The following is a 1,021,959-nucleotide window of genomic DNA, read 5'->3' as shown; positions in this document are numbered from 1 at the left end:
TCTATGGTCAAATGGCAGCGCGCGTGGGGAAGTTCCACCAAAGGAAGGTGGAACTGTAGGTTTATACCGAGGGTAGATAGTTGGATTAATAGGCGCCATGGGGAAGTTACATTCCACCTGACGCAGGTCCTTTTAGGTCATGGTTGCTTCCGACAGTATCTACACCGTTTCGGGCATGTGGATTCTCCCGAATGCCCAGTGTGCAAAGGTTTAGAGGAAACGGCGGAACACGTTTTGTTCGTGTGCTCGCGTTTTCGCACAATGCGTGACCGCATGCTTGCCACATGCGGGGAGGACACAACTCTGGACAATTTGGTCCAGAGGATGTGTGTGTAGGGATGAGTTTGGCTGGAACGCCGTTTCAACGGCTATCACCCATATCGTCTGGGAGCAACAGAGGAGGTGGTGCGTGGACTCGGAGAATGGCTAGTTTAGATGCAGTACAATAGGTGGTCCAGTGGTTCGGAGTCGGCTTCGTAGGTCATACCGGTGCCCTGCGGTCGAGATCGACCCTTACAGCGATTAAGTGGCCGCGGAGAAGAAGTCCCGGTAACGGTGCTGTCGTGGCGTCGGTCTACTGGGTTGGATCTGAGCCCGCGATTGGAAAGGGGTCCCCTGCAAGGGTCGGGGCAGGTGAGACTCTGCTATCTGCAACCTTCGGGTGCATTTGATAGGGCCTGAAGGGTAGTGATACCCTTCCTTACGGGCCTTGATGTCTGCCAAGCAGTTGGGCGCGGGCGGGGTTGACCCTGCCCAACCTTCCGAAGACAAAGGGAGTGGTGAGGACCACTCGGGACACTGGCTAAGCACCAGCATGCTACCGTGATGGACTCTCCAAAGCGAGTCATCGATGTTCGTTGCTTCAGGCTACGCAGCTAACCTTGAGGGTACGATGTGTACTAGCTCCTCTCTGAAGTAATGCCTTCTTGGTTGTTTCGGAGAGACGAAGGGTTTGGCTACTATAGGGATGTGATTTAGTGGGTCGCGGAGAGAGTAGTCCTGGCTTTTACTATTGTCAATGATCATTTTGTATGGACACATAAAAAAATTTGTATGGACAAATGACCACGCGGGGGGGGGGGGGAGGGTTTGAAAAGTCCCAAAAAAATGACCACGTGGTTTATGGACAGCCCCTTATAGATTAATTCACTTAATGAACATTAATTTCTGGAAATATATTTTAGCTTTAAAGCTGTTCAGTACAACAACTAAAAGACTGTTTCAATCCACTCCATCATCCATCAAACTACGCCAACATACTTTAAAGAATTCTGGACCTGAGTTGGCACCAGAAATTAATCTACCACTGCAGGCACAGTGGAACCTACCAGCTAGCATTCAAAAACCACGTAAGAAATAGAGGATTAGTGATTCACAGTTCGAATTTATCACTGCTTCTTCGGGTTGCTCTAGTCGAGCGACTGCGTCAAAACAAAATTCAGTGCACAGTGGTCCAAATGTGTTGTGAGTGATTTACCGAAGTCTGGTAATCATCTGCCGAAGTATGGCCGCTGATGAAGTCAACATTAACCGCAGTAGGAGAGAAACTCCACGGGATTTATTTGCTTTACAATGGTTGGAATTACAACACTATTTGCGTTTGAAGGAGATCAAAGCGGAAGCGGATTACTATCGACAAAAGTATGAGCTACTGAAGCTAATGGAAAGCGGTAGAAGAAGAATGAGTCGAAGAAGTGCTATCACTGACCAGGAAATACTGGATTCAGGATTGTCAGTGAGTCTCAAATCGGAGTTGGATACACCTACGAATGTTTTCTCATGCACGACGGTAGCGAGCATCTGCAATTCCGATAGTACTTCGTCTCCGTCAGCGGTACCAGTTCTACCAATTATACCACCTGTTTCAGTAAGTAATACTAGCTCTAGTATAGCAGTAGAGTTAACGGCAACAGCAACGTATTTTGCGAAATTACCACCCGTAAAATATATGGGAACCATATCAGTTTTAGTTCAGGCAGGATTCTTTCAATGAATGGCTGTGTATGTGTAGACTAGACTAGACTAGACTAGACTAGGCAGTTACAAATAAAATACAATCTCCCGCGGTATCATCTTTCAAGATCTCCTCAAAGATCAATTACTCACAGCGTACGGTAGAAGGATTTTCAGTATCAGAAATAGTCAAAGCGAAGTTTGAAAAGATTAGAAGTTTAAGGCTCAAAAGATATGTAACAGCAGTAGTATGTAGAGGGCTTCTAATCAATACTCATTACAGATATTGGGATATGTATCAGAAGTTACTTTATTACACTAACGATAATCCGGTTGTTCACGGGGAGGAGGATGTTACCGCAACCACTGTGCAGCGGCAATCGATCTACATATATGGTGGAACAACCTGGGTTTCCTTTGTGTATCGATGCGCCCAACAGATCAATTGTAATCAATATAGACTGTGCAGAAGAGTTAGCTTATAGAAGCACAGTCAGCTCCATTGTTAGCTCCAAGCGAGTTGGCGATGTCGTTATTAAATTTGGCACGTAGTAAGTGCAATAAATATCAGTTTGCGATAGCAATAGTTTCCAAGTCTGTTATCGTAGTTGCGTAGCATATGGAAAAAGACAGAATTGTAAGTACATTATAGATTAATTCACTTAATGAACATTAATTCCTGGAAATATATTTTAGCTTTAAAGCTGTTCAGTACAACAACTAAAAGACTGTTTCAATCCACTCCATCATCCATCAAACTACGCCAACATATCAGTTGGCCAACATCAGTGTTGGCGCAAGTTAAAGAAACACACAGTCTTTTAGTTGCCAAACTGTGCAACTTTAAAGCTGCAATAATATTTTATTATTAATAAATTTCACATGAAAATGGGAGATAAATTTACTTACATTTCTGTGTACTCTTAACTATTTTAACCTAATTATAATTGATTATACTCTATACTACAGAGTATTTTTGTTTACTTGGAGTACATACTACGTACTCAACAAACTCAAGCTGAAAACTAACTGATTGTGTTCAAACTGTCTGTACAATATGTACGTGTGAATAGATTTTACCCGCAGTCTATCAGTATAATGTGTATCGGTGCGTAGGGATGAGTCGGTTGCTTCACACATCGGACTCTTTGCTGCACCGCACAGTGGTTGCGGTAACACTGGTATTGTTCAGAAATCGCAGAACTCCGCGCATCCTGCCTCAGAGCTCGACAGAGGATACAGATAGCTTGCACCGATGAGGGTAGAATGGAGCGAAGTGAGGCCTACAGGGTGGCTAAACTGATACTGAACAAACCCCTTGGGGTGATACCTACAGAGTGGTCATAGCCAAAACGAAGGGCGTGTCAGCGCCCCCTGAAGATCGTGGAAACGTTGTTCCCGCTCCACGACACAAAACCATGGGCCTCCGATCCCTTCGGCCAACCCAGCCAAAGCGAGGTTGCTCTGGTGATGAACGACGAACTTATCGCAATAGAGAAGTCGCTCAAATAAAACAAGGCTTCGGATTAACAAGGTGCGGACGGTATCCCGACAGTAGCCATCAAGCGGCTAGCTATACAAATGTACCTCCTCTCCGGAAGAAAAGGCAAAGATTGGTTCTACTGCCCAAACCCTGAAAGCCACCTGGCAACTCGTCGGCATACAGACCTACCTGTCTTTTGGACACTGCCGGGAAGATGTTGGAACGGATCGTTCTGTCGATTGTATCTCAGGGGTCAATCCTGGGCGTTGGACTATAGAACGCGGATCGCCAGAACATCGTCTATGTTGAAGTGGCAGAGGGAATGGAATTCCTCAAGCAAGGTTTAGATGGGCACACAGGCTCATACCGAGCGTGTCTAAATGGAGCAGGCCCCATGGCGGAGTAAACTTTGACTTGACAAAACTTCTGTCAAACCATTGGTGTTTTAGGTGGTGTCTACACAGATTCGGAAACACAGGCTCATTCGCATGTCCGGAATACGCAGAATGCGACGAAACCGCTTTGAATGCCCCCGCTTTGTGGAGCATAGGTCGAGTATGCAGGAGGTATGCGGTAGAGATATCACTTCGTACAACATTATTGAAAGGATGTGTACGGGGGCGGACAAGTGGTATTCCGTTATTTACTACCACGGTATTCCAAATTGTACTTGAACTTCAACTTAAAGTGATAGCTGGTGAAACGCTAACCAATGAAAAGTACTTCTCGAAGTCATCCCTAAACATCGAAGTCATCGAATCCCTCATAACTTAAGAAACCACCTCTTGAGTATCTGATCAGCAGATTTTCTCATTCCTTAAAAACAAATATCAAAGGATACTCATGGTGAACTGATGCACGGGACGACAATGTCGAGGCTAAACTCTCAGCTGGCGATCTTTGTCATCTATGGACTGTTCTTCATAGACTAAGGCTATATTAAGCGCTGATTCTAGAATAAGTTAAGAACAAGTTTTAAAAACTTTATTATACTAAAAATCTGGCATCCCTGCTCGAAAGATTAAACCTACAACCTGTCTGGTTCCGAACAGAAGAAAAGTGTGACTACGGCCTTGTTATATCCTATTTTCATAAAGTTCTCCACCTTGCCGCGCTTCCCAGACTGAGTGACATCCACAATGCCGACAAAGGCCAAAAGGGCTGAATGTTTTGAATTTTACTTCTCGACGACGACGACACGCTTAGGCACATCCCATATAGGTACCTACATCCAAAGAGACTGACAGTGTACCTTCCAACCCAGCTGTTGGCGGTATGAAAATTTGTCGCCATCTTCGGCTGTCGCCGGCAACGGTTTGGCAGCTGGTGCTGGTCCAAAAATGGATGATTTGCTGAATAAATTTCACACATTTTCGCATCACAGCTGACTGACAGACATGGAGCCCGTTTAAATGAAGACATTGTGACGTACTGCTTGGATGGGATGGTAGTCTACAGTTCTACTTATCTAGTTATAGATATTATGTAGGCTTCTATTTTGTGCTGGATTGAGAGATGAACACATCTGCAGATTTGAAGATGGAAGATACATTTTCAACAGCGATATGAAACTGGAAGTTAATGCATCAGTGAAGATAAATTTGCTAAACCGAGTTACACTCTAATAGTATGTGTATTTTAATTCAATAATCCGTTGAAAAATTATTACTAGGACAGTTGGACCACTAGAACAGATTTTGACATTTGCTCACTTAACTCAGCCAATTTTACATACAAAGCACTGAAAACATTAAAAATCCAATAACGCATCCAATCGAACGAAAATCCCAACAAATTGAAAACATTTGCTTCGAGTCACGTTTCACAAACATATCATATCGCTTTCTGGGCTGCGTGGATGGTGTTGAACCGAATCGTGGTTTTCTTACATCTAAATGGAAAAAGGATTTCTACTCGTTAAAGCATTCTTGCCGTAAGACGATATAAAACATCGTGGAAGTCTTCTAGATACATCCAGCGCTTATCTGTTGAAATATTCTGAAATGGAAGAACACATCTTATGGTTGATGTAACTGATCGCTTTTCTAATGCAGAATAAGCTTCAACGGACACAAAAAAGTGACTCAGAACAACTTCAATTCTGCTTAACTGGAAATTTTAAGTAACGATTCCACAGTAGTCCACATCAACTACACGCGGGTGCGTGCCACGTGATCGACGAGAGATTCATTTGTTTGTCTACGTGCTTATACTACATAGTGCATTAATCAGCTTTGCGGTTCTTTCCATCGCATCGGTTTCCCTGTTTTGGTTCAGTCGGCTTCCACCAAAGAAGCACAACTGTGAAAAACGGACGGTGATATTATCTTGGCGTGATCTTTCAAACAAATCATCGACCGTGTCTGTTCGCGAAAACAAAGCGCCACAAACATAACATACCGCCCATAGTGTTGCTCCTCCACCAACTGCGTCCTTTGCGTTGTTGTACCGCAATCGATCGTCTTTTGGGAAGGGAGCGACACAGTGTGGTGTGCACATCTGGGAAGATGTTTGTTTATTTGTTTGTTTGCAATATTTTTTATCGGCTGCTGCTGAGACGGAGAAGGTGAGGAATGTGTGCAAAAAAGATTAAACGCTTTTTTTATCTTTTTGCATTTGGAAATCCGGTGCAGGAAACCACGTACAGTAGTTACTTTGGAGTGCGGTTGAATTAGTGGTATTAGCGAAGTTACTTCAAGCTAATTTTTCTTCCTACTCTAATATATGAGAGTCCCCTACATATATGTTTTCGTAAAAAAATGTTCCCTTGCAATGTAATTGCAAGAATAGTCACTTTTGTTGATGGGAAGCATCGACTGTATTCTGTGCAACATGGATTTAACGGCTACGCTTCTTCTTCTTTATGGCTCTACGTCCCCACTGGGACTTGGCTTGCCTCGCTTCAACTTAGTGTTCTTTGAGCACTTCCACAGTTATTAATTGAAGGGCTTTCTTTGCCTGCCATTGCGTGAATTTGTATATTGTGTGGCAAGTACAATGATACACTATGCCCAGGGAGTCGAGAAAATTTTTCCGACCGGAACAGGAATCGAACCCGCCGTCTCCGGATTGGCGATCCATAGCCTTAACCACTAGGCTAACTGGAGACCCCAATGGCTACGCAGTCTTGACAAATTAAAACGAGCTGTTATCTAACTCGACGTTTCGACACTTTGGATGGTGTCTTCTTCAGGGAAAAGATACGTTTGTCGTTTTTAGGTTCTTTGTGGTTTTGTCTAACTTTTACTGTGGTGTGGTGAAAATGTGGGTGTATAACTACGGTTTTTGTAACACTGATTATTTTTTAGTGTGGAGAATTGTCTATAAATCCTAGTCTTGTCTGGATAGTGTCTACGCGAAAAATAACAAAAATAACCAGTAGTGTTACTAAAATAGAAGTAATGCATCCAAAATGTTAATGACAGTTTAAGTTAGACAAAACCACACAGAACAAAAACGAAAAACGAATCTTTCTCCTGCAGAAGACACCATCTTAAGTGTCGAAACGTTGGGTTAGATAACAATTAGTTTTGATTTGTCAATACTGCGTAGCCGTTAAACCCGAGTTGCACAGAAAACAGAGGAATTCCACGGAGTCATGTCAGTCGATCCTGAGCGACCATTTCAAAAATATCTGAAACTTTGCACAGTTTTTCAATTTCATCTAAATCGCCATTTTTCGATATCAAATCTTCATATTCACTCACGACTAACTTTTCAAAAGGGTGTATGCGAAAATAGTTCAAAAATATTCTAAAAGCTGTACAGCAAAAAGGGATTGTTCGATTGTTATGAATTTTTCAGCAAAGTTAGATAACTAAATGATGATTCCTTAGAAAATATACACTGTAAAAAATTTCTTTTTTTTACTTTAAAAAAATATGATCTTTGTCACAAAAACTCAAGTATCTCAAAACCCTATCTTTTTACCAACGTCAATTTTTTAGGGAAAATGGCCCATTATATCAGCTATCTACCATAAAATTTTTGTGATGGTAAACTGATAAACAAAAAAGTTATGACATTTCAAACATTTCACAATATTTACATTTAGTAGCAAAACAATTTTTTTTTTCTGTGTAAATTATTTGGAGAATTATATTTTGATGCTGATTTTATTGTAAAGGCTACCGCCTGAATTAAACAAGTTGTTTTCATGATATTTTTGTTTGATAATTCATAATTACTATAGTATCTATTTGAAACTTAGACGCGATCCAGTGTTGTGATCAAAAATATTGAGAGTGTCATACTTTTTATTGTACCTGACTGGTGAAAAAATCCCTTGATAGTGTTGAAAAGCTGTTGATCATAAGAAAAATGGAATTAAACTTATTTTTAGGACGAAAGCTGCATAATAAAAGTTTTATATATACGCGTATACGTCTAGTTGATTTGCAAAAAAAAAAAAATACCTCTTAGAGAACAGACTTTAGGATCGGAAAAATGCGAGTAACTTCAACAACAACAAATGCATGAGAGGTACATACCACAGACAAACAGACGAAACGCCTAGAACAATTTTCTTGAAAATCCATCGCCCAGTTCACATTACCACCACCTGGTGGAAATGTTTCACGAAACACTGCGTTGTGCAATATCGTCATCAGAAGGCGCTAATGTGAAACGTCAAACGCAAAGAAAAACGATGGGCACTCTTCTGGTTATGAAAGCCACAACCAAGATTTACAATGATCGTTAAAGGCGTGGTCAATGAAAATTTCGTCAGTGTTACGTTTGTTTGTCTGTATGCATACCATGACAATGCCCACGAAAAAGCAAAAAAATACTACCGCTATGGATATTAAAAATATTATAATAAATTTTTTCTTCAGCCAAGCAAACATCACCAAACTAGTCAGTTAAAACTAATAAGTGATTTTGTTTATTATAATCTAACGAACAACATGAACAGTCGCTTTCTCAAAGGTCTTCAACTCAACGCTCCGTTTAATGAAAAAAAAAATGTTCAAAAGAGTTACGAAATCTCACCGAAAGCACCATAGATAAACTGAAAGAGACTGGTTATGCCCAAATTGAATACAAATTTACGCATTTGCACGTCCTGCCGTCTAGACTTTGACAAACGAGCCATCTGTATATCATCGGTAAAGCAGGGCGCAGGAAGTTCGAAAACGACAACAACTGAGAAATTGCCAGAAGTGCTAAGTGCAGAGAGTCATGCTACCGTACCATCAGCGACATCTGTTTAAACAATTTAATCACGCCCCTTTTCAAAAATGCTTTGAAATATACTTCAACATCTATACCCATTTCAATATGTTTTACGTTGCAAAACACGCTATCAACATTCGTCTTGAAGGAGAGGGAAAACACTTGTCCTCAAATGTAACAGCAAACTAATGAATAAACGACTAATGCGCGGAGGGCGTGATAAAATCGGAACATTACTGTACAAATATACATAATACATAATAAAAACAGCTTGTTTTACTCACGCAAGGCCATTAACAATAAAATCAGCATCAAACTGCGATTTCCGTCCGAAATAATTTACACTAAAAAAAATTATTACTAAATGTGAAAATTGTGAAATGTTTGAATTGTCATAACTTTTTTGTTTATTAGTTTATCATCACCAAATTTTGTTGGTAGATTGCTAATACAATGGACCGTCTTCCCTAAAAAAAATTACGTTGGTAAAAAGATAGGGTTTTGAGATATTTGAGTTTTTGTGACAAAAATGATATTTTTTAATGTTAAAAAAGATTTTTTTTTCACAGTGTATATTTTCTTAGGAATCACCATTTAGTTATCTAACTTTGCTGAACAACAAAATCAGCATCAAACTGCGATTTCTGACCTTAATAATTTACACAGAAAAAAATATTTACCAAATGTGAAAATTGTGAAATGTTTGAAATGTTATAACTTTTTTTGTTTATTAGTTTACCATCACCAAATTTTTATGGTAGATTGCTAATACAATGGACCGTCTTTCCTAAAAAAATAACGTTGGTAAAAAGATAGGGTTTTGAGATATTTGAGTTTTTGTGACAAAAATGATATTTTTTAATGTTAAAAAAGATTTTTTTTCACAGTGTATATTTTCTTAGGAATCACTATTTAGTTATTTTGGACACGAATGCCAACTTATTTGGTAAAGTGTCTTTAATAAAATATAATAATAATAATAACTATTTAGTTATCTAACTTTGCTGAAAAATTCATAGCAATCGAACGAACCATTTTGGCTGTGCAGATTTTTGAATATTTTTGAACCATTTTTACATACACCCTTTTGAAAAGTTAGTCGTGATTCAAAATAAAAATTTGATATCGGAAAATGGCGCTTTAGATGGAAGTGAAAAAATGTGCAAAGTTCAGTTCAATAGAAAATCATGAATTAAAAAATTTCCTTAATTTTGATGCTGTTGCTTGGAATCGCTCAACAGTCGAATCTTTCCACTTGAAACTACGAGGGGATTTCAATTATTTGGGGGGGGGGGGGAATTGAAGGAAGTTTCAGAGGATTTTCAGAAAGATTTGAGACTATTTCAGGGTTCCCGGTTATAGCTAGGATACATCCCTGGAATATCATGGAACGCCCCTGAAACATTTCGAAACCCTCTGGATCGACTCTGAAACCCTTTGAGGCCTTAAGAGCAGCCCTGGAATGCCCCGGAAGCTCCTTGAAAACTTTGGAACGCTCATTAAACCACTGTAACCCCTTGGAAGACCCCATGCAACGACGCTGAAACAGTCAGAGACCCTTGGAACAACCCTACAATGCCTGTGAGCACCCCTACAAACCCCATAAGCCCCTTTGCAAACCCCTAGAACGGTAAAGAAACCCCTTGAAAGTCCCTGGAATACTCCTGGAAACCCGTGGAACACCACTGGAATCTCCTTAGCTTCCTAGATCACCTATGGAATTCTCAGCTGTTATTATTATTATTATTATCTTTATTAACCTTCCGTAACTCGCGCGGTTGACTACCTGCGTCAGCACTACACTAATGCTGAGTACAAAAAGCGAGATTTTTTCAACGTGTTGTACAAAATATAACAGCGCGATCGCTCGAGGGTTAATGAGATTTTCAGCCCAGGGCTGGTTCATCTCGGTAAAAATATTCACAGCCGTTTCTCAACGTAAGTTAAAGAAACTTTGACAGTGGATCACAAAATCCTTCAAGTTTATGTTACTGGGATCATGGTTCCGGATTTTTCCGTTGTTCCGGATTTATGGCCGGGGGTACTGGGGTAACCTCCTTATCAGATAGAGGTGCAACCTATAATTTGACTTCGAAAGCTAGCTTGCGGCATATCAAACTTCATCCGGAGAAGTGGCCAGTATATCTAAAATTTCTTGAAACATGGTCCAATACTCTTGTTTTGCAAAATCATAAAGTTTGATATGTCGCGCGCTAGGTTTCAGAACCGATCAGTAAGTGGCCACATCCCTGGGGGCTCCAGGTTTCCGGAACATCCGGTGAAGTGGCCAGTACATCCAAAATCTCTATAAACATGGCCCAATACTCTTGATTTGCAAAATCATGAAGTTTGATATGCCGCAAGCTAGTTTTCGAAGGCAAATTATAGGTTGCACCTCTATCTGATAAGGAGGTTACCCCAGTACCCCCGACCATAAATCCGATACAACGGAAAAATCCAGAACCATGATACCGGTTACATAAACTAGAAGGATTTTGTGAACAACTGTCAAAGTTTCATTAACTTTCGTTGAGAAACGGCTGAGAATCATATTTTTGAAGTTTTGAAATTGGGTGCAAAATGAGGCTCAGGCACATAGATGTTAACTGAAATTCAAATTCTGATTGTCATGCTAACAGTTTAGATTGTGCCAGTTGATTTTTTTTTCAATGAGATAACAAAGAAAATGTTATGTTAAACCAGAAGTGTAAAGGGCATCCTTCCCGTTCTCGTAGCTATGGTGAGACTTTGATATTTGATGTTAGTTTGCACGTAAAGCTAATTTCGTAACAGAAATTTCTAAAAATTAATCATAAGAATTGTGCAGTGTTCGCGTCATCAGCGAAACAAAACATTAAATCATTTTTTTAACGGACAATATTTAGAATGGTTTAACCCTTTGGAGCCGGAGGGGTCATATATGACCCCGGTGATGAAACCGACCATAACAGACGTGTTCGAGACCAGCGAGGTTGCGGCAGCAGTGGCGAAACAGTCCGGCTCCAAAGGGTTAAAAAAATTGGTGCAATATCGTGGCTCACATGTAAACACATTTATATCACATGTTTGCATTAAGCAAGAATTACTCAAAATCGATTTATTAATGCAGGGATTTGTCTAAGGATTCTCCCGAAAAATTCTCCAAGGATTCTATTGAATTCTTTTCGATTTCCCTCAGCAATTCTTTCAAAATGCCGTACAGGAATTTATTCGTTAGTTTTCTTTCAGAAATTTCCCTTGGATTGCTTTAGAAACTCCTGGCTGGGATTTGCAAAAAATGTTCTACATGTTTTCTTTTCGAAATTTGTCTGGAGATTGTACCGAAATATCATTAACGGATTCTTTCAGAAAATCAGAAATCCAAAGTTCATTCAAAGTTACTTCAAAAATACCTTTACAATTTCCTCTTTGAATATATTAGAAATTCTTTTATGGATTCCTTTATAAATTATTCCAGGATTTTTCCATACATTCTTCAAAAAAAAAAGATTATAAACTTTCCTAGAGCGGCTACCACCAGGAAGCTTTTTAAGATATTTTTTCCAGAAATTGGTCAAAGGACTCTTTATGAAGTATGACAAAAATCGGGAGCAACATTTGAAAAGGGCATACAAGCATTGGTAAACAATGACTTTACACGTCGCTCCTAAGCCCGCATCAGCTTATTCACACAAACTAAGACCGTTATCAGATAGAGTAAAACATCAAGATTTCGGATAATGGTGTTCATTTGCGTGGGTGGACTGCTGTTAGGCCCTACGGAACGGTTTCGAGAATAAGGCACAAGACCTTTTGAGCCCTTTTCAAATGTTGCTCCAGAAGTGTCTTCCAAGGATTTCTCAAGAATTTTTATAACTAAATTTAGCTTAAGCTTCTGGAATTTTTTTAAGAATTTTCTCTGGGAATTAGTTTAAAATATTTATAAGAATCATTCGAAAATTTTCTCTAAGGATTTCTCCAGGAACTCCTCCTCGTTCTTTTTGTCAGAAGAAATTACTCCAATCTAATCTTCTCAAAATCTTCCAGAAATTGTTTAAAAAGGATCAAAAGGATTTAAAAAGGATTCCTAAAAAAATCCTAGAAAACTCTGACCTGGACTGCCTAAAAAATCCATAAAATTTTCTAAAAATTATTTTATACATTTCTTCAGCAATTCATTCCAAAATTCTTTCTCAAGGAAGTCCTTTGGGACTTTCTTCAGAAATATCTCCAATCATTCATTTCAAAAGTCTCCCAAGAATTTCTTCGATAATTTATTGAAGGATTTCAGTTGAAAAACTTCTATGGATTTCTTTGGAAATTCCTTCAAGGATGACATTAAAAAAAGCATCCAGTGATTCATTCAGAAATTCGTCAAAAGATTGGATTTCAGGAAGTTTCTCAGACATTATTTGTTTGGGAATTTGTTTAAGCAGTCCACTTAGAAATTTCTGCAAGAAATCCATTAGAATAGGGATTCCCAGAGAGTTTCCTCCAGAGACTATTACAGAAAATAATCCCCTAATTCCACTAAAAAACCTACAGGAAATTTTTCATAGACTCATTCAGAACATTTCTCCAGCAAATATTCGAAATTCTTAAGAGAAAACTTTCATGGTTGTTTTAAAAACCATTATAGGGATTTTTCCAGAAATGTCTTGGAAAATTTCTCCAACAATTCCTCAAGGTACCCCGGGGCAAGTGGGACCTAAAAAAATGCTAATTTGCATTTGTCAATCCAAAAAAATCTAAACATAAACAATTTTATAATTCCAATGGATCTAAAAGACATTGTTGATATATTTCTTCTTATTAACGGACATTAAAACTTTTTCAAAATTTTTAAATTCTGTATATTATGCATATAATGGAAAATGGAGCAGATCTTCATTCACACTGTATCACGGGGCAAGTGGGACCTATTCGGATTTTTTGTACAAATGGCTTAATACAGTTGCTGCATATATGTTTAGCAACTTATGATGGAAAAGTTTTGTGGTATCGAGCATAAATTACGTAACACATATAATAACGAATCACTGAGAAAACAAAATTGTTCACCTCTAGCAGCTCGTGCAAAACTAATTGATTTTATTTGTACAAAAAGCGCCCTAAGCTTAAATGCCGAAAGATTTCCAAACTTACTTTTTATATTACGTAGTTGATGAGTCTCGCCAAAAGATTTTTCAAGATTTACAGATGTTATGTTTTCCTTTAAATAATTTTACGATTATTAAATAATGATTTTCAAATCGTGAACTTCAAATAAGTTGTTTTCTAATTTTTTATACTGTATAGCCGGTTCCTTAACATTCAGAAAAACTCATTATGCAGCGAAAAATGAAAAAATAATAGAATTTGCTTGAACGAAAATATGAACAATAGATGATTTCGAAAAAAAATATGTTATTTCAAAACCTTTATCATTTTAAACAATAGTTACTTCATCAGAATAGAAGGAATTAAGTATAATTCAACGATTGATTACTTAAGGCGCCAGTTTTTACTTCACTTTTGTGTAAATTTCGACTTAGGCTGAAGAAAGCGAGATCAAACTATGAAATTGTGTTTGTTTACTCTCATTGGTCTCACTTGCCCCAGATGATGAAATTCACTGGGGCAAGTGAGAGCAGTCAACAAAAGGTAATAAATGATAATAAATTACAGCTTTTTCGCTTAAAATAATTTGCAAGCACTCCAAATATTATCCTGAAACCGAAAAAGATTTACTTTATTTGTTATTCTATTTTTAAACGACGAATGTAGTAGAGTACGTTAATCTCACTTAGTGAATTGAAAATTACATATGAACAACAATATCATATATTGTCTCTTTATGGTGAGAACAATAACAATTTTTGAATTCAAAGTATCCGTTGGTGTGATACCTATGTTTTCTATGTAGAACGTTTGCCTTAAAACTAACAAATAAAAAAATATATAGCTGTAGGTCTCACTTGCCCCGGATTCTCACCTGCCCCGGGGTACCTTAATTATATCTTTTATTGATTTATTTTACAAAAACTTCAGAAATGTCTCCAAAGATCATTTTTGATACGCTTCCATATATTGCTGTCTTCATGAGATTGATCCACAAATTTCTTGATGGATTCCTACAGAAAGATTTCCAAAAATTTCTTCAGAAATAAACGTAACAACAATTTCTCCATCACAAAATCTTCTTTTTGAAATTTTTACTGATATTTCTTCAGAATTTTTTAAGGGATTTCCTAGTAAACGGATTATTTCATCAATTCTTCCCAGGAAGAATTTCTATGGGTTCCGAGGAAATTTTCTACGGCCTACTTCGGAAAATCTTTCGGTCATTCCTTCGGAAAATCAGAAACTAAGAATTCTAACAGAAATTTGTCCAAAAAATCTATTTCTCATAAGTTTTTTTTAAGAAATCCTTTCAGAGATTCCAAAAAAATACTCAAGAGATTTAGTAAAAAATCCTAACACTCTCCAGAAGTTCTTCCAGGAATATCTTCAGAAAATCATTCAAGGATTCCATAATAAATTCTTCTTGGAATTCTTCGGAAATTTCTCGGATTCCAAGAAAATCTGGCTTGCTTCTTATTCTTCTTTTATGGCTCGACGTCTCACAGAGGTCCAATTTTGAGAAAAGCTGGCAGAAACTCAATTTTTGAACATGTCATATATGGGATATAGTATATTGAGCATTCATTTATAATATCAGGAGCACTAACTGGAATTTAAAAAGTTTGACAATATTGATTTTGTATCTTGTTACAGCACTGAATAGCTGCTGATGGAAAAAATGCTGAGTTTTTGATAAAGAACACAAACAAGTTCAACCACTACAAAAGTCTATTGATGTCAGTAATACAATTGCGTTCAAAAGTTTATTTGTAAGTTCTTGTGTATATCAGATATCTGCAATGAAGTAAGAGATTAAAATAACACTTTTGGCTTCAAAATTGACATTACATGTCATAAGTATGAGAAATTTTTACAGTTCGACTTCAAAGTGTCTTACAAATCGCTCCCCGCTACTCCCCGCGGGGAGATTCCGTTGAAATGCTCGTTTATGTATGCAGAATTGGTTAAAGAAAAATGCAACTGCCAAGAGCTGCCAAAATAATAACGCCATGATGATATGTGTTGCGTTGCGTTGCGTTGCGTGGTAACGGAGTAATTCGTAGATTGCATACTGAAAGTTGTCATGTTAAAACTTTAATACTCCTAATCTAATTGCTTATGGAATGCTATTTGGGAAGGAATAGCTATCCAACCAGAGGTTGAAGTAAAAAAGACATGAGAACTTCAATTGCCAGCCACGCCCATCTTCTCCGTTACGAGGATATGAAAGGATGTGATGATATGACACCTACTTTACAAGAGGTCAGCGACTCACCGACACTCCCATAGGTGTCAAGGAGTTGGAAATTTGGAATGGGATGATTTAAGAATCACTATAAGCGAGTGATACGACAATATTCAGATTGTGTAGGTGTATTAGTGTAAATCATGTAGATGTGTTCGAGTGAGTGAAATTGTTTTAGTATATTCAAACACCAACGTTGGGAGTGACATAGCTAAGAAATTTTGTCACTCCATGGGCCTTTTTGAATCCGGGATGGGGCACAGGCATTTACACTGTGCCCTGGCTAACAAGCCTAGGCTTAACCGCCATTGATCGGTCTCTGAAACGATAAGGAAAACGATATGTGGATGGGAAAGGATAGTAGGGAAGGGATAACTATTTATCGAAGTGCCAGCGACTCACCGACGCCCTCAAAAATAGAAAGGAAATGGGATTTTGGTACAGAAATGGTCAGGAATTCAGTATGATTAAGCTGGGCCTTATATTTGTAGCTTGCTATGTTAAAAAGAGTCACTTTAATTGATTGATACTTAAGCAGCGATAAGAGCAGTTTGGAGTAGATTATAATACCTACTTGATAGAGATTGATTGTATTGATAGAGAAGCTCATGTAATGTAATCAATGTAATACTTTTTTCAAAGATATCCACAAATTATTGCGTTGAGTAAGTAATAAAATGTATAAAGGAACGGACTCACCAGATTTTCCAATTATCAGGTCCTTTCTATTGCACACCATGTTGAAAATGTCGTGTTTTCCCTCTTTTGGATTATATGAGATGAACGACTATCAAATAATATGTTTCTACAAAATGCACACACTTGTGTATTCTTGATCACAGCTGACACTTTTCAAATTTTGTTTGGACACCAACGACAAAATGACGTATGACTTCCCAGTAGTAGAAACCGGTCGCGACAGGCTTATCACAAAAGGAAAGGATGGCACCGACAGGAAGTTCCTCCAGATCTCCAGTTTGGTACTATACCATAATTGTTCACAAATTATATCTCAGACAACTTCGGAATCTTCACTTTATATGTTCACAATGGGGCACTGGTCTTCAATGGTTCTTCATTATGTTAACAACTACTTTTCCTGGAAGGCGTAGCGCCACTAGCTAAACCAAATTTCTGCCAGCCAAACAAAGCAAAGGAAACACTCGAGAGCAATACTTCTGCAACGCACGACCGTTCGCCATTACGGCCCGTTTACTTGTCCAGTGGTCAGTGGGAATCGATAAAAATTAAAATTTTCCCTTGTATGGCTTTAATGCAATCTTCCATTAGTTTTCACTTGTTAGGCACTCATAATATAATCATAAGTAACAAAACAGAAAAATACAAAAAAAAAACTAAAAAAAAACTCGGACGCGAGAAAAAAATGACAGCACAAACTTTTAGAACGTCCGCGCGCGCTCACAGACTGCTGCGATCCTCAATAACGCCATGATGATATGTGTATAGTAAAATTGTATGAAATACAACAATTTTGTTCGGATTTTGTTCGATGAAATCGACAAAAAATGAAAATGCCTTTAAAATGAAATTGATCGCATAATCATGTTCCAATACATTCATATAGGCTAAAACTTGCAGACTACTATGATTTGGCAATTTTTGCCAGGTATTTTCAAATCTGGACCACTGTGCGTTTCCACTGGGACTTGGCCTGTCTCGCTTCAACTTAGTTTTCTTTGAGCGCTTCCACAGTTATTAATGGAAGGGCTTTCTTTGCCTGCCATTGCATGAATTTGTATATTGCGAGGCAAGTACAATGATACACTATGCCCATGGAGTCGAGAAAATTTTCCCGACTGGAACGGGCATCGAACTCACCGTCTCCGGATTGGTGATCCATAGCCTTAAGGCGAAACTGGAAGCATTTTCTCATTTTTTTTGGTTTTTGATTTTTTATTAAATAACGAAGCAATATTTTCAAAATCGGTTTTCGTGCACAGCATGGATCAAGTTATCTTCTGATTTTTTTTGAGGTGGAAAATGTTTTCCATTTTGCAGAAACCACTTTTTTGTGAAATTTTGTTCAAAAATGGTTTCTGCACGAAAACCGATTTTGATATTGCTCGTTATATAATAAAAAATCTAAAACCAAAAAGTGAGGAAATGCTTCCAGTTTCGCCTTAACCACTACTTCCAAAACTTATCCATAGTTTATTAGCGAAAAAGAATCTTATAGAGGTCTTTCTGAAAATCTTCCACAAATTCCTTTAGGCAGGCCTCAAAGGATGCCTTCATAAAATCTTCCTAAGATTTTTTTCATAAATTTTAAACTTCACATTTTTTTTTTCATAAATTTTAAACTTCACAAAATCCTTCGATATTCCTTTTAGATTTTTTCAAAACTTTCTATTAGGATTTATTTGGAAAGACTTCACTGGGTTCCTCCAGAAATATACCCCAAGGGAGTCCTTCAGAAACTTTTATAGAGCTTCTTAAAAGAATCAATCAAGAATACCTTCTAAAAATTTCTCCGGAGATTTCTTCAGAAATTCTTCCGTTAATGAAGGTATCAAAAATTGCTTCAGCGGTTTGTTAAGATGGAGTTTCTTCAGGGATTCACACAGGTATGCTATTGCGAACTTCTTCAGTGATTATCCTAGGAATTTTTCCAGAGATTGGACATTTCTGTAGAAAAATTCTTCAGGAATTTCTATACATATTGATGCAGCACAAAAAATCCACATGCATTATAACAGTTTTAAGAAACATTTTTTTACACATGTTTTATTCTTTACAGAATTTGTTCTCCAGGAGATATTTTTCCAAAGATTCCTTCAGTTACATATCCAGGGATACCTCATGGTAATCCTTCAGAAAATCCTCCAGAAATATTGTTAAGGCGAAACTGGAAGCCTTTTCTCATTTTTTTTTTGGTTTTTGATTTTTTATTAAATAACGAAGCAATATTTACAAAATCGGGTTTCGTACACATGTGAAGTATGGATCAAGGTATCTTCTGATTTTTTTGATGGTGGAAAATGTTTTTCATTTTAGCAGAAACCATTGCTTGTTAAATTTTGTTTAAAAATGGTTTTTGCAAAAACGAAAAACATTTTGCCCGAGAAAAAATAAACCTTGGTCCAAACTATACATGGGTGCGAAACACGATTTAGGAAAAAATTGCTTCGCTATTTAAAAAAATAAAAACCAAAAATGAGGAAATGCTTTTTGTTTCGCCTTGAGAAACATCCCCCGAGCAGAAGGGAATAGCAACAGGATAATAAAATGTGTTATTTTGGAAAAATAACTGAGTAGCGGAAAGAGTTATTTTCATGTTATTTACATAACATATCCTGTTATAAACTTGTCTGTCATAAGCGGCAAAATAACAAAAATTATAACAAAAAATGTTCCTTGAAGACCTGTTTCATAACATGTTTTGTTAGTTTCAATAACAACTTAATAATAGCGAATTATTAAAATATTTCAATTACAAATTTTGATATGAATACGTTATTGATAACAATCTGAAAACAAAATTTTCTTTTTTTTTCTGTTGCGGATAGGAACGCCTCCAAAGTCCCATATGCATTCAATGGGATACGCAACAATAGGATCTATTGTTAAATGTTTCATTCACAATTGGGACGCTATTGTTGTCGCAAGCGATTTATTATCAAAAACAGAGAGAAACAATAGTTTTCGTTTATTTTCCATACAACTTACGATAAAAAAAACTACCGTCGTTTTGAAACCCTTTATTAGGTATTGTTTATAAGATTAATTTACATTATTGCCTCATTGATTGACACATGTATCCAAGCGAATCTAAGTGGGCTCGATGCAGTGAAATCAATAGAAATAAAATGTCTAAAAATAATCAATGGAGTTCTTGATGACTTATTTTTAATTTTGTCGAAAATATGTTGTTCGTCGTTGAATTCCACAAGTTGATCCAAAATGTTTCATAAAATAGCTAACACTCTATTACAGTCTCTATTTTCGTATTCATACCTAACTGAAACTGGGACAAAAAAAAAACAGGTATACTTTTCAAAGTGCTTATAAACAAAAGGCTGGTAAGTTGGCACTGTCACAGTTAAAACGTAATGTCAGTAAGAAGAGGATCCGATGGCAACAATATTTTCTCTTACATTTCCTCACGGAATGCTGTGAACAACGAAAATCTCGAATGGTGTAGTTTTGATTGCAAAGCTAGTTATGTTGTAATATTAATGATCAACCATTTGTACATTCTCAATGACACAATAATAACTGAACTTGTTATTGAAATGTAATTTAAAGAAAATATACCAAGAGCACGATCATAACAAAATAAGATTGCCCAACAGAACATGTTATGGAACAGTGATAACTTTATAAGTTAATAATAACAAACCGAGATATAAAAACAGGTTTTGTGATTCCGTTGTTATTATTTTGATATTTTCCTCTGCTCGGGCCCTGGAACACCACTGAAGCCCCCATGAGACCTCCTGGATTACCCTTGAAACGCTCCTGGAACCCACTGTAAACTCATGAAGCCCCATGCAATGCACAAAAAACCTGTTGAAACCTCCTAGAACGCTCTGGAATTCTTGGAAACCTCCATAAAACGTCTCTGAAAACCCATGAGACCCCCTGGGACACCGTCGGAGCCCCTTTAACTTCCCGAAACAGCCCTAGAACGATCTTAAAATTTCTTGGTGCACCTCTGGAACGCTCTTGAAACCACATGTAATACACCTGGGGCATCTTTTTGAAACACCTTGAATCCCCATGGAACGACCTTAAAATCTCCTGGAAAGCCTTCGAAATCCTCTAAATCCCTCTAATAGCTCATGGAACGCTCCTAGAACGTCTCTGAAACCCTCGGGAACACCTCTTGAACGCCTTAGGGACCTTCTGAAACCGACTGAACACTCCTGGTATATCGGAGCCCCATTTAATGCTTCTGAAATCCTAGGAACTGCACTAACCCCCTAAAATCCTCCACAACACTCCTACTACGCCCATGACATCCCTTGAAAACTTTAGTTAGGCTTCTGAAACCCCCTGAAACACCTCTGGAACGCCTCTGAAACCCCGGGTGGTATGAGCTAAGCTAAACCAAGATACTGGTCTTCCGAGCACAAAGTGGACCTTCTGTAATCTTCCACACATTGGATAACTTATAGGGGTAGGCGGGGCAATATGGACACCCGGAGCAGAATGGACATTCTCAATATTTTGAAATATGCGAACTTTTTTGAACTTTTAATGAATGGAGAATATAGTCCATTTGTCTAAAACGTAGTTTCAGGAAAGAAACATTCGAAATTAAAATTATACTTGATTTTACACAAAAATGTTGCGTCCTCCGTTTTTTGTGCATGGAAATTATAATTTTCACACCATCTAAAATAAGATTTAGTGATTAATTTATTGCAGGTAGATTAAAACGTGATATTTCTAGAACACATGCAAGTAGTTTTGCTGTATCTACATGCTTAACATGTTTATATTTTCTTCTTTATTATATCAAAAATCAAGTTTGGAAATATCTTCTGCTGCCGGGGCAAAATGGACACTCACCTTTTTGAAAGAAGCGGCAAGGGGAAACTATAACCTAAATCACAAACCAACCAAATTATTCGATTTCAGTATATTTTCGGTTAAATGTTCACTATAGTAGACATAGGGTGAAACAAATTGGTCAAAAAACGACAGCAGTGGAAAATAGTTGTTCTATGCACAGCAGTACATGCCGACAAAAACGAAGCTTTATCCAAAACAGCCTGAATTTAAATTAACTGAACAAAAATGAACTCATTCGGCGTATTATTCATCCAAAATAGTTGTTTTGTAATGAAATGACTTTATAGGTGTAAATAATGTACGAAATTTGTAAAAGTTTCATGGTGTCCATATTGCCCCATGGGGGTGTCCATTCTGCCCCGTATGCTTGAAGACGGTCATGAAAAACTAACATTTTTCATAACATTTTTTGAAGTGGATAAATCATTTTTCTTCGTGAACATTCTTATGCAATAGATGCTAAATAGACTTTAAAAGGATACATGTATCAAAAAACTAAACTTTTTTGACATCTTGCCAGGTAAAGTTGGCAAAAACCTTAGGGTGTCCATATTGCCCCGCCTACCCCTACTGAGGAAGATTTTTTTTTTATCCCTTATCTGTAGAGCCTTTGAGCCACTGCTTCCATTATGTAGGAATATTGTGGCAAGACCCATGTTTGCTTTAGTGCTTATCAAATATCCTGTCACAATTGAGATGCGATGGACATTGGTTGATGTAGCACTTGACTGAGGAAGATTACAAGTGGCAGCCTATTTAATGCACCCATAGATATTCAAAATGCACCATAGGAAAATAAAAATGCACCATAAATAATTAAGCAATGCACCGATAAAATGCACAGCTTTTTCCATAAATAATTAAAAATGTTCCATAATAAATTAAAAATGTAGCGGTAAACCAAAAAAAATTCTAGTTAAAAATGAAACATTGTATCAATAAAAAATTAAATAAAACACCATAAACAAACAAGTTTGCTCCATAAAAAATAATATAAATACCTATAAAAAATGAACATTTGCTCCATAATTATACCATATTTGCTCCATAAAAAATTGAAAATGTACCATAAATATCATTAAATTGCACCATAAACAAATTGTAAATTTTACCACAAAGAATGCAAAAGCTACATAAATTAAATCCAATTGTACCATTGCTGCAGTGTCCAACGACATATAGTACTTTAAGGATGTGGATTGGATTATGTTAATATGAAAAGTATAAATAAAATAAACAGAAATCATATACCGAAGCACACATCTATGATAGAACGACTTAAAAGAAGGCTAAACTATGAACACAGAGAATCAGACGTAACACATAGAACATATTTCATTGAAAAGCATCGTTACGAAATCGCAACCGCCCAATGCTAATCGTCATGTAGTTGGCCGGACCAGCACTAGGTGGCGGTAGTGAGCAACAAACAAGAGCAAAAACTATACCAGCGTCGCGAGTGGTCAATTGACCAACTACCGAATATTTAAATCAATCGTTAAAAAGGTGTTCGATGGAAGGCGAGTCTCTGTGTTATGAATGCAGTTTACCGGATAATCGCTTGCTGTCCGAATTCGCTAACGCTCGTCGGATAACATCTCTGTTTGCATTATACCAGGAAAATTATTGGATCTGTGGATTGCCTAGAATTAAGGACAGACTTGTTAGAATTCCAAAATGGCCGCCACAATGGCCGACTTTGACACCTACTCACGATTTCGAGCGCACAAATCTCTTCGTAAACAAAACCAGCGCACCTAATCTTCTTATTTGAAGCTTATTACAAGTGAGCAAGAACAGAGTTATAAAATACGCTGTTGTTTGAAACATGCTTCTTGAGATTTGTGCGTCTGCAGATCTGATGCACTGTTGAAGACGTTTGTCCTTAAGTCAACACGGTTACGACGCATCGGCTATCGGTTCTATCTTCAATCCTCTATGTGCCTATGCCGCATGATTCCAATTTGATTAGAAATAAATATAAAAAAGGGCTGTCCATAAACCACGTGGTCATTTTTTGGGACTTTTGAACCCCCCCCCCCCCCCCCCCCCGTGGTAATTTGTACATAAAAAAAATTTAATGTGTCCATACAAAATGACCATTGGCCGACCCCCCCCTTCCCCCCCCCCAATGACCACGTGGTTTATGTACAGCCCCAAAGGGCCAACTCTTGTTTACATCTGTACCGATAAATAAATAACCCATGTTTTGAATAATTATAAATCAAACTAAGCTCCTGATAACAACTGAGGTTTTTTTTATTAATCTCTTCTTAGATTATCATGGCAAAAGAAGCAGAATGTTGCCTTTTAACTTACACATATTAACATATATTTACATATTTCCAATGCTACTAGCCGTTGCAATACTGCCTATGATGCAGAATTTGAATATTTTTTGTAGATTTCCCATTCTTTGAGGTGAAATTTACAATTTGTTTATGGTGCAATTTGATGATATTTATGGTGCAATTTCAATTTTTTATGGAGCAAATATGGTATAATTATGGAGCAAATGTTCATTATTTATGGATATTTCTAATATTTTTTATGGAGCAAACTTGTTTGTTTATGGTGTTTTATTTAATTTTTTATTGATACAATGGTTCATTTTTAACTAGAAATTTTTTTGGTTTACCGCTACATTTTTAATTTATTATGGAACATTTTTAATTATTTATGGAGGAAGCTGTGCATTTTATCGGTACATTGCTTAATTATTTATGGTGCATTTTTATTTTCCTATGGTGCATTTTATAATTATTATGGCCGCAATAACCTTTTACCATTACAAGTGGTAGTCGAAATACGCGCATCTGTCAAAAGATAAGCAAAAGAGGGCGGAGTTCTTCTTCTTCTTCTTTCTGGCTCTACGTCCTCACTGGGACTTGGCCTGCCTCGCTTCAACTTAGTGTTCTTTTGAGCATTTCCACAGTTATTAATTGAAGGGCTTCCTTTGCATGGCTGGAGACCCCTTAAAAGGCGGAGTTAAAAGGTATAATATTGATTACACTCATTCGAAGATTATCGATCCTACTCAGTGCCGGATTTAGGCTTCGGGGGGCCCGGGGCAAACTTTATAGAGTAGGCCCCCAAAAGCAAGATCTTAAAGATGTAAACCATATATATTATTTTTTGTGAATGTTGTGTAATTCGTATTTTTTAAATTTTTATTGTTTTTGTGATTGCGATATTTTACGAATACTCCAAGACTTAGACTGAAAAAAGTTAGGTCTTTAGGGGGCAACTGTAGCAAAAATTCTCGAAAACGTCGGTGAAACCCAAAATATAGATATGTAAAACCACTGCTCCGAGATGTTTTTGGAAGCTAGGTTTCCAAAATTGATCCGAATTTCCTAAGTATCTCCTGGAATAATTATCATATCTTTCCCATAAAAACATCTGTCCTCAACAAACTGAGGCAGAAGCGTATTGAGCAGGTGATTTCAGAATATAATCGTATAATCAACAGAAGCATGCACAATCATTGTCAAGTGATTGAAATGTTAAACTATCAATGTAATGACATTTCTCTGAAAAATGTTATCTTTGGTTTTGTTAAGAAACGTTCTAAATTGTTCTACAGAACTCAATAAAAACTTTCACGAGGTTTTTAAGTAACTCTTGTACACCAAAATTAACAAGAAACATCTTTTTATCCAATTGATGAATATTGTATACTTCTCTGGGAAAAAAGTTGAATCGTTTAGTTATTGTTTCTTTTTTTAGTTTTAATTGGATGGACAAAATTGTTTTGCATTTATGAACAAATAGACAAAATAGTTTTATTGTTTTTGAATGGCAGCTCATATCGAAAAAAATATCCCACAAAAACTTTTAATCCATTTTAAAAATAGTGCCAGTGCACCTAAAATCATGAAGTTTTGGATTTCGATTTATTCACAATTCAAATTTCAGTTTATAAAATAATCTCGATACTTTTGGTAACCCAATTAAACTACTCCAGGACAACTGCATTTTATATAAGTTCGTTGAACAAAAAATATATATAGTTTTTCGGGATTCTTGGGGGCCCCCTCAATCGGGGGGCCCGGGGCACTTGCCCCCATTGCCCCCCCTTAAATCCGGGCCTGATCCTACTCCGTATATCAGAGCGCCGTTGTGCATCACTCTGCACGAAAATGCCTCGAACTGTGCTTCAATGAGGCCGATGATTTTCTCAGAGACACTCTTGCACCTGAGGGCTCCCTACATATTTTCGTTGTAGAGACGGTCGGATCACCCGGCGCGTAATACTGATTACTGCCGTTGGAAAGTTGCGTCAATCTTTTCCTGTATCCGGTTAAGAATCACTTTGCAGACGACCGAGAATGGACGATACACACTAACATGATGCCCCGCCAATTATCTTATACAGTCAGATTACCATTTTTAAGTACTTCCACTAAGACGCCTTGCAACCAGTCGCCGCTTCCCATATGTCGCAGAATAATTGATGCAGCAGTTGTGCGGATACTACGGGGTTTGAGCATCTCGGCCGATATACGATCGACCCCCGGGGCTCTTTTCGATTTCATGCTACGGGTGACTGTCTTTATCTCCTGCAATGATGTAGATTTGGTGTTAACACGGCCAATGCTTTGAACCCTTGGCGAGTTGTTGGTGGTAGCCAGGTGGAAGGAACACTTCGGCGATATCATCATTAATAAAGGTGCATCCGGAATAGTCCATCTAGATGAGGTCAAGATGACGCTTTCGTAACTGACAGAAAGACAACTTTGAACCAAGAGATCCCTGTTGAACGTCTTAAACGCAGAAGCGAGCAGCTTCATTAATCAATCAATCATTTTTTATAACGATATGGAAGGACGAATCAGCTGATTCAGTAATCTCATGTACAGAATCTACAGGAAAGATCACAGACTTTAACACATATTAGTGTGCTCATTACAGAGGGATTGGGATTACCCTTTTCAAGTAGGTGTACCAGATACTGTCACATGTCTTCTTCAACAGACTGAGACCTCTTGGAAAGTCCTTCGTCGGGAAACACCAGGATGATTTTTATGAGGGTCTACTGACAACGGATCGAAATGTTCATCTTGCAGATGATTCTTGACAAATTATACCGCAGGCATCTATTGATGAAGACCTGTAGCCGTTGAGTGTTTTGGCTACCAAGATATTGGAAGCTTTCAACATTCTCCACTGATTGCCCAGCTGCCGTAAAGCTGGAGGTGTTGACCGTGTTTACATCCAACGACTTGGTCTTTTTGACGTTGATGGTGAGACCTATCGCTGAGGAGCGATTGGCAAGATCATCGAGCTTGCTCTGCATATCAGAGCGCCGTTGAGCTAGGAGAGCAACGTCATCAGCCAGTTCGAAAATGCCCTGTACTGTGCTTCAATGAGGCCGATGAGTTTCTCAAGGAGACTCTGGCGCTTGAGGGCTTCCCACATGTTTCCGTGAGTGAGACGGTCGAAATCTTTTTCGTAATCAATGATCACCAAGTAAAGAGACTCTTGGAATTCATTGATTTGCTCCAGAATGATACGGAGCGTGACAATATGATTCACACATGATCGTCCGGCACGGAATCCTGCTTGCTGTCGTCGATGAGTTGCATCAATCTTCTCCTGTATCCGGTTTAGGGGCACTTTGCAGAGGACTTTGAGAACTATATACAGTAACATGATGCCCCGCCAATTATCGCATACAGTCTGGCCACCCTTTTTGGGTGCCTTTCCTAAGACGCCTTACATCCAGTCGGCCGGAAATGTCGCGGTTTTCCAAATGTTGCAGAATAATTGATATAGTAGTTGTGTGGATACAACGGTGTCAGCTTTGAGCATCTCAGCTGATATGCGATCGACCCCTAGGACCCTGTTCGATTTCATGCTACGGATGGCTGTTTCCATCTCCTGCACTGATGGAGCTTCGATGTTGACACGGGTAATGCGTCGAACCCTTGGCGGATCATGCTGAGGTGTTGATGGCGTGGCCGACACTTGAAAAAGGTTTCCAATGTGCTCAAACCAGCGTTTCAACTGGTCAGCCGGGTCGGTCAGTAACTGTCCAGACGTGTCTTTCACGGGCATCGTAGCATTCATCTTGGTCCCACTAAGGCGACGTGAGACATCGTAGAGGAGACGGATGTCGCCGGTGTTTGCGGCTTTCTCGCCTTCGTCGGCTAGAGAGTCCGCCCACGCTCTTTTGTCCCGTCTACATGAGCGTTTTACTTCCTTCTTGAGAGCCGAATATCGCTGACGGGCTACAACGTTGGCTCGTGTTGTCGCTCGCTCTATCGCGGCTTTGGCATTCCTTCACATCTCTATCTTCCTACAGGTATCATCTGCGATCCACTGCTTTCTCCGGGTGCGTAGCTCACCCAAATTATTCTCGCCGGAGGCGATGCAGGCGTTCTTGATGGCGTTCCATTGATCTTCTAAGCTTCCACCTGCTAGAATATCTGTGGCTCCTCGACGAAGGACCTTTTCACCGCAGCGTCTTCCAGTCGGCGTGTGTTGAACCGGTGCCCGATTTTCTCCTCCTGTCGATGAATCCTAGCAATGCGCAGTCGGATCTCGCCGATTAGAAGATAATGGTCGGACGCAATGTCGGCGCTACGTTTGTTCCGCACATCAAGAAGGCTCCGTCTCCATTTTCGGCAAACTCTCCATCTATTCAAAAACAGCGTCCGATTCAGTAAATGGAAATAAGCTCTGGCAAAAAATGTCAAAACGAGAATTTCCGATATAGCTAATTAGGCTGAAAAGTATTCAATTGTTTTGCATACCACGCCAGTACAATAAAATGTTGACGCAACACTAGAATCAAAAAAGCCTTTGAAATGTTCTACAGTAGTGTTTCACTTGTCTCAAAACACCCCTATTCGAAGAACAACCGTGCGCGAGACAATACAATTTTCTTATATTTCCTCACAACGATAACATCCTTTCGGCATTACCTTGGTCTATATTCTTTTAACCATGGCACGCGGCAACCATGACTCAGAAAAGACCCTGTCGTGAAACCGAAGAAGATTTCACATTTTAATGTCCCCTGCTCCGCGTTTTGTGTTCCGCTACCAGAATGTGGTAGGAGGGGTGAACTGTGAGTCTGTGAGCTCGTGCCGCCGTGCCGTGCCGGTCGTGCTCCTGATAAGATGATGATGGTTTCAGAAATTGTGTACTAATAAACCGTCGTCGGTTTGTTTACAGAGTTTGCAAATTTGCGTAAATCAACCCGAGCCAAGCTGGGGAGCATACCGCCCGCCGGGACCCTGCCTGCCTGCCTTCTGGATGGGGCATACTTCAATGGAATGCGATTTCAATCGTTGCCGGTGAAAAAATCTCAGTACAACACGGTAGGACGCGTGGTGGTGTTTGACTCTGTTTACGGTTCATTCATAACGCCGAACGCCGAAAAAACGCATGTGTTTACATTAGCAGCAACTGAACACCGCCAAATCATCATTTTTCATTACGCTGATTCAACTGTTTCTGTTTAAGTCGTTCATTGCTGAAAATATATGAAAATTGTGAAACAAACAACATTTCAATCAAGCATAGATTTTAAACATTTAACGCAGTGTTTCATTTGGCCTTTCTTTATACATTAAAGGCCTTGCTGATTAAAGCTCTCGTCACTATGTCAAGAACATTATCGACAAGTGCAGGAAAAAGCTTCCAAATTACCCTAGAAGCTATGAGATCCTCTGTCCTGAGCTTTCAGGATATTTTAAACTGCGCATGCTCCACATTTTGCCATAAAAATCAAGTACAAAGCTTTTGTGCTTGTATCCCGTGTGTATAATTTGTAACAACTATTATTATCGGTGTTACATATATTACACGTCTACAAAGTCTCTACTAAGCTACTGAGAAATTTAAATAGAAAAAAAAAATGAGAACTTTTCAGGCGTACAATAACAAAAATAATGCGAGCAGAGATTATCGTTTAAGCACGGTAAAGGCTGGGTATGTCGCGCAAATAAGATCCCATTGTGATCCACTAGCCTCTGCCCAGCAACTCCTATCCCTACCTCCTCGCGGTACCGGTCGGAAACTATGAGCATCCTTAGGGAAGATCGGGTAACCAACTCCGGTGGGAACTTTGGTCGTAGGCTGACAGGGAAGGGGGGGGGGGTTTGCTTCGGCAAATCTGAGCGTCTGTTCTTCCGAAGGAGCTGCTCACAACAGCATCTTATCCCCATGTTAGGGGTGGCTGATCTACGTCCGAGTGCCAGGGAAGGACTCTAAGCTCAACTGTGCACTATGGTCCTCCGTAAAGTAGGGGTTTGGTGTCAGGCCCTACGAGCCTGCCGTAAAAAACCATTGTAACGGAAAATCAGCAACAGAATAATACGAACCGAGACAAACGGCAACGACACCAGCGAACAGAAAGGACTTGTGATTGGAAACTCGGTACGTGGAACTGCCGATCTTTCAACTTCATTGGGAGCACCCGCATACTCGCCGATCTACTGAAGGACCGCGGGTTCGACATCGTAGCGCTTCAGGAGAGGTGTTGTACAGGATCCATGGTGCGAACGTTTAGAGGTAATCATACCATCTACCAGAGCTGCGGCAACACACGCGAGTTAGAAGCAGCTTTCATCGTGGTGGGTTATATGCAGAGGCCGATCGACGAAAGAATGCGCAGGTTGAGGATCAAGGGCCGATTCTTCAACTTCAGAATAATAAACATGCACAGCCCACACTCCGGAAGCACTGATGATGACAAGGACGCATTTTACTCGCAGCTCGAACGCGAGTACGATCGCTGCCCAAGCCACGACGTCAAGATCATCATAGGAGATTTAAACGCTCAGGTAAGCCAGGAGGAGGAATTCATACCGCCGATTGGTAAGTTCAGCGCCCACCAGCAGACGAACGAAAACGGCCTACGACTCATTGATTTCACCGCCTCCAAAAATATGGCCATACGTAGCACCTTTTTCCAACACAGCCTCCCTTATCGTTACACCTGGAGATCACCACAGCAGACGGAATCTCAAATCGACCACGTTCTGATTGACGGACGGCACTTCTCCGACATTATCGACGTCAGGACCTATCGTGGCGCCAACATCGACTCCGACCACTATCTGGTGATGGTCAAACTGCGCCCAAAACTCTCCGTCATCAACAATGTACGGTACCGGCGACCGCCACGGTACAACCTGGAGCGACTGAAGCAACCGGATGTCGCATCAGCTTACGCGCAGAATCTCGAGGCCGCGTTGCCAGACGAGGGCGAGCTCGATGAGGCCCCTCTAGAGGACTGCTGGAGTACAGTGAAAGCAGCCATCAACAACGCAGCCGAGAGCACCATCTGGTACGTGGAACGGAATCGACGGAACGAATGGTTCGACGAAGAGTGCAGAACAGTTTCGGAGGAGAAGACCGCAGCGAGGGCGGTAATGCTGCAGCAAGGGACTCGACAGAACGTGGAACGTTACAAACAGAAGCAGAAACAGCAGACCCGTCTCTTTCGGGAGAAAAAGCGCTGCCTGGAAGAAGCGGAGTGTGAAGAAATGGAACTGCTGTGCCGTTCCCAAGAAACACGGAAGTTCTACCAAAAGCTCAACGCATCCCGCAACAGCTTCGTGCCGCGAGCCGAAATGTGCAGGGATAAGGAAGGTGGCCTCTTGACGGACGGACGTGAGGTGATCGAAAGGTGGAAGCAGCACTTCGATCAGCACCTGCATGGCGTGGAGAACGTAGGCACGGGAGCCCACGGCAGCAGAGGAAACGACGACGCCAGTGCTGCGGAGGACGGAAATGAATCAACTCCCACGCTGAGGGAAGTTAAGGATGCCATTCACCAGCTCAAAATCAACAAAGCAGCTGGTAAGGATGGTATCGCAGCTGAACTCATCAAGATGGGCCCAGAAAAGTTGGCCACCTGTCTGCATCGGCTGATAGTCAGGATTTGGGAAACCGAACAGCTACCGGAGGAGTGGAAGGGGTAATCTGCCCCATTCACAAGAAAGGCGACCATTTGGAATGTGAGAACTTCAGGGCGATCACCATTTTGAATGCTGCCTACAAAGTGCTATCCCAGATCATCTTCCGTCGTCTACCTAAAACGAATGAGCTCGTGGGAAATTGTCAAGCCTGCTTCATCGACGGTCAGTCGACAACGGACCAGATCTTTACCGTACAGCACATCCTACAAAAATGCCGTGAATACCAGGTCCGTACGCATCACCTGTTCATCGACTTCAACGCGGCATACGACAATATCGACCGCGCAGAGCTATGGAGAATCATGGACGAAACGGCTTTCCTGGGAAGCTGACTAGACTGATTAACGATGGATTATGTGCAGAACTGCGTTAGGGTTTCGGGTGAACTATCCAGTTCATTCGAATCTCGCCGGGGACTGAGACAAGGTGACGGATTCTCATGCCTACTCTTCAACATCGCTCTGGAAGGTGTGATGCCGACGAGCCGGGCTAAACAGCCGGGGAGCGATTTTCACAAAATTCGGTCAAGTTGTGTGCTTTGCGGACGACATGGACATTATTGCCAGAATATTTGAAACGGTGGCAGAGCTGTACACCCGCCTGAAACGCGAAGCAGCAAGGGTCGGACTGATGGTGAATGCCTCAAAAACAAAGTACATGCTGGTAGGCGGAACCATACACGACCGGATCCGTCTGGGTAGTAATGTTACGATAGACGGGGATACTTTCGAGGTGGTGGAGGAATTCGTCTACCTCGCATCCTTACTGACGGCTGACAACAACGTGAGCCGTGAAATTCGGAGGCACATCATCAGTGGAAGGCGTGCCTACTCCGGGTTCCAGAAGAAGCTGCGGTCCCAAAAGATTCACCCACGCACCAAATGCACTATGTACAAAACGCCAATAAGACCGGTGGCCTTTTACGGACACGAGACATGGACCATGCTCGAGGAGGACCTGCAAGCACTCGGAGTTTGCGAGCGACGCGTGCTAAGAACGATCTTCGGCGGTGTGCAAGAGAACGGTGTGGCGGAGAAGGATGAACCACGAGCTCGCTGCACTTTACGGCGAACCCAGCATCCAGAAGGTGACGAAAGCCAGAAGGATACGGTGGGCAGAGCATGTTGCAAGAATGCCGGACAACAACCCTACAAAGCTGGTGTTTGCAACTGATCCGGTTGGCACAAGAAGGCGTGGAGCGCAGAGAGCATGATGGGCGGACCAGGTGGAGCGTGACCTGGCGAGCATTGGGCGCGACCGAGGATGGAGAGCGGCAGCCACAAATCGAGTATTGTGGCGTACTATTGTTGTTTATGTCTTGTCTTAATGATGTTGAACAAATAAATGTATGGGGAGCGCACCTGGTGTGGTGGTTAGAACAATTGACTATCACGCCGAGGACCTGGAATCGAATCCCACTCCCGACAAACTCACAAAATGTGGGTTCTTTCTTCGGAAGGGAAGTAAAGCGTGGGTCCCGAGATGAACTAGCCTAGGGCTAAAAATCTCGTTAATACAGATATAAAAAAATGTATGTACACTCCCGATCAAAAGTTTGGGGTCACCCCCTCAAAAACATGTCATTTTTTAGGCCCATATCTCTGCCAATTTGCGTCCGGTTTCAAAACCCTAGATTTCATTCAAAAGATAATAAGTCAAAAAAACTTTGAACATGATTTAAAAGAAACTTTTTCAAAAAAAAATTGTATGTAAACTTAACCCAAAGTTGCAAAATTTTCTAAAAAATTAATATAGACTTACGCCAGTGTCGCTGGAAATTGGGTCGACCAAACTTTAAGATGAGAGCGGTAACATAACCCATTTTCTATTAACTTTCAACTGCTTTTTACAGAACTTAGCTAAAATATCTAGAAAAAAGTTATCAAGTAAATTAACTCTTCATGTCATCGACCAAAAGTTTGGGGTCACCCCTCAATATGATGTATCAGCCAAAAGTTTGGGGTCACTTTCGTATAACATGGAAAAGTGATTTGGTGATATCTTCGTCATCTATTGTTCCTCGGGACATCCTTACCTAGTTATACCCACGAGAGCACACGAGTATCCTGGTACTTGACGACGGACGTCAACAATTGGCAAGCACACCACGAGAGGATAATATGGTTAACGTGACGTATTTTCATACAGCTATATATTTTCAACACAGCTCCACGTTTTCGCCTGTGTATTGGTGAGCGCAAATTGTCTCGCTTGGATCTCTCAGTTTCTCCAGCATCCCGAAAAGCAACCGGTGCGGTGTAAATACTGTTGTTCGGATCAAGGGAAAAGACGTAAGAGTAAGCTTTGAACACGTACCAAAACAGATACCAGATGTTTATTGTTGGTGCTGTCAGGATGCTGTCCAGTTGTGGATGTCGCTGGTACTCTGAACAGAAACATAAATGACACTTGGAATGAATCCTGAGTTGAAACCACATTAGCATTATTGTTGAAATTTTCAGCATTTGATCAGATAAATCAAAATAATCAGAAAATTCAGCATTTTTTTTTTATTCTGGAAAATACAAAAGTGGGTTTTATGTGATTATAGGTAAAGGTGGTTTGGATTAGGGAGGATAATATATTACTGCCGGGAATTCCAAGGTGGAAGTGAAGGGTTGGCCAATTTAAATTGAAAAATGATCAAATAGGCCAAGCAGATGTCTCAAGAAGGATAAAGTGGGGCGACATAAAGGGTTTCTGGAAGGCTCTGAGAGGGTAAAATAAAGATTCAAGAAGTCCACGAGGGTAGGATAATTGGAAGACGTTAGCGTTGGTGTTTTCTGTTTTCAATATGAGTTTAAGAACAGGAGTAAAGGGATGTCAAATGAGATTTTAGGGGGATTTGGAGAAAAAGGGTATGGAGGTTTTCGGAAAGGTTTAATGGGAAGAGTTCAATGGGTTCCAAAGCTTGCTGGTTTCTAGGGGTCTGAAAGGAGTGCTGAGGAGGTTTACAGAATGATTTTGAAGTTTGCCCTGTCACCCTTTATTTAGAATTCGTTGAGTGGAGCTCCCTTTGTAACTCCCTGGAACCCTTTCACGCTCCTTCTGTTTCTAAGATCCAGTTAGTCTAGTGGTTAAGGCTATGTATCACTAATCCGGAAACAGCGGGTTCGATTCCCGTTCCATTCGATACTAATTACTCAACTCGCTGGGCATAGCGTATCATTCTGATTGCTTCAGAATATATAATATTCATGCAATGACAGGTAAAGAAAGCCCTTCGAATAATAACTGTAAAAGTGCTCAAAGAACACGAAGTTGACGAGAAGCCAGTCTAGTTTCAGTGAGAACGTAGAGCCATACAAAAGAACAGGATGAAGAAGAAGAAGAAGTCCTCTTAGATCTACCATCTCTCTTTAACCGTTATGTGTCTGACAAACGTTTTTTCGTTTTGCCCTACTCCCCGTTTTTAAATGGGCGCCGGGTACCCGGATACCCTGCCAGGGTTAAACACACAAGGGTTAAATGACCCTTAGTCCTCTAAGAGTTATTATTTCCTTTAACACGCATCTGAGACCGTCATTGGTCACCTCCCCCCTTCCCCCATACACTTTTGAAACTCGTATGAGTCTACAAGTTTTCTCCAGCGGAAAACTTCGCAAGTCACCTCTTGCCCTAACACTCTTTAAGCAAGGTTTATGAAATCTCCCTTTACTACACACTTATAATTTCCTGAAAATTTCCCAAGCCGCTCTTTGAAAACCTCTTGACCTCTCGTCTGTTCCTCTTCTTCTTGGTGTAACATCCATACTGGGACAAAGCCGGTGTCGTGGATTAGAAAGCTAACTAAAAGCTTCAGAATTTGCCAAGTAGCCCATAATGGTCAAGTGCAGTCCGTAGGATGAAGAAGCAACAACTGTGTTTGTTTACCACTCAGACTGCTATTGCCGAAAGATTATCTCGCTCATCAAATGCAGTTCTGTCATGGTAAAATCAGAGCTCAAAGATTTCAAATTGTTGCGCCCTTCTACTGGCACACCTCCATGGAAATAACTTCAATATTGCACCAAATTGAGAATAACCCCAAGAAAACCATTCCATAAATTTATTTATCACGAATTTAATTATCGCGGAAAGGGTAGCAAGAATTCCTCTGAGATTTATTTTAGAATATATTCTTTCTTATTATTTCTTCAGAATTTCCTCCATGAAAACCTCCAAAGACATCGCCAGAAATGACTTCGGGATTCTTTAAGGATTTACCAAATGTTTTCCAGAACTTTGATAGAAAGATGATACGCGCAGAACTTCTAGAACGATTTCAGAAAAAAAATCCTAAAATAATGCTACAGACGTTTGTGTAAGCATTCCTTCATATTTTCTTCAAAAATTTCTTGGAGAATTTTTCCAGGTATATTGTTAGACATTCTGCCGGTGTATTCTTTTGGGATTTCTACAGAAACTCTTCTGGAAATTTCACAAGAAAATCTTCTAGAAATTACTCCAGGTATTTATCCAAGAGATTCCCCAAGAATGTCTTCAGAAATTCATGCTTTATTAGGTTTTGTCGGGGTGTTAATTTTCCTTGTTGGCCAGTCATCGTGTTTTCAGTTCATAACAGTTCCTTAAGAATGTCCGTGGTGAAAGCTGGGTAATAATTGGGGATGTTAGTTTTGAGAAAGCTCACTAAATACGCTGGGATTTAGTGATCCAAATTTGGAACCTACAAGAGAACTTGGTGGTTGAGTTGGATAGGTTGCTTGAAGGCTAAATTTGATCATAGAAAAAGTAGAAGGGTCATTTGTCGAACTTCATCTGGCGACAGAGCGCTTTGGATATCAGTGATGTCATATTGGTTTCGTAGATGTTCAAGTGTTTTACAGTTCGCTATGAAGTGCTCGACCGTGTTTGGCTCCGGACAGACCGTGCATTGAAGTCGAAAGTCTCCCGCTATTGCTAGAGATCTTGTGTGTCCTGTGCGGCGTCTCGATAGGACCACTTCATCCCTCCGAGATGGGAGGTCCGGCCATAGAAGCGGTCTGGGTTTTACCTTCCGGATGAAAGATTGCTGCAACCCTAGGGTATCGTTCAACCATTCTATATTGATGGTGTCTAAGAGAAACTGCTTGCCGAGCCGGGGGAGGTTTCGGAGCATCGGGTAAGCGATATCGATCAAGCCGACTGAATTGCCTTTGGCCTTTCGAAGGGCTTGGATTAGTTCCTCCATCGTGAAAGGAAGATTAAACTTTTGTCCATGATTCGATCTCATGAAGGAATCACTGTACCGATTGATTGATGAAGCTTCACCAAAATGGTCGGCGAGGACGTCGGCAATAGTAATCCGGGTCTCTGGTCGTAATACTGCCTATTTTTAGGCCTAGTCCTTTCTGTCGCCTCTTCCCTTGCAAAGTATTTAGTCGCCCCCAAAGTTCAGATGTAGATTGTTTGTCTCGGATGACTTGTCGACAATTATTGTGGGCCTCGCGCCATTCGTTGACAGTATTCTCTCGATCTACATGTCCAACTGGTAGTCTCTTCAAGCGCCTCAGGGCTTTCCGCCGGGCCTTCACCGAGTTCTTCACCTCGTCTGTCCACCATTGGAGCGCCTTTCGGCCCGAGTTGGGGCTGGTTCACGGTATCGAGTCCATTGCTACCTTGACGAAGAGGGCAGAGAGGTCTATGATGTTTTCCGGAGGGTTACCATCAAGCCGGGCTTCAATCTGCTCTTGGAAGCTGGTCCAGTTCACCTGGTTGAATTTCCATCTGGGCCTCCTGGAGGTATTAGGTATGGTGCTTCCCGCTAGGGCGACCAAGATTGGCCGATGGTCACTTCCATGCAGGTTCGGATCCGCTTCCCAGGTCAATTTTTCGCATATCTGGTTGGATGCTAGTATGATATCTATGACCGATTCTATGATATTATCCTTGTTCCTGCTGTTCGGTCGATAGAACGTGTTTGAGCCGTCGTTCAAAATAGTGAATCCATGTTTGTTGGCAGCGCTGACCAAGATAGAGCCCCGGGGGTTCGATAACCGGCTTCCCCATGCCCGATTACGGCCGTTGATGTCGCCAAGAAGCAGCCTGGGTTCAGGAATATACTCCAGAGCTTCGTCGATCTTTTACGTCAAATCAAACAGTTTCCCGTTCGGCAGATATAATGAAACGACCAATAGAGAGAAAGTACACTCCGCGATAATTGGGACGTCGGTTCCAAGATCTATACTTTCTGAGGACAGCTCCGTGTGGTAGATGTTTTTCTCAAATTTAACATACCATGTGTAGATACCGCGGAGAGTTCGATCCATTTGCTTTGTTGTTGCCCAATGGATCTCCTGCTGGTCTATAACCGTGGGGGTATACGTAGTCTGTAGATTCTTCAAGTCCGGAAAACTATGGAAAAAGCCGTTGATATTCCATTGTAAGGCTAGCACCCTTTGCGGACAACGTGTTGGTAAATGAGTCTTACAGCCCGGGTTAGGGTTCGCGGGATGCCCAAGGTACCTTTATGTATAACTCCATGTATTCAGTTTTTCTCACTGGCATTTATTTAGAAAACGCTGTAAAATTTTTCAAGAAATTCTTCCGGCAGTTTCTCCAGAAGCTTCTTCGGCGATTACTTGGAATATATCTAGACCTTTCTTCAGGGATTCGTTTAGATTTCTTTTTTTTTCGGAAGTTCTCCAAAGATTACCATAGCAATTTCTGCAGAAACTACTTCCCATTCTATTAATTGGCAATTTTTTAAGTATTTATTCAAGAAATTCTTATGTGCATACCTGCAGAGTGTTTTTTAGTTCTAAGTACAAGGTATTCTACAAAAGATTCCCACAAAGAGACATTTTATTCAGAATATTTCTTCAGTGATTCTCTGAAGCATTTCTCCAAGATTTATTTATTTCTGGCGGATTCCCTTCAGAAATTTCGCCAGTACTTCAGAGAATCTGTGAACTAATCCCTTCACAAATTGTTTAAGACATTCTTTCAAGTTATCTCCAGGAAGTCGTTCAAGGAAGTCTTCAAAAAATCCTCCACAGAACCCTCAGAAATTTATTGAGGGATTTCTTCTAGAACTTAACTAGTATCTTTGTCTATACTTTCTGCAGTGATTTCTGTAAATTTTATTTTTCAAAAATTCCTCCACGGGTTTCTCCAGGAATCCCTTCTAATTTTTTTCCATGATTTTTTTTAGGAAATGAGGAGGTAGCTCAAGAAATTCTTCAGATGTTCTCCCAGATATTCATAATGGAATTCATCTTGAGATGACGTCAGAAATTGCTTCAGGAAATTTTGCCCGGTATTCTCCCAGAAAATTTTCAAGAGTATTTGCTGGGAATTTTCAAAAGTAACACGAGGATTTTTTTAAATATTCCTTCAGGGATTTCCTTAAAAATCCCTAAGGATTTTTTTCAAGAATTCTTCCAGTATTTTTGTGCAATTTCTGGTGAAGCTTGCTGGAGGAATATCCAGAACATGTCCTGCAGAAATCTCTGAAGGAATTCCATTTCTAAACATTTCTAACGAAACCGCAGGAGCAATTTATAAAATGGAGTATTGTAAGAATTTCTGTGGGAATTCCCGAAGGAGTTTATAAAGTAATCCTTGGAAGAAACCCTGAAAGAATTTGCGAAAGAATTTATGTGGAGTTTTTAAAGATAGTTTAGAAGAATTTCTGAAAAACTCCATGAAAGAACTATTAATTGAAGAATCGCTTGCTGAACTTCCAAAAGAAATCTGTACAATTTTGAAAAGTTTCTTCAGATACTTTTAAAGCAATTTGAGACGGAAGTTCTGGAGAAATTTCCAAAATAATTTATGTAAAAATCTCAGAAATATTCTTGAATGTCTCTAGTCTCCAGTGGAACAACTGAATGAAGAAGTCCCTGCGAAATATTTGGAGGAAACCCAAAAGGAGTTTCTGAAAATTTCCCGAACAGAATTTTCTTCGGGAGAAAAACTCCTCGAACTCTTGGTGTAATTCCTAGAAAAGTTTATTGAAGAACTAAAAAAAAAATCCTGGAGAAATGCTTTGAATAAAATTTGGATGATTTTCTTTAGGTATTCCTGGGGCGTTCTGTGTACATTTTTCAGACGGGATTCCTGGAGACACTTCTAGATAAGCATCTGTTTAGATCCCTAGAAAAAAAAGCTCTTGAAATATTTCTGAATTAATTTCTCAAAGAATTCGTGGACATATTCTTGGAGCTATCCTTATTTCCTTTAAGAGAGAATTTCTGGGATTAACTGGAGTGACATCTGTATGAAGTCTGGACGGAATCTCTGTATGAACTCATGTAGGAATCTCTAATAGAATGTAGAATTATTATTATTATATTTTATTAAAGACACTTTACCAAATAAGTTGGCATTCGTGTCCAACTAGTTATTGTTAATATACAATTATTATAATAACATAATGGTTTTTCTATCTCTAATACTACAGTCATTCTTAAATTTTTGTAAATAAATTAGAATTTTTAAGAAACTTTACAACTGCATTCTCAGCTCTAGGGTTATATGCAAGTGTATCAGCTATTGAACCGTTAATGCCACATTGTTTTCTATCCTGTTCGTAACCTCTACATTCCGCCAGTAAGTGATCCACCGTGACTCGCACTCCACAGTATGTGCAAGTCGGGGGATCCTCACGAGTTATTAAATACACATGAGTTAGTCTTGTGTGTCCGATCCGTAAACGAGTAAGAACACGCTGCTCCGAGGGGCATTTCCTGTCCGGGTATTTTATAGGTGTTGGTTTGATCATCCGTAAGTGGCATCTGCTTTGATGCCATTCTGATTCCCATTTACTCCAAATACTTCGTTTTATTTCGCGTACAGCATCTTCAGCAGGCACAGCGATGTCTTGAATCGGTTGGTTTCTCCCTAGCTTGGCTATCTCGTCCGCTTTCTCATTTCCAGGGATACCGGAGTGTCCAGGTATCCAAATGAATGTTACATTTTTCCCCACTGTTTCCTTCTCGATACACTGTATCCACGGGTGCTTGGACCGACCTCCGGCTAGAGCTTCAAGACAGCTAGCGGAATCGGTTAGTATGATGGTGTGCGTTTGGTCATGAAGTTCTGATGTAGCTATCATAAGGGCGAATGCTTCCGCAGAGAAAACGCTACAGGCTTCCGGTAGCCGGAAGCTCAAGTTGTTGTTGCTCGTGACTACTCCAGCGCCTATCCTTTCCTTGTCTTTAGACCCGTCGGTGTATATTTTCTCGTATGTAAGGTACCGGTTGTTGATGAGATCCCGGAATCTTTGTGATACTATGCTGTGGTTCGTTCCTGCCCTTACCGTGCTTTTGAGCTTATTATCGATGGTTGGTGTTGGTGCGTACCATGCTCTATCAGACGATCTAAGAGTTGTATGTATGTTTGGAAGTTGCCATCCCGTCGTTTCCAGAAGATATCTCCTTGCCCTTTGCACTACAGGATAGCCAACAGCTTCTTCGTTTTTCTCAGCCAGTCGAACAGCTAAGATACATAGGCGTTGAATCAATGCTAGACGAAAGTTCAGCCATCCAGTTTCAGCCAAAATAGAAGTTGTAGGGCTAGTTTGAAAGGCTCCAGACGCCTGACGAGCTACACCGTTGTATATTGGTTCCAAGGTTTGCAGCATAGCATCGAGGTTTAAACTGATGAGTCCAATTCCGAAGTATATCCTGGATAGTATTAGTGCCGATCCTATATTAAGCAGGCTAGATCGGCTACTTCTTTTCAGGCGGTATCCGAGTATCCGGAGTACGTTCATTCTCTTCTGGCAATTTTGTTTAACAAAGTTAAAATGTTTTAGAAAATTGAGTTTAGAGTCCAACAAAATTCCGAGTATTTTCATGTGTCTGATTTGTGGGATTGGATTATTGTCAATTTTGATAGCTTTGCCACGTTTTCGATGCTTTAGATGACACGCATGCAGTAACTTTGATTTTGCGGGGGCGATAGTAAATCCAACACTAGAAGTCCATTTGACAGCTGCAGCGACCGCTTTTCTAAGTTTGCTACGTATCGTGATATGGTTTTTCCCTTTTACGATGAAAATGACGTCATCTGCATAAAGTAGAATTTCGGTTTCAGCAGGAATTACACTGAAAATTGGTTGCATGGCTACTAGAAACAGTGTCACGGATAGGATTGATCCTTGGGGTACTCCGTTATCCGCTCTTCTTAAGCTTGACAAGGATCCATTTACGGTTACTCGAAAGAATCGGTCGGATAAGAAACTAGATATGATGTTCATCAGTCTCCCTGAAATTCTCCACTTTGTCAAAGTGCGAAGGATTTCTGGTCTATATGTTGTATCATATGCTTTTGATATGTCAAGAGATATGATTTCGACGTGCTCGTCATGTTGGAGACTTATCATAGATTCCAGGTTGGCAAAATGTGAGTCAACCCCTTTCCCAGTACGAAAGGCGTGTTGTCGTGGGTCCAGTTTTCCCGCGGATTCTAATTCTGTCATAAGACGGCGATTTATGATTCTTTCGAATAATTTTCCGAGGCAGCTCAACAGTGTTATCGGCCTGTAGCTTTCTGGTTTACTGCGGTCCGCATCGGGTTTTGGAATTGGGATTACAGTACCTACTTTCCACTGCGCTGGGAAGATACCACTATCCCAAATCCGATTGTACAGCTCCAGGAGGGCAACCTTTCCAGAAAAAGGTAGTCTTTGGAGTAATTTGTAGCTCACGTTGTCGGATCCAGTAGAGCTTCCGCCTCGTCTATCAAGGGCCCACATCAATTCCTCAATGATCAAATCCGCATTATACCGTTTATGCAAATTCGGGCGTTGAGTTTCGTGCCTCGCGCGCTTAACTGTTTTATGCTTCTTCTGGAATTTTTCTGGATAGTTTGCGTTGGACGATTTGTTCTGGTACTCATCCGCAAGGGCGTTTGCAACTTCTTGTCCATTGTTAGTGTGTCCAGTTGGTAAGTTTAGTGATATTGTGTTGCGTTGACGTTTTCCTTGAAGTCGATTGATGTTGCTCCAAACTTGAGTAAGTGGATGGAGTGTCTGGGTTTATGCTTTCCACGAAGGCATCCCAGCTGCGTTGCTTGGCTTCGCCAATCGTCTTTCGACAATGTGACCGAGCTTCTTGGAATTGTTTAAGGGCAAGTATTTTATGTGGGTCGTCATCTTTAAGACGGCGAAGGGCTCGCAGTCGTTTTCGCCTGGACTTTATTGCTAACTCAACTTCTGGGTTCCACCACACAACAGATTTTGAACCCACTTTTCCAGATGTTCTAGGGATGCTCGCTTCAGCTGCAGTAATAACACTGTTCGTGAACTCGTCCACCGGAAGAATGGATCCAGGGTGCAGGGAATCAGTGATCAGCTGTTCGTAAAGTGGCCAGTTGGCTTTCTCGAAGATCCATCTGCGTCGGCATTTTCGGGAACTTTGGTTGGAAGGTGTTTCAAGCAGGATAGGCAGGTGGTCGCTACCGGAGTAGTCTAGAAGTGTTTTCCATGTGAATTTTCCCGCGTGCGAGGTACTGCACAGAGACACATCCAAGGCTTGGGATGCACCTGTTACTGGATCGATCCGAGTGTGTGACCCATTGTTTAGTACTATCATGTCGTGTTGTAGGACTAGTTCTAGGACGGCTTCGCCTCGTTTTTTGGCTCCAAACGACGATTGAGCCAGTCGACTACCCCACGCGGAGTGGTGTGCATTCAGATCACCCAAAACCAGAGCGGGTTTTGGGAGCTCATCCAAGAGTTCTCCAAGCAGTTCTGCAGCATTTTTGTCTTGAGGTGGCAGGTATACTGAAACAACCGTTATCGTTGTTGGCGCGTATAGTTGGACGGCGATTGCCTGGATGTTTGATCGAAACCATATTCTCTGGAAGGGCGTACCATTTCTTATGGCCATTCCAGCACCCTGCCTTCCGTGTGTAGAACCCTGACTAAGAAGAAGTACATATTCTCTTCCTAAGCAGCTACTCGGTATTCTTTGATAGTCCGCGTTTGTTTCCTGTAGGCACACTATCATAGGCTGGTATTTGGCTAACAGAATCTGCAGTTCACTCAGATGAGAGCGAAGCCCGCAGATGTTCCACTGAATGGCAAACGATGGGTTGATTCCTTGTGGTGCCGTAGTGCTAGAATCGGATTTATCCGATGATTGTGACGGCGATCGTAGAACACTGGTACTCTCGGACTCAAGTGGAATCCTTGAGCATGAACAAGTTGGCAGGCAGTCAAGCATGGCACCGTCTGTGGGTTGATGCGCTTACTGCTTCTCCTCTTCGGGGGACATCCGTAGAAGAATAGATGTTATTCTTTTGTACACTGGGGTGTACGTTTCGTCCTGGGTTACTGGAAGGAAAGGCGGCATTGAACTGCTTTGGAGAGATATTATTTGACAAGGTACTTGCCCGGGAGAATGGGCAAACCACGTCGACTGCCGCCAGAGGCTCATCGGATTGCTCCGGGACATCCCTGGTCAGGGTCGACGTGGTAGGCCTCGCGCTTGGCGAATCAAACTGCATAAAGGATCTTGTTTTACGGGAACTTTTGACTGGATGCGAGAGGGATACACGAGATGAGTGGCATTCGTGGCTGGCAACCATTTCACGGATTGGAAGGGGGGAGGTAACTACAAGTTCACCTTCCCCTCGTTGGAATACGCCGGTGTGCATTATGTAGCTGTTTCCCGTCGGTTTGATGGTTTTATTGAAGTCTAGGTTGATGGGAGGAGAAACGAGTTTGGACTGTTTTTCAGGTTCGGAATTTGATAAGATACTTGCCCGGGGTGGTGGGCAAACCACGTCGACTGCCGCCAGAGGCTCGTCGGATTGCTCCGGAACATCCCTGGTCAGGGTCGACGTGGTGAGCCTCGCACTTGGCGAATCAGTTTGCGTGGAATATTTCTTTCTAAATGTTGCAGCAGTGGTGTTGTGCTGATGTAGTGCGGTGGTGAGTCTCGTCTCAACTGGATTCCGGGAGGGTATACGCGATGCAAGGCACTCGTGACAGGCCCCATCAGATGCCCCCCAGACATCCACTTCCCAAATTGGGAGGGGGGAGGTTATTACACACTCTCCCTCCCCTCGTCGAGGTTTGCCGGTAGTCGTTATGCTGACGTCACTTTTTTGTGTGTTTGTAGTTTCAGGATCTAGGTTGGTGAGAGGAGATACGCATTTGGACTGTTTTGTGGATACGAGATATTCATAAATACTTGCCTGGGAGAACGGGCGAACCACGTCGACTGCCGCCAGAGGCTCGTCGGATTGCTCCGGAACATCCCTGGTCAGGGTCGACGTGGTAGGCCTCGCGCTTGGCGAATCGAGTTGAGCAGTGAAGAAGGTTCTGCTCGTTGATGGTTTAATGTTGAGATTGTGGATTCTGTCGTATTCTTCAGATGAAAGAGCAGGAAGGTTGCGGTAATTGCGAGAGTGTACAGTTCGTTTTTCCGTTGGAGTGTCCTTTTCCGTTGCAGGGTAGTCATCATCAAAGATCGTGTGTATATCTTTATCACGTTCCTTAGCCATTGTTGATATTGATGGTGGCGGGTGAATTGGCTGTTCCGGGATGTGCAGAACTACGCTTCCCTGGGTTATGGGATGCTTCGGTGGGCGATGTTTCCATGGGCCTTTTTCCACTTTTACTACGCGTCACAATGCCATAACCATATTTGTTGCTCTTCTGGTTCTCTCGCCGATGGACTGTGGGAGATGATTGATCTTTCCGCGATTGTCGTTCGATTTGCGAAGCGGATCGGGTCGTTTGTTGTACTGTTTTCTGAGTGGATGTTGAGGGCCGTGGGTCTTGCGATGCTGCTGGGTGGCTTTCACTACTTGGTTTAAGCATGTCTTTCAAGCTAGCCAGTTCCTTGGTCAGCAAGGCAACTTGTTTTTGCAGGGCAGCTATGACTAGGTCCTTTGCGGCCAGTTCTTGCTGCATTTGGTCTCGGATAACTCCAGCGTAGGTCTGTCGTTTATATTCTTCAGCACATAGACGTCTAGCTTCAGCAAAAGTGATTCCTTAATCGGTTTTCAGGCGAATGATTTTCTCTTCCTCTTTGAACTTTGGGCAGTCGCGTGACGTGACTTGGTGATCAGCATTGCAGTAGAGACAATTAGCTGCATTTTTACACTGCTCTCCTTCAGGTATGTCATGTGAAGTTGAGCATCGTAAACAGATTGTGGTTTTTTCACAGATCTTTTTTGAGTGACCATAGGCAGCACAATTAAAGCAGAGTAATGGAGAAGGATAGTATACACGCACTTCGACACGCATGAGACCAAAATACACATGATCTGGAAGTATTGTACCACAAAACGAAAGCACAAGTAGCGGAGTGTTTTTCAGCGTACCATTTACTCGTTTTTTGATCCGCCGCACGGCTTGGACCCCTTGGGATTCCAAATGTTCCTGGATCGATTTTTCATCCTTGTTCACGGAATCAGCATCGTACACAATTCCTTGCACTGTATTGAGCATCGGATGGGGAACAATCTCGATTTTTGTGCCGTCTGTTAATTCAGTCATTTTGGTGAGCTTATCGATGACGTTGGTTGAACTCGCGCGTAGTAGGTACCGCGACCCACGCCCTTCGCGAGATGCATTTAGTGCCCTAGCTTCCTTTGTGCCAATAACCAGTTCGATGGAGGTTCCTACAATGAATGTGTCCGGCAGCGGAGCATCGTTGTTCGATTGATTGTCGGAATCCGTATTGTCAGTTTTCCGTCGAAGAACTAACACCATCACTTGGCCCAAGTCGTTTGGACCCAGCATCCATTCAGGTTTATTCCGTCTGAGCTGTAGCCCTGCTGGGCCCCCGTAGGGGCCAGAAGAGCTACCGGACATTAGTCCGGGTTGTAACTCACTGCTCAGATGTCAATTTCGGTGTTCGAAGTGAAAATAAAAACGAATTGCACTACCGATAATGTTTCTGTTTTGGAACAACCGACCGATCGGGTCAGCGCTTTTTGTTATCACTGTCGTGACGATGTGTGTATGGGTGAGACCATAAACAAAGTCGAGCCGCGTGATATTTTCACAGTCAGTATAGCACTAAATTTGTCGCTTTTCCAACTTAATTTACCAGAACTTCACTTCACAGAGGTACGTGTCGAGGTAAACTCCGATGGGATCACCAATTTTGATGATTTCAAGCGATAAATCAAGGACAACTTGATGTTTATTTCGCGAGCGATTTGCACTTATTGAAGTACTATCGTATCCCGAGTACAAGTTGAGAATGTAGAATTCCTACTGCAATTACTGAAGGTATAATTTGCCCGTATTTGCGGATAGCGTTCCTCTTGAAGTCGGCCTTCTTATTGGTAAACCTTTGAGCGAGTTTCTGACTGAATTTATGGAAGAGAAGCGAGATAAGTCTGTAAAGACGTTTCTTGGAGTAGCAGGGGAGTAAAAACCGAAGCGGCAAATTCGCGGGTATTCAGCAAAACCCGGCTAAGGATGACGGGTTCGATTGCCGGTCGGTGCAGAAACTTTCCGTATGAAAATTTCCTCAACTTCCTTGAGTATAGAGTGCCTTCGTATGATATCCTCATGCAAAATGGTCATTGGCAGAGTAAGCTATTTTGATGCTTTTCAAAGGATAATTTCCATCTCTACCTCCCTCCAGCAAGGATACTCCCGGAGCATCTCTCCAGTTGAGAGAATTTCACCCTAAGAGCATCATCCATCTCACCACACGACTGCCAGCAATGAAGCTCCCAAAAAAGCGTGATTCCAGCTGATGTACTTGCGTATCCCAAACGAGACCAACCAGACCATTCATCTGTGGAGAGCACAGCCCCATCAGAGCAGTTATCCTCGCAGAGCCCGAACCAGTTGCCGTCAGGACTCGGTACGATTTGGACGCGTTTTCTCGAGCACCAAACCCGCGGACGGTTTGTCTTGGACTGTGCTAGGTCAGTGCTATCTAGCACAGGAGCAACAATAGCAGCAACAGCAGTAGTGGCAGCAGAATCAGAAGCAGAAGCATCGACAGGCTCATTGAGTTGGCAAGCCAGGCAGCATCCAATAGCCTCTAGCAGCTGTTGTCGAGCTCCATTGAGCATCATCAACCAGTATTGGGGGAGCTGCTTCTGGTGCGGAGTAATGAGTTTTGGTCGGTTGGAGGGGGTACCTTGTTGGGTATCAAATGATCCACCTGCGGGGCCGTCCCCACCCTTCATCCGATGTTGACAAATAGTGGCCAGCTTGTGTAATACAGTGCAGTGCGGGGTGTCTAAAGGTTATACGGAAACGTCTGAAACCTACATTTTCGAATGGATGAATAAGGAAAAAAGGATAATTGTGGCACATTCCGTTGAATGGATGTTGGTGGACTTCCCGGATACTGTTACCCTTGCAGGCCTTCAGCATTCCTCGTGGGATTTGAGAGATGCTGTAGTGTAGATAAGACCGGATCAAAGTGAATCTAGGCGCATCACTAAGGAAAGACGGATACACAAGCAAAAAAGCATTACCATAATTTTAGCTTCAGCTGTCTGTGGGAATTTCTACGTTATTTACTAGTCATACCGAGAGCAGAGTGTTTTGGTTGCGATGGTTAGTTCCTGGGAACGGGTCTGGAATGGCTAACAAGGCCAGCAGGATGTAGCCAACGGCTAGTGTTTCACACAGTGTAGGTATTTGCACGTGTAGCGTGTCTCACAGTGTGTAAAGCAAAACGGAGGCTGGACGGGGTCCATCACCCAACGAAGCTACGAATCCCTAGCGTCCCTGTTTGACTAACCGTGCCAGGTCTAGATGGAGTGCAAATGACGGAGTGACGATAACGCAATTTAGCGCGCCGGGTCGAGTTCGGGTCGGGTTAGGTCGTCGGTAGGACAGGGGGAGACGTCGTTCAGTCGGTGTATCTATGTGCTGTGCAAGTTTCACCAGGAAGGGAAACGGATCCGGAAGCTGGTAAATAAGCGAAGAAGAGCACAGCCCGAAAGCACCGGATAAAGTGTGTGCTTCCCGCGTCGTGTCTCCCGGGTGGGGAATTGACGGGTAAACGTATCTTACTACCAAGCGAAGAAACGAAGTGGTAAAAATGCGCTGATGCTGGTCTGGTTCCTCGCTGGACGACGGCACATGGATTATTTCCCCCGAAACGGGTTGCATCGTAAGTGACACAGAGGGGACGGGGATTGAGTGAAAAGTTGTTTTATAAGAATCATAACAAGACAAGTCGAAGGAACGGGGAAGTGTTTGGATAAATTCGAGAAATTGTGAAAAGTTGTTATGAGTGCAGCTACATTAAGTTGTTTGGAATAATTACATCACCATTGGCTATCGGATGAAGGTAGGTCACCAGAAAATATTAATTATACCTTACACTTTTTGAGTTCTGATTGCATATATAGGTACCATTAATTCTACTACACATTCAATGATACTTAATGAAGGGAAACGCCCATACTCTTTTGCGTCATTTGATTTGCCACTGTCATTTAATTATTCAAATACATTAAAAAATACTTATTTTGATCAAGCCACACGACACACATTACTCACCATCTCTAAAAAAAAATCATACTCTATCAACACTACATCGAACACTGAAACCAAAATGGAATTATTCCTTTGACTCTTTAGAGTAAGGAGCACAAAACATGGTTAGCATGTTTTTAGATGAAATTATTGAGTAAAAATAAAGTATTTGTTGTGTACTGTTACCTATGTAAGAATTTGTATATGATTTTTTCACAAACAGACGAACAAAAAAGGGATGTTCACTACATTTGCATATACCTCGACGTAGCAAGTTTTTTGAAAAGGGAAAGACAGGCATTCTTAGAATAGTTAGAAAGGTTGAGGGTCAGACGGATCGGTAACTAGTTTCACCATTTAGTAACTAAATATTGGATTGCTTGCGGCAACCATATGCACAGTATGGCCAATACAAAAGGTAAAAGTTTTCAAAGACATTGTTGTCTGCTTCTAACCGATAATCATCGCATTCATCTTTTGAATAACACCGTTAGAATACTAATCAAACAATGGCATAAGAACATTAACTATTCGATTCATAAAACTTTGCATGTATAATGTTGAACATATGGATGTCAAAATGTTCACGCGATAGGGACCGCTTTTAAGGTTGCAATTTTCGTTTAATTGCTCTCAGACACATCCAATTAAATTAGATTTCAAGAACAGTACTTGCGTAGAAAAACAAAGAGAATTTCTATCTAGGAAACCTTGTGAATCCGGTGTTTGCTACTTTCAGTAAAAATGAAATGACAAGTTCGCGTGTCATGCCTCGAGCATGTGTGCTTGCCAACAACGCAATTGTTGCTACACTCATCTCTGAACTAACCTCTAGAGATGTATGTGCTGTCACAATCGATATATCTGTTGGAAACCTCAACAGGAAATACGTTTAATCACTTGGCGGATCGACTGAGAAGTTTACTGTAGGAATTAAACGGCTACGCAGTCTTCAAAACGGAAAACGAAGTTTATTGTTTGCCCGACGTTTCGACACTGGGGTTTTGTGTCATCTTCAGGGGTACTAAAATTTAATACATGTACTAGTTCGACGAATGGATACAAAGTTTGGTCTGGTGACTTACACTAATTGTTCGTTTTTGGTCTTATGTTTCGTCTAACTGTAACTGTCTGGTTGTTTTGTTGTTGGTACATGCTGCGAAGTTGTTATAAAAGATTTAAATATTGTCGGCAGGGATGCCAGGTGAAATTTTCGAATGTCTTCGCAAGGCACGCTGAAATGTCTTCACATGTCTTCACGCACCATATTGTGGCTTTGGTATAAAACTTAATGTTAAAAATCAAAATTTATGATATGTTCTCACTGCGCTCTATAGGGGAGACTGAGGAGACTTGATCCCTGGGGAGACTTGTTCCCCCCATATTTTCTCGGAATCAAAAACAGTTTTCTTCTAGCATATTTTTTCCAAAACTACATCTTGACAGACGACAATGTTTTGGTTATAATTGATTTTGATTGTGCATTGCATTATTTTTTAATGGCTGATGGTTTGTTTTCAGTCCTTCGGAAATCTTTTAGGTAATTCCGAAAAATCTCAATAACTTTGTAAAAATTGAACCAAATCGTGTCAAAATTTTACAGCACATAGTGTAAATAAACTACTATGAAACGTATTTATTTAAATAAGGCTGTTATATAAATATTTTAATTAATGCAGCTTGGTATATACAACAGTGACATGGGGAGACTTGATCCCTCGAGGATTACACACACATTATACATGTGAAAAATAAAATTCTATTTGGAAGCCTCTTTTTACTCGGAATTCTAGTATATTCAATGATAAAACGTGTCAGATAATTATTATTTTATTACACACCATAAAAAGAGGGATCAAGTCTCATCATTTTCAAAATACAGCATAGCCCTAACAATTTAAGGAAACCTTATAATTTCAAATTCACCATATTCATCAAAAATACAAGAAAACTTGAAATGAAAATGAATAGGAAGCTTCTGGAGTTATTTTCCCTTTAAATTAATCATGTGCTCAAAAGGGGATCAATTGTGGCCCATTTTTGAAAAATACATCATAAGACATGCCTCCATAAAAACACAGTTTTGAAAACTTTAACAATAATTTAAAGTCCTTCTCTCTCTCTCTTCTTGGCGTAACGTCCTCAATGGGACAAAGCCTGCTTCTCAGCTTAGTGTTCTATGAGCACTTCCACAGTTGTTAACTGAGAGCTTCCTCTGCCAATGACCATTTTGCATGCGTATATCGTGTGGCAGGCACGACGATACTCTATGCCCAAGGAAGTCAAGGAAATTTCCTTTACGAAAAGATCCTGGACCGACCGGGAATCGAACCCGTCACCCTCAGCATGGTCATGCTGAATACCCGTGCGTTTACCGCCTCGGCTAAAGTCCTTCTGTTGCGTATAAACTTACAATAGATGTTGACCTTCCTTTCTGTACGAAAAACGGATCAAGTTTTGTGTTTTTCTTGAAGTTACAGGAAAATTAAGAAAAAGGGATCAAGTCTCCCCAGTCTCCCCTACTAAGTAATAATGCGTGATGACCTTAATGATGACAATTTATATCAAGAAAGGCGTTGTAATTCCTCCAAGAGTGTGAAATCCCTTCAATAGTTTCTTCTGGGGTTCCTCCAGTTTTTTTTTTTTGTGATTCCTGACAAAGCTTCCTAACAATTTGATAAGTTCACCGGAAAGTCTCTTCAGATATTCCTACAGAAGTACCTCGGGAATTACTTTCCAAGTTTCCAGATAAACTTCTCCAGAAGTCTTCGAAAAATTCTCCAGGAGTTTCTCGGGAATTCGTCCATGGCTTCCCCAAGAATACTATGCAATTTCCTTAAGAAGCTTTCGAAGAATTTTTGCAGCATTTAGGGTAGAAATCCTCCAGGATTACCCAAGGAATTTCTCCATGATTTTAATGAAAATAATAACATAAATATTTACTTCGAATTCCCCAAGAAGTCCTCCAGCAATGATGAATGGTTCCTCAGGATTTCCCTCGAATATTTCACAGTTTTTCCCAAAATTCCTCAAGAACTTCCTCGGATTTATTTCTACAAAAATTCCTTCAGAAGATCCTCGCAAATCCATCCAGGAATCCCTTGGAAATTTCTCCAAGAGTTCCTTGGAAATTCCACCATGAGTTGTTTCGAAATTCCTGCAAAAAATTCCAGGCAATTTCTACTGAAGTCCCAGAGAGTGTAGTGTATCTTGGAGCTCCAAGGAAATTCCTTTATGAGTTTTAATTTCTCCACGAGTCCCAGAGAATTTCTCTAGGAATTTCCCGGGAATGCCTCCATGGATTCTACAAGAATATCACGGGAATCCCCTTAGAAGTAACCGAAGTATTGCTGCAGTAGTTGTGGTAGAATCCCTCCAGGATTTCCCAGGGAATTTCCCAACGATTTTTTAAATTAACTACATAAATTATCCGGAAATTCGATCTACAACTTCCACGAAATTTACTTCAGAAGTCTTCCGAAAACTCCTCCAGCAATAATGCATGGTCCCTCGGACTTATTTCCAAGAGTTTCCCAAAAAAAAATCTGTAAATTCTTCCAGAAGATCCTCGGGAATTCATCCTTGAGCTCATAAGGAATTCCTCAAAGAGTTTTTCGGGAATTCTTCCAGAGGATAACTGGGAATTTCTACCGAAGGTTCTTGAAAATTCCTTAAGAAGTTCCTCGGGAATTCCTGCAGAAGTATCTCGGGAATTCTTCAGCAAATTTTCGGGAATTCTTCCATAAGTTCTTCTTGAATTCTTCCAGGAGTTTTACGGGAGCTCTTCCAGAAGTATCTCGGGAATTTCTCCAGGAGATCCGCGGGAATTCTTAGTAGAGATCGTCGGGTATACCTCCAGGAGTTCTTCGGGAATTCCGCCATGAGTTCTTCCGAAAATTTATCCAGAAAATCCATGGAAATTCCTTCTGGAGATCATCGGAAATTCCTCCAGGAGATCCATGGGATTTCCTCTCGAAGATCCTAAGAAATTCCTTCATCAGTTGTTCATGAATTCCTACAGGAGTTTCCATGCAATTTCTATAGAAGTCCTCGAGAGTAAATCTTGAAGCTACCATGAAATTCCTTCAGGAGTTTCATGGAAATTTCTCCAAGAGTCCCCGAGAACTTCTCCAGGAATTTCCCAAGAAATTACCTTCAGAATTCCCATGAAATTTACTTCAGAAGTTCACGAAGAACTCCTCCAGCAATAATGCATGGCTCTCTCCAGGTGCTCCCTATAGTACTTTTCATGGTTTTTCTCGAAAATTCCTATAGAAGTTCCTCGTATTTATTTCCACGAATTCTACAAAGAAATCCGAAAAATCTTCCAGGAGTTCCACGGGTACTCCTTCCGGAATGCCTCGTAAATTCCTCCAGTATATCCTCGGAAATACCTCCAGAAGATCCTCGGGAAATTGTCCTGGAGTTCATCGGGAATTTCTCCAGGAGTTATTCAAGAATTCCTCCAGGGGTTCCTCGAAAATTATTCAAGAAGATCTCCTTCATGAAGATGTTCGGGTAATTCTCTAGAAGATCTTTAGGGATTCCTCCTGGAAATCGTCAGGAGTTCCTCCAGGAGTTCCCCAGAAATTCGTCCAGGAATTCCTCGAGAACTCCACCAAGAGTTCCTCGGGAATTCCTCCATAAGTTTCCAAAAATTGCTCCCGGAATTCCTCAGAAATTTCGTCAGGAGTTCCTGGAGGTATTCATAGGAACATCCAGTTTAACTTCTGATTAACTCCTGAAAATGCTAGAGGGATTCTCGAGGATCTCCTGGATAAATTCCCAAGTAGTTCCTAGAGAAATTCCCAAGGAGCTCTTGGAGAAATTCCTAAGGATCTTCTTTAGGAATTCTCGAGAAACTCCTGGAGGTCTACCCGCGAATCTCCTGGAGAGTTTCCTGAGGAACTCCTGGTAGAAATCGCGAGGAACTCGTGGAGGATTTTCAGTAAAACTCTTGGAAGAATTTCCTAGGTACTCCTGGAGGAATTCCCGAGTATCTCGTAAAGGAGTAGAGGGATTCCCGAGTATCTCGTAAAGGAGATCTTAGAGGAATTCCCAGGTAATCTCTGAAGGAATTCCCGAAGAACTTCTGAAGGCTTTCATAAGTCTTCAAAAGTCTTCACATAATTTGAAATGTCTTCAATATGTCTTCACAAAAATAAATGTCTTCACAGAAGTTCAAATGTCTTCACATTGAAGACATGTCTTCACATCTGGCATCCCTGATTGTCGGGTTTCTTGTCTGGTTATATTTTTGTTTTTGCCTTTCTCGTACACCAAGGTGTACCGAAAGGCTATATGTTCACTCCAAAAATTAAATTTTGATAGAACCCCCGGAGGGCCAAGTCTTATATACCAATCGACTCAGCTCGACGAGTTGAGATGATGTCTGTGTGTGTGTATGTGTGTGTGTATGTATGTGTGTGCGTGTGTATGTGTGTATGTGTACAAAAATGTCACCTCACTTTTGGATAGTAAATATCATCCGATTTCAACGCTTTTGGTTTCAATCGACGTGGAATATTGTCCCATTGTTTCCTATTGAAAATGGGTTGAATCGGTCCAGCCGTTCCGGAGCTATGGCCATTTAGGTGTTCCGGACCGGTACCCCAGGAAGGGGCCAGATATGAAATTGCAACAAACCCATGCATGCGACCCTTCAAACCACGGCATTTTCGATATTCTGATGAACGGTAAGCAGGAAAATAGTCGCAGACTATATCTGAACCGGTAGTGCTCCGGAACCGGTTCTGGGTGTCCTGCCGGAAGTGGCCAAATATGAAAGTGAACCAAGCCCATGCATGCGACACATCAAATCGCAGCTTTTTCTATAACCTGATGAACGGTAAATAGGAAAATAGTCTCAGACCATATCTGATCCGGTAGAGCTCCGGAACTGGTTCCGGGTATCCCGCCGGAAGTGGCCAAATATAAAAGTGAACCAAACCCATGCATGCGACACATCAAATCGCCGCTTTTTCTATAACCTGAGGAACGGTAAGCAGGAAAATAGTCTCAGATCATATCTGAACCGGTAGCATCCCGGAACCAGTTCCTGGTGTCCCGCCGGAAGTGGCCTAATTCATACATGCGACACATCAAATCGTTGCCTTTTCGATTACTTGTACGATCAGCAAGAAAATAAGCTAAGCCCACATGAGAAACTACTGATAGTATTCCGGAATCGATTCGAGGTGTCTCGTGGCCGAATGTAAAAGAGAACCAAAAAAATATTCGCGACACATCAAATGGCTTATAAGGTATCCTGATGAACGGTTACCAAGAAAAAAATATCTCAGATATTTTTTTGTAGTGTCCCGCTATCGGTTCCCGGTGTCCCTCTGGATGTGGTCGAATGTAGAAGAGAACCGAACTCCATGCTTGCGCTTCATCAAATCGCGCTTTTTTCGATAAGCTGATGAAAGGTTTTCAAGAAAATTAGCTCAGATTACGTTAGAGATCACCGATAGTATTCCACAACCGGTTTCAGGTGTCATCACCGAGCACCACAACATCGTATGCCAATCCGACCAACCTGAAACGACAAACGATGAGAAAATTTACAGATCGATACCATACGTACCTGCACTCTCGGAACGCATTACCAAAATACTGGCCACAGACTATCCCAACATAACCATCACGACCAGACAACACCGGACTATCAACCAGCTTCACACCAAAGTAAAATTCCCTATAAGTAAAATAGAAATTAATAACGTAATTTATAAAATCCCATGTAACGACTGCGAGAGCTGTTACATAGGAATGACTAGAAACAACTTAGGTAAAAGACTAACAGGCCATAGAAGCAATGTAAACAAACTAGACAAGATGATGAACGATAGTCAAACACACACTGAAGCAGCCATAACATCACTAATTGAAACTACAACACCCTTAATCCAACACTGTATAGAACACAATCACAGATTCAATCTTGACCAAACTCAAATTATTGACCACAGTTACAAACCGACGACACTACCATTTCTTGAAATGTGTCACATTACAAACTCAGACCACACAATCAACAAACGAACAGACGTAGATAGACTCAGTACCACATACGCAGCTTTGTTGCACAGCATCAAGACGATACATGAACGCGACAAACCGAGCACAACACGACAATCTGACGATGAAGCATAGTTATTAAGATAGGGCATTTCTGCTACCAAAGCTTGTTCAACCATAAGTAGGGGGTTGCTAGAAGTAGATTTGCCCCAACAGCGTACAGTCCGTTGCAAAACTAGACAAACGAAAATTGTGTAAGACAAAAAAAAAATTATAACCAGACAAGAAACCCGACAATATTTAAATCTTTTATAACAACTTCGCAGCATGTACCAACTACAAAACAACCAGACAGTTACAGTTAGACGAAACATAAGACCAAAAACGAACAATTAGTGTAAGTAATCCAGACCAAACTTTGTATCCATTCGTCGAACTAGTACATGTATTAAATTTTAGTACCCCTGAAGATGACACAAAACCCCAGTGTCGAAACGTCGGGCAAACAATAAACTTCGTTTTCCGTTTTGAAGACTGCGTAGCCGTTTAATTCCTACACAATACGTTTAATGTTCAGTTTATTAACCGCATGATGAACCATCCCATACGGATGCTTTCAAGCAAGTCATCGCATACTGCGCTTCAAAAGGCCTTCCGCTAATGTAGGCAGTGGTGCTAATGCTCACCATACAATCTGGGCCAGCTCAGACATCAATTTGAGAGGCTCCAGTTTGATGGAATACTTAAGTAGTACAGATCTTGGATTACTTAACACAGGCAACCGCCCAACCTTCATGGTATCTGCTAGGAAGTGTAGACGTAACGCTATGCCCTAGCAGAAATAGGCACGAGCTGACCAATTGGCATGTGTTCGATGAAGAATCTTTATCTGACCATCGCTATATCTTTTTTGAACATGTGAATGTTACTTCGCAAACTTTACGTTTCAGGAACCCCCGGTCAACCAACTGGGATCACTTTCCCGATTTGGTTGCAGCCAATGGAGCTTTCATGGATACTCGCCATTCCAAGTGATTGAGATGATGCCGTTGATACTACAACAGCCTTCATCATGGAAGCTTTTGAAGAAGCTTGCCCTCTGCGGTCTGTGAAGACCCCAAGAGGAACTCCTTGGTGGAACTCTGATCTGGCGAAGTTCAGGAAACGATGTAAGAAGAGTTGGAGCAAACGACGTTCAGCTGGATCGAAGGTTTTCAGGTCGGCTCGCAAGGGCTACCAAAAAGCAGTTTGAGTGAAGCCCGTCGGTTGAACGAAATCAAGTGAACGAACTTCGTTTGCCAAATGGTGATCTCCTTTCCTCTGATGAGGAAGTTCTGGAATGCTTATTCAGCATGCACTTCCCCGGATGTGTGGATATAACATCTTCGGATGAACCTGATGTCTTTTCTTGTAGTTGGGATTCTTTAGCTTCGGCTCGGAGTATCATAATTTTAGAATCGATTGAATGGGAACTAAAAAGCTTTGCTCCTTTCAAATCTCCTGGGACAGATGGGATTCATCCTGTTTTGCTTCAGAAAGGATTTGATTATTTCAAACATGTTTTGAAAAAACTACTTGCTTGCAGTTTTGCTACAGGGTATATTCCCAAAACCTGGCGGGATATTACTGTAAAGTTTATTCCGAAAGTGGGCCGTGCGTCGAATGAAGAAGCAAAGAGCTTCAGACCTATCAGTTTGACCTCTTTTCTTCTGAAATGCTTAGAACGCATTGTCGATCATCACATCCGTGATGTTCGTCTGGCCAATGCGAACCAACATGCTTACCAATCTGGAAAGTCCACTGTGACTCTTTTACACAAAGTTGTTTCGAGAAGGCATTCGCTAAAGCAATCTTGTTTGGGTGTTTTCTTAGATATCGAGGGTGCCTTTGACAACGTGCCTTTCGATGCCATATTGGAAGCCGCACGGAGTCATGGTATATCTCCAATGATTTCCAATTGGATTCACCAAATGCTCAAAAACCGATATCTCTTCTCGACATTGCGTTTAGCAGGGATTAGTAAATTGAGTGTTTGTGGATGCCCCCAAGGGGGAGTCTTATCACCGCTTTTGTGGAATCTCGTAGCAGATACGCTATTGAGGCAACTCAATAATAGCGGTTTTCCTACTTATGGTTTTGCCGACGACTACCTAACATTGTCAGTTGGTATGTGCATCAGCACCCTTTTCGACCTGATGCAAAACGCCCTTCAGGTAGTTGAGGGTTGGTGTCGCCAATATGGCCTTTCGGTTAATCCGAGTAAAACATCTATAGTACTTTTCACGAAAAGGCGAAACCGTAATGGCGTTCGACCTTTGCGTCTCTTTGATTCTGAAATCGATGTGACTGAACAGGTAAAGTACGTTGGAGTCATTCTTGATTCCAAGCTTTCCTGGACACCTCACATTGAGTTCAGAATCAAGAAAGCTTGTATGGCCTTCGGGCAATGCCGGCGTACTTTTGGTACAACTTGGGGTCTAAAACCCAAGAATATCAAATGGATTTACACAACTGTGGTTCGGCCAATATTGGCTTATGGATGTCTTGTGTGGTGGCAAAAGGGTGAAGTGAGAACGGTCCAATCAAAATTAGGCCATCTCCAAAGGATGTGCTTAATGGCAATGTCTGGAGCGTGCTTCTCAACTCCTACGGCAGCGCTAGAAGTTCTCTTTGACGTTGCCCCACTACACATTCATCTCAAACAAGAAGCCCTTTCTTGCACTTACCGGTTACGGGTACTCGGTCTACTAGAAGAAACTCCTGTGAACCGCACATCAACACACACCTCGTTGTTTCCACTTTTGGTGAATTGGGACAAAATTGTCCTTGCTCCAAGTGATCTTACAATTGCTTGTAATTTTCCATATAGGACATTTTCCACGAAATTCCCATCCCGGGAGGAGTGGACATCTGGTTATCTGGAAAGAAGTATTTCAGACGGCATCGTATGTTACACTGATGGCTCCCTTCTCGAAGGTCGAGCAGGTGCTGGTGTTTATTCTCGTGAGCTAAGGCTGTATCAGTCTTATTCACTTGGTAGATACTGTACCGTTTTTCAGGCCGAAATCTTTGCTCTTATGTGCGGAGTGCAATCAGCACTTCAGCAGCACGTAATGGGCAAAGTAATATACTTCTGTTCAGATAGCCAGGCTGCTATTAAAGCACTTGCTTCGGCCAACTCCAGGTCGAAGATAGTTATCGCTTGTCGAACTCAAATCGAGGAGCTGAATTCAGCAAACGCTGTTCACCTTCTATGGGTACCTGGTCATTCTTCCATCGCTGGAAATGAATTGGCTGATGAGTTAGCTCGCTCTGGAGCATCACATGACTTCATTGGCCCTGAGCCAGCTATTCCGATATCGAAGTGTTGGGTGAAGCTTCAGATTCACACCTGGGCTGTCACTCAACACAGGCAATATTGGAATAGTTTGGAGTCATGTCGTCAAACCAAATTGTATAGTGCTGAGCCAACTCTACGGGTGGCGAAGTATCTAACTAATCTGTCTAAGCAGAATTGCAGCATTCTGGTCAAAGCATTGACTGGCCACTGCCGACTCAGCTATCACATGGCGAATATTCAGCAAGCTGATTCATTTGCCTGTGATAGCTGTGAATCCGATTATGGAACTTCGTATCATTTGATATGCAACTGTCCAATTTTCGCGCAACTGCGTTTCCGAGTATTCGGTAAACACTTATTAAGTGAAACTGACTTCAGAAACCTGAATCTTCAGGATATTCTGTTGTTCTTAACCCGCTGTGGTAAAGAGCTATAGGCTCTCTTTCGCTTTATGCGTTATTACAGTGCCCTTTTCAGGGCGCTGTTTGAACCCATTGTGGTACGCTTGTGCGTTAGTACCCTCTTCCAGGGTATTTTTCCTATTTCCCTACCTGTCCCTATCCCCATCCAAATCCTTTTTCCTTCCTTTTCCCTCAGGTAGATGATGAAATAGGCTGTTATTTTGGCGATGGCACAAATGTCCCAAATGGAGGATAACGTGCCTCTGGAGCCGGCCTTCTGATACCTGATACCTAGATTGCTGTACAAAAAATTTTGCGAATTTAACGATTTTGCGGACACATGAGCTGATTTTGTGAATGTGCAAGGGTTACACATTTTTGGTGTAGTCTGGGAATTATGCACTTTAGTGCTGAGCGGCGTTGGCGTGAATATCTTGTAAATTATTCTAATCTAATCTAATCTAATCTCACACTAACGCAGGCATTATTTGAATGCATTCTGGAAAATGAAGACTTTTCAAGTCTATCATTTTTCTTGTCTAACGGCCAGGCCAACTGCGCAGCATGTATCGCAGAGAAGATTTCAAGGGGTAGAACGATTTCAATGTTAATATTTGAAAACATTCTACACCTTGAAATCGAAGGGAAAGATGGAAGCGTGGACCTCCCGTACCAAACGCTTCCAGATAACGATGTAGATATTTAAACATGTTTGCATATATTAATATGGTGATGTGTACGGTGATTTGCTAAAAAGATTGATTAGGGCGCCCGGATTGTTGGTAAGATTCACTAAAATTCACTGAAAAGAGAATAAAGGATTAAGTGATAAATACTGAAAAGACGTAAGTGATACGCTCGTTACAGTTACTATTTTTCAAAAATGGTATTGTTATACTAGCAAAATTATCTGAATCTCCTGAAACATAAGGTTTATTAGCAGTTAAAACAAAACATAAATTAAAACATAAACATTATAAAAATATATTAAATTTTAATCTAGAATGCTACTACTTTAGGCAGAAAAATAGAAAGATTAAAATTTGATGGAATGTGGTAGATCTCACACCGTAACGCACCGTTCTAAGGTGATCTACCCACGTTACGGGACAAATTCAATGTCTTGTAAATTATTGGACATTTACTAAAAGTTAAGGCGATGGGTATTATCGACAGGTTTGTTCTCTTCGTCATGGGGGGTTTTTGTGGACCGAATTGCCTGAAATTTGGGCATATAACTCAGCTTGGATGGGAAGGATTTGGGGCCAACTCTGAGGCCTACAGGTTTCAAAAAACCCCCCATGACGAAGAGAACAAAACAGCCGAGAATACGATCCCCTATGTGATAAATGAAAATTTTCAGAATATATATTTCCTAAGCTATGTTGCAGACCTTGCAATCAAATCCTCCAAATTTGCAAACATGCATGTACAGGGTGCGGCAGGAAAAAATGCGAAAAGTTCAAGACACTATTACACGCTAAATATGGGGTATATCCCCGATCAGAAAGGCATAACAAAAACATAACATAATTATATCAACGGTTGATATCTATATCAAAGTTTGTTATTTTTAGATATATTTGTTGAAATCGGTACGAAAGCTAGTTTGTATTATTTCAAGGTTCTAACAAAGTCAGTTACAATAAATGAATATGTGATTTGATCATCATTAGGGTGCCTGTACCAGTTATCGCACCAGCTAAGAAAAACTATTTCTACAAAAATAAGAAGAAGACCGACGAATGTAAACAATACGTCAAATGATTTATTAGTTTTCATGTATTACAGGAAAAATATAAAACCGGAGCCAAAACTACTTTTAGTATTTATTACGGCGTGTGACAATGATTGGAACCCTGTACCAGTTATGGACACATTTGTTTATTTGGGTTCCACTTCGCACTATTTACATGCATTCCTTATGGGATTTGCCATTACTGGTACACTATGGCGAAATAGGGTGTAAGGAGGCCGAAAAGTGATTTATTTCTACCATAATTTGAGCAAATTGTGAAGTTTGAATGATTGCAATCATCTTTTGTGATCGTGATCTATTGTTCACGAATTTTTTCTTGTTGATTTGTATCTTTGAAGGTTGAAAATCAGCAATGGCGAATTTGAGGTACTATAGCCATAACTGGTACACTGAGCCTACATCAACATTATAACAAACTCAGTAATAATTTCTAAAATGCAATGTGTAACTAATCAATGTTTTTTGGTAGTGTTTAATGCATAAATTAACTGCTGTATGGCGCCATTGTGTTTAGAAAATACACAATTGTCGATATCCTTTATTATATAAACTACCAAAAAAGCTCATGTCTTCATCAAATTTGTACAGAAAGCTTATGACTTTGGAAGGTGGAAAATGAGGTAAGCAACTCCACCAATACGTGATGATATTGGGAAATTCTAAATGTTGCTTATCATGATCCAAATCACCTGCATAGTTCGTATGTTCAGCAAAGTTGTTCATAAGTTTTGAATTTCCAAATAGTGTAAAATTATATGCACAATTTCACTACTTCGAGCTATTTGATATGTAAAATCTCATTATTTTGCTGTCCTAGGTAGTTCGGATCATCACTCATCAGCGAAGTTGTCGAGAAGTCCTTGGCTCTCAAGTGGAAAATGCTATATGTAATTGAACCGCAGCGTTTACATTTGTTTACAGGATTTTGTTTATGTCTTACAGGTTGTCTGTTTATTATGGATGGCCACGGAGTTCTTTCAGGGAACATTTCTAGAGATATTAAAAGTAGGTCCTCTAGGGAGCTCACTAGAAGTTCTTCCAGAGATCCCTCCGAAAGATTTTTCAACGATTGCTACGTGAATTCTTACTGACGATCCTGCTGTCAAATATTCAAATATTACTCCAAAAGTTCTTAAAGAGATTCTCCCTAGAGTTCCTCTAGAAATTGTGGTTGGAGAATTCTTCAGCAACTTCTCCAAGGATTCCTAAAGAAAGGCTTCCGATAATTCCTACATAAAATTACTCCAAAGATTCCAACGGTAATTCCTCCAAAAAATCCATAAGAAATTTCTCCACGTATTCTTCCGGGTAATCCTCTAAGGAATTCTTCAAAAAATCCTCCATGATTTTTTCCATGACCTCCTCTTTGAATTCTTCAAAGAACTTTGCCCCAAAGCTTTGTTGAAAGATTATTTCATATACAAGTTGGGATCCCAAGTAAACCACTCCTATGAACGTCATTTCTGATCATAGAACACGGGAACACATTCCTATTCACCAATTATATTTCACCAACCAGATCATGACGCCTTAGATCTGTCGGAGCTTTCAACTTAAACTACTAATATGAATTCAATTGTACAGTACACAGATCATTCGTGATAGGGATTTCCCGCAAGGTTTAACTTAAGTTTAAAATCCTACATACATTTCCTCCCTTGAGAATATCTTCAGAGAATCCAAAAGGGAGATTCTTCAAGTCATTCTTAACAAATTACTTCAGCCTATGCATCACAAATTCCTTAAAGGAAAATCCATCAGAAATTCTGAAGGATCTCAGTAATTACTTAAGTTCTAGTTTTAAAGTTAAACTTCCAATCCAATTTTTTCCTAATTTCTTAGTATGTGGTCACTTAGTCTCTGTTGTGAATATCACTACAATTAACTACAGCTTTTTTCCGCAAAGATAATCTGTGTATGCATTGCATATCTGTCGATCGAAATAGTTGTGTACTACCAAATGAAGTGTAGTTGTTTTGTTAGAGTAAATAAAATGTTTAGTTCAACCGCAAAACGAAGTGTTTTGATATCCCTTTAGATTTCGTGAACGTTTTGTGTTCGAAAACCAATTACTTCAAAAGTATTTATCGAAAGGTTTCTTTGCAAATTTGATCGACAATTACACCAACGACTCATTATGGAAATGCTTTTTTCTATCCTTTTAAAAATTCATTCATAAATTCCTCCAAGGGAATATTCCTGCAAGAATGTGCAGTGGATATTCCTACCGAAACATTCACCATTTAAGTGCCATAATACTACTGAACAACTTTACAGAAGGAATATCATTAAATAATAATGAAATAAAACATACCAACAAAACGCTTTAAACATTTAAATAAACGCTGGTGCAACTAGTGCTTAGTTCCACACTTTTCGCTATTTACTATCTGTTCAACTTAGTTAATAACATGAAGATATAATTGTTATCAGCTGTATTAAGAACAGTTTCGTTTGGCGTCCATTCGCGATGTGGACTCCAGCTCCGAAGTAGTGGACGGTGGCTCTAGTGCACAACGAGCGCACACGACATTGAAGCTGAGGGACTAAGTGGGCTGTAGTAACGTGGAAAGTGACGTCATAACTGGGTATGGTGACGTCATACTTTCCCTCTCCGGTATGTTGGATCAGCGAGTCTGTTTATAGAAGAGCTACCAATATAAAAAACCATTTCAGCATATATCGCCCCTCACTTCAAGTGCTGCGATGGCCTCACTGGTAAAAACGACGAGCTCCTGTTCTAGGTTCTAGCCGTCGTAGGTTCGAATCCCTGGGTTTTATGTATACTATGTGGAGAAGTTTTTCGATGCCAGTAACTTTTTACTAAAAATAGAATTTCACTCTAAAAATTGATTACCCAAAAATGAGTTAATTTTTACACTACTTAATTTTTACCCAATATATTTATAACTGCTTTATAACAACATGTGATATAATTTGATTGATTTTTTATATCTCATTTTGTTATAAGCTTGTTATAATTGTATCAAGACCTGTTATAATTATGTTACGACTAGAGCAATTTTAGTTATATTTTTTGTTATTTTAACACCTAACCGGCGAATTTTAAAACTCATTCTGTTATGAAAAATCTTTGAAATAAATAACTTAATGGATTATAATTTTGTTATGCCTTTCTGATCGGGTCTGACTATTTTTTCATGGCAATGCATCAGCCAATGTCCATATTCTAGCACTACAAAACAAAAATGAACATATTTGATGTTTAACATGTGATAATGTAAGCCTAATAAGTGGGTATCAATAAACTGCGCGCCCAATGGTCATAAGACAAAATGGATAAACCAGTAAAAAATAGCTTTAATTCAGAGCGTTCATGATTAACAAAAATTTTAATCATGACTAATCATTGATGATTAAAATTCCAATTTTGGTGATTATTGATTATGATTAATGATTAATTTGATTTCTAGGATGATTAAAGATTATGATTAATGATTAAAATTGGTTTTATCTGTGATTATTGATTATGATTAATGATTAAAAATGGCTCATTGATTAAAAATCATGATTAATCATGATTAATCAATCACAAAAAACTGGAAATGATTAAAACATATTTATTGTTTAACATGTTTTTGAAGTTTCAAAAGCAAAACGTAACTCTGTCCTGGAGATTCTTGTAAAAAGAATCATTAATTATATTATTTAGAACAGCATTTGAACCAATTTAAATTGGATCGTATATTTTATATGATGAATCATTTTTGGTGATGAATGATTAATGATTGATTCATATTTTTTCTTATGATTATGATTACTGATTAATGATTAGATTGCAAAAACAGTGTGATTAAGATTAATGATTAATGATTAAATGAGATTTTTTTTGTGATAATGATTAATGATTTTGATTAATCTTAATCATTAATCATTAATCATGATTAAATTTATGATTAATCATTAACGCTCTGCTTTAATTTAATGAAAAAAAGACCATACTGATCCAAAGCCTTGTAGTTTCACATACTAGATAAAATACGTACATATATATGATGATGTTGTAGAGAAAATTAAAAATTTTGTTTTATCAGATATGAAATTTAGCGAGCTGTGTACTTTTCTGTGGTTTGAAAAATCTGATTGTCTTCAGTTTCAGACACCGTACGTAAAGGTTACGTAAAGGTACGTAAAGGTTAGTGACCAAAATGGGAAATTTTTTTTATTAACTTTTCAGAAAACTAGCCTGTTAGAGATCATGCAACGTTGAAACATGTGGGGCGGACCTGGTGTGATGGTTAGAACACTTGACTATCACGCCGAGGACCTGGGATCGAATCCCACTCCCGACAAACTCACAAAATGTGGGTTCTTCCATCGGGACTTGTGAACAGGGTGGTGTTTTACGGCATTTAGGCTATTTTTGCATATTTTAACGATTGGGTTCTATGCGACAACATAAATCATTGTACCTTTGCTGATATTGGACTTAAAAATTAACTAAACCACTTTAAAATGAGGAAAAAAGCGAAAATCATGCAAACAATATGGTCTGATGGTCTGATGTAAAACTGAACTACACAGATAAAAATAATGAGATTTACACCTCATGTAAACTTCATTTTAGTCATGCAAACTCAGTGTTATGAAGGTTTACATGATATATCATGTAAATTTGTGTTATATGTCATGTAAACTCTCAGAGTCATGCTGAATTACATGACATATAATGGAAGTTTACATGATATTTCATGAACTTTACATGATATGTCATGTAAACTTCTATGATATCCCACGCTCCAATTATGTGCATCATATGTCACAGAATTTTACACTCTTTTTTCGATCTGTGTAGTCGTAATTAAGGTCTATTCGTCCATTATTCGCAAATTTCTACATGTGTGATACCATATTCTAATAATTTACTACTAAAACAAAATATTTAGAAAAGAAAAAAAAATAGTTTTTGTTTTTAATAAAATTTTAGAAGTAACATTAAAACAAACAGAGCTTTGGGGTTCAAACTTTATATATTTTTTACAAGATTATGTTCCAACTCGGTATACTGAAATCTCTAACGTATATCGTTACACAACTAGAGTAAAAAGTTAAGAAAACATATCTTACTTCAACAAAAAAAATTGTTATTAGAAAATCTGCCTGTTTTAGTTCATTTTTTTTTTTCAAATAATTATTTCAGTACATTCCAAACTTTATATAACAAGTTTCTAAAACGTAGCACATACAATTCACATCAAATTTACTAACATGCAGTTGAAAATATCAACATATTTTAAACATGTAAATTAACTTTTAAATATGTGTTCATTTTACCCCCATCGATTGTTCATTTTACCCTCACTGTTTTTTGCTACTCGGTTTTCTAGCATTTTTTGCAATCGAAAAAAAAATAAAGAAAACTGTAGTTTTGAGAATTTTTTCTTCTAGAATTTTTGGAACATAATACCATCTACGATTTAACATGATAAAAAATAAATATTTTAACTTATTTTCAGTGAAAACGGCGCCAAACGCTTAGAGTGTTCATTTTACCCCCCCCCCCCCCCCCCCCCCCATTCCCCTAAATCGTGGGTTCCGAGATGAACTAGCCCAGGGCTAAAAATCTCGTTAATACAGATAAAAAAAAAACGTTGAAACATGGATTGGTTAACGTTAAATGAACGAAAATGAGGTTTTAAATTCAAAAACACTCGCATTTTTTCCTGCCGCATACTGTATGGCTGCGTGGTCCTGAATTCTTGAGACATCATCGCAGTGAATGGCCAAATCAGGAATGTATAACGATGTCATCAGATGAATCCGTGAATTTCATGTAGATTAAAAGGAAGTTACCATAGATTTGCTAACATTTGAAGATTCTCTGATTATTTCATATACTCGTCTAATCAGATCGACGGCGTTCTACTACTAGCATAGCACAGCATAGCACGAATTGAAACGGCTTCCAATAGAACAAGATAGAGACATATAACAATCTCATGGTCAAATAATGAATTGAAATGGTCAGTCGGAGCACGCACGCACGCCTTGCTATCTTGTTCCTGCGCCAATCGTCTGGATGAATGTCAATCAGTTGCAGAAAAGTTTTAGGCATTTTAATATTTCACTCGATCTGTGATGCCGCTTCCTCGATGGTCCTCATGCTAGAGAGTTCGTTCTCCACCACAGCGCCAAGGTTCTCCGTGGCGTCTGATAGTTTGCTCAGTTTTTAGATCAATTTCCTTTACTGCATACTTAGTAAGTACTTAGCTTAGTCTTCAGATCCGTGGTCTTCCCCGGATCGTTGGCAGATTCGCGGGTGTTTTGCAGTGACCAAACCTCCAGGAGAACTCATGGGCTCTAGAAGTTTTCAAGAAATTTCACCAGTAGTTCTCCTGGAATTGCTACAGTAATTTTTTCAGAAACTTCTTCAGGAGTTCTCCAGGAATTCCTTTTCGGGAGTTTTTGCAGGAGTTCGTTGAGTATTTTCTCTAGGGGCTTCATTGGGCATACCTCCTGAAATTCCTCTGGAAAAATGGAATTCCTCGGAATTGTTAGGGAAATCCCGTAGAAATTGCCGAAATATCTTAGAAAAAAAAATCCTGGGGAACTTCTGGAGAAATACCCTGAGTTCCATGGAAGTTCCCTTGTTTTTTTGTCCAAGATATCCCCGGGAATTCCTTCAGAGTTTCTCTGGAACCTCCTAGAAATCCCAGAAGAAATTTTACAATCCCTCATTCCCGAGACATTTCTAAAGGAATCCTGGAGAAATCCTGGAGGGATGCCTGTGGAACTGCTGAAGTAGACATTTTGGAATTCCTAGAAGTATTCCTAAGTAACCCATGGAGAATCGCGGGGAAATCCTGAATAAATGGATCGAAGAACTGTTGCCAGAATTTTCCAACACTCCTGAAAAAAATTCTATCAGGAAAATCCTGGGAAAAATCCCTAGACAATCATGGATGAGAGCCTAGTGAAATCCTGAATAAATTGTACTATATACTGAATTTAAAATTGTAAGACTGCTGTGAAAGCCATTAGTGTCGGTTTGCATTCTTCTTTTGATGTTTTCCGCTGCTTGTGTTTTTTTTAGCCTGGCCCGCAGAGTTTGACATCAGCCCACTACTCGAGCAAGAACGAATAACTGACACATAACTGCAGCATACCAAATTCAGGTATCCTACCAAGACAAGGTATTGGTCGGTTGCCCAGGTATTGAAAATAGCTTATTACGGGATTTTGAAGGTTTTCATAAAATACCTCAACGAGTTATTGGTTTTGAGTTGAGGACTGCTTGATGTATTATTCAATTATGGAATAATCGCTATTTGTATGAAAAAATCACCGATTATTGTTTAGGTTTTGTCATACCTGAGGTTTATTCACGTGTTATGCACCGAATATACACCAGTTACTATTTTAGATATTTTACCTCTTATGCAGGGTTTCTTAATACCTCATTCAGGTTGTAGGTATTCGGTTTTCCATACTTGAGTTTGGTATTCTTCAGTTATTTTCTTCTGCTCGGGTAACCTAGGACATTGAGCTTACCTTCTCTAAACTTACGAGATTTGCATTGATATTTCTTCCAAATACAGTGCCTAATAGCTGGGCTCAAGCACCAGTCAGGTCAAGCCAAGGAGACAATATTTTTCCTGAGCTGTTTTTCCCAATATCCATTATGTACATGCTGTATCTAACACACAAAAAAGACAAATGCCGGGGCCCGTAGCGTAAAGCCTGTATCCGCAATAATCGGGACACAGAAGCATGGCTGTAGCTTTGTAATGAATCGGCAAAATTGACCAAATAATTGACTGAGAACTCGTTGATGTATGTTTATTATTTGTGCAAAAATTCATAAAATCGATGCATTACTTTTAACTGTGGAAGAAAAACAAACAGACGTAGTTTTAAGCATTTTGTACAATCATGACCAATTTTCATTCGCATAATATATGGTTCTTTCACACTACAGTTCAAAGTTTTGTGATGATGATTATGAAATTTCGTAAGCAGTTATGATACTTATAGAGACATTTTTTTTGCAAAATTTCATCAACTTTGATCAATTGGTTTGAAAGCTATTAGTGTTGATAAGGGTGAGTGTTAGTGAATATTTTTCGTGTGTTTCATGTGCGATGTTTGTCTAATCATAACTTTTGAATTTCTCTGCCAATTTTTATGAAATTTTCACAGAAGGTAATTGATTATGTGTATATTATACCTGCAAAATTTGATGAATATTGGTGTAGTACTTCCAATAGTACAATCGAAACAATACAGGGTGTTGACCAATTGCTGTTCGAGGTGCTAAAATCATGTTCAGTTCCAATACATGTTTCGGCTATAAAATTGTTGATAGTGCATCGATTTTTTTGAAATTTTGCCTATTCAACAACTGTAGATTGAAAGGTTTGTGTGTAAAATTTCTGCCATTTCCTTTGCCAAATTCAAAAGTTATAGCGCTGACAAACATTCTACTCTTTCATTGCTACAACAAAAAGTACTACACCGATTCACATGAAATTTTGTAGGTGAAATGAACACATTGGAAGATGTTATTGGATCAAATTTGAGCAATTTTAAAGTATCTATTGCAGAGTTACAGCTGTATTTCTGTGTCCCGATTATTGCGGATACAGGCTTTAGACGTTCACTTCATAAGTGGATGGTCATGGGTTCGATGCCAGCCCCGGCACTTGCAATTTTTCGACGGCAACTTATTATTGGACCCCCAAACGGACTGGAAAAGGAACAAGAGCCGCACATCAACATTCTCGTGCTCATCATTCTACCATGGAGAGGGTAGAAAAGTGACAGCAGCGCAAAGGCAACCAGTTCAATATAGTAGAATAAGAATAGAATACATTTAGGCACTGTACAAAGCGTAAGTGCCAATTGGAACTGCTCACGCAGTGCCCTAGTGGACAAAAGAGCTGTAAATTAGGTTAAGTGATTGAAGAATTAAAAAAATAGAAAGACAGAATCAATGATAGGTGGATTATTTAGAGATTTTTTACTCATCATTTCACTCGTTCTTGCTAAAAAGGCCCCCACAAGAAGCACTGAAACGCTAACCTCCAATCCCATCCTAAATTGACGTCCTTTTTATCGGATCACGTTTATCCGCGATAAGCTTTTTTCCATCATCGGAACTGGACCCGTCATTGAAAAACAATTATGAGCAGCAACCAATTTAAATTTCACCTCACGTACTCCCATTTTGCCAGGAGTTAAACGATGAACCGTTGATTTTTTTTTCAACGTCCTTACGGGGAGCTTTACTTGGAAGCACACTGGCTAGGTGCAATTATGTTCAATCGTTACACACTGTTTGCAGTAGGATGAAATTCGATTGTTGTTCGAATTTCACTTCCAATTGTTATGGGAATACAAGTTCTTATCCTGATTGTATATGCGTATGGCAAATGTTGCTCTTTGTAGAAGCAATGCAAATGAAGTTTTCCATTGTTTAAAGTGCCCAGCATCAAACAATATTCCGTCTTGCACCATGAACAATTTTTCCTCATTCAGAATCAACCACAGTTCATTGACGGGAAAAGTTTACGCTTCGATAATTGAGTTTCCCAGCGCACAGTCAACACACAGTCAGTCCCCCGAAGCAATTCAATCACTCTCAGAATTGCAACCCCGTCCGTCCGTCCGTCGGTCGTGTATGTGAGTATACTGTGTATACTGTTTACAGAAACTAACCTACCACGCCAAATCGAAACCAAAACCCAATTTGCAGCGTCTGCCGCGCGAAAAACCGCCACCCATCAAAGGCTGACATTTTCATCGTGCTAATTAATTATTCATGGGGCCGTTTGGCCGCTGTTAATTTGACCGAAGCACGTTTCCCTGTGTCCGACACGCCCGGCCCGGGCGTTCAATCAGGCGGTGCGCCACGGCGGCGATGCCCGAGTGGTAATGAGTGTTTAAATTATGGTGAATAGCGTCATCCATCCGTCCGAAATTGATTAAGGAAATATTGGGTACTTACGAAATTCTGCCTATGTTAGACATTTTCAACTCTGCACATTCTACTCCCTTGCTATTTTAGTAGAAAACGACCGATTAACTGGGCTTAGCTTAGACTGGCATCAGGTATCAGTAGGTTGGCTCCAGAGGCACGTTCTCGTTCATTTGGGAAATTTGTGCCATCACCATGAACACGAGCCTATACATCATTTACCTGAGGGGAAAGGGAAGGAAAAAAGGATGGGACAGACAAAAGGACAGGTAAGGGAATAGGATTGTCATACATGCATAAGCGTACCACAATGGGTTCAAACAGCACCCTGAAAAGAACACTGTGATAACGCATAAAGCGTAAAGAGAGCCTACAGCTCTTTACCACAGCATCGCCAGCGGGTTAACAACAACAGAACATCCTGAAGATTCAGGATTCTTAAGTCAGTTTCACTTAATAAGTGTTTAACGAGTACTCGGAAACGCAGTTGCGCAAAACTGGACAGTTAAATATTAAATGATAACAAGCAGTCTTGTGCATTATCACCATCATAACACAAAAAAGCCGCAACATTACCCTTCTTCCTCTATCAACGCTACAGCCGACCGTCTCTATTCAGTCTTGTAAACATTCGACACTTTTCACTACTTTCATTTCGGTGCCGCAGTCGGGTGTCAGCTTGCTTTGTTACATTCATGCGCTACCGTTACCTCTTGCACACAACACGAGCAGTAGGACGAAGATCAATAAACATAAACAAGGGTCAAATCAATGTCGTCTGACACGATGACATTTGTCTAATTCTAGGATTTTGCATGAGATCCAGTCAATTCCGGTTATGAATGTTAATATTCGTTTATTCTTGCTTGTTGAATTGAATACGACACACATATGGCCAACACAGCTCTCATTGTGGAAGAAAACAAGAATAACAAAGCCGAAGGCACAATAGTGGTCAACTAAATTCGTTTAACATTTTTGTTTCGTACGGTAGTTTGATTACGTGTGGTGCGAATGTCGAAGACAAAGGTAGCCGAATATCGACGAAAAGGTGTCAATGACTGTGATCTCTAGCAAGACTGGTTTCTATGTTGCTAACGAACACATTCGAGACGAACGCATTGATACGGTGGCTGCCGCCGCCACGCTCTTTCTCAGCAAATCTCCTGAGCAGCCGAACGCTTCTTAACAGTCGTTCCGACGCAAAGCTATGTCATTCACTGCTGGGTGACTTTCATCTGAAAGGGTCAGGATAAAGGTCAATTTGTTAAGTAGTATTGCATGGAGCAGCAAACACAAACATAGCACGCCCTATGAATAGAATGCAAGGCGTAGAACAAAAACTCGCTGCGGTGTTTCATCGTGTGGTTCGAAAACAAGACACGATCGCTGCTGCTGGATGTGGTTGACTCTGCAGTGAACAAGGGTTGGCTTGAGTGGCTTTTGCGTGAATCGATTATGTTTTGATGGACTGCGTTTGTCGTATGAAGTGATGGTTAAAGCGAGTGTCGTTCGACATTTACCATCCTGAGACTGCACAACCCAGATAATAATCGTATTCACATCTGTCACATACATATGAATCAGCTTGCTGAATATTCGCCATGTGATAGCTGAATAGGCAGTGGCCAGTCAATGCTTCGACCAACATGCTGCGATTCTGCTTTGACAGATTTGTTAGATACTTCGCCACCCCTGGAGATGGCTCAGTACAATACAATTTTGTTTGACGACACACGGTGTCAAAATTTTGATTATTATCGAACTAACATGTACCTCGGATTTTTCTTCATAGAATGTTAGAATTTCGGCTATAATTTATAAATGCAAAATTTGAAAATATTCTATCGGGGAAAATTTGAGTTAGATGAGTTTTTAGCTAATTTCCATACTAAAAATCAATAATTACTGTTTTAGCCCAAAAAACGTCCCATACAAAATGTATGGAAAAATTTTCGCCGGCGAAATATTTTCTAGTTTTCCGATTATGAATACATAGCCCAAAGACTAATCATTTTCGAAGAAAAATCCGAGGTACATGAATGTACGATAATAATTGATATTTTGACACCGTGCGACATGACTCCAAACGTCCAAACTATTCTAGTATTGAATGTGTTGAGAGGCAGCCCAGATGTTGATCTGGAGCTTTATTCAACACTTCGATACCGGAACACCTGGCTCAGAGCCAATCAAATCATGTGATGCTCCAGTGCGAGCTAACTCATAGCAGCCTGGCTATCTGAACAGAAGTATATTACTTTGCCCATTACGTGCTGCTGAAGTATCGATTGCACTCCGCACATTATAGACTGTTTCAGAAATTATAAATACACTGACGATTAACTGCCATTTAAATTTGAGCAGAATATCCAAAAAAGTTTCTTCTAGCTCTTATAGTAAACATGCTAACGAAGCAAATAATACCAATTTTGTTGATGTTTCTGGTAAAAGTTGAAAAATAGGGCTCTGTAAACTAGATGATTGAAATTTGAAGTTGCACAAAGTGGTCAAAAAATGTAGCATAGTAGAAAAGAAAAAAATCTCACAGAAAAAATATTTAATTTCCAAACACAATAAAAATTGCTGTATCGATAATAAAATATATTTCTCAATTGGCAAGAGTAATTTTTACTGGAATATTTGATCAAGAACTATCATTATGGGCCTCCTCAATACAAAAATTTTTGTTTCAAATTTCTCAACAACACCAGTAGCAACGAACGTTAAGCAAACGATTGTCTTAATTACTGCTTACTGCATTTGTTTTTATGGTATGACAAGCTTTGCCATCTGAAGGATCGAATGAGCTGAAAAATTAAGTTTGTTTAGATTAAATGCGTTCAAGAAAGCTAAGAAACTGTGCGGTAGTTCTTATGTTCCGTAGAAAACCTTAAAAAATAAGAAACATGATCTCCGTTTATGTAGAAATGCCTTTATCGATTTTTCCCAAATTTCGATCAAGGCATTCCTTAGACAACTTGTTAAGAAAGCGAATGTGATAAAAATTTAGATAAGTTTTGGTATTTAGTGATAAATAATGTTGAATTCATTAAAAACCACCTTTGTGCAAATGCAAATTTGAAAAATTGAGTTATTTGTTAAAGAACTCGACTGTTTTATAAAATATCATGACTATTAAAAGGAAATATAAAAATATGGAGTACAATAAGCTATACGCTGAAAGAAGTTGGTAAAAATCATTAGAAAAGTTCATTTAATTTAATAAACAAAGTGTATTTATAATTTCTGAAACAGTCTATAGAGCAAAGATTGCGGCCTGAAAAACGGTGCAGTTTCTACAAAGTGAGTAAGACTGATACAGCCTTAGCTCACGAGAATAAACACCACCACCTGCTCGACCTTCGAAAAGTGAGCCATCAGTGTTACATACGATGCCGTCTGAAATACTTCTTTCCAGATAACCAGATGTCCACTCTTCCCGGGAAGGGAATTTCGTGGAAAATGTCCTATATGGAAAATTACAAGCAATTGTAAGATCACTTGGAGCAAGAACAATTTTGTCCCTATTCACCAAAAGTGGAAATATCGAAGTGTGTGTTGATATGCGGTTCACAGGAGTTTCCTCTAGTAGACCGGGAACCCGTAGACGGTAAGTGTGGAAGAGAACTTCGAGCGCTGCCGTGGGAGTTGAAGAGAACGCTCCAGACATCGCCATTAAGCACATCCTTTGGAGATGGCCTAACTTTGATTTGATCGTTCTCATTCCGCCCTTTTGCCACCACACATGACTTCGGTAGGTCAATATTAGTCGAACAACAGTTATGTAAATCCATTTGATATACTTTTATATATCCCACGTTTTTCCAAATGTTCGCCGGCATTGCCCGAAGGACATACAAGCTTTCTTGATTCTGAACTCAATATGAGGTGCCCAGGAAAGCTTGGAATCAAGAATTACTCCAACGTACTTTACCTGTTCAGTCACATTGATTTCAGAATCAAAGAGGCGCAGAGATCAAACACCAAAAAGCGGTTCCGCTTTTCCGTGGAAAGAGCTATAGATGTTCCACTCGGATTAACCGAAACGCCATATTGGCGACACCAACCCTCAACTACCTGAAGTGCGTTTTGCATCAGGTCGAAAAGGGTGCTGATGCACATACCGACTAACAACGTTAGGTAGTCGTCGGCAAAACCATAAGTAGGAAAACCGCTATTATTGAGTTGCCTCTTAGCGTATCTGCTACGAGATTCCACAAAAGCGGTGACAAGAGTCCCCCTTGGGGGCATCCACAAACACTCAATTTTCTAATCGCCGCTTGACGCAATGTCGAGAAGAGATGTCGGTTTTTGAGCATTTGGTGAATCCAATTGGAAATTACATCAACATTTCCTTCTTGGGATAGGGCAAGTTACGGTAAAGATGGGCGTGGCCGGGAATAATGACATTTGTGCTTTTGGTATTCTTGCATAAGATTGGAGCAAAGTTAACTCCCCGGCCTTGTTCTGAAAAGCAATCCGAGCAAGATTAGCAAAAGTTACATGAATGTTGTTAGTATCATATCTACGAAGTATACCGTAACTACGCTAAAGATAACGCTAACGCTATTTGGTGAATCCAATTGGAAATCATTGGAGATATACCATGCCTCTGTGCGGCTTCCAATATGGCATCGAAAGGCACGTTGTCAAAGGCACGGTGGGATGCCTACTATTGCCCGGATTTCCACTCTGCGAAACAGCTGGTTACAAAAGTTGGAGACGGCATCCGATCGATGTTTTCCTTCCGACCAGAGCAAAGTTTTTCTCGGCAGGCGGGAGCAGTTTTTTCATCTGGTATTCGGGATACATTCCGTGATTTTTCTGCCACCGATGCCCACATCAAACGCAGCACTGATTGGAAGATTTTATAACGAAATACCGTAATCCGGGGTAACATTGATCAGAATTTTATATCTTTCGTGAATAATTCTCTTGTTAAAGCAAACGTTACATGTTTTATATTTTTAAAAGAAGTACTAGCCCTCTGAGTATGTGTGAAGCTACTCGAAAAAGTATTGTCTAACTTTAAAACATGTTTAAATAGGTTTTTTAATCTAATTTTTGATTATGTTGATTTGGGGTAACATTGATCATGTCAGTGGTCAATGTTCATTTGTGTTGAAAATACCCTTACTTACTAAATTCAGGGTCGCTGATTTCGAATATGTTGTCCAAATTCTTACAAATAATGTAGTTTTTAAGTTATTTTAGGATTAAAATCCTCTAAACCACGAATAACGCCTAAAGGTAGGCAATGGCTTAAGGAATTGATAGCCGACTTCTTATAAATCGTATATTTTACTGAAAAATAGCATTTTCATAAAAGTTTCGTTTATTAAATCCAACTCTAGGATATCATATTGAAGTAATACAGTGATTTCGAACCTCATATTGTATCTAGTATTCACGCCAAGCATGAATGTTTGACAATGTATCTCATTGCGTTACGAAACACAGTTATGGAAAAATCGATTTAATTCAATGTTTATGAAATTCAATTTTCATAAATTGCATGTCATTTAATAGCTAAATGATAGCAGATTACGATATACCATTCCATAGTAGAAACTGATTCAATGTAAAATGCTTGTTTGAACATGTCATGAGGCGGGTCAAGCCGATCAATGTTACCCCGCTGATCAATGATACCCCGGATTACGGTACATTGAAACCTTATAAATGCACATTTTATTTTCCGTATCGGGCCCCACGTCTGGGAACTTAGATACGAAAAACAAAATGGAACATTACAAATGCACAAAACACAAACATGCAACACATGACATAAATTGTGCCCAGTCATCTAAATAGATAACGAAGTCCAATGCCAGGATGACGAGGTTTCATAATTATTCTTGGTCCATCAGTCATCCTAGAATTGTATTTTGTTTGGCAGTTCGCCTTTTAGTTCGCAGCATCTGTCGCGGCATTCATAGCTTGTTTTGGTCTAGGAATTTCTAATCCTAAGGGGCATCCTGATTTGAGCAACAACACAAGACCGTCTACAATTTGATGTCCGTGTTAGGGGACGGCTTGTGTTTTGTACTGGATCACTCCTAAAATGTTTGGAGCACTACAAATGCACATTCAAATTCAGGGACAGATGTACAAACCTTAGTATAAAATGAAAAATCAACTGACAAAATGTTCACAACTATTTACAAACGTAACACACTCCATGCAACAATCGAAGAATTTTCCAAGAATTGCATTGTCCAATTCATGGAAAATTCTTAAAACTACTTTACATACGTCACAACTAATTTACAAACGTAACACAACACCAGCAACAGCGGAAAATTTTTTCAAGAATCGAAATCGCGATTCTTGAAAAATTCTAAAACACTCCTATTTACCATCCTTCCAAGTGGTCGGTTGACGGCAGCGATGATCATTATATTTGGTGTCACCAGACTAACTAAATTACGTAAGCCAAACGCTTACCAGATAACTCCGCGAGTTAAATTGCCACCAGGCTAACCTTAAACTAATTGCCACCAGGCTAACTTAAAACTAATAACGCCAGCGAATCCTGGCAAAGGGTATGATCTAACGCCATTAACCAACAGCCAAAGAACTGCCATCAACCAAGCACTTACCCTTTATCCATCTTTACTGTTGCGGACACTCATATCTGATCCACTCTAAGTTTACGTAACCTAAACCAGATGGATCAACAAAGAAACAATAAACTATAACATGAACGTGGGTTTTTGGTTGGGCGCAAATGTAATGAACAGTACATTGGAACCTTATAAATGCACAACGCCCCACGTTAGGCGCCAATGTAACGGAAATAAATTTGAACATTACAAATGCAATTTTATTTTTCGTATCCGGCCCACGTCTGGGAGCTTAGATACGAAAAACAAAATGGAACATTACAAATGCACAAAACACAAACATGCCAATGCCAGGATGACGAGGTTTCATAATTATTCTTGGTCCATCAGTCATCCTAGAATTGTATTTTGTTTGGCAGTTCGCCTTTTAGTTCGCAGCATCTGTCGCGGCATTCATAGCTTGTTTTGGTCTAGGAATTTCTAATCCTAAGGGGCATCCTGATTTGAGCAACAACACAAGACCGTCTACAATTTGATGTCCGTGTTAGGGGACGGCTTGTGTTTTGTACTGGATCACTCCTAAAATGTTTGGAGCACTACAAATGCACATTCAAATTCAAGGACAGATGTACAAACCTTAGTATAAAATGAAAAATCAACTGACAAAATGTTCACAACTATTTACAAACGTAACAATTTTACCCAGTAAAAACTAGTTTGCGAGGTCATAATTTAATGTTTTTTTTCCGCGACGACGTCTACGCGATACGGAAATTGTAAACGACACTACCGTGATTCGGATTCGCTAGCTGACGGATCATAATAAAATGCCTACATCAAATCATAAAAATGATGAACAGAATCGTTTTCACTTAGGGAAAATTGTCTTCCAGGTTTCATACACACGTTGCTGGAAATATCACAAAGCATTTGTCACCGGTTACGAAGCTTGACTTTAAATTGATTAAAATTCAATCTCATTTCAAGACATGTAAGTTGGCACAGTGGTAGGAAGTCAGACTCTTGATCTCGAGGTTGTGAGTACGAAACCGGATGTTGGGTTTTCTTTTATTTTTTTTATCAAATGGGGCGTCGCATTAAATATCATAGAAAGTCAATCATTATCCTTTTTATTGATAATTTGAAGCATCGTATTACTGATTAAATGGAATCGAAAACAGTCGTCAGAAGTACATATATGGCCTCCACTTAGGTACGCATATAGCTGATTCATGCATCTTATGCGAGTGATTTGGCTCCTATATAGTGATGCACAAAATGTTCACTGGGGTCAAACTAATAGGTCTGAAACTCTTTGCTTCTTCATACGACGCACGACTCACTTTCGGAATAAACTTTAAAGTAATATCCCGGCAGGATTAAGGAATATGCTTTGTAGCAGTAGCAGCAGTAGCTTTGTAGTAGTTTTTTTGAAACATGTTTTAAGTAATCAAACCCCTTCTGAAGCAAAAAAGGATAAGACCCATCTTCTCCAGGAGATTTGAAAGGAGCAAGGCTTTTTAGTGCCCATTCAATCGATTTTACAATTATGATATTTACTCCAAGCCAAAGCTAGAGAGTCATAACTTCAAGAAAAGCCGTCAGGTTAATCCGAAAATGTTGTATCCACACATCCGGGGAAGTGAGTACTGAATAACCATTCCAAAACTTCTTCATCAAAGGAAGTGAAATCACCATTTGGCAAACGAAGTTCGTTCACTCGGAAATCATTAGATTTCTCAAGAGTTCTGTTTAACCGACTGACTTCATTCAAGCTGGAAACATTTGTACAGTGGTTTTTTCCAGCCGAATCGTTCGGCAAACCGGAGGGCTTTCCTATAGGCCTTGCGAGCCGACCTGAAAGCCTCCGAACCAGCCGAACGTCGTCTGTTCCAACTCTTTCTGCATTGTTTCCTGAGTTTCGCCAGATCAGATTTCCATCAAGGGGTTCCTCTTGTGGTCTTCACAGACCGCAGAGGGCAAGCTTCTTCAAAAGCTTTCATGATGAAGGCCGTTGTAGTATCAACGGTATCATCTAAATCACTTGGAGTGTCAATGGATGGTGAGTATCCATGAAATTTAGCCGGAACCAAATCAGTAAAGAGGTCCGAGTTTGTTGAACGGGGATTCCTGAAACGCAAAGTTTGCGAAGTAACATTTAAATGTTCAAAAAAGATATAGCGATGGTCAGATAAAGATTCTTCATCTGACACGTGCCAATTGGTCAGCTCGTGACTAATTCTGCTAGAGCAAAGCGTTATATCTAACACTTCCTCTCTAGTAGATACCATGAAGGTTGGGCAGTTGCCTACGTTAAGTAATGCAAGATCTGTACTACTTAAGTACTCCATCAAACTGGAGCCTCTCAAGTTAATGTCTGAGCTGTCCCAGATGATATGGTGAGCATTAGCATCACTGCCAACAATTAGCGAAAGGCCTTTTAAAGTGCAGTATGCGATGACTTGTTTGAAAGCATCCGTAGGGGATAGTTAATCATGCGGTAAATAAACCGAACAATATACGTATTTCCTGTTGAGGTTTCCAACAGATACATCAATTGTGATATCGCATACATCTCTGGTGGTTAGTTCAGAGATGAGTGTAGCAACTACTGCGTTGTTGACAAGCACACAGGCTCGAGGCATGACACGTGAGTTTGCCATTTCATGTTTACTGAAATTAGCAAACATCGGGTTCACGAGGTTTCCTAGATAGAAATTCCCCTTGCGGAAATAAGGTTCTTGTACCAAGGCCACTTGGGCTGTACCATTTTGCATAAGTCTGCAATGACTGATCGTTACTGTTCTTTTATGCTGAAAAACTAAAACCAAATCGGTATCGATTGGAAAACGCCAAGGGCGAGGATACACAGAATACACTGTGTAAATCGCATAATGCGAAACCATATAGGTGAAAATTTAAACTAATTAAGAACATCTTCATAATCCCGTCCTCATTTAGCCGCAAGTGAGACTAAAGAAGGGCAGCTGATTGTCTCGGAGAAACACAAGGTCCACTGCACCATTGCTCCGGTTAGCGCAGTAAGGGCTACATACTGTGGAGGGCACCCTGGTACTCCACAGGCTCCGTTAGCGGTTAGGTTTTTATTAGACCCCCCTAGCCATTCATTCCTAGGCACGGTAAGCATAAAGCCGCATCACACCATGAATTAGGGGTCACCAGATAAGTGGACTCTTACCACCGGAACAGGCGGTCCGTAGTGTTATTCCTAGCCAGTTTAGGCAACCGCCACCGACAGTACACAGTTATCTAGGCTGATCGAGAAAAGAAGTTAATATTGATGATCAACTTCATACAGGCTCAAACAGCCGACAGGATCATGAAGCCCTAAATCCCAGTTTAGTCCTCCTTAAGGCCCTCTTCTCATGCTAATTAAAATGATCTTCCATTTAATTCGTTTTCCACTCGGGATCAACCATCGACTGGTGTTGTAGTTATGTTATTGTTTTGGTTCCGGTCCCTGGTTTTCAGCGCGCGGATCTGTGTTTGCTTTTTCTTCATTTGATTTTCCCACCGCCGCTTTCTCCATCCGTTTACCATCATCACCATCGTCGTCGTCGTCAATCACCATCATCCGGATGGATCACAACACGATATGCATCATTTTATGCGACTGACTGCTTCGGCGGAAAATTGGAACGGAGCCGTCGTACAACAACGAAACGCCGCACCAAACTCGGGCGGGCGGGACGACTACCGACCGACTGTCAGAATGAGTGGCCTTTATACCTATCTAGATCCATGCTTATGCCGTCGGCCGTTTGCATCGACTGTTGATGCTGCCAGTATTTGGGAAACCAGAAAGTGTAAGTGATGGCCGAATGGTGAGGGGCGGGAGTCATTGCGTAATAATTGAAAATAATTAAATTTGATGTTCGCGGACGCAGACGCGTGCCGTACGGTCGGTATGGACTGTGAACAGTGCCCGTTCTTATGTTCGTGCTGTGCATCAGCGTGGGAAAATTTTGCCAACAGGCTGTTGAGCAATTTTAATGTCATCATTATTGTAATCTAATGTTGTCTTAGGTAATTCAATAAAATTATAACAGCAAGTGATGGTAAAAATATTAATGATCCAACTTTTAACGAAGAGTCGAAGTTTTTGTCAACACATCAATATGACCTTAATTTAATGGAAGTAACTTAAGTTCGAACACATTTTCTCAAGAAGGCAAACATGTCATTATCTTACTCAAAATTTAAAAATGTTGTTATTTATGTAACGAATTGCAAAAAGTTGATTTTTTCATCACAAATCGTACAATTATCCAACGAGGCTTGCCGAGTTGAATGAATACGAAGAGTGCTGATAAAATCGAACTTTGCAACGAGTAACATTCAAAATGTTATGCAATTATTTTTTCATTATGCAACTCATTAGAGTTACAAGTTTCTTAAAAATTTACTTTGTGAATATTCTATTTGTTTGAGCCTATACACGTGTAAAAAAAACCTCATATTATAATTAGAATGTCCACAATCTTCAGGACACCATCTTCAGTCGAGGCTGCTGTACAGACTGAACAGAACTTACACTGGATAAAGGACATGACACATATTACGAGCACCAGTGAATACGAGGAAAAGACATTTCTTGCGAAAAGTTTCTTCACATGTAGCGGGAATCGAACCCTCACAACCACGAAGCTCCTCAAGTGTTTAGAAATCCTTTAGTCATTGCTTCAAACATTCTTTGTGGGATTCCTCCAGAAAATTATCGATGAATTTATTTTAAAGCCATGCATGGATGTCTTGAGAAATTCATCCAAAAATCCTCCAGATGTTTCTTCAGAAATTCCTCCAGGAAATCTTTTCCATGGATTATCAAGAAAATCTGCCAGGAGATTTTTTTGAGAAATCCTTAAAGAATTCTTCTATTGATTCGCCTTCAGCACATTTTTAGCTTCCTTTAAATATTTCGCCGTAGTTTTCTAGAGATAACTTCAGAAAAAAATCCGAAACTCTTAATGGAACATTTGCAGAATTCTATCCAATCTTGCCCCATGGATTCCTTTGGGAAATTCCCCAGGAAATTATTTAGGAAAGTCTTCCACGGATTTCTTTTGAAAGTTTTTACAACATCTTCCATAAATTGCTTAAATCAGAATTTTCTCTAAAATTATCTTCGGAATTTTTAATAGAGGAGCCTCTAAAAGTTTCTTGAAAATTTATCTAGATAAGTTTCCAAAAGTTTTTCCTTAAAAATCATACATGGATTTTCAGGAATCAGTACAGGAATTCTCTTAAAAATCACTCATGGATTCCAAAAATGCTTCTAGCGTTTCTTCAAGCAACACAAAGGTTCCTCCGGAAATATTCCCAAGAATATTTCTCCCTGAACATTTCTACAAAAAATCCTAATGATATTCCTACAAAAATATGTTCAAGGATTCCAAGTCCATGGAAATCTTCTATGGTTTTATTTAAACATTGATCCGTGAATTCCTTCATAATTTACTTTAACCTTTCAAGACACGCGCCATCAAGTAACCGAAACTGCACCGCGCCTGCGCTGTTTACGACGAGCGGGCTTTTTTGGTAGTGTTGTACTTTGTACAACAGCGCGCGTCCTGAAGGGTTAAATCTAAAAAGTTTCGTGTCAGAAACTCTCCGTCGATTGATTTCAGAAATTCTTCCAAGGATTCTTCAAACAATTTCTCTTGGGTTTCCTTCAGATATTTCGCCATTAAATTCTTCAGAAATATATACGGGTATATCTTTATGGAAGCTTTTTAATGGACTCCTTTTGAAACTTCACCAGAAATTACAGATGAAAGTTTTCTTGGAATTCGTTAAAAACTAACATCGGAAATTTCCCTAGGGGTTCCTTCAAAATTTTCCACAGGGATTCGTTAAGAAATTCTTCCAAAGATTCTTCTATAAATTCTTTGAGTGGTTCTTTTTAAAATGCAGCAATTCTTGCATTATTACTTTCACTGATTCAGGCAGGAATTTCTCCAGAGATTTCTACAAGTGTTCATACCGAGATTCCTTCAGGATATCCTCTTAATATTCCTCCATATATAACCTCAGAAATGTTTCCAGAATTTCCTCAAAGGATAACTCCAACAACTTCTCCATGGATTCTTTCAGAAATTTATTCAAAAATAATTAAAAAAATAAACGGAAAATTCTTAAGAAGCCTTTTTTTTTCTAGAAGACCTTGCAGACACGTTTCTCCAGGCCCACAGATTTCTCCAGGAATACTATAAGAGAATCCTCCAAAAATTGTATTGAAATATGCTTGCTGGACTTTTTTTTCTATAAAATCTTAAATATTTTTTAAAACTATACCAAGGGTTTTTTCGATTTTTTAGGGATTCTTTCAGAAATTCATGCTGGCATTCCTTATGAATTTTTTGATGTGATAGTTTGATCTCCAGAAACTTCTTTAGAATATTAGGCTTTTCAGCAAGGGATTTCTTCTAATTTTTTTTCACGGAGTTTTCAGAAATTTAAGAAATTGCTACTGCGGTTCCATCAGAAATATCTCCTGGAATATCTTAAGATATCCCTGCACATTTTTATTCAGATATTCCTCCAGGGGTGTTTGAAATCGTACAAAAATTACTAAAGAATTCTCAAAGGAATGTCTGAAGGATTTTCAAAGAAATCCCTGGAAGATTGTCTCAAGAGTCTCTTAAACAACTTCAGAAAATGTCTTTGGAAACTCCTAGAAGAAAATCTTGGAATTTTTTGGAACGATTCCAGGAAAAAAAAATCTTGAAGCAATATCCGAAGTTAACTCTGAAGCGATTCGTGGATGAATTCTTAGGAAAACACCTAGGATAAAACCTGAAAAAACACATTAAACACATTCTCAGACAATAAATATCACAAAAGATTTTAGCAGGAGTTGTTGGGAATCTTCGGAACAATATTCTGATCAAATTCCTGAAGGAAGTATTGAAAAAATATACAACAATACCTGGATAAATACCTATGAGATACAGTGTCTCCGAAACAATAAGAACCATATGAAATGGCCAAGTTTGACGATGTGATGCTTGGTTTCTAGTGAACCGATTTCGCTGAAATTTTGACAGTCGCCATGGAGTTACGTGAATTTTGATTTGTATTTAATTGATTGAGTTCTGTTCACTACATCAAACGTTACAGATATACGAAACGACAAAATAATAGGACTACTTTCAGATTGCCATTACCAAAGGTTATATGAGAGTATCTGATACTTAATGATTGCTAAACAAGTACTAAAATTAGGGATGCCATTTAAACTTGGCGACATTTCTATTGAATTGGCCACAAATGACCATCATGAAAATCTGGTGTTAGAATTTTGACGCACCGTTTATCTGTAACTTTGGAAGTAGTGAACAAAACTTAATCAATTTAATACAAATAAAAAATCCCGTAATTCCATGTCGACTGTCAAAATTTCAGCTAAATCAGTTTACTAGAAACCGAGTATTATATCGTCAAACTTGGCCATTATGTATGAAATAGGACCGGTGGTCTTATTGTTTTGTCCGACACTGTACTCCGAATCTTTGTGGTGAAAATTCTCCTGAAATTGCATTTTCTGAAGAAAAGTTTTGAGGAATTGTGGAGAAGACAACTGGAAAAAAATCTGACATTATTTTTGAGGAATTCCCGCAGAAATGTTTGAGAAATACGTGTAGGAATGAACAAGCATGGACTTAAATATCAATTCTTGAAAGAATTTCCTATGGAATCCCTTAAGGAATCCCAGGGGATTCAGTTTCAAAATGAATATTCTGAAAAAGTTTTTGGGAAACTCTTGAAGAAGCGTCAAGAAAATTTCCTGGAGAAATTGTGAAAGAATCTCTGATTTTCAAATAAAATCAATGGTCAGGGATGCACTCTGTAGGGATACGAAAGCAATTTTTAGAGAATTTCTGATCAGAAGTTCATTCTTAGAAATCCTGCGAACCTCTTCCTATAAACATTCCAGAATTTGTTTGATAAATCCCTCGGAGGTAGTCCCGAAAAATTTTCTGGAAACTTTAGGAGAGTTCTTGTTAAATCCAATAAAAAAAATCCAGCAAGAATGTACCTCCAGCGATAATAAAGATAAATAATTATGCATATATAATAATTCCTAAGTAGATGTACTAGTGAAGTCATTGTCTTGGACGCGTACCAGTATAGGGGGTCAAAAAATGTGGAAACCTTGAATATCCAGCTCTGATTATACCATGGCAGTACAGGGAACGACCTCCCTACTTTGATTCTGGACCACAAGTTTACTTTTTGATACCAATTCGTCGCGTTCTTCGTGTTCTTCGTGTTAACTGCTATCCGCTTAGCCAACCTTGGTGTATCGGCTTTGATAAATAAAAATATTTATACAAGCAGCTCGTTCCCGCCTTTTTATTGCCAAAATTGATACATAGTACATAGTATATCAGAAATTGGTAGGAACCAGTAATGGTGATTGGTTTGGACGCCACTACATAGTGAGAGTGATCGGTTCTTGATGTTTGGTTTTACTTTCGATAAAATAACATGCCCTGCCACTTTTAAACGACGTTACGCTCCGCCGCAGACCTAAACCTTGGAAAAACAATCAAATTTCCCTTCAGTTCCAGTCCATATTACAGCAAGCAAAAAAAAAAAATAGTTCGTTCCAACACGTCTCCGTTAATTGATATTTGTGTTCCGAGGAGCAGCGCTGGCGCACGTGTTTGGCTCGTAAAATAAATTATTTTTGACGGTTTTGCTCTGCTGGCGTGTGGTTTTCGCACGACGACGACGTGACGACGGTTTTGCATGCACGTTGTAACCGGAACCACCGCACGACCACCACCACAACCACCTGTTGGAGTTCTGTCATCCCGGGCGGGAAGGGTTCCGAGGACCGGGAATATTCGCCGATGGATGATGAATGATTTAGTAAGTAGCCCTCCGTGGCGAACTTTCAACGTGGGTGCACTCAAATGAGGGTTATAATTCGGTTAAAATCCTTGGGTTGAGTTTTCGTTAAATTTTGACCATGTGACCTTCGTGCGTAATGGATATAAAGTGCATCATGGGTGTGTTTGCCTGTGCAAATGAGTAACGGTAGAATATTTATTTGCTCAACGTCGCATTTAAGATCAGACATAATCATCAATAGTACGCCACAATAGCCGGTTTGTGGCTACCGCTCTCCATCCTCGGTTACGCCCAACACGGTTACAGAAGTTACACAGATTTGTGTACTACTAGATCAGCCTCACCGCTGTGTCAAATGTACACAGATACTTTTCCGGCTCCAGCGCTGGCATGAAAACAAAATTAACAATTATTTTTGCATTGATCGATTCCTGATAATGCATGTCATCGTTCAGAGAAAATTAGTTATGAACTTTGCTCCCATACCCGCGCTAGAGCCAGAAAAGTGACTGTGTACATTTGACACAGCGGTGGAGGCTGATCTAGTAGTACACAAATCTGTGTACATTGTACACAAGCCTGTGTACATTGAACACAAGCCTGTGTTGTTTCGTTTTAGGGTGAATGCTCGTCAGGTCACGCTCCACCTAGTGCATCCACCGTGCTCTCTGCGCTCCATTCTTTCTTGTGCCAACCGGATCAGTCGCGGATACCAACTTTGCAGGGTTGTTGTCCGGAATTCTAGAAGCATGCCCTGCCCATCGTATCCTTTAGGCTTTAGCCACTTTCTGGAAGCTTGGTTCTGCGTAAAGTGCAGCGAGCTCTTGGTCCATTCTTCTACGCCACACTCCATTCTCTTGAACACCGCCGAAGATCTTCCTTAGACCACCGGTCTTATCAGCGTCTTGTACGTGGTGCACTTGATGCGTGGGTGAGTCTTTTTGGACCGCAGCTTCTTCTAGAGCCCGTAGTAGGCACGACTTTCACTGATGATGCGCTTTCGTATTTCACGGCTAGCATTGTTGTCAGCCGTCAGTGAGGATTAGAGGTACACCCGAACCTCCATTTAGGTAAAGAGTCGGGACCGCCTAAATAGAATCTTTAACTAAATGGATTCATTACCTAAATGGATTTCAAGGTTGCAAAGAAGTTTGAGAAGGGCAAGTGGATTGCAGATCCAAAGGGGAGGGGATCAAGGCTTTCAGTTGTAAAGTGGGGAGTGTCAGAGGGATTTCAAGGAAGTTTTTAGGTCGAGGCGTTTCAGGGCGTTTCAGAGCATTTTAAGAGGTTTGATGGGCAACGGGAGACTCACCGGGTATTGTCGGGGCGGGGTTCTCTAGACACTTCTAGTTACGGGTCAATTCACAACGGTGATCCACGGAACAGACACTTCAGTAGCTTCGCTTTGAAGCGACGACGAGGGAAACATAGGCGGGAAGTCACGTGGCACTCTTATTTACGTGATTTCGCATATCCTCGGCGGTGACCACCTTAGTAACTGACACTAAATCACACACGGCGCGTCTAATGACCGGAGGGTGGTATTACCGCGGGCAATCGAATGGTTAAAACCACAAAAAATCGATATTTTCGGGATCGGCAATGAAATCAAAATATTTAGCTATCAACAGCAGCAGAAAAACAAAACCCGATCATTGAGGCAGGGATACAATAGATGGATGTAGGTATACATGTGTATCGTACTCTACTAGTAGGCAGCAAGACATATGGGCAAAGTACATTAGACGGGTTTAGAATTGTGGAATGGGTTTGTTGGTCGAGTAAATTAGATTTCAATTAAGTATGATTCTTATCGAGGTTTGAGGAGGTTTAAGGGTGCCTTCAGAGGGTCGAAGGTGAATATGGCAAAGGTTTGGTAGGGGTTTTGGAGGCGCTTCAAAGCGTTTCAAGGCGTTTCAAGGCGTTTCAGGGTTTTTAATGTGTTCCAGGGCGTTTCAGGAGGTTTAAGCGGGGCTTGAGGGGGCTTCAGAGGCTTGCAGTTGAATTTCACGGAGGTTTCAGGGGCGTTTCAAAGCGTTTGAATACGTTTCACAGCATTTCAGAAGATTTCCAATAAATTTCAGGAGGTTCAAGAGACTCGTTGTAAATTTCACGGAGGTTTTATATGGATTTCAGAGGTTGTTCAATACGTTTCAGGGCGTTTCAGGTGCTTTCACAGGAGTTTAAACAGCTTCAGGCTCTCAGGTGACTCTCACGGAGGTTTTAATGGGGTTTTGAAGGCATTTCAAAGCATTTCAGGGCGTTTCAGCAGGTTTAGGAGGCCATAAGGGGGCTTCAGGGGCTCGCAGGTGATTTTTTTTTATCTAGTTCATTTATTTGAGGCTCAATCGCGTATAACGCTTTGCGGAGCCGAAGATCTTTTTTTGTACGTAATAGTATACATTATATGTACAGACTAATAACTTTTTGATGATATCTGTTAGTCATGGGTGGAAGCCAGGGTACTCGTGGCAACTCCAGGTTAGAAGGTCATATCTTGAGGGATTGGGCCAAAGGTTTCACTGCAGCTCATCTAGGGGTGAATCGCATCTTGCTAGCGTATTCGGTGCCTTGTGGTGTTGGTACCAACTTGTTGTGGGACTTGGTCTTCCGGATGGCCAGGAGCAGCTTGGTAATACAAAAAGGACAAAACAGAGAAAAAAAAAGAAAACACAACCGAATTAAACTTTTATACCAGCAGAGCGAAGAAAGTCGAAAATACATCCCATATGTGTGACATCGCGGGCCCCCAACACATCTCTCACAAAAACAAAGGGTTGTCTACCTCGGGCCTCAAGCGTATCCAAAATTAGTGCTCTGGAGGCGTCATTATCCGGGACAGGTGAATTTAACGGAGGTTTTATGCGGGTTTCGGAGGCGTTTCAAAGCGTTTCAAGACATTTCAATGCGTTTCAGGGCATTTCAGAGCATTTCGGGAGGCTTCACAGGGGCTTTAGGGGGCTGCAGATGTTCTCAGGTGAATTTCACGAAGGTTTTATAGGGGATCAAGAGGCGTTTCAAAGCGTTTCAAGGCGTTTCATGGCGTTTTAACGCGTTGCATGGCGTTTTAACGCGTTTCAAGGCATCCCAGGACGTTTCAGGAGACTTTCAGGGGGTTTCAGAGGATCGCAGGCAAATCTCTTGTAGTTTTCATAGGAATTTCTGAATCGTTTCAAAGCGTTTCAGGGTATTTCAAGGGGTTCCCGGCGAGTTTGAGGGGGCTCAAATGGCTCGTAGGTAAATTTCACGGAGTTTAAATGAGGGTTTTATAGACGTTACAAAGTGTTACAAGGCGATTCAATGCGTTTCAGGTCGTTTCACAGTATTTCAGGAGGTTTCACAGGGGTTTTAGGGGGCTTCGGATGCTCGCAGGTGAATTTCACGGAGGTTTTAGAGGGCTTCAAGAGGGGTTTCAAAGCGTTCCAAGACGTTTCAGGGCGTTTTAGCGTTTGGCCTTCGTAGATTCGATGACCTATACTCAAAGGAGTTCTTGGAGATCCTTAAAGATTCTTCGAACTCAAAACTTGAGAGATCATAGTTACCTGAGGTTGTGTGAGTATGAACCTTAGTCGTAAATCTCTTACAGACAACCAAATACATACGTTAGTAGATCTGATGACCTACACTCAAGGAAGTTCTTCGAGATCCTCAAACTGACAACGAACTCACCATTTGACAGCACAAAATTGCATGAGGCTATGCAAGCCTGAATTTCATTCATAATACTCCAATAGATCACTGATTACGCTTGTAGATCAGATAGCCTTAACTCTAGGGAATTCTCGGATATGCTATACAATCATATAACCCACACTTGATAGAACATAGATGTCAGGGGCTGTGTGAGTATAAACCTCATTCTTGATGCTCTTAGATATAACTAGTAGCCCTCGTAGATCCGATGACCTATACTCAAGGAAGTTCTAGGAGATCCTCAAACTGACAACGAACTCACCATTTGACAGCACATAGTTGCATGAGGCTATGCAAGCCTAAATTTCATTCGTAATGCTACAATAGATCACTGAGTACGCTTGTAGATCAGGCGGCCTAAACTTCAGGGAGTTCTCGGATACTCTTAAACTTTTAATCCTTAAACACTCCGTAAACGTCCCTTAACTCTTAATTCTACTTTTATCCGTAAACCATCTTTATCTGTAATCTTGTGCAACGCCTAAATATTCCCACGCCTTCCGATATTCTAAGTCAATTCAACTGTGAAAGAAAAAGATGCATTTCCCCCCCCCCCCCCACACACTCCCGTTAGAGTAGCTGCCTGGGTGTGTTTTTATTTCAATTTACACCAACAGCTACGCTCTAGGTAGGTTCTACCCACCTCACGCGCGGTATATTGGAAGCAACGGGAAACATACCATTCGTTACTGACTTTGTTTTTATGACCCATCATCGCCCGGTGATGGCCGGGTGCGATCGTGTTCAAACACGGGAGTCGAGCCGGTAAATCCACAATATGCTTGGTGGGTCAATGGTCGCTGGGTTTGATTGGCGGCGACCGTTTCAAGGCTCAATTGTAAACCTGTAAAGGTTTTGTTTTTGATCTAAAATGTCGTACTGGACGTTGACCAAAACAACATCCGTACGGTGTCCTGGTTTCGCGGGGCAGCGACCGCGCAGCGATGCGTTTGTTTTGTTTTTCACGATCATACATGTTGGGTCCGGTTGGTTTGGTGCAGCTCTGATTACGCTCGGTGGGCCGTCGATAGGAATGCCATGGAACGGATACCCTATCGATCGCGCTAGAAGGTTGCGAAAATCAAGGCGCCGTATTGGCCGCATATGGCTTTAGGTAGCCAAAATTGTTTTTGTTTTGGAATCAAGGCGCGGTTTCAGGTAGCCTAGATTGTTTTGGTTTTGAAATCGAGGCACTGTATCTGCCGAGAATGGTTTCAGGTAGCCGTGATTGTTTTCACTTGGTTCGATTTTTTGGACCCAGGTGAACCATAAAAGGAATGTTGAAAATCGAAACCGTACTGGCGGCATAGGGGCGCCGGAATTGTTTTGTACTCGATTTTGTTTTGACTTCGAGTAAAAAGAATGTGGGGTATAATTTCAACGAACATCCGCGGCCGGGCCCGGGTAGGGGTCATTGTGCACAAGCAAGGGTACATTTGAATAACAAGGCGGTTGCTTTGTTTTGAAGAATTGGGTGCCAAGTCCGAAAGATGATGGGGCTAAGAATGATGATGATGATGATGATGATAATGATGATGATAATGATGATGATAATGATGATGATAATGACGATGATGTTGACGAAGATGGCAATGATGGGGGTCGACTTTGGATACGCCCAAGTCAGGCGTGGTTTCGGTGATAAGATTTTAATAGGATTGGCTCAAACACGCCAAAGTCAGGCGGGGCTAGGAGATTTGGACTTGGGGATAAGATTTTAATAGGTTTTGCTCAAACACGCCAAAGTCAGGCGTGGCTAGGAGATTTAGACTTGGGAATAAGATTTTCATAGGTTCTGTTCAAACACGCCCAAGTCAGGCGGGGATGGTAATCATGATGAGAACGAGTAAGGTTAGATAGAGTTCTTAACTTTTAGCTTTTTTATTTTTGGCATCGATGGTTTTTGGACACGCCCAAGACGGTTTGGGCAACGTTAGAAATTTTCGTGACTTCTTCGGGTATTGCTAGGAAATTTAGGCTATAAATACTGAGGCTTTGGCTTCAATCGGGGCAGTTGTTGAAGAACAGAGTAATCGAGGAGAGTTCGACGTTAGAGTTGTTGAAGAACGAAGTTGTTGAGTTCAAAGATAGTCAGTGAGACAGTGGGTCAGTTTCAACGCTAGAGTGTTCAATCTTGGTTCAGAAAAGACAGTAGTTGTAAAAGTTCAGTTTTTCAACGTACGAGTAAAAGTCCAGTTCGGTTCAGTTTTTTTTCAACTTCGGTGTAGAAATACAGAAAGGTGATATAAGAAAAAGTGAATCGTTGTAATATAAGTTAAGTGATGGTTTGTGATACTTCAATATAGTTTATTAAAAAATATATCGTCGGACTGTTATGAATTAAAAGATATCACATTCCGTGTAGTGTTTAGTTGAGCCCCTGGACGGTACAGGGCGCTTCACTTGAGTACTCCAACTGCTCTGAACAAAATCAAATTCTATTTAGATAACGTTACCTAAATGGAGGGACCTAAATAGATTTTACCCAAATGGATCCTACCTAAATGGAGGTTTAAGTTTAAAACTCAAAAGTATCCCCGTCTATCGTGACATTACTACCTAGACGGACCCGGTCGTGTTCGGTTCCACCCGTCAGCATGTACTTTGTTTTTTTAAACATTCACCAACAGTCCGACCTTTGCTGTTTCGCGTTTCAAGCGGGTGTACAGTTCTTCCGCCGTTCCAAATGTTATGGCGATAATGTCCATGTCATCCGCAAAGCACACAAATTGACATAATTTTGTGAAAATCGCTCCCCTGCTGTTGAGACCGGCGCATCCGTCCCCATATCGCAGTCCCGAGCGAAATTGGAATGAACTGGATAGTTCACCCGAAACCCTTACGTAGTTTTGCACACTGTCCACCGTTCGTTGCTTTAATCAGTCTACTCAGCTTCCCAGGAAAGCCGTTTTCGTCCATGATTTTCCATAACTCTGTGCGGTCGATTCTGTCGTATGCTGCTTTTGAAGTCGATGTATAGGTGCCAAAGAATGAGGTGAGGATTTGCCGAAGGGTGAAGAAGTGGTCCGTTGTCGACCGGTCGTCGATGAAGCTGGCTTGATAACTTCCCCCAAACTCATTCGTTTTAGGCGACAGAGGCAGCATTCAAAATAGTGATCACTCTAAAAGTCTCACATTACCAATGGTCGCCTTTCTTGTAAATGGGGCAGCACTTCCACTGCATTCCACTCCTCGGGTAGCTGTTGTGGAATGCATCAAGCTGCTGGTAGAACTTGTGTGTTTCTTAGGAATGACACAGCGGATCCGTTTCTTCGTAAACCGCATTTTTCAGGCAGCCCTTTTTCTCATGAAAGTAGCAGGTCGGCTGTTTCCGCTCCTGTTTGTAGTGTTCCACGTTCTGCCGGGTTCCTTGCCATCGTTCAGTCGACTTCTTTTCACGTACCAGCTGGTGTTCCCAGCTGCGTCGTTGATGGCTGCACTTACTGTTCTCCAGCAGTCCTGTAGAAGAGCCACATCGCGGGCAGCGTGGTTCAAAAAATCGTTTTTGCTTCACACCGCTTATTCGATTCGTAACCAGATTGTCTGTCTTCTCCCAAAATTTCAGCTTATTTGGTTGAAAATTGAGAGTGCACAAGCCCTTCAAAGTTTGTATGGGAATTACTATGGGAAAACGATGTTTTTCATTCAATCGAACGTAGCATTTCCTCAAGTGCCCTAGAGGGTTAGTTGACTCTTGGTACTCATAGGTTACTCTATCAGCTACAACTTTGCCGAATACCGCATTCAAATCGGACGTTTAATTAATTAGTTATCGATTTGTATTCAACTGAGGAAACTTTAACAGTGATCCTCTAGCTTCCCAGCAGGCAACATTGCTGCATATGGCGCCAAAGATAGCACACTGAAATCATGGCTACTATGTTTCACCTGCAGAATGCAGTGATGCCCACCGAATAGTTTAATCATCATGAGTAAAGATTGCGATTCTGGATAAATAAAAATTGGTAACTAATTTATAAGGCATGCGATTTAACGACAAGGTATTTGGAGTACATTGCTCAAAATTTCTAGAGCACCGTTTTTTAGAACCGTTGAACGGATTTGGATGAAAATGCATCACGCTAATTGTTCAGTGGTTGTCAACAGCGTGATGCATTTTAATCCAAATCCATTCAACGGTTCTAATAAACGGTGCTCTAGAAATTTTGAGCAATGTACTCCAAATACCTTGTCCTTAAATGCAGTCTTCGACAAAGTTGTAGCTGATAGAGTAATCTAGAAGTACAGGGGATAGACAAAATGATCGGGACAGGCAAAATTTTCACTTTTCAAAAAATGTTCAATTAGCTGTAACTTTTCAAAAAGTGCATAAAATATTCTCAATTTTTTACTGTTAGTTTTTCAACTATAACTTTTTCGCTTGTTAAAAATTTCAAGTTAAGCCAAATGTTTTCCAGAGTTCATTATATAAGTCATGAATGGTCAAAATTTCATTGCAATCGGTTTATTGAATCCGGAGGTATAACAGCTCAAAGTTGGCTATCGGATAATTTTATCTTTTTCAAAAATCTTTATAACTTCGTGAAGAATTGTCCGATCTTTTCCAAATTTTGTCCACTGATACACAACTAGTTGAAGAACTTACAGTAAAAATTTGAGAATATTCGATGCACTTTTCGAAAAGTTACAGCTAGTTGAACATTTTTTGGAAAGTGAAAATTTGGCCTGTCCCGATCATTTTGTCTATCCCCTGTATCTAGGGTCAACTAACGCTCTAGGGCACTTGGGGAAATACTACGATCGAATGAATGAAAAACATCGTCTTCCCATAGTAGTTCCCATACAAACTTTGAAGGGCTTGTGCACTCTCAATTTTCAACCAAATGAGCTGAAATTTTGGGAGAAGGCATACAATCTGGTTACGAATCGAATAAGCAGTGTGGAGCAAAAACGATTTTTTGAACCATGCTAGACTGATTACACACCCGGGGCCGAACCCCCCGCTTGAGAGTGAGCCGCGTAGCCGCCGGCTGAGAATAGCACTACTAACTCCAATTTAAGGTGTCACGCGACTCGAGCTGAGGAATGAGTGATCGAGAGGGTGAAAAAGATGCTCGTTCGTTAACGAAGTCTTAACGGTACCTGGGCATCCCCCACAGTATTTCGTCCGTTACCACGTTAACGCGTTAATGCACGGCTCTGGCGTGGTGGAACTCCTTTCCCTTGCCACTCGTGGATCTAACAATGAGCATAAATAAGGCACATTAAATATCTTGTGGAAGCAGTGCTGAGGCTAACTTTGAGGCTAGGTTTCCGTTAAGGATACGTAAGGAGGCAGGAGTAGGGTTGCTGTGCACGCGGCTCCAGCGTGGGAGCTCCGATCCATTCCTCGGTTAAGGCTCAAGCATCCGTCATCATTTTTCGGAAAACAAAAAGCAGTTTTCTCGCTGCAAATCAAAACAAGGATCATGAAAATATATTCACTGCATTATATTCCTCATGTGGAGTACAGTGAATGTATTTTCATAGCATAAACTTTTGTTTTGAACGAAAAAACTGCTTTCAAATGTTTGATGATGACGATGATTTCAATGACGAAAAGTTCAACGTTAACCTGACTATGGAGATATTGAACGTGGTTGATCGAGCGGAAGAGGAAGAAGAAAAAGCACAAGTCGAGGAAATCAGGGACGCCAAACCAAAAAGGTGTAAAAGAGTAAGTGCCAAGCGCGAGAAAGGTGACGCGCTCGTTATAAAGACCGAACAGTCTAAGTACTCGGACGTATTGAAGACGATGCGAAGCGACGCCAAGCTCGTGGATCTGAGAGCCAACGTGCGCAGTATCAGACGTACTCATACGGGTGAAATGACCCTAGATTTTAAGCGCGACAAGGAACGCAAGGACGCCACCTACAAAAGTTAGGTGGCAGAGATCCTTGGCGAAGGGGTAGAGGTGAGGGCTCTTACACAAGAGGCAACTTAGAAGTTGAAAAACCTAGACGAGGTCACCGAAGCGAAAGAGCTCGTCACGGCACTGTGGCAACAGTGCGACGAGCAGGTGGCCACCACAGCGGTCGGCTACGGCAGGGGTCGGCAGGGACACAGGTAGCCTTGGTTCAGCTACCTGTGGCAGACCTAAAAAATTTCCGTTAAAGTAGGGAGAATCAAGGTAGGCTGGTGCGTATGTCATCTGACCTTCAACGAGCCACCGAAGGTTTGTTTCAGGTGTCTGGAACCAGGACACATGTCATGGGACTGCAAAGGCCCTGACAGAAACAAACTGTGTAGGAGATGCGGCGGCGAAGGTCATGAGGCACAAGGCTGCACGAGTCCATGCATTTGTCTGATTTGTTCCGGAAAATCCGGCCAAAGCGGGGTCGCCCCGGTGACGAACGATAAGCTCATCGCAATTGCGAAGGTCTATACCGAGAAACCTATGACTTTGGCCTCTCGGATAACCAATTCGGCTTCCGGAAGGGTCGATCGACCGTGAACTTTATTAGGGCTGTAACCAAAACGACCGAGATAGCGCTCCTAAAGAAACGAACTGGAATCCGCTATTGTGCGGTCGTCACGCTGGTCGTAAAGAATGCGTTCAACAACTGAGCCGCCATCGAGTGCACCATACATCACCTAGGAGTCCCGATTAGCTTATGCCGGATACGAGAGAGCTACTTTCAGAATAGAGTGCTAATCTTCGACACCGAGGAAGGCGAGAAAATCTACAACATCACCGCGGGGGTATCTCTGGGCTGCATCCTGGGCCCGGTACTATGGAACGTGGCGCTTCCACCGGGCGTAAAGCTGGTCGACTTTGCCGATGACATTACCCTCGTACGGTGAGTCGACAAAGGAAGTGTTACTAACAGCAACGCACCAAATTGGCATAATGGAGGACCGGATGGTCGAGACAGTTGGCACTCGCGCATAACAAAACGGAGGTGGTGGTGGTTAACAAACCGCAAGTCTGAACAACAGGCAGTGGTCACCACAAGCGGGTGCACGATCTAAGTGCTATCTAAAGCAATTTAGGGTCATAATCGATGATAAGCTGAACAGGCTGATAAATGGATGAGCAGGCGAGGTGAACTTTCACTTGACACCATTTCTGTCATACCCTGAATACTTTACGTGGTATCTGCACAGATTTGGACATGAAGGCTCCCCCACTTGTCCAGAATGCACATACTGCGCAGAGACCGCGAAGCATGTGCTCTTTGAATGTCCACGGTTCAAGGAGCAAAAGTCGAGTATGCAGGAAATACTCCGAAGGCAAGGAAAAGAGAGAATGAGTTTCTAGTGGGTCGATCCCCACATAACCTGAGAAACCAACTCTTATGGATTTTCTCACTCAATAATAAAGAGGAAACTCTCAGTTAATATCTGTGGAAGTGTTCATAGAACACTAAGCTGAGAAGCAGGCTTTTACCAGTGAAGAAATTATGCCAAAACAGCAGAAGAACAGAAAATTCTTTCAATTTTTGATACAAAAAAGCATCACAATTGTTTCGACTCCTATCCAAAACATTCGTCACATGCACATACCACATAACATCGATTGTCTCACCGCGAGTCCCAACTGCATCCAAATAGGTGAACCAGAGGTGGAAAAACGTCTGAAGCATGAAAACCAGTAAAATATAACACCTGGGACCTGGGACGTGGACATACTGAGCGAGGGCAAAATAAAATTCGGTAATCGCTTTGGCACCGTACCAAAATAAAATCCAAACCAGACACGCGTTCTCGAGAGTAAGTGGAAGTGCTCGAACGAAAGAAGGCGGACCGACCAGCCAGCAGTGCAGCAGGGTGGGACGACCCAACACTCTATAATCCGGCCACATCCTGGTTTGCTCTGAGTTGCGGTCGGTCGGGAGCAGACACTAATCATTGCACCCGGGGGCAGCTGCCTCGGATACTCTGCTGAAGTAGTCGGGCCTCTCTCGCTCGACGACGACGTGTGCCTTTTTTGACCGGTTGCTGCTGTAGGTATATGTTGGAAAACTCACGTACCCACATCAACTACATAGCTGGTTGGTGAACTTGCTAGGTCATAGGTTTCACTGGCAGGTCGTTTTTGTTTTTCTTTTCCTCTTTTTTTTTGTTCGAGAGGTGTCGGAAGTTTGGATGTCGACTGGCAGCGATTGCGCAGCAAAAAAAATCTTGTGATATCACATCATTTTCACTGCACATCAGTCGCGTCGTAAGAGTGATGTAACAATTACATCCTTTAAACGCAGTAAATTAGCCGCCACAGGTTCAAAGTGGGTCTAACAATCGCTAGAACCGGATCGATAGATGAATCATATATAAGTAAAATATTGGCATGAAATCGTACACTGATCCGTTGATTGAGAGGCGTACCCCTTACCTCTCGGCTGTTTCACCGAGTTAGAAGAATGGTGATAAATATGATACTGCTTCTAAATATCCGCTGGAATGGATTTGTTGACACTTACCCGTGCCAATCAGTGCGTACATGGTGAGTGTGATAATTGTTAGAAAACGATGTATCCGAGTGAGACTACGTTCGAAAATGGATACATCGTCAGAAATTACGCGCCTGGGTATTAAGGTACACCGGGGCAAGTTGAAACACGAAGTTTTGAAACAGATTTCAATATAATTTGTTAATTTATCCTTCGTTAAAAGATTGTTTGAATCGAAAACTATGCGCTATGGCGTTCAAACTGTTTATCTTCATTAGAAAACACCATGATAACCCGCTGTTTCATCTTGCCCCACCCGTTTCAACTTGCCCCGGTGTACCTTACAAAATTATTTGCTGTGTGGATGATTTTCACTTTTTCGACCTTTTTCGAAAGTGACGATGCGCTCCCGCTGCTGCTGGTTATGTACATATATGTGATATGTATGACCGTTCATATCTTCCTTCATTTCATTGACTGTACCAGGAGGTGGTCTAAATGGAACATCGCGTCTAAAATGCTGGGGATACCAGGTTCTATCCCACCATCCTTTCATTGATTTCAAGCCGGAATACAGCAGTATCGGTTCCATGGAACTATGAAAGCTAAGGTCGAGAACGGTGATCTCGGAAGCTGATCAGATGGATGGAAACAACGCGTGGCAAAGATTATGAAATGGATGGTGTCGGCCGCGGTAATTCCTTCCTGGAGCCCTTTGCCATCATGTACTCTGTCTTCGATACATTAATGATTAATCCGATTCGCTTGGCTTCATTCTTTCGTCGGATGTACGTTTCCACCATCGCCTCAAATTTGCGAGGTATAATATCAATATCATTAGCGAAACCAAGCAACTGATTTGATTTCGTGAAAATTATTCCACTCGTGTTTATCTCCTTATCACGCCCTCTAAGCAATGTTAAATAGTAAACACGAAAGGCCATCATCTTGCCGTAACCCTCTGCGAGATTCAAAGGGACTCGAGAGTATCCCTAATTCTCAAAGTACGCACATCACTCGACTCATCGTCGCCTTGATCAATCGTATCAGTTTATCCGGAAATCCGAATTCGTGCATAATCTGCCATAGCTGGTCTCGATCGATTGTATCATTAGACCGATTTGAAATCGATGAACAAGTGATGTGTGGGCACGTTATATTCACGACATTTCTACAACACCTGGCGAATGGCGAACAATTGGTCCGTTGTTAAGCGTTCACCCATGAATCCAGCCTGATATTGCCACACGAACTCTCTTGCAATTGGTGATAGGCGGCGGCATAATATTTGGGAGAGTATCTTGTAGGCAGCGCTCAGTAGTGTGATCGCGCGATAGTTCTCGCAATCCAACTTGTCGCCCTTTTTGTAGATGACACAAGATACCTTCCATCCATTCCTCCGGTAATACTTCCTCCTCTCAAATCTTGGTAATGACACAGTGTAGTGCTTTCACCAGTGCTTCTCCACCGTGTTTTAGTAACTCGCTTGGTAGTTGATCTGCTCCAGCGGCTTTGTTGTTTTTCAACCGGTCAATCTCCTCCGCAATCCCTTGGAGTTAGAGGCCGGAAGTCTTTTGTCCTACGCATGTACTCCTAGGTCTGTTACTACTTACCACTGCTACCTGTTACCACTTCGGTACTTGAAGCGTCGCCATTGGGGTGCTCATCGTCATGCTGCCGCCACCTCTCGACCACCTCACGCTCGTTCGTGAGAAGATTTTCGTGAATGTCTCGGTAAATGTCAGCTTGTGGTACAAAACCTCTGCGCGAGCGGTTCAGCTTCTCATAGATCTTCCGTTTGTATTTACCGCGGTACAGTTCTTTCATCGCTCCGCGATCTCGTTCTTCCTAACAGCGCTTCTTCAGATATTCCTCCATGAATTCCTGTGAAAAATGCTTTAGTTATTTCTTCAGAAATATCTCCAGCGATTCCTCTTGCAAATCTACCAAGAAATTTTAAAGTTTTTCGGACAGGAATATTGTCTTGGATTACTCTGAGAATCCCTTCGGGAATCCTTCCAGGGGCATGAATACATGGTGTTGAAAAGTTGAATACATCTGTTGATATTGCTGATGTCGTAACCATCTAAAATATGATGGATTCACTCAGCTCTACACACCTGGCCAAGTGCTTGCTAAGATTTTCATTTAAAAAATCCTATTATAAAATTAGAAAGAGCCCACCAACCTGAAGCAGCTTTTAATAGATAAGAAGATGTAAAATAGAATTGTATCTAAAGTTCCTTATCCCAGCAATTAATTACGGGCCCCTTCTTAAAACCTTCTTTGGATTCTTTCCAAATTATTCTATGTTTTCCTTTAGAAAATACTCCAGGAATGGATTTCTATTACATGTTTCGTGGGAACAATTTCTTTAGAAAACCTTCCACGTACTCCTTCAGAAATGCATTCAAAAATTCCTTCGGAAATTCTTCCAGGGTTTTTTTTTTAATCATGAATATTTCCTTGGTAATTCTTTGGGATTCCTCCATAAATTTGTCTAAGAATTATTTTATGAAATATATCATGGAATCCTTCCAAAAGTGCTCGCTGGATTCCTTTATATATAACTACAGAAGTTTAGTCTTATAGTCTACAACGGTTTCTTTCAAAAGCTCCTTCAATACAGATCTTCCAAAGAATTTCTAACTAACATTTCTCCAGCGATTTCGTCAGTTATTCCCTCAAAAATTTCTCCAAGAATTCTTTTAGGAAGGTTTCCATTGATTCCTGCTGAAACTCCGATAGCGAACACTTTAGGAAAAGCTTCGGGAATACAATAGAAAATCCTTCGGAGATGTCACCAGGCAGGGATTTACTCAAGATTTGTTTCAGAAATTGTTCCAGTGGTTTCTAAAGAAAATCTTCAAGAATTTCCAAAGGAATGTGTCTAGGATTTTTTTTCAGGGATCCATCCAGAAAGTCCAGGTGGAATTAATCCATGGATTCTTGCACTATTACTTACAGTAATTCAGGTAAAAAAGAAGATTGTGCAGGAGTACATACAAGTGTATACAAGGATTACTTCAGGATTTCGTACAAATCTTCATCCATATATTTCTTCAAAAAAATTTCCAGCATGTTCTCTAAGGATAACTCTATTAATTTTTCAACGGATTCTTTAATGAATTTGTTTGGAAATAGTTTTTTTTTGTTTATATTTATGTGTATTCTAACTTAACCCTTTGGAGCCGGAGGGGTCATATATGATTCCAACTTAGAAACCGCTGTATAAATTCACCCATTCGATAAAACAGTATAGTGATTCGACAAAGTTGCTGCAAATTGAGTCCTCTATTAGGGAAAAATGGGCATATCTGTATTTGGGGCTTCATCGACAACCTAGAACACCCTGGTCACCATGAAATTTGGAAAAAGAAATAATGGAAATACCAGTTGATCTAAAAGCTGAACTTGGATTTGGATTACGTTTCAAGACTTTCAAATCTACAAGGAAAAATATGTATTTTAGCCACAAATAATAGCATTGCATAACCTGCTGTGATCTGTGAAGATCTTGACATCTACAATGTCATTTATAGACGCTATAGGGATATTTCAGGTCAGCCAAACTACCTTGGGGTTCAGAACTTCAGGTCTACACTCGTAACAAGAGCCATATCTGTTATACTGAGTAACGTGGCATAATCAACTGCAGTTACTGGAGCAATCTGAAGTCTACCAGCATATTTCAAACCTTTGGGACATTCAGGATCATCCAAGCTGTTTTATAATAAAGTCCTTCAAATCTACCGGAATAACTGTAGGTATTTTCGCCAGAAATAAAAGTATTGCATAATCTGCTGGGATCCGCGAAGCTCTTGAAATCTCAAATGTTATTTAGAGACTTTAAAGGGATATTCCAGGTCAGTCAGGTAGTTAACCTTGGAGTTCAGGACTTCAAATCTACACTTTATATCGTACACTCGTATCTGCTACCAGAGTTTAAAATTTTCATTTTCAATGAATGAAATTCAACGTGAATTTTAAAAATACTCAACTGCGGGATCAAAATAAAATTCATTTTGGTGAATGAATTTTTTCACATATACATTATTTTTTCTGCCACTGACAATTTTCACTGAGAAATAAAACTGAACCGTAACTCCCGATTATATTTCAAATCACCTCAAAACTTGTGTATAGTAGTTAATTAGAACATTAATTATGTTCTCTATTTGTCCATTAAGTCGGATTGTGCGTCTGTTAACAGAAATTGGACATTTTACGACGTGCGAAAAAATATTCGTGACAGAGAATTGAATGAAAAAAGAGAGGCATTCAGCTGACAATGAATGTGGCCAAACACGAATGAAAAAACGAGAATGTAAATCTTCACTTTCAATCTTCGATTTTTTTATTATCTGTCTGCTACACTGAATAACGTTGCATTTTTACCCGTTGTTACTGGACCAATCTGAAGTCTACTTGTTTATTATAAACCTTTGAGACATTCAGATTCCAAAAACTATGTGTTTTCACCATAAATAATAGCATAGCATAATCTGTTGAGATGTGCGAAGCTCTTGAAATCTCAATTGTCATTTAGAGACCATATGGAAATGTTCCAGGTCAGCCAAACTATCTTGGAGTTGAACTTCAGGTCTACACTCGTAACATCAGCTATATCTGACATACTGAGTAACGTTTCATAATCAATCGCGGTGATTGGACCCACCTGAAGTCTACTATATATTATTAGGAACCTTTGGGACATTGAGGGTCGTCCAAACTATCCTGAAGTTCAGCTCTTGATAGTGTAACGTTTTGACGTTTTTCATCTTTTTAAGTAAAATAAAGTTTGAATTCAGCTCGATAAACTTAGAAATTTTCACAATTAAGAATGACTACTGTCTTCTCACAATGAACTTTAAACTGTAATCCCCCTGGCATATCATGAGTCATTTCAAGACAGTTTTGTGATATTCCAGATCAACAACACTACTCCGGAGACCATCTATCTATATAAAAATAAGTTTGAAGTCCTTTTGAGGCAACAAAACTCATGAACGGGTGAACCGATAAGAATGACTTATGCATGGTTTGATTCGTATTCATGGTGGCTGTGTTTATATGCATAAACAGTTACGACAATTATTTAAAAAGGTATGAAAATTGTGAAAATACTGATTCTTTATGAGCCGGGAACGAATTCAGCATGGTCAAAATTAAATCAATCTAGAGTGCGGTGACGTTATGAGCTTAACAGTTTTCAAACCACCACAGCTTGGCAAGACAACGTTTGCCGGGACAGCTAGTAGTTGATAAAAACAACCACTGTGACATGATATGGTTTCGTTTAAGATAGTGATGTTACACAGCTTTTTTTTTTTGAAAATTTAGCTCGGTCATAGTCTCTGGTTGTATTCTGTGAGCTCCAGTAAGTATAATAGACTATGCAACATAACTCTATGTAGTCAAAACAGAAACTTCAATTGCTGTAGATGCTAGATATTAAACTTCATAATAGTTTGGATGACCCCGGCTGATCTTATGATGTCCATTGAATATTCAGAAGATTTATTGGACATCATAGATTACAAATTGTAGCTTTGTATAATAAAGGAAGCTACCGTTACACCCGTAGACTTTAGGGTGTAATCTCAAGAACGATTTCGATGACCTACACAGATCGAAAAAAGAATGTAAAATTCAGTGACATATAATGCACATGATTGGAGCGTGGTATATCACAGAAGTTTACATGACATATTATTTAAAAGTCATGAAATATCATGTAAACTTCCATTATATGTCATGTAAATCAGCATGACACTGAGAGTTTACATTACATTTAGCACAAATTTACATGATATATCATGTAAACCATCATAACACTAAGTTTACATGACTAAAATGAAGTTTACATGACGTGTAAATGTCATTATTTTTATCTGTGTAGGATATCCCAACACATCTGCTACTATCTATAGAATTTTCAGGAGACTTACTGGACATGATTGATAACAAATCTTAGCTTTGTATAATGAAAGAAATTACCGTTACACCCGTAGACATTAGGATCTAAGCTCAAAAACATTTTGGATGACCTATGATGTCCAGACTAATCTGATACTGTCTATAAACCTTTCAGAAGACTTACTGGACATGACAGATTGCATATCGTAGTCTTGTATAATGAAAGAAGCTACCGTTACACCCGTTGACTTTGGGATCTTAACTCAAGAATAGTTTGGATGACCTAGGATGTTCAGAAAAAAATATTCTGCATGATATTCTACTCTTTTTATGCTATTGAGCACTAAAACAATAGAAAAACGTGGATAAAGTTCCATAATAACGCTTGTGAAAAATCCGGCTACAAAGGGTTAAGCCAATTCTACACTGTTTAGAAATAGGGTAACTTACGTATTTTCGGCCGTTTTGTTCTCTTCGTAATACGAGGTTTTTTTTAAACCAATTGAACTCAAAGAACTCAAAGTTTCAGGAAATTTGGCCAACAAAAAACCCTCATGATGAAGAGAACAAACCTGCCGATAATACCCAAAGTCACCGTATTTCCTAGGATTTTATACATGATATTTTTTTAGAATTACCGTCAAGGCGCCATTCACCGTGGGGGCTCCATTCACCGTGTGCCTTCGAATATTTTTTCATTATTTCCATATTATGATTGAATGATATGACAATTTCCCTTCAATTTCACCAATACAACACTAATGTATTGTTACCAGGTCAAAACGCTCATTAGAAACATTTAAAAGTATCATTTTGACACTAAAGTGTGTTTACATGAAGCGGGTTTCTGCTCGTTCACTGCATTCATAGTGAAAAAAACAAAACTGCGCTAAGTTGATTTAAGCGATAAACTAAATGTAGTAACGTTTTTATTCCACCAAGAAGCAATTAAATTCACATATCAGGTATGTATTTTGCATTACCGAAGTAAGTTTAACAAGAAAGTACGATCATTCGTACTAACAAAAAGGCACGGTAAATGGGTACCCTAAAAATCAATGGTCTCCATTCACCGTGCCCCATATTGTCCTTTAAATCTAGAAATAATTGAAAATTTGAACATTCGTTTTTATAATAAAATCTTGCAAGTTATTACTTGAAATGAATTGAAACGAAGAAAATTCCCTTGGCTGGGTTGTTTTGATCATTTTTAAACAAAATAGAAAAAAAATTCTCATACACGGTGAATGGGTCCCTACCACCACGGTGAATGGTGACCTACCACGGAATCAGGCGACCTTACTACCCTCTACTAATTGTACTATATCACCAAATTTTGTGAAAAATGTTCTACTTCTGTAGATATTGCTTTAATTTTAACCTATAATGAAGGCAATTAAAAGCGGCACTAACAATGTTTATAAGACTGGTGTCAAATGACAGCACTTATTTGCCCCGAATCCTCTTAGACCCACGGTGAATGATACCTTGACGGTATCTCAATAGTTTTTTTTTTTCTATGGTCACAAGCTTATCTACACGTTTCTCCAGGTATTCCTACAGGAATTCCTTCAGAAATACGTTCACAGATTGCTCCATGAATATTTAAAGAAATCCTCAAACAGCTATGTTCAAGGATTTCTTTGGGATTTTTCTAAAAATTGTCAATATCCATCGACTTTTGCACGTGCGGTTAGCAGCATCAACCGTTGCTCAGGTGTATTGTTAGCCAAGGAGTGTGAGTTCGATTCCCACTCCAGGTGGAGAAATCTTTTCGGTAAACGTAAAATTCATTGAGCCACGAGATATCGTATATGTTGTCCGTTATCTAGTGTAAGTTATGTTCAGTATGTACAGCCTCTGCCTGAAGACGGTGAGTAGTGTCTTTTTGAAATCCTCAGTATACTTTTATTTTATTTTAGGTTCAGGGTTACTATCAAACACCAAACATGGGTTTCCCGAGAGGTCTCTTCAGGTAGTTCGTTAGAAATTCTTTCTTTTTTTTTTTTTCTTTATTGGGATTACAACTGAAAAAGTTCTTAAACTGTGCTCAGCTGGTTAAAGAGTGATAATTCTAAGCACTGAGTGTTTGTGTACTTATAATAATGTACTTAATACTAATGCCTAACTTAAGCCCAATTTTGTCAACCACTGCTACCTGCCACCTAAACAATCACATCTTAACAACGGCGACATATGATGGACATCGTTTAAAGTGCAGCAAACTGGTACCATTTCCCCACCTCGCATCTGCTTAGCAGGAGTACCAACAACCTTGTAAGCAGGATAATGATTCCGGTTGGAATCCCGCGCCTACACGCGTTACTTTTGATTTTCCTGAGGCGGCCACACTGAGACTAAGTTTTAGCGCTTAAAAGTATGTTGAGCACCAAACCAATGCTAATCGTACCATCTATGTACAGTACGGGTTCACAGTTGAGAAAGGTACAGGACATACTGAGTAGTTTAAACTGGTTGATCGAACAAGTATGATCGTAGTTTCGATTTGAAGATATTAAAGGAGCGTTCTTCTCTAATATTGTGAGGTAGTGAATTGTATAAATTTATTCCTTTCGCTATAATACTATCCCTAGCAGTGCTAGTTCTTGTAAAAAGAACATGTAAAAGTGAACGCTGACGAGTGTTATGATTATGCATATCTGAAACTGCTATTAGCGCAAAGTTGCATTTAACCCTTTTATGTACAACTTTATAGAAAAACACACAAATTTCATATTTATGAATATTTGAAATTGGTAAAACTCTATTGGAGTATAATTGATTTGTGGGAAATAATCGGGGTAGCTTTTTTATTGTTTTAATGATAGAGTTTTGAATACGTGCTAGAGAATGTATTAAGGGTGATCTAGAGCATCCCCATAGGGAGTTCATGTAAAGAAAGTGGGGATATATATATATATATATATATATCCATAATATATTTTCCATGCTACATCCATAGATACAAATTTTCTAACTCTACGTAAGGCAAAAGCCATGGAGTTAATTTTGTTAGTAATGCTAAGAATATGTTTTTTCCAAGTTAGGCTTTGATCAATCCACAGACCCAGATAATCCAAGAATTCTTTTTGACATATTCTTGAATTATTTAGCATTAAACTAACTTCAGGTGGGGTAGTTCGAAGGGAAAATACTATGAAATTGATTTTATCTATGTTTAACGACAAACCATTTCGCGAAAACCATGTGTTTATAAGATTAAGATCATATTCCATGTCACGTACTAATTGGATGGCATTTCCAGCCTTGTAGGTAATAGCGGCATCGTCGGCGTATAGTTGCAATTCTCCTTTTAGTGGTAACTGGAAAATGTCATTTATAAATATCAGAAACAAAGTTGGTCCCAAAATTGAACCTTGTGGAACTCCGTTTTTAATTTGCTTAAAAGAGGATGTATTCTGGTCAATTCTGACACATTGGAGGCGGTTGTTTCAATAAGACTCAATTAGTCGCACGGCGTCGGGAGTAAAACCGATATGTTCAAGTTTGCGTAGAAGTAAAGCGTGATTTACACAGTCAAAAGCTTTACGTAAGTCAATGAAAAGATTTGACACTAGTGACCCATGATCAACACCATTAATGATTGTATTCATTAAATGGATAGCTGCAATAGATGTACTCGAGTTACGAACAAAGCCGAATTGGTTTTGATGGATTAGCTTATTCTGGTATAGGTAGTCTTCAATTTGTCACGTAGAGCTTTTTCAAAAGGTTTAGACATGGAGTTTAGTACCGATATAGGTCGATAGTTGGATACATTGATTTTATCGCCACTTTTGAAAATGGGTGTTATTTTTGCCATTTTTAGTACATCAGGGAATCTTGCCTGAGTAATACAATTATTAATAAGCTCAGTAAGCTTCGGCAGAAGAAGGTCTTGAGAATATACCTGGGATTTGCTAAGATATTCCTATAAGATATTATTTCAAGAATACTTCTTGATATCAAAACAGATATTCTTCAGGAATTCCTGGCCGGATTACTTCTGAAATAATTTCAAAGATTCCTTCAAAAATATCCAGTGCTGAAAAATTCATTTCGTCATATCTTAATTCAATCACCTACAGCTCATTTTAGAAGCTGAACCTGAGAGTATGGTATATGAAAAACTTGTGCGGCTTAACCAGTTCTGCAAGAAAGTCACGGAAAAACCGCTATTTTTCGAATATTCAAGGTAAATGTCTCGGACTACATTCAAAAAATGCAAATGATATTCACGATGAATATCATTTAGCATTTTTCAAAGATAGTCCGTGACATTTACCTTAAATATTCGAAAAATAGCGGTTTTTCCGTGACTTTCTTGCAGAACTGGTTTAGCCGCACAAGTTTTTCATATAACATATTTTCAGGTTCAGCTTCTAAAATGAGCTGTAGGTGTTTGAATTAAGATATGACGAAATGAAATTTTCAGCACTGAAAATATCTCCAGATGCTTCCTCCGAATTTTAGATAATTCTTCAGGAATATCAGTAAGGGATTTCTTCAAAGTTCTTCCATGTAGTTTTTCAGAAATTCCTCCAAAATTTTCTCTAAGAATCCTTCAGTGTTTCCTTCGGAAATTCTTCCAAGTGATCTTTCGAAACGCCTTGAGGAATTTCTTCAGAGATTCCTGCAAAACAACCTGCAGGGATTATATTATGAAATCGCTCCTGCAGTTACGTCACAAATATCTCCAGGGATATTATCAGAGACTCCTGCAGGAATTGTTTCAGATATTCTTCCAACAATTAAAAAGTTCATTTAAAAATTGTAGAAAAAAATATCGGAAGAATTCTTGAAAGAACCTCTGTAGAAGTTTCCAAAGAAATGCCTGGGAAATTTCTAAAGGTATGCCTTAGAAACTCCAGGTAATACCCGGTGATCTATCTTCTAGGATTTAAAATATTTCTGGAGAAAAATCCTGAAGCAAATTCTGAAGTTTTCTGTGGAGGATTTCCTAGATGAATGTCTAGGAGAATTCCTGCAAAAAAGTCCTTGAGATAGAAAATTTGAATAAATTCTGGAGGAGCTCTGAAAGTATTTCCATGGAGAAACGCTTGAGAATTTTTTTGGAGAAATTCCTGGAAAATCCAGAGAGAAATTCCTGAACGAAGCTCTTAAAAATTGTGAAATCCACGCAGAAGTTGCAGAAAAGGGTACTGGGGGTTTTCTGAATGACCCCGGGAAAGAACTTCTTGAGATATCTCTAGAGGAATTCTTAGAAGAATTTCTTATACAATTTTTGACAAAACCCCTGAAGGTAGAAATTTCTGAAGGAAAATCTGCAGATTAAAAAAATCCTAGATGAATTCTTTGAACAGAAACTGAAGAAATTTAAAAAAAAAGTTTTTTGAAGGAATCTTAGGAAGAGTACCTGAAAGAACTGGAGCATCCTCCGCAGGTTATTGTAGAGAAAATTCGTGAAAAATCCTAATTACAATTCAAATTACAACGGTTAGATTTTGTAGTAAGGTACACCGGGGCAAGTTGAAATGGGTGGGGTAAGATGAGACAGCGGGTTAATATGATGTTATCTAACCAGGAAAAACACTTTGAACGTCATAAAACATAGTTTTTTATTCAGATAATCTTTTGATGAAGGATAATTTTCAAAATTGTAATGAAATCTTATCCAAAATTTCGCGTTTCATCTTGCCCCACCCGTTTCAACTTGCCCCGGTGTACCTTAATTTCTGCAGAAGTTGCTAAGGGGTTCTTCGAAGAAATCCCTGAATCATCATCGGTAGAATTTCTGAAAGAATCTAAGAAAAAAGATTTGAATAAATCTGAACAACCCCTGGTAGATTACCTAATAGAAATCGCTTCATGGCACTGCGGCTAGAGGTGTCAATCATCTAACCGTTTCGTAAGCCTCGAAGTGTGGGTTCGGTTCCCGCTCCAGTCGATGAAAACTTTTCGTCAAATGGAAAATTATCCACTGGACCGCTGGACGTTTCATGTGTTGTCCGTGTCGCATATGTTTGTGATTGTTCAGTCTATGCAATCTCTGGTTGAAGACGGTGTAGTGTCTTTTATAGATTTTTCTAGTTTTCAAGAGAAATTTTCCAAATTAATTAAACATATGGAGTAATACACTGCCGTTGTACGCATAATTGTCCCATGTTATATGGGATTCCCATATAACATGGGACAATCGGGCGTAGAACGGCAGTACATACGGAAATTGACCAGTAAGATTTTCACCAATAAATAATTAAAAAGTTCCTGGAAAAACTATGATTTTCTGAAGTAAAACCTTTGAGGAATCTCTGAAATATTCTCCGAGTCGTTGTAAAAACTGGAACTTCTGAAGAAAAGATAAAAAAAAATCTAAAAATAAATGGAAAAAGGAGCTTTAAGAAGAGTTCCTGAAGAAATGTCCAAGAGATGAGAAGAACATTTTAAAAGAATTCTCGAAGGAATCGATTCCTGAATCTTCAGAAAAACTTGCCAAAAAGGAATTCCTGCACGAATGTCCCTTGCGCGATAATTACAGAATAAATATAGCGGGATTTTTCCATAGATTTCTCCAGAATAATTCTTAATTAGGCACAATATTGATTGACCAGTAAAGGGGGCGCTGTAATTTAAAAGTATCTAGCAACTAGCTCTAATTTTACCATGATAACTTTTTGAACCCTCTTTGAATGAGTGTTATCAGTTTTGTACCTTTTTATTCCGCCCTGTTTTGCTTATCCTTTTACAGATACGCGTGTTTCGACAACCACATGTAATTTTCTTCAGTGTCAGTTATCCACTCACTAGATAATCAAGTCTGAATAAAAATGTTCTTCTTCTTCATGGCTCTACGTCCCAACTGGGACTTGGCCTACCTCACTTCAACTTAGTGTTCTTTGAGCACTTCCACAGTTATTAATTGAAGGGCTTTCTTTGCCTGTCATTGCATTAATTTGTATATTGTGAGGCAAGAACAATGATACGCTATGCCTAGGGAGTGGAGAAAATTTGCCCGACCAGAACGGGAATCGAACCCGCCGTCTCCAGATTGGCGACCCATAGCCTTAACCACTAGGCTAACTGGAGACCCCCGAATAAAAAGGTACAAAGACTGATTAGGTACACTCATTCGAACAATGAAATGAATGAATAACCTTCTTTTGGCAATACTTCCTGAATGCGTGTTTCGAACACCCAAATATTTGAAATAGCTCAAGTTTGTGTAATACAACCGTCGCCCAAGCAAAGTCAATCTAAATTAGACGTCTAGTTCATACAAAAATCGAGTCAAACGGTCGTAAATAGATCTGTCACTGCCTATTTCCCAGATCCATCCGGTTGACATGTTTCACACCCATTGACCGTGAAATGCTCTACATCAAGAGCGCTCTTTAACACGGTATCTTTTACCTCAGCCTGTCATCACTCTCTGGTCTACCGGATGGTCAACACAACGGCGCTACACATCTCACTTAGCGAAGATGGATGACACATCTTACATCACAATCAGAGATCGCCACACGCCACCCAAGACCCCCGGCTTCTTACCCGAAATGCACCGATAAACTAGCGTGTATCTACGTATAATTAATCTTGCCGTCGGGTGTTGCTGCCACTCATAGCCCGCAGAGTCAGTATAGTGCAATGGCAGCTCAAGTTCAAGATTTGTAAACAAATCTCCCCTTTCGGTTTCGGTCTGATGATCGACGTCGTTTCGATGCCATTGCAAAAGCAATGGCGCTGTGTTCAGCATAGACTTGTTGCTCTTGGTGTGTAATCTTGGTATTCGGTTGTGGGTACATATAGCTAGTATACTGCTCTGTTTAGCGGAAAATAATATAATCAACACTAGCTACAGCGGAAAAACGGGAACAAACGAAAGAAAAATCTCGTTTTGAGCTTGAGCCCGGCCGGCGCTCACAATATGGTTTTGTTTGGTGGAACAAACATAGCCAGGCACACCACTTCATAGCGATGTTTCAATCGACTACGACGACGAGCGAAGCTAATTTTCTGGCTGGCATAGTGCCGAGCGTTTTCCTGTTTTAGTTTAAAATTACCACGCCGGGCCGCCAAAGGCATGCTGTCTATTTGGTCTGTTTTTGGAACTTAACTAGACGTGTCTGGCGGAGATACAATTTTCACTCATTATGTATATGGTTGGTAATTAATAACACTGAACTTGAGTTTATTCCATTATCGTCGTTTTTGGGCGAAAATGCATTTTAATTATTACTCCGGTAATCACAACGGACATTTATTTGCGCAACATTAAATAAGAATATCATATAATCAACAAAAGCTAGATCTCCACAATAGTCAATTTGCGGCTGCCGTTCTCCACCCTTTTGTCACGTGTAATTCACGCCAAATCACGCTTCAGGGGTGCATTGTGCGCTCCGCGCCTTCTTATGCCAACTGGATCAGAAGCGAACAACAACTTTGCAGGATTGTTGTTCAGCATTTCTGCAACATGCGCTGGTCACCGTATCCTTCCGGTTTTGGCAATCTTTTGGATGCTGGGTTCGCAGCGAGTTCTGAATTCATTCTTCTCCTGCACACTGTCAAGGGGCTGTTCATAAACCACGTAGACCAAAATTTGGCCATCAAGAAGCTGAAACAGCACCGCACTGGCGCTGTATACGACGAGTGTTGTTCTTTTTACAACGGCGCGCACGCTGAAGGATTAAAAGCCAGGACTATTCTTTCCTCGACCCACTAAACAACATTTCCATAGCCTCCAATCGCCCTTCGTCTCTCCGGAACCACCAAGAAGGCATTGGTTCAAAGAACAACAACGAACATCGATGACTCGCTTTGGGTAGTCCACCAAAGTAGCCTGTTGGCCCCAACCCCCAGCGTGATCTTTGCTTCACACATTCTTTTAATGAGTATGGACCATGGTCTTTTCCCTAAAACCCCCGCTACTAATTCCCATGTTGAACAAGCTTTTTTTTCCAACTAAACATTCAACAGATCATACCTCACCTTGATACCTTGTTGGCTACAAAGCAACTATATATATATATATATATTCCAACGCCGAGCTCTAACTCTAGTGGGCACAAACGCGAGTGTGTTGTCGAATGGCATTTGAGCCGAAAGAGAGATGGGTTTGCGAATAAGGAGTGTTCACAGTGTGGCTTCGGAGTCAGTTTGGCTTTCTCTTCCGCAGAATCATTACCCGTTCTGTAGCTTAGTAAGTTAAAGCGCCAGTCTAGCGGATACGGAGTTGTGGGTTCAAACCCCACCAGAACGCGATTTTTTCACAAACTTTATATTTAAATTTGTCAATTAGAAACATTACGTGCTTTCTAATTAAAAGTTTTTCCAGCAGGGGAATTGTGGGTAAAATGAACAGGGTGGTGTTTTACAGCATTTAGGCTATTTTTGCACGTTTTAACGATTGGGTTCTATGCAACAACATAAATCATTGTACTTCTGCTGAAATTGGACTTGAATATTAACTAAACCACTTTCAAATGAGGAAAATAGCGAAAATCATGCAAACAATATGGTCCGATGTAAAACTGAGCTAATCATAATTAAGGTCAATTCGTCCACCATTCGCAAATTTGTACATGTGTAATACCATATTCTTATAATTGACTCCTAAAACAAAATATTTAGTGAAAAAAAAAGTTTTTCTTTTATTAAAATTTTAGAACTGACTTTAAAACAAACAGAGCTTGGGGGTAAAATGAACAGTTGGTTCAAACTCTATATAATTTTTACAAGATTTTGTTCATACTTGGTATACTGAAATCTCTAACGTATATCGTTACATAACTTAAGTAAAAAGTTAAGAAAACATATCTTACTACATCAATTTAAGAATGTTATTATAAAATCCCTCTGTTTGAGTACATTTTTTTCAAAAATTTATTTCAGTACTTTACAAACTTTAGATAAGAAGTTTCAAAATCTTAGCACATACAATTAACATCAAATTTACTGGCATGCAGTTGAAAATATCGAAATTACATGTTTAAATTAAATTTTAATCATGTGTTCATTTTACCCCCATCGTTTGTTCATTTTACCCTCATTGTTTTTTGCTACTCGGTTTTCTAGCATTTTTTGCAATCGAAAAAATTAAACAAAACTGTAGTTTTGAGCATTTTTTTCTTCTAGAATGTTTAGAACATAATACCATCTACGATGTGACGTGGTAAAAAATAAAGATTTTACCATATTTCCATTGAAAACGACGCCAAACGCTTAGGGTGTTCATTTTACCCCCATTTCCCCTATGTTTCAGACATATCTAGATTGAGTTTAAATAAGGGCGAAAGTGACATGAGAGAGTTCTCTTCATCGACTCTCTCTTTTGCAAATTAAAGTGACAAGATGCAAGCATGGTTGAACTTTTTTATCATAAATCGCTAGGTTGCGATGCAATCTAGCGTCTAACTGTAAAAAAGTTCGATTGAATTGGCAGACAATTAAACGTTCCATAATAAATACAAAATTTCCCATAAAAAATTCGAAAAGTCCCAATGAAGAAACAGGGGTGTAAGCAGTAATAAATAACAAAAGTTCCATAAACAAATATAAAAATGCATAAATAAATCAAAAGTTTCCATAAATAATTGATTTTTGAGCAATTAAAAACGTCAAAAATGCAATGAATAAATCAACTGTTGCAATAAAAAAAGCCAATTTTCCCACCAAATAACTTCGAATTTTCCATAAATAAATCCGATTTTTCCATAATAAATTAGAAAATTCACAATAAAAAAATATCGAAAAAGCAATAAAAAATTCAAAAAATGCAATAAAAAATGACGAAATTACCCATAAAAAACAAATGCAGAAAAGTATGAGACAGTGAAATGCTGAATCGCACTTATATGACTGAATCGACTGAAAAGCTTGCGCAACTATGATTGCAATTTACCGAGCAATTGCTTGCTGTCCGAACTCGCTATCGCTCGTCGGACCTAAAAAAAGGGATAACATCTATGTTTGCATTATACCGGGCAAATTCTTGAATCTGTGGTTTGCCTAGAACCGAATCGATGCAGTTGCGGTGCATCGGATATCGGAAACTTCGGCGGCCTTCTGCCGCCTCAGTTCCTCAATCCTCTATGCGGCTTCGCCGCATGGTCTATGTAATTTTTGGCTCAAAATGCATTTACGTTTATTGCTCGTTTTTCGACATTTATTGATAATTTATTTTTTTATTATTGCACTTTTTGAATTATTTATTGCTTTTTAGATATTTTTTTATTGTGAATATTCTAATTTATGATGATTTTGTTCTACCATCTATTGTAGCAAGGCAGCTGCCTATAGCGCTGGAATAATCTGAAAAGCGATTTGATCAAGATTGTGCTGTTGTTGGTGGTCAGTCATTCTCCTGTATGAAGGGCCAAAAAGGGTTGTGCGGACCCGCAAGCAGAGACACTTCCGCGAAACCCGCGTCAGGGGAAAAGAATCTCCTTCCAAAAGAAAGTTCTCACGAACAACAGCAAAATCAAGCCCTCGATTGACAGAATACTCCCAATAGATGGGGTCGAAGAGCCCGCCCTCAATCCACGAAATGTTAACAACAAGGAGGAGGCAGTTCCAGGCTCCTGTCCAAATCGTTTCAATTGAGTGCCCTGATGGTCCCACCCTACCCGTATATAGTTTTTTATAAGTTTATGAATGAATGTCAATATGGAGAGATCTCACCAATTATCGTAGAGCCTTTGGAAATGGTGCTGTATAACTCGCCGTACTGTTGACTTCCATAGATAATTCCGTGGTATACGCCGTTTAAATGCGTCAATTTTTAGTTATTCCGGCATCTCTGTTATGCTGTTCACGGCATCGATCACGACCATGACGACTCACATCGATCAAAAAGAAAACAAAGCATGACACCAACACCATTTAGCCACCTGACCAAATCCTGCACCAACTTTTCCTCACTTGGATGGTCTAATCCAGGCCGACCACCCTCTTACTCACACATGTTATGCACAAATATTTTCTAACGCACGCGTCATCAGCTGGCCAAAAACTTCCAAACTAACAGGCGGTAGGCGGTTCGCCTGTTGTACTTCTATTCCGCGATCATGTACCCGCTTGTTTATCAAACGCACTGACGTTGCTGACGTTCCTTCCACCCACCCGTTCAGTCCACCAGCTATCTACTAGTGGATGCATCATGTAGTTTGACCGCAATGACAGCTCGGCTAAGCAACAACGCAACAAACCAGTGCAACACATCAAAACGCAACACCGACGAAAACATTACGATGTTGGATGATTACGGATGATGATTTTTTGCAATCATCGATGCGACATAAGGCAACACGCACACACTCTTTGACAATGACGGCGACGACGACGACGGCAACGGCGAACCGAAGGAAAATTATGTCGCGAACTTTGCACCATTAGCCAACTTTCAATAAAGATAAAACAACTTTAAGGAGCGATTTCGATCATTTTCCGGCTATTTCGTATAAAACTAAACACATTCAACACATCGAGAGCACTTTTTATAATTTCGGTCACGAAAAACCCAAAAAATATCAAACTTTTTTCAGTACACTCACGAAAGAAACAACTTCTGGTGGTCAGTGTTCCCAGCAATCTCTTGTGAATTTTCTAATTTATTATGGAAAAATCGGATTTATTTATGGAAAATTCGAAGTTTTTTGGTGGGAAAATTGGGTTTTTTTATTGCAACAGTTGAATTATTCATTGCATTTTTGACGTTTTTAATTGCTCAAAAATCAATTATTTATGGAAACTTTTGATTTATTTATGCATTTTTCTATTTGTTTATGGAAGTTTTGTTATTTATTACTGCTTACACCCCTGTTTCTTCACTGGGACTTTTGGAATTATTTATGACGAATAATCACTTTCTTATGAGTCGTTTATATTTTAGCCGATTGAATTTGCATCTTGTCACTTTAATTTGCAGAAGAGAGAGTCGTGAAGAGAACTCTCTCATGTTACTTTCGCCCTTATTTAAACTCAATCTAGCATTTTCAGCAATATCAGCAAATCTGGTAAGTAAAATGCCAGTAAACGGCAATATGTATCATCGTTCCCCGAACGTCTAGAGATCGCAGATCATCTTCAATCGCGTGAAGCCAGCGCATTCGCGGCCTCCCACAAAGTCGCCCACTTCGGCACTGCGTTGAAGTTAAAAAACGGCACGCTGCGATCAAACATATTTGAACATTGTTCAGTTCAAAATTTGTAACGCACGTGAGCTCGAAAGTGAACGCAACTTGAGGAAGAATTGCACCCGCAGAATGCCAACATGGTACCCTGGTAGGTGGTAAACTGAAATGGTCATGTTTCTACCATTTTTTCACCAATTCTAGCAATCTTGGGCTGATTCGATTCAGAAACTCACCCTCAATTGAGAAGGGTAACCGGTTCGGTCACCGTGGATTACCGGAAAATCCGGATTTCGCTGCAGAATCTTAATGTCCGATGCCAAAATATCCCACTTCATTGTGGCGCATATTTTCGCGCAACGTTTTGTCCTTTCGACGTTTTGTCCCTTTTCGACCTTTTGGCATTCGATGTTTTGGCATTCGACGTTTTGTTTTTCGACGTCTCTAAGCCGTTTCTTTTCCCGTTGGTAAATATGTATTGAAAATATAAACAAGATTTTCGTGAACAAAAGAAGCGTTTCAGTCCACATGGGTTGATAACTGTATGGAACGACAATTTTTGGTCAGTTTTTACCCATTTTTAACATAAAAATAATAAGGTGTGTAAGACTTTTAAAACTTAATTTGACAATTAAAAGTTCCGCTTTTAAAGCACTGTTTAATTTGTACGATTTTTTTTTTGTATGTGCTCGCATAACCAATAATCGTAGTTAACAAAAAAAATGTTAAAAAATCAATTTTCCGGTCTCGAAAATGACGCTCGTCCGCAGCTATCCGCAGCTGGATTAGCATTCCACAGATAGTATAAACCCCCATTTAAACTGTGGTAGCGGTCTCTTGAGACTGCTCGACCCTGCTTGTTGGATATAGACCAACTTAGGCAAAAAATGGTGTTTTCTACTTATTTCAATTAACCGTGTAACCCCCGCAACACACCCATTTTAAAGTTCAGAGAATAACATTTCCAACGGTGGAATAAATTCCAAAAAGAAACCGCTGAAATTTTGGGAATCTAGGTTTGAACTCTCTGGCTATCAAATGATATATAAGACACGTCATTCAAAGCAAGTAAATTTTTCGATTTTTGGCCACCAGTTTCCCAGATGCGAAGATGTGTAAAGCTAGTGTGTAAGGGGGCATCCATAAAGTACGTCACACGGTGTCAAAATTTCGATTATTATCGAACATTCATGTACCTCGGATTTTTCTTCGAAAATGATTAGTTTTTGGGCTATATAGTCATAATCGGACAACTAGAAAATATTTCATCGGCGAAAATTTTTCCATACATTTTGTATGGGACGTTTTTTGGACTAAAATAGTAGTTATTGATTTTTAGTATGGAAAATAGCCAAAAACTCACCTAACTCAAATTTTCCCCGATAGAATATTTTCAAATTTTGCATTTATACATTATAGCCGAAATTCTAACATTCTATGAAGAAAAATCCGAGGTACATGAAAGTTCGATAATAATCAAAATTTTGACACCGTGCGTCACGCTCCTAGGGGGGAGGGGGGGTTTCGGAAAGTGTGACCAGCAATGTATTAAGTATACGAAAAACCCGTACGAAGGGGGGAGGGGGGGTCTAAAATTCCCAAATTTTGCGTGACGTACTAAATGGATGCCCCCTAAGTGACCATTTTGTCGATTTTGATCTGAGCTTATAAAAAAAACTTCAAGTTTCAAGCTTTCTGGAACTTTTTAAGGATTATTTTTATGACGACAAGAAAAACTACACACAATCGGAATAAATTTAGTTGATCTTGAAACTTCATTCATTTTGTATGGGATGAAAAATTGGTGAAAAACTTTAAACCTCATTTACTCGAAAGTGGGCTTTTGTCACTTTCACGGAGTAAGTTACACCTTTTTACTTCTATCCCCCTCAATTATTTTCGATCTTTCATATACCTCGAATTTTCCTTCATAGTATAAGGAATTGTGGCTTTATTGTATAAATGAGAAGTTTAATAAATGAAAAAATATTCTATCGGGAAAATTGGAATTTGGCTATGCTTTTGACTATTTCCTATTCTTCCGATTCCGATTGTTCTTTTCTAGTCTTCCGATTATTAATGTATAGCCCAAATACTAATCATTTTTGAAGAGGTACATGAAAGTGCTAAAGTAAACGAGATTTCGACACCCTGCGCCTAAAAATTATCTTCTTATTATGCCTCTCAAGAAAAATCAGAATTTGGCAATTATCTGCCTCTGGCTTCTGATATTAGCGCGACAGTCACTAATCATAACAGCGTCACCAGATTTAAAAGTATATAATTCCATTATATGGGGTTTTACAGCAAGAACACTCATTCCACTGAGCCACTCTTGCCGTTCGTCACAAATACATTCAAAAACATCTGTCACTTCGCGAAATCCACGTGCTTTTGTTTTTGGCGGGAACACTTTTTCTTTTGTTTTGCCTTGCGACTGTCATGCGGCGGTGTGCCTTGCGACCACCGCAGGACTCTAATAAAAGATAAGCGCGACAATATTAGGTTGCAGAACTAAGGAAGATATGCTGAGATTTGCCTAGGGCTGAAAATCTCTATAAAGTAATAACAACAATAATGCTGAAATTTATTTAGTTTTACACTACCAAACATATTGAAAGTTAGCAAGATAAATCGAAATCCCAACGTAGTTCAGCTCACCACTGGTGGATTACATCCAGTTTTATCTACATATTTAAATAATGCCAGTAATGCTAATTTGGAGGAGGTATACGACTGGGAGGAAATGTTGAACTTTGTGGCTTTCTCAGTCTAAGAGGATTGAAACGGCTAGTTTGGCATAGCCCGACGTTTCGGTCCCGTGTATTGGACCTTTTTCAAGGGATAACTAAAAATGATATGCAACATTAGAACATAGACACATTACAAATATACACTAAACATACGCAGTCAACCGTCTCTCGTTATGCGGTTTTTGAATGCAGTTTGAGAGTTGGAGCTTCTTGTAATGCCCTACTTTGTACAAAGAAATGTTATTAAAAATGCTAAAATTATCAAACTGACTATCTACATGGTAACAATCATCATCGACTCACATTTAACATAAAACACATAAATTTTCCTTGATCTTTTTGGGACAACTTGCACTGCACACTACAGATAACAGCGAGCGACATACATCTATCTAACATTAACTGTAGTTTTGAATCATGGCGGCTATCATTTGATCGGCTATTCGGTATGATTGGTAGTGTCGACTGCTAAATGCTGTGTATTACGGCGGGATTGTTTTCGACCAGTAAGTGTGCTTTTCACTGTGTGTAGAATCCCTGCGTAAGTAGTGTGCAAGCTATCTACATCTGTACGGAAATTTACTGTGTGTGGTGTGTTCTGGATATGACACATTTCTAACATTGGTAAGGCTGTGGATCGGAATGTACGATCGACTATTTTCGTGCCTTCCAAGTTAAAAGTGTGTTGTTCGCAGATGTGGAATCAATCTTGCGTACGAATCCGGATCGAGAAGTACAAGATCGAAACCGATGCTTGGTGGGATCTCGAATACAAAACTACCTAGTACGTCGACAACAGCAAAGAACGCCGCTTGACAGATTTTGTACCAATGCGTCGCGTGCAACCAGTAAGTTTCTTGCTGAAAACCCACAGCTTTGTGTCCTAGAATCTGATAAAGGCAAAAGGATGGTGATAATGCTTGTCCAGGAGTACGATGACAAAATGCTCGCGCTCCTTAACGACTCTGCATACAAGGTTCTACAAAACGATCCCACTGCTAGTCTTCAGAAGAAAACGAACAACATGGCAAAACGGCTGGCCGATCTCAAGCTGATTGACCGATCCACGCTCGGCAGATTGCAAACCCAATCTGCAATCTGCCCCCGCATATATGGACAACCGAAGGCGCATAAACCAAACCTGCCGTTGCGTCCCGCTGTGCCTAACATCACGGCCCCCACGTACCAGTTGTCGAAATTCATCTCTCACATTCTACAAACCACCTTCACCAGCCAATACAACGTCAAGGACAGCTTTAAATTCGCCCAGGAAATCAACGCAATCGCCATACCGTCGGAGCATGCCCTCGTCTCTTTTGACGTGGTCTCCCTATTTACCAACATTCCGAAGAACCTCATCATTCGCAGTATCATTTTTCGATGGACAGATATCAAAGAGGGAACAGATATCAATTTAGATCTGTTTTTAGAAATGATTGAATCATGTCTGGACAACAGCTACTTCAAGTTCAGAGACAAATACTACCAGCATACGTTTGGAACTGCCATGGGTAGTCCCCTGTCGCCGATACTTGCAGACTACGTTATGGAGGATTTGCTCGGGACGGTCATCAATAGAATAGGATTCAGCCCTCCGGTGATAAAGAAGTACGTAGACGACCTGTTCCTCATCCTACACGAATCCCAGGTCGAGCACATCCTGGGAATCTTCAACCAATACGACCCACACCTACAGTTTACCATGAAATTGGAGAAGGAAGGCGCCCTTCCTTTCCTCGACACGCTAGTCATCCACAACACCGATGATCACACGCTCCAAACCAAGTGGTATTCGAAGGCAATTTCGTCTGGTCACCTGCTGAACTATCATTCATACCATCCAACAAACATGAAGCTGAACGTAGCCACCAACTTTATCAAACGTGTAACACAACTGACTACCAGCATGCCCATTGAACAGCAGAAACACATCATCTTCCAGAATCTGCGGCATAATAACTACCCATCTTACCTCATCAACCGATTGATGAATCGTACACGAATTGCAGTAACACCAAACACAGCTAACAGCTCATTTCACGCCGAAGCAGAACCACAACAATCCCCTCAGCCACCTGCCAACCACCACCCAACGCTCGACCGCAACCACCGCCACCGCCTCCAATTCCACCGCCACCAGCCAACATAAACACATCAGAAGTTCCTCCAACCGAAGTCTAAGCAACCGCCACAACATACAAATCGCTTCCAAACATCCCAACACTAACACCGTCGATCATCGGAATCCTGAAAAAAAGATTACTCGTTAGTTAAAATCGCCAGTAAAACAGAAAAGAGTGTCAAATCTCTTCTAAGACCAGTCAAAGACCCAGTCCCTCAGCTAGATCAAAATAACATTGTTTACAGCATTCCCTGTACAGACTGCGAAAGGGCTTATATTGGCATGACCAGCAACCAGCTCAAAAAGCGATTAAGTGGTCATAGATCCAATATAAACAAACTAACACAAACCAACATTGATGTAGAACAAGCAAAAACTGCATTGATCAAACACATGATTGAGGAACAACAGTGTCAACAGTCAACAGGGCCCTACATTTTCAATTTCAATTGAAATTTTCAGGTGAAGTTTGTAAACAATGTTTTCAATCGTCAATGGAAGCAAGGCGCCGTCGTCGTCGCCCAGTCCGACTGTCATCGTCACCGATGAACCGACGGTGCTGCGCCGTCGCAGATGCCGCTTTGTTTCGCACTCACAAGCTCACGCACGCTCGTTCGACATCAAATGAATTTCTCTGTTGTAACTCAATTAGTGAGTGTAACAACCGACAAATCTGTGTAATGTTGATGTATGCTATGCATATTTTACTGAAATAGTCTATTACCCATAAAATAAATTAAGCAAACAAACATTTTAAATAATTTGAAAATTTCAATTGAAGCCCAGTCGGTGTGAAAATGAGCCGCCGCCCGTCGTTGCGTCGAAGAAAGCGACAAAAAGAACGGATGAAGCGAAGCGCTTGGATGTTGTTGTGAATGTTCCCGTCGTCGGCGTCCGTCCGATGCTGATGGGCGCTTGCTTTCAGCGTCATGTTTTGGTTTCGACGATGTAGGCCCCTGAACAACACACTTTTAACTTGGAAGGCACGAAAATAGTCGATCGCACATTCCGATCCACAGCCTTACCAATGTTAGAAATGTGTCATATCCAGAACACACCACACACAGTAAATTTCCGTACAGATGTAGATAGCTTGCACACTACTTACGCAGGGATTCTACACACAGTGAAAAGCACACTTACTGGTCGAAAACAATCCCGCCGTAATACACAGCATTTAGCAGTCGACACTACCAATCATACCGAATAGCCGATCAAATGATAGCCGCGATGATTGTGCGATATTTGCCAGAAAACCGTTCGCCAGAAAACCATTCGCCAGAATGACAAACGCCAGAAAACCATTTGCCAGAATGTACCATTTGCCAGAATACTATTTGCCCGAAAGTACCATTTGCCAGAATGTACCAATCCCCAGAATTTAATATTAAATATTAAATTCTGGGGATTGTACATTCTGGCAAATGGTACTTTCGGGCAAATAGAAATTTTCTCCATTTTCTAAGAATTAATTTCAGTCCATTAACATAAAAAATGTCGTCAGTTTCAATCTTTTACAATAATTTGATATGTTCACTGCTAGGATGATCTCTTGGGTTGTTTCGATAAAGGACGACTAGGGCTAGAACAACAAAAACAACTGGAAATGATTCACCGATAGTTATTAAGCAAAGAGAAAATCGATGAAGAGAAATCGATCATTACAGATACGCCTGTATAATACTAAGCGCGAGACTTCGATGTAACTAGGCTATGAGCCATTATACGAGACGTTTTGGATCAGCTGATCACTCATTTCATGAATGAAAATTTGATAGGAGGTCGCGTCCAAGCCCGTGAGTGTGAATATCAATATCAACACTGTTGTCGTTCCGTAAAACAGACTATAAGTGCATAGGTCTACAAACATCTGGTATGGTGAAAATACAGCTGACCGAAGTACATTAGGCCGATTGGTCAATGGATAGAATAATGATCACGAATCGCTATTCAGTGATTATGGAACAGGAATCGGGACAGTTTCTTAAATTTGTTCGGTTTTCCAATAACTAGCTGATACTTCTACAATATTATTATTTCAGTATTGTTTTACAACAATCAACAATTAATGTCAAAATCTAGTCTTACTAACTAAGAAGAACAGCCTATGTTTAAAAGAAAGCAAAATTCACTAGTTGAACATCAACGGTTTCGAAGCAAAAAACTATTTTTCTACAATTAAACTATTCTCTTCCCAAGTAACCATGGCCTTTTTGCGTGCAGATATACGATGTATTTAGAGCAATCATTACTTTACAAGCAACCTTAAGGTTGATTTGAAGTGGATATGGTCAATTATAGAATCAAATTAATATAACACTGTTTTAATCTTAGTTCAGTCGCATAATTGCCATTTCCACTTTAAATCAACCTTAAATGTTCATGTAAAGTAATGATTGTTCTAAATACACCGTATATCTGCATGCAATAAGGCTTCAGCACCGTGGTTACTTGGCTAGTTCAAATAGTGATTTTTTCCTTCTTCTAAACACAGGCTGTTCTTTCTAGTTTCATTGTAAGACTAGTTTTTGGCATAAATTGTTGATTATGTTAGAACCATAAAGCAATATTGGTATTGCGGGACTTATAGTTTAATTGTTGAAAAAAAAATAACAGATCTTAAACCCGTTTATAGTTCGTATATTTAAAAGAAGGTAAGATTTATGGTAAAAATACAGTAGCTCCAACTTCAACAGTTATTTTAACAGCATAAAAGGAGAAAACGAAAAAAAATATGGCCATTCGGCACTTTTTGACCAAATGACATTCGACCCAATGGCCTTCAGTCGAATGCCCTAACACCATTGATATTAAGATTCTACAACAGTAACCGAAGCGCCATTAGCCATAATACCAAAGCCCAAATATGTTAAGCTCACATGTTACAATTACCGTGATAAGGGAATATATTGGTTGGAAATGGCGCAAATAAACTAAGAAGTTCATCCAGAAAGAACAGCAGATGATTAAAAGAAGGAAAAAACTGCTGGAATTATTAGAATTAATTTCCTCAAGAATACGCTTTTTATAGCATTTGATCAAGTGATATTCGGGCAGTGACAGTCAGGCTAATGGTATAGGTAAAACCGTCACTTGAGTTATTATTTCTGTGTTATTTCTCGTTGTTTCCAATAGGTTTTTGTTTATGGTATTCGGTTGATTTAAGTCTGTGATCAACAATTCCGGGTAATTTTGCTGTTTGGCACAAACATGATCTCTTTAATGTTATTGTTATTGTCAAAAATAAGCTTAAAAAATTTATTGAAAGCAGGAATCTTTGAAAAATATAAGTAAAACCAAAAATTTCATATCAGTAAAAGCTGGGAAGAACATTCTATTTGTTGAAGAAAGGAAAATCTTCAATGAGTACTGCTCAAATTCCGCCAAAACAAAATTTGATGAATTGGATCCACATCATGATCAACTTGTCCACAAGACAAATTTGTGGAAATGTTCTAATTGAAAAAATAAGCTGTTGTGCGCAATAAAATATTTGAATAACATCGAAGATTTAATGTATTGTGAAGTTGGAAAGGTTTAAGTTCACATCATTTTTTTGTTTCACAGTGATTTGCCCTTCTTCAAACTATAGGCTTTTCTTTAAAAGTTACTCTAAAATCATTTCTTGTTTGTTCTTACATCAGTTCCGGTAATTTATTTAACATTCGCATATAATAAATTTGAAAAAAAATAAATTTTACATTTTTACAATCGTTATTGTGGGCTAATCGATCCCAAACAAATAAAAAACACGATTTATTTTTCAATAAGAATTTTTTAAATTATCATTAGATTGGGAACACTTCTGGATTGAGAACTATGGAAAATTTCTGGGAAATGGTACTTTCTGGGGAACGGTACATTCTGGCAAATGGTTTTCTGGGAAATGGTTCTTTCTGGCAAACGGTTTTCTGGGAAATGGTATTTTCTGGCAAATGTCTTTCTGGCCAATGGCATTCTGGCGAATGGTTTTCTGGCAAATATCGCACAATCAGCCGCCATGATTCAAATCTACAGTTAATGTTAGATAGGGGCTGTCCATAAACCAAGTGGTCATTAGGGGGGGGGTTGAGGGGGGGAGGGGGGGTGTTCGGCCAATGACCATTTTTTATGGACAAATACAATTTTTTGTATGGACTAATGACCACGCGGGGGGGGGGGGGGGTTGAAAAGTCCCAAAAAAATGACCACGTGGTTTATGGACAGCCCCATAGATGTATGTCGTATCTGTAGTGTGCAGTGCAAGTTGTCCCAAAAAGATCAAGGAAAATTTATGTGTTTTATGTTAAATGTGAGTCGATGATAATTGTTACCATGTAGATAGTCAGTTTGATAATTTTAGCATTTTTAATAACATTTCTTTGTACAAATTAGGGCATTACAAAGAAGCTCCAACTCTCAAACTGCATTCAAAACCGCATAACGAGAGACGGTTGACTGCGTATGTTTAGTGTATATTTGTAATGTGTCTATATTCTAATGTTGCATATCATTTTTAGTTATCCCTTGAAAAAGGTTCAATACACGGGACCGAAACGTCGGGCTATGCCAAACTAGCCGTTTCAATGCTATTGGACTGAGAAAGCCACAAAGTTCAACAAGTAATGCTAATGTCAATCTGTGAAACAACAAATTGGTACACATGTTTATCGTCACACTATTCAATCAAAACCATTCGATTTACCAGACAGTTCCGCACTCCGCAGCTGTCGATCTACCTCAGCGATACAGGACTTCAGTTTAGCTCAATACCGGACGGGTGGCCACCACCGTGTTTGCATGTCAGCACCAAGCTCCAAATCAATTAGCTGTATCCAATTTCAATCCACAGCGTCAGTGTCAATTAGTTTCTCTTTGCGGTTGACTGGATCGACGTGAGTCGGGCGCTACTGCTTCTTCTGCCTGCCTACCTACATCCATCCAACAACGCAACGATTCAATCTGATGTGCCTCTGTGTCCGTCCACACAGCATCCGTGTACGCACGCAGACGGCTGGGCTGGGTTGGATTAGCGGTTCATCGTTAGTTAATCTGTGACGCATCGATTGGCGCGAGTGGTCAATCATCCTTAAAATTCCCCCAGCCAGTGCCGGATTTGAACACGCTGGGTGAACACACGTGTGCATGTCAAAATAATGATCCAAGCGTTTACCCGTCCGATTAGCACGACCAACTCTTGGCTGCAATAGCCAGAACCAAATATTGGGATAATACACTTTGAAGCGAATGGATTGGAACACGTGCGTGAAGGGTCACTGGGAAGATTTACGATATAGGTTGAAAAGTAAAATGGAAATGGGGAGGATCGGATGGGCCTCACCACATTCGAGTGATTTATTAGAAAACCATTCATGAAAGCATGAAGTGTGTACGCTGGAGCATGGAACCTCCCTTTGTCCTAGGTATAATCAATGGTGTAGCGTTATAAAGGAGTACAGTTCCAGGCTTTTCGCAAAAACCTTTAGGCTTGCTGAGAATGGTAACAACAAATTTAAATACCATTAAAGTTCCACCAGAAATCATGAAATTTCACCAGGGGTTCACCCTAGAATTAACCCAGCGATTTCTCCTGGGTTTCCTCCAGAGATTCCCCCTGGAATACCTCCAAGGATTTCCCCTGGAATCCCTAAAGGGATTCCCCCTGGAATTCCTTGAGATATTCCCCTGGAGTTCCTCCAGAGATTAACCCTGGAATTCCTCCAAGGATTCCCCCTGGAATTCCTCCAGGAACTCCCCCTGGAATTCCTTCAGATATTGCCCCTGGAATTCCTCCAGGGACGGCTACTGGAATATTTCCAGGGATTCCTTCTGGAATTCCTCCAGGGATTTCCCCTGGATGTCCTCCAGAGATTTCCCCTGGATGTCCTCCAGGGATTCCCCTGGAGTTCCTTCAGGGATTCCTCCTGAAATTCCTTCAGGAATAGCCCCTGGAATTCCTCCAGGGATTCCCCCCTGAATTCCTCCAGGGATTTCCCCTGGAATTCCTCCAGGGATTCCCCCCAGAATTCCTGCAGGATTTTATTCCGGAATTCCTCTGGGGATTCCCTCCAGAATTCCTCCAGGGATTCCCTCAGAACTGCCTCCAGGGATTCGCTCTGATAAATATTCCTCCAGGGATTCCCTCTAAAATTTCTCCAGGGGCTTCTCCAGGAATTTCTCTAAGGATTCCCCCTGAAATTCCTTCCAGGATTCCCCCTGGAATCACTCCAGGGATTCCCCCTGGAATTACTCCAGGGATTCTCCCTGGAATTCCTCTAGGGATTCCCCCTGGAATTCCTCCAGGGATTCCCTCTGGAATTCCTCCTGGGATTCCCCCTGGAATTCCTCCAGGGATTCCCCCTGGAACATACTAGAAAAACTTGTAATTATAAGGCACGAAATGTTGCTAATTGAGAGATGAAATTTGTGAAAAAATCGCGTTCTGGTGGGATTCGAACCCACGACTCCGTATTCGCTAGACCGGCGCTTTAACCAACTGAGCCACAGAACAGGTAATGGTTCTGCGGAATAGAAAGCCAAACTGACTCCGAAGCCGCACCGTGAACACTCCCATTTCACAAACTCATCTCTCTTTTCGGCTTAGATGCCAATCCACAACACACTCCTATTTGTGCCCACTAACTACAAGTGCGAGCGAATTATTTATATGAAGCCGAGACTTACTCTCGCACTCCGCATACCTAGCCACCAGGCAGTTTGTTTTGCTGGTGTCTAATTAGTGTTCACGGTGCGGCTTCGGAGTCAGTTTGGCTTTCTATTCCGCAGAACCATTACCTGTTCTGTGGCTTAGTTGGTTAAAGCGCCGGTCTAGCGAATACGGAGTCGTGGGTTCGAATCCCACCAGAATGCGATTTTTTTCACAAATTTCATCTCTCAATTTGCCAATTAGCAACATTTCGTGCCTTCTAATTACAAGTTTTTCCAGTATGTTTCAGACATACCAGCTAATCTGGTAAAATGCCAGTAAAATGGGCAATATGTATCATTGTATTCCCCCTGGAATTCCTCCAGGGATTCCCCCTGGAATTCCTCTAGGGATTCCCCCTGGAATTCCTCCAGGGATTCCCCCTGGAATTCCTCCAGGGATTCCCCCTGGAATTCCTCCAGGGATTCCCCCTGGAATTCCTCCAGGGATTCCCCCTGGAATTCCTCCAGGGATTCCCCCTGGAATTCCACCAAGGATTCCCCCTGGAATTCCACCAAGGATTCCCCCTGGAATTCCTCCAGGGATTCCCCCTGGAATTCCTTCAGATATTCCCACTGGAGTTCCTCCAGAGATTTACCCTGGAATTCCTCCAAGGATTCCCTCTGGAATTCCTCTTGGGAGTCCCCCTGGAATTCCTTCAGATATTCCCCCTGGAATTCCTCCAGGGATTCCCCCTGGAATTCCTCCGGCGATTCCCCCTGGAAATTCTCCTGGGATTTCCTTAGGAATTCCTCCAGTGTTTTTCTCTGGAATTTCTCCTGTAATTTTCCCTGGAATTCCTCCAGTGATTTTCCCTGGAGTTCCTCCAGGGATTCCCCCTGGAATTCCTCCAGGGATTCCCCCTGGAATTCCTCCAGGGATTCCCCCTGGAATTCCTCCAGGGATTCCCCCTGGAACTCCTCCAGGGATTCCCCCTGGAACTCCTCCAGGGATTCCCCCTGGAATTCCTCCAGGGATTCCCCCTGGAATTCCTCCAGGGATTCCCCCTGGAATTCCTCCAGGGATTCCCCCTGGAATTCCTCCAGGGATTCCCCCTGGAATTCCTCCAGGGATTCCCCCTGGAATTCCTCCAGGGATTCCCCCTGGAATTCCTCCAGGGATTCCCCCTGGAATTCCTCCAGGGATTTCCCCTGGAATTCCTCCAGGGATTCCCCCTGGAATTCCTCCAGGGATTCCCCCTGGAATTCCTCCAGGAATTCCCCCTGGAATTCCTCCAGGGATTCCCCCTGGAATTCCTCCAGGGATTCCCCCTGGAATTCCTCCAGGGATTCCCCCTGGAATTCCTCCAGGGATTCCCCCTGGAATTCCTCCAGGGATTCCCCCTGGAATTCCTCCAGGGATTCCCCCTGGAATTCCTCCAGGGAATCCCCCTGGAATTCCTCCAGGGAATCCCCCTGGAATTCCTCCAGGGATTCCCCCTGGAATTCCTCCAGGGATTCCCCCTGGAATTCCTCCAGGGATTCCCCCTGGAATTCCACCAGGGATTCCACCTGGAATTCCTCCAGGTGGAATCCCCCTGGAATTCCTCCCAGGATTCCCCCTGGAATTCCTCCAGGGATTCCCCCTGGAATTCCTCCAGGGATTCTTCCTGGAATTCCTCCAGGGATTCCCCCTGGAATTCATCCAGGGATTCCCCCTGGAATTCCTCCAGGGATTCCCCTTGGAATTCCTCCGGAATTTCTTCAGGGATTTCCTCGGGAATTCCTCCAGTGATTTTCTCTGGAATTTCTCCAGTGATTTTCCCTGGAATTCCTCCAGGGATTCCACTGGAATTTCTCCAGGGATTCCCTTTGGAATTGCTCCACGGATTCCTTCTGGAATTCCTGCAGGACTTTTTTGGAATTTCTTTAGGATTTTCTCTAGAACTTAATGTATTCAGTTTGTTTATATTAGAGTTACATAAGCTGAAGTGGAATATGTGTGAACATTCCTTGCTACACCTATGCCATTGCTTTTGCCCGCCGACGACGGTTGCGTAGAAGCTGAACCCGGACTCTTCTGGCGCTTGAAGCAAAAAGCAGCGTCAATTTAAAAACATCTGATGATGATAATGTAGCGCGCGAAGAGGGTCGCTACGTCAATCGTGCGTCTCACATCGTCGTTTGGTCGGTCGGTCGAAAGGATGCAAAATAGACAGACGATCGATCGTTAAACCTTGTCATATCTGGATGGGAAACCTCTTACTTTCAACAAACGAGAAGAGCTCGAGTACATATTTCGCCGGCGCATTTCCCGGAGCTGAGAGCTCGATGACAGCTTCTGCTTAACCGAAACCAGACACCACCGCCCGTGATTGGCGGCGGTTGGAAGGGGCAAACAGAAGCAAACGACGAGCGGTTGGAGGTGGCAGCAGCGAATCAGTTTTAATGACCGAAACATATTTCTTTCGACCGCCACGTTGAGGCTGCTGGCTGCTGATGCGGTACGAGAATTGTGGGTGTAGGTTTCGGGTGCTGCGCGCGAGCGTTTGGCGGCACTGAAATTAAGCAGAGTTATGCAAGCTGAAGTGCACAATTTCGGCGAGACCACAGGAAATACGACCGACTCGTGCCATTGAAATGGAGAGCTATATCGTGCTGGCATTCATGGGGCAGTAATGTGACCTCGCAGTCGTCATGAAGGACCATAAAAGTTGAGAAGGTATTTTGGCGGAAATGGTGGATTTTCCCGAATTGCAAATACAGTAAAATACTTTCAAGCAGATTACGGAGCCACTGTCTCTAGTTTAGCCACTGTCTCTAGTTTAGTTAATCATGTTAATAAAACATCGAACCACTGTTGGGTCTATGTTGGGTTTGGTGGCCAAAATAAAAACATGTCAATGATAAATTTATGTCAGGTTTGACTTCATCAACGATGGTAAAAACTTTAAACCTACAACACCACACATTATGTTTCCTAGCTGGAGTTCAATTATGTGCTGATATCAATTGAATGACCAGTACAGGGGTTTTCAGACTTTTTGACTCGCGGTGCAGTTTTTGCAAATATTCTTCTACGTGGTGCACCAGATCATTATTGTCGAAGAATGCTTAAAAAGCTGTGGAATTTTCCAAGTGACTCCCAGGTATATACACTCGTCTTTGAAATATTTTCCCCACACATAAGTAATTATAACACTGAGTGCAGTTGGTTTGCAAAACTTGTTGGTGCTGAGTAGGAGTGACACAATTGTTTACCTTAGAATATTTTCTTGTTGGAGATACACTCCCGTTCAAAAGTTTGGGGTCACCCCCTCAAAAACATTTCATTTTTTTAGGCCCATATCTCCGCCAATTTGCGTCCGATTTCAAAACCCTAGGTTTCATTCAAAAAATAATAAGTCAAAGAAACTTTGAACATGATTTAACCCTTTCGGGACGACTTTTTTCTACACATATTTCGGGAACGAATTTATGTTTTTCCAATGGTATACATTATAATACTTAGGAAAACACTGATATATTATGTAAAATTTTTTTTCGGTATGTTCTAGGTCATCCAAACTGTCCTGGAGTTGTAATACTAGGAGATTCAAATAAATACATGAATTTACAACGTTCCTCCTAGCAGAACATGTTTGATAAGACTCATTGAGTCAAGAAAACTATTTTTTACCGATTTAAAAGTATTTCAGATATCGACGACACTCCAAATTGTCCTGAAATAAGATTACTTGATCTACCAGATCAACAAACGTTTCAAAGATGTTATATCGTATCAAAACATACCCAAGTATACCCTCTCAGTCATAATACTAACTTTTGCTACTGCGTCAACGTATTACAAGTATTCTAGATCCTCCAAAAAGTACGTTAATTTGAACTATTCAATCTACCAAATCAACCAAGACTTCAATTGTGTCTTTTTGTTATGAAATATATCCAAGTAGATACTCTAAACCAAAATATTACCTTCAGTTACTTTTTCCATGCATTAGAAATATACCAGGTCATCCAAAATGTACCTGAATTTATATTCATTCAGCCAAGACTACCCCTTGACAAGATCTCAAGCATATTCCTAAAGTATGATATTTTTTGTTATTCTATTCTATTCACACCGAAAAGTTTTCCCAGTAAACATAAAACCATTACAATAATGGACTTCTGCCAGAGTTTATGCTGAAGTGCTTACTCTTACAGACAATTTGACGTTTGGGTGGAGCGGCACCGCTACGTGCAGAAATCCACAGGGCACTCCATGAAATTGTCTCCGTCTCTTTCACTCCTACATACATTTTGTAAACAACAAGGCCAAGAAACGTCAAAATCCCATATAAAATCAAAACAATGCAGTGCCCTATAGGGCACTGCATGTCATGGTTACTATGAGAATATTTTCAAAGTCCTTGACGTTTCGTGGTCTTGGAACTTAGAAAAAAATGCTGGCATTCATGGATTGCGTGATTGAATTCGAAATGTGTGATTCACCCGCGTGAAAGTGTGCGCTAATTTATGACTTGCTAGTGGGATTCTGGAGAAAATGAGAATTATGATATTCCAGTGAAACTGTGAAGCGTTCCGAAGGTAACGCTGACTGACATTTTGAAAGGCATTTCGCTGGGGTTTTGGGGTGAGGACTTCAAAAGGGTTGCAGTTAGATCTTCGATAGGGTCAAAGCCTGATACGATTGCGGATCACGTTCAGTCTATGATAGGAGGAATTCAGCTTGGATTCTCATGCAAATCCTGTTGAAAATCTTGTGGAACAAAAGACATACTGGGGACCAACTTTGATATGTCATTCGGTTGGAATTGAATGGCAATTCCAGTGAGGGTTTCTTATAGAAAATGAATGAAAATTATAGTGGAGAAATCTGATAAGTAGCAGATCAATATTGGTAGAGATTTTTTCTGGGTTCCGGTGTGTTTTGACAAGACTAATGAATAAAGATACTTGTGATGAATTTGATTTGAGATTCTTCTGTGATTCCTCCAGGTAGTCATGCGGGATTGCTTCAGAGATTTCTTCCAGAATTTGTTTAGAAATTCCCTACGAGATTCCTCCAGGCGTTCCAAAAAAAACTCCAAGGAATTTTCTTTAAGATTTCTCCAGGAGTTGCTTCCGAGATTCCTCGAAAAGTTCCTAAATACATTCCTTCAGACATTTTTTCTATAATTCCTCTTTTTGGAACACTTTCAGATTCCGAGGCGAACCAGCCAAGGACTGAAAGCCTCGTAAATTATAACATTTTCATATTTTTTTTTCTTTTGAGGTTCCCAGAAACAATTCCCAGATAGAACTGTTAGCGAGACATTTGTAGGGAAATCAGAAGGAACCCCTAAAGGAACTCTTACTAAGTGGTTCTATAAAAAAAACTCTTGAATTGTGTAATAAATTCCACAAGGATTGAGAACATCTTGGAGAATTCCAGAATAATCTTCTGGAGGAATTCCACAAGAATCTGCCGAAAGCAAAAAAGAGTAATTTCTGAATTCAGTTAATGTAAGTTGGAGGAGTTGAAGAAGTTCTTGAAGGAACCCCGCAAGATTTTTTTGGTTGAATTTCAGAAAGGTTACCCGGATGAATCGCTGAATGAATTCCTAGAGAAATTTCAGATGGACCTCCCGGAGGAATCTCTTATAGAGTTTTTGGGAGAATCCAGAAGGAACTCCGGAAGAAGTTCCTGAAGGAATCTTGAAAGTAATTGGATGAAATTTCAACTGGAAATCCTTGCCATATTGGTTATTTTTGCTCTGTTGTCTTATATAAACTGACTGACTGACTGACTGCCGAGCAGGGATGCCATATATACAGATTTTTCTGTATTATAAGATTTTTGAGCATCCATACAGATTTCATTTAATAAGAAATACTGATAGCTCAAGGGGGTCATTTTATTTTTGTGTGGGATACAGATTTTTCTCCAAAATTTTGAATGGCATACAGATTTTTGAAAAGAGGATACAGGTTTTTCAAAAAATCATCTGGCATCCCTGCTGCCGAGTCAATACAATCAATGTTGTTGGGATCTTGGAATAAATTTTTGAAGGAATATCGGAAAGACCCTCTTAATTGATTCCGGAAGAAATCCCGGTTCCTGTAGGAATTCCAGAAAGAACACCTGGTGTAATCTCAAAACAAAATCCCCGAGGTTTTGTGAGAAGATCCGATGATTCCCGGAGTAATCACGAATTCCTACAGAAAGGAATTTCTAGGACGAATTCCAGAAGGTATGCCTAGTTTTTTCTCAGAAATGAGATTCACCTGCAGAAACCCGGAAAAATCTCCAGGAGGAATTCCAGGAAGGATTTTCAGGATGAATCTAACAAAAACTTCTCGGAGAAATCCCAGAAGCAACTTCTGGGAGAAAATTTGCAAGAATTCTGGGAGGGATTGGATTTACAGAAGAAAATTCTGGAGAAACCCTGGCATTCTTCAAGAAGTTCCTTCTTCGATTTCTTCAGGAGTTACCTCTGCAGTTTCTGCAGAATCCTCTTAAATTCCTTCGGAAGATGATTCTGGAATTCTCTCCGATGTTCTTAATGTAAATCCTCCAGTTGTTTATTACAGAATTCCTTTAGGTGTTTTTCTATGGAATTGTTTATGAAGTCACTCGAGATGATCCGTAAATAAATCTTCTATGAGTTTTTGTTTTATTAGGTTCTCTCATTTGAGTATATTATTACAGAACAACCTTTCTTGAGAGGTTCCTCTAACAACTTCTTAAATAATTAATTCAGCATTTGCTTTATAAGGTATTTCTCTAAGAGTTTCTTCCGAGTTTTCCCATATAGTGGTACCAATAGGCCAGAGGAAACTCCTGGAAAAATCTCGGAATAAATTCCTTGATGAACCTTGCGAAGAATTTATGAAGGAATCTCGGAAAGACTACCTGGATGAATTCTGGAAGAATCCCGGAGGATAAAGAAATCCGGGAAGGAATCTATGAAGGAATCCCGAGTTTCAGGGAATCTCAGAGGAAACTGCTGAAGTAATCTATATATATAAAAATGAGTTTGAAGTCCCTTTGAGGCAACAAAACTCACGAACGGATGAACCGATCAGGATGACTCATGCAGGGTTTGGTTCGTATTCATGGTGGCTGTGTTTATATGCAGAAAAAGTTACGAAAAACAACTAGAAAAATAACAACATCGATAAAGTACTGATTTTCCATGAGCTGGGAAGGAAATCGATACGACCGAAATTTAATCAATCTAGAGTGCGGTGCTATTTTGAGCTCAACAGTTGTCAAACCACCACAAGACGGCAAGATAAAGTTTGCCGGGACCGCTAGTCCTGAATAAAACCCATAAATATCTTGAGTTATTCCGTAATCACAATTCAAATTCCTATGAAGTTCTGTGACATTTTCCGAAACGATTTTGATAAGGTTTCTGGAATTATTTAGAAAAAATCCTTCAGGGGTTACTCCAAGAATCCCTTTCAGAATACCTCAACATTTTTTTTTCATCAAATCTAACCAGCACTTTTTTCCCCGCCGGAATACCTCCTACCATAATAACCGGATTCTCAACGTAACTTCCATCTATAATCAATCCCAATTCCATCAAATCATATCGGAATCCACATAAGAATCCCACCATAAACCCCTTTAGCGTCTTCCAATACCAGCAAAATTCCTCCTACCGTAGACTGAACCACAATCGTATCAGGCTTTGATCCTACGATTCCAAAGGGATTGATAACTGCAATCCCTTTTAAAGTCCTCCCAAAAAATCCTAGTGAATCTCATAATTCACATTTTTCCCAGAATCTCACAAGCGAGTAATAAATTAGCAAACTTTTTCACACGGATGAACCACGCATTTCGAATTATATCAATGGAAAGGACTTAGCTTATCGGACATATTTATCGAGCACTTGACACTGAAGTCGTCTGTAAATCACAGACGAAGTAGGTCTATCTGTCCGTAGATAAGAACAGTAGTAGAATTGAAAGAAATTTGCTCGTTCTTTCTAGTTTTTCTTTAAATAGTTATTCATTTTTATTTTTTCTATTGCAAGAGTGAAGTATTAGTTAAGTGTTTTTAAATTTAACTAGAGTTTGAAATAGCTACACAGTGTTTTGTTTTCCAAACGGGATTTTAATTTTTCAACGTTGACGATACTGAAGGAACTTGAAGCCTTGATTAAGGACTGTTCAATAACGGACAACTTTACAAGGCTATAAAAAGAAGTCGTTCAAATTTAACCACCCTTGCTTCGTTGTTCAGTACATCATCTTTCATTATATTAATCATAATGAAATGCTGTATGAGTAACAAACATTCAGGCAAAATTTATACCCAATTGACCCAATTATAGTCTCAAGTGAGACTCGATTTTTTGAATAATATTCAATTGTAAAGCGGGGTCTCCATTTAGTCTAGTGGTTAAGGCTACGGATCGCTAATCCGGAGACGGCGGGTTCGATTCCCGTTCCGGTCGGGAAAATTTTCTCGACTCCCTGGGCATAGTGTATCATTGTACTTGCCTTACAATATACAAATTCATGCAATGGCAGGCAAAGAAAGCCCTTCAATTAATAACTGTGGAAGTGCTCAAAGAACACTAAGTTGAAGCGAGGCAGGCCAAGTCCTAGTGGGGACGTCGAGCCATAAAGAAGAAGAAGAAGAATTGTAAAGCAAAAAGGCATGAAAAAACTGAATGAACATTTTTTATGCTTCCAATCAAAAGTATAAACGATGCAGTTTCAAATACAGAAAACCGCTTTTTGATACCATTACTGAATTGGTTACTGAGCTCCATTACATGCCAAGGAATCAAAACAGTTCGTTCTTTGTAGGTTCTTCCGAATAACAACCTATTGCAAATTTTACATTATAATGATGACGGGAATGAAAACTTTACATCCAGTAATTTTCAAATAAGGTGTACAATAACATAGGATCAACTTTGTTGAAAATAAATGATAACAAGATTCTCTAGAATCGAAAACATGCATCAATGGAGCAAAAAGTATGCATTTTTTTACTATGATCATTTTTTGAATTAACTTTTTGATGAAGAAAACAATTAAAAGTATATTTTTCTTCTGTATCACTCAGCAAGCAATATACTTCTACGCTGGACAAATTTGAGTCGAATCCGTAGTGCAATGACAACACTGGAATCAAATAATTATATTTTCTCACTTTCTATGAAAACAAGTCAACTCACTATAACAAGCTGGATGCTGCTTTGTGCATTATTACTGATTAATAACTGAGCTTTACCTTCAGTAGAATAGTATTTGTTTCCAATACATTAAAACATTCATGAATATGTGCATGTCAAGTATGTGGACAGTTATGTAGAATCTTGAGAAATAGTTTTTCATTGATGTTTAACTATAACCACTTCATTTACAAAATAAAGAACATTTTGTATAATGTTATATTTTTTTCCTGCAATGTACAATGGTTATTGTAAGTTATGCAAAAATAAACGATAATGATTTTATTGAAAAATAAAAAAAGATAACGTACAAGCAAGATGCCCGTTCTATAAATTGAACAGTCTTCAGGTGGTAAACTGTTGGTTTGTTCAGTACGATAATTTTCTTGAACTTTAGAAAGATCCGAAGAACGAAGAACGTTCAAAATATCAGAAAGCATGGTAGAAGCAGATTGGGCAAGTTTTATTGTTAAAACGTGAATACTTCAGCTCATCTAATAGATCATTTGGGGCCAATGTTTCAGCAATAGCTGATATAATATTGATGGGCCCAGAAAACCTCGCAAATTTCAAATAATAGATAATAATCTGGGACGCGACCCGTCAGGTGTAAGTGCAAGAACGAAACTATTTATCTGTCAGAAAAGACTACTTCTGATTGATCGATTTAAAAAAAAAAAGCAGCGTTGCGTCCCGTTACGTTACGTACCAGCCAGCTGTCATGTCCCGTCAGAGATAATAATCAACACTGATTTATAGATGCTCAATGGGTATCAATCGTTGTTAAGAGCATCTCCAAAGTTGGTCTCATAGATCATATGACCTGATCTTTCAGACAATTTTTTTGGGTCTAGAACTTCTATATGCTAAAGTCTAAACTATAAAAATATCTGTTGTGCTGCGTTCAATTATAGTCGTGCATTGAGATCATTTTAACCCAGTCATTCACGCTGCCCGTACACTACGCCAGTGATATGTGCATTACTCAATGCATAAATAGGGTTAGACTCACTAAATGATTGTACATATCAGTGATATAAAATAAAGGAACTATCACAGACTTGGTTGACCTGATGTTCTGGATGATAATGAATGAATTGGAATATGTGACTCACATCAAAATCAAAATCATGAATGGTCGATCTTGCTTTGTAGAACCAGCATAGATATGTCTCGCTTCCCGCGAAAATATATGAAACTTGTACTATAAACTAGCTGTTGCGGTCTGCATGATCTGATTTTTAGGATGATTTGTAGAACACAGAGCATCTAAAATAAAAAAAAAATAAAAAAAACATAAGCTCCTGCGTATATATTTACTGAACAAGAGTGGATAAATAATACTGTAAAACGAAATGTGAGTGCTTTGATATTAAAGATCATTGGAGCTTAAATTTCGGATAAGACTAATAGGCCTTACACACATCAACATTAATCAAGAATGATTCATCTTCTTTGTGGAACCAGTTAGTATTGCCTCGCTGGTCGTGGACATATGTGTACATAAGTATATAGAACCTAGAACATCTAAATTGCTAAAAAATATCTGTATTGCAATCTAGACTCTAGAAACACGATTCGATACGTTATATTGCTGAAGAAAATGTGATGCCTTTTCTGACTGATTATGATGACCTGAAGTTTCAGATGATATTAGAGGAGATAGAATACAGATATCAAAATATGCCACAAACGATCCATCTTTCTTTGTAGAACAAGTTTGGAAATGTCTTGTTAACGTAGGAAAGCTCGCATGACCAGATTTCTAGGATAATTTGCAAAACAAGCTGTAGTACTGTGTAAAGAATCACTGAACTAAAGTATGATTTGACCTGAAGTTCCGGATAATACTAAGATCAATATCTTTTACACATCCAAATTAATCATGAATCATTCATCTTTCTCTACAGAACCTGCATACTGCCGTAATTCTGCAAAGTGACGTAAGCGCCATTCAAAATGTCGATATTTTTTGGTATATTATATATAATATCTGGTGTAAAAATAATATTATGGTATGCCTGCTGTATAAGAATGCAAGATCTAGTCGTAATCTATCATCTATGGAAAGAAACTTAGAGGATGAGCAAGAGGTTTATGTATAATAACCAAAAAATGGGCCAAAACTATCAATGTCGCTTACGTCACTTTGCAGAATTACGGCAGCATAGTGCATAGTTATATTTCGTTAGCCAGAGTCACGTACAGAGCTCTGGTTGTTGTGGTAAATCATACACACCAAATTTTTTGAAACGCTTCCAGCACAAAACAAATCAGCAAAGTAAATTGCTGAATTTCAGCAACATTTTTGCTGGATTTTAGCACAACGTAACTGATCAACTGTCAAAATGACTGGATGGTTCAACAAGTTGAATTGAAAATAATTGCTGATACTCAGTAAACTCTTATTGCTGAATGCAATCAGCACAAAAAAAAAATAGCAAAGTTTGCTGAACACCAGCAAACAAAATTTGCAGTGTATGGCCCTATCTATAAGATGATTTGGAGAACCTAGGACATCTAGATTACAAAAAAATATCTGCTGTAATACTGCGCATGGGCTCATTGAGCATAAATGGATACGTGGTACTGTTGAAGTAAATGTTAATGCTTGTGTTGATCTTATAGATCACTTGGCCTGATGTTTCGGATGCTATAAATGAACCTGGTATGTCTTACACGCATCAACATTAATCATGAATATTCCATCATGATTTGTAGAACCTGATTGGGTATGTTTCGTTGGCCGGAGACATATACAATGTTCTGGTTGTTGTGGTAGATCATGTGACCTGATCTCCAGGATGATTTGGAAAACTTTAAATATTTAATTTGTTGAAAATTAAATTGGTTGTACTGCATATAGCCTCGCAGAACCTAACTTTATAAATAGAATATCCAAAAATACTACCCATACCTTGGTTGATCCGATAGACCATTTTGGCTGAAGTTTCGGATGATTTGGAGAGCATAGAACATCTCATATCCACGTGACTACAATATTCATGGTAGACGCAGGCATATGAAACACGGTTGGATATATGTAGGTGTAAACAATGGTTGAAATACTCGGTGTTCATTAGATTCGATAGCATTAGAACTGAAAATCACCAAATGTTCTGGATCCCTGGGATGTTTTGGTATAACTAAATATGATCCATAATATTTTTCCTAATTCTTATCATCTGGCGGTACAACTTTGCCAAAGAAACCATACAGCTATCTATTTTCCTTGATTTTATACAGCTGATCATATAAAGTGGGCTAATATGACCCATCCGTCCCGAAAGGGTTAAAAGAAACTTTTTCAAAAAATTTTGTATGTAAACTTAACCCAAAGTTGCCAAATTTTCTAAAAAATGAATATAAACTTACGACAGTGTCGCTGGAAGTTGGGTCGACCAAATTTTAAGATGAGAGCGGTAATATGACCCATTTTCTATTAGCTTTCAACTGCTTTTTACAGAACTTAGCTAAAAAATCGGGAAAAAAAGTTATTAAGTAAATTAATCCTTGATGTCATCGACCAAAAGTTTGGGGTCACCCCTCAATATGATGTATCGGCCAAAAGTTTGGAGTCACTATAGTAAAACATGGAAAAGTGATTCAGTGATATCTTCGTCATCTATAGTTCAATTTTAAATATTTTTGGCTCATTTCAAAGATAATTAACTATATTTACGTTTGATGTCTTCAACTTAACGCATTTAACGATTTTTGTATATAAAAATGTTATGTAAAGTCAGCACATTTTACCACGCTTCAAAAAATGAGGCAACTTTACGTTAAGTTTTAGTATGTAAATGTGTGGTTCAATGTCTATGCAGTAAGTATCATTCATTTTGTTTCAAATAAGCCAAGAAGAATTAAAATTGAATGAAAGATGACAAAAAAAAAAAAGACACGGACAACGTCTTCAGCTTTTGGCTGTACAGACTGTTTTAAGCTTAACACTAGACAACGGACTAACGGAACATGCACCAGTGGAAACGGGGAAGAAACTGTTCTCACGAAAAGTTTCAACGCCCGAAGCGGGAATCGAACCCTCACCCCATAGCATGGTGCGATTATAAGCTTGGTGACCCTAACCGCACGGCTACGAGGCTCCACAAAGATATCAACAAATCACTTTTCCATGTTTTACGATAGTGACCCCAAACTTTTGGCCGATACAGCATTTTAAGGGGTGACCCCAAACTTTTGGCCGATGACATCAAGGATTAATTTACTTAATAACTTTTTTTCTAGATTTCTATAAAAAGCAGTTGAAAGCTAATAGAAAATGGGTCATATTACCGCTCTCATCTTAAAATTTGGTCGACCCAACTTCCAGCGACACTGCCGTAAGTTTATATTCATTTTTTAGAAAATTTGGCAACTTTGGGTTAAGTTTACATACAAAATTTTTTGAAAAAGTTTCTTTTAAATCATGTTTAAAGTTTTTTTGATTTATTATTTTTTGAATGAAACCTAGGGTTTTGAAATCGGACGCAAATTTGCGGAGATATGGGCCTAAAAAAAGACATGTTTTTGAGGGGGTGACCCCAAACTTTTGAACGGGAGTGTATATCTGAAAATTTTCGGACAAGATCTTTAGCAGCGAGATGTTGGACAGAATCATAGTGAAATTTCTGAAATATTAGTGATACGTTTTTGGTGCATTCCTAAGGAGAACCTCGTCGAAATCCCGCGTGACTCCTGCATGAATATGGTATGATGTTTGATAGGTGTTTATAAAGACAAGGACAACGTTTCAGTCAGAGGCTGTACAGACAGAACTTTTTTTTTATTCTTCAACAACTTAACCTTATTTACAGCTCTTTAGTCCACTAGGGCCCTGCGTGAGCGATTCCAATTAGCAACTGCACTTAAACTTTGTACGGGGCCTAAATGTATTCTATTATTATTCTACTACATATATCGAACTGGCAGCCTTCGCGCTGCTGTCACTTTCTACCCTGTCCATGGTAGAATGATGAGCTTCCGCAATACAGTGAATACATTTTCACTGTGGAATTTTCTGCTTTGAACGAGAAAACGGCTTTCGAATTTTCAATGATGACGCTTAAGTCAATGACGAATTCTTCAACCTTAACACTAGACAACGGATACACATAGCACACACCAGTAGATACGGAGAAAAACTATTCTCGCTAAAAGTTTCATCACCCGGAGCGGGAACTGAACCCTCACCCCTAGCGTGGGGCGGCTAGACTTTAATCGCACGACCACGAGGTTCCACAAGTTTTTTTTTTCAAGATCATTACATTTTTTTTTAATCCATGAGAAATCCCTGTAAGATTTTTTGAAAAACTTAAAAACTTTGCTCCATTGTTACAAGATTTTTTATAAATCAAAAAAATGTTTTCGGTAGAATTTCTGGTAAAGTGATTTCGAGATCATTGATAGATTTCTACTCAAACCACAGAAATACTAGCTGGATTGCTTCTGAGATGTTTAGTGGTGCTGCGGAAGTCCATGCCGAATTCTTGAGAAAACCTTATGGTATTTCCAGAATTGCTCATGTTTTATCCGTGAACCTCTCTTGTTCTCATTGCACTTCCCAGGTAACCACTAAGCATTTGAATAAGCCGTGTATCAGCCCGTATTACGCATTTAAACTGCTTGCTGCCCTACATAAGCAGTTCGAATGCATAGCTGCCTTGAGTTAGCATAAGCTGTGCTGCTCAAAAGCTTTCGGCTGTTAATTAGCATTTCAACTGCTTGAAGTGGTTTCACTTGGGAGCATACAGAATGCTTTTCAACTGCTCTTTAAATGCTAGGAGCAAAAAGGTTGGGAGATATGTTACGCATTTGGCAACACATTTTGTCTCTCTCTTACAGAGCCTATGCTTCTGTTTACAAATTTGTGCATCTTATTAGTTTCTTCATTTTCCCCTACTCATCCAAAAGCACCAAAGAAAACATTACTGCAGCTGGATTGGATTGGGAAATTGTCCATAAAAAAATCATCAATTATTTATCATTTCGTCGGAAAATATGTGCCGAATAGGTGGATGCTTTGGTGGATCATAGGATTGTTTGAAAAAGGTAAGAAACAATCTTATTCCACAGATATTTAAAAGAAGGGATCGTAATGCTCTACCACAATGAAATACCTCAATGGAAACAAGTTTTGGATGTTGAATCTGAAGCTGTTATCGAATCATTCTTTATATTGGCGATTAAATCAACGCACGCCACCGGGACAGCTTTAGCATCGTGGATCAGGAGCAACAGAATCCGAAGCAGATATGATTAATCAATCTCCGGATCGTAAGTTCAAACCTACATCACTACAAAAATCAGCAAAAAAGTACCACCTAGCACCGGCTGGAATATGGAAGGACGATGAAGCGGGGAAGCAGGCTGGAGAACGAGAAGCAGACGTCAATCTATTTTTGTTTTTTTTTTTTTTGCTCGACGAGGCGTTACGCTTTTTTGACATTTCGTCACGACGTTCCTGAAGGGATAGCACTAAGACAGCCCGTTATTTTGCCAAAACCTGCTGTGAGGTAGCACTATAGGCGCATATACGGCTAATGAGCATTAAACGCCTTGTCGTAAAGGCTACTATAATGCTGAAGGAATGCTATTTTAAATGCTTACTGGTTACTTGGGTTGTCAAGGCTTCGTGGTGCACCAAGTGCACCGCGGTGCACGATCTGAAAATCCCAGGATCAGAGGCTAATCAATTAATATTCCGATGGTAAACAGAAAAATGAGTGCTTGCCTATCCCAATTTCAGCTGGAAAACTCGGTTGATACTGACACTTCGCAACACTGCAGGGGGAATTAAGGGGGCAACTTTAAACACTGAACCCGCCCCCCAATATCCCCTCAACTCCACTCATTACTTCTCACTCGTAAGCCAGTCTACCTTATCTTAAGTACTTCAACTGTTCGGAACACAATCAAATTCCATTTAGGTAACGTTACCAAAATGTAAGAGCTTAAATGGATTTTACCTGAATGAATGTCCATCGTTCCATGGCACAAAACAAGTTCAAGGAGTTATGGGCCTCTCCATAGACTTCGTGGAATTTGAGAGGGGGGAGGTGTTTCTGAACAAAGTCTACGGTCAATACAAATTTAGAAAATTCTGTATGGGCTGAATACTAAGATGGAAAGGGGAAGGGGTTCTGAGATTGACAAATTTGAGTCTACATAGTTTATGGATAGTGTTCGGGTGATCGTGACGGTTTTCCAACTCTCAAGAGCAAACGTAGTTATTCTTATGCTATTAGTTTTAAGCTGAAATATTGTTTATTTAGTTGTGTGCTTTGTTTTCATTTAGTGTACTTACAATTTTGGTAAACCGATAGTTTTATGGAATGATGAATCGACAGATTTAGTGTATAATTTTGTGGTAGATTAAGGTAGGTTAAGATAATATTTACTGATTGTATATAGGTAGATTTTAAGCAAACAATTACTTGTACTTTTGTAGGATAAGCAATTAGCAATAATTCAAAAAGTTTACTAGTAGTGTGGCTGTGAGCTCCTCTGCGTCGGTGATCTCGTCCAGGTTTTTACACTGGAGAGTCGCCTCCGCCGTTGGGGTTCTCCTGTACTTTTTCGCCCAGTACCTCCTGAGATAGTGCCTTGTAAGAGGTGAAGTCCGCGCCGGCCGGCCATCTACGCTTCCTCGGCCGGTGCTGCGCCGCCTCGTGCTACTCCCTATGTCTCTCCACTCTCGATATTGTTGTTGTTAATGGATTTGGTAGTCATTTCTATTGGGTCCCTCACTGCAAATGAAATAGTCGTCAATGATCCTGGTGACGCGACCGTTGGCCCAGGCCCTTACGGGGACTAGGCTCAAAGCAGGAAATCCTACAGGATTTCTTCCGGGTATTATTTCAGGAGATCCCGGCTATTTTTCAGGAGTTCTTTTTAGATTATAACTCCTCCGGTAATTCTTTTCGGAGTTTCTTTATGGGTTTTCAGCAGTTTTTTTTTTTTGGGAACTCCTTGAGGAACTTTTCTTGGGTAATTTCAAAGAAATTTTTTAATTAAATTCCTTCGGAAATCGCTTTAATTGCTCTTGCGTGAACTTTTAATGTTTTTTTTTCGGGATTACTTGGATTATATAAGGAATTTCTCCGGCAATCCCTTCAGTAGTTCCTACGAGAGTGTCGTCGAGAGTACATAGAAAAATCTTTCAAGAATTCCTTAGCTAGTCCTCAAGGGATTCCTTTTTCCGGAAAATTTAAAGGAGTTTTTCTGGTAAATTATTTATAAAGGAGTTTCTTTTTGAACTTCTAAAAAACTTTTTTTGGGGCTTGGTGGTCTAGTGGCTACCCGAGCAGGAACGAATAACTGACACATAACTGCAGCATACCAAAGTCAGGTATCATACCAAAACAAGGTATTGGTCGGTTACCCAGGTATTAAAAATAACTTATTTTGGTATTTTGTAGGTATTGATAAAATACCTCAACGAGTTATTGGTTTGGTGTTGAGGACTGCTTGAGGTATTATTCAATTATGGAAAAATCGCTATTTGTATGGATAAATTGCCCATTATTATTTAGGTATTGCCATACCTGAAGTCATTATTCTTGTGTTATGCACAGAATATACATCAGTTATTATTTTAGGTATTTTACCTCTTATGCAGGGCTTCCTTATACCTCATTCAGGTTGTAGGTATTCGGTTTTCCATACCTGAGTTTGGTATTCATCAGCTATTTTCTCCTGCTCGGGTACCGCTTCTGATTCGTATGCAGAAGGTCATGGGTTCAATCCCTGGCCTGGATGAAAGGGACATCCTACTTTATATCTTTCTATCCACTCTCTCTCGCTCTCTCTTCTCTACATATACAACTCATGTATATTCATATGTTCATAGCCATCGCTAGAACCAGAAACGAATTGGAAAAAAGTCGTTTCCCTACCTTCTAACTTCCACTCACAGCACAGTGTATATATAACGCCTACAAGTTATGAAAACAAAGCGTGCTGTGCCGCTTGACCTTATTCACCTTATTCACCACACAATCTATCACGAACACTATAAAAACAACCCCTATCCATGGATCGCATCACCGACCCAACGGTTACTCCCAGATCTTCCATCCCTCTCTCTTCTTGGCGTAACGTCCTCATCGGGACAAAGCCTGCTTCTCAGCTTAGTGTTCTATGAGCACTTCCACAGTTATTAACTGAGAGCTTCCTCTGCCAATGACCATTTTGCATGCGTATATCGTGTGGCAGGCACGAAGATACTCTATGCCCAAGGAAGTCAAGGAAATTTCCTTTACGAAAAGATCCTGGACCGACCGGGAATCGAACCCGTCACCCTCAGCATGGTCATGCTGAATACCCGTGCGTTTACCGCCTCGGCTATATGGGCCCTCATCCTTTCCGTTTAACAAATAGGGGCATCTGGGGTAATACGCACTGTCGAGGCAAAACGCACCCCCTTTATTTTTCAGGGATTATCCGTTTTCGAGCTTTGAAACCTTATCAGTCTAATAGAACGTCTTAATGAATGAGCATCTGGAAAATTTTACATATCTGCGTTACGTAATTAGTGAGAAAAATGAATAAAATTGAAAAGCACGATTCTAATGTAATTTTCCCGATCATTTGTCGAATGATTTGATGACAATTTTATTGAGGGCAATGCTAAGCATAGGAAAAAGAACTTAAACAGTAATCTACGTAAATTATATGTTTTAAACTGTTTTATTTTTTGCTATTGATTGGTGCAATATGCACTCCATTGATTGAGGCAAAACGCACCTATAGAAAACAAGCTGTAATAATATCTATGAGTGCTCTGTAAGTAATCGCAAACAAAATTGAGCTATTGTTTGTCTTAAAACCTTATAAAACATGCATTTTGTCTAAGAAGTAAAAAGATTTCTAAACTCGACGGTGCATTTTGCCTCAATGTTGTGGTGCGTCTTGCCCCTTTGTTTGAGTGCATCCTGCCCCATTGTTGTAGTGCATTTTACCCCGAGCAAGGGTGCATACTGTCCGGGCATAAACATACGAAGCCGTAATGTTAGTCTTTACAAAAAACGTTATTTTCAAGAGCTGAACTGTATTAAGGCTGAAATTTTGTTTGTTTTCTCTTAGAATGAAAGTATATGCAATGAATGCATGCATTAAACCAATAAATTATTGCCTTTTTATATGCATTTTTACGCATCTTCCTTAAGTGGTGCGTATTACCCTAGAATCCCCTACCCCAGTCCGTGCTGGTTGTGGGGATGCAGAGGTGATCTCGGTCTTTAGTAGCAACAAACCAGCACACTCTAACATTCCTTTCCCTTACCAGCTGACTATAAGGACGTGGCCGGCGCCGTTATTGATCAAGAATGTATGAGCTGCTTAAATTGCACTTTGAGAATAAGTGGAATGTCCCAGCCCTTATTCATTTGGATCCCAGTGCAATTGGTACCAGCTCAGATGAATCACGGAGGAGCAACCATTGACATGTATAGTCAGATTTGATCGTTTCTAAAAGCTTTTTTGGATTTTTTTTGAAAACCTTCCTATATTTTGAATCTTTCAAGATGCATCCACGAATACTGCAATCCACGTCTAGTCTCCAGAGATTTATTTTTCAATATGGTAAAATATTGCTCCAAAATTTAATTCTCTGATATTTTTAACGGTTCTTGAAGTTCCTTCAGAAAAACATTCAAAATTTCACAGGATAAAGGAAACAGTGATTGCTATGATGACATATTCAAGGATTTCTCACAAGTTTCATCAAGAATTCCTAGAAAAGTTGTTCCCGACCAGAAGCACGTAACAAGATCATAGCAAAATTATGACAACTGTTGTTAGAAGCTCCAAAATAACCAAAATATCATTGAAATTGAAATATGTTTTTCATATGGTGAAATTCTTATAATTTCGAAGCAGCATCAAATAAGATATTACAAGTTTTGGAGTGGGTCCACCATAAAAACAAGTGAATTGTTACCTTATCTACATATATACGAAGATTATGCAATGGATGAAGTATTTTAATTTTGATCAAAGTTTACTTATAATAGCAATTTTAATGATGTTCTCGATTCGGGGCGAAATTAACACCAGCAATTACGAATGGATGTACGCGCATTGCATACTGTTAGGCGCTTTGAGAGTTTGGAAAAAATAAATTTGATTTTTTAGCCTAAACATTTGATGTTACGTAAACTCGTCTAAGATGGAGTATTATATCTGTGGTATTGATCTCCGTAGGAAAATTGCTTAACTGATCGATGTTACCAAAGAAGTGGCATAAATTATGCAGGGGTGTCCATTATGCCCCGATGGGTGTCCATTTCGCCCCGTACCTTTCCTGCCAACCCTGAAAAACACACGGTTTACAATTCATTATTTTTTCACAATATAGACATTCTACCTGTTGTAAATGAATGAAAGACGTAGGACACAAGTTAAAGTTGTAAGTCAACTGATAATATGTTAAATTTTACTCTGTTATACAGGCCTAACGTACTCTTTTGTTTAGGGTGTCCATTATGCCCCTAATCCCCCTACCCATAGTAAATTAAATATTGATCCATAGAAAAATGGCTTAATTTCGGCTCTCCAGAACTCTTGGATTTCCCAACAATACAACAATTATTTTTCATCATTTGAAAGAACTACTCTTTATCTTTCGATTTCTAGCTTTGACTTCCTAGATAAATTGGATATAAAAATATGCGACAGATAAATCTTTTCCATGTTTTACAGTTGTTGTCCACTTTTTGTTTATCTTGTTGTGGTAAATCTCACAGGCAACGTAAAGAAAATTTTGTTTGCACACATACAAGAAAACAAAGTCTAAATAGATAGAAAAAATATGCAAAACTGTTACCGCTCAACAGCACAATTGTGTTAGTTCGTCAAGAGAGGCATATAAAGGAATATTATATCCAAATATTTTCTCATTTTATACAAACTTGTTTATGCACAGTCGTGTAAAAAAATCCATGCAAAATTTGTCGCTATATTTTTACGTTTTCCTGATTCGTCTAGGAATCATATTACTCTTGTGTATGATGTTTTGGATTCCGGAACAGTTTAGTTCAACAGAATCGGGTGTATCAAACTCCTGGCGCAATCCCAAATGGAAACCCCGAAAAAATCCAAGTGGAACTCATTAATCTAATGTGGAATTTTTGAAGCAATCTCAAACAAAACTCTAGTTGAACTTCAGGTGAAATGCATCGAGGAATTTCAGAAATTCCTGGAGAAATAATTTGTGGACCTTCAGGTAGAACTCATAGGACATTCTCAGGTAAAACTTCTGCAATGCTTAATCATGTGAGATACTCCTGAAATATCTGGAGCAGGAGTACTTGTACTTTCGAAACAATCACTTGTTTGCATAACACACGCAATATGGGATGTGAAAAGCAACTGAAGGAAGCAAGCCTAATTTGTTCTATTTTTATTGCTCTAAATTCTTAGAACTGTTATAAATTTGGCCCAAACAAAAATGAAGCACCACTGAAAACGGTGTTAGCAATCACGTTTCATTTTTTATCTAAAAATATCATCTCAGTCTTCAATCTTTTTAAGGTGCAACTTTTTACTTTTTCTTTAGTTATCTGTCGATAATTCATTCTCAGGAAATAAAAAAAAATACAACACGTTACCCATCTCTCTCTTCTAAAAGACGGCAATATCGAACTCTTACATCTCAGCTCCGGTTCCCGTTAAACGCTATATAAGCATCCATAACCTCGTGATTGCGTTATCATGTCAGGAAATTTATCGCAAGGGAGAAATATTCTTCGAAAACCAACCTCACGCAAGAAGCCGGTAGAATGAAGCTAGATTATAAATTATACGTAGCTCGTCAAAAAAGTTGATCGCCAGTTCAGCCGCGCTAACTCTCGATGGCCGGCACCACCCTCTGAAAAAACTCAACCTTTGGTTGTTTTTCCCTCTTTCCAATTCACGGAAAGGTCTCAGATTTCAATGAAAGCATACTTCTGCTCAGCTCTCGGAATGAAAACTTTCCGGCAAAACTTTTACCTCCATGATTGAGAGTTGCCGAAGGACGCGCCGCATCATTCACCGTTTTGTCGCCACCCGTTGCCGTTGCGTGAATTTTGCTCTATATGTCAGTACAGTGAGAAGACGACGACAGCCAGTCGCCCTATTAAATTGCTGTCTGCTGGATTCGTTCTGGATTGACGTTCCCCCCACCACCGACCGTGCGTGATACGATGACGGCTGCTGCTGCTGAGGTTCTCGAAACTGTCGTCTTCACAGCAAATTGGTCTCGTTTGAAGTGAAATGACGGCGAGTATGGAATTCGCGGGATGGTTGAACTTTCAAACAGTGTGTTGTTGCATTTATTGGAACTTGGGTGGATCCTTTTCTGAGGGGTACTCAGACGAATATTCAGTTCTAACAGTTCGTAGAAGTTTTTTCGAGTAGAATCGTCGATCTTTTATTTTTTATCATTTTTCTTCTATATTTAACCACATACTTTCCATATTGATTTATTCGAGTTCCATAGTCTATTCTAAATCTTTTATCTCTCTTCATCCATATCACATTGTTTCTGAATTATGCTTCAAGTTTAAAAGTTGAACCGCTTACTCAACACTGCACCTGAATTATTACACCAAAAGCACAAAAAGTGTAGCAAAAGAGTAACTCCAGAAGCAGAGTAATTAACTTGTTCTGCAACTTCTAAATTGAAAACATGTTTACTTACAGCCCGGCAGATCTGTTACGGTAGCCGCATAAGTATTTACATCATTCATGTGATGCAACCACACCTCAATCGGTGCACTGCACATGAAGTGATCCCTCCCACCACCATCTTCTCCAGAGGTAAACGGAGGTAAACAGTAATCAACTTCCCGTCGTCATCCCCGTGTGTCGGTTAGGTTGGGGGTTTCATATCGCCACATGCTTGGTGCATCCGTGCGTGGGTGTGCTTATATCAACACATAACTATGTAGGAAAATCCCGGAAAGGAAGTTTGTAAACATATATTGTAACGACGACGACGAGGCAGCATACTGGAATAATTAAAGACGTTCACGCGGCGACGAATTTCAGAGAAATGTGTTACGTGAGCTCACATTATCACCGTTGAACTTGCGAGGCATGTTGCTTTTCGCGAAGTGGAATTCTGTGGGGCTCAGTATTATGGTGCGAAGCTGGGAACAATTTGAAACAAGAAAACAGATGTTTCATCAAAACAATGAGGAAACATATTGTTTTCTTAATATAAGTATATTAACATGAATGTATTTATCGTGAATGTTTCATGGTTAATGCAGGCACGCCTGGAAGAAAACATATACTGCATTGCGGTCCTTAGCTGCTTACCCAGCAATACCTGTCCATAACTCCACGTGGAACCGGTCGGACTGCCAACAACTGAAAGATCAGGTATCTAGTCCTGTTGGAAACTTTGGCCGTAGATTGACAAGGAAGGAACACTTTGGTGCTGCAAACCTGAGCGTGCAGGTGAGAGGCGGCTCTAAATTCAACTATGCGCAATGATCCTTTGGAAAATAAGCCAATTGGTTTTCGTCCTTACGATCCAGCCGCATAATAATATTGCAATTGGCTATAGTAAGGTGGGTACGTTGAACAGAACTTCTGAATGATCGAAGGTTCTACGGATTCTACTAGTGGTGCAAACGTTTTTTTTTCTTTTAAAGTTTGAAGAATCTAAACCTTAGAGAGAAAATCTCAACAGACACCCGAACAGGAAGGTCCGTCTTCTACAACAAAAGTAACCACCAGTACCACTCTCTCCTCGACCCACTAAACAACATTGCTGTGGCCGCCAAACCCTTCGTCTCTCTGGAACCACCAAGGAGACATTGCTTCAGAGAGAGGCTTGTGCACATCGCACCCTCAAGGTTACCTGCGTAGCCTACAGCAACGAACATCGATGACTCGCTAATTTTTTTTTTCCTTCTAAACCATAGGGGGATAATCTGCTCAACAGACACCAAAACAGAAGGTTAGGGTAGTGTAGGTCTGACAGGCCGTCTTCTATAACAAAAGTAAAATCCAGGACTACTCTCTCCTCGTACCCACTAAACCATTCCTATGGTCGCCAAACCCTACGTCTCTCCGGAACCACCAAGAAGGTATTGCTTCAGAGAGGGGCTAGTGCACATCGCACCCACAAGGTTAGCTGCGTAGCCTACAGCAACGAACATCGATGACTCGCTTTGGAGTGTCCATCACGGTAGCATGCAGGCGCTTAGCCAGTTTCCCGAGTGGTCCTCGTCACTCCCTTTGTCCTCGGAAGGCGGGCAGGGTCAACCCCGCCCGCGCCCTTCTGCTGAGCGGACATCAAGAACTGATGCCCACGTGCAACCCGATCTGACCTGCCCGTAAGAAAGGGTATCACTACCCTTCAGGCCCTATCAGATGCACCCGTAGGTTGCAGACAGCAGGATCTCACCTACCCCGACCCTTGCGGGAACCCCTTTCCAACCACGGGCTCGGATCCATCCCAGTAGACCGACGCCACGACAGCACCGCTACCGGGACTTCCTCTCCGCGGCCACTTAATCGTTGTAAGGGTCGATCTCGACCGCAGGGCACCGGTATGACCTACGAAGCCGACTCCGAACCCCTGGACCACCTCTTGTACTGCATCTGGACTAGCCATTCTCCGAGTCCACGCGCCACCTCCTCTGTAGCTCCCAGACGATGTGGGTAATAGCCGTTGAAACGGCGTTCCAGCCAAACTCATCCCTACACATCCTCTGGACCAAGTTGTCCGGAGTTGTGTCCTCCCCGCATGTGGCAAGCATGCGGTCACGCATTGTGCGAAAACGCGGGCACACGAACAAAGCGTGTTCCGCCGTTTCCTCTAAACCATTGCACACTGGGCATTCGGGAGAATCCGCATGCCCGAAAAGGTGTAGATACTGTCGGAAGCAACCATGACCTGTAAGGACCTGTGTCAGGTGGAATGTGACTTCCCCATGGCGCCTATTAATCCAACTATCTACCCTCGGTATCAACCTATAGGTCCACCTTCCTTTGGTGGAACTTTCCCACGCGCGCTGCCATTTGACCATAGAGGCCATCCTGACAGTCCTGCGTATGCCTCTTGTGCCGCGCATTTCGAAGCACTCCATGTCCTCACTGATAAGAATGCTGATAGGCACCATACCAGTAATGACGCAGAGAGCGTCGTGTGACATGGTACGGTACGCGCTCGCAACCCGCAGGCACATAAGCCTGTAAGTACTTTCCAGCTTCCGTCGGTAGCATTCAGTACTTAACGCGGTGCCCCACGCCGGGCCGCCATACCTAAGTATGGACGTAGCAACACTAGCCAGAAGCTTGCGCTTACTGGCGTATACCGCAGAGCTATTGGACATCATCAGGGACAGTGCTGCAATAGCTGTGGAGGCTCTTCCCAAGTAACACACTTGTCACCGAAGAGTCACGGCGGCGCAGGTTTATGTTGCGCAAAAGTCATTGTGACTAACTTCTAGCAAGTAAGTGTTTATTTGTTAGAAGTAAGTCACAGTGACTTCTGCGCAACAAATACCTGCGCCGCCGTGACTCTTCGGTGACAAGTGCGTTACTTGGGTTTTACAGGCATAATCGACGTGGCTACCGAAGGTAAGCTTATCGTCGATCATCACGCCCAAGTGTTTGACGGAGCGCTTTGACAGGATAGTGCACTCTCCTACACTGATCTCCGTCTGCTGCTCCGACTTCCGGTTGTTAACAACCGTCACCTCTGTCTTGGGGTAAGCCAGCTCCAGTTTCCTGGACCGCATCCACGCCTCCACAACCTTTATCGAGTGGTCGGTAGTCAACTTCACTTCGTCGATCGTTTCACCGTAGACTTCGAGCGTAATGTCATCGGCAAATCCGACAATCTCCACTCCCACTGGGTACTATAACCTCAACACCTCGTCGTACATGACATTCCATAACACCGGACCCAGGATGGAACCTTGCGGGACTCTTGAGGTTATGTGAAAGCACTTCCGACAAACCTCCGTGTCGTAAACTAGTACTAGGGGTCGCAGTACCGACCACTTTTGATGAGTACCGGTATTTCGGTACTGGGGCTGACAGTACCGGTAGTACCGGTAAAATACCGGTACTGAGAAATTTTTCACTAAAATAAAGAATAACCTATTTTGCACTAGAAATCCACAATTTACCAGTTATTTGTGAATTCCGATTTTCAAGGAAGTCATATAAGCTAAACAAAATGCTAAGTTTAAAAAATATAGATAGATAAAAAAATATAGAAATAAATTAGTTGTTTGAATACTGTTTTTGGAGCTATTCTTTAGCTTCTACGCAGTTTCATAGGCAGTATCTCGGTCAGTCTGATATGAAACAAGAACAACTATACCTAAATCAGATAGATAGCTGCAAGGTGAAAATAGAAGAAGGTTTAACTTATTTTTCCTTGATGAGGCTATCAACGGATTCTAAAAACATAAGAAATAACAAGAAACCATAATCTAACGAGTTTTATTTCAAGCTAGTGAATTCATATCCAAAATTCAACGTTCATTAAATCGATCATTGCTATGATATCCTGGATTTTCAGAAAGGTTGCATATATGTTTGTTTGACAAAGCACTTGGTTTCAAATGTTTTCGTTTATTGGCATTGCATATTGGCTATACTAATGACCAGATTACAGCACTTTGGGAGAGATTTCACGGTACCGAAAGTACCGGTACCAAGGCTCAGTCAGTACCGGTATTTCGGTACCAAAATTTGGTCGGTAATACCGGTACTACATCCCTAACTAGTACGCGATTCTGAAAGTAGCTTTCGAGAATCTTGTACAAGTACTCCGGTATCCCCAGATGCAAGAGCGCATCGGCAATAGCAGACCAGCTGGCGCTATTAAACGCATTCCTTACATCCAGAGTCACTACCGCGCAGAAGCGGATTCCCCTCCTCTTAGGCTCAAGTGCTTTCTCGGCGGTTTTTGTAACCGACAAGATAGCGTCTACGGTGGACCTCCCCTTCCGGAAGCCGTACTGGTTGCTCGAAAGACCATTTTCGTCCTCCGTGAACCTCAACATACTATTGAGGATGATCTTTTCGAGCACCTTCCTCGCCGTGTCTATCAAGCATATTGGTCTATATGCCGACGAGTCTCCGGGTGATTCCCCCGCCTTTGGCAATAGTACCAAGCTCTGCCTCTTCCAAGCTTCTGGGAAAACCCCCTCAACCATGCATTTCTGCATAACAGACCTGAACATCTCGGGAGCCACTGCAATAGCTACTTTTAAGGCCAGGTTCGCAACTCCGTCCGGACCTGAGGTTTTACCTACGCTAAGGGACTTTGCTATCCCCGCAAGTTCCACATCGGTGACCCTCTCTTCATCGCCAGCCCCAGTCCCCGGCTGTCCTACGAAAGGAGGCCAAAGGCTAGGATCATGACGCGGAAAAAGCCCCTCGATGATCCCCTCCAACATCTCTGGAGATTGTTCTGTAGGAGCCATTACACCTCTCGTCTTGGCCATAACGATTTTGTAGGCATCACACCACGGGTTCGCATTGGCACTCTGACAGAGACCCTTAAAGCAGGCCTTTTTGCTTGCTCTTATCTCGGTCTTAAGCGCGGCTTTTGCAGCGGCGAACACCAACGGCTGTTCGTTTCGCTCTTCCTCTGATCGTGTAAGCCGGTGGCCTCCCATTTCTAGGGTGGACTCGTCTAGGCATGGTCGCATCACACGCACGTGAGAGAACCGCTACCAGCTCGTCGCCGTCTAAACCGATTAAGTTTCGCTCACGGCGGAGCGCCTCCCTAAATACCCCTTCGTCGAAGTATGATGTCTTCCACCTGCGAGGGCTTGGCCTTGGCCTAGCCGCCTCTTCTTCTATCCGCTGTCTGCTGTTGTTGTAGTCGATACTGTAGCGAACCGCCAGGTGGTCGCTGTGAGTGTAGCCATCATCTACTCTCCAGTTCGAACTACATGTTAGGCCAGGACTACAAAAGGTCACGTCAATAATTGACTCCGCTCCGTTTTGACTATAGGTACTCTTGGTACCGACATTAGCCAAGTCGACTTCTAAGATGGCTAGTGTTTCTAGCAGGATTTGACCCGACTGGTTCGTGAAACAGCTTCTCCATTCCACAGCCCAGGCATTAAAGTCACCCGCTATTACCACCGGCCTTCGCCCTGTTAGCACGGTCGTTAAGCGGTCCAGCATTTGCGTGAACCGCTCGATCGGCCACCGCGGAGGCGCATAACAGCTACAGAAGAAGACCCCGTTTGCTTTGGCGACCACGAAGCTCTCATAGGTAGTAGACACCAACTCCTGCACATGGTATTTACCCATCATCCATATCGCCGCCATTTTCCTGGTCCCATCCGAGACCCAGTTGCCGTTGCCAGCGGGTACTCGGCATGGGTCCGATATGATGGCGATATCCGTTCCCATCGTTCCGGGACGGGCCAGCCTTTTCAGGCCCACCCTTCCCAGCTTTCCGGGAACCCTGGCTGGGGTCTGACCTTCCGGCATTATTACCGACTTTCTGGGTAATGATTCGCCTAGCCTTGCGGGCACCGCCAGACAGCTCCTCGCCTGACGGCTGCCTCGCCCGCTTCTGCGATTGCTTGTCCCGTTTGTCGCAAGCAGTCGCTTCCGGCTTATTCGGACTTCCTGCGAAGGAGAAGGCTTCCATTTGGGTAAACTTCGGCACTTTCTCAAATGCAGGCTCCACTGCTGCCGCAGTCAGCAACGCGAGTGCCGCGTGCTCCTGCTTGGCATCGTCGATCGACACCCTAAGTCGAAGCTAGGCCGTTTTCAGGTCCTTGCTTATGTTCGACTTAGTGGACGCAAAGTCGATGATTTTGCCAAGCTGCTGCTAAGCCAACTCTATTGCGGATCGTCCTTTGGATTCTTGGTTGACGGCCCTCAACAACCATGCTCCGTCCATAACCTCCACCGGCTGGTCAGGAAGTGGACTGGAGCACCCACGCTTGAGCTGCATACGCAACTCCCAGCGCCTATCTCCTCACTTCTCCTTGTCGGAGACCTCATCAACCCGCTTCCCACCACTACTTCCACCTGAATTCTGATTGTTGTTTTAGTTGATTTCATGATTAAATTTCACGAGTTGCACGGGAAAGAATGTCCACCACGCCAGAGCCCTGCATTAACGCGGTAAGGGACAGCTTACTGTGGGGGTGCCCATGCCCAGGTACCCCACAGGCTCCGTTGAAGATCGAGCTTTTTTTCACCCTCTCGATCACTCATTCCTCAGCACGGGTCGCTTGACACCTTGAATTGGGGTTAGTAGTCCTATTCTTAGCCGGCGACTACGTGGCTGACTCGCAAGCGGAGGGGTGCGTCAGGCCCCAGGACTTTCGTCCCCAAGTAACACACATGTTATATAAAAGTTACGACAGCGTAAGTTTTGGTTGTATAGAAATTTATTTTACGTTATTTCAACACAATGTTAGAATTACGTAAAATAAACCTCTATACAACCAAAACTTGCGCTGTCGTAACTCTATTATAACATGTGTGTTGCTTGGGTCCCTGCTGCCCCATAGATGATGATCCTAGTCTTTGGCCTTTTTCCATAGGACAGCCGGGGACTGGGGCTAGCGATGAGGAAAGGGTCACCGATTCGGAACTTGCGGGGATAGCAAAACCCCTTAGCTTAGGTAAGGCCCCAGGTCCAGACGGAGTTCCGAACCTGGTCTTAAAAGTAGCTATTGCAGAAGCTCCCGAGATGTTCAGGTCAGCTTTGCATAAATACATGGACGAGGGAGTTTTCCCAGAAGTTTGGAAGAGGCAGAATCTTGTTCTATTACCAAAGGCGGGAAAACCACCCGGAGATCCGTCAGCATATAGATCCATATGCTTGATCGACCAGGCGGGGAAGGTGCTTGATAAAATCATCCTCAATAGTTTGCTGAGGCACTCGTGCAATCAGTTCGGCTTCCGGAAGTGGAGGTTGACCATAGATGCTTTCCTGTCGGTTTCAAAGACCGCCGAGATATCCAGCGTAAGAGGACTCTGAATGTAAGGAACACGTTAAATAGCACCAGTTGGCCGGCTACTAATAGACAATGTGCTCTTGAATCTGGGGATACCCGTGTATCTGTACAAGATTCTCGGAAGTTACTTCCAGAATCGAGTACTAGTTTACGACACAGAGGTGGGTCGGAAGTGCTTTCATATAACCTCAGAAGTCCCGCAAGGTTCCATTCTGGGTCCGGTGTTAGGACGTGGTGTTGAGGTTAAAGTTCCCGATAGGGGTGGAGATCGTCGGCTTCGCTGACGATGTTACGCTTGATGTCAACGGTGAATCGGTGTAGGCGTGGATGAGATCCAGGAAACTGGAATTGGCTCACCACAGAACTGAAGGGGTGGGTGTGAACAACCGAAAGTCGGAACAGCAAGCGGTGATGAGTGTAGTCTACTGCACTATCCCTTCGAAGCGCTCCGTCAAACACTTGGGAGTAATGATCGACGACAAGCTTACCCCAGACAACCAATTTGCACGTATAATGAAGTTTATGTTCATGTTATTCGTACTTTTATGCGGTAAAGTTACATCGCATAAGATTCAGTAAAAGTGCCTTATACGTGCATTGACGGGGAAAATAATGACGCTATATGACTTGAAGCGATATCTTATGCGATGTACGGTATGCACTATTACGATGTAATATAGCACCTTATGCGACTTAAAATATTCGAAATAAAAAAATCCTGTCACCTAAGTTTCGAACTAATAACCTTTGGATTATCGAGCCGCACTTCACACTTAGCACCAAACACTACTTATGAAACACACTGATTAAATGTCATGACATTCTAACTCACCTCAGTGCTTGTTGGAATGCACTTGGTTTCCGTGCCCTGTACGTGTTCAGCAGGCTCGTTGGAAACCAAAATGATGTAGCATGATTTCCCGCACAGTTACCACTACTCCTCTCTTGCTAGCACCACCCATTGTTAATTATAAGGTCAACAAAACAAACATGATGACTTTGTAACTTGTTTTGTAACCATAATGATGACTTTTCACTTTCTTTTAGCTTTTTGGCACCTCTTTCATTGTTATCACATATCACATCGCAATATGCCAACGTTAACGATGCTAGCTTATGCGAGTTGTTACGGGTATAAATATTTGTTACAATAATAAGACAAAATAATTGTTTAATGTGTTCTAAATGTAACATTCGAGAGTTCTTTGTGTTTAATGTTTCAATTTGACTTGTGAATATTCGTCTAATTTTAATGCACATTGATAGGGTTCTGGAAGAATAGTGGCCCATGAAGTGCAATCCTATTTTGATTGCCAACTTCCAGGCTATTTCGTTCAGCGGATAAATACCAGAGATACAAACCTTTCCCTGACACGGACTTCAAGTTATAAATCTCTAGCATCGAAACCCGAAACGGTATGCCCGATTAGGATTAGTTTTCCTAGACAAAACCAAGCTATGAACACAGCGACAAATGCTGTGAACTAAAAGGCAAAATGCCAACTAAAATACAATTCCAGGATGACTGATGGATACAAACCCTTACATGAAACCTCATCTCCTGTGATCGGAAGGAGTTATCCATCTGGATAACAGGGCACATTTATGTTATATGTTGTGCTGCGTCAATTTGTAATGTTCCTAATTTGTGCATTTGTAAGGTTATATGTGTATCGTGCAGTGTTAATACTTTGTAATAATTAATTTGTTTTATTTTTGTAACAGAGTTTGTATGTACATTTGAACGAGTTTATTTCCACTTTTATGCGATTTAGTTTGTACACCAATGCGAGTTAAACTGACATAATTAGAAAAGCACCAAGCGAAGTCGTATAATCATCGCAGTACGCAATTATGCGAATTCAATTGACACTTTACGAGTTCACTCGAACGCTTTTGCGAATCAGCAAAGTTCGTCGCAACAAAACATCGGAATATCGTCTACTATAGCGTTTCTCAAACTATGGGTCGCGACCCCCTGGTGGGTCGCGGACTGATTGTTGGTGGGTCGCGAAAGCTACCATATTGTATTGAATGTCTTGAAAAACTTATGCCAAATGTTATGGCATGCTATTTTCTAATTTACAAATACTCCCTTGAATATCGGCAGAGTTTTTTTTTTATCTAGAAATTCGGTTTCTCCCTAATTCTATTCATAAATCATAATTTTGTATTATTAGTGTTAGTCTGGAGTATATTGAATATTGAAACGACTGTCTGCGATCAGAAATCGATTCTGAAACTATGAGTTTTCAATCAGAAGTTTTAAGATAAGGGTAAAATTAATATTTTTATTGTGTTCTGGGCAAAAGAATGCTTTTTGCTCGCGCATTTTCAGTAAGATTGAAGTTCAGCAGTAAAAATATTAAAAAGAGAAACATTAACAACAGCTTAAAATTACCAAACTTCGACAAGAAACCTTACCTCAACCGAACTTCAGTAAAGCTAAACTTCGGCGAACTTCTACTGAATCGCTATAATCTTTCATGGAAGTCAGAACAACTGAAAAGTCATTTCAATAAAAATGGAAACAAAATAAGTTTCACAAAGTTCCAAAACCAAAACTCAAAACCTATGAAAGTAATACAAGTTATTCAAATTTGCAAAAAATTGAGTATTTTATGAAAATACGCGCTGGTGGGTCGCCAAATTCTATGCAAATCAAAAGTGGGTCGCAAGCTGAAAAAGTTTGAGAACCCCTGGTCTACTACGATGTAGTCATAAAAGTTAATTTGCACTCTTATATGATTTTACCAGATACATCGCAGTATGTTCAAAAAATAACATCATATGCGATGACAATTGTCCCTCAGCCGTACATATATGCGATAGTGACTTTAAATAGTACTTTATACGATGTACAGCGTGCATCCTTATGCGATTCCCGGTTGTCTGGGACCTTTGGTAGCCACGTTGATTACGCCTGCTGTACCATAGCTATAATGGCACTGTCCCGGATGATGTCCAATAGCTCTGTGGTGTATGCCAGTTTCGCTACTTCCATACTAAGGTATGGCGGCCTGGCTTGGGCACGGTGCTATCAAAAGCTACCGTGGTAAACTGGTGGTAAGATAGTTGGGTTAATAGGCCCCATGGGGAAGCAACACTACACCTGACTTAGGTTCTTTCAGGCCATTGTTACTTCCAACAGTATCTACATCCATGGATACTTTCGACAGTATCTACTGACATCATCTCGGTCATGCGGGTTCTCCCGTATGTCCGGTTTGTGCTGGTTTGAGGAAACGATGGAACAAGTTTTATTCATTTGCACGTGTTTTCGCACATCGCGTGACCAAATGCTTGTCACATGTGATGAGGACACAACTTCGGACAATCTTGTCCAGAGGACAAGACTTCAAACTTGACCCCGGATTACGGTACTCAGTGCATATGGGCAGCTACTACACAAGACTAGTTCAAGTTCATCTCAACTCATCGAACCCATTGTGAGATAACATAGGTACAGGCATATAGTGCGTCATCAACGTTAGCTGCCTGCCTGCCGTCACCCGCCCGGACTTTGATGTAGGTACCAGCTCAGTGCACAGTGCGCACACGTACGGTGCATTAGTTTGCATAGAATTTATGATGAGCGATTGCAGCCGAGGTGACGACGACGACGGCAACGTTTTATTATTCAGATTCCAGCCGATTCAAGGTCGCACCTTGAATCCGGAATGTCTGTTGCCTGCTGCAGCCTGGGTGGCGACTGGTGACGACGAAGACGAAGCCACAAGACCACGTTCGTCGTCATCGTCACCACCATAAATGTTACCAACCATACCAATGATGTGACAAAACCGCGATGGGAAAGCCTTTCAAGTGCAACAGTTTACTTTCTTCAAGATTGCCAATTGCTGCATGCCTCCTCGTTGGTTGCCCTTGCTTATGACGAGCCCATTTATATTAATGAGACTGAGTTGCAAGGAAGGATGAGCAAAAAGGGGGATCGGGTGGTTATCTGCTTTTCTCAGACTGTGGGAGCATCGCAGATCTAAAGCTCCTCCGGTATGAAAAGGTGACAATTATGCGCTTCATTACGTATGCATCTATTTTTCTATGTAACGAGTGAGGTATTTTACGTGAAGAGACGTACATCCCTGCTGGATTGTGGTACCCCGGCGATGGTTGCTGAACGTGAACTGAGGGGTTCTGCAGATGAAAGGAATCTACGTAATCAGTTAAGCAAGGCGAGATGATGCTGGGATGAATGTCAATGTTACAAAGTAGATAGTTGGAAGGGATCGATATATTGTGTATGCAAACTTTCCAGTAAATATTCGTAATTGAATAGGATAAATATACTTTTGTATATAAAGGATACTCTTAGGAAAAATGCATCTAAAGTAACAATGTGTCACACTTTACAGTAACAGTTAGGAATTATCAAAAAATCCAAAAGTCTGTGAATTCATTATATTGAATAAAAGTATGTATCTATCAAGTAGAAGAGAGTGTTCTGGAGCCAGCCTTCTGATATATAAAAAACCGACATAGGAATAAATTAAAGTATCTAAAAGGATGCATTTCTATATATATATATATATATATATATATATATATATATATATATATATATATAAGAATTCTCTACTTTATAAACTTTTTGGTAGTTCTTTGACCATTATTTCTTGTATGTTTGTGACAACTGCTGAATGTTTTGTGCATCATTTGTTTCAGCAAAAAAAAAATAACCCGAAAATTTTTGAAAAGCAGTTGAAAGATTCAACTCAAAGCTTGAAACCTTGGAATAAAAAGTCTTCGCTGGTTTCTAGAACGATATCCCTCCGACAAGAAGCGCGGAAAACCACAATCTACTCAAAGTTGAAGATAAAGAAATGCCAAATTTGTTTGCTCTTGATCTAAATGGCACTTCGAGCTCGCAGCAGCAGCAACAGGCTTCCCATAAAGAACCACCCATTCATTCTCGGTAAAATATGTACTGCCTGTAAAGGTCATTCATTCTTGCGGTAAATTCTCGAGAAAAACTCATTCATGGGCTTCTCCCATCCATTGTAGAGAGCTGCTGTTGTAAAGCTAGAAGAAAGCCTACTCGGAAAGGTTGATAACATTTCTGGTGGCAAGACTTGTACGTAACACCATCTGATCCGATGAAAATTTCTGTTAGAACAAGGTAGGTACGTAGGTAGTCACAATTATGTCAGATGATGGGTCTCCTGGAAAAGTTTGTTGGATTGAAATTTATAAGTGGCGAAGTTAGCTCCGGGAAATGTGATGGGTATTGTTTTGATGTGTGATAGACAGTGATTAACAGTTCCTTAGAAGTTTTGATAGTTTAATTTTTGTTGCGAATTAGTATACACCATATTTACTCGGCCTTGCCAGACCTGGTTTATGAAACAATGTTCAACCACGTCTACCTATACCAATACACAGTCAAAAATTGAGATGTAATGGAATTATAACACAAATCAATACTCACTAAGAGTTTGAAATAAGTGCTTCGTAACACGCTATGGTTCCACAATATAAATAAGAAATTTGCTACAAATTCTCTATTCTTTCGATATTTGAATTGCTGTGATTGGGCAGCAGATTATCAGTCTTGCTGCCACCTTCTTGAATTCAGGAACGCTATCTTGAAGTATGGTCCGCCATATCGGATTTTGGGCCGTCATCTTGGATATTTTGATCGGTATTTTTGGACTCCAGACATCTTCCTCATACCAAATAGGGTATTAATTCCCTTATTAAGCATGTGGCTCCCATTTTCATCCTACGAAAAACAAAGGATTGAAGCGCTGTTTGTTTTGTTTCTTATTTTTCTATTTTTTGTTAGAAGTGAGCCCCCATGAAAACAAAAAGAACGGATTCAACCGGTGCCGTAATCGCTTGTTTTCGAATAGAATGAATATGGGAGCGTGAGATTACTGATGGCACATATACCCTACATATACCAATATTTCATGGTTTTAGAACCTAAAACTTGAATATTTTGGTTGCCACTATTGGACTCCGGACATCTTCCCCAAGGCATGTCCTTAAGCTTCTCCGAATTCCATAACCCGAAAAAAACCATTACCCCGAATGATCTACTATTCTGAAAGATTTAACCACAAGCCTATCAGGCTAATTAATGGCGCAACGAGTAGCTCAACACATTTTCAACAACGATTTTCCTTCTTTGAGTATGTGTTTGTCTTCCTGACCTTACTGCTAAATAACTTTTTAACATGCAAATTGCTAAAATAATCATCAGATATGTTTCTTTCCTTCGAAAATAGGCTTTTCTTTCTAGTTATTAATTTATGGAATTTGTTAACGTCGCTTCATATTTTTATCAGAGATTTTTTCTTCTCTTAATTACATGCTGTTCTATCAAGTTATACTGTTATACGAAAGAGTTACATGACCAAATTTGTTTATTTTTTTTTTTTCATTCGGGTAATGGAATTCTGGGAAATGTCATAGAGACTTTCAAGTTATACTGTTATACAAAAGAGTTACATGACCAAATTTGTTTATTTTTTTTTCATTCGGGTAATGGAATTCTGGAAAATGTCATAGAGACTCTGGTCCGCTATTTTGGATATGATGTTTCCTATTTTTGAATTCCGGACATTATGCCCATACCAAATATACCCATGTTACATGGTGTTAGAGCCTGACATCCTAGCTGACATCTTTAAAAATCTGAATCTTGGATTTTTAGCCGTCACCTTGAATATCTTGGTCGCAATTTTTGTACTATGGAGATCTATTACATACCAAATATGGTCATATAATATGGGTGGCAAGTACAATGATACACTATGCCCACTGCCCAGGAAGTCGAGAAAAATTTCCCGACCGGAACGGGAATCGAACCCACCGTCTCCAGATTGGCGATTCATAGTCTTAAGGCGAAACTAAAAGCATTTTCTCATTTTTTGATTTTTTATTTTTAATTAAATAACGAAGCGATGTTTTCAAAATTTGTTTTCGTGCACATGTTGAGTATGGATCTGTTTTTTTTTTTAGTGGTGGAAAATATTTTCCATTTTTGCTGAAACCGTTTTTGCCTTTCTCGTACACCAAGGTGTACCGAAAGGCTATATGTTCACTCCAAAAACGGAAAGTTGATAGAGCCCCCGGAGGGGTCAAGTGTTATATACCAATCGACTCAGCTCGACGAGTTGAGATGATGTCTGTGTGTATGTATGTGTGTGTGTGTGTGTGTGTGTGTGTGTGTGTGTGTGTGTGTGTGTGTGTGTGTGTGTGTGTGTGTGTTTTTCCCTCCCAACCTCCCCAGCAGAGAAAACCGATTGGAAAAACTCTGCTACACCTAGATGCCTCGATCCCCCTGGTACCACTGATGCGATTGCTTCAGGGGGGGCAATGCGCTCATGCGCTTTTCTGTTATAGTGCTCATGCACTTTTTGTCGCTTCTAAACTGTGCTCCTCGTCTGTGCACTTACTCTTCAAGCGATCCCAGCTTGCTGATCGCTCCTCCACTTCCTCTGCAACTCCGTCAGCATTTTTGTGACTGCCCTGCTGATCGCATTCCACGTCTCTTCAGTGCGGCACATCTCGTCGACGACGTTGTCCCCGCTTAATAACGGCATCGATCTTCTTACTTCCTCGAATCTGGGGCAGATGAACACTACGTGCTCTGGTGTCTCCTCCACGTTCTCGCACTCCGGGCAGAAGGGCGAAGCGGCATGGCCAAACCGATGTAGGTACTGCCTGAAGCAGCCGTGACCAGACAATAACTGGGTTAGGTGAAAGTTCACTTCTCCGTGCTTCCTGTTCACCCAAGTCGACACATCAGGGATGAGCCGATGGGTCCATCTCCCTTTCTCCGTGGAATCCCATTCCTGTTGCCACTTTGTCATTGAGGCCGTTCGCACCAACGACCTCACTTGGCTGGTCCTCCTCCGCTCGTAGCACTCGATGTCCTCCTCCAAGGTGATGCAGATCGGGATCATCCCTGCAATCACACAAACTGCCTCCGACGATATTGTTCTATACGCGCTCGCTACTCGCATGGCCATGAGCCGGAACGCGCTGTTTAGCTTCACCCGATTTCGCTTTGTTTTTAGCGCCGCACCCCAGGCTGGGACTTCGTACCGCAGTATCGAAGATGACACGCTAGCTAGCAACCGCCTCTTGCTGCTTCTCGGACCACCGGTGTTTGGCATAATCCTCGACAGTGCATTAATCGCCTTCGCCGCCTTCTCACAGGCATAGTCTACGTGGCTGTTAAAGTTTAGCCGATCGTCGATCATCACACCCAGGTGCTTCAGCTCTCGCTTCGACTCTACTACGTGTTCTCCGACGGAGATTTCCACTCGCTGCACTGCCTTGCAATTGCTCACCAAAAGTACCTCCGTTTTGTGGTGGGCTATCTTTAGCTTGACTCCATCCATCCAGTTTTCGATGATGCCGATCGATTCTGCTGCCAACATTTCCACCTCTTCCGGTGTCTCGCCTATTACTGATAGGACGATATCGTCCGCGAAACCCACGAGCACGACGCCTGTGGGTAGCTGCAACGTAAGCACTCCGTTGTACATAGCGTTCCACAACGTTGGCCCGAGGATGGAGCCTTGTGGAACTCCCGCCGTCACTTTCATCCTCCTCTGTCCAGCTTCGGTGTCGTACACCAAGACTCTGTTCTGGAAGTAACTTTTCAAGATCTGACACAAGTAGTCTGGAACCCGCATTCTATGCAGTGCTACGGCGATGGCCTCCCAGCTGGCGCTATTGAACGCGTTCTTGACGTCGATTGTGATTACGGCGCAGTGCCGGTTTCCTCTCCTCTTCTGTTTGGACGCCTTCTCGGCCTTCTCCAGAACCGTCCGGATAGCATCCACCGTCGACTTTTCCTTCCGGAATCCAAACTGCAGCTGTGACAGTCCACGTTCTCCTTCTGTGAACGGCACCACCCTGTTAAGGATGACCTTCTCCAGCAGCTTCCCAAGTGTGTCCAACAGGCATATCGGTCTAAACGATGCTGGATCCCCCGGCGGTTTTCCTGGCTTCGGCAGTAAAACCAGTTTCTGCACCTTCCATATGTCTGGGAAGTGGCCTTCTTCCAAACATTTCTGCATCACAGTCCTGAACATGTCGGGGTAAGCTAGGACCGCCGATTTTAACGCCACATTGGGGATCCCGTCCGGACCCGGGGCTTTGTTTCCTTTTAGTTTTTTCGCTACTGCCTCTAGCTCGGCATTGGAGACCTGTCGAGCTTCCGCACTTGCTTGTTCCTCCTCACCATACGGTGTTGGTGGCCACGTCGTTGGGTCGTGCTTCGGAAAGAGACCCTCCACGATTACCTTCAGCTTGTCTGGACACATTTCTGCTGGCGTCGCTGGACCTTTAATCTTTGCCATCACGACTCGGTACGCGTCACCCCAGGGGTTTGCGTCGGCCTCTCGGCATAGCTCCTTATGACAGTTCGACTTGCTCACGATTATCTCCTTTTTAAATGCGGCTCTGGCTTCCTGGAACACTAACTTCCGCTCCTCCCTATCCGGGGGGTTTCTTGCTCTCTGGTAGCGTCTTCTGGCTCTTAGACAGGCAGCACGGAGGGTGCCGAGTCTCTCGTTCCACCAATGTACAGGACGTCGTCTGTACCTAGGCTCCCGTTTTCGTGGCATTGTAGTGTCGCATGCCCTTGTAATCACTCTTGTCAGCTCTACCGCATCTAGATCTGGGGTGTCGCTGTCCGCACGGAGTGCCTCGACGAAGAGGTCCCTGTCGAAGGCTTTAGTCTTCCACTTTCGCTCGCATGTTCTGTTTCTCTGCATGGCCGTAGGGTTCCGTTGGCCAACGCTGTAGCAGATCGCCTGGTGATCACTGTGGGTGTACTCTTCGCTCACTTTCCAGTTCATGGTGCGTGCTAGCGATGGACTGCAGAAGGTAATGTCGATGATCGACTCCCGCCCGTCTTTCCTGAATGTGCTTACGGTGCCAACGTTGCACAGTTGTACCTCCAACCTCGCTAGTGCTTCCAGCAGGCTGTAACCTCTTGCGTTGGTTAGCTTGCTACCCCACTCCACGGCCCACGCATTGAAGTCTCCGGCGATCAGTACTGGCCTACGTCCAACCAGCTTGTCGGCTAACTCCTCCAGCATCCGGTCGAATTTCTCCGCTGTCCACCTTGGGGGTGCATAGCAGCTGCATATGAAGATACCGTTGATTTTGGCGATTACGAAACCTTCGTACGTGCTTGAAATCACTTCCTGAATAGGAAATCTTCCCATCACTTGTATAGCGGCCGTTCCCGTGCTATCTGCCACCCAGTTGTTGTTACCGAGAGGTACTCGGTACGGCTCTGCAATAATCGCAACATCGCACTTTGCTTCCGTTGTTGACTGCCTCAACAGTTGCTGTGCGGTATCACAATGATTCAGGTTGATCTGCATTATCTCCATTACTGTTGGCCTGCGATCGCCTTCTTATATGCAGGGCACTTGTATCCACCCGTCGAATGGACGTTTCCTTCTTCCGCTGTGCAAAGCATGCACTTTGGCGCTTGCGAGCAGTCCTTCGCAAAGTGTCCCTTCTCACCGCATTTTCTGCATTGTTCAGATCTGTCTGGGCCTTTGCAGTTGGCCGACATGTGTCCAAAGCCCATGCACTTGAAGCATCTCAACACCCGTTTGCGGTCACTCTTTGCTATTCGGGCGGCGACCCTCAGCGGGCACACCGAACACCCAACTCGTACCTTGCCTACCTTCAACAATTTGCTAGCCGCAGGCACCGACAGTCGAATCATCGCTGTTTGTGTGCCTTGGTACCCCTTCGTCAGACGGATCGTTAGAACCTCTTCTCCCAATTCGCATTGCGTCTTCAGTTCACGACCAAGCTCCTCCACTGTTGTGATCTCGTCCAGGTATCGGCATTCGATCGTTGCTTCCTGGCACAAAGCTTTCACGTTCCCACCATCCCCGACGAGGTCGCCCAATGACTTGGCGAACTGCTCTCGGTAGGCAGAACTTTTAATCGCCGGATCCTTCTTCAGCTCAAAGAGCATATCTCCTTGCTGAGTGCGCCTGGTTCTCACCACGTTCTCACCCAGTTCCTTCAACTCCGGATCCTCTCGGACTTTCTTGAGGATTGCTGCGTACGATTGTTGGTCGTTTGCCTTGACCAGCAGGGCGTCTCCCATGTGTCTCTCTCGATGGGGCAGACGGCGTTCTTGCCTGTTCTCTTTGGATCTCCTTTCGTCTCGGGCCGGCTTTCTACCTTTTTCGATCCGATTATTCCCTTTCGTTTCCTCCTTTTTGGGCTGATTTTTCTTCTTCTCCTTGCGATTTTTGACGACGTTCCAATCGCTGTTGGCTCTCTCGTCGCTCAACTCCTCGCTACCTTGAACATTCTTTGTCTTCTTCGGGCGTTCCTCCTCGCCTGGTGTTTCTCTATCCCGCTTGTTTGAGTTCTTATTTCTGCGTCCTTTCGGCGTCTCCTGTAACTCCGTTGATGCTTCCACCGCCGCAATCTGCTCCAAAGCCAGCTTCAAAGCCTTTTCAGCAGTCTCAGCTCTCTTACGCAACGCTGTGTGCTCGCGGTCAGCTTCCAACACGGCATACCTGAGGCTCGACACCCTTTGCTTAATCTCAGTGTGCACGTTGTTACGGCCTTTTACGTATTCGTGCAGCTCGATGACCTTCCTGTTCAACTCCACCATTGACACCTTGGGCCTCGCAAGTTGTAAGCCTTCTTGAGTGGTGCTGCTGCTCGGTGTAGACACCGGGGGGCCTCCTTTAGTGCTAAAGCTTGGTGTGGACATTTGACTCGTTACCCCTTTTGCTCCGAAGAGTCCATGTTGCCCACCTCGTGGCGTGCTGCTGTTATCCGTTGCCGCGATACTAAAAGTTTCTACCGGCGAACGTGTCAACCTACTGCTCCTTATGAATGCGCTCGCATCCTTATCATCTGCTACCTCCGTTGTTGTGTAATTGTTGTTCTTCTCCATCTGGTTGGGTCCCCCCTCCAAGCCGCTATCTTCGCCCGTCGTAAGTAGTTGCCGTCGTGATCCCATGGTGATCTTTGCAAGCAGTGAGGCCATGCTAGGGTTGACACGGTCCTTTATGGGGAACCGTGTTCAGAGCCAGATCGGCACTAGTCAGGAATGTTCAACTGAGCCTACTTCCACCGGCTAAGGTGGCGAGTTCGGAACGTACTTGGAGGCCTGCCAAGGTTTTAACGGGACGGGGGCAACCATACCATTAGCCCACTCGCCGTTTCGGAAAGGTGTCACCCATTCTTACTAGGGTAATGGAATAGTACGGTTGTCAGCTCTGTAGCGTTTGGTAGTATATACGTATTCCTTGCTCGTGTCCATGTCCATGTGCTGCCAGTTTGCCATAATTAGGGTCTTACTGGCGTCGATCCTAATGTGCCGGTTGGCACGCCGGGTGTTTGGACTAAGGCACTTTGGAAGCGGTACCAGGTCGCTTGTACGGAGTTGCTTGCAGATGTGTGGCTTTTTATGGGAATCCAACAGAGCCCACTGTTGAACCCCCGCCACATCCTAGGCATCCTACTCTTGAGCTGTCTGGAGACCAGAAGCCCGGTCACTCCCCGAAGGAAGCGCCAAAGGTGTGTGAACGGTTTTCGCTTCGGGAAGACTCCCAAGCTTCCACCCGACTCGCAGAAGGGGGGGTTCGTCAGGCCCCTGGACTCCTGTCCCTGCTGCCCCTAGTGTGTGTGTGTGTGTGTGTGTGTGTGTGTGTGTGTGTGTGTGTGTGTGTGTGTGTGTGTGTGTGTGTGTGTGTGTGTGTGTGTGTGTGTGTGTGTGTGTGTGTGTGTGTGTGTGTGTGTGTGTGTGTGTGTGTGTGTGTGTGTGTGTGTGTGTGTGTGTGTGTGTGTGTGTGTGTGTGTGTGTGTGTGTGTGTGTGTGTGTGTGTGTGTGTGTGTGTGTGTGTGTGTGTGTGTGTGTGTGTGTGTGTGTGTGTGTGTGTGTGTGTGTGTGTGTGTGTGTGTGTGTGTGTGTGTGTGTGTGTGTGTGTGTGTGTGTGTGTGTGTGTGTGTGTGTGTGTGTGTGTGTGTGTGTGTGTGTGTGTGTGTGTGTGTGTGTGTGTGTGTGTGTGTGTGTGTGTGTGTGTGTGTGTGTGTGTGTGTGTGTGTATGTGTGTGCATGTATGTATGTGTGTGTATGTATGTGTGTGTGTGTATGTGTACAAAAAGGTCACCAAATTTTTAGATAGTAAATATGAACCGATTTCAACGACCGATGGTTCATTCGAAGGGGTACATTGTCCCATTGTTTCCTATTGAAAATGGTTCAGATCGGCCCAGCCGTTCCGGAATTATGGCCATTTAGGTGTTCCGGACCGGTACCCCAGGAAGGGGCCAGATATGAAAATGCAACAAACCCATGCATGCGACCCATCAAACCACGGCATTTTCGATTATCTGATGAACGGGAAGTAGGAAAATAGTCTCAGACTATATCTGAACCGGTAGTGTTCCGGAACCGGTTCCGGGTGTCCCGCCGGAAGTGGCCAAATAAGAAAGTGAACATAACCCATGCATGCGACACGTCAAATAGCGGCTTTTTCGATAACCAGTTTAATGGTTAGCAGGAATTTAGTTTCAGACCATGTTTGAACCGGTAGTGTTCCGGAACCGGTTCCGGATGTCCTGCCGGAAGTGGCCAATTAAAAAAGCGTACCAAACCCAGGCATGTGACTCATCAAAGAGCGGCTTTTTCGATAACCAGATGAACGGTAAGTAGGAAAGTAGTATTAGACCATATCTGAACCGGTTGTGTTCCGGAACCGGTTCTAGGTGTTCTGCCGGAAGTGGCCAAATAAGAAAGTGAACATAACCCATGCATGCGACACGTCAAATAGCGGCTTTTTCGATAACCAGTTGAATGGTAAGCAGGAATTTAGTTTCAGACCATATTTGAACCGGTAGTGTTCCGGAACCGGTTCCAGGTGTCCCGCCGGAAGTGGCTGAATAAGAAAGTGAACATAATCCATGCATGGGACACGTCAAATAGTGGCTTTTCCGATAACCAGTTGAATGGTAAGCAGGAATTTAGTTTCAGACCATGTTTGATCCGGTAGTGTTCCGGAACCGGTCCGGGATGTCCTGCCGAAAGTGGCCAATTAAAAAAGCGTACCAAACCCAGGCATGTGACACATTAAAGAGCGGCTTTTTCGATAAACAGGTGAACGGTAATCAGGAAAATCGTATTAGACCATATCTGAACCGGTTGTGTTCCGGAACCGGTTCTAGGTGTTCTGCAGGAAGTGGCCAAAAAAGAAAGTGAACATAACCCATGCACGCGACACATCAAATAGCGGCTTTTTCGATAACCAGTTGAATGGTAAGCAGGAATTTAGTTTCAGACCATATTTGAACCGATAGTTTTCCAGAACCGGTTCCAGGTGTCCCGCCGGAAGTGGCCAAATAAGAAAGTGAACCAAACCCAGGCATGCGACACGTCAAATAGCGGCTTTTTCGATAACCAGTTGAATGGTAAGCAGGAATTTAGTTTCAGACCATGTTTGAACCGGTAGTGTTTCGGAACCAGTCCCGGATGTCCTGCTGAAAGTGGCCAATTTAAAAAATCAACCAAACCCAGGCATGCGGCACATCAAAGAGCGGTTTTTTCGATAACCAGATGAACGGTAAGTAGGAAAATAGTTTCAGACCATATCTGAACTGATTGTATTCCGGAACCGGTTCCGGATGTTCCGCCGGAAGTGGCTGATTAAAAAGATGATCCAAACCCAGACATGCGACACATTAAAGGGCGGCTTTTTTGATAACCAGATGGACGGTAAGCAGGAAAATAGTTTCGGAAGTGACCAATTTAAAACTGAACCAAACCCATGCATGCGAAACATCAAATCATCAAAAATGTTCGATAACCAGCTAAACGGGTAGCAAGAAAATAGTCTCTGACCACATCTAAGATAACCGGCAGAATCAGGATTGGATGATTCGCTGAAATTACGAAGGAGAAGAAAATCGATGCAAGCGATCAATATCCGTAAAAGAACAAAATCTTGATAAAAATTTAAGCGATTTTGTCAAATCACACCATTTCATATTCCTGAGGCGTCATCATACAGTAGGGTGGATCAACGTTTTATGGAAAAATTTAAATTTTATAGCACCAATCCCTTTTTGCGTCTAAAATCACTGCGAACAATTTTGATGCAACTGGATAAGCCCTCGCGCTCTGTAACACGGTTGAAATTTGAATGGGTATGGGAAATTTCGCTTTTTGTCAAATTTTACATCAATGATAATAAAATATAGGCTTAAGTGTGCAGAAAAAAAAATCGCCGAAATATCTTGATAATAATCGGCATCTAGTGCTAGTGAAGCTGGTCAAGCAGTCAACTGAGAGGTTTGATATTTTTCAGCTCTGCTTATACGTTTAGCATAGAGTCGGAATATGAGCCATCAATAAGTTTCCAAATTCGATTATGGATATGATAAAATTCTTGCTTTTCTGAATAAGACTGACACAAATTTCAATTTTCTCTTAAGCCAAAAGGGGTCCCCCCTTGGAAATTTTGGTCGGAATTTAACATTTGGAGGAAGGGCACAATTAAATGAACCAATTTTTTTTTTTTTAAGGTGAAATTATAGTCTTCCGGGAGATTTCCAATCAAATCCGATGAGTTAAGTGGTTTTGCTTAATTGTTTTAGTATTTTTTCATCAAATACTCTGACTCCACACGTATGAATCATCTAAGGGTTTTACATCATAAAAATAATAATACAGAAGAAAATAAACCATATATTTCAATGTAGTCAAAACCAAATAGTAGGAGTATGTCTATACTTCTAAATCGTGAACACTTTGCTCATTGAATTTAATGAAAAATGTTAAAATTTTGTCTTTCTAGAAGAATGCCGGAAACCACAGTTTATAAATCAGCAGAATACTTGCCCACACATATGAATCAGTTTACACACTATTTATGAATCATCGAATTTTTGGTAAATCTCGTAAAGCTCATGACACCATATGCCTCATTGGCTGTAGAACCATCATCCCAGAACACATTATAGACATCTGCCAAAAATCTGAATCAATTTCAGGCAGGTGTGTCTACTTTTAAAATGAATAAAACTTCAACATAGTATTCTCACATTCATTTGGCATGAGCCTGAATACTTTACATGCGCTTAAAGGTATCGCAAAACTGGTATCGAAGAGTTTTAAAGGCTGTTTATAGTCAATTATTGAAGATAGGGATCCAGAAATATTATTCATCATTGCTTACTATTATCTTGTGGTGTTATGTAGCATTACATAAGGTTCAAATGAATAAGACGGTGATTTCATCGAAAATCTCATTTAGACCCAAGTTGAGGCCACCAAACCAAGAATGCATTCACTCATCTGGCAATCATTTAACCCGGGAGCGGTCGCGTCGTGTACTGAGTACACGCACCATTAAAAATGCACGCTTCTGGTACACAGCGTGAGCGCGGCGTCGCTGCAGGTAGTCAAAGACGCGACTGCTCGAGGGTTAACTATAATGTGATGTTCGGCAAACTTGTGAGGTAGTGTTTTTCCTACAATTATCACCAAGGACGTGAAAGTGTTGATACCACCTACTGTTACTAAACGATTGATTTTTTTTATCATTTAGTATGAATAGGTAATACTAGCATTCTCACGCCGTAGATATGGGAGTTAGAACATTTTGTCCTTGGTGATAATTATGTTGGAAAAACACTACACTATACTAGTTCTCCGAACATCACATTGGAGTAACAAGCTTCTGAACTGAGTTATAGACAAATGAATTTAATAATTGCCAGAGGAGTGGAAGCATTCTTGCTACCGACATGTTTTCATATTCTGTTTTGTACTATCTCATCACAAATATTTTAATCAGCGTAGCCTTAAAATATACAAAATCCTGTGCTTAGGATCAATAATCGTTCCTGATACGCTCTCCATCAAGTGTTCGGGAGCGATAACATCATATAGGATAGCATCGAATCTGTCAAAAGTCATCCAGGTTCTATAAGATGTTGAGCATTTCTTACAACAATAGAAAACCTGGTGAAACATATTTAAAACTTGCAAAATTTCAGCCGATTTCCACCTGATTCATAAATTGTGCCATACCAGTTTTTTCTCCACAATTTATGAATCAGGTGTATTGCTCAATTTTCATGTGAAGTCGCCATTCTACAGCACTTTGCCTTCATAAACATGCTGATTCAACATGTTGCAGTAGGTTACTGCTCGATTTTTCCTCAAAAAGCTGTACAGAAACGTCTAAATTGTCAATGTTTTCTAATCGACAACAGGCGACCAAAAAAATGGCAACAATAACAGCATAAAAATCACGCCGACAGTTTTCGTTGATTTTGGAAACAAAATCGGGTCCCGCGCTGTAACAACTGTTGTGATATTCGATATACACAATGATTTGTGCAACAAAAATACTTTTTACATGTTTTGTGACAAGCAGGGCCGGATGTACGGTGGGGCCGGGGGGGGGGGGGGGCCCGGCCCCTCACATTTTAGGGGCCCCCACAAAGACCTTTTTTGGTTATTACACGCCAACTTTTTGTTTCATATTGCTCAACTACTGTTTGAAAACGAAGAGATTTTGTTTAAGTCTTTCGCCAAGGGGCCTCCGCATCCGCTCGGGCCCCGGGCCCCCACAATCCTTAATCCGGGCCTGGTGACAAGTTACCTTTTGATTTTGTTATTTTGAGCAAGCTGATTCATAAACTGTGGGTGATTCATCGGTGTGGGGTCACTGTACATTTATTATTTATCAACTCCACCCCCAATTGACGAGTCAACGAACACTGTGACAAAAGAAGAAAATGAGATTTATCCCGGTCTAGAGAATTCTCAGGTTCAGGAACACTTTGGATTATGGCGACGGAAAAATCTTGAGTACATATTCGACGAGAAAGGCACTATCACCACTAGGTGGATTAATCCGGGTTTTTTTTTTTTTGAAATTTTGCTTAACCACTAGGCTAACTTAGAGCCTACAACTCATTAAAACAAACGTAATTGTGGGCCGTTATCTTGGGTTTGAGCCGCCATATTGGATATTATTGTAGCCATTTTGGACCTCCAGACATCTTCTCCATATCAAATGTAGCCTAACATTTGAAACGTTGCTATCTGCTTGCGTAAACAAACATATTTTTGTCTCTGTAGTGTAGGGCCAATCTGCATCCACCCATGCACATCATCACTAAGCTGTCCCTTATTTTGCAAAAATTAAAAATGTTATAAGTTCGTTAGTGGAAAATGATTGTTTCAGCTAATAAATGATCTTGTCGAAATTTGAAGCCCGTACCTCAAGGCTAAGTGGCCCCTCAAGGGGCCACTTTTGTCACAGTTGTCGAAAATGGTATGAGACCAAAAAAACATGAATTATTTCGACGAAAAAAATACGCTATTCCACTAAAACCGGTGATTTTAGGACCCTAAAGGACCAAAAATGTGCTTAGATTCGCGATATCTCTACTCGTTTCTGAGTTATTGACAAAAAACAACCGAAAAATCAGCATTTTTGACCATTTTTTAGATTTCAAAGGAAACCTACACTATTTTGTTCAATAACTCAAAAACGAATAGAGATATCGCAATTCTAAGCACATTTTTGGCCCTATAGGGTCCTAAAATCATCGGTTTTAGTAGAATAGCGTATTTTTCCGTCGAAAAAAATTTCATGTTTTTTTGGTCCCATACAATTTTTGACAACTTTAGGACCTTTGAGGGACCACTTAGCCTTGAGATATGGACTTCAAATTTTGACACGATCATTTCTTAGCTAAAACGATCATTTTCCACTAACGAAATTATAACATTTCCATTTTTTGCAAAATAAGGGACGGCCTAATCAACACCCTTATCAGAAAGAGTGTTCTTCAAGCTATCTGTTAAGGGTAATGATGTGCGTGGGTGGATGCAGTTGGGCCCAACATAGACAGAAACATGTTTGTTTACAGAAAATCAGATAGGCCCTTTTCAAATGTTTCTCGAGAAATATTCCAATGTTGAATAGTTTTAGGCCCTGATCGTTCTTAAAATTGCCGCCATCTTGAATTATGGGCCGCCATCTTGGATATTTTGGTTGTCATCTTAGACTCCGTGCATCATGCCTGCATAAAATGTACCCATATTGCATGGTTTTGGCGCCTTAAACTCCATTAAACGCTATCCTAAGATTTGGGCCAACATTGTGGATTTTCTGGTCTCCATTGATGATATCTGCATATAATTCGTTAACCATACTAAAGGTTTCCAAAACCGGCGCAATTTTATGTGTCGCATGATCGGATTTAGTTCAGGTTTATACACTTACTTGATACTTGATACTTGATGGGCTACAACTCGTAGCGGTGAGTCTACACCGAACGAAGTAGGTTTATACACTACCCGCCAGAAAAATAGAATCGCTTCATCAAGAAATTGCAACACCCTGATTGGATACTGCAGCACGTTAAAAAAGTCTGGCATCATCTGTTTCGGTTTTTGGAAGTATTGCACATATGACTTGTAATATTGAGTAGGTGAAATTTTTAGCATGTGATTCCACCGCTACGTGGCGCTAGTGCGCTATTGAAATTATTTAATTTTCAAATGTTTTATGTTATGGTAACTATTGCCACATTGCGGTACAATTGCGTACCAAAACATTCCACTATTTGAGAGCCCTGAGTCCTCTGAACAACTACGCTAAGGACATAAAGTTTTAAGCTGGTCTGGATCATGAGACAAAACATGTGAATATGTTCTTTGCTAGCACCCTAGCGCCGTTGTGGCAGAATCGCATACTAAACATCCCACCATTTTAAAGCCATGAGTCCTGTGAAAAACTTTTCTGAAGGCACGAACTTTCTGGAACATTAGATAATAATCATGAGATAAAATATGTGACAATACACTATTTTCAATAGCACACTAGCGGCGCCACGTAGTGGTGGCAGCATCACACTGACAACCTCGTCATGATGCTTGACGTCAATGCTTGCTAGGACCAGGACAGGCAAGGGGAATGACACCATCCTATGTTCACATCCCACAGCACAGAGAGCTGGAACAGCTGAGAAAGAGCAATCAGTAACCAGGACCACCAGTTAGGCAAGCCGAACATCAGAAGCGCAGAGGGTAGAAACCTAGGTAGAAACCATTACAACTGCGAAGAAAGTCAGTATCGTGGGAGGTATCCCCCAGAGGATGCAAACTACATCCTTCTTCACGCCGATGAGATGTTAGACCCAGCCAAAAAAACACATGGATGCCCCCACTGACTGGAGGCTCTGAGCGATCAGGCTCAGCAAGAAAGCCTGCATTAAATGAGAACAGAATGAACGATTGACTGCGATAATAAAAGCCTTGCCATCCGAGAGAGCCCCATGCCCAAACGGAATACCAAACGTGGCCCTGAAAACAACACTCCACAAAACCCCGAATTTGTACAGGAGCACTTTACTGAAACTTAACTAAACGTCAGGAAAACGTGACATCTGGAAGCGGCAGAATTTAGTGCTAATACCGAAGCCATGCAAACCTCCCGGAGATCCATCAGCATATCGGCCGATATGCCTTGGCTATTACTGGAAATAGTGCTCCTAAATAAGCTCTCAAAGTACACGTAGTGCCGGACCGGCCTGTCCGATATGCAGTTTGGATTCCGGGAAGGCAGTAGAAGCCATCAGAACTGTTGTGGATGCTGTAGAGACGGCGCAGAAGCAACAGAGAATAGAAACCCGTTACTGCACGGTGGTAACCATGGATATCAAAAATGCTTTCAACAGCCAGTGGCAGCTGAATAGCAATAACCGATTCGTTACACAGGTTGAGGGAGACTGAGTAAAACAGACGCCGAGAAGAAGAGTGTGGCTATTAATGCGAACGCCATGTATGACGAGGTTCTTAATCTGAGTCTTCCCAGTGAAGTGAAGATTGTTGGCTTTGCGGGCGATGTGGTGTTACTAGTGATTGGTGAGACACGCGAAGAGGTCATAGTATTGGTCACGAATGCGGTAGACGCTGTGGAAGACTGGAAGCGCGAGAAGAAGCTGTTGCTAGCTATCCACAAAACCATGCTGTTGATTACCAGTAACCGGAGGGCAGTGCAACATGCAAGACTGATTGGCGAGAGCATTATTGACTCAACCCGAGCAGAAGAGAATAACAACAGCATAACAAAATGCGTTATTTTGGCAAAATAACTGCATAATGGAATTAGTAATTTTCATGTTATTAACATAACATATTGAGTTATAAACTTGTCTGTCATAAGCGGCAAAATAACAAGTCACATAACAAAAATTTGTTCCTGAAAAATCAATTTAATACCATGTTTTGTTAGTGGAAATAACAACTTAATAACAGTGGATTTGGGAAATATTTCAATAACAAATTTTGATATTAAAGAGTTATTGATAACATTCCGAAAGCAAAATTAGGGTAAAAACTAACTTTTTTTACTCATTTTTGGGTAATTATTTTGAGTGTGTTTTTCTATTTTTAGAAAATAATAGATCACATAAAAAAAAATTTCGAATTCATTATAAAACTTACAAACATGGACGGGATTTGAACCTCCAATCCTGCTATCGTAAATTTTCAGTCGCCTTTACCAATGAGGCTATCACAGCACTTGAAGTGAGGGACGATAGAAGCTTTACTGGTTCTACGTATTGCCAGTTTCCCCATTCCCCCGTTTCATGTTTGCCAGTCGCAGGACAAAAATAGACAGAGATTTGAATGCAAGATCAAACAATGAACCTCCCTCTCTTACCAACAGCGCTATCGCGGTGCGCAGACATGTGCACTGAAACACTAATAATAACAGTTGTGGCGTTCGCATGGCCCGTCGTCGGCGGTTTCGGAACAAAGAGAACGACGAAAAAGTTGCTAGTCGACTACAGTAGACGTTCGATAACTGCAACATGTTTACGTTTCACTTAGCGAACAAAATTCGATTACTGCAACGTCAGATAGGCGTCAACAACCCATCAATTGACGTTAAATGAACGAAAAATTCATTCGATTGTTCATTCGGGCTAACTTGGCGCACCGTTTTGACGGATAGCGGTGCGATAACTGCAAATTTGTTGCACTTACCGGACTTGCAGTTAAAAAGCATTGCAGTTAAACCGTTTGCACCGACCGAACGTCTACTGTATTTATGATTGAGCTTCGTCATGGGGTGCATTTTGGCGGCGACAAAGATTCTTTCCAGACGGAGGTGACTTTTTTTTATTTTTTGTTTTGTTCGCGTTGTGAGAACGGCGATTATACACGTACCCATGTGAGCGAAGGTAAAAGGTAATTATATCATATGCCGATATGATTACTTCTGCAGATGCTGTTTAGTTTTATTCTGTTTTAGATTATTTTTAGTAATGAAAAAAGATATTTATGACATAATGTCAAACAATATATGATCGAATAATAATAGATCGAAAGAAAAAAGTTATAATAGACAAATGCAATCATCAATTGAGCAGAATTATTGTCTGTAAAGTTGACATTTTTATTGATTAGAATTATTTAGTAGGTACCATATTTGCTATCTCCACTCTCACTAACATTCATTACTTCATAATACATAGTCTGTTCGGTACTTTTTGACGTTATAATTAGAGGTTAGAATAGCAGTACTGTTAAAATGACATATAAATTCAACTAAGTTTACTCAATTTTGAGATAAAAAACAACTCATTTGCAGATGTATCGCTTTTTGAAGCTAAAAATTTACTTAACCTATAAGAATTGGGAATCGTAGAAAAGTGATAGGAATTTGGCACCGTAACGGGACTGGGATATTGAAAGAAGGAAATTAATACAATGATAAACATATCAATAGCTATGATGCTATATTTACCCAAAACTCAAATTATAGCAATGAATAAAATAAAAAATACGGAAGAGTCTGATGAAATTTCTAGAAGTTGCAATGCCTTTATTTTTTACTTCATAATATGAAACAGCAGACAATAAAATAAAGAAGGTTAACTATGTAATGGTTATATCTGCGATAAATTTTCCCGATTTTGACAATATTGATCTCATTTGATCCAGATTTATTTTTTCCATCAAGAACAAATCCGACTGAACCGATCTGGTCATCGCGAGTTAAGAAAAAAAACCCGGATTGCCATACACGTGGAATTTTCCATAGACCAGCTGCAATTGGCTTCTTTAGTGGTGTTGAGATAATTCCATATTCACAATCTACATGCCAAACTGAGCCGAAATCAAAATTTTCATGAACTTTGGTGCCCGGGAACCTATTTAAAAATCGATTTAAAGTTTGTATGGGAGCGATTTGTTGAATCACCCCATTTCGTACTGGGCGGAGCTGTCAAGCAGTTGCCCAGCTGTCAAAAAGTGATTTCAAAAAATCTTTTTGTAATTGAATTTAGGTTTCAAAATAAAGTTTAAAAAATCTGAAAAAAAAAATCATATGTACTGGCTTAAAAAAAGGTGCTTTTTCGAATAAAACCAAAAAAATCAATATATTATTCTTAATTTTAAAAACCCAAACAAATCAGTACCTTACCAAGAAAAAAAAATGATAAATTTAAATTTATACTTTATACGTTCAATATGTAGTCCGTCCAAGGTCTTACACCGTACATCAAACCGTTTTTAATTAGATTTTGTTTTAGTTTTTATAGAGGCTTTTTAAAATCTTCTCCTGTGTGGTAGGGATAGGATTTTTCAAAACACCATCGCTCTTCTTCTTCTTCATGCACCATCAAATCACCAATAGCATATCTGCCCAGCCTAGGCCCAAAGTATTGACTTCAAAGTAATCATTACGAAGCATAAATGTCAATTTCTTGATTTTGCTTTGGCTGACCAAGCCAAGGTTGACCGTAGCATTTTCATAATTCAAATCTCAATTTGTTCATCGAGCACATGTTCTGTTGTGCTGCACGTGGATGTCAAAGCGTTTTCAACAGTGTAATTACGAAGCATGTTTCACGAGAGACCATATATTTTCAATACGCTAACTCCAACAACGCCGATATTAGAATAGAGGAGCTTAGAAGCAAAGGGGTGTAAGTTACAAAAACCCACTTTCGAGTAAATGAGCTTTGAAGTTTTTCACCAGTTTTTCATCCCATTCAAAATCTATGGAGTTTCAATATCAACCCAATTTGTGCACTCTCAATAATACAATAATAACCAAACTTGTTCCACAACAGAATGTAATATTGAAATGTTATTTAAGGGCTGCATACCAATTGCTTGGTCATAACAAAATAAGATTGTCCAACAAAACATGTTATGGAAACGTAATGCCTTGATAATTCAATAATAACAAAACAAGATATAAATACAGGTTTTGTGATTTCGTAGTTATTAATTTGATATTCCCCTCTGCTCGGGAAAGCGCGAAGTCAGATACTTGGGAGTGATGTGGGACGATCGACTGAACTTACAATAGTAATATCGTCTACGTTTGTAACAAAGTCATGACGGTGATGTCAGCATTATCCCTGATCATGTTGTTGGGCATTGATTAGCCCAACGATCAGCAGCAGCAAGAGAAGTCAACAAGCGAGCGTATCATCGTCCATCATCAGGTATGCAGACTCTTTGTGGTTGGCAGCATTGAAGACTGGAAGAAACCGCGCCCAGATGACCAGTAGATTCAGGCTGATGGTGATGTGGGTATCGAGTGCCTATCAAACTATCTCGTCAGATACCGGATGGACATCTGACCCATCGTCTTATTCCTTCGCCGGGGAACTCTCTGGCGGAGTAGGCTAGAACCACCGCCAGTGGCTACACGAGACGGTCGTCTGAGCGTCAGTGAGCTGGACGCCAGGGTCCACCGGAATCACTGGAGTAACTGTAACATCCTACCGGTAGGTCCGTAATGTGAGAGAAAGATGTGTGTAAAAGCGTAAGTAGATCTAAAACAGAAGCCTAAGACCGTTCGCAATGCTGTTTTATTTTGTATGGCGAGTTTTAAAATTTTTAAAACCCGCCATACAAAATAAAACAGTATTGCGAACGGCCTTTAAGGGTTCAGAATGATGCATATTTGTCGCTGATTGTCGAGAATGTAGCACATTAACATCAGGAGTCGATGGGCTTGGCATGATGGGAGCCAAACGGCTCAGTGTTTTATTGTTATTGGTATTATGACTTAGCCCTCCGGGCAAGCCCGTGTACAAAGGAGTGCACAGTGGGAAAAATTGAACCCGAAACACGACTAAATTCATTTTCTCAGCTGGGTAACGGATTCTGTCTACGACTGAGACCATTTTCGCTTGGAAAAAGTGTGCTGAATCGATTGGTGGGAGTCTCATTGGCCGGCGGCCTCACCCTGGCCAGCTAGAGGACCGGAATCAACCCGAGTTCCTTACGGAAAGCAAAATCATTGTCATCCAAGAATACTTTCGCACCAGATATTTATTCGGAAGCCGCAAATCAGAAGTCAACCGCACTCCGGATAATATCAGTTGCATATTATGGTCCAATTGTGGTTCCGGAACAATCCGGGACAACCCGGAACATTAGGGTGGGGCTAATTTTAAAAAATCTCTCTGGGATATGATTTCCCAAATGGAAATCGATCTACTAGTCGAAATAAGTGAGCTGTACAAAAATGAGCGAATTTGGTTGATCTTTAGGGGTGGCGCAAAGGGTTTAAGTGATTTTTTTTTCTAGAGCAAACCTTTAAAAAACATTTCAAACTAAATTTTCAAGCATAATTTTTCTATACTAAATGGGTGATTTTAGAACCTAATTGGGCCAAATTTGTGCTCAAAATTGCGATATCTCTACTGGTTTCTGAGATATTTGAAAAAAATTCGTATTTTGGTATTTTTTTGCGTTAGATACCAAAATATGACATTTTTTTTCAAACATCTCGGAAACCAATATCACGCAATTTTGAACACTGGGTTCTAGAATCACCGATTTAGACTAGAAAAATTATGATTGAAAATTAAATTTGAAACGTTTTGTGGAAAATTTTACTTTACCTTCTGGGATGCTTGCAGAATTCTTTTGGAATGCTTCTTTATTGTTTATAGGATGCTTCCAGAATAATACCCAACCCCGCCTCTAGACGGGGTATAGTTTGAACTTTTTTACAGAATTTCATTTTGTCTTATGAGTATGAGTAGATTCCCTGGAGATGCCCCCCCCCCCCCCAATTCTCCTGGGTTGCTTCCATAATCATTCTGCGATACTTTCAAATTCCTTATGGATTTCTACAGTATTGTTCCGATTTTATCACGCTCCTTTTCAAAAATGCTATTAAATATTCTAAAAAATCTAGGCATTTTCAATATTTTCAACGTTGCGAAATGCGCCTCCAACATTTGTCTTAAAGAAAAGGGGAGCCACTTGCTCTCAAATGTTACAGCAAATGAATGAAAAATAAAGGACTGACACGCGGAGGGCGTGATAAAATCAGAACATTACTGTACCAGATTCGTTTTGGGATGCTTCCTGTTTCATCCTGTGATGCTTTCAGATTTCTGAATGAATTAGAGTGTCCATTTCCCGGGGATTTTCCTTGTCCCGGGATTCGGGATGAAAACTGTAGCATATCCCGGGAAATCACGGGATCCCGGGATTTTTATGAAATACAGATTTCAGTGGAAAATGATATGAATTTCAAATTGTCAGCTATTGTCTATCCATTTTGTTGAATGGGGAATTATTGTACTGCCAGTAGTCACTCATAAAAACAGCTTTTTTAGTTTCAGAAATCCGATATATAATAGGAACCCTAAACTAAATTGCAATATGCTGCTGGAGAGCTAGCAGTACTTTTTTGATTAGTTGCAAAATGTGAATGCAATTCGCCCAAAATGCTTTTAGAATATGTAGATATTGTTTGATATAACTCTTGACTGAGCTTCTGTGGAGCGGACCTGGTGTGGTGGTTAGAACACAAGACTATCACGCCGAGGACCTGGGATCGAATCCCACTCCCGACATACTCACAAAATGTGGGTTCTTCCTTCGGAAGGGAAGTAAAGCGTGGGTCCCGAGATGAACTAGCCTAGGGTTAAAAATCTCGTTAATACAGACAAAAAAATGACTGAGCTTCTAAAGGGGCGAACATGTTTCTGTAAACTAGGTATTTTCTCGATGATTTGGATAACCATACAATACATGCCCACACAAAGTTTAATAATTATCGAGTGAGTAAACATTTTGTTTACTTGATTGTTGCAGAGGATTTTGTGATTTTGTGGTGCAATTATAGGAGTCGTCAAGAGAATGTGTTGTTAACAAAAACTGAATCATCCTCTTGCAGGCTCCATCAAGAATTTTTGATATTTAACACCAATAATGGGCATAAAATCATGCATTCCGGGATTCCCTGGAACTCCGGGAAATCAAATATTAAATCCCGGGATACGGGAAATCCCGAAATTGCCTAAATCCCGGGAATTCTTGTCCCGGGACGTCCCGGGATGGACACCCTAGAATGAATGCTTCCAGAATCCTTGAAACCTGGAAGTAGCCCTTCCAGATTCCTTTTAGGATGCTTCCAGAATTCTTCTGGGATGGTTCAAGACTAATTTCAAGAATGTTTCTAGAATTCCAGATAGATTTTGGAAGCATACTAGATGGATTCTGGAAGCCACCCAGACCGTTTCTGGAAACATCTCATAAGGAATTTGTAGGCATCCTTGAAGCAACTTGAAAGCATCCCAGAAGGTTTCTGGAGAATAGCTGAAAGATTTTTGAAGCATTGAAAACGAAATTTGAAGAAGGCATTTGAATGGATTTTTGAAGCATCCCTGACGAATTTCAGAAGCATCCCAGAAGGAATCTAAAAGTATCCCAGGAAAAGTTCGAGTGCATCCCAGAAGAACTCTGGAAGCATCCCAGAATCTGAAAGTATCACAAAAAAATCTGCAAGCAACAAAATCTGCAAGCAATTCTGAAGGCATCCCAGAATGATTCTGGAAGCTTCCCATTAGGAATTTGAAAACATCCCAGAAAGATTCCGAAAGCAATCCAGAGGAACTCTTGAAGCCTTCATAAAAGAGTCAGAAGAATCCAGGAAGCATGATTCTGGAAGTATACCTGATATTATGTAATAGTAGGATTCTGGCAGCATACCTGAAGGACTTTAGAAGCATCCCAGATTTTGGAATCTTCCCATGAGGAGTTTGAAAGCAACCCAGAAAAATTTTGGAAGTAGCCAAGAACAATTCTGAAAGCATCTCAGTAGAAATCTGGTGGCATCCCAGGAAGAATCTGGAAGAATCCCGGGATTCTTGAAGCAACGTATACGTATTCTGAAAGCAACCCAGAATGATTCTGGAAGAATACCTAAAGTATTCTGGAAGCATTACAGAAAGCTTCTGGAAGCATCTTAGAACGAATCTGCAAACATCCTATAAGGAATCTAGAAGTATTCCAAAAGAAATCTGGAAGCATCCCAGAAGAATTTGGAAAGCATCCTAGAAGGAATCTGGAAGAATCGCAGAAAAACTCAGGAAGCATCCTTAAAAAACTGGAAACATCCCAGAAAGTTCTAGAAGCAACCCAGAAGATACCTGGAAGCAACTCAGAAAGATTCTGGAAGTATCCCAGGAGGATTCTGGAGTTATCCTAGAAGGAATCTGGAAGCATCCCATAAGAAATCTGGAATAATTCCAGAAAAATTTTGGAAACAAGCCAGGTAGAATCTGAGAGTATCTCTGAAGAGCTTGGGAAGCATCTTTAGAAAAAAAAATCTGGAAGCATCGTAGAAGTTTTCTGGAAGTATCCCAGAAGGATGTTAGAAGCATCCTTCATGGATTATTAAAGCATGCCAGAAGAAATCTGGCAGTATCCTAGAAGAATTCTGGAAGGTTTCTGGAAACATTTTAGAAGAATTCGAGAACCATCTCGAAAGAAATCTGAAAGCATCCCTGAAAGATTCTGCGAGCAACCCCGAAGAATTAGAAAGCAACCCAGAAAGAATCTGGAAGCATCCCAGATTGTTTAAGGAAATATCCCCGAAGGATTCTAACGCAAAAAATACCAAAATACGACATTTTTTTCAAATATCTCAGAAACCAGTAGAGATATCGCAATTTTGAGCACAAATTTGGCCCAATTGGGTTCTAAAATCACCCATTTAGTATAGAAAAATTATGTTTGAAAATTTAGTTTGAAATGTTTTTTAAAGGTTTGCTCTAGAAAAAAAATCACTTAAACCCTTTGCGCCACCCCTAAAGATCAACCAAAATCGCTCATTTTTGTACAGCTTACTTATTTAGACTAGTAGATCGATTTCCATTTGGGAAATCATATCCCAGAGAGATTTTTTAAAATTAGCACCACCCTAATGTTCCGGGTTGTCCCGGATTGTTCCGGAACCACAATTGGACCATAATATGCAACTGATATTATCCGGAGTGCGGTTGACTTCTGATTTGCGGCTTCCGAATAAATATCTGGTGCGAAAGTATTCTTGGATGACAATGATTTTGCTTTCCGTAAGGAACTCGGGTTGATTCCGGCCCTCTAGCTGGCCAGGGTGAGGCCGCCGGCCAATGAGACCCTCACCAATCGATTCAGCACACTTTTTCCAAGCGAAAATGGTCTCAGCCGTTGGCAGAATCCGTTACTCAGCTGAGAAAATGAATTTAGTCGTGTTTCGGGTTCAATTTTTCCCACTGTGGAGTGGTTTCGGGGATTAAACCCTCCCATAACCGATGTTCTATGTACTAGGCGCCTCTCCGACCTTTTCCAAAATAAGGGAAACCCCCTTTTTTATCGGCTTTTCTGTGCACAAACCTGCCTCCGAGCATTCTACCAAAAATTCGTTTTTAAAGTAAACATATGGCCTTTCAGTGCACTTTGATATACGAAAAAGGCAAAACATCAAAACATGTTTTTAGCTATAATCCACAGTGTCACTGCACAGATATCGTGTTTACCGACGTCTAAAAAAAAATAAGCAAACCAACTCATCATAGTGCCTTGTAGGGCATACAAACTTTCAATAAACTTTTTCTCCGCACACAGCGAACTTGACTTCGGTTTTGTATCCAACAAGTTCACACGAAAAACCGGATACCACTTGATGCATCAAGTTTCCGAGTTTTCCGAGCTAAACAATGCTGTTGCTACATTTTGCGACCAAGCATGGTCCTCGCTCGCTCGTTCGCTATCGCCATATGGTACGCGCACATCAGGCTCTTTATCCCGGATGCCAGAAACTTAATACCAAGAGATCTTGGCACTACTTTTTACTGGCCACATCCTTGCCATCTTTACCCAAGTGCCTTTGCCACCCCCCAGTGTCAGTAAACAACAGCGTGGCTCCACCAGTACAGTCCCTATTCTGTGAGCGAGCTGGATCCACAAGGGAAGTACACTGGCTGCTGATGCCACGTTGCGTTTTCGGTTTGGTAGAGCTTGGTGCTCATGAAATATTCCGTTCGAAGAACCGTGTTGTCGTACGTAAACTGGGCAGCTCGAGAGAAAACTCCGGTTGGAACAGAGAGAAGGGCAAAAAAATCCGGATGTAAATTTAGTTTCCCTCCATCATCGACGCGCTAGCTGGCCTGGTAGCGCCAGAAAATGCATATTCAAGTCACACAAAAACACATTTACATACCGAGGAGCATGGGAAAACATGCCCTTTGGTGTACGTGAATTAAAACCCGGAAAATCACTTTTCCGAAAAGTTGGTCCTCCGACTGGATGTGTGTGTAGGCGGTTGGTACATGCTTGATAAGTTGTTATTGAAAAGTCGGAGTTTCGGAATATGTAGATTTAAAATGTCCGATAAAGTGTTACAAGTTCAAGGAATTATTCCAGTGAACGATGTGCTGTGTTGAATGGTGCTGTGATTCAAACAACCAAAATCAGGGGTGTAAGATCCTACCCCAGTGGCTACACGTTCACTTCATAAGTGGACGGTCATGGGTTCGATCCCAGCCCCGGCACTTGCAATTTTTCGTCAGTTGCTCTTCCCCCCGAGAGCGGCTGATACCTGATCCTCTTCTGAATATATGCTCTAACGGACCCGGAAACTTGGATATCGGCTAACGGCAACTCATAATGGACCCCCAATCGGACTGAAAATGGAACAAGAGCCACACAGCAACATCGTGCTCATGCTCATCATTCTACCATGGACAGGGTAGAAAAATGACAGCCGCGCGCAAAGGCTAACCAGTTCGAATTAGAATTAGTAGAATTAGTGGAAATCGCCCAGGAAGTTTTCAATTTTCAGCCGATTTCCTCACTCCAAACAAAGTAACAACAAAAACAGACGAGAGTATGGGCTAATTTTTCGTAATGGTGAAAACAGAACACTGTTTTTTTTTCGGAATGAAATTTTTCAATCTATTATGATGAATATATCTTTCTCTATGTTTTAATCACATACTGACTTGCTTTTAGCAAGAAAAAACGGTATTAAAATCACATTCGCAAACGAAAATTGAAATTTACTTGTGTGGTGGTTACTTCTTTTTACTGGTTCTAAAACATGATAGAGGGTAGGCGCAATTTATTCCCAGTTGACAGCCAACTCACACCCCTTATACACCAAAATATGCGTGACCATTTTTTGTTGTAGGCAGGTCTTCTATTTGAATTTTTATCACAAATCTGTATTAAAGAGTTTGTTAATTGAATAAGCTGGTGATCATTGTTAGTACAGCAAAGGCCGTCTCTTATTTTGCCAAAATTGGAAATTGAACTTTTATTAACAATATTAGAAAATGATTGTTTTAGCTAAAAAAATATCATTTTAATATTTGAAGTCCGTACCTCAAGGCTAAGTGACTCAAAAGGCGCAGTACTGCCAGGGTTAGATCAAAACTGGTTTCTCAAGGTTTCCAAATTTCAGCGCCTCTATACAGGCACGCCTCCATGGTAGTGTCTTTGATATTGCGCCTAATTAACAATTATTCTTAGGAAACACTGAGAATTATTTTAGAATGCATTCCTTTCCATGTATTTCCTCATATTTATTTTTTCATAGATTTCTTTAGCAATCCTTTTTTCCATTTTTTCCATTTTTTTTATAGAAAGAAGATTTCGTGCAGTGTTTTCTTAAACGATTTAAGTGTGATTTTTTTAAGAAATTCCTCCAAGTATCCATTAAGAATGCATTCTCACACATGGTTTGCTTTGCCAATTTCTCCAGAAATTAATCCGAAAATTCTTTAAGTGTTCTTCAGGAGTTTCTAAAGAAATTTCTCAAAAGATTCCGAAACTTGTTCACGGGTTTCCCAAAAAGAAATCCTCCTGGGGTTCCTTCAATGATTCTTTAGGAAATTAGGGGGCTATTTTTTTCCACCCCTGTTGGGGAAATTTAGCCACTGCGTTCAATAAGCTGATCTTGCGGCTACAAAAGATTCAGCCTGAAATATCAGAATTTTCTTCAAGATTTTTTATTGTTATTCTTCTAGAAATTTTTAAAGCACACCTTCTAGGAATTTCTCTGAAGATTTCTTCAAATGATGCAGTTCTTGGGACTTATTTTGTAGTAATAACAAGTTCTTTTAAGAAATTCCTCTAAGGTTTTCCATTAGAAATTTAGAAATTTGTCATGGATGTTGGTATTTCTTCAGAAACTCGTTCAAAGTTTACTTCATATATACAGGGGATAGACAAAATGATCGTGACAGGTAAAATTTTCACTTTTCAAAAAATGTTCAACTAGCTGTAACTTTTCGAAAAGAGCATGGAATATTCTCAAATTTTTAATGCAAGTTCATCAACTAGTGTATCAGTGGTCCAAATTTGGAAAAGATTGGGCCATTTTTCATTCTTGAAAAAAGTAAAATTATCCGATAGTCAACTTTGAGCTGTTATATCTCCGGATTTAAGTAACCGATTGCAATGAAATTTTGACCATTCATGACTTATACAATGAACTCTGGAAAAATTTGACTTTAGAATATTTGATGCACTTTTCGAAAAGTTACAGCTAGTTGAACATTTTTTGAAGAGTGAAATTTTTGCCTGTCCCGATCATTTTGTCTATCCCCTGTTATTATAGAATCTCTCAGGCATGTATTTGGCAATTCTTAAAGAAAAATCTCAAAAGATTCCTCTGGAAGTCGTTCAAAGGTTTTTCTAGAATTTCCATTAGACCTTTATTCAAGAAATCTTTCGGAGTTTTAGATTTTGGTAATACTTCAGGGATTTCTCCAAAGATTCTCTCAGCAATTCCTGCAGAAATAAGAATACATTCCTTGGCATTAAAAAAAAGTCATGAAATTCTCTAGCCTTTTTTGGTAGTCTTTCCAAGATTCTTTCAACAATTTTTTTTTTTCAGAAATTTATTCAGTGTTTGTCTGAAGAATTCCTCCAATATTTCTTTTATTTTATTTCTGCAAGATTTCTTACAGAAAGTTCACCAGTACCAGTGAATAAATCAGGCATTCTCTCAGCAATTGTGTGTGTATTTTTTGGAATATTTTCGAAAAAAAACATCCTGGAGGAATATTTGAAACAATTTTTGGAGGAAGGAATCTCCACAGATTTTTTTTAGTTTAGGGATGATTCTGAAAAAAAAACTCCATGTGAAAACTTTTAAAAAAGCCTGAAGAAAAGCCTAAATTTCTAAAAAAGTCTCGGAAATATTTTTGATCGAGTCTGAGCAGGAATTTCTGAAAATATCTCTGAATGAATTTCTTTAGAAATCTTCTGCAGACTACCCGTAGATATCTCAGGATGTATTTTTAAATGTCTCTTGAAAAATATCTGAAGAAATCAAAAGAAATTGTTTTAAAGGAATTCCAGGAGTTTTTCCGTAGCGTTTTATGGTAAAGCTTCACGAGAATCAAATGGTGTAATTCCTGAAAAAGTTTATTGCGATTTTTTTAAATAAAATTCCTAAAAAAAAATCTATGGATAAAATTTTTGAAGAATTTCCTGGAAGTATTCCTGGACCAATGAGATCCTGCAGAAATTCCTGGAGAAACGCCTATTTAGGTTAGCGTCTGTAAAAATCCGTTAATAACACTATTGAGATGCTCAAAGAACATATCTATTCAAATAAATATGGAATGGTGCTTGTATGTCATGATTTAGCTCGGAACGCGTAGACGGATCTACACCATTCTTTCACCGTTGTATTTGTGCAGGGCTCCGAGTTGTGGTTGTACGAAAAAATAATTAGCAGATTCTACTGACAAAACAACAAAAACGGGAAAATCTGACATTCAACGGCTACGCAGTCTTTTAATTTGGTAAAACGAGGTTTATTAATTGCCCGACGTTTCGACACTGTACAGTGGCTGATTTCGTCATTTTAGCGCGCTTAATTAATAACTTTTTTACTATGAAGTTTAGCGTCATGGTGTCTTCGAGAAAGTTTTTCACTATAATAAGAAGCTTCTTTTGAACTTCTGTGAAAAATGATCAATCCCCCTAAAGTGAGATAGGAAGTTTATTTTTTGAATTTTTCAAGATACGTGGTTGGTGTCTTCACAAAAGTTGTAGAAAATGTTGTTTGGAGCAACTTTGCCGAGGACACCAAGTTTTCTATCATCAGCCGCTTGAAAAAGGTGTTTGCGCAATAACTTAAAAAAAAATGATTCAACATTTTTCTCATGTTCTACAAAGTTATAGGTAATGATAAAACACACAACTTTGCCGAACATGACATCCCGCTAATTCCAAAATTAAAATGGTTATAACGCTTTTTATAGTTTTTCAGACCATATTTCAAGCATATATAACTTAGCTATAGGCAATTATATGCAAATTTCCTTTTACGCATGTGAAAGTACAAGTAATTGTCTCTCTTAGAAAGTCAAAACCATCAAACTGTAAGAGACTGTAAGATGGTTTTTCCATAGAAACTTACATCCTTTTATGTTACTCTTATATGGGCTTTATTTATGTTTTCACATATTTATTTGACATTTCATGACAGCTTACATTTTTATTGTTATTGTTAGTGTGTGTTCATATAAAGAAAGGTTTGTGGTGTATTCTGGGTCATCCATGAAGTACGTTACATAAAAACTCACCATCTACTATTACAAATACAGTGGCGTTTCGGTTTTATCACTAGTCGTTTTAATCACTACTCGCCCGAATTCACGCTTTTCTATTCGATTTTCTCACGATTTCCGTTTCGTTTTTATCACACTTGTTCTAAAACATTCCGTAATCAAAATAAAATCAATACTGCATTGCCCAGTCCACCAAAACTGTTAAAAAATGTGAACTACGACTCATATATATTACAACTGAACGATTTTGAATGAAAAAAATACATTTTTTTCTTGTTTCACCAAATTCACGGTTTCGTTTATATCACGGTAAAATTTTTTTTGATCGTGATAAAACCGAAAAACCACTGTAATTCACAATGCTCCACGAAAAGAACGCATAAAGTGTTACTTATTTCGTCAGATCGCGATTTACCAGCAGCTTTCTTGAAGTGCAATAACATTTATAATTTACTATAACCAATGTAGACATAGTGTAGATATGTACTAGAAGAAGCATTCACAGAATATGTCACGCGCATGTTTAGAATTTTATAAGAAATGGCGCTTTGTTTGCCCTTTTCGTGGACTACGTGAAGCACTGTGAATTAGTAATAAAAAAGGAGTAGATGCTGAGTTTTTATGTAACGTACTTCATGGATGATCCAGAATACACCACAAACCTTTCCTTATATGAAAACACACTTACAATAACAATAAAAGTGCAAGCTGACATAAATTGTCAAAGAAATATGTGGAAAATATGAATAAATCCCATATAAGAGTAACATAAATGAATGTAAGTTTCTATATAAAAACCATCTTACAGTTTCTTACAGTTTGATGATTTTGGCTTTCTAAGAAAGACAATTACTTGTACTTTCACATGCGTAAAAGGAAATTTGCATATAATTGCCTATAGCTAAATTATATATGCTTGAAATATGGCCGAAAAAAACTATGAAAACCGTTATAACTATTTTAATTTTGGAATTAGCGGGATGTCATGTTCAGAAAAGTTGTGTGTTTTATCATTATTTATAACTTTGTAGAACATGAGAAAAATGTAGAATCATTTTTTTGAAAGTTATTGCGCAAAAACCTTTTTCAAGCGGCTGTTGATAGAAAACGTATCGTATCTTGAAAAGTAACGGAGTTACAAACTTGGTGTCCTCGGCAAAGTTGCTCCAAATAACATTTTCTACAACTTTTGTGAATACACCAACCACGTATCTTGAAAAATTCAAAAAATAAACTTCCTATCTCACTTTTAGGGGGATTGATCATTTTTCACAGAGGTTCAAAAGAAGCTCCTTATTATAGTGAAACACTTTTTCGAAGGCACCATGACGCTATACTACATAGTAAAAAAGTTATTAACCCATTTCCGCCCAGTGATCTATTTATAGATCAGATGCCTCGAACGCCCAGTGATCTATTTATAGATCAGTAACTTTTGCGATAACTGCGGAGAAATGAAGCATTTTGGAAGACAGGTGTCTTCAGCAAAGTTGTTGAGAAGATCCAGGACTCTTCGATAGTACGTAGTTTAGTACGTATTCGCTCCAGTAGGTGGTACTAGTGATCACGAAACATTGTGCTTTGACAGGTGTTCCGTCAACAGCCATTGCCAATACTGTCGCCTTCGTATCTTGAGAATCAGACTACATAGAAAAAAATTATATTCAGCAAAGTTGATCAGGACATCAAGAGCTATCCGATAGTGAACTAGTTGTTACTAGGTTTATCCGCTAGGTGGTGCTAGTGAGTCCCAAAAAAATATAAACCTCTGTATCTCGAGAATCCGACTACATAGAAGAATTTTGTCTTCGGCAAGGTTGATCAGGACATCAATAGCTATCCGATAGTGAACTAGTTGGTTCTAGGTTTATCCGTTAGAAGGCGCTAGTGGGCTCTAAAAAAAATAAACCTCTTTAGCTCGAGAATCAGACTACATAGAAGAATTCTGTCTTCGGCATAGTTGATCAGGACATCAACAGCTATCCGGTAGTGAACTAGTTGATTGTAGGTTTGTCCGCTAGGTGGCGTTAGTGAGTCCTAAAAAAATTAAATATTTCGAGGATCCGATTACATAGAAGAATTTTGTCTTCGGCAAGGTTGATCAGGACATCAATAGCTTTCCGATAGTGAACAAGTTGGTTTTAGATTTATCCATTGGGTGGCGCTAGTAAGCCCTAAAAAATTTAAACCTCTGTATCTCGAGAATACGACTACATAGAAAAATTTCGTCTACGGCAAAGTTGATCAGGACATCAAGAGCTAACCGATACTAAACTAGTTGGTTCTAGGTTTATCCACTAGGTGGCGTTAGCGAGTCATAGAAATTCTTAACTTCTGTTTCTCAGCAACCAGAGCACATAGAAATATTTTGTCTTCGGCATAGTTGGTCAGGACACCAAGAGCTATCCGATAGTGAACTAGTTGATTCTAGGTTTATTCGTGAGGTGGCGCTAGTGAGTTCTAAAAAATTAAATCTCTGTATCTTGAGAATCCGACTACATAGAAGAATTTCGTCTTCAGCAAGGTTGATCAGGACACCAATAGCTATCCGATAGTGAACTAGTTGGTACTAGATATATCCGTAAGGTGGCGCTAGTGAGTCCTAAAAAATATAAGCCTCTGTATCTCGAGAATCAGATTACATAGAAGTATTCTGTCTTCAGCAATCTCGATCAGGACATCAACAGCTATCCTATAGTGAACTAGTTGATTGTAGGTTTGTCCGCTAGGTGGCGCAAGTGGGCTCTAAAATTCTGAACTTCTGTATCTCGAGAATCAGACTACATAGAAGAATTTTGCCTTCGGCAAAGTTGATCGGGACATCACGAGCTACTCGATAGCGCACTAGTTGGTTCAAGGTTTATCTGCTAGGTGGCGTTAGTGAGCCCTAAAAATTCCAGACATCTGTATCTCGAGAATCAGACTACATTGAAAAATATCGTCTTCAGCAATGTCGATCAGGGCATCAACAGCTATCCGATAGAGAACTAGTTGATTGTAGGTTTGTCCGCTAGGTGGTGCAAGTGGGCTCTAAATATTATGAACTTCTGTATCTCGAGAATCAGACTACATAGAAGAATTTCAAAATTCGTCTTCGACAAGGTCGATTAGGACATCATGCGCTATCCGATACTGAACTAGTTGGTTCTAGGTTTATCCGTTAGGTGGCGCAAGTGGGCCCTGTGGATGCTAGTGAGCCCTCAAAATTCTAAACTTCTGGATCTCGAAAATCAGACTACATAGAAAAATTTCGTCTTCAGCAAGGTCGATCAGGGCATCACAATCTATCCGATAGTGAACTAGTTGGTTAAAGGTTTTTCCGCTAGGTAGCGCTAGTGAGTTTAAAAAATTCTTAGCTGCTGAATCTCGAAAATCAGGCTTCATAGAAAAAATTAGTCTTCAGCAAAGTTTATCAGGACATCAAGGGCTAATGGATAGTTAACTAGTTCATTTTAGGTTTATCCGATACGTGGCGCTAGTGAGCCCTACAAATTCTGAACTTCTGTTACTCGAAAATCAGGCTACATAGAAGAATTTCATCGTCGGCAAAGTTGATCAGTACATCAAGGGCTAACGGATAGGGAACTATTTGGTTCCGGGTTTATCCTTTAGGTGGCACTAGTGAGCTCTAAACATTCTGAACTTCTGTATCTCGAGAATCAGACTACATAGAAGAATTTTGACTCCGACAAGGTCGATCAGGACATCAAGAGCTATCTAATAGTGAACTACTTGGTTGTAGGTTTGTCCGCTAGGTGACGCAGGTGGGCTCTAAAAATTCTTAACAAATATTGATAAAGTAGTTTTTACGATGAAATAGAACTGCATGGCTACTGATTGATAACAAAACCAGCTAGGTATTAAACTGCCGTCTCATTTCACTAAATATAATACTGAACAAAATATAATATAGTATAATTAGTTATCAACTTGAACTAATGATTACGTAATTTTCGATAACGTACTATGTGCTATCAATTTGTTATCTTTACTCAGGTTCATTGTGACTCTCATCTCAAAGACATTCGTTTGGGTCGAACGTGCCTCTGGAGCCGACCTACTGATTGGTCGGCTTCATGTAAAATAGCTGTAGATAGATAAATTGAACGTAATTTGATCAACTAGCGCCCAGCAATTTGATTAGAGGCCAGAAGACTTGAATGCACAATGGTCTATTCATACATTAGTAAGTATTGCTAATGCCGTGGAAAATGAAGCATGTTGCACCGTCTTCCATTCTCCTCTCTTTTTCGTACTCGTTCAAGAGAGTTATTATCCGATGATGAATGGGTTGGTTTATGTTTTCCCGTTAGGCGGCTTCAATGATTCTTAGATATTTTGAACTTGTGTATATCTCGAGAATAGAACTACATAAAGGACTCTGGTCCATATAACCACAAATAAATAATAATTCATTTATTTATCTTTTGATAATTTACAAACATAATAACAAATTCAACTTATTACCTATATCTTAATTTAACCCATTCTGAACATTTTCGTTTGAATTCTTGAACACTTCGTACATTTACATACAAATGTAAATTATGTGATCCGTAAAATACGATCACGCATCATCAGTGGAAATTGTTTCCACTGTGAGCTTCGGAAGAAGCTGAGATAGATGAGAATGAGATGTTGATTCATTTCATTCATTTATTTTGTATAACAACAAGTTCAAGATAAAACTGAATCAACAATATTTCTCCATAGTACACGGTTCGTGGCTGCCGTTTTCTATCCTCGGTCACGCCCGATGCTCGCCAAGTCACGCTCCACCTGATCCGCCCATCGTGCTCTCTGCGCCCCACACCTTCTTGTGCCAACCGGATCTGTCGCGAACACCAACTTTGCAGACATGTTGTCCAGCATTCTTGCAACATGCCCTGCCCATCATATCCTTCCGGCTTTGGCCACATTCTCAATACTGGGTTCGCCGTAAAGTGCAGCGAGCTCGTTGTTTCATCCTTCTTCGCCACACATCGTTTTTCTGCACCCCGGCGAAGATTGTCCTTAGCACGCGTCGCTCGAAAACTCCGAGTGCTTGCAGGTCCTCCTCGATCATGGTCCATGTCTCGTGTCCGTAGAGGACCACCGGTCTTATTAGCGTTTTGTACATGGTGCATATGGTGCGGGGGTAAATCTTTTTCGACCGCAGTTTTTTTCTGGAGCCCGTAGTAGGCTCGACTTCCGCTAATGATGCGCCTCCGAATTTCACGGCTCACGTTGTTGTCAGCCGTCAGTAAGGATCCGAGGTAGACGAATTCCTCCACCACCTCGAAAGTATCCCCGTCTATCGTAACATTACTACCCAGACAGTTCGGTTCCGCCTACCAGCATGTACTTTGCTGCTTCGCGTTTCAGGCGGGTGTACAGCTCTGTCACCGTTCCAAATGTTCTGGCAATAATGTCCATGTCGTCCGTAAAGCACCCAAATTGAACGGATTTTGTGGAAATCGTTCCCCGGCTGTTGAGCCAGGCTCGCCGCATCACACCTTCCAGAGCGATGTTGAAGAGTAGGCAACGCGGTAACACAGTAGTGTTACCAAAGGCAAATTAGCAACCATATCCAAAACCACCGCCAACCTAGGATGTAAATGCTCCCACTGACATCGGGTTACTGGTTAGAAAATCTTTTTTTTCCTCCCCTGTTGGGGAAATTAAGCCACTGCGTCCAATAGGCTGAACTTTTGTGGCATTAAAAAATCTTACCGCATTTGGTGTTCCTGCATTTGATATTTGCGTTTCGAATGCACACAGCAATATCAGTCTAGTCAGCTTCCTAGGAAAGCCGTTTTCGTTCATGATTTTCCATAGCTCTGCGCGGGAAGGTGGTCCTTTATAAAAATGAAACATAAAACAAGCTCAAAGAACAATTGCAAATATTTAGAGTTTTCGAATGACGAGGGCTAAGGTAATCTTTCGCTCTGTAGTAGATAACAGTGTGTGAGCCACGTGCTCGCAAATCCAGAAGGAAACGGTGGGCAGGATATACTACTAGAATGCCGAATATCAACCCATTATATATAGAAATTATTACAATGATGCATATTGAAATGCCTGAAAACTGTTGAAAACTATCCATTGATAAGCTATTAGCAGATTGTTTTAGTTATAACCAATTTAATCCATTTCTGGAACATTTCAAACTGTAACTTTTTTTATTAGGAGAATATCAATTATGATCAGTCGTCTAAAAAAGATTTACATAGCTCATACAAATAAGGTGGCTGCGCAAAAAAAAAAAAAAAATTTTCAACGTTTCACGTGCATATGCCCCACTGTGTATTAAAACGAAAATTTCACCGTAGATTTCCGTTTTAATGACTGCAATAACTTTCTTTTATGGGGTTGAGGTACTCCAGAAAAAATCAGACATCTACTGTGATTGTGGCATAATTCGGGCGTTAATGGGTTAATCAAGCGCGCTAAAATGACGAAATCAGCCACTGTGCACTGGGGTTTTGTGTCATCTTCAGATGACATCTTTTAGAGGATATTCTGAATGAAATTTCAAAGAAAGCTATTAAAGTATCAACGGAAGATGTTTTGAAAGAGCTCCAAAAGCAATTCGTATAAACTTTTTGAAAGGAATTCCCGAAATAAATTCCAAAGAAATCGATGGAGCAATTTCATGGGGAATCCGAGGAAGGCTTCACTATGGAGTTCTTAAATTAATTTAAAGAATAATCTCTAGAAAAACTTTGGAGAAACTTTGAGTTTACTAAACGAAACCCTGAAAGAGTTCCCGAAAGAATTATTAGAGAAGTCCAACTGCACACTAATTGTCATACCAATAAGTGATTGGGAGACGGTGGCCGAAGCTCTTGACAATTAAAAATAATTTCCTCTCCCGCTTTGACACATGTGCACAACCCGAGCAGAGGGGAATATCAAATTAATAACTACGAAATCACAAAACCTGTTTTTATATCTTGTTTTGTTATTATTGAATTATCAAGGCATTACATTTCCATAACATGTTTTGTTGGACAATCTTATTTTGTTATGACCAAGCAATTGGTATGCAGCCCTTAAATAACATTTCAATATTACATTCTGTTGTGGAACAAGTTTGGTTATTATTGTATTATTGAGAGTGCACAAATACTTTATGGTATTGCTATCTAAACTAAAACAAGTTTTGAAACTAAACCTACGTCATTCTACAACGTTATTTACAGCATTTGAGGGAAAGCAACTGCATATTCACTCATCAATTTGTCTTCCTTTTCCATTTATCATTACATCCAAACTGAGACAAAGTGCATGCCCCATATCACTAGCTAGTATTCCGTGGGAAAAAGTTTGCATAATGCACCAGAAAAACTGTTAAACGATTTTTTGAAAAGTGCGCAAAGTTAAGCCCTAGGTACGCTTACGGTATCACATTTGATAAGAGGTGTGCTATTACGTGACATGGAGGTGCTGTAATGTGTACAAAACAAAGTCCCTGCTGGGCGGCGCGAGGTTTTGCTAAATTTCTGAAATTGACTGAGTTGTAGCTGAAAAGTACCCAAAATACCAGCCACTGCCCAAGTGGCGCAGTACCCTGCATACATCTAAACGAAAACATAGCAGACGATATTGAAGGTTTTTAAGGTTTTCAAAGGGACGTTCCAGATTCCGCCTTTGACATGTGAATTTCAATGATAAAAATGTCAAACTTATTGAGTAAACTTGTTTGAACGAAGCTAATACAGACAGCTGAATCCAAAATTGTAGATGATTTTGAATGGGATTTTTCAGAAATATTTTGTATTTCACTTGTTTTCCCTGTCGTTCCAGAGGATGAAGTCGAATCTACCAATTTGAAAGATAGGTACATGAATAGTTGAAAATACACCTATTAGGGAAGAGAGAAACTGAAGTTCGCATTCTCACATGTTGGTCTAAAGATATAGAATTCTCAGCCATCACGAAGTCATATATGATGTAGAATAGGATGCTAAAGTGGAGGCCATACCCAGGGATGGCATTCATTCACCATTTGCAAAGAGTTACATTCACTTGCTACTATCTCAGTTCATAAGCATGCTATCAAAAAACAATGTATGGATGACTTTTACCTTGTAGTTTTATCTGAAAGTTTGCCGAATATCATAAGGGTCGCACACCCATGCTTAACTCGTGAGCGAGCTGTGAAAGCAACTCTCCACGCCGTGAATGTAAATTACGGCGGATTGTGAATGTGAATTATCTCAACACCACTAAAGAAGCCAATTGCAGCTGGTCGATGGAAAATTCCACGTGTATGGCAATTCGGGTTTTTTCTTAACTCACGATGACCAGATCGGTTCAGTCGGATTTGTTTTTGGTGGAAAAAATAAATCTGGATCAAATGAGATCAATATTGTCAAAATCGGAGAAAATTTATCGCAGATATAACCATTACATAGTTTACCTTCTTTATTTTATTGTCTGCTGTTTCATATTATGAAGTAAAAAATAAAGGCATTGCAACTTCTAGAAATTTCATCAGACTCTTCCGTATTTTTTATTTTATTCATTGCTATAATTTGAGTTTTGGGTAAATATAGCATCATAGCTATTGATATGTTTATCTTTGTATTAATTTCCTTCTTTCAATATCCCAGTCCCGTTACGGTGCCAAATTCCTATCACTTTTCTACGATTCCCAATTCTTATAGGTTAAGTAAAATTTTACCTTCAAAAAGTGATACATCTGCAAATGAGTTTTTTTAATCTCAAAATTGAGTAAACTTAGTTGAATTTATATGTCATTTTAACAGTACTGCTATTCTAACCTCTAATTATAACGTCAAAAAGTACCGAACAGACTATGTATTACGAAGTAATGAATGTTAGTGAGAGTGGAGATAGCAAATATGGTACCTACTAAATAATTCTAATCAATAAAAATGTCAACTATACAGACAATTCTGCTCAATTGATGATCGCATTTGTCTATTATAACTTTTTTCTTTCGATCTATTTTTATTCGATCATATATTGTTTGACATTATGTCATAAATATCTTTTTTCATTACTAAAAATAATCTAAAACAGAATAAAACCAAACAGCATCTGCAGAAGTAATCATATCGGCATATGATATAATTACCTTTTACCTTCGCTCACGTAGGTACGTCTATAATCGCCGTTCTCACAACGCGAACAAAACAAAAAATAAAAAAAAAATCATCTCCGTCTGGAAAGAATCTTTGTCGCCGCCAAAATGCACCCATGACGAAGCTCAATCATAAATAGTCGACTAGCAACTTTTTCGTCGTTCTCTTTGTTCCGAAACAGCCGACGACGGGCCCTGCGAACGCCACCACTGTTATTAGTGTTACAGTGCACATGTCTGCGCACCGCGATAGCGCTGTTGGTAAGAGAGAGAGGTCCATTGTTTGATCTTGCATTCAAATCTGTCTATTTTTGTCCTGCGACTGGCAAACATGAAATGGGGGAATAGGGAAACTGGCAATACGTAGAACCAGTAAAGCTTCTATCGTCCCTCACTGCAAGTGCTGTGATAGCCTCATTGGTAAAGGCGACTGAAAATTTACGATAGCAGGATTGGAGGTTCAAATCCCGTCCATGTTTGTAAGTTTCATAATGAATTCGATTTTTTTTTATGTGACCTATTATTTTCTAAAAATAGAATAACACACTTAAAATAATTACCCAAAAATGAGTAAAAAAATTAGTTTTTACCCTAATTTTGCTTTCGGAATGTTATCAATAACTCTTTAATATCAAAATTTGTTATTGAAATATTTCCCAAATTCACTGTTATTAAGTTGTTATTGCCACTAACAAAACATGTTATTAAATTGATTTATCAGGAACAAATTTTTGTTATGTGACTTGTTATTTTGCCGCTTATGACAGACAAGTTTATAACTCAATATGTTATGTTAATAACATGAAAATTACTAATTCCATTATGCAGTTATTTTGCCAAAATAACGCATTTTGTTATGCTGTTGTTTTTCTCTTCTGCTCGGGAAACAGTGTATGTGTTAGATGTTCATCTAATCCCATCCGAAGGAGGTTTGGATTGTGAAAAGAAGATAACCATGTGCGACTTTGGAATCGAGTTCAGTTCTACGTCTACTGGCGACGGAGATAGTCGAGTGACTCCGTAGCTTGAAGGAATAGAAGCGCCTGTCTTGCGAATTGGAAGTCGTGAGTTCCCGAGCAGAAGAGAAAAACAACAGCATAACAAAATGCGTTATTTTGGCAAAATAACTGCATAACGGAATTAGTAATTTTCATGTTATTAACATAACATATTGAGTTATAAACTTGGCTGTCATAAGCGGCAAAATAACAAGTCACATAACAAAAATTTGTTCCTGAAAAATCAATTTAATAACATGTTTTGTTAGTGGCAATAACAACTTAATAACAGTGAATTTGGGAAATATTTCAATAACAAATTTTGATATTAAAGAGTTATTGATAACATTTCGAAAGCAAAATTAGGGTAAAAACTAACTTTTTTACTCATTTTTGGGTAATTATTTTAAGTGTGTTATTCTATTTTTAGAAATTAACAGGTCACATAAAAAAATTTCGAATTCATTATAAAACTTACAAACATGGACGGGATTTGAACCTCCAATTCTGCTATCGTAAATTTTCAGTCGCCATTACCAATGAGGCTATCACAGCACTTGCAGTGAGGGACGATAGAAGCTTTACTGGTTCTACGTATTGCCAGTTTCCCCATTCCCCCATTTCATGTTTGCCAGTCGCAGGACAAAAATAGACAGAGATTTGAATGCAAGATCAAACAATCCAAACAATGAACCTCTCTCTCTTACCAACAGCGCTACACAGGGAAAAATTTCTACTCAGTGGTTGAGTTGGTCTTACTCAGAAATCGAAAAATCCTTTGTTTTCTTACTCAGTTTCCGTTAAAAGTGGGACAACCCATTGCCAATGGGTTGTCCCACTTTTAACCGAAACTGAGTAAGAAAACAAAGGATTTTTCGATTTCTGAGTAAGGCCAACTCAGTCATTGAGTAGAAATTTTTCTCGGTGTATCGCGGTGCGCAGACATGTGCACTGTAACACTAATAACAGTGGTGGCGTTCGCATGGCCCGTCGTCGGCTGTTTCGGAACAAAGAGAACGGCGAAAAAGTTGCTAGTCGACTATTTATGATTGAGCTTCGTCATGGGGTGCATTTTGGCGGTGACAAAGATTCTTTCCAGACGGAGATGATTTTTTTTTAATTTTTTGGTTTGTTCGCGTTGTGAGAACGGCGATTATACATGTACCTACGTGAGCGAAGGTAAAAGGTAATTATATCATATGCCGATATGATTACTTCTGCAGATGCTGTTTAGTTTTATTCTGTTTTAGATTATTTTTAGTAATGAAAAAAGATATTTATGACATAATGTCAAACAATATATGATCGAATAATAATAGATCGAAAGAAAAAAGTTATAATAGACAAATGCGATCATCAATTGAGCAGAATTGTCTGTATAGTTGACATTTTTATTGATTAGAATTATTTAGTAGGTACCATATTTGCTATCTCCACTCTCACTAACATTCATTACTTCGTAATACATAGTCTGTTCGGTACTTTTTGACGTTATAATTAGAGTATTCTAACCTAGTACTGTTAAAATGACATATAAATTCAACTATATTTACTCAATTTTGAGATAAAAAAAAACTCATTTGCAGATGTATCACTTTTTGAAGGTAAAATTTTACTTAAGGTGAATATATAACGAAGCCACACTTCGAATTTTCAAAAGCACAAATCTGGAGAACAGAGGGCTGGTTTGCGCTGAAAAGTTGATCGATTGGTCACCACCAGCGGGTTACCAATCGATCAACTTTTCAGCGTAATCCGTGCTTTGGTTCCTCAGATATGTGCTTTTGAAAATTTGAGGTGTGGATTTGTTATATATTCACCTTAACCTATAAGAATTGGGAATCGTAGAAAAGTGATAGGAATTTGGCACCGTAACGGGACTGGGATATTGAAAGAAGGAAATTAACACAAAGATAAACATATCAATAGCTATGATGCTATATTTACCCAAAACTCAAATTATAGCAATGAATAAAATAAAAAATACGGAAGAGTAAGAGTCTGATGAAATTTCTAGAAGTTGCAATGCCTTTATTTTTTACTTCATAATATGAAACAGCAGACAATAAAATAAAGAAGGTAAACTATGTAATGGTTATATCTGCGATGAATTTTCTCCGATTTTGACAATATTGATCTCATGTGATCCAGATTTATATTTTCCATCAACAACAAATCCGACTGAACCGATCTGGTCATCGTGAGTTAAGAAAAAAACCCGAATTGCCATACACGTGGAATTTTCCATAGACCAGCTGCAATTGGCTTCTTTAGTGGTGTTGAGATAATTCCATATTCACAATCTACATGCCAAACTGAGCCGACATCCAAATTTTCATGAACTTTGGTGCCCGGGAACCTATTTAAAAATCGATTTAAAGTTTGTATGGGAGCGATTTGTCGAATCACCCCTCGTCGCATTTCGTACTGGGCGGAGCTGTCAAGCAGTTGCCCAGCTGTCAAAAGGTGATTTCAAAAAATCTTTTTGTAATTGAATTTAGATATCAAAATAAAGTTTTAAAAATCTGAAAAAAAAACATACTGGCTTAAAAAAAGGTGCTCTTTTGAATAAAATTAAAAAATCAATATAGGGGGATTAGGGGCATAATGGACACCCGGGGCGAAATGGACACCCCTGTTTTTGCCGAAACCGTTGACTTTTATGTAAAATTTTTAATGCTTGATTGTAAAGGAACACGCCATTGTTCTATTTTTCAAAAGTACCATTTATATTCCTTCAAAATAAACAAAATATCATTAAAATTGAAGTATGTTTTTCATATGGTGGATTTCTTATAATTTTCAAGCAGCGCAAATAAGGTATTACGAGTGTTTGAGTGTGTCCACCATAAAAACAAATGAATAGTTAGCTTATCTACATATATACGCAGATTAAGCAATGGATGAAGTATTATATTTTTCATCAGAACTTACTTAAAATAGCAATTTCAATGTTGTAGTCGATTCGGGGCGAAATGAACACTGGCAATTTTGAATGGGTGTACACGCGTTGCATACTGTTAGGCGTTTTAAAGAGTTTGGAAAAACTCAATCTGATTATTTTAGCCCAAAATTTATTTAATTAACTTTGATGTTCTGTAAACTCGTCTAAGATGGAGTTTTATATCCGTGGTGTTGATCTTCGTATGCAAATTACTTAACTGGTCGATATTATCAAAGATACAGCGTAAAATATGCAGGGGTGTCCATTATGCCCCGATGGGTGTCCATTTCGCCCCGTACTTTTCCTGCCAGCTCCAAAAAACACACGGTTTACAATTCATTATTTCTTCACAATAATGACATTCTACCTGATGTAAATGATTGAAATACATAGGGAACAAGTTAAAGTTGTAAGCCAACTGATAATATGTTAAATTTTTGTATGTTATACAGGCCTACCATACTCATTTGCTTAGGGTGTCCATTATGCCCCTAATCCCCCTATTATTCTTAATTTGAAAACCCAATTGGTGATTGGTACAAATTAAGTACCTTACCAAGAAAAAAATGTTAAATTTAAATTTATACGTTCAATATGTAGTCCGTCCAAAGTCTTACACCGTACATCAAACCGTTTTTAATTAGATTTTGTTTTAGATTTTATAGAGGCATTTTAAAATCTTCTCCTGTGTGGTAGGGATAGGATTTTTCAAAACACCATCGTTCTTCTTCTTCTTCATGCACCATCAAATCACCAATAGCATATCTGCCCAGCCTAGGCCCAAAGTATTGACTTCAAAGTAATCATTACGAAGCATAAATGTCAATTTCTTGATTTTGCTTTGGCTGACCAAGCCAAGGTTGACCGTAGCATTTTCATAATTCAAATCTCAATTTGTTCATCGAGCACATGTTCTGTTGTGCTGCACGTGGATGTCAAAGCGTTTTCAACAGTGTAATTACGAAGCATGTTTCACGAGAGACCATATCTTTTCAATACTCTAACTCCACAACAACGCCGATATTACTGCGCCACTTGGGCAGTGGCTGGTATTTTGGGTACTTTTCAGCTACAACTCAGTCAATTTCAGAAATTTAGCAAAACCTCGCGCCGCCCAGCAGGGACTTTGTTTTGTACACATTACAGCACCTCCATGTCACGTAATATACCACACCTCTTATCAAATGTGATACCGTAAGCGTACCATACTTTGCGCACCTAGGGCCTAACTTTGCGCACTTTTCAAAAAATCGTTAAATAGTTTTTCTGGTGCATTATGCAAACTTTTTCCCACGGAATACTAGCTAATGATATGGGGCATGCACTTTGTCTCAGTTTGGATGTAATGATAAATGGAAGAGGAAGACAAATTGATGAGTGAATATGCGGTTGCTTTCCCTAAAATGCTGTAAATAACGTTGTAGAATGACGTAGGTTTTGTTTCAAAATTTGTTGTTTAGATAGCAATACCATAAAGTATTTGTGCACTCTCAATAATACAATAATAACCAAACTTGTTCCACAACAGAATGTAATATTGAAATGTTGTTTAAGGGCTGCATACTGCTTGGTCATAACAAAATAAGATTGTCCAACAAAACATGTTATGGAAACGTAATGCCTTGATAATTCAATAATAACAAAACAAGATATAAAAACAGGTTTTGTGATTTCGTAGTTATTAATTTGATATTCCCCTCTGCTCGGGTTCGAGTCTCACCGGAGTACGTGGATTTCTTTTCATAATTCCAATCTCAATTTGTTCATCGAGCACATGGATGTCAAAGCATTTTCAACAGTGTAAAATGTTAAATTTGGCATAAAAATATACAAAGAATTTGCTATAAAATTTGTTACCTCATCATTCAACAACCCTTGAGTAAGATGATCGTCATTTTTCCCATGTTATTTGAAGTTTAAAACATTATTTTTGGCACATAAAAATGAATCTCACGTCAATCAATTTCATCCGAAATCACGGTACTCACGATGTTTGCATCCATTCATCGCAGACACAAAGAATTCACCATCTCATCATGCAAAAATTCAGCTCACTACTAACAACACTAGTACTTCACTGATTGCGTACTATTCTTGTTTGTAGTTTAAAGTAGGTCACAGTGTGCGACCGAACCGAGCTCTTTATGCATACAGCGGAAACACATATGGTTATCTGCCTAGGTATGCGGAATGCGAGTATAAGTTTGAATCTTTGATAAAAATTTTCGGAACATGCTAAAGCAAGTACTTTTACTTCATCAGTCCAATACAAACAGTACACACAACCTACCACGCCTAAATTTGCACAGTTGTTCAATTCACACTTTGATTCTGATGTTACTGCGTAGTATTTTATTCACTGGGTTCAGTATTTTTCCTCGTTTTACTGAGTTCTCAACAGCAGATGAAACCTTGTAGGATATTGGGATCAATATGAGCCAAACAGGCCTCGCTGAACGTGCACGTACGTTATTGTGGTGCTCCTTTTTTATTCTTAACCACTTAACCTATTTTACAGCTCTTTTGTCCACTAGGGTACTACGTGAGCGATTCCAATTGGCGGCTGCACTTACACTTTGTACAGCGCCTAAATTTTTTTTTTTTTTTTTTAATCAGTTCATTTATTTGGGGCTCAATCGCGTTTAACGCTTTGCGGAGCCAAAACTCATTTTTTGTATTTTATGTACAAATTTGATTCTTATACAACATAGTTAGTACGGGACGGAGCCAGGATACTCGTGGCAGCTCGAGATTAGTGGGTCACATATGCTTTTAGGATGGGCGGGGTAAGGACTGGGGGTAAGGGTTCTCTGAAGCTCATCCGGGAGGTATAACGTAATGGCGTGTTCGTTGTCTTCATAGTGATTCAGCCCCAGATTGTAGCGGGCTTTTCATCTGCCGGATGGCCAGGAACAACACAAAGACGAAAAACGGAGAAAAAAACTGGGGGAGAAAACACAAGAGAATTAAACCTTTATACAAGACAAACGAAGAAAGTCGTAAATGCATAGCATATAAGTGGCATCGCGAGTGCCCAACACATCTCGCACAAGAACAAAGGGTTGTCTACCTCGGGCCTCAAGGGTATCCAAAAGTAGTGCTCTGGAGGCGTCATTATCCGGGCATTGCCAAACTACGTGGTCGATGTCATCATAACCGGAACCGCACTTAGTACAAACATTGCTCAACGCGAGGTTAATCCTGTGTAAATGCGCATCTAGCGAGTAATGGTTGGACATAAGCCTTGACATTACGCGAATGAAATTCCGACTTACATCCAAACCATGCCACCACGCTCGCAAGGAAACATTAGGAATAATGGAATGTAACCACCGTCCCAGCTGGCCATCTCGCCAATCATTTTGCCAACTTTGAAGAGAACTCTGGCGAACAAAATGGAAAAATTCATCATGTGTCGACGCAGAAAGTGACCAGCTGGCAACCCTGCCGCCAACCGTTTCGAAGGCGCCGCGTTATGCTTTCAAAGCGCCGCGGCAATGCGAATGACAGCCGTCACGCGAATGGGTCTACCTGTCAAATGATCATTTCCGGTTATTCGCTCCTCACAGTTATCACACGTTTCAGATAGAAGATAGAAGTTTAAGACGGCATTTTGTGCAGTGATTATAAAAAAACTAGTTAATAGAATTACTACAGTGAATATTAGTTCAGTGAATTTCCGTACAAAGCCTGTGGTTAGTTAGCTCAGTTTGCCCAATTATCCGATAAACTCAGATTGCAGATTGCCCGATTTCAGATTCCAAGAGAGTCAGTATCCGCGTCGATGAAATCCGTGTCCGTAGTCCGCTGATCCTGTTATCGCAAGATCCTGTAAAGAGAAAAGTAAGTTGATTAGGAAATAGTATATAAAAGCTGAAAATGTAACAAAATACTTACCATAGGTCGAAGATCCGTTTGAAGATCGATTGATCGATTCGAAGATCGATTGAGGTTAGATTGCCATAAGGGCGTGTGAGCAACAAAAGCTTACCGAATTGTAAGTAGGATATATAAAATATGAGAATTTATACTTACCAAACCTTAACTTCTTATAGTTTGAAGCACCTGAATACACTTTTCGCTATCAAAACCGATTTGGCTTTAATTCACGCCCCGAAACCCGACAAACTTCAAAAATTCGTGGCAACATGGATGGAAGTCAGGACAAGGAAGGATCGAAAGGACGAAATGGAGAGCAATCCAGTTGTCCCGATTGCCAACGACCAGATAGCGCGGAGGATATGGTCCAGTGCGACCATTGCGACGTTTGGAAGCACTTCACTTGCGCCGGAGTGAATGCAAGCGTCGCCGGCCGAGCATTTGTGTGTGGCGACTGTTCCGCTCAGCACACCGATGACGCAATTACGGTGCAAAGCGAATCCAGCCGCGCTAGTTCGACGTCGGTTTTTTCCGTCTGCCTCAGCCAGTTGGTGGAAAGACAGCAAATGGAGCGTGCCCGTATGAAACTCGAGCTGCAACGGCGCCATCTAGACGAACAACAGAAGCTGATTGACAAAGCTTTCGGCGATGAGGAAGAAGAAAACCATCACGGTGACGGTTTAACCGGTGGTACCACCAACGAAGTGACTCCACCAGCTCCCAGCAAGCGCTTTGCGACGCCGTCCCCACCCGGTGCACCGCTAGCATCGTCCGATCGTCGATCAAAGGCGCTATCCGACACTCCCAAGTCGGCTGCTCCAGTTGTGGTATCGATTCCACTTACGGCGCTGGAGCCGAACTCAGTGAAGCTTCTGCAAGGCATGAAAGACCCCCAAGTTGCCCTGCGGGAACTCAGAGCTAGGGTTGAGCTGTGCGAGAAGCGCGCCAATCCTACGCCCGACGACCTGGTTGACCTACAAGCTCAACTGGAACTGTGCCGGAAAATTCTGGAAGGGATCCAGACCAGTACATCGACCAACGAATCGGTTCAACGGCCGGACGCGAGCAGCACAATGAAGTTGCAGCCACCAAAGCCAGCGGCGAGCACGTCGCGCATGGTGAAGCAGACCGGTGCAATTCCGAAAACAAATCGGTCACTGCTTACGGTTCCCCAGGAAGATCGGATGCAGCCTAACAGTCCTTCTCAAGAAGGGGCAGTAGGAGGAGCCAGCCGACCGAGCGATATTTGGCCGCTGAAGCTGCCGGTAAGCCAATCTGGCGGACCATCGGTAAGTCGAGCATTCGAGTCATCGAAAATGCGTCCGAATCTCTTGGAACCCCCAGGTAAGCGTCAAGCCTTGAGTAATATGTTTGAAAATACTACCCTATTCGCCTCTGGCGATTGCCCCACGACCCATTTTCCAACAACCCGAGAGCAGCAGCGTGTTGACGCGCGCCCGGGAGAAAGTTGTCTGCCTCCTACACATTCCCATGAGCAGCTGCGAGATACACTCGCGCACTCGGGCTATGCGACTTTGCCCTACAGACAACCCGAACGCAATTCAACCGGTATACAAACGCGTAATTGCCCCTCGCGCGTGGTTGAATCCACTCCGCTCCCTCGTCAGTCAGATAGCTCCGAACCAAACCAAGTGATTTCCCAACCAGACCCATTCCGCCCCACACAACAGCAGCTTGCAGCAAGACAGTCCCTGGCTAAGGATCTTCCTCGATTCAGCGGAGACCCAGCTGAATGGCCAATCTTCATCTCGAACTACCGCTACACGACGGAAGCTTGTGGCTTTTCGGATGGAGAAAACATGCTTCGTCTACAACGGTGCTTGACTGGATCTGCGCTCGAAACAGTGCGCAATCGGTTGGTGTTACCAGCAGCGGTACCTCAAGTGATCGAGACACTTCGCATGAGGTTTGGGCGACCGGAATTGCTGATCAACGCCCTGCTACGGAAGGTGCGGGACATTCCTGCCCCAAGGCCCGATCGGCTCGAAGGGCTGATCGATTTCGGGATGGCGGTGCAGGCTTTGTGCGACCATATTGAAGCGGCGAACGAACGCGCTCATCTATCGAATCCGTCGCTTTTGCAGGAGCTCGTGGCGAAGCTTCCCGCTGATCAACGGATGATGTGGGCCGGATATAAGCGAGGATTTCCTCACGCAGATTTGAAAACCTTCGGGGACTATATGTCATCGGTGGTGAGAGACGCAACTAGCGTAGTCACCTTTGAGCCGGACACGAGACGGAGCGGCACTCGAGACCGTCCGAGGCAAAAGGGATTCATCAACTCCCACGCGACGGAGTCATCCAGCAGATCAGGAGATTCAACGCGTGAGCCGAAGGAGACACCGAAACAGTTCGATTGCGCTCACTGCAACAAATGCGGACACCGAGTTCGCGATTGCAGTGCTTTCAAGCAGTTAAACGCTGACGACCGCTGGAGACGAGTTCGATCGTTGGGCTTGTGTCAGAACTGTTTGTTCAGCCACGGACGGCGTGCGTGTCGAGGTCGAAAAACGTGTGATATCGAAGGCTGCCAGTTTCGACACCATCCGCTCCTTCACTCCCCTAGAGGCCCTCCAAAATCATCGGAACACACGATGCAGGTGGCGGAAAATCACACCCATCGCCGCTTAACTTCTCCGACCCTCTTCCGAATCATTCCAGTAACCCTGCATGGAACTAAAGGCTCGATCAACACCTTCGCATTTCTTGACGAAGGGTCCGACCTGACACTGATAGAGAGTGATTTGGTTGCTTCGCTTGGGGTGAAAGGCACTCAACTACCGCTTTGCCTACGGTGGACAGGGAATCACGCGTGGAAAAGGAGTCACAGCAAATTACCATCGAAATCGCCGGAATTGGACAAGACAAGCGGCACAAACTTCTGAACGCGAGAACCGTCAATAGCCTCGGACTACCACACCAAACCTTCGAGGTTGAAAATGCGGTTAAGAAGCACAAACATCTGCAAGGTATTCCGCTCTCCAGCTACCGCGATGCAGTGCCCAAGATCCTCATTGGTGTAGACAACTTGCGGCTGGCACTGCCTCTGAAAGTGCGAGAAGGTGATGGGCCAGCACCGGTGCACGGTGTGTTGAAACAGGATTATTATCGCACTTTCATGAACCTAAAATATTTTTTCGTTATAAGTTAGCCTTAGCTGTATATATGAAGATTCTGGAGGTTAAAAAATCTTTCATCGGGGAAAATTAAAATAAATTCGATTTTAGTAGTTTACCACTTTTCCCATAAGATATAGTATTATGAAAATCTGATGAACCTAAACTCCGCTAGAAAAAGTCCCCTTTCTATCAATAAATTTGAACCATTTAGAGAGAAACGAATATAAAAGTCTTGACAACGAGTTTAAATTTGTTTGGCGTTCGTTTCATGTATCCAGCCCACTACAGTCTGCCGAAAGTCATGAACTATAAAAGTCTACTTCCATTTAATGGAGGTAAAAACATACTTTCCATTCGAGCGACTCATACATTTGAGGAAGCGCCATACACCTGTGACTCATACCATTTGCAGCACATACCCTTAATGTACTAATTTGCCTGAAATAGCGGGTATTTGTTGCACATACTTTGCATGTCAAACCACATCCACATGGATATTTGCCAAAAAGTATTAGTCGACTATACTGAGCGTGCATGACTCATTTATAAAAGTTCTGCCTCTGATTTGTTAAAGACTTTTGTCCATACTAAATCTTAAAATTTTCAAAAACTTTTTCTCCTTGTTACTTCTGTAATGATACCTTTAGGATTTAGCGGGCTGTTGAGTCTCAAATAACAAACAGTTGACGCAAAATACATAAGATTGGCGTTGTCTCAAAAAATGATTATTCAACATTTGGTTTAAAATAAGGCACCGGGCCAAGTTAAAACGGGTGGGATAAGAAGAAACATCGGGTTGACGTGTTATTATCTAGTCATGATAAGCAATTTGAATGTCGTAACTTTTTTTTAATCAAACAATCATTTGGTCAAGGATGATTATACAAATTGTATTGAAATCTTTTTCAAAACATCACAAGTTTTTATTAAGAATTTATCGAATGCAACGCATGCTTAATATATGTCTATGTGAATGACATCTTATAGTATAAGCCTAAAATGTATTGGAAACATATCAATTTGCAAGTAATCTGATGATTTTCAATAATGGTAGTTTCGCGCAGTGATTTTTTTCTATGTTCGTCTGGGTTATCTGTAGTTTTATTTTATAAGACACTTTGGTCTTGATAAAATTTTCATGCATTTTAATGGTTTCAATGTTATGACTGCATAAAATAAAGTTTTTTTTTTTCAAATAAAATCCCTTCATTTTTGCAAAGTGAGTTTGACAACAAATTCAGTATGGGGAGAAATGTCACTTGTCCTTGCAGAGCGTGATTAAAACGAATTAAAAATTCACCCGTACACTCAATACCTTCCAACCATATTCCATGTGTTATAACTATTTAGCAATATAAATCTATCCAATAATTCCGAAATGAAGCATAAAATAACTAATCAAAGTTCTTAAAAAGTTGTATTGAAACCTCAAATTGCGTCAATCTTGCCTCACTTTACACATCACTGTTGTTGTTTTTGCCTTTCTCGTACACTAAGTGTACTGGAAAGGCTATATGTTCACTCCAAAAATGACTTTTTGATAGGAGGCCCGGAGATTCAAGTCACATATACCAATCAACTCAGCTCGACGAATTGAGGTGATGTCTGTGTGTGTGTATGTGTGTGTGTATGTGTACAAACGAACTCACGTCACTTTTCGGCAGTAAATCTCAACCGATTTTAATGACAGACGGTTCATTCGACGCGGAATCTGGTCCCATTGTTTGCTATTGAAAATGGTTTTGGTCGGTCCAGCCGTTCCGGAATTATGGTCATTTAGGCGTTCCGGATCGGTACCCCAGGAAGGGGCTAGATATGAAAATGCTACAAACCCACGCATGCGACACATCAATTTACGGCATTTTCGATAATATGATGAACGGTAAGCAAGAAAATAGTCTCAGACCATATCTGAACCGGTAATGTTCCGGAACGGGTTCCGAAGGTCCAACCAGAAGTGGCCAAATATAAAAGTGAACCAAACCCATACATGCGACTCATCAAATCGCAGCTTTTTCAATAACCTGATGAACGGTTAACAGGAAAATAGTCTCAGATCATATCTGAACCGGTAGTGTTCCTGAACCGGTTCCGGGCGTTCCGCCGGAAGTGCACAAATATAAAAATGAAACAAACCCATGCAAGCAACACGTCAAATCGCGCCCTTTGCGATAACCTGATGAACGGTTAGCAAGAAAATGGTCTCAGATCACATAAGAAACTACCGGTGTTCCAAAACCGGTTCCGGAGGTCCCGCCGGAAGTGGCCAAATATAACAGTGGAGCAAACCCAGGCATGCGACATATCAAGTCGCGGCTTTTTTCAATAACTTAATGAATGATAAGCAAGAAAATAGTCTCAGACAAAGATTCTACCGGTAGTGTTCCGGAACCGGTTCCGTATGTCCCGCCAGATGTGGCCAAATTTAAAAGTGAACCGAACCCATGCATGCGACACTTCAAATCGCGGCTCCTTAGGCGACCTGATGAATGGTTAGTAAAAAATAGTTTTAGACCATATTTGAGACAACCGGTGGTGTTCCGGAACCGGTTCCGGGTTCCCTCCGGAAGTGGCCAAATACTATTTTTTGTCTTTATTAACGAGATTTTTAACTCGAAGCTAGTTCATCTCGGGACCCTTCCCTTCCGAAGGAAGAACCTACGTTTTGTGAATATGTCGGGAGTGGGATTCGATCCCAGGCCCTGGCATGATAGTCTTGTGTTCTAACCATCAAACCAGGCCTGCTCCACCGCCAAATATTTAAGTGAACCAAACATATGCATGCGACACATCAAATCGCGGCTCCTTAGGTAACCTGATGAACGGTTAGCAAGAAAATAGTTTCAGACCATAATTGGGACAACCGATGGTGTTCCGAAACCGGTTCCGAGTGTTCCGCTGAAAGTGGCCAAATATAAAAGCGGATCAAACCCATGCATGCGACACGTCAAATCGCGGATTTTCCGATAACCTGATGAACGGTAAGCAAGAAAATAGTCTCAGACCACATAAGAAACTACCGGTAGTATTCCAAAACTAGCGTTGGGTGCTTTGTCGGAATTCAAAAGTGAGAAAAATTAAAGCAAGCGATAGATATCTTGACAAAACTTAGACGATCTCATCCAATCACACCATTTCAGATTCCTGAGGTGTAATAATGCAGAAGGATGGGTCAACGTTGTATGAGAAAATTATAATTTAATCGTAATAACTCCGAACAAACTTTTTCAATTCTCTTTCGCGTCTAATATGATGACTGCGTAAAATTTTTGTGCGACTGGTTGCTCCCTCACGCACTTTAATGTGGTTGAAAGTTGAATGGGATTCAGTATGAAAAATTTCAGTTGCTTGCATGTTTTTGTCAAATTTTACATGCATCTTGTAGCCAATGATAATAAAATATAGCGTGTGTGTATGTATATATACGTAAACGTGTGTGTGTAGAAAATACTTTGTCGAAAATCGTTAAGGTATCTGTGTTTGTGAAAAAGTTGTATCGTCTTGGTGTTGATCGGCCTCCAGTGATAGTGAAGGAGGTCAAGCTGTCAACTGAGAGGTGTGATATTTTTCAGCTCTGCCTATACGTTGAACATAACGTCGGAATATGTGCCATCAATAAGTTTAAAGTCAATTCAATGATGGCACTGATAAAATTCTAAGTAAAGTATTCTCATGATTCAGGAACATATCAGCTCACGTCAACGGAAACGTCATGACTACATATTCGACGAGAAAGGCACTATCACCACTAGGTGGATCAATCCGGGTTTTTTTAATATATTTTATGACATTCCCAGAACATAGATGTCTTCTTAATATTGTTCTACATTTTCAATTTTCATTTTATCGATCAAAAACGATCGATCAATTCTGACTATACATGTCAATGGTTGCTCCTCCGTGATTGATCTGAACTGGTACCAGTTGCACTGTGATCCAACTGAATAAAGGGCTGGGACATTCCACTTATTCTCAAAGTGCAATTTTAGCAGCTCATGCATATTTGATCAATAACGGCGCCGGCCAAGTCCTTATAGTCAGCTGGGAAGGGAAAGGAATGTTAGAGTGTACTGGTTGTTGCTACTAGAGACCGAGAGCACTCAGCGTCCCACAACCCGCACGGACTGGGGTATTTGTTAGACGGAAAGAATGGGAGATCTGGGAGTCACCGTTGGGTCGGTGATGCGATCCATGGATAGGGTTATTAATAGTGTTCGTGATAGATTGTGTGGTGAATAAGGTGAATAACGTCAAGCGGCACAGCACGCTTTGGTTGCATAACTTATAGGCGTTATATATACACTGTGCTGTGAGTGGAAGTTGGAAGGGAGGGAAACGACTTTTTTCAATTCGTTTCTGGTTCTAGCGATGGCTATGAGCATATGACATATACATATACATGAGTTGTATATGTAGAGAAGAGAGAGTGAGAGAAAGTGGATAGAAAGATACAAAGTAGGATGAAAAGGACGGGCCAGGGATTGAACCCATGACCTTCTGCATACGAATCAGAAGCGGTAGCCACTAGACCACCAAACCCGTCTTCATTTTCAATTTTCATTTTATCTGTAGATTTAGTTGAATTTGTTTTCACCATAAACAACAATGGACATAACTAAAACTAAGTAGTAAAGAAAATAGAGTTAAGGACTGTTCCTTTTAATTGCACTACGATTTTGCATTCAACTTCAACTGTTGGGTCATCTTCAGTGTCTCGTAATTAATCCGAATATTCTGTTAAAGTACATGTACTCCGCTAGCATGCTCAGGTTCATCATCATCAAATCAAAAACTGTTTCAATCAAACATTGATTGATTTCACAATAAAAAAGTGATTACATATGCTTACCTTAAAGTACGTGTATCAAGGGCGTGTGCCGAAAGAGTAATCAAAAGCTATTCTCTAAGGGCTGATTAACTCACCTCGGATTAACCGGTAAACCAAGCTCACCCATATAGTTAAACCTGGTTTAACGCTTAAGCCAGGGTGAAGAAATTGGCCCTATGTGTCCAACATGCAAACAAAAGTATTCATAGGATAAATTTTCACTTGTTAATAAAACATCGAGCGCTGCAAAATCAAAGCACAATTTACAAAAAAAGTTCTTATTATATTCGAAGAGTTATCAGTATTTCTGCTAAACTAGCTCAAAACAAGTTAATTTACAGTTAACATGAATGTTAAAAAAATACGCGATTAAGTTACCATATTTGTTTAATGATATCCCAATCGAAGCATCTTTTGTGGCCGTGTGATCGTCGTTTAGGTGCATCGTTACATGGTTTGGCATGCAGAGTATGTGCAACTAATACCCACCATTACAGGCAAATTAGCACATGAAGAGTATGTGCTGCAATTGGTATGAGTCACAGGTGTATGGCGCTTCCTCAAATGTATGAGTCACTTTAATGGGAAGTATTTGTTTACCTCCATTACAAATACCTATGCGCCAGACAAATGGAAGGAATGTAGACTTTTATGATTTATGACTTTCGGCAGACTATTGACTTTATTGATAGAAAGGGGACTTTTTCTAGCGGAGTTTAGGTTCATCAGATTTTCATAATACTATATCTTATGGGAAAAGTGGTAAACTACTAAAATCGAATTTATTTTAATTTTCCCCGATGAAAGATTTTTTAACCTCCAGAATCTTCATATATACAGCTAAGGCTAACTTATAACGAAAAAATATTTTAGGTTCATGAAAGTGCGATAATAATCCTGTTTCAACACACCGTGCGGTGGCGGTAAAAACCAGACTTGGCTGGTGCGTATACGGTCCCCGGGGGAGCAGTAGCCTTGAATCTCACAGCTTCCATATATGTGAGTGCTCTTGTGACGAAACACTTCACGAGGCGGTGAAAGACTTCTTTGCTATCGAAGGAACTGGAGCGGGTCCGACAGCAACCTCGATGAAGAAGGAAGATGAACGGGCGCTAACCATAATGGAAGCGACAACTCACCGGGTTGGGAATCGCTTCGAAACGGGACTTATTTGGAAGGAAGACCATGTAGAGTTCCCGAACAGCTATTCCATGGCAGTGCGTCGGTTGGAATGCCTTGAACGCAGGATGGAGCGTGACCCGGGTCTGAAGGAGAATCTACACCGGCAAATACAGGAGTACGAAGCGAAAGGATATGCACACAAGGCTACAGCAGCAGAAATGGAAGCAGCGGATCCAAGAAGAGTGTGGCACCTCCCGGTCGGAGCGGTCATTAACCCCAAGAAACCGGGGAAAGTCCGCGTCATCTGGGACGCTGCGGCCAAGGTGGACGGCGTATCGCTCAACAGTGCACTCCTCAAAGGCCCGGATCAACTTTCTTCCCTTCCTGCGATTCTCTTTCGTTTCCGATTGTACCAGGTGGCGGTCAGCTCGGATATACAGGAAATGTTCCACCAGATACAAATCCGAGAAGCCGACAAGAATTCCCAGCGTTTCTTGTGGCGCAATAACCCATCTGAAAAGCCGACGGTATACCTGATGGACGTTGCCACATTTGGTAGCACATGCTCGCCGGCGTCGGCCCAGTTCGTTAAAAATCGGAACGCCGAACAACACCTAGAGCTGTATCCGGAAGCGGTGAAAGCGATTATCGACGACCACTACGTGGACGATTACCTGGCTAGTTTCGGCACGGAAGAAGAAGCAGCAAAGGTGGCACGCGATGTACGACACGTACACGGTAACGGAGGTTTTAAGCTGCACAATTGGCGGTCCAATAGCTGCACAGTGCTAGAACGGCTGGGTGAAGTTCCACTGGCAGAGGAAAAGCAGCTGAAACTCGTCGACGGCGTGGCGACAGAAAGAGTGCTCGGAATGTTATGGTGTCCTTCCACGGATGAGCTGAGTTTTTCCACCCAGATGAGTGAGGAAGTCCAGGCGCTGATTAAAACGTCCACGCGACCGACAAAGAGGCAGGTACTACGGTGCGTGATGACGCTGTTTGATCCATTAGGGTTGCTCTCACCGTTGCTCATCCATGGCAAAGTCCTGATCCAGGACATCTGGAGAGAAGGCACTGAATGGGACGAGCAAGTCAGCGCAGACGTCTTTGCGAAATGGCGGCGGTGGGTGCAGATGATTGAGTACATTTCCGGGGTGCGCATCCCAAGATGTTACTTCCGGCTCGCGAATCAGAAGACATACCATAACTGCGAACTCCACGTGTTTGTCGATGCGAGTGAGGTGGCGTACTCTTGCGCAATCTATCTGCGCACGCTCGATACAGAAGCTAAACCACAGTGTTGTTTGATTGCCGCAAAATCGAAAGTGGCTCCGCTAAAGCCATGGTCGATTCCCAGGCTGGAACTACAAGGGTGCGTCTTGGGCGTACGTTGGTCGAAGTTCGTTCGGGAAAACCACGGAGTTCCTGTTTCCAAGATGGTGTTTTGGACAGATTCCAGAACAGCTTTGGCCTGGATCATGGCCGACCCTAGGAACTACAGACAGTTCGTTTCCTTTAGAGTAGCCGAGATTCTGGAGCACACCACGGCAAGCGATTGGAGATGGGTGCCATCAAAATCCAACCCAGCAGATGAAGCTACTAAATGGGGAAGCGGCCCGTACTTCAACCCCAACAGTAAGTGGTTCCAGGGCCCCGAGTTCTTACGTCTACCGGAGACTGAGTGGCCTCGTCCCAAAGAGCCAGTGACCGCTACTTCAGAGGAAATACGTGCATCAATCCTGCACCATTGTTCGATCGAGCCGGTGATTGACTTCGTCCGGTTTTCCTCCTGGAACCGACTACTACGAGCAACAGCTTTCGCTCTCCGATTCGTAAACAACACAGACAAAACGCAGACGAAATATGCAGGACAACTACAGCAAGCTGAACTTCGAGCAGCAGAGATTACGATTTTCAAGCTTGTACAACGCGAATCCTATCCCGACGAGATCGCTGCACTCTCCACCAAGGCGTCGAATGAAACCGGACAGGAGGCCATTGGGAAGCAGAGCTCCATCTACCGGCTAATGCCGATTCTGGACGAGAACGGCTTGTTGCGCGAGCGCGGACGGATCGGGGCGGCTGGAGACATCTGTTATAGCGTGCGTCATCCAATCATCCTTCCGAGAAAGCACCAGGTCACGGAGCTTCTGGTTTACCGATACCATCAGCAATATCGTCACGGCAATGCGGAAACCGTTGTTAACGAGATCCGCCAGATGTACAACATCCCAAGACTGCGTTTGGTAGTGAAGAAAGTAAGCCGTGACTGCCCATTCTGTAAGATACGTCGAGCGAGACCAGCGATTCCACCGATGGCGCCCCTTCCAGCTGCGCGCCTAGCTCATCATGAACGAGCCTTCACCTACACAGGGGTGGACTACTTCGGACCGCTGTTGGTGAAACTTGGAAGATCCAACGTTAAACGATGGATCGCACTGTTCACGTGCCTAACGGTGCGTGCCGTCCATCTCGAAGTCGCATATACGCTGTCTACGGAGTCGTGCATTTCTTGTGTTCGGCGATTTGTGGGTCGCCGGGGATCACCCGCCGAATTCTTCAGCGACAACGGCACAAATTTTCAAGGAGCCGAACGAGTACTGCGGCACCAGATAAGCCAGGGACTGTCCTCAACGTTCACCAACACCAACACGAAGTGGAACTTCATTCCACCGGGAGCACCGCATATGGGCGGAGCATGGGAACGCTTGGTACAGTCAGTGAAAGTCGCAATTGCTGAAGCGTACTCTGAAGGAAAGCTGGACGATGAGGGGCTGCAAACACTGGTCGTGGAGGCGGAACATATGGTGAACTCAAGGCCTCTGACGTATTTGCCACTCGAGACCGTAGAGGCAGAGGCACTTACGCCCAACCATTTTTTGTTGTTGAGCTCGTCCGGGGTAAAACAATACGGCAGAGGAGTTGCATCTGCAGTGCACAGTCAATCCAGTGTTCTGATCCGCCGAGAAATCCTGGGAAGATCCTGGGAGCTAATCCAGCGCCAACTGGACGTTTTTTGGAAGCGCTGGTTGACAGAATACCTGCCGGTGATCCGTCGGCAACCGAAATGGTTTGATGAATCCCGACCACTTACAGTAGGGGACCTGGTAATGGTCGCGGAGCCAACGACGCGCAACGGATGGGAACGAGGACGAATCGTCCGCACGATTCCGAACCCCGATGGCAGGCATCGCCAGGCCGTCGTGAAAATTGGGAACAAGACTCTGTTAAGACCCATGTCACGGTTGGCGCTGCTGGATATACAAAAGGTACGTGAAGTCCCGGAGGAATCCGGACTACACCCGGGGGAGACTGTCGACGCAGAAAGTGACCAGCTGGCAACCCTGCCGCCAACCGTTTCGAAGGCGCCGCGTTATGCTTTCAAAGCGCCGCGGCAATGCGAATGACAGCCGTCACGCGAATGGGTCTACCTGTCAAATGATCATTTCCGGTTATTCGCTCCTCACAGTTATCACACGTTTCAGATAGAAGATAAAAGTTTAAGACGGCATTTTGTGCAGTGATTATAAAAAAACTAGTTAATAGAATTACTACAGTGAATATTAGTTCAGTGAATTTCCGTACAAAGCCTGTGGTTAGTTAGCTCAGTTTGCCCAATTATCCGATAAACTCAGATTGCAGATTGCCCGATTTCAGATTCCAAGAGAGTCAGTATCCGCGTCGATGAAATCCGTGTCCGTAGTCCGCTGATCCTGTTATCGCAAGATCCTGTAAAGAGAAAAGTAAGTTGATTAGGAAATAGTATATAAAAGCTGAAAATGTAACAAAATACTTACCATAGGTCGAAGATCCGTTTGAAGATCGATTGATCGATTCGAAGATCGATTGAGGTTAGATTGCCATAAGGGCGTGTGAGCAACAAAAGCTTACCGAATTGTAAGTAGGATATATAAAATATGAGAATTTATACTTACCAAACCTTAACTTCTTATAGTTTGAAGCACCTGAATACACTTTTCGCTATCAAAACCGATTTGGCTTTAATTCACGCCCCGAAACCCGACAATCATGTGAAATTCTTCTATCATAGATCTCACCTTTCTGTGCGCCCACCTTTGCGAGAGAGTCCGCCTTCTCATTGCCATAAATTGAGCAATGTGAGGGGACCCATACAAAGGTAATCTTGTAGGATCTTTCGACCAGTGCACCCATCTGCTCCCTTATTTTTGTAAGAAAGTAAGATGGATGTTTAACAGGTTTCATCGACCGGAGTGCCTCAATCGAACTAAGGCTATCCGAGAAGATGAAGAAATGGTCTACGGGCATGTTGGAAATCATCCCCAAAGCGAAGTTGATTGCTGCCAGCTCAGCAACATAAACCGAGCAAGGTTCCTGAAGTTTGCGGAAGGCGGCGAAATTTTCATTGAAGACACCGAAACCAGTGGATCCATTTATGCGAGACCCATCAGTGAAGAATCTCTTACAGGAATTGACATTTTGGTACTTTTCGTTAAAAATGCGAGGAATAGATACACATCGAAGTTGATCTGGTATTCCCTGAACAGCTTGTTTCATGGACAGATCGTATTTAACAGAGGAACTGTCATTGGTGAAGTGTACACGAGGAGGGTTATAACTTGGTAGGCTTATGTCAGACGACATGTAGAACAGATAAATTCTCATGAATTTTGACTGAGTGTTCAGACTGAGCATTTCTTCGAAGTTTTCAATAACAAGTGTGTTGCTCACTCCACACTTGATAAGTAACCTTAGCGAGAGCTCCCAGAAGCGGTTCTGGAGAGGTTTCACCCCTGCCAGGACCTCGAGGCTCGCATTATGCGTTGAGTGCATGCAGCCGAGGGCAATGCGCAGACAACGATATTGAATTCGTTCCAATTTTATTAGGTGGCAGTTTGCTGCTGAGTGGAAACAGAAAGAGCCATACTCGAGAACCGAGAGAATAGTCGTTTTGTAAAGTTTTATGAGGTCTTCCGGGTGAGCACCCCACCATGTTCCGGTAATTGTGCGTAGAAAATTGATCCTTTGCTGACATTTTTGCACCAAATACTTAGTTTGGGTACCCCAAGTGCCTTTTGAATCAAACCAGACCCCAAGGTATTTCGAAGTCAAAGATTGGTCGATTTCTATTCCCAAAAGATTGAGTTTCAATTGGGCTGGGTTCCGCTTTCTGGAAAACACAACCAATTGAGTTTTTTGCGGAGCAAACTCGATCCCCAAATCTCTTGCCCAAATGGACAGATTGTTTAAGGAACTTTGCAATGGTCTTTGCAACATTTCTGCATGTGGGCCTTTTAGAGAAACCACAGCATCATCTGCAAGTTGTCTTAGCGTGCATTGTCCTTCCAGACAGCTATCAATGTCTTTCACGTAAAAATTATAAAGCAAGGGACTTAAACATGAGCCTTGGGGTAGGCCCATGTAACTAATTCTGGAAGTTGTCAGTTGTCCGAGATTGAAGCTCATATGTTTTTCTGACAACAAATTATACAAGAAATTGTTTAAAAGTTCGGGTAGTCCACTATTGTGCAGTTTTTCTGACAATATTTCTATGGAAACTGAATCAAAAGCGCCCTTAATATCCAAGAAAACTGAAGCCAATTGCTCCTTTTCCGCAAAGGCCAGTTGAATATCTGTTGAAAGCAACGCTAGACAATCGTTTGTTCCTTTGCCCTTGCGGAACCCGAATTGTGTATTTGAAAGCAAGTTATTCGATTCAACCCAATGGTCGAGTCGCGATAGGATCATTTTTTCCAACAATTTCCTTAAACATGATAACATAGCAATTGGGCGGTATGAATTATGATCAGACGCTGGTTTACCAGGCTTTTGAATAGCTATTATTATTACTACCTGTCTCCATTCATGCGGAACGATGTTGTCCTCCATGAATGAGTTGAACAGGTCTAGTAATCGTCTTTTTGCGATATCTGGGAGATTCGAAGATTGAAGATTGAACTTTATCATATCGCGTCCCGGAGAAGAATTGTTTGATGAAAGAAGAGCTATAGAAAATTCCAGCATTGAGAATGGTCTGTCCAGAGAACCGTCTCTTGAGATTGATTCCCAAGAAATTGGTCGTGCTGGGACTGAGTCTGGGCAGACTTTTTTCGCGAAACTGAATATCCAACGGTTGGAGTATTCGTCACTCTCATTAGAAGATGAGCGGTTTCGCATGCTGCGAGCCACTCTCCAAAGCGTTGTCATCGAAGTTTCTCTTGAGAGACCCTCAATGAAGTGTCGCCAATAACTACGCTTTTTCGCTAGCTTTTTCGCTTTTAGCAAGTTCCTCAGTTGTCTTTCAAGTTTTTCGTATTCTTGATAAAGATCCGAGGTGCCATGCCTACGAAAAGCTTTGAAGGCATCAGATTTTTTAAGATACAATTGAGTGCAATCATCATCCCAGCCAAGTGTGGCTGGTCTTCTTTTGAAGGTTGCACTTGGAACGCGTCGTTTTTGTGATTCTAATGCACTTCTGTAAATCAGTTCAGACAGGAATCGATACTCATCCAAAGGTGGGAGAGGATTGGATGATTCAACCCCAAAAGATACCGCTTCTGCATACTATTGCCAATCGATATTCCTAGTGAGGTCAAAAGGAACCTGAATTGGCTCGTCTGACCTTTCGCAATTATGTTTTATGGTGGTTATAATGGGCAAGTGATCACTACCATGAGGATCTTCGATCACCTTCCACGAGCAATCGAATGATAGTGAACTTGATCCCAAAGAAAGGTCAAGCCGACTTTCTCTACCGTCGGATGCAATGCGTGTCACTTCACCTGTATTCAAAACGTTCAAAGTGAAATCGTCGCACAAATCATAGAAAATAGCCGCTCTGCGATCGTCATATGGCTCGCCCCACCCAGTACCATGTGAATTCATATCACCCAGAATTAAAACTGGATGTGATAGTGCAGAAACTGCATTCCAAAGATGACGGCGGTTAATTGAAATACCTGGAGGAATGTAAACGGAAGCTACGCAAAGATCTTTACCCTTTACGTTTATTTGGCAAGCGACAATTTCTATGCCAGGATGAGTCGGGATTGGAATTTTATAAAATGAGTAACATTTTTTGATCCCCAAGAGTACTCCCCCGTAATGGTCATCTCTATCCTGGCGAATTATGTTGAAATCGTGGAAGTTGAGTTCATCTTCAGAAGAGAGCCATGTTTCACAAAGTGCAAATATATCACAATCTGAGTTGTGAATCAAAAACTTAAACAGGTCTAATTTAGGTTTTAAACTATGACAGTTCCACTGTAGCACAGTGATCATATCTTGCACCTCACTTGATGAATTAGCCATCGAAAGATATGAGCGAAGCAAGGAGGGGCCATGATTGTGTCAAATTCCGAAGATATTCTTCTACTGTTGGGATAAAAATATCAATAATGCCTCGAAGTGTGTCCGGAAGGCCGATGGCATCATATAAGCGATCCACAAGAACCCTGAAAGTTAGCAGTCCTCTTTTGGGTTTGGAAGGTTTAGTTGAAGTTCGAGGAGCTTTCGTAGCCTTTTTCTTGCTACTTTGTCGAATGCTTTTTTTTTGAAGTATACTTAACATTCGGAGGCGGATTCACTGGGTCTTTACTGCAGCATGGAACTGAGTAATCAGGGGCCTGTTTGTTCGGATTTTTTAAATTTACTCCGCCTCCTTTTATATTAGGCAAACTTTTGAGGGAAGATTTCAAAAAGACTTTTCGGCGCAATCCCGGGGAAGATGATGACTTCCTTTTTCCAGGTGCGTGTACCTCCGAAGAAGATCCACCCTCATCAGTTTCGTCATCGTCCTGATCATCAGAAGACAACTCGTGAAAGGGATTTTCAACTGGGACAACTGATTCAGACACGGATTCTGATGTTTTAAAAGATTTCACCATCTCCGCATATGTCTGTTTGGAGCGCCTTATGATAGAGCGACTCTCATTTTTAATGCGTCTTTTATAGGCCGGGCAATCTTGCAAGTCATGTGGATCTCCGCCACAGTAGCTACACTTTTCAGCTTCCTGTGTGCAAGAGTCCTCTAAATGAGCCTGGTTGCATTTGCCACAACGGGGCTTGTTGTCGCAAAAGCTATCACTGTGACCAAACTGCTTGCATTTGGTACAATTGAATACTTTCGGCCTAAAAAGACGCACTGGGTAAAAAGCACCATCAATGACTACAAATTCTGGGAGGACGGAACCTGGGAAAGTCACTCGAAAAAACGCTGATGGCGAGTACACTTTCATACTCCCTTCAATGGAAGCCTTAGACAGCCGCTTACAATCTAGGATTGCCACATCGGGGATAGATCTATTCTTAAAGCGTCCGAATCCGCTCTTGATGTCATCGCACGTCAGCATTTCGTCGAGGATCTTCCCCTCCACCTCTACTTCTCGTGCCGGCACATAGATCGTATATTCACAGCTAAACGCTTCGTGCTGAGCAATTTCATTTGCTGCTTTGTAACTAGGTGCAGTTACACGCAGCTTGGTCTGTTTCACTTGGTGAATAACAGTCCCAGGATACTTACGCGTCAGATCTCGAGAGATTGAGAGTACATTCAACGGTTTGTTTTTGCGCCGGAAATAGACAACCCAAGGACCAGGCGAAGATGGTTGGTAAAATCGCGTTCGAGCAATGAGATCTTTAGGAGGCGTTTCGCCTCCATTCGAAACGTCCATGGGGGAAAAAATCTACCGCAGATATATCAGCAAGTGAAGAAAAAAAAAAAATATATATATATATAAGAAAAAAATCAGAGGGGTGTGTGCAAGACACAACCGCATGACGTAAACTACGTAAAGAAGTTTGTTATGAACGACAAAGGACTACTATGCAATTTCTTTGGATCAATAATAGAATTTGTAGTGGCTAATGGTTTTGAAAATTCTTAATTTTAACAATGTAAATTCTACAAGATTTTGGTGGATTCTGGGGATATGTGTTGGAAATATTTATAATAAAGTTTGAAAGATAAGAAAAGCCTGAAGAAATTCCTTTATAGCTATACACTGTACACAGAAGAAAGTGTTCTCGCCAGATTCGGTGACACGACCGGATGATAAGACAAGCTGTTGCATTTAGTTTAGGAGTAGTTTTCGAAATTCAGCGGTTTTGACACTTATGTGACCAGCGTCACTTTGTCAGAAAATCTACCGTTTACTCTTTCTGAAAACTGCTCTACAAAGGGCTGTTTGAACAAGAATTTGTTAAAAATATTGCATGTGTCATCAATAATTTCGTTGTTCTGCCAGCAAATGTCAGAACAGCGACAATGCTAGGCTTTGTAAGAATAATTGGTTTGATAGTCTCAATTTTCAAACACTTGTTATGATAAAAAGGAATGCAATAGTGCAAAGGGCGCACTAGAGAAATGTTACCTTTTCTACGACAAGATGCAGTTTGATTTCCACAGAGTGCTTTTGATGTAGTTGGTTTCAAATTCTTGGCGGTAGCAACTTTCAGAAAATTGGTGGCCCTCTAAAGAACTGTTCGAACCAATTTTACAGAAAATTGAGCTCCTATGCGACAAAACATGGTTAAATTTCCGCGCCGCGCTTTTGATGCAATTGATTTTAAATTCTCGGTGGTTTCGACACTTTTACAATGCACACCAAATGCTTTCGAATAATTATCTCATTGAATATTTGCATAATTTGGATAAATCATGCAAATTTTTAGGCAAAATTGTAAAGATTTACGAATTTTGCGAAGACTTACACACATTGAAATATGGCAACACTGAGTACTACATTTCATCAAAATGAAATTTTCTTCATCATGTGAGAAGAAGAAAATGTTTTCGAAATTGCCAATCAACTGGCACAGTTCAAATAAATTTGTATTGAATAGCGCTCACAGTGATTGACACTTGTGTCCCGGGATTTCGTCCTAAGAAAATTATTCTTTCAATCTTGTGGGACATTTTCGTAGCCCTTACAAGGGCTGTTTTACTACAAGCACGATTCAGCGGTGTAATTTTGTTGGCTTCTGCAAAGCTGCCCGGACGCCCGATGAAGCCAGAATGAAGAAAGTTTTCGCTCTTGCCGCACCAGAGATCTGATCCGGTGTGAACTGGTTAGTAGCCCCACTGGTACAGCGTACAGCGATGCGAAGACGACTAGCAACAACCGACGACCACCGCGCCCGGCTAGCCAAAGCATACTGAAGCAAGAAGCAAGCGGAGCAACTGGCTAGCAGTCCTCCGATGCGTTCCCCTCGAGGTGTCGCGGAAGAATGATGGAAGATGAGAAGAAGACAATAACTTATATACCAAGCGAGAAAACCCAAAAAAATGTGCTCGCTCCTGATTGGCTGGATAAAATTAAAACATAGGTTCACTTTTCCGCAATTTTCAATAGTTTGCTGTTGAAAATCAATAGTTTTCTCTATTTGACATGAAAGGGACATAGTTTTGCGATTGTTTGATGGCAAAATTTTAAAAATCGGTCAATAAATGGCTGAGTTATTAGCGTGCAAAATCTTTCATAATTTCGTGACGGTCGCAAAATTTAGATTTTCATTTTACACCCGGTGCCGTGGTACAGTACCGTACCTTCCCCATAGACGTAGTTTACGTCAAAATCGATTTCGAGTGTCAAAAATTCCGATTTTCAACTGCACGAACAATACTGTAAGTGAGTTAACGAGATCTGCAAATGAACTGTCAAAAGCATACGCGCCAACTTGTGACGTAGTTGGGGGGGCGAAGCTCTTCAAAATTGAACAAAAAGCAACTTTTTTCGAGTAAATGCACTAGTTTCCACGTGAATATGCTTTATTTGGAAGAACTGCATCGATTTTGTCAGAATTTAATTGGTTTTGAGAGGCCTTGCCCCCCCCCCAACTACGTCACAAGTTGGCGCGTATGGTCAAAAGTAACTGGTAAATATCATTACTAATAAAGGGTAAATATCGATTATTGAGTATACCAAGTTTAACCCTGCTAAAGGAGCACCATTAGTCGGGGCCCGTGGCGCGATGGCTACACGTTCGCTTCATAAGCGGATGGTCATGGGTTCGATCCCAGCCCCGGCACTTCGCCAGTTGCTCTTCCCCCCGAGAGCGGATGGCACATGACCCTCTTCTGAGCTCTCATAGCTCAAACGGGAAAAATGAAAGCAGCACAAAGGCAAACTAGTTCGATATAGTAGAATAAGAATATAATAGAATACATTTAGGCGTCATTCCTTGTTGAGTGCTTGAGTGAGCTGGTCGACGTTTTCCCAGTCTCGTTACGCGGCGCTTTTATTCGCAATTTCGGTCGTTTTTTTGCTCTACCGGACGGTAGTTTTTTCGACACGCGTTAGTCCCGAAAGTGCCCAGGTAACCGCCTCTCCGAAGGAAGCAGCAAACTATTAGTTTGACTGTCCCACCGCGAAATAAGTCGTTATTATTATCAAAGTGAACGACTTCATATTGAACCGCACACCGCAAGCATCAATTAGTGTGGTGATTTTGCCGTCTTTGTTGTCCCCGGCCGTGGACTGGTGGCTGCAGCAGCAGGAACGGCTGAACAATAACGGCTAAGTAGCACGGTTTTATTACCTACTCATCTCCTCTTTGCTTTGCGCTTGCAAACCAACTGCCTATTTTTCAAGGATGTTTTGACGTAAACTACGTCTATGGGGAAGGTACGGTACTGTACCACGGCACCGGGTGTAAAATGAAAATCTAAATTTTGCGACCGTCACGAAATTATGAAAGATTTTGCACGCTAATAACTCAGCCATTTATTGACCGATTTTTAAAATTTTGCCATCAAACAATCGCAAAACTATGTCCCTTTCATGTCAAATAGAGAAAACTATTGATTTTCAACAGCAAACTATTGAAAATTGCGGAAAAGTGAACCTATGTTTTAATTTTATCCAGCCAATCAGGAGCGAGCACATTTTTTTGGGTTTTCTCGCTTGGTATATAAGTTATTGTCTTCTTCTCATCTTCCATCATTCTTCCGCGACACCTCGAGGGGAACGCATCGGAGGACTGCTAGCCAGTTGCTCCGCTTGCTTCTTGCTTCAGTATGCTTTGGCTAGCCGAGCGCGGTGGTCGTCGGCTGTTGCCACTTGCTTTACCAGTCGTCGTCGCGTCGCCGTGCGCGGTACCAGTGGGGCCGCCAACCAGACCGGATCGGATCTGCGAAAAATTTCTTCATTCTGGCTTCATCGGGCGTCCGGGCAGCACAAGCCAACATCGGAATCAACAAAATTATGGAACGCGCTTGCAGTAATACTGCAAGTAAATTAAAACAGCCCTTGAAAGGGCTACGAAAATGTCCAACGAGAGTGAACCGAATAATTTTCTCAGGAGGAAAGCCTCCTTCAGTATGTTCTGCCCAGGCATGCGCGGTGGTCGTCGGCTGATACTAGTCGTCATGGCAACGCCGTGCGCGGTACCAGTGGGGCCGCCAGCCAGTTCACACCGGATCGGATCTCTGCTAAAATTTTCTTCATCGGGCGTCCGGGCAGCACAAGCCAACATCGGAATTAACAGATTCATGAAACGCGCTTGCAGTAATACTGCAAGTAAATTAAAACAGCCATTGTAATGGCTACGAAAATGTCCCACGGGAGTGAACCAAATAATTTTCTCAGGAGGAAAGCCCGGGACACATAAGTGTTAATCACTATGAGCGCTGTGTGAAAATTGAACTCGACACTGATTCTTAATTAGGGCCTAACTGACATTTTCAAATTCTCTTCATCGATCCTCTCTTTGTGTTATTACAGAATGTATATTGTGTTTTCGAAAGATTTTTTGGTTGAAATGCGAAGATGACGACTACATCTTGCTATAGAAACAAAAAGAATAAAGATTTTGTTTGTTTTGACCAAGTTATTAGCGAAAGAGAGAGTCGACGAAGAGAAATCGATCAAGTCAGTTAGGCCCTTATGAAAAATCATTGTCGAACTGCGCTTTGTCGCAACAATGAGATAAATATTCAATTCAAAATTTAATGTGCGAAAACTGTGCTAGTTGTTTGGCAATTGTTAAACATTTTCTTCAACTCAGATGATGAAGAAATTTTCATTTTGCTGAAATGTATTACTCAGTGTTGCCATATTTCAATGTGTGTAGGTTTTCGCAAAATTCTTAAATGTTTTTTTACAATTTTGCCGAAAAATTTGCATGATTTATAGAAATTATTTGTTAAACATTATAATTGTGCTGATCGATTTGCAAAAGTTCAATGAGATAATTATTATTCGAAAGCATTTGGTGTGCATTGTGCAAAAATCTGTATGGCATCACTAATTTTCACCCCTCTTTCATCTAACCAGTCACGTGCGAGAGGGGAATTTGAACCTGTTTGCCGTACAGCCGTCTAGTATATAAGTTATTGTCTTCTTCTCATCTTCCATCATTCTTTCGTGATACCTCGACTCGAAGGGAACGCATGCTAGCTAGTTTCTCCGTTTGCTTTTCCCTTCAGTATGCTTTGGCAAGCCAAGCGCGGTGGTTGTCGGTCGGTGGTTGCGCTCCCGTGTGTTCACCTTCGCATCGTCGTCGTGCGCGGTGCTACTGGAGCCACCACCAACCGGTTCACACTGGTGCACGGCAAAACTGACATGACACGGCAGCAGCGAGGGCTTGCTGTCCCGTCACACAAAGCAAACGCTGCCGTTCTGGATTTGATTGTCATAACTATACCGGATTTTACCTCATGTACGCAATAATTGAACAACTATTGTTCAGCATATAGATTTAAACAGCCCTTCTAAGGGCTTCGAAAATGTTTTCCAGAAGAGAGAACCGAATAATTTTCCAAGAAAGATGCTGGGTCACACAAACTTCTTCTCATCTTTCATCATTCACACCTCGAGGGGAACGCATCGGAAGACTGCTAGCCAGTTTCTCCGTTTGCTTCTCCCTTCAGTATGCTTTGGCTAGCCGGGCGCGGTGGTCGTCGGTTGTTGCTAGTCGTCTTCGCATCGCTGTACGCTGTACCAGTGGGGCTACTAACCAGTTCACACCGGATCAGATCTCTGGTGCGGCAAGAGCGAAAACTTTCTTCATTCTGGCTTCATCGGGCGTCCGGGCAGCTTTGCAGAAGCCAACAAAATTACACCGCTGAATCGTGCTTGTAGTAAAACAGCCCTTGTAAGGGCTACGAAAATGTCCCACAAGATTGAAAGAATAATTTTCTTAGGACGAAATCCCGGGACACAAGTGTCAATCACTGTGAGCGCTATTCAATACAAATTTATTTGAACTGTGCCAGTTGATTGGCAATTTCGAAAACATTTTCTTCTTCTCACATGATGAAGAAAATTTCATTTTGATGAAATGTAGTACTCAGTGTTGCCATATTTCAATGTGTGTAAGTCTTCGCAAAATTCGTAAATCTTTACAATTTTGCCTAAAAATTTGCATGATTTATCCAAATTATGCAAATATTCAATGAGATAATTATTCGAAAGCATTTGGTGTGCATTGTAAAAGTGTCGAAACCACCGAGAATTTAAAATCAATTGCATCAAAAGCGCGGCGCGGAAATTTAACCATGTTTTGTCGCATAGGAGCTCAATTTTCTGTAAAATTGGTTCGAACAGTTCTTTAGAGGGCCACCAATTTTCTGAAAGTTGCTACCGCCAAGAATTTGAAACCAACTACATCAAAAGCACTCTGTGGAAATCAAACTGCATCTTGTCGTAGAAAAGGTAACATTTCTCTAGTGCGCCCTTTGCACTATTGCATTCCTTTTTATCATAACAAGTGTTTGAAAATTGAGACTATCAAACCAATTATTCTTACAAAGCCTAGCATTGTCGCTGTTCTGACATTTGCTGGCAGAACAACGAAATTATTGATGACACATGCAATATTTTTAACAAATTCTTGTTCAAACAGCCCTTTGTAGAGCAGTTTTCAGAAAGAGTAAACGGTAGATTTTCTGACAAAGTGACGCTGGTCACATAAGTGTCAAAACCGCTGAATTTCGAAAACTACTCCTAAACTAAATGCAACAGCTTGTCTTATCATCCGGTCGTGTCACCGAATCTGGCGAGAACACTTTCTTCTGTGTACAGTGTATAGCTATAAAGGAATTTCTTCAGGCTTTTCTTATCTTTCAAGCTTTATTATAAATATTTCCAACACATATCCCCAGAATCCACCAAAATCTTGTAGAATTTACATTGTTAAAATTAAGAATTTTCAAAACCATTAGCCACTACAAATTCTATTATTGATCCAAAGAAATTGCATAGTAGTCCTTTGTCGTTCATAACAAACTTCTTTACGTAGTTTACGTCATGCGGTTGTGTCTTGCACACACCCCTCTGATTTTTCTCCTAAACCGTCTGTCGGACGTACGTCGGGCATAGTGCGCCGGATAGAGGGCCAGGTCCGCTGTCCAGCGCACTATGTCCGACGTTAGGTTTGACGTATGAATTTTGAGAAAATTCGATTGTCGGGTGTGAGGAAACTTCGGGTTTCAACCGCGACGACAATAGTTTACCTAAAGAGTAGCAGAGCGTGCTGAGCTAGTGGCTTGGCTCAGAACTAAATGAAAAGACGAAGAAAATACCGAGCTAATCTTAGTATGTAGCCATAACAGAGAAACCGATCATATTGACCCACCCTAGCTTTTCGCGTGGTATGAATTTCACAAATCTAGCATAACATGTGAAAAGGGCCTAAAGGCTTTTTGTAAACAAACATGTTTCGGTCGCTGTAGGGCTCACTTGATCCACCCACGCACATCAACACGCTTATCAGAAAGAGTAATCTTCGGACTATCTGTTAAGTGTATTGTTGTCCGTGGGTGGTTCAAGATTAGTCCTACAGCGACCGAAACATGATTGTTTATAAAATGGCTTTAGGCTCTTTTCACATGTTACGCTAGAAATGATTCTATTCGCATATTGTGTAGTGCAATACATTGAAAAGCAATTAAAACTTCTCATCCCATTACTACTTTTTCTCGATAAACTACCCCGAACCATTCTTGTTCAAACACGGCACGGCTGGTCCCAAAATATTGGTCATTCATTCAGGAAGATTTAATTCCACGACCATAAATCAGCGGCTGACGTTTTGCATTCGCAATATTTTAGCGGCCAGCAGCATTCGCTCGTGCGTACACGTCGGCAGGTACTTCCTGTTATTTGCCGCACGGCGCAAAATTTGTTCAAATTTCCAAAACGGTGCGGTGGGTGTAACCAATAGAGATATTTGAATGGTTCTGCAATTTGGAAAAAGAAAACCTAAACTTTGGAAAGGCTCTGGTGTCTGCAGTCTGAAGACACCTCAAGTTCTGAATCTTTGCTGCAATGCCTGTTCTCGGGTTAGAAACTAGGAATACGACAACTTCGGGAACGGAAATTCCAGTTGTTAGTCAAGGAAATGCATGTGAAACATTTAACTGAAAAACAGTTTCTGCATCATTGGAGATGCAATGTTAAAAGGATAAATAAACTATTTAACTTCTTGGCTTCTTCGCAGAAATTTTATCACTGATAGTTGAATTACGTTACATGTTTTTTATACACTTTAGCTCGCGTTTGGCGTACGCCCATAAACCATTCGGCGTTCCGGACTTTGCCTGTTAGTGCACGGTGGTAGTGGAAGCCCTTTAGTCGTTCACACGTGTGCAATAAATCTAAAATTTTCATCATCATGGCAATGAACAATTTGCAGCCCCGTAAGTGATTTGCAACATGCACCGAATCGCATTCGTAACACTCACTCCTCCACTCGGATGCAGATTTATTGCCCAACGAAGAGGACTGGCTCGAATACTACACCACATGTGCTACCACATGTCTGATGGAATTCAGATGTATCGTTGGTTGCTGGGTATTATAGTGCTGTGAGCACGTGTCCATGTGTCAAGAGTACAAATTTCGAAGTTTTGTTGAATTCACGGAGCTCATTATACTACCTACATGCTAAATGTTTCGTTGGTTCATTCATGTTATTATATACTGGTAACTTGTATAATAATTGAAAAACCTCATAAACCTGTCTCACCTCCTACAAGAGAGGGCATCGACTGAAGTGCACGAATAACAGAGGAATAACATTCAGCGTACAAAGTTTTGTCCGGGATGCTGTTGAACCTTCCTTTTGCATCACGTTGACAGCAGCTCGCTGACGTAGTGTACGGTTTAGGTAAAAAATGACCCTAATGCAAAAGGAGGGTTAACAGGATGATGGTAAATGATACATACCGATTGAGGAGCCTTTCATCGGCGACTAACAGGCGGGTTTTCATGAGGGTTCAGCAACGACGGGTCAGACGTTCAAATTTTGTGACATTTTCCCGATAGATTTCAACTTGCAATCAGTCTATCTGGTTACGAATCTCAAGGCGGCGTACGATTCAGAGAAAAGAAACGAGTTGTGGCAGATTATGACCGAACATGGTTTTTCGGCGTAGTTGATTAGGCTGATTCTTGTGACGCTTGACGGATCGAAATCAAGTGTACGAGTTGCGGATGAAATTTCGTCATCCTTTGTAATCTTAGACGGATCTTAGCAGGGTGATATCCTCTCGAACTTACTGTTCAACATACCTGCACTGCACTGCACTGCAAGGAGCGATAATGAGAGCTGGTATGCAAAGGCCCGGAGCCATTGGCACGCGGTCGCATGTGTTCCTAGACTTGTGGACGATGTAGACATCACCGGGATCGACCGTTAGGCCGTAGAAAAGGCGTTGAGGAAGAATGTGAAGGTTGGATATACCATTACACCACAAAAAATATTTATTGATTCGCCATCTTCAACCAAGCTAGTTGTACAGACTGATACTTAATCTAATTCCTTATCCTATTTTTAAGCATTGTCTTTGTAATATTAAAATCAAAATTGTCGCTGACTTCGTTAAAAAGCCTACAGCAGAAATGCAACGGGTTGAAATGTCCATAAAGCGTTCGATGCGTTGGTAGGTAGAAGAGAGCATGATTCCGAAGACGGCGAGTTGGGACATGAATATTCAATTGAAAAGGCAGCTCTCCACAGTCGATGTTTCCTGCCAGCAGATCAAAGCAGAACAGTCTCTGCAGCATTATCCTTCTCGATGCTAGTGTCTCCAACTGCATCAGCATACACCGGTTTTCGTATGGGGGTAACCTCACCGCGTCATTCCACGGCAGGCGCCGTAAGGCATATCGCACGAATGATCGTTGGACGCGCTCAACTCGACTACATTGAACTTGGCTATACGGAGCCCAAACTTGAACAGCGTATTCTAATACACTACGAACCACTGCACAGTAGACTGCCTTCATGGCATAGACATCATGGAAGGATTTTGTAATTCGTCGCAAAAAGCCAAGTAGAGAGAAAGCCTTTGACGTTGTAGTAGAAATGTGCTCGTTAAATTTGAGTTTACTGTCGACGATGATTCCCAGATCTTTCATGGTGGTTACACAATCTAGTTCATGAGAATCGATCAAGTAACATTGGTGCATCAGTGTTCGAAATCGCGTGAACGACATTGATTTACATTTACCGGCACTTCCATCCCATTAGCACGACACCACTTCGTTATGTTGTCCAAATCTCGTTGCAAAATGCAGCAATCCATACGAGTAAGTATCGCTCTGTAGATTTTCAAGTCATCGGCGTAAAACAATTTTTGCGACTGAATCAGCGATCAGGTCAGCGATAAACAGCACAAATAGCAGCGGTCCGAGGTGGCTACCTTGGGGAACACCAGACGGTATATCAAAACGATCCGATTCACATCCGTGAACCTTTACAAATGCCAAGCGATCAGTCAAATACGAATGTAGCCATATAGTTATGCACTCCGGAAGTCCCATTTTTCGAAGCTTTGCAACTGTTAACAAATGCGGCACCTTGTCAAAAGCTTTTGCAAAGTCAACGTAAATAGCGTCGACCTGACGATTCTTCTGCATCTTCATCTTAACACTTGTCACGAAGGACATCAGGTTGGTTGTCGTAGATCTGCCTTTAACAAATCCATGCTGAACCTCGGGAATAGCAGGACGAACAGTTCTGTATAACGCCTCACGAAATACTCAAGAACCTTTGAAAAAGTGCTGAGTATGGAAATTCCGCGATAGTTCTGCGCCATGTTCAGGTTATCAGACTTGTGAATAGGAGTTATAGACGCCACTTTCCATAAACGAGGAAAAACGCTCGACAAAGAGCGATTGAAAATAATCGAGGCAGGAAGCGCCAGCGCTCCAGCACATTGTTTAATAAACAATGGCGGGATGCCGTCAGGACCGGGGCCTTTTGAAGAGTCAAGATGGGAGAAACTTCTTGAGACGTCTTCAACAGTTACGTTGAATAATGGCAAACGCAGATCATATGAAGTGACTCCATCAAGTGCCATTTGTGTGATTGGCGTCGGAGAATTATTGTAAACACTTTTGAAGAAATCGGCAAACAAGTTTGCTGACTCTTCTGCGGAACTGGCTTGGATGTTCTGGTACTGGATTTCATATGGTAAACTATTCGAATTTCGCTGACTTTTAACAAATGACCAGAATGACGCAGGGTTGTTCTTAGCATTAATTTCCAGTCCGGATATATACTCACGAAAGGCATGCCGATGCAGTGTCGAAAATTCCTGTTCTATTGTCCGAAGTTGATGCCTATTTTCTTCGGATCGATGCTTAAAAAATCGTTTGCGGACCTTACGCAGCCTGTTTCGCAACGTCCGAAGTTCATTATTCCACCACGGTTGGTTGCAGCTACGATTCGTGCGACGATTCCTACGGGGAACATTCTCACGGATTATACTGTAGATCCTGTCATAGGAGACGTTAACAGCGTCGTCCACAGTCCTGTCGTTGAGTATAGAGTCCCAGTCAACCGTGCAGATATGCCTACACACAGCGTCTACATTATAGCTCCGGAAATCGAACTGAATGTCGCTGTCGTTATCGTCTCTTAGCATCGTAGATAGGAAGAGATTCAGGAGGAATGGCTTGTGGTGATTATCCGGCGGCAGTAGAGGCAAAGGGGGTTCATAAACTTCTACGTTGTCCGGATTGTTGACAAAGGCCAAATCGAGCAGTCGATCGTTATGGTTATATACGTTTAGTACCTGAAACAGTCCCGATGCTACCACTGATTCTGTCAAAGAGATTTCACTTTCTGATGACGCGTTGTTCGGCAGATACGCATTGATATCGCTGTCGTAACGCCACGTAAGACGAGATAAATTGTAGTCGCCGAGTATTAGTATCGTGTCGTTATTTGATGCTGCATCGCATATTTCTTGGATACATGAAGCATGCTGTTCGTACACAGAAGGGGCAGAGTCAGGTCTGATGTAAATACAGCAGACGTATATCGTTTTCGAAGGAAGCCTAAACCGCACAGCTATTTGCTCGAGACCATCTTCATGTACAAGCGGGACTATTTCGCACCGATGATGCTTCTTAACAGCTATAAGGACTCCACCACCGCGCTCCAGATTACTTGTCGATCTGCTGCGGTCACAACGATAAATATTATAATTGGAAGACAGTTCCGAGTTAGTAATACCCGGGTGCAGCCAAGTCTCGGTAAAGGCGATGACTTCATAATCACATCTGCATAGTTCTAGAAACAGGTCTCTTGTCTTCGTTCTAAGTCCACGTACATTCTGATAGTAAACCAGGAAAGAGGAGGATGTGACAAATGGTTGCGAAGTCGATGATGCAGTGTCGCCGTTCACGGTCAAGCCAAGTTCATCTGATGCTGATCGGACGTGGCTGTTGCATGTGGTGTCATGATCTCTGGAACAGGAGTTGTCGACAGATACAGCCAAAAGTCTGGTACTGCATTTGTTGGACAAACAGCAACAGGATTATCGTCAGAGTGGCGAGTGTTGGTTCCGCAAAGCAACTTCGGTGGTCGTCTAGTGGAGTTATCATCGTCGACGTCGATTTCACGTGGTCTCTTTGTCCTTGTCGAGAGAGGAAACGGCGATGGAACAGCTGCAATTGGTGTAGAAGGGACCGCATCAACTAATGTTTTGAAGCTGGTACGTATCTCCGTGCGAATATCGTTGAGAATGCTATCCTTGATTTCCGTCTTAAGGGCTTCGATGATGTTCTGATTAACCAAAAACCAAATACATGATTGCTGGAGGTTAATGTTGGTCCGGCCGTGGTAGTGGTGTTGTGGACGAATTTGTTTATTATTTTGTTTATTTTGGTACTATAGTGCCGTGTGATAATGAAATATACAAAACTCACGTTGTACAAGACTCTGATCCTTCCGGTCACTTGATACGGCTATGAATCGTGCGGCAAACTGTTGGCACGTAGTTCGTACGTCGGATGAACGACAAGCTTAAATCATACGCAGCAGAGAATCAGGTAGGGGCTGGCAGCTTCATGGAAGGCCGCGCATACGTTGGCTTCTTGCAGTTGAGGAGGATCTAAGGACTCCAAACGTTCAGAGCGACTGGAAGCGATTAACCCAAGACTTACATAATTCAGCGTAGATTCAACGGTACGAGTTGTAGTTCAGCAAGTATCAAGTAAATATCTTTTTTGGCAACATACCGCAGAGGATTCTAACGATGCCAGCATACAATCACAGGGTCAAATATCCACGTCCACGTACAGATCAATGCTCAAACCTCTGCTGGTTTGACTCGATCAGATTTTCTTTAGTGCCTAAAAAATGTAGGTTCTTCAGTTCATTCCTCGTCAAATATCTGACCCTGTGTATTTGTATCCTTCACCTGATATAGCTAAAACAGTCGTTTTGATTCCCCAAGACTGCAGCGCCGATAAAGTAGCTAGATCACACATATCAGTCGAACTCTTTTAAGTACCCATCACCTGATATGTGTAAACACTACAAGCAGTTTCGGGAATTACAACCTTTCCCGGGCATTCCCCCAGGAATTCATCAAGCCATCTCTCCATCCAGAAGCTGCAGAAATTCTTGTTTGATTTTCCCGAATATTTTTTTCATATGTTCCTCTAAAAGTTCTTGCAGAAACTCATTCAAGAATTCTGTGAAAAGTGTCTTCAAAAATTCTTGTCTTAATTTACAGTACCAGAAGATTCCTTGAAGAATTTCGGCGAATAATCCTCCAAAAAGGTCTTCGGCCTTCAGATTTTTTTATGATTCCTGATTTCTGCTTGAAACAAATGCGAGGATTCTCCCGAAAATTCATCTTCAAAAGTTTATGTAACAATTCTTCAAAGGATGTCCCCTGAAAATACTCTTTCCCCTTCTTATAAGAATTACTCCAGAAATTATGTCGAAGATTCCTCCTTAAGAATCCTTCCAACAATTGCTCTCAAATGTCTTTCAGGTATACTGAGAAGCTTCTTTCTAAGATTCCTCCATGAATTATACTGGAAAATATTCCAAACATTCCTCTAAAAACAGCTCCGAGGATTCATCTCAATTTTTTTGCGAGGATTGCTTCAAAATTTTGTGAGAATTCCCCCAAAAACCAATCCAAGAGAGGAGCGGACCTGGTGTGATGGTTAGAACACTTGACTATCACGCCGAGGACCTGGGATCGAATCCCACTCCAGACAAACTCACAAATGTGAGTTCTTCCTTCGGAAGGGAAGTAAAGCGTGGGTCCCGAGATAAACTAGCCTAGGGCTAAGAATCTCCTTAATACAGATAAAAAAAACAATCCAAGATAAAAAAAAAAACAATCCAACAACAAAATCCGCTATATATTTCGCCTAAGAATCCTCAGGAAATTCCATCTTGAAATTATTCAAAAATTATTACGATGTCATCTTGAAAAATTATTCCTCCAGAAGTTCATTCAGACATTTATTCTGAAATTGCTCCGAGGATTCGCCTAAGAATATTTGCAAGGATTCCTACAAAATTTTTCGTCCACACATTTGTTCTAAAATTAGCCCAAGCTATTCCTATGGTTCCCCCAAAATATGTTTCGATGAATTCTAAAATTCCCCATACAATTTCACCAAAAATATTTCTGATTACTCTCCTAGAAAATCTTATGATGCTTCCTCCTGAATTCTAGTATTGTTATGGAATATTATTCGGAGATTCCTTCTTGGATTACTCCTATAATTGATAAGAGAAATTCTTCAGAAATTTCTCTGATGTTTGCTCAAATATGTGTTAAGAATTTCTCGGACGTTTCTCAAGGAGTGCATTCTTCATCTTCTTTTCTGCTTGGCATAACGTCCACATTGCACACTGGGCCACGAGGAGGATCTAGTACGTAATAACCTCTAACGTTTTGGGAGTGCATTTTTTTTAGTTGCTGTCTTCGGCGACTTATATTTATTTTACCTGTACTTTTATGTGGTGATGAAAGTTAGTTGGTAATTTTGTCGCATATGTGACGCTACGATACTAACTTTTTTGTTTTGCGTTCTAGAGGTTTCCCGTCTTCTGCAAAGTTGTAGAGCGTGCAAAAACGAGTACTGTCGATTCGATTAATTGAGGCGCAATACAATTGAACACAAACGTCCATTTTAAGTAATCAGGGCATTGGGTATGGGTAAACATAAAACTCTTAATTGAAAAACGATCCGTGAGGATCTAATGGCAGGACAACTCCGGAATAAAGAATTGCTTCTCTTTCAAAATCGACGGCCGGTCGACAACGGACCAGATCTTCACCGTATGGCAAATCCTCCAGAAATGCCGTGAATACCAGGTCCCAACGCATCACCTGTTCATCGACTCCAAAGCAGCATACGACAGTATCGACCGCGCAGAGCTATGGAGAAGCATGGACGAAAACGGCTTTCCTGGGAAGCTGACTAGACTGATTAAAGCAACGATGGACGGTGTGCAAAACTGCGTAAGGGTTTCGGGTGAACTATCCAGTTCACCGAATATCGCCGGGGACTGCGACAAGGTGATGGACTTCCATGCCTACTCTTCAACATCGCTCTGGAAGGTGTGATGCGAAGAGCCGGGCTCAACAGCCGGGGAACGATTTTCACAAAATCCGGTCAATATGTTGCTTTGTGGACGACATGGACATTATCTCCAGAACATCTGGAACGGTGGCAGAGCTGTACACTCGTCTGAAACGCGAATCAGCAAAGGTCGGACTGGTGATGAATGCCTCAAAAACAAAGTATGTACATGCTGGTGGGCGGAATCCGTCTGGGTAGTAATGCTGCGATAGACGGGGACACTGGTGGAGGAATTCGTCTACCTCGGATCCTTACTGACGGCTGACAACAACGTGAGTCATGGAATTCGAAGGCGTATCATCAGCGGAAGTCGGTCCTACTACGGGCTCCAGAAGAAACTGCGGTCTAAAAAGATTCACCCACGCACCAAATGCACCATGTACAAAACGCTAATAAGACCGGTGGTCCTCTACGGACACGAGACATGGACCATGCTCGAGGAGGACCTGCAAACACACGGAGTATTGGAGCGACGCGTGCTAAGGACGATCTTCGGCGGTGTGCGAAGAACGGTGTGTGGCGGAGAAAACTGAACCATGAGCTCGCTGCACCAGAAGGATACGATGGGCAGGGCATGTTGCAAGAATGCCGGACAACTGTTCGCCACAGTTCCGGTTGGCACAAGAAGTCACGATGGGCGGATCAGGTGGAGCGTGACTTGGCGAACATTGGGCGTGACCGAGGATGGAAAATGGCAGCCACGAGCCGTGTATTATGAGAAATATTGTCGATCCAGTTTTATCCTGAATTTGATGTAATACTTTAATATAAATGAAATACATAAAAATGAATCCACAACACTGTGGCGCCGGACCCCCACATTTGTAAATCCGGCCCTGAATATCAGGATTGAGGTATCCTTCTCTGAGACAACAAACAAGATATGTGAAAATTCCTACTCCCATACCATAAAACATCTAAGTTGTTTATCCACCATTCAGAGACGTGCAAACAATTTTCTATTTTATGCCGCGACCGAGCATGACATCCAAAATTTCCCTCAAAACCACACGATATGCAAATTTAAACAAAATACCACACGCACCCTTTCCCACCGACAACGGATCTAGCGAATTTACATCACCACAAATGCCACTGACTGGTTGTCTGCCGGTCGGTGCTACATTCGCACACCATTTTACTCAATCTAGATTTTCTCGCTCTTTTCTCCTTTCCAGATGGCTGCTGCTGTAACCGCCGACGGGATGCCGCGAAGCTGAACCAATTGAATCGGATAGACTACCCGTCGTCTTCGTCCTGGCCGTCGTCGTCGTTTTTCGTCTGGTGGGTTTGTGAAAGAAAAAAGTGCCGGTAAATCTATGCGGAGTACACCGCTACCGCCCCGATGACGCGACGAGTGCGCGCGCGAAAAGCTTCAAGTGTTTCGAATTAAACGCGATTGATACGCATTCCGTGCAATAAACGGGCGGCGGCACATTGCGCACCGTGTGGGTCGGTACTAAATGTCGATTTCAAGTGAACCTTGCTTATTGTTTTACGCTTCGACGAGTGCTTCTTTGAAGTAAATACCTACAGCAGTTTTGATCCCGAGATGGGAAAAAGTTACTTTAAACAAACGTTAAGATACAGTGACGAACAAACAATGAGACCACCATTATTCGAATGAAAAAAAATCGCATTCAACGGATGTTAGTTCAGACTTCTTACGTTCTCCTCGCCATCCACGTGCTCATAGAAGTGCTGCTTCCACCTTTTAATCGCCTCACTTCTGTCTGTCAAGACGGTCTCGTTCTCATCTCTGCGAGTTTCGACTCGCGACACGAAGTCGTAGAACATCATAGGTCGATGGGGAGTTGTTTCTCCTGATGTGGTGGATCCGCTCTTTTCACTTCTGTATACATCTTTCCATGTTCTGTCGGGTTCTGTGCTGCAGCATTACTGTTCGTGCTGCGTTATTTTTCAAAAGCTCTCCGCACAACTCGTTAAACCAAAATTCCGTGGACTTCGCTTCAAGTATCTGACGATGTTCTCGGCTACGTCTTTAATGATTGCTTTGTATAATACTTTGTATAAGTCCTGCAGATGGTTCATTGAGCCTACTCTTTTCCGTTTTCATTTCCTCAAGATTCAATCAAGTATCAGTCGCTTCAGGTCGTACCAAAGCGGCTTTTAGTACCTCATACTGATGCCGGTATACACAGAAAAAAATAATTAAATTTAAACGACATGTAAATGGCAGAAGCTGTAACTTTAAACGAATTTAAATCAAAAAATGATTGAAAATTGAGTTGAATCTGATGCACATATTGAGAGCATTGAAAAACATACAATGTTGCACTTTTATGAACTTAAAATTCCATGGCAAAGAATTTTCAGGTTTGAATTTAAAATTAAATTGAATAACAACCGATTTTCTGTTAACAAAACTATAAATTTGAATTGGCGTGTAAATTTACAGCGACACTCGATTACAATCAATGCAAATGGCGTGTCTGTTTCAGTTTTGTTTTGCGCGACGACAGAAGGCAGTTGGTCGTGAGAGAAGCACCGAAAGACGCACTGATTGTTGGTTTCGTGTCGCGAGTTTTCGTGTTTTATAATTGTACGTACGCAAGTGCATAAAATGTATCATTGATACTAGTGCAATTCATCAGATTGTTGATTCTGATATAAAACTATCGAGTTCTTTCAAAAACAAGTTCATCAGCAGCAGCACCAACTACAATCGCAGTGCGTCTCCCGGTGCTCCGTTTTGCGATGCGGCTGCGTAAAGAACAACTGTTGATGGCGAAATAGTTATAGCAATACCGCATCGCCGTGAAGTTTGTCTCCACAACAAAATTAGCTCTGGCAGTCGTGCGGCGAAAAAAAAATCCATGTCAACAAACGGAATCGCCAAAAATGAATCGTTTAAATTTAAACGATATTTATTTTTACACGACTCATGTACGAGACATAAATCGTGTAAAATGAAAGTCGTGTAATTTTAAAGTCAAACTTAATTTTGCGTTTATTTCGATGCTCCAAATATGTGCATCGAAACAAATGCAAATTTACACGAATTTTTTAACTGTGTAGAGTTTTGGACGCGGTTTGACCACCACCAAGATTCAGTAGCTCATTGTGGGTCAGTTGTTCTCGTTCCGAAAGGGCCATCTAGAATCGTCATCAGCAGCCGATTTAGAGTCACTTGCAGTTTGCTTTTATACGTTTCAGCACATATCCTTCACACCGGCAGGGCGTAGCTATCGTTGGAGTGATGATCGTTTTGAACGTGGCAATTTTGTTCCTTAGCAACAGACGGGATTCCGACGATATGTCAGAGGATTCAGGGCTCAAGAAGTCCGAGAGTTTTCTTCCTCAGTTTGTCCGTGTGCGAACGGTATGTTAGGTTTTTGTTAAAGTTGATGCCGAGGTACTCGACTTCCTTCGTACATGCGACTGAACTGGGCACTGGGCAGCCGTTTACCCTAATAACAGTCCAGATGTGGAAGGAGGTTTTGGTGAGGGCCGATGCCGGAAAAGAATGGCCTGGCTATTCAAATCCTTTACTTTTATTTTCCACGCCGCGAGGTAGAACACGTACGCTGTGATTCTTCGTTATAGTGTCAAGTGATAGTCTTTTGGAGTCCGTCCATTAGCAAATAATCTCGCTGCCGTCAGCATACAGGCTGATAAGGCTGGCCCGTCCCGGATGGAAGGGAATAGGGGGTTGCGACCATTGTTAGGCCCTCAGCACGCAGAGTAGGGTGAACCAAGGGGAGGACCCCCCTTGGACGAATGTCGAGCGACCAGGAGTTGGTGACTACTACCTATGAGGGCTTTGTGAGCGACAAAGTAAACGAGGTCTTCCTCTGTAGCTGTTATGCGCCTCCGCGGTGACCGATCGAACAGCTCACGCAGATGCTGGACTCTATATGACAACCGTGCTAACAGGACAAAGGCGAGAGGAGATAGAGGGTAACTTTAATGCCTGGGCCGTGGAATGAAGAATGTGATGGTTCACGAACCAGCGGGGTCAGAGTACCTTTAGTCAGAACGGTGCGGAGTCGATTATTAAGATTTATTTAGATTTATTTATTTACTAGTCTTCGAATATATCGTACAGACAGTTAATATTATGAACTAGAACTTATCCTACTTTTAAACATATGCTTAGTCACATTAAAATCAAAATTTACAGACACTTCATTAAAACGACGACAACAAACATCAAATGGATTATTTTGCCCAAAAAGAGTGCGATGAAGGGGATTACGAAGAAAGTCAGCCCGTCTGGTTCTTCTGGGCGGAACGTTGAGAAGTATGTTGCTCAGCAGTAACGGGCAGTCCACATTGTCACGCATGTAGTCAAACACAAAGAGGCGCTGCGATAAAATCCTCCTACTTTCCAAGGTTGGCAGGCGTATCAAAGCACTACGATGTTCGTATGGTGGCAGTCGAATTTGATCATTCCACGGCAGTTGACGCAGTGTGAATCGAAGAAAGTTTCGTTGAATACGTTCAATGTGGTGTTTATGAACGGCATGGTAGGGCGCCCACACGAGCACGCCGTATTCTAGTATACTGCGCACTAGTGTGCAATACAAACTCTTCAAACAGTACACATCCGTGAAATACTTTGTGTTCCGCTTAATGAATCCAAGAATTGCAAATGCCTTTGCAATCGTTGCTGCAATGTGTTGTGCAAAGTTTAGCTTGCTATCCAACAGCACACCTAGGTCCCTGACAGCATCAACTCTGGCGATAGAAGTTGTTGACATCCTGTAGTCGAAACCGATTTTACTTCTTGAGCGGCAAAACGAAATCACATTACATTTCCGGATATTTAATTCCATTCCATTGAGCAGGCACCAGTTCTATAGTCTGTCGATGTCAGCTTGAAGTGCACAGCATTCCACAAGCGAAGATTGATGTTACTTTTTGTAGCTAAACTCACAGCGACCACCTGGCGGTTCGCTACAGTATCGACTACAGCAACAACAGGCAGCGAGTAGAGGAAGAGGCGGTCAGGCCAAGGCTAAGCCCTCGAAGGTGGAAGACATCACACTTCGACGAAGGGGTTTTTCAGGGAAGCGCTCCACCACCGTGAGCGAAACCTGCTTGGTTTAGACGGCGATGAGCTAGTGGCGTGCGATGAGAAATGGGAACCACCACCGGCTTACTGGATGACCGACGCGATTGCGGACCTGCGCCGCGCCTGCCTACGTACTAGGCGGCGGATGCAGCGAGCATGATCTGAGGATGAGCGAAACGAACGGCAGGGGGTGTTCGCCGCTGCAAAAGCCGTGCTGAAGACCTCGATAAGAACAAGCAAAAAGGTCTGCTTTGAGGGTCTCTGTCAGAGTGCCAATGCGAACCCGTGGGGTGACGCCTAAAGGATCGTGATGGTCAAGACGAGAAATGTAATGGCTCCTGCAGAGCGATCTCCAGAGATGTTGGAGGGGATCTTCAAGGGGCTTTTTCAGTTCCATGATCCTAGTCTTTAGACTCCTTTTGTAGGAGAGCCAGGGACTGGGACTGGTGATGAGGAGAAGGTCACCTATGTGGAACTTGCGGGGATAGCAAAGTCCCTTTGCGTAGGTAAGGCCCCTGATCCGGACGGTGTTCTGAACCTGGCCTTTATAGTATCTATTGCAGAGGATCCCTAGATGTTCAGGTCTGCTTTGCAGAAATGCCTTGACGAGGGAGTTTTCCCAGAAGCATGGAAGAGGCAGAGCCTGGTTCTAATGATTCAAAGGCGGGGAAACCACCCGGAGACCCGTCGGCATATAGACCAATATGCTTGAGAAACACGGTGGGGAGGGTGCTCGAAAAGAGTATCCTCAATAGAATGTTGAGGTTCACCGATAGCGAATATAGTCTTTCGAGTAACCAGTACGGCTTCCGGAAGGGGAGGTCGACCGTAGACGCTATCTTGTAGATTACAAAAACCGCCGAGAAAGCACTTGAGCGTAAGAGAAGGGGGATTCACTACTGTGCAGTAATGACTCTGGATGTAAGGAATGCGATTAATAGCGCCAGCAGGTCTGCTATTGCCGATGCGCTCTTGCGTCTGGGCCTTTGCGTCTGGGGATACCCGGGTACCTGCTCAAGATTCTCGGAAGTTACTTCCATAATCGAGTAATAGTTTACGACACAGAAGTGGGTCGGAAGTCCTTTCATATAGCCTCAGGAGTCCCGCTAGGTTCCATCCTGGGTTTGGTGTCATGGAATGTTATGTACGACGAGGTGTTGAGGTTAGAGTACCCAGTGGGAGTGAAGATTGTCGGATTTTCCGACGACATTACGCTCGAAGTCTACGGTGAATCGATCGAGGAGGTGAAGTTGACAACCGACCACTCGATCAATGTTGTGGAAGCGTGGATGAGGTCCAGGACATTGGACTGGAGTTGGCTCATCACAAAACTGAGTTGACGGTTGTGAACAACTGGAAATCGGGCAGCAAGCTATGATCAGTGTAGGCGATTGCACTATCACGTCGAAGCGCTCATTAGAATAACTAGCCACAGAAGCCAAATGTCGTAACTGTTCGTGTGACTAACATCTGGTTTGCCACGCCCTTACAGCGTCAGTAGCGGTACTAGAAGTGTCAAATACATTTTGTTTACCAAAACAAAAGATCCTTTACAAGATGAACACATAAAAATAGTCAATTAATACAATTAACGTTAGCGCCATTGGAGTTCTAGTGTATTTCTATTAAGCGCTCCGTCAAACACACATGGGTGGGATGATCGACGCTAAGCTTACCTCCGATAGCTACGTAGATTACGCCTGTAAAAGAGCCTCCACAGCAAGGTTGTTAATCGATAAATTATCACCGATAATTTAACGCCAACTATGACCTCGTTGACAATTTTTCGATAATTCGACGTTAACGATAAATAGTGCGTTACATTAACGTTATCGTTATCGCGTCTTCGATAATTTATCGAAAATTATCGATTTAACTGTTGAATTCCAGCAGAAAACAAATCGTTGGAGTGGAGATTTTGTACTTTGGACAATACATGTGCCTCTCAGGATTTGCCCGTTCGTGTGTATGACTATGGTATGAATTTGTTGGGTCGATTTTTTTCCTTATCATAACCTGAAGGAAATTGATACGCATCGCAATCTGCTACGTGTCAAAGTGTAACCGCCCGGGAAAAATACTTCTTATTTAAGAATGTAATTTACACAGGAATGCTTGGAGGAATTTCGGTTGAAAGCTCTGGGAAAATTTCCAATTAAACCGTTAGAGGAATTGTTCTGGAGACGAACCAGCCTTGGGCCAAAAGTCTCGATAATAAAGACATAAAAAAAAGAGGAATTGTTGGGGTTCCTGGCAGAACTCCGATGAAATGCGAGGAATTACTGAATGAATCTGTTTCGACTTTCACGATGGAATTCCTGGAAAAATACTCGGAATCCTTAGCGGGATTTTCGAAGGAATTATCGTAGGAATTTGTTTTGGATTGTCAGCAAATTGTCGATGAAACCCCTGGCAGGATCCTCATAGGAATAGTGCGGAATTCCTGACTATCGCGGCTTTGTGACTTTCGCGATGGAATTGCTGGCAAAATACACGGATACACTGGCGGGATTTTCGAAGTAATCATCGGAGGAATTCCCGAAGCAATCCACGTGGAACTTATTTTGAAATGGCAGGATCACCGTAGCGTGGGAAAAGTGAGGAATTCCTAATGGAATCCTTGGAAAATTATTGATAGGATGCCGCGAAATATCCAATGGAACCACTAGTGGAATTTTGAATCCTCGAAACATCCAAACAGCTATGAGGATGTCAAACGTATTCGACCAAGATTGCTATGATTGAAACTTCCAAAGTTAACTTCAGTTAACTAGCGTTGAATTATCGCAGTGAGCGATAACGTTAAACATGATTATCGTTATCGCCGATAACGATAATTTATCGATTAACAACCTTGCTCCACAGCTATAGTGGCACTGTCCCGGATGATGACCAATAGCTCTACGGTGTACGCTAGTAAGCCCATATGGTGGCCCGGCATAGGGCCTGCGCTAAGTACCGAAAGCAACCGTGGTAAGCTGGAAAGTACTTACAGGCTGATGTGCCTGAGGGTTGCGAGCACGAGGCGCTCTGCTTCATCACTGGTATGGTGCCTATCGGCATTCTTATCAGGGAGGACATGGAGTGCTTCGAAATGCGCAGCACAAGAGGCATACTCAGGACTGTCAGGATGACCTCCATGATCAAATAACAGCGCGCGTGGGACAGTTTCACCAAAGGAACAATCTTCTCCAGAGGATGTGTAGGGATAAGTTTGACTGGAACGCCGTTTTAACGGCTATCACCCACATCGTCTGGGAGCTACAGAGGAGGTGGCGCGTGGACTCGGAGAACGGCTAATTCAGATGCGGTACAAGAGGTGGTCATGGGGTTCTGAGTCGGCTTCGTTGGTCATACCGGTGCCCTGCGGACGAAATCGACCCTGACAGCGATTAAGAGGCCGCGGAGAGAACGTCCTGGTAGCGTTGCTATCGTGGCGTCGGTCTACTGAGTTGGATCCGAGCCTGCGGTGGAAAAGGGGTCCCCGGTAAGAGCCAGGCCAGGTGGAGTCCCTTACCTTCAGCAGGTCAAATCTAGTTGCACGTAGGCATCATTTCTTGATGTCTGCAAAACAGTTGGTTGTGGGCGTGGGGTTGACTACTCGGGAAACTGGCTAAGCGCCAGCATGCTATCGTGATGGGCTCTCCAAAGCGAGTCATCGATGTTCGTTGCTGCAGGCTACGCAGCTAACCATGAGGATGCGATATGCACTAGTCCCTCTCTGAAGAAATGCTTTTTTGGTGGTTCTGGAGAGACGAAGGGTTTGGCGATTATATGAATGTTGTTTTGTGGGCCGAGGAAAGAGAAGTCCTGGCTTTTACTTTTGTTATAGAAGACGGCATAAACGCCACACTACCCGGACCTTCCTGTTCGGGTGTCTGTAGAGCAGGTTCCCCCCCATGGTTTAGAAGGAAAAAAGCGCCAGCATGCTACTTGGTGGACTCCTTGAAGCGAGTCATCGATGTTCGTTGGTGCAGGCTACGCAGCTTGTTTTTAAGTACTTTTGTTGTACAAGGCGGTCTTTAACCCTACAATACCTGGACCTCCCAGTTCAGGTATCTGTTGAGCAGATTATCCAGAAGCCGATTGTTAAAATAAAAAAAAAAAGCTTAGCTAAGCTAATCAAGTGTTTGGCTCAATTTGCTCAATTGACAATTGAAAATTAAAAACTGTACGATATTTAAAAAAGCTGCCTGGTAGTATAGTTAGGCGCTAATTTAAAACTTGACAGTCAATTAATCTAATAAAGTTGTATATAATATAGGTGGTCTTACTCTTTTGTTAGTCACTGTACCCCAAACAGATAGAGGATGTAAAAATTCCACTTTAGGTATCCCGTGATACATTCCGTTGTAATCCACAAGTGCTACGAGTGAAAACACAAAAAAAAATCTCAGCCATGGCACACAGGCACCGCCAGCAGCTAAACGGCATCATCATATCATTACTACTTTCGGTTGCCCCGGGGCAGGCAGTGCTTCTTCGCCACTTGTGTGCGGGTCATAAAAATATCGCAATCAGTTAAACCGAACCGACCCGCGAGAGCACCGTAAATTCGAACAACGCTTTTCCACATGAGGCGCCCCAGTCGAGGCGCCACCCGCCGAAAAGTGCTGAGCTTAGCAGTTTTGCTCGTCGTCGCCGTCGCAGCCGCCACCGCCCTCAGCGCAATTTTACAGCCAATTGAGGCACGTGTTTTGCCCTCGTTGACAAACAACAACAATTCCACCACTAGCACAAACACGACAACAACGATGGAAAAGGGTGGAAAACAACAACAGGATCAACAACGACGCCACATTCTGGTGGTGGTTCAACGGTCCCTGTCGAGTGCCGGAGTCGCTGCCTTGGAGCGAGAATTTCACGATTTCGTCAAATTGTTTTTCCTGGAGCAGGAATGGCGCGAAGAGGATGAAGAGCTTCAGCAGAGGATTCGGTTCCGCCCCTGGCGAGGTGAGTTGATCCCATCGTCCCATTATCCCAAAGCACAGCGTAATTTAATTTTACCTGTAATTAACGTGGAGTGGCTATCCTTTGCTTAACCTTATTTTGTGAAGCGGCGGCGATTCGGAGAAGTGGGTCTCGCTTTGATGTTGATTCGGCAGGATGCATCAATTACAGGTGCTCCTCAGAAGGTTGTATATGTATATTCTCGATTCATCAGACAGTGACCTAATTGCTTTTTAGCACTCAATTAAATGTGCATCCCTGCTTGATTATGGTTTCTTCTTTAAAAATCAGCAATTTCTATAGCTAAGCTTTATTTAGTCCAGTTTAATAACGGTTGGCTTCTATTAACACTACTACTGAGAAGCTTCCCAAACAATGGAAACGGTAATTTCAACTTGCTATAACTCGGTTACCTACCTTGATACCTTGTTGGCTATAAAGTAACTTTACTCCAATGCCGAGCGTATAGTAGAGCACCATCTTCGTCGGTCTTGGGCGATGTTCCTCCAGTTTCCCCGAACGTGAAGGGATCGTAGATCTTCTTCAACCGCGTGCAGCCAGCGAGTTCGCGGCCGCCCACGAAGTCGCCTACCTCTACCGGGTTCTCTGCTGAATATTGTCTTCGCTATTCTTTCTTCCGACATTCGCACTACGTGTCCAGCCCACTGAAGTCTGCCGTATTTTATACGCTTTTGACAATATATATATAACTCGGTTATTTTTTCAAAATTTCAATTAAAATCGACATGCTTGAAATATTGATTAAACCAAAGTTGTATTTTTGAGACTCACAAGCTCGAAACAAGTAGATAGGGTAGGTACATCAAGAAACGCAATTTTCTGGAGTTATTCTAAATGTAAAATAGGTCAATAATTTTACGTTGAATTGCCCGTATTGTTGTAGAGCTGCAGATGCTCAATCTTAAGACTATAAAGTCTTCAATAGAACTTTTTTTGACATTTTTTATGAACTGTTCTGGTTATTCTCATGAAAATTCCCTTAACCCTTTGGAACGCGCATCGTTGTAAAACGTGCAACACTACAAAAAAAAACCTCGTTCGTCGTATACAGCGCAAGTACGGTGCATTTCCAGCTGCTTGATACCGCGCCTCCTGGGAAGGTTAAAGATTCCATGAGGAGATCCACTGGCAACTTTTTTACGAATTCTTTTGGAAATTACTTTGAGATTTTTACAGCAGTGAATTTAAATCTAATTCGTTAATTAGGATACACAGTTTTCGAAAATATATTTAGAAGTTGCTGACAAATTCCTTTGGAAGTCCTTCGTCAATATCTGTGAGAATATTCCGAGAATATTGCGGTGATTTATTTGAAATTTTCTTCAATAAAGAAATGGGAATTTATTGTAGTTTAATTGAAATTTGGTCAGCAATTTCTTTAGAAATTCTTTTTTATTATTTTAGGTATGGAATTTGCTTTGGCAAAACCGCTTTGGCAATTCCTTGGATACCTTCGTAAACTTCTTGGAAAGTTCTTTGGGATTTTTTTTTCAAAGAATAATTTGTAAATTATTTGTAACAAAATATATGAAGCTATTCATTTGAAAACTACTTCGCGATGTTCTTTATAAACTGCTGCGGCTGCTTTCGGAAATTTCATAGACGACTACTACGCCAATTTGACTAGGATTTCTATCCGCCATCTAATTGAAAATTTCACAGGCAATTATGAAGGAATTCGTCCCACAACTCTTTCACAATATTGTTTGAGAATTTTTTTCGGGAGCTCTTTTATGATTTTTACCTTTTCTTCTTCTTCTTTTTCTTGTTGGTGGCTCTACGTTTCCACTGGAACTTGGCCTGTTTCACTTCATCTTACTGTTCTTCAAGTACTTCCATAGTTTTTAATTGTAGGGCTTCCTTTGTCTAACATTGCATGCTGTTTTCCAAGAAGATCGAATAAAGCTAATTGGAAGAACACGCCGCAATATAGGCATACCCCTGTGAACGTAAGTGTGAATTCCGCAAAAAGCTACCGATCGATAGGATTTGCGATGAAAACAGAACAATACATAGGCAGTCGGGTGCTTTAAACTTTTGCAGCCTTGGCAAGGTGGTATGAACTACCAACCAAGCCGATCTGTTTAAAAGCACGGGTCGTACGGCAGAAGTTTCACCATTCGATATATTCGTTCAATACATGGCCTACTCACTTTCTATAAACAGTACATATCTTTCTTGCACTTTTGCATTTACACAATAATTTGAATGAGTCGTCATTCGGTGTCGACATGTGTAATATGATAGTCAAAATTAAAATAAGTGTTTTCCAATAGAGGTTGCATGAATCACATCACTTACCAAAGTGAATCCAGACCATGTGACTTTTCCCCTCCCCACTAACAAAAACACCTTCCTGTGACAGTCGTGGAGAAGATGAGGTGATCTCGGTCTCTAGTAGCAACGTTCGTCATACTAACATTCCTTCCCTTCCTCGATGACTGTAAGGACGTGGCCGGCGCCGTTATTGCCCTTATAAAGTCTGGAATTGTTGCATATTGAGAGCGGTATGCTATTCTCAAGCTCCGTTGTTGGTTCCTTGTTCAACTTCAATTGTTCTGGTCAATCACGGAGTAGCAACTTCGATTTATACGGTCATCTGTGCTCATGCTCATGCGCGCTCAGTCTTTATAATTTCGTGCAGAATAGTCCGATCTTTTTTCAAATGTTGACCACTGATAAACAACTTGTTGATCAACTTACAGTGAAAATTTGAGAATATTTGATGCACTTTTCGAGAAGCTACAGCTAGTTGAACATTTTTTGGAAAGTAAAAATTTTGCCCAAAAACTTTCCAAAAGCAATAAGACTTCGCGAAGAAATTGTCCTGAGATTTCATAAGAAATTCACAAAATAATTTTGAAAATTCCTTCTGCAAGCAATTTTTAAAGTGAGTACCGAAAGACTCTTCGAAGAAATTGCCAACGGGACTCCGAAAGGTTTTGATGGGTGAATTTCTAAAAGATGTACAGGACATATGCAGGAACAAGAAAGCTGCTAAATTATCTCCTAAAGTAATTGTTGAAGAAAATTCCAAATAAATCACCTCACTAATGAATTTTTCAAAGGATGTGCTGAAAAACTTTTTCACGAAATTCCCAAAGAAATATCTCAGGAAGTATTGAATGTGTACGTATCTTTCAACGTATATTAAAATATTAGATTGTATCAGGTTACAGTAAAACACGCAGCTTAATTGGAACAATACTTACGAAGATACATATCATTCAAGTGAACAACTTTGCTTAAAAATACAAAAGACAAACATCGAATTCAAATCGTCAACTGTATAGTAAATCGGAAAAAAAACATCGGTTTCTCTACATTTCTTCCCATCGTGTATTCGGACTTGAAACGATTTTCAGCTCATCGAGCTCAAAAATATTATAAACTTGTGTTATCGTTCAGAGCAATAACTTAGTTGAGGAGAATGACTTCTACTCCATGATTTTCGGGTAACCGTTGAAATGTACAATGGATGAACTGAAAGTATGACTTGGCTGTTGACGCACATTCCAACGTCTCTAGAACTTATCTTGCACTAGGAAACCAAGCATCAATGCATCGTTGAGCAACTCTCTGGCTTCAGGACCTGCATGCCTTATCATAGGTATGCAACAGCCCTCAGAATCATCCATTTTTTGCCTTCACCAGCTGACAGGATATTCATTCTAACAATTGATGTAGTGGTCATCCCAATCCGCTTTCATTAATAAGTAGCGCGGCCATTCCGATCTACTTTCATCAAACTGGTACAGCGGTCATCCCAATTCGCTTTCAATAATTCACAGAGCAGTCATCCTGATCAACTTCCAACTACTGATACAATGCGGTCATCCCGGTGCACTTACAATAATTAACAGTCACTAAGGACCGTTCATAAACCACGAAGACGTTTTAGGGGGAAGGGTATGTCTGGTCAAAGTATACGCTCCTTACAATTTTTAATTTTTCTGAATGGACTAAAGTCTACGAGGGGGGTGAGAGATGTCTGAGATGGTCTTAATTTGGTCTACGTGGTTTATGAACAGTTCCTAATCCACCTCTGAGAAATTACAAAGGTCTGCCCGATCCGCTCTCAATAATTCACTGCACGGTCATCTCGATCCGTTTCTAACAACTTATACAGCTATCATCCCGAACCACTTGAAATAATTGACAGTACGGTCGTCCCGATCCGCTTCAAACGACTGATATAGCGGTCATTCCGACCCTCTTCCAACAAATACAGCAAACATTTCGATGCACTAACAATAATTAACAGCGCGTTCTTCCCGATATGCTTACAACAAACTGATACAGTGTCATCCAAGGTGGTCATCTCAATTCGCTTTCAATAATTCACTGTGCAGTCATCCCGATCCACTTCCAATGACTGATCCTGGTCCGTTTACAATAATTACCAGCGTGATTATTCTAATCCGCTTCCAAGGAATTGATACTACGGTCATCACGTTCCGCTTATAACGATCAACAGGATGGTCATACCGATGTGAGTTTAACAAATAATAATGTGGTAGCCTCGGATATTCGCTACTTCATTGTTATTCATTATAAGCGGATCAGTATGACCGATGTATCAATTTTATTGAAGCGGATTAGGATGATCATGTTGGTAATTATTGTATGCGAAACTCGAGAATTCTAAGAGAAATTTGAGACCGTACAGTCGAGCCTCCAATAGCATATAACAAAATGGCAGCTTTACAGCGTACACTCTAGAGAAAGAATTGTTTTATGCTTGAACCTAAGTAATATTTTGACGATCAATTGGTCTTAAAGGGGGGTTTAGAACCGTCATAAACGCAAAAAAATGTGACTTGAAAATCTGTCTATTTGACTTGTAAAATATGGCTTGGAAATCTTCCCAACCAAACTCAATGGCCTAAATTAAATCAAGTACGTGACAATGAAACCGAACTTGCAGTTGCTGTCGAAATAAGTTTCTGTCATAGGATGCAAACACATAGTTGGAATCATTAGGAACTGTATTTAACTCTATTTTCTAACACGCCCAGGTTTATCATCATGCTTTTAATTAAGATTTAACTACGGTGAACTCTGTAAGCTTTAAAAATCGCATGCATCCTCTCTTCCTTCTGATAATCTGACGTGCTGTTTAAAAAAAACTACACTACAGCTAAAAAAACTGGTCACTGAAACTTATCAGTGAGTCCATTATCAAACAAATAAGTCTATACAAAAAAGATGCTGGGTCATTAGGCCGAAGGTCATTAGGCCGAAGGCCATTAGGCCGAAGGTCATTAGGCCGAATGGTCATTAGGCCGAATGGTCATTAGGCCGAATGGTCATTAGGCCGAATGGTCATCAGGACGAATTGAAAGTTAGCCGTTGTTTTTACTTTTTCCAACAATGTTTGACAAAAACTAGTTTAACAATGGAACTAGAAAGAATAGCCTATGTTTTAAAGAAGGAAAAATTTATGAATTGAATATCAGCAGTTTCAGCGCCAATAACTATTTCAGCAATGATACTAGAAAGAACAGCATATATTTAAAAGAAGGAAAAATTCATGGGTAAAATATCAGTAGATTCAGCATCAATAAAGTATCTTCGTGCCTGTCACACGATACACACATGCAAAATGGTCATTTGCAGAGGAAGCTCTCAGTTAATAAGCTGAGAAGCAGGCTTTGTCTCAGTGGGGACGTAACGGCAAGAAGAAGACCCAATGACCATTCGGCCTGATGACCATTCGGCCTAATGACCATTCGGCCTAATGACCATTCGGCCTAATGACCATTCGGCCTAATGACCATTCGGCCTAATGACCTTCGGCCGAATGGCCTTCGGCCTAATTACCTTCGGCCGAATGGCCTGACACCACAAAAAACATATTTAAATTCAGCTAATAAGTTTCAGATGCTCAATTTTGGTTAGAAAGTTTATAACTTCAACTCAACACTAAGTACATATTGTCAGAACATTTGGAACGGTGGCAAAACAGTACACCCGCCTGAAACGCGTAGCAGCAAAGGTCGGACTAGTGGTAAATGCCTCAAAAACAAAGTACATGCTGGTAGGCGGAACCGACCATGATCGGATCCGTCTGGGTAGTAATGTTGCGATAGACGGGGATACTTTCGAGGTGGTGGAGGAATTCGTCCACCTCGGGTCCTTACTGACGGCTGACAACAACGTGAGTTGTGAAATTCGAAGGTGCAACATCAGCGGAAATCGGTGTGGTGTTAAAAGAAGATATATTTTTGACCAAGTTCATTCCAGAATTGCGGGAACGATTCAACAACAAAAATACCAGAAAGGTTTACTTAAAAGTCAATGCAAAATGGAAATTGGAGACTTCTTGAATGTGTTTATGAAAATCCCAAAGGAAAACTACTAGGATGATGCTTTGATATACTTACGTGCAGCATCTACGTTAGAATAACTATTCTTGTTGAAGATTCCCTGTATATACTTATACAAACATTTTTGATTTTTCGTGGAGCTTTGAGCTATGCATAATTTTGAGTTGAGATGATTTCAAAAATATGTGTATGTCCAGAAAGAGAAAAGGCAAAAAACACGAATTCACCAATGGCCCCAACCACCCCTCTAGGTAGTTTCATGATAAACATGAAAAACATACTACTAAACTTTCACAATAAAATAATAGTATACTTTGAAACGAACTTATTAATTAACGTGAACACTTCATCGTTGTCCATTGCTAGTCAACCGCCAAGCCTCACACACGCAGAGAAATAAATTGTAAACACATTCTAGTTCAAATCAACCGATTTTTCAATATGTTATAGCTACAAACTGAGTTCTATTTTAGTTCAACTGAACTATTCCATTGTTTGATAATGCAAATATTTTCATTTGTCGAAATTTTTGACAGTTTGTAAGACCAAACTGAGATTTGGTAGTTTCAACATAAAATAATGGATTGTTTTAAACGACTGCACTTTTGCAGATAACAAAGTCGGTATATGATTGTGTTGGTGATGGCAGCGCCTGCAGTAGCTTGGAAATCTATTTTTAAAAGATACTCGGCAAACAAATGGAATGAAAAAAGGACTTAAAGGCGAAGCCGGCTAACGTTTTGTGGATGCTGTTTGAGTTCCTGCGCCTTATCCATCACGGGCGAAACTGCACTTGGAATTTGTGGTGATGGATTTGCTACACCTTCATCGTTGGGGTAAAAATTTGAAAGATGTGTGAGTGCTACCGGGCCATGTTTGTGATCCACATTTTGTAGAAACAAATGAGGTTTCTAACGTTATATGGAATGATGGTAATTATGTAGTTGTTTTTATCGATAAACTCTATGTAAGAATAAAGAAATACAGCTTTGGAGTAAGTAAATTCTCAATTATTCAAGTCTCAAATCAACCGTCATTTTTCTGCGTGCACTTCTATGCGTATTGGTCGGAAAAAAAAACTCGAGGCTATACTTTTGTATCATCGGTTCGCAGCTGTAACGCAAATGGGTTCCACAAAGCGTAGACATAACATAATTATTTTAATCTACACATCTGCCAGCTCAGAATGCCAGTCCATTTCGTTAACCGTCCCCGTGTAACCCAAACATACTTACTTTATCCCATCGTTATTTTTTTTTCTTTTCAGATTTGGCCAGCTTCGAGCGATGGCTATCGGATCCATCGAACGCAGTGGTGCTCTACGCAGCTGGTGACGAGCAGGACGGTTTGAGCACTATTGGATACTGTGACAGTCTGTCGGCTCATCTTTCGTCTATCTATGGCAAACCGGTGTTGTTCTGGCCATGTCCTCGTATGCAGGTATGATCTGGGTCTTTGGAATTGTTCAATAATATGATTTACCAGCGGTTTCACACATCCTCATTTCGATCATTACACAGCGTAACAAAAAATTACTTTTTGTCTGTCTCAAGAGCAAACTTATGTGTCTCCGAAGGATTTTGGGCCGCTGAATCCGAATCCGGGCTCAGATTTGCTCTAACACGTCACAATTTTGAGCTATACCTCAATTTATAGGGCGAAATATGCAATTTTGGGCTTTTTTGACAGCAAGCCATTAAGCAAGGAAATATTTTTTTTAAGCAATCAAAAGGTTAATTGGTCAATTAACATCTAAATTAACGACTCATGCAAAATATGTTGTTTTACATAACCAAATTTGATAGTTTGAAGCGATTTATGTTAGGTACGATATTTCCCATACAAGTCACCCTCCAGAAGTTGTATGCAAGTTTTCATACTAACATAAAATGCTAAAATCTATCAAATTTGATTAGGTAAAACAAAATATTTTGCATGAGTCGTTAATTTAGATGTTAATTGACCAATTAACCTTTTGATTGCAAAAAAAAAATATTTCCTTGCTTAATGGCTTTGCTGTCAAAAAAGCCCAAAATCGCATATTTTGCCCTATAAATTCAGGTATAGCTCAAAATTGTGACGTGTTAGAGAAAATCTGAGCCCGGATTCGGATTCAGCGGCCCAAAATCCTTCGGAGACACATAAGTTTGCTCTTGAGACAAAAAAATGTTGCGCTGTGTTATCTATATACCGTCCAAGTTGTTTTGATGAATTCCAATACCGATGAACAGTCAATAGTTGTCATATTGATGAGCCATTTCTTAGTACGTGTCATAAAGCTTAGTATGGCATAGAATGGACATTGAAGCACCGATGTAAGGAACGGTCTTCCTCCAAGCTTTTATTTTTCTCTACTTACTGTGGCGTTCTATTACATCTTGATTGTCTAAGTATCCCCTAGTTTTCTTTTCTCGCCATTGTCTAGTCTCAGTCTCGCCATCAGGAACTCGTTTGATCTTCCTCAGCTTGACTGAACATCCAAAATAAGCATAGAGAGATAAAAAAACAGCAAAGAAAGTCAAGCCCACAATTAGGACTACCGCTATAAAGTTATCCACAGAATGACACCCAGAGAATGAGACAACCCCATTAAGGCAGAACATAGTGGCGAAACTTTCTGGAAATGGAATTTTGCTTTGGTTTAATTAGCTGGATAAACTATACTTACTGAAAGAAAACTGAAAATCCTCACTAAGATCGAATCATCATTGCAATACAGCTTCGAAGAGTTTAAAAAACGTCTTTAAAGATATGAATGTCTTACCTTGAAAATCGCACACAAATTTCCGAAAATTTGCCTCAAATCTTCTACATCCTGCAGCGTTCATCATCAGCCTTCCGGCTGCTGACATTATTGCAAGCTATTTGAATCCTCAGAACGTGACAAGCAGATCCGTCACAAACGGATCTTCTTCATGATGCCGCCGGTGGGAATGGCCCACAGGGGCGTTCCTGTGACGCCTACCCAGAAAAACGACGACGACGATATTGTGCCACCAAATTAAGTGACGTACACCAACAACGCCACTTTCCCTTTCATCTGCTGCCACGTCCCACAGATTTTCAAACGTTACATTTTGTTCTTCCGGTCCAATTTTTATTCGCTCCGTTGGTTGGCCGGGTAGAGCGATTGCTATCGACATTCGCAATACGTTGTGCAGCTCCGATGTATTCCTGGGTTTTCGCTTCGGCCAAGTGGCTGCGCCTTCTGGGCAACGTACGGCCCTTGTGGCGGTGGCGATGGTCTGTCGATGCCTGAGCAGGGCGCTTGTTATGCTAATGATGTAATCTTTTTGAAAGGAACATCCTAGAAATGCTTCGTTTTCAATTTTTGCATGTTTTACTTTTCTGTTGGTAGGTATCATAAATTGCTGGAAGTGCTTCCCTGAGTGGCGCGATAAATTCGGATCCTTTGGTTTGAAGTGAAAGGAAATCGTCGACTGAGCAGAAGGTTGTTTCTTCGTTTATATTATAGACATCTTGTGTTGCAATTTTTATGCTGATGGCTTCCCATGGACATGTTTTTTAGTCCACCTTCTCCGCAGTGAATCTTTTAAAACGTCCTGCCTAATGGGATGGAAATGATACTCGTTGATTTTTGAATGCGAAATTGATATAGTAATTACAGGAGAACGACATAGACATTGATTGGTCATTTGGCCAGAACTTTCAGGTGAGTTGTCGCTGATTTTATCTTGTTTGTAATTTAGTAGAAGGGGCTGTCTATAAGCCAAACGAAAGTGCATTCCAAAAATTTCAGCGATTAAAGCTTATGGAATAACCTTCTCAAAAATATTTTTCAGATATTATTTTACGAGTTCGGGCATTGTTTTTCCGGCTTTTCTTTACGAATTTTCTCAACTGTGGAAAATTTTGTGGAAAACTTTTTCCAATTCAGTTTCCGGGAGTTTTCCGGGAAAATGGGCGACCCTGAATTTTTCTCATTTTTTTGTCCATATATCCATGAGCCCTGCCTGTGAAAAAAGTTTCATGAAAATCTGGGACCCTTCGGCCCAATCCCGCACGGTAATAAATAAAATGCCCAACTGTTATTTAACATATTTATAAGCGATTTGTGATTACTCCTTCCATAGTTCAAACTTTCGTTTGCCGTCGATCTCAAATTCTATCCCGATATATTTTCGCCGCTCGATTGCGCCACTTTGCAAGAGGACATAAGTGCCTTATTAATATAGTAGCGACAATGATATGCATGTTAATAACGCAAAATGTAAATTCCTATTCTTCATACACGCCACAGTAACACTTTATGCGTTCTTTTCGTGGACTACGTGGAGCACTGTGAGTTAGTAATTAAATAGAAGTAAATGGTTAATTTTCATGTAACATACTTCATGAATATTCCAGAATACATTACAAAACTTTCTATATATTCACGCACATACTTACAATAACATTAAAAATGTAAGCTGACATGAACTGTCAAATAAATATGCTGAAGATATAAATGAATCCCTTATAAGAAAAACATTGATTAGACAACTACTTGTACTTTCACATGCGTAAAAGGAAATTTGCATTTAATTGCCTATAGCTAAGTTACATATTCTTGTAACATGGCCCAAAAAACTATAAAAGCTGTTATAACTATTTTATTGTTATCTTTAACTTTGAAAAAAAGCCGGGGCCCGTGGCGCAGTGGCTCACACGTTCGCTTCATAAGCGGATGGTCATGGGTTCGATCCCAGCCCCGGCACTTCGTCAGTTGCTCTTCCCCCCGAGAGCGGCTGGCACTTGACCCTCTTCTGAGATCTCATAGCTCAAACGGACCCGGATAATTGGATATCGGCGAACGGCAACCCAAAATGGACGACCCCCAATCGGACTGGAAAAGGAACAACAGCCACACATCATTTCATCCTCGTGCTCATCATTCTACCAAGGACAGGGTAGAAAAGTGTAAGCAGCTCATAGGCAAACCAGTTCGATATAGTAGAATAAGAATATAATAGAATACATTTAAGCGCTGTACAAAGTGTAAGTGCAGCCGCCAATTGGAATCGCTCACGTAGTGCCCTAGTGGACAAAAGAGCTGTTAAATAGGTTAAGTAGTTACGAATAAAAAATACTTCGAAAAACATTAGAAAAATGTAGAATCAATTATAAGAAAGTTATTGCGCAAAAACCTTTTCCAAGGGACTGATGATAACAAACGCAACGTAACTTGAAAATTAACGGAGTTACAACCTTGACAACTTCGGCAAAGTTGCTCCAAACAACATTTTCTACAACTTTTGAGAGAAGACGTCAGCCTTGTATCTTGGAAAATTCAAAAAATAAATTTTCTATCTCACTTTTAGGGGGATTGATTATTTTTCACAATAGTTCAAAAGAAGCTCCTTACTAAATTGAAAAACTTTCTTGAAGATACCATGACGCTAAAAGTCATAGTTAAAAATTTATTAATTAAGCGAGCTAAAACGACGAAATCAGCCACAGTGCACTGTGGTCCACGAACCAGATTTAGGTAAGAGGAAAGATGCATTCAGCGCCTTCAAATTATTATTTAGACAAATATGGTATTCTACAAAGTTGTTCCTAAAAATGGGGCCCTCTTTCCAATGTACGTGAAAATTAGGGTGGTTCATATTTTCAAAGAAATCGGAAATCAAACTTATTTACTTGCAAGAATAAAAATATACATTCCTCGAAAAAATTCTATCTAGATCTATCAATTTTTAGCAAGTTGGCAGAAACAATTTTTAGGTAGCTTTAAAATTGACCGTACTAGAGATTTTTTTCTGAATTTTTTCTAAGCTAAGTGGTTCATGAAAAAAAGGCTGTCTGGCTGTAACTTTTTCAGTTTCAATATCTCATCAAAGAATCCTATTGAACACTTTTAGAGCATTTGAAGACACGTCGTTTCGTGCGTTGAGATGATTGTTATCTCTTTTGGTTCAATAGTTACAGGTGTTTTTCTAAAAAAATCATAGTTTTTTGAAAAGCTTTGGGTTGGGGCAAACATAAAATATATCTCTTGCCAGCATTAAAAAGTAGAAATATTGTTGTGAAACATATCGAAAAATTAGAGGGGTGTTACTTTTGTAACCCTAGAAAAAAAAATAGTTGAGAAGTGCTAATTTTTTCAAGAAAATCTTCAATATCTTTTGAACGGAATGACGTAGCAACATTATCAGCGCACGAAAATGTGCGTTTTTGGAAGCTCTAAAAGTGGTTCTTAGACGACTTTGATGAGAAATTTGAAACATAAAAGATATAGCAATAAAAATATTTGCTCTAGCGTCATCCTATGAAAACTATGGGAAAATGCTCCAAATTTGGTCAAAACAATTAAAACGCTTTATCTTTTTTGTTTCGGAAGCCAGATGACGAAACACTGGAAACTATGTTAGTCGAAGCATAGTTCATTAAATATCAACTCGGAACCTCTTACCTATATTAACCTGGAGTCGGCAGACCAAGAATCGCTAACACCTAACCATTTTCTGTTGGGTAACTCATGCGGCCTCAAAATTCCACAATTAACGTTGACACCACAGCTTGGAGCCCTAGGCTGCAAAAGGGTGAGTCGTGAGAAAGCGTCCAACATAGCTCTGGTCTTCACAAGTTCCTACTCCATGCTTCCACGGGTCAAGCGATGACAAAGACCGTCAACTAAGAGTTGTGTGCTTAGCTGGTAGTGAACCCTGGTCACTGTTGTACTTCTGTCTGGTAGGTGGCGTGGTAACAGATCTAGGAATACGTGCGCAGCCCCAAACCTCCAAGAGATTGAGGGGGAGGTTGACCGGTTGAAAAACAACAAAGCTACTGGAATAGAGCAACTACCATGCGAACTTCTAAAATACGATGGAGAAGCACTGGTGAGAGCACTACAATGGGTCATTACCAAGATTTGGGAGGAGAAAGTATTACCGGAGGAATGGATGGAAGGTTTCGTGTGTCCCATCTACAAAATAGGGCGACAAGTTGGATTGCGAGAACTATCGCGCGATCACACTACTGAGCGCTGCCTACAAGATATTCTCTCAAATTATATGCCACCGTCTATCACCGATTGCAAGAGAGTTCGTGGGGCAATATCAGGCTGGATTTATGGGTGAACGCCCTACAATGGACCAGATGTTCGCCATTCGCCAGGTGTTGCAGAAATGCCGCGAATACAACGTGCCCACACATCACTTGTTCATCGATTTCAAATCGGCGTATGAGTCTCTTCGAATCTCGCAGAGGGTTACGGCAAGGTGAAGGTCTTTCGTGCTTGCTGTTCAACATTACTTTAGAGAGTGTAATTAGGAGAACACGAGTGGAATGATTTTCACGAAGTCCGTTCAGCTAGTTGGTTTCGCTGGTAATATTGATATTATTGCTCGTAAATTTGAGACGATGGTGGAAACGTACATCTGACTAAAGAGTGAATTGGATTAGTCATTAAGGTGTCAAAGACAAAGTACATGATGGCAAAGGGCTCCAGGGAAGAATCACCGCGCGCGCCACCCCGAATTTATATCGACGGTGATGAAATCGAGGCGGATGAAGAATTCGTGTACTTGGGCTCACTGGTGATCGCCGACAACGACACCAGCAGAGAAATTCAGAGGCGGATTGTGGCAGGAAATCGTGCTTACTTTGGACTCCGCAGAACTCTACGATCGAATAAAGTTCGCCGTAACACGAAGTTAACTATCTTAGTCACGAAGTTAATCTAATCTAAACGCTGATAAGACCGGTAGTCCTTTATGGGCACGAAACATGAACCTTACGTGCAGAGGACCAACGCGCCCTTGTAGTTTTTGAACGGAAGGTATTGCGTACCATCTACGAGAGTGCGGAACTGGAGACAAACAGCCATGGACCGAGTGGAATGGAGACGGCTACTATGTACAGCAGAGGCCACCCCGGCCTTAGCCTGATCGGTAAGGTAAGTGAAGATTTAGATGTAGCAATTTTGGATGGAGGCCATAGAAGATTTCTTAATAAAATCCTTGGGAAAATACATGGAGTAAAGTTATAAAGAATTTTTGTTTGATTCTCCAGAGAAATTTCTAAAGCAAGAGAACTTTGGAAGAATTGTTGTAGACTTTGTAAAGAAATGCTAATCATTGGCGTAACTAGAGGGGGGAGGCAGGGGGGCCAGACATACCCCCCCCCCCCCCAGAAATTTGTCATGACTTTATACATGGAAATTATACTAAAAACCACTGTCGTGATGACAAACATAGATCTATAATAGACATTTATTTGGCATAATATGTGTTTAAATTGACAGTTATTGGAGACAATTCTCCAATGAGAAATTAAATCTAAATGATAATTTCCAGGAATTCCTGGATGGGTATCTTTGAGAATCTTTGAATTTTCTAGCAGCATTACTGCAAAATATGGTTAAGTGCTTCTTTATGGAAATCAAGTATCATGTGGGAAAAAAACTGGTTGTATTTGCAAAAGTGTTTGAATTCCTAGTGAGAATAGATGTACGTAGCTGAAGCGAAAACGCGAGTGTATTCATTAAAACCATGCTGGAGGTGACTATTAATTTCTTTTATTTCGTGGGCCAGGGGTATTTTTGCATCTATCAAACAACGCACAAATTCAAATGGTCATTGAGGAAGTTTTAATATATTTAAAAGCTGGTGCTGCAAGGGGTAATCGTAATCTTGAAGATATTCATGGTTGGACTTGTAAAAGACTTGGTATTCATGAGATAATTGTGAAAGAATTCCTGGATGACTTCTTGGAGATTTTTTTAGCTTCTATGTCCCTCTAAAATTATCGAAAAGAATTTCAATACAAATCGCTGGAGGAATTCCTCTAGAAATCCTTCAAATTATTCAACAAATCTTCAAGTAATCCTAAAAAAATCCTAGGGTGAAACATTATGAACGGAATACTGTAATTTTTTAACTAACCGCTGAATAAATTTAAAAAAAAATCCAAAGAGAAATTTCGGAAGAAATCATTACAAGAATTCTCGGAGCAATACCTGCAGGAATCCCTGGAGTAATTTCTGAAAGTATACCTGGAGGAATCCCTGGATGAATTCCTGGAGGAATGCGAAGAGCAATTATGCTAGGAATTTCAGGAAAGAAAATCTGAAGAATCCGCATCAGAAATCCCTCTAGAAATTACTAGAAATTTTTTTAGATGAATCTGGATGCATTCCTGGAGGAATCCTTAGAGGAATTCTTCAAGAAATCACAGGAGGAATTCCTAGATGTATTTCTGGATGAAATCCGGGAGAACCTTCTGGAAAAATTCCATGCGGAATCTCTGGAAAAGTTCCTGGACTAATGCCTGGAGCATTAGGGGATTTTTTTTATTATCGTACAAATTGTTACGAAGGTTCTGAAGCTTAATGAAATTAGGTAGGGATCATATATATTTGAAAAACTAAATTGAAAAAAAATCAGGGTCACCTAATTTTCCGGCACACTCCAGTGAAAAACAAACATTTTCCACAGACACCACCTACTTTGAAAAATCATAACTCAATAACGAAGCATCATAGACACATTTTTTTTTTAAATCATAAGCAAATTTTCTCAGTAATTCCAAGATGGATTTCTGGAGGAAATCCTAGAAAATTTTCTGGACAAATTCCTGGCGGATTCCCTGGAAAAGTAAATGGATAAATTTCTGAAGGAGGCATCCCTGGAGAAGTTCGTGGAGTAATGCCTGGAATTCTGATGAAATTCCAAAATAAATTATTAGAAGAATTCCCAGAGGAATTTCTGGAGGAATTCCAGGAGAAATTCTTGGAGGAATCTCACGGAAAAATCCTCAGAGGAATCCCTGCAGGAATTTCTGGTATATTCTTGGAGGAATTCCTGGTAAAATTTCTAGAAGAACCCGTGAAATAACTCCTGGACGGATTTCTAGAGGAATCCCTGGAGTTGAATTTCATGGATTAATTCCTAGAGGAAAAATGCAAGAATTTCCGGAGGAATCCCTTGGAAAAAATTCTATAGAATTCCCTGAAGAATCTCCTGAAAGAATATCGGGAGCAATCTCTGAAGGATTTCCTGCAGAATTTCCTGGAGGAAAGCTGTAGGATTTTCCTGGAGGAAAGCTGTAGGATTCCTGGAGGGATTCCTGAATCAATTTCTGAAGAAATTCCTGTAGGAATTTCTGAAGAAATACCTGCGGTAAATCTTGGTGCAATTTCTTGAGGAGCCCCTGGAGACATTGCGGTAGTAATTTCTCAGGAATTCCAAGAGGAATTCCTATATGAATTCCTGAAGGACTTTCTGAAGGAATTTCTGGGGTATGTCTGAAGAAACCTCATAAGGAATTGCCGCAAAAATTCTTAGAGAAATTTCTACAGAAATTCTTGAACGAATCCCTGGAGATATTCTTGGAAAGAACCCTGGAGAAACCCTTAAACAAATTTCTGGAGTAACCTTAGAAGGGATTCCTGGAGGAACTTCTGGACAAGTTCCAGGTGGAATCTCAGGAGGAATTTCTGGACAAATCTCTATAGGAAATCTTGGGGAAATTCCATGGAACTATTCATGGATGAATTCCAGGAGGAATCTCTTAATCAATTCTTTGAGGAATCCTTCAATGAATTCCTGGAAGAATCTCTAGAGGAATTCTGGAAGGAATCCATGGAGAAATTTCTGAATATATTCCTAGAGAAATTCCTAAAGAAATTCCTAGAGAAATTCCTAGAGGAATTCTGAGAAGAATTTCTAATGGAGTTCCAGGAGAAATTTCGTGAGGAATTCTGGAGGACTTACAGGAGCAATTTCAGAAGGAATTTCTGGAAGAATTACTGGAGAAATCATCGGTGGAGTTTCTGGAGGAATCCATGAAATAATTCCTAGAGGAATGTGTAGAGGGAACCGTGGAGAAGAAATTTCTGGATTAATTCTTGGGGGAAACCCTGGAAGAATTTCTGGAGGAATTCCTGGAACAATTCCTGAAGTAATTGCTGTACGAATTTCCGAAGAAATTCCTGGAGGAATTCCTGAAGAAATACCTGGGGTAATTTTTGGTGAAATTAGTGGTAGAACTCCTGGAGGAGTCCCTGGAGTAATGCCTGGATGAAATCCTGGAAGAATGCCAGGAGGAATACCTGAATTAATTCTTGAATAAATTCCAGAAAGAATTTCTGGGGAAATTTTTAAAAGAATAACTTGAGGATTTCCTGGAGGATTCCTGAAAAAATATTTGAAGGAATTCCTAGAGACGTGGTCACCGGCAAAATCGATTGCAGCTGTCTTCTTAGCAACTTGCACTTCCACGTTCGAGCCCGCCGCCTTCGTAATTCAAGATAGCTGTGGATTCCCATTCATCGTTCAGATTACGGATATCTCAGCCCGTTTGAATCGTGTTGTAGGTTGTTTAATGATGTGTGTGACTCGTTTGATTTTAATATAAGTAAATTAGTGTTTAAAAATAGAATTAAGTCTAGCTAATCAGTCTGTGCGGCATTCAGCCGAAGATGTTTTCAAATAAATAAATAAAAATAAATAGATATCTCAGGAGGAAATCATTCAGGAATTCCAGGAAGAATTATTGGAATATTTCTTGGATAAACTCCGGGAGGAATTCTTGGGGTAATTTCTAAATGAATCCCTGGAGGATTTTCTTGACAAGTTCTTGGAGAAATTGCGGTAGTAATTTCTGAAGGAATCCTGGATTAATGCCTGGAGGAATCCCTATAGAAATCTCTGGAGGAACTTCTGGAGGAATGCCTGGAGGAACCCCTGGATAAATTCCTGGAGACATGCCTGTATCAATTCCTGGGGGAATCTCTCGAGAAATTCCTTAAGAAATCCCTGGAGGAAACCCTGGGGAATTTCCTTGAAAAATCACTGGAGAAATTCCTGGACTAGATGAGTTCCTGGTGGAGTTTTCAGAAGAATTCTGGGAGCAATCTAGTGGAGTTTGGAGTTTTTAGAAGAACTCGCGAAGCAATCTCTAGATGAATTGTTGGAGAAATCCCGGGATGAGTCCATGGAGAAACTTCCAGGAGAAATTTCTAAAGAAGACTCTTGAAAATTTCCTAGAGGAATCCTTAGAGAAATTTCTAGAGAAATTCTTGGAAGAATCCCTTGGAAAATTCTTGGAAAAATCTCTGGAGGAATCCCTGAAGCAATTTCTGGAGAAACCGCAGGAGGAATGCCTGGAAAGTTCTCTGGACAAATTCCTGCAGGAAGTTCTGGACAAATGCCTTGCGGAATCCCAGGAAGAATTCCTGGATTAATCTGTAAAGGAATTTTTGGGGAAATTCCTTGGAACTATCCATAGAAGAATTCTTGAATGAACTCCTGGAGGAATCTCGAGAAAAATTTTGGTAGCAAATAATGGAGGAATTTCTTTAGAAAATCCAAAAGAAATTACTGAAGAAATTCCAAGAGAAATTTATGAAGAAGCTCCAAGAGAAATTTCTGAAAAAAATCCAAGAGAAATTTCTAGAGGAATTCGCAGAGAAATTTTTGGAGGAATTCCAGGAGGAATTCCTGAAGGAATTGCGGTAGTAACTGCTGAAGGCAGGGTTCCTGATTTCCACTTTTCATCTTCTTCCACACTCGAATACAGTCAGCAGCGAACGGTTGTCGCTTTAGTTTGTGTGTTTGCTTGTCAGCGACGACAGCAAACACCGGCGAACGGTGGGAAGCCATACATGGAATTGAAACATTCGTCCTCATTCGCATCGCAAGCGATGGAGAGGTGATGCGATTCGTGAGTGAATTGCGCGTATTTGAAGTTTTCAAAAAATGTTTATTATTTTCTTTGCTAATCTAGCATTTCAACAACAATACACTAAAAACGTATGCATTACATGTAGAAATTCTTTTCTAGTTGTGATAATAGCCGCTTCGATCGCTCACCAGCATTCGTCACCATTCGCTATTCATTCATTCGCTTGCGATCCAAACTGCGACGATCGGCCACGAATATCCATGTCAACCAGCTTGCGCATCGCTTCCCACTGGTGATGGGGTTGCGTGTTTGATCACGACTATCCGTTTTCTGCATCTTTCTCGATTCGCTTCAGCAAAGAGGAGTGAATATGAATGGAGTGAGGCGAATTTACCGATCCTTGGCTGAAGGAATACCTATGGGAGTTTCTGGATAAATTCCTGGAGGACTTTCTGAAGGGATTCTTGGAGTAATTCTTAAGTAACCTCTTGAGGAATTCCTGGAGGCATCCTTAGAGGAATTTCTAGAGAATTACTTGGAAGAATCCCTGGGGGAATTCTTGCAAAAAAACCTGGAGGAATCCCTGAAACAATTTCTGGGAGAACCTCAGGAGGAACTCCTGGACAAATCTCTATTGGAAATCTTGGGGAAATTCCGTGGAACTATTCATGGAAGAACTCCAGGAGGAATCCCTAAATGAATATCTTGAGAATCCCTGAATGAATTCCTGGAAGAATTTCTAGAGGAATTCTGTAAGGAATCCATGGAAAAATTTCTGAAGGAATTCCTGGAGAAATTTTTAGAGGAATTCAGAAAGGAATTACTGCAGGAGTCATCGGTGGAATTCCTGGAGGGATCCATGATATAAATCCTGGAGGAATGTGCAGAGGAAACCCTAGAGAAGAAATTCCTGGTTTAATTCTTGGAAGAAACCCTAGAAGAATTTTCGGAGGAATTCATGGAAGAATTCCTGGATCCAAACTTAAATAAAATCCTGGAGTAATTCCTGAGGAAATACCTGGGGTAATACCTGGAGAAATTCCTTGTAGAACTCTTGCAGAAGTCTCTGGAGAAAGCCTGAATGAAATCCTAGAGGCATGCCAGAAGGAATACCTGGTATAATTCTTGAAAAAAATCCAGGAGCAATTTCCGAAGGAGTTCCTGGAGGAATCTCAAGATTCATTCCTAATTAAATACAAAGTTCGATATCTTAGGGAATTCCAGGAGGATTTTCTGAAGAATTCTCAGGGGAAATCCTGAAATCCTGGATTAATTCCTGCGGGAGTTTCTGAAGGAATCCCCTTTATGAGTTCTTCTAGAAATGTTTAAAATAATCTCGGAATTCGTTTTTGTAAGAATAACAGAAGAAATTTCCGGTGAATCCCTGAAGGAACTCTTGAAGTAATTTCTGAAGAAACCCGATGAGGAATCTCGGAAGCAAGCCCCATGAGGAACTCTTAATGGAATCTCAGGAGAGCTTTCTTAGCGAATACCTGCAAGAATTTTTGTAGGAATATTCCTGGATAAAAAAATGAAGAAATCAATGTCTACAGTAATTGTTGAAGGAAAACTAGGATCCCTAAAGGTTTTTTGTACAAATTTTTCAAGCAATTCTTGGAGTATTTTTTAATAATCGCTTAGTAAAACTTTCTAAGATTATTTCAGGAATACTTTTCTGCAGAAATACTTCGAATCATTCCAGATGTAATTATTGGGGCAATCTCTAGTGGAATTCTGAAAGGCATATATGGAGAAATTCCTGTGAAAATCTCTGAATACTTGCAGAAATACCTTAAAGGATCTTTGGTAAAATTCCTGAAGGAAACCTCGGAAAAAGCTCTGGAACAATTACTGGAGGAACCACTAAAGATGACCCAGGAAAAATCCTCGAAAAAATGTCTAGTGGAATCCCTAGATGAATTCTTGATTGAATTTCTGGAAGAAGCCATGATGAAATCACTGAAGCAAGCATTGGAAAAAAAAATCTTGGAAGAATTGTTCGTACTCATATAGTTTACGAAACTATGAACAAATCTAAAACAGTCATTTTGATTACTCAAAACTACAATACTGATTTGCATATTCACATATCGGGCGCCCATCCCGCTTAAAATTCATCTCAAGTCAGGCCCCCCCTGGGCCCCCTCCAGGAAAAAATCCTAGTTAGGCCAATGATGCTAATTGAATTTTTTGATAGAATTCTGTAACTTAGATTTTTTTTAAGCAATCTCTGGAACCATTCATGAATGAATACGACTTTCTAAAAGAATTCGCACATGGATATCTGAAAAAACCAAGGAGGAATTTCTGAGAAAGTCATTTTAGTTTACCTACAAGAATCTTTTATTTAATTTCTGGAGGAAATCTAGAGGAAGTTTTGAAGCAGTTCATGGAAGAGGTTCAAAACAAACATTAGCATTAGCATTAGCATTCATGGAAGAGGTTCAAAACAAACATTGGCAAAAAAACCGTGTAAGATATACTGAATAGATTTTCCTGCTAGATTTTCTCAAAATCCAAAGAAATCCTTGGATCCATTTTGGAAGTAATCCAAGGAAGGACTTCCTAAAACCACTTATTCCTCAACTAATTTTTGAGACTTGAACTATGTTCAAGGAGAAACGAAGTATTCGAGCGTCGGGTGTTAAAGATCATCTTTAGCGGTGTGCAGGAGAACGATGTGTGGAGGCAAAGGATGAATCACGAGCTCGCTGCGCTCTACGGCGAATCTAGCATCCGGAATGATACGATGGGCAGGACATGTTGTGCGAATGTCGATCAACATCCCTGCAAAACTAGTGTTCGTGAGAAATCCGGACCGTACAAGAAGACCTGGAAGGCACCACGCAAGGTGCGGATCAGGTGGAAAGAGATCTGGCGAGTGCTGGGCGTGACTGATATGATGTTACTTATACTAAATAAATAATGATTATCCAAGTTCTCAAAAATTGTTCAAAATCAAAATTAAATCATTGTTTAGTTCCTAGAGCATTGTCCCACTACTTTTACCTGCCCAATGTCGATTATCTGTTTCTGTTTGACTCATCTACGAAACGCACTAAAGTAACATAAGCCTTTCTTTATTTAGAACGGAGTAAAGATTTTAGTCCTATTATTACCATCCTATCTTGACAACCACGTCGTAACATAAGCTGATTATGCAAAGATTGTTGTATTACATGACACATCCTCGACGACACTTCCGGACGGTTGTCCTCAACCGCAAACCAGGGTTTGAAAAACAGTATAAATTCGCAGCTCTCTGTCAGTCCTTCCCTTCCACTGCGCACATACACAAACACGTGCGGTCAGACGACACTCATTTCGGTTTTCCTTCTCTAATCGCCTTCCTCTTATTCCCATGGCGCTCCTCTACTTGGTGGGTGGACTGGGTGGTGCCAACTGGAAGGAAAATCGGATCACTTTTCTCCATTCTTTTCTGGACCGCATTGTTTGCGTAAAGCTTTCCGGCACGTAAGAACCCAGTAGTAGTGGAAACACGATACTTACCAACTCTTTTGTGGGCAACGCTTCACAGCACAGCGCAGAGTTTGTTTCAGTCAGTCAGTGTTTCGAATTTTGCATAATTTAAAAGACTTTTAGCGCCCAGGAGGGTAGGACTCCGAACCGGGCTCTTTGCATAGTTTGCATTCCTCTTCTTTCAGGGAGTGGCTTTGCTTTGGGAAACTTTTTCCGCTTCATTTCTGTTTGCTGATTAAATGTTTCGAAACAACCTGGGCTTGGAAATTGACGACTGGTATTGCAAAAGTTTTCGATGAAGCCATTGAACGAATGACGTTAGATTCTGCGAAATGAGATCGCTTACAGCTTGTCTTAAATAATTTGAATTTTATTGCATTTAGGTATAATTGTATAAAAAATCAGGTTATGAAACCATCTTTAAACAGAATTAAAGAAACTTTCAGACGCTTTTCGTTGATGTTTTTCTAAATAGGTAAGCAAAAACAGGATAATTTTTCGAAAACTGTGGTGAATGTTTTTTTTCATGTGGCATTTTTGTGGCTTTTTCGAAACTTTTTTTACGTCCTTACGACTAAAAAAAACTTAACAATTTCTAAAAATATTTCGCAATTTATTAGAAACGATTACTTTCTGATACAAGCAATGAATTTATTCCACCCTCCTGAATAAATCCTGAATAACATTTTTTCGGCTTCGTTTACGTAAAAATAGTAGCATTTCTAAGTTTTTCAGTTTTATACGTACAAAAAATCTTAGTGAGACTCCAGCATTTTTTCAAGAAATTCTTACAAGAATTAATAAAACAAAATCCTTTGGAAAACATCCTGAAAGTTCTTCTTGGTGTTACATAAACTCTTCCAAAAATAATTTTAGAAAATTCTCCTGGATTTTCTTTGGAATTTTTCCAAGGTATCATCAAAAAAATCCTTCTCGGATTCTTTCTAGAGACATAATTTTTTTGAGAAATTTCTACAGGAATTTCTGAAAAAATTGCCTAACAACATTCTTTTAAATATTCTTTCGTGAATTGCTTTAGAATAATTTCCAAATTTTATTTTTTTCTGAAACTACTCCAAGAATTCTTGTAAAAATTCTTTTGGAGATTCCTTCAGACACTTTTCGAGCCTTCCATTAATATCTACAAAAAATGCCACCATCGATTCCTTTAGAAAACCCTCTAGGGATTTCAAAACGGTTTTAGGAGAAAAAACATAATTTCTTCAGAAATTTGCTAAGGGATGCATTCAGAAATTTTTCTAAGTGTTTAATAAGAACATCTTCAATGGATTTTCTCAAAGGATTCTTGAGGAAATTCCTCCAGGGTTTGTTTTTCAAGAAATGTTTTAGAAATACAGGCAAAACTAGATGAGTTTTCTTATGTTTTGGTTCAAAAACCGTTCCAGTACACATTCAGAGGAAGGATCAAGGTATTTTCTGAATTAATTCAGAATTTAAAAATCCGTCCAAGGATTCTTACAGAAAATCCTTTAGGGGTTCACTTGGAAATTTTCTCCAGGACCTCCTTCGGAAATTTCTCTGCAGGATGAAAAATATATATATTTTTTTTTTGAAAATCTGTCATAGATTGCTTGGGAAATTCCTCTATGAATTCCTTTGGTAATTCCTCCAGGGAATACTTCTGAAATGCCCTTACAGTATCTTTTAAAATTTCAATAATTTCTTCACTATTTTTTTTTTCATAGACTTCTTCAAAAATTTAACTAGCGATTCTTTCAGCAAATCTGTAATGGATTTCTTAAAAAAAATCCATAGACTTCTTCATGAATTTCTTCAAGATTTCCTTCAGAAAACCTTCCGAGGATTTCGCTGGGAATTTCTCCAAGGATTCGTCCAAAAAACCACTGAGAGTATCATTCGTAAATTTTATCTAAGGACTTTTTCAGAAATTCCTCTGAGGTGAATTTCAGCAATTTCTGGAAGAATTATTTTCAGAAAATCTTCTATAGATTTCTCCGTCATTTACCTCACAAATTCTTCTAGACAACCCACTTGAAATCCCTCCAGGGGATCTTTTGGAAAGCTACCACAAATTTCTTCACCATTTTCTCCAGAAGAGTTTTATAAAACAAAGTTTTTTTGAAGTTCTCGAGGTGTAGAAACTTCTCTGGATATTGTTGCAGTTTTTTTCCAATATTTTCTTCAAAAGCTGTGCCATGGATTGCTTGAAATATTCCACAATGAATACCAAGCTATTTCAAGAATCATAAGTTCAGAGTTTCTTCAAGGACTCACCTTCAAAATCTTTAAAATGTTTGCTTCAGAAATTTCTCCCAAGTTTCTTTGAGAAGTCGTTTCTGAGACTTCTTGACAAAATCTTTCATAAATTCATTAAGATATTCTTACGATATTTTCGGAAAATGTTCCAGAGATTCATTAGGAATATCTTTCTGGGATTTCTTCAAAAATATCTCAAGAGATCCCTCCAAAAAAAATATTTATTAATTCCTAGAGAAAAACTTCTCAGGATCGGTTCCAAACTTTGTGTTAAATATTTTAGAAGTTCTTCCTTGAAAATATTCTCCAAGATATCGTCAATGAATAATTAAGGATTTCATTAAAAACATGCCTTTTAAGGATTTTTTCAGAAATTCTTCTAGCTTTAAAATCTCTCCAAAGACTTTTTCGGAAATTCCTCTAGGATTTCTAGCAAATACTTTTCCAAGGATTTTTAAGAGATATTTCCAATTCCAATATTCTTGTATACATTTCTTCAGTATATAATGAAAACACTGAAGAAATGAAGACAATAATTTTGGAATTGGAAATATCTCTTTAAAATCCTTGGAAAAGTATTTGCTAGAAATCCTCAGAAAACCTTTCATGAATTCCTTCAGAAATTAATCTAGGGATTCTTTCACGGCATTCTTTAGAAAACTATTCATGGATTTCTTCAGAAATCTCTTCTGGGATGCTTTTAGAAAATCCTCCGGTGGTTTCGTTAGGAATTGCTCGAAGGATTCTTCCAGAAAATCCTTAAAAGGGTTCGCTCGGAAATTTTATTCAAGAACTCCTTCAGAAAAGGCTATAAGGGGTTCTTCAGATAATTCTCGAAGAGGATTTTTCGAAAATCTTCCATGGATTGCTTCAGAAATTCTTCCAGGGAATCTTTTGGAAGATCTTGCACAGATTTTTCCACAAACTCCTCCGGAGATTCAAATTTATTTCTAAGTTTTCTTTAAAAAAATCCATTGATTCTATCAAATACTCCTACACCAATGCCTTTAGAAAATCCTTCATAAATTTTCTTTAAATATATTTAACGAATTCATTCAGTTATGCCACATGCGATTTTTTTCGAAAATTCTTTCGAAATTTCTGTAAGGGTTCCTTTGAAGATATATTCCAAATTTTCCATCAGAAATTCCTTGCAAATTTCTTTAGAAAGTTCTTTCAGGGATTCCTTGACAAAATCCTCCAGAAATTCAATTTTTTTTCTCAAAAAAATCTTCCAGATTTTTGTTTGGAAATTCTTACAGGGATTTTGTTGGAAATTTTCTAAGAATTAGCAACAGATTCCAAAAATATCCAAAAATCACCGAAAAAAAACTTCTCAGGATTGGTTTTAAAATTCGTGTTTTGTAGAAGTTTTTGCAGTGATTCCTTAGGAAAATCCTCCGAAATATCGTCAAAGAATCATTATGAATTTTATTTTAAAAAAATATCTCCAAACTTCCTTCAGACAATTCTTCTAAATATACCTTTTGAAATCTCTCAAGGGATTCCTTCAGAAATTTCTTCATTGGAAATCTTCCTCCATCTACAGGTATTAGTCCAGTTTTCCCAGCATATGATTTTTGAAGAAATATTCCACGAATTTTTTTTTTTTTTGAATGTTCCAGTAAGAATTGGAATCCTCTAGAAAATAAGGGATTTTTATACAAAACTTTTTGTGTATTCCTTTAAAAATTCTTTCAGAAAATCATCCAGGAATTTTGTGAGAAATTTACCTCTTTTAAGGATCAAAAAAATCGTTCTTGGCTTCATTTGGAAATTTTCTCCAAAGTATCATTCAGTTGATCTTTCAAGAATCCTTTTAGGCGATCTTTCGGCCCATCTTCAACAGATTTATTCACAAATTACTCCAGTGAATCTTCCAAACATTGATGAGAAACTTCCTTGGAAATCTCTCCAATGATTTCTTCAGAAACTCCTCTGGAGATTGTTCCCGATTTTTTCCATGATATTCTTTAACAACTTTTCCATGCATTCCTTTAAATATATTCTATGAATGACTTCTGAAAGTCCCCCAGGGACTTTTTCAGAACATCTTTTACGGATTCATTTGGAAAAACCTAAAGCAATTTTTTTTTAAAATCAAAAAAATCAGAATTCCTTCACTAATTTTTCCAGGGATTCTTTTAAAAGATGTTTTAATGTTTTCTCCACAAATTTCACCCATTTTTTAAGTTTTTTCCTCCAGAAATTCACTGTTTCTTCGGAAATTCGTCCAGAAATTTGTTAAGGAAATCTTGCAGGGACTCCTTAAGAAATTTCTCAAGATATTCCAAGAAATTATTTATAATTTTCTCAAGAAAACCTCGCTTTGATTTTTTTTCCAATATTATTCCACGGTTATTAAAGAAATTTTTGCAGGAATTTTTGTTTAAATTCTTCTTTGGATTTGTTCAGAAATTACTCCAGAAATTGCTTCATCAAACCTCCCCAATGTTCTGAAGTTCAGGAATTTCTCTAGTGGAATTTCCCACAGGTATGTACAACATTGGAAATTTCCACAAGATTGTCTCAAAGAATTTCTTCAGGGTTTCCCTAAGAAATTCCAGTAAGGGTTGCTTCAAATGATTGCATGGTTTGTTTTTTTTTTCAGTGATTCCATCAGTAGTTCTATCAGACATTACTGCCCCATGAATCCGGAAAGTTCTTAAGGTATTTTATCAGAATTTCCTTTAAAAATTCTTTTTTTTTCTGAGTTTTGACACATTTTTAGAAATATTTACAGAAATTTTTCCACAGGAATTGCTTAACATTTTTCTCAAAAGTTTTTTTTTTTTCTAGAAATCTTTACAAAGGCTTATCCAAATGTTTCTTCAGATATTCTTGTGAAGATTCCTTGAAAAAATCTTACGAGAATTTTAAATCTGCGGGACTTTTTTTCTAAAACTCTTGTGAGATTTTTCAGCAAATCTTCCAGGAGTTTCCAAGGCGTTCCTTCAGGTTCTCCCAAGATTTTTTTCCGAAATTAAAAATGGTATCAACATAAATTTATCATGTATGAGAATCATGATGCAATTACAGTGTTATAGTTTTAGTTACCCATATTGTGCTTCCGGTTGTCTGTAAGATTAGGGTTAGTGCTTCATCTTTCTTAGTGCTGCTTAGTGCTACTACATATTATGAAGAAAAAAGGCGAGCAAAATGGAGCCCTATATTTTCCGTTCCAAAATCGAAAAAAAAAACAGGAGGTATATTTTGAAATCTGTAGAAAATGTTTTCTAGAGACTTAACAGCCAAAGTCCATTCGAACTAACGAGTTTTTGGTTCAACACTTCGCCACGTTGTCACCTCAAAGATTTGAAGGCTACATTCACCCATGACAAAGTTCTTTCATGGGGTCAGAAAGGGCATCGTTAACCAAAAATTGTGTCAAAACAAGGAGGGAGACAAACTTTTGCATTCAAACTGTCACTCTTCTTTTGGATGCTGGAAAGAACTTTTAATTGGTAAAAACTGCAAAGCAGAAAAGGATTCAGACAAGCATCCCGGTCCCAAATTGGTGCCCGAGCAGGTAACGAATAACTTTTCCCCGATGGAGAGGCACATTTCCCCGGACCGCCTGCGCAACCTACCAGGAATGCAAAAAAATGCCTCACCACCACAGAAAGTTTTCCCGGTTTCCCAAGGAAAGCCCAGTCCCAAAATTTAATCCATATGAATTATTCCCTCGGCTAATTAAACCGATGATGGTGCGACGCGATGCATTCCACTTGTCGGTGGCAGCGATGAACTGAGATGATGATGTATCACACTGCTGCACTATCCCACTGCTGAAGCATGCAAAACTCGAATTAATTGCAAACAAAGCTAATTCAGCCCCACCGTTTTCTGTTTCCCTTTTCAGCAAACCGAGAAGTTTGTACCATCCTTCGAGACGGTGTCATTTGCCGTCAAAAGTATTTCGCAGCAGTTTAATTGGACCGAGGCAATTCTGTTCGCAGCAGGTAAGTTAGCTTGGGGCTTAGGGCTTGGGCTTGGGCACATTGAGTTAGAGATGATTTTGAGTTGTTTTTACTTTTCCCGCTGTCTGATTTCGCTGATTCGCGTCTCCGCGCTAGCTAATTTGAATTCATTAGTAAAGTTTTGTGAAATCAAGTTTGTGATTTAAATTGCAAATGCTTTACACACAGTGTCCAATGAGTTTTGAGTGGAATAAATGGATTTGCCTCGATGATTGAATCTTCAACGCTTGTACGTAGAATAAGTGTTTCAAATGCAAAGCCTGATGTTAGTGTCGAGTATCCAGAAGAGTAGAGAGCAGTACAAGCAGAGAAGAGTTCACCGCAGAAAAAAATACAGGCTAGTACGAGTACCATAAGTAATCTCACGCTCCCAATTTCATCCTATTCGAAAACAAGCGATTATAGCACCGATTGATTCCCTTCCTTTTGTTTTCATGCATATTCACATCTAACAAGAAGCTTGTTTACTGACAGATAAAACTATGGTATTGGTAGTATCTCGTGATTCGATGTGTATGCTCCATTAAAAAATTTTATCAACCAACTATGGTAATGGCCGATAATGGTGGAACACGGTCCTCCGATGAAACTGATTAGGTTGATTCGTGCAACGCTTGATGGATTGCGTCGTGGATGAAATTTTGTCGTCCTTCGTAGCTATAGACGGATTGAAGCAGGGTAGTGGCTGTAGAACCTTTTCAATATAGTTTTTGAAAGAGTCATAGGAAAGCTGGCTTGCAAAGTTGTGGATGCATCGTCACACGATCGCACAGTTTCCTAGGTTTTGCAGACGATATCAATATCATCAGAATTAACTGCCGAGCGGTGGTAGAGGCACTCGTGTCTTTTCAAAGAAGGACAGCAATAATTGCTAGGTATTACAATCAACACCAACAAGACGAAGCACATGGTCGCTGGTACACAGCTTTGGTCCTATAGAAGACCACTTTGTCCAGAAGACTAGCAGTACTGCTGAAAGTTGGGAGTCACTCTTAGCAGCGCCACCACGAATAAAGGTGACACCAATCACGATAGTGTGAGTAAATCTTCATACTCGCATTAATACACTCTTACGCTTTTATTCAAAGTAACCACCTTAGTTCAGCAGGTGGCGGTGTCATCGGTGACGCTTGAAGAGATGAGACAATTACACCGTCTTTGACCAGAAGTTGCATAGATTGAACATTACTAACATTCGACAACGCACAAGGCATATAACACCCAGTGGCCTAGTGGATGATTCCCCGATTGGAGCGGGAATTGATCCCTGACTCCGTGGCTTACAAGACACCTAAACGACTGACGCCGGTAACCGCTCGGCCACAAAGCCCATGCCGATTGTATGGGAAAATAATAGAGTTCCATGTCTCCTTGATAGACTAAACTTCGATCCAATAGTGATGTTGGTAGCAAAGTGGTGTAAGGTGGTGAAAACTTAAAAAAAATTGAAAAAATGTGTATGCCGTGAAACTCTAGTGACGTGAAACTATCGTGTTAGGTGACACAGCCACAAATAGAAGTTTCTACCCTTTCCGTAACCCTTCTGACCGTAGTTTGGAGATGAAAACAAAATTCAGGACAGGTTTCGTTGATGTTTTAATGGGATTAAGGAGATTTCTGGAGCGTTGGAATAGTATTACGGGGGTTTCAGTAACGTTTCTAGGGGTTATAATGGCGATACAGAGAGGGGGAGGTCTCAGGAGCCTTTAACCCTCCTTTTGTATAAGGGTCATTTTTGACCCAAACCGTAGACTGCATCAGCGAGCTGTTCCGGGGTGCGAGGTTAAAGGGTGTAACAAGGGGTTTTAGGGGCTTTTCAAAGCATTTGAAATGTATTTCAGAGTTGTTCAGAGTTGTATGCAGTTTCAAGAACGGTTTAAGAGCCTTCCAATAGGTTTCAGAGCCGTTTAAAGGGATTTCAGGGCTGTTTCACAGGGGTTAAAGAGTTTTTTCTGAAGAGGTCTCAGGAGCCTTTTGATGAGATTCCGATGATGATTCGACGGGTGTTACGCTTCGCAAGTGAAACTTTTATCATGGAATAGCCGCTCAGAGGCTTATTTTTAAGATCGCGAGTGTATGATCAGTGGAATATAGCGAAAAAAATTAAAATCAAGACGATAGCTGTGAAAAGAAAATGAAGTGTTGTGTTGGTTAGAAAGATAAAATTCCTACCGAAGGATCGAATAGCAATGAATCGAAATTGGTCGCGGAATATGGAAAAAGTTAAAGATCAATCAAGGAAGAAAAGTTATTGGTTCAGAAGTGAAATTGGTTCATTGCCAGCGACACAAAGGGAATGTCGCAAGGCACAATATTTATATTCTTGACAGTTTCAAACTGAAAAAAAAAAACTAGCCCGCTGGGATTTTCAAGTAATGTATTCCGGTTCAAACGTTAATTTCAAAATTAAAACGGAATAAAGTGTAGTAAAAACCAAACGAAACATTGCATTGAAAGCACGTGACAACGGACTTGTGTAGAGAATGTTGTGCACCGGAACGTTCTGAAGCCTGTGTTGTTAGTGCTTCATTTGGAGTTTGGCCGATCGATCATGGCATCCATTTCATTATCGATGAATGGAACATTCGAATATATGAACTTGGTGAGTTCGTTCTGATTTATATTGTGTAGTTTTCTATATCACAATCACGATTGTTATGTGGATTTCTTTTGGATTATTTTCCATATTGTTTATTTTTATTATACGTACAAACTTGGGGAAGGGATCATTCTACTTTTTGTCTCGTTTCAGAGAGCGAGTAATGGCGCTTAAGCCTAGGCTTTAGAGCCTGGACATATGACTGAAATTCCTTTGGCCCATCACAGGAAGAAGAGTATCGACGGAGTGACATTAACTTTCTTAGCAAAGTCACTTCCAACGTATTTATTGTACATTTAAACTACATGCTGTACTGAGCGGTTGGTACGAGATGTCCCCATTCTTTAATTTTATTGTATCAATAACGCTGCACAGTAGGCCTGGCCACTTCAATGATTGTATTACATCTTTGATATGCTGCAAGCATTGATAATGACAAGAAAAATGATAGAAGTAGTCGATTCTATCATTTTCCAGGATTCTTTCAATGAATGGCTGTGTATGTGTAGACTAGACTAGACTAGACTAGAGGTCTCAGGAGCCTTTTGAGATTCAAGAGCGTTTCAGATGGTCTCAGGGGGTCGGAGGGGATCTCATAAGGATTGGCGATTATGGGCATTTCAGGGGTACCAGGAGATCTCAGAGGTGTTTCAAATGGGTCCAAAGGGGTTTAAAGGCTGGTACCCCTGTCTCAGAAGCATATCGAGGGTTTTCAGGGAGCATCATGGAATGTTGGGCACTTTGGGAGTTTCCCAGAGTCGTTTCAGGGGATTCTAAGGGGTTTCAGGGGATTTCAGTCAGGTTCCAGCCCAAGTAACACACTTGTCACATAAGAGTCACGGCGGCGCAGGTTGTCTTGCGCAGTAGTCACTGTGAGTTACTTCTAACAAAGAAATATGTACTTACTTGCTAGAAGTCTCAGGGGTCTCAAAAGCTTTTTGAGGACGTTCAGGAATATTTCAAAGGGATTACAGGGATTTCAGGAGCATTTGAAAAATATTACGGGGATTTCCAATGGGACGGCTACCTATTTTTTCACTATGGAGTTTGACAGGTTGGTTGCCTCCTTACGTGGAGCATAAATTTATGCTCCAGCCAAAATATTCACCAACACAGTCGTGAAATTTGAATGTTTACCTTTTTACGAGGGATATCGGTGCAAAACGCTCACATCACATTAGATCTCATAAAAGTGTTGATCATGAAAAAGCTGAATTATTTGATAATTTTCAATTTGAGAGTGTCGATGTTTAGATAAAGTTCCTACAGAGAGTGATAATTGTTTGTGAAAAGTCACAAGATACCTCTTTTTGTAAACTTTGTTCGCAGAAGTGCGTTTTCCCCTATTTTCTTCCGCTGCTGTATTGAGTGCATGTTGGTATTGGTGTGCTCTGGTTGCGCATGATAAGCAGCAACAAAATCAAATCACCGTAGCACCTCCGTGGGGATTTCAGTTGCGTATCAAGAACTTTTAGCGTTATAAAAAAAATCCTGAGACCCCCTGATGCCTCCTGAAACCCCCTTAAAAGTCCCTGAGACCTTCATGCACTTCCTGAGACCCCTGGAGCGCCCCTAAAACTCCCAGGGACCCTCTGAAACGCCTTTGGAACCCCTTGAATCTGATTTGAACCCCCTGAAACACCCTGGGAACCTGAGACGCCCCAGGAGCCCTCTGAAACTTACATGAAGCCCCTTTGGGCCTCATGAAACCCCCTGGTAACGCCTGAAACACCCTAGAACCTCTCTAAAAAGCCCCTAGCCGCCCTTAAGCCTTCCGGTATGCCTAAATCTCTTGTAAAACGCCTCTGATATCTCCTGATATACCCTGGAAAGTCCTAAAATGCTCCAGAGACCTTTGAAGCACCCCTGAGACCTCCTGAAGCTCCCTGGAACCCCCTGAAGTCATCTGAGACGAATCTGAGACCTCTTGGTACGCGCTGGAGGGTTGTGGAGCGGACCTGGTGGGGTAGTTTAAGCCCGTGACTATCACACCGAGGACCTGGAATCGAATCCCACTCCCAACATACTCACTAAATGTGGGTTCTTCCCTTGGAAGGGAAGTAAAACCGTGGGTTCCGAGATGAAGTAGCCCCGTGCCAAAAATCTCGTTGGTAAAGAAAAAAATTCTCTTGGGTTGTCGACGCGGAGTCTTCCAATGATTCCATCAGGGATTTTTCAGTGATTCTTTCGTTCATACTTCTCTGGATTAGCTTGGCAGGTTATACTGCGATTTCCTCAAGGGTTGTTAGACAATTGTGCTGGAGTGTTTGTATTCATTTTTGCATCTGGGTACATTTCTATGATAGAAGAAAAGATCCAGAAAACGTCTAGATTCATTCATTTCCTAAACATTCCATGAATTTGGATTCTCTTAATTTATATTATCTGAAATTAATTAAATCATGTCTACCGGAAGTTTCGAACACAAATGTTGAACGCATACTAATGTTGGCCGTTTCTTGCTTATTATTGAACACTAGTTCACCCCGAGGCGTTTCCGTTCTCTATAGACTGAGAAAGCCAGGTAGATCAGTATTAAGTTATCTGCCACAAACTTGTAAGATTTTCATGGTATCAGGTATCAGAAGGCCGGCTCCAGAGGCACGATATCCTCCATTTGGGACATTTGTGCCATCGCCAATATAACAGCCTATTTCATCATCTACCTGACGGAAAAGGAAGGAAAAAGGATTTGGATGGGGATAGGGGCAGGTAGGGAAATAGGAAAAATACCCTGGAAGAGGGTACTAACGCACAAGCGTACCACAATGGGTTCAAACAGCGCCCTGAAAAGGGCACTGTAATAACGCATAAAGCGAAAGAGAGCCTGTAGCTCTTTACCACAGCGGGTTAAGAACAACAGAATATCCTGAAGATTCAGGTTTCTGAAGTCAGTTTCACTTAATAAGTGTTTACCGAATACTCGGAAACGCAGTTGCGCGAAAACTGGACAGTTACATATCAAATGATACGAAGTTCCATAATCGGATTCACAGCTATCACAGGCAAATGAATCAGCTTCCTGAATATTCGCCATGTGACAGCTGAGTCGGCAGTGGCCAATCAATGCTTTGACCAGCATGCTGCAATTCTGCTTAGACAGATTAGTTAGATACTTCGCCACCGTAGAGATGGCTCAGCACTATACAATTTGGTTTGACGACATGACCCCAAACTATTCCAATATTGTCTGTGTTGAGTGACAGCCCAGGTGTGAATCTGAAGCTTAATCCAACACTTCGATATCGGAATAGCTGGCTCAGGGCCAATGAAGTCATGTGATGCTCCAGAGCGAGCTAACTCATCAGCCAATTCATTTCCAGCGATAGAAGAATGACCAGGTACCCATAGAAGGTGAACAGCGTTTGCTGAATTCAGCTCCTCGATTTGAGTTCGACAAGCGATAACTATCTTCGACCTGGGGTTGGCCGAAGCAAGTGCTTTAATAGCAGCCTGGCTATCTGAACAGAAGTATATTACTTTGCCCATTACGTGCTGCTGAAGTGCTGATTGCACTCCGCACATAAGAGCAAAGATTTCGGCCTGAAAAACGGTACAGTGTCTACCACGTGAGTAAGACTGATACAGCCTTAGCTCACGAGAATAAACACCAGCACCTGCTCGACCTTCGAGAAGGGAGCCATCAGTGTAACATACGATGCCGTCTGAAATACTTCTTTCCAGATAACCAGATGTCCACTCTTCCCGGGAAGGGAATTTCGTGGAAAATGTCCTGTATGGAAAATTACAAGCAATTGTAAGATCACTTGGAGCAAGGACAATTTTGTCCCAATTCACCAAAAGTGGTGTGTGTTGATGTGCGGTTCACAGGAGTTTCCTCTAGTAGACCGAGTACCCGTAACCGGTAAGTGCAAGAAATGGCTTCTTGTTTGAGATGAATGTGTAGTGGGGCAACGTCAAAGAGAACTTCTAGTGCTGCCGTAGGAGTTGAAGAGAACGCGCCATTAAGCACATCCTTTGGAGATGGCCTAATTTTGATTGGACCGTTCTCCCTTCACCCTTTTGCCACCACACAAGACATCCATAAGCCAATATTGGCCGAACCACAGTTGTGTAAATCCATTTGATATACTTGGGTTTTAGACCCCAAGTTGTACCAAAAGTACGCCGGCATTGCCCGAAGGCCATACAAGCTTTCTTGATTCTGAACTCAATGTGAGGTGTCCAGGAAAGCTTGGAATCAAGAATGACTCCAACGTACTTTACCTGTTCAGTCACATCGATTTCAGAATCAAAGAGACGCAAAGGTCGATCGCCATTACGGTTTCGCCTTTCCGTGATAAGAACAATAGATGTTTTACTCGGATTAACCGAAAGGCCATATTGGCGACACCAACCCTCAACTACCTGAAGGGCGTTTTGCATCAGGTCGAAAAGGGTGCTGATGCACATACCAACTAACAATGTTAGGTAGTCGTCGGCAAAACCATAAGTAGGAAAACCGTTATTATTGAGTTGCCTCAATAGCGTATCTGCTACGAGATTCCACAAAAGCGGTGATAAGACTCCCCCTTGGGGGCATCCACAAACACTCAATTTCCTAATCCCTGCTAGACGCAATGTCGAGAAGAGATATCGGTTTTTGAGCATTTGGTGAATCCAATTGGAAATCATTGGAGAAATACCATGACTCCATGCGGCTTCCAATATGGCATCGAAAGGCACGTTGTCAAAGGCACCCTCGATATCTAAGAAAACACCCAAACAAGATTGCTTTTGAGCGAATGCTTTCTCGATATCGTAAACAACCTTGTGTAAAAGAGTCACAGTGGACTTACCAGATTGGTAGGCATGTTGGTTCACATGAAGAGGCACGTTGGCCAGATGAACATCAAGGATGTGATGATCTACAATGCGTTCTAAGCATTTCAGAAGAAAAGAGGTCAAACTGATAGGTCTGAAACTCTTTGCTTCTTCATACGACGCACGGCCCACTTTCGGAATAAACTTTACAGTAATATCCCTCCAGGATTTGGGAATATACCCTGTAGCAAAACTGCAAACAAGTAGTTTTTCAAAACATGTTTGAAATAATCAAATCCCTTCTGAAGCAAAATAGGATAAATCCCATCTGCCCCAGGAGATTTGAAAGGAGCAAAGCTATTAAGAGCCCACTCAATCGATTCTATAGTTACAATACTCCGAGCCGAAGCTAAAGAATCATAAATACAAGAAAAGACATCAGGATCATCCACACATCCAGGGAAGTGTGAGCATTCCAGAACTTCCTCATCAGAGGAATCAGATCGCCATTTGGCAAACGAAGTTTGTTTACCCGGAAATCCTTAGATTTCGCAAGGATTTTGTTTAACCGACTGACGTCACTGAAGCTGGAAACATTTGTACAAAGGTTTTTTTCCAGCCGGATCGTTCAGCAGACCGGAGAGCTTTCCTGTAGGCCTTGCGAGCCGACCTGAAAGCCTCCGATCCAGCCGAACGTCGTCTGTTCCAACTCTTTCTACATTGTTTCCTGAGTTTCGCCAGATCAGAGTTCCACCAAGGGGTTCCTCTTGTGGTCTTCACAGACTGTAGTGGGCAAGCTTCTTCAAAAGCTTTCATGATGAAGGCCGTTGTAGTATCAACGGCATCATCTACATCACTTGGAGTGTCAATGGATGGTGAATATCCATGAAATTTGGCTGCAACCAAATCAGTATAAAGATCCCAGTTTGTTGACCGAGGATTCCTGAAACGCAATGTTTGCGAAGTAACATTTAAATGTTCAAAAAAGATATAGCGATGGTCAGATAAAGATTCTTTATCTGACACATGCCAATTGGTTAGCTCGTGACTAATTCAGCTAGAGCAAAGCGTTATATCTAACACTTCCTCTCTAGCAGATACTATGAAGGTTGGGCGGTTGCCTATGTTAAGTAATGCAAGATCTGTACTAGGTAAGTAAGGTAAGTAAGGTAAATAAACTAATAAATAATGCTGTTGGAAGTTGACTGTAAGCCCAAGACTGTATAGCCGTTAATCTGTAGAGCTAATAAATAAACAGATACAAATTTCTGGGAGGAACACTTCAAACTGAACTATCAAACCTAAGTCCAATACCTATGTTTCAGTAGAATCAAATTTCAGGTACATGCTCTTCTTAAAACACCCTTCTCTGCACAAAGTGTCTCCCAGTACAAACAACAGATACCAAGAATCTTGAATAGTGCGTATTTTATGACGCAATTTATCAACCTGATTAGATGTGTACCACTTCTGCAGTTGGAAAACAACCCCACTGAAATAAAAACCAATGTTTTGCTCCTGGCAAACAGAGCTGATAGAGAAAGGCACCTCATTTGTCCAGTAGTCGATGCTCTCCCCCGGTAAAAAGCGAAATAAAAATCGGGTCCGGGACTTTGCCCACATTCTCACCGTTTACGTATTTATTGGATGAACGCGCCACGTTGCGCTTCTCCAGTTTCCGTTAAATCCACTGAACCGATACAACAGAAGAAGCAGCAGCAGCCAGCCAGTCGACCAGCCAGCCAGCCACCCAGTCAGTGCTAACGATGGCCCCGTATCTGCCAGCAACACACAGCCAGAACCCAGAGCCAGGCAATACGTGACATCGGAGGGATATAAAAATAAATTTCAATCAGGAGAAATTGCTTCCACCGGTTCCACCTTTTTCCCGGTATACCACGTGCGTCTCCTGTTCGTCGTTCGTTGTTGGCGATGAGCTACGCTCGGCAAGCCACAGGTGGATATTGAACCGAGGCACTTGGAAGAGCTCACAGTTGGCGCGATGTCCCGTGTTAAGGGATGTAGCCATTAGTGCTTCTACTTGTTCTGTTCTAATTCAATAGGACCTTTCGAAGTTAAAGTAAACATTTTTCGATAACATGCTAAAAGTCTATCAGGAGCGGACCTGGTGTGATGGTTAGAACACTAGACTATCACGCCGAGGACCTGGGATCGAATCCCACTCCCGACAAACTCGCAAAATGTGGGTTCTTCCTTCGGAAGGGAAGTAAAGCGTGGGTCCCGAGATGAGCTAGCCTAGGGCTAAAAATCTCGTTAATAGAGATAAAAAACCCTAATTAATCCACCTAGCGGTGATGGTGCCTTTCTCGTACTTTAAAAAATCCCTTCAACAAAACTCGAGCGACATGTTGATGACATTGACATAAATACAAAATGAAAACTGCTTGCTAAATCTATTCAATATGGATAAATTTTATATCAGGATAACATCCAATATTCAGAAAATATAAGACAACGATCCAAAACTCAAACCAAACAAGTGTCATGAAGCCGCAAAATTTTGAAACGCCATTTTAGATTTTCCGGGCATCATTTTATGACTCCAGATATCTACCCCAACTAAACTAACCGCCATCTTGAACATTGAGACACCATCTTGGATGTTCTGGTATTCATTTTTGGACTCTGCACCTAAAATTACATAAAAATAGTCGCCGTATTGAATTTTGACATGTCGTTTATGATTTTCTAGTTACCAGTTTTGGACGAAGACCGGCATTCTTCCCTATTCAAACTATAGTCATATTGCAGACCTTGTGAAACAACGCACAGCTTGGGTTTTCTGATTACAAATTTTGAATTCTGGACATATTTTCATACAAAATATGCCCATAATGCAAGAATTAAAAATCCTATAAAATAGGCACTAACTTGAATACTGGGCCATTATCTTGGACTTTGGACCGCTATCTTGGATACTCTGGTGGACTCCGAACATATTTCCCATACCAAATACACTTATTTTACATAGTTTTAGAGCTCTAAATTCCTTAAAACAGCCACCATCTTCTGTTGACGCGATCAAATTCTTATTTTTCCATTCAACGTTGACCCATCCTGCAATAAATTTACCCCTTAGGAATCTGAAATGGTACGATTTGATGAGATCGCTTTAGTTTTGTCTATATTTTGTTCTCATATATGAGAATATAGACCTATTCGTCAATGTTGTTCATACCTAATGTTTATCAGGCCATTAAACAAAGCCACGATTTAATTTTTCACATGAACGTTGGTTCTGCTACACAACAACTAGTCTCTAATGTGATATAAGGCTATTTTCTTGCTAACCATTCATTAGATTATCAAAAAATCTGCGATCTGATGTGTCGTCTGTATGGGTTTGGTTCATTTTTGTATTTGGTAATTTCCGGTGGGATAGCCGGATCTGATTCCGTGAGTCATGGACCATGACACTACCGGTTGTCCCAATTATGGTCTGAGAATATTTGATTGCTATTTATTCACCTTTACCTAATCACCGCGATTTGATATATCGTATGAATGGGTTAGCTTCACTTTTACTTCTAAGCACTTTCGAAGCCACGGCTGAATCCGCAACACTACCGGGAATCTAATGTGGTCTGACCCTATTTTTCCATCAGGTTGTCGATAAGTCGTGATCAGTCTTGTTAGAGATCACAGTCATTTGAACCTTTTCGTCGATATTCGGCCTCCTTTGTCTCCGACATTCGCAACACAAGCTATCAAACTACTGTTCGAAATAAAAATGTCAAACGAATGCACTTCACCACGATAGCGGCTTCGGGAGACGGTTCGGCTTTTGTTATTCCTGTCTTCTTCCATAGTAAGAGCTATGTTGCCCATCTGTGTGTCGTATTCAATGCAACATGCAATAATAAACTAATATTAACATTCATAATCAGAATTGGCTGAAAATCTATGCGTAAAGCTAGAATTACACACATGTCATCGTGTCAGATGACATTGATTTGACCCTTTCTTATGTTTATTGATCTTCGTTCTACTGCTCGTGTTGTGTGTAGGTAAGAGGTAACGATAGCGCACGAATGTAACAAAGCCGACTGACCAGTTCAGATATGATCTGAGACTATTTTCCTGCTTACCGCTCATCAGGTTATCGAAAATACCGTGGTTTGATGTGTCGCATGTATGGGTTTGGTTCAATTGTATATTTGGCCATTTCCAGCGGGACGCCTAGAACCGGTTCCGGAACACTACCGGTTCAGATATGGTCTGAGATGATTTTCCTGCTCATTATCCATCAGGTTATCGAAAATGCCGTGGTTTGATGTGCCGCATGCATGGGTTTTGTTCACTTGTATATTTGGCCACTTCCAGCGGGACGCCTAGAACCGGTTCCGGAACACTACCGGTTCAGATATGGTCTGAGATGGTTTTCCTGCTCATTGTCCATCAGGTCATCTAAAATGGCGTGGTTTGATGTGTCGCTTGCATGGGTTTGGTTCACTTTGATATTTGCCACTTCCGGCGGGACACCCGGAACCGGTTCCGGAACACTACCGGTTCAGATATGGTCTTAGACTATTTTTCTGCTTACCGCTCATCAGGTTATCGAAAATGCCGTGGTTTGATGTGTCGCCTGCATAGGTTTGATGCATTTTCATATCTGATCCCTTCCTGGGGTACCGTTCCGGAACACCTAAATGGCCATATCTCCGGAACAACTGAACCGATCCGAACCATTTTCAATAGGAAACAATGGGACCAGATTCCGCGTCGAATGAACCGTCGGTCATTAAAATCGGATGAGGTTTACTGCCAAAAAGTGATGTGAGTTTTTTTGTACACACACATACAGACACACACACACACGCACACACATACACACACACATACACACACACAGACATCACCTCAATTAGTCGAGCTGAGTCGTTTGGTATATATGATTTGACCCTCCGGGCCTTCTATCAAAAAGTCATTTTTGGAGTGAACATATAAGCCTTTCCAGTACACTTAGTGTACGAGAAAGGCAAAAATATAAATCCAGCTGTTCCTTTGGGAATTATTTAGGAATTTTTCTCGTTAAATTTTTGGGCAAGCTTGGCAATTTGATGAATCATGCGTAAATTTCTTTTGAGTTTTGTTCGATATTTCTCAGGTAACTTTTTTGACATTTCTTCTCGAAGTTTCCTAGGCCATTTAGCTGGAAATTTTTCAGTGTTTTTTTATTTAGGAATTACTTCCACGGTTTCTTGATCGTTTTCTTCGAAAATTCCTCTGGTAATATCATTATGATTTCTCCTGGCCATTGATTGACCATGAAAATGTCTCACATAATTTCATTGGAAAATTGAAAATTATCAATCGGAATAGGACACAAACAGTGAAATACTGCATGTGTAGTAATGAACTTAATTTTTGCATGAGGAGATGATAAATTATTCGTTTCTGCATTGAACTGCATTGATTCCCTGCCTCAATTGATGTTGTTTGAGTAAAAATTTGGGTAACTGTGTTGTTGAAGAAGCAAGAAATGTAACAATACAGTTTCCCAAAGTTTTGTTCAAACAGCATCAAATTATGTAATGAATCATAAAACCCACACTTTTTTGCATTATTTACTTGCGGAAAAGGTGAATTTACCTACTCACCATACAAAAAATGAGCTCATTACTAGTACTTCTAGTCAACCATTCCTTATAAAAACGATATAGTGCAACTCCGGTTGACGTGAAACTTGGTGGGTTCGTAGTTCTTTGAAAATAAATAGACGTTTTTTTTATTTTGTCTGTAGGGTGAGCAATTTTTAGATAAGGTGGTCATGAAAATCACAGTTTCAAAAAGCTAAATTTTCAAAAAATCATAACTTTTGAACCAATTGAACGATTTTAAACTTTTTTTTGTTTGAAATCTATTAAATTGAAGGAAGGGAAAATACGTCGAAGGGGCTAAATTGTGTTTTGGGTTAAAACATATGCATTTTTTTTTTACGTTTCCATGGTCTCGGACCAAAATGGTACTTTGGTTTTATATTTTCATCAGAAAATTTGGCGTAGCATATCAAAAAAACAGAGATTTATGTTTTTTAGTGTTTAAGATATGATTTTTGAAAAATAAAAGGCCAAATATTCCCATACAAAACATTTTTTTTTTAAATTTGATTATATTTTGTTTCTTTATTACACTATGGATACCAAAAATATCAGGAATCGCTCAATAAAGCAATACAGTTTTATGAAAATTACAATATCAGGCAATTTAAGAGCAGCTAGTATTAAAATATATGATTTTCTATATTCAATAGATCATGTCTCAAAAACTAAAAAAAAAAATACAACATATCTCTGATTTTTTAATATGTTGCGCCCAATTTCCTGAGTTTTTCCGATAAAAATATCAAACCAGGGTACCCCTTTGGTCCCGAAACCGTCAAAACGTGAAAAAACCAAAATAAATACATTTTTTTGCACTAAAACACAGTTTGGCCCCTGGATTTTTTTTAATTATCGTACAAATTGGGCCGAAGGGTCCCAGATTTTCATGAAACTTTTTCCACAGGCAGGGCTCATGGATATATGAATCAAAAAAAAAAAAAAATTGAGACAAATTCAGGGTCGTCTATTTTCCCGAAAAACTCAGGTGGATGTTTTCCCCAAACACTACATACTTTGAAAAATCATAACTCAAGAACGAGGCATCGTTGAAACAAAGTTTTTTTAGAAATTGTAAGAAAATTTTCTCAGAAATAAAAAAAATATGAAGTGGAAAAAGTTTTCCACAGTTGAGAAAATTCGTAAAGAAAAGTCGAAAAACTATAACCAAACTCTCGGAAAATTTTTTGGAATGCACTTTTTTTAGACGTAAAAACTTGAAGTATTTTTAGGCAAAGTACGTTTAATTGGCAAATTGAGAGATAAATTTGTGAAAAAAATACCACTTGTTTTGGTGGGATTCAAACCCACGACTCCGTTATCGCTAGTCCGGCGCTTTAACCAACTAAGCTACAGAACAAGTTACAACTCTGCAGAATAGAAAGTCAAACTGGATTCGAAGCACCACCCTAAACCGGGTCCGTCTTTCACAACTTTATCTCTCTTTCGGCTCTTAGATGCCAATCTCCCGCACTCTCGCGGCCTACGAACAATAAGTGTTGGACGGCCGTGCGTCCGTCCGCGTTGAGCGCTCAACGCATACTGAGTTTGCACCGATCATATGGTTGGTGACGAAGTATGTGTCAGTCGAGCTTCAATATCAACATTCTAAAAACAATACGCGCACTCTTGTTGTTCGTAGGCCGCGAGAGTGCGGGAGATTGGCATCTAAGAGCCGAAAGAGAGATAAAGTTATGAAAGACGGACCCGGTTTAGGGTGGTGCTTCGAATCCAGTTTGACTTTCTATTCTGCAGAGTTGTAACTTGTTCTGTAGCTTAGTTGGTTAAAGCGCCGGACTAGCGATAACGGAGTCGTGGGTTCGAATCCCACCAAAACAAGTGGTAATTTTTTCACAAATTTATCTCTCAATTTGCCAATTAAACGTACTTTGCCTAAACATACTTCAAGTTCCGACTGGTATAGCCGGAAAAGGGCAATAAAATCATTGTCGCACCTTTTTTTCCTCAGTTATGGCAAATTTTGTGAAAAATGACCGAGTAAGCCTATATTATATGTTCAAATTTTCACAAAATTGACAATAACTCAGGAACGAAAAAAAGTGCATTCCAAAAATTTCAGCAATCAAATTACCTTCTCAAAAATATTTGTTTGAAAATTTTCCGCTTGTCCGGGCATAGTTTTTCCGACTTTTCTTTATAAATTTTCACAATAGTAAAAAAAATTGTGAAAAACTTTTTCCACTTCATATTTTTTTTGGATTCCTGAGAAAATTTGCTTCCATTTTCATTAAAAAACTTTGTTTCTTCGATGCTTCGTTCTTGAGTTATGATTTAAAAAAAGGCTTATATGGCTTATATTTTTTAACAAAATTGGCCATAATTCAAAAACGAAATAAAAATGCATACCAAATATTTAAGTGTTTTAAGCTTATAAAATAAACTTCTCAAAAAATTTTTTTTTTGGAAATTTTCCACGAATTCGGACATAGTTTTCCAGCTTTTTTTTACGAATTTTCTCAACGGTGAATAAAATTGCGAAAAACTATTTCCAATTCATTTTTTTTTTATTTCTGAGAAATATTTCTTTTATTAAAAAAAAAACTTTGTTTCTACGATGCTTCGTTCTTGAGTTACGATTTTTCAGAGTAATTAGTGCCAGTGGAAAACAGAAAAAAAATCCACCTGAGTTTTTCGGGAAAATAGGCGACCCTGAATTTTTTTATGTTTTTGCCTTTCTCGTACACTAAGTGTACTGGAAAGGCTATATGATCACTCCAAAAATGACTTTTTGATAGAAGGCGGGTCCAGTCACATATACCAATCAACTCAGCTGGACGAATTGAGGTGATGTCTGTGTGTGTGTATGTGTGTGTGTATGTATGTGTGTATGTGTGTATGTGTACAAAAAAACTCACATCACTTTTTGGCAGTAAACCTCAACCGATTTTAATGACCGACGGTTCATTCGACGCGGAATCTGGTCCCATTGTTTCCTATTGAAAATGGTTCGGATCGGTCCGGCCGTTCCGGAGTTATGGCCATTTCGGTGTTCCGGACCGGTACCCCAGGATGGGGCCAGATATGAAAACGCTCTAAACCCATTAATGCGACACACCAAACTACGGCATTTTCGTTTACTTGATGAACGGTAAGCAAAAAAATGGCCTCAGACCATATCTGAATCGGTAATATCCCGGAACTAGTTCCGGGTGTCCTGCCGGAAGTGGCCAAATATAAAAGTGAACTGAACCCATGCATGCGACATATCAAACCGCGGCTTTTTCGATAACCTGATGAACAGTAAGCAGGAAAACATTCTCAGACCATATCGGAACCGGTAGTGTTCCTGAACCGGTTCCAGATGTCCTGCCGGAAGTTTCCAAATATAAAAGTGAACCAAATCCATGCATGCGGCATATCAAAGCGTGACATTTTTGATAACCCAATGAAAGGTTGACATAAAAAATACTCAGACCATATCTAAACCGGTAATGTTTCGGAACCGGTTCCGGATGTCCCGCTAGAAGTGGTCAAATATAAAATTTAACCAAACCCATGCATGCGACACAGCAAAGCGCGGCTTTTTTTGATAACGTAATAAATGATAGCAAGCAAATAGGCTCAGACTATTTAAGAGACTTCCGGCAGTGCTCCGCAACCGGTTTCGTGCCGGAAGTGAAACCAAACCCATACATGCGATACCTCAAATCACGGCTTTTTAGGTAACATGATGAACAGTTGCAAGAAAATAGACGCAGTGGTGTCCCACCAGAAATGGTTAAAAGTAAAAGAGAACCAATAGGGTCTGGGACCAATTGGGCAGGAGCACCTATTTTGGGTACTTGCTGCTATAACTCAGTCAATTTCAAACCGATTGACATGATTTTTTGCACATGGCTAGATACTGATTGACATGATTTTTTGCACATGGCTAGTAACTGATCGTGTCTCAAAAATCAAGTCAATCGGTTCAAAATTGACTGAGTTACAGCAGCAAGTGCCCAAATTAGGTGATCCTGCCCAAATGGTCCCAGACCCTACATGCGATATATCAATGACCTATTCAGTAACATTGTTGCGAACGCCCCTCGTCATCGATCGCATCCACTAAACGCACCAATGTCATCTGATAGATCGTGTGAAGTTTATATTCTGTCAAAGAAAGTGACTGTAGGGAGAGATGAGAAGAATGTAAATTTGAAGCGTAACACATTGAATTTGTTGCTTACTAAAAAGTCATTATTATCTATAAAATCATACTTTAAATTGCCATTTGAAGACTATTTGCCATTGAAATATTGCGGTATAGTGAATTGGTAAAAATAGGTAAAAATCACTAATAATTTCTTGAACTTATGTCAATATAAACTTAAATTTGTTCCTAGAATTGAAAATAGGTTAGGCGAACTATCATTCCCATTGGAAGCGGCGTTTTATAGATAGTGTGTAATTCCTTGAAGGGTGAGATTTGAAATCCACGGTGATTTATGATTTACAATTCGCTGATTTAGATCATATTTTGAGCAGGACTCCGCAATATAACCGCCAACAGAATTCTTATTTCGGGTCAGAATACGACAGAACCACTAAACGTAAGTCGCAAGGTAATTCACACAAACTATTGCTCTTCTTATGTTCATGTATCCATTCTAGGAAATTTTAACGCAGTTAAATATATCGTTTAAAATTCGGAAATCTGTGTTCTTCGAGTTGTTTCATCAACAAACATGATAAACGGTTAGCCAGCAAATAATCTAAGACCATATTTGAGAGAACCGGTAGTGTTGCAGAACTGGTGACGAGACGAGTAACCCGCCGGAAGTGGTAAAATATAGAAGGGAATCAAATCATAGTGGCGTTTTAGATAATCTGATGAACGGTCAACAAGAAAATAGTCTCAGGCCACATCTAGAACTTGTAATAGTATTTCGGAATCGGTTGCGGGTGTTCCATCGGAAGTGATTAAATAGAAGCAAATCAATTAATTTTCGTCTTTTTGGGTAACCCAATGATTAGTTGACAAGAACATAGTCTCAGACCATATTTGAGATAACCGGAATCGGTTCCAGGTGTCCCGTCGGAAGTGGTCAAACGTAAAATTGATAAAATCCCATGCAAGCATATTAAATAGCGGAAATATAAAAGTGAACAAAATAAATGTCAAAGCGATAAATCAAATCGTGGCTTTTTTGATAGGCTGTAAACGTTGGGTTGGATTATAAGTCAATAAATCGTCAAAGTCTTCATATATGCAAGAAAACAAAATCGTGACCAAAGCGATCCCATCAAATAACACCAATTTAGATTCCTGCGGTGCACATATATAGTACGATGGATCAACATTTTATGGAAAAATTATAATTTAATCGCAACAACACCGAATAAAGTTTTTTCTATCTTCAATCTCCTTTTGCTTTCAAATTACTGCCCACAATTTGGGTGCGGCTTGGTCGCTCTTCTCATTGCGATTTAAAATTAAATGGAAAATTTTCTTTTTCTGATTTTTTCTCGCAGGGGGGTCAAATTTTACATGAATCGTGTTACCAATGATAATAAAATGTAGTCTGAAGTGAGTTGAAAAAAAAATTGTCGAAGATCACAAAGTGATCTGTGATTGTAAATAAAGTTAACCTTCTTCATGCTTTAGCTGATGTTCAACTCGCTGCCGTAGCGAATGGAATGGACTCATAATGACCCGAGGGTTAAGGTGATCAAGCAGTCTACTGAAAGGTCTGAAATTTCTCAGCTCTATTTTGCTGTTGAAAAATCGATAACGGCTCTGTTAAAATTGTTGCTTTTCCATATAAAATGTTATCAGGATTCAGGAACATTTTGGCTAACGTTGACAGAAAGATCATGAGTTCATATTCGACGAGAAAGGCACTATCACTGCTAGGTGGATTAATCTGGGTTTTTGTTGTTCATATAACCATGAAAAAGTTTCATGAAAATGTGGGACTCTTCGGCCCAAACCCGTACGGTAATAAAATAAATCCCCCCCCCCTTCAACGTATTTTTCCTTATAACTACAATTCAATAGATTTTAAACAAAAAATAAGAAGTTTGGAATCGGTCAACTGGTTCAAAAGTTATGGATTTTTTTAATTTTTTTTAAGTTTTGATTTTTAAGATCACCTTATCTGAAAATGACGAGATAAAAAAATACGGGTCTAATTATTTTCGAAGAACTACGAGCCCACAAAGTATCACGACAATAGGAGTTACACCATATCGTTTTTTTTTTATGGAATGGCTATAGTATTATTAGCACTCTAGTACTTCACCCAACGTGCCCCAGTGTTGAATGAATTTGCCAGGAAAATAAAAGAAAAAAAAAAGAATTGAAGGTTTCCATTAAAGGAGGGAATTTAAAAATCAATTGCCGCATCAAATCCAAAGGAGTTATTTTTGTATTTACCTATCAATGTTTGCGGCCTAAATAGCCAAATGGTAGTTTAAATTAATTTTAAAAGCTCAACTTAACTAATACTGGCGTGAGCGATATGTGGAAAAATTGTAGTGACGAAAAATTTACTCATCCTCTCGATCGGGCTCTAACTAGGAGTCGTTAGTTCGAGTCTCACCGATAAAACGAGTCACTTTTTCGCAAATTCCATCTCGATTTGTCCATTTTCTTATTTGAGCCAGTCAAGCCACTCAAGTAAGTCTAGGTTTTTGTTCAAAGTAGTTATCAAAGGATTTTTCAAAGAAATTTCCAAGCAGTTGAAAAACTGCATGAGAAATGCAAAAAAAGATTTCCGAAAGAATAAAAAAAAAATCCAAAAAAGTTCCTAAATCAATTTCCAAAATCATTTCCACAGGAATTTCCAAAAAATCTTCCAAATGAGTTTTTGAAGAAAATTCCAAATGATTTACTTTAAGAATGTCCAAATTAATTACCGATGGAGATATTGAAGGATTGTTTTAAATAATTATAAAGTGAGTTACCTAATCAATTCCCGAAGGAATTGTCGAAACAGATTCAAAAGGAGCTTATGAAGAAACTTCTAAAGATATTACCGCAGGAAAACACAATCTAAGGTGACTTAGTATCATACTTGCTTTTCTAAAGTATGTGTTACTTATACATGAATGATTTTGTTCATGAGTTATGGCTCGACGTCCCCACTGGGACTTGACCAGCCTCGCTTCAACTTGGGGTTCTTTGAGCACTTCCACAGTTATTAATTGAAGGTCTTTCTTGTCTGCCATTGCATGAAATTGATTCTCTATGCCGAGGGAGTCGAGAAAATTTTCCCGACCGGAACGGGAATCGAACCCGCCGTCTCCGGATTGGCGATCCATAGCTTCAACCACTAGGCTAACTGGAGACCCTCGAATTATGAGATTCAAATGTTACTCTGGAGCGTTCTGATGGGAATGCTGGCTGATATTTGGGGAGGAATTTCGCTGCGGATCTGGGGAATTCACAAAGAGATTGCAGTTAGAACAAAGGTATGGTCTATGTCTGATAAGATCGCGGTTCAGCCTACGGTAGAAGAGTGATGATATTCCGACTCAAATTCTGTGGGCTATCTTGTTATATTTTACAGAGCTCTGAGTGGTGGGCTGGAAAATTTAGTGGGATTTACTGGCGATTCCAGTGAGGATTCTTATTAGCGTATGTAACAACATTTTAGTGGTATGGTAAAAATTTAATTCGTCATATGCGCTGATTCGCGCCACATTAGCCGGAAAATAACCAATCATTACAGATGTTTCAACTTACTTTTGCCAATGCTTTATTAGATGGATGCAAAAAGATGATAACTACCGATAAGCAGCCACGTGACTCCACTTACTCTACTACACTTTTCTCGTTTCGCGTACGACGAAGGCAACCGCAACAGGTAGCCAAATTGATCTTCATCATCGTTCAATTTTTGCTTTGTCAGATTCACGTGTTGAATTCACACTCCACAAATGCTGTGTAGCACTTCAAAGTTGAATTTCACTGCTGCAGAACGCAGTAGAAGCTGATAAATTTATCAAATAAATAACTATTTCCCGTCGATAAAGTTTTTGTTAATAGTTTTATTCGCCTAGGAAGGATGGAAACTGGCAGCTACAAGGCAAATATGCAGTGAATTTGAAGGGCAAGAAAGACCCTTTTATGGGGTAATGTCCCAACTAAGACAAAACCTGCTTCCACAGTTATTAACTGTGAGCTTTCTCTTACTTACCTTACCGATCAGACTAAGGCCGGTGTGGCCTCTTCTGTACATAGTAGCTGGCTCCATTCCACTCGGTCCATGGTTGTTTGTCTCCAGTTCCACACTCTGCGTAGGGTCCGCAGATCGTCCTCCACTTGGTCGACCTATCTAGCTCGTTGCACTTCACGTCTTCATGTACCGGTCGCATAAGGAGTGTATCGGAAATTAACTATAAACATTCAGGGTGCTCTATCTCGAAGCATGTTTGGTCTTATCATTTCGGTTCTTCTATCAAATCTTCACAATACAGTCAAGTTTAGAACAGCATGAAAAAAATTGAAAAATGTCTAGCATTATTGAAAATATTGTAGAATGAATACATCTCAAAAATTAAAGTTTTGGACAAATTGTTGTTTTTTAAAGATTTTTCAGCGTTTCAATAACCTGTAGCGAATAAAACTTGTACGGCGAAAAATCCAAAAAATATTAATTATTGTTAGCAGTTATGTACACATAACATATCAACGAACACCAACTTAAAAAAACCAGATTAATCCACCTAGTGGTGATAGTGCCTTTCTCGTCGAACATGTACTCATGATCTTTCCTTGGTTGGGATACGACTGGGATGATTTTGCTTCACAATGTTGGCTTCAGCCTTTTGGGGGAATCGAAAACACTAGTTAATGATTTTTTCCGACGTTTCGGTCCGTATGGGGACTTTTCAAGGGTTCAATCGGTCAAGGTTTCCTAGTCAAGATGGCCTTGATTAACTTAAAAATGTCACACGGAAGTTTTGGTATTTATTGAGTCCGTTCGGTTTGAAACCGTCGTGATGCGGACAATCTCCTACCTATCGGACGGTCTAGAATTCGGTCCCTGTTTTTGGAATCTTCGACTATTGATTTGTTTAGCTAGTTTCTGTGCATGGGCCATCATTCCGAAGCATGATATTTCCGTCGACGTAATGCGAACTGTTCCTGAATCCTGAGAATACCCTATTTAGAAAAGCAATATTTTTTCTTCACACTTTAGGCTATATTTTATTATCATAGGTTTCAAAATTCATGTAAAATTTGACAAAAAATGCAATCAAGTGAAATTGCCCATCTAAATCCCATAAAAAAATTCCCAGTAGTTTTAGACGCAAAAGAGGATTGAAAAAGCTTTGATGCGATAATTTTAATTTTCTCATATAACGTTGACCTATCCTACTGTATATTTTTACACCTCAGTGATTTGATGAGATTGCTTTAGTACAGAAAAACAAATGCATATCAATTGTAGCATATTGCTATTATATTCATCGTTACAAAAAAAAATCGCCAAATGCTAATCAGGTTGCGTTTCACAAGCCGCTGCTGGCTTGATGTTGGTAGTGAGTAGACGTCAAACGAGCAAAAACGATTAATATTTGATTCAACCGTTGAAAACAAGGACGATGGAGAGCAGTCCTGCAAAATATCAGTGTCAGGGTGAAAACACTCAAATACAGAAAATTGCCCGGTCAGCTCTCGCTTTCAGCACGCTGCATGTGAGTGTGAGTACCTATTGCATTTCGCTCCCGTGTTGCTGATCGGAAAGCAACACTGACAGGAAAAACAAAACGAAGAAAATGAAAAAAAGCAAAATATCGCTATCATAAAGGCCTGTCGAAAAATTGCAGCACTGCAGCACTCCAATGGAGAGTGAGTAGAGTAAGACGTCTGTATGTATGTGGCCTTAGTTCAGTCAAGATTTTGTTCTCTTACACATATTTATCGCTTGCATTGACTTTGTTCATTTTTGTAGTTCCTGCGAAGCACCCAATGCTGGTTTTGCATCACTATCGGTAGCCTCTAATGTGGTCTGAGCCTATTTTCTTGCTAATCGTTCCTCATGGTTTACAAAAGACCGCGGTTTGATGTGTCGCATGCTTCCGGCTGGACACCCTAGATCGGTCCCGGAACACTATCGGTAGCCTTTATAAAGATCTTCGTTGTGGTCTGAGCCTATTTGCTGGCTAATCGTTCATCACGTTATTCAAAAAGTCGCTGTTTAATGTGCCGCAGGCATGGGTTTTGATATCTACTACATTTGACTACTTCCTGTGGGACACCCGGAACCGGTTCCGGAATTCTATCGGTTGTTCCAAATTTGATCTGAAACTATTTTCTTTTATTAACCGTTTATCCGGTTGCCTGAAGAACTTATCAGGTATCAGGTATCAGAAGGCCGGCTCCAGAGGCACGTTATCCTCCATTTGGGACATTTGTGCCATCGCCATACATATGAACCTATTTCATCATTTACCTGAGGGAGAATGGGACAAGGGATGGGAATTGGGAAAGGGAAAGGTGATGAAATAGGAAGGGGTGCCCTAGAAGAGGGAATGAACGCATAAGCGCAACGAGAGCTCATAGCCCATATCACAACGGGGTTAATCAGTGCCCTGAAAAGGACACTGTAAAACGCATAAGCGTAAAGAGAGCCTATAGCTCATTGGAGGTAGCTTGCGACGTCATGCGACTTTCAATATGACATAGAAAGGCACGTCATCAAAAGCATCCTCAATATTCAAGAAATCACCCAAGCAAAAACTACGTTTGAGCGAGTGCTTTCTTGAAAACGTATACAACATTGCGTAAAGAGTCACTGTGGACATCCCAAATTGGGAAACATGTGAGTTCACATGAACAGGCATGTTAGCCAGACGAACATCACAGATGTGATATTCGACAATGCGTTTCAAGCATTTCAGAAAGAACGAGGTAACCAGATAAATCTGGAACTTATTCCTTCTTTTTACAACGCACGCATCCTTTCGGGATAAAACTACAGAGTAATTTTACGCCATGAAAAAAACCCAATAGAAAACTACAAGAGCTCAAAACATGTTTGAAAAACTCAAATCCCTCTGGAGAAAAATAGGACAAAGCCCCATTCGCTCCAGGAGATTTGAAGTAAGCAGAGCTTTTTAGTGCCCACTAAACCGATTCTATAGCTACAATCCTCGGGGTGGAAGCTAAAGATTCGTAGCTATACAAAAGACTGGTTTATCCGAAGATATTTTGAACTTGAACAGGTTCGAGTTCCATTCAGGAACACCTCTTGCGGTCCGCACAGACCGCAGAGGACAAGCTTCTTTCAAAGCAATAGCTATGGTATACCACAATGAAGGGCGTTGTAATAACAAAACCACAATAAAACTCTCTTGGAGTAGCAATGGAAGCGAGCTATCCATAAAATGTAATCGCAACCAATTATTACAGGTTCCCTAGTTTGCTGAGCAGGGACGCCTGAATACGCAAAGTTTGCGAAGGAACACTCAAAAGTGCAAAGAAGGTCAAATGGAGATTCCTCATCTGACACATGCCAATCAGTCAACTCATGACAAATTCTGCTCATGCAGAGTTGGGTTAGGTGCAATTCTATGTTAAGTTAACAATGAACTGTACTGCCCAAGTATTCAATCAAACTGAAGCATCTCAAATCAATGTTTGAGCTACTTCAAATGATATGATGATCGTAGCAATACTGCCAAATATCAGCAAAAAGATGCTGAAAACAAGAGCTTGCTTGAAGGCATCCATAAGGAGAGGTTGAAACATACTGTTAACGTTATTCCAAAATATAGCATGCTCGAGGCACGACACTTCATCTATAATGAAAAAAAAACAAAGCTGAACTTTTTGAAGTAGATCCACTTCGGCTACACACGCTTTTTACGCTGAAAATTGATCTGAGGTTTCCTAGCCGTAGCCACTACCCAAACTAGACTGGATTACACTCTTCACAATTACAGCACAAAAAGGAAACATCAACGACGAACCAAATTGGTGTCAATTGAAAAACGCCAATGGCGAAAACGCATTAAGCGAACCCATATAGGTAGTAATGTAAGCTAATTTACAACATTTGAATAACCCCGCCCTTATTTAGCCTCAAATTTGAGACTTAAGAAGGGCAACTGATTATCTCGGAGAAACGCAAGGTCCACTGCACCATTGCTCCGGTTAGCGCAGTAAGGGCGTAATACTGTGGAGGACGCCCTAATTCTCCACAGGCTCCGTTTGTGGTTAGGTTTTTATTAGACCCCCCTAACCATTCATTCTTTTGCACGGTAAGCATAAAGCCGCATAACACCATGAATTAGGGGTCACCTGTTTAGTGGACTCTTACCACTGGATCAGGCGATCCGTAGTGTTATTCTTAGCCAATTGAGACAACCGCTACCGACACTACACAGCTATCTAGGCTGATCGGGAAAAGAAGTTAACATTGATGGTCAACTTCCAAACGAACCCGAACAGCCCTCAACCCCTTTATAAAGATCTTCGTTGTGGTCTGAGCCTATTTGCTGGCTAATCGTTCATCACGTTATTCAAAAAGTCGCTGTTTAATGTGCCGCAGGCATGGGTTTTGATATCTACTACATTTGACTACTTCCTGTGGGACACCCGGAACCGGTTCCGGAATTCTATCGGTTGTTCCAAATTTGATCTGAAACTATTTTCTTTTATTAACCGTTTATCCGGTTGCCTGAAGAACTTGCGATTTGATGCGTCGCATGTAAGGTTTTGGTTAACTTTTGTACTTGGCTACTTCCGGCGTGACATCTGGAACCGGTTCTACAACACTATCGGTTCCGATATGGTCTGAGAATGTTTGCCTGCCTACTGTTCATCAGGCTATCGAAGAAGCCGCTGTTTGATGTATCGCATGCATGGGTTTGGTTTATTTTCATATTTGGCCACTTCCGGCGGAACACCCAGAACCGGTTCCGGCATACTACCGGTTCAGATATTGTCTGAGAATGTTTTCCTACCTACTGTTTATCAGGTTATCGAAAAATCCGCTGTTTGATGTGTCGCATGTATGGGTTTGGTTCACTTTCATATTTGGCCACTTCCTGCGGGTCACCAGGAACCGGTTCCGGAATACTACCGGATCATATATGGTCCGAGAATATTTTCCTACCTATTGTTCATCAGGCTATCGAAAAAGCAGCTGTTTGATGTATCGCATGCATGGGTTTGGTTCACTTTCATATTTAGCCACTTCCGGCGGAACACCCAGAACCGGTTCCAGAATACTACCGGTTCAAATATGGTCTGAGAATGTTTTCCTGCCTACTGTTTATCAGGTTATCGAAAAATCCGCTGTTTGATGTGTCGCATGTATGGGTTTGGTTCACTTTCATATTTGGCCACTTCCGGCGGGTCACCCGGAACCGGTTCCGGAACACTACCGGTTCAGATATGGTCCGAGACTATTTTCCTGTTTACCATTCATCATGTTTTCGAAAGTGCCGCGGTTTGATGTGTCGCATGAATGGGTTTGTATCGTTTTCATATCTGGCCCCTTCCTGGGGTACCGATCCGGAACACCTAAATGACCATAACTCCGGAACGGCCGGACCGATTCGAACCATTTTCAATAGGAAACAATGGGACCAGATTCCGCGTCGAATGAACCGTTGGTCATTAAAATCGGTTGAGGTTTACTGCCAAAAAGTGATGTGAGTTTTTTTTGTACACACACATACACACACACATACATACACACACACAGACATCACCTCAATTCGTCGAGCTGAGTTGATTGGTATATGTGACTCGACCCTCCGGGCCTTCTATCAAAAAGTCATTTTTGGAGTGAACATATAGCCTTTCCAGTACACTTAGTGTACGAGAAAGGCAAAAAAGTCTATCAAGAACCTGCAATATACTTAGACAACTCTCTTGAAGAGCCGGGGCCCGTAGCGTAGTGGCTACACGTTCACTTCATAAGTGGATGGTCATGGGTTCGATCCCAGCCCCGGTACATCCAATGTTTCGTCAGTTGCTTTTCCCCACGAGAGCAGCTGACCCCTGACCCTCTTCTGAGCGTATGCTCTAACGGACCAGGAAACTTGGATATCGGCTAACGGCAACTCATAATGGACCCCCAATCGTACTGGACTGGAGAAGGAACAAGAGCCACACATCAACACCCTCGTGCTCATCATTCTACCTATGGACAGGGTAGAAAAGTGACAGCAGCGCAACAGCAACCAGTTCGATATAGTAGAGTTAGAATTGAATACATTTAGGCAGCTGTACCTTCGTAAAGAACAGCTGCCAATTGTAAGCACTCACGCAGTGGACAAAAAAGCTATAAATTAGGTTAAGTGGTTGAAGAATAAAAAAAACACTCTTGAAAGATTCTAAGTATGTACTCCATTAAACATTCAATACTTGGCTCTCTGTGCCTACTTCTGCAGCGATGACTGGGTTTCAATCTAACTCTTGTCGTAGGTTTCGCTTTTCGTAACACATCTACGTATGGTGTGGCTGACTGATCTCTACTTACTCTTTGTCGGTAGCAGCTTTTGTGACGATGGAGTTTAACGTTAGAGATCTGGATGTGAAGCCTCCTCGCACGAATTATATACCGCAAGCAGTTATTGATGATGGCTTGAAGCAATTGACGTTCCCCATTGATACACACCAGGTTTCACTGGCGCACAGTAGCACAGATTTCACGCTTGAAAGAGGTTTTCAAAGTGCTCAAACCAGCATTTCAACTGGGCCCGTCTGGCTAATCTGATTAACAGCTGTCTATACGTGTTTTACCCAGGGATCGTAGAACTCAAAATAAGATATAATAATGAAAACGCCAGTGTTTGGGCCCGTCGTGTTTTGGCTCGTTAAATAGTGGCTTCGGCGTTCCTTCGCACCTCTACTTTGCACTGTTGTCGTCTAAACTAAATAACATTGTAATGTTGTAATGACAAAATACAATTATTGCTTTAACATAATATAATTGTGATCCACCTGTACTCGGGAAACTCCCCACTCTGATTCAATCAGAAGCCGAAGTGGAACCTGGTTGAGTTGAGGTGGCAGTTTTGTTTTCAAAGTCGTAGGCTCTTGTTGGTTTGGTGGCGTTTATTTTCAGAAAAACAGAATTAGGTGCGTTGGCGGAGTTGAAGAGAGAGAGAGTTGCCCGGAAATATTCGGAATAAAATAAACGATGGGTTGACGCTGAATGGTCTGTCGATGAATCGTTTTCATAGCTGATGAAATATTTTTAAAAGCTTGATTCCGAAACGGTTCAGCCTAGACCGTTGTAATAACTCTCAGAGCTCATCTGCATATTGATCGAACCCTTCTCCATCATGGGATTTATTCTTCATGTTGGAATGAGCAAACTACTCATCGAGAAGGTAATTTCCCATACAATGAAGGTACATCCTTTTCTCAGGATTAAGTGGGCTGCCTGGAGACACCTTAATATATGTATACTAAATCCAATTTATTTTCCAAACCCTATGCTGTGAGGCTCAAATATCCTTTTGAAGAGGAAATATTAATCTGATAAAAATCTACCTGTCCCCTGTTGCTGTCACCATCTGCTGCAAAGACATGAAAGTTACTCATCTCGTCAAGCATCTTCAATTTTCTTGGATATCACCATATCCATCATCCTTATCGTCGCATCGTCAAGACGTACATACCCTGTATATGTGTACACCGAAATAGGATGTTTGAAAGTGAAGACATCATGTCATTTCAAATCGACCAAGCACACGTCGGCCTTATACCGGTTCGCTTTCCATGCGTCAATTTCGGGATTGAAATTTGGCTTCGCCGCACGCATATTGGAATCCTTTTCTGTGCAGAACACTGACTGTTGGCTGCTGGGTATGAGGGGTTGAAGTAAACATGGAAGCAACAAGTGATTACTTTCGCTTGAATTGATTGCTTTACGTGAATACTGTAGAACTGGCAGTTTTTGGCGTAGGAGGACACTTCTCATGAACAAGACAGTCGAATAAATTACTTCTTTATCTCTCACAAAAAAGTTCAACATACTGTAGCTTTTCATAGAGTACATCAAAAATTCTCAAAATTTGACTGTTTGTCAACCTATTATATGTGCATCATTGGTACATACAAACTTGAGCGAGATTGGTTAATCTCTCGCGAAACTAGAACCGTTGTCGTAAAACACTATTTTTTAGACAACCAATTTTTGAACTCCGAATTGATTTTGAATATTTCCGAATCCAGAAAAAGATCCAAAAAGTGTCAATCCATGATAGCTTTTTGAAACGTTTGAAAAGCACCTATGTTTTAAGAAATTGTGAAGCATTAATATATTGTTGATAAACATGCAAAATTTCATTTAATTCGGTTCACTGGTTTCTGAGATATGAATGTTCAAAAATAAGCTGTCTTAAAAATTGTGTTCTACGTAAACGGTTCTAACTGCACGAAATATTAATCAATCGATCTCAAATGTGTACCAATGATACACATATAAGGTTGACAAACAGTCAAAATTTGAGAATTTTTCATGCACTCTATGAAAAGTTGAAGGATGTTGAACTTTCTTGTGGGGGAAAAAAAGTTGCCCTTCCCAAACATTTTGGCCACCCCCTGTACCAAACAACTAAAATCAACTTTTCAGTTCCAAAATGATTATGATCACGAACTTGAACCCCAAGAATCATAGGAATTACTCTGAAATGAGGTGGCATCCCGATTTTTGCGGTATGGACGATGGTTGGTTCTCTCAGCAGATGATGCTGCTCGTGGTTCATTCGCCTTCTCCAAGTCCCGTCTTCCATCTGCACTCCGCCGTAGATGGTACGCAACACCTTCCGTTCGAAAACTCCAAGGGCGCGTTGGTCCTCTGCACGTAGGGTCCATGTTTCGTGCCCATAGAGAACTACCGATCTAATCAGCGTTTTGTAGATAGTCAACTTCGTGTTACGGCGAACTTTATTCGATCGTAGAGTTCTGTGGAGTCCAAAGTAAGAACGATTTCCTGCCACAATGCGCCTCTGAATTTCTCTGCTGGTGTCGTTGTCGGCGGTCACCGGACGGGCTTGGTGGTCTAGTGGCTACCGCTTCTGATTTATATGCAGAAGGTCCTGGGTTCAATCCCTGGCCCGTCCCTTTCCTCCTACTTTGTATCTTTCTATATACTTTCTCTCTGCTCTCTACATATACAACTCATGTATATAAACATGTTCATAGCCGTCGCTAGAACAGAAACGGGTTGAAAAAGCCGTTTCCCTTCCTTCCAAACTTTCACAGCACAGTGTCACAATCCTATTAGAAAACGCCTACAAGTTATGCAATCAAGCGAACTGTGGCGCACATCTTTAAAATAATAAAAAATAAAAAACACACAATTCTATCACCTGAACCTTCTGCCAACCAATTCCCACCAACACTCCAACATCCGCATGAGTTTGTGCTGGCGCAGAGGTATATTCGGCCAGATGTGGATACAAACGATTGCAATCATCACTTCCTTACCCCTTCCCCACATTGACCTGCAACCTGACGTGGCAGGCGCCATTGTCGCCTAAAAATAGAAGATCACCAACGCTCACACACTGAAGATGCCTGCTAGTCCCCGGCAGTTATCTCATTGGTCCTTGTGTGAGACCAGCTGGTCTGGCGCTACTGGAGTAGCATCTACGGGCGGTCAATCAAGCTCAAGCTCAAGCTCAAGCTGGTGTCGTTGTCGGCGGTCACCAGTGAGCCCAAGTACACGAATTCTTGAACCGCCTCGATTTCATCACCGTCGATATAAATTCGGGGTGGCGGGCGCGGTGATTCCTCCCTGGAGCCCTTTGCCATCATGTACTTTGTCTTCGACACATTAATGAGTAATGAGGAATTCCACGGAGTCATGTCAGTCGATCCTGAGCGACCATTTCAAAAATATCTGAAACTTTGCACAGTTGTTCAATTTCATCTAAATCGTCATTTTTCGATATCAAACCTTCATATTCACTCATGACTAACTTTTCAAAAGGGTGTATGCGATAATAGTTCAAAAATATTCTAAAAGCTGTACAGCAAAAACGGATTGTTCGATTGTTATGAATTTTTCAGCAAAGTTAGATAACTAAATGATGGTTCCTTAGAAAATATACACTGTAAAAAATTTCTTTTTTTACTTTAAAAAAATATGATCTTTGTCACTAAAACTCAAATATCTCAAAACCCTATCTTTTTACAAACGTCAATGTTTTAGGGGAAATGGCCCATTATATCAGCTATCTACCATAAAATTTTGGTGATGGTAAACTGATAAACAAAAAAGTTATGACATTTCAAACATTTCACAATTTTTACATTTAGTAAAAAACAAATTTTTTTTCTGTGTAAATTATTTCGAGAATTATATTTTGATGCTGATTGTTACAAAGACGGTCACGTTTCAGATTTTTAATAGCAAACTCGTTTGTTTGTTAGAGTAGGCTTTAAGCTGCAAAATATTTTATTTAATTTCAAGTTGCATGTTTTAGATTTCACAGTACTTACATTTGTTGTCTTCTACGTTAACTGTCCGTCTACTTGTAACAAATATGTAGTTGTTTTATATGTCCCTTTAGAAGTTAAGCAATAATTAGAATTCAAACAATTTCAATAGGTATAAGCATTACTTACTTTAGTTTAGAAACACATTTAGGCTAACAACTGTTTGATTATAAAATTTAGGATAATAAATTTAGGGTAATACGTTTAGCTTTCAAAACAATTATTCTGGCTATTTACTACGAACGTATTAACAAAGGTATCGATTTTTCCCTGACATTCTATATGACACATCATGTTGTTCCGATACCGAATCGGTTGAACCGAAAGCGATTGTCAGAAAACGGGGGGTCTTGTACCGTTGCGCACACTGATTTTATTGTAAAGGCTACCGCCTGAATTAAACAAGTTGTTTTCATGATATTTTTGTTTGATTATTCATAATTACTATAGTATCTATTTGAAACTTAGACGCGATCCAGTGTTGCGATCAAAAATATTGAAAATGTCATACTTTTTATTGTACGTGACTGGTGAAAAAAACCCTTGATAGTGTTGAAAAGCTGTTGAATATAAGAGAAATGGAATTAAACTTGTTTTTAAGACAAAAGCTGTATAATAAAAGTTTTATATACGCGTATACGTCTAGTTTATCTGCAAAAAAAATTACCTCTTAGAGAACAGACTTTATAATCGGAAGAATGCGAGTAACTTCAACAACAACAAATGCATGAGAAGTACATACCACAGACAAACAGAAACTAGTCAGTTAAAACTAATAAGTGATTTTGTTTATTATAATCTAACGAACAACATGAACAGTCGCTTTCTCAAAGGTCTTCAACTCAACACTCTCTTGTTGACCGTTTGATGAAAAAAAAATGTTCAAAAGAGTTACGAAATCTCACCGAAAGCACCATAGATAAACTGAAAGATACTAATTATGCCCAAATGTCCACATTGGATACAAATTTACGCATTTGCACGTCCTGCCGTCTAGACTTTGACAAACGAATAATCTGTATATCATCGGTAAAGCAGGGCGCAGGAAGTTCGAAAACGACAACAACTGAGAAATTGCCAGAAGTGCTAAGTGCAGAGAGTCATGCCATAAGCGACATCTGTTTAAACAATTTAATCACGCTCCTTTTCAAAAATGCTTTGAAATATTCTTCAACATCTATACCCATTTCAATATTTTTAACGTTGCAAAACACGCACTTTCAACATTCATCTTGAAGGAGAGGGAAAACACTTGTCCTCAAATGTAACAGCAAATTAATAAATAAACGACTAATGCGCGGAGGGCGTGATAAAATCGGAACATTACTGTACATATAATATACATAATACATAATAAAAACAGCTTGTTTTACTCACGCAAGGCCATTAACAATAAAATCAGCATCAAACTGCGATTTCCGGCCGAAATAATTTACACTAAAAAAAATTATTACTAAATGTGAAAATTGTGAAATGTTTGAATTGTCATAACTTTTTTGTTTATTAGTTTATCATCACCAAATTTTTATGGTAGATTGCTAATACAATGGACCGTTTTCCTTGAAAAATTACGTTGATAAAAAGATAGAGTTTTGAGATATTTGAGTTTTTATGACAAAAATGATGTTTTTTAATGTTAAAAAGATTTTTTTCACAGTGTTTATTTTCTTAGGAAGTTATCTAACTTTGCTGAATAATAAAATCAACATCAAACTGCAATTTCTAACCGAAATAATTTACACAGAAAAAAATATTTACCAAATGTGAAAATTGTGAGATGTTTGAAATGTTATAACTTTTTTGTTTATTAGTTTACCATCAACAAATTTTTATGGTAGATTGCTAATACAATGGACCGTCTTCCCTAAAAAAAATACGTTGGTAAAAAGATAGGGAGTTGAGTTATTTGAGTTTTTGTGGCAAAAATTATATTTTTTCATGTTAAAAAGATTTTTTTCGCAGTGTATATTTTCTTAGGACCAGTGCTGCAATTTTTCGACAGGCCTTTATGATAGCGATATTTTGCTTTTTTCAGTTTCTCCGTTTTGGTTTTCCTGTCATAGTTGCTTTCCGATCAGCAACACGGGAGCGAAATGAAATAGGTACTCACACTCGCACGCAGCGTGCTGAAAGCGAGAGCTGACAGGGCCAAATTTCCATTCAATTTTCTGTAGTTGAGTGTTTTCACCCGTGCTAACGTATAGGGCACTCACTCTCACAAGCCACCGCTTGAGACGAATGGCCTTTCAGCATGAGTAGGGTGTGGATGATTGCGAATTGATCTTGTTGGGTCGCTCACGAATGGAGCTCGCGGACTCTGTCAGTTCCCACATTGAGGAACTGAAAACGACCGCCGCAGTCATTCATTTTCGGCAGAAAAACAGGCACTGAGACTGATATTTTGCAGGACTGCTTAGGACTCACCATTTAGTTATCTAACTTTGCTGAAAAATTCATAGCAATCGAACGAACCATTTTGGCTGTGCAGATTTTTGAATATTTTTGATCCATTTTCACATACACCCTTTTGAAAAGTTAGTCGTGATTCAAAATAAAAATTTGATATCGAAAATTGGCGATTTAGATAGAACTGAAAAACTGTGCAAAGTTTAAGTTCAATAGATAATCACGAATTTAAAAAAATCCTTAATTTTGATGCTGTTGCTTGGAATCGCTCTAATCCGATTCGCCTGGCTTCAGTCTTTAGTCGGATGTACGTTTCCGCCATCGTCTCAAATTTACGAGCAATAATACATAAGTGACCCGATTTTGTCAGCCCCATTCCGTAATATATTTTTTGCTCTCTTCAAAAACTTAAACAGTTTTTCAAATTTTTTATCCCTCTATGTTCTGCATCTCAGCTGTAGTTCGATGATAAATATTAATTAATTGCATAAAATGTGACCGTAAGATAATGAGAGGAAGAAGTTTGTCGCAGGATGGGGCTGACAAAATCGGGTCCTTACTGTATCACTATCATCAGCGAAACCAAGCAGATGAACGGGCTTCGTGAAAATCGTTCCACTCCTGTTCTCCTAATTACACCCTCTAAAGCAATGTTGAACAGCAAGCACGAAAGACCATCACCTTGCCGTAACCCTCTGCGAGATTCGAAGGGACTCGAGAGTGTCCCTGATACTCGGACTACGCACATCACTCGATCCATCGTCGCTTTGATCAATCGTATCAGTTTATCCGGAAATCCGTATTCTTGCATAATCTGCCATAGCTGCCATAATCTGCACGCCGATTTGAAATCGATGAACAAGTGATGTGTGGGCACGTTGCATTCGCGGCATTTCTGCAACACCTGGCGGATGGCGATCATCTGGTCCGTTGTAGCGCTTTCACCCATAAATCCAGCCTGATATTGCCCCACGAACTCTCTTGCAATCGGTGATAGACGGCGGCATAAAATTTGAGAGAGAACCTTGTAGGCAGCGGCAGCGCTCAGTAGTGTGATCGCGCGAGAGTTCCCACAATCTAGCTTGTCGCCCTTTTTGTAGATGGGACACACGATACCTTCCATCCACTCCTCCGGCAATATTTTCTCATCCCAAATCTTGGTAATGACCCAGTGTAGAGCTCTCAGCAGTGCTTCTCTACCGTATTTTAGAAGCTCGCTTTATAGTTGATTTGCTCCAGCGGCTTTGCTGTTCTTCAACCGGCCAACCTCCTCCTCCTCAATCTCTTGGAGGTCAGGGGCCTAGATCTGTAACCACGCCACCTTCGCTTGCAAACGTCGCCATTGAGGTGCTCATCGTAATGCTGCCGCCACCTCTCGACCACCTCACGCTCGCTCGTGAAAATATTCCCGTGATTATCTCGGCACATGTCGGCTTGTGGCACAAAGCCTCTGCGCGAGCGGTTCAGCTTCTCGTAGAACTTTCGTGTGTCCTTAGCGCGGTACAGCTCTTCCATCGCTTCACTATCTCGTTCTTCCTGCTGGCGCTTCTTTATCCGAAAGACTGAGTTCTGCCTCATTCGCTCTGGTACGGTGTTGCAGCATTCTCGCCCATGCTGCATTCTTCTCATTTTTCAACTGTTCACATTCGCCGTCGTACCAGTCGTTTCTGTGATTCAGAGCCTAGTGCTGTAGCCGAGGTACTACCTATGGCGGATTGGATGTACCTCCTGTCATCTTCAAGTGTAGCTGTGCCAAGCTGCTCTTCCATACTGCTGCTTTGGACTACCATACCACGGGAGGCTGCAAAGTTTACGCATCGCTGGCCGTTATCATTAGATACGGCGTGCAGGCTGTTTCGCCCGATTACCGGTCTGTACATTTCTGCGCGTATGTTCGTATGTTTGCTCTAACTGCGCGTAGAACGCTTCTTTCTCGTCATCAGGTCTCCCTTCGTGTGGGCAGTGGACATTGATGATGCTGTAGTTGAAGAAACGGCCTTAACTTTTAACATGCACCGGCTGCCACCCGAACACACATTGTCGCATCTTGCCCAACACTATAAATTCTGTTCCCAGTTCATTGGTGGTGCTACAGCTATGGTAGAAGGTAGCCGCTCGATGCCCGCTTTTCCACACTTTCTGTCTAGTCCAACAAAGTTCCTGCAACGCCACGATGTCGACGTCGCGGGGATGTAGTTCATCGTAGATTATCCTGTCACATCCTGCGAATCCTAGTGACTTGCAATTCCATGTTCCAAGTTTCCAATCGTAGTCCTTTTTTCGTCGCGGGGGTCTTTGCCGATTGTATCGAGTCGTATTTTCTCCTACACCCAAAACAAAGCGCGCATATTCCGTGCATAAACGCTCACGCTGTAAGCGCAAAAGTAGCTTGTCGGCGGTAGAAGCACTTTTCCGCGCTTATTTGATGGTGCGCCTGCGCGCACAAAAATTCGAGTAGTATTTTTGACCACACATTGACAAGCTGCAATGTGTGGGTGTCATCGGTTGCTACGTTGCTGTGAATGTATTGGTGTTCACATACTTTCGCGTCACCAATACATGCAAAACGTGCATCTGTATTGGTTGGGGAAAATGTTGAGAATGTGTGGGTGTCCTACCGTGATCGGTGGTTTGTTTTCGTTCCGATCGAACGATGGACACGGGTGCGATTATCGGTCCTCGTAGGCGAACGGCATTGCGGATTCTTTGCCGTTTATGAGACATTTGGGAAAGTTCGTCTCCCCATTTCGCTCCCATTATCCCATTTAGTTCAAACCTGTGACAGCAATTGAGCGAACCAAACAATGATACGACAGAAGGGGTGGCGGGTGGGCGCCTGTAGCAGTCGGATGCGATGCAGAAAGGTACCGGCGTAACGGGCTCAGATTAGAACTATAATAAATATGAATATGGTAGACGTTGAGAAACAAAATTCCTTCGGCAACTCGGACAATATTTTATTTAAAATTTATGGCCAACTTATTTCTGGATTCTTTAAGAAGTTTATTAAAAAATTCTCGAAATCTTTTTTTAGTTTTTACTTTATGTTAGGTATTTTAACTAAATGCTCATTCTACGCTCAAATCTATTTTTGGGAAATTTCTTTGGCATTTCTTTGAGCATTTCTTTGTCAATTTTTAAGCAAATTTCTGCGGTAGTGTTTTGAGGAATTATTCGTAGTTCCTTATATAAGTTTCTTTGACAAATAATTAAATTATTGCTACAGCAATATACTGACAGTTTAGTCAGCGTTTCTCAAGGGTTCCTTCAGGAATGTCTCCAAGGATTTCTCCACGAATTTCTCCAGGGCTACTTCCAGGGTTTCCTCCAGGAATTTCTCCAGGAATTCCTCCAGGAATTTCTTCAGGGATTCCGCCAGGAATTTCTCCAGGGGTTCCTCCAGCAATTTTTCCAGAAATTTCTCCAGGGATTCCTCCAAGAATTTCTCCAGGGATTCGTCCAGTATTTCTCCAGGAATTTCCTCAGGGATTCCGCCAGAAATTTCTCCAGGGATTCCTCCAGAAATTTCTACAGGAATTCCTCCAGGAATTTCTTCAGGGATTCCGCCAGGAATTTCTCCAGTGGTTCCTCCAGTAATTTCTTCAGGAGTTCCTCCAGTATTTCTCCAGGGATTACTCCAGGAACTTCTCCAGCAATTTCTTCAGGGATTCCGCCAGGAATTTCTCCAGGGGTTCCTCCAGTAATTTCTCCAGGGATTCCTCCAGAAATTTCAACAGAGATTCCTCCAGGAATTTCTCCAGGGATTCCTCCAGTATTTCTCCAAAAATTTCTCCAGGAATTTCCTCAGAGATTCCGCCAGGAATTTCTCCAGGGCTTCCTCCAGTTATTTCTCCAGAGATTCCTCCAGTATTTCTCCGGGAATTCCTCCACGAAATTTTTCAAGGATGTAGCCAGGAATTTCTTCTGTAAGGACTGTATCGGAAATTAACTATAAACGTTCACCATTGCCTAAAAAATAATCTATTCGAAATAAACATAATTTTATTTTTGGAGATGCTATATAAATCTTTAAAATAAAGAATGGCAGTTCTGATTTTCAAAAAATAATCGTTTAAATTGGACTTTTATCTCAAAGATTGCACATATGTTTTTAAAATTTTGGACACCCCCTAAAAATTTCAAATAGCGATAACTGTGGAAAAATATTCAATTTTTTCTCTTATTTTTGCGCAAATATATTCTTTTCCAGAATGCTCATGATATAGGAAAATTATTTTTATCAAGAAAAATTTCTTCCGTGGTTTAGCGCAATTCTTAAAAATGAAAAAATGGCTATTTTTCGAGGAACTCTTTTTTATGCGATTTTAAAGAACAATTACGCAAATAAAAAATACATCAAGTTGAAAATTCGCATTTTTTTCAATTGGGCATGTATTTAAATTAATTGAAGAGGTAGTTTTACCAGAGAACGGAATTTTATAACCTCTGAAGATATTTAAAACAGAGCGTCAAAGTTCGACCAAAAAGTAGGTGTTTTTTTGGGGTTAGACCAGCGGTTTTCAGATCGTGCACCGCGGTGCACTTGGTGCACCGTGAAACTTTGCTAAGTGCACCGCGTGTCTTCCAAATATGTTGCCTTCACAATAATAATAAGTGTGTGTTTTGTAATTAAACCACTCAAAATATATCTTCTAGTTACACAGAAGTATAGGAGGCCTGAATTAACCATCATAAAACCAAAATAAAATGATTATGGTTCTATCGTAGTATTAAGTATCTAACAAAAGATGTTTTTACTAAAAATAGTTGTTTGTTCACTGGACCTTTAATGTAAAATAAAAAAAAATATATAATTTAGAAAACTTCAAATATATTCAGAACAAAGCGATCTTACGATGGAACTGTAGGAAAGTTTCTGAAAAGACCATAGAAAAATTCACAGTTCTGGAGATCTTTGGATATTTAAAAAAAACACCGAGGAAAATCTACAGTGGGTCGCATTGGAAATCAACCATAGTTTTTAAGTTGAAGTAAGGAAACTATCCTCAAAACGCGAGATGGAATCTCAGTATCAGCTCACAAGGAATTTACCAAGTTAAACTCAGAGAACATGCTCACACATTCAAAGAAAATGTTATAAAATATTCCTATAAGTTTAGCATGATTACTGAGGGAGATCTTCCAAAAATCCTACCAGTTCTTATAAATATCTCCAGGAATTATGAATAATAGTCTTAGGAGCGATGTAACATATCTGTAATGTACAGAAGCAGAACTTTACTGAGTCTTTCACCAGGAGACCTCCAAAAAATGTATTTTTTTTTGGAAAGAATTTTACCAGGGATCTGCTGAGGATTTTGCGAAGAAATCTGAAAGGCCTGGGCAGGTAGGGTAATTTTCCAAGATCCAAGATCCAGGGATTCCTTCAGAAATTTCTCCAGGGATTCCTCCAGGAATTTCTAAAGGAATTCCTCCAGGAATTCCTCCAGGGATTCCGCCAGGAATTTCTCCAGTGGTTCCTCCAGTAATTGCTCCAGGGATTCCTCCAGGAATTTCTCCAGGGATTCCTCCAGGAATTTATCCAGGGATTCCTCCAGTATTTCTCCAGGAATTCCTCCAGCAATTTCCTCAGGGATTCCGCCTGGAATTTCTCCAAGGGTTCCTCTAGTAATTTCTCCAGGGGTTCCTCCAGTAATTTCTCCAGGGATTCCTCCAGGAATTTCTCTGGGGATTCCTCCATGAATTTCTCCAGGGATTCCTCCACTTTTTCTCCAGGAATTCCTCCAGAAATTTCGTCAGGGATTCCAAAAGGAATTTCTCCAGTTGTTCCTCCAGTAAATTCTCCAGGGGTTCCTCCAGTACTTCTCCGGGAATTCCTCCAGGAATTTCTTTAGGGAATCCGCCATGAATTTCTCCAGGGGTTCCTCCAGTAATTTCTCCAGGGATTCCTTCAGAAATTTCTGCAGGGATTCCTCCAGTATTTCTCCCAGAATTCCTCCAGTGTTTCTCCAAGGATTCCTCCAGGAATTTCTTCAGGGATTCCTCCAGGAATTTCTCCAGGAATTTCTCCAGGAATTTCTCCAGGGATTCCTCCAGTATTTCTCCAGGAATTCCTTCAGCAATTTCTTCAGGGATTCCGCCAGTCATTCTCCAGGAATTCCTCCAGGAAATTCTTCAGGGATTCCGCCAAGAATTTCTCCAGGGGTTCCTCCAGTAATTTCTCCAGGGATTCCTCCAGAAATTTCTCCAGGGATTCCTCCAGGAATTTATCCAGGGATTCCTCCAGTATTTCTCCAGGAATTTCCTCAGGGATTTCGCCAGAAATTTCTCCAGGGATTCCTCCAGTAATTTCTACAGGAATTCCTCCAGGAATTTCTTCAGGGATTCCGCCAGGAATTTCTCCAGTGGTTCCTCCAGTAATTTCTCCAGGAGTTCCTCCAGTATTTCTCCAGGGATTACTCCAGGAACTTCTCCAGCAATTTCTTCAGGGATTCCGTCAGGAATTTCTCCAGGGGTTCCTCCAGTAATTTCTCCAGGGATTCCTCCAGAAATTTCAACAGGGATTCCTCCAGGAATTTCTCCAGGGATTCCTCCAGTATTTCTCCAGAAATTCCTCCAGGAATTTCTTCAGGGATTCCGCCAGGAATTTCTCCAGGGCTTCCTCCAGTAATTTCTCCAGGGGTTCCTCCAGTAATTTCTCCAGGGATTCCTCCAGAAACTTCTCCAGGGATTCCTCCAGGAATTAATCCAGGGATTCCTCCAGTATTTCTCCAGGAATTTCTCCAGTGGTTCCTCCAGTAATTTCTCCAGAGATTCCTCCAGTATTTCTCCGGGAATTCCTCCATGAAATTTTTCAGGGATGTAGCCAGGAATTTCTCCTGTATTTCTCCAGGGATTCCTCCAGGAATTTCTCCAGGGATTCCTCCAGCCTTTCTCCAGGAATTTCTCCAGGAATTTCTCCAGTGGTTCCTCCAGTAATTTCTCCAGGGGTTCCTCCAGTATTTCTCCAGGGATTCCTCCAGGAATTTCTCCAGGGATTCCTCCAGGAATTTATCCAGGGATTCCTCCAGTATTTCTCCAGGAATTCCTCCAGCAATTTCCTCAGGGATTCCGCCTGGAATTTCTCCAAGGGTTCCTCTAGTAATTTCTCCAGGGGTTCCTCCAGTAATTTCTCCAGGGATTCCTCCAGGAATTTCTCTGGGGATTCCTCCATGAATTTCTCCAGGGATTCCTCCAGTTTTTCTCCAGGAATTCCTCCAGGAATTTCGTCAGGGATTCCAAAAGGAATTTCTCCTGTGGTTGCTCCAGTAATTTCTCCAGGGATTCCTCCAGTACTTCTCCGGGAATTCCTCCAGGAATTTCTTCAGGGAATCCGCCATGAATTTCTCCAGGGGTTCCTCCAGTAATTTCTCCAGGGATTCCGTCAGAAATTTCTGCAGGGATTCCTCCAGTATTTCTCCGGGAATTCCTCCAGCAATTTCTTCAGGGGCTCCTCCAGTAAATTCTCCAGTGGTTCCTCCAGTAATTTCTCCCAGAATTCCTCCAGTTTTTCTCCAAGGATTCCTCCAGGAATTTCTTCAGGGATTTCAGATTGGTATATGTGACTCGACCCTCCGGGCCTTCTATCAAAAAGTCGTTTTTGGAGTGAACATATAGCCTTTCCAGTACACTTAGTGTACGAGAAAAGCAAAAATCGTAAATTTCTGATTTTTTTGTAGTTCTTTGGCCAAATTTATATCAATAATGTTCTGCAAACTTGTTTTGGATAAATACGCAAATATTTTAAAATCATAAAATGTATGGGAATTCGAGATTAGTTTGAAGTTATTACAAAATTGTATATTTTTCCTGAAAAACACATAGTTTTCTGAATTTTTTGTAGTTGTTTGGCCAGATTTGTATCAATAATGTTTTGCAAACTTGTTCTGGATAAATACACAAATATTTTAAAATCATAAAATGTATGGGAAATCGAGATTAGTTTGAAGTTATAACGAAATTGTATATTTTTCCTGAAAAATTCGTAGTTTTCCGAATTTATTGTAGTTCTTTGAAGAGAAAAATATCAACAATGTTCTGAGAATTCCTTCCTTAAGTATATGCGCACATTTTAAAATAAAAAAATACATTGGTCATCGCGACAAATTTAAAGTTACAAAAGAAAATATGGTTTTCTCTGTATTATACGTAGTTTTGTGAATATATTGCAGTGCTTTGAGTGATAAATAATCACTATAATCACATTGATAGCTTTATTACACTCGTGTGGGCTATTCACCATCAAAAAATCATGTGGTCATCGCGATAAATTTAAACTTCTGCTCGAACATAAAAATCTTACGAAATTTATAACGACTTGCTCCGGGTTTTTTAGTACTAGAAATTAGAATTTTGATCAGAGAGAATTTTCAAAACATGTATACTCATCCAGAGATCCTAAAAAATTCATTGCTAAAAAAATTTTTGAAATCGGACTTGTAACGGCCGAGATATAGAAGGTTGAAATTAGCATTCCAACTTTTTTCGAGGCATAGACGTTCGTGTAAGTGAAAAATAGCATCGACGCAGGAGTGTTAATACAAGTATTTTTAAATAATTTAAAAAATACCAGAATTAATCCAAGGAGTTCTATAGAACTGTGATCTTACGACAACAATTCTTAACACAAGTCAAGTTTTTATATTAATTTCTAAAAATAATCAGAATTACTCAAAGGAATTACACAAGAATAGTGATTTTCAAATAAGTCATAACATAGGCCAAATTACTAAAATAATTTAAATAAATTAATAAGAATAATTCCAAGGAGTTCCATAAAAATTGTGATCTTTCGAAAACAATTCTTAAAATAAACCAATTCTTTAAAATAATTGTAAAATAAATTACTAGTATTTATCCAAAGAGTTCCATAAGAACTGTATTACGACAACCATATTCAATACAAGTCAAATTGAAAAAAAATCAATAAATAAATCAGAATTGTTTCAAGGTGTTTCATAAGAATTGTGATCTTTTGACAAAAATTATCAATACAAGTCAGATAAAAAAAACAGTAAAATAATCAGAACAATTTCAAGGAGTTCCTTGAAAACTGTGACATTTCGACAACAATTCTCAACACAAGCCAGATTAAAAAAAAAATAAAAAAATGACATAACTTATCCAAAGGTTTCCATAAGTACTGTGGTTTTACGACAACAATTCTCAATACAAGTAAAATTTTTAAAATAATTTAAATAAATAAATTGATCAGAATTGCTCCAAAGAATTTCATAGCAACAATTGTGATCTTACGACAACAGTTTTTAATATAACCCAAATTTTTAAAATAATGTGTAATAAATTATTTAGAATTACTCTAAGGGGTTCCATAAGAACTGTGATTTTTCAACAACAGTTCTAAATACAAGTCACATTTTTAAAATAATAAAAAAATACCAGAATTGATCCAAAGAGTTCTATAAGAACTGTGGTCTAACGGCAGTAATTTTCAATACAAGTCAGAAAAAAAAATCCAATATATTAATCTAAATTACTCCCAGTCAGGAGTTCCATATAAACTGTTGTCGTTACATATGTCTTAGCATATGTCAAATTAATCAGAACTGAACTCCTTGAAGCAGTTGGAGATCTTACGACAACTATTCTTAACAGAAGCTATTTTTTTTAAATATATGCAACAAATTAATCTAAATTACTCCAAGGAGTCCCATGAAAACTGTGATCTTTCGAAAACAATTCTTAACATGAGTCAATTTTTAAAAAAATTAAAAAAATACCAGAATTAACCCAAAGTGTTCCATAAGAACTTACGACAGCAATTCTCAATATGAGCCAGATAAAAATAAAAAAAATAAATCCAATTAATCAATCAGAATTACTCCGAGGAATTACATAAGAACTGTGATCTTTCGACAGCAATTCGTAACATAAGAATTTTTACAATAATTTTGAAAAATACCAGAATTAATCCAAGGAGCTCTGTAAGAACTGTGATCTTACGACAACAATTCTTAAAACAAGTCAAATTTTTTTAAAATTAGTTCAATAAATTAATCAGAATTGCTCCAAGGAGTTTCATTAGAATTGTAATCTTGACAACAATTCTTAACATAAGCCAAATAATAATAAAAAAAATACCTGCAATAATCCATAGAGTGCCATAAGTGCTGTGGTTTTACGACAACAGATCTCAAAACATGTTTTTTTTAATAATTTCAATAAATTAATCAAAATTGCTCCAAAGAGTTTCATTGGAACTGAGATTTTACGACAACAATTCTTAACTAAGGCCAAATTTTTAAAAATATATACAATAAATTAATCTCCAAGGAGTTCCACAAGAACTGTGATCTTTCAAAAACAATTCTTACATGAAACAAATTTTTAATCAAAAAATATATAAATAGAATTGATGCAAAGAGTTCCATAAAAATTGTGGTCTTACTACAGCAATTCTCAATATAAGTCAGATTAAAATTTAAAAAAAAATATTCCTATAAATTAATCAGAATCAGCGGACCTGGTGTGATGGTTAGAACACTTGACTATCACGCCGAGGACCAGGGATCGAACCTCACTCCCGACAAACTCACAAAATATGAGTTTTTCCTTCGGAAGGGAAGTAAAGCGTGGGTCCCGAGATGAACTAGTCTAGGGCTAAAAATCTCGTTAATACAGATAAAAAATACTCCAAGGAATAACATAAGAATTGTGTGCTTACAAAATAATTTGAAAAAAATACCAGAAGTTATCCAAAAAGTTCCATAAGAACTGGTTTTACGACAACAATTTTCAATACAAGTAAAATTTTTAAAATAATTTGAATAAATTAATCAGAATTGCTCCAAGGAGTTTTATAAGAATTGTGATCTTTCGACAACAATTCTTAACACAAACCGAATTATTAAAAAAAAATTTAAAAAAAATACGAGAAAAAATCCAAAGAGTTCCATAAGTACTGTGGTTCTACGACAACAATTCTCAATAGAAGTCAAAATTTTTAAATAATTACAATAAACTAATCAGAACTACTTCAAGGAGTTCCAGTAGAATTGTGTCACATTTTTAAATAATTTCGATTAAATAATCACAATTGCTCCAAGGAATTAAAAATGAGCCAATTTTTTAAAATAATATTGAATAAATTATTCAGAATTACTCCAAGTAGTTCCATTAGAACTGTGATCATACGACAACAATTCTTTTTATTTAATAGTCAAATTTTTTAATATCTTTTTTATAAACTAATCAGATTTAAAATAATTAAGAAATATTGATAGCAAAGAAAATGATATTCCGACAACAGTTCTTATCCTTTCGTAACTCGCGCGGATGGCCACCACCGTCAACACCACGCAAATGATGATTTTTTTTTCAACATGTACAAAATACAACAGCGCGATCACTCAAGGGTTAACACAGGTCAAGTTTTCAAAATAATGTCAATAAATTAAAAAAAAACAATAATTGTTGATTTAATAAATGTGGAGCTTCGTAGCCGTGCGGTTAGGGTCACCAAGCTCCTAATCGCACCATGCTAGGGGGTGAGGGTTCGATTCCTGCTCCGGTCGATGAAACTTTTCATGAAGATAGTTTCTTCTCCGTATCCACTGGTGCATGCTCCGTGTGTCCATTGTCAAGTGTTCAATTACATTCAGTCTGTACAGCCTCTGGCTGAAGACGGTGTCCGCGTCTTTAAACAATCAGAAATGCTTCAAGGTGTTTCATAAGAACTGTGATCTTTCGATAACATTCCTTAACATAAGCCAAATAAAAAAACTACCAGAATTATTCCAAAGAGTCCCATAAGTACTGAGGTATTACGACAATAATTCTCAATACATACCAAATTTATAAACTAATTTGAATATATTTATCAGAATATTTCCAAGTTTTATAGGAATTGTGATCTAACGACAACAATTCTTAACATAAGCCAAACCTAAACATAAAAATAAGTAATAATTTTTTTCCAGAATTTTTTCGAAAAGTTCCATAAGAACTGTGGTTTCACGACAACAATTCTCAATACATGTTAAATTTTCCAATTAATTTCAATAAATTAATCAGAATTGCTCCACGGTGTTCCATTAGAATTAACGCCAAATTTAAAAGAAAAAAATAAAAATAAAATACCAGAATAAATCCAAAGAGTTCGATAGAAAGAGTGGTCTTACGTCAGCAATGCTCAGTACAAGTCAGATAAAAAAAATATTGCTAGAAATTAATAATAATTACTCCAAAAAGTTCCATAATAACTGTTGTGTTAAAAAAAATTAACACTAGTCAAATTTTTAAAATAATTTACATTGATTAATCAGATTCTCCAAGGAATTACACAATAATTGTGATTTTACAACAATTCATAACATATGCTTAATTTCTATAATAATTTCAATAATTTAATCAGAATTACTCCAAGGAGTTCCATAAGAACTGTGATCTTTCGAAAACAATTCTTAAAATATGCCAAATTTTTAAAATAATTGTAAAAAAATAACCAGAATTTATCCAAAGAGTTCAATAAGAACATTGGTCTTACGACAGAAATTCTCAATACCAGTGACTTACTTGGAACCACGCATAACTTGCAAACGAGACATCTGATTTCGTTCGACTGTGTTTCGTTCTGTTAGTTTTCACCCAAGGAAGGTTTATGAATCAATAAACATGGAGAAATAGAGAATTTAAAGAATCGATTTTTCGTACATTTTGAATGAGGACTTGTTCATTGCCGGGACCAGCTAGTGTTCTATATATATTTATAATGACATTAAATAAACTACGTAAATTTGCTTACCCTGGATTAACATCGTTCCACTCGATAGCGCAACCGGAAGCGTTTTTGGTACCACGTCCCGAATCGTTTTCGACACCATGGACAATTGTGGTTACGATTATCAAGCCGTACAGAGGATGTAATATTTTTTTTCCCCAAGACACTACACCTTATTCAACCAAAGGTTGCACAGAATTAACGATCACAAACATATATTTGTATAATAATTTTTACATTTTTTTTTTTTCGAGACAATTCACTTTTTGCAGATTCGCTCCGTCTGATGGGTAGTTGAGCTGCTTCGATGACTAATTTCCGGAATTCACAAATTTCACACCCAATAAAGCACATAAAACCTTTCGTTCACTTCGCGCGCGCACCCCAACCAACCCGCACCGACGAAATGGGCTGCTGACTGCTGCTGCCAGTCGAAAAAAAAAAAGAGAAACACCGGCAGGATTTTTTGAAGTGAACTTACACAGTTCGCTCGCGCACTCACTCACCGAAATCCGATATTCCCCACTGCATCATCGGAGCACCGGACACCTGCGGAATATAACGGTCCAATGTTGGACAAACTGCCGAAAGGGCGAGATGGACCGTGACCGGTCTTAGCCGTCTGCAAGAGACACCGCAAAGAAAAAAAAAAAAAAAACTGCCGAAATACACTTAACTTCCGACCTCCAATGCAACCGAAAAATGGCAGCTCGCACGGACATCCGATCACAAACGCGATTAGAAAACAAACTGAACTGATTGCAACGATTGCACAGACGCATGCGTCGTTTATACTGTACGAAAATATGTTTATTTACCATACGGTATTTGTATGCGTGCATTGTCAATCGCAGTACAACAGTCGAGCAGTTCATGTATCGTTACACAGTCTTCACGGCGCATGTATTGAGTTTACCGTCCGTGAGCGTTTGCGCGCCAGCGAGCATGCGTGTTTTGCGCTTGTACCATGCGCGTTCCGTGCACATTACGCCGTGAGCTAAAACGCGCTTATGACTCTGTTTTGGGTGATGTTATTCGCAATGGGGATTTTTACGGGTGGCTTATTGGGCCTACGCCAACACTCCTGTCTCGCCGAAGGGCCATCGTGCCAGTTCTGTTTAACGTCCCAACCAACACTGGGCAAATTCAAGATATCGGTTGTTTAATGGAGTTTTAGACTCTAAAACAAAGCCATATAGGTTTGAAGTATGTATAATATGGCCGGAATCCAATAATGGTGGCCAGAATATCCAAGATAATGATCTAAAGTGTAAGATAGCGGCTGTTTAATGGTGTTTTAGGCTAATAAATCATTCATTAAGGATATATTTGTTATAGCGAGGATTTCCGGAGTCCAAAAATAGCTACCAGAATAACCAATCCAATATCCAATACGGCGGCTGTTTGATGGAGTTGTAGGCTCTAAAACCACTCAATATGGTTATATCTGATATGCGGAAGAAACCTGGAGCCCAAAAATAATGCCCAGAATTTCCAAGATGGCGGACCAAAATCCAAAATGGCGGCTCAAAATTCAATGTTGCGGTTTTTTTAAGAATTTAAAGCTCAAACATCAAAAACTAGATAAACCATTTTGCATGTGTTTATCGTGTGGCAGGCACGAAGATACTCTAAGGCCAAGGAAATCAAAGGAATTTCCATTGCGAAAAGTTCCTCGATTGACTGGGAATCGAACCCGTCACCCTCAACATGCGTGGAACATTGAATGAACACTATTTTGTTGAAGTGATAAGTATTCCATGCTAAAAAACAGTTCCAATAATACATTCGGGACTACAAGTACCGTGATTTCGGGTGTAATTGATCAGTGGGGTGAAATTGATCGACGAGAGGTCCATTTTTATTTGTTAAAAATAACGTTTTAAACTTAAAACAATTTGTGGAAAATGGCCATCATCTTGCTCAAGGGCTAGCTCAAGGGTTATTGAATGATGAGATTACATGTTTTACAGCCAATTTAGTTACATATTTCGCTATTAAATTCAATATTTTCCGAAACTGAGTGTTAGGCGATCTTCATAGACACTTCCAAACTTTTGTAACCGTAGATGTATCGCACATGTAATGTATATTCAGAGCCGTAGCGTGGGGTTGGCCAGGTTGGCCCCCGCCAAGGGCGCCAACCTCAGAGGGGCGCCGAAAAGGCCCAAGGCTAGAAGGGAACTGGATGATGCTAATTATAATTATTATGTTTTATAAAGAACACTTTACCAGATGAGTTGACATTCGTGTTCAATCGGATGTTGCTTATGTTTTCTGGAATGTTGTCAAGATATCACTGTTTATAATATTTGAGATTGATAATATGTTTTTTTTTTTCATTTTTCAGTATTCTCAAAAACTCAGATTCCTCTAGTTTATTCTAAGCATTTACCATGATATGAGAAGGGAGTTTATCTACTATTTAGTTTGAGAAACCATTTTCAAAATTCTAGTTTTTTTCTAAAAATTCTTAAACATTCTCACTGGGGATGTTTTGAGATTGCTTCCGAGGGTTTTCTTCGCATTCATTGAAGTACTAATTTTATTCCTTTCGAAATTCAGGAAGTCATCTAGAATGTTTTTCAGGAATAAGTCAAACGATTCCTCCTGATATTTCTCTAAAGATTTTATTAGATAATTTTACCTTAGTTATGTCAGAGTTTCAGCAGATATTCTTACAAAAAATCTTTCAGTGATAAATTTGTAAATTTTCTTGAAGGATAGCCTCAGAAATTCCTCCTACTTCTATTTCACATTTTTTCCTGGGTTTCTCCTGGAAAATCTTAAAAAAGGTTCTTTATAAATTTTCCAGAATTGTCTTCAGAAATCTTCCTAAGAAGATTCCTGCAAAAATATCTACAAGGTTAACTTTGAAACCCTTCAGTAATTTGTACAGAAAACCCTGCAGAGATTCCTTTCGAAATTCCTGCAAAGATTTCTTCAGCAATGCCTTTAAGCATTCGTTCAGAAATTCTTCCTGTTATTTTTTTTAGAAAATATTTTATAGATTTCTTTAGTAAATAATTTGACCAAATATTTTTCCAAAAAGTGTTCTATAGATTCCTTCAGAAAAAAGGCAACGACAACATTAGAGTTTGTAAAATCTTCAAAAATTGTTCCATGTTCACTAGAGATCCAAACATTTCTGGTAGAATTACAAAAAGTGTGAAAGGGGGGAGGGGGGGTTGAAAATGGTCAATTTTTACGTGACGTAATTTATGGACGTTCCCATATAGGATTTCTTCAGACATCACTAGGTTTTCCGTTTGAAGATCTACCATTGATTTGTAACAAAATTTCTTTATAGAATTCGATGGAAAGCTTCCATGGATTCCTTCAAAAATTTCTCTGGGATTTCTTCATAAAATTTTCTACGGATTTTTTGTAGAAAATCCTCAAGATATTCTTTAAGAAACTTTTACCAGGATTCCTTCAAAAATTTCAGCAGTATTTCCAAAATTCTTTCAGGGGTTCTCCACGAATTCCTACAGGCATTCCTTCATGTATTTCTTTACAAACTACTACAGAAATTCCTGTAAGAATTATTACATGAACTCCGTTGGAAATTCTTGCTGAAATGTCTCCTGGATTTTCAGATGAACCGGATATTCCAGCAGAATTCCTTCAGAGATTCCTGCATAATTTTGTTTAGTAATACCAGCAGGAATTATTGCACAGATTCCAACAAAAGTTCATATAGAAAATTTTTCGGGAATACCTCGAGAGCAGAACCAGCTGTATGGCAGTTTCTTAAGCTAAACCTTGCTTTAGAGTGGTATATTGCATCCTACAGCAAAAATGTATGTTGGGTTATCCTGTCTATAGCTTGTCTAATGATTAATGAAAAGTTTGTCGCAGGTCTTCTGTGAAATATTGTAACTTCAGAAGATCTGTTTAAGTTAATGGAAAAGTTCTGGTAAAACCAATTGAGCTATTCGCCGAAAATTTGTAAAATAAATCGTTTGAGTTTTCCTGAAAACCCTTGAAAATCAATTGAGTATATTTTTTAAACATCATTCAGTTGAACAAAAAAACCCAGGAAATAAAAAAATCTGTAAGATATCTTGAAGAAATGTATTCATCATTAATGTCATTTCATATTATTATGTTGGTCTTAGTGAAATTCTTGAAATACAAAATATGTTTGCACTTATGTTCGTACAGAGAAATAAATTTTGGAAAAAAATTAGGTGACATCCATTGAACAATAAAAGAAAAACACAAATGAAAAGTACTCTAAGAAAATAAAAAATCGAGGGACAACTTGTTTTTTCGAAACACCAAAACCCAACTTTTAAACATTAAAAGCAAATGAATAACTACAATCTTTTTAAAAATCACAATCACCAATTGTCGTGGGGCGCCAATCTGTATGCTTGCCAAGGGCGCCATGGGACTACGCTACGGCTCTGTGTATATTCGAATGAATGTTTATAGCTGCCAAGTATTCGCTTAACACGATTCCGCCATCACAAGTACTATAAATATTGTAATTTATGCATAAAATTGCATTTTTTCGGAAGTACAACATTGATACACATAATTAGTGAGAAAATTGCATACTTTTATGCGTTTTCTTTGGATTTTTTTAAACTTTAAACTTAAAAAATTAAAAATTTACTAAATTTGTAACAGTTTTGCATAGCTTTTCGCATTCTGGGGTAGTTAATTCAGTTGGAAAAATAATTTTCAGCACTTACAAAGACATTTCACTGACTGATAAATTTCACCCTAGGGATGTAGTACCGGTACCGAAAATACCGATACAGTGGAGTTTCGGTTTTATCACTAGTCGTTTTAATCACTACTCGCCCAAATTCACGGTTTTCTATTCGATTTTATCACGATTTTCGTTTCGTTTTTATCACAATTGTTCTAAAACATTCCGAAATCAATATAAAACCAATACAGCTTTGCCCAGTCCACCAAAACTGCTAAAAAATGTGAACTACGACTCATATATTTTGCAGCTGAACGATTTTGAATAAAAAATATACATTTTTTTCTCGTTTCACCAAATTCACGGTTTCGTTTATATCACGGTATTTTTTTTTTGATCGTGATAAAACCGAAAAACTACTGTATTACCGACAATTTTTTGGTACCAAAATACCGGTACTGACTGAACCTTGGTACCGGTACTTTCGGTACCGTAAATTCTCTCCCGAAGTGCTGAAATCCGGTCATTAGTATATCAAATATGATGGAAATAAATGAAAACATATAAAACCAAGTATTTAACAAAGAATCATTTCATATATGCAACCTTTCTGCAAATCCAGGATATCATAGCAATGATTGGTTTAATGAACGTTGAATTTTGGCTTTACTAACTTAGAATAAAACTTGTTAGATTACGGTTTCTAGTTATTTCTTCAGTTTTTCGAATCCGTTGCTAGCATCATCAAGAAACAATCAGTTAAATCTTCTTCTGTTTTCACCTTGCAGCTATCTATCTGATTTTGGTACATGTAAGGTTGTTCCTATTTCATTTTAGACTGATCAAGATACTGCCTGTGAAACTAAGCAGAAGCTAAACAATAGCTCCAAAAACAGTTTCATACAACTCATTTTTTTCTATATTTTTTGTTTCATTCAGTATTTTCTGGTTAGCTTCTATGACATCCTTGAAACCCGGAATTCGCAAATGCCTAGTAAACTGTAAATTTTCTTTGTAAACTAACTCTTCATTTTAGTGAAAATTTTCCAGTACCGGTATTTTACCGGTACTACCGGTACTGTAAGCCCCAGTACCGAAATACCGGCACTCATCAAAAGTGGCCGGTACTGCGACCCCTATTTCACCCCGAAAGTAATTTTTTTGATTTTTCATTCAAAATGATATTTATTATTTATTTATTTATTTATTTATTGATATATTTGCAATGTAAGGCAACACCTTTTAAATTATTGCAAGAAGAATTCATTTGATGGTACAAAAAAAAAACTTATAACTACATTACAGTTTCTGAACTCATGATCATGTACATTGAAGATATTTACCTATTTTAAAACTAATTCCCTCTGTTGTAAAACTCTGTGCACTCTGAACGGAACCTGCTAAAGTTATCAATAGATCTGATTTCCAGTGGTAATTGGTTCCAAGAAACAACGCCGCGAACGAAAAAGGTATCTCCATAATGAGATGTAGTATACTGCGGAAGAACGAAATTACATATCCGCGTACTTCGAAATAGATGCAATTTATTGAAAAGATATAACGGTGACGATGATTTGATTATTTTAAAGAGAGTTATACATGAACGAAGTTTGATGAAATTGTGGAAACTACAACCTAACAGTTTGTACTGGATTTGTGAAACACTAGTGAACCTTGATAAACTAAAGACCCATCTGACGCAATAATTAAGGGCAACTCTCATTCTGTCGAGAGCTCGAGCTGAGGCATTAAGTAGTAGCTCAATACCATACAAGAAATGCGGTAAGATAAGAGATTTAAACAATTTCAACTTGATGTCAGAGGAAACCATGTTAGCAGTAAGCTTAAGATGTTTCAAAGCGCCATAAATTTTCCCACATTGAGCATTTATGTGCGCATCCCATTCTAGATCGTCCTGAAAAATAACGCCTAGATTCGAAGCTTTGTTCACGTAAGTAAGAGATACGCCTCATAATGAAATGACGGGAAGGATCCGAGGCTGACGAGATCTTGAAATGTACATTATTTTAGTTTTAGAGGCATTAATTGGTAGCATATTGTTACACGACCAGTTGAAGATGTTCGATAAATCTGTATTAATAAGCTGAGCCATTTCTGATGGAGAAAAACTACAGGAGTGCAAATAAATTTGGACATCGTCAGCGAACATGTGAATACTACAATATTGTAACACAGATGGTAGATCATTAATAAAAAGGGTAAATAACAGAGGTCCTAAAACCGATCCTTGGGGAACTCCTGAGATGATTTGAATAAAACTAGATACATTTCCATCAACTGCGACTTGCTGAGAGCGATTCGTTAGATATGATTGTAGAAGGTAAACGGCATGACTTGAAAAATTAAACTGATCTGAAAGTTTTCGAAGCAATCTAGAATGCGATACGCTGTCAATTGCTTTTGAGAAATCAATTAATAACAAAAAGGCAACACCTCTTCTGTCAATCTATTTATGAATATCATCATGAACCTTTAAAAGAGCACACGTTGTATTATGACCAGCACGGAAGCCAGATTGAACATCAGTTAACAGGTTGTGACTATTTAAGAATTCCAGCATCTGATTTTTCAATATTTTTTCGAAAACTTTAGATAACGCGCTCAGAATACTTATCGGCCTTAAATTTCCCAAGTCACAGCCCCTAGCTTTCTTTCTAATTGGTAAAATTTTAGCAAATTTCCATGCCCGGGGATATTTACAAGTTAGTATTATTGTATTGAATATATGAGCAATTGGTGTAATGACAAATGGTAAGATCAATTTGATAAATTTCAAAGGCACACCATCTGGACCAATAGCATTGGAGGTAACGGTATCGATCATTTTATGAATTTCAAACTCGTTTGTAGTTGTAAATCTGAACCCGTTTTCATTAGGAGGGGGTAATCTGGGGAAACAATCGTCAAAGGTAAAATTAGACGCAAAATAATCGTTAATTTCATCACAAGAATTATTAAAATGCAAACCAGCACTTGATTTGCTAACATTTATATCTTAGCCTTTTCCAAAGAACATTATTTGAATGAGATGATTCAGAAGAGCGTGAAATATAATCGGATTTAGCTTGATTTATCAGCGTAGTTACATTGTTACGTAAGCGTTTATATTGATCTCTATCCAGTTGGTTTTTCGTGCGCTTCCAAATTCGTTAAGCTAAATCTCGTTCAACCATTGCACGACATATTTCATTATTGAACCACTTATTGCATTTAGAAGATCTACGAGAGCGAATAGGTACAAAATCGTTGAAAAGAGTAAGAATTATTGAATTGAAATAGTCTAAAGCAATGCCTGAGTCACTGATGGAATAAAGGATCGACCAGTCAATTGTAGAAAGTGCATTATTTAAAGATTCCATATTAATGCAATTATAATCACGGTATGATATTGTGTTACTAAGCGATGATCGAGCAACGTTTAAGGAGGAAAAAATGCCCAAGTAACAATCAGCATGCCTTGAAGGTTTATTCATGTTTTATCCTGGTTTTATACGAGCTTGTCAAAAAGCTAGTTGTTCTAAATTAGTTTTATGTGGTAGTTTTTTACTTTGAACCTTTGGCGTTCCATAAAACTATCATATAACTTCTGCTATAAACATCTTCAGTTAAAGACTTGCAAGTAGTCATGAATTGGGTTTATCACTTATTATATACCATTTCAATAAAACTTGCATTTGCGGTTGTTGTCGGAGAGTTTTTTTTTTGTAAACAAATACATAAAACTGTGAGGCAATGCATAAAACCAACAAAAGATTTCGTGGTCGTAACATAAACCAAAAAAATGCTGTGATAAAACCGCTAGTTCTATCATGAGCTCAGTTATGACTACCTCAGGAGGGTTAGCCCTATTGGAGGAATCATTAGGAACACAGAGTTTTATCAGAAAAATATGTCGCCTAGCCGGGATAATTCATGTCAATACAGAAAAATTATTACTCAATTTTATGATTTCACGTACAGCTTAAGATCAAATTAAACCATACAACACGTTTCCGTCATTTAATTTTGTCAGAAAAATTACATAATATCTTTTAAACTCCGCTGTGTTGAAAAAACCTTTTTTTGCACCCAATTTCACCGAGTAAATTAAATGCATTTAACTTCCTAATTATGCATAGTTTGTGTGGCGCACTTAGTTTTTGTCATTATCACAGTCACATTCACCACAAATTTTCCGTGACATGTCTCCTGACACGTATTGAATAGGAAAACAAATCTGAATTCCATATCTGCATCTTTCCAATTGATGGCTGGATAAATAACCAAGCATAATTTATTCTGACGATCGAACATTGAGAGTGAAAAATAATCAAAACAAATATTTGACAAGTCAGAAGATGGTTTTATTTAGAAGATTGATAAAACTATGATACAACCCGAAATCCTAAGCCGGTTTGCATACGAAGTCCTGTAGACCCTAATAAGATTGGGCCAACTAGCCAGAACGTGGGCTTATTGAGGCATACAAGAACTCGAGAGCATTTTCAAGTCGGCATCAATGGTTTTATGTTTAGGATTTTTGATTCGCTAAAAAACTTTGATAAAATTTAAATTGTTACTTGGGTGATATCGTGTGCTGAAAAACCTGGGCCTGACACTTGGTTAAAATTAAGGATGAAATCTGAATCATTTGTAAATATCAAATCAATTTGAGAACTTCCACCAGAATGAAAATGGGTAGGCTCGCTACCAACGCAACTAAAACCAAAATGATCAAAAACATTACGAAACCGATTAACCATTGAATTATTTAGTTTAACATTGATATTGAAATCACCCAGCAACACGATATGTCTATATTTGAGAACATATTCGCTCAATTTCTCATAAATTATATCGGAGCAATCAACTCGTGGAGGATTGTAGAAAATTCCAATCAAAAATTTGTTAGCACCCGACGAAATTTCGACAAATAGAAATTCTGTTGTACACGCATTTCCCGACCGTACAGATAAATCTGACGCGGACACTGTTTTACAGCCAAGATTGTCTCTGAAATATAAGCCTATTCCACCACCTCTACGATAGATGCGATCATTCTGTAACGTTCCGTTCCGTTTCGTTAAAGCCAACGGCTTAAGCGCCACCTTTCGAAAAAGGACCGTTAACTCTGTCAAAATACCCCGGCTAGAGACTGCCTCCTCAGGGCAGGCCAACAGTTATATTCGCGAACCGAAACTCCACCTGGACCCAATCGAAATGCCAACAGCCAGATTCTAATCAGAAAGGGAAACCAAATCGCTATTTGAAATATAAAAAAAAATACAGTAAAAAGTGTCTCAGCTAGAAATTCAAACAACTCCGACAAAATTCTTCAAATTTTCGACCGAAATCTGGCAAAGTCAAGCACCAAACTCGAAGTAAAATTCCAATTTCAACAATTTTATTCGATTTAAAAAAGAAAGCAACTGCTGAATTTAAAGAGTTGCACCAAGCCTAATTTCAGAATTTATTAAAAATGTTCGATTCTATAATATTAGCCAAGGCAAACCTAGCTTTGTGACGTCACGTCTAATGGGAGCAAATTAAAACAAATGTGCCTAAATTTATTACACAGGCCCTAATAACGTCTGACCTGAACTCTAGGCGTTGCTCCAACGGCGGTAGTTCTCAGGCGTCTTTCCAGCGTCGGAAGATGTTCCTCGACGAACGGTGGCTTTGCGCTACGCAGATGGTCCGATCCGATCAGTCGACTCGCGCGTGAGCATCGATCTTCGGGGTAAAGGCGTCCCCGGCTTCGGTGGAGTGAGAGCGTTTGGTAGCGTCGCTCTTTGCTTCACGGCTTGACGTAGCGAGTCGTCACGTGGTGCATCCAGGACAGGCACCACCGGATTTCGTCGGACTTTCTCCTGATGTTGTTGTCGGAGTCACTTATGCGCAAGCACTTGGGTGGAAAATGCCACCCACCAATGACCGTTACTGGCCGAGACCCAGATTAGCCGCCCACGTTGTTGGGCTTCACTTGCCTAGACAACGCAGTAGAATTGTAATTTCACCAATTTCCACCGAATAGTTCACTTCAGCTTACCTGACTAATCTGTCCTTCCTATTTAGATTCACTTTTATTTCAAATTCTAATAAAAAATGATGAACTCGTTAAATTCAACTAAAAAAAACACATAAATAAAATTATTTAAAGGAATTCTAGTTAAAATCGCGTAGCATTACTTCGAATTTAGTTTCTTTTTAATCACAACTTGATTTCAAAGCTCAATAGTAGCTCAAAAACTTTCACTGCAAAATGCACTTGATTGCACTAGCACGTACTCCACCAGAATAACCAAACGAACGCGATTCGAAGTGGGTTGAACTTAAAACCTGAGGCGCAATTACTGCACAATGTTGTACGGATTTGTTAAAATCTTATTTTTCATTGGTTAGTTTTGGAGAGCGAGAATTTACCAGGTAGTTTTCCATTTCCAATTAGTATGGCTGTTTAAATTCGCTGATGATAATAGACCAGTGGAAAATAACTACGACGCAATTAGCTTATTTTTTTGGTTGCGCCTGTGCTTATGCACCCCACGAATTTTTATGCGTTTTCTCTTGCCGAAATATTTCAAGACAGCTTAAGTCACAAACAGATGGCAGCACACATCAAAAGGGAAATAAAACTATACATAATCGTAGCTGTATTAGAATTTGGCTACACGGGAGGAAATGTGCTGTCATTTCAACACATACAAGAACATTAAAAGTTTTATTGACGGAACTGATGACTATATTACATTTGTAACGTTCCGTTCCGTTTCGTTAAAGCCAACGGCTTAAGCGCCACCTTTCGAAAAAGGACCGTTAACTCTGTCAAAATACCCCGGCTAGAGACTGCCTCCTCAGGGCAGGCCAACAGTTATATTCGCGAACCGAAACTCCACCTGGACCCAATCGAAATGCCAACAGCCAGATTCTAATCAGAAAGGGAAACCAAATCGTTATTTGAAATATAAAAAAAAATACAGTAAAAAGTGTCTCAGCTAGAAATTCAAACAACTCCGACAAAATTCTTCAAATTTTCGACCGAAATCTGGCAAAGTCAAGCACCAAACTCGAAGTAAAATTCCAATTTCAACAATTTTATTCGATTTAAAAAAGAAAGCAACTGCTGAATTTAAAGAGTTGCACCAAGCCTAATTTCAGAATTTATTAAAAATGTTCGATTCTATAATATTAGCCAAGGCAAACCTAGCTTTGTGACGTCACGTCTAATGGGAGCAAATTAAAACAAATGTGCCTAAATTTATTACACAGGCCCTAATAACGTCTGACCTGAACTCTAGGCGTTGCTCCAACGGCGGTAGTTCTCAGGCGTCTTTCCAGCGTCGGAAGATGTTCCTCGACGAACGGTGGCTTTGCGCTACGCAGATGGTCCGATCCGATCAGTCGACTCGCGCGTGAGCATCGATCTTCGGGGTAAAGGCGTCCCCGGCTTCGGTGGAGTGAGAGCGTTTGGTAGCGTCGCTCTTTGCTTCACGGCTTGACGTAGCGAGTCGTCACGTGGTGCATCCAGGACAGGCACCACCGGATTTCGTCGGACTTTCTCCTGATGTTGTTGTCGGAGTCACTTATGCGCAAGCACTTGGGTGGAAAATGCCACCCACCAATGACCGTTACTGGCCGAGACCCAGATTAGCCGCCCACGTTGTTGGGCTTCACTTGCCTAGACAACGCAGTAGAATTGTAATTTCACCAATTTCCACCGAATAGTTCACTTCAGCTTACCTGACTAATCTGTCCTTCCTATTTAGATTCACTTTTATTTCAAATTCTAATAAAAAATGATGAACTCGTTAAATTCAACTAAAAAAAACACATAAATAAAATTATTTAAAGGAATTCTAGTTAAAATCGCGTAGCATTACTTCGAATTTAGTTTCTTTTTAATCACAACTTGATTTCAAAGCTCAATAGTAGCTCAAAAACTTTCACTGCAAAATGCACTTGATTGCACTAGCACGTACTCCACCAGAATAACCAAACGAACGCGATTCGAAGTGGGTTGAACTTAAAACCTGAGGCGCAATTACTGCACAATGTTGTACGGATTTGTTAAAATCTTATTTTTCATTGGTTAGTTTTGGAGAGCGAGAATTTACCAGGTAGTTTTCCATTTCCAATTAGTATGGCTGTTTAAATTCGCTGATGATAATAGACCAGTGGAAAATAACTACGACGCAATTAGCTTATTTTTTTGGTTGCGCCTGTGCTTATGCACCCCACGAATTTTTATGCGTTTTCTCTTGCCGAAATATTTCAAGACAGCTTAAGTCACAAACAGATGGCAGCACACATCAAAAGGGAAATAAAACTATACATAATCGTAGCTGTATTAGAATTTGGCTACACGGGAGGAAATGTGCTGTCATTTCAACACATACAAGAACATTAAAAGTTTTATTGACGGAACTGATGACTATATTACATTTGTAACGTTCCGTTCCGTTTCGTTAAAGCCAACGGCTTAAGCGCCACCTTTCGAAAAAGGACCGTTAACTCTGTCAAAATACCCCGGCTAGAGACTGCCTCCTCAGGGCAGGCCAACAGTTATATTCGCGAACCGAAACTCCACCTGGACCCAATCGAAATGCCAACAGCCAGATTCTAATCAGAAAGGGAAACCAAATCGCTATTTGAAATATAAAAAAAAAATACAGTAAAAAGTGTCTCAGCTAGAAATTCAAACAACTCCGACAAAATTCTTCAAATTTTCGACCGAAATCTGGCAAAGTCAAGCACCAAACTCGAAGTAAAATTCCAATTTCAACAATTTTATTCGATTTAAAAAAGAAAGCAACTGCTGAATTTAAAGAGTTGCACCAAGCCTAATTTCAGAATTTATTAAAAATGTTCGATTCTATAATATTAGCCAAGGCAAACCTAGCTTTGTGACGTCACGTCTAATGGGAGCAAATTAAAACAAATGTGCCTAAATTTATTACACAAGCCCTAATAACGTCTGACCTGAACTCTAGGCGTTGCTCCAACGGCGGTAGTTCTCAGGCGTCTTTCCAGCGTCGGAAGATGTTCCTCGACGAACGGTGGCTTTGCGCTACGCAGATGGTCCGATCCGATCAGTCGACTCGCGCGTGAGCATCGATCTTCGGGGTAAAGGCGTCCCCGGCTTCGGTGGAGTGAGAGCGTTTGGTAGCGTCGCTCTTTGCTTCACGGCTTGACGTAGCGAGTCGTCACGTGGTGCATCCAGGACAGGCACCACCGGATTTCGTCGGACTTTCTCCTGATGTTGTTGTCGGAGTCACTTATGCGCAAGCACTTGGGTGGAAAATGCCACCCACCAATGACCGTTACTGGCCGAGACCCAGATTAGCCGCCCACGTTGTTGGGCTTCACTTGCCTAGACAACGCAGTAGAATTGTAATTTCACCAATTTCCACCGAATAGTTCACTTCAGCTTACCTGACTAATCTGTCCTTCCTATTTAGATTCACTTTTATTTCAAATTCTAATAAAAAATGATGAACTCGTTAAATTCAACTAAAAAAAACACATAAATAAAATTATTTAAAGGAATTCTAGTTAAAATCGCGTAGCATTACTTCGAATTTAGTTTCTTTTTAATCACAACTTGATTTCAAAGCTCAATAGTAGCTCAAAAACTTTCACTGCAAAATGCACTTGATTGCACTAGCACGTACTCCACCAGAATAACCAAACGAACGCGATTCGAAGTGGGTTGAACTTAAAACCTGAGGCGCAATTACTGCACAATGTTGTACGGATTTGTTAAAATCTTATTTTTCATTGGTTAGTTTTGGAGAGCGAGAATTTACCAGGTAGTTTTCCATTTCCAATTAGTATGGCTGTTTAAATTCGCTGATGATAATAGACCAGTGGAAAATAACTACGACGCAATTAGCTTATTTTTTTGGTTGCGCCTGTGCTTATGCACCCCACGAATTTTTATGCGTTTTCTCTTGCCGAAATATTTCAAGACAGCTTAAGTCACAAACAGATGGCAGCACACATCAAAAGGGAAATAAAACTATACATAATCGTAGCTGTATTAGAATTTGGCTACACGGGAGGAAATGTGCTGTCATTTCAACACATACAAGAACATTAAAAGTTTTATTGACGGAACTGATGACTATATTACATTCGCTTATACTGATTTTAAAAATTTTGAAAATTTTAAAATTTTCAAAATTTTTACTCTAAACAAGACATAAAATTATCTAACTCAAAACCAACAAAAAATTACTGTGTCATTAATTTATACCAACAAACGAAAACATTTAAGACAACTATGTGGTCCAACTAGATCTCATTCTGTGTTTCATCAATCTCTTATTCAACTCATACCGCTTTTCATTCAAAAACCCGAACATTCCATTAACACCGAACCGAAATATGTACTTCAAAAATATTTGAATTACTTTTTTTCTCTAAACCGTATTTACGTTACCGAATCATCAATGTTATACTCCAAAAATATTTGGAAAACATATGCTTAAACTAAACCGAATTTATGCTAACCGAATGTCAACCGAGGTTGGCACATTACTCCAAACATATTTGGACATTTATTACCGACTAACCGAATATTACTTCAGAGATATCTGAACCGATGTAACCTATCTAACTAAACCTAACTAAACTTTACTCACTCAATCGTTTTCATTAATCCGATTCTAACACGCCCAATTTTCCGTGCCTAACCACATAGCGTTACCAAACGATGCACGAATAAATACGAAAACTTTTTCACGAACGGGTACAAAGAGATAATCGTGAGAACTGTTTAACGGATCTGAGTGCCAATAAAGAGAAAAAAAAATCAAAACAAACATTCGATGCAAAAGGGAAGTGATTTATTATTAATTTAATGATACTTGATGAGGAAATAACGAATAGGTAAGAAACTATTGAGAAAAGCGAAAATAAAACCGGGCTATGAAAATTTACTTGAGAGATGCAATGGTTATGACGAGGAATTGCTATTGCAGGTATGTATTTGCAGTTCTCAACTGACTAACGCAACAAATCAAAACAATTTCTTTTCTTATAGGAACGACGGACTAAACGAATAATTATGAACATTGATTACTTTGGATCACTAGGAGGTCTGATTTCATGCAGGTATTTGACTCTCAACTGGCTACCATTTCACCAATGGGATTAGTGTTCCTCTATGAGTGTTTGATGAGTTTGTTTGTGGTCCGAGCTCAATTGAGACATCTACATAGCTGTGCTTCCATAACGCGAGTAAATCTCAGCGCTATTAGGTTGCAATCACCTAGATCGATTTCTTATTGGAATTTATGCTCCCTTCATCCATGTACGTAAAGGTGATTTTGAATGGTGAACGAGGAAACCAGAGGACATCTCGACTCATCATGAGACCGTTGCACCACCGAAGTGTGTTTGATTGAGTTTAGGGGAATCGTGTATGTACTATCCGGGAAATAGTACAGTCATAGCTTGTTTTTGTGTCCTCAGTGAGTTTGTCAACAACGTGAGGAAATCTATACGAACATCTCAAACGTTGGACGTTGCCTTAGGCACCTCTAGATGAGTTTTTCTTCATGGCATGTTTGTTTCTGCGCACCAGGCGTTTGCGCCGTCATAGCTGGATTCTATGCTGATCTAGTCAGCTGATAACGATCAACGTACGAGGAAACCTTTTGGACATCCCGGTACGTGACGATGAACCGTAACACCGCATAGAAGCGTATTTTTAACGGATGATTTGGTGTATGTGCTAGCCGGTACTAGCACAGTCATAGCTGGTCTTTCCGGTTGAAGATCTGTTCTCTTTTTACGCCCGTTTCAGGAACGAGCCATGGAAGGTTCCAGGTATTCGACGACCTTCCAGATCTTCCAAAATATACGTATTGGTTCCTAATTTTTCTCGGATTCGCGCTTGAGAGAATTTCGTACCAAACTTCCCAACAAAATCCTTAGTTTTATCCGAGAGATGTACATGTTTCCTGTAGATGACATCCCCTTCCTGAAATTGATGCCGCGTATTCGCTCTGAGGTTGTACGAATGGGAATACTTCTCGTAGGCCTTTTGAAGGTTGTTTCGAACAATTTCAAACAATTTCCGCATATTTTCGTTCAACTGCGGGGGTTGATAATCTTCTCCACTTCCCAAATCTCGAATTTGCTCATACTCACGACCATGGCTAATCATGTTTCTTCCGAAATTCACAAAGTATGGTGTATAGCCAGTACTATCGTGCACGCTGTTCCTGATGGCCATAGCGATGGTATGGATGGACTCGTCCCAATCCTTGTGGTTAGTCTGTTTATTTAGGGCACATCTGATGGCAGTTACTATCACACGATTCACGCGTTCCGTTGGGTTAGGGCTTGGATGATAAATCGCAAGATTCCAATGAGACACTCCATATTTCTCGAGAAGTTTTTGGAACAATCCGGATTTAAAAACTTGTGCGTTATCAGAAATACACACTGATGGAGTTCCAAACAGAGTAAATACGTTTGTTTCCAGAAACGTACATACGGCAGGAGCAGTTGCATTACGGAGGCATTGTACGAGGACAAATTTCGAAAAGAAATCGCATACGACCAAGATCCAGACGTTTCCTTTCTTTGAGCGTGGATATGGTCCCAAGAAGTCGAGTGATATCATTTCCCACGGTCGACTACATAATTTCGGTTTACCGCATACCGGTCGAACGTTGACGTTTGGTGTTTTAGACTCCTTGCAGATCTGACACGCAGTGCAAAACCTTTTTATATCCGAAGACATCCTCGGCCAGTAGTATCTTTCACGAACTTTGGCTAACGTTTTGAGATAGCCTAAATGCGCCTGGTCATGAATTTCCTTTACGACATGGATTCTATCGCGGAACGGTACTACTTGCTTCCATTTATAGGAAGGGTCCTCAATCGCAGAAGAATTGGCAACGAATTTGAATACGTTGTCGTCCGATGTCTTGAAATCCGGAAAGCGTTCAGGAAACTTCTCAATCTGAGACCTCAAACCAGCGATGTAGGGGTCAGGGAGGTCGACATCAACCTGATTCACGCTCCTAGACAAGCAATCGGCAGGAATATTTTCCGAACCCTTCTTATACTGCAAAGTGATGTCATATTTTGAAAGTTTGAGCGCCCATCTGGCAATACGAGGTGATTTCGATTCAATGGACATCGTTTTAAGGAAGGTCAGACTCATGGCGTCTGTCTGAACGACAAACTGACTGCCTTCCACGAAATGCTTAAAATTTTCAATACTAAGCAGTACCGCCAAGCACTCTCTTTCAGTGGCACTGTACCTCCTTTGGGTGCTCGATAATTTCTTGGAGAAATACGCTATACTCTTCCGTTCTCCTTCCTGATTCTGAACTAATACGGCACCTATAGCAATATCCGAACTGTCTGTCTCAATTACGAACGGCAAACGAAAATCTGGATTCGCCAGTATGGGAGCAGAAATCAATGCGTTCTTCAACTTTTCCAGAGCTAAGTTCGCTTCCTCCGTCCAATGAAATTTCTTACGATCCTTCTTTAGAAGGTTCGTTATAGGTGTCGTGATTTCCGAGTAGTTACGTATAAACTTCTGATAGAAGCCGGCGAGTCCTAAGAGCCTTCTCACATCTTTGACCGTCTGGGGTATCGCGTAGTCAATGATCGGTTGTATTTTTGACGTATCCATCGACAAGCCGTCCTCCGATAATACGCAGCCAAGATACCGAATCCTTTTCTGGCAAAACTTCGATTTCTGTAGGTTAATTGTCAATCCAGCTTGCTGTAGACGTCGAGCAACGATTTTTATTAGCTGGCAATGGTGCTCAAACGATTGTGAGATGATGAGTATGTCGTCGAGATACACATAAACGAATGGTTCTAGGTCGTGACCTAAGACCTTCGACATTAACCGCGCCATGGTGGCCGGAGCATTGGTGAGTCCGAACGGCATCACCACAAATCGGTACAGTCCTTTGTTTGTACGAAAGGCAGTTTTATTCTTCGAGCTCTCATCCAACCCCACCTGATAATACGACTCCGATAAATCTATGGCGGTAAAATACTTGGATTTCTGGATCCTCTGCAAAATTCCGATCATGTTCGGAAACGGAAAGTCATCACGTTTCGTACAGGAATTTAGTTTCCGAGAATCCAAACAAATTCTCCACTTGCCATTAGATTTTTTTACCGGCAGTAACGGATTGATGAAGTCGACTGGTCCGTCACATTCTTCGATCACTCCAAGGTTCAACATCCTCTGAATCTCTTCGTCGATCACATTCTCCACCGACGGTGACCAACGATAGTTTGGAATCTTCCGGGGTTGGGCTCCTGGAAGTAGTTCAATATTGTGTTGTAGCACTCCGGTTCTTCCCAAATGTCCATCAGCGGTTGCGGGTAATATCCTTATCGCTTCAAACAACTCCTGGCGTTCGTTGGCATTAAGCTCGTGTTCAGTGACCAAATCCGCTGGACTGTGAATTGTTTGCTGTGGAACTTCGATGGTAGGCATGTCTAAACTCTCATCTGGCTCTGCGTGAACAGGAATCGGCTCCGACATTTCTTCAGGAACTATTTCGAAACAGATTTGTTCTTCATCAGCGTTAAAGTTTTCCACCAGCAAAGCGTCAATGGCTTCGTCCTCGTCCTCGGAAGTTTGTACATCCAACTGCTCCGAATTAGCTGAAACCACGAGTTTAAAGTTGAAAGCATTCAGGAAATCCATTCCTAAGATCAAAATCTTCGACACTTGCGGAACTATTATGGTCGGTATCACTCTGGTCAGGTCTTGGTAAGTGTATGGTACATTGACGTATCCCGTACACGTATATTCAGTACTGTCCGCGGTTCTTATCTTCACGTTACATCGCTGAATTTGCAGACCAAGTTTATCGATCAACTCCAGAGAGCTTATTATCGAAACACCAGCACCTGTATCCGCCAAACCTTCGATCTCTTCATTCAGTATTTTGACCTGTAGATGTGGACAACGTTGGAACTTAGTGTTAATGCTGTAATTTTGGCTGAAGTACCGATAGTTGGGACAGGGAACATTTTCGTTGCAATTTTCTGGAGAACCGTTCCCGGAATTCCCCAATTCTATTCGTTTTTTGGACGCAAATTGTGCTTCTGTGGACACTGGTATGCAGTCGTCTCAGGATTTCCGCAAATGTGACAGAAAATCTGCTTTCGCTGTTCACAATCTCGCCAAAGATGTCCATTCTTACGACAATTCCAACACAAACTCATTTCAGCGGCTTGCTCTGCCGTTTCCTTGACCGTCAGCTGCGATTTTCCAACAGGCTTCCAATTTTTCGAACGCTGAATGCCCAACAAATCGGCTTCTTCACACTCAGTCGAATCATCAGGCATTTCGTCTTCAAAATCCAGTTGATTCAGCAGGTTTGGTTTGCTGGGTGTACGAGGATTGTATAAGTTTCCCTCAAGAGCATCAAACTTGTAGCACAATTGTGCCAGATGCTCAATTGAGTAAACTGGTTCTAAGGCTAACCTCCTCTTATACGACAGCTTCATGTTCTCAACAATGATATCGAATTTCTCTTCATCGGACATTTTCCTTATCATTCGTTGAGACATAGCTTCTAGATCCGTCAAATAGGCACTAAACAATTCATTTGGCCGTTGTTTCCGATTCCGCATTTCTTCCTTTATGTAGCGATCCCTGTTTGGGTTATCGTAACGCATTTTGAGATAGGTCAAGAGCGTTTCCCACGTATCCATTTTGCTGTCATACGCCGTAAACCATACATACGCGTCGTCCCTAAACAGCAGATGCGCATGCATACGCAGCTCACTGTTCGTGATCTGATACGAGCGGCTCAAAATCTCCAATTGACGCAAAAAATCAACCACAGGTACAGGATTCGAATCTCCCGAAAATTTTGGCCATTTTTCGATGATGTTACACGTCTGATGTGGGAGTCTCATACGATATGGGTTGTTGGGATTTGCCGAAGGTGAAAACGATCTGGGATTCTGAAACGTTTCATCAACAAACGGTGCTCTAGAGACTGGTCTAGTCGACATATTGGGCATCCTCTCGTTAATCATCGGTATTTGTACTCGTACAGGTTCCTGCAATTCCGGTCGACCTCTAGTCAGCTGCAACGGAGGGTCTAGGCTCAAACTTGAAACACAATTCATCGGCGGAATCAAATTCGTTTGCTGCATCTGAGAAGCATTTCGTTCGTGAACCTGCAAATTAGCAAACTGATCCACAAGATTCGGAATTATCGGAGAGTTGACAGCAGGGCCACTAGGAGCTCTACGGTATATCTGATTCAGGTAATTACGGATGTAGCCTTCTATTTCGGGCTTATGCACGTACTCATTATCATTCATTCTTGTTTCAGTCGGATTCACGTTATGAGTCACCACCCTAGGTACCGACGGAGGTCTGTTGTCGACGCTGATCCTGTGCGGCGATCCTTCTAGACACGACAGCTGCGGCCAAACCGGAGAAGCGTGAGCGGAATCTCTGGTTCTATGCTGACAATGTTCGAGTGCTCGATCTTGATTGACTTCAGCTCCAACCATTCCATACGATTTCACCTGTTCGTCGTGTCCAAACTGAGCTAGACGATTTACACCACTACTTTCACCAATCGGCTGACCACACATCTTGGGAATCTGAGATGGGCGATTGATCTGCATCTGCACGGACGTGCGATACTGTGGAGTGCCCAAAACACCAATCTCAAAGCCGATCGCTCCTTGCGGTGATTGATTCCTCTCGGGAGTACCTTCCAACGACGCCTTCACAGGTTGCAGTGGCTCATCGAAACCTCCAGGATTGTATCTACTCATTGCCGGGAATGTTTGACGTCGAGGGATGCCCCTCAACTCCTCTTGCGGCTCCGGAGAAAACAGGATTAAACTCTCACCCGTCGCTTGCTTCTTTGGGACTGCGCCAAGTCGTTGTGGGTTTGGCATCTCCCAGTTCGTTGGGCCGGGCTGTGACTGCGAAGCTCCAGTATCCTCCCGCACCTGGTTTGCACCAGCAGCTCCTAAGGCCAATCCTACCGGAACCAACGTCATCAAGGGCACATCCTGACTGATTTCGTTCAGATCGACATTGAAGTATGCCATAGCCATTCGTGTGACAGCATCCAGCAGAGCGGACTTCCGGCTGAGTTGATCCTGACTAAACGTTCCATAACGGCGAAGTCTTTTATGCAAATGCACCAAACGTGACCAGCTTCCGGACTCAACTCCTGTCTGAATCTGTTTCTCAATCTGCTGAAGCTTTACGGGTACCACATCAAACTCATCTTCAAAAGAATGCACGGATTCACGCACTTCGGGCACTTCAACTTCTCGCAACACTTTCCGCAAAGTTCTACGTCGAGTATCTAACGACCCGTCGACCGAACAACCACGAATACACAACTCGTAATTCAGTTCTTCTTCATCGAGAGCATTCGCGTTAATATTGTAATACGACATTTTTGAAATTTGAGCTAGAAACTTTTAGATTTTTAGAATTCAAAGTACTGCCGGAAATTCAAAACGCGATAGACAGTTGAAATTCTTATAATCTATACGAGAAACCAAAAAAAAAATCAAGACAAATTGATATAATATACACACAGAATGAAATTCAGCTGAAAACCACAGTAAATTATTGTTTGATAAAGAAAAAAAATCAATTACGAATTGCAAGCACTAAACTTCTCTGAGAATGAGATTTTACCTTAAATTAGACCCAAATTTCTTAAATTTACCGACTGTAAGACTAAACCCAATCAAACCTAAACTAACCTAAAAATACGCCAAAATATGTACAAAAATCCAAATTCCTATTCAGTTCAGTGCTCAATCAACAAAATTCAAAATTCAACCAAAATTTATTCAAAAACCTAGTTTATTTTTCGGGCAGAACCCAATTTCAAAATCAACTAACTGTTTTTCGGCCCCACGTTGGGCGCCAAATGTAACGTTCCGTTCCGTTTCGTTAAAGCCAACGGCTTAAGCGCCACCTTTCGAAAAAGGACCGTTAACTCTGTCAAAATACCCCGGCTAGAGACTGCCTCCTCAGGGCAGGCCAACAGTTATATTCGCGAACCGAAACTCCACCTGGACCCAATCGAAATGCCAACAGCCAGATTCTAATCAGAAAGGGAAACCAAATCGCTATTTGAAATATAAAAAAAAATACAGTAAAAAGTGTCTCAGCTAGAAATTCAAACAACTCCGACAAAATTCTTCAAATTTTCGACCGAAATCTGGCAAAGTCAAGCACCAAACTCGAAGTAAAATTCCAATTTCAACAATTTTATTCGATTTAAAAAAGAAAGCAACTGCTGAATTTAAAGAGTTGCACCAAGCCTAATTTCAGAATTTATTAAAAATGTTCGATTCTATAATATTAGCCAAGGCAAACCTAGCTTTGTGACGTCACGTCTAATGGGAGCAAATTAAAACAAATGTGCCTAAATTTATTACACAGGCCCTAATAACGTCTGACCTGAACTCTAGGCGTTGCTCCAACGGCGGTAGTTCTCAGGCGTCTTTCCAGCGTCGGAAGATGTTCCTCGACGAACGGTGGCTTTGCGCTACGCAGATGGTCCGATCCGATCAGTCGACTCGCGCGTGAGCATCGATCTTCGGGGTAAAGGCGTCCCCGGCTTCGGTGGAGTGAGAGCGTTTGGTAGCGTCGCTCTTTGCTTCACGGCTTGACGTAGCGAGTCGTCACGTGGTGCATCCAGGACAGGCACCACCGGATTTCGTCGGACTTTCTCCTGATGTTGTTGTCGGAGTCACTTATGCGCAAGCACTTGGGTGGAAAATGCCACCCACCAATGACCGTTACTGGCCGAGACCCAGATTAGCCGCCCACGTTGTTGGGCTTCACTTGCCTAGACAACGCAGTAGAATTGTAATTTCACCAATTTCCACCGAATAGTTCACTTCAGCTTACCTGACTAATCTGTCCTTCCTATTTAGATTCACTTTTATTTCAAATTCTAATAAAAAATGATGAACTCGTTAAATTCAACTAAAAAAAACACATAATAAAATTATTTAAAGGAATTCTAGTTAAAATCGCGTAGCATTACTTCGAATTTAGTTTCTTTTTAATCACAACTTGATTTCAAAGCTCAATAGTAGCTCAAAAACTTTCACTGCAAAATGCACTTGATTGCACTAGCACGTACTCCACCAGAATAACCAAACGAACGCGATTCGAAGTGGGTTGAACTTAAAACCTGAGGCGCAATTACTGCACAATGTTGTACGGATTTGTTAAAATCTTATTTTTCATTGGTTAGTTTTGGAGAGCGAGAATTTACCAGGTAGTTTTCCATTTCCAATTAGTATGGCTGTTTAAATTCGCTGATGATAATAGACCAGTGGAAAATAACTACGACGCAATTAGCTTATTTTTTTGGTTGCGCCTGTGCTTATGCACCCCACGAATTTTTATGCGTTTTCTCTTGCCGAAATATTTCAAGACAGCTTAAGTCACAAACAGATGGCAGCACACATCAAAAGGGAAATAAAACTATACATAATCGTAGCTGTATTAGAATTTGGCTACACGGGAGGAAATGTGCTGTCATTTCAACACATACAAGAACATTAAAAGTTTTATTGACGGAACTGATGACTATATTACAATTCCTTAGCAATTTGAAGCCATCCAGACCAATAGTACCATCGGAAATGTCATTTGTCAACCACGTTTCTGTTAAGCAAATCAAATCAACTTTACCATCTTGAAAGCACGATTTAAACTCATTAAACTTATTAAGTTTTCGCGAACAAATACTTTGCACATTCATGTGACAAATATTCAAGCAGTCATCTCGAAGCGCCGCGTGCATCACAGCACGGGGAATATGAAAAGTACCTTCATTCGAAGCGACGTTGGTTAGCAAGCTATCTGATATCGTAGCAAAAGTAATAAGAACATAACGTGTTGAGCACACAGAGGAACAACAGAGGGATTACAGGTGTTATAATTTGATCGGTATTCATTCTTCACAACTTTAAAAGTTTTTAGTTTTCTTAGTAACTGTGTGATACAAAGGCGGCTATGACGTTGGTTTAATGATCAACGCTGTAAGCTCGTTTAAAGAGTGCATAGGAATAAGATTACGATCATTAGGTCTTCTCACTAGGATAACTCCGTTTCTTTAGCGTACATTAACAAGTTTTCCATCATTTCTGAATTTGTTAGCTAGTCTCCAAATTTGTCGAGCTACTGTACATACCCGAGCAGAAGAGAATAACTGCAGCATAACAAAATATATTATTTTGGCAAAATAGCTGAGAAACGGAAAGAGTTATTTTTGTGTTATTAACATAACATATCATGTTATAAACTTGTCTGTCATAAGCGGCAAAATAACAAAAATCATAACAACAAAATGTTCCTGGAAGACCAATTGAATAACACGTTTTGTTTGTTTCAATAACAACTTAATAATAGTGAATTTGTAAAATATTTCAATAACAAATTTTGATATTAACAAGTTATTGATAACAATTTTTTAAAGCAAAATGAGTTATAAGATCTAATAAGGTCAAGGGGGGGGGGGGGTATAGGTCAATGTGACAAGCAATGTGTTAAGTATAGGAAAACCTCGTAAGGAGTGGGGAGGGGGTCGATAATCCCCAATTTTAGCGTGAAGTACATAATGGATACTCCCTACTGACACAGTTAGAATGTAATGTCAGAAAGAAAAGGAAGAGGAGCTGACGAGAAAACATGATTTTGTCAACAGTTCCTTGCGAAATGCTGTGAACAACGTCAATCTCGAATGGTGTAGTTTTGATTGCAAAACTTGTTATTGTTGTATTATTGATGATCAAATATTTGCAAAGTCCCAATAATTCAATAATAACTGAACTTGTTCTACAACAAAACATGCTATTGAAATGTTATTTGAAGAAAATATATTAATAGCACGATCATAACAAAATAAGTTTGTCGAACAAACCATGTTATGGAAAGTTAATGCCTCAATAAGTTAATACAGTGGGATTCCGTTTTTGGCATGCTCCATTTTTGGCATGTTCCGTTTTTGGCACCCCCCGAATTTGGCAACAAAGGATTCCGTTTTTGGCAACATTTTTAAATCTAATAAAGATATAGCAAATATCGATAAATAATTCTTCCAATAGACAACTTGTATTATATCAATAAGAAATAATAACGTTTTTTTGCTATTCCGGCATTCCAACAGAGGAACCAGCCCATTTATGTTTGCCACACATATCCTAAATACATGATGTATGGGTCCATATATCATTTTATATTATGTCCAACTGTTTATTCTGTGCAGGGTGCACAAAATCGAGTAGATCTTTCTTCTTTGGCATAACGTCCCAACTAGAACAACGCCTAGTTCTCAGCTTGTATTCTATGATCACTTCCACAGATATTAAAATATCGTGCGGCAGTCACGAAGATACTCTATGCATACGAAAGTTAAGGTAATTTCATTTATAAAATGTTTCTGGACCAACCGGGAATTGAACCCGTTACCCTAAGCATGGCCATTGGCCATGGTGAATATCCACGACTTTAAAGCTGTGGCATCGATAATAAGATTATGTTTATGAAATTCACTTCCTCACACATTTGTAGTCAGTCATTTGTCCACTAAGACTAGAACGTGAGCTGTTGGATGATTTTTTTTTCTTACATTAATAGCTTCGATACTGCTTTCTTTTCTATTTTTGACGACGGTAGAACGATGAGCACGCGGTACTTTTGTTCATATTGTTGTCAATATTGGTTGTCAGTCCAGAAGACAGTGATGTAGTCCAGGGGCGTTATCGAATTATCCTTTCGTTAGAGCAGAGACGATATATTCAGTAATTTCGGCTTGTCTAAAAGTTGTTGGAAGCAGGGCTGGGAATTAAATCTCTAACCATTTACTTACAACGCGAACGTGTTGTCCTTAAGAGCACAAAGGTCCGCTGGGGGTACTTTTGCCTTAGAGAATTTGGTGGAAAATTTCATTTGATTCTGCTAGCGTAAACGGGAATGCGAACGATTTACGTTCGAAAGTGGATTCGATCGAAAACAAGAATGAGGATGTATATCTCTAGACATCAAGAAAAATATTAAAAAAAAAAAACAATCTTGTTTATTCCTCACAGAATTCATCAAGGAAGTGTTCAAATAAGTTCATCCAGGGCTCCAAAAAACTTAACCAGGATGTCCAAATGGTTCATAGGCATACCTAAAAAACAGAAGTAGCTGAACAACAGTTTCTTTAGTTGAAGTGTTTAGCCCTTGGCTAGTTCATCTCGGGACACACGCTTTACTTCCCTTCCTGAGGAAGAACTCACATTTTTGTGAGTGGGATTCGATCCCAGGTCCTTAGCGTGATAGTCACGTGTTCTAACCATCACATTAGGTCCACTCCACTTTTAGTTGAAGTTAGGTTAACCTTCCGTAACTCGCGCGATTGGCCACCAACGTCAGCACCACGATAATGCTGAGAACAAAATGCGAGATTATTTCGACGTGTTGTTCAAAATATGTACTGCAGCGCGATCAATTGAGGGTTAAAAGCAGTTTATTCGATGCTTATACGACCAAAATGTTTGTTGAGTGCTGGTCTCTGTCGACTTGGTGTTCGCAGTTCTGTTATGAGTCGTTTAGTCTGTTTGGCTCTTTTCGAGAATTCCATAGATTTTTATATGAATTTACACATGAATTTCGCTGCGAATGGGAATAAATTTACAAGATTCATTTTTAAGTAACACCTGGAGATATTTTGCCAGATTTTTTTAAGAATTTTCACAAAATATCACAAGATGGGATTTTTTCAGCAATTCCTGTTAAATTTCGTCAATATTATCTATATATTATGAAAATATGTTACACAACAAATAATTTTGTAATATCCAGGCGCGTAATTTCTGGCGATGTATCCATTTTTGAATGTAATTTCACCCGATTACATCGTTTTCCAAAAATTATCACACTTACCATATTGTACACCCTGGTTGGCAAAGGAAAGCGTTGATAAACCCGTTTCAGCAGATAGCTAGAAGCAGTACCATATTTATCATATTCATTCTAACTCGGTGAGATGGTCGAGAGGTAAGAGATATGCCTCACAATCAACTGATCAGTGTTGGAATCCATGCCAATTATTTAACCTATAAATAATTCATCTATCGATTCGACTCTATAGCGATTGCTAGATCCACTTTCAAGCTGCGGCAGCTAATTTGCTGCGTAGAAAGAATGTAATCTGTACATCACTTTTACGACGCGACTGATGTGCAGCGAAAATGATGTGATAACACAAGAATTTTTTTTGCTGTGTACAAAATAGATCATAAATTTCGTTTAGAATTTCGAGAAAGTTGTTGTTCCTTTAAGACATTTTATCAATTAAATGTCTGCCATTTTTTCTTTTTTGCTATCCCATTCTGTATAGTATGCGGTAGTGTGTAGACTGGGTAAATTTGTTCATGATTTTCATGTTTGTATCCTTCACGAATGATCCTATTTTTGCGACAACTAAATGCTGCCTCTTTGCTTACAACTTAATTTTAACACCTTCTTTCCTGGCAAACAAGGCCATATTTTTTAAGGCTTTACTCAACTGTAAGCAACATAAAACGTCAAAATTTTCTATAGTGTATTATTGACTATTCTGTTTGTCATTCTACATTTCCAAAAAACACTACCTGTAAAGTCTCTGAGAAGCAGTTAATATCTAAAATAAATCAACCTAATAACAGATTTAATGCTTTAACTCTTTGGAGCCGGAGGGGTCATATATGACCCCGGCGATGAAACCGAGCATAACAAACGTGATCGACACCAGCGAGGTTGCGTCGACAGCGGCGAAAAAAATCGGCTCCAAAAGGTTAAAGGCGTTTTAACGTCACTAATGCGGTTATAAATTGCACAAAGGACATTTATGGAATTAATTCACATAGAATTTATTCTATGTTTCAAAAAAGTAACGAATATTCCTAGCTAAACGTATAAGGATATTTGATTTAAAAGATCCATTCATTTGTAGCACTGTGATGAGGCTACAAACTGCTCTACGAAAATTTGATCAAACTAATTGTTCCGGGGTTAGATCGTCGTATGGTTCCATAACGGTAACTAGGTATATTATGTAATCATTTACAAACAGAGAAATGAAAAAAAAATGTTGACAAAAAGAGATTCCGTTTTTAGCACGGTTCCATTTTTGGCAACTGAAAATAAAAAATTTGTTGCCAAAATCGGAACCCCACTGTAATAACAAACCAAGATATAAAAACAGATTTTGTGATTCTGTTGTTATCATTTTGATATTCTCCTCTGCTCGGGTAGGTTTTCATTAATATAAACGCGTTTCTCGGAATCGAAACCAAGATCCTGGAGCGATAAATCTCTACTCTTCAAGTATCGTCGAAAATAGTCATCTCTTGCTATTTTTGTCGAAAACTGAAACAAAACAGGCGCAGTTGCACCATCAGCAATAGTTCCTTTCGATAAACGAGTCGTAAAAGAAATTGGAAAGTTGTTGCTATCATATCCTAGATGCAGAGCGACTTTATGCGCGATATCATTAAGGTTTTCATTAGGAGAAAAGGGGATTCCAGAAACAACTAAGTCCCTACACTTGTCTAATCTTTCTCTCCAAGTTTTATCCGAAAGCACATCTGATTGAATAACAGCAACTGAATCTGCTAACTTTTTCATATTTGATAAATATGCCCTATTCAAAGACGAGATCTCATTCTGCACCAACGAAATTTCTTTTCGAATATCAGCGACGGTATCCTGAAATTTAGAGCTAACCATGGAACATTCTTTCTCGCAAAGCTGCAAAACTCTCTGGAGCAAACCATCCAATGTTGACAAGCGGGAGCTCGACTTCAGCTGACTGTTGCCATGGTGCTTGACCAGATGATCGTTGTGTTGTGAGCTGATGTGAGTACTGTCAATACGCGAAGAGATAACGGGAACGAACACGTGAGTTACTTCTGTCCAATTGTACACCCGAGCAAGCGAATAGACAATGAGAACGCATCCACTTCGATAGAAGAAATATTTTATGATGGCGACCGCAACAGCTTTTATCAATAAAGCAATGCCTTAAATCAAGCACTAAAACACAAAATATCAACAGAACTCCATATTCAGCTGCAAGAACGGTACTTCAATGATATACTACGGAAAGACCAAGTCGAAACACGGTTGATATCACATTAAAAACAACGTTAAAGCCACCCCAACGATCACATCACTCACTCGGCTTGATCATCTCTTCAGAAACTTATAATAAAATGATTTGCTGTAAAAGTTTCCACCTCGTTGACTGATGAAAACCATGGTCGTACTTGTTTTAAAGCATTGAATTTAACCATATCGACAAACATTCAAAAATTAGACGCAAAAAACAGCGAAAAGTGATCAATTTCACCCGAAATCACGGTACTTGAAATAAAATATATAAATTAACCATGAACTTGAAAAGAAAATTAAACCTTATAAAATAACAGCTCTAAAGCTGACTCACGCACATGCAAAAACGGGTCATGCTCTAAAACAGTGATCCTCAGGCCCATTTTTTCAACTGCTCATACTACAACCCCTAGATCGATTTGTGAATCATTCAACAAGGTATTCTTGGTTATTTCGGGAGTAGAATATCTTCCATACGAAACATATCAAGGAATTTTATGGAAACATAGAGAACTGGGCATCACGTGCGGCCCGCGGGCCGCACTTTGGTGACCGCCGCTCTAAAGGTCCAAACCCCCATCCGGTGCTGTTCCATCAACGATGATGATTCAATTGGAAGCTTTTCAATGTATTACTCTGTAAACCAATCCGTCGCTAAACACTAACAAACATTGACAATTCCAGTACACTACTTGATTGGTTTCTAAAATCTCCAACCTCCCAAATACGCGTAAAGCACTCCGGAAACTTCACTCCTGTGTCAGATAGTGTAATGCTGCTCTACAGACGAACAATATTTACGTTGTCCTTTTGAGCGTGTCTGCATCCAAAACCCCCCAAAGCGCTCACATTACCAACCGTCGACGTCGTCGTCGTCAGATGCTGCAAATCAACATCCAACAATGTTATGTTATCGAACCTGACTGCGACTGCTTCCAGTTCGTAGGTACTGGAAGCCGGTCTCATCCATGTCCAACTGAACTAGTGCCTTGAATGGAGTCAATGGAAGACAAGAAATTGATGCACGTCGTCGTTGTCGTCGTCGTCGTCGTCGTCTTGGTCGTCTGCTGACGATTGCTGACACATCTCGTAATCCATTTGGCTTCATTGTTGAACGTCTCCTTCTTCAGCGTTCAGGATCGGGACGGAGGACGGGCATGGTTGTATGTTTTCCTTGCAGGCAGTGCAGACGGATCGCGTTCTTTCAACAAGTAACTGGAAAATCAATTTCCAACAAACTAACCCGAGCATTGTTAGTTGTGGTGGTATTTCTACCTACAGAGACGACGCTTCTAAGTTTATCTACTTAGCGAGGTGGAAACGGTAGCTGTCAAATGTTTCTGGCCGAAGATGATTAATTGCTTCAATATTCTTGGTCAGGCCGTTCGACCAAAGACTATTTGACCGGATGGATGTTAGGTCGAAAAATCATCAGCTAACTCTATCGTTTCTATAGTTATTTGTTATCTTTGCCATTTGACCATTATTTGCATTGTGAGGGGTACACAGATTCTCTTTGCCCTAGGCAGTCCAGGAATTTCCATTACGAAAAGCTTCTGAACCGATCGAGAATTGAAAGCCCCTCAGCAGCATTGTTGAATACCCGCAATTTTTACCAGCTCGGCTATATTGGCCCCAATCTGAGGAAAACAAGAATATTTGAACGCTACTGTACTAGTTCACCGGTTCTTAGGTGAACCTAAATGGTTGATTAACGGCTTTTCCCAGCACAACGACAAATGGGAGGCTGCTTGCACCAATAGATTGAATCTAATCTTATGAATCTGCTTCTCGCTTTCGTGAAGCTTCGTGCTAGACCTTGATAATGATCTTATAAAATCCATTTATGCCAACCGAATAAATACCCAGCAATATACACACACCTCACCGTATTACCAAAACGAACCATCCATCCGCAGGCGAGATAGTTGCACCTTTTGGGGCCTGCACCGCCTATCCAAACGAAATCCAACAAATTAGCTTCTCACCAGCGGTGCCAAGCGCAAATATTTATGAAAGTAATAGCATCGGAAAACAAACAAACACCCCCAACCTTAGCCAGCCAGCCAGCCAACCTGGACTACGGGACCGGGCGCGTGAATCCAAACCAAAACCGTGCTCCGCAAAGAAAAAAAAAATGGAACAGTCAGATAGCAGAACGAACGGAGGGTAACAACTGGTTCACGAAAAACTGCCGAATTTGTTCACACAGGAGAGAAAGGCCCTAAATGTTAGATAAAACTTTAATTGAAATCAAATTTTCTCATAAAAATGATTTTCTATGCAATTAAAAGTGTCGAAAATGCTTTAAATGTTTCATTAATTGTGAAAAAGTACTCTTTTCCTACTAAAAAAGTTTTGGACCATTTGGGCCGAAGGATGTATTTTCTGTACTTTGGCAGAGTTTCTAGTGGTTCGGTACCCTATGACAATTTTATGGACAATACATTTTATGGACAATACATTTATTTTAAGGTATTGTGTACTGCATTATACGATTCAGCCCTATAAAAAATCGTTTAAGGTTGAGTTAGTTATTGCTGAAAATGCCCAACATAGGTCCCCCTGCCCTAGTCTCTGGGTCACCAGTTAGCCTAGTGGTTAAGGCTATGGATCGCCAATCCGGAGACGGTGGGTTCGTTTCCCGTTCCAGTCGGGAACATTTTCTCGACTCCCTGGGCATAGTGTATCATTGTACTTGCCTCACAATATACAAATTCATGCAATAATGGTAGGCAAATAATGCCCTTCAATTAATAACTGTGGAAGTGCTCAAAGAACACTAAGTTGAAACGAGGCAGGCCAAGTCCCAGTGGGGACGTAGAGCCATAAAGAAGAAGAAGAAGAAGAAGAATGTCCCCCTGCCCAAATGACCGTAATAAATTTGAGGTGATATCCATAGAGGACGAAACACCCGTCGATTTGCTGCTAGTGTAAACCGTGAAATCACAGAGAAAAAGTGATGAATTTTGTAATAGCTGTAATTCATCAAACAGAAGGTTACTGCTCTTGCTCTTACCCCACGCTTCGTGATAGGAATTGCGACCACTCAATTTGCACGTATAAATAATGAAGTTTATGTTATTGTTATACATACTTTTAGGCGGTAAAGTTAAATTACATAAGATGAAGTAAAAGTGCCTTGAGCGTACAAAAAAGGACACACCCATTGAGGAATAACATACCCACGCAGGTACTGTATACTTTCTTGTAGCTGATATTACATCCGCAGTCCAACAGTACCTCTTTCATTGTAATCACATATCAAGTCAATAGTAACAATTTTAGCTTGTGCGAGTTTGTATGCACACTTTAATGAGTTGATTTTAACGTTCAAACGATTTCTTCCATACACCAATGCGAGCTAAACTAACATAATAAGAAAAGGACAAAGCGAAGAAGTGTAATGATCGCAGTACGCAATTATGCGAATTCAATTGACACTTTGCGAGTTTGCTCGTACGCTTTTGCGAATAAGTAAAGCTCATCACAGTAAAACATCTGAATATCGTCTACTTACGATGTAATCATATATTATAGAAGTTTATTTGCTTTCTTATATTACTTTACCAGATACATCACAACAAGTTCAAAAAATAACATCATTAATAAATACCATCAGTGTACATCCTTAGGTGACTCCTGGTTGTCCAGGACAACGATGAACTATTTGATATGCCGAGTCAGGCTGACCAGATCGTTCTTGATGCCAACTCCTCCTCCATGGGTATGCGTGTCCAACCCTATCTAATCGCATAGTGTTGTCAAATTAATCCTCTAATGGTAATCTGGGGTCCATTATATGTTGAGTGTTATAGAGATTTTTACCCCATTTCCGGCACAACGTGTAAACAAAATTGTGTATTACCTAAATTCACAACAAACCGACCGTTTTCGCTCACTTTTTTCATCTGAATTAGATAAATAATAACGTGAACTTTTTGTTAACAGTGATTGGTGTGAAGATTTTCTGCCGGAAAGTTGATTTTGAACGAATTTACTGCACCCAGTCCAACGCCAATTCTCGGCATCACTGCCGAACTTCCAGCAAAATCGAATAAGAAATCACTTCGGCACCCATCCTTGTGCTGACGAAGTACCCTCGCCTGCGTGTAAAAGTTGTTTTGAGCAATTGTGAGGTTTCAGAGTGAACCTGTAGCTCATTGACTGTGGATCCCGTTGCGGAAATGTTATGGGAGATGATTACCCACGGAAGTGCGTTTGAAAAAAATGCAGCAAGTGATATTTTGATTTGTTCTGCTGTGAGGTGCCGGGAATTGACGCGCGCGCCCAAGGCCTCCGGCCGAAGACGGTGTAATTGTCTATTTTTTTATTTGTACCCCAGGCAACTTTAAAGTGATGGCAAACAGGTTTGATAAAACTTATTGACCCTCATGTAAGATCCTTATCAATTAAAAAGATAGTGCCTTAGAGAAAGTTGTTATATAGATCAAGTACTTAGGCGCTGTCCATAAACCACGTTGACTCATTTTTTGCCATCTCATGCCCCCCTCCTCCTCCGTAGACTTTTGTCCATACGAAAATTTGTAAATTTGTATGGAGCATAGACTTTGGCCAGACCAGCCCCCCTCTCCCCTCAAAGTCTATGTAGTTTATGGACAGGCCCTTACAGATGGTGGACCCTTTGAATTGAAACTCCAGACACGGGTGGTGCAATCTCATACACAGGGGGTGGCCAAATGTTTGGGATATGCAGCTTTTTTTTCTCTCACAAAAAAGTTCAACATGCTGTAACTTTTCATAGAGTGCATCAAAAATTCTCAAATGTTGACTGTTTGTCAACCTAATGTGCATCATTGATACAAATTTGAGCTCGCTTGGTTATTTTTTCGCGAAGCTAGAACCGTTCTTGTATAACACTATTTTTGAGACAACTAATTTTTGAACTGTCATACCTCGGAAACCAGTGAACCAAATTAAATGAAATTTTGAACGATTATCAACAATATATTCATGCTTGAAAAGTCTTTAAAACATAGGTACTTTTTGAACGTGAAAAAAAAGTTATGATGCATTGACACTATTTAGATCTTTCTCGAAAAAATGTTTTTTTACATCAATGTCATTAAATTTTAGTTTTGATATCCAAAGATTTTCTACTTCTGTTCTCAAGATATCTATAATAAGATATATAAGAGCCTATTTGGAAGGAAGGAAGAACACATTTAATAATTTTTGTGTGATATTGTAAATTAGACCTATTTTCCTCTATGTGGGTGAAAATGTCAAACCGGTATAACTTTATTCGCCATGAGAAAATATTACATTTTATAATATCGCATCAAGTATTAATATATTGTTGATAAACGTTAAAAATTTCATTCAATTCGGATCACTGGTTTCTGAGATGTTACAAGTCAAAAGTTAGTTGTCTAAAAAATAGTATTTTACGAGAACGGTTCCAGTTTCGCGAAAGATTAACCAATCGAGCTTAGATTTGTACCAATTATGCACATTAGCGTGTCCCAAAATTGCCCATAGTCAAAAAACTTGGGGGCTCACCCTCCAAATGATAGCTAAGGGTGTTAGAAACAAACTTTTGTATGATGGCAACTTTCAGAAATGCCGTTTAGAGGTCGCCCCAACGAGATTTTCGAAAAATGGCCATTTTTCCTAATACATATATTTCATACAAATATTTTTACAGTATAAAAATTGGCAATACTCACCATTTTGATATTTTTTACAGCTTGATATAGAACCAAACTACTTGGGAAAAATAATTAGCGACATGTTTTGCAGGTAACTTTTTGATACTGAATTTTTGAATTTACTAAAATTTGACATTTATCGATACTATTTTACCCATCATAAAAAGTATCTCATCTTAATGCTAATTTAAAACAATTTCCATAAAGAGATAGGAAATTTGATGGGAAAAATCTTTGCCGAAGACAGCATGGCATTTTTTCTATCCGTTTTAGAGTTATTCACGGTTTACTATTTGGTGAAATTTGATTTTTTAGGATTTTTTTTTCAAAAAATGTCACATAAAAACTTCCAAAAAACATAAACAAAGAAAAAAATCACGTATGCTCAACAAGTTTTTGTCTTGAATGTTTTAAGGAATTATGGTGACTTCATTTATTGAATTCTTGCTTCCGTAGACCAATCTATTTTCTTTGATATAGAAAGGTACATACTAGCTAGAAACTTTATCATTATCATTTAGAGATGCCTCAATGACCATGGCATTTTTAACAGTTATGTACTGACAATGGTTTATATACGAGCATAATACATAATAATACGCACGGCACATTTTCTATAACATTTAGAAGGTGATACATTCCGCGAAACATGCCGTTTTTATTTATCAATGATGTTGTTCAAATCGATCAAAGGCATTAATAAAACGGTCTAGTAGTACACAAGAAATTGATCAACATATAGGACGATAAAAATGACGCCACATGTTTACGTCCATTACTGTTGTTTACCAATAATAGCCTACCTTGTCTTATTGTATGCTGGGCTGGGTATGTGTTATGGTAATCAAATTGTTCTAACCTTGGATAACATTACGTTAACTCGCTGATTCATCTCACCCCATCCGTTTCATTTTGCCTCGGTTTATCTTATTTTCGGTGTTGATAAATAAGATAGTTCAAGTCAGTAAATGTAAAAACAGACATGCTCTGTTTTTTAGAATGTCTTGAATTGGAACTTATTATCCAAACTAGTATTCTTACGAAAGGTGTTTGTAACCACGATTTGAATATGGAATGGATCAACTGGTTCGATTTTTTTTTCGCTATGCCACTGTTTTCTGGGCTGTTTCACTGGTCCAGGACTTCTTCGTGTGGAGAAAAAATTGAGAAAATCGACAGGAAAGTAAAATAAACGCGAAAACATGGCTCAACATTTTGTGGAAAATAGCTTTTAAAAATCAATATACCGTACGTAGCTTGTCGAGAGAGCTATGCTGTCTTCGGCAAAGTTTTTCCTCATAAATTTTTCTCTCTTTTTATAGAAATTGTTATAAATTAGCAATAGGATGAGATACTTTTTAAGATGGGTAAAATGCAAAGTATATCAAAAAATGACAAATTTTAATAAATTCAAAAATTTAGTGTCAAAATATACCCTGCGAAACATGTCGTTAATTATTTTTCCCAAGTTGTTTGGATCTATATCATGCTGTAAAAAAATATAAAAATGATTTGTTTTTTTTTTAATTTTTGTACGGTAAAAAATATTAGTATGAAATAAATTACGAAAAATGACCTCTTTTCGAAAATCTCGCCGGGGTGACCTCTAAACGTCATTTTTGAAAGTTGCTGTCATACAAAAGTTTATTTCTAACACCCTTAGCAATCATTTGCAGGGTGAGCCCCCAAGTTTTTTGACCATGTGAAATTTTGGGACACCCTAATGTACATATAATGAATTGACAAACAGTTAAAATTTGAGAATTTTTGATGCACTTTATAAAAAGCTACAGCACGTTGAACTTTTTTGTGATACAAAAAAAATTATCTATCCCAAATAGTTTGGCCACCCCCTGTAACTCAGGCAGAGCGTTAATTATCGTGATTAATGATTAATGATTAAGATTAATCATTAATCATTAATCTTAATCACGTTGCTTTCGCAAGTTAATCATTAATCAGTAATCATAATCATAAGAATTTTTTTAATCGATCATTAATCATTCATCATAAAAAATGATTCAACATATATATCATCTAATTTGAATTATTTAGTTTAAATGCTGTTCTTAAGGCTTTTTACAGCGTCATCAACATCGTCAGCCATGTTGGATATGTTTCTCGAAATTTGAAAGTGATAATTCTCTGCCACCAAAGCGAATTTTTGTATGAAAAAGTATCATGCTACATGCTCACTCGCAGTGATTACGATGATACTTTTTCAGCTGCGTTGCTGCAGAATTGACGGTTTTTTACACTTCAAAAACGCGAGGCAAATAATCATTGAAAAGCAAAAAATCAATGATTCGTTTGAAAACTTGGTGATGCATTATGACACCTTAATACTACAACCTCTTTTATCTTTATAAATAAAAATGGAATGGTGTTTGTATGTCACGAATACAAGTCAACGAATTCAAATGATTCTTTTACTGTTGCATTTGTACAGGACTCCGACGTGTTTGTACGAAAAAAATAATTGTGAAAACTGACCGGGAAGACAGTTAAAACGGGAAAATCTGAAGTTTCATTTTGTGGGGATTTCTCTGTATAACTTTATGTCAAAAAACCCAGATTAATCCACCTAGTGGTGATAGTGCCTTTCTCGTCGAATATGTACTAATAATCTTTCCGTCGACGCAATCAATCTTGCCTTAGAGTCAGTGATCAGCCCTAAAATTTGGGGCCCAAATCTATGTGCTTTGGTAACGGACGAGAAGGAGGAAATGCTCATAACAGCCATCTGGGACTGTACCACCTACGAATTTCTGAATCATGAGAATACTTCATTTAGAAATTCAAGGTCATCATCGAATTGGGGCACTTATTCCTACGTTATGCTCAACGTATGGGCAGAGCCGAAAGTATCAGACCTTTTAGTTGACTGCTTGATAATCTTCACTGGAGGCTGATTCATACCAAGATGACAATTACTAGCCAGTATTTAACTTTTTCATGGATCATTTTGACAAAGTTTAATCTGCACACTTTATGCTATATTCTGTTATCATTGGTTACAAGATCCATGTAAAATTTGTTATGTAGTAATTTGAATTGCCAATGTTATATCACATTCAAATATAAACCACATTACAGAGCTCGCTCTCCAGTCGCATCAAAATTTTGCGCAGTAATTTTAGACGCAAATAAAGATTTCAAAGAATGTTCGGGGCTGATGCGCTTTAATTTTATTTTTTCCATATAACGTTGACCCATCCCACTGTAAATTCACGTCTCAGGAATCTAAAATTGTGTGATTTAATGAGATCGCTTTAGTTTTTTAGGTTTTTGGTTCTCTTACACATATCCATCGCTTGCATTGAATTAGTTCACTTTCGTAATTCCGCTAAAGCACCCAACGCTGCTTCTGCAACACCACCGGTAGCCTCTTATGTAGTCTCAGTCTATTTTGTATTGCTTACGAGACCCCCGGAAATTATTCCGGAACACTACCTTATGTTCACTAGTTTATGAAAACTGTTAATCAGGTTACCCGGATTTAAAAACACTACCGGTGGTAACTTCTGTGGACTGTGCCTATTTTCTTATTATCCACGCATCAGGTTACTGACAAAAAAGCGATTTGATACCGCAAGCATGGGTTCGATCCACTTATGTCCAGTGGGACACTCTTAACCGGTTCCAGAAAATTTACATGGTTCATTTTTACATTTGACCAATTCCGGTGGGACACCTGAAACCGGTTGTGGAACGTAATCTCAGCTGATTTTCTTAATAACCAATCATCAGCATATCGAAAAAAAAACGCGATTTGATGAAGCGCATGCATGGAATTCGGTTCCCTTCTACATTTGACCACATCCGGAGGGACACCGTAAATCGATTTCGGGACACTACTAGTACTCCCAAGCATTTTTTCCCAAGCAGGGATATTTTTTCTTTGTAACCGTTCATCAGGATACCTTAAATGCCATTTGATGTGTCGCGAATATTTTTTTGGTTTGTTTTTGCATTCAGCCACTTTCAGCGAGACACCTCGAACCGATTCCGGAACACTATCCGTAGTTTCTAATGTGGCCTTAGCTTATTTTCTTGTTGATCGTACAAGTTATCGGAAAGGCTACGATTTGATATGTCGCATGTATGAATTAGGCCACTTCCGGCGGGACATCAGGAACCGGTTCCGGGATGCTACCAGTTCAGATATGATCCGAAACCGGTTCCGTAACACTACCGGTCAGATATAGTGCACGACTATTTTCCTATTTACCGTTCATCAGGTTATAGAAAAAGCTGCGATTTGATGTGTCGCATGCATGTGTTTGGTTCACTTTCATATTTGGCCACTTCCGGTGGGATACCCGGAACCGGTTCCGGAACACTACCAGATCAGATATGGTCAGAGACTATTTTCCTGTTTATCACTCATCAGGTTACAGATAAAGCGGTGATTATGTGTGTCGCATACATGTGTTTGTTTCACTTTTATATTTGGCCACTTCCGGCGGGGCACCCGGAACCGGTTCCGGAACACTACCAGATCAGATATGGTCAGAGACTATTTTCCTATTTACCGTTCATCAGGTTATAGAAAAAGCTGCGATTTGATGTGTCGCATGCATGGGTTTGGTTCACTTTTATATTTGGCCACTTCCGGCGGGATACCCGGAACCGGTTCCGGAACACTATCAGATCAGATATCAGAGACTATTTTCTTGTTTACCAATCATCAGGTTACAGAAAAAGCGGTCATTTGATGTGTCGCATACATGGGTTTGTTTCACTTTTATATTTGGCCACTTCCAGCGGGACACCCGGAACCGGTTCCGGTATGCTACCGGTTTAGATATGGTCATAGACTATTTTCTTGTCTACCGTTCAACAGGTTATACAAAAGCTGCGTTTTGATGTGTCGCATGCATGGGTTTGGTACACTTTCATATTTGGCCACTTCCGGCTGGACACCCGGAACCGGTTCCCGAACACTACTGGTTCAGATATAGTCTGCGACTATTTTCCTGCTTACCGTTCATCAGATGAACGAAAATGCCGTGGTTTGATGGGTCGCATGCATGGGTTTGTTGCAATTTCATATCTGGCCCCTTCCTGGGGTACCGGCCCGGAACACCTAAATGGCCATAACTCCGGAACGGCTGTACCGATTCAAACCATTTTCAATAGGAAACAATGGGACAATATTCAGCGTCGATTGAAACCTAAAGCGTTGAAATCGGATGATATTTACTATCCAAAAGTGAGGTGACATTTTTGTACACATACACACATACACACGCACACACACACACACATACATACATACACACACACATACACACACACAGACATCATCTCAACTCGTCGAACTGAATCGATTGGTATATAAGACTTGGCCATCCGGGGGTTCTATCAAGATTTCATTTTTGGAGTGAACATATAGCCTTTCGGTACACCTTGGTGTACGAGAAAGGCAAAACGCAGAAGGCAGGCAGTACGACGTTTGACGGAACAGCTAGTTCAAGATATTTCTATGCAATTTCAGTTTATGCATCTTTTGTATGTCCTGCAATATTGTGTATAAAAACCCAGATTAATCCACCTAGTGGTGCTAGTGCCTTTCTCGTCGAATATGTACTCATGATCTTTACGTCGACATAAGCCGATCCTGAGAACACTTAAACGCTTAATACGATTCATGTAAAACTTGACCTCCTTATGAACCAAATTGTGCACAGTAATTCTAGACGCAAAAGAAGATTGGAAAAACTTTATTCAGTGTTGATGCGATCACGTTATAATTTTCCCATCCCACAGAAATTTGAAATGGAGTGGTTTGATGAGATTACTTTAAATACGATTTTATTCTCTTGTACATATATGAAGACTTTGACTATTTCCTCACTTTTAATCTTACCCAACGTTTACCAGGCTATCAAAAAAGCCACGATTTGATTTATTGATAACATTGGTTTTGTTCACTTTCATAATTCCACTATTTTAAGTGCCGCATGCTTGGGTTTGGTTTAATTTTACGTTTGACCACTTCCGGCGGACACCTGGAACCGATTCCATGGCACCACTGGTTGTCCTAAATATTGTATACTGCTATTTTCTTGTCAGGTTGCCTAAAAAGCCGCGAATTGATGTGTTCCATGGGAAGCATCCATTAAGTACATCACGCTGAAATTAGGAATTTTCGAAGGTCCCCCTCCCCTCTTCGTACGGGTTTTTCCTACACTTAATCCGGGAGCGGTCGCGTCGTGTACTGAGTACACGCGCCATGAAAAAAGCTCACTTGTAGTACAAAGCGTGTGCGTAGTTTCGCTGAGGGTAGCTAAAGACTTGACTGCTCGAGGGTTAAAATAGCTTGTCACACTTTTACAACCCCCTCTCCCCCTAGGATCGTGACGTACTTAATGGATGGCCTTATGCATGATTTTGGTTTACTTCTATATTTTATCATTTCCGGCGGGCACTCGTTACCTGTCCTTCAACACTACCGGTTATCCCAAATGTGCGTCTGAGACATTTTGCTGACAAACTGGTTATTGAAAAAGCCGTGATTTGGTGTGTCGCGTGCATAGATTCGGTTCACTTTTATATTTGGATACTTCCGGTGGGACATTCGGAACCGGTTCCGGAACACTACCGGTTCAGATATGCTCGGAGACTAGTTTCTTGCTAACCTTTAATTAGGTTATCAAAAAATCCCCGCACTGATGTGTCGTATGCATGGGTTTGTTTCACTTTTATATAAGGCGATTTCCGACGAGACACCCGGAACTGGTTCCGCAATACAACTGGCAGTCTCCAATGCGGTCTGAGCCTACTTCCTTAATAATTGGCCATCAGGGTATTGGAAAAGGGCCCATATAGCCGAGGCGGTAAACGCACGGGTATTCAGCATGACCATGCTGAGGGTGACGGGTTCGATTCCCGGTCGGTTCAGGATCTTTTCGTAAAGGAAATTTCCTTGACTTCCTTGGGCATAGAGTATCTTCGTGCCTACTTTTATATCTGGCTACTTCCGGTGCGACCCCCGGAACCGGTTCCGGAACACTACCGGTTCAGATATGGTCTGATACTGTTTTCCTGCTAACCATTCATCAGGTTATCAGAAATGCCGCTGTTTGATGTGTCGCATGCATTATTTTTTTTGTTCTCTTTTATGTCTGGCCACTTCCGTCGGGACCCCTCGGAACCGGTTCCGGAACATTACCGATTCAGATATGGTCTGATACTGTTTTCCTGCTAACCGTTCATCAGGTTATCGGAAATGTCACTGTTTGATGTGTCGCATGCATTGGTTTGGTTCTCTTTTATATTTGGCCACTTCCGTCGGGACCCCCGGAACCGGTTCCGGATCACTACCGGTTCAGATATGGTCTGATACTGTTTTCCTGCTAACCTTTCACTAGGTTATCGGAAATGCCGCTGTTTGATGCGTCGCATGCATGGGTTTGTTGCATTTTCATGTCTGGCCCCTCCCAAGGGTACCGGTCCGGAACACCTAAATGGCCATAACTCCGGAACGGGTGGACCGATCCAAACCATTTTCAATAGGAAACAATAGGACTATATGCCGTGTCGAATGAACCATCGGTCATTAAAATCGGTTGAGGTTTACTACCAAAAAGTGATGTGAGTTTTTTGTACACACACATACACATATACACACACACACGCACACACACACACACACACACACACACACACATACACACACACACACACACACACACACACACACACACACACACACACACACACACACACACACACACACACACACACACACACACACACACACACACACACACACACACACACACACACACACACACACACACACACACACACACACACACACACACATACACACATACACACACACAGATATCACCTCAATTCGTCGAGCTGAGTTGATTGGTATATGTGACTCGTCCCTCCGGACCTTCTATCAAAAAGTCATTTTTTTAGTGAACATATAGCCTTTCCAGTACACTTAGTGTACGAGAAAGGCAAAAATGTAATAATGGCGGCAAGGATGGGAAAAAATCATTCATTTATTGCGCATCCCTCACTCACAATCACGCACAATCTGATGCGAGTGTGCTTCTTCCCCAGCCAAGCAGAATCTTTCCACATTCATAGCACATTCTTTTTAATCGCCGAGCACCGAGCGACGCAAGCAACGACGGCCGAATGAATCGCTACTGAATCTGTGTGCCGAAGACGAACGAACCAATACTGAACGAATGTTTACATTCGGAATCGGGTGCGAGAGCATTCGTTTTGGGACGTTCATTTAGCGTTCAGTGGAAGCATTCAGTACTGGGAATTGAATCAGTGAGCGCGTTTTGATTCAATCAGCTGAATGCCACTCGGTAGTTGAGAGAGCGAACGTTCTTTTCGTATACACCGATCCTTGCTGATTCATTTCACATTCTATTTGTTTCTCTCTGTGGTGACGAGTGTCTCAACCGTTCACCTTTATACAGTACACTCATTTGCGTGCCACATATCCACCCACATTGTGTCACACTATAGGCTCCGCACCGCATTGTACGCAGCAGCGCAGTCAGTCTATTATATACTCTCGTGCATACCAGACGCGGTTCCCACAAGTGGCGACGAGGAGAAAAACAAAACGCATAAGCTAGCTAGTGGTTTGATCTACAGATCAATTACTTCGTGTTATTTCGGTGATATCAGTGATTATAAAAAAAAAAATATATTTATTTTGTTAATGATGAAAGAACGGCGATGAAAGAAAAAAAAGGCTTTCCGCCGTGCGTGGGCTGAAAAAAAAAGAAAGTTATAAAGTAAAATAAAAGTGAGCCGAATATGAAAGAAAATGATGTTCAAAATGGGCATTTGTGATAAATAATTTATGGGTGATTAATTAATATGTTGCAAATTGTACTAAATGGAAAGAAAAATGAAGTGAAACGAAACTAGTGTTGCTGTTGGTGACGCTGCTTTGAAGCAGTTCTGTGTGCAGCCGCTGACCTTGATTTTTCTCGCATGGGCTAGAACAAAGAAAATTTAGTCACTGGTCAGTGGTCATTGTGTTGTGTGGCTAAGCCGGTGAAAAGGTTTGCTAAACAAACAAAAGGGGAAAGAAATAAAGCGCGGATGCATTGGTGTGGTGATGGAAAACGCTGTTTGCCTGATTGCTGATGGCTTTTGCGGCATTTCTATTTGATTATTGATTTCACTCTGGTAGCCAGGTGAATACAAAATGTATTTGTTTTCAGCGTAGTCCTGCACAAGAAGGTATGTACATTGTCAGTTTTTATGTTTTTTTCCCTAAGTACTGAGGATATTCATCACGATATACCTTTTGAAGGTTTCGGTTCATATTTCTGAACGTGTTCGCGTACAGTAACAGCTGCTCAAGGTTGAAAAGATTGAAAATACGCATTTTACGAACTTCGCAAAACATGGCAGAATCTTTTCAAGAAATTGAATGCTGTTAACAGTTTTGTCTATATGAATTCTGTTTCGAATCTCAAGCATTGGCGCATTGTTTTTATTGAGTGAGCTGCCTCAGATTATAAGAAAATGAAAACGTAAGTCTATTTGTTTGGGGATGATCAGAAAAAAAAGACCTATAGATAATGTGATTTAATTCACTTGAAGCAGCGTTGTTGTGATCGAATTCACTTGAGATGTGATTAAATTCACTGGAAATAGCTTTCTGGCACATCAACAAGTCCCGCCCATCGCGTCCTGCCATCTTATAGCACCTACCAAACACTGAGATTTTCGTATAGTTTGACAACTAGTGACTGATTATTCATATTAAATGTTGATCTCTTACGATGGTTTTGAAACATTATATTCAGATGCAATAGTTTAGAATATGCTTCATGTACCGTGTTCGTATAGTGTAATTTCAAGTAGTTTTTGAAACCGGGATGCATTTAATTTAGTTGATACAGAAATTTTGTATTTAACTCAACACAAGCATTGTAGCATTGTTTGTTCAATTTTTATTTTAATTACTTGAATTGATCGTGCATAAAGAAAATTAAAATAATAATTTGTTATCTAGTAGAATGAATATGTTGCCGTAGGGTTTTTATATCGCACACGGACCAGTATTACAGTGTTTTGCTAAGGTACATTGTTTACATCATGTCTTGAGCTAGTCATTAGCGTTTCATCAACGATTAAATCACATTAGCTAAACCGAGAAACAAGTCCAAATCATACCGCGATTTCTAATCTATAACGTTACTTGACACCATCTTTGGTCTATAGCCACATTCAACAAAGGAAACAAAAAGTGTGGGCTTCGTTGCCGTGCTGTTGGTGCTACCGCCAGTCGTGTAAGCATGTTATGTTCCCTCGGAACTATTCGATTACCATTACAGTCGGGAAAGGCTCGGAAGTCTATGGGAATTTTTTTCTCAGGGCCACTGCATATTATGTGTGTTGTCCGTTGACTAGTGTACTATAGTAATGCTTCAGGTTGTGAAGCCTCTGTTTGATGCGTGAATTGTCTTTCAAAAGTGCACATATTAGCGTCGATTCATCGTGCAATTTTTACGATTTCTAATACAGTTGTTCAAATAATACTGTCTCATGCCATGAGCCATGCTTCAAGTTGTGGCATTCAAGTGGCATTCCTAATGAATTTTCTGAACGATACAAAGCTAGTTCGCTGTCATATGTCGAATAAAAATCAGCATTCAATTCAAAGTGGGGTACGTTTTATTGCTCTGTGATTAAATTCACTGGAAACAAAAGAAAACTTCTGTGTGCAAACCAACAAAAGTGCAAAAAGAGCATTGTGATTAAATTCACTACGAAAGTACAGGAAGAAATGTGATTAAATTCACTAAAAAAAAGTTGCGAAAAATATTGATACTGTGTGCATTATAAGAGCTGTGATTAAATTCACTGAGAGTATACATAGAGGATGTTGCGATTTGGTTCACTTGCAGACAACAAAAAGAGATGTGATTTAATTCACTAGAGTGGTAGATAGCAAATGGCCCAACCACTGATAGTGCATATAAATAACTGTGATTTAATTCACTGAATGACTAAGCTAAAGGATAGCTGTGATTAAATTCACTAACAAAGTAAATGTAGAAGATCGCAAAGAAAAAAAATAACTATTCTGACAAAGAAAAGCACTTCGATTAAACTCTATGAGAATGCCTAGAATATTTGATAATAGAGGAAATATTCCCCCATTTTTATTTGATTTGTATAGAAAATATATTATATTATTATCAAGGCAATATTTTAAGCCTACTGATAGCTCAGCTTTCTAAAGCATTATTATAACTTTTGACTGACATTTTTGTGAGTTTCTCGAGAGTGGAATTCTATCTAAGATCTTCGTTGAGTATATTACGTATTATGTCTAAAAATGGGTCGTAAGAAATCCGGGTACTACAATGACAATACAATTGTAATTTTATAGCCAATCGAGGATAATGCTTTCAATCTTCTATGGAAACAACATGCTGCCATTATCGCCCTGTCACATAGTTATCGTCATCGATGAAGCAACAGCCCTGCAGCATTTCGTCACTTTGTTCCACACTCACACGCTCTTGCAGTTTCATTCAATCACGAATGAATGCCTCTGTAATTACACGATTAATCAGCGTAACAACAGAACATTATGTACAAGGCTGAATCTTGGTTTACAAATGCCGAGATTTGGACATCTGAATAGTCAGTCAAATGTTTTGTTGAGATCTCAGCTTATAAATGTCGAAAATCAGTATAACACGCCCTGTTGTCAAGCAACCTACCGTCTTGTTAGCTGAATCTCAGTTAAAACTCAGAAACCGTGGTTTGAACAGTCGAGCTCGGGGAATAAAACTGAGTGTGTAGTTTACCCTTGAAACATGTTGCAAACAAGCATATTGAAACTTTCAATTGAAATCTAATCGATGTGAAAATGACCAGGAACATCGTTGTGACGATATAAGCGACAAGAGTGACGGATGAAGTGATGCGCTTGGATGTTATTGGGAAGCGTCATTTGACGAGGTATGTCTCAAAACGCATCAGTCGAAAACTTTGGGCAACTATATGTGCATACGCTGTTAAAATGGTTGAAGTAGTCATACTAGTATTCATTTGAACATTAAGTCCATTTTGACGAGTCGATTTTATAAATGAAATTTTGACAGGAGGTGGCGTGGAGTTCTAAGACCTGTAGTTCGTAAAATGGCTCATTGAGGATTTGTGATTGGATTCACTGTTTGGCATTGTAAATAAATCCACTAAGAAACAGCAAAAAAAAGCGTTGTGATTAAATTCACTAAGAGATGAAGCCGAAATGGTGGTAGTGTATTCCACTTACCTTGGAAAGTCTAGACGAACGGAACCGGAAAAGAATAACAGATTGCACTCATGAAATTAACCCTCGAGCAGTCGCGTCTTTGACTACCTGCAGCGACGCCCCGCTCACGCTGTGTACCACATGCGAGCGTTTTTCTTGGTGCGTGTATTCAGTACACGACGCGACCGCTCCCGGGCTAATAAATGCGTTGCTGTAAACTATGTTACAATATACAAATACAGTACCTGAAATTGTACAAATAATAACCGAAGACAACGTTCAACAGCAAAATAGAGATATATCAAGTGCACTTAACGTTCATTGTGACTGAAAGCGATTGCTGTCCGGGTCCAAAGTCTTCATTCATGTCACCATAAAATAATAAAATAAGTAGTTCATGCGGAGGTCCACGAGGAAGTCGATATTAGAAAAAAAAATATTCGCAGATGGTCTATGATAAGTGGAATAAGTGGTCATTATTGGAGTAATCATTCTCCAAACGCTAAGAATGCTTATGACAGCAGTATACGTGAAGAGAACATACTTTATCTGATATTTTTAAACAAACGTAGTAAAATGTGAAGAATATTAGCAAAATTATCAGACCAATATCTCACAAGCAGTCCATACAGATACAGATTTCGTTATGATTAATACATGGAGAAAAATATAGAGGTAGTTAGATTTATTAATTGACAGGAGTAACTAGAAAATGTGAAAAAAAAAATGTGATACGAAGAAAAAAAAAGTCTCTGGGATTGTTTCATTGTAACGCAAGTGCCGATCAGTGTTTCGATAAATTGTGTTTCGTTATAAACACTATGATAGATAATGAATAAGATGTAGGCATAGATACCTAAATAGGTCATCAAACTATAAAGATTTGTTAGTTATGAATTCAATGATATGCGTGTTATAAATAAAAAAAAAAGTTTCAATCTTACAATGATTGTTATTGAAACTATTGAGATTCGAGAGCACACTGATCTACGGTGGTTACAGCACTTGACTACAAACAAAAAAAAGGGTACGATGGAAGGTAAAAAGAGAAGCGACAGGTGTACTGAAAATCTAAAGTATATATGAGTAGTAGAAGACTAATTTAAATAAATTTATACATCAGAATTTTAAAGAGGAGTGCTTGTACGTACTGATCAGTGTAGTCATTGAAGAACCCGGAGTGTCATTATTTTTCATTGGAAACTTATATCGAATCGAGTTGTTGATTAATTATATAGGGTTCATGAATCAAAGTTGTTTTGAGAGTGCTCAACTTTATTTGACGGCTCAAAGCATTAGTTGGACTATGAAATAAATTTAGATTAAAGAGAGGGAGATGTGGTGACGAGTGTCTCAACCGTTCACCTTTATACAGTACAATCATTTGCGTGCCACATATCCACCCACATTGTGTCACACTATAGGCTCCGCACCGCATTGTACGCAGCAGCGCAGTCAGTCTATTATATACTCTCGTGCATACCAGACGCGGTTCCCACACTCTCCTCATTCGCTTCGGTGGCGTCGGTGACGAGCCGTTCGTGTTGCGTTCGTTCATGGTGCGCCATGCTCTCTCACTCAGTATTGGGTTGCTGGCGTTCTTTTGGCTATTTTGCATCGCCGGCATTCGGGTGAGCGAATGAGTTTTCCCATGCTTGAATGGCGGTAACTATAGCAAACATGTAAAATGTAAAATACCACCTCACGAATGCTCAATCAACTTATCAATTGTTATTTTATCGCTTGCGATTGAACTGTACACTGCTCAGCGATGACCAGATGCAAAGAGGTGGTTAAACGAACATGAAGCAACACAAACGATTTTGCAAACATCTGTCAGTGCCGCCACATGATCACCCGAACAGCCGAACAACACCGAATGGGTTGGTTTTAGAAGCTACGGCACGAAAGCTCGACACTCACACAGAAGCAAAATTCGCATGTACGGACACCACACCAATAACGTTTCTAGCCTACGATGCTTCGCGATAAGCTGATCGAAAAGCATCGAATGCGATGAAAAGACAGGCTTGGCTGGAACGCAACAGCTCAACGGCGAAAAGGAGCAGCCAACAATGCTGATCAGCGTCGAGTCTGTTCGTGTGCTATTCGTACGGGAGGTTGGTTGGATAAAGCGAGGAAGGATGAAAACGTATTCGTTGTCGAACGTGAATCGCATCATTTCGCGAATGTTTTCATCAAATAACAAGCTTGATGGCAACGGCGGCTAGCGGGGATTTATAGGGACGAGCAAAGGTTGATTGCAGTGGGTTAAAAGGGGTTTTAGTGGAGTACCAGGAGATAGCAGAAATGTTTCAAGAAGGTACCAGGAGATCTCAGAAGCATTTAAGGAGGTTTCAGGGTCTCCTCAAGAGGCTTCAGGAATTCTAGGAGGTTCAGGGAGTACTTCAGGTGGCCTTAGAGGGATCTAGGGGAGTTCTAACGGGTCTCAGGGCCGTTTCCGGGGCATTCCATGGGGAACCAGGGCGCACCAGAAGGTCTTAGGGGCGTTTTAAGGAGGACTCAAGGGGTTTGAAGGGGTCTCATGGGTGTTTCGAAGGATTCAGGGGGTTTCTGGAGTATCTTGAGGTAAAGGTCATTTTAGGGGGTTCTAGGGGCTTTCAGGAAGTCTCAGGGACGTTTTAGGAGGTCTTAGAGGCATTTCAGGAGATCCAAAGGGGTTTCAGGAGAGCACCCGGAGGTCACGCTGGGGTTATTGATATTTGGAGCAGGTCTTAGGGGCGCTTGAAATGACCCCGGTTTCAGGAAATATCAGAGGATTTTCAGTGGTTTTCAGAGGTGGTTTCAAGAAGATTTCGGAGGCATTTCAAGAAGTTTCAGAGGTTTTTCGGTGGGTTTCAAAAGCATTACGTAGGCACTATCGGGGGTTTCGGAGTGTCTCAGGTGCGTTACATGAGGCTGACGGGGGTTTAAGGGCATTTCAGGAAATTTCAGATTCAGAGTTTTGGAGGCGTAACGGAGATGTTTTCGATGCAGGTCTCAGGTGCGTTATATGGTTATATGGTTATATGGTCATGGGCGTTTTGGGTGCTTCGGGGGGAGGGGGGGTGGTCTCTGATGCGTTACATGGAGTCCGAGGGGATTTTATGGGATTTCTGATTATTTTTGACGAGTTTTAGAGTCGTTACGTAGGCGTTTTCGGTGCTTCCGGACAGTCTCAGGTGAATTACGTGGGGTCCGTGAGGGTATCAGACGGTTTTGAAAGGCGTTTCATAACATTTCAGAGGATTTTCAGAGACCTCATAACGAAACCCCTTGAAACGCCCCGGAAATGCCTTGAAACACACTTTTAAAATTTGAACGCCTCTGAAACCCTCTGAAATATTCTTTACACTATTGAAATACTCATACTCGCCCTTAAAATGTTGCTGAAATCGCCTGAAACAACCCAATGAAACACCCCTGAAGACCCTTGGAACTTCCTGGAAATCCCCTTGGCCCCATCTCAAATTTCCAGGAGCAAGATCTGTACTGGTGAACTACATTTGCTCATTAAAGCCCTGACTTAAGTTATGCTCAAACAACCTCTTTTTATGCCCGTTCTAATTTATGCACCCCCAGGTAATACAGAGATACATTTCTAAGGCTAGTTTTCACTTTGTACGTACTGATGGGTAGTACAGTATGCGGCAGGAAAAAAAGCGAAAGTGTTTTTCAACTTCAAACCTCATTTTCGTCCATTTGACATTAACCAATCTATGTTTCAACGTTCCATGATCTATAATAGGCTAGTTTTCTGAAAAGTTAATTAAAAAAATTCCCATTTTGGCCACTAACCTTTACAGGGCGGCGCCTGAAGATGAAGATAACCAGAATTTTCAAACCGCAGAAAATCGCTCAAGTCGCTAAATTTCGCATCTGATAAAACAAAATTTTTGATTTTCTCTACAATGTCATCAAATATATGTACTTATTTCATCTGCTATGTGAAACTACATGGCTCTGGATCAGTGTGGTCTGGTTGTTCATCGAATTTGAGCTAATTTTGTTACTGTTATAGTCGTTTTGTTTAATGACCATTGGGCGCGCAGTTTATTGATATCCGCTAATTAGGCCTACATTATCACATGTTAAACATCAAATGTGTTCATTTTTATTTTTCAGTGCTAAAATATAGACATTGACTGATACACTGTCATGAAAAAACATTCATATATATCCCATATTTAGCGTGTACTAGTGCCTTGAACTTTTCGCATTTTTTCCTGCCGCACCCTGTATGCAGATCGCAAGAAATTTCTTAGCCTATCTCGATGAGAAATTGCAAAAACTCTATTCCGTACACAACTCAAGTGTCTGGCTGGTTTATGCGATACAACTAGGGACTCTCAAAGATTAAGGTTTCAATTCTCATTCGTTCAGGAAGTTTTTGTTGTGAAATTTTTCAATTTAATAGCGCAAGAGACGAAGCTCATGAGGCACATCTTGAAAAAAATAAGGTGCACAACTTTTAGTCTCAAAATGTACAGTGCTCCTGGGAGCTCGATTGCAATGTGGCTCCCGTACATGGCACTACAGCACGTGTACATCGTGTACCCCTTCTAGTATTATAATATTTGTAAATGCACTTTTTTTGTTTTGGTCTTTTCATCTTCTCATAATCGGTCAATTCTTGTAATTTTGAATTTTTTTATCTCTTTCCTTTGCTTTAGTTTTTTTTCAGTGCATTAATGTGCAACAATTTTTGCTCATTTGCTCCTACGTGCCGTGTACGCACCGAAAGCGCACATGCATAGTAGACATCTAGCACCATTTCTTGGTTCAACGGGCCAAGTACCTCTATCTACATACCACACAGCCAGAGAGTATCATAAATCGGTGAAATTAAATATGCATAAAATCGAATTGCCGCCATATATACTGTATCTGGCTGGTAGGTACCTACTTTGGATACTGGCTGCTCTGTTGATTCTAGAGTAGATATGCAAAAGAAAAAAGTTACCGAACGCACTTAAGTCGGCACACAAAATAAATGCGGTCGGAGTTCATAAACATTTAATTGCACGTGCTAACAGAGCAAAAAAAATCGGATGTCTGGTTCGAGCATTGTTTGAACATTGTAAATTTAGATGCACCGCTTTTATTAGCTCGAGCCTGAATTTTTGGTAGACTAGTGAGCAACACCTTTGGATTAAAATTGGCATAGATTCTGAACAGATTTTCATCGGCTAAAGAGGATAAAAGAATAGACAGTTGAAAAGTAATTTGATTGGAACAACGTCACAATGTTGAATTGGCATGTTGTGGTACGGAGTTCTTTTGTGGTACTATAACGTATACCGCAACTCAAAATCTTAGTAGATTTGCTGAACAATGAAGATCTGGTCCGTTAGCTATTGATAATCTACTGGGCCCGCGTACACGAGGTCAAGTATTCGACAATGGATTAACAAAAGAGCGTCAAACAGATGTTTGATCTTTAGTTCATTCCTTGTCAAATATTTGAGCCTGGTGTACTAGCAGCTTTGTGGGCTTTGAGCTGATGAATTTCCTTTGTGTAATCCGTTTCTCTAGTCAATCCACGAGTATGCGGGTGCTCCCTATGAGTTTGATAGATCGGCAGTATTATTACCTTCCAATAATAATTCCTTTTTGTTCGCTGTTAATTTAAAAGAGTTACACAAAATCCTTTAGTGAATATGATGATGATTAGTTGAAATAGTTAGATTGTTAATATTTTCATGAGAATTTTTTTAAATATACTAGGGTAGGTAATCATGAATTGAACCAAATTGCGGCTTTCTGAAGCAGCGGCACTTTTGATCGATTTTTTCATCCACATGGAAATAATTTACTACGGTAAGGTCTCACGTATATGAAAGCCACGGGTATTAGCTTTCCGTAAAGTGGCAAAAAGTTAACATTTGCACCAAATTTCATTGAGAAATTCAATTATTTGTCAATAGTGATTTTAATCTTAATTTGAACCATCGTAATCATGGTTTGAACCAATTTTAATCTAGGTTTGAACTACTGGCGGCAGCAGCTCGAGCAATTCATACAACAGCCAATTTAATGCTAAACAATCAAAAATCACTTGAATCTGCTAATTCTTATTACTATTTATCATTTGGCAGTGGAATCTCAGCTCAGAATGTTCAGAATTCTTCAAGAATTCGGAAACTAAATCAGGTATTTTCCACCCCTCAAGAGTAAACAAAGCAACCACTAGCGCAGTCTGTCGGCCAACACTGGAAGCTCGCCCCCGTTTACTAGTTCAAACCTAGATTACAAATGGTTCAATTCAAGATAACATTCTCCAAGCACAAATCACGTAAATTTGACAATTTTATGAAAAATAATTCGAAATATTATTCGGTTGGTCGATTCTACGATAAATAAGCTTTCATTTGACGTGTTCACTTATTGCGTGTGATACAATGCATGAGCTGTACGAGTGCACCGAAAATGTGCTTTCTCTGGGGAGAAATGGGTGGAATCTCAGTGATTTTTCAATTGCCTGTTTTCCATGTCAAAAACCGCATTTTTCAATGATTTAAAGTCCATGTTATCAGGTTATATTACGGAAAGCTGTTTACCATCTTTTTGGGACAATATTTGCCTAAAAAATACGTCGTTTTAATGAATTTCGAAATGGTTCAAATTAAGATTACAATTTGACTAGTTCAAAGTTTGATTTCTTACCCTATACTATACTTTTAAGGAATGTGTGAAAAAAAGGTCGAAAACCAATACGTTCACATTTTGTCCCTGTCAACGTTTTGGCTAAGAAAGTTTTACGTATGACCATTGAACAAAAAATTAGACATACATTAAAACAAAAATGAAACTTGTACAATGTACGTATCCGTAAATTGTCATCTTCTTCTAACCGATGGTCCTTCTCCGTTTCAGATTCCAACTGGGCGCTACCGCTAGCGCTGGCAACCAACCTACACATCCCCTACCGGATCGTTCTGGGAGGCGACGAGCTCAAGCTGCCCGAGCGTGACATCAACGGACGGGGTGAGTGGTTTTTATTTGCATTCCTCGCGAAGGTCAACCTACTCCCAAGGCAAAATAAACCATTCCTATTTTATTTTATTAATTTTTCTTCACATCCACGCGCACGCCTTCGGGGAGGAAGCGTGCCACTAATTGGGGACTGCGGCTCCTTTCGAGGAAAAAAATCATCGAATAGATTTATTTATGGAAAATCGGCTGATAAAAAATACAGCTCCGATACCAATTAAACAGAAATGCTGCATCGGAAACAGAATTCTGCAAAAGTTTCGATTTCATCGCGCCCCAGGCCGGAGGAGAGACTAAAATTTTTGACAGCTTTTCATTTCATCGTAAATCCCGTGCCGCTCGGTATGAACCAATTTCACACTTCATTAAGTTTATGATCGGTCTCCGTCTCCATCAACGACTGACTGACCGAGGCGAGGAAAACCTACCAAAAAAAAAGTATGAAAATGTTAATATTCGATTTATCCGAAAGTCATTAGGGCTCGGACGAACAAACTGCTGCCGGGTCGGGTGAATGATGGACGAAGCGTGAACGATTCAGAAATTATTACTCAAACTCAGTGCTCAGCGGGAATCGAGTTGTTCAAGCGGAACAATAATTGTGCCTCGGGAAACTGCAAACCGACGTTTCAATGGAAGCTGAACTTTTGTCTACCCTGTGGTTTTACATCCCTACTTGGATAATCTGCTTAGCGAGTTAGAATTTACTCACAGAACAAAGTTATCAACTGCTTGCCAACTCATCATTTTTGCAGCCTTTGGAAGGAGCGAAACATCATACAGACTTTTTATTATAGGTAATTTGCCAATTGTTGAACGGTTAGTACAGGCATTTTTATTTTCGTTTATTTTTCCGTTCATAATTCCAGTTGAAAAATATCCAGTGAATGTCTAGATCCACTCCTAAACCCCTCTGGAACGCCCTGAAATACTCCTGGGACCACCCAAACACTCTGAATCCCTCTGCAACACCTCTGGAACACCCCTGGAACACCCTTGAAACCCCATGACATGCACGGTTAGGTAAATTGGAAAAAAACTGGCAGTCATGCAAATATCGTAGGTTATGTCAGAGTTCAACAATTGGATCCTAGATGCAAAATGATAGTGTGATAAGAAACATATTTTTTAAATAAAATTATAATGACAATGTTATTTTAAGCAATGTTGAACTGTTAAGGACATCCTTCCAGTTTTTGTAACTTTGGTGTGACTTTCATATTTGTGGTCGATTTTCCAGCAAAACTTATTTTGTAATAGCAATTTCTTAAAACTAATCTTAAGAATTGTGCAGTTTTCGTGTCTTCAGCGGTATAAAATTTGCAATCAATATTTTTGACGTAAAATATGTATAATTTTGTAACTTAACCCGTTAACGCCCAAGGGGTCTCACAATTCAAATCTTTGAATAAATGTATTATCAAAGGTCAAGTTCCAATTAAATAAGCATGATTCGACGAAAAAAATGGAAGTCTATGGTGTAGTTCCAAAAAAAATCTTCATTGTAGGTCCTCAATATCTGATAATTTTCTCGAGCTCTATTTTAGCAAAACTTCTACGCAATCGTTATATTCTGTTCCGTATAGATACAATACAGCACCAAACAAGTGAGAGAGATGATAACCACTCAAAAAGAATAGAGAAAGGACTTTTAAATTGGGGCAGAAATATAACCCGATAAACGCCCAAAAGTATGCAATGCATGGTCCTTGTAATTTCATGTAGTTTTGACTGCAGTGTTCTACATTTCTCAAATTTATTTTTTTGTAACAAATCAAAAAAAGAGTGCTAACTATGTGTAGCATAGCCAAACGTTAAAATACTGTAGAAGTTAGATTTTACACAGATAATGATTTCTAATAAAGTAATTGAGTTTTTTCTTTAGTACCCCACAAACTCTCTTTACGTACTCTTCATACATAAACTTTTCAGAAATGTTGCATTATAAAGAAAATGGTGTTAAGTACTGTTCCTTTTAATTTGTATGCTTTGACAGATAGTATTTCGACCTCAACTATAAGGTCGTCTTCAGTGTCTCGTACTTACAGGTATTCCACTTACACGCCCAGGTTCACCATCATTCCATGTTTCGATATAAAATTTCAACCAGATATACTCTACACGGCCTCTCCATTTATGTTTGTACTAATCCATAATTTTTTATTCGTGAACAACATGTGGGTTTTATGGTGCTAGTCTGGGCACTATCAATGTTACATCGAAAAGATGTCTTTCGGCTACATGAAAAATGATAAACCACCCAAAAATTCAATTTTATTCGGTCTACCAATTGCAATTAAGAGTTACGTACAAAAGTCTGAAAAACATAACGCTTGGGGGAAGAACATTTCCGGTAGAAATTCCTGAAGGAATCCCGAAAGGATTTACTGAAGGAATTCTGAGAGGCATATCTGGTAGAATTGTGAGGGAATCTCAGCTGAGAGCTTGATAGGAATCCCTGAAATAATCACAGGAGAAATCCCGGGAGGAATTGCTGTATAAATTCTGAGCAAGGATCCCGGCTCGTAGAAAGAATTCCATTAGGATTCTCTGAATATGTTTCGACAGAAAACTTTGAAAGTATACTACAATGAATCTGTGAAGTAATTCCAGCAGAAATCCATGAAAGAACGGTGGTTAAAATTTCTGAAAGAATCCTTTCAGAATATTCTAAAGCAATTCTGGCAGAAATCTCTGAAGCTTTTCGTGTGGAATCCTGTGAAGAATACCTGATGGAATCCTTAGAGAGATGATCATGATTCCTGATGACTTGTGGTCTTGCCGGTGCCGGTGCTGAGCAGATATTCCTGTAAGAACCATAGAAGATGTCTCTATGATCTAAAATTGCCTAAAAAAAGTCTCGGGAGACATCTACATTTTTTCATATTTTTTTCGGGAGGAATCACTTAAAGAGTCACAGTAGGAATCCGGGAAGGAATCTCTGAAAGAATTCTAACACAAATCCCTGAAGGAATGCAGAAAAGAATAACTAAAAGAAACCTTTCAAGATTTTCCAAAGCAACCCTTGTAAAAATACCTGAATAGAACTCCGTAGCAATACGTACAGCAATCTCGGAAGCAATATCTGAAGGAATCCTGGGAATAAACCTGGAAAGAATTCCTGAAGGTATCTCGAAAAAAAAAATCCTCAGCTCATCTAATCTCACCTCAATTCTTCACCCCACTCTCTAGCCTCTACCTTACTGTCTTCTTTGCCCTCTATTCCAACCCTCTATCCTACGCTCTATCATAACCTTCAACCCTACCATCTGCCATACCCTCTACCCTATACTCTACCATAACCACTGCATTATCCTTTACCGTATCCTCTAGTATATATTGTGTTTAATCGTACCGTCTACCCTACACTCTACCCTAACCTTTTTCCCACCCTCAACCCTACTCTCTATCCTACCCACTTCCCTACCGTCTACCCTATCCTCTACCCTAACCTTCTACTCCACTCCCTCTACTGTATCCTTCACGCAAACCCTCTACCAGACCGCCTTCTCTACCGTTTACCCTACCCACTACCAGTGTTGGTAAACTCACACTCAAAGCTTGCTCATGAACCGCTCCTGCGTGAGCAAACTCGCACGCGATTCTGAATCGTTTTCTCACGCGCGAGAATTTCATGCAAAATCTCGCTCTCACGAGTCAAGCGTCGAAATCTCGTTTGCTTGTAAAACGAATTCAAATCAATTTTAACGGCATTCAATGTTGTTGTACGCTAGATTTGCTTTTGTTCTATCATACAATCGTAAAAACTTTGATTTAAATATCAAGAGCACCAAGAAATAAAGCAATGAGTGAAATTATGTGTCAACTCATGCATGATTTTTTCGGCGGTGAGTTTGGCGAGTCAAGAATCGCGCGTGAAACAACTCAACCATGAGATTTGAGAATTTGAGTTTTTACCAACAAGCCTGATCGATAGATACCCATATTGCATGGTATCATAGCTCAAACTCTCATTCCGTGGCCGCCATTTTGGATATGGTCCGCCATCTTAGATTTAAAAATGGCGTTAAATATCGACTTTTGACTTCTACTCATCAAGCCCGATCGATAGACACCCATATTGCATAGTATCCGAAGCAGCATTGCCGTTAAAAAGCATATATTCTGGAGTTTTGACCACCATCTTGGAACCTAAGCCGCCATCTTGAATTCCAAAAACTCAACTACCACATCCACATCCTAAGGAATGTGTATGCCAAATTTGATTGAAATTGCTTGACGCATTCCAGAGTTATGCCGGTACATTGATACATAATATACATACGTACATACATATCAACATACAAATGATCCACGTGTTCCGGGGATATATAGCAGTTGACCAAACAGGGAATCGCATTGCAAGATTTCAAGCGACCCGCACCTAGGAATGAATCTAGGGGGTTTGAAAATGCTTGATAGTAAACTGAGCCTGTTGAGTACCTGGGCATTCCTCACAGTAATTTGTCCTTTGCTGCGTTATTCAGGCCAGAAAATCGCCTCTGCATATCTATAGCCATTGCGAACATGTCAGGGCTCGCCTCGTTGGCCGTCCTAATGGCTTTTGCCGGGATACCATCCGGACCCGAAGCCTTGTTCCATTTAAAAACTTCGCTATTGCGATAAGCTCGTCAATCGTCACTGGGGCAACCTCGCTTTGACTGGTTTGGTAAGGAGCCCGTGGTCGTATATCGTGGCGCGGGAGCAACGCGTCTACGATCTTTTGCAGCATCTCGGGAGATGCGTTCTTGGGGTGCTGGCGTGCTCTTAGCTTTGGCCATGCTTACCCTGTATTACCCTGTCATTCTTCAATGTTGAACTGAGTTTCTACGATGGCCTTGGAGGGCCGCGTTGATTTGTCTTCACGTAACTTTTCTATACTTTAGATGAAGAATAATAGCTTGAGCATGAGCTTGATTGATCGCCCGCGTAGATGCTACTCCAGCATCGCCATACCAGCTACAGGGGATACTAGCTGTAGCTTTTCGAAACGGGCATTAAATATTCTCAGAAAATATAGCGATTTCATTTATTCTATGTTTTTTCGGTAAATTTATCTATTTTTCATATGCATCTCATTACTTTTTCAATTCAATGTCGGCCATTTGGTTGCTTCCTTCGAAACATAAATATATTCAAGTCAATTCGAGGAAATTTAAATGAACTATAATTACTATCTCGAATTTTGAAACGATTATGAAGTTTTGGATAAATTGGTGTTATGTTAGGAAAATAATTTCATAGTTATAATTTTCTTTCGTCAAAAGTTTTTAATATCTCATTATATAAGTTATAAATGATCAAAATTTCATTGCATTCGGTTCATTGAATCCAAAGATATAACAGCTCAAAGTTGGCTATCGGATAATTATACCCTTTTCTAGAATCTTTCTTGCTTCGTGTAGAATTGCCCGATTTTTTCACAATTTGGATCGTTTATAGACAACTAGTTGATGAACTCACAGTGAAAATTTGAGAATATTTGATGCCCTTTTCGAAAGGTTACAGCTAGTTGATTTTTTTTTGAAAAATGAAAATTTTACCTGTCCTAGTTATTTTGAGTATCCCCTGTACAACCACACAAGGAAGCAATGAGATATCTGCCGAGGATTAACGGTCATCTTCAGTGTGTGAGCGTTGGTGATCTTCTAGTTTAGGCGACAACGGCGCCTGCCACGGCAAGTTGCTGGTCAATGTGGGGAAGGGGAAGAAAATGATTATTGCAATCATTTTTTCCACATCAGACCGAATATACCTCTGCGTCTGCACAAATTCATGCGAATGTCGGAGTGTTGGTAGGATATGGTTGGCGGAGGGCTCACATATTGGTGCGTGGATGCCAGGCGTAAGGTGATAGAATTATGTGTTTTATTATTCTGAAGATGTGTGGCACAGTTCCCATGATTGCATAACTAGTAGGTTATCTGACAGATGTTGTGCAGTGAAGGTTGGAAGCAAGGGAAATGGATTTTTGTCAACCCATTTCTGGCTCTAACAATGGCTTTGAACATACATATGAGTACACATGAGTTGTGTATGTAGAGAGGAGGGAGAAAGTATTTAGAAAGATACAAAGTAGTAGGGAAAGGGTCGGACCAGGGATTGAACCCAGGACCTTCTGCATACGAGTCAGAAGTGGTAGCCGTTAGACCACTTGAGGCCTTTTGAACTCCATCCACACACCTCACCACCACTAACAGAAAGCGCAAACATCAAGCTTTTCGTTAATGGTGGTGAGATGCGTGGGTGGATCCCAGAAGGCCCTATAGACGAGTGCACCGAGGAACAGAATTCATCGCGGTCTGAAAATTTTGACACTAGAGCGGGGCCATTCCCAATCAGAATTATTTAATTCTGATTGGAAATCGGGCACTTCTGATTGGAAGCGACCCCGCACTAGTGTCAAAATTCTCGGACCGCGATTAATTCAGTTCATCGGTGCACTCGTCTATGTCGACAGAAACGTGTTTGTTTACGCAATGTTGATGCGGGCTTTTCAATAGTTGGTCTCCATTTGATACCTATATAAGTTTATAAAAGTAGTACGTTAGTACCTGTGAGAAGACATTGCAAACCATCTACCTCTTTTAAGGTAGACACTACAGTAACCAGGGGACCATGTTTCGCGACATCTCGCTGCTGCATTCTCAGCCCTTCGACAAAAACTACACGGTATATCAGATTTGTGGTTTTTTTAAGACATGTTGCCAGTGCGAAGCAACGATTGAAGCTTGAATTTCAGCGATACGGTTCGCTACGAAGGTTTTCCAAGTCGGTAGATGTAGTTTCATCCACTGAAGAACGATTGTTCAGTCGAACCAGAAAAAGCTTTCAGCAAACACCATGTCCAACGAGCCGATAATCTTCTCGTACAGATGAGAGGCATGGAGAGCTGCGCACAGCTCAAGACGCGGGATGCTAAGCGATTTTAGTCACACTTATTAGACTTTGAAGCCAGGAGACTCACTTGGACATGTCCATTAGCATGGGACTAAAATAAAATTCTCGCCCCTCAGTCGACTTTTTGATTCCATTTAGGTCAGCGCAATCGGTGAAACTATAATTTAACGCAAGCGTTTCAAAGTATACATAGGATTTACTGTGGGAAAAGTTATACTTTCAGAAGAGAAAAAATCCTAGAGGTCGCACTTTGTCTCCTTAACTCAAATCAATCAAAGTTTCCTGCAGAAAAAATCATTTATGTATCATTCCTTCAAAGACCGCAAAACGATTGGATGCTTGTGAAAAAAGTTACAGCGGCCATTCGCACGTTGCAGACTCGCTCGTTGCAACCCTTTTTATTTGCAAGTCCGATAATTGCAAAATTTAACAAGTTTTTGCAACTAAAAAGCAATCAAGTGTCAAATTCGTGCTGTCAGTTATGCTGTCAGTGCATTTCGATTATAAACATTATGCAACTCAAATGAGTTGCATTATGAACATTATACAACTATTTTTCATAATGAAACTCATGTCAGTTGAATCATGTTCGAAAAAATTTTCCATTATGATACCAAAATGAGTTTGATAAAACCAGGGTTCCTGATTTTCACTTTTCATCTTCTTCCACATTCGAATACAGTCAGCAGCGAACGGTTGTCGCTTTAGTTTGTGTGTTTGCTTGTCAGCAACGACAGCAAACACCGGCGAACTGTGGGAAGCCATACATGGAATTTAAACATTCGTTCACATTCGCATCGCAAGCGATGGAGAGGTGATGCGATTCGTGAGTGATATTGCGCGTACGAATATTTGAAGTTTTCAAAAAATGTTTATTGTTTTCTTTGCTAATCTAGCATTTCAACAACAATACACTAAAAATGATTCAACAACAATGCACTAAAAATGTTCGAATAACGTCATGTGAAATAGTTTTAAGAACCACCTCTGTAGCTTTCCCAGGCGAACCCCTCTGGCTCGTCCTGTTTTTCACGACCTGGGATGAACCTGCATACGGCAGAAAATCCCAGAATAAAAAAGAAGAAGAAAAAACTAAAAATCTATGCATTATATGCAGAAATTCTCTTCTAGTTATGATAATAGCCGCTTCGATCGCTCCACCAGGATTCGTCACCATTTGCCATTCATTCATTCGCTTGCGATCCAAACTGCGACGATCGGCAACGAATATGCATTTCAAGCAGCATGCGCTTCGCTTGCGCTTCCCACTGATGATGGGGTTGCGTGTTTGATCACGACAATCCGTTTGCTGCATCTTTCTCGATTCGCTTCTGCAAAGAGGAGTGAATATGAATGGAGTGAGGCGAATATACCGATCCTTGGATAAAACATAAATTTTAATACTGATTTGCATAAAATTATTTAATTAGTATTTTGATGCTTTCTCAGGGGCCGTATTTCAGAGATGATTGTGTCCCGAGCAGCTCGGGAGTTAGACCTGCCAATACGGGCAATGAATTTGATCACCATTTATGGAAACGAAATCCATTTTTCTGTAGCAGAAAACTGCCATAGAATTCTCTGAAGTGGTCGATCTGTGGGATTCATCGAGACTTGGCGGTACATTTTTTTTTTCGATATCTGCCACCAGTGCAATTGGAAACATCCGAAGTCGGGGGATGAGGCTAAGAAGTTCGTCCTGTACGACTAGTCCGACGAGAAGAGAATCATTGGGGGAGTATCCGGAACTTATCTTGGCGGAGCCGTCGAATACCACTCTCACCTTCGTGGTGCTGCTCGATTCCTTCAATACGGGGTGGTGTGGGAGATAAAAATAAAATGATGGAACTCTAGTTGAAATTACTCTTCATCATTAGAAACTGGAGTCATGTGGCCGAGAGCGAAGTATTTGCTGAGGAAATCATGGTACTTAATCCTCATATTTTCATCCTTCGCCAGCTTCAGCTCTCGCCACTTCGGCCTACGAAAAGCAGACAACTTCGACGATCCTAGCATTCGATCGTGCTTGGAGTGCTTCGGGCGACGTAGCGGTCGCTCGGGTCACGAGAAACTGTTTCGCGATAGTAGTCCTCGCTCTTCTACTCATCAACGGAATAGTCCGACCCATTTAGTCAGGTCGATCAGGCGGAAACGTCCATTTCAGAACGAATAGGAATGCGAAGTGCCGATGATCATATCCACCTTTCTGCAAGTCAGGATCGGCGAAGGCAAAGTTTCGGGGATGTTTCACCGGGAGGTGAAGATGCTGAAGGCGTATCATTTGTAACTCTTCGCAGTATCGAGTACTCCAAGGATCCCGACGCGAGACCTGATTTCTGCTCGTACTTCATGCTTGGCATTCGTAATAGTGCAGTCTACTCCTGCTATTGGAACATTAACCGTTTTCCGAGAAAGGTGGAGCACCTAGTATAGGCGTTCGCTAATTGCGTTCGGTTGGGATCCTGTATCCAACAGGGCAAAGGGCTACGTGTTCTTGTCTGTATGTAGATATCGACGATTATGAGCACCGCTGTGGTCAACAATACGCTGGCATTGAACGATTTGACGATGGAGACGACCTCGGGTATCTGGATTGCGGAAACAGCTGTCACCACGGCTGCTGGAGTAGGCGAAGTATTTTCGCTTCCTGCTTCGGGAGTGGATTTCTCAATCCCTGCAGATCCGGGATGAATAATGGAGTGATGTCGTCTCGAGCGATGCTTGCAGCTGAACTTTGAATGGCAGTTGCGAGCAAAGTGCGAGCAAAGCCGTTGAAAACGGTACAATCGAAAATTGAGTGCCTCTGTTCCTCGCACGCATGCCACGTCCGGCAAGGTTTTCGATTAAACCTCGGTGGCAGCGTTAGCAGGGATGCCATATATACAGATTTATCTGTATTATACAGATTTTTGAGCATCGGTACAGATAGCGTTTATATGAAATACAGATTTTCCATTTGTATGGGAAACAGATTTTCCACCCCAATTTTGTATGGGATACAGATTTTTGAACAAGTGATACAGAAAATCATCTGGCATCTCTGAGCGTTAGAGCTCAATCTTGGCTGGTTCGGCTTTTTCTGGGCTGACGGGTGACTAAATTACTTGTTCTGCGGGCGATTGATCAAAATGAAAAAAAAAGTACTCTGGCCAAAAATTTAAAAAAAAAATCCTTTCCTCCTCATTGGGAGCCTATCTGCCAAACCAATCCTTTGCACTAGTTGCATTTTAAAGTACAGCTGATCTCACGATATTGAACAAGGAACTACGGGCGGTTGGTCAATCATGCTAAAACTTCAACAGCTAAATATGAATAAATTGAGCTCGCAGACTGCCAAGATTCGGTGAGGCTCAACACAAATGAACCGCAAAACATCAAATGAAATTTACTTAGTTGATTTGTACACAAAGTTTGTTGATTAAAACCACTTGAAAAACGGCCCTGTCTACAACAGTTTTAAATGGCAGGATTATGAAGGTCAAGAGGCTTGCAGCACCCTTCCGTTTCGCTACCCCCTCCCCATGGAGAAGCCAACCAAAGCGCCATTGAAACGAACCGCTGGAAATGTTTCCCGGTTTTATCTGAACGTGCCTTTCTGCGACCGACTCGTCCGGCTGGCTTTTCAATTTATCAATGTTTCTGTTGCCAATTCCGAGGAAAGTCCTCATTGTTCAACAATTGATGTCGATTCAGAATAATTTGAGGTCATCACCATCGCGCCGTACCGCACCCGCATCCGCATTCGCTCGAGGAGAAGATAGAGCTCCGTTTCCCACGGACGAACGCGAGCAAGAGCTCTGCTGCTCATCGAAAGGATAATTTATTCAAAGGGTGTTCAACACCGCGCGAAGGCGGACGTGCCTTCGGCGGAAAAACACTTTGTCGGTAGATTTCGACACCGTAGCATCAATGATGATAATCACTAATGAAGTGACTGATTTGCGGATTGTTGGGGCTGCGCTGCGCATATCGGTTGAAAAAATCTGCGGGAAAAGTTCCAAGTTCGCACGACTTTGCAACCGATTTGTACAAACAGAAAGTTTGTACGCCTTCCTATTTGAGAGCTAGTGACAATTCAAAGTGCTAACAAATCAAGAATAAGTGATTTTCACGACCAGCCCGAAGGAACCAAGGAACGTTCAACTAGAATAAGTCTCGCAAGAACACCAAGAGGCACGTTTGCAGAAAAAAAAACTTTCCCCATTGAAAACATCTGTTTCCTACTAAGGCAAAATATCACGTTTCTTTGGCAGACATTATGCAACTCAGTGCTATATAGTACACTGTTGAGTGATTTAATTGAGTTGAAAACAAGTCTTCGCACTTTTTCTCTAGCATGAGCAAAATTTCACGAAACGAGAAAGTGGATATTGTTTTACTGTTGCTGTATTAAAATTCCAAAATGAAGATGAGTAGGTATCCCAAGAGCTATCTCGGTTGAATCTTGTCCAGATTATATACCTAGTTGAAAACATTAGGAGAACTTCCTTTTGCGGGCTCTTCTTTAACCCTTAAAGGGATACCTTCATGGCCTCAGTTTCGTCACCTCGCTGAGTGTGTTTCATCAAAGACGAGCTCTGAAAGGCGCCTGGGGTCCAATGGACCCCAGGTATCCCTTTTAGGGTTAATATCCATAACGAGGATAGGAAAGGATAGCGATGATTGTATATCGACGTACTCAATGGCAGGCCAGTAGCTTACCATCGTCCTCATAGATTTAAAAAAAGTGGGATAAAGAAGAGAGGTTGCCCTGCATTCACCATTAGCGAGTACTTACCTTACCGATCAGGCTAAGGCCTGAGGAACCTCTGCTGTACATAGTAGCCATCTCCATTCCACTCGGTCCATGGCTGTTTGTCCCCAGTTCCGCACTCTGCGTAGGGTCCGCAGATCGTCCTCCACTTAGTCGACCCACCTAGCTCGCTGCGCACCACGTCTTCTTGTTCCGGTCGGATGACTCTCGAGAACCATTTTATTCGGGTTGCTATCCGACATCCTGATGACGTGACCCGCCCACCGTAGCCTCCCGATTTTCGCGGTATGGACGATGGTTGGTTCTCTTAACAGCTGATGCAGCTCGTGGTTCATTCGCCTTCTCGAAGTCCCATCTTCCATCTGCACTCCGCCGTAGATGGTACGCAACACCTTCCGTTCGAAAACTCCAAGGGCGCGTTGGTCCTCTGCACGTAGGGTCAATGTTTCGTGCCCATAGAGGACTACCGGTCTAATCAGCGTTTTGTAGATAGTTAACTCCGTGTAACGGCGAACTTTATTCGATCGTAGAGTTCTGCGGAGTCCAAAGTAAGTTCCATTTCCTGCCACAATGCGTCTCTGAATTTCTCTGCTGGTATCGTTGTCGGCGGTCACCAGTGAACCCAAGTACACGAATTCTTCAACCGCCTCGATTTCATCACAGTCGATAGAAATTCGGGGTGGTGGGCACGATGATTCCTCCCTGGAGCCCTTTGCCATTATGTACTTTATCTTCTACACATTAATGACTAATCCAATTCGCCTGCCGTCGCTCTTTAGTCGGATGTACGTTTCCGCCATCATCGTCTCAAATTTACGAGCAATAATATCAATATCATCAGCGAAACCAAGAAGCTGAACGGAACGGACTTCGTGAAAATCGTTCCACTCGTGTTTATCCCCGCTCTCCTAATTACACCCTCTAAACAGCAAACACGAAAGACCATTACCTTGCCGTAATCCTCTGCGAGATTCGAAGGAACTCGAGAGTGTCCCTGATACTCGAACTACGCACATCACTCGATCCATCATCGCCTTGATCAATAGTATCAGTTTATCCGGGAATCCGTATTCGTGCATAATCTGCCATAGCTGTTCTCGATCGATTGTATCATACGCCGATTTAAAATCGATGAACAAGTGATGTGTGGGCACGTTGTATTCGCGGCATTTCTGCAACACCTGGCGGGTGGCGAACATCTGGCCCGTTGTAGCGCGTTCACTCATGAATCCAGCCTGATATTGTCCCACGAACTCTCTTGCAATTGGTGACAGACGACGGCATAAAATATGAGAGAATACCGTGTAGGCAGCGCTCAGTACTGTGATCGCGCGATAGTTCCCGCAATCCAACTTGTCGACCTTTTTGTAGATGGGACACACGATACCTTCCATTCATTCCTCCGACAATACTTCCTCCTCCCAAATCTTGGTAATGGCCCAGTGTAGTGCTCTCACCAGTGCTTCTCCACCGTAATTTAGAAGCTCGCTTGATAGTTGATCTGCTCCAGAACCTTTTTTGACCGTAGTTTATTACTGCACCCCGTATTAGGCACAACTTCCTCTGTACTGATGATGGGCTTTCGTATTTTACGACTCACATTGTTGTCAGCCGTCAGTAAGGATCCGAGGTAGATAAATTCCTCCACCACCTATACCGATACCAGGTATCTCCGTCTTCAGGGATGGGAACACTCACTTTCAAAGAGTTACACTCACTTGCTATTTTCTCAGCTCAGAAGCGTGCAATCAAGAAACGATGTATGGACGACTTTTGCCTTGTAGTTTTGTCTAAAATTTTGCCAAATAGAGTAGAGTTCGCACACGAGTCCCAAAGTCGTGACAGAGCTGTGAAAGCGACTCTCCACAAGGTGAGTGTAATTTACATTCACCTCGTGGAGAGTTGCCTTTGCTATTCCCTCACGACTTCGGTATACGTGTGCGACCCCTACTCTATTCCGCAAAGTTTTAGACACAACCACAAGGCAAAAGTCGTCCATACATCGTTTTTTGACTGCACGCTTCTGAGCTGGAAAAATAGAAAGTGAGTGTAACTCTTTGCAAGTGAGTGTTCCCATCCTTGGTAACGTTACTTCCTAAACGAATCCTTTCGTGTTGGGTGACTACTAGCATGTACTTTGTTTTACACAGGTGCACAGTTGTACAACCGTTCCAAATGTCCTGTCGATAATATCCATGTCGTCCGCAAAGTGCACAAATTGACCGGCTGTTGAGTCTGGTACGTCGCATTACACCTTCTAGAGCGACGTTGAAGAATAGGCATGAGAGTCCATTGGATTGTCGCAGTCCCCAGCGAGATCCAAATGAACTTGGTAGTTCTCACGTAACCTTACGCAACTGTGCACACTGTTCATCTTTGCTTGGAAAGCCCTTTTCGTCCATGATTTTCCATGGTCCATTGTCGACCGGCCTTCGATGAAGCCGGTTTGATAACTTCCCACGAACTCATTCATTTTAGGTGACATACGACGGAAGACGATCTTGGATAGCACTTTGTAGATCGTTTACTCCGTTTTTCCTCCATTCTCAATTTCACCCCCTTCCCCTTTGCCTCAACAAACTCTTCCTAGGGGATGTCTCAAATTTGTGTTGCCTAATATATGTTTATGAAGTGGAGTAACAGATTATCCAGTTCATAATCGCTAAATGGTTTAACATCAATAGTGGGTGTTTCATGGGATTCGATTGGGATGAAAGAAACTGATTGATCTTGGATATTATCATGAATTATTAATTTGTTCGTTATCATTGAGGGTGGAAAGAATTACTTGATGTTGGGTTTGAAGCTGTGATTGCATTATTTATGTAAACAATTGGTATTATCATATTATCTCCTCATGATTTTTACATTTCATTCGCATGAACTTGGAAGTGAAAAAGAACAGTAGGCCTTGCCGTGGCCGGTCGAGTTTTGCCTTGCTTGTCATTTTTTTTTTCGAGTTCCGATTTCTTTTTGTTTCGCGTTATGAACGGTGATTGGGCTGATGCTATGCCTTCCGGATCGTTCGCTTGTGAGTCCGCCGGATGTTAAACCGCGTGTTCCGAATACTTTCCGTTACGTTCTGTGCTATGCATGGCAGCATTTTCAAGTGGCTGGTGACGTTACCGCTAGTGATTTCGGCCACCAGTACTACGCCACCCGGGAAGTCAGTGTTGTTTTGTAGAAAGGAAACGTTTCAAGTTTTGTTCGACTGAGGCTTCTTGTGATATATGTGTGAAAATGTTACTTATTTGAAAGAAAAACAAAAGAAAGTGTTGTTTTACGACTACCGTTAAATGAAGATGGGGAAGATTGAAGTTTGCACCTGCTGAATTAAGGATTCGTCTTTCAATGCTGCGGCTGTGTTTCATCGTCGAAACTTGGTGAGAATGTTCCTTTTGTCATATTACTTTCTGCTATGCAAGCCCGTTCACAAGGGGTGGGTTTTGGGGGTTAAACCCCTCTCATTATCGACGCTTCATACACTAGGCGCCCCTCCGCCTTTTGCCGAAATCGGGAAAAACCCCTCCCTTGGCACCACTTCTGTGCACGAGCCTGCTGCTATGTACCCAATTCTGTGCGATAAATGCAATTTCAAATAGCTGTAAGCTGACTTTATTAGTTTTACACATTAGTTTTTATCGAGTTTGGCTGATGCTTTTCAAGTCAAGCAGTTGCAGGAGACTTAACTTGGTGAGCTCGTCCCAATCAAACGCCTTTGTGTATATTTCAAAATAACTACACCAAATTAATTTCATAACAATTCAGTCCCATAATTTAATCATACCCGACCTTTCCCGTACCAAAATCCCTTCTCTTTTCTATTTACGAGAGCGTCGGTGAGTCGCTGGCATCTCGATAAATAGATATCAGCCCTTCCCTATTATCACTTCCCTATTATCCCTTCCCATCCACATAACGTGTTTCTTATCGTTTCAGAGAGCGATCAATGGCGCTTTAGCCTAGGCTTGTTAGCCAGGACACATGGTCCAAATGCCTGTGCCCCATCCCGGAAGCAAAAAGGCCCATGGAGTGACAAATTTCTAAGCTATGTCACTCCCAACGTTGGTGTTAAAAAAAAATCACTTACACTCACATCAACACATCTACATGATCAACTCAAATACACTTACACAATCTGAATCTTGCCGCATCACTCGCTTATAGTGAATCCCCAATCAACCCATTCCTAATATCCAAATCCTTGACACCTATGGGGGCGCCGGTGAGTCGCTGGCCTTTCATAAAGTAGGTGTCATATCATCACATCCTTTCCTTTCCTCGTAACGGAGAAGATGGGCGTGGCCGGCAGTGGAAGTTCTTATGTCTTTTTTACTTCAACCTCTGATTGGATAGCTGTTTCTTCCTAAACAGCATTCCATAAGCAATTAGAATAGGAGTATTAAAGTTTTAACATGACAACTTTCAGTATGCAATCTACGAATTACTCCGTTACAACGCAACGCAACGCAACGCAACGCATTCGCATGAACTTGGAAGCGAGTCAAAGAACCTTCACTGATATAGCACAGACAAACAGACGTATCACTTGGAACAAAGTGCGATTAAAATCGTCGTCACAAAAGCTTAATCGCCCAATGCTTATTATGCTATATGTCGCAAACCCACAGAGTAGATTATTATTATTATTAATATTTATTAAAGACACTTTACCACTTATGTGGCATTCGTGTCTGGATAAACACTGAGTAGATGGCGGTAGCGAGGAAGCATCAAACAGGAGCAAAAACGATGCGAGCGCCATGAGCGAGAGATTTGCGGACTACAGGATATTTAATAGTCCGTTAAAAAGGAGAACGATGGGAAGTGGGTAGAGTGTGACGTCTGTTTGTCTGTGGATGCAGAGTTATTGTTACATCTACTTATTCCTGTGGATTCTTAATTGCAAAATTGAAAAAAAAAAATACAAACAAACAATAATTAAACTGATTGGTGTTGCCATTATATATTATAATACTATAATATACAGTGTATCAAACAATTGTCCGTACAGCAATTTTTTGGCCAATTCAAATGTGCATAACTTTTGTATACGTTTTTTTTAGCCAAATTCAAATGTGCATAACTTTTTTATACGTTAATCAAAAACGCTGAAAATTTGACCAATCATTAATCATATATCAAAACTCCATTGGTAAATTTATGAGCGAGATCGAAAAAGTTTTCTGAAAGTTGTGGAACTTACAAGATTTTTGAACACATTTTTAAAACATTATATCTCAGTATGTACACGATGAAACTTTTTCAATTTCTTTTGTGTTACAGCTGATACCTAAGGCTTTCATATGCAGCTACTTTTGAGGTTTTATATTCAGTACAAAAAATATGGAAAATATGCTTATGTAGTTGACGATGTTTGAAAATTTACCATATTTTGCACATATAATCTGCCAAACGTTTTCCACCAATAAAAGTGCATTAACTGAACGAACAATACATAGGACCTACTTTTCATATGTAGTTTAGTAGGTCCTGTATAAAAATATTACATTAAGCGAATTTAAAAACGTTGATAACACTTGGCACTTTTATTGATCAAAATTCGATAAATTTCCTAATGACACTCTGAACATATACAGATTTTTCATATTTTTTGTAGTGAATATGAAACCTCAAACGAAGCTGCATAAAGCCTTGGGTATAAGCTGTATCACAGAAAAAAAATGAAAAGGTTTCATCGAGTACATATTGAGATATAATGTTTTAAAAATTTGTTCAAAAATTTTATAAGTTTTACTAAAAGTTCTATAACTTTCAGAAAACTTATTCGATCTCGCTCAAAATTTTACCAATGGAGCTTTGATATATGGTGCATGATTGATCAGAATTTCAGCATATATGATTCATGTATAAAAAAGTTATGATCAATTGAATGAAAAATTATTTTGACCAAAAAATTGCTGTATGGACAATTGTTTGATACACTGTAATATGTAGCCACGAAATAAACGCATTCACGATTACCACACGCAGAAAAATGATGCTTGTTTGAAATAATAAAACGCATGGTTGATTTTCAAACTGGGAATTACCTATTCCTAAGTTATATTTCTTTGTTCTTACTTAGTGTTTATCGATAAAAACAACCAATTACCATCATTCTATATAACGTTAGAAACTTCATTTGTGTCTACAAAATGAGGGCCACAAACATGACCCGGAAGCACTCACACATCTTTAAAATTCTTACCCCAATATCGCCACAACGAGGAAGGTGTTGCAAATCCATCACCGCAACTTCCAAGTGCAGTTTCGGCCGTGAAGGATAACGCGCAAGTACTCAAGATAGCATTCACAAAAAGTTGGTCGGTTTCGCCTTTTTGTATTTTTTTTTTATTTGTTCACCTTTCCATCCGCTTGCCGAGCGTCTAAAAATAGATTTCCGAGCTGCTGCAGGAACTGTCGTCACCAACACAATCACATTCCGGCTTTGTTAGTTGGAAAAGTGCAGTTGTTTAAAACAATCCATTATTTTATGTTGAAACTACAAAATCTTTGTTTGTTATAACAAACTGTCAAAAATTCCGATAAATGAAAATATTTGATGATGATTAACCTGGGCTTGTTAGGGGAATATCTGTAAATAAAAAGAAAATCGCGTTAAGTACTGTGTTTGCGCACATAGAGCGTTCCGGAGGTCCGCGGTGATATAATCACTAACGAAAATACTTTATTTCGCGGGTCGAACGAAAACACTTTATTAAGAGAAACAAACGTAGTTCCGATCGCGGCGGAGGTATATTTCTTACTACTAATGTTTATCTTTCTGCTGCCTCTGTCCCGCAGAGATGGACAGAGAGCGAGCCGATCGTGAAGCGATCGGTGCCCACAAGCCTATTGTATTTATTTGTACGCACAACAGTGTGCGGCGATCAGCTGTACCTGCACTGATAGTGGTTAGAGAGTGAGTGACCACGCACTAGGGTGACACTCGAAACATTATTCAAAATGCTAACTGTTGGCGCAGACATAGCCGGCCGCCTTGAAAACTACGGATTTCAAAATGTGTACCTAATTCGCTATTCTAATTCACTTCAATTGAATTCAACGGTACAGATGCTGCTCTTCATCGGTTCCGGTTTCGGTGGAGTTGACATGGGATGTTGCCGGACCGCTTCTTCGGTCGCCGTGCGCTACACGGCATTCGACAGTTCCTCCTGACTTCGATCTCCTTCGGACTCTTCGTGCGAGGGCTTCATGGGATTCTTCTCTTTGACGTTGCTTGACGACTGGGACTGGATGGTACGGTGCGGGACGGGTTGATCTTCGGATTCCTGGTACATCGATTAACGACGCACTTCTTCAGGGATGTCTTGCGGTCGTCCTCGACCGCGGGGGGAGGGGATCTTCACGCGTTGCAGCAGATGAGAAGGTGCTTTTTAAACTGGATTTATGAACAATAAAAAGACTTGCCTGGAACGGAGGCCCTTGCGGCCTCCGCAGCCGCTACTAGCGGCGGTCACGATGCCCAACGGATGCAAAAAACGGATGCCAAATCGACTGCCGAGGGTCTTCTGACGGTTGCGGTGAGCTCCTACCGCTTCGAGGGTGCTACGATCCGGTGGTCACAGTGCCGATCGTGGAGTTAGTCAAACTTCAACAGACGCTAGGGATTGCTGGATCATCGGAGGGTGTCAGGTTGTACCTCGACGAGACGAAATGAAAAATCTTCGGTTGAGTCGATGGACCCAGAAACAAACGGAATGCTCCACTACTAGGGGAGCCTCAATTGGACGGACGGACTTCACAGGACTTCAACAGCTACCATCACCAACGCATGCGGATACCTCAAACTTGGAGACAAGATCTTGGACTGGTTGACTTCGGAGGGTGGAATGTCCCGGGGACCCGGGACCGGGTAGAACAGCGGCTATGGGGTATGAAACTTCGATTACTTTTTGGAATTTCTGATAAATATACAAACTTACTGGAGTGCGGAGGCCACAAGGGACCTCCGCGGGTGCCGAAGCACCACCGGTGGAGGCGAGTTATGCCCCTTCGTTGGAAGACTCTAGGTTGTCCCTGATCGGGATCATGCAAGTCTTCGAGATTAGTCTCCGAAAGACCCCAGTGCTGATCTGCACTTCTACCACTCGGATGTTTCCGTCCGAGCCTCGGAAAACCTCAGTGACACGGCTGAGGTTCCACTTCAACGACGGAAGCCGTTCGCCTATCAACAAGACCATTGTCCCAACTACGATGTTGTCACGTTGTTGCCTTGTCCACTTTGTCCGGATGTGCAAGTCGAAGAGGTACAGCATAGTCCGCTTCTTCCGTACCTTAACCACGAGGCAGACGAAGACTGCTACACAGCATTTTGCGGGAGGACCACGGGACTTCGGATAGGAAACCTGGAACGGACCGCAGTAATTCGCTCCAACCTTGAGGAATAACAGTGCCGGATTCACTCTCTCCGGCGGCATTAATTGTTCCTGGCATCGTGGTCTCATTCGGAAGCATGTGACACACACGTGGAGGACCTTCCGTGCGAGCTTCCGGATGTTCAGTATCCAGAACCTCTCTCTGGCGCATACGATGACTACCTGCTGCCCGGAATGGAGCATCTTCAGATGGTAGTGGTGGATAATCATCGAGGCGAGCGGATGACGGTGGTCGATAATCGTCGGGTGCTTCCGGTCTTCTGAAACTGGTGCGTTCCGTAGCCGGCCGCCAACGCGGAGTACTCCTTCTCGCAGCTTGGGGTTCAGAACCGATATTTTGGAAGAATCTTTCACCTGATCCTCCCGGGACAAACTTGCTATCTCCTGCGGGAAGCATTCCTCTTGAGACAGACGAACCAACTGTAGCAGCGCGTCCTCATTCTCCTGCGAGCTGATGTACCCGGTCTTCCTGGAATTGCGGTTCACTCTCTGCGAGTTGTGCCTGAATCGACATATCCAAGTGTGTGGTGTTAAAAGATAATATCGGCAACTCTGTCAGTAATGCCTGTTACGCCTCTATGTTATACTGTTATACCGCATAGGGCGACTGCTAACAGTTCATGCGTTACCACCTCGAGAATGGCACGCTCGATTGCGTGATGCGGAGCACCACTCAAGCCATCGCCACTTTCGTTGTCTAGCAGTGGTACGGGTAAGACCTGTTTGATAGTGCAGAACGTGTTGGGTGATTTCTCGCCATTTTGAGGTTACACATTTTGGCAATCCTGCCAGGCTGCTGATTTTCAGCAGATAAAGCAAGTATTTTTATTTTGAGAAATCACCCATCACGCAAAATTGTTGTGAATTTCTAGTGAAGTATCCTATCTTGTTGAGAATTCTTTTGGAAAGTGAAAGTGGTAGTTAAAAGGACGCCATTTGCAAATCTTCGCTTGTGGACTGCATAAAAGGTGAGTTTGCTTTTTGGAAAGGAAAAACGGTGTACAGCATTCACGTATCAGGAACCATCCGCGAAAACCGTGTTCGTTTTTCGGGGGCGGGCCATAATGGTCACGCAGGAATTAGCCGGCTTCGCACTAGAATGCCGTGCAGGATTCGGTTGATGGTGGGTCAATTTTTGCCCTGGATTTTGTCGGTAGCGGTTCGAGATGACCGCGAACTTTTCATTTGGTAGCCGACCAGATTGGTCGTGCAGGATTCTGTCAGTGGTTCGGGATAGCCGCGATCTTTTGAACTGGTAGCCGACCAGATTGGTCGTGCAGGATTTTGTCGGTAGCGGTTCGGGATAACCACGATATTTTGAATTGGTAGCCGGCCAGATTGGTCGTGCAGGATCTTGTCGGTAGTCGTTCGGAATAACCACGATCTTTTGAACTGGTAGCCGGCCAGATTGGTCGTGCAGGATCTTGTCGGTGCTTGTCGGTAGTCGTTCGGGATAACCGCGATCTTTTGAACTGGTAGCCGACTTGTTTGGTCGCGCAGGAATTTTCCCATGGTGGTCTTGCATGACGGGATCCAAAAATATGCTGGCAAATTTATACCGACCGTGATTTTCGGTGATACCCTAAAATGATGATAAAGGCAAAGTGACGTTAAACTCAAAGGGAATTGATTACAGCTTTGCATTTATTGCAGGTTTACGAATATTCTGAAGCAGGATTCACGATGTCTAGTGGAGGAAAATACGGGCGAGCCCCCACATACTCTGATGACTCGGAGGAGTACATCGATTGTTCGATCGATGATTCGAACGTGAAAGTTGAGCAGTCGGACGAAGAAACTTCTGACTCCATAAACGAAGTGCTGGAAAGTGAATCCGAAAACGATGAGCTTCCGAATGCCAATCGCCTTGTTACCGGAACAACAGAGAGCGGGGATCAATCAGCCCTACGGAACGAGAATCAAGACTACGTGCGAAGGGCGGAAGCACTGCGGGATCAACTGAATCAGTTGGTCGAGGAGCTAGGTACACGTCAACCTCTCGGCTCGACAAGTTCTGCGATTCATGATGACGATCGGAGTTGGAACACCGGATTTGATGCACCTGGTCCATCTACAAGTACTGGCAGCATGCGTTGGGATAACATACAGCCATTCCCGAACGATGTTCCCGCAAACAGAATGTGGGAACAATGGAACCGGTTCATCGACCGTTTTGAAATCGCCACATCAGTCTCCAACGTTTTCGATCCGGTTAAACGATCGCAAATTCTCTTTCTCTCAATGGGGGAAAAGTTGCAAAGGATAGTCCGTGCATCTAGACTTCGTCCAAGCCTTCGAGAGCCAAATTGCTACCAGCTCTTCGTCAAGAATATCGAGAACTACCTTCAATCGATGGTCGACATCACAGCGGAGCATAAAACGTTTTCCAATTTGCGCCAGGAACCGGACGAACCGATGATTACCTTTCACGCAAGACTGATGGAAAAAGTTCGTCTGTGCCGGTACAGCAGCACAGATGAGGACAGGTTCGTGCGTATGCAGCTTCTCAAGGGGATGCGTAACAAAGAACTTGCTAAAGCAGCAAGGACATTTGGATACGAAACAGCTTTCATCGTCCAATCGGCGACCCGTGAAGAAACGTTTGAAGCGGAGGTGACATCATCTGGGCCATCTCGAGCGTTTGCGGTAGTGCGACACCGTGAAATATCATCGTTCAGTGGGAGCAATCAAAGGAAACGTCGGTACAATTCATCTAATGATGGCCAAAATCAAGCTAAAAAACAAAGACGAGAAGATGAAAGTAAATATCGCGGAGGAGGTCGACGGTCCCGCTGTCCGAAATGCCACCGCATGTACCACAAATTTGGAACCTGTCCCGCGGAGAACCGGAAATGCAACGCCTGTGGAACTACTGGTCACTTTGCTGTAGCATGCCGAAGGGGCAGCAATCAGAGTGCTAACGCGGTTCAAACCCAGCATGATCACGTGCCAGGTTGGACGGATGAAGAGGATGAGAAAGAGAAAAAGGTAGATGAATAACTACATAAATGTCGATTTGATTTCTTGAAATATTTCGCTAATAAAGTTATTAATGAACTACTTTTTGTGAAAATCAACCGAGTTTGTTTTTATCTTATAGCAAATAAATGCTCTGTCGATCACGGACGTTCTTATCGATTGCCGAGTTGATTCATCGGACCCTATACAATTTCTGATAGATTCTGGAGCCGACGTGAATGTCATTTGTGGTGACGATTGGAACCATCTAAAGCGTCAACTCCTGGAAGGCCGGATCAAACTGGAGCGTATAAAGCTTACATCCCGGAACAGTGACCTTCGAGCATACGCTTCAAGTACACCTATGTCAGTAAAATGCGGGTTCAAAGCGGAAATCGCAGTAGTTGGTCACACGAAGCCATCGGTCATCGCCGAATTTCTAGTCGTTGCCGAAGGACGCCGTTCTTTACTATGGCGATCAACAGCGAGTGATTTGAAAATTCTACAGGTAGGCACGGCGGTCAACACCTGTGAAGCGACGAAAAACGGTAAACTTTTTCCAAAAGTGCCAGGAGTAATGATAAAATTCAGTGTGGATAAGTCTGTAACACCTGTGAAAAACGCATACTACAACGTTCCGGCTGCCTACAGGGACAGTGCACGAGCAAGGCTGCAGGACATGGAAGATCGAGGGATTATTGAACGTGTGTCAAAAGCCCCGAACTGGATAAGTGGCATGTCGGCTGTAGCCAAAGGGAAAGACGATTTTCGCCTTGTCGTCAACATGCGCGCACCCAACAAGGCAATCAAGAGAGAGTATTTTCGCTTACCATTGGTAGAAGAGATGAAAATTAAACTTCACGGATTAAAATTCTTCTCTAAACTCGACCTAACCAACGCGTTTTACCACCTGGAACTACAACGCCGATTCGAGAGATTTGACTACCTTCCTATCGGAGAACGGTATGTACAGGTTCACGCGGTTGATGTTTGGGGTGAACTGTGCCCCTGAAATTTTTCAGAGGGAGATGTGCCGAATTCTTGAAGCAGAAGAGAAAATAATTGTCTACATTGATGACGTGCTCATATTTGCGGATAATTTGGAGGAGCTCCGCGAAAGGGTGGCGAAAGTATTGTCGATCTTGAGGGCTCATAACTTGACCATCAACACAGCGAAATGTGAGTTCGATAAGACTAGAATTTGTTTCCTCGGACATGAGTTGGACGAAAACGGGTTCAATATTGAAGAAGCAAAGATCAGAGACATACGCCGATTCAGACGACCAACTACAGTCTCTGAACTCCCAAGTTTTTTGGGACTGGCTTCATTTGTTAGCCCATACATTGAAGGATTTGCTAACATAGCAGGACCATTGTGGGTGGCAACAAGTACAGATGGATGGACATGGGGCCCGGAGCAGGAAAATGCATTTCAACAGCTGAAGGAGCAAATTATTAAATGCACAACATCGCTTGGGTACTTCTCAGATGAACAAAAAACGATTCTATACACGGATGCATCACCAAATGCTCTCGGCGCAGTTCTTATCCAAGAGAAGAGCAATAAACCGCCTCGTGTGATAAGTTTTGCATCTAAAGCTCTGACGGCGACCGAGAAAAGATATCCACAAATTCAGCGCGAGGCATTGGCAACAGTGTGGGCAGTAGAACATTTTGCGTATTTTTTGCTTGGAAGACCATTCATACTCCGAACAGATGCTCAAGGTTACACTTTCATCCTAAACCGAACACGTGAAGACTCGAAACGTGCTTTAACCCGTGCAGATGGCTGGGCTCTTAGGCTCAGTCCATACAAGTTTGAAGTCGAATATGTGCGGGGGCGAGAAAACATAGCGGACCCGTCGTCCAGGCTGTATGAAGGCGAAGACGACCCTTTCGATGAAGAAATCAGCCCTTGGGAAATTGCTGCACTGGAAGCGAATCAGGTACACGTACAATTTTTGACAGAATGCGAAATCAAGGAAGCAACTGCGAAAGATTTGCAACTTCAGGAGGTATTATATATAAATTGCAGTTTGCACATTTTTTTCGCAGATTTGACTTTTTCCCCCTTTTACATTTGCAATAGGTAACGGACGCCCTGGAAACAGGTACTTGGCCAGGGCATCTGAAAAGGTTCGAAGCACTAAGCACTGACTTGGTATTTCGTGATGGAATGCTGATTAAGACCGGCTGTGCTGTTATCCCGGAGAATCTTCGTCAAAAGACACTTTCCATTGCGCATGAAGGACACCCATCAAAAGCAAAACTGAAAATCATTCTGAGAGAGCGCGTTTGGTGGCCTGGCATGGCAAAAGAAGCGGAAGCATGGGTGGATTCTTGCGCGGTGTGCGCAATGAACGGAAAACCTGAAAAAACCACTCCGATGAAGCGAGTTTTGGCACCAAAATCAGTGTGGGAAACAATCGCGGTAGATTTCAACGGACCATACATGAAATACGGGGGAGTTTCCATCCTGGTAATTGTCGACTATCGGTCACGGTATATCATCGCCAAACCGGTAAAATCTACCAGTTTTGAAAACACTAGGCGAGTGCTGGACGCTGTATTTGAGAAAGAAGGTTTTCCGCAAAGCATTAAGTCCGATAACGGCCCCCCATTTAACGGGGATGAGTATAAGCAATATTGCATCGAGCGCGGAATTAACGTTATTTTCTCCACCCCCCTACACCCACAACAGAACGGATTGGCTGAGAGCTGTATGAAGCTGGTCAACAAAGCCATGACGGCCGCAGCTTCTAGTGGGACGAATTACACTGAGGAACTTAACTCTGCAGTTCAAGCGTACAACGCTGGTGCCCACTCCATTATCAAGTTGCCCCCGGAAGAGGTTCTAATGGGGCGTAGGATAAGACGTGGTCTGCCTCTATTACGTCGAGGAAAGGTAGAGATTGATGACGAACTCTTGGACACCAGGGACAAGGAATCTAAGTTGAACTCCAAGGACCGGGAAGATCAAAGACGGGGAGCTCGTTTGTGCAGAATTAAACCTGGAGATACGGTTTTAGTTGAACGCCAGAGCCGTGCAAAAGCGGAGCCTCGATTTGATCCTCGGAGGTACACCGTTCGAGAAGAACAAAACGGAATGCTTGTCCTGATCGACGAAAACGGACAAATCCTCAAGAGACATGTATCTCAGACCAAGCGAGTGGTTGCCTGGAGACATCCCAATGATGCAGCTGATTCGAAAACCGGAGTGGATGAAACAGCAAGGCGTCATTCCACAATCCGCAAGGACGACGAAGTTCCAGCCTCGGGCCGTCGCTCAATGCGAGAGAAACGGGCTCCAGGATACCTCAAGAACTACGTGCATGTGACTGAAAATGCAGATTTGCGTAAGTAGAGCTCAGAAAATTGATAGAAACTAGGCAGAATTTGCGTGCAGAAACAACGCAAACAAAAAAAAAACAAATAAACGAAAATCTCACCCAAAATCTTCGGTTGTTTTCCGCTTTCTATCTTGGGGAACGTTCAAAAATTACGTCCAACATTTGGGGGAGGGGGGGGGTCTAGAAAAGTGTGACAGTACGTGTATTGGGTATAGGAAAAATGCGTGACAGAGGGGGGAGGGGGGGTCTAGAAATCCCGAAAAACGATGGACGTAATATTTGAATCTTCCCTTGCCATGCCGGAATTTAATCAAGAATCTCGTTCCCATGATCCTTCGGTAGTCCACAGAAGCGTTCCTTTTGTTTGCAGGATGGAAAAGATTGGGGAAAATTCATTTTTTGCAATTTCTCATCGTAATAGGCTGTTTTACCTCACGCAAATCTGACAGGAAAAGGCCTACTTTCTCACACCAAATTAACAGTGCTGTAATGGTTCATTACAGCACTGATTTGCGTTGCGTAATGAACCATTACAGCACTGTTTTCAGTTTTGGTCAACTTCTTGATGCTTTCTGGACGCACTTATTGAAAATTGTGACAACTGCACAGTTGGTTCATGGCAACATTGGTCATGAACATCAGTGTGCAGTTTGATGAAAAAGTTTTGTTAAAAACTATCCTCAAGGGTAATTTATGAAATTGCAAAAAACGTTGTACGTAACTCGGTGCAGAACTCGATTTTTCCAGCACTCGTCGTAATTATCCAACTCGGCAAGCCTCGTTGGATAAATGTACGACTCGTGCTGTAAAAATCGTCATTCTGCACCTTGTTGCGTAAACTACTATTTCCTAGTTGTTTCGGATGCGTTAGAGGGAAAATCCGTTGAAACTGCGTGCTGCTGAGGCTGCTGCGATGAATGGTGGTGAAAATGACAGTTCTAGGTGACAGAAGTGTGTGTGCGTCAGCTGAACAGTCAACGTCAACATCGAAATTGTTTTGACTGTCGGGGTGTGAAGCTAAGTGTGAAGCGCGAGTTGTAGAATCTACCTACTACACGGAAAAACTAGTTATGAATAAATTTGGTTTTTGACTATTAAATATTATTTAATATTGTACAGGAAATTGAAGATTAACGCTTTAAGCGATATGAAAAATATATTTTTTTTCTCTTTCTTTTTTTTTGGAGAAGGAGGGGAATGTGTGGTGTTAAAAGATAATATCGGCAACTCTGTCAGTAATGCCTGTTACGCCTCTATGTTATATTGTCGCGCTTATCTTAGATTCTCAGCAAGCTGCGTTCGAAACGCGCAGCCTCAGATAGCGCCAGACCGCGCACATATGATTTGTACACGGTGTGCACCTTGGCTAAAACTGTTTTGCAGCCGCCGGGTGGAGCTGTCAGCCGCCGTGTACAAATCAAACGGGCGCAATCTTGTGGCGGCTGATTCAGATCAGCAGGATCTGAGTGATTAAGCTAGGATGCACAATACTGTTATACCGCATAGGGCGACTGCTAACAGTTCATGCGTTACCACCTCGAGAATGGCACGCTCGATTGCGTGATGCGGAGCACCACTCAAGCCATCGCCACTTTCGTTGTCTAGCAGTGGTACGGGTAAGACCTGTTTGATAGTGCAGAGCGTGTTGGGTGATTTCTCGCCATTTTGAGGTTACACACCAAGCAACCAGCCGGATTAGGGACGAGCGCAGCGAAAAGATTTCGCTGGAAGGGACTGCTTCCACCGGCAACGCTACGACCTTTCGTTCTTCCAATGGTGCTGGATCTAAGAAATCGTACCATTCGGTGGATACCGAGTCCTTGGCGAAACCGACCCATCGCGGGATGCTGATGGATTCGAGTGGTCTCAAATGTTGCTTTTTCATCTGCGGGCTTGTAGCGAATCTTCTCTCCAAGTTCGTGAACCTCCTTTCGGCGCTCTTCCTGGAATCTCTCAACTGTGCAATGATGCTCTGCTTCCTCGGCAACGGTTCTTGGTCTTGGGACTCCGGCGTACAACACAGCGTGGTAGTAGTCACTGGCACGGACGCAGTAGCTTCGGAGATTCGACCAGACACGATCCAACCAAATACCGTGTTTTGGAACGTTGGTCCATCTTCGCTCAGTCGGAATCTTCCCTCCTGCAGCAGATCGAGGTAGTACTCGGCACCGATGATCATGTCGATGTCCGACGTTTGGTAGAACTCGGGATCTGCTAATACGATGCGATCTGGTAGATTCCACCGGCTTACGTCAAAGCCATCACACGGTAGTGGAATCGTCAGCTTCGGCAACACGTTGAAACGTATTGCTTCCTCGAAATTGGAGATGCTTGCGTAACGTGGACTAACCGTGCCAGTCACACACCTTTGGGAAACGCTAGCTGAACCTCCTATCCCTTTCACTGTTAAGTGGTTAGGGAATTCCTTAAGGTTCATTCGTCGACAGAACTCGGATGTGACGAAACAATACTGCGAGCATGAATCCAGCAACGCTCTGGCCAGCATCGTGCTTCCGTCGGCATCACGAATTCGAACAATGGCAGTGGATAGCAGGACTTGCCTTGAGGAAGGTCTTATTTGTGACGGAAGGGAGACAGTGTTTTGCAATGTGGGTTGTTGGTCTGTGGCTAGTTGTGGGTTTTGCGAATGTGTGTGGATGATGGACAATGAAGTGGATGGTTCGTTTTGGTGGTGTGTGGTGGATGCTGTCTGGTGTGTTGGTGTTCCCGGCTGTGCTTGCGCTTGAGATTGACTTGGGGGTTTTGTTGACGTCTGCGGAACGGAGGATATTTCAGCACTGTTTGCTTCGGAGTGTAGCAGAGTATGGTGTTTTCTTCCACATTGTCGGCACAATCCCTTGCTGCAGCTCCTGGCCAAGTGTCCCGATGACAGGCAGTTTATGCACAAGCCGTTCTTCCTAACAGCATCGTATCGCTCCGGTATCGTCATCTTCTGGAACCTTCTACACAGAAACGCTGGATGGAATGACTCTGAACAGAAGCAGCATCGCCCGGTGCTGCTGGTCGAAGGATGGCTCACACTTATCTTCGGCTTCTTCATCTCGACGACGGAGTTTCTACTCGGACCGACGGATTGGAGAACAGCGCAGTGATTCTTCAGGAAGGTGATAAGATTTCGGTATGTAGGTACTTCCTTCGAATTGTGCGCCGCTTCCCAGAATCGTAGGGTAGCACTGTCAAGTCTCGAGCAGACCATGTGCACCAGAATCGTGCTCCAGCTGTCGGTGTCCTGGTTCATCTTCTGCAACATCTGCAGGTTCTTCTCGAAGTCGCTGATGGCTCTGCGCTTCGTAGCTCTCTCGTCGCATCGACTCGATTCGTAAGATGGCATCGAGGTACGCCTTCACGATTAGCTTTCGGTTGTGATAGCGATCCTCCAGCGCGTCCCAAGCTACCGAGTAGTTGGCAGCGGAAAGTTCGATGGAGCTGACTTCAAGAAGGGCATCACCGGATAAAGACGATCGGAGGTAGGTGAACTTGTCCATATCCGTGAGCTCCCGGTTCCGATGAATCAGGCTTCGGAACGCGTCACGGTACGAAACCCAATCTCGCAGAACACCGCTGAACGATGGGAGCTTTATCTCCGGAAGCTTCACCTTCGAGAGAACCGGCTGTGCAGCTGGGACCGCAGAACTTGGAATGGCCGGTCTCATTTGATTCTGCCACTTCAGCAACGCAGCCTTGGCTTTGCAGTAACAGTTCTCTACGTTCCTCGAAACAACTGCACTGTCAGCTTCCCGCTTCTTCGCCGCAAGTTTCAGTCTCACTTGACGCTCCTGTTCTGACTCCTCGGGTTCGTCCACTTCATCTTCGTCGGCTTCATCCAGAATCACGTCAATCTTCTCACGCACTTCGTGAAAGTCATGGAATGTACTTTCTAACAGCCGCAAACGAACTTCCACTTCATCTTTGTCTTCTTCTTTGAAATCACGCACAAACGAAGCCACGGAGTCCAAACTGTCCCGTAAGCGCTTCTCTCTCTTCAGCAAACCACGTAAATCGTCCGTCATGATTCACTACTATTCACTGAAGTCACTAGTCAAAGAATATTCACAGCACTGAGGAGTTCGTTTGCACTGTGCACTAACACCGCACTATACGCTGCCGCACTATTCACTGCCACACTGTAATACTGCACTTGCTGCTACTGTTGACTGCGAATCGACTCAACGTTCCGCGCCGCGAGACGAACCACCCAAATTGACATGCACAGCGGAGGGGAAACCGACCAACGAACGATCCAAAGCCAACCAGAACAACAAATCCAAGACCAATTTCTGTCGAACACCGCAGGGACCAAATCCACTGAATAATCCAAACACAATTTCGCATGCAAATCTAGCTTTATTGCCTATCAGTCGCCACCGTAATGGCTAACCCACAGTGGCTTTCCTCATGAAATTGCCACAGACCCAACATGCAAAACAGTACTTCCCTGTATTCTCAAAATCCGTCCAAAAACGGTAATCGTCCAACTCGTTCCGCCTTGAGTCGTGGTTTCGTCGTCGTTTCGTCGTCCTAATGAGGGTTCCGTTCACCGGTGGTTGTTCCGTATCAGCAAATTAATCACTAAGGCCGTCGATCGTCGATACACAATCCACCATCAATTTTCTTCGTCGCGCCGCAGTGCGATGGCGATCAATCAATTAATTCATTAGAATAACCAGCCACAGAAATCCAATGTCGCGACTGTTCGTGTGACTAACATCTAGTTTGCCTCGCCCTTACAGCGTCAGTAGCGGTACTATAAGTGTCAAATGAATTTTGTTTACCAAAACAAAAGGTCCTCTACAAGATGGGCACTTAAACATAATATATTATTACAACTAAAGTTATTAAAATAATCAAATATGAAAACTGAGTACAACGCCATTAGCGTTCTAGTGTATTTCTATTATTAATTCGCACTCCACAAAGCACTTATTGTTCAGCCAAATTTTTCACTTTTCACCCGCGAAACGGAGCACAAATCCGCGCGAAATTAGTTCACACCGCGTATGATCCGGTTCGAAGGACCATTTATGTTTGCGCACATAGAGCGTTCCGGAGGTCCGCGGTGATATAATCACTAACGAAAATACTTTATTTCGCAGGTCGAACGAAAACACTTTATTAAGAGAAACAAACGTAGTTCCGATCGCGGCGGAGGTATATTTCTTACTACTAATGTTTATCTTTCTGCTGCCTCTGTCCCGCAGAGATGGACAGAGAGCGAGCCGATCGTGAAGCGATCGGTGCCCACAAGCCTATTGTATTTATTTGTACGCACAACAGTGTGCGGCGATCAGCTGTACCTGCACTGATAGTGGTTAGAGTGTGAGTGACCACGCACTAGGGTGACACTCGAAACATTATTCAAAATGCTAACTGTTGGCGCAGACTACTGTTTCTTTGAATTCCACTAAGAATTTGCATCCTTTGACAGATACGTATTTCGACCTCAACTGTAAGGCCGTCTTCAGTGTCTTGTACTTGACTCGACTAATTTTGTATTATCAACCAATGGAACAGTTCAGTAGAAATCAGTTTGTCGCTGTAGTAAACTGAAAAATCGGTTGATTTGAATTAGAATGTATTGTCGCGCTTATCTTAGATTCTCAGCAAGCTGCGTTCGAAACGCGCAGCCTCAGATAGCGCCAGACCGCGCACGTATGATTTGTACACGGTGTGCACCTTGGCTAAAACTGTTTTGCAGCCGCCGGGTGGAGCTGTCAGCCGCCGTGTACAAATCAAACGGGCGCAATCTTGTGGCGGCTGATTCAGATCAGCAGGATCTGAGTGATTAAGCTAGGATGCACAATAATTGTGTTTACAATTTATTTCTCTGCGTGCAATACATTCCATTTTCCGCTATAAATAATCCAAACCATCGAAACCCTTTACAGAATCGCAGCTCAAACGTCCAAACCGACACCAAAATCACATTCTATCACCCGAGATTATTTCCAGGAAGGTCAAGGCAACTTTACTATTATGAAAATGTTATTTCACAGCTCACTAATTTCTTGTCCGCTTTCCATCCGGTCAGTGGGACGACGACGCGACCAATCGAATCTACGATTGCCATTGCACTGAACCAAAACTTCTCCTGCTTGTGGATTGGTTTACCACATTTTATGTGACTTTCATGACAACTTCTTTGGCTTTAATGTTGGTGAAAATAGAAGCAACCAAATAATGTAGGTAAATCTTGTAGTAGACTTGACTCAGAAAAATATCATTTGATATTAACCTAAAGGTCACATTCAGTGTAGAAGAAAAAAATCTAATAGACTTTCGGATGCCCAAATCGACTGGTTCTCTGCTCGGTTGAAAAAGCAACGTGCCTTAGATATTCTATGTAGCTATATCCCTATATAGAAGCCGGAACGAAGGAGACAATTAGATTGGCTGACCGACATCACGGTCGTCCGGCTTGCGAAGAGGACTATGAAGCCTGGCAATGAACGAAACGCACTCTGGAGTGGCACTTATATTTACTGTTATAGGAAAGGGATGACAGTTTGTTTCATCAGTCTGGTGTGGCAACATAATGATACTTTCTAGAATGTTAGATGTTTTTCGGAACAACCTTCTTAATTGTTGCGGATCCTCTTGTGAAAATGGATGTTAAATATGTATGAGCTGTCTCTCGAGGCCAATTAAGTGCGGGATGATTGTTTCAGTTTTTTCAGGAATAGCATCTATAGAACGAGTTTGGGTTTTAGAAAACTTTTGGCAAATTACCTGAATGGGGTTACATACAACATCCAACCATCGAGACAACCCATCTAACGAGTCCCCGACAAACGAATTGGCACTGTATTTGCATGAACCACTTTTACATTCGGCAGGGATAAGGCACTCTTCCGCTATAACCCAGTCAATTTGGAACCAACTGACTCAATTTTTCGTCCGCAGTATCTAGTCATGAGGAAAAATGCAAATCATTTGGTTTCAAAACGATTTAGTGCCCAGCATAACACCCAGTGCCCAAATGGCTCGGAACCCTGCAGGAGTTCCCCGGAAATTTTTCTATGAATTTCATGGGAATTCTTTGAGTAGTTCTCCGGGGATTTCTCCAGGACTTCTATGGGAATTCCTTAAGAAGTTCCCCGTGAATTTCTCTTAGAGTCCCTGCAATAGTTTCGTGGGAATTTCTTCAGAAGATGCCCGGGAATTCACCAGGAATTCCTCCAGGAATTCCCGTTGGGATTTCCTCCATAAATTCTAAGGTAATTCCTCCAGCAGACTTCGCAAACTTCTTTAGGAATTTTGCAGAATATCCCCCTAAAGCTTAAAGTTCTAGCAAAACTCATCCCGGAGTTCCTCGGACCTTTCTCCAAGAGTTTCATGGGAGTTCCTAAAAGAATTTCAAAATTTCTGAGGGAATTTTGAGTTCCCCCGGAATTCCTCCAAGAGTTCCCTTTGGAGAATCCTTTCAGAAGTTCCCTCTAACGAAATCCCTCTAGGCCATCCCTCCAAGAGTTTCCTCTGGGGAATCCTTCAAGAAATTCTCCCTGGAGAATCTCTTCAGGAGTTCCATGGGCATTCCTCCGGGAGTTCCCCAAAAAATTTTACAGGAATTCTCCGAGAATTCCTCCAAAAGATCCCCAGGAATTTCTTCTGGAGCTCCCCCGAAATTCTTCATGAGATTCTCCAAAAACTCTTCAAGAAGTTCTTCGGGAATTCCCCCAGAAGTTACTTGGAAATTCCTACAAAAGTCCTCAAGGTATCCCTCCAGAAGTTTCTTGGAAGTCCTGCAGAAGCTTCCTGGGAATTTCTTCAAACAGTTTCTAGGGAATTCCCACAGAAATTCTCTGGGAACTCTTTCAGGAGTTCCCTGAGAATTCCTCCAAGAGTTCCACAAGAATTTCTTGATAAGTTCCCCGGAAGCTCATCCAGGTTTCTCAAAGAGTTCAACGGGAATACAGGTACTCTTCGATATAATGTACAAAAAAGTTTTCTCTTTGTACGTTATATCGAAGTGTACGTTATATCGAAGCAGAGAAAAATTTAATATTTTTTATGCTAGTATTGATGTATTCGACGTGAAATTAATCCCAAATAATGATTTCGGTGAAATTCATAAAACCCATAATGAAAAACTTGAGTTTTGACGAAAAAGTCATTTCGTTTTTTGTGCTTCGATATAACGTACATTTTGCTTCGATATAACGTACATTTTGCTTCGATATAACGTACACTAAATTTTTCCCCAAATTAAGCTAATTCCGGGTAACAAGGATAATGCAGCAACAAAACATTGATTTGAGTGATTTCGTAGTTTATCTAAGGGTTATTCGTGGGAAAAATAAAAATTTTCAATGTTGTACGTTATATCGAAGCAAAATGTACGTTATATCGAATTCGCTATATCGAGGGTACGCTATATCGAGGGTACGTTATATCGAAGAATACCTGTACCTCTAACAGTTCTCCGGTAGTTTCTTCGAAGGAATCGCAGAGAATGTTCTGGAAAGATTCCCAAAGATCTACAGCAGAAATTCTCGAAAAGCTTCTAGATAATCCCGGAATCTTCTGGATCTATTGCATCTGGATCTTCAAGAAACCTATGCAGAAATTTCCGAGAAATCCTTGGAGGAATTCTTTAGGAGCTCCTGGGTGAATTTCTCAGGAACTCGTGGACGTGTTTTGAGAGCTTCTGAATTTGGAATCTCTTAGATGAACTACTGAAGAAATGGATGAATTTCCGGGGATTCTTGGTGAAATTCCCGGGGAACTCCTGTGGGAATTCCTTGGGATTCTCCTTGAGGCATTCCCGCGTAACTACTGGAGGAATTCACGGGAAGTTCCAGAAGGACCTCTCGGGTAATATCTGTATGAATTCCCAAAGAACTCGTAAAAGAATATCCCAAAAAACTCCTCGATGAATTATCAGCGATCTCCTGGAAGACTTCCCAAGGCATCACTGCAGGAACTATTGGGGATCTCCTGTAGGAATTCCCGGGGAACTCCTGGAGGAATTATCAGGGAACTCCGAAGGAATTATCGGGGAACTCCTGGAGGAATTTTCGGGGAACTCCTGGAGGAATTATCGAGGAACTCCTGGAGGAATTATCGAGGAACTCCTGGAGGAATTCCTTGGGTTTCTCCTGAACTCATTCCCGGGTAACTCCTGGAGGAATTTCCGGTGTACTCCAAGAGGAATTACCAAGAAACTCCTGGAAGAATTCCCAAGGAACTCCTCCAGGAATTCCCAGCGAATTCCTGTAAGAATTCCTGGGTAACTCCCGGAAAATTCCTGGAGAATTTCTCAAAACTCTTGAAAGCATTATCGGGGATCTCTTAGAGGAGTTCCAGAGGAACTCCCGGAGCAATTTCCAAGAAACTGCTGTAAGAAATCCCGAGGAACTCCTAGATAAATTCCTCAGAAACTCCCTGGAACTCCCGTGAAATTCATGTAGAAATTCTCAGAATTCGTATAGTTATTCCCTAGGAACTGAGAAGAAATTTCTGGGAAACTCCTATAAAAATTGCCAGGCATTTCCTAAGGAATTTTCCGAGGAACTCCTGGAACTCCTGGAACTCCATCGACGAACTCCTGGAGGAATTTCCCATGAAACTCCTGGAACGATTTCCGGGGAGTTTTTGTAGAAATTCCGGGAATTTCCTGGAAAAATTTCCAAGGATTTTCATGGAAAAGGGATCATCTGAAGGAATTTCCGAAGAAGTTCTTGAGGATGTTATGCTAGTTCAACTGTGATTGGAGATCAGAGATATTTTCGGCTTTGCAGTGTTGTTTTGGAAACGTCACACAAAATTAAATATTTTTTTCCACTAAAACAAGACTGCAAATCCGAAACTATCTCTGTTTTTGATGGTTTTTAAAGGATTTACAAGAAATGTTCCCGTGGAACTTCCCGTGTATATTCCCAAAGAAGTTATAGATGAATTCCTTCATTGATTTCGTAGGAACCCCTGATGGTAATCTCAAGAAACTCCTGGATAAATTTCCAAAGAGCTCCTGTGGGTATGTCTGAGGAGCTCCTACAGCTATATCCGAGGAACCCCTGGAGAAATTCCCGAAGAACTCCGACGGAAATTCCCGGGCAACTCTTGCAAAAAATGTCGAGCAAACTCCTGAAGGAATTCCTGTGAAACTCCTGGAAGAAATGACGAGGAACTTCAAGAGAAAGTCTCGAGAATCTCCTGGAAGTATTCACTAATAACTGCTGAAGGAGCTTTCGAGGAACTCCTCGAGAAAGTTCCAGCAAGTCCTGGTGTTGCTTCTGGAGGTCCACCCAAGGAACTCCTGGAGTAAATAAATAAAGAGGAGTTCTCGATTACTCCCGCAAAACTTCTCTTGGAAATTATTTGGCAAGAGGAACATCTGAAGGAACTCACAAGAAACTTCTGAAAAAAATCTATAGAGAATTTCTGAAGGATTTCCCATGTAACTTCTGGAGGATTTCCTGGAGAAATTTATGGAAAAATTCCCAAGGAACTCTGAACGAATATTCGAAGAACTCCTGAAGGAATCCCCATGAAATTTCTGGAGGTGTTTCCGACGAGCTTTTTGCGAAAGTACCGAATAATTGCTCATGGAATTTCCGAGGAATTCCTACTGTAGATATTCCCGGAAAACGAATGGATGACATCCTTATGAAATTTACGAGCATCTCATGAAGGAACTTTCGTAGAGATCCTGGAGCATGAAGAGATTTTTGAAGTTACGTTTGAAGGATTCTTCCAAGAAATCCTTTGAAATATTTTTGAAACTGTGAAGTTCAAGAAGTCTATAAAATGAAGAATGCTCAAACGTTGATTTACCCAGAAAGAGAGAAATAACAAAAAACACTTTACCTTGTCTCAATCTACCATTAAGATCATCTACTCGCAGTCTCCAATTTCCCTTCTTCCTCTTCTTCTTTATGGCTCGACGTTCCCACTGGAACTTGGCCTGCCTCTCTTCAACTTAGTGTTCTTTGAGCACTTCCACAGTTATTAATTCAAGGGCTTTCTTTGCCTGCCATCGCATGAATTTGTATATTGTGAGGCAAGAACAATAATACACTATGCCCAGGGAATCGAGAAAATTTTTCCGATCTGAACGGAAATCGTACCCGTCGTCTCCGAATTGGCGATCCATAGCCTTAACCACTAGGCTAACTGGAGACCCCCCAATTTCTCTATCATCTCCGAATACACACCCAATTAATCCGATTAGGCCATATGCCCCAGCAGCCGTTAACTTAAATCAGTTCCAACCGAAAATTCTAATTTCCCGCCTCTCTGCTCTTTTTCAGTGATAATCGTCTGCTCGTCTATCAACTCACCGCAAACAATTAACGCAATCAATCAACTGAAGACGCTCCGCCGGACGAAGATCCTGCTCCTGGACACGATTGGGACAATCTTCAATAGCAACAACGCCCTCTACCGGGGAATCGTCCGCGATGGCACGTGGAGCGACGATGGCCCAACGAACAACCGCAATCTGCTGGTGCTGACTATTTTGACCGAACATTTCAAACTGGCACTCAGGCGGGTACACGGCGTTGACCTGGGCGACTATCAGCACATTAGCGAACGGTTGCTGAAAATTCGACTGGACGTCGATGATGATGATGGTGATGAGGGCGAAGCTGGACCCGATAACGATAGCGATGGCAATCAACGAGATGACATTGTTGCTTCAGGGCAGACATCTAATCGCTCACTTAGAGAAGGTAATTATTTGATTGTGTTTTTTGGAAAGGCAAGTGTGTGTAAATGTTATCGAATTTCATTAGTTTTAAACTCTGAAAATATTTTTTTGACATTGATTGTTGTTGAAAAGTTTAAGGTTCACATCACTACCAACTATTTTGCACCCTATTTCAAAACTTCAAAATTGAAGTTCTAGCCGCTTCATGATAGTCAAAGATTCAAAGTCAAAGTTTTAGCGAAAATCCCCCAACAGTGCCACGGAAAATCAATATCTATAGTTCCACTGAAAATCTAATCGGAATCTTTCTATGTAATCTCTGGAAACACCCCCAGTACAATAATTACGTGTCCTCAAAAGGATCCTTCAAGGGATCATCCAAGAATTAAACTGATTTTCCTTCGTATGTTCGTAATTGATTATCTCTTGAAATTCGATAAATGTTTCCGTTTAAGAAGTTTAGGAGTTCTTTGCAAGAATTTGCAGAAGTTCTATTCTATGATAATTCCTTCAATTTATTATTTCTTCCCAAAATTCTTTTTGAGATTCCACCTGGAGGTTCTTCTGGGCTTCCCCCCAGAACTTCTTCCTAGGTTTTTTAAAAGTTTATCTAGGTTTTTATCAGAAGTTCCTTCTAATCTTCTTCAAAGAGTTGCTTCTTCCTGCCATCTTTCAAGAAATTCTGAGATCCATCCAGAAATTTCTCCAAGAATCTCTTGAATTCCAATGTAGAAATTGTGATTTCTTCAGGTGTCTCTTTTGGGATTTCAGCAGGAGTTCGTTTTGCAATAGGACAGGAGATCGTTTTGGAAATAATGAATTCCTTCTAGAATTCCTACAAAAAGGTTCTGCTGAATATCATTCAAAAAGCTGTTTGGCATTTTCCGGGATTTCTAACTATATTTCCGCCAGGAATTCTATCAGGAAGTCATCCACGAGTTTCTTCTGAAAATTGACCAACGGTTCCTTTTGGAAATCCTACTGGAGTTGCCTACTTCTGTAAATTCCCTCGGAGTGTATTCTTGAAACTTTTTTCCGGAAATTTTCCAGATATTCTTCCTGAAACTCCTCCCGGAGTTTCTTGCGGGAGTCTCTTGAGAACATTCCAGAAATTCTTTCTTGGAATCCTCCGACAGCTGCTACTGGAAATCCTCCAGGAGACCATTCTAAAAATCCTCCTCAAGTTTCTTTTGGGTTTCATCATACATGTTTAATGTTCTTGTTGTTTTCCAGGAGTTGTTTTTTTTCTGAAATTCCTCCTAAATTTCCCTTCAAAAACCTCCCAAGGTTTTTTTTTTGTTGGAATTCAATAAAAGTTCCTTTCAAAATTTTCCAGCAATTCCTTGTAAAAATCGTTCAGGAATTATTTTTAGGATTGCTGCTCAAGTTCCTTTCTTGTAAAAAAAACCCGAACTATACTTTCACAAGAGTTTGCGGGTGCGTTACAGGAGCGTTTGGGAGGGTCTCATGGGCGTCACAGAGAGTTTCAATGGGAAATACAGTTTTTGCAGTACTCTTAGTTGAGCTACAGGGAGATTCCAGAGGCATTTTAAAGCGTTTCATAAACGTGTCAAACTGCCAAGTCGTTCCACATGCCAAACCGTGGCGCAATTAGTCACACGTTTGCTTCATAAGTAGATGGTCATGGGTTCGATCCCAGCCCCGGCACGTTCGAAAGTTGCTCTTTCCCCTTGAGAGCAGCTGACACTGACCCTCTTCTGAGCCCATGGAGCTCAAATAGACCCGGATACTTGGACATCGCCGAACGGCAACTCATAATGGACCCCCGATCGGACTGAAAAAAAAAGGAACACATCAACTTCCTCGTGCTCATCATTCTACCATGATGGGGTAGAAAGCGAAAGCAGCGCAACGGCAATCAGTTCGATATAGTAGAATTAGAATAGAATATATTTAGGCGATGTACAAGGTGTAAGTACAGCTTCCAATTGGAATCGCTCACGCAGTGCCCTAGTGGACAAAAGAGCTGTAAATTAGGTTAAGTGATTGAAGAATAAATAAAAAAAGTCGTTCCATACTGATTACGGTACTTAGGAGAGTTCGACTGATATGTGTGATCTGGCTACTTTATCGGCGCTGTAGTCTTGGGGAATCAAAACGACTGTTTTGAATTTGTCCCGACGTTTCGACTTTGTTTCGAGTCTTCTTCAAAAGGAAAATTCTGACTAGTCGCTTTTTGTTAGAATGGACATGGGACTGTCGGTGTCGTGTTTGTGTCTGTACATTGGATTTCTTGTCAAGTGAACCGTAGCTTATTTTTTGTAGTTGATTACGTTTGATTTTCATCGTATTGCACTGCACTGCTCTTGTGAACGCGGTAACGGTTTGTTCAAAGATGGTGAGTAGCCGATAAAGTAGCTAGAACATACTGATTACGCTCGGAGGTTCGATGACCTATACTCAAAGGAGCTCTAGGAAGACCTTAAACGAACATTAAACTCACCACTTCAAAGCACATAGTTCTATAAAGCTGTACAAGCATGAATTACATTCAATCACTCAAATTATGCAAGTAAGTTTTATGACTTATGTTCAAGAAAGCTCTTAAGGGACCTTAAATAGTCCCAATCCTCCCTTATCGCTCATCCCTGAACACGCCCTAAACTCCCCTCAACTCTCCCCTTCTATTTCGTAACTATTTTTTTGCAATTTCTCATCGTAATAGGCTATTTTACCTCATGCAAATCTGACAGGAAAAGGCCTACTTTCCCGCACCAAATAAGCAGTGCTGTAATGGTTCATTACAGCACTGATTTGCGTTGCGTAATGAACCATTACAGCACTGTTTTCATTTTTGATCAACTTGTTGATGCTTTCTGGATGCAGTTTTGAAAAATTGTGACAACTGCACAGTATAACCTGCTATGATCAGACTTTCTTAAACATGGCTATGAACATCAGTGTGCAGTTTTGTTAAAAACTATCCTCAAGCGGTAATTTATGAAATTGCAAAAAACGTTGTACGCAACTCGGTGCAGAACTAGATTTTTACAGCACTCGTCGTAATTATCCAACTCGGCAAGCCTCGTTGGATAAATGTACGACTCGTGCTGTAAAAATCTTCATTCTGCACCTTGTTACGTAAACTACTATAAACAACATCATATTCCATTTAGATAACGTTACCTAAACGGAGGAAACTACACAGATTTTATCTAAATGAATTCTTCCTAAATTGAGGTTTGAGTGTAACCGTGTAGTAGGTGTCTAGACTGTATTGACAATTTTTCCGACCATTATCCGGAAACCTATTGAACCCAGAGAAATAGTATGCTTTAGAGCAGTTCTGAAAGCTGCCTTGCGACACATCAAATTTCATGATTTAGCAAAACGCAGTTATAACAACATGTGTCTAGAAGTTTCGGAAACATGAGCTTTTCTCCACATGTGTCAGAATTGTGGTGACCCCAGAGAAGAGGTTACTTTTTGAGCGGTTTTGGAACCGAACTTGTTACATCAATATTCATGATCAAAAATTGATCACTCCCTTGAGTTTACCAGGTTTTCGAATAACCCGAAGAAGTCGTGTCGTAGGGCTTCGTGATCGCACGGCTAGTGCCACCAAGCCTTTGGTCGTGTCGTGCTGAAGAGCGCAGTTTCGACTCCCGCCGCAGCTGTCAGGAAAAGTTTTCGGATGTGCCACTGGCCGTTGAGTGCTAGTCCATAGTGTCGTGCTTCCTTCAAAGAGCGAATACCTCACTGGAAGCATTGCACGTGTCCGTGTCTTTTTTTTTTTTTTAAAGCATAAAATATCTGTTAAAAATGCCTGACGTTGACATTTCAGTGGAAAAAGTGCGCAATTGCCATTATCATCACAACGATGGGAATGATTACCCTAAGTCGGGAGTGCTCCAAAAGATTTTTTACCAAACTCGATTCATTACCTAAATGAATGAGATTGTATGGTAAAATTATGCGGACATTTAGAGATTTTCAGGGAGATTGCAGAAGTGAATCATCAGGATTTCTGAGAAGTCCTAAGGGGTACTCAGAGAAGTTTCAGTTGGGTTTCAAAGCCGTTCCAAGGCGTTTGGAACCGTTTTACTGGTGGTATACTGCCGTGAATCGCAAGTCAGCCTCATCTGCATTTTGGGCAAAATTGAGTTAATCGCAGATTTCTATTTTTATTCGGATGATCTTTCAGCTGCGTGAATAAAAATATATAGTTTGTTCAGTAAAATCGAAAAACAACACCAAGTCAGATTGTCCCATAATGAAAAGTAATCGCTAGTCAGTCCCATTACGAACTTGTGTACCCTGCTGTGCAAAACCCTACATTGTTTCAGTCAGTTTATATTTTTCACAGTTACGCTTTCACGTTAGGAACATTTTGTGAAAGTTTTATGATGATCGTAGAAGTTTTGAATTTGTGGTGATCTTTTGAAGTTTCACATAGAAATCGAATTTGAAAACTTTAGAGTCCAATTTCTCCATGCCTACTTTTTACAGTTGGGACTGACTTGCGATTCACGGCAGAGGGAAGTTTAAAGAGTCTTCAGGAGGCTTCTTATGAGGATTTTGAAGGTGTTCAGGGCTCTTTCAAAAGACTCCAGAGGTGGCTTCAAGAGCATTTCAAGAAGCTTCAAGGGTTTCCAAAGTTTTCAGGAGAGTTTCAGAAGAGAACCAGGGGAGTTTAGAACAGTTTCAAGGTGTATCAATGGTTTTGAAGCGGATTTCAAGGCGTCTCATAGGAGTTCCTGGCAGTTTCAATGGTGAAGCCAGGCTTTCATGTGAGCTACAGGAGTTATTTTAAAATATTTCTGAGCCATATCAAGGCGTTTCTTCTTACAGACTTCAAGGCGGTTCCAAGAAATTTCGAAGGCGTTTCGGGGCTTTTCAATGCGTTTGAGAACGTTTCACGGCGTTTTAGAGAGCTTCAAAAGTGTTCCCAAGGATTTTAGAGGGCTTCAGCCTATTGTGTGAGCTTCAGAGAGGCGTCAAATGAAGTTTTAATGGTGTTCGTTTCCAGGCGTTTCAAAGCATTGTAATCCATGTCAGGGGGTTGCAGTAAATTACAGAAGCTTCCAAAAGGGTTTGAGGGCTTCTCATGCTATTGCGTAAGCTTCAGGCGTTTCAAGGCGTTTCAAAATGTTTCGCGATTTGCGTTTTAGAAAAATTCCCCGGGATGGGAGGCGCCTTCGCAGCCTATCAGTTGAAACCTTCAGCGAGATTTCAGTAAATATTCAAAGGTGTTTGTTTCGAGGCGATTCATGCATTTCAAAGCATTCAGTTGAGTTGGGGGATTCAGCGTTTCAAGGAGTTTCAAGACATTTCAAAGTAGTGGATGTTTTCCTTAATTTATCAACAATTTATCAACCTGTTCACATGTACGTTGAGTTGTTTGAAAATTATAATTGAGCACATGGATTGAAGACTTCATGGAGAAGAAGTTGCCGTCGATTTCAAGGGATACTTCTCATTTCAATGCATTTTAGAGTGTTTCAGGATGCCTTACAGGCTTTTAAGTGGGGTGAGCTTCAAGGCGTTTCAAAAAGCAGATAGACCCTTTTGTTTCATGAAATTTCAGGGCGTTTCAGTGGGTTTCATGGGGATTTGGGGGGTCTTCGCAGCCTATTCCGTGAGCCTCAGGGAGGTATCAGGCGAGTTTCAAAGGTGTTTGCTTCAAGGAGTAGAAAAGCGTTTCAAGGCATTTCTTGTAGTTTCAGGGGATTTTATAGGATTTTCGGAGGTACACGAGGGTTTTAGGGGGTTCACAGGCTATAAGATGACCTTCAGGGGATTTTAAAAGAGGACCTGGAGCTTTATGGGGCTTTACAGGCATTCATGGGATTCAAAGGTGTTTCAAGGCTTTTCAAGACATTAAGAGTTTATGTGTCAGTATGGACCCTAATCATAAAGCTCTGACAGACAACTAGCTACGTTTGTAATAAATGTAGATAAATATGCTCAAGAAAGTTTTTGGGGACCTTTGAAAATTCTCGATTTCCCCATCCCACCCTTTAAGACGTCCAAAACTTTACTCAACTCCCACACGCTGCTTCTTTCCCGTATTCCCTATTCCCGATTGCTAACCTTAAGTACTCCAAGTGGTTATCAAATGGTAATGTTAACTTAGTGGAGATGCTTAGATAGATTTTAGCTGAATACCGCGCTGCTTTTATGGACGTTTCAGTGTAATTTATCCATGATTCAAAGGAGGAAATCAGGAATCAGACACAAGGACGGGTAGGGAAATAGGGATTGTTCACCTGTAAAAGTCAGTACGGCAGACAAGACTGAATCCTGGCGACTGTGGCTCAGAAGCACTATGAACATAGTTCAAACTTACCTAGCATCATGAAATAATTGTTGAGTCTCAAGTGTTAAGCTCAACGACTGTTAAGAGTCTCCACAAAAACTTCCATGAGTATGAAAATCTACAAGCGTAACTAGTGAACTCTTGCTGTCCTACGGATAAGGTTTTTACGCAAATACGTTTATCCATTTCTCCCTAAACCACTCTTGAGACCTCAGTAAACTTCTCCGAAACACCAATGAAACCCTCTCAAAGCCCCTAAAACTTCTAGAAACCCCTTTAAAATCTCCCTAACAGCCTCGAAAACTTCTCTTTAACCCTTGGGTTTCACTAAAATATCTTCAAACTAATGATACCCAGCAGAAACTCTTTTAATCTTTCTAATGCATCACGTTAGGAACAGCTTGCTGACGTAATGTACGGTGTGGATCAAAAATGACTTTGATGCACAAGCAGGGTTAAATAAGTCATCCTCTAAGACCTCCGTGAACCTCTGGTAAACTCTCCTGAAATCCCCTGAAATGCCGAGAATCCCCCTAAAACCCCACGATACTTGTTTTAAAGCCCTGAAGCCCACTGAAACGGCTTTAGGACATTTGGTCGAATGACATTTGGTCGACTGACGTTTGGTCGAATGACATTTGGTCGAAAGTACATTTGGTCGAACGGACATTTGGTCGAATGGACATTTGGTCGAAACCCATTTTTTGGAAGAAGAAGCATATGACATTTAGTCGAATGGACAATTCGTCGAATGGACATTTGGTCGAAAGGCACTAACTGATGAAGAGTTTTGAATGGAAAATAATTTTATAGATTTCGGTATCATAATTTATATGCTACTGAACTCATTCGGTTGAAAGTACGTTTGGTCGAATGGACGTTAAGTCATATAACAATTTAATCGTGTTTAATTATATCAAACATTATTTGTGCTGAGAGTGAAGAGGAGACATTATGGTTGTGATTTTTTCATCTATGATTTTTCCTTCTTTTGAACATAGGCAATTCTTTCAAAATTCGTATTTGTACTATGTTTGAATATTATGGCTGCTGTCTTTTTATCATGAATTTTTCCTTCTTTGAAACGTAGGCTATTCTTTCACGTTTATTTATTTCATTGCGTTTTCCTGTACCAACTACTGAATGTTTCAGAAGCAATTTCTCCTTTTGAATACAAGCAGTTTTTCCGTTTGATATTTGGATGTTATAGCTGCAGACTTTTTCATCTGATATTTTTCCTTCTTTTAAGAGCAGATTGGTTAGGATCCCACAATGGCCGACTTTGGCACTCACTCGCGACTTCGAGCGTACAAATCTCTTCGTAAACAAAACCAGCGCACATGATCTTCTTGTTTCAAGCTTATTATAAGTGAGCAAAAACAGCATTATAAAATGCACTGTTGTTTGAAGCTTGCTTCTAGAGAATTGTGCGTCTGCAGTTCTGATGCACTGTTGAAGTGGGAATTTAAGACATTTGTCCTTAAACATAGGCTATTCTTTGACGCAGTGTTACATATGAACTGAACGCTAGCCAAAATGGTTATTTATGCAACAAGTTGCAAAATGATGATTTTTTTCAGCACGAGTCGTACATTTATTCAACGAGGCTTGCTTGTTCAATAACATATAAATAATAATGATACCGAAATCCATAATATTGTTTTCCACTCACATCTCTTTTCGTCAGTTAGTGCGACGAATTGTCCATTCGACTAAATGTCATATGCTTCTTTTTCCAAAAAATGGCTTTCGACCAAATGTACTTTCGACCAAATGTCATTCGACCAAACGTCATTCGACTAAATGTCTTTCGACCAAATGTCATAGATCCCACTGAAACTATATTTCTGAGGAAGTTTGATTCTCTCCGGAACACGTGGATTCACTTTCGCAATCTAATTTTCTTTTTCGGTTGTATACATCAAAAAATTTTAGCATATTTTTTATAATAATTTCCCTACAATTTTCAATCGGCTTCTGCAGTGATGAAGATGTTGTTTTATTTCAAGTATATGTATTTAAAATTTCGAAATCGAATTTCATACAACTTTTCATACACGGGAACTATTGAAAAGTTAATTTATAAAAAAGTTTTAGCAATTTAATATAAATTAAACAAAAAATAACATAACACGGCAAAGTGTACAAGACACAAAAGCAAGTCCGCAATCCAACCGCAACGGAAATTAATGAAAAAAAAAACACGTTGAGCAAACCTAGACAAAATATGCATGTATCTTCCACCGTAACTACGAAAAATAATCACAAAGATAGCGTTTATATTTTTTCCTATTTTCCGCAGGCACCACCAGCGAGCACCAAGAATCGCTCCAGAGCCTTATTAATTCGACAAATTTGACCTCATCAGACTGCGATTTAAATTATTTTCTCACCGACATCGACGCAAGCAATTTGGACCAGCTCCAGGACCTAGCCGGGAGCCAATCACGCTGCCTGGAAACTCTGGACAGCTATTGTGACATGGACAACGGCGATGGTGCCACCGTTGACGCCACTTATCTCAATTTGGCGACCAACGACAACGTGAGCGCCGACGAGCTTCTGGGAAATGGTAGTGAAGTGTGGAACGAGGGGACGGGTGCAGGGATCGATCGGCGGAAAAAGAATACCGAGCAATTATGTGCGCTGCTGAGTGAAAGATACCGAAATTTGGTGCTAATGGGAGAAGAGACTTCGAGTAGCTTTAACCGGTCACAGTCGGTGACCACCAGTGGGCGTAGGTTAATTTTTAGTGCTAACTTCTATCTGTATGATTACATCCTTGCCATTGAGCATGACCTGCGGTATCAGCATCCGCATCACCAACATCAGTATCAGTTTGATTTCATAGTGTTTGACCTGAAGAACATATCGAACCACCGGACTACGATAGTGTGGAGACCGTTTCTGATTCTGAGGCAGGATCAGTTGAATCGGCAGAAGTTCAGTATGCATCCGGTTCTGCCGGGATACAGCGACTGGATGATCGAGGCTACGATGGAGTCGTTTTGGATCTGCGGAGTGCTGTGCTGGAGTGTGATAGCGATCGTGGTGCTGATAATAGTGTCGATCATCTTCGCGAGTGTGGTGTTTAGCATCGCAGTGAGGTAAGTGAAATAACGTTATTTTGAACAGTTTTTACTCATTGTCAAGACAAGAAGCAAGAAGAAGATAAGAAATATGCTTCAAAATCATTTTTCACATAAAAAATTGTGCCATGGATTTCATCTAAATCTCGTCTGTGTAAGCCTCGACCAATAATGGTCGATTTGATTCTTGTTCCTCGCATTACGCCTCATGACCGATTTGGTATCAATTACTGATTTATAAATTAGCTTTCATATCATGTAGAAAACTTTGTAGAAGAACTAAAATTTACTTAACTCTTTATTGATTATGATTGAATTGTCCTGCAATATTTTGCGAAATTTCTCTTAAAGTCATTCTGAAACTTCACAGTAGTTTCTTCCAGAATTTATTCAAATATTTCTTTTAGATTTTGTACAAAAAATTTCTGATATTCCTCAAAAGGTGACTTATGGGATTCTACAAGAATTCCCTTTAGGAATTCCTCCTTGAGATCCTGCTAAATTCTTCCACAATTTCTATACTGTACTGGCTGAATTTTTTCCAATGTTGGTATGTCGCTGATAAAATTGCAAGTTACAAAAAATATATCTTGGAATAATTCAAACGTGTAGTTATTTTTATTGAAGTTCCGTCTGAAAATATTTCAGGAGCATCAGCAAAACATTTCTTTAAAAACTATTTTCTGATATTCCTCAAAAAATTCCTTTTGGGAAATCTTCTGAAGTTCCTTCTGGCATCTTGGAAAGTGATCGTAGAAGATTTCTGATGGAATGCCACAAGGGATTTCTAAAAAAAAATAAACAGAAAGAACTACATGAATAATATTAGAAAAAAAAAACAGGAATCGCAGAAGAAACTTTTGGGAAGATTCTTGGAGGAATTCCTTAGAAAATCCCAGAATGATCCGCTTTCATATGGGCACTGGGGGCTCCTGCGGAAGTTGTATGCGTTTTTTCCAGAAATTGCTTTTGATATTCCTCTAGATTCTTCTTCTTCTTATTCTTCTTCTTCTTCTTCTTTATCGTTCGATGTTCCACATTGGGACTTGGCCTGCCTCACTTTAACTTAGTGTTCTTTGAACACTTCCACAGTTATTAATTGAAGGGCTTTCTTTGCCTGCCATTGCATGAATTTGTATATTGTGATTCAAGTACACTACACTATGCCCAGGGAGTCGAGAAAATGTTGACGACTGGAACGGGAATCGAACCCGCCTTCTCCGGATTGGCAATCCATAGCCTTAACCACTAGGCTAACTGGTGACTAAAATTCCTCTAGATATTTATCCTGGGTTCTGCAAGAGGTTCTTCTAAGATTTTCCATTCCTTCTAGAGTTTCTCCTTGGATATTTTCAAGAATTCCTCCATTGCACAGTGGGAAAAAATAGGTATAAAACGCGAATAAATTCAATATCTCTGCTCGGAGTGGATGGATTCGAATGAATTTTTGACACAAACTGTAAAAATCTCTACAGTTTCAGATAAAGAGGGTGTCATTCACCCCACGATGCTGGAAATCAGTGTATTGAGCTCGTTTTACCCCACGCTCTCTATCATACATCGTTTTGAGAATATCCTAATCTCCCAGTAAACATTTTGGTCCGTATAATTTGTGTTATACATATTCTTATAACAACCAACATACTCGTATAAACTGCACAAAACGGCTATCTACGTACCAAAGTGGAGGCCTTATATACACTTCTGACGACTTTTCTCGACTTTCTTTGAACAGTAATACGATGACCCAAAGTATCGTCGGAAAAAATAAAAAGGACTTTCAATGACAAGTAATACGATGTCCCATGTTACCGATGAAGAGTAACAAAAATATGAAATGTCAGTATCGGAATATTCCCGACTGGCGCGCAAAATAAATGACTTATTTAACTCGTATTTGTGTAAAAACTTCCATAGTATCGGCAATTTAATATAGGGTTGGTCCTGCTCTTATTGATTGCGTTCAACTCCGGGCGGAGATACATGTGAAATTTCAAAAAAAATAGGGGATATCAGGGTTATTTGAAGCTATTTCAATTTTTAAAGCCGTGTGGTGAACCAAATCTGCTCCATTCGATACTACGAAAGTTTTTACACAATCACGACTTCAGGAATTTTCGGCATAGGTGAAAAAGAGAGAGAGTGGGGTAAAACGAGTCAAATACATTGACTTCCAGCATCGTGCGGCGAATGACACGCGCCTTATCTGAAACTATAGAGAATTTTACAGTTTGTTTCAAAAATTCATTTAAATTCATTCACTCCGAGCAGAGATATTGAATTTATTCGCGTTTTATACCAATTTTTTCCATTGTGCAGTGATTCTGAGATTCATGTATTTCTGTTGGAATCATCAAGAAGTACCTCCTCAGATTCTTCAAAGAATTCCATCTTCGGTACTTCAAATAGTTCTTTCGGAGATTACTTTGGAAGATCCTTTTCATTGTTTCTTCGGCAGTGCCTACTGGTATTTCTCAACATCCGAAATCTTGGAAAGTTCTACAAGTAGAACACACCAAGGATCGACAGAAGGAGTCCGAGAATAAAGTTCAGTGATTCCTGAAGTTTCAGAAGAGAATTCAGTAAATCCTTGAGAAAACAAGATTTTTCATTTCTCACAAAATGTGGGGAGAAATTGAAGAAGTATTGAGGAATCCCAAATCAAATTGAGCAATATCAGAATAAATCTGTTGGTGAAATGCCTGAAGAAATATCCTTAAGAATCTCAGAAGGAATTCTTGAAAAAAACATAGACTCTCTGAATACAATCCTTGAGGATTCTCGAAACTATTGCTTTGGAGATTCGGAGGAAAGCTTTTTTTTGCAGGGGTCACAAAAGAAATCTCCAGAGAAATTTAGAAGGAATTCCTAAAATAATCCAGGAAGAATACTGAAAAAAGTCCTAATAAAATCGTTGAAAGAGCTCCTTGAGGAGTTTCAGACAAATCTTCTGCAAGACTCATACTTAGAAGAAATTTTGGAAAAAGAATAACAATAACTCCAGGATGAATATACAGAATGAAAGTCCAGAAAAAACTCCAGAAAGCAGTATCTCAGAAGGGTCTTCTGGAGGACTTCTAGAAGAGTGTCTGGGAAAACTCCAGACAAAAACTGGGAAACCCCCAAAAAGACTGAAACTCCAAAAAGTAGGACATATAGAAAGCTCATATGGCCTGATCCCTAAGATAGCTTGGAAAACTAATAAAATGGAAGACAAACTATAGTATTGTGTGTTGACTCACTAAGCGTGCTTGGATACGTGATAATGCTAATAATGCTGACCTTGAGTATCACTTGACCAGAAGTTTCGGATGATAATAATGATCCTAAAACATCTTCTACACGTCAAAATTTATCTTAAATGGCACATCTTCCTTTGCAGAACTTACATGGGTACGTCTTGTTAGCCAGGTTGACGTACAGAGCCTTTGTAATTGAACATCTAGATTGCAAAGTGATGCCTGAACTCTGCGTATAAACTTCTTGAGCATAAATGGATACGAATACTGGTGAAGGGAATGTGAGTGCTTTGGATGATCTTATAAATCACATGACCTGAAGATTCGGATTCTATAAATGAATCTAGAATATTTACCATACTTCAATAGCCAATCACGAATGTTTCATCTGGATTTGTAGAACCTGGTTGGGTATGTCTCGTAAACCGTAAGATACATAAATAATCGTGGTCGTTATGATAGATCATGTGACCTAATCTCCAGGATGATTTGGAAAACTATAAATATCTAATTTATTGGAAATTAAATCGATTGTACTGCGTATTGCCTCACAGAACCTAGCTTGAAAAATACAATAGCGTCCCTTAGCCACTTACAGGATGTTGGGTTCACCGTAGAGTGCAGCGAGCTCGTGGTTCATCCTTCTCCGCCACACACCGTTCTCCTGCACGCCGCCGAAGAGAGTCCTTAGCACGCGTCGCTCGATAAATGCGAGTGCTTGTAGGTCCTCCTCGAGCATCGTCCATGTCTCGTGTCCGTAGAGAACCACCGGTCTTATTGGCGTCTTGTACATGGTACATTTGGTGCGTGGGTGAATCTTTTTTGACCGCAGTTTCTTCTGGGGCTTCTGGGTCTTCTGGGTAGACGCGACTTCTACTGATGATGTGCTTTCGTATTTTACGGCTCACATTATTGTCAACCGTTAGCAAGGAACCGAAGTAGACGAATTCTTCTACCACCTCGAAAGTATCCCGTCTATCGTAACATCCCGAGCAGAAGAGAAAAACAACAGCATAACAAAATGCGTTATTTTGGCAAAATAACTGCATAATGGAATTAGTAATTTTCATGTTATTAACATAACATATTGAGTTATAAACTTGTCTGTCATAAGCGGCAAAATAACAAGTCACATAACAAAAATTTGTTCCTGAAAAATCAATTTAATAACATGTTTTGTTAGTGGCAATAACAACTTAATAACAGTGAATTTGGGAAATATTTCAATAACAAATTTTGATATTAAAGAGTTATTGATAGAAAGCAAAATTAGGGTAAAAACTAACTTTTCTTACTCATTTTTGGGTAATTATTTTAGGTGTGTTATTCTATTTTTAGAAAATAACAGGTCACATAAAAAAAAACTCGAATTCATTATAAAACTTACAAACATGGACGGGATTTGAACCTCCAATCCTGCTATCGTAAATTTTCAGTCGCCTTTACCAATGAGGCTATCACAGCACTTGCAGTGAGGGACGATAGAAGCTTTACTGGTTCTACGTATTGCCAGTCTCCCCATTCCCCCATTTCATGTTTGCCAGTCGCAGGACAAAAATAGACAGAGATTTGAATGCAAGATCAAACAATGAACCTCTCTCTCTTACCAACAGCGCTATCGCGGTGCGCAGACATGTGCATTGTAACACTAATAACAGTGGTGGCGTTCGCATGGCCCGTCGTCGGCTGTTTCGGAACAAAGAGAACGACGAAAAAGTTGCTAGTCGACTATTTATGATTGAGCTTCGTCATGGGGTGCATTTTGGCGGCGACAAAAATTCTTTCCAGACGGAGATGATTTTTTTTTATTTTTTGTTTTGTTCGCGTTGTGAGAACGGCGATTATACACGTACCTACGTGAGCGAAGTTAAAAGGTAATTATATCATATGCCGATATGATTACTTCTGCAGATGCTGTTTAGTTTTATTCTGTTTTAGATTATTTTTAGTAATGAAAAAAGATATTTATGACATAATGTCAAACAATATATGATCGAATAATAATAGATCGAAAGAAAAAAGTTATAATAGACAAATGCAATCATCAATTGAGCAGAATTGTCTGTATAGTTGACATTTTTATTGATTAGAATTATTTAGTAGGCACCATATTTGCTATCTCCACTAACACTCACATTCATTACTTCGTAATACATAGTCTGTTCGGTACTTTTTGACGTTATAATTAGAGGTTAGAATAGCAGTACTGTTAAAATGACATATAAATTCAACTAAGTTTACTCAATTTTGAGATAAAAAAAAACTCATTTGCAGATGTATCACTTTTTGAAGCTAAAATTTTACTTAACCTATAAGAATTGGGAATCATAGAAAAGTGATAGGAATTTGGCACCGTAACGGGACTGGGATATTGAAAGACGGAAATTAATACAAAGATAAACATATCAATAGCTATGATGCTTTATTTACCCAAAACTCAAATTATAGCAATGAATAAAATAAAAAATACGGAATAGTCTGATGAAATTTCTAGAAGTTGCAATGCCTTTATTTTTTACTTCATAATATGAAACAGCAGACAATAAAATAAAGAAGGTAAACTATGTAATGGTTATATCTGCGATAAATTTTCTCGGATTTTGACAATATTGATCTCATTTGATCCAGATTTATTTTTTCCATCAAAAACAAATCCGACTGAACCGATCTGGTCATCGTGAGTTAAGAAAAAACCCGAATTGCCATACACGTGGAATTTTCCATAGACCAGCTGCAATTGGCTTCTTTAGTGGTGTTGAGATAATTCCATATTCACAATCTACATGCCAAACTGAGCCGAAATCCAAATTTTCATGAACTTTGGTGCCCGGGAACCTATTTAAAAATCGATTTAAAGTTTGTATGGGAGCGATTTGTCGAATCACCCTCGTCGCATTTCGTACTGGGCGGAGCTGTCAAGCAGTTGCCCAGCTGTCAAAAGGTGATTTCATAAAATCTTTTTGTAATTGAATTTAGGTATCAAAATAAAGTTTTAAAAATCTGAAAAAAATCATACTGGCTTAAAAAAGGTGCTCTTTCGAATAAAATCAAAAAATCAATATATTATTCTTAATTTAAAAACCCAATTGGTGATTGGTACAAATTAAGTACCTTACCAAAAAAAAAATATGTTAAATTTAAATTTATACGTTCAATATGTAGTCCGTCCAAAGTCTTACACCGTACATCAAACCGTTTTTAATTAGATTTTGTTTTAGATTTTATAGAGGCATTTTAAAATCTTCTCCTGTGTGGTAGGGATAGGATTTTTCGAAACACCATCGTTCTTCTTCTTCATACACCATCAAATCACCAATAGCATATCTGCCCAGCCTAGGCCCAAAGTAGGGGGATTAGGGGCATAAAGGACACCCTAAGCAAATGAGTATGTTAGGCCTGTATAACAGACAAAAACTTAACATATTATCAGTTGGCTTACAACTTTAACTTGTTTCCTACGTATTTCAATCATTTACAGCAAGTAGAATGTCATTATTGCGAAGAAATAATGAATTGTAAACCGTGTGTTTTTTGGGGCTGGCAGGAAAGGTACGGGGCGAAATGGACACCCATCGGGGCATAATGGACACCCCTGCATATTTTATGCTGTATCTTTGATAATATCGACCAGTTAAGTAATTTGCCTACGGAGATCAATACCACAGATATAAAACTCCATTTTAGACGAGTTTACATAACATCAAAGTAAATTAAATGAATTTTAGGCTAAAATAATCGGATTGATTGTTTCCACACTCTCTAAAACGCCTAACAGTATGCAACGCGCATACATCCATTCAGAATTGCCAGTGTTCATTTCGCCCCGAATCGACTACAAAATTGAAATTGCTATTTTGAGTAAGTTCTGATAAAAAATATAATACTTCAACCATTGCTAAATCTGCGTGTACATGTAGATATTTTAACATTTTATTTGTTTTATGGTGAACACATTCAAACACGCGTAGTACCTTATTTACTGCTGCTTCGAAATTATAAGAAATCCACCATATGAAAGACATACTTCAATTTCAATGATATTTTGGTTATTTTGAAGGAATATAAATGATACTTTTGAAAAATAGAACAATGACTTGTTCCTTTACACTTGTGCATTAAAAGTTTTACATAAAAGTCAACGGTTTCGACAAAAACAGGGGTGTCCATTTCGCCCCGGGTGTCCATTATGCCCCTAATCCCCCTATTGACTTCAAAGTAATCATTACGAAGCATAAATGTCAATTTCTTGATTTTGCTTTGACTGACCAAGCCAAGGTTGACCGTAGCATTTTCATAATTCAAATCGCAATTTGTTCATCGAGCACATGTTCTGTTGTGCTGCACGTGGATGTCAAAGCGTTTTCAACAGTGTAATTACGAAGCATGTTTCAAGAGAGACCATATCTTTTCAATATGCTAACTCCACAACAACGCCGATATTACTGCGCCACTTGGGCAGTGGCTGATATTTTGGGTACTTTTCAGCTACAACTCAGTCAATTTCAGAAATTTAGCAAAACCTCGCGCCGCCCAGCAGGGACTTTGTTTTGTACACATTACAGCACCTCCATGTCACGTAATATACCACACCTCTTATCAAATGTGATACCGTAAGCGTACCATACTTTGCGCACCTAGGGCCTAACTTTGCGCACTTTTCAAAAAATCGTTAAACAGTTTTTCTGGTGCATTATGCAAACTTTTTCCCACGGAATACTAGCTAGTGATATGGGGCATGCACTTTGCCTCAGTTTGGATGTAATGATAAATGGAAGAAGAAGACAAATTGATGAGTGAATATGCAGTTGCTTTCCCTCAAATGCTGTAAATAACGTTGTAGAATGACGTAGGTTTTGTTTCAAAATTTGTTTTAGTTTAGATAGCAATACCATAAAGTATTTGTGCACTCTCAATAATACAATAATAACCAAACTTGTTCCACAACAGTATGTAATATTGAAATGTTATTTAAGGGCTGCATACTAATTGCTTGGTCATAACAAAATAAGATTGTCCAACAATACATGTTATGGAAACGTAATGCCTTGATAATTCAATAATAACAAAACAAGATATAAAAACAGGTTTTGTGATTTCGTAGTTATTAATTTGATATTCCCCTCTGCTCGGGATTGCTGCCAAAGCTTGTCCTATCTCGCTCAGTCCCACCAACCAGCCGCATTTACCACCAGTCCGACCTTTGCTGCTTCACGTTTCAGGCGGGTGTACAGTACCCGAGCAGAGTCTAACAACAAAATGATAGCAAATCGAAAACTCGATTTGTATTCAGCAGCAAATTGATATCACATTTTGATATCAGTTTGTCTTGCCTGAATTCGATTTCAAATTTAGATTTCGTTTTGCTGTCACTTCAAACTATTATAAAAAATAAGTTTTTAAATTATTTCAAAACTTCTAGGCAACCTTGTATAATAATTCTAAGAATATACCATTAGTGTAATTATCTAATAGCAATTAGGATTTCATATCAATCGAAAAAACCCTATATTTAACGTTTTTGCATTTTTTCTTATTGATTGCAAAAACAGTTATCAATTTGCTATCACTGATAGCAGGAATTGTTTTCAACTTGCTATTCCGGGAACATTTTTCTGCTCTCATTTTTGATGTTTTAACCGTTAAAACGACCAAAACGACAACAACCCGAGTAATCATAATTTGCAATATCACAACATCAAAATTTGTTTTCAATTTGCTGTCAGACTTTGCTCGGGTAGGGTGTCCCAAAATAGAAAAAGTTAACTTGCTCACCCTTAGAATGATAGATTAGGGTCCTAGCAACAATAGTTCCATACATGAAAACTCAATCAAAAAATATTTCGACATCTCAGCTCATGAAGGAGATAGCTCAAAACTGTCTTCAGCCGAAATAATCTACACAATATTTGCTATAAATAAGGGAATTGTGAATCGCAGGAAAAATTTTAAAATCCTTATAAATTGAGCATTTCTGAAAAATTTGGTGAAAAAATCGCGATTTTTTGACATTTTAACCTTTGCCAAATATATAAAATCAGCTTTGATGACCTAAACTCCCTCCTAACTTTGTTTGTGGGACCCAGAACTATGATTTACTTTGATTGATGACTTTTATTTCTTTTATTTTTCAACTCATATTAGCATTTGTTTGGTAAAAATACCAAAAATCGTCCATTTTTCATAAAATCGATGCGTGCAACCTCTAAATATTTTTTGATTGAGTTTTCATGTATGGAACTATTGTTGATAGGACCCTAATCTATCATTCTAAGGGTGAGCAAGTTAACTTTTTGACACTTTTTCTATTTTGGGACACCCTAGTGTACAGTTATGCCATCGTTCCAAATGTTCTAACAATAAAATCCATATCATCTGCAAAACAGACAAATTGGCCGGATTTCTTGAAGATCGTACCCCGGCTGTTGAGCCCGGCTCGTCGCATAACACCTTCCAGGGCCATGTTGAATAGTAGGCAGCAACGTCCATCACCTTGTCGTAGTCCCCGTCGAGATTCCAATGAACTGGATAGTATACCCGAAATCCTAACGCTGTTCTGCACACCGTCCATCGTTGCCCTTATCAGTCTGGGACAGATTATCCCTTCCTTCCACTTGTAACCGTTCAAAGACTCCCTCAGGGGACTCGTGAACGGCTATATTTAAACGAAGAATGCCAACGTAACGACCTGTAGGTACGCCAAGACTCCAAATCCCTTCCCTTGAACCTGTTTATACCCGAACTTAAGCTCACTCAAATCGAACGTACGAAAATGAAGTACAGAAGCCTGAAAGGTCAACCTACCAAAACGGAAACGGAAAAAGTTGAACGTAAAAGGGTGAATTTTCAAGGAAAAGGGCCCAAAACGGAATCGACTGACACTCTCAGCACTTCGAATTCAATAACTACATTTATTTCTTAAAACCAAACTTATTCGGGTTGAACTTTATGGTAACGGGGAGCAATAACACTAAGGGAAACGAATCATGGCCATGAACAAAGTTTCCACGTACCTGCGCAGATTTTTTGAAGCGGTGCGGTGTCTTGAAGTTCTCCGACGATATCCTTGCCGCGGAGTTCCCGGCCGATGCCGACGAAGACGGCTCGCTCTGATGATCTTGTTTCGACGTGCTCGGTAGCGATGGACGGCTGTTGGCTTAGCCACTGTAGCTGCTGCAATGGCGCGCAGCGATGCACGTTGAGCTCGGGTAGGATGGCCGAATTACGGTGCGGAGGAAGTGGTGGCTGGACGGAAGGCTTCCGATTAGTTTCCTTCGAGAGCTTTGCACGGACGAGGGTTCGTGCTTCTCGGGTTGATCCTCCTAAGGTCAATAGAGACGCGACAGAGCCCAGCGACCCGGCATCGTGTACTAAAATTCCTGCTAGGCCAAGCGGGGAATGTCACGTCGTCTACTTTCCAAATTCAGACCTGATCCAACGTAGGCTGATTGGCGACGTACGAGGGACCGAGCTCTCGGACTCTCTCCACCGGGGTTTTGACGTGTGGTGGAGTCGACGACGGTTTTTGGCGACCGTCGGAGTTGTATCGTTCGACTTTGACGACGAGCCTCACTTCTCTCCGTTTAACTGCCTCGAAAGGCGGGCCTTAGCGGACACCCGAGCTCTATCTCCGTCCTTCGTGGACGAGTTTGGCGCCTGAAGACGCCACGGAACCCCAAATTCGACTCCGCTTGTCGAGTTCTGACACTTGCATCAGCCCGTACAATAAGCCTAAGCGCTGGAGAAAGTCCAACGCGAATAGGACATTTAAAATTAACTATCATGAAAAACACCAATTACACTAATCAATTACCTTTTTATGTACTAAAACAAGTACGTTATAGAACGATCGCGAACACGGTCTTGCAGACCAGAAACACGTACTAATCAACTGCAGAGAATAAAAAAAAACGTTTAGGACACAACACAGAGAATTCACTATTTCTTTAAATTACCTTCGGTACTTGAAACGAAGGGCACAATTGAACTTTGGAACGAATTAACTTTAAACTTTAACTTCCACCAGCCTTGTAGCGAACGAAATGACCGAGCTTAAGTCATTTTGTTGTTAAGAAACTTACTCTAACAATCCCCTTATTCTTTAAGTAAATTGCGCCAACGAACTATTCGCATGGCGATTGGAATCAGTTGGCGCCTATCTAGGTTCGTCAAGATGGTGTAATTGAGATACATATTTTCAGGAGCCATTACTGTACTCACTACATCGTTTATGGTATAGATAGTAGAGTAAGCATAGATCCGCGGACACTGCTGACTAAAATGTTTCAAGCGTGTAAGTAGTAATTTTCAAGAGTGGGACGGTTGAATATGACGTCATGCACCCTATTAATATTGTCCAAATCGTGACGTCATGCTCGTTTGGATACAGATTTTGACAGTTCGTTTGGATACAACGGATTCATCAACACTGATCTATGTTTACTATACTATCTATAGTTTATGGCATATGAGTTAGCCGAGACACAAACCAAAAGTTGACATACATAATTTTTAGCAATAATTCAGTCACGAGCAAATTCAAGTTATATTCAGGGTTCATATTTAATTCAAAACATTTAGTCAACTTCTGAATATATTCTAATAAACTAAAACTAAATTAAGCGAATTCAAAAGCATTTTGCTTAAAAAAGAGAAAAAAACGTCAAACCGTTTTTCTATCTACTCTATTCAATATAAGCAAATGCAATTCATTTTTTTCCATTTTTATTTGTCAAGAGAGTGAATCAAAACCAAAATTATTTTACTTAAAGAAGAGAAAAACGTCAAAACGTTACACACTCCTCCGGTAGCTGTTCGGTTTCCCAGATCTTGACTACTAACTGGTGCAGACAGGTGGCCAACCTTTCCGGGTCCATCTTGATGAGTTCTGCTGCGATACCATCCTTACCAGCCGCTTTTTTGTTTTTGAGCTGGTGGATGGACGCCTCAACTTCTCTTAGCGTGTGAGTTGGTTCGTTCCCGTCCTCCGCTGCTCTGGTGTCATCATTTTATCCGTTGCCGTGGTCTCCCGTGCCTACATTCTCCACGCCATTCAGGTGCTGATCGAAGTGCTGCATCCACCTTTCGATCACCTCACGTGCGTCCGTCAAGAGGCCTCCGTCTTTATCCCTGCATATTTCGGCGCGAAGCCGTTGCGGGATGCGTTGAGCTTCTGATAGAACTTCCATGTTTCTTGGGCACGTCACAGCAGTTCCATTTCTTCGCACTCCGCTTCTTCCAGGCGGCGCTTTTTCTCCCGAAAGAGGCGGGTCTGCTGTTTCCGTTTCTGTTTGTAACGTTCCACGTTCTATCGGGTCCCTTGCTGCAGCATTACCGCCCTCACTGCGTTATTTTTCTCCAAAACCGTTCTGCACTCTTCGTCGAACCATTCGTTCCGTCGATTCCGTTCCACGTACCCGATGGTGCTCTCGGCTTCGTCGTTGATGGCTGCTTTCACTGTACTCCAGCAGTCCTTTAGAGGGGCCTCATCGAGCTCGCCCTCGTCTGGCAACGCGGCCTCGAGATTCTGCACGTATGCTGAGGCGACATCCGGTTGCTTCAGTCGCTCTAGGTTGTACCGTGGCGGTCGCCGGTACCGTACATTGTTGATGAAGGAGAGTTTTGGGCGCAGTTTGACCATCACCAGATAGTGGTCGGAGTCGATGTTGGCGCCACGATTCGTCCTGACATCGATAATTTTGGAGAAGTTTCGTCCGTCAATCAGAACGTAGTCGATTTGAGATTCCGTCTGCTGTGGTGATCTCCAGGTGTAACAATAAGGGAGGCTGTGTTGGAAAAAGGTGCTACGTATGGCCATATTTTTGGAGGCGGCGAAATCAATGAGTCGTAGGCTGTCTTTGTTCGTCTGCTGGTGGGCGCTGAACTTACCAATCGTCGGTCTGAATGCCTCCTCCTGTCCTACTTGAGCGTTTAAATCTCCTATGATGATCTTGACGTCGTGGCTTGGGCAGCGCTCGTACTCGCGTTCGAGCTGCGCGTAAAATGTGTCCTTGTCATCATCAGTGCTTCCGGAGTGTGGGCTGTGCACGTTTATTATGCTGAAGCTGGAGAATCGGCCCTTGACCATCAACGTGCACTTCCGCCTGGTTGTCATCATTATTGTTTTGTCTGTCTGCTAAGTTACCTACTTCCCGGTCAATGTACGTAGCGAGCACTGACACAGTCTTATGATTTGAATCATTAAAAGGAACACAAAACTTGCGCATATCGTTGTGATACATGCTTCCCAGTGTTTCTTCCATCACATTCGCTTCGTGCTAGCTTTTCTTGCTGCTGTGAATTCGTTTCTCTTTTGTTTTTGTCACCCTGTACCGCTCTCTGTTGATTCGTATACCAATCACTAGTATTTGACACCTGGTGGCATTTTCTAGTCTGCCATTGGGAAGGATTTATCTAAAATGCTTAGTTTATGCGTATTTGGTCATCTAGAAAGAACTCAAAAGACTGGTCTATAAAAGGGAAAACTTCATTCGCAACCAGAGTTGATGTACACGTGCTGTAGTCCCATGTACGGGAGCCACATGGCAAGCGAGCTCCGAGGAGCTCTGTACATTTTGAGACTGAAAGTTGTGTGCCTCATTTTTCTCAAGATGTGTCTCATCAGCTTCGTCTCATGCGCTGATTAAATTAGAAAATTTCACGACAAAAACTTCCTAAACGAACGAGAAGTGATACCTTAACCTTTGCATTGAGAGTCCCTAGTCGTATCGTATAGACCAACCAGACACTTGAGTTATGTACGGAAAAAAGTTGTTGAGGTTCTTCGTTACCAAGAAGTTGTTTTTCACCTTAGATACCAACAGCTCACGCAGCGCATGAGACGAGCTCCCCGGGAGCTAGGCGCTTAGCTCGCACCCACCAGATTTTCATGAGCCTCCTAGCAGCGCAGCACACTGCGATTTTGAAGAGCTGGGAGACAATTTGGTAGGAGGCTCGCTGTCACATTTATGTACACATGAGCAATGGGAAACTCTGTTCGCAACAACAAAAATCTAAATCTTAAACAAATGACAATAAAAACAACCCTGGACCTTTTAACCCACAATTTACAATATTGATGACCCACTTTTCGGTAGCATTAAATCATTGTTGCGACCGGTAAGCGAGAGTGAACATTTTTCTTTTCAACTCGCAGTAGATCTTTTTCCGATTACCAAGTATAACCCACATTTTTTTTCTTTCATACATACGCGCGCTCGTCGCAAGCACTTCGGGAAAGCATTTATTTCCCATTATTGACAGCGCAAATATGGGGCAGGAAGATAATTGGAAAGTTCCTCCCGAACAAGACACATGCCCCGAATGAGTTGAGTATCATCAACATCACCAACACCCCCGTCTCGTCGCGTCGTTATTCCTTTCTACATTTTCCAACCTTACAATATCATCCCGCCAGTCAGTCAGTGCACAGTGGGCAAAATCGACCCAAAAAACGGATCTTTTAACGCCGCTGGTTTCGGTACGTGAAGTTGACCATTTCTGACATAAAAAAATACGAGAAATCGATTGATGCTAAATTCATTCACCGCACGGCACGGGAAGTGGCCCATTTTGCCCTTTTTTCATACAATAAGAGAATCAAAATGTACTTTCAAACAACAAGCACAACTGGTCGGGGTTCTGCTAAACCGAACCAAAGACCATTTTTTGAAAAATTGAGTTTTCGTTACCATTGGATGAAGAAATTGATAATCCTCCTTCCATGTAAAAATGCAGTAATTCTGACAGCTTTTCGTGGAGTAAATTCAAAATTTCTGTTTGGCAGAACATACAAAAAATAAAATTGCATCCAACCAGAGTGAACTGTGAACCATTCCATAGAATCAGCGAAATGTTTTAGTGTTGGTCCAGATGAAGAACATTTCAAGTTATGCTCATCGCCGTCAAATTTCTAACTTCCAACCGACTCATAGTAACAATCTGTGAGAGAATTGAACACGTTATTGGGAATACGGATGTTGGAGGATACAATTATGTTTCGATGGTGCTGATCGCCATTTTTCCAAATCACATCCAGCCAGACCGAACCAAATCCACTGCAATTTAGAATCTATTTATTCTCAACAATACAAAAATCAACTGGTTTTAAATACCTGCGTTATGTCGACACACATCATACTGATAATTTAACACAGAAGCCGTCATTGTACAACAAGGCAAATAAGAATAATAAAGCTTGAAAAAAATCAAACACTTGGTTCGCTTTGGCTGATCGAAAAATGGCGTTTCCACGAAAACCATGCTAGAGAAGAATGTTTAGAATTTGATTCAGACTTAACGACTGACCTTCAGCTAAGTAAAATGACATAGAGGTAACGTGCTTGGTTATCACTTAGAGGACCCAAGTTCGAATCTCTTTAATATTTTCGAATTTTTTTTTTTTGTCTTGGTTCACTTTGGCAGATCATTTTCATGATTTTCTTCGACCAGTATGACATTGAAGTACACAAATTGCTCCATTTTCACATCTCAGGACCTCAGGACATGCAAGGACATCATTTTACATAATCACTCTTGCTCTGTGCCTGCACATGCACCGCCTATAAAAAAACATAGGTGGGAAGAGCTGAGCTGGGAGGGCTTCCGCCGTTCATATTTCAAACTATTTTGAAACCTCCGTGCTACCAAAATATACGTGTCCTCTCTGATTCATGTAAAGAATTGTGAGTGATACCGGTTTCAACTTCATAGACGATGAAAAATCGAGTTTTTTTTTCACAATCCGAATGGTTTTCTATGAAACAAAGAAACACAGTCAGCCACACTGAACTATAAACCATATTCCAATGTTTTTGTTCAGCCAGAGTGAACTGAGTGTGAAGTACTGAAAAATTAAATGTAATCATATCAATGATTTCAAATAATTTACATGTATTCTTCGTCTCTGATGATTAATAAAGGCTTGTAGGTTACATGTGTGAGGAAAAGTTTCAAATAATCTTAGCTGTTGTTTATTTGTGAGTGGTTGAACTTTAAGCTTAATTATCTCGGAATAAAGTTTTTGGCGCTTAGTTCGGTTTAGCAGAACCCCGGCCAACTGTAGATCGTTGAAAATAGCTGCAGATATAATTAGTAATTCATAGCAACCATAAAAATACAATAAAGATCCTTTCAAGTGCTTATTTTGCCCCATATGCCCCAACAACGGCCGGAAATTCACACTTTTACCTAATTATGAATAGATTTTCAATGTTACTGATTTGTAGTTGATTTTTTTGGCATAAACAAAAAGCGATAAATCTATTATCACCAGAATCATCTTCGGGAGTTGTCCAATTTGCCCCATTTCGCCCTATTTTCATAGAAGCAGATTTAAATTGTATTTATAAGAAACAGATACTGCTAAGGAACTTTAACATTAGTTTTAAGTGCAATTGGCAGCTAACAGTAATTATGCGCGTATATGAAAGATTTTTTCCCTATTTTACCCTACATGCCCCAAAACCTGCTGGATAATACCATATTTTGTATGGTTTTGCAATGTCACTGATTTCAAATCATAAATGAGATCATTTTTGATATATACGAATGCGGTTTATCGATTTATACTAAAATCGTTCTCGGAATGGTACAAACAGCTGTCCATTTTACCCCAATTCGCCTTGCTTTTTTATGCAATGAATTATAAGCTAATATATAAATTCATTAAATTAATAAATTAGTTTCTCTCATTTTCATTGGTGCTGAAACCAACGTAAACGAAAATACAGTCATATAAACGACTTTTTCTAAAATTTTAGCTTCTCATGGGGAACTAGGGTATAATAAGTATTTTATAAAATGTGCCAAATATAAACAAAACTGAATGAATAGGCCGTCTTAAAGTACCAATATGTGTATATTAAAGATGCTACATTTAATCAATTCTGAGCATATTTGCCACATATTAAGATTAAGATTAATGCTTATTTTGCCCTCAGTTCCCCACCAAAAGCAAGAATTGGAAAAAATCATATATTATAACTGTCCTTTTGATTACATTGGTTTCAGTACCAGAAGTTCGGACATAAGCAAACACGAGAAATCAATTTATGCATGAGATGACAAAAAATCAGGGCGAATTGGGGTAAAATGGACAGCTGTTTGTACCCTCCCGTGATTCTAAAGCTAATCGATAAACCGTATTTGTATGTATCAAAAATGACTTCATGTTTCAACCATGATGTAGAGTGATGTTACAAAACAATACAAAAAATGTTATCATCCAGCAGTTTTTGGGGCATGTAGGGTAAAATAGGGAAGAGATCTTTCATATACGAGTATGATTACTGTTAGCTGCCAATTGCACCAAAAACTAATTTTACGGTCCTTGGCAGTATCTGTTTCTTATAAATACAATTTAAATCTGCTTCTATGAAAATAGGGCAAAATGGGGCAAATTGGACAACTCCCGAAGATGATTCTGGTGATAATAGATTTAGAGCTTTTTGTTTATACAAAAAAAAAATCAACTTCAAATCAGTAACATTAAAAATCCATTCATAATTAGGTAAAAGTGTGAATTTCCAGCAGTTGTGGGGGCATATGGGGCAAAATAAGCATTTGAAAGGATCTTTATTGTATTTTTATGATTGTTATGAATCTCTAATTATATCTGCAGCCATTTTCAATGATCTACAGTCGTGCTTGTTGTTTGAAAGTACATTTTGAATCTCTTCTTGTATGAAAAAAGGGCAAAATGGGGCAAAATGGATCACTTCCCGTGCCGTGCGGTGAATGAATTTAGCACCAATCGATTTCTTGTATTTTTTTACGTCAGAAACGGTCAACTTCACGTACCGAAACCAGCGGCGTTAAAAGATCCGTTTTTTGGGTCGATTTTTCTCACTGTGCAGTGCTAGTGAAGATGGGTATAGGAAAAAAATATCGTTACCAAGTTATGATCCCCTTTGCTCCATGTGCGAGGAAATGATTCGTCAGGTTTCGCTTCCTTGTTCTCATGCGGTTGGATTTCAATGTTTTCTGGAAGAGGAAAATAGCTTGGGGAAAATCCAGGCTACATGAGGGACCCACTTAGCTCAACCGGTGCGGATATTCTGCAAGTCCATACTGAGGGTGTCTGGATTCGATTTCAGATACGATCCAGGATGTTTTCTGCTCATAAAATTTTGATAAAAAGCATAGAAGCAGGCCTAGTCCAAATCTACAACATTAGGTTGTTGCAAATAAATTCTCACATATCATTAAAGGGGTGTGCGTAACCAATTACAGTATGAGAGTCAACTGCAGATAGTTTTCAAATTTCTGCTGAAGTCGATACAATGTTGCATCCAGAAGCGGTATTGCCTAGGGTATTGCCATCATTTGCGTACTGTAGTCTATTGATGATGAGATGAAACATTTACAATCACATTATGTTATCATCCTCATCCTCATTCAAGGAATGCCACAAACCATGACAGCTATTGGCGTAAAACCAACGATAAGGGGTTTACCGTGTTCAATTATTCATTAGTCATCCTTCTCCGTAAAACGAGTAACATTATTCGAGAATAACAGTTTGAAGAGAAGCATCTTGCTATTGAATAACTAAAGCGTAGAGTCAATACAGAACGTTGATGAAATATTTGGGAAGATAATGGTATGCTAATGTATAATCGTTTTACTGATTTTTGCGATTTACCCATTCTGTTTGAGGCGAACCAACCAAGGGTTGAAAACCTCATTAATAAAGACAATAATAATGATAATAATAATAATATACCCATTCTACTTGGAAGAAAACCGTGATGTCGGTGCTTTAACAACATCTAAAAGTATTTTATTATGCTACACTGATTATGTTGTGTTGGATACGTGGTTAGCATTTTTTTAAATGGAATTTTGTGAAGAAGAGAATAAAATAGATCATTATCTGAGAAAAAAAAATGAAAAAATAATTTTAATAACTTGTTGTTAAAATTAACTTGTTGTGTTTCTCTCGATATTTTGAACACGAAATGTTCTTCAGGGAATGCTCCAGGAATTCTTTCGGGAATTGTACCGAAAGTTCTTCCAAGCATTCCTCCAGGATTTCCTCCAGAGATTCCTCCAGGAATTACTTCAGGGATTCCTCCATTATATCCTCCAGGAATAACTCCAGGAAGTTCTCGAGAAGTTCCTCTAGGAATTCTTCGAGGAATTCCTCACGAGATCTTTTCCAAAATTTCTTCAGGTATTACTCCCAGTATTCCTCTAAAGATTCCTTCACCAATTCCTTCAGGAGTTCTTCCAGGGATTGCTCCAGGAATTTATCCAAGAATTTCTCCAGGGATTCTTTCAGGAATTCCGCCAGGCATACTTTCAGAAACTCCTCCAGGGTTCTCTCTTGGAATTCCTGCTGGAATTCCTCCAGGATTTTCTCTAGGCATTCCTGCAGGAATTCCTACAGGAGTTTCTCTAGGAAGTCCTCCAGAAGTTCATCCAGAAGTTTCTTCAGGAATTTCTTCGGGGATTGCGCCGGGAATGCTTCGAGGGATGGATTCAGAGAGTCCTCAAGTGATTCCTCCAAAAATTTTGTTCGGGATCTCTTTAAAAAAATATTCAGGGGTTCCATCAGAAATTCCAGAAATTCTTTCCTTATTTATTCCAAGAATACATCAAAAAATTTCTCCAGGATTTCCTGAAGATTTTTCTGAATGACTTCAAGGACTTCAAGATTCTAGATTCTAGATTCTAGATAGATCTAGAGATTCTACCAGAGATTTGTATTGAAATTCCATAAGATAATTTTAGTGGAATGCCTGCATGGGCCAGGAAATTCTCCGAAAAGTCGTCCAGGAGTTCTTTCACAATTATCACCCAGAAATATATTAGGAGTTCATCCACGAATTTGTTCAGGAATCTCCATGAATTCCTTCACGAATACCCTCTGCAGCTTCTGCAGAGGAATTCTTTCTGAAGTTCGTCCAGAGATTCTTTAAGGTATATATCCTGTTCTGTTTTTCTCACTCGCTTGTGAGTGACTCTCTGAAAAGTCCTTCATGGATTCTTCGAAAAGTTTGTCAAGAGACTGTTTTAGAAATTCACTTGGCAATACCTCAATCGTTTCCTCCATCGATTGTTTTAGGAATTATTATAATCTTGTACCGACTTTTCGAATTTTCTAAGTAGAATACCCTCTTCGAATGAGTGTAATCTGTTTCGTACCTTTTAATTCCGCCCTATTTTGCTTATCCTTTAAGCACAATAGGGCGGAATTAACCCTCTAATACCCAATCCCACCTTTAGACGGGGTATAGTTTGAGCATTTTTGTAATTTTTGTTTCGTGGAAAATCTTTTTTTTTATATTTTTGGCTGATATTTAGGACTGTTCTGTACATCTCAAAATGATTTTTGGTGTATTTTAAAGCGTATTTACATTTTTTTTAAATCATTGAAAACTTGATGTTTTAGTCACCCTTTAGAAGTCATTGTTTATTTTGTATTGAATCGCTACAATTAACATATTTTAAAATTTTCCCAAATCATTTTATCCTTGTTTAATAGTTTAAGGGAATCGAATACACCCTAAAATTATTTTCCTTGAAATTACACGGAAAATAAAATTTTCTGTGAAAAAAAATATAAAATAATTATATTTCAACAATAATCATAAAATCTCAAAATGTTTTCATCTCAAAAAATCCGTTCCCCTAATTAGCTTTCAGGAAAAATATAAAAGTGTGGGGATGTTCAAAAATAAAAATTAGAAAAATCAAAAACTGAAATTCACGAAATCGAGAATTAAAAAGAATCATCTTCCAAAACATGTTTAAATCGATTTTAGATGACGAAAAATGATATTTAGATCAAAATCAAAAATTTGGGTATTAGAGGGTTAAAAGGTATGAAACTGATTACACTCATTCGAAAAAAAAAATCTAAGATTGCTTGCTCCGAAAATCGGTATTTGAATTGCTCTCGATATTTTAACACAAAATGTTCTTCAAAGAGCACATTCATCACAGTTAAGTGGAGAATAACCTTGTTTACTTCACTTATCTTCCACAGTGAATTATTATTTCGTTAAAGCCAGTCCCCATCAATCCAAAGTATAGCTTATAGACAAACATCAAGTCTAAGTTCCATTCCCGGGTGTCTATCTCCCTTAGCTGTTATTTACTGCCAATCGATACAACAATTCCAAACTTTATCCACTGGGAAAACTGATCGTAAACTTTTTTTTACGGTCTATCATATTCCCAATTTGGGTTGGATAGGGCAGCAGCAGCAGCAGAGCAGAGTGTTACTAGAATAACCTAAGAGAGACACAGTTTTTTTTTTTCGCATCATTTATTACACACCATCCTACACGGGGGGATCCGACGGCTGGCAGCAGCAAACGGTGCGTGGGCGTGAGGCGAAAGTCCTAAATAAAGAATATCCTCTCGCATCTGTCGAATGTGGTGTGCGTGTTTATTGGGTACAAGTTTAGTGCGAACGTTGAGCATTTTATTTTGTTTGTGCGTTTGTTCAGTTACTATAGATAAGTTGTCTCATCTTGGGGAAAAGGTTGACGGACGTACCAAAAAATTTCATTTCCCCTGTTGATAGAAGAAATGTTCTGACTTCCTTCAGAGTTGACGGGAAAAAATGACAAAAGTTAGGATATTTCTGTAGTTTCTGTGAAGTAACCTTCTTAGGATTCCTTTAGGAATTCCTCCTGGAATTCTTTCAGGAACTCCTTATTCCAGGACTTCCTTGACTTTTTCTTGGGATTGCTTCCAGGATTCCTCCTGGGGTTACTTCAGGGACTGCTAGAGGGATTCCCCCATGAACTCTTCTTAGGATTCCTTCGGGATTTCTCCAAAAATTCTTTCTGCGGTTTCTTTAGTATTTTCTGGGATTTCTTCAGAAACTCCTCCTGGAATTCCCTCAGCAATTCCTCTTGGGATTTTTCCGGAATTTTTCCTAGGATTCCTCCAGTGATTCCTCCAGAAATTCGTCCATAAGTTCTTCCACGGTTTTCTCTGAGAACTCCTGCGGCGATTCCTTTGATAATACCTCTAGGGATTTGTCCAGGAATTCCTTCAGAAATTGCTCTAAGAATTCCTCTTCAGATTTCTCCAGGGTTTCCTCCAGGAATTCAAGAGATTTCTCTAGGGACCTCTCCAGGAACCCCTCCAGGACCTTTTCCAGTCATTCTTCCAGGATTTCATCCAGGATTTTTTTCCAGAAGTCCCCTAGGATTTTTTTTTCCAAGAATTCATGCAGGAATTGATTCAGAAATCCTCCAAGAGTTGCTTCAGAAAAACAACAATTCCTCCAGACATCCTTCGGAAAATTTGCACGAATTTCTCAAGGATTTCTTCAAGAAATGTTTCCAGTGACTGCTCCAGAAAATTTTTCATGCATTTTCTCAGGAATTCTTCCAGACATACCCCCAGGAATTACTTCAGGAATTTCTCCAAAAACTCCCCCAGGAATTCCTCCAAGAATTCGTCCAGCGATTTCCCCAAGGAATCTTCCTGAAATTCCCAAGTAACAATGAATGCCGAACAGTTAGAGTATTAGCTGAACATTGGCTGGTTAATGGTGGCAGTGGCTGAATACAATGACAGCTGAATATTGGTCTGCATTAGTGCTTGTTCAACCTCTTTAATCAGTAATACATAGATAGCTGAATATCAAGTAGAACAGTTGTAATCAGCTTTGAAACACAAACTTGCAGAATAAATCATCTGTTGTTCAACCTTTAATCGAATATTTTTTGATAGCTGACCCAAGCAGTGTTTTCACAGAGTCCACATAGCTTCTTAAGCCTCAATAGAGTTTTAATTCAACTTATTTTCTTGATTATTCAGATACGACAAGCATTGCTCTCGTTTTCGAGGATATGTATACACTTGTGTGTGGTGTAGGTGAAGGTGAGTGACTATAAATCAGGAGTTCCGAGTTAAATTTGCAGTTTTCCCATAGATTAATTTATACATTCCGAGGCATCCCTTCTAGAAATGGTCAATCGCAAATGGTAAAAATAAGTTTAAAAAATGTTTTTTTTTTTTAATTTTTAACCAAATTTAATAAATTTAATTGATTGCTGACTGAGCGCATATTCAGCCTTTTAATAAACCTCAAACCAGCTTAAGGGTGGATAAAATCATCGAAATTAGATGTTTAGGAGCTGAATGAAGGATTGCACATCTTGTGCGCAGCTTTTGTTCAAATGAAGGAAGCTTTAAAATGGTAGGAAAAACGATTATTCAGCATAAAATTGTTACTTGGGTTGCTTCAGGGATTCCTCCAGGAATTCCTCCAAGTTTTTTTAGGGATTTCTCCGGGAATTTATCGTAGAATTCTTCTAGAGATTGCTCGAGGGATTTCGCCTAGAAATTCCTCCGGGAATTTCTACAGAAATTCTTCCAGAGATTCCTACAGAAATTGCTTCAGTTTCCTCCGGCAATTCCTCCTGGAATTCTCTAGGGATATCTTCAGGAACTTCTCCAAGGATTTCCCCAAGGATTATTTCAGACATTCTTCCATGAAAAGCAATTCCTGTAAGGAATTCTCCGCAAATTGCTTCAGGGATTCTTCCAGGCCTTTTTCTGGAAGTCTTCCAGAAATACCACCAAGAATTCCTCCGGAAGTTCCTCTAGGAATTCCTCTTGGAATTTCTCAAAATATTTCTTCATAAATTTTGCCAGGAATTCCTCTACAAATTTCTCCAGGAATTCCTCAATAGATTTCTTCAGAAATTTCTCCAGGATTTTTTGCAGGGATTTCTTCAGAAATTTTTACACGAATTACTCATGGATTTTTTTTCAGGATTTTTTTCCAGGGATTCCTTCAGAAATTTCTCAAGGCACTTTTTCAGGAATTCTTCAAGATATACCACCAGGAATTCCTTCAGAAATTTCCCCAGAGATTCCTCCAGCAAATGCTTTTGAGATTCCTCCAGGAATTCCTCCATGAATTCCCCTGAGAGTTCTCCAGAAACTCCTCCAGAAGTGCCTCCAATAATTCCTCCAGGGATTCCCCCAGGGATTCTTCGAGACATTTTTCCTGCAATTGCTTCAGGGATTCCTCCAGGGCTTCCTTTAGGAATTCATCCAAGGATTCTTCCTGAAATTCCTCCAGGTTTTTCTCCGGGATTCTTCCAGGAATTTACCGAGGAATTCTTCTAAGAATTTCCCCAGAGATTTCGCCTAGGATTCCTTCAGGGACTCCTCTAGAGATTCCTCCAGTAATTAATCCAGGAATTCCTAGAGAAATTCTCTCAGAGGTTCCTTCACAAATTGCTTCAGGGATTCCTCCTGGAATTCCCTCAGGGATTTCTCCTGGGATTTCTCCTGGGATTTCCCCAATGATTTTTCCAGAAATTCCTCCAGAAATTGCTCCAGGAATCCCTTTAAGGATTTCTCCGCGAGTTTCTTCAGGGATTCCTCCATGTTTCCTCCAGGAATTCCCCCAGAAATTCCACCAAAAATTCCGCCAGAGCTTACGCTAGAAATTCCTCCAGAATTTTATCGAGGAATTTCTTCAGAAATTTATCCAGGCATTTCTCACAGAATTCTTCTGGGGGTTCCTCCAGGTATTTCTCCAAGAATTCATCCAGGAATTCATCCAGACATTTCTCTAGGGTGTCCTCCAGGAATTGCGTCTGCGATTCCTCCAGGATATCCTCCAGCGATTTCTCTAAAAGTGTTTCCAGGGATTCCTCCGAGAATTCTTCCAGAAATTCCTCCAAAAATTCCTTCCGTAATTCCTCTAAGTATTCCTCTAAAAATATCTCAAGAGATTTCTTCAGAAATATCCAAGGATTCCTCCAAGAACTCCTCGTGGGGTTCTTCCAGATATTCCTCCGAAAATTCCCCCATAAATTCCTCCAGGAATTCCTCCAGAAACTTCTCTAGGAACTGCTGCTGGAAATTCTCAAGGGATCTCTTCATTAATTTCGCCATATTCCTCCAAGAACTGCCTCCAGAATTTCCTTCAGGAATTTCTCTAGGGGTTCCTCCAGCGAATTCTCCAGGGATTCTTCCAGGGATTTCCTCGGGGATTTCCCCGGGAATTCATCCAGTAGTTCATCCAGAGATTCCTCCATGCTTCAGGGATTTCTCCAGGATATTCAGGGATTTCTTCAAGAATTCTTCCAGGGATTCCTTTAGGAAATCCTTCAGAAATTCCTCTACAAAATCCTACATGTATTCCTTAGGAGATTTCTTCAGGAATTTTTCCAAGGTTTCTCCAGGAATTATTGCAGGCATTCCTCCAGGAATATCTCCAGTGATTCCTCCAGGTTTTCCTTCAGGAATTACTTGGAGGAATTCCTCCATCGGTTTGCATTAGGATGCATTAAGGTAAGGAGCCAAGAAGTTCGGCAAAAAGTCATCCAGGAATTCTTTCATAGGTATCTCCATGATATCTTTTAGGGGTTCATTCACGGAATTGTTCAGGAATCCATTCATGGATACCTTCAAATATATCCTCTGCAACTCCTGCAGAAGAATTCCTTCTGAAACTTATCCTGTGATTTTTTCAGGAAGATATCCAGGGTTTTTTTTTCTCCAATAAATCCTTCAAGAAATTATCCATTGATTTTTCAAGAATTCCTTCGGAGATTCCTATAAGAGTTTTTCCAGGGATATTTTGAGGGCGTTCCTGCAGAAAGTCATTCAAAGATTATTCCAAAAAAATGTCTGGAGACTGTTTCAAAAATTTCTCCAATGATTGTTTCAGGACTTATCCTATGATTCCTTCAGGAATTTCACCAAGGATCTCCTTCCGAGTTTTGTGTGGGGTTGCTCCAGAAATTTCTTTTGGAATTTCTCCAAGAAGTTGCCTAGAAAACTTTCCAGGAATTCCTTCAGGAATCCCTCCAGCACTGTTGAATTTCTACGCATAACAGTCCCACAAATGAAATTCTACGATTAAATGAGTTGAAGTGAACATGTGTGTAAAGTGTGAACAGGTTGATGAGTAAGTGAGTTGATGAGTGAGTTTTTTAATGAGTGTGCTAGCTAGTTGGTGAGTTAGCTAATGAATTAGTGAATTAGACAACGAATGTCTAGATGAGTGGATGAATATATTTTGTAAAGTGAGCTTGTGAGTTGGTGGATTGGTGATTAGGTGTGATGATGAATGAAGCGCTATGAATGCGATCATTGCGTTATCGCTAAATAATTGCCAATTAGGTTTCCTCATTGAAATGACGGTTATCTGTGGGCTCACTCACTAACTCACTTGTTCACTCATTTACTCACTTACCAAATCACTCACTCATTGAATTGGTAACTATCTAAATCACTCACTAACTCTCTTATTTACTCACACCTTTATTTACTAACAGGCTCACTCAGTCCCTACTTCACCAACTAACTAGCTCACTCACTTACTCATTTGACCATCTGCTCACTCTTTATAAACTCAGTCACTAATCAAAATTTCAACTCACCACATCACCCACTAACTCACTCATTTTTTACCCACGCATTAACTCACTAACAGACTCATTCACTCACTAATCCACTAACTCACTAACTCCTCACTCGCTCACTCACTGATTTACTTGTCAGCTCCCTACATTACTCACTAACTCACTTTATTTCTCACTTACCCACTAACACATTCATTTATTCACTAACAATAATTTACTCACTCATTTACTCACTAACGGGCTCACTCATTAACAGATTCACTCACTTACTCACTTGCTTATAATTTCACTCATTTACTCACATATTCACTCACTAACAAGCTTACTCATTCACTAATTTACTAACTCACTGGCTTACTCAGCCATATACTTATTAATTCACCACTTCAATCACTAGCTCACTTAATCAATAACTTGTCTTTTAATTCAACAACCGACTTATCAACTTTCTTACTCACTTACTCTGAAACTCAATATCTCACAAACTTACACATTAGCTCATTAATTTACTAATTTTCTAACTCACTCATTTTTTTCCACTCACTCACTCACTAAGTCATCAACTGTCCCAAATGGAGGACAACGTGCCTCTGGAGCCGGCGTTCTGATAACTGAGAAGTCATGAACTCACTCATTTACCAACTTTCTCACTCATTTCTAATGTCATTTACTCAATATTTTACCAACTTGCTCACCTACTCACTCATTCATTAACTCCTTCAATAATTATTTTACTCATTAACTTCCTCATTTACAAACTCGCTCATTAACTCACTGACCAACTCACTAATTCACTCACTTTTATACTGGCTCTCACGGAACAGATTTCACATGCTCATTAGCCCACCAACTCACTTGCTCTCTACCCCACTCACTGACTCACCAACTCATTTACTCACTAATTCATACACACTTACTAATTCACATGTTCTCTTGGGTAACTCTCGCTGAGACCGGCCCACTATTTACACCTAATCTTCAGAAATGTTTAAGGTGGTGATTTTCTGAAAGTTCTAGCTAAAAAAAGTAAGGAAAATGCATTTGGTTACTCAAATTGATGGACCCCCCGTTAGTTAGAGCCACAACAATTTTTGCAAACCCCTCGATTTTGGTCAAATTGTGGCTCATTTAAACCGTTATAACTCGAAAATTTCTCAAAAAAACCATCTCAAAACGAATTGTTGTTGAAAAGAGGAAAGATAGAGCTATGATTTGCAATAATAAAAAGTTGGGTCGGTCATATTGATTTTGGCCGCCATCTTGGATTTTTATACCAAAACATTTTTTCGCTATGATGGCAATCACCGCTTTTCAAAATTTTTGCATCAATTGAAAGCTTATGTTATGTATGTTTTCCCTATCAAAAGTTATCTGCAGTTTTGAAACATGGTACAACTATGCGTAGAACGGCAGCGACATCTATCCGAAAAAAAACAGCCATTTCTGTTAAGTAGAGACGAAAGGTATGGCATTCGTTTGAATTTTCAAATTGTACTGTTTTGGCAGTGAATCCCGTAATACCAATAAAGCTACATCAAAAGTGCAAAATCGAAACAGAATACAAAATCACTTTATTCTATTGGCAGACAATTCTGCTCGAATGATGACATCTTATTTCACCTCCGCCAGTTATCCGTACCAGCTGCACTTTTCAACAAATTCAATTTCAACAAATTCCATCAACATATCAAAGGGGACAAAGTCCGCCAACAATTCCCTAGCCCTGTCACGTTGCTTGCTAGCGTTGCTCGATTTACACGTAGATGACACTTTTATTCGCACATCCGAGTGGTGCCGAAAGAGGAACGAACGGAGAAAACCCATCTCGGCGAAACAAAGTGAAAAAGTAAAGTTCATTCCTACAAAAGCAAACCATCGCATCGCACCGTACCGACGGACCACCACACCTGATGATGGGGGAGCTTCCCCGGGTAGACGAGAATATCTAAATCATATCTCAAATCGAACACTTTTTGCTGTCATAGCTCGATGTGATTTTGATGAGTTATTCAAAAATCTTGTGAATATCTCACGAATAGCTCAAAGTGATATGGTATCAGTTGTTGTTCTTGTCGAAATAGCTGAAAATTTCTACATAAGAACAAGTTTAGCTCTTCTGCACGAAATGGAACACATACACCCATAGAGATGGCTCAATGTTAGTGAAATGCACATGTGCCCCTTTCTGAGCTGTGGATAACGAAGAACCGCATGTTCTTATTCCCATGTTATATACAACAGCGAGCCACAGTTGAGTGGTAAGCATCGCCGCCTGTGAATCCTAAGGTCGTAGGTTCAATGCTGGATGCTGCCAGTTTTTTATTTTTTTTTTTCTAGAAAAAAGTGACAAATCTTGTCTGCTATTGTTTTGATCTTGTAATATCTTAACGAGCTATTATTGAGTAGTTCACCATATAAGACTTTGTCAATTTCTTGATTTTGCTTTGGCTGACCAAGCCATGTGGGAAATTACACTGTTGAAAATGCTTTGACATCCATGTGCACAACAGAACATGTGCTCGATGAACAAATTGAGATTTGAAATTATGAAAAGAAATCCACGTACTCCGGTGAGACTCGAACTCACGACTCCCAATTCGCTAGACGGGCGCTTCTATTCCTTCAAGCTACGGAGTCACTCGACTATCTCCGTCGCCAGCAGGCCTAGAACTGAACTCGATTCCACAATCGCACATGGTTATCTTCTTTTCACAATCCAAACCCCCTTCGGATGGGATTAGATGAACATCTAACACATTGTCTGTTGTGCACATGTATGTCAAAGCGGGAGAGGAAGTTATTTTTAATTGTCGAGAGCTTCGGGCACTGCCTTCCAATCACTTATTGGTATGGCAATTAGTGTGCAGTCGGACTCTCGACGGGTCGGTCCTCGGCCGACCGAATACGGTAAGGGTGACCGTAGCACCTTACAAATGTCAATTTCTTGATTTTGCTTTGGCTGACCAAGCCATGTGGGAAATTACACTGTTGAAAATGCTTTGACATCCATGTGCACAACAGAACATGTGCTCGATGAACAAATTGAGATTTGAAATTATGAAAAGAAATCCACGTACTCCGGTGAGACTCGAACTCACGACTCCCAATTCGCTAGACGGGCGCTTCTATTCCTTCAAGCTACGGAGTCACTCGACTATCTCCGTCGCCAGCAGGCCTAGAACTGAACTCGATTCCACAATCGCACATGGTTATCTTCTTTTCACAATCCAAACCCCCTTCGGATGGGATTAGATGAACATCTAACACATTGTCTGTTGTGCACATGTATGTCAAAGCGGGAGAGGAAGTTATTTTTAATTGTCGAGAGCTTCGGGCACTGCCTTCCAATCACTTATTGGTATGGCAATTAGTGTGCAGTCGGACTCTCGACGGGTCGGTCCTCGGCCGACCGAATACGGTAAGGGTGACCGTAGCACCTTACAAATGTCAATTTCTTGATTTTGCTTTGGCTGACCAAGCCATGTGGGAAATTACACTGTTGAAAATGCTTTGACATCCATGTGCACAACAGAACATGTGCTCGATGAACAAATTGAGATTTGAAATTATGAAAAGAAATCCACGTACTCCGGTGAGACTCGAACTCACGACTCACGAGTCTCACCGGAGTACGTGGATTTCTTTTCATAATTTCAAATCTCAATTTGTTCATCGAGCACATGTTCTGTTGTGCACATGGATGTCAAAGCATTTTCAACAGTGTAATTTCCCACATGGCTTGGTCAGCCAAAGCAAAATCAAGAAATTGACATTTGTAAGGTGCTACGGTCACCCTTACCGTATTCGGTCGGCCGAGGACCGACCCGTCGAGAGTCCGACTGCACACTAATTGCCATACCAATAAGTGATTGGAAGGCAGTGCCCGAAGCTCTCGACAATTAAAAATAACTTCCTCTCCCGCTTTGACATACATGTGCACAACAGACAATGTGTTAGATGTTCATCTAATCCCATCCGAAGGGGGTTTGGATTGTGAAAAGAAGATAACCATGTGCGATTGTGGAATCGAGTTCAGTTCTAGGCCTGCTGGCGACGGAGATAGTCGAGTGACTCCGTAGCTTGAAGGAATAGAAGCGCCCGTCTAGCGAATTGGGAGTCGTGAGTTCGAGTCTCACCGGAGTACGTGGATTTCTTTTCATAATTTCAAATCTCAATTTGTTCATCGAGCACATGTTCTGTTGTGCACATGGATGTCAAAGCATTTTCAACAGTGTAATTTCCCACATGGCTTGGTCAGCCAAAGCAAAATCAAGAAATTGACATTTGTAAGGTGCTACGGTCACCCTTACCGTATTCGGTCGGCCGAGGACCGACCCGTCGAGAGTCCGACTGCACACTAATTGCCATACCAATAAGTGATTGGAAGGCAGTGCCCGAAGCTCTCGACAATTAAAAATAACTTCCTCTCCCGCTTTGACATACATGTGCACAACAGACAATGTGTTAGATGTTCATCTAATCCCATCCGAAGGGGGTTTGGATTGTGAAAAGAAGATAACCATGTGCGATTGTGGAATCGAGTTCAGTTCTAGGCCTGCTGGCGACGGAGATAGTCGAGTGACTCCGTAGCTTGAAGGAATAGAAGCGCCCGTCTAGCGAATTGGGAGTCGTGAGTTCGAGTCTCACCGGAGTGCGTGGATTTCTTTTCATAATTTCAAATCTCAATTTGTTCATCGAGCACATGTTCTGTTGTGCACATGGATGTCAAAGCATTTTCAACATATAAGACTTTGCTATTATTTCTGTTCTTTTACCTCTTATATCAATCAAACCAATATCAGTTTTTGCTCTTCAGTAATTCAATCAATCATAACTGAATATGCTATTCATCAGATTTTTCCACCTACTCGGGTCGCTTTCCAGGCAAGACCTCAGTAAATTTTCTCACGCGGATAAAGTTTTCCCTTTGGATGGCGCGCACATGACCTTCTCTTTTCCAATCATTTGTTTCCTGGTGGCCCGTGGTTGGGTGGGTGGTTGGTGCGGTGAAGGTGCGATGGAGGCGGCTATCCATGGTGCCGGTACTTGGAACAGGTCCAAGAACTTTCTCCAAACGGAGTGGTGGGACAACCGATTGAACAAAATCCGAGCGAAAGTCACAGTCGATTTTCACAGCCCCTCGGCAGCCTGTTGAGTTTGCCAGTAGTATACACTTTACCGTTTTGTTTTTTGCCTTTCTCGTACACTAAGTGTACTGGAAAGGCTATATGTTTACTCCAAAAACGACTTTTTGATAGAAGGCTCGGAGGGTCAAGTCACATATACCAATCAACTCAGCTCGACGAATTGAGGTGATGTCTCTGTGTGTGTGTGTGTGTGTGTGTGTGTGTGTGTGTGTGTGTGTGTGTGTGTGTGTGTGTGTGTGTGTGTGTGTGTGTGTGTGTGTGTGTGTGTGTGTGTGTGTGTGTGTGTGTGTGTGTGTGTGTGTGTGTGTGTGTGTGTGTGTGTGTATGTGTGTATGTGTGTGTACAAATAAACTCACATCACTTTTTGGTAGTAAACCTCAACCGATTTTAATGACCGACGGTTCATTCGGAATCTGGTCCCATTGTTTCCTATTGAAAACGGTTCGGATCGGTCCAGCCGTTCCGGAGTTATGGCCATTTAGGTGTTCCGGACCAGTACCCTTGGAAGGGGCCATACATAAAAATGTAACAAACACATACATGCGACACATCAAACTGCGGCATTTTGGATAACCTGATGAACAGTCAGCAAGAAAACAGTCTCAGATCATATCTGAACCGGTAGTGTTCCGGAACCGGTTCCGGGAGTCCCGCCGGAAGTGGCTAAATATAAAAGTGAACCAAATCCATGCATGCGACACATCAAATTGCGGCATTTTGGATAACCTGAAAGCAGCAAGAAAACAGTCTCAGGACATATATGAACCGGTAGTGTTCCGGAACCGGTTCCGGGAGTCCCGCAGGAAGTGGCCGAATATAAAAGTGAACCAAATCCATGCATGCGATATATCGAAGCGCGACTTTTTTGATAACCCTATGAAAGGTTGGCATAAAAAAAGACTCAGACCATATCTGAACCGGCAGTGAATCGGAACCGGTTCCGGATGTCCCGCTGGAAGTTCATATATAAAAGTGATCCAAACCCATGCATGCGGCACATCAAACTACGGCATTTTCGATAACCTGATGAGCAGTTAGCAAGAAAACAGTCTCAGACCTTATATGAACCGGTAGTGTTTCAGAACCGGTTCCGGGTGTTCCGCCGGAAGTGGCCGTCTATAAAAGTTGGCAAAACTCTTGCATGCGGCAAATCAAATCACGGCTTTTTCGACAACTCGATGACCGGTTATTGAGGAAGTAGGCATATAGGCTCAGACTATTTAAGAGACTATCGGTTCCGGGCCGGAAGTGACAACAAACCCATGCATGCGATACCTCAAATCACGGCTTTTTAGGTAACAGGATGAACAGTTGCAAGAAAATAGACGCAAGCCCTATCAGTGTGTTACGGAACTGATAACGGGTGTCCCGCCAGAAATGATCAATTGTAAAAGAAAAGCAATACATGCGACATATCGATGACTTATTCAGTAACAAGTTAATCGGTTAACCAAAACAAATAATCTCAGACCATATTTGGGAGAACCAGAAGTGTTCCAGAACTGGTGACAAGACGAGTAACGCGTCGGAAGTGGTAAAATATAGAAAGGAACTAAACCATAGCGGCGTTTTTGATAATCTGATGAACAGTCAACAAGAAAATAGTCTCAGGCCACAGTAGTTCGGAAACGGTTGCGGGTGTGGTTTGATAGAAGTGAACCAAAACCATGCATGCGATACATAAAATCGCGGCATTTTCAAAAATTTGCCGAACGGTTTGCAAGAAAATAGCCTCAAATCACATCAATTTCCGGCTTTTCAGGTCACGTGATGAACAGTTGACAAAAACATAGTCTAAGACCATATTTGAGACAACAGGAATCAGTTCCAGGTGTCCCGCCGGAAGTAGTCAAATCTAAAAGTTAACCAACCCATGCAAGCTGCACATCAAATAGCGGAATTATGAAGGTTAACAAAATAAATGTCAAAGCGATAAATCAAATTGTGGCTTTTTTGATAGCATGTAAACGTTGGGTAAGATTATAAATGAAGAAATGCTCAAAGTCTTCATGTATGCGAGAGAACGAAATCGTGACCAAAGCGATCTCTTCAAATCACACCATTTCAGATTCCTGCGGTGTAAATGTATAGTAGGACGGATCAACGTTTTATATAAAAATATAATTTAATCGCGTCAACATTATACAGTTTTTCAATCTCCAATCTCCTTATGCTTCTAAAATTACTGCTCACAATTTGGGTGCGGCTGGTTGAGCCCTCACTCTTCTCATTGCGATTGAAATTTGAATGGATAATTTACATTTTCTGCATTTTCCTCGTAGGAAGGTCAAATTTTACATGAATCGTGTTACCAATTATAATAAAATATAGCCAAAAGTGTGCTGAAATAAACATTGGCGAAGATCACTAAGTTATCTGTGATTGTGAATAAAGTCAACCTTCTTCAAGCATTAGCAGATGCTCACCCCGCTGTCGTAGTGGATGGAATGGGGTCACAATGACCCCAATACACGACTAGGGTTAAGGTGGTCAAGCAGTCAACTGAGAGGTCTGATCTTTTTCTGCTCTGTTTTGTTGTTGAACATAACATCGGAATATGTATCATCAATAAGTTTCGAAAATCGATGATGGCTTTGTTAAAATTGTTGCTAGTGTAAAGTGTTTTCAGGATTCAGGAACATTTTGGCTAACGTCGAAGAAAAGTTTATGAGTACATATTCGACGAGAAAGGCACTATCACCACTAGGTGGATTAATCTGGGTTTTTTTTAATATTAGTGAATGTGGATGACAATTGATTTCATTATATGAAACTCATTCACTATAAGACGGGTTGCAAAACCCGCTCTCCATCCTACCAACAGCACAGCACACAGTGGTCCAGATTTAAAAATACCTGGCAAAAATTGCCAAATCATATTAGTCTGCTAGTTTTAGCCTATATGAATGTATTGGAACATGATTTAACGCTCAATTTCATTTTAAAGGCATTTTTATTTTTTGTCGATTTTTTCGAACAAAATCCGAATGATGATTTTTATACAATTTTACTAAACACATATGGGTAATTCTCGCTGAGACCGGCCCACTATTTACACCTTGTCTTCAAAAATGTTTAAGGTGCCGATTTTCTGAAAGCCCTCGCCTAAAAAGTAAGTAAAATGCATTTGGTTACTCAAATTGATGGACCCCCCGTTAGTTAGAGCCACAACAATTTTTGCAGACCCTTCGATTTTGGTCAAATGGTGGCTCACTTAAACCGTTATAACTTGAAAGTTTCTCCAAAAACCACCTCAAAACGATTTGTTGTTGGAAAGAGGAAAGCTAGAGCTACTATTTACAATAATAAAAAGTTGGGTCGGCCATATTGATTTTGGCCACCATCTTGGATTTTTATACCAAAACATTTTTTTCACCATGAGGGCAACCACCGATTTTCAAAATTTTTGCATCAATTGAAAGCTGGGACATTTATACATAACATATCAAAAAATTAGAGATGTCTTTTTCTTCTTTCAAAAGTTATCTGCGGTTTTGTAAATTATGCCACGTTTTCTCCATACATTTCCCTGCGCACCGGCAACGACATGCAACAGCATCCGAGTTTACGCCTGCATGTATACACAAAGGCGCGTGCCGCAAAATTTGGCCAAATCGGAGGTTCGTTTCCGTTTTTGACTGTTTCTCAATGATGCGGGCATTGATTTTATAACTTGTTTAGTGTTTTGAAAAGCTTAAACCTTCAGCTTTCCATTAGTGGGTTCAGAATTTAAATTCGTGTTCGTAAACACCGCGAAATAACGCTGCATTTATGTAAACGGCCGGCACCGGGCCCAGTGCGCAAATGTGGCATGATTTACAAAACGGCAGATAACTTTTGAAAGAAGAAAAAGACATCTCTAATTTTTTGATATGTTATGTATAAATGTCTCAGCTTTCAATTGATGCAAAAAATTTGAAAATCGGTGGTTGCCCTCATGGTGAAAAAAATGTTTTGGTATAAAAATCCAAGATGGCGGCCAAAATCAATATGGCCGACCCAACTTTTTATTATTGTAAATAGTAGCTCTAGCTTTCCTCTTTCCAACAACAAATCGTTTTGAGGTGGTTTTTGGAGAAACTTTCAAGTTATAACGGTTTAAGTGAGCCACCATTTGACCAAAATCGAGGGGTCTGCAAAAATTGTTGTGGCTCTAACTAACGGGGGGTCCATCAATTTGAGTAACCAAATGCATTTTTCTTGCTTTTTAGGCGAGGGCTTTCAGAAAATCGACACCTCAAGCATTTTTGAAGACAAGGTGTAAATAGTGGGCCGGTCTCAGCGAGAATTACCCATATAATCATGGCGCTATTGTTTTGGCAGCTCTTGGCATTTGCAACTGATTCTGCATACATAAACGAGCATTTGAACGGAATCTCCTCGCGGGCAGTAGCGGGAAGCGTTTTGTAAGACACTTCGAAGTCGAACTGTAAGAATTTCTCGTACTAATGATATGTAATGTCAATTTTGAAGCCAAATGTGTTATTTTGATTTCTTGCTCCATTGCAGATGACTGATCTATACAAGAACTTACAAATAAACTTTTGAAAGCAATTGTATTACTTATATCAATAGACTTTCGTAGTGATTGAACTTATTTGTGTTCTTTATCAAAAATTCAGCACTTTTTCCATCAGCAGCAATTCAGTGCTGTAACAAGATACAAAATCAATACTTCCAATTTTTTTGATATGCCAGTTAGTGCTCCTGGTATTATGGATGAATGCTCAATATACTGTATCCCATTTAATCGTTATGTGGCCGGCAAACTTTTGCTTTTTTCTACACCGTGTATTTTAAATGGGTGCTGGGTACCCGGTACCCTGCCGGCCAAAGGGTTAAGACATATTCAAAAATTGAGTTTCTGTCAGCTTTTCTCAAAATTGAACCTCTGTGCAGCATAATCAATATATCACTTTACGTCAAAAAATTGACAGCCAGCGAACTGTGCCGCATCATTTTTACAGTATTCCTAACACACATTCCATAACCTTTCGCCTATCGAACGGCAATCCACGCACCAACGTGAGTCTCTACCGCACAACAACTCCGGCATCCGCATGAACTGCAATCTGACATAGCGGGCGTCATTCTCGTCTAAAAAAGTATATTCTCAGCACTTCGGCGAAGACTGGCGCTTGAGCCTAGCTCTTTAGCACTGTAGTTGGAGGAAATGCCAATGCAGAACCCGTAGCTTTCGGGAAGGTAAGCCCAGCTCCCTGGGTTAGTGTCAGGCCCTGCGAGCCAGCCGTAAAAATCTAAGACCGAAAAATCAACAAGAGAAGAATGTGAACCGATACCAATGGCGACGACCACAGCGACGAAAAGAGACTTGCGGTTGGAAGCTCGGTACGTGTAACTGCAGATCTCTCAACTTCATCGGGAGCACCCGCATACTCGCCGATATACTGAAGGACCGTGGGTTCGTAACCGTAGCGCTGCAGGAGATTTGTTGGACATGATCTATGGTGCGAACGTTTAGAGGTACCATCTACCAGACTTGCGGCAACACAAGGGAGCTGGGAACAGCTTTTATAGAAATGAGCGACATGCAGAGGCGCGTGATTGGTTGGTGGCCGATCGACGAAAGAATGTGCAGGTTGAGGATCAAGGGTCGATTCTTCAACATCAGCATAATAAACTTGCACATCGCTCACTCCGGAAGCACTGATGATGACAAAGACGCATTTTACGCGCAGCTCGAACGCGAGTACAACCGCTGCCCAAACCGCGACGTCAAGATCATCATAGGAGACCTAACCGCTCAGGAAGGCCAGGAGGAGCAATTCAGACCGACGATTGGAAAATTCAGCGCCCACCAGCTGACGAACGAAAATGGCCTACGCCTCATTGATTTCGCCGCCTCCAAGAACATGGCCATTCGTAGCACCTTCTTCCAGCACAGCCTCCCGTATCGTTACACCTGGAGATCACCACAACAAACAGAATCGCAAATCAACCACGTTCTGATTGATGGACGGAACTTCTCCGACATTATCGACGTCAGGACCTATCGTGGCGCTAATATCGACTCTGATCACTACCTTGTGATGGTTAAACTGCGCCCAAAACTCTCCGTTATTAACAACGTGCAATACCGGCGGCCGCCCCGGTACGCTCTAGAGCGACTGAAGCAATCGGATGTCGCCACCGCATACGCTCAGAATGTCGAGGCAGCGTTGACGATGTGGCCCCTCTAGAGGACTGCTGGAGTACAGTCAAAGCAGCCATCAACAACGCAGTCGAGAGCACTATCGGGTACGTAGAACGGAGTCGACGAAATGGTTCTACCAGAAGCTCAACGCATCTCGCAAAGGCTACGTGTCGCAAGCCGAAATTTTCAGGGAAAAGGACGGGAGCCTCCCGACGGACAAACGTGAGGTGAACGAAAGGTGGAAGCAGCACTTCCACGAGCACCTGAATGGCGAAGAGAATATAGGCACGGGGGATCAAGGAAGCGGAGGATATGGCTATGTTGGCGCAGCAGAGGACGGGAACGAACCAATTCCCACGCTGAGGGAAGTTAAGGATGCCATCCACAAGCTCTAAAACAACAAAGCGGCTGGTAAGGACGGTATCGCAGCAGAACTCTTCAAGATGGGCCCGGAAAAGTTGACCACCTATCTGCAGTAATCAAGATCTGGGAAACCAAATAGCTACCGGAGAAGTGGAAGGAAGGGATAATCTGTCCCATCCACAAGAAAGGCGACAAGTTAATGTGTGAGTACTTTCGAGCGATCACCATCACCGCCGCCTACAAAGTGCTATTCCAGATCATCTTCCGTCGTCTTTCACCTAAAGTAAATGAGTTCGTGGGAAGTTACCAAGCCGGTTTCATCGACGGCCGGTCGACAACGGACCAGATCTTCACCGTACGGCAAATCCTCCAGAAATGCCGTGAATACCAGGCCCCAACGCACCACCTGTTCATCGACTTCAAGGCGGCATACGACAGTATTGACCGCACAGAGCATTGGAAAATAACGGTGTGCAGAACAGAGTAAGGATTTCGGGTGAACTATCCAGTTCATTCGAATCTCTGCGGGGACTACGACAACATCGCAACATGTCTACTATTCAACATCGCCCTAGAAGGTGTTATGCGACGAGCCGGGCTCAACAACCGGGGAACGATCTTCACGAAATGCGGCCAATTTGTCTGCTTTGCAGATGACATGGATATTATTTCTAGAACATTTGGAACGGTGGCAGAACTGTACACCCGCCTGAAACGTGAAGCAGCAAAGGTCGGACTGGTGGTGAATGCGGTACATGCTGGTAGGTGGGACTGAGCGAGACAAGACAAGTCTTGGCAGCAATGTTACGATAGACGGGGATACTTTCGAGGTGGTAGAAGAATTCGTCTACCTTGGTTCCTTGCTAACGGCTGACAATAACGTGAGCCGTGAAATACGAAGGCGCGTCATCAGTGGAAGTCGGCTCCAGAAGAAACTGCGGTCTAAAAAATTTCAGTTAAACGAGGTCCAGTTTAAATAAAGCTTCTCATTTTCCTACGGTACGAATCAATACTTCATTTGCCGCAAAAACCATTTACCTCCTCGATCTGGAAGTCCATGAGTGAAAGTAGGTTTCACTTGTTCTCACTGGTTGCTTACGGCTCAGGTCGCGGTTCTGTGGATAGAACGTCTGCTGCAACAGAAAAGTAATGTTTAAGCGGTGATGTAACTCCGTAACCCAATTTTTATCAACTCTGACTACGACACTGTCTGACGATTGAAGCTCAAAGCTGTGGTGGCGACTGCTACACGCGTACCAATCGAACCCGGATCACAGAAGGTCGCCAGAAGGGAAAATAAAAGTTGGGAAAAGTTTAATTTACTGACATTGGTGAGGGTCAGATAGGCGGGAGCTTCGACCGGGGCGACCTGAAACGGAAGTGAGCAGTACAGGTAGGGCAACATAACTCAGGTGTAAAAGAGCAACAGGAAGTCAATCAGTTTGTTGGGAAATTAGTTGCTCCGGAGTTTTACAGCGCGGCTCTGGATGACAGTGGACAGAAAGGTCGAGAATTCGATAAAAGTAGTTTGTTCGATAGTGTATCGATAAAACAAATCAACTCAATTACGACAAATCGGTGGAGTTCCGTGACCGTAGTTGGTTACACTTTCGCTTCATGAGTGGAAGATCATGGGTTCGATTCGCAGCCTATCGACTCACAGCAAGATGGGCGCCCATCTGTGAATGACTAGACGAATTTTACTTGATCGGTCAGATTGGACCATCTGTTTTTCAATGATTTCGAGAAAATGTTCTGCAGGCTCTTGAAATTTCAAATCTCTGGTATTATTTTCAGAAATACTATTATTCTTTTATGTCATGACACATCTGCATCAAATTTACTTCGAAAAGTTCAGGTTTAACGAATTCCTCAGCTTATCTTTACTTGCCCGAAAAATCGCGTAGTCCACTCTGACTGAACACCGACCACTTTATGAATTCCTCCAAGCATACCATCAGAAATTCCTCCAGGTCTGTTTCTTCAGGAACTTCTCCAAGAATTTCTCTTCGTGAGTTATTCCATGGAAGTCTTGCGGGGTTCCGATAGTGACGACTACTTCCGAAATTTTAACAGATATATCTGCACAGATGCATTGAAGAATTCCTCCAGAAAATTTTGCCCCAGGTTCCTTCAGTGATTCCATCATGGACTTCTCCAGAGAATTCTTCAAGAATTCCTCTAGGGATTTTACCAGACATTCCTCCAGGAATTTCTCCTGGGATATCTTTGGATGTTTCTCCAGTGTTTGTTCCAGTCATTTTTTCGAGGATTCCTTCTGGAATTTCTCCAGAGATTCCCAAAGGAATTTCACCAGAGCTACTTTAAGGTGTTTCTGCAAGTATGCCTTCAGGGATTTCTTCAGGGCTTTGTATTCCTTAAAACGTTTCTTTAGGAACTACTTGTATAAAATGATTATGCACAAATAACAATCCACGAATTATTTAACATTTCGTACAAAAAAAAAACTTTTTGGAGTTCATCCAAGGATTCCTTCAATAATAAAGGAGTTTCCCATTGGATAGCTTCTCCTCGAACTCTTCTTAGGATTCCTTCAGGATTTTTCCAAGAATTGTTTCAGCGAGCTCTTCACTACTTCCTCCTGGGATTTCTTCAGAAACTCTTCCTGGGATTCCTGCGGGAACTACTGCGGATATTCCTTCTGGAACTCCTCCAGAGATTCCTCCAGAAGTTGCTCCAGAGATTCATCCAGGAATTCCTCCATGATATCTTCGAAGAGTTCATCCAGAGATTTCTCCAGGCATTTCTTTTGAGATTTATACAGGGATTCCTCCAGAAATTCATGCGAGAATTCCTCAGGGGATTCCTACGGAAATTTAAGAAGGGATTTCTCTCTTGAGGAAGAGATTACCCAGGAATTCCTCTGGAGATTCCTCCAGATTCCACATGAATGTCTCCAGGAATTTCTCCAGGGACTCCTCAAGGAATTCTTCCAGGAACTCTTCTAGGGATTTCTTCAGAAATTTCCCTGGAATTCTTTCAGGAACTCCTCTAGCAATTCATCCAGGAATTCCTCCAGGAATTGTTTAGAGATTCCCTTAGGAATTCCTCTTGGGATTACTTCCGGAATTCTTCCTGGGATTCTTCAGCAATTCCTCTAAGAATTCGTTCAGGAGTTGCTACAGGGATTCCTCCAAGAGCTTTTCCTCGAACTCCTCTAAGGATGCCATCAGGATTTTTCCAAGAATTTATTCGGTGATTTCTTTAGTACTTCCTCCTGGGACTCCACCGGGGTTTTCTGCGGGGATTCCTTTAAGATTTCCTCCTGCCCGTGTAGCTGTCGGCTTAGAATAACGCTACGGACCCCCTGCTCCGAGGGTAAAAGTCCACCAAACAGGAGGCCCTATTCCAAGGTGAAAAGATGCTCGATCGTTAACGGAGCCCGTAACGTGGGTAGATCACCTTTTCGGGTTGCGTTACGATAAAAAATCTACCAAATCGAACCCTAGTGACATCCGGTTTGTCTAGCTGGGGTAATGTGTTTTGGTAATAAGGATTCATGGTACAAAGCCCTTGTGGTGACTGGTGACAGTTTCTGCCTTGCTGATAAGTAAAGACTCGGCTTTGCCCAGCGGGGACTACGCTTGATGTTATGAAAACGAACATGCTTTACGTATCTAATTGCGTACTTACCTATTAAGGACTGATAAATACTGGTAATTCAAAAACTCACGTTAATTCTTATTGCAGAACACATTCTTTAATTTGACAGAGTTTTGAAACTACCCTAATGTCCCGGGTGTTTTTTTTTGTTGTCCTGGGACTAAGCTAGAAGCAAGACATGGATGAGCTCCGTTGCATGGATAAATATCAGTACCAATGATTTGTTTTCTCAGAAATCAAATCGATTGTGTTTGATCAGTTCGAAATCAATGCATCATTGCCTTTCGATGACAATGGAGTAGTATGACATGCACAAAATACGAAGGATACGAGTATTGCCACAAAAGAAAAAAACTGGTCACAGTGGCTCATCCGAACGTTTTATGAGATCACAAGGGGTTACATGTGGCCTCATGGGGCGCTTCAATGGGTCTCACGGAACTTCAGTTGAACTCTAGAGAGTCTCAGGGGCGTTTCAGGGAGTTTCACGGGATACCGGGGATTTCAGGGGCGTTTTAAGGAGGCACCATGAGTTTCAGGGGAATACCAGAAAATTGCAAGGCCATTTCAGGCGAGTCAATCGGTTTTCAAAGGGATACCTAGAAGTCTCAGGCGTGTTTCTAGGGGTTTTCAGAGGCCTTGAACGGAGTCCGTGGTAATTGAGGGGCGTTCCAGGGGATCCCTGTCAGGTGGCCTCTTGAGCGCCTTAAGGGGTCTCAGGTGTGTCCAGAGGAGTTTTCGAATGTCTCAGGGGCGTTTCATGGTCATTTCAGAGTGCTTCAGGAGTCACCTGTCGATCTCTGGAACGTATCAAGAGAGTCCCAGGCGATTTCAGGAGTACAAGGAGTTCTCAGGGGCTGATAAGGTGGTCTCAGGGTCATAAAGAGGGCTTGATGGGGTTCCAAGAGATTCCAGGGTGTCTCAGCGATGCTACAGGGTCTCAGGAACACATCAAAGGATCTCAGTTCCATGGTACTGCAGGGGGCTCAGTAGGGTCCTGGAGGGGGGCGCGGTTTCAGGGGCTTTCAATGGGGTCTCAGGGGCATTTCAGGATGTTTAAAGGAGTACAAGGAGAGCTCAGGAGTGTACCAAGGGGGACCCAAGGGAAATCGAGGGATACCAGCATTTCTCATGTCCATGTGGTTTCAAGGGGTTCCCCGGCGATTTCATGGATACAGTAAGGTCTCAGGGACGTGCAATTTCGGAAGAAAAACATGATAGCAGTTGCAAATCGTTCATTACTGCAACTGAAACAAGTGTGTTTGAATAATAAAATGAAACACTTTGGATTTTCGTTTCAATTTCAAACAAATTTTCAAATAGTGATATTATTTTTCATTAAAAAAGAATACAAGCTCGACCGCTTATATCAAATTAACCGACACCCGTAAGCATTAAGAAACTAGGGCGCAGTAATGAGGCACTGGTGCCCTTCCGGTTGAAGCGCAAGCAATGCGACCTATAGGAGAGACTACCGATTGCCAAGATGAATGAAAACGTTTTCCGAGGCGAAATGAAAGACTTGAAATGTATGTAAAACGGTTGAAGTGCCTCATTCAAATGTTGCATGAAAGTGTAAATATCATTGCAACGAAATTAAACGCCCCTGCTCAAGAGCGTTCAAGGGTGTCTCAGGGTCGTCTCAGGAACGTTTCAGGGGCCCAAGGAGTGTCAGAGGCATATCAAGATCAAAATCAAGATCTCAGAAGCGTCCCAGGAGGTCTCAGGATCTATTGGTTCCCCTGAAACGCCCCTGAGACCTTCTGGGACTTTCCTGGAGCCCCAGGGGCACGCCCCTGAAATCTCTTGGAACCATTTTGAAGCGTACCTTATACCTCCTGCTAACCCCCGAAATCCCATGAAACGCCTCTGCGAACCCCTGAACGCCTGGAACTTCCATGAAACCCTCTGAGGTTATTTGAAGCGTCCTTAGGCCCCTCTAGGAACCTCCTGAGGCCCTCTGAGACTCATGGAACCTCCCGAAACCCCATGAGTCGACCCTGAGACCCCTTCAAACACCCCTGAGACGACATGGGGTCCTCCTGGGGCCAATTGAAACATCTGCCTGAGTTCTCCTGGTACCCTCTTGAAACAACCATAAACGTCCATCAGATTCTCTGAAGTGCTCCAGATACCTTGAGAAGCATTCCTAAGGCAAATTTGTCGGCATTCTTTTCGAAAAAATCTTTTAGAATTCGTTAGGCAATTTACTTGAGAATTCTTCTGGCATTTGGAAATTTAAGTAGTAGAGTCTGCATTTTTTTTCTGCAATACCTTTGGATCCCCTTCGTCAATTTCTTTAAAGTTCTTTTAAAAAACCTCGGTTTTTTAAAGCTGCTGCAATTTCTTTAGGAATTAACTTGGAAATTATTTCAGCAATTTAACCAAACTCTCCGGAAGTTAAAATGGAAGTTCTTACGCCGATCAATTTGAAAGTTTCTCAAGTTTTTTTTTCAATTGCTTCAGTAATTGTTTTTAATTTTTGCCTTTTTCCTATACCAAAAGTGTACTGAAAGGCTATATGTTTACTAAAAAAACAAATTTTCGATAGAAGGCTCGGAGAGTCGAGTCACATATGCCAAACAACTTAGTTCGACAAATGAAGATGATGTCTGTATGTGTGTATGCATGTGTGTATATATGTATGTTTGTGCGCAAAAAAGTTCACTCACTTTTTTAAAAAGACACTACACCGGCTTTAGCCAGAGGCTGCACAGACTGAACCATTACATACACGAGACAACGCACAACACACAATACCCAGTGGCCCAATGGAGAATTTTCCGTTTGTCGAAAAGTTTTCCCCGACTGGAGCGGGAATCGAACCCGCACTCCGAAGCTTACAGAACACCTAGACGACTGACGCCGCTATCCGCACGGCCACGAAGCCCATAAGGCACTTCCCATTGGCATTTTGCTTCTTATAGCTCGAATCGAACCGGAATTTTACCACATTGTTTGCCATTGAAAATGGTGCAGATCGATCAAGGCGTTCCGGAGTTATGGCCATTTTAGTGATCTGGACCAGTACCGGTGAACTGGTCGTATATAAAACTGAATCAAATTCTATAATGCGACACATGAAATAGCGCCGCATTTTATAAACTTAAGCATGGTTGCTGAATTTTAAGGGGCTGTCCATAAACCACGTGGTCATGAGGGGGGGTTCGGCCAATGACCATTTTGTATGCACAAATAAAATTTTTTGTATGGACTAATGACCACTGGGGGGGGGTGTTTAAAAGTCCCAAAAAAATGACCACGTGGTTTATGGACAGCCCCTATGCGGAAATCATCAATGGAAACCACAAAACCACGATGTCGGCCAAAAATTCAAGATAGCGAACTTAAATCTAATATGGCGGCCCTCAACTAGAAGAGACGGCTGTTTAAGTAGTTTAAGGCGCTAAAATTATGCAATATAGATATATTTAGTATGGGGAAGATGCCCGGAGTCCAAAAATAGGAACCAGTATATTCAAGATGGCGGACCAAAATCCAAATGGAGGTTGTTTTAATAAGTTTTAGGCTCTTCAGCTATGCCATAGTGGTATATTTGGTATGGAGATATCCGGTGTAATAAAATAGCGACCAGCACATACAAGATGGTGGCGCAAAGTCTAAGATGCCGGTTCAAAGTTCAAGATGGCAATTGTTTTAAGGATTTTTAGGCTTTTAAGCCACGCAATATGGGTTTATTTTGTAAAGAGAAAATGTCTGGAGTACAAAAATGGCACCAGAATATGCTACATGGCGGAACAAAATCCAATATTGTGGCCCAAAAACGAAGATGAAGGTTGTTTTAACGAGTTCTATGCTCTTAAGCCATGCAATATGGGTATATTTGGTATTGAAATGTCCGGAATCAAAAAATAGCGACCAGAATATTCAAGATGGTGGCCCAAATTCCAAGATGGCGGCAGAAAATTCGAGATTGCAAGTTTTTTATGGAGTTTTTGGTCATAATACTATACAATATGGATATCTGGAGCAACATTTGAAAAGGGTCCAAGAGGTATTGTATCTTTTTTCGAAAACGCTCCGTAGGGCCTAACTGCAGCCCACCCACGCAAATGAACACCGTTTTCCGAAAGATCGATGTTTGCTTTATCTGATAACGGTCTTAGTTTTTGTGAATAACCTGATGGGGGCTCAGGAGCGACGTTTGAAGTCATTGTTTACCAATGCTTGTATGCCCTTTTCAAATGTTGCTCCAGATATATTGGCATAATATACAAGATGACAACCAAAAATTCGAAATGGTGGCCCTAAGCTCAAGATGGCGGTTATTTTAAAGAATTTTAGGCTCTTAAGACATGCAGTATCGGTATATTTGGTATGGTCTAGATTCCAGAAATGGTGACCAGCATATTCAAGATGGCGGCTTAAAACCAATAATGGCGGCCCATAATTCGAGATGGCAGCTGTTTCATGAAGTTTTGAGCTGTAAAACCATGCAAAGTGGGTATTTTTTATTGGGAGAAAATGTCCGGAGTCCAAAAATGGCGACCAGAATATCCAAGATGGTGGTCAAAATATCCAAAATGGTGCTGTGTTGAGGAATTGTATTGCCGATGAATTTTCCAAAGAAACCGTTTTCAAGGGAAAAATCAAATCAATTCATAAATTAATGACCGACCTAGTGGCCGCCATAATTTCTAAATACAATACCGATGGAATTCTGTTAGAATTCCCCCAATAAAATCTATAGCAATTCACATTACACTGGTCGCAATAATTGCCTTTAATATAGGGTATAAGCACCCTTTTTTAGCCTTTGCCCCATTTTCATCCTATTCCAAAAACAGCCGATTTAAGCACAAATTATTTCCCTTCATTTTGTTATCATGCATGCTTACTCCTAACAAAAAAATAAAATAAAAGAACAAAACAAAACAAAGAGCACTTATAAATAGTAGCGATAGTAGCTGAAAATGGGTTCCGTTCCCCTATCGAAGTTAAAAAAAAAATCTTAAATCCCCAGAATAGCTGAAAGCATGTCAAAAGAGCTTTAGTTCGAATCGATTCCAATATTGCTTTCGAAATCGGTAGTGCCCAGAAAAAATTGAACGATTATGTTTTCCATGCTAGTTCAATTTCAGCAAACACGTTTGACGAATCTGACCCGGACACATTCAATGGAATCAATATTTTCGAACAATCTGTTGCGATCCTGTGCCCATCCTGCCCGGCTCTGCATGAAACTCCACGCTTTCAACATCTTATATTTCATCAGCCCAAAAAGAGAAAAGAAAAAACTTGAACCGACCAATTCGCCCACGCTCGCAAAAAGCATTACTCTTCAGTTGAAGCATTTGACCAAATAAACCGGAAAGATTATTCGCTTTTGAGTCGGAGGAGGCGGCTTCCCATTCGCAGCAGCAGCCCAGCAGAAGCAACCCAGCAGCTCGTCCACTCGAGGGAGTGCTTTTGCTTCAGCAGCGTGCAAATAATAATTCCACACTTTAGGAAGCTTTCCACTTTTTTGTGCTGTTTTTTGTTCCGGCGAAGCTTTTATCTTCGTACCTACTGCTTGGTACAGACTGGAGAGATTCACGTTGTGCGTCTGAAGAAGATGGGTTGGGGTTAAAAGGCCAAATTAGTATATTGGATGAAATTTTTTGCAAATGTGCATTTACTGTTATAGTTATTTGACACACATTGCCCAATTCAATTCAATACTTAGATTGTGAAATCCGTACTTCTATCATTCACAAACAGCATTTTATCTCAATTTCCCTTATTTTCTCGCCTACGGCATTATGCCACATCTCGGAAAATTCAATAGTTTGTCACAGTGTCGTGCTTGTTTGCGTGAATATATACAAAGCTCGTTAGAGGCAACATCCAAGAATTACCTCCCTGAGGTTTTAAGTTTACCTTCACCACAGCTGTCGGTCTTGTCGGTTTTGAGCACAAATTATTGACACAATAGAGTGTATGTTCAAGGGCCCATATAGCCGAGGCGGTAAACGCACGGGTATTCAGCATGTCCATGCTGAGGGTGACGGGTTCGATTCCCGGTCGGTCCAGGGTCTTTTCGTAAAGGAAATTTCCTTGACTTCCTTGGGCATAGAGTATCTTCGTGCCTGCCACACGATATACGCATGCAAAATGGTCATTGGCAGAGGATGCTCTCAGTTAATAACTGTGGAAGTGCTCATAGAACACTAAGCTGAGAAGCAGGCTTTGTCCCAATGAGGACGTTACGCCAAGAAAAGAGAAAGAGGGAGAGAGTGTATGTTCTACGACACAAGCTGCCGTAAGGGGCTGTCCATTAATTACGTAAAGGAATTTTAGCGATTTTCTGACACCCCCTTGTAAGATTTTTTGTATGAAAACCCAAAAATTTTTGTATGACGCGTAAGATTTCTCAAACCCTCCCTCCCCCCATAAACCCTTATGTAATTAATGGACAGCCCCTAAGCTGTACATGATTGTTTAAAAAGATAGTAGCATCGTTGAACACTACGCTCTAAGATACACAATGTGTATTACACATCGTATGAAAAATCGCCCCTAGAGTTCCACAGTAGAAAGCGACAGACTATGCTGCAGAAACGATGAACGCACTAAGATTAAGAAGTAAAATCTTATTACGAATTTTTAACGGGTAACAAATATGTGGATCGAATCTACAGGGGATAGACAAAATGATCGGGACAAGCAAAATTTTCACTTTCCAAAAAATGTTCAACTAGTTATAACTTTTCGAAAAGTGCATCAAATATTCCACAATTTTCACTGTAAGAAGATCAACTACACAAATTATCAGTGGTCAAAATTTGGGGCTATTCTCATTTTCATTTATTTAGTCAACATCAAATTCATGATAATCACTGAATCAACAATTTGCCGCCATAATACTCGATTTGCAGCTGCAGCTCTCCAACGTCGGTCACGCCCAACACTCGCCAGATCACGCTCCACCTGGTCCGCCCATCGTGCTCTCTGCGCTCCACGCCTTCTTGTACCAACCGGATGGCTAGCAAACACCAACTTTACAGGGTTGTTGTCCAGCATTCTTGCAACATGCCCTGCCCACCGTATCCTTCCGGCTTTGGCCACCTTCTGGATGCTGGGTTCGCCGTAAAGTGCAGCGAGCTCGTGGTTCATCCTTCTCCGCCACACACCGTTCTCCTGCACGCCGCCGAAGATCGTCCTTAGCACCCGTCGCTCGAAAACTCCGAGTGCTTGCAGGTCCTCCTCGAGCATCGTCCATGTCTCGTGTCCGTAGAGAACCACCGGTCTTATTAACGTTTTGTATATGGTACATTTGGTGCGGGGGTGAATCTTTTTTGACCGCAGTTTCTTCTGGAGCCCATTGTAGGCACGACTTCCACTGATGATGCGCCTTCGTATTTCACGGCTCACGTTATTGTCCGCCTTTAGCAAGGAACCGAGGTAGACGAATTCTTCTACCACCTCGAAAGTATCCCCGTCTATCGTAACATTGCTGCCAAGGCTTGTCCTGTCTCGCTCAGTCCCACCTACCAGCATGTACTTTGTCTTAGCCGCATTCACCACCAGTACGACATTTGCTGCTTCGCGTATGAGGCGGGTGTACAGTTCTTCCACCGTTCCAAATGTTCTAGCAATAATATCCATGTCATCCGCAAAACCGACAAACTGGCCGGATTTCGTGAAGATCGTACCCCGGTTGTTGAGCCCGGCTGGTCGCATAACACCTTCCAGGGCGATGTTGAATAGTAGGCAGGAAAGTCCATCACCTTGTCGTAGTCCCCGTCGAGATTCGAATGATCTGGATAGTTCACCCGAAATCCTTACGCTATTCTGCACACCGTCCATTGTTGCTCTTATCAGTCTGGTAAGCTTCCCGGGAAAGCTGTTCTCGTCCATGATTTTCCATAGCTCTGTGCGGTCGATACTGTCGTACGCCGCTTATAAGTCGATGAACAGGTGGTGCGTTGGGACCTGGTATTCACGGCATTTCTGGAGGATTTGTCGTACAGTGAAGATATGGTCCGTTGTCGACCGGCCGTCGATGAAACCGGCTTGGTAACTTCCCACGAACTCATTTACTTTAGGTGAAAGACGACGGAAGATGATCTGGGATTGCACTTTGTAGGCGGCATTCAACATGGTGATCGCTCGAAAGTTCTCACACATTAACTTGTCGCCTTTCTTGTGGATGGGACAGATTATCCCTTCCTTCCACTCCTCCGGTAGCTGTTCGGTTTCCCAGATCTTGACTACTAACTGGTGCCGACAGGTGGCCAACTTTTCCGGGCCCAGCTTGATGAGTTCTGCTGCGATACCGTCCTTACCAGCCGCTTTGTTGTTTTTGAGCTGGTGGATGGAGTTGGTTCGTTCCCGTCCTCTGCTGCACCAACATAGTCATTTCCTCCGCTGCCTTGGTCCTCCGTGCCTACATTCCCTTCGCCATTCAGGTGCTCGTCGAAGTGCTGCTTCCACCTTACGATCACCTCACGTTTGTCCGTCAGGAGGTGCCCGTCCTTATCCCAGCAGATTTCGGCTTGCAGCACGAAGCCTTTGCGGGATGCGTTGAGCTTCTTGTAGAACTTTCGTGTTTCTTGTGAACGGCACATCGGTTCCATTTCCTTGCACTCCGGTTCTTCCTGGCGGCACTTTTTCTACCGGCAGAGGCGAGTCTCCTGCAAGTACCTCTCTAATTTGTAGAAAACTTCTGGAAGAACTCGTTGCTTCTGCAATAGGCCGTCCCTTATTTTGCAAAAAATAGAAATGTTATAAGTTCGTTTGTGGAAAATGATCGTTTTAGCTAAGAAATGATCGTGTCAAAATTTGAAGTCCGTATCTCAAGGCTAAGTGGTCCCTCAAGGGGCCTAAAGTTGTCAAAAATTGTATGGGACCAAAAAAAAATGAAATTTTTTTTCAACACAAAAAATACGCTATTCTACTAAAACCGGTGATTTTAGGACCCTAAAGGGCCAAAAATGTGCTTAGATTTGCGATATCTCTACTCGTTCCCGAGTTATTGACAAAAAAACAACTGAAAAATCAGCAATTTTGACCATTTGTTTAGATTTCGAAGGAAACCTACCCTATTTTGTTCAATAACTCAAAAACGAGTGGAGATATTGCAATTCTAAGCACATTTTCGGCCCTTTAGGGTCCTAAAATCACCGTTTTAGTAGAACAGCATATTTTTTTGTCGATAAAAATTTCATGTTTTTTTGGTCCCATACAATTTTTGACAACTTTAGGCCCCTTGAGGGACCACTTAGCCTTGAGATACGGACTTCAAATTTTGACACGATCATTTCTTAACTAAAACGATCATTTTCCACTAACGATCTTATAACATTTCCATTTTTTGCAAAATAAGGGACGGCCTATTCTGCAAGGAAAAATTTCTTGAGAACTTTCTGAGACGATTCCTGGAGAAATACGTAGAGGCGGTTTTGAGGAATCTCTTTCAAAAGGTCTGCAGAAATTTCAGACGAAATTTCCTGGAATTGGAATTTTTGAAGAAATCCCTCAATAAATTTCTTTGGGATCCCTGTGGCATTTTCTGTAGAAATTCTGGAGATACCATTTAAGAAATTCGGATTAGTATACAAAAAATGTGTGAAGAACTAGCATAAAGTAAAAATAAATAAAAATGAAAAAGGATACAAAAAAAAATCAGAAAGAAATCTTGCAGAAATTTAAAAAATAACTAGGAGAACTGGAGAACCAACTGCAGGAACACAAAGAAGATTTTTTTTATAATTCTTTGAAAAATACCCAAAAATAGATTCTGGAGTAATTTATGTAGGAATTTCAGAGAGAATCTTTGGAGAAATGCCTGAAATAGCTGAAGAAAGATCTAAATTAATTTTGGACAATCTCCGAAGAAATATCTGAAGGAAACTCTGAGGCAACCCCGCAGGAACTTCCAGAAGAATCACTTTAGAATTTTCTAAAGTAATGTCTAAATAAGTACCCGAGAAAACCCTTGAATATATGGAGTCAAAACTGGAGGAATTTCTTGAGAGTTTCCAGCAAAAATAATGAATCTCTGAAAGAATCTTAGAATCTCCACGAAGACAATTGTTCTGAAACTGTATATTTAAAAACAACCTTCGGAGTACTTCTTGAAGAAACCACAGGAGAATTACTTGTAAAGTTTCTAAAAGAAGAAACTCTCATGATATTCCTGGAGGAATTCCAAGAATTCCATCAGGAAGTTCTACAGAAATTTATCCAGGAAATATTCAAGGGCTAGGGCAAGGGCAAAGCAAGGTCTTCAATTTCCAAGGATTTTTTCCGGAGACTCCTACAGAAATTCATCCAAAGAATTCTCCAGGAATTACTTCAGGGAATCCTCCAAGAATACCACTAGGAATTCTCCTAGGCATTCTTCCAGGAATTCCTCCAGGAATTGCTTCAGGGACCCCTAAAAAAATCCTCCAGGAATTCCCCAGGAGTTCTTCCAGGAGCTTCTCCTGGGATTGTTTCAGAAATCCATGCAGGCATTCCTCCAGGATTTCATACAGGAATTTATTCAGGGTCTCTTCGTGGAATTACTCCAGGAATTTCTTAAGGGAATCTTCCAGGAATTTCACCAGGAATAAATCAAGGAATTCCATCATAAATTATGTCTGCAAATCATCCAGTAATTTCTCCAGCAATACCTTCTAGATTTTTTTTTCAGGAATTCCTACAATAATTCTTCAAGGTTTTCCTCCAGGAATTCCGCTCAAAATTTCTGCATGAACTTCTTCAGGGATTTTTCCTTGAATTTCTCCACGAATTTCTCCAAGGATTTTCCCAGGGATTACTTCAGAAATTCCTTCGAGGATTTCTCCAGGAATTTCTACAGATGTTTTTCTAAAAATTCCTCTAGGAATTTCTCAAGAGATTTTTTCAGAAATTTCGCCCAAAGTTCCTCTAAAGAATCCCCCGAAATTCATCCAGCAATTGTTGCAAGAATTCCAATGATTCCTCCAGCAATTCCCGAAGGAAAACCTCCAAGAATTCTGCCAGGCATTCCTCCAGGATTTTATCCAGGAATTCCAGAAATTCTCCAGGAAATACCCCTATATTTTTTTCAGGAATTTCTCCAGGAATTTCTCTAGAAATTGGTCCAGGAATCGCTTCTGGAAATCCTTAAGAAATTATGTCAGCAATTTCATCAGAATTTTTTCAGAAAATCTAGTGAGGATTTTTTTTTTCAGAAATTATTTCAGGAAATTCTCAACGAATTTCTGTATGGATTTTCCCACGGATTCCTCCAGGATATAATTCGAAGATCCCTCAAGGAAATCCTCCAGAAGTTCACCTAATAATTCTTCCAGCAAATCCTCTAGGGACTTCTTCAAAAACTCTTCCAGGAATACCTTAAAGATTTTTTTTAGGGATTCCTCCAGACCCTTTTCCATGAATTTCTCCTGAGATTCCATCTAGAAATGCTTCAGGAATTTCTCCAGAGATTTCTCCACGAATTTCTCCTGGGATTTTCCCATGGATTCTTCCAGGAAATCCTTTGAAATTTCCTCCAGGAAATCCTTCAGAAGTTCCAATAAGGATACCTCCAGGAAATCCTCTAGGGATTTCTTAAGAAATTCTTCCAGGAATACTATCAGTATCAGGGATTCCCCCAGGTATTCCTCGAGGAATTCCTCCAAGGATTTCTCCACAAATTTCTTCAAGGATTCCCCAGGGGTTTTCATCAGGAAATCCTCCAAGAATTCCTCCAGCAATTCCGCAAGAAATTCCTCCAGGAATTTCTCAATGGATTTACCCAAGGAATTTTTTCAAGAATTGCTCCAGGACATCTCTCAGAAATTACGTCAGCAATTTCTCCAGGAATTTCTTCAGGAAATCCTCTAGGGATTTCTTCAGAGATCCTTCCAGGAAATTCTCCAGGAATACTTTCAAGAATTTTTCAGGGATTCCTCCAAGAATTTCTCAAGAAATATTTCAAGGATTTTTTTTTTTCAGGAAATACTCCCAGAATTTCTCTGGAAATTTTTCCAGAAATACCTCCTCGATTTTCTCCAGGGATTGCTCTAAGAATTCATCCAAGAATTCCAGGAATTTCACCAGGAAATGATGTTGGGTCTTATCCAAGAATTCGTCCAGGAATTACGCCAGGATTTTTTCCAGAAATTTCTTCAGGATTCTCTCTAGAGATTTTCCCAGGAATTCCATCAGGGATTCCTGCAGGAATTGCATGAAGAATTTCTCCAAGAATTCCGCCTATGATGCCTTCTGAAATTTTTCTAAGATTTCTTCTAGGAATTCCTCAAGAGACTTCTACTGAATTTTTTTCTAGACATTCCTCCCAGAATCCCTCCGGGAATTTCTCAAAAATTTCCTCTAAGGAATCCTCCAGAAATTCAGCTAGAATGTCTTCTAGTATTTCCTCATAAGGTCTCTTCAGATATTTCTTTAGGTATTCCTCCCATATTTTATACAGAAATTCCTCCACGTATACTGTCAGAAATTCTTCCAACGATCACTCCGGGAATTCCTCCAGGGATTCTACAGGGCTTCCTACAGGCATTCCTGTAGGAATTACTCCAGGGATTCATCCAGGTGTTTCTTCAGGGATTTATCCAGGAAGTCTTCCAGGGATTGCTCCAGGAATTCCTCAAATGATTTCTTCAGAAATTCCTCTCAGGTTCTGTCCAAAAAATCATTCAGGAGATTCTTGCGAAGTTTCAGAAATCCTTCAATCATCTTTTTAGGGATGTACCCAAGAACTTCTCTAGAAACACCTGATTTTTTTTATTATTTCTAGAATTTCTGGAGAACTTGCTATCGTGGTGCTGGTGGTGTTGATTTTGGTAGGTCAGTTGAGCTTTTTTAACATATTGTACAAAATACAACAGCGTGACTGCTGTAGGGTTAGTTAATTAATGCTTTTAGATTATAATGTTATTATATTCAATATCATCGTATTGCGTATAGCTATAAAAGCTAGCAGGTACAAATTTGCTAAGGGTGCTTCTACCCCCCCCCCCCCCCCCCCAACACCCTTACCAAAAAGCTGGCTACACCCTTGCTAAGAGGGATAGCTACCGAGGTTCATCCCGGGATTCTAACCAAAATTCCTCCAAAGCATTTCTCTAAGGAAATCTTTTTGATTCCTTCCGGAACTCTGTTAGGGTTTTATCCTTGATTTCAATCAGGGATTCTTCCCGGGATCTCTTGAGGGATTCCTACCGGCCATCCTTCAGAGGTTACTACTGCGATTCTCTCTGTGATTTTTCCCGGGATTCGTCCTGTGACTTTTTCATTAAATAGTTCAGGGATATTTTTTGCTTTAAAGATTTCTCCAAAAGTTTTTTGGAGACTCCATCCGCTTTTCTATCCTGTATATTTTAGTATACCATATATATGCACATGTTGAAGGTACTTCAAAATATCCGGCAACACTGTCCAGCCAGAATGTATACAAGCGCCCGTCTAGCGAATCGGAAGTCGTGAGTTCGAGTCTCACCGGAGTACGTAGATTTCTTTTCATAATTCAAATCTCAATTTGTTCATCGTGTTTCTGTTGTTCACATGGATGCCAAAGCATTTTCAACAGTGCAACATGCAAAACATCCGCTACTAACAGCTTGACAGCTAGCAACTCCATTTCACGATGCTTTGCCATTTTCCTTTTAAAGGAAAAAAGTCTGAAACACCGACGAATACCTTTTCAATTAGGTGCTGATTAGCTTTTCAGATTATTTCACGAGATACATCTGGACCGATGGACCCATCGTGGCCACTTAATTAGCAAGCTAATTGGCGTTAAGATTTCTCTCCCAAAAGCATTAACCACGTTTTGCTACCTTCACACTGTATTTCATTGCTTCACACCTCTTCTTTCTTACCTCACCGCCACCATACCTTCACGCCAGCATAATTTAAAGAAGAACGCTCTTTAAAGCTGATCAATCCGCTTCGCAGAAAACTTCAATCTGTTGGACACTGTACCTGTTTTGAGCGACGCATCACGATTTTTCGTCTTCACCAAATACGTTTGACCCGAGATCAAATATGAGATAATCAGCCATTTTACAACTGCAAAGCGGATAGATGCTAGAAAATGCGAGATGAGATGCATAAACAGATAAGATGATAACATAAACGATAAATAATAGAAAACATAAAATAAAAGAAATAACATAAAATAGAAAAATGTAAAATAAGCAAAAGATGAAGAAGAAGATGGAAGACAGAAGACGGGAGACATAAGATAGAAAACAGAAAATAAAACAAAGCATATAAAATACAAAAATGCAAATAAGGCAGCGCACGTATTCGTTTGTTATCCGTATTAAAGCTGCCACCACATTTCGGCAAGGGAAACTGACAGCTAATCCATCCCGGCATTTTTCCAAGCGGAAGTGACAACCGTAAACATCCGTATGTCACACCATCCGCCCTCTTGTCACCGGGCCTTACTTCATATTGGTTTCCTATCTTATCTGTTTCATGCTGATTTTCCTTTTTTTTTCTCTTCCTCCTCCCGACAGGAACTATCTGCTGAAGAACCGACTCTCCAAGGGACCAAACAAAATCGTTCTCTCGCCGTCGGATTTCGTCTTTCCGGTCGACATGAGAAGGGTAAGTGAATCTCGGCGCGCGTTCACCGAACCGAACTGACACGGATGTAATTTGGTGTCTGTCTCGCCTTGTTTTGTGTAACCGAGTGGGATTGTTTTTGTTTGGGATCAGTCACAGTCGGGGGACAAATGAAACGGTCTCAGGTTCGGTGTGTCGGTGAGCAGTGCCGTAGTAAGAGAATCAATTAGAGATATTTTTTATTATTTTACGATTTTTTATAAGACTTTATTCGTGGATGCAATATACAGCCTGTGTTTACGTACTACCCCGCCCATTTGGATTACCTTGCCTTTGCCGCTGAACGGTTTATTCGCTATGAATTTCAATCAGATTTCAAATGGACACACTTTCAAATGTTGATCAAAGCTCACTCGCCAATCAATCCCATCCGGTACTTCCGAGAACACTTACGACGACGGGAACCCATATCTCATCTGCATACTGACTGACTGATATATCTCTTCCACAGGTTGACGAAGGTATCGAGGCGATGCTGTGCTGTTGGCTCCAGCAGCTGCAGGAATTCGGTGGGCCTGAAGTGGAAAAGCCGGACCTCCTGAAGGGATCTATCGGGTCTCTGAAAAACCTGGGCTTACCACCTCCACCGAAAACGGGCTCCGGCAGTGACACACTGGTGCGTCACAACACCACGGTGGCCGGAGCGCTGGAGCTAAAAGCTCGATACAATGTAAGTGTGCCATCCCGGGAAAATGTCCTGCTAGAGCAAAGTTTCCTAAATGTGCCATTTTCCGATACTTATCGTCTTAAGTGGTTCATCCCCGGTACTATTTGTCTTTCCATCGGCTATCCGCTTTGGAACCGTTCCCCGCTGTGCAAACGCTTCGTTAAGAAGCTATTTTAATCAATTATGTATCTAAAGCTGGGCCGCCACCGCATTTACCCTTTCTCTCCACCTTTTCCTGTATAGCTTTTAACGGTCCCATCTTCATGCGAACCCTCTTTTTCGTTTTCGTTCCATTGACTGCTTGGCCTGATTGGTTGGGCGCGATTTGGTCTGCTGGGGATGGCCATCCGGTTGTCGTCGCCCAAGCATTCAACCGAGCACAATTCAAACATCCCCATAATTCTTTTTGAAGCTCCCAACAACAACATCGAACTTGGTGCGCTCATAAAATGCACAAAATTTAAATAAATCTGTAGGAAAATGAGAAGCTTTGGTAAACTCACTGGGCCCTTCCGACCGGACAGTTGGTATTAGGCCAGTGAGCTGGCCAAAATAAGAAATGAATAATCAACTAAAGAATACGAATACGAAACAATCGGTGACGACCCCAGGCGTGTGTGCCAGGCGGGTGTTGCGATTGGATGATCGATACGTGGAACTGCAGATCTCTCAATTTCATCGGGAGCACCCGCATGTTCGCCTATATACTGAAGGACCGCGGGTTCGGTATCGTAGCACTGCTGCAGGAGGTGTGAAAGACAGGATCCATAGTGCGATCGTTGAAATGTAATCACACCAAATACCAGAGCTGCAGCTACACACGCGAGCTGGGAACTGCTTTCATGGTGATGGGCGATATGCAGAGGCGTGTGATCTTGATCAACGAAAGGATGTGAAAGTTAAGGTTTGAGGGCCGGTTCTTCAACTTCAGCATAATCAACTAGCATAGCCCTAGTGATGACAGTCATCGTAGCTCGTACGCGAGTACGATAACTACCCAAGACACGACGTTAAGATCAACACCTAAACCTAAACACTCAGGTAGGCCAGGAGAAGAGATTTAGTTTTAGACCGACGAATGGAAAGTTCAGCACCCACCAGCTGACGAACGAAAACGGCCTACAACTCATTGATTTCGCCGCCTCCAAAAACATAGCCAAGCCATACGTAGCACCTTTTTCCAACACAGCCTCCCTTATCGTTATACCTGGAGATCACCACAGCAGACAGAATCTCAAATCGACCACGTTCTGATTGACGGACGGCACTTCTCCGACATTATCGACATCAGGACCTATCGTGCCGCCAACATCGACTCCGACCACTATCTGGTAATGGTCAACCTAGAGCGACTGAACAACCGGATGTTACCTCAGCATACGCGCAGAATCTCGAGGCCGCGCTGCCAGACGAGGGTGAGCTCAATGAGGCCCCTCTAGAGGACTGCTGGAGTACAGTGAAAGCAGCCATCAACGACGCAGCAGAGAGCACCACCGGGTACGTGGAACGGAATCAACGGAACGAATGGTTCGCCGAAGAGTGCAGATCGATTTTGGAGGAGAAGAACGCAGCGAGGACGGTAATGCTGCAGCAAGGGACTCGACAGAACGTGGAACGTTACAAACAGAAGCGGAAACAGCAGACGCGCCTCTTGCGGGAGAAAAAGCGCCACCTGGAAGAAGCGGAGTGTGAAGAAATGGAACTGCTGTGCCGTTCCCAAGAAACACAGAAGTTCTATCAGAAGCTCAACGCATCCCGCAACGGCTTCGTGCCGCGAGCCGAAATCTGCAGGGATAAAGACCAAGGCTTCTTGACGGACGGACGGACGTGAGGTGATCGAAAGGTGGAAGCAGCACTTCGATCAGCACCTGAATGGCGGGGAGAACGTAGGCACGGGGGACCACGGCAACGGAGGAAACGACGACGCCGCGCCAGTGCAGCGGAGAACGGAAATGAACCACTGAACACTGAGGGAAGTTAAGGACACCATTCATCAGCTCAAAACCAACAAAGCAGCTGGTAAGGATGGTATCGCAGCTGAACTCATCAAGATGGGTTCAGAAAAGTTGGCCACCTACACTACCCGCCATAAATATGGAATCGCATCGGCTAGTATTGCAACACCCCAATTGAATATTGCAGCACCCCCAGAAAGTTTGGCATCACCTGATGACTTCATCACTTTCTGATCTGCATCACTGTATCTCAAAAACCGTACCCCCTGCATAGTTTAGACCTTCAGCAAAGTTGATCAGAAGACCTATGGCTATAAAGTGGTGGTAAGTTTAGTGCGTAATTCCTCCGCTATGTGGCGCTAGTGTGCATTTACAACGAAGTACTTTGACAAGGTTTATCTCAGAATTCTAACCACCTAGAATGTTCGTGTCTTCAGCAATGTTGATCAGAAGGTCTATGGCTATCAAATGGTAGTAAGTTTAGTGCGTTATTCCGCCGCTATGTGGCGCCAGTGTGCATTTAAAGCAAAGTACTTTGACATGGTTTATCTCAGAATTCTAACCACCTAGAAAGTTCGTGTCTTCAGCAAAGTTAATCAGACGGTCTATGGCTATCAAATGGTGGTAAGTGTAGTGCGTAATTCCGCCGCTATGTGGCGCTAGTGTGCATTTACAACGAAGTGCTTTGACAAGGTTTATCTCAAGATTCTGACCACCTAGAATATTCGTGTCTTCAGCAATGTTGATCAGAAGGTCTATGACTATCAAATGGTAGTAAGTTTAGTGCGTAATTCCGCCGCTATGTGGCGCCAGTATGCATTTAAAACAAAGTACTTTGACATGGTTTATCTCATAATTCTGACCACCTAGAATGTTCGTGTCTTCAGCAAAGTTAATCAGACGGTCTATGGCTATCAAATGGTGGTAAGTGTAGTGCGTAATTCCGCCGCTATGTGGCGCTAGTGTGCAGTTACAACGAAGTGCTTTGACAAGGTTTATCTCATAATTCTAACCACCTATAATGTTCGTGTCTTCAGCAAAGTTAATCAGACGGTCTATGGCTATCAAATGGTGGTAAGTGTAGTGCGTAATTCCGCCGCTATGTGGCGCTAGTGTGCATTTACAATAAAGTACTTTGACATGGTTTATCTCATGATTCTGACCACCTAGAATGTTCGTGTCTTCAGCAAAGTTGATCAGAAGGTGTATGGCTATCAAATGGTAGTAAATTTAGTGCGTTATTCCGCCGCTATGTGGCGCCAGTGTGCATTTAAAACAAAGTACTTTGACATGGTTTATCTCAGAATTCTAACCACCTAGAATGTTCGTGTCTTCAGCAAAGTTAATCAGACGGTCTATGGCTATCAAATGGTATCAGGTATCGGTAGGTCGGCTCAAGAGGCACGTTCTCCTCCATTTGGGAAATTTGTGCCATCGCCATGAATACGAGCCTATTCATCATTTACCTGAGGGAGAGCGAAGGGAGGAATAAGGGATGGGATAGGGAAAGGGAAGGTAAGGGAATAGGGTCGACATAATCGCATAAGCGTACCACAACGGGTTCAAACAGCGCCCTAAAAAGGGCACTGTAAAAAACGCATAAAGCGTAAAGTAAGCCTATAGCTACTTGCCGCAACGGGTTCAAAACAACAGAACAACCTGAAGATTCACTGCCGTTCTATGCCCAATTGGCTTCTTTAGTGGTGTTGAGATAATTTCATATTCGGAATCTGCATGCCAAACTGAGCCGAAATCCAAATTTTCATGAATTTTGGTGCCCGGGAACCTATTTAAAAATCAGTTTGAAGTTTGTATGGGAGCGATTTGTCGAATCACCCCTCGTCGCATTTTGTACTGGGCGGAGCTGTCAATCAGTTGCCTAGCTGTCAAAAGGTGATTTTGAAAAATCTCTTCGAAATTGATTTTAGATACTAAAATTAAGTCCTAAAAATCTGAAAAAAATCATAGTGGTTCAGAAAAAGATGCTCTTTCGTATAAAACCAAAAAATCAATACATTTATCTAAATTTAAAAACCCAATTGTCCCATGTTATATGGGAATCCCATATAACATGGGACAATTCTGCGTATAACGGCAGTTCAGGCTTCTTAGGTCAGTTTCACTTAATCAAGTGTTTACCGAGTATTCGGAAACGCAGTTGCGTAAAAACTGGGTAGTTACATATCAAATGATTCAAAGTTCCACAGTCGGATTCTCAGCTAAGATATACAAATGAAGCAGCCTGTTGAGGCTTGTGATGGACAATATCATAAGTAGGAAAACCACATTTAGTTATCTCAATTGCGTATCTGCTACGAGATTCCTCAAAAATCATCGGGAGTCTGCATGGGGGCATCCGCAAACGCTCACTTTCCTAATCGCTGCTTGACGTAATGCCGAGAAGAGATGTTGGTTTTTGAGCATTTGTAAATCCAATTGGAAATCATTGAAATATAAATAGGACAATTCATGCGGCTTCCAATATGGAATCGAAAGGTACGTGTTCAAAAGTATCCTGGAAATCCGAGAAAACGCCCAAACAAAATTATTTTTGAATGAATGCGTTTCCGATATCGTATACAACATTGTGTCAACAAATCACAGTGGACTTTCCATTTTGGTAAGCATGTTGGTGCCCATGGAGAGACATGTTTGCAAGAAAAACATTACGGGTGTGATGCTCGACAAAGCGTGCTAATCATTTCAAAAGAAAGAGGTCAAATTGATAGGTTTGATCTTCATACAAAGACATTATCCACTTACGGAATAAACTTGACAGTATAATCCCACCAAGATTTGGGAATGGCAAGGCTGCAAACAAGTAGTTTTATCTAAACATTTTGGTGCTCGAGGCATGACACGCAAGATTGTCATTTCAATTTTACTAGAAGTAGCAAACATCGGGTCAAACGCAAAATGCGGAACCATATTGGGTTAATTAAAACATTACATCTATATAGAAATCCTCCCTACGAAAGTAAGGTTCTTGGACCAAAGCTGTTCTTTTATGCTGAAGATTGATCTGAGCTGTCTTAACCATAGCCACTACCCAAACTAGGTACGATCAAACTCTTACAATCACAACACAAAAAAAAGCAGCCATAAAAACCAATTCGGTGTCGATTGAAGAGCGCCAGAGACGAACATACACAGAGGACACTGTGAAGAACGCATAATGCGAAGAGCCATATAGGTTATAAATAAAGCTAATAAACAACATACTAATAACCCCACCCTTATTGAGCCTCGCAGTTGAGGCTTAAGAAGGATAGCAGATTATCTCGGAGGAACACAAGGTCAACTGCACCATTGCTCCGGTTAGCGCAGTAAGGGCAGAATACTGTGGAGGGCGCCCTAATACTCCACAGGCTCCGTTTGTAGTTAGGTTTTTACCCAAGTAACACACTTGTCACCGAAGAGTCACGGCGGCGCAGGTTTTTGTTGCGCAGAAGTCACTGTGACTTACTTCTAACAAATAAACACTTACTTGCTAGAAGTAAGTCACAGTGACTTTTGCGCAACATAAACCTGCGCCGCCGTGACTCTTCGGTGACAAGTGTGTTACTTGGGTATTAGACCCCCTAACCATTCATTCTTTGGCACGGTAAGCATAAAGCCGCATAACACCATGAATTAGGGGTCACCTGTTTAGTGGACTCTTACCACTGGATCAGGCGATCCGTAGTAGGCCGTCCCTTATTTTGCAAAAATTGGAAATGTTATAAGTTCGTTAGTGGCAAATGATCGTTTCAGCTAAAAAATGATCGTGTCAAAATTTGAAGTCCGTATCTCAAGGCTAAGTGGTCCCTCAAGGGGCCTAAAGTTGTCAAAAATTGTATGGGACCAAAAAATCATGAATTTTTTTTCGACGAAAAAATACGCTATTCTACTAAAACCGGTGATTTTAGGACCCTAAAGGGCCAAAAATGTGCTTAGTTTTGCGATATCTCTACTCGTTTCCGAGATATTGACAAAAAACAACCGAAAAATCAGCATTTTTGACCATTTTTTAGATTCCGAAGGAAACCTACTTTATTTTGTTCAATAACTCGAAAACGAGTAGAGATATCGAAATTCTAAGCACATTTTTGGCCCTTTAGGGTCCTAAAATCACCGGTTTTAGCAGAATAGCATATTTTTTCGTCGAAAAAAAATTCATGTTTTTTTGGTCCCATACAATTTTTGACAACTTTAGGCCCCTTGAGGGACCACTTAGCCTTGAGATACGGACTTCAAATTTTGACACGATCATTTTTTAGCTGAAACGATCATTTGCCACTAACGAACTTATAACATTTCCAATTTTTGCAAAATAAGGGACGGCCTAATCCGTAGTGTTATTCTTAGCCAATTGAGACAACCGCTACCGACACTACACTGCTATCTAGGCTGATCGGGAAAAGAAGTTAACATTGATGGTAAACTTCCAAACGAGCCCGAACAGCCTTCAAAATGTTCGTGTCTTCAGCAAAGCTAATCAGACGGTCTATGGCTATCAAATGGTGGTAATTTTAGTGCGTAATTCCGCCGCTATGTGGCGCTAGTGTGCATTTACAACGAAGTGCTTTGACAAGGTTTATCTTAAGATTCTAACCACCTAGAATGTTCGTGTCTTCAGCAATGTTGATCAGAAGGTCTATGTCTATCAAATGGTAGTAAGTTTAGTGCGTAATTCCGCCGCTATGTGGCGCCAGTATGCATTTAAAACATAGTACTTTGACATGGTTTATCTCATAATTCTAACCACCTAGAATGTTCGTGTCTTCAGTAAAGTTAATCAGACGGTCTATGGCTATCAAATGGTGGTAAGTTTAGTGCGTAATTCCGCCGCTATGTGGCGCTAGTGTGCATTTACAACGAAGTACTTTGACATGGTTTATCTCATGATTCCGACCACCTAGAATGTTCGTGTCGTCAGCAATGTTGATCAGACGGTCTATGGCTATCAAATGGTGGTAAGTTTAGTGCCTAATTCCGCCGCTATGTGGCGCTAGTGTGCATTTACAACGAAGTGCTTGGACAAGGTTTATCTCAAGATTGTGACCACCTAGAATATTCGTGTCTTCAGCAATGTTGATCAGAAGGTCTATGACTATCAAATGGTAGTAAGTTTAGTGCGTAATTCCGCCGCTATGTGGCGCCAGTATGCATTTAAAACAAAGTACTTTGACATGGTTTATCTCATAATTCTAACCACCTATAATGTTCGTGTCTTCAGCGAAGTTAATCAGACGGTCTATGGCTATCAAATGGTGGTAAGTTTAGTGCGTAATTCCGCCGCTATGTGGCGCTAGTGTGCATTTACAACGAAGTACTTTGACATGGTTTATCTCATGATTCCGACCACCTAGAATGTTCGTGTCGTCAGCAATGTTGATCAGACGGTCTATGGCTATCAAATGGTGGTAAGTGTAGTGCCTAATTCCGCCGCTATGTGGCGCTAGTGTGCATTTACAACGAAGTGCTTGGACAAGGTTTATCTCAAGATTCTGACCACCTAGAATGTTCGTGTCTTCAGCAATGTTGATCAGAAGGATTCTGGACTTCCTTCAGGAATTCCTTCGGAGATTTCTCCTTGAATTCTTTCGGAGATTTCTTTTGGAATTCCTTCGGGGTCTCCTCCTAGAGTTCTATTGGGGATTTCTCCTGGAATTATTTCGGAGATTGATCCTCGAGTTCTCTTGGAAATTCCTGTTGAACTTCCTTCAAGGATTCCTCTTGAAATATCTTCGGGGATTCCTCTTGACATTCCGTCGGGGATTCCCCCTGGAATTTCTACGGGAACTCCTCCAGCAATTACTTCGGATGTTCTTCCTGGATTTCCTTTGGAGTTTCCTCTTGGAGTTTCTGTTGTGATTCCTCTTCGAATTTCTTCGGAGATTGCTCCAGAAATTTCTCATTGAATTCCTCCGAGGATTCCACCTAGAACTCCTTCGGGGTTTCCTACTGGAATTCCTTGGGGAATTTCCCTCACGAATTTCTCCTGGAACTCTTTCAGAGGATATTTTTCGTTGATCCGTTATTGAAATTATTTGGAGATTCTTCCTCGAATTCCCTTCGAAGTTCCCACTGGAGTTCTGCTGGAATTTCTTTGTGGATAGTTGCTGGAATTCCTTTGGGATTCACGCAGGATTATTTTCGGAATTTGATCTTGAAATTCCTGCGGGGATTCCTCCTGAAATGCCTTTGGGGTTTCCCCTAAAATTCCTTCGAAGATTCCTTTTCAATTTTATCCACGGGTTCCTCATGAAATTTCTTCGAGGATTCCCCTAATTTTTTTTCGAAGTCTTTTGAGGGTTCCTTCACGAATTACTTTGAAAAATTCATTCTGGAATTTCTTTGGGAATTCCTCCTGGACTTCCTTCATGGATTCCTCCTGAAATTCTTCCGGGGATTCCTCTTGATATTCCGTCGTGGATTCCACCGGGAATTCCTTCGGATATCCTCTTTGAGTTCCTTCGGGGATTTGTCTTGGAATTCCGTCGTGGATTCCTGCTGGACTTCCTTCAAAGTTTCCTCCTGATATATCTTCGGGTATTCCTCCTGATATTCCGTCGGGGATTCCTCCTAAAATTAACACGGGAACTGCTCCTGGAATAACTTTTAAGTTTCCTCTTGGATTTCCTGTGGTGATTCCTCTTTTATTTTTTTCGGAAATTCCTTCTGGAATTCCTTAAATTCTCCATGGAATTCCTCCTGGAATTCCTTCAGGGTTTCCTTCTTGAATTTATTCGGTGATTTCTCCAAGAATTCCATCGGAAATTCTTTCTGGAAATCGTGGATTCTTCCTAGAGTTCCTTCGAGGATTCCTTCTTGAATTTCTTCGGGGATTACTTCTGACTTCCTATGGAAATTCCTCTTGGGGGTTTCCTCTTAAAAAACCTTTGAGGTTTCTCCAAAAGTTCTTTCGGTGGCTCCACCTGGGATTTCTGCATAAATTTCTCCTGTAATTTCTTGGGAGATTCCTTCGAAGATTCTTTCTGGAATTCCTGCGGGGATTCCTCTCACAAATCCTTCGGGGATTCCTCCTAGAATTCCCTCAGGGATTTCTCCTGGAATTCCTCCAGAAATACCTGTAAGGTAATGTTCGTTAATTCCTCTTAGAATTCCTTTGGGGACTCTTTTTCAAATTTTCTTCTAAACTCCCACTTGAATTCTTTTGAGGTTTCCTGCTGGAAAATCTTTCGGAATGTCTCCTGGATATTTTTCGTTGATTCCTCATAGAAATCCTTGCTTAAAGGATTCCTTCTCGAATTCCCTTAGAAATTCCCGCTGGAATTCCTTCGAGGATTTCTGCTGTAAAATCCTTAGGATTTCTTTTTGAATTAATTTATGGAATCCTTAAGGGTATGCGGTATGGGATTTTTTCAAAGCGATACGAAACGAAACGAAATGTGAAATTTCTGATACGATGCGGTACGAAACGAAACGAAATTCGAAAATGTTTCGTGAGTTCGATACGAAATCCAAATTCACTCGGTATTTTTCGAAACGAAACGAAATTTTCGTAAAAGTTCCGCGGAATTTCGCAGTTATGTAAATTTTGGTGGCGTAATCTGTGTTTCCGATAATGCTCTCATCCTGCCATTTATAGGGTGTTTTGGCAGGGGGCCACTTTTGGGCACATTGAGTTGTAACTTAGTCAGTATTGTACCAATAACCTTGAATTTTTGACGTGACTTGTATTGATATTGTACACATCTTAGTGCGTACAAAAAAATCTAGTCAATTTTTGCAAAATTGACTGAGTTAGAGCACAAAGTGCCCAAAATAGGTCATCTTTCCCAAATGGTCCCAGATATTATTTTTTTACAACTTTTAGCGACTTAATAAGATCACACCATTGCGATGATGCCATAAGATGCTCGAACTACAAATGAGCCACCATCTTCAAACCAACCGGTACCTCTACCATATGTGTAGTGCAAAGAATTGCAGAATTGTGGAAAACCCTTCGTTTCACTTAATATCCAAATAGCCAATGCCAACGGAAAACTAATAGCCAAAAAAATTTCCCTAAAGAAGACTATAGTACGAGTTGAAATGTTGTAAATATCTGAAACTTTCATTTCGATTCCCCACGACTGCAGTGCCAAAACAAAAAGCCTGTGATTTTTCGTTAAACAAAAAACAAAAAAGTAGGTGATAGCAATCCGGTCATTTAAATTAACAGTTTAACGAAAAATCACAGATGCCGGATAAGTTGACGTTTAGGACACAAACAATTTTGACGAACGATAAGACCCCGATGACAAAAAAACGTTAGCCCATTCTAATCCTCAGAAAAAGGACCAATAAAGGCCCGAAACGTCGGATCAGAATTAAAAAATAACGTTTTGCTGGTCTTCCGACTGCATAAGCCGAAAACCATTTCAACATTTAGAAATTCATCAAAATATCCCCTAAGTTCTCTTTTCGATGTCCAAAAATTTTCTTGGGGATTATTTAAGTAGTAGCTTTATCAAAAACAAAAAGATCAACATGTAGCGAAAGAAATAAGAGCTGAATCACAGACAAACAGACGTCTCAATCTACCCACTTCTCATCGTTTCTCTTTTCAACGGACTATTCAAATACTCCCAAGTAACAATTCCATCGCTGATTGGTTTTGTTTGATTTTTATTAATGTTTTATTACAGCAATAATTAAAACTCACAGTTTTATGACTGCTTTTATGAAAACCATTAATAAAATGTTTTATAGTATACTTGAAGATAACCATAAAGACAGATTTTAAGAGTAAACAAAACTTTCCGATATGTAAACATTCGGGCAATCATTATTACCGCAATAAAACTGTTAAAACTCTCAACGGATGGCGATTCGTTCGATTAGTAACGACATCTGTTGGTGAAAAAGCAGAAACTACGACACTGCTAGGTTTATTGCGGTCATCATAAAAGTAAACTTGCTTTCGTTTTATTTTCGCTGATTATGGTCGTCGCCATATTGAAGAATTAGCTTACGTGAATGAAAAATAGTTTATTTTGCTCAAATTAGCAATGAATTGGTAGTTTGAAACCTTTTTCATAACATGCTCACATAAATAAACTCTCTCTGCTGAGTTTTCTTGTGATTCGGGATAGTTTTACTAAATTCACAAATTGATTTATTTCATTCCAAGAAGCGTATTAATTTTATGATTCTGCAACCCCAATATTCACGGTAAATTCGAATGCGCATAAGCCTACCAACACAATAACTACTAAAATACTACTTTGAAATAATCGCTTTCTACTAACGAATGATGTATTCCTCCTGAACTTTACGTGCCATCGAAGAAGCTTCTCTGCATCTTGAGCTGTCATAGTTTTTGTAGAAAAAAAAAACAACAACAATAAAGAATGGAACATTTTTCAACTAGATTTTAAAACGGGTTTATTGCTACTCTCAATGCGGTTTGCAAAACCTCTCCGAGAGTGGTCCACTTAGCCGGAAGATGCTCTTAAAGAGGTTATCAAGAGGTTTTGATGTATGATTCAGTTTTATTGCAAGTTTTGTAAAATTGGTCATGAAGATCTCTTGTAGAGCCGAACAAAACTTAAAATGTTACTTGGGCTATGTTGTTCTCATATCTCTCGCTCATTGCGCTCGCATCGTTTTAACTTCTGTTTGACGTTTACTCACAACGGCCATCTACTCAGTGGGTTTGCGAAACACCGTGTAATTAGCATTGGGCGATTATATTTTTGTGACGACGACTTCAATCTCTTTCAAGAGTTCCACTGGAAATTTAAACTATTTCAAAAGGGTTTAAACCTGAAACTTTTCCATGGGCCAAACATACCGAAAGTGTCTTAATCGATTTCTCCTGGGATTCCCAATATTTTTTCTAGAGACAGCTCTCCTAGGAGAGCTACCATATTTCCTTAGAACTTTTACTAGTATATCCCTCATCATATATCATCTATTCCTGTTATTCTACATAACTCTGCTTAAAATTGCTGACAGGAATCTGAAAAGAAGATAGAGTCTTTATTTGTTTTTACACTTGATTCCATCAAGAAATTTAAACTTTCAGCGCACGCGCCTGTTTGATACCAAAACTGCACCACGCTCACGCTGTATACGACGAGCGAGGTTTTTTGGTAGTGTTGTACTTTTTACAACAGCGCGCGTTAACAGAACTATTATCCCACAAACATCAAGCGTTGAAAGCATATCTATTGAGAAAGATCTTCATGGAAGGTCCAAATAACAGGAATATTGTAATTTGTCTCTATAATAGAGATTTTCTGCCTTGGACTGGTTTGTCTCTCGATATCCAAGATGTTTTTAACAGCTTTCAGTAAATTGGAATTAGCAAGATCTCCAATAGATGATATGGATATTTACACTAAGGACTTGCTTTCGAAATTTATTAGACATTCCGCGGAATTCCGTTTAATTTCGTCAGAATCTATTTTTTGAAGGCGAAATTTTTGAAAGTTGACGAAACGAAACGAAATTCAAAATCATAAATTTCGCCTGATTGAATTCCGTGGAATTCCGCGGAATTTCGTTTCGAGGTGTACTTGGCGAAATTTTTCGGTATACCGCATACCCTTAGGAATCCTCCTGAATTTTCTTCTGAAATTCCTCGAAAATTTCAATCATGGATTCCTTTAGAAGTTTCTGCAGGGATCTCTCTAGGACAGACTCTTGAACCACCAGAGATTTCTGCAGTAGTTCCTTCAGGATTTCATACATAAGTTCCTGCAAAGATAAGCCGAGAATTCTATTCATGGATTTCTCCAGTTTCTTTCAAGGTTCCTCCTAGAATTCCTTCTGAGATTCCTCCCTGAGGAACCGAGATTCCTTCCTTCTAAATAAATGAAACAAAAACTGAACTACACTAAGGATGCGGGTAATGTCACAATAGGTCTAATCACTGGTCGCAGCGACGGATCTGAACAGGACTTACAAAAGGTATTCATTCAATCAATAGTTTATGTCATCAATGGTCATGAAATAGCTCAGACTACAAATTCTAGAGCGTAATGATAACTTGTTTGCTTGTCAAATTATTACTTTGTCAAATTTTGGTCACGCCGATTCACGCCGCCGAAAGCTGCCACCGGCGTGACGCCGCCACCGCTGGCCAAAAATGGCCTTCACGCTCAGGCCCGGATTTAAGGGGGGGCAAAGGGGGCAAGTGCCCCGGGCCCCCCGATGAAAGGGGCCCCCGAGAATCCGAAATACAATTTATATTTTTCAATGAAACCATATAAAATTCACGTGGATGGGCGTTCATATTTTAAACAGGGCCCCTATAACCACAGCTGTTAAGGTGTGGATATTCAGCATGACCATACTAAGGGTGACGCGTTCAATTCCCGGTCGTTCCAAGAACTTTTCGTAAAGGAAAATAGAAAATTATTTTTGGCCATTTATCTGGAATTTCTCTTAAGAATAATTCGAAATCAAAAGTTTCATAATTTTTGGTGCAGTATTTAAAAATACGCGAATTTCTCTAAAAACCCTTGAAAGTTCTTATCGATTTGAAACACTTTTCCGTGACTTCAAGTTGCTACAAAAAGTGTCTCTAAGCAGAGTGTATGAAAGATTAAGCTTTTGAGATTATCTTTAAGAGTAATTGAATATCAATATGAACTTCAATACACAGTTTCACAAATTTATCTATTATTTCACAATGATTATACATTCGTCTGCTGATTATGATTATATTTTGAAAACAAAAGCCTTATACTTATTTGCATCAGTTCGTTGCTATCATGAAAAAGAGAAGATGATGAATTCTGGAGATGTTTGGCAGTTAAGGCTAGTTTTGAAAACCGAGTGTTCTAGAAACCGTAACTTTTCATATCTTTATGTTTGGTTTTACTGAAGATATTAAGATTTATTGCTACAGTTGCTCCCAAGAGACTAATCTTTCTGAATCTTGAAACACTCGTCGATCTCGTGCAATCTCAAATAAAGTTGCTGCATGTTTTAGTAGATTTTTAACTGAACGCTAAGTTCTAAAACTTGTATAAATGTTTTCAATTCGAATGAAAGTTTAAAATATATGTACTATCCGAACAAGATGTCATTTACGCTAGCATTTTGACATTGCAATCAAATATCCGATTAAATGTTCGAATAATTTTCTATTTGTCGGAATTTTGGAGATGTTCTGAAATCAGAAGTTTTCAATATTAGGCCTAAAATAATACATATGGTTCATTTTTTTGAAATTTTGATTCTGGGGGCCCACTTTATGGGGTTTGCCCCGGGCCCCCCGAGGCCTAAATCCGGCACTGTTCACGCTGCCGCCGAGCAAAATATAGTCGGCGCACAGGTAGGTCTAGGTGGTCAGAATCATGAGATAAACCATTTCGAAGTACTTTGTTGTAAATGCACACTGGCGCACATAGTGATGGAATAACGCACTAAACCGACCACCATTTGATAGCCATAGACTGTCTGATCAACTTTGCCGAAGACACAAACATTCTAGGTGATCAGAATTATGAGATAAACCATATCAAAGTACTTCGTTTTAAATGCACACCTCCTCCTCTTCTTGGCGTAACGTCCTCACTGGGACAAAGCCTGCTTCTCAGCTTAGTGTTCTATGAGCACTTCCACAGTTTTTAACTGAGAGCTTCCTCTGCCAATGACCATTTTGCATGTGTATATCGTGTGGCAGGTACGAAGATACTCTATGCCCAAGGAAGTCAAGGAAATTTCCTTTACGAAAAGATCCTGGACCGACCGGGAATCGAACCCGTCACCCTCAGCATGGTCATGCTGAATACCCGTGCGTTTACCGCCTCGGCTATATGGGCCCTTTTAAATGCACACGGGCGCCACATAGCGGCGGAATTATGCACTAAACTTACCACCATTTGATAGCCATAGACCTTCTGATCAGCATTGCTGAAGACACGAACTTTCTAGGTAGTCAGATTCTTGAGATAATCCATGTCAAAGTATTCCATTTTTGATGTACACTGGCGACACACAGTGGCGGAATTACGCACTAAACTTACCACCATTTGATAGCTTTAGACCTTCTGATCAACATTGCTGAAGACACGAACATTCTAGGTGGTCGGAATCATGAGATAAACCATGTCAAAGTACTTCATTGTAAATGCCCACTAGCGCTACATAGCGGCGGAACTACGCACTAAACTTACCACCATTTGATAGCCATAACCCTTCTGATTAACATTGCTGAAGACACGAACATTCTAAGTGGTCAGAATCTTGAGATAAACCATGTCAAAGTACTTCATTGTAAATGCTCACTGACGCCACACAGCGGCGGATTTACGCACTAAAATTACCACCATTTGATAGCTTTAGACCTTCTGATTAACATTGCTGAAGACACGAACATTCTAGGTGGTCAGAATCTTGAGATAAACCATGTCAAAGTACTTCATTGTAAATGCACACTAGCGCCACATAGCGGCGGAATTACGTGCCAAACATTTCACCATTTGAAGGTCATAAACCTGCTTAACAACTTTGCCGAAGGTCTAAACTTTGCAGAGGATACGGTTTTTGAGATATAGTTTAGTAAATCATAAGGTTTTCAGGTGATGCCAAACTTTTTGGGGTGCTGCAATATTCAATGGGGGTTGTTGGGAAAGATTTGAGTTTGGTGAAACTGGCAACACGGTTCAGTGTCGAAGCAGAAAGTAAACTGTTGTGGTGAGAGGTGGACGTAGTGCGAGTGAAGATAGCAAAATGTAAGAGAGTTTTTAGTATTAATTAATTAGTTTATAGTATGATAAATTATGTATTTCCAGCATTGAAGCTGCAATACTAGACGATGCGATTCCATATTTATGGCGGGTAGTGTATATGCATCGGCTGATAGTCAGGATCTGGGAAACCGAGCAGCTACCGGAGGAGTGGAAGGAAGGGGTAATCTGCCCCATTCACAAGAAAGGCGACCATTTGGAATGTGAGAACTTCAGGGCGATCACTATTTTGAATGCTGCCTACAAAGTGCTATCCCAGATCATCTTCCGTCGTCTGTCACCTAAAACAAACGAATTCGTGGGAAATTATCAAGCCGGCTTCATCGACGGCCGGTCGACAACGGACCAGATCTTCACCGTACGGCAAATTCTCCAGAAATGCCGTGAATACCAGGTCCCAACGCATCACCTGTTCATCGACTTCAAAGCGGCATACGACAGTATCGACCGCGCAGAGCTATGGAGAATCATGGACGAGAACGGCTTCCTGGGAAGCTGACTAGACTGATTAAAGCAACGATGGACGGTGTGCAAAACTGCGTAAGGGTTTCGGGTGGACTATCTAGTTCATTCGAATCTCGCCGGGGACTGCGACAAGGTGATGGACTGTCATGCCTACTCTTCAACATCGCTCTGGAAGGTGTGATGCGACGAGCCGGGCTCAACAGCCGGGGAACGATTTTCACAAAATCCGGACAATTTGTGTGCTTTGCGGACGACATGGACATTATTGCCAGAACATTTGGAACGGTGGCAGAGCTGTACACCCGCCTGAAACGCGAAGCAGCAAAGGTCGGACTGGTGGTGAATGCGGCTAAGACAAAGTACATGCTGGTAGGCGGAACCGAAAACGACCGGATCCGTCTTGGTAGTAATGTTACGATGGACGGGGATACCTTCGAGGTTGTGGAGGAATTCGTCTACCTCGGATACTTACTGACAGCTGACAATAACGTAAGTCGTGAAAATCTAAAGCACATCATCAGCAGATGTCGGGCTGGGCTACTACGGGCTCCAGAAGAAACTGGGTTCGAAAAAGATTCACTCACGCACCAAATGCACCATGTACAAGACGCTAATAAGACCGGTGGTCCTCTACGGGCACGAGACATGGACGATGCCCGAGGAGGACCAGCAAGCACTCGGAGTTTTCGAGCGACGCGTGCTAAGCACGATCTTCGGCGGTGTGCAGGAGAACAGTGTGTGGCGAAGAAGGATGAACCACGAGCTCGCTGCACTTTACGGCGAACCCAGCATCCAGAAGATGACCATAGCCGGAAGGATACGGTGGGTAGGGCATGTTGCAATAATGCCGGACAACAACCCTGCAAAGCTGGTATTTGCTACTGATCCGGCTGGCACAAGAAGGTTTGGAGCGCAGAGAGCACGATGGGTGGACCAGGTGGAACGTGACTTGGCGAGCATTGGGCGCGACTGAGGAAGGAGAGCGGCAGTCACAAACCGGTACCGGTAATTGTACCGGTGACGTACTATTGTTGATTATATCTTGTCTTAAATGTGAACAAATAAATGTATGCATGCATGAAAATTGTCATTTTTTCAATTATTGATATGTTCTGAACGGATGTTTTTCATTGCAATACAAAAATGTTGAACACAACAAGATTTATGCATGCAAAAAATATTTGTACTTATATAAGAGGGGCGAAGTACCATGCAAATTACATGAATTTCAATGGCGTACTTTTTTTTTGACATCAAGTCAGTTTTTAAGTGTCTGAAAACCATTCTCCTCCCCCACCCTGAACATAATGCATCCAACCGGAGATGGGTACACGCGCTGATCGATTTATCTGATCGTTTTTTATTGTCCATCTTTCTTTCCAACCCTGGGTCCCTATCCTACCCATATACTTTACAGGGAGATCTAGTGCAGCTAAAGGAAATCCCTCCCAGCTCTGGGTCGTCGTCGTCGTCCCAGGAACTCAAAACGAAGGCGATGGATCTGCTCGTAATGGCGCACGGTTTACGGCACGAGAATATTAATCCGCTAATAGGTGAGTTATTATTAAGGATTATTGTTTCCCATGATTTATATTCCATGAGCAAAGCGGTGCGGGCGGGGGTGGGTCCGATGATACACATTTGTCATCATCATTCGGTTCGGTTGGACGTGGTTCGAGGGAAATATAAACAGTACTTGCTACCCTACAATGATACGGAACCAAATGCAATACTCGCTATTGCTGCATTTTTATGGGCTCCACCCCATTACCCCGAAAGCCATTTCCCCGAAAGCCATTACCCTGAAAGCCACTACCCCGAAAGGGTCATTACCCCGAATCGTTCAGGAGATCACCAAAAAAGGGGTGACCAATTAGAAGTTGATGAAGGTGGTTATAAGTTAGAAAAGGGTAATCAGTAACTAGTGTAGGTATGAATACTCTTCTCCATCCTATGCCCCTATGTTAATTCTATTTTTTAACAGACGATTTGGGTACCGATTTTTTCCGTTTTCTTTTTGTAACGAGTAAAAAAATATAAAACTAAAACACAAATCAAATAGCTCTTATTTACTTCGTTTTAGATAGCATGACAATGGGAGCACATTGTTTAAGATAGGTTCCGTTTCCCTTAGGTTTCCGTATGTTGTGCTTCTTGCAAAAGTAAGGTTCGTGAAAACGAAAGCAGCAAACGCAATGAAATTGAGAAAACAAGTAAAGAAAAATTTTCCATATTTTAAACTAGCTGTTCTTTTGAACTTATAGCTATGGCTATAAAAACTACAAAGTATTTCAAACTGACATTTTCCCTTCTTTTAAAAGTTGGTTGGCCTCAAGCACGATTGTAACTGGTGGCAAACGATTGGCAAACTACACTTCTTCAAATATTTGCGTTTTTTTTAAAAATAGGCTGTTTTTTTGAGTTTGCAGTTTCCAACCGTGTACTATTGCAGAGTTGTTTGGAAGCCAAACTGTTAATTTCTTTATAGAAATGTTTCCTTCTTTTCATCAGAAGTTGTTCTTTCGAGTTTGAGTGTTACGTAGTTTATTTGCAGACGAATAACTAACTCCATAGCGGATTTGTTCTTCTTTGAATAATAGGCTGTTCTTTCAAGTAAAATTTTTCAGAATTGACTTGCGGCCAAACTGGAAACTAGATTTCCTTTGATTTTCATTCGATTTTGATGATCAGTTTCCAGAACATCAAGCCCTAAAATTGTTTTCTGAATATTTTTTTCAAGATTGTAGTACTGGACTGGATTTAAGATATTCAGTTCAGTTCAGTTCACTCTACCTTGCGATCCAGCATCGTTGGACCAAATTAACTATTTTTTTTTCTGGCGACTTAACTGTAGCTTTTCTTTTCATGAAAGGCTGTTCTTCTAGCTGCACTTATATAGTTTACTGGGAGTGAAAGCTGCTTACTGTATATGAGATTTGCCCTTCTTTAATTTATAGGCTGTTCTTTCTAGTTACGTCGTTACCGTTATCTCTATTAATTCCATCTGATGTTTTTCCTTCTTTTAAAGTTGGGCTGTTCTTTCGACTTATATTGTTACAGAGTTGTTTGGTAGCCATGTTGCCCTTTGCAGATTTATGTATAGGGGTCATGCATAAACTATGTAAGTAGGAGAAGGTCTATCCAAATTCTAAGCTCTATACAAACTTACAAATTTTTGTATGAACAAATCGTGGACTTCGTGGCCGAGCGGTTAGCGGCGTTAGTCGTTTAGGTATCTCGCATGCCTCGGAGTGTGGGTTCGATTCCCGCTCCGGTCGAGGAAAACTTTTCATCAAAACAGAAAATACTCCACTGGGCCACTAAATGTTATACGTGTTGTCTATTGTCTAATGTTAGTAATGTACAGTCTGTGCGGCCTCTGGCCGAAGACGGTGTAATTGTCTTTTAAAATTCTACGATGAGGAGGGAGAGAGGACCAAGGTGAGCAAAATTCGGTCTACATAGTTTATGAATGGTCCCATAGGAGATTTGCCCTTCTTTAATTTATATGCTGTTCTTTCTAGTTATATCCTTGCAGACTTTATTGGCGGCCAACCTATCAATCACATTTTTTCACATTTAAGGAATGTTTTTTTAAGTTACACTGTTATTGAGTTTTATTACCAAATCGTCTATTCCTCCTTAAAAGATTTTTTCTTTTTCTAACTATAAAATGTTCTTTCCGGGCCTATTTTGCATTTTGTATTATTTGATCTCGCCTAATGATCAGTAGACTTATTAGTGATACTTTGGCCAAATGTCTTTTCGGCCTAAAAAGCCAATATCGATAGCCAGTATTTGAAGGACCTTTGCTGACAGCTCTATCTCATACAAGATCATTTCTAATACGTATTATTCCATTATTTTGTTTTAAGGTTATTCTTTACAATGATATCTTCTGATATTAAAGCTGTCAGTAATGTTATTAAATTAAGGCCGATGCAATTATTTAATATGTTTTTGTCACCCCCCCCCCCCCCCCTTCAAAAATCCCGAAATTTTGAAGGGGCGAAAAAAAACATGGCGGCTCATGACTCCATCTTAACTGGAAAAAATGTTTTCAAGCAACAATTTTTCAATAGTCGAAAAATATTTTTTCAATAGTGGATGTAATTTTTAATTTTTCAATAGTTTTTTTTCGTTTTTATTTTTTTGTTCCTTATTATTTTTTGTCCCCCCCTCGTACCCGATGAGAGGTCTCGGTCATAAAAGAAATATAATATTTGCATCGGCCTAATAAAAATATAAAAGACGAATTTCGCGCCAACTCGACCAGTGGTTGGCAACACCCTCTCAGAATCGAATGAAACTTGGTGGGCATAAAGACTAGGTTTTTATAAGCAACTTTGCATACTTAAATTTTCGAAAATTTTCAAGAGTAACATTTGAAGAGAGCCTAACTTTTTTTCGAAGAATTTTTTAAAATCGATGTAACTCAAAAATGACAAGACCTATAGAAAAGTGTTGTATGGGGGACATTTAGAGAATTGTCCAAGCTTTCATGAAAAAATATTTTAAAAATTCAAAATACATTTTTACACGCTAAAAAATATATTTTTGAAATTAAAAGTCAATTTACAGAAAATGCCCACTTTTTTATGTTTTGAAATTTTTTTCCAAGAAAGTCAATATTGTTGCCTAACTTTCCTCCATACATCACAAGATGGGCACTTTTAAGGAAAAAAAAGTTTTTCTAACAAAAACTTTTTCATGTTATTTTTTAGCGTGTTGCGCATTAACTCGTACAGGATGTATCAAGAATCCTTATACCCATTTAATAACACTCAATGGGCATTACAACTTTGTTTGATTGGGTGCCTTCTTTTTCTTGGCGTTACATCCCAACTGGAATAGAACCTGTTTCTCAGCTTGTTTTGATATCTGAATGCTTAAAACAGCATTCTGTTTGCTGAAATTGTATTATTGTGTGCCTAGAACCAGTGAACTAACATCATTATTAGAAGCGAATGATAAAGAATCGGTTTTATTTCAACAATGGCTAACCACTGATCGATGCAATTTGGAAACTATTACTAACACTATAGACGAGTTTGTTCCGTATTTTGTAGAAAAAGTTGATAAGCTTATAACTCATGATTTCATTTATAAAGAACAATCCTCATTTTTGCGGGTTAAGAAAGAATCTCTTAAACAGGGTGAAGTATTAACAATTTGTGACTTTTCAGAAAATTATTCATTTATCATTCAAAATTCAGCTCAAGGTTACCATTGGAATAATTCTCAAGCTACCATTCACCCCTTTGAAGTGTACTACAGAAAAGAAAATAAGTTGGAAAACTTGAGCTTTATAATAATATCTGGAGTACTTACACACGATACAACAGCAGTTCAGTTATTTATATCAAAACTGCTGGATTTCATTAAACAATCGATTGATTTCTCAAAAATTACTTTCATGTCAGATGGAGCAGCAGCTCATTATAAGAACAAAAAAAAATTTGCCAGTTTGTGCAGTTTTTGGTCCAATTATGGATTGGAAGCAGAATGGCACTTCTTCGCAACTTCACATGGCAAAGGTCCATGTGACGCTGTTGGAGGTACTCTCAAGCGAATGGCAAAACGAGCAAGTCTTGCTCGAGATTATGGAAACACAATCACAACTCCTCGAGAACTGTATGACTGGGCAGTTAAACAGTCAGATAAACAAATAACAAAATTGAAATTCTGCTTTATTTCAAATGAACAATATGCAAAAATGACGGATGAACTTGAAGAACTATACACATACAGTCACGTAAAAACAATACCTGGTACACAAAAATTTCATTCATTTGTGCCAATTTCTGAAAATCAAATTGAAGCGAAGAAGTTTTCGAATTCAAAAAATAATCCAAAAAGGTTTACTTTGTTTCAAATCTAATATTCAAAAAACGTTACAATAGAATGTATAAAAGAAGGATGTATATATTGTAGAAAAAAATAATTGAATACACATATACATATGTACATATTTTATCAATACACAAGCGTTTTCATTGATATAAAACCCTAAAAGCAAATTTGTCTTGAGCCCTTTCCAATATCAAGCACGTTTTCAATGTCAAGCACGTTAAGATATTAAAAAAGTAGTTGAGCCCATTAAGTTTTAATGGATTGTCATTAGGATTCTGGATACATTACTACGAGTTAAAGCACAACACGCAAAATAAAAAAATAAAATGAAAAAGGTTTTTTAGAAAAAAAAAATTTTCCTTAAAATTGCCCATCTTGTGATGTATGGAGGAAAGTTAGGCAACTATGCTGTCTTTCTTGGGAAAAAAAAATTCAAAACATAAAAAAGTGGGCTTTTTCTGTAAATTGACTTTTAATTTTGAAAATATATTTTTTAGCGTGTAAAACATTTTTTTATATTTTTTAAATATGTTTTCTTGAAAGCTTGGACAATTCCCTAAAAGTCCCCCATACATCACTTTTTTGTACAACTTATCATATTCGAGTTATATTTTTTGTAAAAAAAAACGGCTAATGCGCAACACGCTAAAAAAACTAACATGAAAAAGTTTTTGTTAGAAAAACTTTTTTTCCTTAAAAGTGCCCATCTTGTGATGTATGGAGGAAAGTTAGGCAACAATATTGACTTTCTTGGAAAAAAATTTCAAAACATAAAATAGTGGGCATTTTCTGTAAATTGACTTTTAATTTTAAAAATATATTTTTTAACATGTAAAAATGTATTTAGAATTTTTAAAATATTTTTTCATGAAAGCTTGGACAATTCTCTAAATGTCCCTCATACATCACTTTTTTGTACATCTTACCATATTCGAGTTATTTTTTGTAAAAAAAAACCCAAATTAATCCACCTAGTGGTGATAGTGCCTTTCTCGTCGTATATGTTCTCATGATTCTTCCGTCGACGTAAGTCAAAATGTTCCTGAATCCTGATATTTATTAAGAAAAGCAAGCATTTTATCAAAGCCATCATTGAATTGACTTAAAACTTATTGATGATGCATAGTCCGACGTTATGTTCAACGTATAAGCAGAGCTGAATAATAACAGATTTCTCAGTTGACTGCTTGAGCACCTTCACTAACACTGGAAGCTGATCAATATCAAGACGATACTAACAAGCTAAGATATAACTTTTTACACGGAGCGGACCTGGTGTGATGGTTAGAACACTTGACTATCACTCCGAGGACCTGGGATCGAATCCCACTCCTGACAAACTCACAAAATGTGAGTTCTTCCTTCGGAAGGGAAGTAAAGCGTGAGCCCCGAGATGAACTAGCCTTGGGGTAAAAATCTCGTTAATACAGTAAAAAAAAAACTTTTTACACAATCATAGATCACTTTGCGATCTTCGACAAAGTTTTTTTTCTGCACATTTTAGGTTATATTCGTTTGACCGTTGAAAACAAGAACGAAGCGAAGAAGAAGTTATCAAAAAAGCTGCTATTTGATGTACTGTCAAACCCCGCGTATTCATCACTCTTTAAGGTGAAACTGGAAGCATATCCTCACTTTTTACTCTAAGATTTTTTAAAAAGTAATGAAGCATTTTTTTTTTGAAAACGGTCTCCGTGCAGAGTTAGAGGAATGATCAAGGTATCACCTGGGATTTTTTAACTTGTGGAAAATGATTACCAGTTTTCAAAAACCATTTTTGAACAAAATAGTGATGACTTTTTTTCAGCCAAACTTTACTTTGCGCAGCAATATCTCGAAAACTTTACATGAAAAGCCCTTTTTTGAGTCCCGTCCAAAGATAGAAAATTTCAAGAGGAAGATTTTTGTCGAAGACATAATTAGTGGAAAATGTCATTTTCCACATCAAAACCATTTTTCTTTCAATTGGACAACAGCAATTTTCATGCGCTTGCATGTGTGAGTAAGCAACGGACCAGCAGCAGCAGGACGGCTGAGCAAGCCAAACCAGTTTTGTTCGTTGTCGCACAAAGCGGAGACCGAAAAAAACACACGGGAAGGTGGCATCTCGGGTGGGATAATTGAATGAAATTCTACGGCTAATGTAAAGCAGTGGCATTTTGCTGAAGCATGATCGTTACTTTCTCTTTGTGCGATTTAGTTTACTCTGTGAAAAATATGTTTTGGAAATATTAGAATATATCATCAAATAATGATGCGCATGTTCTTGACTATTGGCATAGTCGTTGATTGTATGGACATAAACGATGTATATTAGAGAAGTGAAGTGTAACAAGGTCAATAAAAATGTTTGCATATGTTTTTAGCATTGTCGAAAATGAACATATTCGTAGGTCAGCCGCTGCTGATTACGTAACAACGACACTTTTTTTTTAATTCGTACCCCGCTCATTCGACATTTATCGCATTCAAAAATTATCAAATCTGAAGCTCGATTAGAATAGGTCGTATGTGCTTTCGTTGATATAAAATTCGATCAGTTGGATTCACTTATTGTAGCGAAAACTGTTGAAATCAAACAAAACATACCAATACAGCAGATTCCTTACACAATGAGCTTTCAGTAATACCTTTAAAAGTCCCCGAAAAATAATTAATATTGCTACAGTAACTAAAATAAACTGGCCGATTTTTATATCGACGAAAGCACATACGACCTATTCTAATCGAGCTCCAGAAATGTCACAGTGTAATACACTGTAAACACGAATGATCCGATATTGTGATATTACTCACTGTTGTTTTCTGACACCTGATCCGTTTGGTGATCAACCGCAGTGAACTTCGGAAGCCAACAATCGTAAAATGAACAAGTTATCAATTCGTTCCGCCACAAAATCTGTAAGAATTGTGTTCAAAAACAAATCCTACAATCTAAACAAACTAAAGTTAGTTCATTGAATTAAAAGTTTACCCAGGTAATTTGACAGCAATCATTGTCGAATTAGCGTGGTTTTATGGCACCACACGCATGGGTTTAGTTCAATTTCACATTTTACTACTTTCGGTTCACATTTTACCACTTACCGATTGTTACTGATGTGGCCTTAGACTAGTTTTATGCAAATTAATAATCGATTTTCCTAAAAATTCGCAAATTGATGTAATTCATGGTTTGATTCATTTGTGCATTTCACCAGTTACGGCGGAGCACTCGAAACTGGTTCCGTAACGCTACCGGTAAATGTGGCCTGTGACTATTTTCTTGCTGACCGTTGTAGAAGTGCAAAATTCTTTGCGTTATCGAAGAAGCCGTTATTTAATGTGTTGCGTGTATGCGTTTGGTTCCGTTCTACATTTGACCACTTCCGGCGGGGCACCTGGAACCGGTTTCGGATTTCGGTTGGTTTTCCAAAGTATGGTCTATGATTCTTTTTTCTTGTCAACCGTTAATCAGGTTACCTAAAAAGTCATTTAATGTGTCGAATTTATGGGTTTGATTCTCCTTTATATTTGACCACTTCCGATGGTGCAACCGTAATTGGTTGTGGAACACTACCGGTTGTCCCCAATATGGCCGGAATTTTTTTTGCCAAATCAAGATACTTAAAAATCCGCGATTCGCGACACCCGGAACCGGTTCTAGATCACTACCGATTCAGAAATGTTCAGAGAATAGTTTCCTGCTTACTGTTCATCAGGATATCAAAAAAGCCACTATTTTATATGTCGCATACATGGGTTTGGATAACTTTTATACATGGTCACCTCCGGCGGGATATTTGGTACCGGTTCCGGAACACTATCGGTTCCGATATGGTCTGAGAATGTTTTCCTGCTTACTGTTCATCACGATATCGAGAAAGCCGCGGTTTGATATGCATGTGTTTAGTTCACTTTTATGGTTGGCCCCTTCCGGCGGGACACCCGGAACCAGTTCCGGGACACTACCGTTTCAGATATGTTCTGACAATATTTCCCTGCTTACTGTTCATCAGGATATCAAAAAATCCACTATTTGATATGTCGCATACATGGGTTTGGTTAACTTTTATACTAAGCCATCTCCGGCGGGACATTTGGTACCGGTTCCGGAACATTACCGGTTCCAATATGGTCTGAGAATGTTTTCCTGCTTACTGTTCATCACGTTATCGAAAAAGCCGCGGCTTGATATGTCGCATGCATGGGTTTAGTTCTCTTTTATGTTTGGCCACTTCCGGCGGGACACCCGGAACCGGTTCCGGGACCCTACCGGTTCAGATATGATCTCAGACTATTTTTCTGCTTACCATTCATCAAGTTATCGAAAATGCCGTTGTTTGATGTGCCGCATGGATGGGTTTGTAGCGTTTTCATATCTGGCCCCTTCCTGGGGTACCGGTCCGGAACACCTAAATGGCCATAACTCCGGAACGGCTGGACCGATCCGAACCATTTTCAATAGGAAACAATGGGACCAGATTCCGCGTCCAAAGAACCGTCGATCATTAAAATCGGTTGAGGTTTAGTTCAAAAAAGTGATGTGAGTTTATTTTGACCACACACATACACACATACATACACACACACATACACACACACACAGACATCACCTCAACTCGTCGAGCTGAGTTGATTGGTATATGTGACTCGACCCTCCGGGCCTCCTATCAAAAAGTCATTTTTGGAGTGAACATATAGCCTTTCCAGTACACTTAGTGTACGAGAAAGGCAAAAACGGTTAAAAAACTTTGACTCTTTTTAAATGTTAGTCCAGGTTAATTTTGAAAAAAACAAAATATGCAAAGTTGCTTGAAAAGGTAAAGTCTTGAAACCTACAAAATTTCATAACATTCTGAGGGTGTGCTGCCAACCCCGAAGACGAGTTGGTGCGAAATTCGTCAAAATACTCATCATCAGAATAACCCATCTAAAAATATGCTTTCGGGGTAATGGCGTTCGGGGTAGTGACCCATTCGGGGTAGTGGCGTTCGGAGTAATGGCCCACTCGGGGTAATGGCTTTAGGGGTAGTGGCGTTCGGAGTAATGGCGTTCGGGGTAGTGGAATTCGGGGTAATGGGGTAGAACCTTTTTATGAGTACTTAGAGATAATAATAAAAAAAAGTTTTGTAACTCAATCAAATTCCTTTTTATTCAATCAACTTTATCGGTACCACTGATCGCTGCGTAAAACCTTCGCATATCACTTTTAATCATGCTTACTTTGTCTATTTTTCTTCGAGGTGCGTATTGTTTTTTGCTGTTTTGCTGTTTTTTTTCACTAAATTTAAAATTTAAAAACAATGTAAAATGTATTTTTGTGCAATGTTGCTATTCAATTTCTTCATCGGATCAGGGATCGAAAAACAATCAGTACACCCTACCTATATAGCTATGAATTTTCAAAGCTCTAGTTCCCGTGAGTTTTTGTTATTTTATATTTCTTGTTGCGTTAGCAAGTTGTTGATTTAATCCAATCAATTATCCATCACATACTGGGTTTCAAATAACTTCATTGAAGCACACTTCAAACCAACACATGACATTGTGACATTGAAATTATTGACAAACAAACCGTTTCCGATAATAATTGGATTGGTTCCCAGTAAAATCAGTTCTAGGAATTTTCAACACCAACAGAACCTCCTATCAATATCTCAACAATGTATGGTGTCATGTCATCTATCGGTCAGGTCCTAGATTACCCCCGAGCAATAATGGTGCCTGCAACATGAGAAACCCACTTCAAACAGCTGGAAATCACCACTTTGCTCCAAATACACATATAATCATCAGTCATTTAACGTGCTGCTGCCCCCATCATGATGATGATGATATCGCACGCCGTCATAGTGCATCAGCAGCAACAACAACAGCAATATTATCACCATAAACAAGATCAACATCGGCAGCAGCAACGAACGGATAATGCAGGGAAAGCCCCAGTTGGTTGTTTGTAGGTGCGTGGGTGACTGGCTGTTCAGCGGGTACAATATCATTCATTATTCGATTGTGAGCCGTTGCGTTGGCTCGCTGCGCTGGCTGGCTGGTTGTTGACAGTGCGTTGATGTGAGCCGGTATGTTTGTGTGACTCGCCTGTTCTGTTCGCCACCCCCTTTAGTATTTCTAATTAATGAGATTTACGCCTCCTACAGCCGGTGAGCGGCTGAAGAAGCCACCCCATATGGATCCAGTGATTGCAGAGCCTGAACGATGATACAGACCGGGTTTCTATAATGCGGTGTCACCCACACTTTACGCCCACCGTAATCTCTCAGTTATCTTTGGTAAGAGTAAAAAGCTGGAACGAAAGAAGGAGAAAGTGTGAAAAGCATGCGTAACGAAAATAAGAACATAGAATGTAGTGAAACACTTTAACAATAAAGAATAAAGGAAGCAGTGAACAAATGAATGAAGTATTGCGAAAAACGTAGAATACATCATAGAGTCAAGAATAAGTGCAAGAAATTACGAATAAATAGTAGAAAAAACAGTACAACATTACGAAATGAAGAACAGAATCAAATGTCAGTAAGTAACTGTTGCGGTAACAAAGAACAACAAATAACGTTGGGCGTTAAGTAAGTGGCATCGTTTTATAGGAGTCCCAACTGTACATTGAGTGTTGTCGGTCATGCTGCGTTGGATTCAATCGAAGCCTATGTTGTGCTTGAGGATTGATATACATAGAGATGATGGATATATTGGTCCTACATTTTCAATATTGCTCAAAATATTTAAGGTTTACATTACCATGTTGATTATTATCATAAGGCTATTGAATAGCTAGGAGCTATGTGTGATGCAAATGTGTTTTTAGAAATAACATCTCTAGGGTACAAACTGATAATCGAGGTAATTGATTCGAAAACATATAAAAGGGAGATTGGGGCTCAAGTTGGCTTCCGATTGAGCGCACAACAACAAAGTCCCATTAATTTCAATTTCGCAGTTCGTTCATCCGGATGCTGCAAATAATGCTCTCCCTTTACTCGGATATTGGATTCTCGGTGCTGCGGCTGAACTCTCCCTCGCTCCACAACTAACAAGACTAATTTGCAGCACTACTTAGCACCTTTATTATCCTTCGTTTACGTGCTCGTAAAAGCGTTAACTGTGCTGAAGGCGAAGCAACACACATTCCTCCACGAGGCACTTTGCCGTCCCTCGCACCGCCGCTACTACATACTAAGTTGTATGCAGTCTGGTTTGGGATCAGTAATCGGGTCTTTTCCGTGTTTGGCTTTTGTTCCTACACCCGACATAATAATGTACCTCTCAAGTGTCGACAAAACCATTACACCGAAACCGAGAACAACAAAAGCCCCGACCGAGATGAAATACAGCACTTGTACTTAGGAGGCACTACTTCACCGACTGGGAGCACTCCTCCGGCTGGTTATATGAGACGCCAGCTAACCTGGCGGGGACTGGCTGACTGTCGGGAGATTCCTCTTGTCAAGCGAAGCGCTGCTGAGTGTGAGGATTCTGCGTTACCTAACAACCTATTTATTCTGCACCATGGCGTCTTCGCACAGTGGGAAAGATTCGGAATACCCAAACAATAAAAGATTTACTGAAATATCAAAAGATGGAGATACCAAAGCTACGCTTTATTTTTCAGGAAGTTTCAGAGGATTTTCAAGGATAACCGCGGTCATTTCCGCTAGATTCAGAGGACTTCTAGGGGGTTCCAGTGGCATTACAGGGACGTTTTCGGTGTTTTACTAGGGTCTTCTTCTCTTCTTCTTTATGGCTCCACGTTCGCATTGGAACTTGGCCTGCATCTCCTCAAGTTACTGTTCCTTAAGTACTTACTCAGTTAATTACCGAAGGGCTTTCTTTGCCTGCCATTGCAAGAATTTGTACATTGTATAGTATGAACAATGATACACTCTATGCCAAGGGAGTCGAGAAATTTTTCCCGACCGGAACGGGGATCGAACCCATCGTCTCCGGATTGGCGACCCATAGCCTTAAACACTAGGCTATCTGGAGACCCCAGGAGGGTCTCTGATGCGTTACATGCATTTCAGGAACTTCCGGAAGCGTTACAGTAGCGTTTTGGGGGTTTCGGATGTCTAAGATGGGTCTCCAGTTAGCCTAGTGATTAGGGCGAAGGAGCCCCAATCCGGAGACGGCGGGTTCGATTCCCGTTCCGGTCGGGGAAATTTTCTCGACTCCCTGGGCATAGTGTATCATTGTACTTGCCTCACAATATACAAATTCATGCGATGGCAGGCAAAGAAAGCCCTTCAATTAATAACTGTGGGAGTGCTCAAAGAACACTAAGTTGAAGCGAGGCAGGCCAAGTCCCAGTGGGGACGTCGAGCCATAAAGAAAGAGAAGAAGAAGGATGTCTAAGATGCGTTACATGGAGTCCAAGTAGGTTTACGGATGGGGGTGATGCCTACAGATAAGTCATGGCCAAAACGGAAGGGCGCGTCAGCACCCCCAGAACGCTCCCCAGAGATGCTGAGATCGTGGAAACGCTGTTTCCGTGCCACGATACAAGACCATGGGCCCCCATCCCCTATGGCCAAACCGACCATAGCGAGGTCACCCCGGTGACGAATGGCGAGCTCATCGCAATAGCGAAGATGCTTAGGTTGAACAAGGTTCCAGGTCCGGACGGTATCCCGACAGTAGCCACCGAGACCATCGAGGCTAGCCCTGATATGTTCAGAATGGCTATGCAGATGTGCCTAGACAGAGGCGAATTTCCGAAGAGGTGGGAAAGGCAAAGTTTGGTTCTATTGCCTAAGCCCGGGAAGCCACCTGGCGACCCGTCGGCATACAGACTTATCTGCCTTCTGGACACCACCGGAAAACTGTTGGAACGGATCATTCTGTCGAGACTGGTGGTCTATACCGAGAAACCCAATGACTCTAGCCTCTCGGATATCCAGTTCGGCTTCCGGAAGCGTCGATCGGCGGTGAACGCTATTATGACTATAACCAAAACGGCCAAGTTAGCGCTCGAAAAGAAGCGAGCAGGAATTCGCTATTGTGCGATCGTCACGCTGGACGTAAAGAATGCGTTCAACAGCGTCAGCTGGGCCGCCATCGAATGCCCCATACACCACCTAAGAGTACCGGTTAGCCTATGCCGGATACTAGAGAGCTACTTCCAGAATACGGTGCTAATCTATGACACCGAGGAAGGCGAGAAGAGCTACAAGATCATCGCGGGGGTACCTCAGAGATCCATCTTGGGCCCGGTACTATGGAACGCGGCGTATGATGGCGTACTGAGGCTCAAGCTTCCACCGGGTGTAAAGCAGGTCGGCTTCGCCGATGATATTATGTACCCTCATGGTATACGGCGAGTCGATAGAGGAAGTGGAACTGCAACGCACGCAATTGACAGTTGGCACTCGCGCACCACAAAACGGAGGTGGTGGTGTTAAACAACCGCAAGTCTGAACAACAAGCAGTGGTCATCACAGGCGGGTGCACGATCAACTTTAAGCGCTCACTGAAGCAATTGGGGATCATGATCGACGATAAGCTGAAATTCGGAAGCCACGTAGAATATGCCTGCAAAAGGGCAAGCTTGGCGATGATATCAAATAGCTCGGCAGTAGTCTCGAGTACGCGTAAGCTGCTCGCGGCAGTAGCGGTCTCCATATTACGGTATGGCGCCGCTGCATGGTCGATTGCGCTAGAGGTCAATCAAAACGTGAAGCGACTCGAGAGTACCCACAGGTTGATGTGCCTTGGGGCGGTCAGCGCATACCGTACGGTCTCTAAGGACGCGGTATGTGTGCTATTGGGCATGATGCCCTTAGTACTAATGGTGGCAAAGGATGAAGAGTGATTCGACCGACGTGGCATAATCCAACGGATAGTCTAGAATACCATTCAGGACAAAATCTTCCATGGGAGAGAGGGCAACTGAAAGCAATAGCTGGTAGAGCCCTAACTAATAGAGTGTCCTCATCTACGGTCCCCCCTTCTCGAAGTCATCCCTACCACGCGTACCGCAAAGGTAAGGAAGAGAAAGAATGTGTTTTAGTGGGTCGATCCCCACATAACCCAAGGAACCTCTTGAGTATCTGATCAGCAGATTTTCTCATTATATAGGAGGCGTTTCAGGAAGATTCAGAGGATTTTCAGCAGATTACGGAGGTGTTAAAGAAGCGGAGGATTCAGGGGTTCTCATGTGCGCTACATGGGATCCTAGGTGGTTTCAAAGGCTTTCGAAGTCATCTCAGGAGATTTTCAGAAGGCTTCAGAGGCGTATTGGATGATTTCGAACGGTTTCAGGGGCATTACTAAAGGTTTTAAGAGGGTGTAAGAAAGCCTCAAGTTTTCGAAAATACGTTTTGAATTGCTGCTCTCAGGTTAGATTCGGAGGGGTTTCAGAGGCACTTTTCGACCATTTCACGTGGTTTCATAAGAGACTCAAGACGTTCCAGACTGATTACGTTTGCATATCTGATGACCTTTGAAGATTTAAACAGGGAGGAGCCCTTTGCGATATTTAGACAAATATTGAGCTCGCCACTTGACTGCACATAGTCGCATGAGGCTGTTCTTTTTTGGCAAAACAAAGTGTCTTCTTATTACCAAAAAACACATTAATAAAAACAAAAAAAAACTCCTTGATTTTTCCGGCTTATAATTTGCAAAAATGTTGTAAACATATATGAAAAAGTAAAGAATTTTCTAGTAAAGATTCTGTGAAAAAAGCATTTTTCCGTAGATTTTTTTGTGGAATTTCTAGATAAATTATGATTGAAATGCCTGTTCAAGGGAATTTTTGTGCAACTTCTTGGGATGTGAAATTTGCGTTAACCCTTTATGAGGCAGTGGCAACTATATTGTCACCTTATACACATTTTTTTCTGTTCGTTTAGAAAATTTTTACAACTTCTGTTTTAACTGATAAACATATTAGGCCTTGGTGAACACTCTGTGAACACTGGTGATTTTTTTGAGCCATAACAAATATGAATGGGCTTTTTTAGAACAAAATGTCTCTCCAAAACTGCCATTTTGGAGTGCATGAAGGTTTATAAGCTCGAAATTCTGTTATGGTGAGCGAATTGAAAATCGAATGATGGGGAATGAAAGGTCTATGTTCCTTTTACTTGTGGACAAAATTTCAACTTGATTGCGTCATTACTTTTAGAAACTCACCTTTTTGAAAAAATGTACAATAATAAATGGACATGTACTAAAATTGCCATATCGTCCAAAATAATTGATCAATCGAGTTCAAATCCTCACAAGTAACTCATGAATATTAGAGCAATAACCTGTCAAAAAATCAGCATGATTGATAAACGCATCACAAAATAACAACATTTTAAACTTTGTTGACAAAAAGTTGAAATTTAGACCTTTTTTCATACAAAATCGATCATTGATTTTTTTGAAAATAAAAACATAATAACTTAACTTAACAACAGTGATCTACAAAAAAAACACCAAAAAATGTTTTGTTCAGTTTCGTTAGACATTTCTGTAATCCTTTTGTTCTGGTAGAAAAAAGTCTGGATTTTTTAAAGAGTAAATTCGGAAATGTCTGAAAATGCTACCAAAGTTCTTAGAGATAATAAAAACATGCTTGAGAATACTGAAGGTACAACCATGCGGTCGGCTTAAATATCATCCACAATATTTCCAAGTAATTCTTCCAAAATTTCTTCTAAAAATTATTTATCAATAGGTATTTCTGAATGTCGTCTGCAATTCTTTCAAAATGCTCATCAGCAAACTCTTCAGGAATACTTTTTCATTAAAAATACGTCAAAATTCCCTACAGCAATTAATGGAGTTAACATAAAATCTAAAAAAACATACTAAATAGGTGGCATGATTTTTGCCTTTCTCGTACACTAAGTGTACTGAAAAGGCTATATGTTCACTCCAAAAACGACTTTTTGATAGAAGACTCGGAGGGTCAAGTCACATATACCAATCAACTCAGCTCGACGAATTGAGGTGATGTCTGTGTGTGTATGTGTGTGTGTGTGTATGTGTGTGTACAAATAAACTCACATCACTTTTTGGCAGTAAACCTCAACCGATTTTAATGACCGACGGTTCATTCGACGCGGAATCTGGTCCCATTGTTTCCTATTGAAAATGGTTCGGATCGGTCCAGCCGTTCCGGAGTTATGGCCATTTACGTGTTCCGGACCAGTACCCTTGGAAGGGGCCATACATAAAAATGTAACAAACACATACATGCGACACATCAAACTGCGGCATTTTGGATAACCTGATGAACAGTCAGCAAGAAAACAGTCTCAGACCATATCTGAACCGGTAGTGTTCCGGAACCGGTTCCGGGAGTCCCGCCGGAAGTGGCCAAATATAAAAGTGAACTAAATCCATGCATGCGATATATCAAAGCGCGACTTTTTTGATAACCCAATGCAAGGTTGGCATAAAAAAAGACTCAGACCATATCTGAACCGGCAGTGTATCGGAACCGGTTCCGGATGTCCCGCTGGATGTGGTCATATATAAAAGTGATCCAAACCCATGCATGCGGCACATCAAAGTACGGCATTTTCGATAACCTGATGAGCAGTTAGCAAGAAAACAGTCTCAGACCTTATATGAACCGGTAGTGTTTCAGAACCGGTTCCGGGTGTTCCGCCGAAAGTGGCCGTATATAAAAGTTGACAAAACTCTTGCATGCGGCAAATCAAATCACGGCTTTTTCGACAACTTGATGACCGGTTATTGAGGAAGTAGGCTAAGACCACATTATGGACTGTCAGTAGTGCTGAAACTAGTTCCCTCCGAAAGCGGCTAAACATAAAATTGAACCAAACCCATGGCTTTTATGATAACCTAATAAACTTTAGCAAGCAAATAGGCTCAGACTATTTAAGAGACTATCGGTAGTGTTTCCGGGCCGGAAGTGACACCAAACCCATGCATGCGATACCTCAAATCACGGCTTTTTAGGTAACATGATGAACAGTTGCAAGAAAATAGACGCAAGCCCTATCAGTGTGTTACGGAACTGATTACGGGTGTCCCGCCAGAAATGATCAAATATAAACCAACATTTGAAAAGGGCGTAACAGCCATTTCGAATTTCTGCTTCTCCCGTCCCTCCTATGCTTACACCCCATTATTCATGAAATCTTTTACCAGTAACAGATAGATCTTACTCCCCTCTATCTGTTAATGGGAAAAGTTTGCATAAAAATATTGAAATACGCCCAGGAGAGACGGAACAAGTGAGAATTTGCAATGGTTGTTCCACCCTTTTCAAATGTTAGTCTAGCAATGTAAAAGAGAACCAATACATACGACATATCGATGACTTATTCAGTAACAAGATAAAAGGTTAACCAACAAATAATCTCAGACCATATTTGGGAGAACCGGTAGTGTTCCAGAACTGGTGACAAGACGAGTAACGCGTCGGAAGTGGTAAAATATAGAAAGGAACTAAACCATAGCGGCATTTTTGATAATCTGATGAACGGTCAACAAGAAAATAGTCTCAGGCCACAGTAGTTCGGAATCGGTTGCGGGTGTGATTTGATTGAAGTGAACCAAAACCGTGCACGCGATACATAAAATCGCGGCATTTTCAAAAATTTGCCGAACGGTTAGCAAGAAAATAGCCTCAAATCACATCAATTTCCGGCTTTTCAGGTCACGTGATGAACAGTTGACAAAAACATAGTCTAAGACCATATTTGAGACAACCGGAATCAGTTCCAGGTGTCCCGCCGGAAGTAGTCAAACGTAAAATTTAACCAAACCCATGCATGCTACACATCAAATAGCGGAATTATAAAGGTTAACAAAACAAATGTCAAAGCGATAAATCAAATTGTGGCTTTTTTGATAGCATGTAAACGTTGGGTAAGATTATAAATGAAGAAATGATCATAGTCTTCATATATGCGAGAGAACGAAATCGTGACCAAAGCGATCTCTTCAAATCACACCATTTCAGATTCCTGCGGTGTAAATGTATAGTAGGATGGATCAACGTTTTATATAAAAATATAATTTAATCGCATCAACCTTATACAGTTTTTCAATCTCCAATCTCCTTATGCTTCTAAAATTACTGCTCACAATTTGGGTGCGGCTGGTTGAGCCCTCACTCTTCTCATTGCGATTGAAATTTGAATGGATAATTTACATTTTCTGCATTTTCCTCGTAGGAAGGTCAAATTTTACATGAATCGTGTTACCAATGATATTAAAATATAGCCTAAAGTGTGCTGAAATAAACATTGGCGAAGATCACAAAGTGATCTGTGATTGTGAATAAAGTTAACCTTCTTCAAGCATTAGCTGACGCTCACCCCGCTGCCGTAGTGGATGGAATGGGGTCACAATGACCCCAATACACGACTAGGGTTAAGGTGGTCAAGCAGTCAACTGAGAGGTTTGATCTTTTTCTGCTCTGTTTTGTTGTTGAACATAACATCGGAATATGTATCATCAATAAGTATCGAACATCGATGATGGCTTTGTTTAAATTGTTACTAGTGTAAAGTGTTTTCAGGATTCAGGAACATTTTGGCTAACGTGCAGTCGGTTTTCTCGATAGGGCGATGGAAGTGTGAGTGAAAAATCCGGGATCAGAATCGCGCTACAATATTCGTTGGTCAGTCGGTTTTCTCGGTAGAGCCATGCAAGCGCGAGTGTGAAATGCGGAATCAGATTAGCTTGAGAATTTTCGAATGGCAGACAATTTTCAGGTAAGAGTGATGGGGGTGCGAGTGAAAAATCCGGGATCAGAATCGCGCTACAATATTCGTTGGTCAGTCGGTTTTCTCGGTAGGGCGATGGAAGTGCGAGTGAAAAATCCGGGTTCAGAATCGCGCTACAATAATCGTAGATCAGTCGGTTTCCACGGTAGGGCGATGGAAACGCGAGCACGAAATCCGGGATCAGTGGTCATCGCGATCAAATAAATCATAATCGTGATGCAGACCGCGACGTGTATTTCCATATAACTAGTGGATCATATCACCTAACAGAGGTGGCTCCTAGATCCACACCTTACCCTACCCTACTAACCACCATTCCTTCCCGTGACAACTGTGGGGATGCTGTGGATTCCACGGTTTCTAGTAGCAACGGTTGTCGAACTAACATTCCTTCCCTTTCCTGATGACCGTAAGGACGTGGCCAGCGCCGTTATTGACTTTAAATAGCTGAACTCTCGAATTGTGCACATTGAGAATGGTTAGCTAGTCCCAAGCTTTCACATTCATTGGCTCTCTGTGCAACTTCGATTGTTCTGGTCAATCACGGAGTAGCAACTACGATGTGTACGGTTATCTTTGCTTTGCTTTGCTTGCTTTCAGGAACATTTTGGCTAACGTCGAAGAAAAGTTTATGAGTACACATTCGACGAGAAAGGCACTATCACCACTAGGTGGATTAATCTGGGTTTTTTAGTAACTTTTAGTAGTTCATAAGAGAATTTTCCTGAAATTCTGCTCGAAGCTCTGTCAAATTTCATACCAATGTTTCTGCAAGATGTGTCTGCATTTCAAGGGATCCAGTTGGAAATCCCGTAAGATATTTCTCAAAAAACTCCTCGTAGACGCTTTGAAAGTTCCACGATGAATGCCGTCTGAATTTTAACACAAGCTTTTACAAATGTACCAATGAATTCCAACTAAAAGAATTTCTTTACAAACAAGTAGTGTCTTCCAGCTTGGCTGCTTACTTTTTTCCGGAATGATTGAATTTTGATTTTAATTAAGGATTCTTTGATGATCATCAAAATGTGTTATCAAATTTAGCTACATACAAGTTTTTGAAGTTTTTTTCGACGAATGTCGTCTGTTAATCCATCTGATTTTTTCTATTTATTTCGTAAAGTGAAGTTACTTCATCAATAATTTCGGAAATTTAAAAATTCCTTTTAATAGTTTATGCGAGGTATACATCAAACGGAATCGCTCAAGAAATTTACGTTCAGTGCATTATTTTTCCGTGACCGAAATGGTCAAGAAATTTAACACAGCAAGCCCCATTTGATTTGACGTTTCGTTTCAGCTCCGTACTAGGATCCGGAATAAAGCGATGCTTCATTATTTCTTGAGCGATTCCTTGCCTGAATTTTCCACGCATCGAGATAGGCCAAGAAATTTCTTGCGATCAGCGTACTACCCATAAGCAAGAAGCGGAGTGTGAGGAAATGGAACTGCTGAAGAAACACGTAAATTCTACCAGAAGCTCAACGCATCCCACAAAAACTTCGTGCCGCAAGCCGAAATCTGCAGGGATAAGGAAGAGATCCTCCTGACGGACAAACGTGAGGTGATCGAAAGGTGGGAGCAATACTTCGACGAGCACCTGAATAGCGAAGAGAATGTAGGCACGGAGATCCAGGCAGCGGAGGAAATTGCTATGATGGTGTAGCAGAGGATGGAAACGAACCAACTCCCACACTGAGAGAAGTTAAGGATGCCATACACCAGCACAAAAACAACAAAGCGACTGGTAAGGACGATATCGCAGCAGAACTCATCAAGATGGGCCCGGAAAAGTTGCCCACCTGTCTGCACCGGTTAGTAGTCAAGATCTGGGAAACCGAACAGCTACTGGAAAAGTGGAAGGAAGGTATGAACTGTCTAATCCACAAGAAAGGCGATAAATTAATGTGTGAGAACTTTCGAGCAATCACTATTTTGAATGCCGCCTACAAAGTGCTATCCCAGATCATCTTCCGTCGTCTTTCACCTAAAGTAAATGAGTTCGAAGCTACGGCAAATACTCCAGAAATGCCGGTAATACCAGGTCCCAACGCACCACCTGTTCAACGACTTCAGGGCGGCATACGACAGTATCGACCGCACAGAGCTATGGAAAATCATGGACGATTTGCAAAACAGCGTAAGGATTTCGGGTGAACTATCCAGTTCATTCAAATCTCGCGGGGACTACGACAAGCCGATAGATTTTCCTGCCTACTATTCAACATCGCCCTGCGACGAGCCGGGCTCAACAGCCGGGATACGATCTTCACGAAATCCGGTCAATTTGTCTGTTTTGCGGAACATTTGAAACGGCAGAACTATACACCCTACTGAAACGTGAAGCAGCAAAGGTTGGAGTGGTGGTGAATGCGGCTATCACAAAGTACATGCTGGTAGGTGGGACTGAGCGAGACAGGACAAGCCTTGGTAGCAAGGTATTTACATATTCTAAGGTAGTCTTAGATGTCAAAATTGGCTGAGCGGCCATTATTTTTTCACCGTGAGAAATTCTAAAAACAAATCCCCCGCCACCTCAACTTCCTTTGAAATTTCGCTTCCTCTGCTTTTCTCCACAAACTAATCGTCATGCTCAACCTTACAATATATAAAAACCTTGCTTGGCAGCGATGTTACGATAGACGGGGATAATTTCAAGGTGGTAGAAGAATTCGTCTACCTCGGTTCCTTGCTAACGGCTGACAATAACGTGAGCCGTGAAATACGAAAGCGCATCATCAGTGGAAGTCGTGCTTACTACGGGCTCCAGAAGAAACTGTGGTCAAAAAAGATTCACCCCCACACCAAATGTACCATGTACAAGACGCTAATAAGACCGGTGGTTCTCTACGGACACGAGGCATGGACCATGCTCGAGGAGGACCTTCAAGCACTCGGAGTTTTCGAGCGACGCGTGCTAAGGACAATCTTTGGCGGTGTGCAGGAGAACGGTGTGTGGCGGAGAAAGATGAACCATGAGCTCGCTGCACTCTACGGCGAACCCAGCATCCAGAAATTGGCCAAAGCCGGAAGGATACGGTGGGCAGGGCATGTTGCCAGAATGCCGGACAACAACCCTGCAAAGCTGGTGTTTGCAACTGATCCGGTTGAAACAAGAAGGCGTGGAGTGCAGAGAGCACGATGGGTGGACCAAGTGGAGCGTAATCTGGTGAGCGTTAGGCGTGACTGACGTTGGAGAGCTGCAGCTACAATCGACCATAATGCAAATTGTTGATTCAGTGTTATCATGAATTTGAAGTTAAACTAAATAAATGAATGAGTTTCCTATTACTTTTTCCCATTTCGGGAAATTCCAGAATATTCTTTGGAAATATTATTCGAAATTTCTCATATAAAAGAAGGCATATATGAGAAATACACTCAAACCTCCATTATAGTAATGAATCGGGGAAGTTAAATAGATTCATTACGTAGATGAATCCATTTTTTTACATTAATAGTGCTCATGCTCTCCCATTGCAGTTTACGTCGTAATGTATACAGTATTATCGTATCATCATTAAGCAGAAAATGTTATTAGACGCTGTACACAAATTACGTAACGCTTTAGGGAAAGGTGGGAGTACAGCCAAGTTTTACGGCCCATACAAAAATTTTAAGATTTTCATACATAAAAGCATTACGGAGGGGGAGGGGGACGAAAAATGCCGATATTGGCGTTACGTAATAAATGGACGCTGCCTTAGGTCAAAAAGGTTATTAGGACAAAGTGTTTATTTGGTTGAACAGGTCATAAGGCCGAAAAAGGTCATTAAGCCAAATAGGTCAGATTGAATAAAAAAGGTGAACAACAAGCCTCTTTAGCACTGGAAATCGAATAATTTCACCTTAATTTTCACGTTTTCCTTTCACTTCACTTACGGATTGACCATTTTTCTCGTTTTGCGTACGACGAAGGCAACTACATCAATGCAGCATCTAGCCGAATCGTTCTTCATCACCTTTCAATTTTCGCTTCGCCAGATTCACTTGTTGAACTAACCTTCAATTCACGTCCACAAAAGTTCTGGGCACTTTAAAGTTGGATTTCACTGCTGTGGAATGCAGCAAAAGCTGTTTAAATAATTAAATAAAGCACTATTTCTCCTTCGGTAAAATGTAAACAACCAGCTGTCTCATGAGCTGTCTTCACCTAGGAAGCAAAAATCAAGGCAAAAATGTGCGTGGATTTTCCGCATACGAAATATCATATTTCACAACCAGAGATAAAAATTTCCTTTGTTGCTCTGCGATGGCGTACTATGATCTGGTGGACAAAAATATTACATAATTGAACTATTTTGGTCGTGATTCTAAAGCTCGAATAAACACCTACGGTCGAATCATAATTTTTAAGGTGTTCCAGGAATTGAATTCAGGCTATGCTCAAAATTGCCCGTGCAGCTGCCGGCTTAGAATAGCACTACGGATTACCTGTTCCGAGGGTAAAAGTCCACCAAACAGGTAACCCCAATCCAAGGTGTCAGGCAACCCGTGCTGAGGGATGAATGGTTGAGGGGGTTTTAAAGGGTGCCTGTACCAGTTATCGCACTACCTAATTAATACTATTTCTACAAGAATAAGAAGAAGACCGACGAATGTCATCGATATGTCTAATGATAGATTAGTTTTCATACTTTACAGGAAAAATATAGAAACCGGGTCAAAACTACTTTTAGTATTTATTACGGCATGTGCCAATGATAGGAACCCTGTACCAGTTATGGACATAATTTTCAATTTGGGTTCCACTTCGCATTATTTACATGCATTCCTTATAGCGGTTTTCAGATCGTTCACCGCGGTGCACTTGGTGCACCGCGAAGCCATGACAAGTGCACCGCAACACTTCAGAAAAGTGCATGTTTAAGTTTAAATTTAAATTCATCAGCTATTTCATGAAAAATAATTCGACTTATTTAGAACAACTGAACTATTGTAAGGTGCTCCAAGGGATTGAGAGTAATATTCCCATGATTCCAGCCGGCGAGTTAACCTTGTGCCCGTGTAGCTGCCGGCTAAGAAGAGCACTACGGATCATCTGTTCCGGGGGTAAAAGTCCACCAAACAGGTAACCCCAATCCAAGGTGTCAGGCGACCCGTGCTGAGGGATGAATGGTTAAGGGGGTTTAAAAGATGCTCGATCTTTAACGGAGCCCGTAGCGTGGGTAGATCGCCTTTTTGGGTTGCGTTGCGGTGATAGATCTACCAAACCGAAATCTAGTGTCGTCCTATTTTTCAATTTTGGAATATGTGTTCTTGTAATTCAAGGAGTTATAGCATTTAGTCCTACTACTGGTGTTTTGGTGACTTCCAGTTTTTGAATAAAACTGAGTTTACCAACTTTACTTTGCATATAGTTAAAAACATCACCATCTGAGGCTAAACTCAATGCAAAGGAAATCAAATTGGGTTAGAGATCCATGTGTGTACTAACTCTTCGAAGACTGGAAAGTGCTAGTACGCAAGGAACATACTAGAATTCTTATTACTGAACACATGTTCCATTATTGGAATGATATTGCTGCTAATGTTAAAACCCGGGTCCTAAACTTCCTACTGGGGAGAATTTAGCAGTAAAACAAGGGTGATGCTAGGTTTCCGATGCATGGCCAATATCAGTACTCTTGTTTTGTTTTCAAAGAAAACAAAACAAAAACTGTATCAAAATCGATACTTTATTGCCCCTCAATGGCAATTGAGTAATGCGACATGCACTACACTCAGGATACGAGTAATGTCACAATAGATCTAAAAACTGGTCGCAGTGACAAACCCGAACAGGAATAAAAATATTAAACCTTGAATCCAGCAAAACCCGTCTCAGATATTCGTGAAGAATCATGGAACAAGTCTGCCAAAACCGTCCTAATAAATCATATTTTTCCAAGAACTCGTGATAGATGTTCACAAGTTCTTAACCTACAAGGCATCTGCAATGTATCTTCAATGAATGCGCTAAAAAAAACTCAGAAGAAATCTTACAAATATTTCTGTGGCTTTGCTTAAATAATACCAGAGCAGGAATCTATCGCTGATCTCGAAATCAGGTGAACACACAACTCCTTCCGAATTGACAAAAGTGCCTGGAAGGAATTTGTCAAAAATATTGTCAGTATATGTCAAAGCTCCGAAAATAAAGCTGCCAAGTGTCTTGCTAGAAATTTTTCAGAAATCCAGTAAAAGTCTATCAAATATTTTCTGGTGGCGATTTCCTAACCTCAAACTTACCTGTTCAACGAACGTAAATTCTTGAATTTTGTCATCAAATTAGCTCGTAGTTTGTAGAAAATAACGAGAATTGTCGTTTCCGTCCATTTTCAATTTGATTCAGATCCTGAATTCTCCGCAAATTACAGTTTTAGATTCGTTGGAGAGGGAAAAAGAGAGGTTACGAGACGCTACTGTTACAAATAATTCAGTAGTCTTGGAAGGACTTCACCGACGTTCTTAAAAACAAAACACCACTAATTCGGCTCAAGTTCATTCAGTATTTATAAATATCTTATCTGAAAGTTTCCAGAAACATTCTGAGCAAGAAATATTCTAAGTCGACTAACTGTGACATTCCATTGTGCTCCGATAAGTGATGAAAAAACGTAAGACAGTATCATATCATAATTGGTGGGGGAAAACCTAATGACGAGTGTATGCACCTTGGAATTGCTATGAAAAATTTGACAGCTTTTTAGACGAATTTGGAATTGTTTTTTTTTTTAACAATAATGAACATGTGCACCGCGGAGCGATTTATTTCCAAAAAGTGCACCGCGAGCCAAAAAGTCTGAAAACCCCTGCCTTATGGGATTAGCCATAACTGGTACACTATGGCGAAACAGAGTGTAAGGAAGCGGAAAAGTTAAGGAAAATGAATTATTTCTATCACAATTTGCGCAAATTGTGAAGCCTGAATGATTGCAGCCATCTTTTGTGATCGTAATCTGTTGTTCACTATTTTATTCTTCTTGATTTGCATCATTAAAGGTTGAAAATCAACTATGGCGAATTTGAGGTAGGGGGATTAGGAGCATAATGGACACCCTAAGCAAATGAGTATGATAGGACTGTATAACAGACAAAAACTTAACATATTATTAGTTCATGTTCCATTATTGGAATGGTATTGCTGCTAATGTTAAAATCCGGGTCTTCTTACTGGGGAGTATTTAGCGGTAAACAAGGGTGATGCTAGGTTTCCGATGCATGGCCAATTATCAGTGCTCTTGTTTTGTTTTCTATAAGAAAGAAATTTCTAAGAAAACAAAGCAAAAAGTGTATCAAAATCGATACTTTATTGCCCTTCAATGGCAATTGAGTAATGCGACATGCACTACACTAAGGATACGGGTAGTGTCACAATAGATCTAAAAACTGGTCGCAGTGACAAACCCGCACAGGAATAATAATACTAATATGCTCAAAATAGACGTGGAATAGACGGAAACATAATTCGAGGGATAATTATTCAATCTCAATATTAAAATAAATTGTAGTTCTGTTAAAATATGTTTAAAATACGATTTAGGAGCTAATTTATAAATTAGTAATTGATACAAAATCGGCCACGAGACATTGGTCGAGGTGCAAAAATAAATTCTATCATTATTGGTTGGTACCTAGATAGACGGGAATTAGATAAAAACCCTACTCTATGTACATACATGTACAAAAATTCTGATACCACAAAAAGTTTTCGTGAAAAAACTCAGTTCGTTTCAAACATTTGAATTTTGTCCAACTCATTCATATAAATTTGCATTGTGCATCGTCTTTCTGGTCTTTCCGTCCCATTCGTCTTGTATACTGAGACACACAATGCAATGGTCGGCAGCGGCCATGTGATGAACAACGTTGTGAGCATACCATTTTCAATGATTTAGTAGTAGGTAGAATGGCAAACAGGAGCTGGGTGTGGTGCCTTTGGCACAAGTGGAACCGTAATTTAAATACGACGCGGAAGAGAAAGACTGTGCCGCAAAAGTCACTGCATTTTGCTTTCGAGATGGCTGTCAACGCCTTGAACTTGATGTAATTATGCATCCTATCGCTGTTGCGTTGTCGGAGGAGAGCGGGAAAACGGGTCTGAAGATGGTGTGAATGAGGCACGCTTGACAAATGTCCATGCCATTGACGGGTTGTATTACTATAGGGAATGAACTGAAGTGAAGAGGAACACTGGAGAGGTCGGATGGATTGCCAGTTGCCTGTGGATGTTTGCTTACCTTCGCCGTGTACAATGCTTGGCCGTTAAATAAATGGAATCACCTTTCCAACACAACGCTTCCGGTGATTGGAGCACGACAGCTCAAGTGGAGACAACACTAATGAACTACTCAACTTATAAATGATCTGTTCATTGCAGTTTCACTTGTTGATTTGTCTTTAAACTTAAATACTTTCTGTTTCTAATTAACTGATCTTACATGTACAGATGGATAAATTATGAGTAAAATTGGGAGAAAAATCCACTGGTGAGATTTTAACTCACTGCCCTTGTGCGTTAGACAAGTGCTTAACCAAAAAGCAAATTACACACGGCATGCTCTAACATTACTTAACCACAAACCAAACCATATCATTTGCACCTTTGTACGAAGGATTAGTGCTATTTATTTACAGCTAAAACTGTTTGCCTATCTTACTCCATAATGACATTTGGCATAACGGTCATTAGGCATGATGGAGACATAACAAGGAAAATGCATATTCTTACCAAGAAGGCTGTTCTTCGTATCATGCAAAACGGCACTAGCCATCAGAAGGCCGGCTCCAGAGGCACTGTTGGAGACACCCTAAACAGTTTTTATAGCCGGTGCTAACGGCCACGCTACCAACTGGACTCTGCCTTTGTAAAATTTCTACGACTTTGTTATAGAAGACTATGGTGAACAATACTATTATAAAACTAGAAGAAGTTGGCCTTTTGCCATGAGAAATTAGTCTGTAATTTGATAGCCATGTGAAGAGACGTGTTGAGGAAGAATTTTAAGCTTAGACTAAATAAATTAATGTTATGTTAGTACGTCAATTTGAATAAAGTTAATTCCGTAGTATGTGGTTTTAGTGAATAAAAGGTGTATTTGTGCTAACTAAACCGACTAGTAGTGGCAGTGAATTGACCTCAACCGAAACCCAATTCCCAAGGCATAGGAATCGGATCCTAGGCACCCCAGGATCGACCAACCAGGACAATTTCCGGCTTATAATCCCAAGCTATCGATCAGTTGGTCCTTCGAGCCGGATTCGTTGGTCGAAGGCACCGAAAAGGAGGAAACCAATTCGCCATTCCAATTCCCCAATTGATTCACTGCCCAGCCACTGGAGAGCGCCATTTTGGATATTGGCGTCGGAGCACGTCACCTCCCATCATCCGATCACCGAAATCAACGTAGTACACTTACCCAAGGCATATTTTTCATGGAAAATCGGTGAGTGCAATTCCAAGGCTTTAAATCCAAAAAACCAGTACTGCTCGTGGTCTTTGTGTGACACAGGTTATCTTCGACGTCATCATTGTCCTTCGTCATCCCATTCATCGTCACACCGAGACACATCACTACACTTGGCAACCATCTTCCATCAACCAACACTACCGGAGACTGCGTACCCGAAAAAAAGGGTTCATCTCTGCTTACCTTGGAAGGAAGGCTAACAGCTTGAAAACACCATATCTATCCGGAGGTATACTGCTCGTTTGTTCGGCGTAATCGTTGCGAAGCGACCACTGGCTCTGCTGTTGTTCGAGGATCATCTCTAGTTAAAAATACAAGGCTCATATCCAAGAGCCAGCAGGTACACTGCATTCATATTGCTTGATCGTCCGGCCTGATCGTTGGAAGGCGGCCACCCGGTCTGCTGTTGTTCGAGGAGCATCTCTAATTGAAATACAAGGCTCAATCCCAAGAGCCAGCAGCAAATCGAAAACGTCGCTGAAGGTACTGCAGTCGCGGCTACGAGGTCTCCAAACATCGTTCGACAATATGTGCAAATTTATGGATGACTACACCGAAGATACGAAGCTAACCGAGGTTAAAGTGCGACTGGAGAAACTAAACATACTCTGGGACAGGATCAACCAGAGTACCGAAGAGATAGAGGCCCACGAAGATTCGACAGCCGAGGAAGAATCTTTCGTTAAGGATCGGGTAGACTTCGAGAATCGATTTTATCAACTGAAATCGTTTCTCTTGGACACAATCAGGGAGAATTCCGATGAAACTGTGCTCAATCCAATTGCTCGCTCTCACGATAACACTCATTCCGCACCCAACCCCCACGTTAGGCTACCCCAAATAACACTCCCCAAATTCAGTGGCAAAATTGATGAATGGCAGACATTTCGCGATTTATACACTTCTCTGATACACTGGCAACCTGACCTACCAGATATCGAAAAATTTCATTACCTCCGTAGTCAGCTAGAAGGTGAGGCGTTAGCTGTTATCGATTCGCTCCCACTCACCAGGGCGAACTATAATGTTGCTTGGGATCTGATCTGCACTCGCTATTCCAATTCCAAAATCCTTCGTAAACGTCAGGTTCAAGCGCTGTTCGAACTACCGGTGGTCAAAAGGGAATCGGCAGCAGAACTACACACCCTTTTGGAATCCTATGAGAAGATCGTGAAGTCGTTGGATCAGGCAACTCCCCAGGCGACGGAGTTCAAGGATCTGTTACTGCTGCATCTACTAAGCTCTCGACTCGATGGTGCAACAAGAAGGAGCTGGGAGGAACATTCTTCTACCAAGGACGTCGATACGGTAAGGGACCTAACCAATTTTCTGCAGCGGCGAATTCAGATCCTGGAGGCACTTCCCACTCGACCGGTTGAGCAGAGAATAGAAGCTGGTTCGTCGAAATTTCCAAGGAAACCCAATGTAGTGAAGGTCTGCAATACCACTCTCCAACCATCGGCTCCACTCAAATGTGTCGCTTGTTCGGATAGTCATTTGCTCTACCAGTGCTCGCAATTTCTAAAACTACCTGTTTCCGAGAGGGACGGACTACTGCGTTCGCACTCGTTGTGCCGAAACTGCTTTCGGCGTGGTCATCAGGCTCGGGATTGTCACTCGAAGTTCACTTGTAGGCAATGCAAGGGCAAGCACCATACACTTGTTTGCTTCAAAAGGAAGGTGGAAGAGAGAAGGTCAAACCCCACCGGCGAATCTGGTCCGACCACTACCGCAGCACAACCAACCGAAGAGGTAACCAACACCAAAGTGGTTAACGTGGCAACCACTAACGTAGTATCTTGCAATTCTGCGTCAGGATCGTCGACGGGTGTTTTATTGCTTACGGCGATGGTTCTTTTGGAGGATGATAGGGGTCAAACCGTGCGTGCGCGGGCACTTTTGGATAGCGCAGCGGAATGCAACCTTATCACCAAACGTATGAGGAAACAGCTGGTAGTCAAGGAGGATTCCAGCATGGTCGAAGTTGTAGGCGTTCATGGTACATCTAACAAGGTTCATGGCAAGGTCACGGTGACTGTTCGGTCTCGTATTTCCAATTTCGCCCAGGGTATGGATTTTTATGTGTTGCCCAAACTTTCTGCTCAACCAGGAATAGCGTCCGTTGACCCCAACAATTGGAACCTACCAGCTGGCATGGAATTAGCGGACCCACACTTTCTCAAGTCTGAACCGATCGATCTGGTGATAGGAGCAGAGTTCTTTTTCGATGTGTTCGTTACCGGTCGACGCATAAGTCTGGGTGAACATTTGCCTCTTTTAGTCGATTCTGTTTTCGGATGGATAGCTACAGGCCGATATCCAATAGATGGTCCAATTACCTCTGTGTTATGCGATGTAGCAACTTCGAGTCGACTAGAAAAGATGATTGAGAAGTTTTGGGAGTATGAGGAGGTTGGTTTGGGGAACAACATGTCACCGGATGAAGCCAAATGTGAGGAGTATTTCCAACGGACAACCCAAAGACAAGCTTCAGGAAGGTATATGGTATCGCTACCAGGAAATGAAGAAATGATGCGCAACCTAGGAGATTCTAAGGCGACCGCCGAAAGGAGGTTTCTTCAAATCGAACGACGATTGAACCGAGAACCATCGTTACGGGAACAGTATGTGTCCTTCATGGAGGAATACGAGACACTAGGGCATATGTCACGAGTCACCCACGACGAGGAAGGAGTAAATCGGTGCTACCTCCCACATTACCCAGTCGTTAAGGAAGGAAGCACTACTACACGAGTGAGAGTGGTGTTTGATGCTTCTGCTTGAACATCCACTGGGCTCTCACTAAACGATTGCTTGCAGTCGGGCCCAGTCATCCAAAGAGATTTACGGTCGATTATTCTCCGGAGCCGTTTCCGCCCAATTATGCTGGTAGCCGACATTGAAAAAATGTTTCGGCAGGTAGATGTTTTGTCAAGCAGACAGACGACTTCAATCTATCCTTTGGCGTTCGTCACCCGATCAACCTTTAACAACATACGAACTGGAAACAGTGACATATGGTACCAAATCCGCCCCATTTCTTGCGACGAGAACCCTAGTACAGCTTGCGACCGACGAGGCCGAGCGATTCCCACTGGCATCGGTAGCTGTCAAAAACGACTTTTATATGGATGATGCTATAACCGGGGCGAATGATCCTGCGACCACTAAGGAACTACGGATTCAATTAGTGGAAATGCTCGACAGCGGTGGATTCAAGCTCCGAAAGTTCGCGTCCAACTGTGCAACGATTTGGAAGGCATACCCAGCGAAGACCTTTCAATCCAAGCGGCGGATGGAATCTACTTGGACCCGGATCCCATGGTTAAAACGTTAGGACTCATCTGGATTCCTCCAACGGATGTTTTCCGCTTCAATTTCAAGGCCCCACCCCTCTCAGATACCCCACTCACAAAACAGAAAATTTTCTCGATCATTGCTACTTTGTTTGATCCTCTTGGATTTGTAGGACCAGTGATTACCCAAGCCAAAATCATTATGCAACTTTCGTGGCAGCTGTTGGACGACAAGGGGCAAAGGCTTGCTTGGGATTCACCTTTGCCACAAAAGGTCGAGCAAGAATTCAGGAAATTCTACGAACACATTCCCCTACTCAACGATTTGCGTATCGAACGATTGGTAATAATTCCCCTAGCTGTGCGAACCCAATTGCACATATTTTCGGATGCTTCGGAAAAGGCCCTCGGAGCGTGTGTGTACGTCAGAACAGAAGACTCCTCGGGACGAATCAAGGTGGCCCTATTATTGTCAAAATCTAGGATAGCACCGCTCAAAACACAAACCATCCCTAGGCTTGAATTGCGCGCTGCAACATTGGCTGCCGAAATGTTTTCCCAGGTCACAGAGGCGATCGATACTGCTTTCGATGTTTTCTTCTGGACGGATTCAGAAATAGTTCTTCGTTGGTGCGCTGCAACCCCATCGACTTGGACGACTTTTGTTGCGAATCGTGTCGCCAAGATACAACGACTGACTGAAAATTGCTGCTGGAGTCATGTGCCTGGAGAGAAGAACCCTGCGGATCTCATTTCTCGTGGGATCCCACCAGAAGAAATATTGAACAACCGTCTGTGGTGGGACGTCGAGTGGCTGCACACAACCATGGAGCATTGGCCGAAGCAAAAGGAGTTCTCGGCGACCGGATTAGCGGAGGAAAGACGGCAGGTGGTGTTATCATCAACAGCAACGAATCCAAGTTTCATCGAAGAACACGTAGCACGATTCTCAACCTACACTACTATGATTCGTCAAACTGCTTGGTGTCGTCGATACCTACGCAACCTACGGGAGGAGGCAGGCATACGCAAGGTCGGACCGTTGACCGTAGAGGAGCTGCTACAAGCCGAATCGAAAATTATACAGCGGGTACAAGAGGAGGTCTTCGGCAGAGAGCTAAAAGCCATTAGCAAGGGAGAGAGTGTACCACGACAATCACCCTTTCGCTGGTATTGCCCATTTGTCGCGCCTGATGGTCTGTTGCGGGTAGGGGGGAGACTTGGGAAGTCGGGAAAGTGTGAGGATGCGAAGCACCCAATTGTGCTACCTGCTCGTCATAGCCTAACAAAACTAATAATTCGGCATTATCATTTGAAACTGTTGCACGCTGGACCGCAACTCATATTGAGCACAGTTCGGCTTCGATTTTGGCCTCTTGGGGGACGTAATGTAGCGAGACAGGTCTGCCACGAATGTATGCGTTGCTATCGGACGAAGCCGGCAACTATTCGTCAATTTATGGCCGAGCTACCTACACCGAGAGTGGTTCCAGCAAAACCGTTTTCGACGACAGGGGTCGATTACTTCGGCCCGATCTACGTGCGACCTGGATACCGAAGAGCTGCAGTGAAGGCGTATGTGGCAGTATTTGTATGCTTCTCCACGAAGGCGGTACACCTGGAGTTAGCCACCGATCTTTCGACGCCCTGCTTCATCCAAGCATTGCGCCGATTTATTTCACGTCGCGGAAAGTGTGCCCAATTGTTCTCCGACAACGGCACAAATTTTGTTGGAGCTAGGAACGCCATGGAGAAACTCCTACAGAACCTACGGTCCAAGGAGCACAACGAAACAGTAGCGAAGTGGTGTACAGATGAAGGAATGCAGTGGAGTTTTATACCGCCCGGCGCCTCCCACTTCGGCGGTTTGTGGGAGAGTGCCGTACGATCGACGAAGGTGCACCTACTGAAGGTACTAGGTGACACAGCGGTTTCGTTTGAGGATATGACGACCCTCCTAGACCAGGTGGAGTGTTGTTTAAACTCAAGGCCCTTAACACCCCTTTCTGATGACCCGGAGGACTTGGAGGCCTTGACCCCAGGGCATTTTTTGGTCACTACATCACTGCAAGCGTTATTGAATTTGACGCGTAGAGAATTTGACCAATATATCACCAGGGAGACTACAACACCGAGAGCTGATTCAACAGTGTCTGCAATTTTACTGGAAGCGTTGGAGGTCCGAGTATTTAACCCAACTGCAGGCCCGGACCAAATGGTGGCAACCGCCACAGGAAATCAAGACCGGGAGTCTGGTGGTGATCCGTGATGATAACCAGCCACCAACACGCTGGAGAATGGCCCGTATTGATGCCGTACATCCGGGGGATGACAATGTCGTGAGAGTCGTCACACTCAAGACAGCCGACGGCTTCATTAACCCGTTTCGGTCCTAGTTGGGAATTTAATTTTAAAAAATCACTGTGACTTCATTTTCTAACCGATTTTTACGAAATTTTGTACGAAGATCGCGCTACATCTCTAGTCGTATGGAAAAATATTAAAATGGTATTTTGGTCCTTGGGGTCTGAGTTATTGAAGGGGTTATATGGGTCAAATCAGGTCAAAAATGGACCAACTTCCTTTTAACCACTGATTACTTGTAAAAAACACATGCAATATGATTGCAAACATGTTCAATTATCTTTTTATTATTACAGACGCATAGTTTGAGTAAATTGGGATTGTCTGGTTTTGGTTCCGGATGTTCCGGGTCGCGTTTTGGGTGCGTTCGGAGGACACTTCTCAAACGTTCCCTACACATGACATTTTTTCTCGCATAATTCTAAAAACAGGCTTGTCATGATTCATTCTTCATAATTTTGTATACTAAGTATATTGAAGGAATATTCAAAGGTTATTTTTTGACATATAGGCCGCCATCCCGGATGTTCCGGGATCCTGGGACCATCCGGGGAAGTGGCCATTTTCCAAACAGTTATGAAACATGGCTTGCAACATATCAATCTTCATGTTTTTGCCAAACAAGTATGTTAGAGTAGAATTCAGAGGTTTTTAGACATATTGGCCGCCATCCGGGATGTTCCGGGAACCTGGGACCACCCGGGGAAGTGGCCATTTTCCAAACAGTTATGAAACATGGCTTGCGACATATCAATCTTCATAATTTTGCAAAACAAGTATGTTTGAGGAGAATTTAGACGTTTTTGGGCATACTGGCCACAAATCCGGATTTTCCGGGAACCTGGAACCACTCGGGGAAGTGGCCATTTTTCTAATTGTTATGAAACATGGCTTGCGACACATCAATCTTCATGATTTTGCAAAACAAGTATGTTAGAGGGGAATTTAGAGGTTTTTGGACATATTGGCCACCATCCCGGATGTTCCGGGAATTTGGAATCACCTGGGGAAGTGGCCATTTTCCAAACAATTATGAAACATGGCTTGCGACATATCAATCTTCATGATTTTGCAAAACAAGTATGTTAGAGGAGAATTTAGAGGTTTTTGGATGTATTGGCTACAATCCCGGATGTTCCGGGAACCTGGAACCACCCGGGGAAGTAGCTATTTCCCAAACATTTACGAAACAAGGCTTGCGACATATCAATCTTCATTATTATTATTATGATTTATTAGCGACACTTTACCTTTAGGAGGCATTTGTGTCAAGATCAATCTTCATGATTTTGCAAAACAAGTAAGTTAGAGTAGATTTCAGAGATTGTTGAACATATTGGCCGCCATCCCGGATGTTCCGGGAACCTGAAACCACTCGCGGAAGTGGCCATTTTCCAAACAGTTATGAAACATGGCTTGCGACATATCAATCTTCATGATTTTGCAAATGAAGTATGTTAGAGTAGAATTCAGCGGGTTTTGGACATATTGGCTACCATCTTGAATATTCTGGTAACCGGGGACCACCCGGGGAAGTGACCATGCCCCAATAAATAATGCAACATGGCTTGCGACATATCAATCTTCATGATTTTGTAAATTAGGTGGGTTAGAGGAGAATCCAGATGGTTGTGGACATATTGGATAATACTCCGGATGATCTGGGAACTTCATCCAAGGAAGTGGCTATTTTCCCGGAACATCCAGATACCCGAGCAGGAACGAATAACTGACACATAACTGCAGCATACCAAAATCAGGTATCATACCAAGGCGAGGTATTGGTCGGTTATCCAGGTATTGAGAATAACTTATTTTGGTATTTTCTAGGTATTTATAAAATACCTCGACGAGTTATTGGTTTGGTGTTGAGGACTGCTTGAGGTATTATTCAATTATGGAAAAATCACTATTTCTATGGAAAAATCGCCTATTATTATTTAGGTATTGCCATACCTGATGTCATTGTTCACGTGTTATGTACAGAATAAACACCAGTTATTATTTTAGGTATTTTACCTCTTATGCAGGGCTTCTCAATACCTCATTCAGGTTGTAGGTATTCGATTTTCCATGGCCACTTCCCCAGGTGGTTCCAGGTTCCCGGAACATCCGAAATTGTGGCCAATATGTCCAAAGATATTCGTATTCTACTCTAATATACTTGTTTTGCTAAATCATGAAGACTGATATGTCGCAAGCCGTGTTGCATAACTGTTTGGCGAAATGGCCGCTTCCCTGGGTGGTTCCATATTCCCCGAACATCCGGAATGGTGGCCAATATGTCCAAAAACCTCTAAATTCTCCTCTGCCATACTTGTTTTGCAAAATCATGAAGATTGATATGTCGCAAGCCTTGTTTCATAACTGTTTGAGAAATAACCACTTTCTTGGGTGGTTCCAGGTTCGCGGAACATACGGAATTGTGACCAATATGTCCACAAACCTCTAAATTCTCCTCAAACATACTTCATTTGCAAAATCATGAAGATTGATATGTCGCAAGCCATGTTTCATAACTGTTTGGAAAATGGCCACTTCCCCGGGTGGTTCCAGGTTCCCGGAACATCCGGAATTGTGGCCAATATGTCCAAAAACATCTAAATTCTCCTCTAACATACTTGTTTTGTAAAATCATGAAGATTGATATGTCGCATGCCTTGTTTCATAATTGTTTGGAAAATGGCCACTTCCCCAGGTGGTTCCAGGTTCCCGGAACATCCGGAATGGTGGCCAATATGTCCAAAAACCTCTAAATTCTCCTTTGCCATACTTGTTTTGCAAAATCATGGAGATTGATATGCCGCAAGCCTTGTTTCATAACTATTTAAGAAATGGCCACTTCCTCGGGTGGTTCCAGGTTCCCGGAACATCCGGGATGGTGGCCAATATGTCCAAAAACCTCTGAATTCTACTCTAGCACACTTGTTTTGCAAAGTTATGAAGATTGATGTGTCGCAATCCATGTTTCAAAACAATTTGGAAAATGGCCACTTACCGGGTGGTTCCAGGTTCCCGGAACATCCGGGATGGCGGCCAATATGTCTTAAAACCTCTGAATTCTACTCTAACATACTTGTTTGGCAAAAATATGAAGATATGAAGAAACAGTTATGAAACAAGCCATGTTTCATAACTGTTTGGAAAATGGCCATTTCCCCGGATGGTCCCAGGTTCCCGGAACATCCGGGATGGCGGCCTATATGTCAAAAAAAAAAACCTTTGAATATTCTTTCAATATACTTAGTATACAAAATTATGAAGAATGAATCATGACAAGCCTGTTTTTAGAATTAAGCGAGAAAAAATGTCATGTGTAGGGAACGTTTGAGATGTGTCCTCCGAACGCACCCCAAACGCGACCCGGAACATCCGGAACCAAAACCAGACAATCCCAATTTACTCAAACTATGCGTCTGTAATAATAAAAAGATAATTGAACATGTTTGCAATCATATTGCATGTGTTTTTTACAAGAAATCAGTGGTTAAAAGGAAGTTGGTCCATTTTTGACCTGATTTGACCCATATAACCCCTTCAATAACTCAGACCCCAAGGACCAAAATACCATTTTAATATTTTTCCATACAACTAGAGATGTAGCGCGATCTTCGTACAAAATTTCGTAAAAATCGGTTGGAAAATGAAGTCACAGTGATTTTTTGAAATTAAATTCCCAACTAGGACCGAAACGGGTTAAAAGACCGGTCACCAAAATTTGTATCCTGCCGGTGGCCAATCTAGCCGAAACAGAAGCAGTAGATCCGAAAGAAACTACTGAAACTCCGGCTGTTTCAGGGGAGGGGAGGATGTTGGAGACACCCTAAACAGTTTTTATAGCCGGTGCTAACGGCCACGCTACCAACTGGACTCTGCCTTTGTAAAATTTCTACGACTTTGTTATAGAAGACTATGGTGAACAATACTATTATAAAACTAGAAGAAGTTGGCCTTTTGCCATGAGAAATTAGTCTGTAATTTGATAGCCATGTGAAGAGACGTGTTGAGGAAGAATTTTATGCTTAGACTAAATAAATTAATGTTATGTTAGTACGTCAATTTGAATAAAGTTAATTCCGTAGTATGTGGTTTTAGTGAATAAAAGGTGTATTTGTGCTAACTAAACCGACTAGTAGTGGCAGTGAATTGACCTCAACCGAAACCCAATTCCCAAGGCATAGGAATCGGATCCTAGGCACCCCAAGATCGACCAACCAGGACAATTTCCGGCTTATAATCCCAAGCTATCGATCAGGCACGTTATCCTCCATTTGGGACATTTGTGCCATATAAATTATGTCAAATGGCATTATGTCAAATGGGGTAGAACTTCTCCGAATACCATTGCGCATGGACAAGTAAAGTTTCTACTATTAACCTAAAGTATGTACAGATGGCTAAATCATGAGTGAAATTAGGATAAATCCACAGCATCCCGAGCAGAGGAGAATATAAAATAATAACTACGAAACAACATAACCTGTTTTTATATCTTGGTTTGTTATCATTATCTTATCAAGGTATTACTTCTCCATAACATCTCTTGTAGGGAAATCTTATTTTGTTATGAGCACAGTATTGGTATACATTCATTAAATAACATTTAAATAATATGTTTTGTTTTAAAACAAATTCAGTTATTATTGAACTATAGAGTGTGCATAAATATTGAAAGTTAAAATACCACAATGATAACATGTTTTGACATCAAAACTACATCATTAGATTTGCGTTGTTTTCAGCGTTCCGTGATGGAGAGCTTATGCATAATCTCTCATCTGTTCACCATTCTCTTCTCTCTGGCCTTACAACCTAAATGGTAGCATGCCAGATTCTCAGCCTTATGTTTAGTGTTATAGATACTAGAGTCAACATTGATCAGCGGAGATGAGCGATCTGTATCCAAAAGAATATGATTTCACGATTCCAACAACGCCAACGAGCTGTGTTACAAGATGTTTTCGATCAGTAGTAAAATTCCAAGAGGAACTTATTAAAAGGTTTCTTAGAAAGATACCATAAACATCAGACTAGTCTTCTGGGGAAATTCAAAAAATTGGGTCGATTATGGGGAGCGGGGGCACTCTATCTCCCTCTTGGCATTTATCATACCTAATATTAAACATAAGATACATTATTATTTTTCAGGCATATTAAAGGAATTTTATTTAATTAATGATTAATAATGAATACATGATTATCATGATTATAATCATAACTAATTTTGCTTTTAAATTATTATCAATAACTTCGAAAGTTCAAAATTTGTTATTGAAACATTTTTATATTCATGATTATTAAGTTGTGATTGAAACCAACAAAACATGTTATCAAATTGGTCTTCGAGAACCATTTTTTTGTTATGATTTTTGTTATTTTGCCGCTTGTGACAGACAAGTTTATAACGTAATATATTATGTTGATATTATTTTCATGTTATCAACATAATATATTGATTCCATTGCTCAGTTATTTTGCCAAAAGAACGCATTTTATGATGGAGTTGTTATTTCCTTCTGCTCGGGATAGGTGAGACTCCATATTTTTTATTGAAAAAAATCCATATCATTTTTTTTGTTTCTTTTTATTCGTGAATTTTAACTTAGGCTAATTCTTCACACATTTCCATATCATTGGAACTAATGGCCAGAAAGTTTTGACTCACATCCTTATTATCAAATGATTGTTATTCAATTTCATTCAATTTCAGTTAAAATACACTATGGTTCGTTACTCGACCTCGGTCATTTCGTACGGAATGACCCTTATGCTTTGAACCAAATTCCATCCATCCGGAACATCTCAATTCATTGCACCGTCCAAATCAGCACCGATCAGCAATATAAATTCAATTAAAATTGGAAAATTGCTTTCCAAGTGGTCGTGCTCCTCTACGCTGGAGGAATTTGGCCAACCATCCACACTTGATGCCACTACTGCAATAAGCAGGATGGTTCCAGAGGGCAAGGTCAGGCTCAATGACTACTGGCGGGAAGAACATAAAAAACCGAAAGAGCAAAAAGGTTGCACCAGCACTTTACAGACTAATTTTCCCCCAACACTCGTCTCCGGGTGCGGGCCAGCACCAAAATGTGTTCAGTTCACTGTACACTGACTGGAGGAAAGCCAGTCCACAGTTTTCCACAGTAGAATGTGATGAGAGATATAATCAGATTGTGCTGCTGTTCTCGTCCTAGTCAACACCAGTCGTTGTCGTCCTCGTATCTACTTCAAACTGCGAGTCTCTTAGTGGCTAGTTGTTGTAGTGGGGATCGTCATCCCCTAAGAGCGACTGGGCAAACCGAATGGAACCGTGTCTAGTGACTGAAAGAATGCGTTTGGGGATGTGTGGGGAGGATGGTGGAGTGGTACCCGGTGTGTAAGTGCCACTGGACGATAGTAAACTCGTGTTCAGCGTTTTCCGGAGTCAAGTATTTTTTGTAGCGATTCAACGTCCCTGATGATACTACGTAGGTACTACACTGGGGATGTCAACTTTAGTTGTTGTTCAACAGATCCGAGATCACTTGCTTCCTGGTGGTATTTGATGATGTAACGGAAGTGAGATTAGTTCGAATATAATTATTACTAAAACTGTATTTGTCTTTTTTTTTTAAACTACGTCTGAAAAGCCCGGTTCTCAAGGTAATCCAACCATTTAACATATGATGTAAACGCGCAGGTATTCAGCAAGCAGTATGACTGGTTCAAATCCCGGTCGATCTACACGGAGAGACGAAACTACCCAAAAGTGAGTTCTTTCCACCTAACTTCGGGGTTGCGTGCGTCAAGCCAATTTTGAGTTGATGAAATCGATGTTAATGTTGGGTTGTTCCCGTTTGCTCCATGTGAAAAAATACCTAATTTAAAGTTTTTTTCCACCCAACCGAAATTTCGACTAGGTTGTATTCACTCAAATTTGAGTACTGAGCTAGAAACCTAGTGTTGGATTGACGCACTCAACTGCAAAAGTTGGGCTGATTCTCTCTTCACTCTCTAACAAAAAATAGAAAGAGCGCATGAAAAGCGAGATAAAAAAAGAACTCAAAATTGAGTTTAAAAGACCTAATTTTAAGTTTTTCAGGTTCTCCGTGTAGAATCTTTTCGTTTTGGCAATTATCCAGACTTCCTAGGGCATAGAGAATTATCATACACCTGTCACACGGTACACGAATGCAAATGTTGATAGTATCCCAAAATAGCCACCACAATGGCCGAACTACTCACGATTTTGAATGCACAAATTTCTTAGTAAACAAAACCAGCGCACCTGATCTTCTATTTTAAGCATATTACAAGTAAGCAAGAAAAAAAATTAAAAATTTCACTATTGTTTGAAGCTTGCTTCTTAAGTTCTCATGCACTTTTGAAGCGGAATTTCAAGACGTTTTCCCTTAACGAGAGCGATAATTTAGGCACTGAAAGTAAGTTTAACTACGGAGCGATGAGTACCGTAAACCGGGGTCAAATTGATCAGCGGGGTGAAATTGATCACTCGGGTACTACATTGTAATTCCATACGAGGAACTCTTAAGCGTCGTAATGATCTTAAACTTTTTACGTCATCTGATTCGTAGATGTCTAGAGATGAGTGTAGACTATTAATTTTTTAGAAAAAGTTAGTTTTGCCATATTTTTTCAAGGAATTTGCAATGTATTTCTCATTTAGCTGAAATCATTGCTGCTTAACAATCTATTGCTAATAGGACTTCCCGTGAATTCTCTGTTTTAACATTTTTGTGGAGCCTTGGTTGGGATGTTATGCAGCTAATCAGAACATGAAATTGTTATAAAAAGTTTATTTTATGAAGAAATAGTCATTTATTGTAATAGAAATCACTTATTTCAAATGAAATTGCCTACCTTTAGGCGTTTAAGGGGAAATTTCGAAATTTAATTTTGCATTTAAAGTATTAAATTCACTAGTTGTAAGATTTTAGACGCGTTATTCGGGTTTAGAAGAACAAAATTAAGCGGTGAAGGAAATTTTCCTTTCCAACCGATGCTTAATTGTATACTGATCAATTTCGCCCCAAAGTGGCATTTCCAATATTTTGATATTTGAAGTTATTTAACTTAAAGTTTAAATTTGTTGAACAAAATTCTGTCACATGATTCCATGGAGATCCACTGGGTACTGGTTTTACAGAAATACTTTTGGCAATATTTGAACAGGCACCGATGTTATCCGCAAAAGTTGTTTTAAAGTGATCAATTTGACCCCGGATTACGGTACGGCAGCGCGGTAGGTGATAAGTAGTACTCAAAGGCGGTCTAGAAACGGGTCGTTCGACAAGAAGTGCCAGAGGCTAACGGACGAGAAAAATGTTACCATTCTGTGTATTCCGTGCATCCTCGCCTTTGGCGCACTCAAATCGATACCGACATGGCTTTATTGTTGCTGTTCCTTTTTGTGCTATGATTGTTAAGAGTTTAGTCTTGCCTAATTTGGGTAGTGGCTACGGTTAGGATAGCTCAGATCAATCTTCAGCACAAAAGAACAACAGCGATCAATCTCTGAAGACTTATGCAAAATGGTACAGCCCAAGTGGCGGTAGTCCAAGAACCTTACTTTCGTAAGGGGAATTTCCATCTAGGAAACCTTGTGAATCCGGTGTTTGCTACTTTCAATGGCAAACTCACGTGTCATGCCTCGAGCATGGGTGCTTGTCAACAACGCAATCGTTGCTACACTCATCTCTGAACTAACTACTAGAGATGTATGTGCTATCACAATCGATGTATCTGTTGGAAACCTCAACAGGAAATACGTTTATTGTTCGGTTTGCTTGACGCATGATGAACCATCCCCTACGTATGCTTTCAAGCAAGTCATTGCATACTGCAAAAAGGCCTTCCGCTAGTTGTTGACAGTGATGCTAATGCTCACCATATAATCTGGGGCAGCTCAGACATCAATTTGAGAGGCTCCAGTTTGATGGAATGCTTAAGTAGTACAGATATTGAATTACTTAACATAGGCAACCGCCCAACCTTCATGGTATCTGCTAGAGAGGAAGTGTTAGACATAACGCTTTGCTCTAGCAGAATTAGTCACGAGCTGACCAATTTGCATGTGTCAGATGAAGAATCTTTATCTGACCATCGCTACATCTTTTTTGAACATGTGAATGTTACTTCGCAAACTTTGCGTTTCAGGAACCCTCGGTCAACCAACTGGGATCTCTTTACCGATTTGGTTGCACCAAATTTCATGGATACTCACTATCAATTGAGACTCCAAATGATTTAGATGATGCCGTTGATACTACAACGGCCTTCATCATGGAAGCTTTTGAAGAAGCTTGCCCTCTGCGGTCTGTGAAGACCACAAGAGGAATCCCTTGGTGGAACTCTGATCTGGCGAAGCTCAGGAAACAATGTAGAAAGAGTTGGAACAGACGATGTTCGGCTGGATCGGAGGCTTTCAGGTCGGCTCGCAAGGCCTGCAGGATCCGGCTGGAAAAACCTTTGTACAAATGTTTCCAGTCTGAGTGAAGCCAGTCAGTTGAGCAAAATCCTTGCAAAATCTAAGGATTTTCGAGTGAACGAACTTCGTTTGCCAAATGGCGATCTGAGTTCCTCTGATGAGGAAGTTCTGGAATGCTTAATCTGCACACACTTCCCTGGATGTGTGGATATTACATCTTCGGATGAACCTGATGTCTTTTCTTGTAGTTACGATTCCCAGGCTTAGGCTCGGAGTATTATAACTATAGAATCGATTGAATGGGCACTTAATAGCTTTGCTCCTTTCAAATCTCCTGGGGCAGATGGTATTTATCCTATTTTGCTTCAGAAGGGATTTGATCATTTCAAACATGTTTTGAAAAAAATACTTGTTTGCAGTTTTGCTACAGGGTATATTCCCAAATCCTGGAGGGATATTACTGTGAAGTTTATTCCGAAAGTGGGTCGTGCGTCGCACGAAGAATCAAAGAGTTTCAGACCTATTAGTTTGATCTCTTTTCTTCTGAAATGCTTAGAACGCATTGTGGATCATCACATCCGTGATGTTCATCTGGCCAACGTGTCTTTTCATGCGAACCAACATGCCTACCAATCTGGTAAGTCCACTGTGACTCTTTTACACAAGGTTGTTTACGATATCGAGAAAGCATTCACTCAAAAGCAGTCTTGTTTGGGTGCTTTCTTAGATATCGAGGGTGCCTTTGACAATGTGCCTTTCGATGCCATATTGGAAGCCGCACAGAGTCATGGTATATCTCCAATGATTTCCAATTTGATTCATCAAATGCTCAAAAACCGATATCTCTTCTCGACATTGCGTCTAGCAGGGATTAGGAAATTGAGTGTTTGTGGATGCCCCCAAGGGGGAGTCTTGCCAACGCTTTCATGGAATCTCGTAGCAGATACGCTATTGAGGCAACTCAATAATAGCGGTTTTCCTACTTATGGTTTTGCCGACGACTACCTAGCATTGTTAGTTGGTATGTGTTTCACCACCCTTCAGTTGGTTGTTGGTGTCGCGTTGAGGGTTGGTGTCGCCAATATGGCCTTTCGGTTAATCCGAGTAAAGCATCTATTGTTCTTTTTACGGAAAGGCGAAGCCGTAATGGCGTTCGACCTTTGCGTCTCTTTGATTCTGAAATCGATGTGACTGAGCAGGTAAAGTACGTTGGAGTCATTCTTGATTCCAAGCTTTCCTGGACACCTCACATTGAGTTCAGAATCAAGAAAGCTTGTATGGCTTTCGGGCAATGCCGGCGAACCTTTGGTACAACTTGGGGTCTAAAACCCAAGTATATCAAATGGATCTACACAACTGTTGTTCGGCCAATATTGGCCTATGGATGTCTTGTGTAGTGGCAAAAGGGCGAAATAAGAACGATCCAATCAAAGTTAGGCCATCTCCAAAGGATGTGCTTAATGGCGATGTCTGGAGCGTTCTCTTCAACTCCCACGGCGGCGCTCGATGTTCTCTTTGACGTTGCTCCACAACACATTCATCTCAAACAAGAAGCACTTTCTTGCACTTACCGTCTACGGGTACTCGGTCTACTAGAGGAAACTCCTGTGAACCGCACATCAACACACACCCCGTTGTTTTCACTTTTGATGAATTGGGACAAAATTGTCCTTGCTCCAAGTGATCTTACAATCGCTTGTAATTTTCCATATAGGACATTTTCCACGAAATTCCCTTCCCGGGAAGAGTGGACATCTGGATATCTGGAAAGAAGTATTTCAGACGGCATCGTATGTTACACTGGTGGCTCCCTTCTCGTAGGTCGAGCATTTCGGGATTCTTCTCAGGATTCCTCCAGGAATTTTTCACGTGATTCGTACATGAATTCCTCCCTGAGATTCCCAAGGCATTTTTTAAGAATTCCTTAAGGGATTTCTACTATACATATCTCAATGATGTTTTCATAGATCGGCACCAACATTTCAAAAGGGCGTAACTGCATTTACAACCAATGCCTTCTCACAAAGCTGTGAAGCGTATCCCATCCCTCTCGAGCAATCCACTAGCACAAAAAGAAAGATAAAATCCTCCTCTTTCGATTAATGGATGTGAATTGCGTGAGATGAATGAAATACGACCCACAGCTCTGTGAGAAGGTATTGGTTGCAAAAGCAGTTACGCCCTTTTGAAATGTTGGTGCCGAGATATCTCTCGAGATTTTGGTCAGGGGTATTCAATAGGTCTTCCATCGAGATTTTCTCAGGGATTATTCCAGGAATCTTTGAGACATTCCTTCAGTGATTTCAGTCGGGACTACTTCAAGGATTTCTTCCTGGGTTTCCGTCCGCCTGTTCTTTTTGGGTTTCTTTCGGGATTCCTTTATGGACTCCTTCCTGGTTTCGTTCAGAAATCCCTCGCAGGTTTCCTTCAAGGATTCCTCCCGAGATTATTCTGCTAATTTTTTTGATAGGCTCCCCTAGATTTTTTTTTGGGATTTCTTCTAATGTTTTTTCACTGGTTCTTACATCGCTTTCTCCCGAGATTCCAATTGTAAGTTTCGTAGCCGTGCTGTTACCGGCGCAAAGCGTTTCAGAAGCCTGCCGAATATGGGTGTGATACCCGCTCCACTACCGTGTGCAGCATAGTTGTCCCATGTTAATAGGGATTCCCATAGAACATGGGCCAACTATGCCGCACACGGCAGTCCAGTAGGTGAAACTTATTCACCAAACGACATATTCTCCCTGGACCACTGAGTGTTTTGTATGTTGGCCGTTGTTTCATGTCAGCGATTGTTCAGTCTGTGCAACGTCTGACTGAAGACGAATTTTTTTTTTTGGTTTTTTTTTATTCCATTCGGGGATTTTTCCGGGAAACCTCCGGCAATCTTTTGGGTATTCCTCTTGAGATTCGTTAAGGATTGCTTCAAGGGTGTGTTCAGGACTCTTTCCGGGATTTCTTCGAAGATTTCTACAGCGAATTCTTCATTAATTCTTCACATATTTTCTTTAGAGATTTATCTATTCTTCGGGAGATTCCTCCCGCACCTTTTTTTCTAATATTCCTCCTTGTATTTTTCTTGGGATTTTTCATGAAACAGAGTACTTCCACATAATTTCCCCAAAATTACAGCGAATATTACTCAATGTGTGTGTTTTTCGATAGTGTAACGAGTCGTGCTTTATGGGAAAATATGCTACAAAGGGCAGAAGATTGGTAAAAATTGATAAAACAATGGATTCTCTCTTACGAAAAGATCCTGGACCAACCGGCATGGTCTTACTGAACAAAAAAGTTTGAATTAGATCAAATAAAAGTTGAAGCGTAAGGAAAAAAATCAGCAAAATTCCGGAGATATAATGTCTATCTATCTTCAAAATTTGTCTTATATTTATAGTAAGTAGTAATGTTGCCTGGCAGTGTTTTCTCTATTCTTAAAAATTAGTAGTCATCGCTTTCACTTATTAAGAGTTGTATCATAGATTGAATACTGTTGGTTGTATTGTATCATTATAGATCAGAATGCAACAATAAAAGTATAGAAGTATTTTAAAAACTGTAACTGGAAAATTTATCAGTGTTGAAGTTTTTTGGAAACTTCATCATAGACTCCCATTTTTTCTTGAAATTGTGTTTATTTCAGAACTTCACGATGGACAATATTTTGTTAGCAAATTTTACTTGTAAGACACCTTGAGACGGCCTGACGATTTAAGATTCAAGGCTATGACTATATTAAGTGGTATTTTAGCATATGATAAAATAGGTTAGAGAAAGTTAAGAAATGTCAGGCCAATCACAAAACCATCAAATTATTTTCAACACAGTTACATCTTACAACATGACAGCATAAACACTCTTATTCTTCCCAGTCTTCGCCTTCCACAGTATCATTTTAAACTTTTTCGACAACCCACAAAAGCGCGGTAACTATAACGTCCATCATCCGGGCTCATATGTTTCAGAATCACGTCTGACATTCGGCAAATAACTTCACCCATATATTGCAACGTTACTCATCTGCAGCCGGAATCCGAAATGAAAGGCGAACAACTTTCTCTGCCGATGATGGCGGTGTACTAGTTCCTCCTGTTCTGTTCGTCGACCGATACGCAGCAACCCATATTGCATGCAATCACACACCCGCTCAATCTCATATATCATGGATGCAAGCAAGCAACATTTGACTCTGATGGCTGGCTATGGCCAATGTGACGTGGATCCCGCATTCATTCGAAAACCAAGGCGCACACATTGCGCTGGATATTATTCTACGATCTGAATAACGACGACGACGACGTCGACGATATGCGGTCCCGCAAAGTTATTAGTTCGGCACCCCATTCAAAGTCAGCAGCCAGTAGCAAAGCCATTGAAAGTCACAATACACTAGCAGCATAACGTACTTTTCAGCAATGTTACTAGGCTACCAAACCATATGCCACCTACATCCTCACATATGCAAAATGGTCAAACCATTTGCATCGCTCAAAAGATCTAAATGTAGCACATGGGGAAGTCAAAGTTGCCAAATGTGGTTTTCAACGAGTGATGCAAGTGATGCTGACCATGGCGGCCTGTGTGATGCGCTAAATCCATGAAGCCGAAGTTCACCTTCAGCTGCATTACCGTCATCCACCTCGGCTCAGTGGAATATGTTATTGCAATCATATCGTAATCGTTGGAGTACGGTGAGGTGAAAGTGATTATTATGCTTTTATTTGAAGCGTGTTCGTACTTAATATAATTTGGTTCGTTGCACGCTGCACTTTTATTAGACTAAACAACCTACAGCAAGCAGGGCTGAAAAATTCATTTCGTCATATCTAAGTTCAACCACCCACTGCTCATTTTAGAAGCTAAACCTGGGAATATGGTATATGAAAAACTTGTGCAGCTAAACCAACTCTGCAAGAAAGTCACGGAAAAACCACTAATTTTCGAATATTTAGGGTAAATGTCACGGACTACCTTCGAAAAATCCCAATGATATTCACGGTGAATATCATTTGGCATTTTCCAAAGGTAGTCCGTGACATTTACATCAAATGTTCGAAAAATAGTGGTTTTTCCGTGACTTTCTTGCAGAATTGGTTTAGCCGCACAAGTTTTTCATATACCATATTCTCAGGTTTAGCTTCTAAAATGAGCAGTAGGTGGTTGAATTTAGATATGACGAAATGAATTTTTCAGCAAGCCAATTTTCTTACATAAACAGAAGAAACACAGCTTCTCACCGGTATCTCAGACGATTGCACAGATAATAGGATTAAACAACAAGCCTACCCTATAAACCCTACCCAAATTGACCAACCCTCTTTTTATAAAATCGAAATCCCCATCAATCTCGTCGTATTGGGCACTTTAGAATATGGATTTTCTGAATTCAAAATATGGTTCAAATCTGTTTGATGTCTTTGGGACTATTATGAAGCAATAGTTCTCCCTTCATTTGGATGAAAATAGTTTTCAAACAGACGGTTTATTGCTTGTCAGGACGCGAAAAAACATCGAATAAACCAATAAAATAAACATAACGTATCAGAACATTTGGTCCGTAAGCATTGTTTCTACAGTTCATAAATTTCAAAGGGTTGATCAATTCATTCAAACTGTATCAATGTAGCATACACAATCGAATATTTGTATCGTTATACATTATAAATGACCGTTTTAACTAAATTAAGGATTGATGGTCCCTTTTTTCAGGCTATCGATATAGCAACATCACGCTGCTCATAATAGCAAAGGAAGCACAGAACCATCTTAAAACGCATATTTTTATGGAAATCATGTCTAATATAGTACACTACAGTATTGGTACAAAGTAGTTTTCTAAATAAATCTGGAATTTGAAATGCAGTTTTGTTATAGATGAAAATGTCCAAAGTAGCCCCCATCCGGTTCTATATGAGATGTGTTCGATTGGTGTATGAACAACTTTTTTGTTTATTGATGGATTTAGTTCAAATTTTGCATACATCCTACATATATACTCACGATTATTGTGTGTAAAAATTGTGGAAAACCATTCACTACTCTGGGAGTTATAATGACATAAAGTTGAAAACCCATAAAAAGTGTATAAAGAAGCCCCGCACGACGGTATTACTTCGTGTGGAGCAGTGTTATAACGCAACTATAACTAACCAAGAACCCATTAGCACTATATTTTGCCTTTTTCGGCCTTATTATGTTAACAATTTTTTTTTATTCAGGGATTTTCTGCCTGCAGGTTCTGCTGGTTCATCCCGGATAATAACAAATGTTTTTGACATTTCGTTTGAGTTAACCCTCTCATACTCTCATTCTTTTATATTCACGATTTTGTGAATTTCGGTTTTGAGATTTTTCTACTTTTTTATGTTTTTTTTATTTTTTTTCCTGGAAGCCTATTTGGGATACAAACCAGAACACTGTAACAGAATGATTGAGGCAAAATTTAAAAATGTTAATTGTTGCGATTCAATACAAAAAATACATAATAACATTTGAAAGGTGAACAAACGTCATTTTTTCATTTTTTTTTTTTCAAAATGTAAATACGTTTTAAAAGACACCAAAAACCATTTTAAGATATACAGAAAAGACATGCTCGAACTATAGCTTGTCTTAAGGCAGGGTTGGGTATTTAGATGGTAAAGCTCTAAATTTTGATTTTTGTTGAGATCGTAATACATTTCGCTGTTTTGCCTTTCTCGTACACCAAGGTGTACCGAAAGGCTATATGTTCACTCCAAAAACGAAAATTTGATAGAGCCCCCGGAGGAGTCAAGTGTTATATACCAATCGACTCAGCTCGACGAGTTGAGATGATGTCTGTGTGTATGTATGTGTGTGTGTATGTATGTGTGTGCGTGTGTATGTGCGTATGTGTACAAAAACGTCACCTCATTTTTAGATAGTAAATATGAACCGATTTCAATGACCGATGGTTCATTCGACGGGGTACATTGTCCCATTGTTTCCTATTGAAAATGGTTCAGATTGGTCCAGCCGTTCCGGAGTTATGGCCATTTAGGTGTTCCGGACCGGTACCCCAGGGAGGGGCCAGATATGAAAATGCAACAAACCCATGCATGCGACCCATCAAACCACGGCATTTTCGATTATCTGATGAACGGGATGAAGGAAAATAGTTTCTGACTATATCTGAACCGGTAGTGTTCCGGAACCGGTTCCGGGTGTCCCGCCGGAAGTGGCCAAATAAGAAAGTGAACATAACCCTTGCATGCGACACGTCAAATAGCGGATTTTTCGATAACCAGTTGAATGGTAAGCAGGAAAATAGTTTCAGACCATGTTTGAACCGGTAGTATTCCGGAACCGGTTCCGGATGTCCTTCCGAATATACCCTGATCCATACTCAACATGTGCACGAAAACCGATTTTAAAAATATTGCTTCGTTATTTTATAAAAAATCAAAAACCAAAAAAATTAAGAAATGCTTCCAGTTTCGCCTTAAGCGGTTTTGCTTAATTTTTTAAAGAATTTTTTCATCAAATACATTTATTATTTATCAACTCCACCCCTCATTGACGAGTCAACGAGCACTGTGACAAAAAAAGAAAATGAGATATATTCCGTTCTAGAGTATTCTCAGGATTCAGGAACACTTCGGCTTATGGCCGGAAAAAATGTTGAGTACATATTCGACGATAAAGGCACTATCACCACTAGGTGGATTAACCTGTTTTTTTTATAATCTTTTTGTACAACTCTTTTTGAAAAAAAAACATCCCAAACCGTTTTTGAATTTCTGGCCACAATTAGAAATTCACTAATGGTTTTTAGGAACTGTGGTGACAAGAAGAAAAACACCGAAGCATTTCAGAGATTCTGGTCTAAATAAGAAATTTTCTGAATTTCTTATAGCACTGGTTTAGTGCCAAAAGGATATCCCTGAAATATTGTCAAAACTATTGTTCCCTTTAAGCAGTTTTCTAATTTTAGCCTTCCTCCATGAATTCGATGGTGTTATTTCATGTAAATTTTACTGCAATTTCATGGTTGGAGGGTCATTGAGAGGATTTTGAACAATTTGTAAACCGGAGAAGATCTTTATAATTATCAATATTTTCGGTTTGCGATGGGTGACGATCGGATCTACTCAAGTAGTTTGCAATGTAATTGACGCACTCTTTGGGAATAAACCACTAAAATCCAAGCATCATGTGAAGATAAGCTGTACGACATGTTAAGCTCTGCACTGAAGTTGGCTTTTCATCACATCACAATTATGAATTCTCTGATTTTTTGTAAATTCTGATCCCATGAAATATCCTGAAGTATTTTTTTTTCTAATATCAATAGGAATACTGCAATTTCATGATTTGCTGTAGAACTTTGTCACCAAGAGGAAATCCTTCGAAATATTTGTTGGATTTATTTTAAATTTATGATCTCAATTTGCAATTCTTAGATTTTTTGCAGAATTTTTATGCCTCAAAATACCCTGAAGTACTTTTTTTTAATTTATGATCACATTAAGGAACTCTTATTTTTTATGCTCCGATTCTATTTTTGAATTTCTGACCTCAATTACAAATTCTCAGATTTAGTTTTTTTGAACTCTTAGGAATTCTTAGAACTCTTATTATTATTAGCTTTATTATAAGGGTATGCGGTATACCGAATGATACGAAATTCTGCGGAATTCCACGTAATTCATCTAGACGAAATTAATGATTTTAAATTTCGTTTCGTTTCGCCAAATTCTAAAAAATTCGTCTCAAATAAAAAGTGTAAATGTCCACAACATCTATTGAAGATCTTGCTAATCTCAAGTTACATAAAAGTGTTAAAAATAAGCATCTCGAAAAGCGAGAGACAAACTACTCCCAGGTTCTATAATAGAGACAGAAAAAAAAATCGAATATACTTCTTATCTTGGACCTACCATCAAGATCTTGCTCAATAGGTATGCTTTCAACATTTGCGGTATGCGGGACCATACTTAATATTTTGGATAAATTTTCTGCTGAACCAAAAGCAAAAAATACAAGTTCAGTTTCTGTCTTCGGTTTAGATTCCCAACAGAAAATTTTAGCAGAGTAATGGAGAACATTAGGATAGGATGATATAGAATTTGGGATACCTAGCGTATGTTTCCAGTGGAACTCTTGAATGAGTTCCACTTCAAATCTGTGTGACGACGCGTTATACACGGTTAAACTCTTATTTCTTTTGCTGATAAGAAATCCGTAAAATTTCATGTTCGTGTTTTTGTTTTTCATAGAGCTCTACTTAAATGAGAAAGTTTGGAGACAATGAAAAGAGTACTTTGGCGATATATGGATGAATTTAAGTTTAGTGGAATCCAAAATCATGTTTTTTTAATGGTTAAGTTTCTAAAATATGTTCAGGTGAAGACATCGATGTAGGAATTCATAGCATAATTCTTAAAGTATTTCAAGTGGAAAGTACATGATCGTAGGGGTTAATACCGATATTTTTTGACGAATTTCAGAAGTAAATTAAAAATGTCAAAAGGTCAGACGAGCATGACAAACTCTGTGTGTGCGCAGCCAACTTTTATACTACATTTTGGTAAAAAAGACGTTTGTTAGCTGGATTTCAGCAGATTATTCTCCAACATACTCTGGGCTGATGATATCAGGTGAGATTTTTTTTTCAAATACATAAGTTCTGAAAAATCTTTTTCATTTTTTTTTCTTCAACTGTTGTAACAATTACTCTAGGTTAGTTGATTTTGTTACCCACAGTCTCGAATCGACAGACCCGAAGGTAGAACGCACATTTCACAAGTCTTTTGGAAGTGGTATTCGATCCCAGGTCCTCGGGGAAAAGGGCGTGTACTTTAACCCTCACACTAGGTCCGCCATATTCCAGATCTACCTGGTAGAATTTTTGGCCTAATACCTCGAGAGGGTTGCGTTTTGGTTGCGTTTTATTTTTCGAACTTCAAGTTTGTCTATGCCTTCAGATTTAATGAGTGCGCATAAATTTCTTTAGTATTCTTTTCCATTTCTATATGAGTGTTACTGGGTATTTTCTGATACATTCAATCATCTATACATTTTTTGTTTAAATTTTAGGCTTTCTCAAGAAGGTATGCTATTCAACAAAGCTTGATTGGTAAACATCTGACTGATGTTTCCATATCATTGCTTCAGATTTCAATCGGCATTAGAGCATCTTATAGCATAGTCGCAATGATGTCACGCATTATTGGTTTGCTCTTATTATGTGATTGGAGCAATCTTATTAGGTTATTGGTGTAATTATGTATTCAAATTTTCAATATTGGCCGCGAAAAATTGAAAAAAATTAAATGGCACTGGTAGCAAAAGAAGGTAGGGTATGAGAGTCTTTATGGAAATGTAATTCGCGCCACCGCAAACACGCAGTATCAATTCGCACAAAATTGGCGTAATTGCAAAATTTCGCGAAACTTTTTTCGAAAATTTCGTTTCGTTTCGAAAAATACCGAGTGAAATCGGATTTCGTAATAATCTCACGAAACATTTTTGAATTTCGTTCCGTTTCGTACCGCACCATATCAGAAATTTTAGATTTCGTTTCGTTTAGCCTTGAAAAATCCCATACCACATATCCTTACTTTATTAAAGAGATTTTCAGCCCGTAGCTGGTTTATCTCTGAACCCTTGTAGAACTCTTAGAAATAGCCAAGGGCTGAAAGTCTCTTTAATAGAGACAAATCAATCAATCAGCTCTTAGAAATATTTCCAAATCTTTGATTTTTGTAGAGCACTGAAATTCCCTGTTGTTTCGTTTTTTTTTTATAAATCTGGTACCATATATAAAACTCATTTCATGTGGAACTATGGTGCCAAGAGAAATTACTTTAAAATATTTTTTTAATTACTCACCTCAATTAGAAATTCTCAGTTTTTACTTATTTTGTAGAATTCTGGTTTCAAGAGTATTTTTTCAACTTATAATCTCAATTAAGAATTCTCTTATATTATTTTGGGACCTCTACTACCAAGTAGAAACTCCCCGATGTATTATTTGTTGAATTTTTGGTTTCAATTCAAAATTCTCAGAACTTGTAGTTTCCCAAATAAATTACCTAAAATGCCCTAAACAGTTTTCTGAAGGAATTTAAAAAAAATTCTCACGTAATTACCAAAAAAAAACATCGAATAAGGCTGACACAAATTTCGATTTTCTCTTCAGTTTTGTCCACCCCAGAGTTTTGGCCATAGTGAGGTATTCCGCCTGAAACGATCTAAATTGGCATAAATTTATTTTAGATTCTAATATAATAATATGATTGCAGTGAAACCATACATTTGGATTAAAAACTGGAAGAAAAGAATAATTTTCCTTAAAAAATCAGCTCCCATATATCTATTTTGGCCAGGGTGCTTCTAATTTGGCCACTCCCATAAGAAATACACGTGATTGGCCAAAATAGAAACTAAAGCTAAGAATATGGCCAAAACTGCGGCAAGGCTTCTATTTTGACCAGTGCCACTTTAAATACAAAAATCAAGTATTAGCTTGATTTCTGCATTTTTCTAATAAAGTATAGATCGAAACCTTATCCTTTGACACATTGGTATCAGAAGGCCGGCTCCAGAGGCACGTTATCCTCCATTTGGGACATTTGTGCCAAATTTGACACATTGGTAGTTTTCATTGGATTATTGGTTATTTTTATAAAAATGATTTCCCTTAGACTGACCAAATTCAGTGCCCGCCCCCTATCTTTTAATTTTTTTCCATATTTTCAAAAGTTCCGATTACTATAAGGTACACCGGAGCAAGATGAAACGAGTGGAGCAAAATGAAGCAGCGGGTTAACTTGATGTTATCTAATCATGATAAACAATTTGATTGTTATAACACATTTTTTTAAGGGCCCATATAGCCGAGGCGGTAAACGCACAGGTATTCAGCATGACCATGCTGAGGGTGACGGGTTCGATTCCCGGTCGGTCCAGGATCTTTTCGTAAAGGAAATTTCCTTGACTTCCTTGGGCATAGAGTATCTTTGTGCCTGCCACACGATATACACATGCAAAATGGTCATTGGCAGAGGAAGCTCTCAGTTAAAAACTGTGGAAGTGCTCATAGAACACTAAGCTGAGAAGCAGGTTTTGTCCCAGTGAGGACGTTACGCCAAAAAGAGAGAGAGAGAGAGAACACATTTTTTTATTTACAATCTTTCGGTGAAGGAAAATTTCCAAATTGTATTGAAATCTGTTTCAAAACTGGGAATTTATCTCTGATTTTATTTATAATAACTATATTAGCTTTTTTAATGAGCTAAGCAAAAACAATATGCTTTCAATGTTCCAGTGAAAGTTTCTTTCTAAAAATTCCTAAATATTCTCACTGGGAAATGTCTTGAGGTTACTTTCGAGGATTTTCTTCGAATTCATTGAAATAAATCTTTAGAAATTTAGGAAGTTATTTAGGAATATATGCAGAAACTCCTGATTCCTCCTGATATTTTTTCCAAGGATTTAATCAGACAATCTTCCACAGTTTCCTTAAGAAATCTTGACAGATATCCTTTAAAAAAATCTTTCTGGGATAAATTTATAATTTTTCGTCAAGGATACCCTCAGAAATTCAAAAACAGATTCCCTCAAAAATTCTTCAGAACTTTATTTTTCAATATTTCCAATTTCACAGTTTTTTAGGTTTTCTCCTGGAAATCTTCGATGAATTTCCTTAGGAATTTTCTAGAGTTCCTTCAGAAATTGTTACAGATTCCTGGAAAAATATCTTAAAGGATTACTAAGAAACTCTTCAATAGACTTTCTCAGTAATTTCTTCATGGTTTTATATAAAAAAAATTTCAGCAGAGATTCCTTTACATATCCCTCCAGGTATTCCTCCAAAGATGCCTTTGAGAACTCCTTCAAAAATTCTTCCTGATATTTTTTTTTAGAAAATCGTCTATAAATTTCTTTAGATATTAAACCTAAGTATCCTTCAGTAAGTTTTCCATAGGTCTCTCTGGATAGAAGAAATTTCTGATATCACTTAGAAACTCATCCATTGATTACTTCCGAAATTCTTCAATATTCACTAGAGCTTGATCCATGAATTTCTGCAACAATTCCCTAAAATCTTTCATAAATTTCCTCATAAACTCCTCCAGAAAATCGTAAATCCTTCAGAATGGATTCCTTCAGACATTTCTCCAGGATTTTTTTTTTCATAAAACCTTCCAGGTATTTTTTTGGAAACCCATGAAGAGATTCCTTTAGAAACTTTTGCAGGGATTCTTTTAAAAATTCTTCCAGTGCTTCTCCACAAATTCTTACAAGCATTCCTTCAGGCATTTCTTCATGAACTACTTCAGGATTTCCTGGAAAAATTACTCCATGAATTCCATTGGAAATTCTTGCTGAAATATCTCTCGGATTTTCTTATGCACCGGATATTCCAAATGTGCAAAATGTGTTCGTACAGGAACAAAATTTTAAAAAATTGTCAACTAGCTGAAACTTTTCTAAAAGTGCATAAAAAATCTTAAATTTTTACTGTGAGTTGATCTACTAGTTTTCCATCAATGGTCCGAATTTTGCAAAGATCGTTCTGTTCTACATAAAGTAAGAAAGATTCTAGTAAAAGCCAACTTTGAACTGATATATCTCCGGATTCAATGAACCGAATGCTGTGAAATTCTGAGCATTTATGACTTATATAATGAGCATTAAAAAACGGTTGTCCTAATTCAAAATTATTCATAAGAAAAATAGATATAACGATTCATTTTATTATATGATTTTTAAAGCAAATTAGTCTATTTTGTACATACATCTTAAAACTTTTTTTCATTTTATTACCGATTATTTGATTACTTGTTTTCAAAACATAGGTATGTATATTCAAGTCAATCAATCAATACGACAATGATTTTTCATAAGGGCCTAACTGACTTGATCGATTTCTCTTCGTCGACTCTCTCTTTCGCTAATAACTTGATCAAAACAAACAAAATCATTATTCTTTTTGTTCCTATAGAAACATGTAGTTGTCTTCTTCGCATTTCAACCAAAAAATGTTTGGAAAACTCAATACACATTCTGTGATAACACAAAGAGAGGATCGATGAAGAGAACTCGAAAATGTCAGTTAGGCCCAAATGAAAAATCAGTGTCGAATACAACACAATTTTTTCCTGTGTTAACAAATTAAAATCAAATGCTTAAGATATAACAGTTCAAAACTGGCTATCTGATAATTATGGCATTTACTAGAATATTTCTTAATTCATGTAAAACAGCTCGATCTTTCCCAAATTTGGACTATTGATTGGCAGACAACTAGTTGACCAACTTACAGTAACTTAGATTGTTTGATGCCCTTTTCGAAAAGTTACAGCTAGTTGACCATTTTTCGAAAAGTGAATTTTGTCTATCCTCTGTATAAGCGTGTAAGGGGAAATAAATTTTGGAAATTTATTGGGTAACTTCCATTGAAATTCTAAAGAAAAAGAAGAAAAGAAACGGCTTAGTATCAAGCACCTATTTGATTCGCCGGGAACCTACACCACCACATCGTTATGCTAACGAAAGCGTTATCCCACTATGAGCAACCACTGAGCAGAGAGTAAACATAAGTATGAACTCGAAAGATTACGTCCATACCATGTTCGGAAATGTGCAATCATCTACTTTGCTACTATGCATAGTTCATGGGAGAGCATGCTCTTTCATTAAGATCTATTCAATATGGATTTTTTTTTCCTCAACCACAAACGATGGGTGCATGGATGTCGGAAAAGCACTGATAAAACTTTTCATGTTCTTAGCTGGAAGTCTAACTTCTTTTTTTAATGAAATTATATTACACTTAAACAGTTGTATGGTAATGCAAGGTAACATGTATTCGAATAATTGGAGTGATTCGTGGTTATCATCACCTCCATAAGCAGCATATTTTTATAGGTGCCAGAACAAACTCTTACATCTCAATTTATTCCACTGAAGAAGGAGAACTTCATTTTGCCGAGCCTGCATTTGCCAGTTATTGGAAGCGATCGATCATATAGGTAGAACGGAAAGTGTTCACCAGTCAGTTTCTCTACATAGTCTAGTTGGAAGATGATGATTGGCGACGTTTGTACCGTAGAAGAAGACCAAATTTGTTCTCTCCGTTGACGGAATATAAATTGCACACAATCAGCGAGAAGAGGACCGGAGCGTACTACGAAAAAGACTCGATGTACTGAAGGAAAATGCAGTTTCATCAGAATGAAAACGTGATTAATCAACCAAGTGGTGATAGTGTCTTTTAAAGTTACTGTGTAATATCTGAAAAAGGTTAAACACAGTTTCTCTAAAATGAACTCAGCATTTAACCCCAGTTGATTCTATATTTTACATTGACTTTCACAAATGTGAACACATTGTTCCAATTCACCAAAAACTAACTGCACTTACCGCAGCAGCAACATACAATTTAAATCAAATTGCATTCCCCAAAATGAAACATTTCAGAACAACCAACCACCAGGCAACCAAAGGCATTCGGTTTCTAAATCACGTATCTAAATATACATTGGCAAATCCAGCTTTAGATTCCGTTCCACGAACCAGTCCTGTCCCCAAAATATCAAATCATATGGGTCACGAAGCTTCACAATCACACAGCTGCTGGTCCAAACCAAGCGAATGCGAAGCCCCCAAGTCAAAACCGAAATTCCACCGGATGGATCCCAATCCTCTTCCTACATGTAGCCCCCAGCACTGACCGGTGGTAGTACCACTACGATGATTATATGAAATTTTATTCAATTTGGTTTGGGGATTCTTTCGTAGTTCAGTGGTACACAATGAGGATATAAATTGTAGGTTTATGATTTCAAATTTCGTTTATTTTATGGAACTTTTGTGAAAAGTTTTGAAGTTTTAATACTTCTAGGCATATTACAGTTGTATCTATTTCACATCTATGCGAAATGTAAGCACTGGTAAAAAAGGTTGACTCTGTTTCTTGTATGGACGTAATTACAAGAAGCAGTGGCGTAGCCAAAAAAATAACTCTGGGATAGGTTTCCGAAGATCAATAATACATTTTTTTTATTTGACATACCCATTTCGTAAACAGAACATTTTGATGATCAATTAGCCTTGTAGAAGATTTGAGAACCATAATAAAACCTAATACCTTTTGTTTTGGTTTTGTGATCGTTATAAGAACCTCTTCTAGTCTATTTGACTAAAAACTGTTACCTGGGACGAACAATAACGCCATATATGTTTGCCAAAAAAAAACTGGACTCTGGGGGAGGGGGGTGGGGTTTAAACCCTAACCCCGCCCCCCATCTGGCTACGAAACTGACAAGGAGTGACAATTTTCAATCACAATGGACATTGGACTATAAATGGCATTGGCGTAGCTAGGATTTTTTTTTTTTTTTTGAGGAACGGCCCAGGAGAGGGGCGGGGCTGACTTGAGATAACTTTTAAGTGGCATGGTCGCCCGATATGTGAATCTGCATTGCAGTTTTGAGAAATCAAAACAACTGTTCTAGATTTGTTTCTAGCTCCGGTAAACTATATGAGTATGAACAATTTCACCAGGAATTTTATCAAAGCTTGCTGCAGTGATTCCATCATGGATTCCTCCAGAGATTCCTTCAAGAATGAATCTAGGGATTACACCAGACATTTATTTAGGAATTTGTCCTGGGATATCTTTAGATGTTCCTTCAGTGATTGTTCCAGTACTGTTTTCGCGGTTTTCTTCGGAAATTTATTCAGAGATTCTTTAATGTATTTCTGGGATTTCTCTATATATTCTTTCCAGAATAGCGAAGTATTTCTGCAGGAATGTCTTCCAGAAATTCTTTCAGAAAATTTTATTAGAGATTATTCAAAAATTAATCCAGGATTTGCTTAAAAATTGTGTACAAAAATCCTTAAGGAGTTAATCCAATTGTACCTTCAATAATTCGTCTACAAATTATTGCAGACGTGGATTTCTTCAGATTTTTATTCAGGATGATTCCCAAGGGAATTTCTTGTGGGATTGCTTCCGGGATTCCTTATGGGGTTTCTTCAGAAATTCCTCCAAGAATTCCTTTAGGGACTCATTTCAGAAGCAGCTTCCGAGATTATTTTAAAAATGTCTCCAAACACTCTTCTATTCCAAGCGAGCTTGGTGGTCTAGTGGCTACCGCTTCTGATTCATATGCAGAAGGTCCTGGGTTCAATCCCTAGCTCGTCCCTTTCCTCCTACTTTGTATATATCTATCTACTTTCTCTCTCACTCTCTCTCTCCTACATATACAACTCATGTATATTCGTATGTTCGTAGCGATCGCTAGAACCAGAAACGGATTGAAAAAAAGCCGTTTCTCTTCCTTCCAACTTTCATCACAGCACAGTGTCAATCTATCATATAACGCCTACAAGTTATGCAACCAAGCGGACTGTGCCGCTTCACAGTAATCTTCACACAATCTATTGCTGCATGATGCATGATCCATGTGCCAAAAATAAACAATTCCCATAAACACACCAACATCCGCATGACCTTGTACAGGCGCAGAGGATTCAACGGCCTGATGTGGGCAAGCGATTGCAATCATCACTTCCCTCCCCTTCCCCATTTACCGGCAAACTTGACGCAGCAGGCGCCATTGTCGCCTAAAAATACAAGACCACCAACGCTCACACACTGAAGATGCCTGTTAGTTCCAAGCAGCCATATCTCATTGGTTCCTCGTGTGAGTATAGCTAATCTGGCGATACTGGAGTAGCAACTGCGGGCGGTCAATCAAGCTCAAGCTCAAGCTCAAGCTCAAACACTCTTCTTGGGGTTCCTCCAGGAATTCTTCCTGGATTTTTTTCAGAAACACCTCCAGGAAGTGTTTAGAGATTCCTTTAGAATTCTTCTTGGCATTGCTTCCGAGATTAGTCCTGGGGTTTCTTCAGGAACTCCTCCAGAGATTCCTCCAAGAGCTCCACTACGTACTCTTTTAAGGATTCCTTCAGGATGTCCTCAAGAATTTCAGCGAATTCTTCAATACTACCTCCTGGGATTTCTTCAGAAACTCCTTTTGGAATTCCCTCAGAAATTGATCCTCCAGGAATTCCTCAAGGGATTCCACCAGAAATTCCTCCAGGAATTGTTCCAGGATTGCTCTGTGAATTCCTTCAGAGATTCGTCTAAAAATCCTACAGAGATCCGTCTAGGAATTCCTCGCTAGAGATTTCCCTAGAAATTCCTCCAGAGATACCACCAGGTATTCCTCTAGAGATACCTCAAAGAATTCCTTTACAAATTCTACCTGAGATTCCTACAGAATGTCCTCCAGGAATCCCTCCAGGAATTCTTTCAGATGTTCCTCCAGAAATTCCTCCAGGAGTTCTACCTGGAAATTCTCCAAGAAAATCCTTCAGAAATTCCTCCAGAGATTTCTCCAAGGATTCCTCCAGGGATTACTTCGGGAGTTCCTCTGGAGTTTTTTCAAGGAATTTATCTAGATATTCCTCCAGGAATTCTTACAGGCATGTCTCCAGCATGATTTCCAGGGATTATTTTAAGCATTCCTTCAGGAGCTCCTCTAAGGAATCCTATCCTCCTCTAAGGAATTGCTCTAGGAATACTTTCAGGAATTACTTTAGGACTATCTCCTGGTATTCCTCAAGGAGCTCCTCCAGGGATTTATATAGGGACTCCTCCACATGTTCCTCCAGGGATTCATCCAGGCATTAGTTCCATTTTTCATTCAGGGACTCCTCCAGAAATATCTTTGAAATTTCCACCAGGAATTACATGCATAAATTTCTCCAGGAATTGATCCAGGAATTCCTACAGGAATTCCTCCAGAAATTCCTTTAGAAATTTTTACGGCAACTTCTCCAGAAAATCCTCCTCCCGAAGTTTATACAGGCACTATTCCAAGGATTCCTCGAGGGATTCCTGCATGAATTCCTCCTGAGATTCCTCTAGGAATTCCTTCAAGGATTTCTTCAGGAATCCCCCAGGATTCCAGCGTAATCCCCAGCGATTCCTTCAGAAATTGGAATATCTGGGAATTCCTTTAGGAATTCCTCGTCGGATTCATCCAGAGATTTTTCTAGAAATTTATCCAGGGAATGCTCCAGGCATTCGTCCAAGAATTCCTCCAGGTATGCCTCCAGGAAATCCTCCAATTACACAGCGTAACAAAAATTAAATTTTGGTCTGTCTCAAGAGCAAACTTATGTGTCTCTGACAGATTTTGGGTCGCTGAATCCAAATCCGGGCTCAGATTTGCTCCAGCGCGTCACAATTTTTAGCCATACCTCAATCAATAGGGCAAAATATGCAATTTTGGGCTTTTTTGACTGCGAGCCATTAGGCATGGAATTATTTTTCTAAACAATCAAAAGGTAAATTGATCAATTAACATCTATGTTACCGACTCAAGCAAAATATTTCATTTTACTAAATCAAATCACCTTAATAACACTGACAAAATTTCCACTGACTACGCTTTCAAAGACTATATCAAATATTCTTTAAACATCATGGAATCCCTTGACTCGTCCTTATCACTGAAGCCTTCGCCAATTATTGACCATCTATTGTTTCGTCCTCTCTATTTTCAGGTTGGCTCAACGAACCTACCCGAACGGCTTTGGTGTTTGAACACTGCTCCCGTGGTTCGCTGCAGGATGTGCTCATCATGGACGAAATCAAGCTCGATTGGTCCTTTCGTCTAAGTCTGCTAACAGACCTGGTACGTGGAATGCGATACCTGCACGGTTCGCCTATCCGGGTTCACGGCTCGCTCTCGTCTCGGAACTGCGTGGTGGACGCCCGGTGGGTGCTGAAAATCACCGACTACGGCATGCTGAGCTTCTACGACGCGCAAGGCATTACGCCACCGCCGAAAAGTGCCAAAGATTTGCTCTGGACAGCACCGGAAGCACTGCGGGCCGTCAAAGCGTACCCCAAGGGAGGCACGCAGGCCGCCGATGTGTACGCGTTCGGAATCATCATGCAGGAGGTGGTCGTCCGGGGGGAGCCGTACTGCATGCTGTCCCTGTCGCCGGAGGAAATTATAGCGAAAATCAAAAAACCTCCCCCACTCATACGTCCGTCCGTGTCGAAGGGAGCCGCCCCGCCGGAGGCAATTAATATCATGCGGCAGTGTTGGGCCGAAAGTCCCGAAATGCGACCTGATTTCGTAATGTAAGAAGCGATGCGATGTTTGCTTGGACATCTCTGTGGTATTGTCCCGACTAGGATTGAGAGAATCAGTACATTGTGTTATAATTGGCTTTTTAAAGTAGTATAAATACATTCCCTTTGAGGCAGTCGCTGCTTCAGTTCAGTGTATCATGAGCGCTTCAAGAAGTATTGATTATTTATGTTTGTTTATTTGCCTTTTTCTAATTTCGAGCAGCGATTTGCAAACATGATTTCAGTAACAAATTTTGAAAACGACGTATAGTCAATGGTGTAGCATTGATTATACGTCGTTTTCAAAATTTGTTACTGATTTGTTTTATACTTCTTTCAAACTGTAATGGGAAGTAAAGTTAGAAAACAAAATAACACAACTGTTCGGGAAAACCACAGACACATTCACAATAACCGACATCAAACTTAGTTTTTGAATACTGCCACTTTTCCACCCTGCAGGATCTGTGAACGCTTCAAGCAATTAAACCACGGCCGGAAGGTCAACTTTGTGGACACCATGTTTCAAATGTTGGAAAAGTACTCCAACAACCTGGAGGAGCTGATCCGGGAGCGAACCGAGCAGCTCGATATGGAACGGAAAAAGACTGAATCACTGCTTAACCGGATGCTGCCGAGGTAAGTATAAATGTAGGTGTGTCATGGCGAGGTCAATGATGAGGGGCATTTCTTTTTCAATGTATATCTAGTTAGAATCAGCTTGATATGAACAGTTGCGCCAAGTCGTACATATATCGTCGGCTTCGTGCAAGATGAGCTTAAATAAAAATGAGACATCTTAAAATGCAGTTTTTTTTATTAATGTTAACCCTTTATGTGACCGACAGGGTACCAGGGTACCCAGCGCTCATTTAAAAACACGGTGTAGAAAAAAAGCTTATGTCGGCGACATAACGGTTAAGGAAGCTATCTTTGCTTAGCTTAGCTTTTTATCCTCTCTAAGCACTGGGGGGAAAATTTGCTCAACAGAATCCTGAAAGGCCTTGATCCACGTAGCGTGAGGTCGGGGATCATCTCCTACAGGCAAAACAGGAGACAGGACTACACCGCCGACCCCCTAAACACATTGCCATTACCGCTAAACCGTACATCTCTCCGGAACCACCAAAAAGGCATTGCTTCAGAGAGGAGCTAGTGTACATCGCACCCCCAAGGCTAGCTGCGTAACCTGCAGCAACGACCAGAACGATGACTCTCTATGAGGAGTCCATCAATGTAGCATACTAGCGCTTAACCAGCTTCCCGGTTGGTTCTTACCACACCCTATGTCCTCGGAATGAGGGCAGGGTGAACCACCATGCTCGCGCCCAACTGTTCTGCAAGCATCAAGAGCCGATACTGCGTGCACCGCTATTTGACCTGCGGAAGGCTCAGGCCCTAAAAGCTAGCACAAGAAGGAGTTACTGACCCCTTTCCAATCGCGGGTTTGGATCCAACCAAGTAAACCGACGCCACGACAGCAACGTTACCGGGATAATCTCCCAGCGGCTTCATAAGCGGATGGTCATGGGTTCGATCCCAGCCCCGGCACTTCGTCAGTTGCTCTTCCCCCCGAGAGCGGCTGGCACTTGACCCTCTTCTGAACTCTAATAGCTCAAACGGACCCGGATAATTGGATATCGGCGAACGGCAACCCATAATGACCTACCCACAATCGGACTGGAAAAGGAACAACAGCCACACATCATTCCATCATCGTGCTCATGATTCTACCAAGGCCAGGGTAGAAAAAGTGAAAGCAGCAAAAGGCAAACCAGTTCGATATAGTAGAATGAGAATATAATAGAATACATTTAGGCGCTGTACAAGTGTAAGTGCAGCCGCCAATTGGAATCGCTCACGTAGTGCCCTAGTGGACAAAAGAGCTGTAAAATAGGTTAAGTGGCTAAGAATAAAACAAAATCTCCCAGCGACCACTTAATCACTGTAAGGGCCGATTTTGACCGCAGGGCATCGGTATGTCCTGCGTATCCAACTCCGAACCCTTGGACCAGCTGTTCTCCGAATCCACGCACCACCTCCTCTTGTAGCTCCAAGACGATGTAGGCGATAGTCGATGAAACGGCATTCCAGCCAAACTTGCAAATCCTCTAGATAAGATTGTTCAGAGTTGTGTCCTCCCAGCATGTGGCAAGCATTTGTGCGAAAACGCGGGCACCCGAACAAAACGTGTTCCGTCGTTTCCTCTAAATCAGCACAAACCGAACATTCGGGAGAGCCCGAATAACCGAAATGATATAGATACTGTTGGAAGCAACCATGGCCTGAAAGGACCTGAGTCAGATAAAATGTTGCTTCCCCATAGCATTTATAAACCCAACTATCTGCCCTCGGTTTCAATCTGTGGATCCTCTTTGCTTTGGTGGAACTGTCCCACGCGCGTTGCCATTTCACCATGGAAGCCAACCCTGCGTATGCCTCTTGTGCAGCGCATTTTGAAGCACTCTTCTAAGTCCTCTCCGAAAAGAATACCGATAGGCACCATACCAGTGACGACGAAAAGCGCATTGTGTCACACGGTACGGTACGTGCTCACCACCTCAGGTACATAAATCTATAAGTACTCTCCAGCTTATCACTATAACTTTTGCTATTTTGCACAGTGCCACAAGCCGGGTCTCATACCTTAGTACGGACGAGGCAGCACTAGCCACAAGCCTACTAGCATACACTGCAGAGCTATTGGGCATCATCCAGGACAGTGTCACTATAGCTGTGGAGCCTCTCTTGCAGACGCAAGAGCGCATCGGAAATAGCCGCCGAACTAGGGCTATTGAACGCGTTCCTTACATCTAGAGTCAATACTGCACAGTAGCGTTTCCCCCTTCTCTTACGCTGAGCGCTTTCTCGCGATTTTTGGAACCGAAAGGATAGCGTCTATGGTTGCCTTCCCCTTCCGGAAGCCGAACTGGTTTCTCGAGAGACCATTTACACCTCGGTGTGCCTCAAAATTCTATTAAAGATGATCTTTTCTAGCACCTTCCCCGCCGTGTCTATCAAGCATATTTTGTTCATATGCCGATGAGTCTCCGGGTAATTTCCCCGCCTTTGGCAATAGAAGCAGGCTCTGCCGCTTCCAAACCACTGGGAAAACTCCCTCGTCCAGGGATTTCTGCATAGCATACCTGAACATCTCGGGAGCAATAGCTGCTTTTAAGGCCCGATCCGGAACTCCGTTCGGACCTGGGGCCTTACCTACTCTAAGGGACTTTGCTATCCCCGCAAGTTCCGCATCGCTGACCCTCTCCTCATCACCAATTCCAGTCCACGGCTGTCCTACTACGGAAGGAAGCGATGGACTAGGATAATGATGCAGAAAAAGCTCCTCGATGATCCCTCTAACATCTCTGGAGATTGTTCTATAGGGGTCATTACATTTCTCGTCTTGGCTATCACGATCCTGTTGGCGTCACCTCAGAAATTCACATTGGCACTCTGACAGACACCCTCAAAAAAGGCATTTTTATTTGCCCTTATTTCAGTCTTCAGGGCGACTTTTGCAGTGGCGAACACTACACTCCGATCGTTTTGCTCCTCCTCAGATCGTGCTCGCTGCCTTGGCATGGTCACCATGAGCGCATGAACGCGAAAGCACCGCTACCAGCTCGTCCCCGCTTAAACCGAGTAGGTTAAGCTCACGATGGAACGCCTCCTAGAATACCTCGACGTTTTCCACTTACAAGGGCTTGGCCTTGGCCCAGCAGCCTCTTTCTTTACCCGCTGCCTGCTGTTGTTGTAGTCGATACTGTGGCGCCAGGTGATTGCTGTGAGTGTAGCCATCGTCTACCCTCAGTTCGAATTACTTGTTAGGCCAGGACTACTAAAGGCAACGTCAATAATTGACTCCGCCCCGTTCCAACTAAAGCAGGGGTTCCCAATCTTTTGCAGGTGGCGACTCCCTTTAAGAATTGTCAAAACATCTGGGGCCCAATGAAAATTTTTAGAAAAAATATGAATTAAATTAACGAAACCGAGTTGTTTGGGTACAGTGACGTAGCCGGAAATGTACTGTGGGAGGGATTTTCGACGACGAATGATACGTTTTGTTTATTTTATTCGACACTCACATAATGACATGTGCATTAAATTTGAGTCCTTGCTGAAAATAGCAGCGCAACCGATTTTTTTCTCATGAAGGCGTTTTATACTGAAAATTTGTTCCTCAAATTGTGGCTTTTGGGGTTGGCGGTATACATAATTAAAAATTGGTATAATTTGCACAAAATAAAATGAAAATTTAACATTTTTTTGGTAATATCGCGGCCCCTCTGAACGGACCATCAGTTGGGAACCCGTGAACTAAAGGTACACTTAGTACCGACATTAACCAGATCGACATCTAGCATGGCCAGTGTCTCTAGCAGGATCTGGCCCCGCTGGTTCGTGAAACGGCTTCTCCATTCCAAGGTTCTTCTCCGCCAGGCTTTAGTAGGCGGTGCATTCCTTGTCGTGCTTGAACTCGAGGATCATTTTAACTGTACGAGTACGTCTAATACTGCACACGTCGGCTCCTAGATCCCCGAGCTTGGCATCGCTCCTTATCGCCTTCAAGACTTCCGAATAATTGGACTGTTCAGCGCGTCACCCTTTCTACACTTGGCACCTGCCCTCCTTCGTTTCCTAGGCCTGGTATCCCTACGCTCCTGCACCACCTGCGATTTTGTCTTCTTCTTCCGCTCTACTTTGGTCCAGGAGGCGTCCTCCCACTAACTCGCCCTAACTTGTGGTTGCTGATGACCTATCAGTGGTCACAACATCTATTCCCTTGGATCCGATAAGGGTAGGCTATTTTAGGTCCAGCCTTCCTGTCTTCCCGGGACGTCTGGCAGGAACTTGCCGACTTTACTACCGTTCTTCGGGATCGATCACCTAGCCTTGCGGGCGCCGGCTGGTAGCTCCTCACCTGACGGATGTCTCACACGCTTTTACGATTGCTAGTCGTAAGCAATAGTATCCTCCACACTTTTGGAGCCACACGCGAAAGCGAAGGCTTCCGTTTTGGTAAACTTCGGAACCTTTTATTTTCACGGGTTCTGCCACGTTGCCACTGCTCGCAGTTGCCACGAGTTTCTCTTGGTCCTGCCAGGCTACCAGCCCATCTCTATTTTTGTTGAAGGTCCTCATCAAGCACGCTCCCGCTCCGTCCATTTGCTCACCCGACATACTAGCCTGGAGGAAATGAGGTACTCTACGCTGGCACTACGTGTGCAGCTACTTCCTACCGTCTCCGATCCCCTCAAAGGAGACCTCGCTAACCTCCTCCCTGTGAAGGGTTTCGCCTTTTAACTACCGCTACCTACGCTAGCTTTTTGATTTTATTTTAAATTTTCGCTCATTTAATCCCACGAAAGGTACCTACAGTGTAAGAGGTCCGCCGCGCCAGAGTTCTGGATTTACGATTCGATTACCCGTGTTCTGTAAGGTCGGATGCCAAAAATTATGGCCGCTGGTAAAAAGGCAACAGGTGCTCAGAGGGAAGTGACTGTAATAACATCTGAGGTCAGCAATCAAACCAAACCGAATCTCGTGTTTCAAATCATTTGAAAATAACACATATTAACGTAGACTTTCATAATTAAGAACTGTTGAATATTCCAAGAACTTAAAGAACACATCTTTTAAGCTTAAACATCGGAACCTAATTCATTTAACGACCAGATATACAAACTTCGACTGAAATACTTTTTATGGGAGAGGCTGGAGGGTGCAAATCGTACTTGGTCATTTGTTTTTCCCAATCTGATCCAGTGGACCACCGACCGGCCTTACTCCGCTCAGAATTCAAAAAAAATATTCCTGTATATTCTCAAAATCAGGTAATGAGACGGAGACAGCCAGCCCATGTAGATTTTTTACCTAAATGGGTCCTGTTACCAAAATTGATTTCAAGGTTGCAAACAAGTTTTAGAAGTGCGAATGGCTTGGAGATTAAAAGTGCATGGAGGGGGGGGGGGGGTTATGAGAAGTTACAGAGGGCTTTTAAAGGAGTTCAAAGGTGTTTAAAAGCATATCAGAGCGATTCAAGATATTTGAGAGGCGTTACAGAGGGCTACATGGGACGTTTTTTGAGGGTTTGGAGGGTCGTTATATGAGGACGGACAGGGTGTCAGGAGGGTTTTCATTGGTTTCCAAGGGGTGTATTACAGAAGGTCGGAGAGAGTTTCAGTGGGACTTCGGAAGCATTTCAGGAAATTACAGACGAATTTCAGCAAGTTTCAGAGGCGATACAGGGGAGTTTTCAGGGATTTTGGAGCATCTCAGGTACGTTACATTATTGGGGCCGAGGAGGTTTCGAAAGGGTTTCGGATGCAGAGAGTGTAAGAGGAGGCTTTTCCGGAGGTATAAGAGGGTCTCAGGTCGGTTGCGTGGGGGCTTCTGGAAGCATTTTAGAAAGTTTTTCAGAAGATTTGCAGTAGATTACGAAGGTGTAACAGAGTTTTTTTAATGTGGTTTACAGGGGGTTCGAGGGGCTTTCAGAAAGTTTCATTGGATTTTTGAGCGGGTTTTGGAGGCGTTATCGGAAGAATCGGAGGGCCTCTGGTGGTCCGAGGGGTTTTTGGAGGCTCTTTAGGAAGTTTCTGTGGATTTTCAGCAGGTTTCGGAGGCGTTACAGGAGTATTTGCAGGAGTTTCGAGGGTCTAGTGTGAGTCTAGGGTTCCGAAGGAGTTTTATTGATTTCGGAGGCATATCAGAAAGTTTAATCGTATTTTCAGTGGGTTTCGGAGGCGTTACAGGGACTTTTTCAGAGACTTCGAAGGGTCGCAGGGGTGTTTAAGGAGGGGGAGGGTTGTGTAAACCTGTGCGCCGCCACCGCGGACACTTTTTGTTTCACGCCGACGCAAAACACTGTTGCCGATTTTCATTTTTTTTCACACCGAATATCAGTGCACGAACAAAAAAAAGTTTACCTAAAGATGAGATAAAAAAATTTCATAATTTGTTAATTATAAATTTTCTCATTTGTTAATTATAAAATAATATGAGCATCAACGAAAGAGAAAACCGATAATTCATATTCAAAAGTCAAAGCCGTTCTCTAGCGGATCACCATGAGATTATCCAAAAACGGATCGTAATTTCGGAAATAATACTATAAAGAGACAACCAACAAAAAGAAAACACTTAATATTTGCCCTTATGCTCATCCGAACAGTGGTCTGTCTATTTTTTTTTTCATTGTTTTATGCAAACCATTCCATTCAAAAACGAAACTCTTGGTTTTGTTTTCATTAGACATCATTGATCATTCATCATTCACATCTCTCTAGAAGTTTCTTGAGTGATTTTTCCAGAAAGGTTCAGTGATGCCTCCACGAGATCCATCAGGGATTCCTCCAAAAAATTCTTCATGGATTCCTACTGGAGTTTTTTGGAGATTCCTTCAATGATTCCTTTAAAAATTCCTCCAAAGATTTCTCTCAAATTTCATTTTAGTATTTCCCTAGTTGTTTTAGAGATTTATTTAGGAGTTCAGATGATTCAGAGATGCCTTCTAGTGATTCATCGGTGATTCATCCAGAACAATCTTTAAGAATTCCCATAGGAGGTCCTATGTAGATTATTCTAGCAGAACCTTCAGGAATTCCTTCTGAAGTTCCCTGAGGAATTCCTGCTGGGTGTTCTTTAGGAATTATCCCAAGAGTTCTTTGAAGAACTCCTGTAGAAATCCAATCAGAGATTTCTCCTGCCGCTCTTTTATCGATCTCTCTAGGAGTTCTTTCAGGGATTGCTCCAGGAAATTCTTCAGGGATCTTTCCAGGAGTTCGATAAAGGGTTCCTATAGGTGTTCCTTCTAAAATCCATTTGAAATTACTTCGGGGATTTATTTTAGAATTCATTCGGGATGCCTCATGGAGATTTTTTTTCTTTAAGGGATTTCTCTTCAGATATTCCTACAAAAGTTCCTCCAGAAATAAATCCAGGAGTTCCTTCGAGGGTTCCTGCCGTAAAATAGTTTTTTTTTCTGGAACTGCTTTAGAAGTTCCTAAACTTTTCGGGACGCGCGCCGTTGTGAAAAGTACAATACTACAAAAAAAAACTTCGCTCGTCCTATACAGCGCGAGCGTGGTGCAGTTTGAGCTGCTTGATGCCGAGCGTCCTGAAAGGTTAAGTGATCTCTTCAGGATTTTCTTCAGGGATCTTCATAGTAGCTCCAGAAGGATTCATGCATGCCTCCAGGTATTTCATCGAGGATTCCTTCAGAAGTTCATTCAAGAATTTCTACAGGAGGTCCTTAAGAAATGATTCTTCAAGGATTCCTTATGAAGCTCCTTCAGAAATTCCTACACGAGTTCCTACAGAGATTAGGCCAGGAGTTCCTTCAATGATTCCTCCATGCGTTTCAGGGATCCGTGCAGTCATCTAGAAATTCCTTTAGAGATCTCTTCAGGATTTCCAAGGATACCTCCTGGATAATTCAGGGATTCCCTTTGAAGTTTCTTCAGGAATTCCTACAGAAGTTGATTCATAGACCAGTCCAGGAGTTCCTTCTATGATTCCTCCAGGACACCTTCAGGGAATACCTTGAGAAATGCCTTTAGGGATGCTTTCAGGGATGACTCCTGAAGTTTTTTCGGAGATTTGTCCAAGAAGGTTCATGGATGCCTCCAGGAGTTTCTCCAGAAGATCCATCAGGCTTTCATACATTAGTTCCTTCTGGGGTTCTTCTCCAAGATATCCTTCTGGCATCCCTCCAGGTTTTTTTGTTCGGGGATTCAAAAAATCCTTCGGGGATTTCTCCAGGAAATCTTTCTGGACTTCCTACTGGAAATCCCTTACCCCTCTTTGAAAAAATTGCCTCTGGAAGTATTTCAAAGATCCGGGAATTCTTTCGGGGATTCCTCTTGAAAATCATTCGGAGATTCTTCCTGGAAATCCTTCGAAGATTCCTACTGCCATTCCTTCGGGGATCCCTCCTGGAATTCCTTCGGGGATTCCTTCTGGAATTCCTTCAGAGATTCTTCCTACATTACCATCACGTGTGTGAGCTATTGAAAAAGATTGCATGGCCGCCTATGATGTCGCGCGCAATTTCGAACGATTCTGTATGCAACAACCAGGGGTAAAATAGGGTGCAGATCTTAGGCCTCCTTTCGTTGTTGGCTGAAATTGCATCTAAATTTAGTTTTTGGGATTGTATGATCTTCTATAAATTAGTTCCTTAGGGTACCAACTACTATCTTCATAAAGTTTATACCAGCTAAGTGTTAAACCGATTGAGCTAAATCTTTCACATGGTATTATATTATTTTTTATTAAACTAAGCATCATGTGTTCAACAATTAACAAGAATTGCTCTCAATACTGTATGTTAAATGTAGCGTAGCTACATTTCTGAATATCCAATCTCGAACTTCACCTCAAAACACAACCTCTTTCCAAAATATGTTGTAAAAAAACAATAAAAACAAAACGATAACAATTTACAATCACTTTTTACAGCTCCGTTGCCGAACGCCTCAAGCTTGGACTCGCCGTCGAACCGGAAGAGTTCTCCGAAGTAACAATCTACTTCAGCGACATCGTTGGCTTCACAACGATATCCGCCCACTGCACGCCCGTCCAGGTGGTGGACCTACTGAACGACCTGTATACCTGCTTCGATGCCACCATAAACGCCTACAACGTGTACAAGGTGGAAACGATCGGCGATGCTTACATGGTCGTTGGGGGCCTACCCGTCCGAACGCCAGACCATGCGGAACAAATTGCTACCATGGCGCTGGACCTGCTGCATCAGAGTGGCAATTTCAAGGTTCGCCACCTACCGGGTGTTCCGTTGCAGCTCCGCATCGGATTACACACAGGTAAGCCCTAACCGTTCGATTCTACTACAATATTGGGGAGGGTTTTATTTCGCTGTGCTTCTACGAAACGAATTCATTTGTTTAACCGACCATCAACAGGTCCATGCTGTGCCGGTGTCGTCGGATTGACAATGCCCCGATACTGTCTGTTTGGCGACACGGTCAACACGGCCTCCCGTATGGAGTCAACAGGTACGGAGCTCAGTCACCCTCAGTCAAACGGGGAACGCGATTTGAGCCGGATCTGTTCGCCCGCTTCGGTAAAGTTTACAAATCTGACCTTTCCGAAGTGGCGAACATGGCGGCCCAGATCTCGGTACCATCCATTCAGCGCCAGCTGCCATAAATCACTCACTGCCATTATTCATCGCACTCATCATATTTTCGTCATCATCGTAAAATTCTGCACGCACTTCATTTTCCGACATGGGGCCACGGGTTGGGTTGGGTTGGGTATGTACACTGACTGTCAGTGCCAGACATGGCGACGGACGGCCGCAAGCGCCCCGACCAAATGTTTTCCCGGGTCGGTGTAAACAGTTTTTCATCCCAATGCCTGCCTGCCTACCTATTGTATACCAACCATTATACGGTTGGGATCCAACCGAATGATATTGTCTCGGTGAAACAAAGTCATCATTTTCACCATCTTTGGCGGATGGCACACAGTGGTTCAGAGTTTCGATAATTGTACAGATACATTTAAATTAGTAAGCAAAGCAGCCTTGGAATTGATTGTAAAATCAATGTACTAATGTGTAGAATGTAGATGATCAAACAACCCTGTGTTAAGAAAAAAAACGAGTTTTCAGGAAAACCAGCCACTGTGTGGTGCAAAAAGTTGTGTTTCCATTTTCACGCATATCGCAGTTAGCTACCGAGCCTTCGTGGAAAACAACGCGGCTGCTTTCGAGCTAGTGGGATGAGTAAATTTTGAATCGAGAGCAACGTTCCTAAACCATCAATCGCAGTTAGGGTTTCCGAGGAAACTGCGTCCTAACCTGTCTCAACACAACCCGCACTGACTCTGTGAGTGGAAGAGATGGCTGGCGGGAAAGTATGCATATGTGCGTGTAGGTCGCGTCTCCTGACAAACCAACATAACCCGTACGATATTGAGTGGGTATTGTTTAGACTTAGGGTTAGGGTGAATCAACGGAGCTCAATAATTTCTACGAATTCGAAAACGGTCGTTCACGGATTAACGACCCGTCGAAAAAGTTTAGAGAAATTACTCACTCGCCTATTTTCACGGTTTTCATTCTGATTTTATCACGTTTTTCGTTTCGTTTTTATCCTCCATTTTCGAAAACATTGCAAAATTAAACTAACTTAATATAACATTGTAATCGTGAAACTACTTATTATGTACCGAACGGTTGACAAAATTTACATAAATATTACGAGTTGGGCATACATAACATAGTAAGTAGGGGGCACCAGTTAGCCTAGTGGTTAAGGCTATGAATCGCCAATCTTGAGACGGCGGGCTCGATTTTCTCGGCTCCCTGGGCATTAGGCCGTGTCGATTTTTGCAAAATTGCGAAAACACCATCCCGAATAGTCACAAATGGTTGCAAATGGACCCAAATGAAGCCCGGCAAATTTAAAAGATCTAAAAAATCGGTAAGCTAGTCCGCAATCGACTTGAAGTTTTATATAGGAATTTTAATTTTTCAGTATGGGGAAATCCAACTTTTAAACTTTTGAAGAAAAAGGCACTTTAAAGCAACTCTAAAAATCCGCTCCCCCCCTGAAGATTTGGTGCATATATTAGTGAACATTTTGTTATTTAGAAGACAACTTTTTAGTTGCACTTCAGATAAGGGCGTTATTAAATTTCGAAACAATGGACATTTTATTCGCATGATTTCTAACTTCTTTAATTGGCATCACTGCACGTTTTGCGTGTTGAAGAGGGTGGTAACAGCCATCTGCGGCGTCACCACCCGTCGCTGGATGGAGACGCAAGTACCTTATTAAAATGGGATACTTGGGATTGTAAATATTATTGCGATATTGCTTTATAAAAACTTGGTATCTTCGGCAAAGTTGATCAAGAGCTGTCCAGTGATGAACTAAATAATTGGCAAATCCATCGCTGGGCAGCACTAGTGTGCATACAAACTGCATGCAAAAGTATAAACGTATATGCGTGTATCTCAATAACGTGATAATTTAAGAGTGTGGTGCATTCGACAAAGTTGTTGGCTGGGCCACGGGCTATCCAGTGACGAACCAAGTAAGTAGGAATTTAACCGATAGGCAGCGCTAGTGTGCATACAAACTAGATGGAAAAGTACTCCTACTACACGGTTAGTTCAGGGGTGTAGTAGGATTCCGTGTTGTAGGAATCCCAGAGCTTATGGAATTTCGCCTAATTGGGGGTGTGAGCGAATATATCAAGAGTATTACAAGATAGCACCATACTTTCTTTGGCAAAGTTGTGGCACTAGAATAGATCTATTACACAATGTGAACTAACATCCAATTAGTTGGCAATTTGGCCAATAGAGGCGCTATGTAGAAGTCATTGCTTATGTTCACTCGCCAGTAGCAACACATGCGGATATGTCAAGATCTACTTGATTTGGAACAATGCTGTCTTCGGCAAAGTTGTTTAGTAGGTCAAGAACAATCTGGTGATTCACCAATTAGTTTGTGATTTCGCCGCTAGGTGGTGCTAGTTGTCAAGTAAAGTTTTAAACTTCTCTAGCTCGCGATCTAGAGCAGAAAGAAAAGTGTCGTCTTTGTCAAAGTTTTTCAGGAAGTAAAAACCTATCTGGTGATTCAACATTTAGTTGGTGATTTCGCCGCTAGGTGGCGCTAGTTGTCAAGTAAAATTTTAAACTTCTTCGCCTCGCGATCCAGAGCAGATAGAAAAGTTCTTCAGGAAGTCAAGAACAATCTAGTGATTCAACATTTAGTTGGTGATTTCGCCGCTAAGTGGCGCTCTTTGTCAAGTAAAATTTCAAACTTCTCTAGCTCGCGATCCAGAGCAGATAGAAAAGGGTCGTCTTCGACAAAGTTCTTCTAGTCATCAAGAGCTATCTAGTGATTCAACTATAAGTTTGTGATTTCGCCGCTAGGTGGTGCTAGTTGTCAAGTAAAGCTTCAAACTTCTCTAGCTCGCGATCCAGAGCAGATAGAAAAGTGTCGTTTTTAGCAAAGTTTTAGGAAGTCAAAACCTATCTGGTGATTCAACATTTAGTTGGTGATTTCACCGCTAGGTGGCGCTCTTTGTCAAGTAAAATTTCAAACTTCTCTAGCTCGCGATCCAGAGCAGATAGAAAAGGGTCGTCTTCGACAAAGTTCTTCTAGTTATCAAGAGCTATCTAGTGATTCAACTATAAGTTTGTGATTTCGCCGCTAGGTGGTGCTAGTTGTCAAGTAAAGTTTCAAACTTCTCTAGCTCGCGATCCAGAGCAGATAGAAAAGTGTCGTTTTTAGCAAAGTTTTAGGAAGTCAAAACCTATCTGATGATTCAACATTTAGCTGGTGATTTTGCGGCTAGGTGGTGCTAGTTGTCAAGTAAAGCTTCAAACTTCTCTGGCACGCGATCCAGAGCAGATAAAGAAATGTCGTCCTTAGCAAAGTTTTTTGGAAGTCAAAACCTATCTGGTGATTCAATATGTAGTTGCGCTAGTTAACAAGTAGAGTTTCAAACTTCTCTAGCTCGCTATCCAGAGCGGATAGAAAAGTTTCGTCTTCGGCAAAGTTCTCCAGGAAGTCAAGAGCTATCTAGTGAATTGTTCATACGTTTGTGATTTCACCGCTAGGAGGCGCAAGTTGTCAAGTAAAATTTAAAAACTTCTCTGGTTCGTCTTCGGCAAAGTTCTTCAGGAAGTCAAGAGCCATCTTCTAATTAAAAAAATAGTTTGTGATTTCGCCGTTACGTGGCGGTAATTGTCATGTAAAGTTTTGAAATTCTGTATCTCGGGATCTACAGCAGATAGAATAGTACTGTTTTCGGCAAAGTTCTTCAGGAAGCCATGAGCATTCTGGTGATAAAACTATAAATTTGTGATTTAGCTGCTAGGTGGTGCTAGTTAACACAGTTTTTAACGTTTCCATCTCGGAATCCATAGCAGATAGAAAAGTTTTATCTTTGGCAATTCTCTTCAGAAAGTATAGATTATAGAACAACCTGGTGATTCAACAATTAGTAGATAGTTCGCCGCTACGTGGCGGTAATTGGCAGATAGAATTTTGAACATCTCTATCTTGGATCCAGAGCCAAGGGCTGAAAGTCTCATAAATAAAATGATTATTTTTTAAGTCAAATCAATCAATGAATTGGATCCAGACCAGGGTTGACAATCGTCGTTCTCTTCACCGCCGCGCAAAGAAAAGCAAAATAAATCATATTCTCCCGATAGAACAACATTGACGACTAGCGTTTTTATTGCCGGTATGGGGTTCCACGATGAACCCGAGGATGAACCTCAATGATAAATAGTCGACCACCAACGATTTTATCATCCTTTTTGTTCCTTGTAAACGAGCGGTGACCGGCCAAGAAAACGCCACCAGGAAGTAACATTTATTAGTGTTTCAGTGCGTATGCCTATGTTGCACCGCAAAAGTTCTGTTGCTTAATAACACGCCAAGTAACACGCTTGTCACATAAGACTCACGACAGAAAAGGTTTTGGTTAAACAGAAGGCAGAAGTTGTTAGAATCAAGTCACAGTGACCTCTGCGCAACAAAAACCTGCTGCTGTAAATTTTATGTGACAAGTGCGTTACTTGGGAAGGAATGACAATTCAGCTGGTCCGATGTTTTAACCCAGATGCAAACTTTTTTGTATATTGGAATTCATATTTGTGTGTTACTGTGCGAAAACATAGACTCCGTCCGCAGATAAACAGACGTAACACTCTTAAACATGGCTTCGCATATGCATTTAAAGATCAATTCAAATTTCATTTAATTTCCACTTTCCTTCCACCAGCACACTAGGATCGTTTTGATGTTTGCCAGTGTACACGTTGCTGAATGACCCGGGCAGAGTTCAAGTACTGACGATCAAAATGTGATATTGGTTTGTTTGAGATAAGAGGTAAAAGTACTGAAAATAATAGCAAAAATTTGTTCTTGAACCACCTAACCAATAGCAAAATATGATATTTGAAGATCAATCAAATAGCTCACTGCTATTGGTTAGATCTTACCAAGAGCTAAATGTGCCATGATGATGATGTTGCAGGAGTAAAATTGAGATATTATTTTCAGTACTTTTACCTCTTATCTCAAACAAACAAATATCACTTTTTGATCTCCATATCAAAATATGCTATAATTGAGTTTTTTTTCCTCTGCTCGGGGATGCAAACGACAGTATCTCGAGCTATTCTTCGAACATGTGACTGTGTGCTCATGAAAAAGATACCGGGTAAAAGTTTCTGATGAATTTCCTCTAAAAGTTACGTCTGTTTGTCTTTGCTTCGTTGCTTAGCGCACTTGAGAGAAGAGCGAAACAAAACGACGAAAGATTTTTTTTTTTTTCTTAGAAATGCAAGCCCTTCCTGCTACTAATTGCTGAATCACCAGATTGCTCTTGACTTCCTGGAGAACTTTGCCGAAGACGATCCTCTTGTATCTGCTCTGGATCCCAAGATAGAGAAGTTTGAAGCTTTACTTGGAAAGTAGCGCCACCTAGCGGCGTAATCACAAACTAATTATTAATTTACTAGATTGCTCTTGACTTCCTGAAGAACTTTTCCGAAGACGACACTTTTCTATCTGCGCTGGATCGCGAGCTAGAGAAGTTTAAAATTTTACTTGACAACTAGCGCCACCAAGCAGCGAAATTACCAACTTAATGTTGAATCACCAAATATCTCTTGACTTCTAAAAGCACTTTGCCGAAGATGAAACTTTTCGATCTGCTTTGGATCCTGAGATAGGGGAGTTTGAAGCTGTACATGACAACTAGTTCCACCTAGTGGCGAAATCACCAACTTATTATTGAATCACAAGATTGTTCTTGACTTCCTGAAGAATTTTGCCGAAGACGACCCTCTTCTATCTGCTCTGGATCGCGAGCTAGAGAAGTTTGAAATTTTACTTGACAAATAGCTGTGTAGATGAGACTGGATTGGTTATTGGTTTAACTTAAACTAAATGTTAACTCATTAGATAGCTCTTGACTTCCTGAAGAACTTTGCCGAAGACGACACATTTCTATCTGCTCTGGATCGCGAGCTAAAGAAGTTTAAAATTTTACTTAACAACTAGCACCACCTAGCGGTGAAATCACTAACTAAATTTTGAATCACCAGATAGGTTTTGACTTCCTAAAAACTTTGCTAAAAACCATACTTTTCTATCTGCTCTGGATCGCAAGCTAGAGAAGTTTGAAATTTTACTTGACAATGACCGCCATAGCGGCGAAATCACCAACTGAATGTTGAATCACTAGATTGTTCTTGACTTCCTGAAGAACTTTGCCGACAACGACCCTCTTCTATCTTCTATGGATCCCGAGATAGAGAAGTTTGAAACTTTACTTGACGACTAGCGCCACCTGGCGGCGAAATCGCAAACTAATTGTTAATTTACTAGATAGCTCTTGACTTCCTGTAGAACTTTGCCGAAGACGATACTTTTCTATCTGAAGAAGAAGAAGTTTAAAATTTTACTTGACAACTAGCGCCACCAACTGGCGAAATCACCAACTAAATGTTGACTCACTAGATAGGTTTTTTCTTCCTGAAAAACTTTGACAAAGACGACACTTTTCTTTCTGCTCTAGATCGCGAGCTAGAGAAGTTTGAAACTTTACTTGACAACTAGCACCACCTAGCGGCGAAATCACAAACTAATTGGTGAATCACCAGATTGTTCTTTACCTACTAAACAACTTTGCCGAAGACAGCATTGTTCCAAATCAAGTAGATCTTGACATATCCGCATGTGCTTCTACTGGCGAGCACTTCTACATAGCGCCTCTATCGGCCAAATTGCCAACTAATTGGATGTTAGTTCACATTGTATAATAGATCTATTCTAGTACTACAACTTTGCCAAAGAAAGTATGGTGCTATCTTGTAATACTCTTGATATATTCGCTTACACCCCCAATTAGGCGAAATCCCATAAGCTCTGGGATTCCTACAACACGGAATCCTACTACACCCCTGAACTAACCGTGTAGTAGGAGTACTTTTCCATCTAGTTTGTATGCACACTAGCGCCGCCTATCGGTTGAATTCCTACTTACTTGGTTCGTCACTGGATAACCCGTGGCCCAACCAACAACTTTGTCGAATGCACCACACACTTAAATTATCACGTTATTGAGATACACACATACATATACGTTTGTACTTTTGCATGCAGTTTGTATGCACACTAGTGCCGCCTAGCGATGGATTTGCCAATTATTTAGTTCATCACTGGACAGCTCTTGATCATGCTAACAACTTTACCGAAGATACCAAGTTTTTATAAAGCAATATCGCAATAATATTTACAATCCCAAGTATCCCATTTTAATAAGGTACTTGCGTCTCCATCCAGCAACGGGTGGTGACGCCGCAGATGGCTGTTACCACCCTCTTCAACACGCAAAACGTGCAGTGATGCCAATTAAATAAGTTAGAAATCATGCGAATAAAATATCCATTGTTTCGAAATTTAATAACGCCCTTATCTGGAGTGCAACTAAAAAGTTGTCTTCTAACAAAATGTTCACTAATATATGCACTAAATCTTCAGGGGGGGCGGATTTTTAGAGTCTAGTCTAGTCTAGTCTACACATACACAGCCATTCATTGAAAGAATCCTGGAAAATGGTGGAATCGACTAATTCCATCATTTTTCTTGTCATTATTAATCCTTGCAGCACATCTGAGATGTATTACAAACATTAAAGCGGCCAGGCCTACTGTGCAGTGTTGTTATTGTTATTGAAATCAAAGAACGGGGACATCTCGTACCAACCGTTCCTTATACGAAGCATGAATAAGAAATATAAACGGTGGGAGTGAAGTTGCTAAGTAGGTTATTGTCACTCCTTGGTCCTTGGAATCCTGGGATGGGACACAGGTATTTACCCCTGATGCCCTGGCCCTTATGCCTAGGCTTAAGCGCCTTTACTCGCTCTCTGAAACGAAAAAAATACTAATCCCCCCTTATTACAGCATATTTCAAAATTATCACAAAGTATAACATTAAAATTAACATTACAGTACCAAATGATCCCCCCAGAATTGGTATATTATGTTTTGTTTATATTATTAAGTATCAACGTTTTTCGTCGAACTCAAAACAGGTTAAATTAGATGTATATGATGCAATTGTTTTTAGAATATTATTATTACCTAATTGGGTAACCATAAATGCCAACTACTTGTTTCTAGAGTAGAACTATTGATAAGCAATAAAAATAACTGAATGTAAAAAAAAATTGATTCACAATAAATCTTTGTTCGTTGATTTAGAACAATTAAGACAACTAGCAAAAGTATTTGTTAAGGCACTTTTTTCTTTTCGAAAATGTTTTCTATGCAAAGAAATAGTCATGGAAAGTCGTGAGAAGGAAAGAGTTCAACGAGCATGAAAATACGAGTACACTCTACAAGACAAAAACGAAATAAACGATCAAGGGCTGCAAAACCAAACTAAACATGATCATAGGCCACGTTATTAAAAATATTTGTATAGTTCATTTCAATTGAGACAGAAGTACGGAATCTCGGTCACGGTGTGCAGTGAAGACACAGGAACGATCCAACGCTAAATCACACTTTCATTTGCAATTCCGCACTTCATCGTCGCAAATTTAACCGCCAATGCGCAATAAAACTAAAACCTTAAACAGTCTGTAAAAACAATGGTGTCAATATTTAGCATTCCTCAATTCTTCATTACACCAACAAAGCTAGCCATGAAAATGTTTGACAATTCTCAGGTCATTTTGACAGACCACACACATGCACGAAAAAGACGGATCATATATTCTACTGTTGCCGTCCTTTTCATGCTCATGTTAAATCTGTCAAAATGACCTCAGATTTGTCAGTCATTTTGAGGTTAGGTTCGTTGGTGTAATAAAGAATCGGAACAGACTCACCGGATGCCTGAAAATGCTCCTTTACAACTTCAATACGTCGATGCCTCGTTTCTATGATGCATTATAGTCCCTATTTTTCGTCTCCCTACAGTGAATCACCACAAATTACACTCGTTTTACTGCTCGGAACTACTTCTTCTTCATTCACTTAAGATATTTAATCACAACTGCACGAATTGCGCTGCCAAAAGAAAACTTTTTGCAAACTCTTGAAATTTAAAACTTGAATCTAAAAATTGACAGCAGCACAAGTTTTCACGCCTGCTCGCTACCGCGGCACACTTCGATTTCCAGGGGGGGCGGATTTTTAGAGTTGCTTTAAAGTGCCTTTTTCTTCAATAGTTTAAAAGTTGGATTTCCCCATACTGAAAAATTAAAATTCCATTATTTACGCACATAACTCGATCCATCGTCGCCTTGATCAATCGCATCAGTTTATCCGAAAATCCGTATGCGTGCATAATCTGCCATAGCTCGTCTAATGATTAATTTATAATGTGATTTCTTTGCGCAATAGTGACTTTTTATGAGAAGAATGGTTTTCTTCCCACAAAACCACATATTATGTAAGCAATTAAACTCGTGCTAACAAAGTCTCAAGAGTGCCACACAATATGCGAACTTGCAGATCGATAATTAATTTTATCTTGTCAATTATTTCCGGCTGCATGATTTATGCCATAGCGAACAAGCTCAGTATCGTCGATAAAATTGAATATTGGCTATAGATAAGTGCTACATGTTTTATCGGCATCGAAACGTACGGGGAAGCCGAAACACTTCAACTCCGCGACAACTCACTACTGCTGTGCTGCTCAGCTCATGCATGCATCCCGCGGGGCGTGCTTGTGTGGGATCCCAAACAGATGCCGATTGCGGAAGTCACACTTCAAATCAAACGAACCGAGAAAGCGTTATTTCCACATGGTTGATTGCAAGCTCAGTTTCTCACGGTCGCATAAAAAGGGCAATTTCAATGTTAATAGGATATAATTGACAATTGCGATGGTGTAACGATTTCACGAATCACGCTCTGCGTGATGAAGATTTTCGGAAGTAGGTTAATCCGCTTCCAATTGGCTGTTCAGGTGGTTCAAATCGTCATGGGCGTGCACCACCATCTATCAAGATCGAAATCCTCGGCATCAACCGAGCGAACAACCATGAAAATCGTACCCGAACAGCAGGAATGATTGGAAATATGATTGATGAGAGCATGGTGGCAAGGTGGATTCAGATTCGAGCCAACCACACCTTGCACCTTGTTCATAGCTCGGTTGCTGAGTGGAAGTTTTGACGGCATAATTCCGGACGGGGAGCCGGCTAAATTGACGAGCCTCACGGGGAAAGCCGAGAAGCTTTCCGTTTCCGATAGGCTCAGGGCTGAGCAACGATTTGACTTCCCGTTTGCGATTGATGTGTGTGCTAGGTTGCATGTCAAGCTGTAGTCGGAGTTCTGATTTCCGCTAAAGAGATTGCGGGAAATTCTTTGGAAGTACCAGTTCGGGAATATTTTGTTAGAAAGCCACAGCTAAGTTTTTCCCTGGAGGCAAGAACGAATATAAACGAGCAGGCAAAATACACACAGTATTGATTGAGGCAGAACAACATGTATTGGAATGTCATATGCGTTGTCAAAAGATAGTGGTCATAATTAAAGTACATAAAATTTTGATTTTCATTTGGCTTAAATTTGTTTGATTTGCAGCTATTTTGTAGAACTTGAATTGAACTAACATTGTATTTTACAATATCGGACATGTATTTGGGCAATCTTAAACAAACGGCAAAAGGTTATTATGACCCTATCAAATTGCAAATGCTCAGTAGAAAATAAAAAGTGCTACATAAAAAATGAACATACAGGGGATACACATAATGAATAGCTATAACTTTTTGAAATGTGCATAAAAAAATCTAAAACTTTTACTGTAAGTTGATCAACTAGTTGTGTATCAATGGTGCAATTTTGGGAAATATCGGGCTGTTCTACATAAAGTAAGAAGGATTCCAGGAAAAGTCATATTTATCATATAGCAAACTTTGAACTGTTATATCTCCGGATTCAATGATCCGAATGCAATGAAATTTTAAGCGTTTATGACGCATCTAATAAGCTTTGTTAAAAGTTTGACTAAGCTATGGGATTTTTTTTGGCGCTATTTTGGTCTTCGGGTTTCTTTAAAAACAACCGGTTAGGTTAAAAGCCGACGTTTCGAATGTTTGTTCATTCATCCTCAGGGCAAACTACAAATTTCACATTTAGTCACTTATTAACATATAACATACAGATTATACAAATTACTTACACCAAACAGTTATTTCTATGTCAAGTGGTTTTTGAACATGGATTTTGGAACGGCTGACAAAATTACACTGCAGTATTTAAACAAAAATTCGGACAGAGTGACTAAATTCATTCGAATGGGTCTAACATTTAACGTAGCACAAACTTACACAGAGCTGTAAGAGAGCTCTTTCACCCGCGCACATCCAAACGGTTATGAATCAAAATGTTTCAAATGAGAGATATCAAAACCCATATGGACCGGACAAGGACTAAGTTTGACAAGTTTGACTAAGCTTAAAATTATTGATAAGAAAAAAAGTTACAGCGGCTTAATTTATTTTATGATTTTTTAGTAAATTTATCTAATTTTAATTTGCTTCCCATTACTATTTTAATTTACTGTCTTTCAAAACTTATTCATATTGAAGTCAATTAGAGGGAATTCAAATAAACTGTAATTACCATCTCGATTTTTGAAGCAATGTTGAAATTTTCGATAAGACGGTGTTATATCAGAAACATAGTCTTGTTTTTTTATTTATTCGTTTATTTGGAAGGCTCGGGCGCCACATGGGCATAACTGAGCCGAAATCTTTTGTTTTTCTACAATGGTTTTACATTTTACAATTTATTACTGCCTTAAAACTATGTTAGTATGGGAAGCCGAAGTACTCGCGGCTGTTTCGAGGTTAAGGATTGAAAAAAAATAAAATAATATTGGGAAGGAGGGATTTATGGGTTTAAAACTAAAGTATTTGCTAACTTGTACTAAAACATTGATGGGACAATTGTCCATATCTGTAATGGAACCAAAAAGAAAGGACTTTATCGGTAGACAACGACAAGAAGAGGACAAACGGAAGGGGGGTGACGACAGACAGGGGCGAACAACAAAACCAAAAGGCGGACAACGAAAACAAGGAACAGAAAAATAGTCTTAACGCTATAATTTTCTTCCTTGTTACAACTTTAGGTTATGTCAAAAGTTTTTAAAAGTTTACCATACAAGTCATGAACGCTCAAAATTTCACTGTGTTTGATTCATTGAATCCAGAGATATAACAAATCAAAATTGGCTATCGGATAAATTAGACTTTTTCTAGAATCTTTCTAATTTCATGCAGAGGACGAGCTTGGTGGTCTAGTGGCTACCCCTTCTGATTCATATGCAGAAGGTCCTGGGTTCAATCCCTGGCTCGTCCCTTTCCTCCTACTTTGTATCTTTCTATCTACTTTCTCTCTCACTCTCTCTCTCCTACGTATACATCTCCTTCCAACTTTCACCACAGCACAGTGCCAATCTATCATATAACGCCTACAAGTTATGCAACTAAGCGTACTGTGCCGCTTCTCAGTAATCTTCACACAAGTTATCGCTTTACGCCTGGCATCCTTGCACCAATGCATGATCCATGTGCCAAAAATAAACATTTCCCACCAACACACCAACATCCGCATGACCTTGTGCAGGCGCAGAGGATTCAATGGCCTGATGTGGGCAAGCGATTGCAATCATCACTTCCCTCCCCTTTCCCATTGACCTGACGCAGCAGGCGCCATTGTCGCCTAAAAATACAAGATCACCAACGCTGACCACCACACTGAAGATGCCTGTTAGTCCCAAGCAGCTATCTCATTGGTTCCTTGTGTGAGTGTAGCTGATCTGGCGATACTGGAGTAGCAACTGCGGGCGGTCAATCAAGCTCTCAAGCTCTCATTCTTTCTAATTTCATGCAGAATAGCCCGATCTTTCCCAAATTTGCACCATCGATACACAACTAGTTGAACAACTCATAGTAAAAATTCAGTATGTTTGTATGTTTGTCTATTTGTATGTTAATATGAATGTACGTATGTACATATATATGTATGAATGTTCCGGTATAACTCTGGAATGCGTCAATAAATTTCAATCAAATTTGGCATGCACATTTCTTAGGATGTAGAGGTGGTAGTAGGATTATTGTAATTCAAGATGGCGGCTTAGGTTCCAAGATGGCGGTCAAAACTCAAGAATATATACTTTTTAACGGCAATGCTGCTTCGGATACTATGCAATATGGGTATCTATCGATCGGGCTTCATTAGTAGAACTCAAAAATAAACATCCGACGCCATTTTGAAATTCAAGATGGCGGACCATATCCAAGATGGCGGACACGGAATGGTAGTTTCAGCTATGATACCAGGTAATATGGGTATCTATCGATCAGGCTTCATGAGTAGAAGTCAAAAATCGACATTTGATACTATTTTGAAATCCAAGATGGCAGACCATATCCAATATGGCGGCCACGGAATAATAGTTTGAGCTATGATTCCATGCAATATGGGTATCTATCGATCGAGCTAGATGAGTAGAAGTCAAAAATCGATATTCAACGCCATTTTGAAATCCAAGATGGCAGACCATATCCAAGATGGCGGCCACGGAATGGTAGTTTGAGCTATGATACCATACAATGACCCTATTTTGAAATCAAAGATGGCGGACCATATCTAAGATTGCGGCCAAAGTATGGTAATTTTAGCTATGATACCATGCAATATGGGTATCTATAGATCGGGCTTATGAGAAAAATGGTAGAGGGTCATGATGGATGGTAGGGTAGTGGGTAGGGTAAACGGTGGAGCAGACGGTCGGATAGAGGGTTTGGATGAAGGAGTGGAGTAGAAGGTTAGGGTAGAGGATACGATAGACGGTAGGGAAGTGGGTAGGATAGACAGTAGGGTTGAGGGTAGGAAAAAGGTTAGGATAGAGAGTAGTAGACGGTACGATTATTCCGAAAGCAGTCGCATCGTGTTCTGAGTACACGCACCATGAAAAATGCACGCTTGTTATACACAGTGTGAACGTAGTGCCGTTGCAGGTAGTCGAAAACGCGACTACCCGAGGGTTAAGCACAATATAGACTATGTAGAGGTTACGGTAAAGGACAGGGCAGTGGTTATGGTAGAATATTGGGTAGAGGGTAGGGCAGATGGTAGGGTTGAAGGTTATGATAGAGCGTAGGATAGAGGGTTGAAATAGAGGGCAAAGAGACAATAAGGTAGAGGCTAGAGAGTAGGGTGAAGAATTGAAATAAGATTAGATGAACCCAGGTTTATTCCCAAAATTCCTTCAGCTTTTGCTTCCGAAATTGCTGTACCGATTGCTCGGGAGTTCTCTTCAGGAATTTTTGTAGGCAAGGTTGCGACCATTCATTTGTAAAGATTTACATTCATTTGCTATTATCTCAGTTCAGAAGCATGCTATCGAAAAACAATGTATGGATGAATTTAACCTTGTAGTTTTATCTGAAAGTTTGCCGAATAACATTGGGGTCGCACACGTATTCCAAAATCGTGAGCGAGCTGTGAAGGCAACTTTCCACAGCGTGAATGAAATTTACATTCACCGCGTGGAGAGTTGCCTTCACAGCTCGCTCACGACTTTGGTATACGTTTGCGACCGTAATGTTATTCGGCAAACTTTCAGATAAAACTACAAGGTTAAATTCGTCCATACATTATTTTTCGATAGCATGCTTCTGAACTGAGATAATAGCAAATGAATGTAAATCTTTGCAAATGAATGGTCGCAACCTTGTTTGTAGGGATTGCTTTGGAAAATCCTGAAAGGATTCTTTTAGTTATTCTTTTCTGCATTCCTTCAGGGATTTGTGCTGAAATTTCTTCGAAGATTCCTTCCAGGATTCCTGCTGCACGGTGTCAAAATTTCGATTATTATCGAACTTTCATGTACCTCGGATTTTTCTTCATAGAATGTTAGAATTTCGGCTATAATGTATAAATGCAAAATTTGAAAATATTCTATCGGGGAAAATTTGAGTTAGCTGAGTTTTTGGCTATTTTCCGTACTAAAAATCAATAATTACTATTTTAACCCAAAAAACGTCCCATACAAAATGTATGGAAAAAATTTTGCCGATGAAATATTTTCTAGTTTTCCGATTATGAATATATAGCCCAAACACTAATCATTTTCGAAGAAAAATCCGAGGTACATGAATGTTCGATAATAATCGATATTTTGACACCGTGTGCTGTGATACCTCAAGGAATTCCTTCCGAAAAAATATGAAAAAATATCTTCTATGGTATTTACAGGAATACCTGCTCAGCTTCTGACCGGCATTCCTGTCATGATCTATCTAACGATTCCATCAGGTATTCTTTGCGGGATTTCTTCAGGAATAAGTTCAGAGATTTCTGCCAGAATTGCTTCAAAAAATACTGAAAGAATTATTTCAGAAATTTTAACCATCGTTCTTTTGTGGATTTCTACTGGAATTACTTCACAGATTCATTTTAGTATAAGGTACCCCGGGGCAAGTGAGAATCCGGGGCAAGTGAGAATCCGGGGCAAGTGAGACCTACAGCTATAACTTAATTTATTTTTTATTTTGAAGGTAAACATTCTTCATGGAAAACATAGGTATCACACCAACGGATACTTTGAATTGAAAAATTGTTATTGTTCTCACCATAAAGAGACCATATATGTTATTGTTGTTCAGATGTAGTTTTCAATTCACTGAGTGAGATTATCGTACTCTACTACATTCGTCGTTCATAAATAGAATAACAAATAAAGTTAAACTTTTTCGGTTTTAGGATAACATTTGGAGTGCTTGCAAATTATTTCAAGCGAAAAAACTGTAATTTATTTTCATTTATTACCTTTAGTCAACTGCTCTCACTTGCCCCAGTGCATTTCAGCATCTGGGGCAAGTGAGACCTATGAGAGTAAACAAACACAGTTTCATAGTTTGGTCTCGCTATCTTCATCGTACGTCGAAACTTACAGAAAAGTGAAGTAAAAATCGGCGCCTTAAGTAATCAATCGTTGAATTTACTTAAATACTTATATTCTGATGGTGAAGCTATTGTTTAAAATTGTAAAGTCTTTGGTAGAACATAGTGTGTTTCGAAACCATCTATGTTTCATATTTTCGTCAAAGCAAATTCTATTATTTTTACGTTTTTTGCTGCATAATGAGTTTTTCTAAGTGTTAAGGAACCGACTATAAGGTATGAAAATAAAATGGAAAACGACTTATTCAAAATTAATGATTTAAAAATCTTTATTTAATGATCGTAAAATTATGTAGGGGAAAACAGAACATCTGTAAATATTGAAAAATCTTTTGGCGATATTCATCAACTACGTAATATGAAAAGCAAGTTTGCAAATCTCTTGGCATTTAACTTTATGGTGCTTTTTGTATTTGATTGTTTTGCACGAGCGGCAGAGGTAAATTATTTTTTTCTCAGTAATTTGTATTGTATGTGTTACGTAATTTATGCACGATACCCAAAACTCTTCCAACACAAATCGATAAACATTGTTATTCGTATATGATATTTATAATTTACGCTACCTTACATATATGCAGCAACTATATTAAGCCGTTTGTACAAAAAATCCGAATAGGTCCCACAATATTTTGGCTTGACAAAACCAAACTAGCATTTTTTTAGGTCCCACTTGCCCCGGGGTACCTTACTTTCAAAGTGTTCTGTCGAAACATATTCAGAGAATCCTAATGGAATTCTTTCTACGAGCCGGGATCCTCGTTCGGGATTTATACTGCAATTCCTCCCGGTATTTCTTCTGTGAATATTTCAGGGATTCCTATCAAGCTTTCAGCTGAGATTCTCTCAGAATTGCACCAAATATGCCTCTCAGAATTCCTTCAGTAAATCCTCCCGGGATTCCTTCAGGGATTTCTACCGGGAATTCTCATTCCCCCTGCGTTATGTTTTGCATGTTGACTTTTGTACGTAATTCTAAATAACAATTGGTAGATCGAATAAAATTAAATTGTTGGGTGGTTTATCCTTTTTAATGTAGCCGAAAACACATTATGTTTACGATGTAACTTTGAAAGTGTCCCGAATAAAACCATAAAACCCACATATTGTTCATGAATAAAAAATCATGAAGAAGAACCAACTTAAGTGGAGAAGCCGTGTAGACTATATCTGATTAAATTTTATATCAAAACATGGGATGATGATGAACCTGGGCGTGTTAGTGGAATACCTGTAAGTACGAGACATTGAAGACGACCTTATAGTTCTGGTCGAAATACGTATCTGTCAAAGGATACAAAAATAAAAGGAACAGTACCTACCACGATTTTTTTTAAAACATGAAAAATTTCTGAAAAGTATGCGTATGGTGAGTAGGTACGTAAAGAGAGTTTGTGGGGTACTGAAGGAAAAACTCAATTACATAATTAGAAATCTTTATCTGTGTAAAATCTACCTTCTACAGTATTTTAACTCTTTATTTGATTTGTTAAAAAAATGAGAAATGTTGAACACTGCAGTCGATACTACATGAAATTACAAGGATCATGCATTGCATACTTTTAGGCGTTTATCGATTTATGTTTCTACCCCAATTTATAAGTCATTTTTCTATTATTTTTGAGTGGTTATCATCTCTTTCACTTGTTTAGAACTGCATTGTATCTATACGGATCAGAATATAACGAAAGCGTACACAGAAAAAAATATGTAATTAAAATTCAGCGAGAAATCATGCACATAAAGGGAATGCTAGAGTTAGTGCACTTTTGCATGAGATATAATGTAAAATTACATTACCTTCGTGTAAATTTCCGCCAAGTATCGCGTGAACCATCATGGACACCAACCGATTACGCGACTATTAGCGGAAATTTGCACTAATGTAACGTAATTTTACATGATATCTCATGTAAATATGCACTAACTCTAGCATTCCCTTTATGTGCATGATTTTTCGCTGAATTTTACATGAACATTTTTTTCTGTGTAGAAGTTGTGTTGAAATAATACTCGAGAAAATTATCAGATATTGAGGACCTACAATGAAGAATTTTTTTGGAACTACACCATAGACTTCCATTTTTTTCGTCAAATCGTGCTTATTTTATTGGAACTTGACCTTTAATAACAAATTTATTCAAAGATTTAAATTGTGAGACACCTTGGGCGTTAACGGGTTATTGATTTCAATTCTACCATGGTCCCGATTTACAATTACAAAAAAAATCTGTTGGCAGCCAGATTCGAACCAAGAACCTTCAGATCACCAGGCTCGCACGCTACTACTAGGCTATTGCTCTGGTTGATAAGAGAGGAAACAGAACGCACATAAGAAGCGATTGTTGGTCGATGATTAAGTTTTACCATGGTAAATTTGAAAACATTTTTATGCTTTGCATTACCGCAAGCCGTATTTCAGTGTATGTTAATTCTTTATGTGGCGCTTTCTGATTTTCCATGAAGTGTTTCTAGTTTTTAGAGTTGCAATAAATAGGCCGCCACAACCTTCACCATGCCAAAAACAACAATACAACTCAATCCAATTTTTTACGTAGGGGTTGTGTGCTAGTAGTGGACCCTGCGCGTATAGTGGACCCCCCACAGAAAAACTCGAATATAAATGCCCAAATCAACTGTTTTCAGGCAACTTCCACCGGGGGAACATCAATTACATTGCTACACAGCAGTTCCTGGCAAACGAATTGCCCAGCGGCCACAAAAATCGATTATTTTAACTATTTAATGAATGTAAACACTCAAAAGGGTCCACTATAGGCACATTCAGGGAGGGTCCACTATAGGCTCCGTCAGCAGCGTGACAGATAACATGGAAATCAAATGGGGGGTCCACTATAGGCGCCGATATATTTGTAAATAATCCTATAGTGGACCCCGGTGGGGTCCATTATAGGCAACATCGATGCATATTTTCAAATGCGTATTTCACTGGAATAATATATTAATGTTGTATGTTTGACGTTCTTAACATAAAGAGGGGACATGAAAATTGTTATAAAACTCCACTTTGGAACAATCCAATGACGTAAAATAGCTAAAAAGCCGCAGAAATAAATTTCGATGGCTTAGGGGGTCCACTACTAGCACCCAAACCCTACATCGGTAACCGAGCAAAAAAAAACTGTACAGGAGTCCCATATACTTTTTTTGACACATGTCATCAATGGCTAAATAAATAGCGCCGAAACGTCGGATAGAACAAAACTATCCGTTTTGATCCCTTGGCATTGGAAGCTAGAAGAGAAGAAATTATCCAGTCGAATTACTCTATTGAGAAAAGGACACAAATGTGGAAAATGGTCCCTTCTGGCAAGTGGTTTTCTGGCATATGATCTATTAGGAAATGATTTTCTAAGAAACGTCATACTATCAAAGATTACAGTTACAAACCTCAACTGAACGTCAGCTGCACTGCACCTACCATATCATAGCAAAATCTCATACATATAACCATCACTTCACGATTGATTACCACACTGTCACGCATTTGTCACCTCACCTTCAGCCACACATCAATAAATTGAACGCGCAATCAAAGAGATTTACAGTTCCGCTGAATTGGTCTTGTATTCCGCCCTCATCTGCAGGATCCTCGTGGCGCATTCACATGTCCCAGCAGACGTGTAACCTGTTGGAGCAGGCCGGCGGATACATAATCGAACCACGTGGACCCATCGAGATCAAGGGCAAGGGGAAAATGCACACCTACTGGCTGCTCGGCAAGAAGGGCTTCGACAAAGTGCTTCCAACGCCACCGCCGATTGGGTGAGTATCTATGAAGGGATTACGATTGAAAATTCATTAACTTAAGTGGGATTTAAATCTGTTCCATTATTTCACGCCGTCACTCGAAAGGGAATCACATGGGTAAGCGCCTGGAAGCTGTTTAATATTAATTGCCTTTTGATGTATGTATGTGGTGGTGACAATTAATTTTTTGATTTTTTTTCTTAGCTTGGATATAGCAATTCTACGAAAGTCACTGTTCCAGTCGGAACAGAATAATCAACAGCAATTCACAGTTGCTTCCGGTAGCCATAATGGTTCCACGACTAATCACTCGTCCAGTCATTCTCCATCCGTGGCGGGTGAATCGATAGACGTTAAAGTGGAAATCACGCCTCCCGTAGGATCGGACAATCCGCAACTAGCTCAGTCCTTCTCAGTAGACTCAAACTCCAGCAACGCCAACAACTGCACACTCAACATGACAGATTTCCAGTCGAAAACCGCACTGCCGAGTCCTCAGGCAAGAAAACTGTCCGAAATAGTAACCGACACGGCATTTCTCAGTGCAAACTCCAGCTTCAACCGGTTGAATCCATCCCCCACGGGCACCACCTCGACTAGATTGATCAAACGAATCGAGGAGCTAATGGACCTGAGCTCACCCTACAACTACTACAAGTGTCTAAGCCCTAGTGAAAGCAATCTATCTCAATGCATCGACAACCGCTACCACGGCTACCAAATCAACCGCCTGGACTGCTCCAGCAAACCCGGATCAACGCGTTTCCTTCGACGTCAGTTCAGCCTGGACAAAGATGACGTCTCTCCGTCGATGCACACCAGCCAAAAGGCAACGCTGGATACAATCTCCTCCATATCGATCGACCGGGAGCAGCTGGCCCGAATGGGTACCCTATCGTCGATCCCGTCCATCTCTTCAACCACATCTGTGTCGCTGGGCTCGAAGACGCAACGAGCCATCCACAAGCAGCAATCGGCTAGCGTAGCGCAGGACCTGGAGAAAATCGAAGAAATTCCCATCTCGCCGCAGTCGTTCCTGCTGAACCACACCACCACCAGTAGCAATAGCACCTCAAGTCTGACCTCGGATGTGAACGACAAGACGCGAACGCGGACCTCGATCCAGAACGGCAAGGAACTGTGTCTGAGCATTGAGGCACTGGGGTTGAGGTGAGCGTAACTGGACCATGTTCGGCCGGCTGGTCATGTTCGGCTGTACAGTAGTTTGGAGCGATGAGGCGCGATGTTGGTCAGTGGCGAATCGAATGGCAATAGCTCTGATTGATTAGTTGCTGGGATTCATTAGAGTGACTCAATTTATCACATAGATTTTCGACTCATGGTTTCATAATGTACTTTGTACACTTTTACCACTTGCGTAAAAAGAGGGAGTTCAATTCAGTGCAGGCCAACGACATAGTTTTTATGATAGCGAATTATAGCATAGCATAGCATAGCCGACCGTACACATCCTGGGGTGGCTGTCGATTGAGTCGTTTAATGCGCCAGAAAAGTTGCCTGGGACTTGACAAACCTTTCATTTAACGAACTCTCGACACCTGGCCAGGTCCTTACGATCAGCGGGGATGGGAGGGAAATGTTGATTAGATATCTACTCAGAATATGTCCAAGAACTTGGCCCACTTCATAGATATCTGGAGTTGGAAATTGGGTAGGGTTTATTCATTTCATTTATTTAGTTCACATCAAATTCATGATAATACTGAATCAACAATTTGCCGCCATAATACTCGATTTGCAGCTGCAGCTCTCCAACGTCGGTCACGCCCAACACTCGCCAGATCACGCTCCACCTGGTCCGCCCATCGTGCTCTCTGCGCTCCACGCCTTCTTGTACCAACCGGATGGTTAGCAAACACCAACTTTGCAGGGTTGTTGTCCGGCATTCTTGCAACATGCCCTGCCCACCGTATCCTTCCAGCTTTGGCCACTTTCTGGATGCTGGGTTCGCCGTGAAGTGCAGCGAGCTCGTGGTTCATTCTTCTCCGCCACACACCGTTCTCCTGCACGCCGCCGAAGATCGTCCTTAGCACCCGTCGCTCGAAAACTCCGAGTGCTTGCAGGTCCTCCTCGAGCATCGTCCATGTCTCGTGTCCGTAGAGAACCACCGGTCTTATTAACGTCTTGTACATGGTACATTTGGTGCGGGGGTGAATCTTTTTTGACCGCAGTTTCTTCTGGAGCCCATAGTAGGCACGACTTCCACTGATGATGCGCCTTCGTATTTCACGGCTCACGTTATTGTCAGCCGTTAGCAAGGAACCGAGGAAGACGAATTCTTCTACCACCTCGAAAGTATCCCCGTCTATCGTAACATTGCTGCCAAGGCTTGTCCTGTCTCGCTCAGTCCTACCTACCAGCATGTACTTTGTCTTAGCCGCATTCACCACCAGTCCGACCTTTGCTGCTTCACGTTTAAGGCGGGTGTACTGTTCTGCCACCGTTTCAAATGTTCTGGCAATAATATCCATGTCATCCGCAAAACAGACAAATTGGCTGGATTTCGTGAAGATCGTACCCCGGCTGTTGAGCCCGGCTCGTCGCATAACACCTTCCAGGGCGATGTTGAATAGTAGGCAGGAAAGTCCATCACCTTGTCGTAGTCCCCGTCGAGATTCAAATGAACTGGATAGCTCACCCGAAATCCTTACGCTGTTCTGCACACCGTCCATCGTTGCTCTTATCAGTCTAGTCAGCTTCCCGGGAAAGCTGTTCTCGTCCATGATTTTCCATAGCTCTGTGCGGTCGATACTGTCGTATGCCGCTTTGAAGTCGATGAACAGGTGATGCGTTGGGACCTGGTATTCACGGCATTTCTGGAGGATTTGCCGTACGGTGAAGATCTGGTCCGTTGTCGACCGGCCGTCGATGAAACCGGCTTGGTAACTTCCCACGAACTCATCTACTTTAGGTGAAAGACGACGGAAGATGATCTGGGATAGCACTTTGTAGGCGGCATTCAAAACGGTGATCGCTCGAAAGTTCTCACACATTAATTTGTCGCCTTTCTTGTGGATGGGACAGATTATCCCTTCCTTCCACTCCTCCGGTAGCTGTTCAGTTTCCCAGATCTTGACTACTAACTGGTGCAGACAGGTGGCCAACTTTTCCGGGCCCATCTTGATGAGTTCTGCTGCGATACCGTCCTTACCAGCCGCTTTGTTGTTTTTGAGCTGGTGGATGGCACCCTTAACTTCCCTCAGCGTGGGAGTTGGTTCGTTCCCGTCCTCTGCTGCACCAACATAGTCATTTCCTCCGCTGCCTTGGTCCTCCGTGCCTACATTCTCTTCGCCATTCAGGTGCTCGTCGAAGTGCTGCTTCCACCTTTCGATCACCTCACGTTTGTCCGTCAGGAGGCTCCCTTCCTTATCCCTGCATATTTCGGCTTGCGGCACGTAGCCTTTGCGGGATGCGTTGAGCTTCTGGTAGAACTTGCGTGTTTCCTGTGAACGGCACAGCAGTTCCATTTCCTCGCACTCCACTTCTTCCAGGCGGCGCTTTTTCTCCCGGAAGAGACGGGTCTGCTGCTTCCGCTTCTGTCTGTATCGCTCCACATTCTGTCGGGTTCCATGCTGCAGCATTACCGCCCGCGCTGCATCCTTCTCCTCCAGAACCGCTCTGCACTAGGGTTTAATGGGGTGCTTTACTTGGCGAAAAAGCGTATGATAAATTGTTATGGTTTAATCATTTACCTGGTTACCGCTGAAAAGTAAATATAATTATAAGGCAGGTCGCACAAATTTCGTAGCGAGAACAGCCCTAGACCATAGTTATGAGGATTGCCTCCTTCCCGTCGAATACCAAATACAAAGATTGGAGACTTGTATCTGCCTTTTCGACAAGACTGACGCAATCCTCCAACAGTCGAGAGTTGTCCTGGCCTCGTCCTTGCGACTGCTGAGGAATATGAGGAATCTGAAAGGATGGTTAGTTTTGGACACCTATGAAAGATGTAGAAAGTTCTATGATTTAGTGGAAGAGTACTCCAAAGGATGCGGTTGGGCAATGTTCAGGCACACCATTATTAGACTGCTTCAAGTAAGTTATCTGCCCAATACGTCCTAGCTTCCTTGTCATCGGCTTTTATTTGAGTAACTTAATTTTTCACTTGAGAATCTGAAATATTAGATAATATTGACATTGACGTCGAATATAATGTTTATATACTTCTGCAGAAATATTGACATTGACGTCGAATATAACGGTTATATATTGCAGAAATAAGCAGAACATTGATTGGTTTGTCCTTCTTTCTAAAATAAACGAGATAAGAATCAAGAAAAGTTGCCGGAAAAAAATTTACTCTGGAAGATGTGGATGTTTCAGCAGGAGCTGCAGGACAATCATCCTTTTTAGAATTTGGCGAATCCCCGTCGGTTTCCATAGTAGGAAATCAACGGGGAATACTGGTCAATTCACAAACAAAATTTAAAAAAAAAGGTAGGAATCAAAAAATATTAAAAAAAATAAAAATAAAGTGATACTTCACCAAATCCAAGAAACACCAATGAATAATATAATCTTGAGAAACTTCTTAGCCAAGGAAGATTTGAAAAGCTTCGCGCTTGAATGCTTCGAAAATCCGACTCCAAACGTCCCTTCAAAATAACGCGAGAAAATCCAGCCACGTCAATTAGCTCTTGTCAAACACGTCAATCGATATTGCACCGCTACTGAATCTCCAATTCCAATCAGTCCAATGATCACCGTCCTTGGAAAATCTGCACACTGCAGCAATCATCAGTGAATAAGTTTCACAATATCGTTGGACAACTCGTCGCCTTAAAATAATTCTTCTTGAAATTTCGTTACTCATCGTACGGCTATCCTAAATATCACACAACGGTTCTGTTTTTCATGTTAGGGGAGACTGAGGAGACTTGATCCCTGGGGAGACTTGTTCCCCCCATATTTGCTCGGAATCAAAAACAAATTTCTTCTAGCATAATTTTTCCAAAACTACTCCTGGACAAACGACTATGTTTTGGCTACAAGTGATTTCGATTGTACATTGCATTATTTTTTAACGGCTGATGGTTTGTTTTCAGTCCTCCAGAAATCTTTTAAACGATTTCGAAAAATCTCAATAACTTTGTGAAAATTGAACCAAATCGTGTCAAAATTTTACAGCACATAGTTTAAATAAAGTACTTTGAAACTTATTTATCCAAATGAGGTTGTTGTTAACATATTTTAATTAATTCAGCTTAGTATACACAACAGTGACATGGGGAGACTTGATCCCTCGAGGATAACACACACATTATACATGTGAAAAATAAAATTCTATTCGGAAGCCTCTATTTACTTGAAATTCTAGTCTATTCAACGATAAAATGTGTCAGACAAGGGGGAAGACACATTTTGCTCCGAAAAATGTAATGCATGCGACTGCTTTGATCTACATTTATCGAACCCTTGATCAAACCCACCATAAAAATGACAGTTTTGCAAGAAGTGTGGGTGTGAAAAGGTAACCAAAACATGCGTCTGATTATCCACAAAATTTTCTCAGAAATCTTTTAAAGGTACTTGGTGATTTACTTGGTAAAACACCTCAAATCTTTGGGCCTGAATGTGTAATATTTGATCCCGACAATGACACGGAGTAATAAACGTATATGATACCAGCGAGGATACGGTAGCTGCGGAGAACAATTTGTTTCATAGGTTAACGAATCGTAATACGTCTCGAGCCCCCTTATGTTTGCTAGCTTTACACAATTGAAATATGATCATCTTTCCATAAAGGAAGATAATATTGTTCCGTGCAAGGTTTTACGTTGTGTTCGACATCTTTCTGAAATCAGATACTTTTTTACTACACAATTACTACCGCCAATTTATTGCTCAGTTTGCGAGTAGACAGTAGTAGCTAGTCTATTAGAGACAGCAAGTATCCCCAAGTCACCGTTTCACGAATATCAAAACGGGACATGCCACAAAAGTTCTGCCGATTGGACGCAGTGGCTTAATTTCCCCAACACGGGAGGAAAAAAACCCCGAAGGAGAGTTTATCTGAAAACCACGTCGTAATACTTTCACAATGGAATCTGGAACTTTGCTGGGCTCGACCTTTATCCCACTCTAGCGTTGTGAAACACTTTTGAACGCGGTCCCATTTTTCGTACAATAACTTTTCTGCATTTCATGTTTACGCACATCACGTTACAGTTGCATCCGTTTATTGACTGCCACGGTTTCAGCATAACAGCAGGTTGCTATGCATATTCCAAGATCGAGTTACTCGAGTTGCTCAGAGCTGCTCAAAATCTAGCTCCAGAGTAGGCTTCAGAGCAAAAGCTGTCTCCCCCCTTGGTGTCAGATAATTATAACTTTAGTACAAACCAAGAAAAGGGGGATCAAGTCTCCCCATTTTGAAAATATGGCATATCCTTAAAAATTTAAGGAAATCTTACAATTTGATCGAAAATACAAGAAAACTCGATAAGAAAATGAATTGGAAGATTCTGGAATTATTTTCCCTTTAAATAAACCATGTGATCAAAGGGGGATCAAGTGTCACCCATTTTTGAAAAATATATCATAAGACATGCCTCCATAAAAACACAGTTTTGAAAACTTTAACAATAATTTAAAGGCCTCCTGTTGTGTATTAACTTGCAATAGATGTTTACCTGCCATTTTGTGCGGAAATCGGATCTAGTTTTGTGTTTTTCCTTAAAGTTTCAGGTAAGTTAAGAAAAAGGGATCAAGTCTCCCCAGTCTCCCCTACTGTTTTAGCGAATACGGAACAAATGCATTACGATGATTCCTTACTTTATGCACAACTCTTCACAACAGTTAAGTATTTCACCAGGAAAAAAAAACGTGCCAGTTTGGAAACAGTACCTACCACCCGTGAAAAAAAACAAACCATTCTCTCGGAAATCACCAGCCCCCACCGAGCCGCAATTGCGAACAGTTCAAAATTCTCACTATTTTCTCACTAAAATGTTTTAGCTGATAAAGTTTGCAACCGCCATCAGCAAAAATTCAATAAAACGCTGATTGGTTGTTCAAAGGCAAAAAACACGTCCCGAAAAATTTTGACGTCCGTATTCGCGCACGGTTTACTACGATCTTCCATAGTTTTTATGATAGCGAATTATACTCACGAATATTATGTTTTTGGAATATAGATTATTCCTGGGCAAGCGCAGTCAATGATCATTTTATGTTTTTTTTTCGTGACGATATGCATTCTCGAGGTTCATAGGACTCGTTGAACATAGAGTTGGATTCGATAGATACTACTTGACACTTGATTGGCTACAACTCGTAGCGGTGAGTCTACGCCGAATGAAACATGCGCCTCCACTGGTCTCAATCCTGGTCCAATCGCTTCCAGTCACCCTGAACGTTTAGAGCCCTTAGATCCTCCTCAACTGCAAAAAGTCGACATTTGCGCGGCCTACCACGAAGCGGACGGCCCCTTTCTGATTCTCTGCTGAATATGGTTTTAGCTTGTCGTTCCTCCGGCATATGAGCTACGTGCCTACCGCAGCCTGCCGTGTTTTATTCGCTTCACTATTGTGATTTTTTTTCGACTTAGACTTTGATGCAATAAATTTCGTCGTACTCATATTTCGCTTTCAATTTCGCTGTCACTCTCAGTCGCAGGGTTTTTGAAACTCGCCCGATAATATGATAGTTTTCACCGGCCGTCTCAATGTTTAACATCAAGGTCTATTGTTCTGAGTCCACCAGCTGGTCATGTTTACAAAACAAAACCAGCTGGTTCACCGATGTTTACGTTCATCCTTATTGTTCTCGGCTACCAGCTGTTTATGTTTTCATGACAAAATCAACTGGTTCCGCCTGAATCGGGGAAAGAAGGCGAAAATGTGTCATAAATGGTAGGTTAGTATCATATTAGGCGAGTTAAATTTCATCGCCAAAGTCTGTTTATTCATAAAAAATACAATATATCCATCGTTTTTCATACTTGGTACAATTCGTGGCTCATGCGACGCCGCCAGATGCCATCCTCCAGTTTACCGCCGAGTATTGTTCGCAGCACTTTACGGTCGAAGACTCCAAAGGCTCTCCGATCAGCTTCTCTCAACGTTCACGATTCATGGCCGTATAAAGCGACCGGGAGGATCAGAGTCTTGTACAACGCAAGTTTTGTCTTCGTTTGCAGCCTACGGGACTTCAGCTGGTTTCGCAGACCGAAAAAGTCCCAATTCGCAGCTGCAATCCGTCTTTTCACCTCGCGGGTAACATTATTATCGCACGTTACTAGAGTACCAAGATAAATAAATTCGTCCACATCATTAAACTTTTCATCACCTATTTAGCATCACTTCGTCACCACCAGCAATCATGTACTTGGTCTTTGTGGTGTTTATCGTTAGTCCAATCCTCGCAGTCTCCCTTTTAAAGAGTATGAACGTCTCTTCTACGCACAGTGGCCGAAAGCCGGACAAAACCTCAAAAATCGACTTCAATATTTTATTTTTCTAATATTTTTCTTCCATTATAGATACTTCAACTAAGAAAACCCCAAATTTTCAAAAGATTTGGTCGAAAATTGAGTCTTGTAGATTTTTTCAAAGTTGAAGTTTTATGTGCTACAATATTAGTATTTATTGTCTTAATTTTATGAGCTTCCTTCATGAGTTCGTTGTAAAAGTTAGGAAGACTTGAAAAATATGACAATATTTTTTGTGTTTTTGGGTATGAATAACCTTTACAATTCAGGGATTGTTTGGAATTCAATCACAAAATTATTATGTTTTTACAATATGCAAACATATTGACTTTTATGAAATTTTGAAGAAAAACTTCGCATTAAAGAGATCCAGTACTTGTTTAGGAAACATCAGAAAACGACGCCGTATCCCGGATCCGACGTGCAATTTTGTCTAGTTTTTGGCTATATAGGTCACTGTTTGCGCATTTTTGCGCTAAGCGCGATTTTTTTTTCTATTAGGTCACAATGGAGCCGCATGGTTGTGGAGGAAGTGATATTGTTTGAAGTTTAAATTTTATCTTTACATAGTTCAAATTGACTTCAGAATACTAACAATTTAGTGTAATTTTCATTCTTGTAAGAGACTTTCACTTTCTGAAAATGTAATAATGTAATGGCCACAGCTTTAACATTTTTTTATTATTTATTTTTAAATATTATTTTATTTTTTGACAGAAAAAAAACACAAGAAGGTGGATGCTTCAGTTTAAAACAGTAAGCTGGAGAGGAAAGGAGTGATGACTAAGTATGAATAAGCCTTTATTTTCTTAGACACTACCCACAGGCTGCTTCACCAGATACAACTAACTCTTTTAATCTTCAAAATAAAAGAAAGACAGAAACAACCGTGAAAACATGTCAAAATAACTACAAACCATTGCTCATTGATTTTCTTAAACTGGTTGTTTCTTCGATTCATCTTAATCGTTATAGTTGCTTAACAACCTTGGAAGCAATCTCTTCACGAACTTCTATCGAACTTTCAATATATAGTGACACAAATTCGTCGACATCTACGTGTTTCTTTTCTACACGCACATCGCTACAGCTCAAAGCAACAATCATCTATAAAATATAAAAGGAATTCACTAAACGGCGTTAAACGCTACGTTAAATATTTTTTTGCGTAAACGTCGCGATCACCAAGGCAGTCTTTGAATATTTAAAAGCAATTTTATGAAACGAGCATTTTACGCTCTTTAGTGAAACCCCTTTTATTGTTTTTTTAAACTTGAAGTTTTATTGTATGTTATTCATGCAGTTTCATTAAACACGTTAAACATTTCTACGAACGACACACAGAGTGATACAGATTTTGAAAACATTTGCTGGAACTCTACTGTTCATAAATATGATTACCGATCTCTGATAATCGTTTATCAAAAACTCCCTCCAATATTGCGAATATGAATTGCCAATTCTTTGTAATTATGGTTGTTTCAGTTGCTTCGACAAGTGATAGCAGGGATCGATGTACCTTAAAACCCAAACTCGGAAGAGCATATATGAAGTTGTTGAAACGAGATTGATAAAAAGCAGTTCAAATTTTACGCAGTTCACTATATTAGACTATCTGACCCCATAACGATTGAGTTAACACACCTCCGTGTACCCACCGTAAAATGTCACGTGGTCTATGGGCAGTCCCTGAGAATACACCACGTCTTGTCAGCCAACATTGGTGTGTATCTGAATTGATCTATTGAAAGAAAACGTAGGTAAACATTTTTTGAAGATTTTGGACCACCCTAATAGCAAAAATACACAATTATAGTTTATTTCAATACCAATACATGATTTAAGAACCCCCAAATTAAAAGGTTAATCAAAACCTACGTTCAGAAAGCACATAGTGATAGCTTATTACAGATTATTTTTACATGCTTTCCATAATCAGCAGATTTCATAATTTTGAACCACCCTAATAAAGTAAAATCAAAATATATGAAGAGTTCCATATCAGAAATAAATTTGGGGAACTAAAATCATCATAACCTGTGAATTTTAGCAATTTCGGTTATCATTTGAGGTTTTGTCCGACTTTTGTATGGAGGCCCGCCACTGTGCTACGGCCCGACGCGACGGTCGATACCGATAATGTCGATATCAACCGCGAAGCCTAGGAGCATATGCGACCTCGTGACAATGGTTCCGCTCCTTTGCACACCAACTCCCCTTATTGCTCCTTCCAGCGCAATGTTGAACAGTAAGTTCGAAAGAGCATCGCCCTGCTTCAGCCCGTCTAAGGTTACGAACGATGGCGAAATTTCATCCGCAGCCCGTACACTTGATTTCGAACCGTCAAGCGTCGCACGAATCAGTCTATAATCAGCTTAGCCGGAAAACCATGTTCGATCACAATCTGCCATAGCTCGTTTCTTTTCACAGAATCGTACGCCGCCTTGAAAGCAATAAACAGATTATGGGTCTGCTAGTGGTACTCTCGAAATATATCGAGAATCTGCCGCAGGATGACCATCAGATCCGGCGTTGATCGGCCCTCACGAAAACCAACCTGATTTTCGCCGACGAAGGACTCTTCAATCGGCCTCAGCCTGTTAAACAGAATTCCGGACAAAATTTTGTTCGCTGAATTGAGAAGTGTTATTCCTCTGTAATACGCGCACTCCAGTCGATACCCTTTTTTGTATAGAGGGCAAATGAGACCATCCAATCAACTAGCAGGCAGTTCTTCCTCTTCCCATATATTCAATATAATACGGTGTAGGAGTCGATATAGCTGCTCGATACCGTGCCTGAGAAGCTCGACCTTCGTCCTTCCCAATAGCCTTATTGTTCTTCAGCCCGCTAATGGTTGTCTTGACCTCGTTTAGCGTTGTTGGAGGTTCCACAGCTTGTCCATCGTCGTCGTTTCGAATTTTGTCTGTAGCTCTTCCATTCCCACTGTTCAACAATTCCTCGAAGTGCTCTCTCCACCTGGTAGCCACCATTGTTTTGTCTGTCAGCAAGTTTCCTTCACAGTCGTTGCACATGACGGGAGAAGGCGCTATTTTTTCTCCGCACGCCATTAACAGTTTCGTAAAACCTCCGCATATCATTCTGATCCATACTTTCTTGCGCCTGAGCAATCACATTTTCCTCGGGGTATTTTTTCTTTCTGCGGTGGATTCGTTTTTCGGCTGCTCTCGCTTCCCTTTATCGCTCCGTGCTCTGCCGGGTCCCAGCCACCAGCATCCGGCTTCTGGCGACATTTTTCACATCTGTCACTCCTCGTCGAACCACCCGTTCCTAGGTCGTCCTTGAGCAGTGCCTATCACTTCCCGCGCTGCCGTACTCATCGCTCCGTAGATAGACTCCCACAGAGTGTGGAGATTATCGCTCTCGTTAATTTCACTTATCCGCTCGTCCAGCTTCTGGTGATAGTCTGCTACCGTACCGTCTGCTGAAAATCGCTGGATGTTGAAACCCATCGATTGCCGGTTGGAACCTCTAAAAGTTCAAACATCTAAGTCATCCGAGAAATGTGGACCATCTACCAGCAAATGGCCGATTTGGTTACAAACTTCGCCATTTGGTTTTGTCTTCAAGTGTGCTAGTGGATATTGTAGCGGGCAAAGTAGGTGCTACTAATGGCCATCTCCCTGGCAGCAGCAACGTTAACTAATATCAGGCCGGTGTCGTTTGTGACGAAATGAAGGCTCTCCGTACCGATGATTGGACGGATAAAGTCCTCTCTTCCGACCTGCGCGTTGACGTCGCCGATGACAATCTTAACGTAATGTTTTAGGCATTCTCCATAGGTCTTGTCAAGGCATTCGTAAAACACATCCTTCACGTCCTCGGTTTTGTCGTTGGTCGGCGCATAGGCATTGATCAGGCTGTAGTTGAAGAATTTTGCCTCGAATCCTCAATACACAGATTCGCTCGTTGATCGGCTTCCACCTCATGACTCGCTTCATCTGTTTCCCGTTCACTATGAATCCCATCCCATGTTCTGCCTTATCGCTGCCACTGTGGTGGATGCTACATTTCATTTGAATGATGTGTTGGCGAGGGGATCAACCACCGATTTCTGGTGAATTCATGTTCACCAGATTTGGGCCACTGCACTTCCTGAAAAGCAACAACATACACACACACACACACACACACATCAACTTTCTGCAAATCACGAGCCAAAAGGCTCACTCGTCCAGGTTCATTTAAGGTCCCGACGTTCCAGGTACCGAGTTTCCAATCTTACTTGCCGATCAGGCTAAGGCACGGGTGGCCTCTGCTGTACATAGTAGCCGTCTCCATTCCACTCGGTCCATGGCTGTTTGTCTCCAGTTCCGCATTCTGCGTAGGGTCCGCAGATCGTCCTCCACTTTGTCGACCCACCTAGCTCGCTGCGCACAACGTCTTCTTGTACTGGTCGGATGACTCTCGAGAACCATTTTAGTCTGGTTGCTATCCGACATCCTGATGATGTGGCCTGTCCACCGTAGCCTCCCGATTTTCGCGGTGTGGACGATGCTTGGTTCTCTCAGCAGCTGATGCAGCTCGTGGTTCATTCGCCTTCTCCAAGTCCCGTCTTCCATCCGCACTCCGCCGTAGATGGTACTAAACACCTTCCGTTCGAAAACTCCAAGGGCGCGTTGGTCCTCTGCACGTAGGGTCCATGTTTCATGCCCATAGAGGACGACCGGTCTAATCAGCGTTTTGTAGATAGTTAACTTCGTGTTACGGCGAACTTTATTCGATCGTACAGTTCTGCGGAGTCCAATTTCCTGCCACAATGCGCCTCTGAATTTCTCTGCTGGTGTCGTTGTCGGCGGTCACCAGTGAGCCCAAGTACACGAATTCTTCAACCGCCTCTTTAGTCGGATGTACGTTTCCGCCATCGTCTCAAATTTACGAGCAATAATATCAATATCATCAGCGAAACCAAGCAACTGAACGGACTTCGTGAAAATCGTTCCACTCGTGTTAATCCCCGCTCTCCTTATTAAACACACCTTCTAACGCAATGTTTAACAGCAAGCACGAAAGACCATCACCTTGCCATAACCCTCTGCGAGATTCGAAGGGACTCGAGAATGTCCCTGATACTCGAACTACGCACATCACTCGATTCATCGTCGCCTTGATCAATCGTATCAGTTTATCCGGGAACCCGTATCCGTGCATCAGAAGGCCGGCTCCAGAGGCACGTTATCCTCCATTTGGGACATTTGTGCCATGGCACGTTGTATTCGCGGCATTTCTGCAACACCTGGCGGATGGCGAACATCTGGTCCGTTATAGCGCGTTCACCCATAAATCCAGCCTGATATTGCCCCACGAACTCTCTTTCAATCGGTGATAGACGGCGGCATAAAATTTGAGAGAGTATCTTGTAGGCAGCGCTCAGTAGTGTGATCGATCGCGCGATAGTTCCCGCAATCCAACTTATCGCCCTTTTTGTAGATGGGACACACGATACCTTCAATCCACTCCTCCGGTAATACTTCCTCCTCCAAGATCTTGGTAATGACCCAGTGTAGTGCTCTCACCAATGCTTCTCCATCGTGTTTTAGTAACTCGCTTGGTAGTTGATCTGCTCCAGCGGCTTTGTTGTTTTTCAACCAGCCAACCTCATCTTCAATCTCTTGGAGGTTAGGGGCTGGAAATCTTTCGTCCTGCGCACGTACTCCTACATCTGTTACCGCGCCACCTTCGGTGCTTGCAACGTCGCCATTGAGGTGCTCATCGTAATGCTACCTCTCGACCACCTCACGCTCGCTCGTGAGAACATTCCCGTGATTATCTCGGCACATGTCGGCTTGTGGCACAAAGCCTCTGCGCGAGCGGTTCAGCTTCTCGTAGAACTTTCGTGTGTCCTTAACGCGGTACAGCTCTTCCATCGCTTCGCGATCTCGTTCTTCCTGCTGGCGCTTCTTCATCCGGAAGACTGAGTTCTGTCTGTTCCGCGCCTGTTTGTAACGTGCCTCATCCGCTCTCGTACGGTGTTGCAGCATTCTCGCCCATGCTGCATTCTTCTCGTTTTTCAACTGTTCACATTCGCCGTCGTACCAGTCGTTTCTGTGATTCGGAGTCGCGAAGCCTTGTGATGTAGCCGAGGTACTACCTAGGGCGAATGGGATGCCCATCCAGCCATCTTCAAGTGTAGCTGCGCCAAGCTGCTCTTCCGTTGGTAGGGCCACTGCTAACTGCTGCGCGTAGTCTTGAGCCACTTCTACGTTACGCAGCTGCTCGATGTTGAGTCGCAGCGTTCGACTTCGACGCGTGGTGATAACTGTCGAAAGTTTTGAGCGCATGCATACAGCGACTAAGTAGTGATCCGAATCTATATTCGCACTGCGGTATGTGCGGACATTGATTATATCCGAGAAGAATTTACCGTCGATTAGAACGTGGTCGATTTGATTTTCTGTTTGTTGGTCGGGAGATCTACAAGTGGCTTTGTGGATATCTTTGCGGGGGAAGAAGGTGCTTCCGACTACCATAATACGTGAGGCTGCAAAGTTTACGCATCGCTGGCCGTTATCATTCGATAGGGCGTGCAGGCTGTTTCGCCCGATTACCGGTCTGTACATTTCCTCCCTTCCTACCTGCGCGTTCATGTCGCCGACAACTATTTTCACGTCACACGGCGAGCAACCATCGTATGTTTGCTATAACTGCGCCTAGAACGCTTCTTTCTCGTCATCAGGTCTCGCTTCGTGTGGGCAGTGACGTTGATGATGCTGTAGTTGAAGAAACGACCCTTGACTCTTAACATGCACATCCTTTCGTTGATCGGCTGCCACCCGATCACACGTTGTCGCATCTTGCCCAACACTATAAATCGTGTTCCCAGTTCATTGGTGGTGCCACAGCTTTGGTAGAAAGTAGCCGCTCGATGCCCGCTTCTCCACACCTTCTGCCCAGTCCAACAAAGTTCCTGCAACGCCACGATGTCGAAGTTGCGGGGATGTAGTTCGTCGTAGATTATTCTGTCACATCCTGCGAAACCTAGTGGCTTGCAATTCCATGTTCCAATTTCCCAATCGTAGTCCTTATTTCGTCGCGTGGGTCTTTGCCGATTGTATCGAGTCGTATTTTCACCTATGTTATTCGCAATAGGGATTTTACGGGTGGCTTATTGGGCCTACGGCAACACTCCTGTCTCGCCGGAGGGCCATCGTGCCAGTTCTGTTTAACGTCCCAACCAACACTGGGAAACCACGCTGATGGGGCTACCATCTTGGATTTAGCTGGGCGTGGTGCAGCGTTTCTTACTCAGCCGCTGGATGCCAGAACAGACGCTGTTTGAGCCGCACCTCCTTGGTGAACAGACACTTGGGACGTACCTCCTCAATCTAGCTGAAGTCAGAAGAACAACAGTGCCCAGGCTGCACTACCAGCTAAACACACAACTCTTAGCTGGCGGTCATTGTCATCGAGTGACCCGTGGAAGCAAGCCTCATGAGGTTGGAACTTGTGAAGACCAATGCTGTGTTGGACACTCCGGGTTGTCAACTCTCCACCGATAGAGCTCAATACTCAATATATTTTGTTTCTTTTAGCTCTTTTAAGTTTTTTTTTCAGTCCGTTGCAATAAACTGCATTTACAAAGGTGGCATCGATGATCAATTTGCTTGTAGATCTAAATGCCTTGATTTCGTGAAAGTTCAGGAATCAGGAAACTTTACAGTTTACAACATAAATTAAAATAAAAAATACAAATTTTTGATATTTTTCCAAATTTCGAAGTAGATGATTGATATTACAATAATTCAGTAGAATCTCTCAAAGTACTACGTTCGCATTTTTTTTTATTGAATCGCTCGTGATAGTATAAATACAGCCAGCGTATAGCCATTCGAAATTTATTGCAAACTAAGAATGTCCAAATGTTGTAATTATTCAGTTGTAAACACTTCTGTGGTCTCCCACACCTACCAGTACCAGTCCTTTGCGGATCGTGATGGCTCCTCTCGAAGAAAACTGCGATGGAAACGGATGGCGTAAATTTCCAATTATTATACACAGTGCAGTCAGTGGCATTTATTCCGTACGGTTGTTTGATTTGTTTAAGTTATACCTAGGTACTACCAGCTAGAGATCTATTGGATTTCCCACGCCAAATCATACGGCCCAGTCAGTGTTGCCTACACGCGAGATGAAAGCGGTAGTGAAAGTTTGGCGTACCGTACCGCACGGTGTCAAAATTCCGATTATTATCGAACTTTCATGTACCTCGGATTTTTCTTCATGGAATGTTAGAATTTCGGCTATAATGTATAAATGCAAAATTTGAAAATATTCTATCGGGGAAAATTTGAGTTAGATGAGTTTTTGGTTATTTTCCATACTAAAAATCAATAATTACTATTTTAGCCCAAAAAACGTCCCATACAAAATGTATGGAAAAATTTTCGCCGATGAAATATTTTCTAGTTTTCCGATTATGAATATAGAGCCCAAATACTATTCATTTTCGAAGAAAAATCCGAGGTACATGAATGTTCGATAATAATCGAAATTTTGACACCGTGTACCGTACTCGATGGGGGAATTTAAATTGACTGTGAAACTTGTGGAATTTCTTCTATCCGGCTTTCGGATGCAATACATTTCGTTGCATGGTGAATGATCAAAGGCCAAAATGGATTTCTATCGGTACCCTGATCCGTGTAGACGGGAGTCAGTACTACCGTGGTTGAATGTTTATTTTATCTGGCAGTAGTATGGGCTTAGATTAATTTTAACGTTACAGCTAAAACAAATAAAAATATTTTACGATTTTACTGCTTGAAACACCAATCAGTTAATGTGAGAGCTGCAAGTGGGATGACTTCTACGAGCGATAGTTCAAGAGCTTAGTATTGAGAAGCATAATGTCTAACATGTTAGGCAATCCAAGTATTCCATCAAATTGGAGCTTCTTAAAAGTGATGTCTGAATATCCATAGAAATTGTGGTGAGCATTAGCATCACTGCCAACTTATCAGCGGCCGGCCTTTGAAGTGGAGTTTGCGATGACTTGTTTGATAGGTTCAGGACCAGCAGAGAATGGTTCGTCAAGCGGCAAATAAACCAACACATTTTATTTTGAGGTCACCAACAGATATATCTAATGTAACAACACAAACAGCTCTGGCAGACAGCTAGTTCTAAGACTAATGTAGGAACTATTTAGTTGTTGACAGGCTCACATGCTCGAGGCATGACATGCGAGTTGGCCTTGGATCTTTTTTTTTTCAAAAATTCAACGTTGCTGATCTTCTATGCTGAATATTCATCTGAGCCAACCTAACTGTAGCCACTACCCAAAACTAGGCAGGATTAAACTTTTTTCGATCACAGCGCAAAAAAGAACAGCAACGTCAAAACCATTGCTCAGGTTAGCGCAGTAAGGGCAAAATACTGCGGAGGGTGTCCAAGTACTCCACAGACTGCGTTAGCGGTAAGGTTTTTATTTAGGTATTCTTAAATATTCATTCTCAGACACTGTAAAGGTCCCATTGGACGTGACAAATATTTGACCAATCAAGCCCAACAAATGATCAACACAACGTGAATCATTGCAACCTTGGACAAATATCAGACTTCAATGGCAAATTTATAGCATAATGACAAACAGTCTAATGACACCATAAGTATATTACCGCATCACACCATGAATTTGGGGGTACCAGTTAGTGGGCTATCGAAACAGCTGGTACGCAGTATTCCTCTCCTCTTCTCTTCTTGGCGTAACGTCCTCACTGGGACAAAGCCTGCTTCTCAGCTTAGTGTTCTATGAGCACTTCCACAGTTATTAACTGAGAGCTTCCTCTGCCAATGACCATTTTGCATGCGTATATCGTGTGGCAAGCACGAAGATACTCTATGCCCAAGGAAGTCAAGGAAATTTCCTTTACGAAAAGATCCTGGACCGACCGGGAATCGAACCCGTCACCCTCAGCATGATCATGCTGAATACCCGTGCGTTTACCGCCTCGGCTATATGGGCCCTGGTACGCAATATTATTTTTTGCGAATTGAGACAACCGCAACCGAACCACACAGTTATCTATGTGGGCTGATCGAGACAAGAAGTAAATATTGATAATCATATTGATACAAGCTCGAACAACCGGCAACACTATCATAAAACCACCAATGGTTGGTGATGAATAACTTCGTCGATTCCTCTAATAATTTCTATAAGAAATTTAAAGGTTTCAGAAACTCAAAAAATCTCTTGAAATTTCATGTAAAGGATCTAAATTTGATTCTGTGGCATTGAATCGAAAAAAAATCGACCAACAAAGCTGAAACGTAGCATGAATGCTAAAGGCATAGAGTTTAGCTATCACTTTTTGTATGATAGCATTTCCGATAAAATAAACATAAAGCTGTACAAACAAATCCACCAAAAACAACTAGCTCGAGAGCACCGATGGAACAAATGGAAGAAATCAATATCAGCACACCACCGTGCGTAAACTAAATATACTACACTGGTTCGCTTGGTTTCCTCTGCTGTCAGCTGATTTTTGTACATAAAATCGAACGTCATATTCTCACTCATCTTTGGTCGGCTCCGTGATGGTTTGACGATTGGTTGGTGAGTGGGAGCTACTGCTCAGAATTATTTAATATAGATAGGGGAATGTGATTTAAAACGCCTTCGTTCCACTTCGGTTTCAATTATAAATGATCTTATTTGTAGGTCATTCAAACTGCTAACAGTAACTTGCCATTATTTACTCGATATTTCAATCAAAAAGTTTCTGCAAAAACGAAAAACATTTTCCACTTGAAAAAAATCGGGAGATACCTTGATCCATACTCTACATGTGCACGAAAACCGATTTTGAAATTATTCCTTCGTTATTTTATAAAAAATCAAAAATCAAAAAAATGCGGAAATGCTTCCAGTTTTGCCTTAAGTATCATTTAACACGGGGATTACAGGCTTCAACAGCCATGCGTCTCCATTTTTTTCTCGTTCGAACGACATGAAAACCTAAGAAAGTTTTAAAAGTAAGCTGGATAGAAATGTTAAGAGTGTATTTTTTGTGCCAATCTACTCCATGAGTGCATTCTAAATTATGTTCCTATTTGCATTGATATTCCGACCGATGGTGGCTGGAAACCAACCAGTATTGACAATGTAATGTATGTAGTACAGAACGCAAATATTCATACACCATGAACCATGAAACCATGAACGATTCTATGTTTAATCACTCAGAAACTGAGCCATTCGTTTGCCATTGATAAACAAAGACATAAAGCATACACATATATAGGTACAGCAACTACAAACAATTGAAGCAATTTGACAATCCCAAACCAAATACCAACGCAGTCATTATATTTTTCTAAGAGATGAAAATGAAATGAAATTGTAATGCTAAAGAAGATAAAAAAAAATTGATGAAAGAACGACTACTAAACAAAAAGGTAATCTAATGACAGTAAACTTTAAGCTTTCGTATAAACCCATGTTTTCATGTTTATTTGCGCCAGATCATATCCACATTCCATAATGATTCCTAATATCCTTAGAACAAAATTTGTAAATTACTCCACACTTGTTTTGCACTTCAACTCGTTCAAAGGACCATCGAATTACATATTTGAGAAACAGTCACGATGAACAGATTAGGGTAACGCTAAAAAAACGCTTTGTTCTATTTGTTCAATCTGTATATCAAAAACTGTTTCTGCCCACAAATCACAGACAAGCAGACGTATCGTAAATTACAGTCAAATTTATCGTCCTGTGAGCAGAACCGGCGAGCACTAATCATGCTAGATTTCTTTACGCGCTAATTACTGGGTGAAGGCAGTGAGCAAACATCATAGGAGAAATTCGATACCGTGACTGACCGATTCACTTAGGTACTATTTTACTAATTTTAGTCCTGATTCTGAGCACTCATATTGATGCAGAGGGCAAAGTGAAAGATCTCTATCCTGGGCGGTTGCCGCCATCCCCTTGACAGGTGATCAGGTACAATATATCTATTTGTTGAGGCTGAGCTACCATTAGCATATGGGCTGCTGCTACGAATCTGCAATGTCCTACTAGGTTTCAGTCTAACGCTTGCTTGAAGGTTTTGTTCCCGTCTCTACGTAGAGTGTAATGGACCCACATCCTCCTTCACTCCCGAATTTCTGTTTTTTTTGACACCCCCTACCTCTACCTTGTAAGAGTTTTTTTTATGGGATCCCAAATATTTTTGTATGACACGTAAGATTTCTCAAACTCCCCCTCCCTCCATAAACCCTTACGTAATTAATGGACCCCTTATTAGCGTTTTGTACATGGTGCATTTGGTGCGCAGGTGAATCTTTTTGGACCGTAGCTTCTTCTGGAACCCGTAGTAGGCCCGACTTGATGATGCGCCTTCGAAGTTCACGACTTACATTGTTGTCAGCCGTCAGTAAGGATCCGTGGTAGACGACTTCCTCCACCACCTCGAAGGTATCCCCATCTATTGAACATACTACCCAGACGGATCCGGTCATGTTCGGTTCCACCTACGAGCATGTACATTGATTTGGAGGCATTCACCACCTTTGACCTTTGCTGCTTCGTGCTTCAGGCGGGTGTACAGCTCTTCCACCGTTCCAAATGATGTGGCGATAATGTCCATTGTTCATATCGTCCGCAAAGCACACAAATTGGCCGGATTTTGTGAAAATCGTTCCCCAGCTGTTGAGGCCGGCTCGTCGCATCACACCTTCCAGAGCGATGTTGAAAAGCAGGCATGAGAGTCCATCACCTTGTCGCGGTCCCCGGCCAGATTCGAATGAACTGGATAGTTCATCCGAAACCCTTACGCAGTTTTGCACACTGCAAGGCACACCCTCCATCGTTGCTTTAAACAGTCTAGTCAGCTTCCCAGGAAAGCCGTTTTCGTCCATGATTCTCCAACGCTCTGCGCGGTCGATACTGTCGTATACCGCTTCGAAGTCGATGAATAGGGGATGCGTTGGGACATGGTATTCACGGCATTTCTGGAGGATTTGCCGTACGGTGAAGATCTGGTCCGTTGTCAGTCGGCCGTCGATGAAGCCGGCTTAATAATTTCCCACAAACTCATTCGTTTTAGGTGACAGACGACGGAAGATGATCTGGGATAGCACTTTGTAGGCAGCATTCGAAATAGTGATCGCCCTGAAGTTCTCACATTCCAAATGTCTGCCTTTCTTGTGAATGAGGCAGATCACCCCTTCCTTCCACTCCTCCGGTAGCTGATCGGTTTCTCAGATCCTGACTATCAGCCGATGCAGACAGGTGGCCAACTTTTCTGGATCCATCTTGATGAGTTCAACTGTGATACCATCCTTACCAACTGCTTTGTTGGTTTTGAGCTGGTGAATGGCATCCTTAACTTCCCTCAGCGTGGGAGTTTATTCATTTCCGTCCTCCGCTGCACAGGCGTCTTCGTTTCTTCCGTTGCCGTGGGTTCCCGTGCCTACGTTCTCCACGCCGTTCAGGTGCTGATCGAAGTGCTGCTTCCACCTTTCGATCACCTCACGTCCGTCCGTCAAGAGGCCTGCGTCTTTATCCCTACATATTTCGGCTCGCGACACGAAGCCGTTCCGGGATGCATTGAGCTTCTGATAGAACTTCCGTGTTTCTAGGGAACGTCACAGCAGCTCCATTTCTTCACACTCCGCTTCTTCCAGGCGGCGCTTTTTCTCCCGAAAAAGGCGGATCTACTGTTTCCGCTTCTGTTTGTAACGTTCCAAGTTCTGTCGAGTCCCTTGCTGCAGCATTACCGCCCTCGCTGCATTCTTCTGCTCCAAAACCGTTCTGCACTCTTCGTCGAACCATTCATTCCGTCGATTCCGTTCCACGTACCCGATGGTGCTCTCGGCTGCGTCATTGATGGCTGCTTTCACTGTACTCCAGCAGTCCCCTAGAGGGGCCTCATCGAGCTCGCCCCCGTCCGGCAACGCGGCCTCGAGATTCTGCGCGTATGCTGAGGTGACATCCGGTTGTTTCAGTCGCTCTAGATTGTACCATGGCAGTCGCTGGTACCGTACATTGTTGATGACGGAGAGTTTTGGAAGCCATCACCAGATAGTGGTTGGAGTCCATGTTGGCGCCACGATAGGTCCTGACGTCGATAATGTCGGAGAAGTGCCGTCCGTCAATCAGAACGTGGTCGATTTGAGATTTCGTCTGCTGTGGTGATCTCCAGGTGTAACGATAAGGGAGGATGTGTTGGAAAAAGGTGCTACGTATGGCCATATTTTTGGAGGCGGAGAAATCCATGAGTCGTAGGCCGTTTTCATTCGTTTGCTGGTGGGCGCTGAACTTACCAATCGTCGGTCTGAATTCCTCCTCCTGGCCTACCTGAGCGTTTAAATCTCCTATGATGATCTTGACGTCGTGGCTTTGGCAGCGATCGTACCTGCGTTCGAGCTGCGCGTAAAATTTGTACTTCCGGAGTGTGGGCTGTGTACGTTTATTATGCTGAAGTTGAAGAATCTGCCCTTGATCCTCAACCTGCACATTCTTTCGTCGATCGGCCACCAACCGATCACACGCCTCTGCATATGACCCATCACGATGAAAGCTGTTCCCAGCTCGCGTGTGTTGCCGCAGCTCTGGTAGATGGTATGGTACTTCTAAACGTTCGCACCTTGGATCATGTCCAACACACCTCCTGCAGCGCTACGATGCCGAACCCGCGGTCCTTCAGTAGGTCGGCGAGTATGCGGGTGCTCCCAATGAAATTGAGAGATCGGCAGTTCCACGTACCAAGTTTCCGAACGCAAGTCCTTTTTGTTCGCTGGGGTCGTTGCCGTTGGTCTCGGTTCATATTATTCTGTTGCTGATTTTCCGTTGCAATGGTTTTTTTTTTTTACGGCTGGCTCGTAGGGCCTGACACCAACCCCCTACTTTCCGGAGGACCATAGTGCACAGTTGAGCTTAGAGTCCTTCCCTGGCACTCGGACGTAGATCAGCCGCCCCTAACATGGGGATCAGACGCTGTTGTGAGCCGCTCCTCCTGGAGAACAGACGCTCAGGTTTGCCGAAGCAACCCCCCCCCCCCCCCCCCTTGCCTGTCAACCTACGACCAAAGTTCCCACCGGGGTTGGTAACCCGATCTTCCCTAAGGTTGCTCATAGTTTCCGGCCGGTACCACGAGGAGGTAGGGATAGGAGTTGCTGGGCAGAGGCTAGTGGATCACAATGGGATCTGACATGCGCAGCATACCCAGCCATTACCGTGCCAAGCGAAGTAGTCTTCACCTCTGTTAGTCGTTAAGAAAGTATACAAGTAGTGCAGGAAGAAAACATAGAAGGATTCACTTAACAGCGTAAACCGCTGAATAAATATTATCCTGATTATACGTCGCAATCACCAAGGCAATCTTCGATAATTTCATTCGCAATTTCAAATAGCAAACAATCATGGCACAATATGTTCAGTGAGTCTCCTTCATGATTATCAGATGTTGAGGACCTACATTGAAGATTTTTTCCAACTTCACCATAGACTTCCAATATTTCTGTGAAACCGTGTTTACTTTTTTGAAACTTGACTTTTTATAACACAATTATTTTAAGATTTAGAATTGTGGTACACCTTGAGCATGGCCGGATCTAAGGGCCCCGAGCGTTAATGGGTTAAGTAGGAACTTGCGAGGACTAGAGCTATGTAGGACTATCATTCCAGGTTGTCGAGTCACCATTTTCAGCTCAAATGACCGATACACCACCTATCGAATCAACCGTTTAAATGGTGAATCATGGAGAGTGAGTTGAGTGAGGCGTCCGTTTGTCTGTCAAAAATTTAAGCTTCCAAAGTGCAAAAAAAATAACAATATAAAAGCCCAACATTAATACCACGGACAAATACACGTTTAACTCTACTCTATTCTCGTCGTTTCACTTTTTAACGGTTAATCATTCTGTAGTTCGCAAATCGTATTTGACGTTTGCTCGCTACCGTTACCTACTCAGCCGTTTGCTTAGCACTGCGTAACTAGCATTGGGCAACATGACGATGATTTTAACAGCAATTTGTTCCTAATGATACGTCTGTTTGTCTGTGTTGTTGCTATTTTATCAAGTTTATCTGTAGCATTTTTTCTATATTTGTTCTGAAAATTTGGTGATAAATCGACGGCATGGTTGAATTGACTATGTTTGGCTACTCAGTCATCACATCAACAAACTACGTTTTTTATTTGCCCGACGTTTGACCACGGGGTTTGTGTCTCAGGGGTATATATTTTAAAATATCGTTAAATATTTGTCCTATGTTAGACGAAACATAGGACAAATAACGATACTTATATTTACCCCCTGAGGAATACCCGTGTCCAAACGTCGGGCAAATAAAAAACGTCGTTTGTTGATATAATGACTGCGTAGCCAAACATACAGTGTATCAAAAAATTGTCCGTACAGCAATTTTTTGGTCAAAATAGTTTTTCATTCAAATGCTCATATTTTTTATACATCATTTAAAAACGCTGAAATTTTTACCAATCATGAATCATATATTGATGCTCCATTGGTAAAATTTTGAGCGAGATCGAATAAGTTTTCTGAAAGTTATAGAACTTTTAGAAAAACTTATAAGATTTTTGAACACATTTTTAAAACATTATATCTCAGTATGTATTCGATGAAACTTTTTCAATTTCTTTTGTGTTACAGCTGATACCTAAGGCTCCCATATGCAGCTACTTTTGAGGTTTTATATACACTACAAAAAATATGAAAAATGTGTTTATGTAGTTGACGATGCTTAAAAATTTACCATATTTTGCCAAACGTTTACAACCAATAAAAGTACATCAACTGAACGAAAAATCCATAGGACCTACTCTTCATATGTAGTTTAGTAGGTTCTGTATAAAAATATGACACTAAGAGAGTTTAAAAAGGTTGAAAACACTTGGCACTTTTATAGATCAAAATATGATAAATTTCCAAATGACACACTGAACATATACAGATTTTTCATATTTTTTGTAATGAATATAAAACCTTAAAAGAAGCTGCATATGGAAGCCTTAGATAGAAGCTGTATGACGAAAAAAATTGAAAAAGTTTCATCGAGTACATATTGAAATATAATGTTTTGAAAATGTGTTTAAAAATCTTATAAGTTTTACTAAAAGTTTAATAACTTTCAGAAAACTTATTCGATCTTGCTCAAAATTTTACCAATGGAGCTTTAATATATGGTTCAAGGTTGATCAAAATTTCAGCGTATTTGATTGATGTATAAAAAATTATGATCATTTGAATGAAAAAATATTTTGGCCAAAAAATTGCTGTACAGACAATTGTTTGATACACTGTAGTTAGTTCTGCAGACCTGTTTGCTTTTATCTTTCATTGTTATTTATATTTAGCGTTTTGTTTATTTATAGTGTTTCCAATTTATGCTGTTAGTGTAATAAGTTTTGCGGACCTTTGAAAATGTGAATAAACTTCAGCTCTATACAGTTATGGTATTATCTACTTCTTGTTACTTCTAATTACATGGTCCACATTTATCGTTTTTGTATTTTAGTGTGAGTAAAACATTCGGAAAACAAACCAAAAACAGATCAAACGAAGAATAATCCGTCATACAATGATTATATAATGCTACACATCCCATTAAATGTAACGAAAATGCAAGTCGTCGGTTTCTTCTGCCGAGTAGGTATGCTTTTGAAGCTCTGTAATTGATTGCGATGATTCCACTTTTAAATGTGATTGTGCGTTGATGTCCAGTCGATGTTTGTAGGCGCAATTAAAACAAAAGGCTTGTGGCTTGTATTATCCAAACCGTGAATAGATTGTTGTTTTACAATGTAACTATACGAAATGCTGAAATAATTCTAGGTTGAAGTAATAATACACCTAAGTTGCACTCATTTTGCTAATAATAATAAAAAAAACTGAATTAAACCTATGAAAATAAAAACAACCTTGACGTTTTCGGCCACAGCCTTACATTAGAAACTACACAACCGCCTCGTAGATCCTCGAAAAGACGATAAAAGTGTAAACCCCTCTTAAAAGAATAACGCCCTATTTCTTTTAAAGCGTATGTATTCTAACATTTAGAACGTCCCCGTAAAGTGTAGCCAAGAAGAACTGAATCGAGTTTCTTGATCACTTATAAAGCATAACTCGTTGTCATTGTCGATTATCCTAAAAAAATCTAAGAAAACAAAATTGATCGAAACGGTGTGATGTATCCTTACCTTAAACCTTATATATCGACTGTTGATTTTCTTCACGAGCTACAACCTGAACCATTGTTATCTCCAGCTCTTAGAATCCGTTAGGAAAACTGTTGAATTTCTACTAAGAAAAAATAATTATGTTCCGATACTTCGAAGAGTTTGTACGCAGAAAACTTTATACACAGTTGTAGAACGAAGTTTGTTGAAATACTTTGTAAGACCTCTCTAAAATACTGATGAAAAAAGGGCGATGCATTGTTGTCAAAATTTCCGTTTTAAAGTGCAGCCCCCCAAATGAATGTCGTCCCGTTTTTAAATATGAGTGCCACACGTTGTATACCTTTTGTACAGTAGGTTCCTATACATATAGTGAAAATATTCCGGTAGGCAGGAAGAAAAAAAAACTACGTAGAGAGAAGAAACACAATTGAATATAAATACCGATATATCATCTCGTGCTGTGTAGAGTATATTTATATGAATGTATTTATTTTTGTGATCCTACAGCAAACCGAATCAAATCAAAAATAACGAAAAGGTAAATAAAGCAAACCGCTGCTGCAGCGCACTTGAGTGGAGGGGCTTTTCGTTTCGGGATGACCGATATCACCATAATCCCAGGGTGGGAGCTGGTTCAAATGGAATTGCTTGAATTAAAATCACCAATTAGAAGACTTAGAGAGACGGTTCGTTCATAAATCACACAAGTAAAATTTTGATAACTAATTAGTGTTTGAGGTTTAGATAACTGTCATAAAACCTTTTACCTTTTATTTTGGTTTTATGATGGTTCTTAGAATCTCTTCTAGTATATTTGACTAAGAAATATTATTTTGGCCTAGACTATTATCCATACAAAACCTCAAGTATGGAGTGTACACTTTGGCAGTTGAAATATACCATGTTTTTAAGGGTTTGATCCCATATTTATCAGGCGTGCATCCAAAATCTTCCACTGTAACTAGATGTTCTACAAAAACATCAGAAATGTTTCTATGAATCAGTACATTTTCGTTACCATTCTATCGCCATTCCGCTATGTTATACATAAAAAGATACAGTCCTGCTATAAGGCCTACAGCAAATCAACAGTTGTATAGTGTCCTGATGTTGTCGTCATGACGGGTTATCGTACAGTCATCGTACCAATAGATACTTAATGGCCTCGTTAAATCACTATCACCATAAAGCAGCGCAACTTGTCGATTCTGTCACCGCGGCGCTACAAGTGCAGCAGGGGAATATTAAACGGCTCCATAATGTTTGACACTTCGCGGCACGGGTCGTTAAAACGATTCGAATCACATAAACTAACCGACAACGACGACGCACGCTATGTCTGAACTAGAAGATTATAAAAATTGAATGTACATTGGGTTTCTTTCCACAGAATATCAGAATTCATGCTATATTATCATATGCAGAAACTTTTAAAATATTTCATCGGGGAAATTTTGATTTTTTCATCTTTTTAGCTGTTTTTCATACAAATTTGCATGAAATACTCGTTTTCGGCCAATTTCTCTCCCATACTAAATGTATAGAAAAATGTTCACCGATAGATTATTTTTAAACCTTCTGCAAATGAAAATATAGGTTGAATACTGATGTTCTGCGGAAAAAAATCCGATGTACATTCAATTTTTATAATCTGCTGGTTCAGACATAGCGTGCGACGCTATGCCCCCACTCAGTTCCAGCTGCGCTTCGAATATCCCCCATCCCGTGCACGTGTTTTCCTTCCCTTATGAATTTATTTCCTCTGAGATTGTCATCGCCCTCTCCGCGCCACCACCGTACCGCCGCGCACCGGATCAAACATAAACAGTATACCGAGTGAATTGAAATCGGAGGGAAACACACATATTTTACCCGGTGTGAAAAAGCCAACGATGGATGGCAGGTTCCACCGCCGATCATCGCCGACAGTCGATCTGATCCGGGGGAGCTAATAGAATATGAAAAGCGGAGGAAATTGATTGAGACATGCGATGTGCCCTACAGGGTATTATGCGTTGCGCGAAAGTTTTACCTCCGCCAGTACGGTAAATCGTGTTGGTCTTTTCGGCGCAGTATTCTTTGGCCCATTCGCGCACTTATTGTAAAAGACACCAGAACGATTAAACGTACGAGCGGAGGTCTATTAGCGATTTTGCACCATTTTCGCTCTCTATTTTCTTGCAACGGATAATAATGTGGGCTGAGATGCTATGTGAAATAGGTAGCATATTTATCAACAACCATGCGTCTCCACGTGTTTCTCAATTTTCTGCGTTTTCAATCACAGGAAGCTCTCAGATAATAACTGCGGAATTGCTCATAGAACACTAAACTGAAAAGCAAGTTTTTTTTTTCCCCAGTGGGGATGTTACGCCAAGGGGAGGGGAGGAACATGTGTCGAAACTGGAACACTTCAAGCCACCGAAGTGGTCAACTCCGCTTCTAGCTTGGCAAGGGATTTTTGTAATAATAATCAAAGGGTTTTTTTTCGAATACTTCCGGAAACCTTATTGAATTCGTTCCGAAAAATCTCTCAGAACTTCAACTCTTAAAGGAGTTCTTACCATGGTTCCTCATGCAACTCCTTATAGTATTGTTTCAAACATTTCATCAAGCATTTCTTTATTCCTTCCGGGAATCTTTCAGGAGTTCCTGGAATCTTTCAGGAAGCCTTTCCAAGATTCCTCCAGTAGTTCTTCCCGAGATTACTTGGAAATTTATTTCGAGATTCGTCCAGGAGTTCCTTCTGAGATTCCTCTAGAAGTTCAGGTATTCCCATAATGCATTTTCAGATAAAACTATTGGCACGACTATTTGTGTAAACCCAGAAAAATATCTTGGAAGAATTGCTTAGGAAAATGTTAATTCCTCATCCAAAATTCCTCTAGGAGTTGGTTCTGAGATTTCTCAAGAAATTCTTTATAAAATTTATGCTGAAAATCCTTCATGGATTTCACAAGATATTTCCTCTGTGGTTTTTCTAGCAGTTCTTTCATAAGTTGGATTCCTTCAAGAGACCTCAAGGAGTTCTTTATGTGATTCCACCCCACCTTGTGAGGATTCCTGCTTCAGAGATTTACGCAGGAGCTTTTATTGGAATTCTTTCAGTACTTCGGTTCCTGCGGGAGTTCTTTCTCCAGGAGGAACTCCTTTTTTAGATTAACCAGAAGTTCCTTCTGAGATCCTTCCAGGAGTTACACTCATAGCACAATTTTGGGTCACACACAATAATTATTATAATTAGTCACTTTTCACTTTATTTGATAAATGCTATTTTATGACAAGCTTTTGATAGGTACCGTTAAGTCGCCATTCACCGTGGGGCTTCGAAAATTTTTACATTATTTCCATATTACAATGGAATGGTATGGTATGACAGTTTCACTTTAATTTCACCAATGCAACACTAATGGATTGTTACCATGTCAAAACGCGGGTTACAAACTTTTTACAGCACCATTTTGACACTAAAATGTGTTTATATGAAGCAATATTTGGCTCAGTAACTGCATTCGTAGTAAAAAAACATAAACTGCGCTTACGTGATTCAAGCGATTAAGTAAATGTAGGGGTATTAGGGGCATAATGGACACCCTAAGCAAATGAGTACGTTAGGCCTGTATAACAGAGAAAAACCGCGTGTTTTTCAGGGCTGGCAGGAAAGATACAGGGCGTAATGGACACCCATCGGGGCATAATGGACACCCCTGCATATTTTATGCTAATTCTTTGTTTACACCAACCAGTTAAGTCATTTGCTTACGGAGATCAATACCACAGATATTATACTGCATCTTAGACGAGTTTACATAACATCAAAGTTAATTAATTAATTTCAGGCTAAAACAATCGGATTGATTTTTTACAAAATTTCTTAAACGCCTAACAGTATGCAATTCGCGTACATCCATTCATAATTGCCAGTGTTCATTTCGCCCCTGATCGACTACAACATTAAAATTGCTTCAAAATAATAAGAATTTCACCATATGAAAAACATATTTCAATTTCAATGATATTTTGATTATTTTGGAGCAATATAAATGGTATTTTTGAAAAATAGAACCATGACTTGTTCCTTTACACTTATGCATTAAAAGTTTTACATAAAAATCAACGGTTTCGGCACAAACAGGGGTGTCCATTTCGCCCCGGGTGTCCATTATGCCCCTAATCCCCCTAGTAACGATATTATTTCACCAAGAAGCAATTAAATGCACCTATCAGGTATCTATTTTGCATTATCGAAGCAAGTTTACCAAGAAAGTACGATTCCACTCATTTTTTTATTGAAACAAAAGGGCACGGTAAATGGGTACCCTAAAAATAAATGGTCTCCATTCACCGTGACCCATGTCGCCCCATATAAGTAGAAAAAAAAAAGAAAATTTGAAAATTCGTTTTTCTAAATAAATCTCGCAAGTTATTACTTACAATCAATATAAACGAAGAGTATTGACTTTGCTAGGTGGTTTTTATCATTTTAAAACAAAAGAAAAAAAATCTTCTGATACACGGTGAATGGTGACCTACCACGGAATCAGGCGACCTTTCCATCCTCTACTAAATGTACTATATCATCCATTTTTTCTACTTTTGTGGTTATTACTTTAATTCCAACCCATAATGAAGGCAATTACCAGCGGTACCAATAATGTTTATAAGATTGTGTAAACCGACAGCCTTTATTCGCCTCAAATTTTCTTAGATCCACGGTGGATGGTGACTTGACGGTATTACCATTTTCCATGAATAAGTTTTTTTTTGTTTTCAATCATTATACGTGCACGTTCATGCCACACGCTGACTTATACGTTAAAAATAGTTATTTATGTAACGAGTTGCAAAAAGATGATTTTTTCAGCACGAGTCGTACATTTATCCAACGAGGCTTGCCGAGTTGGATAAATACGAAGAGTGCAGAAAAATCGAGTTTTGCAACGAGTTCCATACAAAATTTTATGCTATGATTTTTTTCATAATGCAACCCATTTTAGTTGCATAATGTTCATAATGCAACCCATTTGAGTTGCATAATGTTCATAATGCAACTGAAATGAGTTGCATTATGAACATTATACAACTTTTTTTCGTTATGCAACTCATTTCAGTTGCAATCAGTTCGGAAAAATTGGCCATTATAATACCAAAATGAGTTATATAAAATTTAAATTATGATGCTGAATTGCATAAACATATTTTTGTAATTACGTTTCGAAAAGTCTCACTTTTCCATCAGAGAAAATGCCGTGAAAAGGCCTACTTTTCCACACTTGAACAACAGTGCCGAAAAGTACTACTTTTCGGCACTCTTAAGGGGAAGCTTACCGGGCGGGCCGGTAAAACCCGACTTCGGCACACGTTTCGATTTTTAAAAAATTAACGAAAAGAGATATCGAAATATAAAACAAATCACGCTGTAGCTGAGATGTTGGGCTTCATTTTCATAAAAAAATATTTGATTTTACTCAAAATTTGAAAAAGTTGGACTCTCGAGAACACCAAAATTTTTGGTAGGAAAACCGCTCCCATGTCGCAAATTTTTGTGTTTGCACAACGATTTCTCCCGTAAAAATGTGTTTTATCATATAACTATGTACGGTCATTTTGCTCAGAAACTAATAACGAGTAGAATGGTATATAAATATCAGGGGGTTTCATACAAAAATCTACATTGAGAGGCATTTGTATGAAAACATTTCCAAAATTATTGCGCGCCACCGCGATCGAACAGCAGCTAACGGTTTCTTGGCTGGCCTGCGGTGGGCACCCGTGCGGATGATGCAGCGAAACAAAGCAGCAGATTTGCCTCACTGACGTTGATCCGGTAAAATAGTTGGACACAAATTGATTTCAGAAAAAAATATGTAATTGATTGCATGTTGGTTAATGCACGTGCAGTACACGGATGATTTTGTAATAGAAATAATGCATCTAGACAAATAAACAATGGTTATTCAAATATGGTGTTTCAGGAATCGTACTCGTATTTATATTGCAGTACAATATTGAAAAAAAAAACATTTTTATTATTCAGTAGGCTGAGAAAGGAATGCGCGATATTTGTGATGAAAAAAAAAACGCGATATGTCGCGTAATTCGTGATAAGGGCCTAAAAGCCATTGGTAACCAAGTGTGTAGCACGATGCTACCGAGTAGATAAATGAAAAAACAAAAATTTAAACGCCAGCTTGATCAAGAGGAGACTGTCCTCTATCTGCCAATAGGTTAAATTTTGATGTTTACTTGCTGTTTCTGTGCAGAAAACAACGACCTACACACCTGGTTACCAATAGTTTTTAGGGCGAGATCATAAGTTACACGAGTTATGATGATAAGTTCAGCTGATGATCATTTTGGGGAATATAAATAGGATTGAAGAAATCTTGCAGCGGTAAACGCGCGGTGAACCAATATTTAGAAGGACTATGCTGAAAGTACTGGATTCGATTTCCGAACGGTCCAGGATCTTTTTTGTGATTATTTGTGATTTTTTGTGATTATTTAGGAATTCTAATGAATATTTGAGCCTGCTGAGCTTATTCGAGGATTCTTGAAGAATGTTAGGAGTTTTCCTCGATTTTACGATAACTGAAAAATTCAGATGAAAATTTGAGTTCACTGAGCTTGCTCGAGGATTCTTGAAGAGTTTTAGAGTATTCCTCGATTTTTTTGTGATTATTTAGGAACTTCAATTAATATTTGAGATCACTGAGCTTGCTCGAGAATTCTAGAAGAATTTAAGAATTTTCCTCGACTTTTTCTGATTATTTAGGAATACTAATGAATATTTGAGCCTGCTGAGCTTATTCGAGGATTCTTGAAGAATGTTAGGAGTTTTCCTCAATTTTACGATAATTGGAAAATTCAGATGAATATTTGAGTTCACTGAGCTTGCTCGAGGATTCTTGAAGAGTTTTAGAGTATTCCTCGATATTTTGTGATTATTTAGGAACTCTAATGAATATTTGAGTACACTGAGCTTGCTCGAGAATTTTTGAAGAGTTTGAGAATATTCCTCGACTTTTTGTGATAATTTAAGAATACTAATGAATATTTGAGCCTGCTGAGCTTATTCGAGTATTCTTGAAGAATGTTAGGAGTTTTCCTCGATTTTACGATAATTGGAAAATTCAGATGAATATTTGAGTTCACTGAGCTTGCTCGAGGATTCTTCAAGAGTTTTAGAGTATTCCCCGATATTTTGTGATGATTTAGGAATTCAAATGAATATTTGAGTACACTGAGCTTGCTCGAGAACTCTTGAAGAATTTGAGAATATTCCTCGACTTTTTGTGATTATTTAGGAATACTAATGAATATTTGAGCCTGCTGAGCTTTTTCGAGGATTCTTGAAGAATGTTAGGAGTTCTCCTCGATTTTACGATAATTGAAAAATTCAGATAAATATTTGAGTTCACTGAGCTTGCTCGAGGATTCTTTAAGAGTTTTAGAGTATTCCCCGATATTTTGTGATTATTTAGGAATTCTAATGAATATTTGAGTACACTGAGCTTGCTCGAGAATTCTAGAAGAATTTAAGAATTTTCCTCGACTTTTTCTGATTATTTAGGAATACTAATGAATATTTGAGCCTGCGCTCATTATTCGAGGATTCTTGAAGAATGTTAGGAGCTTTCCTCGATTTTACGATAACTGAAAAATTCAGATGAATATTTGAGTTCACTGAGCTTGCTCGAGGATTCTTTAAGAGTTTTAGAGTATTCCCCGATATTTTGTGATTATTTAGGAATTCTAATGAATATTTGAGTACACTGAGCTTGCTCGAGAATTCTAGAAGAATTTAAGAATTTTCCTCGACTTTTTCTGATTATTTAGGAATACTAATGAATATTTGAGCCTGCTGAGCTTATTCGAGGATTCTTGAAGAATGTTAGGAGTTTTCCTCGATTTTACGATAATTGAAAAATTCAGATAAATATTTGAGTACACTGAGCTTGCTCGAGGATTCTTGAAGAGTTTTAGAGTATTCCTCGATATTTTGTGATTATTTAGGAACTCTAATGAATATTTGAGTACACTGAGCTTGCTCGAGAACTCTTGAAGAATTTGAGAATATTCCTCGACTTTTTGTGATTATTTAGGAATACTAATGAATATTTGAGCCTGCTGAGCTTATTCGAGGATTCTTGAAGAATGTTAGGAGTTTTCCTCGATTTTACGATAACTGAAAAATTCAGATGAATATTTGAGTTCACTGAGCTTGCTCGAGGATTCTTTGAGAGTTTTAGAGTATTCCTCGATATTTTGTGATTATTTAGGAACTCTAATGAATATTTGAGTACACTGAGCTTGCTCGAGAATATTTGAAGAGTTTGAGAATATTCCTCGACTTTTTGTGATAATTTAAGAATACTAATTAATATTTGAGCCTGCTGAGCTTATTCGAGGATTCTTGAAGAATGTTAGGAGTTTTCCTCGATTTTACGATAATTGAAAAATTCAGATAAATATTTGAGTTCACTGAGCTTGCTCGAGGATTCTTTAAGAGTTTTAGAGTATTTCCCGATATTTTGTGATTATTTAGGAATTCTAATGAATATTTAAGTACACTGAGCTTGCTCGAGAATTCTAGAAGAATTTAAGAATTTTCCTCGACTTTTTCTGATTATTTAGGAATACTAATGAATATTTGAGCCTGCTGAGCTTATTCGAGGATTCTTGAAGAATGTTAGGAGTTTTCCTCGATTTTACGATAACTGAAAAATTCAGATAAATATTTGAGTTCACTGAGCTTGCTCGAAGATTCTTGAAGAGTTTTAGAGTATTCCTCGATATTTTGTGATTATTTAGGAACTCTAATGAATATTTGAGTACACTGAGCTTGCTCGAGAATTTTTGAAGAGTTTGAGAATATTCCTCGACTTTTTGTGATAATTTAAGAATACTAATTAATATTTGAGCCTGCTGAGCTTATTCGAGTATTCTTGAAGAATGTTAGGAGTTTTCCTCGATTTTACGATAATTGGAAAATTCAGATAAATATTTGAGTACACTGAGCTTGCTCGAGGATTCTTGAAGAGTTTTAGAGTATTCCTCGATATTTTGTGATTATTTAGGAACTCTAATGAATATTTGAGTACACTGAGCTTGCTCGAGAATTTTTGAAGAGTTTGAGAATATTCCTCGACTTTTTGTGATAATTTAAGAATACTAATTAATATTTGAGCCTGCTGAGCTTATTCGAGTATTCTTGAAGAATGTTAGGAGTTTTCCTCGATTTTACGATAATTGGAAAATTCAGATGAATATTTGAGTTCACTGAGCTTGCTCGAGGATTCTTGAAGAGTTTTAGAGTATTCCTCGATATTTTGTGATTATTTAGGAACTCTAATGAATATTTGAGTACACTGAGCTTGCTCGAGAACTCTTGAAGAATTTGAGAATATTCCTCGACTTTTTGTGATTATTTAGGAATACTAATGAATATTTGAGCCTGCTGAGCTTATTCGAGGATTCTTGAAGAATGTTAGGAGTTTTCCTCGATTTTACGATAATTGAAAAATTCAGATAAATATTTGAGTACACTGAGCTTGCTCGAGGATTCTTGAAGAGTTTTAGAGTATTCCTCGATATTTTGTGATTATTTAGGAACTCTAATGAATATTTGAGTACACTGAGCTTGCTCGAGAACTCTTGAAGAATTTGAGAATATTCCTCGACTTTTTGTGATTATTAAGGAATACTAATGAATATTTAAGCCTGCTGAGCTTATTCGAGGATTCTTGAAGATTGTTAGGAATTTTCCTCGATTTTACGATAATTGAAAAATTCAGATAAATATTTGAGTTCACTGAGCTTGCTCGAGGATTCTTTAAGAGTTTTAGAGTATTCCCCGATAATTTGTGATTATTTAGGAATTCTAATGAATATTTGAGTACACTGAGCTTGCTCGAGAATTCTAGAAGAATTTAAGAATTTTCCTCGACTTTTTGTGATTATTTAGGAATACTAATTAATATTTGAGCCTGCTGAGCTTATTCGAGGATTCTTGAAGAATGTTAGGAGTTTTCCTCGATTTTACGATAACTGAAAAATTCAGATGAATATTTGAGTTCACTGAGATTGCTCGAGGATTGTTCATTGAATTCAAATATTCACCAGAATTCCCAGGTCATCATAAAAATCAACAAATATTCCCAAATACTTCAACAAACTCTCGAGCAAGCTCATTGAACTCAAATATTCACCAGAATTCCCAGGTCATCATAAAAATCAACAAGTATTTACAAATACTTCAACAAACTCTCGAGCAAGCTCATTCAATTCAAATATTCACCAGAATTCCTAGGCAATCATAAAAATCAACAAAAATTCACAAATACTTCAATAAACCCTCAAGCAAGCTCACTGAACTCGAATATTCACCAGAATTTCCAGGTCACCATAAAAATCAACAAATATTCACGAATTCTTCAAGAACGCTCGAGCAAGCTCATTGAACTCAAATATTCACCAGAATTCCTAGGTCATCATAAAAATCAACGAAAATTCACACATACTTCAAGAACCCTCGAGTAAAATCATTCAACTCAACTATTCACCAAAATTCCCAGGTCATCATAAAAATCAACAAATACTTCAACAAACCCTCGAGCAAGCTCATTCAACTCAAATATTCACCAGAATTTCCAGATCATCATTAACATCAACAAATATTCACAAATCCTTCAAGAACCCTCGAGCAAGCTGATTGAACTCAAATATTCAACAGAATTTCCAGAGGAATTTCCTTTCGGAATTTCCTTTAGGAATTTCCTTTCGGAACTTCCTTTAGGAATTTCCTTTCGGAATTTCCTTTACGAATTTCCTTTCGGAATTTCCTTTAGGAATTTCCCTTACTAATTTCCTTTCGGAAGTTCCTTTACGGATGTCCTTTCGGAATTTCCCCTACTAATTTCCTTTAGGAACGTCCTTTAGGAATTTTCTTTAGGAATGTCCTTTAGGAATTTCCTTCAGGAATTTTCTTTCGGAACTTCCTTTAGGAATATCCTTAAGGAATTTCCTTTAGGAATTTCCTTTAGGATTTTCCTTTAGGATTTTTCTTTAGGAATTTCCTTTAGGAATTTCCTTTAGGAATTTCCTTTAAGAATTTCCTTTAGGAATTCCCTTTACAAATTTCCTTTAGGTATTTTCTTTAGGAATTTCCTTCAGGAATTTTCTTTAGGAATTTTCTTCAGGAATTTTCTTTGGGAGTTTTCTTCAAGGATTTTGTTCAGAAATTTCCTTTAGAAACTTCTTTCAAAGATTTTCTTTTACGAATATCATTTACGAATTTCCTTTCGGAATTTCCCTTACGAATTTCCTTTAGGAATTTCCTTTAGGAGCGAACTTTAGGAATTTCCTTTAGGAATTTCCTTTAGGAATTTCCTTTAGGGATTTCCTTTAGGAATTTCCTTTCGGAATTTCCTTTAGGAATTTCCTTTCGGAATTTCATTTAGGAATTTCCTTTCGGAATTTTCTTTCGGAATTTCCTTTAGGAATTTCCTTTCGGAATTTCCATTAGGAATTTCCTTTCGGAGTTTCCTTTAGGAATTTCCTTTCGGAATTTCCTTTAGGAATTTCCTTTCGGAATTTCCTTTAGGAATTTCCTTTAGGAATTTCCTTTAGGAATTTCCTTTAGGAATTTCCTTTAGGAATTTCCTTTAGGAATTTCCTTTAGGAATTTCCTTTGGGAATTTCCTTTCGGAATTTCCTTTGGGAATTTCCTTTCGGAATTTCCTTTTGGAATTTCCTTTCGGAATTTCTTTTCGGAATTTCTTTAGGAATTTCCCTTCGAAATTTCCTTTAGGAATTTCCTTTCGGAGTTTCCTTTAGGAATTTCTTTTCGGAACTTCCTTTAGGAATTTCCTTTCGGAACTTCCTTTAGGAATTTCCTTTTGGAATTTCCATTATGAATTCTTTCGGAATTACCTACAGGAATTTCTTTTCGGAATTTTCTTTAAAAATTTTCTTTAGGAATTTCCCTTAAGAATTTCCTTTCGGAATTTTCCTTAGGAATTTCCTTTCGGAAATTCCCTTACGAAATTCCTTTCGGAATTTCCTTTACGAATTTCCTTTCTGTATGTCCCTTACGAATTTCCTTTCGGAATTTCGCTTACGAATTTCCTTTAGGAATTTCCTTTCAGAATTTCTTTTTAGGAATTTCCTTTAGGAATTTCCTTTAGGAATTTCCTTTAGGAATTTCCTTTAGGAATTTCCTTTGGGAATTTCCTTTAGGAATTTCCTTTAGGATTTTCCTTTAGGAATTTCCTTTAGGAATTTCCTTTAGGAATTTCCTTTAGGAATTTCCTTTAGGAATTTCCTTTAGGAATTTCCTTTAGGAATTTCCTTTGAGAATTTCCTTTAGGAATTTTCTTTAGGAATTTCCTTTAGGAATTTCCTTTGGGAATTTCCTTTCGGAATTTCCTTTTGGAATTTCCTTTTGGAATTTCCTTTAGGAATTTCCTTTTGGAATTTCCTTTAGGAATTTCCTTTCGGAACTTCCTTTAGGAATTTCCTTTCGGAACTTCCTTTAGGAATTTCCTTTTGGAATTTCCTTTAGGAATTTTCTTTCGGAATTACCTACAGGAATTTCTTTTCGGAATTTTCTTTAGGAATTTTCTTTAGGAATTTTCTTTAGGAATTTTCTTTAGGAATTTCCTTTCGGAATTTTCCTTATGAATTTCCTTTCGGAAATTCCCTTACGAATTTCCTTTCGGAATTTCCTTTACGAATTTCCTTTAGGAGTTTCCTTTAGGAACGTCCTTCAAGAATTTTCTATAGGAATGTCCTTTAGGAATTTCAATGTTACCCCGGATTACGTTAGTACGAATTTTTCGGTCAACTATGCTCATGCTAATCTGATTTTTTTTTGACTATAGATTACTCAGGATTTCCTTAAAAATATTTCAATAGGCCATGAATTCCAAGAGAAATTGCGCATTTTTGAAAAATCTGAACCTGATTCCGTTACCGTAACGATATGGTAGGCTGATTTTGAAGAAGCTGTTACATAATTGCCACTTACCTTTAAATTTCCAAAGAACACAATTTTAGGGATCTTCGCATATTGGTTGATTGTGATAGGTTTTTCAACGCTTTTTTTTTCATGCGCACGCATGCCAATTTTATATTTGCTTTCAAGGGCGTAGCCAGCTTTTCGGCCAGGGGGAGGCGAGCACCCTTACACTGAAAACCAAATTGCAGTAACAAGGAGTTCAAATACTTCATAATTAAAAAAAAATAAAAGTGAATTATGATTAACAGGAATGGTTCAATGGAAGAATCATATATGTTTATAATCCTGAGGAATTCCTCAAGATATTGCTTCAGGAATTTCTTAACAAATGCCATCATGAATTTTAATTTATCCAGCAGTTTCTTCAGAAATTTCTCTATTATTTTTCCAGGTTATTTTAATGTAGATATTCCAGCAGAAAATACCTTGGGAAAACTTGCAGTAATTCCGTTGGCAATACCTTCAGAAATTTTTATCAATAATTCCTCCAGAAGTTTTTTTTACGAATTTCACCATGCATTCTTTTGAGAATATCTCCAGTAATTCTTTACAAATATCATTCTTAATTCCACCAGAAATCCGTTTGAGAAGCTCCAGAAAATACTTTAAGAATTTCTCCGGGAATTCTTTCAAAAAACCCAATCAAAATTAGATTCCTTTCCTTGAGGAATACCCTTAGAATTTTTTGGAGAAATTTCTTCGAAAAATCCTTTAATGAATTCCTTAGAAATTACCGGAAAAAAATCTTTGGAAATTTCTAAAGGAATACCTTCGGAAAATCCTGGAGGAATATCTTTGGAAGTTGCTAGAGGAATGCATTCGGAAATTTTTAAAGGAATCAATTAAAAAATAATTTCAGGAATTTATTTCGAAAATCCTTGAATAATTCCACCGGAAATTCCTTGACAAATTCTTCAGAAATTTATTGAGGAATTCCTTCATTTCTAAAGCTCCTTGAGAAATTCCATAAAACATTCCTTCGAGAGTTCTTCTACGATTTCCTTTAGAAGATTCTTCGGGAATTCCTTGAGGAATTTCTTTGAAATAGATATGGAATATTCCTTGAGGAACTTCTTCGGAGTTTTCGTGAGAAATTCAAAAATTCTTGGAGGAATTCATCCGGAAATTTCAGCGAGAATTCCTTCCCAAATTCCTGAAGCAATTCTTTCGAAAATATTGAAAAAGTTCTACTAAAAGTCTCATGAGATATCCCTTCTGAAATTCCATAAGGAAGTTCCTAGGGGAACTCATTCGGAAATTCTTTGAAGAAGTCCTTTGAAAATGCCTTGATGAGGAAAATTTGGAAATTGTTACAGGAGTTTGCTTGGAAATTTTTTTGACATATGTCTGAAATGTCTTATGGAATACCTTCGGAAATTTCGTGAGAAATTGTTTGATAAGTTCGTTGAGGATTTTTTTCGTTTTTTTATAAATCTTTACGAAATTCCTCAAGGAATTCCAGCGAAAGATCCTTGAGAAGTTTCTTCGGAAATTCCTCAAGAAATTCCTTCAAAAATGTATTGCGGAACTTCTACGAAAACTTGAGAAACTTCTTCAAACATTCCTTCAGAAACACGTTTGGGGATTATGTGAGAAAATCCTAAGGAAATATTTTGAGGACAACCGTCAAAAATTTTTGAAGGAATTCATTCGGAAATTTTTGGAGGTATCTCAAGGCAAATCGATAAGAAATTTCTTTGGAAAGTCCGGGAGGGATTTCTTTGGAAATTCGTAGAGGAATTTCTTCGGAAATTCAGGAGAAAATCCTTTGAAAATTCCAGGAGAAATTCCTTTGAAATTTCCTGGAGGAATTCCTACGGAAATTCCTGGACAAAGTCCTCCGGAAACTCATGGAGGAATTCTTCGGGAAAATTCTGGAGGAATTCCCTCGGAAATTCTTGGAGGAATTCCTTCGAGAATTCGTGGAGGATTTCCTGCGGGAATTCCTGGAGGAATTTCTTCGGAAATTACTGGATGATTCCTTCGGAAATACCTGGAGAAATTTCATCCTGAAATTTCTGGAGGAATTCCTTCGGAAATTAATGGAGGAATTCCTTTAGAAAATCTTTGAGCGATTCCTTCGCAAAAGTCCTGGAGGAATTCCTTCTGAAATTTATGAAGGAACTCCTTCGAAAATTCGTGATGGAATTCCTGGAGAAATTCTTTCGAAAATTCCTGGTGGAATTCCTTCGGATATTCATGAAAGAATTCCTTCGGAAATTCCGGCAGGAAATCCTTTGAAAATTCCAGGTGAAATTCCTTTGAAAATCCCTGGAGGAATTCCACCAGAAATTACTGCAGGAATCCCCTCGGAAATTCCAGGAGGAATTCCTTCGGAAATTGCTGGAAGATTTCCTTCGGAAATTCCTGAAGGAATTCTTTCGGAAATTTATGAAGGAATTCCTTCGGAAATTCCAGAAGGAGTTCCTTCGGAAATTGCAGAAGAAATTTCTTTGAAAATTCCTGGAGGATCTCCTCCGGAAATTCCTGGAGAATTTCCTCCAGAAATTTCTGAAGAAACTCATCAGGAAATTCATGGAGGAATTTCTCAGGAAATTCCCGGAGGAATTCCTTTGAAAATTCGTGGATTGAATTCTTTCGGAAAATTTCTGGAGCAATTCCTTCGGAAATTCATGGAGGAACTCCTTTGGAAAATGCTTTAGGATGTCCTTCGCAAAATTCCTGGAGGAATTCCTTCGGAAATTCGTGGAGGGATTCCGTCGGAAAATTTCTGAAGGAATTCCTTTGGAAATTCATGTAGGAATTCCTTCAGACATTCATGGAGGAATTCCTTCGGAAGTTCCAGAGGAAAAAATCTTTAAAAATTCCAAGAGGAATTCCTTTGAAAATTCCTAGAAGAATTTCTTCGGAAATTCTTGGAGGAATTCTTCCGGAAATTCCTCGAGGAATTTCTTCGGAAATTCGTAGAGGAATTCCGTCGGAAAATTTCTGGAGGAATTCCTTTGGAAATTCATGGAGGCATTCCTTCGGAAAATCCTTTTGAAATTCCTTGGCAAAATTCCTGGAGGAATTTGTTCGGCAATTCATGGAGGAATTCCTTCGAAAAATCATGGAGGGATTTCTTCGGACATTCATGAAGGAATTCCTTCGGAAATTCCAGGAGGAAATCCTTTGAAAATCCCAAGAGGAATTCCCTTAAAAATTCCTGGAAGAATTCCTTCGGAAATTCCTGGAGGAATTCCTCCGGAAATTCCTAGAGTAATTCCTCCAGAAATTTGTGGAGGATTTTTTCCGAAATTTCCTGGAGGAATTTTTTCGGAAGTTCCTGGAGGATTTCCCTCGGAAATTCCTTGAGGAATTGCCACGGAAATTCCTGGAGGAATTCTCTCGGAAATACATGGAGGAATTCATTCGGAAAATCCTTCGCAAAATTCCTGGTGGAATTACATCGGAAATTCATGGAGAAATTCCTTTGGAAATTTCCAAAGGAATTTCTCCAGGAATTTCCGACAGAATTTCTCCTGGAATGTCTGAAGGAATTCTTCCTGGAATTTCCAAAAAAAAAATCCTTCAGGAATTTCTAAAAGAGTTTCTCCAGGAATTTCCGAAAGAATTTTCAAAGGAATTCCTCCAGGAATTTCCAATGGAATTCCTCCGTGATTCAAAAAAAAAAATCCTCCAAGAATTTCCGAAGGAATTCCTCCTGCAATTTCCAAGAGATTCCGGAGGGATTTCTCCAGGAAATTCCGAAGAAATTCCCCTAAGAATTTCAGAAAGAATTCCTGCAGGAATTTCCAAAGGAATTCCTCCATGAATCTTCAAACGAATTCGTCCAGCAATTTCCGAAGGAATGCCTCCCGGAATTTCTGAAAGAATTCCTCCAGGATTTTTTGAAGGAATTCCTAAAGGAATTTGTAAAGGAATTCCTCCATGAATTTTCGAGGGAATTCCTCTTGGAATTTCCAAAAATAAAATCCAAAAAGACTTTACGAAAGAACACCTCCAGGAATTTCCGAAGGAATTCGTCCAATAATTTCCGAAGAAATTATTCCAGCAATTTCCGAAGGAATTCCTCCTGGAATTTCCAAAGGAAATCGTCCAGTAAATTCCGAAGGAATTCCTCCAGGAATCATAAAAAGCATTCCTCTAAGAATGATTTTTTTTTTCAGGAATGTCCTAAGGAATTCATCCAAGGATTTTCTCAGGAATTTCTCTATAGATTTCTGAAAGAATTCCTCCAGAAATTTCCGGAGGTATTCATCCAAGATTTTTCGAGGGACTCCCCAAGGAATTTCCGAAGGAATTCCTGCAGAAATTTCCGAAGGAATTCCTTCAGGAATTTCCAAACGAATTCCTTCAGGAATTTCCGAAGGAATTCTTCCAGGAATTTGCGAAGGGATTCCTCCAAGAATTTTGGAAGGAATTCCTTCTGGAATTTTTTAAGGAATTCCTCCAGGATTTTTTAAAGAAATTGCTTAAGGAATTTCCGAAGCAATTCCTCCCGGAATTTCCGAAAGAATTCCTCCAGGAATTCCTAAAGAAATTCCTTCTGGAATTTCCGAATGAACTGCTCCAGGAATCTCCACAGGAATTCGTCCAGCAATTTCCGAAGGAATTCCTCCCGGAATTTCGGAAAGAATTCCTCCAGAACTTTCCGAAAGTATTCATCCATGGGCTTCGTGGCCGTGCGGTTAGCGGCGTCAGTCGTCTAGGCGTTTCGTTAGCCTCGGAGTGCGGGTTCGATTCCCACTCCAGTCGGGGAAAACTTCTCGTCAAACGGAAAATTCTCCATTGGGCCACTGGGTGTTAAGTGTGTTGTCCGTTGTCTCGTGTATGTAATGTTCAGTCTGTGCAGCCTCTGGCTGAAGACGGTGTAGTGTCTTTATAAGATTTTTCGAAGGACCTCGCCAAGGAATTTTCGATGGAATTCCTCCAGTAATTTCCGAACGAAGTCCTTCAGGAATTTCCGATGGAATTTCTCCAGAAATTTCAAAAGGAATTCTTCCAGGATTTGCGAAGGGATTCCTCCAAGAATTATGGATGGCATTCCTCCAGAAATTTCCAATGGAATTCGTCCAGCAATTTCCGATGGAATTCCTTCAGGAATTTCTGAAAGAATTCATCTAGGAATTCCTAAAGGAATTTCTCCTGGAATTACTGAATGAATTCCTCCGGGAATCTCCGAAGGAATTCATCCAGCAATTTCTGAAGGAATTCCACCCGAAATTTCTGAAAGAATTCCTTCGGAGTTTCCTGGAATCTCCGAAGGAATTCCTCCAGGAATTCCGCTAGGAATTTCCGAAGGAATTCCTGCAAGAATTTCCAAAAATAATCCAAAAAATATTTCCGAAAAAAATCCTCCACGACTTTCCGAAGGAATTCCTCCGGGAATTTTCAATGACATTCGTCCAGCAATTTCCGAAGGAATTCCTCCAGGAATTTCCAAAAGCATTCCTCCAGGAAGTTTGGAATTATTTTGTCCAGGAGTTTCGTAAGGAATTCACCTAAGGATTTCCTCACGAATTTCTCTATGGATTTCTGAACGAATTCCTCCAGGAATCTCCGAAGGTATTCATCCAAGATTTTCCCAAGGAACTGCCCAAGGAATTTCCGAAGGAACCCTTCAGGATTTTCGAAGATATTCCTCCAAGAATTTCCGAAGGAACTCCTGCATACATTAAAAAATACAAGGATGCAGGCGAATTTAATTTTTATGTGACACAACGGAAAAAACGTTAAAATATGCTATATTGACCAATACAAATTATCCCCTAGTTCTGGCATCTTTATTACATCCGCGAAATATGCATTTGTTCCATTTGAGCATAGCGACAAATCTTTTCTATTATTTTACCGTTTCATGTTCTTTCCCATCATCCGCACGGGTGCCCACCGCAGGCCAGCCAAGAAACCGTTAGCTGCTGTTCGATCGCGGTGGCGCGCAATAATTTTGGAAATGTTTTCATACAAATGCCTCTCAATGTAGATTTTTGTATGAAACCCCCTGATATTTATATACCATTCGACTCGTTATTAGTTTCTGAGCAAAATGACCGTACATAGTTATATGATAAAACACATTTTTACGGGAGAAATCGTTGTGCAAACACAAAAATTTGCGACATGGGAGCGGTTTTCCTACCAAAAATTTTGGTGTTCTCGAGAGTCCAACTTTTTCAAATTTTGAGTAAAATCAAATATTTTTTTATGAAAATGAAGCCCAACATCTCAGCTACAGCGTGATTTGTTTTATATTTCGATATCTCTTTTCGTTAATTTTTTAAAAATCGAAACGTGTGCCGAAGTCGGGTTTTACCGGCCCGCCCGGTAAGCTTCCCCTTAAGTGTGCCGAAAAGTAGTACTTTTCGGCACTGTTGTTTGTATGGCCAATTTGATTATTCTTTTACACTCTTTTGCACTACAAACTAAGTGTATTTGCCGGAAGTGTATTTCTTGTATGTTCAGGAACATGCTGCAGCTCATTTTCGGTATTATTTCTTGCCGAATTTGAAGGCTAAGTGCCAGACCGAACTGGGCAGGAGCTGGAAAATTTGTGACAGTCATCTCCTAGGTCATCTCGGTCTGTCCTGATCTACCGGCCTACTGAAACGCCTACTTGATTGGATAATAGACTTAAACACGTGGAAGCCCGCCTGCCTGTTGTCCCAGAATGTGTTTGTGTAGCAAATGAAGGTGGTATTCGATGGGTGTTTTTCGTAATTACAAAAAACTTTGTATGCAACTCGTTGCAAAACTCGATTTTTTCAGCACTCGTTGTATTTATCCAACTCGGCAAGCCTCGTTGGATAAATGTACAACTCGTGCTGAAAAAATCATCATTTTGCAACTTGTTGCATAAATAACTATTTAAATCATTATTTATCGGCGCATAACCATCTGTCAAACTAAAGCTTGAATAATGAGCCTTGGAAAATGCGTGAACTGTTTTCGTAAGCTCTGTAAAAACAAACTTCAGTTATTTTTGAGTGCACAATACAATGGTATTTTTATCAAAACAAAGGTATAATTTACGTTCTTCATGGTAAGAATCATTCGATTGGAATAAATTGAAGCTAATTTGAGGCAAAATATAAGTACCCGAGTATCTAAAATATCTAAAGTGAGGATGGTAGCGGAGGAGTTCCTTATTTTTTTAATCACGTGGAATGCCGGCAGGGTACCCACGAAGCTGAAATGATCATATCTCCGTCAATTTTCCACCGATTTGAAAATGTTTGGCTTATTTAGCTACATCGATTTGATCACCGTGGTCTTCGGAAAATCCGGATTTTAGGAAGCATGTCCTTATACCATGTCAAAGCCCATATTAGTAGTAGTTCATTTATTTATCTTTTAGATAGTTTACAAGAAATTCATGCATACTGTTTACATAGCACAATGCATTGCAATGGTCGAAAAAAGAAAAAGTTCGGCCAAAACTCTTTTTATGTGTTTAATTGAAGTCATATTTTGTCTATATATGTTATATAGTATTTCAAGTGTTTCAAAAGGGGTATTCAAAAATTACGTAACTTCAATAATTTTAAAAACGGTATGGGGCTGTCCATTAATTACGTAAGGGTTTATGGGGGAAGGGAGGGCTTGGAAAACCTTACGCGCCATACAAAAATATTTAGAGTTTCACACAAAAAATCTTACAAGGGGGTGTCGAAAAATCGGAAAAATTGTCTAATAAATGGACAGCCCCTATAAGTCAGCAAACCCCATTTTTTTGCGTTTTTTGTTAAAAAATCAATTCGAATTCAATTAAATGATCAACTTTCGATCAAACCCAATCAAGTTTGTTCAAAACATGTAAAAATTGTGGGAAGATAAATTTTATTTCAGTCAAAAATGAAAAAAACTAACGTAAAATATATGAAAACAACATGATTTTTTTAAAAAGCTCTAATTAAAAAAAAACTGCAAGTTTCTGCAAAATATTTAAACGTTTTTATGCAGCCCTAAGCATGACGTTTAACATGTTCTATTCGAAATTGCGGCGACACGTGACGACAAGAACCGTTTTTCAACTTAAAAATTACCAAAAATCGATAAGGTACAATACATGAAAATTTGAAAAGTTTTGTGACACATTAATTTTGCACCATGTGTGCATTCAAACAGTCCAACAACAAGCTTTTATATGCTGGATAACATAAAACATATATTTCATTCTCAAAATATTAAAATTTTACTTTTTTCGAATGGTTCATTTTTTAATTTTATGACTTAGGCCACTTTGACAGTAAAAATGTCATTAAAATACAGAAGCTGCTATGCTTTTATTTAGGAATCATAAAACTACAATACATTAACTTTCTTATAAAATGAAATAAAGTTTTAAAATATCAAGTTCGTTTTTTAGGAGTTTTGGCCGCCCCTTTGTATGGAGCCCGACCAATGTGCATAGTTCATACGACAACAAAAAACTTAACCTGTATCAATTCTAATCCATATTGTACATTTCCGATTGAATTCTCCAATTGTGCTTACATTTTTTAATATCTTCAGGTAATTCATTGTATAGTCTTATTCCTGTGTAATATATCGATTTCTGGTTTGAAGTCATAGTAAACGGCACAACACGCAAATCATCAACTCGTCTTGTTCTATGCTGATGTAGGTTTCTTGATTTTAAAATTATATTTGATAGGTACATTGGTAAAAAAATTGTTCGTCAGCTTATATATCATTAACAGTACATTGTAAATAATTCGTTGTTTGTCAGATTGCCAATGTAAGGTATCTAACATAGTCCGAATTGGGGTATACTTACTACAGTTTAAAATGAATCTTATTCTGCAATTTTTGAAGTCTACTTAGGTGTGTGTCACTTGCAAGAAACAAAACTGAGGAACAGTAATCAATGTGTGGTGCAACTAATGATTTATATAAAAACAGTTTACTCCAAAATGTTAACTGACTTTTCAGACGTACTAACATACCGTATTATTTCTTAGCCATATATCTTTACTAAATTATCTATGTGTTCACTGAACGTTAATCTGTGGTCAATTAGGGCTCCCAAATATTTAAATACTTCTACTCTTTCAATGGCAGATCCGTCAATCACAAGTGTCAGTTCCTCTGGGTTGATCTGTTTTTTATTAGATATAACCATTGATTTTGTCTTTTGTACATTTAATTTCAATTTTTTAAATTTTAGCCGTGTAATATCCGCTCTCATCTTCATAATAGCGGAAGATGGATTTTTATCACCAATAAATAATACAGTGTCGTCAGCAAATAAGTTAATGTCGCAAAATGTAATGCCTTTTTTCATGTTATTAATATAAAGAATAAACAGTAATGGACCCAAAACACTACCCTGCGAGACTCCTATAGGTACATCTATGGGTGCTGAAGTAGCACTATTGTACTGACAAATTTGTATTCGATTTCTCAAATACGACTCAAACCAACTAAAGACTTTTCCTGCAACACCATATTCGCGTAGTGTTGAGCCTGGAATACCTTAGGGTGACCATGGCCAGCCATGGTCCCCATGGGAAGCCTGATCCGAAATCTCAGCTTCAAAGTCAACACGTTTCATGATCCCAGGCTGGTCAGATATTATATGCTGAAGCAATTTAAGGATGATTCAAGGGATGATTGATACCGATATTGCTACTAACCTACTGAAATCAAGGTTGCGACCATTCATTTGCAAAGATTTACATTCATTTGCTATTATCTCAGTTCAGAAGCATGCTATCGAAAAACAATATATGGACGAATTTAACCTTGTAGTTTTATCTGAAAGTTTGCCGAATAACATTGGGGTCGCAAACGTATACCAAAGTCGTGAGCGAGCTGTGAAGGCAACTCTCAACGCGGTGAATGTAAATTTCATTCATGCTGTGGAAAGTTGCCTTCACAGCTCGCTCACGACTTTGGTATGCGTGTGCGACCCCAATGTTATTCGGCAAACTTTCAGATAAAACTACAAGGTTAAATTCATCCATACATTGTTTTTCGATAGCATGCTGCTGAGCTGAGATAATATCAAATGAATGTAAATCTTTGCAAATGAATGGTCGCAACCTTGACTGAAATCATGTACATTTTATTGTATACAAAACATGGACCTGGAAATCCAGATTTTCTGGCTCCCATGGTGCTCGGACCGATTAAATCGGATATTATCTCGATAGATAATCGTCTCAATCTCGAGATTTTTTTCTGAGATTAATTATTCTGAAAAGATTCTATTTTCTGGATTCTAAATCTGAATCTAAATTCTAGAGAAATACTAGTTACGAAAATAGTTACGTTATTTGGAACTGGACAGCGCTGAGACACCCTGGACCTGCTGAAAAACTCCAGAAATCCACATGAAACACCCTAAAAGCTCTTGAAACCCCCTTTAACGCCCCTGAGACCCCCCTTCCCGAACCCCCCCTGAAAACCCTTGTGATCTCCTGAAACACCTCTGAGACTCTTTGAAACGCTCTGAGGTCCATGGAATGCCCATGGAAGACCCCATGGCCTTCGAAATCCCCAAAAACCTCCCTGAGATTCCTGAAATGCACCTAAGACCCCCTGGAGCCCCTTGTACCTCCTAGGAGCACAATGAATGTCCACGAGACCTCCCGTTACTCTCAAAAACGTCTCTAGGACCCCTTAAAACGCCATTGAGATCTCATGGCATTGCACACACATGATTTTTTTCGTCGATTCTCGGCAATTTTCTTTGCTTTTTACCGAGACCTCAGCAATCTCATTGCTTGTTTGCTGAGATTCAGGATTTTTTTGCAGAAATTCAGCTAACAAACTCCGTATTTACCGAGGTTCAGCATAAACATTTGTTGAGCCACCACGGAGCCGGCGTTTGCCGAGCTCATCATAGCGTATACTTCCTGAAACGCCCCTGACACCCTCAGGAACTGCCCTGGGACTCCCTGTGAAAGCGTCCTTGAACCCTTCCTAGACCCCCTGAAATGCATTCACTACCTCCACAAACACCCCTGAGATCTCATGGAGCCCCTTGAAACCACCTGAAACCTTTAAAGGCGTCCTCGAGACCCACTTAAACGCCCCTGAGACCTTTTGGTACCCCCGGAACCCCTTTGAAACGATCTTAGGTTCTTTTGGTACCCACCAACCCCCCTGAAACCCATTTGGGTCCCCTGAATCGACCCTGCAGCTTCACTTTACCCTCCCCTATAACGGTCACTGGCCGCCGTTGTCATAGTTACAATCATTATTACATTTTCTTATTCACAGTATTTATTTGTACTGAATAGCTCTCCCTGTTGTGCACATGTGTGTCAAAGTGGGAGTGAAAATTATTTTTGATCAGTGTACTGCCGTTCTACGCATAATTGTCCCATGTTATATGGGATTCCCTACGGTGAAGCGGACCTGGTGTGATGGTTAGAACACTTGACTATCACGCCGAGGACCTGGGATCGAATCCCACTCCCGACAAACTCGCATAATGTGAGTTCTTCCTTCGGAAGGGAAGTAAAGCGTGGGCCCCGAGATGAACTAGCCTAGGGCTAAAAATCTCGTTAATACAGATAAAAAAATAAAAAAAATATGGGATTCCCATATAACTTTATTAAATTAAAAGTAATGTAGATTAAGTTGAATTATTATTGAACTCTGTAAAATAAAATATATATGTACCATTATATGAAATTTGTACGAATTTTGTAAAGTATCTGAAGATAAATAAATGAACTACTACTACTAAACCAAATATACTATATTACATTATAGTATATTTGACTAAACCCTACCCAACGTTGGTCTCAGCTGTGTTGAGCAGCAATCGTACTCGCGTTCGAGTACAATTGTCATCAACAGTGGAGCGGGGCAAAGCACGTTGATTACCGTAATCCGGGGTCAAATTGATCACTTTAAAACAACTTTTGCGGATAACATCAGTGCCAATTCAAATATTGTCAAAAAAATGATTGTACGACATTTCCCCGAAAACCAGTTCCCCGAATGAAGTTTCCCCGAAAGTTATTTCCCCGAAAAACGATTCTCCGAACGAACCGTTTCCCCGAATGTACCGTTTCCCCGAATGTGCCGATTCCCCGAAATATTTATAATACTATTTTAAGTACTGGTTTCTAATCATTTTCTTGATTAATTCCATTGTCTGAACTAGTCATTGAAACGAAGTAGCGGAAAGTTAGCCTGAGTACAAAGTGTTCCGATGTGTAGTCTTTATAAAGATATCAAAATCATGGAAACTTTCACATCTCATTGATATTGTGCATTCCCTCTTACCATGAATTCTCCGAGATATAATGTTCTACATGATGCTTCAAAGAGGTTTGATTTTTTTTAATATGGGTCGTTATTTTCTGTTGTACTGATTGAAAATGACATGGCACTCAATTAAGAACACGCTCATAATAATTTTCTCTTCTTTCATTTATAGGCTGTTCTTTCTATTTATTTTTCAATCGATGAAAACGCCCTTTAAACGCATAATATCTTTATAACGAGTCATCGTGATTGTGGTAGTAATCTGCTAAATTTCTTTGTCATTGTAAAACACATGATCCAGATGACTTCAACTTTAAGTCTTAAGTATTCTTGCTAGCGAAGGAAAACTATGAGCACAATTTTAATGTGTATTAACAGACTTTAAAACAAAAGTCAATGTAATTCAATTTGTTTGACAGATTTGAAGCTAAGCACTCTTCATTTTTTTTGTAAATCAATGGATCAATCATGACCGAAGTAGACATTTCTACAGCCGGCAATATTTTGAAAGAACAGTATATGATGAAAGAAGGGAGAATCTTTGATGAAGATTTCTACTACAACGCCTATAGATACCTACTAGAACAGTCGGTCACAAATAATAATAATAAATATAGCAGCAGTTAAATTACTCATGATTGATTGAGCAGTTCAACTTGAAAGAACAACCTATGTTTGAAAGAAGGAAAATTTTATTAAATGAAAGGATATCAATCTAGCCAAAAAGACGCTGCTGGATCTTTAGGCAGAAGTATGTCAGGCCGAAGTACGTTAGGCTGCAATCATTAGGCCGAAAGTATCATTACGATTGAGTTGAAAGCTAAGAAAAACCCAGTTTGATCATATATATCCCAATACTCAAAAGAATAGCCGACTTCTCAAAGAAGGGTAATCTGTCATGGGACAGTCAGTGGTTTGATAAATTACTACCGTCAATAAGCTATGCAATATTACAACTAAAAACAACTGCGTGTTATAAAAAGAGGCGAAATTTTTAGATGGAATGTTGGCAGAGTGATCACTTCCCAAGTAACATTGTTTAGTCAAATACACTAGAAGAGGTTCTTAGAACCATACTAAAACCAAAATCATAGATAGAAAGATTTATGGCGGTTTTCAAAACCCCTACAAGACTAATAGCCTATCAACATGTTACTTGGGTTGATCATCAGTTCTTCAGTAACAGTATAACATCAACATCAAGAAATCATCTATGTGAGAAAAGGGAAGAGCTTAAAAGAATATTGTAAAATCATGGAAGTATATCCCAGTATCCATAGAATTCCCTAGATTTAAGTAATGTAAAACACTCAAGGGACTCATACATCTTCTAGGCCTTCGAAAACAAATTTTAACATAGAGACGAACCAGCCAAGAGCTGAAAGTCTCTTTAACAAAGACAAATGAATCAATCAAATTTTAACATCGTTTATGAAGAAAATTAAGAAGACGGCCTACTGACCCATTCTACCCTATGAACTTCAGCTTCGCAACCCATTCGGCTTAACGTACTTCGGTCTGACGTACTTTGGCTAAGCGTACTTCGTCCTAAAGACCGGATGCCCCTAGTTGAGCACTGGGTCAATGTTAAATGGCATATGCAATAATCTTTTCGGGGAACGGTACATTCGGGGAAACATTTTTCGGGGAAACATTTTTCGGGGAAATGGTACATTCGGGGAAAAAACTTTCGGGGAAACTTCATTCGGGGAACTGGTTTTCGGGGAAATGTCGTACAATCCAAAAAAATTTCTGTAAAACCAGTACCCTGTGGATCTCCATGGAACCATGTGACAGAATTTTGTTCAACAAATTTAAACTTTAAGTTAAATAACTCCAAATATCAAACAATTGGAAATCTCACTTTGGGGCGAAATTGATCAGTACACAATTAAGCATCGGTTGGAAAGGAAAATTTCCTTCTCCGCTTAATTTTGCTCTTCTAAACCCAAATAAAGCGTTTAAAATCTTATAACTAGTGAATTTAATACTTAAAATACAAAATTAAATTTAAAAATTTCCCCTTTAACGCCTAAAGGTAGGCAATTTCCTTTGAAATTAGTGACTTTTTTCACACCAAATGACTATTTCATCATAAAATGAACTTTTTTATAACTATTCCATGATCTGATTAGCTTCATAACCAAGGCTCCAAAAATGTTAAAACAGAGAATTTACGGGAAGTCTTATTAGCAATCGATTGTTTAGTAGCGATGATTTCAGCTAAATGAGAAATACATTGCAAATTCCTTGAAAAAAATAAGTCAAAACTTACTTTCTACTAAAATTTAAAAATCTACACACATCTCTAGATAGCTACGAACCAGATGACATAAAAAGTTTAAGATCATTACGACGCTTAAGAGTTCCTAGTATGGAATTACAATGTAGTACCCGAATGATCAATTTGACCCCGGTTTACGGTACGTTGAAGTTGAAGAATCGACCCTTGACCCTCAACTACCACAGTCTTTCGCCGGGCACCAACCGATCACGCGACTTTGCATATCGCCCATCACTGTTAGGAGCTGTTCCCAGTTCGCGTGTGTTGCCGCAGCTCTGGGAAACGGTACGATCATCTCTAAACGTTTGCACCGTTGACCCTGTCCAGCACACCTCCTGCAGCGCTACAATGCTGAACCCGTGGCGGCAGTATGCGGGTGCTCCCAATGAGATTGAGGGATCCGCAGTTCCACGTACCGAGCTTCAATAGTAAATCATATTTGTTCGGGGTCGATGCCGTTAGTCTGGGGTTTACTGTCCGGAGGGAACCAGTAAGTTTGCCGAAGCAAACCCCTCTTCCTGTCTGTATGCATATGACCAAAGTTCCCACTGAGGTTCGTAACCCAATCTTCCTGAAGATTGCTCGTATCCCGGCCGGTTCCAACTATGATGTAGGGATGGCATGGCGCTGAGGGACCTTACAAGAGGTCTGATTCGCTGTGCCATTACCTTGCTTGCCTGCGTTTCAGCAATCATATGTAGTAGGTATGTAGTTCGGTGAGGTATGTTGAAGTCACTCGAAGTTGCTCCATCTTGCTCGTACCCATTTGTCAATCAATGGGTAAGAGTAGGATGCGTTTTTCCGTGACTGAAAATCGAAAAAGTACAAAATACACAGAACGTAACTATTTTTTGTGCCGCCGCTTCTTGCTTCAGTTCTCCCTTGCTCTGGCCACCATGTACCGCTCTCCTTGAGCCGAGTATCAGAAACCAGCACTCGACTCCTGGAGATATTCTTCTGGTTCGTATCATTATTTGAAGCTCAGTCGTTCGTTCGTCACTCGAGAATTATTCCTACTAATAAATCGCAACCCTACAATTAATAACGCAACAAACCGAACAAAGCTACAATATTTACGAAAACCAAACGTTGTTGTTGGCTTCCTCTACCACCCACAAACACCAACCCCTCACAATCAACAATAATCCGTCGGACAAAGTCCTGTCAACCGTGCTGAAGGAGTTGTTGTCAATTATGTTTAACATACGACAAGCATCCTCGGCTCGGCGATCAGTGATTGCCGGGCATTAGACACGGGTTGGTGAACGTCGTCTTTTGTGTGTTAACTACATATCACCGGTCATCCTGAGTTGACACACGAACGTCGTCGGCCGAGGGCAACAAAATGACTTGGTCATTTTCCGTATTATTTGCCTAGGCGCTTCCCCCTGTCTGGTGCCACCCACCTCACCAACAATCGCCGGACTCCACCAAGGACTAGAATGGTTTCTTCCTTCCCAACCAACCACCCACAGGCAGTAATGAATCGTGTGGATGGGCAGCAAACATGTCAGGCATGGTGCAAAGATTTTCAGATTTTCCTTCCTTGATAAGACGAAACGAATGTCGCCACGGTTCGAAATAAATAAGTCATGTTAACACGTACCTACCTAGAGCCTGGACAAAGATGGGGAGCGGGAGGATACCGGAGCAGATTGGCAGTTTAGTGGGCACTTGAAAGTTCCGCCGATGAATCTATATAAATGGCGGTCAAACGGTCAGGAAGCGCCAGAACTATCTTGGTCAGGAAGGTGATCTCATATTTGTAGGTAATATGGCATCAGCCATGCTTTGTAAGGTTTGTGGAGATCGAAGCTCCGGGAAACACTACGGATCTATCTGCTGTGATGGATGTTCTTGCTTTTTCAAGCGAAGCATCCGGAAGCGAGCGTTCTACACCTGCATTTGTGAGTAAGGAACATTTTGGACGTGTACGTGACAATTTTTTAAAGTCAGGATTTACTTACAACCGCAGCTGGACAGGGAGGGTGTTCGGTGGATAAGGCCCGAAGGAATTGGTGTCCGTTTTGTAGACTTCAGAAGTGCTTTCTAGTGGGGATGAATGCAGCGGCCGTGCAGGAAGAACGTGGGCCACGAAAAAGTCGAAAGCTACATCCGCGGATGATGCTGAAAAGGCCTGTGTTGTTGAAGTTGTCTTCAGAGCTGTCCAATAAAGGTATGTACTGTAGTTTATGGAAAATATTGTTCATTTGGCATCTTAGGGGCCATCCATTAAGTACGTCACGGTCCTAGGGGGGAGGGGGGGTTTGTGAAAGTGTGACAAGCAATGTATTAAGTATAGGAAAACCCCGTACGAAGGGGGGAGGGGGGGTCTGAAAATCCGAATTTTAGCGTGACGTACTAAATGGATGCTCCCTTAAACGCAATTCAGTGTTTTAATTATTGTTCAATACAACTTATTTTAATACCGTAAACCGAGGTCAAATTGATCTTCGGGTCGAAATTGATCTTCAGGTCGAAATTGATCAGATGTTTTTTTAGTTAGATTAAGGATACTTTCAATAGCTTCCTTGCAAGGATCGAGCCTTTGGAATTAGATACTATGCGATATTTGAATTGAAACTGTTTATCAACCCTAAAAGGGATACCTTCATGGCCTCAGTTTCGTCACCTCGCTGAGTGTGTTCCATCAAAGACGAGCTCTGAAAGGCACCTGGGTTTCAATGGACCCCAGGTATCCCTTTTAGGGTTAATGTATGCGTAATCTAACTAAAAAAACGTCTGATCAATTTGACCCCGGTTTACGGTATCCCATTAAACTATTCATCCATTATGAAACTCAAATCAAGGACTATCATAGCTGTCTGTTTTATCTACAGAGTCGCTGATTATTCTGAATTTGTTTAGACAATGCGTGAATAACTAGTTAAACTTATTTTCACTTGAAAATTACACTTGTGTGATTCTTGAATGAGATCAGCCCACTTATTACATTTTGTCTTCGAAAATGTTTCAATAGGTGTTTATTTAAAAATCCTTGTCAAACGAATATAGGATAATGATTGTACTTGGTTGCTCATGGATCCTTTGGAAGTAAAAACAAAATAGTGTTGGCGCTCTTCTCAAATTTCGGAAATTATTTTCATATTTAAGATTGAAAACTCATCAACTCATTGAACTTCTTCTTTTCAAAAACTTCGGAGTTCTGGGATTTTAGAAATAGAAAGATTATAGAATCGTACCCAAAAATCTCCTTTATAAATCCAAGATGGGGCCCATATAGCCAAGGCGGTAAACGCACGGGTATTCAGCATGACCATGCTGAGGGTGACGGGTTCGATTCCCGGTCGGTCCAGGATCTTTTCGTAAAGGAAATTTCCTTGACTTCCTTGGGCATAGAGTATCTTCGTGCCTGCCACACTATATACACATGCAAAATGGTCATTGGCAGAGGAAGCTCTCAGTTAAAAACTGTGGAAGTGCTCATAGAACACTAAGCTGAGAAGCAGGCTTTGTCCCAGTGAGGACGTTACGCCAAGAAGAGAGGGAGAGAAATCCAAGATTTACTCCAAAGATTGGACAATGATTCTGAATTTTCTCCAGGTTTTCAGGTTTTTTTTTCCACAAGTTCTTACTTATATCAATTCACCCCGATAGCAAGACTAGAATTCTCGTAATCCTCATATGAAGAAATTTTGGGAATCAGGAATTAAGTATTACCACTATTACTATGAGAATTCAAATTAAAACAACTCCTCGGACTCCTACACTGCCGTGTGCAGTATATTTGTCCTATGTTCTATGGAAAACCCTTTCAACACGGTACAACTATGCCGCACACAGCAGTACAGAACTTTCAAACATTTTTCCACTGATAGCACTGATACACCGATTGATTATTCATATAAACAACTCTGGATGCGAATATAAATGCAATAAAGAACTCAACCAGGATTTTCTTGTCAGATTTCTTCAATAGTTCCTGCTGACATTCTTCCAGTATTTCACCTGCTCTTAATCAGACGTTGCTTTTGAGATTCCTCCAGAAGTTCCTTGGTGGGCTCCTTCTGGAGTTCCTGCTAGGATTTCTCGTGGACTTCCTTCTGGAATACATTTTTTTTCTTCGGATTCTCACAGAAATCTCTTTCTGAATTCCTCTAAGAGTTCTCTTCTGATTAAAAATTCCTCTATGTGGAATATCTCATGGAAGCACGAATTTCCATACAAAACTCATAAAGTAAATTAAATAAAACTTCCTGGATGAATTCCGTAAAAACTTGATCCATTTTCATTGAAAACATCTGGAAGAATCCCGGAAATAACTTCCGAAAGACTTTCATAAGGATGTGCAGAAAATCTAGTAGGAACTCCTGGGGGAATCCCCGAAGGACTTTCTAAAGGAATTCCAAAAGAAGTTCCTTGAAGTATCCCAGAAGAAGTTTCTGATGAAATCTAAGGAGAAGTTAATGTAGGAATATCAGAAGGAGTTTCTAAAGAAATTCTGAAGAATCTGGGAAGGATTTCGTGAAGGATTCCCTGAAGAAGTTCTTGAAGAAATCCCAGAAACAAATGAACAAAAGAATTAAACAAAACTTCTGGAGGAATTTTGTAAGAAATCTCGGCAATTCTTGAAGGATCCCAGAAGGCAGAGCCGTAGCGATTGGCGCCCCACGACACTTGGCTTCTTTAGCGGTGTTGAGATGACTCCTGAATCTGCATGTCAAACTGAGCCGAAATCCAAATTTTCATGAATTTTGGTGCCCGGGAACCTATTTAAAAATAAATTTGAAGTTTGAATGGGAGCGATTTGTCCTGGACGGACAAACTGGACGGACTGGACGGAGCTGTTAAACAGTTGCCCAGCTGTCAAAAGGTGATTTCAAAAAATCTTTTTGAAATTGGTTTTAGGTATCAATATAAAGTTCTACAAATCTAAAAAAAAAACATAGTGGCTCAGAAAAAGGTGTTCTTTCTTTAAAGGTTAGATTTTGCTGTTCCGAAGAAATAGATTTTCCCCAAATTTTTCGTTTTTCTTAGAGTATTTTTCAGTTGTGTATTTCTTTAGGAGTTTGAAACGACCTTTTTAATTTTGAGTTTATGTTTATTGTTATTTAAATTTAAATTTGCTTTACCAAATAAATTCACCAATGGCATCCTCTGAAGTTTAATCAAAATATTTCCCAGAAAAAAGTGAATTTTCAGTAATCATTAGACGTACCATGGACACAGTACACAGTTAGAGGAAGGATCGAGCTATCCCCTGGATTTTATTCAGGTGTAAAACTTGTACCAATTTTTCAAAAACCATATTTTTTTGAAATTTTACTCAAAAATGGTTTCCTTAAAATTGAAAAACATTTTCCACCTGAAAAAATTCAGGAGATACCTTGATTCTTCCTCTAACTGTGTGCGAAAACCAATTTTGAAAATATTGCTTCGTTATTTAATAAAAAAAAAATCACAAACCAAAATGTGAGGAAATGTTTCCAGTTTCGTCTTAAGCGCCACTCCTGCCCTTCCGGGGAATTGGTTATTTTTTGGAAAAAAAAAGCTGACTGGCTGCGTTCAACTATCCGCAGTACTTCAGAAGAGACGAAAGATCATCAATGCCCTAGAAGTTTAAAAAAAAATCCTTAAATGCTTCAAAGCCGAAATCAACTAGGCGGAGTTTTATCATCATCGGCCCAGTCCGATAGTCTCTCCAGATCGAAATACTTTCAATTCGAGAGGGTCAAAGGTTGATTTCGGGCCGACTAACCCAGTAAAACAAAATCAAACTAGAAGAAAACGATCACGGACTATATGAGAATTCTTCACAAGACACTAATTTCTCGGTGCTCTACACATTGACGGAAAACGTTTGGGAACTACTGTTGCATTTAGTAAACGACACTACAAATGCTCTAACATGCTATAAAAGCATCAACACGCAGAGCTTTTTTCAAACGAGCTGATTTGAGTACCTACACATATTTTATTCCTCGATCGATGTTGCTTTACATGTTTGCCTAAGCCAATGTTTCCCAAACTTTTAGGAGGTATCGCCCCCTTAGAGCTTAAAAAAAATATTTTCGCCCCCCTAGGTGAGAGTCTATTTTTTCTATAGTAGAAGGCTGAAACTGTGCTTAGCTAATGCCTTCAAAAGCGCTGTGACAAATCTAGCTGTGCCATTCAGTGTATCTAAATCTGTGTCGCTCTCATTTTCATTAAATTGTGTTGTAAATGCGTTGATTTTCCGCATTTGAAAAAAATATAGTGAATTGAAATCGTTCTTACAAAAATATTAAAATCGTTTTTATGCCTACTTCTCAACCCGTTGTTAATTGAACATTTATTAATCGAAATAGAACGAACTGTGAACACATATGAACACTCGGTATTCCCAACCAAATGTTTTATCATTGTTCTTAAAAGGACTTTTTCAACAACTGAGAGTCAAGGTTTGGTCACAAGTAGTCAGACTGGTGGAGAATTTGAAAACAATAACAAACATATGTTATGTGAAAAAAGTGCAACTCAGAAAAAAATCGGTTTGTTGCCGGGGGCTGAAAATCTCGATAATAATGAAAAATAATAATAATAAATATCGGTGTATTTTCAAATGTAGTTTCGTTTTTCCAAATCCACATCCAGATTCAAATAAACGAGCTTCGTATAAATTCGAATGCATTCTGTGTTTTAAATAAAATATCAAATAAATAAATATGCAGCATTCATGACTAGATTTAAATGGAATTTTACGCAGAAATTTTGGATTGTTTTCAAATCAACTTCAGCTTGGAATCCAAGAAGCTTCTCTGAAATACTTTCAAGCACAGTTGTTTGTAAACACTGTGATACGAATTTCATCCAAAAAGTGTTCTGAAATTCGACTGATAGGGTCTGGGGCTGTTTGGGCACTTGCTGCTATAACTCAATTTTGAACCGATTGACTTGATTTTTGAGACACGATCAGATACGCACAGTATCTAGCCATGTGCAAAAATTCAAGCCAATCGGTTTGAAAATGACTGAGTTATAGCAGCAAGTGCCCAAAATAGGTGCTCCTGCCCAAATGGTCCCTGACCCTATTCATGTTTTGCTTGGAAATTCCATGAATTAGTCCTCCTACAAGTTGAAATGCAATTAATCTCATTAATTCGCGGAAAAAAAACTATGTTCTTTTCATAATATTGACAAAAACTAATCGCGAATTATGAATGTTCATTATAGGAAATAGGAGTTTCCAAATATACTTTTATTTAGATTTCCAGAATCACACAAACCCTTCAGAAAAACGTCTAGCAATGTTGCCAAAGAGTCCACATAAATACCAATGATTCTGTAGAATTAAGTCGATGCTTATGTTTAATAGTCACAGCAATTTTTATTATCTTATACATACAAAGCTTGAACTGTAAGCTTGAATGTCAGGGAGTTTTTATGATGAGTTCACATTCTCGACGTGTAATTCAATACTTTTGATGGTTTCCAATCATTGAAAAAATCGCCCCCCTTTTTAGTATTTTCGCCCCCCAATTTTGATTTCTCAAATTTTTGCCCCCCTGGACCAGGTTTTCGCCCCCAAGGGGGCGATTTCGCCCACTTTGGGAATCACTGGCCTAAGCCTTCCTTTCCCCTTCTACAATTCTCTACTGTGTGTTTCCGTTCTATCTCAATCCCCTTCTTCGCTGTTGTAGGGGCATCTGGGGTAATACGCACTGTCGAGGCAAAACGCACCCCCTTTGTTTTTCAGGGATTATCGGTTTTAGAGCTTTGAAACCTTATCAGTCTAATAGAACGTCTTAATAAATGAGCATCTGGAAAATTTTACATATCTGCGTTACGTAATTAGTGAGAAAAATGAATAAAATTGAAAAGCATGATTCTGATGTAATTTTCCCGATCGTTTGTCGAATGATTTGATGGTGAAAACCGACCAAACATCTAATGCTGTTGTGTTTATTCAGTTCATTGATGGCAATGCTAAGCATAGGAAAAATAACTTAAACAGTAATCTACGTCAATTATATGTTTTAAACTATTTTATTTTTTGCTATTGATTGGGGCAATATGCACTCCATTGGTTGGGGCATAACGCACCTATAGAAAACAAGCTGTAATAATATCTATGAGTGCTCTGTAAGTAATCGCAAACAAAATTGAGCTATTGTTTGTCTTAAAACCTTATAAAACATGCATTTTGTCTAAGAAGTAAAAAGATTTCTAAACTCGACGGTGCATCTTGCCTCAATGTTGTGGTGCGTCTTGCCCCTTTGTTTGAGTGCATCCTGCCCCATTGTTGTAGTGCATTTTACCCCGAGGGTGCATACTGCCCCGCATAAACATACGAAGCCGTAATGGTAGTCTTTACAAAAAACGTTATTTTCAAGAGCTGAACTGTATTAAGGCTGAAATTTTGTTTGGTTTCTCTTAGAATGAAAGTATATGCAATGAATGCATGCATTTGGATTGCGCGGTGACGCGCGACGTTAGTGGTTACACGGAGTGTTCTCTGGTCTACTCCGGCCCAGGTTGAGCGCACGAGCCGACAATTCGCGCTTAATCCTTCCACTACTGGAAACGTGGGCTTACGCCTGAACGCGGCACATGCGTTCGAGCGTCATACGGAGCAATGGTTGATTGTTGCTCTCCGACGCGGAAAAACGATGGCGGCCTGCCTGTCCAGGGCGCGTATCTTGACGCGACGCGACCCTCTTCCGGCCACGAGTGCCCCGGGAATCCACCGAAGTCGAAAGGTGGGGTCAAGAGCTTCTTGATCTGGCTAATGATGGTGTGCCGGCGATAGCCTTTGCTACCACGATTCTGTCAAGAAAATTTCACACATTGGTTGGTTACGACCCCAAATCACCTGGTCGAATCTCACTAGCTTATCCGTGATTCTAAATAAATGCACCACACACACCCACTTTACAGTTACAGGGCACTGCATTGATTTGATTTTATATGGGATTTTGACGTTTCTTGGCCTTGTTGTTTACACTATTTCTGTAAGAGTGAAAGAGAAGGAGAGAATTTCATGCAGTGCCCTCCTATAACTAACTATCTAATTGGGAACTGAACTAGCACTAATGGAAAGGGAAATCAATTACTTATCCTATTAGGAACTTTCATGTAGGTTCTTATTCACCTATTCAAACACATCACGACGCGGGACAAAGAAACGAACCACTCTTGCCTCTTCCACAGTTTGATTCGAAGTGGACGATCAAGTCTGGGATTAGTCCTCAGATAGGCCGCTAATTTGTGACGCGACTTTCCGCGAGTGCAACATTCTCAGAATTTGCACCCGAAACTTCAAAGGCATTGTGACCTCTCTTTCCAACGGCCGCCTTAAAACCTTCAGTTTCTCTCCCCAAGTTCGGTAGGAGTGCGTAAGCCGAACGGGCAAGGTCAATAAATCCTGAAAGGATTTGGTGCAGGTCGATGCCCGCCGATGGCATCACAAATTGCGCACATTCAGCTTTAGCTGGCTTGGGTCCATTGCATTTAGGCGCGTGTAACTGAATGTAGGGAACTCATTCTGGGCAAGCGTATACTAATTGCAGCTCTTGAAGATAGAGATCTTTGTGCGGTGAACCAAATTACAATTTAAATGGATAAACGAATGAACATTCAACATAATAAATTTGGAAAAGATTTAACTTATTTTACAGGGAACATTCATAATTAGAAAAGTGTACTTGTTACAACACTCAACAGAAAACTAAAAGTGTTTGACTTCATCAAATCCCTCTGGAGACAATAGGACAAACACCCATTTGCTCCTGAAGATTTGAAGTAAGCAGAGCAGTTTAGTGTCCACTAAATCGATTCTATAGCTACAATTCTCGGGCGGAAACTACAGATTCATAACTATACAAAATACTAGTTTATCCAATCCAAAGATATTTTGAACTTGAACAAATCAGAGTTCCATTCAGGAATACCACTTGCGATCCGCTTATGCTTGTCTGAAGAGAGAGACAGCGAGGATAGGCTTGACGTTTAACTCTACCAAGACGAAGTATATGATAGCGGGTAGAGACAGTGGCAGGCCTAGTGGTGTTAGTGCTGATGTAGTGATTGTTGGGGATGTGTTTGAAGCTGTTGAAGAATTTGTATATCTTGGAACATTTGTAAAATGTGACATTGATATTTGGAGTGTGGCACAGACGCATGAATCACGAGTTGAACCAAGTGTACAAAGATGCAATTATAGTGAAACGTATAAAATACTGCATTAATTTGGAGCAGGGAACAGCCGACAGGAGGAGTATTCCTTTCGAATCGCTTCTCCCAAAAGCATAAAACCTACACTTCTTTTCAAAAACATTCACACTTTCAGTGAGAAGAAGCAGACTTCACAGCAAATAATTTTGTAATATCCAGGCACGTAATTTCTGGCGATGTATCCAGTTTTGAACGTAATCTCACTCGGATACATCGTATTCCAACAATTATCACACTAACCATGTACACCCTGATTGATACCGGAAAGTGTCAACAAACCCATTCCAGCAAATGCCTAGAAGCAGTATAATATTTATCGTCTATCTTCTAATTCGGTGAAATAGCCGAGAGGTAAGTGATATGCCTCACAATCAACGGATCAGTGTACGAATCCATGCCAATATTTTACTACATCTATCGATCCGGTTCTAGCGATTGCTAGACTCACTTTCGAGCTACGGCGGCTAATTTGCTGCGTGGAAAGGATGTAAATTTGTACATAATTTTTACGACGCGACTGATGTGCAGCGAAAATGATGTGATATCACAAGATTTTTTTTGCTGTGTTCAGTGTGGGCATAGTTCGAATATGTCCACAGTGCGAATGTCGTCGGAAGAAAGAATAGCGAAAACAATATTCAGCAGGGAACCAGGTAGAAGTCGGCGACTGCATGGGCAGCCGGATGCATGCGGTTGAAGATCTGCGATTCCTACACGTTCGGGGAAACTGAAGGAACATCGCCCAACACCTATGAAGATAGGGTTATACTAGACGCTCGGCGCTGCTGGAGTAAATTATTTTGTATTCAATAAGGTATTCAGGTAGATAGATGCGAATATTAGAACGGGACATACCACAAAGTTACAGCTTAAATTAGGTATTGGATGTTGTGGCTTAACTTCCTCAACAGCGGGGAGGAAAAAATCTCCGATTTGACCTTCTTATAAACCACGCTGGGTCTCCGGAACCGATTACGCAAATTGGTCAACCGATGAATTTTATGAAACGACAATAGGGTAATTGATCCGATCATGGAGGAGTTAAGCACTGGGTTCATGCTTAAACCACAATTGCATCGCCCCAAGCAAACTTTTTACATGGATTGAATTGAAAATAATAAAATCTATCCTTTATCTACGGGAAAATAACGAAATATTGCCACTTTGAGGTTATTATGAGCAATTTATTCGTTTTTATCTGAGTGAACATTGTGTCCCAATGTTGCGGTATTTATTCCTAATATCGTGGTATTTGTTCCTAATGTTGCGGTATTTGTTCCTAATGTTGCGGTATCCCATTGAAATCATATGGGATACCGCAACATTAGGAACACTACCGCAACAATAGGAACACAGCAGCAAACATATTAAGGAAAATATTTTTTCAAAATAGGTATTTGGGCAAATCTTAAGCAAACAAATGGTGCAATCTCATAATTTAAGCACAATACATCTATTTAAAATACCTTTTGGTAACATTTCAGTCGAAAAAGTGCTCAATTACCATTACCGCAACATTAGGTACTACCACAACGATGGGAACAATAGCCCTATAATTTAAAATTGCTGTGCGCTGTGATAAGTTTTCATGAAAAAAGTTTAGTGGAAACCAAAGAAAATTGTGTCAAATGAACATCTATATTCGTGTACTGACGTTAGAAACAAACATGTTTAAAAAAAAATATTCATTTACCGTAATTTAAATGATAAACCCGCCATATTTTAATATTTTCAGATACCCTCCCAACGCAAATCTTGGTCCAGGTGCTCGCTGCATGCATCCGCCAGGCTCGGGCAAACGAAAGCTTCGCCACATTTAGCCGTGAGCAACAAAATCAAATTCTTCAACACGTTTGGTTCGAATGCTTCATCCTGAGAGTTGCCAACTGGTCCATCGATATATCCTCCATCGTGGAGAGGTTTGTTCGATATTATCAATCCAATTAATGCGTACTTATGTACATCAACACACGTTTCTCCCAATAACAGCAGATGTGCCGATGAACAACTTCGAACCATTGTGCGGCAAACAAAGGCACTTCAAGTGGACTTAATCGAACTTTCTCTGCTGGAAACAATGATACTTTGTCGGAAAGGTAAATATAAGCATTTTATCAAGCAACATCCAATTCAACTGCACTTCCCCTGCAGAAACTTTTCCTGTGTAGAGACCAATCCGAGCGGAAAATCCTCCTAAACAATCGTTTAATCTCACTTCCTTCCCCCCCCGCAGAATACGGCTTGAGTGCCAAAGAAGTTCAACAACTGGAAAGCACATCCGAGACGGCACTGATCGCCTTAGGCCACTACAGCATGCAACAGATGAGCATCGTCGGTACTCCAGCTTCTCCATCGCCAATATTGGGTTATCCGACCGGCAGAGCAGTCGCCACCCTTCGACCGCTGTCCCCATCCTCATCGTTGGCGAGGCCCAGCATCGGCAGTAGTGGGACCAGTTTCACTGCTGCGCTTTCATCGTCGTCCTCATCGTTGTTACCCTTTTCGTGCTACCGACTGGGTAGACTACTACTGGGGTTAAGAGGTTTATCTATGCACTGCTATGAGTCTTCGGTACGTGCCATGTTTCATGAGGTCACCGGCGACGGTCTAATGGAGCACTTTATAATCAAATTATAGGCGGAATGTCGGGATACACGTATGTAGTGTCGTGCTCCGAAATGAGCGTCAAAGCGTGGCGGGTTAGAATTGTCACCTGATGTGCCTTAAATCTCGCAAGAAGGAAACGATTATCGAACCAATTCAGTGTTGCTTTTTTACTGCGGTTTGATGACAGAAAGACCATTATTAATAATAATCCGTTCATGAAGAACTAAACTTATTAGGAGGACCGTGGAATATGAAACTTGCGCTAATTGGTTCTCTTCGACGTTTTGTGAAACAGTAAGCTACCATGCGCTTCCATTATAGTGCAGTCCTCCAAGACATAGTCATTTTCCACTTATTTTTCTTGTCCGGGAATTCGAAGCTAAGTTTGATACATAACCCAGGAGATTCTGATCCCGTGAATAATTTTAACCTTATCAACACAAGCCTTTTTTGTTAAAGAAAATAGTCCTATTTTTTCCAAGTTAGACATAAAAGCATGTAAGGGGCCGTCCATAAATGACGTAGCATTTTGTTGGTCAATTTTCAACACCCCCCGCTCCCTCGTAGCCTATTTTCGTATTAGGATACAAGGCTCGTAGCAATTTCAGAGATTCCCCCTCCCCCCTAAACGCTATTGTATAATTTTGTCAATAACCGTATTAGAAGCTTCTACTAGTTGCTCTGCTGTTCTTATTTTTTCGTCCAGCAGAGGTTGCTTGGCCCATATAGCCGAGGCGGTAAACGCACGGGTATTCAGCATGACCATGCTGAGGGTGACGGGTTCGATTCCCGGTCGGTCCAGGATCTTTTCGTAAAGGAAATTTCCTTGACTTCCTTGGGCATAGAGTATCTTCGTGCCTGCCACACGATATACGCATGCAAAATGGTCATTGGCAGAGGAAGCTCTCAGTTAATAACTGTGGAAGTGCTCATAGAACACTAAGCTGAGAAGCAGGCTTTGTCCCAATGAGGACGTTACGCCAAGAAGAGAGAGAGAGAGAGAGGTTGCTTGCTCGCAAGAAATTGCTTGTAGAGATCCCAGTTGGTGTTCCTGGGGTCTCGATAGAATTCCCTCACGGTCTCATATAGCCATATAGCCGAGGCGGTAAACGCACGGGTATTCAGCATGACCATGCTGAGGGTGTAACGGGTTCGATTCCCGGTCGGTCCAGGATCTTTTCGTAAAGGAAATTTCCTTGACTTCCTTGGGCATAGAGTATATACACATGCAAAATGGTCATTGGCAGAGGAAGCTCTCAGTGAATAACTGTGGAAGTGCTCATAGAACACTAAGCTAAGAAACAGGCTTTGTCCCATTGTGGACGTTACGCCAAGAAGAGAGAGAGAGAGAGGTCTCTCCCCTCTCTATTGAGAAAGTGATATGCTTATGATCTGAGAGAGATACCTGTTAGAAGTTGGCTACAAAGTGTTAAATGAAGTATTTCATGTCGCCTTCAGTTTACATATGTTGGTTTGTCCCCTCTGTTACATATATCAATATTATTAGCAGAATTATATTCTAAAAGGGACTCACGACTCACCTCGTTTGTTGATGTCACTGTTTCCCCATACAGTGTGGTGAGCGTTGACATCGCAGCAGATACCTAATAAAGTGTTGGTTTTGTTGTCTGCAGCTGGTGGCAAATTCGCAGATTGAGGACGTCGGAGCTTCTTCTTCATCACCAGGAAAGAAAGCTGATGCTATATTAACGATAGAGTTGACCCTTGCTGTTGGAACCTCCATCCTGATGGCTACGATGTCTCGTTTTATAAATTCTGTAATGGGAGTAAAATTAATCCTGGAGAAGGATAGCTATCATCATAGAGTATCTTACATTTTGGCGTTGTAAAGCCCATATCACCCAATGATGTTGAGCCACGGTTCCTGCACTAGCGCCAGGTCGGGTTCGTTAAAGCAGTTCCTTCTTGGGATTTAGTTTTAGACGAACTTTCACATCCATCACCAGTAGTATTTACCGGAATCGGCCCAGGAATTTGTTGCTGCTAGTCCACTTGAGGGTCCGGCAGCGTATTTCCTAGGTCTTTGCCTTGTATTATACTAGCGACTTCCGTTTCCATTGCCATATCCCGAACCTCTCCACAGTCAGTGTTACTGTCCTGCTTTTCTTGACCCGACGTAGTTTTACAGTGTGATACAAGTAGTCGATTGGAAGCTCCATCTTGATAGTCTCTGTAAACAAAAAAAAAGAACCAGAGCTCAACATCATTCCCGTTAGGGGAAGATCGATGCAGAACTCTCTAGGAGTCCGTGTCCAAATCAATCTGTGACTCGTTGAATGCCATTATGTTCTCGTTGTTTTTCATGGCACTTTTCGGCAGGTAGACTACCAAGATTCGCGCTCTAGGAATGTTCTATTCGTCGACCGCTATTAACTCAACTCCCTCGCATACAAGTAAGCTCGGAGTTCTCGTTTTTAACCAGTTCGCTTTAGCCTGGTCAAGGCGTTTGTTACAAGGAAGCCTGTTTTCATAGTGTCGCCTCTGAAAATCGGTTTTACATCTGTTCCCCGATTCTACACTATTTTGTTAATAATGGTGTCTTGTAACCATTATTAGCTGTTGTGTAGCTATTGCTAGAGTTGTAGTCGGATAGTCCTTTGGTATTATTCTTATGCGTGCTTGACTCACAACCTTCGTGTATAGCGGAATAGTTTTCCTATCTGGGACATTTAGATTCCCTGATTGCAGACTCTCAGCTACTGCTACTGTCACCTTACCAGGGATCTTAATATTCACGGGTAGAGTATGAGCAGTTTTTGCTTTTTGCTTCGTGCCTGGGACTTTCGGTTTCCCGAATTGACGGCGCCCAGCTACAGCCTCTGGGACCTTCGTATTCCCGAGTTGACTGCAAACTCCTGCTTTAGCCTGTTTTCCTGGAACTTTAAGTTTCCCGGGTTTGGAGCGTTCAGCGTCTTCGTTTGTCTACTTGTTCGCAACTTTCGAGGTACCGGGTTGCAAGTGGTTGTGGACAGCATCTGCCTCTGCCCTTCCGTCTTGGAAATTTGTATCTGTGTACCGTTGCAGCCGGATGTTCACCGATGATGTGGCTAGGGATTTACGACAATGGTCCAAGTGCGGCTTTCCCGTAGGTGTTGACATCCCTTTTGTCTTTTTGGGTTGTGGTTTCTCACCACTCGATCGATTGTCTCTAGGCCTTTTCAATGGTTCTGACTGCACGCTTGGCCTGTAGGCAAGGCGATAGGCCTTGTCTTTGTCATAGCCCTGATCTAGCTGTTTTTAGTCGCTTTTTACCGGCACCACTCAGCTGGATTCGGTCCATTCTGGTTCCGGTTTTGCAACAGTTGGACCTCTTGATGTCTTGATAGTGACGCTTACTCGAGCGTCTTCGTCGCTGACCTTCATCTCGGAGTTCTTTGAAGTGTCCAAATGTTGAAGCGTCCAAGTAGATGCCTTACTAAAGCTATGGTTATAGTTTATACGGTCTTAAGGAATAAAATTTGAAGTATATTCACCTCGACTCGATCACGCCCGGGAGTTGAGGAGCCGGTTGCATCAAGAAGACGTGGAGCGCAGCCGGAAATATGAGTGGGTGCAACGATAACGATAATTATCTAGTGAGAATTAGGCGTGACCTAGGATGGAGAGCGCCAGCTACTCCAGTCTTTATGGAAACCATCATTAAATTTCAGACGAATGATATTGAAACGATTGCTACGGATTTTTCCTAAATCCAATTTTACCATGATTCCTAAAATGGCATGTGATATTTACAAAAACCACAAATAAATTTAAAAAAAACATTAGTTATATTTTCAGTATATAAATCTCCATATCTACATAGTGAAGTGAAAAAGTTCTGAAATAATACAGACAGTCGACAGCAAAATAAATAAAATCAATTTATGACAAAATACGTGCACAGCTTAGGAAAAATACGTACAAAACAGCTTCTGAAGCGTATTGCCGAATAAAAAATCTGTTCACATTTAATACAGTAAATCTTGAATTGTCCTAACATATGTACATTATATCTTCCATCTCGTTACACAAAGCTGCTGGTTGTGTGGTCCAGAAAGACGCTCCTCGTCTGCGACTGTTGCTGAGACTGAGAATGACGTTCCAGTGAGCCTCCCTGGTGCTGCTGACCAGACGATCGTCGATCTCTGCCACTTCCGTTACTGTTACTATTACTATTACTAACACCGTTTTGACTACTACTACTATTACTATTACCAATAATACCGTTCCCATTTGTTGAGCTAGTAGATAGGTTACATAAACTGGTGCTCATGCTGTTGCCATTACTGCTACTGTTGGACCCTGGTGGTGCGTGGCCCCAGTTGGACGGTTTGATGGGAAGAATTTTTGGCTTCGGTGGCAAAGGTGGTGGTCCCTTCTGATTGTCGGCATCGCTACTACTGCTACTGCTGCTGGTATTGGTGCCTGTGTTGATGCTGTTGGTACTGGTTGAGCTGCCACTGCTGGTACTTGCAGTGAGATGGTGATGGTGCTGCTGCTGTTGTTGCTGCTGGGGATGATGGCCAGACTGATGGTGATGATGATGGTGGTGGTGGTGATGGTGGTACGAATGATAGCTGCCCGAGGGATTTGTGTCCTGGGGGTCGTTACTAGGTTGTGAAGGATCGTAACTGTCACCCGTACTCAGGTGAAAATTTGACCCTCGAAGGTGGGCGGTGCGGGCTGATGGCGATGTCTCGGGGGACGTGGCTGTATTAACGGGACCGTGGGTAAAAATCAAAGTCGTGTCTGCAAAACAGAATAAAAAGAAATGGGGCAATTTAGTAACAAATCAATAGATTCGTGAATAACAAACAATAAGCGTTCACAACATAACTGCTCAACCACATTAATGTGCTACCTTTACAGAGGCTAGTGTACATTTGTATGAACATCTCGACAAAAATGACGACAGCATGTGATGTGTAGATATAGGGCACAGGCAAATGCAGGCTCTCTTTTGAGTGCCCAACAAATAGGCGTTTCTCAGCAATACCAAATGGGTTTGTTTGGCAGACCTAATAAAGCCTGTAATATTGATGCATTTGCCCAAAAGAACACGCGGAAAATCCCTGAGGAAAGGAACAGCCGCGTTTTTTGCTCCCCTTTTGCTTCATTCTTATAGGAGATAACATTGCGAAGTTTCCTCAAGTGCGGCTGTTCCTTTCCAAAAGGATTTGCCGCGTGGAAGTTCGTGCAAATGCGTGTTTGGAACATTACAAAGGCTGCGCGGTTTATAATATTCAGCAAACCAGTACTCTATAGCCTCCCGATTTTGGAGGTATGTACGATGGTTGGATCTCTCAGCAGCTGATGCAGTTCGTGGTTCATTCACCTTCTTCAATTCCCATCTTCCATCTGTACTCCGCCGTAGATGGTACGCAGCACTTTCCGTTCGAAAACTCCAAGGGCTATTGGTCCGCTGCACATGGAGTCCATTCTTCATGCCCATCACTCTAAAAATTCTTCACGTCCGATCCACGTGAAATTTCATGTAACTGACTTAGATTCACAAAATCACAGAAGTTACGTGATTCATGTAACTTTTACCTGCATTTCACTTCATGTTTACTCGAATGTTTAGTAACATTGATCATATTTACACGTGGATAGCTTCGGTGTATTTATGTTGGTGTGTTTGTGAGTTTCACATTTCCGCGAAACGAGCCTGGAAACGAGGTTTACGGGAATTTCATGTATGCAGAAATAAACCAATATGGCGTCCACAAACAAATTGGTCGACGATCTGCTAATTGATCTGAAGTTTCCTTATAGTTTGCTGCATTTTTAGAAGGTAATGTCTACAATTACACAAAATACTTATTTTAACAAAATATATATTGACTCATCATCTTTCTGTTTTCAAATATTTCAGAACGCGGCATTGGAATTTTCAGTCTTATTACGGTGATTGAAGATCAACTCAAGCAAATTTTGGAGCTATTCCTGGAGCTATTCGAAGCCGAGAACTTGGTGCCAAGAAACATTGAGTTGTTTGTGCTGATTGAGTTCCTGAAGAAATCAGAACGTAAGTCTAACTTATCCTATCCTTCATATGAAAGCTGACTAATTTTTGTTTTTTTAGAAATCTACTGTTCGGTCATTGGCAAATTAGTCCATTTTTACCAATCAAAGTGCAGCTAACAATTCAACGTTCCAACAAGAAGTGCATCCGTCCGAAGCGCCAGATGATGACCAACCGGTTTCTTCAGAAGAGGAAGCGTCTCCCACTGTAATTACGATCCGGTGCAGGTCGGCCATGCATCGGAGCCCTTATCGACAAATTCAGTTGTGACCTCCGCCGTGTCAGCTTGTGTTCCGGAAGCTTGCATCATGTAATTTGTTGAATGTTGATAAAAATAAATCGAATCAAACTAAAATCTTTTTTCCGGATCTGTACTGAATTATTTTGACTAAAAAGTCACGTAAAAATGACATGAAAGACATTTAAAATGGAATAACATTTCAGGTAAAATTGGGTTTTTAAATTTTCAAAAATATATTGATTTTTTTTATTTTAACCGAAAGAGCACCTTTTTCTGAGCCATTATGATTTTTTTCAGATTTTTAGAACCCTGTTTTGGTACCTAAAATCAATTTCAAAGCAATTTTTTGAAATCACCTTTTGACAGCTGGGCAACTATTTGACAGCTCCGCCCAGTACAAAATCCGACGAGGGGTGATTCGACAAATCGCTCCCATACAAACTTCAAATTGATTTTTAAATAGGTTCCCGGGCTCCAAAATTCATGAAAATTTGGATTTCGGCACAGTTTGACATGCAGATTCAGAATATCGAATTATCTCAACACCGTTAAAGAAGCCAATTGACTTAATTTCCACGTGGAAGTGACTGACAATATCACGTCAATATTACCGGAAAATCATGTCACATTTACCTGACTTTTCACGTGAACTCTCGGATTTGGGTTTTCTTTGGGTTACGTGTCGTTCCGGTAAAGCTTACATGTAAAAGTGGATGGACGAAAATTATCTATGTTTTCATGTAAATCGGACGTGAAAACTTTTCAGAGTGTAGACTACTAGGGGAACTGGGGGTAAGACGCCCACGTTAAGGAAGAGTCCAATTTTGACCACGAAACACTTCATAATACACACTTTTTTGACTCAAATATGAAGCGTCAACATGTTTTCTTCCAAATGGAAGATTACCATCAACCAGTTTTATGTTTTACTACTCAAAAATTCAAATTTGAAAAAAAAGTTTGATTTTCTGCATTTTAGTTTTAATGCGGGGTAAAACGCGCCACTAGCTACAGCTAACGCCATTATGCCAAATTGTGCACATATACTAACTTGTCAAGTTTTATTGTCCGTGAACGGTTTACAGTCATTACATAATTATGGATCATCTGTTATTATGGGTCATTTCCATTTAAATGCATAATAAGCTGTTTTATCAACAATTTCGACAAAATGACCCACGGATGTGTGATTAGTGAACTCATTTATGATGCAAATGTGCTATTGTATGGATCTTACTGGTGTTCTGCACAATTTATGCCAAAATTTGGATCTAAATGACTATTTTAATGTAATTAACTAGGGGTGGGCATATTACCCCACACATGCCTCATAAGTTTGGACCTTTGTAAAAAGCTTGTAAGGGCCAAATTAGATACTTTTTTCGCCTGAAACACAAATAATGGAAGTGTGCGAAACAATTGATGGGGATAGCGAGAAGAAATTTCTTGAAAATTTTGTAAAAAAAATGCAAATGGGCAGGTCAAAATTACATCAAAAGTAACAAAGAGCATTTTTTGGTATTTTTGTACAATTTTTATTGTAAAAATGTTTAAACTCTAATGTTGAGAAGCGTTTTTATTCTTATTTTAACGATTCTAGGTGGAAAAAGTATAAAAAATAACGTGGTTTGCCTAAAACAAGGGTGGCGCATCTTGCCCCCTATGGGCGTTATGGCCGCAGTTCCCCTACCGGTCTAATCAGACATTTTTAGATAGTTGATTTCGTGTGACGGCGAACTTTGTTCAATCGTAGAGTTCTACGAAGTCCAAAGTAAGGTCCAAAAGTGGTATCGTTATCGGCGGTCACCAGTGAGGTTGAAGTACACGAATTCTTCAACCGCCTCGATTTCACCACCGTTGATAGAAATGTGATGGCGGGCGCGGTGATACCTCCTTGGAACCTTTTGCCATCATGTACTTTGTCTTCGACACGACAAATTCGATTCGCCTGGATTCATGATTCAGTCGGATGTATGTTTCCACCATCGTCTCAAATTTTCGAGTTATAGTATCAATATCATCAGCGAAACCAAGCAGCTCAACGGACTTTGTGAAAATCGTTTGATCCGTGTTAATCCCCGCTTTAACCTCTAAAGCAATGTTAAACAGCAAGCACGAAAGACCATCACCTTGTCGTAACCCTCTGCGAGATTCTAAGAGACTCGAGAGTGTCCCTGATACTCGAACTACGAACAGCACTCGATCCATCGTCGCCTTGATCAATCGTATCAGTTTATCCGGGAATCCGTATTCGTGCATAATCTGCCATAGCTGGTCTCGATCGATTGTATCATACGCCGATTTGAAATCGATGAACAAGTGATTTGTGGGCACGTTGTATTTGCGGCATTTCTGCAACACTTGGCGGATGACGAACATCTGGTCCGTTGTAGCGCGTAACCAATGCATTCAGTCTGGTACTGCCCCACGAGCTCTCTTGCAATCGGTGATAGACGGCGGCATAAAATTTGAGAGAGTATGTTGTAGACAGCGCTCAGTAGTAGACACCTTCCATCCATTCCTCCGGTAATGCTTCATCCTCCCAAATCTTGGTTATGGCCCAGTGTAGTGCTCTTATCAGTGCTTCTCCGCCGTATTTTAGAAGTTCGCTTGGTAGTTGATTTGCCCCAGTGGCTTTGTTGTTTTTCAACCGGCCTACCTCCTCGTCAATCTCTTAAAGGTTAGGGGATGGAAATCTTTCGCCCTGCGCACGTGCTCCAAGTTCTGATACCACGTCACCTTTGGTGCTTGCAACGTCGCAATTGAGGTGCTCATCGCAATGCCACCTCTCGACCACCTCACGCTCGCTCGTGAGAAGATTTACGTGATTGTCTCGGCACATGTCAGCTTGTTGCACAAAGCCTCTGCGCGAGCGGTTCAGCTTCTCGTAGAACTTACGCGTGTCCTTAGCGCGGTACAGCTCTTCCATCGCTTCGCGATCTCGTTCTTCCTGCTGACGCTTCTTCCTCCGGAAGACTGAGTTCTGCCTGTTTCGCGCCTGTCTATAACGTGCCTCATTCGCCCTCGTACGGTGTTGCAACATCCTCGTACATGCTGCATTCTTCTCGTTTTTCAACAGTTCACATTCGTCGTCGTACCAGTCGTTTCTGTGATTCGGAATCGCGAAGCCTAGTGCTGCCGCCGAGGTACTACCTATGGCGGATCGGATGTCCCTCCAGCCATCTTCAAGTACAGCTGCGCCAAGCTGCTCTTCCGTTGGTAAGGCCACTGCTAGCTGCTGCAGTGAGTGATGACATTCATCGATTTACGAGTTGGGGCCCGATCGGATGGAAAAGCTGGTATGTAATGGGCTGCCAGATTTTCAAGAAACTATAAGAGTGCTGCTGGAAGATTTCTGGGCACGTGCAATGATATGTATTTGCAATTTATCGTTGAATTCGTAAACGTAAAAGAAGGTGGGAACACTTTTTCTCGTCTAAAGAGGGAGATATGGCGCTTAAGCCTAGGCTTTTAAACCAGGACATCAGGCGAAAATTCCTATGTCCCATCTCAGGAAGAAGAGCTTCAATGGAGTGTCAATAACATTTTTAGCATCGTCACTCCCAACCTTTTTTTTCACATCTATTTCATATATAAGGCGGCTGACGAGATGTCGCCGTTCTATTGTTCTGTTGTTCAAGTGTATTCGTTGATCCTGCACATTTGGCCGCTTCAATACTTGTAATGCATCTTCATACCTTGCAAATAAAAGTAGTAAAATTTATAATTTTCCAGGATTCTTTCAAGAAAATGCTGTGTATGTGTAGACTAGACTGGCCTAGACTAAATACTTCCAGGAATTTATTCCAGGTATTCCTCCAGCAATTCTTCCAGGAAGACGCGCGCTATCAAGCAACTGAAACTGCACCGCACTCACGGTTGTGTTGTACTTTTTACAACGGCATCCTGAATGAGTAATGGATAGCCCCATTGAAATGTTGCAGTCGATCTGATGTTTCACATTGACATCTACTACTGGACGGCACTGTTGCACATGTCCAGATGACAACAGTGTAAATAAATTATATGATTTGATAATTTTTCTTACGTTTTTTATAGGTCTTACGTCTGTTTGTGTATGGCGAAACGAAATTTTTATAGAGAAGGCGATAGAAAGGTAGATGTAAAGAAATCTGAGATAGGCTTTGATATGACCGTAGGTTTATGAGTAAAATATAAATTAAAAATGTACGTATTGCATTTTGATACAACTTTGATCGCACTCTTTGATTCTAACTAAACACTCGATACTAAATGTTCCGAAGTCTACATGTTTTTTTTGTAAATGAAAAGCTACACACAATAATCTACTGGAAACATGACGACTACATAATTTTCAATCAACGAGACACAGAATAGTGCTACTTATGGGAGTGCAATACAGAATACAACACAGACTATCCGAAACCCATTTTGATAAATACCGTATTGGCGTCCCGCGGGAATCGAGAAGGGCACCCTCACTTTACACTCATGATCATCTCGATAACACTTGAAAAGCTTCCTGCATTGACATGTTGGAAAATGAGAAAACACAAATTTTCAATAGCCGCTTGATCATGAACGACATCAAAAGCTTGTCGGTAGGTACTCGTAAGAATGAACTTACCTGCATAACTGTTTTCCGACTGTGATCCGTTGCCGTTGTCGTCCAGCATCAAGGGAGAGGCATTGCATCGCAGCAAAAGATTGTTCAAATTACTTTCACTGGAAGCCGAATGCACTGGCAACACGCCGGGAGACGTCGGGCTGCTCCCACTACCCACTAGACCCCGGGTACTGGTGATGGACAATCGTGGGGCCGGCTGTGGTCGGTTGATTTGCTGTAATGATCCTCCGTTGGTGCTGGTGCTCAGTGGGAACTCTACGGATGAACTGGTGGTGAACTCTGGTCGCTTGACACCAGGCCTTCGGGTGAGCTTTGTAGGATTTGCAGGTCCCCCGGTGGGTGCGATAGTGGTGGCGGATGTTGCCGTGGCCAATGTGGTTGTCGTAGCCGATTGACTGGTGGATGTGAAATTTTCCTTATCCTTCAGGAAATCCGGCAACTCGAAATTAATTTCAGTTCCTCTTTGATCCTCTAGGCGAGAACGCTGGGCACGCTTCAAGCCTTCCAGAAGTTCTACAATTATAAAAATAGTTTTAATCAAACCACAATTCGTAATCCTAAAAATATTTAATCATACCGTCATTTTGCGATCGCGTTGGGATTTGCAACTTCACACCAGCCTTCAGTTTGGCAATGATGGGCTTTTTGGTTCCCACGTTGTTAACACTTTCACCACCATCCTCCGAGCCAGCAGTTGAACATTTCTTGCTCTTAGCTCCTCGGCCACTTTCCGACGGGGCGTTAGATCCCCGCCTCCGGAATCGGTCCCTCCTGGTGGATGAACTATCCGAGGTACAGTCTTCTGGAGTTTTCCCGTTGGCAATCTTACCGTTCATCAGCTCGTTGAAAACTTTGTTGGTGATTTCGTCCAGCATGTTGAGCTCCTGTTTGGTATCGTCTTTGAAGTCTTCTTTGCTCTTCAACTGGAAGTTGTTATTGTTGTTGTTATACGACTGATTGCTGTACATGTTTTGGGACTTTTTAGTAATGTAATTGGAAGCGCTTCCGTTGGATGATGGCATTGCAAAACTGTGTGGCTGGGCGTGTGCTTGTTGATGCAATTGCTGTTGGAAATGATTAATGATCTGCTGGTGCTGGGAGGTAGCGATAATAGGGAGCGGAGGTACCTGATTAGCGTAAGCTCTTTCGGACCGCGAAGCAATGGTTCGCGTAAGATCCTGATGAAATTCACTTTCGTTTCCGTTACGAACCTGCAACCACAGTCCGTCCACACTGGTAACCGGATATGTCATATCCAGGTACGCATCCTTGGAGTAGACGTTCATCTGGTCCAACTCGTAGTTGTACTTCAACAGAATCGGCCTCAAGACGTCGCCCAACGGCTTGGTGGCTTTGCTTTTGACGGAAATCATCTTTCGGTTCGGAAGACTCAATTTGAACACCACCCGTTGGTCGATGTTCACTTCCTTCCCGGCGAGACTAGAAGACGGACCGTCCAGATCCAGGGGTTTGTGATTGCCGGCCAGGAACGCCTCGTACGCATTGTAAACGATGCCGCGTTTCTCCAGCAATCGTTCGACTAGTTCCTTGATGGTTTCGTTGGAGCGCGTCTGGACCACCGTCGTCGCTCCGTTCGACAATATCACACGGCACAGAGTGTTGCGGGTGTCGTCCTGATCGTACGACTTGCCGATGGCGGCATCAAAGCTGGAAGAATTATAAAATGAATACCATTGCAGTTTCAATGCTTGTTAGGATGTCAAAAACGGCAATATGAGGCACTCTGAAGTCTATAACATATAGAGAATTTGATACAAAGATACTTACCTAGCTAAAGAACTCCTAGAACTATGAATATCACTAGTAGAATTGGTAGACAAAACCTTCAATGTATTGCTACTACCACCGGTCCCTCCCCCATTGGATAGCGATGATTTTCCACTCTCCTTCCGACTCTCCGAATCGCCACGATCCTTTGACTTGCTCCGCGTCTTCCTATGCCACGGCAGCAACGATTTCCTCCGCCTGTCTTCAGCATTACTCAACGACTTCTTCAGCTTGGTTGCACTTTGCAGAGTAAACCCGGTCCTCAACAGCGGGTCCAACTGCTCACCCGGATAGGGCAAAGGATGCCCCTTTGCCTCCGAATCCTGGCATGTTTTGTACATGTCCGACTTGATGAACCGTTGATAGCTGTCGAACTTCATCAGGTTGAAAATTTGCTTCTGGGCAGCGGCAAACAACGTAGGTTCTGCCTGCGGCAAATTCTCCTTGGCAATGTTCCGTGCAATCGAGTCCACGTTCACCGGCTCACCGCAACCCGATTCCAGATGTTTGGCAAATATGGATTGTGCCTCCTTGGCGCGTTCCTCCCGATCGGTAATCTGCCGGTAACGTTCACAAGCCGTCCAGAAATAAATGTTTTCAGCGGAGAACTCTTTTTTGAGATATTCCTGTGAAGAAGACACGAAACAGTTTGAACACATTCCAAAAAAGAATTCAATTGTCGGACTTACTGAAAACGTATGCAGTCCAGCTGCATCTTCCAACAGTTTCTCAAACGAGGTTCCCCAAGAAGCAACGCCCACCGGACCTCCAGTGCTGTTGCTGCCCGTGCCGCCCGCTGTTTGCGTCGAGTCCGTCGTTGCCGTGCTGGCAGCATCCATGTACGGATTGTATCCGCTCTTGGTCGAGCTGTAGTCATCGTCGATAGACTTCGTGTAGACATCGCTCTCCGAGGCAGCCAGAGACGATGGCCGTCGGTGCGACGAACCCGGTGTCCGTTGATCTCCCGAGCGGGACCGCAGCGACGATTGACCCCAGCGACGGAACGGCGAAGCATTGTGGTTGATTTGCTTGTTCTGGAAGAAGAGATAAGGAAAAAAATTGCATTAGTATCAGAGGTCGATGATTTTCGGAAACCAATCTTTATATAGCGTTAAATGGTGGACACTTGCTGATTCAATGAAATAAAAAGGCACATTTAGCAGATACCTGAATCATTTTGGTAACCCTATCCAATACCAGTTCGAGAGAGAGCTTTAACGAGATGTTTCAATTACACCACCAGAAGAGCATTTCACCTCTACTGCAAAGCTTCACAAAACGAAAAAAGGGGTGGAAAGCTCACAATAATGGTGAAGCTTCAGGTTGCTGCAACCAACAGCTCAACTCACCGAGTTCCGAGTCGGGTGATGATAATGTGTAAAACTACTCAATCGTTTTGAATCTTGTGCAGCAGCAACCTTGAAAGGTGCTTAATTACTTTTGCATGGATGATGCTTTGTAGAGTAAATGGGACGCGAAAAAAATTTCGCACAAAGAGAACTACAGTTAAAGGTGAGTATTGGGTGAACCTTTTGGAACTCGAGTGTTACAATGAAAAACTATACGTAAGGCTACCAAACTAGGTAACTGGTAATCTAGGGTGACAACAAGTGCCCGGGTATTCAGCCATGCTAAGGGTGATGGGTTCAATTCCCGGTCAGTCCAGGTAATTTTCGTTAGGGAAATATCCTTGACTTCCTTGGGCTGGGGCATGGAATATATTCATGCCTGCCATACGACATACGCATGCAAAATGCTCAATGGCAGAACAAGTTGTCAGTTAATAACTTTGGATACTACTTGCCAAAGAGCACTGCTGAGAAGCAGGCTTATAGTGGATCTCGGCGTCTCCGAGAATTCTTTCTGGGGATTTTACAAGGAATTCTTTCTGGGTATTTCTTCAGATATTCCATCAAGGGATTCCTCCAGGAATTTCCTCAGGAGATTTCTCCAGGAACTCCATCTGTTAATTACTCCAGAAATGCTATTTGGGGACCACTTCAGGAGATTGTCCCAGGAACAACTTCTGAGAATTCCTTCAAAACCCCTTCGGGAATTCTCCAGAAATTTCATCGATTTTTTTTTCTAAAATTTCTTCTGGGAATTCCTCTACGAATTCCGCTTGGGGGTTCCTTCACGTTAAGTGGATTCGTCCCGATTCCTTTATTAATTCCTTCTGGGGAATTTTCCTGGAATAACTTTAGGAGTTTAGAAGTTAAATCGAGGATTCCTCCGAGAATGCCTTCAGGAATATCAGGACGACCCCAAGAAGGAGCTCCCAAAGGATTTCCACAACAAACTACAGGAAGATTCCCAGAAGGAATCAACCTAGAAAGAAACCCTGGACGATTTTCAGAAAAGAAAACCTGATGGATTTTAAGAACGAACTCCTGGGTGATTTCCAGAAGGAATTTCTGTTGGAATTCCAGAATAAACTCCTGTAGCATTCGCTGGAAGAAATCTAAAAGAATCTTTTTGAAAAATCTCAGAAGAAAATCTTGTTGCAATTCCAGGAAAAACTGGAGAAATTCCAGGAGAAATTTCTGAGGAAATTCAAGAAGGGACACCTGAGTTAATATCAGGAAGAATTCCAAAAGAAATCCTTAAAGGAACTCCTGGGGAAATCCCATGTGCCAAGAACACTTTTAGATGCCCAAACAAATACTTCTCATCGAATTCTACGAGATAATCTAAAAATATTGTACGATACTTCCATAAATCCCAGAAGGTTTTTTAGGGGAATCCTAAAAGTAACTCTGGGGCCTGGGGCAGTTCCAAGAGATTTTATTAACTTGTACCTGAAAATAAAAAAACAAATCAAAATGAAATTTACTCTTAATTGTGTGAATACTTTCTCATTGTGTTATTAGTAATTACCCTAGGAAAAAAACATGGGGATTTCCAGATGAAACTTCTAAGAGATTTCAAGAACAAACTCCTGGAGCATTTAAAAAAAAAAAAATCTGTTGAAATCCTAGAAGAAACGACTTGAACATTTTTTTGTAGCATTCCCTGAAAAAAAAGCCAGTAAAAACTCTTTGAAAAATCCCAGAAGGAACTCTTGTAAGAATCACGAAAACAAACTTTTGGAGGAATACCAGAAAAAAAAACTTCGGGGGGATCGGACAACTCCGTGCCATCGTAACATAAAAAAACGGGATTGCTTTTTTTGTTTTATTTTTGAATCCAATCAGTGAAACAATTCCTGAAGGAATCTCAGAATAAACTCATAGTCGAACTTCAAAAACCCTAAAGAAACTTCTGGAAAAATTCTAAAGGGATTCCAAAAGGAAGTTTTCCGAAAACTCCAGTGGAAAATTGTTAAGGAATTAAAGCTGGTTGTTTATAGACTGTAAAAACATGTTCTGAAGAAATTCATAGAAAGTACCAGGACGAATTCTTGAAAGCCCTTGAGCAATTTCAAAGCAAGCGAAAATTCTACGATAATAATAAAAGGAAACTCAGGAACATGCTTGGAGCAATGCTAGGAGGAATCTTTAAAAAAAATCCTAATGAATCACAAAAGAGAAACGTAAAAGTAGTACTGGAAGAATAATTATAGATTACATAGAAGAAGACGTAAAAACTTGAAGTATTTTTAGCAAAGTACGATTAATTGGCAAATTGAGAGATAAATTTGTGAAAAATACCACTTGTTTAGGTGGGATTCGAACCCACGACTCCGTTATCGCTAGTCCTGCGCTTTAACCAACTAAGCTACAGAACAAGTTACAACTCTGCAGAATAGAAAGTCAAACTGGATTCGAGACACCACCCTAAACCGGGTCCGTCTTTCACAACTTTATCTCTCTTTCGGCTCTTAGATGCCAATCTCCCGCACTCTTGCGGCCTACGAACAACAAGTGTGCGCGTATTGTTTTTAGAATGTTGATATTGAAGCTCGACTGACACATACTTCGTCACCATCGGTGCAAACTCAGTATGCGTTGAGCGCTCAACGCGGACGGACGCACGGCCGAAGAATCCTATAAAATTACCTAAAGGTATTTCAGAAAAAAAAAAAAAAACAATCGCAGGGATCAAAGAAAAAATTCCTGGAAGAATCTCAGAATAAACTCATTGTGGAACTTCAAATGGAAAACCCTAAAAAATCTTCCGGAGAAATACTAAAAGGATTTCAAAAGGAAGTTCTCCGAAAAATCCAGTGGAATGTTCTGAAGAAATTCATAGAAATTACCAGGACGAATTCCTGAAGAAACACCTTGAGTAATTTCAAAGAAACGGAAAATTCTACGATATTAACAAGAGGAATTTCAAGAATAATCACATTGATTCCTGGAAGAAACAATCACAGGAATTCCTGTAGGAATCTCAGAAGAAACTCATGGAAGAATTCTCGGTATAATTCTTGAGGAAACTACAGGAGGAATTTTAGAAGAAGCATGTGAGTGAATTCCAGAAGAAACTTTTAAATGAAGGTCAGAAGGTATCCCAAAAAAGCATCTTTACGTATTGTAAGAGATAACAAAGGAATCGTACAAGATTACCGAAAGAAATCCCAGAAATACTCTGGGAGGCATCTTTTAAGGAATGTTAAAAGTACTTCTGGAGGATTTCCAAAGAATAACATAGAGTAATGTTCGGCAGAAAATCTCCGAATAAAGTGATAATAAAATAAAAAGTCCAAGTTCCCGTTCAAAATGTATGAAGAATCAATATTCAAAAACTCAACAATTTGTCCATGTTTTTTTACCTCATAAACCTTCCTTGAGTGTAAACTAACAAAAAAAACCTAAGACGACCCAAATCGAACCCTCCGTTCGCAAGTTATATGCGGTCCCACGTATACCGGTGCATTTTTATTATAAGAGATAACCAAGCGGAATCCCACAAGATGTAATTCTAGAAACAATCTTAGAGAAATTCCAGAGGAACTCATTGAGAAATTACAGAAGAACTTCTGGAGGAATCCCTAGAGATCACCTAGAAGAATCTCAGGTATCAGGCAACAGAAGATCGGCTCCAGAGGCACGTTATCCTGCATTTGCAACACTTGTCCCATCGTCATATATATGAGCCTATTTCATCATCTACATGAGGGAAAATGGGATATATGATGGGAAAAGGTAATGAAATAGGAAGGGGTACCCTATAAGAGGGAGATAACGCATAAGCGTAACTAGGGCTCGTCATAGCCCACGCCACAAAGGATCAATTCTCTGAAAAGGGCACTGTAAAACGCATAAGCCTATAGCTCATTAGAGGTAGCTTGTGATATCATGCGACTTTCAGTACGACATTGAAAGGCACGTTATCGGAATCATCCCCAAAAATAAAATAAATAAAAACACTCAAACAAAAAACTACCTTTGAGTGAGTGCTTTCTTGAAAACTCATACAATTTTGTGTAGAAGAGTCACTGTGGGCATCCCAAATTGGGAGGCATGTGAGTTCACATGAATAGGCATGATAGCCCGACGAACATCACGGATGTGATAATCGACAATGCGTTTAAGTATTCTAGAAAGAACGAGGTTACCCTGATAAATCTGGAACTATTTCCAACGCACGCGCCCTTTTGGAATAAAAATATAGGGTTATTAATTTAACGCCATGAAAATATCTAATAGAGATACTACAAAATAGCTGTTATTCAAAACATGCTTGAAATATTCAAATCCATGGAGATTTGAAGGAAGCAGAACTTTTAAGTAACCAAATAAGTAGGTATACAGGTTCCCCAGTCTGAGCAGATATGCCTGAATACGCAAAATTTGCGAAGAAACACTCAAATGTGCAAAGAAGGTCAAATAGAGACTTCTCATTTGACACATGCCAGGAGAATCCCATGAGATTACCTAGAAAAATGCCCTGAGATCCCAAAGAACTGGGGAACTCTTAGGAATTCCTGGGAGAAATTGCTGCCGAGTCTTTACGATGAAATTCGGGGGGAATTTTCTGACAAATCCGAACAACGGATTTCAAACCTAGGACGAGTTTGATGCACAGGCTGTTTTTATACTTATTAATCCTTGTTAGGTTCTTCTAATTATCGAACTGTTTAACGTAATCACCGATTCGGAAACGGTGGGTGATAGACATTCGTTTATCCAAGGACCAAAACAATTCAAAAAAGCGTCAGTAAAACCATACATAAGATTTTATAATAAAACGATTTGTCATCGTGATGATAGTAGCATCAATACAGTTGAAAGAGTAAGTGAAACATCATACTTACACATACACTCAATTTGAAGCGAAATTTAGAAAAATAGTAAAAATATTGCCTGATATTAAGAAGATTCATCATATCAAATTGTTGAAGGAAAACATGTATGGTAAATATTCAAATTTGAATTAGATTGAATGTTCTTACAAATGGATACAAAATCATGGTTGCTTCCAAAATAGACCAAAGTGATTGTTTCGTGTGTTTTTTGTTTGTGTTTGTACCAGTTTTAGGCAGTTTTGTTTTGAGAACAATAAAGCACAACTGCTAAAACCAGACTTTGCATGCATTTTTTTTTCAAACGTATCAATCTTAATGATTGCAAGAGAAATGATAGACTGAAGCTTATAAATTTATTTTACCACTACGAAACACCTGACATAGATTCCGCCGGGGCCCCTTTGGAGACACTTCTGGTTTTCAACCCTATCAATCTACATGATTTCGAAAGAATGGCACAGAAAAGATATGCTGGTTTGGAAGTGTCCCACGGTGTCAAAATTTCGATTATTATCGAACATTCATGTACCTCGGATTTTTCTTCGAAAATGATTAGTTTTTGGGCTATATAGTCATAATCGGACAACTAGAAAATATTTCATCGGCGAAAATTTTTCCATACATTTTGTATGGGACGTTTTTTGGACTAAAATAGTAGTTATTGATTTTTAGTATGGAAAATAGCCAAAAACTCACCTAACTCAAATTTTCCCCGATAGAATATTTTCAAATTTTGCATTTATACATTATAGCCGAAATTCTAACATTCTATGAAGAAAAATCCGAGGTACATGAAAGTTCGATAATAATCAAAATTTTGACACCGTGTGTCCCCGGTGGAACCAAAGCCAGATGTTCCGGAGTGATGCTTTGGGTGAAAACCAGAAGTGTCCCCAATGAGGCCCCGCGGAAACTGTCACGGTAATCCGGATGGATCAATTCATGCAAATCTGGTTTTAGTAAAGGGTGTAAACGATGAAATTGGCGCGCAGAAAATATTGTATAACTTTTGATTGCGTTCGCCAAAATAGCTAATTTTCTTACCATGAATAGTATATTAGGCGGTTACAAATATTTATTTCACTTTTTGTCCCACCACTCTTTGACGGGTCGAGGGGGGGGGGATAAAAATAATAAAGCATTTAATTTTAAAAATATTTAAAACTCATCGGATTTGTTAAAGAATTTTCACCAAAGTCCGATATTTTGATGAATAATTTTTTATCTGCCCCCTCAAAATGCAAAATCCAGCCAAAAAATTTTGAAGGGGGGGGGGGGAGACAAAAAGTCAAAATTAAATTTGTATCAGCCTTATGTGTAGCTAATACCATAAAATTTTCATTAAAATCGGTTGAGTATTGGCGGAGATATCCTTGAAACAAGGGAATTGCCACTTGAGAATCTTGTGCAAACAAACATTTTGGAAAATATCACTTTTTTGCCGTTTCAACTCTGGCGCCAAAAATACTGAACCGATTTCAATGAAAATTTTTATGTACGTAAAGTATGTTTGTAGAAGTAATTTGTTAAAATTTCATTCAATTTGATCATACCGTTAAAAAGTTATAGCCATACATGTCGCACTATGTCACAATAAGCAGATGTGGTTTTTGGTATAGTGGAATTCAAACTGCTCTTACTTTGAAAGTACTCAACAAAAATGGCTGAAATTTTCACTGTAAACAGTTTAACACAACAATTTTACACTGTCAAAGTTTTATAAAAATCGGGACAGTGTTACCAGTTTTACAGTCAAAATAGTGCACGCGGAACTAAAAATGGTCAAAAAGTACCTAAAATTTACCTTGAAGCGATTTGAGTTTTGGATATTTACTAGAAAAAGTACTGAACTGATTTCGATCAAATTTTTACCACTTAATTGATACTATGTTAAGAATATCGAGTGAAATTTTCAAACGTTTTGATGAAGTAACAAAAAAGTTATAGCCTAAGCAATTTTTGGAAATAGGTACCTCAATTTTCTAAAATCTCATTTTATGATATCGACAATATCTGCGCCAATACTAAACCGATTTTAATGAAAATTTTATGGTATCAGCTACACAGAACATACTATTCATGGTCAAAAAATTAGCTATTTTGGCGAACGCAATCAAAAGTTATACAATATTTTCTGTGTGCCAATTTCATCGTGGACACCCTTTAGATGTGCTCTTTTGTTCTCAAAACAAATCTGCCAAAACTCGATGGTACAAACACAAACACACACGAAGATAAAATACTTTTGTCTATTTTGACACCACTCCTCACCCCAGTATAATCCGGAATATCTTCGAGATGATTCCGGGTAATACCAATCGGGTGTAATAAACTTGCAACAATTTATGCTCATTGGGGGTAACTTCAAAAAATCGGATGAAAATTCACAGAATGCCAACATTTTGAAAATAAGTAATCGAGGATCGGAGCTGTAAAAGATAAATAAGAACCTCGAAGTTAAATCAGTTTGTATTTATGTCTACTACCGAACTTTATGTTGAAGTTGTATTGTGAGAATCTGATCAAATCTAAGAAAAAAACACTTCAAAACTACAGCTACAAGTGAAGATAACTGATTTTTCATACGAACATCATGTAGCTGCTTATAATAATTAGTGACTAATATCATAATTTCAAATGATATTTCAACATTCGAACATATTACCAGCAACGAGATAACGAGAGCGGCGGCTTAATATTTCGGAAAACCCATAAAATGTTAACCCTTTTAACCAAATGGAGTGTGAGGAAATTGAACTGCTGTACCGAACATGGTATTGATTATTCACGAGTTGGAAAGTACGCAACAAATTCAGCTTCCGTTTTGTCTGTAACAGAAATTTTCGAGATCATGTCATTATCTGTTACCAATAAGGCTAAAGAGTAATCGTCGCGCCTGCTTTGTTGCTTGTTTTGTGCCTCTTTTGTCTGACAATTCTCTTTACTGGACACGAGGATTCGATAGACGAACGTGAGGTGATTGAAAGATGGAAACAGCACTTCGACGAACACCTAAATGATGCAGGGAACGCGGGCGGCTCTAAGCCAGCTATATCTTTTTCCTACTCACACTCTTAACAAACACAAGAAAGAGAAGGATAGAAAAGGGATCATTTGCCTCCCCTTTCATCCCGCTCTTTTTTTTTGATTAAGCACGGAGAATGAGCGAGAAAAAAGAAAACACTGACTACGACAATGGCACTGAAGATTTTTTTTAAGTTGCACGGTAAATAACCTGCACGTTGATATAAACAGATTGGCATTTGGATTCGCACTACTGTTCAATACATTCGATATCAATTGAATATCAGTTGGAAAATAATATCTAATGCCCCTTCATTATTAATGGAACTTCACTTCAGTTCGTTATTGAAAATGTTTTGATCCAAAACAAAATAAAATAAGTATGCTCCCGCATTCAGATTCGATACCAGGGTATTGAGAGTCGTAACCATCTGCTCTACCACTACATTACTGCAGGGAGGTGTGAATCAAAGCAAAACACTTTCTACCACCTGTCATCTATATTTACTTCCATGTCCTAAGCAGTCATTATCAAATCAACAGCTTTTTCACTTTGGATCGTACTGCTTTGCACAGTAGTGCAAATCGAAGTGATTTTCTGTTGATTTATCCGGTGTGTATGTTTTGGTTCTCAAGTCAACACTGACAGCATTGCGAATTCAAAGGAAAAGCATTTCTAATCATGTTGATTGGGATGTTGAATAGTTGAGGGAGTTTTCCCTTGAATCAAACGTGCAGAATTTTTACCGTGTGTATTAACAAGATGTTTTGCCTTAGACTAGTTCATCTCGGGACCCACGCTTTAGTTGCCTTCCAAAGGAAGAACTCATATTTTGTGAGTTTGTCGGAAGTGGAATTTGAACCCGGGTCCTCGGCGTGATAGTCACTTGCTTTAACCATCACACCAAGTCCACTCCACGATACTGAGGATCAAGGCGGCAGAAGAAATTACTGCGTAAGCACGGCGGATAATGGGAACCTACCAACGCTGATTGAAGTTATAGGTGCCATTCAATAGTTCAAGAACAATAATGTAGCTGGTAAGGATTGTATTGCAGTCGAACTCATCAAAATAGAAGCGACAATATTGAGCATCTAGCTGAACCGGCTGAGAACAGGAGAAAGAATCACCAACGGTGGTCCTCTACGGACACGATTCGAGTTGAGTAGGACACGCAAGAGCTTAGGAGTACTCATGCGACATGTGTTAAGAATGAGCGTTGCCGTGGTATAAGAGTCCTGTATGTGACGGCGAAGGATGACTCACAAACTTGTTGTACTCTTCGACGGACCCAGCATCCACAAGGTCATCAAAGCTGGAAGGATGCGTTGGACAGGGCATGCTGATAGAATACCGAAAAGCAAATGTCCTGCAAAAACTGTGCTCGTAAGAGATCTGAGAGGTACAACAACTGTAAACGTTCCTATGGCTAGAAGGAAGTTTTCTTTCCAAGATTATGCTACGCCACTTATGAACAGTATCCAATGCTTTTTCAGAGTGGCCCAATCATTTATACCCAATCATATAAATTACAAAAGCGATCTTAGTCAGTGAAAGGTCATTTACAGTAAATGGAGTCTCCAGCAATAAAAATCGTAAAGCAAACAATGCTGCATTAACCTGTACACAACCCCCCGCCAAATGTATGCTTACATCATCGTGGTACGGTTGAGCCAGCTCGACCGAAGACGACCCTATCACCGCCGAGGGCACCACCAGCGAGTTGTCCTCCGACGAAGTGTCCGTGGTGCTGGAAATGATAGAAGAGGCCGTAGTCGCACCTCCGCCGCTAGACGACGACGAAGACGTTACACTGTTGTAGATTTCATCCTCTTTGATGAAACCCATCACAAAACTCAGGTGATGGTCGTGAGCCGCGGAACTGCTCGTGAGAAGCATCGTCGTCGTTGACGCGGCGGCTGCTGCTCCGGGGCTTGACAGTGATGCTAGAGGAGGTGGTGGCGAACTTAGAAAATTTCGCCGGCGCTGGTACTGCTGAAGCTGCCGCAGAGCACTGCCAAGGCCCCGCAGCGAACCGCCACCGCTACCACTGCTGCCAAACGAGGACGGCGTTGAGGAGGATGATAGCGAGAGCGGGGTGGCCGACGACGTCGGAGAGGTTGATGATGAATCGCTATTATTGTTGTCAATTGCTGGGGCTTTGGCTGCTGCTGCTGTTGCTGCTTCTCGCGAGCGTGGTACATTCATTCGCATTCACTTCGGCACCGACTTTGCTTTTAGTTTTGATGCTTTATTTATAGAAACGTTTTACTTAAGGCTTCCTAATCGCATTTGTTTTCTTCGGCTTCTTTTGTTTTCTTCTCTCTCAATTATCACTTATTGGAACTGGTTTTGGAGTTTTGCTGGTTTTGCACTCCACTTTTGCTTCATTTCGCTCAAGTTGCTTCTTCTCACTTTGCTAATTGTTTTAATTTAACGTTATTATAATTTAATGCATATTATACTTCACTTTTTTATTCTTCATTTTCTCACCGCTTGACTTGCTTCATTTTTCGAACCAACAAAGTCACATTGCTTCCGTAGGCTACAACAGTGCGAAAAGTCGAAACCAAAATCTTCAGGCAATCTGCAAACTCAATCCAGTGACGACGTTATGTGGCGAATCGTAACAGCAGGAAATAAGAGAGCTCCACCGGGGGCATTCACTTAACCTGTGCCAGGCCAGCGGCGGTAGTCCATATTTGGCAACAAAAGATATCGAAAGGAGGATAAAATACAGAAGACATTTTTGGGCGATTATTACGCACGCCAATGTCAATGAAAATCAATTGGGCGAGAACCTGTCGGATTGGACCGATTTGCGCAAACCAGCGAAAAAATAACTGTCACCTCTGGGACGATTCCCGAAATTTAATACAGAGTTGGGGATCGTTCAAACTTTCAATCCGTGTTGTGGCGAGTAGTAATCTCAAAAATGCGAGTTTAAATACAATGCAGTGAAGAGATGTCAAGACGATTTCTTTTCAATCCCGGCAAAAACGCTGCATTTCGGTACCAAAGCTATAGCCCGGAATGGTGAATTACATTCACCTTTCGAAGTTCGGTATTTTTTGGTTAAATCTCATCGACAAAAACAAATCTATCAACGTAAATTTTCTTTGACAGTTTGATTGGTCAAGCTCGCGATTGCCTTGTATTGCCGCCAAGTGCGGTCAAAATTACGTTGCCCTTTTTCGCATTTTATTAGGTAGTCACATTTTGGGCACTTTCGAAGATTTTGCCATTTCTTGTTTGTGTGTATCGAGTTTCAACCATCCGAGCGGTTACTTTGTAATTTTATGACCTTTGCATTGATTTAGCCATTGTTGTTCGCGTCGTTGAAAACTCCCATGAAAGTTACTTTCTCTTAACAATTGCACCAATATGTTAAATTTAATCTACCAACGCAACGCTTTCCAATATAAAATTTGGTATGCTAATCGGTTAGTGTAGCGGTTAACCAACGCGATTAGGCATACCTAAGCATCCCATCATAATGAGTTTAGTCGCGGTTCGAAGATCGTATGTACCTATTACTTTCAAAATCAAGTAATTGATCTTTAGGCTACACTGCCACCACAGTACCTAGTGCATGGGAAAGCCATGTGGATTCGCACCATAAAATGATGCTAATAATAATCATCGAGGCCAGCGCAAAGCACTATTACTCTCTTGCTATTATGATGATGGCCGTCATCTGTGAAACAAAAAAGTTGATTCTAGTTTATAGCTGAGGAGACCGATCGACCGATTCGGAAGGTTGTTGGCTTTAATCGCCATAATTTTCCGCTACCAGTTTCCCAACATGTGCAGTGCGTAGGTATACCTATAGGTATGCTACATTCCAATGCGATCGCAGATTCTCAGGGTTCGGCATTGACAGATGCAGTTTGCTTCGGACCAATAGAGAATGGTAGAAAACGAATCAGTTCAACTCATACATTTTCTAAATGAGTTTCCTTTCCTGTGAAAGACTCCGTGGAACGTTCTCATAGAAACCAGATGATGAGCTTTTATCTTTGGCATGAAACCATGATAATTCAAGACCAACAATTGAAAAGGCCTCATCAACATTGCGTAAACAAACATGTTTCCGTCGACTTGAGGCCTTCTGAGCTCCACCCACGCATCTCACCACCATCAACAGAAAGCTTGATGTTTGCGCTTTCTGTTAGTGATGGTTAGGTGTGTGGGTGGAGCTCAGAAGGCCTCAAGTCGACGGAAACATGTTTGTTTACGCAATGTTGATGAGGCCTTTTCAATTGTTGGTCTTGAATTGTTATTATTTATTATAGAGTGTTCCTTTCCATTTGTTTGCTGTTTTATAAAAAAAAAATGCGGACATAAGTTTCTGATATCCACAGCAATGTTAATTTACACTGCACAGTAGAACTTCTCACTATAATGCTTGCAATACATCTCCGCTTTGATACAAGCATTAGTAGTGTGAACATAGTACAATGGAAGTAGTTGGCAATGACACATATTGCCCATTTTACTGGCACTTGACCAGATTTGCTGGTAATGAAGTGGAACCATCTCGGCAGGGGTCCTATTTTGGGCACTTTTCTGCTATAACTCAGCCAATTCTGAATCAATTGACACAATTTTTAGAACGCGATGAGATACGTATAGTATCTAGCCGTGTACAAAATTTCAAGTTAATTGGTTTGGAATTGACTGAGTTATAGCGAAGAGTGCCCAAAATACCGGCCGCTGCCCAAGTGGTTCGCTACCCTATGTCTGAAACATACTGGAAAAACTTGTAATTAGAAGGCACAAAATGTTGCTACTTGACAAATTGAGAGATGAAATTTGTGAAAAAACGCGTTCTGGTGGGAATCGAACCCACGACTCCGTATTCGCTAGACCGGCGCTTTAACCAACTAAGCCACAGAACAGGTAATGGTTCTGCGGAATAGAAAGCCAAACTGACTCCGAAGTCGCACCGTGACCACTCCTATTTCACAAACTTATCTCTCTTTCCGGCTTAGATGCCAATCCACAACACACTCCTGTTTGTGCCCACTAACTACAAGTGAGAGCGAATTATTTTCATGAAGCCGAGACTTACTCTCGTACTCCACATACCTAGCCACTAGGCAGTTTGTTTTGCTAGTGTTTTTGTGAAATAGAAGTGTTCACGGTGCGGCTTCAGTTTGGCTTTCTATTCCGCAGAACCATTACCTGTTCTGTGGCTTAGTTGGTTAAAGCGCCGGTCTAGCGAATACGGAGTCGTCGGTTCAAATCCCCCCAGAACGCGATTTTTTCACAAATTTCATCTCTCAATTTGTCAATTAGCAACATTTCGTGCCTTCTAATTACAAGTTTTTCCAGGAAGTAGTTGAATTTAACATTTTTCAGGATTCATCAAACAAATTGCTGTATATGTGTATACAATACTCAGTCTTGAAAACATTCGACACTTTTCACAACCTTCATTTCGTTGCCGCAGTCGGGTGTCAGCTTTCTTTGCTACATTCGTGCGCTACCGTTACCTCTTACACACAACACGAGCGATGAAACGACGTTCAATAAACATAAGAAAGCGTTAAATCAATGTCGTCTGACACGATGACATTTGTCTAATTCTAGCGTTTCGCATAGATTTACAGCCAATTCCAATTATGACTGCTAGTATTAATTTATTCTTGCATGTTGCATTGAATACGACACGCATTTGGCCAACACAGCTCTCATTATGGAAGAAGACAGGAATAACAAAAGCCGAACCGTCTCCCGAAAACGCTATCGTGATGAAGTGCATTCGTTTGACATTTTTGTTTCGTACAGTAGTTTGATTGCTTGTGTGGCGAATGTCGGAGACAAAGGAGGCCGAATATCGACGAAAAGGTTCAAATGACAGTGATCTCTAACAAGACTAACTATACTAGAGTAGAACATTTTGTGCGAAGATACTGGGAAACCAATAACCGGTTTCATGTAAAAAATATCATGGATTATACAAAAAAAAAACCTGATAAAGACACTCATCCCCTGTCGAAACGTTGGGCAATTGATAAACATCGTTTTATTATTAATAGACCGCGTAGCCGCTTCTAAGAAAAAGTTCAAAAAAGATCAGCAATTATTTAAAGAAAATATTTTTTTTAGAAAACAACCAACACATTCCATAAATTCTTCAAGAAAACTTGCAGAACAGCTATTTGTAAATATTATTTTTCATTTCATTCAAGGATTTTGTTTTATGCCAGGTTCTTTCTAAAAGTATTACCGATACTTTTTTTTAAATTCTTACCAGAACATCGTTTGAATTTCAAACAGGGCTGCGTTCAGAATTTCCCGCAGATTTGTCAGAAGATTTGTCCACAAAAGCTTGTTAATATTTCTCCAGTAGTCCTTCAGGAATCCCTTCGGGAATCCCACAGGAATTCCATCAGGATTTCATCAGGAATTCCTTCAAGAGTTTCTCCGGAATTCTTCCAGGTGTTCCTCGGAAATTCCTCCAGGAGTTTCCCGGGAGTTTCTGCAGGAGTTCCGTTTGAATTCCTTCAGGAGTTCCTTGGTAATTCCTGTAGGAGATTCTCGGGAATTTCTCCAGGAATTCCTCTAGGAGATTCTCGGGAATTTCTCCAGGAATTCCTAGCGAATTCCTCCAGGTGTACCTCGGATTTCCTCGGGAATCCTTCCAGGGTATTCTCGGGTATTCCTCTTGAAGTTCATCGGGAAATCCTCCTGCAGCTCTTCAAGCATTCTTCCAAGAGTTCTTCGGGAATATCTCCAGGAGTTCCTCGGGAATTCTTCAAGGAGTTCCTCGGGAATTTCTTTAGGTGTTCTTAACCCTCTAATACCCAATCTTGCCTTTAGACAGGGTATAGTTTGAGCATTTTTGTAATTTTTGTTTCGTCGAAAATCATTTTTTTTTTATATTTTTGGCTGATATTTAGGAATGTTTTGTATATCTCAAAATGGTTTTTGGTGCATTTCAAAGCGTATTCACATTTTTTAAAAATGAAAAATTGATGTTTTAATCACCTTTTAGAAGTCATTGTTTATTTTGTATTGAATCGCTATAATTAACATATTTTAAATTTTTCCCAAATCATTCTATCCTTGTTTAATAGTTTAAGGGAAGCGAATTATTTTCCTTAAAATTACACGGAAAATAAAATTTTCTGTGAAAAAAAAATTAAATAATAATATTTCAACAATAATCATAAAATCTCAAAATATTTTTATCTCAAAAAATCCGTTCCCCAAATTGGCTTCCAGGAAAAATATAAAAGTGTGGGGATGTTCAAAAATAAAAATTATAAAAATCAAAAACTGAAATTCACGAAATCGATAATTAAAAAGAATCATCTTCCAAAACGTGTTTAAATCGATTTTAGATGACGAAAAATGATATTTAGATCAAAATCAAAAATTTGGGTATTAGAGGGTTAAGGAATTCCTCCAGGACTATTACAAGAATTCCACTTGGAGTTTGCTGAGAATTTCTTCAGGAGTTCCTCAGGAATTCCTTCTGTAGTTTTCTGAGTAATTAAGAGTTCCTTTTGTAATTCTTTCTCGGGAATTTCCAAAGAAGTTCCTGGGGAATTTTTCTAGGAGCTCCAGGAGTTCCTCGAGAATCCCTCTAGCATTTTCGCGTGAATACCCCCAGGAGATTCTCAAGAAATGTTATAGGAGTTTATCAGAAGTTCAACTGGATGTTTGAAAAGACACGGACACCGTCTTCAGCCAGTGACTGTACAGACTGAATGAAACTCAACACTAGACAACGGACACACGGATCATGCATCAGTGGATACGGAGAAGAAACTATTCTCTGCGAAAAGTTTCATCGCCCGGAGCAGGAATCGAACCCTCACCCCATAACATGGTACGATTAGAAGCTTGGTGCCCCTAACCGCATGGCTACGAGGCTCACGCCTTCTATGGATAACTTCAGGAAATCCTGGGAAAATCACGGGAAACTCCTGAAGAGGTTTCCGGGGAACCTAGAGAAATTCCCGAGGAACCCGAACAAAAAAATTGAGGAACTCCGAAAGAATTTTCTTTTGGGGGGTACCGAGAAACACTTTACTCCTGGAGGAATTCCCGAGGAACCCAAGAGGGAATTGCCGAGGAACTACTGAAGGAAATCTCAAGAACTCCTGGAGGTATGTCAGAGAAAATCTTCAAGAAATTCCAGAAGGGATTCCCGAAAACTTCTGGAGGATCTCCTGTACGACTTTCTGAGGATCTCGTAGAGGAATTATCGAGGTTCTCCTGGAGAAGTTCCGTAAAACTCTTGGAAGAATTGCCGAGGATCTCCTGGAGGAATTCTCGCGGATTTCCTGGAGGATCACCAAGGATTTTTCGAGGGCCCTCTGCAGGGGTTCCCGAGGATCTGCTGGATGAATTTTCGAAGATTTCCTGGAAGAATTTCCAAAGATTTCCTGGAGGAACTCCTGGAGGAATTACTGAGAAATCTGAGGAATTCCTGGATGAATGCTCGCGAAACATATGGAGTTCCCGAAAAACTTCTGGAGGAATTCATAAGGAATTCCCGAGGACCTTCTGAAGGAATTCCCGATGATCTCTTGGTGGAATTCCCGAGGATCTTCAGGAGGATTTCCTCAGGGTCTTCTGGGAGAATTTCAGAGGAACTCCAGAAGGAATTCCCGAGGACCTCCTGAAGGAATGCCAGAGGAACTCATGGAGGAATTCTAAAGTAACTCCTGGAACAATTCCCGAGGAACTCCAGGATGATTTCCAGAGGATCTTCTGGAGGTATTCCCGAGAATATTCTGAAGGAATTCGAGGAAATTTTGGATGGATTTTTCGTATTATTTATGTGATGATTTCCAGGAAAACCTTTGATAAATTCCTAGGGACATGCTGGAGGGATTCTAGCACAAATGCTGCAGGAATTTTTCGAAAGCATCTATAGGAATTCATGTGGTGTTCGTGAGGAAGCTATGGAAGGATTCCCGGGAAATTCCTGGAAAAATTCTCGGAGATCTCCACCAATTTCTATGGAACTCCTAAAGGAATTCTCTAGGAGCTCAAAGATAAACTCTCGGGTACTTTTGTAGAAATTTCCTGGAAACTTCAGCAGGGATTCCTGAAGAGCTGATGGAGGCATTCCTGAGGAACTCCTGGAGAAATTCCCGACGATCTCCTGGAGGAATTCCCGAGGATCTTCTTGAGAAATTTCCGATGATCTCCTGGAGGAATACCCTAGGATTTCCAGGAAGATTTTCCTAGGATCTATTGGAGGAATCGCAGAGGAACTTCTGAAGGAATTTCCAAGGACCTCCTAAAGGAATACCAGAGGAGCTCATGGAGGAATTCTAGAGGATTCTCGAGAAACTCCAAGATGACTTCCCGAGGATCTTTTGGAGGTATTCCCGAGAATATTCTGATGGAATTTCCGAGAAATTCCCGGAGGAATATCCGAGAAACTCCTGGAGGAATTTTATGATTTTTTGTGGAATTCGAGGAAATAAATCCGAGGAACTTCTTTAGGGGTTTTTGGGAAAAACATGGAAAAAGGGGAAATACTGGAGAGAACCATGCATTATTGCTGAAGGACTTCTTGGTGAAATTCCCGACGATCTCCAGGAGGAATTCCCGAAAATCTTCTTGAGAAATTTCCGATGATCTCCTGGAGGAATGTCCTAGGATCTCCAGGAGGATTTTCCTAGGATCTATTGGAGGAATCGCAGAGGAACTCCTGAAGCAATTTCCAAGGACCTCCTAGAGGAATACTAGAGGAGCTCATGGAGGAGTTCTAGAGGATTCTCGAGAAACTCCAAGATGACTTCCCGGGGATCTTTTGGAGGTATTCCCGAGAATATTCTGATCAAATTTCCGAGAAACTCCCGGAGAAATAACCGAGAAACTCCTGGAGGAATTTTATGTTTTCTTTGTGGAACTCGAGGAAACAAATCCGAGGAACTTCTTTAGGGGTTTTTGGGAAAACCATGGAAAAATAATAGGGAAATCCTGGAGAGAACCATGCATTGCTTAAGGACTTCTTGATGAACTTCTGAAGTATGTTTCGTGGAAATTCTGGATGGAATTTTCGTATATTTTTTGTGATGATTTCCAGGGAAACCATTGATAAATTCCTAGGAACGTGCTGGAGGGATTCTACCACAAATGCTGCAGTAATTTTTCGGAATCATCTAAAGGATGATTTCCGGGAAATTCCTGGATAAATTGTCGGGGACTGGTGGTAAAATTTCTATGAAACTTCTTAAGGTACTTCCTGGGACAAACTCTCGAGTACTTCTGTAGAAATTTCCTGGAAACTTCTGCAGGGATTCCTGAAGAGCTGATGGAGGCATTTCCGAGGATCTCTTGGGGGAATTCCCAATGGCCATATAGAAGAATTCCAGAGAAACTCCTGCAGGGATTCCCGAAGATCTCCTGGGGGAATGTCCAAGGAGCTCGTGGAAGAAATCTCGACGAACTTCACAATGAATATCAGGGGAACTCCTGGAGGAATTCCCAAGACATTTCTGGAAGAATTCCCAAAGAAGTCCTGCAGGAATTCCCGAGGAAAACCTATAGGAATTCCCAAGAAATTCCTGTATAAATTCCCGATGATCTCCAGGAGGAATTTCCGAGGATTTCTTGGAGGAGTTCCCGAGATACTCCTGAAGGAATTACTGATTAACTCCTAGGGGAATTACTGAGGAACTTCTGGAGGAATTTCGGAGAACCTCGTGTAGGAAGCTCATGGAGGAATTTCCAAGGAACTCCAGGATGGATTCCCGAGGATCGTCTGGAGGAATTCCCGCATTTTTTTTTGGGCACTCTTGAATATAAATCAGAGGAGCTTCTTTAGGAATTTCGGGAGAATATCCAGGGAAATCCTGAGAGAACCATGCATTTTTGCTGGAGGACTTCTTGGGGAACTCCTGAAATAATTTCATGGATGTTCTGGAGAATTTTTTTTTTATAATTTAGGTAGCTATTCCCTATCAAATCATGGAGAAATTCCCAGGGAAATTCTAGAGGGGTGATATCAGAAATGTTCTTCGGAAGCTTGTAAAAGAATTCCCGTAGTATTCGTGGGGAAGCTATGGAGGGATTCCCGGGTAATTCCTGGAGAAATTCTCGGAGGGGTCTGGAGAAATTTTCGTGGAACTCCTAAAGGAAATCCCGGGAAACCCAGGAGGAAATGCATGGGAACTCCAAGATTAACTCTCGGGGGCTTCTGTAGAAATTGCCTGGAAACTTCTAAAGAAAATCCCAGGGTGCTTCTGGAGGAATGCCTGCAGAACACTTAGATTAATTATTGGGAAACTCTTGGAGGACTTCCCGGTGAACGGAATAAATTCTCGGGAAGCTCCTGAAGGAATGCCAGAAGGCACTTCATGAGGAATCGATCAAAAAAAAAAAAACGATCAATTCTGACTATACATGTCAATGGTTGCTCCTCCGTGATTGATCTGAACTAGAAGGCACTTCATGAGGAATCACAAAAAACTTACGAATTTACGAAAGAAATCCAAACAGCAATGAAGATAATATTAAAATGTTAAAGTATCTCCATTTCACTGAAATTGGCCTAAAATCTCACTAATATCTTCCAAAGGATCCATATTTTCTTCCAAAGGATCCATAACATTTTCTTGAGAATCATTGTAGGAATGTCCATGAATGTAATCAACTGTTTCAACTTTAGATTTTGGTCTCGTTTACAGAAAGTGTGAAAATGGAATCGATATGTTACTCAAAGCTCTCCTGTCATTGTTTTAAAATCGCCTTAGTTTGGCATATTTGGCATTTTGGTAAAACTAAAAAGAAACTGATTTTTGGAAGGTTTAAAATCCATGACGTTCTAAACACCAACACTGAAATATATTTCCTCAATTTATTATAATATCATCGTTCTGCCAGATCTATTGCACGCTAAAACCACTCAGTACCTAGAATTTCCAGACCACACAAAAATGTGTAACAGTTACACATTCACAAAAAACAGCTCGTAGACTCGTCTAGATGCGAAATGTTGATTTTTTTTTTGCTCTCCAAGGTCACTAGTAAACCTAGTTAGATTGCCGCAGATTGCAAGGGTTACACATTTTTGGTGTAGTCTGGAAATTATGCACTTTAGTGCTGAGCGGCGTTAGCGTGGTGGTAGAAAAAAAATATCTGCTCTGGGAAATAATATTTCATTTACTTCAAGCATAAAAAAGAGCGCATGAATGGGAGATTCCCAACAGCTTTCGCTGAAGGAAGCAACAAATATTGCAGAAACAAAGGCCAAACTTTCGTCAAGTTCGTGAGTCCATTTATGATTAAACGTGACGCTGGATGGTTCTTTTTTGTCGGCCCATAACAGCGGACCTCATATAATTCAATCAAAAGCACACGTTAACCAGAGGCACTTGATAACAGATTTGATTTATAGCCCCAAGTCCGCCATCCCCCAGGCCTTCATTGCGATGCGACTGGTGATGACGATGATGATGATGCATTAGCCACTACCGTACCCTGCACAATCAACGTTTAAGGTTATTCTGACATTAGTGTGTTCATAAAACGCATGATGTCATTTGCCCTGCGCTGATCGGAAGTCTGCGCCCGCATTAGGGCGGGCTGTGATTTCCAGAGGTTATCAGTGTGGGTAGCCGTCGCTGCCGCTGTTGTGTAATGCGACAACAAAACAATTTAATTCAATATAGAGTGGGGGATCTGGAAACACTTTCGTGGGTTGTGAACTGTAGGTTATAAAAATGGTTCAGCATCGGCACATAGAGCCGATGTGATTTAGTGAGACAAACGTGAGCAAATGGAACAATGTCATAAATCTTAGAAAACGCCACAATCTTGGACTTGGACGGGTGATTTCTCCAATTCTGTGAAGTGAAAAAAGTAGGTAAGCAAAACAAACAGCGAAAGAAGTGACGTATCGTCGTCAGACATGTGGTTAATTACCATACGAACAATGGATGCACGGATCTTAAAGAGAGTTTGCTTCGAGTAAATATGCAAACTGTTAAAAAGAAGTGTGTGGGTCTAAAAAAAGGTTTTTCTCGGATATTCCAGATTAGTAGACCGTAGTAGGAGTAGAGATGTTGCAATCAAATTTCCATTTGAAAGATTATTAAGCGAACAGACAAAACAATACTACATGTGACACTGTTACATTTTTGTCTTCGCTTCAACACTTTGCTGCATTAACCTTCCTAATACATCACGTTGAGAAAAGTTCGGTGATGTAGTGTACGGTTTGTGTCAGAAATGATCCTACTGCACAGGGAAGGTTAAACAATTAGTTACGGCAGCACCACAGCAGTATTATGCATAGACGTATATTTACTATTGAACTACTAAGAAAAAAAAAACTGCTGCATCAGCTGTCTGGGCAGTCAGTTGACATCATTCGAGGAATGTGTTCAATTACAGTTGTGACGCCATTCTTCGATCACGAGGTTGCTTCGAAGAATGTTTCGTCACTAAAAGGTGTCGCGATAAGAGAACTCGAAGCGCAAAGAAAAAGGATTTCAAGTAACTTGTTTTTTTTCCGAAGATGACTCATTAAATTGTCAGCTGATGTTTTTAGACCTTTCTTTTCATAAAATTAGACGTAATAAAAATGTAACTGCCGACAAAACGGCGTCTGAAGATAGCGTTGTTATCTGACAACTCAATTATTGTCGCTTCGTTTGTCTGCGATGTCTGCGCGTTGGATCACTCTCTGCGCCACTTGTGTGGCGTGTCCGATGACTCATGGAAGCATTGTTGCAAAGAAAGGGCAACGGAAGCGTTTTTAACCGTGACATCCCTAATGGTTTGAAGGAGTATTCTCCATTAAGTCTACAAAAGGACCTAACCAAAACATCTTGAAATTGCTGCCGTTTTCACATAAGTATCTCTGTCTTTCTATACCTACTAGAAAATTATGTGAATATTTAAAATAGGTCTTTTATTACCAGTAAAAAAATAGATGTTACACCATTGTCAGAGAGATCTATTTCGAAAACAACACAAGAACCATTGTTTCTAAGCATATAAGCAAACATTACGTTTAATTATCCCACACAGGTCGCCCATATGCAAACCGTGGATTCTATAAAAGTGTGTCCAGACATAAGCTAATTTAACAAAATTACCGAAACAAAATATCTGGTTTCAAAATTGCTTATACCCATTTGCCGGAATGGAATCCCCACCAGACCCAGAAATTGCCCTGATCCCATACAATCACAAGCCGCTCCACTTATACGTCCGGGCTGTTGGTGTTTAGCTTATATGCTGCCGACGATGCCGCAAGCCGTAAAGCTACCGAATTTATGGACTGGCGACCGAACGTGACAGGCCGGCCATACCGCAGTTCGGTCGCGGGCTTTTCATGGCCATTTTTGGCCCTCCGCGGCCGTCGGTTTCGGGGCACTAACTGATCGTAAATCAAATGTTTTTATTCGTGTTTTGCTCTCTTTCAAGATGCCCTCCGATCCCCAGGAAGAAGTAACTGACTGTGACTGATGGGGGGAACTGGCGGTTTGTGATGGGAAGTGTCAACGTGGGACGCGGCAACTGCGACAGGAGATCGAGTGACGACGATTCACGAGCTGATGACGTTTAATGGTTAACAATCGGGGCATCCGGATCGGTTTCTTGCTCGCTTTGATGTTCGGAAAGATTGTCGAGTAATTAAAACAGATTCGTTTGAATGATTTATCGTTTAACAGCTCATTAACAAACTGTGTATGGAAATAAGTCAGCGAAATGTGTGTCACCACACGTCATCCCACACGTATCAAATGCAAAACTTTTGAGAAAAGCCATTTTTTTATGCATACAGCACAACATTTCAACAGATCTTGAGGAACGTTCCACCATGAGAAACTTAATGCACTCGCCAGACAGACAGTGAAACGCGACCGTCATGCGGTATTTTAATTAAAATGAATGATATTAACTGAAATGCGCGACACAATGAATTCCAAACAGAAGAAGGCGTACATTGCATATGACAAAAGACAAACGAACGTTGCAAGCATAATTGCTGTTTATTGGAGTAAATTCTCCCTCTGTGAGCTGGTATGCTTGTCTGTCATATTCATACTAATAAAAGTAAACTTGGGGAGACCACGCAATACGCTTTGCTGTGAACATGTATTGCAATGCAGGCAGCAAGTGGAAACAAGAACTTTGTAGAAATTTATGACACTTGGTTTTGAATTTGGTGTGAGTTATTATAGAACTGCAAAAAATTAAAAGGGGCTTGGTGGTCTAGTGGCTCCCGCTTCTGATTCATATGCAGAAGGTCCTGGGTTCAATCCCTGGACCGTCCCTTTCCTCCTACTTTGTATCTTTCTATACTCCTCTCGACATATACAACTCAACTACAATGTGAACATATCGCTAGAACAGAAACGGGTTGAAGTTGAAAAAGCCGTTTCCCTCTCTTCCAACTTTCACAGCACAGTGTAAATCCATCAGATAACGCCTATGAGTTAAGCAATCAAGCGAGCTGTAATGAACACACTAATCTTTCATCTTTAATCGCCTGGCATCCACGCACCAATGTGTGAACTCACTGCCAATCATATCCCACCAACACTTCGACATCCGCATGAACGTGCGCAGACGCACACCTGATGAGGATACAAACGATTGCAATCATCACTTCCTTCCGCTTTCTCACATTGACCTGCAGCCTGACGTGAAAGGCGCCATTGTCGCCTAACCGGCTGTTCGGGCCCGTATGAAGTTGATCATCAATATTAACTTTTTACTCGATCGGCCTAGATAGCTGTGTAGTGTCGGTAGCGATTGTCTCAATTGGCTAAGAATAGCACTACGGACCGCCTGTTCCGGTGGTAAGAATCCACCAACAGGTGACCCCTAATTCATGGTGTGATGCGGCTTCATGCTTGCCGTGCTTAGGAATGAATGGCTAGGGGGGTCTAATAAAAACCTAACCGCAAACGGAGCCTGCGGAGTACCAGGGCGCCCTCCACAGTATGTTGCCCTTACTGCGCTAACCGGAGCAATGGTGCAGTGGACCTTGTGTTTCTCCGAGACAATCGGCTGCCCTTCTTTAGTCTCACTTGAGGCTAAATAAGGGCGGGATTATGATGATGTTGTTAATTAGTTTAAATGTTCACATATATGGTTTCGCATTATGCGATTTACACAGAGTATTCTGTGTATCCTCGCCTTTGGCGTTTTCCAATCGATACCGATCTGGTTTTATTGCTGCTGTTCTGTTTGTTGTGCTGTTATTGCGAAGAGTTCAATCTTACCTAGTTTGGGTGGTGGCTACGGTAAGGATAGCTCAGATCAATCTTCAGCATAAAAGAACAGCAACAATCAATCTTTGCAGACTTATGCAAAATGGGTCAGCCCAAGTAGCCTTGGTCCAAGAACCTTACTTTCGTAAGGGGAATTTCTATCTAGGAAACCTTGTGAATCCGGTGTTTGCTACTTTCAGTAAAAATGAAATGACAAACTCACGTATCATGCCTCGAGCATGTGTGCTTGTCAACAACGCAATCATTGCCACACTCATCTCTGAACTAACCACCAGAGATGTATGTGCTATCACAAGTGATGTATCTGTTGGAAACCTCAACAGGAAGTACGTCTATTGTTCGGTTTATTTACCGCATGACGAACCATCCCCCACGAATGCTTTCAAACAAGTCATCGCATACTGTACTTCAAAAGGCCTTCCGCTAATTGTTGGCAGTGATGCTAATGCTCACCATATAATCTGGGGCAGCTCAGACATTAACTTGAGAGGCTACAGTTTGATGGAGTACAGATCTTGGATTACTTAACATAGGCAACCGCCCAACCTTCATGATATCTGCTAGAGAAGAAGTGTTAGACATAACGCTTTGCTCTAGTAGAATTAGTCACGAGCTGACCAATTGGCATGTGTCAGATGAAGAATCTCTATCTGACTTGCTACATCTTTTTTGAACATTTGAATGTTACTTCGCAAACATTGCGTTTTAGGAATCCTCGGTCAACAAACTGGGATCGTTTCACTGGTTTGGTTGCGGCCAAATTTCATGGATACTCACCATCTTTTGACACTCCAAGAGATTTAGATGATGCCGTTTATACTACAACGGCCCTCATCATGGAAGCTTTTGAAGAAGCTTGTCCTCTACGGTCTGTGAAGACCACAAGGGAAGCCCTTGATGGAACTCTGATCTGGCCAAGCTCAGGAAACAATGTGGATAGACTTGAAACAGACGACATTCGGCTGGATCGGAGGCTTTCAGGACAGCTCGCAAGGCCTACCAGAAAGCTCTTCGGTCTGATGAACGATGCGGTTGGAAAAACCTTTGTACAAATGATTCCAGTTTGAGTGAAGTCAGTCGGTTAAACAAAATGCTAGCAAAATCTAAGGATTTCCGAGTAAACGAACTTCGTTTGCCAAATGGCGATCTGACTTCCTCTGATGAGGAAGTTCTGGATTGCTTATTTAGCACACATTTCCCTGGATGTGTGGATTTTACATCTTCGGATGAACCTGATGCCTTTTCTTGTAGTTATGATTCCCTGGCTTCGGCTCGGAGTATTGTAACTATAGAATCGATTGAGTGGGCACTTAATAGCTTTGCTCCTTTCAAATCTCCTGGGGCAGATGGGATTTATCCTATTTTTTTTTTCAGAAGGGATTTGATTATTTCAAGCATGTTTTGAAAAAAAATCTTGTTTACAGTTTTGCTACAGGGTATATTCCCAAATATTGGCGGGATATTACTTTAAAGTTTATTCCAAAAGTGGGTCGTGCGTCGTATGAAGAAGCAAAGAGTTTCAGACCTATCATTTTGACCTCTTTTCTTCTGAAATGCTTAGAGAACGCATTGTCGATCACCACATCCGTGATGTTCATTTGGCCAACGTGCCTCTTCATGTGAATCAACATGACTACCCATCTGGAAAGTCTTCTGTGACTTTTTTAAACAAAGTTGTTTACCATATCGAGAAAGCATCTACTCAAAAGCAATCTTGTTTGGGTGTTTTCTTAGATATCGAGGGCGTCTTTGACAACATGCCTTTCGATACCATATTGGAAGCCGCGCGGGGTCATGGTATATTTCAAATGATTTACAATTGGATTCACCAAATGTACAAAAAAACCGACATCTCTTCTCGACATTGCGTCAAGCAGCGATTAGGAAATTGAGTGTTTGTGGATGCCCTCAAGGGGGAGTCTTGTCGCCACTTCCTTGGAATCTCGTAGCAGATACGCTATTGAGGCAACTCAATAATAGCGGTTTTCCTACCTTCATATGGTTTTGCCGACGACTACCTAACATTGTTAGTCGGTATGTATATCAGAGCCCTTTTCGACCTGATGCAAAGCGCCCTTCAGGCAGTTGAGGAGTGGTGTAGCCAATATGGCTTTTCGGTAAATCCTAGTATAATATCTATTGTTCTTTTCACGGAAAGGCGAAACTGTAATGGCGTTCGACTTTTGCGTCTCTTTGATTCTGAAATCGTTCTGACTGATGCGGTAAAGTACGTTGGAGTCATTCTCGATTCCAAGCTTTCCTGGACACCTCACATCGAGTTCAGCAGAATCAAAAAAAGTTTGTATGGCCTTCGGGCAATGCCGGCGACCCTTTGGTACAACTTGGGGTCCAAAACCCAAGTATATCAAATGGATTTACACAATTGTTATTCGGCCAATATTTGCCTAAGGATGTTTTATGTGGTGGTAAAAGGGCGAAGTGAGAACAATTAAATAAAAAACGGCCACCTTCAAAGGATGTGCCTAATGACGATGTCTGGAGCGTTCTCTTCAACTCCCACGACAGTTCTCGAAGTTCTCTTTGACGTTAGTCCAATACACATTCATCTTAAACAAGAATCTCTTTCTTGCATTTACCGCCTGTGGGTACTCGGTCTACTAGAGGAAACTCCTGTGAACCGCACATCAACACACACCTCGTTGTTTCCACTTTTGGTGAATTGAGACAAAGTTGTCCTTGCTCCAAGTTATACAATTGCTTGTAATTTTCCTTATAGAGCATTTTCCATAAAATTCCCTTCCCGGGAAGAGTGAACATCTGGTGATGTGGAGAGAAGTATTTCAGACGGCATCGTATGTTTCACTGATATGGCTCCCTTCTGTTGCTGAAGTCTAGTCTCGAGAGCTAAGGCTACATCAGTCTTACTCACTTGGTAGATACTGTACCGTTTTTTAGGCCGAAATCTTTACTTTTATGTGCCGAGTGCAATCAGCACTTCAGCAGCACGTAATGGGCAAAGTCATATGCTTCTGTTCAGCCAGGCTACTATTAAATCACTTGCTTCGGCCAACTCTAGGTCGAAATTAGTTATCGCTTGTTGAACTCAAATCGAGGATCTGAATCCGTCAAAGGCTGTTCATCTTGTATGCATACCTGGCCATTCTTCCATCGCTGGAAATGAATTGGCTGATGAGTTAGATCGAACTGGAGCATCACATGACTTCTGTGGCCTTGAGCCAGCTATTCCGGTATCGAAGTGTTTGCAAAAGTTCCAGATTGACAACTGGGTGGCCACTCAGCACAAACAATACTGGAACACAGTTTAGCTGTGACAGATATTAACCCATAAAACAATGTTGGCGTTCAGCATCAGTGAGTTTGTAAAGCAAATAATCACCGGAAATTGGAAATATTCGGTTGGTCTCAAGTCTTATACAAGCAAGCTTTGTGCATGCAAGCCAATTAACACTATATCTATAAATGATGTTGAAGCTGCAGTTCCATTCTACCATACCATCTGGTCAACGCCGCTTGAAAATTCCACGATCAACAGAAAAACAGCAATGCCAAGCCCCACAGCACCAAATAAACGTAATGAGCTAATCGGATAATCGGCCCTGATGGAGCTAATCTCCCTTTTACCTCCACATCATCCCATTACGGCTAATTGGACCACTGACTGCGCCAAGCGTTCTCGACTTGATTAGAATACACGGCATTTCACTTCCACTGGGAACAGAGCATCACCAGCTGACTCACGGCGCGGCACTCGGAACACTCGGAGTGGGTGCAGCGCAGGGAACCCGCCCGAAAAAGGAAACGGAAAGTGCGACGTCTAGAGAAACAGACGTAGACCGACCGCCTCGCGGCCGCGCCGCCGGCCGCAGCAAAAGTTGAAAATGATAATTGAGAAATGGGTCAATTATCGGGCATTTCTGTGGAACTCTAATGCTGGCTGGGAGCCGCAGCTACGAGACGACGTCATCATCCGAAGGCGACTCGCGGCCGCAGTACATACATACACCGATGACCGTGGAGGCCAATTACGGAGCGACATGCGCTCCATCTCAGCAAGGCTGATTCTTCAAATGTGTAGTTATATTTGAACGTAAATGCATTTGAATACGACGTTGGACCAGCAACGACACTGCACGGAGTGCGAGAGCATCGACCTGCATCCGTTACTCTTCTACGCTTTTTGAGTTCCAATTGCGCGATTGCACGGACAGTTTTTGGTGGATGAGCGAGAGGTGATCCGGCGACTTAGACGTACCTTGCAATCTTGCATACGACGACGCTGAGGTAGGTCTCCATGAAAAGTAGTTTGAACTCGGACGTATGAAAACACAATGCAAAATAAAAGTTGGAAAAACAGAAACAGACAACCTCCTCTAATTAATGATAATCGATTCAAATTGCGCTCTCCCAGGGCTCGTCTAAAACTGGGCTCGCGTTGTTGGCAGGACTGACATTTGAATTGAATTCGTCTTTGTGCAGTCAATCGTGCATATTTTTAATTTGGCTTTCCATGGATTTCATAATGGCCTCCCCCAGGGTTGTTGGACCTGTTCGGTGAGTGAGCGAAGGGCTGTTGGAAAGTGCAGCAGCCCAGCATCCGTCTCGCGCAGTTAAGTATGGTAATTTTCACCCACCCAACCAACAATCATTGGCATACCTTTTCCGATCACGGCTACGCAATGTAGGGCTTTTGTGTGCGACCTTAGTAGGAGTGCTGCTGCGCGTGCACCAGATGGCACAATGACCTATAAATTGCCACATAAACGAAATAGTTGAACTCCTTGGCCAGCAGCGGTAGCTGCTGTGGATCAGGTGAATCGGTTCTACGATCGGATCGTAACAAACACAAACTTTCAATAACCCATGAGTGGAGTACCGAAACGAGCTTGTCAATCAACTTTTTGCTCATTATTATGATTAACTTCACCCATCAGACGAGGTTTCTATGACATGACTGGTAAGCGTGTGTAAAGGGTTTGATATGAATTAATATCGCGTCGTCGATTGACTAATGAGCGTGATGTCGTATCGCTCAGTTTAGTTAACAGGTACGTAATATTGTGTGATGATATGTTGCTATTACACTATCACTTTTCATGCAGACACAACATGAAGCTGGTTTCATAAGCGGCGAAGTACATAATGCATGTAGTTTCTATTTAACTATATGAACAATTAAGTGCTTTAGCTAGATATTGCTTAATGGCGCTTAGTTTTTACTCCAGTATAAGCAGATCAGCTAAACTTGTAACCAATGAGTAAAATGCTGGGGATCTGGGGAAACAGGCATCTTCGGTGTGTAAGTTATGGTGCGGATTAATTTTCAAAAAGTGTTGAAAATTAAAATTACTGGGCTTTCCTAGATTTAGATTTCAAAAATATACACTCAAACCGTTTTTGAGCGTTCCAGGCGGTTTTAGTTGGGTTTTAGGCGTTTTAAGGGGTTTTAGAGGCGTTATAGGGATCTCAGAGGATTTCAGAAGCATTCCAGAGGGTTCCAAAAACGTTCCAGGAGGTTTCAGGAGCGTTCCTGGGGTCTTCAAATGGTTTCAGGGATGTATCAGGAGATTTCAGGGGATTCCTGTTGGTTTCAAGGGCTTTCCAGGGGTATTCCGTGGGTCTCATTTGCGTTCCATGGGGTTCAAAGACTTTCAGAGAAGTATATTCCGAGGGATTCAGAAGTGTTCCTGGAGTTTTCAAGGGGTTTAAGGAGCGTTTCTACGGGTCTCATGGGTGCTCTATGGAGTTCAAGGGTTTCAGGGTCTTCCAAGGGGTGTGCCAACGGATTCCAGAGGTTGTCAAGGGGTTTCACAGGTATTCGAAGGGGTTTCCTGGGATACCAGGAGCGTTTCAAAACCGCTGCGTGGGAGTTTCGAAGGGCTTTCAGGAGCGTTGAAGAGGTGTAAAAGGGCGTTTCAATGGTGTTCCAGCTCCAGGGGTCCTCAAGGGATTTTAGGGGGGTTCATATTTATTTTTTGCCTCCAGGTGCGTAGCGGATAAGGCTTTGGATCACCACTTCGAAGACGGGGTGTTCGATTCTCGGTGTGGTCGGGTAATTTTTCAGATTTTCTGAACATAGTGTATCATTGTGCATACCACAGAATATACAAGGCATGTAATGGAAGGCAAAGAAAGCCCTTCAACTACCTGTGAAAGTGTTTAATATGGTTTTCCAACTTCACATGAAAAAAAACTTGAAGAAACACGGATATCACCTTCTGAATTTGCGCTTTTTGTCACCCAGAAGCTTCAGTTAAAATTATGGTTCAAATCCATAAAGTCTAACAGAGTGCTCAATATGCTTGAAAATTTTATGGAAAATATGAACCACATCTATTCCAATTCAGTTTTGGTTTGAAACTTCTCCTATCTCTAGAAAAGAGGCTGCAAAATCAGCAAGTAATTCTAAATTTTTAGAAATAAAAGGTATGCTCATAAAACCTACTTAGAAGTATACCAGGGTCTAAGTAGTTACTGATTTCGAAGAAATCATAACCTCGATTGCAAACAATTGTCGCATACTTCCAATATCTAGTTTCCCACTGTTTCGATGTGTAAAAATAAAACGATTAAAGTTAAAAAACATTCGATTTAAAAAACTTTCCGTACAGATATTACCTCACATCACGCAACGGCCTCGTCACCCCTCCGGGACCCTCAATAACCGTTAGAGTAACTGCTTCACTGCTTCTTTTTTCCATCTTTTATATTGACTTCGAAGGAAATGACCACAAAATTTCCTAATCATTTCCGCACCCCCATATACTCCGGCCGAGCTTGCTCGTGCGGCGTTTGTAAGCTTGACGACCGTGAAAGAGCAATTTACAAACAACCAAGCACCGCACCACACAGCTCGAGATCCAAACCACGCTTAAGCCGAGTTCCGCTCGATTGCGTGTCATCGTCGTGGTCGTAGTCGCCGCGCCGCTACCGCTTCAATGACTGTTGTCGTACTCAATGGTCCCCCTGCTGAAATCCAATAGGGTAGGAGAGGAAATTAAAGTTATACACAAAGACCACCGTAAGCTATCAAAATTCAAGTATAAGTTGCTTCCAGCAACGCCGAAGTTGAGTTGAAACCATCCAACAGCAGCAACGAGTCTAGTTTGGTAGTGGAGGAGACAATAAGCCACCGCATCCAACACATCTCCTCAAACGAACAATGGTGCTTCAATCTCCACTGTGCGCAGCGTATCATGATGCTTCAACCTATCACTTTTTTCTCATGGTTTGTTTTGAATGTGGCTAGCATTTCCTTGTGGTGAACGAGCGTGGTTTTTTTTTTTGTGAAGAGAAATTTGCTAGTTTTTACTGGAACTGGAAAATGCGGCTTAAATTGCTTCGAGCTCTGATGTAACAATAGTAGGGGGACGGCTGCAGTTTTCATCCATCCTACGCTTTTATTATGTTTTAGCTTCCAAGCAGTGTTACGTCTCATTTCGAACCGTAGGTACTGAAAATGGGGTAAAATCCTAGCTTCGTCTTAACTAGGGACAATGGAAATCCGCGGCAGAATTTTTTAAACTATCTTTTTTGTGAATTCCGCGGAAATTTCACACCGGATCCCGATAGAAACTCTACGACATTAAAAGACAATTACACCGTCTTCTACTTTGCGGCCTTCACAGACTGAACATTACTAACATTCGACAACGAACAACAAATATAACACCCAGTGGCCCAGTGAAGAATTTTCCGTTTGACGAAAAGTTTTCCCCGACTGGACCCGGAATCGAACCCACACTTCAAGGCTTAAGAGACACCTAAACGACTGACGCCGCTAATCGCTCGGCCACAAAGGCCACATTCTGAGAGAGAAACTCTTGTGGAGGAAGATCTCTGCATAAATCCTGATAGAAACCCAACGAAAATGTCTTCGGATAAGACGCACTAGGAACTACGCGAAAATCCCACGAGAGATTTGAAAGCAATACCGAGAAAACTTGTGGAAACAATTCTGGCAAGAATTTCATTTTTTCATTTTTCATTTATTTAGTTCACATCAAATTCATGATAATACTGAATCAACAATTTGCCGCCATAATACTCGATTTGCAGCTGCAGCTCTCCATCCTCGGTCACGCCCAACACTCGCCAGATCACGCTCCACCTGGTCCGCCCATCGTGCTCTCTGCGCTCCACGCCTTCTTGTACCAACCGGATGGTTAGCAAACACCAACTTTGCAGGGTTGTTGTCCGGCATTCTTGCAACATGCCCTGCCCACCGTATCCTTCCAGCTTTGGCCACTTTCTGGATACTGTGTTCGCCGTAAAGTGCAGCGAGCTCGTGGTTCATCCTTCTCCGCCACACACCGTTTTCCTGCACACCGCCGAAGATCGTCCTTAGCACCCGTCGCTCGAAAACTCCGAGTGCTTGCAGGTCCTCCTCGAGCATCGTCCATGTCTCGTGTCCGTAGAGAACCACCGGTCTTATTAACGTCTTGTACATGGTACATTTGGTGCGGGGGTGAATCTTTTTTGACCGCAGTTTCTTCTGGAGCCCATAGTAGGCACGACTTCCACTGATGATGCGCCTTCGTATTTCACGGCTCACGTTATTGTCAGCCGTTAGCAAGGGACCGAGGTAGACGAATTCTTCTACCACCTCGAAAGTATCCCCGTCTATCGTAACATTGCTGCCAAGGCTTGTCCTGTCTCGCTCAGTCCCACCTACCAGCATGTACTTTGTCTTAGCCGCATTCACCACCAGTCCGACCTTTGCTGCTTCACGTTTCAGGCGGGTGTACTGTTCTGCCACCGTTCCAAATGTTCTGGCAATAATATCCATGTCATCCGCAAAACAGACAAATTGGCTGGATTTCGTGAAGATCGTACCCCGGCTGTTGAGCCCGGCTCGTCGCATAACACCTTCCAGGGCGATGTTGAATAGTAGGCAGGAAAGTCCATCACCTTGTCGTAGTCCCCTTCGAGATTCAAATGAACTGGATAGTTCACCCGAAATCCTTACGCTGTTCTGCACACCGTCCATCGTTGCTCTTATCAGTCTAGTCAGCTTCCCGGGAAAGCTGTTCTCGTCCATAATTTTCCATAGCTCTGTGCGGTCGATACTGTCGTATGCCGTTTTGAAGTCGATGAACAGGTGATGCGTTGGGACCTGGTATTCACGGCATTTCTGGAGGATTTGCCGTACGGTGAAGATCTGGTTCGTTGTCGACCGGCCGTCGATGAAACCGGCTTGGTAACTTCCCACGAACTCATTTACTTTAGGTGAAAGACGACGGAAGATGATCTGGGATAGCACTTTGTAGGCGGCATTCAAAACGGTGATCGCTCAAAAGTTCTCACACATTAACTTGTCGCCTTTCTTGTGGATGGGACAGATTATCCCTTCCTTCCACTTCTGGCAAGAAATTCTGTAGAATTCCTAGGAAAAATCAGGCAGAATACAGCAATCCTGGAAAATTTTTAGGGAAGAATTCTGGAAAAATGTTGGTAGGCATCCGGAAGAATTTCCAGTAGGAATTCCAAAAGGAATCCAAAGGGTACCAATAAAATGGCGCGAAAAAAATTTGAAGATGTCTTGTGAGAAATCTCGGGTGACTTTCCAAGAGGTGGTATTTCTAATTCCAGAAACAAGTCCTGACGGAATTTCTGGAAAAATCCATGTAGATGATGAACACATGTACACTACAAAAAACCTTTTTTCATACCTACAATGCATAATTTAAAAAAAAAAAAACAGATTTACATGAGACGTAAATTCCTTTACTCGGACGTAAACATAAGAACAACTCAAATTTACAAGTATTACACTAAAAATCGCATCTTTCTTGCAAAATTAAGTCTTGAAAGACGGAAAATGAAGTTTGAAATGAAATATTACAAGACGTAAAACTACGTGTTTTGACTTGTTAATTTACAGGGGATAGACAAAATGATCGGGACAGGCAAAATTATCACGTTTCAAAAAAATTTCAAATAGCTTAAACTTTTCGAAAAGTGCATAAAATATTCTCAAATTTTTAGTGTAAGATGATCAACTAGTTGTGCATTGGTGGTCCAATTTTGGAAAAGATCGAACTATTCTGCATGAAGTTATAAAGATTCTAGAAAAAGGTATAATTTTCCGATAGCCAACTTTGAGCTGTTATATCTCCGGATTCAATGAACCAAATGTAATGAAATTTTGACCATTTACGACTTATATAATGAGCTCTGAAAAACATTTGACTTAATTTGGAATTTTCAACAAGCGAAAAAGTTATAGCGATTTAGTTTATTTTTAATATGCATCCCATTACTTTTTAAATTTATTGCCAGCTATATTGTTACTTTTCTTCAAAACATATTTATATTCAACTCAATTTGAGAGAATTTAAATGAACTATAATAAGCATATTGAATTTTGAAACAATGTTGAAATTTTGAATAATTTGGTGTTTTATTAAAAAAAAATAATCTAATCGTTATAATTTTCTTCCACGTTGAGAATTTTATGTTCAGTTAAAGGTTTTCTATAGCTCATTATATAAGTCATAATTGGTCAAAATTTCATTGCATTGGGTCCATTGAATCCGGAGATATAACAGCTCAAAGTTGGCTATCGGATAAATACACCTTTTTCTAGAATCATTATAACTTCGTGCAGAATAGCCCGATCTTTTCCAAAATTGGACCACTGATACACAATTAGTTGATCATCTTACAGTAAAAATTTGAGATTATTTGATGCACCTTTTGAAAAGTTACAGCTATTTGAAATTTTTTCGCGAAGTGTAAATTTTGCCTGTCCCGATCATTTTGTCTATCCCCTGTACGTCTTCAAACACGCTCGTTCACGTCAGGTTCAGGATACCTAAAGTTACATAATTTATTCTGTTTGTGTAATAAACTATTTGAACTTTATTTCTGTGTAGATCTACAAGTAGTAAAGTTCGCTTCTTTCTATTCATAAGATCCAATGTTGATTTTTTTTTCTCTGTGCCATTTTTTTCTGGGTAGGTATTGAAGGTATTCCTTGAATATTCCAGATTTTTCCCGGTTTAATGAAACTTCCTTAGAATACCCGGTTTATCAGGTTTTTTTCAGGTAGTAGACTCCCTGTGTAAAATATAGAGACTTTCTAGAGAATTTCTACAGTTATTTCAAAACTTCTAAAATTTTTGAAAATGATATAAAATTCAATATATGTATTTAAATAGAGCTGGAACAAAAATTCAGACAAAATTTACAAAACTATTATTTTTTCAAGAAATTTTGCTGATAAAATTTTGAATTTATATGCAATGCCATGATTTTTTTCATTGGAACAGCCGCCTCAAACTAACAGTTGATATCAAAAATAAACTATTCGAGCGCTGAAGAAGAATCCCTTCAATGATACACAATGATTTTGTTTCGTTTATTTTATTATTGTTACCCAATCGCTACTGTCCATGTGATCATTTCATGATTCTTCATGATTTTGAAAAGCGAGAATATTGGAACATGTGTCTAGAGCAGCGTTTCTCAAACTATGGGACACACTGATAGGTCGCGGAAATCATGAGCGATATTGAATCTATTCCGCGTTTTGAAATCAATTAAATATCAGAAGGTTCAAGATTCTGATTAAGTTTAACCATTTCCCATATACTCTGAAAGAATTGGTTTGGTGCTTGCAGTTTGCATTTGATGTTAAATTTTCGAGGTAAAAATATTTCAGAATACAATTCAGAACATCATAAAACAGGAAGAAAATTACTGAGCCCCAAATGTTAGGCCAATCTCACCTAATTACCTGATATAAAGAACATCAGTAAAATAGAGCGGACCTGGTGTGATGGTTAGAACACTTGACTATCACGCCGAGGACCTGGGATCGAATCCCACTCCCAACAAACTCTTTCTTCGGAAGGGAAGTAAGGCGTGGGTCCCGAAATGAACTAGCCTAGGGCTAAAATTCATTTTATATCGTTTATACAGATATAAAAAAAACATCAGTAAAGCTTAACTTTAATTAAATTTAGGTGAATTTTAAGTTATCTGAACTTTTACAGAAATCCTCAAATGTGTGATAGAAATCCTAAAAAAAATCTGTGGAGCTCTGTAGTATTGCATGAAATTAGTACAGTATTGCGGAATAATTAAATTTGTATTAGAACATGCAAACTTTTCTCCGTTTGTGTAGTTCACAGAAGATGATTGTGTGGGCGTTTATTCTGACTAAGGTACACTGGGGCAATTTGAAACGGGTGGGGCAAGATCAAGGGCAAGATGAAACGCGAAGTTTTGAAATAGATTTCAATACAATTTGGAAATTTATCCTTCGCGAAAAGATTGTTTGAATAAAAAACTATGTGTTATGGCAATCACACTGTTTATCATCATTAGAAAACATCATGTTACCCCGCTGTTTTATCTTGCCCCACTCGTTTCAACTTGCCCCGGTGTACCTTATCTTCTGAAAATAAAAGTATAGTAAAACTGAAAAAGGCTTCAGACATACAGTGCCAATTTTCTAAAGAACTTATCTGCCTATGATCGCATAATTGTCCCATATGAATAGGAAACCCAGAAAATATGGGACTGATATGCGATCATGGGTAGTTATGTTACGGAAATAACTGCAGTCGTGTCGCCAAATTCTATCATAATCGAAAGTGGGTCGCAAGCTGGAAATGTTTGGAAACCCCTGGTCAAGAGATTATGGATGTACGGATCATTTCTGCGTATGATGAAGTTTGATTTGTCGCAAAGCTAGGTTTCAGAAGCAGTAAAAACTGGCTACTTCATTGGGCAAATGGCTAGGGGGCATCCATAAAGTACGTCACGATTAGAGGGGGGAGGGGGGGCTCTGAAAAGTGTGACAAGCAATGTATTAAGTATAGGAAAAACCCGTACGAAGGGGGGAGGGGGGGTTGAAAAATCCCATTTTTGGCGTGACGTACTAAATGGATGCCCCCCTAGCTAAATGGGGAGCAGTGTTTCCAGAACATCCGGAGAAGTGGTCTGGCCTATGTATCAAAAATCTCTAGAAACATTCATACTCTTTGCAAAATCTTGAAGATTAGAACGTCACAAGCTAGTCTTCATAGGCAAATTAAAGGTTGTACCTCTGTTTCTTAACCCTTCAGCGCGCGCGCCGTTGTAAAAAGTACAACACTACCAAAAAACCTCGCTCGTCGTATACAGCGCGAGCGCGGTACAGTTTCAGCTACTCGATGGCGCGCGTCCTGGAAGGTTAAGGAGGTTACCCCAATTCTCAAAGCAACGGTAACCTTGGTCCTGTTTAACTAGAAGGATTTTGTGATCAATTGTTAAAATTTAGCGAATTGTTTGAGAAACGGCTGAGAACCATACCCAACAAACATTATTACTGTGCAATGGATGAATAAACTGCTCTTAAGCTTGATTTTAATAATTATAGCTGAATAAGCTGTTATTCAGCTACCATTGTTACGTGAATAATTTTGAAGTTAATTAATTAGGTGCAAAATGAGGGTGGGGCACATACTTGTTAAAGTTAAACTATGCTTTATGTAACGAAAAATGACTGAGAAATTTCGACCAGAGATTAATTTGACCCCGATTTACGGTACCCCTCCGCTAAGTGCTCCTAATGAGCATAAAAAAATAAAACTTTTATACTTCAAACCCCAGACAGCTTGGAAAGTTTCTGTCTTTGAAACAGTTTTTTTAGATAAGAATCACAAAAACTGCCTGTTTGAATCGACATTTTGCCCCTAGGCGACAATAGTGATGATACGAATTATACAACTACCATATTTCAAAATCCTTATAACTTAAAAAGTTGCTGTCTTCGGCAAAATTGTTTGGTAGGTAATGGATTTCTAAATGATGAGACGCCTCCACTATGTGGCGCTCATGAGTATGCTAATTGTATAAATAAGTTCATAACCTTCGGATTTTGATTACTTCAAAAGGTAATATCTTGGCTTTGATCATGTTGTTCGATTGATCAATGGCGTATTTGATTTGACTGCAAAGTCTTCGGTATACCAATCCGCAATCAACTCAACGTACATATGTACAGAAGATGGATACACTATTTTTTAAAATTGAGAAAAAAATCCACAGTTCAGGTGAGATTTGAACTGACGACCCTTATACGCTTTCCAACTAAGCAACCGAGCGAATTAATGACACAGCAATCGGCAAATTCCGATAGAAGTGGTTGTTTACATTGGAGCATTGATTTCAAGGAGCAGCTGTGCGCTTTTGGAATGTTTGTTTCAAATTGTGTTTATGGGTATGCTGATATCAGCTTAGAATTGATTAAGGTAACCAAAACATTAATCGATTATTCGTTGCATGATAAATACATACATATGACGAGTTAGTCCAATGAGGTACATATACTGGTGGCGCAGATAAACATTGCGAACCATTAGTTGTCTCTTTTGTTCTACCGTTGATCTTATGCAACTCAACCTGCGCCACCTGTATTTGTACCTCATTGGATTTATTCAACCCACTTTGTATGATCTTTTACAGGATTGGTAAGACTCAAAATTAATACACATAGATTGTCTGAATTATTTATTTCTCTTATTGAACATAGAATCAGACACTCAACAGTTCTCTTTAACGGTGTCTAGAATAATGATAAACGTTAAACACAAATCACTACTGTACGAAAGGTCCATAGTAAAATTCGTACATAATGTAGAAAAAGGCACCACTTCTCCACACGGTGAAAAACCACATCCGGTTGCATCGTGCCGAGAGTCAGCACCTTTTGGAAAGTGTTTGCAACCGCCGACAAACAATACTCTAGCCCGAATTTCCCACGCATTCATCTTCCAATCTTGTCACCACAGTGAGCGATGTAAGGTACCTAGTGGCGCCACTGCAAGCAGCTCTTGTGAAGCGCACAAAATTCGTTCCGGAAACTTTCCCAACGGCACGGCGGCACAGCACAGCACCGCATGCTACTAGTTTAGCTCAAGCCGATCTCACACGACCCATTATCTAGCCGCACGGTTTTAATCCAATTCTCCCCCGTTTCTCTCTCCAAACTTAGGTTTATGCCCCATACTCAACATCACCATATAACGATCCGAAATTTGATGGGATCTTTTTCCTCGCTTTCCCTTCTTACGTTCGCTAACTACCTAGTCGTGCTTTGCTGGCAGGTACCAACGACGAAGGTATACTACTAAACCCAAGAAAAACCTTCACACGGTCGTTAAGATTTCCCCATTCATTTCTTACTCGGGCGTTAACTGTTGCTGATGCTGTTGCTTTCAAGGTTGTCGATCAATTTATGTTAATTTTTTTCTTCAATTTTATCATCAGCCTCTCATAACCGACGGAACGACCCACGTCGTCGGTGCACCGGCCTCTGAGACTTCAGGCCGATTTTGGAAATCCCTGCTCGCCTTTGCTCTTCATCCGGCGATGTGTGTGATTTTTTCCCTCCTCTTCTTCTCGGCTGATATCTTTCGTGCGCTTTAATCAAACAGATAGGCTATCAACCGCCGGTGATTTCGATTCCATTTTTACTATCCGTTTCGTAATAATCAAAACATTAATGGTTTCACTTATTCGCCTCCTCTTTTTCAACTTGGTTGCAACTTTTCGACATGTTGTACATTGCTGGTTTTACGGTTTAACACTTGATAGCTCTACGAAATGCTTGCGGAACACGCACATCACCGACGTGCTGACTGACTGATGAAGCTCGTGAGTCTTGCAAAAAAAAAAACGCGATTGCTTCAAACACTGTTACTTGAATACAAACACCACAATCACGATCACGATTCAAGCTTGATGGCCCAGTTTTAGAACAGTAACGTTGAGCAATCTACACGCATCAAAATCAGCAAAGTCACCCGTCAGAAAAAAATCGGCGAGAACATTTTTCAAATGTTTCTCTCGATCAGTTTCCTAGAATCACTAACTCTTCCATTCAATTCCAACAAGCAAAAAAACTCCCTATAACACAAGATCATACACTTCAAACAAACCGAGAGCAAGATGATCACATCGCTCAAGATTTAAAAAAAAAACGGCAACGACAACGACAGAAAGCAGCAACAATAAACGATGGTCAACAAACTTTATCCAGCGACGATACGCAGGACAGGACACAGGTTGTCCCAATCAACGACCGCCGCCGCGAGAAATTCCGCTGAAACGACACCAAAACCGAACCGACCGTCAAGGTTTCTAACGCGAAACTAAATCCCATCCATGGTCGCGGGCGCATTCAAACCCCGAGCACGTTCCATAGAAGAAATCACCACATGTAGGTACTCTCTGTGCTGTGCTGAGCTGAACTGAGCTGACTGGGAGCCGTGTGTCGTGTTTGCAAGTTGCGGCAATCTCTTTCTCAGTGTTCATTCAGCAATACCTACCTTTAAAAAACCCGAATTAATCCACCTATGGTGAACAGAACCCTTCTTACACTTATTGAAACTATTGTTGTATTATTTGTATTTAACATATTTATTTTGTGTGATGGACCAAAAGTTCTAGAAAATATTGTGGATTTGGCATCTATTGAATTGGTTTCCAAAATAGCATCATGGACCATGGACTAAACTACCAGAAATGCCAGACACCTTCTAGAATCTTGTGTGATTTTTTTTTAAAAATTGCTTCCATATTCTGGAATATTGTACCGTGAGGTCGCCATTCACCGCTCACTTTGAGTCAAATGATCAAATGTTAGTAAAGTATCGTAGCAAAAGTGAATCAAAAACTATCATTTCACCAAGCTTTTATATGGGTGTACCTGAAATCACGTTCTCAAAAAATATTTCTTACACTGCGCTGCAGGAAAACATGGGAACTGTTCAGGGCAAACAGCAGAAGAAATATCCAACAGGTAAAACCCGTTAAAAATTCCATTTTGACAAAACAGGATGAACTGAATGTCATGAATCATCAATACTTTGGTAAATAAAAGTTATTTTGTTTTTATAAATGAATAGTTTCTGTGATTCCATGAAAAAATAATCCAGTGAGCGGTGAATGGATCCATTATGAGCGGTGAATGGATGCATGAGGGGTAATAGGAGCCAAGAGATAACACATTTGAATTTTTTATTTTTTCGGTTGTAAACATATTTAACAATCGTTTTATATTTTTTCTATAATAACAACATAATTGTTGAGTTGTTAACGTAAATTAAAGTGCAATATTCGCAAACGTCGAATTTTAACGTCATATACTTTACGAAAATGCCGTTAAATGAGCGGTGAATGGCGACCTCACGGTATCTTTTGTTAACTGCCAAAAGATCTTGAATCGATTAACAAATGGATAAGAAAATCAGCGAGATATACTTTGTCTAATATCTCTTAATTAGTCGATCAAATTAGCTCCGAAGTACTTGGTATTCATGGTTATGGTGCAAAAAGGACAAAAATGATATATCTACTAAGTTAATCAGTTTTGGCATTAGCTATTTATTTTCGCTGTCCGGTTCTTGCATTTTTCCCACAATACATAAATTCAAATTCGACACGAATGCCACTCTAGTGGTAAAGTGTCTTTAATAAACTAATAATAATAATAATAATAAATTCAAAGCTTTCATTTAACATATTGTTAGTTTTCATAAAATTCCTGTGTATTTGTAATTTGTTATTTATAGTTTTATTGAAAACAACAATACACTTTGTCAGCATTACTGATTGAAAAATAATTTCCCTTAGACTGGTCAAACACTAATCCAAGATAACAAGTAAGTGAATAGATTAATAAAAAAGAATTTATTGAAATACTCTTCGTAAGATATCTCAGTAATCAAAGGTCCAATCGAAATAAAATTTCAGGGCCTTATACAAGGATATTGTAGCTTTCATTTGGTGCTTAGAGAACCCATATCGGTTGACAGATGGCTGAGATATTTATTATGGTACCCTTGGTCCAAAATCTTTCAAAAAGTTAACCTGTATTACTCCCAAGTACTCTTTGAAAGATATCTCGGTAATCAAATGTCCAATCCTAATGAAATTGTATAGGGTTCTACTAGAATGTCGTAGCTTTCATATGGCGCCAGGGTAACCGAAATCGGTTGACAGACGGCTAAGATATTTATTATTATATAATTGGTCAAAAATCTCAAAAAGTTTAGTTGTATAAATCCTAAGTACTCTTCGAAAGATATCTCTGTAACCAAATGTCCAATCGAAATGAAATTTCTGGGTGATCTACTAGGATGCTGTAGCTTTCATTTGGTGCCAAGAGAACTTAAATCGATTGACAAACGGCCGAAATATTTATTATGATACACTTGGTGAAAACTCTTAAAAAGTTTAGAAGTATGACTCATAAGTACTCTTCGAGAGATATCTCGGTAACCAAACGTCCAATCGAAAAAAAATTCAATAGCGTTCTACTAGGATATAGTAGCTTTCATTTGCTTCCAAGAGAACTCAAATCGGTTGACAGACGGCTGAGAAACGTGCGTGACTTTTTTTTGTAACGCACATACACACACAAACACACATACACACATACACACATACACACACACACACATACAGACATTTGCTCAGTTCGTCGAGCTGAGTTCATTGGTATGTGAGACTCGGCCCTCCGGGCCTCGGATCGAAAGTCGGTTTTTCGAGCGATATTTATACCCTTCTTATGGGTGTAAGAAGGGTAAAAAGGCTTTTCCTACATACATTCAATGATATTTTTGCTACTGTTTATTAAGCTCAAATATTACAAAGAGATAGTAGCTTTTATGTATTTGATGCAATTGCATTTTCATGCAGAGCTCCTTGAGAAACCAAATTTGATCATAAAAACCCGAATTAATCCACCTATGGTGAACAGAACCCTTCTTACACTTATTGAAACTATTGTTGTATTATTTGTATTTAACATATTTATTTTGTGTGATGGACCAAAAGTTCTAGAAAATATTGTGGATTTGGCATCTATTGAATTGGTTTCCAAAATAGCATCATGGACCATGGACTAAACTACCAGAAATGCCAGACACCTTCTAGAATCTTGTGTGATTTTTTTTTAAAAATTGCTTCCATATTCTGGAATATTGTACCGTGAGGTCGCCATTCACCGCTCACTTTGAGTCAAATGATCAAATGTTAGTAAAGTATCGTAGCAAAAGTGAATCAAAAACTATCATTTCACCAAGCTTTTATATGGGTGTACCTGAAATCACGTTCTCAAAAAATATTTCTTACACTGCGCTGCAGGAAAACATGGGAACTGTTCAGGGCAAACAGCAGAAGAAATATCCAACAGGTAAAACCCGTTAAAAATTCCATTTTGACAAAACAGGATGAACTGAATGTCATGAATCATCAATACTTTGGTAAATAAAAGTTATTTTGTTTTTATAAATGAATAGTTTCTGTGATTCCATGAAAAAATAATCCAGTGAGCGGTGAATGGATCCATTATGAGCGGTGAATGGATGCATGAGGGGTAATAGGAGCCAAGAGATAACACATTTGAATTTTTTATTTTTTCGGTTGTAAACATATTTAACAATCGTTTTATATTTTTTCTATAATAACAACATAATTGTTGAGTTGTTAACGTAAATTAAAGTGCAATATTCGCAAACGTCGAATTTTAACGTCATATACTTTACGAAAATGCCGTTAAATGAGCGGTGAATGGCGACCTCACGGTATCTTTTGTTAACTGCCAAAAGATCTTGAATCGATTAACAAATGGATAAGAAAATCAGCGAGATATACTTTGTCTAATATCTCTTAATTAGTCGATCAAATTAGCTCCGAAGTACTTGGTATTCATGGTTATGGTGCAAAAAGGACAAAAATGATATATCTACTAAGTTAATCAGTTTTGGCATTAGCTATTTATTTTCGCTGTCCGGTTCTTGCATTTTTCCCACAATACATAAATTCAAATTCGACACGAATGCCACTCTAGTGGTAAAGTGTCTTTAATAAACTAATAATAATAATAATAATAATAAATTCAAAGCTTTCATTTAACATATTGTTAGTTTTCATAAAATTCCTGTGTATTTGTAATTTGTTATTTATAGTTTTATTGAAAACAACAATACACTTTGTCAGCATTACTGATTGAAAAATAATTTCCCTTAGACTGGTCAAACACTAATCCAAGATAACAAGTAAGTGAATAGATTAATAAAAAAGAATTTATTGAAATACTCTTCGTAAGATATCTCAGTAATCAAAGGTCCAATCGAAATAAAATTTCAGGGCCTTATACAAGGATATTGTAGCTTTCATTTGGTGCTTAGAGAACCCATATCGGTTGACAGATGGCTGAGATATTTATTATGGTACCCTTGGTCCAAAATCTTTCAAAAAGTTAACCTGTATTACTCCCAAGTACTCTTTGAAAGATATCTCGGTAATCAAATGTCCAATCCTAATGAAATTGTATAGGGTTCTACTAGAATGTCGTAGCTTTCATATGGCGCCAGGGTAACCGAAATCGGTTGACAGACGGCTAAGATATTTATTATTATATAATTGGTCAAAAATCTCAAAAAGTTTAGTTGTATAAATCCTAAGTACTCTTCGAAAGATATCTCTGTAACCAAATGTCCAATCGAAATGAAATTTCTGGGTGATCTACTAGGATGCTGTAGCTTTCATTTGGTGCCAAGAGAACTTAAATCGATTGACAAACGGCCGAAATATTTATTATGATACACTTGGTGAAAACTCTTAAAAAGTTTAGAAGTATGACTCATAAGTACTCTTCGAGAGATATCTCGGTAACCAAACGTCCAATCGAAAAAAAATTCAATAGCGTTCTACTAGGATATAGTAGCTTTCATTTGCTTCCAAGAGAACTCAAATCGGTTGACAGACGGCTGAGAAACGTGCGTGACTTTTTTTTGTAACGCACATACACACACAAACACACATACACACATACACACATACACACACACACATACAGACATTTGCTCAGTTCGTCGAGCTGAGTTCATTGGTATGTGAGACTCGGCCCTCCGGGCCTCGGATCGAAAGTCGGTTTTTCGAGCGATATTTATACCCTTCTTATGGGTGTAAGAAGGGTAAAAAGGCTTTTCCTACATACATTCAATGATATTTTTGCTACTGTTTATTAAGCTCAAATATTACAAAGAGATAGTAGCTTTTATGTATTTGATGCAATTGCATTTTCATGCAGAGCTCCTTGAGAAACCAAATTTGATCATAAAAAAGGCTTTTCCTACATACATTCCGTGATATTTTTGCTACTGTTTATTAAGCTCAAATATTACAAAGAGATAGTAGCTTTTATGTATTTGATGCAATTGCATTTTCATGTGTAACTAACTTGTGTAACCAAATATGATCATAAAAAATCTGTTGACAAACGACTGAGAAATGTATTATGATACATTTTATCCAAAATCTCTCAAAAGCGTAAATTTCATTACTCCTTAGTACTCGTGGAAAGATATCTCAGAAACAAAATGTCCAAACGGCATGAAATTTAATAGCATACTACTTGGATGCTGTAGCTTTCATTTGATGCTGAGAGAACTCAAATCGATTGACGCTCGGCTGATTCATTTATTATGAAGCATTTTGTCAAAGACCTCTTAAAAAGTTAAGTTGTATTACTCCAAAGTACTCCCCGAAAGATATCTCGGTTACAAAATGTCCAATCGGAATGAAATTCAAAAGCGTTCTTCTAGGGTGCAGTAGCTTTCGTTTCGAGCCTTAAGAACCCGATTCGGTTGATAGACGGCTGAGAAATTTATGGTGATACACTTTGTCAAAAATATCTAAAATAATTAAGTTGTACTACTCCCTAGCACTCTTTGAAAGATATCTCGGTAACCGAACGTCCAATCAAAAAAAAAAATTCAATAGCGTTCTACTAGGATGTAGTAGCTTTCGTTTGGGGCCTTAAGAACCCAAATCGGTTGATAGACGGCTGAGAAATTTATGGTGATACACTTTGTCAAAAATATCTAAAATAATTAAGTTGTACTACTCCCTAGCACTCTTTGAAAGATATCTCGGTAACCGAACGTCCAATCAAAATAAAATTCAATAGCGTTCTACTAGGATGTAGTAGCTTTCATTTGCTTCCAAGAGAACTCAAATCGGTCAACAGACGGCTGAGAACCGTGAGTGACATTTTTTTGTAACATACATACACACACACACACACACACACACACACACATACACACACACGCACATACAGACATTTGCTCAATTCGTCGAGCTGATTTGATTGGTATATGTGACTCGGCCCTGCGGGCCTCGGATCGAAAGTCGGTTTTCCAAGCGGTATTTATACCCTTCTTATGGGTGTAAGAAGGGTAAAAAGGCTTTTCCTACATACATTCCGTGATATTTTTGCTACTGTTTATTAAGCTCAAATATTACAAAGAGATAGTAGCTTTTATGTATTTGATGCAATTGCATTTTCATGTGTAACTAACTTGTGTAACCAAATATGATCATAAAAAATCTGTTGACAAACGACTGAGAAATGTATTATGATACATTTTATCCAAAATCTCTCAAAAGCGTAAATTTCATTACTCCTTAGTACTCGTGGAAAGATATCTCAGAAACAAAATGTCCAAACGGCATGAAATTTAATAGCATACTACTTGGATGCTGTAGCTTTCATTTGATGCTGAGAGAACTCAAATCGATTGACACTCGGCTGATTCATTTATTATGAAGCATTTTGTCAAAGACCTCTTAAAAAGTTAAGTTGTATTACTCCAAAGTACTCCCCGAAAGATATCTCGGTTACAAAATGTCCAATCGGAATGAAATTCAAAAGCGTTCTTCTAGGGTGCAGTAGCTTTCGTTTCGAGCCTTAAGAACCCGATTCGGTTGATAGACGGCTGAGAAATTTATGGTGATACACTTCGTCAAAAATATCTAAAATAATTAAGTTGTACTACTCCCTAGCACTCTTTGAAAGATATCTCGGTAACCGAACGTCCAATCAAAAAAAAAATTCAATAGCGTTCTACTAGGATGTAGTAGCTTTCGTTTGGGGCCTTAAGAACCCAAATCGGTTGATAGACGGCTGAGAAATTTATGGTGATACACTTTGTCAAAAATATCTAAAATAATTAAGTTGTACTACTCCCTAGCACTCTTTGAAAGATATCTCGGTAACCGAACGTCCAATCAAAATAAAATTCAATAGCGTTCTACTAGGATGTAGTAGCTTTCATTTGCTTCCAAGAGAACTCAAATCGGTCAACAGACGGCTGAGAACCGTGAGTGACATTTTTTTGTAACATACATACACACACACACACACACACACATACACACACACGCACATACAGACATTTGCTCAATTCGTCGAGCTGATTTGATTGGTATATGTGACTCGGCCCTGCGGGCCTCGGATCGAAAGTCGGTTTTCCAAGCGGTATTTATACCCTTCTTATGGGTGTAAGAAGGGTAAAAAGAGCGCATAGGTTCAGCGGTTGGTTTCGCAAGCTTTTTCGGTGAGGAAATATTCATTCCTTAAGCTCTTGATTCCCTCCGGCAATGAAAGCGCACCAGCAGCAGTAGCAGACTTATTGCTTCAAACGACGAGTGAGGAACAACCAACGTAGATTTACAACCAAAACAAGGGGAGATATGAACGAGAATGGAAATGAACATTAGTCGTAGTGGGAAAGAGAGTCACAGAAAGGCGGTCGACTATACGGAATGAATTTTGAGATAGTGGCAAGAGAGAAAATTCAACTGAACAGAACAAAATTTGTTATTTTAAATCGAATGCTTTATTGAGGTTGGTGAAGATCATCAGCTTGGTTGTCGATTCAACTATGATTTGCTTTTAAAGCAAAAACAAGTGAAAGAAACGAGAATGTGATTAAATTGCCTTAAAGATAAAAATTGCAAACTGTTTTGCTAGCAGGAATGGGAAATATCACAAAAATGTCATTTTGTTATTTGCACATTTCTTTGTTCCTAGAAAGGAATGTTTATCAACGACATCATTGAATTTTCATAACTTATCACCATTATGGATTGCTGATGTAAATGGACGGAAATTTACACCAAAAGAGGTGAAAATTGAAAGATGTCATGACATTTTTTCATGAAATTTCATGACATTTTCCATCCTTTTTTTCTAGTACTAAAGGTGATTTTACAATTAATGGAGCCATCGCGTTCATGAGCAATTTGAACTAGATCTTCTTCTTCTTTATGGCTCTACGTCCGCACTGGGACTTGGCCAGCCTCGCTTCAACTTAGTGTTCTTTGAGCATTTCCACAGTTATTAATTGAAGGGCTTTCTTTGCCTGCTATTGCATGAATTTGTATATTGTGAGGCAAGTACAATGATAGCACTAGTTTACAGCATTTTTGAACTCGGTAAGCTGATGATCATTTTTGGTGTAGAATCATGCCCTGAGTTCGAAAACACGAAAGAAAAAAATTACAGTAGAGCGGAAATTTTTTCGACTTTCCATACAAGGTTGATGATTTGAAATCGGTTTTTGTTCTATTTTTAAGCCCAGTCACTCACTTCAAACATCTCATTCTCCGTAATCAATGCTCCGATTGAACTGAAAATTTTACTGTAATTCGCCTACATATGATATGTCAAATTAAGGTTGAGAAATAATTTTTAAGTTGTTTTTTTCTTATTGAAAAATTTACATTTCTTCAAAAAATTTTGGGAATTATGCTAAAATTTAAGAAGATCGTCCCTAAAACTCGCCAATATATTGAATTTCATCAATCTGACGCAAAACCTGTATTCAGATGATCGAATGGTATTGTGTTCAGCTTTTAATTTATGGAAAAAGATTTAAAATTGGTTGAACAAAACGCAATATATTTGAATTTTAGTAAATTACATATTTTGAAAAGTTGCAAAACTCGATATTGAGCTAACACTTAAAAACTGTTCTACTTAAAATTTTTTGAAGGTCAGTTTCGAAATCTGCACTAAATTGTGCTTCAAAAATTTTGGTCGTTGACAGAAGTTCACGACTTTCGTTTTATTTTGTAAACTTGTGTAGTCTATGCCCGGGAGTCGAGAATTTTTTCCCGACCGGAACGGGAATCGAATCCGCCGTCTCCGGATTGGCGTCCATAGCTATAGCCTTAACCACTAGGCTAACTGGAGACCCCTTCAACTAGATCAACACGGCCGATTTTTTTTTTGAATTTCGATCCCATTTGAGCGTTCAAAACAAAAAGTCTAAATTTGATGGTCATAGGATTCCATTTCACCACCACGTGGCGCTAGTGTACATAGTTACTTCCGGTACGACTTGGGTGAGATGTAGCACGAAATACAAGCCAGATAGGAAGGTACGATTTTCAGCAAAGACCAAATACCCAGGTAACAATTTGATGCTTTACAAACGTTTTTCGAACTATTTTAAAGCAGCCTTCATTTGAACAAAAGCTGAGCACAAGAGGTATGATCATTTATGCAGCCCCTAAACATCTTATTTTGGCGATTTTATACAACCTTTAGCTGATTTGAGGTTCAATGAAAGGATGATTTAGGGCTTAATATGCGCTTAATCAGTAATCAATCATTTTTTTTATTAAATTAAAAAAAAACACACGTTCGTAACATATCTGCCATTTGCGGCTTTTTATTTCCAGAAGAGATGTTAAGGAATGTATAAATTAATCAATATGTATAGAGTATCTTCGTGCCTGCCACACGATATACACATGCAAAATGGTCATTGGCAGAGGAAGCTCTCAGTTAATAACTGTGGAAGTGCTCATAGAACACTAAGCTGAGAAGCAGGCTTTGTCCCAGTAAGGACGTTACGCCAAGAAGAGGAGAGGAGGAAATTAATCTATAGGAAAACTGGAGGTCTCGGACCTCCTGATTTACAGTCACTCACCTTAGTACCTACACCACATACAATTGTATACGTATCCTTGAACGTGAAAGCATTACTTGTTGTGTCTGAATAATCAAAAGCATGAGTGTAACTAAGCCTGTGTTGAGGCTGAAGAAGCGATGTGAACTCTACAAAAAAAACTTGTTTGGTTCAGCTGTCAAAAATGATTTGATTAAAGGTTGAACAATAGATAATTAATTGTACATGTTGGTGTATGTTTTAAAGCTGGTTACACTGATAAATAATATTCTATACAACTTGATATTCAGCCATCTATGTATTGCTGACTTAAGAGGTTGAACAAGCCATACTTCAGACCAACTTTCAGCTGTCGTTGTATTCAGCCTCCGACACCATTGACCAGCCAATGCTCAGCTATTACTCTCATTGTTCAGCATTCTTTGTTACTTAGGTAGGGACTCCCTCCCAAAGATTCCTTAGAAAATTCCTCTAACTATTCCTATTAGAATGTCTCACGAAATTCATTCGGAAATTCCTCCAGAGTTTGTTCTGGGAATGTTTCAAAGAAATTCTTCAGAATTTTCATTACGGATTTGTCGGACAGTTATCCAGGATTCTTCGCCCATCTCCTCAGTGGATCTTTCGGGAATCCATCCAAGTATTCATTTGGAGCCGGAGGGGTCATATCATGACCAACAAATGAAAAGGCTGCGTCAGCATTGCGTAAACAAACACGTTTCTGTCGACTTAGAGCCTTCTGAGATCCACGCACGCATTTCACCACTACTATCAGAAAGCTTGATGTTTGCGCTTTCTGTTATTGGTGGTGGGGTATGTGGGTGGATAACAGAAGGCCCTAAATCTATAGAAACATGTTTGTTTACAAAATGTTGATGCGGCCTCTTCAACTGTTGGTCCTGATATACGACCCTAAAATAGAATCGGCTGTATAAATTCACACATTCAATAAAACGGAACACTGTCATCGGCAAAGTTGTTGCAAATTGAGCCCTCTTTTAAGGAAAAGTGGGCATATTTGAATTTGAGACTTTATTTACAACTTTGAACTTCCTGGGGTCTCCAGTAAGTCTCATTGTTAAGGCTATGGATCACCAATCCGGAGACGGCGGGTTCGATTCCCGTTCCGGTCGGGAAAATTTTCTCGATTCCCTGGGCATAGTGTATCATTGTACGTGCCACACAATATGCAAATTCATGCAATGGCAGGCAAAGAAAACCCTTCAATTAATAACTGTGGAAATGCTCAAAGAACACTAAGTTGAAGCAAGGCAGGCCAAGTCCCAGTGGAGACGTAGAGCCAGGAAAAAGAAGAAGAACTTCCTGAACACCATGAAGTTTGAAGGAACGACATAATTGGCATAAGTACCAGTTGTTCTAAAAGCTGAATTTGGATGTTGGTTAACCCTAAAAGGGATACCTGGGGTCCATTGGACCCCAGGTGCCTTTCAGAGCTCGTCTTTGATGGAACACATTCAGCGAGGTGACGAAACTGAGGCCATGAAGGTATCCCTTTTAGGGTTAAGGACAAACGTCTTAAAATCCCGCATCAAAAGTGCATTAGAACTTCAAACGCACAAATCTCATGAAGCAAGCATCGAATAACAGTGCATTTGATTATTCTGTTCTTGCTCACTTGTAATAAGCTTAAAATAAGAAGATCAGGTGCGCTGATTTTGTTTACGAAGAGATTTGTGCCCTCGAAATCGTGAGTAGGTGTCAAATTCGGCCATTGTGACGGCCATTTTGGGATTCTAACAAGTCTGTCCTTAAGTTCATATGTATTCATTTAGCCTTCGTGATGAATATCAAACGTTGTTATGAATTCTGGGATGTTATCTAGGTGTTCCAAACTGTCCTATAGTAAAGTCCAACAAATCTACAAGAATAATTTTAGGTGTTTTCGCTATAAATAATAACATTGCATAATCTACTGGGAACCGTGAAGCTCTTGAAATCTACAATGTCATTTATAGACACTATAGGGGTATTCCAGGTCAGGAAACTACCTTGGAGTTCAGAACTTCAGGCTGCAGGGTCGTCCAAACTATCCTATAATGATGCCCTCAAATCTGAAAGAATAACTTGATGTGTTTTCGGCATAAATAATAGCATTGCATAATCTAATAGGATCTGTGAGGCTCTTGAAATTTCAAATGTCATTCTGAGACACTGGAAAGATATTCCAGGTCAGCCAAACTACCTTGAAATTCAGAGCTTCAGATCTACACATGTAACAGTGGCCGTATCTGCTATACTGTGTAGCCATATCTGCTTTATTGAGTAACGTTGCATAACACAGCGCAACATTTTTTTTGTCTCAAGAGAAAACTTATGTGTCTCCGAAGGATTTTGGGCCGCTGAATCCGAATCCGGGCTCAGATTTGCTCCAACACGTCACAATTTTGAGCTATACCTCAATTTATAGGGCAAAATATGCGATTTTGGGCTTTTTTGACTGCAAACCATTATGCAAGGAAATATGTTTTTTAAGCAATCAAAAGGTTAATTGGTCAATTAACATCTAAATTAACGACTAATGCAAAATATTTCGTTTTATCTAATCAAATTTAATAGATTTAAGCATTTTATGTTAGTATGAAAACTTGCATGCAACTTTTGGAGGGTTACTTGTATGGGAAATATCGTAGCTAACATAAATCGCTTAAAACTATCAAATTCGATTTGGTAAAACGAAATATTTTGCATAAGTCGTTAATTTAGATGTTAAATGACCAATTAACCTTGGTCATTCCCTGTTGTGCATTTGGACGAGTCGGACGTGTGCTCCGTATCTCACCACGCGATAGACCTCGTAGAAGTAGAGTTTTTTCCCCCGCAATTGCGGAAGGTTTTTTATATCGTGAGTTCTCCTGCTTGTGCGAAGAGTAGTGTCGCAAGGTGGTATCCAGCGCAACGCGGAAGCGAGGTGCTTGCATCATCGTACATCAAGGTCAACGAATAATCGCATCCAAAAGTCATCATTATCGCCATCATCAGCCCCTCCGTCAACAAAGAGGACGGCGGCGACGGGTGCGAAGGCAGACGCGACGGACAGCTTTACCATCTGCCTGCCTGTGATAAATATCTACCTGCTCCGGTCAGATAAGTATCACTCTTTCGATACACTCTTTTGTCCGCCCAATTTGTTTTGATCGCTTTTGTCTATTGTATCCCCAGTCCACATTGGACCACGTGCTTTTTTTTGACATCCATAACAGTGGTTCCCAAACTACTGTATACAGGTAAGGGTGTACAAACTGTAAATAACAGAACATTTTTTTTTTGTTTTTTTTTTTATTAGCTATTTTTTCTTTTTTTTCAATACCGTTTTTTTCTGCATCCTACAGGGTGCGCTAAAATAAACATAAGAATTGAATTCGTATATTATTAGTACAAGTGTTTTTTTTTTTTTTTGCTTTATTTTTTTTTCTATATATTATTAACATTGTTTGGTTTACAAACCAAACAGTTGTCGTCCTAAGGAAGAAAGTGCACTGTAAATACTTTAAGGTTTTTCTCTTCCTCTTTTGCACTTTTGAGTTATTTTCCATAAATTTGTTTCCACATGGACGATTCGATTGGAGGCGAAACGCCTCCCAATGATATCATTGCTCGTACGCGGTTTTATCAGCCATCTTCGCCTGGACCTTGGGTTGTCTATTTCCGGCGCAAATGCAAACCATTGAATATGCTTTCGATTTCTCGAGAGCTGACGCGTAAGTATCCTGGGACCGTTATTCACCAAGTGAAAGCATCCAAGCTGCGTGTTACCGCACCTAGCTACAAAGCAGCAAATGAAATTGCTCAACACGAAGCGTTTACTGTTGAATACGCGGTCTATGTGCCAGCACGAGAAGTGGAGGTGGAGGGGAAGATCCTCGACGAAATGCTGACATGTGAGGACATCAAGACCGGCTTTGGTCGATTCAAAAATAGGTCAATTCCTGATGTGGCTATCCTAGACTGTAAACGCTTATCTAAGGTTTCCATGGAAGGAAATAAAAAGGTGTACTCGCCTTCAGCGTTTTTTCGAGTGACTTTTCCAGGTTCCGTCCTCCCGGAATTTGTTGTAATTGATGGTGGTTTTTACCCAGTGCATCTTTTTAGGCCGAAGGTTTTTAATTGTACCAAATGCAAGCAGTTTGGTCACAGTGATAGCTTTTGCGACAACAAGCCCCGTTGTGGCAAATGCAACCAAGCTCACTTGGAGGACTCTTGCACACAGGAAGCGGAAAAATGTAGCTACTGTGGCGGAGATCCACACGACTTGCAAGTTTGCCCGGCTTACAAAAGACGCATTCGAAATGAGAGTCGCTCTATCATAAAGCGCTCCAAACAGACATATGCGGAGATGGTGAAATCTTTTAAAACACCAGATTCCGTGTCTGAATCAGCTGTCCCAGTTGAAAATCCCTATCAGGAGTTGTCTTCCGATGATCAGGACGATGGCGAAACTGATGAGGGTGGATCTCTTTCGGAGGTACACGCACCTGGAAAAAGGAAGTCATCATCTTCCCCGGGATTGCGCCGAAAGGTCTTTTTAAAGTCTTCCCTCAAAAGTTTGCCTAATGATAAAGGAGACGGGGTAAACTTAAAAACTCCGAAGAATCAGGTTCCTCTAGCTTCAGCTCCATGTTGTAGCAAGAACCTGTCACCCCCGTCTCCGCCTGTTAAATACACTTCAAAGAGAAATAATCGACAAGGTAGCAAGAAAAAAGCTACCAAAGTTCCTCGCAGTTCAAGCAAGCCTCCTAGTCCCAAGCGAGGACTGTTTACTTTTAGGGTTCTCGTGGATCGCTTATATAATGCCCTCAGCCTTCCAGAAACATTAAGAGGCATTATTGATATGTTTATACCTACAGTAGAAGAATATTTTCGGAATCTGACACAATCATGGCCCCTCCTTGCTGCGATCATATCTTTCGATGGATAATTCATCAAGTGAGGTACAAGATATGATCACTGTGCTACAGTGGAACTGTCATAGTCTAAAACCTAAATTAGACCTGTTTAAGTTTTTGATTCACAACTCTGATTGTGATATTTTTGCCCTTTGTGAAACATGGCTTTCTTCTGAAGATGAACTCAACTTCCACGATTTTAACATTATACGCCAGGATAGAGATGACCATTATGGGGGAGTTCTTTTGGGGATCAAAAAGACTTACTCATTTTATAGAATTCCAATCGCGACTCATCCTGGCGTAGAAATCGTCGCTTGCCAAATAAACGTAAAGGGTAAAGAACTTTGCGTAGCTTCCGTTTACATTCCTCCAAGAATTTCAATTAACCGCCGTCATCTTTGGAATGCGGTTTCTGCACTATCACATCCAGTTTTAATTCTGGGTGATATGAACGCGCATGGTACAGGGTGGGGCGAACCATATGACGATAATAGAGCGGCCATTTTCTATGATTTGTGCGACGATTTCAACTTGAACATTTTAAATACAGGTGAAGTGACACGTATTGCATCTGACGGCAAAGAAAGTCGTCTCGACCTATCACTGGGGTCAAGTTCACTATCATTCGATTGCTTGTGGAAGGTAATCGAGGATCCTCATGGTAGTGATCACTTACCCATTATAACCACCATAAAGCATAATAGTGAAAGGTCAGACCATCCAATTCAGGTTCCTTTTGACCTCACAAGGAATATCGATTGGCAAAAGTATGCAGAAGCGGTATCTTTTGGCATCGAATCATTCAATCCCCTCCCACCTTTGGATGAGTATCGATTCCTGTCTGAACTGATATATAAGAGTGCATTAGAGTCACAAAAACGACGTGTTCCAAGTGCAACCTTCAAAAGAAGACCAGCCACACTAGGTTGGGATGATGATTGCACCCAGTTGTATCTTAAAAAATCTGATGCTTTCAAAACTTTTCGTAGGCACGGTACCTCAGATCTTTATCAAGAGTACGCAAAGCTCGAAAGACAACTGAGAAACCTGCTGAAAGCGAAGAAGCGTAGTTATTGGCGACACTTCATTGAGGGTCTCTCAAGAGAAACTTCAATGACAACGCTTTGGAGAGTGGCTCGCAACATGCGAAACCGCTCTTCTTCTAATGAGAGTGACGAATACTCCAACCGTTGGATATTCAGCTTTGCGAAAAAGGTCTGCCCAGACTCAGTCCCAGCACAACCGATTTCTTGGGAAACATCCCCAAGAGACGGTTCTCTGGACAGACCCTTCACTATGCTGGAACTTTCTATGGCTCTTCTTTCATCAAACAATTCCGCTCCGGGACGCGATATGATCAAGTTCAATCTTCTAAAGAATCTCCCAGATATCGCGAAAAGACGATTACTGGACCTGTTCAACTCATTCATGGAGAACAACATCGTTCCGCATGAATGGAGACAGGTCAAAGTAATAGCTATTCAAAAGCCTGGTAAACCAGCGTCTGATCATAATTCATACCGCCCAATTGCTATGTTATCATGTTTAAGGAAATTGTTGGAAAAAATGATCCTATCACGACTCGATCATTGGGTCGAATCGAATAACTTGCTTTCAAATACACAGTTCGGGTTTCGCAAGGGCAAAGGAACAAACGATTGTCTAGCGTTGCTTTCAACAGATATTCAACTGGCCTTTGCGGAAAAGGAGCAACTGGCTTCAGTTTTCTTGGATATTAAGGGCGCCTTTGATTCAGTTTCCATAGGAATATTGTCAGAAAAACTGCACAATAGTGGACTTCCAGGAATTTTAAATAATTTCTTGTATAATTTGTTGTCAGAAAAACATATGAGCTTCAATCTCGGACAACTGACAACTTCCAGAATAAGTTACATGGGCCTACCCCAAGGCTCATGTTTAAGTCCCTTGCTTTATAATTTTTACGTGAAAGACATTGATAGTTGCTTGGAAGGACAATGCACGCTAAGACAACTTGCAGATGATGCTGTGGTTTCTCTAAAAGGCCCACATGCAGAAATGTTGCAAAGACCATTGCAAAATTCTCTAAATAATCTGTCAATCTGGGCAAGAGATTTAGGGATCGAGTTTGCTCCGCAAAAAACTCAATTGGTTGTGTTTTCTAGAAAGCGGAACCCAGCCCAACTGAAACTCAATCTTTTGGGAATAGAAATCGACCAGTCTTTGACTTCGAAATACCTTGGGGTCTGGTTTGATTCAAAAGGCACTTGGGGTACCCAAATCAAGTATTTGGTGCAAAAATGTCAACAAAGGATCAATTTTCTACGCACAATTACCGGAACATGGTGGGGTGCTCACCCGGAAGACCTCATAAAACTTTACAAAACGACTATTCTCTCTGTTATTGAGTATGGCTCTTTCTGCTTCCACTCAGCAGCAAACTGCCACATAATAAAGTTGGAACGAATTCAATACCGTTGTTTGCGTATTGCTCTCGGCTGTATGCACTCAACGCATAATGCGAGCCTTGAGGTCCTGGCAGGGGTGAAACCTCTCCAGAACCGATTCTGGGAGCTCTCGCTAAGGTTACTTATCAAGTGTGGAGTGAGCAACACACTTGTCATTGAAAATTTCGAAGAAATGCTCAGTCTGAACACTCAATCAAAATTCATGAGAATCTATCTGTTCTACATGTCATCTGATATAAGCCTACCAAGCTATAATCCTCCCCGTGTACACTTCACTAATGACAGTTCCTCTGTTAAATACGATCTGTCCATGAAACAAGCTATTCATGGAATACCAGATCAACTTCGATGTATATCTATTCCTCGCATTTTTAACGAAAAGTACCAAAATGTCAATTCCTGTAAGAGATTCTTCACTGATGGGTCTCGCATAAATGGATCCACTGGTTTCGGTGTTTTCAATGAAAATTTCACCGCCTTCCGCAAACTTCAGGAACCTTGTTCGGTTTATGTTGCTGAGCTGGCAGCAATCAACTTCGCTTTGGGGATGATTTCCAACATGCCCGTAGACCATTTCTTCATCTTCTCGGATAGCCTTAGTTCGATTGAGGCACTCCGGTCGATGAAACCTGTAAAACATTCATCTTACTTTCTTACAAAAATAAGGGAGCAGATGGGTGCACTGGTCGAAAGATCATACAAGATTACCTTTGTATGGGTCCCCTCACATTGCTCAATTTATGGCAATGAGAAGGCGGACTCTCTCGCAAAGGTGGGCGCACAGGAAGGTGAGATCTATGATAGAAGAATTTCACATGATGAATTTTTCCATTTTGTTCGCCAGAGTTCTCTTCAAAGTTGGCAAAATGATTGGCGAGATGGCCAGCTGGGACGGTGGTTACATTCCATTATTCCTAATGTTTCTTTGCGAGTGTGGTGGTATGGTCTGGATGTAAGTCGCAATTTCATTCGCGTGATGTCAAGACTTATGTCCAACCATTACTCGCTAGACGCGCATTTACACAGGATTAACCTCGCGTTGAGCAATGTTTGTACTAAGTGCGGTTCCGGTTATGATGACATCGACCACGTAGTTTGGCAATGCCCGGATAATGACGCCTCCAGAGCGCTACTTTTGGATACCCTTGAGGCCCGAGGTAGACAACCCTTTGTTCTTGTGAGAGATGTGTTGGGGACCCGCGATGTCACATACATGGGATGTATTTTCGACTTTCTTCGCTCTGCTGGTATAAAAGTTTAATTTGCTTGTGTTTTCTTCTCCAGTTTTTTTTTTCTCTGTTTTGTCCTCTTTGTGTTACCAAGCTGCTCCTGGCCATCCGGAAAACCAAGTCCCACAACAAGTTGGTACCAACACCACAAGGCACCGAATACGCTAGCAAGATGCGATTCAACCCCGGATGAGCAGCAGTGAAACCTTTGGCCCAATCCTTACCCTGTCCATCCCTCAAAATGTGACCTTCTAACCTCGAGCTGCCACGAGTACTCTGGCTTCCACCCATTACTAACAGATATCATTAAAAAGTTATTACTCTGTATAATGTATACTATTAAGTACAAAGAAAGATCCTCGGCTCCGTAAAGCGTTATACGCGATTGAGCCCCAAATAAACGAACTAGATAAAAAAAAAAAAAACCAATTAACCTTTTGATTGCTTAAAAAAATATTTCCTTGTTTAATGGCTTGCAGTCAAAAAAGCCCAAAATCGCATATTTTGCCCTATAAATTGAGGTATAGCTCAAAATTGTGACGTGTTAGAGCAAATCGGAGCCCGGATTCGGATTCAGCGGCCCAAAATCCTTCGGAGACACATAAGTTTGCTCTTGAGACAGACAAAAAGTTATTTTTTGTTACGCTGTGTAATCAACCGCGGTTACTGCACCAATCTGGAGTCTACTGGTAGTATTGGAATATTCAAGGTGGTCCAAACTGTCTAATAATGAAGTCTTTCAAACCTACAAGAATCATTTTATGTGTTTTGGTCATATATAATAGCATTGTATAATTTGCTGGGATTCGTGAAGCTCTTGAAATCTCAAATGCCATTTTCCAGGCATATTCTAAATCAACCAAACTAACCTGGAGTTCAGAACTTCAGGTCTACACTTGTAACAGCAGTCATATCGGATATACTGAATAAAGTTGTATAATCAATCGCGGTTGTATAATCAATCGCGGTTATACACCTTTGGAACATTCTGGGTAGTCCAAACTGACCTTAAGTTTAGCACTTGACAGTAACAGTAGTTATTCTCACAATCTGATCACAATCAACGACTGAACGAATATTGTATATTGTACTTTCGGAAGGATTACTGGACATGATAGATTACAAATCGTATCTTTGTATAATGAAAGAAGATACCGTTACACCCGTAGATTTTAGGATCTTAACTCAAGAATGGTTTGGATGACGTAGAATATCCCCACTGATCTTATATTGTCTATTGAACTTTCAGAAGACTTACTGGACATGATAGATTACAAATCGTATCTTCGTATAATGAAAGAAGTTACCGTAATGCCCATAGATTTAAGGATCTGAAGTCAAGAATAGTTTGGATGACCTAAAATATTCCGACTGATCTGATATTGTCTATTGTCCTTTCAGAAGACTTACTAAACATGATAGATTACACATCGTAGCTTCGTACAGTGATCCGTTACGCCCGTAGACTTCAGGATCAAGAATGGTTTGGATGACCTAGGATACTCCGACTGATCTAATACTGTCTATTGAACTTTCAAAAGACTTGATGGACATAATAAATCATAAATCGTAGCTTGGTATAATGACAGAAATTACCGTTACAACCGCAGACTTTAGAATCTAAACTCAAGAACAGACTGGATAGTCTAGGATAACCCGACTGATCTGATACTATTTATTGAACTTTCAGAAGACTTACTGGACATTATACACCTAAACCTTATTTTACGTCCACTATTGGCTTAGTGAAAAAAATTTCTACTGCCAAAATAATGATCAAAATACACATTTTTATATTTTTGTACACTTCTCCTAATCACGAAGATGTTTAAAAAAATATAAAACTGTTGAGTTTGCTCATTGTTTTAGCGGTAGAATTTTTTGTCGCTTTGCCAAGCATGGACGTAAAAAAAGGATGAGGTGTAGATTACAAATCGTAGCTTTGTATAATAAAATAAGTTGCCGTCACGCCCGTAGATTTTAGGATCTAAACTCCAAAATGGTTTGGATGGCCTAGAATATCTCGACTGATCCGATACTGTTTATTGAACTTTCAGAAGACTTGCTGAACGTGATGGATCACAAATCGTAGCTTTGCACAATGAAAGAAGTTTTCATTACGCCCGTAGACTTTATAATATAAAGTCAAGAAAGGTTTGGATGACCTAGGATACCCCGACTGATCTAATACTGTCTATTGAACTTTCAAAAGACTTACTGAACGTGATAGATTACAAATCCTAGCTTTGTACGATGAAAGAAGTTACCATTACACCCGTAAACTTAAGGATCGAAACTCAAGAACAGTTTGGATCACTTAGGATATCCAGAAATAGAAATATTCAGCATCAAATTCTACCCTTTTTATGTTATTGAGTATTTAAAATACAGAAATAAGTAGAAAAAATCTATAATAGCGCTTGGAAAAATTCCGGCTTCAAAGGGTTAAGGGATCTCTCCGGAAATCCCTTAAGATATTACTCTGGAAATGTCTCCTCCAAAGATTCCTCTGAAGATTCCTTCAGGAATTCCTCAAGGGGCGGGGGATTTCTCTATGAACTCCTCTAGGGATTCTGTTTTTAAATTCCACTAAGGATTACATTGGGAATCCTCCAGTGATTCCTATGGGAATTTTTTCAGTCGTTTTTTTTCGAGAATTCCTACAATAAAACCCTTTTAGGGCTCCCTCCAGATATTCCCTCCGACATTCTACCAGCGTGATTCTGGAAATTCTCAAGAGTGCTCTCTCCTTTAAGTGTTATTCTGGGAATTTTCCCACTGATCTTTTCGAGATTTCCTGGAAGGATTCCTTGAAAAATTCATGAAATAGTTCAAGAATTCCTTCAGGGATTCTTCTAGGGGTTCTCAAAGGGACTCCTTCGTTAATTTCTTCGAAAATTCCACTAAAAATTCTTTCAGATATTGCTTCACAAATGTCTCCAGGGATTTCTTCTATCTCTACCAGGGATTCCTTCGGGATTTTCTCCTGTGATTTTTGAGAATCCCGTCACGAACTCTCTCCGGAAATCCCTTAAGATATTACTCTGGAAATGTCTCCTCCAAGGTTTCCTCTGAAGATTCCTTCAGGAAGTCCTCAAAAGATTCTCTAGAGATTCTTTTTTTAATTCCACTGGGGATTACTTGTGGAATCCGCCAGTGATTCCTTTGGGAATTTCTTCAGTAGTTTTTTCGAGAATTCCTTCAAGAAACCCTTTCAGGGCACCCTCCAGATATTCCCTCCGAAATTCTTCCAGCGTGATTCTGGAAATTCCCAAGAGTGCTCTCTCCTCTGGGTGTTACTCTGGGAATTTTCCCACTGATCTTTTCGAGAGTTCCGGAAGAATTTCCTTGAAAAATTATCCTTCAAGAAATAGCTCAAGAATTCTTTCAGGGATATTTTCAAAGGGACTCCTTCGGAAATTTCTTCGAAAATTTTACAAAAAAATCCTTTCAGATATTGTTTCAGAAATGTCTCCAGGGATTTCTTCTTATCTCTTCCAGGGATTCCTTCGAAATTTTTTCCTGTGATTTTTGAGAATCCCGTCACGGATTCCTTCAAAGATTTTTGTTTTCGAAAACCCTTTTCGTGATTTCGTTGATAATTCCTTCAGGGGTATTTACGCGAATTAATCTAGTGAGTCGTTTCCTCCAGGGATTGGTTTGGAAAGTCTCCCATAGATTCCTTCGTGAAATATTCCAGTGATTTTTTGGGAATCGCTTCAGGGATTTCTTCAAGATTTTTTCAAGCATTTTACGAATTCATCCAGTTGAATTCCAATGGGATGTTTATACTAATTCTTCCAGGAATTTCTTCGAAGATTTACTTGAGTTTCAATCAGGTATTCTTCCAGGGATTCCGTTGGGATTTTTTTTACTAATTCTTCCAGGGATTTCTTTTACTCAGGTATTCTTCCAGGGATTCCGTTGGAAATCGAAAGAAGAAATTCCTGAGAAATTTTTTGAGTTTTATTGGAGACATCCCTGCAACAAGTGTCAATCTGGATCTGAATCTCTGGATGTATTTGAAACGAATTAAACCTTCGCCGAAATTGCTGAACAAATTTCTTTGGGAATACTTGAAGTTTTCTTAAAAATTCTCATCGCCTTTATAAAAAAAAACCTTTATGAGAATATTTCTGCTATTTTCGAAGAAATCTATGGACGTGTTCTTAAAAACCCGTGAATGTTTTCCTGAAAAAAAAACTGACTTTCTTTAATAAATATTTGGAGAAATTCCCGGAGAAATGCTTGTAAATAATTCTTCAATTTTTTTTAAGGAACTCCTGAAGGAATTACTGAAAAAAACACAAATTGTGTTTCGGATGAAATCCGTCAAGGCATTCCGAATAAAACAAGGACTTCCATTTAAGAAATGAAATTTCGATCAAAAATACCTCCAAAATTTAAAATAAGCTTTCAAAGAATCCCTCATAAATTCACCGTAGGAAGAAATTCATAAAGTTTTCCTGTACAAATAGCTGGAAATATATATAAAAAAAGAGAAATCATGAGATAAATTCTTGAAAGTATCCCTGGAGACATACATGTAAACCAGTGGTCACCAAACTGCGGCCCGCGGGCCGCATGCGGCCCTCGAGAAGGTTTAGTGCGGCCCGCGATCTGATTTTCGAATATATTAGAGAGTTTTCAAAAACTAAAAGCAGACACTTTTATCAAAGCCCTTTTAAGAAGTAAAGTAACTTTAAAAATAATTTTTATCTGCAAAATTATTCTGCCCAAAAAATATAAAAAGTCATATATTTTGACTCTAAAATATTATTCTGATGAATATGAAGGATGACTTGTACGTCGAAGTTAAAACTTCCATTAAAATTTTATCAATATAAATTTTGAAATGCCTTGCGGCCCGCAGCCTTCTTGTGAAATTCAATTGTGGCCCGCGTAGACAGTACGCCTGAGGACCACTGATGTAAACGAAAGTATTCCTATAACAATCTCAGGAGGTATAACTGAAAATATTCCTTGGAGAATTTCCAGCTATACAAGAAAAAAATTCTGGAGAAACTCCAGAAAAATTGCTCGAGGCGATATCCCCAAAGTTTAGGGGCCCATATAGCCACAGCTGTAAATGGGGTGAGTATCCAGCATAACCAAACTGGGGGTGATTTTCATGGAGTTTCAGGGTGTTTGGGTGTGGTTTCCGAGAATTTCAGGAAGCTTACAAGAGAGTTTCAGGGACGTTTCAGAAAAGCTTCGAAGCGTTTCATGGCGTCAAGGTAGTTTTGAATGATTGCTGGGAATTCTAAAGAGTTTCATGGGGTTTCCACTAGTCAGGGATATACGGAGGAGATTTTTTCTGGTTTGCAGCGGGTTGCAGAAGACCTAAGGAGGCATAAGGAATTTCCGGGGGTTTCAAGGCGTTTCCAGGTGTATCAGAAGGTTTCTGACAGAAATTGATTAAACTAGACCAGTTAACTTTTTTACCCTTCCGTGTCACAACAAAATCTCAATTCATAAGCAAAAATAATTAGATTTTTGAGAATCAATTGGGATTTTTGTCAAATCCCTTCCAAGATTCCTCGTAAAAGATTTCTTCTTCCTCCGTATTTCTTCCCGGAGTTTTGCTTGGAATTCCTCCATGAATTCTTCTTTGAAGTCTTCTTTTCCTTTTTCCGGATTCCCATCGGCATTTTTTTTGTTCCAAGATCTCCACCGTAATTTCTTCAGATGTTATTACCAACATTGATGGGCTTCGTGAGCGTGCGGCTAGCGGCATCAGTCGATTAGACGTGTTGTAGTGTGGGTTCGATTCCCGTTCCAGTTGGAGAAAACTTTTCTTCAAACGGAAAATTCTTCACTAGACCACTGATTATTGTATGTGTTGTCTTTACACACACAGAAAAAAATATGTAATTAAAATTCAGCGAGAAATCATGCACATAAAGGGAATGCTAGAGTTAGTGCACTTTTACATGAGATATAATGTAAAATTACATTACCATCGTGTAAATTTCCGCCAACCATCGCGTAAACCATCATGGACTCCAACCGATTACGTGACTATTAGCGGAAATTTACACGATTGTTAAGTAATTTTACATGATACCTCATGTAAATATGCACTAACTCTAGCATTCTCTTTATGTGCATGATTTCTCGCTGAATTTTACATGAATATTTTTTTCTGTGCAGGAATTGCTTGTGAGAAGATTCTTCCCGAAATTTTTCTTGAGCGATGCTGAGAGGGATAACTGTACGAAATCCGGGAGAAATTCTAGGGTGGAGTTCCGCCAGTAACGCCAGGATAAATTGTGGACAGTATTGGAAAAATCAAATAAGGAGCTTCTAGATAATTCCAGGGAAGAATCCTTGGAAAACCTCAATGATAAATCTATAATGGAACTCCATAAGAAATCTTTAAAAAAAAACTCCGAGGCAATGCTGCTAAAACGTCTGGTGGAAATTCCCTCCGCAACTTTTGAAGAAATTTTGAAAACTTCGAAACTTATAACTAACAACAACACCTTCGATTTAAAATACACGTAATGAAACAGGAAAACAATTGTGTCCACCATTTAAACAGTAAAAATCACAGCTCCTCTATTACTTACATCATCATCCGCCGAATGATGCTCACTCACCTGAAATGGAAAGAAGAGAAACAAGCAATTAGTCAACAATCGATAAGTTAAACATTACAAAATTATTGTTCCACGCCGATTTGTAGTGCGCGAACGCTTGCTTATTGGAGGAATTAACCAAACGAACCATTTGCAATCATAAATTGTACTCCTCAAAAGGGTGCTCAATCAATCGACGAAAAAGAAAACAACGCAAAAAATACGCAACGTGCACGGAGCGGACGGAGGGCTCTCCTTACGGCACACGGCAGTTTTGTTTCTGTAGCACCTGGTTCAGTCTCCCGCACTTATCCGCACCGCAGGCAATAACTGCAAGTAAGGTGGCCCACACCTCAAACTTAAACACTCAACAGCAATGCCGGGTATGTAAACAGCAAACGCGAACTTCTTCAAATGTGCGTTGGTTTTTGGTAACGGCCAGGTTTCAGCATCGGGTTGCCATGTGCGATACGAAAGCTTTTATTCATATTTAGTAGGAACGTTGAAAGGGGAAAACAATGTTAACAGTTTTGCTAAATCGCCACGCTAAACGCGAAGTGCGTATCGTGGTTGTGGGGAAAATGTTGAACTTATGTTTGCAATGTTTTAAGAATTGAGAGATATTATAGTACGTACATCAACAAACTATAGTATTGATTTGTCTCCGGAATCTTAATGACTTCACTGAAATGTATAAACGTTTGCCGGCATTTCAGTGAAAGATTAAACGAGGGTCGATCAATAAATTATTGAGATATTACCGCTAGATTATCGGCAATCCATCTATAAGCAGATCAATTTCGGCAATTAAGTGAAAAATGTTTTTATAGCAATTATTAAGCGGCATGACCGTGTTTACTTTTCCACAAAGACTTCCGAAAGATCTATTGCGGCAGATGGCAAGCACCGACTCCACTTTGTCGATTTTTTTTTTATCTATTATTCTGTTCTGAACGCATTAAGCGTTCTTGAGAATCATCGCAACAACAAAGGCATTTGGGTTGTCATTGCGGTTTATAGAGTATTTATCCACTAGCTTAGCCATTTTCGCAAAGTTTTACAACGCATTGAACGCAATTGAAGTTGAACACTTGAATGCGATGCGCACGTTTTCAGATATTAGTGGCAATTACACTGTTTGTGGCGAAGCAAACCGTATCTGTAACTGCGAATAGGCCAAATAGTCAGCGATAAAAACTCAACAATTCGCACATACAGGGGTGCTTCGGTGTGAAGGTGCTCTGGCCATCAGCTTTGGTTCTATGATCATAAAAAGTCAGTAAAATAACGAAAGTAAAGTAAAGCCCGTCATCAGGCGCATATTTTAATTGCACGTGCCTATTAGGGTGCATCGGGGCATAGTGTCCATCCGTACGTGTGTGTCTACCTATACAGTAAACAAAGTACAGTTTTGGATTGAATTCCGGCTACGTCGCGAATGGGTGTGTTTTCAAACCGTCGTAAAATGTGTGAAATATTACTCGCATATCGCACAACTTGTAAACAAGTGATTTGAAGAACAAACAACGCTCGCGCGGTTATCTTGTTTGAAGTGTTTTAAACATTCGATAGCACACACAAAGAGAACCTAGATTGCTGTTGGGAAAGGAAAGTCCAACGCAAAACATTACCCAATGAACGAATTTCGAGTTAATGATCTCATAAAATCGTGTGTCATCAACTCTAAAATCCATACCAGCAGTCGATTTAAAAGCTATAAAATGAATGTGTCTATTAAAATCCACCTATCCAAACATGATTATCAATTTTATGTAAATATACTGAGAACAGACCTATTGATCAGCTGGATAATATAATTTTGATGACTTTGCTGACGACTCCAGCTTCATGAGTGCATAAATTAGAAAACATTATTACGACCCTATACATCATTTACAACATTTCAACAGATCAATAAATGAATCGCTTCATTTCCCAGCAGATCGGAGAATCATGGGAAGTGTCTGACCATGAGTGTTGATTGAACAATTACCGCCAATCGTGAAGGTAGACACGTTTGCGCTATATAATTGGTTCATGTGAGAAGGTCACGCTTCATATTCACATATGTATCTATAGTCAAAACAAGCTTAGAATCGAACGCTGTTGGCTAGAGTCTCTACAAGAGTTATGCTATTGTGTTTATAAATGAATCAAAGAAATTTTTACTTCTACGCTATCTGACGCTATCGATTCCTGGAGCTCCGCGTTGGAGATCCATTTGTGAGGCCACCATGCACGAATTATATACCGCAGGCATCTATCGATGAGGAGCTGCAGCCGTTTCGTACTCTCCTTTGATACACAACACACCAGGTGCCACTGAGAACAGCAGCACAGATTTCACGCTCAAGTTGAAAATTCGGATTTTGCCACCATCGGCCGCCATTTGGATAACAAGATATTGGAAGTTTTCAACCTTCTCCACTGATGGCCTAGCTACCGTATAGCTGGAAAGGTTGACCGTGTTTACTTCCAACGATTTGGTCTTGTTGACGTTCATCGGCTAGATCATCGAGCTTGCTCTGCATATCAGAGCGCCGTTGAGCTAAGAGAGCAACGTCATTGAGCTTTATGGTAATGGTCTGCCACAGCAATCCACAATTTGGTTCACGATCAATCGCACCTACCAGGATTTCGCCGATTACGATGAGGAGCAGTAGCGGTGATAGTATACATCATTGCCTTCCTGCTTCAATGAGGCCGATGATTTACTCAGGGAGATCCTTGCGCCTGAAGCCTTGAGACGACCAAAAGCTTTTTCGTAATCGTTGAACACCAGGGAGAGAAATTCTTGATCCGGCACGGAATCCTGCTTCCTGCCGCCGGATAGTTGCGTCAATCTTCTCCTGTATCCGGTTAAAGACCACATTGCAGAGGACTTTGAGAACGATGCGCAGCAACATGATATCCCGCAAATTATTGCATACAGTCAGGTCACCCTTTTTGGGCACCTTTACTAAGACGCCTTGTATCCAGTCCACCGGAAATGTTGCGGTTTTCCATATGTTGCAGAATAATTATAATTGATGCAATGCAGCATTTGTGCAGATACTATGGGGTCAGCTTTGAGCGTCTCGACTGATATGTGATCAACCCTCGGGCCCTGTTTGATTTCGTTCCACAGATAGCTGTTTATATCTCATGCAATGATGGAGCTTCGGTGTTGACACGGCTAATGCGTCGATCCCTTGGCGGATCATGCTGAAGTGTTGGTGGCGTGGCTGACACTTAAAAACAGGTTTCCAAACTACTCGAACCAGCATTTCAGCTGGTCAGCCGGGTCGGTCAATAGTTGTCTAGATGTGTCTTCCACGGGCATCGTAGCATTCATCTTAGTCCCACTAAGGCGACGTGAAACATCGTAGAGGAGACGAATGTCGCCGGTGTTGCGGCTTTCTCGCCTTCGTCCGCTAGGGAGTCCGCCCACGCTCTTTTGTCCCGTCTATATGAGCGTTTCACTTCCTTCTCGAGAGCCGAATAGCGCTGACGGGCTACGGCTTTGGTTCCTCGTGTTTTGGCTCGCTCTATCGCGGCTTTGACGTTCCTTCGCTCCTCTATCTTCCTACAGGTATCATCTATGATCCACTGTTTTCTTCGGATGCGTGGCTCACCTAAATTATTCTCGCCGGTGGCGATGAAGGCGTTCTTAATGGCGCACGGTGTGTTGAAACAGGATTATTATCGCACTTTCATGAACCTAAAATATTTTTTTGTTATAAGTTAGCCTTAGCTGTATATATTAAGATTCTGGAGGTTAAAAAATCTTTCATCGGGGAAAATTAAAATAAATTCGATTTTAGTGGTTTTCTACTTTTCCCGTATGATGTGGTATTACGCAAATCTGATGAACCTAAATTCCCCTAGAAAAAGTCCCCTTTCTAATAAAACATTTGAAACCATTTAGTGAGAAACGAATTTAAAAGTCTTTACAACGAGTTTAAATTTGTTTGGCATTCGTTTCATGTGCCCAGCCCACTACAGTCTGCCGAAAGTCATAAATCATAGAAGTCTACATTTCTACCATTTGTCCGGCACATAGATATTTGCAATGGAGGTAAACAAATACTTCCCATTTGTGCGACTCATACATTTGAGGAAGCGCCATACACCTGTGACTCGTAGCATTTGCAGCACATACTCTTCATGTGCTAATTTGCCTGAAATGGTGGGTATTGGTTGCACATACGTTGCATGCCAAACCATGTAACGATACACCTAAACGACGATCACACGGCCACGAAAGATGCTTCGATTGGAAAATCATTAAACAAATATGGTGACTTAATCACGCGTATTTTTCAACATTCATGTTAACAGTACATTTACTTGTTTTCAGCTAGTTTAACAGAAATACTGATAGCTCTTCGAATATAATAAAAACTTTCATGCTTATTGTGCTCTGATTTTGATGGGCTCGATGTTTTACTAACAAGTGAAAATTCATCCTATAAATACTTTTGTTTGCATGTAGGACACATAGGGCCGATTTCTTCACCCTGACTTAAGCGTTAAATCAGATTTAACTATATGGGTAAGCCTGGTTTACCGGTTAATCCGAGGTGAAGAAACAGCCCTTAGAGAATAGCTTTTGATTACTCTTTCGGCACACGCCCTTGATACACGTACTTTAAGGTAAGCATATGTAATCACTTTTTTTATTGTGAATCCAATCAATGTTTGATTGAAACAGTTTTAGATTTGATGATGATGAACCTGGGCATGTTAGCGGAATACATGTACGTTAACAGAATATCGGATTAAGTACGAGACACTGAAGATGACCTAACAGTTGAGGTCAAAATACGTATCTATCAAATTATGCAAAATCGTAATGCAATTAAAAGGAAGAGTCCTTAGCTCTATTTTCTTTTTTACTTAATTTTAATGTTCATTCTTGTTTATCCTGAGAACAAATTTAACTAAATCTACAGATAAACTGAAAATTGAAAATGTAGAACAATATTGAGAAGACATGAATGTTCTGGGAATGTCATAAAATATATTTAAAAAAACAACAACAGTGATGTGTAAAATGAGGCAAGATTGACGCAATTTTAAGTTTAAATACAACTTTCTAAGAACATTTATTTTATGCTTCATTTAGGAATCATTAGATAGATTTTGATTCCTAAATAGTTATAACACATAAAATATGGTTGAAAGGTATCGAGTGTACGGGTGACTTTTTAATTCGTTTTTATCACATTCACTGAATCTGTTGTCAAACTCACTTTGCAAAAATAAAGGGATTTTACTTGGGAAAAAGAAATTTTATTTTATGCAGTCATAACATTAAAACCATTATATAAACTGCATGAAGTTTTTATCAAGACCAAAGTGTCTTATAAAATAAAACTACAGATAACCCAGACGAAGATAGAAAAAAAAAACACTGCACTAGACTACCATTATTGAAATTCATCAGATTACTTGCAAATTGATATGTTCCCAATATATTCTAGGCTTATACTATAAGATGTCATTCACATTGACATATATTAAGCATGCGTTGCATTCGGTAAATTCTTAATAAAAACATGTGATGTTTTGAAAAAGATTTCAATACAATTTCTATAATTATTCTTGTCCAAATGATTGTTTGATTAAAAAAAAATGTTATGACATTCAAATTGCTTATTATGACTAGATAATATCACGTTAACCCGCTGTTTCTTCTTATCCCACCCGTTTTAACTTGGCCCGGTGTGCCTTATTTTTGAATGCATTAACAAGGCCAATCTTATGTATTTTGCGTCAACTTGTTGTTTGAGACTCAACAGCCCACTTAACCCTAAGGTATCATAATTTTAATATTTTATATGGACAAAAGTCCTCAACAGATCAGAGGCAGAACTTTTACAAATGAGTCATGCGCGCTCAGTATAGTCGACTCATACTTTTTGGCAAATATCCATGTGGATGTGGTTTGACATGCAAAGTATGTGCAACAAATAACCGCCATTTCAGGCAAATTAGCACATGTATGATATGTGCTGCAAATGGTATGAGTCACAGGTGTATGGCGCTTCCTCAAATGTATGAGTCGCATAAATGGGAAGTATTTGTTTACCTCCATTGCAAATATCTATGTGCCGGACAAATGGTAGAAATGTAGACTTCTATGATTTATGACTTTCGGCAGACTGTAGTGGGCTGGGCACATGAAACGAATGCCAAATAAATTTAAACTCGTTGCAAAGACTTTTAAATTCGTTTCTCACTAAATGGTTTCAAATGCATTATTAGAAAGGGGACTTTTTCTAGCGGAGTTTAGGTTCATCAGATTTGCGTAATACCACATCATACGGGAAAAGTAGAAAACCACTAAAATCGAATTTATTTTAGTTTTCCCCGATGAAAGATTTTTTAACCTCCAGAATCTTAATATATACAGCTAAGGCTAACTTATAATGAAAAAATATTTTAGGTTCATGAAAGTGCGATAATAATCCTGTTTCAACACAGCGTGTGGCGCTCAATTGATCTTCTACGCTTCCACCTTCCAGATTACCTGCAGCATGGTTCTCCAGCTTCTCGACAAAAGACCTTTTCACCACAGCATCTTCCAGTCGGCATGTGTTGAACCAGCGCCCGATTTTCTCCTCCTGTCGATGGATCCTCGTAATGCACAGCCGGATCTCGCCGATTAGGTGATGATGATCGGACGCAATATCGGCGCTACGTTTATTCCTCACATCAAGAAGGATTCGTCTTCATTTTCGGCAGATGCAGATGTGCTCGATTTCATTTTCCGTGACGCCATCACGGCAAATCCATGTCACTTTGTGCACTGGTCGATGAGGGAAGAGCGATCCCCCAATCGCCATGTCATTAGCCTGTACAGCCTTCGATGCTGTCTTGCTCTCTCCCACAGGAAATTTGACGTTTACTGAGGTGAGGAAGATAGCACAAACTGGTGCACAGGCTAATTGTTGTCACAAAACTGTGCAAACAGCTCTCCGTTTTCGCTCATTTCTCCGTGCCCGGAACTTGGCGTAGCAGTGGACTGTATGAATATGGCACAGCAGAAAGAGAACTGGGATTTCGGATAGGGAGGGAAACACACTTAATCACTGTAACTTCACTGCTTTATTCTTTCTCTGCTTACGTACACTACACTTACTTTGGCAATTTTCACTTCGCGTTGTTTGAGCCACGCGAAACGCTTATCACTAATTGACTTTCCGAATTAAACTGACTTGCTGCGCAAAAGGGTGCGCACTTATATAGTGAAGTTCCACTGTTCTGGAAAGACGTGGAAAGTTCTACGCGCGCGTAGAATCCACGCGACGTGTGTGAAACAAACCATCATCACATTGATTGCAGATCGACGAGCGTCGATGATGATGATGACGGCTACGGCGGTGGCTTTCGCTGCTGCTCTAAGGGTTGGCTCTCACGGCACTCACTCTCTCGCTGCTGGTCGCTGCTGTCCCGTCGGCTCGGGTGAGTGCTTCGTGACGATCATCGATGACGGTTCCATAATGCGATGGTTGGTGTTGGTTGCGCATCTCAGCATGCTGCTGCCCACGCTGGAAGCAGGCTTGACAGAAACTCCCTCACGAGAAAATGAGGAAGTGATTTCGGCGATTTTCTGAGGAGTGAAAATAAAACTCAGAAATCACAACGCAAATCCTCAACAGCATCGAGCGTGAGCTTGCCGCGCAGCGAGGAGTTCGTCCAACACTCATAATTGCTTGTTGTGTTTCTCACGTCCACTCACACTCAAAAAGCTCCCGCGAGTTTAACTCCCATGCAAAGAAAGACTTTCGAGGCGAAAATCTCACTCAAAAACCCGAAAGAATCATCGGCTCTTTTTTCGTTCCCCTCTTCCTTGCTCAGTTTTTATTGCCTCTCTGTTTGGGGTTCGTTCGCTCCCTCGCGATGAGCGACGAGTCATAGGCCGAGTTTCGGAATCAACCTTCGCGTTGAAGTCACCCATGAGGATCTTGATATCACCTTTCGGAATCTCGATTCCGACTGCATTCAGTTGACTGTAAAAGTTCTTTTTGTCTTGCATTTCGGCAGCATCGGTTGGCGCGTAACATTCGATCATGATATTTTGAACCCGTGTTCTGAAACTGGCTACAAGTAGGGGAATTGTGGGTAAAATGAACAGGGGGGGGGGGTTAAAATGAACAGGGTGGTGTTTTACAGCATTTAGGCTATATTTGCATATTATAACGATTGGGATCTATGCAACAACATAAATCATTGTTCTTCTGCTGATATTGGACTTTAAAATTAACTATACTTCTTTAAAATGAGGAAAATATCCAAAATCATGCAAACAATTTGGTCTGGTGGAAAACTGACCTAATCGTATTTAAGGTCAATTCGTCTATTATTCGCAAATTTCTACATGTGTGATATCATATTCTATTAATTTACTCCTAAAACGAAATATTTAGTGAAAAAAATAGTGAAAAAAATTTTAGAAGTAACTTTAAAACAAACAGAGCTTGGGGGTAAAATGAACAGTTGGTTCAAACTTTATATAATTTTATATTTTGTTCAAACTCGGTGTACTGAAATCTTTAACGTATATCGTTTTACAACTAGAGTAAAAAGTTAAAAAAAAAATAACTTACTTAAACAATATAAGATTGTTATTAGAAAATACGCCTGTTTTAGTACATTTTTTTTCAAATAATTATTTCAGTACTTTGAACACTTTACATAAGTAGTTTTAAAATCGTAGCACGTACAATTTACATAAAATTTACTGACATGCAGTTGAAAATATTAAAATTACACGTTTTAATTAACATTTAAATATGTGTTTATTTCAACCTCATCGTGTGTTCATTTTAGCCTCACTGTTTTTCGCTACTCGGTTTTCTAGCTTTTTTTTTGCAATCGGAAAAGAAATAAAGAAAACTGGAGTATTGAGCATTTTTTTTTCTTCTAGAATGTTTAGAACATAATACCATCTACGTACGATATAACATGGTAAAAAAGAAAGATTTTAACAACGACGCCAAACGCTTAGGGTGTTCATTTTACCCCCATTTCCCCTATCCTCTCATTAACCCTTTAGCGCACGCTGTTGCAAAAAGTACAACCCGAGCAGAGGAGAATAGCAAATTGATGACAACAGAATCACATAGCCTGTTTTTATATCATAATTTGTTATTGTTAACTTATCGAAATATATCTTTTTAATAACATGTTTTGTTGGACAATCTTAATTTGTTATAAGTTATTGGGATATATCCACAAAATAACATTTGAATAATATATTATGTTGTAGAACAAGTTTAGTTAATATTATACTATAGAGAATGTACAAATATGTTATGAACAATAACAAGTTCATACATTTCCTGTTATTAAGTTGTTATTGATCTAACAAAACATGTTATCGAATTAGTCTTCCATGAACATTTTTTCGTTATGATATTTGTTATTTTGCCGCTTATGACAGACAAGTTTATAACATAATATGTTATGCTAATAACATAAAAATTACTGATTCCATTATTCAGTTATTAAGCCAAAATAACATATTTTGTTATGCTGTTGATATTTTCTTCTGCTCGGGAACACTACCAAAAATCTCGCTCTTCGTATACAGTGCGAGCGCGGTGCAGTTTCGGTTGCTTGATGGCGCGCGTCCTGAAAGGTTAATAGGTTCCCACTTTATGAGCACAGCGTGGGCGTGAGCGCTGAGCAGGAAACCAACTCCACGATGGCGAGAAGCGTGTTCACCTCGTAGGCCAGAGTATGTATAGCAGAATTTGACCCGAAGCCAATCTGTGTTATCCAAAGTTCGGCCAATGAACATCGCTCAGTTCTAGGATCTCAAGCTTCATACGGCATGCCCATTGGCTTGTTGTGCCAGTTTATTCTGCTGAGCTAGGGTTAACACATTCCTAGTTTCAATTCTTTGCGCTAAAAGTCGCTGCTGTAGAATCAGTTCGTAATCGTTCATATTTGGTTCCTGTGACGGTTTTTGAGTTTCGAGAACAGTAGGTTGTTGGCATAAGGTGCCGTATCCACCGTGGTGGGGCCGCCACCTTAGCTTCCGGTGGAGGAGCATTTCATACTCAGCCGCTGGATGCCAGAACAGACGGTGTTTGAGCCGCACCTCCTTGGTGAACAGACACTCGGGACGTTCCTCCCCAATCTAGCTGAAGTCAGAAGGGCAACCCAGGTTGCACTACCAGCTAAACACATAACTATCAACTGGCGGTTTCTGATATGTTGCGTCCAACATAGTTTTATCATTTTGCAGCCCAAAAAATCCTCAAGAAGTTCCAGTAGAATGATGATGATTAGCCTGGGCTTGTTAGGGGATTATCTGTAAATAAAAAGAAAATCGGGTTAAGTACGGTTCCTTTGAATTCCACTAAGAATTTGCATCCTTTGACAGATACGTATTTCGACCTCAACTGTAAGGTCGTCTTACAGTTGACCTTACAGTTGAGGTCGAAATACGTATCTGTCAAAGGATGCAAATTCTTAGTGGAATTCAAAGGAACCGTACTTAACCCGATTTTCTTTTTATCCACTAGAATGTTTGTTAGAAAATCCGTTTTACAAAAGTTTTTCAAATTTCGTGAAAATCATAGAAGTTTACACAATGGTACCAGGAACTTTTCGAAAAATAATGGATTTTATTGAAGAATTCTACCATCAATGTGTGCAGAAATCTTTATTTTTACCCACTGGTGGCAACCAATGTGAGTGGAAATGTATCATACAACTCATTTTTCCATCTTACTGAAACTTGTTGTTGTTCGAAGCTTGTTTAATAATTTATAAATGCTGAAAGAAAAATAAAGGTTCCTTGAAACTCGAGGAATAGAGATGAATTCTACGCCATTAGCGACGGAGATGGTCAAGTGCCTGCGTAGCTTGGAGCAATAGCAGCACCCGTCTATCGAATTGGGAGTCGTGGGCTCAGTTCCCACAGAAGTACGGATATTTCTTTTCGCAATTTAATGTGTCCATCGCGTGTTTCAGTTGTGTACATAAATGTCAAGCAGTTTAACATATTATTCATTATTGTTTTCTCTTTTAGAAAAGTTTTACATGACACTTTTTTCAGGATTGCCTGGTATAGTATCATACATACAATGAATGTAAATAAAAAAGTGATTTACATGAATTTCAAGGAATCCTTAGTATCATGATCAACCAATTGTCTAATTTGTTTATAACAGCATACGTTGAAATGTTCATTACATGCTGCATCTAAATAATCCACTTATACTCATTTACATCAATCGCTGAAGCCGGTGGTAATTAGACACCTCTTTCACAGTAGCATTAAATCGGAATCAGACTTGCGCAGAAAACAAGCACATGTTTTTCTCACATTCGACACGTGTTTCAGCTCGATTAATCGTGTACCTACCGCAATATAACTATCAATTTACGCCTCTCGTGTTCTGGTTAGCAGCACTTTGTGAGGCCGCACGATTCTAGCAAAGACAAACGTGCCGAAAAATGTGACTTTGTTGCAATTTCTTCGCCCAGAGCTGGTTGGTGTATTGACATAGATTTCCATTCGGAAATCTTGCAACCGCCGTTACTTGAACCCGACACAGAGAAAATCAGCATTCCCCTTCCGTCCGTCGGTCGGGCAATTTATGCTCCACCGGCGGTGGAATATTTATCAAACAACGTACGTATACAGCATTTCTTGCATTGATTGTGAAAAAATGCCATAAATTATTAGCTCTGATCTTTCCTCTAGTTTATCCGGATTGCTCCCATGTCTTGTAGGTGCGTAGGTATGCCGGTACACGAGGGACGTGTGAAGGGGTATAAAACAAATGAATTATTTCTGTACGTACTTATGATGATTGTTCTATCATTTATATCTGGGCAACGGTTGCAACCTCATTCATAGCGGTGGTGGCTTCAGGGTGATTTGAAGTTGCCGGGGCACTGGTTTCCTCCTCTGGTATGGAAACTTGCCTCCGTGTGATCATGTAAACGTGAATATCTGGCAGTGATTTAAACATTGAATTAGTTTGTACCAGGTGCGTTAACCATGATTTAGTTGAGGTAGGACGCCACAAATCAAACTCGTACAGCGTAACGGAAATGGCAAAAAGCTGCAGTTTCTATGTCGTCTACTGGAATTCCACAAATGGCTGAGAGGTATTAATCGCTTCGTTGTTTGTTTTTTTTCGTTTGAAAACGAGTTTTTTGTTTATTCTGCCAATTTCATAGAACTTTTAGAAGTCGGTTCTTTCAAAGTCATGGAGCGCTTACAAATGCACAACTTGAGCAATCTCAATATGAGTGTGCTACATATGGTATCTATCCATAAATCAGCATAATTCTCGAAAAAACGCTACCAAACGTGTAATGGTCCTTGAAATAAGGGGGGCTCGCTTGGCGTCGACCGTTGCGGTATTGTTGTAGCACATGCAGTGAACAAGTTTGTCGCGTTCCGTTTCGATGCGCACCAGCCAGCGCGGTAGTGCACTTGACACAGGAGCTTCCGACAGAGCGGTTAAGTGGCAGCAGCGACTATGACAAAGCTCTTCAGCTCAACCCCCAGGCCCGATATTATTGGTTGAAGCGAGAACCTTTGTGGTTGTTCTAGTGGCTGAGTGGATTTGTTTATTTGTTATTGAGGTTGCACTGCCTGCGGTGGAAGTATTCGATGTCTTATTGGGTCAATCATAACAAGTTGGAAGCTATTTCGATTTAAATATAAAAATTTCCTTACTACGACTTTTAGAGTTCATCAACGTCTATAATTATGAAGTTGATAGGTGAAACAGATTTGTGTTCAAAAGGGGGGAGGAACTGCAATGACCAATTTTACTTCATGGGTTTTCTTTTTCGCTAATAACTTGACTAATAGGTATATAATATACTTTACTTTATTCTCTTGCTTTGGATGCTACACCAAGTGATCGTTTATCGGACTATACTGAGAGATTATTCGAATACTTATGGTATTATAATGAATAATCCGAAAAGAAAATTCATACAAAGAATTTGATAATTGCAGATACGCCCGTATGATACTAAACGCGAGAATTTACATTAATATTACATTCAAAGTAAAACAGGGAGCGAAGAACCAAACACCCCAAACTTGACAGTTTGGTGCTTTGAATCACAAATTCACTTAGTCATAAACTCTCTCGCTAGAACTACTCACTACTTCACCAGCTCATTGACTCACCAAACAACTTTCGCAGAAACTCACTTACTCATTCATTACCTCACTCACTAAGTGAGTTCATGAGTTTAACTACATTTCAAATTTTCAATTTTTTTACAAAAAATGTTGACCTGGTAAGCAGCTCTGTGGAATTTCAAGATCGTTATTGCCCAACGACACTTATTAGGAAATGAGCGTCAAACCATTAACATCGACCCATGCATCCAGCCTCTCGCCAAAGCAACTCCTCGAACTAGCGCTCGATATCAAAAATATCCAACAGTAGTGATCATCTCTTTTTCGTGAAACACACGATGAAACACGAAGCTCTAACTGCATGACTTTTTTGTTCTACACCGTACATTAACCCTCTAATACCCAAATTTTTGATTTCGATCTAAATATCATTTTTCGTCATCTAAAATCGATTTAAACATATTTTGGAAGATGATTCTTTTTAATTCTCGATTTCGTGAATTTCAGTTTTTGATTTTTCTAATTTTTATTTTTGAACATCCCTACACTTTTATATTTTTCCTGGAAGCCTATTTAGGGAACGGATTTTTTGAGATGAAAACATTTTGAGATTTTATGATTATTATTGAAATATTTTTTTTTTCATAGAAAACTTTATTTTCCGTGTAATTTTAAGGAAAATAATTTTAGAGTGTATTCACTAGAGTGTGTTTAATTGTTCCGACAGCTGTCACCATATTACTGCCACTAATGTAACACGACAATGTTGCGCTTAATAAGCTAATCGATTTGTAAGTGGCCATTCAGATAACGACAAAATTATCTCTAGTACCTCCATTACCTGTTGTTTTACAACAAATAGCATATCATTCCAAGCCAAGAATCACACCACACGCCACAAATCCTCCGCTCTCATGAGCTTTGCAATTGAAGTTCCAGTTCTTTTCCTGAGTAGAGTTTCGATGCGAACAACGTGAGAAATAGGATAGATATAAAATAGCAACCGTGGCGTCAACAAAGCGATAGCGGAAGTTGCATTCTAAAGACATCAACCTGAGTAGGTACTTCGACGATGACGAGCACAAAAACGCTATTCCTTGCTCCTCGACGACTAGCACCACATGTTCGGTCGGCAGTTCCAACCGGCCTGCTAACTGTACTTACCGCCTCGAAAACTCACGTGGTTAGAAGCGAGCAAACGAGTTAACATGACGGTTTTTATTCGTTATTTCTTACTTATGCATTCTAAAGGATCGAATGCAACAGCTTGAGGTTCTCAGAGCGACGCGTTCTATCGACAATGGGGAGCCGCATACGAAATCGTTGTCGTTCACTTGAATTGTTTAACGACGGAACGAATGGAATAAATTATTCAGAAAAAAAGGGATAATGTGATAGCTGTCAGTACTCCGCCTTTTCCGGTATCCTTTTTTTTCAACATTATAAGTGAGAGATTTTGCAAATTGGTTTCGATAGAGAGCGATATGAGGCATTGAGTTGGAATGTAATATGAGCACCTTTTTCTTCTTATCCACACGGTATCATCACCCAACTGAAATATAACATGCTATCAGCATGTTTTGACCACTTCCACAGTTAATAACTTTATCTCTGCGTCCGTGTTTACATTCCCCTATGATTAAGGAATACTTCAATCCATATGCTTCCAATCCCAGGCTGTGATGGATGAAATGACAAACTAAATAAATAACAGAACTGACACCATTAAAATGCATTTATGGCGAAACCTCACCATTCCAGATTAAGGTGCATCGATTAAACTGTATCAACATGATCGATTTTTTGGAAGGTTTCTCTATCTACTTTAACGTCGAAAACAACTGTGCCAAATGATCTTCGGTAAGTAGGCCTTGACCAGGTTAAACGGTTTTTTTCTTCGCTTGTCAATTTTTTTCTCCTAATTTCAGATTCAAGTATCGGATATTGGACTTTTACGGAATTGCAGAGCTGTTTTATTTGCTGGATTACTTTAAGCGTTGCTGTTCAAGTTGTGGATTGATTTCGTTCGTTGTTTTTGGTTTTCGTTCGTTGGAAGTTGGACGGTGGTAGAGTTCAAGTTTTCGTTTGTTGCTGGTTGGACGTTTCCCTTGTTGAAGTTCGGTGTGATTGAAGTCGCTGAAGCTGCTTGTATTGAACTCGTGCCATTTGGAATTTCTTCTCGAGTTGTTTCAAGAGCTGCTGTGCAAGTTTGTTCGACGTCGGGTTTTGTTGAAGTTTGGCGCGTGTCAAGTTAAGTAACATATTTTATTCATTATCCTATTTTCTTACCTTCACTCCATATAGAATATTACCAATCTTGACAGAGGATTCCTTTTTTAAGTTTCCATTATGGAAACAGATGAGGGAGGGGAGGAGGGGTCAAAAAATGATCAAATTATTGGAACCTCTTTGGTGAATAAACCTTTTCGTGTAAAACTCTACCCACCCAGTTTTGCTGGCCCTTTTGTGGTTTATTTCCGGAAGAAACAAAACCCTATTAATGTGTTGCTAATTTCCTCTGAGATTTATAAAAAATACAAATCTGTAAAGGAAATTAAAAAATTTCGCTTGATAAACTACGTGTAGTTTTCGGATCTCGAGATGAAGCTAATGCTCTTCTGGAATCCAAATTGTTTTGTAATTCCTATCGTGTGTACGCTCCATGCGATTCATGCGAAATAAATGGAAGTATTTATGATGAATTTTTGGACTGTGATGATGTCATAAATCATGGTTCTGGTTTTTTTAAAAACAAATCCATTGCCCCGGTTAAGGTTTTGGATTGTGTTCGTTTATCGAAATTGTATTTTGATGGAACTAGTTCCAAATATGTTCACTCAGATTGTATCAAAATAACATTTTCCGGTTCAGTTCTACCGGATTATGTTAAGATTGATCAAGTCATTTTCAGCGTGAGACTTTATTACCCCAAACTCATGCATTGTGATCGATGTCTTCTATTTGGTCACACTTCCAACTTTTGCTCAAACAAACACAAATGTGCTAAATGTGGGGAACCACATTCTACATCTGATTGTGTCAAACAGTCAGATAAATGTATTTATTGTAATCAAAAACACAATTCTTTAAAAGAATGTGTTGTTTATATTGAGAATCTAACAAAATTTAACCAAAAAATTAGATACAAAAATCATGCTTCGTATGCTGAAATAACAAAATCTTCCAATGACGTTTCTACTCCCAATCCATTTGACATCTTACCAGATAATGAGGTTGTTGGATCATCTGTTAGTGCTATCAATTTCGTTTACAAACCTCCTACAAAAAGGAAAAAAATAAATAAAAAATCATCTAATGATCAACATAACTTTGCGGAACCTCAACCATCTACTTCTTTTGATGCACATTTTCCACCCCTTAGTGCTTCTGCCCCTTCAAAAACTATTCCTGGTTTTAGGAAAATTGAATCTGATTCAACTCAAAACAGTAATGAACAATCTTCGAACAATATGACAAATGAATCCTCCAATAATTCCGTTTTGAGCATTTTGGAAGAGTTAATTGATTTTTTGGGACTGAGTGATTTCTGGAAAAAAAATATAAAATTAATTTTACCCTTTTTGTCTTCTCTTTTGGAAAAATTGAACACATTTGGACCCCTTATTTCTTCATTATTTTCATCTTAATGGCTTCCAAAAATAGCAGTCATGACCTTCACGTTTTGCAATGGAATTGCCGCAGTGTTATTCCAAAAATAGACAGATTGAAAGTTTTGTTAACAAATTTTGATATAGACATATTTTGTTTAAATGAAACATGGTTAGTGCCTTCTAATTTTTTTCGTATTCCAAATTTTAATATTATTCGCAAAGACAGGGAATTACCATTTGGCGGAGTATTGATTGGCATTCGTAATGATATTGAATTTAAATATTTGAATTTGCATTTGCAAGGCCAATCACAAATAGAATGTATTGCTATTTCAATTAAAAAAGAAAAACATAATTTTTCTATTGCTTGTTTTTATATTCCTTCCAACGCTAGTTTTTCTTTGGCACAAATAAGAGATATATTACAGCAAATTCCTTCTCCATTTTATATATTAGGAGATTTCAATGCTCATAACTTAGCATGGGGTAGTGACAGAATTGATGGTAGAGGTTCCTTAATTATGGATTTGATTGATGAACTAAATTTAAATATTTTAAATGATGTTTCATATACTAGGATTGCTGTGCCTCCTAGTAATCATTCGTGTATTGATTTGTCACTTTGCTCGAATAATTTGACATTTCAATCATCTTGGTCAACTATCAATGATCCAAACGGTAGTGACCATTTACCAATTTTGATTCGTATGCACATTGCTGTTCGAAATAAATTAATTAACGAGCCTAGTGTTTTTGATTTGTGCAAAACTGTTAGCTGGACAAAATTTTCTGATTTTATATCTATTTCCGTAATATCAAATGTAAATTCAGCTTCACCAATTGACAATTATAACAATTTTTCAAAATTAATAATTGATAGTTTGCGTAAATCTCAAACTAAACCATTTGTTTCGGGTACTGTTAAAAAGGCGCGTCCTTCTTTTTGGTGGGATAGTGAGTGTTCCAATGCATTGAAAAATAAATCCGATGCTTTCAAAAATTTTCGTAGATCAGGCTCCAGAGATAGTTAGGGTCTTGTACCATTTGGGCAGGTGTACCTATTTTGGGCACTTGCCGATATAACTAAGTCAATTTTAAATGGATTGATTTGAATTTTTGTATAGGGTTAGCTACGTACAGTATCTCACTCTATACAAAAACTCAAATCAATAGGTTTGAAATTGACTTAGTTATAGCGGCAAGTGCCCAAAATAGGTACACCTGCCCAAATGGTACAAGACCCTACCTATTGTATTGTAAAGCTGAAGCTCAGTTTACCAGACTTACCAAATTCAAAAAGAGAAATTATTGGAGAAATTTTGTAGAAAATCTGGACAGTGAAACTTCATTGTCCACTTTGTGGTCTGTAGCACGAAATTTAAGAAATTATGATTCTAATGTTCCTGTAGTTTTGGAATACTCAGAAGAATGGATTGAAAAATTTGCTTCAAAAGTATGTCCTGACTTTGTTGCTACTTTCATAAATTATAAAACAAATTCTTTAAATTATTTTCCAGAGCTATGTAATCCATTCTCCTTGGCTGAGTTTAATCTGGCTTTATCTATTACCAAAAATACAGCTCCGGGTATTGATAACATAAAATTTATTGTTTTAAAAAAAATTGCCTGATGAAGGAAAACTTCATTTACTTTCGATATATAACAGCTTCTTTCTTCAAAATATCATTCCTTCCGAATGGCGCTCCATCAAAGTAATAAGTATTCTTAAGCCTGGTAGAGATCCTTCATTGGCTGACAGCCGAAGACCTATCAGTTTGCTATCATGTTTACGTAAACTCATGGAGCGAATGATTTTAAATCGTCTTGAATTTTGGGCGGAAGAAAACAACATTTTTTCTCCTTCTCAATTTGGATTTAGAAGGGGTCGTGGTACGCGTGATTGTGTTTCACTTTTAGCTTCAGAAGTTCAACTTGCATTTAATCAAAAACAAGATGTAGTTTCTACTTTTCTAGATGTCTCTGGAGCTTATGATTCTATTCTGATTGATTTGTTGTTCAAAAAAATGAACAATTTGAAAATTCCATGTATAATTTCAAATTTTTTATATAATTTATTTTCATTTAAAATTATGCATTTTTTTCATAATAATTCTTCCAAAACAATAAGATATAGTTTCTTTGGCCTTCCACAAGGATCATGTTTAAGTCCGTTTTTATACAATTTATTCACTAGCGACATGGCATCCATTATTCCTAATGGTTGCTATTTGCTTCAATTTGCTGATGATAATGTTCTTTCCATACGTGGAAAAAATAGAGATGTTATTGAACATTTTATGCAATGTGCTTTGGATAATTTGGATATGTGGGCTCATGAAAATGGATTCTCATTTTCAGTTCAAAAAACCAAATTTATTTTATTTTCGAGAAAACATTCGCCCATTAGCATCAATTTATTTATCAATGGACTTCAAATAGAACAAATTGATGAGTATAAATATCTTGGTATTTGGTTTGACTTTAAATTAAATTGGAACACTCACATTATATACATTCAAAAAATTTGTTCAAGAAGAATTAATTTTCTTCGTACAATTACAGGCACTTGGTGGGGTGCAAATCCTTCTGATTTGATAACGCTATATAAAACCACTATTCGTTCAGTAATGGAATACGGTTGCTTTACTTTTGGTAGTGCTGCACAAATTCATTTTTCAAAACTTGAAAAAATTCAATACCGTTGTTTGAGAATTTGTTTAAAACTAATGAATTCCACTCATACTCAATCAATAGAAGTTCTTGCTGGTATTGTTCCACTTAAAATTCGTTTTCAGGAGTTAAATTGTAAATTTTTGATAAATTGTTTTGCAAATAATCATCAAATCATAAGCACATTGGAGTCGTTATACCAAATTAATCCTTCGAATAGAATATTGGATTCTTTTACTCACTGTAAAAATCAAAATCTTTTACATGTGCATTTAAATAACTTTTATGATTTCGGTTAAACATACATACATATGAACCATTAATTGACTTGTCCTTATTTTATGAATTGCGGCAAATACCAAAGTTGCTTCATTCGCATTTTGCAAATTTTCTATTCCAACGTAAATTTGAGGGATTCAACCCTACACAAATGTATTTCACAGATGGTTCTCTGATTGATGGCATTGCAGGTTTTGGAGTGTATAATTTATGTTTAACTCATTTTTATAAATTACAATCTCCGTGTTCTATTTTCATTGCAGAACTAATTGCTCTGTATTTTACATGTACAATGATCAGAGATTGTCCGCCCAATTTGTATATCATATGCTCTGATAGTTTCAGTTGTCTGAGTGCTTTGAATACTATTAAATTCAATTTTAAATCACATCATATCATGTTGATGTTGAGAAAAATATTATTTGATTTCCATTATGAAGGATATGTTATTCAATTTGTTTGGGTTCCTGCTCATTGTAATATTTATGGCAATAAACAGGCGGATTTATTGGCAAAATTTGGGGTTATGCGTGGACAAATTTATCATCGTGATATATTTCCTTCTGAATATTTTCCCAATCTGAGAAATTATTCTCTAAATGCTTGGCAAATCAATTGGAATTCTAGTAATAAAGGGCGATGGTGTCATTCAATATGTCCCAAGGTGAATCATTTTCCTTGGTTTAAAAATGTATCTGGGAGTAGAAATTTCATTTGTGCTTTTTCGAGATTGATATCCAATCATTATATTTGTAATAGTCATTTGTATCGTATCAACATTGTAGATTCAAACTTATGCGAATGTGGCTTATCGTATGAAGACATTGATCACATTATAATTAATTGTTCTCTGTTTATTGCACCGAGGAAGATACTATTTGATAGCCTAATTGCAGCAGGTTTTTCAATTCCTGTATCTATACGGGATATTTTGGGGTTAAAAAATGAACACATATTGAAACTTTTGTTTAAATTTCTAAATGATATTGCCTATTTTGTTTGATACTGTTCCCCTTTTTTTGTTCTCTTTATTTTCAGCCTTGAAGATTGGTTTTTGATGACCCCCTGACCCCTTCTCCTTCCCCATTAGGATTTCTGGATTTCCGAAAACTCGTTTTATGATTTGGCATGATGTCCTCTTTCAAGATATCGGCTCCGTTATGGTTCACTGCCGTGTGAGCCTTTAGTTTTAAGTTATTTTTATAATGTTTTTTTGAAAAGAAAAAGAGGTTTTGTGCCTCTTTGAGAAAGATTTCGTTTTTGAAATGCCGAAATCACTCAAAGGGGTTTTTCCCTCTTTCAAAATTTCAAGTTAAAATAAACAATAATAATAATAATAACTGTGCCAAATTACGGGTGCGATTGATTGTGTCCTGACTCCTGCGTTCCACATTGCGATTAAAATGTGTATGAAACAACATGCTGTTTTGTATTTTATTTATTAGAGGCACAAATTGGTATTAAGGACAAATGTCTTGAAATTCCGCTTCAACATTGCATCAAAACTTCAGACGCACAAATCTCAAGAAGCAAGCTTCAAACAATAGTGCATTTCATTATTCTATTCTTGCTCACCTGTAATAAGCTTAAAATGAGAAGCTCAGGTGCAGTAGTTTTGCTTACGAAGAGATTTGTGCGCTCGTAATCGTAGGTAGTAGGTGCCAAAGTCGGCCATTGTGGCGGCCATCTTGGGATTCTATCAAGTCTGACCTTATGTAGCGATTATGTGAAAATATAACCTAGAACATGTCGTAAAACATTGTCGTAGACCCCAAAGCTTTCAAAAACAATTATACTCTCCGAAATTCCAGTGAATCAATATTATCAACAATATATTAGGGGTACTCACTAAACAGATTAAACTGCTGCGTAAGCCATGATTTTCTGCTTATTTGAAATGTGTCCTGATTTTGCGAATGAAATAATCAAAGATTGCCTTGATGATCGCGACGTTTAATCAGTTTAATCAGTTTACGCTGTTAAGTGAATCCCCCTATTGATTTTTTATCAATATATTGATACTTAATACGACGTTATAAAATGTAATATTTTCTCACGGCGAATTAAGTTATACCGGGATGAAATTTTTACCCATATAGAGGAAAATAAGTCAAATTAACAATACCACACAAAAATTACTAAATGTGTTCTTCCTTCAATCTAAATAGGCTCTAATATATCTGATTAGAGATAACTTGAGAACAGAAGTGGAAAATCTTTGGATATCAACACTAAAATTTATTGACATTGATGTAAAAAAAATACATTTTTTCGAGAAAAATCCAAAAAGTGTCAATCCATGATAACTTTTTTCAACGTTTAAAAAGTACCTATGTTTTAATAGTTTGTGAAGCATTTTCATATTGTTAATGTACGTTTAAAATTTCATTCAATTCGGTTCACTGGTTTCCGAGATATGACACCTCAAAAATGAGTTGTTCGAAAAATAGTGTTTTACCCGAACGGTTCTAACTTTGCGAAATATTAATCAGTCGATCCCAAATTTGTACCAATGATGCACACATAATAGGTTGACAAACAGTCAAAATTTGATATTTTTTGATGCGCTCTATGAAAAGTTATAGCTTGTTGAACTTTTTTGTGAGAGAAAAAAAAGTTGCCTATCCCAAACATTTCGGCCATCCCCTGTAACTTTGGTTACTAGTGTCAGATATCTATGTCGACGTCTGCAAAGCTTTTTGGCACATCCAAGGCTAAATTTAAACATCATCTAAGAAAAATACGAGCCACGTTCAACATTTTGAGTGATGAACCTTTATATTAGAGTTGACGTTGGTAAATATGAAAAAGCATGTGCAACTAATAAAATTCATACGAAATCCTTTTAAGATGAATAACATATACACAAACCAGAACAAATAATCGCCGATCGCAAGCAAACCACAGTTGATTATTGCCTTCCAGCCATGACGTTGTGATAATTCATCCACGAATCGATTGTTTACAAACAAAAACTAGAAATTATCCCGTGCGAACCGCTTCTGAAGCCGCGAGCAGACCACACACAATGTATACTTTCATCCCGCGTTCGCCCTGCATCGCATCGTTGGGGCTTTTTCTCCGCGGAACAAATCAGCATACCTTCGCATGCGAATTAGATTTAGTTCCAACTAACGCCAGTCAGTGTCTATATCACTATCTACTACCACCATATGCTGGCCGCCACTACTAGGTCGGTCGTAAGCCCCCACGATCCGCGTAGCTAATTATTGACCTGCTCCCATTTTTCCGCCGTATCGGTTCCCCATCATCGACTGTTCGCCCGAGCCCGAGATACAATCGTGGATTCCAGCGAAATACGCCCTGCTGAAACAATGCAACTAGGTGGGCAAATCTTCCCACCGATCCGGCGGAGGTGAGTGAGATGGTTGCAGCAGCAGCAGCAGCAGCAGGGTAGTGTGTCTAATAATAGATCTACGCGGAAACCGGACATGGATGGGTTCAATGATGCTCGTGCGCAACGCGTTCGCACAATTTTCCTACAAATTGGTGTTGATTTCAAGAAGCGATGCAGATTGTTTATCAACAAATACAAGAAAAAAACAACATTACCAAATAACCTATGATTGGTTCGTTCGACGAAATGTTTTGTTTAGATAGTTGCGGTAGCGCCATAAGAAGCGCGTGCTATTAAGTTGAGTTTTTATTTAATATTTGTACCAATTCACTTCATCATTATTCACGTGTGAACTCTAAATAATAGGTAACTTCTTTATTGGACGATGAGCAAGCTCAAAAAAGAATTGAACTTCATAGCCAACAAAATATTTCTGATGCTTTTACAAACCTGAGCGTCTCTTCTCAACGAAAAGCGGCTCGCAACAGCAACTGTTCTCCATATTGCCCCCTTCGGCGGTTGATTGACGACCGCGTGCCAAGGAAGGACTCTAAGGTCAACTTGCACTATGGCCATCGGGAAAGCTCTGGATGCTACAACGAAGCAGATACTATTGGAAAATAAAGATGTGAACATCGCGGAGAAAATGCAAAGTCACGCGACATGGACAAAAGCTGTGTACAATAACCACTGGAAAGACAGATGCAAATAAATTGGTGAGCTCGTTTCATGCTATTTATCCTTCACCTCAAGTAACGGTATTAACCCTTTAATACCAAAATTTTTGATTTTGATCTAAATATGTCGTCCGTCATTGCATACATTTATTTGTTCAACATCATTAAGACAAGATATAATCAGCAATAGTACGCCACAATACTCGGTTTGTGGCTGCCGCTCTCCATCCACGGTCGCGCCCAGTGCTCGCCAGGTCACGCTCCACCTGGTCCGCCCATCGTGCTCTCTGCGCTCCACGCCTTTTTGTGCCAACCGGATCAGTTGCAAACACCAGCTTTGCAGGGTTGTTGTCCGGCATTCTTGCAACATGCCCTGCCCACCGTATCCTTCCGGCTTTGGCCACCTTCTGGATGCTGGGTTCGCCGTAAAGTGCAGCGAGCTCGTGGTTCATCCTTCTCCACCACACATCGTTCTCCTGCACGCCGCCGAAGATCGTCCTTAGCACGCGTCGCTCGAAAACTCCGAGTGCTTGCAGGTCCTCCTCGAGCATGGTCCATGTCTCGTGCCCGTAGAGGATTACCGGTCTTATTAGCGTTTTGTACATGGTGCATTTGGTGCGTGGGTGAATCTTTTTCGACCGCAGTTTCTTCTGGAGCCCGTAGTAGGCCGCTGATGATGCGCCTCCGAATTTCACGGCTCACGTTGTTGTCAGCCGTCAGTAAGGATCCGAGGTAGACGAATTCCTCCACCACCTCGAAAGTATCCCCGTCTATCGTAACATTACTACCCAGACGGATCCGGTCGTTTTCGGTTCCGCCTACCAGCATGTACTTTGTTTTTGAGGCATTCACCACCAGTCCGACCTTTACTGCTTCGCGTTTCAGGCGGGTGTACAGCTCTGCCACCGTTCAAAATGTTCTGGCAATAATGTCCATGTCGTCCGCAAAGCACACAAATTGTCCGGATTTTGTAAAAATCGTTCCCCGGCTGTTGAGCCCGGCTCGTTGCATCACACCTTCCAGAGCGATGTTGAAGAGTAGGCATGAGAGGCCATCACCTTGTCGCAGTCCCCGGCGAGATTCGAATGAACTAGATAGTTCACCCGAAACCCTTACGCAGTTTTGTACACCGTCCATCGTTGCTTTAATCAGTCTAGTCAGCATCCCAGGAAAGCCGTTTTCGTCCATGATTCTCCATAGCTCTACGCGGTCGATACTGTCGTATGCCGCTTTGAAGTCGATGAACAGGTGATGCGTTGGGACCTGGTATTCACGGCATTTCTGGAGGATTTGCCGTACGGTAAAGATCTGGTCCGTTGTCGACCGACTGTCGATGAAGCCGGCTTGATAACTTCCCACGAACTCATTTGTTTTAGGCGACAGACGACGGAAGATGATCTGGGATAGCACTTTATAGGCAGCATTCAAAATAGTGATCGCCCTGAAGTTCTCACATTCCAAATGGTCGCCTTTCTTGTGAATGGGGCAGATTACCCCTTCCTTCCACTCTTCCGGTAGCTGTTCGGTTTCCCAGATCCTGACTATCAGCCGATGCAGACAGGCGGCCAACTTTTCTGGGCCCATCTTGATGAGTTCAGCTGCGATACCATCTTTACCAGCTGCTTTGTTGGTTTTGAGCTGATGAATGGCATCCTTAACTTCCCTCAGCGTGGGAGTTGGTTCATTTCCGTCCTCCGCTGCACTGGCGTCGTCTTTTCTTCCGTTGCCGTGGGCTGCCGTGCCTACGTTCTCCACGCCGTTCAGGTGCTGATCGAAGTGCTGCTTCCACCTTTCGATCACCTCACGTCCGTCCGTCAAGAGGCCTCCGTCTTTATCCCTGCATATTGCGGCTCGCGGCATGAAGCCGTTGCGGGATGCGTTGAGCTTCTGATAGAACTTCCGTGTTTCTTGGGAACGGCACAGCAGTTCCATTTCTTCACACTCCGCTTCTTCCAGGCGGCGCTTTTTCTCCCGAAAGAGGCGGGTCTGCTGTTTCCGCTTCTGTTTATAACGTTCCACGTTCTGTCGAGTCCCTTGCTGCAGCATTACCGCCCTCGCAGCATTCTTCTCCTCCAAAACCGTTCTGCACTCTTCATCGAACCATTCGTTCCGTCGATTCCTTTCCACGTACCCGATGATGCTCTGGACTGCATCGATGATGGCTGCTTTCAGTGTACTCCAGCAGTCCTCTAGAGGGGCCTCATCGAGCTCACCCTCGTCTGGCAACGCGGCCTCGAGATTCTGCGCGTATGCTGAGAACATCCGGTTGCTTCAGTCGCTCTAGGTTGTACCGTGGCGGTCGCCGGTATCGTAAATTGTTGATGACGGAGAGTTTTGGGCGCACCACCAGATAGTGGTCGGAGTCGATGTTGGCGCCACGATAGGTCCTGACGTCGATAATGTCGGAGAAGTGCCGTCCGTCAATCAGAACGTGGTCGATTTGAGATTCCGTTTGTTGTGGTGATCTCCAGGTGTTGCGATACGGGAGGCTGTACTGGAAGAAGGTGCTACGAATGACCATGTTCTTGGAGGCGGCGAAATCGATGAGGCGTAGGCCATTTTCGTTCGTCAGCTGGTGGGCGCTGAACTTTCCAATCGTGGTTCTGAATTCCTTCTCCTGGCCTACCTGAGCATTTAGGTCTCCTTTGATGATTTTTACGTCGTGGTTTGGGCAGCGGTCGTATTCACATTCGTGCTGCGCGTAAAATGCGTATTTGTCATCATCAGTGCTTCCGGAGTGAGGGCTGTGCACGTTTATTATGCTGATGTTGAAGAATCGGCCCTTGATCCTCAACCTGCACATTCTTTCGTCGATCGGCCACCAAACGATCACGCGCCTCTGCATGTCGCCCATCACTATAAAAACTGTTCCCAGCCCACGTGTGTTGCCACAACTCTGGTAGATGGTATGATTATCTCTAAACGTTCGCACCATTGAGACTGTCCAACATACCTCCTGCAGCGCTACGATTCCGAACCCACGATCCTTCAGTATATCGGCGAGTATGCGGGTGCTCCCGATGAAGTTGAGATCTGCAGTTCCACGTACCGAGCTTCCAATCGCAAATCCCTTTGCGTCACTGTGGTCGTCGCATTCTTCTCTTGTTGATTTTTCGGTGCTAGTCTTTTTGCGGCTGGCTCGCAGGGCCTGACACCAACCCACTAACCCAGGGAGCTGGGCTTACCTCCCGGAAGCAACGGGTTCTGTAATGGCATTTCCTCTAACTACAGTGCTATATAGCTAGGCTCAAGCGCCAGTCTTCGCCGAGGATGGAATTTTTAATGGGCGCCCAGGAGATAATATTTTACCTGAGCTTCCACCCTCAGAAATCCCTAAATGCATCCCTGAAGGAATTTCTTGAGCATTTTCTGAAAAATCATTGAAGGATTTCTGTAAGGTTATCAGATGAAATTCCTTGGGAAGTTCATGGAGGGATTCCTGCAAAAGTACTAGCGAAATATCTGGAGCAGTTCTAGGAGGAATCACAGCAGAAATAGGTTGATGAATTCCAGGAGAATTTCTAAAGGAATTGCAGAACCAGTACCAGGAGATTCTCGTATAGGAATACCAGGAGTCAACCCTATAAAATCCCAAGAGAAACCCCCTGGAAATTCATAGAGATTTGCCCAATAGGGAAATCTAATAGAGTAAACGAAATCTCTAGAAGAATTCCTAGAAATAACTGAAGGCATTAATAGAGGAACATTTTAAGAAATTCCTAGAAGGATACCTGAAGGATCCTAAGAGGAATTCTTGAAAAAGTCTGGAGGAAAATTTCTAGATTTATTCATCACTAGGTTTGCTCTAGGGGCACGTTCTCCTTCATTTGGGAAATTTGTGCCATCCGTAGATTTATTCATGGATGAATGCACGGAGTGGAGTAATTCATATCGGAATTATTACAGAAATATCTACAAAATTTTTAAAAACATAACTAGAGGAGTTCCTGTAAATTTACTGGATAGGATAAAGTCCTGGACACCAGCAAGAAATTCTGGAGGAATCCCAGCAAAAGTTCCTGAAGGAATCCCTGGGGGTATCATAGGAAGAAGGCGTGAACAATTTTTAGGGGAAACATCTGAAAGGGTTCTTATAGAAATTTCCAGAAAAATTCTTTTGTAGCAACTCCAGCAGAAGTTCCTGGATTAATCAAAGCAGATATACATGGAGAAATTCCATCAGGATTTCTTGGAAGAATCCCTAGGAAAATCTCTGGATAAATCCACGTAGCAATTCTAGAAGGAATTATCGGAGAAATCCTTAGACAAACCACTGGATACATCGCTATAGGAGTTCATGTAGAATTTTTTTGGAAAAAAATCCTGCAGGAACACCAGCAAGAATTTTTGGAGGAATCCAAGGAGGAGTTCCTGAAAATATTAAGAAAATCTTATGGAGAAATCACAGGAGGAGTGCTTGGAAAAGTATTAAGGCGAAACATCTGAATGGATCGTTAGAATCCCTGGAAGAATTTTTGGAAGAAATTCTTGGAGAAACACCAGCAAAAATACCTACAAGAGGCGAAGCAAGAATTCTTGAAGGAATCGCAGCAAGAATTTCTGGAGAAATCCCACTTCGAATGCATTAAGGGTTTCTAATGGATAAATCCCTGGAAGAATTCCGACAGCAATCCCAGAAGCAATCCAAGCAGTATAAATCTCATAAAAATAATTCTCGAGCAATCCCAACAAGTAAACCTGGAGGGACCCCAGAGGTGCCGGAAAGAAAAAAGAATTGGTAGATTGTTTTTAATCTTCAACCACTTAACCTAATTTACAGCTCTTTTGTCCACCAGAGAGCTGCGGGAGCAATTCCAATTGGCAGCTGCACTTTGTACAACGCCTAAATGTGTTCTATTATAATTCTACTATATCGAACTGGTTGCCTTTGCGCTGCTGTCACTTTTCTACCTTGTCTATGGTAGAATGATGAGCACGTTGTGTGACTCTTGGTCCTTTCCGGGCTCTTAAGAGTTTCCGGGTCCGTTAGAGCGTATGCTCAGAAGAGGGTCAGGTGTCAGTCGCTCTCGAGGGAAAGAGCAACTGACGAAAAATTGCATTGGGACTGGGATGGAACCCATGACCAGACCATCCACTTTTGAAGTGAACTTGTGACCAATTGTGTCACTGCCCCGGCTTATGGATTCAGACTTGTATTTAGAAATTTCTAAGCAGCAAGTTACAGCACAAATATCAAACTTTTTCTACGACCAATATTTTCAAGCAATAGACACATTACATAATCATACGTATCTATATAATGAGACAATATTTTAGGACGATTTCCTGCAAAGTTCATCACTAGCATTACAAAAAGAATATCTACTTACGCCGATCTTATCCAAACTTCGCAGCGACGCTTCATGAACACTATGAAAGTGCACGTGAGCCTCCTTCATGATCGGCGCCTCCTCTTCGTCCGATTCCCCAATATCCGACGTCATCGGGGTACAGCTATGGCTACGCGCCTTGCAGTGCACCGGATCGCTAACGGAGCGCTTCATAATACTGGTGGTAGTTGTGATGAGACTCTGAGCCAACTCGGAGGCGACGTTGGTCGCCTGTGGAGGATCGATCTTGAACGTGGGAACGATCGGGGCTTGCATCTCAAACGACGATTCTGGCGAAATGTTGAAATGCACCAACCGGGTTCCAATCGGATGCGGTTCGATTTCATCGTCTTCCTCCTCGACATCCGAGTGCGATGGTTCACACTCGAAGGAATAGTCGAAATTTTCACCCCAAATTAGGGTTCGACTGGTCAGATCGACCGTGCGAACTGTGCACGACCAGCGACGCAGGTTTTCCTCCGTGAGGGTTGGTGAGCCACAACGACTTGCGTCTGAACTGTTATCACTGGTTAGGGATCTTTTGCTCTGTATCGGTTTTTGTACTCCTTCCAAACTGTTGCTTTTCTTCTTTGACGAGAAGAAATTAAGCAAATTAGAGTGGGATGGTTGTTTGGGAATCTCAGAGTTTCTCCGTTTTTGGAACTTTTTCCTTAAAGCTAAAGGTGTTTTAAGCGCTTCTTCGAAAAATGCTTTGGTAGAAGATGATTTTCTGATTCTGTTAGGACTTGGAATCGGGTGTGGAATATCTGGAGGTTCTGGAAACAATTCTTCCGGGTTGAAGGGCTCCACTTCCTTTTTTGGTTCTTTCTGTAGGCAGGTTTCCTCGAGTTTCAAGCTTTCCTTGCTGCTGCACGTATCATATTGATCTTGCTCCATCGATTCGAAATCTGAATCAATGAAAGACGCATCCGCTGGAGGTGCAGACAAGTTCAATTTGTAATCGTCTGTCTTTGGCACAACCTTATTAGATTCAACGGTTTCGCTAGAGCTACGTGCCTTGATTGGGGTGGAGCTTGGTAACGATAAAAATTCCTCAGAAGGATCTTCCACTTTGGACACTGCGAAGCGCACACCTTTCATCTCATCGCAAATCTTTGGTTTCTTGAACACTGAATCGTTCGCAGTGGTATCCGACCCGGACGAACTCAGGCAATGCTTTGATTCAGAACAGTTTTCTATAACACTCAACTCATTTCGCTCCAAACACGAACTCTCACCCTCATTGTTGTTATTCACACTACACTCATTTTTGCAACAAACACTTGCATTATGCTGACTTAGATCACTCAGGTATTTCCGAATTTCCAAATCCGAATCTTCCCCCACAAGAATCTCTTTGGAACTTTTCAACTCTGGCGTTTGGTTTGGTACTGTCAGCAACGATTTGAACTCTAATACATTCTCAAGTGACGAATCGTTTGCCGATTTCAGGAGAGTCATAAAATTTTTATTGAGTATCGGCTCCAATAGCGCAGCCTGATTGCATCCCGATGGACTCTCGAAAACACTCTTCACACTGGTTGTCACTTCAATCGTACTACCACCACCTTGATGAGCACCCTCACTACACGAGCATTTCTTCATCGCATCCCCATCCATCTTCTTCGAAGTATTTGACACCAACGTTTTCATAATAATCGTTATCTCGGAAGTTTTGGTAGTCGTGACATTCGACGATTGGGGAACCACGTTCTCCTTTGGCTCCTCGCAGCTACTTTTGACCGCAGTGGCGGCGGCGGCGACGGTGTTTTGCGTACAACTCGCCATCATCGCTTCTTATCAGCACGTTTGGCTATTTACACGACGATAAGACCTACGGAGAGAGATACTTTCTTCTTTCCAAACACACTACTGTCGTTCGCCCTTCGGCACTACCGCAAATCTACCGCACTTGGTAAAGATCGAGCGTTCTGGACACACATTTTTTTCTTCTTGAACTTTACGCAAACCAGACCAAAACACTAATGTAGATCAAAACTGATAAATGCTCTTGGAACGATTTCAACGCCTCAGCGCAGCCGAGCTGCTGACTGCGTTAGATTCCAAATCGGAACTGACGTTAGCGGTTTCTAGACGCGGATGGGTGCTGGCTGATTGATTCTTTACTATAACTAAACACAAGCACACTGGCGGAGGAACACACCGGTTAATCATTAACACGCGTAAGGATCGAAGACAATAGAATTGTGGGAAACGTCAGAGGGTTCTAAATTGTTTCAGTACACTGGCAAACCGTCGATCGTCTACGATCCGCACTACCCACGGCAAAATTATATGACTGAACGAAGAAATTGCTGTAGTCCGAAATAGGGACGACCTAAACCCGTTCCTTCCCATACATTATCTAATATGGCTAGTTCCAAATCCGTCCATTGTGTCTGGCGATCCCAGGGAGTCTCACGTTACGCACTTGCGCACGAGTCGAACATTTGAAACGTAATCATATGGGTTTAAGCATCATCGAAAGCAGATTGGCGTGGGTGCGTGTCAATCTTCAACGAGTAATTTCAACACAATAACATTCCAAAAAAATAAACAGCACCAGCTATGTGGACTGACTGGTATAATAACGAGGTGATGGTTATCTCTACCATACTTGTTCCTCCCATTTTTGACGATCATCGTCCAACTAACTGATTCCATCATGTCATTTGAGACCACCTACTTTGTAACGAGCTCGTCTGGGACATCTCTTGTGTGCGTCATAATGATTGGCGAAATACAGGATACACGCGTTCTCTGAATTAATTTATCATTGTGTGATTGGTACATATACGTGACAATTACGCATTTGGCGAAGGTTTTTGAGTCGTGGGATTGTACAAAAAATTAACTAGCGCGAGTGTTAAAGTAAATTTACACTAATTTTGCGATACATATTAGCAATAGGATTAAGCTAATTGCACAAATTTGTAGATTGTAACAGTCCTAGATCGCTGTTTAAAGGGCTGCCTTTTCCCACCCGTTACCAAAACACAAAGATTCAGAAGTAATCTCTGACTTTTAGACAAGATTGATGCTAATTTTGCGATACCGTATTACCCCGATAATACGACACCGACTGTTGTCGAATAACCGGGGTAAACTTTTAATTCGACAAACTGGTCACCCTACACCATCATGCTCATTAAAATTTGGCAACTCTATTTTTGTTTTTGTTTTGATTTCCGGGTTTGTTATGAAACATAATTTCAACAGATATTGCGGTGGTGCGAATAAAATGCTCGTTCTTTCTACGATTGTTGCCATCCTCAGTTCATTCCGGTTTGTCTTCAGACGATTATGGTATCGAATAGCACCAACTCAGAACTTCCGGAATTAGCGGCTGCAAGAGGAGCTGCTGCTGGTGCGAGTATAAGCGCAACATCAAACTGTTTTGCATTTACAGTGTACATCGCTGTGACATTTGAACACTTTTTAATTCGACATGTGTCGTATAAGCGGGGTACGAATTAAAAAGTGTCGTATTAAAACGTGTCGAACGAACGGGGTAAGACGGTACATATTTACATAAAACTATCATGAATTTGAGTTATAGATTCTTCCAGAAATGTCTCGTGTGATTTCTCCAGAGTTTCCTCCAAGAATTATCTACCGAAATTCTTACTGAGATTCTTCCAGTCAGTTCTGCAAAGAATCCTCAAGGAATGTCTGTTGGAATTGCTTCAAAAATTCCTGAAAGGATTCCTTCAGAAATCCCTCTTGGGTCGCCTACAGAAAAGTGTGTGGTTTCTCCTAGGATTCTTTGGAACTCCTCTTGAAATTGTCCAAGATCTTCAAAGATTCTTTGTAAGATTCGTCGAGGAATCTCTACTGGAATTCACTTAGACGTTCCAGCTGGAATTTATTTAGCACTTCATGATAGAGCTTGCTTGAGCTTGAGCTGGATTTACCGCCCGTGCATGCTACTCCAGTATCGCCGGAGACCAGCTACACTCACACAAGGAACCAATGAGATTATCTGCCGGGGACTAGCATGCATCTTCAGTGTGTGAGCGTTTGTGATCTTCTATTTTTTAGGCGACAATGGCGCCTGCCACGTCAGGTTGCAGATCAATGTAGGGAAGTTATGATTTCTATCATATAACTCTTAGGCGTTATATGATAGATTGACACTGTGATGTGAAAGTTGAAAGGAAGATAAACGGCTTTTCAACCGTTTCTGGTTCTATCGATGGAATATACATGAGTTGTAAATATAGAGAGGAGAGTATAAAAAAAGTGGATAGAAAGATACAAAGTAGAAGGGATTAAACCCAGGACCTTCTGCATATGAATCAGAAGCGGTAGCCACAAGACCATCATGCCCATAAAAGACGTACTTCATTTCTCCAGGAGTTTATCCTCCAATTTTTTCAGAAACTTTTATGATTTCTCCTGGTTCCCCAAGGATTCCTAAGATAATATCTCCAGAGATTCTTCCAGGACAATTAATTTATAGCCCTTTTCCGGCTATAGCAGTCGGCCAATGTGTCTGAAATAGACGTAAAAACATGAGCATTTAAAGGTAAAATGAGACAAATTGAGAGATCAATTTGTGGAAAAAAAAACACTTGTTTTGGTGGAATTCGAACCCACGAATCCGTAACGCTAGTCTGGCGCGTTAACCAACTAAGCCACAGATCAAGCTACGATTTTGCGAAATAGAATGTCAAACGGGATTCGAAGCACCACCCTAACCGGGTCTGTCTTTCATAACTTGACTTTTCCTTCGGCTCTTAGGGTCTGTTTCAATTGGAGAATTAAAATTAATTTTCACTTAAACTTAACAGTTCGATAGTTATTTCCTAAGGAGAACTGTCAAGTTTAAGTGTTGAACTGTCAAATTTAAGTAAAAAAATAATTTTAATTCACCAATTGGAACAGACCCTTAGATGTCAATCTCCCGCACCCTCGCGGCCCACGAGCAAGAAGTGTGAGCATACTGTTTTAAGATGTTGATAAATTAAGCGCACTTTTCCTTTAATGCTTCAAGTTTTCATGTCAATTCTTCCAGAAATTTCTCCGTCGATTTCTCCGAATATTTCTGTTAGAAGGTTTGTCCATGCATTTTTGTAGAAATTTCTCCAGTTCCACCAGAAATTCTGACTGGGATCCCGAGCAGGAGAAAATAACTGAAGAATAACTAACTCAGGTATGGAAAACCGAATACCTACAACCTGAATGAGGTATTAAGTAGCCCTGCATAAGAGGTAAAATACCTAAAATAATAACTGGCATATTGCGTGAATAATGACATCACGTATGACAATACCTAAATAATAATCGGTGATTTTTCCATACAAATAGCGATTTTTCCATAATTGAGTAATACCTCAAACCATCCTCAACACCAAACCAATAACTCGAGGTATTGAATCAATACCTACAAAATACTAAAATAAGTTATTTTCAATACCTGGATAACCGACCAATACCTTGTCTTGGTATGATACCTGGTTTTGGTATGCTCCAGTTATGTGGCAGTTATTCATTCCTGCTCGGGATTCCTAATGTGACTATCTGTGGAGTTCGTACTGAATTTCTTGTGTTTTTCCTCCAAATATTTCATCAGGATTTTCCCAGCAATTCTTTCGCATATTCGCTATGGAATCCCTTTGGAGATTCCTCCCAAAAATTATTTATTCGGGAATTTTCTGTTTTTATTTTTTTCATTCGGGAATTTTCTGATTTTTTTTTCAGAATTCTTCCGGGGTTACCTTCAGGAACTTTTATCAGATTTTTTTGGGATTCGTCCAAAGATTTCTCAAGTAATTCCTCCTGGTTTTTTACCAAGAAATTCTTCAGAGCCTAGGGTAAGTATGTTAACTCGTTACTAGCGTTTTTACTCCAGTATTTTATGTTCAAAACAGACAAGCGGACTGCCTGTTTTCTTAGTTCCGTAGAAAGATGTGTGGTTCCATTACATCGCTATATTAAAGGAGTTTGTGATTGTTCCTTGATACGACTCAGGATATTTTGATTATTGCTAAAGAATTTTTTTTGGATTTCTCTGAGCATACAGGTAGGGTGGGGCGGGGCAAGATGGGTCGCGGGGCAAGATGGGTCAGTGCCATTTTCGGGCGCATTACTCATGTTTTGATTATGTTACTAATTTTGTTGGATGACCTGCATGAATATACAAAAGTTTAGGGCATTGATTTAAAAAAATATTCACTCTCATTGGAAATAAAAAATAAAATGGTTTTTAGCCATTTTTCTTATGCGATACATTCCATATAATCTCCATATAAACGGCCGCGGGGCAAGATGGGTCACCTTCAATTTTGAACGTATTTTTGAAGCATTCAAAAGATAATTATTTTTTATGAAAAGACTATCTCATAAATGACTTCAATCAAGCGGAATGAACGCTCAAAATTATAACATAAAATTATGATATTTTTTTAGTGAAAACATCGATTTTCAAGTCGACTTAGGACCACTCAAATCGTAAAGTTTTTTGTATTCCAAATAAAATTATAAAATGTTTACTAGTAGCTCTGGTTTACTCAGTATGCATGTGAAGCATGTATGCATGCAGAAAAAATCTTATATTTTAACGTTTTTCGTTGAGAAAATGTGAATTACTTAAAAGGTGACCCATCTTGCCCCGCCCTTTTTTCACGGCGCAAAATCGATCACTTTTTAAAACTGCTTGTTTAACATCATATTTTGTATTTAATGAACTTTTTATCGACTTTTAGCATAGCTAACTAGTGTATTAAAGAGTAGCGGACGAATACAAACCAATACGATTTGTATTTACAAAGTTATGGTTATCCATCCTTAGGTGACCCATCTTGCCCCGCCCCACCCTACATTTCACAACTAAAGTGCCAAATGCGAAAAAAAAACAACATGAAAAATATCATAAAACAGCTAAATTTTCATCTGGAAAGCAAACTCGGTTCTAAGAGGAATGAAATATCTCATAGATTAGTCCTTAAAGCAAGGTTATTGTATAAATATGACAAAATCAGTTATATCGAGGACACGTTGTGTAGAGGTTATGTTATATCGAATTGCTAAAACATGGAGAAATACCTGAACAAACCTCCAGAAGAACCCTTGTTTCGCAGTTAGGACGATTGAGTTGGTGTACCGTGATCTGGTGGTACATTTTTTCGATGTCAGCTACCAATGCGATCGAAAATTTCCAAAACCGAAGAACCAATCATCAATTGGGGTGTTTTGGCATACGCACTGCGTATTAGCCGTTTCAGTCACGGGAGACGATCGAGCGATAGTAATTTTCGTCGATGGTGTAGTTCGACCCGTGAAGCTCTTCAACTTGCCAAAACCACTAAAGCTATAGTCGACGTATGACACTAACTGTGGGCCGCGAATTAGTGCCACCGATTTCCTTCTACCTTCCGCACATTATCCAGCCGAATACCGTCTCTACGAGTAATGGGCCATGGTTTTAAAAATGGAATCGTACATCGCGCCGGATTGAATAAAAGTGGGCGGTGCTAACGATCATAACCACTCTTCGAGAAGCGTGGGAGTCGGGATTAGCCAGGGCAAGGCCTTTGGGGAGTGTCCTCTGAGCAGTGGAGAAAGAAACAGATGTCGAGTCATGGGTCACCTTCGTTGAAGTTGGCCACTCAAGATCGAATTTCTGCACGTACTTCGTGTTTTGCATTGGTGACGATGCTATCAACTCCGGCAATTGGCACGTTTACAACCTTGCGCGAAAGGTGTAGCAGCTCGCTGATTGTGTCTGGCTGCGAACCATTTGACCGTAGACGTCGACGACAATCAGTACCACGGTCGTGAAGAGAATGCTGGCGTTGGAGGACTTCAAAGCAGATACATGCTCTGCAGTAGTACAGTGGTAACACTAGAGGTGCTGGGAAACGGGACATCAGGACTGCGCGAACGATCATAAGTGGATTATGGAATGATGCCGTGAATGCAGTTGCTGCAGAGCTTCTTATCAGAAACCACCTTAACCCTTTCAGGACGGTTGGGTCATTTGCACCTCGCTGACGTCTTCTATAGCGGCGAGGTTGGTGAAAAAAGTCGACCCGAAGGGGTTAGGGCGCCCTTTCGTATCCTGACCATTCAAGACAGAGCAGTCAAAAATCGAGTGCTTCTATTTGTCACAGGCTGAACAGATCGGGAACGATTTCGACGGAATTTCAGCCACCGCGATGATACTAATCCGAAGCTGATTTGCTTTCTTCATCGCGGGAACGTTTGCTGGTTTGGGATTGGAATGTTGGAGGCGGTTCAATAATCTTGTCGTATGTAGGATAAGGTTCAATACCGATCGATCCCTCCCCCGCCGTCAACAAAGCATCGTCTAGTTTATCTTCCAGGGGTTCAAAAAAAGTTTCAATGCGTTTCAAGTTCTTAGGTATTTTCTGAGAGATTTCAATACGTTTCGAAAGGATTCAGAGGGCTGCAGGAGAGCCCCTGACGGGAAGTCTACGACGATCTCAGATGGTTTCGGAAATTCCTCGAGGAGTTCCTCCGGAAATTCCTTCAGTTCCATCGGGAAGCTCTTCGAAATTTCTGTAGGAGATTACTCCAATATTTATTAGGAATTCCACCCGGAATACATTCGGGAATTCCTCCAAAAGTTATTTCAAATCTTCCGTCAGAAATTCATAAGGAGTTGCTCCGGAAATTCCTTCTGCTACTCCGGGAAATCCTCTAGGAGTTCCTCCGAGCATTCTTCCAGGAGTTCCTCCGGGAATTCATCCAGGAGTTGCTCCGGGAATTCCTACAGGAGTTGCTCCAAGAGTTCCTGCGGGAATTCCTCCGGAAATTCCTCCGGGAGTTCATCCGGAAATCCTTACAGGAGTTCCTTCGGGAATTTCTCCGAGAATTCTTCCAAGAGTTGCTCCAGGAATTCCTACAGGAGTTCCTCAGGGAATTCCTCCAGGTCTTCCTCCAAAAATTTCTTCAGAAGTTCATCAGAGAATTCTTCCAGGGGTTGCTACGGGAATTCCTACAGGAGTTGCTCCAAGAGTTCATCCGGGAATTCTTTCAGGAGTTCATCCAGAAATTCCAAGTGGAGTTCCTCAGGGAAATCCTTCAGGGAATTCCTCCAGGAGTTCCTTCGAGAATTCCTCCAGGAGTTCTTCCGGAAATTCCCCCAGGGGTTCCGCCGAGAATTCCTCCAGGAGTTCCGCCGGGAATTTCTTATGGAGTTTCTTCTGGGAATTCTTCCTGGAGTTTCCCCGGCAATTCCTCCAGCTCCTTCGGGAAATCTCTACAGGAGTTCTTGTGGAAATTTCTCCAGGAGTTCCATCGGGAATTTCTCCGGAAGTTCCTCCGGAAACCCCACCAGGAATCTCTCCAGGAGTTTCTTCGGGAATATCTACAGGAGTTCCTCTGGCAATTCCTCCACGAATTTATTCGGGAATTCTACCAGAGGTTGCTCAGAGACTTCTTCCAGCCAGAGTTTGGAATTCCATCGCGAGTCAATGAGCGTTCAATACGAGAGCGCAATAAAGAGAGAAGATACTCGGCGACGCTAATGAAAGTGAGGCATTCGTCAAGAATATTTTATTGTCATAACTCTTGATGATTATGGCAACACAACCTGCAACATCATGAATAAAACTCGAGTAACACTTTGATGACCTTGAAGAGGTTTTGAGAACCGTCATAAAGCCTAATACCTTTAATTTTGGTATTATGGTGGTTTTAAGATCTTCTTAGTCTATTTGAGTAAAAATGTTACTGCAGTTTGTCGGGAGTATCTTCTTTGTATTCCTTCATGAACAATGCGGCTCGACGAGAGAACATAGACATGCTTGGTAATTAGAACAGAGCCAACAGAAGGAAGGCAAAACTGCTGAGAGGTTCACTGACCACTTCGGCAGCCAAACACTGCCTCCAGGAGTTCCAATGTGAATTTCTCCAGAAGTTCCTCCGGAAACCCCTCCACGTGTTCCTTTGGGAATCTCTCCATGAGTTGCTCCTAGAATGTTTGGCTACTCTGATGAGTTCTGATGCTGCAAGGGCTGTCGGCAAGAATTGGCAAAATTGAATCACCCCTCACCATAGCGTAAAAAACTGGATAGGAGTCTGTCTGGAAATTCCTCCAGGAGTTCCTCCGGAAATTTCTCCAGGAGTTCATCTAGGAATCTCTCCAGGAGTTCCTCCGGAAATTCCTCCAAGAGTTCCTCTGGGAATTTCCCCAGTAGTTCCTTCTGGGAATCCCTCCAGGAGTTCCTCCGGGAATTCCTCAAGATGTTCCTTGGGGAATTCTATCAGAATTTCCTCCGGGAATTCCTCCATGAGTTGCTCTGGGAATTCCTCCATGAGTTCCTCTGGGAATTCTTCCTGAAGATTCTCCGGCAATTCCTCCAGCTCCTCCGTGCAATCCCTACAGGAGTTCTTTCGGGAATTCCTCCAGGAGTTCCATCGGAAATTCCTCCAGGAGTTCATTTGGGAATTCTTCCAATAGTTCCACAGGGAATTTCTCCAGAAGTTCCTCCGGAAACCCCTCCAGTAATTCCTTCAGCAATCTCTCCAGGAGTTGATCCGGGAATATCTACAGGAGTTCCTTTGGAAATTCCTCCAGGAGTTCCTCCGTAAATTCCTCATGGAGTTCATCCGGAAATTCCTCCAGGAGTTCATCCGGGAATTCTTCCAGGGATTGTTACGGGAATTCCTACAGGAGTTGCTCTAAGAGTTCCTCCGGGAATTCCTTCAGGAGTTCATCCGGAAATTTCAATAGGAGTTCCTTTGTGTTTCAATTGATATTAGATGATGAGTTCAAACTTTATTCGTCACGGTGTGCCAAAAACCGTTATTAACAAATAAAAATGTCCACCCAAATGGCACCCGGCATTCGAAAGATATACTATTCTAGTATCTCCTTTGAAAATTTGAAAATCTTTCATCGAGGGAAACTAAAGTTTTTATGATTTGAAGATTTTGAGCCATTTCTATAGAATTTTCTTATATGAGTAAATATGCGCGCACGGTGTGCCTGGAACCACTATTAACTAATAAAAATATACATCATATTGCCAGCCGTTATTCGAAAGATATTTCATTTTAGCGTCACCTCAGAAAAATTGAAAATGTTTCATCGAGAGAAACAAAAGTTTTTACTGTTTGAAGGTTTTCCTCTATTTTCATAGAATTAGCTCATATTTGGCAATATTTTCATAGGATGTTTCAATGGCTTTTCTAATCATAAACAAATATTAATAAGTTTCACAAACATCATTTCAAAGTGCAACACTCAAACAACTTCTCTGGAAATTTGACAACATTTCATTGAAACGATCGCAAATTACAGTGGTTTGAAAATATAAGATATGATTAAGTATAAATGTAGTAATTTCATTGAATATTATTTCAATTTCTCATGTTAATCATTCCTCGCAATGAATATATATTTTGTTACTCATCTAAAACTTTGATTATATATCACATTTTTTGCGATACTGTTACAAAACTCAGTAGGTGTCTTTAACGTGTTTATAGGCAAAGCGATAGTATGCATATCTCCAAAGAAATAAAAATCAAGCTTAAAATTGTTGTTACTGATGATCATTCAAATGAAATATTTCTGAATTCACGGCAAACACGTTAGTAACATGACGTATAAAAGCTGACTAGTAAAACGATTAGCATTTAGGTATACTTGAAAAGCTTCAATATTTAAAACATTATACCAATGATTTACAAAGCTTCCTACGAATACCAAAACCTTGGGCAGTTAATTCACTTTAACTCTCGTTTCACCATGAAACGTTTTCAAATTCATCGACAAGATACCTTGTTTAAAAACAAAAAAACGGTGTCAAACTCTTAGAAAGTTTATGTAATCAACGCCGTGAGCGTGCCACATTTTTATTTGTATTCGGAGTAACAGGTAGAACTGTGGAATATTAATTAGATTCTCACATCATGGTAATTGACATTCCACCCAATGAAATGTTGTCAAATTTTCAGAGAAGTTGCTTGAATATTGTTCTTATGAAAATTATGAACTCATTACACCGTTCAACACTAGTTCGCGTTATGAGATGAGAAAAAAATAGTAGGGGTTTTGGGACCCTAGAAACCCTAATGCGTATATCAATTGAAAACCCCAAGTTCTCAATTCAAACTTCGCCACAGTGTTCGAAATCGATGATTTTACGATCAAAATTAAATAACTTTTTTTAGGTTGGTTCTAGAGGTTTCACGTGTTCTACAAAGTTTTTCTGCATGTTAAAAGGCGTCTTTTGATAAAATGTAATAAATGATTAATCCCCCTAGAAGTGAGATAAAAATTTTATTTTTTCGAAATATTTTTTTAGAGGTTTGACGTCTTCGGCAAAGTTGTAGCCCATAATAAGAGAACAAAATCCGTAGAACATGTCAAAGCTCCACCTCTTACGGTTTTCGAGATATGGAGCGTTTTGTGCGAAGTACCCCTAAAACAAGTTTTTTCAGTGTAGCTTCAACAGATGAAATCCTACACTTTTGTGACCTTCTACAAACTTGTTCAGGACGTCAAAATACACATTTCTTCCGAAGATGTCAAGTCATTATATCTTAAAACAAAAAAGTTATAGTCAAATTTATCATATTTTAAGGTGTACTTTCACCTTAAGTAACTATTTCCGGCGCAAAATGGCGCAGATGGCTCAGTCGGTAGTTGAAAGATTAGACTTTTTACTACCACTTGGGGGTGGAAACCCTCGTGGGCAATAGTGGGAAAGGTGGTTTAAATACATGACAAAAACTAGTTATTTTGCCTGTAATACAAGAAAAATAAATAAAAATTAATAATTTAGGATCCCGTGGTAATTTTTACTGCATTGCGTAATTTTCAGCAATATTTTACAACATTTTTGAGCATGATTTATTTATTTATTTACTTAAATTAGCGACACTTTACACCAAAGGTGCATTCGTGTCGATTTTGAGCATTGTTTTTACCAAACAGAATATTTTATTCATGCTTTTGAACTCATATTGTTTACTATCAGATGATCAGGCAACTTCTGATAAAGTTACTTTAAAACTACCTATTTGAAGATTTTTTGGGGCAATATTCAAGTTATGTAGCGCTAGAAATAGGAAGAAGGAAATATTAAACAGTTCAAGATGTGCATCAAAACACAGAGTAGATTTTTTTTTCATGTATTTATATTTATATTTGTTGTTTGACTTTTCAACTACGGAATCAGTATCCGAAATTATCAGGAGAAGTTTTGATTCATCCGATAGCAGATTAACAGCTTTTTCGGTAATCCACGAGTTTGACTTATACCTGGGAAGCAATTGAAATATATCAGATATAAATCAATAAAATACAGGATGTGCCGAGAAATAATGCGATGTTTTTTTTTATATCAAACATTATTTTTAATCTCTTGACGTTAAACAATTACATGTTTTGACGTCCCATCGTCTGCATCATGAGTTAATTGAAGTATTTTTCATATTTTTAACAGTAGTTATAACAAAAATTGGGTTCAAAATATGTTTTTTATCAAATTGATCATTAGATATAGAAGATCTACTTTATTTTCACCAGGAAATCGTCAAAATATGTATTGAAGAATGTAAAATTGCAACTACCTTAATAAGAACTGCGAAGGTATTTATCAAAAAGCATTTGATATTCTAACTACCGTAGCCATTCAATTTTATGACTATTGGGTAGGTAGTCATTCGTTTGGGCATAGATATGTTGTCATAAGTTTGAAGAAATTCAATAATTTTATTTAGAACTAACTTGAGTTATAACTCTCGGGAACAATATTTTGTCCTGATTTTTTAATTTTTAGTGATAAAAACTCACTGGTGTTTGCAAAAACGTTTTAAAATATTGCCAGAAGAAACAGTGCAGTAAAAATTACTGTGGGCTTCTTAATTTATTTTTTTTTCTTGTATTACAGGCAAAATAATTAATTTTTGTCATGTATTTAAACCACCTTTCCCACTATTGCCCACGAGGGTTTCCACCCCCAAGTGATAGTAAAAAGTCTAATCTTTCAATTACCGACTGAGCCATCTGCGCCATTTTGCGCCGGAAATAGTTACTTAAGGTGAAAGTACACCTTAAAATATGATAAATTTGCCTATAACTTTTTTGTTTCAAGATATAATGACTTGACATCTTCGGAAGAAATGTGTATTTTGACGTCCTGAACAAGTTTGTAGAAGGTCACAAAAGTGTAGGATTTCATCTGTTGAAGCTACACTGAAAAAACTTATTTTAGGGGTACTTCGCACAAAACGATCCATACCTCGAAAACCGTAAGAGGTGGAGCTTTGACATGTTCTACGATTTTTGTTCTCTTATTATGGGCTACAACTTTGCCAAAGACGTCAAACCTCTAAAAAAATATTTCGAAAAAATAAAATTTTTATCTCACTTCTAGGGGGATTAATCATTTATTACATTTTATCAAAAGACGCCTTTTAACATGCAGAAAAACTTTGTAGAACACGCCAAACCTCTAGAACCAATCTAAAAAAGTTATTTAATTTTGATCGTAAAATCATCGATTTCGAACACTGTGTTCGGTCTTGAACTGAGAAGTCCCGTTCCAATATTTTTCGAAAATTCTTTCACTATGACACTTCTAGGGTTCCAAAACCCTGTTCTCTTTTTTCTCATCTCATAACACGATTTTTTTTTTAAATTTTGTTGAGCAGTGTTATTATTTGTTTATGATATTACACCGTATGACAATATTCCCATATATGAGCTAATTCTATGAAAATAGAGGAAAATCTTCAAACGATAAAACCTTTGGTTTCCCTCGATAAAACATTTTCAAATTTTCGGAGGAGATACTAGAATAGTATATCTTTCGAATGTCGGGTGTTAGTTTGGAGTGCATTTTTATTTGTTAATAGCGGTATCAGGCACACCGTGCGCGCATATTTACTCATATAAGAAAATTCTATAGAAATGGCTCAAAATCTTCAAATCATAAATACTTTAGTTTCCCTCGATGAAAGATTTTCAAATTTTCAGAGGAGATACTAGAATAGTATATCTTTCGAATGCCGGGTGCCATTTGGGTGGACATTTTTATTTGTTAATAACGGTTTTTGGCACACCGTGTCGTAATACAGCAAGAAATCAATGGTTGTGCTTGTAATTTTGATGACAAATACTCAAGAAAGATCTGAACTGCCAAAACAAGGATATAACTCTGAGTATTTTAGTGTGGAAAGAGGAGTCTATGAAAGTATGCCAAGCCATGTTTTAGATATGGAACAAAATACAACAAGAAGGAAGAGGTGTCAAAAATTAACCAAAACATTCTTCGTCATCCCAAATAACAAAATTAATTTTATCATGCTTTTGAAGAATTCTTCAACACCTATTCTTTAAAACCAAGCCGAAACCAAATTACTTTTAATAAATACGTCAAACAATCATAAACCCGCCATAAGACGAAAGAGGCCTATCCTAAGATAGTCTTGGAAAACTCATCTTAAGATTATCTTAAAATCTGTTGTACTTCTCAAGTTGTCCTTTAGGCGAATTGGTATCTCCTTGTAGAGCTCTTCGAGTGTACCATAAAACGATAATGAAATTGACTGCTTCCGACAGATTCAGTTGCTGCTGCAGTTTTTATGTTGCAGGAAAATAAAATTGACTCGGGGCCCCCGAGTCGGGGGAACACTTCATGAAAATCAATGATACAACATTATAATTGGGATTAGTTTCTAACATAAAATGGGAATACTTCCGTAGTGTGTAACAAAAATGTCAACTGCCAAGCGAAAATTATCGTATATATGTTGCAAGATACTTCCGAAAATTGCAACGCGCTTCGATAATAACAGATAATAACAGAATCAATATTGTTACTTGGGATCCATCCAGAACTTGGGAGCGTCCTGAACTCCCATACAGAGAAGACAAACTTTTGGTCACGAGAGGACCATGAGATATACATTAACATGATTGAAACCCATGGTATTCATCTACAATGGTAATACATCTTAGGGAACGTCTATAAGTTACGTCACGCAAAAAGCGACCACTTTTAACACCCCCCTCCTTCCCTCTATGTCAAACTTTTAATATGGGACCTCTGAAAAATTTTTGTGGGTCAAAACACTTTGCTGAACCGCCTCTAAGCGTGACGTAATTTATGGACGTTTCCTTACGGAGACCACACGAAATGTTACATCGTTTACACACTGACACACAACGCCCATTTCATCACATAAGACTAGAATTGCATTGGAAACGATTCAAACCGCAAAACAACAACCAGCAATGCTACAAAACAGAAACAAAACAACCCTATTCCCATGTGAGCGCGCCACGATCATATGGTGCGAAACCTCGTTCCTGTTTTAGGAGGATCGCACGATGTCGGTGCGGCGTGTACTTGTGTTTAGTGTTTATTTAAGTTATGATGACACACATCCAGAAACCGCTTCCACCGTTCCACCGCTTGCGTACGAAACCGGCAAATAAACGCACACTTTATACTTCTGTACGATCAATGGCCCCCTTCATTTGATTTGCAATGCGTGCTAAGCCGCTAGCTGGTTCCCGCTTTCACAGCACTATCAAATTTCTGCAACTAAACTACCTACTATCCCACTCGGTGAGTTTAGTAAGGTTGTTGCTGTTTCAATGCATCGTTAGTCATTGAAACCGTTGCGTTGTTGGACAGCGGCACTGGGTCCGCAATTTTTACACCACTTCACAGTTCCCAACGACCTGAACCATAGAGCACAGTCACCGTACGATCACCGTGGTGTAAGGCATAATGTACACAGAAAGATCACTCGCGATGGATGATTCATCTTTTTATTTTGCGGTGATCACTCAGATCATTGTTGGCGCAAAATGTCGTATCAGCAAATCATTTTTTTCTCTTTTGTCACATTATCGATCACATCTGTTATCCTTCGATAGCTGCCGTTTCAATCTCCGCAAGATAAACCACTATCCCCGAAACCGCACACTAATCGATAAGTACATTTCCGAATTTCGATCCACCGTCTCAAAGATCCGCAGGTAAACTGACTGACTCAGCCCGACGACGATCGGACCGTGTCCGGTGCTTGAGGTCCCCTTGGCTAAGAAACTAACTCCCTTTCGATCGTGCAGCAAGCAACGCAACAGGCAGCAGCAGTAGCATCAATAATACCAGCAGCGCGCAAGGAAGAAAGACAGGCTCGCTCCACACGCGAACAAACTACCGCAAGCTGAGGCGTTTTTTAAGACATACACTCCCGTTCAAAAGTTTGGGGTCACCCCCTCAAAAACATGTCATTTTTTTAGGCCCATATCTCCGCCAATTTGCATCCGATTTCAAAACCCTAGGTTTTATTCAAAAGATAATAAGTCAAAGAAACTTTGAACATGATTTAAAAGGAACTTTTTCAAAAAAAAATGTGTGTAAACTTAACCCAGAGTTGACAAATTTTCTAAAAAATGAATATAAACTTACGGCAGTGTCGCTGGAAGTTGGGTCGACCAAATTTTAAGATAACCCAGACAACCAGAACTCGCATAAAAATGCATAAATTTCATCATATTATCACCAACATACCTCACAATCACATAAATGTAAACCATAAGTACAACCAAAGTGCGAAATTCATCGCAATAAACGACAATCTAATGTTGATTCTGCGACGAACAAAACTGAATCGCATAATCATACAAGCAGACTCACAAAACAACATTCGCATTCGCACAAAACGGTGCACTGTGATGATTATGCGTATTTCACCTTGTTATGACAGCTCCACTCGCATTGGTAAGCCAATAAACTCGTACAAACGCATAAGTGAATTTGTTTACGTATAGATACAAACTCACATTATCGAGAATCTGTTATGCACACATAATGTGATTTGAATTGTGATAACAAGAGAAAAATTGCTGTCTGACTGTGGTTTCGGTGTGGATCCGTGGAAAGTGGAAAAGTTTTAAGCAGTTTTTGATTATAAAATGGTTATTGCTGTTTTTTTAATCAATTCAGAAGGGTTCAGGTAGGCAAAAAATGCAGAACTTGATGTGAAGGTTGTGGTTTTTTGACCAAACTTCCCCGTACTTGGGCATCGCAGGTAAGTCGGTTTTATGTAGGAAAACCATGATATGAGTTAGAATGTCATTACAAATTATTGGTTTGTTCTGCAAGAATTTGTGTGGCGTTAAGTATAAATTACCGATTGTTAGTCCAAACGTCATAAGTTCGATACTGGGGGCGCCGTGAGTTGTAGCTTTTTGTTCTAATAAAAACAAGTCGCACAATATGATTGATTACTTCGCAATAGAGTACACATCTTTAATCGCAAAAGCTATCGTTTCAACTTATATAGCGTTATCTTTGTTCCGTCCATGCACGCATATCGCCTCCACTTTTGCACGCATAAGGCATGTTTGCAGCATTTCATGCGATGAAACTTTTATGGATAGTTGCGCGTATAACACGGTTTTAAACTTCGTTTTAAGTGTGAATTGGTTGTCTGGGAAGAGCGGTAATATGACCCATTTTCTATTAGCTTTCAACTGCTTTTTACGGAACTTAGCTAAAAAATCTAGAAAAAAAGTTATTAGGTAAGGGGCCGCCCATTAATTACGTAAGGGTTTATGGGGGGAGGGGGGGTTTGAGAGATCTTACGCGCCATACAAAAATATTTGGGCTTTCATACAAAAAATCTTACAAGGGGGGGTGGGGGTATCGAAAAATCGTGAAAATTGCCTTACGTAATAAATGGACAGCCCCTAAATTAATCCTTGATGTCATCGACCAAAAATTTGGGGTAACCCCTCAATATGATGTATCGGTCAAAAGTTTGGGGTCACTTTCGTAAAACATGGAAAAGTTATTTGGTGATATCTTCGTCATCTATAGTTCAATTTTAATTATTTTTGGCTCATTTCAAAGATAATTAACTAAATTTACGTTTGATGTCTTCAACTTAACGTATTTAACGATTTTTGTATATAAACATGTTATGTAAAGTTAGCACAAATCACCACGCTTCAAAAAATGAGGCAACTTTACGTTAAGTTTTAGTATGTAAATTTCAACAAATATGTGTGGTTCAATGTCTATGCAGTAAGTATCATTCATTTTGTTTCAAATAAGCCAAGAAGAATTAAAATTGAATGAAAGATGACAAAGATATCAACAAATCACTTTTCCATGTTTTACGATAGTGACCCCAAACTTTTGACCGATACAGCATTTTGAGGGGTGACCCCAAACTTTTGGTCGATGACATCAAGGATTAATTTACTTAATAACTTTTTTTCTAGATTTTTTAGCTAAGTTCTGTAAAAAGCAGTTGGAAGCTAATAGAAAATGGGTCATATTACCGCTCTCATCTTAAAATTTGGTCGACCAAACTTACAGCGACACTGCCGTAAGTTTATATTCATTTTTTAGAAAATTTGGCAACTTTGGGTTAAGTTTATATACAAATTTGATTGAAAAAGTTTCTTTTAAATCATGTTCAAAGTTTCTTTGACTTATTATCTTTTGAATGAAACCTAGGGTTTTGAAATCGGACGCAAATTGGCGGAGATATGGGCCTAAAAAAATGACATGTTTTTGAGGGGGTGACCCCAAACTTTTGAACGGGAGTGTACGAATGAGTCGTCGTCGTCGTACCCACACTGTGTAAAATTAAAACAAAAACAGGAAGGTAAGTGAGTGAGGCATGGCACCACTAACGTCACACCGGACTCGGACAGTCAGTGCACTGCTGCACACTGACAAATTTCTTCGGAAACAAAATCGACGGCACATGCCGACAGCACAGGCCAAACAAGTGCCAAAAATTAAAACCTGCTGCCCATCCCCTTCTAACGAACGAAAACCAAAGAAAAAAGCAGTTTCGAAAATAAAACTAACCGATTGCAGTTATGCAGTTGGCGGGATGTTGTCCGGTCCCGGTCCCAGTCAATCAACCCGTCAATGTGGTTCAACGGTAAAAATACCTAACATGTTTGGTCAACGAGTAGTGGGATGATCCTTCGCCACCGCAGTAGAAGGCAGGTGTATAGGAAATATAGATGAAACAAAAAATAGAATTTAGAACACCACACTGCAGACTGAAGGTGTTGGACATGAAGTTACGATTGTGATTGTTTGATAATTATACGACAATTTTGTATCTAGAACATTTCAAGGTGTTTTTCTACAACCATAGCTCATCCTTAGCCAGAGCTATAAACGCTCGAGAATTTATTACGAAAAAAATGAAGCACAACAAATGCAGATTACCTTTAACACATGTAGTGAAACACTACAAATGCGTAATAAATTAGGACATCAAATATGGACATTTGGATTGATTGATTGATTTGTCTTTATTGGCTGGTTCGTCTCTAGGGACATTAGGACATACACAACACAGAACATATATTTTGCCCTGTTACACTAGTGGATAACAATCACCGATGACGAGATGACGAGGTTTCGTAATAGTTGTTGGTCTATCAGTCAATCCTGTTACCGTATTTCCGTTGGCAGGTAGCCCTCTCGTTCGCAGCGTTAGTTGCTTTCATTGCTCCAGTTTGGTCTAGGAATTTCTAATCCTAAGGGGGCATCTCAAATTACTTTTTAATACAAGACGTTAACATTTTGATGTCCCTGATAGGGAACATTTCACTTATGTGATAGTTGATTTTTGCCCGAAATGACCTGAAAGTAGGTCATCAGAAATGAGATTGCCGAGATGCGAGATCTCACGATGCTCTTTTACTTCAGAACACTATAAATGTGCATTAAACTTAGGAAAATGCTAACAAGTTAAAATAGTACATTAAACAAAAAAATAAAGCTGGTGACGCGTTCATTTTCCGGGTGGTCTCACGATCTGCTCATAATGAAAATTTTATTCAATTCCTTGGGTAAAGAGCATCACTATACCTCTCACACGATTTACAAAAGTAAAATGATCAGTTGGCAAAGTCAGAAATTCTCTGATTGTTACCAGAATTCCCTGAGAATTCCAGGATTTTTCCAGGTTGAGTAAAATTTCCTGATAATTCCAGGTTTTCCAAGTTTTTCCAGGTAGTAGACACCCTGAAGTAAGTTTTCAATGGAAACCCGTTCGAAGATTTTTTGAAAATGTCTTCATAATGAGAGTTCTTTCAGTAATTAATCATCCTGTTTATCTATGCTTTTTAGCAATCTTAGAATGTAGTGGATCTGTACTTTTCTAACAATAACCCTTCAGTGGTATTGTTCCGTGTGCATCCTAATCTGCATTTTCCTAAAGATAATTTTATATACTTATATACTGCATATACTCACCTCTGAGAATAATCCTAAAGAAATGTCAATAAATATATTCCCGGAAGGATTCTTGAAGGTAATTTTGTTAAAATCTTGAAACTATCTTTGAAGTTCCTGGTTGAAACCCCATGTAAGAAATTCTGAAAAAGAATTTCCTGGCGGTATTTCCGAAAAAATATAAAATAATAGAATCCCGAAGAAAATTCTTGAACTCATCTGTAGTAATTCACCTGTAGTTTGAAAAAAAATCAGGAGAAATCCCTGGAAGATTTCCGAAAGAGCCTTCCCTGGGTGAATTCCTAAAGGGTTCCCTGGAGAATGATGAATTAGTCTGAGAATTTTTGACAGAATCCCTGAGTAAACTCCAAATGAAACTGCAGGAGAAATTGCCGAAAGAATCCCTGGAACATTTTCAGGCCACTTCTTGGAGAAATTCTAAGCATAATTTCTGGAGAAATCCCTACACAAATTTCGGAAGGAATACTGGAAAAAAATAACCCTCGAGCAGTCGCGTCTTTGACTACCTGCAGCGACGCCGCGCTCACGCTGTGTACAACAAACGTGCATTTTTCATGGTGCGTGTACTCAGTACACGACGCGACCGCTCCCGGGTTAAAGGATTAGTCCTAAAACAATCGTTGGAGCAAACCCTTGGGGCGTTCCAGGGGGAATTTTTGAAGGAATGCCTTGACACGTTGTTTAAAGAATCTCTGAAGGACTTTCTCATAGAGCACCCTCAAAGAATGTAAAAAAAATCGTAAAGAAATGTCTGGAGGAGTTCCTGAAGAAATCCATAACTTCTAAAGCGTATTTCTTGGAGAAAAAAAAACTATTTCACTCAAGATATATTCCTGAAAGAATCGAAGGACGAATTTCTGAAGGAATTTCATGGATGGATTTCTGAACAAATCCGTGGATGAACTCCTAGGAAAGAATTCCTGGATGACTTCTTGGAAAATTTCCTGGGTTCTGTATGCATCTCTCATTCTGAAACACCATTGAAGGAATTCCCGAAAAAAAACCCTAGCGGAGTTCCAGGCGGAATACATAGAGGAACTCCTCGAGGTTTGCCTGAAGAAATTCCTGGAGGAATGCCTGGAGGAATCCCTGGAGAAATATCTGGCGAAATTTCTGGAGCAATTCCTAGCAGAATCCCTGCAGGAATTCCTGGAAGAACCCCTGGAGTAACTCCTAGTGAAATTTCTGAAGGAATTTATAGAGGAATCCCTGGATAAATTTCTTAACCTTCCAGGACGCGCGCCATCAAGCAGCTGAAACTGCACCGCGCTCGCGCTTTCAACGACGAGCGAGGTTTTTTGGTAGTGTTGTACTTTTTACAACGGCGCGCGCGCTGAAAGGTTAAAGAATATCATCTTAGAGACGAACCAGCCAAGGGCTGAAAGTCTCTTTAATAAAGACAAATCAATCAATCAATCAAAGAATATCTGGAAGGTTTTCTTAGTTTTCTTCAAGGAATTACTTGATGAATCTCTGAAGAAATAACTAAATAAGTTCCTGTACAAATTCCTGGAAGAATACCTAAAGCAATTCCTGGGGAATACCTGTAGGAACTCCAGTTAGCCATGTGGATAAGGCTTTGGATCGCCAATCCGAAACAACGGGTTCGATTCCCGTTCTGGTCGGGAACTTTTCTCGACTTTCCTGGGCATAGTGTATCATTGTCCTTGCCTCACAATATACAAATTCATGCAATGCCTGGCAAATAATGCCCTTCAAATAATAACTGAGGAAGTATTTAAGGAATACTGAGTTGTAGACAAGGCTGGCCAAGTTCCAGTGCGAACGTAGAGCCACAAAGAAGCGGAAGAAGAACCTGTGGGAACTTCTGAGGAATACCTGAAGCAATTTCAGGAAAAATCTCTGAATCTCTGAAGGAATCCCTGGAGAAATTCTTAAATAAATTGTGGAAGGAATTCCTGTAGGAGTCGTTGGAGAAAGCCTTGGAGGATTTTTTTTTTAAAGAAGCCCATAGAAGAATCCCTGGAGGAATCCCTGGAGAAAAATCTGAACAAATTCCTGGCGAAGTCCCTGTAGGAGTCCCTGCCTGGAGGAATTTCTGGAGAATACCGGGAGGAATTCCTGTAGAAATCCCTGAAGGAATCCCTAGAGGATTCCCTTGAGTATTTTCTAGAGAAATCTATGAAGGAATGATTGAAGGAATTCCTGGAGGAATTCCTGGAGGAATCACTGGAGGAATATCTGAAGAAGGTCCTAGAGACACGCCTTTAGGAATTTCTGAAGAAATCTCTAGAGGAATTCCTGGAGGAATCTCTAGAGAAATTCGTGGAGCAATCCCTGGCCTGGAGGAGGCCCTGAGGCAAATCCTGGAGGAATCCATGAAGAAGTTCATGGAGACATCAATCTCTAGAGAAATTCCTGAAATCTGGAATCTTCTAGAAATCTAGAGGAATGCCTGTAGGAATTCCGGGACGAATATCTGAAGGAACTTTTGGAGGAACCTCTAGTGGCATTCCTGGAGGAATCTTCAGAGGAACTTCTGAAGGAATTCCTGCAAGAACCTTTGGAGAAATTCTTGGAGGAACTTCTGAAGGAATTCTTAAAGGAATTCCCGGAAGAATCACTGGAGGAATTCTTAAGGAATTTCTTGAGCAATTCCTGAAGGAATCCTTGAAGGAATCCCAGTAGGAATTCCTGAAGGAATCCCAGTAGGATTTTCTGGAAAAAAAAATCCCAAAAGAAAGTACTGAAGAAATCGCAAAAGGAATATTTGGAAGAATCCCGAAGGAATCCTATAAAGAGTTCGTGGGGGAACTTCTAGAGGAATACCTGAAATAATCTGGAGAAATCTCTGGAGGAATTCATGGAAGAATCTCTCGAGAAATTCGTAGAGGAATCTCTGGAGGAATTCCTGGAGGAATCCGTGACCTGGAGGAATTCCTGCAGAAGTTCCTGGAGACATGAATGTAGGAGTAATCTATAGAGAAATTTCTGGAGGAATCTCCTGGAGGAATTCCTGGACGATTATCTGAAGGAACTATTAGAGGAACCTCTACAGGAATTCATGGAGGATTGTTTAGAAGAATTCCTGGAGGAATCTTCAAAGGAACTTCTGAAGGAATTCCTGCAAGAATCTCTGGAGAAATTCTTAGAGCAATTTCTGAAAGAATCACTAGGGCAGCATCCATTTATTACGTAACGCTAAAATCGAGATTTTATTGACCCCCTCCCCTCTCCATAACGATTTTTTGTATGAAAATCCTAAAAATTTTGAATGGGGCGTAACGCTCTGCCGTATTCCCCCCTCCCCCTAGAGCATTACGTAATTTGTGGACGGCGCCTAGAGGAAATCAATCCTGAAAGAACTCACGGAGCAATCCCTGGAAGAATTCCTGGAAACATCCTTGAAGGAATTCCCGGAAAAACCCATCGAGGAGCTCCAGGTGGAATACATAGAGTAATTCCTGGAGGATTTTGCCTGGATAAATTTCTGAAGAAATTCCTGGAGGAATCCCTGAAGGAATATCTGAAGGATTTTCTTAATTTTTCTGAAGGAATTTCTTGAGGAATCTCTGGAGAAATAATCAAATGAATTCCTGAAGAAATTCCTGGGGTAATACCTGTAGGAATTCTTGGATCCCTGAAGCAATTTTTGGAGGAATCTCTGAAAGAATCCCTGAAGGCATTCTAAAATAAATTCTGGAAGGAATTCCTGTAGGAATTGCTGGAGCCCTGGAGACATTTTTGGAAGAGTCCGTAGAGGAATGCCTGGAGGAATCCCTGGAGAAAAATCTGGCCAAATTCCTGGTGGAGTCCCTCGAGGAATATCTTACAGAAATCCGTAGAGGAATCTCTGGAGGAATTCCTGGAGGTATACCGGGATGAATTGCTGTAGAAATCCCCGATGAATCCCTAGAGGATTCCCTTGAATATTTTCAAGAGAAATCAATGCAGGGTTGCCTGAATGAATTCCTGAACGAACAACTGAATATGATTTTCTTTTGATTTTTCCATCTATTCGGGTTGACGAATTTCTTTTTTTTTATTGATCAAGCTTACCCCTGCATTTCCACAAAAGACACAAGAAGCTGAGTTTTGGATAAGTAACTTGAATTTTTTGACAACATGTTTTGATAAAGCGCCTAGTATGAAAACGTTCAACCGGCACTGCCAGAAGGATCACAACGTGTTTTCCGTCATTAGACGTACACCTAAAACCAAGAAGGGGGTCTTAAAAAAAGGCAACAGACGGCATGTGCGTTTGAGAGCGCATGTAACCGCCACCCGCACGCGCGCGCAAACGTACGCCTTTTACGTATCGCTTATTTCCTATCTACGACGATCGTCCATCCGGTGTTCTTCGACGTGTACTCAAACGCAACACACACACCACGGTCAAGATCAAATTTGTTCGAACAACTCCAACCATTCAGCAACAACAAGGCACAAGAAGCGGGTTAATCATACCCACATCGTGGCCAAACGGACGGCTGTGATGACGTTTCTTCCGCATGGGCACCACCCTCGGCTGTCGCGTCTGTCGTATTGAGCGAAATGCGGGTGTACGACGGGGAGCGGAATTAGTCATTTTTCTTTGAGCTGAATGACGACAGTGATCATCTCCAGCTGACTCGAATAAGAACGAGAGCGAGAGTGTCTATTTTAATACTTCTTCGGAAAGTGAGTCAATGAGGTTGTGTCTGTCTGTAAAGGTTCCATGCGGATAGGGGATTCCAATGACGAGGATTAACCAGCAACGTTCAAAGGGCACTATAAGCTTCTTAAACAGTCCCAGGTTTGCAAAGAGCACAGCCTTACAGGACAAAAAAAAACACCGGCGCTATAAACCTGGGACCCTATTTGCATTTCTGCACATGACTTGGATTCGGTTCACCAGCAGAGCGGCGCGCAATGTGCCTCAGTTGCTTATCAAAGTCCTTTGCTGGTTGAGCGAGCGCGCTCAGCATGCAGTCAACCTGCACCACTAGCGTAGTAAAAACAATATTCTTCATGCGTCGCTTCTTCCTTAGCGAATCAGACAGCTTTGTTTTACACTTTCTTTTGCCAGGTATTCAGAAACCTGAACGACGAATGTAATTAAATAAGGATAATAAACAGTTGAAAAGGGGGAGAAACTTGTTGCAGGGATAGGTTTTACGCATCTTGGATTGAGGAATGAATATAATATGAATCCTGCGCTGCAGTTTGTATATACTTGTATATAGAACAAAACGGAAATAAAATAGAAGAGTGCTTTAGGACTGGGCGTCTTATTATTTAGCGAAACAAAAAACAAGCAAGTTTAAAGTAAGGTTTTACAGTATAGTCCATAAAAAAATGCAAAAATTCATATTTTTTTTCTTTTTTTGTAATTTTTGATGTAATATTGATACCGTCGTGCGGGGCTACTTTGGACACTTTTGAATATGGATTTTTTGAATTCGAAATATGGTTCAAATCTGCTTGATGTCTTTGGGACTATTATGAAGCAATAGTTTTCCCTCCATTTGGTTGAAATTATTTTTCAAACAAACCGTTTATTGCTTGTCAGGACGCGAAAAAACATCGAATAAATCAATAAAATATACAGGGGATGGCCAAAATGTTTGGGATATGCAACTTTTTTTCTCTCACAAAAAAGTTCAACATGCTGTAACTTTTCATAGAGTGCATCAAAAAATCTCAAATTTTGACTGTTTGTCAACCTATTATATGTGCATCATTGGTACAAATTTGGGCTCGATTGATTAATCTTTCGCAAAGTTAGAACCGTTCGGGTAAAACACTATTTTTCAGACAACTCATTTTTGAGCTGTCATATCTCGGAAACCAGTGAACCGAATTGAATGAAATTTTGAACGTACACTAACAATATGTAAATGCTTCACATATGTACTATTAAAACATAGGTACTTTTTAAACGTTGAAAAAAGTTATCATGGATTGACACCTTTTGGATGTTTCTTGAAAAAAATGTAATTTTTTTACCGTCAAGGCACCATTTACCGTGGATCTAAGAGGATTCGGGGCAAATAAGAGCTGTTATTTGACACCAGTCTTATAAACATTGTTGGTGCCGCTTTTAATTGCCTTCATTATAGGTTAAAATTAAAGCAATATCCACAGAAGTAGAAAATTTTTCACAAAATTTGGTGATATCGTACAATTAGTAAAGGGTAGTAGGGTCGCCTAATTCCGTGGTAGGTCACCATTCACCGTGGTAGTAGGGACCCATTCACCGTGTATGAGAAATTTTATTCTACTTTGTTTAAAAATGATCAAAACAACCCAGCCAAGGGAATTTTCTTCGTTTAAATTCATTTCAAGTAATAATTTGCAAGATTTAATTAGAAAAACGAATGTTCAAATTTGTGATTTTTTCTAGATATATGGGACAATATGGGGCACGGTGAATGGACACCATTGATTTTTAGGGTACCCATTTACCGTGCCTTTTTGTTTAAATTAAAAAGTACGAGTAATCGTACTTTCTTGTTAAACTTACTTCGGTAATGCAAAATACATACCTGATATGTGAATTTAATTGCTTCTTGGTGGAATAAAAACGTTACTACATTTAGTTTATCGCTTAAATCACCTTAGCGCAGTTTTCGTTTTTTCACTATGAATGCAGTGAACGAACAGAAACCCGCTTAATGTAAACACACTTTAGTGTCAAAATGATACTTTTAAATGTTTCTAATGAGCGTTTTGACATGGTAACAATACATTAGTGTTGTATTGGTGAAATTGAAGGGAAATTGTCATATCATTCAATCATAATATGGAAATAATGAAAAAATATTCGAAGGCACACGGTGAATGGAGCCCCCACGGTGAATGGCGCCTTGACGGTACATCAATGTCAATAAATTTTAGTGTTGCTATCCAAAGATTTTCTACTTCTGTTCTCAAATTATCTCTTATTAGAGCCTATTTAGATTGAAGGAAGAACGCATTAAATAATGTTTGTGTGGTATTGTAAATTTGACTTATTTTCCTCTACGTGGGTAAAAATTTCAACCCGGTATAACTTTTTTCGCCGTGAGAAAATATTACATTTTATAACGTCGTATTAAGTATCAATATATGTTTGATAAACGTTAAAACATTCATTCAATTCAGTTCACTGGTTTTCAAGATATGACAGTTCAAAAATGAGTTGTCTAAAAAATAGTGTTTTACCCGAACGGTTCTAACTTCGTGAAATATTAATCAATCGAGCCCAAATTTGTACCAATGATGCACATATAATAGGTTGACAAACAGTCAAAATTTGAGATTTTTTGATGCACTCCATGAAAAGTTACAGCATGTTGATTTTTTTTGTGGGAGAGAAAAAATTGCCTATCCCAAACATTTTGGCCATCCCCTGTACATAACGTATCAGAACATTTGGTCTGTAAGCATTGTTTCTACAGTTCATAAATTTCAAAGGGTTTATCAATTCATTCAAAATATATCAACGTAGCATATACAATCGAATATTTGTATCGTTATACATTATAAATGACCATTTCACCCAAATAAAGGATTGATGGTCCCTTTTTTCAGGCTATTTATATAGCAATATAACGCTGCTCATAATACTAAAGGTAGAACAGAACCATCTTCAAACGCATAAATTTATTGAAATCATGTCTGATATAGTGTACTACAGTATTGGTACAAAGTAGTTTTCTAAATAAACCTGGAATTTGAAATGCAATTTTGTTATAGATAAAAATGTCCAAAGTACAGTGACCGGCACAAAAAAAAGATCCACCATATAGTGATCGCTGTTTCCAGTGAAAAATACATGAAAAAATGATAAAATTTATCTTTCAATGAATGCACTTCATCCATTTTTTTATTGTTTTAGTGATCTGTGTTGAAAAATATTTGGTTTTTGAGGAATAAAATGATTTCTGATAAGATTGGGAAAATTGCTTAAAAATTGGGTATGACAGAAAAAAAGATCCACTCAGCAATTAATTCTGAAACTTCAAAATTTCGCCAAATTTTCACAAGTTTTGCTTCTTGGTTTATGCTGTTGTGATGTTTTTGATGTGTGAAATTTATTTTGACATGAGTTTTATCAATTTTAGGGTGATATGCGGCGAATTTATTTTTCATTGTTAATATAATAGGTAAAACTTTCCCTAAACTCCAGAAACTATCTGCAAGCAAAAATGAATGCTATTAATTTACAATATAACAATAATTCAGCTTGCAGACATACAGGAATGTATTGTTTTGAACAATTTTTATGAGATTTGGTCGACTAATGCAAAGAAATGCACATGTTGTGAAGATTATTAAGGATTATTTCATATTATTCGATATTATTTGATAACTCAAAACACTCTCATGTTTGTGTATCGCAATGATCACCTCCATCTGCTTGTACTAAAGCTTCCCAAGCAACACACATGTTATAATAGAGTTACGACAGCGCAAGTTTTGGTTGTATAGAAGTTTATTTTACGTAATTCTAACATTGTGTTGAAATAACGTAAAATAAACTTCTATACAACCAAAACTTGCGCTATCGTAACTTTTATATAACATGTGTGTTACTTGGGTTGCTGGAGGTATATTCTATAATATACACATTGATAATTACAAATTTTCAAAGTATTACAAGTGGTACACATGGTACTCACTTATAATGTTAACTTTCAAAATAAAGTCACACTGGTGTTAAATTATGCGCACACATTAAATGTGTGATTGCAAGAGAGACTAACGCCAAATCGTGTTGGTGTCTTTAGCACATATATTCCTTGCATTCCAACGAAAAATATTTCAGAAGACAGCTAGATGATCGGACGCTTTATTTTTTGTAAAGTTTTGATTCTGAGAATGGGTGTATTGAAGCGACAGTGGAATTTGGTGTTAAAAGATAACATTATGATTGAACCCCCGTGTGTACCACTTACAATGCATTGAAATTTTGTAATTATCAAAGTGTATATTATAGAATATACCTCCAGCAAGCTTTAGTACAAGCAGATGGAGGTGATCATTGCGATAAACAAACATGAGAGTGTTTTGAGTTAACAAATAATATCGAATAATATGAAATAATCCTTAATAATCTTCACAACATGTGCATTTCTTTGCATTAGTCGACCAAACCTCATAAAAATTGTTCAAAACAATACATTCCTGTATGTCTGCAAGCTGAATTATTCTTATATTGTAGATCAATAGCGTTAAATCTTGCTTACAGATAGTTTCTGGAGTTTAGGGAAAGTTTTACCTATTATATAAACCATGAAAAATAAATTCGCCGCATATCACCCTAAAATTGATAAAACTCATGTCAAAATAAATTTCACAAGTAAAAACATCACAACAGCATAAACCAAGAAGCAAAAATTGTGAAAATTTGACGAAGTTTTGAAGTTTCAGAATTAATTGCTAAGTGGATCTTTTTTTCTGTCATACCCAATTTTTAAACAATTTTTCAACACAGATCATTAAAACAATGTAAAATGGATGAAGTGCATTCATTGAAAGATAAATTTTATCATTTTTGCATGTATTTTTCACTGGAAAATGCGATCACTATATGGTGGATCTTTTTTGTGCCGGTCATTGTAGCCCCCATCCGGTTCTATATGAGATGTGTCCGATTGGTGTATGAAAAACTTGTTTGTTTATTGATGGATTTAGTTCAAATTTTACATACATCCTGCATACATACTCACGATAATTATGTGTAAAAATTGTAGAAATCCATTCACTACTCTGGGAGTTATAATGTCATAAAGTTGAAAAACCATGAAAAAGTGTAAAAAGAAGCCCCGCACGACGGTAATGATTTTATTTTTCTAATAACATGAGGCTACAAGGTTATTATACAGGTTAGCTCAAATTTGTTTCAAAATATTCATTGGCTACATATACAGAACTGGCAAGAATAAAGTACACAATGATTATTTTTCATACAAAATGGTCAAGTTTGAAGAGATTTATCTTGGCTTCTAGAGCGCCAGTTGCCCTGAAATTTTAACTGCACCTCAGAAATAACTTGAAATTAGATTTCTGTGAAATCCATGCTATTTAAAAAAATATTCAAAAACTGCTAATTTTAGGAAAATAATGAAATTTTAAAATTGAAATAACTCTAAAATGCGAATATTTAGGGCAATACATGCTTCGGCGATACATTTTTTGCAAAATTAAAAAAAAATAACTTTTTAGGTTTTGAACAGAATTGCATAAGTTTTCTGTAAAGGAAATTTCAAGTTACTTCCGAGCTTCAGTAAAAATTTCAGAATGATAGGGTAACGGGTGAATTTTGGACCCCTAGAGGACATTGGTTTGAATTTAATTCAAAATCAAACAGATTCAGAGGGTATTTACACATAATGATGATGTTAGTATGTTCGTAAAAGCCTCCACTGTCCGTTGAAAATACCCACAAGGTCATTTCTGGCTGAAAATTTGATGAAAATAACTGATTTTTGAAGAACCAGTTTTCACTGTTTTGGACACCCCAATATATTTTGGACCCTCTTCAGTATATATTTTGGACACCCGGTGTTTAAACTCGTTTGAAACTATTTTGGAAGAATTTGCCGCTTGAATATGCTGGATCACATCCTAATTACTTGATTGACAAAGGCTGATTAGACGAACTTTGCGAATTTAATGCGCTAGAATGATAAACGTTTTTGTTTACATCTGCAAGTTTCCTCAGCACCGCAATCTCTTTTTGTAAACATGATGCGACACTCGCACGGATGACGAAATTAGCAAAACATAATTCAAGGCAAATAAGGATATTTCCAGTGAGGAAATGATTGCTGCCCGTGGAGAGTGATCTTATTTAGCGAATGATTCTAAAAATTTCCGTCATCTCATCATTAAACCTGTGTAAGTTGTGATAAAAGGACACAGGGGGTCCAACATATATGGGGTCCAAATTATATTGGTTACCCTAGGTGCCTTAGAACCTGAGATACAGGTTTCCAAACTTGACTATTTTGTATGAAAAATGGCCAGTGTGTACTTTATTCTTGCCAGTACTGTATGCGATGCCTCATATTTGTCCACAATTTTTCCTCAATTTTTTTGGGTTTAAGGCTCAAATGAGAATTGTAAATTACCGAAAACTGAAAAACCAGCGTGTCCGATTGTCATAATTTTGTCGAACACTATAATTTCCAGTAAATGTCCCATAAAAGATAATAAATTTTCTTACTTGTCCAAATCACCAACGGACACCTAAAGACACATTGTGAAGCTATGGAAGTGCTGTTTTAAAATAAAATTTAATTGAATGTGACTGAGCGCATTTTAAGGAAAATTACAGCCTTCAAAAACGGCATCTGATGCGTGGACGTTTTTGAAATCCTTATGTTCAACATAACTTTTTTCAAAGGTTTATGATTAAAATCACTAAATGCTCCTATGGCATTGTTAAATTAGTGCCTCGACTATATAATGTAATAGATAAATGCATGGTTTATCGATTGGAAGCAGGTGAACAATGTCTTTGAAAACTTTCGCATTTTTTATGGGCCAATCGTCTAGACGTTTCGTAAGCCTCGGAGTGCGGATTCGATTCCCGCTCCAGTCGGAGAAAACTTTTCGTCAAACGTTGACGAAAACTTGTTGTCCGTTGTCTCGTGTTAGTAATGTTTAGTCTGTGCCGCCTCTGGCTGAAGACGGTGTAGTGTCTTTTTTCAATGAATATTTTTGAATACATATTATTGAATTAATAAAATGGCATACTAACTAGACTGCTGTAAGTCCCTGAGCAAAAATGTTGAAAAAATTCCAATAAACCCATGAATAAAATACAACAATAAATCTATTTGACAAAAGAAAGGTTTTAATTTATATTTTGTAAGAAAAAATGGAGAAATTAAGTTAATACTTGATATCTGTATAAAAAGTGGCACATTTTTTGTGTACAAAAGTGGTAAAAAATAAAAGCACAGCATTAGTATTGTTTTAGCCATACTCTCAACTTTGATTTCAGACTGAATAACGCACTATGGCCAAAACACCTAACTGACCAAAACTGATGCTCGCAACTCGTAGTTGTTTGTTAGTTTTACAGAACAAACTACATCAAAAAGATTTCGCCCTTGAATTCCTCCTATTCGCATTAACCAAATAGGAACTTTTCGTAATGGAAATATCCTTGACTTTCTTGTGCCTTGGTTGCAAAATAGTCATTGGCAGAGGAAGCTCTCAGGTAATAACTGTGGAAGTGGTTATAGAACACTAAGCTGAGGAACAGGCTCTGTTCCAATTGAGACGTTACGCCAAGATGAAGAGGAAGAAGAATAGGCAAAATGGCATTATATTTTCTAGAGTCTTGTGTGTGAAGAATTAAATTAGCCTAAGTTAAAATTCACGAATAAAAGAAAATCTAGAGTCTTGTGTGGCTGTCATCAGCACTGGTGCGATATACAGAAAGCGAATATTTCCTTGACGTAATACAGAAGTGTGGAAGTGCCACAGTTGGAAAAATGTCAAGAGTTCAATACATACCATACACGAAAAATGTTTCAGACAATCTCAAATGCACTCACCTGAAAAGAAACGGAAAAATGTGTTGAAATTAAATAATATATATTTCTATGTAAAGGTCAACTTCATCTTCGATTTGGTCCAAATGATTTAATCAAAATTTTAAATCCACCCTTGCGCCGGTTAATGAATATTGTTCAAAAAGTTGTTAATACCAGTAAATCGATTTACTTTTTAACAGGCATAACTTTTGATCTTTTTCATCTTGGCTTGAACCAGGAGTTAAATTGTTCTTAATTCATGTTGACGTAAGAAAGCTTGAAGACTCCTGCAGGATATGTAGTGAAATCACGAGACTCCCGTTGACTTGCCCGACTCGTCAGAATCAACACCGCCAAACCGCAGGATAAGCTGTCAGGATTTGCGGATCTGAATTTCAAGCAAAGTTCGTGTCACATACACTGGGATGTTGCAATGTAAAAGATGGAAACACCAAAACCGGAGATGCAAGAATCCTACAATCTGGAGTTTTCTGATACTCTTTTAGAAATTCAGGAGGGATTTCCAGTCCTCTGAAGAAAAGTGGAATGGATGTAATGGAATACTGGAGGATCCCCAGGATGGATATGCCGGATGTTTCGCCGAAAGAATCCTCGAAAGAAATTGATGGGTGATTCCCTGGAATGCAATGAATTGCAAGGTTGGAGAATTTCTCGGAATGAATTAGTGGCGAAAACGAGTGCCCGTATCAACATTTTGCATCCGACTGTCAGTTGAGTGCAGTCGTTCCTCGGAGTTTTTTTCCGCGAATCAGCTAAGTGTTGATACTAGTAGTACCGTTTCAGTGTCGCGATTTCGTGCTCTCGTGAGCTGCGCCTCGCCCTTTCCCATCTAATTGAGATTACGTATTTCAAGTTGTGCCTGCAGTAGGTAACATAAATTTCCCCGCAAGCCATCGCTGTTGTCATGGGACGCGTCAAAATACAGAAGACGAACCCTCTCATCTTTAATCAAATGGATAACGCCGATATTAATGAACCACAGGATGGCAAGCGAGCCCGAACGGATGAACCCGTAGCATCGAACAACTACACAAAGCAAATCATAAAGAAGGTGAAGCTCCTTTAGGTCCTCATCATTAACCAATAAGTTGCCATGCTCTTGTCTAAGCTTGGAACGGCAACACCCTTCAACAGGATCAGACACTTCAACATCTTTAACGCGAATGCTCCCAACCGACTAAGCCATTGACATCCTGCTCTTCAACAAGTTCAACGTTTGCCAGCAGGCCACACACTACACTGCCGGTGGACGCATAAATGTCACATGTGCAAAAACAGACAATCGAGAAAATCGCGCTCAAAGTTTGAAAAAGTAAATTGTCTCAACTATGACGCATAAATGCCGAATCGTGTTCTAACATCAAATCAACCAATTTTGAATTTGAGCACTAATTTTTGTTTTAGAGCGATTTTACAATGTCATCGGATTTCCGATGAAACGTGACGCTTATGCGTCCACTTTTCAGAATGTGACAAATTGGCGTTGAATTTTTTCAACAATTTTCGGAACAAACTAACTATTTTTATTTCCCTATATGATAGTACCCCATGATACATGGACATGGGGTGCAAAATCTCAATATTGCCAAAAGTGCACATGTGACAATTATGCTTCCACCGGCAGTACAGCTCTAACCACTATCCGGTGGTGACAAAAGTTGGCTCCTCGGTAAACCTGCATCAAACCACTATGCGCAACTACGACCGGGTTTATTGGAATCGCTTCCATTTGTACCTAGACACGCTGCGTCAACTTCAACGTCGATTATGCGGCGTACCTCGAGTCACCAGAGGATGCCGACCTGCAAGTACAAGAAACGGACATTTCCCAGCCCCGGAAACAACTCGTCCACAATTAGTGGAACAAACTCTGCTGCAGACCAGACCAGCAGAGATGCATACTAGGCTGTATATTAGATCCCCTTCTATACATCCTCAGACATGCTTACGGAGCTTCCAGAAGACGGCTCCCTATCGCTGTTTGTTGATGACACCTTAGTGATGCATGGCGTTGGTTCACCGGAGCGCTAACATCGCAGTCTGAATGTCCAGTCAATCTTTCTGAGGAGCTGCAAGATCTTTATTAACGCAGCGAATATCAAGGTCATTCTCTTCCATTATTCCCAACTATTCAAAGACTAGTTCCAGCTGACGTTCGCCCGTAATGGCTCAACGGTGCCCGTGTAGCTGCCGGCTTAGAATAGCACTACGGACCCCTTGTTCCGGGGGTAAAAGTCCACCAAACAGGGAACCCCAATCCAAGGTGTCAGGCGACCCGTGCTGATGGATGAATGATTGAGGGGGTTTCAAAGATGCTCGATCGTTAACGGAGCCCGTAACGTGGGTAGATCACCTTTTCGTGTTGCGTTACGGAGTAAAATCTACCGAAACCTAGTGTCGTCCTACTTTTCCAATTTTGGAATATGTATGCGTTCTGGCAATTCAAGGAATCATAGTATTTAGTCCTTGTCACTGTTATCGTGATGGCTTACGGTCTCTGAATAAAACTAAGTTAACAAACTTTACTTTGCAGATAGTTAAAAACCTCGCCGTTCGAGGCTAAACTTGATGCAAAGAACATCAAATCGGGTTAGGGATCCATGTATGTACTAACTCTTCAAAGACAGGTAAGTGCTGATATGCAAGGAACATACTAGAATCCTTATTACTGAACATATGTTCCATTATTGGAATGGTATTGCTGCTAATGTTAAAACCCGGGTTCTAAACTTCTTACTGGGGAGAATTTAACAGTAAAACAAGGGTGATGCTAGGTTTCCGATGCATGGCCAATGTCAGTACTCTTGTTTTGTTTTCTAAGAAAAAAAAACAAAAACTGTATCAAAATCGATACTTTATTGCCCCTCAATGGCAATTGAGTAATGCGACATGCACTACACTAAGGATACGGGTAATGTCACAATAGATCTAAAAACTGGTCGCAGTGACAAACCCGAACAGGAATAAAAAAAAATGGCTCAACGGTGGAATGGTCCAACGTTGCCGACTATCTATAGGCTCAGTGTACCAGTTATGGCTATAGTACCTCAAATTCTCCATAGTCGATTTTTAACCTTTAATGTTGCAAGCAACAATAAAAATTTTGTAAACAACAGATCACGTTCACAAAAGATAATGGCAAGATCGGGAAGGAATTGCTGAAGGATTTTCCGAAGTAAATTTAAAGAGGATTCTCAGAAGAAATTGCTGGAGATCTTTCAGGAGTTCCTTGGAGAATAAATTCTAAAATTCCTCATGGAGTACTTTCGGAAATTTCTTCAAAAGCTCCTTGGGGAATCTGAATTTCCTTCTGGAATCGCTACGCTAATTCTGCTGAGAATTCCAATGGGTGTTGTTTCGAGAATTTCTTCAGGAATTGCTTCAAGATTGCCGGAATTAACGACTGGATGATTTTTCGGAAAATCAATAGAACAAATTGTCATAGAATTCTCAGATACAACTGCTAAAAGAATTTTCAGGCAGAGTAGAGAATTCCTGGAAAAAATCCTCAAGTAATTTAAACAAAAATCATTGGAGCAATTTCTATTCAAATCTCTTAAGAAATCTCTGTTAGGATTTCAGATTAAAGTCCTGGAGAAATCTTGAGAGAGAATCTGGAGCAATTTCTAATGGCTTGGGAAAATCTAGCATGGATTCTAGGAAACTTTCCAACATAAAATTCTTGAAGAATCTCTGCAGAGATTTCAGAAGAAATCCCAATAGAAATTTCTTAACTAATACCCAGAGAAGCTCCTGTAGGAATACCACTGGGAAAATCACAGAATAAATGCACGTAGTATTTCTAGGAGGAATTATTGGAGAAATCTTTACAGAAATTTCTGGATATATCCGTAAAGATGTTCCTGTAGAAACTCATGTGAAATGTCCTGTAGGAACCAGCAAGAATTTCTGGAGGAATCCCAATATGAGTTTTTGGAGGAACGCCAAGAAAAGCTTCTGGAGATACCAAAAGAGTAAATAACTTAGAAATTTTTTTAGAGGTAGGTGTTCTTTTAAAAATCCCCGGAAGAATTCCCCGAAGCAGATATTTTTGGAAGAATCCCAGTAGAAACTCCAGGAGAAATCGCAATAAGAATATTATCCCACGCCCACCACAAAATCTTGAAGGGAATTCTAGGAATTCTGGGATAAATGCCAAAAAGAATCGATGGTGGCATCTCTGAAAAAACCCTGCGATATATATCTATAGGAATTTTTAGGGAAATCATTGGTAACAACTTCTGCAGCAATTCTAGTAAAAAATCTACCGCATAAGCCTCAGCGTAACTAAACTTCCTGTAATAAGCCAGGTGCTGTTCATAAAACACGTAAACCAAATGTTGGTCATCTCAGATATTCCTTGTCTCGTAGTCTTTCGTTCATATACAAAAAAAATGTATGGAGCGTATACTTTGGCCCAGACATACCCTTCTCCCTCCTTTCCTTGAAAGTTTACGTGGTTTATGAACGGGCCTCTGAGTATCCCTAGAGGATTCTCTGGAGCCTCCTCTCCTCTTCTTGGCGTAACGTCCTCACTGAGACAAAGCCTGCTTCTCAGCTTAGTGTTCAATGAGCACTTCCACAATTATTAACTGAGAGCTTCCTCTGCCAATGACCATTTTGCATGCGTATATCGTGTGGCAGGCACGAAGATACTCTATGCCCAAGGAAGTCAAGGAAATTTCCTTTACGAAAAGATCCTGGACCGACCGGGAATCGAAACCGTCACCCTCAACATGGTCATGCTGAATACCCGTGCGTTTACCGCCTCGGCTATATGGGCCTCTATTCCCTGGAGCCATTTCTGGAAATAAGGAGCAAATTTTGCAATTTACCATATTGGGACGAGATTTAGTTAAAGACGTGATTTCTACCCCCGCGCTACATGTTAGGGGATGTCTGACCAGGCATGAGAATGAGACTTTTTCCTGTTTACCGTTCAACGATACTGGCAGTAAAATAAAAACAAAACAACGGCAGCACCAATACCATGAGACGCTGCGCCGACGGCAGTCAAGCAGACGCTTGATGGTTTTCGCTTCCCCACGAAAATATTTATGAGCAGTCATGCTGAGGCGGGTGATTGCGAAAAATGTCAAATATTTTCAAATGCTAATAACTCACTTGTTTTAATAAATAATTTGAATCTATTTGCACAAATAGCTAGAGCACACTCCTAAATTTGTGATACATGTAAAGAAGTTTGTCTAGAAGCGGTTTGAAACACAGAAAAATGCGAAAATGGGAGAGACAGAAATTTTTGTCGTCGTTGTGCTCGAGTACTGGCGCTTTCACGCTTGAAAACATTTTCGAGGAAGAAGGCTGCAGGAAAAAAAATATTATGACATTTATTTTTCGAACAGTTTGAGTTTGGCTGGTATTGTGATGTTCGTGTGGAAAAATGTCAAATGTACAGTCGGTAACCGTTTTTTCCAGTAGGTACATTTCTCATCCCTGTGTCTGACTAATAATCACATCAACAGGAAACGTTTGACGATTGTTCTGTACCAGACGTAACTAAGAAGAAAAATATTTCAGCAAATTAAACCATAATGGTTTAAAAGGTTGGACATGGTAAGGCCACGATAGGTGCTAAAAGAAACAGGAATGTGTTGACCGGTAGTTACACCATTATCCATTCCACCATTCCATTATCGTGATGGAAATTTGCTTTACCTCCTTGAGAAGATTATCTTCGAGGCGTAGGAAGCTCTCAGTTAATAACTGTGGAAGCGCTCATACAACAATAAGTTGAGGAGCAGGCTTTGTCCATATAGCCGAGGCGGTAAACGCACGGGTATTCAGCATGACCATGCTGAGGGTGACGGGTTCGATTCCCGGTCGGTCCAGGATCTTTTCGTAAAGGAAATTTCCTTGACTTCCTTGGGCATAGAGTATCTTCGTGCCTGCCACACGATATACACATGCAAAATGGTCATTGGCAGAGGAAGCTCTCAGTTAATAACTGTGGAAGTGCTCATAGAACACTACGCTGAGAAGCAGGCTTTGTCCCAGTGAGGACGTTACGCCAAGAAGATGAGATGAGGCTTTGTCCCTGTGGGGACGTTACGCCATGAAGAAGAAGAATATACTAATACTTGTTATATTAGTTTTGATAATGAACACAGTGCTACTACATGTCATGAATTTTATGTAACTTATAGAATTGCTAATGTCATGCTCCCTAGTATCAAATTTCATCATCGAACGTCTGTTTCGGTGACCATTTTAGAAGTACAATACTGCCGTACGCATTAATATCCCATGTACATAGAGATTAGGGATTACCATACAACGCAACGTACGATAGCACTACGGACCACCTGTTCCGGGGGTGAAGGTCCACCAAACAGGTAACCCCAATCCAAGGTGTCAGACCACCCGTGCTGATGGATGAAAGGTTGAAGGGGTTTAAAAGATGCTCGATCATTAATGGAGTCCGTAACGTGTGTAGATCACCTTTTTGGGTTGCGTTGAGGCGAAAGATCTACCAAACTAAACCATAGTCCTAACTGCTTCCAACTAAGGCTTTGTTTATTAAGAATCTGGACAGAGAACATTACTTATATCTCAGAGATGGAATAACAAACAGGAAAGTTTATGCACTCAAAACAAAGATAATTCATTGCACTTTCAAGGCAAAATATCATTGAAATCATTTAATTCTATTTTTAATACTTTTTTTTTTCCTTTTTTTAGTGTTAACCTCCTTAAAAATTTGCACAATGGAAGTAAATTTTAGCATCAATCCCTTCGGCGCATTTGTCTCACAAAAAGGTCATCTCTGTAGTGTCCTGAGACCCTCTACCAGTCTGATTAGGATTCCGAAGAAACTTTGCCAAACATTTCTCTTCTTGCGAATTCAAGGGCAATTCAGTAAACTCCAGAGAGGCGAAATTTGAGTGTTTTTCGTTAATAAACATTATCCATCCGTGAAGATACCAGTGAACATCTCTGGATGTCGTGGCAGTTCACCAAAGTAGCTCAAACCTCTACAGACCCCTCGAGTGTATTTTTGAAAAGCAATACGCGATTCTTGAGACTATCATCCTTATACACATTTGGTGTCATTATCGTGATTAGAGAAAATGATGCCCAGAGCTTGTTCTTCCTGCCTAATATTGGAATTCCAAGCAGATTTATCCATGAACACAAACTTCAATCTTCCGGGGACACTTCCTAGTGACATGGTTAACAACAACAGAGCATATCACACATAATGGTTTTGGACATATTAACATTTTTGCGACTGAAGAACCTGACCACGCTAAATTTTCAACGTGTTTGTGCAAGATTTTTACCTTCTATTGTCTTCAATCTGAAATAACGTTTCACTCACTGCAAGAAAATCGATTAAATTTTCTACCATTAAAAGAGGACTAGTGTATGATCAGACTGCTGTAAAAGAATAATGATTATGATCATTTAGAGCTTAACAATAAATTATACTTTGCGTCCAGATTCTAACTGGACAATGCATTATGGAACAGCATATTTTAGTAATTAAAGGAAAAATGTTGGTTCTTATTACATTTCATACCCTGTTAGAAGTGAAAGGTATCGGTTTGCTTGTGACCGAGAATGATTTAGAAACAAGGAAAACTGGATTAGTATTTCTAATATTCTTTTCGTTGTACACTGGTTTGTGGCAGTAAGGACTAGGGTTCCGGTGCATGGTCAATATCGGTATATTTTTTGACTTTTTCGTTAAGTGATCCGATTTTGACTGAAAAGGGAGCGGGCTAAAGCAGAACCTTTCAATCAGAATCCTTCCTTGCAATTGAGTTAAAAATGACTACTGTAACAAAATATTATACTTTATTACTACTCAATAGTGATAAAGAAACACGACATGCACTATACAAAGGACACGGGATATACGACGATCAGTGCGCAAAATTTTCGAGCAGACGCGCTGAAGTTCATCGGGCGGCAATTTTCATTCACTAGCGTGCATACTCATAGTCACCTGCTCGATACTCGTTTGTCAACTGAATGAAAGTCAATGAATATTTGTAAACAAGTTACAAAGTTTAAATTGCTGACAAAATATTAACATTTCGGTTACATTTGTGGTGCTTTACACAGATCTTTTCCCATTTGATTGTCGTGGAGCGATTTTGGTGGGAATCGTAGCCATAAAAGTAAGTAATTTTGAAGAAGTTTCTCGATTGGCTTCATATTCAATGACCACGAAACGACTGACTGCGTGAAGAGGGAGAGCGAAAATGAATATGTTTGTTTGGAATATTCAGTGCAGAATTATTCAAATTCGTGCTGTTTTCAGTCAATGACTTTGAACATTTTGCACCCTGATAAAGATTGATCCTGCGATTTTTTGCATAAAAGTGTGGTAGTCAGTCTTTTCGTACCGACTGAAAGCATATATTTTTTCAAGGAACCTTACCGATAAATGCTCTGTAGAGTTGAAACCGCAAACCAAACTGCCTAGCATCGTTTGATAATGTTGTAACTGGTAATACGCAGCGTTTGACACACTTTCCCACACTTGATATTTCAACTCTCGAGTGCACTCGTATCACAGCTATCGCAAACAATATCACAGCTATTTTGGTCACAAAGCATAATCGCTCTCTTAAGACACCACATTTGCGCGACAACTTACATTTACACAATCATTAAAAGCCGTCTGCTTTGAACCACACGACACAAGCACCGAATTGACTTGCACCACCTTCTACTCTAACTGAAACTGATAACTGCAGTGATGTCACCGATTGACAAAACAAAAACAAGTAAAATGGAAATTGTTTGTCATTCTTCGCCGTCTGGCCACATTCGGAATCCGGTTGCTACAAGAGCCCAAGGCCCACTGATGTCGGATCATTTGCCGCACAATTTACTGCGATGATTGCAATCACTTCTTTGGCGATGGTCAAGAAACTGCACGAGAACATGTGTTCTGAATCAACATGTGCTGAATGGCAATTTGAAATATGACCGCTCGCGGATAAACAGAACAATCAGCCAGATGATAAAAACGCAAATTGAGCAAAGGAGGTTATTGTACCAGGAATGTAACTCTTCTAAGCATCAACCATGTGACAAACAAATGAGCGCCAATCATCCGCAAATTGACCCGAAGATCAAAGTCTTTTCCGGTTATTAACACCAATGGTCGTTAGTAGGACCGAAGAACAAACGACTCGATCTATCTTCACCGCTTTCTTCTCTCGATGCTGGGTGAGCATCGCACCTACTGCATAGTATACACGAAGGCACTTCCAATTGATTCCAATTAAAGCCATTTTTAATTCAATCAACTTCAATTTCCTACACACACACTGCACATTTGGCCATATTTATATTCACTCGTGCATTCCGCCGACGAAGGAAGATAGACGACAGCAGACACCCATCGAAGGCACTACATACGGTATTCAGATCCATTCATTGTCTTGTCTTGGGACGTGTATGTTAGATCTCTGCCATGTGACACACTATCGTCATAAACATACGCGATTCCACTTGAGTCATGTCAGGAAGTTACTTACAGTTTAGCTTCGGTTAGCTTGTTTCAAAGAAACCAGAACCGGAACCAATTGACATTCCAAAGAAAGTGATAAAACTTTCAAATTGTTTCTGTTTTATTCTGGTTTGGATTGCCCAAATTTAGTTTTTATGCTAATAACCACGATAAAACTGAATTACCAGTTAATCATCAACTCAACATCAGCGATCCAACTATCTTAGGAGGATTGGCTGATATAATATGATAGCTTCACATAAAAATCTGACTGACTGACTGTATTCTATCTATAATATGTAGTTTGGCATACAACTCAATAGGTGTAATGTTATTTGGAATAAACACTCTCATGTAACTTGTTTGATACATGGTTATTGTCAAATGGTTTATGAAGAATGTCTGTTATGCAAAACGGCTAGCCCATGCTAAACAATTTTATCAATTACAGACGATCGTATCTTCGCATCGGTTTTGGTCACAACACAATTGACAATCACTGATAAGCCCGGTCCATGACACTTCCCGAGATTCCGGACCACGATTCGAACCCCACAAACACGCGCGCTGCACTGAACCAGCAACCATCTGATCTCCGTGTCTCCCTAAATCATCCGGGGCTCATTACAATCAGCGAGAGCAACGTACATTGGCCCCCATCGAACGTGTGCGGGTGCGTATGAACTATGTACGAACATACATTGTGTACAGCTACTCTGTGTGACGGTGGTCGCATTACTTCGGTTCACTTGACGACTTTCCTTGGGCCACCACTCCCTCGCTCGCGGGGTCGAATTTTTAGTGCTGAGACACGCTTTCGCCATCCAGTAGTCAGCATCCTCCTTCGCCTGAAACTAACCAGATGCCTTCTCCGAGGAACACAAGCCCAGACCACATACGCTCGGTATGACGATCCATTCATTTGCTGTTTGGTATTCCACAACGAGTTCAGACGGCGTTCATTTGAAGAGTAAGTAGCAGTATGTGCCGCACTTGCACCGTACAGCGTTGATTAGAGCCAAGAAGTGAAACAGGCCTTGCCTGATTCATGTGTGCGCCGGTACTTTCTTATTCCCACAAAGTCGTATGTGACCTTACCTACACTTTCTATAGCATATTTATTGTTTAAAAAAATGTCCATTTAATTATTAGCATTAGCATTAGCATTAGCATTAAGCAAGTCGCACAAATTCGTAGGTGGTACAGCCCTGGATCGCTGTTATGAGGGTTGCATCTTTCCTGTCCGTTATCAAAGCACAAAGATTTGGGACTAATCTCTGACTCTTAGACAAGATTGACGCAATCCTCCAACGGTCGAGTACTGTCCTGGCCACGTCCTTGCGACAGCTGAGGGATGGGAAAGGAAGATTAGTTGGACACCTATGAAAGTACATAGAGACCTCTACATGCTTTCAGGCCTAGGTGTCACGGGAATTTGGATGTTAGTGGAAGGGTAAAGTTCAAAGGAAACGTTTGGTCAACGTTCAGGTGCACGCAATATTTTTGGTTGATGCCTGATTCCTTTCCTAATTCCTTGTTGGATGTTCGATTCCAAATCTGAAATAAAAAGTAAAATTATAGATTTTTAAATGGTGATAGGCTCACAACAGTTACATAATTACAAATTACCTGAATCCTCCTGAAAGAAATGGGTTATTAACAATGAAAATGTTATGTTAAAAGAAAAAAACCCTAATTAATCCACCTAGCGGTGATGGTGCCTTTCTCGTGCTTTAAAATATCCTTTCAACAAAACTCGAGCGACATGTAGATGACATTGACATAGGGGTAGGCGGGGCATTATGGACACCCGGGGCAGAATGGACACCCTCAATATTTTGAAATATGCGGACTTTTTTGAACTTTCAATGAATGGAGAATATAGTCCATTTGTCTAAAACGTAGATTCAGGAAAGAAACATTCGAAATTAAAATTATACTTGATTTTACACGAAAAAGTTGCGTCCTCCGTTTTTTGTGCATGGAAATTATAATTTTCACACCATCTAAAATAAGATTTAGTGATTAATTTACTGCAGGTCGATTAAAACCTGATATTTCTAGAACACATGCAAGTAGTTTTGCTGTATCTACATGCTTAACATGTTTGTATTTTCTTCTTTATCATTTCAAAAATAAAGTTTGAAAATATCTTCTGCTGCCGGGGCAAAATGGACACTCACCTTTTTGAAAGAAGCGGCAAGGGAAAAATATAACCTAAATCACAAACCAACCAAATTCTTCGATTTCAGTATATTTTCGGTTAAATGTTCACTATAGTAGACATAGGGTGAAACAAATTGGTCAAAAAACGACAGCAGTGGAAAATAGTTGTTCTAGGCACAGCTGTACATGCCGACAAAAACGAAGCTTTATCCAAAACACCCTGAATTTAAATTAACTGATCAAAAATGAACTACTTCGGCGTATTATTCATCCATAATAGTTGTTTTGTAATGAAATGACTCTATAGGTGTAAATAATGTACGAAATTCGTAAAAGTCTCATGGTGTCCATATTGCCCCATGGGGGTGTCCATTCTGCCCCGTATGCTTGAAGACGGTCATGAAAAACTAACATTTTTCATAACATTTTTTTAAGTGGATAAATCATTTTTCTTCGTGAGCATTTTTATGCAATAGATGCTCAATAGACTTGAAAAGGATACATGTATCAAAAAACTAAACTTTTTTGACATCTTGCCAGGTAAAGTTGGCAAAAACCTTAGGGTGTCCATATTGCCCCGCCTACCCCTAAATACAAAATGAAAACTGCTTGCTAAATCTACTCAATATGGATACATTTTATATTAGCATAACATCCAATATTCAGAAAATATAAGAAAACGATCCAAAACTCAAACCAAACAAGTGTCATGAAGCCGCAAAATTTTGAAACGTCATTTTAGGTTTTCCGATCATCATTTTATGACTCCGGATATCTACCCCAACTAAACTAACCGCCATCTTGAACATTGAGACACCATCTTGGATGTTCTGGTGTTCATTTTTGGACTCTGCACCTAAAATTACATAAAATAGGCGCCGTATTGAATTTTGGAATGTCGTTTATGATTTTCTGGTTACCAGTTTTGGACGAAGACCGGCATTCTTCCCCATTCAAACTACAGTGTATCAAACAATTGTCCGTACAGCAAATTTTTTGTCAAAATAATTTGTCATTCAAATGTTTATAACTTTTTTATGCATCAATCAAAAATGCTGAAATTTTGACCAATCATGACCCAAATGTTAAAGCTCCATTGGTAAAATTTTGAGCGAGATCGAATAAGTTTCCTGAAAGTTACAGAACTTTTAGTAAAACTTATAAGATTTTTGAACACATTTTAAAACATAATATCTCAATATGTACTCGATGAATTTTTTTCAATTTTTTATGTGTTACATCTTATACCTAAGGCTTTCACATGCAGCTATGTTTGAGGTTTTATATTCACTACCAAAAATATGAAAAATGTGCTTATGTAGCTGACGATGTTTAAAAATTTACTATATTTTGCAGATATAATCCACCAAACGTTTTCCACCAATAAAAGTGCATTGACTGAACGAAAAACCCATAGGACCTACTCTCCATATGTAGTTTAGTAGGTCCTATATAAAAATATTACATTAAGAGAGTTTAAAAAAGTTGAAAACACTTGGCACTTTTATTGATCAAAATATGATAAATTTCCAAATGACACTCTGAACATATACAGATTTTTCATATTTTTTGTAGTGAATATAAAACTTCAAACGAAGCTGCATATGAAAGCCTTAGGTATAAGCTGTAACACAATAAAAAATTGAAAAAGTTTCATCAAGTACATATTGTTTTGAAAATGTGTTCAAAAATCGTATAAGTTTTACTGAAAGTTCTATAACTTTCTGAAAACTTATTCGATCTCGCTCAAAATTTTACCAATGGAGCTTTAATATATGGGTTTTAATTGGTCAAAATTTCAGCGTTTTTGATTGACGTATAAAAAAGTTATAAACATTTTAATGAAAAATTATTTTTACCAAAAAATTACTGTACGGACAATTGTTTGATACACTGTATATAGTCATATTGCAGACCTTGTGAAACAGCGCACAGCTTGGGTTTTCTGATTACAAATTTTGAATTCTGGACATATTTTCATACAAAATATGCCCATAATGCAAGAACTAAAAATCCTATAAAATAGGCACTAACTTGAATACTGGGCCATTTGGACTTTGGACCGCTATTTTGGATACTCTGGTGGACTCCAAACAAATTTCCCATACCAAATACACTCATTTTACATAGTTGTAGAGCTCAAAATTCCTTCAAACAGCCACCATCTTCTGTTTACGCGATCAAATTCTTATTTTTCCATACAACGTTGACCAATCCTGCTACAACTTTACACCTTAGGAATCTGAAATGGTACGACTTGATGAGATCGCTTTAGTTTTGTCTATATTTTGTTCTCATATATGAGAACTTAGACCTATTCGTCACTGTTGTTCATACCTAATGTTTATCAGGCCATTAAACAAAGCCACGATTTAATTTTTCACATGAACGTTGGTTCTGCTACACAACAGCTAGTCTCTAATGTGATCTAAGGCTATTTTCTTGCTAACCGTTCATTAGATTATCAAAAAATATGCGATCTGATGTGTCGTATGTATGGGTTTGGTTCATTTTTATACTTGGTAATTTCCGGTGGGATAGCCGGATCTGATTCCATGAGTCATGGACCATGACACTACCGGTTGTCCCAATTATGGTCTGAAAATATTTTATTGCTATTTATTCACCTTTACCTAATCACCGCGATTTGATATATCGCATGAACGGGTTTGCTTCAATTTTACTTCTAACCACTTTCGAAACCACAACTGAACCCGCAACACTACCGGGAATCTAATGATCTGACCCTATTTTTCCATCAAGTTGTCGATAAGTCGTGATCAGTCTTCGTTCTACTGCTCGTGTTGTGTGTAGGTAAGAGGTAATGATAGCGCACGAATGTAACAAAGCCGACTGACACCCGACTGCGGCAACGAAATGAAGGTAGTAAAAAGTGTCGAATGTTTACAAGACTGGTCGTGATTTGATGTACCGCATCCATGGGTTTGGTTAAATTTTACATTTTACTACCCCAATCTGATTCCAGGTAACTACCGGCTGAACCAAGTATGGTCTAACATTATTGTCTTGTTAACTGCTCTTCGGTTAACCAAAAACGCTGCGAATTGAAGGTGTCACATGCAGGGTTTGACAATTTCGACGGGACTCTCTGAACCAATTCCGGACCACTACCAGTGACGTAAGGCTATTTTCTAGCTAACTGTTCATCAGGTTATCGCAAAAGCCACGATTTGATGTGTCACATGCCTGGATTTGGTTCACTTTTACATTTGGCCTCTTCCGGCCACTCAAAACCGATTCCGAAACACTTTCTGACCGTTCATTAGGTAATCTAAAAAGCCGCTATTTGATGTTTGTTTTTCTTTCAGATTTAACCACTTCTGCGGGAGCCCCGGAACCAGTTTCGGAACACTACTGGTTCAAATATGGTCTGAGATGATTTTCCTGCTCATTGTTCATCAGGTCATCGAAAATGCCGTGGTTTGATGTGTCGCATGCATGGGTTTGGTTCAATTGTATATTTGGCCACTTCCAGCGGGACGCCTAGAACCGGTTCCGGAACACTACCGGTTCAAGTATGGTCTGAGATGATTTTCCTGCTCATTATCCATCAGGTCATCGAAAATGCCGTGGTTTGATGTGCCGCATGCATGGGTTTGGTTCAATTGTATATTTGGCCACTTCCAGCGGGACGCCTAGAACCGGTTTCGGAACACTACCGGTTCAGATATGATCTGAGACTATTTTTCTGCTTACCGCTCATCAGGTTATCGAAAATGCTGTGGTTTGATGTGTCGCATGCATGGGTTTGGTTCACTTGTATATTTGGCCACTTCCAGCGGGACGACTAGAACCGGTTCTGGAACACTACCGGTTCAGATATGGTCTGAGATGTTTTTCCTGCTCATTGTCTATCAGGTCATCTAAAATGCCGTGGTTTGATGTGTCGCTTGCATGGGTTTGGTTCACTTTGATATTTGCCACTTCCGGCGGGACACCCGGAACCGGTTCCGGAACACTACCGGTTCATATATGGTCTTAGACTATTTTTCTGCTTACCGCTCATCAGGTTATCGAAAATGCCGTGGTTTAATGTGTCGCATGCATAGGTTTGATGCATTTTCATATCTGGTCCCTTCCTGGGGTACCGTTCCGGAACACCTAAATGGCCATATCTCCGGAACGGCTGAACCGATCCGAACCATTTTCAATAGGAAACAATGGGACCAGATTCCGCGTCGAATGAACCATCGGTCATTGAAATCGGATGAGGTTTACTGCCAAAAAGTGATGTGAGTTTTTTTGTACACACACATACACACACACACACACACATACACACACACAGACATCACCTCAATTCGTCGAGCTGAGTCGATTGGTATATAACACTTGACCCCTCCGGAGGCTCTATCAAATTTTCGTTTTTGGAGTGAACATATAGCCTTTCGGTACACCTTGGTGTACGAGAAAGGCAAAAAGTAGAGCAAATTGTGATCTTGGAATTTTTCTGCATTTAAATTAACAAAGCTAAAAAAAAATACAAGATCAAAATTTGTTATGGTAGATCTTACGCCGTAACGCACCATTATAAGGTGATCTACCCACGTTACGGGACTTAAAAAAATGTCCATTTAATTATCTACATAAAATTGATATTAGGCACTGATATTAGGCAAAATAAGCATTTTTATAAAAGTTTACATGTGAAAAAGCTATGTGAAAGCTAAATCATTTACTTAGCTTAGGCAATTAGTATTACATATATGTTTATGAGAACTGCATTGGAATAATGGTAAGTCAACAAACTGGAAGGAGTATCCAACATAACTCTATCACTTACAAGTGGCTTACATGAGACAAGGGGTCGTATGGATAAAAATAGCTAACTTTACTACGTGTAGTATCAACTCAGAAGTAAAGTTAGTTTTACAGCAGTTATTCCTTAAAAGTCTTCTAAAGTTTCTGCTAGGATTTCTTCAGTAATTTTTACGAATTTTCTGTAGGAGTTCCTCCTGGCGATACTAGGATTTTCCCGATATTGCTTGCGGGATTTCCCTCGCAGGGCCACCTGTAATTTCTTCAGAAAAAATATCACGAGCTTTCGTCTAGAAGTTTCTACTGAGATATTTTTTAATGGTTCTCGCAGGATTTCCCTTATTAAGGTTTCACCTGTTATTTATCTCGGAGTTTATCATCACGGAACTTCTCCTAGAAGATTCCTTTCGGTGTTACTTCCGGGATGTCTCTCAGAAATTTTTTAGCATTTGTCCTGGACTTGCTCTCAAGATTTGTTTTTATACGGGGTTTTATCAGAGTTCCTGATGTTTCTACATTAATTATTGTTGATATTTCTCATGGAGTTCTTCCCACGATTTCTATCAATATTAGAAGTTTCCGGGATTTCTTGATGTGATTTCTCTTGGAGATTTTTCCCAAGACTACTCCTAGTGTTCTTCCCAGAATCTCTACCGAAAATTGTTCCAATATTTTTTGGGGTGTTCCTTTTGGATTTTTTTCAATAGATACTCCAGGAGTTATGTTCGGTCGGAATACACAAAATCCTATGGAATCTTGTGAGGATCTTTTGGAGAAATAACGAGAGAAACATCAGAAGAAATCCCGAGAAAACTGGGAGATTCAGATAAACTTCTGGGAGTAATCTCGGGTGGGAATATTGGGGGAAATTCCGGTAACATCAAACAAATTGCAGCGCAAGCAAACTCAAGTAGGGTTGGGGTTAAAATTGTGATCTGATCCAGTTACAACCCAGGTTGGAACTGAATAGCTAAGAAAAACGGCATAAGCCGAAAGCATCCCATGTCGGGTGTCCATGTGTGTCCGGCCATTTGGCCGAATGGGTCGTTTGTCCGAACGTCATTTGGCCGAATGCCATCTGGCCGAATGGGCCGATTGGCCGGATTATTATCAATAGAATTCCGAGGAACTTCTTTGACACTCTAGCTGCCAATATGATCATTAGAAATAATTCCTTCTTTTGATAAAAGGCTACTCTTTGCAGTTTTACCTTTCAGAAATTAGTTGGTGCTGAAACTATCAATATTTTATCATCTTATTTCTCCTTCTGGTGATAATAGGCTGTTCTTTTGTCTTATGCTGATGAGGAGAACAGTGATCAACAAGTGGTCACTTGAGTACATCACTCATTTTTCACTTGGCATTCGGCCAAACGGAGTTCGACCAAATGACCATTTTGGACAATTGGTGTACGGTCAAATGAGCCGGAAACATGTCCTTGACACATACTCAACACTGGCAGCGGTTGGACTTGTAACGGGAATGCATGCGTATCACAACAGTAAGCATAATTTTTAAACAAATCCCAAGAGAAATCATTAGGGGAAAAAAAGAGGCTATGTGAAGGGTAAATTAGATAATTGATATATTTTTTAAGAATTGCAAAAACTGGAAGAAGTGTCAAAACATCTCTAACAATCACAAGTTGCTTTAACTACCGTTACCTACATTTTTTTTTTTTTTTTTTTTTTTTCCCTCCCCTGTTGGGGAATTTAAGCCACTGCGTCCAATAAGCTGAACTTTTGTGGCATGTCCCGTTTTGATATTCGCATCTAGCCAGCTAATTACCATGTGTCAAGTAATCAGCTTCTGCCACGACGCGTCGTCTCCCAGTCAGGTGCAATGGAATTAATAAACCCCAAGACCTTCCCAGGTTCTGCAGACCAGATCTCACTGGGTTGCAAGCAACCACTATTTAGAAATCTTTGCCTGCGCATGTATAAAGCACCACAACTGCAAAGCAGATGTTCCGAGGTTTCACGTTCCGTATTACAGAAACGACAGATATCACTCTGAATCTGGCCAATATTTTTCAAGTGATACCTGCTCGGACAGTGTCCAGTTACTAGGCCAGTGTATGTACATAGAGCTCTCTTGTTGAGCTCTAAGAGCTTTTTGGTTTTATAAGCGTTTGGTGTTATAAATCGTTTTGACTGATTGCAGTTTTTGACATCCATCCAATTGGATATCACCCTCTGCTCAGCCCAGCATTTCAGATCCATTTTAATTGTACAGTTTGATATTCCGCAGAATGGTTCTGGACCAACAAATTGTAAATTGGAACCACTTTTAGCAAGCTCGTCTGCCATTTCATTCCCTTCAATGCCGCAGTGACCTGGAACCCAGTATAAGTTTACTGAGTTCCCTTGGCACAGCCTGCGCAGTGAAAGAATGCATTCCCAGACAAGCTTTGAAGTACATTTGTAAGCGCACAATGCTTTTAGTGCAGCTTGACTATCTGAGAAAATACAAATATTTGCATATCTGTATTTTCTCTCAAGGCAGATATTTGCGCATTTCAAAATAGCAAGAATCTCTGCTTGAAACACCGTAGGATAGTGTCCCATCGCCACTGATGTTTGTATTCCAGGGCCGTAGATTCCTGCTCCCGTTTTTATTCCAACTTTTGAGCCATCTGTATAGAATTTGATTGATCCTTGACGAACAGTGGGACCTCCGACTTCCCAATCTGCACGAGTTGTTTCGTGCAACTTGTAAGGAACATCATGGTTCTCCACAGGTTTCATCCAGTCTTTAATCATTTTCATTACTGGCCTATTTTGGAAGTATTGTGAAATGCTCAGGTGACCTACAAGATCACCTGGCATAAACTTTTCAACTCGTTCAAGTCTCAGCAATTCCTTTTCTGCTTCTAATTGCACGTACTCGTGCAAAGGTAGCAGATTGAGAATCGCATCTATAGCTTTTGATGGAGTGCTTCGCATCGCTCCTGTAACAGCAATGGACGCAAGACGTTGAATTTTCGCAAGCTTTGATTGTGTGGTAGCCTCTTTTGTTTTTGGCCACCAGACAAACGAAGCATACGTCACTTTTGGGCGGATTATGGCAGTATAAATCCACATTATCATTTTTGGTTTCAAGCCCCACTTCCTGCCAATAGTTTTGGAGCATAACCAGAACGCACTTGTTGCCTTACCGATCACGGACTCAATTTGAGCATTCCAGTTCAGTTTGGCATCCAGAATCAAACCTAAGTACTTGACTCGATCACTAGGATGAATATGTATCCCTCCAAGCCGAAAAGCTTTTAGGTTGATCTTCCTTCTCCTAGTGAAAGGGACAATTACGACTTTTGACGGGTTGATGCTAAGGCCCTCCTTAATACACCATGAATGTGTATAGTTTAGGGCCCTTTGCATTCTCTCCGAAACAGTTTCGTCATACTTTCCTCTCACTATTATGACTATATCGTCTGCAAAGCCCACAACTTCGAAACCTCTTTCCTTCAAGCTTCTTAGAAGATCGTCTACAACTAAGGACCACATCAGTGGTGAGAGGACTCCTCCTTGAGGGCAACCCTTTGTTGCCCTTACTGTTATAGAAGAACTTCCCAGCTCAGAAGTGATTTCTCTTTTTGCAAGCACAGTATGAATCCAATGTATGATACATTGGTCGAAGTTTTTATTCTCCATGGCACGCTTCATAGATGAATAGGAGGCATTATCAAATGCTCCTTCTATATCTAAAAAGGCGCATAGAGCTATTTCTTTTGTTGAAAACGTTTTTTCCACCTTTGTTACTAGCGAGTGAAGTGCCGTAACCGTTGACTTACCAGATTGATAAGCAAACTGGAAGTCAGACAGGGGATGCTCTTTTATGTAAGAAGAATTGATAAAATCCTTCAAAACCTTTTCCATAGTCTTCAACAAAACTGAAGAAAGACTTTACCTACATACTGAGTTTACTACGGGGTCAAACAACCATTGCACGCATGGTTTCAAACTTCATTATCTAATGCCTTCAGGGATTTATTCCAGAGTTTCTACAGCAGTTAATCCTTAGATTTCTTCTAAAGTTTCTGCCAGGATTTCTTCAATGGTTTTTACGGGTTTTCTGTAGGAGTTCCTTCTGGGATTCCTTCCCGATATTGCTCACGAGACTCCTCCCCGAATGCCTCCTATAATTTATTCAAAAAATTATCATGAGCTTTCGTCTAGGATTTTCTTCCAGGATATTTCTTAAAGGTTCTCGCCAGTGTCGCGAAGCATCAGCGTACAAGTCACAAAAAAAGCTGATAAGCACCAAGCTTGTGTCACCCTGTCTCTGCGGTTTCTGATTCGCTCTCTCTACAGTCGCTAACACCAGAAAAGACAGAATCCCATCATAGTCACCCGGTCACCCTTGTTTTGCTACAATCATCCTGACTTGGATACGGCTCATGTGAGTGTCATGAGTCTCTCCGTCGCCTCAAGCAGATGCACGCGCAACAGCATGTAAAACTATGCTTGTGTATTATCACAAGCACGGTACTACGTCATAAATCCTATTCGTTTTGCATAGCTCAGTTTAAACGCACACATTGAGCGCACCACGCAGTTCGCCCTGGCTACGGCAAACGCTCTCACTTCGCCCGTTATGCATCGTTGCTCAGAGAGATTGATTTTCTCGCAACCCGCCTGAAGCATACTCAGCAACTGCTATCGCTGCAAAGCTGCGAAGGGTGGAACCCACAACATGTTTGTCATTCCAGGCGTGACACGCTAGCTGGTTCGTATCACCTTGGGAACGGTGACTCCAGAAAGCGGTTCAAGTGATTGTCTCGTGATGGTCGCGATTATTCGCAAGACTGGTTCTCGCGGGACTTTTCTTAAAGTTTCACCTGAAATTTATCTTGGAGTTTCACCTGACATTTATCTTGGAATTTCACCCGGAACATCTCTTGGAAGAGTATTTCAGCACTTGTCCCGGACTTCAAGATTTTTTTTTCGGGGTTCTATCAGAGTTCCTGTTTCCCTACCGAACATTATCCCTAGATTCTCTGGTGTTTCTTTTAGAATTTCTCTAATAAATACCCTGCCTAAAAGTTATCCTTGGATACCTAAAATTTTGTGGACTTTCGCGAGAAACTGAGAAAATTATTTTTGAAGAAATAATGAGAGAAACATCGGAAGAAATCCCAACTACTTTGTACAACTGTAGTACCTTAAGCTTAGTTTCTTGTTGCCAAGTAGAGCGCTCAACTAAAATTCCACCTTTTTCCGCAAGTAATTTTGACAACTGATCCAGTATGGAGAGAAACGTTACTTTTCCTTACGGAATAAGAGCGCGGACAATTCTTCCGTAAAGAAAAGTGACAGCTCCATTTGATTCGCTCGGGAGGCGTTACGAATGTTACACTTTTTTCCTTACTCGCCATCTGCGAACTGCACAATCAATTTTGAAGCGGAATCATTACTTGACCATTACTTGTCCTATCTTTTTGCACAGTACGTACGAAGTGGAAACTAGCCATTAAACAGGAACGAGTGCGGTACTGACTCGTACGCCTTCTTGTAGTCGATGTACGTCATGCTCAGGTTCCCCTGCTTTTCGGTGGCTTTTTTTCCTCCCCTGTTGGGGAAATTAAGCCACTGCGTCCAATAAGTTGAACTTTTGTTGCATGTCCCGTTTTGATATTCGCATCTAGCTAGCTAATTATCATATTTCAAGTAGGGGTAGGCGGGGCAATATGGACACCCTAAGGTTTTTGCCAACTTTACCTGGCAAGATGTCAAAAAGGTTTAGTTTTTTGATACATGCATCCTTTTAAAGTCTATTTAGCATCTATTGCATAAGAATGCTCACGAAGAAAAATGATTTATCCACTTCAAAAAATGTTATGAAAAATGTTAGTTTTTCATGACCGTCTTCAAACATACGGGGCAGAATGGACACCCCCATGGGGCAATTTGGACACCATGAGTCTTTTACGAATTTCGTACATTAGGGGTAGGCGGGGCAATATGGACACCCGGGGCAGAATGGACACCCTCAATATTTTGAAATATGTGAATTTTTTTGAACTTTTAATGAATGGAGAATATAGTCCATTTGTCTAAAACGTAGTTTCAGGAAAGAAACATTTGAAATTAAAATTATACTTGATTTTACACGAAAAAGTTGCGTCCACCGTTTTTTGTGCATGGAAATTATAATTTTCACACCATCTAAAATAAGATTTAGTGATTAATTTATTGCAGGTCGATTAAAACCTGATATTTCTAGAACACATGCAAGTAGTTTTGCTGTATCTACATGCTTAACATGTTTATATTTTCTTCTTTATTATATCAAAAATCAAGCTTGGAAATATCTTCTGCTGCCGGGGCAAAATGGACACTCAGCTTTTTGAAAGAAGCGGCAAGGGAAAAATATAACCTAAATCACAAACCAACCAAATTCTTCGATTTCAGTATATTTTCGGTTAAATGTTCACTATAGTAGACATAGGGTGAAACAAATTGATCAAAAAACGACAGCAGTGGAAAATAGTTGTTCTAGGCACAGCTGTACATGCCGACAAAAACGAAGCTTTATCCAAAACAGCCTGAATTTAAATTAACTGAACAAAATGAACTACTTCGGCGTATTATTCATCCATAATAGTTGTTTTGTAATGAAATGACTTTATAGGCGTAAATAATGTACGAAATTCGTAAAAGTCTTATGGTGTCCATATTGCCCCATGGGGGTGTCCATTCTGCCCCGTATGCTTGAAGACGGTCATGAAAAACTAACATTTTTCAAAACATTTTTTGAAGTGGATAAATCATTTTTCTTCGTGAACATTCTTATGCAATAGATGCTAAATAGACTTTAAAAGGATACTTGTATCAAAAAACTAAACTTTTTTGACATCTTGCCAGGTAAAGTTGGCAAAAACCTTAGGGTGTCCATATTGCCCCGCCTACCCCTATGCGTGAAAACTTGATTTTTGCAACAGTGAGCGGCTATTGGGTTAAAACTCATCTAAAACAAATAAACATATACCTAGTATATTCAACACGTTTGCATTACGCACTCATTTACTTTTAAAACGACTGTTTGGTACTTACTTCATCAAAAATGATTAAACTCAGTATTATCAAAATCAAGTGTGCAATGAGAATTGAACACCACCCAAATAAAAAAAATTATACAGGTAGGACCTGGTAGGTATTTCAATGATCAAGAATAATGCATTCAAAAACTCCACTTACCTCATCATATCGCAGATCCGGCTCACTATACGTTCCCTCCAGAATTTTGAACCCGCTCAGCCTTCGTTCCTGTTTCCTGCTCGGTTTCTCGCACACTTCGGCACTATTCACCACAGTATCACTACCACCCACACCCCCGCCACCCGAGTCCTCCTGTTGCTTCGAGCTACTCCGCAACTCTTGCAAACTACCCCAAATAGCGGAGAATCCTCCGCTGAGTCTTTTCGCTGGGCGGTTCCGTCTTTCGCCACCATCCCCGTGTGCGTCCTTATCCTTGGATAGCTTCCGGGTCGCATCACCCATCGAAATGTTCTCGAAACTCATCGAGAGCGGCCGCGAGAGACCGAACACTTTTGGGCTCAGTTTGTAAGACATGAGCTGCGAGCTGGATCGATTCGATGAGGAACCGGCAGGCGGATCGTCCGCTGCTTTGCCTCCGGAGGGGTTTTTATGCGTGCAAGCTTTTTTGGATCGTTTGATGGGTTTGGCCGGCTGTAGGAAAACGTGTTCCGGTTCCGGCGGGGTAGATGGCTTTTTGTTCAGTAGCGTTAGATCGTCGATAGAGAGCGGCACTTTGGAGTCGAGAATTTCCTTCTCGAGGGACAGGATCATGTCGTCGCAGGAACGAGCCGCAAGCATGCTGTTTTTCACGTTGTCGCTGTTGTAACGCTGCAGATCGAGGAAAACTTCTTCCAGCTTGGGGACATCGATGGCACGTTCCTGAACTACGTTGCCTAAGTCGTCGACGGTTTTTCCGGAAGTCCAGCCGTCATCGTCTAGCGAAGGGAGTTGGGGATAGAGTGATTCATACTTGGGGGGACATTCGGGTTCGTTGAAACTGTTGAGAGCGTTGTCCTTACTTGGCGACCGATCCGCTTCGAAGGCCTTCGTGTCCGGACGTGCTCGTACAGTGAGCCGATCGATACCGGAGGTCGAAGGATAGCTGTAGTCGGCCGATTTAGACTTGCCGTGGAATATTTGCGGGGCGAATTGGTCGGGACCCAAGGTTGACCGGATATTTCGAATTGGGTCCAGTTTCGGAGGGAGCTCGTGTATAATGCCGGTGGGACGATTGGGTAGAGCACCGAACGGAACAGATTTACGGAAGTGGGCTCGTACGTTGGCAATTTGCTGATGATTCGGAATGCCCGGGAAGTCTACCACTAAAATCCGGTCGGATATATTGCGGCAGTCGTTGTGGAATCCAATGCCGGAATCGGAGTTGCTTGAAGTTGTTGTAATTTCACTATGATTACTAGGTTGAGGAGAGTTCGAGACCAGTAAATCGTGAGGGTCGTCTATGGCTCGTGGATTAAGGCGAGGATCATTTATTCCTCTATGATAACCCCGGGGAGCTTGATCTAGGTTCAGGCTTCTCGCCACAGGTGGTTTGCCATACGGGACTCCATCCGGTTTAATAGGTGCCTTGAGATTGTACATGCTACGGATAAGATTTACTACATATTCCGAGTTGCTGGGGAATTCCAGGCACAGATTTGAGATAGGATCTTTCGTACAAATAATCTTGAAAAGTTCAGCCTTTTCGAAATGAATGGGGTGTTCCACCAGTTTCGAATCGATAACAAATACATGGCAACTGTTGGAAATAACGACGTCTTTTCTCTGATTGAGAATGTCAGAGTTTTCGCACATCAATCCGTCGGCGTAGATCGCGGAAGTAACCAAGCCAAAGTATCTGTTGTCATTCTCACTGCTGCTGCTCACGTAGTTCAAACGAACAGAAGAATATTTGGCAATCACTGCATTGCTTGTATTGATCAGATTCAAGCAGGATGGAAGTATCGTCATCAGAACCGTCGTCGGATTGCGTTTCTCCTGTCTCATTTTTCTGATGCAGCTGCGAACCGTTTGCAGTTTGGAACTAGTAGCAATTTGCTTCGGCATTTCGATTGTTCCCAGATATCCCACAATGGCTTTGTATTCCAGCGATCCCTCCGGTCCTTCCCGCGGCTGAGACGGCCCAGCTCGTGGCTCATCTTCTTGACCCAGCTGAACCGATCGTACCATTGCACTCACATTGGAGATATCACAGCTGTTGCTCGCGTTGGGACTATGGATTACATTGTACGCCGTCGGAGAATCGTTCACCACCATTGCCGTGGCACTTTCACAGGTGCCCACCAGATCTGCCGGAGGAACGCCCGGCTGCTTACCAACGGTAGTGGTGCGATGGAACTTTGTCTTGTGATGAGGATATTTGGGACGCGATCGCTGCTGACTGCCCTGAAACAAAATGTCCTCATCCGAACTATCCGAGTAGTAATTCTCAGCGATTGCCATCTTGATAGCTCCCCGTGTGTTCCCAATCAGCTGCACCACGGCCTCGTGCGGTAATCTGGACACATTCAATCCATTCACCGATATCAGGAAATCGCCCGCTCTCAATCCGGCCATGTCGGCCGGGGAATTCGTCACAATGCACGATAGAATACACGGTTGCTGGCCGGATATTGTGAATCCGAACCCGTTGAACCCCCGGTTGACCTCCACTGTTCGAATGCCATAGCTGGGCCGTTTCTTCCTTCTCCTGTGGCCGTGCATGACGAACGTCTGTTTTGTTGCCGTTTATCAATCCTCAATACCTAAAACAAAATAAAAGAAATATTAGTATGCTTGGGGTTCGCATTGCTGAAAAATGGATGTAAAACGGCAGGGCTGGTAGTGATTGATCAAATACAATGTGGCCGTTAGCTAGTTCCGCGTTCTTTAGTCATTTAGGCAAACACAAATGAATACTGAAACTCCAGGAGAAATCAAAGAAGAAATCTCCAGAGGAATTCAAGGAAGAATCCGCGGGGAAATTTCTAGACGAAATCTTGTAGAAATTCATGGAAGAGCATCAGGAGAAATTCTGTAAAGACTGCCCCAGAAAGTATGGACGCATTCCTGTGTTTTAGATCTATTGTGACATTACCCGTATCCTTAGTGTAGTGCATGTCGCATTACTCAATTGCCGTTTAAGGGCAATAAAATATCGATTTTAATACAGTTTTTGTTTTGTTTTCTTAGAAATTTCTTTCTTATAGAAAACAAAACATGAGCACTGGTAATTGGCCATGCATCGGAAACCTAGCATCATCCTTGTTTACCACTAAATTCTCCCCAGTAAGAAGTTTAGAACCCGGGTTTTAACATTAGCAGCAATACCATTCTAATGATGGAACATGGGTTCAGTAATAAGCATTCTAGTATGTTCTTTTCACAATCGAGGTGAGTCACTATTAGAGTATCTGTTTTCGAACAATATAGACATTTGCAATAATGGTGATAAACCTACCATTTCAAATGCAATCAGACAAGAGGTCTTGGATCTAACACAGTGCAATGCTGCAATATTTGACAAGATCGCAAACTGGCACGTGTCAGAAAAGATTTCTCTATCTGATCATAAACACATAATCTTCAATTGAAGTGGTGAAGATTATTCTAGAACCGCATTTAGAAATCCCAGGAAGACAAACTTTTTTTTTTTTTTGCTGGGTTTCTAGCTGCACTCTGAATAGAGTTGAAACCTCTACACTAGACCCGAAGATAGAAAAGAGTACGTAATCTTTCAGAAGCAGTTTGCCAGCCGTACGCGGAAAATGATATCCATTAAGACACTGTTGCAACTGACTCAGAAAGATACGGTAGAAGATTGGAAAGTTTTCAATTGGTCAGTCAGTCAGGATTTGCCTATGTAGTGTTATGGTCACACGGTTTGTGTTTGTCTCCTTGTTTGATTTTGTGGTATGGTTAAATATGTTTTTCTCCTCGTTAAATCAGTTGTCGTATGTTATTTTTTTTTTTCATCGAATCAATCAAACCCTGTATGTTAAAATATAGTCGATCCTGTGTCAAATTGTTTTCTTGATTTCGCTAATCGTTTTCTACTTGTGTTCATCTCTTGTGTCGTTAAATTGTCATCGGTCCAAAATCCACAGAAACATGTAACTGAACTTCTGAACATCTAAGAGATAATCAAAAATACGCCAAGTTGGTCAGTTGATTGCAATAAAATTTTAAAATAATAAAGATTTCATCTCATCTTTCATCCCGCTACAAATACTATTAAAAATATTCAAATTCGTTCAATTGTCCTATCGGTCCTACCTAGATGAACCATGTCATTTTCTCAAGCGTAGCCTAGAAATGTCAACCTAGTCATACACAAGTAACGTTGTTCAGTTAATATAAAGCAGTCAGTTTTTGTCCAAAATGTCACGTCGAACGCATTGACGTCAACAATGCGTTTAAGTGTTCGCACGTTAGCTTTGAATCTATCAGAACAATTAAGTGCTGCAAATCTCCTTCCCACTATTGATTCTGCGGTCGATTTTTATTGCTTTATTTAAATAAAATATGATCAACTAACATTGTAAAAATTCGAAAAAGCGACTATGACATTAATAAATTACTATGTAATAAAAATCAATCAAGAAACGTGAGAAATAGAGCCCAAACAACATTTTGAAGTCAGATGGCTGTAAAAGGTTCCAAAACCTGTCACAAATCCTATAATACTTTTATTAGGATTTGTAACGATTATCAAAACCTTCTCAAATCCAACCGACTTGGAACTATTGCTTGGGAATAGACTCTACTGAGCCCCGGCGGTTCCTCCTGTTTATCGAGCATGTCTGATGCATATAATTAGCCATACTCCATCTGCAGCAGCCGGTTCGTGATGAACCGTTGGAGGCGCATTAAAGTGTTAAAAAGGTGATATGTTTCACTAAAGAACACTACATTACAATAATCAAAATGAAACTCCTTCACTTTAATACCGTCAACCCCTGCGAACTTGGCCAGGGAGAAATCCCAGGAAGACAAACTGGGATCAATATGTAGAATTGTTGAATACGCATTCATTAACAATGGGAGAAACTATTGATTCAACCCAAAAGTTGGAATCATTTTCTCAAAAGGTAAATGAAAGTATCATCAATTCCTTTAACAGCAGTTGTACCACCATACAATCATCTGCTACTCTACTAGAGACGTGCCATGGTGGAACTTTAAACTGGATCGCCTTAGAATTTTTTCTCGTAAAATGTTCAATAGAGCGAGACAAACGGGAGGTTGGACTCAGTATAGGAAAGCCCTGACTGAGTACAACAACAAAATACGAAAATCTAAAAGAAAATCTTGGGTGCTGACATGTGAAAACATAAACAGTACTCCTGTAGTTGCAAGACTTCAAAAAACGCTTGCAAAAGATCACGCAAATGAATTGGGAAACCTGAAACGTGACGATGGAGCTTTTACCAAAACTCCTCGCGAAACTTTGGATTTAATAATGGAAACCCATTTTCCAGGTTCGGTTCTAAGTGTGGATTCCAAGGTTACTATATCTCTGGAAGGTGAAGGATGTCCTAGCATAAACTCAACGGAGTCAAATAGTACAGTAAACATCGCCTCAGATTTAGCTGATGAAATCTTCACGAAGGCCAGAGTGGAAAATGCGATTAGATCTTTTCAGCCTTTTAAATCTGCAGGAGTTGATGGGATATTTCCAGTACTGATTCAAAACGGAGAAGCGGTGTTGGTTCCCTCACTAATTGAGATGTTCAAGGCTAGTTTGAGATTGAATTACGTTCCATCAAATAAGGGGAAGCGAGACAAGACACATCCGAAAGCATATAGACCAGTGGTCACCAAACTGCGGCCCGCGGGCCGCATGCGGCCCTCGACTAGGTTTTGTGCGGCCCGCGAACTGATTTTGAAAAGTATGAGAAAGCGGCCCACTCAAAGATTCCATAATGAAAATCAAAAATTTCACCATATTTTAAAACTTTAATGAGAATGAATTTTGTCAATATCATGGAGAGTTTTTCAGAAGAAGTAAGATTATTTAAGGGCGGACGGGACGGTCGGAGAAATATCCGCCATTGCTCCTTTGCTACTAAGATGGTAATCTCAGATTCTACTTTATATTTTGCAACTAAAACCTATCACTGTGTATGCTCACTTGCAGTATATATGCTGATTGTTTTTCAGCATCCTCAGTGCGATAGAATTCGAGATTACCATCTTCAAAATCGCGAGGCAAATGGTTAGAAAGAGAGGCAAGATAGGAAAAATAACACGGCGTCCCGTTTCACCTTAATGTTTTCCAAACTGTAAAAGGCTACTTTTTCGAATTTTGTTTAGAAAATAAGCAGAATTGTTATTAACAATGTTGTGTTTCGCATAAATAATGAGTTTAGGCTTAATTTCACAGGTTCTCTGCCATGGGTTTTGGATTCATTATTGGAAAATTATTGTATATACTACATATTCACCACTTCTGCCAGGAAACTAATCCAATTTTTTTACAGAATTTTTGTCTATATTTTTTTTATAGGAAGTGTTGCCTAAACTTTTGGAATTTCGCTTAAAACTTCAGTGATTGGGCAAGATACTCTTTATTCTCCTAGCAATACTTTTGGGAATTCCTTTTAAAATATATATTCTAAATCGGCTACAAATGCTTGTTCATATTTTTTTTTTTTTTTTTTTTTCATAGTGATTACGGCGGTAGCACGCTGTGCTTATGTTCTAACACCGCACCCTTTCCCTACGTTTGCTTCTATGAGCCTCTATTTTTGTTTCAACACACAGAAGTACGTAGGCATATCGTGGCCCAAGTCGACACTGTTTTGGCCTGCGTTGAACAAAAATAGTTTTAATAAAAGTTTCCCCTTTTTTTCTTTTTGTCAATTGTTTTTTTTTTGTAGTATGGTCCATGTATTTAGTTAGGTTCTTGTCAATTTGTCAGTTATTCGAAGTAGATCTCCAAAATGTAGTCAATAAGTCAATTAAGTCATTCTGATCTGTTCTATCATAGCAGCTTTAGTCTTTGCTTTATTGAAGTGTAGTTTTATTGGAAATATGCTGAATATCGTTATTAAAAAGAGACGTCTGGAGCTGTGTCCTGCTTGTTCCGTCATGCACATACTACATATTAAAAAATGAATATTAATGCTGTCTAGCGCATTGTTTCCTATCGGCTATTATTGTAGTATAGTCCCAACTGCAAGCTTTTTTTCCAATCTTAGCGTCAATTGTCTTCTAGTTACTTCTAGACAGATTCATCGAATCAGTCGAACCCGCATGTTAAAATACAGTCGATTCTGTGTCAAATTGTTTTTTTTTTTTTGATATTTACTTCTCTGTGTTCATCTCTTGTGTCCTCAAAATGTCATCGGTCCAAAACCCACAGAAACATGTAACTGAACTTCTAACACTTTTTCTGTTGGTGTCATAACATCATCTAAGAGATAAACAAAAATTGCTTGTCAACTATTATGTATTCATCCCCCTACAAATACTATGAAAAATATTCAAATTCGTTCTGTCCTATCGGTCCTATCAAGATAAACCATGTCATTTTCTCATGCGTGGCCTAGAAATGTCAACCTAGTCATACAAAAGTAACGTTGTTCAGTTAATAAAAAGCAGTCAGTTTTTTGTCCAGTCCAAACTGTCACGTCAAGTGTTCGCACGTTAGCTTCGAATCTATCAGCACAATTAAGTGCTGCAAATCTCCTTCCCACTATTAATTTTTTGGTTGATTTTAATTACTTTATTTAAATAAAATATAATAAAGTATAACATTGTAGAAATTCGAAAAAGCGACTATGACATTAATAAATTACTAATCAAAATCAACCAAGAAACGTGGGAAATAGAGCCCAAACAACATTTTGAAGTCAGCTGGCTGTAAAAGGTTCCAAAACCAGTCACAAATCCTATAAAACTTTTATTAGGATTTGTAACGATCATCAAAACCTTCTCAAATCCAACCGATTTGGAACTATTGCTTGGGAATAGACTCTACTGAGCCCTGGCGGTTCCTCCGTGTTTATCGAGCATGTCTGATGCATATGATCAGCCATACTCCATCTGCAGCAGCCGGTTCGTGATGAACCGTTGGAGGCGCATTAAAGTGTTAAAAAGGTGATATGTTTCACTAAAGAACACTACATTACAATAATCAAAATGAAACTCCTTCACTTTAATACCGTCAACCCCTGCGAACTTGGCCAGGGGCTACAAATGCTTGTTCATATTGCTCAGAAAATCATGCCTGCAGGTTTTTCTTCATTGGCTTCTTAAGAAATCATTCTGAAATTTCTCCAAATCCACGAGAAGTCCCACAAAATCTCACAGTTCCAAGATTTTTTAAAAATAGTTCTCAGGAAATCTTTAAGCTGCAGTAAGAAACTCTATTCAAAATTTTGTCAAAACTGTATCCAGAGGTATTACAAGAAATTTGTTTGTGTTCGTGTCTAAGTCTTCCACAATTCTGCACTTATAATCTGCGCTATAAGTACGCTGTAAGTTTATCCATATTATTCTTCACCCCTCAGCGCGCGCGCTGTTGTAAAAAGTACAACACTACCAAAAAATCTCGCTTTTCGTATACAGCGCGAGCGCGGTGCAGTTTCGGTTGTTTGATGGCGCGCGCGCTGGAAGGTTAAAAAGGTCCATATTGTTCTAGCCAGCATCGCTTTTGCTTATTTTTGTGACTTTAAGTAGCATGTCTGAATTAATTTGCAAAACCTAAATATTACGGTCTTGAAAGCCCTGTTTTAAGACCCCACGATTTTCAGGATTTTTCAGGTAAAATAAAATCTCCTGATAACTTCAGGTTGTTTACTTCTTTGCTCTTGTTCAATGTTTTCAAAAAAAGTTGTTTTATTTGTGAATTTCAACTAATTTAATTCTTTACACAAAAAATCAAACAAATGTATTTTGTGTTGAATCTTGGAAATGGTTGAATAAAAAAACTCTTGAATGACTAGCGGCCCGCAGTCTCTTTTCAAAATTCGATTTTGGCCCGCAAAGACAGTTAGGCTGAGGATCACTGTTCTAGCTCGAACAAATTTATTCAAATTTTCTATGTAAATTTTCACTAGCGACACCTAGGCAACCGATTGCCACAGTGCAGTCGCCTGCAGTTGACAGTTTGAGAAACCACGTGCTTCCAGTCGCTTACATACCACCCAATTCACCACCCACCGAAAAATAAAATCAAAACAAACACTGTCAAAATCATTCCTACATTTGCGTCACATTCACATAGATTTCCCAATGCCAGTGAAGTTCATCCAAATGCAGTTTTATTCAAGCAAATCTATGTAAAATAAAAGTAATAATGTGCAAAACATTTACTGGGCTAATTTGTGCAAAAGATTTTAGACATTAAATAAAAGTCATTTACTCTGCACAAATTATGTGGAAACATTATTAGCGTGCAACACGTGCGGTCTTTTCCGCCATCCGGCTGGAAGACGACCGTGGTGACAGTTGTTGATCGCAACGCACATGTGAGGCAGCGATTGAATATGAACGTCGCTAACGCCATCTGTTCGCTGATTACCACTTGGCAATTTGTGGCGGCCATGTTTTTTACACAAGCTGCTGAGTCAAACTTGAACGTCTGTCTGCGACCATACCGTCCCTTCCAGCCTTTGGCCAATTTGGCGCCCCTCTGAGGCTGGCGCCCTTGGCGGGGGCCAACCTGGCCAACCCCACGCTACGGCTCTGCTTATTTGCCCCGAATTCTCTTAGATCCACGGTGAATGGTGCCTTGACGGTATTCCAAAATAAAAGATGAAGGAACTGACTGTTGACATTTTTTCAGGATCCACAAAATCAACCCGATGAGAAACTATAAGACGAATATTTGATTAACCTCTTCTCGCCCACGACTTCTTTCGAAGTTTTGAATGCTAATAAATGCTTCGAATAAAAAGTGCTCAAACAAAAGTTATTAGGAATCACTTCAATTTATCGAAATCGTAAAAAAAAATTAATTGTTCATCAATACATATTGATTGTTTATCAATAGTTTCACTATTGAACTAATAATTAGAGTATACAAGTACTCTAACAAGCCTATAAACTCTTCCCAAACACTTTTATAACATATTGAAGTGAACTGGTTTAGGTCGGATTCGAGGGAAGATTCATTTATTACGTCCATCGTTTTTCGGGATTACCAGACCCCCCTCCCCCCTCTGTCACGCTATTTTCCTATACCTAATACACGTGCTGTCACACTTTCTTAGACCCCCCCCTCCCCCCAAAATGTTGGACGTAATTTTTGAACGTTCCCAAAAAGTGATGGTGCTCTACAGACACCATGAGCGTTAAAGGGTTAAATTCTACGGATAAATCCGTAGGAACACCCCAGCTCAATGTTTGAATTCTTGGAGAAATGTCAGATTAAATCAGTGGAATATATCTCGTTAGAACAGGGCACGGTCGGTGAAGCACTTCAGTGGAGGAAAACTTGCGCGGCTAGACCAATTCTACATAAAAGTCACAGAAAACCCGGTTTTTTTTTTCGAATATTTAATGTAAATGTTCCGGACTACCTTCGAAAAATGTCGATTGATATTCACCGTGAATATCAACTGGCATTTTTCGAAGATAGTTCGTGACATTCACTCAAAATTTCGAAAAAGAGCGTTTTTTTTCGTGACATTCTTGTGGAACTGGTCTAGCTGCACAAGTGTTTCATATACCATATTCTCAGGTTCAGCTCGGAATGACTTTTTCAACACTGCACTAGATTTGTATTGATGAGCTGAATTTTTGAATGATGAGAAGGTAAATTCTGCGTTTCTGCTAGGAAATGGTACAAAAAGCGTGGGTAATATGATTGCTTGTCTAATTTGATGCTGTTTGAGAAAAAAATTTGAAATCTGTGCTGTTGAAGAGACAAGAAATGTAGGAAAAATAAGCACCACAGTTTTCCTGAAACAGCATCAAATTAGACAAGGAATCATCATACCCATACTGTTTGTACCATTTCCTCACGGTGTGTTTATAGAGCAACTTTAAAACAAAAAAATAAGTAAGTTTGAAATTTCGCCCAGTGATACTTTGGGGCATTCCCTTCAATTTGCTGGGTCGATGGAAAACATCCATCGGGGGGTCTAGAACAAAAATTTTTTTTTGAAGGTTTTTCATGCAAAAACTGTTAAAAGCGCATATTGTAAATTATTGCATCTCCTACAAATAGTCACAACTTTTTTGTCTTTGAAGATAGAACCATACAATTTTTAGGCGTTTCGAAGTAGTATGCGTAAATGACTGTGTGAAAATTTCATTGAAATATGTTGTATGGTTTTCAAGTAATAGCAAAACTGTCAAACGCATTCTAAAATACTAAGCTTAGTAGCAAACGATCAACAAAATATCTATATTTTTTATACAATAATACATGAAAAATATTTAATTCTAAACACCTTGAGTCATTATGATGGCGGTACTGTGAAAACTTGTTTTTCAAATAATGAACAGATACATAGTCAAATACATGAAAGGAAAACACACTGTCATTATTTAGCTTTTCACTAAAGTATTAATTATTTATTTCAAGAACGTGGTTTTGCGTATACATGTTCACAAGTACAAGTATGCCTCTATTACGAATCCTATAATAAACACAATTATCATGATTGCTGAGCATATCGGCCTTCCCTAAAAAAAAATGAATGTTATTTGGTAAGCCAAGAAACGCACTCGAGGATTGGGAAACATCACTGTTTCGAAGAAAAAGTATAGAAACTAAATTATTTTGGAAATAATGTTTACAAGCTCAAAATTTTTCCTTTTTCGTCGAATTTTTGTTAGTTGTTGATTAGTTGTCTTTGAATAAGTTTTTGTTCTATGTCATTGCTGTAAGGAGTTCCATATCTCAATTGTTGAATGTAAATCACTAATTGTATTTGTTGAGATAGAAATAAATGTTGAATTGAATTGAATTGAATAAAATTATGATAATTTTTGGTGAAAACATCGATTTTCAAATCGTCTCAGGACCACTTAAATCGTAAAGTTTTTGATTTTCTAAATAAATTTATAAAATGTTTACTAGTAGCTCTTGCTTACTCAGTATAGATATTTATCATATATGAATACGAAACAAATCTTATATATTGCCGTTTTTCGTTGAGAAAATGTAAATTAATTCAAGGGTGACCCATCTTGCCCCGCACTTTTTTCACAGCGCAAAATCGATCACTTTTTGAAACTGCTTGTTTAACATCATATTTTGTATTTAATGAACTATTTATCGACTTTTAGCAGTGCTAACTAGTGTATTGAAGAGTACAGGACGAATACAAACCAATACGATTTGTATTTACAAAGTTATGATGATCCGTCCTTAGGTGACCCATCTTGCCCCGCCCCACCCTACTACAGTGATTACCCGGATTTATCAGCCCTTGGTTATCTATGATTTTTTTTTTTTGTTTTTTTTTTTTGCAAAAATAAAAAACTTGCGTTCTGATCAAAGTCTGAACAGAGAATGAAAATTTATTTCTGCTATAGGGCACTGCATTGTTTTGATTTTGTATGGGGTTTTGACGTTTCTTGGCCTTGTTGTTTTCAAAACTTCTTTAATAGTGAAAGAGAATGAGAGAATTTCATGCAGTGATCTATAGTCCATTTTAAGAGCCGATTTTATGAATGAATTTTAACAGGAGGTAGCGTCCAATAACCCGTGAAAATCAATATCATCATCAACATTGTTGTCACACTTGGTAAGCGTGTACTGAAGGCTTAAGTCTGGCCTTGTTGTTCACGATTTTGACTTAGCAGAGTTTCGTCAGCATTCGGACTTATAAGAATTTTGCCAGCTTTTCATGGATGGATCGATTTGATTCAAAATGTGAGGTGCGCGTGCATGGGAAAGTGGGCTAATTTATGACTTGATGACGGCACGGTGGCACCCCTCCAGGAGTTCTTTTTGGGATTCCACAGTAACCCCAGAAATCTTTCGCGATTTCCTCACAAATTTGATCCAAGACTCCTCCAGGAATCTCTTCTAGGATTCCCAGGAAGTTCTTGATGAGATTCTTCCGGGGGTTTATTTGGGATTCCTTCAAAAGTTTCTTCTGTGATTCTTCTAGGAATTTGTTCTGAGATCCCTAAATAGGGTTCTTCTAGGATTCCTTCGAGAGCTCTTGCCAGGATTCCTCCAGGAAGTACTCCCGAGATTCTTCCAGAGATTCTTTCCTGGTTTGCTTGAGGAATACTTTCTGAGATTGTTGCAGTTGTGGGAAGGGCTAGCGAAAAGATTTCAGGAGTTCCTGGATTTTCAAAAACAAATCTTCCGAAATTTCTCCCGAGACCCCTCTAGGATTACTCCTTCAAGATTACCCCAGCAATTTTTCCTGAGAATCTTCCTTCCGTGATTACTCCACAATTTTTTTTATGATACCTCTAGAATTTTCTTTCTGTGATTCCTCAGGTAGCTACATCTGAGATTCTTTTTGAGGTTACTACTGAAGCTACCTCTGGGGTCCTTCCAGAATTTTCTTCTGAGATTCCTAACAGGGAACCCTTCCAGGATCTCTTCTGAAATTCCCTCTGGGAATTCAAAGGATTTCTCGTGGAGTTTCGGGAATTCTTTAGGAATTCCATCCGAGATCCTCCTAATAGCTTCTGATGAAAACCAAAAGGAACTTGCTGGAATATTTCCTCAAGGAAATCTTGTACGACCTTCATGAGGAAAATCTATAAACAAAAACTGCAGGAGGAACTTCTTGAAATATTCCCTAACAAACTTCTGGAGGATTTCCATTATAAACATCTGATAGACTTTCAGAATGAATTTCCAGAGGAATTCCAGAAAGGGCTGCACTGCCTATGATCGCATATCACTCCCATCTTTGCTGGATTTCCTATTCATATGGGACAATTATGCGATCTTAGGCAGTGCAGGAGTTCCAAAAGTAGCTTGAAGAAATCCAAAAGAGTTTCTAGATGGATCCTAAAAAAACGCTGAAGAAGTTTTTGGAGAAATACTGAAAGAAGTTCTTGTAGGACCCCTGGAAGGATCTCAAGAAAAATTCCTGAAGAAATCCCAGAAGGAACTCCGGGAGAAATCTCGCATACTATTCCTGGAAGAAATCCCTGGCAAAATTTTGAAAGAAGTTTCTGGAGGAATCTTTTTTTTTTTTTGAAAGATTACTAGCCGGTCGCTGAATAGCGCTGAAACCTTGAGAAATCTGGAGAAATTCCTGCATGAATCTCTAATGGAATTAGTGGAGACATCCCTTGAAGAAAGCAAAACAAATGTTAGATTGGGACCTATCCCAATTGATTGCTGAGATAGAGCGAGATGAAAATTTATTTTAGTGAGTTCTGGGTTCTGCAATCTTTTAATGCATTTAGCCATTATTTTACACCTGATATTTGGCCCGCAAATTCAATACATCACAAATTAAAATACAAAAAAAAAAACTATTTCTTACTCATTTCACACCACCATGGGCGATGGATTCCGATGTTTTCGCCTTTCACGGATGATCCGCCAGCAGCAATGATCGTCGATCGTCCAATTATTTTTGCTGTTGTGAAACACTCCGCTGGATGGGCCTGTTGCTGCATTCCTTTCCACTATTGACCACGCATACACATGTACCGAAAGTCTTTAACTATAGAAAGCTGTCATTATCCCCGATCGCCGTCGTGGGTTCAACAATCTCCTCGCGAACAACGGTTTTACAGTCCTCGGCGAGCAATATCGATCCTAATAACAATCGCACTTCCTTCACAACCTTGGAATCATTCAACGTTCCAGCCCAAAAATCCTATTTTCTTCCCGGATTATCCTCCGTACACACATTCCAACCCGAATCTAGCAAAATCCAACTCGAAATCGCCACAAATCACGCACACCACGGTCGGAATTTTTATGCTTCTGCTGCTCTGCTCTCGTCCGCAATCTTTATAGCTATCCGTATGAATGCGTTGATGCTGTGGCGGACCACCGACCCGTTCCTTGCTGCAGGCGAATTGAAGTCACTCCGTCTGAGAGCTTCTTTCTCCTCCGTCGTCGTCGTCGTCGATTTTCGAATTTTCAATCCACTTTTTCCACTCAAATTCAGCTCTTATTTAGAACCATTCCATCAAAAGCACCAACTAGGCATCGCCGTCTAACACTTTAGGCAAGTTTTCGGGGGAATAATTCACTTTTTCGATGGGAAATTTGCACTTTAATTTGCGCGACATAAACACTACCAACAAACAAGACGATCGCGATCGAAATTTCTTCGTTTTCAGTTTCTTTTCTTCAATCCGTGCGCTGGCCAGTGTTGCCACATTTTTTTCGGTTTTCATCTGTGATTTTGGTCAAAAAAATCTTTTTCATCTGTAGGAAATTTCAGAAAATCTTAGTAAAAATCTGTGATAGGTTAATGTTTCCAAAATCGAATATTTTTGAACAATTTGTTAAAAAAAAACGAAAAAAAATGTTCTTAGAATAACGTCGACCAAAACACTCCCAGGTTGCATCTGAAGATTATCAGAAACCACAAGAACGTCGAAAACAATGCGCTTGAGGCTTGGCCTAGGCCATCCAACTAGAAGATTTAATTTCTATTATTTAAATTTGAGTGCCTGAAAATTATAATAAAGCTTTTTTTCACGATAGTCATTGCCATTGTTTTAAAAATCTTAAAAATCTTTTTTATTGCAAAAATCTTTGATCTGTGATCACAGATATCTGTAGGCGAAAATGGGAAAAAATCTGTGTAATTCTAGATAAATCTGTGTATGTGGCATCACTGGCGCTGGCTCGCTTTTGTTGCGTTTTCGCTTTTGGTTCGTTTTTCATCACGGTTTTGCTTTTGTCCGATGCATGCGCAAGCCGTTTGCGCGTTTGACAGTTTTGTTTACGCGGTTGTGATTTTTGAATGAGCGGGATACGTTCACGGGTGCGCGTTAGGGTGTGTCAGCTGTTTTTTTTTATGTAAAAGCCTTCTTTGGTGTTTGAAAGGAATCGCTCAAGAAATTTCAGGCCAAATATTTCAATAGGTCCTATCTGCATTTGAAAGGCTCTCTTTGTTCACTTTCTCTTTTAATAGGGTTGTTTAGTGAATAATATATTACTATTTTCTATAGCCTAATCGAAAGAGCTCATTTTTCTGAGCATAACGTGATTTTATTGGATTCCAATACCTTTGCTTTGATGGTTAAACAGGTGGTTAAATTAACAAAACAGTTTTCATTTTTGTGGATAGAATGACAGTTCAATCGATAAAGTGACAGTTCAACCCGAACAAAAAAAAATCCCCATACAAACTTTAAATGCATATTAAAAATAGTTCCTGAACTCCGAAAATTATGAAATTTTGGATTTTGAATATTGTTGGGTGGAGAATCCGATTATGAAATAATCTGGATACCCCTATGTCGTGTCCGGACGGACACTGTGGCAGTCCGGGTCAATCAATTCAACCGGCCGAAACTCTTCACAATCGAGGAAGGATGCAAACGATGCAACCTACTCGTGCGAAATATTTTACAAGACTGATTTAACGTTGCTCTTTTCCCGCTTGCTTTGTTTTGGTGCCGCTCGGCATGGCTTCCATTGATATATGCCCTACTTCATGTTCATATTATATTTCTTTGTACGCCTCTCATTCCCTACATTCTCCCTCTGTCCTACTCTCATATAGTTTGGGAAACCCAATTTTCCTGGTAACGCTGAATTACTGAACAACTGATAGTTAATATATTTTGATTATTATTTACTTTTGAGTATGGTATTTCTTTATTCCCCTTTTACATTATATTGCAGCTGATTATAAACATTTTTGTTTACTATATCACCAAATTTTTCGGTAAGTTTTTCAGTTCAGTTGAAACTTTTTTAAGACATTGTCAAACTCAAAATTCGTCGTCACTATCATCATCTATTATCATGATACCCATCTCTCATCTTTCATCTCTTAACCCTCATATGTTAACTCTCACCATCATTATCATCATCATTATCATCATCATCATCAACATCTATCATCTATTATTTCTTATTATTATAATCTCTCATCTCTTATTTCTTATCTCTCATCTTACATATATCATTTCTCATATCTCATCTTATCATCATCATTTCTCGTTTCACATCATATCTCATCACTTATCTCAAATCTCTCATCAAATATTATATTTCCCTTGTGTCTCAGAATTCTCACACAGCTATCATCTCTCACCCCTTCGCCAATAGCTCACCCACTTGAGGGATTTTGCCTTCTCGTTACAGCTTTCCCTCTCGGGAAAATCCACTTTTTCGTTGTGGTTTACCCTCCCGGGGAAACTCACCTTTAGCATACTCTCTCGAGGGAATTTGCTTTTCCGTCGCGGTTTACCCTCTCGGGGGAATTCACCGTTAGCTTACCCTCTCGGGGGAATTTGCTTTTACGTTGCGGTTTACCCTCTCGGAGGAATTCTTTGTTAGCTTACCCTCTCGGGGGAATTCGCTTTTTCGTTGCGGTTTACCCTCTCGGGGGAATGTATTGACCTCGCAGCACCAAATCGGAGTTCGCCAGTTGCACTAGCGAAGCGAAGTTTTCAGCGAACTTTCTGTCATTCCTCATCCGACCCGACATGCATCCCTGATGTTTTCGTTTTCAGTCCGACGCCGTGTCGACAATCACGACTTTATCCTACCTGGGCGACTGTCAGTGCGAGCGCGCCAAATTTTTCGTGAGCGAGCATGTGATGTTGGTGGTTAAGGTGAAACGGTACGCTAGCCGCTATTAATTAGAAAAATTGTTTCGCAAATGTCGATCGGCTTGTTTTTGCGAAAACGCAAACTGAAAAGTATTAATTTATTAAAAATATTAAGCGCACGGGTACGGGTTAGCAAGTTTGGAATTTTGTGTGAAATTAGTTTTTGTTTTCACCAAGGAAAAATGCTTCTGACTACCATAGTGAGTTCGTCTCATTTCCCCTTAAGTTCGCTAGTAATGCAGTGAAGTTTGAGCGATGCTCATTCTTCGGTTTTCTTCCAAATCCACAATACCGTTAGCTTACCCTCTCGGGGGAATTCGCTTTTTCGTTGCGGTTTACCCTCTCGGGGGAATTTGCCTTTTACGTTGCGGTTTACCCTCTCGGGGAAATTTGCCTTTTACGTTGCGGTTTACCCTCTCGGGGGAATTCACCGCTAGCTTACCCTCTCGGGGGAATTCGCTTTTTCGTTGCGGTTTACCCTCTCGGGGGAATTCACCGTTAGCTTACCCTCTCGGGGGAATTCGCTTTTTTGTTGCGGCTTACCCTCTCGGGGGAATTCACCGTTAGCTTACCCTCTCGGGGGAATTCGCTTTTTCGTTGCGGTTTACCCTCTCGGGGAAATTCACCGTTAGCTTACCCTCTCGGGGGAATTCGCTTTTTCGTTGCGGTTTACCCTCTCGGGGGAATTCACCGTTACCTTACCCTCTCGGGGGTATTCGCTTTTTCGTTGCGGTTTACCCTCTCGGGGGAATTCACCGTTAGCTTACCCTCTCGGGGGAATTCGCTTTTTCGTTGCGGTTTACCCTCTCGGGGAAATTCACCGTTAGCTTACCCTCTCGGGGGAATTCGCTTTTTCGTTGTGGTTTACCCTCTCGGGGGAATTTACCGTTAGCTTACCCTCTCGGGGGAATTCGCTTTTTCGTTGTGGTTTACCCTCTCGGGGAAATTTGCCTTTTACGTTGCGGTTTACCCTCTCGGGGGAATTCACCGCTAGCTTACCCTCTCGGGGGAATTCGCTTTTTCGTTGCGGTTTACCCTCTCGGGGGAATTCACCGTTAGCTTACCCTCTCGGGGGAATTCGCTTTTTCGTTGCGGCTTACCCTCTCGGGGGAATTCACCGTTAGCTTACCCTCTCGGGGGAATTCGCTTTTTCGTTGTGGTTTACCCTCTCGGGGAAATTTACCGTTAGCTTACCCTCTCGGGGGAATTCGCTTTTTCGTTGCGGTTTACCCTCTCGGGGGAATTCACCGTTAGCTTACCCTCTCGGGGGAATTCGCCGTTAGCTTACCCTCTCGGGGGAATTCGCTTCTTCGTTGCGGTTTACCCTCTCGGGGGAATTCACCGTTAGCTTACCCTCTCGGGGGAATTCGCTTTTTCGTTGCGGTTTACCCTCTCGGAGGAATTCACCGTTAGCTTACCCTCTCGGGGGAATTCGCTTCTTCGTTGCGGTTTACCCTCTCGGGGGAATTCACCGTTAGCTTACCCTCTCGGGGGAATTCGCTTTTTCGTTGCGGTTTACCCTCTCGGGGGAATTCACCGTTAGCTTACCCTCTCGGGAGAATTCGCTTTTTCGTTGTGGTTTACCCTCTCGGGGGAATGTACCGTTAGCTTACCCTCTCGGGGGAATTCGCTTTTTCGTTGCGGTTTACCCTCTCGGAGGAATTCACCGTTAGCTTACCCTCTCGGGGGAATTCGCTTCTTCGTTGCGGTTTACCCTCTCGGGGGAATTCACCGTTAGCTTACCCTCTCGGGGGAATTCGCTTTTTCGTTGCGGTTTACCCTCTCGGGGGAATTCACCGTTAGCTTACCCTCTCGGGAGAATTCGCTTTTTCGTTGTGGTTTACCCTCTCGGGGGAATGTACCGTTAGCTTACCCTCTCGGGGGAATTCGCTTTTTCGTTGCGGTTTACCCTCTCGGGGGAATTCACCGTTAGCTTACCCTCTCCAGGGAATTCGCTTTTTTTTCGTTGCCGCTCACCCTCTCGAATAAACGAGAAAATTTAAATACCACAGTTTATTTAACAATTGCAATTAGACAAACTGTATCCCATCGTTTGCTTTTGGCTGAGCAAATGATACTTACAACCTGGCTTACAACAGCCTTGAACGAGGCAAAAACATAAACGCTAGATATAACTCAAATAATTATCAAATTATGTTGACCGCTAAAATTCGAAAACTATAAAGTCAAGCAATATAACAGGGAATAACCTTTCATCCATCGTTATTGACAGAAAAAGTCCCAGGAACATGGTCCTGTAGTATTTCATTCATAAAAAACAACATGCAATGACCAGTCACGCAAGATGGACTACACCTACCGACAAAATAGCGTTTCCCATGAACGTCAATGACGCCGATAAAAATACCGTGCCAGTTCCATCGTTACAAAATCCTGCCTCGCAACCGTAACAACCACTATTTCGACAATTTTCTTCCAGCGGCAAACAAAACTAAAACGCCAAACTTCCCAAAACAATGAATCAAGCCGTGCGAGATTTGTTCCGCGCTGAGTGAAGAGAAATGGAGATGCTTTGCTGATGCCCGTCTGCACACATTACGGGAAAAACTGTGTCTAATAATTACCTAATAGGCTCCTAAAGTCCTATCGGGATTCTTGTTTTAAACCACAATGTATAGTTCAAGCGTACATATTTACTCAATTTTTGACGTTTTTATTAACCGTAGTTGAAAATATATAATTTTTATTTTTTTAGCCTTTCGTCTCGTCCCTAGCTTATAACACATACTTTGAGTGATTTTTTTTCACCGTGTATGTCAGATAGGAACATTTTTGAAATCCCAGTGCGAAAAATGTCGAGCTCAGTCACACAAGGTTGACCTCAAATGTCAAAGTAGAACTATTTACCATTTTACTTATTTCAAATTTTCTCATTATTCCTTTGTTTTTCAAGTTCGAGTAAAGTACAATTCCGATTAGAATACCATGCTTGATCGTATTATTCAATATAAGCGAGATTTCGTCTTTAATTTTAGGACCCTATTGGGAGCTTACCTACCGGCTGTGCCATTGTCGTGTCCGGACGGACACTGTGGCAGTCCGGGTCAATCAATTCAACCGGCCGAAACTCTTCACAATCGAGGAAGGATGCAAACGATACAACCTACTCGTGCGAAATATTTTACAAGACTGATTTAACGTTGCTCTTTTCCCGCTTGCTTTGTTTTGGTGCCGCTCGGCATGGCTTCCATTGATATATGCCCTACTTCATGTTCATATTATATTTCTTTGTACGCCTCTCATTCCCTACACCCTAAAGAACCCAATTATTGCAATGTAATGGAACACTTTTCAACTATTTTTGCAGTACAAATCAAAAAACGATTGTTTTGACCATCGTTCAATGCAAGGACACAATCATAATACAAATAAACAGCTATTAACGAAAGAGAGGGAAACCAAAGAGAGCCTCTCTTCTGCAGATTGGACCTTTAGACATGTTTGGCCCTCGGCGATTCCTTGCCTGAATTTCCCACGCATCGAGATAGGCCAAGAAATTTGTTATTAGTTGTTTATGTAACGAGTTGCAAAACTCGATTTTTTTCAGCACTCGGCAAGTCTTGTTGGATAAATGTACGACTCGTGCTGAAAAAATCAGCTTTTTGCAACTCGTTACATAAATATACCGCATTTAGTTCACCACTGGACTGCGCACTCAGTATTCATAAGTGCGAAAACGTAAATAAAAGTGCGGAATTGCATCAAACCAAGTTGATGTTTTCGGCGCACTATTTCTTCAATCTATGCTGAATAAGTGCTCTGAAAACACCGAGTTGATTTGATGCAATCGCGCACTTTTATTATGTTTTCGCACTCTTGAAAACTAGTGCGATAGTCCAGTGGTGAACTAAAATTTAATGCGCTATAACTAATATCGAATAGATTCTACATGTTCATGTAACCGTTTCTCCTACACGGAAAAAACAGATTATCAAAAAATACGTTAAAAGAACGCAAAAATAAGTAAACCGCTTGAACTTTTTACCCAGAAGTGGGTTGTTTCCTCGCTCTCCCCCTCGCAATGTTGTCAAAAACAAAGCGAGAAGCAGCTACCTAGCCGATAATGTCCGTGCGAGAAGCCAAATTTGGGTAACTTGCCGTTTACCCAAAAGTGGGTTTATTTCAACCCACTAGGGTACTTCGAAAGTCAACGCTAGGTAGAAAGAACTTTGCGATGGGTTGCAATTTTCTGCCGGGATCAAACGGAAACTACCCACTCAGAGCTTTAACGTGGTATAGCCAAATTTGGGTTCTCGCACGGAAGAGCCGATATGGTCCACTGCACGAATTTATTCTGGCCTGCTTACTCTCACACGAAATTTGACGTTTGAGCGGTGTCAGCACCTCTCAAACGTCAAATTTCGTGTGAGAGTAAGCAGGCCAGAATAAATTCGTGCAGTGGACCATGGCGCCGTCCACAAATTACGTAACGCTCTAGGGGGAGGGGGGGAGTCTGGTCGAGCGTTACGGCCCATACAAAATTTTTAGGGTTTTCATACAAAAAAGCGTTACGGAGGGGGGAGGGGGGGGGGTCAAAAAATGACGATTTTAGCGTTACGTAATAAATGGATGCTGCCTATGAGTGAAAAGAACCTATAGGTATATATATATTGTCTATCTGGTTGGAATCAAGGCAGACATTCAATCAAAAATTGCCATTTTCTTGGTCCACAAGTGTCACAACTGTTTCGCATCTAGTGCGCTGTGTTGCTGACAACAACGGGAAGGATGCGCACTACTTTTGACATGATTATAAAACGTCGCGAGTTGGGTCGCGTCGCGACTTGATTGTGCGAAGTCCGGTTTGGTGGCGGTCCGACAATAGGCCTTTTCATGTGACAGATCCGTGCATGCATTTGTTTACAAAGCTTGAACAACAGCTGCTAACAAGAACGTGTCATCTTCATAGAAGAACTGTCAAACGCCCGAACAATCAGCTGATTTAAGACGTCAAATGAAAAGGCCCATATTTGGGTTGATTTCTGGTTCCGTGTACACGGATAAGCTTTTGATTGCGTTCACGGGTTTCTCTTCGGCTCTCGATGATGTACTAAAAAATAGTACTCAACATTATCAAAACAAAGTACTGTCAGGTTCTGTTTGCGTTTCTCTCGCGTCGTCGTCGAATCCGCCGCGTGCCGCAGTTCGTCGCGTATGAATTTTACAAAGATTCCCTAAATTCATCGAATTTAACAAGCGGAACAGTTCCTACGAGTGTTCAAAACCGATCCAAGTGTCTTCTCGAACCCGAAGTAAATGTTAACATTTCTCCGTCGCGCCGTAGTGTCCGTAGATTTCAATCGCGGCGGAGTTTCAAAACTGCTTCGCCGGTACGCCCCTTCTGCTGTTGTACCCGAGACGAAACCTGCCAGTGCCGGTGCTGCTACATTCCTCGCCCAAATGGCCGAAGCGGTGGAGCAGAAAATCTCCGACGGGAAAGCCCGCCATGAAGAGCGCCACCGGCAAAAGCGTCAACAGCAGGATGGGAAGGTGCGCTACAATGGCATGGTGAAGAAGCGCAAATGGGAAGATCCCCCGGAGGATCCGGAAGCGGTTCGTAACTTTGACCCGGCATCGCGCGTCAAGAAAAGGAAATGTGTTATAGTGATGGGCTATTCGGGGGTTAACTATTTAGGTATGCAGCGTAATCCGGGGACGAAGACCATCGAGGAGGAACTGCTGGTAGCGATGCGGAAGCACGACTGGATAAGTGAGGAGGCGTTCAATCAGCCGCAGCAGATTCAGTTTCAACGAGCGGCGAGGACGGATAAGGGCGTGTCGGCTGCAACGCAGGTAGTTTCCATTAAGTTGCCGGAGACTTTGGACATCGATGCGCTGAATAAGGATCTGCCGGAACAGATCCGGGTGTTTGCCGTCAAGAGGGTCACCAAGGGTTTCAATTCCAAGTCGAACTGTGACGCGAGGACGTATACCTACACGCTTCCGACGATGGCATTCGCTCTGCAGGAGGACAAGGTGGACAAGGAAAGCTACCGGGTTCCGGAAGAGCGACTGAAGGTGGTCAGTGAAACGCTGAAGTTATTCGAGGGAACGAAAAACTTTCACAACTTCACCAGTCGCAAGGAGTTCATCGATCCGTCTTCCAAACGGTTTATAATGTCGTTCGAGTGTGAGGCGCCTTTTATTCCGGAAGGAACGACAGTGGAATTTGCTACGTTGAAAATCAAAGGCCAAAGCTTCATGTTGCATCAGATTCGGAAGATGGTTGGCCTGACGTTGGCCGTGGTGCGCGGTTTGACCCCTGCGGAAACCATCGTGAAAGCGTTCGAAGAGCAACGGTACGGGATTCCAACAGCACCTGGTCTAGGGCTGGTCCTGAACAGGATTCACTACGAGAAGTACAACGTGCGTTACGGAGAGGATGGATGCCACGAAGCGTTGGATTTCCAGAAGGAAGAAGAACAGATACAGGAATTCTTCCGCAAGCACATTGCGGCGACGATCGTGGACACGGAGCTAAAGACGGCTTCCATGTTCGAGTGGCTGGAAACGTTGCCGCTTCACAGCTACGAGCCCAGGGACGAGAACGAAGTCCGGGAGTGGAAAGGTAAGCCGAAAAATAATGACGATGATGATGATGATGAGTAGGGGGATTTTGGGTGGAACTAAATACCTAGTAAGGCAACATTGTAGGGGATAAATGAATATAAACTCAAACACAATTTAAGTTTGTATGAAAAGTACCAAAACTGACGTTCAAGCATTAATCTGAAACGTATCCATGATCCTTTCCTTTGTGTAAAAAACTGTTGCCTATCACGATAAAAGCTGTTCCCAGCTCACGCGTGTTGCGGCCCGCAACTCTGGTAGATTCGTAGATGGTATGAGGAGGTACCTCTAAACGTTCGTACCATGAATAATGCTCCCCATGAAGTTAAGAGATCGGCAGTTCCACGTACCGAGTTTCCAATCGCAAGTCCTTTTTGTTCGCTGGGGTCGTTACCGTTGGTCTCGGTTCGTATTACTCTGTTGCTGATTTTTCGTTGTAATGTTTTTTATACGGTTGGCTCGTAGGGCCTGCCTTAAAACCAACCTCCTACCATAGGGGACCATAGTTGCACGGTTGAGCTTAGAGTCCTTCTCTGGCACTCGGGCGTTGATCGGCCGCCGCTGTTGTGAGCCGCTCCTCCTGGAAAACAGAGGCTCAGGTTTGTTGATATTTCTCACTTAATTCTTCTCGAGTTTTCTTTCAGGGCTTTTCCTGGCTCTTCCTTGTAGTTATTAACACGATTTCTTGCACTGACCCTCCTGAGATATTTTTTACGGCTTTCATGAGATGTGGAGAAACACTCCGGAATAAATTCCGGGAAGTCCTCCTGCAGAGACCCCGTGAAAAACTCCTGCTAAAATCCTGGGAGCTACTCTGGTAGAAATTCCAGAACAACTCTCAAATTTCTTGAAAAGACTTCAAAAAAGCGAAGGGAGCTCTCTATGGGAGCAAATATGTTAAAAATATTGTGAATGTAAATTTTTTTTTCTTTTTTTGGGAAATTTGGGAGAAATCTTCAGAAAAAAAAGTCATAAATTCAAGGAATTTATGCCTTTGCTGGGATTCTTTCTCAATGGAAGTATTCTGTGAAAAGCTGGAGCTGGAAGAATGCTGGATGAAAATTTCGATCGCAATTCGAGGGAAATCCTCAAAGAACATTCGGAACGAATTTTGGATAGTTTTCCAATAAGATTTTTAAACAAATCTGATGGAATTCCTAATCTTTGAAAGAATCCTTAAGAAGTATTCATCGGAATAGCCAGTATCATCAATTTTGGCAATCTCAGACCCCCTCCCCCTCGTGAACTTTCGCCCATACAAAATTTTCGATATATGTATGGACCGTAGACTTTGACCAAAACCCCTCCTCCTGTCCCTCAGCTTCTACGTAGTTTATGGACAGGCCCTTTCCAGTTTCCGTAAGATTTTCATCGAAATCTCATTTTTGCTTCACTATCAGCATAGAGGATATACATCAAAGTCTACTTTCAAAACTGTGTTAGGGATTCAACGGACAGGTCTGTGAAATTACTTTTTGAGTTACGGATTTGTTTTCCTGATTTTTAAAATATTTGAATGTCCTTCCTTTTGTAAGTAAATTCTCGATGAAAATGCCAAAGCAATTTCTTGCAATTGGCCCAAAAGAATTCTGGAAAATATTTAGCAATATCCCTTAATGCTTAAAAGATTTTTGATTTTTTTTGTTTTTCGAAAAAGCTTTGCCAAAAAAGTTCTTGGAAGAATTCAGCTATTTGGTGGAATTTCTTGGATAATAAATTTTGCGCATTTTCCCATAATAAGTTTTTTCGTGGATGTTTCTGTATATTTTTGAAAAGTTATATACAGTTAAAAAAAAGTTAAAAGTTATACATTTTACAAATTTTGGGCCAATTTTTGAATTATGAACTTTTACAATCTCTCCTGAAAAAAAAACAGGAAAACTCTGGAAAATGTATTTTGTCTCATGAGTAGACACGACGCAGGATTCGTTTATTTTTTTTCTTTCTCCACTTTTTATGTTAGCCTCAGTGTACCAGTTATGGCTATAGTACCACAAATTCGCCATAGTCGATTTTTTAACCTTAAATGATGCAAATCAATAAGAACAATTTTGTGAACAACAGATCACGTTCACAAAAGATGATTGCAATAATTGAAACTTCACAATAATTGTGATATAATATGGCGAAATAAGGTGCAAGGAAGCCGAAAAATTAAGGAAAATGATTTACTTCTATCGTAATTTGAGCAAATTATTTGCTCAAATTACGATAGAAGTAAATCATTTTCCTTAGTTTTTCGGCTTCCTTGCACCGTATTTCGCCATAGTGTACCAGTTATGGCTTATCCGATAAGGAATGCATGTAAATTGTAAATAGTGCGAAGTGGAACCCAAATTAACAAATGTGTCCATAACTGGTACAGGGTTCCTATCATTGGCACATGCCGTAATGAATACTAAAAGTAGTTTTGGACCCGTTTCTATATTATTCCTATAAAGTATGAAAACTAATCAATCATTATAGATATCGATGACATTCGACGGTCTTCTTCTTATTTTTGTAGAAATAGTTTTTCTTAGGTACACTGAAAGGCGGCTTGCAGTAATGACAACCATAAAAATATTTTTAAATTTAACATGGCAAAACATGATCATCGACCCACCAACGCTTCTTGGTGTGCGTTTTGTTTCTTCTCTCATCAACCGGTTCGATAGCCGAGTGGTAGCGTGCGAGCCTGGTGATGTCAAGGTTCTTGGTTCGAATCCGGTTGCCAACAGAAACTTTTTTTAATTGAAAATCGAGTCCATGGTAAAATTGAAAACATTCATTCATTTATTTAGTTCACATCAAATTCATGATAATACTGAATCAACAATTTGCCGCCATAATACTCGATTTGCAGCTGCAGCTCTCCATCCTCGGTCACGCCCAACACTCGCCAGATCACGCTCCACCTGGTCCGCCCATCGTGCTCTCTGCGCTCCACGCCTTCTTGTACCAACCGGATGGTTAGCAAACACCAACTTTGCAGGGTTGTTGTCCGGCATTCTTGCAACATGCCCTGCCCACCGTATCCTTCCAGCTTTGGCCACTTTCTGGATACTGTGTTCGCCGTAAAGTGCAGCGAGCTCGTGGTTCATCCTTCTCCGCCACACACCGTTCTCCTGCACACCGCCGAAGATCGTTCTTAGCACCCGTCGCTCGAAAACTCCGAGTGCTTGCAGGTCCTCCTCGAGCATCGTCCATGTCTCGTGTCCGTAGAGAACCACCGGTCTTATTAACGTCTTGTACATGGTACATTTGGTGCGGGGGTGAATCTTTTTTGACCGCAGTTTCTTCTGGAGCCCATAGTAGGCACGACTTCCACTGATGATGCGCCTTCGTATTTCACGGCTCACGTTATTGTCAGCCGTTAGCAAGGAACCGAGGTAGACGAATTCTTCTACCACCTCGAAAGTATCCCCGTCTATCGTAACATTGCTGCCAAGGCTTGTCGTGTCTCGCTCAGTCCCAGCTACCAGCATGTACTTTGTCTTAGCCGCATTCACCACCAGTCCGACCTTTGCTGCTTCACGTTTCAGGCGGGTGTACTGTTCTGCCACCGTTCCAAATGTTCTGGCTATAATATCCATGTCATCCGCAAAACAGACAAATTGGCTGGATTTCGTGAAGATCGTACCTCGGCTGTTGAGCCCGGCTCGTCGCATAACACCTTCCAGGGCGATGTTGAATAGTAGGCAGGAAAGTCCATCACCTTGTCGTAGTCCCCGTCGAGATTCAAATGAACTGGATAGCTCACCCGAAATCCTTACGCTGTTCTGCACACCGTCCATCGTTGCTCTTATCAGTCTAGTCAGCTTCCCGGGAAAGCTGTTCTCGTCCATAATTTTCCATAGCTCTGTGCGGTCGATACTGTCGTATGCCGCTTTGAAGTCGATGAACAGGTGATGCGTTGGGACCTGGTATTCACGGCATTTCTGGAGGATTTGCCGTACGGTGAAGATCTGGTCCGTTGTCGACCGGCCGTCGATGAAACCGGCTTGGTAACTTCCCACGAACTCATTTACTTTAGGTGAAAGACGACGGAAGATGATCTGGGATAGCACTTTGTAGGCGGCATTCAAAATGGTGATCGCTCGAAAGTTCTCACACATTAACTTGTCGCCTTTCTTGTGGATGGGACAGATTATCCCTTCCTTCCACTCCTCCGGTAGCTGTTCGGTTTCCCAGATCTTGACTACTAACTGGTGCAGACAGGTGGCCAACTTTTCCGGGCCCATCTTGATGAGTTCTGCTGCGATACCGTCCTTACCAGCCGCTTTGTTGTTTTTGAGCTGGTGGATGGCATCCTTAACTTCCCTCAGCGTGGGAGTTGGTTCGTTCCCGTCCTCTGCTGCACCAACATAGTCATTTCCTCCGCTGCCTTGGTCCTCCGTGCCTACATTCTCTTCGCCATTCAGGTGCTCGTCGAAGTGCTGCTTCCACCTTTCGATTACCTCACGTTTGTCCGTCAGGAGGCTCCCTTCCTTATCCCTGCATATTTCGGCTTGCGGCACGTAGCCTTTGCGGGATGCGTTGAGCTTCTGGTAGAACTTGCGTGTTTCCTGTGAACGGCACAGCAGTTCCATTTCCTCGCACTCCGCTTCTTCCAGGCGGCGCTTTTTCTCCCGGAAGAGACGGGTCTGCTGCTTTCGCTTCTGTCTGTATCGCTCCACATTCTGTCGGGTTCCATGCTGCAGCATTACCGCCCGCGCTGCATCCTTCTCCTCCAGAACCGCTCTGCACTCCTCGTCGAACCAATCGTTTCGTCGACTCCGTTCTACGTACCCGATAGTGCTCTCGGCTGCGTTGTTGATGGCTGCTTTCACGGTACTCCAGCAGTCCTCTAGAGGGGCCACGTCGAGCACACCCTCGCCCGGCAACGCTGCCTCGAGATTCTGCGCGTATGCGGTGGCGACATCCGGTTGCTTCAGTCGCTCTAGATCGTACCGGGGCGGCCGCCGGTAATGTACGTTGTTTATAACGGAGAGTTTTGGGCGCAGTTTAACCATCACCAGGTAGTGATCGGAGTCGATATTAGCGCCACGATAGGTCCTGACGTCGATAATGTCGGAGAAGTGCCGTCCATCAATCAGAACGTGGTCGATTTGCGATTCCGTTTGTTGTGGTGATCTCCAGGTGTAACGATACGGGAGGCTGTGCTGGAAGAAGGTGCTACGAATGGCCATGTTCTTGGAGGCGGCGAAATCGATGAGGCGTAGGCCATTTTCGTTCGTCAGCTGGTGGGCGCTGAACTTTCCAATCGTCGGTCTGAATTCCTCCTCCTGGCCTACCTGAGCGTTTAGATCCCCTATGATGATCTTGACGTCGTGGTTTGGGCAGCGGTCGTACTCGCCTTCGAGCTGCGCGTAAAATGCGTCTTTGTCATCATCAGTGCTTCCGGAGTGAGGGCTGTGCACGTTTATTATGCTAATGTTGAAGAATCGGCCCTTGATCCTCAACCTGCACATTCTTTCGTCGATCGGCCACCAACCGATCACGCGCCTCTGCATGTCGCCCATCACTATAAAAGCTGTTCCCAGCTCACGTGTGTTGCCGCAACTCTGGTAGATGGTATGATTACCTCTAAACGTTCGCACCATAGATCCTGTCCAACACACCTCCTGCAGCGCTACGATTCCGAACCCGCGGTCCTTCAGTATATCGGCGAGTATGCGGGTGCTCCCGATAAAGTTGAGAGATCTGCAGTTCCACGTACCGAGCTTCCAATCGCAAGTCCCTTTTCGTCGCTGTGGTCGTCGCCATTGGTATCGGTTCGCATTCTTCTCTTGTTGATTTTGTTTGTTGAAAATTTAAAACATAATTCTGTTGAATTGAAACGAAACTCAGTCTGCACAAATTTAGTGGCGTTGTGTATTTAAATTGACCCTCAGAATAATAATTTTCACCACAAGCCGCCGTTCAGTGTAGTGCGATAACTGGTACAGGCACCCTAATTGAAAAGTTCAGCATGCTGCCTTACCGAGGCCAGGTTGCGCTACCTTCATCGCTAGGAGGTCGGCCTTCTGATAGGAGGTCCAGATGGTTTTCTTCGATATCGGTAGACTTACAGAAAAAAAAATCGGTAGTTATCGGTAGCACAGACAAACAGACGTAACACTTGCGAAATTCCCATCGACCACGCTTTTGTCGATCATTTTAAATGTTCATAGTTGTGGCACAGACAAACAGACGTAACACTCTCACATTTCCCATCGTACATAGACCGTTAACTATTTAAAAATTTGATAGCCAACTGCCCACCCATGGCGCTCGCATAGTTTTTGTTCGAGTTTGACGTTTGCCCGCTACCGCCATCTAGTTGATGGTCGTCCAAACTCAGTCCATTTAGTATTGGGCGAACAGGTTCCCGGGACTAGAATTTCAATCGAAATTCGTTCGTAGTGTTACGTCTATTTGTCTGTGGTTGTGGCTTTCACAACCAGATGCGCGCGCATCGTTTTTCTATGCGTTTGACGTTTCACACTAGCGCCTTCTGTTGACGATATTGCACAACGAAGTGAGTCGTGTGAGTTTTCCACCAGGTGATGGTAGTGTGAACTGGGCGATGGATTTCCATGAAAATCTTTCAAGGTGTTACGTCTGTTTGTCTGTGTCGGTAGTCTTAAAACTTAGCTTGAAATGGAATTCTCAACAAAGTCACACATATCGAGTTTAAAATGGTATCATCCTGATGAACATTTAGGAACATAAATAACCATTGAGCATAAACGAGTAGTGAATTTAAAATCACTGAAATAATGAAGCTTATCATCATTGTATTCTACCGTCTTCTTTCCAGAGATTTTACATGGATAACTCCAGACTTCTACTGGGATTCTCCTAGGTATTTCTGCTGGGATTTATGATTTATTTCTGAGATTTCTTTGTGATCCATACTTCCAGAGGTCCCTGTTAGGATTCTTTTAATGATCCTCCGGAGATTTCATCCAGGCGTATCTCACGGAATTCCTCATGGAATTCTTCTTGGTATTTCTTCAAGAATTCGTCTTGAGATTCCTTCAGGATTTTTTTTCCAAATGAACTCCAAGAATTTCTGTGAATATTTTTGAACGAATTTCTACTTAGATGCCTCAAGCATTTGCTGTCGCAATTACTCCCAGGAAAACCTCTTGAAATCCCTGCTTCCTTTAAGGATTCCTTCAAAGAATAGTCCAGAGATTGCTCCAAGCATTTTTTCCAAGAAATTCTCCCAATATTCCTCCAGAAATTACGGGATACCTGCAGGTTTTCTTCAGGACTTCTGCACGATTTCTGTAGGAAAAAATCTTCTAGGATTCCGTCAGAAATTCCTCTCAAAAAATTTCTGCTGTAATTTTTTCTCTTGTGATTTCTTCAAGAATTTCCTCTATAATCGCAGTTTCGAGTTCGAAAGGAATCGCTCAAGAAACTTCTTGAATGATTCCTGGCAGAAACTTTCTTCGGTGACTGCTATTTGAAATGTCATTTCTTCGCAACTACGTACTGCGATCGAAGAAAACCCGGTTTCTTGAGCGTTTCAGGCAAGGAATTTTCTTGTGGGATTCCAACAGAAATTCATCTTAGAATTCATCTAGAAATAGGGTACTGACACTTATCCACTTAATCAGTGGTATGCATTTTGGGCAGTTTTTTACTATAACTCAGTCAATTCAAAACCAATTGACTTGAAAGTTTGTACACTAGATACTATAGATACGTATCTCACGTATCTGGTTCAAAATTAACTGAGTTATTGTAAAATACTGCCCAAAATAGAAAACCTACCGAGATAGTTCCACTTCCCTGTCTGCTGAGATTTCTCAAGTAACTTTTGCTCCTGAGATGTCCCTCGGGGTTTTTTTTTTGTTTTGAGAATTTGACTGTTCACACATATTTACTGTACGTCACAATAGTTTTGGTAATATTATGACGAGTTATTTTGTTTTGCCCCTTCATATACTCTCGGAATATTTGTAAACAATTGTCAAGTAAGTGTATTCTGGAAGAATTTTTGATTCGGAAGCTACACAAAAATCTTCTAGTAATTTTTCAATGTATTTTATCAGTAGTCTGTAAGATTGTTTAACTACATTCTCGTAAATAGTTTTTTCGATTTTATTACAAATATTTTACGGAGCATCTGCTTCAAAAAACAGACAAAATACCTAACAAAAATTCCAACAGTTTTCTTATTTCATATATTTTTAATAATAATGATTAAGTTATAAATAGAATACGGTCGATAAATCAGAATCTGATATAAAAAGTTTGGCTCAAAAAGAAAAGTGTTCTATCCAATAAGATTGAATAAAGCTAATAGGAAGAACACGCCGTGATATAGGCATACCTCTATGAATGGAGTGCGAATTCCGAAAAAGTTACCGATCGATAGAACTTGTAATAAAAACAGAACAATAGACGGATTTCGCGCCAACTCGAACAAATGTTGGCAGCACCCTCTCAGATTACAACGAAACTTTCTTGGTGTGTAGACCTTGCCCAGATAAGCCACTTTGCATACTCATTTTTCTATTTTTTTTTCTCGACTGACTTTTGAAAAGGGCTAAACTTTTTTTATGGATTTTTTAAAAATGTTTTGAATCAAAAAATGACTACTCCTACAAAAAAGTGTTGTATGGGTGATTATCACAAAATAAGTCAAATTTTAAGAAAAAAATACTGAAAAAATCCAAAATGAGCCCTATACTGAAAAAAATTATTTCTAAAATTTCAAAGTTGATTTAAAACAAAAACACCATTTTTGATTTTGATGAAATTTTGTCTCAAGACAGGTAATTATGTTCCCTACCAACCGTCCATACATCACAAGATGGGCACTTTTAAGGAAAACAAGTTTTTCTAACAAAAACTTTTTCTTGTTCGAATGATTTCTTTTTTCAGTGTATTTTGTTATCAACAATAAAACCTGTGAAGGCCATATCAATCCCAGAATCCAATGAAACTCAATTTTCTAGGAGATTTTGTGTTATTTATTCAATCATTTGGAAGGGTTTTCCTATACATAAAAAACTTCAAAATATTACAAATGTATTTTCTTAGGAAATGTAATGTTTGATCGCAATATGTATTGAAGTGCACTTTTAAATATACAATTATTTATAATTATGAATTTTTCAAATATATACAGGGTGTTAGGTTCCTGAGTGCAAACTTTTTAAAGGATGATAGAGGACCATAAATGGGGAAAAAAATTGTTCTACGCATATGGTCAAATCTCAACCGTTACGTAGTTATTGAACTTTCCATGTTTTTGACTCTCATTGCCTTAGCTGGCTATAACTTGAAAATGGTCAAACTTATCGCAAGTTTTTTACCCTTATCCGAAAGATTATTGAATTTTCTATCAAATGGCATCTTTGAATCGATTGGTTTAGTTAAATAACTAAGTTTTTTAGAGCAAACTAGCTCAAAATAGCGTGTTTTAATTTGTTTTTATCAATTATCTTTGAAACATGCGTAATAAATTAAAATTCTTTCTTTGGTAAAGTTGTGGCCCCTGTTTCACTCTACAATTCGTTCTTTGACATCAAGCGTCTATCTCTTATTGTTTTCTTGCAATTTCGATTTAAACATCGCATTTCAGGTCAAAAATTTGCCACTGTTAAGGTAAGCACTTTTTTGCGCACTGTGCCGCACATTTAAATCGAAATTGCTAGAAAACGATAAGAGCTAGAAGTTTGGTGACAAAGAACGAATTGTAGAGTTGAACAGGGGCCAAAACTTTGCCAAAGAAAGAATTGTAACTTATTACGCATGTTTCAAAGACAATTGACAAAAACAAATTAAAACACACTATTTTTAGCTGTTTTGCTCTAGAAAACTTAGTTAATTAACTAAACCAATCGATTCAAAGATGCCATTTGATAAAAAAATTCAATAATCTTTCGGATAAGGGTCAAAAAATTGCGATTAGTTTCAAGTTATAGCCAGTTAAGACAATGAGAGTCAAAAACATGGGAAGTTCAATAACTACGTAACGGTTGAGATTTGACCATATGCGTAGAACAATTTTTTTCACCATTTATGGTCCTCTATCACCCTTTAAAAAGTTTGCACTCACGAACCTAACACCCTGTATATGTGTCTTAGAGCCAATTTCAAACATGTTCTTTTCTATTTTTTCCGATCATACTAAATATTTTTGGTTCATCTTCTGAATTAGAATACCTGTTTGCCTTTACTTTGTCGCCAGGAATAGGCAAAAAACTATGGAATTTCTGAGTGCCTGGTATTGTTTTGGCGTTATTATATATTTCTTCGAGATCTTCTAACATTTTAATGTATTGTTCAGTGGATACGTAACAGAAATTTAATTTAGTTATATTTTTATCTGTCTGTACAACTGCCTAGTTATATAACTCTCGTTGAGTTGTTATGGTATTTCCATAATCTCGAGCAAGACTTGATCTCTTTGCCATTCGCTTGAGAGTGCCACCAATAGCATCACATGGACCTTTACCGTGGGACGTTGCAAAAAAAATGCCATTCTGCTCTTAATGCATGCTTTGACTGGAATCGACATAGACTAGCAAAGTTCTTCTTATTTTTGTATTGTGATGCTGCCCCATCAGACATAAAATAAATTTTAGAAAAGTTCGTTAATTGTTTCATAAAATCTATCATTTTTGAGATGAACAACTGGACCGCAACTGTATCGTGAGCCATTACTTCCGATATGATAATGAAGCTAACATTTACAAGTTTATTATCTTTCATATAGTAAATTTCAAATGGGTGTATTGTTGCTTGCGAGTTGTTCCAATGATATCCTTGAGCAGCGTTTTGAATTATGAATGAATAGTTTTCAGAGAAATCACAAATCGCAAGAATTTCATCATCCTTTAATGTATCTTTTTTATTTCTGAGAAATGATGATTGTTGTTTATGAATAAAGTCGTGTGTTATAAGTTTGTCAATTTTATCAACAAGATACGGAACAAATTCATCAACAGGTTTAATAATCGTTTCTAAATTACAGCGATCAGTATTCAACCACTGCTGAAATATAATCTCTTCTTTGTCATTTGATTCTAATATCAATGTAAGTTCCTCTTCAATGTGTTCATTACAAGCACACTTTTCACAAGCACGGAAAAAGCAATTATCTGTTCTGGTGGAAATATCGCAAAGCATTTTTTGTATTATTTCATCTTGTGACACAATTCTTATACTGTTGAACATTAAATTTACATTTTCATGAATAGTACATATGCATTAGTATGGGACACGCTTGTATGAAAAAAAAAAACAAATCCTCGCTCCAGTCGACTTTTTTGATTCCATTTAGGTCCCATATGAACTGTACAAAATTTCAGCGCAATCGGTGAAACTATAATTTAGCGCAAGCGGTTCAAAGTTTGCATAGGATTTACTATGGGAAAAGTTACACTTTCAAACAAAAAATCCCAGAGCTCGCCCTTTGTCTCCTTAATTCAAATCGATCAACGCTTCTAGTAGAAAAATCATTTTTGAAACTTTCCTTCGAAGGCCGCAAAACGATTGGATGCTTGTGGAAAAAGTTATTGATTTATTACCGATTAGTGATCCAACGAACGGCTTTTCGTTTTGTTTTATCAGCAGCACTGCTGCTGCCGTTGTTGCATGGGGTGGCGGGAGGCATCACCACCCCCAGAAACAGCAGCAGCCAAGGCAGCAGCTACAGTGCTGCGAATAAAACAAAACAAAACGCCGTTCGTTGAAACACTAATCGGTAAAAAAACAATAACTTTTTGCACAAGCATCCAATAGTTTTGTGGTCTTCGAAGGAAAGTTTCATAAATGATTTTTCTACAAAAAGCGTTGATCGATTTGAATTAAGGAGGCAAAGGGTGAACTCTGGAATTTTTTATCTGAAAGTGTAACTTTTCCCATAGTAAATCCTATGAAAACTTTGAACCGCTTGCGCTAAATTATAGTTTCACCGATTGCGCTGAAATTTTGCACAGCTCATATAGGACCTGAAAGGAATTAAAAAAGTCGACTGACGCGAGAATTTGATGTTTGTCCCATACTAATATGCATACATTATATATAACAGTAGAATCAAGTAAAATACAATGCTTTGGTCGCAACTGTGTAAATACTGTGAAACCAATATTCACAGTTTTGTACATATCTACAAAAATCATATAAGCCTCTTTGAGCGACATCATCAAAAGTCGTTTTTGAACTTGTTGTTTTTTTCCATTTCGAACCTCAGAAACAAAATCATTTGTTCCTGGCATTGGCCTGCTGATATCATTATCATCAAAAAATTCTCTTACTATTTGTTTTGTATCGTCATCAATACCATGCCCCCTTCTTTTTTCGGTGGTACAAAGAATACCCTGTTCATAAACAAGATCCTTCACCTGCCTCGCCATATACATTGGTGCGTTAAACTCTCTTGTGATTTTATTTACCGACCAAGACTTAGGAAGTACAGATAGTATTTTAATCTGTTCGCTTCTGTCAGTTATAGGGTGATTGAACTTATCCTTTAACTGCATAATTATCTCGTCATACGCCTCCACTTTGCCAACATCCGTTGAATCTATTCCGAAGATATTTTTTCGAACTGCTTTCGTAATCTGCAATGATTTGTTTATGCGATATTCCATACTTCTCATGTTTCTAGATGAGATTGGCGATAAACTCAATGTTTCAGCAATGGTATTAAACTTCTCAATATTATGGGGACCCTGTAGTTGATCCGTTGACGGAATTGACTCCAATGATGGAATAGATGGTACCATATCTGTAAGATAAAAGTTAAGGTTAACAATATAATAATGAATGCAGTTGAAGTTAATGATAGTTATTTATGCAACGAGTTGCAAAAATGATTTTTTTTCGCACAAGTAGTACATTTATCCAACGAGGCTTGCCGGGTTGGATAAATACGAAGAATACTGAAAAAAATAGTTTTGCAACGAGCTGCAAAATGAGTTATATAAAAGAAGCTAACACGTTGAAGGCTTACTTACCCAGCTCATGTTCGATTTGTTGACCACTCGTTGACGGTTCTGGTTCTGGAACATCATGATGTTGCTGCCCACTAAATGATGGTTGCATAGTTTCGTCGTTTCCATCCGATCGGCGTTTTTTCGTATTCGGGCTTCTGTTGTGATTTATCAATCCACGACATGACTCACAAATACTCATCGATTCGTCGATTTCATGTGTATATCCCATGGAATGAATTTTATCTATCAATCTTAATGACATGCCCCGTAGATTATGACGGTTGCACTTTGGATTGTTTATTTTTGCACTGCACTTGAATTTGTTGAATTTTGATTTATACGATTGATCCATTACTTTTCAGAACTGCCTTTAATAACCAAAGAGAAGTAACACGTAGAATGATACCGATTCATTTTCTTGTTTTGTTCATATTTGCTTTAGGTACAACTCTTGATTTGTTTTTTTTTCGATTAGGTAGTTCGAATCTAATAAATAGCCTTACCTAATATTAGGTAAGAACATGGGGTAGAAACGTTTGGGTAGAAATTACAGCAGCACGTAGGAAATGCGTGTTCTAATTCTATATTGTTTCGTACTTCTAGAGTGCTGCTGCGTGAATATGGGTGCATTGCATTGTCGCATATGACACAATAAGTTTCATTGCATTTTGAGATTACTTCACTGGTTTAGTTTGTTTTTAAAAAAAGACTCTGAAAAAATAATAATTTGGACATGAAAAAGTTTTTGTTAGAAAAACTTTTTTTCCTTAAAAGTGCCCATCTTGTGATGTATGGACGGTTGGTAGGGAATATAATTACCTGTCTTGAGACAAAATTTCATCAAAATCAAAAATGGTGTTTTTTTTTAAATCAACTTTGAATTTTTAGAAATGATTTTTTTCAGTGTACACACTCAGTTGAGCTCGGCTAATTTTCATTCTTTTGCCGAGATCCGCACAGCCGAGCGCTCGGCAATCGCAATTCTACTGAGATATCAGCAAAAAGTCAAGTTTATTCATAGCAGCACCCATGGGTGCCGCTATCATCAAACATTAAACGTCAAGCGTTTAACCGAGATCTCAGCAAATGAACTTTAACCGAGATCTGCACAGCCGATCTCGGCATTCTGTTTTAAGTGTGTAGGGCTCATTTTGGATTTTTTTTCAGAATTTTTTTTTTTAATTTGACTTATTTTGTGATAATCACCCATACAACACTTTTTTGTAGGAGTAGTCATTTTTTGATTAAACACATTTTTAAAAAATCCATAAAAAAACGTTTAGGGCCGATTTCTTCACCTCGGCTTAACCGGTAAGCCAGGCTTACCCATATAGTTAAACCTGGTTTAACGCTTAAGACAGGGTGAAGAAATCGACCCTTAGCCCTTTTCAAAAGTCAGTCCAGATAAATTTTGAAGAAACTAAGTATGCAAAATGGCTTATCTAGTCTTGGTGTACATACCCAGAAAGTTTCATTGTAATCTGAGAGGGTGCTGCCAACTCCGAATACGATTTGGGGCGAAATTCGTCAATAGGCAGTCGGGTGCTTGAAACTTTTGCCAGTCTTGGTAAGGTGGTATGAACTACCAACCAAGCCAATCTGTTTAAAAGTACAGGTCGTACGGCAGAAGTTTCACGCATTCGATGTATTCGTTCAATACATGGCCTACTTGCCTATGCCTAATTTCACCTTCTATAAATGTTCATACTTGTTCGCAACCTAGCGAATACTATCATATCTATCATTTCGTTATCCACTTTGATCTCTATTCCCTTATACTCTGAGTAGAAAAAGACCAATATAGCCATAAAATAAAAATTGTTTGGGCTACCGAAATATCGGTAGGTTTGGCCACCATGGGCTACCACCTTAGATATAGCGGCACGATATAGCATTTTATACTCAGCTGCTGGTTACCAGAACAGACGCTGTTTGAGTTAGACTCCTTGTTGAACAGATGCTCGAAACGTACCTACCTGAAGTCAGAAGGACAGCCATGCGCATGCTGCATTACCGCTTATCATCGAAGGATGAGGGAATTGTGAGGTAGAGCTATGTGAGACGCTCCTTACAGGTTGCTTATTTACGTAAAAAGATACATGTGCCGAAATTTGAACACTTTGAAATACACGGAGATAGCTATCTCATAGAACGAACATGATAAATTGAATGAACAAAACACAGATTGTAGGCGGTGAATATAATTTATGAATACAACATTTGAAATGCCACATTTTTTATTCAGAAAAAGATGTGATCTACAAATCTGTGAACCTGTGGAAGCTTCATTCCTGCGCTTGTAAACTTTCCACAGCCATCCGCAAAGCACCTTCTCTCGTTTTGTTGCCGCCGATAAATCCCGTTTGATGGCAGAATGAGGCTCCTTCTATTCCTGACACTGTCTCCAGCTCCTTGTCACGCACTCCACGCCACGGAGCAGCCAAGAATTTCCTGCACACGAAGCTGGCAGGTTGCAGTGGTACGCAAATCACGCGCCAGTCATTCTCCTTGTTGAAGTATATCACGTACTTGGGAACCCCGACGACGTCGTACTGTTCTTCCAGCTCGTACAAGTGCTCCTTCCACGGACAGAAATGCTCCAATTCCAAAATTTCGCCGGAAGCGTGCACTTCCATTCGTTTCTTAACAGCATTCTCGACCATCTCCCGAGCTGGCCACCATCTTACGGCGTAGTACAGAACCTTGTCGATGAACTCCTGTCCAACATAGTCCTTGGCCTTTTCGAATCGTTTCATGGCATCCGTCTCGTCTCCAGAATCTTCGTTCCACGCCGGATTGAAGTGACTCACGCGGGCACTCAGGTGCGTGTTAATGGTGTACTTAGGCTCCCCTTCGAACATCGGCACGCCATTATCGATGGCATCGATTTCCGCTATCAGTGTGTCGTACAGTTTGCGGTACACTCCCCGGACCATTTCGTCGTTGGCATTTTCGATTCCGTTCGCCTTCAGGATCTGGCGGATTACATCTTCTCCGAAGTAGGTGTAAATCAAACCAGCTGAACTCAATCTGTAGGGAAAAACAAATTTGAAATACCATTTCGAGACTCCCCTTCCCAATACTTACCGAATTTCCCGTTTGACTTTGATTTCCGGTCGCAGCGAATTGAGCGTATCGTTGAAGCTTGCCTGATGGTGATCGAACCGATTGTTCGCACGATCGAACACCGCTCCAACGTCCACCACGATGTCGCACTGTTCGAGTAGCGTTCCGTTCCTGGTCCTGGTGACGGTGGCATTCGCGTACTTGGGCAGTTGTTGGAGCATAAAACAGGCCAGCACTTCGTCACAGTGGAATATGCCGTCGTGCGTGCCGATCGTCAGCTGACGGGTTCCGTCGTCCTCCTTGAAGCGTTTCGTTTCCTGGGCATCGGTGGACATTCTTGAGATTATCGTGAGACGGCCGTTTAGATTTGGAAGGTTAGATTTGCTTATGAGACGCGTTGTTTGCACTAAACTGCGGGAAACCGATAATTTTCCGATGCTAACAGGAGGTAGCGGTGCAAGTCCGGGAACTAATTTTGACAGTTGTCGAAACATTTTGGTCGCGTGTGCAAGCGAAAACAAAGCAGGGGTACGAGGGGTACTCGAATGCTATCAGTCCTTGTTATTTGTAATAATGTTTGTAATATAAATCCACTGAAGTTTTTTCTACGCGGTCCGCGGTTCAAATATGACGTCCATCATTTAGGGTCTGTGTCATTTGGCATAAAGTCATTTGGCATGAGGTCACTTGGCATAAAGACGTTTGACATAAAGGTCATTTGGCATAATGGACACTTGGCATAATAAAGAAGGGTGCATTTCGATTATGCCAAATGACTTTACGCTAAGTGACCTTATGCCAAATGTCCCGCTCCCCATCATTCATGCGAGGTATGCACTTCAAACGGAATAGCTCAAATATAATTTCGTTCAGTGCATTGTTTTTCCGTGAACGGAATTGAATTTGTCCAAATACGGGAGAACAAAAGATGTTAACAAAGTTTTCACAAAAAAAACACGATTAGTTTGAACACAAATCACTTTTGGCATTTGGATTAATACAGTCGGAACCCGCTCGTTGAGCGACAACCTCCACCCAACCAACGGATTCGATTCGCTAGTTGGGTGAAGTGACAGCAGCACAAGGGGCGCGCGCATTGTTTTTTTTAAATCATGTTTAGGTTGGAAGTAAAAAGTAATTTTTTTCAATTTACATTTAGAGCAAAACTGATACGTTTTGCAAGATACATATATGGCCAATACGATAAATAATTATTTTCACCCATTTTTAGTCGGTGAAGTGAAAATATAGATGTTTATGAAACCACCCGGACCAAAATGCAAGCACAAAACGCTTTCAATGGTCGACAAAATAAAGATTGCCGATGTTTTGCATTTGTTTCGAAGTAATTGTACATATTGTTTTTTTTTTTTTTAAGAAATATGAAACCCTGATAAAAATTTCCAATAAAATCACCATAAACTACCATTTAATAATGATAAATTTGACGGTTCAACAACAAACTATATTGTGTATGTATTTTCCTACTGAAAATGTTCTATTGAAACTACAATACGTGCACAATAAAATCAATGGCACTAGAGATTTCAATAATACAAACACCATTAATTGAATGGTAGTTGACTTGAGTTTGCTCCAGAAAATTTGGATTTTTTTATGGTAAAGATACATAACAACCCCCATTTTCTATTGTAAAAGTGCCATTTACAATACATGCTATGGTGGAAAACCATAGGGTCTGTTGTCACTCTATCGTTTTAAACAACTGAATTAATGGTAACTACCATTCATTTCAGCGTGTTGTAACAATACATTCTGTTGTATCTCTATGATCTTTTTTATCAGGGAATAGAAATTCTTCTTGATTATCAGTAAGTTTAAGAAACCAAAAACTCATTAGCTGGCCCCTCGGAATTACAGATTGGTTGTCATTTTCAGTTTGACATTGAATTATGACATCCAGGTACTTTTTAGTTGACTGACAGCTCAACTAATGGAGCCCCAACTAAAAAGTCACCCAACTATTAAGCCCCCAACCAGCGGGTCATGACTGTAATCAATTGGGCAATTACTTTGAGGCCTATTACTATTTGCAGACCCCTTGTACATTGTACTAAAATGTTTGTCGTTTGGTTTGTTTTGCTCTGATTTCATGAACGTGACCGGTACGTGAACGTGCTGTCAAAACAATCGTGCCCATCTGCGGCGTGAAACCAAAATCTATAAAAATGGCTCTTACGAGTGTCGTAAAATCCGGATTTTTTCGAGTAAACACTCTTCTTTTCAATAATTTGAGAACATTCAGTGTAACACCTGTTAGCCATCTTAAGGAAAGTAAGTAGCTTTAAACTACACAATCGAGATCAGCTTCCTAACAGCCGAATTCCCACAGTCAAGGAAGCCACCCAAAAGGATGCGCTGGTCATCAGTGCGGAATACGTCGCCTCGCCGCGAGCCAATCAGCTGCTGCAGCAGGTGGCGGAAATCAAGTGCGGCAGCGGGCAGCAGTTCTGTCCCCAGTGCACCCTGGGGCTGGACATCAAGCACACGGATGTGCTGATCCTAAGCCAGTATCTGCGAAGCGACGGATGCATTCTGCCACGCCGGATAACCGGGTTATGTAAGCGCCAGCAGCGACGAATTAGTTCGCTGGTGATCATGGCGCAGAAGGCAGGTCTGATGCCGAATATTGGTCCGTCGTGGAGTAAGAAAGATCCCAAGAAGCGCTACCAGTGGAAGAAGTATAACAAATATTTCGATGAAAATACTATTAAATGTTAGGAAGCTGGTTGTTGGAATAAAATAGTATTTTGAGTTGGGAATCGCTTTTCTTGTAATCATCTTGTAAACATTGTAATCTTTGCCATTTCATTAAAGCAAACAATCACCAAGGCTTTCTCTTCAGATTATTATAAGAATTCTTCCAGGAGTTAATATATAATATCCTTTCGAAGTTTGCAAGATTTCACTTTGGAGTTACTTTTAAGTGATTAGGTCGAGGATTAGGTATTCAAGAAATCTTGAACAAATTACTTTTTTATATCTATTTTCTGCCGTTGACAGGTTCATCCTTTTTGTCTAGGTACACACATTTTAAATTCGTATGAAGCGTACACTTTGGCCAGCCAAATGATCGTATTGCTCAATTTTATTTCTGGAATGATTTCACAAAATTTCTAACCCGATGAGTTTTGGAATCGATTAGAGCCTGCTCCAGCACCTGTATCAAGTGCACCAAACTAGTCGGATCGGTTTGCAGCAGGACTTCCTTCCGAGTGCTCAGCTGACCTGTCTCGGCATCGCCCTGATCAGGCTGCAGTTTCTCCTTATGCTCGTTGACCACTTCGCTGTCCAGGTGCAACTTCATGGCTATGATCGGTGTGGCTTGTTTGATCATCGCCCTGGAGGCCACCTTCGCTTCCAAGCGCCACTCCAGGTCTCGGAAGTGCAACTCGCTGTCGGTGGAATGTTTAAGGATGTTTTCCACCAGATTCCGCTTGCTGCTCACAAACTGCCACAGGATGGCTATTTGGCCATCGGTATACTGGAGAGTACGAAGCGTTTGAAACTCCTCCTCGGTGATATGCAACTTGGTGGAATCGATCAGTAGACAGACCAGTGCTTCGACGCAAGTTTTAATGGTCTCAAAGGTTGTCTCTAGCTTTTCTGCAATGTTAGATCCGGGATTACCAAATGGGGATCAGTGCTTTCTATATCGTTTAAATACTTACTAGCTGCGACAGAGCATTTTTTCTCGTTAATGCCATTACTGACATACTCGATGGCCAATTTGCAGAACTCGATAAGGACTGCGGGGAGAGGAAAACTGGACTTGATGTCATCAATTTTAGAAAACAGAAATATGTGCTTACCCTCTTCTGATTGATCTAAGACAAACTTCAGATGCTTATCCTGTTCCTGCTTAATTAGATGAGCCATTTATTCACATTACCGATGAAAATACTTATCAAAAACTAAAACCCGCTGTGATACTACTTTTTATGCGATTCTTGGTACGGTAACAATAATATTATGATGATTGATAAAAGACCAGTAATCAATAGTCCTGTTCAACGACGTAGGTTGAACCAGAGAAAATAGGTAGAGAAGCGAAGAGTGTGAAGCCAAAAAAACCTTATCGAACCGTCAAACTGGTATCCTATCCTATCGAACAAAATCAACAAACCTTGACGATTGTCGCATAATTCATGATAAGTATTGCGATCATTCGAAACATATTTTTACCAATATTTTTAAATATCAAGGATATTACTGTAAATAACATTGATTCCTTAAATTGACGAAAATTGATCCTTTTTGGTATACATTTTAGATGATTTCTTGTTAATAAATCAACAGCATAAATCATTTTCTAATGCAGTATACGAGAAAGACACTACCCTCGATAGGTGGATTAATCTGTTTTTCGGTAGTTGCAAACATCCGAGTTACGAAATCAAAACAGAAAAAGTGTTGCCGTTCAGACGGCTGTTCACTCTTCGCTTCTCTACCTATTTTCTCTGGGTTGAACTTGCTCGAAGTTGCTGCATCCTTCTCTTACCCGTTTGTCAACGAACGGGAAAGAGCGGGAGTTCGAGCAAGTTCAACCTACGTCGTTGAACAGGACTAATGATTGTATGGCTTGATAGAAGTAACAATCGTGTTTGGCAGGTTTGGCATAAACCCACTTCGCATAAGCTCGATTTAGTACAATTTCGAAACAGATCGTCGCTCAATGCCCTTTTGAAGGTACCGTCAAACTGGGTTACTTGCAACAGCGGTGTAACTTGCAACACGATGACATACAGTAAATGTGAAGTATTTTCTAATAATAATAAAAAATAGTATGCCCTTCTATTTCGTTTATAGAGAATATGAGTATCAAAGATCGATTCAGTGGAAAAATTAGTTTTATTTCTTTGTTCATTGTTTAGTTACACTGTTAAAACGGTTTGCTCATTTTATGCCATAAAAACAAGTATGAAAATCGTGCTTCACCTCTCCCCAACGGTAAGTGCGATAAGTCTGATAACCTTGCTTGCAGTTAGGGTACTTCATAGTAAGCTTAGGTAAAGCATAAAAGTTTGATAAACTTATCGACTAAGTAATGTTAAAAATCATTATAATATTCGACAACCATTTTGGGGTAACTTGCAACAGTTGCATTTGACAAAATCTTCAATTATTTACCTCTACGATAATTTTGACAAAAATAACCGAAATGGATTATTTATTGATTACGTAACGCGTTCATTTTCAAATGACAACTCATTTTTTTTTTCATTCTTGCACGTGACCGTCCAACATTGTTAGGAAATACAATATTTTGATGTTTTATTCATGTTTCATCTTGATAAAAGTTCAATTTACTTTATGGACGCTTTAAAACAATCACCAACATCAATTCTGAACCTAGACAGAGTAAATATTTTCAGCTGAATACCCAAATTAGCGATTTGAATATTTACAAAGTTGAATAGGTTTGTTTCAACCGTGTTATTTTAGCTGAAATCTCCAAACACCACTTCAAACTGAAAACTACTTAAAGATGGCTCACTCTACATTTTCAAGAAATGATAAATAATCCTTGTTGACATTTTGTAACGAATACTGAGTCACGAGATCCATATATATTTTATATTTAAGGGACGTTAGACCTGTTGTTAAACGATATACTCTCGCTTGCAATGGCTATCAACCCTTTCATGAAAAATTATATGTCAATTGGTTAGTGTACATGTTTTCAATGCATTTTCCATGCATTACATCAAAAATTTACAATACGACTAAGTACTAGAATATTAGTGGTGTATAATGATAGCTAACTTAGCTTCATGTCCTGTGTTGCAAGTTACCCCACAGAAGGGGAAACTTGCAACAAGCATGTATTTCGCACCTCGTAATTGAGTGGCAATGTATTTTGATAAATCAAGTGCTGCATAGTATTCTACTCGGGGTAATTAGCGTACACGATGCTTTACAGGATGTTTAAAATGTTTAGATTTTCAATGATATTGCTTCAAAGTCGAAAAGTGTTGCAAGTTACCCCATTTGACGGTATGTTTATCTGTAACCATTTATATATATTTATTAATAATTAGGAAGCAACCATAAATTACGTCACGCTTTAAGGGGGGGGGGGGGGTCCGCAATGATTTAGAAAACTTTACGAGGAATCAGACCTCTGAAGACCGCAAACCGATGCGACGTTCGTGGAAAAATTATCGTTATTCCTTACACGCTAAACAGCGTTGACATGCTATTTGGTTTTCAGTCAATAACTTTTTCCACATGTCTTAGATCACTTTGCGGTCTTCGGAGGGTTGGTTCCTCGTAAAATTTCCAACAGAAATCAATCACTGATTTATTTTTAAGGGTAAGGGGCATTCTGTGGCGATTTTTCTTTGAAAAAATGATTTTCTCCATAGTAAATCGTTTGAAAACTTAAAATAGCTGGCGCTTAAATATAGTTTCTCCGATCGAGCTGATTCTTTTTACAGTTGATATGGGGCCAAAATGAAACTCAAAAAGTGCACAGAAGTAAAATGTCTAAAAGCCTAATTTATTTTGGACAATTTAATATACCAACCAAGGTAAATCCCTTTTAGTACATCATCGAAGGCTGCACAGCCATCATCAATGATCACCAAAATGTTTTGATTTTGTGTTGCTGTCAGACAAAGCGACTTGCACATTTTTGTTTTTTCTCTGCACACCGGCTGTGCTGGACTAAAGCAAATTCTTCAGCTCACGGTAAACTGTTGGAAAAATGAGTCTTAATTTCGGAGAAATTGTGGAACCATCCACCCGTGCTTTCTGGGATGACTACGATGAAGGGGACGAAGATCTGGCCCCGCTACAACCGTAAGTTTTCATGATTGTGTTCCTCTCCGCTTCCTTGAACATTTTCATCATTGTTATTTCAGCCTCGAATGGGAATGGCTTAACGAGGATAACGTTGAGCAAAAGTTGGACAACATCAAACGACTGCTTATACTCGAAGGACCGGGCATTTCCGGTTTCGCCGGGACCGCCGTGCTGAAAGGAAGATCTCCCATTTGCCAGCTCAACAGTGGAACGGTCAGTATTTACTACGACGCAGAAAAGGGTTCGTTGGTGTGCGTGTCGGAGGAAAAGGATCTGAACGCGTTCGGAAGGATAACCGAGAAGCTGGCCAAATGGTTGGAAGTGGCCGACGAGGTGGTGGCAGTTTCGTTCCAACCTTCGGTGATGCACAAGGGAACATCCGGCAGCGATGCAGAAGAGGTGTGCTTCATTCGAAGCATCAACGGGCAGTTGAGTCAGATTCCAAAACTGGACGCTCCAAACGTTGTGACGGGATTGGCTGGTGGGGCTTTGAGCTACCGGAAATTCAAGGATCAAACGGCATCGGTTTACGTGTGCTATCTGGACTCGTGCGTGTTGGATTCAATTTCGGCCAAACCGATCCTTCGACTGCTGAAAGCATTGTCCGTGGAGTGTGACGATTCCTACCAGCTTAAGTTTAAGACCAGCTCTAATTTGTATTTGTGAATAAAGATATGTATGTTCTGTAATTCAATCAAAACGTGACCCTTTCCTCTCGAAAACTCCGAGTGGTTGCAGGTCCTTCTCGAGCATGGTCTTTGTCTCAGTCTTCGTAAAGAACCACCGACCTTATGAGCGTCTTACTTTATGATACATTTGTTGCGGGGTGAATCTTTTTGACTTTGTTTAGATGCGTTCACCATCAGTTCGACTTTGTTGCTTCATGTTTCAGGCGAGTGTACATACAGTTCTGCTACCAAATGTTCTAGCATATTTTTTCAACAAAATAGGGGGCTATTTTATAACTCGAGTCGACCATAATTTCATGTGACTCGATAGTTGTCGAATTATACAAAACGAGTTAGTCGATGGATGTCGAGTAAATAGTCTAGCACAACGAATGCTCGACTCACTAATGTCGTTTTCGTTTATTCATGGAGCGAACCTAGTTTCGCTCTGGATCCGCCCTAACTGCTGTCAAAACGTTCGTTTATTCGATCGAGTCGGATCCGGATCCGCCCCAGATCCGACCCAAACATGGCGAGGTTCGCTCTGCCGATTTTTTCCGATCCAACCCGAACGAGGTTCATCTGTCAAAATGGATGTAAACAATCCATCTAAACAAAACCAGAAAATCAAAATTCTTAACTATTCGAGCATGTTAGAGATAAATGACTCGCTTGAATGTGATTTGCATTTATAGTGGTTTCTGCTTTTAGTAGTGTTGCGTGTACGTACACGTTGCATTACACGAACACCACTTGAGTTACTGGTTGAAAATAGTAAACAAAGATCAGCTGTTCCCAGCAAAATCAAATGGGCATATTTTCAACCAGTAGATTTGCATTAGTGTTCGTGACACCGCGCTGCGAAACCACTATTAATAAATGTGCCAACTATCACTTCCACGTGAGTGTAAATAGGCCTTTTCATGTGACAGATCCGTGCATGCATTTGTTTACAAAGCTTGAACAACAGCTGCTAACAAGAACGTGTCATCTTCATAGAAGAACTGTCAAACGCCCGAACAATCAGCTGATATAAGACGTCAAATGAAAAGGCCCATTCTAAAAGGAATAATTTAACGAAAATGTGCAACTGACAGTTCGATTGATTTGCACAATGTTTACATGTTGACTCGATTTGGGTTGGATCCGGATCCGTTTTCGTTCGGTTATTGCGAGTCAGGGTCAGCTCTGACCCAGGTTTAAAACCGAAAGCGACATAAAACGACTCGATGAAAACGGTCGGCCACCTGTCATCGCACAGCAATCAGTGCCTGCTGCGCACAGCGATCAGACAAATTGATGTGAAATTTCGAATTTTTACCAATAACATGGCTTTGTGCGCGTAGGGATTTTTTTGCATTTTATTAGTAAAACTACTCTATAATATTCATTGGAATCCGTTTTAAACCCTCCATCAGTCGCGCCAAAAAGAGACACACGAGCGATCGCGTCGGGTATTCAGTACACGGCATACGCTTTAAATTATGGTTGCAGTACTAGATAGCATATTGGTGTATTAGGCAAAAATATCCAGCTGATTATGAGTATTTGGTATGTAGCTTGGTTGGTAGTGGACATGTAGAACCGACCAACCCGATCTGGTCCTGTCGCGAGTGTCGGAATGGCCCCCGCGGAAACCTTGGCATTCAGTCAAGGCCGCCTTGGTCAGGACACCAAAGCTAGGCATGCGGCGGCTCTTTCTTGATGATTCATCATATCCATCCTCTTAGCGAACCAATGGCCACCGTGGTGAACCCGTGGCCACCGCAATGTGCCCTGGAGGAGCTAACTTGGAAGAAATTTTGACCATAGTGCCAAAACTAGGCATGCGAAGGCCCTATATTCACCATTTTTCATATATGTACACCATATTATTATCCATAAAAAGGATTAATGACTTCCCTGACCAACCCGTGGCCACCGGAATATGCTCTGGAGGAGCCTGCTCCGAGGACGCTTTAGCCATAGCGCCAGATCTTCTATCTTTTTATGTTCATCCTGTGTTTAGGTGATCAAAACCTGATTTCCTCTAGGAATTCCTCCAGGAATTGTTCTAGGAATTCCTTCAAAAACTCCTCTAGGAATTCCTCAAGAAACTCCTCTAGAAATTCCTCCAGGAATTCCTCCAGAAATTCCTCTAGGAATTCCTCCACGAATTCCTCCAGGAATTCCTCTAGGAATTCCTCCAGGAATTCCTCTAGGAATTCCTCCAGGAATTCCTCTAGGAATTCCTCCAACAATTCCTCTAGGAATTCCTCCAAAAAATCCTCTAGGAATTCCTCCAGAAATTCCTCTAGGAATTCCTTCAGAAATTCCTCTAGGAATTCCTCCAGAAATTCCTCTAGGAATGGATCACTAAAATAACTAAAACGGCCGCTATGAAATGAACAGATAGCGCCACCGTAGCCGTATGTGTTTGACGTAACAAGACTGCTGTCACTGTGTTACCGTCCATATACGTAGGCGCTTTTGTTTTGATGCGGTGAGTAGCGGAAAAGTCGGCTTCAATGATCCATTCCTCCAGAAATTCCTCTACGAATTTCTCCAGAAATTCCTCAAGAAATTCCTCTTGGAATTTCTCCAGAAATTCCTCTAAGAGTTTCCCAGAAATTCCTCTGAGAATTTATCCAGAAATTTATCAAGGAATTTCTACAGAAATTCCTCTACGAATTTCTCCAGAAATTCCTCCACGAATTTCTCCAGAAATTCATCTAGGAATTTCTCCAGAAGTTCCTCTAGAAATTTTACCAGGAATTCCTCTAGGAAACTCTCCAGAAATTCCTCTAGGAAAATCTTCAGAAATTCATCTCTAGGAATTTCTCCAAAAATTCCTCTACAAATTTCCCCAGAAATTCCTCTAGAAATTTCACCAAGTATTCCTCAGGGAATTTCTCCAGAAATTCCTCTACGAATTTCCCAGAAATTCCCCTAAGAATTTCCCAGAAATTCCTCTAGGAATTTCTCCAAAAAATCATCTAGGAATTTCTCCAGAAGTTCTTCTAGAAATTTAACCAGGACTTTCTCCAGAAATTCCTCTAGGAAAATCTTCAGAAATTCCTCAAGGAATTTCCTCAGAAATTTTTCCAGAAATTCCTTTAGGAATTTCTCCAGAAATTCCTCTAGGAATTTCTCCAGAAATTCCTCTAGGAATTTTTCCAAAAATTCCTCAAGAAATTTCTCCAGAACTCCTCAAGAAATTTCTCCAGAAATTCTTCAAGAAATTTCTCTAGAAATTTCCCCAAATATTCCTCTACGAATTTCTCCAGAAATTCCTCTAACAATTCCTCTAGGAATTTCTCCAGAAATTACTCTAGGAATTTCCCAGATACTCCTCTGAAAATTATTCAAGAAATTCCTCAAGAAATTTCTTAAGAAATTCTTCTAGGAATTTCTCCAGAAATTCCTCTAGGAATTTCTCCAGAAATTCCTCTAGGAATTTTTCCAAAAAAATCCTCTACGAATTTCTCCAGAAATTCCTCTGGAAATTTTACCAGGAATTCCTCAAGGAATTTCTCCAGAAATTCCTCTACGAATTTCCAAGAAATTCCCCTAAGAATTCCCAGAAATTCCTCTAGGAACTTCTCCAAAAATTCCTCTAGGAATTGAACCAGAAATTTCTCTAGGAATTTCTCCAGAAATTTCTCAAGGAATTTCCCAGAAATTCCTCTAGGAATTTCCTCAGAAATTTCATTAGGAATTTTTCCAGAAATTCCTCTAGGAATTGCCCCAGACATTCTTCTAGTAATTCCTCCAGAAATTCCTCTAGGAATTCCTCCAGAAATTTCTTTCGGTATTCTCCAGCAATTCCTGTATAATTTCCTCTAGCAATTACTCCAAAAATTCCTCTAGGAATTCCTCTAGTAATTCCTCCGGAAATTCCTCCAGGAATTCCTCCGAAAGTTCCTCTAGGAATTCCTCCGGAAATTTCGCTTGGAATTTCTCCGGAAATTCCTCCAGTAATTTATCCACAAATTCCTCTTGGAATTCCTCCAGAACTCCTCAAGGAATTCCTCCACAAATTCTTCTAGAGATTCCTCCCAAATTCCTCCAGAATTCTTCCAGAAATTCCTCCAGGGATTCCAACATCATTCCTCAAGGAATTCCTCCGTTAAATTCTCTAAGAATTCCTCCGAATATTCCTCTAGAAATTCCTCTGGAAATTTCTCTGGAAACTTCTCTAGGAATTCCTCTGGAAATTGCTTTGGAAATTACTCTAGGAATTCCTCCTGGAATATCTCTAGGAATTCCCCTAGGAATTCCTCCAGAGGAATATTCGGAAGAATTCCTAGAGGAATTTCTGGAGGAATTCTGGATGAAACCCTTAAAGGAATTTGTGGAGAAATACCTTGAGGAATTCCTCCGGAAATTCCTGCAGCAATTCCTCCGGGAATTTCTCCAGGAATTCCTCCTGAAATTCCTCCAGAAATTCCTCCGGAAACTCCTGCGAGAATTCCTCTGGAAATTCCTCCAGGAATTCCTCCACAAGATCCCTGGAAATTTCTGCAGGAATGCCTCCGGAAATTCCTGCAGGAATTCCTCCACGAATTCCTCCAGGAATTCCTCTTAAAATTCTTCAATGAATTCCTGCAGAAATTCCTCCAATAATTAAAATTTCTCCAGAAATTCCTCTGGGCATTTCTTCAGAAATTCTTCTAGGAATTTCTCCGAAAATTCCTAGAGGAATTTCTAGAGAAATTCCAAGATGAATTTCTGGAAGAATTTCTAGAGGAATTTCTGAAGGAATTCCTAGAGGAATTATTAGAGGAATTCCTAGAGGAATTTCTGGAGGAATTTCCGGAGGAATTTCCGGAGGAATTCCTGAAGGAATTCCTAGAGGAAAACCTGAAGGAATTCCTAGAGGAAATCCTGAAGGAATTCCTAGAGGAGTTCCTGGAGGAATTCCTAAAGGAATTCCTAAAAGGAATTCCTAGAGGAATTCCTGGAGGATTTCCTAGAGGAATTCCTGGAAGAATTCCTAGAGGAATTGCTGGAGGAATTCCCAGAGGAATTGCTATAGGAATTCCCAGAGGAATAGCTGGAGGAATTCCCAGAGGAATTGCCGAAGAAATTCCTCAAGGATTTCCTCTAGGAATTCGTCCAGGAATTCCTCCGGAAATTTCTCCAGAAATTCCTCTTGGAATTCCTTTAGGAATACCTTTAGTAATTCCTTCAGAAATTCCTGTAGGAATTCCTTCAGAAATTCCTCTAGAAATTCCTCCAGAAATTCATCTTGCAATTTCTCTAGAAATTCCTCTAGGAATTTTCGGAGAAATTCCTAGAAAAATTTCTGGAGAATTGCCTAGTGGAATTTCTGGAGGAATTTCCAGAGTAATTCCTGGAGGAATTTCCAGAGAAATTTCTGAAGAAATTCCTACTGGAATTTCTGGAGGAATTACTAGAGGAATTTCAGGAGGAATTCCTTGAAGAATTTCTAGAGGATTACTCTACTTTCTAGAGTAAATTCCTCTCAGTAAACTGTCAAAATCGCGAATCGACCACTCTTCTGCTGTCGACTGTCGAGCTAGTCGGTTTCTGTGATCGCTTTTCTGCTCGACTCGACAGTGATAGCAAGCGACCCGATTTAATCGACTCGAGTTATAAAATAGCCCCGATAATTATACAAATAGTTGAAAAGTATTATAAATACATTTTATTGGCCTAGGAAATATCAAGAAAATCGATAGATGCCACTAAGTTGTGATTTCGATACCCAAAACCTTATTTTAGGTCACCTGATTCTTATAATATTTTCCCAGTACATGACCACTTTACGCATTTTGATTAATTTTTCAAGGTAAACGATTTTTTTTACTAATGTTTTGTCATCAACTCATTGGATTGTAGATAATAAGGCTACAATCAAGCAATTTGTTTTGTTAATTTGAAGATTTACAGTGAAAATACAAGGTGCTCATTATGCCCCACCTGCTCATTATGCCGCGCCTACCTCTAGTTTGAAATTCTTATGATTAAAATCAGATCACAAGATTTTTCCTTTGTTAGATAAATCCGGCCCTGCATGTCTCGTGTCCGTTATGGACCACCGGCCTTATTATTCCGCACATAGGTATATTTGTTGCGGGGTGAATCTTTTTTTACTGTAGTTTCTTCTTCCGCTGATGATGCATCTTCGTATTTCATGGCTCACGTTAAATATTGTTATAGTTCCGATTTTCGCGGTGTTGACGATGGTTGGTTCTCTCAGCAGCTGATTCACTCACTGATGGTACGCAACACCAACACGTTCGAAAACTCCAAGTGCGCGTTGATCCTGTGCACGTAGGGTCTATGTTTCGTGCTAATAGAGGCCTACCGGCCTTATTAGTGTTTTGTAGATCGTATAGTTCTGCGGAGACCAAATTAAGCTCGATTTCCTGCCACAATGCATCTCTGTATTTCTCTGCTGGTGTCGTTGTTGGCAGTCACCAGTAAGCCCAATTATACGGATACTTTTACCACTTCGATTTCATCACCGTCGGTAGAAATTGGGGGTTGCGAGCGCAGTGATTCCTCCCTGGAGCCCTTTGCTATCACGTACTTTGTCTTCGACGCATTAATGACTTATCCGATTCGCCTGGCTTCATTCTTTAGTCGCATGTACGTTTCCGCCATCGTTTCAAATTTACGAGCTATAATATAAATATCAACAGCGAAACCAAGCAGCTGAACGGACTTCGTGACCTAAAAAAATATTAACATAATCAAATCATAAGTAATGCGCTCAAAAATGGGATTGACCCATCTTGCCCCGCCCAACCCTATCCTATGGTGCTCTCAGCTGCGTCGTTAATGGCTGCTTTTACAGTACTCTAGAGGGGCCACATCGAGCTCTCAATTTCAATGGGAGCACCCGCATATTTGCCGATCTACTGAAGGACCGCAGATTCGGCTTCGACAATAAACACCAGATGAGAACAGCCTCATGATGGGCGATATGCAGAAATTCGTGAACAGTTGGTGGCCGATCGAAGAAAAAATGATCATCAATGGCAACTTTAGTGGAGCCGAGTGGAGAATGCGCTCCACTCAGCAAAAAATCGATGAGACTTCGAAAAACATAACACCTACCTAACGGGATGTGATAATTTAAGCTGATCTTTTCTTCCAAGAATAGAGTGCTGGGTTGTTCTCAAAATCCTATCGGTTTATTTTCTTGCAAGCGTTATACCTATTTCCTCCCTGGACAAAGGTTCAACAATTAAACAATATGTCTTAGTCGGTTCAGATCTGGATTACCAGCGAGGAAGCAGGCTGATCGCCTGCACGCACAGTGCACGGCGCATATGAACCACGTTTGCTTTGTAAGTCCCCTCCTCCCCTCCTCCCAGGAACTACTCAGTCAGTCCATCACACATGCTAGTACGGACTGTGATTTGTGTAGGTACGGTTCGAGAGAGGGATAGAGAGAGGTGTAAAATTTAGTTTGATGAATTCCCGGCTCTGATTCCGTAGGTGCGCCTAAGCCATGTAGATGAATGTGTTGATATCGTCGTCGTCCCGTCGCATGTACTTGTGCTCTATTAGCCACTCGAGCTGTTCCTTGATCATCTTCTTCGACGGTAGGAACATGTTTTTGAGGATATCCACCAGTTCGGCCTGAAACGGTTGAGAATTGAAACGGTTCTAACCCATATTTTTAAAGTCTTGTTAATTTCCGGAAAGTTGAGTTGCTTACCTGCAGGGCAGCGTTGCTCAATCGTTTTCGCATCTTCATGATCTTGATGATGGCCTCTTGGGTGCGCAGTATTCGCAGCTGCACAATGGACTGATTGTCCTCCTGTTGAGATCGTTCGGTACTGAGTTGTAGCCGCCCGACCAGATTGACCTTGCCCCGTCGCTGTGGTTTACCATTCTTGATCAGGGCAAATTCTTGATTCACCCAAAATAGAGTGTTTTCGGTAAAATCTTTCGGATTTGCCACCACCGGGTCATACGAAAGTAGCTGCCGCTTAAGCTTCGGGAAGGCAACCAAAGACCACAGCGTTCGGCGCAGCTCCGGATCGGGGAGTTCCGTTGCCAGGCGCAGATTTTCGTAGGACACTTTGTCGTTCGGGCGCTGGTTCCAGGCAAATAGCACCGCCATCTGAAACGTGGTCACGTCCAGATCGAACCGGCCGGAATTGTTGGCAAAGGTGATGGTACCGTTGCTCATGTGATGATACCACAGCAGTTTTCGACCGGAATGTTTCTTCTTGTAGAATTCCTCCACCTCGGGGATGTAGTCTTCGAGTTCGAGCGGTAAACTAACAGACACTCGCTCGGAACCTCGCGCCCAGGCCCCGGCGTTCAGGATCTTGATATTGATGGCATCATGTCGTGTCGTTTGCGACCGGAATTGTGTGTTCAAATCTTCACTAACCTGGAAGTGTAAAAAATGCAGGTATGATAGTGTTCTTTATTGGAAATCAACTGAAAACTATTGAGTTACTAACGGTAAAAACCTAAGGGTCTGCCCATTTATTACGTAAGAGGAAACCTTTGCTTCTCGATCACCACATGTCGTTACCTTCAATATCCTCTTACCTTTATATCCTGGAACATCCTAGCTAGCTTATTGACGTAGTCAGCCGGCATACCGACCTCCCGCAGCCATTCCACCATGTCCTCTTCCTTTTCGCTATCAGCACTGGAATCGAGGATCAGTCTGCGACAAAGAAGAAAAGCAAAATTACACTTTCAGAACACATTTCAATCCCAGTCACTCACCTTCTAGTTAGATGCGCCTTGTGATAGCGCATGAAGACATCCTTATTGCTTACGTATTTGAGCACCAGCAGTACGTCCTTCAGGCGAGATTCGATTTCCTCCGTGGTGAGCCGCTTGCTGAAAGGCGTCCGCCTCAGCAGCATATCACAGTAGTTGGCCAGCAGCTCCGGACACTTGGACTCCGGAGTGGCCGACTTAATACCGCGCGCCATGGCCGTGGCCGACGTCGGCAGTTCCAACTTGAACACCGTGATGTCGTTGACCACCGTTTTGAAGGCTTTATCGCGAGCCGTCAGAAACCGAGGATCGTCATTGAAGGCTTCCTTCACCAGGTTGCTAAACCGACGGAACAGCTCCAGCAGTCTTTCCACGTACTTTTCGGAATCCTGGGTTATAACGTCAGCCGCGGCCACCATGTCCGCCAAGCCGGCCTGCACAATGTGATTCTCCAAGTCTCGAAGCATAGGATCCACGCCACCTGCCACTCTGTCCAGAAGACGGAACATCAACTGCAATCGATCGGTTTCACGACCCTCTATCAACGGAGGACATTCCGCCAGCAGAGTTGGCAAGTGATCTCCGATAAGCACCGTGACACAGCATTGTGCCAGAGCGGTTATGCTGCCCGGTTCCAAGTATCGCTCGGCTCGGGCTTCCTCTTCTCGCAGCTTGGCATCGGCATATTCCATGAAGCTCTTGACTCCATCTGCCTGTAGCTGTTCGCTGGCCTTCAATCGGTAGAACGCAGACGTCGCTTGTAGATAAGCGGCTTCAAAGTTCTCCCGGTATATCTCCAACTTATCTTCGGTGTTGGAACACAGATTCACGTAGCTTTCGCGGACACCGATCACTAGCTGCGAATCGAATGCTTCCCCGTTCCGCTCAGCATGCACCAGCTTCATGGCCGAGTCCTGCAGGCGGTGTTTGATGTTCATGAAAATGCTCTGGTTCCACAGATCCAGCATCAGCTTCCGCACGATGCTGTCGTCCGAGTGATTTGACTTTTTTGAGGAACTGCTACTCGAGTTGTGTCCGGATGACTGACTTTTGCCCTGAAACAAAAAAGGAAACAATTCTACATTCTTTTCTTTCAAACATTCAGTTCCGTACTGACCTGCAAGGCATTTTCCAGCTGCCAAAACGGCAACGGCAGATAGCTGCTCTGGGTGAAAAATTTTCTCCACTCCACGATGTAGGCTTTAAGCAGTGCTTGCTCCTCGCGTTGGGCCAGCACTCGGCTTTGGGCCTGCTTGATGAACGTGACGATGTCCTCCTGTAGGCAGTCGTGTATTTTCGAGGGACCTTTGTCATCCCAGAGGCACACCAGATGTACTGCGTAGAACAGCTCTTGCCATTCGGAGTGTGTGACCGGTTCTTGTTTCAGCAGTTTCAGCACGATCGGGCGCATTTGCGGCCATTTCTCCTCGAACGACGTCTGGTTGTTCTGGAAGAGTGGAATTTTCTTGTTTAGTGGACATCAGAATTTTATTTGAAACCATAAGGAACCTTGCCACTGCTCATGTATTGTAACGCCCAAGACTTCAGCAACAAGAAACAAGCCAAAACGCCAATTGATTGCAGGATTATAATTGAATTAGTGTAGTAGAGGTAGGTGGGACATAATAAGCACCCTACATGTTCACCGTAAATTTCCAATAATTGCAATTTGCTCTAATAAAAAAAATCAATATGTAACTGTCAACTGCCTCCACTCGCATATTAGTTCCATTTGTGAAAAGTGAAAATTGAGAAAACGCCACTTGAAGTTTGAATATCCATTTGAAAATTTGAAAAAATGGTTTACCCTGGCCAAGTTCGCAGGGGTTGACGGTATTAAAGTGAAGGAGTTTCATTTTGATTATTGTAATGTAGTGTTCTTTAGTGAAACATAATATATATTATCACCTTTTTAACACTTTAATGCGCCTCCAACGGTTCATCACGAACCGGCTGCTGCAGATGGAGTATGGCTGATCATATGCATCAGACATGCTCGATAAACATGGAGGATCCGCCAGGGCTCATTAGAGTCTATTCCCAAGCAATAATTCCAAGTCGGTTGGATTTAAGAAGGTTTTGATGATCGTTACAAATTCTAATAAAAGTATTGTTGGATTTGTGACAGGTTTCGGAACCTTTTACAGCCAGCTGACTTCAAAATGTTGTTTGGGCTCTATTTCCCACGTTTCTCGGTTGATTTTGATTAGTAATTTATTGTTTTTAATGTCATAGTCGCTTTTTCGAATTTTTGCAATGTTAGTTGTGTAGTGCAAAACGAGCCAATTCTACATACGCGACGAACGTGCTATCGTTCGTATCCCAACGCTTACGTTTGCAAATTAATTACAACAATGTATCGCTCGCCAAATCGATATGAGCATACGACGGTTCGATCGAGACGACGACGACGCGTCGTCCGCTGACCTAAGCATAAATCACTCCAGGAAACTTCCATAAGGTTCTATGTAAACACATTGTATGATATACTTTTGGCAGTCTGGCTGGCCCTATAAAAGGGGTTTTCCCAGGCCGAATAAATCAGTTCAATTTGGTCTTCGGACCTCAACGCATAACGTTGTTTTTAATCGATATCACCGCCGAGTGTTGTAAAATAAGACACAGCGTTACATGGCTGACCGTGCCAAGTGGCCGAACCTTCTCCGAGGAAAATTCTGTGACTGTGTGATTCGTTAAGGAACGCTTGCTGAAATTTTCAAAGTGATTGCGTAACTCGTGATGGGAAAAACAACAGTCCAAAACAACATCAATCAGCGGCGACCCACAAGTGAATATAGTGAACCAGCTAGAAGATCACAGTATCCTGCATGAAGAACATGCCATAAAATTGTGGATCCTTCTTGCTCTTAATATTATACAACTATCTGTGACTGCCTACAAATGGCACGCAAAACACGTCAGGCGCAGAGCTTTCGAAAAAGGATGCAAATCCTCAGAAACATTAAGCAAAGTTTAAAAAAACATTGACAAAGAAAAATAAAGTGAAATGAAGAAAAATCGTACCTCAAATGTGCAGGCTTACCATGGCCTAATATTAGAAGAAGTAAGCCGAAAAAGAGAAGAACTCGTAAGAAAATTCGGACCAAGAAATGAACAACAAGTAAAAGGTGCACCGACAAGTGAACAAAAACTAAAAAGTGTAATTGAAAAAGTAAAAACCACACAAAAATCTACTGGACAAAAAGTGAAAAAAGATGGTATTGAATATATACCACTAAACGTCAACCGTTCAGACGAAAACATGCGCCAGTGGGGCGCACGCGTAAAAATACCAGTGGATGAGGTTAAAATGCTGGCTATGCAACTGAAGGCAAGCATTAAACCTCGAGCAACAAAAATAAGATACCAACGACCTAGCGACAATAGGGGCCGTGCCAGCTGGGTGTCACCTGATCCTGCTCCGACTTCAAGATAAGGTAAAATTAAACATGGAAACCTCCTTCAATTTACCTCATAGAAGATTTTAATTAATTTCAATGGACGAATTTTTCCAAATAAATGAAATTTCTAATAAATATTTGGAAAGTTTGAAAAAGTACAACCGATTTTCAGAGGAAACGCGACTACAAAAGGTGAAATATTTAAGTGATTTGAAGAAAAGGCTTAAAAACATTCTAAAAACTAATAAAGATCTGCAAAATGAGGCAGTTATAAAAAAGGGTACAGAAATTTGTGGAAAAATCAACCAATCATTGACATTACTAAACGAGAACGAACAATTAGGAATTTCACGGACAGCACTAGAATCAGGGGTAGAAGAAAGTAAAGTAGAAGAAGCAGGAACAATCGAAAAAGAAGAAGAAGAAGAAGTAGAAGAAGAAGACAGAGTAGAAGGGGAAAAAGAAGAGTTAGAAGAAGAATATCAGGAGGAAGAAATGGCTAATATTATTGAAACAATCAAAACAATCTCATCTTTGATTCCATCATACGATGGATCAAATGATAATTTATCAAGCTTTATCTCTGCTCTTAAAGCAGGAAAGACAATTCTGACTAATGATAATACCGTTGCAGCCGTACAGGTAGTACTATCGAAACTATCTGGAAAAGCAAGAGCAGCAGTAGGTGAAAATCCACGAAATTTCGATGAGATAATCAATGAATTAGAAGCAAAATGTACATCAAAAACATCACCTGATGTTTTTGTTGCAAAGCTTCAAGATTTGAAACAAATAGGAGACATTAACAAATTTACAGATAGCGTCGAGAAACTCACTCAGCAGCTCGAAAGAGCATACATTGCTGAGAAAATACCAGTTGATACAGCCCAAAAAATGGCAATTAAACAAGGGGTAAAAGCTCTTTACACAGGAGTGAAAAACCCAGAAACAAAAATCTTATTAAAGGCAGCAGAATTTAAAACCTTGTCTGCGGCCATCGAGAAAACTGTAGAAAATGAGAAAAGTTCTTCTAATGCCAACCACTCTCAACTGATGTTTGTCCAACGAGGTCAAGTACATCGTGGACACATCAGAGGAGATAGAAGTTTTTTCGACAGAGGCCACTATAGAGGAAACAGAGGTAACTATCGTGGAAATTTCAGAGGCAATTCTCGTGGAAATTTCCAAGGCCGATATCAAAACCGAGGACATAGTGCAAATTTCTATTCTTCACGTGGTAGAAGACCATATAGAGGACATTCTCAGTCCCGTATTTATTATACGAACAGTGAAAGTGGTCAGACACCTCAGTTACCCCAACAAGCAACAAACGCTCCACAACCAACAACGCAACATCAAAACACTCAACAGCCACAAAATTTTTTAGGCCAAATTCAACGCTTTTCACAATAAACCCATCAGCATCAAATTTTATAAAGGCACATATTGGAATATCAAATTCTACATGTACCTTTATGGTCGATTCAGGTGCTGACGTTTCTATATTCAAATTAAATAATATATTGCATGATCAACTGATAAATCGAGATCGAAGATGTATGATCTCTGGAATATCAGAAAATAAAATTGAAACTGTTGCATCAGCTGTGACACAACTAACATTCCAAAATACCATTACATTGGAACATGAGTTCCAAATAGTTGAAGAAAATTTTCCAATATTTACTGATGGGATATTGGGACGAGACTTTTTAACTGCATTTAAATGCAGTATTGATTATGAATCCTGGATTTTGAACATTCGATGCAATAATGAGGAAGTTAACATTCCCATTGAAGACAACTTCAATGGAGGATTCATACTTCCTGAACGTTGCGAAGTTGTAAGAAAAATAAATGATTTAAATTTGAATGAAGATATGTTAGTGTGTGCCGAAGAAATCCAACCAGGGATTTTCTGTGGCAATACATTGACGTCACCATCAACAAAATACGTTAAATTTATAAATACTACTGATAAAGCAGTACTTATAAAAGATTTTAAGCCTATGATGAAACCTCTGAAGAATTTTATCGTAGCAAATGTCAATAAAAACGGTAATATTTCCGACCGAACTGATCAAATAAGATCAAAAATTAATGTTTCAGAACTACCAGCATCAGCCAAGGAACCTTTTGAAAATTTAATTCACGAATACAATGATATTTTTGCGTTAGGAGAAGATAACCTCACTACTAACAACTTCTATTCACAAAATATAGAACTTTCAGATAACGTGCCTGTATACATCCCAAATTATAGGAATATACACGCGCACAATGAGGAGATTGAATCTCAAGTCCAAAATTTGTTGAAAAATGATGTGATTGAACACTCAGTCTCGGCTTACAATTCACCAATTCTGTTGGTACCCAAAAAGTCGAGCAGCAGTGAGAAAAAATGGAGACTAGTTGTCGATTTCAGACAGCTGAATAAAAAAATTTTGGCTGACAGATTTCCCCTACCTAGAATCGATACTATTTTGGATCAACTAGGTAGAGCTAAATACTTCAGTACTCTGGATTTGATGGCAGGATTTCATCAAATTCCTCTAGATTTTGATTCCAGAAAATATACGGCATTTTCAACACCCTCTGGGCATTATGCTTTTACGCGCTTACCATTTGGACTCAATATAAGCCCAAATAGTTTCCAGCGCATGATGACGATTGCCATGGCAGGTTTAACACCTGAATGTGCATTCGTATACATTGATGATATAGTTGTCATAGGATGCTCTATAAATCATCATCTTAACAATTTAAAGCGAGTTTTTGAAAGATTGAGACAGTATAATTTGAAACTCAATCCCGAAAAATGTCAATTTTTTAAGGCAGAAGTAACTTACTTAGGCCATAAAATTTCAGATAATGGAATTCTCCCAGATAATTCAAAATTTGATGTAATAAAAAAATATCCCAAACCAACTAACGCAGATGACGTTCGTAGGTTTGTGGCCTTTTGTAATTATTATAGGAAGTTTGTGCCAAATTTTGCGCAACTTGCTAGGCCGTTAAACAATTTATTAAAGAAGGATATAAAGTTTACGTGGTCAAATGATTGTCAGGCAGCTTTTGAAGCTCTTAAGGAAAAATTATTAAACCCACCAATTCTTAAATATCCTGATTTTACAAAACAATTCGTATTGACAACGGATGCTTCGAACATTGGATGCGGTGCGGTGTTGTCACAAAATTTTGACGGAAATGACTTACCCATTGCTTATGCCAGTAAAGCATTTAGCAATGCAGACACGAAAAAACATACAATAATACAAGAAATGATTGCCATACACTGGGCCATCGATCATTTCAAACCATATCTGTATGGAAGAAGATTCATGATCAGAACAGATCATCGCCCTCTGGTGTATCTCTTTGGTATGAAAGAACCTACCAAAAAGTTAACCCAGATGCGTTTAGATCTTGAAGATTATGACTTCGAAATACAATATATCAAAGGAAGTAATAATGTTGGTGCAGATGCATTATCCAGAATTATAACTTCAGCGTTACAGTTGGTCATATTTTCTTTAAATAAAGCAATTAAAATCGACCGAAGAATTAATGGGAAGGAGATTTGCAGCACTTAATTGTGCTGATAGATTCGAAGCTAACGTGCGAACACTTAAACGCATTGTTGACGTCAATGCGTTCGACGTGACATTTTGGACAAAAACTGACTGCTTTTTATTAACTGAACAACGTTACTTGTGTATGACTACACTTAAAGGAGCCTTGCAGTAATGATAAGCACAAAAATGTTTTTAAATTTACCATGGCAAAACATGATCATCGACCCACCAACGCTTCTTGTGTGCGTTTTGTTTCTTCTCACATCAACCGGTTCAATAGCTGACTGGTAGCGTGCGAGCCTGGTGATGTCAAGATTCTTGGTTCGAATCCGGTTGCCAACAGAAACTTTTTTTAATTGAGAATCGAGTCCATGGTAAAATTGAAAACATAATTCTGTTGAAATAAAACGAAACTCAGTCTGCACAAATTTAGTGGCGTTGTGCATTTAAATTGACCCTCAGAATAGTAATTTTAACCGCAAGCCGCCGTTCAGTGTAGGTTGACATTTCTAGACTACACTTGAGAAAATGACATGGTTTATCTAGGTAGGACCGATAGGACAATTGAACGAATTTGAATATTTTTCATAGTATTTGTAGGCGTATTTTTGTTTATCTCTTAGCTGGTATTATGACACCAACAGAAATTCAGTTACATGTTTCTGTGGGTTTTAGACCGATGACAATTTAAGGACACAAGAGATGAACACAGAGTAGTAGAAAACAATTAGCGAAATCAAGAAATCAATTTGACACAGGATCGACTATATTTTAGCATACGGGGTTCGATTGATTTGACGAAAAAAAAACAAACATACTACAACTGACTTAACGAGGAGAAATACATATTGAACGGAACCATACCAACCAAATCAAACAAGAAGACAAACACAAACCGTGTGACCATAACACTACATAGGCAAATTCTGACTGACTGACCAATTGAAAACTTTCCAATCTTCTACCGTAACTTTTTGAGTCAGTTTGCAACAGTGTCTTAATGGATATCATTTTCCGCGTACGGCTGGCAAACTGCTTCTGAAAGATTACGTACACTCAAAATAATCCACACGTCAAGGCTACGTGGAAATTCACGTAGCGCTAAAAAAGAGTTCATTTTCTAGAAGTTACCTGCCGCCGGTAATAGTCACCGGAACAAAGGTAAACACTAAATTGAGCTTCTGTTACCTTCATCTATTTACCCAGTACATGCTACGTGAAATTCAAGTAGCTGCTTACGTTCATTCAAACAGGTTCATTCTTTGTTTATTTAGTGGTGAACTTGCGTGTGGACAATCGCCAAGATGGCGTCAGTGAAAAACGAATTCTGGGAGTCGTTACAATAATTACTAAATTCCACATCAGTAAGTACCTTTTCATTGATTGTGAGCATTTTTGCGCATATCTAGTTAATTTTTCATGTTTCTACAGGAATGGTTTGCATTTTTGCTGTATTGAAGGCGTGAAAAATGTCGGCGGAGTTATCCTTCATGCGTCAACAGGAGTGCCCGCATCCTTCAAAGAGCATGCTGCAGGAATCTAACTAGCGCCAAAGAAAAAAAAAAATACCAAAAGTGCACCAGAAATAGTTTTTCAAGTGAATAGTGCTTCAACTTTTCAAATAAATTAAACAAGTCTTGAAGGATGCGAGAAAAAGTTTTTTTTTTGTCTTTTACCACATTTTACTCCAATAGTTATTTACCTACATTATTTCCTAACTATATACAAATCAAGTTATGTTTAAAATTCACCAGTCGGAAGATAGTGTAGTTATTTAAAATACCGTGACATCTCCTGATTTCAATCACTTTTTTTGTTCCTAATTCCATTTACCCAATTCGTTTTTGACGGTGTTAACGGAATTAGGAACCGAAAAAAAGTGATTGGAATTAGGTGATGTCACAATACTTAACCAAAACAAAAGCAAAAGCCCAAGCTCAATTTTATCTGTAGATACCGTAATTGTGATATAAATTCCAAATACAATTTCCTGAAGTGTCTAGTGAAAAGTACAGGAACACTCTGTAAAGGATACGAAAAGGTCACGTTACTGCTACGTGGAATGCCGGTGGATAAATAGTTCATGAGTGGCTCTAGAGTTCATTCCTTGCTATCTATTGTCGTTTTCGTTTTTGCGGTGTAGCTACACCGGTGCAGCACTTTTGCACCGAAAATGTTCGTTTTTGATTTTCGTGCTGCACCGGTGTAGCACTTTTTCTGCACCGCTCATGATAGTGCAGCACTCAAAAAATCGGGAGTGTAGCAGGTGTACACCGCGTCCACCAATCAGCGTTTGCAAAGTTGTCAATATTTTGGTTTTTATACACGCACACCAATGCAACTACACCAAAAACGTTCGTTTTTTCAGCGAAAAGTGTAGCACGAAACGGTGTAGCATCGCCACAAAAACGAAAACGACATATGTTCCACGTAAGTGCTACGTGGAAAGTGCGATGGAAAAATACTACGTATGTTTTCACGTAGCTATGACGTTTGGATTTTTTGTAGTGTACTCTTTTCTATCTTCGGGTCTACACGGAGAAATCAAACTACCTAATTTTTGGGTCGATTTTACTCAAAGCTAAGTATATCGAATAAACTAGTTACCCAAAATTAGGTTGTTTTCCCTTATTCCCTCACCGATGTTGTCAAAAACAAACAGAGATGCATCAACCCAGCGGGGGTCCTTGAGCCCAATAAGCCAATTTTGGGTAAATGCAGGTTTACTCAAATTTGGGTTGAATGAGGGGGGGGTCTTGGGTTGAATTTACCTACTCTTAAGTAAATGTTTTTGCTGGAGGTGAAGGCAATTTACCTAGCGTGAGTTTAATCGATTTACTCAAATTTGGCTTATTGGGCCGAACTATGAGATTGCGTCCAAAGAACTCAATTTTGGGTAGTTTGGCGGCTCCGTGTAGTGTAGAGGTGTCAACTCTATTCAGAGTGCAGCTAGAAACCTAGCAAAAAAAAAAAATTTGAAAAAATGGTTTAGGGGCTGTTTAAAAACCACGTTCACGTAGACTTTTTAGGGGGAGGGGGGGGGGGGTGGTTGATGGTCTGCCCAAAGTCTACGATCCATACAAATTTCAAAATTTTTGTATGGACAAAAGTCTACGAGGGTGGAGGGGGGGGGTCTGAGATGGCCAAATTTTGGTCTACGTGGTTTATGAACAGCCCCTTACCTTTCACAGATTTCTTTGCACCTCAATACATAACTGTGAAAAATATTACATTTGCTACAACGTTCAGTTTTGTGTTACAGGATACACAAATTCATTATGGGACTGTTATGCGGGTACTTTCAATATGGAACGCTCATGATTTGGTATTTTTTTTTACACATTAACATAAAGATTCGCAATTTAAATTATGGTTTTGAAAGTAAGTTCATAACGTTAACGCAAAAGTGATGAAAACGAAAAGTCAAATGGAACTGATATCCCGAATAGAACGGTATTATAAGGCAATTATACAGCATACCATTTTCAAATGATTCATGCTATCATAAACTGGATTATAAATCAATGATACCAAGAATCATATTAAAGATTGTAGTAGTCATTTTTGAAGTTTGAATGATAGACCGAATGGGTTGTTAAGTATCGTTACCATTCAAAAATGCCTTTTTTCGCGAACAAAAAATCCAAGATATCATACATCTAATAATCAGTTTATGATTAGTTTTATGATACACTGAATGATAAAAAATATGGTGAAATATTTCATGAAATCTGCTTTGCCGACTTCAAAAAATGATACACCCCTGCGGACTCTCGCCGGATTCTGTCAACTTTGACTACCATTCAGTGAATCATTGTTTACTTTTTGCATTTTTTTTGTAATTTCTTGTGTGTTTGAGATTCGATCGGTGATTTTCGAAGTTGCTACGTAGTTCCGCGCGCGTGCTATGTACTGGGCTAAAGTTAATTCGTGCTCGCGAGTGACTTGAACCCAATGATGTGCGAAGTGGGTGAGCGGTGAAAAATATTACCCTGATGGAGGAACAATCCGAGGAAACATTCTCATTCCCAAAAGAAGCACTGTAAGTTCCGAGGTTCCGGTGTACAATAAGTTAAGGTATGTAAGTTTACAAGTATTATCCGACGGTGACTGCTTCGGTGCCTGTAACTTGCAAACAAGAACTTCCGTTATGAAGATCACCAGTCCATGAACGTGAAATGATGGCACGTAGTTGCAAATTTGGTGGCATTAATAGCATTCCATTCAAACGCAATTAATCATTCCGGTAAAGATTGTCCCAACAGTGTGTGTATTTTTATGTTAAAAATTAACGAGTGACGGTGCCTAAATAAGGTAGAAAGACAGACCCAAGCACAACCCAGGGTGAACACATTATAAATTTGCTACTAAATCCTGCATTCAGAGGAAAACTAGCTGAAAACATAGTATTTGTACTGGATTTTATGCAAAAGCCTACTATTCAAAATTATTCATGCATTATTCAATGTATCATTATCACACGTTTAATGATACTTGAACAATCTTGAATAATTGTATTTTTTCCGCCCAGATAATTTTATCATAAAACAATGATTACTTGTATAGTTATCATTCAACCAATAAACATTGTATAATATACACGATACCATGAGTTGTATTTTTCTATGCGGGATGCCTATTTGGAATACGGATTTTTTTAGACGAAAAATTTGAGATGTTATGATTATTGTCGAAATATTTTTATTTACATTTTTTTTCAAAAAAAAATATTTTCCGTGTAATTTTAAGGAAAATAACTTTAGAGTGTATTCAATTCCCTTAAACTATTTAGCTATTATAGGATGAGGGATGGGAAAAAATAATAATTGTCATTTGTAGCAGTAGCGATTCAATACAAAATAAACAATGACTTCTACAAGGTGACTCAAACATCAATTTTTCAAAAATTTAAAAAAAATTAAATACGCTTTAAAAGACACCAAAACCCATTTTGAGATAAACAGAACAGTCCTAAATACTGGCAAAAATTTAAAAATTTTGAATGTCCTTGAAACAAAAATTACAAAAATGCTCAAACCACAGAGAAACAGACACTCCACTCGCTTCCCAGAGATTACCTTTCTAACGATTGATTCAAATGTTCGGTAGTTGGTCAATTGATCAGTTGCGGCGCTGGCATCGTTTTTGCTTCTATTAAACGTTTGCTCACTACCGCCATCTAGTGTTGGCTTGTCCAACCACTGCATGAGCTAATCATGTTGAATTGGGCAATTACAATTTCGTGACGATAATTTTAAATATAATTTGTTCAAAGGGTTACGTCTGTTTCTCTGTGCTCAAACTATACCCCGTCTAGAAGCGGGGTGGAGTATTAGAGGGTTTAATGGATCAAGGGGCGCTTAGTCGCTCCAAACTATCGGAAGATATTTTTTTGTCTTTATTATTGAGACTTTCAGCCTGGGGCTGGTTCGTCTCTTTATACGAAAAAGAGGCGCAATAGAGGGCCACCTTGGCAAAGCATTTTACATAGTTACAAAGTTAAATAATTACAGAGTTTGATATTTTGTTACATTGCTAGCGAATCATGTCCTGCATACGTGCGATTTTCATCATTGATTGGGTAAGGGCTGTTGTTATTCCGTAAATCATTGTCGTAGTCCTATAGTCGTGGCTTGTGTCTTCAACTTTAAGTAGTTATTGGCTAAATTTGCTCGTGAAGTTTTGAATCTTTTAAGAAAAGTAACAACAGGGCTGCACGGACAGAAATATCGTCTGATTGATATAACTTTTTTGATAGTTCGCCTAAGCTTCGTTGATATTCTTGATATAATCTTTTTAAGGTGAATATATAACGAAGCCACACCTCTAATTTTCAAAAGCACAAATCTAAAGAACCGAATGTCTGTTTGAGCTGAAAAGTTGATCGATTGGTTACCCGCTGGTGGTGACCAATCGATCAACTTTTCAGCTCAAACCGACATTTGGTTCTTCAGATTTGTGCTCTTGAAAATTCAAGGTGTGGCTTCGTTATATATTCACCTTAAATGATTATTTCACAACGATTTGATGATTGATGATGTAGTAAGCATATTTTTTGTTTGAAACAACAATTTTGAATACCAACAAGCAGAAAATTCTTTTTTGAACTCAAAAAAATCCTGTGTAAAAACAACAAAAATAATTATTGTTCTTTGGCTAATAATTTTATTTCAAAAATAAATATTTTTTGGTTTAATAATCAAAATTGTTGTTTTTAAAAATATCAGCTGTCAACATCTACAAAGAAAATTTTTGTTGAATTTACAATTTCTTTTAATGTTTTGGCAAAACAACATTTATTCCAAGCGGGAATCGAACACACACTTCTGGAACGCTGAGGAATTATTACGCGTTGTTCATTATAGCCACTATAATATAACTGCTCTTGAAAATTGATCAATAAATGTGAATCACTTTCTACGTTATGGACGCTTGACGCTTTCCGATATTGCCAAAACATGATCATAAATTATCGGTCAGCGTGATTTTCCTCTATGCCAACAACGCTCAAAATTTGGCAGATGGCACTTACAAAGTTGCAGTCTTTTTCGCATACACTAGTGTGTCAGCTGTCTGCCAGTTAGACGTGAACATTTTTTTGATTTACAATATATTTTTTAGAATCAAAAATGAAAAAGTATTTCAAACAAAAAAATATTTTTTTATATTTACAAATTTTGTCTCGTTCACCTGTCGTATTGAAAACAACAAATTTTATAGTTGAATGAACAAAATAAAATTGTAGAATTCAAAAATAAGTCTGTTTATAACAAAAATGAGGTTCAAAATATGTTTTTTGATTCAATAAGATGAAATTTCTCTACGTGAAGCATAATACAATTAAACCAAGCATATATGTCATTACCAGGGCTGTTACAAAACTGTCGATTTGGAAACCGCAAAATCCGCGCCAAGCCATTTGAAATCCGCGCCGAGGTCATCAAATCCGCGCCAGTACAAAAACATATGATTTTGATGACTCAAGCTCATAAAAAGCCTGATTTTTTCAATTTTTTGAGCATGTTGTTAGTTGCACTCCTGATGAAGATCATTTCTAATATTAAAACCGATTTTAACTATTATTAATCCATGCATCTTCCACATCAACCAAGTAATGTTGCAAACAGGTAAGTTTCTCTCAAACTGGAATAAAAAGTTTCGATTAAATAGTTCTTTGATTGCTGGTCAATCAGGGTGACTACTATTTTACGAGAATGGGATTTTCTGTTCCCTGAAACAGTTCCAAAAATGGAGAATTTTTTGAAATGATTATAACCAACATTGTTGTAGAAATCCTGCTATAAAATCTGTAGTAAGTCTCAGAAGATCGTTCGAGAGAACTGTAAGAAAATTTTCAGATTTTTTTGTGAAGATACAAATTGAGTAATTGATTTTAGCGTAATCCATTGATTAAATAAATCACCAATTCCAAAAGGAATAAAATCTAAGGGTGATATTTATTAGAAACATTTCATAAAAAATGTCAGGCAAATGTGCTCACCTTTGAGCAAAAGGTATGTAGAGAAGTATTAATTTATTAGAAATTTGAGATAAGAGTTTCTGCCCATACAACGACCTTGGAAATTCAGTAAAGATTTCAGCAAGAATGTCCTGCATAGGATTCCAAAAGCTTCATGTTTTCATGTGAAAAAATCCTCCACAATTCTACCAAGAAACCCTTTATTAACTGTGCTTGCTATTCCCCTCTCAACGAATGCTCCGATCGGGAATCAAAGATAAATTTTACCATTACAACAGAAGTTTATTTTTAGGATAATTCTACCAGAGTTTTTAACAAAAATCGATTCGACAACAGATCTGTGACGGGCTTGGTGGTCTAGTGGCTACCGCTTCTGATTCATATACAGAAGGTCATGGGTTCAATCCCTGGCCCGTCCCTTTCATCCTACTTTGTATCTTTCTATCCACTTCCTCTCTCTCTCTCTTCTCTATGTATACAACTCATGTATATTCATATGTTCATAGCCATCGCTAGAACCAGAAACGAATTGGAAAAAAATCGTTTATCTCCCTTCCAATTTCCACTCACAGCACAGTGTATATAACGCCTACAAGTTATGCAACCAAAGCGTGCTGTGCCGCTTGACCTTATTCACCTCATTCACCACACAATCTATCACCTTACGAACACTATAAATAACCCCTATCCATGGATCGCATCACCGACCCAACGGTGACTCCCAGATCTCTCATCCTTTCAGTCTAACAAATACCCCAGTCCGTGCTGGTTGTGGGGATGCAGAGGTGATCTCGGTCTTTAGTAGCAACAACCAGCACACTCTAACATTCCTTTCCCTTCCCAACTGACTATAAGGACGTGGCCGGCGCCGGTATTGATCCAAAATGTATGAGCTGCTAGAATTGCACTTTGAGAATAAGTGGAGTGTCCCAGCCCTTATTCATTTGGATCTCAGTGCAATTGGTACCAGCTCAGATCAATCACGGAGTAGCAACCATTGATATGTATAGTCAGATTTGATCGTTGATCGTTGAAAATCGATTCGACAAAAGATCTACAAGCAACAGAGTCAACTACAAAACCAATGATTTTCTATACAAGATTCTTCTAATTCAATCAAAAGTTTATCCAGTGAGAAAGTTTATCCAAAATTTGCAAATTCCATAAAAAATAGATTTCAGAATTACCAAGAAACTCTAGGAATTTATGCAGAAATCTTGCCATGATTCAGTGTTTTCGAACCTCTTACTTACCTTACCGGTCAGGCTAAGGCCGGGGTGGCCTCTGCTGTACATAGTAGCCGCCTCCATTCCACTCGGTCCATGGCTGTTTGCCTCCAGTTCCGCACTCTGCGTAGGGTCCGCAGATCGTCCTCCACTTGGTCGACCCACCTAGCTCGCTGCGCACCACGTCTTCTTGTACCGGTCGGATGACTCTCGAGAACCATTTTAGTCGGGTTGCTATCCGACATCCTGATGACGTGACCCGCCCACCGTAGCCTCCCGATTTTCGCGGTATGGACGATGGTTGGTTCTCTCAGCAGCTGATGCAGCTCGTGGTTCATTCGCCTTCTCCAAGTCCCGTCTTCCATCTGCACTCCGCCGTAGATGGTACGCAACACCTTCCGTTCGAAAACTCCAAGGGCGCGTTGGTCCTCTGCACGTAGGGTCCATGTTTCGTGCCCATAGAGGACGACCGGTCTAATCAACGTTTTGTAGATGGTTAACTTCGTGTTACGGCGAACTTTATTCGATCGTAGAGTTCTGCGGAGTCCAAAGTAGGCACGATTTCCTGCCACAATGCGCCTCTGAATTTCTCTGCTGGTGTCGTTGTCGTCGGTCACCAGTGAGCCCAAGTACACGAATTCTTCAACCGCCTCGATTTCATCACCGTCGATATGAATTCGGGGTGGCGGGCGCGGTGATTCCTCCCTGGAGCCCTTGGCCATCATGTACTTTGTCTTCGACACATTAATGACTAATCCGATTCGCCTGGCTTCACTCTTTAGTCGGATGTACGTTTCCGCCATCGTCTCAAATTTACGAGCAATAATATCAATATCATCGGCGAAACCAAGCAGCTGAACGGATTTCGTGAGAATCGTCCCACTCGTGTTTATCCCCGCTCTTCTTATTACACCCTCCAAAGCAATGTTGAACAGCAAGCACGAAAGACCATCACCTTGCCGTAACCCTCTGCGAGATTCGAAGGGACTCGAGAGTGTCCCTGATACTCGAACTACGCACATCACTCGATCCATCGTCGCCTTGATCAACCGTATCAGTTTATCCGGGAATCCGTATTCGTGCATAATCTGCCATAGCTGTTCTCGATCGATTGTATCATACGCCGATTTGAAATCGATGAACAAGTGATGTGTGGGCACGTTGTATTCGCGGCATTTCTGCAACACCTGGCGGATGGCGAACATCTGGTCCGTTGTAGCGCGTTCACCCATAAATCCAGCCTGATATTGCCCCACGAACTCTCTTGCAGTCGGTGATAGACGGCGGCATAAAATTTGAGAGAGTATCTTGTAGGCAGCGCTCAGTAGTGTGATCGCGCGGTAGTTCCCGCAATCCAACTTGTCGCCCTTTTTGTAGATGGGACACACGATACCTTCCATCCATTCCTCCGGTAATACTTCCTCCTCCCAAATCTTGGTAATGACCCAGTGTAGTGCTCTCACCAGTGCTTCTCCACCGTATTTTAGAAGCTCGCTTGGTAGTTGATCTGCTCCAGCGGCTTTGTTGTTTTTCAACCGGCCAACCTCCTCCTCAATCTCTTGAAGGTCAGGGGCCGGAAGTCTTTCGTCCTGTGCACATACTCCTAGATCTGTTACCACGCCACCTTCGATACTTGCAACGTCGCCATTGAGGTGCTCATCGTAATGCTGCCGCCACCTCTCGACCACCTCACGCTCGCTCGTGAGAATATTCCCGTGATTATCTCGGCATATGTCGGCTTGTGGCACAAAGCCTCTGCGCGAGCGGTTCAGCTTCTCGTAGAACTTTCGTGTGTCCTTAGCGCGGTACAGCTCTTCCATCGCTTCGCGATCTCGTTCTTCCTGCTGGCGCTTCTTCATCCGGAAGACTGAGTTCTGCCTGTTCCGCGCCTGTTTGTAACGTGCCTCATTCGCTCTCGTACGGTGTTGCAGCATTCTCGCCCATGCTGCATTCTTCTCGTTTTTCAACTGTTCACATTCGCCGTCGTACCAGTCGTTTCTGTGATTCGGAGTCGCGAAGCCTAGTGCTGTAGCCGAGGTACTACCTATGGCGGATCGGATGTCCCTCCAGCCATCTTCAAGTGTAGCTGCGCCAAGCTGCTCTTCCGTTGGTAGGGCCACTGCTAACTGCTGCGCGTAGTCTTGAGCCACTTCTACGTTACGAAGTTGCTCGATGTTGAGCCGCGGCGTTCGACTTCGACGCGTGGTGATAACTGTCGAAAGTTTTGAGCGCATGCATACAGCTACTAAGTAGTGATCCGAATCTATATTCGCACTGCGGTATGTGCGGACGTTGGTTATATCTGAGAAGAATTTACCGTCGATTAGAACGTGGTCGATTTGCTTTTCTGTTTGGTGGTCGGGTGATCTCCAGGTGGCTTTGTGGATATCTTTGCGGGGGAAGAAGGTACTTCGGACTACCATACCACGGGAGGCTGCAAAGTTTACGCATCGCTGGCCGTTATCATTCGATACGGCGTGCAGGCTGTTTCGCCCGATTACCGGTCTGTACATTTCCTCCCTTCCTACCTGCGCGTTCATGTCGCCGACAACGATTTTCACGTCACGCGGCGAGCAACCATCGTATGTTTGCTCTAACTGCGCGTAGAACGCTTCTTTCTCGTCATCGGGTCTCCCTTCGTGTGGGCAGTGGACGTTAATGATGCTGTAGTTGAAGAAACGGCCCTTAACTCTCAACATGCACATCCTTGCGTTGATCGGCTGCCACCCGATCACACGTTGTCGCATCTTGCCCAACACTATAAAACCTGTTCCCAGTTCATTGGTGGTGCCACAGCTTTGGTAGAAGGTAGCCGCTCGATGCCCGCTTTTCCACACTTTCTGTCCAGTCCAACAAAGTTCCTGCAACGCCACGATGTCGAAGTTGCGGGGATGTAGTTCGTCGTAGATTATCCTGTCACATCCTGCGAAACCTAGTGACTTGCAATTCCATGTTCCAAGTTTCCAATCGTAGTCCTTATTTCGTCGCGTGGGTCTTTGCCGATTGTATCGAGTCGTATTTTCTCCTATGTTATTCGCAATGGGGATTTTTACGGGTGGCTTATTGGGCCTACGCCAACACTCCTGTCTCGCCGGAGGGCCATCGTGCCAGTTCTGTTTAACGTCCCAACCAACACTGGGACGACCACGCTGATGGGGCTACCACCTTGGATCTAGCTGGGCGTGGTGCAGCGTTTCTTACTCAGCCGCTGGATGCCAGAACAGACGCTGTTTGAGCCGCACCTCCTTGATGAACAGACACTCGGATCGTACCTCCTCAATCTAGCTGAAGTCAGAAGGACAACAGTGCCCAGGCTGCACTACCAGCTAAGCACACAACTCTTAGCTGGCGGTCTTTGTCATCGCTTGACCCGTGGAAGCATGAGGTAGGAACTTGTGAGGACCAGAGCTATATTGGACGCTCTCCTTATCGACTCACCGTTTCGCAGCCCGTTTTCGAACCTCAGACATTACTAAATAAGTTCCGTCCAAAAAAATCTATCCAAAAATTTAGCCGGGTTAAGACAGAAATTACTTCAAGAGGTTGACTACGAAATTCAGAAGAGGAACTTCTCTGTTTTCAAAAATTGAGCGTTTAGTGCAGTGCAACTTATTTAGCACTCCAAGCTAGCGACTAATAACATCATTTTTACTCAATCACAAAATTCATAACTCCAATATGGAAATGTTCTTTATTTATTCTGATTGTGTTGAGCTAAATGGCTACATATTTGATGTAAGTGCATTTGAAAACCATTTCCGCAAAAACCGCGCCGAAATTAGCAAAAACGCGCCAAATCCGCGCGAAACGCAAAAACCGCGAAAAACGCAAAATCCGCGCCACCTGTAACAGCCCTGCATTACTTTGGCTGCTATCTATTCAGCCACAAGGATTCATCATGGCGGCGTCAATTGAAAGTATCGACAACGATGTTCTCCAATGCTCGCTCCAAGGAAAAAGTTGTGCTAATTGTGTAAACGTTTCTCTAATATGGAATTTTAGTGCAATATGTATATATTGCATTGTCGAAACTGTACGTGAGATAAAGTTAAAGTATTTTTAATTTTTCATTCCCAAAATAAATTCAAGTTTTGCCACAATTTGTTTTCAAGTACCTATCGGATCCAAGCACATCTAGAAGAACATTTACTATTCGCTCAAGAAATGGCTTGTTCAATCCTCTGAGATGCAAATTTCGATAAGAAAACGTAAGAAAAGTGGTCTTTGCAACGGAGAAAGGGTATTTTTGACGAAGTCATTCTTTCAACAATATTCTCTCATTTTCCTGCTATATTGTTGAAGTGAGCGTAAGCTTTCGTTAAATAGACTTATTGGAATAAATTGCACACACATACTACAGTGACGATTCGTTCGTTGAGAGCTCGTTAGATGGACTGTCTCGATGGTTGAACGTTCACTGGTTGGGGCAAAACAGTAGAATAACTAGCCACAGAAGTTCAATGTCGGGACTGTTCATGTGACTAACATCTAGTTTGCCACGCCCTTACAGCGTCAGCAGCGGTACTAGAAGTGTCAAGTTAATTTTGTTTACCAAAACAAAAGATGCTCTACGAGAAGGACATTTGAAAATAGTGAATAGGCTCCTAAAGTCCTATCGGGATTCTTGTTTTAAATCACAAATTATGGTTCAAGAGTACATATTTACTCAATTTTTGACGTTTTTATTAACCGTAGTTGAAAATATATAATTTTTATTTTTTTAGCCTTTTGTCTCGTCCCTAGCTTATAACACATACTTTGAGAGATTGTTTTTCACCGTGTATGTCAGATAGGAACATTTCAGGCCAAACATTTCAATAGGTCCTATCTGCATTTGAGAGGCTCTCTTTGTTCACATTCTCTTTCAATTATTGCAATGTAATGGTACACTTTTCATCTATTTTTGCAGTACAAATCAAAAGACGATTGTTTAGACAATCGTTCAATGCAAGGAGACAACCATAATACAAATAAACAGCAGAGATATTAACGAAAGAGAGGGAAAGTAAAGAGAGCCTCTCTTCTGCAGATTGGACCTTTAGACATGTTCGGCCTGATTTTTGAAATCCCAGTGCGAAAAATGTCGAGCTCAGTCACACAAGGTTGACCTCAAACGTCAAAGTAGAACTATTTACCATTTAACTTATTTCGAATTTTCTATTTATTCCTTTGTTTTTCAAGTTCGAGTAAAGTACAATTCGGATAAGAATACCATGTTTGATCGTATTATTCAATATAAGCGAGATTTCGTCTTTAATTTTAGGACCCTATTATTGCAATTAAAGCTATTGAAATAATTAATTGAGAAAAGTGACTACAGCGCCATTAGAGTTCTAGTGTATTTCTATTGGCAAAACCCAACTAAAAAGCACTGTCAATGTCAAAATAGATGTCAAAGCGAGTTTGACGTCTGATCGCCGTCGCATCGCAGCTCCTATATACAGAACGTTGGTGCAAGTATGTGAGTGTTTCGTGACGTATTTCTCGTCACTTGCGTGTGTCTAGAGCATTTTGATCAGTTGTCAGTTGCCCCAACGAACGAACACGATTCGCTAATCGGGGCGCAGTCGTGACCCAACCAGCGAATCCGGACTGTACTGTTATTGAAACGTTTATGCAAAAATTTGAATATTTTCAATATTTTTCCAATGAAATAGCAGCGATGTTTTATGTATGCTTGAAGCACCTTAAATCAATCATCCGGTATAGTTAGTTCAAGCCTCAAGTTAAACTTAAACATGCTTGTATCTACAATGATAATAAGTGGACTGTCAAATCATCAACTATAAATATTGTTGATGTAAGCATATTATGATTGAATCAACCATACTTATTGTTCTAAAGAGATCATCAATTCTGCTTAATTCAAGCTTCCATTGTTCTTCGACCTATTATATTATGCGCAATACAATCTCGAAATAGGATTATATAAAAGTCAGTGCACAAATATGCTTGTTTGGGACCGCAATATGGTTTACTTGACGTTATTTTTTTTCTCAGTGTGCTTCTACGGATGGGTCGGTTACAAGGATGTCTCTAATTCCAGTGTCTAGTCCGTATGTAGTTCTGTAGGATTGGTATTGAGGACAAACTGCAAGTATGTGTTCAATGGTCTGTCGAATTCCACATACATCACAGATAACGTCCAGACGGCATATGACTAATAGGGAATCGCGCTACTTGGGCGGTGGCTTCTATATTCGTCTGTTTTCCACTATAACTCAGTCAATCTTGAACCAATTGACACAATTCTTGGAATGCGGTGAGATAGGTATAGTATCTACCCGTGTACAAAATTTCAAGTCAATCGGTTCAAAATTGACCGAGTTACAGTGGAAAACAGACGAAAATAACAGACGAAGAAAACCACCGCCCAAGTAGCGCGATACCCTACGTGTGTGACCAGTTCGCAGTCTAGATAGAATTCGTTGGTCTCTCCAGTTGGTTCGGTCGATCCATTTCTTCGTCTCGCCCTTGAACTTGCAAAGAGAGAGATGACGTTCTTGTTGCCATGTTGCTCCCGTAATTATATTTTTTACCGAAGTTTTCGCGTCTTGGGAGGGGACTTGCCTTGTGAGTAACTGTGAGTTACGACCTGAGGCCGCAAGCCGATCAGCACATTCGTTGCCGGATATGCCGCAGTGGCCAGGAATCCAAACGAAGAGGATACCAGGATTCATTGCCGAACGAATTGCTTGTACCCATGGGTGGCGTATTCGGTCCGTTTCAAGGGCTTTGAAAACACTTGCGAAGTCAGATAGTATCGCTGTATGAGTTGCCGTTGCATTTGTGATCGCTAGGTGAATGGCTGCAGTCTCAGCGGAAAAAACTGAACACATGCCTGGCAGTCGTTTATGAAAGTCTCGTTCCATTCCTGACACTCCAACACCAACTTTATCACTAGCCTTTGATCCATCGGTATAGATTATATCATACCCGGCTCCAACCGAACTTTCACCGATTTTGTAGTGTCGTTGAAAGACCCAGTTGACTTTTGGTTTAAGCGAGTCCCACCTTTGGGCTCCAATCCGGTCCAATTCCGCTACCGGGGGGAGTTTCTGATAGGCTATTTCCTGAAGGAGTTTGTTAGCCTCCCCAAGGAAAAACACTCCCTCTACATCTTCTTTCATACGTTCTTTCAAGAAAGTTCAATGATCTTGTATTGTGTCGTTAGCACTAAATTGGTTTCCGAAAAAACTTCATTGACTTCCGCTGCCTTTCCTATACGTTAAACATTACGTCGGAAGTAGTGCGCTGTATAGAAAACCAGATTTACTGTACAGCGCACTACTTCCGACGTTATCTTTAACGCACAGGAAAGGCAGTGGAAGTCAGTGAATTTTTTTCGGAAATCAATTTAGTGCTAAATCCACAATACATATGGCAGTGGCGATAACGTAGTAGAATGCCAATACTCCAGCTTTGGCACATGCAGACGACGCGGGGGTGGATGGAAGTATACCGGATGCTATTCTTACACAGCGATTGTATACTGGCCCTAATATCTGTAGCATTTCTTCAGATGACCGACATGTTAGCTCTATCCCGTATAGAAGTTTGCTAGTTACGATCGCGGATGATATCCGCAACGCAGTTTGACGGTTATTGTGGTTGTGACGACTCGTTATTGATCTTAGTAGACGGACCCTGGATTAACATTCTTGTTTGGTCATGTTGAAATGTTTTTGAAACCTGAGATGACGATCTAAATGGATACCGAGAATGCGGCAATAAATCTTGTAAGGCACTACCTTGTTTTCAATTTTTATGGGTTTCAAATCCGCTCGGTACCGGTTATTGCAGATGTGTGTGAAGGTACTTTTATCTGCAGATAGTTCAAATCCTACCGATTTGGCCCATTTGCTGACGGCCGTGACTGATGCTTGGAGTTTTCTTCGAAGTAGAACTGGCTTATGTCCGACAACAACGATAACAATATCGTCAGCATAAACAAAAAAGTGTATGTTTTTGGGGAGAGCATCGAATACTCCGTTCATAGCCATAGAAACAGTGTCGAAGCCCTGGGGAACTCCGGTCTCTTCCCTGACTATGTTTGACCTGTGATTCCCGATGAAGACCTGAAAGGTCCTGTCCTGAAGAAAATTTCTTCCATCATCGTGAAGGGTTGATTTATCGTCAGAGATGCGGTATCATGAGGAATGGTCACTGCTTCCAAAGATGTTGATGAAACATTGTTTCGTCTGATGAAATGATGATCGTAGCCACTGATTGAAGAGAGACTGGCAAAGTGTTCCGCGAGCTTATTCGTTACCAACGTAGGGTCTCTGGAGATTCTGTTGTCATGACGGATGCCTATTCCTTTGGTTCTCCTCTTCCCACAAAGAGAGTAGTAGTACTAGCACAGAGAACAGACATCCAAGTCCAGTTTCGAAACTGTGTAAAGAATTTAACGGCCATTTGAAATCGGCAACACAAGTGGCAATAGTGTGGCGCTGCAATCGATTAATTTCCCATACTAATTTAATTCACCACTTGAAATGTTTCAATTCACCACTGACTGTGGCAATATGGTGTTTGGTGGCGTTAGTGTTGTCATCGTGTGTTGGTTTGCAACTTTACTCAAGTAAAGATTCAAATCTTTACACAACTTATCGAATGGAATTTGTTCTAGCCTGGATGTCTGTTCTCTGTGGTACTAGTAGCAGCACAGAGAACAGACATCCAGGCTAGAACAAATTCCATTCGATAAGTTGTGTAAAGATTTGAATCTTTACTTGAGTAAAGTTGCAAACCAACACACGATGACAACACTAACGCCACCAAACACCATATTGCCACAGTCAGTGGTGAATTGAAACATTTCAAGTGGTGAATTAAATTAGTATGGGAAATTAATCGATTGCAGCGCCACACTATTGCCACTTGTGTTGCCGATTTCAAATGGCCGTTAAATTCTTTACACAGTTTCGAAACTGGACTTGGATGTCTGTTCTCTGTGGTAGCAGTCGAGCATCGTGACCAAAACGCCGTAGACGAGAGAACCCAGGTCTGATTTAAATGTGGTCTTCGGCAAAGTTGTAGCTGATAGAGTAACCTAGAAGAACCAAGGGTCAACTAACACTCTAGGGCACTTGGGGAAATGCTACGGTCAATTGAATGAAAAATGTCCTTTTCCCATAGTAATTCCCATACAAACTTTGAAGAGCTTGTGCACTCTCAATTTTCAACCAAATCAGCTCAATTTTTGGGAGAAGGCTTAGAATCTGATTACGAATCGAATAAGCGGTGTGGAGCAAAAACGATTTTTTGAACCACGCTAGTGGGTCATCGTTCATATGGAAACATGAAAAATTCAGTGGTATCCCATCAGATCAAAGCTTTTTTGATCCCATTTCAGGACCCAAATAAGTGTGCAAAATTTGGACACGATCGGTTATGTCTTCATTTTGCGCATCGCGTTTGAAGTTTGTATGGGGTTTTACATGGGAAAACACACTTTTTTGCATTTCTCTCAAAACAAGCTCGAATTTTTCTAAAACCATGTAACCGATAAAATGAAAATATAGCCTAGGGTGTCCTGAAAAACTTTGCCGAAGACCGCGAAGTGATCTGATGCTTATGAAAAAAGTTATAGCGTTGGCATTGCTTGGCGAAACAGCATGATTTTGTTGCTATTGTTATTCTTTTACATGTTAAAACATAAACACATGCATGCGGTTCGTTGGTTATAACTACAGGGTGGCCAGTGACTTGCAAATTTTGATTTCCCGGTTTTCTCCCGGTTTTTTCCCGGAATTTTTATATTTTTTCCCGGTTTTAATATTTTTACTTGAATTGAAAAACTATCGGTACAGGAACTGTTCGTAATGAAAACTTTAATGACTTGAAATATCTACACTCTTCTTACATGATATAATCAAGCAAAAATATGATCAATGGCAAAGAAACAAAATTAAAATTGTGGAAGTATTTTTACTGTTACACAAAAATACAGTGTTTGTAGAACCTATTCTTCAGAAATTCTAATTATACCGATCCTTGGGATAGACCTAGTAAAATTACACAATGTTACCTTTTGACGTCTATATACTTATTAAAATTCCTAGAGGATTCCCAAAATGAATTGCTAAAAAATCCACAGAAATCCTGAAGAAATCCCAAAGACTATTCTGGAAGGAGTCCAGCAGAAACTGTATGAGAAATCCAAGAACAAAAGCATGGACCAGCATGAACTGCTGCAGAAGACAAAAAAAAAAACTGCTCCCAGAGAAACTCACCGGAATTTTAGAAAGAACCCCTGTAGAAATCTTATAAGTAATTTCTGAGGAAATCTTAGAAGAAAAAAAATGATTTCCCGTAGAAACTTTTGAATAAATCCCTGGAGCAATTTCAAAAGGATCTTTTGGGTAACTCAGAAATAATCTCCTACGAATTCCATTTCCTAATGGCAATTTTTTACAATTCCAATAAAACATATTATAGGCATCTGTAAAAACTGTACTTGTGCGTTTTTGCAACTGTAAAGCACTTCCACTTTTTTTCTCCTTTTTAGGTTGAACGTCAAAATATCATTTCCACTAGGGTTAACACAATATGTCTGATAGTAGTGTAAAATTTTTATAGATTTTTCTCAATAATTTAATTTAAATAGCATGTTCAGATTCAGCTAATATTAACACACAGGCTTCCATGAAAAGTATTCGAACTTGATGAAGAGAAATTTACAGTTATAATGATACTGTTGCGCTAGCATGAAGCATATTGCTGAATTCCATTGAGAAAACGCAAATTTCTGCTGTAGAGTTCGAGATAGCCTTAAGCTAGAACATTATAGGGTGACAGTGGGTATTATCGGCAGGTTTGTTCTCTTCGTCATGGGGAGTTTTTGTCAGCCAAATTGCCTGAAACTTGGCCATATAATTCAGCTTAGTTGGGAAGGATGTGAGACCAACTCTGAGTTCAATAGGTTTCAAAAAACCCCTAAAGACGAAGAGAACAAAACGGCCGAGAATAGGTAATTTCCTCTATTATGTTTGAATTTTGCATAATTTTGCAGTTTTTTCACTCACACATTTAAGTGTAAAGCTTTGGCTACATTGTTTTGTGTTCGTCTGTTATGTTCTATATAAAAGAATTATTTGTTTTGGTTTCAGTCTAATTGAACATAACTGTTGTTAAAATTCGGCTCACTAACGACAATAACCTATTTAATAAAATTTTTAACAACTCAATATAACGCTGTATTTTCAATGCACATTGTGTTCAACCAACAACAAGCTCGGCACTACAAATTATTCTCATGAAGAATAAAAAAAAAGTTCAACGTAAAACTAAAACGTTTTCCCGGTGGCAATCTGAATTCCCGTATATTTCCCGGTTTTCTCCCGGTGATTATGAATTCCCGGCTTTTTCCCGGTTCTCCCGGTTTGCTGGCCACCCTGTAACTATTTTCACAAGCATCGGATCGCTTTGCGGTCTTCAACAAAGTTTTTCAAAACATCCTAGGCTATCATTTTACAGGATCGGTTAAAAAGTTTCAGACAAACTTTTTCAACTTATGACAAAAATGCAAAAAAAGTATGTTTTCTCATATAAAATCCCATACAAATTTCAATTGCAATGCGCAAAGTGTAGACGCAACCGATCGTTCTCAAATTTTGCACAGATACTCAGGACCCGAAACGGAACCAAAAAAGCTTTGATCTGACAAAACGGTTCCGATGACCCACACTAGTATGCAGAATTGACATAGGATTTCTTGATGTTTCACCTTAAACATTCGGAGTATCAACTACAACTACTAAATCGAACGGCCATCGATGCTCATTGGTTTCTTAACAAAATGTTGCCTCAGTGCCAAATGAAATATGATTGATTTGATTTCAAATTAATCGTTTGAACCAAAATAATACAAAATTACAGCAAGTTAAACTCTGTCTTTCCCATGGTTTGATTGATTCTCCACGAATTCCTGTCGGACGGTAACTATTGGCGAAGAAAAAAAAACAGTTGATTTACAACTAATTTGTTGCAATGCAATAACAATTGTTAAATATATTTCAAAATAAAATTGTGTGGACTATTTTATAAAAGTCATTCAAAGTTTCAAGAATGAAAGTATTACGTCGCTAGATATCGAAATCGATGATATTGTTGAAAAGTGGCAACAAAATAGATTGTGACTCGTCAGTCCGAAACTCAAATCGAATCAACTTGGTATGACAATTACGTTTACATTTCTTTCACGCAGTGCAACCAAGGTCCCTTCCATGGCCATTTGCACACAGTAGTGGCCTGTCGAAGGTCACCATAATATTTACATACCTTCAGCATGATTATTTCTGCGTTTGCTCGTCGTTCGTGTGTTATCGCTTGTCGCTCAATTCAGTGGTGTCAATCTACTCGGGTCGATGGTGTGTCAGAAGGGACGAATAAAATCCAAATCTAGGCCAACCAGCACCAAGTTGTCCTTGCAATCGGTGACCCTCCGTTACTTGCTTTACAACTCGCAGGCTGAGATCCAACACATTACACTCTCCTTGATTCAATCAGCAGCACTCTCCTCCGTGGGGATTCATAATTACTGTCTGCGTCGCAGACGGCTTACAATGAAGATATTTGTACGTGGTGGTTGTTTGCTAATCTTCTTCGGTCGATTCGGGAGGGGACTCCAGCCACAACAACCGGACTTCTGTGTCTCCCGATGAGATCTCGACGGTACGAACCGGGTGGGGAGCGGTGTTCCGCCCCAGACGATGTTCCCCTTGTTTATCTGATATTAGAGCTAGTCGAAAATCCACTAATGCTGAATTTTTCAGCCAGCAAACACTCGCATCGTCGAAACAAAAGTAAAACCTGTTTCAAGCTGTAATCACTAAACACTCACTACGATGGCTAGAAGGTATGCAAAAGTCGCCAATTCACTACGAATAATTTCTACTTGAACCCGTGTTCGCCGCCGCTCGCGAGAAGGAACAATGAGCCTCTGCACGAATCTGGCCCACTGCTCACTCCCACAGAAAGCTTGAAAACAGCGCGCACAGTAAAAGTCAAATTTGACTTTTACTGTGCGCGCTGTTTTCAAACTTTCTGTGGGAGTGAGCAGGACAGGGCAAATTCGTGCAGAGGCTCATAGGTATTTTTTTGCATGCAAAAAGAAACTTTCTATTTTATTTGACAGTTGGCTTGACAGCTGGCATAAAATGCCAACGACGATGCTCGGCGTGATGACGTTTTGTTTTGTTATCAATTTGTGGAACGAGTGGATGAATCATTATTATCGGCGGCACGAACCATTTCCACATTTTTCACACATAAAAATATCAACCACAGACATTGAGTTGTCCAAAAAATGTCTCACGAAACCTAATGTAAGCCTATCCATATACGTGAGAACAAAAGATGTTTACAAAGTTCTTACAGATAGATTAACACGGGAAATCTGAACACAAACCACTACCACACAGGAATTTAGATTGGTCAATATAGTGGTTTCACAGCGCGGCGTCACGAACACTAATGCAAATCTACTGGTTGAAAATATGCCCATTTGATTTTGCCGGGATCAGCTGTTTTTTGTTTACTATTTTCAACCAGTAACTCAGGTAGTGTTCGTGTTATGCAACGTGTACGTACACGCAACACTACTTAAAGCAGAAACCACTATAGACTTAACACTCAATATTTCCTAACCAGAGAAAAGGTAGAGAAGCGAACCGTGTGAAGCCAAAATACCTATCGAACCGTCAAACTGGTATCCTAATGAACAAAATCAAGAAACCTTGACGATTGCCGCAAAAGTAAAGATAAGTATTGCACTCATTTCAAACAAATTTTCACCAAAGTTTCCAAATATTATGGATAACAGTGCAAACAACATTGATTTCTTGAATAGGGTCCTAAAATTAAAGACGAAATCTCGCTTATATTGAATAATACGATCAAACATGGTATTCTTATCCGAATTGTACTTTACTCGAACTTGAAAAACAAAGGAATAAATAGAAAATTCGAAATAAGTTAAATGGTAAATAGTTCTACTTTGACGTTTGAGGTCAACCTTGTGTGACTGAGCTCGACATTTTTCGCACTGGGATTTCAAAAATGTTCCTATCTGACATACACGGTGAAAAACAATCTCTCAAAGTATGTGTTATAAGCTAGGGACGAGACAAAAGGCTAAAAAAATAAAAATTATATATTTTCAACTACGGTTAATAAAAACGTCAAAAATTGAGTAAATATGTACTCTTGAACCATAATTTGTGATTTAAAACAAGAATCCCGATAGGACTTTAGGAGCCTATTAATGAAAATAATTCCGTTTTGGAACATCAGTTTGATAACTCCTAGTTAATACAACAACAGTATAAAAAGTTTTCAAATGCGGTATGCGCGATAGGCACTACCTTCGATGGGTGGATTAATCTGCTTTGCGACAGTTGCCAGTATCCAAGCAATGAAATCAAAACAGAAAAAGCACAGACAAACAGACGTAACACCTTGAACGATTTTCATGAAAATCCATCGCCCAGTTCACACTAAATACCATCACCTGGTGAAAAAGTTGCACGAATCACTGTGGTGTGCAATATCGTCAACAAAATGCGCTAGTGTGAAACGTCAAACGCATAGAAAAACGATGTGCGCGCCTCTGGTTGTGGAAGCCACAACTATGAAACTTTTAAAATGATCGTTAAAAGCGTGGTCGATGGAAATTTCGCAAGTGTTACGTCTGTTTGTCTGTGGAAAAAGTGTTGCCGTTCAGGCGGCTGTTCACTCAATAGAGTTAATAAACTATAGAGGACGAATGTCGCTGCTGTTCCCTTTGTTCTCGCTCTCAAACATGTCGGGTATCTATCTGTCAAACCGCATACTTTTTCGCTTTGACACTTATAGCCCAGCCTATCTCCGCCAGCAAGAGATGTTTCGGCAGTGACGCCAGCGACATTCTTCCTCTATAGTTTATTACCTCTATTGTTCACTCTCTCTACCTATTTTCTCTGTTCCCAACGTACACCGATATGTATTGATATAGGGCACTGCACTGTTTTGATTTTGCATGGGATTTTGACGTTTCTTGGCCTTGTTGTTTACAAAATTTCTGTAAGAGTGGAAGAGAAAGGGAAAGAATTTCATGCAGTGCCCTATATACGCGATCGATTTAAAAAGATAATAGTTGTCCAACTGGCCAGTGGCCATTCGTGGCGCTCGCATCGTTTTTGTTCGAGTTTGACCGCACATTATCGTCGCACCACCAAATCGAAGTCGTCGCTTGAAGCACATGCGAAGTTGCAGCTGCGAAGTAAATTTGAATCTATTTTTTCTGTTGCGCATCATTAAGCTAATTAAGAGCTACAATATGCACTAATCCAAATGGAGTTGCGACAATTGGGTTCTTTAGGGGTATCCAGATTATTTCATAATCCGATTCTCCGCCCAAAAATTAGTCGAAATCCAAAATTTCATAATTTTTGGAGTCCGGGAACTATTTTTAAAATTCATTTAAAGGTTGTATGGGGAAATTTTTTTGTTCGGGTCGAACTGTCATTTTATCGATTGAACTGTCATTCTATCCACGAAAATTAAAAATGTTTTGTTAATTTAACCATCAAAACAAAGGTATTGGAATCCAATAAATTCACGTCATATTCAGAAAAATGAGCTCTTTCGATTAAGCTATAGAAAATAGCAATATTTTATTCACTAAACAACCCAATTCTAAGTAGGTTAAAAATCAATTTTCGCACGTTCGGTCACTTCGGATTTCGACCAAAAGCATAATACCATCGACAAAACTTTTAACGATCATTTTAAATCTTCATAGTTGTGGCACAGACAAACAAACGTAACAATTTTCGTGAAAATCCATAGCCCACTCCACACCACCATCACAGACAAACAGACCTAACACTCTTCAAAACGGCTTGGCACATGCATTTTACGATCAATTCAAAATTTCATTTGATTTCCGCGATCCTTCCACCAGAGGCGCTAGTGTTTGATCGCTCTGACGTTTGCCAGTGTACACTAAAGTGGGTCATCGGAACCGTTTTCTCAGATCAAAGCTTTTTTGGTTCCGTTTCGGGTCCTGAGTATCTGTGCAAAATTTGAGCACGATCGGTTGCGTCTACACTTTGCGCATTGCAATTGAAATTTGTATGGGATTTTGTATGGGAAAACATACGTTTTTGCATTTTAGCCAAAAGTTGAAAAAGTTTGTCTGAAACTTTTTAACCGATACTGTAAAATGATAGCCTAGGATGTTCTGAAAAACTTTGTCGAACACCGCAAAGCGACCCGATGCTTGTGATAATAGTTATAACCAACGAACCGCATGCATGTGTTTATGTTTTAACATGCAAAGGAATAACAATAGCATTTTTTTTTTCCTGTTGGGTACATTTTCCACTGCGACCAGTTTTTTGATCTATTGTGGACGGCCCCGTTTTAATGTTTTTGCCCATATCAGTGTGTCATATCACTATGAGTTTGAGTGATTTCCACTTGCTGACGGTAGGCATTATCCCAATACGGTATAACAGATCGAATGAAATGTATTACCTTGCTAGGAGAAGTCATCCATACATCTGATGGTTGTATAAAACCTTTATCGAAAAATGTGCATCTTTGTTGGAAAAGTGCTTCACAGGTACATAACAAATGTTCAGAATCCTCCTTGTCCCTATTACAGAAACGACAGGTATCATCTTCGAGTATACATAGTTGTTTCAAATGGTATTTACTTGCACAGTGCCCTGTTATAAGGCCACAAAAAGTATTCAAGTCTCTTTTTGACAGGCTGAGAAGTTTTTGAGTTATAATTTTGTTAGGTACTATAAATCGTTTCGATTGTCGTGCTGTTGTCGTTTTTTGCCAGGTATCATCAATCATCTTCAATAGCACTATAGCAATAAAATATACTGTTTCGCCAAGCAATGCCAACGCTATAACTTTTTTCATAAGCATTAGATAACTTCGCGGTCTTCAACAAAGTTTTTCAGGACACTCTAGGCTATGTTTCACTTTATCGGTTACACGGTTTTAGTAAAATTCGAGCTTGTTATGAGAGAAATGCAAAAAACGGGTATTTTTCCATGTAAAACCCCATACAAACTTCAAACACGATGCGCAAAACGTAGACATAACCGATAGTGCCCAAATTTTGCACACTTATTTGGGTCCTGAAATGGGATCAAAAAAGCTTTAATCTGATGGGATACCATTGATTTTTTCATTTTTCCATATAAACGATGACCCACTCTAGTGTACACGTTGCTGAATGATGCAAACGAAAGTTACACAGGTGATTTGTGTAGTAGTGTGCGTGTTAGAAAAACGTTAAATCGAAATCTGGCAGCACAGAGAACAGACATTTAAGCTCGAACAAAAATACGTCGAAATCGTGTGTATAGGATTTAAGTACCTCAACGCCATCAACGGAAACTGCCCGACATATAAACTCGATTTGACCAAACGATGGCGGTGCTTATCCGCAGACAAACAGACGTATCACTTGGGAACCTTGGAACAAAGTGTGATAAAAATCAACGTCACAAAAGTATAATCGCCACGATAATCGCCCAGTGCTAATTACGCTCTATTTCGCAAACCCACTGAGTAGATGGCGCTAGTGAGCAAACGTGAAACAGGAGTAAAAACGATGCGAGCGCCGTGAGCGAGAGATTTGCGAACACCATAATATTTGAATAGTCCGTTGAAAAGGGAAACGATGGGAAGTGGGTAGAGTGAGACGTCTGTTTGTCTGTGATTTAGCGTTTATTTATTTACATTTTTCAGTCAACCAAACATCAGCGGAGTGTACAGAGCGTGTTTTCGTTTAATTTGTGTTATAATTTATCGAGCTGGGTAACTACTTTTATTACAAAATTAATTCGTAATCAGTATCGTAACGTATGTAATTTATACATTTATTTTTACCCGTAGTGTGATGGCTGGTGAGGATCTGGACATTAGATTGTTCATCGGAAAGGTGAAGGCGTACCCAGTCATCTGGAATACACTGGATGAAGGCTACGCCGACCGAACAAAAAAACGCGCGGCATGGAAGAACATCTGCCGGACATTTGTGGAGAACTTCGACGAAAAATCGGAAAGGGAGCAGGACGATGCGTGTAAGTAAATTATGTGTTTCCTACTGGTTTGACAAATATCGTAATTTGTAGTTATTTTTTTGGGAGTTCTGATCGAAAATCTTTTAGGATTCATCCGAGAATTCCACCTAGGATTCCTCTAGGAGTTCCTTCTAGGATTCCTCGAGAAATTCCCTCTAGCAATCCTCCAGGAATTTCTTCTAGGATTCCTCCAGTAATTCCTTCCGGGAATCCTCCAGGTATTCCTCATAAGATTCCTCCAGGTATTCCTTCTAAAATTTATCCAGGAATTCTTTCTAGAATTTCTCCAGAAATTCCTTCTACGATTTCTTCAGGAATTCCTTCCGGGATTTCCCTAGGAATTCTATCTAGGATTCCAGCAGGAGTTCCTTCTAGGATTCCTCCAGAAATTCCTTCTAGGATTCCTCCAAGAATTCCTTCTAAGATTCCTCCAGGAGTTTCTTCTAGGATTATTCCGGGAATTTCTCCAAGAATTCCTTCTAGGATTCCTCCAGGAATTCCTTCTAGGATTCCTCCAGGAGTTCCTTCTAGGATTTCTCCAGAAATTCCTTCTAGGATTTCTCCAGAAATTCCTTCCGGGATTTCCCAGGAATTCCTTCTAGTATTGTGTGACCAGCTCTGTAAGTAAGATGCATATCGATTTGGTCACATCCAGAACCCAAATATCTGTAACGAAACGAGGTAAAATATGGGTAAACTAAATGGTGCTGAATGGATAAATTGAAATTCTTGAAATTAATAAATAAATTATAATTAATTTAAACTCTTAAGCTGTAACTTCTTTTCTTTTCAGACGAGAAACTATCAAAGAAATGGAAAAACCTAAAAGACAATTTTGCAAAAAGTCAAAAGAAGCAAACCAAATCCGGCCGGGCAGCCAATTCATCGAGGAAGTATATCTATGCGAAACAATTATCATTTCTGACACAAGCTGGAGCAGTGGCCGAGACGGATTCGAGTTTCCTTGAAGATGAAAGCAACAATCAGAACACCCAGGATGATTTTAATGACGCGTCTGAATGTGAAGCATCTGACGATGCAAAGGTTAAAATACCACCGCGCTACATCTCAAAATCAATGAACCATGCAAAAGACGCAAAGTTCGAATCAGCTTTAATCGATTTCATTAAGGCACAGGCACCAGTTGCTCCAGAGCCGAACCCAGACCGGGCCTTCTTTGAAAGTTTGCTTCCGATTGTGGAGAAGTTTTCAGAAGACGAAAAACTGGACTTCCGATCCCAAGTACTGGAACTTGTCAAAAGTATCAGGAAATCGCGAGCAGTTAGCCCAACAACTCCTCATTATTATGCTGGCACTCATCGATACCGTGTTACCGAGCCTGCCCAGCGCAACCGCGGAAAGCGTGGCTCGTCGTCACGGACTAGATTTCCCTCTAAAGTTTACAAGAAGGAATTCGATACTGAATTGATCATTGGTGAACAGCAACCGGACGCACTTGATCCTGAGGAAAGCGAATATCTCGACGAGGAATACCTGCCCGAATAGAAATTGTAGTGTACAAAACATCAGCATACATTTATAAAACCTCAACATTGAATGTATAGTTTATTGCATTGCTAACTGGACTGCGACAAAGTGCGGAATCTCAAATAAAAATGCGATATTGCATCAAATCGTTTCGGTGTCTTCACCGCACTTATTCATCACGAGCTAATGAATAAGTGCGGTGAAGACACTGGAACGATCTGACGTAAAATCGCACTTTTATTTGAGATTCCGCACTTCATCGTCGCACTTATAACTGCGCAATGCGCAATATATCATTGTTCAACCTAATGTACTCAGACTTCAATGTAGCATCTAAGTACACAGTAATACAATAGATTAGTCGGGTTGGGGTTGAAACTGTGATCTGATCTAGTTCCAACCCAGGTTGGATCTGGATAATAAAGAAAAACGGCATTAGTTTTTTATACTTCGTCTGCGAAGTTCCTTTCGATCACCGAGTAGCATACCAGCCCTGAGATCCAGCTCGAGGGCATTAGCGTAACTAGGTCATAGCTCTAGGGGGCCAAGACCATGTCGATATAGATTTTTTAATACTAAAAAGATACTTTTCGCCTGAATTGCGTGATTTTTTTTTTTCGAAATGGATTATTCTGGAGGGGGCCAGGCCCCCCCTGGCCATCCCCTATTTATGCCAATACTCGAGGGGTCTGATGCTATTGAGCTTGACGAAAAATACAGAGTAAAATACAGTCAACATTCCCGAAAAGCATAAGCAATGTAATTCTTCAACTGCTGGCGTCCAGAAAAGAGATTATGACTTGGTACCGTAAACTGGGGTCAAATTGATCACTTTAAAACAACGTTCGCGGCTAACAAAAGTTGCAAAAAATATTGCCTAAAAATGGAATGGCTGTTTAAACGCCTGAAGGAAGGCAATTTTCTTTGATATATGCGAATTCTACCACACTAGATGACTATTTTATCAAAAAAAAATTTTTTTTTCATCTGATTCACGTTCAGAATAGATACCCCAAGTAACCACGGTGCTGAAGCCTTATTGCATGCAAATATACGGTGTATTTAGAGCAATCATTACTTTACATGCAAACTTAAGGTTGATTTAAAGTGGAAATGGGCAATTATAGAATCAAATTAAGATTATAAATACTGGTATAATCTTAGTTCAGTTGCATAATTGTACATTACTTCACAATCAAGGTTCCACAAAAATGTGATCGCAGCAAGTTAACAGGAACTGCACGTTTCAATAACTTTATTCTTAGCATTTCTTCGACAGAAGCTTTCCTTGATATCTAAAAAAATGCAGTTGGTCGGGCCTAGGATAGAATGTGACTAAATCGGAACAGTCGGAACAAAAGAATAAATCATTTTGATGAATTAGATAAGGTTTTCTCATTGGGAATAATTAACTTTTCGGATGGAATTGATTAGCTTCACCATAATATATTATTTATTAGATTCTTTAAAATAAGTTTTTACAAGATATTTTCCGCGTCTTTAATACTAAGCACTTCATAAATATAAATCAATAATCCGTTCTCTAGTTCAACCGGGCTATCTACGATCTTGGTTTATATTTTCGTGCAACATAATTCATTTGCGTTTTGTTTCACGTGGTTTCTCTTCGCCAATTTTACGCGACTCCAATTTCCACTGAATAGCTCGGCAGCCAGCACGGAGAGATGGCAATGAATTAACAATTTGCTAGTTTCCATTTTTCCACTTTCTTACATTTTTTTTTGGGCTGCCTGCTCTTCTTTCTCCCATTTCTCAGCTCGGCCCATCATGCAGCTCATCTGTACGAAAATGCAAAATTAAAACACAAGTAGCGAAACATCCGCATCCCCGTCCCCGTCGTCCGCAAAGCTGCGCGATTGAGATTCCGATCGCGCGCGAAACAAAACAAAAATGATCGTCCAGGTTTATACGACCCTCTGAGTATTCTTCGCCGAGTCACTTGGTTGTTCAAGTAGTTCCACTACTAAAGCTATACACATATATAAGAAAACAATCAATGCACTTCTTCAGGTGGCAGCGGAGAAAAAACGGTACATTCCGCGTGCCATATGCGCCGTGTGAGATTCGTCGATTGTGGGTACCTGCCGAAAAAAGAAATTTGTCATTTTTTCACGCGCATTCGCGATCACACCTGCAACCGCAGTACATACTGTGGGCAAAAACGGATTTTGATTGGACGTTATTCAAGCACAGCACAGAATAAACCTTTCTATTGAGACTGAGACTATATTGTCTACACATACAGTGATCGGCACAAAAAGATCCACCATATAGTGGTTACAGTTTCTAATGAAAACTGCATGCAAAAATGATAAAATATACCTTTCAATGAGTGCACTATACACCCATTTTACATTGTTTTAGTAATCTGTGTTGAAAAATATTTGTTTTTATAAGATTGGGAACATAGCTTTAAAATAGGGTATGGCAGAAAAAAAATCCACTTAGCAAATAATTCTGCAATTTCAAAATTTCGACAAATTATTTTGAAAGTTAACATCATAAGTGAGCACCATGTTTACACTTGTATTACATTGAAAATTTGTAATTTTTTAAAGTGTATATGTTAGAATAACACCTCCAGCATGCTTTAACACAAGCAGATGAAGGTGATCATTGCGATACAGAAATGTGAGAGTGTTTTGAGTTATCGAATAATCCTTAAGAATCTTCACAACATCTGCACTTTTTTTGCTTTAGCCTACCAACACTCTTAAAAAAAGTCCAAAAAAGGACATCCCTGTATGCAGGGATGGCATGCTCCTCAGTGTGAGTGCAATTGTGCGCGGCTTTAATATGAAAATGAGCTGCACTGTGCACATTTTCAGTGCGAAATGCCATCCCTGCCTGTATGTCTGCAAGTTGAATTAATGTTATTTTATAGATTATAGCATTAATTCTTGCTTGAAACAATGTGTAGTTCAGGGAAAAATTTAATCCATTATATTAACTATGAAAGATAAACTCGCCCCATATCACCCCAAAATTGATAATACTCATGTCAATATAAATTTAATATATCGAAAACATCCCAATAGCATACACCAAGAAGCAAAACGTGTGAAAATTTGTCGAAATTTTGAAATTTCAGCATTAATTGCTTTGCTATTTTTTAAGCAATGTTCCCAGTTTTACCAGAATTCACTTTATTCCTCAAAAACCAAATATATTTCAACACAGATTACTTAAACAATGTAGAATGGATGTAGTACATTGATTGAAAGGTATATTCTATCATTTTTGTATGTAGTTTTCATTAGAAACTGTAATCACTATATGGTGGATCTTTTTTGTACCGTTCACTGTAAGGCCAGAATGAAATATGATTTGTTCATTGATGCATAGAATAAACTATTTACAGGAAGCAACACAAGAGAGATCGTTTGGAATGCTCTAGAGGTTACCAAAGTTATTTTTGAGTTCTGATTTCGTTTTATATACAGTGTATCAAACAATTGTCCGTACAGCAATTTTTTGGTCAAAATAATTTTTCATTCAAATGTTCATAACTTTTTTATATGTCAATCAAAAACGCTGCAATTTTGACCAATTATGAATCATATATTGAAGCTCCACTGGTAAAAATTTGAGTGAGATCGAATTAGTTTTCTGAAAGTATTAGAACTTTTAGGAAAACTTATAAGATTTTTGAACACATTTTTCAAATATTATATCTCAGTATGTACTCGATGAATCTTTTTCATTTTTTTTGTGTTACAGCTTATACCTAAGATTTTCGTATGCAGCAATTTTGGAGGTTTTATATTCACTTCAAAAAATATGAAAAATGTACTTATGTAGTTGACGAATTATTATATTAAATTATTAACTTTTTCTGAGCCACTATGATTTTTTTTTTAGATTTTTAGAATTTAATTTTGATACCTAAAATTAATTTCAAAGAGATTTTTCGAAATCACCTTTTGACAGCTGGGCAACTGGTTGACAGCTCCGCCCAGTGCAAAATATGACGAGGGGTGATTCGACAAATCCTTCCCATACAAACTTCAAATTGATTTTTAAATAGGTTCCCGGGCACCAAAATTCATGAAAATTTGGATCTCGGCTCAGTTTGGCATGCAGATTCAGAATATGGAATTATCTCAACGATGCTAAAGAAGCCAATTGATATGATCTGGAAACGCTACTCGTTGCTTGCTCATTCGCATTTTCAGTAGCATTTTCAGATCAACACGCTAGCCGGATCTTCGGGTATGTACTCGAGAAAATGCGAGCAAAAATGCTTTGTTTGGAAAGTGAACGTTGGTGACCTTCACCTTAAGCTACATATTATGTGTTATCCCAAGTAACACACATGTCATATAAGAGCTACGGCGGCGCAAGTTGTGGTTGTATAAAAGTTAATTTGACGTAATTTTAACGTTGTTAGGTCAAATTAACTTCTATACAACTTAAACTTACGCTGCCGTAACTCTTATATGACATGCGTGTTGCTTGGTATTTAATGTATTACGCTAAAAAATAAATTGCAAAATTTCAAAAAAAATTACCGAATCCTTTAGTTTCTTCCAAAATCAATTGCTAGATTTCGAGAACTTTGCTTCTGCTGAAATCTGCGATAATGTTGATGACTAATTATAACATTGGTCATAATCCTTCATGTCTCCAAGAAAGTTCTAGATTTTTAAGTAACTCTCGTAACATATAAAAATCTAAAATAGTGTTCGTGGAAAGCTTTTCTAAAAATACCAGTAGGCTCAGTGTACCAATTATGGCTATAGTACCTCAAATTCGCCATAGTTGATTTTCAAACTTTAACGATGCAAATCAACAAGAAAAAATATGTGAACGAAAGATCACGTTCATAAAAGATGATAGCACTTAATTAAACTTCCCATTTTCTCAAATTATGATAAAAAAAATAATTTCCCTTAAAATTTCGGTTTCCTTGCACCCTATTTCGCCATAGTGTACCAGTTATGGCAAATCCCATAAGGAATGCATGTAAATAGCACGAAGTGGAACCGAAATTAAAAAATATGTCCATAACTGATACTGTGTTTTCTATCATTGGGGAACGTCCATAAATTACGTCACGCTTTGAGGTTGGAGGGGGGGTTCGGCAAAGTGTGACGACCCATATAAAAATTCCATAGGTCTCATACAAAAAGTGTGACATAGGGAGGAGGGGGGGGGGGGTGTTTTGAAAATGGACAATTTTTGCGTGACGTAATTTATGGACGCTCCCTTGGCACACGGCATAGTAAAAGTGGGTTTGGCTCATATTTTCTATTTTTCCTGTTACACTGAAACCTCCATTTAAGTCGGTGCATGGCTGATCGAAAATAATTTTTACCGTACAAGCAGTGACAAAACTAAAGACTTTTATATTTTTTAATACTCCGCATGACATAGAAGATTTGTCAAAAAATACAAAACTGTATAGTTTATTTATTGCTTGCACGGTAAAAATTATTTTCGGTCAGCCATGCACCGACTTAAATGGAGGTTTCAGTGTATTAACTTAAAGTACCTATGAGAACAAATCTATCGTTTGACGTATCGACGACATTCGTCGGTCTTCTTCTTGTTTTTGTAGAAGTAGTTTTCCTTAGGTAGTGCCATAACTGGTACAGGCACCCTACTTATGTTTTAGCTATGAGCGGTATTTTAGAAATTTGTGTTGCATGTCGAAACGTATTAACCCTCTAATACCCAATCCCGCCTTTAGACGGGGAATAGTTTGAGTATTTTTGTAATTTTTGTTTCGTGAAAAATCATTTTTTTTATATTTTTGGCTGAGATTTGGGACTGTTTTGTATATCTCAAAATAACTTTTGGAGTAGTTTGAAGCGTACTCACATTTTTTTAAAATCATTGAAAAATTGATGTTTTAGTCACCTTTCAGAAGTCATTGTTTATTTTGCTTTAAATCGCTATAATTAACATATTTTATTTTTTTCCCAAATCATTCTATCCTAGTTTAATAGTTTAAGGGAATCGAATACACTCTAAAATTATTTTCCATGAACAAAATTTAAAATACATATATTTTCAACAATAATCATAAAATCTAAAAAAATCCGTGCCCCAAATAGGCTTCCAGGAAAAATATAAAAGTTTGGGAATGTTCTAAAATTAAAATTAGAAAAATCAAAAACTGAAATTCACGAAATCGAGAATTAAAAAAAATCATCTTCCAAAGCATGTTTAAATCGATTTTAGATGACGAAAAATGATATTTAGATCAAAATTAAAAATTTGGGTATTAGAGGGTTAAAAAAAATGCGTTTTCATCGTGCGTTGGTCAGCCCTGGCTTCAGATCTGCTATGCTTGACCATTTGAGGCTTAGATCTGATTTTTTGTTTCAAATCAAAATAATTGGGAATGTCTTGAACTTTCTACACATCTGATAATGAATCATGAGTCAGCTTCATTACCTCTTAGTATCTGATTGGAGATACAATAATAACGTACAAATAATTGATTTTTGGAGGACTTGTTTTAGGGCCTAACTGTGCTCTAAATTAACTCTATTGAACGACAACCACATGCAAACAGACGTATCACCTTGAACGATTTTCATGGAAATCCATCGCCCAGTGGAAAAGTTGCACGAATCACTGTGTTGTGCCATATCGTCAACAGAAGGCGCTAGTGTGAAACGTCAAACGCATAGAAAAACGATGCGGGCGCCTCTGGTTTTGAAAGCCACAACTATGAAAATTTAAAATGATCGTTAAAAGCGTGGTCGATGGAAATTTCGCAAGTGTTACGTCTGTTTGTTTGTGACTTAACTGTACATCGTTTCCAAATGCATTTTCAAAGTCTTTGGTGCATCTATTGGATTATATAATTTGTAATCCATGAGAGTCTGAATGACAAATAAGCATACACAGAAGAACTAATTCATGTAAAATTCAGCGACTTCCAGCCTTAAAATTTTCGAAGAAGTCCTTCCAATTATTTTTTCTCCAATTTTTATTTAACAATCAAAAATGAACATTTTTTAGTTTTTTTTTATGTATAAAAAATATTTTAGGCATATTTTTTCCTACGTGTAGCCATACTCAAGTTATAACGAATTTGAAAAATTGAAGAAATAAGAAAAAATGAATTTGGCCGACTTGTTTTTTTTTGGATTGCATCTTGTAAATTAACTCTTCCGCAACTAACTTGAATGTTTACCTCTGAACAGTTTGACAGGATATTATATCCCTTTCGTGACGAACCAGCACAATTGTGCTGTTGAGCAATAACAGTTTTGTGTATTTTTTTCAACTGTTTAGTCTTTGGTTTACCTGATGTAAATTGATTTGATAATTGAGCCATTACTTATACTTGCATGTGTGCAAACAAACTTTTGTTTATGTTGTGTGTGAAAGTGACCACAACAAGTTAAACAAAAAGTGAGCAAAAATTGTAAAACATGAAAAAGTTTTATCTGTCGCAAATTTTTAATTTTTGATCTATGTAGGAGGACAAAGCTAGGAATAGAAAAACAAGGAGTAGTTTTAGCGAATGCCAATGAAAAAATGTTGATATGTTAAAATGTCTGAGAGTTCTAGAGAGCGAAATTTGAGCAATTTGTATGGAAATTTCACTTTTTTTGAGCTCCGTCACGAAAGGGATATGTTGTTTGTTTTTTTTCCCCTTTTTGTCATGTTTCTGTTTGCGTATATTTTTTTGATACCCACCGTTCGTGTATTTGCTTATTAGCACTAAGTAGAGTTCGTCACTGTGTCGGCCCAATTTCTTGGTATTCATACTTTTTTAACTTCCCTATAATATTTTACAAGCCTCCAAGTATTTCTTAGTTTGTGCGGTCCGTCACTGTTGGTGTCAGCACATAATTTTGTCTCACTATTCCGAGCATTTTACATGTATTGTGGTTCACCAGTTCTCCTAATTGAGAGGTGACGCAAGATCTCTCTCGTTTCGCAAGAAATCCTCTAGATTCCTACAAAGATTTTTCAAGGTCTCACCGTTCTTCCAAACTGTGAGGTGACACAATTCTGTGTATGTGTTTTGTGTATGCTCATGGTTACATCGATCACATCACTTACCAAAGTGAATCCCGAGTGATGTGACTGACAATCATTCCCAAATAACAAAAACTCCTTCCCGTGACAACTGTGGAGGGTCCAGTAGTACATACAACCTCTAGTAGCAACGGTTGTCAAACTAACATTCCTTCCCTTCCCCGGTTGACCGTAAGGACGTGGCCGGCGCCGTTATTGACCCATTAAAGCTTGAGTTCTCGGAACATTGAGGATGCTGTGCTAACCCCAAGCCACATCTAATGGTTCTCTGTGCAATTCCGCTAGCTCTGGTCAATCACGGAGTAGCAACTACGAAGTGTACGGTCACCAATGCTCACCAATGCTCATGCTCATGCTCATGAGGTAGTCTCAATAAGCTTATTGGGAAATCCTAGAAATGTTTCGGAAAATCCCGGAGAAACTCTTTGAGAAATTCATGGAAAAATTCCTGAAGGAAACGTTCAAGATACTCCTGGGGGATCCCTTGAAGAGCTCGTGGAAGAACTTAAGGACTTTCTGGGAAAACTCTTGGAGAAGCTTATGTAGAAACACCTTGAAGGCAATCCTGAAACACTGCTGGGAGTAATTTCTTGAGATTTTTTAAAGAGCACCTTGAGGTTCTTCCTTAAATCATTGAAAAACTTCATGGAGGAATACCCGATGAGACTGAAACTGATAATTTCCCATTCAAACCACTGGAGAAAACTGTGATGAAATATAATTTCAACCTTTGATTAAATCTTTACAGAATTTCATTGAGAAGCACCTGATAAAATTGTTAGAAAAACTTGATGAAATCCTGGAGAAACTCTTGAAAATAATTGAAAGGAAATGATCTGATAAAGCCATTTGTGGAACTTAAAACAACATTTCTTGGAAATTCAATGTTTCATTACTGAATGAGATCAGCTTTGGCGAAGCGATGATCCACGCCAACGTTTGTGAATCAGACCAGAATAATGTCTGAATGATTATCTATCGAATACGTTTCTATTTCTATTCAGACTGACTTAATTATATTCTGTCGTTTGTCGACCTGCAGCTGCCAACACAGTCATATTAATGATATACCTCGATATTTCGAACAAAATCAGACAAATTAGAGCATTCTGGGCAGATTTTTAGTTAGTTGTAAAAGTATGTAACCATATTTTTGTGCAGCGGACTTGGTATGATGGGTAGAACATTTAACTACCACGCCGAGGACCTGGGATCGAATCCCACAGCCTAGGGCTAAAAATCTCGTTAATACAGTTAAAAAAAACATTTTTATCAAATTCTCGTTTTACGTCATACATAGTACAATATTTAATGTGTAAAATTAGCTTAAAAAAAAAACTAGTATTAATTACCAAAGTTATAACATTTTCTGTCAAACGTGTTTTCTTTAAAGAGGTTTGGCGTGACTATGATTACAGTATAACGGCTCAAATAAAAGCACAAACACAAAAGAAAACCGTTATTAGAGGACCTTGTGGTGTCCTTGAACGATCAGAATATTAAAAAATGTTTTTGAACGCTGACGATATTTTCAAAAAAAAACATTTTTTTCATGCAAAAAATGTATGAAAAAAATCATAACACTGATATAATTTTTTATACTTTTCTGATAGAATTCTTGACATAGTCATTCCTCAACATTCCCTAATTTCTGGAAAGACTTCAGATGAATTCTATTTTGAATTTATGGTTCACTGCAGGCGAAATGTAGGTATTGCATACTTCGTTTGTGATCTCTGAAAATGTGTTTTATCAGAACCTTTCTATGAATTTGGCCTTGAATCTGCTTTGATCTGAATTTTTTGATTAGCTTGTGTATTAAGTGGTTCAGTTACATTTTCCATAAACGCTGAAATCAGACCTTTACGTTTTGTTTGATTTATGTGTTTTAGGCTAAAACTTTCAGTATATTTCATGAACAATTCTAATTATTTTAAATGAAAGCAAAGTATTCTAAAATTTTGTTGTGCTTTTGTCAAGGCTTCATCCCCAAATCACATTGAAGTTTCAATTGTTTTTTTTTTAAATATAGCTTTAGATTAAACCAAACGAATTAACTGTCAATAAAACTGAAACTGTATTCAAAGTGTTGGCTTCTGAAAGTAATCGATTTTGCATCCGTTTTTGCCCACTGTAAATAGCACTTGACGTTCGTCGCCTACATCGCATCGAACTCCCCCAATTACCTATTCCACTATCGTACGACGTGCATCAAAAGTGTGGAATTTTTCGCCGCTACGGTCATCGCCAGCCGGGCGCTGAGTTCCTTGTTCAGCTCGTGCCAGATACACTTTCCGATGAGGGACACACTTTCGATCGAGGGCCTGCAAATGACCAACAGCGTCAAGCAGACGCCGTCCGTGGGGTTGGGTTGCGATCGAGTGGTGTGATGTTCCACGCTGAGGACTCCGTGCGGTCGGTGTTGAGGCAGGTCCGCTCCGAAGAGTTCGATCATGAATTTTTTGAGGGTCGAGTGGATGCTGCGCCCGGGATGGATCTCCACCGTGGGAAAGTGATAGGCGGTCTTTTCGCTGAGCAGAATGAAGACTTGGTTGGTAGATTTGTTCTTGATGGCCACTACTACCCGGAGGTAGTTTTTGTAGTGCGCTTTCCGCGCCGGAAGGATATCCTTGTGCCAGTTGGGGTCTTTGGGAATTCGTCGTTTGTGGTTTCGCGCCAGATCTATGATTGGCAGTATGTCGTTGGCGCGGAGATTCAGTTCGTCGAGATTGCCAACCCACTTGGCTTGAATGGATTCCTGATCCGCTTGAGACGGGGTTTTGAGCTCTCCACCTGACACCCGACCCGTTAAGACGAATCTGAACCACGTGCCACCAGCCGATTCCACTGCAAGAAGCGTTGTGACATCCACTTTGAGTCCAGTTTCTTCCAGAACTTCTCGCATACCAGCTTCCATAATCGTTTCACCGGGCTCCATACGACCCGCTGGAAGGTACCACTTTCCTGCACACGACTCTTTCGCCTCCTGCATCATCAACACTTCATTTTTGTCGTTAACAATCACACAAGCTACCACGTAGGTCACACTTTTGCCCACGATTGGCACGTAATCCGATGAAGCCAGAGGCTTGACGCCTTGCGCCTCCGTAGCCGCATTCTGTTCTTCCAACGAAAAGTCACACAATTCACTGGTCAACTCGTCCAGGTACTGTCCCTCCAACACTCGAATCAAGTTATTCTCCATTCTAATCTCCTTTAAATCGCACCTGATTCCAATTCAACAGAAATCCACTCTACAAACGATCATATCCGTGGTCGAAAACACCCGCGCGTGACGCGACCCGATCTGCTCTCACGCTCTTGCCCTCGCGTAACCGATAAGAGGAATTCGAGAAAGCTTTGTCTTCAGAGGCGCAGCCACAAACAACTGCTGTTGATCGATGGAATTTCCGAACGAGACTGAAACCGCGCGACTACGCGATCGCGTATAGCCCACCGCACCGCGAGGAATGTACGCGAGCAAAACAAGTTGTGGATCGATCGTGAACTCCACGAGTCTCTCCGCGGCTCAATGGCCCACCTCGTCGTAGTCGTCGATCGTCGTCACCCCAAAAAAGGCCCGCAGGTATACACAGTGAGCTCTGTTTTGGAGGTATTTCTTCTTTGAATCATGTTTCGCGTCGTGTGCACACCGCCGGCAGAGAGAAAAGCTCTTCAGGTGCGATTCATTCACCTTTTCTTGCGCACAGTCGGCCCATATATTGAAGTCACGGTCGAAAAGCTCTAAGCAGTGTCTCTTCACCAATTTTCTACATTTTACCACCGTGTTCTCCCTGGAGCGGATCCTAACCCTGAGCTTGCTGGGCTCGATGATGAGGCTCAGCAGGCGCGACAGAGCTCGCCGTGGGTCGGTGGAAGCTGCGTGGCGCTCGCTAACGGTTCTTTTCCGATCACTTTGCTGGGCGGCGGCCTCACTTGTTGTTATAAAGTGTGCTCTGGTCTGTTTTTTCGGCGAGGAAGAAATGAAACAAAAGGAAATACAGAAGAGAAAATTAATATCGTGATGTACCATTGGTTTCTCAAGTCGACTACATAGATGGATCACAGAAATCAGAGGTAGTGCTCTAAAAAAACAAAATCGATCACATCACATGCAAACACCATAAATTGTAATTAATCTGCGCCTTTTGTGATGTGCTCAAAATACGATCATTGGAAAAAAAAATTACGACATCTTTTCCAGTGTTACGTCTGTTTGTCTGTGAATAAATTCAACCCAAAGGCGCTTCCTTTCTTCACTGGCATACGCTAGACAACGAGAGCAAAATGAATAAGTGGGCTAATTAAAGAAAAAAAGGTGTGTTGTTGAGTCAGTCAGTGAAACCGAAGTGGAGTAAATTAGTTTGGGAAACTATCTATTTGTCACATGACGCGACATTACTTATTGACCCAAAAAAAACAAAGAAGCTCAATAAATCTCTTCAAATTCATACGCTATTTGAAAAAGCTAACGAATAAGTTCGTGACAGAAATTACACATCGTTGTGTTTTGTTTCCCTTGTTTGCTAAGAGGTATTCCAACCAGTGCTAAAAAATTCATTTCGTCATATCTAAATCCAATCACCCACAGCTTGGAGGTTCAGCTTCTAAAATGAGCTGTAGGTGTTTGAAAAAGGCCCATATAGCCGAGGCGGTAAACGCACGGGTATTCAGCATGACCATGCTGAGGGTGACGAGTTCGATTTCCGGTCGGTCCAGGATCTTTTCGTAAAGGAAATTTCCTTGACTTCCTTGGGCATAGAGTATTTTCGTGCCTGTCACACGATATACACATGCAAAATGGTCATTGGCAGAGGAAGATCTCAGTTAATAACTGTGGAAGTGCTCATAGAACACTAAGCTGAGAAGCAGGCTTTGTCCCAATGAGGACGTTACGCCAAGAAGAGAGAGAGGTGTTTGAATTTGGATATGACGAAATGAAATTTTCAAAACTGATCCCAATGATTAGTTTTATCTTTGGTTATATCACTTTGAGTTTGAAATCTCGAGCTGGTCTACATGGTTGCCGAAGCTGATGGATATTACCCAAGTAACCACGGTGCTGAAGCCTTATTGCTTGCATGCAGATATACGGTGTATTTAGAGCAATCATTGCTTTAAAGGCAAACTTAATGCAAATTTAATGTGGAAATGGTCAATTATAGAATCAAATTAAGATTATACTGATATAATCTTGATGCAGTCGCATTATTGCCCATTTCCACTTTGAATAAATCATTGCAAGTCCTTCTTTAGCCTATGCCACCATGTTCATCCTAGAAATCCTACATATAGAGATATACGGAGGCGGTCATTGTAAGCCACTCGAGCAGCGAGAACTGTCAAAGTGTGAGCCAAATGAACAATAAACATATTTGTAGGAATGCATCGTTTGATATAATACCTATCGGAACTAAATAAATTATACTCAACCCTTTATAAGGCAGTGGCAACTATACTGCCACCAACTGTTTCAATGTTCCAATAAATCTGCAAAACAATAATGTTGTTATTAAATATAAAAACTTACTACAATCGTATGGTTCAGTATGCACGAATACTTTCTCCACACGTCCCACTAGTCAAAACATTTTAGATCATTTCATTTGCCCTATGGATGTAGCTGCAAGATTAAAAAACCACACTATTTTTAGTGACATGAGTGACCATATCCCTGTAATTTCATCTCTCTTTTTAAGTGATGAGAAGAGGCAGCATGAATTGAAAATGTCTATTGTTGATCGAGTCAAATTACAAAACGAATTATCTGTATTTTTAAATAATTTTCCTGCAGTTGATGATGTGGAAGTTGCCCTAAATAACATTATTGAAACTTATAACAAATTGTTACATGACTGTACTAGAAAGTTCACTAAAACTGTTAGACTGAAAGGAGAACATTGTCCATGGATGACATACAGTCTTTGGCGATTAATACAAATTAAAAATAATTATCTGAACAAACAAAAAAGTAACCCTACAGATGAACATATAACTGAAATGTTGGAGCATGTCTCAAAAAAAGTTAAATCTGCTAAGAAGCGATGCAAAAAGCAATACTACGAAAATATACTCAAAAGTTCTAGTCACTCTAATGTATGGAAAAAACTGAATGAAATTTTTGGTCGTACTAAAGCCAATGAGAAATTAAAATTACGAAATGGTGCGAACATTCTTGAATCAGATCAAGATGTTGCTGAAATGTTTAATTGCTTTTTTTCTAGCATCGGTAATAATCTAGCACAAAAAATTCCAAAAAACGCCTTTGACTTTTTGAAACCTGTAAAGGGTGTTAGTAGCTCTATTTTCCTGAGACCTGCTAGTATAAATGAAGTTAGCATTCTTATAAGCCAACTTGATACACAGAAAAGCAGAGGGCATGACAACATTTCAGCTGATCTGGTAAAAGCAAACGTAGGCCCGTTCTCCGGTATAATTGCTGAGCTGTTCAATAGAATGTTATTAACTGGGTCCTATCCAAATATTATGAAAATAGCTAAAGTCACTCCAGTTTTCAAATCAGGGGACTCTTTTGATCCCTCTAATTACAGACCGATGTCGACTCTTTCCGTAATCAATAAAATATTTGAGAAACTGTTAACCGTACGTCTTGTAAACTTCTTATGTGCTAATAACGTCTTGTATAGGTATCAGTATGGTTTTCGAGAAGGTTGTGGAACTGGCAATGCTATAACTGAACTTATTGATGATTTGATTTTTGAAATAGATAAGAAAAACATAGTTGGTGGATTATTTATAGACCTGAAAAAAGCGTTTGATACCATAAATCACGAAATTTTATTGAAAAAATTGGACAGGTACGGGGTGAGAGGAATTGCAAATGATTTAATAAGGAGTTACCTTTCGGATCGCAAACAATTTGTAGCGATAAATGACTGCCGCAGTAGTCTACACCACATGAGCATTGGAGTGCCTCAAGGAAGCAACATCGGTCCTTTATTGTTCTTAATATTTATTAACGATTTAAGTAACTTAAAGCTGCGCGGGGTGTCAAGGCTTTTTGCTGATGATACGGCTTTGTTTTATCCACACCTCAATATTCAGTCTATTGTACAAGACATTGAGTCAGACCTTGCGAGTCTGACGAATTATTTCAATGGCAATCTTCTCTCCTTGAACTTGTCTAAAACAAAATACATGGTCTTCCATTCACCACGAAAAAAATCTTTAGTTATCCCGATCCTTGTGTAGGAAATCTGCGTATAGAAAAAGTCATTTTTTCATTTATTTAGTTAACATCAAATTCATGATAATACTGAATCAACAATTTGCCGCCATAATACTCGATTTGCAGCTGCAGCTCTCCAACGTCGGTCACGCCCAACACTCGCCAGATCACGCTCCACCTGGTCCGCCCATCGTGCTCTCTGCGCTCCACGCCTTCTTGTACCAACCGGATGGTTAGCAAACACCAACTTTGCAGGGTTGTTGTCCGGCATTCTTGCAACATGCCCTGCCCACCGTATCCTTCCGGCTTTGGCTACCTTCTGGATGCTGGGTTCGCCATAAAGTGCAGCGAGCTCGTGGTTCATCCTTCTCCGCCACACACCGTTCTCCTGCACGCCGCCGAAGATCGTCCTTAGCACCCGTCGCTCGAAAACTCCGAGTGCTTGCATGTCCTCCTCGAGCATCGTCCACGTCTCGTGCCCGTAGAGAACCACCGGTCTTATTAACGTCTTGTACATGGTACATTTGGTGCGGGGGTGAATCTTTTTTGACCGCAGTTTCTTCTGGAGCCCATAATAGGCACGACTTCCACTGATGATGCGCCTTCGTATTTCACGGCTCACGTTATTGTCAGCCGTTAGCAAGGAACCGAGGTAGACGAATTCTTCTACCACCTCGAAAGTATCCCCGTCTATCGTAACATTGCTGCCAAGGCTTGTCCTGTCTCGCTCAGTCCCACCTACCAGCATGTACTTTGTCTTAGCCGCATTCACCACCAGTCCGACCTTTGCTGCTTCACGTTTCAGGCGGGTGTACTGTTCTGCCACCGTTCCAAATGTCCTAGCAATAATATCCATGTCATCCGCAAAACATACAAATTGGCTGGATTTCGTGAAGATCGTACCCCGGCTGTTGAGCCCGGCTCGTCGCATAACACCTTCCAGGGCGATGTTGAATAGTAGGCAGGAAAGTCCATCACCTTGTCGTAGTCCCCGTCGAGATTCAAATGAACTGGATAGTTCACCCGAAATCCTTACGCTGTTCTGCACACCGTCCATCGTTGCTCTTATCAGTCTAGTCAGCTTCCCGGGAAAGCTGTTCTCGTCCATAATTTTCCATAGCTCTGTGCGGTCGATACTGTCGTATGCCGCTTTGAAGTCGATGAACAGGTGATGCGTTGGGACCTGGTATTCACGGCATTTCTGGAGGATTTGCCGTACGGTGAAGATCTGGTCCGTTGTCGACCGGCCGTCAATGAAACCGGCTTGGTAACTTCCCACGAACTCATTTACTTTAGGTGAAAGACGACGGAAGATGATCTGGGATAACACTTTGTAGGCGGCATTCAAAATGGTGATCGCTCGAAAGTTCTCACACATTAACTTGTCGCCTTTCTTGTGGATGGGACAGATTATCCCTTCCTTCCACTCCTCCGGTAGCTGTTCGGTTTCCCAGATCTTGACAACTAACTGGTGCAGACAGGTGGCCAACTTTTCCGGGCCCATCTTGATGAGTTCCGCTGCGATACCGTCCTTACCAGCCGCTTTGTTGTTTTTGAGCTGGTGGATGGCATCCTTAACTTCCCTCAGCGTGGGAGTTGGTTCGTTCCCGTCCTCTGCTGCACCAACATAGTCATTTCCTCCGCTGCCTTGGTCCTCCGTGCCTACATTCTCTTCGCCATTCAGGTGCTCGTCGAAGTGCTGCTTCCACCTTTCGATCACCTCACGTTTGTCCGTCAGGAGGCTCCCGTCCTTATCCCTGCAGATTTCGGCTTGCGGCACGTAGCCTTTGCGGGATGCGTTGAGCTTCTGGTAGAACTTGCGTGTTTCCTGTGAACGGCACAGCAGTTCCATTTCCTCGCACTCCGCTTCTTCCAGGCGGCGCTTTTTCTCCCGGAAGAGACGGGTCTGCTGCTTCCGCTTCTGTCTGTATCGCTCCACATTCTGTCGGGTTCCATGCTGCAGCATTACCGCCCGCGCTGCATCCTTCTCCTCCAGAACCGCTCTGCACTCCTCGTCGAACCAATCGTTTCGTCGACTCCGTTCTACGTACCCGATAGTGCTCTCAGTTGCGTTGTTGATGGCTGCTTTGATTGTACTCCAGCAGTCCTCTAGAGGGGCCACATCGAGCACACCCTCGTCCGGCAACGCTGCCTCGAGATTCTGCGCGTATGCGGTGGCGACATTCGGTTGCTTCAGTCGCTCTAGATCGTACCGGGGCGGCCGCCGGTAATGTACGTTGTTAATAACGGAGAGTTTTGGGCGCAGTTTAACCATCACCAGGTAGTGATCGGAGTCGATATTAGCGCCACGATAGGTCCTGACGTCGATAATGTCGGAGAAGTGCCGTCCATCAATCAGAACGTGGTCGATTTGCGATTCCGTTTGTTGTGGTGATCTCCAGGTGTAACGATAAGGGAGGCTGTGCTGGAAGAAGGTGCTACGAATGGCCATGTTCTTGGAGGCGGCGAAATCGATGAGGCGTAGGCCATTTTCGTTCGTCAGCTGGTGGGCGCTGAACTTTCCAATCGTCGGTCTGAATTCCTCCTCCTGGCCTACCTGAGCGTTTAGATCCCCTATGATGATCTTGACGTCGTGGTTTGGGCAGCGGTCGTACTCGCGTTCGAGCTGCGCGTAAAATGCGTCTTTGTCATCATCAGTGCTTCCGGAGTGAGGGCTGTGCACGTTTATTATGCTAATGTTGAAGAATCGGCCCTTGATCCTCAACCTGCACATTCTTTCATCGATCGGCCACCAACCGATCACGCGCCTCTGCATGTCGTCCATCACTATAAAAGCTGTTCCCAGCTCACGTGTGTTGCCGCAACTCTGGTAGATGGTATGATTACCTCTAAACGTTCGCACCATAGATCCTGTCCAACACACCTCCTGCAGCGCTACGATTCCGAACCCGCGGTCCTTCAGTATATCGGCGAGTATGCGGGTGCTCCCGAGGAAGTTGAGAGATCTGCAGTTCCACGTACCGAGCTTCCAATCGCAAGTCCCTTTTCGTCGCTGTGGTCGTCGCCATTGGTATCGGTTCGCATTCTTCTCTTGTTGATTTTCCGGTGCTAGTCTTTTTTACGGCTGGCTCGCAGGGCCTGACACCAACCCACTAACCCAGGGAGCTGGGCTTACCTTCCCGGAAGCTACGGGTTCTGCATTGGCATTTCCTCCAACTACAGTGCTAAATAGCTAGGCTCGAGCGCCAGTCTTCGCCGGGGGTGGTGTTTTTAATGGGCGCCCAGGAGATAATATTTTACCTGAGCTTCCACCCCCTATAGAAAAAGTCTCGTCTTTCAATTCTGCTAGAATAAATTTTCATAACACTAGGCATGCCAATGAACTTATGAGGAGTAGTGCAAGTACAAATTTAGGTCTAACGCGTATCACCAATTACGGACCATTAAAGTTTAATGCACTTCCCAATGAATTAAAAGAAATATCAAATTCGATCATTTTCAAAAGCAAGCTGAAGCATCACATACGGAGGAATGTAAATGAATTTATTCTTTAAGCATGTCAACATTTTTTGTGAATGTAGGTTTTTGTCTGGCTCTCCTGCATTTTAGTATATTTTAAATTTAGTTCATTCTTAAGCCACAATCGTTATCACAATGTAATTTAATTTAAGAATTATTATTGATTTTATTCGTGAATCCCTTCAAAGGAGCAAATGCTCCACTGGGATTTCACATTAGTTTTTTAATTCTTAGTTTTTTATTGCGGATATTCCACCTGTTTAGACTCCTGCGCGAAAATTAGTTGCGTGGATTTTTCTTGCGTGGGCCCACAGATATTAAACCAGACCGTGTCCTGGTAAATATTTTACGCTGTGTTGTTAGGTACACATTTGGTGATAGTTTTGCATTGTAAACAAACATTTATAACGCACCTACGCTGAAAATGAGCCTAATCACTTAATTGCGTCGGAATCTATAAATCTTCACAACGGGCAATAGTATCCGCGTTTTTTTTTGTTTGTACTTTGTTAGGTGTGTCCACAACCAGGAAGCTCCACGCGAGCTTTTTGGTGTGGGGGTCAGCGGAGGGGAAAAAAAAACTGTTTGTATTTTTTCTGTTTTATAACAATTTATTTCGAACTTCTTTTTGGTTTACGCAAAATGGGGATTACTAACAACGCCTGGTGTTTTTTGGTACTAAACAAAGCTTAAACAACAATTTGGGAGCTGTTTGTAGTTTCAAAAATGGTTAAATTTGACCGCGTGAAGAAATTTAGCTCAAACTTATTGTAAAACTGTCGATTTGGTAAATATTTTAGGAAATAATCAAATTATGGGTTCACATGAGCTGAACTACATAGTTTATATTATGGGTTAAGCCCTAATCCACTCTAAAATCTCTTTTCCGGCTTTTTGTCGAAGTCAAAAGAAGAAAAGTACCCTAAACGGGCAGTGGCAAGAATATTGCCACCAGCGCTGGTGGCCTAAACGGGCAGTGGCAACTATATTGCCACCTCAAAAGCTCGTGTTTGGGCTTAACGGGCAGTGACAACTATATTGTCACCAGCGTTTTTGAGTGAAACGGGCAGTGGCAACTATATTGCCACTTATTTTTGTGAGTTTCTTTCAAACAAAAATTGTTTTGTACATGTAATCATGTATATAATCATTTCCATAATAGTATGCGTTGACAATTCTTCTAGTTTTCTCGGCCTTATAAAGTGTTAATACTTTATAACAAGAAACTAACGACAAGCCGCTGCTCTACCCGAAAAATACTAACATTGGTGCTGCTTGCCTCACTTCTGCAGCCTTGATTAGCGTAACACGTTTTATTGCATTCTACATTCCTTCGATTGCGTTGCCATTTATTCAAAATTTCAAAGAAAAATATTCGACCATAATAGGCTCCTAAAGTCCTATCGGGATTATTGTTTTAAACCACAATATAAATATGGTTCAAGAGTACATATTAACTCATTTTTTGACGTTTTTATTAACCGTAGTTGAAAATATATATTTTTTATTTTTTAGCCTTTTGTCTCGTCCCTAGCTTATAACACATACTTTGAGTGATTTTTTTTCACCGTGTATGTCAGATAGGAACATTTTTGAAATCCTAGTGCGAAAAATGTCGAGCTCAGTCACACAAGGTTGACCTCAAATGTCAAAGTAGAACTATTTACCATTTTACTTATTTTGAATTTTCTCATTATTCTTTTGTTTTTCAAGTTCGAGTAAAGTACAATTCCGATTAGAAAACCATGCTTGATAGTATTATTTAATATAAGCGAGATTTCGTCTTTAATTTTAGGACCCTATTAGCAAACGTAAACAAAACAACCTGAAACACTACAAAGTCACGCAAAAGCTTGATCATCTAGCTTTGCTGCAAGTGTTGGCAGCTGCTGTAAACAAAACAAACAGCGTTGCCGAATCGACATATGTATGTAACTTTCGCCCGCTCATCTCTATATGGAGGATTTCTAGTTCATCCTATTCCAAAAACAGATGATTTAAGCACAAATTGTTTTTATGCATGCACACTTCTAACAAAAATACAAAGTAAAAAAAAAACAAAACAAATAGCGCTTATTAGCTTTGTATTCGATACTATGAAAATGGAAGCATTATGCTGCAGATGGGCTATGTTTCCCTAGAACTAAGCGCCACACACATTTACTTTTGAACACTTTCTCAAACAAGTTGTGATAGAAACTCAAATTAAATTGTTTAAAAACAATATACACTCCCGATCAAAAGTTTGGGGTCACCCCTTCAAAAACATGTCATTTTTTTAGGCCCATATCTCCGCCAATTTGCGTCCGATTTCAAAACCCTAGGTTTCATTCAAAAGATAATAAGTCAAAGAAACTTTGAACATGATTTAAAAGAATTTTTTTCAAAAAAATTTGTATGTAAAGTTAACCCAAAGTTGCCAAATCTATCTATATATATAAAAATGAGTTTGAAGTTCCTTTGAGGCAACAAAACTCAAGAACGGGTGGACCGATCAGCATGACTCTTGCACGGTTCGGTTCATATTTGTGTTGGCTGTGTTTATATGTACAAAAAGTTACGAAAATCAACTAGAAAAGTAACAAAATTGAAAAAGAACTGATTTTCTATGAGCTGGGAAGGAAATCAACACGACCAAAATGAAATCAATCTAGAGTGCGGTGACGTTATGACTCAACAGTTGTCAAAACACCACAGCTTGGCAAGACAAAGTTTGCCGGTACAGCTAGTTTTCTAATAAATGAATATAAACTTACAGCAGTGTCACTGGAAATTGGGTCGACCAATTTTAAGATGAGAGCGATAATATGACCCATTTTCTATTAGCTTTCAACTGATTTTTACAGAACTTAGCTAAAAAATCTAGAAAATAAGTTATTAAGTAAATTAACTCTTCATGTCATCGACCAAAAGTTTGGGGTCACCATTAGAATAACTAGCCACAGAAGTCCAATGTCGCGGCTGTTCGTGTGACTAACATCTATTGAGAGATTTGCACAAAAGTGCACGCGGCCTATCGCTTCCGAAAGGTACGGCCGCGGTTTTCACTCCCTGTTTACTCCATCCTTATGGGAAATAACATTGCGGCGTTTCCTACGGTGCGGCTGTTCCTTTCGAAAACGATAGACCGCGTGAACTTTGGTGCAATGTCCCTTTTTGAAACATTTCAACGACCGCGCGGTGTTTACGTTTCAAGAAATCTGACAATAGTTTGCCACGCCCTTACAGCGTCATTAGCGGTACTAGAAGTGTCAAATAAAATTTGTTTACCAAAACAAAAGATCCTTTACAAGATGAACACTTAAAAACAATGATTTATTACAATTAGAGATATCAATTCAATTAAATAGGAAAAGTGACAACAGCGCCATTGGAGTTCTAGTGTATTTCTATTGGGTCACCCCTCAATATGATGTATCAGCCAAAAGTTTGAGGTCACTTTCGTAAAACATGGAAAAGTGATTTCGTGATATCTTCGTCATCTATAGTTCAATTTTAATTCTTTTTAACTCATTTCAAAGATAAATTTACGTTTGATGTCTTTAACTTAATGTATTTAACGATTTTTGTATATAAAAATGTTATGTAAAGTTGACACATTTCACCACACTTCAAAAAATGAGGCAACTTTACGTTAAGTTTTAGTATGTAAACTTCAACAAATATGCGTGGTTCAATGTCTATGCAGTAAGTATCATTCATTTTGTTTCAAATATGCCAAGAAGAATTAAAATTGAATGAAAGATGACAAAGATATCAACAAATCACTCTTCCATGTTTTACGATAGTGACCCCAAACTTTTGGCCGATACATCATATTGAGGGGTGACCCCAAACTTTTGGTCGATGACATCAAGGATTAATTTACTTAATAACTTTTTTCTAGATTTTTTAGCTAAGTTCTGTAAAAAGCAGTTGAAAGCTAATAGAAAATGGGTCATATTACCGCTCTCATCTTAAAATTTGGTCGACCCAATTTCCAGCGACACTGCCATAAGTTTATATTCAGTTTTTAGAAAATTTGGCAACTTTGGGTTAAGTTTACATACAAAATTTTTTGAAAAAGTTTCTTTTAAATCATGTTCAAAGTTTCTTTGACTTATTATCTTTTGAACAGGGAATGAAATTATCAGCAAATTGAGACGAAAAACGGCGTTTTTCGAGCAACCGATTTTTTCTGTTTTTACTTTTCCTGTGAGAAATGTTTATCGATCGTTGCTGTTTGTCCCCGATCAAAGATAGCCGAAAACTGGAAATCGCTCTTTTCATTTTCGCTATCCAACTTTATCGCCTGCAAAGTTATCGCGATAATTATCAGAAGGCAAATAACAAAAATTTGCCGCTAACGGGATTCGAACCTAGACCCTCCACAAAAATGTGTGTGAGCGCGCACCATAACCACACGACCACACACGCTGCTCGAGAAGGGACTGAAATTTTAAACATAAAAGCTACAGTCGTTGACGACGGCACTACGGACAGGCGAACAAAGAGCAGAAAGCAAACCAGTCTACTTTTCATTTCGGATGACAATCGATTTTCGGCGCTGCGGAACGAGCGAAAACACATTCTCGGGAGAAGCCCGGGTCTGAATTTATCGCACGTCTTTTTTCGCCGATAATGCGTGTGAGAGAGTTTTCTACTATCGCGATCATGATCGATATTTTCACTCCCTGCTTTTGAATGAAACCTATGGTTTTGAAATCGGACGCAAATTGGCGGAGATATGGGCCTAAAAAATGACATGTTTTTTAGGGGGTGACCCCAAACTTTTGAACGGGAGTGTACATGGTAATCGTAGCACACAGCGTTAGCGCGTCCGAGTTTCATCGTGGTCCTGTTTCAGCAGTCTAGGTTCAATTCCCGAAATAGAATAAAAAACATCAGAGTGAGAGTATCGGAACAGGTATGAAAAGATAAAAATAGATAGAAAAATGAAAACAAAATACTTTTTTCTTTTGTTGACATAATGCTTTAAGTATGCATTCCATAAGGCTATCTGACGTTTGATCACCTTTCTCTGTTTCGGTCCCGAAGAGGATAGGTTTGTTTTCATACGGAAACGTTTCCGTATGAAAATATTAAACAAAAAATTGCTATCTTCTGTGTTTGCTTGAGAGAGAAGGGTGATGAACGCTAGATTGCCTTATACTGTTTCATTATTACGTTTTCAGTTCAAAACCGAATTAGCGACATTTTTTTCTTTTACTTGCGCTGCTTTTGCCTTGCGTTAAACACAATGTCGGAAGTGGGGCGCTGTATTGTACACCTACCTTTACCTATACAGCGCAACGCAAGGCAAAAGCAGCGGAAGTAAAAGAAAAAATGTCGCTAATTCGGTTTTGAACTGGAAACACAATACATTAGCTATACGGTACAAGCATTTTATATGCTTTTGCAATCACCACAGTTAAGCTTGCTTTCAATTTTGTTTCATTTTTGTATTTAAAAAAAATATTTTGCTTCAACAAACATTTAGCTCAGTGTTTCCCAAACTTTTAGGAGGTTTCGCCCCCTTGGAGCTTGCGAAAAACATTTTCGCCCCCCTAAGTTAGATTTATTTTTCTATGATAAAAGGCTGAAAATTTGCTAAGCGAAAGCCTTTGAAAGCCCACTATTTGACACTGCTTTGGCAAACTGGTAATTAATGTATCTCAATTAGTATCGCTCTCATATTCATTGAGTTCTTTTACAAATGCATTGATTGTCTGCAATTAAGAAAAAAAAACTAATGTTGCATGTAAAAACGAACGCTCGTTTGCCTCAACCAGATGTTTTACCAGTGTTCTAAAGGTGGGTTCTTCAACAACCGAGATGTTTGGTCACAAGTACTCAAATAAGACTGGTGGGGAATTGAAGAAAACAATTGAGGGGGTTAAGTGACAAAACCCACTTTCGAGTAATGAAGTTTTTCTCTGTTTTATTGTAATTTTTCCGAACATCGTAGAAACAATCTTGAAAAAGTTCCTGATAGCTTGAAATCTGAAGAATTTTTTGATTTGCTCAGGTCTAAATCGATAAAATGGTCATTTACACCCCTTTGATTCTGGGCCTCTCAATTACAAAATTATCATTTATGCAAAAAGTGCAACTCATGAATGTATTGGTGTATTTTGAATATAGTCGGCTTTGCTCAGTAATTTAAAATGAATTGCATTGACAAGCTTCCTATAAATTAGAGAACTTTTTAATGTCAAATAAGCAGACATGCATTACATGGCTTTAAAGAAATTAAACACTAAATTCGAGAAAAAAAAACCAAAATATCTTCTAGCAATAAGTTACATTAGGAATTCCTTCGGGTGGCTTCTCTGAAATATTTCTAAACAATGTGTGACGACTTTCATCAGAAAAGTGTTTTAAGAATACATAATCTTAAACTTCATGTTTTTGGTTGAAATTTTCATGAAAAACAAACCGCATGATAAAAAAACTTTTTATCACGTAAAAATAAACCCTGTTCCTTTCATATTTTTTTTACAGAAATCAATCAGGAATTTTTGCCATAGAAATTACTCATTGATTAGATCTCCAGAATCACTAGAATTTCTTTTGGAAATTCATGTAGCAGTCGTCTGTTTTTTTTAGAATTTTGCCAAAATGTCCACATAAACATCGAAAATTTGAATCATGCAATCGATTTCGAAACAGACATTTTTCAAAAATCCTAGAAACAAAAAATCTTGAAATGTTAGGGAGTTTTAATGATTCAGTTGACATTCAATACAACACATTTCAATACTTTTGATATTCCGCAATTATTTAAAAAAAAATCGCCCCCCTTTTTAGTATTTTCGCCCCCCAATTTTGGTTTTTCAAATTTTCGCCCCCTTCGACCTGATTTTCGCCCCCTAGGGGGCGATTTCGCCCACTTTGGGTATCACCGATTTAGCTAAATGGTGGATTTTATAAAAGTGCTGATAGATTTTGCGTAAGGTTGCAGTGTTGTATAACTGATTTGTAGATTTTTAATAATTTGTAATAACAAATTCAAGATCAACTCAAAATATGTGGATATATGAAAACAAATCATGATGTATTTTGTTTTATCAGACAGCTGTCTTACAGAATATTTGATATCTTCAAATATTTATGAGAAACCACGATATTTTCTGAATATTTTTAGGTAAAAAACAAAAAAGCTTTAATTCTCTTCAGCTATACAACCTCTGGAATGGTATGAAGTTTATTTCCGAAGAGGAAAAAAATCAAATTCTCATTCTGAATGAAAAATCCTTACTTCTCCATACAAATTTCCTTTCCTATAGCTCTGTGGCCTATGGGTGTCCAAATCTCGGTAATTTTAGGTAATAAAAGATAAAAAAAAACAACTACGCACAGAAGAGCTAATATGTTAACCTGAGAAACGACGCAGTAACAGTATCTACTAAACATAGATAAATGTATCATCTTTTTGCATCCTATTGGGTATGAAAACCCTTCTTCATTCTATTCCAAAACAGATGATGGGTAACTCTCGCTGAGACCGTCCCACTATTTACACCATGTCTTCAAAAATGTTTAAGGTGGCGATTTTCTGAAAGTCCTCCCCAAAAAAGTAAGGAAAATTCATTTGGTTAATCAAATTGGTGGACCCCCCGTTAGTTATAGCCACAAGCATTTTGGAGGACCCCTCGATTTTGGTCAATTGTTGGTTCATTTAAACCGTTATAACTCGAAAGTTTCGCCAGAAACCACCTAAAAACTATAGGTTGTTGAAAAGAGAGAAGATAGGGCTACTATTTACAGTTATAAAAAGTTGGGTCGGCCATATTGATTTTGGCCGCCATCTTGGATTTTTATACCAAAACTGGTTTTTAACCATGTTGGCAACCACCGATTTTCAAAATTTTTGCGTCAATCGAAAGCGGGGACATTTTTACACAACATATCAAAAATTTAGAGATGTATCTTTTTCCTATCAAAAGTTATCTGCACTTTTGTGAATCATGCCACTTTTGCGCACTGGGCCAGGTGCCGATTGTTTACATAAATGCAGCGTTATTTCACACTGTTTACGAACATTTATTCTAAATCTGAATCCACTAATGAACGGTTGAAAGTTTCAGCTTTTCAAAACACCAAAAAAGTTTAAAAAGCAATGCCCGCATCGTTGAGAAACAGTTAAAAATGAGAACGAACCTCGGATTTGCCCTAATTTTGCTGCAGGTGCGTTTGTGTATACAAGCAGGCGCCAACTTTGATGCTGTTGCGTGTCATTGCCGGTGCGCATGGAAATGTATGGAGAAAACGTGTCATGATTTACAAAAGTGCAGATAACTTTTGATAGGAAAAAGATACATCTCTAAATTTACGATATGTTGTGTAAAAAAGTCCCAGCTTTCGATTGACGCAAGAAATTTGAAAATCGGTGGTTGCCAACATGGTGAAAAAAGTGTTTTGGTAGATAAATTCAAGATGGCGGCCGAAATCAATATGGCCGACCAAACTTTTTGTAACTGCAAAGAGTACCTCTATCTTTTCTCTTTCCAACAACCTATAGTTTTTAAGTGGTTTCTGGCGAAACTTTCGATTTATAACGGTTTAAATGAGCCAACAATTGACCAAAATCGAGGGGTTCACCAAAATGCTTGTGGCTCTAACTAACGGGGGGTCCACCAATTTGATTAACCAAATGCATTTTCCTTACTTTTTTGGGGAGGACTTTCAGAAAATCGCCACCTTAAACATTTTTGAAGACATGGTGTAAATAGTGGGACGGTCTCAGCGAGAGTTACCCTGATATAAGCACCGATTGTTTTCGATTTATTTGTTATGATGCATGCTCACTTCCACAATTAAATACAAAAAAAAAACAAATAGTGCCTTTTAGCTTTGTTTTCGACAGGACGAAAATGATAGCACTTTTCGAATTCTTCTGCTTCATTTGTATAGCTCCACGGTCCCACTGAAACTTGGACTGCCTCTCTTCTTCAGCTTAGTGTTCTTTAAGCACTTTTACAGTTATTAATAGAAGGGCTTGCCTGCCATTGCTCATTGCATGAATTTATACACTGTGAGGCAAGCACAATAATACACTATACCCAGGGAGTCGAGAAAATTTTCCCGACCGGAAGGGGAAACGAACCCGCCGTCTCCGGATTGGCGATACATAGCCTTACCATTAGGCTAACTGAAGACCCAGTTCCTTTTCCCTAATATTACTCTTATAAAAGTTTTCATCTTCCTGGGATCAACACTGTGTCCACTGTGTAGCTGGTTTGACATGCCATTATAGCTTTCCTTTTAAGTTAACCAACTGATCTAACATTTACCTACCCATAGGAAATTGTCTTTGGGTGAAAGTCGTAATTTGACCACTAATTTGACGACAGATTGAATTGAATTGATACAATTTTTGCACTGATGCAGTGCAAAGATGAAACTAACAAACATTTTTTGCAAGCAGCTACACAAAGCAATTGTGCCATACAACCCAGACTTGGTTCATGTCATAAATATTTATTACAACCTCAACTATCGCTTTCCGCGATGAATGTAAGCGCCACGGGTGGTTGAGTGCATTTCCTGCAAAAGAAAGTAAAAAACATTGCGGCTTCAAGAAACGACCATTTCCAGCATAACCATACGTTTCAGATAAAACGACATTATTATCTCATGGCGCAAGAATGAATAACGAACCCCGCCACAATCCGAAGGAAGGCCCATCAGGGGATCTACAAAGATCGCCGTTGAATGATTGGAATTTCAAGGTGACTTAGAGAGTGTTTGTTTTGAATTGAAATGAGCGAGCTTGGGAACAGGTTTTGTCTTCTGGTTGTCGTTCGTCTTTGCCACGTACTGCTACTCACCGGGGCCATCCGGGCCGGGCGGGGATTGTCTCGGTTAAATTTCGAGGCAGCCAAAACGAATTAAAACGATCCGCGCGGGTGAGAATCGGCCGTCTAGCGTAGAGACAGAGAGAACTAGGGAGAAAAGCTCTTGAATAGCTTGCCTTGGTTCAGCCCACCGGATAGTTTATTCTGTTTTTCTTGGCATGACGTTCCCACTAGGGAAAAACCTGCTTCTCGGCTTTGTGTTCTATGAATACTTCCACAATGTGCGCTTTTTAAACAAATTGACCAATGACCAAATTTGCATTCGGCAATCGTGCTTGGAGATACGCCATGCCATGAGAAATTAAGGATACTTCTATTACGAATAGATCACGGATCTGCCGGGTATCGAACCCAGATATCCCCAGTATGTCCGTACTAAATACCCATACGTTTACTATCTTGGATACATGGGCTGACTACTTAGTCTGCCAATGGCAAATCAACCAGATATAAAAAGCTTTGCTTTTGCTGTGTATTCACTTTGCATCCTAAAATATAAATACTTTTTTTTTTTTTTTTTTTTGCTAGGTTTCTAGCTGCACTCTGAATAGAGTTGAAACCTCTACACTAGACCCGAAGATAGAAAAGAGTACGTAATCTTTCAGAAGCAGTTTGCCAGCCGTACGCGGAAAATGATATCCATTAAGACACTGTTGCAACTGACTCAAAAAGTTACGGTAGAAGATTGGAAAGTTTTCAATTGGTCAGTCAGTCAGGATTTGCCTATGGAAGTGTTATGGTCACACGGTTTGTGTTTGTCTTCTTGTTTGATTTTGTGGTATGGTTCAATATGTTTTACTTCTCGTTAAATCAGTTGTCGTATATTCGTTTTTTTTTCATCGAATCAATCGAATCCTGTATGTTTTAATATATTGTCGATCCTGCGTCAAATTGTTTTCTTGATTTCGCTAATCGTTTTCTACTTCTCTGTGTTCATCTTTTGCGTCCATAAATTGTCATCAGTCCAAAACCCACAGAAACATGTAACTGAACTTTTGATATTTTTCTGTGGTCGTCATAATACCATCTAAGAGATAAACCAAAATACGCCAAGTTGGTCAGTTGATTGCAATAAAATTTTAAAATAATAAAGATTTCATGTCAACTTCAATTCCGCTACAAATACAATGAAAAATATTCAAATTCGTTCAATTGTCCTATCGGTCCTACCTAGATAAACCATGTCATTTTCTCAAGCGTAGCCTAGAAATGTCAACCTAGTCATACACAAGTAACGTTGTTCAGTTAATAAAAGCAGTCAGTTTTTGTCCAAAATGTCACGTCGAACGCATTGACGTCAACAATGCGTTTAAGTGTTCGCACGTTAGCTTCGAATCCATCAGCACAATTAAGTGCTGCAAATCTCCTTCCCACTATTGATTCTTCGGTCGATTTTTATTGCTTTATTTAAAGAAAATATGACCAACTTACATTGCAAAAATTCGAAAAAGCAACTATTACATTAATAAATTACTAATCAAAATCAACCGAGAAACGTGGGAAATAGAGCCCAAACAACATTTTGAAGTCAGCTGGCTGTAAAAGGTTCCAAAACCTGTCACAAATCCTATAATAGTTTTATTAGGATTTGTAACGATCATCAAAACCTTCTCAAATCCAACCGACTTGGAACTATTGTTTGGGAATAGACTCTACTGAGCCCCGGCGGTTCCTCCGTGTTTATCGAGCATGTCTGATACATATGATCAGCTATACTCCATCTGCAGCAGCCGGTTCGTGATGAACCGTTGGAGGTGCATTAAAGTGTTAAAAAGGTGATATGTTTCACTAAAGAACACTACATTACAATAATCAAAATGAAACTCCTTCACTTTAATACCGTCAACCCCTGCGAACTTGGCCAGGGTGCATCCTAAAATATAAATACTTACACATAAATGCTGTATGGGCGAGTCCATTTTGATAAACTCTTTAACTTTTATGTTTAGCAGAGCGTTTTTTGTGGCAAATGTGATTCATATAAAATGTTGCGACTGAAGTTTTCCGAACATGTTTCATGATAATTTATTCAATCAGGATACAACGAACATAATGCACCGTTTCGTCGTTCAAAGTGCTTTATTACGAGCAAATATGAACAACCATGCACCTCCATCAATAGAACACTGCAATGGTTTTTCTTTTTCTTGACATACAATAAGTCTTTTCTAGATATGTATATCACATTTATGAGTTACAATTGCGTTCCATATAAAGCTCTATCAGCAACTCAACGCTGATTCCAATCAATCAATTTCGATAATTGTTATCAATTTATAGCTATTGGTAGGCTATACAATATACATAGCTATAAATTGAAGTTCAACCATAAAGCAACTACAAGCCAAGTAGTTCCATAATGGAAACTGATGACATAAACAGCTCAATTAGACATGTTTGAAACCAAACACAACACTATAGCTAGTATTTGCTAACCCTATAGTTTTAACATCTACGGATGATCGAAGAAAACTGTTATAAATTCGTGAACATCACATTAGGAGTTGATTTGTTTAAATATTATCCGGTGTAAACATCTCGATCACGTAAGGCAATCTTTGTCTTTGTCTATTTAACCGAAATGCATCCGTAATGTTTCCAATTTCATTAAACATTTCAATAAGCAGATGATAATCATGACTTACATAGCAATTTACGCTGTTTAGTGAACCCCTAATTTTTGTTTGTCGAAGCTTTACATGAACAACGATTTTGATAAACCTGTTCGTTTTGTATAACTCTCTCTTAAGCGTCACATGCTGGATCAAAAGCTTCAGTCAGTGGCAGTGGTGGAGACAATGATGTAAGCTTGAATGGCCTAGCTCTACGTTTGTAGATTGGTATTATGTAAAAAGAAACTCCCTACCACGCAAAAGCTTATACCGCACAGTTGGCTGGTGTCACCACCATTCATAGCCGCCTCGTTTGTTTCAAACGAAAACCGGTCTTAGTTGCACATATGTAGCGTTGCACTTCACGCTACAGGCACCAGCATGGTGTTTTATTTTTTTTTTTTTGTAGATAATATTGATTTATGGATGTGAATTAGAAAATCATGACTAAATTGGGTTAGATTTGCTCTGTTTCTATTTTCGAGTATTGCAACTGGTTGAATTCACAGTAAGGTGTAAATTTGTTTTGAAAATTCAACAAAACAATAAACAACAATATGTATAGATAGCTTGTAGTCAGCAGGTAGTTGTAGTTATCATTTATTGATTAAAAAGAAGTCATGTTTTTTATGTTACGATAAATTTTAAAATGTAGCTGGTTTTTTACACTATTGTTTTAAAAATGTTTACATGTTTAAAACTTGTTTTTTTTTTCAAATAAAACACTGAATTATCCGTGTTTTTAAATACATATTTGTTCAGATATTGTACGGCATCCATGGTGAAAAAAAGAGGAATGTGGATCAATGCACGTGTTCAATCGATTGATTTTTGTGCGGAGCCGTGTTATCTAGGTGGCCATAAAAACAAGTTCATTCAGTGTAAACATGTCAGCGCCCAAACGCCGAATAAGTGAACTTGTGCAAATAATCATATTTTTTTGAAATTCAGCCATTCCACAGGAAAACAATATAGTGGAAGTTATATTTGATGGGTTTGTCATTCTTTGAAAAATATTAGATCATACATATTTTATTTTTATGTTGACATTACAGTAATTAATTTTAACCCTCTAATCAAATGAGGCGAACCAGCGACCAGACTGAAAGCTTCTCAAATACAGACACAAAAAAAAAACCCTTCAATATCCAACCCCGACTTAGGGCGGGATATAATTTGAACATTTTTTATATTTTACAGTGACCGGCACAAAAAAAGATCCACCATATAGTGATTGCTGTTTCCAGTGAAAAATACATGCAAAAATGATAAAATATATCTTTCAATGAATGCACTTCGTCCATTTTACATTGTTTTAGTGATCTGTGTTGAAAATTATTTGGTTCTTGAGGAATAAAATGATTTCTGATAAGATTGGGAAAATTGCTTAAAAATTGGGTATGACAGAAAAAAAGATCCACTTAGCAATTAATTCTGAAACTTCAAAATTTCGCCAAATTTTCACAATTTTTGCTTCTTGGTTTATGCTGTTGTGATGTTTTTGACTTGTGAAATTTATTTTGACCTGAGTTTTATCAATTTTAGGGTGATATGCGGCGAGTTTATTTTTCATGGTTAATATAATAGGTAAAACTTTCCCTAAACTCCAGAAACTATCTTTAAGCAAGAATGAATGCTATTAATCTACAATACAACAATAATTCAGCTTGCAAACATACAGGAGTGTATTGTTTTGAACAATTTTTATGAAGTTTGATCGACTAATGCAAAGAAATGTACATGTTGTGAAGGTTATTAAGGGTTATTTTATATTATTCGATATTATTTGATAACTCAAAACACTCATGTTTGTGTATCGCAATGATCACCTCCATCTGCTTGTACTAAAGCTTGCTGGAGGTATATTCTCCATTACAAATTTTCAATGTATTACAAGTGGTACACATGGTGCTCACTTATAATGTTAACTTTCAAAATAAAGTCACACTGGTGTTAAATTATGCGCACACATGAAATGAGTGATTGCAAGAGAGACTAACGTCAAATCGTGTTGGTGTCTTCAGCCCATATATTGCATTCTAACGAAAAATATTGCAGAAGACAGCTAGATGATCGGATGTTTTATTTTTTGTAAACTTTTGATTCTGAGAATGGGTGTACGGAAGCGACAGTGGAATTTGATGTTAAAAGATAACATTATGATTGAACCCCCGTGTGTACCACTTACAATACATTGAAATTTTGTAATTATCAAAGTGTATATTACAGAATATACCTCCAGCAAGCTACAAGCAGATGGAGGTGATCATTGCGATACACAAACATGAGAGTGTTTTGAGTTATCAAATAATATCGAATAATATAAAATAATCCTTACCGTCAAATGGGGTAACTTGCAACACTTTTTGACTTTGACGCAATATCATTGAAAATATAAACTTTTAAAATATATTGTAAAGTATCGTGTACACTAATTACTACGAGTGGAATATTATGCAGCACTTGATTTACCAAAATACGTTACCACCCAATCAGGAGGTGCGAAATACATGCTTGTTGCAAGTTACCCTATCTGTGGGGTAACTTGCAACATATGACGTAAAGCTAAGTTAGCTATCATTAAACTGCACTAACATTCTAGTACTTGGTCGTATCATAAGTTTTGATGTAATGCATGAAAAATGCATTGAAAAGATGTACACTTACCCACTGAAATATCAGTTTTAACGAACAAATTGATATGTCTTACGAACAAGACTATATCGTTTCACAACAGATCCCACGTCCCTCAAATATAAAATAAATATGGATCTCGTGACTTAGTACTACTTACAAAATGACAACAAGGCTAAATGTCATTTCATGAACAGTAGAGTAAGTCATGTATAGATAATTTTCAGTTTGCAGTGGTGTTTGGCTACTTCAGCTAAAATAACATCATTTAAACACCCATTTAACTTTGTAAATAACTATCAAAGCCGTTCATTTGGGCATTCCACAGAAATACTTTGCTCAATATAGACTCAAAATTAATGTTGGTGATTGTTTTGAAACGCCCATAAACTAAATTCAGCTTTCAACAAGATGAAACAAGAATAAAATTTCAAAATATAGCAATCCTTAACAATGTTTGAAGGTCACGTGCAAAAACTGTAATAATTGAGTCGACATTCGAAAACAACGCATTACGGAGTTAGTTGATGATTCATTTTGATTACTTCTATTCTAAATATCGTGAAATGAAAATAAATAATAGACATTTTTATCAATTTTAAGTGTTGCAAGTTACCCCATAGTGGTTGTCGAGTATGATAAAGATTTTTTACATTACTTAGTCGAAAAGTTTATTAAACTTTTATTGATTAGTTAAGCTTTCTATTAGGTACCCTTACTGCACGCAAGGTCGTCAGACTTATTGCACTTACCATAGGAGAGAGGTAAAGCACGATTTCCATACTTGTTTTTACGGCATAAAATGAGGAAACTGTTTTAACAGTGTAGCTAAACAATAAACAAAGTAACAAAGCTGATTTTTCCACTGAATCAATCTTTGGTATGCATAATCTCGATAACCGAAATAGTGGAGCATACTAGCTTTCATTATGATGAGAAAATAGTTTACATTTAATGTACGTCATCGTGTTGCAAGTCACACCCCTCTGCAAGTAACCCCGTTTGACGGTAATAATCTTCACAACATGTGCATTTCTTTGCATTAGTCGACCAAACCTCATAAAAAATTTCAAAACAATACATTCCTGTATGTCTGCAAGCTGAATTATTGTTGTATTGTAGATTAATAGCATTCATTTTTGCTTAATGTTAACTTTAAGATAGTTTCTGGAGTTTAGGGAAAGTTTTACCTAATATATTAACCATGAAAAGTAAACTCGCCGCATATCACCCTAAAATTGATAAAACTCATGTCAAAATAAATTTCACAAGTCAAAAACATCACAACAGCATAAACCAAGAAGCAAAAATTGTGAAAATTTGGCGAAATTTTGAAGTTTCATAATTAATTGCTAAGTGGATCTTTTTTTCTGTCATACCCAATTTTTAAGCAATTTTCCCAATCTTATCAGAAATCATTTTATTCCTCAAGAACCAAATATTTTTCAACACAGATCACTAAAACAATGTAAAATGGATGAAGTGCATTCATTGGAAGATATATTTTATCATTTTTGCAAGTATTTTTCACTGGAAACAGCAATCACTATATGGTGGATCTTTTTTTGTGCCGGTCACTGTATATCTGATAGCTAGGATTTTTTTGTCTGTATTAACGAGATTTTTAACCCTAGGCTAGTTCATCTCGGGACCCACGTGTAAAACGAAAGAAGAACCCACATTTTTTGAGTATGTCGGGAGTGGGATTCGATCCCAGGTCCTCGGGCGTGATAGTCAAGTGTTCTAACCACCACACCAGGTCCGCTCCACATAGCAAGGATTGTTTAGCATATCTGAAAATATTTTATAAGGTTTTCTGTATCATATTTCCTTTTTCTATCATCTAAAAATTTATGTTTTGGTGACCTCTTGGATGTCATTGTTTCTTTTGTATTTAATAGCGACAATTAACATATTTCAAAATTTTCCCCAATCATTCAATCATCGTAAAATAGTTTTGCGAAATTGAACACTAGTATTATTTTTCCAAAAGTAACAACGAAAAACGATTTTTTTATAGAGAATATTTAAAAATCAAAACATTTCAACAGTAATCACAAAATATCAAAATGTTTTTGACTCAAACAATGAGAACTTAAATTGGTTTTAAGGAAAAATATAATAGTGTAGGGATGTTAAAAAAATTAGAAAAAAAAAGAAATTCATAAATCGAACTCGATAAAATCTAGTGCTATGTTTTGAAGGATACATGACAGGGAATCGTTAGCAATAAAAAAACAAAATAATTGTCTTTCCGCTTAATAGTTATTTTGTGGAGACTGTTAGGTGCGAACTTTTGCCCCGCACTACTTTATAGGCAATTGTAAGCAAATTACCTCAAACAAATGCGAAAGTACAAGTAATTGTCTCTTTTAGAAAGTCAAAATGATTGACCTATTGGAGACTGTGAGAATAGAATTGTGGAATCAAAAGTGAAAAAAGTTGATGAGGAAAAAAACACTTTCAAGGGGCCGTCGGTAATAAAAACGTAACGTATCTTGAAAACTAACTGAGAAACAAATTTGGCGTCTTCGACAAAGTTATTCAGAACAGCATTTTCTACAACTCTTGTGAAGACATCAACCTTGTATCTTGAAAAATTCAAAAAGTAAATTTTCTATCTCACTTTTAGGGGGATTGATCATTTTTACCAACAGGTTAAAAGAAGCACGTTATTGTGATGAAAAATTCCTCGAAGACACCATGATGCTAAACGGCATGGTTAAATCAGCAATTATACCATATAGAAGTTGGATTCTTTGCGTGCAATATAAGAAATCTTTAAAACATCATTTCGTAAAAACACCGTTTCTCGAGAATGGCTTGACGAATCTTCGTGAAATTTCGTTGGTAGTTGCACAACCCCTAAAGCTCCGTGGTCAACCTTTTCTGTTTTTTTTTGATATCGTGCATTTAAACGAAATAGAGATAGAAAAACCTCGGAATTTTTCGATTTTTCAAAATTTCTAATCAATGCCCCTCCCCTCTCCCAGGAGGGGGAGGGTCAAAACTTCAGATTTATGAGTTTCTAGCCGGGAGCAATCAGAAAAGGTGAAATTCAGAGCTGGGCAGAACTAAAGTTGATTTTTTGTCGGACCGTTGTTTAATTTAATGTAACGCAAGAGTTGGTGGGGGAGGTCTCTGCGTTACATTCATCATCATTCATCATTTGGATTCGAAAGTACACAGGACAGTGGACGCTAGGATAAGTTGACTTACAGCCTTACAGATTAGGTTATTATGTTAACCTTCCATAACTCGCGTGGTTGATCACTACCGTCAGCACCACGCTAATGCTGAGTACAATAAGCGAGAGTTTTTCAACGTGTTGTACAAAATTCAACAACGCGATCGCTCGAGGGTTAACAACCAAACTAATTACCATTAGGAAATTATGAACTGATTAGGTAAAGATAAAACTATTGATTAGCTGGAATGAGTTTATATTTGTGTTTCTTATTATTATAGTTTTTGTAGAGATGAATATGTAATAGTTGACAAATAATCTTTATCATTTGTATTATTTTCACACAGAAATCAACTGATTGAACTTTTTTGTTTTTATAACTTAGACGGTATTATAACACTGACCGGAAAAAGCAGGAATTTAGTGACATGAACATGTTACTTTGGGACTTTGGGACGGTTGACAATGTAATTCGAATACATTGGACTGAGATAAACACAGATAAGCAGAAGACGACTAGCGTAATTAAGAACAAAATTTGACACATTATAGACTATATTTTGACATGAAAGTTTTGACTGATTTCTTTACAACATCAAATAGAAACTTAAAATGTGTTATCTGACACTAATATGAGAGTTATTGACACTATTGGTAATCAGCTTGAAATAATATTCAGAATGTGTAAAATAACTTAGAACATAGGTTTCCAAACTTTCAGGTGCGCGACTCCCTTTCGCCAGCAGACGAACCATAAAAAATCCCTCATTTGTTGTCTGTTACAGTAAAATATTCGACTGTCTCTCGCGACCCCCTGGATGAAGGCTGGCGACCCCCTGGAGGGTCACGACCCACAGTTTGGGAAACCATGACTTAGGATATTACTTGATTATTGTTTGCGGAAACTGCCAGAAAATCTAGTTGCCCATATCGGTTAAGAACGCTAGCTCTGGTAGCTGTCTCAGAATTCTTAAAAAATTCTACAATAACAGCTTCAACTGATAAAGTTTATCATCGTACTTCAGCCCCAAAGGGTTGAAGTGTCTTAATTTCGGTAATTGTTCATTATAGACCTCTTCATAAAAAATGAAATTTCTTGAATTCAGCCAGTCACCCCCACATCTTAATTCTAATGCTGAAACAAACTTCTGGTCAAATTTTCAGCTAAATTGGTGAAGATTTCGAGGTGCCTCAAGTCAAAAATGTGTTTTTTGGTCATTTTTCACCTTTAAAAAATGCCCATGAAGGCTAGAAGCCATATAAAATATCGCGGCCGCCAGTAAATGCAAGATTTTTCTATTCCTTACAACTTTTGTGAACATTATGTGCTGATCGGAGAATGTTTTGATCATATTCTTTCGATTTTCAGTCATGCAAGTACCCTAAAAAGTTACATTTTTCAACAGTTTTTGTTCTACGAAATTCAAACACACAACTTTTATAAAAAGTACCAAATCATTAAATAATTACTCACATTTTTCTGAACAATATTGCCATACATCATTTTCTTATCCGATCTACGAATAAAATCACAAAAATCGAAAAGTAGAATTTTTCCTGAGTTTTTTGATATATGTAGTTGACTCAACTGTTGGCAGACAGAATAATCAAACATAGTAGCTTTGCTTTTTCTTGATGATTGCGATGATTGATCATTGATTCATGTGACAGGCAGGCACAAGCAAACATTGCTTTAACAAAAGTGACGTATAATGTTTCACAGTAGAATGTGAGGATTGGCTCAGATGGTAAGGCAATGGACTGGCAAACCAAAGGTTCAGAGTTTGAGTAACGTTATTTTTATCGTATTTTTTATGAAATTTGAATGCAATTGTTTCGACATGTGAGAGTCGGTTTTCCTACAATTCAATACGCTAACCTAACGAGGGAAAATTATATGATTCTAATAAGCGGATGTGATCCGCTACTCAGCTACCCAGTAAGGGCCAAATTACGGATTGAGAAATAAATGAGTTAGCGTGTTCGATTTTCTACTACGCAAACATAAAAGTTCTGTCGGAGTGATGCGTGCATGCATGCGTTTTCCCTACACCAGTCATCGATTGAAAAAGATGACAAGGCCAGGTAAATTGAAATAATGAATTGATTCGTTTATTTTGCATTTTAAGTGCAGGTTGATATTTTCAGCATGATGATAAAAAATACGATAAAAATGACGATACTCAAACTCTGAACCTTTGGTTTGCCAGTCCATTGCCTTACCATCTGAGCCAATCTTCATATTATACTGTGACACATTATACGTAACTTTTGTTAAAGCAATGTTTGCTTGTGCCAACCTGTCACTTGAATCAATGATCAATCATTGCAATCATCAAGAAAAAGCAAAGCTACTATGTTTGATTTTTCTGCCTGCCAGCAGTTGCGTAAACCCCAGATATCAAAAAACTCAGGAAAACTTCTACTTTTCGATTTTTGTGATTTTTTCCGTAGATCGGGTAAGAAAATGATGTATGGCAATATTGTTCAGAATATTGTGGGTAATCATATAATGGTTTAAAACTTTTGATAAGAATTGAATGTTTGAATTTCATAGAACAAAAACTGTTGTAAAATGTAACTTTTTAGCATACTTGCATGTCTAAAAATGGATAAATATGATCAAAACATCCTCCCATCAGTACATAATGTTCACAAAACAATTAAATTGTTCATGTATTTTGAGCCAAACATTATGAAAAGTTCCCAATTTCACTCGAAATTACGGTTCATTTAAATAAATGACTTTATTTAAAAACAACTTATGCATTACAATTAGCTACCTACATACCTCCACACATTTTACAACATCTCTACTGCAGTTGCACGTGAGTTTTCCTCTTCCACATATGCATATATTTATCTACCGAATGAAAACATTTGTCAGCGTGTATCGCAGTCACTATTCGTTCAAGGGGAAAATCAATATTGCCTTTTGCGGGATTTATGTGCAGTGCATGTGTATCTTCTCATGCATTTATTGCTTTTCTCTGGAGTGCAATTACGGTCGATGCCGTCATTCACCATCGCTACGCAAACACCGTTGTTGGCCCAGCTACAAAAAACTGCACTACTGCATTGCCACTCACTTCTATACCCGCATGCTAAGTCATGATTACATCTCCCAAAACAGCCGCTGCATCATACTCACCAAACCCAAATCCGGCCTTTACAGTCGCCGAGTATGATTGCACCGTTCCAATTATCCTTCTGTCGACGAGAATTTCACATATTTTCAAAACACTTTTCACTATCCAAACTAAGCTATATCCGCTAATGCGTATTTACGTCTATTTACCAAAGCTTTTAATTTGAATCACGAAGCTGATCGGTCTGATTCTGATACTGCAGTGAAAGTATGCTGCTATGTTCGCTTGTCGTGATAAAATTGCAATTTCAACAGGATTGATCGAATGTATGACACTTTGCGACGAAAACAACAACACTAGTGTGCCGTGCGCGGATGGCGATGAATGAAAGATATTTGTGTTCATTCATGCTAACATGCTGCACCATCACGAATTCAAGCAACCAACACCACTGACTGGTGCTTAAGGACAAACGCCTAGAAATCCCGTTTCAACAGTGCATAAGAACTTCAGACGCACAAATCTCAAGAAGCAAGCTTCAAACAACAGTGAATTTCATTATTCTATTCTTGCTCACTTGTAATAAGCTTGAAATAAAAAGATCAGGTGCGCTGGTTTTGTTTATAAAGAGATTTTTGCCCTCAAAATCGTGAGTAGGTCCCAAAGTCGGCCATTGTGGCGGCCATTTTGGGATTCTAACAAGTCTGTCCTTAATATAGCATAGATGCCGCATGCTTTCGATTTGGCAGTGGGGTGGCCACATGGTTTATAGTTAGGAAAAAAAAAAACAGAATCATAAGGCTATTGAAGGCTCGTTTTTCAAAATCTTAATACAAATAGAATAATTTTATTTTTTAAATTTATTATTCCTACATTTTGTCAGCTCAATTTTAAGTTTGCTCGACATTTATATTATTTCACGTGCGATCCCTAGAAGCCGGAACAAACTTGTGGAGGCGCATGGTTGCTAGAAAGACGTTTTTGGTAAATCCAGTACCATGCAAAATGTGTTTATCTAATTTAACAACGAGAGTCTGTCATCATCCCAAAGAGTTAATCATGAGGAATTGGATGAATCTTGTACTGCCTGTAATAATGGGTCACTAGGGCAGTTCAGACTTTAAACATGTCAAAAATTCAAAGCTCCCATATGTTCATTACAATCCTTGGTGCAAAACTAGAGTTCTGTCAAATTTTCAGCCATTTCGGTGGTTATTTAATGGTGGCCCAAAAGCAAAATAGGTTTATGTATATGGGAATTACTATGGAAAATTTTCGAAAAAGGTTCTCCTCGTTGTAGAGCTTTACCACATGGATAAAGTCATAGGGTCAAAGCCGAATTGAATTCTTCAGACCTCAATAATGAATGTTGCCGAAGACCGGAACTCATTTCGACAATCGGATAAAAAGTTATTAAACAAATTCTCACTCGCATGCGCATCTTCATACACGATTCCCTTCAAGGTGTGCAAGAAGGTAACACGCATACTATGATTGCGTGTCAAGCATGTCGATCGAGCTGTGGTCTTCTGTTCATGCATGCATGGATGAATATCGATTGATAACTTCTGTCTCGTGAGTTGAAACGAGTTGCGGTCTTCGGCAACATTCATCATTGAGGTCTGAAGAATTCAATTCGGCTTTGACCCTATGACTTTATCCATGTGGTGAAGCTCTACAACGAGGGGAACCTTTTTCGAAAATTCTCCATAGTAATTCCCATATAAACCTATTTTGCTTTTGGGCCACCATTAAATCACCACCGAAATGGCTGAAAATTTGACAGGACTCTAGTTTTGCACCAAGGATTGTAATGAACATATGGGAGCTTTGAATTTTTGACATGTTTAAAGTTTGAACTGCCCTAATGGGTCACCCTAGTGATACGCAGACACAGCCTTATTCCTACGTACACAAAAAGACGTATACAGCTGTTTGCAATACATATGCTATACGTTCAACAGTAAAGGCTACCCTGTTTTATACGCTCATAATAAATAATACTAAATAAATAATAATACAATAAATACTACACCGCAAATCTAAAAGCGTTACATAAAGAATGAATACATCGCCTTAAGTTTCATTCGATTTTTCTCGAGCACAAAACTGGAGATCCATCAAATAAGCTGAGGGATAATACACAAATTATCGCAAAAATTGACCTTTTTCAACAACCACCCCTCCCTCCTCCCTCCTATGACACACTTTTTGTATGGGAGCTTACAATTTGTTTGAGGGGCGGCAAAATCCCCCCTCTGCTCCCTACAAGCGTAACGTAGTTTGTGTATAGCCCACGATCTGGAAATGCTACTCGAAGCTAGCTTACTGGCATTGAACACCGTGTATTATTTTTAGACCAGTGTGCGTGCGTTCTGGGTCTTCGGATTTGTGCTCGAGGAAATGCAAGGCAAAATGTTCTGTTTGGAGAGTGAACACTGGCAACCTTCACCTTGACCCTCCTGTGGCATTAGGGTCATTTTTGATCCAAACCGTATACACTACGCCAGCGAGCTATTCCCACCGTGATGCAAAAGGAAGGTTAATGGAACACAAGTTCATTTTTTGTAGAGCACTTTTTGTTTTTTTATGAAGTATTTTCAATTAGCTATGATCGCAATATCATTTTGCCGTAATGAACGGATTCGATGGGTAATGCACTAACACCATGATAATCACCATGACCCTAAGTCAAATCGATAACAAAAAAATTGATAATTAATAAAATGTAAATATTGTTATATATCAGATAATCTGGTCTTAGGAATGTACACAGTAAAAAGTAGTCGTCGAAAATCAACTATCCCTTTGATTTACACGCGTGCCGCTGTCCGATCACTTTTGCAATATTTTCAACGCCTTGCCACGCCCAGACCTGTGAACGGAAACATTTTATACTTTGTATACACAAAATTCAGTAGTTTCGTGTCAAAAATTGAAATCAATCCACCAAAGCAAACTATAGTTACAGCATCTCAAACTTGGCCATTTTGTATGAAAATCGGCGTTTGTCCGATCAATTATGCACCACAGTGTACGTTGAAAATACGCTTAACAATTAAGAATTTACTTCAAAATTATTGAAAATGTAAACTGTGTCGCTAAAACCCTTCAAATTCGCAGATATGCAAGAGGACATGCACTTTACCGTGACATACAATATGCACCTCAAAATCGTTGAATTATTAATTGTAAGAAATTTAAAAGCCTTAGTGCAATGAGAAAAGTTCAACAAAAAAGCATTAGGCAGCTAATCTCTTAACATTCATCTAGAACGCTTAAAATAGGTGGTGTCCAAAATATATTATAGGTGTTGTGGAGGTTTTTTAGCTTGGTGAAACTGGCAGCACTGGAATAGCTCATTGTATAGAACTGGTTAACAGATAAAAGGCAGTAGAGAACTGAAAGGAAAAGTGTTGGGATGTTTGTGTCTCGGAGCAGCAGTAAAATACTATAATGTAAGTTATATTTAAGATTAAATGATTGAATTTATAATAAAAACTAAATAAAATTCCAGCATTGAAGCTGACCGCAAAAAAGGCTGCTTTCAATAAGTATTTGTTCGCCCTAAACCCATAGCACCCCAACAATAGGTTTTCTACTGCTAATATGTTTTGGTCATTTGATAAACTATATGGGGATGCTGTGCGATTGCATACTTGGAGGCGTATTCTGTGGGTCTGGCGATCTTTCCTCGATTCTAACAAAAACTGTAATAGTTACCAAAATAGATGCTTGTTAAACGAAAAAAATCGTTTATTTGCATGCAAATATTTGTTATTTATGTTCGTTAGGTCTCCTTTGAGTTTTTGGGATATAGAACAGTCCTGAACCATCCAAGTCTACATTAACGTTTTTTGTTTTCAATTTTTTTTTTTGCGTTTATTAGAGGTTTTTAACGAGAAGGGTTCATTCGCCTGTTTTGTTTTCAAATGACATTAAGCACGAGATATGATTCCCTTATTGACCCCATAGGTCATCGAACATGTGTTGTTCTACTGTTTATATTTTCTAAATCTCAATGATTTATTTTTCCATTTTCACGCTCTTAACCCTTCAGCGCGCGCGCTGTTGTAAAAAGTACAATACTACCAAAAACCCTCGCTCTTCGTATACAGGGCGAGCGCGGCGCAGTTTCGGTTGCTTGATAGCGCGCGTCCTGGAAGGTTAATTAGTAGCTCGTAAGATTGAGGAAGTAAAGCAATGATGTCTTCGGCAAAGTTGATGGGAATGACCAGCGCCACACGGTGTCAAAATTTCGATTATTATCGAACATTCATGTACCTCGGATTTTTCTTCGAAAATGAATAGTATTTTGGCTATATATTGGGTTTCTCATCAATGTTTAGACTACTGTGATAATTTGAAAATCCACTGAATCATCATTTCCCAGCGGCATTTGACACTAATCAAACTTATTTTGTTTATCCGCTGTGCATCCGACGCCCCTGTGATGAACTCAACCGAATTTGTGTATGTCAGCCGCTGCGAAGTCGTGTGCGAAATTCGACTGTGATGATAATGAATTTCAGCCGAGTCTAAATGGGTGCAAATGTCGCAATATTCATAATCGGAAAACTAGAAAATATTTCATCGGCGAAAATTTTTCCATACATTTTGTATGGGACGTTTTTTGGGCTAAAATAGTAATTATTGATTTTTAGTATGGGAAATACCCAAAAACTCATCTAACTCAAATTTTCCCCGATAGAATATTTTCAATTTCTGCATGTATACATTATAGCCGGAATTCTAACATTCTATGAAGAAAAATCCGAGGTACATGAAAGTTCGATAATAATCGAAATTTTGACACCGTGCGCCATCATATGACAAATAGAGTTTTCGGATCAATCCCCCTAAAAGTGTGATACAAAATTTTTTTTTTTTAATTTTCCAGATAGAGGGTTGGCGGCTTCAGCAAAGTTGTAGCATTTTTTATTCCAAACAACTTTCCTGAAGACGTCAGGATCGCAGCAAGCCGTACGCGTGGGCGGCTGCTTTAAAAATTTCTGTCACGCGATTTTCGTCTCCGCGTTGTTTTTTAATTACCCGGCCGAATTGGTAATGGTGGTGCTATGCCTTCCGGATCTTGATCCGGATAGTTTTCCGTTGAAAAACTCTTTCAAAGTGATAGGAGTGTGGTTCACGGTGGTGATGCCTGTCAGTAGCAAAATGCCATCATTTTCGTGTGAGTTTGGTAGTGCGCGTCGTCGTCACCCGTGTGCAGCAGGGCAGTTTTAGTGTGAAAGTACGAGGAAGATGATTTTGACTTTGGATTCCGCTGGTGAAATAATGAAAAGTGCACATGCAAGTGCAACTTCTTATTGAAAAGAGGAATGATATTTGAATATATCTGAAATAGTTCGTGTTTCTTCGTGTTTGGCTGGCGCTTCTGGATCGTGGATCCCGAAGTGTATCAATTTTGGCTGATGTAAACCAGTTTCCATTTGCGGTGATGCTGCAGCGTTTGTTTTCTCATGGCTATTTGAACTGCGCCAAGGCAGGTGTCATCCCGGATGTCATCCAGATGAGGAATTCGCGTGTTTTGGATAAAGATAGACTTGTGATCAAATTGGTGAAGCTTGGAAGTGTGTGCACCCGTCACGTGGTCTAACGATCACCAATTGTGTGAGTTGCAGTTGCTCTTTGGATGTTTTCATAATGAGAGCAGTGCTGCAGCGGATTCCTGATTCAACGATTCGTACGAAGCCGGAGGATCTACGTTTTACTACAGGCGATACTAAATAAATGGGTGAGACTTTTCTTATATACATTATATAACGTTAAAAAAGACATATTTGCATATATTTCAACCATATTAACTAAATACAATCTGGAGCGTTTGGTACGGTATGTCCACGCATCCTTCCTCCCCTGTAGATTCAGGAATTACTTCGACGAAATAACAATAGTTCAAAACTCGAGGTACTTCGAAGAATCATCTTCGCGGCAAATACAACGCAGTAGGCCTGGCCGCTTTGACGCTTGTGTCATATCTTTGATATTCTGCAAGTTTCAATTTTGAAAAGAAAAGTAATTGGGCATAATCTAACCCAATTACTTTCCAGGATGCTTTCTCGTACTGGCTTCGTTTGTATTAGATTAGATTAGATTAGATTAGACAAACAACTTTCCTGAAGACGTCAATGTTGTAATTTTCACACCATTGGAGATAGAGGCCTGTGTTTGAAAGTTAAACCACAGAGAACAGACATTTAGGCTAGAACAAATTTCTTTCGGAAAGTTGTGTAAGGATTTGAATCTTTACTTGAGTAAGGTTGCAAACCAATACACGATGACAACACTAACGCCACCAACCACCATATTGCCACAGTCAGTGGTGAATTGAAACATTTCAAGTGGTGAATTAAATTAGTATGGGAAATTAACCGATTGCAGCGCCACGCTATTGCCACTTGTGCCGCCGATTTCAAATGGCCGTTATATTCCTCACACAGTTTCGGAACTGGACTTGGATGTCTGTTCTCTGTGGTTAAACCCTAAAACACGTATTTTAAACAAAACATATAAAGACTGGACTCGAAAAAAATGAGACACTTAAAATAATATATAACTTTTGATTGCGATCACAAAAATAGCTAATTTTTTAACCAGGAATAGCATGTTATGTGTAGTTAATGCCCTAAAAATTTCATCAAAATCGGTTCAGTATTGGCGCAAATATTGTCGTTACAATAAAATATGATTTTGGAAACTTTGGGCTTCCATTTTAAAAAATTGTTTGGGCTATAACTTGGTTGTTAGCTCATCAAAACGTCTGAAAATTTGACTGTAAGTTCTTCTAGTAAGTCATAATAAGTGGTGAAAATTTCATTATAATCGGTTCAATACTTTTTTTAAACAATTCAAACAAAAAAACGGGGTTTTCAAATTTTGGGCACTTTTTACCATTTTAAAATCAGTGTGCATTATTTTGACTGTAGTATTGGCAACACTGTCCCGTAGGGTGGCCCACACTTATATGAAAAACAAAAATTTCTACAAATGCCAAGTCTTACCTCCTAAATCAGTTGTTTTGGACTCCCAGAAGCTACGTTCAAAATTTGAGCAAAATAAATCAAGCCGGTTTTCGAATTTCCCGCTAGGTGGCGCTGTGAGCGTTCAATAATCAAACCCTTTGGTATTATTGTAGGTGACTATATGCCAAACAACTTTGTCGAAGACCGCAAAGTGATCCAACGTCTGTGAAAATAGTTATACCCTAGGTAAAGTGAGGATAAACTTTATTGTTGTTTTTCCAATACATGTAAAGGAATAATATCAATAATGAAATCTCAATACTTTGCCTCACTTTGCCTAGGGTATAAGTTTTATCACAGCCGTCGGATCACTTCGCGGTCTTCGACAAAGTTCTTTGGCATATAGTCACCTATAATAATACAAAAGGGTTTATTTATTGAACGCTTACAGCGCCACCTAGCGGCAAAATTCGAAAACTTAAAATTTCTGCATACATTTTGCCAAGTTTTCCCATAAAAACTTCATGCGTTTTGAGCGCCCCCTTAGAACCGATTTTTCTCAAATTTTGAACGTAGCTTCTGGGAGTCCCAAACAACTGATTTAGAAGGTAAGACTTGACATTTTTTTTCTTTAAATTTTTGTTTTTCATAGAAGTGTGGGCCACCCTAGTTTTCCCATACAAACTAGTCAACTTTAGATCGCCATATGTCAGTATTTTCTTACCAATTGATTTAATTTTTCTGCGGCGAACTACAAAACACTTCTTATTTGAAAAAGTTTAATGATTGATAACTATTGTTACAATAGTTACGGCACCAATCAAAATGCATCAAGACTAAATAAACATTTCCACAAAATTGGTCATAACTCAGGAATTAAGAAAAACCACATCTTGAAAATTTTACAGAATATAGCTTATAAAATGTATATACAGGGGGTGGCCAAAATGTTTAGGATAGGCAACTTTTTTTTCTCTCACAAAAAAGTTCAATTTGAGCTATTTGAGCCGCACCTCTTTAGACGCTCGGGACGTACCTCCTCATCATTTTGCAGCTCAATGTTTATATAAGCAAGGGGGTTTTTGCAGGCATGATTTCGAGAGAAATCAACCAAACAATCCTGAATGATAACTTACATGAGGAACCTATAAACAAGTTTCTGGTAAAATCTTTCTAAAACAAATCCTAGAATTGAAAAAAAAAAAAAATAAAAACAGGAGAAATTGTCTGAAAATTCATTGAAGACATTAAGTAATAACTTGGCCGTATTACTTTTGTTCGGCTTGTGGTTTTCGGTAGATTCTCCAGAACATGTTGTTCAAGGTATGAAAAAGTTGAATTAAAAATTATCTGAATATAACTAACATAGGGAAAACTCATCTGATAGTATTAAGACTTTCCGTGTGTTTTGACAAATTCTTCTATAAAACGTAAATTATGCAGAACGCCACAATTCAACCTTTTAAAATTGGCTAAGCAACATTTCGTTTAGTTTTTACTAAAGCTTTATTATAGTTGTATAAAATATCTACGAAAAGTATGCAGTAAGACAGAAACATTGAATCATTTAACTTGAGAATTTTCAAACACATTTCCTTCTGTCAGCTGAAATAATGCATACACGATTGTTGCTGATCCGGTGTCAGGCTGCAGTAAGTTTTTTTTTTGGTTGTGGTTTTTGCCAATTAAGTTATGACTGAGCGTGTGGTGAAAAACTGGCAAAAAATACGAATTTACACATTTCCGGTAGCCTGCCGAGGATGTGTTCGTCCGAGTGGAATAACTGTGGTAGACTCCGGCAGGCGGGAAAATTAAATTAATTAAAACTCCTAACCGCACTTAATCTGCCGGAAGTACTAATTGCTGTGATTTATATTCTAACGGTAGTTCGTGTTAATTTACTTGTAAGCATCACATGTTACATGTTTATGTAAAAGAAGTGCACAAATAAAAACGTGTTGAAGGACATATTTGATTTTTCCTATCTAAACTCTTAGTATACGAACTATTTAAAATGTATAAGGTCAAAAGATTGCACTATAAATAAATAATCTCAGCCTCATCGCTCAAACTGTCGTCTCTGATGAAGGATCTTTGCCGAGACGGTAGACGACAAAAACATCGTAAGCTTTTCTCCGTCCCCCGGCAAATAGTGGATCTGTTCGGCGAAGTAGAACATTTCCAGGCAAGAATGTGTGTTTGTGTGGATGTGGGGACTGGGGTGTATCCTCGGCATGCAAAACTTTTCGCCTTAATTAATAAATTTCAACTTTTGCCTTGTACGCATACCCAGTAGCGTGGTTCAAAAAATCGTTTTTGCTCCACACCGCTTATTCGATTCGTTACCAGATTCTAAGCCTTCTCCCAAAAATTGAGCTGATTTGGTTGAAAATTGAGAGTGCACAAGCTCTTCAAAGTTTGTATGGGAATTACTATGGGAAAAGCTCGTTTTTCATTCAATTGACCGTAGAATTTCCCCAAGTGCCCTAGAGTGTTAGTTGACCATTGGTTCTCCTAGGCTACTCTATCAGCTACAACTTTGCCGAAGACCACATTCAAATCGGACGCCTCATTAATTTGTTATCGATTTTTATCCAGAATGAAAATCTTTGATCATGATGATTACACTATTCGGTGGGCATCACTGCAATTTGCCTTGAAACATAGTAGCCATGTTTTATGTGTGCTATCTTCGGCGCCACACGGTGTCAAAATTTCGATTATTATCGAACTTTCATGTACCTCGGATTTTTCTTCATAGAATGTTAGAATTCCGGCTATAATGTATACATGCAGAATTTGAAAATATTCTATCGGGGAAAATTTGAGTTAGATGAGTTTTTGGGTATTTCCCATACTAAAAATCAATAATTACTATTTTAGCCCAAAAAACGTCCCATACAAAATGTATGGAAAAATTTTCGCCGATGAAATATTTTCTAGTTTTCCGATTATGAATATATAGCCAAAATACTATTCATTTTCGAAGAAAAATCCGAGGTACATGAATGTTCGATAATAATCGAAATTTTGACACCGTGCGCCATGTGCAGCAATGTTGCCTGCTGGGAAGCTAAACGATCACTGTAAAAGTTTCTGCAGTTGGATAAAAATCGATAACTAATTAATGAGGCGTCTGATTTGAATGTGGTCTTCGGCAAAGTTGTAGCTGATAGAGTAGCCTAGGAGAACCAAGGGTCAACTAACACTCTAGGGCACTTGGGGAAATTCTACGGTCAATTGAATGAAAAACGAGCTTTTCCCATAGTAATTCCCATACAAACTTTGAAGAGCTTGTGCACTCTCAATTTTCAACCAAATCAGCTCAATTTTTGGGAGAAGGCTTAGAATCTGGTTACGAATCGAATAAGCGGTGTGGAGCAAAAACGATTTTTTGAACCACGCTAATACCCAGGCTTAGGGCATGCCTTCGTCCGTCCGTCAGATACCTTCACAACAGGTATCTTTTAGTCGAAAGGCCATGAATTTCGATTCCGGAAGGCAAAACAACATCGTTCGGTAGCGCCGCTTTCAAGCTTAGATTCTTCTTCATTATTTATTCTTGCTTTGAACGGGTATATCAATCCATTCAATGGTCCAATTGAACACATTTTGTGGACAAGACTGAAATGTGTTATTTCATTGATATTTAACGGGCCTAAATTCCAAAATTACCCTCTGTCACGGTGTCTAATCTTTCGGGCGAGTGGGAATAATGTGTTTCGATTTTCAATGGCAACTTTGGCAGTAGCAACTAGCGGGCTCTATCTGCACGGCCAGATGCCAGAAATTGTGTTAGTCGTTTTTAAGTCGCCTAATGAAATTTGGTTCATACTTGCTTCAAAAGTTTAACGGGAAAAAGGAAAACTCGATTTGGTTTCCCAAAATCATGCACCTGTAGTGTGGGTGGTGAAGTCAATACTTATTCGCATCATACGGTTTTGGTAAACTCTGTACATGACGCATCGACTGGAAAACTTTGGAGGAACATCCTGTTGGGCCGGAATAAGAGATACCGGAGGGTATCGAGTTTGAAACTTTCACAGAGCTAAATGGAGTAAGGCTACTTACTGAACGACTTTGCTGTTTTACATTGATGAAAAACGTCTCTGGCCAGAGTCTACGCTTCCTACAAATTTCGAAAGCTGTGTATAGACAAAACTACGAGGTGTCTGAGATAACCAAAAACCTACGTAGTTTATGAACAGCAGTAGAAGAAATAACTGTGCTGCTTTCGAAGACGAAACTTCCGGATCGCCTAACCCATTTACGTGAATCGATCTGTTTTTAGATCAGTTGCCTTGAACGCCCAGTGATCTACTTTGAGATCATTGTTTTCTATTCGATTTCATGTTCGATTAAGTTGATTAGGCTAGTTGTCTGAGCTAGTTTATTCTAGGCTGAATCTCTATGTGGTTACAGAAATTCTAGTTTTTTTTTTTTTTCTAGAAATTCTAGTACAGTCAGGAGTCGTTATACAAGGTGGGTGGCACTTTACGCCCACCGTGGTTTTTTCGGCTGCCTTACATCCGATTGAGCTCATTTTGTGTGTGTTGTTGCGGCATATCGTGAGCTAATTACATTCCAAAATGAACTGAATTGTTTGAAAGACAACAGAGAAATTGCGGTGGGCGTATAGTGGGTGGCTCCGTGTATAACGAATCCTGACTGTATCTCAAAAAATCAGACTACATAGAAGAATTTCGTACATTGAAGTCGTGTAAACTATGAGCTCCAGAGAAAAATAAACTACGATCAAGCAAAATTCACTCTGTGCCAGAATACCATGTACAAACGCTTTTAAGATAGGTATCTCATGGACCATGGATCAAGCTCGAGGATGACCTGCAAGCACTCGGAGCGACGAGTACTAAGGATGATCTTTGGCGAAGTGCAACGTTACAACGTTTCAAATTATAGCTCTGAAGGGGTTCTAGGGTAATTCGCCAATTGTTGAACGGTTAGTACTGGCATTTTTGTTTTAGTTTGTTTTTCCGTGCATAATTCCACTTTAGTTGAAAATTATCCAGTGAACGTCTAGATCCATTCATTCTTCATACTTACCATTTAATTTGTATTGCCTTAAATTCCATTTTCTAAGAGAAAATAGAAAATTTGTATGGGAAGTTTGTAACCCAAATGTTGAACGCTTCCATAAGCTAGCTCATCCTAATGTTGGACGATTCTCGCCAATTGTTGAACGGTTCAAGCTTTGTTCGTAATTGATGACGTATAACCCGAATTAAACCTATCATTGACCTGTTTTTATTTGCGCCACCAAACCCAACGTAGACCCAACAGTTTTCCGACATGGGTCCAACAGTGGACCAACATTTGATAAAATTTGACCCGACATCCGATAATTTTTCACTCTGGCGGATTTTTTTTTTGGTTTTTCTTGTTCTGTGCCCAGTTAGTCACTTGAGTGACAATTCATTCAAATGAGGGAGCGTCCATAAATTACGTCATGCAAAAATTGTCCATTTTTAACCCCCTCCCCCTAGGTCACATTTTATGTATGAGATCTCTGAAATTTTTGTATGGGTCGTCACACTTTTCTGAACCCCCCTCCGCCCCTCCTCAAAGCGTGACGTAATTGATGGACGTTCCCAAGGAATCGCTTCCCATTTGAAGAGAGCTCTAGTGAACTGAAATCGTTTTAAACATAACCAAATGCAAAAAATGGCTGAAAAGATTTGGCTAGAAGCGAAAAAGACTGAAGGAAGGAACGCCTTTGAAACCCCCTGAAAAACTCCTGGAAACCCATGAGACCCACTCAACCCCCTAGAACCCCTTGGAATGACCCTGAAATGCTTTGAAAACCCATGGATCGCTCCTAAAAAGGTAAGGTAAAAAAAATCTGCAGTCTTGCTTAGGTTATGCCAGTGTTCAACAATTGGATCTTAGATGCATTACGATAGTGTCATAAGAAAAATATTTTTTTCAAATGAAACTACAATGAAAATGTGATTTTAAACAATGTTAAACTGTTAAGGACATCCTTCCAGTTCTTGTAACTATGGTGTGACTTTGATATTTGTGGTTGATTTGCCAGCAAAGAAATTTCTTAAAATTAATCTTAAGAATTGTGCAGTTTTCGTGTCATCAGCGGTACAAAATTTGCAATCGATATTTTTGACGTAAAATATGTACAATTATGTAACTTTATTGGAGCAATATCATGACACACATGTATACGCATCTACATCTTACGTTTACGTTGATGGAAAATAACTAAAGTTAAATTTATAATAACATTTTCCAAAACTGTTCAACATTTGGGTAGTGTTCAACAATTGGCGAATTACCCTATATGTTAAGGTGCGTGAAAATAAGGAAAAATTTGAATTTTTGTAAAAGGATAGTCACCGCATCGACGTTTTTTGGAAAAGCATGATTCCGAGATAATCGCGTTTATAGTTTCAAGTATGCACTACGCGCCCGTAAGGGAGTAAACTCTAGCAAACCGAGTCCAATAGAGGCGTAACATATAAACTCTAGCTAGCAAACCGAGCCCAATGGAAAATCTGGGATTAGGCCTGATTGTTGGTCACCAACCACGAGATGAATTATAAACAGAATAAAACATTTCTATCAAACTTGGTAGCACGATCCGGTATGACAGTTCTTATGATAAAAATCCAATCAAAAGAAGTTATTGAGCCGCTTTTTTTTCTTGCTTCACATTTTTTCGGGAAGTAAATTTTTGTGGGGGCCCCTGAAATGTGGGGGCTCGGGGCTCTGACCTCTCTGCCCCCTTAAATCCGTTGCTGAATTCACAACCCAGCGATAAACCGCTGATTAAATTATTAAATAAATATTATCCTGATTAAACGTCGCGATCACCAAGGCAATCTTTGATTATTTCATTCGTGATTTCATGGAAATTTCAATAATCAAATAATCATAGCTTACGCAGTTATTTATTGAATCCCCTTAAAATGATTGTTAAAAATCTACAAAAACAAAATCTAATTAATCATTGAGCTCTAGATTGAGCTTCAATATTTTTCTGTGAATTTACCAGCAAACACTAGTTTACAGCAACTCGGTTAACTTACGACCATTTTCAGTGTAGACTACGGCAAAAAAAAATGTATATATGCAATGATTTTTTACATTGTACCGTGGGGTGCCCTAATTTTGTGCGCGCCCAAACTTCGTTAACTTCTGACATCTGAGAGCGTTATTATCTAATCAACAGCGGAATCATCAAAAATTTGCTATAACTTCAAAACTACATTTGATCTGAATACAATTCACAAAAAAAAAAATGAAAAATTTGATTTATGTCAAAGATTGAAAAATAATCTGCAAATATATGCAAATAGCAGATGCCATATTCAGAGATACGAGAATATGAACACTCATGGAAGTGAACGAGTATTTCGATCTCTAGCAAAAGTAAATATTCCAATTTATGTTTGATTATTTCAGTTCAATATGTTTTATTATAATACGCAACAAAATTACTTAAAAATGCTGTTTTCTTATTTTGTTTCAACATTTATGTTGTTGACGAAATTAGGAACCCACAATTTGTATGGGTCCCTAATTTCGTGCACTCTTTTTTATAACTTTGTTTTAGAGGTTCATGTGTACTTGTAGCCATCGCATGATTCGGTTATTAATAATAGTGCTAATAACTATTTTGATTGGTTTCAAATTAGCTAGGGACCGCTCATAAACTACGAAGAAAGTGAAAAAAATAAACAAATTTATAAATGTGGGAATACTAAGTAAGCTCAAGATGATTTTATTTATTTATGCAAACATTGGGAATAGTAGCTTACAGCCGCTAGTCTCATTGAAGCAAATTATTGCAGTAAGCCTTATTGCCAGAACACAAATTTGGAAGACAACACTTTACACCTTCCGAGGAATGTGACTATTAATGGCACATAATAACAAGGTAAAAAACTACAATTACAAAAAATGAATTGAATCACACATGGAATCACATTACTGACCATCAGTAAAGCTAGTGAACATTTGATTCAAATAGCAAACAATATATTGTTTAATTAGGATGTCAATTAAAGTGCAAAACAATCGTCAAAAATAATAACCCTTAAAACTACAGAAGGATTTTTGGAAATCGTAATGTAAACATCCGGGACGAACATGGGAAACAGCAAATATTCACTTATATTTCGTCACAGACATCGATTTTATCTCCACGTTATGGTTTCATTGGTATTGTTAGAGTATGCTACCTTTTGAAAATTAACACATTTAGGCGAATTCTACGTCTTTTAGAGTGAGCGAAATTTGGACCCATTTTGAACGAAATTTGGCACTTTCAAACAAATCAAAACTAATGCTATAACTATCTCGTATAATGTGAAGTTGCCTAATTAATATTTTTCTTGGGAACTACAGTGCCAGCACTAAATATTATTGAAGAAATTAATCCGATATACTTTATGGTAAAATTTCAGACGTTTATCGAACTTTGAGAATTCTTAAGTGCACGAAATATGGGCACTAGGGCAGTTCAGACTTTAAACATGTCAAAAATTCAAAGCTCCCATATGTTCATTACATTCCTTGGTGCAAAACTAAAGTCCTGTCAAATTTTCAGCCATTTCGGTGGTGATTAAATGGTGGCCCAAAAGCAAAATAGGTTTATATGGGAATTACTATGGAGAATTTTTGAAAAAGGTTCTCCTCGTTGTAGAGCTTCACCACATGGATAAAGTCATAGGGTCAAAGCCGAATTAAATTCTTCAGACCTCAATGATGAATGTTGTCGAAGACCGCAACTCGTTTCGACTCACGAGACAGAAGTTATTAATCGATATTCATCCATGCATGCATGAACAGAAGACCACAGCTCGATCGACATGCTTGACACGCAATCATAGTATGCGTGTTACCTTCTTGCGCACCTTGAAGGGAATCATGTATGAAGATGCACATGCGAGTGAGAATTTTTTTAATAACTTTTTACCCGATTGTCGAAATGAGTTCCGGTCTTCGGCAACATTCATCATTGAAATCTGAAGAATTCAATTCGGCATTGACCCTATTACTTCATCCATGTGGTAATGCTCTACAACGAGGAGAACCTATTTCGAAAATTCTCCATAGTAATTCCCATATAAACCTATTTTGCTTTTGGGCCACCATTAAATCACCACCGAAATGGCTGAAAATTTTACAGGACTCTAGTTTTGCACCAAGTATTGTAATGAACATATGAGAGCTTTGAATTTTTGACATGTTTAAAGTCTGAACTGCCCTAATGGGCACCTCACGGTACAACTCATTTGAGATGCATAATGTTCATAATGCAGCCCAAATTGATTGCATTATGCATATTATGCAACTATTTTTCATTATGCAACTCATTTCAGTTGCATAATGAACCAGTTCTAAAAAATTTGCCATTCTGATACCAAAATGAGTCAAATAAAATAGAAAATATGATATTGAATAGTATAATAGTTATTTATGTAACGAGTTGCAAAAAGTAGATTTTTTCAGCATGAGTCGTACATTTATCTAACGAGGTTTGCCGAGTTGGATAAATACGAAGAGTGCTGAAAAAATCGAGTTTTGCAACGAGTTCCATACAAAATTTTATGCAATGATTTTTTCATAATGCAACTCATTTGAGTTGCAAAATATTCCTTTACGAAAAGATCCTGGACCGACCGGGAATCGAACCCGTCACCCTCAGCATGGTCATGCTGAATACCCGTGCGTTTACCGCCTCGGCTATATGCCCCCCCCCCCCCCCCCCGCATTATGAACATTATACAACTTTTTTTCATTATGCAACTCATTTCAGTTGCATAATGAACAAAATTGGCCATTATGATAACAAAATGAGTTAGATAGAATTAAAATTATGATACTGAATTGCATAAATATATTTTAAATATATTTTATGCAATTCAGCATCATAATTTAAATTTAATATATCTCATTTTGGTATCATAATGGCCAATTTTTTCGAACTTGTTCATTATGCAACTGAAATGAGTTGCATAATGAAAAAAAGTTGTATAATGTTCATAATGCAACTCATTTCAGTTGCATTATGAACATTATGCAACTCAAATGGGTTGCATTATGAAAAAAATCATAGCATAAAATTTTGTATGGAACTCGTTGCAAAACTCGATTTTTCAGCACTCTTCGTATTCATCCCACTCGGCAAGCCTCGTTGGATAAATGTACGACTCGTGCTGAAAAAATCAACTTTTTGCAACTCGTTACATAAATAACTATTATAAAATTGTGTATAGAACTCGTTGCAAAACTCGAATTTTTCAGCACTCTCCGTATTTATCCAACTCGGCAAGCCTTTTCAACTTTTTGCAACTCGTTACATAAATATCTATTGTAAACTTTAATTCAATTATTATAGGTAGTTTCGATATTTTTACCCGATTCAATTCAACACGAAGCTATTATTATTATTGCAGGAAGTCAGATAAGGGACGATAAGACCATATCTAAAACAAAAAAAAAATGAATGTTTATCTTTACTATCGGGAGATTCAGCCGATGCCTGGTTCTTCTCTGAAAACAATAAAGAGGTTTCAATATATTTTCAACGGTTTACATGGGCTCTCTTTTCTTTCAAATAAAAATTATTGTGACTAGTATTTTACAGATGGTATATCGAAATCCATTTTATTCAACTGTAAACATATTTATATTCTTAGATTTTGAATCAATTGTCCACATAAGAGACAGCAATTGTTCAGATCAGTACGTCCTTAGTTAATTGTTTCTAGTCACATCATTATCCTATGTTCTAAACTTAACGAAAAATGAAAAAATTGTTAAAACATTCATTACTTATTAACTATGCGAACCTATAAGGTTGTTATTTCATCTAACTCTCTGTCTTTCTTCAATTAAGTTTTTGCTTCAAGCATTAGTTGCATTAGTTTTGCTTTCCAAGTGTAAGTTTCAACGACCTCTTGATTATTCACTTATGTACACAGCATTTGTTTCCGCGCAGGTTGATCTTAAGCTAAAAGCTACGATTCGATATGATTAGATCCTGTCTGTGGTTCCGCGTGCGGATCGATCACACTGTTTTGCCGGGGAGGGCTCCTATACATGTTCCACCCGCGGTGCACTTGGTCCGCGCTGGATCAACGCGCTACATCATACGTACTGTTCCGGTGCTTCTTCGTCCTTGATGCTGGTGTACTGGACCTTCTTCGAAACGTGATCCACCACCGGAGTGATCCACGTCTTCAGTTTGTCCTTGCTGACGTAGATCAACGATCCGACCAGCACCACCAGGATGCAACTCAGACAGATGAGGACGAATACCAACGTCACGGTGTGATCACGTTTGCCCGATCGCAGTTTTTGGCACTTCTTCATGTTCAGGGAAGATATCGGTTCTTGATGCTTTTTACGGTAACACATCATATCGTCCAGATTCCGGATGGTTACGTTGGTATTGCGCATCCAATCGTACATTGGATAAATGCCGCAATCGCACTGGAACGGATTGTACTTCAAATCAACCATAAAGTTAGTTGTTCGTCCTGGCTCACGTTGGACCTCATCGAAAAGTTTCATGTCGTGTGGTCGCAGAGTTTCAAACTTGTTCCGTTCGAGATCCAGGAAACGCAGCTTCTTCAAACATGTGATATTGAAGTTTATCTCTGCCAGCAAATTGTCTCCGAGGTGCAGATCTAACAAAGCTGGAAAATCGCAGAATACTCGTTTGTCGTTGAACTGAGATATTTCATTCTGTTCTAGATGAAGCTTCACCAATTTTGTTAGGTTACTGCTAACGAAAATATCGTGTAAATCAGCAGACAACTCGGCTGAAGTATTGTCGGCAAAAGCATTCGTCAGGTGCAACTCCATCAAGTTGACAAAATTCGAGAACACCCTTGGATGGTGGTAGTTGAATGCTTCGTCGTCGTACCGGGAAATGCTCAGATTGTTGTGGTTGAGAATCAGTCGTCTCACGTTCGGCACGTGGTGATACGTTTTACCGCGAATTTCGTGAATGTGATTATTGCTCATGTCAACAATGGTCAGATTCAGTCGATCGTTTATCGTACCGAACACGTTCCATGGAAGCTCCTGTATGTTGTTTCCGGTGAAAATGACCACCTCTGTTTCTAGTGGTATGTACTCCAGCACGGAAGCGTCCCGGAAACCCTCATCGACGCAACTGACCACGTACTTTGTTTGGTAGTTGTACGTCTGCATCCCGCAATTGCATTTTCCGCGAAACTTTTCACCGCAGTCCCCAGCGTATGTGCCTGCCAGGAAGGCCGCCAACACGGCGATGGTGATTCCTCTCAAGTGTTTCATTTTGATTCAGCTCCTAAAATAAAAAGAAATGAAATGAGTTAGAATTGCAAAACTAACGAAAGTTTGAATAAGAGTATACACTCCCGATTTTTATCTTTCTTGAATAATTCTTTTGTTAAAGCAAACCTTACATGTTTTGTATTTTTAAAACAAGTACTGGCCCTGTGAGTATGTGTAAAGCTACTCGAAAAATTATGGAAAAACTTTGAAGTTTACAAAATAAAACGAAAGTCGTGAACTTCTGTCAACGACCAAAATTTTTGAAGCACAATTTAGCGCTAACTTCGAAACCGACCTTCAAAAAATTTTAAGTAGAACAGTTTTTGAGTTTTAGCTCAATATCGAGTTTTATAACTTTTAAAAATATGTAATTTACTAAAATTCAAATATATTGCATTTTGTTCAACCAATTTAAAAACTTTTTCCATAAATTAAAAGCTGAATACACACCTGTATTCGATCTTCTGAATACAGGTTTTGCGTCAGATTGATGAAATTCAAGATACGGGCGAGTTTTTGGGAAAAATCCTTACATTTTAGCAAAATTCCCAAAATTTTTTGAAGAAATTTTTTTTTTCAATAAGAAAAACCCAATTTAATAATTCTTTCTCGACGTTTATTTGACATATCATATGTAGGCGAGTTAAGGGCCCATATAGCCGAGGCGGTAAACGCACGGGTATTCAGCATGACCATGCTGAGGGTGACGGGTTCGATTCCCGGTCGGTCCAGGATCTTTTCGTAAAGGAAATTTCCTTGACTTCCTTGGGCATAGAGTATCTTCGTGCCTGCCACACGATATACGCATGCAAAATGGTCATTGGCAGAGGAAACTCTCAGTTAATAACTGTGGAAGTGCTCATAGAACACTAAGCTGAGAAGCAGGCTTTGTCCCAGTGAGGACGTTACGCCAAGAAGAGAGAGAGAGAGGGAGAGATGTAGGCGAGTTACAGTAAAAATTGCAGCTCAATCGGAGCATTGATTACGGAGAATGAGATGTTTGAAGTGAGCGACTTTGCTTAAAAATAGAACAAAAATCGATTTCAAATCATCAACCTTGTATGGAAAGCCGAAAAAAAATCCGCTTCACTGTATTTTTTTTCTTTCGCGTTTTCGAGCTCAGGGCATGATTCTACACCAAAAATGATCATCAGCTTACCGAGTTAAAAAATGCTGTAAACTAAAAGAAAACCCCCAAAAAATCACACGAAATTGTTGAACTTAATGCAATAAAAATTGCAGAAAGATTTTTTAAAGGAATTGTAGAAATTCTAAAGATTACTCCAAATATTTTCACAGGGATTTTACAAGGTGTTTCGCAGGTACCTCGCCGAGTTCATTTCCAAAGGAAATGCCAAAAGAATTGCCTTATCGATTCCCGTAGGAATGTGTGTCAAAGAAATACTCAAAGTAATTAATGGATTTTGCAAAGCACTATCAACATAATTATAAACGAAATTTTCGTTGAAGCTCTAAAAGAAATTTCTGAGGAAGTTCCAAAATCATTGAATTTTGCCACAAGAATTAACTAAAGAAGTTTTCAACGGAGTTGCCTAGCAAAAATTCAATTATTTTTCGTGACTTTTTCTTAATACCGTAAAACGGCGTACCATTGATCAGCGGGGTTACATTAATCGGCTTGACCGACCCCATGAAATGTGCAAACAAACATTTTTAGTTGAATCAGTTTCTGCTCACGAATGGTTTTTTTATAATTTGTTAATTAAATGACATTAAATTCATGAAAATTGAATTTCATTAACATTGAAATAAATCGATTTTTCCTTAAGGGGTCATCCATTAGGTACGTCACGGATTTGTGAAAGTGTGACAAGCAATGTATTAAGTATAGGAAAACCCCGTACTAAGGGGAGAGGAGGGGGGGGGGGTCGAAAATTTCCTATTTCAGCGTGACGTACTTAATGGATTATTTTTCTGTTAGGGGGAGCCACTGCGACCAGTATTTAGATCTTTTGTGGCATTACCCGTATCCTTAGTATTTAGTGCATGTCGTACTACTCCATTGTCATTGAGAGTCAATGAAGCATCGATTTCTGTACAGTTCCTGTTTTGTTATCCCAGAGGTGCAAGAAATAGATTGAGATAAAAAGGTCCCGTTTTCATAGAGATTTAAATCCCAGCGAAAGAGCGCCCCTAATCAAACACAATCTATTTGAATTCTGAGAAAAACAAAAAGGTGGTACTGATATTTATCCATGCATCGGAACTCTAGCCCCATCCATGTCTTGCTTCTAGATTAGTCCCAGGACAACAAAGAAAAACCCGGGACTTTAGGCTAGTTGCAAAACTCTGTCAAATTAGAGAATGTGTTCTGCAATAAGAATGCACGTGAGTCCTTGAATTACCAGAACTTAACAGTCCTTGATAGGTTAGTACGCAGTTAGATACGTAAAGCATGTTTGTTTTCCTAACATCAAGTGTAGTCTCGGGTGGGCAAAGCGCCCGATTCTTTAACTATCAGCAAGGCAGAATAAATGTATTTTTAGAAACTGTCACCAGTAACAAGGACTTTGTATCATGAATCCTTATAACCAAAACACATAACCCCAACTTGACAAACCGGATGTCACTAGGGTTCGGTTTGGTAGATCTTGAACCGTAGCGCAACACATAAAGGCGATCTACCTACGTTACGGGCTCCGTTAAAGGTCGAGCATATTTTAAACCCCCTCAACCATTCATCCATCAGCACGGGTCGCCTGACACCTTGGATTGGGGTTCCCTGTTTAGTGGACTTTTACCCCTAGAACAGGTGGTCCGTAGTGTTATTCTTAGCCAATTGATTCAACCGCTACCGACACTACACAGCTATCTAGGCTGATCGGGAAAAGAAGTTAATATTGATGATCAACTTCAAACGGACCCGAACAGCCGCAGTACTTAATGGATGCTTCCTAACTGTGTTTTGTAACGAAATGAGATACATCGTCAAACATTCATGCTTGGTATGAATACTGGATACAATGATAGGATTGAAATCACTGTATAACTTCAATATGATATCCTAGAGTAGGATTTAATAAACAAAACTTTTATGAAAGTGCTCGTTTTCAATCAAATATACGATTTATTCAAAGTTAAGGCGTTATTCGTAATTTAGAGGATTTTAGTCTTAAAATAATTCACAAAGTACATAACTTGTAAGAATTTAGACAACACACTTGAAATCAGAGACCCCAAATTTAGTAAGTACGGGTATTTTCAACATAAACGAACATTGATCACTAACATGATCATGATCAATATGGGGTAACAAAATCATAAATTAAAAAGCCAATTTTAACATGTTTCGCGTATTTCGCGAGTCACAAAAAAATGGTCGCGATTCTCGCGGATTTGGTTGAAGTAGGGCGCAAATGTCGCAGATCCTTAAGCTTTTTTTTAATGCGTTTCAACTTTAAAATGATACCATGTAAACATTCGAAATGATTTATTTGATTGATGTGAGCCTACAAACTTTGAATTTATTGGGGATGCCAACCTATACAAATATGTTAAAATACACGTTAATAAAAACAAAAAAAACCTATACATAATAGCATCATTGAAAGTAAGCCTGAAGTTGATTATAATTTATTTAGAACTTTGTTTAAACTTTCTTAAAAGACAATGCAATGACAAAAATGCCTTTTCTGTGCTTTAGTTTAATGTAAAAACTGTCAATTGATAAAGGTAAATAATCTATTCTATAGACAAAAGTGTGCCTTTTTGAACACAAGGTTATTATTTTCAAAAATGTTCATATAATTGACACCTTATTGGAACATGTTTATAAAATACTTTTTTTTTCCGGGAGACTCTAGATAGAATTCTTGAGAAATGCCTGGTAAAATTCTAAGAACAAAAAAATTTACAGTGATTGTCTACATGATGTCTTGAGGAATTCCTGGAAGAGCATTTAGAAGAACGCTTAAAGAATCTTGCTGGAATCCATGGAACTTTCGACGAATCAATAAATATTGTTGATTTGATCCTTTGATGATTTGATTTTGCATAAGAGAATTTAAATTCCAAAGACACACCATATGATAAGAATAATGGAAAACCATTGTAGCTATTTCAGATAGAACTCCCGTTTATAACACATTTTTTTTAACAGAATCACAGAAACAATTGTATGTTTTAATTTCTGGTTCATTCGCTATGCTATAGGACATTCTGCTTCTCTAGTGGAAATCTTTTAAAGAGTCCTTATAGGAATTTCTAATTTTTACTTAAATTTAACATTTCGACACTTAGACTTGACAGTTCTTCCAAGGAAATAATTATCGAACTGTCAAGTTTAAGTGAAAATTAATTTTAATTCTCCAATTGGAACAGACCCTAAGTTTCGTTAAGGCTGTACAGTCTCTGACTAAAGATGGTGTCCTTGTCTATTTTTCTTCGATGACAGTAAGAACGACATCTCCAGATGCCAGAAGCAAGCAGCCCCTGGTACGGATCCAGCCTACTGACCTCCATCGAAACCTGCATGATTTAGAAGCATTTTCAGGCAAACCTCTTTAAGTCAGTATACAGGCCTTCGATCTGAACTGAATCCTGCATGAGCACAAAGCCACGTTCAATTACAATTACTCCAAAAACATGGCGAATAAGCACAACCTCTCCTTTCTCTCTCGCTTCACTACACAACTTGCTTCTGCACGGCCGCAACGTAACTCTTTCCCTAATCTATCTAAAGTCTTTTACCAAATAAATATGTGCGTCGTGGAGCGGACCTGGTTGGATGGTTAGAACACGTGACTCGATTCCCACTCCCGACCAACTCACAAAATGTGAGTTCTTCCTTCGGAAGGGAAGTAAAGCGTGGGTCCCGAGATGAACTAGCCCAGGGCTAAAAATCTCGCTAATACAGATAAAAAAATATATATGTGCGTGTGGATCCCAAGTTATATTCTTTGTGTATTCTGATATTGAATTTTATTAAAGAGCGTTATCAACCTCTCAGATCCATGCCTTTATATAACCCGCATAAATACTTTGATTGTGTCCTCCCGAAGCAAGCAGTCGCCGACCTTGAGTGGTTGTAGCCACGGGATTAGTCGTAATAAACAGCCCTAAAAGTTTGCCAAAATTTAAGTCAGTTTTAACCTAAATCTGTGTTTGAATATTCGATCAAAATTATCCCAGCATTACTCGTACTCCCGTAATAAGCCACACATTTAATTTCTAATTGTTGGACAGATAAGCTTCAAGATTAGTTTACCTAATCATAAAATTTAACAGATAACGAACACCAGCTTCGCCATCGTTAGCTGTCCGGTTTTAATTAGCATATTTTCAATTTAAATTCGCCTCGTCGAGCCGACAGGACAGGACAGGCCACATTAGTCACGCTAAGACCTATCAAAAACGACACGTTCTAATACGAAGAGGCAAAATCACAGCCATCTCCAGCTGCTGCAGCAGCTGGTTGTAGAGCTTGCTGACTGTGCTGACATCAGAATTAGCTCACCTTCTTGCTGAGATTCGAGTAGGTACAATCTCCGCTCGAGCGGAATGTCGGAAATGCTAAAAGAACAGTGAACAGAGCATGCAAACCATCATCGCCGAGGCTAGCTATCGTCAGCGACGGCTTTGCTGCCAGGCTAGCACTAATGGCGAACGAAAGCTGGCGGAACAGCTGGTTGTGGTGTGAAGGTAGGATCCTTCCTGGCCGGGAGTGGGATAACACAACAAAAATGAGATTATCCTCTCATCTAGAGATGGCATTCGCCAAGCTTCAAAAGCACATCCGGAACAAGAAAAGCGATTGTCAACGATGAAGCCAAACGGGCGTGTCAGCGGTGGTGGTGATGATGATGATGACATCCGTAAAAAGGGGACATCGTGTCGGGATGAGCCGACATCAGTTTCTTTCTTTTGTGTACCTAACACTTATTTGGATAAGCTGGTATACGGGCACTAAATCAGTAAGACCATGCTGAGGGCGTCTTCTCCAATCTATGGGGGCATTCATTCATTCGGGGCAGCAGGGATTAATAGTCCCGGGGCCTGACGAACCACCTCCCCCCACCCTGCTTGCGAGTCAACCGTGTATCAGGTATCAGTAGGTCGGCTCTAGAGGCACGTTCTCCTCCATTCGGGAAATTTGTGCCATAAGTCAACCGTGTAGTCACCAGGCTAAGAATAGGACTACTAACTCCTATTCAAGGTCAAGCGACCCGTGCCGAGGAATGAGTGCTCGAGGTGATGAAAAAGTTGTTCCATCGTTAGCGGAGCCTGTGGAGTACCTGGGCACCCCCACAGTATTTCGTCCCTTACCGCGTTAATGCAGGGTTCTGGCATGGTGGACCTCGTTTCCCGTGCTACTTGTGGGATTAAGCATGAAGAACAAACAAAACAAAAATCAATCAGGAGGAAGTGATAGTGGCGAGGCAAACCCCTTCGTAAGAAGTACGTTGGCCAAGTCTCCGTTAAGAAGAAGCGAGGAGGTAGGAACGGGAAGCTGCGCTCGCAGCTCTAGCTTGGGAGCTCCGATCTATCCCCCGGTTAGCCTTCCGATGGAGGTACTGGATGAAGCGTGACTGATAAGGGCCATCAACCAAAAGAGAGAAAGACTGTCCACGATCGAGGTGGCTGAGCAGCAGCTTGGCAAGATCATCAACTTTGCGTCCACGGAGTCCATCATATGTAGGGACCTGAAAACGACCCTATTGCGACTTCGTAAGTCGATGGACGATGCCAAACAGGATCACGTGAGACTCGTGAAGACTGCAGCAGCGGTGGAACCGGCGAAAGTAAAGGTTACGAAGTCTACCCAGACGGAGGCCTTCGCTTTCGCAGGAAGTTCAAAAGATATGGCGGATGCGACTGCTCGTGATAAGCACTCGCTGAAGCGGGTGAGGCAGCCCTCAAGTAAGGAGCTGTCCGGCGGTGCCCGCAAGATTAGGAAGATACTTACCCCGATGGTCTGCAGTAATGCCGGCAAGTCGGACCCCTGCCAGGTGTCCCGGAAACCTGGGAAGGGTGGGCCCGTCCCGGATAGAAGGGAACAGGGGGTTGCGACCGTTGTTAGCAATTACATAGTAGGGTAAACCAAGGAGAGGAACCCCCTTCGACGAAAGTCGAGCGGTAGAGGAAGCAGAAAAATCTGTAGGAAATCAGGGACGCCAAACCAAGAAGGCGTAAAACCATAGGCGCCAACTTGGGGGGGGGGGGGGGATCAGAAAAACCAGGCTTTGCCCCCCCCCAATAATTTGACCAAGTTGGCGCGTCTGCGTAAAACAGTAGGTGCCAAGCTCGTCGATCTGGGAGCCAACGTTCGTAGTATCAGACGTACTCGTACGGGTGAGGTGATCCTAGAGCGATAAGGAACGTAGGGCGCCGGCTACAAAAGTTTGGCGGAAGAGGTTCTTGGCGAAGAGGTAGAGGTGAGGGCTCTTACGCACGAGGCGACTCTGAAGGTGAAAAACCTAGACGAGGTCGCCGAAGTGGAAGAGCTCATCACGGCACTGCGACAACAGTGCGATGTGCAGGTGACCACCGCAGCCGTTCGGCTACGAAAGTGGCCGGCAGAAACACCGGTAGCCTTGGTTCCTGTAGCTACCTGTGGCGGACGTAAAAAAAAAGTCCGTTAAAGTAGGGAGAATCAAGGTAGGTTGGTTCGTATGTCATCAAACATTCCATGAGCCACTGGAGGTTTGTTTTAGGTGTCTGAAACCAGGACACAATTCATGGGACTGCAAAGGCCCTGGCATGAGCAACCTGTTTAGGAGGTGCGGCTCCGAAAGTACACCCATTTGTCTGATTTGTACGGGGTAGTCCAAGGTGCCCAGCCTTCAAGAAAGCCGCAGAGAATAAATTACAGTGCAGGTAACGCAGCTGAATCTGAACCACTGTGACGCAGCTCAACAGGCGATTTCTGAGTGGGGTACGGATATCGCCACCATAGCGGACTTATACCGAGTACCCACCGGCAACTAGGTCTAGGACGGGTCTAGAAAATGGGGGCGATATGGACGACGGGTAAATACCCCGTCCAGAAGTTGGTGTCTACTACCTATGAGGGCTTCGCGGTCGGCAAAGTAAACGGAGTCTTCTTCTGTAGCTGTTATGCACCTCCGCGGTGCGGTGGCCAATCGAGCATTTCACGCAGATGCTGGACTGTATGACGACCGTGCTGACAGGACGAAGGCCGGAGGTAATAGCGGTGACTTCAATGCCTGGGCTGTGGAATGGGGAAGCCGTTTCACGAACCAGTGGGGTCAGATCCTACTAGAGACACTGGCCATACGAGATGTCGACCTATGGCTACTGTCGGTACCAAGAGTACCTTTAGACGAAACGGTGCGGAGTCGATTATTGACGTTACTTTTTGTGGTCCTGGCCTAAGAAGTAGTTCGAAGTGGAGAGTAGACGATAGCTACACTCACAGCGATCACCTGGCCGTTCTCTACAGTATCGACTACAACAACAGCAGGGTAGAAGAAGCGGCGCGCGGCTAGGCCAAGGCCAAGCCCTCGAAAGTGGAAGACATCATACTTCGACGAAAAGGTGTTGAGGAAAGTGATCCGCCGTGAGCTAAAACTACTTGGTTTAGACAGCGACGAGCTTGTAGCGGTGCTCTCGCGTGCATGCGATGCGACCATTCCTAGACGAGTTCACCCTAGAATTGGGAGGCCACTGGCTTATTGGTAGACCGACCCGAATGCGGACCTGCGCCGCGGCGCCTACAGGCGAGGCGGCGGATGCTGCGAGCACGATCCGAGGAATAGCGAAACAAACGGCGAGTGGTTTTCGCCGCTGCAAAAGCCGCGCTGAAGACCGCGATAAGGGTAAGCAAGAAGGCCTGCTTCGAGGGTCTCTGCCAGAGTGCCAATGCGAATCCGTGGGGGTGAGGTCTACATGATCGTGATGGCCAAGACGAGAGGTGTAATGGCTCCGACAGAGCAATCTCCAGAGATGTTGGAGGAGATCATCAAGGGGCTTTTTCCGTACCATGATCCTAGTCCTTGGCCTCCTTTTGTATGACAGCCGGGGACTGAGGCTGGCGATGAGGAGAGGGTCACAGATGTGGTACTTGCGGGGATAGCAAAGTTCTTTTGCCGTAGGTAAGACCACAGGTCCGGACGGAGTAACGAACCTGGCCTTAAAAGTAACTATTGCAGAGGCTCCCGAGATGTTCAGGTCTGCTATGCAGAAATGCCTAAACCAGGGAGTTTTCCCAGAAGTATGGAAGTGGCTGAGCCTAGTTCTATTGCCAAAGGCGGGGAAACCACCCGGAGACCCGTCGGCATATAGACCAATATGCTTGATCGACACGGAGGGAAACATGCTCGAAAAGATCACGCGAGTTCTCCCGAATGTCCGGTTTGTGGTGGTTCGATTGCCCGCGTTTCCGCACAATGCGTTACCGCATGCTTACCACATGCGGGTAGGATACAACTCTGGACAATTTTGTCCAGAGAATGTGTAATGATGAGTTTGGCTGGAATGCCGTTTCTACGGCTATCCACATCGCCTTAGAGCTACAGAGGAGGTAGCACGTGGAGCCGGAGAATGGCTAGTTCAGACCCTACACAAGAGGTGTTCCAAGGGGTCAAAGTCGTTTACGCAGGTCATATCAGTGTCCTGTGGTCGAAATCGATCCTTGCAGCGATTAAGTGGCCGCGGTGAGAAAACCCTGGTAGCCTTGCTGTCGTGGCGTCGGCCAACTTGGTTGGATCTGACCCCGTGGTTGGGAAAGGGTCCCCGGAAAGGTCAGGTGGAGGTGGAGGCCCCATGTCGGCACGACCTTCTGTGTGCTGACTGATAAGGCCTTACATGCGGGAAGGTTAAATCGCTATGAACGCGATAACAGTTCTTGATACTTGCTGTGCAGTTGGAAGCCGGCGTGGTGTCTACCATACCTGCCTTCCGCGGACAAAGGGAGTGGTAAGGATTACTCGGGAAACGGGCTAGGCTCCAGCATGCTACCTTATACCCTATAGTAGACTTCCCAAAGCGAGTCATCGATTTTCTTTGCTGCAGGCTACACAGCTAAACTTGAGGGTGTCCCTCTCTCTGAAGTAATGAAGTAGTGGGTCGAGGAAAGAGTAGTACTGGCTTTTAATTTTGTTTTAGAAGACGGTCCTTAATTCCATGGTTTAGAAGAAAAGCCAAAAAGCTGGCTGTGTAGTTGAGAACCGTGGGTTCATTTTGCACCGTTCCCCCTACCATGGTAACTAGAGTAATTTCCGTCCACCGGCTGGTTAACGCAACGTTGGTTTGGCAAAGATAGGTGCATCAGTGGCAACAATCGTACGAAAGAAGAACAGTTTTTGTAACGACTTCACATCAAAGCTGTTGCATGTCGGATCTGGTAAACCAGCCGAACAAGGATATGATGCATAAATGCATAAAGGTATGCCCGAACATCATTTTATCTGGCATTAGGTTGCAGAATTTTCCTCTTCTTGTTGCGCTCTGTTTCACTGGTACAAAGCCTGTTTCTTAGTTCCGTGTTTGATGAACACCTCAACAGTTATAACATTTCAGCTTTTTTTTTGTCTATCAATAATTTTTGTATTCGTGTATTGCATGGCTGACACAAACTTAATCTATGCCCAGCTACCATTAGCATGCTCTTGTTGAATTCTCACCCTTTTATCACCTTAGATATACGGTTTCTATTCAATTCCTTGGCGAATTCCAGCTTCCTTTGGATTAGCAATCTAAAACCTTAATTTTAGAATATGAAACCACACAACATATCTCTTTAAAGTTTCTCAACCAAAATCTCCTTATGTTAGGCCCATAGTTCAAAAACTTTTGTAATTCACCACAGGTCGTTAACTATGCACCGGAATGCACATACCCAGTTCGTTTGCCATCTAACCTAATCATCGACCCACTGAGACAGTAGGCATATCATTCTAATGATGAATGCAAACTGCACCACCGAATGTTCTACTGACTATGGATGCTGCTCCTGTTGCTGGAAGTTTTCGCATGGTTGGCTCGATTGCTAGTCAAAAGTTTCACCATACTGGAAACCACTCGTCTATGGTCTTTTCACCGGATGCATCACGAACGAGCCGAGCCGAGCCAAGCTGGTAACGACAGAGAAAAGTTTGATAAAATTTGCATACGCGGCACATCGTCTACGTTGCATACGTTACCATCCGTGTCGATGGAATTCGATGACGGGGGATAGACAGATAGATGCAACTTTTGGAAATGTAGTCGATTTGAAAGGATTCTTTTCCAGTAGGGTGATCCAAAATGTTTCTTCTATTTCCTATCTTCAATCTTATATCTTCTATCTTCCATCTTCCATCTTCCATCTTCCATCTTCTATCTTCTATCTTCTATCTTCTATCTTCTATCTTCTATCTTCTATCTTCTATCTTCTATCTTCTATCTTCTATCTTCTATCTTCTATCTTCTATCTTCTATCTTCTATCTTCTATCTTCTATCTTCTATCTTCTATCTTCTATCTTCTATCTTCTATCTTCTATCTTCTATCTTCTATCTTCTATCTTCTATCTTCTATCTTCTATCTTCTATCTTCTATCTTCTATCTTCTATCTTCTATCTTCTATCTTCTATCTTCTATCTACTATCTTCAATTATCTTTACCTTTCTTTTGTCTTCTGTCAATTGATTCTGTCCAAATTAAAAACTACATAGAGCGCACCCTAAAATTCAACAAGAACAGATTGCAAATTGAACTCATGTATCATAATATCAGGGGCATATGAGAGATGTGTCTATTGTAGCGTCTAGCATATGAAATAAGCATTTCCGGGAACTATTTCAATACCACACTACCTATCACTAGGCACATTCTCAATCTATTCGGTGATAATTCGGACGGACTGACTACCGATTGATTGATACATTGCCTTTGAAAAGGATATACCTACCTAGGCCTACCAGACTGAGCTGATTGAATGTGTTCATATGCGACCGAAGCTAGGCATTCATCGCTAATTTCAAGTCAATAGACAATTCTATTTTAAATCCTCTTCGGGGAAAACTCCCCATAGCTTGACGTACTTTATGCCTAGTGGACCGTAATAGCACCGAAGTAAATAATTTGCATTGCATTTTCCATAAACAACAACGCACTCCGTGTCCCCTTTCTGTAACAAACATGTCCCTATCTGTGGTTTAGCATCCCCTCGCCATGCAGTGCTAAACTATCAGCATCACATCGGATTACTTGAGAAATGTTACACAAGGATAACTTTACCATATTTATGCAGAGAACCCCTTCATTAATTATTTTCCTCTCCATGAGAGGCTCATCCAACCGAACGATTATATATGGCTTGTGACTTCGCTTTAACTTCGTTCCATGCCTCCAGCTTGTTTTTGGGAGGCTGGTTTAATAGGAGAGCAACACGGGAATAAAATCAATGCGCCCAACTTGCCGTGACTTATTTTCCCTTCACAGTTTTGGGCATTCACAAATCACAGGGTTCTGCGTGAGGAAAAACCCTCACAGCCCCGAATGAATGGATATTTAATTCGTTACGAAAGAGTAGCAAAGATGGAAAAGTTACCAGAATGGAACTTTTTCGCAAGGTGGAAACTTGTCTTATTACCTACCCGCTTCTTTCCCCATTTGGATTCGTTACTTTTACTCGTAGCTTTCGAATCCGAACAAGGCGGCAGAAATAGTTTCTTACAAGTTTTTTTCTTGAGATATTTCAACAACTATCGAGCCTAATGATACGTCTTTGAAACGTGATAAAAATGGAATTGTGATGGAATTGTTATATTGTGCCTTCTTACAATAGGCATCCCAAGTTCGTCTCGTTTCCCCATCCTAACATTTATTGAGTTCATGGATCCATGGATGCCACCTCAAATGATACAAGATTTAGTGTTAGATTCGTTGTCTCCCCCGAGGAGGATGACAAGTTCAGATGATAACGAAGATACAATTTTGCTTCCGCATCAGATTTTCAGATTTTTTAATTTATCTTGGTAATCTGACGCAAAAAAATGCATCAGATTTGGAAGATGGATCAAGATGTGTCATAAACGGAAAAGGATATTGAGGATAGTTGCACACCCCATGGGACCCCATGAAGGGAACTGAAACACCTTGACCAAGGGCTGAAAGTCTCTCTAATAAAGACAAATCAATCAATCAATGAAACACCTTGAAATGTCTTAAAACCCTTCTGAAGAGCCCCTGTGAATTTCTCTTATACTCTGCTTGACCCCCCTGAAACTTAATGAAATTCCCTGAAATTCCTCTGGAACGCCCTCTGAAATCCCATGTGATTTTAGAAAACTTCTCTTATACTCTCTGTAACCCCCCTTGAAACCCACTGAAATGTCTTGATACACTATGAAATGTCTTGATACACTATGACACACTATGAAAAGATTTTTGTTGGAATTCCTATAAGGATTCATTAGGAAATGCTTCAGGGATTGCAAGGACCCAGCCAACACACAATCGCATATTCTGTTGAATAGGATGCTAAAGTGGAGGCCATATGCGTACATGCTTTCAGTTATCCGCGTGTAAAGTGTACGCATGCAACAGAATATGCGATTGTGTGTTGGCTGGGTCCTTGCAATCCCTGAAGCATTTCCTGATGAATCCTTAAAGGAATTCCAACAAAAATCTCTGAAGCAGTATCTGAAGGAGTCCATCAAGAAATTCTAGAAAAAAAAAACCTCAAGGAACTGCAGACGAAATACCTCAAGAACTCCAGGAGGAATTTCTAAAGGAATCCATCAAGGAATTCTTGAAGGAATTCCAGAAGAAGTTCCTGAAGGAGCTCCTGGGGAAATCCCTGAAGGAGTTCCTGGAATAATCACTGAGGGAGTTCCTCAAGGAATCCAGGAAGAATTCCAGGAGAAATTCTTCAAAAGATTCCAGGAAAAAAATCCCGAAGAAATTCCTGGAGGAATCCCTGCAGAATTCCAGAAAAAAATCCTGCAAAAAATACTGAAGAAGTTCCTGAAGGAATCCCTGAAGGAGTTTATGAAGAAATCCTTCAAGGAATTTCTGGAAAAAATCACTCAAAGAACTCTATGAGGAATCCCTAAAAGAATTTCTGATGAAATTCTTGAAGGAGTTCCTTGAGAAATCCCTCAAGAAATGCCGGGAGAAATCCTTCATGACATTTCTCAGAGACATTCCTTAAAAAATTCCTGGACAAATCTCTGAAGTAATTCCTGGAAGAATCCTCGAAGGAACTGCTGGAGGAATCATAGATGAAATTTTAAGTAAAGTCTTTGATAGAGTTCTTGACGGAATCTCTGAAGCAACTCCTACTCCTACAGAAACCTCTAAAGAAATTCTTGGAGCAATCCCTAAAAAATCTCGGAGGAATGCCTGCTGAAACTTCTTGAGAAACCCCTGAAAAAATCTTGGAGAAAAATGAAGTTCCTGCATGAATACCTTAAAGAATTCATGGAGGAATTTAAGAAAAAAAAATCCTGGGGAATCTCTAAAAGATCCTTAACAAGAATCCTTGAAAGAACTCCAGGAGAAATCTTTTCCGAAATCTAGAGGAGTGTCTGAAGAATCTTTTGAATGAATCCGTGTTGAATTCCTGGAGGAATTTTAATAACTTTTCTGGAGGGATTCATGTATTAACTCCAGTAAAAATTCCTGACGGAACTTTTAACATCATAGGTTTCCAACCGGTGATCCGCGGCCCCCTGGGGGCCGTGAAGCTAGTCTAGGGGGGCTTTAGGACATTTGGTCGAATGACATTTGGTCGAATGACGTTTGGTCGAATGACATTTGGTCGAAAGTACGTTTGGTCGAAAGGACATTTGGTCGAATGGACATTTGGTCGAAACCCATTTTGTGGAAGAAGAAGCATATGACATTTAGTCGAATGGTCAATTCGTCGAATGGATATTTGGTCGAAAGGCGCTAACCGATGAAAAGAGATTTAAGTGAAAAAAATATTCTAGATTTGGGTATCTGAATTTATTTGTTACTGAACTTATTTGGTTGAAAGTATGTTTGGACGAAAAATATGTTTTCACCGAAAAAAATCAACAAATCTCGAAACATAAAATTCAACGGTGACGAAAAACCCCACAAAGAATAGACGTTAAGTTATATAGCAATTTAATCATGTTAATAATATCAAACATTAAACAGCAAATATTTCATTCAAGGGTGTTTATTATTAAGGTAACTTGTTTTGCAATGTAGTTTTCGTTGGCATTGGTGAAGTAGTTGATTTTCCATCGAAGATTTCTCCTTATCTTTAATATTGGCTCTTCTTCCAAGTTTCATAATTTCACTGCGTTTTTGTGTAGCACATACTGGCTTTTCCATCAAAGGTTTCTCCTTCTTTTCAACATATGCTGTTCTTTCAAATTTGTTATTTGTGCTGACAGTGGACATTATGGTTGTGATTTTTTTTATTGATGATTTTTCCTACTTTTGAACATAGGCTATTCTTTCAAGTTTCGTATTTGTACTATGTTTAAATGTTATGGCTGCTGTCTTTTTCTCATGTATTTTTCCTTCTTTGAAACATAGGCTATTCTTTCACGTTTATTAACCCTCCTTGGATGTTCGGTTTTTCGCATCACGATGGCGTAATGCACGTTCAGCGTGTCTGTTTGGATCATATTGACCCCAACATCGTTTTCCTGTACGCTGTACAAACTGCTGAATGTTTCATAAGAAATGTTTCCTTTTGAACACAAGCTGTTCTTCATTAGCTGATGCCTTTTTTTTAGATATTCTTCCTTCTTTCAAACATAGGCTGGTCTTTCAAGTTTACTCATTTCATTACGTCATGTATCAACTGCTGATTTTTTCATCAGTGGTTATACCTTCTGGGGTTTTGTTCAAGTTTCCTGATTTTATGTACTATGTTCATATGTTGAAGATGCAGATTTTTCATCTGATATTTTTCCTTCTTTTAAACATAGGCTGTTCTTTCATGTAGTGTTGCACTTGAACTGAACATGAGTCGAAAATATTTAATATAAATGCTTTCAATGTTTTGATTGAAACGCAGTAGAAATTTAACTTGCGTGTCAGAGCTCAAGACCGCCCGTTCAGATACCGATTCAGCTCCGAACTCATATGTGCTTACTCTATCGATATGTTATGCGAATAAACTGGTCCGGTCACCCGGAGTTTCAGAAAATCCGTCAATACATTGTGGGGTTGAGAGGGGATGAGGTGTAAGAAAATGTTATTGATAGCCCTGACTTTTTGAGATTTGTTTTTCTGAAATAGCCCACTAATGGACTGTTGACAAGACTGATTGGTTTATTGGTTTATGATCTTTGATGGTTATTGTAGCTGACATGCCGAACATATTCCTGAAAATCCGGATTTTCCGAAAACCACGGTAATCAGACCGGTTCACTCGGATAAGCTCCCAATGAAACATAAGTTTCTGAATCGAATCCCAAGATTATTCAAATCTTTGAAAAATGGCAGATATATAACCATTTCAGTTTTGAGGATACCAGGGTATCATGCGTTCCAACTTCCAACTGAAGAATTTTCAAATATGTCTGATCGCAGCGTGCCGAGTTTAAACTTGAACGCGTCACTTTTTTCATGTTATCCTCTTATGGTAGTATCATGCACTGCAAGCAAGTATCATCATTCGGGTATCGCTAGGTGTATTTTCGGACATTCTCACGTACGAAGTTAATAGGTACTGCTGATTTGCATTGCTCTAGCAGCGAATGCCACAAGCCGCAGAGCAATATTGTTGGTAACGAGATGATAGTTATCCAATGACAGGTTCAACAAAAGTTTTTTTTTCCGTTGATCTGCGAATAGTAGCCCCATAAACGTCGGCATTCTGCAGTTCACAAGCCAGGTGCGCAAGACGTGTGGGTTGAATTAAAGTTCTCACGTTCCAAGATTTGATTTTCCAATCGTTATCCGTAAATCGTTGCCTGGTCTGTTGCCGTTAAATCAATCCGTTTTCTCTAGTTTTGCATTTTTTCTGGTAGGTGACGGTTTAAAACAGGCTTCCTTACCGGGGCTGCTCTGCCTACATGGCGCTCAAGGGGATACCACCTTGGGTACGCACCTCCCTATTGAGTATTCGGAACGTACCTACTTAAGCTAAAGTCGGAAATACAACAGTGCGCGGACTGCCCTACCTGCTAAGCACATAACTCTTATCTAGCGGTTTTTGTCATCGGCTGGTCTAGTGTCTTTTCATCAGTTAGTGCCTTTCGACCAGATGTCCATTCGACGAATTGTCCGTTCGACTAAATGTCATATGTTTCCTACTCCATAATATGGGTTTCGACCAAATGTCCATTCGACCAAACGTCCGTTCGACCAAATGTACTTTCGACCAAATGTCATTCGACCAAACGTCATTCGACCAAATGTCATTCGACGAAATGTCATAGATTCGTCTAGGGGCCCGAGCAAAGTCTGACAGCAAATCGAAAACAAATTTTGATGTTGTGATATTGCAAATTATGATTACTCAGGTTGATGTCGTTTTGGTCGTTTTAACGGTTAAAACATCAAAAATGAGAGCAGAAAAATGTTCCTGTGAAAGCAAGTTGAAAACAATTCCTGCTATCAGTGATGGCAAATGGATTACTGTTTTTGCTATCACTGCGAAAAAATGGAAAAATCGTTAAATGTAGAGTTTTTTCGAATAATATGGGAACCTAAACACAATACGTTAATTGCATTGATGGTATATCATTAGATGCTTTATGCAAGGTCACATAGAAGTTTTGAAATGACTCAAAACCTTAAATATTTCACTGGTAATTGAACGACTGTAGGGTTAATTTAGAGTTTTTCCGGCTACGCAGTCTTTAATAAGCTACCCGAGCAAAGTCCAACAACAAAATCACAGCAAATCGAAAACATGATTTGTATTCAGCAACAAATTGATATCACAATTTGATATCATTTTATCTTTACTTAATTTGATTTCAAATTTTGCTTTCGGTTTGCTGTCATTTTGAATTAATGTAAATATTTAGTGTTACAATTCTTTTTAAATCGTTTAGTAAGCTGTGTGAAGTAATTCTAGGGATATATCATTAGTGCAATTGTATTATTGCGTTTAGGATTTGATATCAACCAAAAAACTCTACATTTAACGATTTTTCATTTTTCTTGCGCTGATAACAAAAACAGTTATCAATTTGCTATCATCGATAGCAGGAATGGTTTTCAATTTGCTGTCACAGGAACATTTTTCTGCTTTCATTTTTGATGTTTTAACCGTTAAAACGACCAAAACGACAACAACCTGAGTTATCAAAATTTGCAATATCACAACATCAAAATTAGTTTTCAATTTGCTATCAGACTTTGCTCGGGTAACGACGTTTGTTGTTATCCCAACGTTTCGACGCTTGGTGGGCGTCTTCCTCAGGGGGTACTAAATTTTTTGATTTATTATTTGTTTGAATTAGTTATAAGTGGGAATGTTTGGTTTGTGTGACTTACAATACTTGTGTCGTTATTTGTCTAATGTTTTGTCTAACTCTAACTGTCGGGTATGTTGAATTTTGAATTGAATTGAATTAAATATTTCTAATAATTTTAAATGACAGCAAAACGATATCAAAATTTGAAATTGAAATTAATCAAGACAATCTTATATCAAAATATGATATCAATTTGCTGCTGATTACAAATCGTGTTTTCGATTTGCTATCGTTTTGTTGTTAGACTTTGCTCGGGGGGGCCGCGATGTTACCAAAAAAATGGTTAAATTTTTATTCTATTTTGTGCAAATTATACCAATTTTTGATTCTGTATACCGCCACCCCCAAAGCCACAATTTGAGGAACAAATTTTAAGTATAAAACGCCTTCAGAAGAAAATTTTTTCGGCTGCGCCGCTATTTTTTAGCTACGACTTAAATTTTATGTTCATGACATATTTTTTCACGAAATGTGGGTGTCGAATACAAAAAGGTATCATTGATCGTCGAAAATCCTTCCCACAATAAATTTCTGGCTACGTCACTGTACCCGAAAACTCGGTTTCGTTCATATTTGTTTTCTAAAAAATCTCATTGGGCCGCAGATGTTTTGACAATTCTTAAAGGGGGTCGCCACCTCAAAAAGGTTGAGAACCCCTGGAATACATGAAGGAACTCGAGAATGAACTTCTGAAGAAACGAATCCTGCTGGACGAATCCTGGAAGAATCTCTCAAGAATTTTCTTTATAGATTGTTGAAAGAGTTCGTAGACGAATGCCTAAACGAGTTGGTGGAGAAAATTAATAAGGGACTGTTCATAAACCACGAAGCTTCTTGGGGGGGGGGGGTGGTGTGTCTGGCCAAAGTCTACGCTCCATACAAATGTGAAATTTTTTGTATGGACAAAAGGCTACGAGGGGGGAGGGGGGGGTGGTCTGAGATTGTGAGATTGCCAAATTTTGGTCTACGTGGTTTATGAATAGCCCCTAAAGGAGTTCCCGGAGAAATCCCTCAGCAAATTTCAAGAGAAATTCCTCTAAGAAGTCCAGGACAAATCCCTAAAAAAGTTCTTGGAGGATTCTTTGAAGAAATTCCTGGTGAAATCCCCCTTGACAATAGGGATTCTATTTTCGGCACCTTTTCGTTATGAATTAGTCTGTTTTGAACCAACTGATACATTTTTTGGAACGCGGTGAGATACATATAGTATCTAGACATGTACAAAATTTCAAGTCAATTGGTTTGGAATTGACTGAGTTATAGCAAAAAAGTGCTCAAGTGGATTGGTACGCTGTCTGGAAAATTCTCCAATAAAATTTCTGGACGAATCAAAGAATAATCTCAGACACAATTTCTAGAGAAAAGGATTTACTTTTGAAGTTCATGATGAAGTTTCTGGAGAATTACCTGAAGGAGTTCCAGGAGAAATCCTGGAACTTGTTCAAGCAGAAATTTCTGAAAGAATTCCTGTAGAAATTTCTCCAGCAATTACAAAAAAAAATCCACAAAGATGTCTAGGAAAATCACTGAAGCATTTTTGGAGGAACTTAAGAAGAAATTCTTACAGGAATCCCCGTTGAATCCCTAGAGAAATCACTGAAGAAGTTTTTGGAGGAATTCATGAAATGGTCCATGAATAAATTTCTCAAGGAATTCCGAGAAAAATCCGACACAAAGAAATCTAGGATAAATTCCTGCCGGAATCTAGAGGAATGTCTGATGAAACATTTAAATGAATCCCTGAAAAAAATCCTGTATGAATTGATTTGGAAATGCATCGAGGAATCCCTGAAAAACTTCCTAAATGCATCCCTAATTGGATTCCCGAAGGAATTTCAAATGAATTTTCTGGAGGGATTTATGCATGAAATCCTGAAAAAACGGAGGTATTAAAGCAATCCATGAAGGAACTCATGAATGAACTTCTGAAGAAACCCCGGTGAACATGCTGGATGGATTCCTTAAGAAATTCCTGGATCCCTGGAGAAATCCCTCAAGGAATTTCAGAGGAAATCTTTCAAGTAATTTCAAGAGAAATTCCTGCAAGAAGTCAAGGACAAATCCCTAAAAAAGTTGTTTGCGAAATCTTCGAAGAAGTTCCTGGTAAAATATCTCCAGCAATATCATGAAAAATCTCCAATTAAATTTCTGGACGAATCACCGAAGAATCTCGAGAAATGGAGTTCCTTTTGAAATCCATGAAAAACTTCCTGGTGAAATCCATGACAGATTTTCTGGAGAATTGCCTGAAGGTGTTTAAGCAGAAATTCCTGATAGAATTCCTGCAGAGAGATTTCTTTAGCAATTACAAGAGAAATCCCTCAAAGATTTCTAGGAAAATCTCTGAAGCAATTTTTGGAGGAATTCAAGATGAAATTTTTAGAAGACTCCCCGTAGAATCACTAGAGAAATCATTGAAGAAGTTTCTGGAGGAATCAATGAAGGAGTTTATGAATAAATTTCTCAAAGAATATCGAGAAAATCCCACAAAGAATTCTATGAGACATTTCTGAAGGAATTTCTGCAGGAAACCCTGAAGAAATTTCTGAAAGATTTCCTGGAGTAATTATTGGAAAAGTTCCTGGAAAAATCCCCCAAAAAGCTCTATGAGCAATTCCTAGAGGAGTTCCTGGCGAAATTCCTGAAGGAGTTCCTTGAAAAATCTCTCAACGAATTCCAGAAGAAATCCTTCATGAAACTCCAAGAAAAAAATCCTTGAAGAGTTCCAGGATAAATATCCGAAAAAGTCCTGGAGGAATCCCTGAGATAGTTGCTGGAGGAATCTCAGATGAAATTCTACAAGAAAACGCTGATAAAAATCTTGAAGAAATCCCTGAAGGAACTCCTGGTGAAATCATTAAATAAATTTCCGGAGGAATCCCTTAAAGTTCTCGAAGGAACCCCTGCAGAAACTCCTGGAGCAATCCCTGAAAAAAAAATCTTGGAGAAAACCAAGATGAACTTCCTGGATGAATACCTTAAGGAATTCCTGGAGGAATTCAAGAAAAACAAAATGCTGGAGGAATCTCTGAGGATCTTCTACAAGTATCGTTGAATGAACTCCAGGATAAATACCTGTCGCAATCTAGAGCAATTTCTAAAAAAAACTTCTGAACGAATCCCTGAATAAATTTCTGCAGGCATTGTTCTAGAAATGCATCGAGGAATCTCTGAAAAACTTCCCTCATTAAATTCCAAATGAATTTTCTGTAGGGATTTATGGATGAACTTCAGGAGAAACCCCTGACGGAGCTTTTAAAGAAATCCATGAAGGAACTCGAGAATGAACTTCTGAAAAGACCCCAGATGAACTTGCTGGATAAACCCCTGAAGAAATTCCTCTACGAATACCTGATAAATTGTGGAGGATCCCCTGAATGAAATCCTGGACAGATCCCTGCAGAAGTTTGCAGGAGACATTCCCGAAGGAGTTCCTGGAGAAATTATTCAAGGAATTTCAGAAGAAATCCTTCATAAAACTTCAAGAGAAATTCCTTAAAGAAGTCCAGGTCAAATCTCTGAAGGAATTCCTGGAGGAATCCATGAAGAAACTGTTGCAGGCATCCCAGATGAAATTCTAAGTGACATCATCGCTTTCTTGAAGAAACCTTTTGAAGAAACCTCTAAATAAATTCCTGGAGGAATCCCTGCAGAAACTCCTTCCTCTCCACAAGAAGAGAGACCTGATGATAAGAAAAAAGTGTGCCACGCGCAATTAGAGCAAGCATACGTCGTGACGTGAATCTCGTTGTCGGCGACATGAACGCGCAGGCAGGAAGGAAGAAAATGTACAGACCGGTAATCGGGTGAAACAGCTTGCACGCCGTATGGAATGATAACGGCCAACGATGCGTACACTTTGCTGCCTCCCATGGTATGATAGTTCGAAGCATTTTCTTCCCCTGCAAAGATATCCATAAATCTACCAACGGAAGAGCAGCTTTGCGCAGCTACACTTGAAGATGGCTGGAGGGACATCCGAACCGCCACAGTTAGTAACTTGACTACAGCACTAGGCATCGCGATTCCGAATCGAAAATGTTGCCAACCCACACGAAGGCGAATGAGGCACGTTATAGACTGGCGCGGAACAGGCAAAACTCAGTCTTCCGGAGGAAATAGCGCCAGCAGGAAGAACGAGATCGTGAAGCGATGGAAGAGCTGTACCGCGTTACCGCGGAAGTTCCACAAGAAGCTGAACCGCTCGCGCAGAAGGTTCGTGCTACGTCAGCTTGTGCCGAGATAATGAAAGAAATCTTCTCACGAGCGAGAGCACTACGATGAGCATCTTAATGACGACGTTGCAAGCACTGAAGGAGCCATGGTAGCAGATCCGGGAGTACGTGCAGAAGATGAAAGAGATGGAGATGGAGAAGCACTGGTGAGAGCAATACACTGCGTCATTACCAAGATTTGGGAGGAGGAAGTATTACCGGAGGAATGGATGGAAGGTATCGTTTGTTCCTTTTACAAAAAGGCGACAAGTTGGAATGCGGGAACTGATCACACGCGTGATCACACTACTGAGTGATGCCTACAAGATAATCTCTCAAATCTCATACCACCTTTTATCACCGATTGTAAGAGAGTTCGATTTCTTGGGGTTTGAAATAATTTGCTTTGACTGATTTCAGTTCATCGCGAGAGTTCGTGGGGCAATATCAGGCTGGATTCATGGCTAAACAGACCAGATGTTCGCCATCCGCCAGGTGTTGCAGAAATGCCGCGAATACAACTTGCCCACACATCACTTGTTCATCGATTTCAAATCGGCGTATGATACAATCGATCGAGACCTGCTATAGCAGATTATGCACGAATACGGATTCCCGGATAAACTGATGCGATTAATCAAGACGACGATGGATCGAGTGATGTACGTAGTTCGAGTATCAGGGACACTCTTCGATTCTCGCAGAGGGTTACGGCAAGGTAATGGCCTTCCATGCTCTAGAGGGTGTAAAGGAGAGCGGGGATAGTTACGCGTGGGACAATTTTCATGAAGTTCGTTCAGCTGCTTGGTTTCGCTGATGATATTGAAATTATAGCTCGCAAACACTTCGTGGGACTTCGTTGGACAAAGTACACGATGACAAAGGGCTCTAGAGAGAAAATAACGCGAAGAAAGAATTCATATACATGGGCTCACTGGTGACCGCCGACAACGATACCAGCAGAGAAATTTAGAGACGCATTGTGGCAGGAAATCGACCTTACTTTGGACTCCGCAGAACACACGAAGTTAACTATCTACAAAACGCTGATTAGACCGGTAGTCCTCTATGGGCACGAAGCATGAATTCTATGTGCAGAGGACCAACGCGCCCTTGGAGTTTTCGAACGGAAGGTGCTGTGCACCATCTACTATGGAGTGCAGATGGAAAAAGGGAATTGGAGAAGGCGAATGAACCACGAACTGCATCAGCTGCTGAGAGAACCAACCATCGATCGTCCACACTGCGAAAATCGGGAGGCTACGGTGGGCGGGTCATGTCATCAGGATGTCGGATAGAAACCCGACTGTAATGGTTCTCGAGAGTCATCCGACCGGTACAAGAAGACGTGGAGCGCAGCGAGCTAGGTGGGTCGATCAAGAGGAGGATGATTTGCGGACCCTACGCAGAGTGCGGAACTGGAGACAAACAGCCATGGACCGATTGGAATGGAGGCGGCTACTATGTACAACAGAGGCCACCCCGGCCTTAGCCTGACCGGTAAGGTAGGTACCGTGGGCGGGTCACATCATCAGGATGTCGGATAGCAACCCGACTATAATGGTTCTCGAGAGTCATCCGACCGGTACAAGAAGACGTGGTGCGCAGCGAGCTAGGTGGGTCGATTAAGAGGAGGATGATTTGCGGACCTTTCATTTTAGAGTACGGAACTGGAGACGCACGACCATGGACCGAGCCGAATGGAGACGGCTCCTACATACAGCAGAGGACACTCAGGTTAGTCGGTAAAAAGGTAAGTAGGGTATCGCGCCACTTGGGCGGTGGCTTCTATATTCGTCTGTTTTCCACTATAACTCAGTCAGTTTTGAACCAATTGACTTGAAATGTTGTACACGGGTAGATACTATACCTATCTCACCACATTCCAAAAGTTGTGTCAATTGGTTCAAATTTGACTGAGTTATAGTGGAAAACAGACGAATATAGAAGCCACCGCCCAAGTAGCGCGATTCCCTATTAAAAAAATCTCACCTATGAAGATATGACCCTATAATGTGCTGTTCTCAGGCAACACTAAAAAAAGAACTTGCTCGTTGACTTCGCTCTTAGAGGTAACAGGGCAGTAGATCCACCACAACCACTCATATTGGATCCCTCAATTCTCCATCACGAACCCACACCCAAATTGAATCAAAACAATGTTCACACAAGGAAAACTATCCAAGACAAATAAACTTCAACCAACTCGTCGACCACCCACCCAACCCAACCGGCATCGGCCGGCAGCCTGATTGCTGGGCGAAAGCCGTGATTGGAGTTTGAAAGTTTTATACTACGTGAACCGCAGGTGGTGCTCGTTATCTTGAGAGATTGAAGAAAATTCCTTCCGACTCCGACGACCAGCAAGCAATGGGGAAACAAACAGCAGTGGCCGCCGCCGGGATTGAGAAAAGGAGTAAGTTCATAAAATAAACACGATGCGAAGCGCCAAAGCCAAAGTTGTGCTTTTCTCTATTGTTTAAAAGTGAGGGGGGAATCCCCATCATGGAAGGAAGGTAGGAAAAAGCCAAGCCAACGCCAAAGTGGGAGAGGGCCCTAATGAATGGTAAATGGAAAAAATCCTCGTTGTTAACTTTGTTATGCTGGATTCCTTTTCATTCAGTTTATAGTTTTCTTCCGGGAAAAAGCGGAGGATGCGCTCGGAGACTGGGCAGCTCATGAACCATAGTTTTTATTGCTATGGCTAGATGGCTGGTGGGTTGGTTTTTTTTTACAAGCGTGGACTTTTTGAGCACGAATTGTGATTTGCTAGGAAATTTTTCATGAACTTCATCATTCATGGAAACCTATCAAGATTGATTGGATTAAATTGAACCCGTATTCCAACTATTCCACTAACACGGCCAGGTGCATCATCATGATTTAATTGATTTTTTTTTTTACAAATGATAGACAAATATTTTTATAAACTTTAACACTGTATGACAGTAGTTTTATTCAAATACAAGGTCGCATTCATAAGCTTCGAGGACTGTATGGAGCCCTCGGGTCACAGTTTAAGCACCACTGATCTAATGTGTGGTAATGGCGATTTTTCTTTAGAAAAGTAGTTTTCCCCATATTAAATCGTATAAAAACATGGCAAGCGTTAAAATATAGTTTCTTCTCACTTTCAGTTCTGAGCACCCATAGTGGTGCAGAGGGCCGTGTTTTTATTAACGTGTATTTTAACGTTTAGCTAATTCTACACTTGGGTCTCCAGTTAGCCTAGTGGTTAAGGCTATGGATCGCCAATTCGGAGACGGCGGGTTCGATTCCCGTTCCGGTCAAGAAAATTTTCTCGACACCCTGGGCATAGTATATCATTGTGCTTGCCTCACAATATACAAAATTCATGCAATGGCTGGCAAAGAAAGCCCTCCAATTAATAACTGTGGAAGTGTTCAAAAGAACACTAAGTTGGAGAGAGGCAGGCCAAGTCCCAGTTGGGACGTAGAGCCATAAAGAAGAAGAAGAAGAAGAAGAAGAAGAAGAAGAAGAAGAAGAAGAAGAAGAACTTGGGTCAAAAAGAGCTCGTCCAAACCTTCTGAGAAGGGCAAAAGATTCAATGCTTCCTGTACGATTCAATTTACGTTGTCGTGGATGGTTAGCGCATGATCAACAGTCATTCCTAGGTCCTTGACGGTCTCAACTCGTACCAAAGGGTTTCAACCTAAACATGCCGAGTGACATACCAATCTTCATAATTTCGAATGACTGTGTCAGAAACGATAGACTGAAGAATCAGCTAATACGGCTACCCCGGAACATATAGCACAGGTTCCACGGGGTTGTCATCAGGGACATTTCTGGTTTGGAACCTAAACATGCTGTGCGACGTATCAATCTTCATTATTTCGAAAGAATGGGTCAGAAAAAAATGACTTAGGTATGTATCAACTGATATGGCCGCTCCGGAACACAGACTCCTCCCCCTGACCCCAGTACAAACCGGAATATCTCCGGCATGGTTCCGAATATTCCATGGCCACCAATAAATGTAATAAACTTGCACCAATTTATGATCGATTGAGGGCGACTTCAAAAAATTCGGCTAAAAATTGACGGAATGCCAGCATTTTGAAAATGAGTTATCGGGAGTCAGGTACGTGAAGGTTAATATCTGGGTGTTATAATTAAAATTTAAGGGGAGCGGATATGGTGTGATGATTAAAGCAAGTGATCATCACGCCGAGGACCTGGGATTGAATCTCACTTTCTAGAAACTCACAAAATGCCAGTTGCCAGTTTTATGGATTTGAGATCGGTTGCGTAAGTTTTGATACAATGCATCAACGCAGTGATTACTCAGTCATGGTTTATTTTAACACTTCAAATACCGTGATAGGGAAAAAGTGGGAACTAAAAGTTTGAGCAGCTCGTTCTTAGCCGCCTGTGAACAGATTTTCTATTTTCTTTAAGCGATCTTCGATCCAACATGTCTACTTTTATTTTAAACAAAATTCATGTTTTTACGGATGCTCCATTTTATTCCAGAATGAGTGAGGAACGTTTTTCAAACATCTTAATATTTTTTTTGCATGCCAAGTTTAAGTCGTAACAATATAAAGTGATTGCTAAACATGATTTCTGCTTAAAAGAGCTTATAAGTAATATAAACTGTTCGCAACTATCTTGAACATCCCCAGCTACGATCAATTACGGATCTCGACGAACAGTGCTCTTGTCAAGCATCCTAGAGGGATGGGGTCTTCGGTAAAGTTGTCTAGATTGATTGGGGCTACACTTCCATGTCCTTGGTATTGATCTAGATCTGTTGAAACGGATCTAGTCTAGATAAGTTTTATCTTTCAATACGACTAGTGTTCTCGATATGCATCCTACAGGGTTGGAGCCTTCAGCAAAGTGCTTTAGATTGGTTGGTACTACATTCTTACGTATTTGGTTTTGATCTAGATCTGCTGAAACTGATCTAGATAAGTTTTATCTATCAATACGTAACACTTGTGTTCTCGATATGCATCCTACAGACTTGGTGTGTTCAGCAAAGTAGTCTAGATTGATTGTTACTGCATTATTACGTCTTTGGTTTTGATCTAGATCTGCTGAAACTAATCTAGATACGTTTTATCTATCAATACGTGTTCTCGATATGCATCCTAGAGGGTTGGAGTATTCGAAAAAAAATATCTAGATTGATTGGTGCTACACTTCTATGTCTCTGATTTTGATCTAGATGTGCTGAAACTGATCTAGATAAGTTTTATTTTTTAATACGATGCTCTAGTGTTCTTGATATGCAACCTACATGGTTGGAGCCTTCAGCAAAGTGCTTTGGATTGGTTTTGGTACTACATTCCCTCATCTTCGTTTTTTTATCTAGAAATGCTTTAACTGATCTAGATTAGTTTCTTTTACCCACGTATTTCTCTTTAGTTTTAGTTATGGATATTGGAGTGTTACCGTCTTCGGCAGTCCTTTGCACATTTTCAACTAGCGCTGCCTAAAGTTAGAAACTCGAACCAAATAAATGATCTCTAAGTAATCAAGTCAGTAAGTAGTCCGACATTTATCCCAGGTTGCTATGAATCACGTCGCGTTGGTCATTTGTTGGGCTTGTTTGGCGAAATATTTGTCATGTGTAATGGAACCCTAACACTAACGACATTGTAATTTCATATATCTCAGGATCCTGGTCACTTGGAATGTTGGTGTCTTCAGTTAAGTTGTTTGGCTGTTTAAGGACTTACAAATACGGGATCTTCAGCAAAACTGTTTGGTAGATAAGGCAGCCAGCATCCATTTATTACGAAAAGCAAAAATCGACCATTTTTGACATCCTTCCCCCCTCCGTAACGCTTTTTTGTATAAAAATCCTAAAAAAAATTTGTATGGGCCGTAACGCTCGGTCGTCTCCACAAGATTCCGGGGAGAATCTCCGCGAGATTCCGAAGAAAAGAGACTGCAACCCGGTAGGATGCAAGTTCTAGTGTTCTGGAGAGACATGCTAAAAGAAAAAAATGTCTAGAGCTGTTACTGCCTATCTAGATTAATATCAATGGCATGTAAATGTGGTTCCAATAAATTCAAGACACTTCTTCAAAGACTCCAACCCTTCAGGATGCATATCTAGAACACTAAATAATCATATCAAAAGCATCAACTGATCTAGATCAGCAGATTTAGAGCAAAACCGGAGGCGTAGGATATAGTACCAACCAATTCGAAGCACTTTGCCGAAGACTCCAACCCTCTAGGATGCATATCGAAAACGCTGGAGCGTCGTATTGAAAGATAAAACTTGTCTGGATCATTTTCAGCTGACCTAGATAGACACCAAAGGCATAAAAGAGTAGCACCAATCAATCTTGATAACTTTGCTGAAGACTCTACCTCTCTAGGATGCATGTCGAGAACATTAGAGCGATGTATTGAAATATGAAACCTATCCAGATTTGTTTCAGCAGATCTAGATCAAAACCAAATACATAAAAGTGTAGCCCAAATCAATCTAGACAACTTTGTTGAAGACCCCTGCCCTCTAGGATGCTTTGGAGTCATTTTATGTTGCCACGACTTAAATTTGGCATGCAAAAAATATCAGATTTTTAAAAACGTTCCTCACTCACGTTGTTGGGGCTTCCTAAAAACATGAATTTTGTACAAAATAAAAGTAGACATGTTGGGTCGAAGATCGCTGAAACAAAATTGAAAATCTATTCACAGGCGGCTAGGAACGAGCTGCTCAAAGTAGAAGTTCCCACTTTTACCTGATCACGGAATTCCGCGTAAAGATTTTTTTTATCACGGTATTTGGAGTGTTAAAGTACTCTTAATAACTGCTAAAAAAAACTTAATAAATCAAATAGGTTGCCGTGTTGATTAGTTTTGTGTCATTTTTTTTGGTAATTTATAAACTGTTTCAGTAATTATAAATACACTAACAATTGACTGCCATTTTAATTTGAATTATTAGTACTATTATAGTAAACATTCTAACGAAGCAAATAATACCAACTTGGTAGATGTTTCTTGTAAAAGTAAAAAAAATGAGGCTCTGTAAAACTAGATGCTTAAAATTTGAGGTTGCACAAAGTGGTCAAAAAATGAAGCATAATAGTTTAGAAAAAATCTCACAAATAAAATATTAAATTTCTAAACACAATGAAAAGTATTGTTTCGATAAGAATAGATGCTTCTCGATTGGTTAAAGTAATTTTTACTGGAATATTGAAAGACAATTCACACCGTCTTCAGCCAGAGGCTGCACGGACTGAACACATTACTTACACTAGACAACGGACAACATACAGAACACCCAGTGGCCCAGTGATGAATTTTTCGTTTAACGAATAGTTTTCACCGACTGGAGCGGGAATCGAACCCACACAGGCTTACAATACGCCTAGACGGCGGAAATTTACTGAGAGAGGGATTTTTGACGGTCAATGATACGTTTTGTTTATTCGACACTCACATTTCGTTAACAATGATGTCATGTACGTTCAATTTGAGTCGTAGACAACAGTTGAGGTAGCGCGGTACGCTGGAGGATCGATTATTACCGTTAAAGTAAGTTTTGACATTAATTAATAAAAAAAACACTGAAATAATAAAAAAAAATAAAATAAAAAAAAACTATCATGACAAACCCATACCACTATCCATAATATATTCGAATCAACCAATAAATCGGTGCACGGTTCGAATGATTAAAATATTGTCTAAAATTGTTTACTGCTCTGAGATGTCATTTACTTGACATTTCAAGAAATCCTCAAACGTCCTCATTTTTATTTACATCCTGTGCATTTACGAAGCTCCATGGATCTTTTTATTCTTAATCACTTAACCTAATTTACAGCTCTATTGTCCACTGGGGCACTACGTGAGCAATTTCAATTGACAGCTGCACTTACATTTTGTACAGCGCCTAGATTCTTATTCTACTTTATCGAACTGGTTGCCTCTCTGCTGCTTTCACTTTTTCTACTTTATACCTAGTAGAATGATGAGCACAAGGATGGTGATGGATGGCCGTTGTTCCTTTCCAGTCCGATTGGGGGTCCATTATGAGTAGCAGTTCGCCGATGTCCAGGTAGCCGGGTACGTTTGAGCCATGGGGCTCAGAAGAGGGTCAGTGTCAGTTGCTCTCGGAGGAAAAGCAACTGGCGAAAAATTGCAAGTGCCGGGGCTGGGAATCAAACCCATGACCATCCGCATATGAAGCGAACGTGTGACCAACTACGCCACGGGCCCCGGCCCCCATGGATCTTATATCTTTTGAAAATTTCTAGAATGCATTTTTTATTTCTGAACGAAGCAAAAGAATTATAATCAAAAAATACTACACAACTATGCTTTTTTGTTACTTACACAGTTAAAAATGTTCCTGTAACACAAGGACCTCGTCGTATCGCACACATTTTTCCATTAGTTTATAAATTTATAGCTTGCTCTCAGTATGAAGCTTGCGTTCAATATTCCATTCAAGAAATTATTTGATGTAAAATAAAGTTAAATAAGACAGAAATTCGCATACATTTTTTTTCGTTGGGTATAATTTCAGATATTTTGCTGAGTAGTAATCATTCTCCGTTAATAGTTTTCTTTGTTTTCCTTATTTGAAATGAAAAACATATAGGGTGTGAGTACCATAAGTAATTTTACGCTCACCGGTGGCATTAGCTCGTTGTTAACCCGTTATTTGAAACACATTTTAGTTAGAATCCCGATCATTGCAAAACATGACTATTTAATGCATTTAAAAGGCACTCAAGTGCCATATATGTGCTTTCACACGCTAACGCCGCTCAGCACAAAAGTGCATAATTTCCAGACTACACCAAAAATGTGTAACCCTTGCACATTCACAAAATCAGCTCCTGTGTCCGCAAAATCGTTAAATTTGCAAAAAATTTTGTACAGCAATCTAGCTAGGTTTACTAGTGACCTTGGAAAACAAAAAAAATATCGACATTTCTTTACTGAGTACAGAGTGAATTGATGAATGTGAAAAAGTGTCGATGGCCCTCCAAAAATATTTATTAATTTGCCTAAAAACTATATGCATAGGATACAAGAAGCTCCAAACAAAACTGTGGCATTAATGATAAAAACAAAAAAACGATAGACAGCTTTACCCTTGAAAAAGGCCAAATAAACCAGGGCAAAACGTCGGGCAATGCAAATTTATTCGTTTGGATTCCCTAGACTGAGAAAGCCACAATTTCCATATGTAGTTACAATTAGCGTATGTCATTTGCTCGTTGCAAAGCAAATATGTTGCAACAAGTGAATGGCCGCTGTTGTATATGGCTTCCTATGAAAATATAGCGACTAGCCGTTGGTTTTTCAGCTATATCTCTAAAACGGTAAAATATTCCATTTTGGCGTCAAAGAACGAAAGAAAGAACATTAGTTTTTGTGCTAGGAAAAATTTTGTTCAAAATAATCTATGATACAGACGGTACTTTTATCAGCATTTTTAAAAAATTTTTCTCTATGGTGAAAAAATTTCTGAGAAACTTTTTTCCCATTGTATTTTTATTGGCTTGCTGAGGTAATTTGGCGTCAGTTTCACTAAAAAAAGTTTTTATACGATGCATAGTTTTTGAGATATGATTTTTTGAAGTTTGGGGTGTTTTATAGTTTTTTGAAAAATCGTGAAATTTTATCTAGCGTTTCCCGGGAAAATAGTCCACTATGATTTTTTGAATTCCATATATGATCATATATCCACGACCTCTAGCAGTGGTGAAATTTTCATGAAAATCGGAGACCCTTTGGCCCAAAGTGTTCGGTAATAAAAAAAAATCCCTGGATCACAATATGCTGCATTCTGAAAGAAGTTGATAGAACTCATCAGAATAGTTCATTTTACAAACAAAGTGTATTTATAATTTCTGAAACAGTTCATATAAAACGTTTCAGTATTCAATGAAACTTTTTACCGCTAGAGTAGTCGATAGCTGTTATAAGCTCTCAAAAAACTAAAATAAATCCTGAAGTTTCGTCGGCTTCGACATCGTAGTAATATACAAAGCTATGAAGAAAATGTCCCGCCCATGAAACTCGCAAAATGATAATCGTTGAACAAAGTGCTGTGTGGTCCCAAAAATTTTGCAAAACTTGACGTCACCATCTCACTATGGGAAGATTCAAAAATTACGTCCATCGTTTTTCGGGATTTCTGGACCCCCCCTCCCCCCTCTGTCACGCAATTTCCCTATACCCAATACACGTACTGTCACACTTTTCTAGACCCCCCCCCCCCTCCCCCAAATGTTGGACGTAATTTTTGAACGTTCCCTATTCACCGTTGTTGTCATTTTATTATTACCGACAAATGCGTCCGCGTGGAGCTGTAAACCCCGAGCAAAATTTATTGGTCCCTCCATTCTGTTCTACCTCCTTCCTTACTCAACATAGAGGTATCCGTCTCCGTCGATGTTTGTGAAACATTCTCGCGTTCCCGGCGCGTGATCATCATCAGGGGGAAAAAATCGCACATAAAGCTACACTGTTTTCAGGAGATTAAATAAATTAACCGTGTGTATACAGGATGGCTTTCACGCTTTCACCATGTAACCCGGCAGCCGGTGCTGTGTATGTACATATATGTACTATCCTGTGTGTATGTTCAGGATGCTTCGGTAGGTTAGTTGCAGCAGACGGTAAATATTTAAAGAAAGTGGAAAATTTTCACAGCATGGTCCACCGGGCACAACCTGTCTGTCAGTCTTGGTCAGATGAAACGAAGTCTGAACTGAGATTTTTTTTTTGCAACTCAGTTGCACTCACTTAGCCTGTGCTTTGATCATGAGAGAAATATACATAGCTTATGAGATACATACATATGGCCGGGGTTCTGCTAAACCGAACTAAACGCCAAAAACTTTATTCCGAGATAATTAAGCTTAAAGTTCAATCACTCACAAATAAACAACAGCTAAGATTATTTGAAACTTTTCCACACACATGTAACTTACAAGCCTTTCTGAATCATCAGAGACGAAGAATACATGTAAATTATTTGAAATCATTGATATAATTACATTTAATTTTTCAGTACTTCGCACTCAGTTCACTCTGGCTGAACAAAAACATTGGAATATGGTTTATAGTTCAGTGTGGCTGGCTGTGTTTCTTAGTTTCATAGAAAACCATTCAGATTGTGAAAAAAAAACTTGAATTGTCATCGTCTATGAAATTCAAATCGATATCACTCACAATTCTTTACATGAATCAGAGAGGACGCGTATATTATGGTAGCATGGAGGTTTCAAAATAGTTTGAAATATGAACGGCGGAAGCCCCGGAAGCCCTCCCAGCTCAGCCCTTCCCACCTATTTTTTTTTTATAGGCGGTGCATGTGCAGGCACAGAGCAAGAGTGATTATGTAAAATGATGTCCTTGCATGTCCTGAGATCCTGAGATGTGAAAATGGAGCAATTTGTGTACTTCACATTTATACTGGTCGAAGAAAACCATGAAAATGATCTGCCAAAGTGAACTAAGACAAAAAAAATCGAAAATATTAAAGTGATTTGAAATTGGATCCTTTAAGTGATAATCAAGTACGTTACCTCTAGGTCATTTTACTTAGCTGAAGGTCAGTCGTTATGTCTGAATCAAGTTCTAAACATTCTTCTCTAGCATGGTTTTCGTGAAAACGCCATTTTTCGATCAGCCAAAGCGAACCAAGTGTTTGATATTTTCAAGCTTTATTATTCTTATTAGCCTTGTTGTTCAATGACGGCTTCTGTGTTAAATTATCAGTATGAGGTGTGTCGACATAACGCAGGTATTTAAGACCAGTTGATTTTTGTATTGTTGAGAATAAATAGATTCTAAAATGAAGTGGATTTGGTTCGGTCTGGCTGAATGTGATTTAGAAAAATGGCGATCAGCACCATCGAAGCATAGTTGTATCCTCCAACATCCGTACTTCCAATAACGTGTTCAAATCTCCTACAGATTGTTACTATGAGTCGGTTGGAAGTCAGAAATTTGACGGCGATGAGCATAACTTGAAATGTTCTTCATCTGGACCAACACTAAAACATTTCGCTGATTCTATGGAATGGTTTACAGTTCACTCTGGTTGGATGCAATTTTATTTTTTGTATGTTCTGCCAAACAGAAATTTTGAATTTACTCCACGAAGAGCTGTCAGAATTACTGCATTTTTACATGGAAGGAGGATCATCAATTTCTTCATCCAATGGTAAAGAAAACTCAATTTTTCAAAAAATGGTCTTTGGTTCGGTTTAGCAGAACCCCGACCATATGTAAATACTAAATTTCACGATAAAACACCTTAGTTTCATCATCACAAAGAAAAGTTTTGGATGCATTCAACTTTTCGTAAAAGTTTTTCTCGCTGATATTATTTTTTCGTTAAATCTCATCGAATATGTTTCGTAAAACCAGTTTTCATAAATTGAAAGTAATTTGCTTATAATGTACGGTCCATTCGTACCACCATACTCAAACATTACAAATGGAGTATATGATACGAAATCACGAATCCGACAAACGTTGAACTTTTAGCTCCAGCTTTGTAGAACAAAACAAAATATACAAATGCCAAACGTTTTTTACTAACCACGCGTAGAAAAAAATCGCTTCGTAGTAGGTATGCAATAAAGTTTTTGCAATGTCTCATCGTAATAGGCTGTTTTACTTCACGCAAATCTGCCAGGAAAAGGCCTACACCAAATTAGCAGTGCTAGTAATGGTTTATTACAGCACTGATTTGCGTTGCGTAATGAACCATTACAGCATTGTTTTCAGTTTTGATCAACTTCTTGATGTTTTCTGGACGCAGGTTTAAAAAATTGTGACAACTGCACACTGTACACAATAGGTATAACCTACTATAATTAAACTTTCTTAAATATGGCTATGAACTTCAGTTTACAGTTTGATGAAAAAGTTTTGTTAGAAACTATCCTCAAGTGGTAATTTATGAAACTGCAAAAAACGTTGTACGCAACTCAGTGCAGAACTCGATTTTTACAGCACTCGTCGTAATTATCCAACTCGGCAAGCTTCGTTGGATAAATGTACGACTCGTGCTGTAAAAATCTTCATTCTGCATCTTGTTGCATAAACTACTATTTGCAGTCATCACTGATGATTGAGAGAACAAGGCAACCTCTTTTCATGAGCATATGACAGCATAAGCGTATGCGAGACGAGGAACGAAATATGCTCTCAGATGGAAGCAAGAGTAGTTTAAGTGTCATTCGCGGTGAAACATCCTTTGAAAATCCTAGAAGAATTCCCAGTAGAACTTCTACAGCAATTACTAATGAAATTCCTAGAAGAATTCCCGGTGGAACTCCTAAAACAATTCCCAATGGAACTTCTGCAGCAATTTCCGGTGCAACTCTTAGAAGAAATACCAGTGAAACTCCTAGAGGAATTCCCGGTGGAACTCGCAGAGGACATCTAAGTGCAACTCCCAGTGGAATCTCTAGAGGAATATCCAGTGGAACTCTTAGAGGAAAACTCCTAAAAAAGGCCACTGGAATTTCTAGACGAATCTCCGGTAAAACTCCTTGAGCAATTACCAATGGAACTATTAGAAGAATTTCCGGTAGAACTCCTAGAGTAATTATAAATGGAACTGCTAGAAGAATTCCCGGTACAACTTCTAATCTGATTCCCAGTGAAACTTCTAGGGAATTTCTTAGTAAAACTTCCAGTGAAATTCCTTGAAGAATTCCCGGTAGAACTCCTAGAGTTATTCCTAATGGAACTCCTAAAGGAATTCTCAGCAAAATACCTAGAGGAATGCCCGATGGTACACCTAGAGGAAATTCTTGTGAAACTCCTAAAAATCCCAGTGGAACTTCTACACGAATTCCCGGTAGAACTCCTAGAGCAATTACCAATGGAACTACTAAGAGAATTCCCGGTGGAACTCCTAGAAGAATTCCCAGTGAAACTTCTAGAAAAAAAACTCCCAATAAAGCTGCCAGAGTAATTTCCAGTGAAACTCTTAGAGGAATACCCGGTGGAACGTGTAGAGGAAATGCCAGTGAAACTATTAAAGAAATTCCCAGTGGAGTTCCTAGAGGAATGGAACTTCTACAGCAATTCGGTATTGAATTCCTATAGGAAATTTCAGTGAAATTCCGAGAGATGTTCCCGATTGTAATTCCCAGTAAAACTCCCAGTGGAATTTCTAACTCTAACCCAAACCCTACAGATTTCTGTAACCCAACTCCAAAATCCAAAACCTACAATAAACATACTATACCTACATACATATGGAAGTGCTAAGGTAAAAAAACGCTTCCACGCTCAACCACAAGTAAGTCGCGGCGTACAGTTTGGATAACACTGTTATAGCACATGTTGAAAATAATACCTGAAATTAAGAAGAGAAACACACAGTTTGATTGTTATTTTTTTATAATTTGAGGAGTAATAATGCTAATTATGTGACGGAATGAAAAAAAAACAGGTTTTTATGACAATGAAACAAACAAGAAATAAGTGACACAATGAAGATTTTATTCAGCGAAACTGATTCGCCACAAGTTTAATTCTTTTTTTGACAGTTTGACTAGTTTGACATTTATACAAGGTGACCACCATACTATTCCCCGAATCCTATGAAGTATCCGTAATTGACACATTTGATCAACCTTCGTCACCTTTGATGACCTAAATCGCAATGCATTGTAGTTAACTTTTTATGCCCTCCATTCAATCATCAATTACACAGCGCAACATTTTTTTGTCTCAAGAGCAAGCTTATGTGTCTCCGAATGATTTTGGGCCGCTGAATCCGAATCCGGGCTCAGATTTGCTCTAACACGTCACAATTTTGAGCTATACCTCAATTTGTAGGGCAAAATATGTGATTTTGGACTTTTTTGACAGCAAGCCATTAAGCAAGGAAATATTTTTTTAAAGCTATCAAAAAATTAATTGGTCAATTAACATCTAAATTAACGACTCATGCAAAATAGTTCGTTTTACCTAATCAAATTTGATAGATTTGAGCATTTTATGTTAGTATGAAAACTTGCATGCAACTTTTGGAGGGTGACTTGTATGGGAAATATCGTACCTAACATGAATCGCTTAAAACTGTCAAATTTGATTATGTAAAACGAAATATTTTGCATGAGTCGTTAATTTAGATGTTAATTGACCAATTAACCTTTTGATTGCTTAAAAAAACATTTCCTTGCTTAATGACTTGCTGTCAAAAAAGCCCAAAATCGCATATTTTGCCCTATAAATTGAGGTATAGCTCAAAATTGTGACGTGTTAGAGCAAATCTGAGCCCGGATTCGGATTCAGCGGCCCAAAATGTTTCGGAGACACAAAAGTTTGCTCTTGAGACAGACAAAAAATAATTTTTTGTTACGCTGTGTTATTAATCATCGCGTTCTGTTCCCTTTGCAGCAGGTACTTCCCCGAAGGAATTCGAATGGTTGAATCCACTGCACCGCAAATGGTTAAATATCAACTGATTTGTCATCATCATACGTGACAACCGGTAAGTGCTAATCAGTACCGTACATCATGTACACTAGAAAATTCACACCCATTTCAATGGGGAGTTCAAAAAGACGCTACCATCCAGTTTTCGACCAACGCTTTTTTTCAGGTTGCCTTCCAATCCAACCAGTTTAAATAGTTTATTCTTGATAAGTGACGACAAGCCTAATGTATATATATAGTATACTATATATTAGACCCAATATGCATTTTAGAAACTTAAAACATTTCGATTTTTTTCAAGGACTTGCAGATTCAACAGCATTTTTTCTCGTACTACAAAGTGGTTCGTAATTGTGATTCAAATATTGAACGTTGGAAGCTACCCCCGAGGAAGTGCTACCTCTCCAGATTTATTTGTACAATACGCGCAATCGATAAAAACGCTTGGTGACAACAATGTGCAAATAGACGCTCGCTCTGTTCAAACAATGTGATTTTTCTCCATTACACACTGGGCCACGAGCGGGATCTAGCAAGTAAAAACCTCTAGCACTTTGGGAGTTTATTTTTTTGTGTTGGTGTCTTCGGAGACTTGTGTTTATTTTGCCTGTACTTTAATGTGGTGATGAAAGTTAGTTGGTAACTTTGCCGCATAGGTGGCGCTGCGATACTAACTTTTTTGTCTTACGTCCTAGAGGTTTCCCGTCTTTTGCAAAGTTGTAGAGCGTGCAAAAATAAGTAAAGTCGCCGAAGACACCAAAGTTGTGTGACTTCAAATAACAAAGTTATATTAAAAATAGTAAAATTTAACTAAATTTATCACTATTTTTAATATTATTAGCAAATGTATCACTTTTCACGCCTCACACGTGTCAATCAAAGTAGCCTGCATCTAAT

At 40.2% G+C, this 1,021,959-nt stretch overlaps 17 protein-coding genes across 24 annotated transcripts in view; 9 read left to right on the top strand and 8 right to left on the bottom strand.

Annotated features, from left to right (window-relative positions):
* Positions 1 to 47,124: 47,124 nt before the first annotated feature.
* On the top strand, positions 47,125 to 580,570 carry LOC109400375 (uncharacterized). The gene is given in 17 exon segments (XM_062860635.1): positions 47,125 to 48,624; positions 245,355 to 245,698; positions 253,545 to 254,167; positions 261,782 to 261,954; positions 282,725 to 282,824; positions 384,034 to 384,144; positions 421,784 to 422,206; positions 430,767 to 431,571; positions 487,894 to 487,984; positions 488,454 to 488,672; positions 506,204 to 506,339; positions 569,426 to 570,011; positions 570,465 to 570,641; positions 579,465 to 579,793; positions 579,796 to 579,829; positions 579,929 to 579,943; positions 579,945 to 580,570. Coding segments are annotated over 15 exon segments (3,999 nt in total). The 5' UTR covers positions 47,125 to 48,624; positions 245,355 to 245,698; positions 253,545 to 253,788; the 3' UTR covers positions 580,366 to 580,570.
* LOC134290354 (uncharacterized) lies at positions 121,472 to 122,713 on the top strand. Its single transcript, XM_062857475.1, has one exon. The coding sequence runs from the start codon at positions 121,472 to 121,474 to the stop codon at positions 122,711 to 122,713; it is 1,242 nt and encodes a 413-aa protein (XP_062713459.1).
* On the top strand, positions 211,528 to 223,424 carry LOC134290353 (uncharacterized). The gene is made up of 4 exons (XM_062857474.1): positions 211,528 to 213,995; positions 214,082 to 214,365; positions 220,286 to 223,175; positions 223,385 to 223,424. The coding sequence occupies exons 1-4, from the start codon at positions 211,528 to 211,530 to the stop codon at positions 223,422 to 223,424; spliced, it is 5,682 nt and encodes a 1,893-aa protein (XP_062713458.1).
* A 19,238-nt stretch (positions 580,571 to 599,808) lies between the features above and the next one.
* LOC134292012 (uncharacterized) lies at positions 599,809 to 601,184 on the top strand. The gene has a single exon (XM_062860636.1). The coding sequence runs from the start codon at positions 599,948 to 599,950 to the stop codon at positions 600,959 to 600,961; it is 1,014 nt and encodes a 337-aa protein (XP_062716620.1). The 5' UTR covers positions 599,809 to 599,947; the 3' UTR covers positions 600,962 to 601,184.
* Positions 601,185 to 665,841: 64,657 nt separating this feature from the next.
* On the top strand, positions 665,842 to 667,131 carry LOC109400362 (uncharacterized). The gene is made up of 3 exons (XM_062858725.1): positions 665,842 to 666,013; positions 666,084 to 666,190; positions 666,328 to 667,131. Exons 2-3 carry the CDS (start codon positions 666,172 to 666,174, stop codon positions 666,729 to 666,731), a joined length of 423 nt encoding a protein of 140 aa, XP_062714709.1. The 5' UTR covers positions 665,842 to 666,013; positions 666,084 to 666,171; the 3' UTR covers positions 666,732 to 667,131.
* Positions 667,132 to 670,470: 3,339 nt separating this feature from the next.
* LOC115269272 (regulator of G-protein signaling loco) lies at positions 670,471 to 847,208 on the bottom strand. 6 transcript variants are annotated; one of them, XM_062861247.1, is made up of 9 exons: positions 846,376 to 847,208; positions 832,115 to 834,717; positions 745,706 to 745,735; positions 680,054 to 680,398; positions 679,365 to 679,990; positions 678,704 to 679,244; positions 678,154 to 678,640; positions 677,577 to 678,089; positions 670,471 to 671,450 (listed from the first exon to the last, which is right to left on the bottom strand). In XM_062861247.1, the coding sequence occupies exons 2-9, from the start codon at positions 834,674 to 834,676 to the stop codon at positions 670,726 to 670,728; spliced, it is 5,829 nt and encodes a 1,942-aa protein (XP_062717231.1). In that variant the 5' UTR covers positions 834,677 to 834,717; positions 846,376 to 847,208; the 3' UTR covers positions 670,471 to 670,725. The 6 variants fall into 6 exon arrangements, with proteins under 6 accessions (XP_062717231.1, XP_062717232.1, XP_062717229.1 ...); XM_062861248.1 differs by having other exon boundaries at positions 678,154 to 678,499; XM_062861249.1 differs by adding an exon at positions 677,392 to 677,471 and having other exon boundaries at positions 671,311 to 671,450; positions 678,154 to 679,244.
* LOC134292250 (uncharacterized) lies at positions 681,602 to 692,139 on the bottom strand. The gene is made up of 2 exons (XM_062861253.1): positions 690,233 to 692,139; positions 681,602 to 682,162 (listed from the first exon to the last, which is right to left on the bottom strand). The coding sequence occupies exons 1-2, from the start codon at positions 690,791 to 690,793 to the stop codon at positions 682,109 to 682,111; spliced, it is 615 nt and encodes a 204-aa protein (XP_062717237.1). The 5' UTR covers positions 690,794 to 692,139; the 3' UTR covers positions 681,602 to 682,108.
* Positions 847,209 to 854,752: 7,544 nt separating the features above from the next.
* On the top strand, positions 854,753 to 856,344 carry LOC109432404 (pseudouridylate synthase 1 homolog). The gene has a single exon (XM_019708750.3). It carries the CDS (start codon positions 854,918 to 854,920, stop codon positions 856,268 to 856,270), a length of 1,353 nt encoding a protein of 450 aa, XP_019564295.3. The 5' UTR covers positions 854,753 to 854,917; the 3' UTR covers positions 856,271 to 856,344.
* A 5,835-nt stretch (positions 856,345 to 862,179) lies between these two features.
* Positions 862,180 to 869,712, bottom strand: LOC134284241 (uncharacterized). Its single transcript, XM_062842950.1, has 3 exons — positions 869,182 to 869,712; positions 868,202 to 868,952; positions 862,180 to 862,279 (listed from the first exon to the last, which is right to left on the bottom strand). Exons 1-3 carry the CDS (start codon positions 869,510 to 869,512, stop codon positions 862,180 to 862,182), a joined length of 1,182 nt encoding a protein of 393 aa, XP_062698934.1. The 5' UTR covers positions 869,513 to 869,712.
* A 1,633-nt stretch (positions 869,713 to 871,345) lies between these two features.
* Positions 871,346 to 872,706, bottom strand: LOC109400373 (MYG1 protein). The gene is made up of 2 exons (XM_019672877.3): positions 872,248 to 872,706; positions 871,346 to 872,190 (listed from the first exon to the last, which is right to left on the bottom strand). Exons 1-2 carry the CDS (start codon positions 872,559 to 872,561, stop codon positions 871,446 to 871,448), a joined length of 1,059 nt encoding a protein of 352 aa, XP_019528422.3. The 5' UTR covers positions 872,562 to 872,706; the 3' UTR covers positions 871,346 to 871,445.
* A 1,642-nt stretch (positions 872,707 to 874,348) lies between these two features.
* LOC115257435 (large ribosomal subunit protein mL66) lies at positions 874,349 to 875,009 on the top strand. Its single transcript, XM_029857037.2, has 2 exons — positions 874,349 to 874,521; positions 874,580 to 875,009. The coding sequence occupies exons 1-2, from the start codon at positions 874,416 to 874,418 to the stop codon at positions 874,966 to 874,968; spliced, it is 495 nt and encodes a 164-aa protein (XP_029712897.2). The 5' UTR covers positions 874,349 to 874,415; the 3' UTR covers positions 874,969 to 875,009.
* A 311-nt stretch (positions 875,010 to 875,320) lies between these two features.
* Positions 875,321 to 876,216, bottom strand: LOC109432402 (COMM domain-containing protein 2). Its single transcript, XM_019708748.3, has 3 exons — positions 876,060 to 876,216; positions 875,919 to 875,996; positions 875,321 to 875,853 (listed from the first exon to the last, which is right to left on the bottom strand). The coding sequence occupies exons 1-3, from the start codon at positions 876,124 to 876,126 to the stop codon at positions 875,336 to 875,338; spliced, it is 663 nt and encodes a 220-aa protein (XP_019564293.2). The 5' UTR covers positions 876,127 to 876,216; the 3' UTR covers positions 875,321 to 875,335.
* A 2,675-nt stretch (positions 876,217 to 878,891) lies between these two features.
* Positions 878,892 to 879,754, top strand: LOC109432401 (uncharacterized). Its single transcript, XM_019708747.3, has 2 exons — positions 878,892 to 879,051; positions 879,114 to 879,754. Exons 1-2 carry the CDS (start codon positions 878,957 to 878,959, stop codon positions 879,718 to 879,720), a joined length of 702 nt encoding a protein of 233 aa, XP_019564292.3. The 5' UTR covers positions 878,892 to 878,956; the 3' UTR covers positions 879,721 to 879,754.
* A 7,114-nt stretch (positions 879,755 to 886,868) lies between these two features.
* Positions 886,869 to 917,041, bottom strand: LOC115269287 (cullin-5-like). The gene is made up of 6 exons (XM_062860633.1): positions 916,393 to 917,041; positions 889,543 to 889,872; positions 888,429 to 889,480; positions 888,246 to 888,366; positions 887,398 to 888,081; positions 886,869 to 887,318 (listed from the first exon to the last, which is right to left on the bottom strand). Exons 1-6 carry the CDS (start codon positions 916,399 to 916,401, stop codon positions 887,181 to 887,183), a joined length of 2,334 nt encoding a protein of 777 aa, XP_062716617.1. The 5' UTR covers positions 916,402 to 917,041; the 3' UTR covers positions 886,869 to 887,180.
* Positions 917,042 to 921,655: 4,614 nt separating this feature from the next.
* LOC109405708 (uncharacterized) lies at positions 921,656 to 923,760 on the top strand. Its single transcript, XM_029856977.2, has 3 exons — positions 921,656 to 921,936; positions 922,015 to 922,202; positions 922,996 to 923,760. The coding sequence occupies exons 2-3, from the start codon at positions 922,019 to 922,021 to the stop codon at positions 923,706 to 923,708; spliced, it is 897 nt and encodes a 298-aa protein (XP_029712837.2). The 5' UTR covers positions 921,656 to 921,936; positions 922,015 to 922,018; the 3' UTR covers positions 923,709 to 923,760.
* Positions 923,761 to 925,111: 1,351 nt separating this feature from the next.
* LOC115253496 (8-oxo-dGDP phosphatase NUDT18) lies at positions 925,112 to 964,135 on the bottom strand. 2 transcript variants are annotated; one of them, XM_062855855.1, is made up of 3 exons: positions 963,808 to 964,135; positions 933,902 to 935,676; positions 925,112 to 925,792 (listed from the first exon to the last, which is right to left on the bottom strand). In XM_062855855.1, exon 2 carries the CDS (start codon positions 934,918 to 934,920, stop codon positions 933,910 to 933,912), a length of 1,011 nt encoding a protein of 336 aa, XP_062711839.1. In that variant the 5' UTR covers positions 934,921 to 935,676; positions 963,808 to 964,135; the 3' UTR covers positions 925,112 to 925,792; positions 933,902 to 933,909. The 2 variants fall into 2 exon arrangements, with proteins under 2 accessions (XP_062711839.1, XP_062711840.1); XM_062855856.1 differs by lacking the exon at positions 963,808 to 964,135 and adding an exon at positions 963,448 to 963,801.
* Positions 964,136 to 981,347: 17,212 nt separating this feature from the next.
* LOC109400368 (trophoblast glycoprotein) overlaps positions 981,348 to 1,021,959 on the bottom strand; it is a 79,854-nt gene continuing 39,242 nt past the window's right edge. For both annotated transcript variants that reach the window (XM_029877883.2, XM_062861252.1), the window contains exon 2: positions 981,348 to 983,047. In XM_029877883.2, the coding sequence (XP_029733743.2) occupies positions 981,859 to 983,034 (1,176 nt within the window). In that variant the 5' untranslated portion in view covers positions 983,035 to 983,047 and the 3' untranslated portion in view covers positions 981,348 to 981,858. The remainder of the gene's footprint in view (positions 983,048 to 1,021,959) is intronic.

The sequence above is a fragment of the Aedes albopictus genome, chromosome 3 (genome assembly GCF_035046485.1).
Source record: "Aedes albopictus strain Foshan chromosome 3, AalbF5, whole genome shotgun sequence".
In the NCBI taxonomy this organism is placed as follows: Eukaryota; Metazoa; Arthropoda; class Insecta; order Diptera; family Culicidae; genus Aedes; species Aedes albopictus.
The sequence above is the reverse complement of the archived record's forward strand: the minus strand, read 5'-3'. Positions and strand labels throughout refer to the sequence as shown.

Bases quoted from the DNA above. Each gene is read 5' to 3' on its own strand.
- LOC134290354 (XM_062857475.1), top strand. From the start codon at position 121,472: ATGGTGATAATGCTTGTCCAGGAGTACGATGACAAAATGCTCGCGCTC.
- LOC134290353 (XM_062857474.1), top strand. From the start codon at position 211,528: ATGGATGGAAGTCAGGACAAGGAAGGATCGAAAGGACGAAATGGAGAG. The intron at 213,996-214,081 runs GTCCGACCTGAC...TACGGTGGACAG, and splicing joins TTCGCATTTCTTGACGAAGG to GGAATCACGCGTGGAAAAGG. The intron at 214,366-220,285 runs GTGTGTTGAAAC...TTGCTATCGAAG, and splicing joins TGGGCCAGCACCGGTGCACG to GAACTGGAGCGGGTCCGACA.
- LOC134292012 (XM_062860636.1), top strand. From the start codon at position 599,948: ATGTATGTGGTGGTGACAATTAATTTTTTGATTTTTTTTCTTAGCTTG.
- LOC134292250 (XM_062861253.1), bottom strand. From the start codon at position 690,793: ATGCGAATGAATGTACCACGCTCGCGAGAAGCAGCAACAGCAGCAGCA. The intron at 682,163-690,232 runs GTAAGCATACAT...TTTTATTTTCAG, and splicing joins CTCAACCGTACCACGATGAT to GTACAAGTTAATAAAATCTC.
- LOC115269272 (XM_062861245.1), bottom strand. From the start codon at position 834,676: ATGCACGGCCACAGGAGAAGGAAGAAACGGCCCAGCTATGGCATTCGA. The intron at 745,736-832,114 runs GTAAGTGGAGTT...TTTCCATTTCAG, and splicing joins CGGATCTGCGATATGATGAG to GTGAGTGAGCATCATTCGGC. The intron at 679,245-679,364 runs GTAAGTATCTTT...TAATTCTTCCAG, and splicing joins TCTAGGAGTTCTTTAGCTAG to CTTTGATGCCGCCATCGGCA.
- LOC109432404 (XM_019708750.3), top strand. From the start codon at position 854,918: ATGTTAACATTTCTCCGTCGCGCCGTAGTGTCCGTAGATTTCAATCGC.
- LOC134284241 (XM_062842950.1), bottom strand. From the start codon at position 869,512: ATGGATCAATCGTATAAATCAAAATTCAACAAATTCAAGTGCAGTGCA. The intron at 868,953-869,181 runs GTAAGTAAGCCT...TTTATCTTACAG, and splicing joins ACAAATCGAACATGAGCTGG to ATATGGTACCATCTATTCCA. The intron at 862,280-868,201 runs GTCAGTCGACTT...TTTTTCTGTAAG, and splicing joins GACAAACATCAAATTCTCGC to TCTACCGATATCGAAGAAAA.
- LOC109400373 (XM_019672877.3), bottom strand. From the start codon at position 872,561: ATGTCCACCGATGCCCAGGAAACGAAACGCTTCAAGGAGGACGACGGA. The intron at 872,191-872,247 runs GTAAGTATTGGG...TTTTCCCTACAG, and splicing joins AAAGTCAAACGGGAAATTCG to ATTGAGTTCAGCTGGTTTGA.
- LOC115257435 (XM_029857037.2), top strand. From the start codon at position 874,416: ATGGCTCTTACGAGTGTCGTAAAATCCGGATTTTTTCGAGTAAACACT. The intron at 874,522-874,579 runs GTAAGTAGCTTT...GAATTCCCACAG, and splicing joins TGTTAGCCATCTTAAGGAAA to TCAAGGAAGCCACCCAAAAG.
- LOC109432402 (XM_019708748.3), bottom strand. From the start codon at position 876,126: ATGGCTCATCTAATTAAGCAGGAACAGGATAAGCATCTGAAGTTTGTC. The intron at 875,997-876,059 runs GTAAGCACATAT...CTCTCCCCGCAG, and splicing joins CTTAGATCAATCAGAAGAGG to TCCTTATCGAGTTCTGCAAA. The intron at 875,854-875,918 runs GTAAGTATTTAA...CTAACATTGCAG, and splicing joins AAAATGCTCTGTCGCAGCTA to AAAAGCTAGAGACAACCTTT.
- LOC109432401 (XM_019708747.3), top strand. From the start codon at position 878,957: ATGAGTCTTAATTTCGGAGAAATTGTGGAACCATCCACCCGTGCTTTC. The intron at 879,052-879,113 runs GTAAGTTTTCAT...TTGTTATTTCAG, and splicing joins GATCTGGCCCCGCTACAACC to CCTCGAATGGGAATGGCTTA.
- LOC115269287 (XM_062860633.1), bottom strand. The intron at 888,367-888,428 runs GTGAGTGACTGG...TCTTTGTCGCAG, and splicing joins AAGGCGCATCTAACTAGAAG to ACTGATCCTCGATTCCAGTG. The intron at 888,082-888,245 runs GTAAGAGGATAT...TTACACTTCCAG, and splicing joins GGATGTTCCAGGATATAAAG to GTTAGTGAAGATTTGAACAC.
- LOC109405708 (XM_029856977.2), top strand. From the start codon at position 922,019: ATGGCTGGTGAGGATCTGGACATTAGATTGTTCATCGGAAAGGTGAAG. The intron at 922,203-922,995 runs GTAAGTAAATTA...TTTTCTTTTCAG, and splicing joins AAGGGAGCAGGACGATGCGT to ACGAGAAACTATCAAAGAAA.
- LOC115253496 (XM_062855855.1), bottom strand. From the start codon at position 934,920: ATGGAGAATAACTTGATTCGAGTGTTGGAGGGACAGTACCTGGACGAG.